The 1153433-nt window shown below is 39.6% G+C and overlaps 1 protein-coding gene, 1 long non-coding RNA gene and 1 pseudogene across 20 annotated transcripts; 1 reads left to right on the top strand and 2 right to left on the bottom strand.

Annotated features, from left to right (window-relative positions):
* Nucleotides 1–72435: 72435 nt before the first annotated feature.
* On the bottom strand, nucleotides 72436–73830 carry LOC112909310 (spectrin alpha chain, non-erythrocytic 1 pseudogene; annotated as a pseudogene).
* Nucleotides 73831–129356: 55526 nt separating this feature from the next.
* Nucleotides 129357–167733, bottom strand: LOC112909308 (uncharacterized). 3 transcript variants are annotated; one of them, XR_012000489.1, is made up of 6 exons: nucleotides 162568–167733; nucleotides 159904–160057; nucleotides 156141–156257; nucleotides 153425–153542; nucleotides 131472–131619; nucleotides 129357–131376 (listed from the first exon to the last, which is right to left on the bottom strand). It is a non-coding gene; the product is annotated as an uncharacterized lncRNA (long non-coding RNA). The 3 variants fall into 3 exon arrangements; XR_012000488.1 differs by lacking the exon at nucleotides 162568–167733 and having other exon boundaries at nucleotides 155760–156257; nucleotides 159904–162559; XR_003233097.2 differs by lacking the exon at nucleotides 162568–167733 and having other exon boundaries at nucleotides 159904–162559.
* An 18447-nt stretch (nucleotides 167734–186180) lies between these two features.
* Nucleotides 186181–1109243, top strand: CTNND2 (catenin delta 2). 17 transcript variants are annotated; one of them, XM_072752726.1, is made up of 24 exons: nucleotides 186779–186980; nucleotides 341519–341655; nucleotides 351501–351600; nucleotides 524941–525053; nucleotides 681857–681891; nucleotides 682433–682549; nucleotides 696967–697145; nucleotides 711678–712242; nucleotides 734565–734759; nucleotides 745680–745932; nucleotides 852631–852763; nucleotides 886183–886396; nucleotides 932896–933079; nucleotides 974214–974331; nucleotides 979440–979625; nucleotides 993060–993233; nucleotides 1006306–1006380; nucleotides 1007435–1007585; nucleotides 1059910–1060120; nucleotides 1065971–1066055; nucleotides 1090658–1090784; nucleotides 1096255–1096386; nucleotides 1102317–1102390; nucleotides 1108068–1109243. In XM_072752726.1, exons 4-24 carry the CDS (start codon nucleotides 525040–525042, stop codon nucleotides 1108326–1108328), a joined length of 3483 nt encoding a protein of 1160 aa, XP_072608827.1. In that variant the 5' UTR covers nucleotides 186779–186980; nucleotides 341519–341655; nucleotides 351501–351600; nucleotides 524941–525039; the 3' UTR covers nucleotides 1108329–1109243. The 17 variants fall into 17 exon arrangements, with proteins under 17 accessions (XP_072608815.1, XP_072608814.1, XP_072608816.1 ...); XM_072752728.1 differs by lacking the exon at nucleotides 186779–186980 and adding an exon at nucleotides 187479–187638; XM_072752719.1 differs by lacking the exon at nucleotides 351501–351600 and having other exon boundaries at nucleotides 186656–186980; nucleotides 682433–682543.
* Nucleotides 1109244–1153433: the final 44190 nt, after the last annotated feature.

Genomic DNA, 1153433 nt, shown 5'->3' with positions numbered 1-1153433 from the left:
GAAATTTTATGGTACACAAAAATAACCATTTTTGTTCATTTCTTATTCTATTTGATAATGTTATTCAACCTAACATTTAGGTTATTTCAATAACCTGAAATGTATAACATATGCATTGGTGTAGAGCCTATCAGGCTCTCAAAAACATAATTTGATGAGAGTGGCAAATGCACAAAACAACTGTTCCCAAGAACAACTAAAAATTGGTCATTAAAAAACAAAAAAAATGATTGGCCATGAGCATGGAAGATGATGTAATTCCTGCAATGTGAGTGAGGGGAATGTAGCAATGCTGATCTGCCTCAGAGCCTACTTGGGCATTGAGGTGAACTGAGGAGAATATTAATTGGATGTTGGCCTTGTCCTGTTTATTTGCATTTTGCTAAACAACCAAGTCACACTGGTATAGGCATGTGAATGAGAATCAGATAAAGCTTCCACTGGGAATCCACCCATAGTCTAGAAGTAATAAAAGTGGATGAGCTAATAGGATCTAGGGTTTCCATGGATCTATTGTTGAAGCTAGTAATTCATCTTAGTACGTCAACACATTTCTCTGATTCTAAGACTCAACTTTTTTCATTTTGTCATCTTTGAAATTACAATATTTGTACATACACAGAGACATAGAGAGAGACAGAGAGAGAGAGAGAGAGAGAGAGTACATCTTCTTTTCCATGTCACAGTAAAATCAAGTAAAAGATATAGTCACACTTTTTCTATTTCAAGTTGATATAACTTTAAATCCTCATTTAAAAAAAATTAGCTTCCCAAACTAAAATTTGAGGATGTTCTTTAGTTGACAAAGACCTTCCCACTGTCCATACTTTATGGCATGTAGAATACAAAAATTGCAAGCAAAAGATAGAAATATTTCTTAGGCAAGAAACAGACTGAGTCACTGAGTAACTGGAACAGATTTCATCTCTTTCTCTCTCTCTCTCTCTCTCTCTCTTTTTAAGAGACTCAAAGCTATTGTGACACCTCCCTAATTTAAATAGTTCCAAGCAAAACTAAAACTCTAGGAATTCATTTTTAAGTGGTTTTGAGGGATCCAAAGGCTAGAGGACAAAGGAAATGCTTTTTACTACACTCAAGTTTCTGGCTTTAGTAACTGGGTGATGATCCCATTAATGGATGATCCCATTAAATAATATAAAGAATGACAAAGGAGCCAAATGAGAAATTGAGAGTGGAGGTTAATTCAATCTGAAAATTTCAAATTCAAATGAAAGATAAAAGTTGGTATTTATGATAAACTATAGATTTAGATCTAGAAAGTATCAAATTCTTGTTGATACTCCATCCTTTTAGAGAAGCATGAAATTTATTTATTTATTTTAGAAAGAGAGAGAGTATGAGTGTGAATGAGAGGATGGGCAGAGGGAGAGGAAAAGAATCTCAAGCAGATCCCCTGCTAAGCATGGAACCTTTTGCCACGCTTGATCTCACCACCCTGAGATCATGACCTGAACCAAAATCAAGAGTTTGGACACCCAACAGCCTGAGCCACCCAGTAACCCTATGATTACATTTTTTAATTTTTTTAAAAATATTTTTAAGTACCCTCCATGTCCAATATGGGGCTCATACTCACACCCTGAGATCAAGAGTCACATGCTTCATTACTTGAGCCAGCCAGGTGCTCCATGATTATATTTTTATCAATAAAATCATGGCTTTAAAGGTCTAGATCTGACCTATCCAATATTTTGAAATTCTTACTTTTTACATTTTAGATGTGTGCTTCTAGTCTGATAAGTCTGTCCTCCAATTAGAGAATCTGCTCTATTTCCATTTAACCAAGTTCTTATTTGACCATGAATTCATCTTTCATCCTCCTAATCTTGCCTTTCTCTTCTGTTCTCTGTTCTTTCTTTGACCTCTGTTGGTTTGATTATTTTTCATGATTCCATCTTACTCTCCTGTTAGTCTGGTTGGTTTACAAACCTTGTAATATTACAAGATTATTTTATTACACTTTTTAGTGATTACCTAAAAGTTATAACATATATCCTTGAGTTACCAAAGTTTAATTTATGACTTCCAGAGCAGGTAGTGATTTTTAAACTCTTATTTTTTTAAAGATTTATTTATTTAGAAAGAAGATGTGGTATGTATACACACACACACACACACACACACACACAATGGATAGAATATTTACTCAACCATCAGAAAGGATGAATACCTACCATTCGCTTCAATGTGGTTGGAACTGGAGGGTATTATGCTGAGTGAAGTAAGTCAGTTGGAGAAAGACAATCATCACATGGTTTCATTCACATGGGGAAACACAAGAAACAGTGAAAAGGACTATAAGGGAAGGAGGGAAACTGAGTGGGGAAAAATTAAAGAGGAAGGCAAATCATGAGAGACTCCTAACCTGGGAAACAAATAAATGGTTGAAGAAGAGAGGAGGGTGGGGGGATAGGGTGACTGGGTGACAGGCACTGAGGAGAACATGTGATGTGATGAGCACTGGGTGTTATACTATATGTTGGCAAATTAAATTTAAATAAAATATTTCTGAAACTTAATTTTAGAAAAGATTTATTTATTTAGAGAGAGAGAGCATGCATGCAAGCGGGGGATGGGGGCGATGATGGAGAGAGAGAAAGAATCTCAAGCAGACTCTGCGCTAAGTGCGGAGCCTGAGGCAAGGCTCAGTATCAGGACTCTGAGACCATGACCTGATCTGCAACCAGGAGTCAGACACTTAACCAACCAAGCCACCCAGGCACCCCAGTGACCTTTAACCTCTTTAATTCCATTTGTCCTCCTCATTTGTACTCTACCTCTGTTGTGCGGATAAATCCTCTTTATTTTAACCCCCATAAGTCATGGTCAACTAGTTTTTAACAGACAATATTCATATTTATTGATGTATTTTCCATTCCCAATGCTCTTCTTTCAAACCTGCATCTTCAACCTTTCATTGGTTACTATTGTTCTGTTCTCTAAAAAAAAAAAATGTCTTCCTGCTTAATGACAAGTCCTCTTCAATTTTATTTTCCTGAAATTGTCTCTTTTTTAATCTTCACTTTTCGAGTGATATTTTGATGGGTTTGGAACTCTCAGCTGGCAGATATCTGCTTTCCACCCTTTGAAAATGTCATTCTGTTGTCTTCTAGCTTCCCCTGCTTCTGGAAGGAAGCCTGTGTGGTCTTCTTGTTGTGCTTTTGAAGGTCCTATGCCTTTCTTCTATGACTTCTTTTCCGAGTTCTTACAGTGGGCATGTTTTACACATCTTGAGTATATGCTTTCTGGTTAATAATGAATTTAGGGTAGAGTAAAACAAAGCTTTTTAGTTGATTCTTAGCAATAATCTTTCCTGTTTTCAATAAATGGGAAAGATCAACCTAAAGTCATAATATACTTTTGACATATCAGGCTGGTTTTTAACAGTACTGTTCACTGTTCTCCCTGGCCACCAGACCATATGTATTTTCTACTTTTAAAAATCTTATTTATGAAAGAAGCTTATGCAGAATGATTATATCTTTATTCATATCAACATTACTTTATTGTATCATTATTTTTATCCACAAATATTAAAACTATTCAAGGCTTCTCTCAAATGAAATGTACTGAACATTTTCTCAAATAATAGTCAAATAAATAAAAATGTATGCTTTTTTCACTGTGTCTATTACAAATTCTAGTCATTTTTATAATTAAATTATTTTAATTAAATATGAACCATGTGCATATGCCTTCTAGGTAACTATAACCGAAGTCTCTGATTACAAAACAATTCACGTATGAAATATCCAACTTGCTGAAGGGCGTTCATTACCAACTATTTGAGAAGCAATAGGAATTTGAGTGTGTACATAACATGGCTTTCCTCTGTATCCTCTGTGTGCTTTGTTATATAGGTGAACACTTCCCTGTATGAGGTATGTACTAGTTTCTCATAAACATTTAAAAGTATTTCTGAGAATTCTGCCTTTAATAAACTTTAGCCTTCCTAATATAAAAAACATGTAGGAGTCAGTATATAGTATAGTCACGTCAATATGTGTTTGACTTAAATAGAGAGAGAAGTTGTTTTTTAAAGATAATTTATTAATACATTTATATAATGTATATATGTTGGCCAAATATAAAGAAAATAATCAGATATATAGAAGCACAGACCTATAGAGTTGACTCAAATGTGAATTATAAAGACCCACTTTTACTACATCTGTATTCAATGGTAGAACTTCTTCTATAATGTGAAGTCCCATAAGCAAGTATTTAACTGATGTATAACCATAATAATATCATCATATACTTAATACCTGCATCTAGAATTTTTTCTTCTAAATCCTTAGCTCCTAATGTTTGGAAGTCCTGACTCTTGAAGTTCCCCATTGCCAGCTTTATGACATCTTCAAGAACTTTCCTAGGAGCGATTATTTTCTAACCACCAATTTCCCTACAGTGACTAGAATTACCATATTTGGCACATCAACCCCCAGCTGAGAGTGTCCACACTGATTTTATCTTTCTAAATGGCTCTCTCTCTCTCTTATCAGTTCTATCACTATAGGGCCAAATCCTAAACTGATACAACTTAAATGGTTCTTCCAATCTATTCTTCCGAGTTTACCGCATATATTGTAGCTTTTTCCTAGATTATCAACTTTTTGTTTGGGCTAAAACAAAGTTCTACCACAGTATAGGTGCAAGATGCTTGACAGAATAGGTATTTAGGCCTCAGAGAATGGTAGGACTCTTTTTAGATCTAGAGACCATGTTCCTTATGCCCTAAATATTTGTTTTAGGTGAGCATAAAAATTTCCAAAATTGTTTTCCTGACAAGGGGAATTCTTCATCCAAAATAGCAACTGTGGACTTTTAGAATATAGTATTTTCATTATTTTAAAATAACCTAATTTTTTTCTTGTCCTTGCTCAGATTTTAGATATAATGTGACTGGCTTAATTAAATAAATTATATTAATCTAAATAACTTTTTTGGGTTTGGGCATCAGTTTAGAAGCATGAACTATCCAGTGTTCCTGAGTTTAGTCGCTAAGAATTTCTAGCAATAGTATAGGAAGGCAAAGGAAATCACTGACATGCACTTTTCTCAAAGACCAGAGCCTTATTGTGTGTAACATTTAACTCAGCAGAATGTTGGTACTTCAATTATGTAAAAAAAAAAAAATCATTGATCAAGAAATGATGAATTAAAAAACATAAGCATGTATGTAGTCACTATTAAGCAGTTACTGAATATCTTATCTAAATGTTAAGGACTTTTTTTTGTATAATGATTACAAATTTAGAAAGGTTACTTGTGAACTGTAGGATCAAAAGAACAGTTCCATTAAAAGAAATAAAGACTTCACAGAATCCATCGATATATGTAAGTGGAATTTTGTTAAATTAAGGAAACAGTATCATCCTCAGCCTCTTTCCACTAGATGCCGGTAGTACCTGTGCCCCAGTGGTGACAAACAAAATGTCTTCAGACATTCACAGCTGTCTGCTGGAGGGCAACAGCATCCTGGACAGAGAAGCAACACTTTTAGATAAAAGTCAAGAAAATTTTTCTAAATTCCTAGCAGGTGATTGAGGTTCATTTGTTAACTTATCTAATATTAAAGTATTTTATGTAGTGTAGGTTTAATTAGCACCTATGTCTGCATTTTAAGAGGGACTTTACTACAATGACTGTCTAACTAAAATGCAGCTAGTCCTTCCTGCCTGGATCCCTTCCTGTTCCAACAATTATCACTGACCAGGAGTACCAATCAATCTTTGTCCAGTGGTCACAGGTCCTCTGCTCTACACCATATCTAGGTGTTACTTCTCTGCACATTTCAAAAGACCTCTCCCTTAATGCTCACTCATCTTGTTGAATACTTTTTATTCCAAATGCCACCTTCAGGAATTTCTGCAATATTCAGATTCAAGACCAGTCCCTCTGGATGAATAGGCTTAAACTCAGGGCTGCTCCTGCAATTTCACCATGGTATCCCTACTCCCAGATTCATGTTATCTGGAGTTGGGCCCCTTTGGCTTGGTCTGCATGAGTTCAGCTCCCACAGCCACATGGATTTGCCAGGTGCCTTTGTGAAGGATATAAACTGAAAAACCATGGTCTGAGAACTTCTATAGTGGCATATCGTGTCATATTTATCTTTGTCATCGGTTTTTAAAAACTATGCTACTTGATTGAGACTATATACCATTCATATTCTTCTAAATATTCTACTTTGGTGAGGAAAAGTCCCATATAGAAGCATTATATAGTCATAACAACTTAAAAGAGATTTTACTTTTGCATCATTTATTAAATAGAATTTTTCATGCAATAACATATCAAAACTCACTTTATTATTTAGTTTATAAAACCATGTTATCTCAAGATCTAATTTGCAAATTGATTCAAAACAATATCAAATTCATTTTTTACTTTTGTTTACTTGCTTTGTTATAAGCCATAAGATGTCATAACTCTTCTAGAATTCCACGGGAATAGAAAGAATAAAATGCCTAATATACATACTGCATAATATCCATGAAGTCTTAAATTCTGGGTTTTAAAACATATTTGAAAATCAAAATGACATCAATTTTGAATAAATACAAAAATCACTTTCTGTTTTTAAAAGTTCCAGTTAGTAATTTAATTGACTGTAGCTGAATTTTATGATACTCAGCACACAACAATCTTAAGGATATTAAAGGTGTTCCTATTGTGATATACTTTGATAATCCAAAGTGTCAGCTCTAATAATAATCACCACCTCAATTGTGAAAAGCAAAGCTCCAAGGAACACCCATTGTGACTGTATATTCTCTACATGTAGACTATGTAATAGTAAAGTCTGGTACTTTCAAATGGCTCTTCTGAATATATGCACGTATTTTTTTTGAAGATTTTATTTATTTGAGAGAAAGAGCATGAGCAGGGGAAAGGAGCAGAGGGAAAGGGAGAAGCAGACTCCCCACCAAGCAGGGAGCCCAATACCGGACTCAATTCCAGGACCCTACAACCATGACCTGAGCCAAAGGCAGACACTCAAGCAACTGAGCCACCCAGGTGCCCCTAAATATATGCAAGTTTTGACAAGTATCTGCAAAAGTCTTCACTTTGTGACTACTGTGAGTAATAGCCTTTTAATGCAGAAATGTTCCTCTTAGTAGAAAAAATATTTGGATCAGTTGGTAATTTGAGAACTTACAATTTCCTACACTTGAATAATTTAATAATTTGAAAGTTCACTTCTAATTACCATAACTTGTCAAATAACTGGCACTTTGCATGAAATGAGCTAAAGCCTCAGTGCTACTCCTGAGTCACCGGCTATGATCAGGAATTGTTAGTGAAGCTCTTGGGTCCTGAAGTATATTGGTAAATGGAACATGACCAGGAAGGAAGAGTTTTATTAGCAGGCAACTGAGCCACCTCTTTCAATAAGCAAGCCTGGATCACTTATGAACTCCACATGACTTCTCACCTTTGTAATTTGAGAGCTGAATAGGCCAGGCTGTCTGGTTGTGCCTCCTTTTTTGGAGGACTGCTCCCCCCACATGCCTTTATGTCGTTAGAGCTTCCTAAGAATAAGAAATCCCCACCAGGCCCTACCTTTCCCTACTACCAAAGGAAGACACACAACAGCAAAGAAGACAATTACCATAAGGCATCAATGCCCTTCTCCAGTTGGGTTTATATAAACCCCACATTCCTTTCAAAAAAAAGTCTGCCTTCTATTACAATAATCCTTTCAGATTCTTAGAAAGTTTATTTTGTCCAGGAACTTCATCAAAATTCTTGATTATTCAGGATAAAGTGAATGGGGGGATAGCACAGGTCCTTAAATTTCTTAGGTTTGAAAAAAAAAAAGGGACTATCTAAAAATTTATGTATACTTTGCATATAGTTGCTTCTTAATAGGCTGTTAATATGAGCCTCTGGCCGAGGAGTTTTTGACTGGTGATTCACCAAAAAGACCACCAAAAATGACACATAGACACACATATGCACAATATCTATGTATATTTGATATCTCTATGTATGTATGTGTGTGTGTAGTGTGTAGCTAAATTAAAGTTCATTAGACTTACAGCAGAAAGGGAGGATACCTTATTGACACACTTCAGGAGTGTCTGAAAGGGATGCTATCAGCAAAGAGTTATTTATACATTTTTGGGGGTCTGGGCTTATGTGGTTTAAAGCAGAATTTACTGTATTTGTGACTTAGTAGTGTAGGCTTGGTAAACACAGTAAAGCTAGATTCTTGCTGGAGGCTCTCATTGTTATCTGATAACCAAATGTTGGCCCAGGTGAACAATCTATTAATTTCATTGTGAGAGCTGGCCCACATGAGCTGACTCTTTGCCCAGATAAGTTGGATTTCAAGAACTTCCTGAAAAATAATGTGATTTTTTTTTCTTATTTAAATTGGTTTACTGTCTTTCTGGGCAGTGATTTCCTGAAACAAACAGATAATTCATATTTATATCTTTTTATACATCAATCTGTAGCACTAGGCTTTTCCCTTGGTACACTGAAACAGCCAAACCAAAGTTAAGACTTTGGGGCTTGTGGCAAAGACTATATAGTATTATCTATTTGAAAACCATTTTTTCATTTTCTTTTTTGTATTAATGTCATCTTTATATTTTAGAGAGCAGCAAGTTGTCCAATTAAAAAGTGATATTCCAGAAACCCCAACAGGTACTTCCCAGTCTATAAGTCATTCCCTCGTCCTCACAATTATCCTAACTTGTAATGATATAAATTAATATTCAGTGATTTTGAAATTTATATAATGGAATGATATTATTTATTCTTTTGTGTCAGACTTCTTTAATTCAACATATTTGTGAGATTCTATTCACATTGCTGCATGCAGTGATGGTTTATTTATTGTTGTTGCTGTATAGTCTCGTTGCATGAATGTAAAACAATATGTCTATTCACTATATTGTTTGGATGTTTTTCATCAGTTAACAAAATTGTCAGCCTTTATCTCATCAAATAATTCTTCCCCCCACTTCTACTCAGATTCCAGGTATATGGATTACATCTTTGACTATTTCCTCTTTCCATGTTTTTTATACTCTGCTATGTTCTCTTGATTATTGGTAGCATTTTTGTCTCTTCATATGTCTAGTAATTTTTTGTTGTATGCTAGACATTGTATATAAAAAATAATCATAAAGCTTGAGATGATACTTTTCCCTATGCAGTTTCTCTTTCCTTTTAGTTCCATTCTCTTAGGTAGGTGGGGTAAAGAGGTGATCACCTCCAGCTGACCAAGGATAATATGGATCCAACAAGCATTGAACTTTTCATAAGATTCGGCCCACATCTATCTGACTCTTGTTCTTCAGGCCTGGTCCTACCTGGCTTTTGATTGATTGTATGAGACTCTGTTTCTTAAGTGCTAACTTTTCAAAGCTTTAATCTTCATTCTAAGCCTCCTGCCTGTGGAAGGTTCAAAAACTGGTAGATGTCTTAAGGAATGAGCTCTGTGGATTTATGGTAGGCCCTTCCCAAAGCAGGTCTTGGATTCTTAAGCAATGCAAGACTATGAAATATTTCCCTCTGCTTTTGGCCCAGACCTAGCCTGCTCACCCATTCCAGGCCCTCAGAAACATTCCATACAGAAAAATAATCTTATTTTTGAAGTTTATTTTGATTGCAGTCCAGCTCCATACAACTTCCAAAAGTCCTCTGGTATTTCTTCCTCCAGCAGGGACTCTGCTTGAGACAAGGCTAATTCTCAGACCTCATTTAAAATTGCCAAATGCTACCAAGAACCAAAATGGTCAGCAACCATCAGCCCATCTAAAAAAGGCTTTTGCTTTGGGGTATTTTATTAATGCATGTACTGCTCATTGTTTCTAAAGTTCTTCATGTCTTTTAGAATATGATTTTTATGGTTCATTCTTTTATTTTTCTCTAATTGTTGCCACAGGAATTATAGCCAACTGTGCCCTACTACATCCTACTACAAGAAGTCCATTGTGAACATTGATAGATGACACTGTCCTTCAAACTCAATCCAATATATTTTGGATTACTATTTCTGTTCTACTTTGGCCCTAGAGATTTTAGAAGTATTTTTGTATTAATTTCCTACATATGGTGATTTTCAAATTATCTGTTTACTACTGATTTTTAGCTTAACTCTACTGTAGACAGAAAACATTCTGTATATTTTCAAGATTTAAAATTTTGAGCAATACTTTAGGTCCCAGTAAATGGTCAAATTGATAAATGTTTCATGTGCAGTTGAAAAGAGTTGTATTCTGCAATTGTTGAAGGAAGGGTTCTATATATGCCAATTTTATCACACTTGCAAATATTGTTATCAGTCTTTAATAAACTTGTTAATCTTTTCTGTTTATTTAATAAGTTACTGAGAGATATATGTTAATATTATTTTTAGATTTGCCAGTTTCTCTTTTATCTGTCAATTTTATTTACAAATTTGAAGCTATGTTTAAAGGGTTCGTATAAATTTGGAATTACATTATCTTCCTTTTTGGTACAACAGTTTAACACTAGGATATTTCCCTCTCCCTGTTTCTTTTTAATGTCTACTTTGTATTGTATTGCTATGGCTATTTTTTTTTCTTCTGCAAGTGTTATCTTTTTCCATTCTTTGAATTTTAATCTTTTGTGTGTTTTGCATTCATTAGAATTATTATTTTTAAAATTTTTTTTTAATTTTTATTTATTTATGATAGTCACACACAGAGAGAGAGAGAAGCAGAGACACAGGCAGAGGGAGAAGCAGGCTCCATGCACTGGGAGCCCGACGTGGGACTCGATCCCGGGTCTCCAGGATCGCTCCCTGGGCCAAAGGCAGGCGCCAAACCGCTGCGCCACCCAGGGATCCCTAATTTTATTTTAAATTTGCAAATTTACTCTTTATATTCTATTTGACCCACAGCTGTTTTTATAACCTTGTTTTCTTTCTTCTTCTATTATTTCTCATTATTTATTGGCCTTTTATCATTCAATTACCCTTTTATGTGTTTATTAATAACCATTTTGCTATTCTTATAGTGGTTATTCTAGAGCAGTACTGTCCAGTAGAAATTTCTACAGTGATGGAAATATTCTACATCTGTACAGTCCAAAATAGTAGCCACTAGCTATAGACTGATCTTTTATGCTTAAAATGTGGCTAAATTGACTAAGGAAGAGAATTTTTAATTTAAGTTTAAAATTAGATAGATACATATGGTGAATGGCTACCAGATTGGACAGTCCAGCTCTAGAAATTACATATTGAACTCCTGACATATCAAAGTCTAATATTTATATTCCTCTTTTTTGTCACTTTCTGACCAAAGACAAAGTTTAACTCATGCATTGCCATCTTAAATCATATTATTGAGATATGATATAGTAACATATTACATATTTTATTAATAATATTGATATATAATTAAATTGTATTTAATTCCATTTGTATTTTAACAAACAAGATACTCTAGTTATTACTTTATGCAATCAGATTCAATTGGAATCCCACATATATACCTTTCACTGTTCTTCATGTTTTCTTATTTTCTACATGGATCTCTGTGGGATTATTTCCCTTTTGTCTTTTTTTTTTTTAAGAGATGGAAAGAGAGGGCAGAAGCAGAGAGCAGAAGCAGAGATTCTTAAGCAGGCTCCACACCCAGTGTGGAGCTGGATGAGAGGCTCAGTCTCACAACCCTGAGATCATGACTTGAGCTAAAATCAAAAGTTGGATGCTTAACTAAATAAGTCACCCAGGTGCCCCATTTCTGTTTTGCTTTAAAAAGAACCTTTGATGTTCTTTATTGTCGTTTAATGATCAACTATATCATGGTTTGCTATTTTGAAGAAACTTCACCATATCTTCATATTTAAAATATATTTTTGCTAGGTATAAATGTTGGCACTTGTATTTCTCCAGTGTTTTCAAGATATTCTATTGTCTCTGGATTTCTTTGCTTAATTGAGATGTTGGCAATTAATCCTATTACTTCTTTGAAGTAATAATAAGTTTTCTTATTATTTTCAAGTATTTCTTATTATTTTCTTAGTATTTTCAAATACTTATTATTTTCTCTTCTAGGTATCTTTTTTTTTTCTCTTTATCTTCTAGGTGTCTTTTTTAAAATTTTTTTAAGATTTTTATTATTTATTCAGGGGAGACATACACAGAGAGAGAGAGGCAGAGACACAGGCAGAAGGAGAAGCAGGCTCCATGCAGAGGGCCTGATGTGGGACTCCATCTCGGGTCTCCAGGATCAGGCCCTGGGCTGAAGGCAGCGCTAAACCACTGAGCCACCTAGGCTGCCCCTCTTCTAGCTATCTTAAATTTACATTTTTCACATTAGGTTTGGCAGTTACACTCTGTGTACCCAGGGTGGTTTATAGCATCAATTATATTTGGGTTTTAAGTGGCTTCTGGATTTTGTGATTTGTCTCAAAAATTTTTAGTAATTTTGTCATCAAATATTTCTTCTGCCATATTCTCTCTCTCTTCTATTTTTTTTGTCAGTTCAATTCCATGTATGTTAGAACTTTTTCTTATTCCATGTGTCTTTTATGCTCTAAAATTTGCACTTATTTTACTTATTTTGCTTCAGTCTAGAATAGTTCCTATGGAACTAACTTTCAGGACACTAATTCATTTTTAATAGGTCGAACTTGTGAAACTCACCCAGGAAGTTCCTGTTTTTTAGAAATTGTAGGTTTAACTTAAATTTTATATTCTGCAGAGTTTCTAATTCTTTGCTGAATTTTAAAAATTTCTTGAACATTTTGGGGTGCTGAGTGACTCAGTTCAGCAGCAGACCCTTGATTTTGGCTCAGGTCATGGTCTCAGGGTCCTAGGATTACATCCTGGGTCACTCAGTTGGGGGTCTGCTTGAGGATTCTCTCTTCCTCTCTCTCTGCTCCCACCCCCTATTCTCATGGTCTTCTTCTCTTTCTCTCTCTCTCTCTCTCTAAAGTAAAAAAAATCTTTAAAAAAATTCTTGCAAATTTAACTATATTGTTTAAAAGTCTGTATCTGGGGAGGGAGGATTTTTAGGGCAGTGAAAATGCTTTCTATGACACTATAGTGGTGGATATATGTGATTATACATTTGTCCAAACCCATAGAAAGTACAACACCAGGAGCAAACTTTACATAAACTATGAATTTGGAATGATTATGATGTGTTATTGTAGGTTCATCAGTTGTAACAAATGTACCATCCTAGTGTGGGATGTTAATAATGAGGAGGCTACATGGGGGGAGGGTGTAGGGAGTTTGTGGGTATTTTTGTGCCCTCCTTGCAATTTTGCTATAGACCTAAAAATGCTCTGACAAAAGTCTTAATTTAAAAACTTTGTGTCTGACAATTCCATTTCTAGAACCTCTATGAATTTATGCCTGTTTGATGCTATTTACTCCTGATCTTTGGTTAAATCTTATCTTCTCATAGAATCAAAAATTTTTAACTCATTAGATCTTCATATAGTAAATACCATAGAGGAAATATACAGCTCTTTATGACCTTCCTGTAGAGAGTTTGCTTTTTAAATCCAATCTGGGATTGAATTAATTCAGCTGTGGGCATCAGTGCTAGTGAACATTTGTTTATCATGAGTTCACACTTACTCCTAGAGTGTCATCCTTCAGCATCCTACTGGAAAGCTTATAATATATACAAAGACTTTCTGTTTTACTAAATATGAGCTCGTTTTTGCCCATTCCAGTCTCAAGAGTTATAATCTACAAATATCTCAGAGGGAAAAGAAGTACCCACATTCCATATTCCTCTCTTTATACTTCCTGTTCCCAAGTACATATTCTCTTAGTTGTCTTTATAGTTCACTTTGCATTTGTAACTTTAAATATAATTTTCCCATTTGGATCTGCTTTAATTATTGATATTAGGAGTTTTCTTAAGAGTTTTGTTAAGAAAAATTTAGTCTTCCACTCTCAGATATAGAATTGTTAATGATCATTTTTATGATCTCTGTCATATGTGTGCTGTAGTTATAACCCAAATTGTTCCATTTTCCACTATAGTGACGCATTGTTTCATATCCAGTTGTCTGTTTTTGCAAAAACAAATTCTGGTACACAAGGGCCAATGACAACATAACATTATCTTTTGAACTATAGACTAAACATTCAAAAGTATTTTCACTAAGTCATTGCATTTTCATCTGTAATGCATGAAAGGACACTATTCCTTTTCCACCAAACAGCTCTGTTTATTTTCTAATTATTAATCTAATGGTCACAAAATTGCATGTTATTATTAACTCAATTCCCGTTTTCATTAATACCAGAGTATCTTTTCAAATACTTATCATCCACTTGTATTTGCTTTCCTCTGAACTATCTATGCTTATCTTTTGTCCATCCTTTGCCCATTTTTTTCTGTTACTCAAATTGTATATTCTAGTCCTTAAACTTATCAACAAGGGCTTCAAATATCATTCTTTTATTCATTGGTTTTGTTTATAGAATATTTTATTCCATAATCTTTTAATTATTTTTTAAAATATTTTATTTATTTATTCATAGAGACACTGTGAGAGAGTCAGAGACACAAGCAGAGGGAGAAATAGGCTCCACACAGGGAGCCCGACATGGGACTCGATCCCAGGTCTCTGGGATCACGCCCTGGACCAAAGGTTGTGCTAAACCGCTGAGCCATCCGGGCTGCCCTAATTTTTTTAATTCTAAATTAGCAACCCAGTTTCATGTTTTATAGATTATAATGTTATTTTTTGTGATTAAGAAGTTTAAAAAAAAGAAATTTCAGTTGTCTATAGGCTAAAATATATCTTTTAATTTTTCAGTTATGTTTTGTACTACCTTACATGCTACATTTAAATCATTAATTCATTTGGACTTGGTTTTTGCTATGGTATAAAATAGAAATACAATTTTATCTTCGCTGAATGGTGGGTCTTTTACTTTAGTAGTATTTATCATATAAAGTATCTTTGCCCCACTAAACTGAAGTAATTTGCTGGACATATATTAAATTCATATACACTGAAGTATATATACACACAGGCTATTACACATATTGGAGAAACTTAATTTAAATGCTAAATTCATCTATACTGGAAGAAAATAAATTAGAACATATAATTATATACACTGATAGTAAAAATTCAAGTATGAGAATAAAATATACACATTTTTATGAATGCAAGTACTAAAGAAGTACTGCCCCAGGATTATCTCTAAAAATATTTCTACAGGTTGTAGCCTCAGTAAGAAGGAAATGAAGGCACCTGATGAATTTGGATTCTACAATCAAAGTTTTAATTAATTATATAACTTCATTAAATCATATAAAATTATTTGTGAAAATAAATATCTAGAATTTCCTTTCATGTAAATAACACCAAAACAAAGAAAAGAGAGGGTGTAGAGATTATAAGAATATAACTTGTATTAAGTTTCTGATCTCATTCAGTGGGGAGCTATTTTGAGTAAATCCAAGACACAATTTAAAAATGTGATGTACTTATGCTGTGTATTCATATATAATAAATAATAGATGGATTCTTTACTAAATAGTACTTAAACAATAGTACTTAAACAAACTTTCTACCTTGAAAAATCTATTATAAAGTAATACCTCAAAACTACCCAAAATTAATTTCAGGTGGATTGAAGATTTCTATGTATAAATGAATGTACAAAAAAATTAGATGAAATTGTAGAATGAAAAAAAAATTAAAAATTTTTTTAAAAATTTAAAAAAAGAAATTGTAGAATGATAAGGTTGTGATTATTTGTTGTGGGAGATTTTTATAAATATGGAAACCAACAATGCATTTATATTTGAATTAAAGCTGATCTATAAAATAACATCATAAAAACATTAAAAGATAGACTAAAATGAAGAGTAACATATATTACAGAATAAATAATAAATGCCATTAAAATTTAACCATCAGATTTGAATAATCATTATACAATTATATATTATGTGTTTATTATATTATATATTAATATAAATAATAGTAAGGTAGCATTTCTTAGTATTGTCAAATATTAAAAGTTTGAGAATATCAAGTATCTGGAAATATTTTAGACTTTACAAAAGCCCTAGAACATAAGGAAAAATAACTATTTTTTAGGCCAACTTAACAGTGCAAAATTAAAAGTCATGTAAGATGCAACCCAGAAAAATTGATTTCCAGTTATTTACCTCAATAAAAATGTGTACACATACATGAGAAGACACCTACAAAGATTCTTACAACAGATTTATATGTGAGTGTAAACCACTCATATAATCATGAGTAAGAGAATTCTAAATACACACTGTGGGCTAACCTGGTAGGATTTTATAAGGGCATACAGTCATGGAATTTTTTTAAGACCTGGTGTGGTAAGACTGGGAAGGAGTGGGTAAATGCAAATTGCAAAGAGTATGGTCCCATTTCAATAGTAAAAGAATTACCACTTTCATTAGACCACAATATATATTGTCAAAGACATAGAATAGGTAGAAGAAGGAGACCATCTGGAAGATCTCCAAGCCAAGAGCAACCCCAGATTCGACAGACATGTAGGGCGGGGTTAAGGGGTGCAAAAGGGGGAACTTATTAAGTTTTTATTCAACTTCTAGTTAACATAGTGTAATATTACTCTCCAGTGTCCAGTTTAGTGATTCAACGCTTCCATACAACACCCAGTGCTCATCACAACAAGTGCCACTCAATCCTCATCACCTATTTCACCCATTAATCTACCACCCTCCCCTCTGGTAACCATCAGTTTGTTCTCTATAGTTAAGAGTCTGATTCTTTGTATACCTCTCTCTGTCTTCTTCCTCCATTTACTTATTTGTTTTGTTTCTCAAATTATATGTATGGGTGGAATCATATGGAATTTTTCTTTCTCTGACTGACTTATTTCACTTAGCATAATACTCTCTAGCTCCATCTGTGTCATTGCAAATAGCAAGATTTATTTCTTTATATATATCACATCTTCTTTATCCATTCATCAGTCAAGGACAATTGGGCTGCTTCCATAATTTGGTTATTGTAGATAATGCTGCTATAAACATTAGGGTGCAGGTATCTCTTTGAACGAGTATGTTTGTATTCTTTAGGTCACTACCTAGTAGTGCAATTGCTGGATCATAGGGTAGCTCTATTTTTAACTTTTCCAGAAAACTTCATACTGTTTTCCAGAGTGGCTGCACCAGTCTACATTCCCACCAATGGTGTAAGAGGGTTCCCATTTCTCTGCATTCTCACCAGCACTTGCTGTTTGCTGTTTCTAGGTCTCTTTTTAAATATATATATATAATTTATTTATTCATGAGAGACAGAGAGAGAGGTACAGGCATACGCAGAGGGAGAAGCAGGCTCCCTTGGGGAGCCCGATGAGGGACTCAATCCTGGGAGTCTAGGATCACACCTAAAGCCTTAGGCAGAATGAACAGTCACTGAGACACCCAGGAGTCCCTAAATATAATTATGCTTTATTTGTCTAAGAGGTAATAATTACTTTATATATTAAATGAGGATTGGATATTTTAAGAATAAGCAAAATAGAATATTTTATTAAGAAATTGCTATTAGACTCTTTCTACATACTTTAGATGATTGGCCTTATTTCAGAACGTCAGTGAGTAGCTACTATGAGTGTCCTTACTGTACAGTTAAATAAAAGGAAGGAGATAGATGATAAACAATTTCTCAGGGTCATTTTGCTGATAAGTGACAGAGCCTAGATTCCAAATTAGGCAGCCTGTCTCCAGAATTCTGCTCTTAACCTCCAGAGTCTACCATGCAGCACATTAACATAATACTGTGATACGGGCAACTATCAAGTTTATCTCATCTTAGCAAATTAAGGGACATAATAGCAACAAATTATTAAGGAATAATGATTAGCTGGCCACTGAGTGAGAGTAATTTTGTAGGTACAGTTTCCTGAGCTGATGAATATGATGGAACAATTGTACTTGCAGACTATGTATAACACATAATTTTTCAGTTAAATTGAGCATTTTCATGCAATATGAGTTTCTAGTTTTCAAAAATAAACTATTTCTATTCTTCATGAAACTTGCATTATGATAGACCTTCCATATGCATATGCCTACCACTTAATAACCAATATTGAATGTTTTTAGTTATCTGTTATGGTTGATTAGAGACCCTAACAAAGACAGGTTGAAATTCTATCCCCTAGTACCCTAGAATAGAACCTTGCTTGGGAGAAGAACCCTTGCACATATAGTTAACTAAGTTAAGGTGAGATCTTACTGGAGTAGAATGGGCCCTTAATACAATGTGACTGGTGTCCTTAAGAGAGGGAAATTTGGGACACCTGAGTGGCTCAGTAGTTGAGCGTCTGCCTTCAGTTCAGGTCATGATCCCGGGGTCCTGAGATGGAGTCCCGCATCAGGCTCCACACAGGGAGCCTGCTTCTCCCTCTGCTTATGTCTCTGCCTCTCTCTATGTCTCTCATGAATAAATAAAATATTTTTTAAAAAGAAGGAAATTTGAACGTATATACACACAAAGAGAGAGAGAACACTATGCAAAGACACACATAGAGAAGATGATGTGAAGACAGAAGCAGGATTGAAGTCATACTGCCACAAACCAAGGAACATTTGAGACTACAGAAGTTGGAAGATGCAGGGAAATATCCTTCTCTAGAGATGATGGAGAGAGGGTGGCCCAGCCAACACCTTGAGTTTGAACTTCTAGTTCCCAGAACTGTTAGAGTAAATTTTTGTTATTTTTTTAAAGATTTATTTTTATTTATTTATGATAGACATAGAGAGAGAGAGGCAGAGACACAGGCAGAGGGAGAAGCAAGATCCATGCCAGGAGCCAGATGCAGGACTCGATCCCGGGACTCCAGGATCACACCCTGGGCCAAAGGTAGGCCCGAAACTGCTGAGCCACCCAGGGATCCCCCAAATTTTGGTTATTTCAAGCCACTTAGTTAGTGATACTTTCTGAGAGCCCTGGGGAAGTAATATACCACTCCAAACAATTCATTACTGACCCAACAGAATATTCCTCCTTTAAAAATCAGATTTCCAAAATAATATTGGAAAATGTAATTTCTTGACTAAATCAACAAACAAATTATACCTTGTTAAAAGAATTTCTTTGTATGATAGTATCAACACATACATCAAAATCTTTAGCTCTTAATTATAGATAAATTATGTCAGGCAATTTATAGTCTGATGCATGACCACTTGCAAGTAAGTCCAAAAAGCCTGTATTAAGTGGTCCAATATGGCATGCAGTGCATTTTCCCCCTCTGGAGCAGTAATGGCTGACCTCCTTCCAGTCCTTCTGGTTCCTCTAGGAATTAGGGCCATTTTCTAGGCTTCCTATGAACCTATAAGAACATAAATGATTGGCAATAAATAGCAGAAAACTAATAGCTCCTCATCTCCCCTTCTTGTTAAAACTAAATATAAGTACTTTGAAGTATTAAAGAACAGAGAAAAATTTAGTACATATCTGAGCTGCTACAATGGTGATATTTATGGGAAAAATTATTCCTTTTGTTCAGTTAATGCAATTAAAAACATCAGAGACTTCAATATTTTCTCCCTTGGAGATATATAGTAAAGATAATAACTTAAGTTTTTCTAAGGGCAGTATCACATGAAAAATTGAAAGGTTCCTGTATAAAGATCATTCCTAAGGCTAAACCAAAATATTTCACTTAGATCTCAAACTAGTAGCTTTGGCATTCCTGATCCACAGTCTCTCCTAACTATTACACTTATATAAAGCTTGTCAACAGCTAGGCCAGTATCTTTAAATAGCTCCACAATTTGTTGTACATGCTGTATACCAAAGCTGTGTATTATTATCTTACTGTCTGCACAAAAGTATTATTGATTTGCAATATGTTAACTTGAACACAAATGGCACTCTAGACTTTTTTAAAAGGTTTAAAAACTACTTAAAATATACACAAAAAGAATTAAATTGTCTAAAAATAGACATTTTTTAAAACATAGTTCTTTGTAAAAGATAGTTATTTGTAAAAGTTCTTTGTAAAAAAAACTATCTAAATATTTTGCACAAAATTAACTGAAATGCACTATCTAGCCCTGCATTTCCATGAGAATGCATTTAATGGGATCATGATCAGGGATTTATAAGTAGGAAAATGCTATCTGACCAAAAATTTTACTTACTACAATCATGTGAAAAGATGAATAGCACATTGTAATTTTAGATAATGATGGTTTGAAGAAAAAATACCAAGACAAATGGAATTTTTTTAATGAATGATCATTATAACATCATTTTATAACATTAAACTGTAGGGAAGTCTTTGGTGTTTAGATTCCTAGTTAGATAACCTTAGACTGTAATTTATTGGAAGTCAAATGACTGGTGGATAAGTAAGGTCTAGAAATATCTTCAGACTTTTAGGTGATTGTGTTTAATTTTGTAGAAGAGAATCTCACTTTAGATAAAGAAATATATCAAAAGTACCAAGCCTTATGTTAATAATTTGTTTTTTTTAAGATTTTATTTATTTATTCATGAGAGACACAGAGAGAGAGAGAGAGAGATGCAGAGACACAAGCAGAGGGAGAAGCAGGCTCCACGCAGGGAGCCTGATGTGGGACTCGATCCAGGGACTCCAGGATCACAACCTGGGCCAAAGGCAGGCACTAAACTGCTGCGCCACCCAGGGATCCCCAATAATTTGTTGAAGTAAAGAGAAATACTGCTAGATTTTTGAACAAGAGGATTTATTAAACTGAGGCTTGGAAAGCAAAACTACTCCATTAGTTTTGCTGGCAGATATTTGTGTGTGTGAGAGAGAGAGAAAGAGAGAGAGAGACAGGAACAGAGACAGAGACAGGAAGAGGGAGAGACAGAGATTTATATATTGCCTGCTCATTTTAACTACTCAGCTAAAAAATTAATGCAGGTTTATAATTTCCTTGAAAAGTGATTAGCCAAGTTAATGTGTGGATGGATAATGCAATGTACAAAGACAGTGCTGTGTTCTAGGTATAGTACCATATAGAACAAAGATGGTGGCTTGGACCAGGATGCTAGTGGAGATGTCAAAGAGTGAGAAGTAGTGAAACACATCTGGGAGGAAGAATCAAAAGACACTGATCTTCAGTGAAGGAGATAAATGGGTCAAGAATGACTTCCCATTTCTGGCAGTGCAACCAGATGGACAGTGATGTCATTCACTGAAATAAAGAACAATTAAAACCTGAATCACCAATTATTACTTGTACAGTTCTTGACATTCCCTTAAAATAAGAAAAAATGCAAATTTATAGGAAAATGAGTTATCCCATCACTACAAACATCCAACACCAAGCCACTTGTTGGTGGTGGTGAGGGGAAGGGGACATTAGTATACAGATGGTGAAAATAGGAATTGATAAAACCTACTCAGGGAGCAATTTGACAATACTTAGTAAAGCTGAAGATACCAAACACCCCTGAGACTAAGCAATTCAGCAGTGTGTCCTAGAGAAATACTCACACATTTGCTAAGGAGACACATCCAAACATTCTCACTCCCCCATTCTCTGTTATAGCAATACAGGGAAACTGCAGGAACACAGGGAATTATGGGCACTATATTCTTTTTCAAACAATGGAATATTTCTGTAGCAGCAAAAGGAAACTGGACAAGTATGTACAAACATGGATAAATAACTAAAATGTGAGGTTAAGTTTAAAAGTTACAAAGGATATGTATATGATAGCACTGTGTCTACAATTTTTAAAAGAACAAAGCAGTACTATATATTGTTTTTATCGTAGTACAAATTACAGAATGATATCTAGGAATGAATGATTAGCACCATTTTATGGTAGTAATTACCAGTAGGGAAGAAAGGTATGGGGAGCTTTATATATGCAATATAAAACATACCAAGGAGTTCAAAATAATAATTTCTGGTGGGTAGAATTATGAGTGAATTTTATTTCCTTCATATGCCTTTCTGATTTTTTAATGATAATTTTAATAATTAATAAAAGTATCCACTGAAAATTAACTGAAACTATTTTTATTAGATCATAAATATCACCATCCTTTATACTCATATCATTCGAATATGGTGTTTTCAAAAATGCAACATATATTGTTTCAATATACATACATACTTTGGCACTAATATATGCAAGGTCAAATATTAGCTTATCAATATTAACCAGCTATTCACTCAAACATAATCTGAAAGCCAGAGACAGTCTGCAGTTAGACTGGAGTCTTCACTCACCTTTCATAGGAAGTTTTAAAATAAAAACAATGTTTCTGTGTAGTGATTATTTAGCATCATGCAGTCTCTTATTCACTTCATTTCCCTCCCATCCTTTAGGTTTTCTCCTCCCACCACCACAACCCTCCCCGCCCCCAATAAATGTTGCTTTGGAGATGTGGCTGGTGGAGGAAATACACTTAGGAAAGAAAAGGCTCTTATTGACTACAAATTATTTTGCCCAGGATATTTGGAATCCTAAAACTTGTACTGGATTACACTTGCAAAATAGAAGATCAAAGTATATGTATGCATAGGTACTGAGGTGTGAGTACTGAGGGTAGATCAAGGACACTTGACCTGTAACTATGCTGAATAACAAATACTACAGGAAAACCCAAATGAGTAAGTTGGAAATATTTTTTGATGACTGAATGCTACCTTAAGGTTTTCTTTGTAAAAATATATGCCCTTAACACTTGTAAAATTATAGACCTTCCAAAATCACCTTATTATATTTCATGTGTATATTTTGAGAACCTTTTTACCTTGTGTTTTGCCTCAAAAGATCTTCAAATTTTTGAAAATGAGATCAATATAAGTGTCTGTGAAATAAATCCTCATAATTTATGTTTTTTTAATAATATCTAAGTAAACAAATTCTACTCTAGGGTAGACATAGTGATGAATTTCATTGTCCCAGAGAATATTGGTAATTTAAGTTCTCTACACTCTGAAGTTCTTTATTGATTTTACTTAACCCTCAGGATCCAATTTAAAATGAAATCTTCTTTGCTTCCAAGAGAGATATGGAAAGAATTTCGGAGTAAAGGAATAATGGTAGCACATACCCAAATCATTTCATTTTCATTTGTCATTTCTTTCTTAATTCTCTTATCTATTCTTTCTTTTGTTTTGGGCAGGAACTGAGTGCAGGTGTCATTTTAGGAATTAGAACTAACCTAGGAGAACACATTCTGTCCCTGAGTTTCAATCCTGGTATCTCTGGGCTTCAGTAACTCTTGGGAAGATCTAAGAAAAGTGAGTACATTTGGGGTACTCTTAGGACGAAAGTTATTTCTAAGTGAGAAGGAAAGTCTATATTGATTCTTCTTTACACTGAAATTTATCTTCTCAATTTGGAGCCACACTTTTTCCCCCACAATACATTTTATTTGGTTATTTAACAGAGACCATATAGACCCTGTTCTAAGTGCTTTACATAGAAGAACAAACTTGGTTATAACTTTGGTGAGATAGGCACCAAAAATGTGAGGAGCAACAAGATTGGGTAATCCCCCTCCAGATTATATAGCAAGTTAGAATGATGTCCAGGCAGTTGATCCTTAGAACTCAAGGCCATGCTGCTTCTGTTGCTAAAAGAGACAGGATATTCCTTGAGACATTGGTGCATGACATTGTCTACAATAATGGAATTACTGAAATGATCTAAAAATTAAAGTACCCTTCATGTTTTTTTAAATTTTACTTAAATTCATCTCATTTATAAAAAGGACTTTTTCTTATTTATTAAGAATATGGTCATCTGCCTCCCTGTCTTTCTGGACTAATAATCCTACCAGCTTTGCCTGCCTTCCTCCTATCTTTCTTCATGATCAGGGCCTGTCCCTTTACAAGGTGTTCAGAATTACTCACTTTGCATCTATTCCTGCTATGCAGTATTAGTTCTATTCATTTATTTTCTCTGCTAGTCAAGTCTCTCTACATTTATCACGGCTCCCTCTTGTTCAAAGACAATTTTAAATACCAATACTTGATTCCTCTTCCTTCAGAAAAATGATTGATTTTTTTGGCAAAAGCCTGAACACATCTAGCCTTACCTTCTGTTGCTACTCTTCATGCTCATCCTGATGAAGACAATAAATTGTATGAAAAAGGTTTTTCTTTGAGACCCCTTCTCCCTGACCCAAACCCTGCTCCACTGAAAACACAATAATCTGAACATGTTCTTTTTATTCTCACCATCCCAACTAACTTGGCTATTGTCTGGCCCTGCCAGACCACTCACTTATTAACATGCTCTCAAACTAATCCAAGAAATCAATCTCATTAATGTATAGAGTCATAAAACTTACACCCCTTCTAACCCAAATACACCTTCCATCTGACTTTCTCATTTCTCATAATGGTGATATAAACATCCAAAGTAGAGATTTCTGACCCACTTTGAGGCATCGTTCCTTTCTCTTGATGTATATTTAATTGCTACTTCACAAAGTGTGCATTTAAAATCTTTCTCTATCTTATTTCCAGATTTTATTGTATCCCTACTGCACTACTATACCTTATTTGAAGACCTCCTATCCCTATCTGATCATTTCATATTTTAACAAAGAGTTTCAACACCAGCTCCATGCTTACAGCCAAACAAAATTCTGGTAAGATAAAATCATATAATACATTATTCCTCTTCTTTACAAAGTGAGATAGCTTATTTTGCGTGTGTGTGTGTGTGTGTGTGTGCACTTGTTTTTCAATCCTTTTCTCTGTAGCCACATTCATGTTCCTGAAATATAGATTTGATTATAGTATCTCCCTACTTAGAATGCTAACTCATACATATGCCATCAATCACTCTTCAAACACAGGGCCAAGAATACACAAGGGTGAAAGGATAATGTTTTCTTTTTTTTTTTTTAATTAATTTTTATTGGTGTTCAATTTACCAACATACAGAAAAACACCCAGTGCTCATCCCGTCAAGTGTCCACCTCAGTGCCCGTCACCCATTCCCCTCCAACACCCGCCCTCCTCCCCTTCCACCACCTCTAGTTCGTTTCCCCGAGTTAGGAGTCTTTATGTTCTGTCTCCCTTCCTGATATTTCCCAACATTTCTTTTCCCTTCCTTTATATTCCCTTTCACTATTATTCATATTCCCCAAATGAATGAGAACATACACTGTTTGTCCTTCTCCGATTGACTTATTTCACTCAGCATAATACCCTCCAGTTCCATCCACGTTGAAGCAAATGGTGGGTATTTGTCGTTTCTAATTGCTGAGTAATATTCCATTGTATACATAGACCACATCTTCTTTATCCATTCATCTTTCGATGGACACCGAGGCTCCTTCCACAGTTTGGCTATTGTGGCCATTGCTGCTAGAAACATCGGGGTGCAGGTGTCCCGACGTTTCATTGCATCTGAATCTTTGGGGTAAATCCCCAACAGTGCAATTGATGGGTCGTAGGGCAGGTCTATTTTTAACTCTTTGAGGAACCTCCACACAGTTTTCCAGAGTGGCTGCACCAGTTCACATTCCCACCAACAGTGTAAGAGGGTTCCCTTTTCTCCGCATCCTCTCCAACATTTGTTGTTTCCTGCCTTGTTAATTTTCCCCATTCTCACTGGTGTGAGGTGGTATCTCATTGTGGTTTTGATTTGTATTTCCCTGATGGCAAGTGATGCAGAGCATTTTCTCATGTGCATGTTGGCCATGTCCATGTCTTCCTCTGTGAGATTTCTCTTCATGTCTTTTGCCCATTTCATGATTGGATTGTTTGTTTCTTTGGTGTTGAGTTTAATAAGTTCTTTATAGATTTTGGAAACTAGCCCTTTATCTGATATGTCATTTGCAAATATCTTCTCCCATTCTGTAGGTTGTCATTTAGTTTTGTTGACTGTATCCTTTGCTGTGCAAAAGCTTCTTATCTTGAAGAAGTCCCAATAGTTCATTTTTGCTTTTGTTTCTTTCGCCTTTGTGGATGTATCTTGCAAGAAGTTACTGTGGCCAAGTTCAAAAAGGGTGTTGCCTGTGTTCTCCTCTAGGATTTTGATGGAATCTTGTCTCACATTTAGATCTCTCATCCATTTTGAGTTTATCTTTGTGTATGGTGAAAGAGAGTGGTCCAGTTTCATTCTTCTGCATGTGGATGTCCAATTTTCCCAGCACCATTTATTGAAGAGACTGTCTTTCTTCCAATGGATAGTCTTCCTCCCTTATCGAATATTAGATGGCCGTACATTTCAGGGTCCACTTCTGGGTTCTCTATTCTGTTCCATTGACCTATGTGTCTGCTTTTGTGCCAGTACCACACTGTCTTGATGACCACAGCTTTGTAGTACAACCTGAAATCTGGCATTGTGATGCCCCCAGCTATGGTTTTCTTTTTTAAAATTCCCCTGGCTATTCGGGGTCTTTTCTGATTCCACACAAATATTAAAATAATTTGTTCTAACTCTCTGAAGAAAGTCCATGGTATTTTGATAGGGATTGCATTAAACGTATAAATTGCCCTGGGTAACATTGACATTTTCACAATATCAATTCTGCCAATCCATGAGCATGGAATATTTTTCCATCTCTTTGTGTCTTCCTCAATTTCTTTCAGAAGTGTTCTATAGTTTTTAGGGTATAGATCTTTTACCTCTTTGGTTAGGTTTATTCCTAGGTATCTTATGCTTTTGGGTGCAATTGTAAATGGGATTGACTCCTTAATTTCTCTTTCTTCAGTCTCATTGTTAGTGTATAGAAATGCCATTGATTTCTGGGCATTGATTTTGTATCCTGACACGCTGCCAAATTGCTGTATGAGTTCTAGCAATCTTGGGGTGGAGGCTTTTGGGTTTTCTATGTAGAGTATCATGTCATTGGCGAAGAGGGAGAGTTTGACTTCTTCTTTGCCAATTAATGCCTTTAATGTCTTTTTGTTGTCTGATTGCTGAGGCGAAGACTTCCAGAACGATGTTGAACAGCAGTGGTGAGAGTGGACATCCCTGTCTTGTTCCTGATCTTAGGGGAAAGGCTCCCAGTGCTTCCCCATTGAGAATGATATTTGCTGTGGGCTTTTCATAAATGGCTTTTAAGATGTCGAGGAAAGTTCCCTCTATCCCAACACTCTGAAGGGTTTTGATCAGGAATGGATGCTGTATTTTGTCAAATGCTTTCTCTGCATCTAATGAGAGGATCATATGGTTCTTGGTTTTTCTCTTGCTGATATGATGAATCACATTGATGGTTTTACGAGTGTTGAACCAGCCTTGTGTCCCAGGGATAAATCCTACTTGGTCATGGTGAATAATTTTCTTAATGTGTTGTTGGATCCTATTGGCTAGTATCTTGTTGAGAATTTTTGCATCCATGTTCATCAGGGATATTGGTCTGTAATTCTCCTTTTTGCTGGGGTCTTTGTCTGGTTTCGGAATTAAGGTGATGCTGGCCTCATAGAACGAATTTGGAAGTACTCCATCTCTTTCTATCTTTCCAAACAGCTTTAGTAGAATAGGTATGATTTCTTCTTTAAACGTTTGATAGAATTCCCCTGGGAAGCCATCTGGCCCTAGACTCTTGTGTCTTGGGAGGTTTTTGATGACTGCTTCAATTTCCTCCCTGGTTATTGGCCTGTTCAGGTTTTCTATTTCTTCCTGCTCCAGTTTTGGTAGTTTGTGGCTTTCCAGGAATGCGTCCATTTCTTCTAGATTGCCTAATTTATTGGCGTAGAGCTGTTCATAATATGTTTTTAAAATCGTTTGTATTTCCTTGGTGTTGGTAGTGATCTCTCCTTTCTCATTCATGATTTTATTAATTTGAGTCTTCTCTCTCTTCTTTTTAATAAGGTTGGCTAATGGTTTATCTATCTTATTAATTCTTTCAAAGAACCAACTCCTGGTTCTGTTGATCTGTTCCACAGTTCTTTTGGTCTCGATATCATTGAGTTCTGCTCGAATTTTAATTAACTCTCTTCTTCTGCTGGGGGTGGGGTCTATTTGTTGCTTTTTCTCTAGTTCCTTTATGTGTAAGGTGAGCTTTTGAATTTGAGATCTTTCCAGTTTTTGAATGGATGCTTGTATTGCGATGTATTTCCCCCTCAGGACTGCTTTTGCTGCATCCCAAAGATTTTGAACGGTTGTATCTTCATTCTCATTAGTTTCCATGAATCTTTTTAATTCTTCCTTAATTTCCTGGTTGACCTTTTCATCTTTTAGCAGGATGGTCCTTAACCTCCACGTGTTTGTGGTCCTTCCATACTTCTTGTTGTGATTAAGTTCTAATTTCAAGGCATTATGGTCTGAGAATATACAGGGGACTATCCCGATCTTTTGGTATCGGTTCAGACCCGATTTGTGACCCAGTATGTGGTCTATTCTGGAGAAAGTTCCATGTGCACTTGAGAAGAATGTGTATTCAGTTGAGTTTGGATGTAAAGTTCTGTAGATATCTGTGAAATCCATCTGGTCCAGTGTATCATTTAAAGCTCTCGTTTCTTTGGAGATGTTGTGCTTAGAAGACCTATCCAGGGTAGAAAGAGCTAGATTGAAGTCACCAAGTATAAGTGTATTATTATCAAGGTATTTCTTGAGTTTGGTTATTAATTGGTTTAAATATTTGGCAGCTCCCACATTCGGGGCATATATATTGAGGAGTGTTAAGTCCTCTTGTTGGATAGATCCTTTGAGTATGAGATAGTGTCCCTCTTCATCTCTCACTATAGTCTTTGGGGTAAATTTTAGTTTATCTGATATAAGGATGGCAGCCCCTGCTTTCTTTTGAGGACCATTTGAATGGTAAATGGTTCTCCAACCTTTTATTTTCAGGTTGTAGGTGTCCTTCTGTCTAAAATGAGTCTCTTGTAGACAGCAAATAGATGGGTCCTGCTTTTTTATCCAGTCTGAAACCCTGCGCCTTTTGATGGGGTCATTAAGCCCGTTCACGTTCAGAGTTACTATTGATAGATATGAGTTTAGTGTCATCATATCTATTCAGTCCTTGTTTTTGTGGATTGTTCCACTGAACTTCTTCTTAAAGGGGAATTTTAAGAGTCCCCCTTAAAATTTCTTGCAGAGCTGGTTTGGAGGTTACATATTCTTTCAGTTCCTGCCTGTCTTGGAAGCTCTTTATCTCTCCTTCCATTTTGAATGAGAGCCTTGCTGGATAAAGTATTCTTGGTTGCATGTTCTTTTCATTTAGGACCCTGAATATATCCTGCCAGCCCTTTCTGGCCTGCCAGGTCTCTGTGGAGAGGTCTGCTGTTACCCTAATATTCCTCCCCATAAAAGTCAGGGACTTTTTTTCTCTTGCTGCTTTAAGGATCTTCTCCTTATCTTTGGAATTTGCAAGCTTCACTATTAAATGTCGAGGTGTTGAACGGTTTTTGTTGATTTTAGGGGGGGATCTCTCTATTTCCTGGATCTGAATGCCTGTTTCCCTCCCCAGATTAGGAATGTTTTCAGCTAGGATTTGTTCAAATATATATTCTGGCCCTCTGGCCCTTTCGGCGCCCTCAGGAACCCCAATTAAATGTAGGTTTTTCTTCCTCAGGCTGTCATTTATTTCCCTTAATCTATCCTCATGATCTTTTAATTGCTTGTCTCTTTTTTCCTCAGTTTCCCTCTTTGCCATCAACTTGTCTTCTATGTCACTCACTTGTTCTTCCACCTCGTTAAGCCTCGTCGTTAGGACTTCTAGCTTGGATTGCATCTCATTTAATTGATTTTTAATTTCTGCCTGATTGGATCTAAATTCTGCAGTCATGAAGTCTCTTGAGTCTTTAATGGTTTTTTCTAGAGCCACCAGTAGCTGTAAAATAGTGCTTCTGAATTGGCTTTCTGACATTGAATTGTAATCCAGATTTTGTAACTCTGTGGGAGAGACGGCTGTTTCTGATTCTTTTTTTTGAGGTGAGGTTTTCCTTCTAGTCATTTTGCTCAGTGCAGAGTGGCCAAAACAAGTTGTATTGGGAAAAGGAGAAAAAGAGAGAGAAGGAAAGAAAAGAGAAAAAGAAAAAAGAGAAAGAAGAAAAAAAGGGGAAAAAGAGAAGAAAAAGAAAGAAAAAGAAAGGAGAAAAAAGAAAAAAAAGAGGGTGGGGGTGGGGGAAGCAATCAGAAATCAAGAAGAGAGAGAAAAAAAAAGCACAAAACAAAACAATAAAAAAACAAAAACAAAAACAAACAAACAAAAAAACACGGGGGAGTATCTTCCGATTCTGTATACTTTAAGTCCCTTGACTTCCCCTGGAACTGGTCCGTGTCGCTGGTCTTCGGGGGAGGGGCCTGCTGTGCTGATTCTCAGGTGTTAGCACTTGGGGGAGCTGCTCTGCCCCCTGCCTGGTGCAGGGCTCAGTGGGGGTTGTTCACCCCGTGAGGCCCCGGGAGGAAGCCACAGTGGCGGGACCAGCTCTGCAGCCCTGGAGTCAGCTCCCGCAGTAACTCCGGGGTCTCCGTCTGCAGGGCCTGGGGGCTCCCGGGCAGGGCCGCTGATCTGCTCAGTTCCAGGCAGGAGCGTCCTCGCTGTCCTGGGCCCTCCCGGCCTCTGCCTGTCCCGGGGAGGCCGGATCCTGGGCTGTGTCCCGGCGCCCTGTGCTCCGGAGCCTGCGCTGTTGGATTCGCGCTCCCGCCCCGCAGCCCCCTCCGCGGAGCCGCCGCCCGACCCCTCCGAGCTGCTCCGGGTCCCGCCGAGCTCTGCAGCCCTTAGGGAGCTCGGCGCACTCTCCGGGGCGCAGGTGCCTTGTTAGTGTCCCAGGGAGCCCGAGGGCATCCCCGCCCTCCTGGGGATCCTGCTCCAATTCCCCGGGAGGCCTTTCCTCCGGGAAGGTTGGTGCAGCTCCTGCTCCTCCGGGACGGGGCTCTCCTGTCCTGGGGACACTCGCCCCGGCCTCAGCCCGGCTCCTCGCGGGGCCCCTCCCCCTTGGAGGCCTTTTGTTTATTTCTTTTTCCCCGTCTTCCTGCCTTGATAGAAGCGCGAACTCTTCTCACTGTAGCGTTCCAGCTGGTCTCTCTTTAAATCTCAGGCTGAATTCGTAGATTTTCAGGATGATTGGATGGTTTTCTAGGTAATTTGTTGAGGACAGGTGACTTGGGGACCCTACTCCTCCGCCATCTTGCCCCTCCCCCAAGGATAATGTTTTCAATAGTCTTGGAAAAACTGGACAGCCATATGTAAAAGAATGAAATTGGACTCTATCATATACCATACAGAAAAATCAACTCAAAATGTATTAAAGACTTAAATGTAAATTCGTAAAGCGTAAGACTCCTAGAAGCAAACATGGGAGAAAAACTCCTTGACATTGGACTTGGCAATGATTTTTTGGACTCAACACCAAAAGCAGACAAAAAAGCAAAAATAGACAAGGAAGACTACCTCAAACAAAAAAGTATCTGCACAGTAAAGGGAATAATCAGAGTGAAAAAGCAAACTATGGAGTTAGAAATAATATTCACAAACCATATACTTAACAGTTATGTTCAAAAGATATATGGAACTCATACAACTCAATAAACATACACGCATACACACACAAAACTGATTTAAAAATGAGTAAAAGAGGGGAGCCTGGGTGGCTTAGTTGTTCAAACAGTTGACTCTTGATTTCACCTCAGGTCACGATCTCAGGGTCCTGCGATTGAGCCCTGAGTCATGCTCCACGCTCAGCAGGGTGTCTACTTGAGGATTATCTCTCTCCCTCTCCCTTTGCTCCTCACTCCCTCTTTAAAATAAATAATTTTTTAAATGAGCAAAAGATATGAATCAATAGTTTTACAAAAAAGACATAAAATGGTCAACAGATATATGAAAAGGTTCTCAACATCACTAATCATCAAGAGAATGCAAATCAAAATCATAATGAGTTTTTAGCTCACCTGATGAAATGACTACTATCAAAAAGTCAAAAGATAACAAGTATTGGCAAGGATGTAGAAAAAAGGGAACTCATTTACTGTTGGTAGGAATGTAAACTAGTACAGCCATCATTCAAAACAGTATGGAGTTTTTTCTAAAAAATTAAAAATGGAACTGTTATGTGATCCAGCAATCCCACTTCCGGGTATATATTCAAAGGAAATGAAACCATTATCTCAAAGAGACAGCTGCCCTCCCATGATCACTGCAGCATTATTCACAGTAACCAAGACATAGAATTAATCTATATGTCCTTCAAAGGATGAATGGATAAAGAAAGTGTGATATATACAATATAATACAGCATTACTATTTACATACAAATATTTATATGCTAATATTATTTTGCCATAAAAAAGGAGACTCTGCCATTTGCAACAAGGTGGATGAAACTGGAGGACAGTATGCTAAGTAAAATAAGCCAGATACTGAAAGAAAAAGACTGCATGATCTCACTTATATGTAGAATCTTAAAAAAAATTGAGCTCATCATAACAATGTAGATAGAATGGCAGTTACTAGGCACTGGTCATGGGGGAAATTTGGAAATGTTGCTCAAAAGGTACAAGCTTTCAGTTGTAAGGTGAGTAAGTTTGGGAGACCTAATGTTCAGCATGGTGACTATAGCTAATAATACCATACCATATCCTTGAATTTTGCTAAAACAATAGATCTCAATGTTCTCATCACACAACACAAAAGATAACTGTGATGAGTATGTTAATTAGCTTGATTGTAGTAATCATTTCACAATGTATATGTGTAGCAAAACATACTGTACAATCTAAATATATGCAATTTTTGTTAATTACAAATTTTTGTTAAAATTTTTGTAGGCTTATGGGGCAGAGGCAGAATAATAGCAATGAGAGAAACCATGCCCCTTCCCAGTTCTGGGGTCCACACTCAGGTGGCTAGGGCTAGCAAAAATATTCCAAAATGTGGAACCAAGTTGATAATTGTTAACATCCTGGAATGAATATTCTAATTATGATGTGTGGCTATATTTGCAATTAAAGTGATCACTGGACTTTTAATTACCAAAGAAGGAGCAGGCAAGAGAGGGTGCCTACATGACTTTTCATTCTTTGGAGGGAGAAGACTTTGCTTCTAAATAAAAATAATAATAATAAAGGTTCACTTTGATTGCATTTCTTATCACAATGTTTCAGTATGCTACTCACATTCATCTCATGGGCCTTTGGGTTTCTTTTTTTTTAATTTTTTTTTTTAGATTTTTTATTTATGTATTTACAAGACAGAGAGAGAGAGAGAGACAGAGAGAGAGACAGAAACAGGCAGAGGGAGAAGCAGGCTCCATGCAAGGAGCTTGATGTGGGACTCCATCCCGGATCCCAGGATCACACCCTGGGCCGAAGGCAGGTGCTAAATTGCTGAGCCCAGGGATCCCTGGCCTCTGGGTTTCTAACAGCCACATGGTTTAGTCATGTCCCATCATTCCATGCCCAAACTGTTCCATGTAAGGAGCCACAGACTCAGACAATAGGCCCTGGAAGAAGTGAACTGTATGAGCTCTTCTAGACTGTAAGGGTACAATCACCCAGCTTTGTATTTCTTATCTATTCCCCATGTGCTGCATGCAAAATCCAATGTTTTTGAAGTGGCACTGTGTACTACTTTCCTCTCCCCTCTCTCAGTAAAAAGCTTTTATCTTGGAACAATTCAAAAGGGGGAAAAGCAAACCCATAATCTAAGGATAGTGCTCTGTGACATGAGGGAAGGAACACTCAGTTTGGAGAGGAAGGAAACAGGAGACTTGTTTAACTTTCCAAAGGACCTGATTCCATCAGGGACAAGGCACACACAAGGGCAGCATTGTTCACTGCCACCATGAAGGGCCCACCTTGAGTTGTCCCCTCGCTAATGTTTCCATGTGACACCATGTGGAAAATTACCAGTGCGTATCTCGTAGGGTCTCCTTAATCATTGACATGCAATTCCCTCTAAAGGCTCATCTCTCTTTCCTTTTAGGCTCTCTGGCCCTCTGCCCAATCTGCCTCTTAAAATTCTGAAAATGTTGATTTGCATTTTGTGTACAAAACCCCAGAAAAAAATTATGCTTGAGTTGAAATGCTCATGCAATCAGAAATAAAAATCCAATACATAATTCTAAGAAGAAGTGTATGCCAGGGTGTCTGGCATGTGGATATGATGTCAGTTTCCCATATATTCTTTTATAGACAACATCCCTGCCTCCACCTCCCATCCCCTGCATGCACTCACAAGCACACACACATGCACAAATGTACACTTGTGTACACACAAAACTTGCTTGGATTTTACCTAGACACTAAATATACTAAGGATCCCACAATATATGCCAAGGAGCTTACTACTGATCTTCCATTGCTGGATTGTGTGTGGGTAAATCACAGGGCTCTTCATAACCAAGTGGAGGACACTCACAGGTCATGCAGGAGTACATATATTTTTTAAGATCATAATTGCAAATCACTTAGACACATCCATTTTAAAAATGTGCTTCTATTTCCTGTTATATATATATATACATACATTTTATATATATATATATATATATATATATATATATATATATATATATTCATGAGAGACAAAGAGAGAGAGAGGCAGGGACATAGGCAGAGGGAGAAGCAGGCTCCATGCAGGGACTCAATCCCAGGACTCTGGCATCACATCTTGAGCTTATCATAGATGCTCAACACTGAGCCACCCAGGCGACCCTCCTGTGTAATTTTTAAAAAAATATTTACCATCTCTTTGAGAATAATCAACTGGATGAATAGTTAAAAAGAAAGACATTGTTAACCATGTTTCTGAGAATTACAGGCCAGGTGTATTTATTTGGTTGCAGAACCAAATGAGCAGTTTCTTGCTGATTCAAACCATCCTTACATAGCCAGGACCAGGGATTGGAGGTAACAGTTTTTATATTAATTTGACCATAAAAATCTACAGAATCTTTATAGTTAAGAAGCTTAATACAGCCAAATCTTCCCACTTTCAGGGAAAAAACTGAAGTCCAGAGTCAGTAGTTATCAGTTCAAACAGAACTGAATCTAGGATATCTGACCCTCTTTTCCAAAACTAGTTAACAATGTTCAAAAGCAAGATTAGGTACATGTTGAGATTGAGTCATACACATTTCTATGCTCTGCATAATTATTAAACTGTTTTACAAAGATTTTTTAATGTTTTTTAATTTAAATTCAATTTGCCAACATATACTATAACACCCAGTGATCATCCAATCAAGTGCCCCCCTCAGTGCCCATCACCCAGTTACCCCATCCCCCTGCCTACCTCCCCTTCTGCAACCCTTTGTTTCTCAGAGTTAGGAGTCTCTCATGTTCTGTCTCCCTCTCTGATATTTCCCACTCATTTCCTCTCCTTTCCCCTATAATCCCTTTCATTATATTTTATATTCCCTGTCTGAGTGAAACCATATAATGATTGTCCTTCTCTGATTGATTTACTTCACTCAGAATAATACCCTCCAGCTCCATCCATATCGATATAAATGGTGGGTATTTGTCCTTTATAACAGCTAAGTAATATTCCACTGTAGATGCAGACCACATCTTCTTTATCCATTCATCTGTCGAAAGACATCGAGGCTCCTTCCACAGTTTGGCTATTGTGAACATGGCTGCTGTGAACATTGGGGTGCAGGTGTCCTGCCATTTCACTGTATCTGTATCTTTGGGGTAAATCCCCAGCATTGCAATTGCTAGGTCTCAGGGCAGTTCTATTTTTAACTCTTTGAGGAACCTCCACACAGTTTTCCAGAGTGGCTGCACCAGTTCACATTCCCACCAACAGTGCAAGAGGGTTCCCCTTTCTCCACATCCTCTCCAACATTTGTAGTTTCCTATCTTGTTAATTTTCCCCATTCTCACTGGTGTGAGGTGGTATCTCATTGTGGTTTTGATTTGTATTTCCCTGATGGCAAGTGATGCAGAGCATTTTCTCATGTACGTGTTGTCCATGTCTATGTCTTCTTTGGTGACATTTCTGTTCATGTCTTTTGCCCATTTCATGATTGGATTGTTTGTTTCTTTGGTGTTGAGTTTAATAAGTTCTTTATAGATCTTGGATACTAGCCCTTTATCTGATAGGTCATTTGCAAATATCTTCTCCCATTCTGTAGGTTGTCTTTTAGTTTTGTTGATTATTTCCTTTGCTGTGCAGAAAAATACAAAGATGTTTTTGATGTGTATACACTTTGAACCAGTGAATCCGGGAACCAAAGTGTTGAAACGATAGTTTTCTGCAGTGAGATCAGAGATTTCCTGTGCAATCTGTTACCAACATGGTAGCTTGGGGTTTATAAGGCTTGTATCTTTTTTTGAACTTACTGAAATTTACCCAATTGAATATGGATAGTGAATGTCAAGCAGACTTTTAAAAAGGAGATGTCTTTTCTCTGAATTTTTAAATTTTCTATCTTCAAAGCAGAAGATGTTTTATTGCTATAATACCAAAATTCTTAAGCATACATACATTACTAAAATAATTTTATCTGCATGGTGTCACTTAGAAAATAAATTGTTTAAAAGCCAGGTGAATAGTTTGTATTAGAGGCAGATAGAAAAATACTAGTTGTTGCTTTGTGATAATTACCAAGGAAATGAATGCAAGTTAAAAAACAACAACAACAACTAAGTCCATTAAAAAGGAAGCGCTAAACCAAAAATAAATCATCAATATAAATAAAATGTAGATATATGGATAGAGACAAAAATGCTCCATACATGTTTGGTCAAGTATGTACTGGCTTAGAGAGACATGTAAACTTTTAATGGGGAAGTGGTTTAAAAGAACATTGAGCTTGTTTCCTATAGATTTTGTAACAGATTGCCACAAACTTGGTGGCTTAAAACAAAACAAATTTATTCTTTTACATTTCTCAAGGCCAGAAGTCTGAAATCAGTTTCATTGGGGTAAAATCAAGATCTCAACAAGCCTGGTTTTGTCTTAAGACATTAAGACATTAAGACATCTAGAGCATTAAGGCTCTAGAGATTCTAGAGGTGAATCTGTTCCTTGCTTCTTTCATTTCTGGAAATTGCCCATGTTCTTTGGCTCCTGGCTGCATGATGATAATCTCTGCTGTCATAGCACATCGCCTTCTCCTCCACAGTTGCCAGGCCGGTCTTCCTCTGCCTCTCTCTTTTAAATATACTTGGGGTTGCATTTAAGGTCTGCACCAATAAGCCAGGATAACCATCCCATCTCAAGATAGCGAACCTCATCCACAAAATCCTTTTTGTCACATCAAGTAACATTAAGAGGTTCCAAGGATTAGGATGTGGATATCTTTAGGATTATTATTTAGTGTACCACAGAAATGCTGGGGTTATTACTGATGAACAGTTTGGAAAATGCAGTTAGAATTCCCCAAAATCTCTAACCTAGTAGGGAGTTGAAGCCTCTGTCCCCAGCCATCCTCAATAGCATTGGTAATATCGGAAAATGTTTCTTCAGGTTTATGTCAATAATTTGTTGAACCTGTACCATTGCTAGAAACAGTTTTTGTCTAGAAAATAGTAGATGCTTTTTTATCTGTGAATCTTTTCCTAGACAAGCCCTTGGGAGGGACTTATCAACTACATTAAGAGGGTGTTAACAGGGGATCCCTGGGTGGCGCAGTGGTTTGGCGCCTGCCTTTGGCCCAGGGCGCGATCCTGGAGACCCGGGATCGAATCCCACATCGGGCTCCCGGTGCATGGAGCCTGCTTCTCCCTCCACCTGTGTCTCTGCCTCTCTCTCTCTCTGTGACTATCATAAATAAAAAAAAAAAAATTAAAAAAAGAGGGTGCTAACATTGATCTTTGAAGTTATTCATTAATGAACTCATTATTGGCATGTAACCATTCCCTTATTGAAAACAATAAGCCCGGGATCCCTGGGTGGCTCAGCGGCTTAGCGCCTGCCTTCAGCCCAGGGCGCAATCCTGGAGACCCGGGATCAAGTCCCACGTCGGGCTCCCTGCATGGAGCCTGCTTCTCCCTCCTCCTGGCCTCTCTCTCTCTCTCTCTCTCTCTCTCTGTCTATCATAAATAAATAAACCTTAAAAAGAAAAAAGAATTTGCTTTAAAAAAAAAAAAAGAAAGAAAGAAACAATAAGCCCTAAATGCTGGGCAAAAGTAGCCATGTGATAACAAGCACTAAGAGATTAACTAAGCTTTTGGATCAATAGATCAATGGCAGAAGGCTGATTTCTCAAGTTTTTGTTTTTTTAATTAAAGTATCAACTAATTATAATACTTGATTGTATGGATGGGTGAAAGATAAAGATGTTTATTTCATATGCTTATATACTTTAAAGTGAAGAATTTGAATAGTTAGTAAATTATGTAGCACATTAAGATTTTTATAACTGTAAGTGATTATTCCAAGAGGACGACTTTCATTGCAGTCTAAAATTGCTGTACCTCTTATTTTCTCACATAGGCACAGCTTCAGCAAGATACATGGGCTTTTCCCTAGGTAGGTAAGAGGTTAAGAGGTTTGTTCACATACAGAAATAGATGCTTTGTAAGTACTTTCCAAAGCCCTTTGTGCAGGGTCCCTTAACACCCCTACAGAACAGCTGATTGTGATGGGATTGGGGGCTGCTCAACTAAGTACTCATCTTTTTTTTAAGACTTTATTTATTTATTCATGAGAGACAAAGAGAGAGGCAAAGACATACGCAGAGGGAGAAGCAGGCTGCCTCTGGGGAGCCTGATGCAAGACTCAACCCCAGTACCTGGGGATCATGACCTGAGCCAAAGGCAGATACTCAACCACTGAGCCACCCAGGAGTCCCTGAATACTCATGTTTGGTGACCATAGCATCCAAAATCCCAGAGAAAGATGTCTTTTACCATGAGGATGGTAGGTAGACAACTCTCTACTGATTAAGCAGAGTGGCATATTTCTCATGTTATCCTTACGCCATGTCAATTTTTGGAAGCGAGTCCCTCCAAAGTATTCAAGTAAATCATTCTTTTACTGTATGAAACATGTGGTTCTATCAACACGAATAAAAAAATATAGATCTCACAATTATATAATCAAAGATAAACTCTCAGACTACTTAAAAGTCAATAAAAAATTTAAGGACAATAAAAACAGTTTTTACGATTAACATTCTCTCCAAGCACACCACTTTATCAAATCTTATAGGTAAAGCATTAATTTGGAGACAAACTCTGGTAAGTCATTTTCTTGTCTACATCTACATTATTAAAAGCTTAGTTTTAATTGATTGCAAATAACAAGAATGTTCCAAACTATGACAGAACAATGTGGAATTCATGTGGTAGCAAAGATAGTATTATGGTCTTAGTGTTCAAATCAACCATTTACCAAAAAAACATTAAGATGACAGGCTGTGCTTCAAAAGATCCCATTGTTTCCAGCTTACAATATTGAATAATGCAATATTGAATAATCTTGAAATAAAATGTACATACCAGAAATAATTATAAACTACTACAGTATTATAAGTAGATTTATACCATACTTATGGCTTTCCCTCAGTGAATCACAAAGAACAATTAAATTCCACACTTTATTAAAGTTTGATTTGTTGCACCTCAATTTAGTAAAAGGAAACTTTCAGGGCATTTTTTTCTCAAAATCAACAACTTCAAAATAAGGCTGAATTAAAGCTTTTTTTCCCCTCTTCTAGTGTTGATGAACATTGCAAAATATATGTGAAGACCTATCCTGATCTGATTTCTGTCCCAGAGAGCCTAGTCTAACTTGCCTTTTATCCTACAGAAATTAGGGTTCCCATGGTTCTTGAGAGCATTAAATTAATTGTTGGTAAAGTACTTAGAAGATAAAAAAACCCATAAGTGCTAACTATTAATTAGTATTTCTATTATAGGTACAACCTTGAAAGATGAAAAATGTAGCTAACACAGTTAAATATCAGCTATACTTAGCAGCTATAAATACACCTCAGTGAGGAACCTGATTTGATTGAACAAAGATAAAATATGTTATCTAAACACATTTCATCTTTAGCTTGAGAAAAAACAAACTATCCTATATTTATGATACACATATGATACGTACATGTATATACATACATACACATAATTTCAGCCATGATAATTAATATTCTCTTGATTGTCTAACGACAGAGCTATACCTAACCAACTTGTAATAAATATGGGGGGGATATAAACTGCTACAAATAGAAACATTCATTCACAAGGTCAGGTCTATAAAAATGTAATTTCATGATTTTCTATAATGGACCTCAAGTTCTTTTGGTTCTATTGGTTCTGATAGGGTGGAGGAGACATAATTTTAGTCGATTTATATTTATATTCTTCCCATCCGATCAAAGTTCTGAAATACCTAACAACGGTGGAGCAGCATGGTGTGTGAGTGTGGCACATTTTCTCATTTCTAACTTACCTCCATTGGCACCATCTGTTATCATTTGATCTTCGGGGCTCCTTTTGAGCATGCTTGTTGCCGCTGAATGTTTCTTATTCTTGACAACAGGACGCAGAGCCTCCCTGCTCTAGGAATCACCAACACCCCTTTCATCCATACACCGTTTCTAACAATCACATGAGTTTCTTTGTTCGAGAAAATTAAGAAACATAGCACAAAAATAGCAAAATATCCTAAATACCAGCAATAGCAAATCTATATTTGTTCACATTTTGTTTTATCATTTCTTCTAATAAAAAAAACCTCTTTAAATTTTTTTATAGAAAACAGTACAGTAAAAGTTGAAATCACTTTATCCCCAATTGCCAATTTACTTTTGCTTCCCACTTTGCAGACACAAACTTCCCAAGTCCAAGCTTATATGCTTACACACAGAGAATTATAAAAATAATAATATATTTATTACTATTTTTATTTTTACATTATATAAACCCTATCCTGCTATTTGCATCATTCTCCAACTTACCTGTCTTTATGAAAATATGCCCTGGATTATATATTGATTCATCATGTTTACAACTGTACAATCCTCCCTCATAATATAGCACCATTTACCTATGTATCTTTTCCCATATTAACAACCACTTGTCCTATTCCCATTTTTTTGTTGTTATTACAAATAATTTTACAATTAACGCCACATACAGAGGTGCTATTTGGTTTAACTCAAATATATTAGTTTTCCTTTAACGTTGATGTTCAAAAAAAAAAAAAAACGTTGATGTTTCATATGCTGTGATTAGGTAATCTTTTTTAAGCCCAAGATTTAAAAAAAAAATTCTTCCATATTTTCTTTGAGATATTTAAAATGTGAGCATCTTTTCAGATGGGACCTTTCTCTGTGTATATGGGGAAGGTAGAAATTTTCCTTACTTTTTTCCATATAAACAGCAAATTATTCTGCTACTTGCTGTCAGATGGGTGGTCCTTTCCCAATGATTTGTAGAACTACCTGTGTCATATGTGAAGTTGACATACAAATGTGGATTTTTTTCTATAGTTTATTTTAGTTGATTCTTTTCTTTTCTTTTTTTGGTGTGAACAGGTGGTTTTATTAAAATACAGTGATGGGACCTATGGGCAGAGAGAACTGCTGCCAGTTGACTCATTTCTGTATCTTTTTTTATTCTACTTCAGCCATTCCATCTTTTCAATATGCCTTTAAAATCTGAAATGACAAGCTCCACACCTCCCCCCCACATACCTATATTCCCAAGGATTTCTAACAAATCTTAGAATGAATTTTTGAAGTCCTACAAAATGTTCTATTTGTGATTTGCCTAAAAACTGCATGTAATCTATAGACTCATCCATAAAAAATTTACATCCTTAAAATGGTGCCTCTTTCCACCTTCTTCAGAAACCTTGAATAACATATTTTCATCATAAAGCACATGCACATATGTTTTACACATAGTTTAAGAGACCATGTAGTTTTTGTTGCCTTTGAGAAGGCTTAAAAAGAAAACATTATTGTATTTTCTAATGAGTCACTTCTGGTGTAAAAAGTATTAATGATTTGTGTTTGCTATCCTGTTTCCATATATATGTATTGAAGCTTCTTATTGCTAGTATTTTGTAATTTTCTTCATTTTTATGATTCTATTTTATATCACTTATAATTAGATTTTAAGCTTTTAATGACTTTGTTGTATTGTCTAATTTCTTAATCTCCTTCTGACTTTATTATATTGCCTAGTACCTCCAATAATGATGTTACATAATAGCTTAAAGTATAATAATGTTGCATTAAAATATTACTAGTAAATAATAACAATATATGTTAGACAAAATTTCCTGTTCCTGACCTTAATGGAAATGTATTTTTCTGTATAGTTATTAACAATTCTTTTATGAAAATTAATTAATTTATGCACACATAATCTTATCCTATAGGACACTATCACCTTGAGATTACTATGCCAATATTCTTTTGAAAATTATTAGATCTACATTTATTATCATTTATTTTATATATACATATGGCTGCAATAAATGGTTTGTATTACACATCTTAGGTAATAAACTGCTAATCAAAAATTCTAAGCCCTTTACATTTTTGCATTCATTTTATATATATGATCTAAAATTAAATGTTAATCCTACTCAAAATGCATGTCACTATGCCTTAATACATTTCACTGATTTAGTTCACCTTTTCCCAGAAGTGTTATGCCTGAGACTTTTTTCAAGATCATGTGAGACTCAATAAACAAAGAAATACCCTGCCTGTCTAATATTCAGTGCTAAAATCAGATGTTTCCTCAGATGACCTACTTATAGAACTACAGTGATAATAAATAGATAAAAAGAGCTTTTTGTGTCTTAAAATCTTAAACTATCAAGCCTTTCAATTCAATGCTTCAAGAATGGAAATGTGACACCCCTTGAATTCTGATTATTCTTTCCATAAATACGTAAGCAATTTATTAAAATAGATTCACATGGAGTTGCATTTTTAAAACACAATGCATAAGGAATTCATAAAAGTGACATGCATTTCAATGTCGAACAATGAATAACTGGCCAAGATGTGTTTTATTTTCTGTTATGAAACATCAGTGTCTTAAATATTTAAATTGCTTTTGGGATGCTTCAGTGGTCTTGAGAATATTATCTACCATTCTAAACCAATAGATCTCTAGAGAATAAAATTCTATTCATAGTTTTCCTTTGGATGTAAACATGACGATATTGACCAAAGTAAGATTTCTATACAAGCAAATTTAGATTGTAATTCACTTCCAAGATTTATAAATAATGGCATTAAAATGGAAATGAATACTATGCTAAAAAGGGTTTTCTGCTCCTAGCTGTAAAGCAATGGTCAAATTAATTGTCAAGAGAAGTTATACAATTATCTGAATTTATAATATGTGGCAAAAAAATCTGTATTACTTAATAAGTGCCTAAATAACATAGTCCAAATTCCATTGGTTTGTCCAAATCTGTTTTTCCATCTTTATTTGCTTTTCCCTTTTATATATTTAGCAAACTAACAATCAATTAAAATATTAATCATCCTAAGACAATTCCCTAGAACTCCCTGGCTGTGTTTATTTACTCCCATTCTTCCCTCCACCAAAAATGCTTTTCTCCTTCCCATTATTTGCCAGACCGGCACTACCCAAATGCCCTACAACCTCTGAGAATCCATTGCATTTGTGATTATTACAAACCACCTTTACCAGTTACTTCCCTGTTATCCATTTGAGGTCAAATTTTAGTAAATAGCAGATATGTTTTTAAATTTTCTAGAAAATAGTGATGTCAGTTAAGAACTTCCCCCCCAAACCCAAGATATTCAGGTTCCTTTCTCTTCCATCATTAGATCCCGTCCTCATTCTGTGCAGCTTCCCTGGATTCTCATGGATCCCAGGAAGTCCATCTCCACATCCTCCCTAACCTTTCTCCCAAGGGCCCCCAGATCCATATGTTTGCCTGGTTGTTGCAGAGTTCTCCCCTACTGCTTCCCAGGGCAACAAATGTAACATCTCGAATTCTGAGTTTACCACCCTTTTCCCATGTAGTTACTGCTGCTGGTGATATCACTGTTTTCAGTAACCAAAGCCAAAAACTTGGAAGTCATTCTGAGGTCTTCACCTTTCTAAACTTCTTTATTCACTGAACCAACAAAACCTCTGGATTTTCTTTCTCATCTAATTATGTCATATATCTCTATGTATATTTTTTTTCTTCATCACTACTGCCACTGCTGAGTTCAGGACAACAGTGTGTTTTTTAGGTGACCATGGGAGGGATGCCTGGGGATGCAGCTGGTTGAATGCCTGGCTATTGGTTTCAGCTCAGGTCGTGGTCTCAGGGTTGTGAGATGGAGCTCTGGATTGGGCTCTGTGCTCAGCACAGAGTTTGCCTAAGACTCTCTTTCCCTCTCCCCATCTCTTCTGCATGCTCTCTCTCTCTCCCCTAAATAAATAAATCTTTAGATGACCACAGGAGCATCTTCCTTTATTTAAGTTCCCCCTTCTCTCCACTCCAGTCCATCCTGCAAGCTACTTTCACTTAAATCCATTTCTAAGGTGCCAATCTGTCACTTAAGAGAGTTCATCAAACTGTCCATTAACTCTCTACTGACCTCAAAAAATGCTTAACCTTAACCTATATTATGAATATCTCTTTGTAAGCTGACTTCTTGGTTTTGCTAAGTACTTTTACAAACACACTCAAGGTAAACTAATTTTCTCAACATTTTTTTAAAAATATGCTTCAGGGACATCTGGGTGGCTCAGCGGTTGAGTGTCTGCCTTTGGCTCAGGGCGTGATCTTGGAGTCCTGAGATCAAGTCCCACATCAGGCTCCCTGCATGGAGCCTGCTTCTCCCTCTGCCTTGTCTCTGCCTCTCTCTCTCTCTCTCTCTCTCTCTCTCATGAACAAATAAATAAATTTAAAATATATATATATATATATGCTTCAGTAGAATTTAGAGTCTAAGTAAATAGTCATGTTCTCTTTGAAAGGTGTGAAGTAAAGATGACCAATGTTGCTGATTAAGGACAATTCCTCATGTATTAAATGTCACAAAGAGTATATAGTTAATAAGTTTGGAATTATTTCACCAATAACTAATCACTGTAATCATGACTTTCAGGTAAGTAGATGATTCCTTACCCTCCTCAAGTGTAGAGACAAAGGGTTGACATTTCTGGGTCCATACAGACTGGAAAAATGACTAAAATTTTTACAGTTCCACAGCTGACATTCACTACTGAGAGCATTTGAGTCTAGAAAACTTTCAAGCAAGTGTGATCTGCCAAGAGACCTGATACTAGGGAAATCTTATTAATCATCTCATTTAAGTTCTGATTTTGTTCATTGTACTTCCAAGAGTAAGTCACCAGTGTAACTTATAGGACAACTACACAAAATGTCTTAGTCCAGACTTAAACTAAAAAATGTGGGGCAACTTTTAGAATTCCATTAGTGTGAAATTAGTTGATTTCATCTCATTTTTGCCAAAAATATTGAGATTAAGTCATTTCTTTATTGAGGTCATTCCTCTTTTATCAGTATATACAGTAGCGTTTATCTTTCTAATCACTGGAAAACTGAAATGTACAACCATATGATTGAAGCCATTTTCAAATGAGAAAGTTACTACTAAAACGTATGTAGAAGAGAGAGATGTTATAATCCTGAGATAATAACAAAAATATATTTATTTACCCTTCTCCCGTCAGCAGTGAAAACTATACAGGAATGAAGAAGAGAGGAACTTATAACCAAAACTACAATATCGGTGTAGGAAATCTGCCAAGGCCCTTGAATATATAGGCAAGAGGTGGGAGACAAAGGAAGGGTCCTGGCCTAGAGAATCCTTTAGAATCTCAAAGTAAAAACTTTGTAGTAGGTGGCACAATCTGAAAGACAAAAGCAAAGAGCCTTTGTTTGAAACAGGGTGTGGATACGCAGAATGCTGTGGTTGCTTCCCAATTGAATAGACCGGTATGTTTAGGGATGTGGGCAAGAGCATGAAAATCACTGGGCAGGACAACTTTGCAAGACACAGGGCAAGGAGGCCCCCAAGTGGTGGTGTACAGCACTGCACTTCTAGTCTTGGTCGGCTGAGATTTATCAAAGCTAACACCCTGCGTTTGTCCCCTCACAACATGACTTATTTGAATGTGTGTCATGTGCCAGGCATTAGTCTTCTGGGTGACATGAATGAACACAACAGATAAATATCTCTGCCCCTCTGATCTCTCTTCCTTCCCCACTGCCCCCCCACACACACACACTCACACTCACATTCTCATATTTTCCTGGGTTTTAATGAAAAGCATGGAATCTTCCTGCAAACATTTTTGTACACCATTACTCTTTAAACACCTGTTCCAATAAGACCTCCTCTCATTCAAATACAAACAAGGAAACAAGAAATAGAAGAGGAGTTCTATAAACATGCTGTAAAAAAATGATAATGAACAGGAAAACAAAATCAAAACACATTTTAGGGGAAAAACATACATTTTGTCAGGGGGCCAAAAAGAGTGATTAATCAATGACTCATGAAGTCAAATAATATAATAAAAATGATCTCTGTAAACAGAGCTCAAAACAAAGGCTCAAAAGTACAGTCTTAAATTTTCATACTTAATTATTTAGGGATTTTCTTTGGCTCAACAATGCCCTTGTACCACCTTCTCCTCCTGTTTACAACTTAGACATTTCATACTTTCTCAATTCCTCTAGGATAGAGACACTTGGTGAGGTGGGGACACTATTCTGCCCACCAGAACCTCTAGTTAAAGGTTAGGAGGTGGACACATTTGATATACTGACCAAAATGTGACTAGGGAGTACCTTGGGAACTTCAATTCATTCTACTCTCATATTTCATTATCTTGGTTACTTAAAGTTAATTGCATTTTTGCGATCAAGGAGAGATTATCACTGTGTTGTTGGTAAAGTTATGACAAAGCAAGAGATAGATACTAATAGAATATGAAATTTAGTACGTAACTACATTTATTAATTTCCAGAAACATTGATTGTCCTTTACATATATTTTTAAGATATATCAATAGTATTTAACTCTCTGTATTAAAATATTATTTCAAATAAGGAAGAGATGAGAATAACAAATTGTTCATTGAAATGAAAGACATAGAAAAGTGAACTGCCACTTATTCAACATCCACTAAACAAATTTTGCTTAGGTCCTCCTAGATGCCAAATACTCTTGTAAGAATAGACACAGCCATCAACAAAAGACAAAGTCTCTTCATAAAGTTGGCGTTCTGATGGAGACGATATACATCCTATATATAGTGTGTGAGTGTGTATAGGGAGTCCTCTCCCAGAAGGTGGCATTTGAACAAAGAGCAGAAATTCTGAGTGAGACGAAGAAAAAGACAGAGTTAATGTTATCTGCATCATGACCACAATTTAAGTAATTTTTTTAAACAGACTCTTTTTTTAAAGATTTTATTTATTTATTCATGGGAGACACAGAGAGAGAGAGACAGACAGACAGACAGACAGAGGGAGAAGCAGGCTCCATGCAGGGAGCCTGCCGTGGGACTCGATCCTGGGTCTCCAGGATTGGACCCTGGGCCAAAGGCAGCGCTAAACCGCTGAGCCACCCAGGCTGCCCAAGTAGTTTTTTAAAAAATTAGAGAATCCTAAAATATTAATGAATATTAAGAGAACATGTGGTAGTCGTAAATAATCAAATATTTAATAAAATATATTGTACAAAATTAGCTCTTTACACAATGAAATGTTTCCTATAGCTATAAAAAAATACAAAGCCAGAAAATATTTATGAGATATTTTCTTTTATAAAATATTAATTAAGGGTCAGCGAAAAAGTGGTGAAAGCACATAGGTTATATCCAATTTCCATGGAGAGGATTAGGAAAACATAAAGACTTAAAGGACAAGTGAACATGTCAAATTTAGATGTAGCTCACTCTCATAATACCCAAGACAAATAACAATTGCTTGTAAGTGAACTATGGCTTCTACTTAGATAATCATAGCTAACAATCATAGAATGCCTAATATGTTCTGGGTAATGTGCCACGTTACATGTACCACCTCAATCTTGACAAAACTTAAATGTAACTATCATATTCACATTTTAATGATAAAATTAAGGATTATTTAGGATTTGTAGCTTGCTTATGGGAAAACACCTGTTAAGTAGTGGAGCAGAGATCTCGTGCCTGCAGACTGACCCAAGACCCACTTAATCTTCATGAAATATTACCTAGAGGTAATGTGGTTTTATATCCCAGTAAACATCAGGTACCCCAACAGTATTAATAGTGCCCTGCTCCACTCTAAAAATTGTACCAATTTGGACAATATCTAATATATTTTCCATAACTAGAGGTCTTTCTCCAGTTATTAATCTATATTAGTAAAGAACATGTGTCCCATTGGGCCTGGGGCTTTGTCTTAATCATTGAGAAATATCACATGCCTAGAACCATGTGCACAATATTCTGTACAATAACAGCAACCACCAGAAAAGTGGTTCAATTAATATGTGCTGTCCTTAAAATGATCCTCAAATTAGAGTCAATGATGAAGTGCATCAAAATTTAGCATAAACTTGTGGTTTTACACTCAACCAGAATTCAGTCAAAATTCCAAGTGTGTGTCCTTGCATGTGTGGGTACGTGTGTGTTTGTTCCTCTGTGTGTGTGTGTTTCTTTTTACAGGACACAGGAATTCAATAAATTGTTGTAATATTCTTTCTTAGTATGGTTCATATAAGATTATGTTTTAGATACTCATCTGGAGTATTAGGTCTACTAGTCCAATTGTCATAATCATATTTTCTATCAACTGAAATTTTGGATAACACTGACTGGCAATGATTTTGAGAATCAAGAGTACTGCCCTTTGGTGTGACCAGTTGTGTTTTCATTTCTTAACATAGAATTAATTATAAATAATGATGGAATAATGATATGTTCTAAAAGTTCTTCAAAACATTATTTTAGGGGCACCTGGGTGACAGAGTAGCCGACTCTTGGTTTCAGCTCAGGTCATGGTCTCAGGTTATGAGCTCTGGGCTCCGTGGGGAGTCTGCTTAAAAGACTCTCTCCCTTCTCTCAAATAACTAAATAAATCTTTTTTTTTAAAAAAAAAGAATTGTTTTAGACAATAAAAGAATTATTTTCTTTACATCTGGAATCAATACTTCATGTTCTATTATATTGCTTTATAAAACTAAAAGACATTTTAGTTCTTTGTTTATTGTGTACACCATAATTTTGACAACATTTCTAGAGCTGAAGGCAATAAGAAAAGTAGCAGAAATTGTTAATGTGAGAAAGATTAACAAAAATTCAGAATAAAGCCAAATTTTAAAAATTATGCTTAAAACTTGTGGTGTTGCTTATACCCAACAAATCTGTTTTTGATCTCATGAGATAATCTGAAATTGTCACACTCAGAAATATTACCCTCAGGGAACCTAGCTTTTAATGAAATGCAGCAAAACAACTTTAGCCAAAGAGTCCTCTCTGAGAATTGACATCTACAGTGGTGTCACCCCTTAAGGAAGCCCATTTAAAGTTTATAGGCTTATTTTCTCTCAAGAAATAATGAATGAATGAATGAATGATAGCTTTTCCCTTTCTGAGGGACATAATTTGTTTCCTATGTGGATTTAGAAAGAGAATCAAGTGTAGGTCAAGCCCAGGGATTGGGCTGACTTGTTCAAAAATGTTTACAGATTCAGGCAGGAGACCTTTCTTCCACACAATTTGCCTTTCTTCTATATTCAAAGGGTAGGGTTAAGATCCTCCATCTCCCACCAACCAACCTGGAGCATACGATGTGGAGTGAGGGATGGGAAACAAAATAAGTAGGCAGACAGCACCCAGAGTGCAAGAGCTCTGCATGGCACACGGGGTAACCCCCAGAACACACAGGTGATGCATCAAGCTGGTGATGCCAGCTTGATCACATAGCCAGAATTGCTGGTACAGTTTAGACCACCAAGCCGGGCAGAAAGACACCCATGAGAGAATCTAGGGTGCTGGGTCGAAGATGAGGAAGTAAGGGGTAAGTTTAGCCTAAGAAAAATAGATAAAGGTTATAATCTATACTTTGGGAGACACTGAGAGCAGGGACAATATCTTACTCATTCCTGTCTGCAATTCCTGCTATAAATTTGTAAGACCAACTAAACAAGAGGTTAGGAAAGTTATAAACACTGGTTCCAGGCTACGGAAAATTTGTTGCCTTTCCTAGTGTTCTACCTTTTTCCTGGTGTGCAAGAGTGAGTGTCAGAGATTCAGCATACTACCAGTAAGGCAATTGGTAATTGAAACTTCACGGCTTTCTGGTTTGTTTCTCCCCCCAGTCCTCTTATGGATGGAAAACCTACATTCAGTGACATGCAAAAATCTCAATTGATTATTTCATTGCATTTTGATAAACCTGTGTAGCTAAACTATCAGGGTATAGAATATTAGCATCACATCAATCCCAGCTTCACCCACCTCTGGAGGCAACCACTGTTCTGGGCTTTTTCACATCATAGTTTAGTTTTTGTCTGTTCTAGAAAAGCAACATGAAGGCAATGTCATATAATATATCCTTTTATTTCTTATTCTCACCAAAATATTTTATAGATCCATCCGAGTTTAGAAAGTCATTCTTTTTTATGTCTGAGTACTGTTCCATTGTATGAATATACCAGTCTATCCATTCTCCTATGGTTGATAACTAAGATGTTTCCAGTTTTTGTTTATTATGAATAATGTTACTATAAACTTCATTATACAAAATCATTTGGGAATCTGTTTTAATTTGTCTTCTGTAAAAAAAATTCTAAGAATAAGTACATCTTTTTTATTTGTAAGAAACTGCTAGATATTTTCCAAAGTTTTGTGCCATTTTCATTCCAACCAGTAATGTATGAGATTTCCAGTTATGCCACAATCTAGGCAACATTTGGTTTTGTCAGTCTTTTGAATTTAAGTAACTCTGGTAGATATAAATTAGTTTTAATTTTCATCTCTCTGACGACTAACAGTTTAGAGCATGTTTTCATGTGTTTTTTTTTCCATTCATAGATTGTCTTTTATAACATATTTGTGAAAATATATTGCCTATTTTATTGATCCTTTTTACTCACTTTGCTAGGTTGTAGAGTTCTTTATAAATCTGGATGACAGTCACCTGTCACAAATGTGATTTCCAATACTCTTCTTGGTGGCTTGTCGATTTCTTTCCCTTACAGTGTCTTTTGCTGAGCAAATAATTTTTATGAAGCCTTATTTGTTTATTATTTTAAAGCTTCCTGATTTTAGCTTGTATGTTTAGGTTTATGAACAATCCTGTATGGTTATGATTTTTGTATTATAAATTTGTGGGGTTTTGTGTATTATGCGAAGCAGGGTTTGCTTTCATTTTCTCTGTAAAGATAGATATCCAGGAAATTTAATAGATTTTTCACCAACCCCCCCACACACACACTGAATTATATTGACGTCTTTCTATTTTTTTAAATGTCCTTACAAATGTGGGTTTGTTTCTGAGTTCTGTTTTCTGTTTCACTTATTTGTCAATAAAAGTCTTATTATTTTAACCTCGAAGTAAGCATGAGGTCAGGTTTTTCAAAATTATTATTTTTTCCCCAAAGATTGTTTTGGATATTTAGGTCCTTTGCATTTTTATATTAACTTGAGAATTAACTTGTCTATATCTAAAGAAAAAAAAAAGGCAGCCTGATGCTATTATAATGATTCAGATCACATTGAATCCACAAATTTTGGACAACTAACAACTTAACGCTATTTTTTAAAAGATTTTTAAAATTTATTTATTCATAGAGACACAGAGAGAGAGAGAAAAGCAGAGACACAGGCAGAGGGAGAAGCAGGCTCCATGCAGGGAGCCCGACGTGGGACTTGATCCCGGTCTCCAGGATCACACTCCCGGCTGCAGGCGGCGCTAAACGCTGTGCCACCGGGGCTGCCCACAACTTAGCAATATTGAGTCTTCCAATCTCTGAACATAATTTACCTTTTCTTTTTTTGGTCTTCTTAAGATCCTTAGTAGTGTTATGTTGCTTTCATTACAGAGGTTTTGCACATCACTGTTAACTTTATCCCTTAAATATTTTGTGGTCTTGATATTATTGTATCTGAAATTGCTTATTTAATTTTATTTTTTTGCTGCTAGTTTATATAAGTCTGTATATTGGTCTTGTATCCTGCAGCCTTACTAACTTATTAGTTCTAATAATTATTGCGTATATTTCTTAGAAATGTTTAAATAAACAATTGTTTTGTATGCAAATGAACAGTTTTACTTCTTTTCCATCAAAGTTTTATGTCTTTCATTTGACTTACACAAAGGCTAAGATCCCAACACAATATTGAACACAAGTGGTGAGAAGGAGCATTTGCCTTGTGCCCGAGCCTAAGGGCTTGTAGTAAATATCACTATTACTAATGATATTAGATGTTGGATCTTTTGTTAATGCTCTTTATTAGATTCAGGAAGCTTTCTCCTATTCCTAGCATTCTGATCATTTTATCATGGGTAGGTATGAATTTTTTCAAATGCTTTCATACATTTATGAAAATGGCATTATGGTTTCTCTTTTTTATTTTCTTAACAAGGTACATTGCATTGATTGAATTTCAGTCAATTCCAATATTAAGTCAAACTTGCATTCATGTGATAACCATACTTATTTGATCATGATATATTAACTTTTTTTACATATTGCTGAGTTCAATTTGCTCTTATGATAAATAATTTTTAATCTATCATTTATGTCCTTCTTTAATCCTTTCAATTTTAGCACACATTTTTGCAAGCTCTTTTATTAGGTGCTTATATTATACATTTATAATGGCTATTGACAATCGATTCTTTTATCATTATCCATCCATTTTTCCATTTTGTTCATTCACATTAAATGGCCACTTTCTATGTGCCAGGCACTGTGTTGGTGGCTGAAATAAAAAATAAAAGTAGAAGTCAGACGTTCTCTCAAATAGTCCAAAATGTAGTTGTGGAGGAAAACTGCCAACAATCAAAATTTGGTGCAATAAGCCCTATATTTTAAATGATACATCATATAAAATGGGAGCACAAAAAAGATATGCTCCTTTACAGAGGATTTGACACTTGAATGATCTATAAGTTTCATCTTGGTAAGTACATGCACAATAACACTTTTGTGGACATTTCAGTGTGTCATTATGCCTGATGAGGATAAATTTTGAGTAAAGATGTTTTATCACTTCTATTATCTTGTTTGCTGATATTAGAAGGATTCATGTATTGCCTTAAATTCTTATATGGACACAAACACACTTATCTAATTATACCATTCTAAAGAAACTTGTCTGGGTGTAACTACCATAGTGCAATTAATTAATAGAGACAAAGTAATTGCAAATGGAATTTCCCTCCTTTAGATTTGGACCTTCTAACTAAACTGATACCCGTCATAGATAACCCTCTTGCAGAACAGAATTCTGATTTAGTTGTTGGGAGTTGTAATCTTGCGAGTTGCCAATGACCACCTACAGGACTTGCACTTTCAAAGATGTCTTCACCAAGTAGCCAAAAGGCTATGCTAGGCACATAGATACTGCTGTAACTTTTAAAAAGAAAAAAAAGATTTTATTTATTTATGAGAGACACAGAGAGAGAGAGACAGACAGACAGAGACATAGGCAGAGGGAGAAGCAGGGATCCTACAGGGATCCCGATGTGGGACTCAATCTGGGGACCCCCAGATCACACCCTGAGCCAAAAGTTGACACTGAGCCACCCCGATATTGCTGTAATTTATCAAGTAAATGAAATATTAGATGAAAGAGTCTCTCCCACCATCAATAAATGACAATAAAACCTAATTTCCATATAGGGAACCCAAGAGAGAATCTGTCTACCTTTTCATATGGATTTCAATTTATGTCTAACTGACTACAGAAGTAAAGTTTCATTGCTGGAAAAAGAAGCTGACGATTATCATGTTGAGAATCTGTGCCTGTCTACAGGCAGTTATAAACGAGGCAGCAATATAATGAGTCTGTCACCTAAAATCATCCATCACCTGTCTCATCATTAAAGATAGCTTAATTTCCATAATCGCTAAATTACATAAGCACTTTTTAGTGCATAATTATTAAATAGAGTTAAGCCTTTTGCAGGCAAAGTGTTTGGATCACCAGTTCCAGGCACCACAAAGCCTTAAAGATGAAGCCAATGGCTTGTGTCACACAGGCAGCAGCACATTTCTAGAAAGAATTAGTAAATTGAATGCCAAGAATGGTACCTATGTATTATAGATTGCGTGATCCTCTGTACGCTCCCAGTTGGTACATTTTGGTTATTTTACACACCACTTCCTCCTTTCATGGCCATTAAAACCCATTTAACTAACCATCTTACAAATAACTGGGAATCCACAGCTCTTGTCTAGATGAAAATTTATGGAAATTTTTCTTTCAGAAGTTAAAAGGTAATAATAAAATAAGAAACCAACACATCCTTGAAATTTTAAAGAATATATGAATATTATTATTAAAATAGATTTGTGACAGTACTATGCTCAAAATATATACTGCACCATAAAATAAGTGATTTACCTAAAAGTAATGTGGTCCATTTCCTTTTATCATGAGATCACAGAAGTTCCTAAGACTTTTATTTTTTTTAATTTATTTTTTATTTTACGATAGTCACAGAGAGAGAGAGAGAGAGAGAGAGAGAGAGGCAGAGACATAGGCAGAGGGAGAAGCAGGCTCCATGCACCGGGAGCCCGACGTGGGATTCAATCCTGGGTCTCCAGGATCGCGCCCTCGGTCAAAGGCAGGCGCCAAACCGCTGCGCCACCCAGGGATCCTGAAGTTCCTAAGACTTTTAAAAATACTTAAGACATGACAGTTTATAGCCATCACTTTGCAGGACACCTCTAGGTTTTACATTTCTAATCAAGACTGTCATTTCTCACTGAGTTTTGATGCTTCGGAAGGAAGAAGAAATTATTTTTCCTCTTGATTTATTCTGCCTGTCTAATATAAAACCCTAACTCTGAATTTTTATGAGGCTTTTTCCAAACATCCATTGGTACAGTGGATGGTGAGCTCATTTTTGGACTAATAAATTTTTACCATGAGTTTATACAAAATTACTGGATTCTAGAAATTTCCATTTCATAAAATACTGAAACACAATGTTCTGTATAACAATTGGAGGGTAAATATTACAGGAGGTGGCTTAAATTAAATACATCAGCTAGGGAATGCCATAAAATGCATATTCTTCCTCAGTGTGTGAAACTTCTTGCATGGCAGTAGATAACATCTGGATGTACCAGCCCTAATTAAGCAAACACAGCAGGAAAAGATCTCCTTATTGCTAATCCATCTGACACCTGCAAATTCCTCATTAAACCATACATACCAATGAGAAGAAGGTTTTAGAATTAGCAAAGCCTACATCTACCCTTCACAGCTAAACCTAACGAAAGTTGGTGAAATGAGAAATCTAATGTGTTTAAGTGTAGACTCTCAACTGCCTTTCTTCACTTTTAAAACTTATTGGTAATTCTATTTTCTAAATGTTTAATGTATAAAAATACACACCATTTGCATACTACTTTTATCATGTAACTGCTAACTTCAGTATGTAACTTTTTATTCGAATGTGCACTATTTTAGACTTTGAGTTTAATAAAGTCCGAAATAAGGCCAATTATTTTTCCCTTTAGGGGTGTGTTATTTTTTTTCCCAAGAAAAATAGTCCAGAAAAGGCCCCACATGTCTCTTATACTTAGGAATATTTCTTGGTGAATAAAAAGGTGTCTCATCAACAAATAAGGCTTGGTACATTTCATTTTTATCTAACTTGAATGGTTACATTTCACACTAACGTTAATTTCCTTAAGATTTGTTGCAGTAAAGACTCTTGTCTTCTTTGATGATGATTCTTTTTTCCTACTGAAATACCTATTAGAAGAATAAATTCTTGTGCAATGTATTCTAGAATATTCACCTATCTTTTAATTTCACTTGGTATTTGCAAAGAAGAATCTCAGGTAGGGGCACATAGGTGGCACAGTTGATTGAGCATCTGACTCTTGGTTTCCACTTGGTTTCTACTTGGATTTCGGGGTCATGAGATGGAGCCCCAGGTCATGAGATTGAGCCTCAGGTCGGGCTCCATTTTGCCGGAAGTCTTCTTGAGATTCTCTCTCCCTCTCTCTCTGCCCCTCCTCCACTCATGTGCTCTCTTTCTCACTCTCTCTCTCTCTCTCAAATAAATAAATCTTAAAAGAAGAAGAATCATATGGTAAAGCTAAATAGCTCTCTCATGATACCAAGGTTCTGTCCATTTGAAGGGTTGCCATGCCAAACACAAAATGCTGAGAACTCATGAAATGCCCACCATCTGGCAACTGGAAAACTGGAATGACAGGTATGAAATCCAATCAGGGCATGTCTTTCAATCCCTAACCCCCCCCCCCTTTTTTTAAATTAAATACCCGTTATTCAAGTGTAGTGCTAAGTAAGTGTCTTTCTTCTTTTTTCTTCCAAGTTTTTATTTAAATTCCAGTTAGTTAACATACAGTGTAATATTAATTTCATGTGTAGGATTTAGTAATTCATCACTTACATACAACACCCAGTGCTCATCACAAGTGCCCTCCTTAATATGCATAACCATACAACCAAGAAGAATAGCAAATCTATCAGGACTACTAGAATGTTATCATTTCCCTGGGTTTGGTGGATTGTGAAAATGAAGAAGTGCACTTCCAGACTACAAATTTTAGTCTACAGATGATAGACTAATCTGTCTTTATAACTCTTAACAGTTGCACCATTCTTTGTGTCATGTCATAGCAGCACTTCCTTTGATGAAGCATGCAACTAAAGATTAACTTCTAATATAATTTTATTTTTTAAATTTTTAATTAATCGTTTTCTTTACATGATAATTGTACTGGGTATAATATGCCTAGTATACCACTCAATCCATTTTGACAAATTAATAAACTTATAAAAATCATACTCTTATAAAGATAAAGAGATATTTTGTGCTGTCCACAAGATCACCCCCCAGGTTTAGTTTTTTGCTAGGAGGATCATAGGACTCAGCATGTCATACGTTTAGCAGTGATTTATTACAGTGAAAAGATACAAAGCAAAATCAGTAAAGAAAAATGGTTCATAGAGTGATGACTAGAGGAAACAAGGCACAAACTTTAAAGAATCCTCAACCAGTGGAGTCACACAGGACAAGCTTCATTACCTGAGCAGAAAGTTGTGACAGTACATGTGGAATGCTGTCTAACACAGGAAGCCCAGTAGGGATTCAGTGCCCATTGTCTTTCCTGAGGTGATCATGTAGACACAATCTGCCTAGCATGCATGAAAATTTCAACCTCGAAGAAAGCAGTTGTTCAGCATAAACAATCATGGTTTGCATAAACAGTTTAGGCCAGTGAACCATTCTTAATAGAGAATGATGGGAACCTTCCTGAAATGTAAATTCCCAGATGCTAGTCAAGGGCCAACCTTGCAGGCAGGCCTTGCAAAAGATTAGAGTTTCAAGCCTGCTACGATAACTCTTCTCTGCATGTGTGTCCACTGCTAATCAGCCTTTTAAGAAATCACAGATCTACTTTCCACCAAAATAAGTTAGTTTTGCCTATTCTAGAAATTCATAAAAAAAAAAAACAAAAAAAAAGAAATTCATATAAGTGGAATCACATAGAATAACAAAATGCCATTTAACATTTAATTTTTGTGCATAATTCATAGTTCTAAAAGTTTTGGGGTTTGATTTAGTCTGCATTTCATATTGCAGCATTTTATATCTTAAGAGCCATGCCCATTAGCACCTCCAGCCTCACCTTCACTCAGCGTGGCCTCCAGAAAGGAAAGGAAAGTCTTCAGTCAGATGCCCATTTGAAAATCTCAGGTTTCTTATTCCATTTGAACTGCTATAACAAAACATTGCAGATTAAGTGGCTTATAAACAACAGAAACTTATTTCTTACAATTCTGGAGGCTGGAAGTCTAAAATGAAGATGCCAATATGGTTACATTCTGTATACTCACAGGATGGAAGTGGTTAGAGACTCTCTAGGGTATCTTCTACAGAAGCACTTAATCCCATTCATGACAGCTCCACCCTCATGACCTAATCATGTCCCAAAGTCTCCCACCTCCTAATAACATCATCTTGGGAAATATGAATTTCAATACATGAATTTGGGAGAAACATAGATATTGAGATCACAGCACCAATGAAGAATCTTGACTGGCCTTGACTGAGTGATGTCTCACTTCTGACCAAGATCTGGAGTGAAGAAGGCTGGTTCAACTTGCATTCAGAGCTATAGTAGAGGCTTTCAAGGAATAGTGGCTTTCAGGAAGGCCAGGATGCAGCCCTTAGGAAAGAATAAAAGGACTATTTAATGTTATGTATATTTCACCACAATAAACAATCTGATCAGATACAGACAATTCCCCACTTCCATAATCACTGGGTACTGAAACACAGTAAGGGATCAAGATTCCTCCTCTCTCCGAGAAAGAATGGGGTGGTGAAGACTCAGGGGAGGCTGGCAAAATGACACTGAAGTAGACAACATGGTTATTTGGTGGTAATATGGTTCCAGTGTGGTAATATGTTTAGTTTTTTTAGATGGCTATAAATTTTCAATTCCAAACCAAAGATATTTTAATTTACTCAACAATGTTATCACTCTACTAGGGACCTGGGACACTACAAAAATAAACAGGAGGAAAATTTCGCTCTTGCATTGTCCGTTGTTTAGACTGGAAGTTACAGCCAGCCCTGTGACAGTTTAGTAGATTCCACAAAGTGGATAAAAGTATTCTGCTGAAAACAATTACATCTCTCATTTTAAAATAAAAAATGAGGCAGCCCGGGTGGCTCAGTGGTTTAGCACCGCCTTCGGCCCAGGGCATGATCCTGGAGACCTGGGATGGAGTCCCACGGGCAGGCTCCCTGCATGGAGCCTGCCTCTCCCCCTGCCTGTGTCTCTGCCTCTCTTTCTCTCTTTCTCTGTCTCTCATGAATAAATAAATAAATAATCTTTAAAAAAAATAATAAATAAAATAAAATAATAAATGTTTTAATCCCATTATATTTTCATTTTCCTTAACTTCTTCATAAGGAAACTTATCCAACAATGATTCAGTCAGAAAGCTAAATGCCAGGGTTCAAGCCTTGATTCACCATTACTCTGCCTATCCAGGTAGGTAAGAGACTGAATAAAGGGTACTTGGTAGTCAAAACAGAAAGTAAACTTCAGGGGTCGTTAATCAATTACACTTTTTTAAAATCCTGATCCTAACAGTGTTATTCTAATCGAATTGTTTTCACGGATTAGAAGATGATGCATTTCATTAAGATATCAATATTTTCCCGAGCTGACCCACATATTTAATTCCTATCAGAATTCCCACAATATAGATAAATGATAATATGTAGATATTTTACAAGCTAGCTTTATATTTTATTTTGAAAGGCAAGTGAACTAAGATAGCCCAAATAATTTTGAAAAAAAGAATAAAATCATCCTGATTTCAAAACTAACTAGAGTACAGTGATACGGTATACTAATGAGGAAAAAATATACATATTGATCAATATAACAAACTAGAATATCCCAAAATAGACCCACACATCGATTTTTGGCCAAGGCTAAGATGAATTCAATGAAGAAAGAATAGTGTTCTCAATATGATGCTGACACAAATATCATATGACAAAAGAATGAATATTGATCCTTTCTTCATATATTACACAAAAATTAACACAAACTGGTAGACCTAATGTAAAACCTTAAACTATAAAGTTTTTAAAGCAAAACACAGAAGAACATCTATCATGGGTGGGCAAATATTTCTTAGATATACAAAAGCCACAATTGATAATAGTAAAATTGATAAATTTCTTTAAAAATGATGACACTAAAAAAAAAAATGATGACACTAAAAGAAAGTGTACAGAGAAGCCACAGATTAGAGAAAATATTAGCAAATCACATATCTGATGAAGGACTTGTATTAATATAAAGAACCATCAAAACTCAATAATCAGAAAACAAGCTATCCAGTAAGAAATAGGTGAAAGCACATGAAAACATGTTCAACAGCATTAGTTACTAAGGAAATGCAAATAAAAACCACAATGCAAAAAAACAAAACAAAACAAAACCACAATAAAACAACAATGCAATACACAATAACTAAATACATCAGTAGAATGGCTAAAAAGAACACAAAAAAAAATTTAATGTAAAGGGAATATTCTATATCTTGATTCTGGTGTGGTTCTATGACTATCAGAATTCTGTCAAAACAAAAAAAAATTAAACCAAAAAGGCTGAACCATAGTATATCTCAATAATAACTTCATCTAAAAAAATTATGACTGACAAACAATAGTCATTCATAGATGAAATTGAAAAGTGAACATTTTATTTGGCTTTTCGAAGTACATTCTCTGATTAGGTGCCTAAAACTGTAAATGTTAAGAAAACTGAATAAATATAGTAAAATTGTCACATGTGAGTAAGAATTATCTTATGTAAGCCTACAGATGGATAGATGACATCTATGGATGGATAATGACAGATAGATAAGATAAGGTTATGGAGATACATTAACATATTTTTTTCTCATTAACTTTTTTAAATAGTGATTTTTAAGCCAAAGTAATTACTCACAAGTTATCTGAACCAAGCTAAGTAGTAGAAACTCTAATAAAAGTCATAATCCTAACTTAAAACAAAATTAATATGATCTAATGCTATTACCCTGAGCCATCTAAGGAAGTGGATGACTTCTCAATATTTTAGTAACTAAAAAAAGCATTGGATTTAAATAAAATGCTTTGGCATATCATGAAAAGTACACGTGATAAACACAGCATTTCCTATAGGTTACTCATGATCTGGCCTCTATTTACTACCCTTGCAAAATTTTTATATATATTTCAGATTATGTACGGGTTTTTTTCTGCTTCTAATTTTAAGAAAAATCCTATATTTTTGCTTTACATTTGATCTTTACATTTTACAGAAAAGTACAATGAATCACAGAAAGTTTTACCAAGACTGCAATAGTAATGGAGCAAGGATTTGGAACTGGCAGTCTGAACCTACAGTCTTCCCTCTTAAAGACCATAGAATGCCATTAAGGAAAACTGTGAATTTTTTGCAATATATTGCAGATATATTTATTTATCAATCTGTGAAATGCTGTTTGATATTTGACTCTCTAGGGCTAGAGCTTAAGGCGAATGCATATCAAATCACACCCACTAAGGATACTTTGGGGATGGTTAACGAGAAAACATCTCAAGGAGTTATTTTACAAAGTGGTCTAGAAGGTGAAGGAGACAAGCCAATAATAACAAGCATCTCCAAGAACCTGGCATACAAGGAAGTAATCAGTCTTGGAATCTAACTGGAAACACAGAGAAGCCTTGCTGTGTAAGTGAAGCAAAACTCATGCAAAGCGAGAAGTCCAACTGGGCCAGGTCTCCTTGGGCTCTCCTATGTCTAATTAGTAAGGGGATGCATCATAAAATATATATGTACACATACTAGAAAAATTATTTTGTATCATATGTACTGTTATGAAGTATTTTACATTGAGCAAAATAATGCAGATCTTCTTACTTCTATTTAATAATGAAGAAATGGAGACTCGCTTGCCAAGGTTATAAATTCCAGAAGCAGTTCAATGTTTGAACTTCACATGAAGTGTTCTTTCCCCCTTACCAGATTGATTCTTGTTTGATAAATTCTAGAAACACAGACAGCTAATCCTTAATGTGGAATTAATTCATTGTTGAGGTGTCTGTGCTGCCACATTTAATTAACTTCGTGTATGAGAAGGAAAGAATGGTAAAATCTTGGAGTGCTGATACTTGTACTTTTTAACTTAGCTAATGCTTTTTAGGGCTTTGGATTGATGGCCTGCAGATTGCAATCAGTATCCTAGAGTCAAGGGTTAACACTGAGATTGTGGTGATACCAAAGCAGCTTAAATAACCCAAAGTCTAAATTATAAATTCTTTTTTAGAGATACCTACTTTGATTTTTTATTTCCCAAGAAATTTAATAGAATGTCAGTGGTTTATCTCCCAATTACACATATGTATGTACTTGTAGTTAATCAAATAAATTCAATGAAATATTTAGATTTTATATGCGATTTTATGTATACCATGATATACTATGTTCCCACTTCTGCTCATCAAATCCGCTCCACCCATCAACATCTTGTCAAATGGAACTAGATAAGAATTTTTCCAACAACTTGTTTTGTTAACTCCTATTTCCCACACCTAAACATCAGCATACTCTGCCTTCAAAATATGTTCTCATATGATCACTCATCACACCTTGCCAGGCAGGGCCATACTGGGCCAAGGATCATGGTCTCTCACATGGCCTACCCTAGCAGCCTCCCTCCTTCTTCCTTTTTATCCCTGCTTGGCTTACTGTAGTCTAACCTCCATGCAACCACCAAAGGGACATTATAAATTGTACATTATATTTTGTATGTGCAACCCTTCCACTTACAGCTCTTGAAAGGCTTTCTATCATATGCAGCATTTTATTTGAAATGAAATCCAAATACATACCCATAGCCAACAGAGTCCCACAACATCTATCCATGCTAACCCTTCAATTCTATCTTCTGTGCCTCTTGATCTTTCCCAAGATAAATTGACAGGGCACACCCATGCCCACCTCAAGGCCTTTCTAATTGCTGTAAATTCTGTAACATACCCTTTCCCCTACATCTCCCCAGAGCTGGAATCTTTCTTACTCTTCAAGTCTGCTTAAAAGTTTCCTGTACAACTAGGTTGTCCATAACCAGCTTACAAAAAAAAAAAAACACTCTTCCAGCTTCCATGCGATCATGTCTTGTTGTCCTTCTTCGTTTTCCTTATAGCAATTATTATTGCCTGAAATTACATTATTTATTTTTACGTGTATTTACTATCTTTCCACTAGATAGTAGGTTCCAAGATGGCAGCAATTCATTTACCCTGCTCCTTAGGAAACACTCAATGCTTTGAACAATGCGTGGATTCTCCAAGGGGCTTATAGTGGATGCCAGTGGTGGTCTGCCCATCCTCTCTTTTGGCAAATGCAACAATCCCCAGCTGAAGTGAGTGTTATCTGAGAGCAGTTCTTTTCTCTAAGGCATTCCCTCACTCTCACCTAAGGGCTACCCAGGCCCTACGATGGGTAAATCTTGGCCAGGGATCATTGACAGAGAGTACAAAGTCTGTCCACCTTGCACTAACCAGAGTAGGATGATGAATACTTCAGTCACTTTGTGCTTCAAAGCTTCTACCTGAGATTAAAGCCAGTCCCCAGAGGAGACCACCTTCTTCCCTAACTACCCCCTTTCCCTCTCCCCCTCAATAAACCACTCACAGCAGAATCAGCATCTCAAACTCTGCTTCTAGGAAAGCTGAACTAAAGCAGCATTCAATAAGTATTTTGTAAGTGAATGGCTATTGGACATATTGCCAAGGAAGCCATGTTAATGAAGGCAGTAGAGTTGGAGCCTCCTGTGGACCTGAAGAAAGTCTTGAACATGAAATGTTTTTATATTGGTTTGATTCAACTTTTCTAAAAGCTTCAAAAAGCAACAGCTCTTAAAAAAAAAAAAAAAAAGAAAAGAAAGAAAGTAAAGAAGAAACAACTTTCCTAGCCAAATGATCTTGAGAAACATTTCATGCTCCCACAAAATGCCTAGGGACTGCTATTAAAATATTAAAGGACCTTAAAAAATTTAAGCCCCTATAAAACATTCACACACTAATTCCTGAAACCTGTGAATATGCTATTATTAGATGGGGGTGGGGGTGAGGGGGGTTGAAGCGGGGGTAGGGGGTTGGAATGGGGGGTGGGAGGTGGGGGCGGTGGGGATTGGAATTGCCAATGGAATTAAGGTTGCTAATCAGCTGATCATAACCTAAAGGGGATTATCCAGGTGGACCCAGTGTAATTACAAAAGTTCCTTTTTTTAAAGATTTTATTTATTTATTCATGAGAGACACAGAGAGAAAGGCAGAGACACAGGCAGAGGGAGAAGCAGGCTCCAGGCAGGGAGCCGGACATGGGACTCAATCCCAGAACCCCAGGATCATGACATGAGCTGAAGGCAGATGCTCAACCACTTAACCACCCAGATGCCCACAAAAGTTCTTTAAAGTCCAAGATGAAGGCAGAAGAAGAAGAGCTCAAAGTCAGACAAGATTGTCTGCTATTCTCCTGGCTTCGAAGATGGAGGAAGATGACAAGAGCAGTGTGGGTGGCCTCTGAAAGCTTGAAATTGCAGACTATGGATTCTCCCTGGAGCCTCCAGAAAGAACAAAGCCCAGCTCACACCTTGATTTTTGGTCAATTGAGACCCACTCTGGACTTCTGACCTTCAGAAATGTAAGATAATAAATGTCCATTGTTTTAAACCACTTCTGCAGTAATTTGTTGCAGCAGCAACATAAAACTGATATACACACAGCAAATAAGCTAGCTTAACTCTTGCTTAATTCAATGTTACGTTCATCAAATATATTGGAGGAAGAACCATATTTTCCTTAAATACCTGCTAATATTTCTTGATTTCTAATTAAATGTATATTTTACAAATATAAATATTACTATTATTATACCAAATTTAACTCAGTTTTCTGAAATGTAGAAGAGTCACTTTATAAGATAATGCTTCAATTTTGTAAACTATTCACAAATTATATAGAGAGATAAATCATAATTAGATATTAAAAGGTACATGGCACAAACGGTTTGTGGTAAATAATGAAAATACATTTTCTGTTATTTTTTCTATAATTTCTGTGTCATTTTGTAAATCTGGAGTCACTCTTTAGAATAAATGTTTATTTTAAAATATTTAAAAATATTTAAAATAGAAAATAATCTCATTCACCATGTAAAATACAGTGAGGACCTTTAAAAGAGTAGTATCAGTTCTGTTAGCTTCTAAAGCCTTTAACATGAAGGGAAAATAGCCATCTCTCAAAACATCCAATACTTTGTCACAAAAGAATTTTTCAACAAATTGGTGAATAAAATGTTATATCTATTGTGTCCTACAGTGTTTACCATTCCAGAGATTCTTTATTCCTATCCTCTAGCCTTGAAAATATATTTTTTTAAAAAAGTCCTTGATCTTTCTCCACAGACACTGATATTCCTGAATATATATATCAGTTTTATATTCATTAACCACTTTCCATCCATTGTGATCTTACGTTTACTCACTCACTCTTCTCTCCTAACTCTCCTTCTGCTACTACCACCAGGGATTCAGATTCCATATTAGGAGATGTCTATGCAGCATTTGACACAGATCAGCATGGCTTCAGGTCGACTTGGGAGATGTATTTTAGGTATAATCCATTATGTACACAGAGAGGCCTTGAATGGCATGAAGCACTGTGAAAGCTAACATGTTTAAAAGGGTAGATCTGATCTGGCAAAGTTTTGTTGGAACTGGAAACCATTTTAATGGACTATATCTATAATTTCAATGAATGTTTGTGGACAGGTTACTAAACTTTGTTTGTTTTCAAACAAATAGATATACATAAGGAATTACATCTCTCACCTAATTAAACATTTTTAAATTACTCTAATTTTGCTAAATTATGGAATTCTATAGCAAATAACTATTTTGAAGCTGAGCTTATTAATTTGTGATTCTCAATTTGGGCTGGAAAATTGCATAGTAAGATGTGTAATAAATTTCCAAATTCTTTACAGAACTCAATAGCACATTATTGTAGAAGTTCTTCCTTAAAACTGAATCAAATACTTAGGTACTCGCTAAGATTGTTCAATTTATTAAATAATCCACTAGGTAGAAAGGGGTCTTAATTCAGAAACAAAATTATTCTGATGTGATAAAATTCACTCATATCTGAACCTTATAATTGTATGTCCTCTAAATAAATGAGGATTTGCAGAATATCCTAATTAGAGCACAAGTATACTTGCACAATTATAAAAAATTTAAGGGAAACCGGCTTTATTCCATATATTATTCTTTTAATCAATTTTTCTTTATGAAGTAACCAAATACTAACTACTAATAAAGTTAGAAAACTTTAAATATACTTCCAATTTCAGGAGAAAAGATAAATGCTCAAAGGTGTCAAAATTATTGATGCTATATAATGGATGATCTTCTAAGAGACTAAGGCACAGCCGGTCATGTAATTTGTCACTACCCTTGCTCAAAATTAAAAGCCACATCTTTGACATGTTGTACCTTTTCCCCATTGACATTTTTAAAGCAAGCTGTGCAGTTAAAATGTCCAAGCAATCACTCTATATCTATCACTAAATGCTTTATTATTTTTAATATGAGTTTTTATTCTTCAGATAAGGAAATCTGGTTAACATAAAATAGTAACATTACCGATAAAAAACATTACTGCATACCTGCATTTTATTACCAGGAAAAATAAAGCAGGTTCTGTTTTAGCATATAAAAGTCTTAACTCTTAGAACATTTTAATTTTAAAAATGAACACACAAAAATAACTATTTCAAACGTATTGAAATATAGTACCTGGACAGCCCTGGTGGCTTAGCGGTTTAGCACCGCCTTTAGCCCGGGGTGTGATCCCAGGGACCTGGGATCGAGTCCCACGTCTCTGGGATCGAGTCCCAAGTCCCCCAGTATGGAGCCTGCTTCTCCCTCTGCCTGTGTCTCTGCCCCTGTCTCTCTCTCTCTCTTTCTCTCTCTCTCTCTCCGGTGTGTGTGTGTCTCTCATAAATAAATAAATAAATAAATAAATAAATAAATAAATAAATCCCTAAAAAGAATTTAAAAAAAGAAATATAGTTCCTTCCTTTTCTGTGTAAATATGTGATAAACTGAAATGATTATATTTTCTGTGGTTTGAATGACAAAGTACATTTGTGGAAGTAGCTGAAAGAAAATGTGAGACATCTAAATGGATAACAGTGATTTAATAATAATGTTGTAAATATTAGCATACCAAGTTTACATCTGTGTTTTCTTATTACCTTATAAGAAGCTGCTAGTTGATTAGACATTCTTTAAACCAATAATGTCATTTATAAAAATCTATATAACTTTCACTTCCCCAGAAAACATTTTTAAAAAGAGATGGTAAAGCAGGAGAAATATTTAAACCATACCAAAGGAAAATGAGATTCCAACCATAAATTGGGAAGTAAAAAAGTTTATAATCAAAGGACTCATAAAGAAAATGTGAAAGTGTTTTTGTTCTGCAAGTTACTGAACTTTGCAATTGTATTCCTGCTGAGCAGAAGGTAAATTGACCTAAATTTTATAGACTCTCCAATTCTGTGTAGTAGAGATTGACTTAGAAAAATAGAGTTGGAGAATTATCATTCAATTGCTTGGGGAACACAGCTTCAATTGGTATATTTGATTTATTAATACTGATTTTTGTACCAACTTCACAAAGCCACGTGTTTATTTTCCACTTTGAAATAAATGGTCACCTCTTTTTGGGGGGGATAGATTTTTACTTTAAGTTTTGCTGATGAACTAATATCAAGAAAATATTGAGCTAATAGTTTATGAAATCTACAATGCAACGTCTTAGAAGAAAATGAAGGAAGAGAGTAATTTCCTATCAGGAAGAACGAGCTCTGGGCAGGTGGAGAGTGGCTTCTCAGGAGAACGGAGTGCTAGGAAACTTGGTGGGGCAGAAGACAAGGCAGCTGTCAACTCTGCCGATTACTAGCATCAAAAGTAACTTAATGGCAAAAGTGCGTTTGAGATGAAGCATGATCAGACCTTCCCTTTCTGTCAAGGTGGAGATGAGGTAGCAGAGCATTCTGAGATTCAAAAATAGCAGGAAAAGATCGTGAAGTGGCTGGGTAAAGCAGTGCTGGTGTTAGTAAATGGTCTGGTATGGCTGGAGTTGTTGGAAAAGATACAGCAAGAGAGGCATAGACCATTATGCAGGTGATACAAGAAAAATGTATAAAATAAGACCCCATGTTGGAAGAGTTAGGAGAAAATAGTACAGATACCACTGTCCAGAGACAGAATCTACTCGACTTTCCAAGGAGATACAATACTGCTGTACATGGAGTGTTAGAGAACCATATACCCCTGCACCCATCTTTGTATCTACTCTGGCTTCTCACAAGTCTCCAGATTCCACGTCCTCAACCTGCTTTCCCTCCAAAGTCCCATATTTGGGCTCTAGAACCCAAACCTACCTGTGATATCTATCCTTCAATGCAATGTGTACAGTTAAGTCATACAAAGATAAAAAGAGGACAATAAAAAACTTAGGTCTTTCCCTATTCCTCCATTCTGCTTCAACAACAGCAAAGGAGTCCTCTTTCCAGGAGACCACCTTTCTGGCTTCCAAGTTGTGATCACACTGAAAATGCCATCATGGTGGCTTATTATATCCTGTAACTATCACCACACAAGCTTTGCAGTCCAGTTCCCAGGCCTCTGCTGGCAGAGAAGAAATCATCTGCGGATTACATAATCAAGAAGCAAAACATCCAAAGTTTCAACACGACATGACCAGGAAGATGACTGTGCAATTTATCAAGAAATAAGAAGCAAAGACAAGAAATGGAAAAGTAAGGAAATGTAGGAATGTGAACAGAAGAGAAGAGAAGGAAATGACCATTGCGTGTTCTTGATGCTGACTCTTGGTGCAAAAAGTTGCGATGTCCGTGTTCAGATTGAGGTAGGTTCTGTGCAAATGAGCCTCAGAGTGAAAGCTTCTCTTTTGCCCCAAAGCTGCTGAAATATGCTTCATATCAGGAGAAAGATACCTGTATGTTAGCGTGGGACAAAGTCTTATCCTTTAGATTTCTCAGGACATATAATGAAATCTTAGGTTCTTAATTCTTAGAAATCTTTTATTTTGGGGGGGAAGGTGAGGGGAATTGATGTGAAGTCTCCATTTGAAATAAATCAGGCTAATAAATTTTTTTAAGAAAATTGAATTGATGACCATGTTACTATTTGGATAAATATAATTTATTGTGATTCTATATGAGGTCTATATAGTCAGCCTTAAAATTCCTATTTTCCAATATCTGTTCAAGTCCATATTTAACATTACTTCCATTTAATTGTACTTTATAAGTTAACAAGAAAGTCCTTTTAACGGTTTAATAATGAACAAGAAATTGGTATTTCCAGTTCTCCTTTTGGCTTTGTGCAATTTCAATCACAACGTGAGTCATGGACTCCTCAGTTCTGGGAGTTCAAAACTCCTGAGATACATGGAATAGAATCTTGACACAAGAGGAATGTATCAATAAAAATTCAGGGGGATCCCTGGGTGGCCCAGTGGTTTGGAGCCTGCCTTTGGTCCAGGGCGCGATCCTGGGGTCCCGAGATCAAGTCCCGCGTCGGGCTCCTGGCATGGAGCCTGCTTCTCCCTCTGCCTGTGTCTCTGCCTCTCTCTCTCTCTCTCTCTCTCCCCCCCACCCCCCGTGTCTATCATGAATTAAAGAAAAGAAAAATCTTTAAAAAAAAATTCAGGTGCTTGAAATGACTATCCAAAGTTACAAAACAAGTTTTATTAGTTAGAACCCTAAGTAATGTTGTAAAGAAAACCTTGGGAAACATTCTTCTTCATCTGTGTTTAGTTAATAATGCAATAAACTGTTATTGACACCAGACAGACATAGCTGCCACAATTATTAAGGCCTATTAAGCCAACTAATGCTAAATTCTTACTAATGGTATGACTGTGGTATACCACCAATGATAATGACATCATTATAGGTAACTTACGTAGCATACATCCTTTCCTGGTTGCTAGTCTCAGCACTTAACATGAGTTCACAATGATATCATGAAGTAGGGCAAAATCGTGTCCCCTTTTATCAGAGGAGTAACTGAAGTTTGGGAAATTTAATTTGCTTGCCAGGAGTCACATTATTATGTTTGGATTCCAGACTGGCTTCTGAGTCCATCCAAGCTGCTGCACGAGGCTCTAGCTGGTAATTCCCTAACACATGGATTATTGTGCCTACACTATTTTTTTTCCCAAACTATGAAAAGAATTCTATTATCTTTCATTCATATAACAAATTAAAATACAAATTAAAGTTTTGGAAGAGATTATTTTGACAGTATCTCCCAATAATGATATTTTTCTTAGAAGAATTGATATGATTAATTTTGAGTTTAGATGATAATTCACAAAAATATAATTTAAATTTGGAGTTAAATCTTACAGATTACAAGTTTATGCATGAGATTTCTCATTAATCCTGAAACAATATTCCTTTTCTCATCTAAATCAGCACAGTATAATGGTAGTTGTAGATATTCATTTGTTTAAGAGTATTACTGAATATTCCTTATGTACTAGGAAAATTTCTAAGAATATCCAGCCAGATATGAACAACGAACATTTAAATACATTAAATAAGTTCTCTTACTGAGAACTTAGGGGAAAAAATAAATATATCAATACATTGCAATTCATACACTGCTTTCTATAAAAATTACACAAATATATTTGAGCTTGAATTCATGTTCATTTGTCAATGACAACAGGAAGCCATGCGAAGAGAATTCACAATACAGGAGTTTAAAGCAGCATCTCATTGCCCTCCACCGAGTGATATTCTCATGTCCTCTTACAAGACAACGTAACTGTAATTGTTTAAAAAGATGTTCCTCAGTCTAATTATTTATGATAAGTGCCTTGTAAAATTCATGAATACTTTCAAAAAATGAAAGATGAATATTTTCATCAAATATTAACTAGAAAGCGTATTAATCTCTAACAGAATTACTATACTTCTATGAACTCCCTCACGGCCTCTTCTCTTTCTGCTTGTTGGTTGGTTGTTTTCCTCACTACTACTGTGGTTCATCCTACTAAGAGTTTGAGCTAAACAGTGTACAATAAAGAAAAAGAGTTACAATGCGTATCCCAAAGCCTTTGCTTCAGTGAATGCTGCGGTTTAAAAGCAAGTTAATATCATTGGTTGAGCATTCGCCTTTGGCTCAGGGCATGATCCAGGTGGGGAGCCTGCTTCTCCCTCTGCCTGTGTCTCTCATGAATAAATAATAAAACCTTAAAGAAGAAGAAATTACTCAATTTTTAGTTTATTGCATCTCCCTAACTACCTGTGCATTTGAGAATCTTCTCTATGTTCATTGGCCATCCTTATATTCTCCCCTTTAAATTGCCTGTTCATATATGTTTCCTGTTTTTCTATTGAACTACTTGAATATTTTTATTTATATTTAGATCATTCTACATTATAATTATTGTTTATTGTATTGATGTTTTGCAAATATATTTTCTAATCATGGCTTTGCTTTTTATATTTCAGTTTTGAATTACCTGAAATGACTCTTGCAAATATAACAAAAACACTCAATTTCATTTTTTTACATATAATTATCCTGGCACTCTTTATTGAATAGTTCATTCTTTCCCATCTGATCTGTATCGGAAATCTAAACCTGTCCCATATCAAATTTCTGTATATGTATGCCACTTTTAGCATTTCTCTTATATTTCTTTGATCAATTTGCTCATTACTGGGCCAGTACTGAACTGTCTTAATTATGAAACTTTGTCTTTGTATCCAGAGGATGACTTCCTTCAACATCTTCCTCTTTCCTTCCTTCTTTTTTCCTTGGAGGAATTGAAAAAGAATTGTAGTCTTAAAATACCGCTATGACTGCCTGGGGAAGGCCAAGAGTAAATTTGAGGAAACATTAGGAAAATCAATCAGGTGAGGGGTGAAGGTGTTTGACACTGAGGAGGTGGTGATGGAAACCAGGGGAAATGAATGGATGTAATAGATACTTAGGAGGTAAGATTGGAAATGTTTGATGAGGGAGAGAAATGTATGATGGACCTCAATACTCTTGCTTCAAGAAATACACGAATGATAGTGCCATGCCTAGAGACAGAGAATAGAAGGGTAAAGACGATCTGTTACTTATTCAGGAACTAGCAAATCTGTGACTCAGCAGCATTAGTCTAGGACTTAACCCACCAGAAAAGAACCACAGTTGTTAGCTAAGATTCATTTATGTTTCCTAATTGTCCCTGCACTTGATATACTTGCTGCTAAAAAAAGAATGTTAGCAGATGGATAGTCCTTGAATACAAGAGGTTGACAGATAAACTATTGGTAATGTAAATTCTGCTACTATCTCTTAATTATTAAAATGGTTTTTATTAGGAAAAAATGTACCATCTCTACAAGATACTTCAGATTTCAGATTCAGCCTAGCTGGATTTCCTGCCTTCTTAGCATTTTATCTTCCAGAGATTCTATTTTCCATCCTAATACTCTATTTATTGACATTCAAAGAAATTAATAACTATGCCACATTAGAACAGGAAGGAATTTAAAGATGGTTATCTCCACCACCTCCACCATGTCAAGGGAAGCTGTTGTAACTTCGATACTAAGAGTTTAGGCTCGAAGCTAGAGTACCAGGTTCAATCCTCTCCAAAGCTTATATGATTTGGGAAGTTGTTTAACTCTCTCTGTCTTAGGTCTCTCAAACTGTAGTGGCAAAATTATCACTTCTTGGGATGCCTGGGTGGCATTTTTTTTTTTTTTTTTTTTTTTTTTACGGGGGGAAGAGTCCTTTATTTGTCTTTTACATGAAAACAAAATGGAGGGGGGAGAACAAGAAGGGAAACAGCCAGCTGTTTAGATTTCTCGAGTCGGAATGGGGCAGCTGGCTTCACAACAGGAATCTGGGTCCCCACAACCACAGGGCAAGTGCCACTGGACCAGAAGTGGCTTAGTGAAGCACCATTTCTACTAAGTCTTATCCCAAGCTAAGCAGACATAAGCTTACAGTGGGAGGTGACACTGGAATACTTGAGCACAGAGAGGAGGTGACATGCAGCAAGGTGACGCTGGGGCAGGCAGCGCAGGCCAGGCTAGGCTGGGAGCAGGATCAGTTCACAAAGAGCGAGCGGGTGAACTCCACGTAGTCGAAGGCAGTGGGGAGTTCGCGGCCCTTGCCATCCACATAGGGCTTCATGTGGGAGACGCAGTAGTCGGCTTGTTCTCGAGTCAGGTTCTGATACAGCTCCTCCTTGGTCACGTAGGGCTTTCCCTCGGAGCTCAGGGCCCGGAAGGCGCTCTCAATCTCCTCACTGGATTTAACGTTCTCCGTTTCACGGCTGATCATGAAGGCCATGTACTCTTGCAGGGAGACGTGGCCATCCCTGTTTGGATCCACGGTGTCTAGGATTGCCTCAAACTCGGGGTCAGGCTCCCCTTCCTCCACCATGGGCAGGTCATAACCCAGGGAGCGCAGGCAGGACTTGAACTCCTGGTGGTTCAGCCGGCCTGACTTGTCCTTGTCGAAGTGTTTAAACATCATGCTGAATTCTTTTAGGGCCTCCTCCGTCACTCCTGTTGTGTTCCTGGCCTGGATCTGCTGCTCCAGGTTGTGCTGCATGCGCATGCCCAGCTGGTCGAGCTGGTCCCACTGCTGGGCCAGGCCCACGGTGCTGTGCTCTGTATACTTGTTATCCAGAATCAGGGCCTCCTCCATGGCAGCCCCCAGGTCCTCAATCTTTTTGAGCTGACTTCTCATGGCTCGAATCTCCTGGTGCTTGCGTTTGGTAGCCTCAAGCTGGGATTCCAGGGTCCCGGATTCTTCCACCATGCAGGACCCATCGAGGAGATATGTTCTGGTTTCCTGTATCCACTGGTGGAAGGCGTTAGCGTGCTGGGCGAACTCCTGGCGTAGCTTGTCATTCTCCTCCTGTCGCCGCTGCTCCTTTTGCAGCTCCAGCTCCCGCTCCTTGATGATCTTCTGCAGGTTCCTCCATGTCTCCTCCAGGGCCTCCATGGTGAACCAGGTGTAGGGGTTAGAGGCCACACGGAAGCTCTTGATCTGGCGGTCCAGATGGCGGTCCTGGATGAGTGTCTGCCTACGGCTTAGGTCATGATACCGGAGTTGTGGGATGGAGTCCCACATTGGGGTCCCTGCAGCATGCCTGCTTCTCCCTCGGCCTGTGTCTCTGCCTCTCTCTGTGTCTCTCATAAATTAATAAATAAAATCTTTAAAAAAAAGGAAGAGATACATGGGATCTCAAATAACTACCAATTGCCCAGAATCACACAACCAGCCTGTCAGACATAGAGCTACAACTTAACGTGGCATAGGTATTTTTTGCCACCTTTGAATGTTCTGAAATATAAGGCTGACCTTATCTTTTCCCAGTTTGTTCTAAATCACTTTTTAAATTACCTAATGTAACTAATCATATTTTGCAATTGTTATTTAACATTGCTTAGAGTTCATGAGCTCACTGATATTAATATTTTGGACTGAGGTAATTAACAAAATCTGGGAGGATGTTAATTTCTAAAACCCCTGCTTTAACTATAATAGAATAAAGACAAAGAGGGAAGAAATATTATGCATTAGGCCCTCATCAATATCTCACAGAAAGTATACTTAATAGCAAATAACAATCTATCATAATCCAAATATAAACTGATCGCAAATATAACTAAATATTGAAGAAAATCCTTATAAATAAAAGATATTACTTCCTACCTGCCTCCCAAGCAGCAGCTCAAATAAAAAAAAAAATCCCTGAAATAAGAGGCAAACTTACTTCAGTTTCATTATCACTTAACTCATTTATAATATGACATACTAGTTGTCTCTCATACGCTTAACGCTCCAAAAGGATCTATGATCAAATCTGGGACTTCTCACATTCCAATCAAAGAACACATTTATTTAAATCAAGAAAGAACATGAAGTTAAAATGTCTATAGGAAAAAAATCAGAGATTCTCATAGTCTACAATATTCCTTAACTCCTTCAGCTTAAAAAAAATATATCAGGGTAGTGAAAGTTGCATTCTTTTCACATATTCTCTCTCTACAAAGCTGCTCTTAAGCAATTAGAAATCCATTAACACCATCAGATATTTCTTTACCCAGTAGAGGGCAGTGCTACATATGGAAATCAATATATTACTATGTTCTTCCAAAGTTTGAGAATGAATGACCCCATTGACTCCTGTGTCTGGGATAACTTCACTTTACTTCTTGAAACATAGACTCAAATCCAAAGGAAATAAGTGGCAATACAGATATGGAGACGTAAAATGTGCACACAGCTAAGCAGTAACTACAGAGCTTAGCAGCATTGATAACACTAACCTTATTGCTTATGTGAGTTCTAGGGATGGGTCAAATAATGGGTGAAATAGAAATGTACATGACAGCCAGAAACTAGACAGATTTTCAGAATTAATATTCAATAGTACTAGAAAATATACAACTTGCCTTTTAATTTCCTCCAGCTGTCTAGAATTAGGATAGGTATGACATCATAGTTTTCTATGATACAAATTCTACCTATTGAAGCTTTTGCACCAGTTGAATCTCCAAAGTAAAGAAGTCAATCTTTTGAATCAAAAAATTCCCAATTCGTAATCCAGTTGTACTTCAGTATATCTTATAATGACATCAATATCTTAGAACCAAAGACTGAAATAATAGCTCTTAATAAAACCTCCTTCTCAAAAATAGTGAAATAATAACCAAAAATCTTTTACAGCATTTGAGCACCCTACTTTGGAGCTGTAATATGCGTGTCTGATCCTTAGGAGAAAACAGCATCTACTCTTTCCTACTATATATAATTTCATTTGTTTCTACTCCATATGCTTACCAAATCAGCTCCTAAAAATTGCTATGTGGTTTTGTTAATTATACAACTTGGCCACATCACAAATTGAACTCCAATAAAAAAAAAAAGCCCTTGGCCACATCATCTCACATAGACTGTTCACTTTCAAACATTGCCACAATACTTCTTACTTGAATCATTATTTTAAAATCTGTTTGATTTTTTTTAATTTATAAACATAATTATTGAAAAAACTCAATTCTGGATGTTCAGCCTTTACCCTCTTTTCAGACTTTAGATTGAGGAAAAAGGAATATATCTCTTTACTTTATGAAGTACTTAGAAATAAATATTATGATGATGATGATGATAATGAAGATGATGAAGCTTCCACTTGATTTCTTCTCTAGTCCATTATTTAAATCTTAATTAAGAGGAATGTCTGAACAAGGATTTAAATAAACCTGAATATTTAAACCCTTCCAGCTAGTTTATGTTGCAGCACCTACCCCCATTGAAGTGCTCTGTAGGAAGCAGAAATTGGTAAATTGACAGAAAATTACCATTCAAAACAGCTACTCCAAAGAGAGAGAGAGAGAGAGATGCTGTCTACAAAAATCTCCTGGAACCAACTATAAATCATTTTATATTTTATCATTTGACCTGAAAAGTGTGAACCCAAATTATTCTGCTATCATAAAAAATGTATTGGTATAAACTATTCAGTAAGGAAAATGAAGCAATGTGAATAAGGGCAAACTATTTTATGATTCACAGTGAGATGATCTTAGTTGAGTTCTAGGCTCTGCCACATGCTCAGCTAGGTTAACCTCGGTCCTCATATAAGTTAACTGGTGGCAATGCTACCTTCCTTAGAAGGTTGGGGTTAGCACACAGGCAAACTTGTGTAAGGCACCTATCTTCAGACCAGGCTGTGTTTGTTGCCTCCTAAATGCTAATGACTCTTATTAGCTTTGCAAATCACTTTGTGTTTGATGCTGGGCCAATTACTGACTTCTTTGAATCTTGTCTTCATCCCTCAAATTGGAATTATAATACCCACCTATCTTACCAGGGAGTGTTGTTAATTTGAAATGAGATAATAAATGTGTAAGTGCGAAAACACTTTGCAAGTGATAAAGTGCTATATAAATATTAGGATATATAATTAATTGGGAATATATACAAGAATTAAAACTGGCAGAAGGAAAGTTCTTTTGCATACTCTATCAACTGGGGAAATTGTTTAGAAAGGCCATTTTGAACGAAAATATTTCATTGATTTGTAGAGAGCAGATAATTTATAGCACCATTAAAATTTCTGTTTGTTTTGTGGAAATCATGTTTACAAATTCAAGAGTTTTGCCTAAACACTGATGGATTGATTTAGCGGGTCAGACCAAACAGTGTTGACTATATGCTTAAAGTACAAAACTCCCAAGATACACTAACATTTACCCTTTTAAGATAAATTGTAGTTTCTGAAAAGGTGAGTTTCATGTCTGACTCAAGGAAAATCTTGTTGCTGCCTATTTACTGATAAGAAAACTCTGCCCAGGGGCATCTGGCTGGCTCAGTCAGTTAAGCATCTGACTCTGGAACTTGGCTAAGGTCTTGATCTCACGGTCATGAGTTTGAGCCCCATGTTGGGCTTCATGCTGGACATGGAGCCTACTAAAAAAAAGGAAAACTCTGGCCAGTATTACAAGGATTTATATTCAGGACTACTGCATATATCTGTTACTCGAGAGTCCCTTAAGGAACTAAGGATATGTATGCCTTAAATCTATAATCTCTGAAGAAAGCAATGCAAACGTGGAAAAGCCAATTTTATATCCCTCGAGAGAGTCATTAAACAACAAGCATCATCAAGAGCTAAGTCCTTCCTGAGGGCACCGTAAAAAAAAGAGAGAAAAAATGTTGAATAGCCTTTAAACGCATTTCAGTATCTCTTTCCCCAGAGAACCATGGCTTTCCTGTATCCTCCAAATGCCCATTCAGATCTGTCTTCCTCAGAGGAGAGGAAAATACTATTTCTGTGCTTAAACAAAAAATATTAGTAGTTGTGAGGAATTTGGTAATACCTAATTCATCTGTCTATTTTATTTATTAAATCTAGGACTCCCCAACCTCCTAAACACACACATACACACATATACACATACCACTCACACTAACATTTAGATAGATGACAGATAACTAGATGGATAGATAGATAGATAGATAGATAGATAGATAGATAGATAGATATTTGAACTTGTGGAAAATTATCTATCTTCTAAGAAGTAGAGACTTGTCCTATAATGGTCCATATTTATAAGAACAAATGGGGTATGATACAGACATATTATCTACTCTGATGAGCAAATGCCCCAGCCAAGGGTAAATATAGTGACCTGGTTGAATTATTCTTTCAATAGACATATAAGTGGATGTCAGATCTCACAATAAGTCCAACTGCCAAATAAATCACTCAGAGCATCATAACTTAACACATATGTATCTTATAGGTTTTTTTATACTTATGAATTATTTTTCCCTTCATTTCCTAAAACACAACATGTTACTTCCTACCGCAGGCTCTTTGCACATTCCTCTTGCTCAGTCTGGAATGGAATACCTCTGCATCTACATCAGACTCCTTTTGAATGGACTGTCATAGAACTGAGACCTTTCCCTTAAGAGTACTTATCTGTAAATGTGTATCATATACCCATTATGTCTATCAATGTGTCTTTCCCACTAGACTAGAAGCTACATAAAAAGAAAAGCTTGTGTCTATTTTCTCACTATTGTGTCTAGAGACACAATGTAAATTCATAGTAGGTGCTCAATACCTATTTCTAGATAAAATTGGGAGATGTAAGCACTTTAAGCAAAGAAGCAGGAATTCACTTCTGCAAGAGTTTCAGATTGTGATGTCTCAGTCTTATGGCAAGAAAGCAGAAAAACCCAGATAGACTGAGAAACAATAAGATACTGGAAAGCATTTCGTGGATGACATGGTAATAGCATCAAACGCCATCCAGAAGTAGAATAATGACATGGCAAAAATAAAGAAACCTTCCGTGAAGAATTTTCAAAATGGCGCTGGGAACAGAAAGTTGGGTTGAGTGGCCCATTGGAAAATGAGAGTTGACTTGGAAGTAACAAATGGTTCCCCCACATGAGAGCAGGTGGTAGCAGAGGAAGATCATAAAAGAGAGGTAATGACATAATGCTTCTAGAAGATCCTTGCTGCTGTGAAATCACAGACTTTTTCTCATACAGCTAATTAGGTGCTTGTGCAGTGATTTTAATGTTTGTTTAACTATATTAACTACATATAATATCATGATAACATGAATAAATTAGAACAAAAATCATCATAGCATGTCATGCATGAAAAAGTTAGCTGCTTCAATTCCTACTTCTTACAACAAGGAAAGTCCAAGCTCGATGTTTGGTTTCAGGTAACCACACACTCTAATGAGAGAGACAGGACTGGAACAGTGGTCAGCTTCTTCTTCACCAAATTTTACACCAAATATTACAAAGGCTTATTAAGCATCTGTAGTATTTTTCCAGCATATTTTAAAGGAATGTGAAGTAAAATGCCCTTGTTATTCAAAAAGTGCTTTTACTAATTAAATAGTAATCAGTTAAAACCACATAACTCCATTTAATTTTGATGAGATGCTTTTATTCTTCACAAGCTGAGTTTTTCTATAGTTATGCTTACATTTTCCTTTTGGTAGGTATCCAAATACAGTTCCTTGCAAGTTATATATCATATAAGCTAAAAATAATATCTGGGTATTTGTTTCAGAATAGAAGGAATTCTAAACTAATGTGATAAATGGCATCCCCCCAACTGCATCCATAACAATTCCATTTTGATTAAAGAGTCAGCTCCAACACTAGACAGAGTCTGAAATGTCTATCTTAATGCACTTTAAATTTGTGATATTCAGAATTTCAGGGATGGGAATACATTTGATTCTGTGTACTTTGATCAACATAAAAATGGTGAATTCTAATTTATTTCTTTCCATTTTATTTATTTGGGCAGCATTTGAATAACAAACATCCAGGTGCAAAGTTAAAATAGGAGCCATGGGGGAAAGAAAAATTATTTAAGACACAGTTGCCATGTCCAAGTGGTTTTATAATCCAGTGAGGGAGAATGCCGTGGTATGCATTCTTTTCCTTTTTTAAAATTCATTTGTTCCCCCCTTGAAACCCCCATGGATAGTGTTGCTATGCCAAGTAAGAGTAGAAACTCATTATTACTTAGAGAGCAAAGAATTCAATAACATAATAATTACATTATTAATGATCGGGATTAAATTATTTCCTTTCAATATGTTCCTTTCTAGTACAACCATGTCTTCAGTTAGAGCCATGGAAAATAATTTCTTAATGGTGAGGATTAGATTCTAAGGAATATAGAAAAGAGCAATAAAAAATATTCCAAAATTTCATTCAGTGATCTATCCTTTTAAAAATTTTTTTAAGTCAATCTTCCCAGCCAGCCCACAATTAGTTCCTCAACTGCAAGCGGAACAGGCATCATGGCACCCTGAAACACACCTTCATACACGTCAAAACTATGGCCAAGGTATGGTTACTCATTTTCATCAATCCCATGAGGTAACCATGGGAAAAAGTGGCAATGGTGTTAGGTAATGACAGGCAAGGATGAAGAGCTCTACAATTACTTGCTGATTGTGACAGTCTTTGTCTAAAGGGGAGAATATTTTACTTTGGGTTAGAGAGGGGTTGGCAAGAACTCAACTCTGAACTCGCAGCTCCATGGATACTCATTAATTTTAATTGAATGAATTGGATGTCCAGTCTAGATACAATTTTTCAAACCCAATTAATAAGGTACTTAAGGTGTTGGCAAAAGTCACTGCAAGGCTTCCAGCTATAATTTTAAGAATTTGAAAGATGGGCAAGATGCCTAGAAATTATAAAAGAGTCAAAGCAGTAATTCTAGTTGAAAAGGGAGTTGAGGGACGATGATACCCCATGCACTAGAAAGCTCCATTTTTTTAATATACTCGTGCACAAGAAATTTGAATTAAAAATGTCAGTTTTAAAACACCTGGATGAGAGCAGAGTACTAGGAAACAAACAACACTGCCTAAAAAAAGAAAGATATATGTCAGATTCATTTTATTTCTTGCCATGGATAGAAGCCAAAATTCACCTCTTATTCTAGGAACACCTTTTATCTTTTCAAATATATCTAACTTGTCAAGAATATCCTTCTATTTTCTTCCTTTGGCAAAATTTTAATACTTTGTCATCTATACCAGCCCATTATTTATGTTTAATCATGCCTCTTCAGAATAAATTTTAGTGAAAGACTGATGTTGTATACTGCAGCATGCATGTCTATAACTTATGTCACACTACATGGTAATGCTACAGGTTACACTATTTAAAATAAATAGGGTCACCTAAGTGGTTCAGTCAGTTAAGCATCGGACTCTTGATTTTGGCTCAGGTCATGGTCTCAGGGCGGTGAGAGAGAGAGCCCCACCACCTTGGCCTTTCCCCCAGGTTCCACACTGGGCATGGAGCCCCCTTGAGATTCATTCTCTCTCTCTCTCTCTCTCTCTCTCTGTCTCTCTCTCCCTCCCTCCCTCTCTAATGAAATAAAATAAAATAATTATAATTCACATCCATTTACTTGCTCAGTTTGATCTTTGCAACATTGTTGGATACAGAGCAATGTCGGTTTTACTAAAGGCTGTTTTAAGGAAGAGAAGTTTCTCTGGCTGTAATGGTGGAGCCAAGGTGAAGCTAGAGAAGGATGGGGGAGAAGGAGCAGAAGCTGCAGCTTGGTTCAGGAGTATTCAAAGCTAAGAAGCTAAGTTCTACCACACGAGGTACTGATCCAGGGCAGGCAATAAAGGTATGACCCTGTATCAAGTCCAATAAACAACAAGAAGCAATGAGGGCAGAATGAGTCCAACCACTGAGACTGGCAATAGGTTGGGGTGTTAGGCATGAAAAGAGGTCAGGGTGGACACATGGGATAAAGGATGCGAATTACATGAGGATGTCAAATAACTATTTTATCTTGCCCTGGTTCCTGGACTTAGGGGTAGTATAAGTGATTTGTGAGGGTCTCAGAGGATAGACAGAAACTGAGACCAACACAAATGAAAATGTTAATTTCTTAACTTATGTAATATACATATGTTAATATGTATTATGTTGTTATATATTTCTTACAGTCTAGATATAAATATTGATGCATAGATACAGATGTAGACAGAACCTGCTATGTACAAAGTAATGTGCTAGATTCTGATAATCTTCAAATAAAAGCCTGCATTTCAAATGGATATGTCTGAGATTGAATCTAATTATGATCTCTTTGAGACTCAAGGCAAGACAGTGGTAACGAGCTCAACCCTCCCCCAGAGCCAGCCTACCCAGAACAGGAGAGCATATTAAGTGGAGACCGAGGAGTCTCCAAGACGCAGCAGCGGGGAGGCAGCACTGCCTCTAGAAGGGACTCTCTGATTCTCCTCCTGTCAACCCAGCTCATCTCAGCTCCATTTATTTTATCTCCTTCTTCATCAGGCTTGCTTTTCCCCCCTCGCCATATGGAAGAGAGAAACAAATGTTCTCTATGCTGCCAAACTTACAGCAGTAGACAGACTAAATACCAAAGGAAAATGCTCTGCTCTCAGGGGCTCAGTGCGGTCAACTCTGCAAAGGGCTGGGTTAGCGGCCTCTGCCTGTGGCCTCTGTTATATTGGAGGAGGAGAGAATTTAATAAAAAACTAGAAGTGCCAAATGTTTTGAATGATGTTTTTTATATAGGTCTCACATGTGATGAATTTTGCTCAGACATCTGATATGTCTGGATTATGAAGTCACATATATAAAGGAAGGGGCAAATGATGCTTAGAAATGTGTAGTAACTGAGGGGGCTTTGTCAAATGCCAGGAAAGCAAGGAGACAATTGCAAATTTGCAGGATCACTAAAACTATGGATGTCTGTACCTGGTGGGGTTTTGGTTTGGGGGGGTTTTGTCATTGTTTTATTTTGTTTTGTTTTCCTGAAGAGTAGACATTTGATTGCTGGTGTTCATGGAAGAACAGGGCTAGAGTACCAGTGGGCCGTGCTCTTTACTCCAATTCCTCCTCCGTCTAGACACTGCGTTTCCTGACCCCTGTACCTTACACCTGCCAGTCCTAAGATTTGTGAGGTTCCAGAAGGATTAGCACTGGTATTGAGCCTTGCATGCTTTCTCTACTCTGCTTTATGAGTGACCATGCATCTGCACACTTTCCTGCTGCCAAAGGGAGTATCACATCACTCTTTCACTGCTGTTCCATTCCCATCCCTCCCCATACCCATCCCTCCTTTCGGCATCATGAGATTATACCTAGTTTATACCTTTGCTGTCTTGTAACAACATTCAGGTAATACTCATGGGTCCCTGCAGTCAGCCTCACGTTGGGTAACTTACTAGAAGAACTAGGACAGTCACAAAACCATTGCTCTCTGTACACAGCTATGGTTTATTGTTGGGAAAAGAATTTTTCAGCAAAGGGTAAAGCATGTATTGGAGGAAGTCATCAAGAGGATGTGACCACCAGTTGACCGGAACATTCAGAGGCTCTCAACCCCATGCCACCCTGGAATGCACCTTCTACTCACGTTTTGCATAGCTGGAGCCATTTCAAGGAAGCAGCTTTGAGAGAGTAAGATGTTGTTGAGACCATCTGGACAGAATATGTGACTGAACCTAGTTACGGAGTTTAAATAAACTTCTAAGATTGTGGCAGGCAGGTGTGGAGATCTACTTATCTTGCAGTCACCTAAGACAAGCCTATATATAAGTTCCTTTGCTTGCGAAAACTGCCACCTACACATCTGTAGTGACCTAATAAATATAATAAAGCATTCACTCTCTCTTTGTCCTCCATGTACAGGGGTCAATTTCCAATTTCATCCAGGGAGCTTCCAAGGCTTGTGAACCAACAGAAACCCCAAATAGGCTAGAGAAATCCATACATGGGATCCCAATGTTCTCTCCCCTCCAGACTGAAAGGGGTCACACTAAATGTGTTTTCTCCAGCAGTGAAAATGCAACAACACATATGCATTGTTTCTGTCTAAGGGAGCCAGTTTAAGAATCAAAGTGCAGGTATTTTTACTGAGAGGTGGTGATATAGGCACCTTCTGCCCATATGTTCACCATAAGTCACATGGTTTATACAAACAAACCAGACACAACAAAACTGACTTATCAGTTAGGGACAAAGAGACCAATCTGAGAGCCAACTTCCCAGGTGCCACCAAAGGCCAGTCCTGCAAGCAGGACCCTTTAAAGTTCAATCCTACTATGTTAACAGTTTTCTGCAAAGGTGATAAAAGGAGATAAACCTATGTAAGGAAACATCATTAACAAAACTAAAAACCCTTTTGATCTAGGCAGCCACTCAAAAGGAAGGTTTCTACTACACTGAGTCTGCACTAAACCCATGTTGCAGTTAATAAATAATATTGGATGACGGAGAAGTCACTAATTATTTTTTCCTTGATCAACCAGGTTAAATCTCAGGTTTTTATTTGGATTTTGAAGCATGGGTAGAGGGTAAATGAACTTAAGGAAGCATAAAATGGCAAAAACTAGCATGTGATATTCTGCATAAATGTACATTATAAGGCAAAAAATAAAATCACCCATTACCCTAGAAATGGAATCGCATTAGGAAGCATATGGAGGTAAGAATTTATAGGTACAATAGGGGACAATGTTGAACAATAAATTTTGGTATTCTGCTGTAAGCAAAGAGAGGTATGAGGACTTTTTTTTTTTTTTCAGGAGAGGGACATAATAGAATCAATGCAACATAAAGAAATGTATTTCCCTAGGATCCTATTATGGTTATGTTTGGTGACTCTGGAGCCTTGTTATGAACCTGAGCAGCCATCTGAGCTGAGGCTGTAAGAATTAGTGTTATTGACAATAAGCCTAGAATTAAAGTATGCATTTAAAAAGCAGACTGATGTTGAGAGAAAAGGAGAAGGTGAAAGGTCAATGGGAGATTTTGAAAAGATGAAAATCAGAAACAGATCCAGATTTTGGTTTCCTGAAAATGAAAAGAGAAATGAAAGAGAGCAGCTGATGAGAAAGAAAAATGAAAGAGAGCAGCTGATGGTTATTTGGAACAGCAAAACTTACATACCTGAGACGACAGATAGATAGATATAGATAGATAGATAGATAGATAGATAGATAGATAGATAGATAGATGATAGATAGATGATAGATAGAAATATAGATGATAGATAGATATACATACATGCACTTCTATATGCTAGGTATTGTTTGTAATAGAACATTCTCACAGAGTGGGTCTCACACAAGACATATCGAAGGGGAATAATGTTCTTCCCACAGACCACTCAGGAAGATCTACGTAATGCCATTTCTACAGGGCCCTTCATGAGGATCAATGGAAAACTACCCGAATGCATCTGCAATTCTCCAAATGGTTCCTAGATGCAACACTCAGGGGCTCTTACTTAATTAAAAATGAAATCTCAAGGGACAGAGAGTCAGTGTGGTCATCCACAGTCATCCATAATTACAACTTCTCTGAATCTCTGAAATCATCCTACGAGAAGGCTAGACAGAGACATATCCGGGTTGTGTTCTTCAGTGAAGAATTGGTCTATGGGTTAAGCAAATGTGCCCACTGATAGCTCTATTTTATTTATTTTATCATTTTAAGTGATTTTTTATATTTTAATATTTTTAAAAACGTCTCCAAGATAGTATGATTACTTCCCCTGAAAGTGGGATCCATACTTTGTCTTCCAGTGCTACAAATCATTCCCTCCTATCTTTCTCTCCTGGGTGTATCTCTATGCTATGGGGGCCACAGAGTGGTCTGTGGTCTGTGGTAAAAACCATATGAAACACAGGAGTGGGACCTGGTGAGAAGGTACTGTCCACAAATGGTATGTGACCCATTTCACAAAGTTTAGCTAAGATCATTATATTCTCTGTTGAGAATGTGAACCCCAAAGGAAGACAATTTGATGGACAAATTGAGCAAATAGGTCATGAGGCTTTGAAAATGGGCCAGCTTCATGGAGGAATGAGCACAGAAAGGTGGGGACCTTGTGAAGATCTGGACATAACTGGTCAGGAGACACAGGCAAAAAGAAGCAGATGCACAGAGAAAGGGAGAAGTCATAAGTAAAAGAGATGGAGGTAAAAATTACTAATCTATGAGCCGCTTGAAATCCTACCTCTGCTAATACATTTTCCTGGAACTTTTCCCAGAGTCAGGGGGATGTTTGTACCTTGTTGCAATGCCAGAAACGAATCATTGTTTGAGATTGGGCCTAAGGGAAGAAAATGGAGCAGATATGCAGCAAGACAAAGAGACAGAAGCAAAACTGAAACAGACCATCAGAACCTTACTGATGAGAGAAAGCATCCATGAGTCTACAGGTTCCAGGTCTCAGACCCAGCAACACTCCTTACTCTCTTTATGTCTATGACTTCAATTGCTATGGGATCCTGGCAATAAGTCCCCTCCTCATTTTTCTTGAGCTATCTCAAGAGGATCTCTCTTCTTGTGGGGAAAAGAAAAAAAAACATTAATTAGCATTGTTTTACCCAAGATAAATAAAAACAGAACTATGTATTATATTTCCTTGTGAAAATATATTATGTAAACAATCCTAGATGCTATTTACCCATGCTTCTCTATCAAATGCTATTTCACTAAAATGTTAAAAAAAACCACCCTTTCCACAATGATGAAAGTGAGACATTAGACATTATTACTATAATCAAAATTCACCTACAAGAGACCCTCTTGAGGAGATCAAGAGATGGCATATAGTTTAAGGTAATATATCTAAAGGAATAAAACAGAAAATTAATTTAGGGGTTCCTGAGTGGCTCAGTGGTTGAGTGTCTGCCTTTGGCACAGGGTTCTGGGATCAAGTCCCATATCAGGCTCCTTGCGGGAAGCCTGCTTTTCCCTCTGCCTGTGTCTCTGCTTCTCTTTCTCTGTGTCTTTCATGAGTAAATACATAAAATCTTTTTCAAAAAAGAAAGGAAACTGTAATTTATTCCCAAATATGTTAATTTAAATCCAACCTTAATAAATTGTGATACATAAAAGAATTGCCCAATCTTGTCTCTATGTTGAGATATTTAAATATAGAAAGTGAAATCAAAATATATCTTTTTTCCAACTGTTGAATATTTAGCTGGTTAAGTCTTTGTAACATATATGTATATGAATGTACTTGGAAATGCATTAAACAAATTTCAGCAACAAATAAATCTCTTAAGCATCTTAACACATAGTAAACATAGTAGTTTTAATCATAAGAAATACTGATTACCTGTTATGTATCAGACCTTTGTGCAACGCAATATGATAGCTTTTATGAGTCCATTTTACTTCTTTGCCTGAGTTGCACAAGAGTGACAAAATTAACAGGAAAAGGAGAATTTGTGAACATATGAAGATGAGGGAATTTGCAAACCCATTTGCAAAGTCCCTACGGGGCATATATTTTTGAAATTCAAATTTTTCTGCTCCATGGGTTATTCTCATGTAGACAGCAAAGTGGGGGAAACATAAAGTGTCTCTGGGTAGAGAGAGACTCTGTCTTGCACTTGCTTACATTCTTGGCCAATATCTTTGCTCTCTCTCCAGACTTTTCAGAATCTTTCTATTTGACCACAAAAGCGTTCAGTGGTATTTTCAGCTGCTAATAAAGAGAGGCTGTTCAGGTTGATATCCCAATGTCTAATATGTTAACTAGATCTAGAAGATCTAAGGGAACTTTGGGAGCCAGAAAAGAGCCAGAATAATATTTCCCCCACTGAAAATTCAGATCTTTAATATCAAATCAGAGACAATAAAAACTTAAACATAATTACTGAGGTCTCATTTAAGCTATTATTTTCAACCTCTTTCACCTTGAAATTGAGGCCAGCTCTAAAACTGAGCAATAAAATTAGTGGTTTGACCTCCCTGCTCTCTCTTCCCAGTTGGCACTACGAGGTATATTACTGGAGATTATTGAAAGGACACAGTTTGTGGGCAAGGGAGGAAAGTGAAGGAGAACAGCAGTTCTTTTACATTCTCTAAACTTGATGATAATTAAACCAAAAATATAAAGACCGTACTTGAGAATATTTAATTAACAGGGTAAATTGGGAAGCTAAATATATCATTCCAACATGATTTTCAGTTATACATTTTTAAAATTTCATGTGTATCACACTAAACTGGTCGCTAGGAACATACAAAATTAGAGTTTGATATTATTAAGGTAGGTCAAAAAATAAAGCAAAAATAAGATACATCTCATCTCTTCTCATTTGGAATGATATTTGAATGGTGGTCAAATTAACTAGTATGCTACTTTTTTTCTAAGATTTTATTTATTTATTCATGAGAGACACAGAGAGAGGCAGAAACACAGGCAAGGGAGAAGCAGCCTCCCTGAGGGGAGCCCGATGTGGGACTCGATCCTAGGACCCTGGGATCACACCCTGAGCCAAAGGCAGATGCTCAACTACTGAACCACCCAGGTGTCCCCTAGTCTGCTACTTTAAAGGAATTGGGGTGATTTCTACCAAGTGGAAATGGATAGAAAAGAAGGTAAAAAAAATTAAAATTAAATTAAAAGACGTAAGGTTTTCTAAGTATCTAACACAAACTAGGAATCTTAAGAGAGGCTTTTCAAAATGAGGTCTAAAACTTTTATACATATTTTATTGAGAATAATTATTCTTTTTTAAAGATGAGTAAAGTGAAGCTCAGGAAACCTAAGACTTGCTCTAGATCACACAGGTAGAATGTGGATAAGCCTTTCTGAAATTAATATTCAGGCATAGCTAGGCCAACAAATCAGTTATTTTAAAGTTGCCAACTTTAAGGCAAAGAGCAGCTGTGTTTCAACTCATCATTACCAGAGAAACAACTTTGACATTCGAGGATCTTTGAAATCAACTTCTGTTACTAAAATATTGATTGGGAAAGTGGAAATCAAGAGCTACAAGATCTCATCTACAACTTTGATAAAGAGGATATTTCTTGAAAGATAAATGTATTAAATATGTTTAAATCCAGGAGTTCATTATGGTAGGGGAAATATGCATTGGGTATCTTTAAAGCATATTAAGAAACTAACTAATTAACGCCAGACTTGACAAAAGAAAGGAGTTAATTTATTTTTCCATATATATTTTTCCTTTCCTATATGAATTGTACCTATGGTAACCAAATAGTTGATATGGAAATTTTCTTATAGAAGAATAATAAGTAAATATAATAATATAATAATAATAATATATTAAGTATTGATATAATTAAGATATCACTGGGGAACTTGGAGGGCTCAGTTGGTTAAGCATCTGCTTTTGGCTCAGGTCATGATCCCAAGATCCTGGGATTAAGCTCTGCCTTGGGCTCCCTGTTCAGTGGAGTCTGCTTCTCTGTCTGCCCTTCTCCCCATCTCCAGCTTGTTCTCTCTCTCTCTCTCTCTCTCTCCCCACCCCCATCTCAAAAGAATAAATAAAATCTTAAAAAAAAAAAAAAGAATTAGGATATCACATTTAGTAACCCAGAATTAATTAAAAGATTATATCAGTTACTTATTATGATGTAATAAATCTTTCCACAACATAGTATAGAAGAACAGTCATGTGTTGTTTCACAATTCTTTTAATATAAGCACTCAGCTAGGCAGATCTGCTGTTTTCTTCTGGATTACATATATGAAATCAGTCAGATATGCTGGTATAGGGAACCTCACTCACATGTCCATCAGTTAATACTGGTTGAGCTATCATCTCAGTCTCTCTCTACTCATCACCTCTCATACTTAAAGAGGCTACCTTGAACTTCTTCAGCTAGTTGGTCACAGGGCACAGGAGGGCAAGAAGGTTTCTCCTGAATCCTAGGCTTCAAACCCCCAAATTCACGTCCACTGAATTATGTCAGTCAAAGCAAGTCACAGCACTAGGGTTATGAGGAGGGATGGGGGGTGAATGCCATCTTTTTTTTAAATATTTTATTTATCTATTTATGAGAGGATTTTAAAAATAAAAATTAATTGGCAAATTGGAAAAGGAAAAACAGAGAGAGAGAGGCAGAGACACAGGCAGAGGGAGAAGCAGGCTTCATGCAGGGATCCTGATGTGGGACTCAATCCCGAGACTCCAGGATCACACCCCGGGCCGAAGGCAGGTGCTAAACCGCTGAGTCACCCAGGGATCCCTGAATGCCATCTTTTAATGGGAGGAGTGGAAAAGTCCATTGCCAAGAAAGCAAACAGAATAAGAATTTGTGACCATTTTTTGAAATCTACCAAATAGTTCCAGACAATGATCATCAGGTATGGCTCACATCTCAAAAAAAGAAACAAACATTATGAACCACTTAATACAAAGAAGAAGAAGAAGAAGAAGAAGAAGAAGAAGAAGAAGAAGAAGAAGAAGAAGAAGGAGGAGGAGGAGGAGGAGGACGACGAGGACGAGGACGAGGACGAGGAGGATGAGGAGGAGGAGGAGGAGGAGGAGGAGGAGGAGAAGAAGAAGAAGAAGAAGAAGAAGAAGAAGAAGAAGAAGAAGAAGAAGAAGAAGTTAAAATCTGATTAAACCTCTAAATCTGACTACTAATCTTGGATAGGAAATTCAGGGTACAGAAGTACAAATGACACAAAATCACAGGCAGATCCAGATTGTGGTAAAGTTTATAGCACAAACAATCTGGTTTGTTCCATCCAATAAAGTATAAGTAAAATAAAAATAAAACTTAATAGGCAAATTGGAAAAGGAAAAACAAGTGTTTTATTTGTAGAAAAAATGACTCCCTACATAGAAAATTCAAGAGAATCTATTTACAAAGTATTATGAATAATGGTGACTGGATAAAATATCAAGAGAAAAATAGTATTTTTCTACAAATAATAAATAGAGAAACAAATTAAGAATTTCCTTTTACCACAGCAACAAAAATATAGTGTTGTTATTAAGAAATAAAATGGAAGGTAGCCGGGGATGGGGTAACTGGTGATGGGCATGAAGGAGGGCACGTGATATGATGAGTACTGATGTTATATGCAACTGATAAGTTATTGAACACTACATCTGAAACTAATGATGTACTATAAGTTGACTAATTGAATTTAAATTTAAAAAATGAAAGTTGGCCAAGGATTCTGTATAACTTTTACAAAACCAAAAGAGAGGAAGTCTTTATGATCAGAAGTTAGACTGAGGGTTTTTTTAAGATTAATTTATTTATTAGAGAGAGAGCAAGGGGAGGGGCAAAGGGAGAGAATCTTCAAGCAGACTCCCCACTGAGCATGGGGCCTAACGATGTGGGGCTCAGTCTATGACCCATGATGAGATCATGATCTGAGATGAAACCAAGACTAGGACACTTAACCAACTAAGCCACCCATCCACCTAGATTGAAATTTTAAAAATAAGACTCAAAATATGTTAACCATCCTGATTTGTGGATTGAAGGCAATTTAAACTCAAGTCTGAACTAAAATTTGAATAGACCATTCTAAAAGGAGTATGAACGTGCAAAAGCCCACAAATGGCCTAGAATAGTTTTTTTCAACAAATGTTATTGGTGCAACTGGATATCTTGTGAAAAAGAATGAATCTGGACTTCTTTCTCATACTATTCTCACAAATTAACACAAAATGGGTCATCAGTCTAAATATAAGAGCTAAAATGATGACCCTGACTTAGCCAAGTTTTTTTTAGATACGCCACAAAAATGTAAATTATACTTTTTCAAAATTAAAAACATTTGGGTATGAGTGCATATCGTCATGAAAGAGAAAAAACAGGCATAAAATAGGAAAATATATTTACAAATAATATATCACATTAAACACATATTCAGAATATATAAAGAACTTCCACAACTCAACAATAAAAAACAAATAACCCAGTTGTCTTAAACAACCTAAGGATTTGAATAAACTTTTCTCTAGAAAGGATCTACGAATTCTAATGAACACACAAAAATTATGCTCGGTGTCTTTAGTCACTAGAGAAATGCAAATTAAAACCACAATGAGAAATCACTTAATACCCTCTACAATGGCTAAAATAAAAAGACAGGTAATAATAAATGTTAATAGGACCAGGAGAAATTAGAATGCTCATCCATTGTTGATGGAAGTGTAAAGTGGTAAAGTTGCCTTGGGAACTAATTTGGTAGTTTCTCAATATGTTAAGCATAAAGTTATCATGAACCAGCAATCTCACTCCAAAGTATATACCCAAGACTTTAACACGTGTCCATGCAAAAACATTTATACAACTGTTAGCAGTATTATTGATAATAGACCAAAAGTGGGAAAACCCAAATGTCCCTTTACTGATAAATGGATAAACAAAATGTGGTTTATCCACACACTGGGTATTATTTGGTAATAAAAAGAGTAAGCACCACTACATGGGATAACATGTATGAACCTTGAAAACACTATGCTATATGAAAGAAGCCAGGCAAAAAAAACCCATGTTATATGATTCCTTTTATGTGACACATCCAGAGAAGGCAAATTGTATTTTTTTTTTTAAGTTTTTGGTTTTGGTTTTGGGCTCAAACTCACGACTCTTGATCAAGGGTCACACACTCTACTGACTGAGCCAGTCAGGTGCCCAAGGCAAATCTTTAGAGACAGAATATAGATTAGTGGTTCTGAGGGACTGGGAGGGAGTAGTGAGGTGGAGAGTGACTGTTGGCGAATATGAAATTTCCTTTGGGGTGTCCAGAAGGTTCTGAAATCAGAGTGTTGATGATTACCCACATCTGTGAATATATTAAAACAAAACAAAAACCCACTGAATTAAACATTTTTAAAAACTTAACTTTATGGCATTTGTAATATATTCCCAGAAAGCTATCATTAAAAAAAAAAAAAGAAGAAGAAGAAGAAAAAGTAAAATCTGCCTGTGACATCAAGGATACTTCCAACTTAATATCTTTTTAAAGAGTAAATAAAAAAATGCTTAAAGCTATATAAATTTTTCAAAGGCAATTTGAAGATATGCTAATTTCTTAGAAAATAGAATAAAAAACATATTATCATTGCTGAATTTTTAGACTCAGAGTGGGGCTTCCTTATCTTTTCATTTACTGAATTGTCCACTTTAGAATTAGCACTCATTGAACTGAGATAAATTGTCTATTTTTGCAGACGAATGAACCAAAGTCAAGTGAAAGAAATTGGAACTTTAAATGATGTCCAAACTTTAAATTATAAAATGATATTAGTTTTTAAAGAAATATCATTTCATTTTCTTCTCATGTTAGTGCACATTCAGAGTACCGAAAAGCCTAACAAATCAAGGAAATATACTGATGATAAACATTTCAACTGACAGAAACGGGAGAGAATTCTCTATGCTGATTATAAAATGCTAATTGTAACATTCATCCTTTGTAATTATACTAACTTCTAGGTTTTGCTTTTTAAGCTTGGACAGATTCTCCTCACTTTGATTTATTAGACTGTTTTAAGCAGGATGCACCTATTGCACTTTTTTTTTTTTAAACTAGCATAATGGAGAAGTCTAAAATAGATTTCCACTTTGTCTTTTAAAGTTGTAAATAAAACTCAAAAAAACACGTTGTAAATAAAACTCAACACAGGATAACAGTTTTGCTGGAACTAAACGAACAAAGGATTAAGTTAAGTAGATTGGGATTGTTTTGGGGATGATTTATCAATTTGCTTAGAAATAACTGGGCTATTTTACATGTGAGTGAGTGCATTATATAAAAATCAACAACTATAGAGCTATATAAACTGCAATCACTGCCAAAGTTAACTTCATTTAAATTGTCTTCTGAAGCCATAATTTTCATAGTTGTTTAATTTATGTCTATATTTAAACAACTTTAGTGATGCTCCCACCATGTTTTGTTGAGTGAATATTTTTTTAAATGATTCTTAGTTGGTTAATGTTACAATGAATAGAATTCTTTTGTTATTGTGATTAATCTTTCTTTCTCCCTCTCTTTCTTCCTTTTTTTCTTTCTTTTTTGTTTTTTATTCCTATTTATTTGTCATATCAAGTCTCAAGGGTCCATTGATAGTCTGAGATTACATTTTAACACATCTACTTAGTGAATATATTACATTTGACAAACATCTTGGCTTGGATCAAGATAAAATTTTCCATCTTTATTTTGTTTCCATCTATATTTTGGGTTGGATAAAATATTTTAGGCTCATACTTTCTTCCCCTCAGAATTTTAAACATTACTCTATATTTTTTCACACGAGAGATTGCTGAGGGACGCCTGGGTAGCTCAGTGGCTGAGCGTCTGTCTTTGGCTCAGGGCATGATCCCAGGGTCCTGGGATCAAGACCCACATCGGGCTCCCTGCGAGGAGCCTGCTTATCCCTCTACCTGTGTCTCTGCCTCTCTCTCTCTTTGACTCTCATGAATAAATAAATAAAACATATTTTTAAAAATGTTTTAAATTGCTGAGTGGAAACCCTTTCATGATGAAAAACAAAACACAAGGAAAACAGAAATACTATCTTGAAATGAAAAACTTCCCTACTGATTAAATAGAAAGAAGACTTCAGTATATATTACACTTAATACTAGCAAAGGAAGAGGAGGGCAAGGATAAATTTAATAAAAGATATGCAAGAACTTCATGGAGAAAATTATAAAATTTTATAGAATGACATTAAAGAAAGCCCAAATAAATAGCAAGCTAATTTCTCAAATCACTCCATCCTTGCATAAAACAAAAAGTGATTTGGAATTCCAAATGCTCTAGCTGATTCTTATTCTAGGACACTTTACTCAGCTGGTGCTGAAGGGTCGCATATTCCAGGATGAGGGAGATTAACACACATGGAGTTTGATAAAAGGTACAGACTCCGCCAAGCCTGCATAGTAAGACTTTCTGAAATTACCTATAAAGTTAGTTCCAAAAGCACAAGCCCCCTCCATCCTCTAGATTATTTAAAGAGCCCTCCACCTTCTCCATCTGGCTGCATTAGGGCCCCGGCATTGTATAAATACTTCAGTGTATGCAATAGTGATCTCTGTCTTCTGTCCACTGAGGGCAGGAACCCTTTTACAAATTTGTCTTTTTCTAGTGTGATTAGCAAAGAATAGGCGCTCAATAAGTAGATGTACAAAAACTTATTGGATTTGAGTCTTGACATCATAGCTACATCTGAGAGTTATCAAATATGTGAAATCAAAATCTCCTCACTTATAAAATAGGATCAATGACCCTGCTCTCCCTAGTTTAGATAATCACATGAGACCATGTGTGAAGGTGACCTTGAAACTGCAAATCACTCCCCAAGGCAGAGGCAGGGAAATACCAACTCTAATCTTTGTACTTTACATACTTAGTTTTACAATATTATCAGTATTAATTTCATTAACAACATACATTCCAGCAATTAAAACTTATATAAACATATGGCTAGTTTTATATACATAAGTCTTTAAACACAAATTAGTTCTAAACTTTTTTAAATGTCTTGTATGCTCTGATTCCTTTATATTGTGATTTCTCAAGGGTGGCACTTACATTTAGAAAATTATATACTCAAGGGCACCAGGGAGGCAGTTAGGTAAGCCTCCAACTCTTGATTTTGGCTCAGGTCGTGATCTCAGGATCATGATCTTGGGGTCGGGAGATCTACCCCGGGTGGGGAGATTGAACCCCACATAGGGCTGTGAGCTCAGCACAGATCCTGCTTGGATTCTCTCTCCCTCCCCTTCTGCCGCTTGTGCTTGCTCTCTCTCTTTCTCCCTCTTTCTCAAATACATAATTAAACCTTTAAAAGATCATACGGTCATATGTTCAATAAATATTTACAAAAATAAATTATGAAAAGATAGAATAGCAAGCGTGAAGGGCCACTGATGAGATAGGTTAAGCTTTGCCTCCTGTATTTTGTAAGCTATTATGTAAAGACAATCAGATGTTTATGTTGGTTGCAAATCATGAAATTTCACTGCTGCAAAGGAATTTGGAGCACTAGTTTAGAAGAAATTAATATCTTTATTTCCATTAACCACTAACTAAAATATGTCATTTCCTTCAATGATCAGTATGGGCAACAAACCACAGTGGTAGCAGTAGTACTTATGACTGTCACAAATAGAAATCACAGGTATTGTTGTATCCCTACTAGGGATTCCAGACATCTCAAAACAACATTACTTTGAAATTATAGCAGCTGTTAAACCCAATGTTAGGCCCTGATATTTGATGTGTTGGTAATGAATCACATATATTATTATATAGCAAACTGTTATAATAGTTTGATATTGGTATTTATAGTTGCTTACTCTGTAATTTTATGAGTTTTATTACATTATTTTGAGAAAGGTATATAGGGTCATTAATTTGTCAAAGGAGCTTATGACACATATTTTAAAGATGATTGGGAACCCCTGTCTTTGGGGATATCTAATTGTACTTCCCATCCTCTATGACTTTCTCCCTAAAAGGAGCAACCAGCAGCATCCACATCATCTGGGAACTTAACAATGCAAACACTCCAGGCCCACTCCAAAACTGTTGAATCAAAATTTGTATTCCAACAATACCCTTTGGCAATCTGGACATTTTTCAGTGTACTATTCTGTAATATTAACATATGTCTTGTAGCAAGACTCCCCTTTGGTACCTATATACTTTTCATGACATTACCTAAACATTAGCCAATTTGCCAAGATAAAACAAAGAGGGGGACAGAGAGAAAGAGACCCATTCTATTGCCAAAAAACAATGCATTTTTTAAGTTTAATTAGACATAGACACTACCTTTCTAGTGTAATTATTCATTATATTAAATCCATGGATTAAATCATCTTTCTAGATTCCAAGAGGTTTTTATGACTTTGGAATTGCCAAAGCAAAACAAAACACGTCTTGCCTCTTTTTAGTCTCATTTTGGAAATTTAAGATCCATGAAAATATGGGTTTATCCTGGAAAATGGAAGAAGGAAGAAGAAACAATTCACTAAGGAATATTGAAGCATTTGATTAGCAATAACATCTATATTTAAAACTTGTGAAATGAGAAATAAGACAGAAAAGAGATTGCTAAGTGAAAAGTGAAGTTAGATAATTATTTACCATCCAGTTTATTTACCATCCGGTCCTGAAATTTCAGCACATATTTTGATATAATAAATTTTTTTAAGGTGTTCTTAGAAGTAGTAGGAATATTTGCATGATTTTCAAAGAAATACAAAATGATACTGAACTTTTGGAACGCAAAGTTCATAAAGTAAATGATGCAATATCTTTCTTTGAAAATTTTGACTCAGTAATTTCCTAACAAAGACTTTTCTTAGCAGTACTGCCTTCCAAGAATACAAATAAAATGATTAAGCACAGAATACCTTTAAAATATGAGATAAGGCAACATGCTTATGAAATGATACTTTCAAAAATAAAATTAAATGTAAATTTTTATTCTTTTGTTGCAATATTTATCGCCTATGATATCAAAATTCTGAGTAGCTCATAAGGAAATGATTGAGTAAGCAAACACCAATGCAGCAACTGTCAGTTCTTTAGGTTCCAATGATTAAAGTTCAAAAGCCATACTCAGTCAATTACTCCTTTAAAAAAGCAAAGCACACACACGCACACAGACACCTACTATTTAACCAGTAGATGTAAGTGAAGATTTTTTTTTTCTGACTGCAAGTATAACCACTAAGAAAGAACATAGTTTTATTTATTTATTTTTTTAAATAATGACTAACATGTTTCAAGTGCTTCCCGGGAGTCAGACACGGTTTTATTAATATCATTCAGTCCCTATGATTACCCCATGACACAGGCACTAGTATTTCAGCCATTTGACAGATGAAGAAGGCAGAGGTCCGAGAGGTTCTAACCCAGACAGTGGAGAGCGACAGTCACAGCACGAGCCCGGGGCCTGTAACTCCGGAACCTGAGGCCTACCCCCACATGCTGCTTTGTCCCTACGGGAAGAAGTCCGGTGGGGTCCAGACACTTACTGGCACTGAGGGCTCTCCTCCAGGGATGCACCACAGCCCTCTGGATCCTGACCTTCACCTGTACCTGCCCTGAGCTTCCCAGATGTCAAAGTTGGGGGAAATTTCCTCTCTGCATTCCTACTGGTGTGCTATTCTTCCAGAGACTTCGAGTTTACTACTCACCTGAAAGGAAGAATACTATCACCAAGCAAGCTAGAGAGAGGGGAAAAAGAAGGGAATTGAGCAGCACAGGTTACTGGCTGGCTATCAAGCATGTCATAAGAATACTTTGAAACAATTCTCAATTGGTTTTTCACCGAAGTGGAGAATGAAGTTCCATGTACTCTATTCCTGAAACCAGTATCACACTGTGTGTTGTTAACTAGAATTTGAATAAAAACTTGGAAAGAAGAAAAAAGACAATAAATTTAAATACCTGCCCAATTTTTTAAAATCCTTAGAATCCACGAAACACTTTTGGGCCAGCAAAGACATCTGGTTCTAGAGAAGTCATTCTTCTCTTTTTCTGGAAATCCCTTAATGACTTGGCACCACCATCTGTGAAACTGGGAAATAATCTGAATCTGTCCTTTCCCCCAGGGAAAATCCTGGAGAACTTCACACCTGTGTCTTCACATGTAATGACCTGAGGCACTTCATAGAGAAGCATTCCAGAGCTCATAGTTTTAAAAGAAAAATTTCTTGAGCGAGCAATAATTTATGAGATCAGAAACCAAGAGTAACTTTTGCATCATAAAAAAAAAAAACTGAAAAACACAGGTAAAAATGATGTAAGATACTCATTTGGAAATAGAATTGAATATGCATTGCCAACTTCAATTACCATCAGAACAGCTGCATAAGTGGACATAAACAATGAGTGAATTTAACTGCAGTTTTTTTTCCAGGGACAGAACTCAAAATTCAGTCATAGGAAATAGGCTAACCTTGAACAGGAGCCACTTGGAAATTGGACAATGAAACAAAAACCACCAATCTTTGAGAAGCAAGAGTTTGCCCAACTGTTAAGAATAACCGCAATGGTGGCTTCTTTCCTATCCCACAGCAAGAGTTCACCCACATGCCCTCAGGCAGGAAAGTTTCCAATGTGGTCTGCCATCTTGGATTTCTCTCTGGATCCCTGCCCCTATCTTCTGAGCACATTAAGTTATATCTTATTTCTGTTGATAATCAATTATATTGCAATAATTTTTAATGTTTTCTATGTTTTCAAGATTTTGAAATTTACCAGGACACATGACAAGTAACGTTTGTGCCTGTGTTAGCACATGTGCCATTCAAACTTCCCATCAAGGAAGCATTTCTTTCCACTGATGCTGTTTGAAGCTGACACCACTTCAAGGATGGCCTCAGCTACAGATCCACCTATTCCAAGATTTTGGCCTTTGTGGGCTGGTCCATATCTGAAAACTTATGAGACAGGGCTATAAAGCCTGGAATATCCTATCCAACATGGAATAACTCTCCAGGCCATTATAGCCCCAGAGACACCTGTGAGAGTGGCCAGGCTTTTATCAGTTTCACTGCACCTCTGCCCAATCCTGCTTCCTTCCCCTGTCATATGTGATGTTCAACCTAAAGGCACTCCTTAGTAAGTATCTTGCCCCTTGCCAACTTCTTGGTTTCAGAACCTCTCTGGGGGACCCTGCCTGAGACACGGCTGCTTAGGAAACCTAAGCAGGCAAGAATGGTCAGAGGGGTTTGTTATTGCTGTTGCTTTGGGGCTTGGGGTTTTGTTACGTTTTCATTTATTTCCTTCTTCCTAGTAAATTCCCTCTCACAATCTATTTTAAAAGTATTCCAGTTAGTTGCCAATTTAGTTCATGGTTAAGCATGTCCCAAAAGTGCATTTTAATGAGGAGATTTTTGAAGATGGTATTGCCTTGACAACCCAAAGGAATGAGGCAAAAATAATAGAAAAAAAAAGAAGTAGGAGCTAATATTTTGATCCAGGCAACTTCTTAGTATCAACTGTCTTGTACCATTAAGGAACATATAAACACGGGAATACCAATGCTTAGGAGATCTCTGACCTCAAAATTAACTGATGGAAGCAACCAAGAGCAACATAATAGAACACAGTAATATACCAAATAAATCAAGGATCTACTTCCCTAAGTATGTGGAAGGAATTACACCTAAAACCAATCATTCACTAAAGATTTTACCACCCTACCCTCTTCCTAAGACACACTTATGAGGATATTCTATTGTTTGTTTGGAAATTTGGCTGGATCACAGATAAGAGAATGCTTGCTGACTTCTATCATTCTCATCAACAGTCTTTCCAGAATTGTCATCAGTAATGACCAGAAATTAGACCAAGAGAGCAAGTTATATGGTTCAATAATTTGGCCTGTACCAAATGGCACTTACGTACTTTACAAAAATCATGTAAAAGTTACCTTAAATGATTTTGGATTTTTTAGGAGCTTTTTTCATATTTCTAATATATCTAAATTCTCCTGAAATTCAAATATGTTAAATTTTCCTTAACATCCTAACAGATCTGTTTAAAATCCTATCCTGGGTAATCATTAATCAACCATAAAATAAACTAACTCAAAACTATTGTTTTGTTTTATTAATTATGACTTCATGGCTGTAGGAATGGAGTAAATGTGGGAGGAAATCGAATTTATTTCTGGCAGTGTTTGTTCTTCCTTTGAACAAGAACACCCTCCTCTTAAACACATTCCCTTCTTCTATCTTTTTACTTTTCCTTCTGTTTTTTCCTCCATATCCTTTTTGCTTCCTTCTTACCAGGCCACAGATGCTGGGGAGTTTGTGATATAGTAGAACAGTTAAAATATTTTTTCATACCCTAGTATTTTCTTACACAGGTTATGAATGAAAACATGTGCCTGCCTTTCTTTCCTTGCCCCAATTAACCACATATATTGTAAGTTCTTAATTCAATTAAGCAGTGCACAGGTAGGTTCTAAATACAACAAGAATCCCCAAAGATTTGCCTAACACAGCTTTATAAACAAGGTCTATTGTATATTGCTTTGAAAGGGTCACTGGAAAATATAAAGAACTATAATTGGTAAATATATTTGAAGTTAATTGTAAGCAATGGTATCATAATTGTGGAAAAGAAAAAAATCACCCTTTACTGAGGCTAACTTAGAGTTCATAGGGTTGTATTTGCAGCCTCTCTATAACCTATAATAAAATGTAAATACAGCAAATTCAGAGAAACTTTTTCAACCATCAGAACACCAGAATTATGTATATCATCTTTCCAAGAATATAATTAGTTTTACATTGTATTTTATTTATTTCTTGAGAATCATGGATAATATTTAGTAATGAATTTAAATAACTTCAGGTATGTTAATAACGTATGCAAAAGCAAAAGTGGGATACTTTATCATACATTCATGTGTATACTTACATATACTTTAGGTTTGTATCTTTAAGTAATATAATTTTTTTAGATTGTATTTTATTTATTCATGAGAGACACAGAGAAAGGCAGAAACATAAGCAGAGGGACAAGCCGACTCCCTGCAGGGAGCCCGATGCAGGACTCGATTCCAGGACCCCAGAATCCCCACCTGAGCCAAAGGCAGATGCTCAACCACTGAGTCACCCAGGTGTCCCATCAGTAATATTGTTTAAATACCAGAAGTATTTAGGACTTGGTCTTTTATTTCAAACTGATATATATCCAATTATGTTTACTAACAGCAAATCAGTTACTTAGTATAGAGTCAGCCCGAATGTGTTATAAACTATCGTGGAAATATGATTCCTTTTTTAAAATCTTTATTTTAAGTAATCTCTATACTTAGTATGAGGCAAAATATGCTTCCTCTTTAAAAAAAAAGATTTTATTTATTTAGAGAGAGAGAGAGAAAGCAGAGGGAGGGCAGAGAGAGAGAGAGAGAGAGAATCTCAAGCAGATTCCATGCAGAGCTTGGAGCCCAATGTGGAGCTTGATCCTATGATCCAGGATCATGACCTGAGTTGAAATTAAGAGCTGGTCACTCAACCTACTGAGCCACTCAGATCTCCAAAATATACTTCCATTTTAAATAAAAATTACTCTTGAGAATAATTAGTATGTCAAACACTACTGAATAGTGTAATGAACACCAATAAAAAATAAATTTATTTTTAAAAAAGGAAAGAAGAAGATGAAGGCTAGAAGGCCAAAGATATTATATATAAATTCTTAACCTTAAGAATGTCTCTTCCTCTTCATCCTTTTTTCCTCCTCCAGTCTCAAATATATTCATCAGTACGATTTAAATTTTTAAAATGCATTAAATAAGCTCTAAGTTCCCTTGGTTGCTTCCAAAAATGTCATTATTCCAGTGCCTCATTTTAATCTATTTTAGGATACTCTAAATATCCTTTGTTTTGCAGATCTATAAATAAAGTATGTAAAATAGAGCAGTTTGTATTCAGTGTGTTATATGATATCCATGCATATATACAGCTTCAATGAAACACACCCTGGCTTCATGAAATAAATTTTTTTCTTATTGTAAAAAACAGTGATTTTTTTTATTTTTATACTGAAAAGAACATGTGATCTAGCAATACAAATTCATTACATTTAACCACTTAACTTTTCATGCAATTACTGTTAAAACTCTGAGCTTTTATATTAGCTAACACGTGAGTCAATAGATTTTTTGTAAAATTCTTTGATATTTTTGAAAAAAAATAAGTGGTATATATAACTGAAGCCACTTAACTTTAAAAATATGTCTAACAGATATTTTCCAAAAAAAGCATGGTATAAGCATTTTTTCAACGTAAAAAAGTGAAATATTTGCTTTCATGTGCCAAAAAGGAAGTAATTTATTAAATTACTCCACATAATACCATTTTTACTTGAAATGTCAAAATTCCAAGGAACAAGACAGATTTTTTCCCCTATGGTAATTTTATTTGTAGTTGATATACTAAAAATAATCAGTTGGACATATGTAGTAAGAGGAAAGTATGTTATATATCATTAAAATAGTACCCTTAGTGAATTTAGAGATATAATTATATTAATTTCACTTAGTTCTTAAGATAAGTTCTACTGTTAATACAATATTGGTTGTTGAAGAAGTGAGTCTTATCTACTCTCAAGGTAAAAAAAAAAGCATCCAAAAATTAATCCAAAAAGTATTGGAGATATTTTTGAAGCTTTATATTGGAAACAAAAATGATCTCAAGCTGATTTGTATACAAACCCAATAAAATCCAATGATAGGTAACCAGCAGGTTGGACAAACAAAATGACTGATACAAACATGGAACATGTTTTTTGTTGTACTTTGTGTCTTCACTGCCCATTAACAATAAATGCATTGAATATAGTTTCCTTTTGCTCATGGATGAAAACATGGCTGGGCCTCATGGCAGTTATATTCATAGTTTGGAGAATAGTTCACTCTATGTTCACTTTCAGTCATTAATATAGTCTATTTGGTAACTAGAAGGATATTCCAACATATCAGTAAGTACAATTATAAAGTACAATTATAAAGTACAATTATAATTGTACTTATTAGCCTTAAGTCCTCTCCCACCCACCTCGGAAACTGGCCAGCTTCAGGCTGAAAATCTTGGGAAAGGGAGGGAAAGGGGAGGAAAATGGTCCAAATTTGAAATCCTCTCCTTTTGCCTCTCCTCCTCAGCTTCACCAACCACCTCAAAACTGTATAACTTAATGTAATCATGTTCCCATTTATGAGTGCAAGCTTTCTGGGATGGGATTGATCTTGGCCTGGGCTCCTTAGGGCTTTACTGTAAGCTCCAGGTAGAAGCCAAGTTTGTTTCATGTGCTTCTCATCCTCTTGGGACCAGCAGACCAGCTGTGACATGTTCTTTCAGCTAAAGTCCGGGAAAGCTAGCCCAAATACTCAAAGTACATTTGAAGCCCTTGCTCATTTAATGTTTTCTTAATATTAGAAAATTTAATATTTAATATTTATTGGCCAAAAGAACTCTGCAACAGGGAACTATCTCCGCCTCTAATAGGAAGGACATCAAAGTCACATGGAAAAAGACATAGGGAAGAATGGAGTATTGTGGACGGCAATTCAACCTACCAGTAGTCTGAAAGTTGTGATAAAGTCTGAAGTGTCAACTCTGTATCCAATATCATTTCAGCAATATTCATGGCTGCTGTCTTCAAAGAAGATCAACTGTAGAAATTGAGGTGCTCTATTGGTATTTTCAGTTTCACAGGATTTTATCATTAGTGCAAATGAAAACTTTCTGCTATAGAAATTACTCTGCTATGTTTTCATCTTGAATTCCATTTCCTCCCTTTCTCTTAAATATCACCCTCTACCTCATCCACTGAAGCCAGCATGTCCTCAAGAACTTGTGTTCAAACTTAATAAATTCCTCTGTTAAAGTAATGTCTTACCTTGCAGGGCAAGAACATGGTATCTCTCAAATTCAGAATTTAATTAAAATTACTGTTGCCTGCATATAATTATTTTTTAGCCTCTAACCATTCATTACGATCCATCCAGGATATTATTTGCCTTTTCTTTTTTTTAAAGATTTATTTATTTAATCATGAGAACAAAGAGAGAAAGAGAGAGAGAGAGAGAGAGGCAGAGACACAGGCAGAGGGAGAAGCAGGCTCCATGTAGAGAGCCCAACGTGGAACTCGAACCCAGGTCTCCAGGATCAGGACCTGGGCTGAAGGTGGCGCTAAACCGCCGAGCCACCCGGGTTGTGCCTTATCTGCCTTTTCTACAAATCTTTTGTTTTCCTTGTATCTTTCATCCATATTTCATTAGGTACTATTTTAAGTCCTGGACTCAGCCATTATGTTACCTCATGGCAACAATTTGGACCTTCATTTTCAATTCAATTTATAGGCAGAAATTAAAAATTCATATAGTATGGAGAGACTAGGCACTTCATCCTAATTCCATAGGTATTTTTTAAATGTTTACTTTTAGAAATGTTTAACTTGAAATAATTGTAGACTTACAAAAAAGTTGCAAAAGTAGTATAGAGATTTCCTATACCCTTTATTCAGATTCCGCTCATGCAACAGCTTACATTCATGATAGTTTTTAAAAGAAGCAAAGATTGATGCATTATTTTTTAAAGATTTATTTATTTACATCAGAGAGAGAGAGACCATGCATGTGCATGGGGGAAAAGGGGGGTGCACAGAGGAAAGAAGAGAAAGGAGACTCCCTGCTAAGTGTGGAGCCCAACTGGGAGCTCAGACTCAGGACACTGAGATCATGACTTGAGTTGAAACCTAGAGTCAGTCACTTGTCACTTTAGGGACTGAGCCACCCAGGTGCTCCACATTGACATATTATTAACTAAACTATTGACTTTATAGAGAAGCCCCCAAATTTTCCATGGATATCTTTTTTCTGTTCCAGGATTCAAGACAGGATATCACAATGCATTTAGTTGTTGTTTCTTCTTGATCTTCTACAATGTGATAGTTTCTTATTTTTTCTTGTCTTTCAGAACCTTGATATCTTTGAAGAGTACAGGTCAGGTGTTTTGTAAAAATGTCTCTCAATTTGGGTTTGTCTAATGTTTTCTCATAATGAGACAGAGGTTATAGATTTTGGGAGAGAACATCACAGAAGTGATGTGCTCTTCTCATCACATCATATTAAGAGTACATGATATCAACACATCTTATTTCAGGTGATGTTAATATTGATTATTTGGTAAAGATAGTGTCTCCCAGTTCTACTGTAAAATTAATATTCTTCCTTTCCATCTCCATTCACTGGAAATGGGTCACTAAACCCAATCCATACTTAAGGGGAGAGTAATTAAGCTCCGCTCCCTGGAAGGAGGAATATCAAAGTATTTGTGACATGTATTAAAACCATCACAGATGCCTGGGTGGCTCAGTCAGTTAAGTGTCCAACTCTCAGTTTCAGCTTAGGTCATGACCTCAGAGTCATTAGATAGGTCTCCACATTAGGCTCCATTGGCTGAAAGTCTACCTAGGATTCGCTGTCTCACTCCCTTGGCCCCTCCCCTCATTCTCTCTGTCTCTCTCTCTCTCTCTCTTTATCATAAAAAAGTAAAATCTTTTTAAATAATCACAGTAAGCAATACATATTTGAGGGGGGATAGTCTGAGATTATACAAATATTCTGTTTCTCCTTAAAGTTAGCTTAGTGATTTTAGCATTCATCAGTAGATCTTGCCTGCTGCAATTGCTATTTTAATGTTCTCATGATTATTTTTATTTTTCATATTCCTTCTACATTCATTGAATGGAATTTTTTTGTAAGGAAGAGTTCTCCTATTTCTTTATTTATTCACTCAATTATAACTTCTATGTCAGTACAGACTCATGAATATTTATTTCATTTTTTGGGTTAAAATCCAAATACTATCATTATGTAATTTGTCACTTGTTCCATTTTTTTTTCTAGTTTATTTTTTTTAATTAATTTTTATTGGTGTTCAATTTACCAACATACAGAAAAACACCCAGTGCTCATCCCGTCAAGTGTCCACCTCAGTGCCCGTCACCCATTCCCCTCCAACACCCGCCCTCCTCCCCTTCCACCACCCCTAGTTCGTTTCCCCGAGTTAGGAGTCTTTATGTTCTGTCTCCCTTCCTGATATTTCCCAACATTTCTTTTCCCTTCCTTTATATTCCCTTTCACTATTATTCATATTCCCCAAATGAATGAGAACATACACTGTTTTTCCTTCTCCGATTGACTTATTTCACTCAGCATAATACCCTCCAGTTCCATCCACGTTGAAGCAAATGGTGGGTATTTGTCGTTTCTAATTGCTGAGTAATATTCCATTGTATACATAAACTTGTTCCATTTTTAATCATTGATAGCTCTTTCAGATTTTTTTCTTACGTCCTTTGGACATGCCCATCTCTATTTTCTCTTTCCTTACTTTTTTTCATTTTTACTTTCTGGTACCACAAGACACTCCAGGCTCGTTTTGTATTTTCCCTGCCTTAACCCCATTTCTCCAAGAAGCTCTTCACTCTTGTATTTAGGAATGGTCTTTAGAAACCAAAATCTGTATACTCATTGCTAAGCATGCTTAATTTTATATAGGGTAATCATTTTCACAAAATCATGGCATTTCATTGTTTTTATAGCCTGCCCATGTTTCCTTTCCATTTCTTTCTCCTTGTCTCTGTCCTACTCATTCTTCAATATTCTCCCCTCATGTGTAATACCAGAGCACACTAATAGATCTTATTAAAATAAAATAAAATGGAGACCAGGCTTAAAAACCTTCCAAGCAGGCAAAACCGTTTAAGCCTTGTAAGCAAAACTATATCCATGTTTTTTCATGAACATAAACAAAACTTGGGTCATTTCTGATAAATGCCTATGGTAAACATAAAAGAAACCTAAGTCATTTTCCTAAGAAGATATATGATAGTCACTTTTAACCAATGCCCTGCCATCAGGACATACCTCTTGTTACAACCAACCATTGTAAATGTTCAACAACTTCCTCATTTTCACTTTATAAGATAACTGTAATATGCTTCTGAGCTTCAACTGAATTTTGGATTTGAAGACTCCTGATTTGTGAACTGTTTTTCTTATATGCAATAAACCTTAGTAAATATGGTTTTACTGATCTGGTTTTAATTTGTATTGTTTCTAGATTTTTGACAACCTTATTTTGGACTTATTTTTATTTCTTCTGTCTAATAATCCTGTACATTCTGAAGGGTTCATCCTTCCCTACATGTCTGCTCTTTTCTCTTTAATAGCTATCTTAAAAAGTTTAGCCAATCACACAGATTCACAATCCACATACAAGGTTGACCTCTTCCTAGTCCCAAATTGCCTATCAACTGATCCCTCCTTTCATGCCTAAGCTGGTTTGAATGTAATATTTTCCATATTTATCTTCATATGTCTTCAATAATACTCCATTTATTATCACTAGAATTACCATGGTGATACAAAGGAAGGCTATCAAACAGCAGTTTGAAAGAGAGACTTGCAAAGGATTTTTCTTTCCCCTCCTCTTCCTTTATGCTCTCGCATGATGTCAGCTATCAATAAGAGAACAATAAATCTCCCTACAGCTGGATGAAAGGCTTCCATCTGTAACCTGGGTCTTCAAGAAAACCATAAATATTAGAAAGAGACAAAATCCTGGAATTGTTTCACATATAAATGTCACATTAGGTTCAAATTCCACTTTAACAAAAAACCTAAATTAGCAATGGTTTAAACTAGGTAGAAATTTATCTGTCTCTTACATAAATTTTCAGATCCAGAGAAACACAGCAGTACTTCTTCATCAGGTCATCAAACAACCCTGGTTCCATCTGACCCAGGGATGCTATGAGGTCTTTAATGTCACCCACATTATTCTAGATTGCTCAATATTATGTCTCCACTCTAAGGGGCAAAGAAGGAGAGGGCAATCTTTTCTTTTCAAAACCCACACCCAGGACGGCCTGGGTGGCTTAGCGGTTTAGCGCTGCCTTTAGCCCAAGGTGTGATCCCGGAGACCCAGGATTGGGTCCCATGTCAGGCTCCCTGCATGGAGCCTGCTTCTCTCTCTGCCTGTCTCTCTCTCTCTCTCTCTAATAAATAAATAAAATCTTAAAAAAAAACCCACAACCACGTCTCTTCTTCCTCACTTAAAATCTTCCAAGAATACCTAAATGTCTATTTTCTCTGTGATGTGTCTCCTCTCTTCCATAATCACTCAGGTTCCCCTCTCCCTAACTCTCTAAACCTCATTAACGGGTAAGTTTAATATGCTCTAAATCACACTCCCTGAATGTAGGAATTTCCTAGCATGTTTACTAGTGAGTTCTAATCTTTTTCTGAAAAACAAATGATATGTAATATTAACCTGTGCTACACAATTCAAAGAATGTAAAACTTGTGAACTTGTAGAAAAACTATAACTCCACACTTGTTTTACTCCCTCAATTAATTTTACCAAAGTTTAGGAATTCTCTTGATTCCACCAAATTACTGAAATATTAGTATAGAATACAACTGCTTCATACAGTATTAATAATAAATTCCTTGTGATAGGTTATCAGGTCATCATCACATTGGAATTCCCTGTGTCCACAATGAAACATTAGTATTGACATTATTTCTCTATGCAAAATAGACCAGTTGTTTCTCATCACCTGGAGCTTGGAACTAAACTCTTTCATCTGGTTTTTAAACTTTTGGATTTAGAACTTGGCTACTGCCTAAAAATTCTACATGGATATTCACTCAACCACTTCTTCCAGCCTATATCATTTATTCTCCATGTCTGAACTTTTCTTTGGATAGCATTGTTTGCTCACTGGCACAGGAATATACAAAATTGGCCCCATGGAATATCATACATGTTTTTTAGCAGCCATCCTGCTGCTAATTTCCCATATCAGTCCACCAACTAAAAAATGCATGCTTCCCTACTGAACCAAGAACACATAGTCCTTTGATAAGTTCCAGGGGCTTTTTTTTGCTTTGATCCCAGAAATTTTTGTTTACTTGCTGCTTTCCTAATTTTGTTTTTCTGTATTCTGAGTATGCCGATGGCTTTCCTTCCCCTCCAAAGATGTCCTGCCACTTACAGTAGGACATGAAATAAGAAGATAATGGTAACTTTTTCCCAACTAACCATTGGCCATTATCCTCTTCACATTAATAGAGGGAAAGATTTTCCCTTTAAAAATACTTTCTATTTTTCTCCATTTTGATATATGAGTCAAGGTATCACACAATAGGGATTAGATTTATGTAAAAAATAATCTAGTGGAAATTTATGGTTTACTTCTCACTTATGATCTATTGTGGAATTTTAAGCATTCAGCATTATTTAATCCCTAATTGAATTAAACTAAAAATCACATTCATCTTCAATTTATCTCAAAACAAAACCATTTATTTATATCTTTACCTTAGCGTTTTGTTCTCAAGTTTTACTTTCCATGTTATTTTTTCATGTATCCTTAAACAGGATACATATCACTTCGATTTTACTTTCCCAAACAAATAACAGAAGGTTTGAACCAGAAGGTCCATATATGCATATATTTGCACTCTCTGCCTGTTACCTCTTGCTACTTTCCAAAGCTTATCAGGAGCTGCTCCACTGCAGATGGGCTACCAAGCTTGTCATGTGTCATTTTTCAGTTGTCTTTCCTAACATGGCACCATTTTCTGTATTAACACTTACCAGTCAAGGTATTATGTAACATAATCAGATTCCTTCAACATAAAACTCTCACTTCCACATCCAATTTAAATTGGCAGTGTCATATGCAGGCCCTGATGCTTGGTCTGGATAAGAAGAAGGAAAGAAGTAAATAAACAAAAAAATTAGACATCCTGTGTCCAGTAATAAAATTAATGCACTTGCATTCCAAACTATATTTGGCAAACTATAGTTATTGTTACTCTTTCCAAGATTCCTCTGTTCATAGTCATAGTCCAGTAGCATTTGGAGTTATCTGCAAAATGAAGGACTTAAATAATCGTCTGACAGTAACTTAAAGACATTATTTTGCTCATTGGAGACTGCAAAGCCTATATAATTGGTGCATATAATTAAATAAGTTCTACAATCGTTGGCAATTTATCCTCCTTTCAAAGCCATAAACACCTTTATATTACCATGCTTGGCTGGGAGATGCAGCATCACTTGGAGAGCATTTTAGAAAAGATAGAATACATCAACTTGCTTCTATAACATCTGCTTTTTGTATTGGAAATTTCTCCCTAACTTCATGTAATATCCTAGTATTGAATGACCTTCACTACAAGCATCAAGGTCTTTCCTGGCATGTGGCACCAAATATTTTGAATCATCCCCACATCTGGGATCCCTGGGTGGCGCAGCGGTTTGGCGCCTGCCTTTGGCCCAGGGCACGATCCTGGAGACCCAGGATCGAATCCCACGTCGGGCTCCCGGTGCATGGAGCCTGCTTCTCCCTCTGCCTGTGTCTCTGCCTCTCCTCTCTCTCTCTCTCTCTCTCTCTCTGTGTGTGTGTGTGACTATCATAAATAAATAAAAATTAAAAAAAATAAATGAATCGTCCCCACACCTAAAATTATCAGACCAAAAATAAAATAAAATAAAATAAAATAATAAAATAAAATAAAACTATCAGACCTAATGAACATTAAGGTTGCATAGATCCTCCATGAAATCATGGAAAGAGTACAAACACTATGAGAAAGTAAGAATATGGGAAAAGCTTCTATCACATACATTAGATTAGAAAATACAAATTATGTTCCACTCTAATGGTTTAAAATCCTAGGAACCTTCTAAGTTTAAACTTCTGAGACTAAGAAAGGACTCTCAGAAAAATACCACAATCCAATTAAACCATGGAATACTGCCTGTTCTCAGAAATAGTATGAATCAATAATCTCACTATCCAGGAGGAAATGATACAGAGGTGACAACCGATGTATGGCTTTCAGAGATTAGTAAAGTCAAATAGCAGCACTTTAGCATATATATTAAAGTTTCATCTTACTCCTGATTAAGAAAAAGAACAGATTTTGGGGTTTTGTGGGATTTTTTCCAAAATAAAAACTCAGTGCAAGACATAGGAAAAAGAAAAAGTAGCCTCTGGAGGAGAGAAGTATAAAAAAATAAAAAGGGGGGGGGAGTTGGTGGAAGCTTGTAAAAATGAATAGAGCAATGAAGCTAAGCAATAACACAGAAAGATGGTAAATTTTGATATATCATATTTTGGCCAACAATGGAAGTTGGCTTACTGGGGAAGAGACAAAGATGGCCCTGGGGAGTAATAGAAGCAAAGAAGCAAAGAAAGAAAATATGTTGTGTATAGCCTTATAGTTTGGAATCTGAGTTTAATTTTTAAAAAGTCAGGTTTCATAAGACAGAGATGTACAGAAGCAAATAAAATTTTCTAACATACAACTGAGTATATCTGAAACTCTGCTACTTTTGTTTTTTATTAAATCCAATCTTGAGTTAGATATTTAATTCTAGAATTCACTACACAATACAAATTTTTAAAGCAAAAAACACCCCTCTCAGCATTTTCAGGAAGACTTCAAAAATGCATATAAAGGCCCTGTGTGACTATTCTTCTTAATTGAATGCTGATGTATCTGAAGAGAAATTCATGGATGTATTATCCTATTACTCTGGTTCTTGACAACAACAATGTTGTCAAGAAATAAAATTTATAGACTTTCATTTTTTAAAGGTTTTACTTATTTATTCATGAGAGACACAGAGAGAGGCAGAGACATAGGCAGAGGGAGAAGCAGGCTCCATGCAGGAGCCCAATGCAGGACTCGATCCAGGGACTCCGGGATCATGCCCTGAGCCGAGGCAGATGTTCAACCCCTAAGCCACCCAGGCATCCCTATAGACTTTCTTAATACAGAATAACCATCCTTAATGTTCAGATTGCTGATTGTCAATAGCTACACACAGTAATTGTACCTACCACTACTTTTACAATTCTATATTCTTACCACTTTTTTTCAGCCGGAAGCTCCACCTCCACTCTAAAAATATTTTCTTTTTTTCTCTTGACAACTACAACTCCACTCCAGTAGCATTTCATATTTCAGGTTTGGAACATCCAACCCTTGCTTGATGCTCTGTGCTGACAATGATTGCCTGACACTGTGAGTATGTGATGTGATAAATGTATGTGATAAATGTTTAGTCCATTTTTTTTATTAAAAGATTTTATTTATTCATTTGAGACAGAGAGATACAGAGAGACTGCCCAGCAGGGAGACTGATATGGGGCTTGATCCTAGGATCATGACCTGAGCTAAAGACAGACACTTAACCATTTAGTGGTTAAGTGTCAAGACACCCCTATTTAGTTCAATTTAGTTAGTAGGACAAGGACTAGCATTCCTATGCCATCTGCCACCACATACAGAGAATTTTCTTTACAGGATGATATCTTTTAAATGTTCATTGTTCATGTTAACTTCAAATAATTATACAAATTTTTATTCAGGGTTTCATAATATTGAAAGTCAAATGTCATAATCTACATTTGTACCTAACTATACACCATGAGTATCACTCTATTTTGTTTATTTCCTTATCACTTATATTCATCATCTATTGTTACATGACAAATTACCATAAAACTTAGCAGCCTAAAGCAGCATGTATTTCTTATATCACAGTTTCTGTAGATCAGGAAACTGGGCACAGATTTTCTAAGTGCCACTAACTCCATTTTTCATCAGCCTGCAATCCAGGTGTCAGCCAGAGCTGCAGTCTCATCTGAAGACTCAAATGGAGGAGGATCCACTTCCAAGCTCAGTTGCATGTTTGTGGGCAACATTCATTTTCTTTTGGGTTTGGAATTGAATGTCTTAGTTTGTCATGGGCTCCTGACTGGATGTCTCCCTTGTGGTCTGTGGAGCACTGCATAAGGAAGCTAACAACTGGCAATTGCCTACCATCAGAGTGAGTAAGTAAACGAGAAAGAGAAGATGTTCAAATGTTTCTTTATAACCTAACCTCAGAAGTAACACTCTTTTTCCCCCCCATTTTCTAATTGCTACCAGTGAATCACTAGGTTTAACTCACACTTGAGCAAAGGAGATTACACAAATATGTGATGATCAGGAAATGGAGATCTCTGAATGCCATCTTTGGGGCTACCTACCACATCATGGTCAACCACTGATTCCGTGACTCCATGTGGCAGAAAAAACTGAAATGACCCCAGTGACTCTGGCCTATGTAACCTCTTCCCCTTTGATTATGGATACAATATGATGAAATACCAATCCTGCAATTATGTTCCATGAGAGATTTAGATATAAGGAGAGGGATTATTGGCATGGACCTCTCAATCACATGAGTCGTTTGAAAGCAGAGTTTTCTCCATTTGATGGAAGAAGAGGGGGTCAGAAAGAGTAGCAGTTTGGGAGAGATTCAAAGCAGAGGGGATTACTTATTGTTTACTTTGAAGATGAAGGGGGCCACTTAGAAAGAGACAAAAAGCAGCCTCTAGGAACTGCAAGGAGCCCTAGGCTCACAGCCAGTGAGAGAGTGGGGATTTCAATCTTGCCACAAGGAAATAAATTCCTCCAACAACCAGAATGAGCTTCGAAACAGATATTTTCCATAGCCTCCCAAAGAGAACTTAACTCAGCTAACATTTCTATTTCAACGTTGAGATAGCCACAGCACATAACCAGCTCACAATGTACCAGACTTTTGACTTGCAGGCAATGAGATGATAAATGGGTATGGCTTTAAGCCACTTTATTTGTGGTAATTTGTTATGCAGCAACAGAAATTAATCTATCCACATAACCAATGTTACCTCCTGCAGCAAGTTCTCCCTAAAGATTCTTGAGTGTTAAGATAATCTTACGCAAATATAAGCATCTGGGATGTCTGGGTGGCTCAGTGGTTGAGAGTCTGCCTTTGGCTCAGGGTGCGATCCCAGTTCAGGCATTGAGTCCCACATCAGGATCCCTGTGAGAAGCCTGCTTCTCTCTCCGCTATGTCTCTGCCTCTGTCTGTGTCTCCCATGAATAAATAAATAAAATATTTAAAATATATATATATATAAGCATCTATGTAGTAGTGTTGTCCTTTTGGATTTTTTTAACAGTATTACTGCAACACACACACATAGACACACACATGAATATATATGTATGTATGCACGTATATGACAATATACTATCAATTATATAAATATATATATTTAGTTATTTTTCTGTTTATCTCTGAGGATTGCTTGTTCATTTATCACAGCTTGGCCATTTCTCCAAGTTCACAGCTAATAATCTAAATTAGTGTTTCTGTGAACTTGGCCACAGCAACTTCTTGTAAGATACATCTATGAAGGCAAGGGAAACAAAAGCAAAAATGAACTACTGGGGCTTAATCAAGATAAAAAGCTCCTGCACAGCAAAAGAAACAGTCAACAAAACTAAAAGACAACCTACAAAATAGGAGAAGATATTTTCAAATGACCTATCAGATAAAGGGCTAGTTTCCAAGATCTATAAAGAACTTATTAAACTCAACAACAAAGAAACAAACAATCCAATCATGAAATGGGCAAAAGGCATGAACAGAAATTCCACCAAAGAAAACATACTCATGGCCAACAAGCATATGAGAAAATGCTCCACATCACTTGCCATGAGGGAAATACAAATCAAAACTACAATGAGATACCACCTCACACCAGTGAGAATGGTGAAAATTAACAACACAAGAAACCACAAATGTTGGAGAGGATGTGGAGGAAGGGGAACCCTCTTGCACTGTTGGTGGGAATATGAACTGGTGCAGCCACTCTGGAAAACTTTGTGGAGGTTCCTCAGAGGGTTAAAATTAGATCTGCCTACGACCCAGCAATTGCACTGCTGGGGATTTACCCCAAAGATACAGATGCAGTGAAAGACCAAGACACCTGCACCCCAATGTTTATAGCAGCAATGTCCACAGTAGCCAAACTGTGGAAGGAGCCTCAGTGTCCATCGAAAGATGAATGGATAAAGAAGATGTGGTCTGTGTATACAATGGAATATTACTCAGCCATTAGAAACAACAAATACCCACCATTTGCTTCAACATGGATGGAACTGGAGGGTATTATGCTGAGTGAAATAAGTCAATTGGAGAAGGACAAACATTATACGGTCTCATTTATTTGGGGAATATAAAAATTAAAGAAGGGGAATAAAGGGGAAAGGAGAGAAAATGAGTGAAAACATCAGTGAGGGTGACAAAACATGAGAGACACTTAACTCTGGGGAACGAACAAGGGGTAATGGAAGAGGAGGTGGGCGGGGGGTTGGGGTGACTGGGTGATGAGGGGGGCACTTGGCAGGATGAGCACTGGGTGTTATGCTATATGTTGGCAAATTGAACTCCAATAAAAAAAATTAAAAATAAAATAAAGCACCTACAAAAAAGAAAGCTGTAGATTAGGAGTTCTCAAATGTTTTGTCTCAACATTTCTCTACTCTTTTAAAAATTGTGGAAAGCCCAAAGAGTTTTCATTTAAATGGCTTGTAGCTATCAATATTTACCATATAAACAATTAATATTAAGGAAACATCAAAATTAGTATGTATTAATTCATTTAAAAATTTAAATTTAAGAAGTTAAATAATAGTAAATTATTGGGCACCTGGGTGGCTTGGTTGATTAAGTATCTGCCTTCGGCTCAAGTCATAATCCCAGGGTCCTGGGATCCAGTCCTGCATTGGGCTCCCTGCTCCTGAAGAGCCTGCTTTTCCCTTTCCCTCTGCCTGCTACTCCTCCTACTTGTGCGTGCCCTCAGGCTCTCTCTCTGTCAAATAAATAAATAAAATCTTTTTTAAAAAGTAATAGTAAACCCATTACAAAAATAATGATAGTAAATATTGTTCAGATACACAATATTTTTATAGAAAAGAATTATGTTTTTTAGAATGAAAAATAACAGCGAGAAAATTGGCATTATTTTCACTTTGATTTTCTGCTTCTTTGTTTGCTTTCATTTTAGAAATCTCTTTAATGCCTGACATAATAGAAGACATCTGGATGGTCATAGGTGTCTCTACATTCAGTATGTTGTGACATCGCACCTTGTGTAGCTTTTGGAAAACTCTACTTGTGAGAGAATAAGAGTGAAGAAAGCAAGTAAAGTCTTTGTATTATTATGCAAATACTTATGACTTTGCTGTCAACCACCCACAGAACTTACAGAAACACTTATTTTTTTTGTTTATTTTTTATTGGAGTTCGATTTGCCAATATATAGTATAACACTCCGTGCTTATCCCGTCAAGTGCCCCTCTCAGTGCCTGTCACCCAGTCACCTCATCCCCCCACCCACCTCCTCTTCCACTACCCCTTGTTCTTTTCCCAGAGTTAGTAGTCTCTCATTTTCTGTCACCCTCTCTGATATTTCCCACTCATTTTCTCTCCTTTCTCTTTCACTATTTTTTATATTCCCCAAATTAATGAGACCATATAATGTTTATCCTTCTCCGATTGACTTACTTCACTCAGCATAATACCCTCCAGTTCCATCCATGTCGAAGCAAATGGCGGGTATTTGTCGTTTCTGATGGCTGAATATTATTTCATTGTATACATAGACCACATACATATACCTAGTCTAATGTGATCAAGTTGCATTGGAAAAAGCAAAAAAAAATTGGTAGCTGCAGTAATCAATTTATTTATAAATGTATGAGGTCAATTGGGCAAAAAAAATGACTTATGATTTTAGGACAATATTCAAATATACCACATTAGTGTTGTGACAAAATCTAGGTTATTTTATGTGGAAAGGATTGGAAAGAAGTTCTAGGAAAGTATTTGAGGATTTTTTTAAAGAAAGCTTAAGGTTGAAGTCTACATTATTGTCAATTGCTTATTCTCTTATTTCATCAACCTAAATATCTTTTCTTTCTCTTTCTGCCAGGCAGGAGCCCTAATTCTGAAAAATGTACCCATATTTATCTTTTATATGAGTTGAATTTAAAGAGAAATATATTTTAGACGGAAGGTTTTGGATGATGTTCAAAAATAACATTTTTGCGAAGTTGCTTTGACAAATAATTAAATTTGAAATGTGTATTTAAGTTTCAGATGGGCTATTGCTACCTAGCAGATTTTTTAAGCCAATAAAGCACAAATAAATTGTACAGGTAACAGATCTAAAAGTTCATAACTTTTTAAATCTAGCAGCCTGTTGCAGATATAAGGAAAAGCAATTGACATATTTTTGAACAGTGGTAAATTTTTCAGAACATGAGATTTTCGATTTTTTTCAAACTAAAATTCCACTTTTAAAGTTGAAAAAAGATATCAACAAGATATTTCCTAAGAGTTTGAGTAAATGAATTAAATCTCAAATCCAAATGATCCACGAGCCATGTTTATATAACTACCAAATAATGCTATATTCCCAAATCAACTTTTAGGTCAAATTACCCTTATCAAGGAAGATTACCCCCTTCTCCATTGCTGGGGAAATGGGGAGTTGTTGTTCAAGGAATATAAAGTTTATGTTATGGAAGACGAGTAACTTCTAAAAATACCTGCTGTACAACATTGTGCTTTTGGTAACAAGAATTTGTTGAAGGTAGATCTCATGTTTGTCTTACCACATTACAATATATATATATTGTACACACATTAAAATATATATATATTTTTTAAATCAAGGCTACAGAAAAAAAAATTTCTGTAAATCAACCAAAGCATTAGGGATTGCACTCCAGAAAACACAAAATTGACTGAAATCAAACGTGAGCTCTGAATTGTAAGCAGGGAGTACAGGATTATAAAGGCAAATCCAAAGAATTGAAAGAATTATGATTGGTGCTAGTAAAGTTTAAACTAATTACCTAATATGCCATTCACCAGAGAAACTATTTTAAATATATAAGAACATACAAAATTCTATAACCATGAGTCCCTCTTGAGAAATCCACCAGATAAGGAGCTTCATCCAACCACGATGTAACAAAGAAACTTTGGCAAAAGGCCAAGAAGTGACCAATTTAATTTATATGTATATAAGATTTTTTTAAGACTTTATTTATTTATTCATGAGAGAGGCAGGCAGAGACAGAGGCAGAGAGAGAAGCAAGCTCCATGCAGAGAGCCCAATGTGGGACTCCATCCTGGGACAGCAGGATCACACCCTGGGCGGAAGGCAGAGGCTCAGCTGCTGAGCCACCCAGGCATTCCGATATGCATTTAAGATTAAAACAAAGTGGTATAAGGGTGGGAAACTAACATACCACAGTAGCATGTTGTGATAATAGAGTAGTAATAACAGAATAAAAAATGAGAGCAGAAGTAAGGAAGAAAGAGGCAATAAAAATAAGATAATTGATTGTTGTACAAGAAATAGTGTTAAAGAATGCCATTGAATGCTGCTAACCCAGGTAGTAAAACAGTAAAAAGCAAATAATTCACATCTCAGAGAGACAGAAACATAACAAATATAACATAAGACATATCTACTGACACTACCTCCTTCTGGGTTCGTGGACCCACATCCAAGGGGGAAGGAGATCCTCTCACACACAACACCAATTCTTGGACATCAGTGGGGTGTCTGAGAAGTAAACCCAATTCTGATGCTATCTGTCCAGAGACAGCGTCAGATCCCACAGGTTAAGGGTTCAGCCTTACAAGACTGTTCCCCTGCCCACCCTACCCCAGCTTCAGGCACCAGTCGCTAGCCCTGGCTGTTACCTGTGATTCTGACCTACTGGCTACAGCCTGGAGGTTCCAATGGCCTCTTCCTTAAGGTTCTTTTAATTTGCTAGAGTGGCTCACAGAACTCAGGGAAACATTTACTTACATTTACCAGTTTATCAAGAAATATGATAGAGAATATGAATCAAAAGCCAGATGAAGAGATACATAGGGTAAGGTATGGGGAAAGGGCAAGGAGCTTTCATGCTCTTACCAGGGTGCCACTCTACGCAAGCTCCAAGGTTCACCAACCCTGAAGCTCTCCAAACCCAGGCTTTGAGGGTTTTTATAAAGGCTTCAGTGCATAGTCATGATTACCTTAATCATTGACCATTGGTTGATTCAATCCCCAGTCCTTCTCCCCTCCAAGAAGTCATGGGTTGGGGCTGAAAGTTCCAAGCCTCTAATCACATGGTTGGTCCTCCTGGCAATCAGCCCTGCCCTTGGGTGGGGTCAAACAGTGGACTTCATTAGTAACAAGACACCCATATCACTTTTATGGCTATGAAGCCTCTTCAGAAACTATGAATGAAGACCAAATATATCTGAGAAATATGTTTTGGTCATAAGAATGACCAAACATATATTTCTTATATATCATTATATCACAAAATATAAAGTATAATGACACAGTTGAGATCTTATATATCCATCATATAAATCAATATAAAGGGGATTAATTCATCTATTAAAAGAAAAAATTTTCAATTTTGCTTACAAAGGAAGACTTAACTATGCATGCTGTATGCGAGAAACACACCTAAAACAAAATAGTCCAGAACGGAGGACAAAAAGTCATTATCTAACTCAACGGGAAATAGTTGAGGCATTTCCACTAAGATCAAAAACAAGGCAAGATTTCCTGTTATGACTACTACTGCCCGACATTTGCTGAAGATATTAACCATCACAGACAAGAGAAATCCATTAGAAGCGCAAGAATCAACAGTGGAAAAATAAAACTACTTCTATTTACCGTTTAATAGTTAAAACTCAAGAGAAGACAACTCTAGAGAAAAAAAGAAAACTAAAAAAAGGAAAAGAATTTAATAAGGTATCAGTTTATAAAAATGAATATATAGAAATCGCCAAAAATCATACATACAAACAATAACTGGTTAGGAGATTAAAGGTTAAGTTAACCCCATTTACAAAACAAAAAGGTAATATCAAAGTTAAGAAGAAATGTGCAATACATAAGCAAGGAAAACTTTGTCACATATGAATAAGGATAAAAATTGACTTTAGAGGGAACCCTGGGTGGCGCAGTGGTTTGGCGCCTGCCTTTGGCCCAGGGCGCGATCCTGGAGACCCGGGATCGAGTCCCACATCGGGCTCCCAGTGCATGGAGCCTGCTTCTCCCTCTGCCTATGTCTCTGCCTCTCTCTCTCTCTGTGTGTGTGACTATCATAAATAAAAAAATAAAAAATAAATAAAATTAAAAAAAAATTGACTTTAGAAGTCCATGGGTAGTTCTTGGATTCGATGTTTCAACATAATGAAGACTTTAGTATTTTCTAAATTTCACATAGTTCTGATAAATATACTGCCATTTGACAAATGCTGAGGTAAAATTTCTTGCAGACAACAACAATGGATGCTAACATTAGCAAGTTAAAGTATTCTGAGAGTTGGGATATTTACATAGTCTCAAAGTATTGCCGCATAGATCTCTACTTATTAGAAAGAAAAAACTACTTTATTACAGTGGTTAAACTTGACAGACACCACCATCCATTAATAGATAATCAATAATAAGACAGTGACATCATGTTCTTCCTAATATCATACCTTGAGAAGGTTACACTTTGTAGCATTCATGCCAAAAACGCATCATCTGAATTTATTTATAAGAAAATATCGGACAAATAGGAATGTAGAGACATCCTATGATTAACCAAGTCTCTACAAGCATGTCAAGATCGTGAAAGATAAAGAAAATAATGAATAGTTGACATTGAGACACAGGAAGGAGACAGGACAAGTAAATGTAAGATAAGATCCTTGATAAGAATCTGGACCAGTGAATGGATACAAATATATCAATGGTCAAAACTCAAAGTCCTAGAGAGGAGTTAGAAGCATTTTATCAATATTAGCTTCCTAGTTTTATTAATTAATTGTACTATGGATAGGTAAGATTTTTAACATTTGGAAAAAACTAAGTGAAAGTTATAAGGAAATCCTTTGTAACTTTTCTGTAAGTGTGAAATTATTACAAAACAAAGAAGTTTGAAAATTGCCTTATTTCAAAAAAAGTATAATGAGGCTATAAAAACTACATGTGGAACCAGGTAAGAGTAAGAAAAATGAGATGGAAATAAACTCAGACACAAATAGAAATGGAGTATATGAGGGAAATGCTATTCAAATCAGTGGGCAAATGACTATTTCGTGGTGTCTGGGAAATGCACTTGCTGTTTAGAAAGGACGAAAACAGATTGGTTACTACAGGATTTAGACTTACACAATTAATTATAATTACAAAACATATTTGTCAAATGAGGTGGAGAAAGTCTTTCAGACAGGACAGAAAATTAAAAATAAAAACAGGAAATTCGGCAAACAAACTAGAAGAAATGAGAGACTCCAGGAAAAAGAGCTAGCGGTGCAATAGAAGGTAAATACAAGACTACAGGCTACGAACAGGTGGCTCGTGGAAGAATGAAGTGGCAAATCAATGTATGAAATGATGTCCAAATTCACTCACAGTTAAATAAATGCAAATTAAACTAACACTGAGAAGCTGGATTTAGGAATCAAAGTGGCCAAGATTGAAACAGATCATAAATCCAAGCCTGTTTAAGGTGCTGGGAAACAGGATCTCCCTCATGGGGCTGAGTTTTGTCAATGGGGTGACCATTTAGGGGGACAATTTAGCATTATCTAGCAGAATTACAAAGGCACATCCTAGCTCTTTCAACAATTTCCTTGCTAGAAACTACCTGTCGACTCTCAACAGGACCCTAAGGATGTTTACTTCCTGAGAGCTGAAATTTCCTGAGCAAAGGGATCTCTGTATTCCCTGCCAAGGTCCTGGAAGAGCCTGGCACACATTTTTTTTGCTGTTGTTGTTCAATCAATGAATCAGTCAATTGTAGCATTGCTTGCATAGGAAAAGCTAAAAACAAGTGTTGAATAAATAATCTATGATACTTCATATAACATCATACAAAGCCTTTGTTTTAGACTGTAACAAGAGTGATCTCTGTAGGACTAATCTTCTAGATCTTCAAGTTAAAGGCAGAGCAGTATATTAACTATTTATTGTAAAAGCTTTACTCAACAGAGCGCCATCAATAACATTTTTTTTTTCATTTTATTGTTCCTTCAACCTCTAATGTGGGCTGTCTTCCCCCATCTTGGGTGAAAAACTCAAACAGATCTTCTTAACTTCTCCAGTCAAGAACAGATGATGAAAAGGCCTCGGGTGTCACACTGTTGTTTCTGAATTAAAATCCCCCGCTCCAAAGTCCTACTGAGCTAATTCCATTTTCCATTTGCAACTTCCTCTCTCTTCTGTCTGGTAGTGTTGGGATCTTTGCAGCAGAGGGGGAAGAGCAGTACCCTTCCCCTCCACAAAGCCCCAGAGCCCGCTCCTTTTCATCCCAACCCCCACCCCCACCCCGGGCCCCTGCACCTTCCTTGCACGGAGCTACCAGAATAGAGGGAGGAAGGGCAGGGGGCCGAGGGATGCAAGGCTGTGCCCGAACTTGGCAGACCCTCCGGCTTGCTACTCTCTTTTACCTTCTTGGAAGCTCTTTGGGGCTCCCTGGACGTGGTCAGGACCAGTGTGCATGCAGAACCCCCTCGGGTGCTCCTCCCCCAGGGAGCAGATATGCCCCTGGGAAAGCGCTTCTCCTGAAACATCTCCCCTGCTTCAGCTCCACCTGGGTGTCCAAGAGGCCTTTATTTACTCCTGTTTGTCAAAGAGACTAATGAGAGGCCTCATTGAATTAAATCTTCATATAAGATAAAGTGCAAGAGTGAAGAAGTTTATTTGGGGCATTTCAAACCACCTGACATTAAAAGTGACATAGGACTTACTGTGTACTGCTGAAATACAGGAAGTCTCACTTAAGTTCCTTTGAAGCTATTTTTCTTATTTCAGGCTCAGGCAGGTTAAAACAGTTGTTAAATATAACGTGTTTAGATCGTGTTGGCATTGGAGCAAAAATCCATGTGAATTTTTTTTTAAAAAACTGGAGAAATGCTGTACTTTAGCTGTCCACCTATATTCTAAAATACAGGTTTATACTTTTTAAATTAATAATAAGCACCGTGCTTTATATAGCTTTTATATTTTTATACATGGTATTCTGATAAGGGTTTTATAAAAATAAACACAAGCACATTTTATAATGCCAAACGTTGAAATTTGGCATCCTGTCTAGTGGATACAGCTACAGACAGAAGTGTAGGATGGTATATGTTAAAAAAAAAAAAAAAACTATTTCAGCAGTACTGCAATAACAAACAAAAAATATGTCTAAAACTCTTTCTTCTTCTGGACAAGGATGTCTTCTGGACATCCCTGCCTTGACTTAACTCTAATAGATTGTATGTGTTCACCTGCAGACAAGTGTGTAAGACAAAGTAGAAATTTAAAATTTACTTACACTGAAATTTACTTACACTAAAATTTCATTTTATTTCTAGAATATTCTTAACAACTAAGGAACAGATTCAGTTAATTAATAAAAGAACTGGTTGAATTTATCAGCATAAAAATACATATACCTAAAGTATTTAGCATAAGAGTCAAAATATAAAACAAAATTAAATAAATTATGGATATTTTTTAAAAGTTTTACAATTTTTCCCTGAAAATTCCAAAATTCATTCAATGAATATCTCTTACTTTATTCTAAGGATAGCATGTTCAGATATTTATTTGATAACTGATGTATAAGGAATAATGACATGGGCATAAGACCAACCCCCATACACCTTATAAATATATGTTACTAGGCAAAACCAGAAAAATCATTGCAAGGTATTTTCCTCATATTATGTTGCTACTTATCTAAAACTAACTTTTAATTTTTTTTATGTAATTTCTACACTCAATGTGGGGCTCGAATTTACAACCCCAAGACCAAGAGTCACAGGCTTTATGGAGCCAGCCGGGAGACCCTAAAAATAACTTTTTATCTTAATGGGCTCTAGTGCTTTAATATAAAATATGCTTCCTGCATAAATGTAATATAGAACTCCTATTTCTAGCAATGTGTCTGTCAGGTGACATATCCAGAAAATCCTTTCCAGAAAAATCCTGAAATGCTGGCTGATATGTTCAGGCATTATTTTAACTGTAGAGCGAAGGAAGTAGAAGAAACTAAAACTATCATGAACCACAAATGTGTGGGCATTAGAAACAAGAAGTGGGAACGCGAGAGTGATGTGACTGCAGACACTCTGTGACTTCATAATTAAAAGACTGGAGCCCAGGTGCCTCCAAATGTAGGTGACATATCTTTGGGCATGAAAATGAGGGCTTGGAATTGGAACCTCACAAAAATTGGTCTCTTGAGGAACTGTACCTTCAGTGAAAGGATGGGTAATAGAAAGAAAAAGAAGTCAACCTTCCAAAAACGGAGATGAGATTTTTTTTTTTTTTACCTCTACGTAGAAAAATGAAATAGAATCTTCTTTGAGATTTTCTTGCCATGTGGAATCTCTCACATCAATCTCAACACCTGATGTGGGTTTGCGTCTCCTTTGTGCCTGGAGAGCCAAACAGGCCTCTTGGAGGAACACCTTCAGGTGTGGCCATAAGGGATTCCCATAGATGAAACTCCACTGAAAGTAAGATCGTAACAACAACAACAACAAAATTAAACACAAAATGAAGTAAGCCATTAAGGAGGATCAGTAAAAACAATAAAGAACAGAATCAGAACTTCAGATGAAGTTTTCAGATATTAAATGTAGAGTGAATACAGAAAATGTGTTCTTTTTTAAATTTTTTTTAAAGATCTTATTTTTTATGCATGAGAGACATAGAGAGAGAGAGGCAGAGACACAGGCAGAGGGAGAAGCAGGCTCCCTAAATGGAGCCTCATATGGGACTTGATCCCAGGACCCCAGGATCACGCCCTGAGCCAAAGGTACACACTCAACTACTGAGCCACCCAGGCATCCCAGGAAAATGTTTTCAAAAATAAAAGTGAAAAATGTTTTTAAAAATGCTATCTTACTGTAGTTGTGAAAAATTGAGTAAATGTTTGCCGAGACACGTAAGTCATTGCAGCATCTACTCTAGGGTGAAAGTCCAAAGTCTCATCTGAATAACATCAGAATCAGGGGCTCCTGCCTGGCTGTTAATAGAGTTTGCAGCTCTTGATCTCGGGGTTGTGAGTGTGAGTCCCATGTTGATCATGGAGGTTTATTTAAAAATAAATATCATCTAAATCAGGTATGGTGAGACCCCAAGTATTACTCATCCCAAGGCAAAATTACTCTCCATTTGTGAACCTATGAAAACAGGCAAGTTATGTGCTTCCAAACACAGACATGGGATAGACATTCCCATTCCAAAACGGAGAAATAGGAAAGAAGGAAGGGTCTATGGGTTCTCAGCAAATCCAGAATCTAGCAAAGCAAACTCCATTCGATCTGAAGGCTCAAGACTAAACCTATGTGGTTCAGTGTCGGTCCTACAGGCCTTCTGGGGTGGCAGCAACTTCCCACAGTTCTATGTAGTCACACAGACCCTTCAGCTCAACGATGTGTCTCCCTCTGTCTCTCAGTGAAGATCTTGCCCCTGAGGCACTGGGTACGGACCTCCTGGTCCCCATATCCCAAAAACCAGAGAGGCAGTCCCACCCTTTGAAACCCAGAAGGCACCAGTGCTCTGCACCAGATCTGTGCTGGGAATAGTCTGATTATCTGTAAACTCACTTTGGCATCATTCTTCCATTTTCCCAGGGAACAGTGCATATCACAACCAAGTACGTTTGGTCCTGTCTTGGAGAATCCAAGAAGTCCAAGAGCCGGCCTTCATTTTGTCCCATTTGCTCTTTCCCTATAAGTCAAAGGGGGTAGTGTCTCTGCTGGTATAATCTCTATTTCTGGCTTCTACTGAAACAACATAAAAAATAAGGAGGGGTAAGAGTTCAGAAGAAATACATTTAAAACTTGAAAGTACCTATTATCACCACTTCTATTCAGGACTGTTCTTAAGATGCAAAAAAATGGAATTAGCAGGGAAATGGAATGAAATAAAAAGTGATGAAAATGAAACTGGAGCAACAAATTACTGTTATTTGCAGATGCTTGACTATAAAGCTGTTTACACAGAAAATGCAAGAGTTTCTAAAAATAATTAGTTAGGTAAGGTTGTTGGTTAAAAGATAAATATGCTAAAAGTAATAGTAGATTCATAACCTGGATGACAAATTAGGAAAGTATAATTTCATGTTTTAGAACAAATACAGAAATATTTTTTTAAAGATTTATTTTGAGAGAGAGAGAAAGAGAGGGCGCAAGTGGAGAGAAAGGGGAGAGGGAGAGAAGGAATCTGAAGCAGACTCCCCGCTGAGCATGGAGCCAGTTGGGGGGTTCAATCTAATGACCCCGAGATAACAATCTGAGTTGAAATCAAGAGTTGGACACTTTACTGACTGAGTGACCCAGGCGCCCCTAAAAATAATTTTTAAATGCCACTTACAACAGCACTAAAACTTAAAATAACTATGCATAAACATAGCAAAAGGTTTGCATGTGTTTTCTGGAGATAAGTCACACATTTTAAAAGTACTAACTTGAGGGGTGCCTGGGTGGCCCAGTTGATTCATCTTCCAAGTCTTGCTTTCTGCTCAGGTCATGATATTAAGGTCTTGGAATCAAGCCCTGCACTGGACACTGCCCTCAGTGGGGAGCCTGCTTGAGGATTGTCTCTCCCTCTCCCTCTGCCCCTACCCACCCTCCGCTCCTGTGCACGTACTCTCTCTCTCTCTCTCTCTCTCTCTCAATGAATAAATAAATCTTTCAAAAAAATTAAAATGCTAATTTGAAAGGTTGCCATATGTACAGATTGGAATACGAACATTTGTTAAGATATCAGTCAGGCACAAATCAATTCATAATTATAGACAAGCTTCTGAAAAAAATTAGAAGGGTATGGATAGTATTTTTATGGCCTTTAGATAGGAAACGTTCTTTTTTAAAGAAGACACAGGCAAAACATGAACAATAACAAGAAAATTCAAAATATCTTTGCCTAAAAAGAGAATTTTTTAAAATGTAAAAATGTACCCTGCATGCAAACAGACCAGGTTTGGCCACCATCTCCTGACAACATCCAAAGGCAGAGAAATGAGTGGTCGTGCAACAAGAAAGGAATTTGTCTCAGTGAGACCAAGACCAACATACAACATCAGGAAGACTGTCCAAGTGAGGAAAATACGTGCAGGTTTATATAAGGTAGATGTGAGCAAAGCTGGGTGGGTGCGTGCAGGAAGGCAGAGAAGGTTAAATGGATCCGTCTTGGAGTCACTCCCCGGTGAGTCTTGCTGGCTGGGGGCCGTCCTCGTGGTCTGTCTGAGGGATGGTGCTGGCTCTGGACAGCGCTCCTCATGGTCTGAGGGATAGTTTCTGTTGCCATCAGGGGATCCTTTGCCCTCAGGGTCTTCCACCTGAGCGGAGACACCAGCGGGACAGGAGAACCCAACTGGGAAGTCCAAGGTCAAAATGGAGGCAGCCCAAGTCCTCTTCCAAAAAGGGAACTTTCAGACTAAGATATTTTTAATGTAATTTCAAGTAATTCAAATTACCTCAACATGTAATTTATTTCTCAAAATAATGAAGAACTCCTAAAAATAGAATAATAATCAATCCAATAGGAAAACAACAATAGACAAAATATGTCATCAGTCAATTCACAGAGAGGAAATCTAAACAACTGATAAACATTTGAAAAGTTGTGCCAGGCCTCAGGAACCAAAGACCAGCGAGTTCAAACTAGAGAAACTTATAACTTAATCGTAAAGAGATTGGCAAAGATCTAGTCCAAAGATACCATGTGTTAGTGAGGATGTAAGCAATCAGATCTCCGTGTGAACTGTTGGGAGTATTAATTGGTACATGATCTTTGACGACCAATTGGACAACATCTAGAAATTTCAAGATGTTTATACACAATAACCTCAGAAATTCTGTAGAGTGGTATGTCATAAAGGATCTCCAGTCGCGTGAACAAGTGACGTGTATACAAATGTTCATAACAGCTTTGCTTGTCTTTGGAAAATATCAGAAACAGTATCAGTCCTCATTAGCAGGTGAATAGGCAATAAAATGTGATATATTCTTGCAAAATAATAGCATACAATGAAAGTTAATATATTCCAGCCACATGGAGTCACATTAATAAATACAATTTGAGAGAAAAAAAGGTAGAATACAGAAAAATTTTTATAAGGCTTTAAAATGTGCAAAAAGTAAATGTATATATGAAAAATTTAACACCAGATATTGGTTACCTTTAAGAAGAGAAAACAGCTTTCAACTGTCCCTTAATGTTTAATTCTCAAGTTGAACCTGATGTATTTCAAACTACAACGTAACATAAGATAATACAACCCATATAAAATTAAAATTTAACAGACGATTCCACTTTTGTCTAAATTTATGGAATACAAGCAAGAATTTAAAGTTATTTGAAATAGATAACCTTGAGTTGTAACTTTATCTTCAGATAGAAAAATGTGGCAAAATCGCCACAATTTTAATTACTATTATTATTATTTTCTTCCAACATGTCTGAAATCAGGCTTTTCACTAGCTTCCTGCAAAGTAAATAAAATGCCCCATGATTTTGATAATTGCAAAATGAGAATAATATATTCCTGGAAACCAATAAATGATTACAAATTAGAGCCATTTTTGTATACAAAATAATATAATTGGGTATAATTTTTGTAAAATTAAATTAATATCTATGAATTATGTAAATACTGATTATTTGAAGGCTAAATTTGTTTGAAGATTTTATTTATTTATTCATGAGAGACACAGAGAGAGAGAGGCAGAGATACAGGCAGACGGAGAAGCAGGCTCCATGCAAGGAGCCTGATGTGGGACTTGATCCCTGGTCCCCAGGATCTCACCCTGGGCTGCAAGCGGCGCTCAACCGCTGTGCCACCGGGGCTTCCCTGAAGGCTAAATTTGAAGTTTAAAGTAAGATGTGAGAGAAAAACCTGGAAGATATTAATTAAATGACATAATACTTTGGCTGAAAGTCCGTTTATGGTTTTCAGCCAAACATGGTGAGTAGAAAGCTGTTGCTTTAAAATCAATAAAACACCAATAAAATGATGAGATATATTCCTAATTAGCAATTCAGCAATACTTTTGATTAGATAGTATACAAATTAGTAAATCGACTTCACCTTTAAGAATATACATGACATTTTCTCAGATTAGTAAAGAGTAATGTGAATCCCTGTACAGTATAGGTTGTTATAGACTATATGGATTTACTGTTACGGTTTATTTTATTACTACAGTTTATTCTCATTTTCAAACCATTTTGAAAATGCTTGAAATAACTTTGTTATCTTTACTTTTGTAATAAAATATTTATTATTCCAAATGTATTCATGTGACGTTTAATATCCTATTGAAAAAAATTATTAATTCAAAATTTTTAAATTATTTTTAAACACAGGGAGCCAAGAAGACCTCTCCTTTTTCTGGAATGCAGTCAAATACTCCAAAGTGATTTGTTGATGGAATGTCTGAAGGTAATGAGGAGTAGCTGGGATAACATTCTTAGTATAATACTTTCTTTTCCTAAGAAAGTGGGGTGAGTACATTAATATTAGCTGAGGTTACATGTAGGACAAAGGTCTTAAACAAAACATGGAAACAAACTGTTTAATGATAAATAAGATGCTGTACAATGAAAACCAAGCAGTAATGAGCATTATCCATTAAATTAGTTAATATTTTTCCACAAAGTAGAAACTTTAGGAGGTATAAGAAGATAATATAAAGAGGCAAGACACTTTATATATCATTTGTACAGGCTAGATTGTGGGGAAAAGCAACCCATATAAAGTAATTAATTAGGCAAGCCTAATTAATGTGTACATATTACTCTATTTGTGTTCATCTGTACCACTTCTTATCAATTGCCCATGCAACATTTTAAAGGCTTATCATTTATTAAGCCAAAACCAAAATTTCATTATATTCTTCAATAAAGTAGGACATTTAAAAAATGTGAAAAATTAATTACTGTGCCACTTACAGATTTTTTTTTTCTAAATGATAATGAAGGAACTCTAAGGCCAGAGGGACAAACCTCATTTTATGATGAAGACATTACCTCTTACAAATTATGGAATATCAACAAAGTAAGGCTTAGAGTATTCAGGACCCAAAATGCATTCATTTCTTGGTAAAAATGAATTAAAATATCTCAAGCATTTAAGTTTAAAAGTTAGAAGCAGAGGGGCACCTGAGTGGCTCAGTTGGTTAAACATCTGACTCTTGATTTCGGCTCAGGTCATGATCTTAGGGTTGTGAGATTGAGCCCGGAGTTGGGCTCTGTGCTGAGTGTGGTGTCTGCTTAAGATTCTCTCTCTCTGCCTCTCCACCCCACCCCCACCCACTTGTGTGCTCTCTCTTAAAAAAAAAATTAGAAGCAGAACTAAACTAAATTTGAGAAAAATGTGAAGAATGATTTAGTTAAAATTAAAGTAGAAAGTAGTAGAAAAATAAAATGTTTTTAGTAAGAATACAAAAATCCAATGATTATTTTCTTTGAAATCAAACAATTAAAGGGAATAGATGATACCCAATCAAAATTTTTTTTGAAGAAAAACAAACAAGTTCACATATTCTAGTCAGATTCATACATGGACATGTATTTGAGAAACATAAAATCAGGAAGCTAAATTCAACAATGCACTTTTTACTTTAAAAATTATGTTAACAAGTTAAAGTTTATTACAGGAAGGCAGAGATAGCTAAACATTTAGCAATCTGTTAATGCAATTCATCATAATAACACATTAAATAGAAAAAAAACTCATGAAAATAATCATAACAAAACCCCCATAAAAGGTGGGGAAATCATTTGGAAGGACTAAACACACATTCACAAGAAGTTGCAAACTAAGAAACTTCTTTATGATGATAAGTATATTCATTAAACCTATAGCCAATACTGTACTTAATGGGAAAATGTTGTAGACTGCTCAGGTCACGGTCTCAGAGTCCTGGGATCCAGGCCCTCTGCTCAGCAGGGGGTCTGCTTCTCCCTCTCCTTCTGCTCCTTCTCCCACTGATGCTCTCTCATACGCTCTCTCTCTCTCTCAAATAAATAAAATCAAAAATAAAAAAGCAGCTCAAACATTTTGCAAAATGTTTTCTGCTGACAGGAAGCCGACAGGCACTAATTTCAGTTGTCTTTCAGACTCTATTCCAGCATATTCTTAGATCAGTCTGACATTTCTCATGATGTTGAAGTTATCTCCAGCATACAAGTAGTGTGTCCACGATTCTGTACTCATTTTAATTTTTTTCTTCACTTTAAAAAAAAAACTCCAAAACTATAGATTTTTCCAGGTAATACCTGTTGTGGGCCTGGCTATTGCTCCACAGGGCTTCACAAACTTCTCCCTGAAAACAAAACAAAACAAAACAAACAAAAAACATTATCTCCAAATTGAATTCCACATTTAGTGAGCAAAACGTCACCAGTCCTAAGTACTTACACTTTAGATATGATTTTCACAGAAAATATATAGAGCAGCTTAACACATTGGTTTAAAAGCACAAGGCTTGAAGGTAGCCAGTTTGGAGGGGACAATACTTCAGATGGATAATGTCACTCCAGGTCAACAAATATTTGTGGAGTGCTTCCTGAAAGAAACAACAAAGAAATTCTTTACCTCTGCTGAGTGTCACTTTCAAATACATTACCTTAGAGTCACCATTAATTTTTGTTTATTTAATTATTTGTTTAAATATTCATTCATTCACATTTCATTGAAATTAACGTGTGCTTTTTTGTGAAATGACATTTTGCTGCAGAAAGATCTTGTGCACCTGCATACAGATCTGACTTTTTTTTAAAAGTTAGCTTTATGCCCAAGGCAAGGCTTGAATTCATGACCCAGGGATCAAGAGTCACATGTTCTACCAACTGAGCCAGGCAGCTGCCCGAGAACTGTGATGTTCTTAAGTCAAAAGTCAACTTGGACTAAAATAATTTATTATGGAATTAAAATACCTAAAGTAAAGTCAATCCCTATATTGCCATTCATATTTTCCCCCCTCTGGATGATTAAGATCCTTAGATCCCTGAGTTCAGCTAAGAGAAGCTTTGGAGAGGATGAAGGACACATAAAATCCCATGAGGCTCCTTCACAACAGGGCTTGCTGAGGTCTGCAAACCATTCCCCTAGGAGATCTTTCCTGAGAAAATTGTTCCTCAGTCACTATTCCTGCGATCCCTTGCAAAATTTTTCATCCAAATAAAGAGAAATAAATGCTCTAGTTGACTGACTAATCCTAAACAATAAAGGAACAACAGAAACTGAAATAAATGAACTATAAAGAAAAAACCAACAGTAATATGTATGTGGTTTCAGACCAGTGACATCTCCATTCAGATGCTGAATATTCTTTTTGAAGCTTGTTCAGTAGTCCATTAAATTGTTTTAATGAAAATCAGGAATCTTCATTGGAAATGGGATTTTTACAGTTTTATATACTTACAACTCTATCAAAACCAAAATTCATGATTTCAGACTAAAATCTAGTATAAATATAAATAAAACAAAGTTGGTATGTATATATATTTATTTATATATATGAATACTAATACAGCTTTTTTATACCAAGGGATCATGAACATTTAATGTATGGTAAAGCCAGAGGATTCTCAAGTTATATAAGACCAATTTTTGAACATCTTTGAAAAGTCTTTACAGTTAGAGTGTTTTTCTTATTTTTGAAGAAGAGAACAAATTCACTCTTCACCATTATGGCATCTAAATTTTTTAATAAAAAGGTCCTAACTGTTTTAAAAGTGTTCAGAATGGTGAATACTCAAAATATTAAAAAAAATAATTAGGATAATTAACTCTTAAGTTTATATAAATGACTTTATTTTTATTTTTTAAAAGATTTTATTTATTTATTTTTAAGAGAGAGAAAGCACAAGCAGGCAGAGCAGCAGGCAGAGGGAGAGGGAAAAGCAGACTCCCCGCTGAGCAGGGAGCCAGATAAGGGACTTGATCCCAGGACCCCAGGATCACAACCTGAGCCCAAAGCAGATATTGACTGACTGAGTCACCCAGGTGTCCCAATATAAATGACTTTTTAAGATTCACTTGACATCTGCCCCTACTCTAATGCTCTAATGCGCTTCCCCTCTGAATAATATTTTGATGTCAACTTGTTCAAGAGTTCACTAGCTTCAAATGCTCTTGCTCAAAATTTAAAAATTATATAATGGTTTTATTCATTCTTTTTATGTTCAGTTTTCCTAATCATGTAAATATTATTTTTTAAATTAAAGTATCATTGACATGTAACATTGTATTAGTTTCAAGTGTACAACATGATTCAATATTTGTATACATTGTACAATGACCAGCACAGTAAGTCTAGTTAACATCAATCACTATATACAGTTTAAAAAATGTTTTTTCTTGTGATGACAACTTTTAACACTCTCTTAACAACTTTAAAACATGCAATACAGTATTATTAACTGTAGTCACCTTTGCATACGTTATTTTTCCATGACTTACTTTTTTAAAACTGGAAATGTGTATTGACTCCCTTGACCCATTTCACCCATCACCCACTCCCAATTCCCACTACCAATTCCAAATCACCACTAATTTGTTCTCTATCTATGAGCTTGGATTTTTGTTCCTTTATTTGGGGGGTTTTGTTCCTGTTGTATAGATTCCACACATAAGTGAGATCATATGGTATTTGTCTTTCTCTTATTTCACTTAGCATAATGCCCTTGAGTCCATCCATGTTGTCACAAATGGCAAGATTTCAATCTTTCCATTTGTACATTTTTTATCCATTCATCCATCACTGGACAGTTAGGTTGCTCCCACATCTTAGCCACTATAAATAATGCTGCAATGAACATATGGGAGTATATATCTTTTTGTATTTGTGTTTTTGTTTTCTTTGGATAATACCCAGCAGTGGAATTGCTGGATCATAAGGTAATTACATTTTTAAATTTTTTTAAAGATTTTATTTATTTATTTATTTATTTATTTATTTATTTATTTATTATTTATAGAATGTGAGCAGAGGGGAGCAGCAGGGGGAGAGAGAGAGAGAGAGAAAGAATCTCAATGCAACTCATGCTGAGTGCAAAACCCAATGCCAGGCTGGATCTCATGACCTTGAGATCATGATCGGAGTTGAAACCAAGAGTAGACACAAAAGACTGAGCCACCCAGGTGCCCCCTATTTTTAATTTTTTGAGAAACCATAAAATTTTCAATAATGACTGCCCCAATTTCCCATCAACAGTGCATAAGTGTTTCCTTTGCTCCACATCTCTGCCAACATTTACTTCTTATCTTTTTGATGATAGCCATTCTGACAGGTGTGAGGCGATATTTCTTGTAGTTTTGATTTGCATTCCCCTGATGATCACCGATACTGAGCATCTTTTCATGTGATCTGTTGGCTATCTATATTTCTGCTTCAGAAAAGTGTCTAGTCAGATCCTGAATATTACTTTTGAAGCTGTGAAAAATAAAACTTCCTCTTAAATAATTTAATATTTTCTCAGAGATAACCTGTAATAATAATGAGAGCTAAGTGCCCATAAAACATGCATACTTAAGAAATAGATGTGGCCAACTTATTCATTAGCTTTATAGTCCTCTGATTTGATTTTTAATTGAGAGATAATTTTAGTTTTCTCCAGAAAAGAAAGAAATGAACGATATTCTCTTGAGATAATCTGATACCTATGATCCATTGTATTCTATTTGGTATGTGGGACCTTTTTATTACAGCATCAGGAAAATACTGTATTTTTATGAATCATAAATCTTAGAAATCAGAATGCTCATATGCCAGAAATAGTGACACCCTTCTCCAATGTAGCACAATCCAGTGGAGCTGGCTATAGTGTAGAAGCATCACAAAGAAATGAAACTCCTTAAAAGGTAAGCTTACATGTACCTGAATATTAATTTAAACCTATTACAATCAAATTGAAGATATTTAAAAAGTGATAGAATACTATATCTCTAGGTGATTCTAAAGCCGCTGAATCTTGTGAAAATTCAGGGAAGAATCTTCACATGACAAATGTGAAAAAAAGTTTCATTCACATTATCTTAAAAATGGTGCTATATCTCAGTAATCTTTTATATTATGGACCATTTATGAATCTTCTCATGTCTGTGCCAAATTACATTAATTTAAACCTGGATTTTAAAAAATAAAATACTAAAGCCATAGCATTATTAACAAAGACATTAACAATTCTGATTTTAAAACATGGCATTCTATAATTTGGTCAAATTAAAATGGTATAATAAAATATAAGGACTGGTATTCTTATTTTAATGAGAGTGTTTTTTGCATAACAACAGTATAGAGACCAGTATAGAAGTAAATATATACATGATTTTGATGGATAAACTGAGATGGAAATTGAGAAATATAAAATAAATAGAAATATAAGCTCTGTGAAGGAAGGGTTAGTCACATCTCTTAAAATGTAGAGTAATGGTGTGTCTTGATATTACAGAAAAAGATAATTTTAATAAGTAGACATCTTCAATAAAAAATAGCAAAAAAGTGTTAAACAAACACTATACAACATTCTAAAATGGTAAGAAAAATTTTACTTTGGTTAGCTGTCTGGAACAAAGTGACATGCTGCACCATGTCCTAACGCGATACTGGTATTTAGATTCCTAGGACCGCACTTCAGATTCACACCTGCACAGCCCAGTTGTTTCGGGTACAAAGTCTTTATGTGACTGGCCAGCAACTATGAAAATCAATTCAAAAACAGAAATCAGTTTTTTTGAAATATAGAAACGTATGCCGCTTCAGGATTGTGACGTAATCTTTTTTCCCCACTGTGAAAAACCAACCCTAAACCCATGCTTCTCTCTCAGGATGCTGTAATGAGAAATGTTCTTCCTCTTTGTAAATACATATTTTAAGACAACCTTTTGGGGAAAAATTTTTAAGTGTAAAAGCCTCCACCAATTTCAGTATATAGTTAATTTTCTCAATAATTTCATTCAAATGTAAACCTTAGAAATATTCTTCGCATGGGGTATTTTTAAAGTGAAGTTTCAGAGAAAAATTTGAGAGTGCCTAGACCTAGATTTTTAGTGTTTTCCCTCATGCTTCTTTTGTGGAAAGAATGAAATAGAGGTGGTGGAGCGTTGTTTCCTATTGAGAACCTGGGTGTGAGATTTATGTATTTGTTTCCTTCCTTTGAGCACTAGCAATAGAAGGAAAGCTATAAAAAGAAAAAGAAAAAAGAAAGAAAAGAAAAGAAAAGGAAAAGAAGAATAGAATAGAATAGAATAGAATAGAATAGAATAGAATAGTTTAGAATAGAATAGAATAGAATAGAATAGAATAGAATAGAATAGAATAGAATAGAATAGAATAACTCTTTGTGCAGGGTTTCGTGGGAGAGAATTCCATCTGAGTACCAGATAGCATCAGGCTTGCAAGTGTCTGACATCCTGGCCCAGGCTCTTCTTAAATAATCTTCCCTTTCCCGTTTCAATGAAAGTGGCATACAGCTCTACACGCCCCTTACTATGAAAGGGGCAGGGGGTAAGCGAAAGGCATTTTCCCACCTAATTAGATGCCAAAGGTGGAACCACCAAAATAAAGCAAATCCTGACTTCCATGCAGAAAAAAAAATGACAGATTTTACATGTGAATTTTATGATATTTATACTCTTATTCATCAGAAAATTAACACTGTACATGCAAATCATGGATTGGGGTTATTCACTTTTCTGTGAATTACCTAAGTTCTGGTATCTCCCCTTGTAAAAATGTATGAACATTAGCAGTATTGGAATTTTATCTTTAATAATATTTGCAGGGGGAAAAAGATATTTAAATTCCCTGATCTCTTAAAAGGGAGGAAATAACACAATGGAAATGGATCCAGAGCCATATGTAAAATACATGAATGACTGTCAGAAATGACTCTAACTAAAATGCTTCTGATATTTTAAATGGGACCCTTAAACAGAAAATGTTCTTTACCTACAAAGACAAGCATTTCTCTGATATTTGTTTAAAAACATTTATTTCAACAGCACGTTGAAGTTTCTCAAGAAAGTTCCTTTCAATAAAATCTTGAAATATATATATTTTAAAAAGGACAGCCCGGGTGGCTCAGCAGCTTAGCGCCACCTTCAGCCCAGGGTGTGATCCTGGAGGCTCAGGATCGAGTCCCACGTCGGGCTTCCTGCATGAAGCCTGCTTCTCCCTCTGCCTGTGTCTCTGCCTCTCTCTCTCTATGTCTCTCATGAATAAATAAATAAAATCTTAAAAAAAAAAAGAAAGAAAGAAAAGAAGAAAGAAAGAAGGAAAGAAAGAAAAAGAAAGAAAGAAAGAAAGAAAGAAAGAAAGAAAGAAAGAGAAAGAAAGAAAGAAAGAAGAAAGAAAGAAAGAAAATTCTTTTCAGCTAATGATGCAACCTAAATGATCTGCTGTCAGCTTTGATTCTTTTATTAAGACACACAGTATAATGGGTTTCTGGACCCAATTTCAGCACGCGTGTGGGGACACTTCCCCACACCAAAGAGCAGTTCTTGGTCACTAGCTCAGTGTCCTAGTTAAGTCAATTCAGTGTTAAGTCCTTCTGATAGTCCCCACCCAAAGGCATCACAGCCCATAGGCTAAGGGCTCATTCCTACCACCCTGCCCCCTCCTGCCACTGCCGATTCCCAATCCCAAAGGCAGGTTGCCAGCTTTGTTTCTGGCAGAACCGCTGCAGATTGGAAGTTCCCAAGACACCTTCCTTGAGTTCGATTAATTTGCTAGAGCTGCTCACAGAACTCAGAGAAACATTTTACTTTCTAGATTTCTGGTTTATTGTAAGAGGATATAATTCAGGCACAGCCAGCTGGAAGAGATGCACAGGGCAAGGTGTGGGGAAAAAGCATGCAACTTCCATGACCTTTCTGAGCACCCCACTCCTTCCAGAACACCACATGTTCACCAATCTGGAAGCTCTCCAAACTCATCCTTTTTTATGGAGGCTTCATCACACAGATATGATTAATTAAATGGAGGTGACTGATTCAATTCCAGCTCCTCTCCCCTCCCCAGGGAGTCAGGGGGTGGTGACTGAAGGCACCAACCCTGGAACCACTTGGTTGATTCTCCAGGCATCCAGCCCTCATCCTCAAGTGCAGAAGTCACCTCATCAACCTATCAAAAGACACACTTGCTGCTCTCAACTCTTAGGCAATTCCAAGGGTTTTGAGAACTGTGAGCCAGGGCCGTGAACAAAACCCAAATGCATATTTCTGATAAATCGCCATATTGCACATACACATACCCACACATAAATACCACAGATGTTGCCCTCAAAATAATCTAAAACCATCATTTTATTGATATGAAAACTGAAGCACAAGAGACATCAAGTGACTTGAACTTGCATCCAAATAGCTACTAACAGAGACTGGAATATAATTAGGTTTGGTTTATTGTTAACGTGATAAAATGTGACCTAACGACACAATACTTGCTATTTTGTGGTGTCAATTGATAAATATCAGTGAGAATGATCATAATGATTTGCTTTATGCTATTTACCTTTTGTGTTTGTTTTGCTTAAAACTATATCACAAACATCCTTGAAATAAAAATGTAGATTGTCTAATGTCAGAGATGAAAAAAGTAAAACAGGGGAAAATTGTATGAAAAGGAAAGCAAATAGCTAAGTGTTTAAGTAAGAATGAGCACTTAAATCTCTTGAAAATAATTTTAATTCTGAGATTCCTATAAAATAGTGTCACAGCCTATAAAATTATTTTTTTAATATCTCCACTTCAAGAAACTCATTTGCCAGATTTGCTTTCCATGGATCATACCATTGTTTTACTAAGGCTTCATACAGTAATAGATGCAAGGACCATTAAAATAAACATTGTTTCTGTCTCATTAATTTGTTTGATAACACCTTTTATGCATAGTGGACTGTGTGACCTTTCTTTAAAATGAAATTTTAAGTACACGAACCATACTAACGCCTTTCACAAATACTGGCATAACATTAATGGAATTAATTAATTCTATGGCATTATTATCATTGTACCAGAGTATTCATACAGCAGCCACAGGAAGACAAGAGGTTACAGAGATCTAAAAATAATAGTCAGCAATCAGTACAAAACCATATTTAGATTCCCAGGTGTTGTAACGCAGCAATATCTTCTGAATCCAATTCCTGCAGGGATAGGATGCATTTACAGCAATTAAACAACACTCCCTTTTATTTCATGAAAGGGTGAAAATCTATTTTTGCAATCAGCTGCAATTATTACTCCATTATCCTATTTTCCCTCTGAGGATTGTTCCTGATCTTGGACCTTTAAACACATGAGCTCCCAATACTTCAGCCTTAGGGGAATAGCCATCTCATTGTAAAGACAGCTCAGTAATGGCCAGTCATGGAATAACAATAGAGCTCTCAAGATATGTTGCCTCAGAATATTCAAATAAATATGTAAAATTAATAAAACCATTCTGAATGAAAATGCACACCATATGATGTATGAGCAAACATGTACTGATTATATCCATACAAGTGGTATTCTGCAAAGTTGTGAGAGGAAGAGTATGAATTAAAATTTGATAATCCATGCATAGAAAATACAGGGAGTGCCTATTATGTGCGAGGCACTATTGTGTGCTTGGTGCTGCAGTAGCCTCAAAGTTAAAAGCAGAACTCTACCTGTCAAGAGATTTAGTGAGGAGGTCCGACAGGTAATGACTTCAAGGTGAGATGTGATTAACGCTCTATAAGTGGGGCAAACCATGCTGGACAGTTATAGCCACTTAAATCACTCCTGGCTGGAGTAGCCAGGGAACATTTAATAAAAAAAGGAACATTTCATCTGACTTTTATCCTTTCTGGGGGAATCTCAAAGATAGCTGGACAAGTACAATTTATGCCAATGCATTTTCTGATCCAGGGCAGGGTGGAAAGGCATCCCTAAGACTTGTACACCTCTCTGTTCCAGGCTATTATGAAAAAGTATTGAGACATTAATCTTAAGAAGGTTGTATAGCTACAATTCTCAAGCCAATAGGTGTATGGTGGTAAATAACGTGGTATCCTTTGATGGACAGAGGCCAAAAGATTGTTCTGTCTTCCTGATATGCTGTATTACTTGACCCACCTTGAGACAAAGGTGAGAATGATTGCTAGAACCATTTCCTACCTCTAGGAAAAGTGACTATATTTTCATAAAATAAATTGAGCCATCTGGGTAAATGCTGTCTCTAGGTTCATGTGAGTCATAGCTATTTCCGCATTTCCTGAAATGTAATTCCACTAGTTAAAAATTCCCAAGATGGAAAAACAATCCCTGATACCACAGCTATACATTTTGTTTTTACCCAAGAGCTTCCTTCTCCAGATATTGATCCAACTGGCTTCTCATCTCTCCCTTGAGCCAGCAGCATTCAAAATCATTACAGGGCACAGTAACGACAGTTTACAACATACACAAGAAAGCAAGCATTGTCAGGAAGACTAAAAATTCTCTTATTCTCTTGGTAGTATCAAGCTTGCCCATTTGTTTCACCAAGGAACATTCTGGTTAATCAAGCTTTAATTAAAGAACCCTTTGCAACATTAACTTCTTGCTAAAGTAAAGAAGAAAGTAGACGAGTCCAATCTTGCTTGTGTATTTTGTTTATACCAAAGTAAAACAGATCTTATCAGAAAGACTCTAAAGCGGTAACTTAAAATATCTTCCTTACAATACTTACAAACTCTTCTTACAATATCCCCCACAGTAGACAAGTTTTTACTTCATTCTTGAACTTAGGTCAGAAGGAAACATCTTTTAGATCCCATGTTAGTCTCTTTTCATCACTCCAGAATTCAAGTTATTTTCTACGACTTTAATAACTAATGTTTATCACATTTAGTGCAAAATATTTCAGTTCAAGTCATACATTCAAATTACTACACCACTTAATTTATACTTTATTCTCCACAGTTTATTGTGAATATTTTTCTATACCCATCTTAATACAAGGAAACAATGCAAGAAAGGAGAAATAAGTGATTTCTCAATGATAATCAAGATTTTCTATTATCTTGCTAGAGTAAAATGCTGATTGGAACATCAAAAATTTTCCTGAAGTTTCTTTCTCTCATTAGCATCAGGTTTTCTCTGTTTCCTGTATGGAAATTCCTATCATTCATTCAAAATTCACCTCAAATTCAAATCCTGTTCAGTATCTTTATAGAAATGAACTACCATGATAGTAGAGCGTATAACTTTGCCACAATCATAACATTTATCAAATCTTAATTTACCACTATCACATTTTTAATTATTTCTACCTATACACTAATGTTTATTGACTCAATTATTCATTTTGTATTTAACAGATAACATTCATTATTCTAAATTCTGTAGAGAAGAAAAGATAAAACAGAAATGGATATGGTACTCATAAATCCTTCTGTTTAACAAGAAAGATTGGACATGTACATGGGTATCTTTCATGTGAAGCTGAGCATTTACATTAACAAGGGAGGCCCTGGTTAAGAGTTATAGGAGCTAATAAAGAGGAAAAAGGAAGTATTGAGTGATGATGAAGAATACAACATACCAGAGAGCTAGGAAATTTGGGCTTTAGTATGAATAATAAAAGGAATAAGTGAAAGCTTTTCATGGAGGAGTTAAATGGTCAGGTCTAGCCTTAAGGCATATTTACCTGATGACAATGGTTACATCTAATCAGATTGAGAATGGCTGGGATGTGGGAGAGCACTCTCGTTCTTGAAATTTAATGAGAACTTAAATTAGGGAAATGTCAGTGAAAGTAAAGAAGAAGAAACAGATTTAAGATTATCTTAAAAGTAGGCTTAGTCACACCCAGGCATTGACTAATGGGGAGAATAGGAGGTAAGGGTAGGAATTCATGGTGCCCCCAAGTTTTGCGAACTGAGTGACTGAAAGATTTGGAAAAAGGAATCAGGCACACAAGAAAAGAAACCTGGAAAAGATGACAATTTCAGATGGAACACTCCAGAATGAAGGTCAATAAGACATGCATCCAAATTTTAGGAGACATGAACACATTTCCATCACAATGCTTGAGCAAGAATTTGAAATTTACGTAGAGATGTGAAACCATGATATACAGAGACTTTGAATGAGATCTACAGAAAGAAAGGCAAAGTAGATCAGAGATACCCTTCCTGTTGACAAGAATTATTACAAGAGAATTTATAGCAAGTTACGGTTACCCCTCGGCTGAACTCCTAGATATCAGAGATGCATAATATTGACTTTTGGCAGGTTTTTATAAGCCAGAATTTCCAAACACATTTATGATATTTGATTAATCCTCAATCTGTGCTAAGAATTTTATGTATGTTATTACAGGGCAAATTAAGAGGAGTCGATATATGTTTCAGAAGTTTCTGTTCCCAGGGGGCCTGGGTGGCTCAGTGGTTGAACATTTACTCCTGCTCAGGTCGTGATCCCAGGGTCCTGGGATCGAGTCCCATATTGGGCTCCCCGTGGGGAGCCTGCTTCTCCTCCCTCCCTCTGCTTACATCTCCGTCTCTCTCTCAGTGTGTTTCTCATGAATAAATAAATAATATCTTTTTTAAAAAAAGTTTCTGCTCATATTTGCTTATTTCTTTGCAACAAAATTTCTTTCTTTGCAACATAATATCTTTATAATATTACTCATAATGACCACTGAGAGGCTAATTATACAAGTGGAGAGTGGACAGATCGTGTATGACAATAGAACTCTGAGTCACAAACTCTACAGAAATCAACTCAGAAAATCAAACATCAACTCCTGCAAGCATTAAACCCAGAAAGAGCAGACATTAGGCATTGACTGCTAGTTTTCTTATTCTTGTGCCTGCTTCCAACTTGGGACCAACTAGAGAAAGCCAAATGTGTTCCCTAAACAATCATATGAGATGCCCCACTTGTGGTTAACCTGCCTTCACCTTCCCCATGCCAACAATCTCTAATTAGAGCATACCTGAAGTCTTTCTTTTTTAATTATAAATATTTCCCCCTCCTTTGCCTGCCTTTGAGTTTCCGCCAAATGCAAGCGATGGTGGCTGACTTTCTTTGCTTCAGCAAGCTCTGAATAAATAGCTTCTAATTTGTTTGTTTGTTTGTTTCATTTGGGTGGAGTTCCTTTATTTCTGGGCTTTCCTGGAAAAATGATTTGCCCTGCTTATTTTTGGCCCCCAGCCTTCAAACAGATGCAGGACCCATAGAATCCCTTTGTGCCTTGCTGTTCATGGCTTGTCAAGTCTTCACCAAAATGGTAAGTCAGCACCAGATCTGCAACCTACTCTCTTTGTGTTGATCTCTTCAACTATTCTCAGGATACTTGCATATATTATAACAGAAGGGATACTGGGATAAAGATTGTCCTACCAATAGAAAAAAAGAAAGAAAGAAAAGAATGAAGATATTGATTTTTTCAGTCAGGGGCATCAACAATATTGCTATTCCTCACTTCCTAGGGGTATTTAACCCAGATCTAATCCTATCATCAATTCCTTTTGAGCCACTTATTTCATTATAGTGGATTGTGCTTTTTTCAATGTGCCTACATATCAGTATAGTGAAGACCTTTTTGCCTTCACAGGGCAAAGATAACAATATACCTGGATAATTACGTTCCATGGGTTCACTAAAGGCCCCTTCTACCTTTTCCGAGGTCCGCAATCAAGACTTAAGAGTACTAAATTTCCTTTGTGATTCAGTTCTGATACAATATGTAAATGGTCCCCCTACTATGTTGAAAGAAAAAAGAAGCCTATGAAAAGGATGCCATTTACTTCGTCTGAGCCTTAGATGAAAAAAAGAAATACAGTTACAAAAGATAAATCACAATTTTACCAATTTTACAGTCCATTATTTAGGTGATGACCTATCTATGGAGAAAAAAAACCCATTCAGTTTTGATAGACTATTCACCTTCTTTGACTCTTAGAGAAGGACAAGTGGGAAGATTTCTAGTCTTATCTGGATACTGAAGATGATGCTGGCCAATGTTTTTCTGAGGCTGCATTTATGAATGGACTAAGTCCTCACTAAGAGACCCTCCGCTTTGGGAGCCCAAACATGTACAAGGTCTTCTGGAACCTGAAGAAGTTTCTTCCAAGGTTTCCTAACTACAAAACACTTTTGGGGGGTCTATTTGTGCATGACCTGATTTGGACAAGCTTTTTTTTTTTGCTCTTTTGGTGGTATATGGGAACCATCAAACACCTATCACTATAGCCTTACCTTTAACTCAGTCATGAAGGCTTATCATTCTTGTCTTAGGGGAAGAGTTGCCAATGAAAAACTTGCTAGTAGTTGTTTTGAACTAGTTCTAGCCTCCACCCTTGATCCCATGGTTGCCAGACAACTGTCTGAGAACATACAACACTTTTCAGCCAGCTAATTAACTCTATGAGATGGTGTTACTTTCACCCTCTCACATGACTATCCACTTGTTCAATACCCTGAGTCCTGCCCCTGCTTGAAGAAAAGGAACCTGAGGATTATTTGACATCAGGTAGGGAACTTTTGGTACCTCAATCATGTGTGTTAGATTCCCCACTGGGAACCCTGATCTAATATTATTTATTGATGAATCATACCTCAAAATTAAAACTGAAGCTAATCAAGCAGGCTATGCTATCTCTAACTTAAACAGTCCTATAGCATATAGAGAGTCCACATCCATACTGATAGCAAGTATGCTTTTGGAATGGTACATAACTTTAGGATGCTTTGGAAACAAAAAGGTTTCTCTTTAGCTGGAGTCCCCCTTCAAAAGTAAAAATGGTCTGAAAATAAAGGAACTTTCATGCACTTCTACTTCTAGAGAACTATTATAAAGCTACAGACCCATGTAAAAGATAACATGGACACTAAACGAAATTCTCCAGCAGATCACTGCATCAAATAGGTAGTCTTAATCAAGGTTATTCTGTATAGAACCTCAAATGATAAATCTCTGGAGGGATTCAAAGAGGTCATTATAAAATGCAATGCTTAGTCTCTGATTTTGAAAAGGAAGAACTGAAATGTTCTGGTTGGATCCTGCCCTCAGATAACTTCTGGAACTCCCAAGATAGATGCTTGGTAGCATCAGATGATTTTAAATGGATATTAGCTAAATTTCTCCGTGAAACCACTCATAGTACAGACACATTGATTACTATCTCAAGTCAATGTTAGTGGAAAAACTTTAGAAAGACAGCTGAGGTTATTTTCATGGCATGTGTCACCTATGGACAACATAACTGTAAAGGTGACAGACACATAGCCAGGAAAGAAAGGTTCAAGGTCCCTTTGTACACCTTTCAGTGGGTTTTTATTCAGGTTCCATTCTCCATGAAGGAATATGTGTAAATATAAAAAAGTATGGCATGCCAAGTTTTATATCACATGATGGAGACACACTTCATAGGACCCATTACAGAAGAATTCTGTGAGGCCTAAGCACTTTCCCAAAAATGACACCACCTTTATTTCCCAGAATATTCTGAAAAAGTTGAAAGAACAAGCAACATCCTTACATTGTAGCTGGCAGTTCTTTCAGAAACCCTGGAGTGTCCTCGTCCACAGGAAATCCCATTAGCCTTTACCATCACATGGCTCACCTTCTTGGAGTCCTATCAGTTATCTCCTTATGAATTGGTAACTAGGAGACCTGTGCCCTCAGACATTTCATCTATAATAGAAGATTCTTTCCTGCTTCATGAAGACATGGTAAAATACTGCAAGAGACTTATGTACTACACCCGGTCCAATCAACCAACAGCATAATGCCACCTTCCCATAAAATCTTCCTAAAAAGCCTCTTCATACTCTTCAACTCCAAGATTTCACAGATTGGAAGAGACATCAGACAAAAATTTCTCTTAAACTCATTGAAAGGAATCTTTGAGCACCTTCAAATGGATTTCATCCACCTTCTGTTCTTTATGGGATTTGAATGTTTTAATTGTGTCTTTTCTTTTTGCCCTCACCACTACACCCCCTCCCTCTTGGGTTCTGCTACCTTTCATCTCCCATTCCCTCTCCAGGTTTCATTCCCCTGACCAGTCAGCTCTTGCCTTTTCTTCTAAGTTCAAGACATCTCTGGCTTCTTCAAATCCTATCCTGGTATATAAGGGAAGGGAGAAGAAATGTGTGGGAAATATCAGAAAGGGAGACAGAACATAAAGACTCCTAACTCTGGGAAACGAACTAGGGGTGGTGGAAGGGGAGGAGGGCGGGGGCTGGGGGGGGAATCGGTGATGGGCACTGAGGGGGGCACTTGACGGAATGAGCACTGGGTGTTATTCTGTATGTTGGTAAGTTGAACACCAATAAAAAAATAAATTTATTAAAAAAAAATCCTATCCTGGTGCTGCATGGAGGAGGAGGAGGAGGAGGAGAAGGAGGAGGAGGAGGAGGAGCTGGGACTGAAGCCCAGCCTGCCATTTCTAGTTATTGAGTCTTATCAGGTACCTGTCTATAAATATAGCACTGAAATTCCAGAGAGTCAGTCCCTAGGTTCACAATATCACAATTAAAGAATCGGTTCGGAATTCCACACAACTGAGAGACCATTCCAATAGAGGATTGCACACCAAGATTCTCAGAAATCCACTCCCTTCAGTTTTAGACTACTGGATGAGCCAGCTGTCACCACGATAAAATTGCCCCTGAGGAATTCTGGTCTCATCAAATGAGGCCACAGGGAATCACAGTGGATGACATTTCCACTTGCACCTCCATGGACAAATGACTTTAAACAAATATATCTATAACCAGAAAAAGAGCAAATCATTAAAATCCATTTATTTACCCTTACCTGTCATCTTGAAGACACCAGTGGAGAGCCAAATCTGTAACCTAGCTAATGTAAGGCCTTGGTTCTGACCTTATATAATAAATATCTTTTTTCCTGAGTATCCATGCACCCCTACTAAATACTATTTTCTTTGTGTCCAAAATGCCTGGACCTATTTTTCTCAAACTAACACCTCTTGCACTTAGGAAAGTATTTCAAGATTTGTCTGTACACAGAGACACAGACTTACTTATTTAAGTCCATAAATAACCAAAGCTGGAGAATCCAACTCTAGACATGAGTTGCAAAATAAGACCATTTTTGATTATTCAGGCACTCCACCTGGGAGAAATAGAGATTCATTTTTTTATGTGAATGATCAGAGCAGTGTTCCCAATGGAGGGTGGGGGATGATACAAATAGAAAAGACCAGGAAAACTATTACTAACTTTGGCAAATGTTATTGATGATAACACTTTTGCCATAGATGGAATACAGATCAGTCTCAGCTTGTTGGCAAAAGTAGTGATAAACCATTACATTGTCCTGGATTTCTTGTTGGCTAGTCATTCATGGTAGCATCTGTGCTATTGCTGAAGATTTTGTTGCGTTTAGATCAATGGAACAGGAGAGATAAACAAGCTAGTATTGCTTTAAAGAAAATGCTCTTTGAGTCTCTAAAGTTGATCCTCATGTCCTATGGGATTTGTTCTCTTGGTCTGGGTTAGGCAGTTGGGGCTACTGGTTCCAAAGAATCTTAGAGAGAATGGTGTTTGTTCCCATTTTTGTCATAATGGTCATGAGGCTGATCAGTTGCATTCTATCTCAGAATCTTAAGTTCTGTCTAGATGCTCTTTCACCAGGTGATCACTGTGATGATATAATAATAAAAAGGTCAAGCAAATCTCAAAATACAGATAGAAATAGGCAGCCCACAAGCAGAAAAGATCTAGATCTTTAGCCTTTCCTGAATTGGCCAGCTGCTTGCAAGCTAAAGAGAATAATCTAAACAGGAGGGCTAAGATTTGACACTAGCGCTCTGGCCCACACCTTTGCAGCTACCAGAACAGGAAGTCAAACCATTCTCTCTGAAGCACTTAGCCCAGAGCAGTCAAGATGTGTTCAATAACTGCCAGCTTCCCTACTGTTTACCTCCGTTTCTAGCTCAGAATCAATCACTTCTGGTTAGTTGGCTTCCAGCTTCACCTTGCCCACACCTCCAATCAAAACACACCTGAAACCTTCCCCTATTTCTCTACAGCTTTCCCACATCCATCCCCAACTCTGAGGCTCCACCAAAAGCAGCATATATACCATGGGCCTGGCATCATTTTATGCACTAAATTAGACTAGACCCTCTGAGAAGCAGGTGATAGAATGGGATTAGACATGTAAGAGGTTTACTGGGGTAAACACCTATGCAAAAAAATAGCAAGAGGGCTGGAGCAGGCTGGCAGAGTTCTCAGACAGTGCCACTGTTCTGGTCCCCGTGAAGGAAGACAAGAAGCCAAGAAGGCAGGAAGGAAGACTGCAAAGGAGGGAGTGAGAGAGGAAAAGAAAGACAGAGGACTTGGAATATGTCAAGCCTGTAATTCTAAGAAACTTAGTCTTAGAGCAGTGGCCTCCCATGTTCCTCTCACACTCAGCCGTGAGCCAGGAGGAGCCCACCTGTGGGAAGTGTAGCCTCAGTGTAAATGTTTGGACAATTATACTCCACAAGGCAGGAAATCCAAATAGTTTGTTATGGGCTGAATCGTGTCCTGACAAAATTCATGTTGAATTTCCAATCCCCAGACCTTTAAATGTAACCATGTTTGGAGAGAGCAACTTTAAAAAAGGTAATTAAATTAGGATGAGGCCAATAGGATGGGGCTCTAATCCCATGCAATTGGTGTCCTTATAAGAAAAAGAAGTGACACTTAGGGATGTGCATGCACAGAGGAATGATGATACTGGGACACAGGGAGAAGATGACTATCTGCAAGCAAGAAGAGAACCAGAGGAGAAACTCAACTTGTTGACAGCTTGGTTTTAGACTTCCAGTCTCCAAAACTGTGAGAAATAAGTGTCTCTAGTTTTAGCCACTCAGACTATGCTAGTTTGTTACAGCAGCCCTAGCAAATTAACACAAGGTGCATTTTCAGACTGCTGTAAGCACTATAAAATGTGTGTGTGTGTGTGTGTGTGTGTGTGTGTGTGTGTGTGTGTGCAGAAACAACTTTTGGTGAAGATGTAGAGAACAGGAACCCTCATGCACTGTTGTTGGGAATGCAAACAGAGGCAGCCACCATGGGAAACAGTGTGCAGGCTCCTCAAAGACTTAAAAACAGAATTACCCTATGATCCAGCAATTGCACTAGTGGATGTTTACCCCCAAAACACAAAAACACTAATTCAAAGGGATACACGCACCCCTATGTTTATTGCAAATTATTTACAGTAGCCAAATTATTGAGGTAGCCTATGTCCATTGATAGATGAAAAGATGTGGTATATATATATACAATGGAATACTATTCAGCTATAAAAAAGAATGCTATTCTGTCATTTGTAACTGTATGGACGGAGCTAGAGAAAACAAGTCAGTCAGAGAAAGACAATACCATATGATTTCACCTCATATGTGGAACTTAAGAAACAAAACAAATGAGCAAAGGAAAAAAAAGAGAGAGAAATGAAGAAAGAGACTCTTAACTCTAGAGAACAGACTGATGGTCACCAGAGGGGAGGGTGTCGGTGTAGAGGGGTGAAATAGATGACAGGGACAGAGGAAGGCACTTGTCATCATGAGCACCAGGTGATGTATGGGAGTGTGGAATCATGATGTTGTACACCTGAAATTAATATAACACTGTATGTTAACTATAAGGGAATTAAAATAAAAACTTAATTAAAAAAAAAGAAAGGGAAAAATGTGTGTGTGGATATGTATGAGTCTGCGTATGTGTGTATGTGTGTGTGTGTGTAGATATTCATTTCATCCTCACAAGCCCCTATGAGATGGTTACTATTATTATCCTCCTTTTCTAAGGCAAAGATAACTTAAATTTGTCCCAGTTCATGCTGCTCATAACTGGTGAGAAGATTTGCACCCAAACAGTCTGCCTCCAGTGTTCTCAAGCATATGGTACTGCGCTTAGTGTCACTGTATTAGATCTCCAAAACTCAGCATTCCTCCTCCTTCTATTTTATGCTCTGTATAACTAACTGTAGGTATTCTTATTTTTCTGCAATTAATTTTTTGGGAAAGATTTAGGATATAAGTAACAAATAAATGATTCTTTTTTAAACTATTTTTAACTTTTTAGCCATGTGAAAAACCTGTAATATTAAAACTAAATTATTTGATTTAGCAATCCAGTTTGGTTCAATCCATGCTAATCTGTGTACACATAAAGATATTGATTTATTGCATCACCAGTGTATATGGGTTCTATGCATCTTTTTGTGTGCTACTCAAGAAGTCTTCATTCTGTTCAGATCCCTCACATTTTATAATATACAAAGAATATAAAATTTATAATTGTACATAATTGTATTTAATAATTAATATATTAATTAATATCTAATACAATAGATTTAATACTTTGTAAAATGCATTAGATTAAGTTTATATAATTTATATATAATATGCAATATACAATTGTATCTGGTTTATAATATACAGATAATATAAAAATTAATGTTACATTAATTTCCTTTGCTTCAATTATGTTTTTCCTACTAGGAGCTAAAGCAGCTCGTGACTTGACCTCTTTGTACTTCTCCAAAATTTATTCTAATCAAAGACCTTAGGCTTTTATAAAATGCTGTAGCAAAAACAAGTGCAGGACCCCAAAATTCTCTCACTACCTCTTAAGAAAAATGTTTTAAAGATTTTATTTATTTATTGGAGCAAGTGAGAGAGAGAGCATGAGCAGGAGGAGAAGGAAGCTGAGCAGGGAGCCCAATGGAGGACTCCAGGATCATGACCTGAGCCGAAGTGAGACACTTAACCCACTGTGTCATCCAGGTGCTCCCTAAGTACCTTCTTGTTTCTGAGAAAACTCCTTCCTTCTCTAGGCCTTTATTTTTTTCACCTGTAAAATAAGGAACTGGGGATAAAGGTGACTTAAGACAACACAAACGACAGGCTTAAGCCAAAACACCTTCCCAAGTCATGCTACCAGTACCTTTTCCTAGGAACTTTCTATCACTTGGCAAACTGTAATTCCCACTGCTGATCCGTTCATTAGGCTGCAATTTAACCATCTTAGTTTAAGCGGGAAAAGATGAGCTCTTTACCAAGGATTTCAAAAGAGCTGGGGCTTCACACAGAACAGGAAACTCATACAAAGGGAAAATGACTCTCCGGTGAATATTTCCTAATTAGGTATTAAAGATAAGGGGGAGTCAGACACATTTCTGCCAAAGAAACCTAGCATAACAACATTTGAAAACTATTGTCTTTATAATAATAAATTAACTTTTACTATGGATTTATAACATAATTATCATGATATTAAAATCTTATTTACTAAAATAAACATATATCTTGCTAGTGACCCAGTGGGCGTTATACAGGTATACATTTTTACCATTCTTTGTTCACTGGTATCAAAGATTACAGAACCCTCTTCTGAAAGGTACTGTGTCACTTAGTGACAGTTACAGTGACTATGTTACAATGTATATTGGAACCATAAAGCTGCATGAAACCTAAAAATAAATTTAATGTGAAAAAATATATTTAAAAACCATTGTAGTTTTATAAACCTTGGTTTAGTATCCATGTTAATAATAAAAGTCGGTGTCAAATATTTCCTTTGGTTTTAGTAATCACATTTGCTATAGAATTGAGAGCTAAAGTATGATTCTGACTTGTTTCAATGTGTACTAATTGTTCCTGTTGACTGCATTTCTTTCCATGGTGATTTATAACAATAAAAAGATACTAAAATTCAGCAGCTTTTCTTTTGCTGGTTGGATTTTTTTTCAAGTAACCCAAAGCATAACTCAGTCCATTTTTTAAAAAAATATTCCCTCACACAATCATTTTTTAAATCATTAAATGTGGGGCAGCCCCAGTGGCCCAGTGGTTTAGCACCTGCGTTGGGCTCAAAGTGTGATCCCAGGGTCCTGGGATCAAGTCCCACGTCGGGCTCCCTGCATGGAGCCTGCTTCTCCCTCTGCCTGTGTCTCTGTCTCTGTGTGTGTGTGTGTGTGTGTGTGTGTCTCTCATGAATAAGTAAATAAAATCTTTTAAAAAATCATTAAATGTGATCTGGTTTTCATTTTATATCAAGTTCAAATATATGAATTCAAAGGATGATGACCTAGATTTTCACAAAGTTTTGATCATCTGGAAATCTGTATTTCCAAGCTATCATATAGACAAGATATAAAAGGTGATAAACACATTAGGATCTGGTAAATAATTCCTTGATAATGATGTAATAATGCTATTGATAATTTTTGTACGACTTACAGGGCACTTAATAGAAAGCACCATTTAAAGCATTCCAGTCATCGAATCCTCCTAGCATGATGTGATGAGGTAATACTATTGCTATTCTCTGAAGAATGAGGACACCGAGGTCCAGGAAGATTTTGTTTTTAGTAAATTGCAGCTGGTCTACATAGTTGAGACCAGATTTCGGCCTGGGTGATAGTAGAATTAAAGGTAATACTTGATATATCTATTGTGAAGCTTATTTAGCTCTATATTTTAGTTTGAATGTCACAAAAACATGTAAGTTAGATAAGGTATTACAAAAATCAGGAATATTAGGTTTAGTTTGGAGAAATCTGTTACCCACAGGTATTAAAAGGCTTATTAAAATTGGAACATCTGTCATCTCTTAGATTAGTTCATTGTAGTTTATTTTTGGTTTAAGAGAAAGATCCTGATGATATGAGATTAGGAAAACCGACATTTATACTCATTTCACCAGTTACTTTAATGGTTCCAGTGACCTTGGGACTTGCAGATCTCCAAAAGCCACTTAGTTTCTCCATTATTTAAAATACACACATGTACACACATGCACATGCACTCACACTTGGATCTTTTCTAAAGTTACTTTCCAGTTGCAAACCCTTGTTATTTATATTAAAACTGTAAGATAGCCTTATAAATAGTAACAAAGTCACAAGATAATATCTGATTCCGCCATACCCAATGAAGAAAATAATTTCATTTTTTTGAATTATTGAATATTAATGCATGTTGTTTGCTTTGAATAGCACCACGTTACAGAATAAACACAAAATATAATTTAATTGCCATATTAAATTCCTACAAGCACAGATCTGATGCCTACAATTTCAACATTCCCATCTCCTGACACAAGAATAAAATTTTTCTTTTAAGTTGCTTATTTGCTCTCCCATCATTCAGGAGAATCATTAACCACAGTGCAATAGTTGCTTATAAAAATAATTTTGAAATTTTGGTTTGTAATTACATCATTGTAATTGTGGATATAAAGCCACAGTGGTTTTCAATTTTGAATCACAGCTTCTTTATGTGCCACCTTTCATTCTATTTCTCAGAAACCTCTGTTAGTTGGCAAATTGAACTCCAATAAAAAAATTTACATACAAAAAAAAAAAAGAGAGAAATTACCAACTGTCTCTTGCCAGAGAGAGTGTTGTTCATAGAGAAGTAGCTGGAGCACAGATCAAGGCAGCACTTGGGAGGACCTGGATCTCCATCTTATGAATGTCACTTGGAAGAAGATGCTCTTTGGGAAAGGCAGACATAGAAAGGAAGGGGTAATTTAAAGGAATAGTTACCAATCCTGTTTCCATACAGGCCCATTGAGTTGTACTTGTGCAGCCAGGGCGCTATATTATATATATCCTTTTAAGATCTATTTATTTTAGAGAGAGAGTGGAGGTGGGGGGGGGGGGGCAAAGGGAAAGAATCTCAGCAGACTGCCCCCGCTGAGCACAGAGCTCAATGCAAGGCTCCATCCCAGGAAGCTGAGATCATGACTTGAGTCAAAGTCCAGTTGGACACTTTACTGATTGACCCACCCAGGTGCCCCTATTCTATTTTTGTAAACAACTTTATTGAGACATAATTGACAAACTAAAATATACCCGTTAAAGTATTCAATTCAATGGTTTTCAATAAATTCCAAAAATGTCATCACCTCAAAAAGAAACCTTGTAACAGTCACTTTGCATTGTTTTTCCCTACACCCAAGTTCCCACTTTGGGCAGCTGCTAATCTACATTCTTTCTTTCTGGATTTGCCTATTTTTCCCATTTTAAATATATGGAATCATACAACATGTGGCCTTCCGTGTTTGACTTGTTTTATCTAACATGTTTCCATGATTCATCCATGTTGTAACATGTACCAGCACTTCATTCCCTTTTATTGCTGAACAATATTCCGTTGTATGTATAGACTACAGTTTGTCAGTTGATGGGCATTGGATATTTCCACTTTTTAACTAGTACGAATAATGCTACTATGAATATTTCTATGCAAGTTTTTGTGTAGACACATATTTTCATTTCTCTTGGATACCCAAGAATTGGTCCCCTTCCCTAGAGTTCTAGGCTTCTGGTTTGAGTTGCTAGATCATATGGTAACTCTGTTACTACATATTGCACACAAGAAATGGATGAGTGTCTATGTCTCTGTATGTGTGTATACAACATGTGTAGGGGAGTGGTACCCATGGGTGTAATGTGTTGTTTTATGAGATAAAAGGTGTTGTGCCCAAGATTGCGAATCTGAGAAACCACCAAGGAGCCGACACCGATGCAAGCGCACGAGGGTTTATTAGCAAGCTTGAGCTTGGGTCCAAGTATACCCGACACAGTGTAGCAGGGACTTGGACCCCGAAGTGGGTTACAGCTGGGTTTTTTTATAGGCTGGTCTAGGGGATTTTCAGAAGGGATGGAAGAATTTCTCAAATTCTGCTTACATTTTGATATGGGGCTTTCAAGGGCATTGAGCTCTGTTCTCATTCTAATATGGGACTTTCTACTACAGGTGTGGGCTCTGTTGTCTTTCTGATATGGGATTCTCTGCCGAGGGCAATTCTGAGCTTGTTGTCTTTCTGATATGGGATTCCCTGCCGAGGACATTGAGGACATTCTGCAGTTTTTCCTATAAAGTTCAGCTCTTATTCACAGGGGCCTAAGATGGCTGTACTTGTGCTAATGCTAAACTTGAGGTGGAATGGCCTTGATTTTTCTCGGCCTCCACAAAAGGAATAGAAGAGAAAACAATGAAATGTAATATAAATATATACTTCAATAACAAATGTATTTATTTGATGTTTCTTTGCACATAAGACAGACTTATAGGTATGGCACTTATAATTTGTGATACTTTTTAAAATATTAAGTTAAAAGCACAATTCCTAACTTCAGTCACCTAAGCAATATCTCAACCTTAAATTCCACTTTTTCCTCATTTGAATGAAAATAACAACTTTGTGACATTGAAGGTTTTTTTTTTTAAATTCTCTTATACTATATGTGTGCTTGGTATTAATTGACAATTATGCCATTGTTTTCTTTAGCCAGCTCACAATCCATTCCTGCTTACATGCTTCAGTGGCTAAGAAAGGCCAGCCTGCCAATTGACTGTGTAAGATGAACTGGAATAATATCAGAATCTATTAGCTCTAGAGCAGGCAGGGAGCTGCGAAGCTTGAGGGAAGGAGAACACACCTCACCCTCAGAGCTTGTCTATCAGCAGTTGCCAAACCTCACTTAGAGATTATTGTCTTCTGAGGACAAGGCATACCTGGAGGGTGGAAAGTAGTTAGATTGTAGATGAGGAGTTAGTTAAGGTTCATTAATATGTTAATAAATTCACCACATCAGACAGACAGCTGGTCAATATATAAATTATATAACAATCCCATTCAATTTAAATATTCAGCAACAATAGGCAGGTTTTTAAATGATAACCTTTAAATCCTTTCACTTACCTGTTAGTTGAAAATACAAATCCAAGTCACGGATGCTTTTAGCTTAGCTTCCTCTCAGAGTGCTCTGTAAATCTCCATTTCTGTTCACCACCCACTTTGACTCTATTTTCCTACTTCAACCCCCAATTCATATTTCCCTAGTTATTGTTACATAATATATGAATGGAATTCATGAATTCTAAGTATGAGAAAATTATACTTGATAAAAAAGGACTGATATTTGCCCCATAAATGAGAGACTATTAGTCCAATTGCCCAGTTATACTGATTAGTCTGAAAGAAACCTGTATTAGTCTGCCCTGGCTGCCAGAACAAAATCTCACAGGTTGGGTGGTTTAATCAAATAAATGTTTTTTCTTAAATTCAGGAGGTTGGGAGTACCAGATCATGGTCCAGAGTAATTGGTTTCTAGTGAGAGCTCTCTTCGTGGTTTATAGACAACCACCTTCTTGGTGTGCCGTCTCTTGGCCTTTCTGCTGACGAGGTGTGGGTGTGCACCTACAGGAAACAGAGAAAGAGAGATAGAGGGATTGAAGAGAACCCTAGTGTCTCCTCCTCTTATAAGGACATGGATCCCATCAGTTCAAGACCCTCACCGATGACCTCATCTAACCATCACATTCTAACTACGTGCTGATTATCCAATTAATGAAACTTTCGCATATGCTAATACAGTAGTATTCATAAACCCACATCAGCATTTACTGGTAATCTAATTCTTAAAACTAAGGTTTTTTGAATAGTTCAATGAAAAGAAAATAAACTGATTTCTGACAGATCATATGACAGAATTGAAAAAAAAATATCCTTCTGCATATTTTGGGTTCCACATCAGATATGTTTGAGTAAAATTGAGAGAGAATTGGAACTATATCAGACTAAAAGTCTTCTTAACAGCAAAAGAAAAAATCAACAAAATGAAAAGGCAACCTATAGAATGGGAGAGGGTGTTTGTAAGCCATCTATCTGACAATACTCAAAATATATTAAGGATTTCATACAACTCAATAGTAAAAAAACAAAAACTAAAACAACACAAATGATTGAAAAATTAGACCTGAATAGACATTTTTCCAAAAAAGACATATGAATGGTCGAAAGGTACATGAGAAGGTACTTAATGTCACCAATAATTAGGCAAATGCAAATCAAAACCACCATGAGATATCACCTCATACCTGTTAGGATGGCTATTACCAAAAAGACAAGTGATAGCAAATGTTGGTAAGGGTGTAGAGAAAAGGAATTCCTTGCACACTACTGGTGGGAATGTAAATTGGTAGAGTCACTGTGGAAATTTATATGGATGTTCCTCAGAAAATTAAAAATGGAAATACCGTATGACCAGCAATTCCACTCTAGGTACAGATGCAAGGGAAAGAAAATCAGGATCTCAAAAAGATATCTATATTCCCATGTTCATTGTAGCATTATATACCAAGATATGGAACAGCCAAGATACGGAAACAACCAAAGTATCCACTGATGGACAAATGGGTAAAGAAATAGGTATGTATGTGTGTATATAATGTGTATATATAATGGAGCATTATTCAGTCATAAAAAAGAAGGAAATCCTGCCATTTGTGACAATATGGATGAATCTGGAGAATATTATACTGAGTAAAATCAGCCAGACACCGAAAAGCAAATATTGCATTATCTCACTTCTATGTGGAATCTAGAAAAGTCAAGCTCATAGAACTGTACAAGAGAATGGCGGTTGGCAGGGGCTAAAGAGTAAGGAAATGGGGAGATACTGGTCAAAGGGCATAAACTTTCAGCGATAAGTTAAATAAGTTCTGAAGATCTAATGTGGAACACATTGAGTGTAGTTAGTATTATGCATTTGAAATTTCCTACGAGGGTAGTGTAGATCTTAAGCGTTCTCATCAAATCACAAAGAAAAGTAACTGTGAGTTGGTGGATGGATTAACTTGATTGTAATGATCATCTCACAATATGTATATACTAAATCATCATGTTGTTCACCTTAAACAATTTTTATTTGTCAATACCTCAGAAAGTTGGAGTAAAAAAATAAGACAAAGAAGGTAGTTTCATAAGTATCATTACTTTTGAATTTTTTAAATAAATAATATGTCAGGGGATCCCTGAGTGGCGCAGTGGTTTAGTGCCTGCCTTTGGCCCAAGGCGCGATCCTGGAGTTCCGGGATCGAGTCCCACCTCGGGCTCCCGGTGCGTGGAGCCTGCTTCTCCCTCTGCCTGTGTCTCTGTCTCTCTCTCTCTCTCTGTTTGTGACTATCATAAATAAATAAAAATTAAAAAAAATAATAATATGTCGGTCCTGCATGACTTCCTAAATAGGGAAGCTATCAAAAATATCTCGTCTTGTTCCATATTTTTTATGTGGAAGTATATACATTCTTAGTTGTTTTGTACATTGCTCATTGTTCAGCATTGTAGTCAATGTGTTCTTATTTTGCTTTTAAAATGATGGGCAATGAAAATGACCATTCGAAGTTTCCATGTCTTGTGGAAAACATAGTATTGCAAATATAAATCATATCTGATATGGAGAAAATGTCAACTCAATTGCTGCTTGATAATCAAGACAAACTGGCTTTAGTGAACTTGCCACCAATATTCTGAAATATCTGTTTATGCATGCACTTTCCTTTTTTCAGCAAATTTAGACCACTTACTATTTACAGAACTTCTGGTGATATTTTGATTTTTGAATATGATGTGGATGCATGAAATTTCAGGCTGAAATTTGTACTATTAACAGCAAATCATTATTTACATAGTAACCTTGTACCGTTATGACCACATTTTAAATTTTTGCAGTCTTTTTACCTGATGGCAGCTTTTATTCAACAAGTGACCTCTATTATTCAACAGGTGATCTAGCAAATAATGGGATACATGTCAGTGCTGGTGTGGTATTCTTAGAGCAGACTTGCATTTATCTAATTTTTTAAATAAAAAATAAGTTATCATTAAAGCATAACCTTGGGTCTGAGGTTTCTTCCTAACTTCCGCCTTTGACAAGTAACTTGTCTTCTTTAGGTTTCAGACGCAAAATAATGGAGTTGCCCAAATGGTTTATAATACCCTTTTTAGATAAGACATTCTAGGATCATCAGGTGAAATTAGAAAGTAATTTTCTTCAGGCAACAATCATTTTAATCAGAGTCAGATAAAAAAAAAAAAGTCTATTTAGTCTCATTAGTGACAAAAAAGGGATTTTTTAATTCACCCCTCTTTCAGAAAAATTCATAATCACTTACGGCACGCATATATTGGATGTAATAAAAATGTGAGTCTAAAACAAACAAAAAAGGGTAAGAGCCCATCGGCAACACGCTCGAGAGGCCTCTGTCCTGGCTCCTCTGGTGTGAGCGGGACCTGGGGAGGCGCGAGGCCCAGGGGCTCCACCGTCCGCAGCCTCGGGTAGGGGCCCGGGGTGCTGGGGAGGGGAGGGGGTCCCGCGGTCCCTGCAGGGGAGGGTCCAGCCCGCCGCCAGCCTCTAGCCCGGGGCGGAGACCAGGGGTCCTCCCGGGCCCGTGCGCCTTCTCACCTGCAGAAACCGAAACACGTCGCTAAAGGATTTCTGTTGGTTTAAGCCACGAAATCTTGGGACAAGTAGCTCTACGGAAAAAGACGACTAATACAACCGATTTTATTTTCTAAAGTGATGAAACTTTCAAAGCAGACAGTTCCCCATCCCACCAACACCGCTGCTACTTACTAAATGTCGACTGGTTTGAATTAGAGCTATTTTCATTTCCCAAGCACAGGTGAGGGTTTCCTCCATGCCCCGTGACCAGATAAAATTCTTGCTCTAATACTGGGTCCCAAAAGGGGGCATAAACACAAGCGCAACATAATAAGACAACTAACGTCATGATATAAACGTCTTATATTTTTTGTCAAATGTCAGTGGAAACACATTTTATAAAAATCCCATTTTTATGTAAATTGTAATTGGCGCAAAAAGTATTCTAATACACATGGTTCATTTCTTCTATTATTTTGGAGAGGGGGGCCATCCTCACTGAGCCTCAACCAGTAACCGCCTGAAATCACACAGAACATAGTGGGATTCCCCTTTATAGCAGAGGAGGTGCAGGAATAGGGCCATTCCCATGGGATTGACCCGGTTTATCATATTCCTCACCCCAGAGGGGACTGGTCAGATGAACTGATGGAATGGCTTGGTAGAGGACCAGTTGGAGTGTCAGCTCCGAGGTGGTAGGTCCCAAGAATGGGTGCCGTTTTCCTAGGACATGGTCCAGACTTCCAGGCAAAGGCTTTTATGTAGTGCTGTGTTCCTGGAAGAAGAAAACATGGGTCAGGAATCAAGGAGTGAAAACGGGAGACTTGGCTTACAAATTTCGCTTTCTGTCCCTGTAATGCTGGGCTCTTCAGGTTTCAAAGACCCGGTCCCAAAGAGGGAACACTTCCACCAGGAGCCACAGCCAGTTGTCATGGTCTCCAGGCTCTTTGGGGATGAGGGGAAATGTATTAATTTCCTCACTTTGCCATGACAAATTACTGAATACTGAGTGGCTTTAAAACAACTGAAAGGTAGCCTCTCACAATTCTGGAGTCTAGATGGGTGTGATCGTGGTGTCAGTAAGGCCTTGCTCCTCTAAAGGCTCTAGGGAAGAATCTCCCCTTACCTCTCCTTCTGATGGCTCCACGCAATCCTCAGCTTGTACCTCACTGACTTCTGCCTGTCTTTTCGTGGCCTTACTCCTTGTGCATGTCTGGATGTCCTTTCCTCTTATAAGGGTGACAGCCATTGGATTTAGAACCCACCCTAACCCAGTCTGACCTCACCTTAATTAAATGCTTGCAAAGGCTCTATTTCCAAATAAAGTCACATTCTGAACTTCCAGATAGATGTGAATGCTTGGGGGATACTGTTCACCCACTACAAGGAGTCACTATTTTGGCAACAGCTACTGACTTTGATCATTAGGAGAGTTAGCAAGTGTGACATAGAATGAAACCAGGAGTAACATCATAAATGTTAGAAAATCCCTAAATATGTAAGCTGTAGTTTTGTTACTATGTTGTTAATGGTGATATTTTCTTAATTATATTTACCTCCATTTTTTCTATTAAGATATAATTTACACTCAGTAAAATAAATTTTGGGGGTACAGATCTATGAGTTTTCATACAGTCATTGGAAAAATTTGTTAGCTCAAAGGAAAATCTAACTTCCAGTATTACATAGGAGCACAATTCTGTCCTAAATCATCTTGTTAACCCATATGGTGTTTACTCTGGCGGAACATAATATTTCAAGGAAGGAGGCTCATATTTCATATTGGTGAAGACTGCAAAAGCCATTTTCCAAATTAGAGGGAATTGGTGTTAAAAACTGCATCCAGACATGAGGTCAGGCCTCCAGATAATATGGCCTACAAGATAAGGGATAGCATTACAAGTTACCCTCCCACATTATCAGAACGATGAGTTTGGGTGTCATAAATACACTCCCCTTTGCTCACAGATGGGAACTTTGTCAACAAGTTCCCTGACCCCAATATCTTCAAAATAATGTGCTTATACTCTGGTACTGGACATATTAGTGAAGTGTCCACAGTCTTCAATGTAGCCTGGAGACAAACCCCTTCCAATGCAAAGCACTAGAACCAATTCACCTACAAGTTAGTCTTACAGGTAGATAGTTTTATAAGCCGCCCTTTGCTTAGCCATGGTCTAAGCAGTATGATTATTCATAGGGGCCAGATATAAGTAAAGTTTAAAGAATGAAGTTTATTTAAAACAATTTTGTAGGGGATCCCTGAGTAGCTCAGCAGTTCAGCACCTGCCTTTGGCCTAGGGTGTGATCCTGGAGTCCCGGGATCGAGTCCTGTATCAGGCTCCCGGCATGGAGCCTGCTTCTCTCTCTGCCTGTGTCTCTGCCTCTCTCTCTCTTTCTCTCTCTCTCTCTATCATAAATAAATAAATAAAATCTTAAAAAAATTTGTAGAAAAAATTTGAGAGAATGTTACTAGAGAAGTCCTAGGCTTTTTTTCCCCCCTCTTTCAACTCTGAACACCCAGAGTTTTATCTTTCAAGCCCAAAAGAAAAAAGAAACATAATAATACCAAAAAAAAAAAAGGTCATGTTTCAAAGTACTGCTTACCTTGAAGTGGGAAATCTACCACCTATATGTCTAATTACCCTGAATGTTGTTACCCTTGCTCCCAACAATGCTGTAAGACATTAATGCAACACTGTACACAAATTCCTCGTTACCCTCACTCAACCCTCATTACCCTCACTCAACCTAGACAGGTTATCATTGCAGTCAGGGATTTTGCTAGTTTCCAGGAACACAAACATAAGTATATGGAACATATTGCTAAGACTCTTAAATGCAGAGATGCCTGGGTGGCGCAGGGTGAGCATCTTGCCTTTGGCTTAGGTCATGATCTCCAGGTCCTAGGATCCAGCCCTGCACTAGGTTCCCTGCAGGAAGCCTGCTTCTCCCTCTGCCTAAGTCTCTGCCTCTCTCTGTATCTCTCATGAATAGATAAAATCTTTTTTAAAAAATCTTAAATGCGGGATCCCTGGGTGGCGCAGCGGTTTAGCGCCTGCCTTTGCCCCAGGGCGCGATCCTGGAGACCCGGGCTCGAATCCCACATCAGGCTCCCGGTGCATGGAGCCTGCTTCTTCCTCTGCCTGTGTCTCTGCCTCTCTCTCTCTCTCTGTGACTATCATAAATTTAAAAAAAAAAAAATATATATATATATAAAAAATCTTAAATGCATATATTTAAATATTAATTAACATGTTTAATTTGTTAAAATTTAGTATTTACCTGAAGACAGCAAGAAACTTTCACAAGAAAGGGAAAATAGAACTTTGTCCTGGATCCTAAGGAAATGGGAGTATTGGCTCAGACAACCCAATCAGGAGGAGTTGATCAAGTTGAGGAAAAACATTCTATACAAAGAGAAATGATAACAAATGACAGGAAAAATTGTGACCCTGTCATGCAAAATCTGATGAGAATCTTACACAGAACATCATACTTTATGGCAAAAATTTTGAAGTATTGAAATCCAGGGCAGTGATATTTAAAGGATATCCGAATTCAAAAGGGAAGACACCAAACTGTGATTATTTGTTCACAATACAATTGACTACTTAGAAAGTCCAAAGGAAAGATCCACAAGCAGCTATTAGAACTAATTAGAGAATTTAGGCAGGCTGCTGCTTCATGCTGTTACTGTGTGATCCGTGGCTGTTGGTAACATTCTCTTTTCTAATTTGGATCCTCCCTTAGTTCACTGTCTTCCCTCCTCAGCACATTACCTGATCGCTAAAAGCTCAATTTTCCCCTATAGAGTTCTATTTGGATAGCACCATTACTCTTTCTGTACATTGCGTAACCATTTCTGGGATTTATGAATCCATTTTTCTCTTACATAAAAGTGAAATTACCATGCCCCAAATTATAAAGATATGTGCGTCATTACTTGACTTTCCCAACAGTTTCTTCCTTGTCTCTTGTGCCAAATAGCATTTGTTAATGGGGGTTCTCATTAGAAACCATTGCTCTGCAAAATTCTGTGTTTCACTGCAAATGGAGAAGGAAACACATTAAGTCAAGATTCAGTTTGACAGAACTGAAGCAGGTATCCACTTCCCATTGGGCAGTGCTGTCCCACTCCCAGAAGAATCTGTTCTAAATCTCACAGGTTTAGGGACCCCTGGGTGGCTTAGCGATTGAGCATCTGCCTTCGGCTCAGGGCGTGATCCCCGGGTCCTAGGATCCAGTCCCACATCAGGCTCCCCGCAGGGAGCTTGCTTCTCTTTCTGCCTATGTCTCTGCTTCTCTCTCTGTGTCTCTCACAAGTAAATAAATAAAATCTTTTTAAAAATCAATCTATCCCATGGATTTATCTGAATGTTTCAATTGGGTGAATGGAGAATGAGTTTCAAAATAATCCATATGGAGAATGTTCTTACGTAAAAAAATCACATCCAGTATCCACCATCCAGACACCCAGCCTTGTTTCAGGGGTCCCAAACTGTGCTGTGCATGAGGTTCTGAATCCCTTGTTCTTTAAGGTTTAGTGAACCATGACAGAGAGAACATAAGTAGATCTTCATACAATAAATTCTCATATATACTATATTAATTTCCTAGGGCTGTCACCACCAATACTACAGACTGGGTGACTTAAACAACAGGTATGTATTTCCTCATAGTTCTGGAGGCTGGAAGTCCGAGATCAAGATGTCAGCAGGGTTATGTTCTTCTGAGACCTCTCTCCCTGGTTTGTAGATGTTCATCTTCTCCCTGTGTCTTCACGTGGTGTGTTCCCTCTGTGTATGTCTGTGTTCTAATCCTCTCTTCTCATAAGGGCACCACTCATATTGAATTAGGACCACCTTAATAGCCTCATTTTAACTTCAATTAACTCTTTAAAGATCCTATGTCCAAATGCAGCCACATTCTGAGGTCTGGGTTTAGGACTTCAGCATATGAATTTGCAGGGTTAGGGGGTGTAGAAAAATTCAGTCGATACCAAACATCAAGCAAGCATCCCCCAAAGGTCTTGTATTGTACATGAACTTGTCATAGACTGTCATCATGTTGCCTGATTCCTACACATTCTGTACACTTCATTTTCCAATCTGCTGGATGTTTCCAGGTGTGTTTTGCTCATGATCTCTGGAAGAGAATGAACAGTGATTGCTTATTAGACCAATCCCGAACCTATTCCCAAGGTACGATGAATATATCATAAATATTTTGCATTGAAGATGGTCCTCAATGAGCATTCAGCACTGTCCATCCAGAATAGTTAAATTGAATTTGTTTTCAAGTTTCAAAGTTTGGTGTTTTGGAGGCATTTTAATTCAGATGAATCACCATAAGAATTTGGTATGTTTTTATATCAATATTTACTTATGCTGACAAGAAATTAAAGCAATGAAATGAAAGTGGTCTTAATGCCACGTCCCCAGGGTGATGCAGTATTGGCTGATACCACCTGCACACACAGGAACTTCAAAGTTATGGAACTCAGAACATAGCTGGCTATCCTACCACATCTTTCCACAGAGAGAGAGAGACACCCTGGCGTTAGAATGTAAATAGTCTCTACTGAGAAGAGGAGAAAGTCTCTAACTTGGAATGTAAGCAAATGGCTCTGGGACAATACATCATCTATAACTTCTGAATCATGTTTTCCATTCAACCACCTTTATGCCAGGTTGCCAGTAACTTTTGTTCAGAAAATCTTGGTTGTGCAGAAATATGTAAAGATTCTTGGAGAATTGCTTCCCAGTGGCAATGTTTCCCCGTGTTACCTCAGCCACAGACAGTGATTGGAAAAATCTTAAGTTCCCAAAGGAGCATCACCACCTTAGAGAAACCATAGCATGATTCCAGCACCATTGCTGCCACTTCTACTTTGCACCCAATGTATTCAGTTTAGTTTAGTTTTTTTCCCCTCAGAAGGAAGAGTTTCAAGCTCTAATCTACTGTTACAACACAAGAAATAGAGGAAACATGGCCACTCTCTTAGTCAGCTTGGGCTACTATAGCAAATTACTATAGTTTAGAGAGCTTAAAAATAACTTTATTTTTCCCACTTCTTTAGTCTGGAAATCCAGGATTCAAGGTGCCAGCATGTTTGTGTTCCTTGTAAGTATCCTCTTCCTGATTTATAGATGACTGTCGTCTCACTGTGTCCTCACATGGCAGAAAGAGAGCTAGCTAAATCTCTGGCTTCTCCTTATGAGGACACTAATCCCATTCAGAGGGGTAAAATCTGAAACTTGCCCCCATGCATGGAAGGTTGGGAAAAACCAAAGAAACAGGCAGACCACTCCAGCTTGGTGGGTGGTAGGTTTAACAAGCAAAGGAACTTACATATGATGCCTGGCTCAAGGGCTGCAAGAGGAGTAGATCTCCACACTTGCCCATCAGAATCTTATAAGCTTATATAGAAGCCTTAGCTGTGCTTGGTTGTGTATTTAGTCCATATGGGTCACAATAACGTGTTTTCTTCAGGCTGCATCCTTGAAATAGCTCTTAGTGTGGGAACAGTGGGCAGAGCTTACAATCCAAAACAGTCGGGAAGATGAGGAGCCCAGTCCAGCTCATGGGCTAACCAGTGGCCACCTCATCTCAGTGACCTCCCCCTTTCCATGACCTAAGTCATATTCTTTATCTCACCTTTGGCTGCCACAGTGGCTTTCTTGCCACTTTTTTTTTTTTTTTGTGGCAAGATTTTATTTATTTATTTGAGAGAGAGAGAGAGAGAGAGAGAGCACAAGAACGCATGCATGGGGGAAGGAGCAGAGGGAGAGGGAGAAGCAGATTCCTGGCTGAGCAGGGAGCCCAACACGGGCTCCCTCCCAGGACCCTGAGATCATGAACTGAGCCGAAGTCAGAGGCTTACCCAACTGAGCCCCCCAGGCACCCCTTGCTATTCTTTATATTTGCTATGAGCCCTCTTCTTAAGGCTTTACTATTACTGTGCCCTGTGCTTCTAGGAAGATACACATGTCCTGATACAAAGTTTTTACTCTCACTGTAGTCAAATCTGCATTCAAATGTCACCTGCTAAAAGTGTCTCCTGAATACTCCTTCAAAAGCAGTACTCTTCTCATCTTTAGCACCGTTTCCTTCCCTATTTTTCCTCAAACACCTTATCACTTACAAACTGGTCATATCATACCAAAAAATGGATTTCTGTGTTAACTGTCCTCTCCCTCCAATATATCCATTCTGTGAAGAAACTAATATTGATGTATCCTCAGTTTCTAAAACATGGCCTGTCACTGAACTGGCATTTAGTAACTATCTGATGAGCTGGTGAATGAATGAATGAATGAATGAATGGTCCAAAAAAATAAAATTGGAGAGTGATGGCTGAGAGACAACATAGCCTACTGAGTGTCACTGCCAGCAATTGGTGGGTGGTAGCCAAGTTGAACAAACCCAGAATTAGTAGAAGAGAGCTTTCTTTAGAAACTCAGAGGTGAACACACTAAAAATAGATGAAGGAACTATGGTGTTTGGTATATTAGGCAAACAGAATCAAAATTTAAAATCTAGGCTGAAATGCTTTTTAATGAATTAAGGAAATTCCAATGAAATTTTATCCAGAAATACAAAGTTTCTAAGTAAAATTTAATGACCTCCCATAACTTTTGCTAAAGGCTTTAAAAGATTTTAGCTTTAAATAAAGTGGATCGAATTATGGGGTACCCATCACTTGGACATCCAAGTCTTGATTTAGGCTCAGGTCACGATCTCAGGGTTGGGGGATGGAGCTTCCCATTGGGCTCCACAGCAAGTGCAGAACCTGCTCAGATTCTCCCTCTCCCTCTCCTTCTTTCCTGCCCTTGATTGGTACTCTTTCTAAATGAGTAAATGAATAAATAAATAAATAAAATCTTTAAAATATATAATCAACTGAATTAAATGAGTTATTATATTCCTGTTTTAGAACAATAAGCTACTGTGGATCTTTTTATTTATTTATTTATTTTAAGATTTTATTTATTTACTTGAAAGAGAGAGAGTGTGTGCATGAGCAGAGGGAGGGGCAGAGGGAGCGGGAAAAGCAGACTCCCCATTGATCAGGGAGCCTGATGCAGGACTAGATGCCAGGACCCCAAGATCATGACCTGAGCTGAAAGCAGACACTTAACTGACTTAGCCACCCAGGTGTCCCTGTAGAATTATTTATTAAAGTTGATAAAACTTAAGGTTTTTTTAAAGATATTATTTGTTTATTTGATAGAGAGAGGCAGAGCACAAGCAGAGGGAGAAGGAGAAGCAGGCTCCCCACTGAGCAGGGAGCCCAATGCAGGACTTGATTCCAGGAGCCTGGAATCACCACCTGAGCCAAAGGACTGATACTTAACTGACTGACCCACTCAGGAACCCCAAAACTTAAGTTTTTTTCCAACAATTTAGTATATTGATAGTTAATGCTGATAAACAAAAGTAATTTATGCTTAATGAAGAAGCATCAAATACACTGAAAAGACTATGAGAATTATAAAATTTAATGTATACATGTCAACCTGAAAAGTCTATTAAAATTGGTATAAATGAATGAATTTTAATAATAACATTAAAACTAATTTAACAAGAATGATATAGGAAGGTTTAATTGTATTAAGCTGAAAATTGCAGAGGAGTACACAGAATTATGAAAGGGTGACAATTAATGAGAAGCAAAATCACCAGCAAGCTTGAATTTTAGGCCGTCAGACAGGGATGGCAGTGCTGAGAGTCACCAGGAAGATGACTCTACACAGGGCTCGGGGTCATGTCAGAGGTCTGATGGGCACCAGAGACTGTAATTGGTGCTTAATTTCATGCCCAATGATACTAAGTTAGCTTTCCATAAAGTGGTGAATTAGATTAGCTAGAGTCACTGACACTCATCTTTGAATAGGCTAGTGGCCGCTTCCAATAGTTAGGAATCTAATCTTCCCTTGAAGGCACTGGAAGGACAATTTCACTACAGATCGAATGGGACCGGAAGCATTTGGTTCCATGAACACTTATAGTCTAAGGACTGAGAACAGTCAGGACAGCCCCCTTGTAGGGGATCCCTGGGCAGGATCTGTGGCCTCTCAAGCAAGAAACTAATTCATGCCATTGTTTTAACCTAAGGAAAGAACTTCGTGTTTCTCTACACTGACTTTCACTTTGTTAATTTTAGAATACTGTGTTCATGATCTGCAATATGTTTTTAGACGTCCTGCTTTACCTTCTGGTTCTCTGACTTTTTTCCCTTGTGTGGCCAACCCGATATTATGCTTTCTGTGGCTTCATTTAAATTTGTCAGCTTCAAGTATCAAACAAGGCAAGGCCACTTACAAATCATTAAGAGGCCTCTTTTCAGGTTGACTTCTATGCACTAAACAACCCTACAAATCCATTTCACAGCAAAATCATCCTGCTCGGTGTTTTTCATACTTTTTTTTGTCTGGAAGTGCTTTGCAAAACATTTTATTATATATATGTCCTGTAAAGAGAAAGGTAGAAAACCCCTAAGGAAGCTTCCTCATCTCTGCTGGTGCAAGGACTCTGTGACAAAAGGAGATAGGTATCATGATTTTGTGTGTGCGTGTATGTGTTTGTGTGTGTGTGCACGTGTGTGTGTAGCATGGAAGAGGAGGCACTCGAGTAATCTATATAGATAAGCTCTTGCTGGGATATGACTAAAAGGTCAGAGGTCAGGGTCATTCAGTATGGAGCAGGAAGCAGTTCCTCATGAGATACCTGAGGCTATCATGGCATCTTAATGCATTAACATTTATATTATCGCTCTGGGTTCTCAAATAAAGATTTAATTGTGTTTCCCATGCTCTGCTTAATAAAAAGAAAATATGGCTTTCCAAAATTTTGCATAACATAGATGAAGTTTGGAATGTTTTTCAGAACCTTGACGTATATTGCAAACTAACCACTAAAAATGTTATAATATGCAGTTCATTTGCATTTCTCCACCTTAATACCTACATTGACTAGTAAGTGAAGAGTACTTAGGAAATTTGATAGGGGAATATTGGCTTTGCAAAGTTGTTTTGATTGTTATGTATATCATAATAAAATTCATTTTTATGATTATATTTTCATATTTTATGTATTTTACATATTTATATATTGGTATCATAAAGATTCTATAACCATATACATAATCAATAATTTTAAGATTACATCAATAGACAGCTTGTTCATAAGTTAAGAAGAATAAAGTAACAAACGTGCACCTATCCACCATTCAGTTTACGAATTGAAACCTGAGAAAAAGCCATAGGAGCTCCATGGGTAAACCAGTAGGTCCCACCTGGGATTCTTTTATTCCTGGTGATACACGATGACTTTCCTAGGGCACCATTCAGTTTAAGGATGCCACTTTCCCTATAGTCAATTTATATAAATGCTTTTTCCCCCTAAAATTTATATCCCCTGCAACATGACTGTGATATAAGAAGATATTTTCTTTCTCTGAACCCTTTCCAAATTTCCTCCTTCACCAATCTCACAACAAAAGGTATATATCACTCATTCGATATTTTTATCATTATGAAAATTTCCCCCTTTATCTCAGCAAATTCTTTCTCTTGAAGTTTTTTTTTTTATCTTGTATTAATATAAACATTCTAGCATTCTTTTACTTACCTTTGGCATGATAGATCTCTTTCCATGCTTTAATTTTGGTCTATTTGTGTCTTTGCATTTAGCCTCCAGTAGTCTAAACACCTAATGTGGTTTTTATTATTATATTCTGAAAATTTCCAATAATATCTTAAGGAGACACTGAGTTACATTATTTTTCCTCAAAAAGAATTGAGTTTTATGTTGGCAGACAGTAAAGTACCAAAGGAATACATTGATCTGTCAAGTCTTGTTTTAGGCTTTCTTTGAAGAAAGCTATTACAGTTTTGTTTTGTTTTGTTTTGTTTTGGTTCCCTGTATATCTAGGTTGTAGCCGTTAACCCTAAAGTGTGGCTAGCTTTTTGAATTAGTTTGCTAGAGCTGCCACACAAAATCCCACAGACTGGGCAGCCTAAACCCAGAATTTTTTTTCCTTACAGTTTTGGAGGCTGGAAGTCCAAGATCATGGTCTCAGAAGGGTAGGTTTCTCTCCTTGGTTTGCAGATGGCCATCTTCTCACTGTGTCCTCACACAGCCGTTGTTCTGTGTGCATACATGCCTGGTGGCCTTTTCTCTTCCTATAAGGACCCTAGTCCTATTGGATTAGGGCCCCATCCATGTGACTGCATTTAACCACAAAGGTTTCTTTAAAGGCTCTATCTAAAGATAGAGTCACACTGAGGGTTAGAATTTCAACATATAAATTTTGATGGAACACAGCTTAATCTACACAGTCTTGCCAGATAGCTTTTCTGAGACCTCAACTCAATCTTTGACTTGTTCAATCTTTGACTTGTTCAAGGTTCTCCACTGTGGTTGGACCTGACCACCAAACTCTCCGTAGCATTGAGTACATTCCAGAATTGCTCAGCTCCCTCTTCCCAGTAGTTGTTCTCTGCCTTGTTTCTTGGCATCTTTGTGGAGACTCTAGGGAAATCTCTAGGTAAACTGGATTTCCCTCTCCATGGTTCCTTGTTCTCTAGTACCTTCTATCCTAAGTCACAGTCACCTTAGTAACCCCAAACTCTAATCTCTTCCTTCTCTGTTGAATAAAACTACTGCTCTTTCTTGCATTCTATATAAATATATCACATCCCAGAATATGTTCCCAAGAGAAAGCCCACATAAGCATAGGCATCCTTTGTGTGCCTCCTCTTTCTCAAGGATAGTAGCCTTACATTGGATGTTGTCCAAAGGCTCCAACTTGTTGTGTTTCCTATATTTTGTACATGGCATGATAGATTTCATAGACATTTTAAAAACTTTTTCAGTTGTATGTCACAAGTTTTGATATGTATCATTTATGTGAAAACAACAACTTTCTTAGATTTATTTCGAAATAATATAGATTAAGTTCCTAACAGAATGACTTTTCTATTTCTTTTTAGTTATTTATTATTGTTATTATTTTTTTAGAGATGGAGAGAGAGAGAGAGAGGAGAGGGGAGGGGCAGAGGGAGAAAAAGAATATTAAGCAGGCTCCATGCCCAGCCTGCAGTTCAATGTGGGGCTCAACGCCACAGCCCTGAGATCATGACCTGAGCTGAAATCAAGAGTCAGATGCTTAACCGACTGAGTCACCCAGGAGTCCTTAGTTATTCACTTCTGATTTAATTCCACTCTTGTCTGAGAATTTACTCTCAATGACTCTAATCATTTTCAACTTCCTATGGCGTGCTTTATAATCCAGCATATGGTTGGCTTTGTCAAATGCTACCTGTGCACTCAATATTTTGTGTGTAACAGATTATGTGAAACTTATTCTTAAAATTAACTTCAGTCATATTTTTTAAATCTATAATTCCAAGTGGATTATTTCTCATAGATTCCAATTTTCAAGTGAATTTCTCTAGCCACTTAAGTTTTTTTCCTATGCCCTCCTACATTCTCATACTCTCTTGAACATACGATTATTACTTTAAATTTGTAAAGCATATGCTAATTCCAATATCTGAATTACCTGTGGGTCTATTTCTATTATATATTTATTGGTTAGCTATTGGTCATTTGTTCTTATCCCCACGTAACAAATTTTATGTTGGGCCCTGTACATTAACAAATTGTGGAAGTTTGCCTGAAAAGGTTCACTTTTTCCTGTTAGGTACATAGATGACTAGGCCACATTTAATCTAATCAAAGACTTAGCTGAATTGAACTGAAGCAATAGTATTGACAAATGTCCATCTATCTCTTTTTCCCCAGCTCTTAGGGAACAAGCTTCTAGGGATTTTAACTGAGAACCTGATGGGTTACCCAAGGCCGCTATCTCAGGAAAGTCTTGAATGCAAATGCTTTTCTTCTCTGTAAAGCAAGACTATTAAAATTATATTCTGATTTTCAGAGGCCTTTTACTTAGCATTTTAGCCCTGCTTCAGAAATTAGCAAAATTTTGAAAGGAAAACCAGCCATGTGTGTCAGCTTCAATTCTCTGCTCCTCCCTTCTCACTGGGATCTTGCTCAGTTTCAATTTGAAGCCCTATGAGACCAACAAAACCTCTACTGGCATCTGTGTCTCAAACAGTGGCCCTCTGCCCAGGAAAAAGAGTCAAAACTCAGCCTCTTTTACTGCATCGAAAATTGGCAAAGATTCTCGGGGAAAGAGGAGATATACAATGTCAGTTCAAAGCCCACATCCTCTTCTGCCTGGAATCTTGGCTCCTCTAGTCCTTTTTGCTTTAGCAGATTTCTGATATTTTTGAGGAATATTTTTGTTCTTTGTTCAAGAATTCTATTTATTTTTAGCAGAAGCATGGGGCTGCCACAAACTATCCCATTCTACCCAGAAATAAGAGTCTGGTTTATTTTTCAATTGAGATGTTTATAATGTCAAATAATTTGAGAAAATAATCTCCATTAAACCTTTATTTATCATGGGAGAAATTTTGTAATAATGGCCAAAATGTATAACATGGAAAATTGGCTCTATAAAGAATGATCTAACCTTAGAGTAGGAGCATATAGTCATGAAAGACGGAATGGAAAAATTACAGAAATATAATTTTAACTGAATAAGAGGATGTTTACTTGTGGATTACATTTAAAGCAAACTGTTTTGGTTCTGGTGCTGAGATTATAATTTTTAAATAGTTTTCTGCATTTTCTAATTTATAATTGAGAATTTATTACTTTCACAATAGCAAAACTAAATGTTCATCCATATATTTATACAAACATAATCAATTATTTGGAAAGTTCCTCAAGAAGTCCTCATTCCTGACCCTATTGAAAATATGAAAATAAAATGAATGTGAATGCAAGAAACACAAAATATAGCTAGTCATGTACATGTTCCATGTGCATGGAAAAAATCAGATATAAGAATTAATGGATAACATTATTATCAACAGATAAACCAAATTGATAAATTGTACAGAACAGCCATACAAGGTAAACAGCACACTTTATAAAACAGTATGCTATACAAAGCACGTAAAGAAATACACCATCATGAAATACAACAGAAAGGAAAGCCACTTGACGTGGTGTGGATGATATGCATCTGTGAACTTCCAAAAACTCAGTGAAAACAGTAATCACAACCAGTGTACAAAATGAAGATCAGTTTAAACTCCTGTCACTAGTCTGTAAGATATAATTATTTGCATATGAAAGTAATTCATTGATGCTGCTTAGGAAAAAATGAATACGAAAAGTATTCATCAGCAATGTGGTATTGCCTCTGTGTCTTGATGAGCAAGTAAGATATGTGCAATCAGATCACACGAGTTCCTTGGTATAGCAGGAAAGTCAAAACAGCAGAAGTAAGAGGGCATTTTAATGTCATCACTAATATTTACCGTAAATTGTGAATTGCTCACTATGTGCCAGGCATGATGCCTTTTTTTTTTTTTTTAACCACCGATTGATTCACTATTTCTCACAACAATCTGAGAGGAAAGACTTTGCTTATTTTATAGGTAAGAAATGGGAAATTTAAGAATTTTGATGAGAAAATTGATGTCAGAAAATGTGCTCTATACACCTTGAGAGTAACATTAAACTGAATGCAAAGGAGTTATTCACCTTTGGAGATAGTATAAAAAGTCATTCAGTCACATAGGGAGAATTCAAAGCTTTGAGCTGACTTCATTTATCAGTAATGATACAAGTCTCATCTTATACCATTCACTGATATATCTTCTAGCATATGTGATTTGAGCATACTCATGTACTCATTTCAATAAAAAAATAAATTTCATAGAATATATATTGTGAGGGAAATAAAGTGACACAGCTCTAGTGAGCAGAGGGGAGCGATTACAGAAAATGTTAAGTGTCAGAGACTGTGTTCGGTGGCACGTAATAGAAACCAGCTACTAAGGCTTGACAAATAAAGGCTTATTTTTATCCCAAATAAGCTCAGGAAGCGCAAGTCCCAAGCTGTTGGTTGTGTGGTTCTAGGAAACTTTCAGCATCCTGGGCTTTTTCTATCTTAGGCTCAGCCACCTTTTATGTGTGGCTCTTCTCATGGAGAGTTCCTAGTTGTAATGTGGCAGGTCCAAGTCCAGCCTGCAGTGTGCATTTCAGAGTAGAGGAAGAAGGAAGGAAGCAGTAGTCGAGAGCACCCCATTCACAAAAGCAAACCATTCTCTAAAACCTTCATCAGACCCTTATGTTTGTCTGACAGATTACACATAGCAGCAAGAGAGGCTGGGTAGTGTTTTACAGCTGGTCACGTGCTGCTTGGAACAAAATTTGGGTCATGTACAACAGGAAGAGAGGGGAGGATAGACACTGGAATGGCAATCAGTGGTGATTTGGCCTTTAATCAAAACATTTCAGCTTAATCAGAAGAGTGAATTGAGGAAGTAGTGGATAAATGAATCTAAAAAGCAAAAAATCAAAGTTCTACAGTAAAACAACACAATAGGATGGTGATGTGGACAAATATTTAGAATTAAGGGAAGAAGCTCAATCTGAGTTTGTAAGACTGAGGAAATAATCAGCATTAATTTGTAGATTCATCCTATGTGTGCAGACGGATTTTGAGACTTGTGCATGTGATTATTATTTTTTACAAGCTACCTGAATCTAAAGAGTTGGTGATAGGAGCAAAGTTTTGTTAATAAATCGTTTTTCTTCTTGGAGCCACAGTATAAGTGATCATAACATATGCTATTGATTTTCTTAAGTGAATCATTTATGTACTTCATTCTTAAAGCTTCTGACACCCAATGCCCCACTTTTATAACAAATATCATGTAATGCCCACTTTGCTATCCTAAGACGTTTAACTGGTTTTTAAGGACCTATACTATACCTAGCCTAAATGTAAAGAAGAAATAAAAGGAAAATTAGTTAAAATAAAATATTATGTTTTCTTTGTGTAAATGCTTAGACACAACTGGGTTGGATAAAGCTAACCTTGCCCCTGTATGTAGCATCACTCTGATGGTAATGACTATAATCATAGACTGACACAGGAATGTTTTTTTCATGAACTGTTGCTCTGATTTTTGTGAACTCAAAATCGGTCAATTTCTGATCAAAACAATGTTAAATCTTTCTGTAATTTATATCATGGGCATTTCCACACAAAAATACTTCTTGTAAACATGCAAAATGGAGTAAAGTTGAAGGCTTACATACTTCTGAAGAGGTTCTTAACACCTGTGGATGACTGTGGCACCCTTTAAAGTCATGAAGGATACAGGCAATTCTTCCTTCTGGAGGATGGTCTCATATTGCAGAATGTTTAGAATGCGTGGCTCACGGCCACCAAATGTTAATGACAATAAAAATATGCCCTTTCACACATTTCTAAAACACTTTCTACGGAGGCTGTAATGATTCCATTAAGAATCATTAACCTAGATGCCTGGTGTAAAAACTTGAAGTTTTGTTGATGAATTTAATACTAAATCAGCTCTATCTTAAAACATATCTAGAAAGACTGGATGCATTTGATAAGAACTCCTCTGTTCCATTCTTTGGATCTTATTTTATGCAGTTGTTTCTTCCTATTTCTGTCTATAGGCCTCAAGCTGGTCAATCTGGAAAGTCAGTTTCTTCATTCACTAGAATAAGCTCATTAAATCTATAAATATTGCCAATAAGTTAAATGATAGCATAAAATGTATTCCTCCTTGCTGCTAATATTTGTTATCAAGATTCTGTGCCCAGCTCCACCATTCAATGTCTTCTTCCTGCATATGCAATTTGTCAATGCCTGTCGACTTAGACTTCTGGATCCACTGTCCATTAATGATCAATAATGCTTGACCTTCTCCGTGCCTGACCAGTCTACATTGGACTTAGATGTTTTGGTACAGCTTATGACTTTTGATACAGGTAGGGGCCTTCAGCGGACACCTCATGGTCTATGAATCTTTCATTCATTCTGACTCCTGCTTCCATTATATCTACAATAACTCTAGCTTTCACCAAACACACCCTCTATATCCCTCTCATTGCTCTGCTTCAGTGTTTAGAGCCTTCCCCTCATGATGCTACCTCTGTCCTGGCATAAAAAACAAAATCCCTTGAAGAGGCAAAAAACAATGAGAAAACATTGAAGAAAAGGAATTGAACAAAAAATCATCAATGCCCTAAAGCATATAAACAATTGGAAAGAAATAACAGTATTTGGTGGTTGTTACTTCCTCATTGTGCTTCCTTTTATCTCTTATCCCATGACCCTGAATTATGAACAAGGACAGGGATCTGTCTTATTGTTTGCTATTGAGTCTCCAAATTTTGCCCAGTGTCTGAACCACAACAGACATTCAAACATCTGCTGATAAATGAAATGAATGAATAATATCATCACGAGTAGCAGTAACAAAAAGTAGTTTGTATGAGAGTGTGAAGCTGCAAATCCAGCTGTGAAATGATCCAGACATCGATCTTAACTAGAGTGGTTAAATCAAATCAGTTAACTACTTTGAAGGCCTTTAAAACCAGAATACCTTTGTCCGGTAACAAATGCGTATCTTTCATGATCAGCAATAAGCAGTGTTTACTAGCCCCACAAATATGTATATATAACGTATATAATGACGCTACTTCTAAAATTCTAAAGAATTTGATTTAAAATTTGAACTGTAAATTTTAAAAAAGAGCATCATTACTTACCATATTTAAATGCTGGACAGCAAGGCAGCCTGGGTGGCTCGGCAGTTTAGCACCGCCTTTGGCCAGGGGCCTGCTCCTGGGGATCTGGGATCAAATCCCACTTCGGGCTCCTTGCGTGGAGCCTGCTTCTCCCTCTGCCTGTGTCTCTGCCTCTCTCTCTCTCTCCGTGTCTCTCATGAATAAATAAATAAAATCTTAAAAAAAAATGCTGGACAGCAAATAGATAAATGAATAAATGCTAGATAGCAACAACAATCACATAGTTTAATTTTCCAACTTAAGAAATTTCCATTTGGGAGGAGGGGCAAGATGGCGGCAGAGCAGGGTCCCCAAGTCACCTGTCCCCACCAAATTACCTAGAAAACATTCAAATCATCCTGAAAATCTACGAATTCGGCCTGAGATTTAAAGAGAGACCAGCTGGAACGCTACAGAGAGAAGAGTTTGCGCTTCTATCAAGGCAGGAAGACGGGGAAAAAGAAATAAAGACACAAAAGGCCTCCAAGGGGGAGGGGCCCCGCGAGGAGCCGGGCTGAGGCCGGGGCGAGTGTCCCCAGGACAGGAGAGCCCCGTCCCGGAGAAGCAGGAGCTGCACCAACCTTCCCCGCGGAAAGGCGCCCGCAGGGAGGTGGAGCAGGATCCAGGAGGGCGGGGATGCCCTCGGGCTCCCGGGGACACTAACAGGCACCTGCGCCCCGGGAGATGCGCCGAGCTCCCTAAGGGCTGCAGCGCTCGGCGGGACCCGGAGCAGCTCGGAGGGGCTCGGGGGCGGCTCCGCGGAGGGGGCTGCGGGGCGGGAGCGCGAATCCAACAGCGCAGGCCCCGGAGCACAGGGCGCCGGGACACAGCCCAGGATCCGGCCTCCCCCGGACAGGCAGAGGCCGGGAGGGCCCAGGACAGCGAGGACGCTCCTGCCCTGAGCTGAGCAGATCAGCGGCCCCGCCCCGGAGCCCCCAGGCCCTGCAGACGGAGAGCCCCGGAGCTACTGCAGGAGCTGACTCCAGGGTCCCAGAGCTGCCCCCGCCACTGTGGCTTCCTCCCGGGGCCTCACGGGGTGAACAACCCCCACTGAGCCCTGCACCAGGCAGGGGCAGAGCAGCTCCCCCAAGTGCTAACACCTGAGAATCAGCACAGCAGGCCCCTCCCCCAGAAGACCAGCGACACGGACCAGTTCCAAGGGAAGTCAAGGGACTTAAAGTGTACAGAATCGGAAGATACTCCCCCGTGGTTTTTTTGTTTTTCTTTTTTTTTGTTTATGTTTTTGTTTTGTTTTGTGCTTTTTTTTCTTTCTTCTTGATTTCTGATTGCTTCCCCCACCCCCGCTTTTTTTTTTCTTTTTTCTCCTTTCTTTCTTTTTCTTTCTCTTTTTCTTCTCTCCCCCCCCCTTTTTTTTCTTCTTTCTCTTTTCTCTTTTCTTTCCTTCTCTCTCTTTTTCTCCTTTTCCCAATACAACTTGTTTTTGGCCACTCTGCACTGAGCAAAATGACTACAAGGAAAACCTCACCTCAAAAAAAAGAATCAGAAACAGCCCTCTCTCCCAGAGTTACAAAATCTGGATTACAATTCAAAGTCAGAAAGCCAATTCAGAGGCACTATTATACAGTTACTGGTGGCTCTAGAAAAAACCATAAAGGACTCAAGAGACTTCATGACGGCAGAATTTAGATCCAATCAGGCAGAAATTAAAAATCAATTAAATGAGATGCAATCCAAGCTAGAAGTCCTAACTACGAGGGTTAACGAGGTGGAAGAACGAGTGAGTGACATAGAAGACAAGTTGATGGCAAAGAGGGAAACTGAGGAAAAAAGAGACAGGCAATTAAAAGACCATGAGGATAGATTAAGGGAAATAAATGACAGCCTGAGGAAGAAAAACCTACGTTTAATTGGGGTTCCCGAGGGCGCCGAAAGGGACAGAGGGCCAGAATATGTATTTGAACAAATCCTAGCTGAAAACTTTCCGAATCTGGGAAGGGAAACAGGCATTCAGATCCAGGAAATAGAGAGATCCCCCCCTAAAATCAACAAAAACCGTTCAACACCTCGATATTTAAGAGTGAAGCTTGCAAATTCAAATTCCAAAGATAAGGAGAAGATCCTTAAAGCAGCAAGAGAAAAAAAGTCCCTGACTTTTATGGGGAGGAATATTAGGGTAACAGCAGACCTCTCCACAGAGACCTGGCAGGCCAGAAAGGGCTGGCAGGATATATTCAGGGTCCTAAATGAGAAGAACATGCAACCAAGAATACTTTATCCAGCAAGGCTTTCATTCAAAATGGAAGGAGAGATAAAGAGCTTCCAAGACAGGCAGGAACTGAAAGAGTATGTAAGCTCCAAACCAGCTCTACAAGAAATTTTAAGGGGGACTCTTAAAATTCCCCTTTAAGAAGAAGTTCAGTGGAACAATCCACAAAAACAAGGACTGAATAGATATGATGACACTAAACTCATATCTCTCAATAGTAACTCTGAACGTGAACGGGCTTAATGACCCCATCAAAAGGCGCAGGGTTTCAGACTGGATGAAAAAGCAGGACCCATCTATTTGCTGTCTACAAGAGACTCATTTTAGACAGAAGGACACCTACAACCTGAAAATAAAAGGTTGGAGAACCATTTACCATTCAAATGGTCCTCAAAAGAAAGCAAGGGTTGCCATCCTTATATCAGATAAATTAAAATTTACCCCGAAGACTATAGTGAGAGATGAAGAGGGACACTATCTCATACTCAAAGGATCTATCCAACAAGAGGACTTAACAATCCTCAATAAATATGCCCCGAATGTGGGAGCTGCCAAATATTTAAACCAATTAATAACCAAACTGAAGAAATACTTTGATAATAATACACTTATACTTGGTGACTTCAATCTAGCTCTCTCTATACTAGATAGGTCTTCTAAGCACAACATATCCAAAGAAACGAGAGCTTTAAATGATACACTGGACCAGATGGATTTCACAGATATCTACAGAACTTTACATCCAAACTCAACTGAATACACATTCTTCTCAAGTGCACATGGAACTTTCTCCAGAATAGACCACATACTGGGTCACAAATCGGGTCTGAACCGATACCAAAAGATCAGGATAGTCCCCTGCATATTCTCAGACCATAATGCCTTGAAATTAGAACTTAATCACAACAAGAAGTTTGGAAGGACCTCAAACACGTGGAGATTAAGGACCATCCTGCTAAAAGATGAAAAGGTCAACCAGGAAATTAAGGAAGAATTAAAAAGATTCATGGAAACTAATGAGAATGAAGATACAACCGTTCAAAATCTTTGGGATGCAGCAAAAGCAGGTCTGAGGGGGAAATACATCGCAATACAAGCATCCATTCAAAAACTGGAAAGAACTCAAATTCAAAAGCTCACCTTACACATAAAGGAACTAGAGAAAAAGCAACAAATAGACCCCACCCCCAGCAGAAGAAGAGAGTTAATTAAAATTCGAGCAGAACTCAATGATATCGAGACCAAAAGAACTGTGGAACAGATCAACAGAACCAGGAGTTGGTTCTTTGAAAGAATTAATAAGATAGATAAACCATTAGCCAACCTTATTAAAAAGAAGAGAGAGAAGACTCAAATTAATAAAATCATGAGTGAGAAAGGAGAGATCACTACCAACACCAAGGAAATACAAACGATTTTAAAAACATATTATGAACAGCTGTGTGCCAATAAATTAGGAAATCTAGAAGAAATGGACGCATTCCTGGAAAGCCACAAACTACCAAAACTGGAGCAGGAAGAAATAGAAAACCTGAACAGGCCAATAACCAGGGAGGAAATTGAAGCAGTCATCAAAAACCTCCCAAGACACAAGAGTCCAGGGCCAGATGGCTTCCCAGGGGAATTCTATCAAACATTTAAAGAAGAAATCATACCTATTCTACTAAAGCTGTTTGGAAAGATAGAAAGAGATGGAGTACTTCCAAATTCGTTCTATGAGGCCAGCATCACCTTAATTCCGAAACCAGACAAAGACCCCACCAAAAAGGAGAATTACAGACCAATATCCCTGATGAACATGGATGCAAAAATTCTCAACAAGATACTAGCCAATAGGATCCAACAACACATTAAGAAAATTATTCACCATGACCAAGTAGGATTTATCCCTGGGACACAAGGCTGGTTCAACACTCGTAAAACCATCAATGTGATTCATCATATCAGCAAGAGAAAAACCAAGAACCATATGATCCTCTCATTAGATGCAGAGAAAGCATTTGACAAAATACAGCATCCATTCCTGATCAAAACCCTTCAGAGTGTTGGGATAGAGGGAACTTTCCTCGACATCTTAAAAGCCATTTACGAAAAGCCCATAGCAAATATCATTCTCAATGGGGAAGCACTGAGAGCCTTTCCCCTAAGATCAGGAACAAGACAGGGATGTCCACTTTCACCACTGCTGTTCAACATAGTTCTGGAAGTCCTCGCCTCAGCAATCAGACAACAAAAAGACATTAAAGGCATTCAAATTGGCAAAGAAGAAGTCAAACTCTCCCTCTTTGCCGATGAGATGATACTCTACATAGAAAACCCAAAAGCCTCCACCCCAAGATTGCTAGAACTCATACAGCAATTTGGTAGCGTGGCAGGATACAAAATCAATGCCCAGAAATCAATGGCATTTCTATACACTAACAATGAGACTGAAGAAAGAGAAATTAAGGAGTCAATCCCATTTACAATTGCACCCAAAAGCATAAGATACCTAGGAATAAACCTAACCAAAGAGGTAAAGGATCTATACCCTAAAAACTATAGAACACTTCTGAAAGAAATTGAGGAAGACACAAAGAGATGGAAAAATATTCCATGCTCATGGATTGGCAGAATTAATATTGTAAAAATGTCAATGTTACCCAGGGCAATTTACACGTTTAATGCAATCCCTATCAAAATACCATGGACTTTCTTCAGAGAGCTAGAACAAATTATTTTAAGATTTGTGTGGAATCAGAAAAGACCCCGAATAGCCAGGGGAATTTTAAAAAGAAAACCATAGCTGGGGGCATCACAATGCCAGATTTCAGGTTGTACTACAAAGCTGTGGTCATCAAGACAGTGTGGTACTGGCACAAAAACAGACACATAGATCAATGGAACAGAATAGAGAACCCAGAAGTGGACCCTGAAATGTATGGTCATCTAATATTCGATAAAGGAGGAAAGACTATCCATTGGAAGAAAGACAGTCTCTTCAATAAATGGTGCTGGGAAAATTGGACATCCACATGCAGAAGAATGAAACTGGACCACTCTCTTTCACCATACACAAAGATAAACTCAAAATGGATGAGAGATCTAAATGTGAGACAAGAGTCTATCAAAATCATAGAAGAGAACACAGGCAACACCCTCTTTGAACTCGGCCACAGTAACTTCTTGCAAGATACATCCACAAAGGCAAAAGAAACAAAAGCAAAAATGAACTATTGGGACTTCATCAAGGTAAGAAGCTTTTGCACAGCAAAGGATACAGTCAACAAAACTAAAAGACAACCTACAGAATGGGAGAAGATATTTGCAAACGACATATCAGATAAAGGGCTAGTTTCCAAAATCTATAAAGAACTTATTAAACTCAACACCAAAGAAACAAACAATCCAATCATGAAATGGGCAAAAGACATGAAGAGAAATCTCACGGAGGAAGACATGGACATGGCCAACATGCACATGAGAAAATGCTCTGCATCACTTGCCATCAGGGAAATACAAATCAAAACCACAATGAGATACCACCTCACACCAGTGAGAATGGGGAAAATTAACAAGGCAGGAAACCACAAATGTTGGAGAGGATGCGGAGAAAAGGGAACCCTCTTACACTGTTGGTGGGAATGTGAACTGGTGCAGCCACTCTGGAAAACTGTGTGGAGGTTCCTCAAAGAGTTAAAAATAGACCTGCCCTACGACCCAGCAATTGCACTGTTGGGGATTTACCCCAAAGATTCAGATGCAATGAAACGTCGGGACACCTGCACCCCGATGTTTCTAGCAGCAATGGCCACAATAGCCAAACTGTGGAAGGAGCCTCGGTGTCCATCGAAAGATGAATGGATAAAGAAGATGTGGTCTATGTATACAATGGAATATTACTCAGCAATTAGAAACGACAAATACCCACCATTTGCTTCAACGTGGATGGAACTGGAGGGTATTATGCTGAGTGAAATAAGTCAATCGGAGAAGGACAAACAGTGTATGTTCTCATTCATTTGGGGAATATAAATAATAGTGAAAGGGAATATAAAGGAAGGAAAAGAAATGTTGGGAAATATCAGGAAGGGAGACAGAACATAAAGACTCCTAACTCGGGGAAACGAATAGGGGTGGTGGAAGGGGAGGAGGGCGGGTGTTGGAGGGGAATGGGTGACGGGCACTGAGGTGGACACTTGACGGGATGAGCACTGGGTGTTTTTCTGTATGTTGGTAAATTGAACACCAATAAAAATTAATAAAAAAAAGAAATTTCCATTTGTTTATCAATGGGTAATTCACTTAAAAAATACCGAATATTATCTTTCTATTTAAGCCTCAACAACAAAATATAGTGCTATATTTAAATTGCTTTGACTCAAACATTGCCCTCTCATAAGATTAGCATATTTTGCAATATAAAATACAATATGTGCCTTTATAAAAATATTTTGAATTATTGGGTTTCATGCTTAGCAATTAAGTAAAAGTTCCATATGAAAACATATTTGTATCAAATTTTGAAAAGTGATTTGAAAAATCCAGAGATATAGGTATGATTTCTGTATCTTATAGCTCTTTTGATCATAAACAGAAAAAACACAATAAATATCTCATTTAGTGTTGGGTGCTGTAATTTGAAAATGATAAACTAGTAATTTTCTGGTCTCCTAGTGAATTAGGGGATTTGGAACGTTCCTTTTACAGGAACTTTCAGAAGCAAGAGGCAAAAGATGGCAGCAGTGAGTCGTTCGAAGATCTAACACTACACATGATCATTTTACTTTATATTTCAGTATTATCTAATTGTGCATTTAATAATATCTTCAGTTACAAATTATTTTAGATGAATAGAAATCATAATGTTCCAATGAAGTTGGGTACAGAGCAAGTCAAACGGCATCACTGCCGTTCCTAAATACCCACCTCATCCATGCTCTACAGAAGTTTATAGGGACTGCCTATGGGTTATTTCCAAGGATTACAGCTAGTAAATAGGATTTTCCATTGCTCATTTCAAAAATAACTGTAAATAACTTTAGAAAATTATTTTCTTAGTTCTATATAGGCATAAAATATATTTCCCATGGATAATAACAATGCACATACTCTAAATTTAATCCAAAGTGTTACCAACCTCCCCTCAACACCTCCCTCCCATGACTTCCTGAATTACAGGATATGAAGAGGAAGAGGAGTAACAAACAAACGAACGAAAACACTTTTTTTCCCCCCAAAAAGTCTGACCAGGCAAAGGTGAGACCAGAGCATTTTTAAAAATACAATGTGGCCTAGTGGATATAGTGCTGCTAATTTGTCTTGTACCAAGTACTCCACAGTAATTGAACGGCCTGAGGACTAAAATAAAAAATACGGTGCTGAAAAATGGCCCTGCAGTGTCTTCTCTCACCGAGGTCAGGAGTATTTAATACGGACCCGGCTTAACCCTTGAAGCCAGGCCGGAGCACTGCTTTTGGAGGTGAGACCAAGACTGTAGATGCATCTCCGGCCCTGGGGTAGGAGGATTAAAAATGAACATTTGCACTGTTGTCAAAAGTCCTTGTCTTAATAAGCTACTCCTTGCATTTATTTCTACCTATTTAATCTAAAACTTTTTTCCTTTGCGTTTACCTCAAATTATAGTTTAACATACTTCAAAGTATAACAGAGAATAGCTCCGGATAAATATGCAAGTCATTTGACTTTCTTGGATAATCTCTTCTGACACAAAAGAGGGAGAATCATAAGCCCCCCAAATCCCTCTGATTACAATTTTATGTATTCTTTCATGCTTAGCTGCGTGTCAGAAACCAGTTCTGGGGCGGCGGGGGCCGGGGGGCGAGTGTAGTTCACCAGGTCCGCTCCTCTGGGGTGTAACAGGGTCAGGGGTGGGGAGCTGGGGCATAATTAGGAGCATTTGCCCCTGGCCCTGGGCAGGCCGGGCTCCTCCGAATGCAGTGGGGGAGAGCCCCGTCATGATTCCTGAAATGGGGGTGCGGTGGGGGGTGGGCACAGGTGAAGGCCCAGGGGACTTCCTCGGGGGTTGGGGTGGGGGTGGGCACAGGTGAAGGCCCAGGGGACTTCCTCAGGGGTGGGGTGGGGGTGGGCACAGGTGAAGGCCCAGGGGACTTCCTCAGGGGTGGGGTGGGGGTGGGCACAGGTGAAGGCCCAGGGGACTTCCTCAGGGGTGGGGTGGGGGTGGGCACAGGTGAAGGCCCAGGGGACTTCCTCGGCACAGGGCATGGGGCTTGTTTTCTGACAATTCTTCCACCGCTCACTACGGGGATTCTACCCACTTTGCTTTCTTTCACAGCGGGGGAGGCACAAAGGATCTCAGGGAGTCCATGAGCGGTTAAACCATGTGGAGACGCAGAAAGCCGGTCTGAGAGTGAGGACGGCGACGCAGGGTCTACAGGGGAGCTGTGCAGAGGAACAGGTGGGGGTTTCCATTTTAGCCTGAGAACGGGGGCGGACGAGCGAGAGCGGGTGCGAAGTGCTCAAGTGGGAGACGCAGCTGGGGGCAGGAGGAGGAACTCGCGCCCTGTACTCCAGGTCCAGGCTGGACAAAGGTCCTTCCCGCAGGGAGTTTGTAGACATTCCAGACTCAAAACCACAGGGATTCTGTTTAGGAAGAAAGTCTTTCCATCTGAGGAAAATATGTTCTAAGTGCTGGAGGGGACGAGCCTGGACTGGCGCTGGGGGAAGTGCGCAGACGGGCGCCCTGCCTTGGCTGCTCTAGAACGGGGGGGGGGGGGGGGTCCCGAACATCCACCTGCACCCGCGAGCCGGCCCAGGCCCGTGCCCGAGCCCGCCACACCCCAGCTGGCTGGAACCCGTCCGCCCGGCCCTGTGCGCGCAGGTGCCCCCTGCCCTCCGCAGGGAGCTGCCCTTGCACGGGGACGCGGGAACCCGGCCAACCCGGGGCTCAGGCCTGCCCGGGGCCCCTCTGGCTGTCGCCTGCTGGGAGTCTCCGCCCAGGCCGAGGCCAGGCAGCGCGTTCGCGAGGATGCTCGGCCCTCTCCCAGCCCGCGGCCTCCGCCCCTCTCCCCTGCTGCTGCTGCTGCTGCTGCTCCTGCTGCCGCGAAAACCAGGAGAAGTGGAATGCGCACGGCGAGGCGCTGCGCGGCCGCGGCGGCACTGGGCATGCTCCGCGCCCAGGGCAGGTTTGGGCGGCGCGGCGGACGCTTCCTCACTAGCCGGGCGCCCGAGCCGGCCGCCGAGGCATAGGTGGAGGCTGAGGCTGCCGCGCGCCGCGGGAGGAGCCTCGCCCTCGGCGGCGGCGGCGGCGGCGGCACAGGTGGCGCGGGCCGCGCGCGGGGCGCAGCACGGGAGCGCTCGGCGCCGGGCGCCGCGGCGGCCCCAGGCTCGCGCCCGCGGCGGCAGCCGGCCGAGCGGAGCGGCGGGCGCGGCGGCGGCGGCGGCGGCGGCGGCGGCGCCCGGAGCCCCGAGGAGCCTGGAGGAGCCCACAGCGCGCGGAGCCCGCGGAGCCCGCGGAGCCGGGCAGGGGGCGCTGCGCTCGCCGCGCTCGGAGGGGCCGCCGGGCCGGGCGCCGCGCACTCGCGTCGGGAGCCGCCTCTCCCCCGCGGCGCTCGCCCCTGCTCCCCGCCAGCATCGCCCGTCCCGCGGCCGCGCTCAGACAACAAAAGCGGAAGATGCTGCAGTTGGGCAAGGTCAGGACCTTGCCTTGAAGCCGGGCGGCGGCGCGCTCGCCTTTTCCCGGACCGAGGAGCTGTGGCCGGCGGCGGGTGCATGTTCTCCAGGAGGCAGTCGGGCGCCGCGCCGTTCGGTGAGTCGCTCTCGCTGGGCTGCCGGGGCCGGCGCATCCTCCTCCTCGGCGCCGGGGGGGCTTGGTCCCGTGCTCCCGGCCGGCGGCTGCCGCGCGGTCCCGCCGGCCGGGGGAGGATCGCGATCGCGCCGGGTCCGCGCTCGGGAGGCGGCTCTGCCTGGCCCCGGGGCCGGGGTCGGTGCCGTCCCCGGAGCGGTTGGCGCGTGGCCCCGGCGTGCTCCCCTCCCGCCGCCCTGCTCCCCGGGGGAGGCGTATGTAGGGCAGCGCCGACAACACTGCTCCCCGCCACCTTCAAGAACATCCCCGTTGCCTTCATGACGTCCCTGGTGCACGGAGAAGACGGGGTGGGGGCGGGGAGGACTTCCCCCTAGTCTCTTGCCCTCATGTTCAATGTCATTACGAGGTTTGGCTAGAACAAAATGGAAATACTTAGTCATATGCGTCCGTGGCCGTGTCCTCGGTCTCCTGCTGCTTGCAGACCCGGAGCCCCCTCGGTCTATATTTAGCGGCGTCAGAGGAAGCCCTTCCCGCGGGGGCGCAGGTTTCGGGGCTCCTGCGTGCTGACAATAGACAGCGAGGCTCGGGGAAGCGCCGCCCGAACGCGGGTCTGGAACGCTGTGCCTGTGTGGGAGCCCGCGGCGCGGTGTTCGGGTGATCGGTAATTAATGGCTGAAAGCAAAGCTGCTTTTCCTTTTCACCGACCTTCCTCTTATTCTGGTGTGTGATGTGTTTGCATCGATTGCTGCTCAGCTGGTTGGAGCCACTACGTTTAGAATCAAGTCACTAGAGAGGTGATGCAGCTTCCCAGGTCGTGTGGTAGGGAAGCAGTCTTAGGGATTTTGGGGGTGTGTGTGTGTGTATGTGTGTGTGTGTGTTTCCAACAAAGAACAGCTACTTCCAGAATGCCTAAAGTTGTGCTGAGATGTACATGGAGGGAAGTGAAGGGTGTGGAAACACAGAAAAAAGAGGAGCAGGTTGTGATTCCAAGCTGTTTTGTTCCCCTTGTGTGCTTGGGTTGATCTGATCTGATTTGCTTTGGCCCTGAAAGGTGTTGTTAACATGCATGCCTAATGTCATCAAGCAAAGAGAAAAGGGACAGGTTACAAGCATACTGTGGGGCCTGACATGCGTAGATTTTCACTTTTCGGAACTATATGACCAATATTTAAGGTGCTTGCAATCTTCTGCACCGACTTCGATGAAAATAGGGAGCTGGTCACACTACCCAGGAGTTGTCTCATTGTGCATCTTTCCATCAGCTCAGCTGCGTCCGGTGGTAGACCAGTTCCTCTCTTGCCAGTTAGTAATTCACCTCCAGGATTAAAAGGCTTTCAGGCTGCACCACTTCTAAAATCCCACGGAGGAGTGTTTGATAAGACTCAGGTTGAATTACAGGGATGAACCTGGGCATGACATGGGGAGCTCGGTCCCTGAGAAGTATGACATGTAGGGGCGGGCATCCTCCAGTGTGGACTGGATGCTTTAAACTGCCCTAAATTCTCTTTGCCACATGCAGAATCCATTTTCAATGTTTTTGGGAAAATGTTAAGTGGCGTCCTTACTGCCCTGTGGGTCACAGGATCTCAGGACTTGGATGAAGATGCTTGCGTTTGGAGTTAGATGGTGAGATTTGGGAGGCCTGTAATTACACAGCTAGCAAGTCTCAGTGTTGCAGGAAGGCTAGCAAGCTCCATACAGCTTGAGTTAACTGAACAGTGTGATTGATTAGCTCTACCTATATTGTGTTAGTTTCAGCTTGTTCACATCTAGAAAACTTTCCAAGAGCACTTTGAACACACTGTTGTGCTTGCTGCCTTGTTTTAATATAAAATTTCTTTCAAAAAGAAGCAATAAATGGGGTAGACGTTCATTTTTCTTTATTCCTTTTGAGTCTACTGTTGAGTTTTAAACATGATACTTAAAGGACTAGTAGACACTGTTCTGTGCTTATGTGTGTATGCAGAGAGCAGCTGATGAGCATGAGCAGCACTATATGTGTTGTATATGTGAGTTTTATGTCATATTGTGGATTGAAAATGATAGTACCTGATTGAATGGCAATTGTAGTAAGTACATGAGGTTGTTGCCCTAATAAAATTGTCATAGTCTTGCAGAAAGGAGTTATTTAATTTGGTGAATGTTTGTGTAGTTGTACAACCTAATCATTATAGATGTCACTAATGTTTTCATTGTTTGTAATAAAAGTCATGCACTGTCAAATTACAATATTTCCATCAACTTCACATCCTCCACAGTAGAATACAAGCCAAGTCTTTCTCCCAGTGAAATGGTTCATCAGGGAGAAAATGAAATTCAAATGAAATTAGTTGGAAAATGCAATTTATAGTTTTGTTAAATAATTTCTAAGGATAATGTCACTTTCATAATGACCTTTAAAGTTAAAAATGAAGTTACCATATTCTCAAATATAACATTACTTTTGACATATAATTATAAAGGTAGTGCTCTCCTGAACATAAGCTTTGTCATAAGTGTTATGTGAATGTAGGTGAAAAGTTAATTTGAGTGGGAACAGTTCATGATACTTGTTGCTGGCTTCAAGTTTATCTGATTATATGCCAGAGCAACAGCTTTTTGTATTAATGTAAAATATTAAATGTGTCATAGATAAATAGTTTCTATCCCATTGTCTGCCAATCTAGCCTACTGATTAATAAACTGCCTGGTTGGGTTTAATGAATCTAATTATGTTCAAAAACAGTACCTCAATTGAACACCAATAAAAAATAAATTTATTATTAAAAAAAACAGTACCTCTTAACACAGGAAAGTCACAGAAGTATTTTATCCTACTGTGCTTTTAGTCCATTAAAAATGTGAAGACTCGTAACAAAAATGTGTAGTTATGACACTTCCAGTTGTTTATCCTTTGATCACTGAGCTGTTAAGTATGATCTCAAGCTCCATATCTCGGATAACTGTTTTGTAGGAAATGTCTTAGCTATATTAAGATATTGAAGTTATATTCTGTATCAATTAGTTTTTGATAAATTACAAACAGTGCTTCCTAGAAGCTTTTCATCTTAGAAACATATTCACATGTATCCCTTGGTGAGGTTCCTGAAAGTTATCTGTAAAATGAATTACATCTATTGAAACTTATTATTCCATTAATTGTCATTTCCTGTCAGAAATATATTTCTAGAGAAAAAAGTTGGGTTCTGACCCACAATGAATATATATATATATATATATGGTATATATATGTGTGTGTGTGTGTGTGTGTTTGTATATCCATATCCTATCCTATATATTATATATAAAATACATATGTAAAATGAGATATGTTTATATCATAGCATGATACTATTTGGGATTCTGCTTTGTGTAGGTGCAGACAGAGATATGGAGAGAGTGCTGGCTTTGGGTGGATCCCAGCTCTGTCTCTTCTTTAGCTGTGACGTTGGCCATTTATGTGTTACTTAGACCTAAGTTTTTTGTTGGTTGGTTGGTTTTCAGCAGTAAAATGGGTACAAAAGGATATAATATCTGAGGAGATTTATTTCAGGATTAATTGAAAGTGTAAGTGGCTTGTAAATTATAAACATTTGCGTAGACACAAGAGATCTGTATCTGCATGTTAAGATGGGTATTTATTTATTTATTTATTTATTTATTTTTATAAATTTATTTTTATTGGTGTTCAATTTGCCAACATATAGAATAACACCTGGTGCTCATCCCATCAAGTGTCCCCCTCAGTGTCCGTCACCCAGTCACCCCCCCAGAGTCCCCACCTCTCCTTCCACCACCCCTAGTTCGTTTCTCACAGTTAGGAGTCTCTCATGTTCTGCCTCCCTTTCTGATATTTCCCACTCATTTTTTCTCCTTTCCCCTTTATTCCCTTTCACTATTTTTTATATTCCCCAAATGAATGAGACCATATAATGTTTGTCCTTCTCTGATTGACTTATTTCCCTCAGCATAATACCCTCCAGTTCCACATCGAAGCAAATGGTGGGTATTTGTCATTTCTAATGGCTGAGTAATATTCCATTGTATACATAAACCACACCTTCTTTATCCATTCATCTTTCGATGGACACTGAGGCTCCTTCCACAGTTTGGCTATTGTGGACATTGCTGCTAGAAACATCGGGGTGCAGGTGTCCCAGCGTTTCATTGCAAGATGGATACTTATGCTTCATTTGTGTATTATTAAATATGTTATATAGGCCTCTCTCTAACAAAGGCTATTAAATGTATATATTCTCTCCCTACTCCTATTGTAATGTTACTTTATTGTGCAGATTTGCATATGAGGTATATTAAGTTTTCTAATCTACAACATACCAGTCCTTTACATATTAAAATATATATTAGTTAAGCTAAAAGAGAAGTAAATTATATCTCCCAGCACCATTATTTTTAAAAAAAGATGCCAATCAAAGAGTCAGAAATTATAAAATTTTGATATTCTCTATTAGTGTTGTGTACTATTCATCTGGTTAATATCAAGTTTTCTACAAGATTCATACAAATAATATTATAGATAGTTGAAGAAACACGGCCTCCCTTTCTGTGAGGTCACATATTAAATCCGTCCTCTGTTTGGAACCACAGGGCATGAATCCCAGCATAATAGCAATGTAACAAAAAGGAAAGAAACCTTAAAAGGTTGAATTTATTCTTTAAAGAGAAGACCCACTCCCGCCATTAAAAATCAACTTTTTGAAGTGAAAGTGTGTGTACTGGTACCCTTTTGACAATAAATAGTAATTTTCACTTGTTTTCTTACTCTGGGTACCTTTAGTAAAGAGTTTAGCTCCTGTGGGTTTGATTATGCCCAGCTCCTACAAAGAAAAACTATGATCTTTAGCAGCATAATTTTTATAATAATAATGTTTAGATATATCTTAAAATTTGTTAATGGAATGTGACCTGTGTAATAAGAGACTAATTTATCTTAAGTCAAAAAAACATTTTGACAATAAATACGGTTATTTATATTCAAATTTATGTGTTATTGTGGGAACTCTAATTGTAAGTTACCAGAGTAAAATACGTGTTATAATAAGACCTTCCTGTTTTTTGGCTCAATGTAAGCAGTGATCCAAGTATGTTTGGTTAAATATAAGTGTCAAAATTTCCACAAATTTTGTATCATACAGATATATTACTAAGTGAGATGCTTAATTTCTAGCATTAGATGATGAAGAATAGATATAATTTAATTCTGTCATCACAGGACCTTGGCCTTCCTCTCTTCCTGCAGGACAGAGCTGATCTGAGCCCTAGAGCCTAGCCTTGTCTCTCTGTAGGCAGAAAGATCTCTAGAGGAAGAAGCAAGGAACTAGCCAAGGTGCTTCCTTTATTTTTCAGAAACAGAGAAAGTGAAGGGTTGGAGGGAGGCCAGAATATCACATGAATTAAGTTCCCTTTACCTGGAAAAAATATCAGAAGTAGGCAAGAAGTGTGCCTCATTGACATGGTTTATAAAGAATTCTGGTTGTAGAATTCTTTTTTTTTTTGGTTGTAGAATTCTTAATATAATAGCTTCCATAGTATTTTGCTTAGAAGTTGAGCTCTTTAAATATTTTATGGTATTTTGACACTGTATCAGAAATTATCAGGGGAGTGTCTAATGCCTTGGCTGATTTATAGAGAGTACGGTCCATGAAATTCAGCTGATTTATGTATTGCCAACTTTAAAATAACTCATTCTCGGTGTTTCCTCCCTACTCTCCATGTTAGACTTTGACTGCCAATAATTGGATGGCCTTGTAAGTGGTAGGAATTGGGTATAAAAGGGACAATGTCAAAATCTGACTTCCCAAACTATATATAAATAATGATCCATGCAAACTGTTATCTATAAGGTACTTTCTATCCCAGTGTAGATAATTTGAGTTTGGTTGGCATTTAATGTTTTAACTTTTAATAGGAACAATAACAGACTCTGTCAAGAAAGAAGAAAAAAGTGAATTTCTAAGTTTTATTTGAATCCGAGCATGACTACTCAACCTTATAAAAGCTCACTTCTTAAAATAAATTTTATTCTTCTTTCTCAAATATTTTGTTTGGACTTTCAAACATTAGAGTAACCTAGCAGTCATTACTTTCAGTAATGCAATAATTTAATTTCCAAGAAGAGCAACTTTTTGGCAGCAAACCAACTCTCCCAAATACAAAAAAGCCAAAATTCAGTGTCTTGTCTCTAACACCACCCTCATTGGTGCTGATTCTGGTGTGGATTTTTTCTTTTGTTTTGAGTCACTGTATAAGGAGGTAGAGATTTCCAGAAAAGCAGAAAGGTGAAATGGGTATCATCTGAAAAGTCTCAGAGACAGTAGAAATCATGTCATGTTTACCCAGGTCATGGAAGGTGTCACAGGAAGCCTGGGGCTTGTAGTGTGTGGATCAGACTGTTTGGCTTGAGTTGGGTTCCAAAAGAGTAATAATGTTAAATCCACTATAAATGCATAAATATATTATGACACCTCTATCCAAAGGAACATGATAACAGTTAGGAATTATCTCTTCCAAGAAACTGGGGAGTGTTTTTAACACTAAGGGTTAAGAAGAAAAGCAAGGCAGTGAATTATATTGAATATGATACCCAGCACACATACCCGTATATACACCTATACAAACACAACATAGCGCTTATGACAGGGTTTCAAGTGTTTTGCTCTTTGTATATTATCTGCCCACCAAATATATAATAGTTGTTATGTATTACATCATTACACAGAAAAAAAAGAAAAGCATGCCTTTAAATTTGAGAAGAATATTATATTTTTGCTTTGGGATAAATTTCATTAATTAGTTGAATGCTTGACTGAAATCAACAACATGCATCCTTTATTGAGTGTCTATTACATGTATCCTCTTCAGTGCTACAGCTAGATTTTCTCCATTCTTAAATTCAAGAGATGTATTGAGTAGTTTTAGCAAGTTGGTGTCTTCTTGAGAATGTGCAGCATATTAATGAAATATTTTTCTCTTTTTTGAGTATTGTTTTCTTCTTTTATTGTTTTCAAAAGTAATGCATGATCATAAAAAATTGAAAATGCAGGAGTGATGAAAGGAAGCTAAAGTTCATACATGATGTGAAGCCACAGAAATGACTGTTTTTAGTAGAAATGCTGATCCATATACATTTTTAAATTTAGAAGAGTCCTCATATTCTGTCTTGTTACTGTTTAACATGTAAAGCAGCCTTTTTCATATAATTTGTATTCATTTTTAGTGTCTGTTTTCCATACCTTTATGTAACATCATTTACTTAAATAACTTCCTATTTTGGGACATTGGTGGCATTTTCATTTTTTGGTAGTATATATGATACTGTGATTAAAGCTAAATAGTTTTCATCAGGCTATTTTCTGTAGATTACTTCATAGAACTGAGTGTTTTCAAGGCTGTTGATACATGTTGTCAATGCAGAAAGGTTATATAATTTACATTTCCTTTGGCAAGAGAGAAGTGTGCCAGTTTTCCCATGATTTTAGCAACTGAGTATTATAATTAAAGACAAAACAAACAAACAAACAAAAACAACCCCCCAAAACAACAAAACAAAAACCCAGGCGGCACATTCCAATTAGGGGGAAAATTGTGTTTTCCTGAGATTTAATTTTCTTTGCTGTGACTATGGCTGAGGTTAAATATTACATAAGTTTATGATGCATTTGTAATTCTACTGTAAATTATCTTTTTGTATCTTTTGCATATTTCTCAACTGGTTTATGCTCCATTTCATATTAATTTATATTATTTTTCTAAAGTAGTTATATTACGCTTTGCCGTATTTTATCAGTTTATTCCTCATTTTATTCTTACTTTTAAAGAATAATTCTAAAACGTAATAGTTAAATCTGTTCCCTTTTCCTCTTTAAGGGAGCATTCTCTTGGTCGCTGATTTTGTGGGTTTCAGTAGTAACTATGGCAATGGAGCAAATGGTGGAGGGAGTATTTAATAGTCGTATCCTGACTTGACTGAGTTCATATCTCAACTTTTCCTTTTTTTTTTTTTTTTTAGCAAGTGGTTACGTTACTGTTGAGTGCCAATGTTGATAGAGGGGAGATAATCCCTGTGTTTTCAGGTTGTTTTGAAGGCAGATTAAGAGACTGTGGACCTTGGGGTGTCCAGGTAGCTCAGTCAGTTAAGCCTCCAACTCTTGGTTTCAGCTCAGATCGTGATCTCAGGATCGTGAGACTGAGCCCTGTGTCAGGCTCCATGCTTCATGCAGCGTCAGCTTGATATTCTTTCCCTCTCCCTCCACTTCCACCCCTTCCCCCACTTGCTTGGGTGTGCGCTTGCTCTCTCTCGCATAAATAAAACCTTAAAAAAAAAAAAGAAACTATGGACCTCATATACATAGCAGAGAACCTAGTATATTTGTGAACCTCCAACATCTTAGCAATCTCTACTGTTAAATAATAAAGATAACATATTTTTTCTCTAATTCTGGCCTTTGCTTTCTCCCCATGAAGCATAATTACACACCTGTACTGTCTCAGAACCTGTGTGCGACAGGTCAGGTGTTTGCCGCAGCTGGGGCTCACAGGTGGAAGCTCTGCATATGTGCCATAGTCATCCTCTGTGTGGCTGCTGAAGCAGTGTTTCAGGATGTTTGGGAAAAGCAAGTTAGGATGTCATTCTTAAGCAAATATATGATTTTCTTCCTCACAGATCTGATATAGATACATATATATATTTCTTTTTTCTAAAGATTTATTTTAAAGAGAGAGCAAGTGGGGGGGTGTGGTCAGAGGGAGAGGAGAGACAATTCTCAGGCAGACTCTGCGCTGAGCATGGAGCTCCATGGGGACTGGATCCCAGGACCCTGAGATCACGACCTGAGTCAAAGTCAAGTCAGATGGCTAACCGACTGAGCCCCCCAGCTGTCCCCATACATGTATTACTGTATCATATTCTGTGTGTACCCACTGGGTACATGTACCTTTCTCTCTGGTCACCTAGGACTATGTATCTCTCCACCCCCATTCCATACTGGTCATCTGTCTTTTTATCATTGATTCTCAAATCCTAGGACCAATAATTGGCACATAGTAAATACTCCATTAATCATGATGGGCTATGTGTAGTCTTGTTCTCATTGTCAAAAGTGGTTCATGAACTAGGATTGGTTTGGTTGCTTTTTGTGGATTTTGGGTACTGGGCACTTCTGAAGGGAATACTGAATTAGGGTTCTGGATTCTGGGATCCACATAATGAAATTGTTTGCTTTCTCCTGTGACCTTGCATGTGTCCCTATTTGGTCACTTGCTCATTAGGATCAACATTTACAGTGTTTTCATGATTGTGATATGATAATAAATGTAAAAATGCTTTGGGAAGCATTATCATGACAAGCAGTTCAGTATAAAATGTATTCCCTGAAATTTGTGATGTGCTTCAAAAGCAGGGTTTTGGTTTTCTTTTTTTGATGAGCTGGAGTCAAAAGATTTTCTTGTCTGTAAAACTAAATGTCTGACCTCCATTATTAATATGATTATGAAATGCTCATCCCCCTACTGGTTGTAAAGATACTGCTATATTCCATGCCATTGGGTATCACTTAGAGGATACCATCACTGGAAGTAATTCCTGTTATTTCTTTATATCACTTCAAAAATTGTTTCATATCAAATTGGCTCCCAAAAAAGTTCTATTTTTTTCTTTTTGCAAAGATATGTGCTGCTTAAAAGAGTAGTAAAAACGAAGCCCTATTGTTCCTCACGGATTGAAGTCTATAGAAATGTCCCCAGAATATTATTTTTTCTCATAGTGGGCTGCTGAGTCTGGCGCCTGGAAGGCTTTATCAGAACAGTTTTAGAAGTGTGAACTGTAGCTGGCTTCCATTTTTTGAACATATTTCCTTAAATACTTTGAAGAAGATTTCAGAGAATTCTTATCACTCTAACTGTAGGCTTCCAATAGGATGAAGTCGTGTGTAAAGTTATGAAAAAAACTTTAATTTGTCCCCTATTCTCAAAACTTTTGAAGGAAGTTCAGAAGGCAAGTTCATATCCTCTCAGTGGGTATGTTATTTAGTGAGTAGTGAAGTTTTAGGTACTCAAGTGGATATGCTAATCATGGTTTTGCTTGTGCTTGTAGCACTTTCAGAGACAGCCCCCCCTTTTTTTTTAATTTAGCTGGAAGATTGTGTGATGAATTATATAGTGATTCTGTGTTTCTCATTGCAACAGTTGAGCGGTTCCTGGGGTGCTGGTAGCTTGTACATGTGAATCCCCCAAAACAAAGAGAATGTAAGAGGTTATGGGGCAAAGGGAAACTGACCTTTGGGGAAACTGACATCCCTCCTCCCTCCACGAATATGGATGGTAGAGACAGAAGACTGTGTTCTGGTGACCTCTGATAGAGGGCTGAGGGGCTTGTAACACCCGAGAAGTGTGGAAATTTTAAGAAGTGAGAGGGAACAGGAAGCTTAAACTAGTTTTGGCAACACAATTTTTTGATGTGCTGGTCAATTTTTCATTGATCAGTCCATTCAGTCAACAAACTAGGCTGAGGATGAATTTTGAAGAAGCAATATAAAGAGTAGCAAATGACAGGATATTCCAGGCCCAGATCATCTGCCCCCCTTTGAGTGGTTGAGCCATTTTCTCTAGTTGAAGAGTAGCTGTATCTATCCTGTCCAAACTTGGATTTCAAGCTCAGGGTGCCATGCTACCTTACTTCAAGTCACTTATATGAAATCCTTCCTTTCCTTCCATGTGCCAACTCTGTTAAAATGCATTCTATGATTGCGACTAAGACTCAAGATCTTCCAGTACTAAACATAAATACTTTACAGTTACACAGTTAAATCATATGAGTTTATGTGGTTTCCTAGTGGCTTGTCAGAATATGCATTTTTTGAGATTTGTTTATTCTTGAGACACACAGAGAGAGGCAGAGACACAGGCAGAGGGAGAAGCAGGCTCCCTGCGGGGAGCCCAATGCAGGACTTGATCCCGGGACCCCGGGGTCATGCCCTGAGCTGAAGGCAGGCGCTCAACCACTGAGCCACCCAGGCATCCCAGAATATGCATTTTCTGCCAGGATGGCGGGTGATAGAGCTGCAGGTGGGAGAGAGAAGGGTGACAGCCTGATGAAGTTCTGTCTTGAGTTGAACAGGGTGTAGGAGGAGATACAAGCAAAGCTATTCCTTTGAGCTTTATAGCATCTTAGTCATTACAAACGCTTCCCCATATTTTATCTTTTGAAAGTGAGGATGAGAGTTTTGAAAACAATTGAACAGATTTTTGAACCAATAGTAGATGTCATTTTTGCTTGTTCTCTGAAGCTCCTTAGCTGATATTCATCTGAGTTTGAATATACATGTTGTTCCTTGTAGGTATTCATCATTTGAGCTAAATGAATGTGGCGGATACAGTATTTGTTGACTATAGAAATTTTAAAAATTATTTATTTATTTATCTTTTAGCTCTGACCCAAAGATGCTTTTGAACTCAGAGTTATTTTCAGTTTCTCTCTCTGTCCTTTGTGCTTACACAGCTTGTGTTTTGTGCCCTTGTTTTTTCCTCTTACTTTCTAGAAGGAATCGCTTTGTGGACTGGGAGGGATTATTCTGTTTCCTATTTGTTGTACCTTATTAGTTTTCAATATGCATGCCCACAATTTACATTAAAAAGCTGCCCGTGTACCGTAGGAGTAATGCCAGATTTTCTGCTTCGTAGTTTTCCTGTAGACAGAGCATTGTTACCTGTGTGTTTACCGCTCATGTATCTTTGAAGATGGATATCATTAGGCATTTGGGAAAAGGTAGCACTGCTTGTACACCCGTTATAAGGCAGGACGGTGCAGGCAGGTGGGTTGTCCTGCTGTATGCCTGTAGTGCCCAACACTTTGCAGTGATCCTGGCAGCACGTGGAAAAGTTTGCCATCATCGTGTGAAGAAGCTAAGCTGCACGTGCATATTAAGCTAACAAATACAGATACAGTGTGAGGTTTCAGGTGTTGAGATATGCAGACGTACTGTAGTGTGATGTCGGAATTTGCAGAGCTGTTTGTGCTTCACCAGGGGAAGATGGTAGAACATTTTGAAAGCTGGTCTTGTAGGATGCTGTGAGGCACTGAGTAGGTAATCGGGTGCCGTGCTCAGTGGCACAAATATTCCTAAATCCAAATGTAAGAACACGCCATGATCCCCTCAGTCACGGAAATGAGGGAATGCCTGGTGGCTTGTGTGTTGTGCTGGTGGAAGTACTTCACTAAGTGAAAACACTGCATGGGAGTCTTAGCTCAGGCTTCCATAACAAAATACCAGGGACATTTATTTGTTTCTCACAGTTCTGGGGGCTGGGGTGTCCAAGATCAAGATGCCTGCTGATTCAGTTCCTGCGAGAGCTCTCTTCCTGGCTTGCAGATGACCGCGGTCTTTCTGTGTTTTCACATGGCATTTCCTTGTGCATGTATCTTTCTCCCTTCCTCTTCTTTTTTATTTTATTTTCAAATATTGTATTTATTTATTTGAGAGAGTGAGCACACGAGCAGAGGGGAGAGACAGAGAGAGAAGCAAAATCCCTGCTGAGCAGGGAGCCCAACGCAGGGGCTCTATCCAAGGACGCTGAGATCATGACCTCAGTCAAAGGCAGATGCTTAACTACCTGAGTAACCCAGTGTCCTCTCTCTTCCTCTTCTTATAAGATCTCTAATCCCCTCATGAGGACTTCATCTCATGACCTAATCTAACCCTAATTACCTCCAAAGCCCCCACTCCAAATACCATCATGTTAAAGGAAGTAGGGCTTCCACACATGCAACTTGTGGGGATCCAAACTTTACATCCATAACAGAGACCACAGGTTAAAACCAGCAAGGTCCCAATGCCCAGGAAGGCCCACTCTGGTGGCAGATTTGGGGTGTTTGGTATTGTAGTGGTCCTTAAGGGAATGGGAATCACTGATTATAATCTGGGTCATTATTTAAGGTATTTTAAATTACTTTTTAGTTTACTTTAAACGATTTGCTTTGATTTATAAAAGAGAATGTGACACACAAAGCAATATGATAGAATACCTAGGTACAGATTTCCATATTTATTAACATCTGGTATTCCAAAATTCTTTTTTATAATAGTTAAAAAAAATTACATGGATGCTCCTCATCTTGATTGAACCTTTCACTTCTTATAACCCTCACTCTTAAAAATACTGATCCCAGCCCCCATCACCTCTCACCAAGATTTCTGTAGCAGGCTCCTAGCCAGCCAGCCTGCCTTTCCTGAGCTTCTTTGAAGTTTATTTCCACAGCAGCCAGAGAGCTCTCTCTGTATCCACTCATATCTTTCCTTTATTTAGGACCCTGACAATGACACAAAGAAATAAATTCAACTCCTCCCTGTCTTATCTCACCTGCACCCTCTCCCACCGATTTATTAGGTGGCAGCCACTTTGGCCATCTTGTCTCTTGTACACATCTCCCTAAAGTTGATCCTCTCTTGGTTTTTCACCTAATAATTACTCCCTGTTCTATTTTCCTTACAACATGTGAAAGAACTGGAAATCATCTAATTTATTTATTGGTTTGCAAGCTTATTTTCCTGTCTTCCCCCAATAGAATGCAACCCCTTTGAAGGCTGGTCATTAAAAAGACTTTAAAATACCTGTTCTGATGTAGAAAAAGTAGGAATGCACAAGGATGAATGCCTACCTGGCTTCAAGTAAATATCTTATATAGGATAATTTTTAAATGTACTAACCATTGAATCATATCACAGATATATGTTGAAATGGGAAGATAGAAGACAGATCATCTATCACTGAATGAATGTCAGAGACCAATATGATGATTAGTTAGGAAGAGCTGATGCGTTGCCACATGCAGATCTAATATAATGCTTTTACCTACCAGGTCAGCTCTCTTGTATTTCCTGGCATTCTCAAGTATTGCAGGCTGTTTTTCAAGGGGAGATTATCTTATAGTAAATAGAATATAAATATGCCAGGAATTTTGTGGCAGGAGGACATTAAACTTACTTTTAGAACAAAAAATTAGAACTGTACAAAGTTTACTTTTTCATGGAACAATATTCATCATCTTAAAGAAAGCAGGGAATATGAAACACTGGGAGATATTGATTTAGAGAACTTTCAGGATATTCATTTGTCAAGACATTATCTTAAGAGAAAGTATTGATGAATGTTGGCAAATATAGGAAATATGATCATATGTGATTTTCAGAAGTAGGTTTGTTTTGTCAAAGTGAATTTATATTATGTTCTCCGTTATATTTAAATTGAAGATACCATCTATGTTTTGGAATATTGCCAACTGAAAGGAAAATAAATTATTTTAAATTAGAGCAGTATTATCTAGATGTTACTCTTGGCATAAGTCCTTGAATGATATATGTTGGAAATTTTGTGACTTGTTTATAAAGAATGCATGTTAATGTGTCAGGGATATGAATTTTTTTTAAACTGCTACATATTAAAATATCAGAAGCCAATTTATGTGACTTCTAGGTGATATTTTCATAATGGCATATTTACTTTCATTTCATCTCATACAGGAAATATCTGTAACTTGGAATTAATATTAACAGAAAAATAAGTTTTTGCTTATAAACTTTTACATCTCACATTTGGATTCTGCTATCACAAAATCCCCCTTCTATTTAAATTAGCTGTGCCTTTAGTCAAATGACATCTTTGAAAAATATAAAGCCTCCGTGTAGAAAATTAGCTTAAAGCTATTAAACTAGGAGAGCCTGGGAGGCTCAGTTGGTTGGGTGTCTGCCTTCAGCTCAGGTCATGATCTCGGGTTCTCGGGGTTCCAGCCCTGTATCTGGATCCCTGCTGAGCAGGGAGTCTGCTTCTCCCTCTGCCTCTGCCCCTCCCCTACTTGTGTTCTCTCTCTCTCTTTCTCTCTCAAATAAATAAATAAAATCTTTAAAAAAGTTATTTAGTGTTACTAGATTGAGGAGGTTTCCTTTTAACTATCAGGAGTATTTTGAGGTTTTATTTTTTTTTTTTGATGTTTAACTTGTTGCTACACTTAAGCAAAAATGTGGATTAAAATGTTTCTCTCCTATTGTATTGGCTACATATATGTGCACCTTTAGTTTTTGAATCTGTCTGTAAATCATGTCTGACAGTAAGTGACACAGTTTAGTTTTGGAGAGCAGTTTGGGAGTTTGTAACGGAATAGGTGTCATCTGCCTTCTTGCCCAGATGCTGGTGTCCTCAGGAGCTGAGTGGAAGCGGCATTCTGGTTCCTTCTCACTGTTTAACTGTTGACATTCAGCATGCTAACAATTTCAGCTTTTGGTTTTGAGTCTTATTCAAGGAGAGAAATGGTACCTTCACCTAATTGTTTACCAAGGGCAGTACATGCCTTGGGAAGGTTTTTATTTATGAGTCATTCTGGGAAATCCAGGCCTCCATTGCTGTATCCTTGAGAGTGTTAGGTAGAACCATGTGAAATTGCTGACATGCAACTTCCTTTAACCTACAAAAATGTCAGTTTAAATCTAATCGTTAATCTCATTAATCGAGCTAATTAGTAATCACAAAATAACATTTTGTGATTTTTTCCAATGCAGTTCACCATTTAGTAGTTTAATAACAAATGCGAGATTCAAATTCTCTTGTGCTTTCAAGTACAAAGGGAGATGTGCCAACTCTTGGGTCATGGGGGAAAACACTGATTGGATTAAGGTTGGCCAAGCTGGAAAGAATTAACTTAAATCCCTGAGAAACCTAGAGACCTGTCAGCTGGTGTGTTTGGCCCTGGGGAGTGGGGTGCAGGCTGTCACTTTCTGCCATAGACAGTTACTGTTATCTTCATCAATGATTCTATCTCCTTTGTTTTTTGTTGTTGCTGTTTTTTGTTGTTGTTTTGTTTTGTTTACCCTAGCTCTAAGCTTGTAATTTTGGTTTTTAAGCTATATAGGATTTATTTATTTATTATTTATTTATTTAAAGGACAATGTAAATTAATGTTCTAATGTTTTCATGAGACTCTTTTCTAAGTTTTAATTGATTTTTTGTTCTTGCACTTTAAAATGTCATATGATCATTCTAAATGATGTTAGAATTCATATAAAAATGCCATTGATTTATATAATTGAAACTCCTGAGTCTTGTCCAAATGTTTACTTCAAACTGGATAGGCTGGTAATACTAAATTGAGGGCATTAAAATATAATTTAGTTTCCAAGACTGTAAGTAAGCAATTTATAAAAAATTGTCAATTAAAAAAATCCATCTTATATGATAGGTTGAAAATGGCACTTGACTTTTGTGACTTCTTCCCTAAAACCTATAGTCGCAGTCTAATCCTAGGAAAAATATCAGGGAAATCCCAAGTGAGGGACATTGTACAAAATATCTAGTTCAGTATTCCTTAGAACTTTCAAGGTCGTCAAAAACAGGAAAAATCTGAGATCTAGTCGGAGCCAAGAGGAGCCCAAGGAGACATTAAGACTACATTTGGTATGATGTCTTAGATAGGATCTTGGAATAGTAAAAGGACATTAGGGAAAAATTAGGTAAATCTGAATAAAGTATGGGCTTTAGTTAATGATAATATATCAGTACTGGTTCATTAGTTGTAACAAATATACTAATATAAGATGTTCATAAAAGGGGAAACCAGGTATGGGATATATGGTAATTCTCTCTACCATCTTTGCAATCTTTCTGTAAACCTAAAATGATCCTAAAACATAATGGTTGCTTTTCAAATCTTATTTTTAACACTGTAAGTTTTTAAAATGCCTGCTCAAAGATTCCAGTAAGGAATTCAGTAAAGGAAACAATGTTTTTATTTGATTTTAATAGGCTTGGATGATGTCCTAATATTTTGAAATTGTTCTTCAAATTGACTTATTAATTATTCACTAGCAAATCAGCATAAAATATTTTTTATCATTTATGTTGTGGATTTATGGTAAGGTGAGGGAAGGGAGGGAATTTCTCAAAATTACATAAACAATAAAAAAGAAAACTAATGACTTATAAGATACAGATAATGCAAAATTGGCAAAACTCGCTTAACCTATTTTGTTTAGTTTATGTCTTTTATAGAAGCAAAGGGCATTGTTATCATTTGTTTAGAAAATAATTTAACAAATGAAGATATTTTAACAAGTATTTTAGTATGGAATGTTTGCTTCTTTCCTTTACAAAACCAGAAACAAATGTAATTAGTATTCATTTTGTGAATTGTCTTACTGATAACTTTAATGCCTTGTCCCTGGCCCTCTTATACAACCTATATAATACCCGGGAAATACCTATGAATCCAGAGTTAGAGTTGCCAGATTAGCAAGTAAAAATACAGGATGCCTAGTAAAATATGAGCTGCAGATAATCAATAGTTTTACTTTTTTTTTTTTTTTTAAGTATAAGCATCTCCTAAATATTGCATGGTACACACTTATACTAAAAAAAAAAAAAATAGTTTTTTCTACAATTCAGATTCTACTAGACCTCCACATGCAGAATCTGCTAGGTATGATAAAATTTGCAATTCTCTTTAATAATATTAACAGTAAGAATTCTAATAGTTGAGCCTTTAGTATATGTTTCAGACTCTAACCCTTTCCTTGTGATAGAAGACCTTCTTTTGGGTTTACTAATTCTTCAATGTCACTGTCTTTTTTTTTTTTTTTTTTTTTTGAGAGAGCAGGAGAGAGAGAGAGAGCTTGTACCCACAAGTTGAGTGGAGGGGCATAGGGAGAGGGAGAGAGAGAGAACCCTAAGCAGGCTCCATGCTCAGCGTAGAGCCTGACATGGGACTGGATCTCCAGATCTTCAATCATGACCTGAGCTGAACTCAAGAGTTGGATGCTTAACTGACTGAGCCACCCAGGCATCCCTCTGTGTTACTATCTTAAATCCACTTTCTAGTGCTAAGACTTTTAGTTTTAACCTCAACCCAAAGTGAATTCTTACAGAATTTTTGCTTTTCATTTACTATGGAATGTTTCATATTTTGCTTTTTATGGTAATCACCAGCTATGGTCTTGTCACATCATAATCTTGAAGAGAGACTCTCTCGTAATCCTCTGCACACCTCATACAAATGAACATAATGTGTTGAAATTTTTATGATTGAATAAGAAGTTTGTGTATTCGTTGGGGTAAATTCAGTTATGCTGCTTAAACAAACAGCACCCCCATTTCAGCAGCTTAAAAAGAGTGAGAGTTGGCGCATCTTTAGCATGGGGTTGGCAAAAGGTGGGAACAGAGGCTCGGGCAATTCTAGGCGTTTGGGGAGCCAGGCCAATGGACCTGGCACCGTAGTGAATTCCTCACGGTCATTGAGGTGGGGAAAAAAGAGTGAAAATGAGTCATGTGTCACTCAGTCCTGCATCATCAAGCACGGTGAGTTACGTGGACATGCTCAACTTTAAATGCTGAAGGAAGCCAGTCTTACCACATGTCTTGGGGTCAGGGAGAGCCAAGATACTGGTGAGCAGCCTTAAATACAGAATAGAAAAAGAATATTGGTGGAGTCTTTGAAGGAGAGTTGGACAGCTTAGAAATATTTTAACTCTAGGAGGTATTTGTGAGCCTATAGCTTTTATTAGTAAAACAAAATTTTCTTTGGAATTCTTGTAAATAAAACAAAAATTGAGGAATTTGAATAAAAGTAAGAAAAAAATAAATGTCAAGCCTCATGAAGGGCCCAGAACAGGGCATGAGTCATGATCCATGATCGGGAGTCAATATTATGATAATGTGCTCCAGTGAAATGGTAGCACACTCCAGAGTGGCCTTGCTGTTTTTCAAGATTTCCATGAAAATGAACTTTTCTGGAAATGCTATTCCCAGGTGTTAAGAGAAGGCAGATCAAACTTTTCCTGTATATACGGACATGCACATGCGTGTATGTGTGCACATATGTACCTATATGTGTATGTATGCATATATAGTTTTTTAAAAATAAACTCACAGACCTGATTTTTACGTTTCATTTTGGTGGGAACGTCCGAGACACTTGGCAGTTCTAATGCCTCTCATTCTCATCTCAGGTTGTTTTCTGCTTTGCACCCGCCCTGTCGTCTCCGGGCCCTCTTGTCCTGGCTGGCGTGTCTGTGTGTCCCGGGGACCCCAGGGACCCAGGAGCGGGCGGCGCTGCTTCCCTGTGGTGCCCCCTCTGCACGCCCCGTCGCGGTGGAAACCGCAGGCTGCAGGCGCCGGTGACTGGGGGGCGGCTGGGGGGGTGCAGGGCGTGGCTGCGGGGGGGGGGATGCTGGGGGGATGCTGCGGGACTGCTGTGGGGGGGCTGCTGCGGGGGGGTGGGGCTGCTGCGGGGGTGCGTGGCGGGTGTGGGCTGCTGCGGGGGGATGGGGCTGCTGCGGGGGGGCATGCGGGGCTGCTGCACGGGGGGCGTGCGGGGCTGCTGCGGGGGGGGCGTGCGGGGCTGCTGCGGGGGGCGCGTGCGGGGCTGCTGCGGGGGGGATGCAGAGCTGCTGCTTGGGGGGCGAGGGGTGTGGGGCTGTCGCGGGCAGGCGGCTGTGGGGGTTGCGGGCTGCTGCGGGGGCGGGGCGGCTGCGGGGGTTGCGGGGTTGCTGCAGGGGGAGGGGATGTGGGGCTGCTGTGGGGGGGCTCGGGGCTGCTGGGGGGGCCGCTGGGGGTGCAGGGCAGCAGGAGCTGGCAGAGACAATCAAAGAGCGAGGCGGCCTTGAGCTCTGGAAAAAGCTTCCAGTGCAGTTGCGGAGACAGGCCCGACAAGTCATTTATTTGAGCAGCCAGGCTCGTGGCGAAGCGCCCAGGCCCGTCTGTGCTCCCACCTCGTGGAAGGGCGCTGCCACGGCCCCCGCTGCCCTGTGCTGGGGCCCAGGGAGACTGGAGGGGGACTGAGGAGGGCTCCAGGGCAGGGCAGCAGCTCCCGCGGAGCACCCCGTGGTTTGGGAGGATGTGGCCACCGACCCTCCTGGGCAGCGCTGGCCAGGCTGCGGCTCAGGGCCCTGGGTCCGTGTGGCCCCGTCTGCAGGTGTCTACGCGGCGGCGCGCCGGGGTGGGGTTCCGGGCCCACAGTACTGCGGGAGCTGCGGGCGGTAGAACAGAGCCAACGTTGGCTGCCCCTGTCTTCTCTGAGCATTGCTCTGCCCTGAAGATGGGAGGTAAACGGAAGCACTAATACCGTCTGCGTCTTGGGTGGCAATGAATCCTGCCTTCCTTGGACCTGACCTTTTCTCAGGGAGCTCATCCCAGAGACAAATGGGCGACCTTTTACAAGAAACACACGTAGTGGTGAGGAGACAGAACACAGAAGCCAGAGAGGGAACTCTTGATGGAAGAGAACTGAGGAAAATATGTAATATTTATGATTTTTATAACGCTCTTACACCATGTTTATTAATATACACTGATGTAGTTTTTCAAGTATAAAGTGCAAAACAATTCAGAAAAAATATAATTGCATTTTCAAGTGTCTCTTATTACTTCCAAAATTTGTTCCTTTGTGTGTGCCTCTGTGTGTGTATAAAATCGTTAAGCTATTCTGTAAGGCACTCTTAAAAGAAGAAAGCTTGGATAGAAGTTAATTTTCTTTTCTTATATGCAAGATTCATTTATTTGATTCCACCATTCAGAAAGACTCAAGTTTACGTGCTGCTCTTTGGTGCTTACATATTTTTAGTTATTAGGTGGATTTATATGTAGTTTTACTCGAATTTGATGTTTGTAATTTGTAATTGTATATTTTTTCTTGCCTTTTGTCATAGCATTTTCCCCCCAAATGCATTAGTCTTTCTCATTTGATTCTCTTGTCTTTGTCTTAAAGATCAGTGATACTCTTAAGAGAATATAATGATAATAATAATGATGAAGATCATTATTATTGAAAGTGAGAAATTTTTCCCAAACCTTTTATTTTCCAGCTATGGATTGAGAAGTAATGCGAAATAAAAGCTTCTCAATAATAGATACTTTAAATATTGGAGATTAGCTACAAACGTATTCAAATATTGGTGATACAGTTTAAAAGCTATTTCTTCCTCTTTTGAAATCTGCTTCTTATACAAATTAAATATGGTTTATTTCTTATATGCATGATTTATAATGATAATTCAACATTATTTTCAAATGTTAACATTGAGACATCATAATAAATTTCAGAAAATGTAACTGGATGCCAATTAAAACAGCAAATAGCGAAATTCAAAGTGTGTAGCTAGTGTAGTACATGCATTTAATGCATTTATTAGAAAAGAAGAGTAATTGATAATTAATGAGCTAAGTGTTCGTCTTAAAGGCAACAGAGTAAAATGAAAGAAAGCAGATAAAAGCCAGCTATTGTAGAAGTTTGTACTACAGTCATTCCTAAGTATGCTTTAATGTTAAGAATTTGTTTTATCAGTTACGCACCACTTCTGTATTTACAACAGAGGGGATTTAATATAGGAGAATAGTTACAAATTTGAAAGAAAAGCTAAGAGTCAAGCAAGGAGGCAGAGAAGTAACTCAGAGATTAGCTTCAAGGAGATGACTTCCATTAGCCCAGATCAGTGGTTCTCAACCAGGGCCTGTGTGGTCCCTCTCTCCCCTACCAGAAGAACAAGTAGCAGTCTTTGGAGACTGGGTGGGAGGTGCTAGTGGAATCTAGTATAGAGAGGCCAGGGACGCTGCTAAACATTCTCTGATGCACAAACCAGCCCACATAACAAAGAACAATCTATCTGGTCCCAAAAAGTCAGTAGTACTCAGATGGAGAACTAGTGGTCTTGAGAGAGAGGAGAAGGCAGTACCACTGGAATCCAAGGCCTGGATTTCCTAGGGGGAGAGGATGATCCAGCAGGATGTAGAGCCATGGGGGTGGGGAGAGGGGAAATGCAGTCACTTTCAGAAAGGCTACTGGAGGCCAAGAGGAAGGAATAGTGATATTCTGTATCTTCCCTCCTTCCTTCCATCCAGCCTCTTGGCAGGGACTCCCTGTTGTGAAACTTAGCTGGAAGCCTTCTGTTACAGGTGTACAGAACACGGGCTGCAGGGCAGCCTGGTGATGCTGAATGGAATCAGGAAGGTAGAGGGGTAATTCTGAGGGGAGGCACCAGCCAGGAATTATTGTAATCCCCAATATCAACAGATGGAGGAGAGGTTTGGGATTATTTTAATCAATCTTAAAGAAGTACCACATTCCAAAACTAGGTTGCAATTAATAATTTGTAGTACGCTAAGAATTTGTGAATATTCTTAATCTAACTAATACTGAAATCCTAGATTGATGCTGTCATTTTAATCACAAAAACCAAAAGAATATTTGCTCTCATCATTTCTTAGACCTCAGATATCACAATAAGACAAGAAAAGACAAAAGCATGGGAAAAGAAGAGGAAACATTTAAAAGTTATTTGCAGATAATACAAATGTTTACATACAAAATCCAAAGGAATCTGAGAATTAACTATCAAAACTATGAAGAGATTTCAGCAAGGTTTCTGGGTAAAATATCAGCATGTTAAATATAGCTTATTTCTTTCATGCTTGATATCTATATTGATGATTCAGATTACCTTTAAAAGCTAACATTGAGACATCATAATAAACCTTAGAAAATGTTTGTACCTCGGTGCCAATTAAAATGGCAGAAGTGCACGGTAAACCAGTGGAGCTTTGAACACTTGTTCAATCCATAGCATTATTAAATGCTCATTGAATGTATGGTGTGTTTTTAAGCTAACCTTTTAACCAAATCAGGCTTTTGGACTATTTCTCTTGGTTTTACTTTCTATGCAAAGTTATCTTTCTATTTTGTTTAAGTATTTATATGCATTTTAATATATATATGTGTGTATGTATGTACATACACATGCACACATGGTTTGTTGAAGGAGTATGATTATATTGATTTTAGCTCTATGACTAAATGTTAACCTTTTAAATGGAATTCTTCCCTATGAAATGCATTTGTAATCCATGTTACCTTGTTGAAAGATTATGTATGCAATCTATAATTTCATAAATCCATATAATTATACATGTGACATAGTCTTCCTATTCTTTCAGGGGAATGGAAATAGTAAACTCTTGTCTATCTTGTTTTCTATTTCTTTATATGTGAATAGTACCTGGTTAAATATTTTATATAATGTTATTCATGATATGGCTGTTATTAAAAATGGAGAGTTTATATACTTTAAGATTTGGTCTGTTTGGGGATCCCTGGGTGGCTCAGTGGTTTGGCGCCTGCCTTTGGCCCAGGGTGATCCTGGAGCCCTGGACGGAGTCCCGCATCTGGAGTCCCGCGTCGGGCTCCCAGCATGGAGCCTGCTTCTCCCTCTGCCTGTGTCTCTGCCTCTCTCTCTCTCTCTCTCTCTCTCTATCATGAATAAATAAATAAATAAAATATTTTAAAAAAATTTTGGTCTGTTTAATTTTTGATCAAGTATGCCCCTTTAAGACTGTTGTGGAAGCAAAAACATACCTGATGGAGAGCCAGCATTTGGCTTTGATGATCTTGATTGCTTTCTTGCTAATGTTCATGGATCGGAAACTATGTGCTAGTGATCCTAGTAAAACCCAGAGTCTATTCAGTTCACTAATCCGAAGTGCTGAGGTGCTTTTGCAGCAGTTTTTCTTTGCAAAGCTTTGAGGATTTTTGATTGAGTTATGTATTCCTAGAGTAACAGACAAAAGGAGCAGTGCCCTTGCACAAATTCAATAGTGAATTAGGGGGTTAGGAAGTGAAAATTGAGGCTTCAGGGGAAAGGAGATATTTGTGAAGACTGAGAACTGGATACAACAATAGGCTAATAGCTAGTGTCTATCGAATGTTTGAAACTCAGTAGAACATAATTTTCTATGAGAATGATTTAACAATGTAGAAACTTGTTCCTTAATGGGTAAGGACTTAGCGGCTCTATAGGAAAATTATTTCCAAGTTATTGAAATGAAAGATAAAGTCATGGTAGTGTTAGAGGTTAACAGTATTTTGTTTTCCACTTATGCAAACCTCTTTGGGATTGGATAATTTATAATTTTTTCAAATTTGTTTGAAAGTATCTACTTAAAACATCAATGCATATGTATTTTTTCATGTCTAACTTAAAAGGTATTTGGGTTATACTTTCCTTTGAAAATTAATGATGGGGTTTACCTTGGTTTAGTACAGGTTATCTGGGTGAGGAGTTGTGATGCTAATTTCCTAAAGTAATTGTTGCTACCTTTCACTGACTCAATGACATTTGATATTAATGCCATGTTTCTGTGCGTTGCTGAGGTTATGATAAGTTTATCACAAAGTGGTCATAACAATGAGAGAATTTTAACATTAAAGGTTGTTGTGTTAACTTAGAAATAGGATAAGGCTTCAGTGTATGGTTAATGAATTCCAAAGTTTGTTTCCTTTCCTATCCACTTAAAGCAAGTCTATATCAGTGCTCAACATTGTATTCACCACTGACTAGTAGAGCTTGAAAATCTATGTCAGTCATGATATGACTGTCATGAAAATGGATAATTTATACCTTTGTACACAAAGTGACAGGTTAACCAAACTTGTGCTACTTTTCCCACAAGGAGGGAAAAAATACCAAAGTTCTCTTTGGGACCCAGATATCGTCAGCAAAAATGAAAATGCAAGAAGTCTGTTTTTTTATATTTAGAAGAAAATAGCACTGTCAGAGGAAATGACAAATGTGGGATCTTTTATGTCATTCTTAAATGTTGGCTATGAAAGTGTTTCCCTGCAAAGAGAAGAGTCTTGTGTCGTCACAAAATGATGGGGAGTGCAGAGGAAGGGTAGGATATAAGATAACCAACCTGGATAACAGTATGCACCTTGGATGTTAGCAAAAATGAAGCTAATAGCTTATAAAAAAACACGTGAGATATAGAAAAAATAATTTTGTATACATCATAATTTAACACAATGAATGCATTAAATTCCTGTTTAATAATTTAATCTGAACAACAAATTTAACACTAGTTAAGACTATCAAATTTAAGACTAGTTACTATTAACCTGAATATGAAATTTAAACTGAATATCAAATTTAAGACCAGTTACTTTTACCATATTTTTTTCCTACATATAACACACACAGCCTTAAAAATAATATAACACATTTATATTCTTAAATCTAAATTAGTGAAATATTCTCTAGAAATATACAAGTGAGTAGCTTTAAAAAAGAAAGAATAGGTTTTTTTTTACATTTGTTTTTATTTAAGTTCAATTTGCCTACATATAGTATAACAGCCAGTGCTCATCCCGTCAAGTCGTCAAGTGCCCTCCTCAGTGCCCATCACCCAGTCACCCCAAACCCCTGCCCACCTCCCCTTCCACTACCCCTTGTGTGTTTCCCAGTTAGGAGTCTCTCATGGTTTGTCTTCCTCTCTGATTTTTCCCACTCAGTTCCCCTCCTTTCCCTTATGGTCCCTTTCACTATTTCTTATATTCCCCATATGAGTGACACCATTATGATGATTGTCCTTCTCCATTTCACTTATTTCACTCAGCATAACCTCCAGTTCCATCCACGTTGAAGCAAATGGTGGGTATCCATCCTTTTTTTTTTCAAAGACAGATTTTTTTAAAATGATTTTTTAAATTCATGATATATATATATATATATATATATATATATATATATATATATAGAGAGAGAGAGAGAGAGAGAGAGAGAGAGAGAGGCAGAGACATGGGCAGAGGGAGAAGCAGGCTTTATGGAAGGAGCCTGATATGGGACTCAATCCTGGGACTCCAGGATCACACCCTGGGCTGAAGGCAGGCACTAAACTGCTGAGCACCCAGGCGCCCTTATCCATTCTTTCTGATGGCTGAGTATTATTCCATTGTGTATATAGACCACATCTTCTTTATCCATTCATCTGTCGATGGACACTGAGTCTCCTTCTACAGTTTGGCTACTGTGGACATTGCTGCTCTAAACATCGGGGTGCAGGTGTCCCGGCGTTTCACTGCATCTGTATCTTTGGGGTAAATCCCCAGCAGTGCAATTGCTGGGTCGTAGGGTTGCTCTATTTTGAACTCTTTGAGGAACCTCACACAGTTTTCCAGAGTGGCTGAACCAGTTCACATTCCCACCAATAGGGCAAGAGGGTTCCCCTTTCTCCGCATCCTCTCCAACATTTGTGGTTTCCTGCCTTGTTAATTTTCCCCATTCTCACTGGTGTGAGGTGGTATCTCATTGTGGTTTTGATTTGTATTTCCCTGATGGCCAGTGATGCGGAGCATTTTCTCATGTGCTTGTTGGCCATGTCTATGTCTTCCTCTGTGAGATTTCTGTTCATGTCTTCTGTTCATTTCATGATTGGATTTTTTTGTTTCTTGGGTGTTGACTTTGACAATTTAAAAAAGAAAGAAAAATAAATAAAAAAAAATAAAAAAGAAAGAATATCTTAAATCTATGTTAGTTTTCCTGTCTCCTACACTTCCTGGAGGCAGTAATGGTAGATGTTCTATGGGCGCTCTACTGTCTGTACTTCTTCCCTTGCTACCAGTGGGGGCATCTCACGTGCTGTTCATTCCAAGGGTGGAACAAGTTTGTTGAAGGTAAGTCCTCCACAGAAGGCTGCTGTCAAACTGCTCATGTTCTCCTTCTCCTCACCTTCTTCTTGAGCAGATGTCACAGGGTTAGCCCCTCTTACAGGTCCTTGCCCAGTTGCTGGAAGTTGTGGAGTGGCTTGTGAGGCCTCCAATCCAGGCAGACAGGTCAGCTCTGGCAGCAGTGAAGCAGGGGCTATATTTTTTAATTCAGTCCATTTTTTTCTTAATTAGTTCACAATGGAGAAGTGACTTATTTGCAACCTGTTTATGTTGATTTTAACTTTATGATAAAGTGGTAAATTCATATGTAGTCAGTAAAATCTCCTGTAACCTAATTTGCCTTGAAAGATAAACAGATAGGCGCTAGTGAGAGGAAGCCTCAGTCCCCACCCAGGGTACATCTTTGTCCATGCCTTGGCAGTGGGAGCAGATACACTATAGTTCAACTCCTGCTGGCTGCTCATTTGTTTGGTTTAGAAAAGATGGCCACTTTTTAGAGTGAGTGTTTCTATCTTTAAGTGTCAATTCAGGGCATTTCAGGTGGTACCATGACACTGATTAAGTTTTAATAGTTATGCATGAGTGTCCTCCGCTTCAGACACTGTTAACATCTTAAAACTACCTTTTGCTTTTTTGTTGTTGTTGTTACTGCCTAGCGGTTTTGGACAGATATGCGAGACTGTTGATTCAAATAACTATTTGGGAATGAATAGGTTTCTGCAGGAAATATGCAGAAATTATCAAATCAGACTGTATTGCTTCCCAACCTCCCCCAAAATGTTTGATAATTTCTCCTTCCCAATAATAGAATGGTAATTTTCCAGTGAAAACTCTTACTTAGCATAATTGTCTCCTATTTTTAGCTAATCTTAGTGCTCAAAATGAATTGTGAAGACTTGCTTCATTTTAAATTATTAAGATGTTAACAAGAAAGAACCACATTGTCTGTGAAGATCGTGTAGACACACAAGTAAAGCCTCTAGAGGGTGCCAGAAAGTCTGTCTTTGGTACAGTTTATAAGATAAACTGCCAGTTAAATATCTAAAGATTGCACCATCTTTCCCTTTTTTTGTTAAAAAAATACAGCTAGTTGTAAATCTGATAGTTCTGAAAGAAATGAAACAGTAAACAGAAAGAAGGGAATCCATGAAATGAGACCATAGTGAATGCGTTTTGTGTAGGTTTTCTTCAAAGTGATAAAGGGAATGAGCTACTTGGAGATTTTGAATGTAAATGTCACAGTCATGAAACCAACACTACAGTCAAATGACTTAGTCTAGTCCTAATTACTTTACAGTGTCACATCCACTTTACTTGTGGGATTGAGAATAAAGGCTGTTATTTGGCCATAAAACTTTAGAGATATTTATTTGACATTGACAAGTTTAGTTAATTATTTCAAATTACTGTGGGCTTAACTCTCTTTGTATATTACACACACTGTTAATATTTTTGATGCAGAGTGAAGAACATTTTTAATGTTAAAATATTTCTTTCCCCCAGGTTTTCAAATATTCTTTTTCTTCTTGGCAAGAACACTTTGAATGTGGTGTTGAATGTTCAGTTTCTGGCTACCCAACATTTTCATTTTAATATTGGCTACAAAGAATCTGTGGGTACTTGCACATCCCATTCAAGTTTTTTGGGCCTCACATGCCTTTTCTCTAAAATAGTGCTGTTGGCTGCCTCCAACATTAAGTGATATTCAATCTTTATTGTGTTATTACAAATGTAGGACTTTTGATATGCCAGGCATTATTTGTAGTCATTTACATAATTAACTTCTTGAATCCTCTCAATAGGCGCTATTTTTATCCATTGTACAGATGAAGAATGTGAGGCACGGGCCATAGAAACACAAGAGGTTTTGTTTCAGTTTGAGCTGCTGTGACAAACCACCATGGACTCTCACAGTTCTGGAGGCTGGGAGGTTGAAGGTCTGGGCGCCAGCCGATCCAGTGCATGAGAAGAGCCAGTTCCCTGGCTCACAGATGGCTGACTTTTGCTGTGTCCTCACCTGGCAGAAGGTGAGGGAGCTCTCTGGGGTTTCTTTATAAGCCTCCTCTAGGAGGGCTCCACCTTTATGACCTAGTCACCTCCCAAAGGCCCCACCTCCAAATAACATTACATAGAGGGTGCTAGTTTCAATATATGCATTTTGGGGGGACACAGACTTTCAGGGCATTTTTGGTGATTTAGATAGAAACCTCTTTCTTGAGTCTCCTCCGAGGGTTAATTTCCCACTAATTGATGTTAGAAGTTCTGTCTTGATCAGCCAATAGTAAATCCTACCTGTGTACCTGACTTGGATTTGTGGGCTTCCCTCTTAGCACCAAGTGCCGTTTCTGGGCAGCTCTGGAGTGTGGCCTGGGGCCAGCTCTGCATGACTGCATTGAGTCAGCACGGCGGTGCGCAGCAACAGGCAGGGAACAGCATCCTCTGCTCCTCCACAGACGTGGAGGTGACAGATTTTTCTTGCTTTGCCTTGTGAAGCAAGCACTTCACACATTTTTAGCACTTCCTTTTTTACAGGGAATTGAGCTCTGGGAACTTTTTGTTTATCATCAAATTTATTTAAGTCAGGGACCTTTGCAAAAGCCCGTTCCTGGTTAGCAGCTCTGGGGCTCCAGCATTGTTGTGTGCATACGTGGGTCATGAGCAGCGCTCTCTTTCCATCTTCGTGGAGAGTAATGGGCACCAAGGAGGGGCAGCTTTCTTGTGAGGGGGTGTCCCTGCCTCAGTGCCGTTGTTGCCGTGAGCTGGGTAGCTAGCTCTTCGTTGTGTGGGCTGTCCTGGGCCCTGCAGAACCTTAGCAGCAGCCTGGCCTCTACCTGCTAGATGCCAGTAGCACCCCACCCTGCATCTGTGACCAGCGGTACTACCTCTGGGGATTGCTGAATGTCTTCAGGGGTGGACGCTTCACCCAAGAGGAGAGCCAAGGTGCAGATTAACGGGGCTCCCGTGGACCCATCCCCGCAGGAGCCCATGCTCTCCCCCTGGCCCTCGCCAGCAGGCTTGCAGAGTGGCTGCAGCAGATTCCAGAGTTCTGTTGGCTTTTCCCGTCACAGCCCCCCACCCCATTGGCCAGGTGGTGTTTGTGGGCCATCAGGGCCTCCCCAGTGTCCTCATACTGCTGCCATCTTGAGGTTCACATCCCGAAAATGGTTACCTGTTCTGCCAGAGAATCAAAGCAGTTTCCTGCTTCCTTATTATTATTGTTTTTTCTCATTTTGTTTCTCATACCCCCACACCCGTGTTAAGGCCCTAGAAGAGGGAATATGCTTGTATTTGGCACAAATTGCTTTGTCACTTCAGCTGCCGGTATACCTCTGGGGCAAGATACTTTATAAAAATACTTTTTTATTGTGGCAAAATATATGTAATATAAAATCTTTCTTTTTAAGAAAAGATTCTATGTATTTAATTGTCAGAGAGTGTGCACAAGCCAGGGAAGTAGCAGAGGGAGAGGCAGGCTCCTCACTGAACAGGGAGCCTCACGTGGGGTTGGGTCCCAGGACTCCGGGATCATAACCTGCAACGAAGGCAGTCGCCCAATCGACTGAGCTACCCAGGCGCCCCTAAAATCTACCTTTTCAACTCTTTTTTTTAAAATTTTTTTAAAATTTTTTTTTAAATTTTTATTTATTTATGATAGTCACAGAGAGAGAGAGAGAGAGAGAGAGAGAGAGAGAGAGAGGCAGAGACATAGGTAGAGGGAGAAGCAGGCTCCATACACCGGGAGCCTGATGTGGGATTTGATCCCGGGTCTCCAGGATCGCGCCCTGGGCCAAAGGCAAGCGCCAAACCGCTGCGCCACCCAGGGATCCCCTCAACTCTTTTTAAGTGTATATGTAGTTCAGTGGCATCATGTCTATTCACAGTGTTGTAGGATTATCGTAATTATCCATTTCTGGAACTTTTCATCCTTCCAAGTGGAAGCCGTGTACCCATTGAACTAACATAACTCTCTCTGCCCTCCTCCTACTTCCCTCTCCCTGCCAACCACAGGCAGTCATCATTCAACTTTCGGTCTCCAGTTTGGCTATTCTGGATACCTCATGTAAGTGGAATCATACACTGTCCTATTGCGTCTGACTTATTTCATTTCACATGATGCTTTACAGGTTCATCCATGTTGTGGCATGCATCAGAAATCCAGGCCTTGGTGTAGGTGAATAATATCCCGTTGTGCATATAGATCACATTTTGTTTATGCCTTCATGTGTGGATGGACACTTGGGTTGTTCTCAGCTTTTGGCTGTTAGGAATAATGCTAATGAACATGGATATCTCTTCTTGAGTCCTTGCTTTTAATTACTTTGGATATATACCAGGGGTGGAATTGCTGGATCACATAACAATTTTAACTTTTTGAGGAACTGCTGTACTGCTTAACGTCATAGCTGTACCATTTTACAGTCACGTCAGTATTGTATGAGAATTACAATTCTCACCAGCACTTATTTCCCGTGTTTTAAAATTATAGCCATCTTAATGGATATGAAGTGGTATCTCACTGTGGTTTTGATTTGCATTTCCCTAATAACTAATGATGTTGACCATCTTTTCATGTGCTTATTGGCCATTTGTATATCTTCTTTAAGAGAAATGTTTGTTCAAGTCTTTTCCCATCTTTGGATTTTGTTGTCATTTTTATTAGATTAAATACTTTTAAGAACAGATAAATTCCATGATCTTTTTCTGAGTATATAGTCATTTACCATTAGAGGCCATTAGTTTGCTTCATTTAGTTTATGTGGATTTCATCTTGTATTGGAAGGTATCATAACACTCAGACTGGTAGCTCTGTCCCATTGTTAGTGTTTCCCACCTGAGGCTGCTCTGAGGTGGGAATCCCCACCAAAACCAGATCATGGTGGGACATGCGAGGGCCTGACAAGCAGCCCAGCTTGAGGTCTTAGTGGTGGCCAATGTTATCATAAAGCAGCACTGCAGAGAGAGTGGCTACAGGCCAGGGACACCTGCTGCTCATACTTCACTTCTTACTATGGCTGCAGTTGGCATGGCCTTCGTTTAAGAGTGAGGAGTGTATGCCTACATTCCCACACCCCTTGAACCCAGTTGTCTGTGATGGTGTACACAACAGCATGGTAAATCTTGGTATGAATCATACTTTCCATTTTATAGTGAAAACTGAACTAAAATAGGAGTTACCCTCATCATTTCTCATAAATGTGAGGGTGGCAGGGTTTTCAAATGTAGGAACCCATAAAACTGAGAATCCTGTGAGAATGGAGGCAGCCCTTACGCTATTGATGAGAAGAAAAGGATAATGATGGCAAAGAGACTCATGAGAGGTCACATGTGATTGTGAGTCTCAGAACCAGTCCCCACCTTGGGACTGTGTGTGTGCTGCTCCTTCTTCTACCTGGCTGGTTTTTCTGGGTTGATTATAGATGGTACTGAGGCCCTGTGTATGGCAGCCAGTCCATGGTAGTTGGGCAAAGAATCTGATTAGGGTAGATCATGGAATGAGAAATTTTAGATGTCTAGCACTGTGTAGATTCAACCTCTGTTTTTAATATTTTCTTAACTTTATAGAGGATAGGTTATCCTCTGTAGCCACAATATAAGTTGGCATTTTAATGGGTATATTGATTGATCTGTGAAAGTTCATGTCTTAAGATCATAGCTCTGCTGCTGACTTGCTGGGGCATTTGGGGGTCTGTGCCTGACTCTTTGAGACCTGCGCAGGTACTATTGTTGAGTGAATGAATATATGAGGAGTCTTTCTGTTTGTCACTAAGTGGGAAGGTGATTGGTCTTTCAAGTTACCCTCAGCTCTAATACATAGTAATTCTAAAAGTAATGATTGTTGATCTATCTAGACAGTAACCTTCATGTTTCTGCCAGTGTGACAGAGCAGCCTGTTAATGGAACGGAATTGGCATCTCCATGAAGGAGAGAGAGAAGATCTTCTTTTATTTTTTAAAGATTTATTTGAGAGAGCAAGAGCACGAGCAAGGGGAGGGATGGAAGGAGACAGAGAGAGAGAATGCAGATTCCTCAGTGAGTGCAGAGCTTAACACAGGGCTTGATCTCTTGACCCTGAGATTATGGCTGGAGCCAAAACTAAGAGTTGGATGCTCAAACAACTGAGCCACCCAGGCACCCTGGAGAGATTGAAAATCTTAAACAACTCATTAAAGTTCTGATTGGCTGATTATAATAATCTGAGATGTTCTTCTTCATCTTTAATGTTTTCTCTGATTTTGTATTTTCTTTCCCCAAATAAAAACAAAAACAGCAATTATTTCTTGCCTCAAATAATTATTGGACTTTTTCCTGAAATCAGTACTAAGTCTGAGCAAAGGGCAATTTTCCTGGCTAGAATCAACATGATATAAAATTAGCACTACAGTCTCTAGCAAGTTCATTCTTCTCCAGAATAACTCAATTTGTTGAAACTATCCCTGGCCTTGCCATATATTTTACATGAGCCAACCAGCTGGATATTCTAGGCAAAGTCATTATGCCTTGGCAGTCCAGAAGGCATTAAAATGAGAGCTTGAATCTGAATCATGTGATATTACATACTAACTTGTGATATTAAAACGAAGCTGGATAGAGAAAATATAATGCCATATCATCCATTTGTCACAATGATAGATGGCGCTTGCAGATATCCAGAAAAATTGTTACAGCTTATCTACTGCTCCTGATAAGGTGTCAGGGAGGCAGAGACTCCGAGTGAGTTCATGATGACTGGAATCATGTATTGATTGGGACCATACAGAATAGCACGCAGTTATTGATCATCCTAAAGATTTTAAGAGAGGCCTAACGGCACGTGATTTCTCTCTCTCCCTGTGCATTTTTCATGAGTGGTAGTATAACTTGCAATTAGGCCAACACAGGAAATATTATTCCATTTTGGCAAAAGCTTTTCTATTTGTCCACAGGGAAAACACAGTAGAACGTCCACAGTAAACATGTATTTAGCACTTGGGATGTGCCAAGTACTGTGCTGGACACTTATATACAACACCTCCTTAAATTTTCCCAATGGGTCTCTGAGATGGTTTTGTCTTTTAATTTCATGTGTCATAGAGGTCAGCTAGGGCCTCCTGATTCTCATCTCTGATTTCCTTTGGTCCATAGCCCCATTTATACAGCCATTGAGACATAGGCATCTTCCACTGTACAGTTTCTGTAGATTCCTAATAGGTCACTGGCTCAGGCATCCCTGTAAGCCAAGCCCGGTGTCCTCCTGTGCTGTATCCCTTACAGCTGTTAGTTTTCTGTTGCTCTTGTAGCAAATTACCATAACTTTAGTGGCTTAATGCAACACAAATCCATTCTCCTATAGTTCCAGAGGTTAGAAGTCCAACGTGGGTCTCACTGGGCTAAAACGAAGGTGTCAGCAGGGCTTTGTTTCTTTCTGGAGGCTCTAGGGGAGAATCCGTTTCTTGCTTCTCCTGGCTTTTCAAGGCCGCCCACATTCCTTGGCTCACGGCCTTTGCTCCAGCCTCAGAGCCAGTGACAGCAGGCTGAGTCCTCACGACACAAAACTTCCTCTTCCTTTGCTGCTATGTTGTTCCTTTTTCAGCACCCTTGTGATCACTTTGAGGATCACTTTGATCCTGGATAATTGCTTTATTTCAAGGTCAGCTGATTAGCAACCTTAATTCTGTCTTTAACTGTAACTCTTCTTTGCGTGCGACATAGAATATTCGCAGGTTCCAGGATGTATACGTTTCTGAGGGATATTGTTCTGTCTCTCACAGTGATTTAACCTGTTAGTGAAAATTAAACTCCTTTGCTGATCTCTATTAATAAGCCATCTATCTTAAGTATATCAGGAGTTTATTCAGTTTGTTGAAGGCTAAAGAAGTTGATGATTATACTCCTTCTTTAACTCTTTCTCTCTTTTCCTTTTCTGGTTTTATTGATAAATTTCCCTCCTTTTTCAAACCTGATAGTTCTTCCCATCTCAGCTCCTGGAAATCTCTTTCTCCTAGTAGCCAATGAGCAACCTCAAAAAAATCAATCAATAAAAAATAAAGGAAGTTCAGAACAATAGAGAATCTGTCTCGACAGAAACATTATGAATATGTTTTTTGCCATCTCATATTCACCCATTTTTCAGATTAACAACAACAACTGGGACTGGAGAGATCAGTGATGCACCGTAGACCATTGGTTCTCATCTGGGGATGATTTTGCCCCCAGGGAATGCTTGGTATTGACTGGAGACATTTTGCTTGTCACAACTAGGGGAAGTGGGGTGGTCTGATTTGTGGAGTCAAGGGATGCTACTAGATCTTTCAACCCACAGGAGAGCCACTCAACAGAGAGTTATCTGATCCATAATGTTAGCAGTCCTGTGGTCGAGAAACTCTGCTGGAGACTATATGGCTACATGGTGGATCTGGGTAAGGCCCCTCTGGTGCCAGCAGTCCCGGGTCTGACAGGTAGCTGTGGTTCCAGAGAAGAAAGAGGACACTGTGTAAACTTTTAACTTTTCTTAGTTGTAAGATTATTGTATTTATTTGAAATTAATTGTGTTCAGGAGATTTGTAAATATCCAGAATGCAATGTTTTGCCCATGTTTGGTGTGACTTCCAGATTTCTTGGTAGTACAATGATTATTTCTATGAAATAGCTCCAATACATGTTTCTTAGAAGAGCAGCATAATTTGTATGCCTTTAAGATTAAATGTCTATTTTCCTCTCTGAATCAAACCTTTTTTCCTTGAATTGGAGGTCAGTGAAGTCCCTCACTGGTGGTGTCCCTGGGTCAGCTCTTGGAGCCATACCTCTCATTTGGGAGGAGTGTCTTTCTGGAAATGATGAAGACAAATGAAGTCAAAGAATAATTAGGAAGCGGAAATGCTGACCTGAACAGTGCAATAAAAAATAGCCAATATTCATGATCCATTTATAGTGAACCAGAGGGAAGGCCCAAAGCATGGAAAGAACTGAGAATTGTTTTAGGTGGGTCATAGAGTAAACCTTAGGTAAGTAGATATTAGCTGTAGGTATACTTCTGCTGATTTCAAATACCTTTCATACCTATTTTGAAGAGAATGTTGAAGGGAAGTCTAGAATTTAGAGGTGTAAGACCATCCCTTTGTCTCAGACAAGCATAAATCTCACTATCCTTAATTGTGTATTATCTTTTATATAATATAGTACATTTCAAAAATGTGATTATGATATTCTCATACTTAGTTCAGACAGAAGTGGTGCTTTGATAGAAGCAAAGTGTGGATGGAGATTATGATTTTATGCTGATTATGTATTTACAGCACATTAGTATTTACCTAGCAATTGGTGAGTGCTTAGATTTTGTTATTTTTCTAAAAATCATCACTAAAAAGAAAAAGCCTTTCTTTCCTCCTGCTTTGCCCATGTAACACATACACAAGCACCTATTTTCATAATAATTGAATTTACTGCTGGAAGTTATTAATGATTTCATTGTCTTAGTAGCATCCTTCCATGTCATGTTCTTACCAATCAAAAATAATTGGTTTGGAAGCTAGGGAAGCTATTGTGTGGGGGATCCTGTTGTGTGATATATCTGGCCCCATAATTTGATTTATTCCCATTGAGTAAAATCCTTTGAGATCTATAATACACAAGTTGTGAAAGAGAATGTTTTCCAAGATATATTATTAATGCTAGGAAACAGCAGTTGTTTGACAATCAGGAGTTTTATTGAATGTCTCTTTGCATAACAATATGCTGAGTACTTTGGAGAACATGTGTGAACATAAGTATATGATTTGTTCTCTTTAAGAGAATATTTTCAACTCTAGGAAGACATTTAAACATGAACATTTTCATATAAGTTTAAGGGTTAAATTAAATATGAGAAAATAGTTGTGATCAGGTCTCATTGCTGGGCACTCGGAGTCTCCTAGTCACATCTGAGCTGTCCCACAGAGTCTCAAAGTCCTACTAGTTTTTATGCTTTATTTTAGCCCTAATCTTCTATTGAATGGATACAGAAGACCTTTTACTTTTATCTTACACATATTAACTCTATGTCATTTGTATTTCATTTTGTTATTCTATACTGCCCTTGCTTGTATCACCTTATATTTATTCAAAAATGAATTGCCAGTAAGTAGAAAGGAGTTTGAGAATCATCACAAAGTAAAAAGTGAAAGAGTTGGTTACCTGTCAAAGGAAATAGGTTGAAGTATAAACAAGATACAGAGTTCTAATGATCATGATAAAATGAAGAATCCTTTTTGAGGGAAGGATGGGGAGTGAGAAAGAAGAGGAGGTAGCAGTAACATGATTATTATATTTTTAGTGACTCTTCAAAATGTCAGCTTTTTAGGATTAAAAGGTAGCATGCCAGAACTTCTCTTTTGTGCCAGTTTTTTAAAGATTTATTTATTGAGAAAGCGTGGCAGGTAGGGGAAGGAGCAGAGGAAGATGGAGAAGCAGGCTATCCATAGAGCAGAGAGCCTCATGTGGGGCTTGATCCCAGGACCCAGGTCAACCAAACTCCCCACTGAGCAGGGGGGCCAGTGTGGCCGGATCCCAGGATCTGAGATCATGACCTGAGCTGAAGTTAGATGCTTAAGTGACTGAGCCACCCAGGCACCCCTCTTCTGTACTAATGTTCAGAAATTTCTTCAGTTTTCTAATGCTCTACTTTACCAATGTGCTTTCGGGGTGAGCTCTTTGAAGAGATGGAATATAAGTGTATTTCAAAACAATAGTGCCTTCAAAGTAGGAAAAGGTCACATTAGTGAATACTTACTCAGATTCCATTATTTGACAGGAAACTTCGGAATGTAACCAACTGTCCTTAAAATACCATAGCAGGTATGAGTTACCATAGCAAATATTAAATACCTTCATCTTTACTAGTTTATATTGACTAAAATAGAACAGTCTTTGAGAAAAGTTTTATGACAATTGGTCCATAGTTTTATGATATAAATGTGGGTATTGGGTCATATCAGCAGTTAGAAAAAATCTTAATTTTTATTTTCTGTTTAATCCCATTTCACCTAATTATAGAAAGTGATAAATGCTATGAAAAAGTAAAGCATGAAAAAAGGGATTGGGTATTAAAAGATAGGGTGCATTGTCTGAAATTCTAAATGGGGTAGTCAAGGCAGGCTGCATTAAGAAGGTATCATTTGATTTTAAGTTTCAGGAATGTGGGGAGATTGGCCTTGTGGATATCAGGGGGCATGGAAATCAGGGAGACAGTTAATGAAGTCCCGAGGTGTAAGAATGCCTAATATACTCAAAGAATAAGAAGGAGGCCAACTGTGGCTACAGACAGAAAGGATAAATCATAGGAAGTGTAGTTATGATATCAAATTGGCAAAAGGAGGACAAATCCAGCAACTTTATAAACCACCATGAGTATGCTTTGGCTTCCACACTGCTGAGGTTTGAGAAGAGAAGTAACATGATTCAATTCACATTTTAAAATAATTTTCTTTTTCTTTTCTTTTTTTAAAGTATTTTTGTATATATTTTTTTTTATTGGAGTTCAATATAAAAAGAATTCTCTGATTGCCCTGCAATCTTGTCTGTGGGATCCAGACAAGAGATGTTGATTTGGACAATGATGTAGAAATGGTGAGAGAAGTGATCATATTTGGGATATCTTCTGAAGGTCAGAGGATTTGGGGATCAATTGGACAAGGATATAAAAAACAGAAGGATAGAAGATGCCACAGTAACTGGAAGGATAGGTAGAGTTGCCATCCCGTGAGAGGGGAGAAGGTGAAATTGGCAGGGGGTAAGGTCAGTAGATCACTATTGTTGTTATTGTGTTGTGTTATGACATGTTGTGTGGCAGCAATTTATCAGACATCTAGGTGGAGGTATCCAGAAGGGAGTAGATAATAGGTGTCTTTTGTGGAGCATGAAAGTCTAAGGAGGAACCTAACGTAAAATATGAAAGCATATAGTTGGTAATCATATTTTTTAGATACAGATGTGGACTGCATGTGTCTTGAGAGAGAGAGAGAGAGAGAGAGAGAGAGAGGTTTTCTGTGGTTTAGAGCTTACAGGGTGGTAACAGTAAGAAAGTTCCAGTACCTTTTAGAATACTGTTTTTTAACAGTGCTAGATTGTGATTTGCAATAGAGAGATTTCTGAAGAATCTTTATTCTTTAGCAACAAAAAGAATCCTCATGCATTTTTGAGAGAAAAATTCTACTGTAGTAGTAAAATATAAATGAAAATTTAGGCAGAATCATTGCCATGCCCTATACTTAAATACTTATAGAGATGTCATGTTTTCTGTGAGATCTTGGATTAGTGGGGATTTGCCACTCTTCCTCAAGAACCATGCGTTTAAATGCCACATCATAGTAACTGAGGTCACTACTTGAACTAAAATAAATTAAAACTTCTAATTGGTTTCTAAATTACTTGGTTTAATCTCTTTATAAATGTATTATAAAATAAATTATAGCACTTGTTAAAAATAAATAAATAACCAAGCAACCTCTGACTTCCATAGGATGCTATTGTTACAAGCAGTGAAGTTATGTATATGCTTTTTTGCTTTTTCCTGTTTTGTAACTAGAACACATCTTAAGTGCCTTATGGAATTTTAGATGCAATTACCAGAAATCCAATTAAGATGCTAGAACAGTAAAATTTACAGATGAGCTTAAAAGTACTTAGCTCTAATAGGGAATTAGTTATAAACCTCTGTGTTAATCATTACTGATCATGTATCTTTTGAAATGTTACCAAGTATGGTATTAAAACCATAGAATTCACAGTTGAGCTCTAAAAGTTACTAACAAGGGAGTTATCCAACAAATGTGATTACAGAATTGACTAGCTGTTGAAATATTAGTAAACCTGCAAAAAATAGTTTCACAGCAGGAAGTACGAGTGTTCTTTTGCTTAGAATCTGTACTACTTCGTACCAGAAGAATTGAACATGAGTTTAAAATAGTTGTATAGCCAGTAAGTCTTGGTTACAAACCAATTGTATTTTAAAAAGTCTTTGTGTATTGTTACAAATACACCATCTATACATTTATGTTCGCTAAGGATTCAAAAGCATCACCACACTCTATAATACTTAATAAAATCCTTTGCTAGTTAATTCCACTGTGAGTGAGCAAGTACAATAGAGTAAGAACACTGCTTAAAAAAAAAAAAAAAAAAGTTATAGAGCCAGAATTGGTAGTGGGAGGTAGCATTTTTTTTTTCATTCTCGGTACGTCTGCAATTTCTATTTTCATGAGAAATTGAAGTGGAAATGGTAAGATGCTGATAGAATCATTGTTGCTCTGGCATTTCCCAGCAGATTAGAAACCCAGGACATACAAAGCAGAGCTGTAGTTTTGAACTTCAGATTTACTGTCTGATGAAATTGTTGGGTTTCTACATCTTTTATTGTAGCATAATCTGATTGTACCATAAATATTTTTAGAGACTTAACTTGGTTGATTGTGATTTATACAATGAACTAATGTATGATTGATATTTGTGTAAACAATTTAAACTAGATTTTTTCCCCCTTACTGTGATGGTTCCTTGTATATATGGCAAATAAAGGACTTGGGAAAGATCTATTTCTGGTAATCTCTACACTGTGCTTATAGTGTGGTAAGAATAGGTATTGAGGACAGGGTGCTTAATACAAAATACATACACTGCCTGCCCTCATACACTGCCTGTACTTAGTAGGAGGAGGCAGATGTGCTGCTGAGAAAAAGGCTGAGTGGGGGAAAGAAGCAGGATGAACATGATCATCAAGGGTAAGGCAGGGTTGGAGAGTTCTAGAAAGAGCATGTGCTAAGACTTTAAGAGGAAGCTTGGACTCTCTCCTGAATTGGAAGAAGGCCAGTGAGAAGCAAGAAGGTGACCAGCAGAGCCCTCCAGGGTAGTGTAGAGAGTCAGGAGGGCCAGGTCATGCCACACCCCCCCTAAGAGCCAGGAATTTACTCTTCCTACAGTATCTTCATAATCTGGGTCTGGTGGTGGAAGCAACAATGTTTTAATTATTATTGGCATTGTTAGTATATCTTGTGTTCTGTTTTTCCAGACCTCTTGCTGTCTGGAGGTCTGTGTGTAGAACTTGGCTGGTGTGGGGTTAGTGTGAATGGCAGTACCAGGCACGATGTGTTAAGTGTGGCACCTGTGGCACAGAAGTGAAGTGTGTCAGTCATTTGCAGGAATGAGAAGTCAACAGTAAAGGAAGAGGAAGATTCCATATAGGGAAGGAGCTCAGGCTGTACCTTCGCAGACGGTCTTGGAAGAGGTGCTACTGCAGTGGTTCCGAGTCTGAGCCTAGGGTATCATTGGATTCCCAGCCTGCTAGCTTTGCAACCTTGGAGGCATCCTTCACTGTGAAACATCACAGAGCCTATTTTATTAGGTTTTTCTAATAAATGAGATAATACATGTAAAGCACTTAACCCTGGGGTGGCATACCTAAGCTTACTGAAATTATTAGCTCTCATTGTTGCTCCTATTACTTTTATTATTTGATTAAGTTGGTAACAAGAAGGGTGGACAGGCACAGAATAATTAATGTCTTGGAGATAAGAATATGCATTCATGATAAATAGATCAGTAAGCGGGATACAGGATTCATGTAGAGCAATATTAGTAGATAAGACTAGAAAAATAGGATGAATAGAGGTTTTTTTTTTTCCATTTAAGACAGAGAGTATTTTATTCAAACCCATCAGAGAAATGGACAGCTTGGGTCTGTAACAAAGCATTGTGTTTTAAAGCACAGATCAGTAATTGTATATGAGAGTATACTCTGCTACATACAAATTAACTGATCAGAGCACAAATTTTCAATGTTCAAAACAGAATAAGTTGCCCTGTAAAAGCAGCACCTTTGTGACATTTTTAACTTTAGCATTACTCTCCTTCTTCTTCACCTTCTCCTTCAACAGAACCCACACCAGCCTACTCATAATCCTTCTCCAGGGCAGCCAGGTCCTCATGGGCATCAGAAAACTCTCCTTCCTCCATGCCCTCACCCACATACCAGTGAACAAAGGCATGCTTGGCATACATCAGGTCAAATTTGTGGTCCAGGTGAGCCCAGGCCTTAGCGATGCCTGTCTGCGTGCACACAGTTCGCTGTACTTTGGCCAGGTCTCCATCAGGTACCGCAGTGGGGGACTGGTAATTAATGCCCACTTTGAAGCCAATACACTTGGATGGTACACTTGATCTTGATGGTGGCAATGGAAGCATTGACATCTTTGGGAACCGTGTCACCACAGTACGGCAGGCAGCAAGCCATGTATTTACCATGGTGAGGGTCACATTTCTCCAGCTGGCTCAAAGCATGTGTTGGTGATCTCAGCTACAGAAAGCTGTTCATGGTAGACTTTCTCAGCAGAGATGACAGCAGCATGTGTGGCCAGAGGGAAATGGATGTGGGGATAGGGTACAAGCTTGGTCTGGAATTCTGTGAGATCAACATCAAATCTGAGGGAAGCAATGATGGAGGACACAATTGGACCTATCAACCTATTTAGATTAGTGTAGGTTGGGCATTCAGTATTGAGGTTGCTATGACAGATGTCATAGATGGCCTCATTTTCTATCATGAAGGCGCAGTCAGTGCTCCAGGGTGGTATAGGGAGTGAGGATGGAGTTGTAGGGCTCAGCTGCAGCTGTGGAAACCCAGAGGGGGTTAGGTTTGGGTAAATGAAGAACTCCAGCTTGGACTTCTTGCCATACTCGAGAGATGTTCCATCAGCAGGGAGGTGAACCCAGAACCAGTTCCCCCTCCAAAGCTGTGGAAAACCAAGAAGCCCTGAAGACCTATGCAGTAGTCAGTGTTTCCGAATTCAGTCCAAGACAAGGTCAGTGATCTCCTTGCCAGTGATGTAGTGCCCTCGGGCATAGTTATTGGCAGCATCTTCCTTGCCTGTGATGAGCTGCTCAGGGTGGAAGAGCTGGCGGTAGGTGCCAGTGCGAAGTTCATTGATGACTGTGGGTTCCAGGTCAGACACTGCCCTGGGTACATGCTTGGTAGCACCCGTCTCACTGAAGGAGGTGTTGAAGGAGTCATCTCCCCCAGTGGTCTTGTCAATTGGAATCTGGCCATCGGGCTGAATGCCGTGTTCCAGGCAACAGAGCTCTCAGTAGGCATTGCTGATCTAGACATCAGCCTGGCCAATGTGGATAGAGGTACATTCACACATAGTTGCTGCTTTGCTGCTGCTGAGCAGATGGTGGAGAGGAGGAAGAGAGGTTGTTGCTTCTCATAGCGCAACTGTTAGGGGGTCAATTAAGAGAACCTAAATATTGATATTTTATTGCTTATATCACAACCTGACACACACATGTGCTGTTTGCACAACAGCAATTCTGGGTTTACTCACTCAACAAGCACTTCAAGTTCTCAATGCCACCCAACCCTCTGCCCTCTGTCCCCACTTCCATCAGCTGGGCATTTAACTGTCTGCAAAATTGTGGGGAATCCTTTGTGTGTATCTTTAATGACATCCTCATAAGGAGGGATTCAGTAGAACCAATCATGCCACCTACTTATATTGTTATTAGAGTTGAGAGTCGTTCTCAAAAATGTCTACAAAGGTGTTTGAGGGATGCATTGGTAGCTAAGATGATTAAAGTACACATGGAGGGGCACCCAGGTGGCTCAGCGGTTGAGCGTTTGCCTTCAGCTCAGGTCGTGTTCCCGGGGTCCTGGGATCGAGTCCCGCATCGGGCTCTGGGCAGGGAGCCTGCTTCTCCCTCTGCCTATGTCTCTGTCTCTCTCTGTGTCTCTCATGAATAAATACATAAAATCTTAAAACACACACACACACACATACATGGAAACAAGCGTGAGAAACAAGCATGAGCAGATCTAGTATTAAGCTGAGTTAGAGCCACATTGTCTGTGATTTCACTCCATCACAGTTCTTTGGAGGGAATAAGTCCAGCCACCAGCCATATGCTGTAAGGGGTCCTGGCTTGCTGTGGGCCCCTAACACCAGTGCTCCCAAAGAACCCACAGTGTACATTTCCAGCAGGAAAGCTATCTCTCCCTTTCAGCACTGTGCTGACTGTGAGCAAGGCCCTGTCAGCCTCTGTGGCTCATGGTTGGTAGATTTGTGTTGAAATCATAATACTGCATGTTTCTCCTTTTCCTGTGTGCTCATGTTCTATCTCAAAACACAGAAGTCTGCTCAGACAGGCATAATTTCTCTTAGATAGTATTTTTTTCTATGACAGCATAGGTAGTGATTAAATATGCACATTGGTAGCTAGCTCAAATTTATTAAATATGACACTAAGTAGGTTAACCCATACTTAATGTATATTAGCTCTTCTGCCGATCGACCCTAAAGATCAAAGATACCCTTATGAGTCAAGAGCTTTTCACATTACTCTGGGTCCAGATGACAAGATTTGCATTATTCATTACAATATAAGTGTAAACTCGTTGGCAGAGGGTAGTCAGATTATTCTGCTTACCACCCTCCCTGGTAATGTGTGTACTAGGAAGAGCATCTTCACCATGGTCTACAAGGACACAGCTCCTGTGACAACTGTTTCCCAGCCACACTTGGCATTTCCTTGTTTCTCACGCAGACCAGGTGTGCCTCACTGCCTTTGAATGTGCCACATGTTTGCCCACAAACAACTTTGACAGAGTCAAATACCTGGATATGGCTGGCTTGTCTTATCATCTTGGGCTCTGTGCCATCAGAATGCTCATTTCTGTATCTATTATCTGTACAAAATTTCATCATATGAGAGTAGAGAACATTGACAGGAAAACTGATGCTTTTGATATTTAGCACAAGCTTTATATTTAGAAATTTAGCCCCAATGTCAATAGTATTGGGGGGGTGATTATAAGTATAACTCTCAAATGGAGGATGTGAAATTTTAAAAATCCATATTCTCAAATCAACTAATTGGACATCAGTGTATCTTGACTCAATGACTAACTTCAACTCTATAAGCAGATGGGGAATTTGATAAATTTGAGAATAAATAGTCTTACCTGATATGAAAGGGATTTCCATAATCATGTTTTCTTTTGATTTGTCCCTTTAAAATGCTGTGATTTTGGTTTTGTGCCTTGTGCCAGTAACTTAACCATACTGCAAACATTCCTTCTGTGTTTACACGTAGCTCAGCTTCAGCCACATTATCAGTAAATGCATCATATCCCATGCCACAGACGTGGTAAAGGGAGATGTATTTTGGGGGGACCTCTTTCAATCTGAGACTGTATTTGACTCACCCAGTAATTCAATCTGCAGGTCTTCTATGTTCTATCCTTACTATGCTTTGCAGTTTTTTCTCCCATTGCATGGTCCTCTCTCTTTTCCGTGTAGTCACCTGCTCTTCCAGTTTCTCTTTGGCCTCCTTCCTGAGATTGAGATTGCTGCTAGCTCTCATCCAGAGCCCGGTGTGGGGGATATAGAGAAACATGGCCTTTCTCAAAACCTCAATAACTGTACAGAGAAGGTAATAAAGGCTAGTTCCTCAGGGTGACACTCAAATCCCAATTACCTGTCCAGCTTCCTCCCCAACAGCATCCCTTGTTACCTCCTTTCCACCACCATACATGACCAGCTGCTGCTGTTATCATTCCTTGTGTGCTTATTTTCCAGAATGGGGCTCACTTTTTACTTATTTGTCACAGCAGGAGCTACATGTGGCTTTGTATTCTTCTTAGGCTTTCTCGGTCTGAATACCTCATAATATTACAAACTCCCAGGGGTCGAGATCCGTGTTTTATCCTTTCTGTCTCTCCTGGTTCATAGCATGGTGGCCGACACATAGTTATTATGGGGTAGATCTCTGTGAGTTGAAGATTTTGTGTGCTGCCAAACCAGTGAATGCTGTATTCACTCACTGTTTTCTAAAGATATTTTCTTGCAACCAAACTCTATCAGTTCATCACTTAGCTAAAGCATTGAAGAGTCAAGTTTGATTCTCCTTCACTATCTTTTCTCTCTCAGGAGTTGATGGCTGAAGGCGGTGGTTTTCTGACTTTGGCTCATACCCCCATCATCTGGGGGCTTGCTAGAATTCAGATTGCTGGGTCCCAGACCCACAGTTTTCTGACTCAGTTGGTCTGGGCTGAGGCCCAAGGATGTACATGTCTAACATGTTACCAGGTGATGAGTTATCTCTGTGCTGAAGCTATTGAGTCAGAGAACGCTCTCTATGGAAAACCTCAGCATTGGAGTTTAACATTAACATTGAGTAGTGTATATTCCATAGACACATTTGCCTTTAGATTTTGCCTTCTCACCTAATGAGAGAAGGTGCTCCCCTTCTGCCTCTCCACTGGCCTTCACTTCCTTGGCAGGGAAAATGCTTTACTCTGCTGGATGCATATATTGAACTGTGTTTTGTTTGTGTATGCGAGGTTGCCCAAAAAAATTTCTGGTGAGCACAGTTTGTCTAAGTGCCTCCCAGGTAGTAGCTCTTCTAATCCTCCCAGTAAGCCTAGAGATTGTCTTATATTACCCATACGGGGAGGTTAGGCAATTGGTGTGAACTCATACTTAGTAAAGGTGGGTGAACCAGGGCTTGAACCCTCTGGTCTCTCTCTAAGTAAAAAACAAAAAACAAACAAACAAAACAAAACAAAACAAAACTGCTGGTTGTCTTCGTTTCAACCTGTGGTTTGATGCCTTCTGCACAAATCCTTTTGGCATCTCCAGTTAGTCCCTGGTTTAAGACTGCCTTCTGGGCATCAGAGGATTTTTACGCTTGAATGGGAAAACCTTAGTAACCATCACTCTTTACGGGCTTGTGTCTTAATCAGATTTATTTTGGTCTGTGAGTGCAGCTGCACATTACAATTATGGTATATTTTTATCACTTAACTTTATAAAAAATGACAGCACACAGCAATGGTCCAGTTCAGAAGGAAATAGTGGGTCCTATCCTCTTATCATATGATCTTGCACTTCTGATTTTATAGTTTTACATTCATCATCATATTTGGTTTTAAGCATAAAAGCAACAACAAAAAACCATGAAACATCCTGATTTCACGGAGAAGGAACTGAGCCTCAGGGAGGTCAAAGAAATTCTTCCAGACCAAATTGCAAGACTGGGATCCAGGCTTAGCTTTGGGTTTTTAATTCTTAGTTCAGTGTCAATTTTACTACATATTAGGAATTTATATTAAATTAAATCTATGTGAAATTTTGTAAACTTTAGGTGAGATTTTGCAAGTATTGAGTACAGCATTTAGGTTAGATTTTTGAGTGTTCATTTATTCATTGAGTGTTTACTGAGCCTCCTCTTTGAGCCAGGCATTCTTCTAGGTGCAAGGAATTTATTAGCAAACAAAACACAGAGACAGTTTTGTTACTCTGGTGTTTACACCATGCTGGTGGGAGACAACAATAAGCAGTGAACATAAATCAGTAAATTATATTGTATGTTAGAAGCTGACAAGTGCTATGGAAAACAGAAGAAAAGTAGAGCAAAGCAAGGAAGAAAGGAGAGAAGGAAGAGGATGTCATAGAAATTTTAGTAGTTGAGTAGTTAAGCAGAGGGGCAGTTAAGGGAGGAGTAGAGGCGGTGAGGGAGTTACCCATGGACCTGGCTGGGAGAAGACTGGTCCAGGTGCAGAGAGCTGTTGGGGAACAAAGGGCCACAAATAGCAGTGGGTTTTTGGAATGGCAGGAAGGACGATGTAGCCGTGGGGACGATAACAAGGGAATACTTTAGAGAACTGATGCTCACCCAGTTTTCCTAGGGTCCCATATGCCGTTGAAGGTGTTGAGCTAAGGACTGGCCTGATCTGACTTAGACTTCATCTACTCATCAATTGAAAATAGACTGTAGGGAAGCTACGATTCAGACTGTTTCATCAATCTGAGTGAGTGAAGTTAGGGGCTCACACTAGGGAGAGAGAACATTGGAGGTGTGAGAGGAGACCAAGTGCTAGATATAGCTGGGAGGTTGAGGCAACTGAATTACCTGATGGATTGGGTGTGAGGTGGGAGAGAAAAAGCTGAGACAAGAGTGATTCCCAAGACTTGACCTGCACAGCAGTGAAGGATGGAGTTGACATCAAATGAGAAGCAGAAGAATGTGGGTGGAGTAGGTTTGAGGGGCAGATGATCTTAAGAGATCAATTTTGAGTTCCCTGTGGGTGCCTTTTGGCATCCAGATGTCAGTGTTGAGAAGACAGGAGGAAATAGGTGCAGGGTCTTGGCTGGATGTGGTGACTTGAGATTCATCAGCATCTGGAAGCATCTGTTGCTATTTAAAGCCACCAGGATGAGATTCCCAAGGAGGTGGGTGTAATAGAGAAGAGGGTGTAAGACCACTGAGCTCTGGTGCAGGTGTTATTAGGGGGTCAGGGAGAGGAGGTAATGAATGTCAGTGAAGTAGGAGGAAAACCAGCAGAGTGTGATGTCCATGAAGTCAGACAAGATTAGTCAAGACTTTGGTGGTAAAGAAACCTGAAAATGCTGTAGGTAGCTAAAGAAGGCAGTCCTGAGAATTGCCATGAGTTTAGCAAGGGGATGGTCTTTGGGAAATCCTACCAAAGCAGTTTTAGTGGAGTGACAGGAGCAAGAACTGCATGGGGTATCTCTTATAAAATGGAGGACTCTGGGAAAGGTTGGAGAGCAAGGAGATCCTTTAAGAAGTTGACTTAGTTTCTCACTTTTGAGATGTTTTGATTAAGTTTCCTAGGTTGGAAAGTGATTTATGTTCAATAGGGAAACAAGTTCAAAAAGGAGAAGGTTCAAGAAGAAAAAAAAAAAAGACATTGCAAGTAAGACAGAGGAACAGATGAGACAAAGACACTCAGAAAGAAAAGAAAGGAGAGACATGGTGATGACTCTCAGGTCATGAGGACTTTCATCAGTGAGAGTGTACAAGTTAAGGGCAGGCACAGTACCAAATCAGTTTTTTGTTCATTTCCAGCTGCCTTTTTTTCTTTCTGATGAGTAATTAATTGGGTCTTCTGAGAACAAGTAATCACAGTACATGTTGTGTAGCCCCCCATCACATTTCCTACCTACCTGTGGTTCAGAGGAACCCCCCAGCTATTTCCAGAGAGGGTCAGTGCAATTCCAAGATCTAGGAAAGATGGTTTTCAAACTCTATTCCAGCAAAAGTTTTGAAGGCTTTAAAATCTAAATGTACAATATCTTTTCACTAAGTGTACATTTTTTCCTTTGATGGTGTTTGTGTCACCCCAGGGCTATAGAGCTTCTCCTGTAGCCTCTCTGAGCTGTGATATCATTGCAGGCTTTTTCAGGATAGGGGGCTCTTGTCCTTTTCTTTGCATGATGCTGTGTATGTGGAAATGCCCCATGTTTACTCAAGTGTCTCACATGGTCTTCTCAGTAACCTGTTGATTCTTTTTATTTTTCTTTATTGCCATTAGACCATCACTTAGTGTCAAGGAAGAAAAATAGTGGTTCAGAATTGTACAGATTAAGTGTTGTCTATTACTGTTCAATGACAATTCTATTATTTTTTTCTAAGTCGAAGAATGCACTTTTCTTTTTAATGCCTTTTGGACCTTTAGAATCATAATCACCTTTGATTATAATGAATGGCTTTACTGGGAGCATATTGAGGTTAGTTGCTGGGTGACATTCTTGGGCTGAATTGGGCTGAGCCCAGGGCCATTGCCCTTGGTCAGCACCGTGAAATATGTAGTTAGTAACTGAAAGCTAATGAATCAAAAAGGTAAAGGAAAGGGGGAACAGACAATGAATAAACGTTGGCTATAGTTAAGGGAGAGAGCAAGGTCAAGGTATGCAAGCTAATTCTTACTGTGGAGAGGGAGAACAGACGGGGGTGGGGGGTTGGGGGGAAGGAAGCTTATGGCTGACTTGATGTGGGAGAAAACATGGTATGGCTGTGACTAGAAATCATACTCACTCAAAATATTTACTTGTTAAAAAAAAATATATTTACTTGTCCTCTCTGGAAATCGTGGAATGCATTCACGGGCCCTCTGGCCTAACCAGTTATGTACCACTGATTAAAATGTAAATAGCTTGTTCTGGTTAGGCTTTTGGGTATCAAGACTTCAATTTTTGAGATTACTTTATGATCAGCACCCTATGAAACATACTGTGTTTACCAAAATCACAAATGGAGTTGTCCACTGCCAAAAGAAAGACTTGGCAGCAACATGTAGGCCAAGCAAACTCCAAGAAATATAAACACAATTGCTGGTTGATTCACTACTACAAGCAGAATACAGCACTTCTGCGAGAAGGTCCTGGTTCGACTCTGTTGAATGACTTTGAAAGTGGGATCAGCACACAAGGCTCTGTGTTGATTAACAAAGCAGCAGAAAGCCAACTGCTCCTGTTGACTGTGGATGGATGAAACCAATTACCATCAGGCCCCAGAGTACAGTTAGGAAATCCCTTTAAGAAATAACTAAAGCTGGGGAAACAGAGCACCATTTCTTTCAATCATGTAAATACTTTTCTTCTCCTGAAAGGTAGAGTTTAAGCCACGATCTTCTTTTTGTTTTTGTTTTTTTTTTAAAGATTTTATTTATTCATGAGAAACAGAGAGAGAGAGAGAGAGAGAGACAGAGAGACAGAGAGACAGAGAGGCAGAGACACAGGCAGATGGAGAAGCAGGCTCCCTGAGGGGAGCCCGATGCGGGACTTGATCCTAGGACCCCAGGATCATGACCTGAGCCAAAGGCAGATGCTCAACCACTGAGCCACCCAGGTGCGCAAAGCCAAGATCTTCTTGATAGCATTTAAATATTGTAATAAATCTGCTCCATGATAAACCATGTGTACAGATATTTGTTATATTTTATCCTTAAAGATGGACATTGTATTAGTGAGGGTTCTTCTGAGAAATAAAATATACACACACACATACAGACACACAGAATTGACCCTTGAACAACATGGGGGTTAGAGGCACTGACCCCCTTGCAGTCAGAGATTCCTATAGTGTGATGATGTGGATGGTACTTTATTTTCCTAAACAGCATTATCAAACACACTGTACTGATGCTATTGATTTGAATTTTATTTATTTTTTTTAAGATTTTATTTATTTATTCATGAGAGAGATAGAGAGAGAGAGAGAGAGAGAGGCAGAGACACAGGCAGAGGGAGAAGCAGGCTCCATGCAGGGAGCCCGACGTGGGACTCCATCCTGAGTCTCCTGGATGAGGCCCTGGGCTGAAGGTGGCGCTAAACCTCTGAGCCACCCGGGCTGCCCTTACCATTCATTTTTGACCAAAAGAAATCCTAGTAGAAAAATTAGAAATATGTCGTAAATTGTCAGCTTGAGGAAAAAGAAAACACAAGCACAATGACATTTTTAACATTTCAAAGAACTATTTATCAAATTTTTGCCTCCTGCTGTGCAGAAAGCAAGTTGCTGTCTTTAAGGGACAGTCAGAAATAAACAATGGGGAAAAAGTTACTGAAGGTTTTAAATGAAAAGCATAACTATGCCAACATATTCAAAGATACCTTCCCCAAAGAATTACTTGTGCATTACACTGTCAGGTGATATAAAACAACTTCCAATAATAATATTAATTACATTATAAGTGAACCACTGTGAAGGGTTCCATTATTAAATGCTTATCTTTAGTATATTTTAAGACAGCAAGGAGAATTTAAAATTCTTCCAGTAATGAGGACCTTTCCATACTTCTACACATAATTTTCACAGATTTTTCTACTAGGATTTCTTTTGTAATGACTGACATATACTTTATTAAAAAAAAAAATCACACAACATTCTCCAAGTAGAAATGGTAAAAGAAATAGTTGCTTTTTACATAAACCTATTTCCAGCTTAGTTTTTAGCATTTTATTGAGCATGTTCACATACTTGCCACTGTATTTTAAATTATACTTCTCTCTCTCTGTGTGACTATCATAAATAACTAAAAATTAAAAAAAATAAATTATACTTCTGTTGGCCATTCATTCATTCATTAAACAAATCTTATGGCTTATGGCTATAATGTTGCTAGGCTGTATTTTAGGTACTGGGGAATGTGTCAGTGTACAAAATGAAGTTTATTTTTTCAGAAGGCTTTATGTTTTAGATGTCCTCATTTAATTTAGTTGATCATCTGTTTATGCTTGCCTAAATATAGACTAAATGCAATTTTTAGGGATCTAAATGTTGAATATAAACACCCCTTAAATTTTTTCTTAGCTTTCATATTCTATTAAACTTATTCATATTTAAATTTTCCATATTTATTTATAAGTTTCAAGTCATAGGTTGTCTTGGTTACTATATTAGTTTGTATTCCTCTTATAGGGCTGCTGTAACAATTATGTAGGTAGGGTGGTTTAAATAACAAATGTATTATCTCACACTTCTGGAGGCTAGAAGTCTGAGATCCAGGTGTTCTACTGATGGCTAGGAGGGAAAATCTGTTCCTTACCTCTAACTGCTGTGGTTGCTGGCAATCTTTGGCTTTCCTTTGCTTATACTGTATCACCCCTTATTTGCCTTTGCTTTCATGTGATGTTCTCTGTATATGCATGTCTTTTTTTAAAAAATTAAATTCAATTAGCCAACTTACAGTATATCATTAGTTTTAGATGTAGAGTTCAGTAATTCATCAGTTGCACATATGCCTTTTCTACTGGCCTGCCTTTTTGGAGGACACCAGTCACATTGCATTAGAGCCTCACCTTATTCCAGTATGATCTCATCCTAACTAATTACATCTGCAATGACCCTACTTCCATGTAAGATCACATTCTGAGGTCCTGAAGGTTAGGATATCAATGTAGGAATTTGGAAGGAGACACATGATTTCATCTTTAACAATCACCATGGGGTGGATGAGAGCTTTTATTTAAATATAATTTTTTAAAGATTTTATTTATTTATTCATGAGACACACACACAGAAAGAGAGAGAGAAAAAGAGAGAGAGAGAGAGAGAGAGAGAGGCAGAGACCCGGGCAGAGGGAAAAGTAGGCTCCATGCAGGGAACCCGATGTGGGACTTGATCCCGGGTCTCTAGGATCAGGCCCTGGGCTGAAAGTGGCACTAAACCACTGAGCCACCCGGGCTGCCCAAGAGCTTTTTATTTATCAAACAAATATTTATTATGTACCTACTAAATTGAAGCATTGTTCTGTGGATAAGTGATGCAGAAGTTATTATTTTTTTAAAAGACATGTTAAGGCCCTGATTTTATAAAGCTGACTGGCCGGTTGTACTTAGAGTAGTGGTAAGACCAGTGTCAACATCCCTGGTTATTTCATGTCGTGGAAGTTGGAACAGAAAACTGGTTTCCATCTTGGAGCTGTTCTCCTAACACAGCAGTGATTCCCTTGTCAATTCTTAGCCATCAAGCCATCAGAGTCAGGTCTTACCCAGTTGTGGGCATATCCAAACTCCAGTTTGCCAAAGATGATAGCTCTCTGGGCACTCAAGTCAGATATGGGATAGCTTCCTTATTTCACCTGCCTGCTCTTACTTACAGCAAGGCTGTAACATGCATATTGGACTTAGATACTTCCCGTGCAGCTTGAGTGAGACACTAGTAAGAATTACCATATGTGAGGTTTGGTGGTGAAAAAGTAATTTCCCAGGTGAATATATAATGATTAATAAGAAGATGGACTTAGTTCTTGATTTTTTTAAAAACCATCAATGTATCAAAAAGCTGGCAACAGGATAAACATGAGATCTTTAAAATAGCTGAGATTAAAGTAAACAACAGGTGCTCCATGAATCCATCAGTTCTGCATTTAAAAACAAAGTGATATAGACATTCTGGATTATGCTACTTTATGCTAAAACAGATTACCAATTTTCAGAATGAGTGAAATAATTATAGCTGGGAGATTGCTGTCATTTTAATGGGAATCTGCAAATGCAAATCCTAATTTGCTTCAGGAGTTGCATTATTAGACTTCAGAATCTGGCAAAGAATGTTGTGTGTGTATGGGTGTGTTCCAATCTATCCATTCCTTAGGAGGATTCATAATGCATTCAAGATAGATGGCTTTATAAATTTTAAAAAGTCTTTGGGGAACTGTTACACATCCTTCATAGAAATATGTATTAAAATATGTATTAAAAATATCACCTAGGTTTTATTTGGATAAATGTGGGTTTTCTTTGGTTAAATAGGAAGTCTTATTTTTTCCCCTCTCCGTTTATGTAGAATTATGGAAAGTTAGAGCCAAGAGGAGAATGGCAGTATAACAGCAATGTCCTCATTAAGCTCTAAGCAAATGAAGATCTCAATAATTTGACCTTGATGAGAACTAGAACTCAAACAGAATTCTCTAGATTCTATATCTAGATGAGGCAGCACTATATGAACCACTTTGGGATATAGATCTTTCATAACTCGAAGATAGGTCAGACTACTCTTCAGATTCTCTGTGTTAGCTCAAATAATATATTCCTTTATTTTCCCTTCAAAAACCTGGTTCTATTAAAACCAACTAAACAACCCTTGAAAAAATTTACTTTGGAGATTTCATTGGTCCACATATCGTCACAGTTCATCCCTTAGGACCATAAATGATAATTTAGCATTTTTAAGGGGCATTTAGAAGATGGACTACTTAGAACTAGTAAAATGAGAGCCCAAATTTTGTAGCTTACATTGGAATTAAGATCAGGTAGTTATTTTCTGGGCTATTATCCTCAATAGCATAATGGTGAGATAGATATTTTTTGCTAAACTCTGTTGTCAGTCTTGATTATATGTTGTTGGGTTCAGTATTAGGACACAGAGAAACTTCACTTACTTATTTTTTCCTTCTGCAATACTGAAGCAGACTGGCTGGATAGCTTGACAGTCTCAACGTGGCAATATTTGTTCTAATAGATGAAGTGTAATTTGTCCATGAGGACATTTAGCAAGGGTAAGTGGCATCTTCAGGAAGTTGTTCATCTGCAATCAGGGATGTCAGTGCTTCTGCTCATGCTATTGCCTGCCTGGACTTCCACCCCACCAGTCATTCTCTAAAGAGAAAATAAAATGAATTGCTATAATTTTTCTCTGGAGAAAAAGAGAGAATGTATCGGGAACTGCTCATGAAATAATGCCCTGTGATACGTAGTTAAGTTTTCTTGTTTCTTTTTCATCGCCATTTTTTCAGATTATTTTGTGAGACAAGAAATGCAACCTTTTTGTGACTCTCAGATTCAGTGATGAATCTGCAGGAGTTGATGACATTCCCTACTGGGCATTTGAGAAAACGAGAGAGTCTTTGCTTGCTCTTGATCATAAAACAACATTAAGATCTAATTGTAATCCTTGGTTTCAGACTGAGCCAAGTTAATTTTTCTCCCATACAGTGGTGCTCCACATTTTGAGAAGAGCTATCTGCCTACCCTCCGTGTCTCTAAAGTAGTACTGTCCAGTAGAAATAAAATGGGAGCCACATGGGCTATTTAAAATTTTCCAGGAGCTGTGTTTAAAATTGCAAATAGAAACAGGTAAAATTAATTCTAGATTTGAGTTAAACCAACACAGCTAACATAGTACTTCAATGTATTAAATATAAACAACTATTAAAGAGATACTTCAAAATATTTTTTTTTACTAAGTTTTTGCAGTCAGGGTTTTTTTTTATATACTTACAGAACATATGAATTCAGACTAGCTTCATTTTTTCTTAAAGATCTTATTTATTTATTAGAGATAGAGAACAAGCAAGGGGAGAGGCAGGCAGTGGGAGAGAAAGAAGTAGGCTCCCAGCTGAGCAGGGAGCCTTATGTGGGGCTCCATCCCAGGACCTTGGGATCACAACCTGAACCGAAAGCAGACTGACTGAGCCACCCAGGTGCCCCTGGACTAGCTTCATTTAAGTGCTGAATACTTATATGTCACTAGCTAGTGGCTGCTGTGTAATGGATAGTACATTTTGAACTGTACATTCCTAGGGCCTTTGAATAATTTTGATAGTTTTAGAGGGTTGAGTTTGTCCTCTGTCATGATCTAACTGATCTACTTATTATTATTATTATTATTATTATTATTATTATTATTCGTATTATTAATGGTATTCCTATATTGTGGGTATGGTTTCTCTAGGCTAGGCTAGAGACTCACTTGGTCTGGCCTGGTTCAGAGCCTAGGGTGGTGCATGCAGAATCACATGGGAATCTTTTTAATCTCCAGAGTCTGGTTGTGAGCATCTGGAGTGGATCCCAAGAGTCTGCATTTCTAACCAGCTACCAGGTGTCCTGATGTAGCAGGTTCAGAGACTACCCTTTAAGTAGCAAGAGCTCTGAGTGATTGTTTGGAGGAACCCGTTATTATAGGTTAATCCAACTTACACACTTATTACTGCTAAAATTTGTAAGGAGATCTTCTTTGTGTATATTGCTACCAATCTTCTTAATGCCATTCTTTTTCACTTGGTTTGCTAGTAATTAGTATAGAATTTTGCCTTTGTACCAGTACATTTTTTCTAGATTCAGTCCATTAAACTGGGTTTAGGAGGTCTCTGTGGATCCTGGTTCTTCAACTGATACATTCAGAATCACCTCCTCCTTTTATATAATCCCAGCTCCTGATACCACTTACTCAGTATCAGCCTTCATGTGTTTATGTTTTTTATTTTTTAAAATATATATGTATATATAGATTTATTTATTTATTTTTATTTATTTATGATAGACCTAGAGAAAGAGAGAGGCAGAGACACAGGCAGAGGGAGAAGCAGGCTCTATGCCGGGAGCCCGATGCAGGACTCGATCCTGGGACTCCAGGATCGCGCCCTGGGCCAAAGGCAGGCGCGAAACCACTGAGCCACCCAGAGATCCCCCCTTCATGTGTTTAAAAACAACAACAACAACAATAAAGTCAGGGTCTGCATTGAAATTGATTTCATGATGTTTTTCAAATTATAAGAATTTGGGGCAGTAAATAGCTTACCAAATTAGATATCTCTATCTGCTTAACAAGATAAACCAATGTGGAATTCTGAAAATTCCTTGATGGTATTCAGAAATATTGTGTCTATGGTGTTTCTTCAATAAATGATGCTGAGAAAACTGGCTAGTCATATGCAAAACAATGAAACTGGACCACTGTCTTACAGTATACACAAAAATTGACTCAAGGTGTATTGAAGACTTGAATGTAAGCTGGAAACAATAAAACTCTTAGAAGAAAACACAGGTGGTAATAAGCTCCCTGATATCAGTCATGGCAATGATTTTTTTTTTTAATTTGACTCCAAAAGCAAAGGCAACAAAAACAAAAATAAACACATGGGAAACACTAAAAAAGCTTCTGGCAGCAAAGAAATTGGTGAATAAAATGAAAAGACAACCTACTGAATGGGAGAAAATATTTGCAAATTACATATCTGATGAGGGTTTAATATCCAAAATATGTAAAGAACTCCTATAAATCAACAGCAAAAAAGCCCCAAGAAGTACAATTTAACAATGGACAGAAGATCTGAATTGACATTTTTCCAAAGAAGAATACAAATGGCTGGCAGGTACATGAGAAGATGCTCAGCATCACTAATCTTTGGGGAAAGGCAAATCAAAACTACAGTGAGGTCTCATCTCACACATTCAAACAGCTAGTATCAAAAAGATACAAAATAACGAGTCCCCTCAAGGATGTGCAGAAGATGGAACCCTGTGCACTGATGGTGGGAGTATAAATTGGTATAGCCACTGTGGAAAATGTTATGGAAGTTTTTTAAAAAATTAAAAAGATAACTACCATATGATCTAGTAATTCACTACTGGGTATTTACCCAAAGAAAATAAAAACACTGATTTGAAAAGATACATGCACCCCTACATTTATTGCAGCATTATCTATAATAACCAAGATAGGAACAACCTAAGTGTCTGTTGATGGATGCATGGATAAAGAAAATGTGGTATCTATAGATCATGGAATATTATTGAGCCATAAAATTGAAAATTTGATATTTGTGACAGTATGAGTGAACCTTCATCATGCTAAGTGAAACAGAGAAAGACAAATACTGTATAATCTCACTTATATATGGAATCTAAAAAAAAAAACCCACCCCCAAAGCCAAGCTTGTAGGTACTGATAACAGATTGATGGTTGCCAGAAGTGGGGGGGATTGGAGGTGGGTAAAATGAGTGAAGGGGGTCACAAAGTATAAGCTTCAAGTTATAAGATAAGTAGGTCATGGGATGTAAAAAAAGAAGAAGAAGGAGGAGAAGGAAGAAAAAGAGGAAGAAGAAGAAGAAGAAATATTATGTCTATTGCAGAGGAGTATTTACTATTTAAACAGTCTTCATAGATTAAAAGAGAGCAGACCTTGCCTCTAGAGGGGAAGATTCATAAGGGAATGCGACACCGTGATAGATTGACACCTTGGTCCCGCTGGAATCAGAGGGTCTTTAGATTAGCCAGTGGTGTAAACTCTTCACTGTAAGGCTCACTTCTGAATAAAACATCTCCAAGTCATAGAATGTCAAAGTTTGAGGGTCCATTAAATGCCCTTCTAGTCCAATCCCTAACTTTATACATGAGGAAACTAGACCTACAGAAGGTATGTAATTTGTCCAGGGAAAGCAGGCCAGTTTTAAGTCAAGCCATAATGTATAATGTCACCTCTGCTGAAATGTCACCACCCCAACGAGGCCTCTCCTGCCAGAGTCTCGACTCAACTTGCCCTGCTTCATTTCCTTTTTTAACCACTGGGATTTGACTTTGCTATTTGTTCTGCCTATCTGAACCTCTAGAATGGAAGCTCCAAGAGAACAGGCATTTGTTGGTATTAGCTCTTCTGTCCTGGAGTGAGCCACAGTGTGTGATCAGTAAATATTTTACTGATCTAATCAATTCAGTGCTTAAAGTTAGTGATCCATATTCCAAGTTTAATTAGTTCTTTCACTGAAGTAGCTTGTAGGGCTGGTGGGTGGGGGTGTATCAGTAATTTCTTCTTGTTATTTTGTCTGGGATTAATTAATGCCAGTCTGGGAGTCAGATGTCTTGTAAGGCTGATGGTCATGTTGAATCTGATAAGGACCTGACCTGAGAATAGAGGGGTTTCTAAAACAAACCAGCAAGAAAGGAGAGGGTAAAAGTCATGTGTCAGAAGGGTATTTTGCATTTTCTTTCATTATTGTTTGTTGTGAGGCTCTGAAATGATTCCATGAGCATTTGTAAAAACTTGGGTGATTTCTGGAGTAGGTTTCTCAGCTCTAAAATTGAGTGGGTGACATTGGCCTTGAAGGTTTGTAGTGAGAATTCAACGAAATCATGTATTTCATGCATTCAGGTTGATGCTTAAAATAAGGTTGATTTTATTAATGCCAATAACATGTCCTAGTATCTTAATTTAAATATTAATATCTTAATTTAAGTATTTAATATTTAAATATTTCTCTATGATGGTGAAAACATTTTTAAAGTTTATCAGTGGCTGCCTATTGGGATATGTACATACATTTAAAAAGTGAAGTTTCTGAATCACTTTTATCCATAGCACATGGACAAACAGATTTTGGGTGTTTTTGTTTTAAAGTTGAATATATTTTTTACTGACGTTATTTCCCATTGTGCCCACTTCTTACTGAAAATTAACCTCAAAATAAATACTACTTCTGAAGACTCCTTACCCAAAACAACATGGCTTCCAACGCACAGACACCCATGATTCTTAAATAAGATGGAGTGACACAGAATTACTTCAGTGGGTCTGGTTTACGCATTTGAATCCACATGTTCACACGTCTTTAAAACTGAGTCCAAGTTAGAGAATCATCTGACCACTTAATGTTTGTTTCATTGAAAAATATCAAGCATGTAGAACATATTTCTTGTTTTGATTATTCAAGTAAGTAGGCCTCACATTTCTCTGGATGCAGAAATAAAATCATCCAGTAACCTGAGACCATTACTGTCAAGGGACACATCTCCTTTCATAATGCATTATAAAAATGATCTTCAACACATGGTAGTAAACATGAATATTTCATAAAGAAACATTATGATTTTTAAGCAACTTTGTTGAGAGATTTTTGTATTGATTCAGTTGGTGTTTAGGAAAGACATGCATTGTATATCTGTGAGTTGTTTTTTTTTTCTTAGGTTGTTTAGAGTTTTTTGTCTCAGCAGAATACTAACATGTAGTTATGATTTTTTCCTACTAATTGAAAATATTGGAGTAACTTTTATATATTTTTTAAGAATAAAAATATCAGGGGGGCACTTGATGGTATGAGCACTGGGTGTTATTCTATATGTTGGCAAATTGAACACCAATAAAAAATAAATTTATTAAAAAAAAATACCAGATTTTTCAGTGATTAATTTTCCTGGTAGAGATTATTTAAAGTGGAGTACTTGACTATACTATTCAGAGAATGATAACTTATACTTAAAATTCCTCTCTTTCCCAAATGTCTATCAACCGAAGATGTGGTATATATATACACAATGAAATATTACTCAGCCATCAAAAAGAATGAAATCTTGCCATTTGCAATGACACAGATGGAGCTAGAATGTATTATGTGAAGCAAAACAAGTTAGAGGTAAATACCATATGATTTCACTCATATGTAGAATTTAAGAAACAAATGAACAGGTAAACATAGGGGAAGGGAGAAAAAAAAGAGAGGAAGGAACACCATAAGAGACTCACCTATAGATAATAAATAGGGTGGCTGGAGGGGAGGTAGGCAGAGGATGGGCTAGATGGGTGATGGGGATTAAGGAGAACACTTGTGATGAGCACTGGGTGTTATATGTAAGTGACGAATCACTAAATTCTACTCCTGAAACCAGTATTACACTATACATTAATCAGAATTTAAATAAAAACTTGAAACAAACATAAGTAAAATCCTTCTCTTTGTGGCAGTTTTATTTTTATTTTATTATTTTTAAAGATTTGTTTATTTACTCATAAGAGATGGAGAGAGAGAGGCAGAGACACAGGCAGAGGGAGAAGCAGGTTCCCTGTGGGGAGCCCGACGTGGGACTTGATCCCGGATTCTGGGATCATACCCTGGGCCGAAGGCAGATGCTCAACCGCTGAGCACCCAGGCGTCCCTTTGTGGCAGTTTTAAAACTTATCCATCAATTTAATTATCTTTCCCTTGAATAAAGACTGTCATTAGTGCCTCAAGTCTAACAAATACATTGCAGCAGACTCGTCACTACCTAGGTTAGGTCATAAAGAGCTTAGTACCTTGCATAGGCTCTTTGTGTGTCTCTCTCTTTCTCCCTGGAGACACCCACCTCTGAGGCCCCGAGCCTGCATTGTTAGAAATCTGACTACCCTGAAGACAGCATCTTGGAGAGACCTCATGAACAGGCCACATACAGAGGTGCCCAAGAAATCCAAATGTCCCAGCTCCCAGCTGTCCCTGTCTTCCCATCCCAGGCATCAGATTTGTCAGAGGCCTCTAGACACAGTCACTCAAGATCTGACTGCAACCCTGGAAAGAAGCTGAATAAATCCTACCTCGTTGAGCCCAAGTAACCCTTGGAGCCATGATAGATAGTAATAATTTAAAAAAATCACTGATTTATATCACCTAGTCTGGAATAGTTTGTTATACAGAAATAGATGACTCTGGAATACTATTTTCTGAAAGGTTCTCATGATGAACCTTAGTTTGGTGACCACAAGGCAAGAAATCCAAAAGTAGAATGTGGTCCAACTTTCACACTTCCATGGCTCCTAACAAACCACATTGACTCTTGGAAAGACTTCACTTCTCCAGGTGATTAGATACTATATCACCATGGTATCAGTTCTTCTTTTATACTTTTTAATGTAAACATTCTGGACTGAATTAAATCAATCATTTTATTTTATTTTTAAAACAATTTTTAAAAATATTTTATGTATTTATTCATTAGAGACACAGAGAGAGGCAGAGACAAAGGCAGAGGGAGAAGCAGGCTCCTCTCAGGGAGCTCAATGCGGAACTTGATCCCAGGACCCCAGGATCATTCCCTGAGCCAAAGGCTGATGATGCTCAACTGCTGAGCCACTCAGGTGCCCAAAATCAATAATTTTAATATTGTATCATTCTACTACTTTCTTTTTTAAAAAAAAAATATTTTATGTATTTGAGAGAAAGCATGAGAGAGAGAGAGAGAATGTGTGTACACAAGCACGGAGGAGGGACAAAGGGAGAGGGAGAAGCAGACTTGCTGCTGAGCAGGGAGCCCAAGTTGGGGCTCAATCCCAGGACCCTGGGATCATGACGTGAGCTGAAGGCAGACGCTTAACTGACTGAGCCACCCAGGTGCCCCTCATTATACTACCTTATTTCTATGATATTAATTGAATTGTAATGTTTAACTTTGCATTAGAGTAAGATTTTCTTATTTTTAAATTTTAATTTTAAGATGTACTGTTAGGTGGTAATGTGAAAGAAAAGATGCTGACAAACATTTTTAAAATGAAGATTTGAAGACATAATCCCATGTCAAAGACAATAAAATGTGAGAAAGTATATCTCATAAGTGGATGCAATATAATATTTAATATTGATACTCTCATTCTAGCAAAGAATATGAAAGATAAAATTTCAAGATAAGCTCAGGAAATGGGGCATGATTTGGGTCAGTCTGTTCCAGGACCTGACTTTTATTCTACAACATCGGACTTAAGTAGTCATTTACTCTCAACTTTCTGAGGCAGCTGAATCATAGTGCCCGAAATCCATAGCTCTCTCTTTCAAATGTCCACATGTATCAGAGTCTTTGCTGGAGGAGCTAATGAATCATTAAGACGTTCCTGTAGAGGGCCTGGTGGTGGTGGCCCCCCGGCTGAAGGCCGTGGGGTCACAGATGGTGGCCATTGTAATGCAAAAGAAGAATGGGCCTGGAAATAGGAATAAGAGCAAAAGTATATACATTTGACTGTTTTCAGAATTGATCTCTTCTCAAAATATGACCGGAAATGCCAGTAACCAACTGGAGTTTGAGAATAATCATGACAAGAAATTGTGCACCTTACTTTTCACACTAGAACATATTCTTGATTGAGTCTTTTAGCTGAAAAAAAAGATTCAAGAAAAGAAGAATTCTTTGAGAAAAACAAACAAAAGCTTCCTACTACTTCTCCAAAGGGTCTGATTGGTCCCCAGAGATCCCTGTACTAAAAAAAAGCTGAGGAAACATGGGCAGATCCAGTTATGTAAAACCCAACATCTAGGTCAGTGGCATAACTATTCAGCTATGCGCTGAGATTCCAGATTGCCACCTTCTGGAGTCACGGGTCTTCCCTGCCTTCCCATCTGCCGGTTAAAACAAAAACTAAATAACCTAATTTGCTAAAAATTCCATAAAAGCAGTAAGGTCATGAGGTGGTATCAGTTTTGTTCCTCAAATATTGATCACTGGAAAAAAATGTCCTTACTTCATATTTACAATTTAAAGAGCATTTTAGAAGGAAGCCAGACTTAGAAGGTCAACCTGTTGTTTGGCTCCATTTATGTGGTATTTAGGGGAGGATAGAGCTGTGACAGAGAACAGATCAGTGGGCTCCAGTGGGTAAGGATGAGGGAGAAGGGGAGTTACTGGGTGTTGGGTATGCTGTTTGTCTTTATTGTGTGTGGTGGTGACCACACACTTATCCATGTGTTAGGATTTATAGAGCTGTATGCAAAAAGTTAATTTTACTGCCTGTTGATTCTTAAAAAATGTGAAACCTCAAAGGGAGAAATAGGACCAATGGCAAACGACATGCAAAACCTTAGTCTCCAGAGGGCGTAGGGAGCCTTGGGGGAAACCCACAGCAGTGAATCTCCAGACCTCTCTGGACTTAGCAAACCAGCGTGCTCTGTGTACATGCGTGTAGAGCAGGGACGTGATTACACACATGTGCCCAAGTGCTCCCGGCCGAGCCACAGCGGATAAAGATGGCACGTGACTCATGAAAGGAAACTGGTACAGTGTCCTCTCGAGAAGCATCCGCCAACCCTTCTGACTGGTCCGTGCTCCACGAATAGAAGCGGTTCCGAGGGGGTTTTGTCAGGGTGACCGTGTGGCAGGAGAGGCACCGAATCCTGTGCCCCACGATCTTAGGAGACTCTTGGCCGATTCCGAGGGACCCTGCCAGGAGGCAGCGCTGCAGCACTTTGGCAGCCGCTTTGGCGTTTGCTTCCACGCGAGCACTTCAGGCGCCCTTCGCTGGTTTGTCCTGCGCTTTGGATGGACTTGATTCAATTTAAATGAGCCCCTGTTAGATGTTCTGTCAGAGCGACTGGCTGGAAATGAACCGTCTTAAGCAGGTGAACTGACGTATCCTCCCGTGGCGCTGTGGTGTGTTCACCCTGCGTTCCCCCCTGAGCGCCCTTCGCTGTGCTCAGCTGCGCCGCGGCGGGCGGTCGCCGAGCGAGGAGGCCTGACGGAGGCCTGACGGAGGCCTGACGGAGACCTGATGGAGGGGCTGACGGGGACCTGATGGGGGAGGGGGCTGACGAGGGCCTGACAAGGACCTGATGGGGGAGGGGGCTGACGAGGGCCTGACGGGGACCTGGTGGGGGGGCTGACGAGGGCCTGACGGGGACCTGATGGGGGGGGCTGACGGGGACGGCTGACGGGGACCTGATGGGGACCTGACAGGGACCTGATGGGGACCTGACGGGGACCTGATGGGGGGGGCTGACGAGGGCCTGACGGGGACCTGATGGGGGGGCTGACGAGGGCCTGACGGGGACCTGACGGGGACCTGATGGAGTCCTCACGGGGCCTGATGGGGACCTGATGGGGGGGGGGGGGGGTCCTGACAGAGACCTCACGGGGACCTGATGGAGTCCTCACGGGGCCTGATGGAGACCTCACAGGGCCTGACCAGGCCTGACGGGGACCTCATAGGGCCTCACGGGGGCCTAAGGGGGCCCAGACGGGGGCCTGTGGCGCGGCCCGTCGCCTGTTCGCTTGCTCTCCGCCGCTCCCGCGCTCATCCGCGTGTGGGCCCCGCGTCCCACCGGGGAGCTCACCTGGAAAGCGTCAAGGTGAAAGGCCTGTGAGGTGAGGAGCCTCGGCCGGCCCTGCCGCCCGCATTTGTCGTCTGATGTCCGGCGGGGGAGCGGGGGGCTGTTCCCGTGGCGACAACGGGTCGCTCCCGGCGCCCGGCCCGCAGCCCCGCAGGCTCCACGCAGGCTCCACGCAGGCTCCGCAGCCTCGTGCTGCCGCGTCAGCCAGGCCCGGAGGGGCCTGGGGCCCGTTTCCAGGAGTGGACGCCGCACAGCCGGCGGCTTGGGCCTCTGGCGTCCCGGGGCGGACGGTGGAGTGCGCGGCGGGCGCCCGACGGCCTGCCGGGTCTGCGGGGGGCTCTGGAAGGCGGTGGTTCTGGGGCCGGGTTGCCGAGGGCGCCGTCTGGGACGGGGCGGTCCGGCGTCGCTGTACCCCGAGGCCTCCCCGCCCCGCCCCGCCCCGCCCCGCCCGGCCCGGCCCCGCCCGGCCCCAGCGCCCGCGGCCCGGCCCCTCTCAGCCTGGCGTGTAGGAGCCTCGCGCCGCGAGCCCTTCTGCGGCCGCGACGTCAGCCGCGCGTCGCCCCCGGGGCGCAGGGGAGACGCCGGACTCGCTGCGCCTCCTTCGTCCCTCGTCGGCGGCTTCCGGGGCTTGGGCGCCGCTGACCCGGTGGGCCGTTGCGGGGACACTGGCTGCGAATGCCGCACGCGGGTGTCTGTTGTCACCTGCTGTCGTGTCTTGGGTAGATCGATGCCAGGAGCGGGATTTGGGGGTCACATGCGTGTGTGTGGATTTTTTCTGAAGCCACCAGACTCCGCAGAACCGCTGTGCACGTCTCCGTGCCGCCTCGGCTGTGGAAGGGCTCGGCCGCCCTCCGCCCCGCCCGGCGCCCTGCGGCCCCGGAACGTCCCTGCCTCACGGCTGTGGTAGGTCCGGAGTCACCTGTGGCGGTGCCGCTGCTGCGCAGGTGTCCCTTGGGGTCTTCTCGGCCGCGCCGGTCGGCGCCCCAGCAGCAGGCGCTTCTGCCTCCTGGTCCCAGCCTCCCCTCAGTGACGCATTCGGGAAACAGCTTCTCCCCACCTGGGGCTCGTCTCTTCATTTTCTTGACGGTGTATCTCAGAGGGAAACATTTATATTCTGATGATGTTCTGTTTTTTTTCGATTTTTCTCCTCACTGACTCATTCATACCTTTTGTGTCATTTTTTTGAAAGCTTTGCCCGACTCGGGGCTATGAAGACTTTCTCTTATATTTTCTTCTAGGACTTTTACACAGTGAGTTTCACAGCAGGTGTCTGATCCTTTCAAGTCAACGTTTCGTACACGATGTGAGATGCTTTTTATGCTTTTGTTTAGTATGTCTGCTTTCAGCATTATCAGTTGTGGAGAAGATTTTCCTGTGGCCAGTGAATTATGTCTGCACAGTTGTCACAAAGCAATGGGCCCACACACATGAGAGCACAGATTTCTGAATTCTCTTCTCCTCACTCATCCCCTGTTTCTATTCCTAGGTCAGAAAGACAGGGTCTGATTATTCTGCCTTCACCCCAGGTGTTGAATGAGGTAGTGTAAGTCCTCCAACTTTACTCTTCTTTTTCAAAAAAAATTTTTTTTAATGATCTTAGTCCTACCCTTTACCATGCAAAATTTAGTGTTAACCTGTCAATGTCTACAGCCATGCTGTAGAATGTTTAATGCTGAAATTGCACTAAAGTTATTTATTATTTATTTATTTATTTATTTATTTTTATTTTTTAAATTTAAAGATTAATTTGGAGATGTGTAATTTGTGTCTTCCAATCTGTGAAAAAAACTATACCTTTTAAAAAATTTCCCACATTATTACTTTATAATTTTCACTGCATAAATGTTAAAATTTTTTATGACATTTATCCCCACATATTTCATATGTTTTGCTATTATAAATGGAATTTTAAATTTCAATTTGCAATTGTTAATTGCAAATATACATATATATATATATTTTTTTTCTGTATTAAGCAGAGTCCTGCTCTTTTTATAAGGCAACTTACTAGTTCTAGTAAGTTTTATGGAGTTTCTTTGGGAATCAGTACATAATTGTGCTGTCTGTGAATTATTACTGTTTCATTTCTGTCTTTTGGAACAATGTATCCTTTATTTATTTTCCTTCTTTATTTTACTAGCTAGACTGTCCAGCACTATGTTAAATAAAAGTGGCAAGACTGTACATTCTTACTGTACATTCACTCTTAGGAGAAATCATCAAGTGGTTAATTATTAAGACTGATTTTAGCTGTAAGCTATTTCTAGATCATCTTTGTCAGATTGAGATTGTTCCCCTCTATTACTAGTCTGCAGAAGATTTTTATTATGGTGTTGAATTTGCTCGAATGCTTTTTCATCATCTGCTTCCTGCAGATGGTAGGATAGAGGGTTATCTCTTCTCCTCCTCCTCAAGAGAGACACTTTTTGTTTCTACTACTGCCACCTGTCACCCTCCCATCCAACCTGGAGTGAAAGCATTTGCTCACCTTCCTGCAGTGCTTTTGCTTCCTGTGTTTTTCACAGGAGTGACGCTGAGGGCTGCGTTGTATGCTTATTGACTGAACTTTTAACTGTGGTGCTAAGGACATTTATGGAGTGACTTCCCATTGACAGAAGCAGTATTCATGTATAACTCATTTCCATTTGAGTCTGGATGGATCCCGAGGGACCGGGTGACAAGAGCATCTATCTAAAAATATTTTTAATTTAAAAAATTTTATCAATATTTATAAATAGGTTTTACGAAATTCCAAAGATAGGTTTTCTAGAATTCTCTGTCTCTATATAATTGTGACATTATACATACCTTGTAAGACTATTAAAACTGACAGTGAAATGTATTTACCATCTGAGCACCCCCCCTTTCCCCTGTGTAGGGGGGCAGCATAACTTCTTCCTTGAAGTAACATAGCTGCTTTCCCTTCTTTATCTGTTCTGAACCCTCCACCAAGCTAACCTGACACATTTTATACTTCTCTGATGCAGCAGCTATAAATATCTTTCCTGCACTTCTCTATCAACAAAATCTGTGTTTTAAAAATTCATCATTTGAAGAATTATTTAAACCATTTAGTCCTACGTGCTGTACTTAGAGATAATAATTATAACTTCCAATTAATTATCTAAAGCAGGCAGACAGTCAAACAATACAAACAAAAAAACTCACTAATGCCTTTCTGTCAATGTGTCAAATAGAAGGACTCTGCATTTAGCTTGTTCTGCTGAGTATCCAGGTTGGAACAAGAATGCTTGATGGCTCAGTAATTTTCTTTTTGATGATACCAAAATTTATTTAAATTGCTAGTACTATTTTTATTATTTTGCTATTGATGTTATTGTGAAAAATGCTTAAGAGTACAAAACTGGCTTTATTCCATTTTGTTTAACTTTACGCTCATGTGTATCCATACTCATAAAGATAATTGTGATGAGGATGCTGGTGAGAGAGTGTAGCTATATAATCTTTGGAATTTAGTGTTTAGAAGTGCCTCACATGGTGTATTACACTTTTCATATAAGCATTTCCCTGGATGTCATTCCTAATTTCTACCAAAGATTTGATTTTTGAAGTACCGTCATATAGTACAGCACTGAAGTGGTACCAAGTAGCCTTAGAAACCTTTTTATGCTTTATCATGAATTATGCCTTCATCCAGATTTATCACTGGTACGAAAATGCTCTTCTACCTTACAAAATTTTTATCATGTAAATATATAACCTTAATTTGGTTAATGAAGATGAATCGTATGACAGCAAAAAAAAAAAAAAATTCAGTGGTTTTACAATGGCTGATATTTACACTTTCATTTTTATTCTCCTCAGATATGGAAGTATCCTCGTGATTAATAATTTGGGTAGGCTACTTGTGTTTCCATAACCATGGCTGAAATGCTTTAGAAATAAGCTAGAAAATAAATAATGAGATACTTTCTTTGAAAATATTTGAGAACAAAGTTAAGTCAATAGAATTCCTGACTGGCTATAGTAATCTTCCTAATGTAACTCAGCCTGAACTAAAAAATTCAGTAGTTGGGGAAAATTGCATGCTTCATTAGTGGTTTTCCTTAATTTGATCTTTTCATCTTCCTTTTGGAGGACACTAAGCACCAGAGTTTGAAATCTTCACCATGTGTGGCTCTTTGATCCTTCTCTTATTAGTCAGTGTTTTACTTCTGAACATAATTCTCATTAATTTAGTTAAATATATATTTGAATTGTTGATATAAGTATTAAAATTATGCTAAGGATATGGATTCAAGGAAATTAAAATTAAATATAATTATCGGTAGTTAGAATAATTGAATTATTTTAACAGTAATATTGTATGTATCATTATTTGTTGTTTTATAACAAAAATGTAAAACTTAGAAGCTTACAGCAGTATACACACATCATCTTCTAGTTTCTATGGGTAAGAAATTGGGCATGGCTCAGTTGGGCCCTCTGTTTCATAGTCTTTCACAAGGCCTGAATCATGATCTGTGGTCTCATGTGAAGGGTTGAGTGGGGAAGAATACAACACATCCATTCTCAGTCAGTAGGTCTTCATAGCACGGAGTTCCTTGCCAGTATCAGACTGAGGTTTTCATATCCTCATTGGCTTTTGGCCAGTGACTTTCCTTAGTTTCTTGCCGTGTTGGCCTCTTCAGTATGGCAGCTTGCTTCATCACTGTGTGCAAGCAAAGAAACAATAGATAGTCTACCAGCAATACAAGTTCACAATCTTTAGCCTACTCATGGAAATGACATCCTATCCATGTCACCAGGTTTTTAAAAAATTAATTAATGAGAGGGAGAGCATGAGCAAGGGCAGAGGGAGAGGGAGAAGCAGATTCCCTGTTGAGCAGGGCTTAATCCCAGGACCTTGGATCATGACCCAAGCTGAAGGCAGATGCTTAACTGCTGAGCCACTCAGGCACCTCATGTTTCTGGTTGTTACTTAAGAGGGAAGTTATCCATAGGGAAAGAATGAATACTAGGGTGTGGAGCCCATCATAGAGGCCACATGCTAGTTGAAATTAATCATTTGTTACACAAACCAGGTATTGTATGAATCTGTTAGACTATACTTTTTTATCCTAAAATAAGTTGCTTTGAAGAATTTGAAAATCATACACTATTTATCTTTTTTTTATCACATCACCAGAATTTATTCTCAGCCAAATTTCTTTTTATTTCAAATTGTATCATAATTTATGACCTCCTCCCCAAACATGGTGTTAGAAATACAGACCTACACTGTTATTAAGAACTTAATGGAAGAGGTATCACATAGAGGTCAAGGTATGATTTTATTCATAATCTCTTTCTATCAATTGCTACACATCTTTGAGACTCATTCCTTCTCTTTCAAATGGAGACTGCAGTGCCATCCTATTTGCTAGTTTTGGAGGTTTACATAAAATGATAAATTTAAAGCATTTAATATAGTACTGGTATGCATTAGGTACTACATGAGTGGGCTTTATCAGTAATATGTATATCATTACTTAAAGAATGAGAAATCCTTCCTACTGAGGAAAAACTATTACTTCACTCTTAGTAAACTTGAGTTGTTGTTTTCTTATTGGGGGTTACTTACCTTGTTTAAAGTTGTATTTAAGTGAAAATAGAATTTAACTGACTCTTTGCTACTGAATTGGGATCTATAAAGGAGCCATGATTTATGGAAAAGCTTCCATAGATCAATCACTGTGATTAAATTAAGATTGTTAAATGTCCACATTATCCAAAGTGATGTACAGTTTCAGTGCAGTCTCTATAAAAATCCCAGTAGCATTTTTGCAAACACAGGGAAAAAAATCTTGAAATTTGCGTAGGGCCACAAAAGATTCTGAACAGCCAAAGCAATCTTGAGAAAGAAGACAAAAGAAGGAGGTATCACATTACCTGATTTCAAACTTTATTACAAAACTATAGTAATCAGAACAGTATGGGACTGTCATGGAAACAAATAGAGCAATGGAACAAAATAGCCCAGAAATAAACTGACACTTAGAAAGACAACTGTCTCTGACAAAAAGTGTCAGGAATACACAATGGGCAAAGGATAGTCTCTTCAATAACAGGTGATGGGAAAACTGAATCTCTGTATGAAAAAGAATGAAATTTAACCTTGTCTTATACCCTATGAAAAGATCAATTCAAATGGATTAAAGACTTGAATTTAAAACCTGAAAATGGGGATCCCTGGGTGGCTCAGTGGTTTGGTGCTTGCCTTCGGCCCATGGCATGATCCTGGAGTCCTGGGATCAAGTCCAGTGTCGGGCTCCCTGCATGGAGTCTGCTCCTCCTCTGCCTGTGTCTCTGCCTCTCTCTCTCTCTCTGTGTCTCTCATGAATAAATAAATAAAACCTTGTAAAAAAAAAAAAACCTGTAAAACTCCTAGGAGAAAACATAGGGAAGAAGTTTTTTTTTTTTTTTTTTAAGATTTTATTTATTTATTCATGAGAGACACACAGAGAGAAACAGAGACATAGGCAGAGGGAGAAGCAGGCTCCATGCAGGGAGCCCGATGTGGGACTCGATCCTGGGACTCTGGAATCATGCCCTGAGCCAAAGGCAGGCGCTCAGCCGCTGAGCCACCCAGGTGTCCCAGGAAAGAAGCTTTTTGATGTTGATTTGGCAATAACTTTTTGCATGTGACACCAAAAACACATGCAACAAAAGTAAAAATAAACATGTGGGGCAGTGTCACTATCTAAAAGGTTTCTGCCCAACAAAGGAAACCATTAACGAATGAATTTTAGGCCTTTAGTTTATATGTTACATGTTTTTTAAGAAATCAATAGAAAATAATTAGAGGCAGTATTTTGACAACTAGCCAAAATTATATTACCCAGAAAAAAATTCATAGGAATTAAAGTTACAAGTAGAAATTTTTATTTTTGTAATATGTGGGGGAATAAACATTGTTAGAGACTATCACAGACATTAGTATTTTGCTCAATAAATGGTAGTTAACTGTAAATCCCTCTGAAAGCTTAATTTACCATGGAGGATAATTTCTGTTACTGTGATAGTCCTGAGGCTGTCAGTTATTGCCAGATAGCTTGTGAATGAACTGAACCTGGCATTTAGTGCAAGTTCAGAGAGTGAACATCTTTTAAAACCCACTTCATACAATGCCTGAAGTTTTGAGTATTAACTTGACTTGTTTGATAGAAATACAACTGTCTTAGTGAATGCCCCATTCACAGAACACTTTATATCAGAGGAGTACATTGATTTACAGGCCATATAGAAAAAAATACAAATAGGAGCAGTTCTGTAAATTGAGAAAGTAAATTCCATATGTAGAGTAGAAGGCCAAGAGAATTTTATTTGAATATCTGAAACCCTTTATGAGCACATCTTATTTGGGATTGGTGTCCTTATATTAATTTACCACAGTGTTTGTAAGTACAGGCTGTGCTGTCAATTTTGAGAGAAAAGTGAATGTCATATAGATAATATTTTGCAAATACAAAAGTTATTTAATTTCTTTAATTTTTTTTATTTGGGGGGAGGAAGGGCCTAGGGAGAGGGAGAGAGATAATCTTAATTAAGCACACAGTGCTCAATCTTCCGACCTGTGAGATCACAACCTCAGTTGAAATAAGAAGTCAAACGCTTAACTGACTGAGCCCACCAGGCTCCCCAATGCATTTTAATTTCTACCTGTAGACTTGTTCCATTCCACTATTTTCCCTCTGGTTGGGCCATAAGATTTATAGTTCCAGGGAAGGAGATACTAGATATCACCCAGCATGGAGAGTCAGTTTTGATTTTCGAGTTGGCTTTCTTGACCTTCTAGCATGACAGAGCCATGAATGCCATGGCATGCATAGATATAAAAGTATTTTCCATGTTTTTAATCCCCTGTGACATATCAATAACCAGGACAGACATATTAGACTATAGAGTCTCATATCTGTGTCTAGATCAGAGGAGAAGGTGGGAGCTCACAATCCTGCCTCAGTGGGTGTAGGAAAGAGGTGAGGCAAAAATAGGGGGAGCGAGCAGCCAGACATGTGGCCCTTTGTCTCCTCTTCCTACCATAAGTTCTGAAGGAGGACACATATTAGAAAAATGAAGGAGAAAGCCAGAGGCTGAGGCCTACTGAGGCTTCTTTATTTAGCAATAAGAGAAGCACTGCATGCTACCCAGAACAGTCTTGTCAAAGTAAATTGTGAGGCTTTTTTCAGAGTGCAGCCTTATTTCTAGCTCTCCCATGCCACTGTGAGATCCCCAGAGCAGGGCGCAAGTCCGAAACTGCCACGACAGAGCCCAGGAGTCTGTTGAGACTCTTCCTAGACAGTTTGCTGAAGACGATGCCAAGGCCAGGCAAAAGGGGCTGGACAATCCAGGAGGCAACAGAGATTGTTTTGTTCTGGATCCGGACCTCAAGAGGATTAAAGACACCACTTGAGTCTGCAGGGAAGCTGATTTGACCCTTCCTATGAAGACTGAGAAGACACTGTGAGGTGTCCCCAGGCTCCAGCTTTTGGAGCAAGTCCTGACAGGATGCCGAGGGAGAGCACCAGCAGTCCTGCAGCCCTCCAGCTGCGGAACAGTCCAGAACAGGGACTGCCAGAGCATTCCAAGAGTCCATGTCCCTGTCATTGCACTCGGCTCACATACCAATTGGGCAGCACCTTGAGGAGGAAGAGGGGAAGGCCAGACCCTGAAAATTCTGAGCATTGATTCATAAGCATACAGGTAAAGACTGCATTCAGCTGTTTAAATTATTTAATCTGGCTAGAGTTACCTCATTACCATAAAATTTTATTTTCCACCAACTGATGGCTCCAGCTTGGGAAAATAAAGCTAGTTGTGGAGAAATAGGATATATATACATATATATATATATGTATATATATATATATATATATATATACATTTTTTTTTTTTTTGCTGGCATGTGTGGGCACATCTGAGACCTCATTCTAATATTTTTCTTTGTCATTTTTATAGTTAAATTATTCAAAATATATTTATTGTATTGTGATAAAAACTGTGGCCAGTAGGTTACATGGATACACCCAAAGTCCCTAAGAAACAAGGAGAATCCTTGGAATTTTTTTAAAGGATTTATTTATTTATTTGAGAGAGAGAGTGTGCGCACATGAGCAGGGGGGACAGACAGGAGGTAGGGAGAGTGAGAAAAAGGGAGAGAGAAACAGACTCCCTGATGAGTACAGAGCCCAAAGTAGGACCTGAGATCATGACCTGAGCTGAAATCAAGAGTTGGGCACATAACCAGCTGAGCCACCAAGGCACCCTTCCTTTTGAATTCTTTGCTTCACCTCTCCCCATGCCTCAGTACATCTTCAGGAAGACTTTAATGGAGAAGAACGTAGTAAACATTTATTAGTTGCTGCCTCACAGCTACAGAACTCTGAACACTCCTGGTCGGTGAGCACTCAGTTCCCCAGAAGTATCAGGAAAGGAAAGTACTTGAGGTTTTGTGGTTATTTTTCTTCCATTAAGAAAATAAAGACAGATTTTGGTTTCTTTTAAAATCTATATTCCTTTTTTTCCTCTCTCTCCTATTCACAAAGCCTGGTTTAGCACTTTGAATTAAATATTTATTGAACTCCTATTGTACAGACATTGAAGTAGGATCTCAGAGAAATGCACAGCCCTTCCCCACAAGGAACCAATAATCCATGAGGAAAGAAAAAAATTATTAAGCTTATTTATAAGCCTCTGAAAAGGTTCTAAAAAGAAAAATAGGTCTTGGAAGCAAATTGTATCTCTTTCCCTCTGCTTATATCCTCATCTACAATTACCTGCTTTATCAAGTACCTGGCACCTTCATTTGTAAATTGACTCACAGTTGAGGCTTAGTTTCAGTTGGCTCATATGAGCTTTCCTTTTCTAATGCCTGTGACACACACACATGCACACACATTCTTTGGTACATTCTTATTTTCTTAGACTTGCTTATTCCAGTACAACCTGTTGCCACTACCTTATTGCTACTTCAACCTAACAGACTTAGAGGTTAGGAATGCAGACACTGCAGCCAGTTGGCTTGCTTCAGATGAGATTCCCGCCCTGTGCCCCCTTTCTGGCTGTGGGAATTAAACCCTGGCTCATGGACTCATACATAGTTGAAGGAATTAATACATTTAGTTAGTGAATTAATGAATTCATAGGCATCCTTGTATTAATGCTGAAGCCCTTGCCATAATGTCTAGACCCATCATAAACAATACATTTCCTTATTTTCATCTATCCATTCTTCCCTCCCTCCTGCTTTTTCATCATTAATTGATTTCCATGTTTAATTAGCCAGCATGTGGTTAAGAACCATGATCACCCAGCAAACTCATGATGTTCTTATCCTCTGGAAGGAAATGTAATGTATGGTTTTGATACTGGATGAAGGAGACGTGGAAAAAAGAAAGTCCCATAATATATACCTTTCCTTAATCAAATTTTGAAACTCTCCCCAATTTTTTTTAATGAAGTTTTAGTTTAGTCTGTGTCCTCAATTTCTGTGTTCAGATTATGTGCTTCTTTCCAACATTAATATTCTTATTTTGTAGTAGTATTTTTAAGCATAAAGAACATCTTTCCTCTGCTGTGCTACATAAGGCCCTAGTCCTGTTTGAGCTGAATCATAGTATCCTCTGAAGTGAACGTGCCCACATCCCCAAGGTCAGGGTGAGTGCCTTCCATAGCCTCTGCCTTCCAGCAGGTCCTGTGGAATCCCCTAACGTCTCCGTGGGGACATAGCAGTCTCCACTCCTGGTCTCCTTCAGATAGAGAAGCTGTCTGATTTTAATAACCACACACAATTTTCATGCTCCAAGTCCAGCTTGATTCTGAATTTCCATCATAGCTACAGGTTAAAGCTGCCCCTACTCTGACCAGTGAGATGGAGTTGTGTTGGTGAATCAGCAGCCTAGCTGGCTGTCTGCTATCCTCACTCTGTGCTCTTGGCTTCTGCTGAGCCGCTTAGGGGCAGAGTGGTTGTACTAATTCAGCCAGCTGTGGGGCTCTAATATGGCAGCTCCCAAATGCTAGTTCTGCATGAACCCCTGATCCCTGTAGCTTTCATGGGTGACACACTTATAAACTCCTGAAATTCTCTCCTGTCTTTAAGCTGATCCTGTGCACAGAAGACCCCTGACCATATCTTGTTTCTGTAATCTCCTTGCCTCAGCGCTCTACCCTATGGGGCAAGGATGCCACCGAAAGGCTCAGGCTAACTTTTGTTTTCTCCAGGTAACTGATGGGAACTTCACACTTACTTTTCTTAGCAAAGAAAGGATGACCAGACGTAATCTCTCCTTGCCCTCTTTCCTTACCCTGCCCATGATAGCTGCCCCATGCTGTGTATGTTTTCAGATTTCTTCAGACATGTGCCAACCCCCAGGCCCAGGGACACTAGACAGGCCCTCAGGGCACTTTGTATGTGAGTACCAGGGTAGACTCAGGCTCTTGCAGCTCAACTGGCCAACAGGTGCAATGAGAAGCTATCCCTCTTCCTCCCAGACACTCCCTTATGTCTCAGTGGCTATCTTGGAGACCCCATCAGTGGCCTGGGGGTCGGAGAGGAGACTTCTTCTCTGCTCTCCCAAAGTTAGGACCAGACACCTCACCTCTTAGCTAGTCTTGGAGGAGGCTGATGGCAGCTCTTTTCAGCTGCTCTCCTTAGAAGACCTGCTTTTGCTGAAATGCCCAGGGAGAAGGAAGAGCTCCATTCTTCGTCCTGTGTAAGTATTAACAGATTGCTGGCACAAGCCCTGTTACCTGAATGGCATATTTGATTTGGTTTTAATTAATATTTAATGTTAATTTTGATTCATAGGTACAGAAACTTCACACTTTTTATGGTTTTGAATTAAATTTCTTTTTCATTTTCATTTTGTTCATGGCAGTGTTCATGTCATTTCTACATCTGGCTGTATATCACTCCTTAATGATGTCTGCCCTGTCTTAACGAACGTTCGTTTTGTAGGGATTTGGGTTTTTATATATAACTTGCAGGCATAATTCCTTTAGCAAGTAGGATCTTGGCATCCACAAAATTCTCATTAATGAAAATCCTACAAAATGAGAGAAGAGCTTAAAAGTAAGTTCTCAAATAGTGTTTACTTTTTATAATCTAAATCTGCTGTTAAATCTGCCCTGGTCAATTATAGCTTAGCCCTAGTTGATCTCAATAATGGAAATACCAACTCACTTACCTTGTTTAGAAATCTTAAATCTCAATCTCCATTGTAATCTTACAACCAAAATTATAGTAATATTGCTACTATACTTTCATTTGATATTTTATTTTATTTTGATCAAGTAGAGAAAACTCTATATTTGGGCTGCATCGCAGAGTCCTCTTTAGAATGAGACCTGGGGGGAATCCCTGGGTGGCGCAGCGGTTTGGCGCCTGCCTTTGGCCCGGGGCGCGATCCTGGAGACCCGGGATCGAATCCCACATCGGGCTCCCGGTGCATGGAGCCTGCTTCTCCCTCTGCCTATGTCTCTGCTTCTCTCTTTCTCTCACTGTGTGCCTATCATAAATAAATAAAATTTAAAAAAAATTTAGAATGAGACCTGGGGATTTCTAGCAAGATCCTTGACATTTGCCCATTAAAACTGCATCTTGGATATGATTCAAAGTAGCTTAGCCTCAACCAGCAGTAGCTCATCATTTGCTGTGTAGCTTCCTCTTTCCACCTGGCCAGGTGCCATTCATTTTGCTTTTCCACATGTACTATGTAGTTCTCCATCCCATGAGCCTAGGTGCTGTCACTACTGCTTGCAAACTTTAAGATAAATTTTAGAAGGATCTGCCTGTCATAGAACTATTTACATTAGCCATCCATTATAGTGTTACTACATCTATCAGCAATATCTCACCATGTGGACTTGAACTACCATCATCTACCATGTCTTTTTTATTTAATTTAAAGATTTTATTTATTAATGAGAGACACAGAGAGAAAGGCAGAGACACAGGCAGAGGGAGACGAAGGCTCCATGCAGGGAGCCTGATGTGGGACTTGATCCCGGGACTCCAGGATCACGCCCTGAGCCGAAGGCAGGCGCCCAACCACTGAGCTACCCAGCGTCCCTACCACGTCTTTTAATTAAATGCATGTCCACTGGGAACTCAAGTGTTCTGCAATGTCAAGATGTCTTTGCTCCTATGTATGAAATTTCTGGTTGTTCTGTGTAGATACACAGAAATGCATTCTGTTTCAACGTAAAGACACATTTTACACATTTTACTCACATTTTAAAATTTGCATTGGCACAATTTTATTTTTATTTTTTTTATTTTTTTCATTGGCATAATTTTAAATGTTTTAGATAGCACCTAATTGAACTTTGAAATATTTTACTTTCATCGGTGTTAAAATGGCATATGCTGGGATTGTAGATACACAAGATAAATAAAATACATAGGTGATGCGAATATATCTCAGGTCCATAGCAACCTCCACTGGGGCCTGTGGCTTCATGGGTTGAGATGCAGGAGCTCTTAGATTTTAAATTGGAAGAGCATTTCAGAAATTACCATTTCTTCTATTTAATAAGAAGAAAAAGTCAATCATACTACCAAACGTTTACCCTTCTGAAATAGAATTGACCTTAACTTCTTTTAAAGTGGGAATCTGAGCCTCGCCTGGCAGAGGGTTTGGGGGTGGGGGGTGGAGTGGAAAGTACAGGTGTGCTTCCACACTGGATTTCTCTGCAATTCCAACTCCTCCAGAGACGGCTACACCTTCTTAGGTTCGTGACTTCAGGCTGTTGAGTACTTTAAACCAAAGGGAAAGCTGTTATTCTTTCCCACTCCCAAAAACATACTCTTAATATAGAAAACATTTTTGGATGTTTTCTTAATAACCTGAGACCTCTATGGTATGTCTCTGGGATAATAATGTGGAACACTTTGCAGGTATTATTTCTACTTGTAACTATCATGTGTGTTTCTACTGCTTAAAAATATTTAAGGGTACTTCTGAATCATAAATTCATAATGTATTGGATTTTAAATTGTATATAAAATCATCTATTGTATATAGGAGGCCATATGCATTGTGGGCAAATTCTTAATATTCTTAACTCAGAATTAAGCTAAAAATCATGGTTTTCTTTGGCATGATTCGTTTTTTTTTAAACCATTCAAATGAAGTATGAGTAACATTTTAAAAAAAGCTATAGGTTTAATGTATATAATTTGATGAGTTTGATTCATTTATAATTTTTGTGTCCTTCCTAAATTTATAGTCCTGCAGTTCTTAGAAAAGATTTTTTTCACTTGTGTTCTTATGGCAGTTTCCAACATTGTTTTATTGTTGTGGATTTGGAGATTCTGAAAAATTTTTCCTCCTCTCTAATGTACTGGAAGGAGTAGTAGAGTTAGAAAGTTTGTAACCATTAGGATATGGACAGATTTGGGCAAGAATCCTCAATAAATGTTAAAAATGTTAAAAAAAAAAGAAATTCTGAAAAATCCCAATTGTAGGGTTTTATTAAAGCTTATATCTGAGTGTGTATGTACTTTTAAGTGTTTTGTTTTGTTTGTGTATGTGTGTGTGTGTGTGTGTTTTGCTTTGTTTTGTTTTGTTTTGTAGTGGGGGGATGACAGTTCAGGTTGCTTTGGCCCTATAAAGCAGGAAAAAAATTCCACTCAGAATTGAGTGATCATAGGAATTTATTGTTTGACTTATTTGAAAAGTCTGCAGGTAATGTGGGCTTCAAGCATGGTTTGATCAGGGTTCTATGACTTGTCTATGTGATTGCCTTCACTTTTCCTCTTTAAGAGGAAGCTTGATTCCAGGCATCTTCCATTATCATAAAACAAAGGTTGCAATAGTTCTGAATGTCACATTTCCAAATACATCTACTGGAGAAAGGAACCTTCTTTTTCTTGTCACCAAACAGAAATACTCAGGTTTGCTTTTATTTGTCTATCTTAGGTTTTGCCCACATGTGTATTGTTCACTGAGGTCAATGAAATGACCTGCTTGGATTAGCTGAGACCTGGGTTGCTGACCATTTACTACCCTAGGGTTTGTCACAGTGTGGTGTTTAAGTCAATTCAACACAAAAGCCATGGCCCCTGAAAAATGGACTAGGAAAGGAATAAATGATGGAGAGATCCCTACAGCGTCTGCTCAGTGGGGGAATGTGAACTAGGAACCTAGAAAAATAAATAGGGGCCCTGTCATGTCAGCCTCAGCATAGTTTCCGGGCTTGTAGTTATGGGAGGATAGAAGGGATTTGGTCTATTTCCAAATTGACCTCTAAACTAAAGAACACATTTTTTTACAGAATTAAGAAACATTCTAATAGACCTAAGACTTGAAATAGAGCTGGAATTGCAAGGATTGCAAACATGGAGTAATGATAATGACCTGCAGTTCTAATTAATGTAATTAATTTGATTCCTGCCCCTCAGGTGCTGTCTCATCTTTATTCAGATGCCGGTGATCTCAGGGAAGACATCTTGATCCACTCCATTTAAGAAAGCAGCATCTCACCCAGCAATTCCAATTCACTTTCTCTGCTTGGTTTCTCCAACACAGCTGGACATTTCTAAAGTACTAGTTTATTTCAGTGTGTAGTGTTCATTTCTCTCTTGTAGAAGATACGCTCCACAAGGGCAGGGCACATTAGACTGTTTTGAACATTTGATTGTAGTAATGCTTTCATTGTCTAATAAATGCCTCAAGTAGAGATACATTACCACGTATCCTTTTATTACATTACAATAGCACTTTAAGTTTATAGGGATAGCCATTTTACTAAAGATTTTTAAGGAAGATAATGGAACAGAAAAGCATGCACATATCTTTCTGAGGATGCCACGTCTGATGCTGTTCCTAATCTAAGACACTGCCAATTTCTTCTCTTCATCCAAGGGCAGTGTGTTAGTTGACTCTGGCTGCTGGAACAAAATACCGCAAACTGGAGGGCTTAAACAACAGAAATTTATTTTTTTGAGTTCTGGAGGCTGGAAGATCAAGGTTCTCGTCAAATCAGTTCCTGGTGAGGACTTTCTTCCTGACTAGCAGATGGCCACCTTCTTGCTTTGTCCCCACATAGTCTTTCTTCAGTGCATGGAAGCAGAGAGAGAGAGAGAGAGGAGGCACGCACATGCAAGCTACCTGTCTGATGTCTCTTCCATTAAGGACACTAATCCTTTCAGTCAGGGCCCCATCCTTAGGACCTCATTTAACCTTACCTACCTCTTTCTTTCCTCCAAATACAGCTACCCTGGGTTAGGGGTCAACATATGAATTTGGAGTGGAGAGTTGGGAGATACAAACAGTCCATAACAGGCAGTTTACCTGTAGATCCAGTGTCTAGAAAGAAATTGGGCTATCAAGCCTTAATTTTTTAAAAAAGATTTTATTTATTTATTCATAAGAGACAGAGAGAGAGAGAGAGAGAGAGAGAGAGAGAGAGAGAGAGGCAGAGACATAGGCAGAGGGAGAGGCAGGGTCGCTGGGGGGAGCCTGATGCGGGATTCAATCCCAGACCCCGGGATCACAACCTGAGCCAAAGGCAGATGCTCAACCACTGAACCACCCAGGTGCCCCTCAAGCCTTAAACTCTATGTGATTTTACTAATCAGATCCTCTCATTATTGAAATGAGAGAGTTCATGAATACTTATTCCCCTTTACCTTTAAATGCCAAAATGAAAATAGATCAGAAGCTTAATTGACTTTTTAGCACTTAAGCAATGCATAATATAAACCTAGGACTCAACTGGACCCTGTCTAATGCAAATTGAAATTGGGTGGATCTAGCTTTTAAATGCACAAAATGGAAGCATTTGCTACTTTACGTATTGACTTATGTGAAGAGAACTTCCGATAGCCTATTACATTTATTTGTCATTAATCATCTTATTTCATGACAGCCTTTTAGAAAAATCTAGTTTAGGATCAGTCCATTGTGCTACATATGTGCACTCATATGTGCGATCAAGAGGGCAATGAAATAACCAAATCCTATCAGCAATTCTGCTGACCCATTAAACTGAGCACTGGAGATGGTGTTGTAAGTTCCCCAAGCAGTATTTAACTATCTTCTCTGTAGTTAATACTGTCTACCCAGATCTCAATTAAGCAGCTTTGTTGTGTGGTGGAGAGAGTATGGCATTTGGAATTGGAAGGCCAAGGTCATATTTTAGCTCCTCTGTAAACTATGTGAGGAAGTTTGTACATGTGGTTCAGTTCCCTCCATGTCTCAGATCCCAGTTGGTTCCTAGGAAATCCAACAAGTATTTGTTGGCTGAATGTAAAATCCTCATATATTTCTAGTAATGTCTTTTAAATGTAAACTTTTCATTTTTAGGATGCTTTCTTATGGCTTAATGTATAATCAGCACATCTAACTCAACATAAACTATGGTAAAGTTCATATGATCCATACAAAATATGTTATGGATACAAATAGAAGAGCCATTTTCACCACTGCATGTCACAAAGTGTGTCTTTCTTTAAAAATAGATCCTTAAGTACTGATTCCAGGTGTTGGCTAATTTATCCTAGGATTTTAGGCTCACATTTAAAGTAGTATGACGACATTTAATTAGCTGATTTAAGAGGTTCATCACTTTTCATTTTAATCAATAGCATACCTGCATACATACATACACCCACATGCACACACCAGTAATTTGGTCGCTCTCCAAATTACAATCATGCCTTATAATAAGCGTTAGAAACGAAGTTGTTTTTTGAGTTAATGGTTTTTCTGACACAACACAATTGATGTAATTGCAAATTATATTTTATAGTAGATGAAAAAAATGCTCATTTTAATTTAGAAATCAACATTTGTTAAAAGTAGTAATCCACATTTAAAAATTTAACGCAACGCACATTTAATTTTCAAAACATTGCTCCAGGCAGTGGCTTGACATTTCTTATAATTGATCAGATTGCTTTTCAAAATTAAGCTAAAAATTAATTTACTATAGTAAATCCTTGAAAACACTATGAGTATCATCCCAAACGCCACAACTGTCCTTAATAAACGCCTTTCTTCTTTTTCATCATCAGTGTCATACTTATTCTTAATTGCTTTTTAAGCTTATGTCATAATCTTAGCAATTTAACTCAAATTAACATGATGGCTCAGATGGCAGCTTTAGCAAATGCTCAGAAAATGTACATAATACCATTTAAAACTACTGTGCTAGATACTAGATTTGGATTTTCTGTATAAAATATAATGTATTATATGCAAATATATTTCATATAGTAAAAAATATGAAGTTCCACTTGAGTGCATATGGTGTTACATTCAGTTCTTACATTTAGGATGCCAAGTTTTTCTGGGCACGTGATTTTTTCAATATTTAAAAAGTAGGGTACTGTAAGTTTTCATGCTTTTTGCTTCAGGGACTGATTCTTTAACTCATTGACTGGATCATTAATGCCAATGTTTATAGCTGGTATTGTTTCTTAAGTTCTACTGTACCATTGAGAACTCATGCAAGTTCTCCCTCCCGTATGACAGTGACCTCCCTCATGCCCTGAGCTCTTCAACCATTATGGATTGTACCATGTATTTGACAGAATATGCCATTAATTGTTTATAGTTGTTTTTTGGTTGTCCCTGACTAAATTGTGAGCCTTTAGTGAGCTGTGACCCGTTCCTGTATGTTGGTATAGAACAGAGCTTTACTTTATCCTTGTGTACACCTGGTGATAAGTCAGTATTTGGTGGTGATGATGGAATGTTACTTGCAGTTGGAGGCCTGATTCTACCCTGACTTAGTACTTTTGCCTCTTTTCCCTGGCATTAGATAGGCATTTCTACCATGGCTTATTTCTTTATCATTTGTTAGATTCATGCTTTCAGGATATCCAAAGAGGTTGAGTCAGTTCAGAGTTAGGTAATGACATTAGGAACGTGTTTCTTGATTTTTGAAATAACCTTCCCAGTATAGAGTCTAAGAAAAGATGACTAGGTTTGAATCTTGCCAGTTTATTGTGACACACATATACTTTCAGAATTTAGACTGTCCTGAAGATTCATCTTTTATGTTTGATTGTGTTATGTATGACTTTATATCACTTTGAAAGTGATATGATTCCATGGAATGCTAGAATAAGTGGAGAGCCCATTTAGAATTCAGTTGTATTAAGAGGCTTAAAATAAGGTTGCCACAGTTAAAAATCTGATCATGGAAATATCCAGATTTTCCATCATATCACAGAAAGTTTGTACTGTCGCAGTTTGCATAAACATTCAAATATTAGCTCAGTTCTCAACCTGTATCACTCCCAGGGAGTTAAGTTCTAGGAATCTTCCTTCCATGAAAACCACAGATTGAAGTGTTCCCAAGCAGTCTCAGTGGTGATAATTCTGACACCTTTCCCTTCTTAGTGGACTTGGGCCATTATGGCTCAAGTTAATTCCCTCTGAATCATTTTGGATGTTTTATTGGTAGTCGTCAGTACTCTCCTTTCCACTTTCAATGTCTTTTGTAGTAAATACACATAATGCAGTTTGAAACTGCTGAGCTTCTGGTCATGTAAACATTGTAATGAAAGTACCCTTTGTATTTCAGTACAGATCAGTTCTGCTGAAATCTTTATAAACTGTAGTCCAATGGATCCATGTTCCAATGGGATGGAGTAAATAACTGAAGAAGGATGAAATAATTTTAAGAGATCTTGGTATCAGATTTGGCATGTGTAGTTGATTGTTCAAGGGCTAGCTAGTCTGACGAGTGCAAGTTCTCAGTGCCTTACCTGTGATTTGGAGATGCATGAGGCTCTGAAAACCAAAGGTTCTTTTATATGTTCATGGAAAAATCATTAGGGACCACATCTCACCTGGACTGATGCACAGTTAAATATAGTCCCTGTTCATCCCACTTAATGTGAATGCTCACATTTTGGCTAGAAATATCAACAGGCTTGGTTATGAGTACTACTCCAGACCTTGCTGGGAGTGGTATGTAAAAATGGTCAATGCAGCATGTTTCTAAATCCAAGAGCAAATGAACATGGAAACACTTACAATTCCAAGGATACAGATAACCAACTGGGGAGCCTGTAAAATATGATAGTTAATAATTGGCTCTGCTAAGGAAATGATGGGGTTGTGATCAGACTTGCGAATTGTTGCTGTGTTTTGGGAAGTGCAGAGATGTTGGTTCCTGTTGCTGACTTTGCTGTGAAGGGTGGTGGTTTATATTTTCCTTAGTGTGAGTGCCTATGATAGAGGGATGAAAGAAAGCAGGTGAGGCCAACGTGGTGGACAGGCCAGCCAGGAGGGGGAAACAGTAAGGAAGAATGTCTAGTTGTAGCGGAAATCAACTTCTGGTAGCTCTGGAAAGCGCCACAGAACAGTTGGCATGAAACTTATTTGAAGGCCCAGAGCCACAGAAAGGTCCTGAGGGGATCCGGTTCTAAATTAAAGAATTCCCAGTGAAAGTTAGGGTTAATTTAAGCAGTGATTGATCTTAGTACTTACTGTGCTGCATTGTGACTGCTGTTTCTATCTCTGCGCCCCGCTGGACCGTAAACTCTGATGAGCATCGCAGTTTTCCATCTCTTTGTTTGGGGGAGGGGTGCTCAGCTCCTGGCACAGGGCCTGCCAGGTGGCGGGTGTTCAGTAAATGCTTGGGAATAAGTGAATCAAGCATGTTTTGTTATGCTCCAATAACTGTAAGTCTGCACATTTTGTTTTAAATGTATGATGTTTAATGTGGTGCCATAGAGTAGGAAAAGGAAGAAGAGTGGCCACATGTTTCTAGAATCCCTTTGGACAGAGAAGTGGGATTGATTTTCAGACTGCGGTGCTTATGCTGTCCCATCTCAATGTTAATATAGCGTGGTACCCTACATCTGATGAGAATATCTGTTGTGAGGAGCAACTATTATTAATGGAATATTTCCTGTTTTTCTTTTGTACCAAAGTGGAATGTAAGGGAGAGAACCATTGTAGAAAGCAGCATATAACCTACTCAGACACAATCATGAATAATACAAGTTAATTTATAGGCTTAGCAGTTCTAATAATAATGGCTGTGTTAATATATATTTGATAGAAAAAACATGGCATGTATTTCCTTTTGGTTAAGTAAGCCCATGGGAACGTGCAGACGATGCTCATATGCCTTTGTTCCTGGGTCTTGGTGCATGCAATTTGTAGACTGAGTCTCAAGGGGAAACATTTGGCTTTGCACACGCAAATCTATAATGATCATATGGCTAACAAGTCTAAAGCTATATTAGAGAATATGTCTGCATTTTCCTGCATTTCCAATCAATTCTCTGTGTTGATCACGGTTCTGAATTGGATATTGTATATCCTCATTCCGTGGGACTTGGTAACCTCAGTACCATATCTGTTGAAGTAATACTGGGGACCATTGATGGCAGTTTTTTTTTTAGCACTTTTTTGTTTTCTGGTGCTGCAAGATGCTCCAGGCTCATCTTGTACTGTCCCTGCCACCGTTCTGGGGATCAGCCATGTTTCCAGAGAGCCCTGGCTCCTTTTATTGGAGAATGGGGTGTACTCCTTGCTCCTGGGGTATCCTTGTGTTAGACCCTCTCTGGTGACTGGGCAAGGAGTACATGTGTGGGTACTGAGTATATTTACCTATCTATAAATGTTTCCATACGTAACCATCTGTATCTATATGAAACTACATACTACAACTCTACTCCCTTAGGACATGGATCATTCTACTTCCTCCCTGTGTAACTTCCGACTCTAAATATGAGAAATCCTCCCACCCATCTGCCACCCATTTACTTTAGTGTTCAATTACAATTTACATTTACAGGAGGAGCAGAATTGTTAACCTGTAGCTCTGTGGAAAACAAAAACTAGATTACAGTGCTTCAAGACAATTGATTTTCCTTTAGTGCCACAGTCTGCACTCACTTTCAAAGTTACCTAGGTCACTCTGTCTTTGCCCCCCTACTGCCTTCAGTGAGATGATTCCATGCTTGTAACACTGGCAGATTGCTTTGTCACATTTTGCATTCCACTCTTAGATTCCCCCATCTCCTAAATGAGTTTTAAACTTTGCATACACTAAGTATCCCTCTTGTGCTGTAAAGTTCTGTGGGTTTTGAAAAATGCATATTATCATGTCTCCACCATTACAGTTCAATGGAGAAACAGCTTTAAAATATCCCCTGGGTTGCACTGGTCATCTTTGTTTTCCTTCCTCAAAACCTTTGGCCAGAGAGATATGGATGCAGAGATGAGTCAAAACTTGGTTATAACCAAGTTTTGACTATCTCATGTAATTTACTGAGTGCTCCACTAAAAGTGAAAAGGAGAATGTTTGATTGGGTACAGATGGTTATCAATGTATCAGGTGTTGACTTTTGTGATCACCTGACTGGCTCACTGCCACTGCCCAGCATCATGTTAGCTTGGGAAAAGATCGGAATGCCAGCTTCAAAGTATAAGGTTTCTACTGAATCCGTACTGCTTTTGCATCATTGTAAGTGTAAAGATTGTAAGTTGAACCATCATAAGTTGGGATTGTCAGTATTTAGAGTCATACAGTCTGTAGCCTTTTCAGACTGGCTTTTTTCCTATAATAATAGGCATTTAAAATTCATCCGTGTCTTTTCATGTCATGGTAGTTCATTTCTTTTTATTGCAGAATAATAGTTCATTCTGTGGATACCCCCAGTCTATTTATTTTTTCACCTACTGCAGGAAACTTTGCTTGCTTCCATTTTGGGTAACAATGAATGAGGCTGCTGTAAACATTCACATGGGGGTTCCCCCAGCTTTACTGAGATATAGCTCACATGTAACCTCCTATAAATTTAACATATACAGTGTGATGGTTAGACATGTTTTCAAGTACTTTGCATAGGTAACTAGGAGTGTAATTGCTGGATAGTATATGAAGACTATTTAGCTGACAAATTGTCTTCCACAGTGGCTGAACTGTTTCACATTCCCATCACCAATGAGAGTTAGGTTGTTCTGTATCTTTAACAGCAATTGGATTATCAAGGTTATTTATTAAATTTTTTAGCTGTTCTAATAGAAGTATAGCAACATTTCATTTTTGTTTTAATTTGTGATGTATTTTTAAAAAGGAGCAATGGCTTTTACTTGAAATAGCATCTATCTAGAAGTCCCTGAGTCAAAGTATTGGCCAGTCTTAACCCAGAAAGTATGAAGACTTTGAAAAAGTGGAGAACTCATAAGAATCCTCGTCATAAAAATTAGCAGTTAAAATATAGTACACTTTTTTTTTTTTTACAAATCAGATTGGAGCAGAAAAAAAATGTGTAAGAAAAGAAAAAAAAAAACCAACAGCAATATAGCAGGATCAGATATGGGGAAGAGTAGACACTGACTGTAAAACATTGAATTCTAGGAGGACTGGTATAACATTGTATGAGTCCTGAAATCTCTGTTTGAAACAGTAGCAGAAACAGGTAGTAGAATGGGAAATAAACTTCCTTCCTCTCATATTGGAAGACACTGGACAATGACAGCCGGCAACATACTGGAAAATGAGCTATGGGAATCACATGGAACAGAAAGGGTTATTTCCATAATGTTTCATTAGCCTTTAGTTGGGTGGCTCTTTCTCTCACTCCTCAACCATTGAGCAGAAGCCCTGCTGAGCCCACCTCTGAAGTATCACTCAGCACCAAGTCAGCAGCTGGATGATGGCAATAGCTTATTTACTCAGTCTTGTACTTTGTAGGTCTTTTTCCCCATTGGAACCAAAATGCCCTTTCAAAAACACAGAGTTAAATTGCTCAGTGGATCTTCGTTCTGTGAATGTTGGGATATCTTAATTAAATCTTGTGTAAATGCATAGCCTTCTCTTTTTTTTTTTTTTTAAGATTTTATTTATTCATGAGAGAGAGAGGCAGAGACACAGGCAGAGGGAAGCAGGCATGATGTCGGACTCGATCCTGGGACTCCAGGATCACGCCCCGGGCCGAAGGCAGGCGCTAAACCGCTGAGCCACCCAGGGATCCCCTACAGAGCCTTCTTTATAAACCTTTCGTATATCAGAATTCCATCTTCTTTCCCTTTATGTTCTAAAAATCTTGAAATGTGTCCAGGTCCCTCATATTTGGTGCTTCAAGGCAAATCAGGGCCACTACACTATAAGTCTTTGAGAGCAAAGATTGTGTTTGTTATGCAGTTGCCCGTATCAAGGACTCAAAGCTTGCTAGTTGAATGAATATATATTTGATAAAGTGATATTCATTACAATACAATTAATAAGTAGAATTATCCGAATAAGTTATAATAAATAAGTTAGGATAGATCCATATAGGGGACTGCTATGTACTATTAAAATCATGTTTGGGTTGTATCCAACCTGGTAAAGTATATGCACTTTAACAAATAATAAATAAAGCTGTTTATATAATATTCCAGGATCAGAGAGATATGGATGCAGAGATGAGTTTGGAAAAAAAAGTGTTAAAACATCAATATATTCACATCTCCTAAATGTCAGAATTATTTTCCTTTTTGGGCTTTTTCTGTATTTTCCAAATATTCTATAATTAATTATGAAGTTGCTTATTTTTTTCAAAATTTGTTATAAAATATATTTTCATTATTTAGAACACTATATTCAGCTCAAAATAACTGATTATTGTTTAGTGATTTGGTATCATAGTATTTTAACTTTGACAATAGGGAAGTGCTAGTTTAGAATAAAAGTGAAACTTATAAATATACAATATGATTAAGGGTATATAAGCAGATGTGAAAACCATAAAGCCAAAAAATAATTGCTGCCTATGGAGATACCCAATTATATACCTGGAATGTGCCAGCCGTTCTCATTTCAAGCACTTTTAGATACAATGTCCCCCCAGAAGCCTTGCAAAAATGGAAACTATAATTGCTGAATTATCATAGGTGCAGCTAGCACTGAATCTAGACATCTCTGTACCTGCTCAAATTACATTGTTCGCAACTGAGCAGAGGCCCAGGTTTTGTTATTAAATACAGAGCCAAAAACAGATGTGAGATTTAAAAGATCTGAAAGCAACTGTATCATCGATTCAATGCTTTGTACTTAGTAAACGCAGTTATCTCTGTTCCTCACCCTAGGTGAGTACGAGTTTGCTCATTATTACATTTGTTCTGTATTGGCTCAGAAAATAAAACCACTGTGTAAACTTACACAAGAGCTCCATGCTTAACTGGTACCTATCAGCTACCAAGATATTTTGCCAGTATGCTGTTTAACTCCGGGAACAACAACAATGGAAGAATGTGTTCATTGCGGAAGAAAAAATAGTAAAAGATAATTATGGAAGAACACCCTTGGAAGGGTCTAAACCAAAAATTATTCCTGTAGGAAATTAGCTTCTTAAATACTTCTTTCTTTTAGCACTGGTAGATATAAAGGACACCTCATGAAAAAGTCACGAAACACTCTATGTTCTTCCTCATTAGTTAATTAGAATGTTACTGCTAGTCGACAGGACATTTTCTGAAAGTCGGAAGGTGCAAAAAGGGAATTCCAAAATGGGTTTTATGATTCATAAATACTGTAGAGGCTCTCCTACTTTATCGTTGAGCTTTAAATATAATACTCAGGTTTAAATAAGAACGATCAGGCTTCCTCTCAGCTGAGGGTTTTATGACAACGCTACTCAGCCTGTTTTATCTTACTTTATTTCATTTTTGTCACTTGTTCCATATATTGAAGAAGAGTCAGAGGAAAATACTGTTTTAAAAGCTTCTTTAGCTGACTGAAAGGCATGCCATTGTTTCCCACTGTAACCTGGATACACAGCAGAGTGTCTGGTACACAGTAGGACCGTAACGAGTGTCTGCTTCATGGACAAATCAGTCAAGGAAATTATGCTGGTTAGTTCTGCTAATTAGATCATGATGCTCAATAGTGCCCTTGGTATGTGTTCTGTGATTTCATGAATACAGTACTTAGGATATCCTACCTAGACTGAGTTTTGAAGTGTATGTCTCCAGGTGTTTTATGTTATTAAGAATCACACGGGTAGTATCCGATGTTAGGAGCTCAGATGTCTTCATGCCATACTGTTATTGAATCATCTTGGCCTTCAGCTCCTGTCAAGAATTCCATATATGCTAGTAAGTGGCTACATAGGGTACACTACATAGGCTACATTGCCCAAAATAGTACTCTGTAATGTAATTATTTAAAGATTTTAGTTCCATTCAACATTTACTTAACATCTATTATGTATCAGGCTTTTCTCATATACTTTGTCATTAAGTCATCTCAATAGCTCATGAAGTTGATATTATTAATCAAATTTTGGGGAACATATTACTGAGGATAAGAATTCAGTTGACTTACTAATAAGTAGCTGAGTGTACCGCCAATCCAACAAGATTCTTTAATCAAAATCTACCACTCCAGGCTGTCCCTTTTAGAAATAATTTAAGATGGAGTTTGGGGTAGTAAAAAAAATATATGCAGTGTTTTGATATGAGTCTGAATCTCTGTTTTGCTGTTCATTCTATAACTTTGAGTAAATTACATAAACTTTCTCAGCCTTGTTTTTTGCATCTGCAAACCATACCTTGACCCGCATAATTTAAGTGTCATGTAAGTAGCTTCTGTGGCTATTTATGCTGTTAGGACATTGTTTCATGATAAAGTATCACTAGCACTTAAACAACATTGAAAAGCCTCTTCTCTGTCCAAGTTGAGATTTGGACAGCAAAGGGGGTGATGTTTTATAGTAGCGATACAGTAACACCTCATGTCTTCTCCCATTAAATTCCATATAAGTGTCCATAATTTGCCTGAAAGAAAATAAGTGCACTGAAAATAATTAACTTAATAGGGGGACTAAAAATTTATAAAAATAAGTACTTGATGATTAAATGTCTTGAAAACACATACATACTTCAAAGGGGGGCAACAGTAAAAGTGTACAGGTTAAGCTATGAAATTCGGCCACAAGACAAAGACATAGATACCAGCAAAGGATCCACATCTTTACTACAAGAGGTAAAACATGAACAGAGCAGGGCACCTGGCTGGCTCAGTCAGAGGAGCATGTGACTCTTGATCTTGGGGTTGTGAGTTCTGGTCCCACATTGGGTGTAGAGATATTACTTAAATAAATAAACTTTAATAAAACTAAAAAAAAAAAAGAATAAAACCTGTGGTAAACAAAACCAATATGAGATTAAAAACATCACCAGTGAAATAAAACTGTAGAAATTAAAGATAGAGGGGTGCCCAGGTGGCTCAGTCGGTTAAGCATCTGCCTGTGGCTCAGGTCATGACCCTGGGCCCCAGAATGGATAAACTGGTTTCCAAAGTGACAGAACATATGCCACATACTAACTTGCTAAATATTTCCAAGGTGAAAAGGGTAATTGAGTTTTCAGTTGGAGAGACATTATAGAGTCCTAAGAAAAAAAGTAAAAGCACAAGCCAGTGCAAAGAGGATTACTCATAAAATTTACAAACACCAGGAGAATATTAGTATATGGCATAAATTAAAAAGTGTGCAGTGTGCATAAGGCAACTATTTTGATTGTTTTTCCTACTAAATGAAAGGTGTGATTTTATATATATATATGTATGTATGTATTATATGTATATATATGTATATATGTGTGTTATATGTATATATATGTATTATGTATTTCACTAAGTAATGTATATATATATGAGTAAGAGTATAAGATGACTATACGTATGTACATATACACAAATATATACATTCCAATATTATTTTACTGAAATAAAGTAGTGTTATAAAAATGAAAAATTTACCTAAATGTTTCTCCACAGATTCAGGACCATTTTATTCTTTTTTTTTTTTTTTTAAGATTTTAGCTATTTATTTTTGAGAGAGAGAGCACAACAAGCAGGCAGGGAATAGCAGAGGAAGGAGAAGCAGGCTCCATGCAGAGCAGGGAGCCAGATGCGGGACCTCTCCCAGCACCCTGGGATCATGACCCAAGCTGAAGGCAGATGCTTAAGCAAGCGAGCCACCCAGGCGCCCCAGGACTACTTTTCATCTTGAGCAGAAAGCTGTGGTATGACTGTGGAAATAGAGGAAAGGTACCAGTTGGTGATCTGGCCTGCTTTTACAAAGACACCATTGATTATAAAGCATCTGGGCGAACAAGTGAAATTCTTAACAAAACCAAACCGTAATTTAGCAATATTCTAAGTGTTATTGCTCAACAATAAGTCAGTCTCATCATGAGGAAAAAAAAGGTGAACATTCAACATGCTACCCTCACGGACTGAATGTTTGTGTCCTCCCCAAATGCCTGCGTTGGAACCCTGTTTCCCCAGGGTGTTGGTATTTGGACCTGGGGCCTTTGGGCGGTGCTTATGATGAGGTGGGGTCTTGGGGCAGAGCCCTCCTGAAAGGGGTTGGTGCCTTTGTAAGAGTGGTGAAAGCTCTTGTTGCTCCTTGCTCTCTACATGTGAGGAAACAGCAGAACATAAAAGCCAGGAAGCAGACTTCTTCTGGACACTGGATCTGCTGGCTCCTACATCTGGGACTTCTAGGTTCTAGAACTGAGACGTAAATGTTTCTTTAAACTGTTGTGTCTGATATTTTGCTACAGCAGACCAGACTGACTATGACAGCCACTGGAAGGGATTTCGTAATGGCATAAAACAAGCATGCAACTTCTGCATGATCAACCAAGAAGTCACGTGGTGACTCAGTAGAGGTATTGTCTGTGAAGGAAGGACAACTCGTTCACAGTGACAAACATATGAAGTAATTGGTAATAAGCCTTAATCCAGTGGGACATGTGATCTACCTGAAGAAAACTAAGAAATTTCATTTGAAAATATGTGTATTCTTACTTTATTTTATTTTATTTTATTTTATTTTATTTTATTTTATTTTATTTTATATTTTATTTTTTTTCCTTTTCTGGTGATCATACCATTTGTTCTTGTACCCAGATATACTGTACTCCTGTGCTTTGGAGAAAAGCTATAATGGTGGCTCAGGAAATATTTCTTGACTGCATGAATAAAGGTTCTGAGGCAAGACCCATCTCTCCTGTGGATAACATTTCTGTTCCAAACTATGTTCATTCATCTCTGAATTCCTTGGAACACATTTACTTGTAGCACACACTAAGTTAATTCAAGAACTAGTTATTGTAGTTGCTATTAAAGTATTCTCATTAATAATAATGATAAAATTATAAGTACCTCTGTTTAGGAAAGTGAAACAAAATGGAGATGTCACATATTTAAATCTTAAAACATGAATTGCACTGAAACCTAGGCTTGCTTTTTAGGGATGAATTGCATCTTTATTATTAATATAATCACCTTGAAATGTGCAATAATAGTTTGAATGTGTATAGTGCTAAGTTCCTTAGGGAACAGTGATAAAAGTAAAATGCATGAGGGGAAGCTAACAAACTCAAATTTGAATGCTGCTATTAATATTTTAGGAGAAAGTTTGTTTTCACTGGTTTAATAATACATCAGTTTTTTAAAAAAAACTTTTTTGAGGGTGAGCTTATTTTTCTGTGGCAATGCATTTCTAAAATAAAAGCAAGTTTGAAAAGATGTTGTCTGACTTTCCAGAAATATCTACCATAAATTGAAGACTAGTCCTGTTGGCTTTTATTTAAGAAAGGTATGTTTTTAATTATTTTCTTCTTAAAAATTTTTAAAAATTTTAATCCCAGTGTAGCTGACATATAGTGTTACACTAGTTTCAGATGTACAGTATAGTGATGTACAGCAGTTTCATATATTAGTGCTTATCATGATAAGTGTATAGTTTTTAAAATATTTATTTATTCTTTTCGTGAGTGAGATGTGAGCGAGGCAGAGGCAAAGAGAGAATCCTGAAGCCGACTTCACCCTGAGCTTGGAGTCTGATGGGGGGCTCGATCCTAGGACCCTGAGACCATGAACTGAGCCAAAACCAAGAGTCAGACCCTTAACCAACTGTGCCAGCCAGGTGCCCTGTGATAAGTGTACTCTTAATCCCCTTCAGCAATTTCACTCAGCAAGCCCCCCCACTCACCTCCCTTCTGGCATCCATCTGATTGTTCTCTATCGTTAAGAGTCTATTTTTTGGTTTGTCTCTCTCTCTTTTTTCTCTTTTGTTTTTTGGTTTCTTAAATTCCACATATGGGCAAGATTATTATGGTATTTGTCTTTCTCTGACTGGCTTATTTCACTTAGCATTATACTCTCAAGCTCCATCTATGTTGTTGGAAACAGCAAGTTTCATTTTTTATGGCTGAATAATGGTCTTATATATATTATATAATATATGTATATAATATTTACCACATCTTCTTTATCCATTCATCTATTGATGGACACTTGGGCTACTTCCATTGTTTGACTATTATTGATAATCCTGCAGTAAACAAAGGGGTGCATCTATTTCTTCTAATTAGTGCTTTCATATTCTTTGGGTAAATACCCAGTAGAGCAATTACTGGATCATAGGGTAGTTCTGTCTTTAGTTTTTTGAGAAACCTCCATTTTGTCTTCCACAGTGACTACACACCAGCAATGCAAGAGGGTTCCTTTTCCTCCACATCCTTGCCATCGCTTGTTGTTTCTTGAGTTTTTGATTTTAGGTAATTCTGACAGGTATGACATGGTATTTCATTGTGGTTTTGATTTGTGTTGCCCTGATGATGAGGGATGTTGAACATCTTTTTATGTGTCTGTTAGCTATCTGTATGTCTTCTTAGGAGACATGTCTGCTCATGCTTTTTGCCCATTTTAATTGGATTATTTGTATGTTGGATGTTGAGTTATATAAGTTCTTTGTATATTTTGGATACTAACCCCTTATAGAATATGTGATTTGTAAATATCTTCTCCCATTCAGTAGGTTGTCTTCTAGTTTTCTTGATTGTTTCCTTTGCTGTGCAGAAGCTTTTTATTTTGATGTAGTCTCAGCAGTTTATTTTATTTTTTTAAAATATTTTATTTATTTATTTTTAAAAAGAATTTATTTGTTTGTTTGTTTGTTTGAATGGGGAGGGGCAGAAGGGAAGGGAGAGAGAATCCTTAGCTGATTCCACACTGAGTGCAGAGCCTGACAGGGGACTGGATCTCATGACCTTGAGATCAGGATCTGAGCTGAAACCAAGAGTCAGATGCTTAACCAAATGAGCCACCCAAGCCCCCCACCCAATAGTTTATTATTGCTTTTGATTCCCTTGCCTCAGGAATCCTATCTAGAAAGATGTTGCTAACCGCCAATGTCAGAGAAATTCATGCCTATTCTCTCTTCTAGGATTTTATGGTTTTAGGTTTCACCTTTAGGACTTTAATCCATTTTGAGGTGTGTGTGTGTGTGTGTGTGTGTGTGTGTGTGTGTATTGTGTAAAAAATAGTCCAGTTTCATTCTTTTGCATGTAGCTGTCCAGTATTCCCTACACCATTTATTGAAGAAGGTGTCTTTCTCCCATTGCATATTCTTGCCTCCTTTGTCAAAGAGTAATTGATCATGTAACTGTGAGCTTATTTCTGGGCACTCTATTCTGTTCCATTGATCTATGTGTCTATTTATGTGCCAGTACCACACTGTCTTGATGACTACAGCTTTGTAATCTAGCTTGATGTGCAAAATTGTGATGCCTCCAGCTTTGCTTTTCTTTTTCAATATTGTTTTGACTATTCAGGGTCTTTTGTGGTTCCATAAAAATTTTTGAGGTGGTGTTTTTTTCTAGTTCCATGAAAAATGCTATTGGTATTTTGATAGGGATTGCCTTAAATCTGTAGATTGTTTTGGGTAGTATAGACATTTTAATAATATTTGTTCTTCAAATCCGTGGACATTAACTTTCTTAACACTCAGCAAGGAAAAAAATACTGGAAAAGCAAGAATCAACCTCAGATATTTCAGATTTTAAAGATAGCATTCTTATCTATGACTGAAACTGCCTGTTACCTCCTTCAAATTCTGCAGGTTAAAAGAACAATCATTTATAATGTCAGGTATGAATATATCTGCCTATGACTTATACTATATTTTATATGTTGCATTGCATGTTTTAATGTGAAACCTTTTAAAGCAAAACTTTTCTGCTGAATAGTTATTGCCAAAAGATGTTTACAACCATATAAATCCTCTATATTGGTAGAAAACGTAATTAAAATAGGTGGTATGAGTCCACACACACGTACACACACACACACAGACTAGTGGTTTTCTCAGGAATAGAAGGATTCTAACATACAAGAAAATAGTTCTCAGGAAAATAACATTTAAAATATTTTAAAGAGGGCAGCCCGGTGGCTGAGTGGTTTAGCGCTGCCTCAGCCCAGGGCATGATCCTAGAGACCTGGGACCAAGTCCCACATCAGGCTCCCTGCATGGAGCCTGCTTCTCCCTCTGCCTGTGTCTCTGCCTCTCTCTCTCTCTCTCTCTCTCTCTGTGTGTGTGTGTGTGTGCCTCATGAATAAATAAATAAAATATTTTTTAAAAATATTTAAAGAAGTAAGTTGATATCTGCATTATTTTCGGGAAGTTCTAGTGGGGAATGCAGTTCTCTGCCTTTTCAGCTCATCTGATTTTTGGAGACGGATACAATGTAACCCATAACCAATATTGTGTGTGAAACAAGAGTCAGGAAGGAGTCTGGTTTTTCAGACTGGGCATCTAGAAGAATGGAATTTGCCATTCGTATGAAAGGAGAGACTGAGAGAAGCAGGTGGATGGGGAAAATCAGATCTGGGGCCTTGTGAAGATAGATTTTGATGAGTCCTTCTGAAAAGTGTATGTTTAGAGTGCGGATCGGGGTCCCCTACACCAATAAAACAAGAAATCACAAAATTGTTGTCGAATTCTCTATCTCTGGAAATGTTTATCAGTAACTCATTGTGTGGAAAAAATATATTGATTGCATAAAATAATTTTTAACTATCCAAAACATTTAAAGGTTTTTTTTCTTAAAATGCATCATGGGTTAATCATGATATGTATTAAAGAGTTCTGCAAATGTGGACTTCTTTTTTGCTCCCTAAATAAATGTAGCTTGTGCATTTTTTCCCCTGAGTTAGTTTATCATTTCAAGTCTTGGTTGGCAAGAGTTTACTGGCTGTGAATGGGATCTGGCCAGGAAGCTTTCCTTAGGGAATGAGGAAATGGAAGCACAAAAGAAGCATTGTGTACTGCTAGAATATTCTTCTTTGAAGAGGACATTGCTGTTTTATTGGTGGAAGTAACCATGGAATTTGATAATTAAAAGAAAGAATAAGTAAAATTCCAGGCAACAAGAAGTGAGAATTTTATAAAAAGCCATGTCAAGCATGAATAATATCTTGAATACTCAATTCATTGGCATTGATATGCTTCCTCTTAAACCCCTGCTGTAATTATATTTAAATTTCTGAAAGCTTTCACGCTTGTACAAAAATACCCAGGGAAGAAGTGTCTCAGGACTTTTTTTCTCTTATAGTCGCATACCATGTGATAATAAAATATTCATGTTTTCATTGAGTTAACCAATATTTTCGAATTATTTGAAAACGGAAAGCAAAATACATGCTAGGACTAATTTGATAGTACCAGGTTTGTGCTAATAATCATTATGATGGATTTTTTAATGGATACAAGTTTGGTCAATTAAAAAATATATGCATATATGTTTTAAAGAAAATTGAATCTTGGTAATTAAATTAATTGGCATTGTCCTACAATTTTTGAGGGTAGAACAGTGCAATAATTATTATCAGTTCTTCCTAACTCTGCAATTAGAGCATTGAGTTTGGCAGGAGTTCTCTCATTTAAATTGATTATCATTGGAGAATAAAAACTTTGAGACCACATGGTCCAGAGAAAACTGATGGTGAGAAATTCTGGTTTCATTCCCAGGTTTAGAATTGCTCCATCATATGACTTGGGGAGCAAGTCAATTAATTCTATTTGTAGAACATTAAATGCAGTCACCCACTTTCTTGGCATGCAGTTCACATATCTGATTCCATTTGACCAGAGTGAAACAAGCATGACTTCATTTTGCTTCTCTAGAGTATCCAATCAGATATACTAACAATTTTTCTTTCGTCAATTATAAAATAGGGAATGATGAAGAAGCTGAAATTCTGAAGGTTGAGATTGACAGTATCTAAGAAATTATGGACCAGAAAGTTTAGCAGTAATGAATTGATAGGACAGTTTGTAGTTACAAGGCAAGAGAGTCTCAGGGCCTGAGAGGCTTTTTCATGAACCATTTTTGTGGCAAAATTATATTGGAGATTATGATCTGTTTAGGGTTACTGGGCCCCAATAAGTTGTGTTTCTTTAATATTTGTTGAACACATTATCAAATATATTCTAGCCATTACAATTGTACCTGTTACCCAGTGAATTAATGAGCATCTGATATAATTGTAGTTACTCTTGATTACAGTTCAACATTATGACATAAATGGCTGTATTTTGTGCCCCCTCCTAGTCATTTCCCGTTTTGCTCTGTTTGATGCATAGTTCAGATCATGTTCCTTTTTTTGTCCTAGCTCAGATAACATTGGACTTAAAATCAACATTTTCTTGTTGCTGGTGCTGTGCCATCTTCCTCTTGGTTATTCCGTTGACAGCTTGAATCTCCAAGTCATTCCCTGATTCTTATCTGCAAGACACCCCTGGGGTGCCATTATAGAGTAACCACAACTACATGGCTTAAAACAATGAAAATTTGTTACCTTAGAGTTCTGCAGTCTGGAAGTCTGTAATCAAGGTTTTGGCAAAAGCTTCCTCTGAAGTTCTCAAGAAGGATCCTTTCTTATCTCTCCCAGCTTCTGGTAGCTCCAAGTGTTCCTTGGCTTGTAGATGCATCACTCTAGTCTCTGCCTCTGTCATCGCCTGGTGTTCTTGCATATGCCAGTGTGTTCACATCCTCTTTCCTCTTATAAGGACACCAGTCATACTGGATTAGGAGCCCCCACTACTCTAGTGTGACCTTATCTTAGCTAATTATATCTGCAAATATCCTATTTGTAAATACAGCCACATTCACAAGTACAGGGAGGGATAGGTTCTCAACATATTTTTGGGGGGTGGGGGTGAGGTCACAGTTCAACCCAGAACAGTTGCCTACTTGGGCTGTTGGCTCTGCCACATGGTTTTCATTCTGTCCACTGACCAAGGATCCGAATCTATTTTCTGGCACCAATTTATTCTCATAAGACTACCAGGGAACTTTCTTTTATTAGTGATATTTGTGCATTTCCTGTGTCAACTCTATGTATCACTTGAGAAGCAAAGATCAAGACTGACATATTCAAAGAAAAATGTCTATTTATGTCTATATTCATAAAAAACAGGACCATCATTATTTATAGAAAACCTTGTATATATCAGGTACTCTGTGAGCATTAACTTATTCAGCCCTTATAACAGCATGCAGAATAGTTATATCCATCCACTTTACAGAGGAGACATGGGTCTCAATTCACATAGTAATAGACCATATCAGATCTGACTCAAAAAAATGGTGCTCATTCTGCGACTGTGTGAAATTGCCATTCAAACCAGAGAGCTTCAGGACTGCATATTAAAATGTTCTTTAAACAGGCCAGTGATAAGCATATGGTGGGCTCTAAGTGAGTGAAACGTAATCTGGGTGAGGGAGAATGGGAAGGCTGACAACTCAGTAACAGTGTAACTTGAGTTGGTTAACCTGAGAGAGATGTATTTTAAAAATTTAATTTTATATTATTAAGAAGTACCAGACCCCAATACCCACACCAGAAATGGAAAACAGTAAATGAAATTAGAGTTCAGCTTTACTTTTAAGCATTCAAGCAAAAATCCTAAATAAAATTCTATCACATAAGTCTAAAATAATCATACAAAAATGAGTTTTATTTCAGATATGCAAGGATGGCTTAACATTAAAAAACTAACTAATGAAATCTAGTATATTAATATTAATCCCAAGAAAAGCCTATAGACATCTCCACAGATGTCCAAAATATACTTGAAAAAGTACCCAGGCATAGTTAAAAGAGAATTCTCTTATAGCTTTCAATTTTGGAATGAATACATTATAGGAATAAAAGGCACAACCTAGGGAGTATAGTCAATGACATGGTAAAAGCATCATATGAGGACAGATGGTAGCTTCATCTGTGGTGGGTATAGCATACCATATAGAGATGTTGAATCACTATGTGTACACCTGAAACCAGCATAACATTTGTGTCACCTATGCTTAAATAAAAAAAATTAAAAATAAATAAACGTAAATTTCTTTAAAAAAAAAACTCTTAGCAGAACATAGAAGAGACAGACATGCTTTTAATTTCTCAAGGAGTTACCACTCAGAAATATCATATTTAGGAGTGTAATATTATAAACACTTCCATTAAAATTTGTAATTTTATGCCTTATTTGGCCTCTAATATTCAAAATTATACTTAAGATATTAGGCTATCCTAAACCTAGGGGATAAAAGATGGGGAAGAACAAGAGACAGGCTATTATTTGTAGACTTCACAGTTATACACCCAAAATACCCCCAGGAATAATTAACAAGCTGTTACAATTCTTAAAGTGAGTCCATTAAGATATCCAGATCCAATCTCAAAACACAAAAGTCCATAGTTGTCCTATTTACCAGCCATAAATTATAATAAAATATAAAAGGAAATGCAATCCCATCTACAAAAACAATGAAATGATACATAAAGTAAAATTCTAAAAAAAACATGCAAAATATTTTGGGAGAAAAATACTGAATTTTATATAAGCTCAAAATGGTCAGAGGAAAAAGACCTGTATTGAGCTCATGAATGAGAAGGCTCACTGTTGAAGCCTTTCTTATTAAGGAGAGAATGCCTCCCAATATGTGTGTTTAATGCTCCTGCATTCAAAAACTTCACGATTTTTCAGAAGTAGCAAAAAAACGATTCAGAAAATCACATGTAAATATGAATAAACAATGCAAGACAATTAATGATTATATAATAACAATATGACAAAGCATACCAAGCAGTATGCTGTTTTTTTTTTTAATACGAATTACCTTAAGTTCTTAAGGTAAACAATAGTATAAGAGTTCAGCTTTACTTTTAAGCATTGGAGCAAAAATACTAAATTCAATCACATGAGTCTAAAATAATCATACAAAAATGAGTTTTATTTCAGATATGCAAGGATGGCTTAACATTAAAAAACTAATTAATGAAATCTAGTGTATTAATATTAATCACAAGAAAAGCCTATAGACATCTCCACAGATGTCCAAAATATACTTGAAAAAGTACCAAGGCATAATTAAAAGAGAATTCTCTTACAGCTTTCAATTTTGGAATGAATACGTATAAAGAATAGTATAAGGGCAAGAAATAGACTCCTGCATGTATAAGAATTTCATATTTGGGAGGGATAGATAGAAGAGACTTCAGTTAGTGCTGTTAGTCTGAATGTTATATCACTGACTGTCTATATGAAAAAAATGAAGTAAAATTAAATTTCTGTCTGCACACTATAAACAAAATCTAAGTTGAGTAAGAGTCTAAATGTTTTAAGAAAATAAAAATTAGGTAAAGTTATCGGAATATTTATTAACTTTGAATATTTAATGTATTTATGGGCAACAAAATAAAGTTTGAGAAATTTAGCCATACTGTTCCTTCAGCCTTCTGGAGAAAAAGAGTCTTATAGCTATGCTTAAAAATCAAGGAGTAGGGATGCCTGGGTGGCTCAGTTGTTAAGGGTCTGGCCTTTGGTTCAGGGCATGATCCTGGAGTTCTGGGATCAAGTTCCATATCGGGCTTCTGCGAGGAGTCTGCTTCTCCCTTTGCTTGTGTCTCTTCCTTTGCCTTCTCTTTGTGTCTCTCATGAATAAGTCAATAAATCTTTTTAAAAAGTCAAGGGACATGAAAATTAAAGCAACAGTGAGATACCACTACACATCAATTAGAATGGCCAAAATAGAGAATATGTTAACATCCAATTGTGATGAAGATATAGAACAGGAACTCTTCTTTTACTGCTGATGGGAATGCAAAATTGTCCAGCCACTTTCGCAGATGGTTTGGTGGTTTCTTACAATACTCATCATGCTCTTATCTTAACTATACGATCCAACAACTGTGCTCCTTAATGTTTACACGAAGGACTGGAAAATTTATGCCCACACAAAAACCTGCACATAGTTGTTTTTAGCAGTTTCATTCATAATTGCCCAAACTTGGAAGCATCCAAGATGTCTGTCAATAGGTGAATGGATAAACTCCGGTCCCTCCAGACAATGGAACATTATTCTTCACTAAAAGGAAATGAGCTGTTGAGACATAAAAAGACATGGAGTTAAGTGTAAGTGCGTATTGCTAAGTGGAAGAAGTCAATCTGAAGAGGCAACATACTGTATGATTCCAACTATATGATGTTATGGAAAAGGCAAACTATAGAGACAGTAAAAAAAAATCATGATAAGGGGGGAGGAATGAATAAGGGAGCATTGAGGACTCAAAGGGCAGTGAAAATACTCTGTAGGGTATCATAATAATGGGTATATATAATTACATATTTGTCCAAATCCAATGAATGTATAACCCCAGGAGTGAACTGTAAGGTCGACTATGGACTTTGGGTGATTATGGTGTGTCAATCTAGATTCAACCATTGTAACAAATATACTACTTTGGTGGTCTACATTGATAATGGGAGGATATGCTTGTATAGGGCAGGGAATATATGGGAAATCTCTATACCTTTCTCAGTTTTACTGTGAAATTAAAACTGCTCTAGCAAAGTAAATTTTTAATAAAAAAAAGCTAATGGGAATACATACTTAATAAAAGCAAAGAATATGAATATGTAACAAACTCCCATGAATGAATTTTCAAAAGTTACATATACTAATCAAACATCATAAACTATGAAGAGGAAAGGAAAAGAAAAACAAATGGACAGTACACACAAGAAGAGATGTTAAACCTTGCTTACATTCAAAAAGTACAAATTAGTAGGATATACAGTTTTCCAGGCATTGAATTGGCATTAATAAATGTTGGATAACTTAGAGATTAGCTATAACTGTGGAAACACTGGGACTCAAAGTGCAGAATAGTCTTTTGGGAGGGCACTCTGGCAACGTTATTTTAAATTTGGCATTTTCAGGGGTGCCTGGATGGTGCAGTTTGTTGAGCATGGGACTTCTCATTTTGGATCAGGTCATGATCTCGGGGCTGTGAGATGAAGCCCTGTGTTGGGCTTTTCATGCAGTATGGAGTTTGCTTAGGACTCTCTCTCCCTCTCTGTCTGCCGCTTCCCTCCCTACTCTGTCTTTCTAAAATAAATGTATCTTTTAAAAAAAGTAAATTTGATATTTGCGTTGCTCATCCTGCAACATTTTCCTAGATCAGTGGTTTTAAAAGTGTATCTCCATTCTGGTAGCATCATTATCGCCTGGGACTGTGTTAGAAATGTAAAGTTTCAGGCTTTTAGCAGGTCTTCCAGGTGATCCAGATGCTAAAATTTGACAATCACTGTTATGATGATTATTAGGGAAATAATGGAAGGGATGATAGAAGCATGTGATGGAACACTATGCTACAATTAAGAATATATGGGATAGATCTATATGTCTTGCCACACCAAGATATATTATTGTCAACAAGCAGGCTACAGAGCAGTGCATGGAGATCAGCCATTTAGTGGTTCATATAAGACTTCAAGCTTACCTGAAATGATTCCATTTGTTACAGAGGAGAAAGTATTACATATGACATATGCACATTAAAATGTACAAGTACAAAAGGCCTTATTGAGAATGACTAGCCAGTGTAGACCAAATAGAACCTTATTGCCAAATGATCTATGTCTGGCATGATTTCCAAATTGGAGTATGCCCATGCTATAAAGTGCATGTTGGGCTTTTGTAGAATGTATTAGCTATACTGCTAAAATGTGCAGTTTTTACACTCCAAAACCAGAAAAAAAAGAATTTTATTATTTTTATTTTTATTTTTTATTTTTTTAAATTAATTTTTATTGGTGTTCAATTTACCAACATACAGAAAAACACCCAGTGCTCATCCCGTCAAGTGTCCACCTCAGTGCCCGTCACCCATTCCCCTCCAACACCCGCCCTCCTCCCCTTCCACCACCCCTAGTTCGTTTCCCCGAGTTAGGAGTCTTTATGTTCTGTCTCCCTTCCTGATATTTCCCAACATTTCTTTTCCTTCCTTTATATTCCCTTTCACTATTATTCATATTCCCCAAATGAATGAGAACCTACACTGTTTGTCCTTCTCCGATTGACTTATTTCACTCAGCATAATACCCTCCAGTTTCATCCACGTTGAAGCAAATGGTGGGTATTTGTCGTTTCTAATTGCTGAGTAATATTCCATTGTATACATAAACCACATCTTCTTTATCCATTCATCTTTCGATGGACACCGAGGCTCCTTCCACAGTTTGGCTATTGTGGCCATTGCTGATAGAAACATCTGGGTGCAGGTGTCCCGACGTTTCATTGCATCTGAATCTTTGGGGTAAATCCCCAACAGTGCAATTGCTGGGTCGTAGGGCAGGTCTATTTTTACCTCTTTGAGGAACCTCCACACAGTTTTCCAGAGTGGCTGCACCAGTTCACATTCCCACCAACAGTGTAAGAGGGTTCCCTTTTCTCCGCATCCTCTCCAACATTTGTTGTTTCCTGCCTTGTTAATTTTCCCCATTCTCACTGGTGTGAGGTGGTATCTCATTGTAGTTTTGATTTGTATTTCCCTGATGGCAAGTGATGCAGAGCATTTTCTCATGTGCTTGTTGGCCATGTCCATGTCTTCCTCTGTGAGATTTCTGTTCATGTCTTCTGTTCATTTCATGATTGAATTGTTTGTTTCTTTGGTGTTGAGATTAATAAGTTCTTTATAGATTTTGGAAACTAGCCCTTTATCTGATATGTCATTTGCAAATATCTTCTCCCATTCTGTAGGTTGTCTTTCAGTTTTGTTGACTGTATCCTTTGCTGTGCAAAAGCTTCTTATCTTGATGAAGTCCCAATAGTTCATTTTTGCTTTTGTTTCTTTTGCCTTTGTGGATGTATCTTGCAAGAAATTACTGTGGCCAAGTTCAAAAAGGGTGTTGCCTGTGTTCTCTTCTAGGATTTTAATGGACTCTTGTCTCACATTTAGATCTCTCATCCATTTTGAGTTTATCTTTGTGTATGGTGAAAGAGAGTGGTCCAGTTTCATTCTTCTGCATGTGGATGTCCAATTTTCCCAGCACCATTTATTGAAGAGACTGTCTTTCTTCCAATGGATAGTCTTTCCTCCTTTATCAAATATTAGTTGACCATACATTTCAGGGTCCACTTCTGGGTTCTCTGTTCCGTTCCATTGATCTATGTGTCTGTTTTTGTGCCAGTACCACACTGTCTTGATGAACACAGCTTTGTAGTACAACCTGAAATCTGGCATTGTGATGCCCCCAGCTATGGTTTTCTTTTTTAAAATTCCCCTGGCTATTCGGGGTCTTTTCTGATTCCACACAAATCTTAAAATAATTTGTTCTAACTCTCTGAAGAAAGTCCATGGTATTTTGATAGGGATTGCATTAAACGTGTAAATTGCCCTGGGTAACATTGACATTCTTACAATATTAATTCTGCCAATCCATGAGCATGGAATATTTTTCCATCTCTTTGTATCTTCCTCAATTTCTTTCAGAAGTATTCTGTAGTTTTTAGGGTATAGATCCTTTACCTCTTTGGTTAGGTTTATTCCTAGGTATCTTATGATTTTGGGTGCAATTGTAAATGGGATTGACTCCTTAATTTCTCTTTCTTCAGTCTCCTTGTTAGTGTATAGAAATGCCATTGATTTCTGGGCATTGATTTTGTATCCTGCCACGCTACCAAATTGCTGTATGAGTTCTAGCAATCTTGGGGTGGAGGCTTTTGGGTTTTCTAGGTAGAGTATCATGTCATCGGCGAAGAGGGAGAGTTTGACTTCTTCTTTGCCAATTTGAATGCCTTTAATGTCTTTTTGTTGTCTGATTGCTGAGGCGAGGACTTCCAGAACTATGTTGAACAGCAGTGGTGAGAGTGGACATCCCTGTCTTGTTCCTGATCTTAGGGGAAAGGCTCCCAGTGCTTCCCCATTGAGAATAATATTTGCTGTGGGCTTTTCGTAGATGGCTTTTAAGATGTCGAGGAAAGTTCCCTCTATCCCAACACTCTGAAGGGTTTTGATCAGGAATGGATGCTGTATTTTGTCAAATGCTTTCTCTGCATCTAATGAGAGGATCATATGGTTCTTGGTTTTTCTCTTGCTGATATGATGAATCACATTGATGGTTTTACGAGTGTTGAACCAGCCTTGTGTCCCAGGGATAAATCCTACTTGGTCATGGTGAATAATTTTCTTAATGTGTTGTTGGATCCTATTGGCTAGTATCTTGTTGAGAATTTTTGCATCCATGTTCATCAGAGATATTGGTCTGTAATTCTCCTTTTTGGTGGGGTCTTTGTCTGGTTTCGGAATTAAGGTGATGCTGGCCTCATAGAACGAATTTGGAAGTACTCCATCTCTTTCTATCTTTCCAAACAGCTTTAGTAGAATAGGTATGATTTCTTCCTTAAACGTTTGATAGAATTCCCCTGGGAAGCCATCTGGCCCTGGACTCTTGTGTCTTGGGAGGTTTTTGATGACTGCTTCAATTTCCTCCCTGGTTATTGGCCTGTTCAGGTTTTCTATTTCTTCCTGCTCCAGTTTTGGTAGTTTGTGGCTTTCCAGGAATGCGTCCATTTCTTCTAGATTTCCTAATTTATTGGCGTACAGCTGTTCATAATATGTTTTTAAAATCGTTTGTATTTCCTTGGTGTTGGTAGTGATCTCTCCTTTCTCATTCATGATTTTATTAATTTGAGTCTTCTCTCTCTTCTTTTTAATAAGGTTGGCTAATGGTTTATCTATCTTATTAATTCTTTCAAAGAACCAACTCCTGGTTCTGTTGATCTGTTCCACAGTTCTTTTGGTCTCGATATCATTGAGTTCTGCTCGAATTTTAATTAACTCTCTTCTTCTGCTGGGGGTGGGGTCTATTTGTTGCTTTTTCTCTAGTTCCTTTATGTGTAAGGTGAGCTTTTGAATTTGAGATCTTTCCAGTTTTTGAATGGATGCTTGTATTGCGATGTATTTCCCCCTCAGGACTGCTTTTGCTGCATCCCAAAGATTTTGAACGGTTGTATCTTCATTCTCATTAGTTTCCATGAATCTTTTTAATTCTTCCTTAATTTCCTGGTTGACCTTTTCATCTTTTAGCAGGATGGTCCTTAACCTCCACGTGTTTGTGGTCCTTCCATACTTCTTGTTGTGATTAAGTTCTAATTTCAAGGCATTATGGTCTGAGAATATACAGGGGACTATCCCGATCTTTTGGTATCGGTTCAGACCCGATTTGTGACCCAGTATGTGGTCTATTCTGGAGAAAGTTCCATGTGCACTTGAGAAGAATGTGTATTCAGTTGAGTTTGGATGTAAAGTTCTGTAGATATCTGTGAAATCCATCTGGTCCAGTGTATCATTTAAAGCTCTCGTTTCTTTGGAGATGTTGTGCTTAGAAGACCTATCCAGGGTAGAAAGAGCTAGATTGAAGTCACCAAGTATAAGTGTATTATTATCAAGGTATTTCTTGAGTTTGGTTATTAATTGGTTTAAATATTTGGCAGCTCCCACATTCGGGGCATATATATTGAGGATTGTTAAGTCCTCTTGTTGGATAGATCCTTTGAGTATGAGATAGTGTCCCTCTTCATCTCTCACTATAGTCTTTGGGGTAAATTTTAATTTATCTGATATAAGGATGGCAACCCCTGCTTTCTTTTGAGGACCATTTGAATGGTAAATGGTTCTCCAACCTTTTATTTTCAGGTTGTAGGTGTCCTTCTGTCTAAAATGAGTCTCTTGTAGACAGCAAATAGATGGGTCCTGCTTTTTTATCCAGTCTGAAACCCTGCGCCTTTTGATGGGGTCATTAAGCCTGTTCACGTTCAGAGTTACTATTGACAGATATGAGTTTAGTGTCATCATATCTATTCAGTCCTTGTTTTTGTGGATTGTTCCACTGAACTTCTTCTTAAAGGGGAATTTTAAGAGTCCCGCTTAAAATTTCTTGCAGAGCTGGTTTGGAGGTTACATATTCTTTCAGTTCCTGCCTGTCTTGGAAGCTCTTTATCTCTCCTTCCATTTTGAATGAAAGCCTTGCTGGATAAAGTATTCTTGGTTGCATGTTCTTCTCATTTAGGACCCTGAATATATCCTGCCAGCCCTTTCTGGCCTGCCAGGTCTCTGTGGAGAGGTCTGCTGTTACCCTAATATTCCTCTCCATAAAAGTCAGGGACTTTTTTTCTCTTGCTGCTTTAAGGATCTTCTCCTTATCTTTGGAATTTGCAAGCTTCACTCTTAAATATCGAGGTGTTGAACGGTTTTTGTTGATTTTAGGGGGGGATCTCTCTATTTCCTGGATCTGAATGCCTGTTTCCCTTCCCAGATTCGGAAAGTTTTCAGCTAGGATTTGTTCAAATACATATTCTGGCCCTCTGTCCCTTTCGGCGCCCTCAGGAACCCCAATTAAACGTAGGTTTTTCTTCCTCAGGCTGTCATTTATTTCCCTTAACCTATCCTCATGGTCTTTTAATTGCTTGTCTCTTTTTTCCTCAGTTTCCCTCTTTGCCATCAACTTGTCTTCTATGTCACTCACTCGTTCTTCCACCTCGTTAAGCCTCGTCGTTAGGACTTCTAGCTTGGATTGCATCTCATTTAATTGATTTTTAATTTCTGTCTGATTGGATCTAAATTCTGCAGTCATGAAGTCTCTTGAGTCCTTTATGGTTTTTTCTAGAGCCACCAGTAGCTGTAAAATAGTGCTTCTGAATTGGCTTTCTGACATTGAATTGTAATCCATATTTTGCAACTCTGTGGGAGAGAGGGCTGTTTCTGATTCTTTTTTTTGAGGTGAGGTTTTCCTTCTAGTCATTTTGCTCAGTGCAGAGTGGCCAAAAACAAGTTGTATTTGGAAAAGGAGAAAAAGAGAGAGAAGGAAAGAAAAGAGAAAAAGAAAAAAGAGAAGGAAGAAAAAAAAGGGAAAAAGAGAAGAAAAAGAAAGAAAAAGAAAGAAAGGAGAAAAAAGGGTGGGGGAAGCAATCAGAAATCAAGAAGAAAGAAAGAAAAAAAAAAGCACAAAACAAAACAAAAAAAAAACACACAAAAAAAACAGAAACAAAAACAAAACAAAAACAAAAACCACGGGGAGTATCTTCCGATTCTGTATACTTTAAGTCCCTTGACTTCCCCTGGAACTGGTCCGTGTCGCTGGTCTTCTGGGGGAGGGGCCTGCTGTGCTGATTCTCAGGTGTTAGCACTTGGGGGAGCTGCTCTGCCCCTGCCTGGTGCAGGGCTCGGTGGGGGTTGTTCGCCCCGTGAGGCCCCGGGAGGAAGCCCCAGTGGCGGGGGCAGCTCTGGGACCCTGGAGTCAGCCCCCGCAGTAGCTCCGGGGCTCTCCGTCTGCAGGGCCTGGGGGCTCCCGGGCGGGGCCGCTGATCTGCTCAGCTCGGGGCAGGAGCGTCCTCGCTGTCCTGGGCCCTCCCGGCCTCTGCCTGTCCCGGGGGGAGGCCGGATCCTGGGCTGTGTCCCGGCGCCCTGTGCTCCGCAGCCTGCGCTGTTGGATTCGCGCTCCCGCCCGCAGCCCCCTCCGCGGAGCCGCCGCCCGAGCCCCTCCGAGCTGTTCCCGGAGCCGCGCCGCCCCCTCCGCGTGGAGCTTCTTCCTCCGCCCGAGCCGCCGCCGCCGCCGAGCTGTTCCCGGAGCCGCACAGCCCCCTCCGCGGAGCCGCCGCCCGAGCCCCTCTGAGCTGCTCCGGGTCCCGCCGAGCGCTGCAGCCCTTATGGAGCTCGGGGCACTCTCCTGGGGCGCAGGTGCCTGTTAGTGTCCCCGGGAGCCCAAGCGCATCCCCGCCCTCCTGGGTCCTGCTGCATCTCCCTGCGGGCCCCTTTCCGCCCGGGAAGGTTGGTGCAGCTCCTGCTCCTCCGGGACGGGGCTCTCCTGTCCTGGGGACACTCGCCCCGGCCTCAGCCCGGCTCCTCGCGGGGCCCCTCCCCCTTGGAGGCCTTTTGTGTCTTTATGTCTTTTTCCCCGTCTTCCTGCCTTGATAGAAGCGCGAACTCTTCTCACTGTAGCGTTCCAGCTGGTCTCTCTTTAAATCTCAGGCTGAATTCGTAGATTTTCAGGATGATTGGATGGTTTTCTAGGTAATTTGTTGAGGACAGGTGACTTGGGGACCCTGCTCTTCTGCCATCTTGCCCCTCCCTTCGAATTTTATTATTTTTAATTATGGACTGACACAGGGGCTTTTGCTTGTTCTATACGTCAGATGGACATATGAAATTAGTAGTGCACATATAAACTGAAGGAGTTGGAATTCTATAATGCAGTGATGTGCCTCAGTGATTGTTCATTGCCTCCGATTTATTCAATTTGAATGGTGTTAAAAACATGTTCTTTAATACTGTTGAAACTTGATGGTACTTTGTAATAGCTACTTAAGTTAAAAAAATATTTCAGATAAATAAACAGGTTGAACTATCACTAATGGAAAAAGTTGCCAACTTCAAATTTATGGAATAAAAAGGTTTCAGATTTTCCTCAATTTCCTATAATGACAGATGGCTCTCCACTATATGCTATGTATTTAAAAACATATTTGAAAAGAAAACATATTTTAAAAAGCCGCCTTTAAAAGTGAAGAGCAAGTTAACTGCTTTTAGAAATGAATTATGCCACAAAAGAGCATTTTGAATTTTTTTAAAGACTTTATTTTTTTATTTGAGACACACACACACACACACACAGAGAGAGAGAGAGAGACAGACAGACAGACAGACACATAGGCAGAGGGAGAAGCAGGCTCCATGCGGGGAGCCTGACATGGGACTCAATCCTGGGCCTCCGGGATCACACCCCAGGCCGAAGGTGATGCTAAACCACTGGGCCACCAGGGCTGCCCCATTTTGAAGGTTTTAAAGAGCTTGGAATATGTGATTAATTATTATGTGATTTTGTTGCTAAAATCATGTAAGCCATTGTGTATTTTTTCCATATTTGCTTACTTAACAAATCTTGAAAAAAATCAGTGTTCTAAACACTTTTGATTACTCAAACAATCTTATTGGAATTTGGACCCATATGCTTCAAAATATTAACATGAAACAACTGGACAATTGGATGACAATAGTGGAAATAAAATTACTACCTCAAGTTCAGCAAAATATTCTTTAATAATAATTAACTTTCATTAATTACAAATGTAATTTATCAAGCATATGCAAAAGGGAGCATTCATCTTTGACTGCTGTTCCTCCCTTTTTGCTATTTAGCTCTCTATCTACTACCCTCTTTGAAGCTAAGTCCTATAACTCTGTATTTAGTGTTCCAAATGCTGCCTTTTATTCTCCTTACCTATCTTACTCACGTATCTATCCTTTTGGATGACTTTATGAGTTGTAGAAAGGGCAAGATGAACAAAATCTAATTCCCTCCAAGGACTGGTGACTAGGAAGAAACCAGTTAATGCAAAACAGTAAACAAGTGATGGGTAGAGCCTGGGACCATCTGGCTTATCTGACCAGCCAGAAGGAAAAAGGAATTAAGGAAAGTTTTCAGGGGAAGTAGTATTGGCCAGGAAGAAACAGAAGACATTCTAGGAATGAGCAAAGGCAGGGAAATGTAAAACAGTATAGTTTTGAGGGAAAATTACTACAGTTTGCTTTGCTATGTTAGAAATCCTGTCAGCAGCTGATGAAGCCTCTTGGTTTTAGGAAATTTTTTATTACTAGATTATGAATTTATGGTTCTCAGCCCTGGCTATACATCAAAATTGTCTGGGACCCAACCCCAAGACTACTAAATCAGTACTTCAGGTTGGGAACTCAGGCATTGGACTTTTTTTTTTTTTTTTTACAAGATTAGTTAATTTTGAGGAGCTGAGAAATTTGTGTATAAAACGTCTATATTTAATATTCTTTTGACATTGCAGGCCCTTTCTATGGTGATATTTATTTCAGTAGGTATCTGCTCCATGTAAAGCAAATACTCTTACAGATTTTGAGCAAAGTACTAAGGGCTTTTAGCATTGTCTTTAGCATAAAGTTATGAGGCTAATTTAATGTGGATGAATAACATCAATAACCAGATCGTGAAAATTCTGAATACCATGCTGTTATTTAAAAATTAAATTGGTTAAAAAGGTAGATGCTCACTGGAAAAACAAACAACTACAGTTAAAAATTAGATGTGTTCCATGGAACATTCTCCTTGATAGATCACATGTTAGGCCAGAAAACAAGTCTCAACACATTATAAAATGTTGAGTATTTTCATAACATTCTAACTCTAATGTTATGAAACTAGTAATCAGTTACATGAAGAAAACTGGAAAAACCACAAATACATGGATATTAAACACCGTGCTACTGAACAACAACTGAATTATTGAAGAAATCAAAGGAGAAATTAAAAACAAAATACCCAGAGAAAATTGAAAACAGAAATCCAACATGATGGAATCTGTGGGATGCTACAGAATTGGTTCTTGGATGTTCTTAACAATACAGGCCTACCTCCAAAACTAAGAAAAATCTCAAAAATCCTAACTTTACACCTGAGGAAACTAATAAAAGAACAAAAATGAAGCTTAAAGTTAGTAGAAGGAAGGAAATAATAAAGATTAGAATGGAAATAAATGAACCAAGACTATAAAAAGACAATAGAAAAGATCAGTGAGACTCAGAACTGTTTTTTTTTTCAAAAGAAAAACAAAATTGACACACTCTTAGCTAGATTCACCAAAGAAAAAAGAGAGAAGATTCAAATAGATAAAATCAGGAAAGAAGGAGAAGTTACAACTGATACCACAGAATATACAAAGGATTTTAAAAGACTAGTAGGAACAATTATATGCCAACAATTGGAAAATCTAGAAGAAATGGATAAATTCCTAAAAATGAACAGTCTGTACAAGAATGAATCATGAAGAAATAGAAAGTATGAATAGGCTGATTACTACTAAGGAGATTGAATCAGTAATCAAAAACCTACCAACAAACAAAAGTCCAGGACCAGATGGCTTCATTGGTGAATTCTACCAAACATTCAAAGAAGATTTAGCACCTGTACTCAAGCTATTCCAAAAAGTTGAAGAGGAGGGAAACTTAACTAATTTTATGAGTCCAGTTTTAACCTTGATACTGAAACGACAAAAACACCACACACAAAGAAGGAAAATTATAGGCCAATATCCTTGATTAACATAGATGTAAAAATCTTCAACAAAATACTAGTAAACTGAATTCAGCAATATATTAAAAGGATTGTATACACCACGATTAAGTGGGATTTATATCAGGGATGGAAGGATGGTTTATTTCTGCACATCAATGTGTAATACAGAACATTAACAAAATGAAGGACAAAAATCACATGATCATCTCAATAGATATAGAAAAAGCATTTAACAATATTTGAAATCCATTTATGATAAAAACTCTCAACAAAATAGATACAGAGGGAAGGTACCCTCAACGTAATAAAAACCATATATGAAAAACCCACAGCTAATATTGTACTCAAGGGTGAAAAGTTGAAAGCGTTTCCTCTATGATCAAGAATAAGACAAGGATGCCCACTCTCTTCACTTTTTTTCTGTTTTAAGTCCTAGGCACAACAATTAGGCAAGAAAAAGAAGTAAAAGACATTCACTTTGGAAAGGAAGAGGTAAAATCATCCCTATTTACAGATGGCATGTTACTGTGTATAGAAAACCCTGAAGACCATCAAAAGACTGTTAGAACTGATAAATGAATTCAGTAAAATTGTAGGATACAAAATTAATATGTAAAAATTTGTTGTGTTCCTATAAATCAATAACAAAATATCATATAGAGAAATAGAAGAAACAATACCATATGCAAATGCATCAAAGGAATAAAGTACCTAGGATAAATTTAACCAAGAAGGTAAAAGACTTATACACTGAAAACTATGAGGGATTGATGAAAGTAATTGAAGAAGATACAAATAAATGGAAAGATACTCCTAGCTCATGGATTGGAAAATTAATACTGTTAAGACGTCTTTACTACCCAAAGCAGTCTACAGATTCAAAGAAATCCCTATCAAACTTCCAATGGCATTTTTCACAGAATAGAACAAATATATCTAAAGTTTGCAAAAAGCCCAAAAGATGCCAAATAGGAAAAGCAATCTTGAGAAAGAAGAACAAAATTAGAGGAACCATGCTCTCAGATTTCTTTTTTCTTTTTTCAGATTTCAAATTAGGCTACAAAGCTGTAGTAATCAAAAGGAGTATGGTATTGACATAGATACAGACACATAGATCAGTGGAACAGAATAAAAAGGCTAGAAATAAGCCCACAAATAGGTGCTTGATTAGTTGTGATAAAGAAGCCAAAAATATTCAATGAGAGAGAACAATCTCTTCAATAAATGGTGCTGAGAAAATTGGACAGCTGCAAGGAAAAGAATGAAACTGATCATGATCTTATACCACCTACAAAAATTAACTTAAAATTTGTTTTTCCAGTGCACGAGCATGGAATAATTTTCCATTTCTTTGTGTTACCTTCATTTTTTTCATCAGTGTTTTATAGTCAATTAATATTTGACAAAGCATGAAAGAATATCCAATGGGGAAAAGACAATCTCTTAAAACTGGTGTTGGGAAAACTGGACAGCAACATGCAAAAGAATTAAGCTGGACCACGTTCTTTTTTTTTTTTTTTAAGATTTTATTTATTCATGAAAAATGGAGAGAGAGAGAGGCAGAGACCTAGGCAGAGGGAGAAGCAGGCTCCATGCAGGAAATCCAATGTGGGATTCGATCCTGGGACTCCAGGATCACGCCCCAAGCCAAAGGCAAATGCTCAACCGCTGAGCCACCCAGGTGTCCGTGGACCACATTTGTATTCCAAACACAAAAATAAATTCAAAATGGTTTAAAGACCTAATGTGAAACTTGAAATCATAAAAATCCTAGAGGAGAACACAGTATACTAACCTCTTTGACATCACTGTAGAAACTTCTTTTTAGATCTTCTGAGTCAAAGGAAACAAAAGCAAAGATAAATTTTTGGGACTTCATCAAAATAAAAGTCTGCACAGTGGAGGAAACAATCAATAAAACTAAAAACCACCCTATGGAATGGGAGAAGATATTTGCAAATGACATATCTGATAAAGGGTTAGTATCCAAAATCTATAAAGAACTTATCAGACTCAACAGCCAAAAAATGAATAATCCAGTTAAAAATGAGAAGACATGAATAGACATTTTTCCAGAGAAGATATCCAGATGGGTAACAGACACATGAAAAGATACATCATTCATCCTCTGAAATACAAATCAAAACTACAATGAACTATCACCTCACACCTGTCAGAATGGCTAAAATGAACAACACAGAAACAAGTGTTGGTGAGCATGTGGAAGAGGGAAACCTTCTTGCAGTGTTGGTGGGAATGCAAGCTGGTGCAGCCACTTTAGAACACAGTATGGAGGCTCCTCAATTACGTAATTCTACACCCGAAACTAATACACACTGTATATTGACTAGCTGGAATGTAATTGAAAATTTAAAGAAAAATGAAAAAAATAAAACCGCCTAAAAATAGAACCGTTGTATGCACCAGCAATCTCACTCCTGGGTATCTATTAAGAAAAATGAAAATGCTAATTCAATAATTTTTATTTTTTTAATTAATTATTTATTTATTTACGATAGTCACACAGAGAGAGAGAGAGAGAGAGAGAGAGAGAGAGGCAGATACACAGGCAGAGGGAGAAGCAGGCTCTATGCACCGGGAGCCCGACGTGGGATTCGATCCCGGGTCTCCAGGATTGTGCCCTGGGCTGAAGGCGGCGCTAAACCGCTGAGCCCAATGTGGGACTTGATCCCGGGACTCCAGGGTCGCACCCTGGGCCAAAGGCAGGCGCTAAACCACTGCGCCACCCAGGGATCCCCGAAAATGCTAATTCAAAAAGATTTATGCACCTCTATGGTAATTGCAACATTATTTATAATAGCTAAGACATGGAAACCACGTGAGTGTTCATGGATGGATGAATGGATAAAGAAGAGGTGGTATATATACAGTGGAATATTACTCAGCCATCAGAAAGAATGAAATACTGCCATTTGCAACAACATAGTTGGATCTAAAGGGTATTTTGCTAAGTGAAATCAAGTCAGAGAAAGACAAATAATGCATGATTTCACTTATAATTGGAATCTAAAAAACAAAGAAAACCCAGACTCGGATAAGAATAGGTTGTTGACACCCAGAACAGAGGTGAACAGGGAAATGGGGGGTGAGTAAAGCAGAGTACGAAGTCCAAGCCTCTAGTTATAATATAAGCCAAGGGGATGTAGTGTATGGCATGGGAAATACAATCAATGATAATGTATTAACTTTGTGCAGTGACCGATGGTAACTAGACTTACTGAAGTGATCATTTCACAATGTATACTAAGGTCGAATCATTATGTTGTACACTTAGAACTAATCTAATAATGTTTGTCAACTATACTTCAATTAAAAATAATTAGATGTGGCCATCAGGTAATGACTGCAGCTTTGAAATCTTCTGAAGAATACTTTTAAATATGGCTTGAACAAGAGAAATATCACTGGATTTTCATCATATCTTCTTCAAAAGCAGTGAACCTGAAGTTGTACAGATGAGCATCTACTGTGTATTTCTTGGGAAATCAGTCATTAATCAGGGCCCTGTCAATACATATTAATTCTTTATAGTTCAGTGTAAAAGTACATTAGGAGGAATGGGAAGTGGCAATATTCCCCCAACGAAATACAACTGTATTTTAGGATTCACTTTAATTTTTTTTTTTTACTGAAACTCAAAAGATTGCTGCATAAAATAATCTTCCTCAAAATAATCTTTCCTAACTCATCTTAAAACTAGAGTCCTTATTGTTCAGGCATGCAGATGTACTCACACATGTGCACACACTCTGAGCGCCTTTATTAAGTGATGGGAATTTGTGCTAAATCCAATAATTGCTAATATAAACAGTCAAAAATTTTAAATGGAGTTTCCACAATCCTTTCTGTTAATTAAAAATCTTAAAAGGCCCCAAATCCAGCCTATTAAGAAATAAAAAGTAAACTTCACAAATGGTCTGCATAATTAGATAGATTACAGATGAGATTAGAAATGTCATAATTGGGGAGCCTTTTTCTTGGTGTGGCTGTAGTGGCTAAATGGTGGCATATAAATGAGTCCCTAGAAAAGTGGCTGAAATGAATGAGCAAATACTGTTTAATAAATCATGAATTGTGGCTATTAGTATTGTTCCACTTATTTTACTTATGATACATGTTCATCCTCCAGTCTTTTTCTGAATTGGTATTATATTGCTGGAAACATTTAGCATGTCTTCCTTATGGACAGACTTTTTAATCTAGGTGTACATATGCATAACAATTTTGCTTTGTTCAATTTAGCCAGAACAGTGTATAAAGATATATTGTCTAAGTTAAGAAAAATTAATAGTATTAATAAAGACTTGCATTTCTAAAAAATTTCAAGGTCTTTAATAACTTGCCTATTGTTCCATAGTCCAAAAGTTCTGTATCAGGTCCATAGGATTATTCCATCCATAGCAATCCATAATTTCATATCTGATTTCAGCTCTGGAGAACATCTATGTTTTTGCTCTGATATGACTTTGTTGTTTAATCTGTTTTGCATCTTTGTGGCAGCCAAGTACTAAGAGGGTGAAGATTCTTTTCCTCTGGCATTTTCATGATCTGACTTCTGGCACCTGACTATGTTCTAATACTTAAAATAAGAATTAGAGAAAACGACACTCTTGTACAATGATAAACTAAATATGTGGGGAAAACCCTAAAAATATCCCTGAAAGTCCCAAGCTCAGCATATTAGTTAGCACACTGTGAGAACTTTGGACCAATTAAAGATAAATGTTCAGGCATGGAAATTATTAAGGAAAATATGCCTGACTTAGAAGGAGAGAGATTTTGAGGAAGAGTTCTTCATTTTTTACTTTAGTCCAAAATAAACTAAGTTTCCTTAATGGTACTAGGATTGTATTATTTTCATTTATTAAGCACCTAAAAATTGTTATTTTTACATGATTTTTTACACATTTTCCATTTCTGTTATTTTTCCATTGTCTTTGACTTCTGTGAATGTTTGTTTGATGTCCTGTATGTTTCTGAGTGTGTCACCTCCTTTAAGTGTTTCCTTTATTTCCAGTTAGTTAACATATGGTGTTATATTCATTTCAGGTGTGATACAGTGATTCAGTACTTCCATACATCACCCGGTGCTCATTGTGATAAGTGTGCTCCCTAAACCCCATCACCCATTTCCCCTAACCCCCCACCCATTTCCCCTCTGGTGACTGTCACTTCTCTATAGTTAAGAATCTATTCCTTGGTTTGCCTCCACTCTGGTTTTGTTTTGTTTTTATTCTTTTTATGCCTCCATTCCATTTTGCTTCTTCTGTGTATAAGTGAAATCATATGGTATTTGTCTTTCTCTGACTGACTGACTTTACTTAGTATGCTCTTTAGCTCCTTCCGTGTCATTGTAAATGGCAAGATTTCATTCTCTTTATGGCTGAGTAATATTCCATTGTAGCTATGTAAATCATATCTTCCTTATCCACTCATCAGTCAATGAGCACTTGAGCTGTTTCCATAATTTGGCTATTGCAGATAATGTTGCAATAAACATGGGGTGCACGTATCCCTTTGAATTAGCATTTTTGTATCCTTTGGGTAAATACCCAGTAGTGCCATTGCTGGATTATCGGGTAGCTCTATTTTTAATTTTTGAGGAACCTCCATACTGTTTTCCAGAGTGGCTGCACCAGTTTGCATTCTGACCAATAGTGCAAAAGAGTTTCCCTCTTCTTCTATATCCTCACCAACACCTGTTTTTTCTGGTGTTGTTGATTTTAGCCATTCTGACAGGTGTGAGGTGATAGTTCATTGTAGTTTTGATTTGAACTTCCCAGATGATGAATGATGTGAGCATCTTTTTATGTGTTTGTTGCCCATCTGGATGTCTTCTTGGAAAGATGTCTATTCATGCCTTCTTCCCATTGTTGACTTTTGTCATCATTCTGTTATAGGTTGTGTCATTTTCAGCAAGGCAACAATCAGTGTTATAGGGCAGCCCTGGGTGGCTCAGCGGTTTAGCACTGCCTTTAGCCCAGGGCGTGATCCTGGAGACCCAGGATCGAGTCCTACATCAGGCTCCCTGCATGGAGCCTGCTTCTCCCTCTGCCTATGTCTCTGCCTCTCTTTCTTTCTCTGTGTCTCTCATGAATAAATAAATAAAATCTTTAAAAAAAATCAGTGTTATAGTATCAAGTCTGTATTTGTCCACTGATCCCAAAAGAAAGTCTGCATGTTCCTCAATGATTTCTGTAAGCTGTTTTTGTTTTTGTTTTTGTTTTTGTTGTTGTTGTTTGCTTACAGCAGCTTTATGGATGTGGTATGTAGTCCATCTAGTGAACAGGGCTGTGATGCCCTGCTGTCTAAGGGGCTTTGCATGCCTCCCTCCTTGTTCTTCCAGCTTCTCTGCTGAAGTAGTCACTCCTCCACGGTGCTATGGAGAAGTCCCAGGAAGTCCTGGGACTGAGTTTACAATACTAGTTCTCAGGGCCTTCCCTCCCCCTGGTGGCCCTGGGAAGGAAACTAGGGATCCCCTGAGCAGTAGAACAGGATAGTGTTGTTGTTGTTTTTTTTTTCTTTCCCCAGAAATAGAGCAGAAGATATAATTCCAGGTGGCAAATGAGAAGGGCTGCCAAGATGAACTAATAGTGCATATTTGGCAGTTACTAGTGGAGATCATGACCTGGTCAGCAGTACACTTAATATGTGTATGCAGTGGGGGAGAAACTTCTTTGCCTGGCTTTCTCTGGCCACAGGGAGGCATATCAACTAGAGAAATCCTCCTTCTCTCAGCTACCTCTTTTATCTCCCTTTGGTTGATTGGGGAGCCTGGGAGAAGGAACTGAGAATGTATGGTCCTACATCTCTCTCTTTGGGATCTGCCTCTCTATTGCTTTGCTTCATAATTCATTAAGTTGGCCCAGAGCAGCCTCATTTGGTCTGGCTGTGTGTGTGCTTCAGGATTAGCATTCCTCCTGGCCTACAGCTATGAACTGCATTCTCCAAAGTCCACTAAACAAGCACTAAGTGAATTTTTTACATCCATTTTCCAGAATCTTGCTTGAATCCCTTCCTTGGTTCTAAATGTAGGCACTAAACAGAAGCATGATTTACCCAGCCATCTAAAATACTAATATCATCGGTGTTGGAGAATTGGGTATAAGCAGAAGAAGGATTAGGAAATAGAAATATACTCCTAATATCATAATGGAATATGGTAACAAAATATGTGAAGATACTGAGCTTTTTGTGTTGAACCTGGATAGTCCAGAAATGAAAAGGGTTAAATTAGGCCCATGCAAATGATTCTTTTTGAAATGTCACGGGTGATATGTAACCATTCTTAAAATAGTCCAGCAGTAGGTAATAAATTATGAAATTTTACATGAAAAACATATATGTATGCTTGATTTTATGCCTCCATGTGGAGATAGGGTATGCCTGATAGAGAGTTTAGATGACTCTGCCATAGTCCTTTATTTACCTCATGAGTGGATGAGTTAGGTTTTGTCTTCACTACCATTTTTTTTAAGATTTTATTTATTTTTTCATGAGAGACACAATGAGAGAGAGAGAGAGAGAGAGAGAGGCAGAGAGACACAGGCAGAGGGAGAAGCAGGCTCCATGCTGGGAGCCTGATGCCGGACTTGATCCCAGGACCTGGGATTACGCTCTAAACTGAAGGCAGACGCTCAACCGCTGAGCCACCCAGGCATCCCATTTCACTGCCATTTCTTAAAAAGGATATTCTAAATATAGTAAGTTTACAATTTTTTTTCAGAATTACTGGTATCCTAATGTTGCATCCACAATGCCTGTGCCAGTCCCTTTACTTCATCTCATCACGTAGGCATTTTACCATCCTACATCATCACAAGAAAACTCATGAGTGAAGTACAATAGGTATTTTGAGAGAGAGAGAGAGATTGCAAGCACAGTCATATAACATGTATTACAGTAGATCATTGTAATTGTTCTATTTTATTATTCTTGTTAATTTCTTCTGTGCCTAATTTATAAATTGTTATTGTAGCTTGTCTGTATAGGAAAAAAAAACATAGCATGTATAGGGAGGGTGTGGTACTGTTATGGTTTCAGACGTCCACTGGGGTCTTGGAACAGAACCCTCATGGATAAGGGGGAACCACTGTAGTACATTCTACTGAATAATAAGCCTTTAGAAAATACCAATACACACAAAGTAGTTGGTTTGTGATGAGATTAAGGAGGTTATAACATTTAACTTTGAAGGAAATGGTGAGCCCTTTATTGGTTAAATTCTTGTAGAAATCCACAGCCCCAGTAACCTTATTGTCCTTGATCTCCACCTAGTGGGAAGTGACTGGCCACCTTGCGTCATCGGTGACACCAATGGCCCGTCTTCTTGAAGTGCTGGCTTTGGTGAAGTTACAGGGAAGGAAGGCACCATCTGTTTCAAACATCTCTGGCTTCAGCTTTTTGTACCCCCTTCACTGCTCCATAGAAAAGCCCATGCTGGCCTCTCCCACCTTCCTCGTTCCTTCTCTGGTTGGATACATTGGTAGATTGTGTATATAACTGGAGGAGGTGTGCTAGGTGGGGTCTTCTCTGGACTTGGGGATGGGGATCCATGGGTCTACTCACATTCTACCTTCACAGGCTTGCTAGCTATGAGCTCTCATGGAGGGGTGAGGAGAGGTGCTATTTCACAGAGTGGTCATCATAGCCTCAGCACCCCCCAGGGCAGAGGGCAGAGGGAGGATGCGTAGTGGCTTTTGGGGGCAGAGCAGTGTGAGCAGAGGCAATCCCTCCTGTCTTCTGTAGGCAGAGGGTAACGTGAGGGGAGACTGGGAGGGTATTCCCTTCTGAAATCATGACAATCACTGGCACAGTCGGGGTATATCAGTTTCCTTCTCTAGGCTTGCTGAAGGGGACTATGGGGAAGAAGCATGGTGGATGGCTGGCATTGCATTGAAGTTTTGGTTTCTAGGGTATATGAAAGATAGGTCTAGCTTGTGCCTGGGGGCTCCTAATTATGCTACAGGGGGTAGATGAGGTGGGAGCTCTCAGCTCCCCAGAAGACCCTGTGGTGTGGTGTTCCCAGGCATGTGACTTGAAGATCTAGAGGATGTCTTCTGGAAGACTTGGCCCTGACCCCAAGGGTCTACTGATGCTGAAGGGAGCTGCTCTGGTCTGAGCACCTCTCATCTGGCATAGGAGAGCTTTGTCTTTCCCAGAGCTTAATGAATGGGGGCCCCTTACAGGAAGGAGATGTCATACTCAATAGGGAAAGTCACATGAAGACCCCTCCCCTTTTCTTTATCCTTCTTTGGTTCTTTCCCAAATCCTAGAAGAGGAAAAGAGAAATTAGATAGGTTATAGGGTGTAGCCTCTACCCTTTATATACTCCCTAGTCAGTCTCCCTTAAGAATGATGTTGGAGCCTTAAAATCAACATGTATTAAGTCCTATTAAGTGAAAACAGAGTGTTTTATTAACCAAAAATCACTAAAAATTTAATGAATATAGACTAAGTTATTTTTAAGGAAATCAGCTACCCAGCTGGAATGGGAAGATTGACAAATCACAGCAGGTAGAAGTTACTAGAAAAAATGAAACCATTAGATATTGAAGTAGCAACAAGTGGTGATTCCTCATATAATAGAAGATATTTTGAGTCCAGGAGAAGCTGTGATAATAGCTGACCTCTATCTAAGTGACTTTTCAGGTCTACCAACTCATAACTGATGTTGTAACCCATATTATTGTGGGCTGATGCCAGCTGCTTCCTAGTTGCTGATTTTCTACAACGCTGCCCATGATTCTCCCCCAAGGGTTTGTTTGTGCCTGTTGTGTTACCATGAGTAGGTAATTTAGCTAAACAGCATATAAACCAATGGAACGGGAGGGCAACGTGAAAGTTATTGTTATCATGATATGCTGGAAAGTGAGAATAAAAGATATTCCATTAATGCTGGAAGGTGAGAATAAAAAGATAACTGTTGGATTAGAGTGTGTGAGAGGGCAATACAAAGTATGGTTAAAAAAAATCCTAGAAGTCTAGAATTGGTCTGCACTCAATCTCTTTCAGAGCTTTGATATTTAATTCCCCTCACCTCTTAAAATTAAATTATGTGAGCTCATAGAGGATGCAGCAAGCATCGGGGATCATATGTGAAGATGACGTTGCCTTCTTTTTAATTAAAAATTTATTTATTTTAGAGGGAGAGAGAGCAAACCGAGAGAGAGGGAGAGAATCTTCAGCAGACTCCTGCATTGAGTGCAGAGCCTGATGCGAGGCTCCACCTCGAGCCCTGAGATCATGACCTTAGCCAAAGTCAAGAGTCAGATGCTTAATTGATTCAGCCACCCTGGTGCGCCAGTCAATAATGTTGGCTTTTGATCCGAGGTCCAGACTCCAAAAGGGCCTGTCTTTCCTTGAAAAGATGGGGGGGGGGGGGGGTTGAGTGTGTATCATATTGTAGGCTTAAAAGAGAATTAGTGAGTGTATCAAAACCAAATTTTTTTTGCTTTACCTGATTTTTTAGCTTTTTTTTCTAGTAAACTTTATTTTAGAACAGACTGTGATTTCCAGAACTGTGAGAAAACAGTACAGAGTTTGCATATGGTCCACACTCAATTTTCCCTGTTATTAACATCTTACATTCCTATATTTCATTTGTCACAGTCAATGAACCAATATTGGTACAATATTACTAACTAAAGTCCATGATTTATTCAGATTTCTTCAGTTTTTCCTAATGTGTTTTTATTCTGGGATCCTATCCAGGATACCATATTACATAAAGTAGTTCTGTTTCCCCGTCTCCTCTTGGCAGTACAGTTTCTTTGACTTTCCTTACTTTTGATGACCTTTGTTGACTTTGACAGTAGGGAGTGCTTGTCAGGTATTTTTTAGAATATCCCTCCGTTGGGGTTTATCTGAAGTTTTTATGATTCGACTGAGGCTATTGGGTTTGGAAGGAAGACCACAGATAAAGTGCCATTTCCATTAGGGTTACTTCCTGTCAACATGACTTATCCCTATTGATATTGACTTTTTTTTTTTTTGATATTGACTTTGATTCCCTGGTTGGAGTTGCTGCTCAGAATCACTGGAGAATTTACTGACCATTCACAGTCTTGGGACTGGAGATTGTTTTTTAAAGGTTTGTTTATTTGAGAGAGAGAGAGAGAGAACATGAGAAAGTGAGAGAGCACAGGGGGAGGGGCAGGGACAGGGAGAGAGAGACTCCCCACTGAGTGCAGAGCCTGATGTGGGGCTCGATCTCACAACCCTGAGATCATGACCTGAGCTAAAACCAAGAGTCAGACACTTCACCAACTGAGCCACCCAGGCACTTCTGGGCCTGGAGATTTTGATCCCAAAATTAAAAGAGACATTTGACAGTTGATTGGTTAAAATCATACAGGGAGTGGCATAGGTAAGTAAACACCATTAAGGTCTTTGAACTTTGAAATTCTTTTTTTTTTTTATTTTAAACTTTTTTAAAAAAATTTTATTTATTTATGATAGTTACAGAGAGAGAGAGAGAGAGAGAGAGAGAGAGAAAGAGAGGCAGAGACACAGGCAGAGGGAGAAGCAGGCTCCATGCACCGGGAGCCTGACGTGGGATTCGATCCTGGGTCTCCAGGATCGCGCCCTGGGCCAAAGGCAGGCGCTAAACCACTGCGCCACCCAGGGATCCCTGAAATTCTTTTATTCTAGGACTTCCTTAAAACCAAATATCGGGTGCTGAAACCTACGTTTATGGGGTGGACCAGTAGTTTTCAATTTTTTAGGTATATCAGAATAAGAATCATATGGAAGAGCTAATAAAGAGTACATGAGGGCCTAGGATCATTGAAAGAGAGCCAGGGCCTGTTTTTTACTGAGATTTTCAGGTGAATTCCGACACAACTGCCATTTGAGAACTAGAATAAAAATGTTGGACATAGAGGCTATAGAGGATGCGTGTTGTTCTTTTTCTTACCAAGGATCCAGTTCTGTATTTCAGGCATAGTCCATAATATGTGTTAGAGAAGCCTACTCTTCCTCAGTTTTGTGATTGCTCCTGTCTCAGATTCAGTGGTGAAGCTTTGATTCAGCCCTGGCCTGAACCAACTCCATTTTCCTAGCCTCAGAACTTGATCCAAGGCTCGAAACATGAACCAAGTTAATCTTATTAACTGAAGAGAAGCAAATGAATGGGATATATGAATATAACCATGACATCTAACAAATTCAGTGTTTTGAACATTGATGAATGAAACGCCAAGATCAACTTGACTTAAGAAGTGTTTTGTAATCAATAGTCAATGAACTGATTATCTAGTTATGGGCAAAATGCCATCTTTGGCTTAATGATAGATGGCTATTGTTAAAGTAGTTGTGTACAAAGACCCTGTTTATTGAAGAGAAAGGTGATTCATGTATAGCTGAGAGGCAAATTCATATGCCAAGAGATGTTTCTTGACATTTTGCTCATGTGACGGTCAATTATGGTAATTTATTTAAACAATTCATTGAGTATATTAAAACAAAGTAATTGAAAGTGAAGATGTGTTTATACAATTAACTTTTTGGAGCAAAATTATGCCTCACCTGTATATGTCATGAGTATTACATATTTATTGAGACTTACTTAATGAAGGGGAATGCTCCTTAACAAATAATCATCCCTAGATTATCCTTTTTGACAATGTAGATTTTATATACTGTTTTTGTTGGAAGCACCAATAGCTAGTAATATAACTTACCTAATTTTTTTATTATGGAATGAATGCCTTCTAGTTCTCAATTATTCAATTATTTTGATCATTATCATTAAGGACTTAGAACCAGAAGGTTAAAAATTAAAAATAAAATATTTCTATCATTTGGTATTCAAGATTATGCCCCCCTCCCTTTTTAAAGGAACATGCAATTTTTTTTTCTACATGAGTACCTTGGGAACATCTTCCTGGGATAAAACATTATGTTATAGCTACAATCAGGGATATTTTGTGGGGAAATCCCAGATCAGTCTCTCATCAGCTGTTAGTGAGGTTGTGTGTTAACCAATCTTTCTAAGTCACAGTCTTCCCATCTATGCAGTGATTGGGATTTTTGATATTACATTTCTGATTCTGTGGATAAAAATAATATATGAATAAGCCTGTCATATAGTACATGTGCAAATTTTGCTAGCTGTTTTAGAGTCTCATAGACTGCATCTTTTACTTTTCTTCGTCTCTGTTTCTACAGAAACATTTGCATGCTCAGCAGAGGCTTATGATTAGGAATTAAATTAACAGAAAATATTCTCTAAAATACATTGTCAGTAGAATAGAAGGTGACAATTTTGAGTCTCAGTGTTTTCAACAGCCTTTTTTCTTGCTAACTGGCTGATTAGGGGCTGATTGGGGGAAGTCTTCCCTCTGTGCTTTGCCCTGCATCTTCATGACCACAGCAAAACCAAGATTTGGGTGCCCTTCCCACTACCCTGCTATATTTGTTTCCTAAGGTTACTGTGTAAAAATGATCACAAACTGAGTGTCTTAAAGCGATAGAAATTTATTGTCTCGCAGTTCTGTAGGCTAGAAGTCCTAAAGGAACATGTCAGAAGGGCCAGGCATTCTCCTTCCAAAGGCTCCAGGGGAGACTCCTTCCTTGACCCTTTTACCTTCAGTTGGGTGCTGGTAATCCTTGGCATTTTGGGCTTGTGGCAGCATACCACAAAATCTCTACCTCCATCATCACATGGCTTACTTCTCTCTGTGTGTGTCTGTGTCCAAATTTTCCTTTTATTAAGGAATCTGTCGTTTGATTAGCTCATACCCCAATCCAATATGTCCTCACCGAAACTTGATTATATATGCAGAGACCTGGAGTGCCTGGGTGGCTCCAGTCAATTAAGTGTCCAACTCTTGATTTCATCTCAGGTCATGATCTCAGGGTCATGACATCAAGCCTGGCATCGGGCTCCATTCTCAATGGGGAGTCTGTTTGAAATTCTCTCTCTCTCTCCCTCTGCTCTTTTCCCTGCTCTCTCTCTCTCTCTCTCTCTTTCTCTTTCAAAATAAATATATCTCTAAAAGAAGCCCCTTTTTATACATGTCACATTCACAGGTGCCAGGATGACATGACTTTTGGGGGCTGGTACTCAAGACAGTACATCAAGGATTCAGACACATGCTCCATCTCTTGTCCCTTCTGGAAACCAGGGCTTCTCATGTGAGAACAACCTATAGCCCTCCATGACATTCTGTAGAAATGGAAAAGGTTGAGCTCTACTTGTGATATTATTCAGATCAACTTCTTGGGTAAAATATCACAAACTGTTAATCTTCCATGGGGGAAATGTTCTCCATGAGAGAGTGATATCAAATAAGAAGAGAATTGGGGAAAATGTAATGAAGGGACACTAATCACAGGTGTTGAGCGTTCACTGGTATGATGATTATCTATGCCCTCCTGTGCTTATCTCACCTCATCTCAGGATAGTGCTTGGTGTTCTCTAAACTTTACAGATAAGGAAATGAATGCTTAATTTACATGACTTCTCTAAGGTCCTACTGCTAATACATAGCACAGTAGAATTTTATGTCCAATTTTCTCCAGCACAGATGTCTAAGTTCCTTCCTGTTTGACACAGATTTAGGATTTATCTTTTTTTCTCTTTTAATTGCCCACTGAATTTCTATTATCTTTTCTTATATGAAATCAAAATGGTGAAATAATTCCTCAAAATATAATGTGGTGAAAATGACATTTTTTCCCCAACTTTTAAAGTGGTGTTTGGTACTCACAGGTGTCTGCTTCATCCTCTTTATTTTGTGGTCTTTGATCTTAACTCTTTCTACTACCCAAAAGCCAGACAAGATATGCATTTTGAGGGACAGAAGGCAAGCTAGAATGGATTTGGATATAAGAAGTGAGGTGCTAGTTGGGGCGCCTGAGTGGCTCAGTCGGTAAAGCATCTGCTTTCAGCTCAGGTCATGGTCCTGGGGTCCTAGGATCAAGCCCGGTGTTAGGCTCCCTGCTCAGCTAGGGGTCTGCTTCTCCCCCTCTCTCTGCCCTCCCTGTGCTCATGCTCTGTCTCTCCCTCTCACTCACTCTCTCAAATAAATAAATAAAAATTTTTAAACAGTTAAAAAAAAAAAAAAGAAATGAGGTAGTGACTGTATTTCCAGCTAAAGAGTGTTGTAGTCAGAAAAGCACCAGTGTTTGAAGTTAGTTGTTAGGGGCAGTCTCTTCTATATTCCGAAAAAGATCGTAAGGTAACAAAATAGAGTAGAGCTCTAAAGCTGAAAAACTATATTCCTTCAATCAAGACTGAGATATGTATTATTTCCACTTTGTAAATGACAATATAAGTGACTACTCTTTAGTATGGCCAGCATATAAGCCAGTGATTCGGGCAAAAGCTGGCATTGTTTTGTTCTCTATCTACAAATGAGCAAAAATATTTAAATTGAAATATATTCCAATGAACTGTTCTATATATTTATTGAATAATAAATGGCACAGTATCATTAAGGTTTATTCAGTTGTTTTTTCTTTTTAAAACCAATACTTAAATGTCCTACTGCTCAATAGTTTTGATGACCAGTTTCAATCCCACAGATTAATGTACTCTTTTCTTGCTTGACAACATATTCGGTACTTTATCTCCTCTAACAAATTGCTTACAACGGGAAATGCAAAACTGAAAAGATAATGCCTATGGATGAATCCTATTGTTCATTCTCTTAGTATTAAAAAAAAAAGAATTTAATGGCTTCTGCATAATGATTTCCTTTTAAAATTGATTGGGTATAAATTTGCATGTTTCTTCTCTGGTCCTTTATTAGATCCTCATATGTGAAAACTAGCAAAACAAAATTGTCAGAGCTCTGACCTTAAATAGTATCTAGGGTTAAGACTAAGCTTGGAAAAACTAATCCTGCATTGCAATAGTCTTTAAATAACTTGGCTACATTATTCATTAAATAAAAATGAACTGGTGTTATTAGTAGGGCACAAAATAGGAAACCTAAAAAGAACTGAATTTTATTGCTTGAAGAAATCTTCATATTTGTGTGGACTTACAGACCTATTTAAATTTACATGTGGATGCCTATTACATTCTAAAATGGGTGTGTGAACTCTAGCAGATTATTGAGAGAAGGGGGGTGGTGTTCAGTGGCTGCCATTGCTATTGGAAGTTGATTTTATGGTGGGCAGTCACTGTTGAGCACAGAAGCTCCCTCTGTGATACTGTCAACCCAACTGGGTACTAATGCCAGGGAGCCTGATGGAGGAGGATGACTTGGGTCATCTTATATTCAGCTCTTTGAGGCAAGGGTGCATCTTCCTTAACTGGTCCACTACATAATTTATTTCAGTTTCTGTAACCATGGTAAATTTGAGTTATGATAAATCATTCTGAGACTAATTAAAGAGATAGAAGATGAATTCATTATATATATTTTGCCCCCTTGAACCATATTCTAATAAAATATTTTAAAATTCTGCTGCAGATTTCTAGATGCTCCAATTCCTGATTTAAGAGAACTTTGCTGTTATCTGTTGGGCTTTGTGGGACATTTCATTTAAACAAAGGCTTTAGAGGCCAAAAGATCAGAAAACCATATCTGCTCTTCTGAAATTAAAAGGAATTTACCACTTTTTAAAAGAAAAGGAGTATGGTGTGTTTAATCTATATTTTACTCTTTAAGACAAATTTCTTTGCCATATAGTTTTATATACCTCTTTGAGAATTTTATGTAAGTTTGAGACTTCTTAGTAAGATTTACAAAGGCATAGGAATGCAACTTTTCAGAGACAATTTAAAATATTCAAGGTTTATTGTAAGCCTTTGAACCCCAAGTTAAGAACTCTTATCTAAATTTTATGTTGTTGTTATTATTAATTCTACCACAAGAAAACTGAGACAGAAAGCTCTACCACTTGAATTTATATTCTTCACCAAAATGAATTCAATAGACATATAATCTTAAGTCTAAAAACTACTGTAGAAATAATTAGGAGAATGTAAGTATTTATAGACATATAATTTTAAGTCTAAAAACTACTGTAGAAATAATTAGGGGAGTGTAAGTATTTATAGAATATTGGAAAATTAAAGGCAGACATCAAAGAGTCAAAGATTGAATAAAGATTAAAACTTCAAATTTCTAAACAGCAAAATCATTGTGAAATGAACTAGGATAGGAAAAAAATAACTTGATACATAAATATGCTAGTTAGAAAGTTCATCTTTCTCCTATATAAGGATTAATCTACAAGAAAACAACTGTCATGATGGTAGGAAAATGAGGAAAGACCATGATGTGCAATTATAATGTGCAAATTATAAAATGAGAAATAACGATGATCAAAAAAATGTTCGTTTTCCCTGGTAATTAAAACATAATGTAGCTGTTTGTTCTTTAGATCAGCAGACTTAACCAAAAACCTTGGAACCCAGCATGGCATTCTGATATACCTACTGAGCCCAACCTGCAATCGAACAACCTGCCTAGAATGAAATTTTTCAGTATGTTTCAAAAGCCCTGAAATAGTACATGGCTTGAGGCAGTAATCTCATCTCAAAGAATTTAAGAAAATAGATAAAAAACAAAGATTCCTCTTTTGATAGTGGAAAATTGGAGACAAATACGCAATAAAGCAGATGGAGTAGGTAATGATAATACATCAGCTAATTAGATATGATTGAGTCATTACAGTGACACTGCTTAAAATGATTACTAATATAGAAAGGGGTCAGGACAAGATCCTGATTGAAGACTGTATATTACAAAGTAACTACAGAATTTTGTATGTAGTTGTAAACAGTATCATATATATATATATATATATATATATCAACATATTAATATATTAATATTGGTTTTCTTTAAATGGTGTAATTTTCAGTATTTTAACTCTGCTCCTTTTAAAATTACCTTGTTTATTTGTAATTTCTCTTTTCTGTTGTCCTGCACTAATGGGATCATTTTTAAAGTTTAATTTTAAATTTAATTTGAGTTCTAAAATATAATGCTGAAGGAGGTATGAAAAATGTAGTTACTTCCAAGATGATCAGAAGTTCAGATCCGGGCAGCCTGGGTGGCTCAGCAGTTTAGTGCTGCCTTCAGCCCAGAGCCTGATCCTGGAGGCCCAGGATCGAGTCCCACGTTGGGCTCCCTGCATGGAGCCTGCTTCTCCCTCTGCCTGTGTCTCTGACTCTCTCTCTCTCTCTTTCTCTCTCTCTGTGTCTCTCACGAATAATTAAATAAAATCTTTTTTTAAAAAAAGTTGACTCTTTTCCTTTTTATATTGTAATGCTTACATATATAGGTGAAATACATATATTCATATATTTTTTCATATATGTGATTCCATATAATTACATATTTATTATTTTGATATATAGTGATTTTATGAATATATTAGTATGAATATTTGATAAGAATCCAGCTCGTAGACATTTCATGAAAGAAGAGGTTCTTGTTTTGTTTTATGAGGAGAGAGCTGGGTCTCCCATTACCCAAGAGGAGGAATATGACTTTCTCAGGAAACAAATGAAACTAGTTGCCTCTCTGCTCCTTTTTGGGTACTTGCCATGTTCTTTCTCTCTTATTCTTTCTCTCTCTTTCTGTCCCCCCCACCCCATCTTTCTCTGTATCTCTCTGCCTTTCTGGTCTACACGATGGGAAATTCAAGCACTCAGTACTCTCAATCTGTACAATCTTAGAGCTGTGGTCATTGGAGAAAGGTCGGGTAACCCCCTGGGTATCACATCCATAATCTCTGGTCAGGCTGTGTCTGGCAGCATGGGTCAGATGCCTGTGGCCAGATGGTTGACCCTAGGGAAGGGATGCAGCATGAAATGGGAAGAGTGTGTCAACCCCCTCCTCTTCGCTGTGGATCACAGCGTACACAGGAGTAGTTCCTTGATTATTGAGAAAAATTCAACCAAATTAAAAATGGGTATCCACCATAGTGAGCGATCTTATTATTATTTATTTACGCTTTTGGGGAACACCTGACAAACTAGATCTGAATCTTCACTAGGATTTCAAGATCCTTATATGTTCTAATGATGTTTTATTTTTCATAGTATCAGTTCAGTACTGAGCATTCAGATTAAGATTAGAATAATAAATTGCAATCAGATTCCACAAATACTAGTTCTGTGTTTTGAAAAATATGGAGACCAGGCTTCAGTACCTCTGTGTCCCCCTGAGTCTGGATGCTAGTGAGAGTCTCCGAAGCTCCAGGCAGCCTGTTTCTTCCTGCCTAACAAAAGACTGTGGCTTCTCCACTCCAAAGACTTCGCCAACTCTGAAAGGCGAAGGTGTTCTGAACAATTTAACCTGTGGTGGTAGTTTACTTGAACAGTTCTTGCAGTCTGATTACATTCTGTAACATTTTAGCTATTTAGAATTTCATAATTTTCCCCAGAGTTCTAGCAGAATATCATCCTAAAAATATACAGAAAGTTATTAAACCTGGAATTAGACTGCCAACATATTTTCAAATCGAATGTTTAATTTCATAATTGGGAAATGATACATCTGCCTGGAGAAAATCAGTGGGGTTGGAAAACAAATTATGTGTCGACAGTGTTGGTACAGAGAAATGATACATATTTATGAGTGGCCAAATCATCTTATTACTGGAATTTGAAAATATAATTATCAGTCATTTATGAGGTAATGATTTCAACTGAATGCCTTATCCTAGGGCATGTATTTTACTTGTGTGTGAATTGACACATATATACCATTCATGTGCAGTATATCTAGGTTCCATCTCATTTAATATTTAAATTTTTATTAATAGAATTCAGATTCTAGGGAATTAAGTATCTAGTTCAGTGTTGTAGCAAATAGTATATGAAGTGATTAGCACAATTTCCATTTTAAGTTTTAAAAGAATGCTGTGCTTCACAGTATTTTAATATTTATGTGTAACATTCACTTTAAGTACATTGTGTGATTAGTTCAAAGACCATATTAAACTGAGATCCTTCAAGGATTTAGTTTTGCAATCATAAATTTGAAAGGACTGCCTTCTGTTGATATGTTGTTACTGTGGTTCATTGCAAATATAAGTGTGTTATCCATGTCATTTTGTTTTAATTTTATTGAGATCAGATGACATCGGCCTGCAGAAAGATAGTCTGTAGGCATCATCACTGCCCCTACAAAGTTGCTGTGAAGGGTGTCTCACTGCAGTTTCTGTGTCTGAGTTTTTAAAGGGAAGTGCAGGGCAGATGATTCCTTCAGTGGCCCAAGCCTGGATCCCTGAAGGAATTCCAGAATTTATAAATCTGATTTTTTGGTATATTGCTTAGAATTGTACATTTTTACCAAGGTCCCCTGTGTCTCTGCTGCATATGGACATTCGAAACCTACTGACTTTATTCAGAGGGGAAATGCATTCATTATATAATATATGAAAGTGAAAGCATAGAAAATGCTCTTTCTTCCCCTTTAAGAGAAATTGACTTTATTATATTAACTGAGTGAGCGCTTTCCTGCAGAAGCACAAACCTGGACAGAGAAAGGACCAAGGCAGGATCCCAAAGAGAAGGGAATCAGGGCCTTTAGGGATAGTCTGTTTCTCTTGGGAGCATCTCAGTGATTCATCTCTGGCACTGGTTTGTCCTCAGAAATGATTGCAGATAGTTTTTGTCAATCAACTGGAGAGAGCGTGTGTTTGCAAGCTGCAGGGTGGTGCATGCTGCTGAGAACTCTAAATGCCTAATCAAGCAACCAGGATTTTGGATCTGGCTTAGTCATGCATGGCTTATATGAACTTTGGAAAGTCTTAGGACCCCAGATCCTTGACTCTTTACTAACATTCTGATTGAAGGGGGCTCTTTGGGTTCTGGGTGGCCCTTACTGCCCATAAGTTAGTATAGTACATGCATAATATAGTATAGTTGTTGTCCAAAGGACAGTGGATTAATTGAGAGACCACAGAAATCCTAGTTCATTTAGTTTTATGGAGCTTTATGCAAGAACTCTGTCATGCTTCATACTGTAATTAGGAAAAAAAATGGTGCGACAGATCATGTCATCCTCCATTTTTGGTTATTAGTAGAAATGAAGGAACCTGTCATTTCCACATAGAATTTTTGTATTTTAGTTAAGAATTTAGCAAAACATTATTGTAATGTTCTTTTAATTGACCAATAAAACTATGGGTTTTTATGCATAGTATCTGTATTTGTTGCATACTTTTTCTCTTTTCTTAATTAGACAAATGTAATCCAAAGAATGCACAATGAAGTAGATGGGGGTATAGCCACAAAGACTGTGTCAACAGAACACAGAGTATGGTTTATTGGATGTTTGCCAAGTATGCTTGCTTCACTCTGCCTTTGTCACGCCTACTGAGTGATCATCAGTGCCTGGTCAGTGGAGGACTCGTGCAGACTCAGGGAGAATTGTACTTTATGGCAGGCTGCCTTGATTTGCATCCTCTAGGAATCCATTTTCAGTATTACGTAAAGAGAGGCTAAAAACGTCTTGGAGGTTTACCAAAGACAGTAAGATAAAAACAGGCATTCATCTGACTCACTCTGCAGTGGGGACATAATTCTAATTTGTAGCTCACTTCTAAATCATCTCTTGAGTGTAGCATATACTCAGTAGTCTTTTGTCTTAGAGGTGCTCAGGCACAAGCTCTGCGTTATTGGAAGTGGAATTGGAGAAATTCATTGGGTGTATGGGAACAGACAGTGACCTAGACACAGCACACACACACACACACACACACACACACACACACTCACACACCTGCAATCTTAGGGTATCATGGTAATGAACAGACATTGTGTAGCCATTGGTTTTCCTGCCATCAAAGTAGTTTTGAAATATTCTGTTATCAGGGCTGCCATGTACAGCTGCACAGGATGTTCACTGTACAACTCTAGGGGATGCTGTTTATCTACGTCTGTCCTTCTCAGGTATGCTTATGATCTTGTTGCAATGCTGATTCCATTCTGCTTCACATGATAGCTGGTGCTGCAGGAGCACTGACTACCTGAAGCATCCAGACAACAATGTGGCAATAACCGCCAGAGTTGTATGATGGGGCAGCTCTAGGGCTGAGCTAGGCTTGCAGTGAGACACCGCACTCCTGGTCACAGCTGCATGCTATAGAGATCGGTGAGTTTCTTGGTTCTTCTCACTGCTGGTGCATGTTACTGTGAACACTTCTGACTAACAAACCCTGCCCTAAAATACAGGGTAGTTTTGAGATTTTATGTTACCATACTTTAAAAAGCAAGGAGAGGAGAAGTAGAATTTATAGCACATCGGTCCATGAGTGACAGGACTAAATAGCTTTCCTCTATGACTTGTAGGTCTGAACAGAGGGTCAATTAAATGGCCCCCAGGCTTCCCAGTCTGATCATCCAGGGGCTCTGAGCCACTACTACCAGTATCAGCCTAACTTGTATTATCCATATGTAATGCTTTCCAGTACTTCTCCCTTTGAGATGTGCATTTGCTCAGCCAGCCAATGACATATTGAATACACAAGTATTTATAAATAATTTATTACTGGAAATGTAATAGTTATTCAAATAAGTGTCATGGAAAAATAAAAATCATGTATAAGTTAGGTTCTCATGATAGGGGTGAAATAGTTAAAACACCTGACATATATGCTGTGGAATTTCCCAAAATTGAATACTGTAGTGCTGGCTTCATGGTAGGTCTTTTTGAAAATCCAAGCCTTTGTTTCCGTCTTCTGTGATGACTGTAGTTATTAAGAAGTAATATAAAATCCACCAGGTATAATGGATCTATTCAGATATAGTGAATAGATAACACTTTACTATTTGAGCAATTGTTTTAATTGAAATATTTAATAACTTACTATTAATAGATTATTCAGATCATAATCTGACCCTAGTTTCAACTCATTTTGAAAAAAACCCATGTCCTTCAAATGGGCTTCTTGGGGTCGATTCCTGGCATATCCCATCTTTCACCTTTTCTGCATCTCATGTGAACCCCCAATACACACAGATGACTGCAAGAGGCTTATAACTGGGCTCTGCCATAATCCTACACCTTCTTTCCATAGCATAGAGTTTTCAAATGATTAGAATCTGACCTCGAGGGTCATTACCCAATGCATAAGATCCTCTAATACATGGCCAGGTTCTTTATGATACCTGCAGAACACAAGCTCCTAATTGTGGACCCCAGCACCTTTGTGGCCTGGACCTTCCTTTCTTTCTGGTCACATCTTCTAAGACTCTTTTCTTTGAGCCTTCATTCCACTTTTCTGATCACTTTAGCAGCTTGGAACCTTGCTGTATGGATGACTGCCCCAGAGCAGCATGCATGCTCCCCACGACTAGAGCTCCCTGCCCTCCACCCTCCCTCAGCCTGACTTCGGCCTTCCTGCAAGACTCAGCATCGTGTTCCCCAGACATGCTCTTGACTTTGCCATCCTGCCGGGCCCTGTCAGGACATTTGTCTCACTGCAGCGGCTGTCTCTTTATTCAGTGGCCCCCACTTAGGGACCTTAGAACTCCAAGATCTCTTGACTTTGCTTCTCTGCATGCTATTCCCTGTGCTCAGTGCATACAGTAGGGACTTCATGAATACCTGCTGCATTAGTATATGGAAGGAAGGAAGGAAGGAAGGAAGGAAGGAAGAAGAAAGAAAGAAAGGAGAGATGGAAAGAAGAAGGATGGGCAGACGGACAGACAGATGGATGCGCAGGCCCTACCTGAAGAGAGATTTGGTGACTCACTTCTCGAGGGTGGATCTTACAATATTCACAGTGACCAAAAGAATCTTGACAAGCTTCCAGTCTTAGTTTGTGCCAGTTAGATGATATTCCTTAGTTTTTATCAGGACATATTTTCCTTAGTATGAATAGAACTTTATTCATTTGAGTTGGATCTGCAATATTGGCTACTAGATTGTAAGCATTTTATGTACAAACTGCTCTTCTTGTTGACTTCTTGACCCTCAGTGCCAGGACAGTGTCTGGCCCTGTGAAAATAAATTTGTCATAGCATAGTCGACCAATGGTATTGCTACAACCAGGGGAGGTAGCTAGCTGACTGAATGAAATGTGTCAGATAGGATCATTGATTGCAAGTCAGAGAACGACTGATTTACTGTGAGGAGAAAGAGGTATTTGTTGGAACTCTGTGAGATGCTCCTAAGAGGAAAGGGAACATCCAAAAGCCAGTGTTTAGGAACGTCTGGATCCAGTGACTTCGGAGTGTCCCCAGTGACTAAAATTCAACTGTTCTCTATCCTTGTTTCTACCCCAAGAGGAGCCCATTAGATTAGAGACATTTCCACAGTTGGCCAGAAAAGCATGTAGTATGTCAGGTTCCTAAGGCTGCTATAACAAAGTGCCACAGGATTCATGGCTGAAAACAACACATAATTCTGGAGGTCAGGAGTCTAGAATGGTAGTGTCTATAGAGCCGCATTGCTTCTAGAGGCTCCCAGAGGAGAATCCATTTCCTTGCTCTTTCTACATCTAGAAGCTGCCCACGTCCCATACCTTGTGGCTCCCTTCCATCCTCAAAGCCAGCAGTCACACCATTCCATCTTTTTCTATTATCACATCTCTTCTTTGACTCTTACCTCCCTGCCTCCCTCTTCCACTAATAAGGATCCTTGTGATTACATTGGCCTCACCAAGGTAATGCAGAGTAGTCTGCCCAAATCAAGGGCAGCTAAGTAGCACCCTGACATCTGTCTGCATGGATCCCTTTTGTCTCATAACGTAACATACAGATTCTGGGGAACTGGTACGTGGTCCACTCTGGGGGCCGTCATTGGATGGGAACCCAGGGAATTTCACGCAGCCTGCGATGGATAACTCCCTCCAGGAAAGTCAAGGTTCTATTAACAGAAGCAGAAAGAAGGGCTAACAAAACAAAGACAACAGATTTTCCCTGCACATGTTGAAGATCATTGTGTTCGTTTATTTTTAGTACTGAAAAGTACATCCTAAAGTTGTTTCTCCTTGCAGTGAGGATGCTTGAAGTTGGGTAAGTGAATTTGCCATTATGAAATGTTTGAAATAGCATTCAGGTAAGTCATTGCCCTCTTCTTTATTACTCACTTTGGAAGCTTTTGTAATGCCAATTGGCCAAGTTTGGCAGACAATTAAAGCTGAGTCAGCATTTCTTCTGTTTCTTCTACAAAAAAAACTTGCCCTAGCCATTAGACCTATAGATTGTTGGGACATTAATAAGCCAAATAACTTGTACAGAATGGCCATCCTCCTACAATGAAATGGCCTAAAGGATTTGTAATCAGTTTACTTGTTTTCAGAGGATGGCATTGGTTTGGGTAATAGGGCTGAATGTAAAAGCTCTGGAAAGTGTATTTCTTTCATTTCTGTTGCCTCCTATGAGCCTTTACTAACAGCCAGTGGAAAGAACTTCTTTCTGCACCCTAGGTTAATAACAGTTGTCCAGGCATGATTCAGTTGATGAATTCTCTTCCTTTTGCAAGTTCAAGTGTGTGAATTCAGATTCACAGATAAGCAGGAGAAAACAGCACAGGACAATGTTTAGAGTTGACTGGCCCAACAGAAGATGTCCACCTTAATGGAGTTGCTCCCGGTCATTCTGAGATGGCTGAACTTGTAATTTCTGATACCCTACGTGAAACTCACAAGGTCATTGCAAAGTACATGAATAAAAGCAAGCAAAGGAAAAATATATTTGAACACTGTCATGTATCTCAAAGCATTCATTTGGAAATAGTCATGCACCTTTCTTTTGTCTTTAATTTGCTTTTTGAAATAATTCTTTTTTGGATCATTTCGTGTCTTGGATAAACAAGTGTTTCAAATTACATTTAGGAGGCTTGTATAGTGCCAGGTACTTCCTTTTGGTTCATTGTGCAAGAGGGTAAGATTGGGAGCTTGCTCTAAACATTACAGTATGTATCTAATAGCCTAAACTTATGGTTTCATTCTCTGCTCTATTACAGTCCCAGGGTCTGACCTTGAAGATGTTACTTAATTCCTATATGCCTCATTACTCTCCCATTTATAAAATGTATCTGCAAAGAGTCCTTGTTCTCCCTTGGGCTGCTTCCTCAAAGGCTGCTCCTAAGCTTCTCTGCTTTTTGCTGTGCGCCAATAAGGAACATGTAGAATGGATGTCATTATTCCAGGGGGCTGTAGAATTGATCAAGTGAAATTGTGATTTCACCTAGCTATGCCAGCAAGTACAAGTATGCTTTTTTTTTTTCATTTTTAAAGGTACAGTTTATCTTCCACATAATAAAATTAAACATAAAGAAGTCACATATGCATATAGATAACACCATTTTTCGTATTATAAGATGACCAGTACTCTCTTTGTGGCTCAGGCCCTCAATCTTTCAGTTCCTACATTTTTCTAACCATGGTAGAGTCCAGTTTTCCAAATTTGCCTATTATGTTAAATCCTGTGGTCAATTTAAAATTTAAATTGGAGGATTTCTTGGTGACCAGTATAAACTACACTCTTTTAAGGGGAGGGGAGTACAAAATTGTAAATGTTGGAGACCTTGATTTTAGATCCTATACATATTTAAATGGCAACTTGATTAGGTCTTATTGAGCCAAAGCAGCTTCTTGGATTCAGACGAGGCTCATCCTCTATTCTGAGGTTGTTTGTTCCTAAATCATTATATCATGACTCTGATAACTTGAATTTAATGATGTATCTGTGCAGTATGATACAAATTTAAATATATAAAATTAAAATTCCATACTTTATTTTCAGTTTTCTCTAGTTACATACACAGTGATTAAAGCATGACTAGATATATATAATCTTAAAAATAAAATTTGCAAGTTAATTTTTAATTAATGGTCTTCACCCTGTTTCGTTCAATTCATTCAGTATATCAATGGACTTTAATCCTGTGTTCAAAGTTCAGAGAGATTATTTTTTAAACAGGTAATTGAGAGACATTTTTTTCTCAATTGTGCAAATTCTATGTGTGGTACACAAAAATTAGATAATGATTTTCCAATAAGATGATGTGTAGATTTGTTATTCTAAATTGAAATTCAGTCACTTGTATAATTTAAATTTAGCATCGTGCTTAGAGTACTTACTGTTTCATAAAAGCAGTCTATCAGACTGCATCGCCTCATGCGGATGCCATGAACAGACAAAGTCACAAGGCAACAGAGGCGGAACCCATGTGAAACAAAGGTTCTTTCAAAACCCGGCATCGTTTTCTTTGATGGAATTACTGACATCAACAAGTCTCAGTGGCCACTTGTTTCTTAATTAAGTTAATAAATGACTAATTGATCTGGTAAGTAAATTATTCCAAAGCAAATGCTCATACAATGTAAAGACCAGCTAAATAATCACATAACAGACAGAATAGGTTAAGAATGATCAATTCATTTACTACTCATTCATTCATTCATTCATGCATTTACTCATTCAACAAATAAGTATGGAGACACTGGCCAGTAAAACATTTAATCAAGAGATTGAAGCCAATCAGTAAAGAGAAATTACTTAAAATAGGGAATCTTTTTATTAAAAAAAAAAAACACACAACTATTTGTGGCTGTATTCATTTGGTTTCAGTTTAATTGTACCAATGTTCACTAGCCTTATAGAACCTGGGTTATTGCTTTAAATATGGGTCTGCTCGTCAGAGTGCCAAAAAAAAAAAAAAATGTGCAGAGCCCTTCCCAACCCTACTGTCTCCTCCTTGCATCATTTCCCCTTTCCATTTCTTTAAAGTAAGGAAGGAATCTAAAACATTTGTGAAGCATTTTGAAGAAAAAAATCCCCTATGTGTTTATAGTTTTTCCCTAGCTCTTTATAATAATCTCATTCATAATTAATTCCATAGCTTTTTAAAATGGGTTACGATAAAGGAGTTTCACCAAAGCATTTATAAAGAAACAAAAACTTATTCTTGATGTGATTATATTTGTGTAGTTTACATATGTTTAATTAAATAAAATAATTACAAGTCAATCTGGAATAATGGGTTTGGAGATAACATGGCTATCCTCTGATGAGGGCAGGAGGACCCCAGTCATAAGGTGGGCCTGGGAGTGGACAAGTGACCATAGGTGCATGGGAGCCAGTCAGGTAGGGTTATAAATGGAGCCACTTAAAAAAGCTTCCAGAATGTTATTCTGTACATTAGTCAGTGCTCTTACCACCATAAGAATAGTCATATCTGTTACCAAACATGGTTATTACAATCTTCTTGACTGTATTCTCTATGCTGTACTTTTCATCTCTGTGATTTATTTATTTTGTAACCGGAAGTTTGTACCTCTTAATCCTTTTTATCTATTTCACTGATCCCTGCCCCCACCACCTCCTGTCTGGTGTCTGGCGATCACCAGTTTGTTCTCTGTATTTGAGAGTCTGTTTTTTTTTTTGTTGTTGTATCTTTTTTCTTTGTTTGTTCATTTGTTTTGTTTCTTAAATTTCACATATGAGTGAAATCATATGGCATTTGTGTTTCTATGACTGATTTATTTCATTTAGCATTATGGCCTCTAGATCCATCTGTATTTGAGAGTCTGTTTTTTTTGTTGTTGTTGTATCTTTTTTCTTTGTTTGTTCATTTGTTTTGTTTCTTAAATTTCACATATGAGTGAAATCATATGGCATTTGTGTTTCTATGACTGATTTATTTCATTTAGCATTATGGCCTCTAGATCCATCCATGTTGTTATAAATGGCAAGATCTCACTCTTTTTATTTTTAAAGATTTTATTCATTTTTCATGAGAGACACAGAGAGAGGCAGAGACACAGGCAGAGGGAGATGCAGGCTCCCTTCAGGGAGCGGGATGCGGGACTTGATCCTGGGACACCAGGATTACGCCCTGAGCCAAAGGCAGACCGCTCAACCACTGAGCCACCCAGCCATCCCACATGATATATATTCTTAAACAGTGTTTAGATAATAGGGATTTTTATTAAATACCATGTTGATCTATCTTTGACTATTACTTTCTTAAGACCGTTGAACATTTGTATAAAAAAAGATTCGATCTCAGGTCTTTTTATTGTGCTTTTAATAATCCCTATAGATTGTAAAGGGTTTTATGGTTTTGTTTTGTTTTTGAATATTTTACTTATTTATTCAGGGAGTGAGCAGGGGACAAGGTGCAGAGCAAGAGGGAGAGATAGGATCTCAAAGACCATGCACTGAGCACAGAGCCCAATATGTGCCTTCCTCTCAGGATCCTGAGATCATGACCTGAGCTGAAACCAGCAGTTGGATGCTTAACCGACTGAGCCACTCAGGCTCCCAACTAATGTTTTTACATTAGATAGATCTTTAAAACTTTTTCCCCCTTTTAGAAAAGTAACATCCTTAATTAATTGAAGTTTTATCTTTTAGAGATCATGAAAGTTCGTCAACAAAATAGAGACATAAAAAAGTAGATTATAATCCAGTTTACTTTTGGACCTCTCCCACAAGAAAGATAATAACAAACCAAAATATCAACACATAAAAAGTGCAAGCTTCCTACCTGATTGGCAGAAATTTTATTTTTCTTTTTGTAGGAGTTATGATTATTTTCTTTCAATTTATTTATATATTTGAACTCTTATAATTGACTAATTTTATAACTAAATATTAAAATGTTTTACTTCTCATTAAGGAACAACTTGTGTATTAGAGAGTGGTGCCTACTGATTGTGAGAGATGTTGTAAATATTTAGAAAAAGGAGAAAGAAGAAAGTGGGAGGTGGGAAGCCTTAATGTTAGAAACTTTTTATCAAACTTAGAATAATTTAATTGCGAAAGAAATTATTTTAAAAAATAAAGTAGAAAGATGGTACAAATGAACTTTAAAATGATAAATATTGTTTTTAGATTAGGAATATGATATTATAAACAGACCTATTTACTCATATCTGAGACTTAAAATATGTTATGATTGTATAGAATAACTGGAAACTGAGGAGTTTCTCTTCAAACAGCTTTGCTGAAAATTGCCTTTAAGGGAAGTATAACACTCACTTGACAAGTTATAGAGTGAAGATGACTTGTGTTTCTCTCTGGCTGGAATTAGCTTTTTGTTTGATGGACTCTATAGTTTAAAATGTCATTTTATGGACGGAGGAGTTGAAGAGGTATTTTTTCAAGGAAGACATACAAATGGCCAACAGGTACATGAAAAGGTGCCAACATCACTAGTCATCAGGGAAGTGCAGTCAAAACCTCACATCTCTTAGAATGGCCATCATCAAAAAGACAAGAGATAACAAGTATTGGCAAAGGTGTGGAGAAAAGGGAACTGCTGTGTACTGTTGGTGGGAGTGTAAATTGGTGCAGCCACTATGGAAAACATTATGGAAAATTTTCAAAATATTAAAAATAGAACTACCATATGACCCAGCAATTCCACTTCTGAGTATATATTGAAAGAAGATGAAAATAGGATCTTGAAGAGAGATCACTCCCACATTATTTGCAGCATAAGAAATGGATACTAAGTAGCTAAGATATGGAAACAGCCTATGTGTCCATCAATGGACACTTGGATGAATGGATAGAGAAAATGTGGGGAGTATGTGTGTGTATGTAAAATATTATTCAACCATGAGAAAGAAGGCAATCCTGCCATTTATGACAACATGGATAAACCTCGAAGGCATCGTGTTAAGTGAAATAGGTCAAATACAATACAATATTTCACCTATATGTGGAATCAAAAAATGCTTAACTCACAGAAACTAGTACATGGAAAAGAAATTGGCAAAAAAGCAGAGTTAGGGATTGATAGTCACCTTTTCATAATATCCAGTCATTCATCTGTTTAAAATTATTTATTGATCACATGCCAAAATATTTGAACTCCCAACATGTATTTAATGAATATATATTCCAAAAAATGAGAGATTCTTTGCTATGTAACCTTTACAAGTACAGTGAAACCTCTTTACACATAGGATTTAGATTTACTTTCTAAGCAAAGCTTTACCTTTTTCTTGATGTATGTGTTATAGTAAGCTAATTATATCACTTAAAATTTCAAAATTTCTTATGTATGCATAAAAATGTCAGCATATTTTAGTAAGCATCAAAAATTATTATGGCTCCATTCAATTTTTGTTTTATGTATTTTTTCCTTTAAGATTTGTAGAGAGATTTATTTAAAATATTTCTAAGTCAGTGGTAGCAACTGAAGTTGTGTAGGTGTAGTTGAAACTGTTCTAGAATCAAATTTAAAACACTGATGGACAGTTTCCCTGCTTTGATGGATTAAACATGTTTTCTAAGGAGTGCAGATACTTCTTACAGTGCAAGATTTTGTTTTTGACTCTCCATTGATAGTTACTCTGGGGAAAAAATGTGTGGTAGAGGTCTAGTATCTTGCAAAATTGTCAAGTGGCAGATATGTAATGTATTTGGAATCAATATGAAGGGCAAATTGCCATAATTTGAATGGATACTTTGAAGTACTATGAAGTGAGAACATGTTGCCGGCCAGTGTGTGGCTGGCATTTGGGGACTTTCTGTTTAATAGATTGTGACAATCAGCGTTGGTAGTTCACAATAGTAAAATTGTTGTGGACTGGCTTTAGAGCATGATTTTTTTGGTACCAGATTTTTATCATGTCAATCTGTGATTAAGTAGGAGAACATGAAATGGAAAACTGTGTATTTGTTTAAAGTATTGTTAGGGAGAGTGTTTGAGGGGACACACTATTTTTCACTTGCTGGCTTAGACGCTGTTGTTTAGCATCTTGCAAAGACACAATGTCGGAGATGGTGGTGAATCTTTAGAGGCTATGTGAAGGGGGACGTCGGTGCCTGGGGCATTTGGCAGTGACAGTGTGTTCTGGGCAGTCACTGTGTGTGACCAGCTCTATATTGGGAGTGGTGCTAAGCATGCTTCTTTGAAGTTTCAGCCAGAAGAATAGTCAGTCTACCGCTGAGCCTCTTTATTATTGAATGTTTTAGAACTTTTCCTCTATTCAGGGAGAGCCAACGTTAAAGGTATTGTGCCTGTTTCAATTTCTCTTCAGTTTACTGTTACCGTGATGGATCTGTAATTATAGAACCTTGGACTTCATTTCTCTGGCCTAAGGAGAAATGTCCCTCCAGCTTAGCAGACCCATGAAATTGGCTGGTGAGACGTCCTTGTCATGTTTGAGGGAACGAGGATGGGTTATTGATTTCAGAAGTGGGTCAGTTTTTTACTGAAGTTGTGCCCCGAATCTTTAGCTTTTTAAAAATCATAATCATTAATTTCATTCAGATACATGCCCGCTGTAAAAGTAGACAAAGGTGGATTGGTAGAGATATGTATGGGTTGGCTACTTTAATATTACATGCTACCCACAGTCATTAATTTGAATATTTCTAATTTCATCATTCCACACATGTATTTCTTCTTCTCTGCAGTCTTTTAAAACAATTCTACAATATTGGTCCCTTCCTCCTCACTGTTAGCTCTGCAATGTGAACCTTCCTCAAGCAGCGCATTTATCATGATGAGCTATAATGATCATACATCTTCTGGGATTTTAAAAATCTTTTAATGTTTTTGGAATTGGGATGTTTTTTTAATATGACTGTTGATGCCCTTTTTCTTTAAGCCATTTGGGATGGATTTTCTGTCACTTGCAAATGAAAGCCTTACTAAGTCCCAACAGCATAGCAGCTAGCTGCAATCCACCCACACCTCCAGTGTTTCCAGGCTCACCTCTGATGCTCCCTGAATGCCAGCCCCAGTGCTGTCTTCCCTGCCCCTGTCATCTCACTTTATAGATTTATTCTGATCCTTTCCTCTCTACCAATAACCATCTGCCTTTCCAGTGTCATCCTGTCAAGCCACTGTCTTCTCTCAGCTTTTCCCTCCATTCAGGTTTGGGCACCCTGGTCATGGTTGCAGAATCCGTGAGATCCCACCATTAACATCTTACATGTCGGGATCTGACCTTACCTCCAGGTGGCCTAAGTACCTGCCCTTGGTATAAGTGTAGCTGGGGCCGGAGAGGCAACAAGATCGATAAATTGTTGACATAACGTTACCTTACCTTACCTTACCTCCAGGTGGCCTAAGTACCTGCCCTTGGTTATAAGTGTAGCTGGGGCCGGAGAGGCAACAAGATCGATAAATTATTGACATAACGTTACATTTAATGTCATAATGTCATAATTGAAAATGCCTGAGATGATGCTTTAGGAGACAGGACCATGAGACACCAAGAGAAGACCCCGTCCTGTCCTCACTGACCTAGTTTTGCTACAGCTTGGCTGCTTATATATCTGTCCCATGCATGAGTGCTGCAGTTCCTTCTTGCTCTATGGTCCACAGAAGCTCCTTTTGACTTTCAGACACAGTTTATATCACTAAGAATAATACTCAGGTGGCCTTAAGTCTGTGGTGATAGTTAAGTTGGTCCCATCCTCCTCAGTGATTAATGGCTCACGCAACGGCACAAAGTAAATTTCCTGAGCCTCCATGCTATGTTCCACTCCCACCGTTCCGAACCACTTCTCTGAACACACAGGTTGAACAGTCAGCCCCTTGTGTTCCACATGTGAATCTCACTCTGATCCCATGTCTCTCCCCTCTGTCATCATATCTTCCACCACAGCAACAAGGGACCTCATGTCTCTGATTCTGTGATTAACATCTCATGCCTCACCCCCAAACTATCAAGTAGAATTGGACATTTCTCTACCTCCTGGCTTTGCTTGTAGTTGCATATTCTGAATATGTCTCGATACTTCTTCCTTGCAGGGTGCATTCCATAAATATTGCCAGATTCTGTTTGTAAGTTGTGAGTTGCAAGCATCGAGTCCCAGAGGCCTCAGATCCTGCTTGATTGATGGCTCTACCTAAGAAGCCAGCAACCCAGGCTATCCCTTCTTTGGCATTCGACTGAGGCCAAGCCATACACTAGTACTAATAAGGTTTCAGAAAAGCAGCTTTCTTGAGTGGAAATTAAAAGGGTGTCATTTCAAATATCATTTAGAGAAATGCTCTAATGCAAAGCCCATTTTACTTATGTTACATGCTCTACTAAGCAACCATTATTGATTTTACACTAATACTTCAACAAATGTTTATTAACTGGCTGGTATATAGTAGATAGTGAGCCAGATGTGGGGAATTGGACATAGACCAAGAGAGATTGAATTTTTTGGTCTAATTATATTGAGTTTTGACAGCTATTAATTATTATACTGTGTATATTATTAGGATAAGCTCTAATTTTAAATTTCTCTTTAAAAAGAAGAAGCAAGGATGGATATATGTTTACGTGTCAGGAATGCATCTGAGAGAGGACACTGCTGTGCCTCCTTCTCTGCCTATTGTGTTGGGTTTTGATATTCATGACATCTTAGTTGCAAATACAGAATTGCAGTTTTAGTGACCAGAATGATTATGCAAATGAGGTATCTTTCATGTTACTAATTTATATGAATCTACACAATCTCTGCAACCTAATATTAGTAATATGCTTATGTTTCTGCTTATTCTTGAGTTGTACATGATCATAATCTTACACATATTGCCTGTGGGGTGGAAGGTTATAAAAATCCCGTGTGTTCAATTATATTCAATTTTAAAATATCAAGTTGGATACATAAATGTATGTTTGACAAATGATAGTAATCTTTGGAGTATTATAATGGCCAGTTTTGTTACTCCCTTGGGTGTAACCATAATGGAAAATTGTGAAAATTACGCCTAATGATGAGGTAAACCAAAATTCTATTGCACTAATATACTTGTATTGTAGAACATAGGATCAAGAACAGGGAGCATCACTGTCTTGAAGAGAGTGGACACATGAAGGAAGGAAATAATTTACTTTTATTTTGTTTTACTTTTTTTAAAGATTTTATTTATTCATGAGAGACACACAGAGGTAGAGACATAGCCAGAGGGAGAAGCAGGCTCCCTGCGGGGAGCCTGATGCAGGATTCAATCCCAGGACCCTAGATCATAACCTAAGCCAAAGGCAGATGCTCAACCACTGAGCAAGCCAGGCACCCCTGGAAATAACTTTAGATGTTGCCACACACATGTGGGGTTTGTTAGTTTGGTGTGAGATTCAAGGAAGTTGATGTCTGAGAGTCTTAAGTTGAAGCCATTGGCTAAAGCTAAACAAAGATGAGAAAAGTTCTAGAAGTTTCTAGCAACTCTAAAGTAAAAGATAAAAAGGGACCTGCCTAATGAAAAAGAAAAAGGATGGGGGGAGAAATGTGATATATACTGTTTAGAAGTCATCAATCTTCCATTGCCCAATTCATATCAGAGTGTAGCTTCTGACTTGAGCTGGTTTCAGCTGCTGAGATGTTAACAGCAAAGAAGAGTCACAGATAGATGTGTTTTGGGTTGTTAAGTTTGCATGTTAGGTCACCTTCCATTGCCCGAAATATATTTTACCCACAGTGTCAACATTGTGACTAATGGCCAGTCACTCCAACCAAACCCTGGAATCATCTAGATTCTTCTCTCCTGGCCTCACTACCACATGCAGCCTATCAGTAATCCTGACAGTTCTCCCTTCAAAATATGTTTATAATCTGACCCCTTCTCCTGACTTACTGCCAAGGATTAAAACTACAGAAGAAAGATTACATCAAAGATTGACCATTGGGTATAGATCAGTAGAACTTTCTGCAATGATGACGTTCTTCTACATTTTTATTTTCTAGTACAATAGCCACTGGCCACATGTGGCTATTGAACACTTGAAATGTGAATAATGCAACTAATAAACTGGCTTTGTAATGTTATTGAGATTTTAATAGCCATATGTTGCTAGAAGATACCATATCAGACAGTGCAAGTCTAACTAATGAAATATTTATTGAGTCCCACAATATGTAAGGGATTTGGAGATTCTGGAATTTTAAGTAGGTGGGACCTGGGATAAGGAAGAAACAGGTCTCTGACAACATAGCGTGAGGGCCTGGGAGTGACAGAATGAGAAGACAGTTGAAAAGATTAAGAGGTCATGGGTTACAGATTGGGGGTGGGCAGTTCAACAGAAGCAAAGACCTCATCACAGCCAAAGGAGCTATCACTGAATCAGAGAGGAGGAAATCAAGTAATGGTGGTCTAAGAATGCTAGATGGATCATTGAATTGGTTAATTGTGAGACACCAGAGTCCATCAGTTAATTTTTTGAAGATGGCCATATCCGATGTCAATCTGTTGGTCTGCAAACTGGCCTCCATACTCAGAGATAAGGGAGAGACTGAAAGACGATCACTCTAGATTGGTAGGCAGCAGGTTGAAGAGGCAAGTGAATTTATTTACAAGGCTCATCTTGGGTGGCTACAGGACAGGTAGATTTCTGCAGCCACTGGCCAGAATCTTTAAAGATTATATAGGCCTTAACTGGATTCAGTCCCATACCTCGTGTGGATAACCTCAACACTACATTTCTACCTCAGGGATATATTCTTAGAACAGCTTCTGGGCATGGGGAAGGCAAGCAGACACACATCCCATACACAGAGGGGCAGTAGGAAGCCTCCAATTGCCTAGGTCCAACTCAAGGGTTAACTCATTGTCGTGTCTTCATGATATCCTCTTCCAATAAAGTCATCAGTTGCTAGACAGAAGTGGCTAAAGAAAGAACAAATTTTGGGGTGCCTGGGTGGCTCAGCAGTTGAACATCTGCCTTCAGTTCAGGTCGTGATCCCGGGGTCCGGGATCGAGTCCTGCATTGGGCTCCCTGTGAGGAGCCTGCTTCTCCCTCTGCCTGTGTCTCTGTCTCTCTCTCTATGTCTCTCATGAATAAATAAATAAATAAATAAATTAATTAATTAAAAAATAACAAGTTTCCATTATAAAATATACAATAAGAATTTTACTGTCTTTTGGGTGGTGGAAGTCAATAAAATATAGCTTTGAATGCAGTCCTTGAATTAAGAGCAAGAGAGTTTGGCCTTTTAAAGTATACATAAGATTTTAACAGGTTACCAAGTATAATGTAAATTTATAGTGACTCATGTTTGGGAAATAAAAGTTTAGAGTATTTATTCGGATTTCATGAAATCTTATTACATAAGGGACATACGTTAAAGTTGAGAAAGACACTCCGTATATGGGGGCTACCTGCTTTTGCTCGTATTGTCATCCAGCCAACTTTTATGAATTTCTTATTGTATCATCTTTGAAAGAAAGCATTTTTTTTTTTTTGCAGACCTACTTCACATAAATTGGGTACAACCATCTCCTAAGATTTGATTTATCCAGGTTGCTTATTTGAAGCAGTGCATGCCTTTCTCTGACACTTGTAGTTTATCTTGGGTGAAGGTATTGACGGAGCTGTACATGATGGTGCCACCCTGCTACCATCAATCCCCAGGCTCCCCCATACTCATCTCATGGGGGAAATAGAGAAAGAAGCTAGACCGATCCAGTCCTGCCTGTATTAGTCTTCCCCCACTACCATAAGATGCCACTGACAGAGGGGCTTAAACAGCAGAAGTGTATTTTCTCACAGTTCTGGAGGCCAGAAGTCCAAGGCCAAAGTGCTGGCATGATATATGTTTGGTGAGAACACTCTTTCTACCTTCTAGCTTCTCTCTCTGTCCTCATAGATGGAGAGAAAGAGCTCCAGTCTTATACTCTTTTTGTAAGGACAACAATCCCACATTTATAAACCCCACCCTCATAACTGCATTTAACCTTAATTACCCCCCCCCCCAAAAGGCCCCATGTCCAAATACAGTCACATTGGGGATTAGGGCTTCAGCATGTGGATTTGGGACAGGGGTGGGATCATGGGTGGGGGTATGAGTGAACACAGTTGAATCTGTAACACTGCTCATGCATGTGAGGGTGTAATACAGCATGACTTGTTTTGTATTTTCTGGACATAGAACTTCTTATTACCAAGTCTAAATTTCAGCTTAGATATTTGCAGATTAAGCATTCTGCTAGCGATAGAAAGACTTTTTACATAGCAGTTGTATAAAGAGAATGAAGAAGTGTTGTTATGTAGGATCAGTAAATCTGTTGGAAAATGTCCCACTGTTCTCATTGCCAAAGAGAAACAAAATCAAAGGGATGAATTTTTCTATGTCACATTGGTAAAAGCAGGAGAGAGTAGTTAAGGCCAGTGTTGTTAACTTTGTGGGGAAGGGTCGTTCTCACAGCACTGCCGGTGGGCAGATAAGTTGAACCAGCCTGGCAGCAGGAAAATTTGTTTTGACTCTCAAAAGTCTGAAACATGTTCCAGCTCCTCATTCCATCAGTACCACATGTAGGAATTTATCTACTGAAAATGTCACATGTGTGAAAATGTCATAAAAATTAAAAAGATATGTAAATTATGATACATTATGAATACTATTCATTGCATTTTTAGTATACGTGCTGCCTAAGTGAGCACGTCATTACGTTTATAAACCGCAGAATAATTTTTCCTAACATAAGAAATAGTTCATTATATGTTGCTGGACAAAAATTTTAAAAAACGCTATATTAGTAGTACTCTATTATATGTAAATCTCATTATACAGAGTGAGTTAAATCAGAAAAAAAAAATTCTGTCAGCGAAACATACAAAAATACCAAAGTAAATATACTTATCTCAGATGCCAGAATTACTGAGGATTGCTCTTCCTTTGTTTTTTTCTTTCTTTTTTTTTTTTTTTTGATTTTGTTTTTCTCTTGTCTCTTGTTTTTCTGGATTTCCTGGATTTAGTACAGATTAATTACTAATTTAGTGGATTAGTTCTAATTAAAACTAAAGTACTTGGCCATTTACTGCAAAGTCAGAAGGCTTAAAACTTTTTACACTTACCATTAGGCAGCCCATGGCTTGGTCTTCATATGGTCCTCCTTCTCCTCTTGTGCTGTGAGCTAAGAGGATCGGCAGTTGAGGTTGGACAGTCTTAACCATTCATACACGGGGATGGTCAATGGTTGAATTAAGTCTGGATGTGAAAAGTTATGAGCCGTGGAAATTATTCCAAGTCATTTCCATTCAGGCATAGAGGTTGCCTTGGGTTGCAGTAGCTCTGTATGGTAGCTAAACCTTGAAGCTTTCTCTTTTGTTCTGTTATTGCTGCTCTAAGGAGAAATGGGGGTACATAAACAGACTTGGTTATTCCTTATAGTGTGTAGATCCAAGTTGTCTAGTGCCCAAGGATATGCCTTGATTCATTGCCTATTAAATCCCATATTTTACTGTGACAGGTTACTCTCATACTTTTAAGAGTAACATTTTATAAAAAAAAAAAATTGATATATAGACTAGTATTTATGAGACAGCCAGCAGAACAGGTTATGGAAAACAGGCCGCCACATTAAAGGACTCTAAAACAGGAATAAAAAGGGAGAAAATCTGAGTTCTAGGCCTGGTTATATAAATAACTTTGGGACCTTGGACAAGTTCTTTGTCAAAAAACAGGTTGGCAATAATACTAGTCCAGAACCGGGATTTACATGGCCCCAATAAAATTTAGAAAACACAAAAGTGAAGATTTAAAACCTGCAAGACGGGATGCCTAGGTGGCTCAGTGGTTGAGTGTCTGCCTTTGGCTGAGGTCATGATCCTGGAATTCTGGGATCTAGTCCTGCATTGAGCTCCCTGAAGGGAACCTGCTTCTCCCTCTGTCTGCGTCTCAGCCTCTCTCATGAATAAATAAATAAAACCTTAAAACATGCAAGACTTCTCCTTTCTCAGCTTCAGGCCCTTTGGAAGCCTCTGACATAGATAGAGTGATCTCCGCTGTACCTCTCCACTCCAGGGTCACGGAGAGGGGTGACTTTGCACACAAGAACTACCATTTCCTTTCTTCTTGCTTTCTCCCCTTTCACCCATCCCTCAAACTTCCCTAATGAGAAAGGTTTGGTTTTTGGGCTATGTCACCTGGGCACAACATTTGTTGATCTGTTTATCCAAATCCTTATAATTATGAGGCTTGATCAGATAAGATGCTACATATGATAGCAAGATGAACACAAAACTATTTTCCTCTTGTCTTCCCAACCCCACCACTGTAATTATTTAAATCACTTCATTTCATCCTGTTGGTATCCACCACCTAAAATACCTTCTGCTTTTTTAGCCAGGGTTGCATTTTGCTACACTAGGTTAAATTTGATCTTTATCCTTTGCTCACATTCTGCTTATTAATATTATTTTCCCAAACCCTCCTATATATTGTTTGTAATGGATTTATCTTTCCAATACTATTCTAAGTCTCATTGGTAATATAATTTTTAAAATTACTTAAAAATGAAAACAAAACTAAGTTGGAATGTCCAATGATAACATTAGATGACCAATCTTTTTATATATTTTAAGGACAGTTCTATAACAGAACACTTTTCAGTGACCATAGCCCTAAATTATTAACTATTCACAATGCTAAGGTTCCTATGGAATTTATGTTTCCTACTGTAAAACCCAGTCTGCCTAGTTACGCTATAATAGGAAATACATTTTAACATTCACATAATACTAGTTCTTGGAGGGACATGTAATAGGATAGCTTTAGGCAAGAAAACAACCTTTATTTACTCCTAGGCTTTTATTTGAATATTGATTTTGTAGGGCCCTGGTAAAAATTGTCCTAGTTAATTATTTCCTCTGCTGATAAGCATTGCTAGGTAATGTATGGAACAAATACTTTGGTCTTACTTGTTTGGGAAAGATAGTAAGAAAGAAACAACTGGGATGCTATTTCTAAGCTGTCCATGTACATCCATTTATGAATTGGGTTCAAATAAAATGGTAGTTCAACTGTTTGTTGTTGTTGTTGTTGTTGTTGTTGTTAGACTCAGTATTTCATTTCTTTATTCTTTCTTGTTACCTTTCTTGCCTTTTGCTTCTTAGTATCTCTTCTTCCACTTACCTCAAATACAAAAACACCAAGTTGTGAGTGTGTCCTGGAATTTGTTTGGGGTGATATAGGAGAAATCATTCCACTTACCTGTATTATTTCCTGTTTGATGATGATACTTTCTTTGTAGTCATGTGCTCTCTTTGTAGTTTATAGTTTTCATTTTTCCAAAGAGTGCTGTTTAGTTGCCTGATAGTTGTGTCTGTATGCAGTGGCAACCTCCCATTATATTAAGCATGTCCTTTTGCATTGCAGGAGCTATGCCTGTTCCAGACCAGCCTTCTTCCACCTCAGAGAAGACCAGCTCCTTGAGCCCTGGCCTGACCACCTCCAACGGAGATGGCTCCGAGACAGAAACCACTTCTGCTATCCTCGCCTCGGTCAAAGAACAGGTAGAGACATCCCACTTTTGTGACATACTTAGGGGAACATATTAGAAACTGTTCCTTCAGATGAACAACGAGGACTTTTATGTTGGAAGAAAATCATGATTTTTCACTTATCATAAAAATATTTTGACATGATTATAGTTGCTTTTGAATTTATGTTTTTATTCATGATTTAGGCTATTTTCCTTGAAAAAAATATTCCTTGGTAGGGGGAAACACTTTATAGGCAAAATTCCCTGTTGGTGAAGTCTTGGTAGATTTGGTGATGGACCAATACAGCGTAAAACTGTTATGTGCCTGAGGCCAAATAATTGGCTTTTAGGAAATATAAAGTCAAAAAAATATATATAAAGTCTAACCAACAATCAAAATATATCCGTAAGTATAAAAAATTAGTATAATGACAGCAGATGAATCCTGTGTTGGGTCAAGGCAAATTGGTCTCTCTGGTGTTTCTGGGCTGGATCAGGAAGAAAGTATCTTAGAATTTTCCCTGTAAAATGAATTAAAGTCTTCATGATTCTTCCTCCAGCATTACTTTGCTTTATAAATGGCTAATAAAATCTGAAGTCTTAGATTAAAAAAAATTACTCCTTCAAAGTCATGTTTCTTATAAATAAAAGGTGGTAAATAATCAAAGAAAGCTGGAAAATCAAGATTTTTTTCACTTCTTTTAGCATGTGGCAGGATATAAATCATAATTTTTTTAAATACTGAAAGCGTCCTGTGTTTGGGTATGATTCAAGGAGTGCTGAGTGAGCAACAGTAGTGGCGAAGCTCTCAGTAGAGTAGCTGAGAGAAGGTCCACTGACGTAAGGGATCGGTGATGCTGTCAGTCAGACGTGCGTCACCAGGGAGGGAAGTGTGCTGCTAAGTAGTTACACAAAGGAAAGTTGAATAGATTAATTGGATCATCTGGGCTTTGAAAATGGTCAGTAAGCAAGGAATTGGGTTGAAGCACAGGCTGTATTACTGGATTAGTTTGCTTCCAAAGCCCTCTCATGAGATTGCTGATTATTTTTAAGGAGTAATAGAAGAAGGGAGCAAAGGTTCATATCAGTTCCCACACTCAGGATACTGCTTTGTTAAAGTTGGTTTATGTCATGGTATCTTATTCATATATCTAGAAGTCTTGCTGAACCACTAACTTTAGAGTATTGACAAAATACAAAGTAGGAGGAATAAATTTAACAAGGAAATGACAAGACCTGTCTGATGAAAACTATAACATTTTATTAAAAGACATAAAGTAATTAAGAATAAATGACAGGGTATATCCTGTGTAGAAAAGCCTAGTTATCATCATAATATTACTTTTCCTCAAATTAAGATATAAACTTAAGGCTATTGTAGTAATATCTTGTCACTGATTGTTTCTTTGGCAAACTGAATCAAACTATTTTAAAGATCATATGGGAATCATAAATGTATGAGAGTTACAAGGAAATTTTAATAGATTTTTATCTTACTAAACATTTTCATCACTGTCATGCCCAGTTGGTTCAAACTGGAAAGAATGTTCTCTCTATAGGATGTAACTAAAGGGGGTAGCCCTGGTGGCCCAGCTGTTTAGCCCCTGCCTTCAGCCCAGGGCGTGATCCTGGAGACCCTGGGATTGTGTCCCGCGTCGGGTTTCCTGCATGGAGCCTGCTTCTCCCTCTGCCTGTGTTTCTGCCTCTCTCTCTGTGTGTGTGTGTCTCTCATGAATAAATAAATAAAATCTTTTAAAAAAAAGGTAAAAAATTTTTTAAAAGGATGTAACTGAGGGCTCAGAATCTCAAGGACATATTCAATCCAAAATAGTAGAAAAAATTGGATAAGAGAAAATGTGTGCCAAAAATATGACAAAGTATTGATATAATTAATATATTAATGCTTCCTAATGTTGATGAGATAAAAAAATAAAATAACAGAATAGAAAACTAGGCAAAAAACATGAACAGCAGTTCATAGAAGAAAAATGCAAAAAGTTAATGACTATATGGAAATGCTTTCTACTCTACTAATCAGGGATATAAAAATCAAGATGAAAATATTAATTTCTTTAATCTACCAAATAGACAAACATTAAAAAAATAGTATATTCTGTAATCTAGCTAAGGGTTAAAGTTTGAGGAAATTCACATTTTTGTCACTCCATATGGGAATGTGCAATCCTGTAATCTTTGTTTAAAATGATATGTTGCTATGAAGTGGCATTTACAGTGTTCAATAGCCTTTGATTAGTCATACTTAGACATATGTAGTATAGAAATGGGTGATCTAGAACATAAGATTTTATGTATATTGGTGTTTATTGCAAAATTATCTGGGATAGTAAAAAAGTGGAGCAGTACTGATTGATGAAGAATTTTAAAAAGACCTATCTTCTATGTAAAATATTTTATACAAAAGCTATATCCTTCTTATGTAGTTATTAATTAAAATGAGTTGGAGTTATATATTACACCTTTGAAAAACTCCATGAGGACTTTAGAAATGAAATGTTTTAGCATTATATTATCCTGTTTTTATAAAATAATAATAAATATTTTGTGTTGTTTACAATATTTATGAACATCTGGAAAAGTGTAGGAGGAAATAAATCAAACTATAAACATTGGTTACTATATATGTTTACAATTAGTTGGAAGTAGGAATAGGCAGAAGATATAGAGGATAGGGAAGACAATCCAAATTGGGAGAAAGAACTGGGAGACTGGAATAGATATTCGTTGGATTTGGATAATAGGAAATGCCATTTGAGCTGAGATAGTGATGTCTGTAGTTGAGAGAGTGGATAAGCTGCTGACAGCAAAAATATATTATGGAAATAAAATGGCCTCTCCAAATCCTTGATGAGAATTTCATAAAAAAGACTTACTGTGAAGAGTTTTTTTCTAATAGTCAAAACAAGTCCATTGTCCATTTTTGGATGCAAAGATGAGATTCTTTGTGACCAGTAACTAACGTGAGCAGGCATGAAAGTCTGTCCTGGAAGCTGAGTAGAACAGCTTGAAGCACCTGCATCAGAGGCTCAGGCATCAGCTCCTATAGGCAGCAGCTGCCCATGTGAAGGCAAAATCCACAAGCAGCAAGGTCCCTGGACTTCCTTGGGGTAGCCTACTGTAAGCAAACAATTTTTTATTTTTGTCCTAAACTATTACGGTTTTGTGGTCTAGACTGTTATCTGTGGAGCTAAAGCTAAGTTAAATATATTGGGAAAAAATTAGCTGAGATGAAGGAAAAGCGACTTTAAAAGTTCATATCCTTTATGATTTTTAATAGTTACGTACATAACGTATTTATAAATTTTTCACTTGAATATTGCTTTCCTGATCCTTTTTAGGTGCTAATATAAAATAGCTTTTTTACTAAAAATTCTTTTTACTAAGTTAGAGGACCTCAAGGAAGAAATTTTATAGCATCACTCTTATGTGCTACTTTAGGCTTGTCTCCTTGAACATCAGCTCTGTGGGAAAGAAGTCATTCTTTTTTTTTTTTAAGATTTTATTTATTTATTCATGAGATAGAGAGAGGGAGAGAGAGAGGCAGAGACACAGGCAGAGGGAGAAGCAGGCTCCATGCAGGGAGCCCAGGTCTCCAGGATCACTCCCTGGGCCGAAGGCAGATGCCAAACCACTGAGCCACCCAGGGATCCCCGAGAAGTCATTCTTTATCATAGGAGGCATATATTCTAAGCTACCTGGCAAACAATTGGTTGCATAATTTATTTACTCATTCATTAAATGTATTGAGCACTTTGTATATGCAAAGTACAATAAAGGGTAATAAAGTACATGCATAAAGAAAACTCAATTTGACAGTTTATTGGAAAAAAGTGTTATTGAAATTGAGAACATAAGTTTTTAGGCAGGCAGTTAACATTGCACAGAAATAAATTCTGGTTTATAACCATAGAATGAACTTAAGTCATGACAAGCCCTAAGTCAACATGTCCGCATGACATGTATGGCATGTTGAGATTTTGTAAACAAGTCTTAGAATCCTTCAACCCAGCAGGCATGGATTGCTCAATGAAAAGGTTTTCATTGACTTTTTTTCTTTGTTCAAATTTCCCATCCTGATTGCTTTTTAACTGGTGAATTTTACACTTTTATATCAACAGAAATAGGACCAGGATTTATGTTATTACTCTATAGGTAATTTTCTGTATCTCAGACATACCTGTTTCATTTCCAAGTAACCAGGTTTCACTATGGGGCATTAAGAAAGAGGAACCTAATTCCTATTTCCTCTCCTGTAAGTGAGTGTCCTTTACCAGAAGAGGAGTGGAGGATAGAGGTTGGGCATTTGATGACTCTGGTCATGTGATTTGGATAAATAACTAAGAGGGGTAATTGAAAACTATTCATTACAAATGGCAGCCCATAAAGTGTGGTGGCTTAAAGGAATGGAAACAGTGAGGGGATTTTATTTTAAGAATGGAAGGTATCCCTATGATGATGGCATTGACTCAAATAGAGAAATTTATGATGCTTGAGAGAAAGGGAATAATCTCAGAGGAAAAAATCACTGGGTAGATGAGAGTGCATGAGGTCCATCTACCAGTAGAGAGAATGGCTTTTGGAACAGAGTTCAACCCTGAGGATGGGAAAGAATCGAGATATATGGTTTCAGGTCCTCCAGTGGCTTGGTGTTGGAAACTGTGGTAGGTCTTTCCCTCTCATTAGATGGGCACAGTCCGCTTGTTTGAGCTGGACCTATGAGGACCAGTGGTGAGCTGGGCTGAGCAGAGGTGAAGGAAGGAGGCATTGGAGGTAAGGGACGCAAGACAGTGGTCATAATGATGGATCCTGGAATGGACATGGAATGGAAGCAGGTAAAAGAAAACTTGGTATGGACAATATATTTGCAGTGAGTCTGTATAGATAGTGGTATCTTGAGAGTTGTGTGCTTAAATCCAGAATTTAAAAGTAATTATTGTTCATGTTGGTGAACAAATGAGGAAAGAGAGAGAACCCTCGTTGACTCTGTGAAAGGTGGTGGTGAGTGATGATGATTCCAGAACAGTGGTGAGGAACAGTGACAGTACTCCAGTCACCCTCAGTAGAGAGAGGACTGATATTGCTACATCTTGTGAGAAACCTGCTGATGGTGGCTTGTGGTTATATAGGTGTAGTCATCCCCATCTTCACCTGTGTGTTTTCACTGTTTTAACTGTAACAGTGTTGGTCTATACTATTAGACAAGAATTTACATTCTCTCACATAATATAACCTTTGTCTTTGTATTTTGTCTTAAGTCAACAAGGTGCTACTTTGCTCTTAAGAAAACCATGACTTTCCTAAAATATATATTTATTTCACAATAAGATTTCTTTCCCTTCAGTTGACCATTTGATCATCACACATTTCCAAAGTTGGCATCTTAAACAATCTTCTAATATTGGCTAGAAAAATTGTGGGTTATTTTTAAAAACCTTTATGGCTCATATTGTTCACTGGTATTTGTAAATTATTGTGACTTAGATTAATGTGTCTCTGTGTCATACATGCAAAGTAACTTCTCCACATAAATGTCTCTTCACTCTAAGTTACCCTGCTCCCAAAGTCACTACTCTGAAGCTTATCATGGTCCAAATAGAAGGAAAAATAGTGTCACCAGGACTGATTTATATATATATATATATATATATATATATATATATATATATATATATATTTTAAGTGTCACAGCAGAAGGGAATGCAATTCCACAAGTGTAAGCCCTCAAGCAGCAGCATATGGTTTTGGGAGTTAATAATTCTACCAGAAAAGTATTTTAATAATGAATAGGTTAAATAGAAGTTTCTATGTATATAACAGCATTGCAAATGTTTTACTTCATTGTATTTTCAGTAGTGTTTATCAGATACCAGCTATGTGCATAGAACTGTGTTTCCTCTGGGTGGTAGATACACAGATTTGAAGTTTGCCTTCAACTATTTAGCAATGAAGTTAAAAAACTTATATAAAAGATATGAAATATTTTAAAAACTGTAGATGAAATTTCATGAAAACTCTCTAGTCATTTTACTTAAAAGCTCCAGGTGCTATATATTGATAAAAACATTCTTCAGGTTACCAGTATTTATAACCCTGGACACTCTGTTGCTCCAATAACATCTCTTGTTCTTTATATTTCACAAGAATTATAGTCATGTTCTTGATTTCAAAGGAAATTTTTAGTACATTATTTAAACTATCAATGATTTCTGGGTAGTAAAATAGAAGTTTTCTTGTTTTCAACCACTATTGTTATTATACTTAATAGAGGAAAATAAGAGTAAAAAGATATCTGAGCTCCCGCTATGGACAAAAACTAGTGCACAGAGTACTTTACATGTTATGTCATATGAAGGCACTAAGAAAGAAAGCATTTTGAAAACTTCATCTTATATAAAATCTAAAGAATTCATGATATTTTACATCAACTCATGGTGAGGATTGCATACCTTTATTTTTATTTAGCTTCTACATTTGTAATTGTTAGATTCCACTAGCTCTGTGTAAAATGAATATGATTGGGAAGGAGCACATTATAAAATACTCCTTTAACTGGTCTTCTTCCAGTGTCACATGTCATTGTCAAGTCTTTCAGCATTATTAGTGTTACTGTAATATGCAATAATAGCTTCTGATAATGCAATGTGGAAAATGACCTATAACTATTAATCACTTTCCAAACTGTATCTTGGAAAAGCATTTCATGAAAGTAATGACAAAATTATCAGCCATGAAAAAGAGGAAATTAAAACACCTTTAGGAAAGGTCGAGAAGATAGGAAAGGATTATCTGCAAAGACTAGTGAACTTTATATTCATTTAGTCAGAGAAAAAAAGAATTATATATGCCATAGCACCACAAGTTGAGCTCTTTCCGTATATTAAAATTAAAATAACTGCTTGATTGATAATTTTTTATTGTATTTCTTGTTTCAAGTTAGATGTAGCTGGAAAATGAAAAAAAAAGCATATTTTTCTCGTTTTCATGTTGGAACATGAACTATGGTGGGAATTGTGATGGCCCTGTTTTCAAGAGGTGGACTGAGATATGAGGGTACAAGCTAGGATTCTGTAGAACTGGCTCCTGGTAGAAGGTTTGGAACAAGGAAGGACAGATCTCGGAGTCAGCAGCCTTATGGATATCCCGGATACAGACAGGGTGCAGATAGACGGACCAAACTGTGTGTTTAGATTTGCAACAAGGCAAAGAAAGACACCAAGTAGTGTAAATAGAACTGGGGAACTCCATGTAGGAAGGAAGGGGACTGGTCAGGTGGTGGCAGAATGATGGAACCTGCTGGATTTGAAGCTGGTCTGTTTCTTGTGGATTCTGGATCTTTTTCACCACAAAAATGATGGTTGAAGCTAGAGATAGAGGAGCAACAAAGGTCCTAAACTACTTGTGGAAAACATTGAAATTAGTGCTAGGAGTTCTAGTCATGAGTGAATAATCCTAGAAGTGTGGATGGATCATCTCCCTCACTCCCTCCCCCTACCCACCATGCTCCTTTATGTGTATTCTGTTCTTGACCGTAAGTTATTTTGAATTTTTTCCTAAAACTTTATTTTCCCTTAAAATTTGACTTTGTAACCCTTCTCAAGTCACTTTTATATTTACCTGCCTTTTTAATCACCCCAAACTCTAATCCAAGAATTAATTCTCTGGAATGCTGTCTGCTCTGATCCCTCTGAAGCTATTAGGAGTTGGGTGTTTTAGGGACTGGAGGCTATGATGGGAAAAATAAAAATGGACTTAGTTTTTATATGTTAAATTAGAAGGTAAGCGTTTAATATGTGGATTTTTTTTACTGTGACATTAGAGTGCATTTTTAACGCCTCTTTTATATTTAGCATTAGAATTTATGCTAAAATTAAAAAATTAAAAAATTAAAATAAAACTGTGGGATCCCTGGGTGGCGCAGAGGTTTTAGCAACTGCCTTTGGCCCAGGGCGCCATCCTGGAGACCCGGGATCGAATCCCACGTCGGGCTCCCGGTGCATGGAGCCTGCTTCTCCCTCTGCCTATGTCTCTGCCTCTCTCTCTCTCTGTGTGACTATCATAAATACATAAAAATTAAAAATAAATAAATAAATAAAAATTTTTAATGTTAAAAAAAGAATTTATTGCTAAATATTCATACATGAAATCATTTTTCTTTTTAATATGTAAAATATTAAATATATATGATATTAAAATATTCTTTAAAATATGCATTTAAGAAATTTCAGTGGATTTTCCACTAAAAAGTAATTCATGCATATTGTGAAAAAGTTAAAAGCTCAGTAAGGAATGAAGATAAAAATTTTATTTGAAAATAATATTACAGCTAGTGGTTGTTGCAAATATTTGGGAAGAGTTTGTTCTAAGATTTTTATGTGAATATATAATTATCTGTACAAAATTTTTCTTTTCATTTATATATAAATATTTTATACTTCTTTGGACACTTAATATTACATCAGGAGCATTTTTTCATATCACTATTATATTAAAACTTTTTCTAATGGCTATATAAATGGATACATTGTGAGTTATTTAGTATTATAATTTTATTGAACTTTCCTATTTTTTTTGATCTCTTAGGTTGATTCAATTTTCTCAGATGAAACAAAAATGACATGTCATACTGCCTTGTACATAAATCATTAGGTCTACTTTGACAGAAGTTGCCTGGAGCACAGTTTTGAAAAAGAGTTTAAAGACCTTTACAAACTCTCTGGGAAAATATATCATAATTAATTACTCATAAGATATACAGGCAGGATATAGGAAGCAGGAGCTCCAGGGATATAAGAATCAGTGCCCTGTACAGGGTTTGCACAGAGTAGGAAATTGACAAGTAGAATATTCTGGAGGGAATAAATAGGGGAAACATGTATAGTATTCAGAACAACTGAACCAAATATGCTAAAGATAGTGAAGAGAAACATATGAAATATGATAGGACAAGGAAACATTATTAAATAGTACCTCAAAATAACAAAAATGTTTTTTAAAAGGTTAGATATTATATTTTTTAAAAATATACATATTTTTATAAAACATACATGACATTTCTGTAAACTATGTAAGACTTATTTCATCAGATATATAGTTAAGTAATAACATTTTCTCTAGTAATTATTTTGTTCAATATCTTCTGTTTATGACCAAAGAAACTCAAACTTCAAAAAATATGTACCTAAAGCCATGTAGGAAATTGCCATGGAATTTAAATGAGAAAATTAGTTTGTTTTATTCTGAATCCAGTACTCTTTTCACTCAGTTACATTCTCTCATAATTTAGGTATGATAATGGGCTTCAATATATGCTCTAATAGTTTTCCCAAGAGGAACATTTCTCTATGACCAAGGTTTGCTGAGGCCAAGTTAAATGATGCACCGGCCTGTCTAGCTTTTACTTAACTAGACAAAGAGAGGCAGACAACTTCACATCATTTGATCTGTAATTTAACTTTGAAATCTAAAGGAATCATTAAAGATACTCTAAATAAAAAGAATTCCAGGAACTTACACACCTCATTGTTAGCTAATGTCTTCAGAGAAAATGTAGTAAGAAGAGGTGCTGTGATGCCACACAGCATTGTTTTCGTTGGATGTTCCTGTTTTCAAGATCAGTGGTGTGGCTGGAAGTCCTCTCCAGCGTGCATCAATGACACAGGTAAATATGCCCGCAGCAGCCCATAGATCATGTGCAAGTGGCCTTACTCACTGCAGTCATTAAAGTAATGTGCAAGTTCATGCCCTGGGCTCTAAATGAACTGGCTCTATGGCCTGCTGCTGTAAAAAAAAAAAAAAAAAGTGATGATTGGCATCCTCCTCTTTGACTAATGACGAGCTCTGACTTTCCATTCTGCTCAGGGTCTCCAGAAGTAGCTGGACCACTTGCCTAATTACTAGAAGACAGAAGGACTCAATATTAACAAGACCAAAGTAAACAAACAAAAGTCACTTTGCACAGGTAATCCTCAGCATCTGGTTGCCAATTCACCATGTTGATAGATTTAGGTATTGGGGCGGGGGGTGCATTTTGCAGTTTACACATCCTGGAAAATCTGCTAGGTGAAGAAGTTATGTTCAAAACTGAAACTAAGAATTTTATAAAATTCAGTTCAAGATTCTTTCATAATTGTAGGCAAGTCTGTTGTATTTTCGGAAGTAGAACTCTAAGGTGTCAACCAAGGGTGTTTAACTGTTTGAGTTGATTCAAAGTTTTGAAAGGATAGGTCCACCCTCATATCTACCACCTCTACCCAGACAAGAGATCAGCTTCATAAAGACACTCTTAATAAATGATACCACATCTTCCAAATACTTGTCAGAGACCTCCAATTACCTGCTATAGACCTCCTGTCAGAAGTCAGAGGCAATGTATTATTAAAATTAATAATTTAGAATGTAAATTCTTTCTATTTTGGGAACTCTGCTTGTATCAGGATCAGCATTTTAGCCCTCCCTGGGAATGCCTTCCAGAAACATGGCTTTAATAATACTGTAGTGATATGATGACTCTGTCTTTATGGAGACCGAAGATAAGAAATTACCTGCTGGGAGCTTTTTGGAATTTCGTGGAAACCTGATATTGGAAACCTGTCTCACACTGTTGTTACTTGATTTAATGTCAATGAAATATTTTAGTACTACATGCATACTCCTACTATAATGAAAATAATAATAGTAGTAGTAATATTATTAAAAAGTACAATTATTTTTTCCTAAGAAATGCTAATTAATACATTTATGGAATAGGTTTGTGGCTGGATCTCCCTTCCTTACTGCTGCATTGCTGGCCCTCAGAGCAGTGCTAGATGTAGAGGACAAATTCAGAGTATTTGTGTTGAGGGTACGAGTTCACTAATGAACCTACTGTGTTTTTATGTTCCATTTTAGTTGAAAAGCGAATGATTTGCTTAATTGTAATAACAGACTTTAGTTGTGTGGCACAAAGGTCTCATCTCTGTTGTTGCATTGATCATATTCTTTGACCTTTATTTTAATGGCCATGTTGAATCTGCGTCTTCCCCTTTGAGCTACTTGCATATCATTTCAGAATTAGCCCATTTACTTTGATGAATCCCTGGGTTCCCAAATTGCAGCTTCCTCCCTAAACAGCCCGAATTGAAACTCATTTAATCAAGTGGAATGAGATATATTCAGTTTAAGATGAGGAATATTAACTTAAACCTATCCTTCATTAATAAAATATATAGGCTGATGTCTTTTTCTCTTGAACTAGACTATGTTCCTTATTTTAGCCCAAAGCAAAGCAAAACACTCCGTGTTAGTACATGAATCTGCAACTTCACACATAAAAAAAAAAACACAAATACCAGTTTCTTTTGTTTATATGCAGTTATCCCAAATTTATCGTTTTAAAAAAATATTTCTTCCAGTGATTTTCCCCATTTCTTTCAATGTTTTTTAATTGTCCTTTGAAAATATACTTTTCTCCAGAGTCTACAGCAGTTCAACTATGTACTTATCATTACTTGCTTATCTTGGATTTCCTTTGTGTTTGGGAGATTTTTTTCACGTATTTGTACTTGGTGATTACAAGTGGATTTGCTTTGTGTTTGGGAGATTTTTTTCACGTATTTGTACTTGGTGATTTGTACTTTTAATATTGTAATGTTAAAAATCAAATTATTATGGATTTTGAAGTAAAATCCATAGTTGCTGTAGTTGCTGTTCATTTGTACATTTGTTTAATGGTGGGTGCCATATGTGTTTTATATGGTGGTGTTTTTGCTATAGTTAGCTTTTTTATATATATTAGCAGAAGATAGATCTTGAGCATATTTACATGGAAGCTTCTGGACACACAACTTACTTCTCCATAAGTGTATAAAAGAATAATTCCAGCCTTACTAACATGTCACAGGAAATAGAGTCTTCATATAAAAATGTTATAAAGATTTCTGTTGGATAATTCTAAGTGCTTTTGTAGCAAATCCTTTATTATGTCTCTAGGTCATTTGAGAGTTTATTTAGCAGCATTTTCTTACGAGAAAGCTTTACAAAGTGAAGACAGTGTCTTAAAACAGCCTGTTAACGAAAGCTACTCCACTAAAACAGTATCTAAATATACTTTCATGTCAACGCAGGAAGTGAACAGTTTGTTTTTGTTAGAAATGTGGACGTTGTGTAAACATTTCTCCATGATGAATTGTAATGGGTGAATTTTAGCAATATATTTACCCTGATAGTCACTGTGGCAGGTTGTATTGTAGAGAAGTGGCCACAGTGTTATTTCCAATTTCTTGTGACCTTCTTTCTTCTGATGCGAGTGTGACACTTCCCTGTTAATAGGTGGATTCTGTAATTCTCCCTTCCTTACTTGGGCTTGAGCCTGTGGAGGAAATGACATCATATGACTTTTGAGGCTTGGGTATGACAGACAGTGTTATCTTCTTATCTGGTTTTTTCCATACTCATTCTTAGAAACCAGTCACATAAAGTGAAGGTGGTTATGTGGAGAGACGCTCAGTCTCTGGGCACATAGCACCATCTGAACTCCCATCTGACACCAGCATCAACTTGCCATTTGAGCCATTGATGGTCCCCAGGCAAGTAGCCCCAAATGATGCCATATGGAGCAAAGACAGTTGGTTCCCACTGATGTTTGGAGATTGATGACCAAGATAAATGACTGTTGTAGTTTTTTTTTTTTTAAGATTTATTTATTTATTCATGAGAGACACAGAGAGAGAGAGAGAAAGAGAAAGAAAGAGAGAGAGAGAGAGAGAGAGGCAGAGACATTCCTATCTTAGAGCATTCCTATCTTAATCTTCTAAGTCATGTGATTCTATACATGGTGAAGTTACTCTAAAAATCAGCTTGTTGGGTAGCCCCGGTGGCTCAGCGGTTTGGCGCCATCTTCAGCCCAGGGTGGGATCCTGGAGTCCCAGGATCGAGTCCCATGTCGGGCTCCCTGCATGGAGCCTGCTTCTCTCTCTGCCTCTCTCTCTCTCTCTCTCCCTCTTTCTATGTCTCTATGTCTCTCATGAATGAATAAATAAAATCTTTTAAAAGAAACTAAAATTATTTAAAAATAAAAATAAAAATCAGCTTGTTGAAATAGAATTCATGTGCTGTACAGTTCAACCATTTCAGTGGTTTTCAGTATATTCAGAGTTGTGCAGCCATACCCACAACCTAATTTTGAAATATTTTGTCCCTTCAGAAAGAAATACTGTGCCCATAAAGAGTCATTCTGCATTTCCCCCAAACCTCACAGCCCTGGAAGACAACTAATCTACTTTCTGTCTCTATAGATTTTTCCATTCTGGCCATTTCACATAAACAAAATCATAAATAAATGTAGTGTCTTTTGTGAATAACTTCTTTCACTTACCATGTTTCAAGGTTCATCCTTGTTGCAGTATACATCATTATTTCATTCCTTTTTATTTCCAGGTGATATCCCATTGTATGGATGTGTCTCATTTCATTTATCTGTTCGTCTATTGGTGACCTTGGAGGTTGTTTCTGCTTTTTGGTTATTGGGAATAATGTTGCTATGACTAGTTGTATCTATTTTTGTGTTTTTATTTCACTTGGGTAAATACCTAGGGATGGAAATGCTAGGTCATATAATAACTCTAGGTTTACCATTCTAAGGAGCCGCCAAATTGTTTTTCAAAGAGCCTACACCTGTTAGGGTTCCAATTTCTTCACATCCTTGTTCTTGTATGTCCTTTGTATTGCAGTTACCCTCATGGACTGTGGCAGCTTTTTTAAATGAACTGCTAAGCTAGAGCCTAATAACACATGCCAAACCATTCTATAGCAGATTGAGAATAAATTTTAGGGATGCCCAGGTGGCTCAGAGGTTTAGCGCCTGCCTTTGGCCCAGGGCGTGATCCTGGAGTCCTGGGATTGAGTCCCACATCAGGCTCCCTGCATGGAGCCTGCTTCTCCCTTTGCCTATGTCTCTGTCTCTCTCTTTCTCTCTGTGTGTCTCTCATGAATAAATAAATAGAATCTTTTAAAAAAGAGAATAAATTTTAAATACTATATTTTAAAATATTTAGCAGTGTGTTTATGGAATAGACAAAATAAGCTTCTCAACATAAGTTGTTGTAGCCCCAGCATTCCTGGGACAGTATACCAATGCCTGTGAAGGGTCTAGAAGCTAAGTTATGTGTCAGGTGAAGGAGCTGTTGATGTTTGGTTTTTGGATTGTTGTGATAGGGTAGAATGGGAAGGAGGATGGGAAGAGCTGCCTTGAAATATTTGTTATGGAGAGGAGAAAACCTCTATTAGTTAGGTATTACTCAACTGAGAAGACAATTAGGATAAAGGATCAAAATTTGGGGGTGGCAAGTTTCAGTTTTGTATCAGACATGATTCTTCGTTTCAAAATTAAGCAACTTTAAACTGAAAAGGAATAACTCAGTGCCTTAACTAACTCTTGAAATATTGGGAACGTCCAAAGAGTCAGACTTAAGGTTTATATCGCTAAGGTTAATGACCAGTTTTATTGCAAATCTACCTTGAGGATAGATTCAAAATGTGGAAATTTTTAAACGTGCAAGAATTGTTCTTAATTGACGCTGACAAATGACAGATTTTGAAAAGTACCAAAAAGTACGAGTAAGTACTTTTTTCTGTCTCTTCAGGAAATTCAGTAACAATGATCAGTCGCAGACTTTTTGACCATTGGGTGGCAGCACAGAAATATACCAGTGCTGCCTGTAAATGGAGTGGTATCTGATGGCTGCAACCTAGGATGGGGTTGGGTGGGCCTTTTGCTGCCAGCTTCATTCATTGCCTTTCCATAGGATGCCCAAAATATATTATTATTTTTCTGACTAGTATATGAAACTAAGATATGACAATCCTAGGATACTAGGGTATGAAAAAGTTGGAAAGGCTATGTACTGTTAACATTGCCTAACAACAATAAAACAAAAGTAAAAATCAGAGCTGCCCAAAAATTCAAAGAAAGAAAGAGGTATCTTTAGTTATTAGAATTAAGGAGAATATAAATGAATATCTGTTAGGGACTCACATTGGATAAAAAGTTTGACTAAATGAACTCAGGTCTCCTCCAAATGTTAAAGATCTTTGAAGTTTGTCATTCAACTTGTTAGCAAAAAAAAATCTATTATTAATATTCCATCACTAAAGATAAATATTAAAAATTATTTTTAATATTGGAATGTTTAAATATATGCAGATTTTTATACCTGCTAAGAGTCTTTTTTTAGTTATCTGAGATTGTTAATAATTTCTAAATATTTGGTGTCTGTCAACAAACTATTATTATATAGCATTAGAAACTAATGCCTTCATGAGTCCAGTTAAAGACTTGAGCTAAGATATTTGATGAACCTTTGATAATTTGCCTTTGAAGAGGCAATAGGCATTACTGGGCTGAAAATATTTCTTCCAGGTGTAAGGACAAATTAAATTTTCAGTACTTCTGCAATGGAACAGGGTAAACTAGTAGTGACTCCTGAAGGTAAAGGGTGTCATTTTGTTTTAAGGATTTATTCATCAGTGGGTATGGAATTTGGGCCAATATTTAATATGGTGGGAAAAGTGATAATTCCTCCAGCATTTTCTTACTGAAAATCCTCGGTTAAGATATGTAACATCTTTTCAAAACTAAGTTTGATCATCTAGGAAAATGAAGAGAGTTACAGCTCAGAGTTATGATGGAATGTATGCAAATTATAACACAAATTATACAGACATGTTAGTTAATAAATTTATTATGATCCCATGGAAATCTGTGCTCCTTAATTAGTTTATAGCAACCTGATTAGTTTATATCAACCAGTTCTTTGACACTTAACCATATATGCAATCTCAAACTTTGAATGAATTCATGAAACCCAAAGGTAAATCTGAGGGTTTCTATGGTTATTTATGAACTTTTCAGAGAAGAAGAGGATACTTGGCTGAGGAACAACAGGAACAAATAAACTTTTAGAGTTTTACTTATTGTCAGATTATTACATATGATGTTATATAAATACGATGAAGAGAGTGTGAGAGGTGTTTTGAAGCTCCTGATTATACTTATGTTAAATTTCAACTTTTAGAAGAATATATAATCATTTTTTCTGTCATTTTTTTTCATTAAACTCTTTATAAAGCAATTAAAATCTGAAACCACAGGTATGTAGGCATGCCCCAGCACAGGCCAATATCCGATATTAAGGAGTCTGGGTAAAATCAAAGAAAGCAAGTGTCTTTCTCATCTTGGTCTTCTCCTGGGTCAATTGTTGTAATTGAGAGAAGAGAGAGGTCTTTCCTACAGAAGCAGGAGCTCAGAGCCAATGATGACTGGAAGAACAGTAGGCCCCAGGGTTTGCATAAATCTTGGACTAGTTGGGATTCTCACAAAATTAGATAGGAGACTCCAGGTAATCCTAATTAAAATTCAAAGACATTAGCCACTATTTGAATTATATTATGGAAAGTGCTTCTGTGTCTCTTTGACGTATCCTTCTTTTGTATACTATAGGAAGGACCTTCCATAATGCTCGAATACGGAAGCTACTCTTTGTGCAGTGGTTACAATTTTAAAAATGACATTATTTAGTCAATTAAAAATATGACTTAACAATAGTAATAAATTTCATTCTTAACCACCAAAGTTGAATTGATTGTGTAAAATCCATTTCAGGAGTTCTGATGTTTATAGCTATTGGACTATTTTATGTAAGTGAAATAAACCCACCCATTTTATTCAAATTTTTGGAATATTTAAGAAAATGTTAATAGTTTAATGAAACTTACTTTATGCATTTTCCAAAAATCTCTATTTGATAACAAAATTCCTACTATCATGGCTCCAGTACTTTCTAATTTCATAACTGTTGGTGATTTAACTTTAGGTTGAATGAATGAATGGATAGTTAAGTAAATAACGATGGCTGGGAATTGTATGTAGAGAGAAAATACAATCAAATTTAATATATTTAGATAGTCAAAAATTACAAGCTCATGATGTGAATATTTCAGTAGCAATAATACCTCACATTTAATTATAAGATACCTAAACCCAAGTAAATTATCTTCTTTATTCACAATAATGTGATTTGTCTGGGTATTTGCTTGAATTTTACTTTTTTATACTATGTACGCAAAGGAATGAGTGAGAAATTGCATTTTCACCTTGTTAACTTCCCTCATTTATAATTTCATTATTTAAACTAATTAGCTATGTGCATGACTAAATTGCTATTCTTTTTGTTGCTAGGATTTACATTTTTTAAGCATTATGACTTTGTAATGATGCAGTGTCACTTCAGGCCTGGTATAAAGGAATCTAGAAGTGTATGAAAAAAGATGAGACACCTTGGGGGTGCCTGCCAGGCTCACCCTAAGACCTCACTCTGTGTACAATCCTGGATACCCAGTGTTTGTGCTGTCCACAGAGGATTGACTTAAATGTGGACACGTCAGTACATTTCTCTGGGTCTTTTTTGTCTCAGCAATATATACTGAGTAGTCTGATGGTCTAATATATGAATTTTGAATAATTGGTGGCTTGGTTTATTGACCTGTGAAGAAAGCCAAAATGCTTGGTTCAATTTCTTGAAAAATTCAGTGAGATATTCCAGGATCATCCTAATAAATCACTTTTTTTTTGTTCATTGTTTTTTGCTTAAACTTGTTCAGATTGAGCTGCCACATACAACCAAATGAATCTGGCAAAATCATGTACTTGGGAATGGATGGGTAGACTTTTTTTTTTTGCCAATTTTAAGGTGGGTAGACTTTGTAAAGGCAGGCTTAAGGTTTTGTTTTTTTTTTTTTTCTCTCTCTCATGACACATATAACATGGTTTTAAAAGACTATCAATGTATTGAAACACTCCAGAATGTTGACCTCCAAGAACTGAATTCCCAGTAAAAAGCAGGATAGATAAATCTGCTGTCCACATGCAGCTGTGATTTATACAACCCTCTGTAGTTGGCTAAAGGACCTTTTCCTTAGGTGAAAAGACATGATGAACCAACAGAAAACTTCTTGAATTGGCAGTTTGTCAGTTATTTGTGAATACTTGTAAAGAAGTCAACACAAGGAGCCAGTGAAGTTTTACTCACAGGAAACCATTACAGTATGCCTTGGTTTTTGTTTATTTTTCCCTTTTTAAAGTAGATTGCCATATGGAGAAGAGCAGTGATGATCTGAAGATGTAATGCTTCATGATGTCAATAAAGCTTTGACAGTCTCTTGTGATATTCTTGCATAAAATGTCTGGGCATGACAGTACAACGCACATCTGCACTGGTCATCTTAATAAATTGTTGCCTGGAGAGGACTGGATATTAAATTGGGCCCTTTCTTTTTTAAAAAAAGAAAAAGAAATCAGTCTGCCTGGGCTAATGGCAGTAGAGGGAAATTCAATCTAAGAAATTCTGTCTCCCAAAAGATTAAGATATTTTATTTTTTACATAGTTACTACTGTTGCTCCTAATCATGATAATTATAGTATTAATAGCTAAGACTTACCTGCCATGATTGATATTAGTGAGTTTTTATTCTTTATCTTCCTGAATCCTACAATTTACCTGTGAGGAAGATGATATTATCAGCATGTTAAGGTGAAGATGAGACCGTTCAACTTGTTCAGGGTCTATTATATTTCAGAGAGGGATTCAAACTAAATTGCCTTGCCTTTGAAGCAGGTTCATTTCCATACTGCCCTATAAATGTACATAAATGAAATAAGCGATCAAGACAACAAATGTTCTGCTTTGTGACTTGCCTGAGTAAGGTATTAGAGAAGAGAGAGAGAGAGAGAAATTCAGGCAAGGATCTTAGAAAAATTCAGAGATTTTCATTAAAAAAGGTAATTATTCCTAGGAAGATAAAAACACTTAAGACTTGGGGACACCTTTGTCTGTTTGTCTGGAAGATTGATTCCAGTCAGTTTTTGCTGGGGTTTCCTTTTCTCATATTCTATCAATTTTAGCACCACAAAGAATACTCCTCCAGTCAAATCCATTCACTTTGTTTTCGGATATAATCACAAGAAAAATCTTTCAGATTCTCCTTTAAAAATAAACTAACCCATCACTCACAGCAAACATGACCTCCACACATAAGGAAATTAAACACAGAGGGTAATTTACAATTAAGCTAATATTTAACTTGCTGTCAGAGCTACAGCCGTGTTCCAGACGGACGTATTTGAGTGGGTGTAGCTTGGGATGCCCACAGCGTCCTTGAGTCTCCCCTGCCCTCTGGGAGAACAGGTCAAGATGGCAAGTTTCAGTGTCACTGATTGAGTTTATTAAACCACTTATTTCAGTTGTAAAATCCATCCAAATTTTCTTGTAATCTGTACCCTAAGAAAAATGCAGAATTGTACTTCTCTGTTAAATTGTATTTCTCCCCATGGAAATGCAGCTGATTTCTAAATACTCCAGTGATACTGAGATTGTTGGTATAGAAGTCTCATCTTACTAATGGAAGTGGTAGGAGAACTGCTTTGTGTGTGTGAGCGTTTGCATTACTTATGCCTCGAGATGTGAGATATTTCCCCAAAGAATAAATAATTTGAAAGCCAACTTTTCTAGTAAACAGTAGTAATAATAATAACAACAACAAATGGTATTGGTGAAATTGCTCATTCTCATTCATTTCTCTCATCCAAATATGAGAAAATAAAATACTAACTATGTTTACTGTTTCTGTCTGGTCATAGCTCCTATTATTTTTCATAGGAAGATACAAATATCTGAAGTTCTCATTTGTCTCTTCAATTAGTAATACTATGTACAAACCATTTTTGTAACAAATGGGATTATCACTTTACGATTCCTAGCGCATATAGAAGAATTTGTTATCCAGAAATTACCCTACTTTTATGTACTGCTGTTCATTACTATTTCCTCAGTTTCCCCATATAATTAATTAAAATTAATCTTATACAAACTTATATAAGTTTCTTATACAAACTTTCCTTCTCAAACTAATATTTTTGGGTTTTTTTTACAACCTATTTTAAGCCATTGAGTATAATAATTATGGGAAGTTCCTAAATTCCAATTTCCAGAATGAATGACTATTTGGTGTTATTTTATTCCTTTTGCTGTATATAAAAGCAATCCTTAGATCCAGTATTTATAAAAAATATTATTTAAGTTATACCCATTTACTCAACATCATTGGAAAATGAGTTTCAAATAAATAAGAGAATTTACATTTATTAGAGTTTGACCTTATTCACACTATAGTCTTTTTATTTAAATTATCGTGATAGGGGCAGCCCTGGTGGCACAGCGGCTTAGCGCCACCTGCAGCCCAGGGTGTGATCTTGGAGACCCGGGATCGAGTACCACATCGGGCTCGCTGCATGGGGCCTGCTTCTCCCTCTGCCTGTGTCTCTGCCTGTCTCTCGCTCTCTCTGAATGAATAAATAAATAAATCTTTAAAAAAAGATAAATAAATAAATTATCGTGATAAAGTTTTTAAAAAAGAGTTTATTTATTTATTCATGAGAGACACAGAGAGAGAGGCAGAGCCATAGAAAGAGGGAGGAGCAGGCTCCCCACAGGAGCCCGATGTGGGACTTGGTCCCGGGCCCCAGGATCACACCCTAAGCCAAAGGCAGACACTCAACTGCTGAGCCACCCAGGAGTCCCAAGTTTGTTTGTTTTAAGAGGGGGGTGGGAAGAACAGAGAGAGAAGCAGAGAGAATATCCCAAGCAAGCTCCATGCTGAGTGTAGAGCCTGATGTGGGGCTCGATCCCATGATCCTGAGATCACGACCTGAACTGACATCAGTGGTCAGACACTTTAACTGACTGAGCCACCTAGGTAACCGTATAAAGTTATTTTTATTTTAACGTGGCTCTGTCCTTTAGCAAACTAAGATCAAACACTGAAAACTTTTCAATATGTTGTTATTGGAGCACTAAATTTATTGAGTTTCATCCATAACTATAGAAGCAGGGCTATGAAACTATGGAGAGATAGGCCTGTATCTCAAGAAAATCTCTCAAAGTTGCTTTGCTGGAAAATTCCTGGAAGCCTTTCTTTAAAAAATTATCTACTATTTTTCCATTAAAAATAGATTTATATAGGGGATCCCTGGGTGGCTCAGCAGTTTAGTGCCTGCCTTTGGCCCAGGGCGTGATCCTGGGGGCCCAGGATCGAGTCCCACATCAGGCTCCCAGCATGGAGCCTGCTTCTCCCTCTGCCTGTGTCTCTGCCTCTCTCTCTCTCTCTCTTTGTCTCTCATGAATAAATAAATAAAATATTTTAAAAAATAGATTTATATAGTAAAAACATTTATGTGAGCTGTAGGTCCCTGAAACTTACCCAAAGCCAGGTACCTGTGCCACACACATTATCTTAGTCCTTTCCACAAGGAAGCATCTACAATGATAATGCCCATCTGACACATGAATAAACTGAGGTTTAATGAGATAAGTTAACTGGCCTAATGCCATGTGGCTAGTAGGTGGCAAAGTATGAATGTTTAAGATATAAAGGTTATCCATAACTGAATGTGTTGTAAAATATATGTGTTACATTAATTAAGCTCTCTATGCTTCAGTTTCTATTAGAGTTAATAATACTGCCCACCTTATAGGGCTGTGAGAATTTTGAAGTTAATATATGAAAAGACCTTGAAACAGTGCATGATATGTAATAAACAGAAAATGAATATTACCTATTTTTTAAAGACTTTATTTGAGAGGGAGGAAGAGTGAGCACACAAGCAGGGGGGAAAGGTAGAGGGAGGGGGAGAGGGACAGGCAGACTCCCTGCTGAGCATGGAGCCTAATGCTGAGCTCCATACTGGGACCCCGGAATCATGACCTGAGCCAAAGGCAGATGCTTGGCAGGTAGACACTGACCTGGGATGAAACCAAGAGTCAGAGGCTTAAGCGGCTGAGCCACCCAGGCACCCTGGTATTAGCTATTATTTTTGTGTGATATTAGCCCAAGAATATCTGTTCTTTTTTTAAGGCAATAGTGAAGCCTGAACAACTTACATGATATTGCTTGGTATTAAACCAATTGAAATCGACAGATACCTTTCCATATGTAAGTTGCATGTAGTAAAAGTATCCTACAAGTTAAAATTAGGACTTTGCCAATGAAACTAAAGCCAGTGTCATCAAAATAGGACTAGTCATTAATAAGAAGAATGTGAATCCCAATGATACGCCTTTAGAGAACTAAGTAAGAAAGACATTGGAAGATAAAGAGTAATGTCTATACAGATAATGTGGGACAACAGGTGATCGAACCTTATTTTACTTCAGATGTTTATTTAAAATTAAGAGACAAGGAATTAGATTGCATTGTATTTTGTTTTTCTATGACAAAGAATCAAAGTAATTGAGCAAAACTTTAATGGTAATACCTTCGCCTAACCACTGATGGAGCTACTGTGGTGGTCTTGTCCAGAACTTCACCTCTAGTTACTGAAGGAGGGAGCAGGCTAAGGCATTTAGTGAAAAGATTAGACACACAGAGTTGAAGTTTTATGATTGATCTTCATCAGTTCCTCTTTCCCAGAGCTACCCTCGAGGAATTCTATTTATTTATTTATTTTTAAATATTTTATTTATTCATGAGAGAGAGAGAGGCAGAGACACAGGCAGAGGGAGAAGCAGGCTCCATGCAGGGAGCCTGACATGGGACTCGATCCCAGGTCTCCAGGATCATGCTCTGGGCCAAAGGCGGTGCTAAACCACTGGGCCACTAGGGCTACCCAAGGAATTCTATTTATAAGTCAATGAAGAAGAAGGTGTAGATACCTTTCATTTTGTTTTTATTATATGTGAGATCACTTCACAGAAAAACTGTTTTAGGCTTTTTCACAACTACTTAACCATCAACTCCATTTAAAAAATAACTTCCAAAAAAAAATAACTTCCAAGAAGTATTTAGCTTTTCACATTTTCACTGGATTCATATCCCAAAGCTGGGGAATAAATTCTTTAGAACTATTGAAGACTCTACCCAGTTTATATTAGACTTAACTCCTATAATCTCTTCAGATTTATTGGGCTAGGATTTTGAGAACATCAGTTGAAGAGCTTTGTAAGAAATACATTAAATGAGATCATTTTTATCACATAGGAAAAAGGATAGCTAGTTAAGTCTCCAATAGGGTCTTGAGAAAATATATTAATTTTTTTTCATTCAACAACACGTAGATTCATCCAATCAACAAACATGTATTGCGCTATTAGATGCCAGAACTGGAAGGATGAATGAAAAATTGTGCCTCCTTCAAGAAGTTTAGATAGTGGAGCAGGAAAGAATGTGATGACTGACAACACTGTGGGGTAAGAAACTCTGAGAAATGTGTTATATGACAGCATAGACAGGGGACTGTTAAGCCTAGCCTGGGAAGGTGGGGAAGAGAAGGTGTTGTCATGGACTCTGGGTCTTATAAGATGTAGTAGAAGCAAAAAAGTAAATGTTGACCAGGAACGAAGTAGCCCAGGTACGTCTCTAAGTTGTTTCCCCTCTCATCACCATACAGATCATAATGATTGGGGTTTCTTTTATATGCGTGTGCTGAAATTAAAGAAATAATCCTAACAATATTATTTGAGAGAAGGTTTATTACTTTTACCCGTAAGTGAACCTGTTACAACAATAAAGCTATACATGTCCCTGATGGATAATGTCCCCTTGAAGAATAATCGGTTGACTATGAAAGTTTCCCTAAATAACCCTCTCTTCTTGTCATTGTCTAGTCTTTAGGGTCACAGTGTCTGGTCTCCAGAATAGAGGCAGTGAAGCCAGCTCACCGACTGGCCATCTAAGGATAAAATCCGTAGTCTCTGGAGAGAAAGCTGTCCCTCTGAAGTTGCCAGCAGGAATGGTGGGGAGTTTGCTCTTGGCGTCAGGGATAGGCGATGCCACCATGGGACTGCATGGTGTCACAGCGGGCATGGGGACCAGAGAGATACAATTACCTCTATTACAAGATAGAGGGCTTAGGATCACCACTCATCCGTTTTTGTATCTTCGTTTTCTGTGTCATCTTCTCTATCGCTCCAACTTGAAAAAATTGGACCGCTTCCCTGGTCATAGTGAAAGAAAGTTAATTCAAACTGAAGGAGTTTTGATTTTGTTTTGTAGACAGTGAAAAATCACACTTAGAAGTGGTGATGTTGGTGACAGTGGCAGTCAATTGGATTTAAAGCAGGGAGATGCTATATAATCGGATTATCCTTTAGGAAAACAGTGACCCCAGCAGCTTTGTTTGAGAATCATATCAAGAGGTTAAGAGCTTTCACAAAGCTCCAGGGGAGAGAAAACAATAGCCTAACTCAAGGAGGTAGCCCAAGGAGATGGAAAGAAACATGAGAGCCCTGAAGGCATCAGGATTTGGTCACTGGTTGGTTGTGGACAGCAATAGGCAGAAGTTAGGGCATCCTTCTAGATTAAACCTTCATGTGATTTAGGAAGTGGAGCAGACCAGTTTGAGATCCAAATTAATTGTTCCTGGATCTGTAAAGTCTCCCTGAGGAAAAATCATCTCTCCCTTGCCTACACCCTCTTGGGACCCTTTGTACTATCTGACTGGTATTAGATAATCTGCGTCTCTTGCTCCTAACTAAAGTGAAAGATCCCTATGGTTTTAGATTAATCCCTAAAATGAAAATGTTTTTATATTCCATATATCACAGAATACATAGCACTCTTGGATCTTGAGTGAAACACTACAGGCATTTTCATAGATAACCTCTTGGTAGATAATCTACCAATATGATTTTTTTGGTATCTCCACTTATTTTTATTGAAATGAGCATATTTTCTATTTTTAAAATATACTAGATGACAGTTTCACTATAGGATGTTTTAACTAACAGGACATGAATTAAAATATTAAAATATTGTTCTTTACAAAAATCTTTCTATATTAAAAAGAGCTCATCTTATTCTTACAATATTATTTGCATTCTTTTTACAGAATCTGAATCCTCTGTCTACCATCTCAAACATGATGGAAGCAGCTCTATGCTATGCTTTCTGCTTTTAACTTTGTACATTGTTTTTGCAGTTCACTGTTATGTTTTTAGTGAGCAGGAAAAAATAAATTAAAATCTCTCAGAAAGTGCTTGACATTACTGTGTACAATAATTTTAGAATGCAGTATTAGTTCATCATTTTATTTTAGATGCAACATTAGTTCATCATCTTATTTATTTGACGTTTTGACAAGTGTCTTAGCAGATTTGAGAAAAGAGAGGCTTTTACATGATTAAATTATACTAAGAAACACACACAGTATGTCACATTGTAGTTGAGAATTTTCCCAGAATTGGTCATCATTGAATAAGAGATAATTCACAGATCTGTATAACTGGGCCTGGGAGTTCTCTCTAGCTGCTAATGTCCTTAAAGAGTAATGTCTATAAAAGCACTTTGAACTTATAAAGTCTCTGCCAGACTCTGCAGATTGTCCAATTTCAACCACCTTCTCCGTTCCCCGCTTCTATAAAAACAAAAAAGCTGAATTTTACCTTTCAGCCTCTTCTATAGCCAGGTGTGCCATGGGGCACAGGTCTGCAAACAAAAAGCAGAAACCTATTAAGTTTTTTGAGACACTTCTTGCTTTCCTGAAAATGGCTGATGCCCAGCCCTTCCCCATTTTCCCCACCTCAAATATGGACCAATGCCTCTAACTACAGTAGCAGCTTATGGTCCTCAGTTGGCCAGCAACATGCACAAGATGAGGAAGCATCAAGAAAGATGGAGCCTGGGTCTTGAGCATCCTTAAACCACACTACAGAAGTCCTGGACCAAACACCTCCAGACTTATCATGCAAGAAAAATCAACCTCTAGCCATTAGACATCATTACTCAGTTTATATAGATGGACACATCCTAGCAAATACAACAGTATGTAAAGAAGAGTCACGTGAGTGTTGTAATTATTAGAAATACTCAAATCTCTGGAATGTCTGGAGAGAGCCACAATTAAACCCTTGCAGCAGGATGTAATTTTTTCTTAAAGCCTTTCACTGTGGGAGACTTTTCTGCCTCCTTTGGTAATGTTTAATGGCTTTCTTTCCTTAATAAGCTGAGGCACATTTTATATTGTTCTAAAAATGAAATACAACTGATTATGTTCCTCTTGCTGTTTTTACATTTTACCACTGATGAATCAACATAGCTATTCCTTAGATTAAACAAAAAAATCATTTTTTAAACATTTTTAATCATGTTAATGTATTTCCTCTAGACATACATGAGTTATTATTTAGTGTCATAATTAATGTCCTACTAGCAAAATACAGAAGTCTAGAGTTAGAAAGCTCTTAGGAATATTTATTTCTGTCTTTTTATTTCCCCTCCTTAATAGTTTATTGATTTTAAAGTACCTACACTTGTCTATTTCCCTTTTCTTGGAGAGTCAAGGCCAAAGTGGTCGTAGGTGAATCATCTAATCACATAATGACTCATTTTCAATAAAAAAATTAATTCATATTATAGAGATGTTGAGGATCCAAGAGTATTAGCTCTGAATTTAGAAATATTATATTATATTAAAACTCTAACTCACTTTTATTCATGTAGATCTGTTAATATAAAATATACACAATAAATTGTGATGTAGAAAAGGGGGAAAATTATTTTCTTTAATTATTTTGTACCAATATTTGCAACTTCGACACTTAGCAAAAGCATCAGGTAAGTTTTGTAATAAGCTTTGAAGTTTACAAAGTTCTTTCACATAAACTGAGTTATTGTCCTTACATTAGTCTTATATCCATTTTACAAATCAAAAACTGTGACTCAAACATATTAAATGATTTGCTCAAAAATAAATCATAGAACTCATAACTGACAGACTGAAGTTCAGATTCCAATATCTGTACCTTTTTTTTAAACAATGTTATCAGCTATGCTGTGTTTTATATTATTTTTTTTAATTTTTTTTTAATTTTTTAATTTATTTATGATAGTCACAGAGAGAGAGAAAGAGAGAGAGAGGCAGAGACACAGACAGAGGGAGAAGCAGGCTCCATGCACCGGGAGCCCGATGTGGGACTCGATCCCGGGTCTTCAGGATTGCGCCCCGGGCCAAAGGCAAGCGCCGAACCACTGCGCCACCCAGGGATCCCCTGTGTTTTATATTAGATCTTAGGCATTAGGTATCTGAAAATTTGTGTTCTTTTACCAACCTCTCTTTCTTCCATCTCCAAGCCTTTGGTCACTTTTACACTCTTTGATTCTATGAGTTAGAATTTTGGGTTTTTAAAACAATTCCACATATAAGTGATACCATGCAGTATTTGTCTGCCTTTGGCTTATTTCATGTAGTGTAATGCCCTGTAGATCCATGATGTTGTAAATGGCAGGATTGCCTTATTTCTTATGACTGAATAATATTCCATTGTGTGCACGTCCATGGATAGACACTTTCAACCCTGTAGTTCCACCCTTTAGCATATGCCTTCAACAAAGATAAGCTTCAAGTTGTTTTTCCACAGTGGAGATGAACTTGCTGATCTGGCCAGTTCTCTTGCCAAAGCCCCCTGGTCACAGCAGCTTATATCAAAGCATGGTGGCTACCACAGGGATGAGGCTCTGGGGCTCCTCCTACAAGTGGATGTAGATATGTTGAGAACATCTGCTACAACCTGTGCTGTAGGTCCACCGTCACCTGCTTGCACTTGCAGCTCCTGGAGTGCAACATCTGAGAACCAGTTCTCCTGCAATCAGGCTTCACAAGTTTGGCTGGGAGGTGGTCATATTTTCCTTTCTTAATCCCTGTCCTGCACAGGCCCAGGACTTTGTCACTCCAGTCAGCTCACAGGGTGGGGACCTTCAGCTAGCCAGAGCACAGCTTGTGTCCTCCAGTGAGATCCTGGGATGCGGATTCCATGGCTCGGGCTCCTCACTGCACAGAGACAGGCTTGTAGAGAGCACCAGGCAGCCAAACCCATGAGCTGTCTTTTTACTTTTAAGATGTAGAAATGGAGGCTCCAGGAGATTAATGAAAGTCAAACAGTGAGAGTTATCTACAATAATGGCATTTGAAGACCCTCATGGCTTTTTTTTTTAAAAAAGATTTTATTTATTCATTCACGATAAACAGAGAGAGAGAGGCAGAGACACAGGCAGAGGGAGAAGCAGGCTCCATGCCGGGAGCCCGACGCGAGACTTGATCCGGGGACTCCAGGATCGCGCCCTGGGCCAAAGGCAGGCACCAAACCGCTGAGCCACCCAGGGATCCCCCCTCATGGCTTTTATGAAGCTTTTCTTCTATTTCTTTTCTTTCTTCTTCTTTCTTTTCATTAGGGAGGTCCCTTTTTCAATTTATAGATTGTAATCCTAAATTGTTGCCAGTTTAAAATAATGGCTTATAAATGAGATTCCATAATAGAACGAGTGGAAAGAGGACATTAAAATCTCTATTTAGGGCAGCCCAGGTGGCTCAGTGGTTTAGCGCTGCCTTCAGTCCAGGGCGTGATCCTGGAGACCCAGGGTGGAGTCCCACATCAAGCTCCCTGCATGGAGCCTGCTTCTCCCTCTGCCTGTGTCTCTGCCTGTGTCTCTGCCTCTCTGTGTCTCTCATGAATAAATAAATAAAATCTTTAAAAAAAAAAACCTCTATTTATATTTAGGTTTAATTTTAAAAATAATTGAAGTTCCACCATTTAGTATATTCAGTGGCAGTCACTTGTCCTTTGTTCCTGGTCTGGGGCAATTGCCCACATTTGAGACAGACATAAAGGATGGAGAAAGGGATATCCTGCAGGACCACAGAGACTGGAATGGTAAAAATACATTTTCTAGATTCCTTTTCATTTAGACTTTGAATTTGTTTGAGATTTTTACCAGCTGGATTGCTTATTTAAGATTAAGAAGGCAGAAATGAGATAGGGGCTGTACTTCTACCTTTGTGTGGAGATGGGGAGATTTTCTGTAGGACATTGTTAGGTTTATGCACATCAAGATGGGGTTGAGTCTAGCAGATCTGCTCTGTTTCTGAAGTCCTGAGTTGTCGCAGGTGACAGGGATGGGGTGCCTACTTTTTACCTTCTTATTATAGTGGCATCCCTCGTGAGCAAGGTCAGAAATAAAAAGGAACTAGTTAGCAATCCATGCAACAACCAGATGAATCCCAAAAGCATTGTGGTACATGAAAGAAGATGCACATACAAAGCTACATAATACATGATTCCACTTATAAGACATTCATAAAAAGACAAAACTATGGAAAAAATCATATTATTGGATATCTGAAGGTCGGGAGGGACAGATGACAAAGGGGCTGGAAGATATGCTTTGGAGGAATAAAAATATTCTATATCTTGATTGTGGTGGTGTTTATACAGTTCTAGGTATTTGTCAAAAATTCTTAAATTTTATTCCTGAGAATGGTGAATTTTGTCAAAAATTTTTAAATTTTATACTAAGAAGGGTGAATTTTACTTAATGTAAATTTTACTTCAATAAACTTGACTTTTAAAAAATGTTTGGAGGGACACCAGGGTGGCTCAGTGGTTGAGCATGTGTACCTTTGACTCAGGTTGTGATCCCCCGGTCCTGGGAACAAGTCCTGCCTCAGGCTCCCTGGGAGGAGTCAGTTTTTCCCTCTGCCTATGGCTCTGCCTCTCTCTCTGTCTCTCATGAATAAATAAAATAAAATAAATTAAATAAATAAAATAAATAAATAAATAAATAAATAAATAAATAAATAAATAAAAATATTTGGAAAACACAGATCTTGAGAAATCCTTCTCATCCCTTTTCCCTGGCCTGCCCATGTTCTATCACCATGAATCAAATCACAGTAATGGACATGGTTTTAGCATTTCATTTTTATTTTGTTTTTGATCACACACATGATTTCACAGTTTTGGTGGGTCAGAAGTCCAGACACAGCTTAGCGAGGTCCTCTCCTCAGGATTATACATGACTGCAATCAGAGTATGGGCTGAGCTAGGCTCTCATCTGAAGGTTCAACTGAGGAAGAACCTGCTTTTATATTCAGTCAGGTTATTAGCAGAATTCATTTCCATGTACCTGTGAGCCTTAGAGCCCAGGGTATTTACTGGTTAGAGGCTAGAGGCTGCTCTCGGCTCTTAGAGCCCACCCATGGTTCCTTGAGATTTCACACATTCCCTAGCCATGTGGGGCTCACTGGTTACCATAGAGGATCAGTTCTGAGCATGGTAGAAGTGGTTGGGAAGTAGGGGAAAGTGAGAGTGGTAGCTGGTTCAGGAGCAGGGAAGTGCTAAGCATGGGAGGATGAAGGATGGAGAGAGTAAAGTTTCAAGTTTGACACCACATTTCAGTATTTTCCTGGAGAGATGTCTACCCTCTCCTGAGACAAGCTCAGCTCAGATTTTTTTAATGGATGGTATTTTAAGAGAATCAAAATGTACCCAGATAAATAAAAAAGTAAAGATTAGAAGTTTCACATTTCTTCTTCTAGCTCACAACTCATATATGTACTGGTTAGATTTTCAGATGTCTCATCCCAGATATTACTGTATCTGTATGGCTACATATACATATATTTTTGTACAAATGGGATCTGCCTACATATGGTTTTGCATCTTATTGAGTAATTTTCTCATCTGCCTTTTGTTTGTTTTTTTCCATTTTATATTGCTTCATCTTTTCTTTTTCTAATAATTATTCTTCTTCTAATAGAGTCTGGCCCATGATTAGCTCAAGAATGGCACTGGGTGATGGAAATAATGTTGGCTAGTATACTGCTCAGATACATTCTCCATACACAATCTGTAGCATCTTTGGATGGGAGGCAAAGGAACCAACCATCGTGGCAGAGGGTTAGAGTGGTATTTGCTTCTCGCAGGCATTGATTGGCTATTCGGGGCTGATTTATTCCTATACCATTGACAAATGTAATCTCTCCAAGTGCTCACAGCTATTTTCTCTCTTCTCCCCTTTGGCTTCATCTCCAGACAATTTCTCTAGTTTAATTGCAGAAAATGGATCATTCAGTGATACACTGAGGATTCTCTCACTTAATTCCAGAGAAATCTGCCTTTTACAGATATACAGAGCTCTGGAGAGAAACACGTGAACTTTGTGTATCTTCGGTTGCAGTTCATTAGGCTTGCATTTTTATGAAATTTTCCATTTTTATTATATGTGGTTGTATTGTTTTCCTTCCTTTTCAGCAGGTTTCACAGAAAAGGGGCCAAGTAAATAAATATACTTTTCTTTAAAGACTTTATTGTTTTTATTTGAGATAGGGAAAGAGAGAGCAAACATGAGCAGGGGGAGGGGCAGAGGGAGAGGGAGAAGCAGGCTCTCTGCTAAGCAAGGAGCCCAATGCAGGGCTTGATCCCAGGACCCCAGGATCATGGCCTGAGTGGAAAGCAGACGCTTTACTGACTGACCCACCCAGGCGCCCCTAAATATATTATTCTTAGGCAGCTTTTCCCTTTTTCTAACTCTGAGCCTCAATTTAAACCATGACAGCAATATCATAGGCTGGACAGGTCACCAAAGGAACGAGCTGAATATATTTTCATTTTAGTGTGAGCGTTAAGTGCATTTGGGTTAAAGGTTAGGATGCATCCCTTAGAGCTGATATCAGCGGACTCCTCTAGAAGCGACACATTCAGTTCCAAACTTAAGTGACCTCCACTAATGTTGGCTGTCATCTGAGAATTGGAATTTGAGCTGCGTTGCTGATGCTCAGGACCAAGATCCAGGGTCTCTGTGTGACTGAGGTACCTTCAACTCCCTACCGTGTGAGAACACAGAGGCACTTACTTCTGTCTTCCTTTGGGCATGGGTTCAAGTTCACCATCTGCTACTGTCTGTCATCTGTCTCTTGACCGAAGTGAAAAATGGTATATGTCACTTTAGTTCTCACTTTAGTAGAGTAGGTATCTGTACTCTGAGAAGACTTCTTAATTAATCTTCATGAAGCGAATGTCAGACAAGGCCATGTATGGAATTGTTCTGAAGTGTGAACTGTTTTCACACCTTTGTAGGTGGTCCTTTGAGGTCAAGCCCGAACAAGATTTATAGGAGGAGTGCTATTGAAGCTTCTTAGATAATTAATTTCAAAGGAGTTTGACTACATCTAGTCTTCTAGTCTTTACTATTAAAACACCATGTTCAAATTTCTCATTCCAAAGTCATTTCCTTTCTTCTTTTAAATCTTCCTAACAAAAGATGCAAAAATTGTAGAGTTGTGGCCTAGGGATGCCTTGAGATGAAGAGTCCAGTACATGTACTGGGATACTATTTATTGTCTTTTAAGATTCCATGACAACCCCTCACACAAGATATGATTCTTTTAATTTTCTCCCTTCAGGATAATATTCCTTTCCTGCTTCTGAACTGTTTCAGTCACTAATTGGTTCTGAACAAAGACACTTGGTTCTGATGATCAACATATATTTTGCATCTCTTCCAAATTCTGATTCTTTGACAAAAAATACAAGATATCCAGATAAATAATTGAATTCAACCTTTTAAAAAATTACCTGTATCAGACCTGAATGACTGAATGTCATATTTATTTATTTACTCAATACTTCCGTGAAATTATCTGTCTGCTCCCTGAGGGTAGAGATGTTGTTTTATTCCACTCTATATCATTGCAACAATTAGAGCAATACCTTGAGTATAGCATTTGTTCTATAAACATTAGCATGAGAGTTAATATATTATTTCAAAATACATTTGATGTTGGTAGGAGGTGTCACTCTACAGTGACAACACAGATTTCCCTGTGTAGCCTGTGAGTGCCTCTGGGTTTGCATTTGACTCTACAAAATGCATTTAAGGGCAAGATGGTAGTGTGTGGCTCTCAGTAAATAGCACGATTCAAGTACCTCATGGACTTCTGATTTTAAAGACCCTGTTTTCCCGATGGAAAAATGCACCGAATAAATCAAACCTCTATGGTTGCCATCTCCTGATTCAAAATTACCAAAACTGTAGCCTAGATATATACTTTGTTTGGACCGTGTTAAGATTTTTTTTTTAAAGTTAGTTGCCAACAACATATTTTTTTCTATTTCTTTAGAACATTTGTAAGGTTGAAACTACATTCTTCTTGGGAAGGATGTACTAGAACTTTGTAGTTCTTACCATGTTGGATGGAGCTTGCAAATTTTGTGTAACTCCAGCTCCAGCCAGCCCCCTGCACTCATGTGCATTTACCTACCTGATCCTGCAGAGATTTGCTGTTGTGTAAACTATCCTAGAGTTTCCCTGTACAGCTTTCTCTTATTGCCATGTTTTGGGGGGGGCAACATTGAAACATCTGTGTGTCAGGGAGCTGGTTGCTAAAGTCAACATGATCAGGTACCCAGGCTCTTCTCCAAGTTAAGAAGGGCACTTGTCTCTCTGGCCCAGTATGGGGTCCTGAAGTCAGGACTGGTTTGCATCTAGAGTTGAGAGTCAGGAGACATGGAAGAAACATCCCAGGAAAAGAGGGATCAGTACTTCTGAGTAGAGAACATCTGAGTTAACCATCTCATTGTTATGGAAGACTGTTGAATGGAACACCACCATATAAAGAGATCGTATTTACATCTAGGCAAAAGAGCCAGACAAAGCCTTCCCCCTCAGATATTTACTCCCAGAAGCCAAAATAACAGTCCCTGACCTTTGGAGATCCATTGGGAGATGGTGACATCCTCTCTTTGTCTTTGCAATTGTGGGCAGAAGGAGGAAGAGAAGAGGGCAATTAGAGTGAATTGGTAGCACTAAATGTTGTGGAAGGAGAGCAGTACTTGGTCAAGGAGAATGACTAGTCTTAACATGGCAGTCTGTTGGCATTAAACACAAGAAACAAGCACTCTCTGAATACTTGCTTCGTGCCTTCCCTGTAGCTCAGGTGAATGGGTGAAGCTGACATGTGTATGTGGGCTTGATACTGATTTTAAATACTGTTTATCAAAACGGAAATCAAGTAGGGACTATAGTCAGATATCAGGGGATTGATAGCTGTATTAGTTATCCCTTACCATAGTAACCCTATGTAACAGCAACTGCAAAACCTCAGTGATACACAACAAGAAGCATATATTGTCTACTGCATGGGGGTGGCTCAGTTCTGCTGATTTGGACTATACTTATGTACATGCTGGATGCAGCTGGATGTCACCCAGGTCAACTTAGCACCATGGTTCTACTTACTGTGCTTTATTCTTCCATAGGTTAGTCCTTGCTTATAGCAATCTGAGACTCGAGAGAGGACAAATCCAACAGTGGAAGTGCTTTTTAATCCTTTGTTTGTGTCATGTTTGCCAAGCCCAGAGATCCAGTGGGAGAGCTCTACAAAATTAATTCTCATTAAACTCTTGCGGAGTTAAGCCATTAAAATTTTTAGGGTGTTTTTTAATGCAGCATATCCCAATATAACCCTTTAATGATAAGATAATTAAATATTTTCTCAGCATTATTTTTGCATCATGGATGAAAAATTATACAGATGACAAGTACTTATGGTCATATATTTCTCCAGCATCTATAATGGAAATTCTATACTTATACCTTAGAGGGCTTATATACTTTAAAGAGGGCCATAATATTCCCTTCTCTCTTATAATTTCATTCTTATATACATGCATTTTTATGAGTTTTAATACAGTGATTATATTATAGTAAATAAAGTGGGTAGAATTGTGTCCTCATATGTTGTATATATAATCACATGTGTATAAAACTTAGCAATAGGGATCCCTGGGTGGCGCAGCGGTTTAGTGCCTGCCTTTGGCCCAGGGCGCGATCCTGGAGACCCGGGATCGAATCCCACATCAGGCTCCCGGTGCATGGGGCCTGCTTCTCCCTCTGCCTATGTCTCTGCCTCTCTCTCTCTCTCTCTCTCTGAGACTATCATAAATAAATAAAAAAAAAATAAAAAAAAAATAAATAAAAAAAAAAATAAAAAAAAAAATAAATAAATAAATAAAACTTAGCAATAATAAATCTGTATATCCTAATATATTTTCAACAGTTGAGGTCAAGGTTAAATAATATAAATATCAAATATACAGAAATTCTTTGAGATGTTTATATAATCACTTTGTACAAGGTGTCTACTAAGTGATTTTAATATTATCATTAGGCTATCAATAAAGTTTAGTTTGGATTTATCTGTACTTTACAGACTTTGATCTTGAGCATTCAGCATCAGTTCCTGTGTGTCTCCAACAGACTAGTTGAAATGTGGCCATTGTGTCTTCTATCCAGTGATGATGGAATTCTTTACGCAGAAGTTCCCTAGTTTGTTGGTGTAATCCTGGGGGCTCTCTTAGTAGATTTCCCAATGGGCACTTAGGTCCCATTAAAGGAATGGAAACTCAGAAAATCTTCTGTACCTTTGCATAAATATTGACCCGTGGCCCATGATCTTTTTAAAAGCCCCTTTTCATACTTTTGACAATTCTGTTAGACACCACAGAAAATTATTCAGTGCAGAATGGTCTCAGGTCATCACAGAATATTTAACCAAAATGAACATCTGTTTCGTAAAACAACTGCCATTTGGTAATGTATGACATCAGTGAAACAAAGATCTTTTTACAGGAATGCTGAATTTGCAGATTCTATTTTCACCAACCTCTTAAGTAATCTCTAAACAGAATAAGTTTACAATACAGTCCTCATCCTCTCATTTCAAGAATCTCATTTCTTTTAAATAGACCTTTCTCTCTCTTTAGCTCAATTATTCAACTGGACTCTTATTTCAGGGTCTTCTTTTCTTTTTTTAATAGTACTGTGCATTTTCTAGGAATTTTTGAGATTGGAGAAGTATTCAACTCAACCAGTACCTTTGTTGACTTTTGGCCCCAGTGAATGGATAGGTAACAGAAAAAAGAATGTCAGCCCAAGAGGATGCCACAAAATGCAACTGTAGAGTGCATGCTAACACCTCACAAATGTGCATCGCTGTGTGGTGGATTTTCACCGTGAGTTGTCTTCCCATAACAGTTAATAAACCAAATAGAGGTTTAGCTTTTTAGGTCATTCATTCCCTGAATGTCAGGGAACATCATTTTAATAATTAAATCTTTGTATCAAAACTTAATTTTCAGTACATATTGATGTTAAACATTCAAGCACACACATTTTAAAACCCAACAGATTAGTGATTTGGATTTGGACAAAGGCTCCAGGATTGGTAAAATGGAGTTTTTAGGGGATCCCTGGGTGGCTCGGCGGTTTAGCGCCTGCCTTTGGGCCAGGGCATGGTCCTGGAGTCTCGGGATCGAGTCCCACATCAGGCTCCTGGCATGGAGCCTGCTTCTCCCTCTGCCTGTGTCTGTTCCCCACCCCTCACCGTGTCTATCATGAATATATAAATTAAAAAATCTTTTTAAAAAATGAAGTTTTTACAAAGCACTAACTCCCTCTGCTATAAAAGAATGAGGCTGTACCAAAAAGGGAAACCACTCTGTAGGAATTTGATTAAATTTACAGTCTGGTGTATTATACTCATTTCATGCTCACCCTTGTAATTTCTAACTTTGCAAAGAACTAATTAAAATTTTGCTTAAGCAAATATTTTCGTTTTGGAAAGAAACTTGTGGACTATACATATGTCCATGTGGTAAGAATTTAAAGAGATAGCAATAATAGGAAGAGAAAGTGGTCCAGAGTATTTTTTGGAGACTCCTCTTTTGATTTTTGTTCTTTAAATATTCCTTTCATCTGGCCCTTTTCTGTCCCTCTCATTGTATTTTTGAGGATTGGTACCCTTCCCCCTGTTTTCACTTACATTGCTGAAAATTTGCAGAAGCTTGGCCCAATGCTTCTTCAATGATTTAGATTTTTTCACATAACTGCTCATGCCCCAAGAACATTCTAAACTTAGCACGCCTGTAACTAATCTCATTTCTCCCTTGCCCCCCAAACCCCCCCTTGTTGTACTCATTCTAAGTCCTTAGATGACTCAGACATCATCCCAATTCTCAAGCAAAAGGCCCAGGGCCGTGACGCACTTGTTTGTTCATTGCACACAGCCAGTTAGTTACTGATTCTTCTTTCTTACTTCTTTAACATCGGGCCCCCTCCATTCCCTAACTCCACTTAGTTCATGCTTCTGAGACTCCTTACTCTCTCCACTTTGTTTTTTGTTTTTTTTTGTTTTTTTTTTTTATTAATTTTTATTGGTGTTCAATTTACCAACATACAGAAAAACACCCAGTGCTCATCCCGTCAAGTGTCCACCTCATCCACTTTGTTTTTCATTGGGCTCTTGGCCTCCACTTTTATTTGTTCCAACCTATCCATAGAATGACAGTGATGTTTCTGAAACGTAAACCTGACCATATTGTCTTGATGCTTAGCATTATGATTGAGTGTAGCAAGCTGTTCCACAGATACTTATTTGACAAATATTGACATAATTAGTGGCAACTTCTAAAAGATTGCTCCCTTTTTAAATGAATAATTATATACTTTTAAAGAATTCATGGGTCAAAGAAGAAATCTCAAGAGAAATTTTAAAATATTTTTAACTAAATGAAAATGAAAGTACTGTACTTTATGGGATGCAGTAAAAGCAGTGCTTAGAAGGAAATTTATGGCATTGAATGTATATATTATGCCATATATGTGTGGCATAACATATACATATGTATATGTATACATATATATGTATATTATGCATGTAATGATAGAAAATCAATAATCTAAGTTTCTGGCCTAGCTAAATATGAAAAAAAGAGCAAAATAAATTAAGCAAAAGAAAAGAATAATAAGAATTAAAACAGAAATCAATGAAATTAAAAACAGGATCCCTGGGTGGCGTAGCAGTTTGGCACCTGCCTTTGGCCCAGGGCGTGATCCTGGAGACCCAGGATCGAATCCCACGTCGGGCTCCCGGTGCATGGAGCCTGCTTCTCCCTCTGCCTATGTCTTTGCCTCTCTCTCTCTCTGTCTGTGTGACTATCATAAAAAATAATAATAATAAAATTAAAAAAAAATAAAAACAGGAAATCGATAGAGAAAATCAGTGAACCAAAAACTAGTTCTTTGAACGACCAGTAAAATTGATAAGCTTCTAGTCAGGCTAAGACAAAAAGAGGACACAAATTACTAATAACAGAAATAAAAGAAAGGACATCACTATAGATTCTATGGAAATTGAAAGGTTTATAAAGGAATACTATGAATAACTTGATGCCTGCAAATTTTATAACCTGGCTGAGATATTACATAATACAAATATTACATAATCTGCCACAAGTTGCACAAGAAGAGAAAGGTGATCTGAATAGGCATATATCTGTTAAAGAGTTCAATCAATAACTTAGAACGTTTCAAAACAGAAAGTCCCAGGCCTCATGAGGGTTCACTGGTGAATTCAACCAAACACTTAAGGGAGATTTTATAGTAATTCTCAATAGTCTCTTCCAGAGCAGATGAAATACTTTGTAATTCTTCTGTCAATCCAGCATTACCCAAATGCCATAATCAGACAAAGACATTCCAAGAAAACTACAGACCAGTATCCCTCATGAGCATAAATGCAAAAATCCTCAACAAACTATTAGCAAAGAGAATCCTAAAAAGTATATAAAGAATTATACACCATGACCAAGTATGCAAAGCTGGTTCAATATTTAAAAATTCATTAATGTAATTCATCATGTCAACAGGCTAAAAAAGAAAAGTTGCATGATAATATATGCAGAAAGGTGTGTGACAAGATCCAAAGCCTATTCATAGTAAGAACTGTCAGTAAATTAGGAATAGAAAAGAACTTTCTCAAATTGATAAAGACTATCTGTAAAAAAAATCTACAGCTCACATCATACTTAATGGTGAGAAACTTGAAGCTTCCTTGTTCCTTATGGAAGGGATGTCCTACTTGCCATGCATTTTCAATATCATATTGGAAGTTCTTGTTAATGCAATAAGTTAAGAAAAGGAATACAGATGGGGAGGAAAAGACAAAACTCTCTTTAGTCAGGGATGACACAATCATCTATGCAGAAAATCCAGAGGAGTCTACAAAAACATTCTGAAACTAATGAGTGACTATAGGAAGTTTACAGCATACAAAACTTAATATACAAAAGTCAGTTGCTTTCCTATCGACCAACAAACATGTGAACTTTGATATGGAAAACACAATACCATTTACATTAGCGCCTGGGAAAAAAATACTCAGGTATACACCTAAGAAAATATGTACAAGATCTCTTTAAGAAAAACTACAACTGATGAACAAAATCGGGGAGAATTAAATAAGTGGAGGGAGATTTCATGTCTAAGGACAGGAAAACTCGATATCATTAAAATATCAGTTCTTCCCAAATTGATGTATAGATTCAGTGCAATCCCCATCAAAATCCCAGCAAGTTATTTTATGGATATCAGTAAACTGCTTCTAAAATTTTTATGGAGAGGAAAAAGATGGGAATAGCCAACACAATATTAAAGAACAAACTTAGACTGGCAGTACTTGACTTCAAGACTTACTATAAAAGTCAGTAATCAAGATGGTGTGGTATTGGTGAAAAAATAGATCTATGGAACAAAATAGAGAGTCGGTAAATACACCGTCATAATATAGGCAGTTGATCTTTGGCAAAGGAGTAAAGACATCACAGTGGAGCAAAGACAGTCTCTTCAACAAATGGTGCTGGAACAATTGGACATCCACATGAACAAAGAAGAATCTAGACACAAACCTTACACTCTTTATAAAAGTAATTTATAGTGTATTATAGACCTAAACATAAAATGCAAAACGATAATGCTAGAGGATAATATAAGAGAAACTCTAGATGACCCTGGGTATACAATGGCTTTCTAGAAACAAAACCAAAGATGTGATCCATGAAAGAAATAATTGATCAAGTGGACTTCATTAAAACTTAAAACTTTTGCTCTGCAAAGGACAATATCAAAAGAATTTGAAGACAAACTATAGACTGGGAGAAAATATTTACAAAAGACACATCTGATAAAGGATTGCTGTCCAAAATACATAAAGAACTCTTAAAACTTAACAATAAGAGAACAATCCAATTAAAAAAATGCACCAAAGACCTTAACACACCTGTTTTTCATACAAAGAAGATATGTAGATGGCAAGTAGGCATTTGAAAAGATACTCCGCATCATATGCCATGAGAAAAATGCAAATTAAAATAATGAGATACTGCTACCCTCCAGTTAGAATGCCCCAGTTCTGGAATTCTGACAAAGCTGACAAGTCAGGATGTGAAAACAACAGGAGCTCTCAGACACTGGTTGGAATGCAAAATTTGGAATACATTTTGGTGTTTGCCTGCAAAACGAAACATACTCTTACCATAGGATCCAGCAGTCACACTCCCTGGTACTTATCCAAAGGAGTTGAAAACTTAAGTCCTCCCCAAAAAGCTACATAAGTTATGAGTGAACTATGTAACATTCTGAAAAAAGTAAAACTATATAGACAGTAAAAAGATGAGGGGTTGTCTGGGCAGTGGTCAGAGAGAGTTAACTGATTAGAGCACAGAGGCTGTTTAGGGTAGTGAAAGTACTCTGTATGATAATGTTATAATGGATACTATAAGTTTTTCCAAACCTTTTAGAATGTACAACACCAAGATTGAACTAAAAAGTTCCATTTTGGCGAGTCATGTTGATAATGAAGGAGACTGTACATGTATGGGGGGCAAAGGGTTTATGGTAAATCTATGTACTTCTCTATTTTGTTGTAAGCCTAAAGCTACTCTCAAAAAATAAAGCCTTAAATTAAAAATAAAAGAATAATTGGCTAGCTAGCTAGCAAGATACAATTATGTGCATGAATATTTTGTGTATATATATACACACACACACACACAGTTAACTAAACCATAAATTGTAATATATTTTAATCACATAATAGCACAAAATAATACTGTGGCAAAAGATAAAAGATGGGAAATGTATCTATTGATATAAATTATGCTTGAATAATGATAACAATTACAGTTTAGAATAAATGATAGAATATATGTATAAATTCTCTAAAACTTTAGTTTTCCAAAAGTAAATAATCTGCATGATAGATTATATTTGACAGTTCTTATTTTAAACTTTTTTGTGATACTAGCTCTGTTGTTTTTGTGGTGCTTTAAATAAATTTATGTATGGCTAAGTAGGATAAGAAAGAGAAATTTGTTCATATTAAAATCCTGTCCCTTATTTGTTTCCAGTGCTCTGTGGAGAGAGAGATGTAAGCCCAAGACAAAAAGGGAGTGTGTAATTTTGTTTAAAATAATGCATTACTTTAATATGAGAAATATAATTATTTCTCCTCACCATCAAGTAGATTTCATGGAGGGTTAGGTTGTGGAGCATTGCTTGGGAGGTTTTAAACTGTTTCTTAAACATGCTCTGGTGGTTTCTTTCTTCTCAGCATTTACCTTTGTTTAAACCCTTGTTTCTGATCATCAGCAACCCCTAGCTTACTTCACCTTTTACACTCTTGTCCCCAGTGCTCATTATCAATTTCTACATAGCAACCAGGGGTGTTTAAAAATAAAATCGGACCTGTAAGTCTCCTGCTTTCAACTCTGCAGTGGATTTCCATTGCCTTAGAATAAAAGCCGAGCTCTTAACCATGGCTTTTCCATGTTCCAGATATATAGCTTCCCTTCTCCAGGAAAAGAGAAGTCTCCTTCCAGACTCAGGATGTCAGAAGAGCTCTGTTTGGTATGCTTGCCTTTTTTTTCATGGATGATTCCCACCTATCAGGCTTCAGTTTAAATTGCCTGCGCTGGGACAGGCCTTCCATGGAAGGCCAGCGAGCAATCCACACTCCTCACCCCTAAATTTCTCCACCCTACTTGAAAGTGCAGAGATTAAAAGCACATACTTTGGCTTCAAATTACATGTGTTAAAACCCCAAACTACCACTTTAAAGTTGTATCATGTCAAGAAATTCTGTAATCCCTTTGCCCCTCAGTTTCCTCACTTGAAATTAGGGGATCATATCAGAGATGACTTACCTGATAAGGTGGAAGTTTTGAATGGGTTGATAAACCGTCATACATTGATGATAGTGCCGGGCACCTAGAAGTCCTTGTGTTAGTGATTATTACGTACATTTTTAGTATCTTATAAAATAGAAAAGAATTTTTTTAAATTTTTTTTTATGATAGTCACAGAGAGAGAGAGAGAGGCAGAGACACAGGCAGAGGGAGAAGCAGGCTCCATGCACCGGGAGCCGGATGTGGGATTCGATCCCGGGTCTCCAGGATCGCGCCCTGGGCCAAAGACAGGTGCCAAACCGTTGCGCCACCCAGGGATCCCCTAGAAAAGAATTTTTAATGCATTTTAAGTGCTTATTTTTTATTCCCTTTCCCTAATAGCAAGACTATATCTGCCTTTTTTCCACTACCATGTTCCCAGCTATTCCTGGCACATAGGAGAATATCAGCAAGTATTTATCAAAGAACTGTGAATTGGGATCAGACTCTCAGAAATTAAATTATACCATATTCCTGAGATTGAACTTTTTTTTTCTTTTTCTTTTCCTGTTTTTTATATTCTTTCTTTCTTTTTTTTTCTTTTTTTTCTTTTTTTTGTAATGGTAGGCAGTGGCATGGCAGCTGCTAATGGTTAGAACTGGGTGAGACTTAGCCACTTCCTGACAACCTCTATAGAACAGCCTAAAGTGAAAGCAGTTCTCAGAACCAATACTGCTATGCCTGCAGACGTTCATGAGGCAAACACTGATCCTCAAGCAGATACAATAGTCTGAGATCAGATACTACCTTTTCACGCAGGGCTGATCTTTAGCTATTATGCACTGATTCAACCGCATTGGTTGTTAAATACTAGTCCTTCCTGCTGGTTGGTGTATAATTCCTGTGCAGATTCCCAGAGTGCCTCTGACCTTCTTTGGGATCTGCAGGAGCTCAAACTGAATGCCCTCCGCCAAAACAAAGGTTACAAACTGGCTGTCAGTACTACTCATTTTACCCATGAAACTCATTCTGATTCAAATTATGGAAAATAGCTGCTGGTAATCAGATGTAAGGATAGTTCAAACTCTGGCAGTAGCCTCCCTCTAGAGGGAGTGGAGCTGACCAATCCTGGAGCATGCGATTATCATCAGGGGACTATATTTGCGGTGTGGCTTATACTAGAAATCTGCAAACTGCAGCCCATGGGCCAGACGTAGCTACTCTCTGTTTTCCTGTGCCTTGTGGGTGGAGAATTACATTTTTAAGTGGTGGAGAAAAAAAAGAAGAAGAATATTCTGTGACATGAAAATTTTGTAAAATTCAAATTTTAGCATTTATCAATAAAGCTTTGTTGGAACACAGAATGTTCATGTTTGTGTACCATGTATCACAGCTTTGGCATTGCCATGGTGGAGCTGGAGACCTTATGGCCCAGAAACCCAAATATACTTACTGTTTCCCTTTATGGAGTTTGTTGATCCAGGCTTAACCTAACAAATGGGCTATACTTGCTCAATAGTTTAATATAAACTATAGTGATCTATAAAAAGTATAAAACTACTAGGAGCACTTGGGTGGCTCAGTTTGTTAAGCATCTGTCTCTTGATTTTGGCTCAGGTCATGATCTCAGGGTCCTGGGATCCAGCCCTGTGTTGGGCTCCCGGCTGAGTGGGGAGTCTGCTGGTCTCCCCTTCCTCTGTTCCACCCCCTGCTTGCGAGGCTGTCTCTCTCAAATAAATAAAACTTTAAAAGAGTATTAAAAATATGGGAAAAGGTTGAATACTTCAGCCATTACAGGTAATATGAACTGTTTTTGGAAGACTATTCAGTGACGCTGGACAATACTCAAGTACTAAATGTTTAAAAACAATGCAAAACTATATAATAACCCAATTTTAATATCTGATACATGTATATGTAATATTACATGGGTTTATTATGAGAAAGAAATGGAGAAGATGAAGCACTTATAGATAACAGTATTTTACTTCTCTGTATTTATTGCCTAAATAACTCTATATTTATTCTAAATAAGTTTGCATCAGTTTTAAAATAACAAGACTGCAAACTAATATAGAACTTCAGACTGATGCCAAAGCTAAGTAAAAGGAAGTTTGCATAGTCATCTTCATTAGTGATATAAACATGAATGTGCCATAGTTAGAGAATGAAAATATTACAATTATTCTCAAGAAATGGGAAAGCATTGCTAAGACAGTGTCTCTGAATCACTTGCCACCTACCCATTCCATTAGAAAAGAAGAAAAGAGAAGTGGTGGGTTCTCTGTTCCTAGGTCTTAGTGATTTATAGAGAATAATTCTACTCTTTGAGCATCTAAGGAAGGAGAAGTCGTAAACTAATACACAGGACACAGGGCTATCAAGATGAAAAAAAATTTTTCCCTCATTGCGTGCCACCAAACAATAGCTTGGGTAGATTATGATAGGGTATTAATTTCCTCTAAGGCCAGTTGCTAGACATTTGTCTTGAACAATAAGTAATGTGACAGGATTTGACAGACTTGACATTTTTAATAACATATTACTTAAGCCAACTGTGTGCGATCCCTCTTCTTCTGGGCTGCCTTTTCCTGATCTGACCATTTTATGATTATAATGTCCTATAGTCCCTGATTGAAACCAGTGATTTTCTATCAACTTTCTATTTACTCAACCTCATCTAACATATTTGTTTCTTCTAACTGTTCCACAACCTGATAATGTTCATGGAAGGCCATGCCTTTGTAGGTAACGTCTTTCAAAATGACGTGCTGTATAGAGTATTTTTTGGATGACTACTCTACTGGATATATTTAAGATGGTAAGAAAAGTTGTGATGTTCTTAGTCCTATTGAGTATTTAGTTTCCACTGGACAAAAAATCCCTGAAATATACTCATTTTCCTATCTAGCAAGCAGCTGTTGGGAAAAAAGTATTCAGGATACTGTTGAACAAATGGAAGGGGGAAAGGAGACAGAGATACAAAATTAGAAAGCGTAATCCTTACAGAAATATCTTATATTTCCTGTTAGATATACAGTTAGTCCTCATTACTTGCAGATTCCATACTTATGAATCTGTCTACTTGCAGAAGTTTATTGGTAACTCCCAAGTCAGTGTTCTTGTGTCTTTTGCAGTCATTCATGGAATTTGCGCATGGTGGGAGATACTTTTTGTTTCCTGACATGCGCGTTCCCAGCTGGGGTCAAACAGGCAACACTTCTCTTTCCTGCTCTACTGTAAATAAGGGTAGGGTCCTTTTAGCAATCTAGTTAGTGCCTTTTTTTTTCCACGTGTGTGTGTGTGTGTGTGTGTGTGTGTGTGTGTGAGAGAGAGAGAGAGAGAGAGAGAGAGAGAGAGAGAGAGATTTGGCTGTTTAAAATGCCCCCCAGGCATACTGTTGAAGTGCTGATGTTCCTCAGAGCAAGAAGGCTATGATGTGCCTATGGAGAAAACACATGTGTTAGAAAAGCTTCAGTCAGGCATGAGTTATGATGCTGTTGGCTGTTGAGTTCAAAGTTAATGAATTGACCATCCATAGTAAATAAAGTGTTTTTAAACAGAAACACACATAAAGTCATATATTGATAGGTTGATGAGGTGTGGCCAGAGGCTCACAGGTACCCCATATTTTCCTTCCCTAGGAGTAATGCTTCCTGTTTCACTAATTTAGTGATTATGTTGACTTTGTAGAACATAGCTAAGAGCATCTAATGCATCACATTTAGGCTGGTATTTAAGTTTAGAGAAAATTCTTAGAGTAATTATTGATAATAACAATAGTCATTCATTCCACAGATGTTTACTGGGAATTTCTGGGTGCTAAATGTTCAGCAGTGATCAAAAGACACAAATATTCCTACCCTCAGTGAATTTACATTGCAGTTTACACTTAATGATTTGTTAAGGCCTGTGCCACTCACTTCGTGTATTTCCATTTAAGGATATTATGGAGTGGGTATTTTAAGCCCCATCTTAAAGAAATGAAGCTGTAATTCAAATAATTTTAAATAACTTGTCTGAGATAAAATAGAGTATCTCCTTGAATAGGGTTTCAAACCCAAGCTGACTTGATCTACAGTCTTTTTACTTAAATACTGTGCTATTGTCATTATTTATTTTTAAATTAACTAGCAATGTATACTGAGAATATAGTCATAGAAAATCCACATGGCTATTGAATATTTATGTTTCACATGTTAAATGCTACAGAATAGCAGTTCTTCAGATTTAGTAATTTGGGTGAATATTACACCCTGGTACTAATTTTGTTTTGCTTTGTTAGATTCTCTGTCATCTTGTTTTTCTTTGGAAACTGGAGTTAACTTTTTTTTTAATTTTTTTTTACTTATTTATGATAGTCACACAGAGAGAGAGAGAGAGAGGCAGAGACACAGGCAGAGGGAGAAGCAGGCTCCATGCACTGGGAGCCTGAGTGGGATTCGATCCCGGGTCTCCAGGATCGCGCCCTGGGCCAAAGGCAGGCGCCAAACCGCTGCGCCACCCAGGGATCCCTGGAGTTAACTTTTAAAAATGTTCTTGGTATCTGGACTCTTGTGAGTTTACATGTAGCATTATGTGAAAATGAGGAAGCCAGACATTTTTAGTATTAAACTTTGAAGAGGAAGAGTTTTTACTAAAGTTATAGGGCAAGATGAAGAAAGGATTTTATCAAGCATCTCACAGTTACATTCTGAAAATCTTGTTTCAACATCTGCCTAGTTTTCCCAATTTCACTAATAGCATTTGTCACCTCTGCTTCATTGTCTTTTGTCCCCGATGTCTCCTAGCCCCCTGTTGAACCATTCCATATCCTTGGGACCGTCCTTAGTCCTTATGGCCTTTTGCCAACGTTTGGTGTTGGCTACCTGGTAAGACAGGGTAGACAGATTTCAACAGAGCTGATGTGCATGACAGCAATCTCATTGTGCCCCCAGCTGGCTTCATTTTAGCACACTACACTTTACCAATATTCTTCCAGTTCGGATTTTACATTTTTTATTTGTTTATTAGAGAGAGAGAGAATGAGAGAGAGAGAGAAAGAGAGATAGCATAAGCAGGGGGAGGGGCAAAGGGAGAGGGAGAGAAAATCTCAAGCAAACTCCCTGCAGAATGCAGAGCCCACCATGGGGCTCCATCTTACGACCCTGAGATCATGACCTGAGACGAAATCAAGAGTTGGACGCTTAACCAAGTGAGCCATGCAGACACACCTCAGGTTTTATGTTTTGAGGATGGTTTAGGGGGCAGACTGGGTGGCTCGGCGGCTTATCGCTGCCTGTGGCCCAGGGCGTGATCCTGGAGACCCAGGATCGAGTCCCACATCAGGCTCCCTGCATGGAGCCTGCTTCTCCCTCTGCCTGTGTCTCTGTCTCTCTCTCTCTCTGTGAATCTCATGGATAAATAAATAAAATCTTTAAAAAGAAAAGATGGTTTAGGAATTCTATTTCCTTATTTTAAAAATAACCAGGATTTTGGTGGAAATTTTAGAAAGAAGATAAAGTAAGAGGGGAAAAGTTAAAATCTCTAGCAATTACATGCTCAATGTTAACCAAGATTAAAATTCAAAAAATATATTGCAGCCATGTTTCCAAATTATTAAATATTTGTCTGCTAAAACCTGGTAGAGCAGAAAAATATATATATGGTGCTTTTTGAAATATTAGGTTGAGGGAATCCCTGGGTGGCGCAGCGGTTTGGCGCCTGCCTTTGGCCCAGGGCGCAATCCTGGAGACCCGGGATCGAATCCCACGTCGGGCTCCCGGTGCATGGAGCCTGCTTCTCCCTCTGCCTGTGTCTCTGCCTCTCTCTCTCTCTCTCTTTCTCTCTCTCTGTGACTATCATAAATAAAGAAAAATTTAAAAAAATATTAAAAAAAAAAGAAATATTAGGTTGAGTGAAGGTTTTTTGAACCAAAGTTTTACCATGTACTTTTGTTAAATTTTATTATTAGCTACATAAACTTTAGATTGTGGAGAAGCACTTTAAAGAAAATGTTAATGCAGAGTGTGTAAAAAGGGCATTGAGCACACTTAAAAAATACATTGCATGTTTGGGAACCAAAATATTTCTTACCTTTTTTATTATATACTCAAAGTTTCCTTCAAAAACAATAAAATTTGTATCTGAACTTGTATCTTTAAGAGGAAAGCCACTTTTCAAAACATTGATGCTTCAGTTGAGAGTTCATGTGTTTGGGGAGGCTGTACTTTTGAGAATTCATGCTAAATACCACATTCTGTGATGTGTTAGCTACAGATTTCTTTCCTGATATTTACGTTGTGCATATTTCTTTGTCCTTATCTCATGGAGACCTCCAGTCCCATGAATCATAAAAAAAATATGGTCAGAATTCTTACATATTGTTAACTAAAGAGTGAGTACTTTTTCGTTCCAATGTATTTTCAGGTCAGTAAGCTGTGATTGTTCTGTGTGCAGTTATTAATTTCATATTAAGCCACAGTGCATGGAGCAGTGTCTTATATCACGATAATAAATAATCAAGCTCAGCATTTCAGAAAGGGAGTACAGAATTGAGGGCACTGATTTCTTAAGGCAGAGACCCTCTTGCTTGAGTGGGTTATTTGTGCTTCTGTACTATGTTTCCTTGCTCAGTGTTGCTATAAAAATGAAGCAGCACAGGAGGACCATGCAGTTTTCCATAAATGTGCTTCCTTATTCATTTGTAACATTGTTTGACAGATTTTTTAAAATTTTGGTTGTACTTTTAAGCTGCTCTGTTGCTGCACAAATATTTGTCAACAGTTAAGCAATTTGGAGTTGACACATCAGATTCCATTCTCTTCCAGCTCACTCCTGGCACTGGTTTTTATTCCCCCATCAAAGTGCAATTTTCTTTGACTTTGTCATTCTCATTTAAGTCATTTTACAATTGCAGCAATTTGAAAATTGCCCAACTTGGAATGATAATCTTTTAAAACTTATACTCAGGTTATAAGTTTCCCCCTGATGTGTAAGTGGTGCTAAGTATTTTCACAATTTTGTGTGGGAAGGAAGAAAAATGGCGATTTGTTCACATTACATTGTTCATTTGCTACCCTAGACTCAAGCCAGGGATTGTCACAGTGCTGTGACAAAGTACCTTCACTGTATTACAGTATGCACTGTTGGGAAGAGGTGACAGGATCAGTCATCCTCATAGTAAGTTGGAAGAAATAAATTTCCTTCCTTTAGCTTTCTACGTAATTTGATGTAAGCGTTCCTTTATTTCATTATGATCACAAACTCCTACAGCTTCTCCCTGTCTAATGTTACGATATCACCATAGTAAAAAATGTAGAAATGGTGTTGCCGAATAACATACCTGTTACGCTATTTTGGTAATACAGTGATTATTAGCTACATGAAATTGTAGCACATTATATGTGGGGAGAAAAGTAAATCTCACTGTTTTCTACAATGACATTCAGAAATTAATACTTACTTGAAAGCAACATTAAGATACAAATGAGTGTGGGGGATCCCTGGGTGGCGCAGCGGTTTGGCACCTGCCTTTGGCCCAGGGCGCGATCCTGGAGAGGAGACCCAGGATCGAATCCCACGTCGGGCTCCCTGCATGGAGCCTGCTTCTCCCTCTGCCTGTGTCTCTGCCTCTCTCTCTCTCTCTGTATGACTATCATAAATAAATTTAAAAAAATTAAAAAAAAAAGATACGAATGAGTGTGGAGTATAATTCTGATTTTAGGTGTTGATAGTTATTTAGACAGTAGAAAAAACTTTAATATATATTTTATAATAAACTAAAAACTTTGTAAAATGTCACATAATTTTTTTTAAAAGATTTTATTCATTTTTAAGGGGGCAGGGACAGGGGAGGAAGTGGGACAAACAGACTCCCCACTGAGTGAGGACCTTCCTAGGGGCTCTGATCACATGACCTGAGCTGAAATCAAGAGTCCGAGTTCAACTGAGGGAGCCGCCCGGGCGCCCAGATATCATGTAATTTTAAGACAACTCAATCCTCAAATATCCAGGGAGAGAGATTTCTGCAAACTCTTACCTTCACAGAACACTTCATTGTTTTTAATTCCACCACATTATTCACCCTGTAACATCTTTAGCCTAGACATTGTCATCCCCACTCTGGTCCAGGACCAAGGTGAGCAGGCACCTGCCTGGGTCTCAGCCGGAGGAGGCACCGACCCGCCCGGAGCCGAGCTCAGCGCTCAGCGCTCCTCAGTGGTCGGGGCTGCGGCTGCTCTGCTTGACCACTGCGGAGCCCTGCCCGGCGGCACTAACTGGTGGACAGACAAGAAGCGGGGGTTGGAGAAGAGACGCCTCCGGGAGGAACAAGGGTGGAAAGACCCTTAGTCCCAGTCCCTTGGCAGCTCCAGGCAGCATCTCTTGTTCTGTGGTCCTCGTCTCCATCCTCAGGATGCCCCGTGGGCGGTTAGCGAGCGCTGGGCCCTCCGCCTCCTGCTGGGCCCCCACCCCGTCTGCCTCCACTGTCGCCGCCTGCCCTTGGGGTCTCTCTGCCTCACCTCCGCTGCCCTCTGCGGCCGTCCTGGGTCACCTCCACTCCCCTCCCGCGGCCTTCCTGGGTCACCTCCGCTTCCCTCCCACGGCCGTCCTGGGTCACCTCCACTCCCCTCCCGTGGCCGTCCTGGGTCACCTCCACTCCCCTCCCGTGGCCGTCCTGGGTCACTTCCACTCCCCTCTGCGGCCGTCCTGGGTCACCTCCACTCCCTCTGCGGCCGTCGTGGGTCACCTCCCCTGCCCTCTGCGGCCGTCCTGGGTCACCTCCGCTGCCCTCCGCCGCCGTCCTCGGTCACCTCTGCTCCCCTCCCGCCGCGGTCCTGGGTCACCTCCACTCCCCTCCCGTGGCCATCCTGCCTTGACGCCCCCCCCCCCATGCCTTCTGGGTTTCTGCGGCTATGCTGTTCCCTGCTGGCGGCTCCTCAGGGGTCCTGCCTTCCTCAGTTACCACAATGGCCCTGCCACTCACTGCTTGTGTTGGGGGGCCTCAATATTCCTGTTTTAAAAATAGCGATGCTTACATCAGAAAGGCACAGGGTTCTTCTTGAGACAGGTTTAAATAATGGGTGCAAGAATTACGAAAATTAGACAATGAAATAATTTTAGCAAAGTCCTCTAGTGTCTCTGAACCTCATTGCTAACATAGCTGAACATTCAAACCTGACGACCGCAGAAAACTTAGGCTTATTTTCCACCTCTGTCTTCAGAATCTTGGATAGTATCCTCACCTCACTGTGGCAGGGACACTTTTCACTGCTCTTCTTACTTAAAGTGTGTAGCTTATGCTTCGTTTGTTTCTTGAAAATGAATTCATTATTTATTGAACATCCCCTGCATGCTTGTGCACACCCCACAGATCATTGGGGATGCTGAGATGAGTAGCCAGGCCTTGTTCTGCTGGGGAATTGGGAGGGCTGTGGCAGTAAAAGTGTCAGGGAGGAGGTTCAGATACCCATGGGAGCAGAGACGACGGGCTTCCCTCCCAGCCTGGAAGATTGGGGTAGAATTTCCCAGAATGATGAAATGATAATACCTGGCAGTAGAGTAAAAACTGCCTCCCTGAGATGGCCCTCAAACCACAGCATGTGCTGCCTGACCACAGCCCTTCTCCGATTTCATCCTCACGCTCTCCCAGGCACACTGGGCCACAGACCCGCTGGTGTGCCTGCCAGTCCCCAAGCTTGCAGGCCTCATTCCTCCTCCGGGTCTTTGCTTTGCTCTCTTCTCTGCCCGAGCGCTCCTGCACAGACGTCCATGTGGCTCACCTACTTGTCTCCTTCATGTCTTCCATCCAAAGCCAGTTTCTCCCTCTGGTCTTCCCCACCTGCTCTGCTTAAAATAACTTTCCTGGCTAGCCCTGTTTTCATTGTCTTCATGGGACATTTTCCTTCCCGTACACTATATATTTGTCAGTTCTTTAAAATTATCTATCTTCACTAGAATATGTGCTTTGTGCCCCCCTCAACCCTGATGAGAGTAAACAGAATGAAGTATAACGCACTCTTAGCTCCTCAGAAGAGAGACCTGCAGTATTTACCAGTATATGACCTAGCACTGTGTGGACAGCGTTCCACACATTATCTTGTTTAATCCTTAGAGCTGAGCCATGAGCTTGGTCTAGTTACCTCCTGCATCTTGCAGTAGAAACCATGGCTCTCGGAGGCACCGAAGCTTGCCCACGCCTCTGCTGGGGAGTGGTAGAAGTAAGTTTTTAATCTAAGTAGACTGCTGCTAGAGCTGTATGCTGAATCTCTACCCTTGCATCTAGACAGGAAAGAGAAGATGGCACATTTAGGGCGCTGCTACAGCTCACCATTTTTGGGGTGGTGACTGGGTAGGCCTTGCCAGGAACTGAGGCTGGAGAAACAGCAGGAGGCCCTTTATTGCCTTCATGATGGAGCATGGTGTTTATATGTGACAGTTATTGAAGGATGCTAAGTGGGAGGGTGATGCGATCACAGTTGTGTTTTAGGAAGATCACTCTGGCTACAGAATAAAGAATAAATCGGAAGGAATCCATGTTGTATTTATAAGCCAGTTGGGAGGTTATCAGAGTAGGCCAGGCAAAAAAAAAAAAAAAAAGATAAAAAACTGAAGCAAGTGAATAGCAGTGGAAATGGAGTGAGAGGTTGGAAGGCAAAATGGATTACAACATGTAAAAAAGGTGTGGATGGCAGGCGGGAGAGAGTCTTGGATGGCACATTCTAGGATGAATGGGAGATGGAAGGCACCACTTTCTTACCTTCTAGACTAAGTCTTCTGCTTTGCTCATATTAAACAAAAATCAAAAAGTGTTTTGTTATATGTTATTATATAATATTAAATATTTTATATATAAACATATTTTATATATGTATATAAACATATTTTTCCAATAATTAACTATGTGGTGAAGTCTATGAGTATGGTAATATTTCGGAATGTATCACTCTCCCATAATACGCTAGCTATAGCTGTCTCTTGAGGAGGAGCGAGAGATTCGAGCTCCATGAATCCTGTGTGGAGCTCACAAATGCTCCTGAGAGAGCACTTTGAATATGGTGCCCATAAAAATAAATATCATTTATTCATTAGTGATAGTATCATCATTACTATTATACATTTAATAGCACATCCTCCTCCTCTGCCACCTGTCTGTGAATAACTCAACTCTCCCAAATACTGTTTTCCTAACTGTTTGGAAAAGAAAGACCTGTGAGTATAAAGGCATGCTGTTGACAATAACCAGTGCAGTGGCCTGCTGTTGGCAGGTTCTTTTGCATTGCCTGGCAAAGTTACCCCTGGTGTCATATTATATATATTATATATTACAGAAGACTTCCCAGAGTGCAGTCCTTCAGATAATTTTTTAAAAAATGATTTTAATTAAACTTATTTACATATGGAAATAATATTAAAGGGACTTCTTTTTAGGGAGTGTGACTATTTAAGGGTAAACACTTCTGATCTTCATTGCCTCATCTCATCTTCAAACAAGGGGAAATACCCTGAGTGAAGGTTTGATGTGTGGGAATTACTTGAGATAATGTTTATAGTGTTTCTTGGAACAGAAATCAATAATATTGCAAGTGTTCCTCAAATAGCAGTTAGTAGTAATAGGACTGTTATCATCATTAAAATGATTATTGTATTATTTATTGATGTAATTTAACCTAGAGAAACCTTTCAGGCTCTACATGCAAAGCTAGCTGTCTTTAGAGTTTCTATATTAGGAAGTAAAAGGTTGAATTTAAGAACGTGATCTTTTTTTAGTCAATTAAGGCATAGTTAGAAGAATTTGTTTGAATAATCTAAAATTCAGAGTCTATGTTGTGGCTGCTAGGAGGCCATTACAATCCTTATTTGATAGTTTACATGTGATCAAACATGACCTGGCACTCGAGTAACCAGAAAGCTCAAATAATTATAAATCTATTGTAAGAAAGTTAGGAGGGATGAGATTGTGAGCTATCCATGCCTTTTTTATTTCATTTTTTATGAAACTGAACCAGTTGGGGCTGACCATGATTCCTCCAGTCACTTTGGTTCTGACTTTATGCACACACTTCATCAACTCCCTTTGTTTGAATATATGACTCCAGGATCAATGAAGAAAAATGTCTGAGGGGTCAGCGTGGTATTGATATTCCTATATCCTATCCTCTGGTTTTTGTAATAATCTGCTTTTCTAAAAATAATCCACTTATGTGAAACCATGTGGAATTGCTGAACTAGACTGGTTTAGACCCACAGAATGGCACTTTTACTTGGTTCCATCACTAATAAGATGAAGGCAGTGAGTTACACACATTAGTCTAGTGATGGTTTTAGGAAAGTTAGTCATCAGTTACCAGGGAAGAAGGAGGAAGGAGTAGGTCATTCTCTCTTCGTACTTGAACTGTGGATAGTAGCACATATTTGAAGAAAGGAAGTTCAAGGGGTTTCAAAAATGTGGAAAATCTTCCTGTCTGTAAGGTAGTTAAATAAGGAGACGATTCACATAAAACTCGAAAAGCACAGGTAAGGTGAGCACACAGTTAATAGAGGAACAGCCGATAGGTCGTGTTAAGAGTACTACAGTGAAAAAAGTACTGTGGTACTGTCACACTCTGCAACATCAAGCCTTCTTATAGCGCAACTTGATTGTATTTTGTTGTGACTTTTATAATAGCGTCACACATTGTTCCTTCCTTTTTGTCTTTATGTGGTTTCTGGTTGCCTACTCGGGATTCTTCTCTGGTCTCCATTCTGTCCTTTGGTTCCAGCATCTCACTTCGCAAAATCAAAACTGTGAATGTATAAAAAAGTTGTTAGCCACTCCTCCTGTTTTCCTTGATCAGAACAGTAATCATGAACTGTGGTTTTGAAAGTCACCTCGAAATTTATCATTAAAAAGGATCTTTCTGGAGGGAAGATAGTTCTATCTGTGGAAGCATTAAAGTTCTGTTGACATCTCGCACCGACTCTAAGGTAACAACTGTTCTCTGAAAGTGGGATTGCCAAGAAAAGCCCATCGCTCTCTGGGATGTATTCCTTAGGTGCCAAACACAGTTGTGTTCAGTGTGAAACAATCAAAGAAACAAACACAAAAACAAAGGCCATGTTCCTTTGCCTGTTCTTTTCCCCAGAGGAGGCACAGCTGCAGAGACCCTTTCAGCAGAGTGTCTTTCTCTTCCCTGAAATCATGCAGTCCTAGCACTTTGACTGTCATAACATGTTAGACCCCCGAGAGCTCAGGGTTTATTTCCCCAAAAAACCCTTCACATTACCGCTGAGGAAATGGAGACAGACATGAGAAGTAGGCACTGAGGCTTTCACTTAGAGTGTCACTCCGAGTCTGTAGCTCAGTCATTGTGATGGAAATACGCCATCATGCTGCCAGGAGCACGGTATGCTGTTTCTTCACAGGGTCTCAGCAGAGGTTTCTAGTTTTCCCTCTGTGATTTCAAGCTTTCTGAAGGAGAGAGAGGGGAAACTCACTGCAGCTGGTCAGGGTGATCTGTCTCCTGCACCGATTTAGCCATGACACTTCCACTTCCTGGCACATATTTACCTTCAATGAAAAATTTAAGACATACATTCACTCTGTCTTTGAGTACTCTATAAAGAACAGCCTTGTAGGAAAGAAAGAAAGAATAGTAATTATTGGCAAAGTATCACGTAAATGTAAAGGCAGTCTTCAATAATTTGAGGACCACTAACTTGGGTTGTGCTATATGGAACCATTAAAAAGATAAACATGGTTTTGGGGGAAAAAATCATTGTCTTCATCCTGGATTGTAAATATTCTATTGATGTTTTTATGATGGATTATAAATCAAAGTATAAATAGGTGACTAAGGAGAAAGTGGATCTCAGGAGTACACGAAGCCTGTTTATGTTCTGCTGCTTGATAAATAGTTCATACAATGCTTGTAATATTTAAAATTGTTTCAATTTTGTCATCTCTTTAGAGTTCACATTTTGACCTGAAAACTCGATATGCTATTTAATACATTGCACTTATTTTTTATCTTTTTAAAGATTTTATTTATTTGTTTGTTAGAGCACAAAGGGTGGGAGAGGGAGAAGCAGGCTTCCTATGGAGCAGGGAGCCTGATGTGAGGCTCAATCCCAGGACCCTAGAACCTGAGCTGAAGGCAGACACTCAACTGAGCCACTGAGGCGCCCCGAATACATTGCATTTAAAAGAATTTTTAATTGTCTTGAATTTCCACCATGTGTCTGAAGATTTCTAAGTGATATACAGAGAAGGTTAAGTAAGGTATATTAGAAACTAGTTAGATGGCTATAAGCACATGACAAATTAGCATTGCAAACTAACCCATAAGGAAATTCAGGTGATATTGTAAATCAAAGCACGATTGGCCAGCAAATCAATGATGTGGGAATGTATTTTAAATTGTGTAGTCTGGTTTGAGAAATTTACTAGAACTTTATTTAATCATTATGTTTTCCACACATTACTTTGTAAATTTTAATTCCCCCACTCTCTTTTCCTCCTCATTTATAGGTGTTTATTTATGTGATATTTCAAATTGGCACGGTTGTTTTGGTGGTTATTTTTAAATCCCATTCTGAACATCAGACTATTTGCCAACATATTGAGCTTCTTAGTCTGGTTATTTGTTGCATTTCTATCCAAGAACAAGGACCCTTTTTATTACTTGCAGCTAACACAGTTCTGATGCATTTTAGTTGTTCAGTAATCTCAGTGGTGTCACTGAGTACCCCATAAATGTCCCCCTATGTTTATCATGAAATGTGTTAGGACTAACACACACCAAATTCATTGACCTTAATATAAGAAAAGGATTATCGAGAAAGAAATTAAAGGAGGACGAAAATCCTTCCAGTACACCTTCCATGGGATCTTTTTTGAACACTCACCAGCCAGAATAGATGTTCTCACATCTTTATGGGTATATCCAGATGTCATTGGTATAATATGCAAGCGGTTCTGAGTAATTCATGTTTGGATCATCTGTGAAATATTGTGTGTTGTGGGGCAAGGGCAGCCCTGACACCTGGGCCTGTCTCTGTCATCTTTCCTCCATCTGTTGGTTCTCATAAATACTGTCCCCAGCCCGGTAGAAGTGCCCAGGGCTTCAGGTGCAGAGAGTAACTTTCATATGAAGGTCTGACTGTCTAGGAAGGATATACAAAACTGCCATACGCTAAACCAGAGTGCAGCCTCTGCATGTCTGCTCCACAGAAATCAGAATTCAGATGCCACATGACTTTGTGCTATGACTCAGTGGCAGGAAGTCACAGCTAGGCCCAGGTGCTGTTCCCAGGTACCTGGGGGAGAACAAGCAGCGTACTTACCTGCACAGAAGGATAGCAAGCTGGTTCAGTCATTTCAGAGGAAGACAGCTTGTCTGTTTCCTACTAAATTGTGATAATTATTTCAAACAGTGGCCATGGGAAGGCTGCTGAGAAAAATTAACCCCTTCCTGATAGGTCAGTAGATTTTCATAATAGGTAATTAGTACCCTTGCAGGTAGCTGGCAAGATCCGCCTTTCTGATGAGTGTAAGCTGACTTATTTTAAGGAATTATGCATCAAATTATAACATGTATCTACGTGGAATGGTCACTGGTAATTACCTTATGATAAATGACTCTATAATTATGATTACTGTATAGTAATGAAAAATGTTGGCTTGTGCAAATAAATTAGTCTTATGCTTCCTGTTACATTTATTCTTCCTTCATTAACTTTCCCTGTTGGAAATGGAAAGGGAATGTTTTGTTTCCTGAAGAGCCAAGATTGCTTAGAGAGTCCTTTAGCAGGTGCAGGTAGAAGCATGGTGGAACGGGTGGCCAGATCAGGTTTGTTTAAGAAGCCAAACTGGTACCGTATGATCTGACTTCTGTGTGGAATCTTAAAAAGCCAAATACATAGATATGGAGGCTGTGGTGGTGGTTGCCAGGGGCTGTGGGCTGGGGGAAAATTGGAGATGTTGATCCAAAGGCACAAACTTCCAACTCTAAGATGAGTAAGTTCTGGGGATCTATTGCACGGCATAGTAATTATAGTTAATAATACTGTACTGTATACTTGAAAGGTGCTAAGAGAGTAGATGTGAAGTGTTCTCATCACAAAAAGGAAATGGTAATTATGTGACGTGATGCAGATGTGAGCTAATGCTGTGAAGGTAATCATTTTACAATACATCAATGCATGGTACACCTTAAACTTACACAATGTTATGAGTCAGTTAAATCTCAGTCAAGTTAGGGGGAGTGGGAAAGAAGCCAAGCCAAGAAAGTAAAAGGTCACCCGAAAAGGCAGGACTCCTGTGTTAGTGCTTTTGATGCAAGCTTTTGACTTAAAAAAAAAAAAAACTAAAGCACAGTTTTTATTAAGATCTGAAGTCTGCAATCACTCAGATTCATTCATTTGAATACTTCTTGAGTGGCAGCTGTGGATATGTCTCTATTCTCATTTTACTTCATCTGCAGACTCTCATCTCTACTGTCGAAGACTCCATCCTTCCCAAAATACTTTCCTTGTTGTGTACAAGTTATTCTTTTTCTCTGGGTTTCCTCTTACCCCTTGGGCTCTTCTGTTTTCTTGGCTGGCTTATTCTTCCTTACCCAATGTTTAAATGTGGAATGAATTGCACATGGCTCAGATGGAGTCTTTCTTTGTACCTCATCCTGCCCTTCGGAGATGAGCTTATTTGTATCCATCATGGACATTTCTCAATGGCATAAGCAGCCCAGCCTTTCCTACTTCCTTTAAATCTTTACTGTTGCACAGGCACCTCAAACTGAACGAGTCCAAAACTGAATGAATGTGTGGTTTTCTCTCTAAAATCTGGTCCTCCTTGAGCACTGGCCTTGTTGGTGAATGGTACCTCTCCCTCCCCAATTGCAAAAGCTAAAACATTGGGAGTCATTCTTGGAACCTTTTCTTTCCTCACTCCACATGGCCAATTATGAGCAAGGCTGTTGGTGTTAGCTCATGGCGTCTCTTGCATATGCCCATGCTTACCACCTCCAAAGCCACCACAGTCATCCATGCTATCTTGACCTGGGATTTGACATCCCTCCCTGCTGAACATCCTGCCATCCACTCTTGCTCTTGTGCTCATTTTCCTGGTAGGAGCTTCAGTACTTTTGTTGTTTGAAGTGCATGCTGTACCTATTTTTAACCTGGTCTTCCTGTTGTTTCAAGACAGGTCTTTTAACCTGAGCGCTATTGACCACATAGAAGCTAGACGACTCTGTTGTGGTACTGTCCTGTGCACTGTAAGATATTGGCGCCATCCCTGATCTCTACCCACTAGATGTCAGTAGCGCCCCACCCCTACCCGTGTGACAACCCAAAATGTCTTAGGGCACCAAATGCCCTAAGGGCAGGGAGGGGTGGGATGGGAGGAGTTGATGTAAAATCACTCTAGTTGAAAAAAGAATGCTCTAGGGATAAAGAGCAAAAAAGCCTAAACACAACCCAATGTTCTTGCATAATGTAATCCCAGCTTTGGCATCTCAAATTTATTTCATGCTACCCCTTCATGTTTCTCACTCTAACCTCCTCACCTTTGCTTGGCACACCATGGTCTTTAAGTCTCAGAATGTTTCCCTAGGCTGTCTCCTTTGTGTGGATCACTCTTCTCACTCTTCCACCCCCTTTCCCTTTGTCCTAGTAAATCCCATGTTTCCTTCATATCACACTTCAAACACTGCTTGCCCCTGGAAAATAAACTTTCTCTAATCTCCAGAATAAGTCATGTACAGGCTTACCTCATTTTATTGCACTTCCCTTCCTTGTGTTTCGTAGGTAATTGTGTCTAGCAAGTCTGTTGATGCCGTTTTTCCAACAGCATTTGCTCACTTCATGTCTCTGCATCACATTTGGTAATCCTTGTGATATTTCACACCTATTCATTATTATCACACTGATTATGGTGATCTGTGATCAACCATTAGAAATGTACTGAAAGCTCACATAGTTTTAGCAATAAACTATTTTTTATTTAAGGTGCATTTTTTTTAAAGATGTAATGGTATTGCACAGTTAGTAGACGATAGTATAAACATAACTTTTATGGGAAACAAAAAGTCATTTGTCTCACTTTATTGTAATATTTGCTTTATTGCGTTGGTCTGGAACTGAACCCATGATATCTCCAAGGGATGCCTGTGCTTGGATTATACTCTTTTATGAATCCTGTAATTGTACTTAAGAACATTCATCACAATGTAATTAAATTGTTAATATATAGCTGTTGAATTTTTATTTCCCTCAGTAGAATGTGAGATCCATGAGGGCAGGACTGGTCTTTCCTGTTTCACCAGGGCCCAGAACATCCTGTGTTATAAATACATAGGTAGAATTCAACAAATCATTATCAAGTGTGGGAGACTGAATAGCCACCCCTCTCCACAAGGGTATCCACATCCTCAGAACCATGAATATTATTTTTATATAGCAAAAGAACCTTTCTGGATGTGATTAAGGCTCTTGAGATAGGAGATTATCCTAGATAATCTGGAGTATCACAGAGTGTTTTGTTGAGGGGGAAACAGGGGAGATGGCAGTGCTGGTGGAAAAAATACACTACACTGCTGGCCGTAGACAAAGGAAGGGCCATGTGCCAGGGGATGAAGATGACCTTTAGAAACAAGACAGGCAAGGAGATAGAGCCTCGTTTAGAGCCTTGAGGAACGAGCCCTGCTGATACTTTAACATTAGCTCACTATAACTGATTTTGGGCTTCCAACCTCCCACACTTAGAGTATGTTAAATCACTGTTGTAATTTATCACAGCAGCAATAGCAGATAATACATCAAGCAAGGCAAAATTTCTAGCCATGACGTGATCTATAGAGAGAAGATAGTTTTTGGCATCAAGGACTTCATAATCTAAAAGTAAAAAACATGCATAATTATAGGAAAAGATAAATGGGTCATAATTAAAGTACAAAGAATGTGCTGTTCTGGTGCAAAGGAAGGAATAGCAATATCCGATTAGAAAGATCAAAAAAGGCTTATTAGAATCTTTGCAATTTAAAGGGGGCATAGAAGGACACATGGTATTTGGATGCAGAGATGATTTGAGGGAAATTCAAGCAATAGAAACAGCTTGCATGAGGGAAGGATTACAGAAAGTATAAAGTGCATTTGGGAAAAAGCCTAGTTTACTGTGAGTGTTGAATGCACTGAAATTAATTGAAATTAACACAGTGATCTGAGTTTGGTAAGGTGGGATGGGACATATGACAAAAGGTCTTGACTGGCTGCTATGTTATTCACACTGTTCAGTAGCCCATGAAGCATCACCAAAGTTTTTGACCCAGGAATGAGATGATAGAGCTCTGCTTTGAAAACGAACCTCTATGTATTGTTATAATGTGTAGTTGGTTATAGGGAGGTTGGGGGCAGAAAAACAAAGTAGATATTTTATTGATCTTTAGGTTACAGATAACTAGACCATGAATAAGGGTGGTAGCAGAGGGAGAAAAAAATCAAAGGAACATCTTAGAGATATTTTGGAAGTAGGAGCCACAACAGTGTAATGGAAGGATAGAGTTTAAGGAGATAGTATGTGAGGGTCTTGAACAGATCTGGGTACACAAAGTAGAGAGGCTGATGAGTGTAGGGAAAGAAAGAGATCATCAGATTATCCTGTTTGTAGCCAATAAAACAATTATTTCAAAGCCTAGACCTAATGCTTTGAGTTGTTGTTAAAGTTGTTAGCACCCAAGAGAGTGAGATCCCACCTGGATAGGAAGTCCTTGTCTTCATTACAGACTTTTTACAGAGACACCTGCTAATAATATAATCCAGGATAATGGACCTAAAGATGGTATGAAAATGCAACTGCAATTAATTATGGTTCTTTAATTGTGACAAGAACACGAAGTGGTATTAGTTTAATTTCCGTGTTTCTGGCTTTGTAGGGCTTAGCAAAGCCCGGGCCCATACTAAGTACTCAATAAATACTATCTAAATTGTTTGAAAAAATAATTTGTCTATAGTGGAAACAGTTTTTGGGCAGCCTCTTTGTATAGTTCTATTCGGATTCTTAATTCCAGTCTTCAAGGGTATGGGGGTGACTCATGAGTAGCCAGTTGAGAACCTTGTCTCCCTGACTATAGTGTTTAGTTCCTGGATGGGCATCATTCCAGAAAAGGCCAATCAGAGCCCTCTGTGCGGAGCTCCTCCATGTAGTGTGGTATAAGGGTGATAAACAACCAAAGTCCATCTCCTTCAGATGAAATATATAGTTAGTGTATTCTGCAAGATTTGTGTGTTGAAACCCAGTCCCCAATCTGATAATATTTGGAGGTTGAGCCTTTGGGAGGTAAGGAGGCCATGAGATGGAGCCCTCATGAATGGGGTTAGTGGCCCCAAACAGTCTCCACAGGGATGCCTTGCCTCTTCCAGCGTGTGAGAACCCAGTGAGGTGTGCCTTGCCAGCACCGTGATCTTGGACCTCCCGGACTCCAGAACCATGAGAAATGAATTTGTGTTGTTGATAAGCCACCCAGTCTCTTCTTCTGGGATCTCAAACTTTTAGAATGATGCAATCCCAGAATGACCAGTGAACATCTTGCCACTGTGTGGAATATATGTGGAATATATGTATCTATCAGTGTGACCAAGCATAAGGCAGTCAAGAAAAGAAATGGTAGGGAGGAATTGTGGGGAAAGAGGATCACACCCACATTACTTCTTTGCTCTTGCAGCCCACCCTGCCAGTAACTCATGTGCTCTGGACTTCCCATTTATGTGAACCAGTAAATTTTACTTTCCTCTTTCAATTTAGCTATAACTTAGAATGCCTGGGTGGCTTAGCAGTTGAGCATCTGCCTTTGGCTCAGGGCATGATCCTGGGATCCAGGATTTTCAAGCCCTGTTTCGGGCTCCTTGCAGGAAGCCCACTTCTCCCTCTGCCTGCGTCTCTGCCTATCTCTGTGTGTCTAATGAATGAATAAATAAATAAAATCTTTAAAAAATAAGCTATAACTTGCCACAAGCTTTTAAAATAGTGTTTGCTACTTTTTACCTTAACTCTTGGCATAATCTGTACAGTTTGCATTATTTTAGCCAGATTCCTTTGTGGGACAATTGCTAAGAACATGAAAGCTCATGTAAACATAATCCACTTGCTCCTATCAGTGGTCAGTGGTGCTAGAGGGCTTTGCCTTAATAATATTTAAATTCCTAACCGAGGCTGATGATTGTTAGAGCATTAACAAATCCTCCTTATTTCATTTGAAATCGTTCAAAGCCTACACCGTGTGCATTGTGGCTTCCTGAGTTGTCCAGATGAAGGATTGCTGGTTGGGGAGTTTTATTTTAACTCAGCTCAGTAGAGTTCCATAAGCTCTTGCCAATTCTATTATTGTAAAATACAGTTGTGAGGTTCTGAAGTCACCATGCAGAAAACCCAGACTCCTCTTAATAGATAATGGATTTGTTAAGCTGCAACTATTTGATTCAGTAAGTGAATGCACATTCCTACCAGAATAGGAGGGGACTCCAAGTTGGCCTACAGAGGATTGATGGGGTACATCATTTTCTAAAATATCTATCCAGATTGTTAATGTGTAAGTGCTTATTGTCAGAGTTCTGACATGGTATTTGTTACTCTCCATGAGTCTGTGGTAGAGTGGATGTTTTTCCTGCTATGACGAAGAAATCTTTCCCCCCTTTTTAGTTTACTGCCTATTTCTTAGATATTGGACCAGAGCAGTATTTTGAAAGGATTAGAAAATAAGGACAAAAATCCATTTTGAAAATCAGTAAGATCCCTGCAGTGTTCTGCTCAAAACTTCCTGGTTCAAATTAACTTGACCTTTGCCCCAAATCTGGAGTTGTTGTTAGAAAGGTCATTAATGTCATTGGACAAGAACCTGTGAAATTTAGGTATTTTGCGAGGAAACTACATCTGTGATCAAAATAGAATTTACTTTATGCTCTCTTTCACATTTTTGAACAACAGCAACGGAAGGAAAAAAAACATACAAACTTGAATACATGGATTTGCATAAGACCATATGTACATTTTAATTGCCCACATTTCTTAAATACATTATTATACAACAGAGTTTTAAATATTTCTACTGAAAACCATTTCTTTTCTTCTTAATATGTCTTCATATTGCTTCCAGGGAATGTCAATAACTATGTAGTCTGTCTCATGTTGCTTTACTGAAAATCCACTACAAACCAAAAAGTAAGCATGGTATCAGTCAGACAAGCTGGTAGAGAAATGAAGATTGGTTTACAATGGATGCAAATAATTGAGCACTAAGGTTTGAATTATCTTTTGGAGAAAAAGAGCTAATTTTGAGAAAGTGAAATGTCTGGTAAACTTAATATCATTTATTAGTTATATGCTAATTTACACAAAAGAGAACCAGATTCAGTATTAATCTGAGCAGCACATTTCATAAGATATGTTTTGCGATTAAGAATCAGAAGTCAAAAAGAGCAGAATAGTAGAAAATCAGTAGAAAACTTATTAGTTGAAAACCTTGACAACATAAAATACAATTTATCTGTACCAATGAAGACTGGCTCAAGAGTCTTCTCATGCTGAGATGAAAGTTCTATGAAGGAATGATAAAATATGGCAGAGATTCATTTGGGATTAAACGTTTTTTCAAGTATTAAAAAACAGCTAGCTCGGAGAGACTTGAAAGATGTAGATCTCATTTTCTTTCACTTCTGTGAGCATCCCAGAACTATTTAGACCGTTTAGTGTTCTAATTGCTATCCTAAAACTTTGCAGATTTACATCACTTGTAAATACTCATCCATTCTTAGTTTGTGAGCTCCTCACTGCTGATCTAATCACAGCATTTCTTCCCACTCTCCTCCTGAACTCCTATGTCCCTTAAATTGGACCCTAAACCCTCAGGATTGATGTTGCTGAGGATGTGCAAAACATTTATTTCACCTCCGTACTTTATGACTCTCTAAGAATTCCTCACTTCTTTTCTCAGTAACTGTGACCCATTTAAGAGGCTCACAGCAATGGTGACAAGTCGTGATGTACACTTCCTTGCCACATCTTAGAGAGCCTAATCCTATAGAAAGCAAGCTGCTGTATAAAGCTGCCGTTATATCTGAAAGGGAATAGAGAAAAAAAAGGAAATCATATGGAAGCTGTTGGAAAATGTTATGTATATGTAGGATTTTCACTCCTTTAAAAGAAATTCATATTTAGTGGATTTATGAATATGTTGTTCACAGGGAGAAGTTTTTTTTCTTTTTATTTATTTATTTTTTAAATTCCATTTTATTGGAGTTCAATTTGCCAACATATAGCATAACACCTAGTGCTCATCCCATCAAGTGCCCCCCTCAGTGCCTGTCACCCAGTCACCCCCACCCCCCCGCCCACCTCCCTTTCCACCACCTCTTGTTTGTTTCCCAGATTTAGGAGTCTCTCATGTTCTGTCTCCCTCTCTGATATTTCCTTCCCACTCATTTTCTCTCCTTTCCCCTTTATTCAGGGAGAAGTTTTCATTGTTGCTACATCAATAATTGTTTAAAAACCAATCTTAATAAAAATCTCTTCAGGGTCACCTCTGATTTGGACTGGCATATGCAAAATGTTAAGGGAGAAAGGAAGAAAAGAAATATAAAGAGTTAAAAATGGGAGAGGGTGTGGTTATGCAGGGAATGAGATGAGAGGGAGATGGGGCTCTGGAGAAATAAGAAAGGGCATCTCTAGTTGGGCTCTGACCACTGGTTTCCCTCCCTTCCGTTCATCCCACTCCTGTGGATCCAGTGTGTACTTGCCTGGTGAACACAGGCTCTATTTAGATAAGTCTATCTTGGTCATGCCAGTGAATGCTTCCAAAATGGGATAACAGAATTAAAGCAGAGGCCGGGGTGGGTACTGTGAAAAGTTTCTATCCTGCTACACTTCATTTTACCTGATTGGTTTATTTCCCATCTCAAGTAGGAGTATAGCAGAGCAAGTGCTCCTCCTCCTCCTCCTCCTCCTTTTTTTAGTAAATGCTATATTTCCTTCAGTTCTCTGTACAGAATAGTTCCTTCTGCAGTCTTACTTTGAATATTTGAATCAACTCAAAAATTGTACTTTCCTTATAAAGAACTTGATGAAACTTGACCTATGTTGTATCAGATAGACCCTTTCTAAAAACTCACTATGATCTTAGAAACTAATGGATTGTTTCATTAAGAAAAACAAGCTCTAGATATTATTTCACTTTCAAATCGACTGATGAATATATTTGGTATTCAAAAGACACTCAGAGTCAACACCTAGACTAACCCAATTGTATAGTTGTTTGGGACTGGAAGAGTCACTTACTCATTTTAATATACAGATGACTTTTTGTGATGATTGGATGCTTATATCTATTTCCAAAACATCTGTGAATGAATATGGAGTCACTTTTTTAATGGGGATGAATATGCTCAGATCTGGTCAATATGGTTTAAATTGAATTGCTCTTCCTCAGATCTTGAACTTATTTAGTCCTAATTATGATCTGGGGGCCATACATGAATCAAAAACCTCACTCTTGAGCCAATGCCTGGGGCACTTCACTTTTCCTTTCTGTGGTTCTGAGTTAGGGTCTGTGTTGATCAATGATAGAGCCTCCAACTAACATCAAATTATATGTGTATGTGTATTTTATATATTTTATAGATATATATTTTTCAGTTTTATGTCTCATTATCTCTCTATCTGAAGTTATGAATAATGTTCTGCCTAAAGTATCACTTCACTTTTAATGTAAACATCAGCTAAATTCCTAATATTGAATAAGTAAATCAGCATGCTAATATCAACTGGAATTCCTGATGCTTCTGGCTTGAGGCCATTACAAAAGTTCCAGAACAATAAAACCCAGCCTTCAGAATAAGATTTTAAAATATGAGAAAAAGATTAGACTGAATTTCCAAATGTAAAGCAACAGCATTCCAAGTTAATTTTAACTCATAAAACGAAAGCATCTGCATAATAATTTACTGCTATTTGAAATAAGTCTTTGCTCAACATTGAAGCAGCTTTAAAAAAAAGGGGGGGGGGGGTACTGCAAAGCCACAAGCATGCATTTGTAATACAGTGGCATTTATATCTGTATCTCTCTGTAAATAGTGAGAGCTATATCTATAAACAGAGAGATAAATATAGATAACTACAGGCAGTAAAGATCAACAGCAACTATCTTCTGCTCTCCTGCTGCTTCCTACCTCAGTGGGAAAATCAGATTGATCCTACCTATGGGCTGTGTAAATTCCAGACTTTCTGGAAAATTGGGAAGAAGTGAGGTGTTCCCAAAACAGAAGTCCTAGGTTTCCTGATTGTACAACCTATGATTATTGAAGTAATCAACTAAAACGTTAGAGGAAATTCAGCTTTCTTTGCATCCCAGATTTGTGGATTTATCAGTTTTATAGAAATCTGATTCTCTCAAATTGAAGAGAAGAAGAATTCATTCACTTTACATTACAAAAGAGTAGTTAAGACTTTCAGTGCTTTCCTCCTTTTGTAACGCAATAGCTGGCCCAGCAATAGTCTCTGTCTCTGCTGCTTAGATGCAAAAGAGAACAATTTCAATAATGAGCCACAATTAGCTCTATTTTATGATTGCATTACAGTGCACTTTTATTTTTACTCAAACATATTCCTCCAACTTAATCTGGGAAAAACTCTGTTTATTTTGTAATCTCTGACTATTGAAATAAATCCATCTCTGAAAATTCTTTATAAAACTTCCTCTCTGAAGGGTATGGTGATCTTTCTCGGCAAAAGTAGTTCTTTTGTCCATTTCTTTAAAAAAGTTTGTCCTTTTCTTAAAGTACTTGTTCCATTCTATGCCTCTAAGGGACACCTTACCCTCTGGGCTGATAAAAGCCCATTGATTTCTAGAATGTTCTAGAAAGACAGCTGTAGACCGGGGTGCATAGGTAAGCCAGTATAGTGAGGATCAGATTTCAGTCTCTACCTCTCCCTCCATTTGCTTTTTTGGCAGTGCACAAACTGTGCAGCTGGACCTGGAGGCTATAATTTTATCTCAGATTGCAATTTGTGTACATGCCTGTGTCTCCCAAAACTTTAGGTTTGAGACCTACCTCTCATCTTTCATCTCCATCCTTCTATAGTACAAATTCAGTGTTTGAAGTAAATTAATAATCATATGATCACTGCATACAGGTTTGGAGAAGAGCTCAGATCTTTGGAGATTGTTTATATTTCTTTGCTCATGATACATGAGATTTGTAAGTAGTGATTATCTAAAAGAATATGCTACATTTTGTTTTCTTCTGACAAATTTCAGCTGTTACATCTTCAGCATGACATCCTATTTGTGAAACACTGGGGTAACTGGTCCATTTGGAAGGACAGAGCAAAGGGATTCTACCAAGATCAGGCAGTGAGGTTGAGAGGTTGACTGCCAAGAGTCCTCTGGTCACTTAGCTGGTCCTTGAATACTCTTTTTACTCAGTTCTCAATTTCATATCAGTATTAAGATGGAGAAAACAAAAAATTGATACTTTTTATTTAACATATGTATACTTATAAAAATCTTCCGTTATCGAATGTTAAAACTATCCAGGTAATAGCCATGTGATATCACATATAGCATTAAAATGTAAAACCGAATTACAACACCGGAAATGAAAGAAACCCCTTGGGACGCCTGGGTGGCTCAGGGGTTGAGCGCCTGCTTTGGGCCCAGGGCGTGATCCTGGAGTCCAGGGCTCAAGTCCCACATTGGGCTCCCTGCATGGAGCCTGCTTCTCCCCCTGCCTGTGTCTCTGCCTCTCTCTCTGTGTCTCTCATGAATAAATAAGGTCTTTTACAAAGTAAAAAAGAAAGAAAGCCCTTATATCATTTAGTCTACTTTCCCCTCAAGTGAAATACCAAAAGATATCAACATTGTGTTTGTGAAAATGTAATAAGAATTACACACAGATCTCAGGAAATCTGTTTATTAAGTGACTGTCTTTATGCTATGCAGAGTAATCTCTATCAACGTATACAGTCATCTAGCTGTCATTATCCCAAGTCCAGCAATGAAGTAACTTGGAATAGCTTGCTGACCATCTCATAGCAGCTGAGTGGTGAAGCTGAGATTCACAGGCTAAGGTCCCAGCCAGTCCACATATTCGTTATCATCTCTGTGAGCTACAGAATTTCACTATTGAGCCCTAGACTAAATTGCAATAGGCACGGTCAGATATGTAAACTCAAGGATGACATTAGTTATTCAGAGGAAATCTGGTTAAGGTTCTTAATTTCCAGTTCACCCTCACACTCATCATCTAAAGAGTCTTAGGAGATGTCAAACAGAAACATTTCCGTGATTTCTCATCCATGGGAACCATTCCTTTAACTGGGGTTTTTCCTTCAAAGCAAAGATTTCACAATGCAATTAATTTGCTTCCCACCCACAATTACATATTTAATCCTACAGTGAAGAATGACTTCATACTTCATTCCCTGAACAAGATCTTTGGAGCAGTTCATTCAGTGGAGAATGGGAAACTAAGTTGTCATTTCCAGTTTTGCCTGATAAGTGTCCATAGGGGGAAATAGCAAGTCAAGTGAATTAGAGCTGATAATTTGGTTGAGAATGATCTCAGCCATCTGAGACCAGGGAAATGGGCAAATGTTTTTCAGTGATAATTTTTTTAATTCATTCATGAGTTTATGTTATGAAATTTAAGGGATGTTATCCATTTTTATTTTTTAAATGTTTCCTTAACACAGTCCTGAGAATTCTTTTTTTAAATTTTTCTCAAAGTATGACAAAGAAGTGATCATTTTTTCAAACACTGTTTTGATAATGATACATACATAAGTATTTGATAGACATATGACATTTCAAATAAAGATATTAATGTTAACAACCAATCTCTATTATTAAGGAAGAGCATTTTCATTAGCAGCTTCAACTGAGGCCAGATTTCAATGAATTTCAAGACTAAACCTTTTTAATTAACTACTCTGTCGCTTTGAGATATGTTGGCAGCTAATGGAATTTGAAGAAGGAATGGCATCTGGTCTTGAGATGGTTTTTACCTTCTTGGCTCACTAAGAAATGCTTCTCTGGAGTGCCGCCAATCAAATCGTTTCTACCATCATTCAAATTAATTCCACAAACTAATATAATTCAAGGACATAATAACATTAAGTTATTTAATGTTATTAGCCATGAGTGTAGTGTTAAAATAAAGAAAGAGTACTTTTACATATTATTGTTCTACACATCTAATATCTTATAATTATATTCTTATTCCTTGTTGGTCAAATTCTGACTCCTTTTTGGATTATTTTATTAGAAATAATCTTTGACTTATACAGATTCTTTGAATTGAGTATACATGTTTTAAGACATTGTACAACTTTAAAATTTGGCTTTTTTATTTTCCCATTTCTTTTTTTTTAATATTTTATTTATTTATTCATGAAGAGAGAGGCAGAGAGAGGCAGAGACATAGGGAGAGGGAGAAGCAGGCTCCCTGCAGGGAGCCCTATGTGGGACTTGATCCCAGGACCTCAGGATCACAACCTGAACCAAAGACAGATGCTCAACTGCTGAGCCACCCAGGCATCCCAGTTCTCCATTTCTAAATGTGACACTAGAATGTAATATTTGGGGATGATAATTAATTAAGAGGAATTTTTATCTCGTCTTAATTGAAAATACATTTTATGCATATACACATGTAATGTTAATCCGTGGTTTTAGGAGCACATCATATTTCAGTGTATTTTCTGATTGTCATTGTAAAGAAAATGACTATTTTATTTTCCAGGGATATCTTCTGGTAATATTTTCATCCTACCTGTTAAGCAACTTATTTGTTAATTTCACTCTGTTTTCCATTGCATATATTGACAGGCTGTCCATATTAAAATATCAGTTGCAAATAGGAATGGAACTGCAAGTTCAAGTTGGATATTTTCACTTTACTGGGAAAATGTGATTCTCTTTTCATTATAGATTAATCCACAGAGTGTTAGGGTAGTGGAGAACACTAGAATAGCCTATTTTTTTAAGCTTATATATATTTCAAATCAATTATGTAGACACATTTTCTACAATGTCATGATCTTTCTATTTCCAGAAAGTCCAAATGCATGGAAGACCATATGCAAGGACTTGGGGAGTGCTGTGTTTGAGTCTTGCCTTAATTGAGAACCAGATTTGAGGCATTTCTTTAAGATGAAAATCTTAAAAATAGCTAAGTACCATTTGGTGCCTTCTTCACTCCTATAATTCCCTTTAACTCATGCCTTAATAAAATCTTGACCTAATGCTCTTGGGTCTTCCTTCTCAAGTGAGTCCAGACTGGAAATATTTTGGCTCATTTATTTGTTTGGTGATGGCTTTTATCTAAGCAATTGTCTAATAATCATGTTTAGGGTTGTAGAATGAATTAAAATAAAGGCCTTAATTTGCTTTTCTTGTTATCTACATCAGTTAGAAGGAGTTACTTTTTGCTCTGAACTTATTTCTGTCTCCAAAATGTAATAAGAAGAAAAAGTATGGTTTTCTTTTCACCCTCTGAACTATAAATCTAAAATTCTATCTTATTTGGGTTTCTAATCAGAAGGAAGTAATTGCTTTCTAAAGAGGGGGAAACAGCTCTCTTTCCATTTTTAGTATCCATAATGAATGACTTTCTTAATGGCCCAGCAAAGAAAAGTTTGCCAGCAAATTTAGATATATACTTTTATAAAACCCTCCTGTTTGTATAGTTTTCAAAACACATAAAAATATTTTGAAGTGGGAAAGTTGGACCTGTGGTCCAAAATGGCCACACAGGAAGACCCTGAACTCCCCTCCACCATGGATATGCTAAATTTACAGCTACATATGGAATAGTTCCTGCTGAAAAATAGTCGAAAACTAGCTGAACAGCTTCCACAATAAGGGATAAAAAAGACCACATGAAGACAGGAGAAAAAGGGATGTGGTCTTGCCAAAACCCCCACCCCTATGCAGTGACACACAATAGAGAGGGATCTCATGAATCCTGAACTTCTCCTTAAAGAATGAAGGGTTTATACCCTACATCAGCCAGGTACCCCAGCCCTTGAGATATGTATGGGAGAGTTGAAGCCCCCAAAACATGTGTTTTTGGAAAGCAATTTGGCTTACATCCAGGGGTTTTGGGGGTCTGTGGGGATCTGTGGTACTCCTTTTTAAGGGTGTTCATATGGACTCACTTTTCCCAGGACCCAGCACAAAGGCAGCAGTTTGAGAGGTGACTGGATTGTATGTAAAGGATTTTCATTTACTAACCTGAAAACATCTATGTGAGGGGTTTTCTTCAGAGAAAGTGGTGCTGGTGAGTGCCAGTTTTGCATTCTTCCTTCACCTTTCTAGCACAGATGGGTGGGCATGGACAGAGACTTGCTGTCCCTCTCCCAACACTTTTCTACATGGCCAGAGCTGATGAAGTACCCACCTCTAGTGTGCATCATGAGCCTTGCTAGGACAGGCTTCAGGTTTCCCACACATCCAGATGCTACTGAGGTACTCTAAAGAAATGTGGGCAGGGAGATGCCATGTTTGTACTCTACCTTGGCCTCACCACGTTCACTGGTACCTCCCAGAAAGAGGTTTATACACTTGTCCAAAGCCCTGATTCTTGTTACTGTCTCCCAGGCAACACACGCAGCTCTGGTCTGGAAGTCAGAAGGGTGTGCAATTGCAGTTCCATAGGACTGGTTTTATTTACATACCTTAAAAGCTCCCACCTGAGGATCTGGCTTCCAGTCAGCCCGAAATTAGGTGCTGACCGAGGCCACTCACTTTGGAACACTGACAGGTCCTTGCATACCCACAACAATTGAGGCCTATCAAACATAAATCAAACTACTTAGAGAGTCACAAAGATTGAAGAGAAAACCAAGAGCTAGGCCAAGGTAGAACAATAAGTTTCATCTCCTACACAAGGCTATTTCTTCAAGACTGGGAGAGGGAGCTATTTCACCTAATACACAGAAGCAAACACAGAGTCAGACAAAATGAAGAAACAAAGGAATAGGTTTCAAATGAAAGAATAAGACAAAACTTATAAAAAGACCTTAATGAAACAGAGATAAGTAATCTACCTTTCAAAAAGTTCAAAGTAATGGTCAAAAGGTACTCACTGAACTCAAGAGAAGAATGGATTTAAAAATAGGGATAACTTCAGCAAGGAGATAAAAACTGTAAGAAAGTACCAAACAGAAGTCACAGGATGAAAAGTGCAATAGCTACACAGAAAAAGAGACTAGCAGGGTTAAACAGCAGATTAGATAAAGCAGAAGAGTAGATCTGTGACCTGGAAGACAGGGCAGTGGAACTCACCCAAGCAGAACAGCAAGAAGATAAAAATGATCATAAAAAGTGAAGATAGTTTAAGAGACCAAGAACAGACCAGCAGAGTAACATTCTCATTCTAGGGGTTGCAGAAGAAGAGAGAGAGAAGGGAACCAGCAACTTCTTTGAAGAAATATTGGTTTAAAACATTCTCATTCTGGGGAAGGAAACAGACATCCAGGTTTAGGAAGCACAAGTGAGTTCCAAATAAGATGAACCCAAACAGATCCACACTAAGATACTTTATAATTGTATGTATTATAATTAAAATGTCAAAATTTAAGTATGAAGATAAATTCTTGAAAAAAGCAAGAAGAGGAAAAACAACTTGTTATGTATAAGGGAAGCCCACTAAGAAGACTGGCAACTGATTTTTCAGCAGGAACTTTGCAGGCTAAAAAGGAGTGGCATGACATAGCCAAAATTCTGAAGGGGAAAAAGAAGAACAAAACAAAAACAAACTTCCAAACAAGAATACTCTACCTGGCAAAGCTGTTATTCAGAACTGAAGGAGAGTTAAAGAGTTTTCCATACGAGCAAAACCAAAAGCAGTTCATCACCCACTAAACTGGCCTTACAGGAAATGTTAAAAGGACTTTTTTTTTTAAGCAGAAAATAAAAGGTACTAACTGATAAACAAGGAAACATGTAAAAATAAAAATCTCACTAGTAAAGCTGAATGTATAGTAGAGGTAGTAGATCAACTACTTATAAAGTTGGTATAAAGGGTAAACAGGAAAAGTAGTAAAATTGGCTACAATATTAGTTAAGTAATACACAAAAGTAATAGTTGCAAAATATGACATTAAAAGCAAACATGCTGGGAAGGGAGTAAAAAAAGTAGAGGTTTCAGAATTTATTCAAGTTTAAGCTGTTATCAGCTTAAACTCTTCTGTTTTAGATACATATTATAGGCTGTTATATGTAAACCTCATGGTAACCACAAAGCAGAAACTTATCACAAAAGGTGATGGGAAATGAAGCTAAGCATTACAGTAATGAAGGTCTTTAGGGACATCTGGGTGGCTCAGTGGTTGAGCCTCTGCCTTTGCTCAGTTCATGATCCCAGGGTCCTGGGATCAAGTCCTGCATCGGGCTCCCCAGAGGGAGCCTGCTTCTCCCTCTGCCTGTGCCTCTGCCTCTCTCTCTCTCTCTCTGTGTTTCTCATGAGTAAATAAATAAAATACTTTTAAAAATAAAGAAAGAAGATTATCAATCCACAAGGGAAGAGAGGAAGAGAAAAAGAAAAGAACAGAGAATCATTTATGTAGAACTACACAAACAGGCAGAAAACACAAAATGGAAATAAGCACATACTTATTAATAACTACTTTAAATATAAGTAGACTATATTCTCCAGTCAAAAGACAGAGTGACCTAATGGAGAGAAAATCAAGATCCATCTATATGTTGCCTACAAGTAACATAGTTCAGATCTAAGTATACACAAAGACTGAAGGTGAAGGGATGAAAAATGTTATTCCATGCAAATGGAAGCATACAGAAAGCCAGTATTGCTATTTGTATGTGAAATAAAGTAGACTTTTGAACAAAGGCTATAATAAAAGACAAAGACGTTACATAATCATAAAGGGGTCAATGCAAGAAGATAAGACATTTGTAAATATTTATGCATGCAACATAGGAATACCTAAATATATAACACAAATTTTAACACAGTTAAAGAAAAATAGACAACAATACTATAATAATAGTAGGAGAATTTAACACCCGATTTACATCACTGGCTAAATCAGGCAGAAAATCAATAGGAAATATCTGCCTTAAGTGACACATTAAATGAGATGGACTTAAGAGATACATACAGAACATTCCATCCAAAACCAGTAGAATATGCATTCTTCTCAAGTGCACATGTAACATTCCAGGATAGATCATATGTTAGGCCACAAAACAAGTCTAAATACATTTAAGAAGATTGAAATGTTATCAAGCCTCTTTTTCTTTTAACAAAATAGTGTGAAACTAGAAATTAATTACTAGAAGAAAACTGGAAACAGTCACAAATATGTGGAGATTAAACAATACACCATTGAACAACCAATGTGTCATGAAGGGATCAATGAGAAATTTAAAAATACCTTAAGAAAAAGGAAAATGGAAATACATTAATCTAAAATACACAGAGAAAAGCAGTTTTAAGAGGGAAGTTCATAGCTATACAGACCTACTTCAAGAATCAAGAAAAATCCCAAATGAACAACCTAGCTTTATACTTAAATGAACTACTAGTAAAAGAAAAACAAATGAAGCCCATAGTTAATAGAAGGAATGACAGAATAAAGATCAGAATGGAAATAATAAAATAGAAATGAAAAAATAGTAGAAAAGACAATGAAATGAAGAGCCGGTTCTCTGAAAGTATAAAAAAATTGACAAACCTTTACTGCAACTCACCATGAAAAAAAAAAAAAGAAGAAGAAGACTCAAATAAGATATGAGTGGAGAATTTACAACTGATACTACAGAAATACAAATGATCATAAGAGGCTACTGTCAACAATTATATGCCAACAAACTGGATAACAGAAATAAATGGATAGATTCTGGAAACATAAAATCTTCCACAACTGAATCATGAAGAAATAGAAAATCTGAATAGTGCAAATACTAGGAAGGAGATTGAATCTCTAATCAAAAATTTCCCAACAAACAAAAAATCTAGCACCAGGAGGCTTCACTGGTGAATCCCAGCAAATATTCAAAAGAACTTTATACCATCCTTCTCAAACCCTTCCAAAAAAATTGAAGAGTAGGTAATGCTCCCATACTCATTTTATGAGTCTAGCCTGATACCAAATGTAGAGGACACCATTTGTGTACACATAAAAAAAATCACAAGCCAGTATGCCTGATAACCATAGATGTAAAGATCCTAAACAAAATATTAGCAAACCAAATTCGACAATACTTCAAAAAGGATCATACACTGTGATCAAGTGAAATTTATAGCAGCAATCCAAGGATGGTTTGACATCAGCATCTATGAGTAATTTGCCACATTAACAAAATGAAGGATTAAAAAAAGTGATTATTTCAATAGATGTAGAAAAAAATATGTGACAAAATTTAACATCCATATATGATAAAAAGACATTCACCAAAGTGATATTGAATGATCTCAGCATGACAAAGGCCATGCATAAGAACATCACAGTGAACATCATAATCACTGGCGGTCAGGAACATAAAATCAGGAACAAGACAAGGATACCACTGTTGACACTTTTCAACACAGTATTGGAAGTCTTAGTCATGGCAATTAGGCAAGAAACAAATAAAAGGCATCCCACTTGAAAAAAGAAAAAAGAAGTAGTAAAACTGACAGTATTTGCAGATGGCATGATACTACATATGCAGAGTGGAATACTTCTCAGATATAAAAAGGATGAAATCTCATTATGTGCAACAACATGGATGGACCTTGAGGGCATAATGCTAAATGAAATAGACAGGGAATGACAAATACCATGTGATTTCACTTGTATGTGGAATCTAAAATTACAAAACAAATGACTAAATGAACAAAACTCATAGATAAAACAGTTTGTGGTTACATGATGATGGATGATAACTAGACTTCTGATGTTCACTTTGTAGTGTATAAAAATATTAAATTATGTCTAAGATGTCTACCAAGTAATGCTTAGGATTTGTGTGGCTAATTAAAGATCTTCCTTGCCTTTTCCTAGTACTCTTTTCAAATCTGTTCATTTCTTACTCCTTGCTATAATTATAATCAATTTTTTAAAAACTATTGATTTCCTAGTAACTTTTTAATTAAATTCTTTCTTTGGTTTAGGGGGGGAAATCCCAAGTTCATATACTTGTATTTCTATCCCTAAGAGTTTGTATTTCAGATAAGATAGACTGATTTCTATGTTTACCTCTTGTCTATATATATATGGTAAAAGTTGTCATTGTCAGCAAATAAAAGTTATTTAAATAATTCTTCAACCATGATTATACATGTGATTCTGGAATTCTGCTTCTGGCCATAAAGAAGTAATTGGTAGAAGAGACGCTTATGGCATGAACACCTGTAACACTGAACAAGTATATGAGGCTGCAGTTTTCAGGCTTTGCATAGCATGCTCTGCAGGACTTGATTCTTGAAAGAAAAGAAGCATATGAGGTGAGATGCCTATTTGTCCCAGCTTTCTGCTGGTAGTTAGTAATAAATTTACCCATGCATCTACCATGTGGCCCAGTGATTCTATTCCTAGATATTTACCCAAGTGAAATGGAAACATATGTCTAAAAAGATAGTGACACTAATATGTCATAGTAACTTTATAATAATAGCCCATGGCTGAAAATAAGAAAAATACCTCTGATAGATAAACACATAGTGGTAGAGCCATAGAATTGAGTATTGCCCATCAAGTAAACATTAACATTCCTTTGAAATATAAAACGACATGAATGAAACTCAAAAAGTCATTTTGCTCAGCCAAAGATCATGGACCCAATTTATTTATAATTCCATTGTATAAAGTTTGAAAGGAAGCATAATTACACTGGAGGGACAGAAATTAGATAGTACTTGAGGGTTGTATGCAAAGGAGCATGAGGTACTTCTAGAGATGATAGAAATGTTCTCTATCTTGATTCAATGTGAATTACATAGTTGTATAAATTTAACAACTGATCGAATTGTATACTTACAATATGTGCATTTCATTTTAGGGAAATTTTGTCTCAAATTTTCAAAAACAAATCTAGTTCAGTAAATTGAGTATGACCTGGAAAAAACAAGGAAATCAGAAAAAATAACTGTGAAATCCCTTTCTCTGCATTTTTGTCTTACTCTTTTTTATTTTATTTCTCCGATTTAAATTTTGCCGGCCTTACAAGCCCACTTCAGATGGCCTCTCTGGGAATCAAGATCTGAGATCTTGATGTGTGCATTCATGTAATTCAGAAATTATTGTCCCTTACAGCTGTTTGTGTGAATGATATATTTGCAATTTATAAATGTACACTACTTAAGGCACATAATATACCTGTTCATTCAAGAAAAATAATTAAACCAAACATTGTACTCAGAGCTGTAGAAATTAAGAAGAAAAGATACTGTCTCAGTCTTTAAGGCTGTTTTCATTTTGAATGAAATCTATTCAGTGAATGAATCTATTACTAGAATTTAATCCTCAATGTTTGTTTGACAAATATGGAAGTATTACCTATGATACTTAAAAAAATGTTCCTAGGCATTAAGAATAACAAAGGGGGCGACTGGGTGGTTCAGTGTTTGAGTGTCAGCCATCCGCTATAGGTCATGATCCTGGGGTCCTGGGATGGAGTCCCATATCAGGCTCCCCGTGGGAAGCCTGCTTCTCCCTCTGCTTATATCTCTGCCTCTTTCTCTGTGTCTCTCATGAATAAATGAATAAAATATTTTTTAAAAAAAGAATAACAAAGAACTTACACATCTCAACACCCAAACTCCCAATTTGATTGAAAAGTGGGCAGGCGACCTGAATAGACATTTTTCCAAGGAAGACGCACAGATGGCCAACATGCACATGAAAAGATGCTCAACATCACTAATCATCAGGGGAATGCAAATTAAAGCCACAATTAGATATTATCTAACTACCTGTCAGAATGGCTAAAATCATAAAGACAAGAAACAAGTGTTGGCAAGGATGTGGAGAAAAAGGACCCTTGTGCTTTTTGTAAGAATGTAAATTGGTGCAGCCACTGTGAAAAACAGTGGAAGTTCTTCAAAAAATGAAAAATAGAAATCTCACGTGATCTAATAATTACGCTACTAGGTATCTACTGAAAGAAAATGAAAACACTAATTCAAAAAGATATATGCACCTCTGTGTTTATTGCAGCATTATTTACAGTATTTATAATAGCTATGATATGGAGGCAACTCAAGTGTCCATCAATAGATAAATATATATCACATCTTTATACATTCATCTATTGATGAATTATAATGGAATTGTAATGGAGGATTATACAGCTGTAAAAGGTATGAGATCTTGTCATTTGCAACAACATGGAAGGACCTAGAGAGACTGAAATATGTCAGATAGCAAAAGACAAATACCATATGATTTACTTGCATGTGGAATCTAAAAAACAAAACAAATGCATAAACAAACCAAAAGCAGAATCAGACCTATAAATACAGAGAACAAATTGGTGGTTGTTAGATAAAGCAGGAGTTAGGGATAGGTAAGATAGGTGACAGAGATGCAGGTTTCCACCTAGGAAATAAAAGGTTCATCAAGAGTAAAGTCAATAATATTGTAATAGGGTTATATGGTGACAGACTGTAGCTATGCTTGTGGTGAGCATAGTATAGAGATGTTGAATCACTATGTTGTACATCTGAATCTAATGTAACATTCTGTGTCAACTATACTCAAAAATTTTCTAAAAAGAATAACAATGATATCTAATAAAATATGACTCATGACTTTAAGGCTCTCAGAGATAATGTGCAAGTAAACCACTAAATAAATAACTTATAAAATCTAGACAAGTATCAATTGCTACATAAGATTAAAAGCAGCAGAATGGGAGAATGTCCTGGTCCGGGTAGATGGGTGGGGGGCACCTTGTTTGAGCCCTTACAACCTTAATACCTTTACAGTACTGCTGAGATTCCATTGGAAACGATGAGCACTGGTGTTCATACTATATGTTGGCAAATTGAATTTAAATAAAAGAAAATAAAAAGTGTAAAAAAATGATAACTGCAGATGGTTCAAGCTAATACCTGTGAGAAAAGTGTTTCTGGCTAGAGGACATATGGAAAGACCCCCAAGGAAAACAAAGTGTGATACATAAGGAATGGAAAATTTAGTTCAGTTCTAGTAAGGCTAAACCATGGTGTGAGAGCTAAAATTGGGACAAAATACTGAGTCAAAATCAATGAGAATAAACAAACATTACAGAAAGAGACATATAGAAAAGTCCTAAAACTTCAAGCCCCTGCAGAAGAAATGATGGTCATACCCAAAACTTCATTTGGCCTTCACATGCCTTAAGCTTGGAGGGGCCACTACACCCATTTGGGGAGAATCTCCTGAACAGGCATCACAAGTCCTTTTTCTCTTTTTCCCTGATCTGGTTCTTGTTCTAGTCCTGGAGGGATTTACTAGCTGGTGCTCTGGGGTAACATACCTGGTAACACTCGAAAGCTATAATGCACTAGCAAATTGGAGAATCGTACCTGGATATCTGTAGTCCACACCTAAGCTGCTTCTATGGGAATTAAGGATCCATTCTAATAGCATGTACTATATTAAGAATATTTGCAAAAAATAGCCTACTCTTTATGCTGAAATGAATTTTTAAAACATTTTATTAAAATGTTAAATGACTCCTAAATGCTCATCATTTCATATCTAATTATTATAAATCGCTAAGGTTTTTTTGCTTATCCTTATAAAGTAAATAAAAATGTGACTTTTTTTTACACAAAACCTCTTTATAAAATTTCAATTGTTATACTTGTTTTTGAAATACAGCATCCAATAATGCCAAATGTCAGGAAATATATTCATATGGCACAGTGTAAAATTTTAATTCACTAATTTGTCACTTCCTCCCATCAGCAATCAGCCGTCATTCATGGAGAGTTTACAAGCTAAGTGCATGAAGCCAGAGGGCTTAAGTGACTTCAAGACTTTGACTGTAATGTTTTTAGGAACTTGACCCAGATGAAGGATGTCAGGTTTTTTCAGTTTAGTGGATTTCCCACTGAATACATCAATACAGAATAGAATAGGGAGAGAGGAAATAAGGACTCTCCAATAATGGATTTTTTTGTTGTTGTTGATTGTCAGTAAATTGACTTGACTCCTTCTAATCCAGTCTAGAATGGCAAATGAATTCAGGATGTGTCATCACGGTCAAGCTACTGTAATATCCATGATGTTCAGACAAGCTTTTCTTTTTTTTTTTTTAAGATTTTATTTATTTATTCATGAGAGACACAGAGAGACAGAGAGAGAGGCAGAGACACAGGCAGAGGGAGAAGCAGGCTCCGTGCAGGGAGCCCGACGTGGGACTTGATCCTGAGTCTCCAGTATCACGCCCCGGGCTGAAGGCGGCGCTAAACCGCTGAGCCACCCGGCTGCCCAGACAAGCTTTACCTAATGCATATTTATTTATTTCTTCTTTTTTGCTATTGATCTTGACCTTCACTTCAGCCATTATATTCTTTGTCATCTGTGGAAGGTTTGTTAGACTAATTTCATGTAGTGAAGACTTGTGTCAATGTGAACACCCATAGCCAGACATACAAGATATTTTCAGTAAATGTGTCATTTTCACTTGATGAAAAGAGTATAGTAAGTTTCATAATCTTATAAAACTTGAAGAGGAAAAAAAAAACTTGAAGAGGAATGTTACTACAATTTGTGGCTATAGACCAGAAAATAAGGGATGGATAATGATTTTTTGAAAAAATAAAATTTTACTTTGATAAAAATAAACAACATTCCCCTGGATGATGATTCTGAGAAGATGGTTTTCAACTACTTTAAAGATAATTCTAAATATCTCTATGACATGCGTCATGGAGTTAATAAGAAACAACCCAGGTTTTTATGTCACTTAAAATATAAAGCATTAAATTTATGAGTATTTGAATTTTATGTGCAAGAAGCTTATCAGATGACTTTTAAAAAATATTTTAACTAGTATGCCAATGAAAATAAGGGCATTTAAAATGTACTTGTGAAAAAATATACTAATCTGAAAAATGGCTTTTTGTATTGTCAGCCTTTATACTGATTGTCACCGTGTGTGAATAAATGTCAGAATCACAAACACTATTTTAATTATTGCCAAAATCAGAGGCAATTTAAAATTAAAACCCACCATAATTTTATGTACCACTAAGAGAGGCAGGATGAAAGGAAGAAAGAAGGAAGGAAGAAGAAAAAGAAGGAAAGAGAGAAGTGGGATATGAGGGAGAGGGGAAGGAAAGTAGAAGAGAGAAAGAAAAGAAAGAAAGAAAAAAGAAAGAAAAGTAAAGAAAGAAAATAGACTAGGACACAGAACTTTTTTGTAACTTTTCACAATTTTATATCTATTGGAAAAATTCTCTTAGACTCATCTAGATACACATTTTTCATTATGTTGTGCACTATTTAAAAAATGGAAGTTATTATTGCATATTCTTTTTTAAAAAAAGATTTTATTGATTTATTCATGAGAGACACACAGAGAGAGAGAGAGAGAGAGAGGCAGAGACACAGGCAGAGGGAGAGGCAGGCTCCATGCAGGGAGCCCGACGTGGGACTCGATCCCAGGTCTCCAGGATCAGACCCTGGGCGGCGCTAAACCACTGAGCCACTCAGGCTTCCCTATTATTGCATATTCTTAAAAAATGAAAGTACAAGTTTGGTAAGTTGGTTAAATATTCCCAAAACTTTTCCACAATCTTTCTCCTCTGACTCACTTTTGATGCTGTGTCATCAGCATCTCTGCTTTGTGCATACTACTATCCTCAGTGACATAGAAGTAGTGAGGGCTCAGAATCTTTCTAAGAAGCGTTTTTACAGTGCCCCCGTGATAGTCTTCTGAGCTGTTGTGACACATTCTGCAAGTTTTGTTTTCTTGATCTCACCAGAATATGTCACTGGAAGGTTTTCAGACAACAGCCAGAACTGCTGTTTCTTCCTCAAAATCCTTTAAGAGTGCATTTGAGTGAAACAGGGGGGCCACATGCCCACATATGCAGGACTTGAGAATAGCACCATGACCACCATCTACGGAAAAGGGATTGTCAAGAAGCTACTGGCTATAAGACGCATTCTGATTTTGAAGATGTTAAAATGTGGAAAAGTGTGCATCTCAGAATTATTGGAATGGACTACTCTCTCATTTTTCTTTTTGTCACTATGATTATATATTTAAATTCGGAGATGGTCATAGTTCATCTTAGGAGGCTCTACTTTAATATTCTTCAGTAGGAGAGAGGTGGAAGGCTTTTCCATCTGTAGGTTTCCACAGCTCATAGGTCAATAGGAGTAAAAATTATCCTTTGAAATGGGGAGCTGGTGACTTCATTGGCCATTAGAGCACAATGTAGGTTTGGAAAAACCTCTGTGGTGACTGAGACAGGGAATCCAGAAAACAAAACGACTTTAACAAGTACTCTGAAGACCAAAAATGGGATTATGTAGTGGCTCTCATCCACATTAGTATGGAAGATTTCTGTGGCAGTGCTCAGCAGAGTATAGAAGCTGAGATGATGTAGGGTTGACTAATCAAAGGTGGTGGTTTTAGCCAGCAAGGGTTGAAGGAAAGTCTGAAGTCCCACACTGCTCTTACTTTCTTGAATGTTTTACATATTGCAAACCGTAACATTCCAAACAGAATTATGGGAAGAGTGGAGACATAAAACTACTTATTGATTATATTTCTGTGTAACATGTATATGGATTAACACTGAACAAGCATACATAAACATAGATTAAAAAGATCCAGATTCATCTTGCTTGAGATGTTCGTCTTTTTTGACCGTAATACTCTTCTGCCAATTTATAGATGTTTGTTTTTTCTGTAATTATACCTGTGTTTTAACATCCTGAAAAAGATTTGGAATGAAATGATTCAGAGCCATTATAAAACTAAAATGATTTTTTAAAATTAAATCAAAGAGGAACCTGCTACAGGTACTAAACTTTCAATGCTGCTACAAAAATAAGCAAAGATCATTGACTCAGTACCTCACATATTGAAAACCAAATGAGTGTGTGTCATCATTGAAAGGAAGAAAAACACACAAAAAAACAGAAACTTAGAAACCTTGGAGCCACATTAGCAGCCATTTCAATGACTGAAACCACAAGTGTGTATAATGTTTACCTCCTGGGTAAACATACATGAAATGTATGTAAGCTACTTAGGGTTGCTTCTAGTGCATTTGGATTGATCCCATTTGATTCCTAAGCCCTCAATGAAAATAATCAATGGATATAGCAAAGCTTTCTGCCATTTGAATTGTGATTTATTTCAATAAAAAAATTGTGACCTTGAGCTGAACGATGCATGTCTTTCTTAGAAGTGCCTATTAGTATAATTTATCATGAAATGCTTTTAAGTGAATTTGAAAGGATTGATCATGACAGATAAGAAGCATAAACCCTTCCTCACACTTCTTTTGTTTACAAGTATGAATTGTGCATGAATAGTGCGGCAAACAGAATTCTACTGGGTGATATGTAGCTGTTTTCTCAATTGAACAGGTAGTTCTATTTTGCAGGATGTAGGGGCGAATTATGGCATTTTTTCATAATCAAAAGTCCAGTAAGTGTCTGAATATAAGTGCCTAGTGTTTCATTAACATGTTAGACATTACCCACCTGAACACAAAAATGAAAACAAAAACAAAATCGCAGAAGCTGTCTTATCAGAGGCATCCTCACTGAAGTGGATATTAAGACAGGTAGCTCTAATGCAAAATCTAGTTAAAACTGTTCAGGAAAAAAAAAACATTGCTCAGGAATTGCCAACCAAAATGTTTTTAAATAACATAAATTGATGAATTTTGGATATTGAGAAACAAAATCTAGATGGATTTTCATGACTTTCCTAAACAACCTAGGATAATCAGCTGGTAAACAATTGGGATTTATCTTTTTTCAACAGGATAGGAAGATAATATACGTAAACTAATGAATGCTCTCCTGTACACTAGTAATAACTAGTAATAAAATACAGATGGAATGAAAAACGTTCCCAGTCACAAATATCAGAGGTATATGAAGAGATAAAATATATTTTATCCATGATTTGGGCAATAGTTGAGAGCTTAGCCATCAAAAGTCATGGGTTCTGGAGCCAAGAGCATATGGTATAAATATCAGCTTTGCCACTCGTCAGCTATATGATATGAAGTGACTTAATTTAAAGACACATTGCTGTGGCTTCATTCCCTATTTGTGAAATGGAGATAATAACAATAATGCCATTGACCTAAGGTCATGGTGAGAATGAAATTCATTAATATTTGTAAAGCATTCAAGTAGGTGCCTACAATGTAGTAAGTGCTCTCTAAATATTAGTTATGGTAACTATATAAAACTTTAAGGAAGAACATAAATAACTGGATAAAGAATAACTCTAATACTGAATAGGAAGTCTTAGTATTCAACACCATCAGTTCTCCCTAAATAACTATGTTGATTTAATCTAAATCTGAGCCCAATTTCCATAAAAGTTTATACAAAAGAAGTGATGCACTGTAGTTATACAGGGTATATATATTAGAATCAGGTGACCTGGGTTCCTTATTTAATGATTCCAATTTTCATTCTCCTAATCTATAAAGCAAATGTAGTAATAAAATATACCTCATATAATTAAATGTGATTATTTGTGTCAGTAAAGCCTTTGTCATAGTACCTGACCCATAAAAAGCAAGCTGTATGTAATAGTGAGCTATTGTTGCCAATATATTTGGGGAAAAAGGTTTTACTGAAAAAATAATTGTACACGAGTAGCAAAGTGGTCTTTTTCTTTAATAAGAGGAAGCTGGGAAAGGTGTGATAACTCAGGGAGATTATTCTCCTAGACATGAAAATTTGTTAGCCTTCCACAGCAATTAGAACTGTGTGGCACAGGTTCAACAATGAAAAGGTGAATGGAGCTGAAGATAAAAACAGAAGACAGTGATTAATACACAGTAACATTGCTTTATATCAATACTCCTTTAAGCATTTTACATGTAAATTAACCCCCAAAAGATAGTGTTTGCCCCCCTGAGTTACAGAGGCACTGGTGGGCTAAGTGACCTGCCTAAGGTGTATTGAGTGTCAGAGTGGAATTGGACCTGCACATCTGGTTCTGGAATCCACACTCTTCTCTAAGGCACTAGGAGATTTTACGATTTAGTAGAGTTGAAATTTTCAGTCATTGGAGAATATTTGAAGAGTTCAATAATTAGTGCTAGGATATACATATATATATATATATTTGTTAGAATGTATATATATATATGTGTATATTTGTAGACTATAACTATATACATAGAATGTAGCTATATATACTATTATATATGTACAATATGACTATATATAGAACATAGCTATAGTTATATATAGCTTTATATATATAGTTATATTCTAGGAACATAAATTCCAGATCAATTAATTATTTCAGTATGCTTAAATACATCTAAATAAACTTGGGGGGTGATAATCATGGGGTAGACTTTTCAAAGTGTGGCAAGGTGTTAATTGAACCCAGATGGATCTGTAGATTCCCCTTCTCTGAGAAATGGATGGGTCAGTGGCTTCATAGGCATCAATTAGCAAGAGTTGATAACCTTGGAAAAATGACTTTTGGGGAATATATCTGAGCAATCATCCCTAAAAAGTGACAGCTGAGACATGGAGATTAACAGGGCAGGTCAAACAACCTCACTTTGGTGGCCTATATTTAGAGAGAGAACCCAGGCAGAATTTAATCCCATTCCGTTCAGTTCATCTCAGTAATATGCACACCTGCTGTGTGCACTGTGCAGTGTTTTAAATACAATAGTGGAAAAAATTCGTGTTTTCTCTGTCCTCATGGGGCCAGTTTACAGTCACCTGATAGTGACCAAAAGTTGTATAAGACAGTATAATACAGCGTGCCGTTAGAGAAGTCCAGGGTGCTATCGGGTAAGAAGGGTGCTTAATCTAGATTTTGTGCTTGTAGAAGGCTTCCCAGAGAAAACAATAGCTAGGATAAGATTACGGGTTAAGTAAGAGGGATGCCTGGGTGGCATAGTTGGTTAAACGTCTGACTCTTAATTTTGGCTCAGGTCCTGATCTCAGAATCCTGAAGTCCAGCCCTGTGTCGACCTCTGTACTCAGCATGAAGTCTGCTTGAGATTCTCTCTTCCTCTTCCTCTGTCCCTCCCACTCATGCTGTCTCTCTCTCTCTCTAAAATAAATAAATAATCTTTTTTTAAAAACCAAGAACATCTGCTCCTTTTCCTAGTTCTGTTTGTGAAAAGAACTCTATTTTCTCCAAGTATTGAAAATAGAGACCTGGATTTCTAAGGAAATAGGAAAATAAACAACTAGATATGTAGGCTGAGAATCAGGAGGAAGATCTTAACTGGACATGTGGAACTGAGGTATCAAGTAAGCAACTAGTGATGGGAAACATGAAAAAAGATTGTCAAGGGATAGAATGTAGAGTTAGCACAGGTCCTACTGCAGCGCCCTGCATATTACCAACAGTTAATGGGAGTTAAAACAAAAACTCAACTGAGAAAATTTTAAGGAACTTATTGGGCAGCATTCATGAATTGGGCAGTATCCTCCCTAAAACACAGAAAGTAGCTCTGATGAGCTGTACAAAATGGAAGACTTTTATAGACAGTAGGAAGGGGGACAGGGAAGTTACTAGCACAGAGTGGATTGTTTCGGGCAAGGTGACCTTGCTTTGGGCAACCATGCGGGTTTGTCACGTGGTGACCAGGACATTCCAGACTGACTGATTAAGCTTACCTTCCTGGGAGAGGCTGACGCTTCAAGTAAGTTAGGTATTGAGTCTCAGTTTGGTGATGTGGGCTTAGCACAAGTGACTCCATTTCAGATCTGCTGTTTCTTTTTTAGTATGGGATGGGGAAACCCAGACAGTGATGTGAGAAAGGGGAGAAATCATATTAGGAGAACACTGGAAGAGTGGGTGTCATGTAAAGCAGTGGAAGAGGACCTCACTTGTACAGGGCAGGTGACGTGAGATCGTCACAGACAAACAGCTGGCTGGTATGAAGGCTTTGTCAGCAGAGTGGTTTACAAGAGAGCCAGACTGCAGTGGCCAGAGTGACCAGTGGGCTGAGTGACTATGGAAGTAGAAAGACAGTAGGCAGAGTTGGGGTTGGACTCCACACAGCATGCCTTCTCAGAATAGTAATCTGTTCAGTTGGACTATTTTTCCAGCAGAAATCATGTTGTTAGAACTCATACATGAAGTAGGCAGATAGCCTAATTGGATTTTTTGCCAGACTAGTGATGAAAGGAAAATTGACAAAGGAGCTGGGGGTACTTGAGAAAGGCCAGCTGAGTTTTTTAATACAGCCTATGATCCAGCTAAGGAAGGACAAGTGTGAATAGCACTAGAGTTTGCTGGGTAAGCAGAAATGATGGTGGGACAGGGAGAGTAGTTATGGATCAAATGCCCCATGAGTACAAGGGAATTTTATTAGACAGAATACTGGCAGTCCTGGAAGAGTAGAAGGCTGAAAGGGAACAGAAGACAGATAAAAGAGGCGGCTTTTTGTGAGAATCCTCTTGAGACTTTGTGGCCTGCACGAAGTCTGCTGCCTCATTGTCTTAGAAATATGAGGCTTATCTAGAGAGAGGAGGAAAGTACCGAGTGTATGTGGGGACTGGGGATTCCCCAAGTGTCAGCAGTTTTGTGAGCACTGAGATTCAGCACCCCAGAGTGGTTTGCGCCTTTTGCATTTGGGGGTTGTGACTGCAGTTAGAAGCCAGGCAGCCTCAGGAGATTGATTGTTCTCAGATGTCCTCAGGGTGGCGGCATCAGAAGGCTGGGTCCTTGACATACCCAGGAAGCATGAGGTAGGGAAGAGGATTCTTCCTTAGAATAGGAACAAAAAGGCACCTTGAACAAAAATATCTTAAAATACTGTATAAACAATATTGGGTCCTAAGGAGTGGAATACTAGGAATTTCTTTTTTTTAATACTATTTATTTATTTATGAGAAACACAGAGAGGAAAGAGAGAGACAGAGACACAGGCAGAAGGAGAAGCAGGCTCCATGCAGGGAGCCCGACGTGGGATTTGATCACGCGCTGGACTGAAGGGAGCACTAAACCCCTGAGCCACCCGGGATGCCCCGAATACTAGGAATTTCCATGCGTTTTTTGGTAGAATGTTAATTGAAGATAATTTGAAAGTATGAATCAGAATTTTTAAGTTAACAAATGAGTAGAGCCATTGATGGGATCCTATTCTAAAGAAATGTTCAGACAAGAGTACAGTGCTACATACCGAAGATGGTGCATTTCATCTAACTGTCACAGTGAGATGGTGAAGGGCTCTAGCTCTAGACACTGACCCTTTTGAATTTTGATCTCAGCCTTGCTATGATTCTTGATGACTTTGGGCAATTTCTTTAAACCTCATTTCAATGATCTGTCAAATGGATGTACTGATAATGACTATCTAGAAAGTTGTGAGGAGGGCTGTGATGATTCATGTAAAACTGAACACAGAAGCTTTACATAACATGAGTAAGTGCTCAGTCCACTTTAATCATGCTAAAAATGCTGAGAGGAGAGGAAATGAGAAAAACTAGGTAAGGACAAGAGGGGAGGAGAGTAAGATTCATCACAGCCAACTGGTGAAATAAAATACAGTCTGTCTCTATAATGGGATACTGTGCAGCCCTTAAGAGTTGCATTCTTGGGATGCCTGGGTGGCTCAGTGGTTGAGCGTCTGTCTGCCTTCAGCTCAGGCCATGACCCTGGAGTTCCTGCATCGAGTCCCAAGTCGGGCTCCTGCAGGGAGCCTGCTTCTCCTCCCTCTATGTCTCTCATGAATAAATAAAAATAGTCTTTAAAAAAATGGCTTTTAGAGTTGCATTCTGTATTTATGCATATTGACTAGAACAACTATGGAAGATAGATTCTTTCCCCCATGATTTCAGTTTATTCATCATATAAATGCTGCTTTTATTTTGAAATTGCCTACCAACAGCAGTAATTTTTTTGTATTTGTTTATCTTTTTAAATTAAATTACTGAAGCATAGTTTACACACAGTAAAATGATATATTTTTATGCTGTTTCTTTCCTTTTTTTTTAATTGAGATATAATTGACATATAGCATTATGTTAGTTTCAGGTGTGCAGTGTAACGATTTGATGTTTATATATATATTGCAAAATGATCACCACAATAAGCCTAGTTAACATCTATCACCACACATAGTTACAATTTCTTTTCTTGTAATGAGAACTTTGAGATCTTCTTTCTTAGCAACTTTCAAATATACAATACAGTTCTCTAAACTATAGTCACCATGCTGTACATTATTTCCCCATCACTTAATTTATTTTGTAACTGGGAATTTTTACTCCCATTCTGCCCACCACCACACCCCTGTCTCTGACAAGAACCTGTCTGTCCTCTGTATCTCTGCACTTGTATTTTTGAGATTCCACATCTAAGTGAGATCATACTACTATTGTCTTTCTCTGTCTGTCATAGTTCATTTAGCATAATGCCCTCAGGTTCCACTTGTGTTGTTGCAAATGGCAAGACTTCATTCTTTTTAATAGTTGAATTATATTTCATTGTGTATGTGTATTTGAATATATATTCCAATATTATATATGAAATACCATTTACATATTCCATTATGCCTACATTCAGATTATATATGTATACATATATGACATGGGATATATATATGTCATGTGTATATACACACAAACATTCAACACACACAGACACATATACACACACCTATCACATTTTATCCATTCATCCACCAGTGGGCATTTAGGTTGTTATCATGGCTTGGCTATTGTAAATAATACTGCAATGAAAATGGGGGGGGGGGTGCTCTATATTTTCTACTTAGTGTTTTCATATTCTTCAGATAAATATATGGAAGTAGGTTTGCTGGATCATACAGTGGTTCTACTTTTAATTTTTTGAGCAGTCCCCATACTGTTTTCTATCGTAGTGGCACCAATTTATATTCCAACAAATAGTGTAAAAGGGTTCCCTTTTCTCTACATCCTTGCCGATGCTTATCTCGTCTTGTTACTAGCCATTTGAACAGGTGTGAGGTGATAGCTCATGTGGTCTTGATTTACATTTCCCTGATGATTAATGAACACCTTTTTCATTAGTCAAACATTTTTTCATGTACCTGTTCTTTGAATATTATCTTCTTTGGAAATGTCTATTCAGATCTTCTGCCTATTTTAAATGGGCTATTGAATCTGCTATTGAACTGGATGAGTTCCTTATGTATTTTAGATATTAATCTCTTGTTAGAGTCCCATTTTGCTTAAAGGCTATAATGATTATTGGCATATTCTAATATCTCAATAATGGTTAATGTATGGATTGATTTATCATGAATAATTAACAAAATTATTTTAACGTCTTTTCTGTTAAAAAGTGCTTTGACAGTGAACAACATTTCTAGTATAATAGTTTTGTGTTATATAGCTTGTTTTGTATTCCTTTGGGTCATTAATATAATAAATATGTGGAAGGAATCATTATAACTTAAAATTTTTATATCAGAAAAAATGAATAGTTTGCTACTTGATGATTTGAAAACACATCTACTAGGTCCCCATCAAACAGAATTACTTCCCTTATGTTGTATTAAAAAATGTATCCTTTCAAATGTGTTTAATATTTATTCAGTTTGATTCATAGATGATGAGCACCAATTGTCTAATTTTATACATGAAGGAGCAAAGTCATTGATCGTGTGATGGACAAACATGATTGATTGCCTCTGTCATTATGCTTTTGTAAAACCGGATTAAAAAAAATACATTGCTGGGTATCATTCACACAATTTAATTTTTACTGTAGTTAGAAATAACAATTACAATTGTTTGCCTAAAACAGTTCTAGTACTGAAAACAAGAAAACAGATCAGTTTATTGCCATAAATATAGATCGGGTGACAGTATGGTCCCTGTGTTCTGTGACTGGCATGAGGGCTCCTATCAGGCTTCCACTCTCTGTTATCTATGCTGTTTTCACTTTTTTTTTTTATTGATCCATTTATTGATTCAGCTATTAATGTAACTTTCCCACTGTGGCCAAAAGTAATGAAGTCAGCCTCTAGACTAAATGATTTTATTGTACTTCGTGCACTGAATGTTTAGGAAACGAAACCAAGGGCTTGCTTCCAGTCATTGGCCTACCTGGTGTATTTGACAACTGGAATGCATCATTTTTTAACATTCCCTTCTCTATGCAAAAAGTTATTTTCAATAATAATTATGAAATTCAAATGGATATAATGACCTGAAGAAGAAATGAAAATGAGATTTTCTTTGTACTTTATATGTATGTTTAGGTCGATAAAAACAAATATTACAGTTGAAAAGGGAAACAAGCAATAGCTCAGTATTTTTTAGCACATTAGAACAATTTTAGTAAAAAATTAGAGGGGCACCTCAGTGGCTCCCTCAGTTAACTGTCTGATTCTTGATCTCAGCTCAAGTCTTGACCTTAGGGCCGTGAGTTCAAGCCTTGAGCTCAGCTCCATGCTGGGTGGGGAGCCTACTTTAAAAATAATAAAAATTAAAAGGTGTTCCATTAAAAAATTACTTTTTGGTGTGCGACAGTAATGAGCAACATTACAGTTTAATAAGAAGTTACAATTACGTAAGAATAACAATTTAAGGGGCAGCGGGGTGGCATGGTGGGTTAAGTGGCTGATTTCTGGTTTTATCTCAGGTGATCTCAGGGTGGTGAGATCGAACTCAGTGTGCAGTCTGACTGAGCTGCTCTCCCTCGCTCTCTACCTCTTGTGCTCTCTCTCTCTCTCTCTCAAATAAATACATTTTTAAAAAAAATTCAAGCATTTTCTATCATACAGTGGTTATTGAAAACAAAATAACACACGTATGAACTGAAATTTTCACACACGCACAAAACATTACAACTTGTGGTTTGCAATCTGTTTTGCTCTTTTAAATTTGAATTGCAAATAAAATACAAAGAGCTTCCGAATGTAACTCAAGAGCTGTTACCTTGCAGTATGGTAACTGTACCATCCTGACTGAATCTAAAGGCAGGATTCTGTGACACCATAAGGTGTTGGAGACACAGCCTTCACCCAATGCAAGTTCAAATAATCTGGACCACTATAAACTTCCTCCTGAAATGAAAGCATGTAGCTGAGCCCGCAGGTTCTAAGGCTTAACTGTATGGCACGAAGTACATATGTTACAGATGATTAAAATTTTATTGTGACCACAACAGTTATTTAGAACTTAGACCAATAGAAAATTTAGGGGTTGAGTATTTTATCTGTGATGTTGTGTAGAGTTGCTGGCACATGGTGTAAAAGAAAAGGAGACTGAATTTCAGTTTTCATTAAGTTCTCATGGACAAATTGACCCTAATTGCCTGTGCCCAAACGTTCTGCTCCAAGTGCCCAACCATGTGCGCCCTGCTTCCTCTTCCTTTAAAACTTGGCAGTGACAGCTGGCCTCCTGTCACCTCTTGGCCTGCAATTCCCAGCTGCTTTTCCTTGTTCACTACCTGATTCCACCACCTGCCCTGTGTAGACCAGTTTTGTTCTACCTCAGGGTCTTTGCACTGCTCCTTCCTCTTCCTAGAAAGCACATCCCTCAGAAGCCCACAAAGCTGGCTCCCTCTTCCAACTCCTTGCTTCTTGTCACCTTCCCAAGGACACCTACTTGGACCATCCTGCTTACATTTGCAACCCCACTGTCTCTTACATGCTACTATTCTTGTTAAAATACATCATTGGCAGCTTCCAAGAGAATATATAATTTGCTGATTTATTACAATGATTATTATTTATTATCTGCCTCCTGCTACTAGAATCCCAGTTCCACGAGGACACGGGGGTTTGTATGTTTTCATCACTGACGTAGTCCAAACAACTGGACTGTATCTGTCACATAATATGTGCTGAGTCAGTATTTGTTGAGTGGCTACCATGTTTTACTGTGTGGAGCTGGGGGATAATGCTGCTTCCAAAACTTTGTGTCCTTTTTTCACTTTTAAGAAACAATTTCCCTGATTTTCCATGTCAAGCCTGACAGGTACAATTTAATATTCACTGAGAACAACAAACCACAGTTATCACCCTGAGCCTTATGGGAGAAAGATGTGATTATTTCTGCAGCATAAAGAAGAGGCTTTGGGGAATGCGATGTAATCAATGAACAGCATTATCATTTTTAAACATATAAATAGTTTTATATTACCTAAATGGGTTCTTTCAATAACCTTGTGAGCAAAGCAAGAATAAAGATTTCCTTTTGCTCTTGTTTTGACAAGGAGACAGATGCTGAACGAGATTATGTGCATTTCTGTGGGAGGGACAGGGACATTGACAGAATGGACAACACGGTGCTATTTTCCTTGTTCCTAGACCAGCAGTTTCCAATATGTGCATTTAACTCTGACATCAACAAACATTAGAACAAAATGTCCAAGAGAACTAAAATGCACCTGCCTGATAATTCTGTGCTATTAGGGAAAGAAAACCATTCTAGAATTTCACATGATTATGAGAGGTGAGGATAGCTCACCTTTGCCCAAATCCTGTCCTCGGGGGCAGAGGGGGGGTCTTGAATACGTGCATGACAACCTTTAGAACAGCCTCTCCCCAACACCTGGAACTCACCATCGTGAGTTCATAGGAAACTCCTGAATTTTTTTTTTTAGTTTTTTTGGTGGTGGTGGTGGTGGTGGTGGTGACGTTCTTCTTGAATGAACGCTACACCCAGTAAAATGTGGCTCTGGCATTTATCCATCGTTGATCAGCAGAATTGATTGGGCCCATTATTCCTGTATCACACCATTGATTGGCAGAGGTGATTGGGCTCGTTATTCCTTCAGAAGCTCTGTCCACGAGAATGACTTTGATAAACTGAAATGATTGTTCTTAGACAACCTTAAGAATGTAAATATTAAATAAAACAATAGTAACTGCTGGCAGAGCAGTGCCATATTATGTCCAAGGTCCTTTGCTCTGGTTTTCACGTGTCACATACCTGGTGTCACCTTCTGCACAGGTGTTTGAAGAGGAAGCCACAGCCCTTCCCAGCCTGGTGCGGGGGATGTGAGGCATGGGGAATTTGCAGGCCTTAAAGTAAGGGGGCTGAACCCAAATATGTGGGACTCCAAATCCTGACTCTTCACTGTTAATTACCTGAGGAGGCTGCATTTCTTTCCTTGATAATGTAACACTGTGTCTATTTCTAGGTAACCGGTAATCAATGGGAAATGCCAGGGATTCCAACTCAGTCTGTCACAAGCCCAAGGATTGTTAATTGCTAAGGAGATGTTTGTGTCTTTGCAAAGCTGTCCACACCATGGCAATTCTATTCATTAAGTGAATCTTAAATAATCTTTAATATAATTAGTGAGGAAAAGAGATGGTCTGTGACTCCGTATAACTTATGTGCATAATAAAGTCACCATTGACATTGAATTACTGAGTTTTTTTCCTTCTGTTTCACAATTTGTCCCCAAAAGTAATGCTTAAAGGTTTTTTTCTTATTGTATATTGCAGGAAGGGTTGCATCACTAAAGCAGGCAGATGATATGAGGGAAGCATGTATTTTTCTTAATAAGATTTCTCAAGAGAATTTATCTTAAGGCTTGAGCTTTGTCCTTTCAGCACTCAGCAATGCCCAAGAGATTTTTCTGGGTTTCTCCTGCTTTTTGTATGTAAGAAATTCCCTCTGCAAGATTATATTGGGGCATGAACTTGTAACGTTTTTCTCTTGTTGAGGTTCTACGGGATTCCAGCCAGACTGTCATCGTCAAGGCAGGCTGTGGGCTTTGCCTTTTGTTGAAGCCGCATGTGCCTCAGGTAATAACTCATTCAAGACTCTCTTGTGCCCAAGATCACGAATCCGAGAAACCACCAAGGAGCCGACACCGATGCAAACACACGAGGGTTTATTTACAAGCTGGAGCCTGGGTCCAAGTGCACCTGACACAGTGGAGCAGGGACTTGGACCCCGAGACTAAGAGGCGCAGCAACTTTATAGGGCCAATGGGATATGCAGAAAGTTGCACAGTCATGTCTGTCCACACGCAGGTGGCCGATTGAATTACATTTTACCCTAAAGTATCCATTTGAACTGGCCTATCACTGAGCCCAATTTCCGGTTAGGGTGTGCCCTGGGCTTGACTAGGGCAGGGCAGTGCCCTAAGTAATAAGAAGGTCAGCACAAGGCGGGTGCAGCCCAGAATAGAGTCAGTCCTGCTCTGCTTGTTCAGGGGTAGGGGATTTTGTTAAATTTCCTGGGTCCCACAACTCTATTGAGAGAAGTCTGAACTCCTTACTAACTATGCTGAGAAAAGGAAAATGTGTTCTGTGAAAACTTAGATCTATTAAAGGCTCTGAGGAAAAAATAGATCCTGTAATTAAATTATTTGGAGAAATGGTATATATGATAGCCTTTTCTGGGAGATTCTTAAGGTGCATTATCCTATTAGAGGTTCCAGTGCAGATAAGTGTATCCTACATAGAATTTTCCATATTATTGAGCTGTGGATTTTTTTTTTACATGTAACAGTGTAATATCCAATGGAACTGCTGGTAATAGAAATTTGAAGTAAAGACAGGATGCTGGAATAGTGAGACTCTTATTGTTAAGAGTATTCTTTCCGGCAATAAGACAGATGATATTTTTGAACACTTAAGGATTGTCTAGGCGTTATGGTAATCTGTGCTTCTCAAATTTGATGGCCTACATGAATCACCTGTCCACCTTGGCATAGAGATTGATACCGTAGGTCTATGATGGGGCTCAGGTTTCTACCAAACTCCTAGAGGAGGCCAAAGCTGTCAAAGACAGCAGTCTGAACGTCAAGATTCTGATGAGGGTTCTCAGCCTTAGCACTAGTGATATTTTGGATAAGATAATATTCTGTTGTGTTTGGTGCCCTGTGTGCTGTAGGATGTTCAGTAGCATTACTGCCTTCTGACCATTTGATGACTGTGTGGCTACATAGCAGCTCTTCACTCCAGTTTTGGAAGCCAAAAATGTCTCATAGACATTGTGACTGTCTCTTGGAGGCAGAATCACCTTTATTGCAAACCAGTAATTACAGTGGTTTCTATTGAGAGGTTCTGTCTCTTTGGTTTCTTGAATATTCCTTCTCAGTTCTGGCCAAGATAGTAGGGTATTTAAATTATCATAGGTCAGGGAAATTTTTCATTTTTCTTATAAAGCAATAGAGGAGACCCCTGGGTGGCTCAATGGTTGAGCACCTGCCTTCGGCTCAGGACATGATCCTGGGATTCTGGGATTGAGTTCTGCATCAGGATCCCTGTGGGGAGCCTGCTTCTTCCTCTGCCTGTGTCTCTGCCTCTCTCTGTGTCTTTCCTGAATGAATAAAAAAAACCTAAAATATAAAAAATAAATAAAACAATAGGAAGCTATCCTTCTTCCAAAGTTGGAGCAGTCAGAACCCATGCTTCTATTCGATTATAGGGATGGTTAGTGTGCACTTGTCGACTTTTTCCTGGGAGCATATTTATGATTCAGATGGACTTTCAAGAACCAGAGAATATAATGAGTGCCAGACAATTTAAGGGCTTGCGTAGAGCTAAGGAGAGAATTAAGATACCCAGTCTATTACTGGAGTAGCAGTGATTTCTTAGACTAATGCTAGTCCTTCTGGCTAATTTTTTTTTTAAGTGAAAGTAAAATTAAGGCATTAAAAAAAGATGAGCAAACATAAAATAAAATAGATAAAAGAAGTATTGCTAACTTTCTGAGGAGCTCACTTTTCTAGTGTAGGAGCCCTGGGCAGAATGTTTGGGAACAGATCACTCAGTCTGGTGGCGTACACGTTATAGCTCTGCAGAGAAGAATGTGCTACAGCCAGGTCTGGATAGGAGCCATTAATCTCCCAGAGGGGCAGCTAGTAACAAGAAACCTGCACCCCTTCATCTGGCTCAGCTAATCTAAAGTTCTAAGAATGTTTTAACAAAACTTAAATAAATCTGAAACTAATTTCATTTGACCAAAAAAAAAAAAAAACCCAAAAACAAAAAACAACATTAAAAAAGAGATTATTATCTTTTCTCATTAAATTCAAAGACTTAAAAAAAAAATTCAAAGACTTTGGAGACGAGTTCTTTACATTAGATTTTTACATTTGACTTGTTGTAAGGTATTACTTTTCTTGAGCAGATTAAGCCTATATCCAAGTTCCCAGTGGTCTTATCTATAAAGTGAGGCTGTAGGGGAGATGATCTGGAGGTCTCCCTCAGTTTCAAAAATATAACATATTTCAGTAATTCTGTAGTAGATTTTGAATGGAGGAAGGAGAGACTAAAGTGGGTTTGAAAACTGAATCAAAAATAATAATTTAAAAAAACATAAATGTGTATATATTACACACAGTTACTCTTTGGTGAACAGACTAGCCAGCTGGTTTTTGGGTATATCATTCTTTTATGTTGTTAAATATAAAAGTCATGATACTTTTCAGAATGAGGACAGACTTAGTGAGTTAGAAGTTGATACTGCAGAATGCTATGTGTGTGCCAACATCCTTCTCAATAACATTGTTCTCAGACTAAGGAGGTGGAATTGTAGACTAAGATATTTTGATAAATAAGCAATTCAAATAGGAGCAACTTGTTATATAAAATTTTGCAAGAAAGGTCATTGGGAAAAAAATTAAGTGTGAGGTATTGATTTGCATATTCTCAAGATGAAAATATTTCTAGAGTTTGAGCAAAAACCAACCTCCCAACTACTTTGGGGCATTTGTAGTCATTTTTCCAAAGAAGCAATTACCAGGATGGTCTTTTAATAGATCTCTTTACTCATGACTTAAACGTTCTGTTAAAATGGTTCATTGACAAGAACTCTTTTTGTTTAATATACTTTCTATTAGTTATTTAAATAAAACTCAGCAGGCATTTAGAAATAGAATTAGGGGTGCCTGGGTGGCTTAATTGGTTGAGTGTCCTATTCTTGATTTCAGCTTAGGTCATGATCTCATAGTCATGGGATCGAGCCCCATATCAGGCTCTGAGCTCAGTAGAGAATCTACTTCTCTGTCCCTCTTCCTTTGCCCCTCCCTTGGCTCACCCTCTCTCTCTCTCTCTCTAAAATAAATAAATATTTTTAAAAAGAAATAAACAAAATTAGCTAAATGTTTTCCAAGGTCATGATTGCATTTCAAAAGTGTTATTTCTCTTTTAAAACTTCTCAGCCACTAAATGAAATGGCTTTCTTGCTATTCTGAAATTGCTACTTATTTGAGGTAGTAACTCCTTTTTCTGCTGGTCACCCTCTTACCCCCATGGTCTTCTGGATCACCATATTATTTATCCCTATTCCAATCCACCTGTACCTTGGAACCCAGAAAAATAAATTCTAAATGCAGAGGAGCCCCTGTGAAGAATTGCCTCCAACTTCCAAACGGAAGGTCATTGCTTGATATTTATGTGGTCTCCAGTGCTTTCTTCATGCTCCATTCAACACCAGCATGCACATCTTAAGCTTATTCTCTGCACATATTGAGAAATAGACCTGCTCCAAATGGTTGCACTCCAGCTGGTTGCCAAGATGACACACTTTATAATATTTCAGAAGTGTCTTCCAGACTTGAACATTGGACCTGATTTTCTTTGATTAACAGTGTTCCACTTTTTCAGGCAGTAGAGGTAGCTTGCCAAGTTGTACTCGAAGATGGGAAATAATCAAGAGGGAGTGGAAATACTCACGGAAAGTTGCCTGCACTATCATCATGGCCTGTTATTGTTGCGTGTTTGTCATTTGTACCACTTCTCCCATCCCTAGTCTATATTCGATTTTTAGTGAAAGGCTTATTTCTGTAATTACTGAGGACTTCAAGTCTCTGCTATAACCAGGATTTGGATGGATATAGCAAAGCACTATACTCCATCACAAAATTCATCCTAGAACAGAAGGACGGGGAAGACAAAGCTGGTATTTTCTGTAGAAGAATCCTGGGGCAAGATTAGGTTTAAGATAGGCAGTAGTTACAACTATAATATATATATATAATATAATATATTAATTAATTATAATTAATTAATTATAATTAATTATTATATTAATATAATATAAAATATTATATATATATTTTTAAAGTAGGCTCCATGTCCAACGTGGGACTTGAACTCATGACCTTGAGATTAAGAGTCATGTGTTCTACCAACTGAGTCAGCCAGGTTTCCCTGCTATAAAATATTATCTGTCCAATTTATAAACATGTTAATTTTGTGTGTGTCTGTGTGAATGTGGTGTTTAGTTTTTATTGGAAGTATAATATACATGCTAAATAGGTTAATTTCAAAGGATTATCTGTAGTGTTCATTGAAGAGGCACGTTTTTCTCATTTTTCTTTCATCCACTAAAGTGACAATAGTCATGAATGAGTGGGGATTCAACTCCTAAAGTTGGATGGGCTTCAGAACATGAGCAATTGAACCCATTCCTAGAAGACTACAAATTAATGTGAAAGTTTTGATTTATGATGTGAAGTAGAGGAAAGAGAAACTCAGATTCCATGCAGAAAGAAACTGGCATGGAGGAGCAGCGTGGGGCAGGGGCTGATCAGTTGGCAGAACCCAGAGAGGCTTCAGTCCCAGGCAGTGTGTCTGCAAGGCCAGACTGACAGGAGGCCTGAAATCAAGCAGTTTAAAACAGAAAATAAAAAAAAAAAAAAAACAGAAAACAAAAACAAAAAACAAAAAAAGAAACAAAAAACACACAAAGCAGCCAATCTACATTATGAGGGGAAAAAAAAAACCCTGATCTTTTCTGTGAGAAATACAAGGGACTGAATTCCTACAGTACAATCATAAAAAAACAAACAATGAATGGTAGAAATAAGATGTGCATATGGATTGTTGAGATGTGGCTGGGAAGTTGTGGCAATTCTGAAAAGAATCTGAATGAATTTGGAAAGCCATGGAAGTTAATAATAGAAATGTCTTATCCCTAACATGCCTTCAGAAATTATGGATTTCTAACCTTTCCAATCGCAGCTGATTTCCAAAAGCTCTCATGAAATTCCTTCAGGAAATAATGAACTCAATTCCTAGTGAGTTTTATTTCTCTCCTCTGTATCCTGCCTCCCTCGAGCTTCCTACCCCCAGCAACCCTCACGCTTGGGAGATGACTCTATGACTCAGTTCCTCACCCTTCTGTCCCATCGTCCACCCTCTCAGCGATGGTGCTTTCGTCTCTCTAAAGGTAACATTTAACCACACTACCCCCTCCTCATGCCTTTTAGTTCCATATTCTTGTGAGTCTTGCTTCATAACCCATTTTCCGTCTCAAATTTCTAATGACTGTCTACTCCCTTCTCCATATTATTTGCCTAAAAACATGCCCAAATCATTCCATCCACTTTAATTTTATAAGGGAAAAAAGTCTTTGCTTATTATTTTCCCTTTTCAAATGATCCCTTCCTTGCTATCACTGTCACAAGTCTTGAAAGGATGCTGGGTACTCTTCACCTCTAATTCCTCATTTCCTATTGATCTTTTAACTTATTGGCTGTGTTGTCTGCCCACAATATGACATTAAAATTGCTAAAAAGGCTCATGAGCTCCAGGCTCCCAAAATAATAGCCTTTTTGCTTCTTGACCTATTGACCTATTATTGAAAGCATCTGATACTGGGGGTTGCATACTTAGGAAACTGCTTTTCACCCTGGGTTTTCTAGCATCATTGATTTTATTCTCCCTTTCCCAAGATTCCTCTCATTTCCATCATTAGCTCATGTTCTTCCAGTTTTCTCTTAAATATTAAAATGCCCTGTAATTCTGTGAACCTTCTTGTCACTTGTCACATGCTTTCAGGGCCATTTCATCTTATCTTTATCTTACTTAAAACGGTAAAATATTCAATTTCCTGATCTGTCTTTCAAACTTCAGCCTGAGATTGCATAGAAACAGCAGCCAATTGAGAACCCATAGGGATCCCTGGTTTTTCATCTCTCCTCTCTCCAGAGAAAGAGTTAGAGGAAGAACCGCACAGAGAGTGCATAGGATTTGGAATGAGAAGAAACACAGGGGCCTGTCCATGCCCATTACATCTCCTGGGAATTAAAGGGAAAGATGCCTATCTGGTCTCAGTTCTCCAAAGTCCTGAAATGTGAATTCACAAGAGAATCAATTGTGAAGTTTATGAGTGCTTTCAAGAAGGGGAGGCAGCCAACCTGCTCTATGTCTGTGTGTGAGCCTGTGGTCCTGCTCCAATTCCACTGATGCTAAAGAGGCACATTGGAAATATATGGTGCTGTGTACACCCAGATTTTTCTTAAAAGGTAAAATTATCTCCTTCTGGTGAGTGTATGGTTTCTTTTTCTTTTTTTTTTAAGAATTTATTTATTCATAAGAGACACAGAGAGAGAGGCTGAGACATAGGCAGAGGAAGAAGCTGGCTCCATGCAGGGAGCCTGATGCGGGACTCGATCCCGGGACTCCGGGATCACACCCTGGGCTGAAGGCAGATGCTCAACCACTGAGCTACCCAGGTGTCCCCATTACTCACTTTCAATGACAGCCTCATAAAGAAACACCTTTCTCTTCCCCTATGCGTGCTCAAGGAGAAAGATCAGGTATAAGATGGACTACAGGGGCGCCTGTGTGGCTCAGCTGGGTAAGTGTCCGACTCTTGACTTTGGCTCAGGTCATGATCTCAGGGTTGTGAGATCATGCCCCAAGTCTGGCTCTGCACTGGGCATGGAGCCTGCTTGAGATTCTGTTTCCTTGTCACCCTTCCCCAACTTACCCTTGCATGCTGTCTCTTTCTCAAGTAAGTAAATAAGTAAATCTTAAAAAAAAAAAAAAATGAAGATGCACTACAGCTCTATCTACTGAAAGTCACAGAGCCTCAGAACCAGCACTCATTAAAGGAATGAAATTATTTGATTCCAAATGAAGATTTTTAAAAAAATGAACAGAACATTAATGGATGGAACTTAAGCTGAAAGACACCATTTTTAATAAACTAACATAACTAGGTGGTTATACACTCAGACTAAAATTCTTTAAGAAAGTCTGTAGCTAACAGGAAAGTGTCCGATAAGGAATTCCAGGGTTCACCTTACATGCACGGGTTTGTGTCTGGACTTACGGTTCTGTTCAGCAGAACAGTATTTCTGTTCTGTATTTCTCTCTGTATTTCTCTGAGGTTAGTCTGTCCACTACTGTTAGTGGGATATTGAAGTCGTCAATTAATATTGCTGACGCCTCTGTCAACCTTCAATCCTGTATTTTTCCTTTGCGGCTCTTAGGGATCCATGGTTAGTGACATGTATTTTTGGAAATTTTCTATCTTTCTGTTGGATTGTCCCTTGGTCATTTGTTTCTGAGTATTCAGTCTACCATCTGGTGTAATTTCTTACTCTTAATAATGCTTTCTGCCCATTTCCTTCCATTGTGCTGTTTTTGTCAAATAGACTATATATGTCATATTAGCAATATTGCAATGATATACATATTGTTTTATGTAGCTACATAAAACTAAAAGAAGGGGGAAGAAAAAGGCATTCAAGGTTTCACAAGTACATAATTACCTTTAGTGGCACTCTTTATTTTTTTCATTTCGATTTGAATTAATGTCCAGTGTCACCTATTTTCACCCTGAAGAATTTTCCTTAGTATTTCTTGCAAGGTGAGTGTGCTGGCAACAAATCTTTGCATTTTTGTTTATGTAAAAGTGTATTTCTTTCACTTTCAACTTTGAAAGATGGTTTTGCTCAATATGAGAAGTTAATTTTATTGGCATTTCCTTATAAATAGGGAGTCAGTTTTCTTTTGCTGTTTTTTTTTTTCTTTTGCTGTTTCTAAGGCTTCTACTGTCTTTTTCTTTTAACGTTAGAACTGTGATGTGTCTGGGTGTGAATCTCTTTGGGTTTACCCTACTTGTTTATTGAACTTCTTGGATTTTTAGATTGTTTTCCATTGAATTTGAAAATTTTAAAATAATTATTTGTTTGATACTTTTTTCTATTTCATTTCATGTCTCCTGTCCTTCTGGTGCTCCCTTTACATGTATGGTGGAATGCATAATAAGGTTCCCCATTTCTCTGAGGTGCTGTTCATGTTTTTTCATTCTTTCTTCTCCCAAATCTTGGATTGTGTCATTTTTATTGGTCTGTCTTCAAGTTTATTGCAGCTTGCTTCTACCAGCTCTCATCTACCACAGGGCACCTCTAATGAATCTTTGATTTCAGCGATTGTACTTTTCAACCCAAGACTTTACGTTTGGTTCTTTTTGATAATTTCTATCTATTGATATTCTGTGTTTGATAGGTCATTAGTCATACATTCCTTTTATTCTTTTTTTAAGATTTTATTTATTTATTCATAAGAGGTACAGAGAGAGAGAGGCAGAGACACAGGCAGAGGGAGAAGCAGGCTCCATGCAGGGAGCCCGATGTGGGACTAGATCCCAGGTCTCCAGGATCACACCCTAGGCTGAAGGTGGCGCTAAACCGCTGGGCCAACGGGGCCGCCCTCCTTTTATTCTTTAAGCACGTTTCCTTTAGTTCTTTGAACACATTTGTACCAGCTGCTTTGAAATCTTTGTCTGCAAAATCTGCCATCTGGATTCCTTCAGCTGCAGTTTACCAATATCTGCTTTTTTTGTCCTTTGTATGGTTCACTGTTTCTTTATATGTCTCATAACTTTTCTGTTGAAAACTTGACATTTTAAGTAATATATTTCAGCAGTCCTGGATACTGCTCTCTCTCTCTCCACCCCCACACCTGGGTTTGGTGTTTCTTCTGTTTGTGTATTTCTTTAGTAACTTGGCTGGGCTATTTTGGTGAAGTTCGTTTTCCCTGTTTAGCATCTGATATTGCTCCTCAGAGGCAGCATCCTTGGGTATGTTGCACAGTTCATCCTCACATTTCAGTCGACTTTTCTTTGATCTCCCTAGACTTTGAGTTTTGCTCCAACCCCAGGAAATATCTTCATAGCTGTCTCTTTCCTGGATTCTCTCTGGCAAACTTCTAGCTGGTCTGGCACTTTACTTATTGTGATCATAGAACTACCAACCTTCTCTTAATTGCTCACCACCAAGATCTTCATTGTTTTCAATAAACCCTTAGGCTTGAACTCTCCATGCTCTGTTTCAAATATAGCCAGTCCCTTTAGGGAGGACAGTCCCTTTAGGAAGCTCTCTTGTTCTTATACCTGTCTCTCCGTTTGTGCAGAACATCTGCACTGAAGCTCTGAAGGTGGGAACCAGGAAAGTAGACCACTTCTGGAGTGATACTGCTACTCTCTGAGACGGGCCCTAAGCTGAGATGCTAATTCTTGGTCTTCTCAGCTTCCCTCTCCCAGGATGGAACCTCCTCCTTCCAAGCGAGCTGAGACAAGGCCAGGCAGAGCCAAACATTGGCAGCTGGCTTCAGCTGGGATAGAGCTTCCACCTTACAAATTGAACTAGGTGGAGGAAGACTGCTCTAGACACCTCTGCCACATTTGCCTGAGATAGAGCTTCTGTAAGATAGAGGTGTAGGGATAAACAACACTGATATTTTCTCTTCCTAAGAAGAAACTGTAGCTTTGGACTCGGAGGTGATGAGAGAGGAAGTCCTGTATTTTTTCCTCAGGCATTCACAGTAGAGCTTCTATGAAACTTACCTGCAAGGAGGGGAGTGTGCTGTGGTTCAGATGCCCAGATTCTCTTTTAACCAAGATTTAGTTGATGATGTTGAGTGTTTCTCCATTTGTGATACGCCTTGAAGACAACTTCCAGAGATGTTAAATAGTTGTTGATTTTTTCAGATCATTCTTACCAGTTATGTTTGTTTCACTGAGGAATGGGCTCCTGGAGGTCTTCATTCCTCCATTCTTGGATGTGATTCTCTACCACAATTCAGTTTTAGAATCTCCGTTAACCTAAAAAGTTCCCTCATGTCCTTTTCTAGTTAATTCCTGTTCCTAACCTCAGTTTTAGGAAATTACTAATCTGCTTTCTGACTCTATAACTTTGCCTCTCCTAAACAGTTCATAAAAATGGCATCATACCATATGTTATCTTTTGCCTCTGGCTTCTGTCATTTGTCGTAATACTTTTGAGAGTCATCCAAGTTTTAGCATATATCAGTAGTTCATTCCTTTTAGTTGTTGACTAGTATTCCATTGTGTAAATATTCCACATTTTGTTTATCCATTTGCTGGTTAATGAACATTTATATTGTTTCCAGTTTGGGTTTATTATGAATAATGTTTCTATGAACATTTGCATGCACATCTTTGTGTAGACATAAATTTTCATTTTTCATGGGTATATTCATGGAAATGTAATTTCTGAGTATGGTGAGTTTATGTTTAATTTTTAAGAAACTACCAAACTGTTTTCCAAAATGACTGTATCATTTTACATTCGCAGTAGCAATGTATGAATGTTACAGTTTTTCTACATCTCAGGCAACATTAGTTATTATCTGTCTTTATCACAGCCATTCTGGGGAATGTGTAATGTTGCCTCATTTTAAAATTGTGATAATGAGGGCAGCCCCGGTGGCGCAGCAGTTTAGCACTGCCTGCAGCCCAGGGCATGATCCTGGAGACCCTGGATCGAGTCCCACGTCAGGCTCTCTGTATGATGCCTGCTTCTCCCTGTGCCTTTGTCTCTGCCTCTCTCTCTGTCTCTATGAATAAATAAATAAAATCTTTAAAATATAAAATAAATAAAAGAAAAGAAAATTGTGATAATAAAATGGTTACTTCAATGCTCTTAAGTAACATCTTTTACATTTTTGAAAACCACAGTTGATATCATCTAAAATATATGAAGAAGCTAAATTTGGTCTAAGGGGTATACTGGCATAATTATAAGTTACCAGTATGATCTTAAGTGATATTACATATAATATTATTTAAATAACAATATAAACTAAAAATGCAGTACCATTCTCTTCGAGATCACATGAAGAAATATTTCAATTAAATTTTCTGTGATGTTTAGAGATAAGAGAGTATCTTTTTACCCTTACATAAAATTGATTATTAAGGACATATTTTGGCAATGACATTTTAGAAATACCAACTTTGTATGATGAAGTATGTCTAATCCTTTTAGCTCATATTTTATTAAATTGCTCATATTCAGTCTTAAAACATATCATATTAGTAGATATTAATGTAACTTAAAATTTTACTGTCCTGTGTTGGTTATGCTTTTAATTTTTAAATAACCTATTTTATAATTAAGGATATTTTTCTGTATCTTCAGTTGGTCTACATAAAATCTTATGTTTGAGACAAAGCATGAAGGTGAATGCATGAGGAAAGCCTACCTTCTAAGAAATTATCTAGAAATAGAGACATGGAAATTACCTTTTCTCATTGAAATTTCTATTTGGGTGATTTTTATAGGCTCATAAAACCTTTAGAACTTAAACAGACTTTCACCATCATCTTGTCCATTCCTTTTATTTTATAAATGAGAAAACTGTGACTTGGCATGAGATTTTAGTTGTAGGAAACCTTGAACCTCATAAAATTTCCTCTTGTATTAAAAATAAACATTTAGGGGATCCCTGGATGGCTCAGCGGTTTAGTGCCTGCCTTTGGCTCAAGGCGTAATCCTGGAGTCCCACAATCAAGTCTCACATTGAGCTCCCTGCATGGGGCCTGTTTCTCCCTCTCCCTTTGTCTCTGCCTCTCTCTCTCTCTCTGTCTCTCATGAGTAAATAGATAAAATCTTTAAAAAAAAATAAATGTTTATGCTTCAGCATAAACATGGTGAACAGAGTCTTTATCCAAGGTAATATGTGGATATCTTTGTGGTAATCTAACAATGTGTTCCTTCATCTAGTTAGGATATTGTCAAGAACTTAATGATTTCATTGTAAATTATAGACTATAATAATTTAAAATGAAGTATCTTACCTTCAATATATAATTAAAATAGTCAGGCCTGGGGCACCTGAGTGCTCAGTTGGCTAAGTCTGCCTTCGGCTCAGGTTGTGAACCCAGGGTCCTGGAATCAAGCCCCACATCAGGCTCCCTGCTCAGTGGGGATTTTGCTTTTCCCTCTCCCTCCCTCTCCTTGCTTGGGCTCTCTCGCTCTTGCTCACTCTGTTTTTTAAATAAATAAATAAATAATTTTAAAAAATAGTTAAGTTCTCTCCTTACCATATAATAACATCAGCATCATAGTAATAAAATCCATGTATGCTTGTTCTGGAAAATACAGACAAATCACTGCTGCAAAGAATTCCAGAAAGATCTCCATGAATATATGTGACTTTGATATGTGATCAAAGTAGTATAACTTGGATGGAAACTTGGCTTACTATGAATAGAACACATAAAATTTCTGATGTTTTAAAGACTTAATTGTGAAAGAAAATCCCATAAAATTATAGAATAAAATGTTGGGGAATATTTTAATGATAGTGGGATAGGAAATGCTTTCTTGAACAACCTTTTTTCCTAAAAAAGCAAAAATCATTAGAGAAACAACTGACATTATAAAACTGTATCAGAATTAATACTTATTTTTTTAAGACTGATTTATGTATTTTCAGATAGAAAGAGAGAGCAGGTGAGTGGGGAAAGGTGTACGGAGAGAATCTTTCAAGCATACTCCTTGCTGAATGAGGAGCCCAATTTGGAACTGGCTATGGGGCTCTATCCCACAACCCATGAGATCATGACCTGAGCCAAAACAAGAATTGGGTGCTTAACCAACTGAGCCACTCAGGTGCTCCCAGAATTAATATTTCTATTCAGTGAAGGACAGACAATGTTGGAAAATTAAGAGATGTATGAAATAGGTGACTTAGAGAACACATGATTATTTACCAAAAGAGAATTAGTATCTGGAATATATAAGGAAACAATATAAATAAAATTTTAGATGGAAGAGTTTATTCTAGTAGAAAAATGGACAAAGCAAGTCTTCAGACAAGTTGCAGAGGTAGAAACTAGAAATCCTTGTTAGTCATTTGTGTATATAACTTAAGAAAAAAGAAGCAAGGGGTCTGAACTAGATGAAATGTAGAATGTAGTCCTGATGTCACCAGTGTCCTGCACCCCACCTTGAAATACATTACCAAGAACATTCTCCTAGCTCACAAAGAGACATGCAGCAGGCACCCATCACAGAAGTATTTGGAGATATTCCTGGGAATAGATTAGCCAAGTGTGAGACATAGAGAGCTTTGCATGAGCCCAGAGTAATGAATTAAATCTCTATACAAGCACAAGGACTCAGAAGCATAGTGGTTTTTTGTTTGTTTGTTTGTTTGTTTGTTTTTAATTTTATGATAGTCACACAGAGAGAGAGAGAGAGAGAGGCAGAGACACAGGCAGAGGGAGAAGCAGGCTCCATGCACCGGGAGCCCGACGTGGGATTCGATCCCGGGACTCGAGGATCGCGCCCTGGGCCAAAGGCAGGCGCCAAACCGCTGCGCCACCCAGGGATCCCGGAAGCATAGTGTTGAGCATAGTGTTGGGTGAAAAAAAGGGAAACCATTAAAATTAAAAGACAATATATATCTTTCTTAAAGATACATGTATAAGTAGATAACCACATGGAGAATGGATTAGAAGAACATATAATAAATATCCTTCTATGACTTACTATGAGGAAACAAGGATTAAATTGAGAGGATGACAAGAGCAAACACACACAACAAACAAAAACAAACATACAAAAAAGATTGACCTTTCATAGACCAACAGTAAGAGTATAATGGGGGGGGGGTGGAATCGCACAGATGCATTTCTGTTTTTTTCTTCTATAAAAAAAATGAGATTAACTTTCGATTAAGTAGCTTTTTTCAACAATTAAGTTAACACATTGAATATTATAGCCTGTTTGATTTGGGGACCAACTATATATTAAAACTTATAAAGTATATGTTAAAAGTTAAGTTATAAACAATGTATGCCTATAAATATGCCATTAAATGGATAATGCTATAAATGCAAAAACAGCTAATCAATACTGCTTTGGTGCTTGGTCACCATGTTATGATCCCTCCTAATTGCTGCTAGTTTTTTGGGGTTTTTTTTTTTTAGCTGCTAGTTTTTATATGATAGGTTCAAACAGTTTTGTTTTAGAGGTGGAAATACTTATGTTATTTCTAAATAAACACTATTATCACTTGTGATAATGTGATGTGAGTGCCTTGGAGAATTTTAACAAGATGCGGGAGGTTTCTGAACCACCTGTGGAGAACAGCTGTTAGATTGTGCACCCAACAGATTCATCCCATTTCCTTCTGTGCCTTTATTGGCTTCAGGCTTGTTGACTCTCATATGAATTTTTCACTTTTCCAGGTTAGGCAGAGGTATAATGTTCAGTAATTCAAACCATGCTTGATATGCATTTTTCAAAAATTTTGACATCAAGTTTTCAAATCATAATTTTAGCATTTTCATTTATTCTGCTAACTAGCTCATTGGTAGCTATAGAATTACAGATACTGGGAAAGGAACTTTTTTTTAAAATTTTTATTTATTTATGATAGTCACACACACAGAGAGAGAGAGAGAGAGGCAGAGACACAGGCAGAGGGAGAAAGACACAGGCAGAGGGAGAAGCAGGCTCCATGCACCGGGAGCCTGACGTGGGACTCGACCCCGGGTCTCCAGGATCGCGCCCTGGGCCAAAGGCAGGCGCCAAACCGCTGCACCACCCAGGGATCCCACTGGGAAAAGAACTTTGAGGTCACCTGTTCAAACTGCCAGCCTGGTCCATCCCCCTGAACTAGCATCATCCAGTCTCCAAATGTCTGATTCTGGATGCTTGCAGTTGCTAAATAGTGTTCCCCATCAGCTCTTGTTTCATCTTCTGGAGCCATGCAAAAAAGTAAAAGTCCAACTTGGAAATGACAGGTTCTCTGGACATTTCAAGATGGTGGCTTTATCCTCTCAAGTCTTCTTGAACATTGTAACCACTCTTTCCATTTGGGCCCTTTACCATCCCAGAGATGAAATTTGAACAATCATAATTTTATAAGAAGTACAAAAAGTGCAGCATCTAGGTGGCACAATCAGTTCAGCGTCTAATTCCTGATTTAGGCTCAGGTCATCCCAAGGTCAAGAGATCAAGCCCCACACTGGAGCATTGAGTCCCGTGGGGAGTCTGCTTGGGATTCTCTCTTTCCTAGTCCTTCTGCTCCACCCTCTAAAAAGAAGTACCTAAAGTGATGAAGAATAATGAGCCTCCTTAGCGTGGATATAACACATATATTAAAGCAGCTTAAAGACTTAATAATATTTGGGGAGGGGTGGCTGGCCACATCTAGACCTCTTTGAGAACCAGTATAGCATGTTGGTCAAGACCATGAGCTTTATGCCCAGAGAGCCAAGGATCTCACACTATGTCATTTTACGTATTATTTGTGTTACCTTGGGCTGATTACTTAAGCCTTCCTGGTTTCAAGTGCCTCACCTTTTAATTGCAGATTCTGATATTGCTCTGTTCTGAGGGTTGAGCTAAGTGATACTCCTAAAGTGCTTAGCCTTTTGGCTGATGCAGATCAACTGCTGCATGAATATTTCCCATCAGTTGTGGTCTTCTCTTCAGGTTGTGATATTAAGCTTCCATGTATTGATCCTGGACTGTAAAATATTTTTATCTAAAGCTATGCTTTTTTAGTTATCCTGATCAAATTTCATCTTTTAGGATTTAACTCATTGTTACAGCATGGTGAAAACTCATTGATTTCTTCTGTCATCCATGTAATACTCACCCCTATCGAAATCTGAAATTAAATAAAGAAGTCAGTTGGTTCCTGTAAGTTAACTCTTTGTCATTTGAAATTGAAAATAGTATTTCCATGGTCTCATTAAGTATCTACCTATATCTATTGTTACCCAGAGTATACCTTTTTCATTTTGTAGGCAGGACTTCTTCTACAGCTTTCATCAAGTATTTATTGATACTTTAATACCGGCCAAACATAATGTCATCTAATGGGTCACATTCTAGTAGAGGAGGCTGGTGTTCAAACAAATTGTTAAAAGTCCTGTGATTCATACCTAATAAAAGGGTGTAGTAGAGAACATCTGTTCGATGGAACCACCAAACAGCTGCAGGTGCCTCTACCTGGATTAACTAGGGTCTGCTTTGCAGCATTGGTGACATCTGGATAGGTCTTGAGGAATAATTAAAATGATGAAAGTTAGAAAGGCATTCCAGGATCTACAAATAGTCCTCACAGATGCTTGACTAATGTCCAGAAGCATTGTTTTCACACAGTTCCCTAGTTTTTCCGGTGCTAATAAATCTATCAAAAATACAAAAGATCTGCCTTATGGGACTTGCTCTTCATGACCCATTTTTAGAGCCTAGTGATCGCCAGTAATTTTTCAAATGCTTTCCAGACACCTCTGCAAATTAACCCAAATTTTATTCACTGTCTCTCCACTACCTGGAAGCTAAAAATAGAAGAAAAAGGTTCCTAGTGTAGCAGAAATACTGAAAGAGCCTGCAGCACATCAAATAAAGAGAAAAAACAATTTGGCACAGTTTTTTAAAACTTAGGTGAAAGGACCAATGGGTCCTTCATTAGTGTGTGTGCATAAATGTTCTCATACTTCTAATGTCCTATTTCAGGAAAAACTTCCATACATAGTCTAGAGCAAATCAAGAGCACTCACCAGTATATTTTTGTAGGTGGTATACATGATGTCATAGCCTCCTATGTCTCAGGTACTGTTAATCTTACTACCGTTGCTTAAAAGGAACATTAATTACACAGTGGCAGCCACAGAGACAAAGTCGGAAAGTCTAGCAAAACCAAAAACACATTCCAAGACCCAACCACTCAACAATTTGTTAAGCAACTTAAACACCCTGACTCTTCAATTTGTGTTGGTTGATGGAATATAATTTTGTAATTAGCAATGTGTACGTTCCTAATATGATAGTGTTTTATATAATCTCAAAGAATTATGTAAATGTCTTACCTGTAAGCTTACATTTTCGTTTTTACCTCATTACTAAATATCACACATGCTATGGTGTTCACTTTTAAGACAATGCAATTAAAAACTTTAAATGAGGTGATCAGGAGGCCACAAGCAATCAGCCTGAAATATGCAGTCAAGTGGAATAAGAGGTAAACCCTGCTCAGTGTTTGGGGGAAGGTAGACAAGTTGGTATTGCCATATAGCATAGAACATGGGTGGAAGTGTCCCTTTGCTGTGCTTGTAATGGGAAGCTCCATAACCATTTTTAGATTTTAGTTGGAGTGCATTCTCATTATGAATAAACTCAAGGTTTATTTCATATTAGGTATCTGAGACACGACTACTTTGTATTCAGCCTTTTAAAGGGATAGATAATATTCTATACTAGTTAGCAGAATATTGAAAAAGCATTGCATCCTTTGGCTTCACATTGTTCTGTATTACAAGATTTTGACTTTGCACTCATACTTTTTTCTGACTTCGGACACCTGTGACCTGCATGAGGGTGAATCTAGCTGATTCCTAGGTAGTCAGCATGGTCATATTCATCTCTTTCTTTACTATACTTGGACTATAAATCTGGGGCTAACTACTTCAAGGGGATTCGTTCCTAGTCCCCTAGTACTTTTATTTTTCCCTTGTATTCTCTGTTGCTGAAAGAAGCTGCATTACTTTTCATATTGCCCTCCTTAATTTGGCAGTGGTGGAATGTCAATGATTATGTCTGTATGCACACAAATGACAGTGTTTTACTCAGAATGTATTCAGCTGCATCCCTTATACTTCCCTGGAGTATGTATTTGGAGCGAAAAAAATGTTTTTAATTTTAAGTAAGGTTTAAAAAATTAATTTATAATCTGTATCTAAACTCCTAGCAAACATGCGATTAAAATTTTTTGTTGGCTTTATTGAAGTGTAATTTACACATCATAAAACTGTCCGATTTTAAGAGTATAATTCCATGAGTTTTTAACTCATGCATTCAGTCATGTAACCACCACCACACACAGGCTGAATAGGAAATCTTGCCATCACTCTGAAAAGTTCCCTTGGTAATGAGTCCCCTCCGCCTTCACCCTCTCACTGCTGGCAACCATTGATCTGTTTTCTATCATTCTACTTGTGTCTTTCCTGGAATTTCATATACATGGACTCATATAGAGTATTTGGTCTTGTGTCTGATTTCTTTTAGTTGGCATAATGCATCTATGTTACTGACTTGTATCAGTGCTGTATTCTTTTTCTTTTCTTTTTTGATAGTATTTTATTGTATTTGTTTATCCAATCACCAGTTATGTCCATTTTTGTGAATTATGAATAATGAAAATGTTATGAACATTTAAGTACAAGTTTTCATCCCCTTGGGTAGATTCCTAGAGGTAGAGTGGCCGTGCCAATATGCTAAGTGTATCCTCCAAAGTGATTTCTAAAGTGACTCTCCCTTCTTGTTTTCTCTCTGGCAGTCTGGGAGCTTCAATTGTTCCAAATCCTCACCAACACTTGGTTTTATCAAACTCTTCCTTTTTTAGCAATTCTAGAGATTTATTATGGTTTCTCACTGTGGTTTAAATTTGCATTTGTTTAGTGACTATGTTATGAATCTTTATGCATATTTATCATCTGTATCTTTTATTTTTTAAAAGTACTCATTCAGATCATTTGCCCACTTTTTAAACCAACTTTCTTTCTCTTATTGAGTCATAAGAGTTCTTTATTTATTTTGGAGACAGGTCCTATATTAGATGTGTGTCCCACAAATATTTTTTTCCAGTCTGCAGCTCCCCTTTTCAATTTTCAAGTGTTTTCTGAAGAGCAAAAGTTTGTAATTTTAATGAATTTAAATATATGCATACTTTTATTGTATATTTCATGTGTATATGTCATTTTATTTTTTTCTTTTTTAAAGACTTTTGTTTATTTATGAGAGGGAGAAAGAGAAAGAGCATGGAGGAACAGAGGGAGAGGAACAAGCAGACTACACACTGAGCATGGAGTCTGATGTAGAGCTCAATCTCAAGATCCTGAGATCATGACCTGAGCTGAAACTAAGTTTAATTGACTGAGCCACCCAGGCACCCCTGTATATGTCATTTTAAGGAATCTTTGTCTAACCCATAGTCACAAAGCTTTTCTCATATTTTCCTAGTTTTTTCAAAACTATAAAGTTTTGGTGTTTTTTTTAATTTTTGGTTTTACATTAAGTCTATGATTCATTTAAAATTAACTTTTTTAAATGGTGTGAAATAAGGTAGAGATTTATTATTTTCCTTTTTTTATTTGTGAATATAGTTACTTAGTTGTTCTAGCACCATTTGTTGGAAACAGTATCCTTTCCCCAATTGAACTGGATTGAATCCTGTGTTGAGAATCAGTTGACCATATGTATGTGTTTTTCTAAGTTTTAGACTAACATGTTTTCCCCGATCATTCTAACAAGAAAGTTGGTAGAATGGATTTTTTGAGGACAAAGTCCCTTCCCTATAAAAACTAAAAGCACCATACACAGGACAAACTGATTCATAGCTGTTTTATAAAATGTCACTGATTAAATATTTTTATCTCCTTTTGTATTCTAACAATTTCAGCCATGTGGTTATTTCTCTGCATGCCAGTTACAATCCGTTTTGCTAAAGTTTATTGTAATGTTATGGTTTTTTGTTGTTTTTCCTATTGTTATTGCTGATTTATTGTTTTTGTTTTACAGTTGGATGCTTCTAAAATATAAACCATAAGTTGTAGTATTTCATGCAGGTTCAAATATAACACCTGGAATATAGTAGACACTAAATAAGTATCTGTTGAATTAATGCACAATTAGTAGATACAATTTTATTTTATTTTATTTTATTTTATTTTATTATTTTATTTTATTTATTTTATAAGTATTTTATTTATATATTCATGAGAGACACAGAGAGAGAGAGAGAGAGGCAGAGACATAGGCAGAGGGAGAAGCAGACTCCCTACAGGGAGCCCGATGGAGGACTCAATCCCAGGATTGGGGATCACACCATGAGCCTAAGGCTCAACTACTGAGCCACCCAAGTGCCCCCAAGAGATACAATTTAGTTAAATCATCACATTTCACTTTGGAACTTTTTGGTAAAAATTTGAAACACTAAAAACTCAGGGGAGGCAAAAGATGTGTCATGAAATTCTTACCATTAATTTTCCTTAACTAGAAAAAAATCAGTATTTTTTTTCTAACATCCTATAACAAAAATCACAAAAAATACTTTAAAATATTAATATTTTTTCTAAATATTGCTGTCCATTCAAGTCTCCTTTAAAGTTTTTATTTGAAATTAAATCTGTTTAAGAAAATCACATCTGAAATTAAACCTCTTTAACAAAATACAACATATACAGTATATTTTGACTACTTATTATCCATGAATAAAATGATACCATTGTCATATGATACCAAATATTAAAAGGAATTCTATGTTTTCTTAAGGAAATGAAAACAGCAGGATTATTCAATATTTTTACTCTTCTCTAGAAAAACATTTCACATTTGTGCCTTTTCCTTCTCAATAAGCCAGCTGATGTGAACTATTTCTTTAGAATAAAGTAGATAATGAGGAACTGCCATTTGGTGAATGTTCAGTCTGGTAAAGACATTATCTCTTTTCTTAAGAATTAGTAACAAGGCATTCTAACATACCATTCCTATCTAATTGATCACAACATTATATTCCAAATATATATGCTTTTTGTTATTCCTTATTATATTTTCTTTCAGTCTCGTGAGCTCCAAGGGTTTTTTTTTTAATTCATTCCTAATTTCAATTCCTATTATAAATCTCACCCATATTATCCCTGAGCACATGGGCACACACGTATGCATGCACACACACATGTGTACACAATTTTGCAGCAAGAGAACTAAGCCATCCACTTCTAAACTGATGGAAGCAAGGAATATATTTGCCCCTTCTCATCTTTTAAAACTCGGCTTAAATGCTAACTCCTAAAAAAACTTTGCTAGAATAAATCCCCTTGTTATTCTGGATCACAGTGACTTAATGACTTTCTCCTTAAAGTTATTCAAATGTGTAATTTAAAAAGTATTTAATTGTTAATCTGCATTTTCCAATAAAATGTAAGCTTCCAGAAGGTAGGGACCATTTGTCTTTCTTGCTTTGGTATCCCGGTGATACAGAATTGTGCCAAACACATTTAGGTGTTTAGTAAGCATTAATGAAATTCAAAACAAAGACATGTAAACTTTCTGAATGTTAGCATCTTTGTCTGCAAAAGGGAAGAATGCTAGAGCCATTCTGAGGACCCAGGGGATCTTACCTAAAAGCCCTCAGCACTGTATCTACCACATAGCAACTACTCAGTGTATGTAAGTTCACATGCCCTTGTCACTGCTTTATAAGGAAATAAAAATAATCCAGTACAAATTCATGAATGTATGCTTCCCCTAATTTGATATTTTCCCATATAAAATAAACAGCAGGCTGCCCAGAGATCCAAAGTCCCATTCACTATATGGAGGAAGAAATATTTTCTACTGGAAAATTTACGAAGACCAACAGGATAATTTAAGTTTTCTTATTCTCATTCATGGTGGGAACAGTTTGCCAGGAAATATTCTCTTTATGATGCCAAAAATAAACCTGTCATTTTGTTAATGTTACTTTGAAGGATGTAATTGTAGTAGACCAAAAATATCAACAATGAGGAAAAAGAGGCTTTAAGAAATGGAGATCTTACATGTTTTGGAGTAGAAAGCCTGTTTTAATCCTTCTGAAGCTAACATGAAAGATATCATTGTTATTATAAATATAATATATTTATGTAAATATATTATAAATATAAATATAAATAAATAAAATATTTTTAAAAGACTGTTGGATATTAAAGTATCTCTTTGAAAATTTTGAATTTGGTTTTATTTTTAAATGATGATGAATATTTCATTTTAAAAGGAGTATGTTTTGTTTGTAGACTATATGTACAAGCCACAAAGGCTTTGGGATAAGGAACGGGAAGATGCTTAAAGGTGGTTATGGACCAAGCCAACTATGGCAGACAAAACTTCATACACATATATAGTCAACTCGAAATTTTTATGTAACAGATTTTTTCCCACTGCCAAAATATAGTTACCAGTAACTATCCACCAGTGTGTGCGTATGTATATGTATATGTATGTGTCTCTCTCTATGTAAGAAAATTATTTTCTAAGAAGTGCAAACATGGTAGTCTGAAATCTGATATTTATTTTGTATAATTTCGTTTAAATTGATTTTTAAATGTTTGCATACAGTAGAATTAGTTTAGAAAGATACATGTGACTGCACATATATATGAATGTGTGTATGTATACACACATGCAAACATTCATCCATGGGGACTTGAATAAATGACAGTCAACCAGGGCCTAGAGCTGGCCTTGACCTCTGGCACGTGGCAGTGTCAAGTGGACCTATAGTATTGGCTAACACTCACGCTTTCTATGGCCATAAACAGCTACCTTGGGGCCATATTGGGATTAATATAGCTTGAGCCCCAAATGTAGGCTTTTGGCATCAGAAAATGCTAGCAGTTTGGTATCAGAGCCAGCAGGCTGCATGTCATCTGGTTCTAGGAAGAGCAATTTCAAGATCCAGATACAGAGGGGCTGGGATGTTACAAACACAGGACTTGGGAACAGCTATGAAGGCAAGGACCCAGTGACCAATTGTTTTAAAATGTAAGTTTTATCATTATTCGGTTATGATGAGTTCAACAGATCAGGAGTTGCTTGTTATTCAGAAGATATTTTCTCACACTTTGGATAGTTTTGAGGAGGAGTCTGGGTTCCACACTATGAAGGACCTTACAGGTAAAAGCCAGGAACTGTTAGGAAACAGATGGAGCAGCTGGTACACGTGGGCAAGAGCCTTTGCTGGGGTTTCTGTGGTAAGGAACAGGGGAGTCAGGGTAAGCAGGTTTAGGATTGGCTAGCTTCTAGAATAATGTCAGGGGGCTTTGAGGTTTGAGGGCTGCCCCAAGTTGTCTGGTTTGTGGCTCTGGGCAAAGGAGTTTCAAACCTGAATAATAGAACCTAACAGATGAGTTGGTGAAGTATATGAACCCAGGATTAGTTAATTTTCATATGAAAGGCACACTCCAGTGAGAATCATTTAGTATCTCTAGGCTTTGGCTAGCCCTGGGAGAAGCCAGTCTTTTCAAGGTCTGAAATGCACCAAGGTGTCAAAGCATCAGAATTACGGAATCCAGTAATATACCCATGATACATACTACTAGCAAGAAGAATAACAATAATAACATAGAAGCTAATATTTTCAAAGATTTTGACATTTATGAGATTTAAAAACATCTAGAAATGCAAAATACCACTGATTAAACTTTCTGTTGTTGACGTTAAAGGGCATTTGATACATTATTTTAAACATTTCTTAAAAAATAAAATAAAATAAACATTTATTGAAAATGTATTTAAAAACAAATATAAAACTCAATGTTTGGCCTCAAGTTCAAATTAATATAAACCAAAAATGAGGTATGCCACCAAATAGAAGTGAAATGATTCACGCCTTGTCAGATAGTATAGAAATGTAAGATGTTTAGAAGGATAGTATGGTGATAACTTCAAATTCAAATATAAGATGAGGCATGTGATGTCTTTGCAATACCCAAATCAACACCAATTTGGATGTCCATTCCTTGAGTATCAACAGATGGCACCAGTACTTAATGGAGAAGGATGATGACTAGCTAAGTGAAAGAATTAGAAGTTCCCAGTTACTTGTACAGCATTTAAGAAATGGGCATATTCTGAAAAGTGTCATTTTTATATACCTGCTTACACCTTCTGTTTGGAATGTTTATTTAAATATCTCTGCTGTCATGTAAATAAGTTCAGAAATTTAAAATATGTTAATCGTGACCCACATCTAGAGTGCAAACAGATTCTGGTCAGCAGGGACTGGTACATGAGTTTAAGAAAGGATAAATAATGAAGAACCCACCAGGACCACAGATCACCTGTAGCTTCAGGCCACACAGGAAGCAAGGCAAAGGAAGGAAATTACACTGAGAATATATCTTGAATTGTTTTCATTTTTCAGATTCTTAAGTTTGTAGTGCTTATAAATATAAGCCGTACCCGGAAAAATCCAGAAAGAAAATATTGGCTTTTTAAAAATGCTTGTCTATTAATTTTGCAAAATTCTTACTTGGATTCAAACATCTCCTGAAGTTACATAATTTACTAAGAAGAAATTAGAGGGAAGCCTAATATAGTTTGTAGTGAATCAGTAATATATTTACTAGAATTGATTTTACTTTTGGCAAACCCCCCTCCCCCCCCCCAAAAAAAAAACCAAACAACAAAACCAAAAAACAGTTGATTGGTAAAATAATATACTCATAAGATGAAGGTGCAAATGATGCCAAATATAAGTGGAGGCTTATCCAATTCCTGAACAGATGCTTGAGTGTTAGTCGTAATGCTCTTTTTAACTAGAACAGACTAGAATAATTTGATTATTAAGAAAACTAACCTGTTGTTCGTTTTGCCACTGATCAAGATTTTTTTCTTGTTAACATCTCAGATGGTCAGAATATGGAAAAAGTGAGTGGCTTGCGTAGTATTTCTACCAAGTTACATGTATTATCGCTCAATTCCAAAATCTGTGAGTATAGAATATGGTGCATGCAATACTGTGAAGATAATTCCAAGAAACAATTTGCAGTATACTATTAACAGGTGTTAAGGAGAAAAATGACTAAAAGCTTCTTTCTTTTTAAATCTAAACATGACCCGAACTAGCATGAGGCTGTGAATCCTGGTAGATGTGAGTGATTGCACATATCTTTGTGGGAACTTTAATGTGTTGATTCTGGGTGCTTCTCCTTGACCCCATAGTATATGTATAGTAGTAGTATCTTTGTATTCAAAAATTCTTAATTCAGAAACATATCTAGATCTCAGAGTTTTGTATAAGGGATTGTTGAGCTGTAATTGGTGGAGAGCATGCTTTAACATTTTTCAAATGATATGAAATGAACATCAAAACCTAAGTATCTTGGGTAAGTCAGATATAAATGGGATAAAGAAAACCTGATAGGATGGAGTAGAGAGGGACAGGAAAGAAGATGGAGATATAGGGTAGGCTATTTAGAAGTCTAAATATATGCAAAACAAAGTAGAAAAAACTTAGCAGACTTAGAATTAGAAGGAGATAAATTAGCTCTCATTTTACAGTCTACATGTACATTAGTTTTCCCATCCATAAAATGGGGACAGTCACATCTACTCTACCACTCTCAGTTGTTTCTAAGGTGCTAAGCATATAGATCCTTTACCTCTTTGGTTAGGTTTATTCCTAGGTATCTTATGCTTTTGGGTGCAATTGTAAATGGGACTGACTCCTCAATTTCTCTTTCTTTATTCTCATTGTTAGTGTATAGAAATGCCACTGATTTCTGGGCATTGATTTTGTATCCTGCCACGCTACAAAATTGCTGTATGAGTTCTAGCAATCTTGGGGTGGAGGCTTTTGGGTTTTCTATGTAGAATATCATGTCATCGGCGAAGAGGGAGAGTTTGACTTCTTCTTTGCCCATTTGAATGCCTTTAATGTCTTTTTGTTGTCTGATTGCTGAGGCGAGGACTTCCAGTACTATGTTGAATAGCAGTGGTGAGAGTGGACATCCCTGTCTTGTTCCTGATCTTAGGGGAAAGGCTCCCAGTGCTTCCCCATTGAGAATGATATTTGCTGTGGGCTTTTCGTAGATGGCTTTTAAGATGTTGAGGAATGTTCCCTCTATCCTTACGCTCTGAAGAGTTTTGATCAGGAATGGATGCTGTATTTTGTCAAATGCTTTCTCTGCATCCAATGAGAGGATCATATGGTTCTTGGTTTTTCTCTTGGTGATATGATGAATCACATTGATTGTTTTATGAGTGTTGAACCAGCCTTGTGTCCCGGGGATAAATCCTACTTGGTCATGGTGAATAATTTTCTTAATGTATTGTTGGATCCTATTGGATAGTATCTTGTTGAGAATTTTTGCATCCATGTTCATCAGGGATATTGGTCTGTAATTCTCCTTTTTAGTGGGGTTTTTGTCTGGTTTTGGAATTAAGGTGATGCTGGCCTCATAAAACAAATTTGGAAGTACTCCGTCTCTTTCTGTCTTTCCCAACAGCTTTAGTAGAATAGGTATGGTTTCTTCTTCAAGAAGAATTTGATAGAATTCCCCTGGGAAGCCATCTGGCCCTGGACTTTTGTGTCTTGGGAGGTTTTTGATGACTGCTTCAATTTCCTCCCTGGTTATTGGCCTGTTCAGGTTTTCTATTTCTTCCTGTTCCAGTTTTCGTAGTTTGTGGCTTTCCAGAAATGCGTCCATTACTTCTAGATTTCCTAATTTATTGGCGTATAGCTGTTCATAATATGTTTTTAAAATTGTTTGTATTTCCTTGGTGTAGGTAGTGATCTCTCCTTTCTCATTCATGATTTTATTAATTTGAGTCTTCTCTCTCGTCTTTTTAATAAGGCTGGCTAATGGTTTATCTGTCTTATTAATTCTTTCAAAGAACTAACTCCTGGTTTTGTTGATCTGTTCCACAGTTCTACTGGTCTCGATTTCGTTGAGTTCTGCTCAAATCTTTATTAACTCTCTTCTTCTGCTGGGTGTAGGATCTATTTGCTGTTTTTTTCTCTAGTTCCTTTATGTGTAAGGTTAGCTTTTGTATTTGAGTTCTTTCCAGTTTTTGAATGGATGCTTGTATTGCGATGTATTTCCCCCTTAGGACTGCTTTAGCTGCATCCCAAAGATTTTGAAGGTTGTATCTTCATTCTCATTAGTTTCCATGAATCTTTTTAATTCCTCCTTAATTTCCTGGTTGACCCTTTAATCTTCTGAAAGAAATTGAGGAAGACACAAAGAGATGGAAAAATATTCCATGCTCATGGATTGGAAGGATTAATATTGTGAAAATGTCAATGTTACCCAGGGCAATTTACACGTTTAATGCAATCCCTATCAAAATACCATGGACTTTCTTCAGAGAGTTAGAACAAATTATTTTAAGATTTGTGTGGAATCAGAAAAGAATAGCCAGGGGAATTTTAAAAAAGAAAACCATATCTGGGGGCATCACAATGCCAGATTTCAGGTTGTACTACAAAGCTGTGGTCATCAAGACAGTATGGTACTGGCACAAAAACAGACACATAGATCAGTGGAACAGAATAGAGAACCCAGAAGTGGACCCTGAAATGTATGGTCAACTAATATTTGATAAAGGAGGAAAGACTATCCATTGGAAGAAAGACAGTCTCTGCAATAAATGGTGTTGGGAAAATTGGACATCCACATGCAGAAGAATGAAACTGGACCATTCTCTTTCACCATACACAAAGATAAACTCAAAATGGATGAAAGATCTAAATGTGAGACAAGACTCCATCAAAATCCTAGAGGAGAGCACAGGCAACACCCTTTTTGAACTCGGCCACAGTAACTTCTTGCAAGATACATCCATGAAGGCAAAAGAAACAAAAGCAAAAATGAACTATTGGGACTTCATCAAGATAAGAAGCTTTTGCACAGCAAAGGATACAATCAACAAAACTCAAAGACAACCTACAGAATGGGAGAAGATATTTGCAAATGGCGTATCAGATAAAGGGCTAGTTTCCAAGATCTATAAAGAACTTATTAAACTCAACACCAAAGAAACAAACGGGACACCTGCACCCCGATGTTTCTAGCAGCAATGTTCACGTTAGCCAAACTGTGGAAGGAGCCTCGGTGTCCATCGAAAGATGAATGGATAAAGAAGATGTGGTCTATGTATACAATGGAATATTACTCAGCCATTAGAAATGACAAATACCCACCATTTGCTTCAACGTGGATGGAACTGGAGGGTATTATGCTGAGTGAAGTAAGTCAATCGGAGAAGGATAAACATGATATGTTCTTATTCATTTGGGGAATATAAATAATAGTGAAAGGGAATATAAGGGAAGGGAGAAGAAATGTGTGGGAAATATCAGAAAGGGAGACAGAAAATAAAGACTCCTAACTTTGGGAAACGAACTGGGGTGGTGGAAGGGGAGGAGGGCGGGGGTGGGGGTGAATGGGTGATGGGCACTGAGGGGGGCACTTGACGGGATGAGCACTGGGTGTTATTCTGTATGTTGGCAAATTGAACACCAATAAAAAATAAATTTATTATGAAAAAAATAAGGTGCTAAGGGATAGAAACCTTTGTCTAGCATAATAAGTCAGTGGTTCTTTGCCTCACCTCCCTTTCTAGGAAATTTACAATGTCCATCTGTGTTTTCATGGTCTGAGAATCATATAATGAAGACGTTTGTTTAACTTTGGGCCAATATATACCAGAATTATTTCCTCATACCCCCTGTGGAAATACTATTCCCTAGCAGTTTGGAAAACATGTCCTATTCCTCAACACACACAAGAACTAAGGTCAGGTCATATTTTATTCATATTCATATTAATGTGCTCCTCGTCTTAAATATAAACCAACCTTGTGTGACAGCTGCCTAGTAAATGTTTGTTAAGTGATCACATGAAACATATTCTTATCAAAGTATACATTTCAGTATACATGCTCAATAAACAATGAATGAATATTGGATGAGCTAAGAAATGGCAACATAGATGGCAAAAGATGAATCAAGTTTAGGGACTGTGATTTAAAAACACCTTGTGGGTGTTACATGAGATGACAATGAACTGCCACCAGGGATCCAGTTAGTGAGAAATGCCCAGGAATGTCTCTCAGGGTTGAGAAATAATGAAGATGGTGTCACTAGAGATAAAGGAAGGGTCATATTTGATAGACCCTCTTGAACTTGGAAATAAATGTAGGAGGCAAATAAGCAAGAAGAGTCAAAGCTAACATCACGGTTTTTAGCCTGGGTGACAAGAAGAATGTAATGTTATGAACCAAGTTAGGAAAGAGAGAAATAGGAGCATTTGTGTAAAGAAGCATATTGCTGTGGGCATGATTTTTAGTAAGCCCTTGGAGGTAGTATATGATAGGAATATATTCCTGGGATTTTATAGAAAATTTTGGGAACAGATAAAGTAATAGAAAAAAATTGTATGAAAAAAAAGAAAAAATTGTATGAAGAAGAATCAGTTCTTATAGGAAGGACCCAGAAGAATGCCTGTGTTTAAAGGAAGGCAAGAAGGGATAAGAAGATTAGTAAAAAGAAATAGCATAGAGGTAGGAATTAGGATAATTAAGATATTAATTGATATAATTAATATCAAGGCCAAGATGTATGAACTGTCTAGAAGTTTGAGTCATCAACAGTCAGATACTGCAGACGTGAAATTAAGTGTCTAAGAAGACAGCCACACTTGGGAATCAGGAAGCGATTGGTCTTATTCAACAAGGGGTTTCTGCAGAGTAGCAGTGGTAGAAATTTTTGCAGTGGACTAAGACAGGGATGGATAAAAGGAATGAAAGGAGATATTTTGAGATGCTTGGCAAGAGTTGTAGTGGAAAGAGTTTTGACAAAAATTAAAGTTAATTGTGAAAAGTGAGCATTTTTATAGGGAGAGAAGGGTCCAATGGTGAGAATGCAATTAGAAATGAAAGAAAAGATAGAATGAGCTCAGTAAGCCAGGTCCTAGAAGAGGGAAGCAGAAATGTGAGCACAACCCAGAAAGAGGGAGGAAAAAGTCTTGGCTGTAGGAGGAAAGGAGGAGACTGTCTTAAGGCCCAGATGGAGGGGATCTCTGGGTGGCTCAGTGGTTTAGTGCCTGCCTTCGGCTCAGGTCGTGATCCTGGAGCCCCAGGATCGAGTCCCACATCAGGCTCCCTGCTTGGAGCCTGCTTCTCCCCCTGCCTGTGTCTGCCCCGCCCCCCCTTCCTCTGTGTCTCTCATGAATGAATAAATAAAATCTTAAAAAAAAAAAAAGACCCAGATGGATTTTGAAGTGCAGGTAAGTAAGAAATTATTGCTGAGTTGATCATCTGTTGAAAGTAGAGGTGAATTTGGAGAGGGTAGAGGTTGTGGAGGCAGACCTCCAAGAGACGGGAGGTGCTCCTCAAACCCTACAAAAAAGTGTTCCACTTCAGGGTCTTTGGTAGGCTGGACTAGGTACCTAAGAAGTTCTTCCTGGAGATATCCACAAGACTGTCTCCCTCCTCCAGGACATTGATACCTCTGCCTATCAATCCCATGGCATTCCATTATGGGAGAGGGGGTCAGTGGTCTCATGATTAGCTTGCACAGCTATTGTATTATCAGATATATTTATTTAAAATAAGTTTATGACCTAGTAGAAAGAAAACCAACTAGCAGTCAGAACATATGTTTTCCTGTTTCTGCCCTGTTCCCAACTCATGTGATTTTTAAAAATATTATTTGTTAATTTCTCTCAATCTCAGTTTTCCTTATTTACTCCAGTTTGGGGTTTTAAATATATATATCTGAAAAATATCTTCATCATTTCCAATTTCAATATTTAATATAAAAATTTATAGTCTTGTGTCACCTGAGTGGCTCAGTCAGTTAAGTGTTTGCCTTCGGCTTATGTCATGATCCTGGGGTCCTGGGATCCAGCCCTGCATAGGGCTCCCTGCTCAGTCCTGAGTCTACTTCTCCCTCTGCCTCTCCCACTGCATGTGCTGTGCTCTCTCCTTCATATAAATAAATAAAATCTTCAAAAAATTTTTATAGTCATGTTAACATGCTTATTTGATGAGTGACTTCACATTACTTTTAAGAATACAGTATTTTAAATATTGATCTAATTAGGACTAGAACATATGTTATATTGAGTGCCTACGTGTTTTTTTTTTAAGTGACTTAGGACAGATAAATATTGTCCTTCAGTGTTTAATAGCTGCTATTATTCTTCCAGTTAAATAAATGTATATATAAACTATTTAATATGTTAAATATAACAAATATGCTGTAAGAAATAGATTTAATTTCTTCTACATGTGTTTAATGAATATAAACATTGTATATATTTGAATTCTTGTTCAGATCCTACTGTATTCTAGCAAATAGTGTAAGTAGTGAGAGAAACACATAACACATTTCCATTCTAATTGGTTGTGTATAGTTATATTCATTATATTCTCGCGATGACCCTATGAGCCAGGTATCATTATCCTCCCCCTAGAGATGAGGAAATGGAGAATAGAATTACAGAATTTTTCAAGGTGACACTGATATTAGTGCCAGACCTGTTTGGCTCCCTCCTCTGAACTGTCAACCTCACATTACTGTCACCCCACAAAATGATGAAACACAGATTTAGATACTTGTGTGCTGTGTCCAACTGTACTTCATTGAATTCACTTCCCTTTGAATATCCCATGATGTAACAGTACCATAATCTCTCCAGTTTCTCTTGGTGAGCATTTGGGTTGTTTCTGAGTTTTTGCTATTATGAACAGTACTACCAGGAGCCGTCTTGTATATGTCTCTGGCTTTACATTTTTCCAAGAATTTTTCTTCATTCTATGTGCAAGAGTCAAAGTTCATCTTAATAAGTTAATACCTAATTGTTTTCCAAAGTGGCTATATAAGTTGTATGCCTATCAGCAACAGAAGAGCTTCTTTTGATTCATATGTTCTGTATCCTTTGGGTTTCTTAATCTTGATAGACTGAAGTAGAAGTAACTCATTAGATGAGGAGAAGGGGAAGCAATATTTGGTATAGAGGAAGATAGAGCTTTAGTGTGAACAGAATTTTCTGTTTGAGATCTTGGTCTTTCAGACTCACCGGAAGTCATAGCTTGTGCACAATTTTTAACCTTTCCGAATGTCATTATGTACTTTTGCAAATTAATGATATTTTATTTAATCTGTTAAACATAGTCACTATATAATAGGCAATCAGTATCAATTCACTAAAAATGTGAGTGGCATGCAAATAATCAGAAGGATAATCGTACACACAGTATGAAGGAATTTACCTTCAAAGTAATTACAGTGTTCTCTACAACAAACATGAGAAAAAAATACATCATTAAACAAGAAATTAACTAAACTTTTTATTGATATAGTCAAACTTTTTCAGTTGGCACGCCTTTTGTTTTTGCCTCCATAAATTCCTGTGTATTTAAAGTATAGCCTGATGAGCTACTGTAGAGGCAATGATGAACAATACTCAAAGGAATTGATAAATCTAATAAAGTGGAAATGGGGGTTTTGTTGGTGAGTTAGAGATGGAACAGCAAAAGTGTTGATAGCCTGAGTAGTTGGTGTTAAGACAGACAGACACTAACTTTATGGAAACACAGGTTAAGGTCTAACCAAATCTTCTCATCTTCCCCAAGCTGTAGGTGTGGAAGAGGTGATGTGAACTAAGACTTTAGAGCTTGGTTCCTTGGGCTACTCACATATGGTTATCTCTGGGAAATGTGTTCATGCTAGTATCTAATTCAGTTCTGACACAATAAATTTCCTGAAGCAGAAAGATCAAATTTAATCCATAAAAATTAAATTTATGGTATTTTTGAATGCCCAAATTGGACCTCAGGTTTATCTAGCTACTTGGCTCCTAGCAATGCTTTTTCTCTCCTAGAATTTGTATATTATGGTGGTCTTGATGATGTTTCCTTATCATTTTAAAGGAAGCATCAGGGTTCAAACTAATTTTTTGTAGATGTCATTAAGCAATTTTAATAAGAAGGACTTTAAACGATTATTTTAATTTAAGATTCAATAAATGACATGGGCATACACACATATGCAAATGTCTACACAGTTGTGTGAAAGAAGCAAGTTGATCCATGGTTTCATCTCTTATACAAGCTACTTTAAACAGGATTACTATGTGAATGCCATGTTGACATTTAAATAAAAAGTACTCCAAAACAAAATTGGATTTTGATTAAGAAAACTTGACATTGGCAAAAAGTTATTAAGAAATGTCACAAAGAAGCAGGTTGCTACCGCACTCCACATGTATCTCCTTGACAGAATCATTGAGCTCAGAGGGGAAAAATTGTGCCCAGGAAACTGATGTGAGGATGGAAATCCTGTAACTGAAAATATGGGAATTAAAATAAGCTTTTGTTCATTGACCCTTAGAAAATGCTGAAAGTTTTTTTATATTTGTCTTTGTTTTTAGAAATAGGAAGAACCTTAGTCTTATTAAGCATTTTAACCTTTTTAAAGCCATGCTTTCTATGAATAGTTCCCCTTTACACTCAATTAACTATATAACATGTACCTTGAAGAAATAGTAATGTGAATAACTGGGATTCAGCCTATCTTGGCATAAATCTGCTTTTTTTTAGGTCATTAGTAATTTAACTATATTTTAGGGATACTGAATTGTTTAATGTAATTTTTCAAAGATGGCTATTTCCGGAAATTTTTGGTTTCTATACAGACAAGATTTCCAGTTCAGAAAGACTGGTTAATAATATCCTGAAAGGTAAGATTTATAGTCAAACAAAATGTTTTACTTTCAAGTGTTCATTTTATGAAAATCACATCACTTAATACCCAAGGTCAACACCATTTAAGTGATAGAATGCCCACTCTTTGGGCTTTGGAATTTCCTTTCATGAGTGCTCTTATATACACATTGTTAGATCTAAAGCTCTTTATCTCCACCTTTTGTGACTTTCTCTTATAATCTAGGCTTGGAGAATGCCTAATATTGGGATCTATGTCAATAGGAATAAAAAGGCTATGTTTTTCTGTAAACGTCAGATATTCCTTGATCACTTATTTATACTAAGAACACAACTAGGATTAAGATACAATCTTGCCCTCAAAGAGCTCAGTTTGGAGAGGACTAGCAGCCAGAGACAAATGTTTATCATACAGTGGAGTGAGTGAGAGTCACAATGGAACATCTGCCATGTGAGCCTGAGGTGATCCCTGTCCTTGGGAGGACCCAGAAAGGCTCCTTATGGCAGCTAACCTTTGAACTGGACAAGAGCTGAAGTTTTCCAAACTGGCAAGGAGAGTTCCTTGTTAAGGGGTTCCAGCTGAAGAAACTGAATCCATAGGGGACTGCAAAGCAGGACTGGGTGTTCTTGTGAGTGATGTGTCATCACGGAGACATGGTAGGTACTCAGGGTTTGGGTGCTGAACAGGGCACAGGAAGAGAAGAGCTGGTTGAGATGTCCACCTCACCTGCTCTGGGTGTGAGAACACCTTTATCATTTCATCCTGATACACATTGTATAAAAGGGAGATATTGTGGTATCGTTGAGTGTGACCATCAAGAAAGAATTCTTGAGACATTTTATTAAGTTTATTTAAGTAGCACAAGGACAGGACCCATGGACAGAAGGAGCTGCACTTTTGCTGTATGAAGCTGGTGGTTATATGCTTAATGCTCAAGCAGGGGAAGATATGGGTGGGAGTATTAGATCATAAATATTTTCTTCAAATTTCTACTCCTAAAACTACTTTCACAAGATTTCTCTGGTGCTTATCATTCAGCCTGATACTGTCGATGAGGTATACAGGCAGTTGTGAGGCCTGTTAAGAACGTAGCCACTAGCACATATTTGATGTTTATGGAAATAATGCAGGCTACAGGTTAGCCTTCTGGGCTAAAGGTGATCATTTTTCTGCTTCTCTCCCTCATCAGAGATACACCAATTCCATGGTTAAGTGTGGGCTAACAATATTAGTCCTAAATTTTGCTTATAATGAAACTTTGAAAGTAGTAGAATTGACTGATGTGATTGTTAGGATTCTCCTACCAACTCTAGAATCTCTAGATTTGTAGACTAACTCTTGGGTTCAAATTATAGTCTGCCTCTAATCTATTTGCCTGTCTCAGCAGACAGGAGCTTCCTTTAATGGCATGTAATAATGGTTTCTGAAAAAATGAATGCAGCTAAAACTCAACGAGGCAACAGTGTAGCCAGATCTATATTGTGTCATTCACATTAAAAATATGAATTCATCATACTTCTCTGAGATATATAGAATCTCGATGATCAACATATTTTTTTTTGCCGATTGATTCAGGCAGCATTTATAATAGTAATATTCCGTGGCCCAAAAGTTATGGACCATTAGCTAGAACCCAAAGGGTTTGCTTTAATAAGCAAAGGAAGGAAAGTACCTTACTGGGGGAATGGGTGCCCTGGGCCAAGAGTAAAAATCATGGTAGCCCTCTGGCGTTAAGATTTAGTGGTTTAGGGATCCCTGGGTGGCGCAGCGGTTTAGCGCCTGCCTTTGACTCAGGGCGCAATCCTGGAGACCCGGGATCGAATCCCACGTCGGGCTCCCGGTGCATGGAGCCTGCTTCTCCCTCTGCCTGTGTCTCTGCCTCTCTCTCTCTCTCTGTGACTATCATAAATAAAAATAAAAATTAAAAAAAAAAAAAAAGATTTAGTGGTTTATAAACCTGGGAAATATAACGTCTTTTGACATATTTCTCTTCTCTGCAATGGGAATGCTATTGGAATCCTAAGTGCTTTATGGAGTTGTGGCGAATATCACATTTGATGATCACCAACTTATCTTTTAAAGTACTTTGGAATGGTCAGCTATTCTTATGAATAAAATTTTCAACCAATCTTCTTAACTAAACAGTTTGAAATCTTTAGTATTTTAAAATATACAAAACAAGATGAAGCTTTTGAATGTCATTTTCTTGAAACGTTTGTTCCTCCTAACCTAAACAAGGCATTGGGTTTTTGCTTCGGATCCATCCATGAAGGCTGTTACTTTCCCCCAGCTGGCTGGACATTATTCAGTCCCCCTCCAGCGGAAATGGCCTAGCAACTTCAGTGCATGCATTTAGAGGTAACTCAGTGTATGGCTAATGTAGAACTTTGTGTCCAGAACTAGCCATAAAACTCTTTGTCATCAGCACTTCTATTGTTATCATAAATCAACATAACAAATACTAGGTCAAAAACCAAATTGCTGTCAAGTAAATCAGTTCTAAATTTCTCCTCATGTTTAAAGAAGGTCATTGTGTAGGTTAAAAGATTCTCAAAGTGATTTTGGTAGGAAGACATTATAATGATAAAAGGTTAGTAGAGTCTGGCCAAGGGAAATTTATTATGACTGTTTTGTGACGTCAAGATTCTAACCCTGGGGGTGAGGGTAGGGGTTTCTCAGGTTCAGGCCTTGGAAGCTGTCGTCAAACTTAAGGACACCTGAGTCCAGGCCAGGCTTTATCTAGACACATCTTGCCAGGACTGGAACACAATCAGACCCACAGACAAGGCATTCCTTCCTTTCATTTCACTGGTCTTTGTGGAGCGTTTTCAATCTCTGCTGGCTCAAAAGGTAAGTTTTGAAGACTATCATTCTTCCAAAAGTTCAAGAGATGGCATTCTCCTATTAGGATGTCATTGAGTGATTAATAATTCTTACTCAGGTAAGACTGACTGTCATAATGTCAGAGGGTCAACCAAAATCCACTGAGTTGGAAGGAAATTCATCCTCTTAAAGAGCACACACTAGAAAAAAAAATAGCTGTAACCTTAGGTCATCTGTTCATAATATTCAGAATATTCATCAAAAAGGAAAAACCCTTTATATTTCATGGGAAGTAAATAGAAACTAAATCATTATGACTTACTGGGGGAGACAATAAATATGCAGGCAAACACAATAACCAAAGATAAAAAAATAAATATGTAATTTCAGGTCATGGTCTGTGGTATGAAGAAACTAAAATACATGGGACAGTGAAATCAAGAGTGAGCAGGGGACAGCTAGTCAAGAGTAGCTGAGGAGAGCCTTCTCTGGATAAACAACATCTGTGCTAAGGCTTGGAGGAAGAGCAGGAGGCAGCTAGGTGAGGGTCTGGGGAAAGAATGGTCCGCTAATGAAATGGCTTCACAGGTCTAAGGAAGAACAATGCCATATGTTTGGAGCTTGTAAAGGGGGGGGGGGGGGGGGATAGTAGGAAGCAAAGAAATTGGCGAAGTAGACAAGGATCAAATCCAGGTGCTCTGTGAATGAAATGATGGTTGTGGTGATGATGATGACCATGAAAATTTCATGGGAAGACCATTTGAAAATTTTAAGCAAAGGAATGAAGTGATGTGATTAAAAATTGGAAAAACTCTAGCTACTCTGGAAAATAAGATTCTGGAGGCAGTGGGGTAGGGGATGGGGCAAGAAGAGAAAGAGGGAAACCAAGAGAGATGCTGTTGCAGAAATGATGGACTGGGTAGCATCAGTAGGGATGATGTGAAGTGGAGGAGTGCAAGATATAGTGCAGGAGAAGATAACCAACAAAACCTCACTCGTATTTTCATGAGTACAGGGAAAAGAGACTGGTCCAGAGACCAGGGAAAAGAGATTGCTATATTTTTGTCTCCAGGGATTGGATTGATGATGGTCATATTTACAGAGATGAGGAAAGGTTGGGAGTGATGGGATGGAGATAATGGAAGAAATAAAAAAGCTCTCTTCTGGGTGTGTGAGCTTAGAGAAGCCTGGTAAATGAGTACTCCGTAAATATAGGAAGTAGGCAGTTGACTAGATATGTCTAGAGCTCAGTGGCAAGGGCAGAGCTGGAGATGAAAGCATTGGGAATCATCAGCATATAGATGACATTTAATGCCTTAGGCCTGGGTGTGATAACACTGTATTAATTTTCTCTTTCCAGTCATGTTGTTTTCTGGGTTTTTATGAATCATAGTTTTTCAGAATTTAACGGCAACTTTTCAGAGCTCCCATTGCTCTCGGTAGGTTCACATTTTATTTATCATAATACATTAAGCTGGTAGCTTCTATTTCTAGGTTTGTTGCATACTCTTGATAAAATTCACAAATGCTATATTTTATGAGTATTTTTCCCTGAGTTCTTTTTTTATGGTTGTTAATGAGCTTGAGAATTTCTTATAATGCATGGTGTCAACTTTAAGCATATTTTTTGCATGGGACCTCATTGCGTATAAATTTGCTTAGAAGGCATGCTCCTTTTCAAGTTGGAGGGAGTTTGATACCTGCTGTGTTCATAGACATTCAGCCCAAGTTTTGAGTTTCTTCCACTTGTGACATTGACAGTTTGACATTTTTAACAGGTCTAAGTTAAAGAAAACAGTATTTGAATAAATACAAAGAATATCATGGAGAAGTAGGTTCATAAGTAAGACTTTTGGGATCCCTGGGTGGCGCAGTGGTTTGGCGCCTGCCTTTGGCCCAGGGCGCGATCCTGGAGACCCGGGATCGAATCCCACATCGGGCTCCCGGTGCATGGAGCCTGCTTCTCCCTCTGCCTGTGTCTCTGCCTCTCTCTCTCTCTCACTGTGTGCCTATCATAAATAAATAAAAATTAAAAAAAAATAAAAAATAAATTTGCAAAAAAAAAATAATAAGTAAGACTTTTGAGCACCTTTCTGTCCATAATTTTTCATGGAAGATTAATATTCAAATACTTCTAATTTGTGTCAATTGAATTGCAATCGATTTTAATATCTAATCAAAGAAACTTTAACTTCTAAGTGAATTTTATGTTTCTTGGTTTTTAAAAAATGGAATAATTAAAATTGCATGATTACCAAAGCAATTATTATAATAGATTTTTTCCTTGACATATTTTTGTCTATATTATTTAAAATGGATGGTAATAGGGCAGCCCCGGTGGCGCAGCGGTTTATCGCCGCCTGCAGCCCAGGGAGTGATCTGGAGACCGTGGATCGAGTCCCACGTCGGGCTCCCTGCATGGAGCCTGCTTCTCCCTCTGCCTGTGTCTCTGCCTCTCTCTCTCTCTCCTCTCTCTCTCTGCATCTCTATGAATAAATAAATAAAATCTTTAAGAAAAATAAATAAATAAATAAATAAATAAATAAATAAATAAATAAAATCATTATAAAAAAATGGATGGTAATATTATGTATGCCAGATATGGAAACCATATGGCACAAAGTATATCCGTACGGTTACCTGGAGTCAACATCACAGCATTACATGTGTGAATTAGTTAGGGCTGCTATAAGAAAGGATCACAAACCGGGTGGCTTAAACAACAGAAATTTATTGTCACTCAGTTCTGGAGGCTTAAAGTTGAAAATCAAGATAGTGGTTCCTTTTGAGGCTGGGAGAGAGAATTTCTGTGCTTTCCCCTGTCTTCTGGTGTTTTGCCAGCAATCCCTGGTATTCTCTGGTTTGAACCATCCTGATCTCTGCTTTGATCTTCAGTGATGTCCTCCTGCTGTGCATGTCTCTATAAAATTTCCCCTTTTTCTAAGGACAGCAGTCATTTTGGATTAGGGACTACCCTAGTGGCTTCTTTTTAACTTGGTTATATCTCTAAAGATTCTTTCTTTAGTCATGGTCACATTCACATGTGCTGGGAATTAGGGTGCCAGTGTACCTTGGAGGGGATATATTTCAACCCATAAAAATATTTACCCCTCTTTCCTTCCTAACATTCCTGATTTTCCTTGGACATTGTTCATAAGCAAATCCTGAAGATGTTTTGATTCTATCTGGATATATCTCTACACATGTAGCCCCATTTATGACATATTTAAGATGCTAGTTTGCATCTCTTGCCCTGACCACTTCTCTGAACTCCAGATTTGTATTTCTTCCTACCTTCTTGCCACCTCCAACTGGATGAATCATAGGTATCTCAAGCTTAAGATGTTCAAAACTTTTGTTTTCTGTTCCCCTCCTCATATGCTCTTACATCATTCGTTTCCCCTTAAGGAAATTATCTCTCCATTCCCCTTCTTTGTCTGAAGAGCTGAGTCACCCTTACATGTCCCTTTCTTTTTATTACCATCTAATATCTGTTCCATTGCTGTATAGAACTAAAGGCAAGGTGTCAGCAGGACTGCATTCCTTCCTGGAGATCCTGGGGGAGACTGCTTCCCAGTTTATTTAAATTGTTGGATAAATTCAGTTCCACATGGTTGTTTTAGGGTTGAGGTTTCCATTTCTTTGCTGGCTGGTAGGCACCAGTCAAGCTCAGTGTCCAGGGTCCACTTGTATTCCTTGGCTCCAGCTCTCTTCTTCTATCCTTGAAGCCAGCAATGGTACATTTGAATTTCTCTGACCTCCTTTTCTGCCTCATCTCTCAGACTCTATCCAGAGAAAATTCTGGGCTTTTAAGGGTTCATGTGATTAAGATGAGCCAACCTGGATAATCCAGGATAGTCTTTATATTTTTGGGTCAACTCATATAAACCTTAAGTCCATCTTCAACTTTCCTCCAAATTAGAAATTAGTTGAAGGTTTGATTGAATAATCAGGGCACAGGACTTGGAGGTGGGAGGCATCTAAACCCTGTCCCTACCATGTCACTATCTGTCACTGCCACCAAGTTCTGTTAGCTCCACTTCAGGACACCTTTGCTCTTCCTCCTCCACCACTACCACCATATTCCCAGACCACTACTGTGTCTGCATTGTTACCATATTGTCCTCATTTGATACTCCACATGACTTGTATGGAGCATGGTTTATCAGATCCAAACAAGATTATTTCTTTATAAATTCTGTTGTTCAAGGTAGTTTCACCTTAAATTTAGCATAATATATTCAATCTTTTTAGCATATTGTGTTAAATCTTTAAAAAAAAAAACCTGTCAGATAAGGTCACTTACATCCCTCGAGTACCTTTCTTTAGAATCAAGTGCAAACCTTAAAGTCATCTTACAAGTCCCTGTTTATTGCTATGAAGGCCTGATCACTTCATCAGAAAATTTTATTTTCTTCATAGCACTTGCCATTGTGAGAAGCAATCTTTTTCATTTATTGTGGATGTTAATAGTCTGTGACTCTTCATGAGAACGTAAGACCTAGCCCATTTTCTTCAGCATCCAATCTTCAGCTCCTAAAATAAATCAACATTGTGATCATTTTAAATGTTTCTATCCTCATACAATTTAAATTGTTTTCTTATGTATACATTTATTCCATCACATGTGCCTCTCTGTTCTGAGATTGTCACAATGCTTGGTACCTTCTTCTCTGAACAATGGGAAGAGCTCTTCCCAATGAGATCTTCCTCTAGACACCATGAGGAATATATTAGACAAGGCCTCAATCCCCCAAAACTTGTAGCTTCTGTCTTATTGTATTTCTATAACCTTTCATTGAGCTACAGTGAACAAATCTTATTCTAGTTTTATAAATAAAGGAATGTCATTTAAAACAAATTGAGTAACTTCCCTGGTGCTTAACTAGAACTCTGCTTCCTTTCTGAATCATACCAGCATTGGAATTCATTCCAACTTTCTTGAAGCACAGGTAAATAAATTAATTGTTTAACATCTTCTTCCCAAAGTGAATACATATCATTTTCGTATTACTTGTTTAATGTTTCTCTTTGGCACTTTTACTGCCATCAGAAATTAAATTATATGGAGGAGCCTGAAACAACTGATCATGTGATGTCATGTGAAAGAAAACTTTTCCAGGGCAACAAAGAAGGGAGGTGGGAAAGAGGAGATGATGTGCTGGAGGGTTTAGGATCGGCACCTAAGCCCACTCATTCCTTTCTCTTCTTCACTTAGGAACCTAAGAGGAAACAGAGATTCGTTTTTTTCTCCTTGGGACCCAAACCTGGCTGTGGCTCCTGCATTTTCCATTATACATTTCCTTATCCCTAGAGGAATGAATGTAGAACTCCAAGCTAAAAAGCTAACAAACATGCTCATGAAAATCTCCCTGTCATCTCTCTACTGGGAGACATGGGATTATAAATGCCTCACTTCATTTCCCACTCCATGTGATAATACTGATGTGACTGTTTTAATCAAGTACTTCCTAGGATTTGGTACATGAATGTTTCATTGGGGTCTAGGTAATATTAGAGCATTGCACCCTTCTGGAGAAGGTTAGCCCCAGGCTTTCTAGGGGAGAGAAGAACAATTAAGATTTGGAAAGCCAGAGAATGTCAGAGCTGGGGTAGGGGAATAAAGACTGCCTTCCAAAGAAGTGAGGAGGCTTGTAAAACTGGGCCTAAATACAGAGGAGGACTCAAAGCTTGAGAGCAGACTTATGTTTAGGCCCGTGTTCCACCATTCACCAGCCTGGTGCTGGCCACAGTCCCTCCCATTCTTGAATCTGCATCTAATTGCAGAGGTGAAAGTAGCTGTTGATAAAGGCAAAGAATTTTGCACAGTGTCTAGGTCATGGTTACTGTCCCACTCATGCTAACAACTAGAGCGAGCGTTTGTAAATTCCCCAGGCCAGCGGGATGGCAGTGAAGACGTGGGGCACAAGTTCTGCAGCTGAATGCTGCATAAATGAATTACTGCTTTTACGTCAAAATCTGACTGAGCATAAATCACGTTTTAACAACTGACTTCAGTGGTAAAAGGAGAACCAGCCTATGAATGTGAATGCTCGCCAAACATGCAGTAGTAAATTTCTGTGTTTTCATTTCCACCCTCTATGTGAAATAGTAAATTAGCAAATAACTTTAAAGAAGTTTAAAGAACTTTAAAAGAAATAAAATTGCACTTTTGGAAGAAAGAAGAACAGATACTTGATAAGATATTGAGCGGTTTTTATAATAATGATAGGCTATAAGCTAGGTGAGGGCAGGGGTATATCTATGTATCTACTGCCTCTCAAAATAGTGCTCAGAACAAAATAGCTATTTAATAACTATTCATTCAGTGAATGAATGACAAATGGATGAATGATAAAATAAGAGTGCTCAAATTCTTAATTTATTGGACTATGTAGTACACTTCTCTGCAGTTTTATCTGCCATATGTTCAAACTCTGTATGTCTACGTTGCCTTTGACTTTTAGAGAAAATCGCCTTCTTGGGTTTTACATTTTACATTAAAATAGCATGATAATCAAGACAAATGCAGCTGCTCTGTAATTAGCCATTTACTCTGGACTCCTCTGGGGTGTCCAGTCCGTCCCAGCAGGTGTGTGGCAGGATAATTTTGGTTACTGAGGTCCACACTGGGTTTTTCAGGAGTCCTAGTGCTGCACAGGAAGTCCTGACAACAACACCAACAAGGGAGAGAAAAACTGAAATGTACCAGCTATTGCAACTCTAGTATTTAAAACTGTATGTGGGTAAGCTAATCATGTTTGTTTCGTGGTGTAGTTCATGTTCCATCCATATGCTTAGACTATTTTGGAAGCTAGACATGACAACTTTCATATTACAAAAGTAGGCAGCCTCCTTATTAATATACTAAATGCAGGTGAAAGTTTGTTCAGTAGATTTATGAAACTCTGGCATTTATGCTTATATGCCAATAGTGAGTTCCTGGTAGGTTTTCGAGGTAAAGGCACAATAAGGTCAGCAATTTGTTGGATAGTTATTAAGATGCCTGTTGTGAAGTACCCTCTTTGAAATGCTTCTTTACTCCCTAATAGGGTAAAGAATACCCCAAGAAGCATCTTTACTTTTAAATTAACAAATGAGTAATTTATATCCTATTTATCAAAATATTTTAATAAGTCATCCCACTACTTTGTAATGTACTGGATTTCTCCCCTCATTGATCCTTAGGCTGCTGCTGGCATAAGAGAATTCTCGAAGGTTATACATTAATATTATTAGCTTGCAAAAGGAAAAGCAGTTTGCTAGACTGTTGATTTTGTTTTGTTATTGTTGTTAGTATTTAAAGAGAAAGAGACACTGTCTCTTGGCTTCTTTTTCAAACCTCAGTATTGTAACATTATTCCATCAGTGTCCCCACTGGCTCTGCACGTCCATCCAGACAGACACTGGATGAGATGCTCCCGTCTCTGTGGCCAGAGGGCAGTGCCCTCATTTCTACCTGTGACTGCCAAGGAGGTGTTTGAATAGTCCTATCTAATGTCATCGTGTTTATTATGCATCCTGACACATGTCCACAGGGAACTTGGCTGAAAAGAAATATTCATTTGTGTGTCTTTGGATTCTCAACTCTTCCCAGACGACAGAAATCAGGGGGTTATTCTTGGTGTCAACAATGAAAAAAAAATCTCTAATATATCTACCGATACTTTCCTAGTTGTGATAATATTAATATTGGAGTGGTGATGTAAGGTATTGTTATGAGCCCTTTGCATTGTTAAAATTAAATTGTGATGGCATATTCTATGATAAGAAAATAGATCAAAATAAAATAAAATACTGTAAAGTAAATATTTTATAATAATAAAATGGATCAAAAAAGAAATTCTATCATTAATTTCCAGAGGAAGAGAAATTGAATCTCATGATGCTTCCCTTTATTATTTTTATTTATTTTTTATTTTATTTTATTTTTTTATTTTATGATAGTCACAGAGAGAGAGAGAGAGAGAGGCAGAGACATAGGCAGAGGGAGAAGCAGGCTCCATGCACTGGGAGCCCGATGTGGGATTCGACCCTGGGTCTCCAGGATCGCGCCCTGGGCCAAAGGCAGGCGCCAAACCGCTGCGCCACCCAGGGATCCCGCTTCCCTTTATTATTAAAGGAACTTAATTATTACACCCTTAGAGGATAGTTTCTGCCTGCCTAAGCCTTAGGAACAAAGGAAAGCATGGAAGGGGTCACTTTTTTGCCACTTGGCAAAACCCTACTAGAAGGAAGGAAGTTAAACGTGTTCGGGTGAATGTTTTGGAACATATCACTAAGTGCTTTCTTTAATGAGTAGGTACCTAAGTATATTTTAATATGTGCCTGAGCACTTTTTTGTAATTAGCTTGGTAACTTAACTTCCTAAATATGAACTTTGGTATAAATTAGCTTTCTGTTATTAAATTCACAGTATCTTTCTGGTTTTAGATATTAATACCTAATTGAAAGGTTATTAAAATCAAAAATGATAATTTATGTAAAACCATTTTGTAGACTATAAGGCAATAGATGTTTATGTGGTTATCATTATGATATATTTTCTCATTAGGAGAGTATGAGTTATTAAAATCTTAATGAGTTGTGAGAAGTGAACAAATATTAACAATTAAATCTAATAAAATAATTTCAATAAACTTACAATGACTAAGAGTTTTCAAACAGACCAAATTAGAATTTGGAGATCTACATTTTATTTTTTTAATGAGCTATATTAAATCTGTTCCAATTATTTATGGCTTACTATGATGCCTCTTCCTTTCAAGGACATTTTCTGCAGAAGAAAATAAGATTCATCTCTAGCAATATACCATTTTCTATAGTATTATAAGAAGGATTCTGTGCAAAAAGTTGAGGAGTCGATTCTGATAATGCCAATTAGATCACAAACAGAAAAAAAAAAGGTGAAAGTTATGCTATGGGAAAAAAACAAACAAAATATTTGTGATACTAGGGTTTCCTGTAGTGCTCAAATAGTATGTTGCTCAACATTATGTGCATATGAGATGTATGTATGCATGTTCTTCATGCATATATCAATACATATACATATTCACGTCAGAGATGAGCTAATCTACAATATTTCTACATACCGTATTACCCTAGAGAAATGTCTTTGCTGCTTTACACAAATTGAATTGTAGTATTTGTTAGATTTAGAATTCTTTACGTTCTTTTCATTTACTTCAGCTGTTTATTTGCGAACTCTCAATGTCACCAGGAGACAGACGTTCATGGATGCCTTCACAGTGTTGTTCCTATTGCATTTTTATCACCAATACTCTCATTACCTTCGACTTCTGTGCTATTTCTGCTGAGTTAATTGCTGACATTTCCTTCCAGATCAAACCTTTCATTACCAACATCATTGTCTGGAAATGTTCTGCCCAATAATTTTGAAATACAATTTCCTGCGCTCGTCTTCATTTTAAAAGATATGCACATATATTGTTCCACTTGTCGACATACTTTCTCAAGTCAGAAAAATAAAACACATAGTGTACTTAATAAATCTGCAGAAAATATTCAGTACTTTTATACATAGGTAGGGTTTTTTTTTTTAAGATTTTATTTATTTATTCTTGAGAGGCAGAGAGAGAGAGAGAGAGAGGCAGAGACACAGGCAGAGGGAGTTGCAGACTCCATGCAGGGAGCCTGATGTGGGATCCGATCCGGAACCCCAGGATCACACCCGGGGCCGAAGGCAGGCGCTAAACTGCTGAGCCACCCAGGCTGCCAGGATTTTTTTTTTTAATAATTTCAGAGTGCCTCAAACATTGCTTAGATTTTAGGTGGCAGCGAATGCTTTCACATGCTGATTTAAAACACACACACACACACACACAACTATAGTGTGCCCACATACCGATTTATTTATTTTTAGAGAGAGAGTGAGAATGGGGATGAGGGCAAAGGGAGAGAAAGAATCCCAAGCAGACTCCATGCTGAGTGCAGACCCTGATGAGGGACTTGATCTCACAACCCTGAGATCATGACCTGAGCTGAAATCAAGAGCCAGGTGCTTACCTGACTGAGCCACCCAGGTGCCCCAAGCAGATAAAGAATTTTTAAATTTCTAGGGCAGCCTGGGTGGCTTAGTGGTTTAGTGCCACCTTCAGCCCGGGGTATGATCCTGGAGACACGGGATTGAGTTCACATCTGGATCCCTGCATGGAGCCTGCTTATCCCTCTGCCTGTGTCTCTGCCTCTCTCCCTCTCTCTCTCACGAATAAATAAATAAAATCTTTAAAAAAAAGTTTTAAATTTCCATATATAATAACCTTCATGACCTTTAAAATGATAGGCAAAACCATAGTTGGTGAAGGATTACTTAGTAGGTAGACTAAACTAGAAATAACTCTGGGATGCTGACTCCCCTAAGAATCTGGCTGATTTTTAGGAAACTGGTATTTCTCATCAGAACTTCCTTCCTTAGTGGGAAACCGGGGGGTTAGGTGGTCTGAATTGCTGCACAAACCTTGTAAGAATGTAATGGTGCTATGGCTTTTAAACAGAACTCCAGAAGATAAATTTAAAACCTTGTAAGGATTATAGGGATCTCTAGGTGTTAAAAAAACAAATAAACAAATTCTTTTTTTTTTTTAAGATTTATTTATTCATTTCAGAGAGAGAGAGAGTGAATGGAGCAGGGCAAGGGTCAGAGAGAGAGAGAGGAAGAGAGAGGAGAGAGAGAAGCTGAGGAGCAGACTCCCTACTGAGCATAGAACCCTGTGTGGGGCTGGAACCCAGGACCCTGAGATCATGACCTGAGCTGAAATCAAGCGTGAGACACTTAACCGACAGAGCCACCCAGGTGCCTCAGGAACATGAGTTCTGAATTTAAACGGCTTACATTCAAATACAGGTTCTATTAAAATCTGTGTGATTTGGGACACATTACTTAATCTCTCTGAATCTCTCTTCTCATCTTTAAAATGAGACAACAACTTGCTCCATTTAACTGTCTATAAAAATAATGGCAAAATTCCACTCTATGCTTAAGCTGCCATTTTAGTACAACAAAAAAGCCAGCAGTTCCTTATCATATGAGCATGTGGACAAAGGCAGTTTCAGGGTTATTGAAAGTGAGTTCTCATTATCCATTGGTGATAAGAAGCCATCTCTTCTTATTCTCATTATTATTTTTTAATTTTCTGTGGATTGAGGGGAGCATATTTCTTGAGGCCAAATTTTGAACTTAGATCAAGAATGAGAAAACATAATGTAAATCTACAGAGCTAGGTGAGCCTCAGTTTTTCATCCAGTCCATCGGATGATATAAGAAGTTTTGAAAATGCCTGGGAATCACTTCATTCCAGATGGAACTGCCGTTATGAAGACCTCAACCTTGGAATTTAGGAACTTTAAAGAACTGTAAGCAAACCTTATAGGCAACTTAGCAAACATTTATTTCAAAACATGAAGTATCAATTCTAGAACCAGGTGAAATTGTATCATACAGTCAAGGCCTCCATTTTTGGACACCAGGATTTGGGCATCACTCAGAAATATGGAGAGACATGTTCAAAACATCTTGTAGAAAAGTCTAAGTAATTCTCAAAAGACAGTATATTATTTCAACAAATGATAAGATACTGATCCTATTGTGATTCACACCTGTTTAATAGACAATGTTACATATCTGCAAGCAAAGTCCTTTCAGCAAAGATCAGTTTGGATTTGCTTAGGGCGATTTCCTACCCTGCTCCACCCATTTCCAATCCCACCATAGGACAAAGACGGAATTTGGAGATTGTTCTTAGGCATTCATGAAGAAATGGAACATAAAATATACTACAATTCATTAAAGATTGCTGACCAAATATTGAAATGTTGCTCTCAGTTAAAAAAAAAAAAAAAATGCTGACAGGCCAACAAAAAGCACAAAGACAACACCAGTACCCTTGAGTAATAGGAATACTCATATGGAGCCTATATCTCCACATATAATTTCCATTTCCATGATAGCACCGCTGGCCTTTGTATCTTAAGGTTCCAAGATACAAGTTCAGTCTTAAATTAGAGGACGGGACGTTCCAGGCTAAAAGTAAGAAAGTGTGCTAATCCCAGGGAGAATATATCCTACAGGGAATAATTATACCAAAATATTTATATAATTCTGATTTGCTCTTATCAAAATGTATAGTTTCAGGAATTTTCTCATTTGTTTTCAATGTACCCCTTCAATTTTCTGAACCTTAGTTTATTTTATTTTTATTTTTATTTTTTTTGCGAAGAAATATTTTTTAAGTATTCTGTTTGGGTACTGTCTTAGCCTAACACATTGTGGGAAGAACTTAAAATGCTTAGTCATGCGCCTTTCTTGTTGATATTCCTTAGGCACCTCGGCCTAGGGCAATGACGTAATACCCACGTCCGCCCAAGAAACAGGGCCCACTCTGTTTTGACAGAGTATTATTCATGATCACCACTTACATAAATGTTAGAGAATATTGAATAAAGACGGAAGCTAATTATGCAAAAAATCGAAACCAGTACTCAATACTGGGAGATTAAGATACAATACTCCTAGCAGTCAGATAAATTGAGTTATTTCTTAGAAGATAACTTTTTAAATATGTGCATGAGATATGGTAAAGAGTAAAACATGACAGATATTGTCTGCCATAAAGAAACTCTTCTTTGTAATTTAAAATGTTGGATTCTGCCAAGAATGTGTGTGTGTGTGTGTGTGTATCAGAGAAAAGAGACAAAACGCTTAAAAATGGGAACTCTTGCATTTACAAATGAGAAATTTGTGTTTCTTATTATCCCTATTACTTAGAAAGTGCATATATTCATAGGAAAAGTAACACATTGTGACATTTTAGGAGTATTCTATATAACAGATGTATTTCTACCTCTAATTAATTAATGTATTAAAAAATCATATTCTAAATTCATTCTATTGGAGTTGTTGCAGTTGTGCATTTGGTAACTGGGGATTCCTGTCTCCAAGCTTTGTTTATGCCAAAAATATAGATTCATATGGATTTCATGAATTGATAGTTGACAGCATTAGGAATGCCAAGGGGCTTGCTGAACCTTTACCTGATGGTCAACTGCACATCCTATTTGAGAAACCACGAGTGCTTTGAACATAGTGAAATTAATTTCATGCCAGGGTAGAGCGCCACCCCTGAAAATCCTCTGGTCTTCCTAATCCCTCATTGCATGAGCTCTAATTTAAGGCATAGAGTGAAGGAAGGCAGTGATTTGTTCAGTGTAAAAGGTCTAAATAAGAGGTTTATATCCCAGTAGGGTGAATAATCGCCACAATATTTTATTGAGGGGATTTAATATATATAGCCTACATTCCTAGTTACAGAGTTCAAATTTACACTGATTCGAGATCATGAGCTAGTGTGTGATGTCATGCATTTCCAGCCTCTTAGTACCCAGTGTCCTACTTCTGAGTGTGTCCGACACCAGGTAGCGATGGTTGAGCAGCAGCAGGCAGCGTGGGGTTTCAATTTTATCCAAGTAGCTGTCACTACCAAGGCCCTAGGCAAAAGTCCAGAATTGTTTGTTTGACTTGCTTCTTTTTTCTTTTCTCCTCTTTCCTCTAACATGGCCTGGAATCCATTCTGGCCATGGGCAGCAGAGATAACTGCAGACTACAAATGAAAAAAGCTGAGCTGGCCCTAAAAATATTACTCCTTGCAACTATTTAATTGCAAAAGAATCTTTGTGCAAAAGCTTCACCATGCCCCTTGAAAGGCAGACTCAGTAATTTGGCTGTCAGTCATTTGTCATTTTATACCTTAGGGTCTGGAGGGATAATAAATAGAATTACAAGAGTTTTATACTGAAATGCTGATTCTGAGAAAATAAAAAACCAAAATTTCAGGAAAGAGTCAAGATTTTTTTTTTAAATCTCTTCTAAAGATTGTTTTATTAAAAGTATAAAACTATTCATATTACACTTGGAAATCACTATAAAGTCTGTCACTTGTTTAGATTGTTAAAGCTTTCCTATATTAATTAATGCTACTTATTCTTTTATCTTGCTCTCAGTGGTAGTAGGTAAAAGTGACCAGGACATTAAAATTCTTGGAGTATTTTAATGCAGTTTCTTTCTTTTTGGCCCAAGAAATTGGATCATTTGTGTAGAAGGGCACAACATAGTGAATTATTATAAACTGATGATGCCACACCAAATAGTGATTCCTTCTTCCTTATTTAGTTCTATTTTTATTTTGTAAGACTTAAAAAGTTTTAATTTTCATTTGAAATAAACTGATAAGAATATTGCTGGAAAACCTCTGAGGTTAAAATGGTATTTTTCTTTTTTTTTGAATCTCAAGAACATTAGTAGGTAGATAATGTTCTGGGTTTCATTCATGCTTGTTATCTAGGATTGAAAATAATTGAGGACTTTATTTTTTCCGAATAATATGCATTCAGAAGAGTCCTTGTATCATGAGGTACAATTTGCTCAAGATCATGTGTGCAAGACTCAGCTGTACATGGTGTTCGGTTATTGGTTTATTTTATTTTATTTTATTTTATTTTATTTTATTTTATTTTATTTTATTTTATTATTATTTTATTTTCTGAGTAGTCTTTCATTGTGCATAGATACCATACTGCATTTGTTCTTATTCCTGGGCATGTCAGGAGTATCTCGCTGGGGCTGATATGAATATTGCTGGTATGAGCATCATAGTGGATATCTTTTGGTGGACATATGTGCACCTTTCTGTTGAGTGTATACCTAGAAGTAGAATTTCTGAGACATAGATATGCACATGAAGAGCTGTAGCAGGGGTTGAAATACATCAAATTACTTTTACCATTTTACAGTTTTACAGTCTCTGAAAGTTCTGATAACACCTGATATTTGTCAATATTTGGCATTTTGTCTCCTTTTTTTAAATTTTAACCATTCTAATGAATATATATTGGCATCTCCTGGAGGTCTTAAATTTGCCTATTCTTTTGGAGTCATAAAGTCAGTCATCTTTTCATCTGTTTATTGCCTATGTGGATAGCCCCTTCTGTGAAGTGCTTGTTTAGGTATTTTGACCTTAATATCAGGTTGCCTATCATATACTGCAATTTGGACTTTTGTTGATCATACAAATATGTCGATATAGTTACATATACAGACACACCGAAAGAATGAGAATATTCTTTCTCACTGGTGCCCCTTCACCTTCTCAATGGTGTCTTGATAAGCAAGATTTCCCAGTTTCACTTTGGCGCAGTCTATACCTTTTTAATTCTTTTTACGGTGAGCACTTTTTGCATTCTGCTTAAGAAAGCCTTGGTTCCTTTAAGGCCATGCATGTGTTCTATATTTTACTCTCAAAGCTTTACTGTTTCATCTTTTATAACTCGACTGATGCTCTATGTGGCACTAATTTTTGTATATTTTTTGAGATGGAGTGAAGGTTCATTTTTTCACCAGATAGATACCCAAGTGAAAGCACCATCTTCCCATTGTGTGGCAGTTCGATGGTTCTTACAAATTTGACATAAGTGTGGCTTGTTGTAATTCTCTCCTGATCCACTGTTCTGTTTGATTCTTCTTATATGGATGCCCTGTGGTCTTAAGGACTGCTGCTTGTAATGTGCCCTGATCTGTAAGTTCTGTCTCTAGATTTGTTTCCTTTCTTCAAGACCACTTGCTCTTCTTGGCCCTTTGCATTTTCATATAAATTTTAGAATCCACTGTCCATTATCCCAGCCACTCCCAGCCCAGAAAAAAACAGCATGCCCAAGTTTGGATTAGAATATAATGTATTAAACCTTATCAATTAATTCAAGGAAGTTGAAATCTTTACAGTGTTAAATCTGCCAACTATAGCATGGTGCATTTCTTTCTTTCTTATTTTATTTTATTATTTATTCATGAGAGACACAGAGAAAGGCAGAGACATAGGCAGAGGGAGAAGCAGGCTCCCTACAAGGAGCTGAACCACCCAGGTTGCCCCTAAGCCACCCAGGTGCCCCACCTGGTACATTTCTATCATACTATAATTTGTGTCAGCTTTAATTTCAGTAGCGTTGTGTAGTGTTAGTGAGGAGGTCTTCTATCACCTTCACATGGATTTATTCTTAGGTATTGGAAGCTTTTCTTTGTTTATCTATAAACATTGCTGTTTTAATTTCTTTATTGCTGATATACAGAAAGATAACTGATGTTTTTGTACATTGGTTTTTGTTTTTGTTTTATTGCTGAAGATCTCCAGTGCAATGTTAAATGAAAGTGATAATAGCAGTGAATAACATTTCCTTCATCTCCAAGGAGAAGTTTTCAATATTTAACTCTGATTGTAATTTTTAGGTAGGTATTTTTCACATCAAACTGAAGGGATTCCTCTCTAAGCCTAGTTTGCAAAGATTGCTTTTTTAAGAATTATGAATTACTGTTGAATTTTGTGAAAAACACATATTTATGCTTCTTTAAGATTTAGTTTAAACTATTAATTATGGGGCACCCGGGTGACTCACCGGTTGAGCGTCTGCCTTTAGCTCAGGTCATGATTCTGGGGTCCTGGGATCGAGTCCTGCATCAGGCTCTCCAGAGGGAGCCTGCCTCTTCCTCTGCCTATATCTCTGCCTCTCTCTTTGTGTCTCTCATGAATAAATTTTTAAAAATCTTTAAAAAATAAACTATTAATTTTAGATATGCCACAATGTTCAGTTTAATCTCTTTAGTTTCTGGAAACAATAAAATCAACCAAAATGCAATAAATCAGTAATACAGTTCCATTTACAATAATACTAGGAATATAATTGACCACAAACTCAAAGACGCTGCACATATGTAAATATCACTTTTCAGATATCATACACTGTACAAATTTCATTTAAAAAAGAAGAAGAAGAAAAAAAAAAAAAGAAGAAGAAGGAAGGATGGAAATATGGAAGGGTGGGAGGGAAGAACCAATGGCTGTGACTCAGAGACCTTCACTGAACACTGAGCTTTAAGGATATGAGGGGACACAGAGAAACAGGTAGCCCTGTGGAGAACAAGCTCCCACAAGAAAGAATCATGTCGAAATGGGAGATGTTACAAGAACTGCATTTTTAACCTTCACTTCACTTATACTCAGCACCCTTCTGTCCTCCTCAATCTGTGATTAAACAAAAGCTGAGCCAAGGTGAGGTTACTGTAACCGCCAAGGAAGTTATAAACTGAAAAGTTTAAATATAAGACCATGGACTGACACTACCACAAAAAAGTAGGAAACAAAGAAATCAGAAACAGAAGAAAGTAACGTCACAGGAATATAAAAAATGTAGAAAAAGTGTAACTGAAGAAAAATTAAATTACTCCCATGTAATATCTTTTTAATATCTTTTTTATAGCCTAAAGTAAGTTAGAACCATGAAAAAATATGAAATCAAAGAAATGATAAGACAAATCAGGAATGGAATAATAAAAACAGGCAACACTGATAGAAAAATGGGAAAAAATAAAGCCATCACTTAAAGGAAACCACATTCAAATCATGAGAAAGCTTAAATATTGCAGAAATCAAGAGGAAACAAAACAAAAGAGAGAGAGAGAGAGAGAGAGAAAAGACAACAAAAGCAACCAAGAAGAAGATGATAGATATGGAAGAGAGAAAACCTGGAGCTAATGTGTGGGTCATGGTGGTTCTTGCCCAGGAGATCTCTTTTCTTAAAGGAGAGTAATATTGGCCTGCTTTTTAATTCTCTTCTTCAGTTTTTAGTGTCTGAAGGAATCTGAATGATTTATTTGCCAAAATTGTATATGACTGAAGCAGAACCATGAGTTGTGTAACTCAGCATGTATCCTCATGGAAAATGAAGGGCAACTGTGCTTCTGGAGGCACCAGGAACAGCTAATTTTGGAAGAATGATGCCCCTAGAGGTTAAGGATATTTGTCTATGTTGCAGGCAGCAGAAAGTCTTACCAAAAATGCACTGATAAAAAATACAGGCATTCACGAGCCTGTATTTGCAAACTATTAGACAGTATTGAGTCAATCAAGACTTAGATCAAGATGCATGAGGGGTCTAGACATACAAATATTTTAAAAGAGATTCTTGTGGGGAGGGTGTAGGATAAGAACTGCCCTTTATAAAAGTAGCTACTGCTTGAATTTTTAGTAAGAAGCTTATCCTGTTTTAAAAATAATCAAAACCCAGTTTTTAGAAGTAACTTTGTTTAGTTCTTGTTTGAACTAACACCAAATCCTATCCTTTTGAAACGAGGGATCCCAGCATTTCCTTTCAACACCACCAAGTATTATTCTAACAGTTATAGTTGTATATTGTTTTGGAATTGAAGAAAGTACTTCTTCAATAGGATAACATCTTGTTGATGCAGGATCTCATTACATTGGGGTGCTGTCTTGGTTTTAAATAACTTGGCTTGGATCTTCTAATTATAAAATGTGAACCTAGGGTCCATTGAACACACAGTTAATAAAAAAGTCTTTAAAATATTGGAAATCATGGCTAGAGTTGAATCACCTAAAAGACTCCAAGGAGTTTTTGTGGTACTGTAATGGCTGGGAGTGGGTAGGAGTGGATATTAGCGTTATAAAATAGAGCTTTCAAGTTAGCATCCTGACAAGTTCTCTCTTCTGTAAGCCTTCGGGTTTGCTAGAGTTTGCCACATTTTATACTTCTTTTGAATTGCAATCTCATTTCAAAAATAAAATAATTTGAATAAACTTATGGTTTTCAAACTGTCCCTTTTGAAATAAAAACTAGACCAGCTTTGAATATGAACTCTAAGCAATCTTGAATCTATCTCTTGCCTTTGAATTCACCAAGGAAACAAAGTCTAGATTCAGTCTGAGACTAATTTTATGGTTCTGTGGGTTTTTCTTCCTTTCTTCTTTTCTCTCTCTCTCTTTCTCTCTCTCTCTCTCTCTCTTTCTTTCTTTCTTTCTTCCTTTCTTTTCTTCTCTTTCTTTCTTTCTTTCTTTCTTTCTTTCTTTCTTTCTTTCTTCTTTTTTCTCTCTTTCTTCTTTCTTCTTCCTTTATTTTTTTTTAATGTTTGAGATACAGATAGCTAAGGAGCCAGATACAGATTTAAGGCAAAGGAATGGAAGATCAGAAAACTAGAATTTGCTAGGCAGGCTAGTGGGAGGGTCCTTTTGTGATGAAATGTTGCATAAATAATGCCGATGGGGGTCTAAATTCACTGTTGCCATGGAGACCTTTGTGCCTGGCTGAACTCAAATCTTTTCTCTTTTACGACCGGCTACCACTAGGCTTGTGGTATTTCTGTTGCGTCTTGCTTTGCTTTCTCTTAAACTGGTTGGGAGTGAAAGAAGAAATTAAACTATGATAATTTGGCATCCTGACTTTTTGGAGACTGTTCTTCTACTCCATTCGTGATTTTTGAGCTCCTCTGGGGTTCCTTTTGACCCTGGTTCGGGGAGGGAGGAGCAGGTGGGAGAGTGCTGGAACCCCTGCTTGGCTGGCTGCTGGGAAGGAGGGAAAAGTAGCCCCTCATCTTTGTGACTAGTCCACTTGTTGTTGGCCTGGATTACACTTTTGAAGTATTTAAGGACCATTTGTTTCCAAAGGTAAAGGAGAAAAAAGTGAAAACTGAACGTTTGTTTTTTTAAATGTTTTCATTAATCGATGTTGTTTGTATGATGATTTTAGCTAAAGTTTTAAAACTGCAGGTTGAGAGTTATGTGTAGAAAACATAGGTAGAATTTATTTCTGGCCTCACGGTTGCCGTTTCTTCAGTGTATTAATGTTGAAAACGTAAAAGCCAAATGACTGAATTAAACAGAATGCAGTTGTAAGGATCCATGTGCCATTTTTCTATCAGCTAACCATTGTAATTGTTTAATAATTGTTTTTAGTAAAACTTGGTGTGTCATAGATATATCTTTTAGATTTCTTGCAATTAATGATTAGCCATGTAAATACCCATTTATAATTGATAATTAAGTAATTAAATTTGACTTGGCAATTGTGAGCCGCTTTCTCCCACCTTTGGCACACAATTAAATGAAGGACCTCACTTGGAAAGAAATTAATCATTGAGAGTAAAAGCATAAAAATCACCCAGCCCGTGCACTGTGTAAAGTAACTAAAAATTCATTATATTGGACTGCTAACCTGTTGCATTGCATTCCCTGTCTTACAGAGTATTTGGTTCTCAGTGATGAGCTTTATATTAGAACTGGAATACAATAATTGCATGTCTTGATCATTCTAAATGGTGTAAATGGGATGCACAAATTGCATAATTATAGAAAACCTTTACCACACAGTGTTTCCAGATTGCTTTTATTCACGTAACTCGTTGAGAGAATCATTGACCAAAATTTACAATGACTTCATACATTTCACCTCTCTGCCACTGGAGTTGGGAGTATATTTGTGTACACAACAGGTGAAAGAAATAAATTAATTTCTGAAAGCTGGGGGATTTAACAGGTGGCATTCTGTGGGAATTGTATGTTAGATTGCTATATATTTATGAGATAGGCATACATTGTAGATTTGTGAGTAAAGTGAAATGGAATAAGGATTCAAAATCTTTAGGTTTTTATCTTTAGTGTTTTCAAATGGATGGTAAGAGTCACAGAATGATTTCCAACTTAATTATGGTAATCACAAGATAGAATTGCTACTTGATTAATACTATTTGAAATTTGAATGACTTTATAACTCAGATGCTGAGTTACAATGACCAAATTGACATAAAGAAATTATTTATTTTTATTGGGAACATGTTATGGCACATGTTTTACTATTTTAGTTGACTCACATGGGTATGTTTCATTTTAAGCTAACAAGGACTCGAAGACTTGAATATACTGTGGGGGTACTTCTTAGTAAATATTTCATTTCAATTAATTAAAGGTAAAAGTTTAATTTGATCATATTAAAGCTAAGAAATCTTTTCATTTTTATGTGATGGATGCAACCCTCAAGGGTATCCATTGAGAATAGCTACTGAAGAAAACTTTGACCTTTGAAAGTGTTTCCAAGCCTTATTTAATAACACTGCCTAAATACAAAGGTAAATGACCATGAAGCTTCACTTTGGGCAAACAGTGTCTAGGCACTCACACTTTGTGGAAAATGGATGTAATGGATTCAAGAGACATTAAGTCTTCAAACTATAGGGGACAGAATATGAATGTGACCCAAATAGTTTTTAAACAAATAACAAGTTAACTAATTACATGGTGTGATTGCCCATTACCTTACATTGCTAAATACAAATATTTTATATGAGAAGAAAATTTAAACTATTAAATTTTTTTAAAAATCCAGATGTTTATATGATGTGAATGCATCTGACAACATGCTAAATCGGGTCCTTCAGAGGCCATTCTGAAGCATAAGCAGAGATCAAACAAAATGTGATTTAAAAGAAATATGCATTTTGAGGATATTCAAAGGCCAAGTTGCAAAGTCTTTCCTGAGCTGTTTTACTTATAAATTTTATGCACATAATTAAGAAAAATAGTTTTGTGAAAAAATACACATACAGACAGACAATTCTAGGTTTGGCCCAACTCAGGATTTTATTGATAGGTAACAAAATTACAGCTAATCTATTTGATCAAAAATTCCAGTTAAAACGGTTTAGGAACAAAAATCTGTGTTTGTGTTTCTACAAGAAGCTATTAACATGTGAATTCTGATTTAGAGTTCTTTTGTATTTCTTGTATCTTACAGTACCTCACACTTAGCAATTCCTTATTGAGGCCCCCTCTGTCTGTACTAAATATTGTACGCCATGTACAAAATGGAAAGAAGTATTCCCTGGAGTCCATGAACTAAAAAATCTGGTGGGATTGCAAATGTGAGAACTCCTAATTGTACTGCAGTAAAACACCTGCTTTACTGGAAGCATGGCTGAGGAGAGCATGCAACAGCATTCCACTTTATACAGTATCTTAAAATATGGTTATTTGATCTTCCCAACTTGAGATGAAGAAAGATTAAGTGACCTGCACAGTAAAACTGTTAAAGAATGATCCAAGGATAATTTCTAATTAGCAGCCACGGAAATCCTTTGACATCATAAATACTATCATGTCATTACTCTATGCAGAGTCAAAGTCAAAGGCCATGTAGTCCCTGAAGCCTCTTGGTGATGTGCTCCCTGTCACCCAGTCTCTCCCACATTTCCTGAGTTTTCCCTCCTGCCCACTTTGCTCCAGCATAGAAAACTCTCTGCTTTGTGTAGAACGTGCTCCCAGTGCATGGCCTTTGCATTTGGTGTTTTTCTCTGCTGAAAACAGTGCAGCCTTCCCCTCAGCCTGAATCCAGCCCAGCTGTACACATGCCCCCTCCCCCTCGTGTCTCTCCAGCAGAGGCCACCTTGTCAATGAGTCCGGTCTCTATAACCATATACAAGTTGCCTCCCCATCTTCTTTTCCTGCATTATTTTTCCTCCAATGCCTTTACCACAGGTGGTGCTCTAAGTAATCCACTGGTATGACTTATTCCATGTCCATTTTCTTCACCAGAATGTAGACTCTATGGGGGTAGGGGTTTTTATCTGAATTTTTTTTTAATTGATACATTCCCAGCACCTAGACCCATGTTTGCCTTACTTATTAAACGAAAAAATGAAGAACTGAATATAGATTTCCTGGTGCCAAATATACAGTGTTCTACTTTGTTGTTGTTTTTGCAGATTTTAAAAATATAGTAGAAAAAATTTGAATTTATCACTGACAACCCATTATTGTAGCATAAGTGTGAGAGAAAGTGGCCAGATACAGGCAGTGGATTCGTAATTGCTCCTGTGCCAACACTCAGCCAAGTTACCTGTATCACAGAAGAGAGGTTGAGAATTTCCCTTCCAGTGTGTGGTTAATGGCAGCAGATGGATTCTTAGTGAGAAAGCCCAGTGTATTCTCTCCTCTTCCTTCCTCTGTCTGTGGAAACTTGACTAGTACCTTCAGCTTTTGTAGCCATCGTTGATGTGGCTGCTACTGTAATACTCCAGCTGTCTCTAAGGTTTGATTTATCTGTATATTTTCCAAAGTATTTAATAAGGAACACACAATTATACACAATCTCTAAAGTATTATATATTTCTTTGTGTCTTTAATCAGTGGCCTAGATTATTTATATGATCATATTCAGTTAGCAGTTCTGTTAAATGAAGTTCTACTCAAAAATCAAAATAAATTTTTGGGATAAGAATTACCAATCAATATCATGTCCATAGTGGTATCTCACATAGTGACCATAATTAACGCTGGCTCATCTGGGAAGCATAACAACAGTGAGTATATGTTTGTCATTTGTGCATCCAATCACCTGCCTCTACCTCATCAAATTGCTCCTACATTTGACATATTTAATTAAACTTAGCACTTGTGGTTTTAAAAATAAACTTTGCAAGTTCTAATAATTTAATAAACAACTACAGTGTGGCTAATTACATAGTAACCTTCTCCAGTATGCAAATATTTTTCAAAGACGTGAGAATTACTTCCTCGAGGAATAAGTGTTGAGTCAGTCTGTGGCTTCAATAGTACTGGCTTATTTTTAAAGAAGAAAACTAATTATAAGTGTTGGTCAATTGTCTCCTTGTTTCTGTATAAGGCAAATAGATGGTTAGAACCTTTCTGTATCCCTTAAGCCTCAGCTGTTTCCATGTCGGGTGTAACATTTCTACATATTCCTCCAATGAAAGTAATTCCAAATGTCATTATTTGTTGCCTGGCTTCCACATTATTCACACATCCCTTCTTTGTGAATTTCAGCTGTTTCAATTCATTTAATGTCCTCATGCTCTTCTGAACCAACTTCTGGTAATTTTCATCAGCATTAGTAGAATTTCTGTGAGAGATACTATACTCAGTGTTGAAATGGAATGGTAATTAAATGTGGGTGTTAAGACTGAGGCTTATCTACACCACATCACCATGTAGCACTTCTGCCAGAAATTAGAAACTATAAATATGGAGGTGAAGATGACAAAGAATTTATAGAAGGGCACTTTGAGTGAGCTGTGGGGCTGTGTCTACATACATAGGCCATAGGGTTGTTGGCCATCGTGCTTCCTTGGTCCTGACATTAGTTGGTGGACTTTGGCATATTACAGCATATATTTGGCAAATGTAGTGTACGGATATTGGTCAAATGTCATGCATTTCCCTTTTAGGAACTTATTTAATCTCTAGGTATATGGGAATTAAATAGGAACTTTGAAGTCTTTCATTTAAAAATTTATAAAGTGACGCCTTGGTGGCTCAGTGGTTGAGCATCTGCCTTTGGCTCAGGTTGTGATCCCAGGGTCCTGGGATTGAGTTCCGCCTCAGGCTCCCTGCATGGAGCCTGCTTCTCCCTCTGACTGTGTCCTGCTTCTTTCTCTGTGTCTCTCATGAATAAATAAATAAAATCTTTAAAAAAAAATGTATATAAATCTGGGCTGCTTGTGTAGCTCAGTCAGTTAAACATCTGACTCTTAATTTAGGCTCAAGTCATGATCTCAGGGTCATGAGGTTGAACTCATGGGGCTCTGTGCTCAGCAGGGAGTCTGCTTGAAATTCTCTTCCCTTCTCTCTTCCTCTCCCCCTGTTCACAAGCTCTCTCTCTCAAATAAATAAATCTTAAAAAAAATAAAAATTTATAAATCCGGGGCACCAGGATGGCTCAGTTAGTTGAGTGTCCCACTGTTGGTTTTGGCTCAGATCATGATCTCAGGGTGCTGGGAGGGAGGCTGCATGGGGCTCTGCACTCAGCTGGGAGTCTACTTGAGGATTCTCTCTCCCACTTCCTCTGACCCTTCCCCTACTTGTGTACGTTCTCTCTCTCTCAAATAAACAAATCTTGAGAAGTAAAAAATAAAAATTTATAAACCGACCCTTCCTTTTATTTGTTACTGCTTTGAAATAACAATTGATATATGTATTGAGCACAGCTAGTGTTTGCTTGTATCTCATTAAATCCTCACGAAGGCCCTGTACATTAGATATTTCCCTATACTATATAACAAACATTAAGCGGATTATTTCATTATACGGTATATCTGAGGTCCAGAAAAAAAAATACAAGATTTTGAAATCGTTTCTGCTTAACCCTGCAGCTCCCTGCCCTTTCACCTTTTGTCCAATGGCACTGTTCGGTTTAAGCATCTCACTTAGATTCTGGAACCTATGTAGATTTTTGCCTGTTTGTAGATGCCCCCTGTCCTTGCATTGCATATCTCTCCTTGTTTTTGTTTACTATTTACCTCCATCCATGTGCTCCAGGCTGCTCTCTCTTTTACTATAAACTGTTGGACCCACCAACCTGCATGTTCCTATTTAGAATCCGGCAGGGCTAGGAGGTCAGGGATTGGTCATGCTGTGCTAGGTGCTCTACCAGAATCAGTTTGAACATGTGTTATAAATGCAGCTTCCTGACTCAGCGTCTCAGAGGCTGGGTTGAACATAGGCTTTTCTAAGAGGGTCCCGAGAGGACTATTGGGCCCAGGGACCTTTGAGAACCACCTGTCTAATTTGACAGATGCACAAACTGGCTGTGAATGAGGTGGGTGGGAGGCAAGTTCAAGGTTGAACTGAGAGTTTCTTTTTTCTTTCTTTTTTTTTAAAGATTTTACTTATTTATTCATGACAAATATATATAGAGAGAGAGTCAGAGACACAGGCAGAGGGAAAAGCAGGCTCCATGCAGGGAGCCTAATGTGGGACTCGATCCCAGGTCTCCAGGATCACACCCCGGGCCAAAGGAGGTGCTAAACCACTGGGCCACCGGGGCTGCCCTGAACTGAGAGTTTTCTGCACAGGACTGGGGGCAGGAGAAAGATCAGGGCAGTCCCAAATGCCATAGTGGAAACTCTTGCAGGTTCAAAGCGATAAGAGATTGGAGGGGGTCACTGGTATCTGGTGGACCTCAATCTTGTATTTTTCTAGGCCTCCTCTCAGCCATGTGTATTTGTGCATACAACATAAGAGAAGGAGAGGGAGGTAGGCAGACAGAGGGGAAAGCACCGTTAGCCTGATGTTGTGGTGTCCTCTCCATTCTGTGGTCTCCTTCTTCCTTCTCCCCTCACTGCTTTCATTTGCAACCATTGTGTGGCTTGGCTGATTGTGCAGCTTTGTGACTCTCTGTGATAAGTCTGTGGATACTAATATTTCCAAAGCATCTCCTAAGGATATTTTCAATTAAATGGCATAACATAGTTATTATTACAGTTCTATTTTCTGACCTTCTACTACTTGCCAGCTGCTGTCCTACAGTATAGGAAAAAGGAGTTACAAAGCCACTGCTTTCATGGAGCTGCCATTCTAGTGGGGACCAGAGGACAAATCAGTGACTGTTACTGCCCTCACTCCTCCTCCTTTCAAGAGAACTAAAGTGTGGGGATTGAGTTCCTTTTTTTTTTTTTTTTTAATTTTTATTTATTTATGATAGTCACACAGAGAGAGAGAGAGAGAGAGAGAGAGAGAGGCAGAGACATAGGCAGAGGGAGAAGCAGGCTCCATGCACCGGGAGCCCGACGTGGGATTCGATCCCGGGTCTCCAGGATCACGCCCTGGGCCAAAGGCAGACGCTAAACCACTGCGCCACCCAGGGATCCCCGTGGATTGAGTTCCTTAAAATGACGTAGAAGCTGTGCCCACCCTAATGAAACCTGACAAGTTTATCCCTGGCAGTGCTCCGTGAGACTTTTCTCTTTACTCTCATTTTTAAAAGGAAGCCAGGCCAACAACTTTCTTACCATCCATGTCTATGAGGAGACGTTGATATGTTGGGCTAACTTGAGAATATGTGTTTTCAGTGGAGACAAAATTTTAGTGTATTTAACCAGGTGTGATATAGGCCTCTCAGGTGTGGGGTAATGGGAAAAAACATGGGCCTGGAGGACAGAGGCTTAGTTCTATAAGCCGGCCCCAGTGCACTCCAGTTGTAGGATTCTGAGAAAATGTGGGCACACTCAGTTCAAAACTTTCCATCAGAATAGCGATCCTCTTATCACTGTGACACAGGTGTGATGTGATGTCACTTACAAAGCGTGACTTCACATGGTGACTTCCCCTTCCATCTGTGGATCACCATGTTATTTACTGGCTCTGGGTTATGAGCGGGTATGTCTGTGCTGGAAGCGCTTATTCATGTTTTGGTGACGCGTTACTCATCTTGGAACAATGTGGATGTTCACAGCTTTGGAAGGCAGAACTCTCAAGGGCTTTCAAGGTAGGAGGTGACTCTGTTGCCCTGAGCCATGCCACCTTTGTGCAGAAAGTCCACCTCTAGTACTGCTGCACAGTGCTTGGTGCAGCCACCAGAGAGTCAGTCAGCCTGAATGCACTGCCAAAGGTTGTGTTAGGTGATTGCCACCCAGCTCCTTCTTTTGCTTTACTTTTTCTTTTCTCGCTTTCGGTTTTCAGCTTGTTTGTTTGTTTATTTCTCAATTGGGATATATTTTGAGAAAGAGCAACCCTGTGGAATCCATTCCAATTCCAGTATTAATTTTATTTCATTTTATTTTCTTCCCCTGGTATGTCCCCAAAGGGCTTTGAGGCTGCTGCGTCTACTTCCTTAATCCCTCTGCACCTGATCTTCCTTACCTGCAAAATTAAAGGCTTCAACTCTGTGATCCCTTCCAAATGAGTAGGATTTTATTATCTCTCCTACAGGGGCTTCCTGGTCCTGAGTCAGGGTACAACTTTTAGCTGTGGAGCAAAGAAGACTGGCTAAGGTGGGATCTCACCTGAAGCCCTGGCATGCCTCTGGTATGCCCTGTCTCTCACGCCGGGGTCTCTAACCTTTCCTAATTTCACTCCTCCAATTAGTAAGTCTTTTGAGCAAGAACAGCCATTATGTGTACATTTATTTGTACATGATATAAATGTACTACTGTACCAAAATTCAGATGTTAGACAAGAGGATAAAAATCTCATGTGAGAGCAGTAAGAACAGTCATTTAAAATAGAAGTTCACACCTGTACTTGCCCTGCCCCAAGGACTTGCCTCGGACTTGTACATGCCCACTTCAGAGAAGTGTTTCCATGACTGAGCTGCACAGCTCAACAGTGTTGGGAAAGTTATCAGATTCAAATTCAAAACGAAAAATAGGAACATTTGTTAAGGTTAGCCATCTATCCTTGTAAGACTCCCCTATCTTGATTATAACCACATTTGAGGTCAATGATAAAGACAATTGTACAGTCATGAATGATTGTTCCTAATTTGTAAATAAGCACATAATTACCTCCAGGCATTTTGCAGGTAGGGTGCCAATAAGACATTGTTGACATCACAGTGTGCTGCATCTAGGTACTGGAAAACAATCCAAGGTTATGTTGTTCTTCATATGCCAGTGACATGTATTAGGCATGCGCTTATAATATCCCTTTGGATACACTGTTTTGTGGATGGTTATCAACAGAAAAGGAGGCTGGTGGAAAAGCACTGAGCTATGTACTTTCTTTTCAAAACTATAATCAAAGAACTAGGCTGAGCTAATGTCTTCAAAGCAAGCTTATAGAATTTGCAGGTTTCCAAGGCTATTAAAATATGCATACATTTAGTACAGAATCAGATTTCAAAAAAAGTCTAAAATCCTGAAAAAAATATGAGATAAAACACAAAGTTTAAAATTTGGGATACATGTCTAGCCTTGTCTTATAGGCTCAAAGATATCAAATGCAGAGATATATCATATAATGGAAGACGGTTTTGCAGCAGCTTAGGACAAAAGTACTAAAGGCTTAGTTGAATTCAAATTTCATATAAGGCAACTATTTGACAAGGTTAAGAAAGCTAAAGTAGGGATCCCTGGGTGGCACAGTGGTTTAGTGCCTGCTTTTGGCCCAGGGCACGATCCTGGAGACCCGGGATCGAGTCCCACGTCGGGCTCCCGGTGCATGGAACCTGCTTCTCCCTCTGCCTATGTCTCTGCCTCTCTCTCTCTCTCTGTGACTATCATAAATAAATAAAAAATTAAAAAAAAAGAAAGCTAAAGTAATCTTAGGTTATATTAGTGGAAGTTCAGTTTCATTGCTATAAGTGGTGCTTCTTTTTTTAATTTTTTTTTTTTTATAAGTGGTGCTTCTAAAGTACTTGACACTTGCAGTCTGTGTGTGAAATAGCGTGTGGAATGGTGGGTGTTATGAATGAAGAGGGATGGAGACTGACAAACGAGAGACCATGCAGAGGTGTGGCCAGAATGATGAGACCCCTAAAAACAGTGACGGGACCTCTGTTTAAATCAGAAGAAAAGATGTGCTTTTCAAATATTCAGATCTATGGTATCGATGAAAAAGTTAGTGTAATACTTTGGTAAATCAGAAGACAGAACTAGAACACAGGTCAGAATCAGAATCAATCATTAGGTTCTTACAAGAAGGCATGTTATGGTTTTGACAACCCAGGCTGTCCTTCGGTGGGGTGGTGTTTGAGCTGCTGAGTTTGAGCTGCTGTCCCTGGTCACTTTCAGGGAGCAACTGTATGAGAGACAGACTCTTCAAGGATGACAGATGATGACGAGATGGCCTTCTAGATGCCATCTACATATGAAATCCTTAGTGACTTTTCAGACGTTACATCTAGATTGATTAGAAACAGATGCAGTTTGGGTGTGTAAAAATCTAGAGAACCTATAATGGTATGTATGGCACCTATATTTCTGCGTGCTAAGGTTTCTGGAGGTAGGAGGGAGAAGGTGAATTTTGAAAACATTGCCTAGGTGATTCATGGCAAGCTTAAGCTCAGCCGTCCATCCCTGTAAGATCCCCTGTCTTGATTGATTATAACCAGATTGAAGGTCAGTGATAACGGCGATCATACAGTCATGAATGATTGCTCATAATTTGTAAATAAGCACATAATTGAGACAGAACAAGAACAGGGAAGTTAGATTGTTCACTTAAGTTGTATTCTTCCTTGTGCATAAGACATAATTTAAATATATATAGAATGTCTATTCTTAACTTAGCAACCAGCTAACTACAGGCAACCTATATTCTTCTGTTTCTTCATCTGTGGAAGAGAAATAATAGTCTTTATAATAGTGGTATTATTAGTATTATTAGGAGTAGTATTTTCTAGATACCTCAGGAGTTTCAATGCAGTGGAAAGGGAAGAAGGAGGTTGCTTTGCTAGGAATACAATGGCCCAACTTTATCAAAATGGGAAGGTTTTTTATGTTGACTTTAGTAGGATACAATTCGTTTTTCTTGAATAAATACAAGTTCTACAGGTTTTATTAAATACATGTCTTATTGACTAATTTCAAACTGGACTATTGCTTTTCCCACTTGAATACCAAGGGAAAAGTATTTGTGAGAAAATTGGCCTAATATGTACAAAACAGCTGCTGGCATCATAGCAGCTTGCTGCCCTGCTCTGCAGCCAGGGAGGCTGGTATTCATTAGCTTTGCCCTCTCTATCAGGTAAAAACTGCAGCTGATGGAAATTACAGTCCCCAGTTTCAGGGGACACAAGGATAATTTGGCTGCTCCTAAAAAGGCATAAACAAAATATTGGCTAAGCACAGACAGATGTTAAGGTTATACTCTGTACATGAATTCATGTACTTGAATTCACTTTAATGGAGTTGAGCTTATGGTGTAAGATCTTGCAGCTCATTATAACTAAGTTGTTATGGGCTGCTAATTTGCTAGAAGCTGCTGTATCATGAGCTAGCCCAACTGCCTTGATGGGTCTCCTGGTAGTTAATATGGATTAAATGTGAATCTTTTATTTTTTCCCCTGTGGTCTCACATAATGATATTAGCTTGTCTACAGTGTGACAAATTCAGTGTACCAGGAGCATCTGGTACACTATCCTTTATGACTGAAAATAAGCCTGCAAACTCTATAATGCACATCCATTAAGACACTTCTCCATATTGGGGAGATGTAGAAGGATGACGACCATGGAAGGGATTTATTGGTCACAGTTCATTTTGCTCCAGTGTATATAAACTATCTCAACAGTGGTACATTCATCAGTGCTACATTCCTACAAGTTTTTGCTTGATTACCAGGGTGCAAATATGGATATATTCCTTCTTAGACTGAACTTAATTTATTCCCAGCAAAGGAATTCAAAAAGGAAAAAAAATAAAGGGAAAAGAAACTAAATTTTCACAGCTTGAATATAGGTTTAAATTCAGTCCTTTGAAGTTGATCTGGGAATGGATCACACAGAAATGTTCAAGTCATGAAGCTACTTTAGTAAAGAGGGTATTTTTTTAATTTGAATGCGTAATGTTTTAAGAAATGAGAAGTAGAATCAGATCCTGTTGTACCATTTGGATTATGTTCATGGTTTGAATTTGTTACTACCTAAGCAGTGAGGAAATATGAAATAAGAGAGGTGACGTACATATTATGTAATTTATCAAGAATAGGGAAGGCCATTGGGCTAGCTGTCGGTGTGTTACTATCTCTGCTTTACCACTAGCTGAGTAACCTTGAATTATTCACTTAACCTCTCTCATTGCTAGCTCCTTCCACTTTACACAAAGGGGTTATATTTCCTATCCTATATTATTCATTGGGCCATTTGAAGAGAAAATAAATAGACTAACAATACGGTTGTTATTATACAAAGAGTAAAACCATTATACTATTGTATTAGGGTACAATTATAATAATAGCTCCCTCTTACCTGATGTCAGCCTTCTGGTAACCTCAAGTCAATGGTAGATGTGGCATTAGCAATTAAAAAACACTCTGGAGGCAATAAGGAATAGGAGCTCTGAAAGGTACACCCCCCAAAAAAAATCACCGGAAATGATTGTCAACAATATAAATGAAGCAGAAGAGAAATGAGACTATTTCTTTGGTTGTAGGAACCAATAACTGTCTGTGGCCACCGTGCCAGAGGACTTTACTGTGTTGACCTAATTATGAAAAAACTCTGCAGGAGACAGGGACATTTAGGGACAGGCAAACTAACATCCTATCAGGGCAATGTCCTTGTAATGTAGCAGGAGATCCATGTTAACACAAAAGACCTTACAATGTCAAAAACCAGTAAATGGTATTAATTATTTTCTTATCAAATGAGTTCAATAAAATTTCAAAGAGTTTCTTAGTTGGAGTATGGAAATAGATGAAGTGGTGCCTCACATTTAATGAATGAGGAAAATCAGGATCATTGTTGAATATTAACCTCTTACTGAAGTAAAAACTTCCAAGATAATTTGTCTGGTCCGATACTCCAGTCAAACTGCACTCTAATTACTTCCAGAAACACTTACACACACAGTCAATATTTGTCTAATTCTGTGCCTTAAATCATGCTGCTTCTTCCATTTATAATGCTTTTCCTTTACCTTTTCACATGGTGAAGTAGTAAACTCTCATTGTCCACCTCAGGTGCCACCTTATGCACGTACCATTATCCTTGAATCCCTTCTCCCTACCCTCTCCCATCTTCCCTAACTCGATGCTGCCTTTGAAATTCATTCATATCTGCCTCATCACAATTTAGCATTTTACTTTGTATTCTAGGTAGTGATGCACAGATTTCAACTCTCTTGCTAGACTTAAAGCCATCATCACCAAGATCTCTATTAGAGTTCTCAGAGAAACAGAAGCAATAGGATATATAGAACTATATAGAGTGAGATTTATTATGAGGTCAGAATGAGGTGATTGTAGGAACTTAGAAGTCCCACAGTTTGCCGTGTGCAAGCTGGAAGCCCATGAAAGCTGATGGTATAGTGGCAGTCCAAACTCAAAGCCCTGAGAATGAGAGCAGTCCATGGTGTAAGTTCTGGTGCAAGTCCAAAGGTCTAGACAAGTAGGAGTGCCAGTGTCCGAGGGCAAGAGAAGATAAATGTCCTAGCTCCTACAGAGAGAGCAAATTTGCCCTTCCTCTACCTCTTGTTCTATTTAAGCTCTCAGTTGATTGGATGATGCCACAGCATTGGTAAGATCACTCTTCTTAGTCTATAAGATTCAATGCCAAACTCATCCAGAATCACCTTTACAGATATCTCTATGGAATAAGTTTACCAGTGATCTGGGCATCCCTTAGCCCAGTTATGTTGACAAAGTTAACCATCACAGGATCCATACCCAAACTAATTTGGAACTTTCCTATCTTTGTTATCCAGCACCTTGCAGAATGCTTTGCCCATAAATATCAGCTGTCCTACTGTTACTTTATTCATTCATTCCATAAATAATTATTTGGCACCTACTGTGTGGGTGGCATTAGAGATTTGGATGAAAAAGGTAGCACTGTTTTTGCCTTGGAATTTAACATCATGAAAACAGTGACTCCAAAATAACTGGGGCTTGTGGTTTGCTGGCAAGCAAGTAAGTATTGATGGCTCAATCCCCATTTTTGGTTGCTGTTAGTGAGATGGTGGTATGTATTTTGCATTTCATTTATGTGCAACAGAAGTCTGATATTGTAGAACCGACAAGATATTAACCAGCAGTGTCACTAGACTATTTGGGACAAATTTATATTTCCAGGATCTAATGAAAGAACTCCCTGGAGCTTTGGGGCCATCGAAGAGACTTAAGATATCTACTAGTCCTGAAATACCAACAGGCACTCAGCTCAAAGAGCTACTGGTAAAATTTATTAGAGAATTTTATGTTAGGAAGATGGTAAATCATGGAAAAATTGATTATTCTACCATGCAAATGTTGGAGCATAATAGTATATGAAAATGCCAATTTTTAGAATCGAAAGTTTTGTTTAACATAAAATTTAAAGTCTGGCAAGAGAACTTTGGGGGCTAAGTCAACAGAAAGCCAGTATCTGAGATCCCTGGATGGCTCAGCGGGTTAGAGCCCGCCTTTGGCCCAGGGCGTGATCCTGAAGTCCCAGGATTGAGTCCCACATCGGGCTCCCTGCATGGAGACTGCTTCTGCTCTCTCTCTCTCTCTCTCTCTCTCTCTCTGTGTGTGTGTGTCTCTCATGAATAGATAAAGTCTTTAAAATAAAATAAAATAATCAAATAAAAAAAAAAGCCAGTATCTCCTGAAACTTTTCTCAGAATCAGAGAGTGTTCTTTCACGCTCTGAAAAGTACTACATTCTTTTCTTGGTGGCCAAGCAAAGGAATAATATCTTTGAATATGGGAGAAACTAGGTTGCAATTAGCATATAAATTGTTTAATTGTAATTAAGCACTAGTAAAATTCAGAACGTAATGTGGTGAGAGGATTCAGTTTTTGTTAATTATTTTAGGCTATGTCTGTAATTTCAAATTAATAATACTATATTAACTTGGAAAAGTCTGTGTTTGTGTAAACAAAAAAATATGAATAGAGACCACCAGTTAGATTATCTCAACACATTCAATTCGTCAAATTAATATCAGGACTTAACAGAGATGTCATGATGCTTGTGGCAATAAATATTTCCTTTAATGTTATAGAATATTGAACCATTGAAAGGTTAAATGTTAGGAATTACTAATTTTTAGTCTTAGGAAATGAGTCACTGAAAGGTTCTAAGTACATAAAAACAGATCGCATTTGTTAAATTTTTTAAGGATGACTTTTGGCTATATTATGGAGAACAAAATGAAAGCAGGAATGAATAAGGGCAGACACTCTCATTAGGAAAATGAGTTCAGGTCTCCAGGCAAGAGATACTGGTCGTTAGAATTGGAGTGGTGACAGTGTAGATAATGGACAGATTGGAGAGGTGGAATTGGTGGTTACAACTCTGTCTCAACTCCAGTGTGGGTTTTCCTCCCACACCAAGCAATTATCAGATACTACCTGGGTGTCCTACAATTCTGACACTGTCTATCTGGGGGTAGCATCAAATCCCAACAAGGATTCAGTCCTACAGGATTGCCCCTCTCCTCCTGCAACACACACACACACACACACTTCAGATGCCATTGGCAAGTCTGGGTTGTCACCTGTTCTTCTAACCAACATCCAGCTGTAGATTGGGTTCAATTATTTTCTTAGAGCTGCTCACAGGTCTCAGAGAAGCTTTTACTTACTAGATTACTGGTTTATTATAAAAGGGTATAACTAAGGGACAGCCAGATTGAAGAAACACACAGGGCGAGGTATGGAGAAAAGGCTCAGAGCTTCCATGTTCTTTCTGAGTGCATTATTCTCCCCAAATCACCAACCTGGAAACTCTTTGAACCCCATTATTTGGGGTTTTTATGGAAGTTTCATTACCTATGTATGATGATCAAATCATAGACGATTGATGATTAAACTCAATCTCCAGCCCCTATTCGCTTCCTGGAGACCTTGAGGTGTGGAACTGAAAGTTTCAACCCTCATATTACATTGTTGGTTCCCCTGGCGACCAACCCCCATCTTTTGGTGTGGTTCAAAAGTCATTTCATTAACATAACAAAAACCATCACGTCATTCCTATCACTTAGGAAATGTCAAGGGTTTTAGGAGCTCTGTGACAGAAATGGGGTTGAAAAACACATATATATTTCTTATTATAAATTACAATATCACATTGGTATGTAATGATTTCTTGTGTATATATGGAGAAGATAAAGTTTAGAATCATAAACACATTTTGGGGTGGGTAAATGATAGTACTATTGACTGAGACAGAAAAATAGCAGAGTGAGAACAAGTTTGCAGGTTGTCTATGATGTCAGTTTTGGACACGAACCTTTGTGTTTTCCAGAGTGGATGTCAGTGGCCGGTTGTATATACACCATTTTTGGTTATTGAAACTGTGGGGATTGATGAGATTATTTAGACAAAGTCTAAGAAAATAAAAATTTTTTAAAATCCCCATAAGAATAGTAGCTTAAGAGAATAGGAGACATCTATAGAAAATAAGGGCAGCCAGAGAGGTGGGAAGGAAAAGGAGAGGGGTGTATTGAAAACCACAAAAAGAATTTGATTCAGGAAGAAGGGGAGAAGCCAACAAAGTAAAATGCTAACAATGGGTAAATTAAAATACAGCATACGGTTAAGAGATCCTGTATCAGTATTCCACTGGTATGAATATTTAGCTATTTAGATTTCCAAATGCTATTTAGAAGCATTGAGTGGGAAAGGATAAATATTGGCCTTTTGTCACTCAAACATTTCTGTTCTAAATAGAATTATTACTCTAAATCTCATTCTGTAATTCAAGTTAGTTTTATAAAAGACATATGAGAGAGAGAATGTGAGAAATAGAGTAAGCACAATTCATGGGGAAAATATCATGGAAATTTTGCATTGGAAGTACCGCAAAAGTAATTTAACCTCATCTTTTGCATTTTATCAGATGCCTTAGTGAGTTTGCTCTATGCATATACACCTTCTCATATTGACTCAAAGAGTATTTTTTGAGGTCATATATTAAGTCACCCATCCATTCATCCATTCATCATTTATTGAATGTACTATATGTTAGGTGAGAGGAAGGTGATACTGGAAAGTCATGGCCCCTGCAGTCAAGACATTGTATGTTTTAAGAGAGAAGACAAGCATGTAATTAAGTGGATTCAATAAAGCATTGCTGTGCTATGAGAGTAGTGGTGAGTCGAGAATGTACTAGTACAAAAGAGATGCTAATTAAATAAATCGGTGTTGAGATACAACACCATGAAACTGAAAGGAAAAAGCATTTTTCCTAAACTTCAGCAACAGGGTAAGAGTAGGGAGGAGGAAATGGATATTTGGAGCAATGAGGACAGAGCCAGCACATGCAAAGTCTGTTTGAGGAAATGCAAGTCATTGATCTTGGCAGAGCCTAGTGTTTTCGTACTTCTTTCACCCTTTGAACAGTGGAAGGCTGCCTTCTCCACTGCGGTGTAAACATAGGCAAGGACGTGGAGCATAACTTCTCACTATCATCATTACCCTCATTGGGTATATCTGAGTTTCACAATGGCTCTCTTAAAGTTAATGATCATTATTAGAAAGAAATACTTCAGTTGTAATTTGAACTTGAACAGTACAGTGAATATAATTTTTCCAATGATTGGACATAAGAATTCCAATATTTCTAGGAAGGCAAGGAAAGCTAAAAAGAAACAGCATGAAATGGTAAGCTGTAGTCATTCCTCATTAAGGAAGTTTGTGCTTTTATTTTGGCGTATTGTTACTGATTCTATAGCCTCCATTAAAACAGTGAGAACAAATAATTCTACATTTTTGAGGCAATGGAGTTGTGAAGAGTTAGAGCTAGTCTCTGAGCTCTATTCCCATCTAATCTTTGAGGAAGCTACCTAACGTTTTTAAAGTTGAGATGTCTCAGACAATAAAATGCCTTATTGGATCAATGTGAGGAATGAATAATTAATGCATGTAAAGCACTTAACAGAGTATGATACATGCTAAGTAAATACTTAAAATATTGAGTGCTGTTTTTATATGCTACTATCATAAATAGAATGGTTACTCCCAAGCAGATATAGGCATAAAAATCACTAGTAGAAACTTTTCAAAATGTACATGTTAGGGCTTATTACATATGAATTTTTATTCTGTAGCCTGAGTTATATACCAGGCATTTATAAAGTTCTAGGGGTCCCTGGGTGGCTCAATCGGTAGATTAAGTGTCTGATTCTTGATTTCAGCTAAGGTTATGAGCTGGAGCCCCGTGTTGGGCTCTATGCTGAGTGTGGAACCTGCTTAAGATTCTCTCTCTCCCTCTCCCTCTGTCATCCCCTTCCCTCCCCCTGACACCCCTCCTCACCCACCCACCCCCATCCCCGGTCATGGGCACATGTTTACTCTCTCTTAAAAAAAAAGGGCTGGAGATTATCATGGTATAGTTAAGAGTCACCAAAATAATAGCATCACTAATTTTTTTTTTATGAAATGTAGTAAATTTTTACATTGTTTTAGCTACCAAGAACTATGGCCTTCTTTATTTCATGGAGCCCTGTCATTTAGATGAATTAAGTAAACTGCAGAAATATGCTTTACTTGGATAGCAAAGCATTTGGTGAAATAAAATGCCAGAACAAAGCAGATAGAATTCTATAGATTGAAAGAGTTGGACAGAAAGAGGTGTTTCTTTATATTTTTATTTTATTGAAACCATTCTGGAAAGGTACCTGTGATTCTGCTTCAGGGTGCTGATTCCTGTCATCTGCTGTCTTGCTAGGTGACCCAGAATGACACTGTGGTTGTTTAAAAACATTAGTCTGTCAGTTTTGTAAACTTCCGTGGACAGCTCTTTGCCATAGTTTTTGACTCATCAGTGAGGTCTATACAGCTTTACAGTTGACATTGATTTGTTCCATTCCATCCTGACATCATTGCTTTGTTCTTTCCAGATTTGTTGGACACTTTGCTATAGGCTTCCTATCATTACCCTGTCATTTGTGCCACCTTCCCTTCTATTTGGCTTCAGAAAGTGTTGCAGTGGGATGATATTAACATTGCCAGGAGTTTGTGGCTATGAAATCAACTCATTCATGTGAAATGGGAATTAAAAGTGATGTGGGGAAAAAAGGTCACCTAAGATTATCTGATGGTACAAATTTTTGATGCATGCAGAGATAGGGGACAGTGGGAAGTGAAAACTCATCTACACAGTGGAAAACTGGTCTTTTATCCTTCTTGAAAAAGAACTCCAGGGATGCCTGGGTGGCTCAGTGGTTAAGTGTCTGCCTTTGGCTCAGGGGTGATCCTGGAGTCCCTGGATCAAGTCCCACATTGGGCTCCCTGCATGGAGCCTGCTTCTCCCTCTGCCTGTGTCCCTGCCTCTCTCTCTCTCTGTCTCTCATGCATAAATAAATAAAACCTTTAAAAAAAAGAAAAAAAGAAAAAGAACTCCAGCCAGAGGACAGAGAAATACAGTCCTGGAAATTATTGTATCCTAGAGACCGAAGAGAGATAACAGTGATCTTCCATTTTCTCAGTTTAGATAGAACTAGTATGATTGTGTTGGCATTGGTGCCTCTGAGAACCCAGTGCAGGATATGGTTATGCTTAGGGGAAAGTAGGAGGACCAACCTGTACAACTTATAATACTCTTGCTCAGGGCCTTCAGCAGATGGTAGGTACAAAGGCCAGGGGCATTTTAGGGTCACTCTTACTCTTGTTTGAACTCCTTTGCTCTGAGGTTTCTAATTTCTTTTAGAAAAGAACTGACACCTGAGTAAAGAAGGTAACTTTAATTTTTGTGTTAATATCTGCTCCCTTGCCAAAATGGCAATGAGACTTTTTAAAAGGGATAACCCTGTAGACCTAGAGAATGGGTAATTAAAGCATTGTATTTCAGCATGTTGGAGTGGCCATCAACTCAGAATTACTTCATGTACCGTTGAAGAAGGCAACAGTACTTCTGATTAAATTCTTTTTTTATTTTTTATTTATAATAGTCACATAGAGAGAGAGAGAGAGAGAGGCAGAGACACAGGCAGAGGGAGAAGCAGGCTCCATGCACCGGAAGTCTGATGTGGGATTCGATCCCGAGTCTCCAGGATCGTGCCCCGGGCCAAAGGCAGGCGCCAAACCGCTGCGCCACCCAGGGATCCCCAGTACTTCTGATTAAACTATAACTTACTATCAAATGTAAGTCATCCCGATTTAAGAGAGTAAACCCAGAGGCATTAAAGTGTGAAAAATCTTAGAACTCATCAGTCTTAGAACTGACAAAATATGGTACATGGACAAAGTGATAAATAACTTATATATAAGAAGATGAGTTCTAAGCAGCAGGAGAAGAAAAAAAGTAGAAGCTAATTTATAAGTAAAGTCTTGCAAAGGTTTGTAGGAGTGGGGACATGGGGCATGAAGTATAGCTATACGAACAGGAGATTGTTTGTGAATCTGTTTATTATCAGTTGACATCAGAACCCCTGACCCTACCATACACAGCTAGACAGATTGCTTCCCCCAACACCGGCAAAGACTAGAGGTGAATTACCTAGAATTGATGAAGTTAGAGTCCTCTAACTCAGGGGCACAAGGAAGGGTATTAAAGTCGGTATTAAAAGTTACTTATTAATTTTGAGCCCTTCCACTTCACCTTGCCCCAGCCTCCATGCCTACACAGTTTTCAGAACAGAGGTAGCCATGTGTTCATTTTTAGAGCTGGAGCTTGAGAGAGCCTTCTTTGGATGTTCTGCATGGACACCCCCACTGATTCTCCTGGAAGGGCAAAGCTAACCAGCTGTACTCACCAAGAGTCTGATCAGCTCTCTGAATTCCCACTCAAATAGAAGAAGCCTGCTGGAGTACTTGATATGTTTAAAAGCCTATAACATGAATGACAGACTCTAAAGCAAACTGAAAATCATTTTAAAATAGGAACTCTGCAAAGAGAAGAAAACATAACACATCATGGAAAGAGAAAAAGATGATTTCACATAAAATAATACTGGATGATAATTAATAGGAATATTCAGAGAACAAAAAAAGTAGGTCTTGGGAATTTAAAGTATAATAACATCAATGTACAAACCACTTTTAGAGACCTATATAATTAAATTGAGGAATCTTTCCAGAAAGTAAAAGCAAAACATAAAGAAATGGGAAACTAGAAGAGAAATAGATTTAAAGAAGAAACCTAGACAACTGATACAGATTTTAACATCTGAAAAGTTTAAAAAAAAAAAAAGCAGCAATCTTTTAAAAAGGGAGAAAAGCATGAAAATTTTTTTCAATAGAATTACAGAATTGCCTAGAACTGAAAAATGTAAGTTCCTGGATTGAAAGGTCCCACTAAAGGTCCTGAAAATGTCTAAAAATAGACTTATATCAAGACCATATCAATAGAATTTTAGAATGCTAGGGACCAAGAAAGGATACATTTTTTTCTGGGAAGAAGTGAAAGCAGATTTCACACACAAAAAAATAATAAAAATTCAGAATGTTTCACACTTTTCAACAGCAACACTGGAAGACAGGAGATAATGATGCACTAGCTCAAAACTCCAAGGGAAAATTATTTCCAACCTAGAATTCTCTACTTCTATAACAGCCTTAGAACTAAGTTTAAGAGTAGAATAAAAACCTATCAGATATGCAAGGTCTCAAGAAAAAGCCTCCCACTCTCTCTTTCTCTCTGAGAAGGCATTTTCTACCAGAAAGGAAATAAAGTAGGAAAATGAAGAAAGCAGTAGGTCTAGAAAGAGGGAACCCACCATTAGAGAAGGACAAAGGAAATCCCCAGCATGGAGATGAAGAGTGGGTCCCAGAGAGAGCTGTGTAAACAGCCAGATCGGAGCAGGTTGGAAGGCACCAGAAGATATTTCTTCAATGGACTGAATTGCTATAATCTTTCCTGTGTTTGGTTTATTGAAAGAAGTTTATATCAAGGGAATTTTTTGGCTGAATTCATGTTAAGTACATAGGCAGCCAAACAAACAAGAGTAACAGAAAAGACAAGCCATTCATTTAGAGAAAACAAAATGTTGTATATTGATGTTAAAGAAGTCATGGTCTGAAGCATGTACCTTGTGATATGGTTCTACTGAACATGGAAATTTAGCTGTATGGGGAACGAGGGGAAGATGGGAGAAGTGTCCATGCATGCTAGCAGATGGGGAAATGGAGCGAAGCCCTCATCTTCCACTATGGGAAGTCAATTGATGATGCCTCTAACTGAAAATTTAAGAAATAATAATATTAGAAAGTTAATGGAGATATGGATGTACAAATCAGAAAAAGGAGTTAAAAGTGCTTGCCTCTGAAGAAGAGAAAATGAGAAGGTAGGATTGCTGCTGTTTTTCAAATAAACTTGACAAGTATTTTGCCTATTTCAGTCTGTATATGTACAGATTGATTTAAAAACTGCAATGACAATTATTTTCACTTATCCAACTAGGAATATAGATGGCAATTAGATTCTCTTTCTTTTAATTTTTTTTTTAATTTTTATTTATTTGTGATAGTCAGAGAGAGAGAGAGAGAGAGAGAGAGAGAAGCAGGCTCCATGCACTGGGAGCCCGACATGGAAGTCGATCCCGGGTCTCCAGGATTGTGCCCTGGGCCAAAGGCAGGCGCTAAACCGCTGTGCCACCCAGGGATCCCCTAGATTCTCTTTCTATATATAATTTTTAATTTATGCATTATATAAAGCATAAATATATATTGTATATGTAATTATATATAACATTTATTATGTATAAACATGTATAATTATATAGAATACATAAAGAAATATATATTTTTATATATGACTTTATAATTTTATAAAATCAGAGAGGCACTTATAAAATCAGAGAGGAACTGATAAGGAAAAAAAAAGCAAAAGAAAGAAAATTTAAACAGAAGAAGCATCATCTAGATAAAACCTTTAACAGCTCTTTCAAGTAAGGATTGCACATTTTTATTACAATAGATGAGCCTACTGAATTCTAAAAATAACACTATGATGAAGATATTTCATAGAACTGCTGATTTTTTTGAAGTTCTATGGAGGTTTTCTAACATTTACTTGGGATCATAAAATACCTTCTTTGAAAAAAATTATTTTGTGATAAACAGTTTGGCCATTTCATTCTGGGAAGCTTGATACCAGGATCTTGGGTCATTTATTCATCAACATTTACCTAGTTCCAATTATATATCAGGTATTTTGCTCATAGATAAAATTATGACCTAGGACCTAGTCCCTTTCTTAAGGAATTCACAGTCTAGGAGGAACACAAATCCTTGAAGAACTAATTGTAATAAAATATATAAAATACGAAAACAAAATTATAAACTGATTTTCACTGGATCACAAGTAATAGCATTGTACATACTTGAGAAATGGAGATTAGAGCAACTGGCCACTAATGAAAGGTAGACCTTTTGCTCATTAGTAGGCTTTCCATTCTCATCTAGGTCGACCTAGCAGGCCTTCTTTGAAGCTTCCTTTAGAAAAACCCTGGAGCTTTCACTATCATGGTCGAACCTTTCAAATCCCATCACGTTTTTGCTACTCGCCTTCATGCCTACCACCATTCTGTTGCATACATAAGACTACACAGGACCGCTGTTGTGTGTCTGGGTGGGTGCTGGTCCTCACTGTTTTTTACTTCAACAGGAGAGGAGGTTGACCAAGAATTCTCGATGCCTGAGCATGTGTGGTCTACACAGTCTCAGGATATGTTCTGGGTCCATGTTCCCACTTCTTGCGGCTGGCATGGTAAATTTGAATCTTAAGTCATTGGATTGTAGCAATCAGGTCTCCTCTGCAGAAAATGTCTTCTACTGCCTAGAAGCTCATCCATCTTCTCTATTCTCCACATCTGTCCCATCTCTCTTTTTTTTTTAAAGATTTTATTTATTTATTCATGAGAGACACACAGAGAGAGGCAGAGACACAGGCAGAGGAAGAAGCATGCTCCATGCAGGGAGCCCGATGCGGGACCTGATCCCAGGTTTCCAGGATCATGCCCCAGGCTGAAGGTGGTGCTAAACCACTGAGCCACCAGAGCTGCCCATCTGTCCCATCTCTTTTCCATCTTCCAGTATTAGTAAAATTAAGGCAAACTCATGTTTACTGAATTCACCATTCAGTCTAAATTTTTCCACTTCCTTAAACCCAGCTTGTATAGTCTCAACTGATGCTATGGCACGATGTTAAGTAAATTATTTATTGATGAAATTATGAGTATGTGTTTTCTGTTTTTTAGTGATAAGAACACTTACCATGAAATATACCATCTTAACAAATTTTTAAGTGCCCAACGCTGAATTGTTAACTTTAGGCACCATGTTGCATAGCAGACTGCTAGAACTTGTTCATCTTGTATAACTGAAACACTCTACCCATTGAAAAATAGTTTTGTAATTGTACTTGATTGTTTATGATAGTGACAAGATTGTGTTCATTTTGAATGAACATGAACCTTTCTTAAATCGCCTCTGGTCTGCTGCTAAGTATCAGTGTTGTTCTGGGTGTGGTGAAAGCACGGACTCTGAAAGACTAGAAAGCCATAAAAATGCGGATATAAAATAATGAAAATGTGTCCTGGGTTTGCTTCCTCACTAAGGAACCATTTGCTGTATATCCATTAAGTATCATTTTTCTCTGTTTCTTTTCTAAGGAATGTACCCCAGGTGGTGTGGACATGTGCATTTTTTATTTGTTTCATTCAGTTTTCCCTTGGCTTATCTGCATTGTCTGTTGCTCCTTCTCTGATCTGGAATGCCTTTCTCTGTCTTTTTTTTTCTCTCTAGCCTCTTAACTATCCATAATAAAGTGCTAAATTATAATACATGACATTCAATGCTAAAAACAAAACAAAACAAAAAAACAAAAAACACCAAACCACCTAGTATCTCCTTAGCTGGTTTATTTTCACTTCTGCATTCATCTGGTGTTTTGGTTAATCTAGCAATCAAGGACTTCATCTGCTTTCTGTTCAAGAGTTTCAAATACTTGGCTCATGTTTTTGAAACTGGGAAACATAATAGTAGGAGACTGGTACAACAATTTTTCAGGGCTTGGAATGTTTGCAAATAAGTTTAGTTCTGGTGTGGTACAGTCAGAGACATTGAACAACAATGTTGTACATTGAACAACAACTCCCTATTTCACCTATTTCCTAGCCTCTGGCAACAACCACCATTCTGTTTTCTTCTTGTATAAGTTTGACTCTTGCACACACCTCATATAAATGGAGTCACGTGCTTTATGTTTATAACTGACTTCTTTGACTTAGTAACTGACTTCTTGAACTTAGTATAATGTCTTCCATATCCATCCATGTTGTTGCAAATGGTGTAAATTTCTTCTTTTGTAGATATCTACCATATTTTCTTTGTCTAGCTGTCTGTTGTACATTTAAGTGGTTTGCATGTGTTAGCAGTGAATAGTGCTGCAAAAAGGGTGCATGGGTGACTCAATTGGTTAAGTTTTCAACTCTTAATTTTCAGGTCATGGTCTCAGGGTTGTGGGATCTAGTCCTGCATCAGGCTCCATCCTGGGTGTGGAGTCTGTTTGGGGTTCTCTCTCTCTCTCTCTCTCTCTGTCCCCCCGCCACCTCTTCCTTTAAAAAAAAAAAAAAGATAATGCTGCAATCAATGTAAGAGTGCAAATATCTCTCCTGGATCCTGATTTTAGTTCATTTGGATGTATACCCAGGAATGGGATTGCAAGATCATATGGTAGTTCTATTTTTAATAGTTTAAGGAACCTCCATACTGTTTGACATAGTGGCTGCACTATACATTCATACCAACAGCATATAAGCATTTGATTTCTCTATATCCTTGCCAATACTTGTTATCTTTTGTTTTCTTAATAGCCATTCTAACAGGTGTGAAATGATACCTCATTTTGGTTTTGATTTGTACTTCCTTGGTTAGTGATATTGTGCACCTTTTTATATACTTGTTGGCCATTTGTATGTCTTGCTTGGAGAAATGTCAATTCAAGTACTTTGCCATTTTTTTCTTTTTTTATTTTTATTTATTTATTCATGAGACATGATAGAGAGAGAGAGAAAGAGAGAGAGAGAGGCAGAAGGAGAAGCAGGCTCCATGCAGGGAGCCCGACATGGGACTCGATCCTGGGTCTCCAAGATCAGGCCCTGGGCTGAAGGTGGTGTTAAACCACTGAGCCACTGGGGCTGCCCCTGCCATTTGTTTTCTACTGAGTTATATGCACTCCTTATGTGTTTTGGAAATTAACCCTTTTAAATATTTTCTCCCATTCTGTTGGTTTCCTTTCCATTCTGTTGACTGTTTTCTCTGCTAAAAGGAAAGGAAGCTTTTACTTTGATGTAGTTCTGCTTGTCTGTTTTTGCTTTTGTTTGCTACTTTTGGTGTCATCACAGTTTAGAGCCTGATTTACATCACTACTTCTGCAGTGAAACTGCCCAGGAGAAGGCCATGCTAATGGTCATTGTCCCACTATTATTCTTCTATTTATTTATTTATTTTGGCTTCTTTTGTTCTGTCTACACTCCATATCCAAGACCTTCAAAGATCTTTCTTCATTCTTCTTTTTTTATTTTAAAAGATTTATTTGTTTATTTGAGAAAGAGAGAACACATGCGGAGAGGCAGAAGGAGAGGGAGAGAGTGTCAAGGAGAATCCACACTGAGTATGGAGCCTGATGCGGGACTCAGTCTCATGACCCCAAGATCATGACCAGAGCTGAAACCAAGAGTTAGATTCCTAACCAACTGTGCCACCCAGGTGCCTCTTTCTTCACTCTTCTTATCTTTCCTTAACCTTACCTTCACTGAATTAATTTAATACCACAAATTCACTTTCAACAAGTATTACAAACTTTGCTAAATATATCCACATGCTTTTATTTTTCCAATTGATTTCTTGTGTAAGGGCTTGGAATGTTTGCAAATATTCCAATATTCCATGCACCTGGCCTTACTCTCAATATTTTTCTCATAAATGCTCTTCTACCTCAAAGTCTCTAAGAAACCCAGAGAGAATTATTCAATTCTGAGAGGTCTGTCATCCTAATGGCAAACTGAGTTAGAACTGGAGAATGTCATCTTTCCAACCACACCACAGTTTAAATATCCCCCATGGAGTGGAAGTTCATTCATTATTGTGATGAATGCCCTAGATGATACCATGGATGCCATTAGGCCATAGGAGTCTCTGAGTTTGACAACAGTTGCAGCTCTTCTAGTTCCCAATTCTAGTATCAGTTTCCAATTCCAGGCATAAAATCCACACTAGACCCAACTAATGTCCTGAGAGTTCCCAACCCCAGTGATATGCTGTGGTGAGAACAGCCCTCCTGAGAAATGACTGTAATGTCAGCAAAAGGCAGAGGACATTTCAGAACTTGGTCTCTAGAGTTCAAAGAAATAAAAAAAAAATATTTAAATAATGATTCTTAATATGAATATGAATGAAATTCATAGTTTATAGTTGTATCACATGACCTCTATATTAATGGACTGCTATGGCCTCAAACAAAATAATTGAAAATACAGGAAAGATTTCCTCCATCTAATATTAATTAGCTTCTTCAGTGTTACCCTTTCTCTATGTCCAGATCTTTTGAATGCCATCCTTTTTCTCATTCTCTTTGCTGCTTTTGTTTTTTTTTTCTTTGCTGCTTTTGAAGGAAGAATTTCTTCTTGGCCAAGGCTAAGTAAGCTTTTTACCTTAATTAACATTTTTTTAAACTAAGAAAAAAAACAAAAACAAAAGAACCTAGGAGACAGCAGTGTTATGATGTATACACAAGGTAGTACGTGTAAAGCACTTAGCTCCCTGCAGACACATATATTTAACAGATATTTATTGAACACCTACTATATACTAGGACTGCTGTAGACACTAGATACATTGGCAATACAGCAGGAAAAATTTCTGCCTTATATACAGTCCTAGAAATTAGGCACTCAATAGTAAGTGCTCAATAAAAAAAGTTTCCATTTTTATTTTTGTTTTGTATTGTTATATTAATAAAGCAGGATGTTAGATGAAGAAGAGAAACTTCCTTGCTCCTTGAGGACCTTGACATTTACTATGTATTCCATAGCACAGCACAGGGGAAGATTCACTTAATTACTTTCTTGGTTCATGTACAGGATGACAAAGCAAACATATATTGAATGGACATTTTAAAAAGTCAACATATTGATACCCATTTCCTTAATAAAGAAATGTCAGTTCAGTTTAAAAGTCATCATGTGAATAAAACAGACAAGTAACCCAGAAGTAGCTCTTTGTGAACAGTGAACAAACAACATAGAAGAAAACATGTAAAAGCAAAAGTATTTGCCTGGTTAGTAGTAGTTCATTTAATATGAGTTTTTAAATATGGCAGAAAATATGCTTTTACAAATCAGTCACAGAGGAAAATTGTTAATTCTTAAAAACCTTCCCATTTTCAGCTAAGATAGAGTAACAGAGACTGGCATTACCTTCCCATCTGAAACAACAAACACACAGACAATATGAAGCTTTTGAGAGTCTGAACTTTAAGCAGTGAACAAAGGTTGTTCCTAAGAGACACAAAGGGCAAAGAAGATGAGCCTCTAATTTCCTCAGCTACAACAGCATAGAAAAGGGACCTGCAGAGTCCAGGGGACCCCTGAATTGGGGAGACAGTCCAGGAAGAATTTGTGGGGCAAAAGAGAAGGTCAATCACTACTCAGAAGGAGGACCCTCAAGATCTATAGAAGGTCCTTTTCTGCTACTGAGTTCAGACCTGAGCAGCCTGTTTATATAAGGAAACCATCAGGGGGCAGGGAAAGAACCAACTGAAAGGATAGGAGGAAATAGTACCTGGTGCTCAACCAGGGCTTGGAATTTGTGCTGACACCTACCAGCCAAACTGGGAAACTCATAATCCACTGGATGTTGAGTACTTAAAAGAATTCATTTAGGTAAAGTAGAGTAATTAGCCCTGGACTAAATGCTCTTTTGTCTTCTCTAACAAATCTGAAATGCAAGACTCAAGTATATTAAATTGCATCTGGGTAACTGTGCCCCAGAACAGAGCTTAAAGTATCTATAGGAATGTATGCCCAGAGCACAAGAAGGTAAAATTCAAAATGTTAAAAAAAATGTTTTGTGTTCAACCAAAGATCATCACACATGAAGATGAGCAGAAATAGGGCCTGTAATGAAAAGAAAAATCAGTCAATTGAAACATATGCGAGAATTAGCTAATCAGGACATGGCAACAGTTTCTATATGTGTATTCCCCATGTTCTTTTTTTTATTCCCCATGTTCATAAAGTTAGATACATGGAAGATATTAAAGAGACCCAGGTGAAACTTCTATGGGTGTTTAATTCATCAATGTCTGAAATAAAAATATACTCAGCAAGGTATGGATAGATTAGACATTGCAGAGGAAAAGAATGATTACACCAATGGACACTATTCAAATGAAACAATGAGTGAGAAAAAGGTTTTTAAAATGAAAAAAGAATTATGAACTGTGGGGCAGTTCCAAGTGGCCTAATATACATGTAATTGTAATCACTGAAGGAGGGATGTTAGTGGGGAAAGAGGAAAAAAATTGTATTTTCCAGATTTAATGGAAACTAAATCCACAGACCAAGAAGCCTACTGAACCCCAAGTGTAAGAAACATTGAACCCCAAGTGTAAGAAACATGAGGAGAACTATAGCAAGGAATGTTATAATCAAGCTGTTCAGCACCAGAGATAAAGAGAACATCTTAAAAGGAGGCAGAGAAAGAAGACACTGTATAGACAAAGAAACAAATACATGAACACCATAGCTTTTTGTCAGAAACAATGCAAACGAGAGGACAAAATGTCTTTTGAAAATGAGGGCAAAATAGTGCTGTTAGTCTGTAAAGCTGAGAGAATTCATCACCAAAAAACATTAAAGGAAGTCTCTCAGACAGAAGAATGATGCCAGATGGAAATACAGATGCACACAAAGTGATACGCAGCACTGGAAATTGTGACTCTATGTTTGGAAGACAGCCACATGAGAAAGTGTCTCCTGTCACCAGGCTCCATGACTCTGATATGGAGGAAACATACGGTGAAGCCATGACCGTAAGCAGGCACACCCACGGGCAGTGTCTGTCCTAGCAGAAGCCTAAGGTTTGTGAATCCTGATTCAGACTGTGCCCTATCTCAACGTATTGGGCTACTTAGAATGGGCGCAAATATGCAACTAATCAAAAATACTTCAGGTACTTACACGCAACGAATTTCCATCTACCTATGGGGAATTCCATATCATCTTTAAATATGTTTTTAAGGTGATACCAATACAGAGGTATAGCTTGGTTTTTCTGTTACACAGATTTGAGATAAAATATAAAGCCTGGAAATGAAAATCTTCTAGAACTTGCATTTTTTTTATGGAAAGGAACTGCCAAAAACAACAATAACAACAACAGCAACAACCAAAAAACAGTAGAACATGCTGGGAGAAGAAGTGATTAGGTGTACAAAATGCATTTGGGCAGAGGTCTTGGTATTTGTTCCTTACAAATAATCTTTGCTTCCCTTCAGAATATGTAAGAATAAAGATGTGAGCTCCCACAACAACATGCTTCCTGAGTTTTAGAACTCGAAAGGAAAAAGTTGAGCTTTCATTTGTAAAGTAGTTCTTTTTTTGAAAAAGATTTCCTTTATTTATTTGAGAGAGAGAGAGAGAAAGAGAGAGAGAGTTCTTGTGTAGGAGCTGGGGTAGGAGTAGAGGGAGAGAGCTCCACCCCAGGACCCCAGGATCATGGCCTGAGCCAAAGGCAGACATTTAACTGACTGAGCCACCCAGGCACCCCTTGTAAAGTGTTTCTTACTTAGTTCCCCAAAATAATGTGAACAGAAAATAAATCTGCTCTTATGGAAAAGAGCAAGGAAATGTTTAATATATGTGGATGACACACCAGATTCTACTTTTTAAAGGTATCACTCAAGAGTGTCTCAGGGTAGCAAATAAAATAAACTCATATTTTCTGGAAAGACAGATCTCTGCAATGTTGGGAGTTTTAATTCTCCAACACTGACCTGTATTTTCAGTATTTTCCACCATTTTTGTTTTCCCATACCCAAATTGTAAGTGTGCAGTTAATTCATTTTTTAAAGAGATTAAATGTGACAGTGTAAAAACTTCTGGAAACTTAGTTAAAATACATACTTTGCTATAATTATGTTTATTAAAAAATTAAGTGCATGAGAAAATAAAATACAAAGATTAAAATGTGGTACAAAAATCATAAAATTGGAACAGCTAAGATGCTTGACATACTGATTGAATTTTTTTTTATTAAATTGATCCTTTAATAGTGGATTTCAGGCAGATTTGTAGAAGCATTCTTCATGGTATTAATTGTTTTTTTTTTTAAGGCCATACAGCAAATATCTCGAAGCATATTCGAGATAGGCTCGAATTAGGCTATAAAGGATCAGTATCATTCGCATTCTGTTGGAATTTCGAGCCTACAGAAGTGTAAGTTTAAGCGTTATTTCTCTTCAGTCTACCATATGTAATATTAGGATCGAATTAGTACAGAGAGGCAGCCAGAAGGCCAATAGGGAATAATCACAGTATTCTGAATGATAGAAAAACTGTTTCTTTTAACATTTTACTGAATGTTACAATTTTATTTAATATCTGTTGGGTGCTGACCATCTGCCAAACAATAGCACAGACTAATTTTTCATGGTCAGTGTCTTGCTGAATCCTCACGCCAACTTTAGGAAAAAAGTATTGTCAACCCATTTTACAGATGGTGAAGTTGATATTTAGGAAGATTAAAGACAAAAAAAAAAAAAAAAAGGAAGATTAAAGACCCACCAAAGGCCCTGGGGCCAGCAAGTCCCAGAACTGTGATACATACTCATGTATGTCCTAACTGCAAATCCTTCTTTGATTTCCCAACAACATCCTCTGCTTCTCAAATTTGACATCTTGGCAAATTGCATTTTTTTCCCCTTAACCATCACGTCATTTTGATATGAATTCCACTTTTCAAATAGATGATAGAATTAATCTTTTTTTGGTGGTTTTATTTCAGGAATTACAGTTTGAGAGACTGACCCGAGAGCTGGAGGCAGAACGCCAGATCGTAGCCAGCCAACTGGAGCGATGCAAGCTTGGATCAGAGACGGGCAGCATGAGCAGTATCAGGTACTGGGCACACTGCCTCCTTACACTTCTGTGCTTTGAGCTGCCAGTGAAAGTAAATTGTGGTGTTTATCTTCTCCTTACAAACCTGGCAGTGGAATTGGAACATTCAGTGAGATATTGGAAGGGAGTTGTAACCAATCTGATTTAAGATGTTCACAAGGTGTCCAAAGTGGCCTGATTTGTTCTTGAAACTCTTTAACAAAATTAACACTTGCCCCGAATGCAAATCATGTGTAATTTTATGCAAAGGAAGGCTTTGCATTTAGTCAGCTTGCTGGAAATCAGGAGATGCCATATCAGTCTCTCAGTTTGGTTCTTCTTTTCTAAATGATCCAGAGTTGCAGGTGTCTGAAATGAAAGAGTGAACATTTCAATGTAACCTGTATTGTTTGCTAATATACAATGCTAAGTTGCAAAATTGTACCTCAAGTGTCAGCCATGGATGCAATTCTCTTGTGTAAAAATATTTCTAATTCACAGATAGAATAATTATTCAATTAGGGGTTGGTTTGAGGTTCTGAAATGTTTAAAAACAAAACAGTCATTTGACCACAAAATAAATCACCTACCCTAGCACCATGCTTTCATATTTAAAAATATGTGTGTATGTGTGTGTGAATATGAATATATAATGTGAGTGAAAGAAACAAAGTTCTATGACAACTTTCACTTCTCAGTAATGCATTGTACTTTCCTATTATCTTGTCATACATTATATTTTTGAGATTTTAAATTTTTAGGGAGTTGTCTTAGTTAAGGAAACAATTGCTGTGGCAAGTCAACTCTGACATTATACTGACTTAATACAAAGCTGATTGTGTTTCATTTATGCAACAGAGGCAGTGGATGGTAGTCAGGGGCTGCTTCTCTGCTTTCCTTCCTACAGTTATTAAGGACCCAACTTCTCTCTTGAGAGCTCTACTACCCCCTGTGACCTCATTGTCAACTGCATCACTGTACCCACAATCCATTGGTGAAAACCAGTCACGTGTCCTCTTGCAGAAGGAAGTAGGGTGGGGATTCCTAGACCTGGCATCTATAGCCACTCTGCTCAGAAACAGGAGCATGACTTTGGCAGTCCCTTAGCCACCTGGTGTGACAAAAGAATTAAAATGTACTTATATCTATTGCTCTAAAATATTTTATCATTGTAAGAGTATATTTGTAGTCAGGATATTTCCAATTTGAGTTCCTTGCCACCAGTCTTTTAATATTGTTCTCTTTTTTGACAATGGTAAATCTACATGGATATCATTGTATTCTTGTTAGAGTAGCTTACGTGGATGGAATATCATTTTCTATTGCAAAACTTCATGTTGGACATGTGGAAACATATCCACCTCCACTTACCTAGCTTATAAGTAGCTGCAAATAGGTACATTGTGATCCCTTAAACAGACTTGCCAAAAAACCAAATTAACCAAAGCAGAATGGGTAAGAAAAAAGAGAAGTGAGTTGTGTTTACTTGAAATTGTTTTCAGAAAGTTGACTGGTTGAAGATGGTGAGACGAAGGCAGGGAGAAAAACAATGTTTATGAATGTGTATTTGATTCAGTACATGCAGTTGTACATATTTGAAAAGGTTTTTGTTAAAGGTGTTTTTTTCCTACTTCCTGAGAAGCTAAGACTGTCAGGTTTCTAGGTCCATACACACCAATAAATTGACATCTATTTTGCCTTGAAATCCATTGTTTCACTTTTGGTCAGATTACCTTTTCAATTCATATTTCTATCATTCTGTGTGATATTTTTGCACACTGTACATGGTCCCCTGGTAGACACAGGTCTAGGGGACCATGTTGTATCCAATGCCTTAATTACAAGCTTCTGCTTGGTCAGAAACAGGTAATCTGATTCATCCAGTGACCGATCTATAAGAAATAGGTCTTGCTCTTGAGGATGTGAAATAAGTGGCCCAGAACCTGTGACATCTGATAATAGGCAGTAAGGGATGGTGGTTGTGTGGGTTATGTGGATTATCTGTGGTGAGAGAACGTAGTTCAACAGAGAGACCATGTTGTTCCTGAAAGTCAAACAAACAAGCCTGTTCACTTATCATTAGGACTGGCTGCATTTCAGAGGTTGTACCTATGAGACACCTGTGAATGAGGCATTTCAGAGGTTGTGCCTTTTTTTTTTTTTAATCCTTAAAAACTTTCCCCCTTCCTCATTTGATTTGATTGAACTGATTTTTTTTTCCTTAGGCCCAAGGTATCTTGAATGGAACACATGTTAAAGTACCAAAGTAGACAGAAAAATTATCCCCTGACAACTTTTTGATTCTTTATACGATATCTTGTATCCCTAGCTCTCAGGCCGTGATACATAATCAATAATTCTGTGTAAAATACATATTAAATGATAGTGTTAAGTGCAGATGACACTACCTAATTATTTCTCCTTGCCAGATAGCTGTAAAATGTCAGTTTTCATTAAGCCTGATTGTTTTGTATATTGGAAATCTCTAATGTATGAATCTGCAGTTGAATAATACAAGCAATTTACTGATAATTCACTGGAGGAAAGTCTAATACATAGCTTCCACTGTTCTTTTTTTTATTATAACCTAGTTGTTTGCTCAGCTTCAGAAAGGCACCTTTGGAAATTCAAGTCTTTATTAAGCGTGATAGACTAACCTAGTTAGCACATCAAAAAGGATATTTTTAAAAATCTTAAAAATAGAATATAAACAAGATTTGAAAAAGGAGAACAGGTAAAGAATTTGATGATTTAGATATTGTTTCATACTTCTTAAGGATACTAGGGAGGGGTAAGAGAGTTTCATAGAGGAAATAATATCAAATATCTTTCTGACTTTTTATGTAAAAATGACTAGTAAATATAGTTTGGGGTTTCTCTGCCTTTTATTGATGATAGGAAATTCTCCATCTGATTCCTAAGACCTTTTTCTTGGTCATCACATGGACAATTGAGACTTTTTGAAAAACTTGTATTAGTATGCATTCTTAACAGTCAACTTCGTAACAATCAAGGGATGAGTAAGAACACTGAGATGTTGGAGAAGGGGAAGCTGGAGCTAGCTGTTGCTGAAGCACACCAGCTCCTACTATATCCAGGCAGCCAGGCATAAGTAGCTGCAACTAGGAATATTGAGATCTCTTAAACTCTTCACAGACTTTTCTAAACATCCACATGGATACTGAAGCTTCCAGAATTCAGATAAATGAGGGGTTAAGTATTATTATTTTTCTACAAGGGAATTATTGGCACTTCTTCCTGAAACTACAGATCCACCATATACCTTATATCTTTCCTATCTTGGCTTTCCTCACTTTTTCTAGCCCAATCCTTTCGAAGCCATTGGAGCCTACTTCCTTTCTATGAGAGAGTTTAGTTGCATACCGTCTCTCTGATTTCCTCAGAACCAGCCAGACCTGAGTCAGGAATATTATTTATACAGATGATGCCCTTTGTTTAGGGTATTGATCATATCCCCCTTGCTGGTAGCTCACTCTCACCCCCTGGCCAGCTGGGATTACTTGGCTCATGCCTGCTCCCCAGGCCAAGGCCTGTCAGTGATCTTGGTCTGGCAGCCTGTGAGCAATCTATTCCCTCTGAGGCAAGGGGCCATGCATTGTTTTTCTATTACCCATGGTCTGAGAACCTGCCTATGCCCTTGTCATATTCTCCACAGACTCTGGTAACAACATTCTAGATCATCCTGCAATCTGCCCAAATCTATCCCTTCATGTGGGGTGAGATTGAACTGCATAATTCCTAGATCAGAATCATGTCCATGAAGGACTCTTTCCCACTTCCATAAACACACAGCTCTTTCCTGTCTCAGAGCTGTGACCATGTGATCTCTTCTATCTAGAATGTCTTCCTTCTTTCAGTTGATTACCTCTGCCTGTGGATCCAGTTATCCAGCAGAGGGCTCACATCCTTCTGAATATCTTCTCGATCAGTCCAAATTGGACTAGGTGTCCCATACTTGGAAGTCATTAGAACTTATCAAAGCATTGGGGATGAGATTCTATTGATCCATCTAGGAATTCCCTGCCACAGAAGGTTTAACCTTCACTCAAAGTATGTGTTGGGATTTTCTTGAGTGCTACTAAAAATTTAAGGACATCAAAGTCCCATGGGTAGCAAGAACACATATTCCTGATTCATGAATAGCAAGAACACAATGGGAGAGATATTTAGCTCAAATAAAAGAAACCTGACCCTTGGAAACCATGATGATGATCATCATGATGATGATGGTGATTTATATAATGGTCTAGAGCTCAGAAACAAAGGAAGTCAAAAATCCAAAGCTAGAGAGATTTAACACTTAAGAAATTCTCCTTTGCTAACTTTAAAGTTGGAGGAGCTATGTGACTAGCAATGCACATGGCTTCAAGGTGCTGAGAATGATGCCTGCCTGACAGCTAGCAAGAAGAGGATCTCAGGACTATAACCAAAAGGAATTGAATTCGGCTAATAGACTGAATGAACTTGAAACAGATTATTCTGTAGAACCTCAACAGAGTAGCCAAGCAGAAACTCTGATAATAACCTTATAAGACCTTGAACAGAGAACCCAACCATGCCATACATGAATTTTACAAAACTTAAAAAACTATTAGCTAAAAAAATGGACGTTGTTTTAAGGTGCTCAGTTGGGAGTAATCGGTTATACAGTAATAGAAAAATGTATACAATACTTTTCAGTTGGTTGTGCTAGATATATTACAATAAGCTGAACTGTGAATGTTTTTAGAAACAATAAATCAGTATTTCATTCAAAAGTTTAATGTGTATAGCCCATTTTATTTTTATGCATATATGTATGTGTTTGGATTCGTATGTCAAAATAATGTATAGCTTTGATTCTAAGAAGTAGACATGTTTGAATGTGGAGTAGAGTCATTATTTATTGTGGAATAGAACTACCAAATAAAGCAATCATCTTAAGCCTCTCCATTTTTTTTATAACACAGATACCCAAGACTCTTAATTGGAGTTATCTATATTATCTATATCTATATTTATATCTGTATGGCTTGCTCCATATAAGAAGATGCTCTTTCTTCCCTGTGAATGAATATTGAATTTCTTGCAAATGAGTTTCCATGAAAGCCTGCCATTTTTTGGAGAGTAAATGCAAAAGGAATTAATGTTGTACATGTTACCAAAGGTCATTCTCTTTATTAACTAACTTCTGTGAGCTGAAATGCCAACAATTCTATAAATGGAGTCTAAAAATCTTGTCCACACTTACAAAGAAGTCAGCCTTATTTTAAAGAAAATACTGATTTCTGGTTAAAATAGTAAGAGGTGAAAAAAACGTTAGTCAAGTACTCACATACTTTTTTGTCAGAATGAACTGTATTTATTTAAAAACATGATCACTGAACTTTCTTAGGAAATAAATCATGTATGAATATAATTATAAGTAAAATTATAAGTAAAACATGTGCATTTTTTCATTAACCTGCAGGATATGATATTTAAACAAGTAGTTGTCATTTATTGTTTTAAGATAGGAAAGGAATAAATTTACCAGAATATTTCATTTTGGAAACATAGCTTAGATAGTTAAATAATTACTTTGAAATTTTTTTCAAATGAATTTTTTACTATGTAGATATTTATACACATATACTCCCAAATGAAATCATTTAGCCAAAGGTAAAAGTCACTCAAAGCCATAGGATTTTAGATTCTTACCAATGATGGATACATGATTGCTAGCAAGGGGAAAAAATGATATTGAATGACTTTAAATTTTTTTTTAGAATTTTTTTATTAAATATCATTTTTATTAGTTTCCATATTAGGAAATAAGCATTTCTCACACGGCTGAAATACTACTCCTCAACAAAGTCTAGCCATTTATTTGAGCAAGATATTTAATTTCTTGAGTTGGTAACCAGAATTAACATTGCAGGGGTCTTTTAGAATGTGTTCTTCATATAAAAACAGAAAAAAAAAATACAAGGACTATAGATGTATTGTGGAGGTTTTTCTTTTTCATTGCCAATTTCTTAAAAAAAAAAAAAAAGTTTCTCTTTGTTTCCTTCCAAACTAAATTCCAGAGCAGAAATCTACCTCAGAAATTCTACCAATTTTTTCAAGTCCCTTTGTGAACCCTTGTTCTTTTCTTAATTCCTATACTACCATCTTCCCCCTTACTTATTTTTTCTCCCAATTTCCTAGCCTTGCCTTTTAATGCTAACATTATCCCTTTAGGATTTCCTATTATAGTCTGTTTTTTGCTTACGTAAATTAAGAAGATTTTTCTAGACCACTTTCTGGGCCCTCAAGAATCATCTCTCCACATTTCCCAGCATCATCACATTTCTGCTCAGGTCTCTACTCCAGAAAAAGTGAGAACATTTATACTTGTAACTGGTTTAACAGGGAAGCACTTACCCCTCTTTTTCTCTTAGTTGGCAGCCCTTTGAGCCTTTCCCATCTTGCGTAGAGTCAAGTTCACTGTTTTGAGTCACCTCTAGATAGTACCCTAGCACCCTATGAATTCTTGATCCTGTAAGACAATTTACAGCATGCATTAAAGCTGCTACCTCCTCCTCATCTGCACTGAGATTTTGCTGAGCCTTCTTAGCCTCTAGAATAGAAGTAGGTGCTATCCTTCCTCTTTCTTCCACTAGCCTCTAAGTAATTCCTATAGGGCAGGGACTGGAAGGATATGCCAAAGCCTTGGCCAGCATGTGCTAACAGGACTCTCAATACTGAATGAAGAAATGAATGAACGGATATGTAGTGTTTCTCTTACTGTTCTTATTTTCATTGCTCTTGTTTTGGAAAAAATCACCAGTCTTACTAATCTATATGGATTTCTATCTCTATATATTCCAGAATATATATCATTTCAAGTGGTTTATATTATTCTGACCTTACAGATCAGAATATCACATTTGAATATGCATTCTAGTTAGCTTTCACATTAAAATAGTACGCCATATTCCAGGGACAGTTGGTTTGATGTACTCTCTGCATGGTGTTAGGATTCACTTAGTCTCATGCTCTCACTCTGGTCTCAGGAAGATGAATGGTAACAGGGATAACTTTAATGTTATTAATGGTAGTATTTGTTGAGCAGTTTTCATAGGGTAGGCCTGGTAATGATTTACATAGATCATGCTATTTATTTACTTTGAATTAACCCTATGAGATAAGTCTTATTATTTCATTTTGTAGGTAGCAATACTGAGATTCAGAGAGGGAAATTCACTTTCCTAACATCCAACAGCTAGGACCAGGCACTGATTTTTGAACCCAGGTATTTATCCTCCCTAAGCACACATACTAATATGCCTTACTGCAATACTGTTATTTAGTCTTAAATTATGTTATAAATTATGTATGTTATAAATAACTATCTAAATGTATATGGTCCATTTTCATCCTAGGGCTACAAACATTTTAGACTGATTGTGTGCTTATTTTTTCTTTACCCATCCCTGCCAACCCAGTGTTTACGGCTATTTTGAAGTCCTTCATCTGAATATATTTCTGAGGTTCATTCTTATACAAAAGAGGTAAAGAGTGTTAGTAGTATATGGTATTATTGCTTTTTAATTACACCCAAACTGTTTAGCATTCTCTTGTAAATTGCCAGTGGATAAATTATACTAATATTTATGTTTATAAAATGCTAGTTCTATTGTCTTAGTCTTCCAGGCTGCTCTATCAGAATACCATAGATCGAGTAGCTTATAAACAACATAAATTTATTTCTTGTGCTTTTAGAGGCTGGGAAATCCAACCAAGGTCAAGGACACTAGCAAATTTGTCATTTGATAAAGATCTGCTTCTTGGTTCATAGACCAGCTTCTTTGTGCTGTGTCTTCACCTGGTAGATGGGGTGAGGGAACTCCCTGAGGCCTTTTTTATAAAGGCACCAATTCCATTCATGAAGGCTCCACCCTCATAACTTAATCACATCCCAGAGGTTCGACCTCCAAATACATCATAGAGGAATTAGATTTCAACATATGACATGAAATTGGGAGGGTCACAAACATTGTCTATAGCAAACATTAACACAGTTTTCTAGATTTCTGTGGGATAACAGCTATCCTAAGGATTTGATGTAGGTCCTAAAAATTGTTCAGTACTTAATATTTATAATATTTACTATATTTCTTACAGCAACTATCGTATTTAACACTTTTGTCACAATTTTAAAGCCTGACTTCTTTCCAAAATGATATATCAAAATACTAATATTAACTTTACATCTTAAAAGAATATACCAGGAGTGCCTGGGTGGCTCAGTTGGTTAAGCATTTGCCTTCAGCTCAGGTCATGATCCTGGGTTCCTGGGATGGAGCCCTGCATCTGGCTCCATGCTCAGTGGGGAGTCTGCTTCTCCATCTCCTCCTTCCCCTGCTTGTGCACTGGCTCTCTAGCTCTCTCGCTCAAATAAATAAATAAGTAAGTAAGTAAGTAAGTAAGTAAATAAATAAATAAATAAATAAAAATTTAAAACAAAAACCCCACAATATACCAAATTTTATTTAGAAGTTTTGCATTGTAAAAGATATCTTGGGAAAACTAGCTCTAATTAACTTTAAAATTTAATGTTCTGATTGGTATGGATTTGAAAATATTTATAAAAGTCTAGAATATTCTTTGTATTTTCTGTCATCCTTAGCCTTTTTTTAACTCATGGATTTGAAGGGTGAAATTGGTAGTTTCAGAGTTTAGAGCTAAATTTTATCATTGTATTTTAGATATTGCCTCAGCTTTCACTTTTTAAAAAATCCACAATAGTAAGGATAATGCTTTTCTGTAATTTTGTGAAGGTTAAATGAGAAATATAAGTAAAGCACACATCACCTCACACACTGTTGCTAGCAAATCCTATAAATTTTTCCTTCTTGGTGAAGAAACAGATAATTTTTGGTTGAGTCTCATCCCTAATTTTTCTACAAAAGATGATAGGATGGTTCCTTTCACTATGGACTAAGGCAATGTGTCAGGGTAGCACAACATTTGTTTCCTTCATTTTACAGACTAGACAGCCACAGAGAATTGACATGATTGAATGGAAGAAACCTTTCACACGGCACACCTTAATATGCCTCTACACCTACTGCTGGATCTGGAGATGAGACTCTTGATATCGTGTGGTTGCAAAATGAAGAGCAATAATATGTGTGACCGGAGATGTTCAATAAATTAAGATCTAGAAGCCAGTGACTCTGAATGGATGTTTTTCAGACAGCAAGCAGCAAGAGATTAATGATTGATCAAAATAGGCATTCTCCTTACTTTCTCTGGTTGTGTAAATGCGATGAGGATAGAAGTGCCTGTTGATGAGCCACTTGTGTATCCTTCTGCCTTTGCTCAGGTGCTGAGTGTTCAAGAGCTTTTACGAACTTTTTTGTATTTATCTTTGTCCATGCTCTTTTCAGAGAATTGGAAACCAGTGATATTTCAAGTGACAAGATAACAATGAGCATTCGATTCACTTAAGAAGAAAGAACTTCAGTGGTCATTGATGGGATGTCAGCAGCTTGCTGAACCCCATGAGCATTGTGTGTGTAAATTATCATGGTGGAAAGGCATTGGAGAGATAGCAGAAAAAAATGTAGTGTTTGTGAGGAAATTGGTGGTCTTGACAGCAGCACACTCAATAGGGGAGTCATTTGGGTCTTCTGAGCTTCTGTTTCCTCACCTGTAAAATAGGAAACATTGAGCTTGTTCTCTCTTGTGCTCTGCCATCTCATTGGCACCTCCCATTGTGGGCAGGAAGTCATGTCAGAATATTTTAAGATGGCAACATTATGCAAACTTGAATAACCAATCTAATTAAGTAATGAGGGTAGCAAGATGTGACCAAATAGATTTGATGCTTCAGTGAAAGGCAGATAGATGCCTATATATTCGTGTAAATGGTTTTCTTGTTATAAAAATCTCCAGTTATGTCAAGGCATTGCTTTTATCCGTGGGAAATCACAGTCTAAATGAAGTTGGTATGTATATAGTGTATAACTGCTTTAGATACTCTCGATGTTTTCTAGTTTGGCTACAAAGTAGGGTGAAGATATGAAACTGAGAGATCATGGGGAGTGGGCCTTTTAAGAAATAGTCATTGGTCTCATTAAAAAGATTCCTCTGAGGTAATTCTAAGGGCCTAACAGGTAAGTAAGAACGCCTTGTGCTTCAAATATGAATATGATGAGGCTCCTGGCATGTAACCTATAGTAAAATATGTTTATACTATGAAGAGAACAGGAAGTGACACTGGGGATAGTTTTACAGAGGAATAGTTGTGTGTGAAGGGTGTGAAATGTTGGCAGGAAAGAAAATGGAATAAAGGCACCGCTCAGAGGTAAAGTGCAAAGTGCAAAGGGGTGTAAACCTGGAATCCATGTGTTTGGAATATTGAGCCCATAGCATAGGCCATGGGTTGGCCATAGGATGAGGATGGAGACTGACATGACCATTCTGTGAGTGGTCATACAGGTGAGGGTAGAGACTTTGGGTTTGTTGCATTGTCACTAGAACATGCAAGACAGCTTTATCTCAGGAAGTGATGACATCATCTTTGGTTCTTCCAGCTGCATGGAGAAAGGACTGAAGGCCATCAAAGCCGGTGACAGCAGCATGAGGCAGAGATGACTTATCCAGGAGATAAGTCATAAAACTTAAACCAAGGCCATGGGCGTTTATAGTGAGTTCAGAGTTGAGAGGGTCTGGGGACTCACTTGTGTCAAAGGAGATGGAGTAGGATTGTGAAATTATTATTATTATTTTTAATGTAAACATTTGGTAGGCTAAGTCAACACTGAGCTTAGCTTCTATTGCAAACATTGCCCATTTTCAACAAGGAATCTTTGATTTTTTTTTTTTTTACTTCATGGAAGATGAATGTATTCTAATTCCCCTTTATCCAGGAGAAACTATCATAGAATTTTAAATTTAAGAGATTGCTGTGTTAGCAGCAGGCAGCAAAGATGTTGCCTGATTTGTTGACAGTAAAGCTGTATTCATAAGCCCCAGTCTTCTCAAACATCTGTGTATTTAGTACCTCAAGAGCTGAGGAAGTTTAAAAACTGTCACATATTGTTGCTTAGTCTTAGCACTTACTTGAGAATGTAACTCTCAGCAAGATTTTATTGAAAAGATCTGTCTAAGGAATTGACTTCCATTTTTACTCAAAATTTAGCAATTAACCTTTTCTCTCTAATGTGTGAATGATGGTATCCACCTGTTGAGACTCTGTCATTTTGGCATTCTTCATTTAAGGTAAAGAGTTTCATTCTGTCTTTTGAAGCTCACATATTCCTGTCATATCATAAATGCCCAACAAACACTGAAGCTCTAATTTAGCAGGTGGCATAGGCTGGTGGCTCACACCGTAGAGTTTGGAACCACTAAGTTTTGGATTTGGATCTCAACTCTGCACATTGCCACCTGTGTGACATTGGGAAATATCCTCCAGAAGGTCCATTTATCTATATGTAAGGTGGAGAGAATAATACTTAGAAGTTTGTTGCAAGGATTAAATACAAAAATTTGTTTAAAGCAATTAGCATAGTGCAGAAGTATTCAATATGTGAGGACTGATTCTCTTCTTAATAATTTATTAATTAGGGATGCCTGGATGGCTCAGCGGTTGAGCACCTCCCTTCAGCCCAGGGCGTGATCCTGGAGTCCTGGGATCGAGTCCCACATTGGGCTCCCAGCATGGAGCCTGCTTCTGTCTCTGCCTATGTCTCTGCCTCTCTCTTTCTGTGTCTCTCATGAATAAATAAAATCTTTAAAAATAGTAATAATAATAATTCATTAATTAATTTATATAAATACTGCAATTATGACTCCCTTGTCACACAAATAGGAAATGCCCTCATTTTCCTAGAGAAATGTTGATTATTTATACCTTCTCTTCTTTTTCTTTTATTTAGAGGACAATTATGATGATATTGAATTACCTGAAAACAGTATCCTAACTATTGTCAATTTCTGCCAGGGAACACCATGGTAGTGATGTTCTTAAATGTGGGAGTGATGTGTATGTGATTATATGGTCACAATGCACTGAAATATCATATGTTCAGCACACAGTCTCATCATTATTGGAAACTGTATTTGCCCTCAGGTGGCTAGTTGCTCAAGGTCACTACAATTTTGAGTACCTGTGTTCTGCTATTGATAAACTTTGGTTCATGCCTCTGTAACCTGGTGGAAGAAGAGAGGAGGTAAGAATAGAAAAGTCCTTGAGGTTACCTAAACACCAGAATTGTTAGCATTTTGTTAAAGCATCAAGGATTTTTAAGGGATTGTGGAAGCTAATGATGTCTCTCTGAGATATGTGTCTAAAAGCTGAAATCTACCTATCTGGTTTGCCAATTCAGAGCAGAATCGCACAGGGCCATGTGGGTAGGTTGCTAAAGTCAACAAACAAGGGGTAATGTATAGGGACATGAATTTGTGAAGTTGTATGTTAGGAAAGGAAGGAGTTCACAGTCTCATTCCATCCATCCATCCATTACATATAAATCATGGACTTAATATATAGCAAACAATTTAATAGACACTGAGAATATAGCTCTGGATGAGGAAAGCAAATAGCCTGTTGTCAAATAGCCTACAATCTTCATGCTACCTTAAGGGTGTAGCTTTGCTTAGTAGAGATGATAACCAGATCATGCCTTGGTGAAAATTGCCCTCCTTGTTGTGTATAACAAAACATGTATCAAACTAACCTCTATGTGCAGTGATCTATCACTTAATACTAAGATAAAACAGCAAATGCAACACCCAAATTCAAGAGAGAGAATTAAATGTGTTCAATTCTATTTAAATTACTCTTTGGGTTGGGGATCCAAAGATGTATTTTAAGCTTAAACCTGACCATTTCAAACACTTATTATATTTGGATAATGAATTAGCAATCCAGAGGGAGAAAATTAATCAGAACTTAGTTTTGTGTGCAGCTCATGGAGTCAGAACAAAGGAATAATAAGCTGAGGAAGAAAATAAAGCTCCATAGACTATTTGAAAGTTTTAAAATAAATATTAAAAATTTCAAAAAAGGGAATTTTAAGAAATAAGATATAAAAGAACTGGTAGTGTTTCTGTCAAGGGATTTGATTTGTCATTTTTCACAGAAGATTTAACTTGCATTATTATTCCTAGGAAGAATTCTTTCATTTTCAGTGAGAAAAAATGAAAAAAAAAAAAAAAAACGCAAAAAACTAAACTAAATAAAACTCTGAGATGCTAATTGAGCACAATGATAGCACAGTCTAGTAAAATGGACTGAGCTAATTGAGCACAATGATAGCACAGTCTAGTAAAATGGACTGATGGCCTATTTTTTAAAAGTTATCCTTTACTTTTTTTAAGGATTTGTTTATTTATTTTAGAGAGAGAGAGAGTGCGAGCGCATGCATGCAACGAGGGGAGGAACAGAGGAAGAGAAAAAATTGTTGAGCAGACTCCCTGTTGAATGAGGTGCTCTGACTCACTCCTAGGACCCTGAGATCATGACCTGAGCTGAAATCAAGAGTCAGGCACCCCAAAAGTTATCATTTTTTAACAGAACTTTAGTTAGAAAATGATTTTTTTGAGATTGTTATACAGAGACAATTTTCAAAAACAAATCTTATATTTCAAGATAGTGGCATATACATGTATAATGAAATATATGTATTTTACATACAATTGGAGACTATGTGATACTTTTATGCACATGATTTAAAAAATGCCACAACTGTCTGCTGAGGAAATAGACACTGACCAATAGTTGGTGGAGACTCTTCTCACCCCTTCTTTTGTCACCTCTCTCACTATCTCAAAGAGAAACACTTGACTGCATTTTGTGTTTATTCATTCCCTTGGATTTCTTTATATTTTTCCACATGTATGCATCCAAATATGCAACCTATTATTTGGTTTGCTTGGTTTTTAATTCTTCTGTAAGTATATTAAGTATTTTTTGCAACTTGCCTCTTTTCACTCAACCATTTGTTTTTCAGTTTTATCCATGTTGATATGAGAGCTTGTGGCTTATACACTGTTTTTACTGATGCTTCTTAATTCATCATGTGAATATGCCATAATTTATGTATCCTTTCTCTTGAGGAGAACATTTGCAGAGTTTGCAGGTTTAGCTTCTACAAATGTATGGCTTGGGACATAATTATATGGATTTCTAGTGTAGGGACACAAGTGTTTCTCCTGGGTGGTCCCAGAAAACAGTGGGTGGCTTGTAGGATTTGATCATCTTCAAATTCCTCTGTAATGCCAAAGAGCTTTGAGATGTAGCTGTGCCAATTTGCATTCCCATCAGCAACGAATGATCCATTGCTCCGTTTACTTAGCAAAACTTGCTATTTCCCAAGTTTTCCGGTGTGCCATTGTTGCAGATCTGGTGGGTTAGAAGTTTGCATCTTCCTGACTTCTGCACTAATAGATCTTTTTATACATTTATTAGATATTCATGTTTACTCTTCCATTAAATGTATATCCGTGTCTTTGGCACATTGTTCTATTGGTGATTTTCCTTTTTCTTAGTTATTTTATTTAATTTATTGTTTCAAAGATTTTATTTATTTATGAGAGACAGAGATACAGGGAGAGGGAGGCAGAGACAGAGGGAGAAGCAGGCTGCCTGCAGAGCAGGGAGCCCAATGCAAGACTCAATTCCAGGACCGCAGACATTTATTGGACTGAGCCACCCAGGCGCTCTTCTTAGTTATTTTAATTCTCAATATATTCAGATATTAATCTTCTGTTAGTTGAACGTGTTATAACCAAGTTCTCCTGGGTTGTATTTTTTCACCTCTTTCTGGTGTCCTCTGGTGAACAGAAGGGCTTACTTAGTGTTGCTAGGTTGATCACTGTTTTCTTGAGAATTCATACTTTTTTGGAATCTTGCTTAAGGAATCTTACTTGCTTAAACAACATAAAAACAATTTCCTGTTTTATTTTGATAATTATAAAGTTATATGGTCTACTTCTCGGAAATCGTGGGAGAATTACAGCTTTATTATTTTTAGTCTTCTTGTCCGTGAATTTAATGTCAACCCATTTTATTTATCATCTTTCAATGACATTTATGCATGTCTTCTTAAAGGCCTCACACTGTTCTTTGTTTCTTTCATTCTTAGGCTCTTTGGAGTTATTGTCATTCTTAGAAATGTTATCTTTTTTATAGGGTGCATCTGCTAAGAGTTTCTTTCTTATATGGTAGTGCAGTTGATCGAATACTAAGAAAACTCACTAAATTCTTAAGTACCTCTGTGATTTGTTTTTAGATTCTTTAAGGGTTTTTATATGAGTTATCTGTGAAGATAACTGTAATCTGTCTTCTTTTAAAATCTTTTAACTTTCACTTTGTTTTGCTTTTCTCTTTGTCTTGGAAAGAAGCAAGGGAGAGTAGGCAACCTTTTTTGTTTAATGGAATTCCTTTCATCTTTATCACTATAAGAATTGATGCAGGGTTTTTAAAAAATAACTTTATTGAAATATAATCCATATACCATTCAGTTCATTCATTTGAAGTGTAAGATTTAATGGCTTTAGTATATTTATGGACTTACAACCATTGCCACAATCAATTTTAGAATGTTTTCATCAACCCAAAAAGCTCCCCAGCTCTACTTATTTGCCTTTCTGGCCATGCCATATAAATGGAATCATGCAATATGAAATCTTTTATGACTGGCACTTTTAGTTAGCAGAATATTGTCAAAGTTCATCCATGCTGTACCATGCATCAGTATTTTGGATTTTTTTTATTGCCCAATAAGAGTCAATTTTAAGGCTATAACACACTTTATGCATTAATCAATTGTTAGATGTTTAGGTTGCTTCTTATTTTGGGATATTATGAATGGTGCTGCTACGAGCATCATGTACAAGTTTTTATGTGCACCTATGTTTTTGAAATTTCTCTTGGGTATGTAACTATGAATGAAATTGCTGTCTTCTTCCATGTTTAATGTAATTTTTTAGTAGACTCATTTTATCTAAGGTCATTCCTTTAAATTCTTGATTTGCTAAGTGTTTCATTGTAAAGAACTTTTAATTTTACAGTTATCAATACTGCATTCCTTTTTGTTGCTAAGTATTATCCTTTTATATGACTACATCACCATTTGTGTATTCTTTCACCTGTTGATGGACATTTGGATGTTTTCCAGTTTTTGCTGTTTACAAATGAAGCTTCTATGAACAATATGTGTATACAAGTCTTTGTATGACATTTTCTTTCTTTTCATTTGGATAAATACACTTGGAATGTCTGGATTCTATAGCAGGTGTATATTTTGCTTTTCAAGAAAATGCCAAACTATTTCCAAAGTAGTGGTACCATTTCTAATCCTATCAACAACAAATGAGAATTCTATTAATCTATTTCAAATATACTAATTTAAGCTATATTATCACTTCTAGAAGTTCAGTTTGTTCTTATTCAGATTTGTCTTGGAATATTGGATGATCTCTTCTAAGTTTTAATTTCAAAGTCCGCTTTATATCTTAAAACATAGTAAACATGCTTGTTTCTATATTTTGAATCTGACAATTCCATCGTTTTCATTCTTTGTGAATTTTATTCTGTTTCCAATGAATCAGGCTCACGGAACTTATTTTCTCTCGTGTTTGATTCTTCTGATTGTGGATTTATGTTCCTGGAAGGTCATGTGTAGAAATTATTTTAAAGTCTGAGTTTAAAATGTGGTCTTCCAAGGAAGATGTGTTGTTTCTTCTGCCAATTTTGGGAACCTCTATTGACTTAAGACCACCTCCGACTAAGTTATTGCACTGGGTTTGGAGAGAGCATCATACATAATAAAAACATGGCATTAAGGATGTTTTGTTTTTGTTTTGTAATGCTCATCATTCTCCTTTACGTTTAGATGGAGCTGGTAAAGCCTGTGTGCCATACTTGTTTTCATTGCTTCATTCCAACTTGTGGCTTTAAATGGCAGTTGTTGACATCATCCGTCATTTTATCAGTGAACTAGTAAAACACAGCAAAATAAAACAAAGCAAGATGGGACAATAGCAAATCCCAAACTATTTAGTTATTACAAACATGAATTGTACAAGTAATAGAGGGCTGGATTCTAGTTGTAAGTATTCAGTTAAAAGAAATATCTTCTGCCCTACACTCCACTGGACTGCTTTGTCTTCTTCATGTCAGAGAGTGCTTGTATGTGGAGAGCACTTACCTTGAATGGAAAGCACATCTTATCACCTTTCTCATCAACTCCTTTATATTTCAATATAAAGAAGCATTTTTGCAAGCCTGGAATGTGTGCAGACTTAATCTACATAGAAAATGAAAAGAGGACCCTGCCCATTTGGGGCTTTCCCTAAGTAGTTTTCAAAGTCAGACCTGAAGAGAACTCAGTTGATTCTGACAGCAGTTGACTATATAGTCTCATTGGCAAAAGTTGATTCCACTTACTGGCTGTATCTGCTGGTAGCCACAGAGCACAGAGGAGGTATATACATATTTATGGAACTCTGCAGGTGCCAGACAATTATGGATCTTGCTTATCCTGAATTTTGATGTGAAAATCCAATGTTCATAAATGAGATTACTGGAATTCAGAATTGAAACACAGGGAGAGCCTGTGCCCCACCCCAAATGTTTTGCCTCTGTTTCCCATTGCTGTTGATTTTGCGGGACCCACATAAATCAGAGGTAGGATGATGCTTTCTTATATTCATTTTTAAAAAGATTTTATATATTTATTCATGAGAGACACACACACACAGAGGCAGAGACATAGGTAGAGGCAGAGACATAGGTAGAGCAAGCTCCCTGGAAGAGCCCGATGCGGGACTCAATCCTAGAACCCTGGGATCATAACCTGAGCTGAAGGCAGACGCTCAATCACTAAGCCACCCAGGTGCCCCGCTTTCTTATCTTCCTATATATAAGGCTTTGTGATAAGTCTGGAAGAGGCCTGGGATTTTGATTCACAGATATTTAAAGAGTAAAAATGGAAGGCATGTCTTTTGTAAGTTTATTGATAAATTGCCTCAGTTAAGAGTTGTATAGTGACTTTTTTATTTCTTTTGAAAGTATAATTATAAAAAACTTGACTGGATTATGTACCTTCTTAAGGTTATTATTAAATACATAACCATTTCACTACCTTCCCATTATTTAAAGAAGGTAATGCACGCAAAAGCATTTTTAAATAGTAAAGGACAATGTAAATGAAAGTTGTTAGGGATAGTAATAAAACATTTTGCATGGTTAGCGGCTATATATCATCAACTTATGTTGGCAACTGTAACAATGAAATCATTTATCTTAATTTTTTTTTTTAATTTATGATAGTCACACACACAGAGAGAGAGAGAGGCAGAGACATAGGCAGAGGGAGAAGCAGGCTCCATGCACCGGGAGCCCGACGTGGGATTCGATCCCGGGTCTCCAGGATCGCGCCCTGGGCCAAAGGCAGGCGCCAAACCACTGTGCCACCCAGGGATCCCGAAATCATTTATCTTAGAACTACTCAGAGAGTAGTTTTTACGTTTTTAAGTCTCTTAAAACTTCTCTGAGCATTTATTCAGAGAAGAAGCTGAAAATTCTGGAATAATAGTTAAAGGACATTTGAAATAATAAGTAGAGTTAATTATCCATCTATTTACTTGTCCCTCAGTTAAAGGTTGTTTTCACCAGGCAGTGAGTTTCTGCAGCACAATACAGGGCAAGGACTTAGAATTTGACACAATTCATTACTGGTTGGATTTACTGATTCTGAGACAGGAAAGTGTCTTCTTGGGTTTCCTCTGAAGCAGCCTTTGACAGCTCATGCTCTCTGCTTACAGTGCCATCGAAGCTACAGCATGCATTCTTAACAGAGGGGCAAAAATGATTTTCTCTTGGGGAGGGCCAAAAAAAGGTAGATGTTGTAGTGGCTCATTGTCTTCCAAAGGTCAGAACATAAACAGTCATACAGTATATCTATGGTCTTAAAATTGCAGCGAATGGTTTGGAGGGACAGTTGGTGGAACTGTATAGACTTCATAGGGTATTGATTTTGGGGGAAAAAAGGACGGATATGGTTCATGATGATCTGGAGATTTGTCTCATATAAAACTCAAAGGCTGAGTTCTGATATATATTTAGGTTCGTGTACCCTGAGAAATGTTTACTGTAGTCAATTAATAGAAACAGCTGAGTGTAGGCAGCATCCAAACATTCCCTTATCCAAGGTAGGAAAACCATTCCCTGATCCTTATTTGTAGCTCTTTGTAGAAAAGCATAAGCATGATTGTAATTTTCTACGGCTAGAAGCTAAGTTACACTTTTCCCCTGACCCCTAAATTCTTGGGATGAAGCTTCAGCCACTAAGTTTAATTTGGCAAATGTGTTCTATTCCTTGATGTCCTTTTATGGTGGTGGCCAAGGTTCGAGGAAATAAAAGAAACATTAATGGTGATGCTTTCCTGATTAGGCGTGACAACCTTGGGAAAGAACTTCTTCCCTGAATAACTTTCCTTTATGGTTATTTGCCATTATCCCTGATGACTGCAAACAATAGTTAAGTGTGGCCCGGGAGTGTTTTATGTTAGTGGTTCTCGGGCCTGGCTGCGCTATTAGAATCCCCTGAGAAGCTTTTAAAAACACTGATGCTCAGGCCCTGGCCTCAAGGAGTCTGACTTCACTGGTCTAGGAAGAAGTGTAGGGATCCATAGCTTAGGATGTGCTCCAACTGAATCCACATGCTGCTGGTGACATGGGCTTCTCCTCTTGTTCTAAAAGCAGCTTTATCCTGCATTGATGACAGGAACTGCTGTGCACACTGGGCTTCAGACCAGACCAGCAGCCTCCTGTTTTGTGATCAAGCCCTCCATATCTCTGTGAAAAGGCTGCCCCCTGATTCTGCAAGAGACTCTCTGTAGCATTTGTTATTTTGAAATAATAGCAATAGCAACAACAACAATAATAATAATAATAGGAGCTGGTATCCACTCAACCCTTGCCTGTTCCGAGCACTTACTGTTAACTTATTTAATTCTCATACTAAACTATGAGGCAAGTATAAGGTATTATTTCCATTGCACGTAGCAGTGCACCAGTAGGAAAGAACTATACATTGGGATTTAAACATGGGCATTATGACCACAGGTCTGCTTCATAATCGTTTTCTTCTCTTCTGAGATTCTCAGTGACTCTTGCAAAAAATTATAAAGCACTTGCTTACAAAGAGCAAGGGGATTTGTAAGATACAAAGGTGAAGGAGAATGGGTGCAGCCCTAAGGGTAACCTATACTCCGCAGCCTAATGGTGAGGTATGCGTCCTGAAGAGCTAAGCAGGCAATTTAAAAGTGCTCTAAAGAGGGACTTTGGCCAAGGGAGAAATTTCTTGTACCTAAAATGAGATGCAGCTCTGCAGACATGGGAAGCAGTTCATTGTAAACTGGAGCCACGCTATATGGGGAGTAGATTTTGGGGAAATACTAGGTCAAACATACGAAATTGCCATTAACCAACCACTTGACCTACAGCCATAGCAATTTCACACAGTTCAGTCTATGAGAGAGTGATCTCAGTAAAGAGAGGAGCGAGTCACAGAGCTGTGAAAGTCCCCACAGACATTACCTGGGTAGGATTGGCCACAGAAGGACTGTGAATTCCACTGGCCACTGGCATCATCCATGGCTTGCCAAGTTTTTCAGCATTACAGGGAGGCAAGTCCTGCAACTTGCACTGAATACTTGCTTGTCTAGACCTTGAATCTATACTGATGGTCCCCCAAACAGCAACAGCACAGAGTGACTCAGATGTCACTAAGCCACTTATAACTGACAAGTTAAAATTGGTGATCAGAAGAGGGTGGAGAGAGTGCTTCCTTAGGGCTAAGTGCCTGCTGCTTCTGGGAGTGTAGGAAGGATTTAGAAAACTGAACCAGTAAGGGAGAACATGGGCTGGGCCCTGGGCCCAGATGCAGGTGAACTCTGTCCCAATGTGCAGTCACCAGGAGCGGGTAAAGGGCTCAACCATGGGTAAGCCAAAGTAACAGCCAGCCAGAGTAACATCCATTGGACTAAAGTAGACATCTGCACTGAAGTATGCATCTAGGAAGCAACAATTAACGTTAATAACCATAATTTTAATTAATCTCAATAACTTTAGGATTTAAAAACGAGTGTCCATACTACACATCATGTCTATATGAATTATTTATGACTTTTTGCTTCCATTTAGCTGACATTATAGACAGCCAGGTGAAAACCATGCTAGCTTCCTGGAAAACTATTGAGGATTGTTTATGAGAGCTTTGTCATTAAAGATAACATCCTGTGAATTTTTGGAGAGCTGTACAAAACAGAATGCACAGGTCTAAGTGTCCCCAGCCAGTCTGATTAGGAAAGACTTTTCACAAAAAGTAACTAACAAGATTCCAAGAAAGAGATTACTTACATTTCTCTTCATTAAGCATCTGTATCTCAAGTAGAATGTCACAGAGTAAAGATGGAATATATAGAATAATGTTGCTCCACTGCCACGTTACTGGTTTTCTTCACATCCACAAAGTGTTAGGGAAAGAGCAGAAGCAGCACCATTACTGGTAGCGATTAATCTTTGAAATTAAGATCAGGAAAAAAAATTATTATAATAAATCTCTTTGCCCTGTTTATAGAGCATTCCTTCCTTTGATACACTAAGAATACTAATAAGGCTAGTGGCCTTTGGTGAAATGAGCAAACTATTAGGTTGATAAAAAGTGTTGAAAGGAGTTTAAGTTGGATGAGCATTGCTTGTCGATGGCAAATTATTACACAACAGGCATAATTTGTATGCTTTGCTGCGTACCCTGCAAACATCCAGTGCATTTTTATTCCTTTCCCTTACTATTATGTTAGATAAAAACCTTGACTTCTAAAAGATTCTAATATAATGGGAGACTAATTCTAATGCTTGTTAAATTCAAGGCTGTGGTCAGTCGGCTCATCCCAGGGAAGAAATCGGTGTCTGGACACACTGCTGTTTGCTACATGGAATAAACCAGAACAGGAATGGGTAATCTGCTCTAAAATGGTTCTCATGTAGGAAGAGTTTCTTTGGATTCAGTTCAAATGGTAGATGGACTCTTGAGTTGCTTTAGAACATTCTAGGAACGTTCTGATGAATATAAAGAATCTTAAATTGGCGATTAATGAGCTAAACAGTAGCATTTCTGATTCTACACTCTATAATATTATTTTCCAGGAGAATGTAATGAAGAAATATTTTTAAAGCTTATGAATATGTATTTTAAACAGTTTGCTTTTTCTTCATTTTTATATAAGATGTTAAGATACTTTTTCCATAATCCTGTTTACTAATGCTAATCCTATGCTTATAGTATATATCCCACCCTTGTTCTTGCTCTTGGGAAGAGTACCTCCTTCTGAATCCCACCCTGTAGGGGAGTGTCCATTCCCCCAATCTAAGTGTGAATATCTTTATCACTTGGTCATTACTTTCCTTTTCCATGTCAAAACAGAATAAAAAGGAAATGACGTTTTTAGGGTAACTATTTACTCTGTGTCTGTCTGTAGGATGCTAATGCCCTACTCAAAGGAATCATGAAATATCTGAGAATGAATAGATTTTCAACACCATGAGTTGTGCAGTGTATATAAGTTCTATTCAACCCCATAATGTTTTTGGATTAAAATAAATTTTTAGTGCCAGTATTTGCTCTTAATTTTGTATGGAGTTATACCAAAAAGGACAATTTCAGCACTATTTTTCGATACTTATTAATCCAAGGACAAATTTTGTTTTACAATGCCTAAGTTTCATAAAAATTAGGAACTAACATCAGAGATAATTGGGTCATCCCTAAGTAGTGCTTTCTAGTTGTTAACCAGTCTTTCCCTCACCACACCTCGAATTAATTAATGCCTAAAACAAAGCCAGAAAACCATTGGAACTTCATATCAATTAAAAAGGCAAATGATTTCTTCTGCCTCTATCCCAGTGGTCTGCAATTGAGACTGCATCAGAATGACCTGCAGAGCTTATTAAACACTGATTGCTCTACCCTCCCTTCAACTTCTGATTCAGTGGATCTCCGATCAGGTCCAAGAATTTGTATTTCTAAGTTTCCAGCTGATGCTAGTACTGTAAGTCTGGGAGCCACAGTTTGAGTACCCTCCTTGAAATTATTGAATGTGTTTTTGAAATAACAAGAGCTAATATTTATTATAAGAGCGTTTACTCTTGGTCAAGGGCTCTTTAAGCATTTTACATGTAGAATTGCATTTAATTCTTACAGCAGGGCAGCCCGGGTAGCTCAACGGTTTAGCGTCGCCTTCAGTCCAGGGCCTGATCCTGGAGTCCTGGGATCAAGTCCCACGTCGGGCTCCTTGCATGGAGCCTGTTTCTCCCTCTGCCTGTGTCTCTGCCTCTCTCTCTCTCTGTGTGTCTCTCATGAATAAATAAATAAAAAGCTTTAAAAAAAAAAAAAAGAAAGTTCAAGTTAAAAAAAAATTCTTACAGCAAGACCACCAGGAAGGTTCTGATTTAGCATCATTTTACATAAAGCTGGGGAAATGGAAGGTCACAGAGTGCAAGATGCTTTTCTAAGTCACCTAACCAGTAAGTAGCAAACCTGGCATTTGAACCTAGTAATGGAAGTCCAGAGCTCATGCTTGTAATACCTGGAGAAAAATGTCTTTTTAATTCATCCATTTTATGTATTTTACTAATTGCATAATTTTCCCACTCCACATTTTTCATATTTCACCAGTTTCATTTCTCTGAGATGTATCACTCATGGAAATACCATTTTTATAATATTCTGTGAGATTACAAAGTAACACTTTCAGTTGTCTTTCAGTCTATAAATACTCAAGGAATAAACAAGAAAAAAAGCTTCTTCTCCCAAGATTACACATGTAGAAAATGCTCATGTTATAATGGAGAATAAAGAAAGCAGAGCAAGAAGTTTCACAGTCAGCATGACGCTACCTGTAGGGAAACAGGCAAATGTGAGAAGAAAACATACCATAATGCTGATGTACACACTAGAGAATGTTTTATGATATTTGGGGTACTTTGAAGCACATTTTATACCATGCAGTAGGCTGTTTCTTGGACAATGCACTATAGTTCAGTGAATCATTTTTATTAGAATTCCTTTTGCATTTTAAATTAGCACAAATTAATGTTCCATAAGCAGTAAACATGTTTGATGATGATGATGATGATGATGATGATGATGATCTTCAGTAACAAAAGAGCAGCGAGAACAGGTTGTCACAGAAATCTTTGAGGAAAAGCTAACTTATGAGCTTCTTAGAATATTTAGCTCACAAGGCAGTCCTCACACTTCAACTCATTTTATTCTGATAATGACCTTCTAAAGAGGGAGATACTGCTCCTGTGTTTGGACAAGTAGCCTGAGACTCAGATTTTAAATGGATGTTGTTAGAACTCATGGCAGGGAACCAGCCCTGGGATCTCTGCCTTCTATCCTATGAGATTCACTGTTACCCGAATCTGTCTAAAAGAATGGGATTCTAGTGCCTACAAAACCTGAGGAAACTGTGGATGCCCACAGTTATATGTGACCACCTTGGGATTTGCACTTTTTCTGTACTAATCGAATTAATTAAGGAAGGTGAAATGATTTGCAAACTAGAAACAATGGGAAAGGTGGTTTTTGTATTTCTGACATTTGAGAGAAAAGGGTAGATGTTGATTTGGAGCTGAGTGCTAAGGGAGAGGACTGTTAAGGTAAAATGATCCTGTAAAATTCACTGCTGCGCTGAAGCCAGTGTGCTGTGAATGCATTCGTTCTTGCTAACAGTATGAATTCATGGAGTTCTCTGTAATGATGTAATGATTTGTTGAGTTCTCATACTTCCCCTCTCTACAGTCTAGATTGCTAAACCCTGAGGTGCCAGGCCCAAGAAGATCATTCCTTGGGAACTTGTTAGATTCATAGTCTCAAATCTGGGGTAATTTGAATACATATCAGAGATTGTGAGAAGCTGCCACTGATAACACTAATGCCTCCATGAAGCCAAAGTAGTAGAGCTGCCTTGGGTGAGGATATTGATGTTGGAAGGGGACGCCTTTGCTCAGTAGAGGAAGTTCATGGTCACCAGAAAGAGGGGGAATTGTACTGAGGATCAGGGCTTAGCTGGGGCTGTGCTGCTCTGTGCCTCCTGGCTCCAGGTGGACCTCTGCCCTGTGGTCAAGTCCAAAGAGTGCTCACTGCCTTTGGTCCTGCCAGCTTTTGCTCATGATTCCCAGTGGATCTGCTGGGAAAACATGTTCTCCCTGGGGCAGCTTTGGACTACTGAGTCCTACCCCAGGTGGAAGGAGTCACTGAGGCCAAGTCCCATTGGGACCTACCCTAAGTGTGACTTATTTTATAAGGCCATTAACTAACGACGGAAATAGGAGCACCCCCTATCATGAGTTTCCTTTGAAAGATGCTTATCTTTGTAGGCATTAAAAGTCTTATATTAGATGCAAGAATTTGTGTAAATTCATTATTTTGAGAAAAGATAGGTGACCTCTTCTGCATGTGACTGTGAGCTCTTCTTGACTCCTCTTAGCTCCAAGTGTCTTTGTGAACTTGGATTTCCGCCTTTCCTCCTCTCAGCCTCCTGGGGCTGCCACTTCTTGTAAACACTAGTGGCTGGTGTTAAAGTTTCTACTAATTGCCTTATCATTTCATAAAGAGGCATTAATTGCTAACATAATTTCCTCTTCTCTGAATTGCATACTCCTTTTATGCAAAATGACTACTTCAAATGCTTTTCCATCCCCCTTGCTTTTTTTTTTTTTTTTCCTTCCAGTGGAGAAAAAAAGTGAACCTTGGGTGGAGGGAGGAAATATTTTCCGTCAGCACCAGACTCTTGATAACCTAAAAATTCATTTTGTGAAATATTGCCTGAAATTTATTTCTTGAGCTAGACATTTATTTTCCTCAAGCCCCTTCTTGATTTTTTTTTACCATTGTGAGACTCTAGAAATTATTTGAAATGATAGAATGAAATATTTGTATACACAATTACTTTTTTTCCCATTTATTTCACCAGTTCCTTTTTTCTTTTTTTTTTATTTTAAAGATTATTTATTTATTTATTTATTTATTTATTTATTTATTTATTTATTCATAGACACACAGAGAGAGGGGCAGAGACACAGACAGAGGGAGAAGCAGGCTCCACGCAGGGAGCCCGATGCGGGACTCGATCCCTGGTCTCCAGGATCACACCCCAGGCTGCAGGCGGCACCAAACCGCTGCACCACGGGGGCTGCCCTATTTCACCAGTTTCATACCACATCTTATATTGTTCTATTATCTGTAGACTGTTCACCTCAATTCACACATGCACAATATAACACACATGACATACCACACATATCACACCTCCATACCAGTAATCTCCATAGACTCTACAGATCAAGGGCTATGGCTATTTTATTCATGTATTTTTAGTACCTGTCAAGGTGGATTCTCTACATAGATGCTCAATAGCTTAATAAAGGTTTATTTCTAGTTCAAAGGTCTTTAAACCTTTTTGATTAAACGTCTTTCAAAATTTTGAAATTGAAACTGTCTTGTAGAATGTGATCTCAAAAACAGTTGGAAATTAAAAATCTTATTTTTCTAATAAATGCTGATCTTTCAGGTTGTGTTCCTTGAGAGGCTGACTCCAGGGTAAAGGGTAACATGCAAGAGGCATCCTGGGGGTGCTGTTGCAGTCAGCACTGCAACGGGGAAGGGATCAGAAGAGAAGGGGAAAGGCCTGGGCACAGGGAGAAATTGGCTGTGATACAGTTGTAACAAAGGCCCCAGTCAACCTAGAGGGAAGCTGTAGGGCTTACTTGGGCAAAAGGGCAGAACCCTATATCCCTGTGGTCAACCCCATGGTGCTCCAGGAAGGGAGCTGGACTCTAGTTGAGCTGCTCCCTTGGGGAGCTGACAGCTGAGAGCTGCCTGGCAGCTGCATACCCAGCAGTTGGGGAAATAGAGTAGGCCCTTCCTTCATGAGGGGGATCTGGGCAGAACATCACAGCACCCACCACAGTTCATTATGTTTTACAGTCATGTCACTGGACTTTATTTAGTAGACAAGCCAAGTCGGTAATCAAAATCACCCTTAAATGATATTATTGTAATCTTTGGTGAAAACAGAAGAATATAAATTTCTATGTGCAGTATGTCAATTGTGTAAAATGTTCATAGAAAAAAAAGACTGGAAAAACATGTCTCAAATTGATAAATGTTGGGGTGACTGGCTGGCTCAGTCAGTAGAGCACATGACTGGTATGAGTTTGAGCCTCACGTTGAGTGTGGGGATTACTTTTAAAAAATTGTTAAACAAACAAAAAAATTGTTAAACAAAATTATGAGTGTTGTCTTTAGGTGGTTTTTATTTTATTCTTTATTCTTTTCTGAGTTATCCCAGTTTAGTGATTAATATTGACTACTTTATGGTTAAAAAAAATCCACCATGGCAATGGCTCATCCTAACATTTTGGGTTCACCCTGTAAATTATGGTCCCCTGTCATCCCCTGCTTCCTCATCACTCCCTACATAGATTTAATTAGTTTATTTAGTCCCTTCTTGTTTCCTTGTTCCTGCACTTGACATGTTGCCATGGCCCAATTCCAATTTTCTGTGGCCACCTTGCTATTTTGGAGACACGTGTACCATGCACCCTAGCCTGACCCCCCTGGATTAGACCCTGTCTATAAATGCAGAATGTGCAGTTCCAGCAAGGTGTCAACGTTTTCCATCACTTCTCCTCTGGCTGCTGGAGTAAGCCAATAATGATGATTATGTCTGCAGGATGTTATTTTCCTTGTTTGCAGGAGAGAATGCCATGCCTTCTATTGTTGTTCATAGACCAATTTATTTTAAAGGTACTTCATTGTAAGCAGGGTGCTGAATGTGCGCGTTTGCAAGTTAACTTTATTTTTTACCCTAGGTTTAGGTAATTAGCAATTGAGAACCCCAATCAGGAGTGCCTAATCTAGGAACGGTCACTGGCTCTTCAAATATGGGTATCAGGACCCGTACCAATGGGTTTTGCCAATGGAAAAGGGATGCTGGAGACGTGTCATGGATGAGATGAGCAAGGTCAAGATACAGCCACTACTGCTTTGTGACGGAGGTGTCATTCTGGAAAATCTTTCACTGTAGAACTTGGAATACAGTGAGATCTGAAGTCCTATAGATCCCACAACTCCCCAGCTCCTGAGATTCAGTTTCTTGAGCTCCCATGGAGAATGGCTGTCCCTGCCATAGGATGCTGCTTTGTCCTTCAGTGGACCTCTCTCTCGGAACTGACCCCAGGGCTTGAAAACCTAGAAGGGGACTCGCCCAAGCCACAAGCATAGGCGGGGTGTGACTTTTGTGTTTGCTGGGCAATTGATGCTTGGACATGAGGCCAAATTTGATCTAAAACTGAATTCTGTTAAACCACGTGATGTATGTAGGGACAAGATTATTGATTCTAAACATCTGAGGATACTGATATTTATCAAATGAATCTTTCAGTCTTTCAATTGGTATATTCAGTATGTATTTAGATATTACAAGCCATTCTGGAATTCTCACCTCATGCTTCCTTCCAAGCTAGAATTATACCCACTGCTTTGATAAAGAAAACTTTGTGGTGGGCACTTAGGAAGTTAAAACTAAAGGAACTATTGTATTCTAAGAGAATCTAGGATACCCATTTAATAGAAACATTTTGGTATCTGAAACTAAGCTAACTACAGGGTGCAGTGCAGTTTAAAGTACAGCTTTAAAAAGGAGAATTATAGCAGATAGTCTGTAATTTTCAAGATAAATTACTATTTCTAAATAATATAAGGATGATGGAGTTATCAGAACAAAAGGATTTTGATAATTATGTTCTAGATACCTAAGTGCATATTGTTCTGAGTAATTTCAAAGACAATAAACCAAAGCAAGATCTTTCAAATCCACAATTTTAGATTGTTTGAAAATTCCATTAATCCCTTTACAGCCTTTTTTTATGAAAATATTTCTAAATCTATTTGAAATTTTACTCTGAATAAAGCTTAGGCTATCTGCATAATCTTGGGTTAACTCAGAAGTCCCTATTCATATTCATGGTTTTGCTAAAGATCTAGTAAATCCATTGCATGCTTAGTATTTAGGAGACTACAAAACCAGCTTCCAAACTAAGCTTTATTTTATTATGCTCCCATGAGGATATTGCTTTTTATTGAATCATTTTTTTCTCTGTAAGTTTCACTTGAGCACCAAGGCAGAGTTAAAAATAGATCAGAGTTGGCTAGAATTATGTAGAACCATAGTGTGTATTTCTTATTTATGAACTATGGAAGAATTTCCCTTCTTTTTGGTCTCCTTTTTTGAATATCTACAAATAAAATACACTTCATTGAAAGAAGACTTTGGCTTTTACAGAGCATTTGATTTTTTTTAAAGATTTTTATTTATTTATTCATAAGAGACACAGACAGAGAGAGAGAGAGAAAGAGAGACAGAGACACAGGCAGAGGGAGAAGCAGGCTCCATACAGGGGCCCCAACGTGGGACTTGATCTGGATCTCCAGGATCATGCCCTGAGTTAGAGGCACTAAACCACTGAGCCACCCGGGCTGCCCAGCATTTGATTTTTTAACAGAAATTAGATAGTCAGTTGACTACTATTCTCAAACATAACAATATTTCCTTTAAAAAGCAGTTTTTACACACCTAATAAAGCTAAGCATTGTTCCCTTATTGGGTGATGTGTACATAATTAACATTCCCACTTTCACTTGGGAAGGCCCAAGAATGAAAATGAATGGAAATAAGTCAAGCCTTGATTTCTATCTACTTTGGGATGGGGCAAAGCAACCCTCACTTCTCTGGATCTCACAGCCAGCAACTGCAGATATGGCCAGGCATCCTTATTTTCTGCATTGCCGCTTCCCATAAGCACCCATCTGCCCAGATTAGCACAGTGCGAGCCTGAGGCTTCTCTTCTCAAATATTTTCATCACTCCACTGATGTCAGCACAGGTCTGCTGCCTCCCTCTTGTCCGCGGGTCAGAAACCCAATTGTGTCCCCAGAAGCCAAAGACATAAACTGCCAAACCCAGACAGCTGTTTGGTCCTCGCAGCCACTGCGACCACCTTGCTGCTGATAATAAGAAGTTTCCTAATGTCTCCACCAGTCTCAGGGTGGATCAGAATTAATACAAAGCAATGCCTGCCACACCTGTCATCTCCTATTGGGCAAGTGTGTCCCTACTCACTTCCTGTGTGGTTGTGGTTGAGACTGTGCCTCAGATTCTGGGTAGAAATGGCCATCTTGCCTGATGCAGGCTTAGGATGAGTTTGGCATCAGTGTGTAGCTGAACATTTGGGACAGAGGTCTTTGGGGACCCTGGCCCTTCTCAGAAGTCTCCATCACCAGCCATAGATCCTTCACCTCCTTTTTGATGGTTTCTGAGGGACCTTGATCTCCATGATAGTCTGGCTGTCCCACTCTCTCCAACATATTTTAATTACTTTGACTTTGTCTTTTTTCTTTTTTTTTAATGTTTTTTTTTTATTTAAAGATTTTATTTATTTATTCATGAGAGACAGAGAGAGAGAGAGGCAGGCAGAGACATAGGCCGAGGGAGAAGCAGGCTCCATGCAGGGAGCCCAATGTGGGACTCGATCCGGGGACCGTGGGATCACGCCCTGAGCCAAAGGCAGATGTTCAACTGCTGAGCCACCCAGGCGTCCCACTTTAAAAAAAAAAAAAAAGATTTCATTTATTATTCATTGAGAAAGAGAGAGCATGAGGTAGAGAGAAGCAGAGGGGCAGAAGCAGAGGAAGAAGCAGACTCCCTGCTGAGGAGGGAGCCAAACATGGGGCTTGATCCTAGGACCTTGGGATCATGACCTGAGCTTGAAGGCAGATGGTTAACTGACTGAGCCACCCAGAAGCCCCTCAATTACTTCCACTTTCTAAAATCTCCAAACATGAGGACTAACTCCTGAATATATTTAATCAGAAATGTCATTTTTTAAGTGGACTATGGTGAATAACAACTCTCCATTTCATGGGTTGTGGTGTTTCACTTGATAAACCCAAAGTAAGGAAGGAAAAGCTGACAGGTCACTCTTTAAGAGCATGGCTCTGAGGCACAGAGAATAATCTGCGTATTCCAGAAAGCCTCTGCATACAGCCCCAGGCAGGCTTGGTTTAAATTTACTGAGATGCCTCCTTGATGGATGATGTTGTCATTTGACACTGACTACAATTGCAGGCGTAACAATACACTCATTCTTTCTGAGCCCTGGATGAGATGCCTGGGCTTAGAGACCAATTGTGAAAATGATAGTTATTGATAAATCCCCTGTGAGCTATTACACGTGTGCCTCTCTTTGTATGTACGCCCATCCTGCATGGCTTTTCTTTCTTTCTTTCTTTCTTTCTTTCTTTCTTTCTTTCTTTCTTTCTTTCTTTCTTTTTAACCAAACCTGTTAATATTACTGGGTTTTGATATTATTCTAGTTTATTTACTTTTTTAGAGAAATCTGTTTACATCTATTTAGAAAAATGCATCTTGGTATCCAAGTCATACACTATTGCTGTTATCTACATGACACTCTAGGGTACCTGTTAGGAAGACATTCATAAGGCAAATGTTTCTTGTGTGTTTCTGTGTCCACTGTTCTTTAAGTGCAGAGGGAAGCATAAAGCACAAGATCACCCTCTCTTCTTTAAGAGAATACAGTGACATTTAGTAGACAAGTGTATATAAAATGTTAAATATGGTTACATGGTAGCTTAGAAGAGTTTCATCAGTGACAGAGTTCTTGGTGAGAAACTCTAACCAATAGGACAAATTAAAATGTCCCACAGATGCATATTGGAATGTCATAGAAGGAGATGTTGGTGGACTGGCGATTGACTCCGTCTGTGCTTCTATTGATCCTAAGTGAAACATCCAAGAAATAAAGGTGATCCTTAGAACCTGGAGATGTAGGGGATTCGCTGAAGTGAGACAAGTTCAGAGAGACATGGAGGTGGGTGGGAAGGAGGGCGAGAGCCAAGGGCAGGAGCCAAGGTCATACTTGTGGATCCTTTTCAAGGTCTAATCAAGGCTGGGCAGATGTACCAGTGTGAGTTGTGGTCAGCCACACGTGCCTTGCACAGGTCTATCCTGCCACCAATACTGATGACAGACCTGGTGCAGCTGGCTGAGTCCTGCAGGTTTGTGGCTAAGAACATGGCCTCTGGCACCAGACTGCCTGAGCTCTAGGCCAGCCTCTGCCCTCTACAGACTCAATGACTTGAGCATGACAGTCTACCTCTTGGCACCTTAGTACTTGTCTGTCTTTTATTTTATTGTGGTAAAATATACATAACAAACTTGCCATCTTAAACATGTAAGACAGTACAATTTTGTTTCAGTACATTCATGATGTTATCCAACCATCACCCTTACCCATTTCTATAACATTCTTAGCTTGTAAAACTAAGGCTCTGTGCCCAGCAGGTTACAATTCCCCATTCCCCTCTCCCCCAGCCCATAGTAATCTCTATTCTACCTTCTATCTCTGTGAATTTGAGTCTTCTAGGTATCTCATGTAAATGGAATCATATAGTATCTGTCCTTCTCTGGCAGACTTACTTCACTTAGCATGATGTCCTCAAGGCTCATCCATGGTTGTAGCATATATCAGAGTATCATTCATTTTTCAGCCTGAATAATATGCCATTGCATAGATAGACCACCTGTTGATGGATATTTGGGTTGTTTCCACCTTTTGGCTACTGTGAATAATGTCACTGTGAACATGAGTCTACAAACATCAGCTGGAGTCTCTGCTTTCCTGTTGTTTTGTTTTGTTTTTGTTTTTAATTTACTAGAAAGTGGAAATTGCTGGCTCAAGTGGTATTTCTTTTTCTTTAAATATTTTTTTTTTTTGAGAGAGAGAGAGAGAGAGAATGAGCAAGAAGAGGGACAGAAGGAGAGGGAAAGAGAAACACTAGCATGCTCTGCACCAAGTGCTGAGGCCGATGTGAGTTTTGATTCCATGACCCAAGCTGAAACCAGGAGTAGGTCACCCAACTTACTGAGCCACCCAGGCACCCCTCAGATGGTATTTCTGTGTTTAACTTTGTACCTTAGTTTTCTTGTGTATGAAACAGGGATAATCTTAGTTCCTGACGAGCAGCGCTGTTTTGAAAATTGAATGCTAGTGTATATGAAGTGTTCAGCTCTGTCCAGAGAATTTAGAATACAGCAAGCTATAGGTAAGTGCTGGCCAGTTGATTTTACCTGAAGGTACAGCCTTGGGCTGCATGCATGGTGAGCATCTGCAGGGGAGGGGAGGTCTGAACATGAGCAAGTTTACCAACAAGGCAGCGTGCAGCTCCTGGTAGCTTTGGACCAAACTTTGGAAACATGTGGCTCCTGTCAGTACTGTTCTCTCTGTAGCTTTTGATAATTTTGGATCACCTTTTCTCCAAAGCCCCGGGATCTTAAATCAAAATTTTTCAGTTAAACCTTTTGCTGAATTCTTTGGGAAAATCAAATAGGATTATATGCTTTTAATTTGAAAATGATACGCATCATACAAAGACAGTGTGTCCATTTGTGCAGCCTGTAAATTTAACTCTGAAAGAGCGCATGTGTTGGCAAGAGCCACCTAGTGAAGGGGGTTATCTGGAGAGGTAGTTTCCTGTTGGCAATTCAGCAGTTACTGAGAACTGATCATCCAGTAACCAATTCATATTGGTAATTGTGCTTTAGGTGCTGTGACTGGGGCTGAGTTTGAGAAATCTCCTTTATTTTATTTATTTTTTTAAAGATTTTATTTATTCATGAGAGACAGAGAGAGAGGCAGAGACACAGGCAGAGGGAGAAGCAGGCTCCCTGCGGGGAGCCTGACGTGGGACTCCATGCTGGGTCCCTAAGGATCAGGCCCTGGGCTGAAGGCGGCGCTAAACCACTGAGCCACCTGGGCTGCCTGAGAAATCTCCTTTAATACAAAATTCTATCTAGCCCCCTGGAGAGGGCTTTGTTGGAGAAAGACCCTTGGGCACAGGGTTCTCCGTATGTGCCAGGTCACTGTTGGCTCTCTCCCATTAAAGCTGCAAGGCCTGGAGTGTCCTTTCACTGGTCCTTCTAGACCCAGAACAACAATAAAAACACTGTTTGCTGATGCTTGAAATTCTGTGAGTCAGAGAACAAAAGCTCTTCATTCCACAACTTACAACAAGAATACTTTTCGTTTAATGTGTTAGTGTGATTGTGTTAAGTCAGGGTGTAATAAGTCAGGAAAATCATTACAATGGTTTGGTTTTGTGAGGAGGTGAAAGGGCAGGTGTTGTGATTGAGTTCCTGAACAAGAGGGGGGGTCAGGCAGAGGGAGCATGGGAAGGTGGAGATCAAGGGTGAGCTACGTGCCGCCGAGTGGGATGCCAGGGCAGGCAAGGAATTAGAGATCTCAGCACAGGGCTTTGCAGCTTCTCCTGCCTGTCATCTTACCTTTATCTGAGATAGTTGCCAAAGGAGCTGGCCCTTCAAGGATTTAAAGTTTCTGCCCATCATGATTTCTGAGGATCACTTCTTAAACCTGGTTGAACTTGTATAACCAGGGAATTGATTTGCTGGAGAATCACTGTGACAATAACATAAAGAAACCAGGACTCAGGGGTGTGAGTGGAGGCCTGGGATGCCCCCAGATGGTACCTGGTGAGAAGGGAAATATGAAGTGCAGGCAACCTGTGCCCCTCCATTCACAACAAGGAGAGGTAATGTGTGCTGACTTTGTCCAACGACAATGGACCTGGAGCTGGAGTCCGTGAACTCAACTATGAGAAGGAGGGAGGGAGGGGATTTGGATATGTGAAGAGGGAGCATTCCAGCCGGATGATGGAGAGAGAGAGACAGAGAGACAGAGAGACAGAGAGAGAGACAGAGGGAAGATGAAAGAGACCAGCAGACAGAAAGAAAGAGAAAAATAGAGGGAAAGAGGAGAGAAAGGCCCACAGGGAGACAGAGAACAGGGTGGGGAGGGGGTGGAGAGAATGCAGATGCAGATGCAGATGCAAGAAGCCTTCCATACATTGGACCTTTAATGACACCAGTGAATGGACTGGTCCATTCTTCTCATTATATTCACTTGGTGGTGACCTGGGATTATCACTGGTTCCTCTCTCAAGGATGTGGACTCCAACCTGTGGCACTCTGCGCCTGAACCACGACATCTGTGAATAGCTGAGAAACACCCTTTTGTAGGTTTGGAATTATCCTGAAATGCAATGTTAAAATATAAGCAGAAGACTGAAATGTCCTGTTCTGGGCACTGAAATTTAGGATCATTAATTGTTGAAGAATTGATGGTTATGTAATTATAGCTCTGTACATGTACTATGCATTTGTGTCTCCTGGGAAATTATTTTTCAAAGGCATAGAAGCAACTCCAAAATAGAAACCATAAATAAGCCCCTTAAGAAATAATCTTATGTGATTTGAAAATAACACTATTCAGATATTGTAGAATGATCTGATGTAGAGCTGAAACAAGTCTTGGAGAAAACATGTTATCCTTCATAATTGTGTCATATATTGGTTTTGAACAGAGCCAATATTTGTGGATTAAGTGTGAAATTAGTACCAGTTGTAGAATTTTTTTAATCTACATATACATAGCAAGTGCCATGGAGAAGCCAGATCACTGCATATCATCATGGCGAATAGCCCCACTGGAACTCTTTCATATCAGAAAGATTGGACAGTATACATTGAAAATGTCCAAGGTTTCCAAGAGAAACTTGATTTTAAAAGCAATTAAAATATATGTGTGTTTCTCCACAAAAAAATATATGTGAGTAGCTTACAGAGATAGTATTTATCATTCTGAATTCTTGTGTTGAGGAAATGCTCTCTGCACCTTTCTCATCCAAGAATGGTGCCTGTGTCTGCGGAGTAACAGGATTTAATTAGTCTGAATAATGCAGTCTGATACCTGCTCCGGCTCTGTCTGCCATCTTGTCATGAGTAGGTGATGATGAGAATGATCGGGAAATCCTGGCTTATGGTATCTTTGGACAGCACAAGACTCTTCATTCACATGGAGAAGGAGTTGGCTGGCTGCAGTGAATCCTCATTGTGAGTGCTGATTTGATATTGTCTCCCTGCAGATAAAGCCTGGATAGAATGTTGAATTCTAAGATGGAAAAGAGAGTTGATTGTAACCCATGGCAGTGCTTCCAGAGGGTGATAGTAGCAAAACGCCAGACTGTAATGATGGGGTTATTATTGGAAACTTGGAGTTTTATAACTGGAAGGTAACTGACAGATTTCAGAAGAAAAATAATTCCTGGATATGAGGTGACTTATCCAGATTCATGAGGTCACTCGGGTTCCTAGAACTTCCTATCCAGGGCCCTTTCCCTCAAACCACATAGTTCAGATATTGAATAATAAATTAATTCTCTCTCAGCCTGTCCTGCACATTTTACAGTCTTTATTCCAAAACACACAGAATCAAAAATCTGTTTGAGTGACAATATTAAAGAGATTACTCTTTTTTTAACATTTACTTATCCGTCTAACATTTAATATATTTTTTAATTTTCACAGTTTTGATGCCAGAATTACTAGCCAGCAGTCACACAGTGTCTCTGCTTGATTTGAGATGGATTTCTTCCTTCACTGTGCTTTAACATTGCCAGCTCGCTCACCTCATACAACTGGACAGACTATAGTTACAGCAGCACCCTTTATACATGTAATCAGTTATAGGTAAAGGGCAAGAAAGAGGACTTTATAAATTATTCTTATTGGGAGTAGCTCCAGTATCACTTGTCGTTGTAATGGAATATGTAGCTTTCCACATCATTTCCTAATGGATGTTTAACATTGGCTATGCACCATTCATTCAGTGAGATCCATTGTTTGTTGCCCCTAACACTATGCCCTGCCTCAGAAGGAACGCAACATGATCTTTGCCTCAGTGGAACTACAAAAGGGGGTAAATCATGACCAACACTCAGTACATATCTACTGTATAATTTCTGCCATATACTGTCTCAACCAGAATATGAATAATGTGTGGCAGACTATTTTGATAGAAAATGCTAAGGAAGTTCATAGTATTAATTAAGTAGGTGTTGAATGGAGGTGCTTGGGTGGCTCAGTCTGTTAACTGTCTGTCTTTGGCTCAGGTCATAATCCTGGGGTCCTGGGATGGAGCCCCACAATAGGCTCCCTGCTCACCTGAGAGTCAGCTTCTTGTTCACCCTCTGCCCTCACCCTCTCTTAAACTCTCTCTCTTTCTCTGTCTCAAATAAATAATAAATAAAATATTTTAAAAATATATTAAATCAATTATGTGTTGGATGGTGGGGCATCTGGGTGGCCACCACCATCCTCTGACTCTTGGTTTCATCTCTGGGTCACGGAATGGAGCCATGCATCCATCTCTGGGCTCAGCGTAGAGTCTGCTTGAGAGTCTCTCTCCCTCTGCCCTTCTGGCTCATGCTCTCTCTTCCTCTCACTCACTAAAATAAATAAATAAATAAGTCTTAAAAAAAGAAGTACAGGGGATCCCTGGGTGGCGCAGCGGTTTGGCGCCTGCCTTTGGCCCAGGGCGCGATCCTGGAGATCCAGGATCGAATCCCACATCAGGCTCCCGGTGCATGGAGCCTGCTTCTCCCTCTGCCTATGTCTCTGCCTCTCTCTCTCTCTCTCTGACTATCATAAATAAATAAAAATTAAAAAAAAAAAAAGAAGTACATGCTGAATGGTGATGGCAGAGGGGATAATGGTGACAGACTGCACTGAGCATTTACTATGAGTTAAACACTATGCTAAATATCTTACCTGGATTATCTCATTCATCTTCAGAACAATTCTTACTTCTTTGTAAGAACAATGGGGAAGAAATAGAGGCTTAGCTAGATTAAATAAATTGCTCAATAATAATCAAGGAAGACTCGGAGAGAAGAGTCCTATGGTAGGCACCTTGATGTTAAGATAGGATTTATTTGACATTAGGATTGCTTGGGGGGGGGGGGTTGGGGGCAAAATAGAAAGTGCAATTGAAAGGTAATTAACACTAAAAAAGTGTATGACCATTTTAATTTTGAAAGAAAGCCTTTGGTTATGTCATTTTTCTGGAATGCACAATTTTCCTTTGACATAAATATTTATTGTATTTCAAAGTGGCAGTCAGTACATCCTCTGCTTGAACACTCAAAATAGCATAACTCTACTTCTCCATGAATTGAAATAGAAAATACAGAAAATTGGAAAACAATGAAAATTACATTAAGTAAACTATAAGCCAAATAGCACAAAGTTATAATTCCTCTTCCTTTATTTCCTTGGGTTTACATAATCACACTGCTCCTTTGTACATTGTTACCATCATTAGCATTTCTCCTAAACAGAAATCCTAGCTATATTAAGTATATTTATTGCACACTGCTAGGTGCTGAGCTCTGGCATATGGTAGATGAAATATTACAGCTTCCGCACCAAAGCTGCTGAGGATCAGCTGGAGATCAGGGCTGCCCATCTGACTCGGGAAAGCAGGAGGCACAGTGGTTGATGAGTTGGCATTGGATGAAGCCAGTCAAAACTAGAAGGGCCACAATTTAGGTCAGTCTACATGGCATCAGCCAGGACTGAAAGGAAATTAAGTAAGGCCTTGGAGAGTCCTCCGGGTGACAGGTTGCTGCAACTGAAACCAAGGGCCCATCCTACACTATAGGCTTCTCATAAACACCTGTAAAAGGGATCCTGCTACTGTGAGCTTGATCACTTTCAGCCTAGTGCACCCCTCTCTCTGCCTCTGTGAATTTTGACATCCCTGGTTGATGAGAGAATGGTTAAATCCAGCATGATTTAGTTGTCCTGCAGAGAATTTATACTCATAGCAAGCTTCATGAAGTAACTTGGTCCTTCTCTTTAATTTCGGATAATCCTAGAATTCAGTAAGGGCAGGGCGATGATAATACTTGGAGCCAATACAATACTTGTAGGCCAATCTAATTCTGATATAGATTGGCCTACAAAGTGGAATGCAATGGGATGCAAAGTGAGGACAGCCACCTAAATGTTCTCAGAAAAGGTAGTCCATGGTCACTCCTTACCCTGTCAGGTCAGTTTCCCCATAAGAGGGGATTAAAGTTTATGCCTGCACCACACTCTCTCCCTTCCTTTCTTCCTTCCTGCCTTCCATTCATTCACCCATCCTTCCATCTAGAAAACACTTATTAAATACTTTCTTTGTGACTCGTGGTGCTCATGTACTGGTGAGGGGAAACAATAAACCAGTAAGCAAGGAAATAAAATCATATAATTTCAAACAGTGTCTTGTGTCTACCTCTGAAAGTACAGATGCAGAAGCCAAGGTGCCAGTGGTCTAGGACTGTAGCACTCTAATATTTAGCAGCTGAGCATAAGAAAGGAGCCCACAAAAGAGAATGAAAAGTAAACCATATGAGCCTTTAAGTCATAAAACTGCTAAGAAGAGAGGATTTCAAGGAGGAGACTCTCAGGCATGTTCAATACCACTTTGAAGATGTGTAAGATAAAGCAAGACTAGTAACTGTTAGATGTGCTAACATGAAGGTCATTAGGACCTGGTTAAAATCAATTCAGTAAAATGAAGATCATGAAAGTCCAAGAATGGTACCCAAAGTAGTGGAACCTTTTTAAAAAGTTTTGCTATAGAAAGAAGCAGTAAGTGGTTGCCGTTAAGAATGGATTGTAATCAGGGCACCTGGGTGGCTTTAAGTGTCTGCTCAGCTCAGGTCATGATCCTGGGGTCCTGGGATTGAGCCCCGCATTAGGCTCCCGGCTCAGTGGGGAGTTTCCTCTCCCTCTTTCTCTGCTCCCCCCACACCCAATTTGTGCTCTCTCTATAGCTCACTCCCTCTTTCTCAAGTAAATAAAATCTTAAAAAAAAAAAGAATGGACTAATCAGGTGTGTGTTCTATAAAATTATGCTGAGCTGAATTCTGGCCCCCACTGTTTGCAAGCCGTGTTGCAATGGCCTGGTGGCCTAGCCTGACCAAGCCTCAGTTACTTCATCCATGCAATGATTTTAATAAGACCTATTAAGGAATGATGAATGGAGCTAAATATTTTCTTTTTTTCTTTTAATTACATTTGCATGCGTGTTTGGAGGTAGAGAAGGGGGCACAGAACAACAACAAAAGCAAGAAGAAAAACCAGTAGATGTTTTGGAGGTGAAATTATATTACCTTAAAATTACTGAAGTAACACATAATTAACATTACCCTATCCTAGAGAGAAGGAAGACTTTAGACCTCTTGAGAATTACCTTAACTTGATTTTATATGTGAATAATTTCCCTCAGTAAGGATGATATAAAGGCTTGACTTATTTATATTTCTTAAATTTATTAGTTAAGTATGTATCTTAGAGTAGTTAAAGTAGGTGTAAAATTACAGAAGATCAAATTAAGCCAGTGATTTAAGGGCTAAGAGAATGATCTCACGATTTCAGTATATTTTGTTCTGGGAATTCAGCAGTGAGCGCCAGCCAGATCTCGTATGGAACATATACATGGTGTAAGTGTTGAATATTCAGAAACTACAACTTCCTGATATTTGGAATGTTGAAATTCCTTTTGATATTGGAAGGTAATTATGGTAATGCACTTGCCCAAGAAATGTGTATTTCATATGAAAGATTCGTTCTGGGTGGTAGGAACGATGTTAACGTGGCCCACTGCAATACTTATGACTGTTAACACCATTAGTTCCTGTGTGTATGGAAAGGGGCAATGCCATGACGTAGATCATGTTTTACATTCATATCTTTGGAGATAGGAATGGTAGAAGAAAATCCCTACTTTTCACATGGCAAGGTTAAGTTACGTGGTGTGATCGTTTGGTAGGAGGACTGATGATTAAAAGCAAGGCCCCCTGACGATCAGCATGGTATCTCCGTCTCTGGTGAGGCATCTGCATAATTAGATTGATACCGTGCAAGCAAGAAAATGTCAAACACAGCTCACAACATTGTGCAAGTAGTTAGTCTTCATTCTAAATGCTTCCTAATCACAGCCAAAACATCTCTGGCACAATTTACACAGTTTTTCAATGAGCAGAAAATGAATATTTTAGCTCTAGCCATTCTTGCACGCCAAGGAGGAAGTGGTTCTGTGGCTGTAAAGACGATTTTTTAATAAGAGCTTTGTTGAGATTAAGTTCACATGCCATAAAATCTGTGCTTAAAAATGTATGTTTCAGTGAGTTTTAGTATATTCCCACAGTTGTGTAATTATCACCAGTAAAATTAGAACATTCTCATTAACTACCCCCAAAGAAATGCTGGACCTATTACTTAAGGCTATTCATTCTCTTTTCCTCTCACCCTTGACACTCACTGAACTACTTTGTGTCTCTATGTATTTGCCTCTCCTGGACCTTTCATAGAAATGGAATCATAGGATGTGTCATCTTTTGTAACCAGCTTCTTTAACTTAGCAAAATGTTTTCAAAGTTCATTTATTTTGTACACATATGAGTACTTCATCCCTGTTTATGACTGAATAATATTCCATTGGGTGGCTAGAATTTTTCTTGTTATCCATTCATCAGTTGATGGACATTTGGTGTGTTTCCACTTTTTGCCTATTCTGAGTATCCTCAAGTTTTATGTGGAGCTTTCATTTATCGTGGGTAGGGTGAGGAGTGAAACTGTTAGATCATATGCCAACTCTATATTTAATAATTCAAGGACCTGCCAAAGAGTTACCAAAGTGAAACCACCATTTTATATTCTAAGAAGCAACTAAGGAGGGTACAAGTATTTCATCAGTCTTGCCAACGCTTGTTAGTATCTGCCTTTTTACTTTATTGCAGCCATTTTAGTAGGTATGAAGCGGTATTTTATGGTGGTTTTGACTTGCGCTTCCTCAATGACTAGCAGTGTTGACGGACTCTCCATTTGCTTATTGGCCATTTATATATGTTTTCTGTAGAAATGTGGGATTTTGTTCTTAGCTTCATTTTCAAATCATCCATTGCTACTGTGTAGAAATGCAAATTATTTTTGTATATTGATCGCATGTTCTGCAACTTTGCTGGACTTAATTATCAGTTCTAAAAGTTGTTTTGTAGATTCTTAGGATTTTCTTTATACAAGGTTGTATCATCTGTGAACAGCAATAGTTTTACTTTTTCCTTTCTAATCTAAATACCTCTTATTTCTTTCTCTTGCCTAATTTCCCTGGCCATGATCTTCAATACCATGTTGAGTAGAAGCAGCAGTTGTGGAAGTGTCCTGTTGCTAATTTTAGGGATGATTTTAGATGTGATTACTTCTAATGATATATATTGGTGGAGACTCTGAAAATTCAGTTACTCTTGCTCATTTTGTTTAATAATAATGAAATGATTGTACTTAATAAGTTAAGTAAATATTTTACTTGAATCAAACTATTAACAAGTTTTCTATAAACTAAACTAAAAGATTTCATTAGAGATTCTGTAAGTATTTTACAGCCTTTTTGCTAAAAATTTAACCTTTGAATATTTAGATTTTCCATGTAATTTACACATACACTTCTGCTGAAATTCAAACGTGATTGTTATTTTAAAGCCCAAAGTGGTGCTGTGCTCATTAAAAGAAATATTTCATAATGCTATAAAAATTATGTAATTGCATAGTTGTGTTTTGTTTTATGTTCAGGATTACAAGATAAAAGAAAATCAAAGATATGGTATAGAATATCATATAACTCAGCCTAGTTTGTCCCTTGATAATAACGTCTTGAAACTTCTTAACCATTAGCTAAATAACTCCATACACTTCCATGTGCTACCTAGTGAAGTGGAGCCCCTACTGGTCAAGATGCATCATACACTGAATTTCCATTGGAGACTCTATTCCTCTCTTTTCTAATTTTTCACATTGCATTACTATGGTCTTGTCAGCAGAAAGAGGATAGTAGCTTCATTTTGTCTGCAGAGTTTCACATCATTAACCTTCTAGTGTCACTATTATTATACAAGGAAAATAAATGGACTAATATTTGAGGAAAAGCACTGCAGTATTCCCCGTGCTGAGAAAACACACTTTCAGAGTGTGATGACCCTGATGCTTCTGCTCAGAAAAGCATCCTCCTTTCATTAGAGAATTGGTTTTGTTGGTGTGAATTAATGAGATACATGATTTTGTTTGTTTGTTTGTTTGCCCTGCTTTAAAGGGAACTTGATTGATTTCATATTATGTGACACAAACATTAGTACACATTCTTTTCATTACTGCAGTGCAAAAAGTATTTGAATGCTATAGAATTTTCATCGCATGTGATTTTTTGAGGAGTGTGTATGTGCATGTGCAACTCATGCAGAAGGAAGGTCAGAGTCTAAGCAAATGGGTACTTTAGAGGTTTGTTTTAATATTTCCTGTGCATATGCCTAAAATGCCAACTTCTGTGCGTAACTGTCACTGTACATTTACGCAGCATTGCTTTTTGAGGTCACACTGTGACATTTAAAGATGAGGAATTTTTATATTATAGACAGTTGAAAGGACACAGTAAAATAAGCTTGACAGCTAATCATCCTTGAGATGTGTTATACAATTATATATAGAGAAAACGATTTTTAAATATTTGTATTGTATTCATACTCTTAAACATGTTAGTAACTCAAAATTCATCATGGGAATACAGCCAGCTGTCCAGGAAAGAGCATAAATAAGTTCTTGGCAGAACAAGACATATATCTATAATATAATTTTTAAAGGCTGAAATATCTTGCATGTATAGCCATGTAGTAGGTTTTATCTCCTATCTTTTCAGAGGTCTCAATCAAATCTATTATAGCCAAATACTAGTTCATTTCTTAAGTTATTTCTTTATTATCAATATATGCAAATGAAATTGCTGGCCCAATGACATATTTGTCTTTAGTGCGTTTGATACTTACATATACGTTCTGTTATCTTACAATTTATTTGTTAATATATCACTTTCTCCCTTTTTTAGATTATTGAGTCATGTGTCTCTGGACCAAGGAAAATAGATGGTATAGACTAAATAAATGTCTGTCCAGTGAACAATTCCATTTATAGTTAGGCACATTTGGAAATAAAGATATTCTCAACAAAAGTTTAAAAACTAGGGGATCCCTGGGTGGCGCAGTGGTTTGGTGCCTGCCTTTGGCCCAGGGCGCGATCCTGGAAGACCCGGGATCGAATCCCACGTCACGCTCCCTGCATGGAGACTGCTTCTCCCTCTGCCTGTGTCTCTGCCTCTCTCTCTCTCTCTGTGACTATCATAAATAAATTTTTTTAAAATTATTAAAAAAATAAAAATAAATAAAAACTATAGAATTGGGGCACGTGGATGGCTCAATCAGTTAAGCGGCCTCTTGGTTTCAGCTCAGGTTGTGATCTCAGGGTCCTGGGATTGAGCCCTGTGTCAGGCTCCAGCCCCATGTCTGGCTCCGTGCTCAGTGGGGAGTCTGCTTGTGGATTCTCTCTCTCTGCCTCTCCCCCTGCTCATGCTCTCTCTCTTTTTCTCTCAAATAAGTAAATCTTAAAATAAATAAATAAATAAATAAATAAATAAATAAATAAATAAACTATAGAACTAAATTGCTAAAAAAAATCAAATCCAGAAAGGTGTTTAAACCATCGATACCTATTTGGTGATCTTCCCTTACACATTTTTACTCATCTTCTGTCTTTTCTCTAATAGAGATGGTTTCTAATTTAATTGTGAAAATTGTAACTTTGAAGTGAAATGGTGAGTTGCAGCAAAATTGAGTGCAGTTACGTATCTTAGATAGGAACCCAAGAATGTAAGTAAGTGCTAATCCTTTCTGCATCACACTGACCAAATGTTTTGCAGCCTATTTTCTGAAATAGATGTGAAAGATTTAGAAATAATCAGCACAGCCCATATTGTCAAGGATTTCACGGTTTGTTGTTAGTTGAGACCAGTTTGTAGAACACGCATGGTGTCAGGTCGTGAATCAGGTGCACACGTTCAGACCCCTGGATCCTTACAGAGAGAAAGGGGATAGAAGGAGAGGACATTTTTGTGGACCATTCAGACCTGTAGCCATGGAAGAGATGAGGTGAGACATGCACACAGCTTGAGTGTAACCCAGTGGGCTAGATTCTCCTGATAGGCATCTGCATGTATCTTGTGTGCCCCCTCCTGGATGCCTGGCAATCAGGGTTCCTGTGCAGACCAGTAGTTCTGTGAAGAAAAGCAGCCATGAAAATGAAGTAGACCATGATAAGTGGATGAGTTATATAAGAAATAGTGAAAGGGACTATAAGGTAAAGGAGGGAAAACTGAGTGGGAAAAATTAGAAAGGGAGACAAACCATGAGAGACTCCTAACTCTGGGAAACAAACAAAGGATTCCCCAAGGGGTGGTGGGCGGGAGGATGGGGTGACGGGGTGACAGTCACTGAGGGGGACACTTGATGGGATGAGCACTGGGTGTTATACTGTATGTTGGCAGATTGAATTTAAATTAAAAAAAAGAAAAAAAAGAAGTGGATGTGCAACCTTTAGGGCATTCTGGAAAGGAGAATGTGAGAGAGTTTTGCAGTGCAAAGAAGAAATGAAGTCAAGAAGAGAAGAACTTGTATTTATATGAAAGAGTAGCTTTATGTACTTGAGAAAACATGCGTTTTGGGGAGCATTTCTGTTTTTTCTCCCATTGCCTTGGGTGAAAGCTAACATAGTTAATGAACTGAACGCCCATGTTGTCTCACACGTTCTCGTCATCATGCTACCAGAAGAAACCAAGGACTGGCAGAGATTTGTACTTCATCACCCTGGCCCCTCTGTAAATCAGCTGGTAATCATGTCCCATGCCAAAACCTTTAATCAGGGTGCAGGGTGCAGGACCACCTGGAGAGGTGATAAAAGGCAAAGGAGAGCCATACACCACATCAGTAAAACAGAACCTTGAAGGATGAGTGAAGTGTGTCCAATACGGAAAGGAAGTGACTTTACGTCCATGTGATATTAACACAAATATGTGAAAGCCTGTATAGAAAGAGGTAAAGAAGCATGGGGATTTATGCCAGTGAACTCATGGCTGTCAAGGTCCAAAGACCTTTAATTTACCTTTACTCTTTGGGAAATTGATAGCAGAATTTTAGCCTTTAAAAACATAATAATGGAGATACTAGCTGCCTAGATTTGATTTAGGGAAATAGTTCTAGCCAAAATGTATAGCGGCAGATTACAGGGAAGCAGGAATAAGGGCAGACTTTATAGAATTGGGGATAGATTGCTGCATAACTCACAGGGCCCGATTCAAAATGAAAATGTGAGTATTGCTAAAAAAAATTATTGGGACTTTAAAGATGACAACAGCAGAGCAAGGGATTCTTCTAAATGCAGTATCCTGTGCACCTGCACAGGATCATGTGTCCTTGAAGCCAACCCTGGTTGGTGAAAAAGTGAGAGATGAGATAAATCCAGCATACTTCTGTGCTTATGTTTGAATGTAAGACATCATTGTCTCGTTAAAAGGGAATTGAATTCAGAAAGAAAATCTGCTTCACAAGGATGTAAAATATATTTGCCTTGATGATTTTGAGCTGACTTCAAAAACATTCCTTAGTAATGTCCAGGGGCATTCAGAAGTATGAATATGAATGTCAGAAGTGAGGAGATATTTTAAAATTTAAAATTTAAAAGAGTTGAGTGTTAGCAATAGAGAGGTGATATATGAAACCCTCGTGAAAACCACATGGAATGAGAATAAATGTGACCAAGGGCAGAACCTTATGGGCCACCAGAGTTCTAAATAGGGGAGGAGATTTCTTAAGGTGTCTTTTTTTTTTCCTTCAGTATTCTAGCCTCTAGCTCAATTCTTAGTATGTAAAGGTGAAATTAATGGACAGAAGAAAAATGAAAGATGAAATTATTATTTGGGACCAAGATTCAGTTGTCCACTGCATTTCCAGAAATTAGATAATCCATCCATTAAATGTAAACAAATGGGCTTGTTCATCAACCCCTGAATTTGTAGGAAATTTAATTAAATGGGAAACCCTTGAAGCCAGGGATTTTATCTTAGCTCTCCACTCACATCCATCCTTGGTTCCATCACTCACCCTTGCCCGCCTACCCTTCCTCGTTAAGACAACTTTGGCAGCGGTGTAGGATTCCTGCCATCTCTAATCTTCTCGCCAGGCATGGCTCTGGCTCAATTATTCTAATTTCCTGACACATCCTGGGTTAAAACTTTGGTTTTGATCTTTGCCTACTACAGATAGAAACCAAATAGAATGATATGTCCATGACTCATTAAATGTTAGATATTTTTTCTTTAAGAAAGTGAAATGACCTTTAGCATTTTCTGAGAAAACATGACAGAAAGGCTGAGAGTAATGACTCCTTTAAAGAATAACTCCAATCAGCTCTCAGCAAGACAACGTGAAATGTCACAGGGCTTTCACTGAGCAAGGCCTTATTATCATAAAGTTCAGATTCTTGGACATAGCACCATATTATCAGAGTTCCTTGTGTTGTCATGTAGAGAGTTTGCTATGTGTTCCTCTTTCATGATCCAATGATGAAAGCTGGAGACAGAATTTCTATTCAAATGCATTTTATGTGAGGCTATTTACTTTTTCTTTGAGTTCTGTTTCTTACATAATTTTTAAGGCATATCACAAATATGTACAATAGAAGTCCTAGTAATAATTAATGAAAGAAAAGTACAAATGAAGAATACCCAATTACATAAACATAACCACAAGTAAAGTTGTCATAACTGACACCTAAACAAACACAATTCATCTCTTAGAACAGGTATTTAAACTCATGCTTCATAAACTCAGGATCATAAGAGCCAAGGATCTTGCTAGATGCAGATTCGGAGTGAGTGGTCTGGGATGGAACCCAAGATACAGCATTTTTAACTAGCTCTTTGGTGACTCCCGTGTTCTCATCAAAGACTGCACTAAAGTAGCAAAGATTATGGTCTTAAGGCAAAATGCAGGATTTTTTATTATTATTCTTTTTTTGTAACTTGTGAAGCATTGGTTTTTTTCCTAAAAATTACGATAAGCATTTCTGGTTTGATAGGAAGGGGAACCTTCTCTAGAGAAGGTGAAAAATGTAAACACACTCCCCAGTAATGCCTGTTTGGAATGATAGCTGTGTCTGAGCTGAAATTTAGATGTGTTTTTCCTAAATTAAGTGTAAAGGGATTATGAGATCTACTTTGGTGATTTTTTCTTCAGAGATTCTATATATGTCATACATTAAAAAAAAAAACAATAGAACACTAATTCTTATGTTACAAGATAAACTGAGGCGTTTATAAAAATTTGAGTAAAAATCCATTCGCATAGGGCAGCACCAAACTGGAAGTGGTTAGTATCACTTCACTGACTTCAACTAGGGGGGAGGAAAAAAGGAAGGAAATCATCACTTGGCTGTAGCTTAAAGCTTTGTTGGTTGTTTGTGATTGGTTGTCCTTAGCGTTTTGATTTCAGAACCTTGAGGCATTTACACGCATAGGTTTTGGCTGGCTTACATAAGCCACCTTGGCATTCAAGGTTAGTCAAATGGCACCCAGTCTAATGGCTTCCTTGTTTAATTAACACCTATTTTTTACCCTTTATTTTATTTAGATATCTTTGTGTCCCCTTTTCTCTACTGTTCATTTTCTCTACCCTGTAATTATAAATATTCTCCTGCTTCCAAGCTCCTCTTACACCATCTAGTCTTTTAAGCCTCATACTTTCATTATTTTTTTCCCCTTATTTACTTTCTTTTCTTTCTTTTCCCCAGAGTCTACTCTTCGATGGGAGGAACAGGGAAAAAGTAAAGCTGTTTTGAGCTAGATAAATGTTATAAAATATCCTATATTTTATAGGATGCCTTTTTAAATAGTTTTTTTTATAGTTCCAAAATGTGTGTAATTTCTGGGATCCTCTGTCTGTTTTATGAGCACCTTTTATAAGTCTAAATGCCTGTATTTACAGAGAATTGTTCCCTTTAGCCAATAAAACTCAAATCTGTCCGCAGATGCAATGCCTTAAGGAAACCAACAGAATACCGGCTTTTCAGAGTTACTGGAAATGTGGTCTTTCTTATTAACACTTAGTTACTTGATCTTCATAGTGTTCTTTTGTATTTTAAAGCAGCCAATTGGTTTTTGTCTTTAAAAAAGTCAGAAAGGGGTGCCTGGGTGGCTCCTGATCCCAGGGTGCTGGGATCAAGCCCTCCATTGGGTTTCCTGCTCAGTGGGGAGTCTGCTTTTCTCTCTTCCTCTGTCCCTTCTCTGCTTGTGCTCTACCTCTCTTTCTCATGAATAAATAAAATCTTTTTAAAAAGGTAAAAGATATCACAAAGTTACCCATATCAAAAGCCAATCTTGTAAATATCACATTAAAGTTACCCCCAACATGATATTTCTAGTGATTCTCTTCAATTCTAATACTATTACTTATTCTGTAGTTTCATGACAACTTGGAAACTGTGCTGCATCCTGGAGAAATTTTTTATGTTTTTTTTTTTTTTTTGCAACTCAAAGTTGTTTTTTTAAAATTTATGTGTGAATATTAAAACTTTTTCAAACGTAACATAAAAGACTTTTTTAATTTGATAATGTGTGGTGTTTGGGGCCATGTTAAAAAAAAAGTTTTTTCCTTTGCATTATCATAGAGGAAGCAGAAGGGAAGCTCTCCCTTCTGTTTTCAGCCTGAAGTCCCAGGACCCTGGTGATTGTTAGCTCACCAGACAATCAATGTAAGTGCAAGGAGAAAATTCGGGTCCCAAATCAGCCTAAACCTTTGTATTTAAATGCGTATGTGGAAGAGAGAACCTTAGCTACAAAATAGATACCTAGTTTTGTCCCTAAGAAAAGGAAAAGTGTATAAGCATAGTTTTTCTGACCAGAAAAAACAGCTATTTCCAGTAGCAGAACTGTTTCCTTAGAATAACTCCTCAAAGACAGTAGAATATTATTTTACATACTTAAAATAATTCCAAATCCTAATAGGTCCTAAAATTGCGAACCTCAAGACAAAGAGATACAGTAAATAATGTCACCTCCTTCTGTAGCTAATGCTGACAAAATAAAATCCCCTGTGTTATATGTCCAAAGCATCCTGCCATTGAAGGCTTACCTAACCCTACTTGATAGAGTTCAGCTCACTCAGGTACCCAAGTATTGCTGAGCATTGCACCCGGGACCTCCCTGCCTGGCTGTGGACTGGGTCCTCCAGTGCTGGCCAGTGGACTTCTCTTGTCCTGAGTCCTCTGTTGCTGCTGATAATGCCCAGGAATGTGTCATCTGGGCAACTCCACGTTGTGGGCAGAGCCCTCACTATCAAGTTTCCACAGCATTGATTATTCTAAAGTCTTGGGACATCCCATGAGGAAAAGGCATATGTCTGCTCTCAGATTAGGGTTCTGGCTGGCTGGGAGGCCCTGCCAGGCTTCTCAGCAGCCTCATAGGGTTGGGGAGGGGGACTGTGTCTCTTTGCCACACCCCTAAACCTATGTAGCACCGCCTTTGTGCCAATAAGGAGGGAGGAATCTCTTCCCCCTCAAAAACTTAGTTTCTTTCCTGCCTCTAGTGGATGGAGGTAGGACATTCACTTCTCTGAGTGAATCCCCTGCCCACTCTACAAGGTACACTCTGGACGCTGTACCCTAATCAGGAGTATCTCAGCCCCTTTGGACTGCTGTAACAAAGCAACACAGACTGTGTGACTTATAGAACACAGAAATTCATTTCACAGTTCTGGAGGCTCAAAGTCCAAGATCAGAGCCATCACAGTTGGGTTCTGGCAAGAGACCTTTTCCTGGTTCACAGATGGCCAACTTCTTGTTTTATCATGGAGAGTGAGGAGGAGTGAGGACGCTTAGGGTCTCTTTATAAGAGCACTAATACCATTCAGGAGGACACCACTCTCATGATCTAATTCACCTCTCAGAGACCCCACCTCCTTATACCATCACTTGGGGGTTAAGGTTTCAACATATGAATCTGAGAGAGAGAGATAAACATTCAATCCTTTGCAAAGACCATCACAATACTCAGAGGTATTTTCCATTTGGCTTATCTTTGTCTTAATTTCATGGGGCTCCAGCTATCTAATATAGGTCATGTGGACCAAACTCAGTCCAATTGCTCATCACAGGCTTTTGTTTAAGGAGAGGTCAGGAGAGGAGCAGGCCACCCCTAGTAACACTCATTCTGTACCCCCCAACCAAGATTTTGTGAGAACTGTTTGGAGCAATTATGGACATGTCAAACACACAGGCATAGAGTACTTTCATCCTATACATAAATATCACCCAACTAAAAATACACGCAGTCCATATTCCTAAATAACACAAAGTCCTGACTGAAGCACCTGCAAGATTCACACCTGTCTTCCATTTCCATGACCCAAACAGTTCCCCAAAGCGATGTCCCATTCAAAAAGGGAAGCTTACTGTGAAGTCAAATTCCATTTGTTGGTATAACAACAGCACCATTCCAGGTTGGGATATTTTGAGACCTTTTCCCCAACAGAACTTCCATCATGATTAGCTCAGGATGTTAGTCAGTCATAGTGGGAAAAGGACTGCATCTTTTACAGGTGTCCAGCATGTTTCCCAAATATGAATCAGCCGGTTGGGGATTCTGGAACAATTGTCAGGATATAGAATAAGCAGTTGTTTTTCAATTTGAAACAGAGTCATTTAGATGGAATCAAGCCCTTCATTTTCCAAGTACATTTTCCACAGACATTTAAGGCCTGATGAGTCTGTGCTGGGGATTTTAATAACAGCAGAAAATAAGCATAGTTAAAATAAAAGTTGTTTTTACCCCATATGCACTCAAGTGTCTTGGGGGTGGAGAGTCAGATGATTAATGCACAACGAGGTGATGAATAATAAAATAAGGTGTACAATAAAGCATAGTGAGAAGAGCCAGAGAGTAGGTTGGAAATGGCTTTAGAAGACTATTGTGTGGGGCCACCTGGATGGCTCAGTTGGTTGGGCATCTGCCTTTAGCTCAGGCCATAATCCCAGGGCCCTAGGTTCAAGCCCTGCATTAAGACTCCCTGCTCAGTGGTAAGCCTACTTGTCTCTCTTTCCCTGCCTGCTGCTCTGCTCTCCTTCATTCTCTCTCTCTCTTTCTCAAATAAAGAAATAAAAATATTTTTAAAAAAGATTGTTGTGTGAATTGAGTGTTGAAAGGTCATAGTTCTCTGGCAGCACCATGTGGACTTTGTGGCATGTTGGTATCCATAAAGAGAATGGCTGGAAATCGAGACTCTATTCATCGTATATACATATATGTGTATCCACATACTTTAATCATGTATTGAATTTTTTCTGAACTATGGACACAAATGAAAGTTAGACCATACTTCTGCAGGGATCTCTTTGTAGTGAGACTTTGGACACTTCGTTTCTACATGGCTTTGGCAAGCAAATAATCTAAGCATTGCTTACTTTTTTTTCTCAGAGTGGCTTTCTAAACCAATTGTCCCGTGTTGTATATGAAAGGGAGGCCATCGCCAAATACAGGCTGTTGATTTTCTCACCAGAGACTGATAGCAGGTTAACAGACTCCAGACATCTGTGAAGAAAAGAATACCAAGTTCTGGGAGAGAATTTGGTCTCTGGAAATTTGAGTTGGCACAGTTTGCTTGTGCTATGAGTGCAATATGTGGAGGCAAGGGGTTATATCTAAAGGAAAAGTCAAATAAAACTGCCAGGTGGGCCACCTCTAGACTATGTACCTGAAGGGCTTACACAGAGAGAAAGAAACTCACAAACCCAGTAGTACTGAAAGTCATAAGACAGTGGATGTGCCAGATGGAGAGATGGAGGGACATAGAATAATTCTCTGCTAGGCACTGCTTCATGACTTTTGCCCATAATAGGAATATGTGAGAAATCTAGAACAAAGTGAGCCTAAGTCAAACTCATTGCAGGTCTGATCTTGATTTTTCAACGAAAGGTTTATTTAAATTACAATAAGTGTATAATACATAATACATGAGCCAGTGTTGGCTAACAACTTTTGGGGGCATTTCCTGCCACACATTTTACAATACCATTCAAAATACCATTACTCAAACAAACAAACAAACAAACACCAAAATACCATTACTCATAATTCACTTATATATAGTGGAATACATTCATACACTTATTCATCTATTTTTTAATCCATCCATCACTGTGTTAAGTAAAATCAAGATAGGTAAAATCTGCAATGAGAATGCAGTTTATTAGAAGAGGTAGATATGTCTGTGTAGCTATGTATCTCTTCATGTAGATATTTTTATATATGAATAAAAATAGGATTTTTATTAAACACGGAAAAATACATCTCTTATGATAATTGTGAGGTAATATCAAGGAAAGATGGAAGATGAAGCTCTTAATGCCAAACAAGTTTATTAGGGAGAACACCAGGGAAGTGACCCATCTTGAAATATGGTTAGGACTTTCATGGTCAAAAATGGAAACAAAATCTATTCTATGCCCAGGGAATGCAATGACTGGAATACTGGAAATGTGGGAAGGTGCCACATGCAGGGCCTCACAGATGCCTGCCTGCATTTGGGCAAGGTCAGATCATTCAGTGCTTAGAAGTCTGGATTTGATTCCTCAGTAGTTGCTGAAAGTTTCTGAACCATTTAAAGACATTATTATGTAGCAACATAATTGGCAACCGTATAAGGGAGTTTTAGAAGCAAAGGGGAACTATGATGGGCCAGTACTCTACAAGGCAGTCCATGTACAATGTCCCAGTGAGGGACCAACTGCAGGGGTACAGATGAAAGATGATGAAGGGCCAAAGTAGGTCAGTGACTATGTGAATATAAGGAACACAGCTTAGCTGTAAGATTTAATTTTTAGGTATTGTGGGGGAAATTGGGCAGGATTTGGCAACTGATTGGCTGTGAGGATTGTTTAGGAAGAAGAAAATGACTCAGAAATTGATTGCTGGTCTCAGTAACTAAAGCTGTGGTCACTTTATTCACTGAAGTAGGGCACAGAGGAGGAGAAACACTTTTTGAATTGAAGATAATGGATTAAGTCTTGGCCAAATTAAAGGTGACATCAGTGAGGTGATATCTAACAAGCAGTTAAACAGAGCTACCATTTATGGAGTGTTTGCTTCAAGCTGGGCACTTTGTTAAGCCCTTGACATGCTTCGTATTATTTATAACATAATGTTTATCATTTTTTATCACCTTTGATATTTTGTTATTCACTTCTGGATCCTAGATAATAGAAAGGAGTCTTATTGAGGTACTGTCTCTGAGCCATAGGACTTGCTAGCATTGGAGCCAAAGTCTGACCTTGCGGCCCACCCCCATTGGCCACTGCCCTATGCTCGCACCTAATATGTAGATTTGGAGCCTGGAGAGAAGTCAGGACCAACAATGTAGAATTGAAAGTTAGCCATTTATTCATAGCCTTTTTGGGGCCCCAGCCAGTGGCCACGTGTGGTGCTCTGAGCTGCAGACACCCAAACACCACTGGTACCACCCTAAAAGTGTGAGTTGAAGTAACAGGAGTGAATCAAAGGAAGAGAAGAGGATAAATCAAAGCATCTTGGCAAGTTGGGCCAACAAAGACATCACTGAAGAAGAAGGAAAACAAATAGGAAAACCTAATCCAGAAAGCAGAGGAAACAAGAGAAAATGGTGAGCGTCTGTCAGTACTCCAGAAAATAACTTGATGAAAGAAGATTCTGAGAGACCATTGAGTTTCTGTCTGGTGGTGTTTACCCTCTTGGACCCCAGCCAATAGTAACTTTTTGAGGGCTGGGAGGTGCAAACGTAGAGACATGGTGGACTACCATACTTAAGAATTTGAGGTATGAGCAACAACAAAAAATACCGATACAGGGAGATAAGGGAGAAGTCAAATTGAAAAGAGGATTTTGTTTTGTTTTCTGCCTCAGATTTTTGTTTTATTTTGTTTTGATTTTGTTTTCCTTTTGTTTTCTGTCTGTACAACCTGAGGGAGGGAGACAATATGGCAATGGAAGTGCCACCTGTTCTTACTAAGTCAACAGTTTGGGGTAGATGGTCAGGCAACCGAAAAACCTGGTTCAAACAAAATCATAAATATGACATATGCAAACATTAAACATTTTATTTTAACATAAACTATGTAAATGTTCATTGTTTTGTTTTGTTTTGTTTTGTTTTGTTTTGTTTTGTTTTTTGCTGAGGAGCCAGACCTTCACTTCTCATGTGGATCTGCTTTTTGCATTTCCTCACCACACATCCTTAGAAACTGCACCCCTGATACAGAATCTGCCCCTTCAGTTCTGCTTTCTTTAAAAAGAAGGACTTAGAGTTACTTGAATTCAGACACTTTCCTGACTTTTTTTTTCATTCTTTCCATTTTCTGACATTCACTTTCTCACAAATAATTCAACAGGTCTTGATGATGCTCTTCCAGAGCACTAGACCTAGTTTTCATTAGAACATCAACTCTCCTAAAGAATAGTTAATACTTTTTCTTCTCAAGTTGTTCCAAAAAAAATAGATGAGGAAGGAAAACTTCCAAATTCATTCTATGAGGCCAGTGTTACCCTGAGAAATAAAGACACCATAAAAAAGAGAGAGAGAATTACAGGCTAATATCTCTGAAAAATATAGATGGAAAAATCCTCAACAAAATACTAGCAAAGTGAATCCAACCATATGTTACAAAAAATCATTCACCACTATCACCTGGGATTTATTCCTAGGATGCAAGATGGTTCAATATTCCCAAATCAGTGGATGTAATACAATCGCATCAATAAGAGAAAGGACAAAAACCTTTGTTTTTATGATCATAAAAAAATATAATCATTTCACTAGATGCAGAAAATGCACTTGAAAAAGTACAATATCAATTCATGATAAAAATATCAACAAAGTAAGTTTAGAAGGAACATATCTCAACATAATAAAGGCCATCTATGAAAAACCCACAATGTACATCATACTCAATGAAAAACTGAGAGCTTTTGCCATAAGGTCAAGAACAAGATAAGGATGTCCACTCTCAACACTTCTGTTCAACATAGTACTGGAAGTCTTAGCCATAGTAGTCACACAAGAAGAAGAACTAAAAGGCATCCAAATTGGTAAAGAAGAATTAAAACTTTCATTACTTGCAGAGGATATGATAATATATATAGAAAACCTGAAAGACTCCACCAAAAAAACTAGTAGCACTTATAAATGGATTTAGTAAAGTTTTGGGATACAAAATCAATGTATAGAAATCTGTTGCATTTCTATACACTATAAGGCAGCAGAAAGAGAAATTAAGGAAACAATCCCATTTATGATTGGATCAAAAATAATAGAGTACCTAAGACTTAACCAAAGAGGTGAAAGATCTATTCTCTGAAAATTATTAAACACTGATGAAAGAAATTGAAGATGAAACAAAGAAATGGAAAAACATTCTATGTTCATGGATTAGAAGAACCAATATTATTAAAATGTCTATACCACCCAAAGCAATCTACACATTTAATGCAACCCCTATCAAAATACCAACAGCGTTTTTCTCAGAACTGGAACAAAAAATCCTAAAGCTTGTATGGAACCACAAAAGACCCCAAATAGACAAAGGAATCTTGAAGAAAAAAAATTGGAGGCATCACAATTCCAGACTTTAAGTTATGTTACAAAACTGTAGTAATCAAAACACTATGGTACTGGCACAAAAAATAGACATCTAGATCAATAGAACAGAATAATAAACCTAGAAATAAACCCACAATTATATGGTTAGTTAATCTTCAAGAAAGGAGACAAGAATATCCAATGGGAAAAAGATAGTTTCTTCAACAAATGGTGTGGGAAAAAATAGACAGCTGCATGTAAAAGAATGAAACTGGACCACTTCCTTACAACATACAAAAATATAAATTCAAAATGAATTAGAAACCTAAATGTGAGACCTGAAACCATAAAAATCCTAGAAGAGAGCAAAGATAGTGATGTCTCTGATATGGGATGTAGAAACATTTTTCTAGATATATCTTCTGAGACAAGGGAAACAAAGGCAAAAATAAACTATTGGGACTACATCAAAATAAAAAGCTTCTCCATAGCAAAGGAAACAATCAACAAAACTAAAAGGCAGCCTATGAAATGAGAGAAGATATCTGCATTGATATCTGATCAAGGGTTAGTATCTAATATATTTAAAGAACTGATACAACTTAACACCCAATAAAACAAATAATCCAAGTAAAAAATGGGCAGAAGACTTGAATAGGCATTTTTCCAAAGAAGACAATCAGATGGCCAACAAACATATGAAGAAAATCTCCAGCATCACTCATCATTAGGGAAATGCAAGTCAAAACTACAATGAAATATCACCTGTTTAGAAGGGCTAAAGCAAAATACACAAGAAACAAGTGTTGGGTAAGTTGTAGAGAAATAGGAACCCTTACTGTTGGTGGGAATGCAAAGTTGTGCAGCCACTGTGGGAAATGGTATGGAGGTTCCTCAAAAAGTTAAAAATTGAAATACCCTATGATCCCATTATCACACTACTGAATATTTACCCCCAAAAATACAAAAACACTAATTCAAAGGGATATGTGCACCCAATTTTTATGACAGCATTATTTACAATAACCAAATTATGATAGCAAACTCAAGTGCTCATCAATAGATGAATGAATAAAGACGGTGCACTATATATATAAGCAATGGAATATTACTCAACCATAAAAAAGAATGAAATCATCCTATTTGGAGTGACTTGGATGGAGCTAGGGAGCATAATGCTAAGGAAAACAGGTCAGTCAGAGAAAGACAAATACTATACAATTTCACTCATGTGAGATTTAAGAACCAAACAAATGAGCAAAGGGTAAAAAAACAGAGAGGAAAGCAAACCAGGAAACAGACTCTGAACTATAAAGAACAGAGGGGAGGGGCGGGGGAATGGGCAAAATAGGTGATGAGGTTTAAAAGTATGCTCATCATTATGAACATTGAGTAATGCATAGAATTATTGAATTACTGTATTGTATACTTAAACTAATAGGACACTGCATAGTAACTGTACTGGAATTAAAATTTAAAATTAAAAAAATATATATATAGAATGTAAAGAAAAAATAAAGAAGTTACTATATTGGCTCTGTTATGTGGACAATAAGATAGCCCACAGGATAGAAGTAGCAATGTGGCATTGGAAAGGAATCCAGAGCTGCTGTCTGGAGACCTCTAAGAAATTGCCCTCTTGCAGTTACATGGAGGCTGTACAGTGACGGCACCAGCAATGAAGATGACAGAGGAAGCCCAGTGCTTCATACTGAAGTTGCAGGTCCCAAACCTTGACCAGAGCAAGGACAATCAGAAGGAAATAATGCCAGCTGGTTTCAGCAGAAGAGGAACTATCAAACCACCAGTTTGTCACCAAAGATGGGCACGTTGATGAGCGAGATGAAAATCACAGAGAGAACGAGGAAATGGGGCAGGAGGGTGGGTGATTTGAATTGATCTCATAAGAGTCACAGAAGGACGAGCCCACAAATAGCCACAAAGTTGTCGGGACTTTCTAGTCACCATCTTTGGCCCCATTAGACTCAGTAATACTGAAAGAAAGCTCATTAGTCAGAAACAGTTGATAAATGACAAATTCAGGAAAATCTATTATGAATTATAGTTCCTAGTGATTTTCAAAGTTTGGCCCAAACTGTGATGAAGATATTTCGAATAGCATCATTGCATGTGGTCCCCTCTTCTATCAAAAATAATTTAATGTGGACAGAGATTAAGGTTAAGGTAGGGAATTTAAAGGTTTTTTTTTTTTTTAAGTTATCTGAATCATTCAGAGTAATCAGATCAATCATGGATTGATAGATAGTTGCCTCCTACCTTGTTAATAAATCCAGATTTTCTTCAGATCTTTGTCCTTACATGTGCTCATGGAAACAAGTAAACCACAGTGGGTTTATGGGTTTACTACAGTTACGGTAATTCTATTCCCCCTCAGCATGTGACCCAATCCTGGTCTCTGAGATAGGAAGGAGTTTTGGAAAGAGTTTTCCTTCCTAATTCAAAGATCACTAAAGGAAAGCCCTTCGTTGTCCAGGCGCTGTGTATCTATATAAGATGCCTGGAACTGAGGTAGCCATCTGATAAAGAAGAGAATAGAGCCCTAAAAACCAAGTAAATATGCTCAACATAACATGCTAAAATTCCATCTTTTAGAGCCTGGGTCCTGAGTGGTTTTTGTGAGAATCATTCTGAAAATCTTTCTGCTTTAATAATACTAATCATATTTTTATTGGCTCTGTTATGATTACAACCATCTCAGTTAATAAACAGCAAACATACCTTTCACCAGTTTATAGGATGACTCAAAACCATCCCAGCCACCAGGTGGGAAACAGGCTAAGTGGCTCATGGTAGCAGAGTGGAGGGAGATGGGAGAGAAGGGGCTCCTTGGACTACAGGGTAGAAAGAAGGCCAGATGTGGACTTCAAGGGTCTATTTGGAGAGGAAACCCACTCAAGAGACCTGCTCAGGAGCAGGACACCTCAGCCAAGAAGGCCGGCTGCAGGGGCACTGTCATGTTAATGCTGGGCTGGGGGTGGATCTTAGTAGGGGATGAGAGGGGAGATGTTGCCCAGGTACTGCATCTCCACAGTGGCCATCTGATGATCCCTGAGGAACATCTCTCCCACAAGGGGAAGGGGATCAGCTTCCTTCCAACAGCCGTCCCCATGGGAGAGCACCAAGGCGGAGCCCCCCACATTACTCTTCAGGTTAAACTCTACCCACTATATCACTCACCCTCTCCCACCCTCATGAACTCTAAAGCCTGCAAGTTTGGGGTGTGAATGGAGAGAGATGCAAGGCAAGGAAATCAGAGATGTCTCCACAACTGAAGTAGGTCTTCATTGGGGAAGGGACTTGATGAAAAATTTTTATATATATTTAGGGATTTAGATACTTTAAAGAGACTGGAGATTTTAATTGGTGAAACTATCTTGCTTATATAATAACAGTGACCAAAATACTTCTAAAATTATTATTTGAGAAATCAACATAATAAGAAGAGGAAGAATAAGAAGCAGAAGACAGAGGAGGAAGGAGGAGGGAGGAGGGAGGAGGGGGAGGAGGGGGAGGAAGAAGAGAAGGGAAGAGATGACCTGCCAATGATTTTATCCAAGAAGTGGTTAAGAGGGTAGGGGTCGATGAAGAGTCAGATGTTCCATTTGCACTCTTTGTAGTTCTCTGAGTCACATGTACAAGTGACAAGTAGTACCCAAAATTTTGGTTCAGCTTCCAGAGAATGTCCATTATAAATATAATGGTTCTCTTTTCATTTGCATTCATATCTTTTATGCTTTGATAATTATTTTTTAGGATGAGGTAATAGTAAAGTCATTTAAATGGAAATACTGATTTAATCCAGGCAGAGTCTTTTCTCTGTGAGTGATTTCCATGTTGCATTACTCTCTGAATGGTAACCTGCTCCCAAGATCAGACACTGGAAAAGGAGCTATAGGAGAAAATACTTAGGTTTAGATATTTTTTCCTGCCTCCTTTTCATTATAACATCCTTATTTGTTCTAAAAATAGTCATTAAAAGGCAAATACAAGGCATTGTGGAGGGTGCAAGCACAGATAAGCCAGTTTACAGAAAGAAAAACAATGTCCAATCTAACTGCAAAAATACATTGAGATGGTGAATTCTCTCAAGCTTGCCTAGAGTTTGGGTGAATGCTTTTAGTGTTTTCACCCTCATGACCAAAGCTGTCTTTTTGTGAGTTTAATAAACCTGCCCAGACCTGTTGCTTTTTTTTTTTTACGATTTTGTTTATTTATTCATGAGAGAGAGAAGCACAGACATAGCCAGAGGGAGAAGCAGGGTCCCTCAGGCAGCCTAATGGGGGACTCAATCCCAGGACCCTGGGATCATGAGCTAAGCCAAAGGCAGACACTCAACCACTGAGCCCCCCAGGCATCCCAGACCTGTTGTTTTTGAATACAAACATATATACAAACATAAGTCATAGGTATCTCTTTACGCCATTTGAATCCCTAATATGTTATTTTTTAAAAGATGTTGTTTATTTATTAGAGAGAGAGAGTGCACAAGCAGAGGGAAGGGGCAGAGAGAGAAGGGAAAGCAGACTCCCTGCTAGCAGGGAGCCCTGACAAGGGGGTCACACTCAAGACCCTGCGATTATGACCTGAGCTGAAGGCAGATGCTTAACTGACTGACCCACCCAAGTGCCTCTGAATCCCTAATAAAGATGCATTTTTATTTGCTTATTTTTGAAAGCATATTACCACATGGTTGACAGCTGATGAAATTCACCCAAAATAAAAAGCAAAAGTTTAAAATAATAATATGAAAACCTCAAAGAAATCACCTGTAACATTTGGAGCCACCTAGGCAATTGAACTTTCAATTGATGCAGTATTCCCAAGCTAAGTGTAATAGCCCAGAAGAATTAAAGAGCTTATAGTCTTTGTTTTTGTTGGAGTAGTATGTACCAAGAAACTAAAACCTACAATTCCTGTTAGACATGAAAATATTTCTTACCTGATTCAGACACTTGATAGGACAGGAGTTACGTTAAGCTGCACTCTCCCTGTATGGCATATTCATTTGCAGGCTATCTTAGCATAATTGCTGGAGGGACAGATGGCAATCTGAAGATGCTGAGGGGACAGATGCAAGCTGACCCCTAGGGAGTCATCAATACTCCCTGGCTGCAATTTTTAACCTTATTTCTATTGCCATATACAATTTCATTCATTGATACTATTTCTAATGTGAATGTAATAATCTAGATGGCAATTAAATTTTCATACGCTAACAATGGACATCCTGAAAACTTCCATTGAGCTCAGATTTGATGTCAAAGTCCAAATCATATGCTTACATAGGCCTTTGCATTTCCAGTACCCCATTCATTTTATTTCCATGGTATGAAAAACTCTGTGTCAATTTCTGACCATAAAATTTCTACCTTTATTTCAAGGTTCTCTCCTTCATGATATTTTCTTTATCACACTTTTTTGGGGTTTGAGGGCTTCCTTCTTCATCATTCCATGAATCTATAGTGGAGGTGAGCACAATAGAAGGGTTTCAGGAGTTGGCAGGAGTGGACGATTTAGTCAAGGCTCTACAAAGCCCCATGAGGATGATGATCTATTTGCTGGTGGGGGCTCAGAGTTTCTGGGCTTTTTGTGCTGACTGATGTGAATAGGGGTGGAAACACACAGAGGTTATCCTGAGGGTTTTCAAGATCGATGGTGGTAGTGAGGCAGGCAGTGCTGGTGTAGAGGGTATAGAAAGCAAGGATGGAGATTCTTTGTGTGTGTGTGTGTGTGTGTGTGTGTGTGTGTGTGTGTGTGTGTCTTATTGTATACACACATAATTTATTTATATGTCATATGTTTATTATTTATAAGTAATTTGCAGACATGAATGGTCTTTGGCATTCACAATGGTGCCATTGCTTATATTCCCACAACTGACATTAAGTCCCTACACCTGTGTTCCATCTGCCAACTCAAAGCACCCATCAGCTAGAACTAAACATGCATTATGGGTTTATAGTATTCCATTCTCCCTCCACCACTAGACTGAGTTTAGTAAAGTATTAGTTGGTTCAACACCAGAAAAAAAAAATGGCAAGCACCAAAAAAAAATGCCTGACCCATAATAGCTCATACTATTTGTTGAATTAGATTGAACCCATGAGTGTAATAGTGACTTCTAAATTATGCTATAAGGCCCTCTCAGGGTTTGGAGACAGGGCTTCAGTAGCTTCCACATTTGGCAAGGCTGGGTGGTCCTTAGTTAGGTAAGAGACTTGGCTGTCCCTCCCCATTGGCCAGGGATAGGAGCTCTTGTCAGGAGCACAGAAAACACTAAAGTGTCATTCTCTCTGGGGAAGTAGGGGTTCTCTCTAGAGAGAATCAATCTTGGAAGCTCCCACCTTGTCCTCGGAGCTCATGAAACTCTGGGCCTTCTGCTCAGCTCTCAGGAATGGGTTGACGAAGGACTTAAAGAAGCAAGTTTGTTAGGGGCAGGAGCTGTGTCTTTTCATGCTTTTCTCTAGTGTTTGCTGAGCTTGTGACCATAGTGATTTTGCAAGTTGTTTAATGGAAGATAACTCCTGTCTTCCTTAAGTGACTGCTAGAGCAGTCTCCCCCTTCTAGGAGTATCAAAATATGCTTGAGAGGCACAAAAAAGTAAACAACAACAACAACAACAAAACCCAACAACAAAAACAAGAAAATTCAAAAAAAGAGATGTAACGAGGCAGTTGTTGATTAATTGCAAATTAAGAGGCTCTGTTCAATTCCACCTGCTGCCATTCTCACATCAGGGTTCCTTAGGGTTTGTCTCTTTTAAGTCATCATCATCATCATCATCATCATCATCACCATCTTTAATTTTCTCCCACTAGCAAATTTTGACTGTTCCTGAGTACCAAAAAGAAACAAATTCTATTTATGAACTTCAGATAAATCATAATCTACTCTGAGATACATAACATCTCATACCTGACAGTTTGCTGTTCAAGACATGATTCAGAATATGTAGTTACTCGAATAATAAGCTCCAGTCAATATGTGCGATGACAGACTGGTGATAATTTCATAGAATATTCATTTTCCCTGCAACCATGAGACGTGAAATCGACTGAGATACTTACTTCATCTTGCTAAGCTTTATATTTGAATCTTTGGCGTTTTGACCAGTTATTTTTGTTATTGTTGTTTGTTTGTGGTTACCTGTTTTTGAGTACCAGATACAAAATTCTCTAGAAGCTGAAATGGTCTGTGACAATGAATAGGAAAGAGAATTCTTATTCCTTTGCCAATACAGAAAATATCTCGGTTTATGTTGTAATTGGGTTGTAGAGGATTTGTTTACCTTAATCCAGAAAGTGATTGTCTATTTTAATGACTGATGTACTATTATTTTGAGTCATAAATGAAATTTACTTCAATTTAGCTTCAATCAGTATTTAGGACCTTGCCATTTGTTAGAGTTTGTGCTAGATGCTTCCAGGTATATTGTCTAGGTGCCGGATTTAGAATATGCTTTATTGCAGCCTACTTGCTATTTAGAAAAGGAACAAATGCTGGAAAAGGGGAGCCTCTTTATCAAAACAGGCTGGTATCTGAGAAGAGAAATAAATCAATGGAATAAAGAAACAGCTCATATTACAGAAAAGATGAGGGAAGTTTGGATTGAAAGATAAAAATGTCTTCCATTGATCCTGCTCTCCATGGAATGAGGGGATTCTCACAGACTGTTGCTCTCTTTTTATATTAAACATAAAGAACAAAACAGAAAGGCACCTATCTCAAATTCTCCAATTTTAGGGCATCAAAAGATGGAGGAACAAATTCACTGATAGTATAAGGAAATTATTACCCAAACCCAGAATGTGGAAGATATTTCTTCTTCTGGAAAAAAAAAAAAAAAACTTAAAACCCTCCTTTTAAAAACAAATCAAATCAAAGACTGATTCAGGAAGGAAATGTTAAATAGAAGAGACTTTAGAGCTATAACAAGCAAATTAAATATGCACATTTTTTGGATCCTGATTTGAACAAACCAACTGTAAAATCTTCAAGGTAAGAGAAATTTTATTTTTTTTAATTATTTTATTTTATTTATTTATGATAGGCACACAGTGAAAGAGAGAGAGAGGCAGAGACATAGGCAGAGGGAGAAGCAAGCTCCATGCCCCGGGAGCCCGATGTGGGATTCAATCCTGGGTCTCCAGGATCGCGCCCTGGGCCAAAGGCAGGTGCTAAACCGCTGCGCCACCCAGGGATCCGCAAGAGAAATTATAATATGGATTTTGTTGATGCAATGAAGGATTTTTACTAATTGGCCTGGAAATAACTGCTAATTAGAATAATAGCGTATCCTTATCATGAAGGGACGTGCATTGCAGTTTTCATGGATGAAATAGAAGAACACCTTGGATTTATTTTAAAATACCTAAGCCAAAAAAAAAAAAAAAAAAATAAAATAAAATAAAATAAAATAAAATAAAATAAATAAAATACCTAAGCCAGGCAGCCCGGGTGGCTCAGTGGTTTAGTGCCTGCCTTCCGCCCAGTGTGTGATCCTGGAGACCCGTGATGGAGTCCCATCGGGCTCCCTGCATGGAGCCTGCTTCTCCCTCTGCCTGTGTCACTGCCTCTCTCTCTCATGCATAAATAAATAAAATCTCTTTTAAAAATTAAGAAAAAATAAAATACCTAAGCCAAAAAAAGTGAGAGGGGGAATAGATGAAACAGGGTGGCCAAAATGCTGACAGTGATGGAGAAGAGCATGATGGATATATTGAAGCCCAGTAAACTTCTCTTTAAATGCTTATGAAAGTTTGAAGTAAAACAGAAGCAAGTTAATAAACAGTAATCCTGCAGTAGCCCAGCCCTTCATCATGCATTCAGCCACCACTGAGCCTGCAGGGAAGTGGGCAATTAGATGGATAAGAGGGATACTGAGGCGGGGCAAGATGGAGGAAGAGTAGGGTCCCCAAGTCACTTGTCCCCACCAGCTTACCTAGATAACTTTCAAATCATCCTAAAAACCTACGAATTCCGTCTGAGATTTAAAGAGAGACCAGCTGGAATGCAACAGTTCACGCTTCTATCAAGGGAGGAAGCCGGTGAGGGTGGGGGGGAATAAAAAGCATCCAAGGTGGAGGGGCCCGCAAAGAGCCGGGCTAAGGCCCCGGGGCAAAAGCCCAAGCCTGGAGAAGCAGGAGCTGCACCAACCTTCCGGGAGGGAAAGGCGCTCCCGGGGAGCTCGGGCAGGACCTCAGGAGGGGCGGGGAAGCCCTCAGGCTCCCAGGGACACTAACAGACACCTGCGCCCTGGGGAGAGCCCGTCACACCCCATAGCCGAGCTCCCTAAAGGGCTGCAGGGAGCTCCCAGCGGGGCCGGGGAGCAGCTCGGAGGCGTCTGGGGTGGAGGGGGCTGCGCGGCCGGGAGCGCAATTCCAGCGGCGCAGGCCGGGAGCACTGGGCGCGGGGGAATACAGCCCAGGATCCGGCGTTCCCCCCAGGACAGGCAGAGGCCGGGAGGGCCCAGGACAGTGAGGACGCTCCTGCCACTGGGGCCTGGAGCTGTGCAGATCGGCGGTCCCTGCCCCCCCCACGCCCCCCAGCATCCAGGCCGCTGCAGACTGGGAGCTGTGGTAGTTACTGTCGGAGCTGACTCCAGAGCTGGAGAGCTGGCCGCTGCCACTGTTGTTCCTCCTGGTGTCACCTGGTACCTGGGACTGAGCAGGAGTCTCAAGGACAAACAGCTCCCACTAACCTGTGCACCTGGCAGGGGGCTGGGCAGCTCCCCCAGAGGCACACACCTGAGAATCTGCACAGCAGGCCCCTCCCCCAGAAGACCAGCTAGAAGGACAGGGGAAAAGCAAGTTACTGACCAAGCAGCACTGGAAAGTCCCAGGGGAAGTCAAGGGATTTACAGTATATAGAATCAGAGGATACTCCCCCTTGTTTTTGTTTTCTGTTTGTCCACCTCCCCCCTTTTTTTCTTTTTTTCTTTTTTCTCCCTTTTTCTCCTTTTTCCAGTACAACTTGTTTTTGGCCACTCTGCACTGAGCAAAATGACTAGAAGGAAAAACTCACCACAAAAAGAAAGAATCAGAAACAGTCCTCTCTCCCACAGAGTTACAAAATTTGGATTACAATTCAATGTCAGAAAGCTAATTCAGAAGCGCAATTATAAAGCTACTGGTGGTCTAGGAAAAAGCATAAAGGATTCAAGAGACTTCATGACTGCAGAATTTAGATCTAATCAGGCCGAAATTAAAAATCAATTAAATGAGATGCAATCCAAACTAGAGGTCCTAATGATGAGGGTTAACAAGGTAGAAGAATGAGTGAGTGACATAGAAGACAAGTGGATGGCAAGGAAGGAAACTGAGGAAAAGAGAGAAAAACAATTAAAAGATCATGAGGATAGGTTAAGGGAAATAAATGACAGCCTCAGAAGGAAAAATCTATGTTTAATTGGGGTTCCTGAGGGTCCTGAAAGGGACAGAGGTCCAGAAAGTGTATTTGAACAAATCATAGCTGAGAACTTCCCTAATTTGGGAAGGGAAACAGGCATTCAGTTCCAGGAGATGGAGAGATCCCCCCCTAAAATCAATAAAAACCGCTCAACACCTCAACATTTAATAGTGAAACTTGCAAATTCCAAAGATAAAGAGAAGATCCTTAAAGCAGCAAAAGACAAGAGATCACTAACCTGAAAATGAAAGGTTGGAGAACCATTTACTATTCAAATAGTCCTCAAAAGAAAGCAGGGGTAGCCATCCTTATATCAGATAAATTAAAGTTTATCCCAAATACTGTAGTAAGAGATGAAGAGGGACACTATATCATACTTAAAGGATCTATCCAACAAGAGGACTTAACAATCATCAATATATATGCCCCGAATGTGGGAGCTGCCAAGTATATCAATCAATTAATAACCAAAGTTAAGACATAGTTAGATAATAATACACTTATACTTGGTGGCTTGAATATAGCGCTTTCTACAATCAACAGATCTTTGAAGCACAACATCTCCAAAGAAACAAGAACTTTAAATGATACACTGGACCAGATGGATTTCCCAAATATTTACAGAACTTTACATCCAAATGCAACTGAATACGCATTCTTCTCAAGTGCACATGAAACTTTCTCCAGAATAGACCACATACTGGGTCACAAATCAGCTCTCAACCAATACCAAAAGTTGGGATCGTCCCCTGCATATTTTCAGACCATAATGCTTTGAAACTAGAACCAAATCACAAGAAGTTTAGAAGGATTTCAAACACGTGGAGGTTAAGGACCATCCTTTTAAAAGATGAAAGGGTCAACCAGGAAATTAGGGAAGAATTAAAAAGGTTCATGGAAACTAATGAGAATGAAGATACAACCATTCAAAATCTTTGGGATATGGTAAAAGCAGTCCTGAGGGGGAAATACATTGCAATAGAAGCATCCATCCAAAAACTGGAAAGAATTCAAATACAAAAGCTAACCTTGCACCTAAAGGAGCTGGAGAAAAAAATAGCAAATAGATCCTGCACCTAGCAGAAGAAGAGAATAAAGATTCAAGCAGAACTCAATGAAATAGAGACCAGAAGAACTGTGGAACAGATTAACAAAACCAGAAGTTGGTTCTTTGAAAGAATTAATAAGATAGATAAACCATTAGCCAGCCTTACTAAAAAGAAGAGAGAAAAGACTCAAATTAATAAAATCATGAATGAGAAAGGAGAGATCACCACCAAGGAAATACAGATTATTTAAAAAAACTTATGAGCAGCTATACGCCAATAAATTAGGCAATCTAGAAGAAATGGATGCATTTCTGGAAAACCACAAACTACCAAAACTGGAACAGGAAGAAATAAAACTCGAACAGGCAAATAACCAGTGAGGAAATTGAAGCAGTCATCAAAAACCTCCCAAGACACAAAAGTCCAGAGCCAGATGGCTTCCCAGGGGAATTCTATCAAACGTTTAAAGAAGAAACCATACCTATTCTACTAAAGCTGTTCGGAAAGACAGAAAGAGATGGAGTACTTCCAAATTTGTTCTATGAGGCCAGCATCACCTTAATTCCAAAATCAGACAAAGACCCCACTAAAAAGGAGAATTACAGACCAATATCCCTGATGAACATGGATGCAAAAATTCTCAACAAGATACTAGCCAATAGGATCCAATAATACATTAAGAAGATGATTCACCATGACCAAGTGGGATTTACCCCTGGGATGCAAGGCTGGTTCAACACTCATAAAGCAATCAATGTGATAGATCATATCAGCAAGAGAAAAAACGAGAACCATATGATCCTCTCAATAGATGCAGAGAAAGCATTTGACAAAATGCAGCATCCATTCCTGATCAAAACTCTTCAGAGTGGGATAGAGGGAACATTCCTCAGCATCTTAAAAGCCATCTACGAAAGCCCACAGCAAATATTATTCTCAATGGGGAAACACTGGGAGCCTTTCCCCTAAGATCAGGAACAAGACAGGGATGTCCACTCTCACCACTGCTGTTCAACATAGTTCTGGAAGTCGTCGCCTCAGCAATCAGACAACAAAAAGACATTAAAGGCATTCAAATTGGCAAAGAAGAAGTCAAACTCTCCCTCTTCGCCGATGACATGATACTCTACATAGAAAACCCAAAAGCCTCCACCCCAAGATTGCTAGAACTCATACAGCAATTTGGTAGCGTGGCAGGATACAAAATCAATGCCCAGAAATCAATGGCATTTCTATACACTAACAATGAGACTGAAGAAAGAGAAATTAAGGAGTCAATCCCATTTACAATTGCACCCAAAAGCATAAGATACCTAGGAATAAACCTAACCAAAGAGGTGAAGGATCTATACCCTAAAAACTACAGAACACTTCTGAAAGAAATTGAGGAAGACACAAAGAGATGGAAAAATATTCCATGCTCATGGATTGGAAGAATTAATATTGTGAAAATGTCAATGTTACCCAGGGCAATTTACACATTTAATGCAATCCCTATCCAAATACCATGGACTTTCTTCAGAGAGTTGGGACAAATCATCTTAAGATTTGTGTGGAATCAGAAAAGACCCCGAATAGCCAGGGGAATATTGAAAAAGAAAACCATAGCTGGGGGCCTCACAATGCCAGATTTCAGGTTGTACTACAAAGCTGTGGTCATCAAGACAGTTTGGTACAGACACATAGATCAATGGAACAGAATAGAGAATCCAGAAGTGGACCCTCAACTTTGTGGCCAACTAATATTCAATAAAGGAGGAAAGACTATCCAGTGGAAAAAAGACAGTCTCTTCAATAAATGGTGCTGGGAAAATTGGACATCCACATGCAGAAGATTGAAACTGGACCACTGTCTTTCACCATACACAAAGATAAACTCAAAATGGATGAAAGATTTAAATATGAGACAAGATTCCATCAAAATCCTAGGGGAGAACACAGGCAACACCCTTTTTGAACTTGGCCAAAGTAACTTCTTGCAAGATACATCCATGAAGGGAAGAGAAACAAAATAAAAAATGAACTATTGGGACTTCATCAAGATAAGAAGCTTCTGCACAGCAAAGGATAGGGTCAACAAAACTAAAAGACAACCTACAGAAGGGGAGAAGATATTTGCAAATGACATATCAGATAAAGGGCTAGTTTCCCAGATCTGTAAAGAACTTATTAAACTCAACAGCAAAGAAACAAACAATCCAATCATGAAATGGGCAAAAGACATGAACAGAAATCTCACGGAGGAAGACATAGACATGGCCAACACGCACATAAGAAAATGCTCTGCATCACTTGCCATCAGGGAAATACAAATCAAAACCATAATGAGATACCACGTCACACCAGCGAGAATGGGGAAAATTAACAAGGCAGGAAACAACAAATGTTGGAGAGGATTTGGAGAAAAGGGAACCCTCCTGCACTGTTGGTGGGAATGTGAACTGGTGCAGCCACTCTGGAAAACTGTGTGGAGGTTCCTCAAAGAGTTAAAAATAGACCTGCCCTACAACCCAGCAATTGCACTGCTGGGGATTTACCCCAAGATACAGGTGCAGTGCAACGCTGGGACACCTGCACCCTGATGTTTCTAGCAGCAATGTCCACAATAGCCAAACTGGAAGGAGCCTTGGTGTCCATCGAAAGATGAATGGATAAAGAAGATGTGGTCTATGTATACAATGGAATATTACTCAGCCATTAGAAAAGACAAATACCCACTATTTGCTTCGAAGTGGAGGGACCTGGAGGGTATTTTGCTGAGTGAAATAAGTCAATCGGAAAAGGACAAACATTATATGGTCTCATTCATTCGGGGAATGTAAAAATTAGTGAAACGTAATAAAGGGAAAGGAGAGAAAATGAGTGAAAATATCAGTGAAGGTGATAAAACATGAGAGACACCTAACTCTGGGAAATGAACAAGGAGTAGTGGAAGGGGAAGTGGGCGGGGGTTGGGTTGACTGGGTGATGGGCAATGAGGGGGGCACTTGGTGGGAGGAGCGCTGGGTGTTATGCTATATGTTGGCAAATTGAACTCCACTAAAAATAATTAAAAAAAAAACAGTAAATAAACAATCCAATTTAAAAGTGAGTGAAAAGCATGAGGAGCATTTCAGTGAAGAGGATATACAGACAGCAAATGGACCATGGTATTGTTGACTGTGGGGTTTTTTAATCCTTATTTTTAAAGATCTAGACTGAAATAGTGAGGTAGGTAAAACAGTGTCATCCTTCTCTCACCCCCACAAAGATGTTTTAGTCCCTGAAAGCTGTAAACATTTTATGATACAGAGCCTGGAGGAATCAGGATTGCGATCCACTGACTCTGAGATGGGGAGATTACCCTGGATTATCTGAGTGGGTCCAATATAATTCCAGGTATCCTTATAAGGGAGGCAAGAAGGTCAGTGTCAGAGTGACGCAACTTGAGAAAGACTTGAGCAGCCATTGCTGGCTACATTCAAGGAATGTGGGCAGCTTCTAGAAGCCAGAAAAGACAAGAAAATGGATTCTCCCATAGAGCCTCCAAAAAGGAATACAGCCCTGCATATACCTTGGGACCCATTTCGAGACTCTGACCTCTAGAACTATACAAAAATAAATATGTTGTTTTAAATGGCAAAAAAAAAAAAAAGACAGGGATAATGATCCTCATCTGAAATGAGGACAAGATCAGAGCTTTTATTCTGGAGACCATAGATGGGTTTCAGAATGATCTGTACTCCCTGTATGTATGTACCAAATCATGTTTTGAAATTTTTTTCTAGGGAGATATTTCATAGATTTCACTAGATCCTTACAGATATTCATGACCCACAAAATTGGAGATACACAAGATTATAGGAGTTCTGAAGCCTGTGTCAGCTCTTATAAACCTGTCTATCTAAGAACAAGATATTTAATTGTGCTATTTTAAGAACTCCCTGCACAATAGAAAAGACTCTAGATTTCATGAAGTCTGCATTTTGATGTATTTAAAATTTTAGGATAAGGGAATGTTTAATGCTCATCAGGAGCATTAAAAAAAATCACACCTAGGTCTTTAACACTGGTTGAACCATTAACACAATGGCCAAATCTATCAATGCAATTTTCTCTCTTTTAGATACCTTTCAATGTCATCCTGGAGTCTATGTAGTAAAACCTCCCTATTAAAAGATCTGCTTAAAGAAAAACCCTTAAGAAGTGGGAAGCATTATAGCAACATAAAAATCCCCCACCTATACACAAGGGAACGATGTAATCACTTTAAATGCCAGCATCTTACTGGCTGTAAAGAAAGAAACGTGCTAGCAAAGTCTGAGATTTCCCTGAGCTGGAAGCTGAGATCATGTATGTGCTAGCTGCTTGGTGCATTTCTTTTATGCCATTGCGTGTTATTGGTGTTCTATATTTTTTAAATAAAATAATTTTGCTGTAAAATAATGGGTTTATCATAAAGCCTAGAGCAGTGCAGTGTGTAGCAGCAGCTTGGTTTAATTCAATTACGAAGTCGTGGCCTAACCAGCCATCATCCAGTGTTGTTAGCTTTAAGGCTGTGGTTCCCGTGCTCTGTAGGCTTCTAGCAATTGCATTACTTGCCTGTTTCTTCCTGCTATTGTCAAGCCTGGTGAGGAGCCAGAGCGGAGCAAACTTGTATGTGCCCGTGTGCACGTGTGTGTGTCTGCAAGTGGGTATTGCCTGTTTGTTGTGGGGGGGAGGTAGAGTATTAAAACTTTGTATTAGCTAATGCTGCGACAAAACTGCATAATAAACCACCCCCACACCAATAGCCTATCACACCAAGTACTTATTTACACACTCAGAGTTGTGCACATCACTCATGCAGCAGGGGTTGGCACCTCCTGGGTGGGTGGCCTTGATCATGCAGCACGCCAGCGGGGCTTCCCATAGGCCACAGAGAGGGCTTGGGTCAATTTGCTGTGTGGTCATTCCGGGCAGAGGAAGAAGGGGCCCTGACCACTCACGGTGGACAGCCAGGGCCTCCGATGCTCACGTCGCTTGCACTCCCTTCCAACTGGCTGCATCAGGTTGCCTGGCCAGGCCCCAAGTCTGTGGGGCACAGAAGCCCATTCAACCACAGTGGGGAGCAGGGGAGTGCAGAGTAGCTGAAAGATAATCCAACGTATCACAAAGCCATTTCCTTACAACACTACACAAGTGTGTTATTAATTTTCTTGCTCAATTTGTAGGTCCTTTCTGTTAGAAACACTGGATTTGTGGGTGAGTCTTGCATACAAATCAATGTTCATTGAATCCAGTGTGGGTCTCCTGTCTTTTGTTTTTTTAAAGATTTTATTTATTCATTCATGAGAGACCACAGAGATGCAGAGACACAGGCAGAGGGAGAAGCAGGCTCCCTGCTGGGAACCCAAGGCGGGACTCCATCCCAGGACCTCAGGATCAAGTCCTGAGCCCAAAGCAGATTACTCCCAAAGTGGCCTTCACTGACTACCCAATCTCATATGGCCCCATTATGCTTGGAATACCCCACCCTTTTTCTTTGTAGCCTATAACCATTTCTGTTTACATAGTTCTTTTGTGATCACACCCACCTTTCCCATTAGACCTAAAGTGTCATCTATGCAAAAGTGACATCTTTGTTCCCCATTGCGCTTGAAGCACCCAGCCTGGAATTCAGAAAGAGAGCTGTCACAGGAATGATTGAGAACAAAGTCCTGAAGCTAGGGAATTCTCTTTTCAAATGTACCAATTTTATAAGTTCAGAGACACACAAAACAGACCAGCGTGAGTGTGAACCCCAGCTAGAGTGGGGTTAGCTAGACCTGTGTCCTTCCCTGCCAGACCTGAGCTCTTGGTACCTGAGCACATCACAGCGCTCCCTCATTCTGACCTCCTGTTTGAGGAGTAGTGGGGGGGGGCTACAGGCAGAGCTCCTGGCCCAATGGGAGAGGCAGTCAAACCTGGGAACCCAAGAAGGAACCCCTAAGTGTGGAATGGGGACCGTGCTCATCCCCTGTCCCAGCATTGTAGGACCCCTGCCATTCCTCCTGCCTAGCACATTCAAACAGTGAGTGCACTTAGGTGCCAGAGGAAAGCAGTATGATGAGAGGAATGTGGAATGAGTCGTGGATAACACCATTTCTATGGGAAAATGAATTCCGGATTCGAAGCTGGCCAGTAAAGGGCTTTGGGGAATTGAGTACATAAACAGAGGCTTTCATTCATCATGTGCTCCCTTTAGTGATCATAGTGAGGGAATTCTGTGTCCTCCCCAGTGATGTAGTCCTCTCCCAAGTCTGTCAGGTAGGTATGCAGTATTGCATCCAAGTTCCTGACTTGGGGACCAGGACAGGAGGGGAGGGGAGAAAACACCTGACTGTGTTTTCTCAGGGGGTGCTGCAGAACCAGCAGCTGCTTGCCTCTGGGACAGGCCTGCTTTCTGCGCCATGTGCCCAAAGAATAGCTCCTCCGATTGTCCTCATCCCAAGGAGAAATCTTACACATTGATCTGAATCAGTCCTAGGATAAAAACCAATGTGTTGTCAGTGTGATATTTCTTACCATGAACTATTTAATGACGGGGCAGGGGTTGAAGGTTGGGGTAGGGTTGGTGGGGGGGGGGGTGCGGCGCACAGTATCTTCTATGTGTCTGACATAGAAGACAGCTACATCTGGCCTGGTGGTTCTGCATTCTCTTCATTCCCGATAGGCTTGAGGTTAACACATGTTTTTGCATGGTCCTGCCTCTTTTTTTATTCTTTACAGCAACAATAGATAAATAAATTTAAAACACAGCCTTCACAGAATATCCATAGTGCTTTTATCCAGGTAAGGAGGTGTAAATGGGCAGCATTCTGGGAAGTGTTTAATGTAGCTCTCTCCATGCAGAATAATCATGGTAAAGCATGTTGGGGAAGTAAGTTAATGAGGAAGAACCCCTGAGGCAGGATATGGGTGAGGAAAGGAGAAGAGTTATCAAAGCATCATAGAAAATGGCCTGAAACACTACTGGCCTGTGGTGCCCTTGGTGGGGGAAGCATCTTTGGGCCACTGGGCCGTGAGAGCCATGGAGTAGGTATGGGAAATAGGGGAGCAAAGAAGGAGTTGGGGAATGGGCTCTTGTGTGTGTCCCCTCAGTCACCTGTAAGGGACAGCGGAGTCAGGATGTGGGTAAGTACCTTTTGCAAAACTCCCTTAAATCTCAGTTTCCTTAGTCCTTTGGATTAGTCTGTTGCTCTCAGAGCTGGACACTCTTCCTCTAAACTGCAGGCGCGTTTTGGAAACTAAGGCTTTGGCATGTGAAGTGATCAACTTGAATAAATAATTATCTTAAAGGGATGGAAGAAATACTGTGAATATCAACCGTGCTCTTGAATGTCCCATAAGACGACTGTCCAGATTTTAAAGTGAAATAATTGGCATCTAGTCTACCACAATTAATATTTCAATCTGTTAAAATATTTTGATAAATAAAAGGTAATCATATGACTCAAAAAAAAAAGATTTCCAATTTCAAGTCAGAGTCAGTTAAATGAAGTTGTTAAAAAAGCATGGGGCCCACTCTTATAAATTATTGATCGGATAGCAACTTCAATTACTACAGTGGGTAAATTATTTTCTGAAGAGTGTCTGTTCCTTCAATCCAAAGGCAAATTAGTTTTGGGGGAATGAAAAAAATTTTTAAAGAGCTATAAGAAAAGCAGAGAAGAGAAACTTGGCCCCTACTATATTTAGAGAGTGAAATTAGTAAAAAGATACTCATATATAATCAATAATGAGTTGGGACCTGAGTCTAAATAGGGTGCTGAGACCAGTAGGTATAAAGAAGACATCTCTTCTGCTTCTTTGTTCAATATGATAAAAATTACTATTTATTGCCTCGATTGCTATCATAGGCATAGTATTAATTTGTCTGAATAAAACAGGAAACAGTACTCCATTTCTGAAATGGATATTTTCTACTGCTATGTTAATGTTTGGGAAAATGAATTCATATCAGTGAGTCTCCCTGAAAGCTACCAAAGATAGGGAGCCATTCAAATAAGAAGTACGGACATAATGGAGTTGCTTCTGATCCTGGGATGTTCAGTCTTTGATTAAGCTTTTCTCATGACTGCTAGCTTTCAGAAATGAGTGTGGCTTCTTGGAAGAGCAACCAAAAGGTGGCAGCACCTCTATGAAAATTATTTATATTTTTATTTCATATCAACATTTTTCTTCAACTACCACTTTCATATAGTTGAGCCATGTTATATGGGCATTTATAGATCAGAACTCTCCCTTCATTTGCAAAAAAAAAAAAATGAATGCAGTAATAGCCATTGATAAAACAGAGCTTCAAAAAATGTTTGTTTCAAATGAAGACTTGTCCTTCTCTAACCAAAATGGTCCATCATTTGTGAATTATGTAGCAAAACACCCATTCCTTCTTCAAAGTCAGAAAATCTTCATGGAGTGACCTAATTATTAGCAATGACGGTGTTAATTATCCACTGGAAGGTTTAGAATCTTCCTTATCAGAATATTATGAAAACTAATATATCTTTAGAATCACAAACAGGTCTTTTATTCCTAAGGGATGGGCACTGAATGAACAATTCTTTAAATATTTTCCCTTAAGCACAAATTCTACCAGACTTTTTCGTTAAAAAAAAACTGATATTGACACCCCCTCAATGTCAAGCTTAAAATTGTTTTTCAAAGGAATTCAGACATTCATAATTCTAAATTAACCCAGCTACAAATCTGTTTATCCTAGATTAACCTTTTTCAGATCCTTAACCTTTCTCATATACTGAAAACTGATAGACAAAATTAGCAAAGCCAAATACAAAATTTTTCTTAAAACAGCAGTTTGCTTTTTTGTAATAAGACATTATGTAAAACCTCATTGATTCACATAAAATAAAGTCTGAGGATTAGCATTCTGTTTAATGGAATTTCATTACTCTTGAGTGCTTATAGTTAACCTAAATTAAGCTAAGCAAGGCAACAGCTTGTCAAAGTCTTGCTTTGATATATAAGTTATAGATAGATGTTAGTGACTTTTAGACAATTGGATTGTCAGCTTTATTAAAGCAGCAATATTACACTTTCCTGTGTTTTGCGCAGATGTAGAGAGAGAAGATGCCATCCTCTATAAGATCACAATAAATTCCAACATCAGGGTGTCACTTTAAGGTATTAAATGACAGAAATGTATAGCTCCAAAGGGCCTTGAAGATCAGAGGTTTTCACTTCTGTTTAAAGATTAGAGATTTTCCCATATGTTTCCATCTCAAATTTCTAGTGAAACCTTCAGAAGTCCAGTCTAAAACTCAGCCCAGAGAGGTAAAATTCCTGTAGTTTGCTAAGTGGGGACCTACTGTCTCACCCCTTCCCTCTGCATCCAGGTCACACTGAAACCTAAATGTGGGTCTCTGCAGACCTCAGCTCAGAGGCACTGACTAGCTTATCCCTTTGTTTTCCAAATGGCACATCAGGAGGCAAATGGTTCAAAGCCATGGACATCATTAATTAAAAACCCAGTCATTGTAAGAATAGTTGTGTGAATACAAGCGTATCTTTCATGTAATTGTACTATATTTTATGTTAATACATTATCTTTTTTTAACAACAACAACCCGAAAGGGCAAGTAGGAGAACGTCTAGATATAGATACCTGAGAATCAGTTCACAGAAGGTATATACTTAAGCATAGTTACATATACGTGTATGTATAGTTACATAACCTTGCAAAGATGTGTAAAGCACACCTCCACCATCAGAGGAAACTTTTCTAGCGCTGAGATTGTAAGTAATGAAGAAAGGATGGCATTTTCTAAAGGAAGGAATACTAGTCTAGAAGCTAGTTGGAGGTAAATAGCCAAGTGGTATACCCAGTTTCCATTTCACACATAAAGATACTCAACAGCTTACTTCATGATTCCTCACATTGCAAAGGTTATGATCATTTTTGACAGCTGTCCTTGTTCTTTTTGAAAATATTTTTGCTAAGCAAGTTCTCATGCATGAAATAGCAGTGTTTTGGTGACAGCAGAGTGTCTAGAGAGAACCAAATGTTCAATGGTAATTAGAAAGAGTGCATCACAAGTAGTTGCTGAGCTCCTGGATTCTGTCTCAAATATGTTATTTAAAACACTGGGTGACTGCTTGGAAATCAGACTTGTCGCTTTAGCATCTTTCCATTTTGGCATCAGCAACTGCTTCAAGGGTCCACCACTCTGTTGGAACCAGAGTGCTTGCAAAGAGGAGGGTGTTAATGTGAAGACGTTTCTAGAGAGCCTTGGGTCTTTCCAGAGCAGCCACTGGAGGAACAGCATCTGTTCCATCTAGGAAGAGGTTCTGCATTTCTGTCTTCTTGAGGAGCAGGACAGGGTGAAGATTGTGGACTCTGCAGCCAGACTGGGTTAGAATCCCAGCTCTGCACCTCCCTCATTCTGTGAACCTGGTGAAGCTGTTAGATGTCTCTCTGTCTTAGCCTGCTCATCCACACACGGAGGCTGGTCTTAATAATGGTACCTACCTCCTAGTGTGTTGGAGAGGATTGAATGGCACAGTGTATGGAAAGCGCTTGGTAAGGTGCCTGATACACACTGTGTGCTATTTATCTACTTGCACTTATTATAATAAATGGTCCCTCCCATTGCACATTCCAAATCCTGCCATTTATATAAAAAATGGAGTCCTCGTAGTATCAGACTGGTGGGTCCTAGGTCGAAATCATTGTCATAATTGTGTAGTACTGTCAAACTTAAAAAGTTTTTAGGCTTTTAAAAAATTCGCTTTTTCTGCCTTTTGAAAAATCAAGTAATTAATAATCACATTCATCTTACTTTTTTATTTCTTAATGGTCACAGTTTTCATCATAAGCAGTGTCTCTTTTTTTATGTGTTTTTTTTGCATATTTTATTTCAAGGAGGGAATTTACTAGAAATTATTCAAGACTTGTAATTAATTGTGGTCATGTGTCCTGATATGTTTATTAATATTTAAGGATGTGAGGTTGAAGATTATCTAAACTATGAAATTTTTTTAAAAGATTTATTTATTTATTTATGATAGACATAGAGAGAGAGAGAGAGGCAGAGACATAGGAGGAGGGAGAAGCAGACTCCATGCGGGAGCCCGAGGTGGGACTCGATCCCAGGACTCCAGGATCGCGCCCTGGGCCAAAGGCAGGTGCTAAACCGCTAAGCCACCCAGGGATCCCCTAAAATAGGAAATTTTTTAAAAAATTCTGTGTGTGTGCATATGTGTGTGTGTCTCCATATATGTATGTGTTCTATTTTTGTTTGATTCTAAAGCTACCATTTGTTGTCAGGCACAAGGATTGGAATAGAAAATTCAAAATAAAAAGGCTTGAGTCATATAAGTATTCTTCACTAAATTTGTCTGGTATCTCATTGATCTTTTAGAACTTTTGGTTAGTACTTAGTCCATACTTGGCCCAAGAGTAAAGGTGCAATAAATGTATATTTAATTTCAAAAGCTAGGAAAGAAATGAAAGTGATGGAAGCTAAATCCATATTTTGTTTTAATGTTTATGTTTCATAAAGAGCTTATAAAGGATAAAATTCCACATATTTCTCAAAATTATCACTTTTAATAGGTAAAGCACAATTGTGCATGATTTTCCCATTTTTTGTGAATATCTGGCCTCAAAAATGCACGTGCATCATTATTTTTTCATATGGGAATTTGGAAACTCTCATAGACTGGAGTTTTAAAAAATGCTGTTGCAAGTTCTGTGTAGCAAAAAGTCAAATATTAGCACAATGAAGACAGGAAGGGAGACTCTAACCAGAGGTATAGGTTTTATTTTATATCTTGAGCTTCCTTGAACCACCACCAGCATGAATTCACATCAGGGATGTTATGCACCTTCAGTGTGGGCTGGGGTATCAGATACTGGGTTGGCTGGAGAGCACTTTCTAGAAAATCAATATGAACCATTACTAGAGCAGGTGGAGCCAGGAGGCATTGGCATAGACACAGTAAACCAAGAGCGGGATTTGCAGAGACTGCCTTCTGTGTGTTCACTATGTTGTCGTTTTATACACAGCTGGGCCTGCAGATGATAAAAACGCTTTCCTAATAACAAATCTAGTATAAAAAACTATAGATGAAATGAATAACAATTGAATGTGTGTTAGGACACCTCCGTGAGCAAGCACAGAGAATAAATTTATGCGAATGTAAAAGTTGTGTGGGCAGCTGTGTGCCAATCACTGCATTATTACTCATTAACTTTGTTCTTCTTTGCATATTTGGTTACATTACCCAGAACGCATCTCCCAACACATTCTGTTTTCGTTTCACTCAACGGAAGTAAAACTGTGTGTTGAAAAGCTCCTCTATTCATATGTTTATCCCTATTCAATGATTTTCAGAGCACATTTATTGAATTTATAAAAGATGAGTTGACAGCATAAGAAATTCAAATGGATTGCCCAATCCAGTCATATTTTTATAGCCTATACATTTTATCTAGAAAAATGGCTAAGAAGAAGAATCTGTAGAGTTTAAAGTAAAAAGGTACACAGGGGACTTAAATAGACACTCTACCCAATGGATGGAAGGATGGTAAATAATCACATGGGGGAACGTCCAACATCACTTACCACTGGGGGAGGAGGCAGTTGAAAACCATAATGAGATGCTACTGCACACTTACCAGAATGGCTAAAATTTAATAGCACTTTTTTTAAAACTCTGGGAATACTAAGTTCTGGTGAGACTACAGAGGATCCTGAACTCTTAGACACTACAGAAAAGAATACAAAATACTATAGACTCTGGAAAATGGCTTGTCAGTTTCTTATAAAGGTAAACATACACTTACCCTAAAACCCATTAGCAAATTTCTGGGTATTTTCCCTACAGAATTAAAAGTGTATGTTTATACCAAAACTACATGTAAGTGTTAATACTAACTTTATTTGTGAGAGTCAAAAGCTGGGGAAAACCCAGATGTCTTTAAGCGGGCAAATACTTAAACTTCAAGGAATGTAGTCCACACCACAGAATACTCCTAAGCAGTAAAAAAAAAAAAAAAAAAAAAAGTGATACGTGTAGTAATTTCAATGAATCCAAAGATAATACTAAGTTAAAGAAAGCCAGTTGGAAAAGGTTTTTAGGATGGTGGAGCTGTTCTGTATCCTGATTACATGGATCTATGTATCTGTTCAAATTCACAAAACTATACACCACAAGAAAAAAATCTGAATTTTATTGTATAATAATAAAAAACGATTTTTGTAAGTAAGTTCCACCCCTGACGGGGGGCTTGAACTCATGACCTCAAGATCAAGAGTTGCATGTTCTACTGACTGAGCCAGCCAGGCGCCCCTTCAAAAATATTTTTAAAACTAATGGTTAGCAATTTCTGTCTAAGCTGCTTAAAAAGCTAAAGTCACATATGGAAAAGGTCAGATCGAGTGCAGTTTCAGAAACTTTAAAATATGTAATGAAATTGTATTTTTTGGGTTCCCTGGGTGGCTCAGCAGTTTAGCTCCTGCCTTCAGCCCAGGATGTGATCCTGGGGTCCCGGGATCGAGTCCCATATCAGGCTCCCTGCATGGAACCTGCTTCTCTCTCTGCCTGTGTCTCTGCCTCTCTCTTTGTCTCTCATGAATAAGTAAAAATCTTTTTAAAAAGTTTAAAAAAATTATATTTTTGGTTAACATGTTCTTTTTTTTTTATTTAATTTCACTTAGCCAACATACAGTACATCATTAGTTTCAGATGTAGTGCTCAATAATTTATCAGTTGTAACATGTGCTTTATGGTCTTTGTGAAAGAGAAGTATCTACATCTCAAGCAGGGTTTTCTAGGTGATGGGAGTGAGGTGGTGCCATATGGTTGCAGGTGGCTCATGGATGAGCATTATTAGTTTAACAGTTATACATTTATCTCCATAGTTAAAGATGTAAGTAACATGTCAGATCCATAATTTCATGGATGGTGTGGCTTAAAAGTCGCTAAAATGTAAAAATGGCAGAATAATTGAAATCCAGTCTGTGTGTGTGTGTGTGTGTGTGTGTGTGTATTCATTCAAAGAGAGCCAAGAAAATTGACTGAAATCTAAGAAATACTGAGCAAGTCTTTATTTTTTGATAACTAGTTTATTATTATTAGATCATTTGTAGTAAAAGAGAAGGCTACAAGGAAGTGGCCATATAATCAGGTTTTAAAGTTACAGGAAAATAGTACTTTGTTTCTGAAAAAAGAAGAAAATGTTATCCTGAGCACTCCTGTTGTTTAAAACCAATCGTGTCTGTGACAGCATGTGTTTTACATGCAAACTCTAAAGTGCCAAACAGGCAAGAAAAACCTACTTTTACATTTTACAAAATAAAAACTAGTAATACAGGTAAGAAGAAATTTAAATAAATGTTTTGCCTCGGTTTTATATATTTTAAATTATTTGTGATATAACCATTTATATCTTCTATTCCATGTTCGGTCATGGATATTTCAATAAAGAAAATAAACTCTTATTAACATACAAGTGAATAAAAGCATTTAACTGGTTTCATATTTTCACTGAACCAAGTAAAGAATTACTTTTATGGGAACATAAGTATGGACATTAAAATAATTGAGCAATTTTACATGTTATCCAAAGCTTCGGGTTATTACTGTGTTTCAGTTGCTTCCAAATAAACCATGAGTCTTATAAACTATATTTAGAATTACTAATAACCAACAAGTAGGAAAAAATAGCTAACAAATTGTTGATTGTTTATGTTCAATTTTAAATTATTTGGTGCATAACTTTGGTAGGACTTTCTCAAATTAGAGATAACAAAAAGATACTTGCAAGGCACCTGGGTGGTGCAGTGGGTTAAGCCTCAGACTTGTGATCTCAGCTCAGGTCTGTTATCTCAGAGTCCTGGGATCCAGCCTCAGTTGGGCTCCACACTCAGTGGGGAATCTGCTTGGGATTCTCCTCTCTCTCTCTCTCTCTCTCTCTCTCTCTCTCTCTCTCTCTCTCTCAAAAATAAATAAATCTTTAAAAGATAGTTTCACCTGGCAGTATTACTAGGAGACTAATTAGGTTTGGTATCACTGGGGAAGAACTGATGATGGTTGTTGAATTGCTATTTTCGCAAGCATTCTCTCCTTTATCATGTCCCATCCTCTCTTTACCTCCTGGCTCCTCTGGCTTCTCCTCATTTTCTCTCTTCTCTCCTTTCGTCCTCTTTCCTTCTCTTCTGCCCTCCCATGTTTCTTCCCTCCTTTTCCATACCTTCTCTCTTTGCTTCCTAGACAAGGAATTTTGCTTCCCAGACAAGGAATTTGCTCCCATGTTTCTTCCCTCCTTTTCCGTACCTTCTTTCTTTGCTTCCTAGACAAGGAATACACACTTTTTTTTTCCCTTCGGAGTTTACTGACACAATTTCCTGCAAGGTTCTGCCAGCTTAACCCAATATTGTGTGAGTGCTTGCCCTTAGCCATGCTCGTGAATGCTGGATATTATCAATCAAGGATACCTCATGCTTGGATAAACTTGCATTTCCCTGATCACTACCCAGACCAAGCATGTTTCCTTCTGTTTGTAAGGAATTTCTAGTTCTTCTTCAGTGAGTTGCCTGTTGATATGTTTTGACCATTATTCTACTGGGCATATGTCTTTTGCTTCTTGATTGATTGGGTTTCTTTCTGCACTATTTTTATTAACTACTTAATAAGTACAATTACAATAAGTTAAGTACAATTACATACTTTGTGAAACATTTTTAGTCTTTTGTATTTTATATTGTTTGTGGTATCCTTGGACTTAGCAAAATTTTAAGTTGATTTACTCTACTTTATAACGTCTGCCTTTTGCATTGTGCTTTGGAAGACCTAGCTCATAAGATTATAAAATAAAAGGAATAGGCTCATATTTCCTCAACTACTTTCACAGTTATTTATTTTCTTATTTGGGGTTTTGTTTGTTTCAAATGTCAATCTATCTTGGATATATTTGCAATATCATATGAGAAAGGGATCCATGTTTCATTTTGGTTTTTTTTTCCCAAAATGAGTATAAAAATGTTCCTAACATTCTGTTTACTAAATAATATTATTTACTAAATGCTCACATGCTATGAGTTCTCTTGTTCACATGGTTGTGTCCCCATTAATATGTATGTCTACCTCCATACTAGTAACAAGCTAAGCTACTTGAGTTGTCATTTGGAAGTATATTTTGATAAGTGATACAGCTTTTATTTCTTCTCCAAACCTGAATTTGCTGAGGTTTGCAGGTATTCTTTCAGATGAATTCAGACTTGGCTTTTCAAGTAAAGAAAGGATCCAAATAGAGTTTTAGGAGATTGTATTGAACATATATATTCTGGTAAGAAGTGGCACTTAAAAAATATTATGTCTTTCCATTTAGGAATATAATTTGTTTTTTAATTGCATGAAATGTTTCCTTTTTGTTTTTTACTCCTTCATTGAAATTTTAGGATTTAACTATATATTTCTTACTCGTTCCTTTCTGTTACATCTATTTCTAGACATTTTATAATTTGATACTATGGTAAATTGTTGTCCCTCCCCACACACACCTAGTAATGTGCATTCAGTTGTGTTTTTGCCAACATACAGAAAATCTATTGATTTGGGATATATGTCACATAACCTACCATGAAGCTGACTTTTTCTCTTTTTGGAAAGATAGTTATTAAAGAGTTTTTTTAGCTGATATTTTCAACTTTCCTAGGTATATAATAAATTTATGTATAAACAGTGAAGATTTTATATTTCCTATTTTTTTCTTTTTTAAAAACTTAATTCCAATATGGTTACTATATAGTGTTATATTTGTATTTTTCAATTACATCTCTTTTAGGAAGTGTTGGTAGACCCTCAAAGAGAGGGTTAGATACCGCTGGTAAAAGTCAAGGTTGCTGACTGTGTGCACACTTTCGTTTACATAGTGCTTTTCATTTTATAAACTGCTCTATGTGGTTTGCTACTATTTGAACTAGAATCTTTGTTCTTGATAAGTAATTTTTATTTGTCTGGCTTTTATGAGTTCTTGCTTGCTCCATGCAATACATATGGATACTCTTTGTCATTCTCTATGCTCTGGAATAGTTAAAACAACAGAATATAATATGTAGAATTACAATGGATAAATAAAGTATCTGAGATAGGAAATTTCTCAGCAAACTAGGAGGTAATGGTTAAGAGCAAGCGTTCAGTCTGGAGGCAAATCAGGGCTTAAATCTCAAGTCTGCCATTGACTCCAATTTGACCTTGTACGGTTACCTACTTACTCTCTGAGTATAGGTCTCTAACACAGAGATAACAATAATATATAATTTCTTGAACTGCTCTCATGTATCTCTTTGGTAACACATCCCCTAATACATGAATAGCCTGACCTGCTATTCCATATCCATCAATTTTAATGTTCTGAATTACATTATAAGAATCTTGAGCATTTTATATTTATTTTGAGTCCCCTGAAACTTGTAACCTACTAAGAATCTTGAGCATTTTATATTTATTTTGAGTCCCCTGAAACTTGTAACCTACAGAGGAGTACATTGTCTGATTAATTGAATTTCAGAACTGCCTTACTCTCTTTTTTTCCTCCTCACTAATTTCTCAGGTCATGATTCTTAATTTTGCTGGCACAGTACATTCTATTCATTTGCCAAACACCCGTAGACTCTGGGGAACTCTACTATACTAACCAAATCAGGAAGCTAATTTCTAAACCATAGCTCGCATGCCTTAAATGCCAACTAGAAATGGAGAGCATATTTGTCACCAAATTATTTCTCCTCCATCAAAAGTGATCATTTTACAGTGTCGTGTAAGAAGAGTTAAATTGATAATCCAAGAATTGCTTTGTGAAGATGAAATTCAAAAACAAAGCCCAATCAAACATGGGCACAGGAAATAGTTGGTCTTAGGTGATGTCATCTTGGCATGTTAGGGATCCATGGACCACTGTCCCCAGGGTATAGATTCTGGCTTTCACAGTGAGTAAATGCCAGCTCCCTTGGGATACAGCACATTCATATGAAAGTCTGACCCTTCCTTATTTGTCAGCTCTCTGTTCCTAGATTCAGTCCTACATTAAATGCAACACACATTTCTAGTTTCTGCATAGGCTTCATACTCTGGCCTCAGGTATCTGTAAGCTGAAAGACCCAATGTCAACTCTGCATGACACCATCTGACAGATTTTGAAGTTTGTCAGGAGTGATGATGGGGCATGTTGCCACAGACACAATCCTGGTGGGAGCTTCAAATACTGAGTGAGTGTTCACAAGTTAAACAGTAGAGGAAGTAAATGGAGAAGAACAAAGTCAAAGCCAAGGAGGTATAAAGGAACTTGGTGTGTTGTTGGAATATGGAGTGGACATTAGTTCAGCAATTAGGACATGGAGAGTGTGCTTGAGATGCAACCGGAAAGTCTGTCTGGGGAGAGCCAGTTGGAGATGCCACCATGTTGAAGCAAACTGATTCTGGTCTCTCGTCCTATGTCCATATGCAACTACCACTCTCAATTCCTCTGCCCTGAGTCCCTTGTATTAACAATCTAGTTTTCCTTCCCCTAACTCAGCTATTTCCTTCCCCTAATTCAGAAAGGTCCATTCTGGTACATTTCTTTCTTCTGAGACTGTTTCCTGCCTCTCTTACTGATCTTCCAGTGCACTCCTAGGACCTGACTTTCCTTTAACGTTTGTTGAGTACCTTCAATTTTCTGAATGAGAAATCACTCATTTGCCAGACATTTACTGAGATTTAACTCCATGCCAAGAACATTCATTGCTGAACCCTAAGAGCAAGACCCCTACTCTTGAGGAGCTTGATGGGGAACCACCGGCATCATGCATGAGTGAAGTAGGACAGGTATAAAGCAAAAGAGAGTGACTTTGAGCATGGAAAATCAAGGGTTACAAGCTCCATCTAATGGCACACAAATTCTCTTTTTAAAACACCAAATAGCACAATGAACGTCTTCCAGTTGGGTCCACTCCAACTTTAAATGCCATCTGCTCTCTGCCAACTGCCAAATATCTCCAGCTCAGATTCTCCCTTGAACTCCAAAAAGCCCAGAGTTTTCTTTTGAACTCCACATTCCCTGAACTCCAAGCTGTGAACTCTCATGGCTACTTGGATGTCTCCTAGGTGCCTCAGCATTCCCAAAAGTGAACTTTTGATCTCTCCCATTGCAGACTGTTCTTCCTGCACCATCCTCTCCCAGCTAGAAAATAGCAATTCCATACTTCCAACTGCTCAAAGATGAAAACTCAGGTGTTATTTTTGACTCTCACTTTATATCACATCACGTATTTAATTTATTAGACCCGCTGGCTCTGACTTCAAAACTGATCTGGAATTCAGACCATTCTTTCTGCTTATTTACTGCCACCTTTGTGCCAGCCACCACTGTCCTCCATCTGTTTCCACCTTTGTCCCTGAGCAAACTCATTACACTAATAGCCAGAAGAGCCTATAAACATAAGTCAAACTATTTCACTCCCCTGGCCAGCACCTCTCTATGCTTTCTTATCTCAGAGAGCAGTCCATGACCTTAACAATGGTGTAAAGGATCCTCATACACAACCCTGCTCTCTCCCTCTGCCCATTACTATCTGACCTCCTCCATCACTCCTCCCTGGCTCTTCTCCATTCCCCCCTCCCCCTCCCTTACTTTGCTTCAGCACCTGGGTCTTCTTTAGATAATCCATCTTCCAGCCAGGCTCCAGCATCAGGACTTCACACTTGATAGAACTTTCTCCCCGACCCCTTAGTTTTCCACTCGTCTTCTTCAAGTTCTTGTTTAAATGTCACCTTTTCAGTGAGACTTTTTTTTTTTATAACCTACCAACCTAAGATGACATTGGCCCACCCCAGGCTGTCTCTTCTCTGCCCCCCACTCCTGTTTCATTGTCCTCTCTGGCCCTTCTCTGTCTCTGTCTGCTGTAATGACATACCTGTTTGTTGACAGTCTTTTTCCCACTGCAGGGTTAGCACCTTGAGGGCCAGGGTTTCGATCCTTATATTCATTGCTTCATTCGCAGCACCTAGATCAGTGTCTGACACATAAAAGGCACTCGATTATTCTATGCTTAATGAATGAGTAAATGAATGCAGTTGGGAAACTTTGTCTTCGTTAAATTGTAAATATTCTGGGGGTGTGTGCTCCGAATACTTTCTCATTCACATGTTGCGTGTGAGGGGGTGCATTTCACCAAAGGGTCTTCTTGCTCCTTATACTCCTATCCATAGAGACATAACATTGGTGGTAGAAACCCCAGACTGAGAAGCTGCCAATGAGATGGGACCTACAACAGTATGCAGAGCAGGGGTCTGGGAAACCACACAATGCTGATTCCTGCTGTATGGAGGACAGTGCCATAGAGGCCGGAGCATAACCAAGTTCATGAATGAGTCTAGGCTTCAGGGATGGGACAGAGTTGACTCCATAATACCTTTTGAACTGGTGCAAAGCCACATTCCTCAGACCCAGGGAACTGGAGGCAAGGAGTCAAGGCACTGCCCCCAGCGCTTGTGGCTGTATGCTGCTCTTTACCCCTTCAGTCAAAAGACCCTGCAAAGGAATTCACAAATAAATGATATAATTAAAATCTTTCCAGACTGTGCATTTTGTGCCTTGCACAGGCTGCTTTACATCACTGATTCCAGCATCTGATTCTGGTCTCCCTTGGTCAGTTACTTGGCAGCTTGTCTGTGTATGACCACAGAAAGTAATACATTTTATCACCCAATCCTGTCCACATAAATGTGGCTGTTAAACAGAGAGAAGAGTCAAGCTTCCTATGTTGGAAGCACCCAGATAATTTTATTTTATTATTACTATCCTCTTAATTCTGGCTGGCAACCAGGATTTGGGTAAGATATGTGAGGATCTACCCAAACTTGAGGTGCAAGGAGGCTAATGTCACAGTTAATCCAGGCAGATCCTATTTTAAGGCAGTATTTTTAAAAATCCAAATTAAGGTGGGGCTCCTGGTGGCTCAGTCAGTTAAGCATCTGACTTGATCTCGGCTCAGGGCTTGCTCTCAGAACCATGAGTTCAAGCCCCACATCAGGCTCTACACTGGATGTGGAGCCTATTAAAGGAAAAAAATCCAAATTAAGGCAACAGCCCATGATCAAAAACATATGGAGATTTTAAATAAAAACAGGCAGTTGCGTGTTTTACAACCCTGCAATAGTGCACCTTTACGTTATTGTGTCCCCGGCAATCATGTCACTGCTGGTACGTTTATGAGAGTTGACAATGGCATGCAACTTTGGCAGCATGGGAACCTTAGAGTCATGCTCTTTCACTGTAGAACTTTTATTAACTTTTACCACTTGGTTCAGGATAAGAGTGTATCCTGGGATCCCTGGGTGGCGCAGAGGTTTGGCGCCTGCCTTTGGCCCCGGGCGCGATCCTGGGGACCCGGGATCGAATCCCATGTCAGGCTCCAGGTGTATGGAGCCTGCTTCTCCCTCTGCCTGTGTCTCTGCCTCTCTCTCTGTGTGTGTGTGTGTGACTATCATAAAAAAAAAAAAAAAAGAATAGGAGTGTATCTTGATGAGTGGATACCAGGGGCACATTTCTCCTTTTGCCTCAGATTCCGTTATGACTCAGCACAGCACTGCTGTTTGACTTGTCTCTCCCTCTATTTCCCTCTCTATTAGTTGGAAAAAATAACAGCCCCAGTCTGTCGCCTGCCTTCCTTGGGTGTGTGGCTTCTGCCAATGTGCACAGTGCACCTGACATCAACAGCTTCCCCTCCCACCAGCCTTCTAGCTGGCCTACAGCACACACATGCAGGGGCTATTCCACATCGTTTTTTATATAATTAATCTGTCTAACTGTACATACATATAGACACACACACACACGCTTTTGAATCATAGAGAAGGCATATTTTATTTTAGGCTTAGTTAACAGAAACATGTCTAAGTGGTTCCGTCAGAATGAAGAGCCATTACTTATCCAGCATTAGACATAATACACTGGGAGTCTAAAGGGAGTTATCTGAGCACCTGACTTACATCATGGGAGTAGCATGTGGGAGAAGAAAGCTCAATAATCAGTTCCTTGAAATGCTAGCAAGGAGATACAAACTTAATATGGTCTTTACTTTGCTGGTGGAAATCGTAAGCAATGAAGAGGTGATTGCCCTACCCAAGGTTGCTCAGAGACTCACTGGTGAATTAAAATACCACATTTGTTTCCTGCTCTGGCATTTAGTGTAATAGAATATCCTCCAGTGTCTTTTAAATGCTGTCCCTGTTGAGTTTGTGGTGACAACAGCAAGATTTGAAGTGAAGTAGACGTGGAACATAGGGTTTCCATCAGCATCTCCTAGCTGTGGATCTAACCATGCGTGCCTTTCTTCATATTCAGATTTCAGCTTAGCAGATCCACAATGTTCAGCAGTTCCACATTCACAATTAATCGCAGTAGTGATGATTGCCATTGCTTTCAGGGAGCTGGAATACTCAAAGACCAGGGCAAATTTCACAGGACTGTAGCATAAAAAGCATGCTTATCATAGGCCAGTGGCAAGTTCAGCCTGTCAAGGGGGACACTGGCACAGACATTTGGGAAGTAATCAGGCAACAGCAATGTGCCTGATTTAAGAAGATCTTAAAAGAAAAGCTGTTTTCTCTGGTTCAAATAAGTGAACAGATGTGGCTGGTATGATGTGTTTTGACAAAGTGTTCCAAAGACACAGTGCATAAAAGGCTGAAGAGCAATGTTCCAGCAATTCCCATCTTCTAAGTGCCATGTTGCCAGATTTCACAGCTCTGACACAGGAAAGGAAAGCAGTCTGAGAAAGTGCAAGGGACATGGACAAGGCCAGAGTTGTAGGTGAAAAGCAGGATCTTATATTCAGTCAGCTGTGTTCTGAGAAGCACTTTGGTAAAATAGATATCAAATTCAGAGGTCCCCAAGCACAGCAAAGGCAGTGGGCCCGTGATAAAATGGATGCAGATTGATGAAAGAGGATGGGAGAAACTTAAAAGAAACCACAGTCTTCTAAGAAGGAAAAGAAAACAGAACCTGCACCTAGTGTGAAAGTCTAGGATGGGCAGGAAATGCAAAATAATTCTAGTAGACTTATTAAGGACAAACAAGTTCATTTTTACCGAAGTCATATTTGTTTTGTTGCCTGAGTTAGTCTGAGTCCATTCTACTACCTCAAACAGGTGATTTAATATAATGTCTCACTATTTGACATGCATCATATTTATTTGCTTGATGTAAATCCCCAGAAAATCAGATGGATAGCACAAGAGTACAGGTGCTACTTACCAGTGGTTCTTTATCTCGCTAGTGTTTTCTTTTTTGTTCCCGCCCAAATTTTCTAAGGAAAAGTGAAAGCGGTAACCTAATGAGGAGAATTTCTTCCTAGACCCTTGTCACCATAGTAGAAAGATAAACTTGGTATTGTCAAGATAGGTAATGTGTATTCAGATCATCAGCATTTTTCCTTGGGTTGAGTCTACCTCCCGAATGTCTTCCCTAAGATTACCCTCTTCTACTTGTCAAATTGTTACACTAACAACAACACATGCCTTTCAAAGAACAGGTCCTGCAGGTGGGAGTGAAAAATGGTTCACAACAGTTAATTATCTTCGTAATTGTGGTAGAAATCATGACCTGCTAATAAAACAATGAGATATAAAAGATCTGCTTGTAAAGCAGTGAGACCGAATCCACACAAAATTCATTCAACACAGTCTCATTCTTAACATTCAACTTACTCCAGTCAAGCCAGAAAAAAATCTCACTCAACGCCAATTATCTCCTTAGCCAACTATTCTTAAATGTGACTCTCCCAATGTCCTTTGTTAGAATACCCTCACATAAAAAGAGGCAAGTTTCATTTCAGGCCATTCAGAATTAACTAAGACCCATTCTGTTCCTGTACAATGTTATCATTTAGTTGGTAAGACAAGGCCAGCACAGAAATAACTAACAGTACAAGTATTACTTCAACAGTACACAACTCTCTACTGTTATCTTTTTTTTTCAAGTGTTAAAACCTTACTTTTATATAGCACTTACGTCTCTGAAGTAAATCGGGTTTCCATTAATTTAATTCTAACAATGACCCTGTGAGTTTCATATAGATCTCTTGCTCTGCCCAGAAACAACGCCCTGTGGGCATATCCCTGTATAGGATAGGAAGTGGATGTTATTATTCACAGAGAAAGAAATTTGGGAGAAGCTGTGACTAGAAAGCTCGAAGTGTGGGGTTTTGAATATGTGAAGCTGAGTGAGAAAAATTAGAGACGGAGACAAACCGTGAGAGACTCCTAACTCTGGGAAACAAAGAGTTGCAGAAGGAGAGGTGGGCAGGGGAATGGAATGACTGGGTGATGGGCACTGAGGGGGGCCCTTGATGGGATGAGCACTGGGTATTATACTATATGGCAAATTGAATTTAAATTTTAAAAAATGTAAAAAAATGAATATGTGAAGGTGATATGGAATCAGCCTGGTTTGTATTTGTTTTTGCCTCCATCTGGCAATGAGATTGCTGGAGACTTTCCTTAGACATCTGAACCTTCCACTGGCTCGCCTGAGAAATAATCATAATACCTGCCTTGCATTATTGTTGAAAAGTTTGAGTGCATTCGTGCATGTAACTCACATAGCATGTTGCCTGGCACCCAGTAAATTGTACAAACAGTAACTCTCATTGGTAATTATAGCTGAGCACGGAATGGTCAAATGGGAATTTAAAGATATCCTGAAACTCTGGAAAAGTCATTAATAATGTAAGACTATTGATAGAGTTACAAATCCTTAAGTAGATTTTCCAAGTTAATTAGTTTCCTGAATCATCTGGTTTGAGTCCATCCTGGTTGAGCAATATAAAGTCATCTATTTCTTTCCTTTATGTGAATATAGGACATAAGATGCCCAAAGCAATTCTGCATTTAAATATAGAAAGTGGAAGAAGAGAAAGGTTTCACTGTGCCAGTCTCTGCTTTCCCATATCTGTTGACTCTGCACCATATCACAAATTCCACTACTCAGATTTCTGTGTCCCAGGTTCTCATTTTGTGTCGCTAGCATTGGGAAATCTTAACACATCAAAGTTTGGATGTTCCTTCTGTCTTGATTGAAGTTTACTCTTTAGTGTTTCCTCTAAGTTCCTGAAAGTGAGACTCTAACCAAGCATTCCGCACACCCAAATGAGGCACGTAAGAAATGCCGTTGAACCAAAACTTGATTTTGATATGCCATCAATTGTTTACTTTTAGGTAACTTTTAGGGCAGAGAGAAGGCAGTAAGAATTAGGCATGCAGCTCCTTCAGTATCTGGAATTTAATTTCTGGCAATATGGTTTCTCCAGCAAGCTTTGACAAGTCATTTAGCCCCTTGTTCTTATGGAAACAAAAAACAAAAACAAAAAACAACTTGTCAATTCTAAGTTCTCACTTTCTGCCAATACACTGCCTGTATCCAGGCTGCATATGTGAGAGAGACAGAGCTCAGGGGGTAAACTTGTTTCTTTGCAGTGTGAAGGGAGAATGGTGGTAATACCTGAGACTTGTGTAATTTATAAACTCTACCTTAAAGACTTTCCATAGAACTCAGACTAGTGATTCAAAAAATTCTCTTTGTGGGGGATCCCTGGGTGGCTCAGCGGTTCGGCGCCTGCCTTTGGCCCAGGGCGTGATCCTGGAGTCCTGGGATCAAGTCCCGTGTTGGGCTCCTGGCATGGAGCCTGCTTCTCCCTCTGCCTGTGTCTCTGCCTCTCTCTCTCTCTCTCTCTCTCTCTCTCTCTCTCTCTCTCTCCCCCTCTATCACGAATAAATAAATAAATAATCTTTAAAAAAATTCTCTTTGTGGAGGCAGCATAGCTTTATTGATCACACCTCAGTATTGCTGGGCAAATGCAAAAATGGGTGGCAGCAAGTTGGTACAGAAGTGTGGCTCTAGCAGGTGGAGCTGGTGAGAGACAGGTGTGCACAACCCAGGAATTGAGGACACTCCAAGGGCACTGTGGAAGGTAATTTGTAATAATGAGGACAAGACCTGGGAAACAGCCATAGGCAACTTGTTGAACTAGCAGAACTCAATCTCAGGGGCTCGGTTTGAACACATATTAGTACTTCAATACCGAGAAATTGCCGTTATCATGGTCTTCAAAGACATGTCATAAGGAAAAATTATTCTTCCATCCAATATTCACAGCAGTGCTTCAAACCAACCATGATTTTTTTCGCAGACATATGCCAGGGCACCTTCTGTGTTGGTGCCCTGTTTCTGATTCGCCGTCCAGGAAAACCTTGAGTTCCCACCTCTCTTTTGAAAGCTACCCAGTGGCTAAGGCCAAGGTCAAGTACTTCCTTCTCCAAGGTGCTTTTCTGGTTCTCACATCTTCATCAGTTTCTGTCGTATTCTGCTTGGGCTACTATAACAAAGCACCATAGAGTGGGTGGCTTATAAACAAAAGAAATTTATTTCTCACAGTTCTGGAGGCTCTGAGATGAGGGTGTCAGAATGGTTTGATTCTGGTGACAGCCGTCATCAGGGTTGCAGGGAAGGGGTTCAATATATGAATTTGAAGATGAACACAAGTATTGAGTCCATAACATGCAAGTAACTATTACCTTCTCTTCCTTCTGGGCTCTCCCAGTACCATTTTTGAAACTTGATTCTTGTTATAAAAAATACTTGCTTTGTTTTTAAAAGAATAAGTACTTTCACGTTCCTCCTGATAGATTGGAACATCTTTAGTAAATCTTACTCATTTGGGGGAGATGAGAGAGGAAGACATAATACCTTGCCCAGCGCACAGAGTAGGAGCTAATAATTGAATTCTTAAATAAATAAATAATAATTATCTAAACAAATAATAAATTGAGGCCTTAACAATACAAACCATGCTGGTTTTTTGTTGTTGTTATTGTTCTAATTTCACATGTAAAATTAGAAATTAGAATGTAAAAACCAGAATGTAAAACCCTACAGTTACAGAGATTTGAAGTTTTTCTATAGACAAATGACAGCATCAACCAATGATCTTATATTATACCCATACTTTTGTGTTTCCTCACATCCAAGCAGTGTGTATGTGACTCTTTATGTTCTTCTTTGTTGCTTACTAAGGAAGAAAGGGCTCTTTGATTGCAGTCAGACTTGTCATGTATGTATGCAGGATCTCAAAAATTTATGAGGGATCAGGGGTATGTTCACACCTGTCACTGCGCTAGGACCAACACAGCATGCCCACTGAAACAGCAGAAACACTTATGAAATACTTTAATTTCAGACCTTGTCCTGTTATTCACAATTGTCTTTGCTCACTCTCTCTTCACTTCGTGATTCAGTCATTGGTCTTGTCATGGTATGTTGACTGGGCAGATACCTACTGTGCCCTCTCCACTGTGCTCTAGGGAAGGTTTTTAATTGTCCTTGATATGAATGTCTTCCCTGGGACTGCCGATGAAGCCATCCACAGCCCTGCCACCCCACATCCCGCCACTGACCCCCTCCACCTATGGTTGAGTGTGCCAGTGAACTCTTCTCAATGCAGTGAGAGCAAACTTGCGTGGGTTCCCTCCTTTGCTCTGGAAGCCACTGGCAGTGCTACTCCATCCAAAACTTGGTATCCCCTTCTCAAATGATAGGATGCCCTTGGGATGCCAGGTGTTGTTTGTATCTTTATTACTTGGCCTAAAGAAAGCTTATTACTTACAATAAACCATGTGGACATTCAATGCCAGAGTGAGCCAGAAGATGTTACAAGTCACATTTGCTTCTTATTGATTTTGCATTTGCTCTCTTCTCCCTCCCCTGACATTGGCTTGCTTCTGTTGGATGCCACAAAATCTTTGATAATGTAACTGTCATCCCTTCCTAAATCCTATACTCAAAAGATCTGGCTATAATATGAATCCCATTACCTTATATCTTGAGTTCTGGCAATTTGTTTTGTATTTTCTGCTGAAGCTTTTGACTTGCCACTAAATTTTCAGTATAGGTGACAGTGCTAAAACCTAAGCAGTAAAGGTCTCTTGTCTTCATTGAGACTAGGAAACATTTTGGCTTTATCCATTTCACTCTCTGTACTGAACCTGATGTCACATAATTGCTGGTCAGTCTAACACTTTCACATTGTACATGTTTCCAAATTAGAAAATAGACTATAATATAGAAATCAATAACAGCCCTAACTATCTGTAAGAAACTGTTAGAAAACTTAATGGTGTAAGATCTCAAATTCAGTAGAAGCAAAACTGTTGCATCCTTGGGAATTATTTCAACCAAAAATGCTTGGAATCTAAATGCAGAAATTTATAAAAGCGATACACATGAACACAGAAAAGATGGAAGCTCTCCCAGAATACACTTATTGATTAATGCAATTCCAGTTAAAGAAACAATTCAGTAGGGATGAGTCAAGAATACAGGAAGGAAAATTAAGGTTTATCTGGAAAAATGGGTGAAACTAAAAATATTTATGAAAAGAATAATGAGAAGTAAAATTTCCCTTCATTTATAATGGCAAAAAGCTAAAATAATTAGAACTGTGTGGTACTAGTGCCAAGAATATTATACAAAGCAATGGCAAAACATGAGATAATTCTATTGAAAGATTAGCTGCTGGTTATCCCATCTATTGATAACTGCTGGTTATCCCATCTATTGTAGAGTAAGAATTAGCATGTTAGTAAGGGTTCTGTTAAGTTCAGTGTTTTCCAACAATCATAAGGATTAAATGAGAATCTACCCTTAAAAATGAGGATAATTAAGTACTTATATAAAAGGAGAGCCTCACACAGTGACACTTTTTGCTTTGCACTTAATCTTAAAGGCAAGAAATTAAACAGGTTTTAGGGATTTCTTTGGATGTTACAATATTTGCCTCTGAAAATAAATTAAAGGCTGATTTGTCTTACATATGGTAACAGGCAGGTTAAGTGCCTTTGCCAGCCTGTATTATGAACAAAACGTACCAGACATACAGACGTATTCACCTTAACAATTTTAATTTTTAAATGTACGAAATTCCAGTATCTTGCAGCTTTACTCTGGAACCAATTCTATATTAAACCTAATTCTTATTCTTCTTGACAGTGATGTTTATTATTTTTGACATTGGTAACTCCTACTTGGAAATTAAGTCTTTACAATGACAGGAAGTTCCCATATCAATTTTTCTCAGAACGATTTTGGCACGATATTTAATGGACCAGTTTTTAGCCTTTATAGAATGAACTGTCTGAGCTTTTAAAAGTCACAGTCAATATGTGTCTGGCAGATAGAGAGGGACACACTAATTAGTAGCATGTGCTCTCGATTTGTTTAGCATTTACTGTCAGTAAATACCTTTATCGAAAGCAATATTCTCTTCCTGGAATGTGTTATTTACAGACGTTGATAATATCACTAACTGTGTTTTAAAGACAATAGGGAAGGACAGCATTCTAAGAATAATCAGTTTCTCCTTACAGAAAAAAAATGGAAGAAATTTTTAATACAATAGACATTCTAATGTGTTTAATTTCATTTCTTAGACTAGAAAAATATATATTAAAATTTTATATCTATAAAATGTTTATATAAAATGTTATAAAAAAGAAAAAAGAAAACTAAATTCAAAGTTAGAAAGTGCATTAAAATAATTGATTTTGTACCAAGTGGTAGTTAAAATAAAAGGATAGTTACTGATCATTGAAGTAGACACCTCATAGTGTACTTTGTTTCTCTCCATAGTCCTAACAAGGGAATACAGTATAATAGTAGGAGAACAGGCTTCATCTTTAGACATCCTGGGATCAGGATGCCCTACCCTCCCACCCATTTATTAGCTGTACACATTTGGACAAGCTTTCAATTTTTGTCTATAAAATAAAAGGAATAAGCTTGGCTACTTCCTAATGCTACATGGAAGATGTGCATTAAATGTTAGGTGATTCTGTTGTTTTACTGCGCCTCATAAGATGAAGACACCATAGCTCTGATGGGTGATGGACCCTGCCATTGGCCATGCATCTAGTCAGTGGTAAAGATTTAACTCAGATGTCTGAGGTCAAAATCCTTGTCATTTCCTCTCTGCATCTCACGTTTTCCAGGGTTCAGTGTTGCAGGAGAGTCAGGGTGCTTGAATTTGCAGTGAGTTAAACAATTAAAAGGCATATTTGGGAATAATCTACAGAGAGGTTGGATCTTGAAAGACAAGTATGGATATAAGGAAAGGGAAAACATAAGCCCTTTAACTATAACTTCTACATGTTTTTTTTATTAGGACTTACATTGACTATGATGAATATTCATGAATGATTAGATAGATAACCCAGTAAACAAACTAGAATTCAATGTCAGACCTGGATTCTTAAGGGAACTATGTATTTGGTGGTCTTGGCATCATGAGGCACAGTCTAGAAAATGAGTAGTGTTGTGCAGGATGTTGAAAATTGGCTCACTACATAGGGAAAGATTAGTCTCATAGCAATATCAAGTCCTATAGTTTCATAATTTGGATAGTATATTGGTGACCATGAAGAAGATAAGTATTTCTCAAATAAGATACCAAAAGGCCAAACTATGAGTAGAGAATTTGATGTATTTGGCTTACATCAAAATAAAGGATTACTAGCTTCTGTAAGGACATCATAAGCAAAGGTGACAGCTGGGATAAGGTAAATTGCAACATGTAAAACTGATGGAAAGATTCACATCCAGAGTACCCAGAAAGAAATTTTGAACAGCTACTAGAAGGACAAAAAGTATACATACACAAAACAAGTTAAAAATGGACAAAGGATATGCTTAGACTGCTCACAATAGGAGGAAAATACATGCCAAAGACCTATAAAATAAGTTAGATCGTAGTAATTGTTGTGGTTGATTTTATGTGTCAACTTGACTGGCCATGGGGTAAGGGAACCCTCATACACCAAGAATCAGAAATACAAATTAAAACAAGAGGGATATACCACTTTTATAACTGTCAAAATGGAGAATGCTCAAAAGTCAAATAATATTAAATCCCGTCAAGGATATGGGCAAAGAGGTAGTCACAGACCTTGGAAACAGGTGCAGCCCTCTAGAGCCAGATTACAGATAGCCCCAGCATCCAGTATATCCAGCTGTGGGCATATACAAGGGATAACTTCCCCCACAGAACCATAAAGAGAGTCATGCCAGGCATTAATGCCAGCATTTGGTGTGGACTTAGTAGCTGGAAGCATTCTAGGCTCCATTATTTGAGTCATGGATAAAAGAAAATATAGTTGATGTACACAAGGTACTGTTAAGCAGCAGCCAGAAGTAATGCTCCCAAAACATAATGTTGTTTTTATAATGCTGTTTTAAGGATATTATAGCATGCCTGTGTTTTTAAAATGGTATGTGCAAAAAATACCACCTTTTATCTAATAAAGAGAGAGAAGGCGAATAGGATGATTATATGTTTAATATATTAGAGTGTGTGGGGTTTGGTGTGGTAGGGATGTATGTAGGGATAGGAGAAGGGAAAAAAATAAGATAGAATGGAACAAAAGAAGGACTTTGCGGAAAGCCTTCCTGGGTGTATGCCATGAACCAATGAGTTAAGTATACAGGTCAGTGCATCAGCAGTCCTGAGAAGGGGAAAAACCAAACACTGCCCTGGCTGTGGTCAAGGTCAACATCACCAGTGCTCAGTCGTGCGGATACCCATGATGTGATGTGATGAACTGGCCACTTTACCTCCATGGCCTTCCTCCCCAAACCCATAATCCCAGTCTTGTTAGGAGAAAAAGTAAGACAAATCCTAATAATGGGACATTCTATAAAATGTTTGACTACCACTCAGAAACACTGTCAAAATCGTCAAAGACCGAAAAAAAAAAAAAAAAAAAAGAAGTCTGTGAAACTGCCTAAGAGAAGCTTAAGGAGACATGACAACTAACTGTAGAGTCCTGGTGGATAGGTTCCTGGGGCAGAAAAAAGGATATCACATAAAAACTAAAGAAATCTTAATAAATTATGGCTCTTAGTGGTAATATACCAATATTGGTTTAATAATTGTGATAAATATGACATACTAGCATAAAATGTTTATAAGAGGGGAAAAACTGAATATGGGGTATATAGGCACTCTCCATACTACTTTCCTAATTTTTCTGTAAAGCTAAAGCTAATTTTTCTGTAAAGCCAAAATACATAGTCTAATAAATTAGTGGGGGCAAGATTGGAGTAGGATAACATAGAATTATTATACACTGTACTAAGGAAGTAAGAATATATTTTGATTGTCCTTGGGAGGCTCTGAAGGGTTCAGTCATAAAATATGAATTTTAGAAGGCCTCTGAAGGCTCATGTGCAGAAGGAGCAATAGATCATGTAGGTGACTTTAGAAAGCTAGTTGAGATAAGGCTGAGTGCCTGAGCCAAGGCAATAGCAGGGAGAATGTGTAAGAGGCAGGAAGCAAGACCATAAAGCACTGGAATTAATAGCACTTAATCCCCGATTAAATGGGGTGGGTTGGTGGAAGGAGGGAAAAGTCTACCCTGGTGGTTTTCAAGTTGAAAATGGAATGTTGGGAGACGTTTACAAAAGAAAAGAAAATGGCCTAAGGAAGTGTTTACAACACTTAGGAAAATCATCTGATGAAGAGGTTGTGTTTCGACTCTGCAAAGGTAGGAACATTTCACAGAACTGGACTATCCTGGGTAGCTGTGCATTTTCTGGTCTTCACCAGACGATGCTTAGAAGCTGCCTCTTGTCAGCTTCGGTGATGTGCTCATTTCTGTCTGTAATAAGCAGTGCCAGTTGATTGATTGACTTCTCTGAAAATGCACCCAGGTTTCAATCCTCTGTTACTCGCATAAATGCAGTGGTTTTACACCTTTCTGTGCTGAGACTGAATTAAGAGGATCCTGGGTTCACTGTGCTTTTGCTTCAATATTGATTTATCCAACTTCCAACAACAGGGCTGGCTGAGCTGATGTCGACTGGCCTTTCTGCATACTAGAGACTCTTAGAAATCATCAATAAAATATGACCAAAAAATTAATCTATAGCATATCTCCAAGGAAAGAAAGGGATATCTAAAAAAAAAAAAAAAAAAAAAAAAAAGAAAGGGATATCTCCAAGCACCAGAAATGGAGAAATCAAGCCAGTGGAATTTAAAATCAAGGCTCTGAGTTTAAGATCCGAATATAAACTGAGAGGGAAGAGGACCAAATGCTACAACCCCATTGCTATAGGCTGAATATGTGTGTCTCACCCTCCTGAGTTCAGATGTTGAATGGCACTTAGAGGTGGGTCTTTGGGACATGATTAGGTCATGAGTGTGGAGCCTTATGAATGAGATTAGTGCCCTTATAAAAGAGACCCCAGAGAGCTCCCTCACCCCTTCTGCCAGGTGAGGCTACAATGAGGAGGTGACAGTCTTGCAAGCCAAGAAGATGGTTCTCACCAGAATCCAATCATGCTGGCACCCTGATCTCAGACTTCCCAGCCTCCAGAAGTGTGAGACAAAGTTTTCTGTTGTGTATAAGCCACCCAGTCTATACCACTTTATTATAGAAGTCCAAAGGTACCCACCCAGAGAGAAGGATGCAGTTTGAGCAGGGAACTGGAACATCATCTCTGCACAGTGCCCAGAGCCTCAGCATCCAGCCTCATCTATAGAAAGAGCTAGCAACTCTCTGGCCACTGGTCAGAGCAGCCTGCCCATCCAGGGGACTTTGGGTGGGGAAAACACTCTCCCTTGAGAAACCCAACCGTTTGAGGGTAGTGTCTGAATTTACACCCTGTGTGTCGTGCAGAAACCTAAGCTGAAAAGATTAAACTGAAGAGCTTGTCCAGAGCCCTTAGGTCCCTGCACAGGCAGTATAACACTTCTCTGGAGGGCCCTTCCACAAAGCAGACCGTGCAAGATTCTCACAGGAAAAGAGGAGAAAGCGCTGTTAAACATGAGCTCAAAGTAAAAAATGTGAAGTGACAAGACAAATGAGTCATCGTGAAGGAATCAGGTATTTCAACAAACAGAATGACTAGCAACTGAGGAATTTGAGTTACTGAGCAAACTTAAAGAAACAAGATAAAAAAGTATAAAAAGTGAAAAGGACCAAATAGAATTTCTAGAAATGAGCAAGTATAGTCTCTAAAATGAAAGCCTCATAGGAGAGATCCCCGGTGGCTCGGTGGTTGAGCTGAGCATCTGCCTTTGGCCCAGGGCGTGACCCCGGGGTCCTGGGATCGAGTCCCGCATTGGGCTCCCCGCATGGAGCCTGCTTCTCCCTCTGCCTATGTTTCTGCCTCTCTCTCTGTGTTTCTCATGAATAAATAAATAAAATCTTTAAGAAAAGAAAGCCTCATAGGAATGTCTGATAAGCCCAGTATTGTCAATACACCCATTGGACATTTTAGAATAGTGGTCAAGGGCGTGACAGACATCTTGGAAACTGTCTGGACACTTACTGGAAAATTTGCTGGCTTTGGATGGGGTGCTGCTTCCTATGGATTACACCATGGAGCTAGCTGGTGAGATGGTTTCATTCTTTCCCCAGATTTTTATCATGAGTTTCTTTTGGTTGAAAAGTACCTTACAATCTCATTCATTTATTTTTGTTGAATAGATCTGACATATAGAATTGTATAGGTTGAAAGTGTACTGGGTGTTACTTTGGTACATGTATAGATATTGTAACAAGATTGCCCATCTAGGGCTATTTATCACCGTACATTATTATAGTACAAAATTATTGTGTATATTAATTATACTGGGCACGAGGTCTCCATGGCTTGTTTACCACCTGTTACAAGTTTGTATACTTAATCACCATACTCTTATCCCCCCCCCAATTTCCCAGTAAAATCACCACCATTTTACTCTTTTTTTTTTACAGGTTTGCTTTTGATAGATTGCACATATAAATGCTATCATACAGTACTTGTCTTTCTTTGTCTTAGTTTTCTTACTTAGCATAATATGCTCAAGGTCCATCCATGCTGTCACACATGGAAGGATGTCTTCCTTTCTCATGCCTGACTAATATTCTATTCTGTGTATGTACCACATCTTTTTTATCCATTCACCCATTGAGGGGCATCTGAGTTGTTGCCACATCTTGGCTAATGTGAAATAATGTGATAAACATAGGAATGCAGACACTTCGTTGGCATCCTGTTTTCATTTCCTCTGTGTACACAGCCAGGAGTGGGGTTGCTGGATCGTATGGTAAATCTGTTTTTAATGTTGTGAGTAACCTCCATACTGCTTTCCATAGTTGGGTGAACTTACATTCCCCCCAACAAACTTTAAGGGTTCCGTTTTCACCACATGGTTGCCAGCTCCTGTCTAATCCTCCACCCCTTTAAAAAAAAAAAAAAAAGGATTTTATTTATTTATTCATGAGAGACAGAGAGAGGCAGAGACACAGGCAGAGGGAGAAGCAGGCTCCCCACAGGAAGCCCAATGTGGGACTCAATCCCAGGACCCCGGATCATGACCTGAGCCAAAGGCAGATGCGCAACCACTGAGCCACCCAGGCGCCCCTAATCCGCCTTTTTAAACCCAAAGCATCATAAGTAGACTTACTGTCCATCTTAATGAATTTCCATTCTATGACTACACAGTGAAAAATCACTTTCCAACTCTCACCTTCTTCTCCATTGGCTAGAAGACCCGATTGACACTTAGGAACTCAGATTCTAAAGGATCCTATAACCGTCAGGTTGCCATGACTCCCTCTCTTATGGACTGGGGTCCATCTTGATCCCTGGTACCTGGCACCCTGGAAATGTCATAGGATTAGTTTTCTTTTGTTACTAACTGTGCCGTGAGTCTTCTTTTCCCTGGTGCTTTTGCCATTTTTCAGTGTAGATTGGAATAATGATCCCAGCTTGGCATTTTACACGGAAACATTTTTTTTAAAGATTTTATTTATTTATTCATGAGAGACACGAGAGAGGGAGGAAGGGAGAGAGAGAGAGAGAGAGAGAGAGAGAGAGAGAGAGAGAGAAGGAGGCTCCATGCAGGGAGCCTGATGTGGAACTCAATCCCGGGTCTCCAGGATCAGGCCCTGGGCTGAAGGCCACGCTAAACCTCTGAGCCACCCTGGCTGCCCGGCGGAAACATTTTTAACCCTCTAATATGAATTAATAAAAAGAAGAAAAACCTAACAAATACTTTAATTAAAGGGAAGAATAGCACAGTATCACTAAACACTAACGCTTTTTATCTTACTCTTTTTATAAACTAAATTTAAAGGCAGGTAGTACTTATTCACCTTTATGCTCCATAAAAGTACGATGCATATGTTAGATGTTTAAAGACAATTATTAAAAGTTTGAAATACTTCTGCATACCTAAAAAAGGACCTTGAGCATATTATGAGCAGTACCACTCTTGGTCCTGGGCAGCAGGACCCTGTCCTGGGTTCTGTACTTTGGCTGTGTCCAGCCCCTGCTTCTAGACCACACTCAGGATATCTGGTACCCTGAAAAGATCCACATAGCACAGTTCTCTTTCATTGTTATTTCTGCTCCTACACATGCATGTGTGGAAACCTGGCCATGTGTAGAACATCATTTCCCCCAAAATGAGCTAGTCACAAAGAATCAATTATGTGGTAGGGGGAGGGCAAGGGGATGAGAAGGCATCACTAACTTTCGTATGGATGATCTTACAGAACTACCGCTAGCAGGGGCCTTGCAGGTGCTGTTGTCTCCTCAGAATCTCGAGAGTCTGAGGATAGGTATGCTCTTTAGCAAGTAATTTTTTACTGTCATTTTTAAAGCCTGACTTTTTTAAGTACTTCAAGTTAGGATGGAAAGAGGGTAGCTAACAACATTTAAAACTTTGGAAAAGGCAAAGAGATAAGATTAAATTTTTTATTGTTCTTAGGATTTTTTTTACACTTGACTCTGTAGACTTTCCTCTACACGTGATGTGTCATAATCTAGTCTTGATTTGATTGTAGGATTTGGAAGACACTAGCTAGTATGTTTTTCCATATTTTCTTCATTTTTTCCCCAAAGACAGTAGATCCAAAGGAATTCAGTAAAGCGACAGATGAGTTTCAAGATATTGATAGAAGGTCCAGAACTCCATAGTAATCAGTACCGCTTCCGAATGAGCTACCTTCCAGGTGAATGGCTGTAGGAGAGAACAGTCTGTTTTGAAACATTGTTTTATGTTTTTAAATTAGAAAATTAAAGTTCCATAAAGTGGCCTTTTAGTTGTACTCCTCATCTGTTTCCATAAACTCTGCCGTGCAGGAAGCTTTTCCAGAAATGGCCATCTGCACCTGCGGATTGTCGTAGACTCCTGTTTCCGGCTGCTTTGTGCACGAGTAAGCCACCATGGACTGTGGCAGCACCCACATTTTTGTGACGAATTTCCAAGGAATAATAAAAAACTCCAGATGGATTTGGTCATCTTCTCGCCAGTATTTTTGGAGAGGCTAAACTGGACCAGCCTGCTAAATTTATTTAATCACCTTAATTGTTTTTAATATTTTTAGGGCCCAAACCATTTCAGAAGGAGAAACAGATGTTGCATGATGGCTATGAGTTTTTCAGGAGCTGCTGCAGAAATAATTAAGCATCAAGAACCACACAAACATGATCTTCCTTCAAGTCAGTTCGGAAAAAATAAAGGTGACAGGAAAGCTGTCTCACTTTTATCCGCTTTGTTTCGAAATTGGGACACAGATCATGTGAGAATGCCCAGGTGCAGAGCTGCTGCATTTATCATGTTTCAGATTTTTACCATTTGCTAAAACATGCATATTCATCTATAGTCATTGAGAGCATTCTATTAACTGTGAAAGTAGCAACGTGGACAGGAAGAGAATGCAAAAGAAAAAAAAAACGGTCCAGTTTGGGTATTTCATATTACTTCAAGAAAAACTCTGAATGAGTGTACATAGTAAAAGACTGGGAAGTTTTGGAAAATATTTTTATACAATGGGAAAAGTTATGCATATTAATAACATTACTGTGAGCAGTAATTTTGTGAGACTATAAAATACTTTCAGTTACTCCTAGCATAACTATTTAAGAAATATGTGGCTTTCAAAAGATAAAAAGCAGTTATGATGACCATGAAGTCTAAAGAAAAAGTCGGAGGAGGGGAAGAAGAGAGAAATATCCTGTCACCTCAGAGAAACAAGACATACGGAGGAACCGTCCGTGGATGCCTGCCGGTGCTGCAGGTAAACGGGGAAGGAGCTTCCTCTTTCATGCTCTTCGGCCTGGTAGGGAATACGGCCCCAGTGACCCAATGCCCGTATCACCACGAGCCAGAGTATTTGTAGCATTTTAGTTAAGAGAGTACGTGAGTCCATCCGAGCTCCTTTCCTCTCGTGAGGAATGCTCACCAGCATTCAGCATTCACCCTATGCTACCCAGCAGTCAGGCCTGGCCTCTTACCCTCATCATCTAGCAGGATCATCCCCTTCTCATCACCTCCTTACCCAGCTGGCCCACTGCCCTGCCACGCCTCAGTCGTTGCCTTTTGGGGCACCTGGGGGGCTCAACAGTTGAGCATCTGCTTTCGGCTCAGGGTGTGACCCCGGGGTCCTGGGGATCAATTCCTGCATCTGGCTCCCTGCAGGGAGCCTGCTTCTCCCTCTGCCGGTATCTCTGCCTTGCTCTGTGTCTCTCCTGAATAAGTAAATAACATCTTAAAAAAAAAAAACAAATGAATAGTTGCCCGTGCCCCATTACTGGCCTCCCAGCTTCAGCTTCTCAACGGTCCATTCTCAACACAAGTATCAATGTGATCTTTAAAAGCTTACATCAGATTGTTTCACTCCCTAAGTCAAGTACTTCCTGCTCTCAGGGCACTCAAAATAAACGTCAAAGCCCCTGTCATGACTGAGCTTACCTCCTCATGCTCAGCCATTCCTTAGGCTGGTGGCACACAGCCCTTGGGGTGTCATCTCCTCTGGGAGACATTGAAGATGCTCTTTCTTCTGCCCAGGACTCTTTCCTTATTTCATCACCTGCGCCCCCTTAACCTCTGCTTGGTGAAGACCTCCCAATACTTTATTTAGTATTACACTCCCTGCTTCCTCTTTATCACCTTCCAACATACTATATATTTATATATAGTTATTTACTTATTTATTCCATCTAAGAGCTTCCTCTCAACTACAGAGTGGGAATTTTTGTCTGTTTGGTTAACTACTGAATTCCTTAAACATACCTAAAGAGGCCTAGGCACTTGTAGGGAATCAATAAATAGCTAGGGAAATAGCCGACGTATTTACAATTTAAATTTTTTAATCATACCATTTAGATGTAATCTCAAAAGTAAATCTTAGGTTTTTGTCACTACTAGCTAACAAAAGTTAAATCAACATAACTAATTAAAATTGCTTCTAAATGAACATATTTTTTAAAAAAATAAATAAATAAATAAACATATTTTGCCAGTCTCTATAGAGCTTGCCTCACTGATCATTTGAGAATGGAAAAGAAAGCCAGAAATCTGTCTCTCTCATTTGCAAATAAAATCATTTTCTCAGCTGCCAAAGCTTAGCTCGACCTATGCCTAATAAACACTTGCCTCTCCTGCTAATTCATTAATAATAATAATAACAAGAAGAAGAAGAAGAAGAAGAAGAAGAAGAAGAAGAAGAAGAAGAAGAAGAAGAAATAATAGAAATTGAAAAAAAAAAAAAAGAAATTGAGTCAGTGTTTGCTTTTTGCATGACAAAGAAAAATGGTCCTGAAAATACATATATTTTATATTGAAAACACATCAGTTTTTGCTTTTTGGGGTATTGGTACAACTATGGCAGGGGGTTTGTGGTCTAACTGAACCCTGGCAAAGAGTCAGTCAAAAGTTGAGAAAGTGGAAAATGATACTGGGAAGTGCTTTCTTCTCTTACCATGCTAGGACTGTCACCACAAGTGTTTCCTCAAAACACTTTAACTGGAAATCAAGTTCCCGTTATGCACACATTCATAAGCCTGAAGTCTCTGGTGTAAATATTTTATTAAAAACATGAGTGGCGCAGCGGTTTAGCACTGCCTTCAGCCCAGGGCGTGATCCTGTAGTCCAGGGATCGAGTCCCACTTCAGGCTCCCTGCATGGAGCCTGCTTCTCCCTCTGCCTGTGTCCCTGCCTCTCTCTCTCTCTCTCTCTCTCTCTCTCTGTCTGTCTCTTTCTGTATGTGTCTCTCACGAATAAAAAAAAAAAAAAAACTTAAAAAAAATGAGTGTTACAGGATGAGCACTGGGTGCTATACTATATGTTGGCAAATAGAACTTCAATAAAAAAATATATATATATATAAACAAAAAAATAAAAACATGAGTGTTCTGAGTGAAATGAGTCAATCAGAGACAGAAGATTATTATATGGTCTCAGTCATATGTGGAATATAAGAAATAGTGAAAGGGACAATAAGGGAAGGAGGGAAACTGAGTGGGAAAAAATTAGAGAAGGAGACAAATCATGAGTGACTCGACTCTGGGAAACAAACGGTGGGTCATGGAAGGGGAGGAGGGTGGGGAGATGGGGTAACTGGGTGACGGGCACTAAGGAAGGTACAAGATGTGATGAGCACTGGGTTGTATACTGTATGTTGGCAAATGAATTTAGACGTAAAAAAGAGAAAATACTAAAGTTGAAAAAAAAACGCAAGTGAAAGAAAAAGAAAAATGGTCATACAAAAAGTCAAAACACCCAGAGAATAAATAATTAGTCTCCATGTGGATTTATGGGTATTTACTGCACAATTTAAGAGATGGATAGATAGATGGATGAGTCGATAGACAGACAGATAGGTAGCTAGATTGTCTTACCTCAGTACACACTTCTAAATACATTTTCAGGTTTTGTGCATAATTACCATGAGAAATAGCACTAACAGTGTACCATATACCAAAAATAGGATTATTATTTGAATACATTTTCTAACTTGGCCAGAAGCAATATAATATAATTACAGTACACTTGAAATGAAATGTTGAAGCGGGAGCACTTAAATTGGCAAAGCTATTACGTTGGACTTGTGCGATTAATCTCTGAGAGGAATGGCAAACAGATTTTTAATGAGTTTTAAATGTGGGACTAAGATTGATGGATAGTCCACATTTGGTATCAAGGCTGAGAGGTATGCAAATGCAGGGAAGGAGGGCATCCATGCACAGTCTGCCTGGGACAGAGGCAGGTTCTGGGTGGCTAGTTTTGTCGTCCTCTTGCTTGTTCCTTTATGCTATGGCTGTTGATTTGCTGTAGACCAAAGTTAGGAAATGTTGGACTGGAATGGTAGCAGCTCATTTCTTTGTTGACATCTTTAATTATTTAAACAAAACACTGTACAACATAAGAGTCACTTTCCGAGACTACAATAAGAGTTTATTTCCCATTTATATTTGTGACTATTCTTCTTAATTTTTTTCAGGTTCAGTTTCTGTGTTGCTATTTTTCCTCATTGTAGCCTCTTTCAATCCAGTTTATTATTCTGAAGAAAAAAGGTCAGTGGACTATTTCTTCCACCCACGATAATCCTATAACTGAAGTCCAAGGTCACGAATGGTGAACAGGTGTCCACTGCCACGGCAGGAGATGTACAGTGAGGAACAGGGACTCCAGGAGAGACCAGGCTGACTCAAGTTGAGAAGCAATGTTTGGTAGATACTAGTGCTTTTCAGTAGATCAAAGCCAAAGCCAATGCCAAGAAACCAAGCCATGCCTGAAAGATCACTTGAGTCCTCTGCCTGTGAGGTCATTGAAAGTGAGGTATAAATAACCTGGACTTTAAAATTGCAACTGTGATCTCTCTAAACCTTGGCTGTTTGCTCTGGGCCAGGAATCAGGCCCTCTGGTTTGAGTGGGTACGTGCAACTTGCAGAAGTGAGTTTAGCTATCTTACTGGATTTTAGTGAAATCTTTTTCACTAAAGGGGCGTTTGTTCATCAGCAAGGCCAAATGCCAGTGATCTTTGGTGAAGACCTTGAAACCCCCTGCTATGATCTGAGTGTCTCCTCTTCCCCCAAATTCATATGTTGAAATTTAACTCCCAGTGTGATGGGATGAGCAGGTGAGGCCTTTGAGAGGTGATTAGTTCACAAAGGTGGAGTCTTCATGATGGGATTAGTGCTCTTATGAGAGCCACAGAGGTCCCTCATCTGACTGTGTCGGCACCCTGACCACAGACTTAAAGCCTCCAGAACTGTGAGAAATAAATGTTTGTTGTTTATAAGCCACCCAGTCTGTGGTGTTTTGTTACAGCCACCCAAAGTCACCCCCTGGTGTGTCTCTCCCTCCTACTCTTAATTGCCTCTGTCACGTTTTGCTGGTTCAGTTCAGACCACAGGGCTCAATATAACCTGGGTATCAATTCCATTCAATGTCCTCAATTCAAAGAACAATGAAACAGTGATTTTCATCATTTTTTAATGTTAAAAAATGTTATTGTTTAGTTTTTAAGCTTTACCCAGAATTTACACAGGCGCTACACAGTATCTCCTGGAAGCAATGTGTTGGTCCTTATTTCTTCTTTCAACTCTAAAAATTATTTCCTGAAAAACAATTTTCCAAAACCTTGAGTGACATTTTTAAAAATGTCACCCTATCCTTTCCTTGTTTCTGAGGAGCTTTGTTTCATTGATCCATTCCAGCTTTGAAATTCATTGATTTTATAATGCTTGCTGCTCATTGGAGCTAGAACATGTCCAAGATGAGTTAGGTCAGTCCTATTGAGGGGGCAGGTGTAACAGATACCCCAGTGACCTCGACCTGGTGTCTCTGGGCCTAGCCCATGCCAAGGAAAAGTCAGTCACAAACTTCTTGAAGCTAGACCAGCTAGAGATACACCTAGTTGTAGTAGCTAGGAGGTTTGTGAGAAATCTCTCACTTTGGGTCTTCTTGGACCTGCTCCCCACCCGGCCTATTTCTCATTCCTTGGGTTTATTTTTACATTTAGCCTTGGTTTCCTGTAGAATGGCAAGGTTTGGGCTGAGGTTGGGACTCTTGTGCCTGTGAACTCTGTGTAGATATCCAAGCACACAGAGGGGTCACCTTTGGGACCAGAACAGTAATCAATTAATGGGAACAGCATAGTGGAAAAACAACATAAGGTGTAGGTTTGGGGGTTTTATACACAAACAAACATCTCGATACTAAAATATGAGTGAAATCTCATGTGTCAACATTCAAGTTGTTGCGATGTAAATCAAATTCAGAAATTGGTTGGACAATTAAGGAAAGTTAACAAATATTAGACATAAACTCAAAGCTTTGTTCTCTGCATATTTTCCCCCAAATTCCTTCCTTAGGTTGTCTGTTTTCTGTTCCTTCCTGGGGTTGTTGTTTCTGGGGGAGCCCTATGCTGTCAGTGAGGTGGGAGACCTTTAGGGTACCACGTGAGGAATGCTGTGGTCTCACCGATGTCGAGCCTTCCTCTGACCGCATTTATAGCATAGACTGTTGGAGGCAGAATGTACCAGGAGCAGGACCATTAAATCTGTTGTCAAAGGGGCCCAAGAGATCTGTCCATTCCAGTTGGGTGATCTTGTCAAAATGATGGATAAACATTGTTTGAGAACAGTTCAGCTTCATCAAAAGTCTAAGCATGAATTTTGCAACGTAAGAATAGTCACTTTGTCAGATTGCTTGAGGTGTGGACCATTGGACCTTTTGTTAGTACACAGACCACAAGGTCTGTGCAAGGCGAGGAAGGAATGCAGGTTCTGAATTCATTTGCAGGCCCGTGCAACGTGATACTGGCCTAAATGTACATGTACATATCTTTGTCTTTAATATATTGTAGTTGGTGAGGTGAACCAGTACCTTCCCCTCAACTGCTGCCTAGAGGAACTTACCTTTGTGGGGTTTTAGTACTTAAGATACTACTTCTAGAATTCTATATAAAGTGGGAAATTTAAGACTGACACACCTTTTATGGACATAATATTTAAATGACAATAGGACCCTGCTTGTCATATTTGAAGACAGAATTCTTGTTACCACCAGCAGCATTGTTTTACTAAATAGTTTAAATGTTGTAACTCTGTAACCTGTGTAGTGAAACAACAATAAAAACGAAACTTGAGATAGCGATGTTATCTGTGTCAAGTCCTCTGCTAAGCATAGACCATGTAGTTTCATTTAATGTCCACCTTATTTATTTAAATCTTTGAGTTATATAGCACCATCATCTGTACTTTATAGATGAATAAAGTGAGATGGACCAGTTAGGGGGATTAGTCTGCTAGTCCCATACAGGTGAAGAGATAGTTTTAGGAATCAGGGAGCCCCGAGTTTCCCATTGCGTATATGAATCACTCATCCCAAATGATCTCTCTGCAAAATTGAAGTTTCTAGAATTGTGTATTCTGGTAAATATTTTAACATAGTCTTATATCACATCTTCTCCACAGTGACCATCTCAAATCTGATCTCAGAGATTTGGGTGAAGATAAGATGAAAATAAGTAAAATTAGGAACAGAAGGATCAGCATTAAACACACTGCTTTGCAGCAGGACTTCTAAGAAATTTCAATATGTTAAAGTACTTTATGAATCTCCCAAGAGGAAAGCAGAACCTATGGTGTTTTCCAAATGCACATGGCCACATCAGGGAGCATGTCCTGCAGTACACTGTTTTTCCCCCTGGTCCCAGTCAGAGAAATAATGAACTAAAGAGGCAGGGTGTGCTTGGTCTCTGCTCCTCCCCAGTCTGTTCACCCGTTTCTGCTCGGATACTGGAAGTTTTCATTAAGGGGATTTCGCATTCACAGATCTGCCTGGAAATCCCACAGCCAGGATGCACGTTAGGACAGCTCATCCCTGCTCGTATTTTCTGGAATCACTGTGTTCCCAGTTTTCTTTTTCTTTTTTTTTTTTAAAGATTTTTATTTATTTATTCATGAGAGACACACAGAGAAAGGCAGACACATAGGCAGAGGGAGAAGCAGGCTCTCTGCGGGGAACCTGATGCGGTACTCGATCCCAGGACCCCAGGATCACACCTTAGCCAAAGGCAGATGCTCAACCGCTGAGCCACCCACATACCCCGTTCCCAATTTTCTTGTATCACTCAGAGTCCAACAGCTATTTGGGATTTCGCTCCCATCCCTGTATGTGTAGATTCCATCTGTGCTTCCCTCTGTGCATCCACGTTGGGCTATGGGATAGCTCTGATAGGAGTTATCCAAAAGGTTTCCACAGAGACACTCTGCCATTCTCTCCAAAGCCCACAGTCACATGTTTGAGCTTTGAAGTCAGCAAATTCTCAGGGATTTTTTTTTTGAGTTAAACACATTAGTGAAGTCTGGAAAGAATGAAGGCCAAAAGTTGAAGGACTTAATGATATGCTATTTATTAAGCCCTTAACGAATGTGTCAGATTGTTTGCTTTTTTACTTGTATGAACTCATTTAACCTGAACAGCTCTTTGGGGACCATGCTTTTCCCACAATGTGAAAACGTGCTCCACTAGTAAATTACAGAACTGGAACTGGGCTGAAGTCCAGGGGACAGTTTCTAGATCCCTGGCAAGTAACACTGTGCTGTTTTGTCTCTCACGAGTTAATGTGATTGTTGAGTTTGTAAGGGAGTTGGGAACATAAGGGGTCACAGTCAGAGAGATAACCGGGGACTCCAGTGGGCAGCTGAAGTGGAATGAAAGCAGGCATGCCGGCAGTGGAGATGGACAAGGACCCATGTTTTGGGGTCTTGGAGTCAGCCAGAATAATGACAAGAATCTGGCAGGGATGCTATGAAGTCATATCCTGTGCGCGAATAGAAAAGCAGCCCAAGATGCCTACATTTTGGGAATAGTCAGGCACCACCCTGAGGAGATGCAGAGACGTTACCTCTTCTTTACCAGTGAGGAATCCCTGAGCATTCCATTTCTTAAGAAAACAGTGTGGAAAGAATGCCAACTGTGGAGTTAAGAGTCCTGGCACCACCACTGTCTCCGTGACCTTGAACAAATGTAGTCACCTCTTTTGATCTTAAAAATGTAGAGGATCCTACAGAGAGTGTCATGTTAATGTGATGACATGTCAATTGTCATGCAAATATAATGGTAGTGAATTAATGTTGTTTCTCCATTGTATAGCTGATATATACAGCAATTCTGCCTCTAGAACACTTTGAGATTATTTGTATAAAATTGTTCCTAGACCTTTAACTTTGGATAATATTGTTGGAAAAGATATATTGCAATGACATTTTTTAAATAACAACATATTTGAAGCTGCCTTCCTAGGTACTGGGGTTGAAATGTACAGGTGTACAGCTAAGTGCATGAGGAGTGTTTTCTCTCTACTCACATGTGATACAGCTCTCTGCTGGGTCAAATAGCACCTGTGTCTAGCCACTGGTGTAAGATTATAATCTGTGCAGATTAATTATAATTCCTGTTGCTATGAATAAAATACCCATAAAAACTTGAGGGTTTCACTAAAATGAGTCCTGGTTATATGGCCACCACACCCTATTTTGCATAGCAAGCATGCAGAGCAAACGGACTTTTACATATGGGTAAAAACAGCACTGTCTCCTTGATGCAGGGAGGAAAACCAAATACAATCCCTCCCTTGGGACACATCAAGAAGTTGCAGAACCCATTAAAATCTATTGCCCAGATGATTGAATTAGATCCTAGATGAGTGATGGCAATCAGCATGCATTTGTCCAAGTGGAAAAAGACAAATATGATTTGAAACCTTGTAGATGCTACTCTGGGCAAAGACTCATTCATAAGAGTAGATAAAAGTTCCGTTGCCTTTAATTGTATCAACTCAGTAGTATTTATTCCCTTGTAATATGAAAGATTCCATGTTTAATAAATAAATAGACATCTCATTGCCAATGGGAAAGAGTTAGGTCAATAGAATGTAAGAGCCTAAGTAATCTTGTGTTGTTTCTCAGAGGTTCCTGAACAAGCTGTCTTGGTTTTACTTGAAGGCAAAATGTAAAAGTTCCTATTCTACGTCATCACTTTAATTCTGAAGGAACCAACCTTCCTTGATGAGCATTGGTTAACCACGACTTAAAGTAAAAAGTCATCCCTTTTCATGCCCTTCTTTTCTCTCCTGCTAGAAATGTATGATCACTTCTTGCATGACAAAATGATTGATTTTTAAACCAACACATCAAAAACTGAAAGGCAAAAAGGAGGAAGGGGAGGAAATCAGTCCCACAGAACTTTCTAAGCTGTCTCGGAAAAGAGACTTTAAAGGTCACCTCCTGCCATTTAATTTGAAATTCCCAGTGGATGCTTGGAAATCTAAATCAAGATCAAGCTCATCGTGAGAAAATTAGGATGTACCAGCTCTATGGGAGGCATTGTGCATCACACAAATACATGGGGTTTGGATAAACTGTTTTCATGAACAGCAGGAGGACCATAGTTATAACATGTATACCCCACGATAAAGTAAACTAGAAAAAATTAGAAGAGGGTCCAGAAAACTGTTATTATCACTATTGCTGGCAAAACAAACAAGGTTTTTTGCATGGTGCTTCACGTTGGAAGAAAACAAAGAATAATACTGATTTTCATCTCCCTTCCCTTCTTCATCTCAGTAGAACAGCTTTAAAATCCACTTAAATTCATATTTTAGTCTGATACTTGGTGTTTATTACTACCAGTGTTTGAATAGTTCCTTTCTACCCTGTTTAGCTTAGACCTGAAACATATTCAGTACTTCCAACCTCAATGTCATGATGCAAAATGAGAGTTAAATTATCTGCCAACGTTCAGTTTCCTAATACAGATGGCCCCTGAATCACGATGGTTCAATTTACAATTTTCTGGTGGTGCAAAAGCAATATGCGTTCAGTTGAAACTATATATTTTGAATTTTTATTTTGGATCTTTTCTTGGGCCCATGATATAGTCCGATCTCTCTTGTGATGCAGCCCCCAGTCAGCCATGCAGTCAGAGATCAGTAATCTATACGCTGACAATCATCTGTCCCTGCACAACCATTCTCTTTTTTCACTTTCAATAAATTACATGAAATAGTCACACTTTGTTATAAAAAGAGCTTCCTGTTTGATGATTTTGCCCAGCTGTAGACTAATATAAGTGTTCTGAGCACGTTTAAGGTAGGATAGGCTAACCCACAGTGTTCAGTAGGTTAAGTATATTAAAATGCAATTTCCAGTTGTATCTTCTTCTTCAACTTCTTCAACTTACCATGGGTTTATCAGGGTGTCACCCCGTTGCAAATTGAGCAAGATCTGTACTCAGAAATTTTCCATTTGTAAGAGAGAATCCAAAAGATTACTCTTCTCAAAAAAAAAAAAAAAAAAAACCCACAGAAAAAGCCCACAAATCTTTCTGTTCCAGATATTGTATCTTGTGAATACATTCAGTGTGGAGAAATCAGAAGATTTTTGTAAACCAAGATAACATCACGTATGAACATAAAGAAAATTGATTTAGAACACATAAAAGCAAAACAAATATTACGCTGATCACATTTTATTAGATTTTTATAAGTAGAATTGTAATGTCATCTAAGAAACATTACAGAGAATATGGGATAATCTATATGGGGAGGAACAGTAAATAACTTGCTACTAAATAGTAATTGGGGGGGCGCCTGGGTGGCTCAGTCAGTTAACTATCTGATTCTTGATTTCAGCTCAGGTCATGCTCTCAGAGTCATAAGATGGAGACCACTGTCAGGCTTTGCACTGGGCATGGAGCCTGCTTAAGATTCTCTCGCTCTCCCTCTCCTTCTGCCTCTCCCCTCTACCCCACTCATGCCTGCTTGCTCTCTCTAAAAATGATTTTTAAATAATCAATTAATTAACTAATTAAAAATGAATGAATAAACAGTTAATTTGGCCTGTGGCTCATTTTCAGTGTGTGGAGCCTGTAAATTGTTAATGTTGATAAGGTAAACTTCTATTTATGTAACAGTGTCCCAGAAGCACATGAGCCTCAATTTGCCATAAAACAATCCTATTTCTATTTATTAAAGCAAGTTGTATGTCATCCTATAGAAAATGACTTTCAAGCAGGGTAATATAAATCTAGCAGAAACCAATGCAGTTGGTCTTCAGGAGGAAGAAGACAAGTATACAAGGAAGAAAAAAAAAAGAGAATTGTGTTGTATCTTCACCTAATGAAAACAAAATGATTAAGCTACACTAGTGCAATTTTGAATTTTTTAAAAAGATTCTATTTATTTGAGGGAGAGAGGGACAGAGAATGAGAGAGGGGGACAAAGAGAGCAGGAGTGGGAGGAGGGAAAGAGGGAGAGGGCTGAACAGGAATTCTAAGGCTGGGCTCCATCCAAGGAACCTGAGATCATGACCTGAGCCACCCCAGGTTCCCCTTGAATTTGTCTTTAATGAGGTGTTTCTTTTTGAGAGAAAGAGTAAATATACCATGGCTGGAAATACTGGATTATATATTCTTTCAGTGCTATACTAGAACCAGAATAGAGCCTTGCCTAGATGGAAAACTCTTCTACTTGTCATAAATAAGCCTTGTGCTCCCTGATATTCTGAGTCTAATCTTTTTGGTTCAAACTCCATATAATTTACAATAAGCAGTGACAAATTACTCAGTGATGAAAGTATTGCAGGACGATGGGAATGAAACTGCTGTCAGGTCTTGGTAAACCTAGAAATGACATAGTTTCACCTTCTTCCAGTTGTCCTTTCTCCAAGGAGAGCTCATGTTTTGCAAAACAACCGGGGCAGCCTATAGTGCTGAGGATATTGATGCCATTCTTGATAAAACAGTTTTTAGTGTTAGAAATCATCCTTTGATATTACCTATCACAGACAAAGGCACATTAACTTATGATGGTGTTGAAGGCTTATTAGTAGAATACTTGTGTCTGTTGTAAATGAGAAGTGGCATTTTTAGGAGAGAGGCACAGTGCAGAGGGTACAAGTTTTGGTATCACTGGCATCTTGATTTAAACTATAGCTTCCAGGGCATCTTGGTGGTTCAGTCAGTTAAGCTTCTGCCTTCAGCTCAGGTCATGATCCCAGGGTCCTGGGAATTAGCCCCACATCAGGCACCCTGCTCAGCAGGGAATCTGCTTATCCCTCAACCCCTCCCCTCCACTCATGCTCTCTCTCTGTCTCAAATAAATAAATAAAATCTTTAAAAAAAAATAAACTATAGCTTCCTTTGTTACTTTCTAGCTCTATAGCCTTTGGCAAGTCACTTCTGTTCCCTAGCCTGTGAAGTGGAAATGATGTCACCTGCTTTTCAGGGTAGTTGACAGAGTTCCAATTGCATATGTAAAAGCACCTGAAACAGGGACTTATCACTGCTGGCTGCTGATGAGTAGGATACACTGATGCAAATTTTTCTCCAGGGATTTCTTTCTTCAACACAAATTTGATCAATGTAATATACATATATTACGATGGAGTTCAAACATGTGCAGCTCAAACAAATCTATGCACATAGTCTGTGTGTTTCAAACTACAAAATTCTTCAGATTTTCATTTAAATGAGCTGTTTCAAAAGAAGTTTAGGTTTCTCCTTTGAGCTTTCTTTTTATCTTTCCTGAAACCAACTGATACTGCTGGACATTACTGGATACAGGTCAACATGCTTGTTGTTGTAACATACTACAGAGATTGAAAAAATAGAAGGAATAGGACTTTGAATAATCTCATGTCATCATGAACATCTAGATATGAGTTGCTTTTAAAAAATAGGTATTGTTGTATCATGGTATTTATTACTGAAGCCCAGACAAAGCCTTGAAGTTTCCTTAGATTTGAGCTGTAGAAAGTGTGTTTCCTGGGGGAAAGGAGCAACCTAACAACAATTTCCCAGCTCCTCCCTGGGAAATACATACATAAATGTATATTTACATACATAAATATATGTATATACATACATACATAAATATATCTACATATTCATATATATATATATAAATATGAATTCCGGAGTAAATGTTAAAATTATATGACCTAAAAATAATTGCATTTCTGAAAAACTTGAGACTTCCTGGCATTTTTTAAAGGTTAGATTATATTAATTTTTTGTTTAGAGGATTGTGTTTTAGAAAAATCATAACTTAAAAAAAGAAAAAGCAAAATCCTAACTTTTAAAAAAAAATTGGGGATATATTTTTCCATAGCAACTCAATTTCCCTTTGTAGAGCATAAAATAAATGCATTTCTATTTACCAATATATTCTTTTCATTAATTCAGAGACTTGCAATAAAACTGTATCAGCCATACTAGTTGAAAGACAAGGATAAAAAAAAAAGAGCAAATATTGAATTCTATTTGCTTTTTTTATTGACGCTCTACAGCTTGGCCTTTCATCCTGTCTATGCCAGCATTGCGTGCATAGCCCAGAGGCATGCAATAGTTCTTATCCATGCAAACATGTAACATCACTAAAATAAGCTAATCCGTTAAAGTTTCTTCCTGAAGCATGCTTAGCCTTAGAATTTACAATTATGCCTGAAATTATCCTTGTAATCACCATGGAAAGTATTACTATTGGGACAAACAACAGAGGAGGGCAATCTTTGGAATGCAATGGTTGCCAGTTTTATTTATTTGCACATAAATAACTAAAGGATAATACCAAGTGGAAGGATATGCCATTAAACTTATTTTTTTAATGAAAGAGTGTGTTACTAACATGTATTATATAATCTGAATAAGTCTTAATCAATTTTCTGTTTTGAATTTAAAATAGGCATATTACGGGATTCAGGCAAACATATTAGATCTCTAATGTGAGAACTATAAAAATGAGTTGAAAATGCCTTTCATAAAAGATAATACACCATTAGAATTGAGAATTTTCGTCTGATACTATTGTAGTATTACCATCCCTAAGATAATTGTGATGGAAAATTTCCAAAGAATACACAGCCCATATGTGTCTTTGACTTGCATAGTTGAGGGAGAAGAATACCCTATACTCAGATGTTTCTAAAGCGCTTGATTCTAGCAATAGCTCTGCAACAAAGGAGGGTGATGCTGGGAATATATAACACCCCTAGCCTTCAATTCTTATGTTAAATGTGGCTTTTGTATTAGATGAACAACAATGCCTTTTTTTTTTTTTATCAGGTTAAAAAGCTTATATACTTCAAAGCTATGGCTAATACGCTTAAGGTAGATTTCTAATCCAGAAATGGGTTGGTATCATGTGCACAAACCTAATCTGTATCATAAAAGAGACTCTGGTCCTAAAGTTAATATTTTGCCCTTTTTTTTACGTTTCTATAAACCCCAGAATTTTTGCAACAATAAAATACTCCTTGTATTAATGACCACTTTTATACTTCCTTCTTATGTCTACCCTGTATGACAATTTGCAGCAATGAGAATATTCCATTAAGAGAGATGTTAGACATTTGAAGAAAAGAATAACGGATTATCAATATGCTTAATAAAGGAAGAATACTTATAATTAATTGTAGAAAATACAAAAATCCTAATGGAAGCATGTGCAAAGGACAAGAACCATGAAAAGAGTAAGTATTTACAAGAGAAATATAAAGAGTCAAATTCGTAAAAATCAAAGAAACCTAAATTAAAAGAAGTATTATGGACTGAATGTTTGTGCCCCTCAAAACTCATCGATTGAAATCCTACTCCGGTGGGATGGTACCAAGAGGTAGAACCTTTGGGAAATGATTAGGTCATGAAGAGGGAGCCGTCATAGATGGAAGCAGTGCCCTTATAAAAGGGACCTCAGAGCTCTCGCTCTCTATGAAGTAAGGCTAGGAGAGGACCAGGAGGAGAATCCTCACTAGAACCAGATCATGCTGGCGCCCCAATTTTTTATTTCCAGTCTCTAAAACTGTGAAAAATAAATTTCTATTATCATACACCATCCACTTCTTGTCTCAAGAAATACCACTCTTACCTACAAAATTGAGAAATACATACTTTGAAATATGCAGTACTAGCTTGGGTGCAGGCAAGAGAAAATTGTTCCAATTTTTCTTCTAAAAAAGTGGCACTATGTATACCACCCTTAAAAATGGTTATAACCATTTAATTCAGTTTGCAGAAATCAAACTTGATTCAAAATTGATTTATATTTAAAAAATATATAAAGCCTTTCCTCTAATAAAAGGTGAATAGTTAAAAGATTGCAGTGCATGCATTGATTTGAGCATTATGCAACCATTAATTTTTAATGTGATGATATAGGAAAAAATGTTGACAATAATGTTAAGGAACAGTACTATATAATGCCAACTATAATACACTCATGAAAAATAGGGTATCTCTACTTAGGTTGTGAATTAACATAATTTTATGTTTATATCTTTTACCTGTGAGATATGGTTAATTTTTATCTTCTTTATAAACTTATTCTTCCTAAAATGTCAATAACAACACACATGGATTTGATAATCTGAAGAAAGGACAAAGCCTGAACAAAATTCACTCTCTAATACTTATAAATGTTGAACACATTTTTTGCCCCCAAATGTGAAAGAACTTATCCATAAAATGGCTGCTTTGGAACATATTTCTAAGTCTGAATCAGTCTCTTTCCAGAAAGACATGTTTTGACATGAGGATTTGATAACACAAGGCCTGGTGAAGAAGCCCGCTGTGCACTGGGTGTTTAGTGGAGCAAACCAGAGGGTCTGCTGGCTTCATTTCCCTGTACTAACATACTGGATGAATGGATGTGATAATTGATGATACGCCTCTCTCCAGCAGTGTCAGTTGTTTTTAAGAGCTTTAAATGTTGCCCATTGACACCACCACTGGAAGCATGACTGTTCTGTTGTAGAGCATGAAAGTACAGCCCAACATGTTAGTTCTAGAATATTTCAGGGCAATAAACAGAATGACATCTTCTGTACATTTTATGATAGAACTTGCCAGTAGCACCTTTAACTGGTCCAGATGTATCGTGACCTAAGGAAAGAATTTTGCCAGTGGACTTCGTAATACATGTCACAGAAATGTAAGAAGCAACTCATTTCATAAAAATGGCATGTAGGTTGAGAGAGGTGTGGAAGCCAACATCTGCAGAAGGCAAGGAATAGGAGCATGTTGAGATGTACTGTTTGATATAGACAAACCAGCCCTTTGTTAAGTCCAAGAAGGGATTTTCTATCACTTAGTTTTTCTACTTCCATGAAATGAAGGGCTCTTTCCAACTCTCTTGGAATAAAACTTTATGTCGTACTATCTAACAACTGTAAAAGTAATGAGTTCCTTGGAATGACATTATATTCAGTGGATCCAACAAAAGCTATCTTACGTTCAGTCAACATTTGCTGAGTGTCAATGTGCCAGATGGAGTGGTAGATATTGGGGATATGGCAATGAACAACATAGAAGTTATCATCACTCTCTTGATCAAAATAAAAAGCTTCTGCCCGGCAAAGGAAACAATAAAAAAAACTAAAAGGCAAACCTATGGAATGGGAGAAGATATTTGCAAATGACGAATCTGATAAAGGGTTAGTATCCTAAATATATAAAGAACTTATAAAACTCACCACCCAAAAAATGAATAATTCAATTAAAAAAATGGGCAGACAACATGAATAGCCATTTTTCCAAAGAAAATGGCCAACAGACACATGAAAAATGCCCAACATCACTGAGCATCAGGGAAATACAAATTAGAACGATGAGATATCACCTCATGCCTATCAGAATGGCTAAAATCAACAACACAGCAGATAATAAGTATTGCCGAGGATGTGCAAGGCGAACTCTCTTGCACCCTTGGCGAGAATGCAAGCTGGTGCAGCCACTCTGGGAAACAGCATGGAGGTTCCTCAGAAAGTTAAAAATAGAACTACCCTACGACCCAGCAATTGCACTGCTAGGTATTTACCCCCTAAACTACAAAAATACTAATTCAAACGGATACATGCACCCCAGTGTGTATAGCAGCATTATCTACAATGGCCAAAGTATGGAAGTAGCCCAAATGTCCATCAACTGGTGAATGGATGTGGAAGAAATGGTGTATATATACTCAGCCATAAAAAAAGAATGAAATCTTGCCGTTTGCAACAACATGGATAGAGCTAGAGAGTATTATGCTAAGTGAAATAAGTCAGAGGGCAGCCCGGGTGGCTCAGCAGTTTAGCACCGCCTTCAGCCCAGGGCCTGATCCTGGGGACCTGAGATCGAGTCCTATGTTGGGCTCCTTGCATGGAGCCTGCTTCTCCCTCTGCCGTGCTCTCTCTCTGTCTCTCTCATTAATAAATAAATAAAATCTTTAAAAAAATAAGTCAGAGAAAGACAAATACCATTTGATTTAACTCATATATAGAATTTGAGAAACAAAACACTAGCAAAGGGGAAAAAGAGAGAGGCGAACCATGAAACAGACTCTTAACTATGGAGAACAAACTGATGGATATGAGAGGGAGGTGGGCAGGGGGCATGGGGAAAATAGATGATGGGGATGAAATAGATGATGGGGATGAAGGAGTGTACCTGTCGTGATGAGCACCGGGTGTTGTACGGAAGTGTTGAAGCAGTATATTGTACATCTGAAACTAATATTAGACTGTATGCTAACGAATTGGAATTTAAATAAAAACTTTAAAAAAAGAAACTGTCTTACTCTTGAGGAAAATATGTTCTAGTAATGGTTACAGATAATAGGTAATCCAGCAATAAATAGTATAAATTATTATATGTAGTGTTATTAATGAAATAATATAACTTCATATAGAACTAAGTAATATCTAAAAAGAATAATAACAACAACAGTACATTGGTTAGGATGCTTTCAGCTGCAAGTAACAGAGAAACCAACACAACAAATTAATTTAATATCTCACTCTCTTGAAGTGGCCATCATGGCTGGTTGTGACTCAGTGGAGTCTTTAGGGACCAAGTGATTTCAGAGTCTGCCTTTCCGTATTCCCTGCTGTCTATCCTCCCAATGCACAACCCCCACCTCCACCCTGAAGTACTCAGATGGCTTCTAGCTTCTACAAGGCCACGTGCTCTCTACCCACATTAGATCAGAGAGACAAGCTTCCTGATGAGGGCTGATCCAAATCTTGTTGGCATCATGATGGCCAATAACAATGTGGTTTTGGCTGAATGCTATAGCCACATGTATTCAGTGACAAAGCCTAAGATGCTGAATTCTTCTGTGAATTCACTATTCATTTGAAACAGTTGATCAATTAGTTTGTTTTCAAAAACAGGGACAATGAAATGCTCATGACAAAAGCTTTGGTTTCTCTTGTAAAGAATCATAGTCTATCTGTAAATAACGTAAAAACAAGCAAATGTATTTTTATGAGAGCATCAAAAACATTTATTTGACCTCACAATAGGCTACGGCAATGAATCGTTTGTGTTTTGATTAGAATTACTTTTCAATGAAAAGTTTAGATACCTAAACAATTGTGTTTTTCTTTTTTATTCTTTGGAATTTATTAGCATGAGAACCCAAGTTCTCTAGGTTTAAAAATAATGTTTTAGACAAGATACAAGTGGGTGGACAAGCGTTTTTTACATTTCAATGATGTGTTAGTACATGAAGTAATAACTTAGAAAAACTAGATTCTTTTCCTTGCATTTTTATAGTAGTACTTGTATCACTACCTAGTTTTTTTACTTAACAAAAACAAAGCAAAATTAAACACACTAATAGAATGCAATAAAAGCAATAAAATCTGACCTCTTCTGAAGGTACTGAAATTCATAATATTGTCTTTTTTTTTCTTGGTTCATGGCTAAAGATGAATCTGTTGCCTGATTTTTTAAAAATATGATTAAAATATTTAAAATATTAAATATTAATTTTAAATTTTAAATATTTTAAATATTTTAAAATTTTAAATATTAAGATATTAAAAATATGATTTTAAAATAATTTTAACTAATCATTTAATAAACTCTACACATAAATCCATAAACTGACTATTCAAACTGATATTCCAGATCCTGTATCAGTCATTATTAGAGTTCTACTTTATTGTTAGCTTTTATAAATCATTTGGTGTAAATAATTTTAACGGCAGTAACAAATGAACAGCATGGCTAATTTCTGAATGGGCAGAGTCAGGAAAGGTCTACTATTTTGTGATTTCACACAGGGACTAATCCATCCCTTTTTTTAAAAGATTATTTTTATTAACTTACTTTAGAGAGAGTTCTTGGGGGTGGGGAGGGGGAGAGAGAATCTCAAGCAGACCCCGCCGGGTGCGGAGCCTAACGTGGGGCTCATCTCAGCATCCTGAGGTCATGACCTGCACTGGAATCAGGAGTCAGACGCTTGGGACGCCGGCGGGGCTCAGCGGCCGGGCGCGCGCCTTCAGCCCAGGGCGTCACCCGGGTCCTGGGGTCGAGCCCAGGTCGGGCTCCCTCTGCCTGTGTCTCCGCGTACCTCTGTGTCTCTCATGAATAAATAAATTTTAAAAAAAAATCTTAAAAAAAAAAAAGCCAGAAGCTAGCCCCCTGAGCCCCTCGGTGCCCCGCCATCACTTCTTTCACCACGAGGAGCCTGCCTCCTGCCCGCCTCGCCCTCAGGAAGGTGGGCAGGTACAGTCGCGGCTGTCAAGCCTCCAGGCGGCTCAGCCCGTTGAGACCGATCGCCCGCGCACGCACGGCCATCCCACGGGCCTCTCAAGTGGACTCGGCCTCGGCGGGAGAGCCCTTCCCTTGGGCCGGGTTGAAGGCTCGGTAAATAGCGGCGGGCGCACTTCCGCTTGCGTTGGCGGCGGCCGCCTGCCCCGAAGCCCGGCGCCCGCCACCCGCCGCCAGGGCTACCCGGGCGCGTCGCCGCAAGCCCCGCGGCGAGAAGGCGCGACCCGGTGCGGCCGGCGCCTGGTCCCCGCGACCGGGCCCAAGCCTCACTGCTTGGTGACCTTTTCGAATATTTGGGTAGTAAGTGATTCTGAAAGTCACTTTAATGTTTTTTTTTAAACCCAGCCTCACTGGGCACTTGCAACACCGACTCCCGTAGTCGAAACTTCACTTAAAACGGTAGTTGCTGACTCTGCTCCGAGGCAAGGCAGGACGCCTGGAAAGGGAGGTAGCGGCCCCGCGGAGGTCGTGCGTGCGTGCGTGCGTGCGTGCATGTGCGTGCGTGCGTGTGCGTGCCTGCATGTGCGTGTGCGTGCGCGCCTGCATGCGTCTGATGGAGTCCGCCCGTGCGCATGCTCAGTCCCTCACAACCCACGCCAACCCCGGGAAGCCGCGTCTCCGTACCAGCCAGCCCTGAAGGAGCCTGCGCCCCAGGCAGTCACCTCCTCTAGACCCTCGGCCCGCAGACGGGCAGCCTGCCCCTTGCCCTCTTTAGCTTTTCCAGTTCAGAGCTGGCCCACGAGTCCCGTGCTGACCCTCGAAGAGTCTTGGCAGCCTTGAGGCAGGCAGAAGCCCCTTCGGAGGCCCGTGGGCATGGCCAACCGCACGGCCCCCAGAGCCGCTTCCTGTCGCCAACACCCCCCGCCCCCATCGCTGGCCCAAGGGCGTGACCTGGCTGATGCGGACCCTGCTGAGCGAGTGAAATCCCAGCCCCTCCCCCGTGGGCCTCAGGAGGACTGCGGCACTTGTCAGCATCACTAGTGACTGCAAGTCACAGCACTGGGTCTGGGTCCATTCAAAATGTGCCTCCAAGGGTGCCCCTCGGTGGGGTATCGGATCCCGGCCACCTAACGTCTGCGTCCAGATGTCCATACCCGCATCCACATGTCCATACCCGCGACCACATGTCCATACCCGCGCCCACTGTCCATACCCGCGTCCACATGTCCATACCCGCGTCCAGATGGCCATACCTGCGTCCACATGTCCATACCCGCGTCCACATGTCCATACCTGCGTCCACATGTCCATACCTGCGTCCACATGTCCATACCTGCGTCCAGATGGCCATACCCGCGTCCACATGTCCATACCCGCGTCCACTGTCCATACCCGCGTCCACATGTCCATACCTGCGTCCACATGTCCATACCCGCGTCCACATGTCCATACCCGCGTCCACATGTCCATACCCGCGTCCACATGTCCATACCTGCGTCCACATGTCCATACCCGCGTCCACATGTCCATACCTGCGTCCACATGTCCATACCTGGGGCAGCCCGGGGGCTCCGCGGCTTAGCGCCGCCCTCAGCCCAGAGCGTGATGCGGGATCGAGTCCCCCGTCGGGCTCCCCGCTGGAGCCTGCTGCTCCCCCTGCCTGTGTCTCTGCCTCTGTGGGTGTCTGGTGAATAAATAATAAAACCTTTTTAAAAAATACATAAATACTGTTACATTTATATTTAATTATTGAAGACACGTTTCAAACTGACATTTTATTTTAGATCATCGGTTTTCTTGTTTTTATTTATAGAGTTTACTGCCTAACAAATACTCCAGAGTATCGTACTCACTTTGTTTCCAATCCTGTCTTCAAGTCTGTCTTACGCCACTTCTGCGTGACCAGCCCTGTTTGATTCCTGCCAAAATCTTCTCCCCAGACCTCAAGGGCCCCATAAGTAGGCCTTTGCTAACATTGTGGGATTTTTTTCCTATTTGTTCACTGAGGTCCAGTCCTATTATTTGGCCATCATCAGCATAGGATCTTAGGAATGGATGAAGAAAAACAAACAGATCCTGTGTGGCAAAGCCAAGCTCCCTGTCCCTGCTCAGGCACCGAAAAGAAGCCTCTTTGGGACTGCAGTGCTCTCACGGATGGAAGGGAAGGGAAGTCAGCCTGCTGCTTAGTTTCTGTAATGGATTCAGTTGTGCCCCCCCCCCAAATATGTTGAAGTCCTAACCCCCAGAAACTGTGTATCACCTTATCAGGAAATAGGATCTTCGCAGATGTCATCAAGTTAGGATGACATCATACTCCAATAGGGCAGAGCATAATCCAACATGCCTGATGTGTTCATGAGAAGAGGGGCATTTGGACACACAGACACATGGGAGGCAGAGATTGGAGGGATGCTTCTCTAAGCCAGAGAACGCCAAGGATCACCAGCAACCAGCAGAAACTAGAGGAAGAAAAATAGGATCCCCTTCTCGAGTCTTCCGAGAGAAGCCAGTCCTTCTAACACCTTGACTAAGGACTTCTAGCCTCCAGAACTCTGAGAAAATACATTTCTATTGTTATAAGCTACCCAGTTTCTGATACTTTGTTACATCGAAGCTGGAAGCAGTTCCCTCTTAGCCCTATGGGGACCCTCACAACTCCCTGGGAGTTGAATATGCTTCTGACCCTGAGTGCATCCCCACTGGGTAGTTCTTCACATAGTTGACACCACCCCCATCCCTGTCCCTGAGTCCCCAGGACCTCAGTGTAGATCAAGGCTTTGCCCATGCTTTGCTTTCCCCAGGTCCCAGATAATAAGAGCAACAGCCCTACAAGCTACCACATTCCCAGAGCTGGCCAATTACTTGTAACTGCTGTTCCTGATACATGGACTGGCCCCATCTTACACTTCCTTATTCCTCATTGCTCTCGGCACAGACCTTGGTGCCTTGGTGCGCCAAATTTAGTATGTGCTGAGCATTTCATTGAGCAGGGGTTTAGAGAATCGCTTTGCTATATGAGGATCCACAATTCTCTCCTGTTTTTTGCTTGAGTCATTTAAGGCAATTGTGGGGGAAAAAATCCTATTTTTTTGTGAACATTTTTCATTGTATATAGTTCTGAAGGAGAGACAATGTTTTGTGTATTCCCCACATCAATCCCAAAAGTTATCAGGTGATAATAGTTCTCCTATATTCCCCAGTAATTTATTTAGGACCCATATCACTTCCACAGTGCATTAGATCAGTTGTTGAGTTGTCTATTACCTACTTGGAAGTGTGTTAATTCTCCTGAAGTCTGACATTAAGTCAATGTCGGGGTAGACCAGTTAGCTTTTTCTAGTTACGATTTCTGAGCTGAGTTAAGCAAAGCCAATATTCTGCACAGCAGTGAAGGAGAGTAATTAATCACTTTATTTATCCATATGTGTAAATGAAATCATGCCATTGTTAAGCCGCCAATAAACAGTTGGTGTCAGTGTGGAATAAATGAATTAAGTAGAAGGAAACTGATGTTTATCCAATGCATACTTTTCATTATGCCCACCCAATAGGATTGATATTTATAATTGTCTCAGAAAAGAAATCCAAAACTCACAGGGTGTTTAAAAATCTTACTCGTGTTATTTCTTGCACTGTTGAGAAATAACAGATTGAATTTGAACCTGATTTTATGTGATTTCAAATGAAAAATGTTTCCTCTGGAGTAAAGTTTTCTCATTTAGAGTGTTGGTAAACATCATGTTTGGTTTAGTTTGTCTTAGAGTTAACAGCATACAACTTAAGTGAAGGTAAAGGCAAGTAACAAAATACAAATCAAAACAGAGAAGAAAATTCAGAAGAGAATTTTTAATTAGCAAGTCTTAATTATCTCCCTCCACCTGTTTATATAAAGATACATATACCTATATTTGGAGACTGAAGTCAAAGTCTGGACTTGTTTTAAAATGTAAGTGGCCTGCAGTGTACACCAGTACCCTAGTACTGGTGCATTTTTATTGGGTCATGTCCATGGCTTTTCCTCAGTTGTACTTGTGGAAAAATGTAGCTATAAACCAGTTTACTCCTTGGATATATATATATATATATATATATATATATATATATATATATATATATTGCAGATGTATATTGTGATTGCAGTCCCATGAGCTGGAATGTAGTACCCTCACACTATCATGCTGATTCTTCTTTTAAACTTAAGGAATGAGTTAAGTTCAAAGCCAAGACACAACACATCAGATTTTACCCTATATTTGCCTCTTGGATACTGAGAAAGCCTTCAGCAAAGAGAAACATATTTCCCAAAACTACTCACAGTAGGGAAGTCTTTGAGTCTCTTCAAACTAACTCTTCCTTCTTCTACAGAGGATGGATGAATAATTTTTTATATTTTTAGTATGATATTCTTCTGCCTTACTTTATTTTGACTTTTGATGAATAATTTTAGCTATCATATCATGTTTCCAATCAGTATTGACACAGTTGAATTTTTGTACTTATTTGTTCACTGTTAATTTTAATTGTGTTTTCATAATATTGAGCCTCTAAGCCAAATTTTCAACAAACTAATTATGTAACTCTTTTGTGTATGCACAAGGAATTCCAGTGTGTCAGTCTATCTGATATATACCTGTATCTTTATCTATATACTTAAAAATGAATTAGAGAAAAAAATGTCAATGCCCAACTTTTTAATAACACACACATGTTCTGTTTCTACATTGTAACAGAAGTACTGGTACCTGTATAAAATACATCTCTTTGGTAGACAAGTCCTACATTTTTCATGGTTGTTTTCTTGGAAGATATACTGAAGGATTCAGTGAGTGTCTCTTCATGAAAATAAAGAAAAATTGGGGCCCCTGGGTGGCTCAATTGTTTAAGCATCTGCCTTTGGCTCAGGTCATGATCTTAGGGTCCTGGGATCAAGCCCCGCATTAGGCTCCCTGCTCAGGGGGAGTCTGCTTCTCCCTCTCCCTCTGCCATTCCCAGTCCTGCTCGCTTACTCTTTCTCTCTCTTTCCTTCTCTCAAATGAATAAATAAAAACATTAAAAAAATAAATACAAAAAATAATAAATAAATAAATCCAAACAAAATAAAAGAAAGAAAAATTAGGCTATTGTTGAATAAAAGAATGGATTGATGGAGTTTTTACATTCCCATAAAATCTAGATTCAAATTTAAAATACTTGTATGTAATTGTAAAACCATAAGAGATTGAACACTTAATGGATCTATACCAAACGTTCACCTATAAGCATTATTATAAAGAAGGGAACAATAGCCACTGAAAAATCTAGTTATTCTCTCTTGGTAAATTCAGCTGAATTTGATCAGAACAAAACAAAATAAGCCAATTATATATAAACATGCAGAGTTTTAATATTTGGGAGAATTGCTTTTATAATTCTCTTGAAAATAGGGCTAACAAAAAGTAGATTTATTGTGTGATTTATAAAGGGCAGAGTAGTTTTTCAACATTCTAATCTGTTTGAACTTAATCTATACATAATTTATTGTTATATTATTCATATATTCATGAAATTAGTAAGTTGATTTGTTAAGAATTTCCAGTTTATATTTGACCATATAATTAAATCTTAATATTAAATTCAGATTTCTTTCAAAAGTTGTGATTAATACTTGAACTTTTGCCAAACTAACTATAAACACTGTTTTTGAAAGGAATTCATAAAATTAATCAAGAACACTGAAATTGTTTGTCTCTACAATATCACTTCTAGAAATCTGTTAAGACAATAATCAAAATTTTATAAAGCTATTTATTATAGCTATATATATATATACATATATAATGAATATCATTCATTAAAATAAACTTATAACTGAGGCAGCCCAGGTGGCTCAGAGGTTTAGTGCCACCTTCAGCCCACGGCCTGATCCTGGAGACCTGGGATCGAGTCCCACATCGGGCTCCCTTCATGGAGCCTGCTTCTCCCTCTGCCTGTGTCCCTGTCTCTGTCTCTGTCTCTCTCTGTGTCTCTCATGAATAAATAAATAAATAAAATCTTAAAAAAAAAAAAAACCATATAACCGAAATAAATTGGAAATAAACTAAATGACCAAAAATAAGGTAAATTTTAAATGTTATAGTATATCCACAGGGCTTGATATGTAACCATTATAAATTATTTCTTCAGGGAATAAAGACTGCAAGAAATGCTGACAAAAGTGGCAAGTAAAAAAAAGCAGTATGATTTTAATTTTGAAAACTATAAAATAAAACAAATATATGGAAAATATAAAATTAAAAAATATACAAAATATAAAACAAAAACCAATAAAAAATAAAATATATAAAATATAAAATAAAAAATAAATACATGCTATGAAATGTTCACAGTGATTGTCTTTGACTTTATAGGACGAAAAGTGATTTTAATTTTTTTTTACCTTTACTGAACTTATAAATCTTTACCATACATATGTAGTACTTTTATTTCTTTTTAAAAAACTAAGTAATCAGAAGAACCTGGATCAGAAGGTACCTAAAAAAATGTCATCCCTGACAAGTTTGGGATAAAACCAGATTAGAAAACCACATGAGCCTATTTGCTACTGCAATTTTTATGTCAGATATTTAAAGATGAAAAAAAGCATAAGGTAATTAGGGCCCAGAACTATGCTAATGGAAGCACATATTGGAGAAAATATCTTAGTAGTCACATTAAGTGATGATTAAGGGAGAAGACAGTTTGAATTATGGACTTTCCTCCAGACAAGATAATGGAGCTGAGCTCTTGCCCAACAAGATCCCTGAGGTCAGCTAGAGATGATTCTGATCCCCCGTCAGAGATCTGAACAATTTTCCTTGTTTTAATTGTAAATATAATGAGCTCAGTAATAAAATGGCTCAATGAGTAGTTTTTACATTTGTATCGATTCTGTTCTACGCAACAGAAATTATATATACATTGCAAGCTTATCCATGGTTGTAAGAAAAATTCTAGAATGTCCCCAGTTTATTCATTATTAATGCTATGACAGATTTCAGTAACAAAACTAATTACCAGACATGATCCTAGTGTAATATTTTTTAAACTTTGCCTCAAAGCAAAATTATCATCCTTAAAAAAAGTCAATGTAATTATAATACGTTATGTTATCAGCTCTTGAGATGAACAAAAATATCCTTCTGAATCCAAAACTCTGTGTTTCTGACAACTATTTAGATATTTTTTGATATTTATCTATTAGATATAGATATTTTCTATAAAGTTTATCTTTTCATGAAAAACAATTATGGACAAATATATATTCTCCCTTTACAAGATTATAAATACATTGTACTTGTTTGTATGTGGATGTGCTCTGTATGTAAAAGCTGAAATGTAGTTTGACAAGTTTGTAGATAATAGAGCTTCAAGAATAACTTTGTCCATACTATCCAGAAGTTAAATTTTAATTTTTGGAGAAGATATATCTGTGTATATGTTCCTAAGGTGTACTTTATCATTATTATACAACAATATACATATTGGCCCTCTAACATCGTTCTAACATTGAATATCAGTAGATGTATTTTATAACATTGGTATTGTGAGAATTTCCAAATACTAGTTGCAAATCAAAATACACTTTAGTGTTTCACTTTCTGATTACAAGGGTAGATTATTTCTCTGTTGTTCTCATTTGGGAATTCCCAAAAGTTAGCATGTTCTTATCCAATAATAGTATAGAATTTGGAAAAACATTTATTTTCTTGCTCAGAGCTTTTCATAGGGGTTCCAATATTCTCAAGGTAAATTGTGTGTCTTTTTAATAGTTTCTAAAACCTGTACACTAGGTTGTAACATATCTCAGTTAAAGCCCTGTGGTGCCAGGTAACTAGGAAAGGAGAAATTGAGCTTGAGGAGAATAAAAATCTACAAAATTTATTTTTAAGTTTGAGAGAAGTCACAGCGCTGATTGCAGAGAATTTTCCTGCAGCAAACAAAGCTTCTCCATCCACTAGAACAGTTGCAAAGTCACTATTTAGTATGCAATGAAATTAATGAAAGAATAAAAAAAGAAGGGGAATATGTTAGATTGAGCAAATAGTCATCTAAACACTGTTTCTACTTGAACCTTAACAGTGGAATCTTTGAAGTGTTAGTTTGCTGAGAACAGTATGGTTTATGGCACCTGTCCCAGCATAACTCTTGATAGATGCCCCCATTTAGTCTTTCTCTCTCAAAAAAAGTCCCAGTTTGGACCATAAATTAAACTATTTATGGGAAATTATTCACTTTCACTTATATCTTCTTCCATGGAGCCTATGAACAAGATCTTAAGGGAATAAAAGGGGGAAAAAATGTTTGACTTCTCCTATTCAGCTAATGAGGGTGCCACAGAACTTCTGACTAACTCATGGACAGAACTCACAGACCCTCGCTGCAATTGGTACAGTCTGTGAGGATTCCCTACCCCAGCCACTCCCGAAGAGTCCTCTGTACAGTCTGCGACAGTCCCTACGAAATGATTTGATGCCAATTTGAGTATATTGGTTGGTGACTGGAATAAGCATCACATGGCTTCCCTTTGAGGTTCAACAGTTTAAAAATACGGAGCTGGCTGCAGAGTCCTGAGAACCTGTGCCTTGCATCTCGGGCTTGGCTAGCAGAGGACTTGAGACTTCATTTGGGGCTGGTTGCTTTTTCTATCAGGTCAATTCCATGTGTGGAAAGGGCCTGTCTGCTCCAGTTGTAGATACACACCAACCGTACTGGTGTGACTTACATCTCAGCATCAACATTAGGTATTTCATTCGAAACTATTTTAAGTCCTTGAATGTGTGTAATTTTTAGGTGCAATCACTTTTTAGCAGTGATGTTCATTTCCTCTGGGGAAAGAAATCAACAATAAAGAGAAGAATTAAGTGTAGATTAGACTTTCATAAAAGAGGCATATCCCTTAAGCAGGATCATGCGCTGTGTCTCTTATAAAGTTAAAATTGAAGCATTTCTTTTGGAAAGAACTAAATCATGTTTTACTAGACACTGATTAAATCATCTGATCTCAACTGGGCAGTGTAGTCAGGATGTCAGAGATGCATCATTCATCTTGAATGTGAGACTTTCTAAACATTCTCCCTTTTGAAATGCTAGATCAGGGATCCCTGGGTGGCGCAGCGGTTTAGCGCCTGTCTTTGGCCCAGGGCATGATCCTGGAGACCCTGGATCGAGTCCCACGTCGGGCTCCCAGTGCATGGAGCCTGCTTCTCCCTCTGCCTGTGTCTCTGCCTCTCTCTCTCTCTCTCTCTCTGTGACTATCATAAATAAATAAAAATTAAGAAAAAAATAAGTGAAATGCTAGATCACTAAGATTAACTGTTGTGGTCGTTCTTGGTAGTGACTTCTTCTCACATTCTTTAAACCATGTAACTCAGAATCCTTTATCAGGGGTGACTGTGAAGATAGGTACTACACATTTTTAGCTTAGGACCATATGTTTTTCTCAACAGCACGGGTAGTTCATATATGAGAACTTGGAAACTCCCGAACTCCTCCCAGACCCTCTCCCAGAAGCACACCCTGTCCCCCCTGTGCCCACCCCGTATTCACTGGGGCACCTCCTCATATTTTCACTCCTGAACTCCCAGTCTCCAGAAGAGCACCTCATACCTTACGGACACCCATACCTATTTGTTGACTGATTGATTGAATTAATTAATTAATTAAATGGAAAAAACTACATAATTGAAAGTCCTTTTGCCATCGTACTGTCTCGATGAGAATCTGCCTTTACCAAACCGAGAGCCCGTTGAGGAGAAGAGCCACCCAGTCTTGAACATCTGGTCCAGCTGGAGGCAGCTGGCTAGTTTCAGATCCTCTCAATGTTCCTTCGTGGCCGGTCCACGGGGTCTTCCTTTGTTGACACACAAGCCCTGGGGTCATGGACTTGAGGCCCTGCAGAACAACCTGTACTGAACCTGCAAGGAGCACACGAGTACTGGGTCTGACAAGGCCACGCTTAAGATGCTTTCGTGAAGATACTCATGGGACATTCTTGCCACCATCTTCTTTAATCAGGCCATTCTGTCACTCAGAAACCTCCAATGGCACCCAAGGTTTTCCAGAGAAAATGCCAAACATTGGCCCTTGGGGTCACTCACCAATTGGGTTCAATTATCATCTGGAACCGTCTCCTACTAAACTCCTTCTTTTCCTTCTAGAAGGTACCTCCTTCGCTCCAGGCTCACCAAGATACGGTCTTTGCTCCAGACCTATGCTTGGGTTCACACTCCTGTTTTATTTACCGTCAAATTCTCTTTCCCCCACTGCACCCAATCCACCCAAAACCAAATCACCCTCCCACTATTTGTTTATCAAAATTGTCCTCAGCCTGTGTAGTCTGGCTCCCATGCTGTCTCTTCGGGTATTTCCGTGGTCTCCTCCTTCACACGCAGTCCTCTCCAACACTGTGCTTCTGATGACTTGGCACTCACAGCAAGCCTGTGCTCGCCACTGAGTACAGTGCATCTTGAAGGCAGGACTGCTGGTTGTCCTCTCTCCGGTGCCTGGCACAGTGGTATGCACAGATGGGGCACACTGAGGTGAGGCCAGATGATCATGAATGTCTTAAGTCCACTTGATTTCTTTTGCAAAAAATTGAGAATTACTGTCATGAATACACAGGGCTCCTGAAACCCAGAGTTCAATAAGACAAACATAAGAGAGCAGTTAATTGGCTCAGTATTCAAAGGGATAAAATACATAATAATTCAGGAAATTTTGCTCTTGCATACATTGACAAGGGCATTGTTGGGTTTTTAGAGTGCTTCAGGATTTCCAGTTGGCACGCCAGAACATTTCTTACAAAGTGGTGGGTTTGTTTCAAAATATTAGGAAAATACGTGGCTTCAAGCATGCATAGGTTTAGTATAGTAGGCTAACCCTTATTTTTAGATATCCATCATTTCCATTTGTAATTTAACATTTGAAGGCATGAGTAATGAGCTAAAATAAAATACAATGAAATTAATTGAGGTGCTGTAGGTATTTAATTTGTATTACATTTATCTTTCAATTTATAAGGAACTCAATACCAGGAAAACTAAAAGAGCTTAAAAGCAATCATTTGTGTCACTTTGAAAGTGCCCACAAAAAATAATGGTTGAGATTTTGTCAAACTCCGTTTTCTAAATAAAATAGCTTATAATGTAACCTTTGATTTGTGATGAAGGGACAGATGGTTTACAAACGTTTCATTCCTTTTTATAAACTCCTCAAACGTAAGGAAAATTGAATATACACTTTTGGAGAGGGATTGACCATTGCAGTCTTCTGAATTCTAAATAAAGGAAAAAAGGAGGTATAGGTAAAAAATATATATATATTTTAAAATAGCATGCACACTGAGCCACAAAGTGTTGTTAGTAAGCATAATCTCTAAAATCTGTTATTGGATCCCTGGGTGGGGATCCTGCGCCAGGTTTGGCGCCTGCCTTTGGCCCAGGGCGCGATCCTGGAGACCCAGGATCGAATCCCACATCAGGCTCCCGGTGCATGGAGCCTGCTTCTCCCTCTGCCTATGTCTCTGCCTCTCTTTCTCTCTGTGACTATCATAAATAAAATAAAATAAAATAAAATAAAATAAAATCTGTTATTTTCTCTCTTCCAATAACAAATTGCATTTGTCAGTTTTGACATTATACATCAGATTCAGGGCTTAGTCCTTCTAACTCAGGCTTTGCTCTCATAAACATGCCTGACTGGAGATTATTTGCTCTTCCTTGATTACTTCCAGGATGGTGAGCTTCCTCTGTCTCTGGGAATAAAATTCAACTCATATAGCTCTAATTATAGAAAGATCTTTATAATGAGTGAATATCTCTGCTATTCACCTGTGGTCTTTGGTCCTGTTCCTGCAAGTCGTCAGCAGCATTCGTTCCTGAAGGGTGGGCACTCTGTCTTGGAAGTGGTTGGTTCTCCTGCCTCACCAACACCCACAAGGAGCTCAAGAGAGAGAGCAGGTTTTCTCTCACCTGCACGGACGCCCCCTTCACGTACTTGAAGGCACTCCACTCTCTCCTGCAGGCCTCTGTGTCCTACTCTGCTTCTCTCGACTCCCCTCCTGCTGTACACTCGTAACTGTCCACTCACCCTCCTCATTATGCACATACTAAAACCCCCCTTAGTAAGTAAGCACTCAGGGAGCCAGGAAATGTGAACATTTCACTCCCAGGGAATTTGAGAGCAAGACCTGCTCTCCCAAACAAATCTGGACCAGAAAAAAAGTCCTATAAAAAATTATTCTGTCCCTAAAGTTATTTGAATTACAGGACTTGAGAAAATAAGGTTGATTGACATACTAGCTGAATGTATGATTGGAAACTAATATTCACACTCTAAATACTGTTAGATCTGTGATGTGGGGTTGCACAGTAACTCAACTATGAATACTCCTCAAGTAGAACAGGAGTTGGCAAACTGCATCCTGAGAGCCAAATCTGCCCTGCTGCCTGTTTTTGTAAATAAAGTTTTATGGAACACAGTCAGGCCTGTTGGTTCAGGTGTTGTCTAGAAGGGCTCCTGCACTAGAGTACCACAGGTGAGTAACTGCAGCAGAGACCTCATTGCCCACGAAGTCTAAAACAGCTGCCCTTTACAGAAAAAGTTTGCCAGCCCCTAAATTGAAGATCCACCAAAATAGACATTCCTCTTGTAACATCGGATAGCACAGATATTTCTGTAGTGAAATAAATATCTCATTTTAGATTAGTATTGGAGAAAGGCAAACTCTAGCATGTTATTAGTTATTGACTGTGTGTGTCTGTTACACCTGTACATGATATATTTTCTATAGTTATTCAGTTGGAGTAGATTATATACGTTCCTTAGGGAATTTGCTTTTTCCTTTCACACGCACAGACAACATTTTTGAACCAGGAATATGAAAATCATTCTCTTCCCAATTGCTGATGGTGTAGGTAGCTGTTTTCTAGCATTTAATTATGAAAAAAAATTAAACATATAGGGTGCCTGGGTGGCTCAGTAGGTTAAGTGTCCTACTTTTGTTTTCAGCTCAGGTCATGATCTCAGAGTCCTGAGATCAAGCCTGAGTTGGGCTCCATGCTGGGCTCCACACTGAGCGTGGAACCTGCTTGGGATTTTCACTCTCTTTCAAAAAAAAAGAAAAGAAAAGAAAAGAAAAAGAAGAAAGAAAAGTTGAATTTTACAGTGAACATCCATATGTCCACTACCTACCTCCTACTGCTAATAGTTTGATATACTTGATTAATCACATGTGTTTATCTATGTGTCACATTATGTGTCAAATGCTATTTGTCATTTAACAAATATTATTTGTTGATTCATTTAAAAAAATCACAGACACCAATGCACCTCCTTCCCAAATACTTCAGCATGTGTATCAATAACTAGAGTTTAATATTTATTTCCAGTTCCTATTTTTTCCTTTTGAAGTATAACATGTACACAAGGAAATACACAAATTTTAAAGGCACCATTCAGCATGTTTAATAAAGGAACGAGATGGTAACCCAAACCTCTATCATGATACAGACATTGCCCATAGCCCCAGGAAGCTAATCATGCCTGTTCCCTGCAGACCTCACCCCTGCTCTCTCACAGACAACTACTGCTGTTTGGGGTTTTTTCTCCCATAAACTAGTTTTGCCTACTTGGGATTCCATATTAAATGGAACCAAGAGTATGTGTCATCTGCTGTCTTTTCTCATTGAACAGGAAGCTTTTGGATTAATCGTGCTGCTGAATACATGAATAGTGCTTTTCGTTCACTGTTTAGCAGCATCCCTTGTATAAATACAACACAGCTTACATACCCACTCTCCTCTTGGTGAGCATTTGGGCTCTTTCCTGTTTGGGGCCATTATAAATAAAGCTGCCAAGAACATTCCTGTACAAGTCTTTTTGTATATGTATGTTTTGTATTTCTGGGGAAGAAAGGTTTCTAGGATTGAAATCACTGGATCATTGAATAGGCGCGTGTTTAGTTTTATAAGAAGCTGTCTGAGTCTCCAGGGCTGCATGCTCCGGCTGAGCTAGCCAGGCAGCTCTCCCAGGATCTCCATTTAGTTTAAATTGACCCCACCCTCATCCCTCCATTTCACCACCACCACAGCAAGGGAAGAAGCATTTCTCTAGCTGAATTACATTGTGCAGAGCTTAGCTATAGTGTTGTCTAGAAATGTTTAGCTGACTTAAATAAGTTATTGATTTTTATTTTTCTTTCATCTTTAGCTCCTGTTAGACATTTGCTATGTCAATACTCCCGTGGGATTCGCCTCCATTTTCCTATTCAGTTCGCTCCCATCATTTCTTTCAAGATCAGGGTCAAATCACGTTTCTACCTAGATACCTTCCTTGGTGAAGTTCACTTTTTTTTTTCTTTACAAAATATATGCCATCATAGGCCCAATGGTTGCCAGCTTATAATACTTTCTGTGGTACTTGCTATTAAGTTTTAGTTTTATACATCATTTCCATGGCAAACTGTATTTTTCCCAAGGTAACAGGCCCTAAATATTTTACTTCTTTTTAAAGTTCACCTCCAAACTCATGGCTTGGAGCCTAGCTGGTGTGTATTCACTTTATTTCATTGAAGAATGAAATAAAATAGAAGATTAATTTACCCAGGATACAACAAAGCAGGTAGTAAACTAACCCTGTGTTTCTTTTACTTTTTTTTTCTTTTTCAAGATTGAATTATTTATTTTAGAGAGCATGCACAAGTGAGCTGGGGGAGGGACAGAGGAGAGAAAGAATTTTGAAGCAGACTTTGTGCTGAAAGCAGAGCCCAATGCAGGGTTCTCTCCCAGGACCCCCAAATCATGGCCTGAACCCAAACCAAGAGCTGACCACTTAGCCGAGGGCACCACCCAGGCACCTCACCCTGTTTCTTTCTCTTCAAAACAAAATGCAGAAATATGTTACCCCTTTTAAATTTAAGAGTTAATCATTAGGTTAGTTTCCTTTACTACTGTTGACTGCCAAGAAGATTGCTGTGCTCTACATATTGTTTGGGTTTAACCTTTAACAAGCTAGCCTAAACTTTAGTGGCTCTAACATTAAATACCATCTTACCTACTGCAGGTCAAGAATGGAGGCAGGGTTCATCTGGGTGGTTCTTCTGCTGCATGCAGCATTAACAGAGGTTATCTCCTGTACTATCTCGGCTCAGAAGGAAGGTTCAAGAAGTCTTTACTTCATGGCTAGCTTTGACTTCCACACAGCAGGGTTGTCACCAAGCAGTGAAACTTCTTATATAGAGGCAGACCTCCAAAGGGAGCATTCTATCTGTGGGGATTTAAATGTCTTAAGACCCAGCCTAAAGAAGTTTGAAAGTTACAAAGAATCATTTTAATGATTTTGCTGCATTTTTTATGCTCTATGCAGATCATGGACAGTCCAGAATCAAGGGAAGGGATGTAAAGAGATCTCCCTTCTCAGTGGATGAAGTGCCTGAATTTGTGGCTGTGATCCCTCACATGCATTCCTGACATGTATATTTAGTTTAACTTGCTAGATTTGTTGAAGGATGATTAGCTGTTACATTGGCTCTGGAGGGTATTAGTCTTAGAGCTAGGGGCTCGCCCTCTCTGTAGACTTACAGTACTTTTTAGCTGAAGTCTCCTCTGAGAGCTCTTTGTCAGTTTTTACCTCAGCCTGCAGAGCACAGGCTTGGGAGACGTGAGCAATGCAATGTGTTCCACCAAAAGAGGGCTCAGGAAAAAAAGAAGAAATTTCATAAAAATCCTCTCCGAAATGACATAAGCTCAGTAAAGAAGAGCTGTCTAATACTATTTTGTGTAATATAAAGTTGTTTCTACTCACCAATTCTCAATAGGAGGTGTATGTTTATTATCATTTTTTTCAAGTAATGATAATAACTTTCAAGGAGCCAGGCACATTAAACTGCTCAACCCCAGTGAAATAGACAGCCCAAATTTATAGCATGACAGGATAGAGTTCTTGACTGAACCTCAGAAGGGGAGAAAATAAGTTTGACCCCATGCTTATTTTATTTTTCTAATTTTTAAGTTTTTATTTAAATTCTAGTTAGTTAACATACAGTGCTATTTTAGCTTCAAGAGTACAGTATAGTATTTCAACACTCCCATACATCACTAGGTGCTCATCACAAGTGCCCTCACTAGTTCCCAGCACCTGTTTTCCCCACTGCCCCCCACCTCCCCTCTGATAACCATCAGTTTGTTCTCTGTAGTTAAGAGTCTGTTTCTTGATTTGTTTCTCTCTCTTCACTCTTTCCTCTACTTGTTTGTTTTTTAAATTCCATATATGAGTGAAATCATATGGTATTTGTCTTTCTCTGACTTATTTTGCTTAGCATAATACTCTTTAGCTCCATCCATGTCATTACAAATGGCAAGATTTCTCCCTAAAATTTACATTTCCCTATGTTATTCCTAAGGTAAAATGTTGGCATTTCTGTTCTCCATTCTCTCCTCCTTTCACTTTTTAAAAAAGATTTTATTTATTTAAATATTTCTTTATTTGAGAGAGTGAGTGAGCGTACATGCATAATCAGGGGGAGGAAGAGGGAAAGAATCCCAAGCAGCCTCCATGCTGGCTGAACACTGGACTCAATATTACAACCCCAAGATCATGACCAAAACTGAAACCAAGAGTAGAATACCTAACCCACTGAGCCACCCAGGTGCCCCTCATCATGTCCCTTTTTAAATGCTTTTGGAAAAATCTATACAAAATGCCAAGGTCTAGTTTCTGTGTGGCATTTTCTGCAAGAGGAGCTCATTAGAATAATTTATCAGGGGCTCATATGCCTTAGAAATGGGTCCAATAGGAACTGAACCAACACCACCAACTCATTTCATTTACACCATTAAGCACATTAGGTGATGAAGATTTTGTCAGTTCCCCTCTTGCCAGACAAAACCAACAAATTAAAAGTGAAGGATGTCCTCACTGCCTATGAATTTCCTGAGCTTCTCCATCGAGGCTCCCTCTGGAGTCCTGATTTGCCCTATTGCTTTAAACCAACATGTGAGCAGTGCTCACATGAGTAGACGAGGGACATGCTAATGACAACTGTCACTGATGAGTTCTGATTTATCTGTGTGTAATTGTCCCCAATTAGAAACCACTGGGAACACATCATAGGACGTTTATAAGTGAAAACAGTGTTTCATTTAACAGGAAGCTTGAGTGAATGAAATATGATCATGGGCTTAATTAAGAAGAGGAAAATTAGTTGCTCAAGTCTGTACGATGAACAGAATTGAACAATTAAAAACAGATATTATTATATAGTGATGTAAGATGTAGTGCTATTTGAAAACGAAAGATTTTCCATAGAAATGTCCATACCACATACTCATCCCTACCCCACCCCCAGAAGCATAATTTGGCCCACTGTGGCCTTTTTTGAATCAAGATACATACTGAACTTGGGGCACCTGGGTGGCTCAATCAGTTAAGCATCTGCGGTTGGCTCAAGTCATGATCGCAGGGTCCTGAAATCAAGCCCCACATCGGGCTCCCTGCCCAGTGGGGAGTCTGCTGCTCCCCCTGCTTGTGTTCTCTCCCTCACTCACTCTGTGTCTCAAATAAATAAATAAAATATTTTTAAAAAGATATATACTGAACTTAAGAAAAAATGGTAATATGTAAATTTAGGCATATAAAAATATAATTAAAGCTTTATTGTTTTTATAAAAAAGATTTGTCATCGTGCACCACTAAATAATACGTGCTTTGATAATTTTATATATAGGGTAATAGCTGATTAGTGATTGTTTTTATTCCAATCGAGGTTGTACAAAACAAAACAATCAGTAGATTACTTATTCCACTGATGTTTTATGATAGAAATATAATAAAAGAGTTCTAGTCCCTTGTTGTCACAGTGCGATTCTAAAGAAGAGAAAATTCAATGAAACAAATAAAAGGACACTTAGAATATGAAGTGGAAGTCCTGGCTTGAACTAACTGTGCTGATCTTCATTTATGATCAAATGTTTTATGAATGCCAGGCAAAGATCTTTATACTGTGGAATACAGAGATGTATTACAAATGGCAATACTTCTTGCATTTGGCTGTTTGGCTTCTTGTCCTCAAGGAGTCCACAGTCTAGCAAAGTATTAAAAACAGGTGGCTCAGTGGTTGAGCGTCTGCCTTGGCTCAGGGCGTTATCTGAGGTCCTGGGATCGAGTCCCCCATTGGGCTTCCTGCATGGAGCCTGCTTCTCCCTCTGTCTGTGTCTCTGCCTCTCTCTGTGTGTCTCTCATGAATAAATAACTAAAATCTTTTTTAAAGAGTCATTGCAGTGTGTTTTGACGAGTAATAAGGCTGTTTTGGGGTCTCAGGCGACACAGAGCCTCACTCAGCCTGGACATCTGAAGCAGGTGGCTGAGGCTGGGTCCTCAGGTGGGTCAAGAGGATCCTCACAAACCAAGCAGGTGCTTCAAAGGAGCCTGGTTTCATCTCCTTGGCAATGGGAAAGTGCTGAAGGCTTCCGAATTAGGAGTTCCACGCCCAGCGTCCTGCTGCAGGACGCTGATTGCAGGGCCCAGCGGATACTTGACAGGAGCAAGAAGAGACTGCAGGCAGGGAGTAGAGCAGCTAGGGGTGGAGTGAGTTGGAGGGGAGGGAGGGAGGGAAGGGTTGGAGGATACCCTGTTTGTGTCTAGGACCTTCGTGTGTATTTCCATTTCATCCCCACCATAGCCATCTGTGGTAGCTCATGTTTAGAGCCAGTTATATAATCTGCAACCATCAGTGCACAATGAGAACGCGGAGTTGTTGTTTAAAAAGCAGGGGTTGGGGATCCCTGGGTGGCGCAGCGGTTTGGCGCCTGCCTTTGGCCCAGGGCTCGACCCTGGAGACCCGGGATCGAACCCCACATCGGGCTCCCTGCATGGAGCCTGCTTCTCCCTCTGCCTGTGTCTCTGCCTCTCTCTCTCTCTCTCTCTGTGCCTATCATGAATAAATAAATAAAAAATAAAATAAATAAAATAAAAAGCAGGGGGTGGAATGCCATTAAAGGTGCAACAAAGACACTAAAGCGTTTTCCTTTCTCCCGCGTGCCCTCGCTCGCTCTCCGCATCACGTCATCTCTAATTTACTATGTAATGCCATCCTAAGTAAAGAAAAATTAAAATTTTAAACTATTGGCGCGAATTTTACCATGTATCTCGATACTGTGCGATGCCAGATTTAAATGCATATATAGGAGCGCCTGAGCTGTGCGCAGAGTCGTGGACGTGATGCGGGTCGCCCTCAGAGCCCGCACCTGCGTGGAACTTCGTCCCCGCTGCGCGGCGGGGACCCTGCACGAATCCACTCTGCTGGGCGCATCCACTTTCAGCTTGCACCCGCCCTACCAGCGTTGCCTGACTGAAGAGTGAGGGAAGGCTAAAGAAAGCAGCAAGGCGGCTGCCTAGCTTTGCGCGGACCCCCAGGCCCAGGAAAGCGTGCGGGCGGCCGCCCTGTTCTTGGTTCCTAGGGCCTCGCCGCAGCCCGCCTTCCGAGCAAGCCTGGCTCCGCGGGCCAGCGCGGTCTTCGCAGGCAGCGGCGCTCCCGGCCCTCGTGGCCACAGGGCCCCCCGCCCCGCCCCCCGCCTGGAGGCCTGCGGGGGCCCTCCCCCCCCCCCCGCCCCTGGCACGGCTGGGCCCAGGGGGGCACGGCGAGCGCCCCGGGGTGGGGCAGCCGCTGGCTTCGGGCTCAGTTTCCCGCATCCCGCTTGCAGAACACAAGCTCCGGGGGCCTCTGAGCTTGGGACAGGCCGTGAAGTGAGGCCCACCCTGCTAAGGTTATCTGGGCGCCCAGGAGGAGACTGCGGTTGCCCAGGGACTGACTCGGCCTGGCCGCCTCGGGCTGTGCGCAACCCGTGGTGCTGCGAACCAAACGTCAGTCAGTGATCCTCTGGAGAACAGCTTGGCCCCTGCGCTCCAGGTGGGGCCGCCGCGGGCTGGCGGGGGCGGGGGGAGAAGGATGGCACCGACGCGGACTGCTACACGGGAAGATGGAAATGTAAGGCCGAGGAGCAGGGAGGCCGGGGGTCTGCGGACCGAAGGCTCCTCGGAGAAGCCTTCAGGAGCAAGGGGACGATCCTGGCTAGACTGACCTAACAGGGTTCATGCGGAAGGCCGGCCCGCTGGGAAAGGTAGGAATGGAGAACCCATCAGATAGAGGGTCTGCGGATTCGGGGCAACTGACTTAGCAGGATTCCTGCTGAAACTAGACTCTGCAGGGGACCTGATGAGAGCCTACAACTGCAGCTGGGCAAAGGGGAGCTCACAGGAGCTAACTGAAGGCTGATCACGGAGAGAATCTTCGTCCTTGGGAAGCCACACCGGCCCCTCAGGCGCAGAGCTCCTTACAGCACCAGGAAAGAACACGAAAGCTGTAGAAACTGTAAAGGGTGTGGGTGTCAAGGCACATTCATAGTGGAGGATGGATAGGTAGATGCTAAGGGTCTCAGGAATGATGTGGGGGAAGATATTCTTTAAATATCTTAAGAACATTAATATTTCGATTCATGGATTTTACAATTGTTTTATACGTTTGGCAGGTGGCACAGTTGTTTAGTGAGATCTCACATTCAAAATGCTCAGTCTTTCTTAAAAAGAAGACTCAGGACAATTAAAGGCGCACCTTGTGTCGGTAAGATAGGGAGAAGATGGGGATGCTGATCCAGCTTTTCAGTTTCAAACCTCAGATAGTGCCAGAAAGAAGGCAACTTTTAATGCATGATTTTTCCCTTACCACCACAAATAGGGAAAGCAACACACAGATGTAACCAAGGAAACCAATTTTCAGGAGCCGGGATGGTGGGTAGGGGGTTGTGGAAGCAGACTGGCACTGGGGTAGCTCCCCTGCGAATTAGCAGGAGGAGCAGGAGCCTGCCTGCCAGGTGCAAGCCTGACTTTAATGAATATGCTTCCAGAGAGCCAATGAGTTGTATCATGTGAGGTCTCTTGGACTCACGTAGAATGCATTAAGACTTGTATTTTGCTTCAGGACTGTAAGCCAAAGTACCATTTTTAATTTTCCCCAAAAGCATATGGCAATGGAAGTGAATACAGGGGCCTGATGAGCAGGGAGCTTAGATAGAATGGATGAATTTTCATTCAGAAGCAGCCCAACTCCTTGCATCTGATTGGCAGTGGGCAGTATGATTGCTGTATTATGCTCCAGGGATAATGCCTTCATTCACAGAACAAAGCCCAGGGCAGAGTCACTTGAGTTCTGCCTACTGGGAATGAAGAACAAAAAGGGTAATCAGAAGTTCACAGTGGTTTCTTCCCCACCCCCACCCCTGTTTCTTCCTTCTCTCTTTTGTTCCATCCTTCCATTTCCTTTACTCCACTCTTCCCAAGGTCCTTTTAATTCTAGTTTAATTATTATATGGGAATAAATGAATAGCATATTGCATATAGAGAAGACGGGGAAAAGTGTATCAAACCGTACCCCACTATTTTTTAACCTTTTTATTTTGAAATGATTATAGATTCATGGGAAGTCACAAAATAAAATACAGAGACATACCTTACAATTCTCCCAGTTTCCATCAATGCAGCATCTCTGCTGTACCTGTGTACGACAATAGCACGACCGGGAAATTGCCATTGGTACACTCCCGGATCTCCCCAGTTTTACATGCACTCGTGTGTGTGTGTGTGTGTGTGTGTGTGTGTGTGTGTGTGTGTGTTTACTTTAGTTCAGTGGAGTCTTATCACATCGGAGCTTTGTGGGACTACCACCACAAGACGCAGGATGATTCCAGCACGCTACGGCCTTCTGCTTCCCCTTGGCCATCACATCAGAAGCCCTGGCAACCCCTGACTTCTTCTCCAGGCCTGTAATTTTGTTATCTCAAGAATGTTATCTTTTTCACTCAGCGTGATTCCCTTGGGATCCCTCCAAACTGTCGTTTTGTACATCTATCAATAATCCATTTCTTTTCATTGCTACATCCCTCTCCTTGGTATGGATGTATTAGCTTGTTTCACCATTCACCTGTTGCAGAACATTTGGTTGTTTCTAGTTTGGGGCATTTATGGATAAACTATCAACATTTGTGTACCCATTAAACATTGAACTGAAGTGAATTAACTTCAGTTAATCACAATGTTTAATGTTCAATTAAACATTGAAGTGAAGTGAAGTTTTAAAAACCGCTACTGCCCATAAGTAAGTAAAGGTCTATAATACCAGGAGAGTTGTTCACAAACATTATAGGATTTCTGCCCGCTAAGGACACTGAAATTGAAACTTATTTTTAAAATCATCTGCTGCTACCCAAGGACAGAAAACAGAAGATTGAGACTTCTCTTTTCTGTGAAACAGGCATGGTTATTTGCATAAATTTCCATTAAATGTCTAAGAGGTGTTAGCTTCACTTATATTAATAAAATCATATCACTTTCCGTCAAATTCAGTACTCAGGGTTTGACTTTTCTGTAATAGACAACACACCTATGGAGCAAGAACAGGTGAAAGAATACCTGGAACAAACCAGTGCATTTAATTTTTTTTTTAAGGATTTTATTTATTTATTTGACAGAGAGAGTGAGAGCACAAGCAAGGGGAGCAGAGGCAGAGGGAGAGGGAGAAGCAGTCTCCTCGCTAAGCAGGGAGCCCGATGTGGGGCTCAATCCAAGGACCCCAGGATAATGACCTGAGCTGAAGGCAGACACTTAACTGACTGAGCCACCCAGGTCCCCCAGATCTGTGCATTTTAGAAAAACAGGAGTGAGGGACACTCCCCACACGATCTCACATATGATCCCAAGAAGCTAGGAAAACATAAAGTTGAGCCGTCTTTTGTCCAGAGACATCCCCACAGCTCAGGAGCTCCTTTCACTGAGAAGACCCTAACAACAGAGATCATTCTAGGGGAAAGACTGAAACTTGGAGCATCCGAGAACCTTCATATACGTACCACCTCCGTTGGCAAACAAACCCACTGCTCTTCTCTTTTCCTGCCTAAGAAATCAGTTATTAATGATCAAATTGCAAAATGCAGTAGAGCCCTCTATTCACTCTCAAGATCTGTGAGTGAAACCTTCAGATTCACCTAAGACCCAACCAAGAGTTGTGAGGAACACCCAAGGAGATTATTAACATAACAATGTATAATGCAGTAGTATACACTTAGTACACAAACTGCATAAACTATTCGGTTTCTGGTAGTCTGGAAGGCATTTCCAAATATTACAAGATCTCAGAGTCATTTAATTAACCGTATCCCTGGTCATCTGCGATTACAATTTACTACATTCCAGTTTATGGAATGATCACAGACAAAAATATTACAATAACTTTATTGTATAAAATGGCTGACATTCAGGGATTTTGCTTCAACTACTGCAAAATTCTGATGTGCTAGTATGAGCATTTAAAAAAATGCCTGGCTCAGGCGTGAGAAATCTCACAGAAAACTACAGAGAAAGATATATAACATGAGAATTTTCTAGTTTATAATTTACGAATTGTTCCTTCTTCTGGTATTGAATTTTATACACAGTGTGTCTCTTGTAATATAACTGCAATCAACTCCAAAACTAGAAAAGCATTCGAAGAAGAGAAACTTGAAAGTATGTATTTCCCATGGTAAGAACTTGACTTTGTGTAGATAGGACGTTGAGAGTGTTGAGCCGAGGGCTAATTCTTTGTGGTTGCTAGAAACTGGAGTATGTATTTTGAAGGAATTAAAACAAAACAGAATTCATGTTAGTCCCCTGTTGTGTGGCTCTGGCCAGCCAGCGCACAAACCTGACATTGTCCTGATACCCTGTGATAAACACTGTGACCGTGTGTATCCAGGCTACGGCATGAGAGCCGCTACCACTCTGCCAATATCATTTGTTTAGATAATTTGTCAGTCACCAGCTCCACCAAAATTAACTTAGGAATATGAATTTTCCCTGCCTCAAATAAAAAGAAACTAATAATAGTAATTTGGGTCTGATTTATTTTCTTCCAGGGTTTTGAAAATAACTAATGGACTTTATGGTTTACTATGGCAAGAACAGTAGCAGGTGTCAGCAGAGGCCTCTGCGCAGGACTGATGGGAAAACCCATGGTTCAAAAGGGAATCATGTTTCTTTGGAAATCACAGACCCCCTCTTTTTCTTCACAATGTTAATGTAGAAAAAAATAAAAGAAAAAACGGACAATTTGAATCGTGCAAAGCTTATAGCATACGGGTGTGCTGGTATTTATTGGTCCCTAGCACGGACAACTAGAATTGTGCATATGGCACATCTATCGAACTTTCAGTTCTGAGTTGGCTGTGCTCTCTCAGCCCTCGGTTCTGCATGTGATAATGAGGGCTTACTTTGTTTTTTAATGCCTCCTATGCTCCTGCACTGTTCTGTGGGTTTTACATACATAAGTTTTCATAAAATCCCTATGGGAATTTCTAGTAAATCTCTAGTTTATAAACGGGGAAACTGAGGTTTAAATAGATTAAGTGGCATGCTCCAGGTCCTATGCACCTGTATGCAGTATTGCCTTGGGCACACCTTTTCATGCAGTTCCCACACCCCTGTGGGACTGCAAAGTTCCAAGGAGCTGGCCCTGCGTCTCTTTGTTCTGTATACGCAAAGCCACTGTGAGTGCTCACCAAGAATTTGTGGTGGCCCTATTTCCGTTTCTCCAGTACTCACTGTGACCAGCATCCTAGGCAGACACCACCGTGCCTGGGTATTGTCTTAATGCCCACTATTCTTATTTCCACAAGTCTGTTCCCCATTCTAACCCTCCCACAACAGCTGTAGTGGGCTTCAAAGGATAAAATAGAGTAAGCCATATCCTATAAGCCTACAAAAACCATTTTAGCAATATATAATAGAATAAGAAGCAATTCCATATTTGCTCAAGACATGCCCAGGTTTTGATCACCTGATAAATAAACCACTTGATACAAACTAATTTATTCATTCTCAAAATGTCTCCACTTAGGCCCAGACAATTTTAGTATTTTGCCCAAAGTGTCCTAGACTGAAAGGAGCTGCACTGGATTCCAGGCTCAGGGAGTCTGGCTTGTGAGTCCACACACTTGGCCACTACACACAACGTCCTAGTTTGGGAGCTTTGTGGCCCCTTGACTATACGTTGTAGCCCCATAAACATTTTTATAATGGCTGTAAAATCATATTTCTAACCAGAATAGGTAAAGCAGAAAGAGGATGTATGCTCTAATAATTAAAGAAAGAAACGTGCCAATGCATGTCAGAGAGATTAGAACATTCCCGTGGGAATATTCCACTGCTACGTATGGAGACCACAAGGCAGTAGACTGAAGGGAAATCTGTTCTGGGGGAAGCAGAGTTACTCACCAATCCTAATGAATACGGTCTGGGTGCAGTGCTTGAAGGTAGAAAGGCGCTGCCTATAGCATAGCTCCACAAGCGAGTGCTTCTCAACATTTCTACTGAATATATTTCCATTATAATTGGGACTTTTGACTAAGGTTATTTTGTCTTGCAATCAGTGCCCCTTCTTGTGATGTGGCTGCATGCAGAACTGTATGCCAAAAAGTATTTTTTGGTAGAGTACAATTTTAGGTCATACAGACATCATAAATATAAGGCCCTTTGTTCCCATGGGCAAAAATCAAACATTAGTTCTGAAGCCATTTGCTGCACGCTAGTTTCTCCAGTTTGTGTTTTAGGTACTTTGCTTCATTTGAAAGCAGACTGACAAAAAACTCATAGCTGCTTACCTTTATTTCATTTTGAATCATATTGTGAGCACTAATATGCCACATGATACAGCATAGGGATCGATGCTCTGAGCATCGGAGAGCTGGAAAAGAAAATAAGAAAAGATATTTGTGCAAGTTCATGACAGACAGAGTAGCTCTAGTAATGTTTTGCTTTGTGTCTTTTTTTTTTTTTAAGATTTATTTATTTATTTATGATATACAGAGAGACAGGCAGAGACACAGGCAGAGGGAGAAGCAGGCTCCATGCAGGGAGCCCAACGTGGGACTCGATTCTGGGTCTCCAGGATCAGGCCCTGGACTGAAGGCAGCGCTAAACCGCTGAGCCACCCGGGCTGCCCTGCTTTGTGTCTTTTCCTGACATTAAACAAACTCTGAACTTTCATATATATATGAAAGTAGCCTGCAGGTAGATAAGAAAGAAGACTATCATGCTGGAAATGAGGAGGGTGAAAATCACTTCCCAAGGATCTCAAAGGATATTCTTCAGTTTAAACTAGATTTTCCCCCCAACATCATGCCTGCAGAACTTGGAAGTTATTGGCTGCTTAGTTGAAATGTTTAAGCTCATATCAAAACATAGGAAAAGTGATCCTGTCACTTTCATCACATGGAAAATGGAGACAAAAGTAATTATAGCTCTAAATCCATTATTTCCCTCCACTATTTGGACTTATGCATTTCAGATTTTCTTGGCATTATTTGGATTTCAACTATGAGTGATTCTAACAATGATGGGGATATTGTGTAAAACTGAGTTACAAGGATTTACCTAAGCATTTAACTAAACATATTTCTGAATGTAAGAATCATGATGTTTTCCTATTCCCAGAATCTAAATTAATATTAACATTACCCCTCACTTTTCATGAAGTGAAATATTAAGGATAAAAGAGAAATTCCCTTTTTACCCCTTCTCAGGCATTTCTCTCTGTTCTTCCTCAGAGGCTACCACTGTCATGAATTTCGGTGCATTTTTAAATCTATGTTTATATGATTTTCCTCAATGGATAGATAGATAGTTGAAAAGCTAGTCTAAACCAAAGACTAACCTTTGTGTACATACATGTATTGATACACAATATTGTTTGGTCAGTGTTTTTTAAATTCACATAATCGGGATCATGTAATACATATGTGAAATTTGCATTTTGAGAACCACCACTCTATATTTTGCTTTTGAGAACCACCTATGTTGATACATTATGTATTTGGCTAATTTCTTTTAACTACTGAATGGTGTTGATTCCATTTTTACATGCTATACGTAGGCAGTCATATTTGTCCATTCCCTATTACTGATCACTCAGGTCATTGCAATTGTTTTGCTACTGCCAACAATAGGCATGAACACTCTTCTCCAGGTGTCCTGGGCAGAGGGGTGCAGGTTTCCCTGGAAGCTCTACCTACAAGCAGAATTACTGAGTGATGAGGCAACTGCATGTAAAACATTACCAAGTATTCCCTCATTGCTCACCCAAGTGACTGATTTACTCTTTCACGGGGCAGTGTATGAGAGTTCTTATTTCCCTACTTCCTCTCCAACACGTAATACGGTCAGACTTTCTAATTGTTTCACAGCCTGTGGCATATAAAGAATTGCCTTGTGTTTAGTTTATATTCTTTCAGTTGCTAATAGGTTTGAATCTCTTTTAATATGTTCAGTGACCACACATTCTTGATTTTTTTCTTCAGTGCATCAGCTGTATGTATATTTATTGACCTCTCTTCTGTTTGACCTTTTAATCTTTATCTTAAAATGATTTGTAGGAGTTATTTTAATGTTCTGGAAGCTAACCCTGTGTAAGTTACATGCATCGCAAGTGTCTTCTCCCAGGATGTGATTTGTTTTTTCAACTTGGTTTATGGTGTTATGTTACGTTTTTTATTTTAATCATATAGGATTTTAATTTTGCTGTTACCGAATGTGTGAATAGAATGGTGGTTTAGAATGCGGCCTCTAGAACAGGATACCCAGGACCATAATCCTACCTCCAGTGCTGCTAGATGTGGGGCCTCCAGCAAGTTCTTGAACATTTTTTACCTCAGTTTCATTATCTGTAAATTGGGAATACAGTACCTGTGTCAAAACTGCTGTCATGAAAGTTAAATGTAAATCAGAATACTGCCTGGTATAAAGTGAGAACTATGTAAGTGTTAGCTGTTAGGATTTGTGCTTTTAATACATTGTTTTAAAAATTCTTTCTTAGCACTACTGATTTATGTATATGTTTAAAGGTTAAATGTAAGGTAGCCTTCGTTGTAATATGTATTTTTTGCATAAGAATTGGGTTCGGGGATTTGTACATAGTTATATTTAAACACTGACTAGTCTAAATTACATCTCTATTTTATTAAATTTAATTCTTTACAGGTTACTTCTATTTCAAGAAACAGCATTTTGGTAGTAAAGCAAACTTTATTTTCAAAATTTAACATGCTTGGAAATTCCAACTGCTTCAAAAATCACTTTTATATTATACTAAATTGAACAATAAAATTGGGAGAAAGTTCACCATGAGTAATTCCTAAACGGCTGAAATAATGTCTGAGACACAGGTATAATCTGTGTTTATCGGATGAATAGTTTGTTTGCTTTTTTAAAAAGCATCCACCCAAAAGCAGTTTTTAAGAGAAGGAATCAAGTGTATAAAATATACAATTGCATAAAATCCCTTGACAGAGCGAGTAAAGCATGCACTTAATGGAAATAAAATCCAAACCAGGTTTCTCTTGGGACTTCTATTTTCTATGATAGGTCATACTTTTTAATGCATTTTAACTGTGCTGAAGATATCAGGAAACCTTTTAAATGATTAATGCTGTTTATCTGGCCAAAAGGAAGTTTCCTCTGCTTTGAGAGGATCCTTTCATATTCACTAGGAACGGTATTCTTTCCATTGTAATACAAAATGTCTCTTATTGTTTCTGTTACATCATAAAATGGAAACACTTTTGAAAGAAATGACCAAAAGGTAAATATTATATAAAACTGGCATGTGTAGTCTTACACATAAAATCACCCATTATTATTTTTTTTTAAATTACCCATTATTGTAGATGAGCAGATAGATCTCACAGGATGAGTAAAAGCTGTCAGACCGCCTTATTTGTGTTAGAGTGACCCCAGACTTTTTCTCCCAACGCTATGCTGTGGAAATGGAAGACAGAGAAACAAGAAACACCTCGCAGCCTCAAATACTGCCACGTTTCTGTGTTACTCAGTGTGCCATTTAGTCTACAGAAACAAAGCCCCCCCAGCTCCAGAGTTCTCACACAACAGTGCTTTATTTCTCACTCATGCTGTGGCTTCTCTGGGCTGGCAGAAATCTTCTTCCCACCTACTCAGGGACCCATCTCAACAGGGACTAGGAGAGAAAGAGAGTGTGAGGATCTCATGCCCCCCCTTCTGTGCTTGAGGCAGGAAGTGGCACTTGTCACTTCCCCTCACAGGCTTTTACGTGGCCCTCTCTGTACACCGTGGTGTAGGGTGTGCTCCTCGATGGCTGCAAGGAGAGCAGTAGCGAGTGCAGCCTCACCTTACTCTTACCGCTTCTGGTGGGAAGTCACTGGAGTGTGGTTCCCTTCATGACTTTTTATTGTGAGCTGGGAATATGAGCTTTGGAGTGGGACAAATTAGTTTGAATCACCGTTGAGCTCCTCATGATCCATGTGGTCGAGTTATTTAACACCAGTAACTCTTGATTGGCCTTCTATCAGAAGAGCATTGTGGTTGACGGGAATTAGCAGAGCCAAGGAAGACATAAGTACTTAGTAAGGGGCCGTACTGGTAAAAGGAATGCAGCGCCATAGAGACAGCAGTGAATCCGAGAGGGTGTAGCAAGAGGCCATTTTTATTATATCAGAAAAATATTGTATCATTTTCCTGGGGCTGCCATAACAAGTTACCACAGCTGAGTGGCTTAAGACAAAAGAAATGCATTCTCTCACAGTTTCGGAAGCTGGAAGTTCAAAATCAAGGTATCAGAAGGGCTATGTTCCCTATGAAGGAGGGGGAAGAGGCAGGAGGATCATTCTTTACTTCTTCCGGGTTCTGATGGCTCCAGGAATTCTGTGATGGCCCCAGGCATCCTTTGGCTTGTAGATGCATAACTCCAATCTCTGCTTCCACTTTCATAAAACCTTCTCTTCTGTGTCTTTCTCCATTGCTATCTCTTAGAAGGACAGTTATCATGGGATTCAGGATGATCTCATCTGAAGATCTTTAACTTCATTACATCTGCAAAACTGCTTTTTTTCCAATAAGTAGCCATGTACAGTTTCTAGACATTTAATGTGATCCTAGCTTTTGGGGGTGGGGGACACCATTCAGCTTACTACAAATATGAAAGCATCTTTTATTCCTATTTAGAATGCCACTTAGTAACTGAACATGCATGCAATTCTTAAAGCATTGACTTTAGGATTACATTTCTGTTTTAAGTGTGAAACTTTCTAGTTGTATGTTACCACTATATAGCACATACCTTTTTGATACAAGAAAAAGTTGCATTGGATTAAATTTGTAAAGTTATCATTTCAGGTATTATTTCTGCCTATAGTTTTCACCATTGTGAAACCATTTTCCAGTTGACTAAAATGAATTGGTTGAGGAACAAGATACCCTGTAAAAGTCACATGTCTCTTGAAGGACTATCCTTGCATTCATGTATGTCAGCCATAGCTTTTTTGAACAGTGATTTATACCAGAATTCCCTTTTCTTTGTCCCTCTGTAAATGCATTCAGAAGCCATCTCTGAGGTACAGAGTAAAGGTCTAAAATCTAATTGCTGTTGTGCAACTGATGAGCTATTCACAGGAGCTGCTTGAGCAGAGTAAAGGTTTTAGTGAAATAAGTATAGAAAATCATTCTCAAAATGATACCTGTCAGTAATTAGCATCTAGATTTCATACCAATTATTGACATATAAAAAGGGGGCATGTAGAAAGTATTTGCATTGATAATGAAAGAGTTATGCATATTCAGAAATTTTTAATTTATTTATCTATTTAATAAACCATTGAAAAGTAACCTATGTTGCCTCCATAGATGAATTCTGTACAATGTCTTTGGTATATCATGTATATGTATCACAACCTTTTCTACCTAGGTCATCTTATAAAATGTATTTGTAAAGTGAGAATTTGGAAACTGTATATTCAATTAGTGGTAAAGTGTTATACTTTTTAAATTACTTAATTTGAGCTAATAATCAGCTGAAAGGAACTGCTCATGTGATATGTCTGGAAGAGGGTATAGATTTATTGTATCTTCTTTATAATGAAAAAGGGGGTTATATCTTTCCTAGACTACCTTGTTACAAAGTCTGTATGAAACTAGTCACCCTCGTATTTTAAAATAACTAAAATTGGGTAGAACTGCATCTACATAGAAGCTACTATAAGGGATGAGTATAATAGGTTGGGCTTTGTAAAAAAAAAAAAAAAGGAGCTATTCTCTGAAAATTACTGAACAATGTCCATTTATAACATGCTAGTACCTGTGATTCAAAAGATATACATCAAATGGATTAGAGTTAAAATTGCATCAGAACAGGATCTCTTTTCTCAGTAGAAGAAAAATAAAAGAAATGCTATGGAGCCACCATTACTACTCTAATGCACCTCTGGCTCTTATAGTTTAGGGTTCTTGTTTGCTAACCAGTGCATTTTACCTGTATATTCTCTTTTTTTTTTACAGTTCAGCAGAAGAGCAGTTTCACTGGCAATCACAAGGTATTGTGAAACTTAACATTTTTTTCTACATTTTGTCTTTTTTGATTAATTTTCTTGTGAACTTTAGAAAAAGACTGATAAGTGGAAGGGGAGGAGGGCGGGTGTTGGAGGGGAATGGGTGACGGGCACTGAGGTGGACACTTGACGGGATGAGCACTGGGTGTTTTTTCTGTATGTTGGTAAATTGAACACCAATAAAAATTAATTAAAAAAAAAAGAAAAAAAAAAGAAAAAGACTGATAAAAATGAACATGATAGTACCTCGACACTAAAATTAAATGATGTTGTGATAGATCATGATTTCTTGAGAGTTAAATTCTCTCAATTCCTTAGAAATTTTTATTTTTTTCTTGGATACATGGAATTGGCTCCCCTAGGCTTTTGATACTGGGTGACCAAGGATTACAATGTGAAATCTAACGAGAACTTCATGGAGGTAATGTCTTTGGTTAGGATACTTTTCATTATTAAAGAGTAGCCTAAGGTTTTAATCATAACAATATCATGTGTTTGTTCATCACTTGAAAATATTGCATTTCAGATGGTCAAAAAGACATCGAAGATGAACTTACAACAGGTCTTGAGCTGGTGGACTCCTGTATTAGATCACTTCAGGAATCAGGAATACTTGACCCACAGGATTATTCAACAGGTGAAAGTGAGTCAAATGACGATTATGCTTGAAGGCAATTAAAATATAAGAGTATGCCTTATTCTCATATAATTAACATAATGAGTCATATCTACTAGAACTTCAGCCTGTGTCTATACTTTTATCCATGTCACTCCACTCTCCTCAATTTCTTCCCACATTATCCCACCCCAACTCAACAGTAGATTACAAGCTCTCTTAAATCAGTAATCGACATCTAGATTTCTCACCAATTACTGACATAGTGGTGATTCTCACCAATATTCTGATATCCTTTTGGGGATCTATCTAGACTATCACATTGAACGAACTCACCATATATTTCTTTAATCAATACAGTGTCTGCTTTAAAATTAACTGTAAATCCATTACTCATACAAATCATTGCTCGTAGAGACCTTAAACAGTACTGCAATTATATAACAAAATAGAAAAACTCAACATAATATATGTACTAACTACTTGGTATTATGCTATAGTACTATGCGGTAACCTCTTACATTTCTATATGTAGCCATCTTGCATTGCATATTAACCTCAGGAGAATATTTAAAAATGTCCTCATCTCCTCCTAATTATATATTTTTCAACCAGAGTGGTTGAGGCTTAGGAATAAAAGTGCTATGAATTGAAACGAGCTTCACTTTAATAAATCATAAAATTCTCTTGACTTAGTTTAATAAAATCCCACAAAAAGCCAAAAATTAAATCATTAAAACAGATAGCACCCTGGTAATTTCTACTTCAGAAATCATTGGAGCATTTTATTTCTTAATTTAAAAAAATAAAATGTCCTTGCATACCCATGAAGGTTTGTTATTTGAAAGGAAGATATAAGAATAAGATAGCATTCTGATCTTGAAAGCATTAAACTCACACATTAGTTCACTTTCTCTACAATTTTTATTATACCTCTACTCTTAGGATAACATCATCATGAATATCTAGATTTATTTAAACCCTTAGGCATTCCCTCAATAAAACTCCTAAAATAAGATGCAGTATTTGTAGTATCATTGTCCTCTGTATTTTATATTTAAAAATATAGAATTATTACTTCTCTTTCCAAGTCAAGAAATGTATCTCCCTTAAAGGGGTAGTTGTAGTTAGAATTATATTTAATTAATATTTGAGACATATGTATTCATTTTGTTAGAGTAAGGAAAGCAGAGATAAAATAGTGTGTCTTGGGAGGGGGGTGATAATAGATATTACATTCTTCATATAATAATAGAGAGACATATTCTCTTGAGTTTAGCAGAGGGGATAGCCTTCAATACCCAGAAGGTTCAGAAAAAAAGAAGAAGGAAGAGTGAAATAAGAGGCAAAAAAGTTAAAATACTTAGTAGATGAATCAGGTATAACAACCTAGCACTATAGGTGGGCACATTGAAGTCTTTGAAAAGAATAAAAATTCAAATTTGTAATAAACAAAGATATAATAATCTTTATATCTTTTAAGGGACACACTTATATTAATTATAAATGTTGAAATTAAAGGAAAAAAGTAGCAACAGCAAATACAACAAACAAAGTGGGATTGAGAAGAATTTGTGAGATGAAGTGGAATTTAATGCAGAAGCACTGAGCTGGGTCAAGAGAATTATCTAAGGGAAAATGCCTTTACTTACAAAGATACAATAAACTCATACTAACACAGTGAACATGCTGCACCAGACAAAATAGTGTCTGGGTATTAAAACAGAAATTATTAAGAATCAAAGGAAAAATTGATTTATAAAAATACTATTGTGAACATTTCAATGCACATATCTCAGGATCATACAGAATACTAGAAGAAAAAGGCACATAAAATTGAAGTAAATAATTGACAAACCAATGTAATAAGTATATCTAAGAAGTGAAATCCATTGAATGATAATATATATTTGTTATATATGTCCAGGGAATATTTAACTGAATCAGCTTTTGGTCAGTAAAGAGAATCCTAAAAATTAAAAAATGTAGAAAAGCCACATTCTGTAGTAATAATCCAGTAAAATTTAAAGTAAATAAAATAATAAAATATAAAAAAAGATAAAATATGTTTGCATTAAAATTAATAAACATACATTTGGATCTACTGAATCAAAATAACAATAAAACAGAAAATTACATACTATTTAAAAAGCAAATAAAGTAGCAATATTTTATAATGAAAACATAGGAGTACGGGGAAAAACTGCACCCAGAGAAAATCTTACCTTTATTATAAACAAAGACGAGATAAAGGAATGTTGCACTTATTTTATGGAAATCTTAAAAAGAGCTAAATAAGCCAAAAGAAACTAGGAAGATGGGAATAATAAAAGTAATATGGAGATAAAGTAATACAAAACAAAATAGTAGAAGAGATAAAGTGATAGAAGGAATAAATCTATGAACTTTTAAATAACTTTAAATCACCCAACAGTCCTGAGCTTTCCTAAATGAGACACTCTGCTACACATGGGAGAAATGGAGTGAATTTTTAGCGTTCACTTTAGTTTTCCTATAATTCATGTTCAAAAATTATCTACAAAAGATGTATCTTTGTTACAGGAAGATTAAATACTCCAATAGGGTTTGTTTGTTTTTGTTTTTGTTTTTTAATGTATTTGGGAACTGCTGAATTTTTTCTTTCAGAAAGAGTAGTTACTTCATGTTATCATGTTCTGGATTGTCTTTTTGAAGACTCATAGGATTTTAATTGTTTTTCTTGCATGCCCCCACTTCCTTCTTTGAGATAGGAAAAATAGCAAAGCAAAACAAACAATCAAACAAACAAAAACAGATGATAAAATCACCACCCGAAAGTTTTATGTCAAAGGATCTAAACCACAGTGAAATGAGGAATATTGTTATCCTTGCAATACATTTATTCTTAAAATGTTCAGTCATTTTGAGACTGAACTAATTGAGTAAGATTTAGGAATTAATTTAAAGATACTGAGTGGATAACCATCATTTTAGAGATCAATTGTGGAGAATTTTAATTGTTTAAGGGGTCATAAAATAAAAGTCTCAATTCCTTTTGTATTTGTATCAGGATCCAGCTGGGAAAGAGATTCTACTCAAAAAGAGTTACACTGAAGAGAACTTAATTCTTGGACTATTTACAAAGGAGTGGGCACGATTGAGGGAATAAACAAATGTCTCCTGAGATACTCAGGTAGCAGCAACAGAAGGAAGCCCTTACCACCATCCCATCGGTCCTATAGGAAAAGTCCAGGGAATAGTACCGGCAGAGTCAGGAGGCAGGCAGGAGAAAAAGAATAAATAACCTAACCTATTTCTTCCTGCCTTCTGATGTCCTCACGCCTACTATTGGCCAAATCCAATCATAGACCAAAGAGCAAGGGACCCCCATGAGACAGTCTATAAGGAGAAAAGGTCAGAGAATGACTGTGGGGAGCAAAGAAAATAATCAGCACAACATCCCATTAAGTCGTAGAACAGCATGCCAGGTTTATGTTCTTGTTTTGTAAACTAACATATAGATCTGTAGCGACTTTTTGACACATTTGATATAATTAGTGCAAGCCGATCTGATTTTGATAGTCCCTTGTTTTTGTGATTACTCATTGGATTCCTTACTGGAACAGACATGAAATAGCTAACGTTAAATTGGACCTGACACGCTGCCCTTGAGAGCCAGTCTCGTAGTCCTGGCTCAAAACAACACTATATACAGTCTAAAACCAGCTTGAAAATGTCCCCAAATGGCAACCAATCTCAATGCCCAAGCACACAGTATTTAATTTGCTGTGTTTAAAAGCTTTTGTTATTTTTCCTTCCAAGGTCTGATTAAAATAAATTTGAATCTTAGTAAATCCATCCTCTTGACCCTAAGGCAAGCAATAGTTGCTCCCCTATTCTGACTATAGTGTCATATACTTATCAGTGTTCTCTAACACTTCGCATTTTTTAAAAAGTGCTATCCTAAACAGTATGTAAATCATGTGTACAACCTTTGCTACCCTACCACTATTCCATGACTGCTGGCTGTGTAATTTCGATTCTAACAAATATGTGTCACAGAGTCCCTGGGAGAATTAATATGGCTTTACTGGGGGAAAAAAAAAAGAAGTTGCTGATAGAAGCTTGGGGCCATTAGCTTCTCACATAATGTACAGTTTGACCTGAACTGCCATGGACTGAGTACCTTATATTTAATCCATGCATCTTTAGAGTTATAAACTCAGAAATAAGAGTTATTAAATCTTATTCCAAAAATTAACAAAAATATTTGCCAGTCAAAATAAAAAATAGAGCAGACAATTTGGGAGAAAATGACTTACATGTTTATAGACAATGTTAATTTGTTTAAATATCTGAAATAGTAATTACATCTATCTGTAGAATATTGACAAATTGAAATTCCACTGTGTTCTAGAAAATCCCAGCATTCAGGAGGAAAAAAAAAAAAACAAACTTAGGAGCTTAATATATTCTGAATGTTATGGTAAAAGAAAAAAAGAATGTTACTCTGAATTTTCAAATCAGAAAGTATTCAAAAAATCAAGAATCAGTCTTAAAAGTTACTGTTCTGAGCAGATAGAATCCAGATAGAATAATCATACGTAGCAGGACAGAGGTGAGTATATTATTTACTGTTGATTAACACTGTCACTTTTATTTAATTGCTGTGATTATACTTGTTATATAGTAAGAAAATTGTTGAGGGATCAAGTTATTAAGATGCTGTAAAATAGAACTCCATATATTTTTATGCAGTAATAATAAGAAAGGTGAGAGACATCCCTATGATGCGAATGTTTTCATAATTCCTAGTAAGCATGGCACCAAGGATACAGAAGTGGCTTAGGAATGTAAGGTTTTTATAATAATTAAAATAATCAAAATGATAAATATATTGATCATGTGGCCTCAATGTTGATGTGCTCAGGGAAATGGTACTGGTCTGTTTTCTTTTCTGTTATTCTGGAAACTAGTCCATAGTTAGACCCAACAGAGAGCCTCTGGGTAGGGATACAAGGTAGGTCATCTGACCTCTGGAATCAAAAGACTTGGACTTAAGTCCTGATGCTCCCCCCGCCCCATTCTACCAGCAGTTGAGGACTGTCACCTGGACTCTGGAGACCCCAAGTCTTTTCCTGGAAATGCATGTATTCAAGTCAGTTGAGTTCATCCTTGGATTGCTCATTTCCTGTGAAATCACTTCATCATATGCCTTTGGTTTTTGAAATGCAAATGAGACAATCTCCTTTCCAGAAGTTTGTCATGATTCCAAGTCTAAAGTTGTCTTTAGATACAACATGCATGCATTTGTTTCCTTTCAAAATTCATTCACTCTCACTTCCTCCACTACCTTTGGTGTTCTAGGGCCAATAGGAAGTTAACAGTAGCAGTAATGGAAGATGTGAGCAAAAGTCAAGGGAAATCACCCAGGTGGCACAAGGAACATAGTAATATCCTCCTAGAAGTTATGATTGATTTTCATTCCAGATGCTACATCTACCTGGTTTACAACTAATGTTCAATTTCTTTTTCTTTGATTTCCTTCTATCACATAGATGTTTAAAAGGCAGGTTGTATCTTTTCCAAAGAAGCAAACATAGGAAATGAAGGGATGGACAAAAGGATAAAATACCAAGTGTTCCTTCTCCATCCCTGAAGCAAGGGAAACAATGATGCTAATTTCTCATTAAAAACATCATTCTCAGGACACTTTAGTGGCTCAGTCAGTAAAGTGTCCAACTCTTGATTTCAGCTCAGGTCTTGATCTCAGAGTTGTAAGTTTAAGTTCTGCATTGGGCTCTGCACCATGTGTGGAGCTTACTTACATAAAACAAAACAAAATAAAAACCCCATCATCCTCAACTGTGTTACTAGGGTGTCCTGGCATCATGTGAATGTTTAATAAAAATATAAGTGGGTTTTGAAATTGTCAGGGCAACACAGGTGCCCAAGACAAAAAGGATTTAGCTGGTGAAAGTGAGGAAGGTATCAGAACTCTCATGAATGTGAGAAAAAGTAGTGAGGCTGAAAGTCAGAGCAAGCACACTTTTCCTCAGGGGATAGTGGAAGGAAGGGCATTCTAGTAATACCTTGTGGAGACGTCTTCTGGGATTCCCCCAGAAGTGGAAACATTAGAACTACCCATGATCAAACAAGTCATTTCAACAGCAACTGATATAATCTACTCTTAATATGCTGGGTTTTGATTGCATCGCTACAGACACTGGTGGGCATTATAGTCATTCATTTATTAAATATATGTGTTAAATACCTATTAAAGGCAGCACAGAGAGTCCTGCCCTTGTGGAATTTACATGCTAGTCCGAAAAGGCTGAAATCAAGAAATCTGAATGCAAGATTAAGTAAATAATTGCTATAAGCATCGACAAAGTACGAGGTGGAGTAGAAGAGAGTTCTCAAAGTGTACTTGGGAATCCTGGAGGGTCCTGAGACCCTTTCAGGGGGCTCGCAAAGGCATCAATTTTCACAATAATCCTATGACGTTACTTGCCTTTTCATGTTAATCCTCACACATGAGAGTAAGAAAGTCTCACAGGAGCAAAAAGTCAGCGGAGCTTTCCAGAAGCTGCGTGATGGCATCATTGCCAACTGTTTTTAAACATTTTTCAGTTTTAAAACAGTATTAGCATTCTATATCACCCATATAAATAAAAGCTCTCTTTAGTCCTCAGTGATTTTTTAAAAGCATGAAAGAGCTATGAAAACTCTAGTTTTGAGAGGATAATCAAAGGTGCCAGGAAGACCTCCATGTGAGAAGATACTGGGTCAGAGACCTGAACAAAATGTGCAGGCAAGCCATGCAGATTTCTAAGGAAAAGTCTGTGATCTGTGGCAAATGAAATGTTGGTTCTTTAAGTTAGTATAATCCTTTAATAAATTAGTGTTTCCAGGATTTAGTTTTTAAATTTTGTTTTCTTCTAAACTGGTTTGTATTTATTTTCTATTTCTTTTCAAAATTATTGATATTAAGAAGTATGAATCTATTACCTTTAGACAATTAATTTATGAAGAAGTATGCATAATGCTTGTCCTCTCTGTGATACATTAATTTTTTAAATGGTAAATAATCTGAAGATAAAACTTTACAAGCAAATAGTTGGAAATTGTAATGGGGTATATAAAAAATACTGTTCTGTGATTATAACATCTTGTAAAGTCCCCATGCATAATAAAATTCTTAAGCTACACATTTTACACTAAAGTTATATATTTGAAGTTCATTTTGTGATAAATGTCATTTTGTTCATTTCCCTTTATTGTATACAGCCATAAAGAAACTGAGTTATTGCATAGTGTGAATGCTATAACGACCTTCTATGTGTCCATATACTATAGTCAAACTTGAAAAAGCCTAGTAATTAAGCCAGTAGCATTGGTTGAATCTAAATCAGTTTAAAAACTAAATGAGTACTTCTCTAATCCTGGGACCACTAGAGTTTTAATTTTCACTTGAAGCATTACACATTGAAAGCAGGTGACCAGACAAAATTGATATTCTGCAGAGAGACTTAGAAATGAAGTATAGAAACACACCTGCCCATAGAACAACCACATCACTCAGAGCTGCCTTGCATAACAATCCTCTTGAGCTTTTTCCTTCAGTTAATATTAGGAATGGTGGATGGACTTAGCCACTATTTTTAGCAAAATTCCTCAGTGAAATGCCTACTTATGAGCTTTTAAATTTACTAATGAATATTAGAAGAAAATAACCAGTTTAACACTGCTAGCCAACTCTTATTTCAAGTAGGTTTGAACTAACAAATTTATCCAGAAACTATTAAGAAGAAATGGACACTGTAAATGAACATAGGTAGTAGTTCAGTTTAAAAGAAAGTTAAGGGGCAGCTTGGTGGCTCAGTGGGTTAAGTAACTAACTCTTGGTTTCAGCTCAGATCCTGACCATATGGATTGTGATATTGAGCCCCATGTTGAGCTCCATGCTCAGTGGGGAGTCTGCTTGAAGATTCTTCCCTTCTACCCATTCCCCCACTTCCTGTCTCTCTCTCAAATAAGTAAATAAATATGTAAACAAAAGTTCATATTTTTACTCCTGCAGTTATATATAACTAAAGTGCTTTGAGCTTATTAAAATCAATTTGGTAATCTTACAAGTAATAAACAACCTTTCTCATTGATTTTGTGATCTTTAACAGCCCGTTTATATATGTATATATAATTTCCACCAACTACTTCCTTTATTCTAATGCATTATTTTCGATAAAAAAGATTTCCTGTTTATTTGATGTTGCTTTAAGAATTACTAGAGTATTTTTCATGGTCTACATAAAGATAAGTTTCTATATCATTTGACAGAATCAATGTAACCTGAGAGTAAATATTTCTAAATTCCCTGACAAATGTAAATCTAAACAAAGCTGCCAGTCAAGTGTCCAGTCCTCAAAGTGTCTATCTCAGCTTGTGTGTTTATTATTCCTTTGATAATCCAGAATTCATGGAGTACCTGAGGCACTGCTTAATTCTGATAGTTTTTTTTTAGTGCATTCTTGTTAGGAGCACTTTTTTCTTTAATGGTAAAGATGATCCTTTGGAATTAAATCGATAACTTAATTACCCCTTAGAATCCCTATCTTATTCTTGCAGCTTCAGCTCCCACTATTGGTGACTTTAGTAGCTACCTCTGTCTTCACATTTCACTTACGTAGAATCAAACTTTGATCTTGGAACTTATGTAAGACCTAGGAAGATTAAGTTCGTCAGGTGATGCTTGAGCCAGTATTAAAATCAAGCCCTTTCTAACTACTTAAATCCCCACCATGTCCTCCAACTCTGTAATTTAAAAATGAAGCCCATCCTTCCCCAAAATGTCAAGGGCACAGTACACACCAGGTTTTCTTCTTGGGAATGCCACATCACTGGGAGTTCCAGCTTTCCCATGCTCATTTGTGAATATTTGTTGCTTTCTACAACAAGTGCTCAACCAAAGTGGACCAGATAGTAAATCACTCACAATAAATCACTTTAAAACTTGTAGGAAAGGAAGGCATATGCCTGATTATGACAGTGGGATACTGTGTGCTAGGTATTCTGGGGGACTTATCCTGCACTGTGGGAACTTCCCCAGCTCCCACTGCAGTGCTTGCAGTCAGCAGACAGTAGAGTCATTTGGGCTGACCACTCCTGCCCATTTAGTCACTAAGTCTCCATTAGCTTTTCTTTTAAAATGTCTCTTAACAAAAAAAATAAAAATAAAAAAATAAAATGTCTCTTAACTGTGCACCTTTTTCCCTCTTCCTAAAGTGGCCACCAGTTCAGATTTCCTCAATTACTGTGGATTTCCTTTCCCTGCACTACAGGAAATCCCTGGTCCTAGTCTCTCCAGTGTCCAAATAGAGTCCTGCCGCCTTCATTGTACATGTTCAGAATTCTGCTTCCATCCTATTACCCTCCCTCTGCAGAAACTGTTGCTGGGTAATACTGTACAAATCTCTGTTAAATAATTAAAATGCCTTGGAGTCTGGTCTGCTCAGAGGATTTAAAGCAGCATGGTGAGTATAAGGTGAATGTTCAGGCACCAGGGCAGGCTGCACAGAGGAGGTGAGATTTAAACAGCTCTTTAAGAATGAATTTTGACATTGACAGAGAAAGGAATTTCAGCCTGAAGGGACAGAGAGAACTTTTGCTTTCTCATCTCCTGGCTCTGATAACTAGATTTTGTTTGGTTTTGTTTTTCATTTCAAGCAGACCATTTTAATGATCTATGCCTTGAATGTGTCTCATCTGTAAAATGAAAGCTCACAAGGTGTTGAAAGAAAACATTAAGTGATATATGGGACCTTACTGTAATAAGGTTTTCAGGACAAACAAATCCCAATCAAGGTTTTATTATGATCAGACCATGTGGCTATGTAATTAGATAATTAGATACTAATACTAAAAACTGACATTTGTAAAGCAGTTTATATTTTCCCAAGCACTTTCACATCCATTATCTCATTAGGTGCTCACATTTGCTGAGATTAAAATTTGTAGAGACAGAGTAACCGAGTGTGGTTAAGAACACACGCTCTGAAGTCCGGCGCCTCGCACGCAGCCCACTGTGTAGTCTCCGTTGGTGCCATCCTCAGTCCCACTGACATAGGGAGGATGATGGTACCTCCCTCACTGGGTCTTTGGGAAGATGTCATGAGCTAGTGGATGTCAGCTACTTTGGACAGTCCCTGGAACTTAGAAAGTATGCACTAAAAGTTCCCTGGGATTGCCTGCATGTCACCGACCTCATCGTGTCTGCTTTTGTAAACATGGTCCTGGATTATTGCCCCCCACCCCACCTCACCCTTTCGGCGTGCTTGTAACCTACAGAATGACTTAGGAATGCCACACGGTAGGCCTCTGGCCTTTTCTGAATTATTGCAAAGTATGTGGTTGAATTAAGATTTACTGTTTTCTGGGACTGATATTTAGCGAAAGCATGCAAGAATTGGCAATTCCAGAAGAAATCTCTTGAAACTGGTGCAAACAGAATAAGTGGGTACCATCATGAAAACTCTAGAATTTCTAGCTCAGTTAATAAGAAACAGACGATCTATTTTGGTGTATACATTAATACGACCTGTAAGTGAGTCTGAAATCTTATGTAGAAAATTAGCCTTTCAAAGTCTCCACCACCTGAGGCTATCTCTGTCCCATTGATGGCAAACACCAAGCCTCCCCAGCCAATAGTGAGAGTCTCTAAGGAGAGGTTCATGGGAGAAGCACCCCAGTCTGAGGCATAAAGATTTCTCCTGCAAATAAATTAGCTTCTCATTAGGGGAGGATTTTTCAACTTTAAAGTATCAGTCTGTGTCTAGGACTTAATACTGCTTGGATGACAAATAGGATCTACTCCTGGTATAGAAGAGGAGGATCTGTGTCTCATCTTCATTTTCCAACCACTCAGCCTCTCTACACCTCTTTATGCACCTCTGAGAAATCATGAAAAAGACTCAAGGACAATTATTTTCACAGGTTGCTATGTGGTCTCTAGTCAATTGATGAGTTTGAAGATACACTGAGATATTAATGAGATGCTGGTATTACACTCAAGATACCTTGCTTCAGGTATCCTTCTGGGACCAATGGCAGGTTGTATGCCCCTCAACTCTAGTTTCCTTAGACTTACAGGTACCAGTACTCCTCCAGTACCTTCCTTAAACCCCCTTGGACCGAATCCTATTGTAGACCCCTGGGCTCAGCTTTGCAGACTATCCCATAATGGGGAAGGTCCAGAATGGGCAAAGAAGGCACAGTCATCACCCTGGTAGCATACACACCAGAGGGTAACTTGCTTTCTGTGACCTGATAGGACATGGTGATCCACTCTTGCTTATAGTTCAGGTTTCTTCGGGAAGAATTAATTGCACTAAAAACAATATTCCATTTCCCTAGGTGGGATTTTAAAGCTCAGTGTCTTCCCTTCCCAGCCTAAGAAATCCTTTTACATCATCCTCATCCCCCAGCAGATATGCTTCATATCCTCACGACTGTGGTCTAATATAACCTCTAGCCCAAGTCTCTAGCCAAAACTTGATGGAAAGTCAAAAGTTCTGAAGGAAAAAAATGATCATAAGTTAAAGCCCAAGACTATAAATGCTTTTGAAACGTCTGGAAAATTTGTATTTTCTACCTCAATGCACAGTAATGTTAATAATCTAGTCAAGAGTTGGTTATATGTAAATTTTATTTCCATTATAAAGTAATTAAGGATTATCCTATAATTTTTGAACCTTTTTCATGTTCTCATATAGCTTTGCTCTCTAAAATTGGGATGAATAAATGCTATTCATTTGAAAGCTAGTAAGCAATGGAAATCATTCTAAAGGCATGCTATTGTCCGGACTGTTTCGCCCTTGCCAGGTGATGTGTCAGTGCTGTAATATTATGATACATTGCTCATTGTTGCAATTACCTTTGTCAGAGTGCATCTAGGTTTCATGCTTGAGATGTGTGAACAAAGTAATGCGATAGAGAATCTCAGTTTGTTTTCATTGAGTATTGATCAAATACATGACTGGTTCCATAAAAGATGAGCAGATCTGATTATTTCATGTTGTATATTTCAGGAACACATAAATCACATTTTTAATTGAAATTCCTTTGAAAAGGGACTTTATATTGCTACCTGAAGATCCTGCATGGAAAGCACTTGTAGGTTTCTGGTGATAATTCCAGGAAGCTACTCAGAATTTACAAAATTGTTTGGCTTGCTAACGACTGAGGCAAGAAAGTTCATCAGAGCAAAGTCATGCAGGTCTTCTTAAAACACAGATAACCAGGACACATGGTTCTCTTGCTTTATAGATTACGTCCAAATATTTACATGAAATGAAAGATTTTACTGGATTTAATTTCATTTTACGGCCATTTCCAAAGGTCTGTGCCCTGTTGTATGTTTCAACTTTCACTGCCCTGGGGGTGCACTCTCATGGAGGAGGGGGCATGGCCAGGGAAAGTCATTACCTCTGGGTAGAAAGGAGCCAAAAGAGGTCTCAGTGGGAAGCTGCCCATTGTCAGGTACACGGTGATCTTTGACTTTAAAAGGCCTTTACTCTTTCACCATACAAAGCTCACTGTCTTCCATTGAGCTGTCATCTTCAGGAAGGGGGTCACCAAGGGGAAAACTTCTGGCCACAGTTTGTTACTGCTCCCCCAGTACCTCCCTCTTCTTCCTCCTCTTTGCAGTCGGTGCCAGTCTGCCCCTGCCCCCATAACCCCGGCTCCTCTTCTTCCACAGGTACTTGCATATCTCAGCCTGCCCCTTGCCTGGGCCTCTTGACTCTGTCTCTGTGCCTTGAAATTTCCACAGTAGCAGTGGGGACAATGTGTTCCTGGCATCCACAATGAAACTTTGACTGCACTCCCCATAGAGACATCGTATTTCGGGTGATTAGGCCAATAATACCATCAGTATGGATTAAACGTTTTTTTGTAGGCTATTGCAAACTTCACCATCTGGTATATACTGTTTGCTTGAGACTCTGTTTTTCTAAATTACAAGAAACAGGATTACAATTGTACTTTTGTTATGCCCTTCACGATGAAATTTGGACTGGATGGGAACATTTTATATCCTTGTTTGACTTTTTTCCAGATTTCAAATACCCAGTCTTACCTATATTAGTTAATTGGCTTATTATTCAATATCCAGGAATAAGAAGGTGCATTTGCATTGTTCAGAAGTCTCACCAGGGAACTAAAGGAGAGATGGGGGAAATTCTTAAATGGCAAGCATTATAGGAACCAATGCTTTTTAAGGAAGACATTATTTTTATGCCAAAAAGAAAAGGCCTATTGCATGTTGAATCTGTGGTCTCATCTGAAAGAAAGCCACATTATAGTCTTGAAAAGAAAGAAGTGAGGAACTTGAAATTTGCCCACATTTATTAGAAATGATAGTATTTTCTAAAACAGCCAAAGAAGGAGATTAAGGATGGGATAATGATTATACCATAATCTATGTGTATATAATTATGCTCTTTCAAAAACAAGTGACTTTGTGCTACAGTTAAGAGAGCATGAGAAAGCTTGGATTCCCAAATCTTTCCCTCCCAGCTGCCTCTGCTTAGGCCAAACGGCTCTCAAGCACACACAATGGAAAATAACAAGTGCATTTACACTCTTCCTACTTCTTTTAACTCCCAAAGTGAGTAGGAAATAAGATTAAAGAAGTTTGCTTAAAAAGACAATGGACAAACTCTTGCGAGGATCCCATCAAAACAGAATAGAAAGAAATCACAGTTTCTTATACAAAGTATAATAAAATAATAAAGCCAGAGACTGATCCTCATTTCTCCATCACTTGTAATATCAGCCACCTCAGCAGCACCAATTTTCACACTGTATCTTCTCATTGTTCTCCTACTGTGCACTGCTCTGATGGCAAAGATAACCAGCCATCAGATATCATGGGAGATCAGGGTAAATTCTACTTGTTTGAAGACCTATTAATATTTTAAACACTGCCTGCCCTTCAGGCATGGAGGTATTACACCACTACACAATACAGTTTGCCACTGATTGGAAGGTTTCAAGTGCTTTAGCATCCTGATAATTAAGTAGGAGATATAATCATATTAGCACAATTAACATGAACCAAAAGGTAGGCTTTTCAATTATTTCAAATGTTTCTTATATTGTGTAATCCAAAAATAACTACGTGATTAACTAATTTGTCTCAAAAGAAATGTCTCTATGTAGGTCAGGATGAGATCATTTGAAAAAAATCTACTCTTTTTGAGAACTTTTAAACCGCCAAAAAAAAAAAAAAATCTCATTTAAGAGCTGGAGTCAAATTATATGGTCATTTTAGTTCTCAGAATTCAAAGCATAGATGGCTGGAATCATGTGTGTGTGATAATTCTAGGCTACTCTCAATAAATAATACATGTCATTTCTGCTTCACTGAGGCTGTCACTTACTGCTCTAAATGACTTTCAATGCAGGGCCCAGCCTGCTCTCCCAGAGTGCACTTCAGCTCAATTCCAAACCTGAAGGGTCCTTCCAGTATCCGGCCAGCTACCATAGCAACCAGACCCTGGCCCTGAGTGAGACAGCCCCTTCGCAGCTCCCGGCCCGCGGCGCGCAAGCCCGAGGTGCAGGTGCGGGCCAGAGCTTCAGCCAGGTACGTGCGGGACGGGCATCCCTGCTGCGTCGGGCCCTGGGCTCCAAGGAACAGGTGGGAAGCAGGGCTGTGAGCCAGCGTGGTGTTCCCTCCTACCTTTTGCAGGCTTGCCCCATGGCTTAGGAGAGATGCCTCCGGGGCTGGGAGTGAGGGAAATGAATAATAAAATACGATTATCAAGTAACACTGAATTGTAGATATTTTCTTGAGGAATGTCTTGGAATCACTCACACCATATCTACTTTGTCTATACTTATCTCTGGGAATGTGTGTCTAGTTACTATTTCTGTCTCTATAGGTGGTATAAATACGACATACATTCCGAGTTTCTAAGTGCAACTGAAACGAAAATTTTTCTCCAAAAAAAAAAAGCACGAAATTATTCTTTGGGCTTTATCATATAAAGGAACAAAGTATTGCATAATCAAGTATACAGAACTCTTGTGAAGATACGTGAGATTAGTTTAGGAGTAGTTACACTTGGTCAAGTGTGATTATGAAATGTGCCTGTAATTGTGTCTTTAAAGGGTGCACTTACTCCCATAGTCACAGCTATGTATGTGACTCCCATAGTCACAGCTAAAACCTGAATTTTTTTTCAAGAAAGGTGTAAATGTTGTTTACATGCTAATTTTGGGGTGCAGACTATATTTGATCAACCCACTAGAATTAATATATGGATTGGAGGACTGTCTTGTTTTAAGCTATTTTAAACTTACTTTAATCTCTGTGTGTTTTGCTCCTGGAACGAAGAACCCACAACCCCAAAAGCACCCGTTTAGCTGATGACTAATTTCATACTTGCTGCATTCTTACACGGGACCTCTGCCAGGAACCCTTCTTGAGCCACTGGACCCATCATGGGCTCCTATAACAACCAGACCCTTCCATCTCTGTCACCAATTTATTGTTACTGTGCATCCAAGAATCTTTCCAACTCAACTAAAAGCTATTTAAGGGCATCACTGTTTTATCTTTTATCAGCAGCCCCTAGCCATCCCTGTGGCCCCCCAGAAATGTCTGCAGACAGGTAGGAGCCAAGGTTAGCTAGTATGGTACAGCACAGTCACCCTGAGATGCTTATTTTAGGTGACACGGATGCAAGTGAAGCAAAAACTGAAAAGTCTCAGTGCATTTCAATTATTGAGTTATTGCCTCAGCAATAGAACATGAGTAACTTTCTTCAGACAACTCTTGTTCATCAGTGGCTTTGTAGCTTTTACCTTCTTGTGATGGCAAGCTATAGAATATGTGAATAAAACAGAGTGGTAAATAAAACATTCCATGGAGAAGCATGGTCTGTTCCTGCATTGTGGTTCGGTGTGGACCCGGTTCAGGCAGTGCATCGATTTGGATGGAGAATGGAGGTGGGTGGGGCTTCAGAAGGATGGGCCCTCAGGTCACTGAGTGCAGGTAACATACACAGAGGCTAACCCTAGAACTCTACTGTTTCCCAGATCCAGGATCACCTTTCTTTAAAAGCACTAGTCCTTTCTACCTCCCTTAAGGAAATGTGAAAGGATATGTGACGGAATATCTAAAACTGGTTTTTAATTTATTAGAAAAAAATTGTACCACAAATATACGTGCATTTATCATAAACACGAAAGATATGATGTTTAAAATGTTGAGTGTTATCAGCATAGGAAATATTGTTGGATTTTTAAGAATTTATTTTATTACAAGATGAAATGGAAACTGTATGATTTTAATTCTGTAGGTATAGAATTCTGTAGGTATAGATTTTTTTTTCCTCTCTCAAAAGCATCCTTTTCTTGAAAGGAAGAATTTTTCTTTCCATCTGTATTGACTCTCTCTGACCATGAGATACTGATTGTGGTAGGATATACATGATTTTGAATTCTTTGGAAGCACACAAGTGGATTATAGTCCATTTATCCTTATATCTGGCTCTACTTCTAGGTCCAAGAGGCCACATTAAGAAATAAGGAGTATTTTATATTCAAATTCACTTATGAAAGCTATGATTTTAGCTTTTACCAGTCTCCTAGAACTTTTACAACACATAGATAGTAAAACAATACAGTTCTACCTTTTTTAAAAAAAAACAACCTTAAACTCACTTATTATTCATTGGCTTTTTTTTTTCATAACTATCTAAGACCCCTGTAATTCGAGTTGAAAACATTGTATCAAATATTTTTTAAAAATCTGTATCCTCATAGCTGAGCATCAGGGAAACTAGAAATGTCAATATAAAATGAAAAATCAGTTAACTTATCAACTCCTCTGTGAGCATCTTACAAGCTCAATTCACACATAGGTATGTAATGACTAGCTGTTAAAGCAAAGATTTCTTTTTTTTTTTTTTTAATTTATTTATTTATTTATTTATGATAGGCACACAGTGAGAGAGAGAGAGAGAGGCAGAGACACAGGCAGAGGGAGAAGCAGGCTCCATGCACCGGGAGCCTGATGTGGGATTCGATCCCGGGTCTCCAGGATCGCGCCCTGGGCCAAAGGCAGGCGCTAAACCGCTGCGCCACCCAGGGATCCCCAAAGCAAAGATTTCTTATAAAATTAGTAGCTACCATTTACTGAGCACGCAGAAGTAATCTGTTTTACATGCATCCTCTTATTTAGTCTCCACAACAGGGCTGTGATACCATCTACACCCTAAAGATGGGGGGACTCAATCTCATCACATTTAGAGACATTGTCACACACCATATAAAGGCAGCTATAGTGAATATGGGCACAAAATCTTGACTGAATTGAAGTCTAGTGATTCCAGCAGTGTTTCATAGGTTTCCTTTTATGATTGACCATTTTGACTAAATACATGAGCACCTTGAACCTATTAATAGATCTATAAATGTGGACAAGCATTCTGGCACTTTATGTACTTCCCTGTTACACAAGTTCCACTTGGACCTAATTCTGTCATCCACTAATTAACATGGGAGTAGAAGAGTAGAAGCTCAGAATGACAGGATGGGGCCTTGCAGTAAAAGTCTTTTTTAAAGTTTAATCAGAAAATGTAATGCAGCTGTAAAGATATCAAAGCTATGTATTTGAAGGCATGAGAATTGTGGTTTGAAGTCGTCTGTAAGTATGCATGTTCAAGGTGATGATGACTCAAGTTTGAGGCAGAAGTGACTAGCATTCTCATGTATCCTGGCAGGTGACTGGGTGGAGAAGTCTGAACGTTCAAATCAGGGGGTTGTTACAGTCCACATGATGAAGAGGACGGAGGCTGTTGGCGAATATCTGAATCCTATTTATTTTACTAAGTGGTGGATCTTGGTACCATGATTTACTTTTAGCTATCATATGCTGCAGAATGAAAGGCATGTTTTATTGAACACCCATAGGACCTGTGACTTCCAAATAATGTCAGAGAAGGGTTGAACAAGTGAGCCGGTGTTTTTATTTTGCATTTAGCATTATACTTTGAAAGTAGGGAGGCCACATCCCATTCAGATAGCATCTCCTTTGTTTAGGTTATCTCGGGAACCCCTCTACTCCAGTGGTTTTGCTGAGCCCAGTGACACATTGTTTTCAATAGTCTGAGTGGTGTGAAAGGTCATTTCTTCAAGACTGGATTAATTTTTAGAATATCTTGCAGTTAGAAAGTGCCAAAAGTGCTAGTGAAGTTCAAATTATTGACAACAGATGCCAGACCAAGTTAATAAGGTCAATAATCAATCAACACAAAAATATGTTTTTTTAGTCTAAAAAATATGTGTAATTCTAAAGTAAAGAAAATGGCTTCCTGTCTGGCTCATAAATCATGTCAGAATGCAGTTTCAAAGGAGTATCACACATGTTCAAAGATTCTGATTTCAATTAAAAAAAATTCTAGTTTATACAACATAATAAATGTTTGTGGAGTGATCATCACCAGGCTCTATATCAGGCCCTGGCAATATATGCAAAACCTACAATTGCCCCATCAAATTCAGTCTGCAGGTAAAAACTATGAGGCACAAAAGGTACAATAAAGTATTAATTCTCTGCTGCTACCCTAACTAAAATCTTGGAAAGTTATTCTCTTCAGACTCTAGGTTGAATTCATGGGACTGGAAGACAGAGAAGATAAAATCCTTCCCATCAGACCCCCAAAGCCTTCCTGGAAAGTAGCGTGAGCCAATTTACGGTTGTTCATACCTCACCTTGCAAGCTCTGTGCCCCAGCCTCAAACAGGCTGTTTAGAACCCCACCTTCTCTCCCCTCCTTCATCCTCCAAGTCAACCTTGGCTTGGTGTGACTCTCTTGAGGTACCCCAGTTAAAATAGAGCTGTTCTTCCAGTTACATTTGTGTATCTGTGTGTTATTCTTCAATGCATCCAAGGTACTTTGTTTGCCTATTGTATGCCACGAGCTGTCATATATGCTCGGGATTGAGAAGTAAAGAAAAGAGACACGGTCCCCATCCTCAAGGCACCTAAATTCTAGCAGCAGCCATGAGAACTCGGAAAGTCGACACAGGGAATAAGTAAACCATATAGTTTGTTAGAAAGTGATGACCTCTATGCAGAAGACATGATGCAGATCAGGACAAGCAGGATCAAAGCGCAGGATGCAGATGTGGCCTCAGGCCTCATGCAGAAGGAAACAGTCGGGAAAGATTTGAAGGTATAGAGAGAACCGCTAGCTGGATGGCTGTCATGGGGACAGCAAATGCAGTGGCTCCCGGATGAGGTGGCCTGGAATGTTGACAGTACAGCAAGGAGGTCAGGGTGGCTAAAGTGGGGTGCAGGGGCTCTCAAAGGGGTGGGAAACCCAGTAGTTCACTGTGAGGATCTTGTCTTTTATATGAGGAGCCTGACTTACCCGTTGAGCATCATTCCGCCATAGCACATATAACACCCCATAGTGAGTTGCAGAAGAGTTTCTTCCCATCAGATTGCCTTGCTGCAAGAGCAGACGCCATGCGCAGTGGATCTCCGTATCGCAGGTAACTGGCCCGGGGTTCATCAGGCCCCTCAAACCCAGCCTTATTCTTTATAATCCTCCTGCAGAGGTTGTGGGTAGAGAGAGCAGGTAGAGAAGCTGGCTCTCCTCCAGGCTTTGTCTGCTTCTGCTCACATAAAATTTCCTGTGGGTTATATGAAACGCTGAATATAAAACTTTTGGAATAGAGGAATCACTCTAAAAATGTCGGTTGCTCCCCACATCCATACATGAAGTGGTCTCACCAAGCATTTCTTCCCGCCAAGAAACAAAATATGCAAGAGATGTGAAAGTATGCACCTGTTCAAGGGCACTAGCAAAGCAGCACCGGAGCCTAAAGATTTTTAAACCACTCCTGTGTCCATCAGCAGAACTGAAGTAAGTGTGTGCACATTTATGATCCTAGAAAAATGCCTGCTTGCTACCGGAAATTAAGACTTGTATGACAGTTTCGTCAAATAAAACTGGACAATAGTGGATATCCTAGAAAAGCAGCAAGCTCTTTCAGAAGCAAAATTGCCATTTCTTGTTGATCTGGCCCACTTATTTAATGTGGCGCTGACTTTTACGTCATTTAGACTATATTGTAATTATAAAAATACCATCTGCTCACTTGTGCCAGCGGGTGTGTGTTTGTTGAATATGGAGTGTTGCTTATTGGTGCACTCTTACGTCAGGTAAATGTGAGGTCAGGGGGATGGAGAGCTCCATGGATGGTGATTCGGTGGACAGAGACCCACACGGTGCAAAGGTGGAGTAAATCCCCAATAAACACCTATGTACTGACCGTTGAATGAAAAGGGTCATAGGTGCATATGCCATCACTCCCGTTTGCTTAATTATGAGCAAAGTTGTTGTTTGGTAATACTTAGGGAGAGAAAAGTCACCAATGGACGTGGAAAACACAAAATCACAGGGATGTATTTAGTGCAGGATAATGCTGTATGTAGCATTTAGAGGATAAATCACGCCATTTTGTATACTTTCTTTGGCATGTTTGTGGGAAACGGGGAATTCATTTGTTTCTAAGATAGTTTTCCAATGACCACCTATTGGAAATCCTTTCTCATTATTCTGCTTTAAAATCTTTCTTATCCATTTTCTGTTTCCAGCATAACTATATTTAATCTGGCTTCAGTAATTGAAACATCTCTCGTTGCAGGGATTACAACGAGTATGTATGTGTTGTACTAGAGCATTTCCTCCTCTAAGCAAATATTTGACTTCTTAAAGTAAATACTGAATGAACCTCTTGCTGAAATAAAAGGTTTTTGTTCTATATTTTTGCCAAGATTATTAGTTCTTTAGAAAATGTTGCCATCCAGAAATCCCTCCTTATATATTCTTTAAGATAAATTCATATAAGCCATGTCATTATTTTTTTTTCCATTGGTAGAGGCTGTTTTAAAAAGATGTATTTATTTGGTGGGCACTTGGGTGTGTGGAGGGGCAGAGGGGGAGGGAGGGAGAGAATCTCAAGCAGACTCTTTATTGAGTGAGGACTCCAAGGCAGAGCTCTGTCTCAGAGTCCCAAGATCATGACCCAGTCCAAAATCAAGAGTCGGACGGACACTCAAGTGTCTGAGCCACCCAGGCACCCCTCCATTGGTAGAGCCTTTTATTTTTATTTATTTATTTATTTTTGGTAGATCCTTTTAATGGCCATATGAAATACTTTTCTGAATACTTATGGATAATGACCCTAATCATACCTTTAGTATAGGGAGGACAGAGGATAGGAAAAATCATCACCCAGGATGCAAAAATCTGCACCACCTGGTTTGTACTAGTGTCTGGGAAACCCTGGGAAAATAGATCCACAAGCTCCTCCTTCTCACTGCAGTGACAAGGATGAAAGGTTTGCAAGAGCACCTGCTCTCTTGCACCCTCTCTCTTGAATTGTGGGACCCTGATGCAAAGAGAAAGCAATGAGAGTGGTCTCCATTTTTATCTCAAAGATTATAGCTCTTATGGCCCTTTTCACTAAATTGTTCTCTTCTGAAGAAGGAATTCCTTCCAAATTCCTTGATTTTCCAATGACGTTTACTTTGTTCTGGGCACTAGCTGTCACTGTCCATGCAAGGTCACCACCACCAGGTAAATCCAGCAGTGATGACTCCAGGGACAGTGTGAACAGAAGTGGTCTCTTTATGTTTCGTGTTTGTTGTTACCAGAACCAGTGCTCCCCAGGGGAATTGCTAGACAAGGCTCTCGATGATTTTACTTGGTTATTTCCAAAATCAGACCTTTCTCACGGCACTAGGATTTTCTACCTTGGAAATTATTTGGGAAGAGTGGCATTTCTTCTAAAGTTAATTTCAAGAGAGAAGATAACCAAAATTGGGGGAGCAAGGATAGTAGGATTCCAGTGAGTGTAATTCATCCCAATGAATAAGTTCAAGGGCACAGAACTTATTTGGGAATATAGATTCTTTTTAATTGTGTTGTATGAAAGGAACATTTTGTACTATACCTAAATGAGACTGTTGGCATTACTGGAAGTCATGGTATCTTTTCTTTTCCAAGTCGCGGGGGTAAATGGCTTTATCTACCTGAGTGTACAGAGTTGCTCTAGGAAAGTTCCGCATGTTCTCAGATGTTTTAATCAACAGCATGTTGCTAATACCAGATTGTTCTGGTTTAGAAACGTATTTAATCAAAGATGTCATCTTCAAGCCCTGTTCTGTTGTTTTGGTTTTGGGGATTTTTTTTAGCATTTAAAGACTATTCTGACCTCTTAACTCATCAGACAAATATTCTTCAGTCATTGCTTTTGTTTTCTTATTTGCATTCTCTTGAACAGCCATGCACCCCCTCCTCATCCAGTCAATATCGTCTCTCTGTGTGGGTTCTCTCCCACTGGCCTTTTGCCTCTGCCTTCCTCTGAAAGGCTCCTTCAGCTCTGCCTCTCACAACATTGTTTTTGCCCAGGACCTCCTTAGCCACCACAACCAGGAATATCTGCGTCATGAATTATTAGGCTCAGCAGACTGATGGTAATTCCGGGAAAATGACAGTGATGGATACGGCTGGTAGGGGAATGGACAGCTGATCCCAAGTCATCAGGCTCCCTCTGGGACTCCACAGGGAGTTCAACTGCCCATTCCTGACAGTGTCAGCCCGGCTGCCCAGCATTCTGGGCAAATACTCCTCCTGACCCAGAGTTAGGGACCTTGCTGACAATTCCAGGAAACTTGGCATCTTCACGAGGACTGCCCATAAATCATGGACCTCTTTATAAAATGTGGTGTTTACCACAATGACACAGCTTACTCATGATTTGAAGTCAAGATTCCTTAGACAGCCCGGCTGTCAAGTCTTTTGTTAACTGGCTGCAGCATAGCAGGGTTTTGTTGTGGTTTTTTGGCACTGCCCAATCTCCGAAGAATGAGGATTAAATAGGTCTGAGTATGGAGAATTTGTTTCCCCATGTCACCTCCCAGGCCCATTTCTACTCCCTTTACAGAAGATAAAATGTGAAGGGATGAGAAAGCAACTCTGCTCCATGTTTAGGCCAATGCCACGTTCTAGTCCAAGAACACCATATTTTCAGGCGCTCAAACTTCTAGAAAAGAACAAGTCATAATTGTTAGCCTGGTATTATTCTGTACAAATAATGATAGATCTCCAGAATAATGTCAAGGTAAAATATTTCACCTAAAAGGATTGCAGAGAGGCCTTCAAGAACACACTCCTCATTTGTACATGAAATATAACAATTGCTAGTTAATGATTTATTGAGTTAGAGAATGCATTAATGCATGGATCTTGAATACTGTTGGTTAATGAGTATTGGGAATAATGTATATATTACCTAAACTCCCATTTTAATATTCTTTGTACTAGATTTTGAAAATACATTCTCCTCTCCTTTTTTTTTTAAAGATTTTATTTATTTATTTATTTATTTATTTATTTATTTATTTACTCAAGAGAGACACGCAGAGAGAGGCAGAGACATAGGTAGAGAGAGAAGCAGGCTCCATGCAGGGAGCCTAATGCGGGACTTGATCCGAGGACCCGGGATCACACCCTGAGCTGAAGGCAGATGCTCAACCACTGAGCCACCTAGGGGCCCTTATATTCTCCCCTTTAAACAGTTTCATCAAATAGGTATGAAAAGCACTCCACAATTACGCAAGAGGCTTCAATGTACACACACACACACACACACACACATATATATATATATATATATATATATATATACACAAACTCATGCAAGCATACAATATACAAATTACTATAGTGATTCTAAATCTGTCCCATCCAAAACTTATAACTATTATGCAGATGAAATACCTAATTTATAAGAGCTTTGATAAGTTATGTGTTTTGTTTATGTCTCATTTTTTAAAAATATCTACATTTTTTTTACATGAGATAGAATGTTCATAAAGTATCCATTGGAACTGGAAGTAATGTTTCACTTTTCTCTTGATGATTTTCCATAATGGGAAGCAAGAAAGGAAAGACATTTAGTGTACACCAAACTCAGCCCATTGGAAACTATTTAACCAGAGTGTCTATTTGACAATGTTCTAGTTCCCTGTTAATGTCACATAGGTGTGTCTCTTATTTTGGAGGGGTAGGAAAAGCAAATAAAGTAGCCCTCTGGGTTGGTCTGTTCCAAAGAACCGAGAATGGAGACACCAACAGAAATTGTCCTTCTCAAAAGCTCATACTATGACCCAATATAGTATTGGGGAACAATCTGCTCTAAGTATATAGACATTTTTATATCATTTTAAGGGTCTCATCATCAATAAAAAGATTACTTCAATTTTTAATGCATTTGCAAATATCCTTAGAGGAGAAGGTTTAATAGTCATGAGGTTTTTGTTGATGTTACTTTTTTGGGATTTTTTTTTTAAGTGAAGTTTTGGAACTCTACCTTTAAAATTGGATGTCTAGGGCAGCCCGGGTGGCTCAGTGGTTTAGCACTGCCTTCAGCCCAGGGCCTGATCCTGGAGACCCCGGGATGGAGTCCCACATTGGGCTCCCTGCATGGAGCCTGCTTCTCCCTCTGTCTCTCTCTCTCTCTCTCTCTCTCTCTGTGTGTTTCTCATGAATAAATAAATAAAATCTTAAAAAAATAAAATAAAATAAAATTGGATGTCTAGTAGCATAGTGTTAATATACTTAAAAAAATATTTTATTTATTTATTCATGAGAGACACGGGGAGAGAGGCAGAGACATAAACAGAAGCAGGCTCCCTGCAGGGAGCCCAGTGAGGGACTGGATCCCTGGACCAGGATCACGCCCGGGGCCAAACAAAGGTAGCTGCTCAACTGCTGAGCCACCTGGCATCCCTATGGTGTTAATATACTTTTAAGGTAAAATTGAGCTCCTATGACAGTTAAGTGGGTGACATATTATGCGTGTTAAAAATCTACTTATTTTTAACACAGTGACTTGGGTAGTAACAAACTTGGGTCTGAGGCACGGATTTTGTATCCTTAACTGGCTAAGAGTTGCTAAATAAAATTACGTAATGAGACAAAACATAACCACAAGAGTGGAAACAAGCTCCCAAAAGACTACTGCTTTTGTCCAATTGATGCTGAAGAAACAGAATTCTCTGTGTAACCAAAGAACCGTTCTTGGGCCCTTATTATTTCCACAGCCATCCAGATGGAGCCTAACACCCCCAGGTTATTTATTGTAAACTGCAGAGGGGCTGATATAAAAGTCCAGTAAGGTAGGCCACCAGTTACATTTGCCTATTTAAGTTCAAATTAATTAAAATTAAATATGTGTTAAAATCTGATGTTAAGTACCCAGTAGGCTTCTGTGTCTAGTGGCAACCATATTGGGCAGAACATTTCCGACATGAACAATACTAATCCTAAAGAGCATATAAATATCTTTTATGTTTTAATTTTTTTCGTGTAAAAAAGTGACAAAAACTTCACCAAGATCCTACAATATTTAAAAAACTTTTTTAATTGGCTGCTATAGCCTATCAAAATATCTGGAGCTATTATGGAAGTTCTCAAAACATCCACAGATTTAGGGGCCGTTTAAGGAATCTTTTGAGACAATAATATTTAGCAATTGGCGCTCCTGAGACTAGACGTTCCAACAGATTGAGGGAAATCAAATGTGTGCAAAGCGTGATCAGGGTTTTCCTAGTTCCTGCATCATTCTAGTGTTTAAATCCTAGAGTTCTACGTAGTGTTATTTTAATTTATATCAGTATACTTGAGTATTCGTTTTATTAAAAATTATGCAACTTGGTAATGGCATCGTTAATGTCACATAGGGTTATTCTGAATGTTATATATCCAAGACATAGCACAAAGTATCTGTTCCAAAGGCTTTGTTCCAATGCAGGGGACTCTCTGAAGAGCCTCTGTGGTTCTTTCTCCTCCTTATGCTCCTGTGGGAAAAGTTTAGAGAAAATTTCTGTTGTAGGCTTTTCTGCTACTTGTCAGCTGGGTTCTGCACAGTGGAATGTAGCTTAGGCCCCAGGAGATCTTCAGAAAACAAGTGAAGGAAGAAGGTCTCCGTCTACAGCTTTAGCGGTGGTTCTCCTATCAGAGGCATCCGCCTTCCCTGGGAGATTGTTAGAAATGTGGGCTCTCAGGCTCACTCCAGACCCCTGAATCAGAATCTCTTCTAGATCAGTGGCTTGTAAACTAGTGAGCACCATAATCACCTTTAGAACCTGTTAAAACAGGGGTGCCTGGGTGGCTCAGGTGTTGAGTGTCTGCCTTTGGCTTGGGTCATGATCCCAGGGTCCTGGGATCCAGTCCTGCAACAGGCTCCCCACAGGGAGCCTGCTTGTCCCTCTGCCTATGTCTCTGCCTCTCTCTGGGTCTCTCAAAACTAAATTTTAAAAATCTTTATTTTTTATTTTTTTTTTACTTTTTTTAAAATTTTTATTTATTTATTTATTTATTTATTTATTTATTTATTTATGATAGTCACACAGAGAGAGAGAGAGAGAGAGAGAGGCAGAGACACAGGCAGAGGGAGAAGCAGGCTCCATGCACCGGGAGCCTGACGTGGGATTCGATCCCGGGTCTCCAGGATCGCGCCCTGGGCCAAAGGCAGGCGCCCAACCGCTGCGCCACCCAGGGATCCCGATTTTAAAAATCTTTAAAACACACACACACACGCAAAACCCTGTTAAAACAGCTCCCTGGACCCCTGTCCCAGAATTTCTGATTCCATAAGGGTGGGCTGATGCTGATAGTGGGCAGGGACCACACTTGGAAAACCACTGCTTTAGGGAGAAGTTGCTCTTCTATTTGGATGCACACTGGAATCATCTGGAGAGCTTCCTAAAAAGCCTGATGCTTGAGTCCCACCTCCAGAGATCACGTGAATGGCTAGAGTATAGCATGCATACATAGATTTTTTAAAAAGCTCCTCCGCTGAAGGTTAACCTGCAGTCAGGTTCGAGAGCCCAGCCTATACATTTCATGCTCAGACCTTCTGCTGGGATGGAAGCAAAACTGGAAGCAAGCAGCACCCTTATGACTCTGGATGATGCCAGAATCTATCTCGGGGCTCAGGATGAGCACACCAGTTCTGCAGAGCTTCTCCACCATCCTCCACACATCCCCCCCACCCCTGTCCCCATTGCCAATGCCAAGGACTTGGGACCAGCTCTATTAACTATTCCTTTATTCTGCAAATATCCACGGTATCTCTACTAGGAATCAGGCCTTGTTCTAGTGGCTGGAGACCCCTTACTGAACAAAGGTGTGGTGTTTACATTTCACTTTCACTCTTACCATTACATTCAAAAGAATTGCTCCATAGTGTTAAAGGAGAACTAGGGCTGGACATTAAAGTGGTAAATATAGATTTTATTCAGGAAAAAAAAAATCCCTCCTTTAGTAGGGGAAAAGAGATCGTGGTAATGAACTAGGTCCTATCCTTACTTCAATGAGGAAAAGTAGGATTTACAGGGTGGAGTCAGTGGGCAGAAAATTGATAGGAGGAAACATCAGGCGGAAGGGGACTCTGACTGTCCCCCCACCCCATGCTGAGAAGGCACCTGGCAGCTACCGGGGCATGAGGCACCGGGTCCCACATGCAGGGCCATCCGCCATGGAGCCTGGGGCCTTCTGGCTACACTGACTGCACGGGATGTTGCTAAGTCTGGGCAACACAGAGATGAACACAGAAGCTCCCAGAACCAGGGGCTATTGGAGAAGAGAGTTCAGAGGATCCTGACTAGAGTTTGCTCAAGGAGAGCATGTCAGTGGACTGAAACAGAATATACACAAATATGTAAAATACATACACCGCATATAAGTGCGTGCACGCAGAGACGTACACAGTGCCTTTTGACAAACCATTTGTCCCCTCTCATCCACTGCCCTTATAGAGGATTTTGATTTTGCCGCATTAACTCCCTCGAATCTTCCCATGAACCTGACCTCCAGATAACATTTGGGATGTGATGTGTGTGTGGATGGAGGTGCCCAGGCTGCTATTTGCCAGTTGCCATTCCAAAGCGGGTGGAGAGGCAGCATTGAAACTTTTAATGGATGGCATCTGTTCCGTCTCTCTCCCCCTTCCCTGCATCTTACCCACTTCCTCCTTCCCACTCAGTTCTCACCCCTAATTTCAAAACCTTCTTTCCCAGTTTCTTTCCCTGTGCACAGTCCTACCTCCTTTTCACACCAGGCTGCTCTCAAAAACCTTTCTGCTCCCCCGGGAAAGCCTGGAAGATCCCAGATCTCCTGCCCAGAAGTGGTTGACAATGTAGTGTTTTCATTCGCATGCAAATTTGTCTCTGGACAAGATTCAAGGAGAGTGCTTTCCCCTCCAACTGTCTCTCCAGCTCCACCCCAGCCCTTGTTGTCTTTTGTGTTCTTGTAAATAAATGAGAGGCAACTGGCTTTCAATTTGAAGACACAGCTGCAGGGGGCTCTTCAAAGCCAGAGAGAGAGAGAGAGAGAGAGAGAGAGAGAGATGCTGAAAGATTTGTGGCCCAGGGTTAAAATCTAGAAAAGGGAGGCTTTTTTAGTCTTTCATTTGCAATTGCTCTGACTCCTCTAGAAGCGCTTTTTTTTTTTTTTTTAATACTGAAAGATCAAGGGTTATTTATTTTGACTTCATATTTTTCCCTCCTTTTCACTTCCCCGGGCCCAAAAAAGAAGACTCAATACGACAGTAGCAACAGAATAAACTCTGAGAAGTATGCTTATTGTCGATGTTCTCCAGATAAGTATGCGACTTAACCAATTTTGGAGGTAGAGCCTGTGTCCAGTGAGATGACCGTGGGGGTGGAGGTGGGGGCCCTGGTGCCTTGACTTCCCAGAGGACGAGCGGATCGTGACTGCATCCGCGCAGATGCTGATGGCCCGCCCGTCGGGCGGCCTTCCGCGGGTCCGCAGGTGACTGGTGCGGTGCCTCTGCTGTCCAGAGACGTCCTAGGCCTGGAAGCACGACGCTGTCCCCCTCGCCAGACGTGACCCCCTCGCCCCGCCCCTCCGCCTGCGGGTCCCTGCGGTCGCAGCAGGCCCCCGCCCGCGAAGGCCGGGGGCGCCCGGGGCCGGGCCGGGCCGGGCCGGGCCGCGCGGAGGGCGGAGGGGCGGGGCGCGGGCTGCCCGCTGGCTAAGCGCGCGTGTTCTCTCCTCTCCCGCGCACAGGGCACCTCGAGCCGCGCGGCGCACCTGGCGGGCCCCGAGCCCGCGCCGCCGCCGCCGCCGCCGCCGCGGGAGCCGTTCGCGCCCAGCCTGGGCAGCGCCTTCCACCTGCCCGACGCGCCGCCCGCCGCCGCCGCCGCCGCGCTCTACTACTCCAGCTCCACGCTGCCCGCGCCGCCGCGCGGGGGCTCCCCGCTGGCCGCCCCGCAGGGGGGCTCGCCCACCAAGCTGCAGCGCGGCGGCTCGGCCCCCGAGGGCGCCGCCTACGCCGCGCCGCGCGGCTCCTCGCCCAAGCAGTCGCCCAGCCGCCTGGCCAAGTCCTACAGCACCAGCTCGCCCATCAACATCGTCGTGTCCTCGGCCGGCCTGTCCCCGATCCGCGTGACCTCGCCCCCCACCGTGCAGTCCACCATCTCCTCGTCGCCCATCCACCAGCTGAGCTCCACCATCGGCACGTACGCCACCCTGTCGCCCACCAAGCGCCTGGTGCACGCGTCCGAGCAGTACAGCAAGCACTCGCAGGAGCTGTACGCCACGGCCACGCTCCAGAGGCCGGGCAGCCTGGCAGGTAACGGCCCGCCGCGGGGGCGCCGCCCGAGCGCACCCGAGCGCACCCGCCGGGGGTCCGCAGGGTGGGGGCGGCCGGGCGTCCCTGGCCCGCGGTGTCCAAACGCAGCCGTGCCCGTGCTTCACGGGAGGCGACGCGGCCCCTCACTCGGGTCTCGCTGGCTCCCCCACCAGCCTGAGCCTCTGTCTCGGTTCCCCTCTCCCTCCCTCTGCCCCCCAGATCTGAAGGCTAAGCCATCCCTGAATGAAGTCAAATCCCATAGAGAACCACACAGACCTGTTGATGATATCCAGAAAACGAGCAAAGCAAATAAAAAACGCAAAATCTGGGCGATCACCTATAGTTACCTACATTTCCCTGTAGAAAAATGTGAGATTTGCCCAAAGCGGCCATCATTCAGTTTACGTAGATTTCCATAGTAGTGAAAAAGTAAACAACGATTCACTGCCTTGGATCATTACCACTTTGTTATGGCTCTAATTTATTCAAGTCTTTACATATTTTGTCTGAATTTAGTTACTGGGAAAAGTAAAGGACTGCCCCATACCTAGGTCGTTGTATTGACATAGTCTGACAATGGGGGGAAGTGACTAGTAATGAAGTCCCTTGAATTTGCTACCTGCTTATCACAGGGACAGAGGGGGTGGGCTGGCCTGAATCTGTGATAAGAAACCTGCTTATCTCTGCCAGTTCAGAGGAGGTGACATTCCTGTGGTCCTTATGCCCATCAAAGACCAGGCTGAGCTGGTGATTCTCTGCTGGTAGCGCCATCTGTTCAGCTTAAACAAGACACTGTGATTGAAAGACTAATGTTTTGTCTCCTAAAGCACCTGACAAAGAACGGGAGTTATTGTTGATTTTTTTCCCTCTTATGAAAGTATTTGGTAATTGTGTCACTCTAGTAACAGATGCTGTGCTCATATGTTTCCTTTCTTGACATAAATAGATGACTGTGAAGATAAATAGGATTTTTTTTTTTTTTTTAAAAAGGAACTTGTTGCATACAAGAGGCAGGTGTCCAAGGGCTTCTTTAATTCAGCGCAGTAATTGCCAGTGTGGATTGGCCTGGTATAACAGGACGCAGGCTGGAATTCTGCTGCCCGCAAATTATGCTAGCTGTGTTTACCCAAATGAAAATATTCTCTCTCACGCTCTGTAAGAGAATTTTGGAGGTAGATGATCATTAATGCCAACCCAGTGGCGGCACCAACATATCTATAAAGTAAGGACTCAGGATTAGCAGTCCGGATGGATGGCAGAGGTGGCTAGGAGACCCGTATGGAAACTTTGTGTATATAAGTTTGGAAACTTTGTCTTATACATTTGTCAAACAAGTTACTAAATCAGTCAAGGAGTGGGGAACCAGCTACCCAGCTTGCAGGGGACTAAAAGCCTCCCTCTTTGCCCTCCTCAGCCGCCAGGGGGAGGAGCCTGAGTCCCAGAGAGCCCTGTGGCTTGCTAACAGCCCTTTGGTTTCCTGTGCAAACCTGGGGAGAGAAACCAAGAGCTTAACTTCCAGTTCTTTCTCCTCCTGATTATATATCCCAAACAGGTGCTTCTTCCACTTAATCATCTTGGAGAAAACGGGGAATGAATACAGGTCTGCTGGAGACTTTGGGGAGTGTGAATGGGGCAGAAGGAAAGCCTCAGTCCTCTTTATGTTACTGAATTTAGGAAGAGGTTTTAAAAGTAAATATGTTGCGAAAATCGCTTACTCTCAGTAAAATCTGGAATGAGTGTTTCTGAGGATTTGGTGTGGAGTGTGTGTGTGTGTGTTTGAGGGTAGGGACGTACTGAGCACTTCCCTGAAGTCCACACAATTCCAATGTGGACACAATGTGGACACATTGTGTGGACACAATGTGCCGTCTCTTCTTGCCTGTGCATTTCCATATTTTTTTTTCAGATTTTCTGACCATATTTCATCATGCTACCTGGTAGGAAAAAAAAAATCTGTGTGCCATTGATGAGTCTTAATTTTAGAGCTCAATGAACACTTTTAATGTTTGAATTATTTTGTTTAAAATGCATGCTTTTAAATATTCATTTAAAGATTTTCTCATGTAAATTGCTGCTGGTGTTTTTTGAGTTTAAAATTACTCTATAACTCTACATAAATACTTGAGCAGCATAAGATCATATTCCCCATTTAGAAATTAGAAAGCTATGTCCCGGAAAAGGTAGGGGGACAGACTCTAACATTTGCAAGAGATCAGGAATATTGGAGCTTTGGGACCCCCCTCCCATATCTAATCTGTGTGCTTGATATCATTCCAGGCGTCGTAAAGTTTGGAGCCACCTGGTTTGCTAATTGAAAGCACAATTAAAGTCAAGACTGAAAAATAGCTTTTGGATTTTCAGGGTTGTGATTTTTGAGATTTGTCACTGGTAATGACGAAGTACAAATATGGGAGAAGGAGTGAATTTCACTATTGAATGAGTTAATTCATTCACTAATTATTAAGCACCTCTTATGTTCCCGAAATGATTTAGACCCTGGCAATAGAGCAGTGATCAATATCAACCAAAATCCCTAGCCTCATTTCAAATGGAGAAGACAGAAAATCAGCAGGATAAATAGTTTGGTAGAGTGGCCAGGGAAAGCTCTAATTAGAAGGTGACTTTTGAGTCAGTCCTGAAGGATGTAAGGGAGATGGCCCTATTAAAATGTGGGGAACCATGTTCTGAAACAGAAAGAGTAGCAAGTTCCAAGGCTGGTAAGTGGGGGGTATGTCTGGTATGTTGTAGAATAGCAAGGGTGGATCACAGAGAAGGGGGGCAAAGAAAAGACACGAGCAGCCAGATGGGGGTGAAAGAGAGAGTGTAAGTCTTGATGAGGACTTAAGATGGTTGGCTGTGCCAAATCCACGGGAGCCATTGAGGATTTGAACCGAGGAGTGACATAAGTTGACCTTGTTTGTAACAGGGTCTCTCTGACTATTGGTGGAAGAATGCATTGGGATCAAGAGCAGGAGCCACAATGCCAGTCAGGAGGTTATTGCAGTAATCTAAACAAGAAAGGATCATGGCTTGGGCTAGGATGGTAGCCATGGAGGTTATGAAAAGTAGTGTAATTCTGAATGCAGATACATGGTAGAGCTGCGCAGATTGGCTCACAGACTATGTGGTGTCGGTGGAAGACAGAAGACTCAGGGAGACCCAACACCCAAAAGAACAGAGTCCCCATCGACTGAGGTAGGGCCAGCGGCAGAGGACTCTGGGTGGATTTGAGGCCGTGCTAGTAAATATTAAGATCTTGGTTTTGAACTTGTGGTATCTGTCTAACAGAATCAAAATGCACATGAACTTAGTTGAATCCAAGGGTTGGAGTTCAGGGGGTAGCCCAGGCTAGAGATCAAAGCCGGTAGATGATATTTAAGACCACGAATCTAGAAGAGATCGCCTGGGAAGTAAGGGTAGAGAGAAGAGGTCCCAAGGATTGTGTGCCGATTGCTCCACAGATGTACAGGTCTGGGAGCTGAGAAGATGCAGAAAAAGGGATAACCAGAAGTGTAAGTCAATGTCATTTCTTAGAAGCCAGAAGAAGAGCATGTCTCAAGGTTGAAGGTTAATATACTGTGTCTAATGCAATTAAGAAGACAAGGCATGTTCCACTGATGACATTGGTGAAACCGATTGAGTGAAGAATGGTGGGGAAATCCTACTGAAGGCAGGGATTGGTCCATGGAACAAGGGGAGGAGGAAAACTGGAAACAAAAAATGTACAGGATGTTTCCAAGCAGTTTTTATTGCTCAATCACTTCCAGAGATTGAAAGTTCTGTCTGAGGATTTCGAGCCATCAGCTGTAGTAAGCTGATTTTTTTCCACATTTTCTACTAGATCTTCCCAGTGGCCAAACTTTATGAAGTGTGGCCAGAAATCTCAGAGTTCCAGCTCTCTGGGAAAACACCAGATTCAGATTCAACGTAGGAAAGTGTGATTTCTCAGGTGTTATGTCCTCAGGATCCAAAGATCACTTAGAATGTTTTCTTTCTACATCCCCCTCCTCCTCCTCAGGATCTCATAAAACAGTGCCCGAGTGGAAATCCAGCTCTGCCTTGTCCAAGGTCCCTAATGTTAGGTACATTACACACTTCTTGAAATGGCTCTCTCACCCGGGGGGGGGGGGGGTGTCACAATGGTATGTATCTATTTGTGTAATTTAGACATAAATAAGATAATGTATATAAAGTATGAGCACATTTCCTGGCCCAGGAAAAGTCCATTCATTTTATTTAATGATACCACCATGCTAACTTGGTGTGTAAGGAAGAAGTCATTCGTTCTTGCCTCAGACGCAAAGCAGATTTTTTTTAAAAAAAAGATTTTATTTATTTATCCACGAGAGACACAGAGACAGAGAGAGAGAGAGGCAGAGACACAGGCAGAGGGAGAAGCAGGCACCGTAAGTGGAGCCTGATGTGGGACTCCATCCTGGGTCTCCAGGATCAGGCCCTGGGCTGAAGGCAGGTGCTAAACTGCTGAGCCACCCAGGGATCCCGCAGATCTTTTTTTTTTTTAACTTTTTTTTTTAAGATTTTATTTTATTTAGTCATGAGAGACACAGAGAGAGGCAGGGACATAGGCAGAGGGAGAAGCAGGCTCCCTGAGGGAAGCCCGAGGTGAGACTCGATCCCAGGACCCTGGGGTCACGCCATGAGATGAGGGCAGACGCTCAACTGCTGAGCCACCCAGGGGTCCCCAAAGCAGAACTTTTGAATCTGAAAACATGGTGGGTTCTATGTTGGACATACAGAGGTGAGTGAGAGGTCATCTTTGCCCTCAAGAGACCCGGATTTGGACCAGATAGATGAATGGACCATTTCAGTTCCCATGCTGGGACAAGGTAGATTTTGGTTCCATGGGAACATCCTGCAGGGGCATCCCACGGTAGTGTCATGTGTACCATGGATGCTTCCTTGATGGTAGCCCCAGAGCTAAGGGGCATAGATGGAACTGTGAAGAATGGTAGCTGGAATCAAGTCCAAGAGCAGACAAGGTGGGGAGTGTGATGGGTAGAGACTGCCAGCAGTTCTTGGTTTCCTGCGCCAGACATGGATGGTAGAGGTGGGGAGAGTGGGAGATGAGTAATAAGGGGCCTGTAACTTCCCTAGCAGACAGCCCACATGATCTGATTTGCACTTTAAAGACTCCATTCTGGGGACTGAGCAGAGGATACATTGACCAGAAAAAACAAGCAGGGAAACACCTGGGAAGGCACTGGAATCCCTGCTCCCATCCCCCCAGCCCCCCATACACACACACTTAGTTTGCAATGTGACTGTTGAAAAATTATCACTTACAAATGATAGACGAAGAAAGCTAAATGAACGGCATAACTAGATCCTACATTATTCTCTTGACAGATAGGTTGCTTATTTCTTTTTGTAGTTTAAAAGTTAAATTTATTCATTTTGTGCATGATGAATAAAATTATGTTTTAAAAAGCCCCATACTGCAATGTAAAGCATTTGCTACATGCCAGGCATTGTGCCAGACACTTTGCAAATTGTATCGCGTGTAGTTTCCAGCAGCTTAGGGAGGTAGGTGTGATTTTTGCCACATTCTACAGATCTGGAAACTGAGGCTTCTCCATGAGAAGTTCCTTGCCCAGAGTTACTTGGCTGGAAGTGACAGGGATGTGATTTGAACCCAGATCGCTTTGAGTCCCACTTCTCTTTACTCTTAAATATACATGATATAAGGATAAGTCCATATATTTTTTCTTACTGAAGAAAAACACCAAGAATGTAGAAATACAGTGCCAATTTTTAAAAAGATTTTAGTTATTTATTCACGAGAAATACAGAGATAGAGGCAGAGACACAGGCAGAGGGAGAAGCAGGCTCCACGCAAAGAGCCCAATGTGAGACGCGATCCTGGGACTCTGGGATCTCAACCGCTGAGCCACCCAAGCATCCCTACAGTGCCAATTTTTAACTTATTTAAGTAGTTGGTGAGTTTGAAGCAAGCAAAAATATCTCAAAAATGTGTCAATATCCTACTGAATATGACTTCACCTATACCTATTTTTTCTTCACTTCTGTAATAAAAACAGCATGATCCTTTCATTTCCTACTTCAGAGCAAAATTAATCCTATTAAAAGTAGAAATCTGAGTTGTAAATATGTATTAAAGTTCAATCAAACATCAGAAGCTTATTTTGAGGTAAAAATGAAATGAATTAAATGCAGATTCTTAACCAGTGATTATAATCAAAATTGGCTAATATGGACAAGAATTTGGTCAAGGCATGTCCATCTTTTACCTCTGCCAAGTGGACCTACAACTCAGTATTTGGAATGTGTCACATGCTATAAATCCCAAATTCCGCATATTTGGCGATTTCAATTCCATTCTTTGCGCTAATGCTCCCAGGCACACTTGTTATAAGAAAGAAAGAAACCCCACCTAAATACCAGATAAATGCTTTCCAGTCTCCATTGTCAGGTTCTCAAAGGAAACATGAACTCTACTCAAGTAATGAGCCAGTTTGTTTAACACCTGCCACTTGGGAGGTCTATGCAACAGGATATCTGGCTGCCACTGCTCCTTTCAATTGCATTTCCCAGAGGCGATCCCTCCCTGCCCCGTGGACAAACACTCAGTTTTTGTGAACCTTCTGCTCCCCCTTCAGTAAAATAAAAATTTCTAGTTTAGATTTATTAATTAGAATGCGATCAGCCTGTGATATCAAGAAACACTTTAATCTCCTTTCAAAGGCGGTGAAGGTGGATTTTTCTCCCTGGGGGCCTCGTCCCCAGCTGCAGAAGTCCACTGCATTCCCTGCTGGCTGTGGCCCTCGGGCCAGTTCTTCCTCAGAAGTTCTTGCTCTCAGAGCTCAGGCGCCCAGTCCAGGCTATTTTATAGATCAGCACATAATAAATACAGTCTCTCCCGTGTGCTGCGTCTGGCATCCTGCACCCCAATGTCCAATCCCCGCACATTGACCTCCTCCCGCTTCCACCAGCAAAGTGATCGTTCTGTCAGCTGTTTGGCCTCCAGCGTTCTGGAACCTCACTTCATAGGCAGGGACCTCACATCCAGGTGGCCGCATGGAAGCCCACTGTCTCCAGGCTTGCCCTCCGAGAGGGTGGGGACTAATTCTCTTCAGCAGACCTCCTCTGAACCTGTTGCCTGCTGCCTCTCTCTTCCCAGAGTTCAGGACGCACAGAAGTGATGATCAGACATCCTTCGTGAAGTCGCTCTCAGACTCATACCTGATTCTGTCCACTTTATGTCCACACCAAACTTGCATCAGGGAGACAATCATTTTAACATCCCATTACAGTAAGTTGGTGGCTGGATCTGGAACTAAGAGTTTGGGATGTTAAGTGGCCCCGAAGACCTAGCTGGTGTCTTTTTTGCTGATCCACAGAAACTAATACCTCCCCTGGCCTTCCTACCACACGGCGACCTTGCTAGTTAAAATGGGCCAAACGGTTCTTTTTTGTACCTTTGTAGTAAAGTGGCAACTTATGTAGAAATCTATCAAAGCTTTTCCAATATCACTTACACTTACATGATTTTGATCATGCTTTAACTGAACCGGGAAAATGTAAATTAAAAAATGAAAACGTATCTTAGACAGTGATTCAAGATGGCATACTCTGTCCATGCATTTGCCTCCCTCTGTCCAGAGCCTTGGAAGAATAAAGTACAGAATTACAATGGGTAAGCCATAAAAGAGACGAGAACACAGAGGCCAGCGGGTGAGTCTCATCAAAAGCAAGCCATAAATCTTCTAGAAAGCGAAATAGATAGGAGTGATGAGCAATTAAAATGTAGAAGTTTCTCCCAACAATCTGCTCTGTCGGCATGGTGGAGGTGGACTGGCTGTCTTCAGTGAATTCTTGGACCCGCTCAATTGTCAGAATTGAGCTAGGGTTTAGGGAGAGACATGAGGCTAATGATAGAAGCTTCATGGGAAGTTGGTGCTTGACACACGTTAAGTCAACTTCTTCCTCCCACTCCTTACCCTCCTTCCTATCAAGATGGCGACCCCGTAGCCAGTGCTTACTCCAGGGTGAAGAACAGGAGTGGTCTCCTGAAGAAACTGAGAAAGTTGTTCCCGAACAAACAGGGAAAGGTAGACTCAGGTTTGCCTGCTGGTGACCTAGACAAAGTTTATATCACACAGGCATGTGGGTGGTACGCTGGAAGGGGGGGTGGGCTGCCCTTCACCCTCTCATGCTCAAGAAGAATGCCAGCCCATAGGCCCCACCCTCCCCATCATAAAGTCTAACTCAGGGACATTTAGTGGAAAATACTTCCATTTATGTTGTATTAGGAGAAACTACTGCCAGGTTTTTCTTTCTCAAATATGATAAATTAGTAGGGATTACTGAGGAATTGGGGAGAATTAGTGTCATGAAAGAAAATAGAAAAATGAACTGTATCTCAGAAAAAAACATAATTTACAGAATAAAAGAGATTAAAGGAAACAAGGAAAAACTTTAGGATCAGTATTGAAAAGGATTTAAGAAGATCTTGTGTTTATTAAATAAGAAGTGGGTGATACATGAGAGGATCAAAGAACAAGAAAATCTTTATAGGCTGTAAAAATATCACTACCCATATAAAAAATCTGATAGAATGACTGGGAAATACTCAGAAGATAGCCGTATAGGGAAGGAGATAGAAACTCTGAGAATAATGCAATAATAATGCATACAAGACACACCCAAGAGATCTAACACATTATTGGAGCCCCAGAAAGGGAATGGAGGGGAAGCAAGACCAAAGAAGCAATACGGCACAATTCCTCAGACCTGAGGGACCTGTACCTTTAAAGGAAATGCCTCCATGCCCGGAATAGGACATTTCCACATTCTGCATCATGAAATTTCAAAGCACCAACATAAAAGACTCTCAGACCACTGGAGAGAAATAAAACAGATGCCACCTGACTTGCAGTAGCAATCCTGGGGAGTAAACAACAATCAGGTGGTGTGCTCACAAAGTTCTGGGGAGAGTTCTTATTTACCTCAAATCTATACCTAGTCAAATTATCCATATAAAGGCAGAGTCAGATAGCAAGTCAGTCTTGCTGGTACTGACAAAATTGATTTCCTATGCCCCCTTTCCTAGAAAGTTACAGCACTTGGCAGATGCATCCCGGGTAAGGGCATAAAACAGGAGGAAAACATGGTACCCAGGAACTGTGTATACCAACCGGTAGGATGGTGCAGAGAAGTCTCGGGGCAGGGGGGAAGATGACTGGGCAGTAAGCTAGCAAACAAGGAAAGGTGGGACCCAACACATAAATGTTGACAGTAGTGAATGTTGGCCTAAGTCTGGCTAATTATAGACTCTGGCTAATTATAATATTTAAGGGATGAACAAGTAAAAGAATGAGTAAGAATAGTGAGTTTAACTGCAGATGAAGAAAAAAGAATTATTCCTGCATTGCTTTGAGTTCACAAATACAAAAGGCAGTGGATAAGAGCATGGTTGAGGCCAGATGTGGGTGCATCAGTTACTAGCTTGGTTCTATCAGATACTTGCTCAATTACCTTAGATGGTCAAGTTTAATTCAACAAGGATTTACTGAGTATCTGTTTTGTGCAGGTCTTCCTCTAGGTGGTAGATACACACCTGTAAACAAGACAGGCCCAGGCCCCTGTCCTCTTGGAGGTATGGGCTAATGCGGGTAGGTTATTCTATAGTAAGAAGAGCCATAGGGAGAAAGAGTAAGGGAAGTAGGGATGTCAGAAGGTGGGGCAACCGGGAAGCTCCCCATGATAGGGTGTCTTGAGCAAACCCTTGAAGCAAGGAGGTAGGAAGTATGTGCATATCTGGGGAACATGGGCCCGGGCAGAGGAAATAGCCAGTGCAAGGGTTCTGAGGTGAAATCATGCTTGGCCCATTTGGGGAACAAAATGGACCTTCTCTGAGGTTGTGTATCCTATAGTGGGGATAATAATACTGTGACAATTGTACAAGTCATTACAAAGACCATATGAGACTGAGATCCTTCCTATCAACTGTTTATCAGCATGCCCACGCTCGAAAGGCTCAGTAAATTTTAACTGCAGTTACTGTGGAGAATCATGGCATCCAACCATGCTTTTCTGGAATGTCAGGTGTAAATAAGATGGAAATGATAACCCCAGGGGTCTTGTTTGACTGGAAGGAGGGTGGGAGTGCCATTAGTTGTGAAGGAGCTTATAATACTACATAGTTGTGATATGAGCTATGAGAGAGGACCAAGGGCTGGAGCATCCCAAAGGGGAGGCACATCCAGATGGGAAGATCAGGAAACAATTCTTGGTGGAGGCAGCCTCTGAGGTTGGGTTTAACAAAACACAGCTGTGACAGGTGCTGATCGGAGAAGACACGTACAGCTTGGGAGGGTCAGCTTCCACATTAGTTATGAATTAGCCGTCCCCCAGTGCTGTGAGTCCTAGTGGCTTTACGGTCAAGCTGGGGGCACTGAGGGTGTACTGGTTGCACATAGTCCAGCGTCTGCTCTCCTGAATTCACTCAGAGGAGGTATGACACTTGGGAGACACTGGGGAGCTAGTGACCATTTTCCTGAGTAAGGATTTTTTTATCCCACTTTAAGGAATAAAAGGGGGGGGGGGTCACGAGACATTTTTTGGAAGCATAAAATCTCTGGAAGACCCTGCAAGCTTCTTTTCACTTGGGGTTCAGGATCCCAGAAGCCTGTGCACGACTATTTGAGATATTAGAGATTGGAAGCAGGGTGAGGGTGTACAAGAAGTGTGAAGGGAAGTGGGTACAAATGGGACCAGTCCTGCCTTTTCCCCCCAAATGAACCAAGTCGCAGGCAAGTCCCTTTTCCCTCTTTGAGAAATAGCCCAGGTAATGTGCAGCCAGGTGTTTTGCTGGTCCCCAACACTGAGAATCCGTCCTGCTCCTCGGTGCTGGAGGTCAGCCGGTGGCAGGTGGACACAGTCTACCTGGAAACTGCTCTTACACCTAACATGACATAAGGGAAGGAAACGACGGAGGGCGAGGACACAGATGGAGACACACACGGCAATTAGGTGTGGAAGCCACACAGCAGATGCACCGTGTGCCATGGCGCTGCCCGGGCCTCGGCCGCCCGACTCTGTCCTCCGCACCAGGTCCCTGCATGCAGCCCTGGGGACACCTGGCCATGGGTCTCTGTCCCACCAGGCTGTGGGTCTCTCCTGCTCTTCAGGCTCTGCGCCACCCAACTTAACGTCAACAGGGCACCTGAGGTACAATATTCCTGGGTCTGTTTGCACTGATTGCTCTTTTTAGGCCATAGGGGTAATTAATCTGAGCAGACAGGCATCTGTGCTTGCCACTTACTTTCCACGTGAGCGTTGGCTCAAGGGGGCCTGTTAACTGAGATCTCTACCTTAAGTATGATGCCTTTAAATATTTATTTTCTTTTTATCTAAGCAACAGGGATTATGTGTGGGCCAGCTATTTTAGTAGATGTACAAATAACCTTAAATAGCTAATAACTTAAAATCTCTCAAAATGCAGTCAATTTACAACCAAGGCTGCATCAAAATCCCTCCTGCCGCTGTATCTAACCAAAGGCATTTTGTAGTTTTTAAAAAATTTGTCATATATTTACTTCATATATGTTATAATACATACAGTTTTTGCTTATTATATGTATTATAACTATGACAAAAATTACTATACACTTACATATGTATATATACATACACGTATGTATATATACATATGTATATAATTTCACATTTCTTGTGGAATAACTAATGTGAAATATCCAAAATCTCTAAATGCTAATCCCAAATGGGTCTTTATGTATTTATTGTGGCACTGTGAACTGCCAAAGAACTGATTTTGATATGAAGCAGAAAGTATCTTAAATTATCTTGCAATCCAGGCAGGCAGAGCATTTGAATACAGGGCATATGGGCTCCCTGAGGGAAGCTAGTGAGACCCCTGTATATTTCAGAAATCCTCACCAAGCACCTTCTAATAGGTACTCAACAAATATATTTTTTAAGATTTTATTTTAAAATAGGGATCTCTGGGTGGATCAACAGTTTAGCACCTGCCTTCGGCTCAGGGGGTGATCCCGGAGTCCCGGGCAGGGAGCCTGCTTCTCCCTCTCCCTGTGTCCCTGCCTCTCTCTGTGTTTCTCATGAATGAATAAATAAAAATCTTCAAAAAAAAAGATTTTATTTAAAAATAAAATCTATACCCCACATGGGGCTCAAACTTGCTACCCCAAGATCGAGAATCACATGCTCTACCGGCCAGGCACCCTTCAACAAATATTTTTGACTGACTACTGTAAAGCTAGTTATGGGTGCAAGTGTTACATCCCATTGATAACTGGAAATCATCCTTAACATAGAAAGAGGAACACAGAGAGATAGCAGGTTCTCCCCAGAATGAGTGAACCATTCAAAACTTACCAACATGAAATGCCCGGGTGGCTCAGAGGTTGAGCGTCTGCCTCCAGCTCAGGGCCTGATCCCTGGATCCGGGGCCTGATCCCTGGATCCAGGACCAAGTCCCACATCAGGCTCCTGGCACGGGGCCTGCTTCTCCCTCTGCCTGTGTCTCTGCCTCTCTCTCTGTGTCTCTCATGAATAAATAAATAAAATCTTAAAAACAGAACAAAACAAAAAAAAAACCTTACCAACAGTTACCAGAGAGATTTGGTTCAATGAATATTGAACACCTGTAAGATCAAATGTCTACTTCCTCACTTCTGAGTTTCCCAGTTCTTGGGAAAGTGGCTTCCTGTGATTTTTAGGTTTTGGTTGCAGCATTAACAGAGTCAAGGACAGCAGTCCGTGGAATGCCACAGGCTCACCTATAGAGCTAGCTAGCAGCTCTTTGTGTGTAGCTCTAGAGAAGAGATCATAAAAACAGATAATGCCTATTCTGTGGTGCCTATTCTGTGGTATTCTGTATACTGAGGACCTGCCCAGAATCCTGTAGGTAGAGACTTGGCAGCAAAGAAAACCATTAATTATTTTGATTGAGTGGATTTTACTGGTCCCTCAAATTTCTGCTTGCTACGTAAATATCTTCAAAAGACCTGATAGTGTTGAATTTTCCACCCGGGCTTCCTAGATGGTGCCTGGGCACACGAGTGCTTTGCTATTACAGAGGTCCTATGGCCATACTGAACCTCAGATGATGTCTGCATTTCCTGATGTTTCTGACTTGGGCCTTTGAGCTCTCATAGAATGGATTAACAATGCGATAAAGTAAAAAACTCCCTTACAAGATAAGCTTCATTTTAATGACTGATGCAGAAAAGGAAAGTCTGTATATGTTTCTCTTTAGAATGAAGAAAATGCACACACACACGTACCCAGTCAGGTCTTGCGCTCAGCTGGTTAGAAGCATATAATACTACAGTCCCCTCCCTGGCTGAGCCAATTAGTTGGTTATTGTTGACATGACCACAAAAGCCCCCTTCACCTTGACAGCCTTCTAGCAAATATGTAGTATTTGTTTTGCTCTACAAAAGTCAACACAGATCGATTTCTATACTGGAAAAGCATCACTTGCATCACTGTCAAGCCATACAAATTGGTAGTTTAGTAGTAACTTCTCTGATTAAAGACAATGGTTGTATGAAAACTGGGATGGGGGAATTGTAACTATACATAGGTCCCATCAGAGGTGCTTTGTATGAGGGAATTAATGTTTTAATAAATGTAACTGGTATACAAATGATAGTTATGCATATGTAATGTAGTTACTAATTGGATTCTAAAACACACAAATACAGTTACTAAGGCCTTTAAGCATAAAAGAATCAAGGAAAAATTTTAATCCTCCTCAAGGCTGTTTATTACACAACATAATGTCTCTTCTCAAACTCCTTTTTTATATGCTGAATATTATGTCGAGTAAAATGATGAAAGTTTTATAAGTGTTGATACAAGGAATTTATAAAATGTAAATATAGAGCATGAGTAATCTATGAAGCAGTTTACTTGCCATTTTTCCCCCATAAATTATATCAAAAGTCAGTTGTATCTTCTGAAATTATCACCAGAGCCTCTCTGTGGGTGTTAGTAGGATATATAAAGGAGTAGGGAAGTGATATGGGGAGAATACATTTTAATTTTGCATTATAAAAGCTAAATAATTTCTAAAAAGGAATTTGTACAGCCTATCTATGGTATAGCTAAGACAGTCTGATTTTTTTTTAAAAAGGCCTGTGTTTGAGATGCAAACCATCTTTAGTTCAGGTATATTGCAAAATTATCTGAACCACCTAATGAAGGAAACTACTTAAGTCCACTTTTGTCTGATAAAGCCTTTCTCCTGTCTATACTTTGAGAATTTCATCTGTGCCCTTTGATGGGCACATACAACAAAAATGAAAACTCAGCTTCAGTTACGAGATTTCTGGTCCTTTGAGCCAAAGTTTGTCCAGCTTTGCATCTCAACAAAAAAAGATGCGTCCGGAGCACCTTGTTCTGGCTTCTCTCTATGGAAGTATCCATAATTATCCATAGTAATTAGGTCCTGAAGCCAGACCACAGATGTACTGTTTGTGTATTGCACTGATGGGGTATTGAGAAGCAGCTGTCGAGAAATAAAATGACACTCCGTGAATTTTATCTGCCTTGTTGATAGAGAAGAGTATCTGTGTGAATATGAGATTGGCCATTAAAAACTCTGATAAGTGACTAATTAATAAAGCACCAAATCATAGATTGTTCAGCATACTAGTTAATTAGGACAATAAGATAGTGGAGAGCCTGGCTTCTGGTTCATTCCACCCAGAACACGGCTGCCAAAAGCTAACTCTCAGGGCGGAGAAATGGGGTTAGACGCAAATTTTAAGCAGGAGCCCCCTCCTGGGTAAAAATTAACATTCACAGATTAAACTTGTTTACAAGTTAATGTCAAAAGACTTTAATTACAAGTCTGATCACATTATGTTGCCCTTTTTACAGATATTACAATTCCTCCCTGCTAATTTCTTATCTGCCCAGTGTCAGCTGAGAAGACTTGCGGTGTCCGGTTGAGTGTTTCATTCTATCAGCTTCTTCGGGACTCTCATTTGAATGGTTGTGTTACACTGAAGTTCTTTTCAGAAAGATTCCTAAGTGTTCACAGAATATGTGATTATCACTTCAAGGACCCCACCCTCACCTGATGTGGAAAGTCAGGCAACCCCCAGCCCAAATGTCCCTTCCCAGAACTCACACTGGGTCCAACCCAAACACATTGTCTGGAGACCCACAGAACTGTGAGAAATGGGAAAAGCAGGAAGTGCCTTGCAGTCTATGCATGTCTGCAGTCTGTGAACTTGGGACAGGCGGGGGCGGGGAGGGGCGGTCTTCCCAACAGGAGGTTAATTGCAGGGCAGTATATAGCACACCTCAGACAAAACTGTCTTATACTCTTTCTATCCTCAAAGGTATTGCTGCCTTCCTGCAAAGTTCAGAAACTACACCTCCTTCCAAGAAACCCCCCCCCCACATTCAAGAATGGATATTTCCATTTCCAATGAATGTTTTAAATCTCTAGCCTTAGGGGTTCTGCTGAGGACCAAATCTTGACATGCACTCCTCAAGACCCCAAATCTGCCAGGCCTGAACCTAACCATCCAGAGCTAGATACCTTCTTAGAGACATCTAAGGAGTGGTTGAGCTCTTCTGCTCCCTTGGGCCCATCCCCTCAGGCCCTAACACAGTAGTCTAGAGTGGCCTCCAGCATCAATACTATGAACAAGGCTTCTAGGTGAACACCATGTACGTGCTCCCATAGCGAAGAAGCACTGAGCTGAGCCCTTATATAGGTGTGTGCTTATGGCAATGCTGGGAACCTAGATACCTGCTTCCCCAGAATCCACCACGAAGCATAGCCATAGCAGCAAAAACAGTCTAGTCCACCCGTATCCAAAAAGTCGGCCCTATATAGGACAGATGGTTTTTTTTCCCCTAGGAGTTAGGCTTTTACATGCCTTTTAGTGTCTGGGCCTCAGCCACCTAAAGCTAAGATCAGCCACCTTGCAGCAGCCCACATGGGCCAAGACAGCCCATGGCAGTCAGTACGATGCCCCCATGTGGTGGCCAGCACAGCCACATGCCGAAGCCAGGTTCCGGTGCGCCCTCTGGGACCCCATCAGCATGGTCAACATCTGGCTACACCCTTAGCCTACACATTTGTTGAGGCACTCATGTCTGCTTAATACAGCAGGGAGAAATAAGGAATCAGTGTGTCTGTCTCCAGGGCTTCAGAAGGATGCCAAAGTCGAAGTCCTCTGGCAACCAAGGTATGTGCCCATAGCTAAACCAGTATGTCCTGGCTTCTCAGAGGAGGGTCTGCAGTCCAGCAACATCAGCATTGGCAGAAAACTTGTGAAAAATGCAGAGCCTCAGCACCCCCCACCCCTACTTACTGAGTCAGAACTGAAATTTTAATCAGGGGGCTCATGCTGATGGCATTTGGAGAAGCCCTCACATACGTGGATTGTTCATTTGGAGCTACTCTTTACCTACCCTGAGATAAACCAAAAGCAGATAACAAGGACAGGTACTAAACCACCACTTACCTAGTGTGTTCCACTAGCAGTAGTGCCATCTTTGACAAGTGTGTTTCCACAGTGGATAGTACACCATTCGCTTCACTGCAGACACAGAGGCCACACACACTTTTAACTGCAAATAAGCAGAGAAATGGTCCATCCTAAGAATGCAAAGCTCTCAGACTCCCCATTACTCATTGTACTCTGTTACCACTGTCTCATTACTTTCCACATGCCTGCCTGTCATGAAAGGAATTGAAAAAGAGAAGCCTGTTTTTCTAACAGCTTGGGAAGAAATGGTTAGAAAATCCAAGAATGAGGGACACCTGCTATTATAGGAGACAAAATCCCATGGGCACACTTATCGTTGCTTCCTGACCAAGTGATTTTCACTTTTATATTATTCTCAGTGGAAAGTATTTGAGTCCCAATAGATTTTTTTTTTAAATTTTTATTTATAATAGTCACATAGAGAGAGAGAGAGAGGGGCAGAGACACAGGCAGAGGGAGAAGCAGGCTCCATGCACCGGGAGCCCGATGTGGGATTCGATCCCAGGTCTCCAGGATCGCGCCCTGGGCCAAAGGCAGGCGCCAAACCGCTGCGCCACCCAGGGATCCCGAGTCCCAATAGATTACAGTATTCATTTGGTAAAAGGTGTGGTGTGGTTTCATAATTACATTAAGTTGTATTGGAGAGCTCATCATAAAGTTACAGGAACAAATCCTGTGTTTTGTACCTTGTCAGAGACTGCATGAGCATTCAAGTTATTTGTGATAGGGGTGAAATTACCATAATATATAAAAATCTAGGACTTATGAAGTAGGTGAAACAGGAGGGCATTTTCTAAAGCTTTCCAAAATAGACTTTACATAGAACCATCTTATATCATCAGATGGCCCTCTTACATTGAAATTATTAGACTACAATGCAGATTTTGTCATTGGATTTATATGAATTAAGAGTCTCCCTTCTGGGATGCCTGGGTGGCTCAGCGGTTGAACAGCTGCCTTCAGCTTAGGGCATGATCCTGAGTCCCGAGATCGAGTCCCACATCAGGCTCCTTGCGAGGAGCCTGCTTATCCCCCTGCCTGTGTCTCTGCCTCTCTCTCTGTGTCTCTCATAAATAAATAAAATCTTAAGAAAAAAAAGAGTCTCCCTTCCAAACATCAGTCTGAACTATGGCTCATAGCCTGTATAGGAAATATGTTCATATATTTTAACATTTACAACAACATGAGATAAGATGTCAAACTAATTCAGTGAATTAATGATCATTTGCAAATGGTATTTAGCACATGGACTCGACTCAAGATACTTAGGAAATCCTTTTGGGGTCCTTTAAAAACTGAAATTACCTTGTGAATTAGCATAGGAGCAGGAGGTAGATTTTGGAATTTTGATTTGAGTCAAAAGCAAAAACCAAGAATTAAACAAGTAAGTCTTTATTATGGCAAGGTATTCCTTAGCTCTAAGATGTAATATGTGTATCTTTCAGCAATTTGCTTAGCAATATTTATGATATAATATTGTTAACCAAAACTGTTTTTGTTTCTAAAAGTGTTTATTTGTTGATATCATTTTTCCCTTTTGAGATTCATGACAAATATCAAGCCAGAATTTTTAAGAGGTTCAAAATCTACAGAATAACTCTTCCAAAGCCATAGACTGTCACAGAGCGCAGGCTCCCTACCTGCATGGGCCGTGCTGGCTGGCCACGGCACTCAGTGACGTCAGCATATCACTGAGCCCTGAAATCAGGACTAAGCAAAGGAAAAAGTGCTGTGGGAATTTGCGAGGGGAAATTCTATGCCAGAAACCACAGTTCTCTTTGGAAGTTTTCTTCTGCCCTTCCAAGATGTAGTTCCACTACTAAACATCAGTGAAGGAACTAGATTCACAATTTTTAAGAAACCTGAATTCCTAGATTTTACTTTGGACTTCTCATCATAGCACGGGGAGTTCATAGCTCTTCTTGAGCACAGTTCTTTATCTCAGAAATGAAAACACTGTTTCTGTCACCTGTTCACACACACACTGAGTCAGCTTGCTCTGGCCCACTGACCTCTGTGTCATTTAGGTCTTCATTTTTCTCCTTCTGTTTCTTTGCTTCTGGGCATTTGAAGCTGGCTCCCAGATTTGAAGAGAACAGATCAATGGCAGTGTGTGCTTAAGAACCTAATATTAATATATCCAAATGAAAACACACCAACATTTATTTCTTTGCAAAAGCAAGTGAATTCACAGTAAAGGGTCATCAATTATATAGTATAGAAATAAAAGAATGCAAATGATCCCAACAAAAACCTGTCTGGTAAAGTAATTGACATAATATACTAATAAATTCTATTATTTGAAGAAAACAAATGACAGATTGAATGTTGCAACACATTAGATATTTGTCTCTTTCTTTTAAATATGCCTATCTCCTCTCTCCATATTTTTCCTAAAATAATGGTCTCTCAGTGTGATCTCAGTAAAATCCTGAGGTGAAGCGTTGCCCATTAAACACACATTACCTCTCCCTGCTCGGATGGACCAAGTCTGAATCTTTTAGTGTTGTGTCCAGCAATCAGCCTTTCAGAGAGTTCCTCAGATGATTCTTAAGAAAGCAAATGAAAATTTGAGAATTAACCATGTTCTGAGGAATAAAAATCCAAAGGCTGAGTGTGTGTTGTGTGTGAGTGTGTGTGTGTGTGTGTGTGTGTATGTGTGTTTGAGCTAAATCTTCAGTTGTAGAGCTCTCATGAACTTCTTTTATGTGGGATCGTCCATTGAATATTCCAAATGCCTTTAATAAAAATGTGGTTGCTGGGATTGTGAAATTTTGAGTTAAAAAGAAAATCTGTTCAGTTCTTACATCCAGTTGGAGTCTGAACTCATAAAGAGCCCATACACGAACTGTGTTTCTTTTTAAAGACTATAGATTAAGTAGGTACTAATAAAATCACTTCTATAAAGATCATGAATTGAATGAGGGCCTTTGCTCTTCTTGCTGCTGGTTCCCTCTGAGACAGTAGATCTTCCTCCAGTATGGCTCTTTGAAGTTTTCTGCTGAAATGATGGATAAGCCAAAAGAGCTTTCTTGACCACCTTATCTAAACAGTATTTTCCGACCAACACTTTGTCTGCTCTCCCCTTAACCCTACTTCACTTTTCTTCAGTAACTTTATCTCTGTACGTGCTTGAATATGATGACTTCTTTTCAAGGCCAGGAACCTTGTTTGCCTTCAGCACCCTAGTGTCCTCAATTTCTTGAAGTTGCCCAGCCAGCCAGTAAATACGTGTTGAATGAATTAATCTGTTGATTAGTAAGAATTAGCTGGTGCATATAAACAACACATATAAAACTCAGCATGTAGAAATTTATTTGCATATCACTCTAGAATTGATAAATGTTTTATATTTCTGGTCAGATGAAAACAGTGCCTGCTGGACTGACCCAAAGAAGGTGTGGTGTGGAGGAATGAGACCAGCCCTCTTAGCGTTATGATCATTGCCCATGTCAAGGGCTCCTGCAGATCTGTTGCTGACTTCCTCCTGGATTAGCAAATGTTTGTTAGCATTGATTTGTAGGTTTAATTTAAGGATTGGACCTCTTCTTGGACATTAAGTCCTCTTGGACTTAATTCATTGCTTCAATCTTTGCAATCATCCTTTAAAAATCAACACTAAGGGGATCCCTGGGTGGCGCAGCGGTTTGGCGCCTGCCTTTGGCCCAGGGCACGATCCGGGAGACCCTAAAAAAAAAAAAAATCAACACTAAGGTAGACTTTAAGATTCTTGTTCCTTGCCTAGGGCCCTTGGTCACTAATGTCTGATTCACAGCTCTAATCCAGATTTCCTCATGTGCAGTTAATGCTTGTAATAAAATATTTTCACATGGCCCTCAGATCTTGTCATCATTCAGAAGATCATCAGGTCCTCTTGTTGTTCGCTGTTGGGTGTTTTTTGAGACATAGAATCAAGGAATGGTGATAAAGTTACAACTCTAAATCTACCAGTGATGGATAACTTTAACTCTACAACATTTGGATATAACTATTTCCTTGCTTTTACATTTGTAAGTCTTTGGCAATATTATCAAAGCCTCCAGAAGAAGGAAGAATTGACAGCAGGAACTCAAGGCAGAGCATACTTAAATATATTCCTGGAAAATATGAACATGAGATAATATTCAGTGTGATGTTGGCATTTGATAAATCAGATGCAATGAACCTAATTATGCAAAACAGTTATTTTGAATCTATCATTCATCTGAACGCCATCTAAATCAGAATTTATTTAATTACTAGCAAAGGGAAAGGTAAGGAACTTGCTTGCTCTATTCCTTCCCTTTCCTCAAAACATTCAGTAATTTTTATTAACACTGAATTCATAGAATCCCCAGCACTGTCTCAATCATCCAGAAATGCTCCTTTTGTTAATTTAAATTTAAAACAGCCTGCATAAAATATACCAGTAAAACATGTATTTAACGGCCAGCAATTTCAGAACATTTGAATGGATTTTTCCTCAAAGATTCTAGATGAGAATATGAAAATCCTTGGGGTTACCTGAGCATTGAGGCCCTGAACGTTGAAAATTTGGGCTCTAAAGGAGCCACCAGGGAAAGCCTTGGACCAGCAGACAGAGTTGCCCACAAACACCACCCAAACCCTGTTGCCTAGACTGGAATGGAGAGCTCCAAATTCGGGCTATTTAGAGACAATAGTTAAATCCCAGCACACCACGTGAATCTTAGCTTTGAAGATTTAGCTGAAGGATCTTTCCTCAAAGCAGCTGTTTTCCACTCACCATCATAGGTAACCATCTCTCCTGCTGCCCCACACCCTTCCTTGTCCCGCGGTGTCCTCCACCCCATCTGTCCCAGTGGAGGTGATTCTCCCGGCACGTGGGCTCCTATGATTCTGACCATACCTCCGGGGGAACATGGGCTCTTAATCAACATCGTCTCTTCTGTGTGTCCATCAGCCCCTTGGCCCTCACAGAATGCTCTTTGCTCACAACTGCAGAGGTTCCCCGGTCCACAGCAGGGGCTCCCCGGTCCACAGCAGTGCTTCAGAGCAACACCTCTCCTAATGCACTGCAGCCAAAGGACACAGATAAGGAGTTACAGATACTGCAAAGCGAGTGACACAGAGCCTCAGCTTATAAATTAAACCAGTGAGGGCCGTTTGTACCTCTTTCAGAGGAAGGGAAACTAAATGCAGGTGCTTCAATCTGGAGGGTAGGAGGAGGAGGTAGCCTGAAACCCAATTTCTTTAAAATCTGCTTCTCTCGGAGATTTAGGCTTATAGGTTGTAAGTTGGTTCTAAGACCAAACATTTTGGTTCATTCATTGTCCAGGAAAAAACTGCTGATGAGAATCCCGCTTCACTTTTCAGGAACACCATCAAGATGGCTTGCCAGCAGGGCTTTTCATTTGCTTATCATTTTAAATAATCATTCCTGCTGCAAAATTTTAAGGTGCGGGGCCTGGGGGATAATAAGAGGTTTCTGGGTCTGACTTGTCTGTCTGATTCCTTTAGTGAGGAAGCCGGCCACGTTTGTTTGGCTGAGAGAACTGATGTCTTGCTGGCCCTGTGCGGGGTGAATTTATCTCAGAATCATGATCATCCTTACAGGGAGATCAGGTTTGGGAGCAGAGCGAGGCAGCTGGGTGATGCCGATAAGCCGATTAGCTCGACATATTGCTGCCATTTCATGTTACTCATTTGATTTTCTGCAGATTTCAACATGTCTGTGCAAAAAAACCAAATTCAAATATGGCTTTGATAGAACAAGTTCTGTTTGAATGTCGGTTGGTCTTAATGTCGCCTGCTGATTTCTTCCAGCTGGGTCCCGGGCGTCGTACAGCAGCCAGCATGGTCACCTGGGCCCCGAGCTGCGGGCCCTGCAGTCCCCAGAGCACCACATAGACCCCATCTACGAGGACCGCGTCTATCAGAAGCCCCCCATGAGGAGTCTCAGCCAGAGCCAGGGGGACCCTCTGCCGCCAGCACACAGTGGGACCTACCGCCAGAGCACAGGTGTGTATCCAGGACCCCCAAAGCAGGTGGGCGTGCGCGGACCTCATGAGAGGGCCGTGTGTGTGTGTGTGTGTGTGGGTGTGTGTGTGTGTGTGTGTGTGTGAGTGTGGGCATCCATCCGGGTCCTCTGCTCACAAGCATCGTGGCCTGCTTGTTTAGCCACCTGAGGATATTTTAAATGAAAGAACTTCAATGGGTGTCATAAGTTTCTTTGGTCTAACAGGCAAATTGAAAGAAGGAGTGCTAATTTTCTGTATGTCATCATTAACATATGTACTGAACATAAGTACTCCCTACAAAGCATTGTCCTTATACAGGACTTAAAAGGCATGTGCCTAATACGGGTGAGTGTTCTTTAATGATAGCCTACCTATTTGGCAAGCTTAGGGATCACATATTTACTAAGAAAGAAGCATACCTTGCAGGGCAAACTGAGAATTTACTTCATAAACACTATGAGGTTGAATCATATGAAAACTATTATTTAAATGTCGAATATCGACAGTTGCATATGACTCAATCAACCGTAGGGCTCTTCTGGATTAAATATATATTTTGAATTGAACACAGCCTCAGGCTGCAATGAAGGAAGGCAAGTGTTTTCCAGAATATGTTGCCATTTGCAAAATAACTGATCACATGTCCTGATTAAATGTGCTAGAGAGCATTCATCTAACTACAAAATTGATATAATTAAGATGTGGAGAACTACACTTATTATAAAGCCTCCCATTGCTAAGTAAACTTAGAAAATATCATGCTGCTGGTTTGCACACAGCAGAGCCCTGTCCTTCCATTCAAATGATCCATGCTACCCCCAAGCACGGCTTGAGGCGTGGGAAAACTGAAGCCCTTGTCCAGAGCTTGGCACGCAAGGCCCTGCATCTCAGATCGTGGTAACTTCCAGTTACCACAAAGTAGAACACAGCAATTTTGTTAACTGCATTATGATACTAAATTACACGTTTTGGAATCCAGGCAAGCTAAGGTGCTTTTATGGTTGATTATTGATATTTATGTTTCAGGATTTCACTGCATCATAAGAAAGACACAAAATACTCTTTCTTTTATTTTTGACATCATAAATGCCATCTGATGTTAATAATACATATCTTGGTTTAGATGCAAAAGAATACCCATTTATTCTTCTGTCAGAATTCTCTCATCATCACCCTGCTAGAACCATTCCAGTCTGAGGCTGAGCTATTTTAATGTTGAGTTGGTCACATAGTATTAACCGAGGTAATTTTATTTCCACAAACCCCTCATAAGAAATGACGATAATCTCTGTGATGTTCAGTATGTGATTTGCATAAACACTGACAACAAAAGGGATTATGTTGATTCTCTGTCCTGTATTCACAGGCTCTTAGAATTATCTTTCACTAATAAACTTCTGGGGGTTTCATAAAAATTTATCTACAATAAGAAAAAAATACTCCATTCTTCTATGGCAGGTTAAAAACTATGGAAGATATTCACAATTAAAAAACAAATTAAAACAAAACAAAACAAAACTGGTGTTTTCTCTTAAGCCAGGGGTCTGCCAACTCTAGCTATGGTTCAAATGCAGCTGGCCACCTATTTTAATACTGCTCATGAGCTAAAGATAATTATTACATTTTTAAATGGTTTTTGATTAAAAGATGGATAATATTTTCTGATATGTAAAAGTGCCATGAAATCCAAATTTTAGTCTATAAATAAAGTTACTGGAATCCAGCTACGCCCATTTGTCCCCATATCGTTTGTAGCTGCTTCCGTGCTGTAGCAACTGACTGGAGTAGTAGCAGAGACCATCTGGTTGGTAAAGCTGAGAATGTTTGCTTTCTGGCTCTTTCTGGAAACGTTTGTGGACCCCTGCTCTAAGCCGTCATGGAGCGCCATGCTGCATGAACGAACAAGGGTTTCAGCCCTTCCTGTGAGATAAAGCAGCAGTGTCCTCTAAATGCATCAAAGAGGAAAGCCTGTTTGCCTGGGTTTTCTCACTAACAGTGTCAGAGAGCTGCTGAGGTTGTGACCTCCAGATGCCCCAGCCTGCCTTTTTGAACTTGAGGCACTTTTGAGGAAATCTGCTGATTTATGCAACAATATGGAAATTCCCAGAAACGCCTGGATGGTCTCTTGGGATGAGAGGTGGGGAGAAGCCACCTCTCTCCAGCCCCTAAGTAAAGCCACAGGTTCTCTGTCCCCTGCACCTGCTCAGGTCACTCAGTTACGTTCAGCTGACTAAACGTAACATAAAATAACATTCTAAGCTGCTTTCCCATATCCAGGAGGTTATTTTTTGCATTGGTGTGGTACACACCCCACACTGGAGACCTCTGATGCAGAACTTTTAGAGGTTTCCAGGGTCAGAGCAAATACGCATTTCTTGAGAGAAGAGGACAGGCTCTTATCGGGCCTGTTAGACGTGAAGTATTCAAGGGCCACTGACTTCTGGCTCATATGTGTGACTGAGGTGGTTTGAACAACCAGTCTCATGTCTCAGCCATTGAGTAGCAGGGCGCTGGCTAGAGTTCCTCCAGTTTGGCCCCTCAGGCACTTCCAGATGATACTTCACGGAGGGTCTGCGAGGAGGATTAAAGGTCAGTTGCTCTTGTTCAAGAAGTCAACACTCAGGATGAAGACAGATGTACTTGCCTAAAACATTAAGGAAATTACTGGATAGTGCTGTACAGTCAAGCAGGTGAGACAGGAAGATAAAAGCATGTAGCGTGTCATAACTTTCAGGGATTGTTCTAAATTCTTTCAGTTTATTCTCAAATCTCAGAACCACCCCATAGAGGATCTAGTGATATGATGCTCACTCAGAATGCTGAGGCCCAGAGATGTTAAGTCACCTTCTCAAGGTCACACAGGTTGTATGGAACCAGTCTTGTAACCTGCAAAAGATACCATGAGCTTTGCCCTGGGACCTGGACTCAAAACAGTCATCTTGGTTGAGACTCTATTTGTAAAAGCCATCATTTAAAAAGAAAAGACACACCCATCCATTTCCAACATGGGTTTTGTATCCTGTTAATCAGGTAGTATCTATTGAAGACTCGCCATGTGCTAGATGCACTGGCAGGTCCACAGAATCTTCTGTCTACTTCTTGTCCTCAAGCGTGTTCTGTTTCCTTTCATAATAGGACACAAACATACAGAAATTAACTGCTGGTGGAAGGCAATACCTTAAAGGTCAGAAAATTCCAGATACAACTGAAGACAGTGTATTAATAAAAACACTAAACAGCACATGGTATCTTTTGCATTCCCAGATAACCTGTAACTCCGGATTATGTTAGACGAGATCCCTGGTACCACCCAGCCCGGCTCAAGGCCAGCCGCCTTCCTGTGTTTCTCAGAAGGGAGCAGAGGCTTGGCAAGTGCGTGTTTGTCATGCGCATCCCCCCTTGGCCATTCAGTGCTGCAGCCATGCTCCCTGCTGGCTCTGGGCCCTGGACCCTGCTCTGGGGCCACTCTCCCCTCCCTGCCCTGTGTGGCCCTGCGCTGACCCCATCCCTGCACCTCCCTGCCCCAAACACCAGGAAGGCTGTCCTGTGTTCTAGACTATTCTGGAACCGAGAGATACAAAGGGAGATGACGGAGAAGAGCAGGAAGCAGCCATAGACATTGACGCTGAAACCCCTCAGAGCTTTTGAAATTTCCTCACCTGAGGCAGCAGGTGGGGCGGGAGGTCCTTAGCTTCCTGAGCTTTCCTCTTGGACCCCGCCTGCCTCCTCTTGTCTCCTTGGCTGCCTTAGCCACCCAGCCCCAGGTCTTCCTGGGGAACTGCTTTCAACCTCAGACACTAACTCACCTGAGGACCACAGCCTACCTTTGGGTACGCAGAGAGGTCCCTAGGCTCCCACGGGCGAGGCCAGCGTCGTACCGCGGCCTTACCCGCGTGTGCTCGGTCGGTGTGTGCACGCGTTGAGGAGCAGGGTGCCCGCAGCCCACGTCCCCCCGGCCTGCTGCGGGCCGTGCGGGGAGCGCACCCTCGAGGCTCAGCGCACCCACGAGGCTCAGCGCACCCTCGAGGCTCAGCGCACCCACGAGGCTCAGTGCCCCGCCCCGCAGGAGCCGGTAGGGCTCAGCCGAGCAGCTGCGTGGCCAGGGCTGTGCCCAGAGGCGGGCCTGTGCCCCCACGCCGACCCCCGGCTCCCGGGCCCACGCGGCTCGGGCCCACGGCAGCAGGCTTCCCGGGCTCGGGGCGCCCAGGAGCAAGGCGGGGAGGGGGAGCAGGAGGCCGCACCCCCTCGCCCATCCGGGTGGACCCTCGCAAGGGGCCTCCCCGCAAGCGGCCGCGCCTGCTCCCCAGGCCCCAGGACTGTCCCCCCTTCCTCCTGCAGCGGCCAGTGAGGACCGGGCCACCCTCCGCGTGGTCTCCCGTGGGGGAGGGGCGGAGCTGCGTGACCCGCCGGCGCGCGAGGCCAGTGCGCCTGGTGGTGGCGCGGACACCCCGCCTGCTCTTGTGGGGCATCAGCCCCACGTCTGAGGCTTCACTCCTTGCACGATGAAAATTTAAAGAGGCGCACTTTTAACTTAGACGTCCGTCTGAATAAAACATACCTCTCATCTGGGATAAGGCTTGTCGAAACCAGACTTACGTAGTAAGAGGCACAGCCAGTCAAGGCATCCACGGTCTTCATGGATTTGCTTATGATAAAGTCTATTAAGCAGAAACCAAGTAACACGAATTTTTACTTCAAACCCAAGCATACCAATAACTGTCAGCTTAGGAGTCCTATGATTAACACAGATGCTGGACTGACACTTCACCCCCACCACCCTCCAAACACATCTTTCTAAACTAATAGGAGTGGCCAGTGTCTGCTGTACAGAGAGTCACATGAAGTCACTTTTGGAAAAATGTGTTTCTAGGCGAGGGGAGAAAAGAAGCCTCTGTGATGAACGTGAGGAACGTGTCAGCTTGTAATAAAGAATGAATTATCATAGGTATGTTGCAAGGAAAAAAATCTGCTAAATATCTTTGAGGCTGGCAAATACCACAACATAAAAAAGAGAAAAGAATGTGACAAAAATATTTGCATGTGTGGAGAAAGTATTTTTAAGAAACTGAATTCTCTGCAGTAATGGCCAGTGCTTAGTAAAGTTATAGAGGCATTTCATAGAACCTTCATATTCATAAAATTTTATTACTGGTATTCGATAACATATAAATAATATTTTCAATTAAAATCATCATTGGAGTCCACAAAAAAGTGGAATATTAGCATTTATTACTTCTTAAACGCCCTTACTTCAAACTGTAAAAGTGATTGCTTCCATTAGAGCAAGTCGAATTAGATCCTCAATAACCTCTTGGTTATATTTTTAAACTTTTTTAAAAAGTCTAGATAGTCAGGGGCATATCATTACCCAATTGGAAATTTTTAATGAACCCAATGATAAATATCATCTTAAAACCAAGAAGAGCTTCCAGATGCTTCCCTGTATCAAGTCACCTAAAGTGGTATAAATAGAAAGTGGAATTGAGCTCAGCTAAAGGAAAGCCGGGTGTTTGCCAGTAGAAACAGGTCATTGCCAAATCCAGAAACACTAACATCCACACCAATAATAATTCTATTACTACTAAGGATCCTGCATTAATTCCTCTCCCCACAAAGGTGATAATAGATGAAGTTAAAAGATTATTGTTAATGATGAGCATTGAGTAATGTATAGAAGTGTCAAATCACTGTTTTGTATACCTGAACTCAAGCAGCTGTATGTGAACTATAGTAGAATTAAAATGAAAAAAAAAAAAAGATTACGTTAAATTTACCCTGGAATATTTTCCCAGTGAGTGTAGCATGGATCAGCCTGTGCAGAGTGCAGAAAATTGGAAGATCTTTACAATAATAATGCTGCTGGGAATATAGTGGGTTGAGTGCCAAAGGCTCCTCATCCCTAAAATAACAGAGTCAAAACCTCTTTAAGAGAGTTCATGGCCACATTCTTGGACCTGTTGTTACCTAAGCCATCTTTCTTTTTTTTTTTAATATTTTATTTATTTAGTCATGAGAATACACAGAGAGGAGAGAGAGAGAGAGGCAGAGACCCAGGCAGAGGGAGAAGCAGGCTCCACGCAGGGAGCCCGACGTGGGACTCCATCCCCGGTCTCCAGGATCAGGCCCTGGGCCAAAGGCAGCGCTAAACCACTGAGCCACCAGGCTGCCCCCATCTTTAATGTCTGAGCTTGCAAAGGAGATACTATTTAATTAGCTTATTGTGTGCTTATTTGGTATTTATATAACAAGCATAGTTTATGTTTTCATATTTCCCTATATACAAATATACAGAAAAGCAAAGATAAGTGTTTTTTTCTTTTTTGTGGAACTCTACTTTATATCCCGCCTCCATGTTTCCTCATGAGGCAGATTCCTAGATTTCATTCTGTTCTCTTTTTCTGACTAAAATCTAGATTCCTAGATTTTATTCTGTTCTCTTTTACTGACTTTATGTCAGTAAAGAATGGACGTAACCATCCATCATCATCAAAATAGAATGTCTGATTAAAAGGATCCCTCTTCCCCTCCTTCAAACAAATATAACACATAAAACATCTTACCACCACCACCCTTTGTACAGTAGACCTTTATTTGTGTAGCTGTAAAGAAAACAGATAATTTTGTGAACAGCGCAGATGTCAGGTGAAGTATCAAGTCAGCTGCTGAAGAGGCTGCTTTTAAAATCTCCCCAAAGAGACCAACAGCACGGTTCGTTGAGCTCCAGGAGCTTATTGAGTGGAGAAGGGGCTGTTTGCAGAGCAGGTGAGGAGAGAGGGGAGTGTTTAAAGAGTTGATGAAAGGGCCTTCCACCTTAATGTTTGCCCTGGGAAGGTTCCATTGAATAGAGCCATCCTGCAAGGCAGGTGATGCGGCCAACTGAGCTCTAAAGCTCAAATAAGAGAAAATGTATAAGGAGACATAAATTCAGGAAACGTGGTATTAAGAGAAAGTCTTCACTAGTGCACCACCAGTATCCACTTATCCATACTAAAGGACAGCTATGGTTTGCATGAGCCATACTGAGGTCTTGACAGGCCAGGTACAGAGAGAGAATTTAATGTATAACATTGTCATTTTTCTATGTCACACTTAAGAAAATATAAGGCGTTGCATTGTTCCATAACTGATGGCTAATTGGAGATCTGTTAGATTCTCACACATATTCTTAAAGATGATCACATGACCTACACTTGACTATAGTTTCGTTTTCTCCCCATTTGTATTGCTATTTTACATTATTGTCATTGCACTGATCAGTCTTGTTCCTTTTTTTTTTTTTTTTTCAACTTGCCAGGACCAATTTGAATTCTAATTCTATTTTTGAAATTCTCATCAGACATCCTACTTATCGTGACCTCGAAGTCTAAACTGTAGATTCAGGAATGGTGCTTCTGAAAGACCATTTAGCAAGTGCCACAAATGCAATTGTGATTTCTCTAATGAGACCTTTTTGGAAGTTGTTCACCCATCTTGGATTTCAGAATCCACCCTCTTTTTTCTTAATATAGTGATATCAATGATCAAACTAAGATTCACAACATTTTAAAATTAAGGTAACTACAGGTTGGTATCCCTATTCTTCAATTTTTCTAGAAATGCACATTTTCTAAACATGAACATTTTTCTATGTAAAGAATTTTTCTCGATATTTTTCTGCATATCCAAGTAAATTCAATTTAATGACAAGTGGTGTAAATTAGCACATCAATTTTTAACAACTTTTTCAATATAATATTCATGTTAATTCCTGCTATAAACCCATCCATCCTCTGTGCCTTTAGCACACATTTTCTTAATTTTAACCCTCTCATAAGTTTCCCCCCCATGTCAGTAAAATGCATTAACATGCATTTTGTAGTTTTAAACCTTGGTCCAGTTTATAGTGGTGGTTATGAGTATAAACCCTGGAAGCAGGTGCAAGGGCTTGAATCCTTTCTCTAACTAGGTACTGGGAAAACTCAAGCAAGTTACATAATCTTTCCATGCCTCAGTTTCCCACCTGTGAAGCGTGAATGACACGTTCACTCTTATATAGGGTAATTGGAGGGGAAAAAAGCGCTTGCAGGAGCTCTAAAATCAGATACCCAGTGGCTAGAGTGTCCACCCCAGTGCAGTGTGGTCAGTCCCTTTTTCTAATGCTCGCTGATTTCAACATATTAATGGTAGAAATAGCAATAGTTCATTTTTTCAACAGTTTCTGCATATGACATGTTTAGTGCCTTTAAAGCAGATAATGATCCCATGAGGCCATTTGGATCTCTTGGTGCCACAGTCAGGAAGCCAGAGGTTACAAAGCTCTGTATCTCACTTGACTGATACCAAGAATTGTCCAGAAGGCCTGGGTGTGAATACTCTTCCAATACTCTTAATTTCAGAGTCCAAGCTCTGACTGCGTTCCATGATTCTGACCCCAAACAGGCCAAAGTGAAGCGGGAGTAGGAACCTAACACTGTTCATAAACTCACCCCCACCTTTTCTTTCTCCTGCTGTGCTGAGCCAGTGCCTCCCTGTTTCTGCATGATAAGCTGCATTTCACACCCCGCTTCCTCATTTGAATCCAGTGTCCTTAGAGTCTTTGCTGCTGGGAGTGTCTTTTTAAAAGAACTTTCATAATATTCTCTTTCAATTTAAAGAGTTTTCTCTTGGGGATCCCTGGGTGGCGCAGCGGTTTGGCGCCTGCCTTTGGCCCAGGGCGCGATCCTGGAGACCCGGGATCGAGTCCCACGTCGGGCTCCCGGTGCATGGGGCCTGCTTCTCCCTCTGCCTGTGTCTCTGCCTCTCTATCTCTCTGTGACTATCATAGATAAAATAAAGAAAAATTTAAAAAAAAAAATAGTTTTCTCTTGAGAATGTCTTGGTAGGGCCAGTCAGGCTGTTTGCCTTACCTACACTATTTTTTTGTTTTTTCAACAAGTATGTTTTTTTTTTTTTCAGACTTCAGTCTTATTTCTTGATCTCTGCTAGATTGTCCTCTTTTCCATTAATCGTTGTACTTCTTGTATTCATAATAACACTTTTGTATAGAAAAGGATGTCTTTTCTGATATTAGTAACCAAGCTTAACTGTAGATATTACTTTCCTGAAAGGAAAAAAGTGCATTTATCTGGAAAATGTTAGGTGTATTTAGCTTTCCCTTTTTTGCCCTGGATTTGCTGCCTAGCTTGTCACAACTCTTCTACAAAATGAAATTTGTTTGCCTCTGTGCATTTGTTCCTCCAAAAGCAAGGTTATGCCTGGCCTAAATTTTCAACCCCTGTCACCGAAATATAAAGCACACTGTTCATAAATTTTTAAGACATGAATTTTAATTACGCATATGTGTAATATTTTGGAGAAGATGTAACTTCTCCAGAAATTGCAAAAAAGACATAAGACAAATTTTTCTCTTTGCAGACTTAATGTTCTTAGTCTCATCGGATCATTTGGGAACTTAATCCGTCAGGACAAGCCTCATCATTTCAAAGACTGCTTCTCAGAATATACATACTTTGTTTTGTTTAGAAAGTTTTCCTTGAATGTTTTTCTACTCTTTACCGTGCTACAGTGGCTATTCTACTAATTTCAATTATTGTAAGATTAAGTATTACAGTTCATTGGAAATGAGAAGCCCTGAACTCTTCATTAAAACTCGGTTCTCAGCACTGAAATGTTTTCCACCGGTTCGCTTTACAACATTTTTGTCATTTGACACAATTTCCTTCTTTTAACAATTTGTTTGCTCACTGTGACACCGTTTTTTGGCATATGTCCCCTAATGTGAGAGAGGACAAAATAAGCTCTAATGTCACTAATAATAAGCAGTCAGGAAGTCAGAGTTGAAGGCTGTGATTTATAATTGAAACCTTATTGCGTACAGAGCCCCCATGGTGTAAATGGTCATATCCAGATGCTGGCTATATTTTGGATGTTTTGATCTGCAAAGCCGGAAAGTAATTATACTGTCCAAGATTGGTCATGGCTAACAATTGTTGCAGCAATTCATAACTGGCCACATTCTTTTAACACGAAAAAAAAAATGCTATTTTCATTGTATATGTTCCTTAAACCTTAGATGTCAAATATTTTTGAGAGCCTGATAAAAGAACGCCATGAAATGAACTGAAAATTGGAATCCACAAAGGAGACAGAATTGAAATTCAGTTTGGAACTAGTTAAACTGACTTTAGTAACTGGTGCAAAAAAAAATCTTCTCAAAACAATTTAGACATTTTGAAAAGATGCAGATACTTCTGAAAAGCCAAGTTGGCTCATTAGTGTGTGTTGCAGTTGGGCTGGTCTTCCCTTTTCCCACGTGCCTCCCCTTCACCGAATATGTTAATCTGACAGCTCTGGTTGAAGAAGAGGGATAAGAAGACCTTGGGGAGTAGCTTTCCAGGAGCCGGAGCAGCCCTGTGTGTAAGGGCCAGGACTAATGGTGGCGATAGGTCCACCTCCACCCCCATGCACACCGTTTTGTCTTTTACTCGGGGAAATTAACTACTGTACAAAGTTTGTTTTACTCCCTTAATAAAATTAATGTAACATCATCTGAATGAACACTTCCTGATTTTCTCAACTTGAACAATAAAGTACTAACTATCCGTGATCCCCCATAGACGATTCCCTATGGATCCTGTGGGTTTGGGTTGGACGTGGAATTTACATTGGAGGGTTACAGACAGTCCCTTGGGTATTGGTGGACCACACACGGCAGATGCCATCCCCCCGCCCGCGCCGTGGCCGAAAGGCTTGGCTAAGTACCATCACGCTGCGCTAACATCGGCTGGATCGGCTCAAATACGACGAATTATTTTTTTTATTCTTCCAAACCCTCTTCCCCCCCCCCCCCCCCCCTTGTGTGTGTAACCGTCCCCTGCCTAGACCTGTTCCCGTCCCCGGGAGAGGTCCTCGAGTTCTCACTGTGCGCCTCCTTCCGTCCTAGCCCCGTCCTCCCCCGGCGTGGACCCGGTGCCCCTGCAGCGCGCGGGCAGCCAGCACGGCCCTGGCCCGCAGGGCGCCGCCTTCCAGAGGGCCAGCTACGCCGCGGGCCCGGCGCCCGCCTACGCCGACCCCTACCGCCAGCTGCAGTACTGTCCGTCCGTCGAGTCTCCCTACAGCAAGTCCGGCCCCGCCCTCCCGCCCGAAGGCACCTTGGCCCGGTCCCCGTCCATCGACAGCATCCAGAAAGATCCCAGGTGGGTGCAAGCCCTGTGTCTCCCTCGGCGCCGCCTCGGGCGGCTCTCCAGCCGGGGCCAGGCCGTGTCCACGGCCCCCGTGGGCCACACGAGCGGTAAAGGGTCGACGGGGGACCCCTTGCTCGGTGCGCGACGGGGCGCTGCGGGCGGACCGCCGGGCCGCGCGTGGGTCAGTAGCAGATGATGGTCCTCGGCCAGGACGCTGCAGGTGCGTGAGATGGCAGCTGCTCGGGAGGGGCTGGGCGGCCTCTTCCCACCCCAGCAGGGGAGGCCTTGGGACTAGTCACTTGGCTGCAGAAGCGGGTCGCGGTGCTTTCTTGTGTCAGTGGGACCAGGCTTTGTCACCCTGCATATGTGTTTCCCCGTATCAGAGGGTAAAGTGGTCGTATGCCTTCCAGGTTATATAAAAAATTGGAAATTTGGAATATCCAGTTACCTTTACTTCTCTGTGTCTGAAAGGAAACATTAGGTCGAAGTTGTTTGGGTGTTGATAAAAACTCAGGCATAACACATCAGAAAAATTCTTATGTATCCTTTTGCTTTCTTTTTTCCAGCAGTGGGAGAAATTTAGTGGTGCTCCACTTCTGAAGTTAGCATTGGTTAAATGATGTTTTATTCATAGCTGTTTGATTTATGCTGATAGAGTCGCATAAGTATATATCTGCATCTGTGAATACTGTAGATATGTCAGATTTGGGGTATTTCTTTATAGCGGGGCTTGTCGCCTGGCTCTGGTGGTATACTTAAAATTCGTCTCAAGGAATTTTTTCTGCTAGAGCACACAAGTGCATATGTACTGTATTGAGGGGTTTCATAGATCCTTCTGTGAAAGGAAATCACTCCTACAAACATAAAAGGCAGAATGGGACCATTTTACGGTATTTTTCTTTGAGATAGCTACTTTAACACTATTCAGACTGCCTTGGAGGGCCCATGTTAAATATTATATTTGGTGGAACTTCCATTAGAAAAAAAAATTGTAACAAATTTTACAAAATTTTACAAAAAATTGTAACTCGCTGTTAACTATTACAAATAAGAAGTATACCTACATTTACATTGTGCAGTGTTTGCTTATCCAGGTTTTCAGTTTCAAACGTCCTGAAATCTGCCCCACATCCTTAAGTACTTTTGGTTTGTGTAGCTAAAATGTTCTTCAGATAACAACTCAGTACTCTCTATTTTTAAATAATTGTTCTTAAAAATTAATTAATTAATTAATAATTGTTCTTGATGTGCTACTGAAAATGTATAGAAATAGAAGAATAGTAAACTCAGGAAGTGCTAAATAGAAAAATACGTAGTGGAATTGGCTTTGCCTTATTTGACATTGTATATTCAAGTGAGGATAAACATTTTATCTCCAATGGAAAGGTTTTACGTTTCATATTAGGGGAATTTGATTAGTATGAAACCACATTTATTTATTTGTTTCCCTAGCTACAGCTTAGCCTCTTTATTTTATAATGCATATTAAATGCATTTTATTTTATTAAATGCTGTATCCTTTTCATTTCATGTTACTGTCATTTTTATAGCCTTTTTTCTTCTTTCACTATACTGTCATGGCTCTCTTACCTTTTTAAGTTATGGATTATATCACTTATATTTACTGTGCGCCCACTATAAAACCAAACAAGGAAACACTAATAAGAAATGTTATCATAAATAAGAGAATATTGGCTGCTAATTTTTTGTATGTGTAAACTGTATATGCAAGTCATTGCATTATATGAATTACAGATTCAGTTATTTTCAGGGATGCTAGTCATTAGTCTTAAATATGTGTTAAATTTGAAAAGAAAATCATACCACCATCCTAAGATATACCAACAAAACAGATATACCAACAAAACAGAGCCATATCCAGAACCAGAACTATATTGTTGTGAGCTAATTGATACACAAGGAAGTAATCGTCTAGCATCATGCAAAATGGATGGAGTTTAAAAATACAATAATGCTTTATGAGTTCTCTTAAATTAAGGGAATATGTCAAAGTGTCAGGTTTAGTTGACAGACATCTCAAATCTAAAATTCAAGTCCAAAATCTAATGCTTCTTTTATACCAAGATTTTTGCATCTCCCTTTTAATAATGAATTTTGATTGTTATCAGGTGACTGTTACTAGAACTAATAGGTTTAATCTCGGGATTCAAAATTGTTTATTTTGGCATTATGGCTTATGGTTTAAACTTTTTCGGTCCTTATACTTCTTTCAAGCTTAAGTTTTTAAAGAGAATTTGTTGAAGTTTTATTTATCATTAAATACCAGATCATGTAAGTCTCTACTATTCCCAACATATGTTTATAGCACATTATAATTCTCAAAGCACTTTTATTTACATCTCTGATGTAATTCTCCTTTGAGGAAGGAAACTGATAGGTTTAGTGGCTTAAATAAATGGCAGGTGGGTATGTGGGCATACCCATACTCTTAAGACATGGCAGCATGGAGTGGCATGAACACTTTTTATTTTTTTCTAAAAAAGAAAAAGAAAAGGAAGGAATAGACTCACATCCTTTAAGATTTTCTTTTCAGAGGGTGAACGAGTGGTAGTATGGGTGTTTGTGTGTAGGAGTTTGGAATAATGAAGGAAATGATAGAAATTGTCTGAATCGGTCTCCTTGCTCAGCTAATTGCTTATTGAATGTGTGGTCTTTGTCTTAGTTTTCATTTCTTTGGCTTTCTTTTCTAATACGTGTCTTATGCATCTTACTGCAGACCGATGTGTTTTCTCAGTGGAAGAATTTGAATATTACTTAATGAGAAGTCTTCCAGAAAGTAGTGTATTTTTTTAAATAAAGATTTTATTTATTAATCCATGAGAGACACAGAGAGAGGCAGTGACACAGGCAGAGGGAGAAGCAGGCTCCACGCAGGGAGCCCGACGTGGGACTCGATCCCAGGACTCCAGGATCAGGCCCTGGGCCGAAGGCGGCGCTAAACCGCTGAGCTACCCAGGCTGCCCAAAAGTAATGTATTTTAACAGAAGAATTTGATATCAGGATCGCCTCAATACATTATACTTGAAACCAGAGATTTAGTTAGCTCTTAATTCCTTTAAGCCACAGGATGTAAAACATTGGTTCGAAGGCTTGGATTTTTCTACCTTGCTTGGCCCAGTCACATATGGGGGCGAACTTTGGTCTTTTTGCTATGTGGCTGCCTCCGTGCTGTGCTCCAAAAAAGAATGCACGAAAACCTTTTTCTATAGAGATATGATACAATCTAATTTCCTTTTTAAAGTCAGCAACCACTGAGGAAATTTACATTCATATATATATATGAATATACACGTATATTCATATGCATATATATATATAAATTTTGCACATTTGCCAAGAAGTTTTTATTTTTTAATTGCATGTTATTTTCCATAAAATGTGAATCTCTTCTTTTTAAAATGTGAATCTCTTAAGGATTGTTGACACAGCTAATATATTTTCAGTGCTAAACCAAAAACTGAGTTTTATATATGATTGGTTTTAGACTTATAGATCAAGTATAAATCTTAACATCAAATTGTATGAAAGAGGTTTCAGTAATGTTTGGGGTGATAAGTCATAGCATCCTTCTTTTGATTCTGATTGATGAAATAACTAGAAAAACATAAAGCAAGATCTATATACTTGTGTATATAAAAGTACTATAGGGAACGTCTGGGCGGCTCAGTCATCTGAGCATCTGACCACTGATTTCAGCTCAGGCCATGATCTCCCCCATGTCAGGCTTTGCACTCACACAGAGTCTGTTTAGGATTCTTTCTCTCCCTCTCCCTCTGCCCCTCTTCCCTCTTACATACACAATCTCTCTAAGTAAATAAATAAGTAAAATCTTTAAAAAAATAAAAATAAAAAGATACAAGTACTATCAATGTTCTTGTCTATAAAAGGAAAGTTCTGGGTTAGACATTTACCGATAGAACTTAATGCGTAGGTTGTAACAAAAATAGCATCTTTAAATCGTATTTGATTAATCTCTTTTCGAGGTACTGTAATTCTTGATGTACACTATTTCCAGCGATTTTGCAAACATGTAAAAAGAATCCAACTTATGATAAACATGGTTTCAAGTTAAACTCTGTCTTCTTTTTGTTATTCAACATAACAGAAAATAAATACAGAAGCACATCTTTAATTCAGAACTGGGGCCCCGATTTGCAACTGCCTTTCCATTGGTTCTATCAGACTTGTAGTTGTTTCGTTTCAAGTTACAATATTTGAACGATAATATAAAAATATATATTTTCTAAGGAATCACCTAGGGCATTTCTACTATATTTCATCTATTCTAAGATACTACTCATGTTATTTTACTATTGGATATTGTATTAGAAGTAAATATTATTAAGTAATGCTGCTCATAAATATCTAATCAGTGGGTAAGCCTAGGTTAAGAATGTTTTCCAAATACTGTCTTTCATTGGTCACTACAAAACCAAGCATAGAGCATACAGTGAATGAATACTCAGGACACAAAATATACTGCAACAATGCTTTATAAAAGGTGAAGATTTGAGGGGTGCCTGAGTGGTTGAGCATCTGCCTTTGGCCCAGGGTGTGATCCCAGGGTCCTGGGATTGAGTCCCGCATTGGGCTCCCTGCAGGGAACCTGCTTCTCCCTCTGCCTGTGTCTCTGCCTCTCTCTCTGTACCTCTCATGAATAAATAAGTAAAATCTTTTTTTAAAAAAAGATGAAGATTTGAAAACTATTTTTAAAAATCTTTGTTAGGGCAGCCCTGGTGGCGCAGCAGTTTAGCGCCGCCTGCAACCCAGGGAGTGATCTGGAGACCATGGATCGAGTCCCGTGTCAGGCTCCCTGCATGGAGTGTGCTTCTCCCTCTGCCTGTGTCTCTGCCTCTCTCTCTCTCTCTCTCTCTCTCTCTCTCTGTGTGTGTCTCTATGAATAAATAAATCTTTAAAAAAATAAAAAATAAAAATCTTTGTTAAAGTTTAAAGCATTGTTATGTAACTTAAGTAGCATAGCTGAAGTGTTCATAGTAAAACAGTTACATGGTGCTTTCCATTGCCCAGTTCTCTCCAGTGGTGGAATCTCTGGAGAGCTTGGTTTTCACTTGGTTCGAATGCTCACTAATCATTTATTTAACTGGGGGAAAAATATAGCAATCACAATTTAAAGACCATCAGAGTGTAAAGAGCACTTGGAAGCCATTTACACAGTTAGGTTAAAAGCAAGCCTAACAATTGACTTGAATGCCTCTAGCCACAGGCCACTCACCTCATAAAAGCATTTTATTAATATTTTGAGTAATTCAAGCCTTGCAAATTAATTTATATTGATATGAAATCTGTGCCTCACATCAGCTCATTCCCTGATCTGGTCCCTGACCTTTGAAATCACATGAGAATGTGCTGAGCCCTCTTCCCAAGGACAGCCCTTGAAGACAGTTCCAGGGCCCAAGCTGCTGTCCCTGCGCTAGCTGCATCCCTTCCCTGAACAGTCATTACCAGGGTCCTCCTCTGGAGTCATGCAGTGGCCAGTGGCGTTTTCTGTATCACCAGAAGTGCAGGAAGAGAGCAAGTGTTCCCTTGGGGCAACCGAGGTTCCTAGTACATTTTCTGGAGAGTGAGATGAGAATGATGTTGGTGACAGTGATGATGGTAACAATGATATTAAAAATAATTAAGTAATATATTTTATACTCAGCATTAAACATTTTTTAAAATACTTATTTGTTTTTATTTAAATTCCAGTTAGTTAACATGCAGTATTAGTTTCAGGTGTACAATATAGTGATTCAATAACATACAACACCCACTGCTCATCATGATAAGTGCCCTCCTTCATCCCCATCACTGATTCCATCCATCCGCCTGCTCTCCTCCCCCTCTGGTAACCATCTCTTTGTTCTGTATAGTTTAGAGTCTGTTTCTTGGTTTGCCTCGCTCTCTTTCTTTTTTCCCTTTGCTCATTTGTTATGTTTCTTAAGTTCCACCTATGAGTGAAATCATATGGTATTTGTCTTTTTCTGATTTGTTTTGCTTAGCATAATACTCTCTTGCTCTATCCATATCCTTGCAAATGGCAAGATTTCATTTTTTATGACTGCATTATATTCCATTGTATATAAATACCACATCTTTTCTATCTATTCTATCCATTGATGGACACTTGGGCTGCTTCCCTAATTTTGTTGTTGTAGATAATGCTGCTGTAAACATCAGGGTGCGTGTATCTTTTTGAATTAGTATTTTTGTATTCTTTGGATAAATACCTGGTAGTGCTATTACTGAATCATAGAGTAGTTCAGTTTTTTTACTTTTTGAGGAAGCTCCATACTGTTTTCTAGAGTGGCTACACCAGTTTACACTACCAAGAGTGCAAGACAGTTCCCCTCACTCCACATCCTCACCACCACTTGTTGTTTCTTGTATTGTTGATTTCAGCCATTCTGACAGGTGTGAGGTGGTCCCATTGCAGTTTTAATTAGCATTTCCCTGATGATCAGTGATGTTGAGCATCTTTTCATGTGCCTATTGGTCATCTGGATGTCTTCTTTGGAAAATTGTTTATTCATGTCTTCTGCCCATTTTTAACTAGATTATTCATTTTTAGGGTGTTGAGTTTTATAAGTTCTTTATATATTTTGGGTACTAGTCCTTTATCAGATATGTCATTTACAAATATCTTCTATCTTCTACCCTTCCATAGGCTGTCTTTCAGTTTTCTTGATCATTTTCTTTGCTGTGCAGAAGCTTTTTATTTTAATATAGTCCCAATTGTTTCCTTTTGCTTTTATTTATCTTGCCTTAGGAGATATATCTAGAAAGAAGTTGCCATGGCCCAAGTCAAAGAAGTTACTGCTTGTGTTCTTTTCTAGGATTTTTATGGTTGCAGGTCTCACATTGATATCTTTAACTCATTTTGAATTTATTTTTGTGTCTGGCATAAGAAAGTGGTCCAGTTTTATACTGCATGCTGTTGTCCAGTTTTCTCAACACTGTGGAAGAGACTGTCTTTTTCCCATTGCATATGCTTCCTGCTTTATTGAAGATTAATTGACCATATAATACCATTAAACTTTTTAAATACTCATTATTTAATTTAATCCTCCCTAAGTCTCTATGACATGAATCTTAATAGTGCCCATTTCACATATGAGGAAACTAAGGCTCAGAGAGCTAGAAATTGAATCCATGTCTGCCCAAATTCGAATCCTATGTTTATAACTACCATGAATATTGATGCCAGTATTAGCTTTACAATGAAATAAAATGTAGTCTTTTCACATGTGCATTCTGCAAAGCTATGAATTGGTTATCCTTACCTTGAATTTTTAATTTTCTTTTGACTTTAAGTGAAGGGCTTTACTTTCACTTCTTGTTGGGTGATTCCATTATTCAATACTACAGAAATCTGTGGGTCACAATTATGTTACCCAGTGTGATTACTATAAGGCACTGCTCCAAGTCCCTTGGAAATATGAAAGACATACATGTATGTCCTCAGCAAAGTTTTATCAAGACATGGCCGGAGCTGGCCCAGGGACAGATCCTTGTAGCTGTCATTCCTTGGACTCTTCTCTCCAGGTCCATCTTAAAGGCACTTGTGTTCTAGGTGACTTTGCAGAGGAGTATTTTAGGATGAGCTCTGTATATATGGGGACAGTATGAAAAAGCTTCATTTTTTAAGGAGCTTTCAAAGCTATGTGAGAGAGAAAGGTATATCCAGAAATGACTGCAATGCCCTGGGTAAATGAGACAGACATGATCAAAGAATCATGGAGGAGAAAGTGAATCTGAGTGTTTGGTACAAACCTTGAGCAAGAGGTGGCATTTACATAAATATGGCGGGAAGTTTTTGAGACAGAGAAAACAGGTGGAAAGGAAAGGGAGCTGGAGATGGGATGGAGGGGTAGGGCCTGTTTGAAGCTCTCATGAGGCCTGAATGGGTTGAGGTATAGGATTTCCAGAGGGAAGCTGTCTCCATGTATTCCCATCTGCCCCTCCCCCCCCAATCAGAATGGAGCATTAGCTTGCACCCCATATGTAGACTTGTTCCTCAGAAAGTTCAAATACAGTGTGTGAATTTCCTGTGGCTGCCATGACAAATTCTCACACATTGAGGGGCTGGCACCAACAGAATTCATCTCTGACAGTCCTGAGGCCAGACATCCAAAATCAAAGGTGTTGGTGTGGGCTCCCAGGCTCCCGGGGACAGTCCAGCAGCCTGTGGCCCTGGCTGTCCCATTGATGGTGGTAGCATCCCTCCAAACTGCGCCCCAGTCCTTACACATGGTCTTCTCTCTCTCCCGGCCTCTTCTCCATTTCCTGTGAGGACATTAGTCATTGTATTTAGGGCCCATACCATTCTTAATCACATCGGCCAAAACCCTATTCTCAGATAAAGTCACATTCTGAGCTTCCAAATAGACATGAATTCTGGGGGGACACTCTTCAACGAACTACACATGCTGTAGTGTACATTTATACTATTTACTCTATAAACTAGTTGTGCATCAAAGATAGAACTTAAGACAGGCTATGTTAAAACAAAAATGTTTAGATTTGTTTATAATTTTAAACATAGACCTGTTCTTCAGGAAGACGATATGATTGAATATGTAAGATCTGTTATTGTTCACATGGCTGGTGTTCATCGCTGCAGGTACAGAGAGATGGGTGAGCTTAGCTATTTTTTTGGTTTTGGGGCATGCTTGAATTATTAGTGCTACCTTGTTCATATTGTGAGAGGTAGTTTAAAGGCAGGTAATATAACCCAAAACTTCACATGGGCAGCACATACCCAACAACAGCAAGGGGCCCTGGGTGAGGTGCTGGAATAAGCAAGGGTGTCTCCGTCAGCCCTGCCACGGTGTTAACTACCAACAAAAGACGCATCATGATCTGAACTCTAGAGCTAGTGAGAGGGCCAATCCATAGAGTTAATATGGAAGCTCTTCATTTCTTTATTTTGTTTAGTTAAATAAAGGTGTAGAAATTTAGATGTCCTCCCCTTTCAAGCCCAGTGGATGATCTTATGCAGCCATGCAGTACAGACTGTCAACCCAAACGGGATAGCGGAGGAGGTCTGGGTGAAGGTCAGCCCACACAGGGAAAGGGATCTGCAGCAAATTGCGATTCTGGGAGTGATGCTTATCTGCTCTGCCCTCAGCATCCTTGTACGTAAAAGCACCTCCTTCTTAAAGTTGTGAGATGAAACATGTTAAGACTCCAACGTCTTGGGAATATTTCTTTACGGTGGGGAGGGAAGGGCCCATTTTCAGCTGTGCCAGTATGGCTGCCTCCCTGCTGCAGACCCCACTTCATCCCCCCACCTCCTGCCCCTCTACCCCACATCCCCGTCATCAGGACACCCAAGGATGGAGTCAGAGCTATGGGAAACATGGGTGAAGACAGAGAGGCCAGGGCTGTCTGGTTGGAAGGACAGAAAGGCCCAGGATCTGGGAGGGGTTCCAGCCCAGAGCAAGGAGTCAGGGTAATTGAGAGCCCGGCCCTCATGGCAGGAAACAGAATTGGAAGATGGAAAGGAAGATTTCACTGCAAAAGGATTTTTTGCTTTGTTTTACAGAAGCCTCCTTTCCGGGATTCCTTTTATCAGTTTAAAGGAAAGCAATGTTCTCATACAATACTTGTCTGTGCCAGTATTGATTTTCCCATAGCCCAGAATACTCACTTTGCCTCCTGTCTTAAAAATCACTTGTAGGAGTAAGCAACTGCATTTTTAAAATAGCAACTCATTTCTAATACTACACCCTTACCTCATTTGTACTGAAGCACATTCTGGCCAGGGCCCTCCATGACATTCCATGGGAAAGAGGGATGACACACAGTCAGCCGTGACTGATGAGCATCTGTGCCCAGAGTACTAACGAGTTCATCATTAGCACATCCTCCGTCAGTTTTGATGGTGGAAATCTCTGTTTTGTGCTTTTCTGGTATAAACACTTTACTCTTGGAAACCAACCTCTTCTTTCCTGTCATTCCAAGTGCTTTTGGTAAAATAGACTCTGCCCCAAGTTGGAGGATGAGCATGCAGCCCACATCTGCTGCAAGAGCTGACAGCTTGTAGGGCCCCTATCCACTAGCCAGGCCTCCAGGTATGTGAACGAGTCTGAGAGACCCCTCTCTCTAAAGTAGGATGTGTGCATTCTGGACTCTCCTACCCCATTTGGGTCAAAAAGCCAAATCCAAACTAGCTAGAGCCAGCAAACAGGAACAGAAGCTGTTACACACCCTCTTCTCTGAGAAGTTTCCTGCCCACTGTCCAGTCTCTATGGAGTTGGCTATAATGGTAGAAGCTCTGACCAGGAAGGAGAAACCAGTAAAATTCAGAGCAATGGAATCAGCTAGGTTGGTCAGTCATTTCTCAAGGACTGTTGTCTTCCAGGGGGAATCTTGACATCCCAGTTATGCTACATAGATTATGTGTCTGAGTATAGATAGATTGTATGTATGTCTATAGATACAAATACATATAATTTATGTGTGTATATACACACACACGCACACACGTGCACACAGTACATGTATATGTACACAAATTGGCTGTTTATTGGCTCTGCACATGTTTATCCGAGATAAGGCCTACAAAATTTACATAAGCACACATGATTATTAACGTGACAAAAGACACACAATAACACTGATTTCCTTTATTGTCTACCTGTAGGTCTGCTCTCTCAGTCCTGTGCTTTGCTTTTAATTTTCTTTTACCACTTTTTTTAAAGTCATTCTAAAAATATTCCATTCTTTAAATCCATGTTGACAGAGTGTTAAAAATGAAAAAATATAAATTCTCGAAACCAGAGAAACTTAAGATTTGTTTCCCTTGCAGAAATACAAATCCATCAGAGTAGCTCTGAGAACCTTGGGATCCCTGGGTGGCGCAGCAGTTTGGCGCTTGCCTTTGGCCCAGGGCGCGATCCTGGAGACCCGGGATCGAATCCCACGTCGGGCTCCCGGTGCATGGAGCCTGCTTCTCCCTCTGCCTATGTCTCTGCCTCTCTCTCTCTCTCTCTCTGTGACTATCATAAATAAATAAAAATTAAAAAAAATTAAAAAAAAAAAAAGAGAACCTTGAAAAATACATTCTAGTTCTTTGTTTATGTATTTAATCGGCATCCACATGGCTGTGCTCATTCCACTTTAGGATTATGCACCATTTGAAGTGCTCTATGCTTCTCAGAGAATTCGACTAGTTCTTAATTAAAAGAACTCTCTTTTTTTTTATCTTTGACTTATACTGTTGTAACTATTCAGAACCTATTTCACTTTTAGCATATCTCAATTAATCAATCCTCGAAGGCTTCCTTGTCGATTCCACTGCAAACAAAATCTGAAATCCCCTTTGGTCATTCCACGTACAAACCAGTTTTAATAATTTACTTGATGTCATAAGTCACCTTTCTTCACCATCTGACTTTAAACATTTAATTGAAAACAAAAAGGGAGCGTTCAAAACTTTTATTGTCTTACAAGGCAGGTGGTAGTTGTCTGTCAGTTTGTAACTAATGGGAATTAATTTTTGTTGCTTCTTGAGATATTTTGCAGCTAATAGTACTCATTAATTTGGAGGCGCTGACATCTATAGAGATGAAATTAGCATTTTATAGTAAGAAAGATACATTTTGAGCTGAAATTTCCATTGCTCATGATACATACAGCTCAACGAATCTAATAACCTAAATTCTTTCATGTACTGATGATTGTGTTCAACCGTGTTAACTGGGTTGCTGAACCAAGTATGTTCTAGAGTTGAGGTAATTCTATTATGAAGAGTAGGAGGATAAAGAGGAAGAAAAACAGAAAGAGAAGGAGGAGAAGAAAGACACCGAGTGGGAAATTCAGAAGTAAATGTTCTTGCTATACAGAATATTTTATGTACTAAAGTGCATCTCGTTGACAGAGATGAAACTTGTATCCTCACTTAAAATTTCATACTAAAACATGGCCCATGGGCCACCAGTTTGGGGGTCCTATTTAGACATGAACCCAGCATACCAAGAAAACTAACTGCATTTGATCACTGGCCATTTGCAGAGAAGCCCCTAAAGTGAGTGCGTGTCTGCCCTTAGCTGCTCTATACTGCAGGATGCTACAGTGAGACCCCAGGATGTGTCCTGTAGACTTTGAAACTTGGCGCAGTGGTTCCCAACATTTTTGGAACTCCTACACTAGTTACATTTCAAAAGACATGTGGGGTGCCACTCTTTGACTTTGCAAATAGTCTCCTCCAGCCACTGCCTAATACATGGGAAAAGCAAACATGGCATAACTTTAGAATATAGGATGGTGTTTGCAATAAAATAAAAGGGACCTTATAGAAAAAAGCATAGAGGTGTGTAAATAGATGCTTGAAAATCGGTGGCTCAGAAGCCACAATGAGAAAGAAATTGCTTCTCTGAACATGTGAGTAGTATAAAATTAGCTCAAGGTACTCACATTCCTCTCAGTGAATGTAATGGAGAAATCCTGGCTCTTTACCTATATGTACTACTTTGAGTATATTTGCTCAATCAGTGAATGACTAGAATTATAGTGTTTCTTCTGAATATTTTCAAATATTTCAAAGAAGCAATAATATTTTACAATCTTAATCATTTCTGAGAAATCTCCATATAACTAGCACAGTCTCTGGAATTAACAGAAATAAGGTTGTGGTAACCAGTCTCCAGTCACCTTCATCTCCTGGTTGTTCACACCTTTGTGTGGTCCCTCCCACATGAATCAGAGCCGGCCTGTGTGACCAGCAGAATACTGCAGGAGTGACAGTGTGTGACTTCTGGAGGTAGGGAAGCCAGTTCAATATCCTGAGGCATTTAAGCAGCACTGTGGAGAGGCCCACATGGGGGGTGCGGGGGCACCAACCTGCCCGCCGTGTGAGTGAGCCACCTTCCAAGCAGTGCCCATGATGCCTTTGGGTCTTCCAGCTTAGAACCCACACACTGTGGAGCAGGGACCCACCACCGCAGCTGTTCCCTGTCTTGAATTCCTGACTAAGAAGCTGTGAGATAATAAATGATTCCTGTTTTCAGCCACTGAATTGTGGGATGATTTGTTATGCCTAATGGAACTGGTCATCTTACCAAAGTTAGCTTTCCTCCCAGGGTCTCCTCTGAAACTCCCTCTCCTCCTTTCTTGTTTTAAAAGAACAAGCCAGGGGCACTTGGGTGGCTCAGTTGGTTAAGCATCTGCCTTCGGCTCAGGTCACTATCCCAGGGTCCTGGGACCGAACCCCATGACAAGCTCCCTGCTCAGCGGGAAGCCTGCTTCTCCCTCTGCCCCTCTGCCCACTCATGCTCACTTTCAGATAAACAAAATCTTTAAAAAAGAAAAAAAGGGAACAAAAGAAAAGAAAAGGCAAAAAAAGGGGGGAAATAACCCAAACATCCATTGACAGATGAATGGATACACAAAATGTCCTATCTACACATGCAGCAGACTATTATTCAGCCTTAAAAAAAAAAAAAGAAATTCTGCACATAGTACAGTATAGATGAACCTTGAAGACATCATGCTAAGTAAAATAAGCCAGGCACAGACAGACACTACATAATTCCACTTATAGGAGGTACTCAGAGTAGTCAAAATAATAGAGACAGAAATTGAAATAATGGTTACCAGGGACTAGGAGGAAGGGGAAATGGGGAGTCAGTGTTCAATGATTATGAAGTTTTGGTTTTGAGTGATAAAAAACATTCTGGAGGTGGACAGTTGTGATGGTTGCACAGCAATATGAATGTACTTAATGCCACTAAACTGTATACTTAATTTTTTTATAAATTTATTTTTTATTGGTGTTCTAAACTATATACTTAAAATGGTAAGTTATATGTACACTTTACCACAATAAAAAGAACAAAAAGAAAAGGAAAAAAAGGAAAGAGCCAGCTAAAGGCCATCCAGGCACTACTTCTGATGTACAGAAACTAAGACCATTTAGAGTTGGCAGCAGGTGCGGGCCACAGGGAGGAAGACTGAACAGGAGTGGCCCCATGGATCTTGAGCATGATTGCTTTCAAAACAGTACCTTCCGGGGCACCTGCTGGCTCAGTTGGTTGAGTGGCCAACTCTTGATTTTGGCTCAGGTCATGATTAGTGTCCCGGAACCACTTGAGCTCCGTGACTGGGCTCCCTGATCAACAGGGAGTCTGCTTAAGGTGCTCTCTCTCCCTCTGCCCCTCCTCCTGCTTGCATGCATTCTTTCTTTCTCTCTCTAAAATAAATTAAATAAATAAATAATCTTTAAAAAAAACACAAAAACCAAAACAAAACTCAATGCCATCTGCTGCTTTATGGGCTCTCAAGCCCACTTTTAAGGGGAACACACACAGCATCCTATCCCACTTATTACTTGCCAAATACATTACCTACACAAGGTATTTAATCTCTTCTCCACATTTTCTTATGATTAAATAAAATTAATATTACCTAATATATTGGCTATCAGACTTGGTTAAAATAATGAATGTGAAGCTATCAGACTTGGTTAAAATAATGAATGTGAAGTAGCTCTTTCAATTAGCTGACACAATATTATTCCATAGAATAAAAATAATTGTTAATATTTTTTGAGAAATAGTGCCTTATGATCAGTTGTAAATATTTTCATCACTTATTCTTCCATTCAACAAATATTTATTGAGTGCCAACAGCCAGCCAGATAGCAGAAACTTGGGTAGGAGATGAGATGGGAGTATCAACTAGGAAATAAGTAGGAAATTATCTTATTTAAAATCCTATAAACTTAAAACTAAATCAAATTTAAATGAAAACTATCTGCTACGTTTTATTAAAAATTGCCCTAGTCACTGATTCTGTGAGCCACCACATAATTCGATTGTAATAACCACAGGCACTCCTACGGTGCTTCTTGCTTTCAGAGCCCAAGTTCTATTTCATGACTTCTACTGGGGTTAATTTCCCCTCGCACTGAAAATGAAGGCAGTAACTCATACCTCAGAGGCCCTAAATCAGGAAGCTTTCAACCAGCATAAAGGAAGCAGACGGGGAGGAAGCATCCTGTTTCTCCCAGGAACCAATAGTATTCCTGGCCCTCTCTCTCTTTGACAAAGAAGTCTGCTATATTTCAAGCCAGGTTATTTTATATTAGAAAAGAACTCATTAAGATAAGTGGCAATTAACATCGACACTGCAATAAAAGTGCTTCTGACATTAAAGAAGAAAATATAAAACATGGGCTTTTTTTAGATAAACTGAAATGTTTCTTTCTTTTTTTTTTTTTAAACTGAAATGTTTCTGCAGGGGGCACAAACAATGTATTTGCTGTGCTTTGTTTTCAAGATTACTAGAACATTAACAGATTTAAATTTACTATAAATCAGCTTGAAAATAACAGGCAATGTTGCTAATACTGTAGAAGAGGCCATCAGGAGGGACAGGAGATCTGGGCCGTGTCTGCTTAGCAGGACCACGCACGCGCGTGCACACACATGCACACACACGCTGGACCAGCTCTGGTTAAGTAACTGCCAACCATGAATGACTATAAATTTGCACTATCATCCATTAGAAAGGAGTTCCTGTTCAAGGATCCTGCACTGTTGCTTTACCAGAAGTGGAGGGAGCCTGCCCCCTGTGGCAGGCCCTTGTGCCGCCAGCCTGTCCCCCACGGGGGCCACCTCCTGGAGCGCCCCTGGGGCCGCGCAGCAGCAGCAACCTGGCCCTCTGAGAGCTGGCGGATTGCAGCCCATAAAATGCGCTCTGGCTACGTCAGTCAATAGGAGCTTGTTGGAAGTTTCCAGGGGGTTGCAGCAGCCTCAGCCAAGCAGGTCTCATTGAGAAGCAGGTCACGGTCGTGGATACAAAAGCCGCTTTGGGGGCCATAGAGGAACCCTGAGCAGGGCGCCGAGGAGTGTCTGTGGCCTCAGGGAGCTTTGCGGCCTGGGGCCTTGCCCCCCTCCACCGCTCTCCTCCTCTCCTGGCCTCTGCCTGCCAGGGCGGCCCAGGCCCCTCCTCTCCGGCCTCTCCTCTGCCCCTAGGGCCGGTTCCTCTCCACACTGCTCTCCAACTGTGTGTTGTTCTGCAGCCCCTCCAGTTCTAACTTGCTCAGGAGAGTGGTCTTGGGCTGAAGTGAGTGCCCTCCCAAATTCCAGTGTTGAAGTCCCAGCCCCCCAGGACCTCTGCATGTAAAATTGGAGAGAAGTTCACCTAAGAGGTAATTAAGTTAAGATGAGACCATCAGGATGGGGTCCTAATCCAGTACGATTGGTGTCCTCCTAAGAGAAGGACCACGTGAGGACAGAGTTTGAGGTCAGCCACCTGTGAGCTAAGGACAGACAAGCCTTGGAAGACACCAAACCTCCCGGCGCCTAGATCTTGGATTTCTAGTTTCCAGAACTGTGAGAAAATAAATGTTCAGCCTGTGGTATTTTGTTATGGCAGCACAAGCAGACTAATGCAGGAGGCTGTGTTTAGAGCCACGAGTGGGTGTCCAGCATAAAACATGACACCACCCCTCTAGGCAGAGCTGCCTTTGGCTCAGCGGGAACCCTAATGACATTCGTCTGTGGTGGGGTTCTACAATGATCTACACATGTGTGTCCTCAGAGCAGGGCCCCAGGGGCTGTGATAGCTGCTCTCAGCCCGGGGTTTGGCTGCCCAGTCATCCTGCCCATGTAGATGTACCTTTTCTGAAGGTGAGTTTTGTATAGTGTTTAAACTATAACTTGTGAGTCAACAAACATGTATTTATCTCCTCTAAATTTGAAAGGGTTTGTGTGCATTACAGAAAATGAGATTCCCAAAGCAAAGAGTAGTTTTACTAATTATACACGTAAATCATTAGACAGATGAATAAATCAGTGCGATATAATAAATGACTGGTGCTTTGATAAATTGGACATGCTCGCTTGTGGAAATGGAGTCATTTCTACAAATTGAGAATCATTCTCTTTTCTATTCTATTTCTTTAGTTTTCAAATCATGGAAATAAAGTATCCAGTCTACCACATTTTGAATTTTATATTAAAAATCATTCATATTTTAAAAATTGCAAACACTAGAATAACCTTAGAACTTAGACTTTCTAGCATCTTCTGTAGAGCTTTGCCATTCAAAGTGAAGTCCAGGGTCTGGGAGCTGGTTAGAAGTACCTGTACCGCAGAGGAATCTGCATTTTAATAAGACACCAAGATAATTTCTATGCACGTTAAGACCTGCATCACTAATCTATAGTGAGAAACTTCTGGCACATCTAGTTTATTGTGGAAGTTAGAAATCGAGCTATGACATTAAACTGCTAATCATATTTGACCTTGCAGATGTGCTTTTTATTATAACATTGGTGGTGTAATAAGATCATTTGACTTTTGCAGGCTTTAGAATTTTTTCCTTTTTGGTCAAAAGTCTGAATTTAGGAACACAGGTGGTCAATACAGTTGATATTGTGATGAGCAAAATGTAAACTCACTTTTCACAATGTTGCAGTATAGATTTATGAAAATATGGTCTAGTTCTTAAAGTTCCCCACCAGTATTGATCCCCCCTTATTCTTTATTTTTTTTTACAAGAATTGTATTACATCTTTATTGTTCTGCAACTTTCTTTTATTCACATAATATGTCTTGGTGATCCTTTCTGTCAAAATGTATAGACTGACTTTATTCACGTAATCACCACGTCTAAAGTATGAAATATAACACGACTTATGTCATCATTGTCTCATGGATTGTTTTGCGGGGCTATCTTCAGGGTGCTATTTTCTTTTGTCTTTTATTATCCAAGTATTGGAATTTATGAAATGCTGCTGCTCCCTTTAAAATGTCAAAATTTTCAGTTTGTCTCTCAAAAATAACCAGCATCCTTGCCCCTTTCCCAACCATAGCCAGATCCCTGTAATGTCTCTTTCTCTTCCTCCTGAACCTGTCTCAGCTAGCAGAGGTCCTCTGAACAGATCGTGCCAGAACTGATCAGACTGGCTCAGAGCCTTATTCTTTCCTCTCTCTTTGCCCTTGACCTCCATCACAACTAACACAGTACTCGGCCACATCTGGTCACGGACTCCCTTCAGTGGATAACATCCCCTTCCAGCCTACGACCCCTCAACATAGATGTAGGCACTTCATGCTCTGTCATGAGCCTGTGAGAGCTTTGATGGTGCCTTTGTGAGTGCTCCATACAAACCGAGTGGGCACTCCTCAGTATGTTCAGCCTTGCTCACCTCGCCGGCATGGGAACTGATGCAGGATCATTCTCTATGGCCAAAGAGTATCTCCAGGGATGCATCAGCGTCACATAGCAGTGTGCAGGTCTTGGAAATGCAGAATCCCAGACCTATTGACCAGAGTCTTCACTTTAACAAGGTACCGCAGTGATGCATGTCACATTAAAGTTTTAGGAGCCTTGATCAGAAGGCTCCTAAATATCGTCCAGCCACTTTCTGCCTTACTTAATATTTCTTACATCTAGGTGCAGAGGTTACACCCCCACTGAAGAATCTGGGGCTTAGCTGTTAGGGAGCATGGGGTCCTGGACTGTGGGGCCATACAGCTAATCGGATCCCTTGGGATGGAGGAAAGAAAAAGGAAGACTCACCTGGAAGGAGGCAGTAGTTCCATCTCTCTTGTCATGGTGCTTTCTGAGCTTTGGAATAGTGGTTATATCCCCACATTCTGGGTCACTGGCTTTGGGCTGATATGGCCTGGCCTTGGAGTGAGTTCACTGAGCATTCCAAGGCAACCAATTTCAAGACACTCACTTTTGCCAACATCTATCTGCTCTTCACCCATTCTGCCTTCTATTCTCTATCTCACAGTTTCTCATCACCTTCTTTACAAATAAAGGCCAACCTTCCACTCATTCGGAGCCTCACAGCTCATGTACGTGAACAGAGTTTCTCCACATTTGCATCTCTAAAGTAGAAAGATTGGTACTGACCTGTCTCATTCTAGCAAAAAAATACTCATTTGTAGATTCATCAACTAATTTTTAAAAACCCCCATCCAACTCATTAAGGGATTCATTTTCAAAAAATTATGTTTAATGTTTAATACCAACCTATCAAATTTTGTATGCATTAATAATCCTATGCCTTGATCAGTTGTGTACTAAAAACACCCATGATGGCTGAAAGCAAAAGAAGAAATTAATAGTTAGATCTTTATGGTCATAGGAAATAAGAGGTATAAGAATACATGTGTAGTGTGGGTGTGTTTATATGTTGTTTCAATGAAATATCAAGGCACTGTCTTTTAATCTCTGATAGATGGTTATTTAAAAGCGAAAAACCATGGAGGTTCCTTCAACAACAGAGAGTGCTTCATAATCTAAATTTTATTGGGTCAAGCTCTGAGTCTTTCATTAGGTCTACAAAGGAGAATAAAACTTCTGAAGACTTCCATTAGGCTTGACCTTTGAACCAGTTTCTCAGAAGAAAGAAAATGCATAGTGTCGGCTCTTGTGAAACACCAGTTCAGGCAAAGAGGGTTAGTTCTTGTGTTTCAGACTTTGAGTTCCATTTAAGGCTTTCACTCTTTAGAAAAAAGGATAATGTGTTAGGTTGAAAGCTGGAAAAATTAAACTTGGCCTCGAGTTTTCTGAGAAATCAGTCCCAATTTCGTAGCAAATTTCAGAAGCAAACTATTTTAGCGACAAAACAAATGGTTTCTTTCAATTAATACACAGCAAATGAGGATGTCTGGAGTTCTTTTTCAACAATGGGCCAACTATACTTCTCCCATCCTGTCACCCTCTCTGCGGGCACAGCAGTGGCAGACTGCCCTCAGGCTGAGAAGTGTGGGGCATTTCATCTTTTCAAGAAAGCCAGAATTCTCCCCTGCCAGTAACCTGATGTGCCCCTAAGCCTGTTAGGATAGACACCATTTGGGTTTTCTCATCATTAGGAGAAAAAGAGAAGCAGAGGGAAATATTCTCAAATAATTCCTAGACTGTTAATGCCGGCTGAGAGAGTGCTTTCTTGACATGATCATTGTAGTTGACGGGAGAAGTCTCTTCGGTAAGTTTCAACAACAAAAGAGCATGTGATCACTTTTTAATATATGTTCCTCAAGGTTTTCCATACTCCATTCAAGTAGCAGAGAATGACAAGCGGGCTGTGACTTGGAAAAGGCTCTATCCCCTGTGGAGAGTGAATATTGCATGTTGGTATTACCCTGGAGGATTTCAACCTAATGCGTAGGATTACCTGCAGAATGATTCAAGCATTAGTCTTTATTGTTCTTCTAGATCATTTTCATATTCAGCATATCCGTATAAGAAACGGGTCCCCTGGCCTCTTCCAGAGTCCCTCCTGCCCCTAGTGGAAGGTTTAGCCTCCTCCAGGCCCCGTGTCAGTCTTGTTGATCATCAGAGAATATCGAAGGCAGTGCTGCTTCTATTCTAAGGACCCAGCATCATGTTGGTCCACCTGTCACCTAGGACCTGGCCTTTTCTGCATTGCCAGTTTCCATCTTATCCCCTATTTCCAATAATCAGATGATGGCATGCTTCCCTGGGCCTGAGCCGCACTGGAGAACACAACACCACAACTCAGCACCCCTAAGGCAAGGTGCTCACTCTGCCAGGGTGGCATTCCTTTCAGGGGGCTGGAATCCTGTCCTTGGCTAGGACCTTGATCCTTGCTGGTCAGGATTCTTTGCTGCCATGACCCACTAGCCTGCTTCTATCCCCAGTGCCAGGCCCCTCTCCTGAGTGCTGTGTTTGCACTTATGGATAATTGTTCCAGGCACCTCAAAAGCATCATATTTCACCTGTAAGACCCCGAAATCTGTTCTACTTCCTTGAATCTGTACCCTATATAGCCTTCCTCTTCCTAAGCTAAAGACCTCAGCGCAGCCTTCATATCCTCCTCCTTTCAAATGACAACACTGGCTGTGTCCTTGAGGTCTGAAATCTCTCTAGGCTTTCTGGTCTACCCCCCAGCTGCCTTCCCCTCAACACAGACCCTTGTCATCACTTACTGAGAAAGACATGCTGCCTCTCACGTGGTCCCACTGATCCCATCTCACTCAGCTCAAGGCACTTTCCTCCTTGCCACCAGAAACATCATCTTCAGAACTAACCTGATCATGGCATTCCCCTTCTTGGGAGCTTCCACTCGTGCTTTGTCACCTACAGAGTTAATCCACCCTCTAAAATAAAGCTATGTCCCACCAAAGTTTTTAACCCTGTCCCTCACCCTGGTTCTCTGTCCTGTCCACCTTGCAGTCCAACATTACCACCATTATGTGAGGTGATGTGCCCTTTCACATGCTTGTCTCTCAACTGAAATGCTCCTTCCTTTTTTTTCCCCCCTTACTTCTGGAAGATTCAAATCATCCTTCCAATTTCAAGTATAATCGCTTTTGCCTCTCTGTGCTCCCCCTGGAGGGTCTGCCAAAATCTGCAGATGTGTCTAAAGGAAGAGAGAAAGGAAACAGAAAGAGAAAACCCAGAGCCTATAGGATTTGAGAAATCTTGAGGTGCAAAAAGATGTTCCAAAGGAACAGAGACTTGGCACATGTCCTGTTTTTTACACAAACATACATAAAGTTTGATTCTGGAGACAAGAGACCAATATGCTTGAGATTTATCTTTTAGGTAAAAAATTCAGGAAAATATTAAGAACAGTCAGCATACTGGAAATATGGACTATTAAAAGCCATCAGATGTTTACTGAGATCGTGTGGTGACAAGCTAAAATAATTTAATTTTTTTAAGATTTTATTTATTTATTCATGAGAGACAGAGAGAGAGAGAGAGACAGGCAGAGAGACAGGCAGAGGGAGAAGCAGGCTTCATGCAGGGAGCCTGACGTGGGACTTGATCCTGGGATTCCAGGATGACACCCTGAGCCAAAGGCAGGCACTAAACTGCTGAGCCACACAGGGATCCCATATTTTAGGTTTTTAATGAAGTTACTCGATTTAAACATGAGGAGATGTTCATAGGTATGCCATATGTTTATTTCAAAAAAGCCCTTGAAAAAGTATCAAGTAGAGATTACCTAGTATGATCATTCAAGAGTCTACATTATATTCTTTAAACTACCACTGCCTCCTCTAAGAACTGATTTCTTGCCACTGTCTGGGTCCATTTACTAGTGGACTACTTTAGAGCTTCTTTTTCATCTCAATTTCATTAACCTTTTGTTTGGCAACATTCGTAATTTTTAACGATAGAACAATATGGAGAAATTATGATTCTCTTCTCTAAATTCACCATAGTTTGCCAGGCATGGGAAGTTTGAAAGGACTCCAAAGAACCACATCCTCAAAGTCAAAGCTGCCAAGAGAGACCTTGGTGAAACAATTATTTCTAGTACAGAAGAAAAACTGAGTGGTTATCTTAAAATATTTGAATCTAAAGAGCATTGTCTCTATTGTCTCACATTGTTTAAAACTCCCCTAAAGATAAGGACAAAGTAAACGTAAAGGATGAAGTATTTGGATGAACCATGTGAAAGGAAGGTACCAATCAGGAACCTTATTAATGGCTCTCAGTACATTGCCAGCATGTGATGTTTTCTTTCTGGAGGGTGAGTTCAAAAGTGGGAAGGACAGATTTGTTCTCAGTCCTCCCAGAATGGTGCCCCATACAGGGAAGGATTACAACAGTCAGTTACTTGTCTGCTTCTTTCTGATGGCAGAGTGACTAGTTTGCCTTCATGTGACTCACTGACTTGTGAGATGCTTTGAATTGAAGAGTCAGTTTGTGAAAAAGAAATCAGTGCTAAAATGGTGTCTCATTTATCTGTGAAATAAACTATACCACTGATACAAATTGCTGACTTCTGATCACCCCTGCCCACAAAACTAAGGACAGTGTTACTTTCTGCCCTCTGGTTTCTAACTGTACAAGTATCTCTTCTAGCAGAACACTCTGTAGCCTTCTCTTAGTGCAGAAGAGTAGGTACATACACGGGGTAGGTACACAGAGGAGGTTTTTGAAAATATTTAGCTCAGTTAAAAAAAATATGTACATGTGCTTTGTTACCAGCCAAAGGAGAGTCTTCATACTTTGATAGAGATTTATTTTGACTTTGAATATAAATTTTGTTTTATTCCATGCACATTTTAAGTCTCTTGCTTGTAGTAAAATACCTTTTTATTCTATAGCTGTCAAAATGAAAAGAGCTTACATCGGAAGTGCATTCAAGAGGCCACTCAAAATACATATCATTGAGCAATCCCATAAAATATTGAAAACGTTAATCACCCCAATGTAACTCTGCTGCTTTTATATATACACAGATGACACTTCAATGAAACTCTCCTGTGGGATAATGCATTTATGTCTGTCGCCAATCTTTTTGGAGGCAATTCACAAGTGCTTATTATATAATATTATTATGCAACTATGCCTTCATTATGTCAAGAGATTCTCTGCAGCAAATACTGTGATAACATTTAAATTACAGAGATGAGTAAGATGTATCCACATCCTCAAGAAACTTCGGGATGTCTGTGGGAAATGACAGATCTACCGTTTCAGCCCTGTAATACATGCTGTGAAAATGCTAAGCACGGATGCTATGGGAGTTTGAGCAGGAGTATTAATGAGCATGGGAGGTGGGGAAGATGTTCTGGAGCTAAATGCATAAGGAAGGACGATTCCTAAGTCAGGTTCATAATGAGTTTCACTCAAAAAGTAAGATGCACATAGGGAGGAAGTTAACCAGTATGGGAGATGCAGACATGTGAAGGGGACTGGGGTTGGGGGGAGGCAGGACAGGACACCATCAGGGGGTGCAGTGTGTGAGACTGTGCATGCTCAGAAGGGCTTGGGGCTGGAGGAGGAAAGATTAGATTTCTTGGGTCTCCCATCTTCAAGATCAGATGTGGGAGGGCAGTGCTGTGAGCCAACCTCCATGTTTAAAATCCCTTGGCCAATGACCACAATGCGTGCGCGCGCGCGCGTGTGTGTGTGTGTGTGTGTGTGTGTGTGTGTGTGTGTATTTCTGCACCATCTCTGAAGCAAAGCAGTCTGTTACCTCGGATTTCCATCATTTCTTTTTCCACTGTATTCCTTTCCAGGTTTTACGAACTTCTTACAATACCAACTTCATATTTTTATTACATCATTATCAAAATGTCTTGTGTCGAAACGGCCATAATTTTGGATCTCTTTTGCAGTGATTACAGGACTTTCCTAATGGCAGTAAGTGCTGGCATGATGGAAAAGGTTGTAATGTTAGCAGTAAATCACAGCTGCTTGTCCCTGGCTTGACGACTGTTGCTTAAGCCTTTGAAGATGTGTCCCATCGTCGCTGTCCCCTGGGCAAAGCAGGGAGGGGAACCGGGTGACAGGCCAGCCAGGATCCATGGTATGAGCACGGTAGGCCTTCTGCAGAGTGCAGTACTGACTTGACGGAACAGTCTTTATTATCCTACATGACATCTGTGAGTGACAAAAACAGAGGAGTAAATACCTTTTCCATGCAGCAATATATGTTGTAGAAAATAACAATTTTCAAAATATTATTCATTTTTACATCATTTTTTCTGATAGCTCAATCCATTGCCATTTTAGTGTTATGTGACACATATTTGAAAGATAATGAAACTGATTTTTAGGATGATTGTTGACCCCTGCATTTATTGGAGGGAAAAAAGGGATCGTAGATGTGAATTTTCACAGGGAAGATATAATTTACTGCATGAGACTTAGAAGCATCTTCATTTCATCAAACTGAAAGATAGATTGCTTGAAACTATGTTAAATTCTGTTTCTTTCATCTTCAGAACTGATGCCACTTGACAGAATTTTCAAAGATCAAAGAGTGCCTTTTTTTTTTAGTTTCACTTCGAGATACTTTTCCATTTCATTTCTCGGGCTGATTAAACGTTCAGTGTTGTGTACTATTTTTTCCACCCACAGAGGTTTTTTTAGTGTCATAACTCAGTCACTAGTTTAGCTGAGGGTGACAGTATTTAGCTAAACAACAACAACAACAACAAAAACCTAGCAAGGAACAAACAAAAACTGAAGTGACTCTTCTTACGTGAGCAGAAGTGAAATATATTAATATTCCCCCTAAAAACTCTTTTTCTGCCAAACCTGTCAACTGAATTTACAAAACTAAATGAAAAAGATGCATAAAATGTTCTGTTTGAACATGAATGTGGCTTCCTTTTGAAATTTGCTTCTCTTGTAATTGGACCATGCCAGTTGAATGTGATTTAGCATGCCCGAGACTGAGAAGCCTGAATAGCCACTCAGTGCAGAGCAGTGCGAGCCATTTCAGATTCGAGTAGTGCTCGAAAGGATCGGGTCAGTGTGTGTGTGGGGGGGGGGTTTGCCTGTGGGGGGGGGGGGGCATCAGACCTGACAGCTCTGTGAAAATAGGAAACACACTACCATGTCGCAGTGAAATATGATTTACAAAAATATTCTCGATCATCAATTGAAGAAGAGCCAAATGATTAAAAGTTAAATATAACTGTGGACTTAATCTGTGATTCGTCACACAAAAATAATTTGCAAATAGCTTGGCAGGATTACTTTTAAATAGCATATCCATTGAAAATACATTTTAATGTACAAAGATTAATTTTCCATACTCTTAAAATTATGGTTTTCAGGACGCCTGGATGGCTCAGTGGTCAAACATCTGCCTTTGGCTCAGGCCGTGACCGCGGGGTCCAGGGATCAAGTCCCACATTGGGCCCCCTGCGGGAAGCCTAGTTATCCCTCTGCCTGTGTCTCTGCCTCTCTCTGTGCCTCTCATGAATAAGTAAATAAATTCTTTTTTAAAAAGTATGGTTGATCATAAAGAAATCGATGTAAGTATTTAACTTTCTTTATTTGACAGATACTTATCAAGCATCAGCCATGGACCTGGCATTGTTCCAGGTATTGAAAAATAGACACAGTTTCTCTTCTTTTGGAGCTTACTTCGTAGTCTGGGGAAAGTGATATTAAAGAAATACAAGAAGAGAGAATGTTCTGAAGGAAATAAACCAAGATAAGGAGGTTGAGAATGAAGAGGTTTGCTACTTTACACAAGGTGGTAGGGAAAAGGCATTCCATGGAAGTGACATTTGAATAGAGACCCAGGAAAGAGGTGGTGTCATCCAGCAGGTATCTGGGAGAGGAGTCTTTGAGCTGAAGGGACGCGGGGGTGCAAGAGTCCTGAGGCACAATCTGGTTGGATAGAGTTTATTGATGGTGGAACCTGTAGGATTTGCCGATGAATTGCATTTGGGGTTTTAGAAAAAGAGAGAAGGCAAGGACAATTGGAGTGGTTTTTGTCCTGAGTGGCTGAGAAAGGCAGGATTCTATTTGCTGAGATGAGAAATTCTAGGAGATGTAGGGTAAGAGGCAGGGGCAGTGGATAGGTGGAAGCAGTTTGGGGCTGGTCCATGTTGAGATACTAGTTTGTATCCAAGTAGAGATGGGAAATTAGAGTTGGGGTAGGTTGGACAGGAAGAGAAAACTTGGGGAGTCAACAGCATGTGAATCCTAAGAGACTAGAGACACTGATAGCAAACAAGAGAAGATGCCCAGGAGCCAGCTCTCAGCTTGTAAAAGCTTTGAGGAGATGAGAATCCAATCAAAAAAACCAAGAAGGTGCCCAGAGTAAAGGAGGAGACCCAGGAGTATGCTGTGTTCTGGAAAGCAAGAGAAGAAAGTAACGAAGGGGAGAGGAAGTAATCTTGAGTGCCATGTGTTGCAGGCAGGACCAGTAGGATGAGGACTGAGAATCAACCATTTGATCTTGCAGCATGAGGTGCAGGGAGATGAAATGCTAAACTCTTACTTCTTAGATTCACCAAAATATAGGTAAGGCACACAAACATCAAGGTAAAATTCAGAGACAGTAGAGTGTGCAGTTACAAGTATGTGAGCTACCTTGGTGTAGACCTCAGGTCACCTGGGTCCTGGCTGGCATGACCTTGGACTAGTTATTTAATCTATTTGTGATTCAGTTTGGTCAAATATAAAATGAGGGTATTAACAGCCCTTACTTCTTTATTCTCAAGTATAGGATTTCTGCGAGGAATAATTAAGTTATATAAATAATGCAAAACACTTAAAACAATGCCTGGCATTATCTACATGTTTGCTATAATTATCAATACTATTATCATTATGGGCATTTCTAGGGATTCTGCCTAAAGGAGGGCAAAGAAAATGAAACAATACCTACAGGGGGGCATGGGTCAAGAGTGTGCATGTGTGTATGTGTGTGTTCTTGCTGTGTTTTATTTCAGACAAGAGGTTTTCCAGCATGTTTTAATGCTGGTGGCAATGGCCCCCAAAGAAGGATTAAAAATTAGTCGTGCAGGGGAGAGAGGGGATAATTGTAGGTATGGTTCTTGCATATGGTAGAAGGGATGGATTTAGTGGAATCAAAGGAAACTGGGACACTTCATCCATTTTAGTGGAAGGAAAGGCAGAGTAGATGGGTACAGACTTAGTTGGGTTGGAAAATCTGCTGAAGAGAGGGAGACTGCTTTTGTTCTGTCTCTAAGAAAAAAAGCCAGGTTTTCAGCTAAGCATGAGAAGGGGGTCTAGGAAGCTGAGTGATCAAGGAGCACAGACTGGAGAATAGATGGGAGAAAAGAAGAAAAGTTCAAAAGCTATGTATTTTTTTTTTTTTGCTCAGCTACAAAAATCTGTCGTTCCCTGAATTTTCTGTTTCCTATAAATATATATCTTCATATATATTAAAAATACTTTAAAACATTTTTTAAAGATTTTATTTATTTATTTGATAAAGAGATCATGAGAGAGAGAGAGAGAGAGAGAGTGCACAAGCAGGAGGGAGGAAGAGAGGAAGAAGCAGACTCTCCACTGAGCAGGGAGCCCGACTCAGGCCTGGATCCCAGAACCCTCGGATCGTGACCCAAGCCAAAGGGAAAACGCTTAACCGACTGAGCCACTCAGATGCCCCTGTATATTAAAAATACTTATAAATGAAAATAGTATTAATTAGAATTTCTCAGTTACTTGTCTAGGTTGTGCTAACAAGGAGAATTCTAAAATAAAAGCTGCCTTGATACCCATTTTTGTGATGAAAGTGAAATGCAAAAAAAAAAAATCAACAGTATATAGTTATTTATAAATGAGTATTTTAGAATCATGGAGTATAAAATAATTTAAGATCTCCACTAATCTCTAAATTGTACCGTCTTTAAACTAGTAAAATGATAGCAAAAAAAACTATACTCCTCTATTAAAGAGATTGCCATATGGGATCATCCCTTTATCTGTTCTACTTTTTAATAGCTCAGTGTGGTATAAAGAGGACCATAATTTTGAAAACATTTAACTGATGTATTCCATTCCCGGTGAACACTCAGCTAACTAGGGATGCCTGTTTTTTACTTAGAGTTCTCATTGTGATTGCAACTGATCAGAAAAACTGGGAAATTAGAATTAATAATTATTTGTGTCTATCAATACAAATATTTAACTAGATGTCATGTATTTTAATGTTTTCATTTTCATTCATATTTCCATTAAACAGTCGATCACATTTAGTATTGTATGATCCATGCAGTATTTTGGACGTACTTATACTAAAAATTAACCAATCGTTTATCTGAAATTCACATTTACCTGAGTGCCCTGTCCTGCGTTTTATCTGGCAACCCTTGGAGCCACTCTGGTTGCCTCCTCCCACAGGACAGCCAAGCCATTTGTTTCTTCCGGGGGAGAAGGGACCCAGAATGAGGAGATCATTTCAAACCAACCTTTCAAAATGATAAGTGGATTTGGGTATGCCAGCAAGATTCTTTGCTTTTAAAAAGCCAGGCTGTGATGCAGGAAGGGTGAGAAGACTCCTGGGGTCACCAAACCACAGTTTGGAGATGGAACGGAGAGCAGGCAGGAATCCAAAGAGAAACCAAAAGCGGACTTCCTGAATTTTCAAAAGAAGTTTAAAGATCAAGCAGAAATCTGAGAGGGGACAAGACTGGGGTTTGCTTGCTGTTTGCTTAGACCCATGAAACGTGCCCAGGAGGCTCCACTGCCTCGAGATGCAGCCAGGGTGAGTAGGAGGAGCATGAAGCCCCCAGGAAGGGGTTGGTAGCCGCTCCCATGTGGAATCCTGGCAGGACCCAAGCCCTTGGGTAGGAAAGCGTCATGGTAGCAAGGGGCCTCCGCTTCCCTTCGGCCTGCAGGACACCCAGATGTTTCCACCGCATTCCTGCGACGGGGCCCAGAGTATGGAAGAGCTTGGAAGAGGGTATCAGGACCAGGACGGCAGAGAGGGCTGTAGACCTTGTTGCTGGAGGCTTGTACTGCCCCGACCTGAGTCATGTGGAGCTCGGAGCCTGCCGAGGCCAGTGAGACAGTAGCCCTGCTTCCTGCCTGTGATGCAGGGCAGGAGATGCTCTGAACAACAGGGGGACTTCCCTCTTGGGAGCAGAGTTGACTCTAACAGGAAAACCACTAGACTGAAAAGATAGAAGAAAGTTTGAGGCCCAGCAAATAGAAGCGCTGGGACAAATGGGAGTTTGTTTAGAGGACAAAAGCCCTCACGTGTGTGCAGCAAGGTCAGGAGTATGTGGACTTCCACCTGCTGTGGTAGCACGTGATCGGGACAAAGGAACTGAGAGCCAAGGGCACTATTAGGGCACCATAACTCTCCACCAAGGAGGTGGTGGGAAGCTGATTGTATTGGTATTTGACAATGGAGAAGACGTTGTTCTGGAAGGATAAAGTGCCAGGCAGAAATTCACTTATCAGAAACTCCAAGTCTGAAAAAGGCAAGTCGTTCAGGGTAGTGTGGGAGGATTTGAGTGTGTGTGTGTGTGTGTGTGTGTGTGAGAGAGAGAGAGAGAGAGAGAGAGAGAGCAGGAGGGGCCTGGGAGGGACCCTGCTGGTACCAGTTGTGGGGAAAAGTCAGAGAGAGAGAGAAAGCTGAAGTCTGGGCCCTGCACATCCAAGAGCAGGGGGCTCTGCTCGTGAAGTAAAGGCTGACTCCGCAGGTGTCATGAGCGCAGACTGACAGAATCAGAACTGAGTTGTAGAAAGATTACAGTGATTAGAACACGTAGGATGGAGTGAAGGGATGGATCCATGAGCTGTCACAAAAGATGACTTTGGGGTTTTGAACCTTAGAAAACAATGTTATAAATAGAAGCAATGAAGGCAGAAGGAGAAATTAAGTTTGAGGGGAAGATAAGGATTCACTTTTGATGTGTCAAATATGATGTAGCAATTCAGTAAATCAACGAGGATGTTTTGAACACCTACTAGGCACCAGGTGTGGCTCAGTGCTGGAGTTAGAGTGAGCAAGGTACTGACAGCATCCGGACTGCACCGGAGCAGGAACCCCATCAGGAGTCCATCCAGCCACTCGCCAGCACAGGACGTCACCCATTGGAAGGGCTCAAATGTTTGTTAATGAAGAGAGATACGAATAGACTGGCACAACCAAATGGAAAGGTCTAAGCAATTACACGTGTTGCCTGGATTTGCATCAGTTTTAATTACTTATGATTACCGTTACCTTGAATGAAGCTACATTTATTTTTCTAAATAAAAGTGAGACCAACACATATTTTTTAATTTAAATTCGATTAGCCGACATACAGTACATCATTACCAACATGTATTTTTAAAAGTAACCTAGACTTCACGTTGCATGTAGTGAAGAATTTCAAGTTTGTAATTAAAGGATCCTGGGGAGAAGAGAGCCTGTATCCCCTAAATCAGAATTAGCAAACTACAAACTACAGGTCAAGTCCAGACCACAACCTGTTTTTAAATAAAGTTTTATTGTAACACAGCCATGCTCACTTGTTTATGCATTATCCCTGGTTACTCTTGCACCACAACAAAGAAAGGAGTAATTGGGAGAGACTGTCTAAGAAATCGAATGTCTGACACTTTAAAGAAAGTTTGCTGACCCCTGCTCCTAAACTGGTATGTGATAAGTTACAAGTAGGTTTGTACACTCAGTGGATTGACAGCTTTCTTAAAAAGAGAAAATGTGATTGTAATCTAAGCAGAGGGTAATGGTGCTTAGACATACAATTTAAAACACTAATTACACATCTGTACAGTAATTAAAACAAAGCCTTTAATAGGCAGCATGATGAATCCAGTGTAATGAATGTACTTAAAAGGAATACTTTTTTTTATTCTGAAAAATCTTCTATAATTCACATTTTTTATAGTAGCAAACCAAACTACTGATGTCTTCTATGGAATCATGATTTTTTTTTCCCTTGAAAATTGTTTGGTGAGCACTAGTTAAAATGAGCATAAAATGTTCCCATTAAACAATGAATTGATATAATGCAAAATATTGTCAGTAAGAGCATATTTTAAAAAATACTAGTTGATAGTGCTCAACTAGTTGAGCTTCCCTCAGCCCCTTGGCTCTCTCTCTCTCTCTCTCTCTCTCTTTTTTTTTTTTTTGGACAACACATCTGTTACAAGAGTGGGTCTCACATGGTCTGTCTCACGCTGGAAATAAGAGTGCTTCCCTTCCAGCAGGTTGCCCCCACCATTTGGCCTCTGCTTTGTGTTCCATGCCCACGAACACACATATACATGCACCAACACACAGAAGCACAGCCACATGTGTGCACACACAGGCACACGTGCACACATCCCTTTGCTGTTTGGGTGTGATTGGGGGCGTACCCCTCTGATCTCTCACTTCATTACTTAAAAGCAGAGAAAGGTGGATATGGAAATAATTACTCTAGCTGTGAAGACTAATTTGACCTTGGAGTCCTCCTGATAGAGGACTCTGGAGGTGGTTCAGAAAAGAAGCTTTGAGATCACACTTGGAGCAAAGCAGCCTCATTTAACTGGCCAGGTCTTCAGGTGACAGAGGTCAGGTCGGTGTGCATCTCCCAGCACTCTGGTCAAACTGCTTCCAGGCTGCAGAGGGGAGCCCACGCTCAGACCACGAGCCTTCTCGTAGAGTGACACACAAAAATGAAACAGAGTCCCCTTTGAAGGTGGCAGTCTGCAGTTTCAAGGCAGGATATGGGAGTTGTCACTCAGGACAGAGGACTGAATGGTATGAACTGAAGGTCGCACTTGGCTCTCTGTGCCTTTCGTATGGCACAATGCAAGCCAAAACCTTTGAGGTATTTTTGGCATTTTTGACTCAACAACATGGTAAAAGACCAAAGCATGGAGTGGTCCTGTGTGTACATGTTCATATAAAAGCACACCCCATCCATTTTAAAACTAGACGTGCCTTGCCTCCTGGGGCCCAAGTTGAACCTGTGCATTCTGAAAAGATAGCAGATCAAGAAAGCTAAATTCTCTCTGTTTCCAAGGCAACTGAATGACAAATAGCTTGATTCTTAATCCAATGGATGATATGATGATTCTGGTACATTTTCAATTAAAACATGACTATAGGGAAACAGACATCCCCAAGCCCGTCCCATGCTGGCCCGAGGAGCCTATTTTCCTAATCATCTTCCTAGAAGGTGCCCAACAGCGCTGACAGAACATTGATTCAGCCACTGATCTGCTGCAGAAAGTGAGGGCAGAAGAAGTGTGGAGAGAACGTGAGGACTACCGGCCTGTGCGCTCGCACCGATTCCCCGGGACTGGCCAGCGTCCCAGGGCCTCACCCCATCAGCTGGCGTGCTCTGGAGGAAATAGGCCGCTGGAGGACAGACGAGACTAGGGGACACGAGGGGCTACAGATGAGACATTCCCCCAAGCCCTGACGGCCGCCGGGGCCTGCTCCGACGAGGGCTGCCTCAGCCCCATGGCGCGGCCTCGCCGGAAGGGCGGGAGCCCGAGGACGGTGCCAAGCTTTGAGAGACCATCGTTCTAGGAGGTGCGGGGGTTTTCCTGCAGGCAGGGTGATGTCCGTCAGATTTGGGGGGTAGAAATGGAGCAGGGAGGGTAGGAGGCGGAGGAGGTGAGGCCAAGAGGCATTTCCTGACCCACAGGCGCCGAGCCCGGAGAGTGAGCTGGGTTCGGCTCCCCCGTCCTGCAGCTCGAGCCCAGGGGCGCCTCCTGCCTGCACCGCAGTGACCCCCCGGGCGCCTCGGCCGCCGGCCTCTCGCCTTCTACCGCGCTCCTCTCACAGCAGACAGGAGGTTCATTTGTCGGTCATGGCAGTCGGCGTGCTCATCCCCGGGCGACCATCACTGCCTTCCCGTCACACTCAGGATCAGGTCTGCCGTCTCCACAGGTGCCGCCAGGCTGCCCGTCGCCCTGCCTGCCCGGCTCTCGCGTGGCCCGTGTCATCCGCTCGCGCCTCCTGCGCACCGTGGGCCGCCCTGGCGGCCCTCTCTCCGCACCCTGCCTGGCCAGCGGGTGTTCCCCAGAGGCCTCCCAGGGACACAGGCCCCGCCTTAGACACACTCCCTCGCTCTCACTTGGCCAACCCTGCGTGTCTCTCCTGCGTGCACAGAGAACCGGTTCTTGTCGCTCATCGCCGCCTGGGCATCGCAATTGGATTCTTTTTGAAACGAAGCCTGGCACCTCTAATCTTTCCTCATGACGCCGTACTCTGTGCATCAGGTGTGTGTGCTTCCTGCTGATGCGGGACGCTCTGCAGCATCTTTATTCCTAAAGGCTGTCGCCAGCTCACGGCAGGTGCTGAGGAACATTTGTGGAAGAAGGGAGAGTGGTAGAGAGGCCACTGAGCACAAGGGAGATGCAAACATCACAAACGAGTGGTTCAATAGGATGTGGTAAAGGAGCAGCCTCGGCCACGAGGGCACATGGAACCCTCCCCGAGCGAGTACATGCAGGTGGGTGACATGGGGGCACATGTGAGAAGCTAACACAGTATTAGCCTGAAAACTGAGCCACCACCCTTTATACTGCATGCAAGGAGGGGCCGGAGGAGAGAGAAGGGGCCAAGCACAGGTGTCAGAAGGCAGGACTGGGGAGATGGATGCTGTGATCGCATTCTGGCTTTGCCCCTCCCTTGCTGCATGATCCTGGGGCACCCACTCAAATGCTGTGTGTGCCGGGTTCCTCATCCATCAGGTAGGGATGATGATGATAGTACCTGTGTGTGCCGGGTTCCTCATCCATCAGGTAGGGATGATGATGACAGTACCTGTGTGTGCCGGGTTCCTCATCCATCAGGTAGGGATGATGATGATAGTACCTGTGTGTGCCGGGTTCCTCATCCATCAGGTAGGGATGATGATGACAGTACCTGTGTGTGCCGGGTTCCTCATCCATCAGGTAGGGATGATGATGACAGTACCTGTGTGTGCCGGGTTCCTCATCCATCAGGTAGGGATGATGATGACAGTACCTGTGTGTGCCGGGTTCCTCATCCATCAGGTAGGGATGATGATGATAGTACCTGTGTGTGCCGGGTTCCTCATCCATCAGGTAGGGATGATGATGATGGTACCTGGCCCATCGAGCGGTTATGACGATGAAAGTTAGTGTTTGAAATGTGCTCAGAGCTGTGCCTTGTCTGCGTTAAGAGCTGCTGTTAAATCATCAGCACTGAGAAGGAGCAAAGGCAGGGAGGGAGGTGACCAGGGCCAGCAAACATAGGGACCAGACATGCTTGTAGGTCTGCTGACTGGTGGCTGAGTGCACGGGATGCTGAAACTCATTCATTCATTCATTCATTCATTCGTTCATTCACTTGGCAAACACATGGCCCCAGCATACTGCAAGGAAATAGGGCTACTGGGGTTCCGAAACTCATTCTTGCCCTCACAGTGTGGGCTGGTGGGGAAAGCATAGAGATGCTCAGCAGATGGAGGGAATGGCTGGTTGCATGAGACATGTTGAAAAAGAGGACGTGATTTCTGACCTCTACGGACAGGAGGAGACAAATTCACCTGCCAAGAACAGAATTGACTAAAGTCATGGGAGGAGGGGCAGGATTGGAAGAAGAGGGGGTGATGTGTCTATTGACAAGGTATGGAGAGTAGTTTGAGAGCTGAGACTCCTGCCTCTCCCTTGCAAGGAACCCTCCCTCCCACCACTACTCCTTGCCACTCTGCTCATTGTAAGTTAATAACCCTTTCAAAAGCCTAATTTTATATTTGCAGTTTCATATTTTTTGTAGAGGGACCCAGAATTATTATGTAAGTTTAGATCCACAACATCCTAGATTTACCTGGGGATGGGACTATACTCCTGAGCAGCTTGAGGGACAAGAGAAGGAAGCCAAGCCTGGGTAGCAAGGAAGTGGTGGAGTGTAGGGGGCGTCTGACCGTGTTTATGTGTGCACATGCTTCATGGGAAGAAGGCCAATTTAAAAAAAATTCTAAAATTGTGTGTTCAGCATTTCACAAAGTATTTTAATAAAGTATTAATCCTCAGTGACCAGCAGGTCAGGTACCATTATCCCCATTTTAGAAAGAACAGTGAGGGGGTACTTGGGTGGTTTAGTGGTTGAGCATCTGCCTTGGGCTCAGGTTGTGATCCCGGGGTCCTGGGATTGAGCCCCGCATCGGGCTCCCCGCAGGGAGCCTGCTTCTCCCTCTGCCTGGGTTTCTGCCTCTTGCTGTAGGTCTCTCATGAATAAATAAAACCTTTTAAAAAATACTTAAAAAAGAAAGAAAGAAAGAAAGAAAGAAAGAGATATAAGATCTCCTGAGTAGCTCTAAGATTGCTGTAACAAGTAGAAAGAGAATGTGATGTTCTGCACCAGATCCAGGAGAGGGGCGGGTGCCATTGTGCTTCTCTGCAGACTGCCCTGCTTCAGTTAGAGGCCTAGAACCCCGAAGAGGAAGGCGGTGGTGTGGTCGTTGTGAGCAGAACGCGCCCTGTTCAGTGCCAGCTCGGGAGCAGGGGAAATCTCAAGAATGGAGTCTAAACCTTCAAGGATTCCAAGAAGAATTTCTATTCAAGTCCTCTAGCTCTTTAGATGCTAGAATGATGTCTAGAAGCAGAGGAAATAGTTTAAATGATACCTATCACTCAAGAGATTCTTCATTTAGACTGGATTCTGAATATGAGGTAACATCTTAATTTGGGATATATGTACACAGTCTCTTTAAAAATCCCTGGGGCCACTTGGTTTTTAGATTTTAGAAAAGTAGTAACTGTAGTTAATAAGACGCTGAACTGGATCTGAGGCATCATTTAATAAAACACATGAATATATCTACAGGAAAATGAATGACTCTTGACACCAAGAAACAAAAACTCAATATTTTCTATCTTTGTGGACTTCAAAATTATGAAGGCAGCATTGTGGTCTGATGTAAAATCATTATATACTGTATTTCAAAGACCTGGAAAGAAACTTATTCTAAAAACATAAGTATTAGTTTAAATATAAATTTGACTCAATCAGGGTGGGTGACTTGGTCAAAGGATCAAAAACCATATCCTTTCTTTAACATTATATGTATTCATCTGACTTCTCTGCATGTACACAAAGCAGTGGTGGAATAATGATTGTTAAGTGTTTTTCTTCAGTGTGGCTTTTAAATATTTTGCTTTTAGTGGTGAGTGATTATTAAATTGACAAACTGTCTTTTGTGAAAAAAAAAAGAGAGAGAGAGAGAGAGAATGTGAAGCCATTTTGGTCCTGTTGCCATCTTCACCCTCCTGATGAGGCACCAGGAGAAATGCTTTGTCTTGAAGTATGTTCCTGAGTAAGAAGGAGTGGCAGTCATTGTGGTGTGACCAGCAGATAAATACTAATGGCTAACATCCATTGAAGGTTTACTCTGTGCCTGGCACAGCTTTCAGCGATTTGCATCTATTACATCACTCATTCCTCCCAACAACCCATCAGAATGAGTCATTTTGTCATCCACATTTTCTAGAAGGAGGAAACTACAGATGGATGACTTATGCAGGGCCACAGAGTTATTTTTGGACAAGTTCTGGAGTTCATAGAGGCCATCTGCTTCCAGAGCCACACCCATCGCCACCTTGCTGGGCTGTGCCTCCTGAGGAAATTGTACCGACAAGATTGAATAATTAGGAATTGCCTTTATTAGGAATTGACTGAGGTTAAGAGTTACAATGGACCGTCTCCAACCTATTATGGTTCGGCTCACAATTTTTTGACTTTTTGATGCTGTGAAAGCAATGCCCATTCAGATTTTGAATTTGGATCTTTTCCCAGGCTAGCACTATGCAGGACGATCCTCTCGTGATGCTGGGCAGCAAGCCACAGCTTCTAGTCAGCCATGCGATCACGAAGAACAGCAGCCCCTGTGCTGACAACCTGCTGTCCCCACACAACCATTCTGGTTTATTCAGGTTCATTTCAGTGTTCGGTAAATTATACGAGATAGTCAACACTTTTTTTGTAAAATAGGCTTTCTGTTAGAGGATTTTGCTCAACCAATGTAAGGCTAATATAAGTGTTCTGACAACTTTAAGGTAGGCTGGGCTAAGCTGTGGTGTCCATTCATTTAGGTATATTAAACACTTTGTCAGCTTTCAATTTATGCTGGGTTCATCGTGACATAACCCCATCATAAGAAGATCTGTCATCCTTTTACCCACACCAGTCACAACTTATATCCCTAATGCCAAACTGAAGTTCAGGTCAGCTGTATTTTTGAAAACCTGCTAAATACCAGGTACTACCCTAAGCATTGCATGGAAAAGAAAGGAAGTTTCTGGAACATTCCCTTGGCTTCAGGATGTTCACAATCTTGAAGAGAAAAGCTGCAAATGAAACACAGTAACACATACTACCAGCTGAAGATTGAGTAATTAAGATAGTATGTTCAACCAGGGCTCGGAGCACCTGGGGGGCTCAGTGGTTAAGCATCTGCCTTTGGCCTAGGGCATGATCCCAGGGTCCTGGGATCGAGTCCCACCTTGGGTTCACTGTGGGGAGCCTGCTTCTCCCTCTGCCTATGTCTCTCATGAATAAATAAATAAAAATCTTAAGAAACAAAACAAAACAAACATAACCAGGGCTCAAAGTAGCCATCCCTGCAAGGCAAACACTCAAAAGATGGAGCACAAAAGATGAGGTACAGGGGTTTCTGGAGAGAAGGGGCATCTGGAGTGGCCTTCCTGACTCCTTTCTACATTGTTGAAATCTGCCAACTAACTCCTCATGAAGCAGGTGGCATAAGCTGGGCATTTTCATCTCCTTCATTTGCCCACATTTTTCACCCTGCTGCTATCAATAGTTCAAAGCAGCTTCACAGAGCTGGGATGCCGAGGCCACATTTGTGCTGGCGTGGTGACCCTTTAACATGGTTTCTTCTCCACTGTCAGTAGGAAGCAAGTGGAGAATCAGTGGAGCACCTGGGGAGTCTTTGCTTTCCTCTGCTGCCTTTCTCTCATTTATCCTGAAGCTGGTGAGCTGCTTGTTCTCACATTTAATATGTATAGGATTTATTGTGTCCCTCCAGCATTGCCCTGAAGAAGGCTGTGCACCACCATTCCTTTCTCTCCCCCCATGAAAGTAAGTAGCACAAGGGGTGGACTGTGGGGTGCGCAAAAACAATGTCTTTGAAACAAGCACACATACCTCCAGGATTTCAACCAAGGGGAGCCCCAGGGGGAGAACAGCCATCTCCAGGTAAGTGGTGTTCCCTCTGATTAGGGGTGACTGTCATATCCAGGTGCAAGGAAGACACCCCTTACCCTGAGAAATACAGCCCCATCCCTTTACCCTCCCAGGGGAGAGGAGACAGGCCAGTCTTTGGGGAAAGTGTTTTCTCAAAATGACGGAGAACAGCTACCAACTAGTTACAAAGCAAAAGCCAGGCACACACACCTCAGAAAGTTAAATGTAGTGTCGATTTCTGATTCAACAAGAATCAAATTTCCTATATGAGACCCAGCTACAAGTGCACTAAGGATCCGGCTCCCACACGCCTACTTCGGATATTCCCTGGCCTCCTCTGATTTGACCAGTTTTGCCCAAGGATGCATTCAGTCGTTCAAAGTTGAAGCCAAGACTGAATAGAACATAACAGGTCAGTAAAGGATGAGCGTGTTCCAGGGAGAAGTGTCATTTCCATAGAGAGATGATAGGAAAATCTAGGACAGTTGAGTTTCTAAAGCAGAATCCGTGCCTTTTTCCTAGGGGTTGAAAGAGCAGAAGAGGATGAGCCTTCCACTGGACATGCATGTGATTTTAATATAAAAAATGCAGCATTTTAGGACTGAAACTAAAGTGTTTTAACCCACTCCCTGTCCGTCTGCAAACTGCCCTGTATTGTAGTGCTCAGCAAAGTGTTAAGGGTTTAGATGTATCATGATTTCTTCTGTCTCAGTGAAACTTCAGGGAAAAAAAAGTGCTTTATATTTTTTGAAGTGTTGAAGAAGAGCAGAAAGAAGGAAAGGTCATAAAGTTTGAGGAATTCCTTTTAAAAAAAAAGCCACTTGTGATTGTTTGTGTTAAATTTTTAAAACGATACAAACCCTCCATGGTCCACAGTCCCCATGTAGTCTGGGAACCACAGGCTTGGGAATCTATCATGTGTACTCCCAGTTCGGGAATCTATTGTATTTCTTCCCAGTTTGGGCCACTCCAGTTGAGAGGACCAAAGCAGTTTCTGTTTGCTGGACCCTAGATAAGGGAACAGGTGTGGGAGGACCATGTACTAAGAATGGAGTTCCTGTTGGGTTATTTTCTTCTCCTGCCCCACCAACATCTTCTGTGCTCTCTGACCTCATGGGGAGACTGTGCTGCTCCTGACCCCCTGCCTGAGAACAGCGTTCCCTCCTGCTCTCCATCTTCAGGGCGGCCCCCTTGTGGGGATGGGACAAGAGTTGGGCCTCTCAGAAGAGGAGTTGCCCAGCAGAGTGTGGCGTGGTACTAGAGCTGCCAGATGAAATTCCGGACGTCCAGTTAAATTTGAATTTCAGGTGAACAATGGACACGACATGCTTCCTTGGCTCATTTGGAATTGGGAGTCCAAAAAACTCAAGTTCTGCCTCAATTCTGCTACTTGAAGCTTGTGACTTCACCTTGCCAAACCTCATTTTCTTCATCTGCAAAATGGGGGTGACGGTATCAAGGTCTTAGCTTGTTGAGATTAATATTTGAGATCAAATATTTGAGAAGAGTTTGGAATATACTTGCAAATGATAAATACATGGGTGATAGGGAAGCTTTCCTAAGTTGAGCAGTGAAATGGTACATTTAGACAAAACAATGCAGAAAAGTCCAAACCCTAGGAATTGGCAGGTAAACAAAATACAGTTGACCGTTGAACACCATGGGTTTGAGCTGTGTGGGTCTACTTAAAGGCAGATTTTTTTCAATAAATACAACACGTAACTATAATGTATTTTCCTTATGATCTTCTCAAGAACATTTTCTCTGTCTTTATTGTGAGAATACGGTATATGATACATATAACATACAAAATGTGTCTTAATTGATTGTTTATGTGATTGGTAAGGCTTCCCATCAATAGTAAGGTATTAGCAGTTAAGTTTCTGGTTAAGTCAGAAATTGTGCATGGATTCTCAACTGCGGAGAGGTTGGCAACCCTAGCCCCAACTAGGGTTCAGAGTTCAATTATAGATAATAAGGGAAGAAAAGAGACAAGTAGAAAGACAATCTGGAGAGTTGACTGGGAGCTGGCTTACATGTGTCATTATCATTTTGTCCACTAATAGAACAACTCACTGAAAAGATTCTCCTCAAGTCATATCCAGGGTGAGCACTTATACATTTGTACCACAATAGTTTCTGTGCACTGATGATAGCAAGGTGACCCAATTAAATGCATCCATCAAGTGTGTTCTAGTAAGTGACCAAACACCAGGCACAGTTCTAAAGGGTTAACCAAATACAACTCATTTTAATTCTCAGAAAACACTGTGAAGTATATCATTAGCTCGATTTCACAGCTAAGAACACTGAGGCATGATGTATCTATGACATCCTGAGCATCATCCAGACTATATCATGAAGCTGGGGTTCAAAGTTATAGCCCGTGCCTTGAAGTGTATCTTCTGTACTGACTGTGCCGATAACGCATAATCAACGGCAAAGTTCCTCTTAAGAAACATGTTTGTAGGTTCAGTTGCCAGAAACCGGGATCATAGAATTAATGGGACTAGCTCAATGAGAAACATAACTAAATGAGAGATAATCCAATTATTTAGACATTTTTTTAAAGCAAAGCATGAAGAATTTAGGAGAAAAGGAATTTTACTTTCCAGATGTACACACTAATTTCCAAGCTTCAGCATCTAATTGTGGAACAAAAGACAACCATCCATTTCCTGATGATTTCATTATTGTTTAAAATTTGTTATACTTGTAGGTAAGGCATGAGTTTTGATGACTGGGTGGGGTTACAGCAGCCTAGTTCCTTATGGAAAATTTGCTAGCTCTGAAATGCGGTGTCATTTGGAGAAAGGGAAGAGAGGGAGCCTTGTAGGGCTGCACTCACTGCTGTTGTACTTTATTAGCTAACTTGTCCAGTATGTAGGGTGCTAATTGGTATCCTAACATTAGGACAATGGAGTTTTCATTTACTTTCAGTTATTGCTGTGAATTTTGAGGTGAGAATAACTGAAGATGTGATCCTTGGCACATTTGTTAGATGGTGGCAGGAAGAATAAATTTCTGCATCCTGGGGTAAAATCCAAACTCATGCCTACTTTGGCCTATCATTTCCTTGCCCCTGCGCCTCCCACTCAAATCTTCTGGGACAGGGGTTCTGAAACTCAGTCTCCAACCCTCCCCTCACATGCTTCACAGTTACAGTAGATGCTGGAGCTTCTGTCTATATGGGGTCCATGTATCCGTATTTACCATATAGATATCACAATTGAAAAGCGCCTAAACATTTAATTTAACATATTCATTAAGAATTACTTTTAAAGTCATAATAACAAACTCATTACATACTGATACAAATATTTCATTTAAAATAATTACTTTGATGGTGGCTACACTTGTGAGCATTACATAAAGTATCGACTTACCCAGTGGCTGTGTGGTACACCTGAGACGAACGGAACATTGTGTGTCAAATATACTTAAAATAGTAAAAGTAAAATAACGCTTTTTCCAAATATGCTCTTTTATAATTTTGCAAATCTCTAGTGTTTAGCTCAATGGAAGACAACAGCATTCTAATATCTGCTTCCTCGTTCAGCCTGTTGGAAGATGTTTTGTTCAAAGTATATGAAGAAATTCTGGCCTCACCCAGATATGTAGTTGGAGGAGGAGGAGGAGTATTTTCACAGCTCTCTGGATGATTGTAGATATTCTTTTGTACTACACAAAACTCTAAGTTGTAGTTTCTTAAAGCCTAGTCAAAATAAACAACTTCAAAATACAGCAGTGAACTTTCTGAGCAAGGTTTGTCGCTTACAATCTGTTGCTCTGTCTTGACTAGATTTTGAATGCTTTGAATAAACCTTGTACCCTCCGGGGGTGTCGCCGTATACTGTGCTGAGTTATATAGATCTTCCACATGTTGATACATTTTTCTCCATGCTCTATTTTTATATCCACTCGATATATTTGTTAGTATTTGTTAGTATTACCAACGGTCTCATCGGGAAGTCTTCAAGCACCAGGGGATTATTAAATGAGAATTTTCCTGTCTTCTCATGTTTTTCACGAAAGTGGAAACTATCACTGGCAGCAAATACTGTAAATCCCCAAGCCTAAATGACCATAGTCTGTCAGTCTTTCAAGTAAAATTAGTGCCCCGTGAAATAGGCAGGTAGTCCATTTCACAACTCAACACACGAGCAAGTGCTCTTCCAGGAGAGCCCTGGAAGACAAAGTGTTTTATGTGTAATTTCCATTTGATCACCTAGAATATTAAAAGGATATGCAATCAAGGGCCAACCTTTAATAAAATTAATAATTTTTACAGCTATGTCAAGGACATTCTTAATTGGAAGTGGCTTTTTTTTTTTTTTAAGTGTGAGTGTGTGACGGTGAAGAATATATCGGCTACGAGAGCAGTTTGATCTCACAATTTTGATGCCTTCTAAGATTCCAGCAGTTTTACCTGTCACTGCTTCCATAGCTTCAGTGCAAATGTCAACAAAGTGAAAGTGCATCTAGCATCTCCGTATCATTATGAAAAGCAGCTTAACTGTGTAGATGTCTGGGAGAAGTCCGGTGATCCAGACTTTAGGAACTGCTGCTCTAGATTAGCCCTGGTCTGTGCTGTTCTCTGACTGCTTTGGGCACGAGGGGAATTTCATAGAACAACTCACAACACTGCCTTAGGACATTTATTTTTCCCAAACACCACATATTTCTTTGAGTTGGTGTTTACCTCTGCTTAGTGCCTCAAGAAAATGGCAGTTATGTTTTGTGTTCAGTTTGCATAATTTCTCTTTGAATAGCAAGGAAATGTTAGAACCGTTGGTGACTTTCTCACTGAGCTGCTTGCTACAGATTAAGAATAAATACAAACTTCGAAATGTCTTCAGAATTTAATTTTTACTTGTGCACAGCGTGATCTACAATTTTAATGTCTTGGAGCAATAGTTATGCTTTGTTTGCATTATAAAAGAAATAGTACAAAATGTGCAGCCAAGCATGTCGGATTTGTTTATGAGTCATTTTATTTTAAATAACACATCTGATAAATTAGATAAAAGTAAGGTCCTTTGGGACTTTTTGTAAACATGGTCTCGTCTAAAAATAAAGTGAATTATTTTATTCAAGTTTCTATTTCCATGAAGTGTGCCCTAATGAATATGTTAAACTCTATAGTGTAGCCCACGGGAATTGTGTGAGAGCCACCTGTGTGACCATGTCCCCGCCTGGAAGGGTGTCAGGACAGGCCCTCCAAAGGACATGAGCAGAGTGGTTATGAATTGGGTTTTAGAATCTAGAGATTTGGGTTTGTGCTGGTGTTTATTGCGTGGGTGACCTTAGACTAAGTACTTAATTTTTTAAGGCTTAGTTTTCACAGCTTTAAAATGGGGTAACATTTGTATGAACCCCTAACTCTAGGTGACTCCATAGCTGCATTCAGTGACTATAGGTGTGTAAGGGGTTTGGGCTCCTTGGCCAGTACTTAGTGTATTATTTTGCTCGGGCCACCAAAGCTCAGGACCAGAAACTGAGCAGCATGTCCCATGGAAATACGCCGTCTCATAGTTCCAGAGGCAGGAAGTCTGCAGTCAAGGTGTTGGCAAGGTCATGCCCTTCCTGAGGTACTCAGGGAGGATCTGTGGCAGGGCTCTTGGGTAGTTTGGGTAGCTCCTTGGCTTGTGGCAGCAAACCCCAGACTGCACGTGGCAGTCTCCCCCTCATGGATACCCATGCACAACTGCCCGTTATTAGAAAGACCCCCAGCCAGTCATAGTGGGTGAGGGGCCCAACCTGTTCCAGGATGCCCTCACCTTGAATCTTTGTGTTTGCAATGTTTCTGTTTCCCGGAAGGGCACATTCTGAAGAATCAGGGTTTGGGACTTCAACATCGGCATTTTGGAGGGATACAGCTCAACCCATAACATTTAGCAAACCCTCAACAAACGTAGGATTCTTTTCTATTGTCATTCTGTTGTCATGTTGCAGTGCAGACAACTCTTAAATGGTGAGTAGGAGAAGTTGGAACTAATTCTCAGGTTTCTGGTTTGGACAGCTGGGTAGATAGGTCATGCTTGCCATGAGCCAAGATAGGAATTGAAAAGAAAGAGCAGGGTCTGTGGTGGCTGTGGGGAATAGGAGTCAGAGTGTGCTTTTTTCTTTTTTTTTTTTTTTAACTTAGGGAAAGTTTGTATATCTGGTTGGTGTATCAAGTAAAAATTGTAAACTGAAGCCTTGGGGGGAAACATGGAATTAAGACATGGTTTTGCCAGTCATTGGAAAGCAAATGTATATTCCATATACATGCTTTCACTCATCCCACAGACATTCATCACCTGCCTATTTTGTGCCAGGTATTCAGGAAATTTTTGTTCCAAGTTATCAGATATTTAGGAGGTTTGGAAAGCTGACAAGTCATAAAACTAGAATGTTTTTTTGGGAAAAAATGAACAGACTAGTCTGACAGCAGCCACAGGGGAATTCAATGTGGAGAGATAGGTTGGAGCCACATAGAGGAGGAATAAGGTTTTTGTCCTTTCTTTTTTCTTTTCTTTTCTTTTTTTTTTTTTAGTTAAATATCTATTTTTCCTAAAGGCAGTGGAAAACAATTGAGGGCTTTGAGCAAAAAACTGGCATGTGCCAGGTTATGTTTTAGGAAGACTAATCTGGGAATAATTGTGTAATGGACTGGAAGTGGTGGACACTGGCACAGGGAACTCAGAGTATGATGAGCTTCCCGCATAAGAGCGGTAAAACCTGGGGCCAGTGACTAGGAGAAAACCCACGGAGGAAATTGTGTTCTTATGTAGAGACAACATGACTGTGAGAGGACAGTCACCATCTACTACAAGATTTGTAACCTAGGTCAATGGGAAAATGTGGTTTTACTGGAAAAAATATAAAGGGAAATTCAGAGGGGAAATGATTTGTGGGAAAAAATGGCTCTTGGGGTTACATGGCTTGTGTCAAGTTGACAGCAGGTGCCAACGGAGGAAATCTTGAGATGGTGGTGAACCTGGGTCAAGAGCGGTGACGTGGTTGCAGGAGAGCACTTTTCACCAGCCAGGTAACATTTCCATTCCCTGCAGATGGCTAATACCCAATTACTTTATCTTAGCTTCTCTGCAGGTATCCTGCTTCTTTCTCCCCAGTAGCTTACTCTGTCAAGACTAATGTAGGTGAAATATTAATTCTCTAGGACTCTGCTAAAATCAACAGTTTAATTAAACTTTACACAACCAGCTGCCATCCCATGTCCCTTGTTAGAAGCCTAGTGTATCCTGCTTTGCTATATTAAGTTAAAGAAACAACTAAAGTTACTTTCTGTTAAAACCATAAGGATCCTTTAAAAAAAAAAACCCGATTTTGATTCATCTCTTAATGTAATAGAGGGATCTGAGCATGAGACTCAGACCAAAGCACCAGGTCACCTTCAGAGATCATGTAGAAGGACTGATAATGGGGAAAAACAGGGGTTCTCAATGAAATATATCCTTTTATACAATCATTTTATAGTTTTTTAAAGGTCTTATCAGAAGTTAATGATAGTTACATTCAGGATTATTTATTCATATGATACCATGAAATTAGAGGTATTTATTAATATGAGGTCAATTATATATGGATAAAACATTCTCAGTATAAAAGTCATAGATTTTTAACTCTTTGAGGAACCTCCACACAGTTTTCCAGAGTGGCTGCACCAGTTCTCATTCTCACCAACAGTGCAAGAGGGTTCTCCACATCCTCTTCAACATTTGTTGTTTCCTGCCTTGTTAATTTTCCCCATTCTCACTGGTGTGAAGTGGTATCTCATTGTGGTTTTGATCTGTATTTCTCTGATGGCAAGTGATGTGGAGCATTTTTTCATGTATCTGTTGGCCATTTGTAGGTCTTCTTTGGAGAAATGTCTGTTTATGTCTTCTGCCCATTTCTTGATTGGATTGTTTGTTGGGTGTTGAGTTTGGTAAGTTCTTTATAGATTTTGGGCTAGTATCTGATACAGCATTTGCAAATATCTCTCTCATTCTGTAGGTTGCCTTTTTGTTCTGTTAATGATGTACTATATGTTGGCAATTGAGTTTAAATTTTAAAAGTGATGGTATTTAAAGGAATAAAAACATGGGGGAAGTAGAAATGGTGAAAAGCAATCATTTTCATTTTAAAATGGAAAGCTAGTACAGAATGCACTGTCTCTTGTGAGCAGCAAATCTTAAGTGCTGAGAAGACACAACTATGTGTGTGTTCAGTGTAGCTCTTTTTGTGGAATGAGCCCCCTGCTACATAGCTCACATGTAGTTCTCAACAAAATTCAAAACCTACTTTCTTCTCATTTAGCTTAAAATACAGTTTAAGAGACATAGAGTGCCCAGCTAGCTCAGTGGGTAAAGCATGCAACTCTGCAACTCTTGATCTCAGGGTTGTGAGTTCAAGCCCCATATTGGGTGTGGAGCTTACTTAGAAAACAAAACATATATGTAAAATTTAAGAGATGGGATGCAAATTTAAATTATTTTAAAGAGACGTATGTAGTGACAATGGGAGAAAATTACTACAAATTAATATTATGAATGTAAAAATGGAGATACTCTCTAGGAGCATGCCGTAGATAGACATCCCTCAGTTTATGTGTCCAAAGTAGTAGCTTCTTTCCTTCTGAAAAATAATGTCCCTACATACTCTCTCCATTTGGTTTTCAGGGCGATTTGAAGGTTATCTAGGTAATTTGGTGGGGACAGGTGACTTGGGGACCCTACTCTTCCGCCATCTTGCCCCTTTCTCTCCATTTGGTTTTAATGGGAGTGGCCATTTTCTGAGGCCACACGGTCACAGTGATTTTCCAGTGGTGACCAGTCGTAGTATCGCACACTCTGGAGACCACACCAGGGCTCAGCACCCACCAAGACAGAGACCCTGAGAGCTCTCTCCTGACCCTTTTGAGCTTGGAACCAAAGAGGATGGTCTACATTGCCCTCTGGTGGTAAAGAATAAGAAGCCAGAGCTAAGAGTGGCCTTGGCAGAGATAAGAAGCAGAGACAAGACCAAGAAAGAGGAATCCTAGGGCTCCTTCTGAGCCTGCTCTTCCATAGGTTATGGACACCCATGGGCTCCAGTAGAGCAGCTGTTCTTTGCTTGTTGCTTTTTCTTCTTGTATTGCTGTTATTTGCATCCAAAGGATTTTGACTGATAGAAAGAATGCCTCAGAAATTTGATCTGTGGGAGAATGTCTCTGTACTCGTGATGCAGAGTTTGGTTTTGATGGCGAGGAAATTGCCCTATGAATTACTTCCCCTGTCCTCAACTTTTTTCTTGTAGCCAAATTTACTATGATAATATGCATGCTCATTACAAAGTGCAGAATGTTTTCATTTGTGCTACTAGATAGTTGCTCTTTCATTGAGAGATAACACCAGAGCCTGAAGTCAGGATGACCATTTGAGTGATGATATAAAAGTCGTAATGTATTTTGTGCCTGTCATGGACATGTGACGATCCCTTGCAGGGTCGTGTCAGGTACTGTGTTCGTGCTCTGGATGCCAAGAAGAAGAAAGGGTCTGCCTTGAGGCACCCAGAGCCATGGAAACAAATGGCAGGAGGAGGATCAGCTTAGGCCTGTGCTGGTGATGTGCAGACATTGGTGGGGACACGGCTCAGGGGGAGGGCAGGCTACAGAGGCTTGCAGCCAAGGGGGAAGAGACTGGAGCTGAGGCTGGTGGATTGTCTGTAGCTACACAAGGGAAGCATTAAGCACAAAGGCATGTGGTGACTTGTGGGGCCATAGAGCAAGAAGAATGTGGTGTAAGAAGCAGAACGGACAAATTTGAAGGGGGAAAGAAAAGCCTCCGGTATAGAGGATAAAGAAGTTGAATTAAAGCTATATCTTTACAACTGTTTTATGACTTTTAATTTATATTCTAATTCTAAATATGAAAGTAGACTATTACTAAAAGAATATATATCTTAGTAAACATTTTCTGAAAAAATAGCACAACCACAATTTTTCAGTTAAATTGTGTCTTGTTAACTCCTCCCAGTAACTGAATGTGGAGTATGTGATCTGACATTTTATCATGGATTTGACATAGAATCATAAAGGTCACTGAGAGGCGGGGAGAACTTCCGGTGTCATTCTTCCCCACTTCATTGCTTTACCCCGAAAGAGAAGGAGACACAGAGAGATGGTATGTGTTCTTCCCATGTTCAAGTTAGTCTAGACTAGTGATTTTTAAACTGCAGATTTCGACCAATTAGGTAAAGGTCATGAAATCAGCTTTGCAAAACAGTGAGTGTTGAGAGAGAGAGCATATAGCAGAATGAGGATGGCAGATTATATCACGTGTAGGAAGAATTCATTTTTATGGCCTGTTTGTTCATTTATATATATATCCAATAACTATCTAGTAAAGATAGATGACCATAGGTATATGCATGCACATGCATGTGTCTCTGGCTGCCAAGTAAAATGTAATCTTTTACCATAGGTTGCAAGAAAAAAGGGTTGGGAAAAAATGGTGGCCAGAGTCCCAGTGGAACTGTGGTCAGCTGACCACTCAGCTGCTGGGCAAACATCAGGCCTCTCTGTCCAGGCTGATGTTCAGCCCGCGGTGAACCCTGACCACCATCAAGCTGGCATCTCCTCACCCCACCGGCCCTGATTTACCTCCAGCCTTCCCTCCCTCTGCTTCCTTGGTGGACCCTGTCCTTTCCTCTCCTCCTTTCCCCAGGCAGCCTTGTGGATTCTTTGATGGTCTCTCGTCTCTAGCTCTGTCCTGAGTTTGGACCCCTAATTGCAGAACCTGAGACAAAGACTTGGGTGCAGGTCGTGTATTTAGGAGGTGATCCCGGAAAGCAGGGAGAGTGAGACAAGGAAGGAAGGAAGAACAGCCTAAGGGTCCACCATCAAGGTCACTGCCAAAAGCATGGTGTGAAGCCTTGATCTGCTGGTCATTCTCAGCAGCATGAGCAGTACCTGCCCTAGTGGTCGGAGGCGGGGTGGGGGGTGGCCTGTGTTTACCACCAGATTCCAGTGGATGCAGGTTGCCTGGGGAAGCTTTAACTTATAGCGAGGTGGCTGGCATGGTTTTGCGGAAAGATCCTAGCCTAGGCTTCAGGATCATGATGCTGCTCACATGCTCATCTGAGCTCACAGGGATTTGTCCCCTACAGCAGAGGATGAAATCAGAGGTGGCCTTGAGGCACCAAAAACTTTCTGCTGTGTACCCTTTGGCACCCATAATGTCTCCCACACAATTAAGATTTCTGTGCTTTCCACCTAGTAAAATAAGAATGGTCAGAGTGCAATCAGGATCCTGAATCCTAACTCAGCCTGTTCCACCCACTACCCCTTACTGCCACCGCCACAGATTCAAGCTTACAGATTTTGGGGTATATTTTTCTTTCATTATACTAATTTATCTGATATTCTCTTGAGTGCCCTTGTTTTGTCTTATGGAAAACTGTATTTACAAGTGAAAATTATTTGGTTTCTACCCGGGAAAACCATTCTATCTCATTTCAATTATTTATTTTTCTTTGAAGAATGCTGTACATAAAGGGTCATTTACATTCTCGGCTTCTCATAACTGATCACTTCAGGATTCCAGTAGTAAAGGCAGCCTGGAAATTATGGATGCTGCTGGCAAGCAGGGTAGAGCGCCAGGAGTCCCAGTCCTTCATACCGAAGAGGCCTGTGTTCTGATGGGCTTTCCCAGAGCACTCATACATCAGGCTTGTCTCCTGAAATGAGGACTCAAACACAAGTGTTTTCATAACTGTCGGAAGATTTTAGTGCCTTAGAATCTGTCTCTGCTTTTGATGAGGTTTTAACGTTTTTCTCTTCCCTTGGTGGAATGTAGAGGTACAAAATCCTAATTATAGACTTTTCAGATTTGTAAGCAAATCTATGCCATGCACAGTTGTCCAGAGCTTACTTTTTTAGACGTAGATTGGTTTACTTGTCTGTGTATAATGCAGAAGCAGGGGAGTCGTGTTGTCCCTGCTAACCTTCTCTCTCGTAACAAGCTGATATTTTACGCTGATTTCTGTGGTGGATGTAAAAATAAGCATTTTGCTGTCCACTTGGATCCTGGATCATCAAAATAAGGGTTCTCTTTTGGAGGCACCAGCCTCTCTTCTCATTGTATTCGTCCTACACCATGTAGATGACAGCTTAGGAGTTTGAAAGCAGGTGTTACATCTGTCCCACCCAGGGGCCATCCCTGCCTTGCTGTCCCTGGCAGGCAGCATCCTGCTGGAGGCAGCATCTGTGTCTTAGTGGTGCTCCAGAACCCAGCACAAGGCTGGCAAGGAAGAGGGATGCTTCCACTCTGAGCAGCAGGTGAAATTACAGCATCCCTGACATTCCCAAGTAACCCTTCTACCTTACAGCATAGACGCCGCTATCGTTTTACATTTGCTTTCATTGTGAAATGGCATATAATCAACCATTCAATACAGTAGTGTCCAAATTGCCATATCCACACTTCCATAGTCCCTTTAAGAAGCTACTTAACCCTCAGTCCCTTCCTGACTTCCAGGCTGTCTTATTTCCATAATGAACATCAATTAGTTTACCTCTATGGCACCTTAAATAGTAGGCTATCTCTATTAATTTGTCCAGTGCTTATGGCAGGCAGAAGAACTAGATTTGTCAAAAGATCTGTATACCACCAAGCCCACTGTGTAGGTTCATGATAAAGTCAATAAGTATCTGATGACTACCTGCCTATATAATAATTAACACAGGTATGCTCACACAACACATGAAGAAAGACTGATTTACATCACAAGGATTTTAATTAGAATTTTATTAACATAGTTGACATGGTGTTAAAATTAATTAGCAATTGTTTTTCCCAAGTCATCTTTAAAGAAATTACTTGAAGGCACACTAGAAAATATTTTATGAGCTGTTTCTGTACAAAAAGAAGAACATGAATGTAGATGATTTTCAATATATCAATGTCATTTAGTGTTGTTGTTTCTTTTGGAATCCTGATCTCATAGGACTTTAAATAGAGAGCAGGCGGTCTGCATGCCACATCATCTTAAAATATTGGTATAATATTTTATGCAAAAAGAGAAATAACCTGCAGCCAGGGATCTGCCTACAGTAGCATAATAACTTAGAATGCACTGAATTATTTGTCATACCTGAATGATGTCTGACATGGTCCAGAAATCAGTATAGCGTATTTTTCTCTAATTCCTAATGAAAAAACACATTGTAAATTTTAATAGACATCAGAATATAAATTATTTTCTGTTACAAAATAAAAATAAAAACGACAGCCTGGGAAAATGGGTAATTTGCATTTATTGTATCAACTGACTGATGTGGAGTTTTTATTCCAATATAACACTTCTTTTTATTTTCAGAACTGGTCCAGTGACTCAATTTAAAATTGAGGAAAATCGAGTCATCTTCTTATGCTAGAAAATGAAACATATTCACTTTCTTAAAAAATGAAATGCACTTTCAATGTAACTCTCAGAATCAGCTAAGTCACTTTTGTTGTGTTAATATGACTTTTTAGACCGTTCCTTATGGCACTATCTTCATGCACACTGACAGTTAAGAAGAACACCATCTTACACAGACTTAGGCATGTCATTCCCACATGTGTCTACCCAGATACTGCTTTGTGCATTTTAAACATTTACATTTTCAGCATCTCTGTATATCAGGCTTCTTCAAAGAAACAGAAACAGCATGATGTATGGATAAAGAGAAGAACTTTAAAAATTTTTTTTATTTTATTTTTTTTTAGGAACTGGTTAATGCATTTGTGAAGTATTGGCAAAACCAAAATCTTCAGGATCAGCCTGGAGATTTTGTAGGTTGAAGGCCCAGAAATGAATTGCAGTCTGAGTCCAAGGCAGTCTGCTGGCAAAAGTCCCTCTTCCCAAAAAGTCAGTCTTTTTAATCAGGCCTTCAACTGATTAGATGAGCCCCAGCCACATTATGAAGAACAATCTGCTTGCTTTACTCAGCATCCACTGACTTAAATATTAATCTCACCTAAAAAAATACTTTCACAGAAACATCTAGAATAATGTTTGACCAAATATCTGAATATCATGACTTAGCCAAGTTGGCACATGAAATAAACCATACAGCATATTACATTGATGTGGGTATAGTTGTAGATATAGATCTACCTGAAACTTACTTTTTCGACTCAACATTATTATTGAGATTTATCCACATGGATGCTTGTGTGCATATTTCATGCATTTTTTTATGCTCTGTAGCATTTCATTGCAGGCATAGATCATAGTGCATTAGTTTGTTCTTTGACAGATTTTTAGGTGTGTCTATGCTTTTCTTGGTGGACATTTAGCAAGGAATGACCGTCCTTGCATGTGTGTCTGTGGATAAATGTGGGGCATTAAAATTGCCATACCAGAAGGGTCTGCATCTTCAAATTTAAGAGTTATCTTTTATTTGTTTTCTAAAATGGTTGTGTCAATTTTCACTCTCGCTATCAGTTTACAGAAGTTCTTGTTTCACCCTGTATGTGCCAACACTTGCTATTGTCATCCTTTTACATCTTTGCCACCTTAATGGGTGTGAAACTGTTCAAATTTAATCTTTATCGTCTTTAGTTTCATTGAATCTTCAAAATAAGACTAATACAATTACCTACTTGGTTAGAGTTGTAAGTTCTTAATAAAGTAATATTATAAGCACCATATAAGTAATATATATAATAAGTAATATATATAAGTAATATAATATAATATATAATAAGTAATATAATATAATATATAATAAGTAATATATATAAAATACTTAAATAAGGTTGGTCCAAGTAATGAAAGCCATTATTAATATACAGAGAAGATATTTATACATTCTTTTTTAAAATCTTTTTTTTTTTTAAGATTTTATTTATTTACTCATGAGAGACACAGAGAGGCAGAGACAAGGCAAAGGGAGAAGCAGGCTCCCTGCGGGGAGCCCAATGTGGGACTCGATCCCAGGACCCCAGGATCACGCCCTGAGCCAAAGGCAGATGCTCAACCACTGAGCCACCCAGGCATCCCTATTTATACATTCTTGATGTTATCTAGATTCTAACATATTCTCCCAATCCATGACATCTTTTTATTATTTTTTACTTTTAAATTTTAATCAAATTTTGTTCTTCATTATTTTAAAGAAATAATACCCTATGCTAAATTCATAATATCATTCTTCTTTGTTTTCTTAGAATATTTAAGATTTAATCCTTCAGATTTGTTCTGTAAGGTATCTCGAAATTATTGTTAGGTATGGTGTGAGGTAGCGATCTAACTTTATTTTTTTTTCATATAAATATCACTTGCTAGAAAAGTACTTATTTATTCAGCATCTTGCCTCTTTAGTTTGTGATATTACTTTTGCCTTTATGGTGTGGCATCATTATTTATCTATAACCACCTGCACTATCCTATACACACTTACATTAAGGTGTGTATCTTTAATCTTTTTAAAAATCACTTTGTGTTTAACGTATATAGTAAGTCCATCACCCCATCCCCAGAAATACACCCCTGCTCTCAATCTTCAGCTACCTTCTTCACTCCTGTGGGGACCAGGAAAGGCCCCAGGGCTCATAGAAGCTGAGGAGGACTCAGGTTGGAATGGGAGGAAGGAGACGGAGCAAGAAGTGGGGGCTCTCTTTTATTTAGTTTTCCTGCTGTCATGCCAGCTTGCTGCAGAGTGGCCACTTGCCTGCTCTCTGAAAGAAAGAGGGGAAACCCCATGCTTTTGGGATCCCTAAACTTAAGTGGGTTAAGTGGGCAGAAAAATACAGACTAGAACCTCACACTAGCGGCCATAAACTCCTGGTATTCTTTTCAAGTTTCTTCCAGAACTCTTCTCCCTGATGCAGAGGGAGTTTTAGTCTCCACCCTCCCACCTTGATGGCAGCTGGGATTCCTTCCACTCCTGTGGCTCCTGGTAACTTCTCTAAACCAGGCTTATGTTTGATTGGCAAAGCTAAGTTTTTCTATAAAATTCCAAGGTCCTTTTTTTTTTCTTTTTTCTTTTTTTTTTTCTTTTCCCTGTCAGGGCTTTTCTTCCAACAAATATACTTTGGCTGTCAACACTGGTTATGAGCATACATTACATAGTGGATATGAAGTGTGCTCTACTTAATGCTCTAAGTACCTACCTTCCAATATTTCCAGAAAGTCAGGGATGGCCAATGCAAATTACCCTAAAATCAAATAATGATGACATTCATAAGAATACACTGCAAGGGGAGAATCATACTAGAAGAATATTGGAAACCATGCAGATTTCGTTTAATAAAGGAATCAGACTAAAAGTATTACACATTAATGTAATTAATGTATGTAAAGTAATGTAAAAAGTAAAAATAATTATGCATTATGTGGCTTTCCCCTTCTCATTCTTGCAAGCTAATTCTCAAATAGCATCTTCTGATTTAATCTACATAGACCAACAGCTACTATACCCCTCAGTAGCTGTGTTTAGGCCCAATTTATTTTTTTTCTTCCAGCCACATGTATTAGCAATAAAAAGAAGTACCAGTGTGAATAGTAATTCCTTTTTCAAAGTAATATTGTAAAAAGTTCAGAGGAGATAGACGAGTGTAGGTGTTTAAGGAGCATATGGTACCCGTGAGCTTTGCCTTCCTCCGCTCTTGTTCGGGAAGACTTTTAGACTGGGGCCTATCAAAGAGAACCAGAGCTGGACTGTAGTTAAAGTGGTAAAAGCAGCTTTTATCCAGAAACCATTGCAATAGGGGAAGAAGGGCCTGAGTGTAGAACGGCTCAATTCTGAAGACAGCCTAGACTGGTCAGGATTCCAGGCAAGGAGTGGAGCTGAGAGGGCAGGGGACAGAACGTCACTGTGAGCAGGAACTGGCTCCTGGTAACTTGGCAGGATTCTCAAGCCAACTTGGCAGGATTCTTGCTGAGGGCAGCCAGGGGGCCCGAATCTCACCTGGAGGGGATGGAGATGAGGAATTTGATCAGATATCAAGAGGATGGTGTTCTCTCCAAACTCACAGCAGGCTTCTGGCCAAAACTGGACTCAGCCAGGACAAGGGCCAAGGTCAAGGCCTACCGGAGAAAGGACTCAGAGAAGATGGACTTAAGTTCTGTCAAGGAGAGTCTTTGCAGATGCTTGTGACACCACAACAGCCCAGTTCTAGCTTCTGCTGTCACCCCACCCCACCTCTAGGAGCCTCTGAGAGAGGCAGAGTTCCTACCAAGGAAGGTCCCACAGTACCTGTTAGCTGGAGTAGCTGGAGCCTGAGAGTGAGACCTGCCCTGTGCGACATCACAGCGGATGGCACAGCCCTGTGCCCCACACCCTGCCCCCATGGCCCATACCAGCCCCTCTGACCCACAGCACCTCCCTGCCCTACTCGACACCTTGTGGCCCGTGCCTATACCCTTCTTGGCCTACTCCACACCCACCCCCAACTGCACCATGCCCTCTGGCCCACATCACTGCAGCCTACACTCCACCCCCACAGCCCACACTAGCCCCCTGACCCAAAGCCCCCCACCCACTCCTGCACAGCCCCTCTGACCCACAGCAACCCCCTGCCCTACTCCCCACCATGTGACCCATGCCTACACCCTCCTTGGCTTACACTATCCCTCACTCCCACCCCCAGCCTGCTCCACACCCTCTGGCCTGTACCCCCATGGCCCACACCAGCCCCCCTAACTCACAGCTCTCCCACCCCACTCTCCACTTTGTGGCCCATGCCCACCCACCCCTTGTCCTATACCACCCCCACCCCGATCCTGCACCACCCCCTCTGGCCTGCACCCCCTTGGTGCACATATACAGTGCTGCTGCTAAAGGCTCTGCACTGCCTCTTCCTACCATCAAACAGTACAAGGGACAAGCCATATAGCATGTGCTCTCTGAGAGGCCAAAGAATTCCCAGACCACCAGAGTGCCAGATGTGTCCCTGACCAGCATTGGCCACAGAGAGGAGGAGGAGAGGGGGCCTAGGACCAACTACCACACTCTGCTCTGCCGGGGAATCCTGTGGGGTTTTCTGAGCAGAGTGACCACCTCCATGTTAGAGGAACAGTTTTATGGTGAAGCATCCTAGGGGCCTGCATTCCCGAAACCTCATTGCAAACCATTCAGTCAAGAAACACAATTTCATATTAATCAGAGGAGGCAAACAGGTGCATGAGGCCAATATTGTGTAATTGCCAGGTTAGTCTGAAGAATTCATTTTCCTTCATTTTATAGAAATCAACTCAGTACTGAACTTTTTTAGATGTGATTTAATTCTTTTATTTCACTTTTTTTTTTTGAAATTACTGAATAACCTAAGATGTATTGCTTTAGGTTGGCCTCTTTATTTTGAGTTCCATATTTATTGATACCCTTCTCCCTTTTTTCTCCTGTGTTTACAGTGGCAGGAGGCAGGTATTCCTTTTGGTTTACTAACACTATTTATGCAAAAGGCAATACCAGGAGTTTCTTTATTTGTACACTAGACACAGACAAGCTATTACAGTTCAAATACAGGAAGGAACAAAATCCATATTGTATCTAACTAAAAAGACAGGATTTTTCCAGAAGTTAACTAATGTATTATGCAGTCTGGTTAAAAATTGCTCAGAATTTCTCAAGTAGACGTGGTTAAAAATAAGGGCTGTGGTAAAAGAGCAAATACCAATTGTAAAGGTAACAGCATTTGGGGAAGATTTTAAGGCTAACTTTTAAGGACTAAATCAGGTGAGCTTGTTGGTTGTCTCTAGGGCCTTAATTGATCACTCTTTGATTTTTTTTTAAGATTTTATTTATTTATTCATGAGAGAGAGAGAGAGGCAAAAACACAGGCAGAGGGAGAAGCAAGCTCCATGCAGGGAGCCTGATGTGGGACTCGATCCCAGGACTCCAGGATCACGCCCTGGGCCGAAGGGAGGTGCCAAACTGTGGAGCCACCCAGGGATCCCTGGTCACTCTTTGATCTTGAGAAAAATCTGAGGAAGAGGGAGTGTCATATTGGGTCAAGATTTAACATGGTTTTCTGAGTTATGAGTAACAGTTCCCTGCAAAGGTATATTATATGCCGATGGCACAGTAGAGAAGACGTTAATTGTTGTTAGTTGAGGGTGTAGGTAAACCTGTCTAACAAAGATGAAAAAGTAATAATTTGTAAGTATTAAATTTACTCATGTTTCATTGTTCTATAAATATTAATTACAAGACTTGCATTTACTTCTGAAAGCTTAATTTTTATCACAATTAATTGATGCAAAAAAGAGACATAAATCACATCCACCTGGGTGACCTAAGTAAATGTGCATTCCTAGCACCTGGGAAACATGCAACAGTTACACCCTAACAGTGTGCGTGTCCCAGTGCTGACCTCCAGTGGCTGCCATCCCTCCTCCATAAACAGAGGCCACAGCAATCATCTAAATGGGGACTTGAAGCCTACCAGAACCACTTTTTAAGAGGTGCTTTTAAAAAGATGCTTTCCGGGCAGCTTGGGTGGCTCAGCGGTTTAGTGCCAACTTTGGCCTAGTGCCTGATCCTGGAGGCCCAGGATTGAGTCCCACGTCGGGGTCCCTGCATGGAGCCTGCTTCTCTCTCTGCCTGTGGCTTTGTCTCTCTCTCTTTCTGTGTCTCTCATGAATAAATAAATTAAAAAAAATTTTTTTTAAAAAGGATGCTTTCCAAAGGGACACATGATTCTCTAGAAGGTACCAACGCTAAGATCAGATATTTCTTTCTAGTGGGAGAATGGGAGAATGTATCAATCCTCAACCTTTTTGAGTCTCCCTGTTAAGTATGCCTTCTTTGGTCCTTTAAAAACCAGTATTTTTAGAGCTGTGAAATTATATATAATACTATATTGTATAATATAGTATAATATTATATATGGTGGATAATTCTACAATACTATAATGGTGGATAATAATAGTATATTGTATAATATTATAGGGGTGGACACATTTGTCCAAACCCACACAGACTATACATAACCAAGAGTGAACCCTATGTAAACTACGGACTTAGGGTGATTATGGTGCCTCAGTGCAGATTCATCATTGGTGACAAATGCACCACTCTGGTGGGTGTGTTCCAAATGGCTATGCATGTGTAGAGTCAGGGAGTATATAAGAAATTTCTGTACCTTTCACTCAATTCTGCTACAAACCTAAACTGTTCTAAAAAGGTAAGTCTAGGGGTGCCTGGATGGTTCAGTCGATAAAGCATCTGCCTTTGGAAGATCATGATTCTGGGGTCCTGGGATGGAGCCCCGAGTCGAGCTCTCTGCTCAGCAGGGCGTCTGCTTCTCCCCTGCTCCTCCTCCTGCTTGTGCACTCGCTCGCTCGCTCTTTCTCTCTCTTGTCTCTCACTCACTCAGTCTCTCCCTCAAATAAATAAAATCTTAAAAAAATAAATTATTAAGTCTAAATAATCAGTATTTGTTTAGCATCTGCCTTATTCCAGTCACTCCTCTGGGTGCTGGGATAGAAAGGTTAGAATCTTCAGGCAAGAGGCTTGGCTTGCCTCCTTTTGTACTCACAAGAATGTGGACTGATGATGATCATGAGCACTGAGCTCCCTAGTGCATAACCCTCCCACACACATCAAGGGCCCAGCTGACAACCAACTACACCAACTTACCAGCCATGACAGTAAACCACCTTGAGAGAGGATTAGCCAATCCAGCTGAGTCTTCCCCACATTATAGGGCCTGGTGCAGAAGGGAGCTGTCCCTGCTGTGCCCTGCTCATTTGGGATTTGTGAGCAAAAATAAATAAATAAATCATAATTATTGTTTTAAGCTGATCAGTTTTGGAGCAGTTTGTTAAGCTAAATGTGTATCTGGAAAATTCATATTTGGAAGCTTTAACACCCAGTACCTCAGAATGTGACTGTATTTGGACGTAGGGTCCTTAAAAGAGTGATTATGTTTAAATGAAGTCATTAGGTGGGTCCTAATCCAGTACAACTAGTGTCCTTATAAGAGAATATTTGGACACAAGAGAGGCACCAGGGCTGTGCACATGCAGAAGAATGGCCACATGCAGACATGGCAAGAAGAGGACCATCTGCAAACCAAGGGGAGGGGCCTCAGAAGAAACCAACCTTGCTGTCACCTTGCTCTTGGGCCTCCAGCCCCCAGAACCATGAGAAAACGGTTGCGTGAGCCACCCAGCCTGTAGCATTTTGTTATGGCAGCCCTTAACAGCTAATAGACATGATTGGAAAACAGATCAAGCCTCCCAGTGTTGACTTTATTCTTACAGTCCTTCATGTTTTTGCTATTGGCCATTTTTTTCCTGTAGCTTCATAGGATGCCTCATCCTAGGATTGTCTGGTTTTGGTAGCACTGACATCTTTCATGGGAATAACAGTGTCAGGCAGTTAAAAGAACATTTTATATAAGCTGATGGATGTCACGAACTTCTCCTAACACACGGCTTACCCAGGCCTCTCTCAGTCTGCGGTGTAAACATACATGACCTTTCCTTTTACCCACTTGCTTATCGTCTCTGGAATTTACTGGGCTTGTGTAATTATTTCTGAAAGGTGAAGAAAAACATTTCCCCCAAGGAGAAAAAAGCCGCTATTACAAGGCCAAAAAGATAAAGTGTTGGATGCAGTTGTAGGTTTTTTTTTGGGGGGGGAGGGGAGGGTTGCAATCGACCAGCTACATCTCCGCTAATTCTGATTTATCTTGATGATTTTGTGTGCAATGAATATGTTACCGATTCTTTCAAAGAAATTAATCCTTTTTTTTTCGCTTTTGCTTTTTTTCTTCCTTTGCCATCACTTTTTGGGCAATGCCAAGCTGGTGGACCTGCTCCCACCTGAGTCAAGAGTGAGCCTTTCTCTACCCACTGCTATCCACATCTTTTCCCTGTTTGTTTATTGTTGTATCCAAGGAGCTGAAGACATGCAATTGAAGGGGTTAAGAGATGGGAGGAAGTGACTGGGCTGGTTAACTTCACAGATTGAAATTTTCAGGGAAGACTGGGGCAAGAAGAGGCCCGAAGGACACAACTGAAAGCATTTGACAATAGCAATGGACAGTGTGAGAGGTGTGTGCAAGTACACACGTTATTGCTAGGGGCTGAATTGTGCCTCCCCAAAATTCATGTGTTGAAGCCCTAACCTCCTCCAAGTGACTGTATTTGGAGATGAAGCCTTTAAACTGGTGATAAGGTTAAATGAGGTCATTAGAGTGGAGTCCCGGTCTGATAAAACAGATGTTCTTTAAAGGAGGAAGAGATGTCAGAGCTCCTCCCTCTCTGCCATGTCAGGTCACCATAGAAAGGTGGCCATCTGCAAGCCGAGAAGAGAGTTCTCCCCAAAACCCAACAAAGCTGGTGCCTGATCTTGGACTTCTAGTTTCCAGAACCGTGACAGACGGTCATGGTGGATTGTTCTGGCTGCTTTCTTGAAAGTAGACTCAGGGGGCAAGATTCAATGAAGGGAGATGAGTAGAAGGCTTTTGCAGTAATCTGGGATAGAGGTGATGGTGGCTTGGGGCAGTGTGGTATGTGGTGGGAGTTATGAGTTGTCAGACTACAGATATATTTTGCAGGTGGAGGCAGAAGATGTCATTGACAGGTCAGGATAGGCCCTCAACCCAGGCACTGCAAAACTGGAGTGGTCATTCATTGACATAGGGCAAGAGGAACAGTTCTGGAGATGATGTCACAGCCACAGATGGGTCACATTAAGTTTGACACGTCACATAGACATCTGAGCAGGAAACCACAGGGGCTCAGGTAGCCAATTCAGGAAGACAGCACAGCACAAAACCAATAGGCATTTGTAGGTAGAGTCAAGCAACCATCGATTCTCGTATGCCTGAGACAGTCCGATGCATGCCTTATTCCCCAGTGTAATCATCGACAATCCCCCACTCCGGTCTCAGAAGTGTCTCAGGTTTGAACAGAAAGTATATCATCACCTTAGTCTGCACCCTACTATGACTGAAGCTGTGGGATGGGATGGGGCCCCATGGGCATGGGTGAAGGTGAGGAAGGCAGAGACCAGGATGAGCCTGGGCTGCCTTCATTTGGAAGATGAGCAATGAGAGAACTGGCCTAGGAAACAGAAGGAGCCTATGAGCAGGACAGCAGCAGAGGGCAGGCCCCCAGAGGCCACATAGGGAGACCCATGGAGAAGGTAGACCAGTGTAGGGACAGCCCCAGCACAACCCTTGGTTTCTTCTCTGTATGTCTTCATTCAGTTCCCTGGGCTGTCATGTGGACTCAAGGCTTTCATCACTGTCCGCATCACAGTGATTGGTGTGTGTTTATCCCAGACTTCCTCAGTGGCCTCCCTAGGAGCCATGCTCCTGTCCCCATCCCCTCTCATGACAGCAGCCATAACTTTTCTCCCATGTCCTCTCTTCATCAAAGTCCCCCCAGACACTAGCTTCCACACTAGCACTCCTTTCCCTCATCACATCATTCTGCTCATTCCCTTTAGCTTTTATTTTAGGACAACCAAGCGTACTTTTGTCCTTCCTGTTACTTGCTTCCCCATAAAATACAAGCTCCGTGGAGGAAGGGCCTCTTTATTTGTTTCATGCCTGGCACATCTAGGTGCTCCATGAACGAGCACCTAGAATTTGTTGAATGCATGGATGCCAGAACAGGAACTAGGCCTGTTAGCACTCCAAGGCAGGAGGGAGATGATGATAGTTTGGAGGACATTTGAGAGGGAAAGCTCATAAGTAATGCTAAGAGGTTGAGTAGAATGACCACTGAGAAGAAGCAGTGGCTTCACATGCCGCCCATGACCACTAGTTGATATGTCTGTCTGGGCCTCGAGACTCCTGAGCTCACAGGAGGCATGATGTGGGATGTGGGGCCTTTTTGAGAAGACGCTAGAGTAGAATAAAGGCATTGGAGTGGAAGTGAAGTTGGATAGAAAGAGAGGTGGACAGAGATGTGATGATAGTGGCTGAGAGGGAGAAGAGTTTCAGTGGAGTTGGGAGTCTCAGAAAGAGGGTGCTCCTGAGAGTCAGGGTCCCTCAAGTCAGCAGCACAAAAACAGAGGGACAGCCTGTTTGCACCTAACGCAACACGTAGAAGCTGCCCTGTGTTGTTTCTGGGACCAAAGATGTTCTGCAGTTCTTTTGTTTTGTTTTGGGCTTTTGTTTTTGTTTTTTTGTTTTTGTTTTTTGATTAACAAATGAGAGGAAAAATTTTCTCTTCTAAGTCAATTACTTACTCTTCCTTAAAGAAGGGATTTAAAACCCGGGAAAAAAAACCCCCAGTAATTTCCATTCTTAATAAAATTGCTAGTTTTAAAGGCTTACATTTTCTTAAATAATGCTAGAGAACCAGAATTTCTTTTGAGCTGGGCTTAGATTGTGCTTTTAGGATTATTTTTTAAATCTTTGTTCTCATTGGTAGAAAGGAAAACAGAAGGCAAGGGGGCACTTTCAAGTTGTTCTTATATGAAAGAGGATTTTCATCCCTGCTTTTCTCTTCCTCTTCAAAAACATAGTCTATTAATATCCTAGGGCTGTTGTAACAAATTGCCTTAAAGTAACACATTTTTCCCCCTCTCACATTGTGGAGGCCAGAGATCTGAAACCAGGATGTCAGAGGGGCCATGGTCCCTTGGACGGCTCCAGGGAAGGATCCTTCCTGCCTCCTCCGGCTCCCAGGGGCCATAAGCTTGAGGCCGCCTCACTCGGAGCTCTGCCCTCATCTTCATGTGCCTTCTCTGCTATGTGTCTTTCTATCCAAATTCCCTTTCCCTCCTCTTAGAAGGACACTAGTCCATGGATTGAGGGCTTGAGATCATCCAAGATGATTTCATCTTGAGACCTTTAGTTTAATTACATCTGCAAACACCCTCTTTCAAATAAAGTCAGATTTACACGTACTGGAGGTTAGGACTTGGAAATATATGTTAGGGGCCACTTTGCAGCCTGCTGCAAATAATTTTGTAATTTGGGATGGGATTTATTTTGAGGGTATATCGTTATTTTGTGTTCTGGAAAGCCAATTCACTTAAAATAATTATTTAAATAAATAAAGTTGTTTGAGTTTCAGAGAAACAACAGAGACCATTCTTTAATTGTATTTTTTAGATCATGCACAAGTAATGGATGACTTGGGAATTAAAATCAGATATTCAGCAATCTACAAATTGTATGTTTCTCTTGCTGACATTAAATCGACTAGAAAACACAATTAGTAAAATGTCTTTTGAAGAAATACATTTTGTTCAGCGCATTCCCTCATGGATCAGCACAAAATAGAATCCTGATTAATTTGAAGTCATGTCAAACTTTAATTCTAGTCGTTTCAAACGATTGTTTCTCTTGAATATAGAGATGTAGGAGTTTATGAATAAGTGGGGAACCGAGAAAAGTTTAAGATATGGGCTGTAAGGTAGGGAAACGATGTTTATGAAGCATCTAACTTGATTGAAACCCTGGAATCTCATTGGAATCAAGGAAGTTCATTCATTAATAGAGCAACCTAGACAGAGGGATTGGGTATTAGGTGACTTATACCTAATAACTTATACCTAATAAGTTCTCAGTGCCTTAGTTGAAGGCACTGAGAAACAGGACACATACATAAAAAAAAAAAAATAGCACACAGCTAAGAACCAGTGGGGGCAGGATTTGAACCTGGTGCCTTTGTCCCATCCTGTCTCAGTACGTTCATCTCATTGGCTTGCAGTATGAACATAGAGCAAGAGTCAGAAGCCTGGCTCTTGTTCTCATTTCACCACGAGACCTCTGTTGATCCTGGGCACCGGTCAAGAGCTTGTACTGCACTAAGAGCCAGGGTTTAGGGGCATGCACCTGTTGATCTTAGGGTCGTGAGTTTGCTCCCCATATTGGCCATAGAGATTACGTAAAAATAAAAATAAGAGCCAAGATTTGAATCTTTCCTCTGCTGCTTGCTAGCTTTGTGACTTTGGGTCACTTACTTGTGCCTTTGTGCCTCAGTGTCCCCATCTGTAAAGTGGAGATGATATTAGCATCTACCTCATAGTGTTGTGTGAGGACTAAGTGGAAGGATTTATACATCAAGCACTTGCAGCAGTGCTTATGAAGCCCAGCTGAGGAGACCTGCTCCTACCCTTGTCTCACCCTGTGTCCATTTACATAGCTAACTTCTCTGCTGTCCTCTAGCCCTGTGCCATAATGAGATTGCGAATGGTGCTGACATGCCTCACAAAGACCAGTGCTGGTTAAACCCAAAGTGGGTTTTTTTTCCAGTAGAAAGATTTTTGAAGTGTGCATTAGTTACATTGGCAAAGAAATATTGTTGTTGTTTAGATTTTCTGTACATCTGTGGTTCTAGCTTTGCCTCATTCTATGTCCTTAAACTGCACCCCTTTGCTTGGGGGAAAATATTATTTCCGTCAGAGGCTTAGGAGCAAAAATGAGCTATAACATTTATTCAAGGAGAAAATAATCATTATTAGACTTTATTATTTGAGTTTATAATCTATTTCCAGATATATCATATATTATTTAATCTGTGCAGCAAGAGCTTGTTAAATAAACCTTGTTCCAGGAAAATTCTTCACATGCTTTATTATTGTCTTTTTTTATTAGCCAGCTTTTTGTGGAAATTATTTTATTTCTTTCCTCGTGTTTGTTTTCTAATTACTCTCCAAAATATGTTTGCAATTTGATATCGAACATTTTTTTTTTCTACCTTCGGCTTGTCTAACATTTTTACTGATGAAAGCTGTTTATTTCACTATGTGTTCACCGGAAATGGGGATTTAATAAGGTGGTAGTAGTTTTTTTCACAAGAAAAAGTTATTATCTACAGCTAAAGCAGACATACAGTCAACAAAAATTTTACATATACATATATATATAAATATATATAAATATATATAAATATATATATATATATATTTTAAAATAGGCTCCACACCCAGTGTGGAACCCAATGTGGGGCTTCACCTCACGGCTCTGAGATCATGACCTGAGCCAAAATTAAGAGTTGGACCCTTGCTTAATCGATTCAGCCATCCAGGCTCCCTAACAAAAATTTTAAAAGGGCCCAAAGCAGATGTACATTCTCACATGTTGACACACATTAACCCAAAGGCTTTAAGAACAAGGCTTTGATTAATGTATGTCCTGTCAATGGGGATCACTGGGTGGTGCAGCGGTTTAGCACACGCCTTTGGCCCAGGGCGCGATCCTGGAGACCCGGGATCGAATCCCACGTCGGGCTCCCGGTGCATGGAGCCTGCTTCTCCCTCTGCCTATGTCTCTGCCTCTCTCTCTCTTTCTCTCTCTCTTGTGACTATCATAAATAAATAAAAAATTTAAAAAAATGTATGTCCTGTGAAAATTAAATAAGATTCCCAAAAATCTGTAAACTACTGTCTAGTGGATAAGTAAAACCATCAGTCATTATACCAGGAAGGTAACCTTGGCTCATCCCATAGCTAACATGAGAACTAGTAATGAGGATTATTGTTTCCTAAGTATGTTCTGGAGAGAAGTATGATGGCAGTGGGAAAAAGAGGGAGGATAAGCAAGAGTGGTGAAGGTAAAACATGGTAAAAATTAAAAGCAGAAAACTTAAGTATTCCCCCAGAAAATCTATGTTTTCACTCAAGTTATGTTTTTCTCATGCTAAATTTTAAAGTCTTAATACCCAAAAGGGCAAAACCTCTCTTTAGGGAAACTCGCTGTGTATCTGAATGAGGGAAAACCTATTTTGCTATGGAAAATATACACAGAGAGCTAAACCATGCAGCTTCAGGTCAACCAAAAAACAAATGAGAACTTCTTAAATGTAATAGATTCAAGGTTGTGCAATAATACCGCTTACCTATGCCCAAAAGTGGCAGTTATTCAGAGTCCAGTAGCTGTTGCAAGGAAGACAGGAGCAACTCATTTTACGGAGGTGCTTATTAAGGCGAATGTCTCCCACTACAGCTCTCTGCACCTTCCCATCGCACCGCGGGAATTAGGTGAAAAGCAATTTCATTGAATGAAAAGCCCAATTTTCCACTGAGCTTACGGCTCTTAATAAAATAAAAAGCACAGTTATTTTTAACAAAGACATTTGAGCTTCCTTGGCTAAAGAGAGGGACTCCTCTTCGAAGAACAGCTCTCCCTGGGATCAAGGGGACAGTTTTGCACCTGGAGCAAGGTAACTGTCAGTCATACACCTGCTGCATATATCACCTGCGTGCTCCCCTGATCACCAGAGTGCAGTTAGGGCCACAGCCAGATCACTACCTGAGTTGACAGGTGTCCATATTAATCATTATATCAATTTAAAAATGATGCTTTAATGAATGCATGGGTCGGCAAACCTTTTTTAAAGGGTTATACGGTAAATGTTTTAGGCTTTGTGGGCAAAAAGCAATTTGTGAATATTATGTAGCTACTACAAAATTATAATTAATTAAGTCTAAAATACAGTAATCCAATGTTAGTAATGTTTGTAATATGGGCCTTTCAGGAAGAATGGGGATATTTGGGAGAGGTAACATTTTAGCCAATTTGGGTTCAAAGTTAATATTCCCTATCATCAAATCTATTGTAAGTGTTTGTTTATAAGAACCATTTTTACTTTATAAGCCATACAAAAGTGGGAAGTAGCCCAGATTTGGGCATGGGGCTGACCCTGCTGTAATGTATTATTGATTTTATATGTACATGTGTATAATTCTGGTATTCTTCTCTGAAGCATAAAGGTAGATTCTTTGAATAAATATGTTTTAGTAAGGTAGCTCTTTGAGTCTGAATTATTAAAATGAATTTCTATGGTATTTTTATGAGATGCATTCTATCTCATAGATAGAGTTCAGGAGTCCATGGCTTGACTGGATTAGCACAATTTTGTTTTCCACCTGGGGACCACCCATGAGTGAATAGTAAAATCAATTGGGAGCATTTTGAGCAGCATCTAAAAGAATGAGCAGGTTAGAACAGAATAGAATAGAATGATTATAATTCCCATAGTAAGGAAAGTTTGGTTTGCTATTTTGGAAAATGATTGCCAGATTTGGGGGGGATGGGCAGAGCCTAAGATCTATTTTTATAAAATGTTGTAAGATACAGGCAAAACCCTGACAAGTATTTCCCTTTGCAAAATAACATATTTAAAAAAGCAAAATAAAATCTGGATGCTGATAGAGGCACATTATTAAAAACCTCCAGCTATTGAATGGTAATGAATGACATCATAAGTGATGAGTATAAAATATTGTGAGTGCCTGAGGCATAGATGGTAAGTGATCAGATGAAGAAATGACATATTTCTGTCAGGGAAATAGTCTCGCATTTGCTTTGAGTACTTTCTGAATTAATACACAAATTTTAGCACAAAAATAATCTAAACTCTTCCTCTGTTTGTCAGCAATTGATATTTTAAAAATTATGACCACTTTATTAGCAAAAGGAGAATCATTTTTGTAATACTTAAGTTTGCATTCTGAAAACAACTTAGGCGTTGGTTGTATTTACACAATTTATCTCTCAACCTTAAGTAAAAGTTGTTTTCTTCTTATGTTGAGTGGGTGGTCCATATCTCAGAAGGAAATTTTTTTTTTTTCTGTCTCTATATTCCAAGCTTTCATTCGCTTCTCATTCAGCCAGTTCCTGGTAAAGACGCATCTGGTAATTGCACATGTCATGAGATACTCTTAAGTGACAGCATGATCTTTCCCCATAGATAATCTAAGCCAACCATTCCCTCTTCATTTGAATATAAAGTATTTTAGAAGGGCAGTGGGCCCACCTGAGAAATGAGAGATGATTGTCCAGATGGAAGCGGACAATATTATCAGTATCACTGTTACCCTCATCATCTTCACGTGTCTCTGAAAAGTAGGGCATATGTATGGACAATAGGAAAGGTGGGGGGGGGGGGAATGTTGAGTAAAGCAAGAATTTAAATAAAACAATAAAGAAAACCATTTCCCCCACCCAAATTTTAGTCTTTAAAACTGATTATTACTCAAATTGTCGATCAATTCATCTTTTTTATATGCAAAATTTTGTGGTGAGTATACAAGATTATCGAGCTCTCCTATATTAATATATACACATATGTATATAGATATACTTGGTATATGTCTGTGCATATGTATATATGTATATAATTGTGTGTACCTATGTGTATAAATATGTGAATTTTGTTATATACATATAAAATTCTTTAAATTGCAGATTGTGATGCCTTAATGGATAGTAAAATACTTTTGTTGGTCAAGAACAGTGTTTTGAAAATAATTTAATGGAATAGAACAAAGTGGAATCGAACAGATCAGAAAAAAAACATCAAAAGGCATCAACATTAGTAAGGACACCTTTCTTTTTCTCTTAATTATATATACATTTATGTGTTGCTTGCATCTGTACAAACTGAATTGCAGTAGAAGTATTTCATGTTGTGGCTCATTGCTAAAAATTTTGGAAAAATGATGCTAAAGTCATAGTGACAGCAATGATTCACATGTACCCTCTATTCTTATAGATATTTTATATATTATTGCCAAGTGTCAGACCATCATAATTAGTAGATTACTTCCTGGAAATGCATCAATACAATTTACTTGAGATAAATATTTTTATGTTTGGTTCCACATGGCATTCATGCAAACTACTATTTGGTTAGCTTTTTCTGTATGCTGGTTACTGTAGTTTTCTTATTTGCTATTTTAAGCTTTCTTGCAGTAACAAGGCTGAGAATTGGATTGCTATAATCCAATAATGCCAACCAAGGAAAGGCTAGAAGTATAATATTAAACACTGATTTAGGGAGAAAAGAACTTGATCCCTCTCTGATACGGCTTCAAATGGCACCATGTGTTGAAACAGGGATCCTGTATTTTTTATGAGCATTACATAATCTATTGTCTTCCTGTTAAATAAAAATCCAGCCAGCCAGAAATCTGACACTACAAAAACATGAGAATTCTCACAGTTCAAATGTTACAATGGCTGGATTTTTTTTTTTTTTTGCCATATTCTTTTCCTTTGAATGTATATAAAGAAAGGGCTTATAAAAATACAGTAATGTACCTAACAAGTTGCAAAGTTATTATGTGTGATAGCTCACTAATTGTTATTAGCTGATGTATATTAACTATGTATAAATGCATTACTTACTCTATAGGTCTCTGAATCTATCTTGCTAGAACTTTAGAAATAACGTAGTGGCAAAAATCCTACCATACTTGGGTGTTTTGTTGTGAGCAAAATAAAAATAAAAATAAAAAGAACCCTATATTAGAGAAGTTCTGCTACTGGGAACAAATTCAAGTAAATTCCAGCATTAATGGAAAGTGACCTCAAAATTGAGCATATAGATACAAATTTTATTCAAGGTCATCATGAAGAATTTGTGGCTTGGAATTCAGAAGGGGAGAAATACGATGTTTGTGAATGTCCATGTTTTCCAAACCCAGCAACTTTTGAAAAATAATTGTTATGATATTAATATTCCCTAGATTAACATAATCATGCAGTTCAAGGCTCTGTGTTCTGTAATTTACAATCACTAGTATAATTTTTGTATTCTGTAGATCATAAGTAGACATCTAACTTTTTGAACATTTCTGCCTTTTGGTTTATATGTTATGTGAATGTAAATATTGATGATGACCTGCATATTCTGGGTGGGAGGGGGCTTACTCCTATAAAATTCATTCTGTAGGCTACCAGATTGCAAGTCTAGAGAGGAACTCTGGCAGCAATTTCAAAAAGAGCACCTTTTTTGTAAGTATTTACATTTATGCCGAACGTATATTGTGAACTTCACATACATGTTCATTGTTGAGATCAGAGTACCAGTTTCTTTGTCTTAAACATACAAATCGATGTTATTTTATTTGACCCTCTTACAATACTAGGAGCTAAATATGTGCTGTGATCCAGTTAAAAATTAGATATGGATACAATGTAAGTTTAGGTTGAAATTCTTAAGTGAAGAAACAGTATGCCCTTTTCAAATGGAAGACTATCTGTTTTGGTCAAGATCAGTAAATCAGAAGAGACACTTTTCCGACATTCCCATTATAGCACAGACTAGATTTCAATTTTTTTTTTCAGATTTAAGGGCCCCAAGTGTTATAAAGTTGTTTTCTTATGTGTCTCAAGGCTTAGGAACAAGGAAAGATGAGAGAATCAGCATAACTTGTTGAGATGGGCATTGTTCTAAGCCCTTTCCCTGCCATGCCTCCTTCCCTGCTCTGCATCCCTGTAGGCTAGATGCTGACATGTCCCCATTTTTCAGGTGAGCAAACTAAGTCCCTCTACCTTGCTCATGATCTCACAGCCATTAAGTAGAGGACCTGAGCTCAACCCAGCAGGTTGCCTTCAGAGGCACTCTTAGTTGTGATGTATTTTTTAATGAAACGGTTTAATAAAAGAAAGAAAAGGAACAGAATGAGCATTAATGCCATGATCGAGATGAAGACAAGTCAATTTTGTTAACTAATATCCCAAACCTCTTCACACACCTATGAGAATACTACTGGAAAAGCTTTTCAACACCATCAAAGTGCGAAAGGGTCAGTATGTACATGATTCACTGTTACAGAAATCCTATTTCAAAAAAAGAAACTAATCCATAATTTTGAAGAAATAAGTACAAATCTAAGTAACTATTCACAAGACACATGAGCTCTGAATGGTTGAAAACTGATTCTAGGGAAAAGTGCATATTGTGACAATATGAATGAGCCGTCATTATATAATTTTTATTCTGCGTAGTATAAATAGTGTGATAATACTTTACATTCATCGTTAGTTTCAAGTTATACCTGTGGAGACAGAGAATTAGTTAGGGGCCTTACTGAAATGACTCTAAGCTCAGAAGTTTTTTGCTTTAAGTTTCTGATATACATCTGAAAAAGAAAATATGGAAATCTTTGAGGTAGGAGACACATGTCCTGTGTCTCATGGAATACCTGGACTTTCCAGAAAGACTAATGTCAGGCATGTCTAAAAACTCCCACTTCATGCAGCATCCCTGGGTCCCACCTCCTGCCATTGGTGGGAGCACATCACAAACAGTTTTGTCTTGCGTTTCGCTGCCATTGGTTTGATCCATCTGCTTCCTTTATGGTTATCTTAATTTACATCCTTCTGCTCAACAGCGGCCATTTCTTCTCCCTTGTACGATGCTGTAACTTCCCTTTCCAAGTTACAAACTCAGAGCAAGCAAATGCCTCGTTCTTTCCTCCAAATAACAAGTAGATATAGTGAAGGGTTGGCTTGGTTAAAATGGTAAACCAAAAACATTGATAAACCTTTTTTGGTGAAGTCGTCATAATAGTTTGTACAAAATATAATGAGCTGCTAGAACTGAAGATTTTCCTTTAAAACAGAGGACTTTGTTGTTATTTGGGCAGATTTACAACACTTGCAAAATTTAGTCCCATTAAATCACACTGTAAGTATTTTCCATTTCGGTGCCAGACCAATCAGATGGCTCTCTCACTGTTAACTGGTCTGCCACAAGGGAGCTTTGGAGGAGGGTCCTAGTTGCTTAAGGTCTTTCAAGTTAGTAAAAATCTCTAAAAGGTCACATTTATCTGTGTCCCAACTAATAACTAATGACATCTAGTGGTGGTAGGATTTGAGGCACCCAACTGGCCATTTCCTGGTGATATAGATCCCAAATAAACTGTAGAGATGCTCTCACACTTCAGACTAGACATTTATGGACTAATGAGGTCAAACCCCAGCACCACATGGCACAATCGACCCATCATCCAGCCCTCGGTAATTATGGAGGGTGAGCTCCCTGCTGCTCATGCCCTTGATGGGCAGTGCGGGTGTGGGAGCTTCCATCAGGTCACTTCTGTAGGAGGCATGCCCATTCCAACGTTCTCATTCATCAAAGTAGAATTCAGATCTCCTGCATTTGTGGCATTTCATGGGTAGGAGGCATTTGTCTCTCCTTGCGATGTTCCCTGGAAGAGTTTCGACATGGGAAGCCAACCCATAATGGCAGCTTCTTTATTAAAATATGTGCAGTGGAAATTATGCTAATTAAGCTGGAGTGTAATTATAGACTAGAAAGATTCTTTGCAGTCTGAATTGAATTGTTGTAGATAAATGTGCATTAACTTAATAGTGTGCAGCTAATTATGAAAAGTAAAGGAGAGGAAGAGAGGTGATCAGTTACGCAATGTTTTAGAGATGCTCCTGTCCCGGGCGAACTCTTCCATTAAAGCCCAAGTAACCCTGTGATGAGAATTCCTCTACCATGTGTCTCGGATTTTCAATACCACAATTAAAATAGCCACCGGTGACTAATTAACCCACTTAACTCTGTCTGTGGCATTTATTACAACGGAGTTAAATGTGGTGACACTCTGCAGCTTTATGTCCTATTCCAAGTATATTTGTGGAGTTAATTCGTTATTCTTTATTTATGCTTTTGTGTGCATTTATGATAATTATGAAAATGAGACAAGGATCCATCGTCCCAATGTGATTTGCCATGCTCAACTAAAGCTGCATTCTGGGAAATAAATTCTTTTTACTTAGAATTAAAATAAGCTCAAGTGGTAGTCATGTGCCTTTTTCTATTCTCAAGCTATCAACTCAAACAGTCTGAGAGATATGGCCATGATGCTGTGGTTACATGAAGAAAAAGTTGATCATTTTAACCCTCTCAGCTACAGACTTCTAAAGGCTATCAGTAAGGGGGCCTGCATCTATTCCTTAGTGCCACCTGAATCAGCTAAATGAGAGGTGCCTTTCTGAAACACCGAGAATGCATACAGTGTTGCTGGATGACTTTTCAATGCATTTCAGAAACTTTGATGTTCATGTTCTCCCAAGTAGAATGGCTTGACACACACTTGAAGCAAAGAGTTTGGAAAAATAAAGACCCAGCAAAGCACTAAAAATTAAAAGGCCCTTGACAGAGGGTATGACTGTCCAGTAGAAGCAGAGGGCTTGTGTTATATGACATCACACTTCACTGTTTCTTCTGTGTTTCCAAGAAACTTTAAAAATCCCTTTAATTGCTTTTTTTTTTTTAAGCTAGAAAATCAAGAAGCGTGGAGATTCACATCAAGCTTTTTCTGATTTCTTAAATTTGTATTTTCTCCTTTTCTCATTTACATTATGGCTGTGGTCTTACATGTGGATTGTTTGAGATACTACTAATCAATAACCCTGAATTTTAACTGGAACTCCTAAATCTTTTCTGACATATCTCTCCTCTAGAACGTTTATAGCTATTTCTTTTTTGACTTAATAAAGTCTTGCTTCTAATAGGTTGTTACATGTCTTTTGCCAAAATAGCATTGGTATCAGAAAGCTTCCTAAAGCTCATTATCTTAGGGGCAGCCGGGTAGCACAGTTTGTTGGGCGTCTGCTTTCAGCTCAGGTCATAATCCCAGGGTACTGGGATGGAGTCCTGCATCAGGTTCCCTGCTCAGTGGGGAGCCTGCTTCTCCCCTGCTCATGCTCTCTCCTGCTCTCATTCTCAAATAAATAAAACCTTTAAAAAAAAAAATAAAAGCTCATTATTTATTTGATACACTTTGAGAAGAGCATGAAGTTGTTCTTGCCTGTGAGATGAGACACTGTTGCCGAATGCTTCCAACCCCGGTTTCTGCGGATTTGGTGAGGGTTGGAACTCCAGAGCGACCTGGTTATGTGGCTTTACCCGATGTTTAATGTTAAGCCTCAGTTCTCTCACCTCTGCACTAAGTGGAAAGGTCATTAACTTCCTCAAAGGAATGCAGCAGGGATCAGCAAACTATAGCCCAGGGCCAAATCCGGCCCACCAACTGCTTTTGTGAATAAAGTTTTTTGGAACATAACCGTACCCACCTTTTTTACATTTGTTCTGTGGCTGCTTTTGAGCTACAATGGTAGAATTGAGTAGTTCCAACAGACGCTATGTAGCCAGCAAAGCCTAAAATATATTTATTTTCTTTTAACAGAAAAGGTTTGCTGATCCCTACATTAGAATGTTAAATTTGTGTGTTTATATATAAAACACACATGTATAGAATATAGGACCTGTATATGTGTGTGCATATACCTGTGTAGTATATATATATAAAGGTGTTAGGATAATGCTGACACACTGCAAGCATTCAGTATCTATTGACAACTTTAAATATGATTTTGTTAAATCCAGTTTTACTTTATTGTTAGAAAGTTATTTGCGAAGAGGATATTAGATGAGATGGTGGTAAGCCTTCAAATTAATCACAACTAAAATGTTTTTCTTTAAAAGTATTTTCTAAAGTAAAGACTTTGTTTATAATTTAAGCATATGTTAATTATAAGAATATATATCATGGCACTCTTTTAAATGTGTTAGTTTCCAAGAGCTGCCATAAAAAAAATGATCATCAATTTAGTGGCTTAAAACAAATTTATTTTCTCACAGTTCTTGAGGCTGGAATATCAAGATCAGGGTGGCAACTGAGCCAGGCTTTTTCCAAAGGCTCTAGGGGAGGATCCTTCCTTGTTTCTTCTTAGCTTCTGGTGGTTGCAATCCTTGGCATTTCTTTCTTGGATTGTAGACACTCACATCACTTTCTTTCCTACCTTTGAGGTCACAAAGTGTCTCTCTTTGTCCATCTTCACATGGTCTTCTCTCTGTGAGTATCTCTGTGTCCAGATTTCTCTCTTTTTATAAGGACATCAGTCATTGGGTTAGAGCTTACCCAAATCCAGTAGGCCCTCATAATGGTAAGACATCTGCAAAGACCTTATTTCAAAATAAGGTCACATTTGCAGGTTCTGGGGGTTAAGACATCAATGTATCTTACCAACACATCTTGTCAAAAAATATATTTGGGGGACCCAAAATATTAGAATATCAAGTATTATCAACCCATAATATTAAGTAAGTGTCCTTTGGAAAATATTTATCCTTCGATTTTACAATATATCTTAGATCAAAACACATGTTTGAAATAAATATTTCAGCCAGTCAGTTATTTTAACCACCAGAACTAAGAATAAAAAAGACTGATCAAAATGCTATTGGCAGCACAGTTTTTAAAGGAGCATGTGTGTGTATTATTTCAAAGTAAATGTGAGGTTTCAGGTGACATGCCACCAAAGCAAAGTGATTTCAGGCAGATAGAGAGACAAACCCTGCCGAGGGCAAGGGGACCTTACCCCCTCCAAATGAGCCAGCCCAGGCACACATGGGACACTGTATCCAGCAGTTGGCAGGCCGTGAAAAAGGCATATGCAAACTGAAGTGTGTTCAGAGGAGTGGCGGGATACTCACAAACAAGCCAGGTGAGGAATCCCTGGTATTTGATGAAAGCAGATGTGAAGAGTGTGGGCTGGGCATGAGGACAGAGGTGCACAGTAATTACAAGGGTCTGAATCTGAGGCTTGTATTGGAAAACACATAGAAATATTTTAAAAGCAACTCATGATGCCCCCATCAATAATACCATTGACGTGCTCATTTATTCTCCCAGGCTTTTAAAATTCTCTGTTTTCCTGTCCATTCTTCCACTCTGTTGTCTCTCACATTCTTCCTCTCTGTTGTCTCTCATCACGCCTGCCCGTCTTCGCACACAATGCACTTACACTCACATTGTGATATTTCCTGTAGAGATTTGCACCTTGGTTTTTATTTTCACTATCATTTTATGAATGCCTTTTTATGTTCTTAATTGTTGTTTAAACATAATTTTTAGTGACTTTAAATATTCTGCTCTCTAGATATAGCATTCTTTTTTTTAAGATTTTATTTATTTATTTATTCGGGAGAGAGAGAGAGAGGCAGAGACACAGGCAGAGGGAGAAGCTGGCTCCCTACAGGGAGCCCAATGTGGGGCTCAATCCCAGGACTCCAGGATCACACCCTAAGCTAAAGGCAGAAGCGCAACCACTGAGCCATCCTGGCGTCCCTGATGACTCAATTTTAAAGACTAATGAGAAATCATAGAAATGAGATTTTGGATATCTTGTAAGGTTTCTGAAGTCAGGGACACAGCCAGATGGGTTAAGATGCAGCTGTGAGGGTCAATATAAAAAAGAAAATTGACAGGAGAGTCCTCCTCAAAAAGAAGGGAGCCTGCTGGAAAAGGTAGTCTCTGATCATCCACACGTTTCAGATTCTACAATCTGGGTTCACATATCAGGTGAAGGTTGCACTGCTTGGCCATCAAGGTTTCTGAAATGTTAGGTTTTTGTAGGAGCCACCAGAAATTCCTCCTGGAGCATGGCAGGCCATATGCCAATAGATTAAATGACTCTGACAGGAAAGCCTTTTTTCCGGGAACAGTTTGTCTAAAACCTATGTTGTTGAAAGGAGCGGGGGGAGGAATCAAAAACCAGCCTCTGGACGTAACACGCACCTGTGAAACTGGGTGGTTCTCACACATGCACTTGGTTTAAGTAGCTTACACATGGGATACCTTCTGACACGCCTGATTTCTTGGTTAGCCTAGGCCTTTGACATAAGATTTTTTTATGTTAAATAGTTGCCTACCATTGCTGGTCTGGGTAGGCACTGAGTTGTTTTGTGGTATGTCATCCTAGTATTTCAAACTCAAGTGGACTTTCAGGAGGGAAAATTGTGAGCCAATTCAATTACCAATAAGGCTACAAAATCCAGTACATTCCATGCTTTCCCTTTCTTTCCCATTTGCCAGCCCTAGCTGTGGGTTGGAAAGGCTAAAGCCCACACGAGGCTCCCACCTTTCTGTATCTACTTCAAGGCCTCAGGAGCCCAGAGGATTTGTCCTTAGAGCATCCTCTTGTCCAGAGATAGGGAAACAGAGGGCCCTGGGTTTGTTCAGTGGGACCCCGAGCGGCTGCTTTAATATCTGAGATGGAAGCTGAATAAAAATGCTAAGTGATTCTGTCCTTGGGAGAGTTAACTGCCTTTTCCGCCGGTGGATTTCATAACTAGGTATTTGTCAGTCTCGTTGCAAACCACCCGGGAGGACACCGGGTAGCTTGCCAGATCCTCAGCACAGTGTCAGCATGCAACAAATAACAACGTCTCCTGTCAGCAGGTTCTGGCAGAGGGAACTCCTGGAATATAAAGAAGCTCAGGCCCACCCCCCTTCTGCTACTTTGGGACGAAACCAAGAGACCTGGACTGGATACATAAAAGGACAGGAGAGAATGCACACCCATGACCCCGTTTCTTATTTATTTATTTATTTATTTATTTATTTATTTATTTGAGAGAGAGAGAGAGAGAGAGAGAGAGAGAGAGAGAGACCGAGAACACACACAAATGGGGGAGAGGCAGAGCAGGGAGCCTGATGTGGGACTCGATCCCAGGGCCCCAGGATCCTGACCTGAGCCAAAGGCAAGTGCTTAACCGACTGAGTCACCCAGGTGACCCCTCATTACCGTTTCTAATGTGTAATGGTCACTTTGCTCTGTATTTAGAGCCTTCATTTTAAGGAATTTTTAAATTTTTATTATTTTATTTTATTTTATTTTATTTTGGCAGAGAGAAGGAAACCACCTTGAATCCCTTCTGGGCCAAGGTGCAGTATAAGTACATTCATATGAGTGCATGTGTAACTGTGGCTGTGTGTCACACTGAAAATGTCCATCCCTGCCCTCATCAACTTGCATACAGAGCAAGACCCATCTCTCCAAGATGTGTCAGCCAGTGACCGTTTCAATGTTTAGGGTCCTGGTCTGGGCCAGTTGTAATTAGAAGAATGTCAGAATTGATTTAATAACCTTTTACAGATTAATTCTTTGCCTACTAACTCCTCCGTTACACTTTTAGGTAACACGAGATTTAATGGTCCTTAATGGTCTCCAGTAACATAGTAATCTTTATTTGTCACCTTTCTTTTTTTCAGATAATTGACTGCCCTCTTTTTACATAAAATTCCAAATTCCATGACATTTGACAATATTTTTATATTTCAAAAAAATTGTCATATCTATTCTCATAGGGTTTTCATTTGAGACCTTGTGTTTTGTAAGCCCCTTTTTCTGTGTGTATATAAGATGTGTCATCGTCTTATACATTATGGTGGTAAACTTGTTATTTAATAGCATCTTATGGACCAGACCTTCTAAAGAGGTCTGACTACCACTAGGAAGTATCACTTTGTACTTTTAACCCCTGCTTGAGGGAGTCTGTTTAAAACACGCTTGTATTCCTGCTCTGTTTCTCTCATTCTGATCTTTGTTTTCTACCCTTCGCTCCTAACTACCACACTTCAAACAGTAAATATTAGACATGAACGTATCTCTCAAGGAAGGACCATCTCAACTTATAATGAAACAGCCCAATGTAGCAAAGCACCATAGAGCAGCACAGATAATGGAGGTAGTATTTGCAATATCTCTATTTTAGGGTAATTTCCAAGTGGCTTAAAAGGGTGTGTGTTTTGTATTATTTTATGAAACATTTAATTAGACATGGCCACCAGAGGAGACAGAGGAGAGGCTCAGGAAAATGAAGTTTATTATATTCACAGTTCCTAGGGACAAGATGTCGACACACCATGCGGGGGGTCATGTGGGAGAAACCAGAGTGGTCAGGGGAAGGGGGGGCAGAACTTAGGCCTTTGTTAGAAAACAGAATTCAACCAACTCAATTCAAAGATTAAATTGACTTTATTAAACAATTCATGAATTGGGTGGCATCGCCCCTAGCCAATAGAAGGGAGCTCCCAGGAGCTACAAAATGAAAGGATTTTATAGGCAGAAATAGAGCGTGATAATTAGCAAAGTAAACCCAAATGATTGTGTCAAGTGAGGTCAGCTTCCTTATGGGGAAGTTCAGGGGGTCTTCTAAGGGGGATTGCCTCATCTTGCCTTGGAAGATAGAGAGGGCCCATGTGACAGGTAACTTCATTGGTGCTGACCAGAAATTCCTCTCACCTGTTAAGACTGCATTTCTGGAAGAAGTCAAAACTTCAGTTAGGTTAGATACAAGCCCCAGGTTGGTGACTCCATTTTGGAGCTGTGGGATTTTTTTGGTAACAGCTTTACTGAGATTTCTTCGAGGAGGTTTAAGCAGGATGGGGTAAACAGTTTAGCATTGGTTTGTTTGAACAATTCCAGTGGATTCTAAGCCTCTGGCTGCCTGGTACCTGGCCCTGGGATGATGATGTAGAGGAATACTGCCTTAAAATCAGTATCTTGGGGTGGCCAGCCCAGATGGAGGAGGTATGGCCCTGGATTGGTTAGTTTGCATATCAAAGGCATGCTCTAGGCTTGGCCCTTTGCTGTCTCTAAGCTTCCCAGGAAGGAGCAGTCTCTCCCCAACCAGAAAGGTTGTTTGAGATGTCAGAGCAAAATAATATACAGAAGAATTTTTGAATATGCAGTACAATGTGTTTACCCTTTTAAAAATATTAGTAGAAAAGCATCAGAGATGAGCTCCTGGCTAGGCTCATAGTCAATGCAGATGATCTAGAGCCATTCAACACTGTCCTGGGGTTTCCTAACAACAGACTGTCTCAAAACGGCTCTTTGGAGACCTTTTGCTCCTGTCTGGTGGGAAAGAATGTAACAAAATCACTAAGTTACTTGGACACCTTGTGTCCTCGGTAGTTTCAAAATTCTTATTGTGTGGGTTTTTTCATTAATTAGTGTGAGGGGTGTCCTTTGTTAAAACAAATGCAGAGGCCTTAAGACAATGTAGAAGAGCTACTCCTACATGCTATAATTCCCTATTCCCCTACAACCACCACCTCAAAATCTACTGGTTTCAAACACAGCATATCATAACATCTTGGTTCTCTGGGTCCATTGGGCTTAGCTGGGTAATCCTCACTTTGGTGTCCTCATAGGATGTGTTAGGGGTTGGCAGGACTGCAGTCACCTAATGGCCTTACAGAACTGGACATTGTAGAGAAGAAAAAAAATATTCCCTCTACCCTTCTGAGTTATTGGCTGACACGCCCCTCCCACTCCATAATAAAAGATAGATTAACCAGAGAAAAACAAGTTTATTGACATATAAACTCATGTATACATGGGAGATACTCAGGAAAACTAATTCCCAAAGATGGCCCAGGCCCCAGGCTCACCTACCATCCTCAGCTGAAGACAAGGAGAGAGGAGGGGTGGGGGAGAAGAGCTTGGCAAGCTTCGGGAGGGTCCAGGAAAAGCGTGCTAACCAAGGGAAAGGTTTGTGATGTGGCTGTAAGTCCCTGTCTTCTCTCTTGGTCAGTTTCTTGTAATTCAGAGTAATCCTCTCTCCCTGGGACAGAGAGGGAGGCTTACAAAGAGGAACTTCTCTAATAAGTGTACATTTCTCTCACAAAAGAGTAGATTCTACTGTTTTCAGAGCTGCTTCTGCGTCTGCAGTTAATCCAAAATAATCAGCCCAAGTAATCCTTAGGCCGAGGAGGCCTCTTCTGGAGTGGTGCGTTCTGCTGCCCTGGGGCTCTGAGACGGCACCCTCTGTTCAGGCAGGCCCTTGGTGCTGGCTGCCAACTGGACACTAGGAGTGAACCTCCCATGAGACCGAGGGAGAAGCTGCAAAGCTTCTTGTTCCCTGGCCTCAGAGCCGTATCCTGTTAGGGCAGGCAAATTCCTCAGCCCAGGCAGATTCGTGGGGATGGACCCCACCTCTCAGTGTGGGGAATAGGCATGGGGACTCCGGAGGGAAGGAGCTCGCAACTTCTTTGCCTTCCACTCTGCCAAATAGAGCACCATTCAAGAGCTTAGACAGACGATTCTTAGTTTCTCTTATTTCTTTCTTTTATATATATGTCTATTAATGTGTCTGTGTCTATGTAGAAGTGTGTGGGTAGGTGTACATATGTGTATATATGTGTATGCATATGCATATACTCATTCACACCGAGAAGAGAGATTTTCACAAGTTGTCTCATGCGGTTGTGGGCGTTAGCAAGTCTTCCGTCTGTAGGACAGGCTAGTCGGCTGGAATCTTAGGCAGCAATTGATGCCACAGCTCTGACACAGAATTTCTTTTGGAAAGCTCCCATTTACTCTTATGGGGTTTCAACTGATTGGGTGAGGCCCATTTATGTTTGGAAGGTAATCTCCTTTCCTTGAAGTCAACTGGTTTGTGCGTGTGGACCACATCTACACAATACCTTCAGGGCAGCACCTAGATTAGTTGATTAAATAGCTGGGTACTGTGGCCTCGTAGGCTGACATCTAAAACTAACCATCATGACATGATACTGTACATAGAAAACCCAAAAGACTCCACCCCAAGATTGCTAGAACTCATACAGAATTTCGGCAGTTGGCAGGATACAAAGTCAATGCCCAGAAGTCAGTGGCATTTCTATACACTACCAATGAGACTGAAGAAAGAGAAATTAAGGAGTCAGTCCCATTTACAATTGCACCCAAAAGCATAAGATACCTAGGAATAAACCTAACCAAAGAGGGAAAGGATCTATACCCTAAAAACTACAGAACACTTCTGAAAGAAATTGAGGAAGACACAAAGAGATGGAAAAATATTCCATGCTCATGGATTGGAAGAATTAATATTAAAATGTCAATGGTACCCAGGGCAATTTACACATTTAATGCAATCCCTATCAAAATACCATGGACTTTCTTCAGAGTTGGAACAAATCATCTTAAGATTTGTGTGGAATCAGAAAAGACCCCGAATAGCCAGGGGAATATTAAAAAAGAAAACCATAGCTGGGGGCATCACAATGCCAGATTTCAGGTTGTACTACAAAGCTGTGGTCATCAAGACAGTGTGGTACTGGCACAAAAACAGACACATAGATCAATGGAATAGAATAGAGAACCGAGAAGTGGACCCTGAACTTTATGGTCAACTAATATTCGATAAAGGAGGAAAGACTATCCACTGGAAGAAAGACAGTCTCTTCAATAAATGGTGTTGGGAAAATTGGACATCCACATGCAGAAGAATGAAACTAGACCATTCTCTTACACTATACACAAAGATGAACTAAAAATGGATGAAAGATCTAAATGTGAGACAAGAATCCATCAAAATCCTAGAGGAGAACACAGGCAACACCCTTTTTGAACTTGGCCACAGCAACTTCTTGCAAGATACATCTATGAAGGCAAAAGAAACAAAAGCAAAAATGAATTATTGGGACTCCAAGATAAAAAGCTTCTACACAGCAAAAGAAACAGTCAACAAAACTAAAAGACAACCTACAGAATGGGAGAAGATATTTGCAAATGACGTATCAGATAAAGGGCTAGTTTCCAAGATCTATAAAGAACTTCTTAAACTCAACAGCAAAGAAACAAACAATCCAATCATGAAATGGGCAAAAGACATGAACAGAAATCTCACAGAGGAAGACATGGACATGGCCAAGAAGCACATGAGAAAATGCTCCACATCAGTGGCCATCAGAGAAATACAAATCAAAACCACAATGAGATACCACCTCACACCAGTGAGAATAGGGAAAATTAACAAGACAAGAAACCACAAATATTGGAGAGGATGTAGAGAAAGGGGAACCCTCTTGCACTGTTGGTGGGAATGTGAATTGGTGCAGCCACTCTGGAAAACTGTGTGGAGGTTCCTCAAAGAGTTAAAAATAGATCGGCCCTATGACTCAGCAATTGCACTGCTGGGGATTTACCCCAAAGATACAGATGCAGTGAAATGCCGGGACACCTGCACCCTGATGTTGATAACAGCAATGTCCACAATAGCCAAACTGTGGAGGGAGCCTCGGTGTCCATCGAAAGATGAATGGATAAAGAAAGTGTGGTCTATATATATGATGGAATATTCCTCAGCCATCAGAAAGGACGAATACCCACCATTTGCTTCGATGTGGATGGACCTGGAGGGTATTATGCTTAGTGAAATAAGTCAATTGGAGAAGGACAAATATTATATGGTCTCATTCATTTGGGGAATATAAAAAATAGTGAAAGGGAGTAAAGGGGAAAGGAGAGAAAATGAGTGGGAAATATTAGAAGGGGAGATAGAACATGAGAGACTCCTAACTCTGGGAAAGGAACTAGGGGTGGTGGAAGGGGAGGCGGGCGGGGGGTGGGGGTGACTGGGTGACTGGCACTGAGGGGGGCACTTGACAGGATGAGCACTGGGGGATATGCTATATGTTGGCAAATTGATCTCCAATAAAACAATAATAAATTAAAAAAATAAAACTAACCATCACGGTGTCTATAGAAAGGACTCGCTGGTTCATACAGTGGTGATACATGAAGAGCAGGAGAGAGACCCAGAACCTTCCCATTGGCCGATCCTTTGTATGCAGCGTGAAATTGGAAGCATAAAAAGGGTAAATGAAAAGATTGTAGAGAATGTACAGAATGTTTCTGTTTAAATACACTTTGGTCAAAACTTTACAAAATATCAAAACAGGAATTCTTTCAAATTCGATCTAAAATTCTTGGGGTTTTTAATTATGTTTTTAATTTTCCAAACTTTGGAAGCATGACTGCCCTTTCTCCTCTTCCTTCTTCCTACATTCTCTACCTCAGATGCAGTGACCTGTTCCAAAGCTGAAAAAACAACCTAATGGTCTTTGTAAACTCTTCAATTAAAAGGTGTGTTTTTCTGTATGTTGGTAAATTGAACACCAATAAACATAAATGGAGTAAAAAATAAATAAATAAATAAATAAAAAAGAATAAATAAATTAAATCTTAAAAAAAAAAAAGCCATATCAAAGTTAAACAAATTATACAAGTACAGAATGGGAAAGGTGTAGCTAATAAAAAATATGTAAAATATAAAAAAATAAAAATAAAAAAAAAAAATAAAAGGTGTGTGTGTGGGGGCGCGCGCGGGCATCCGCATATGCAAGTGAAAAGGGCAAAGTGAAACCACGATTGGGTCACTTTTGTAACATAAGAAATTAGTGATTACCGGATTCCCTTGCCCTGGAGGAGGAAGCGGAACTGCAAGCCTTTTTTTCAGCTTCTTGAAAGGTTTCCTGTGACCTTGAGCGCTTTGCCTCCCCCGATGCCTGAGCAGTCGCTGGTTGTGCAGGGTGGACAAGTGAGTGTGCTACAGGGCTGCGGGTGACCAGATGGCAGCCACCGTGGTCGTGGGGTGGGGAGAGGAGAGGCCTGCAGCCCCTCTGCTTGGCGCGAACTCGCCGCCAGCCGCACCTGCCGGCTTCCCCGTGGGAAGGGGCTGCGCCGCTCTGTCGTCTGGGGCTGGCAGGGGGATCTGTTCAGCCTGCGGGGGGGCCGGCTTCCCGCCGCCACCGCTCGTGGGCCTGCGCTCAGAGGGTGACTCCCGGGGAGCCTGGGCGCTCTCAGAGGGTGACTCCCGGGGAGCCTGGGCGCGCTCAGAGGGTGACTCCCGGGAAGCCTGGGCGCGCTCAGAGGGTGACTCCCGGGGAGCCTGGGTGCGCTCAGAGGGTGACTGCCGGGGAGCCTGGGCGCTCTCGGGGGGTGACTCCCGGGGAGCCTGGGTGCTCTCAGAGGGTGACTCCCGGGGAGCCTGGGCACGCTCAGAGGGTGACTCCCGGGGAGCCTGGGCGCTCTCAGAGGGTGACTGCCGGGGAGCCTGGGCGCTCTCAGAGGGTGACTCCCGGGGAGCCTGGGCGCTCTCAGAGGGTGACTCCCGGGGAGCCTGGGCGCTCTCGGGGGGTGACTCCCGGGGAGCCTGGGCGCTCTCAGAGGGTGACTGCCGGGGAGCCTGGGCACGCTCAGAGGGTGACTCCCGGGGAGCCTGGGCGCTCTCAGAGGGTGACTCCCGGGGAGCCTGGGCGCTCTCAGAGGGTGACTCCCGGGGAGCCTGGGCGCTCTCAGAGGGTGACTCCCGGGGAGCCTGGGCGCTCTCAGAGGGTGACTCCCGGGGAGCTTGGGCGCTCTCAGAGGGTGACTCCCGGGGAGCCTGGGCGCTCTCAGAGGGTGACTCCCGGGGAGCCTGGGCGCTCTCAGAGGGTGACTCCCGGGGAGCCTGGGCGCGCTCAGAGGGTGACTCCCGGGAAGCCTGGGCGCGCTCAGAGGGTGACTCCCGGGGAGCCTGGGTGCGCTCAGAGGGTGACTCCCGGGGAGCCTGGGCGCTCTCGGGGGGTGACTCCCGGGGAGCCTGGGTGCTCTCAGAGGGTGACTCCCGGGGAGCCTGGGCACGCTCAGAGGGTGACTCCCGGGGAGCCTGGGCGCTCTCAGAGGGTGACTGCCGGGGAGCCTGGGCGCTCTCAGAGGGTGACTCCCGGGGAGCCTGGGCGCTCTCGGGGGGTGACTCCCGGGGAGCCTGGGCGCTCTCGGGGGGTGACTCCCGGGGAGCCTGGGCGCTCTCAGAGGGTGACTCCCGGGGAGCCTGGGCGCTCTCAGAGGGTGACTCCCGGGGAGCCTGGGCGCTCTCAGAGGGTGACTCCCGGGGAGCCTGGGCGCTCTCAGAGGGTGACTCCCGGGGAGCCTGGGCGCTCTCAGAGGGTGACTCCCGGGGAGCCTGGGCGCTCTCAGAGGGTGACTCCCGGGGAGCCTGGGCGCTCTCAGAGGGTGACTCCCGGGGAGCCTGGGCGCTCTCAGAGGGTGACTCCCGGGGAGCCTGGGCGCGCTGGAGGCGCAGTTGGAGCGTATTCACCGCAGGAATCTAAGGACCCCAAATGCTAGGCCAGCTCTATTCCTCGATGGCAGAGCGGCTGGCAGGGCGACAGGGGAGTGAGGAAGACGGTGAAACACACGAGGAGAGTCATGAACCCGGGGATCCCCAGCGACCCCGGCCGCGAGCACGTGCGCGCCCGCGTGGAGCAGGCTCCGGCTGTCACCCGGCGGGGAGCGCGGGGAGGCCCGGAGGCCGGAGAGGCCCGGGAGGCGCGGATGCCGCGAGGTCCACCCGCCAGGCTGCCCCGCGGCTCAGGAGCTCCCACCCCGGGCCCCACGTGGCCCCCGCGGCCCTGTGGGGTGACGCACCCACCCACCCACCGAGGTGCCCGCAGCACACACGACAGGAGCGGACCCGCACCCACGCCCACCCCTCCGCCCAGACCACGACTGCCTGGAGTTCTGTGACGGGAACCTCCTCTGCCTGTGGCCGCGGGAGCGGCTGGAGGGCGGCAGAGGCCCCCGTGGTGTGACCAGGGAGAGCCTGCGGCCTTTGCCCCGACAGAAATAGCCACCAGTAGTTTTCAAGGCGGCGATTTTACCCCTTACCGCCTGGGGATATTCAGCAACCTCTGGAGACATCTTTGGTGGTCCCAACTGGAAGAGGATGCTACTGCTGTCCCGTGGTTAGAAGCCAGAGATGTTGCTGAACATCTTAATTTGGGAGGGGACACCCCCCCCCCCCCCGTGTTTCCAACCAAGAGTCAGCCAAAATGTCCATGGCCTCGCGGTTGAGGGTTGAGAAGCCCTGCCTTACTGTGTCTTTCCCCTCTGTTTGTTTGTTTGTTTGTTCATAGAGACAGAGAGAGAGTCAGAGACACAAGCAGAGGGAGAAACAGGCTCCACGCAGGGAGCCCAACATGGGACTGGATCCCGGATCTCTGGGATCACGCCCTGGACCAAAGGTGGTGCTAAACCGCTGAGCCATCCAGGCTTCCCAGTGTGTCTTTCCCCTCTTAACTCCATCCTCAGCCTCCCAGATGGAAGCTTCTAGGGCCAGTGATCTTACATTATTCACGATGCTTCGGTGACACTCAGTAAATACTCAGTGAACAAGTGAGTGAATGAGTGGGGTGGGGGAGGGATGTAGGCAGAAGAGCAAATGACTATCAAGGTAGCACTTGATTGACACTTGCATATACAGTATGTACTTTCTATCATTGCTATTGTTTTTATCTTTGAGATATTTTTATCTGGGAATGGTTTCATTTGTTCACTGAGTAGCTGACAGTAAGTAAGTCTGTGTGCTGGCCACCAGGAGCATTAAAATGAGTTAAGAATGGCATGACTCCTGCTCACGGGAGCTTAGTTCCCTAGCGGAGAAAACCATCATTAACTAATTAAACAGGTAAGTCTAAAATTTCAGTGTGACAAGCGCTACAGATTCTGCTTGCTTGCCACAGAAGCAGCCTGGGAGATGCCCATAGTGCCAAGACCTAGACAGCACTTTCCCACAGAGGTGTGCCCACTGAAGAGGTCTGTGTTAACATACCACTATCACCTATGGTTATTGTCAACTACTTCATCATCAAGGAAGAGCTTTTATGAGTCCTAATTCTCAAGCAGAAGAGCATTTCCCAGCAGAAGGGAAATGGACCACATTAGTGACAGAGGAAGCGACAGCACCCGGTCCATGTAGGGACCCACACACAGTGCAGAGGGCGGAGGCAGGGGCCAGCAGATGGGGCGTCATCCTGGAGCACAGCTCTGTGAGTGACCGAGTGCAAGGAGAGAGTTTCTAGGAGGTCGGCAAGATGTTCTAGTTTGATTTAGAAGCATTGCAGCAGTGGTGGTGTGCAGGATAAACTGGGGGTGGTGGCTTCTCCAGCCTAGAGAGAGCCCATTAGGAAATATCACAGTTTTCAAAGCAAGAGCTAATGAGTCTGTGGAGCGTGGCTCCAGCAATGAAACTGCCTTGGAAACTGAATTATAGTTGCCATGTCTGACTGCATCCAGCATGGAGAGAGAGACAGAGACAGAGAGAGAAGCTTAAATACCATTCTTTTTTTTTTTTTATACCATTCTTTTATTTGCAGTGTTATTTTTTTCCCAACAACTGTTGAAGAAGCAGTCCCTTATAAATATTTGTGTTCTCCCAAGATAACAGTGCCTGTCCTTCCCTCCATCAGCATCCTACTAGATTGAGTAACCTTTATGTTCACGGCCACTTTATGGATTTTGCATTTCAGAGAAAATGAGACAAGATTGAATTTTTCTTTATGTTTTAATTTAGTGACTTTAGTTCCCAGAGTCTTTTCCCAAAAAAATATTTGATACCTCCACAGCTGTGCAACAAACACAAAAGATGCCAGGATCCAGAGATGCTTCTTTGTCACACGCTTGCTTGCCTAAAGTTCTGGTGGGGTCGTGTGTGAAAGCAGCGGATACAAATTCTCCTTTCTGGAAATGATGTTCTGAAGTGGCAAGAGGCCCAACTGTAGCATAAAGCATCCTGGGAGTCCTTGCTGTGGTTGTGATGGCACCTTCCCCAGAAATAAGCTTCATTTCAGCCCCTACCCCCATTGTAATTCAGGCCTCTTCCCCCTCTTCTATTTACCATCAAGGAAGTATTAAGTCACACAATAAGCAGAACTGGAAGTCTCAGATACTGCAGAGACTCAGAGCACAAATAGGTCAGGGCCTATTTAGAAGAACTCACAGATGACATATCCGTAAGAGGGGATGAAGGGAAAGGGTTTAAAACCTATCCGCAAACCTGTAGGTCTGGCATCATCCAGCATAAGGAATTTATCAGACTCAACAATCAAAAAACAAATAATCCAGTCAAGAAATGGGCAGAATACAAATTTCAAATGACAGCAGCCACCAAGCCACTTGACCCCACTCTGTAGAACGAAGACACTCCGCTGAGTTGGCAGTGCTTCTCACCTAAAACAGTGCCTGCTGCAGTTTATCTCTGGACTGTCAAACTGTGCGTAATATTTTAACCACTCATAATTATTTTCGAATTTGCAAAGGGGATACCCTGCTTTTCCTAACTCAGGAAATATTTTATAGATCTTACACGCTGCTACTTGAAATTAAAAACAAAACAAAACAAAACAAAACTAGACCAGATCTTCTGCTTTCTTATTCTTGTATCTACCTGCATAGACTGAATCTGAATGTTCTCACAGCTTGAAGAGATATACATTTCCTATGACCTTAGTGGAAGAAAGCCTTCCTTGAGACCTTACCCCTGAGCACAGTTTACACCTCTGATACTTACTCAGAAGTCAAATACTCCCTGGAGAGCACCAGAAAGTGCAAGTGTGCTCACTTCTGTTACGGCAAAGAGGATGGTATTCTTTGCACTATGTATGATTAAATCCCTCCTTCGTGCCCACACAGAATTCACCTTCCTTTACCATCCCTGAGAACCACAGCCATGGATGGGATGGCCTTTGCTTCATTCAACTAGCACAGGGTATGGACTCACTGACACCCAAGGTGACTCTCTGGCTTCCTTTCAACAAACTGAGCAAGTCTCTTAAGTTCCCTGAGCCTCAATCTCCTCATCTATAAGTAGAATCATGAGCCCTGCCTCACTGAGTCATGGGGAAGAAGACTTAACTGACCACCAATATGTAATGAACAATGGCTAAGGCGTATCATTCAGCATATTAAAGTTGGGTGATTTATGCAAATTTTAAAAATCCAGTCCAGATTTTAGCTTATTAGATTTATACAGGCATCATTTTCTGAATCCACTCAGTGGATGGTGTTTTGCTGATCATCATGGGGGATTTTGATGGAAAAATACTAAATAGTTTTGGGACAAAGTAATATATTACACCAATATATACAAGTAAATGAATATACTGAGGATATGAAAAGATAAGTGTTTTATATCAGACTTTGTTTAAAGAAAATATGTTTTTCATTCCAACCAGCAGATTTTGATTGGCATAGCAAATCCCTGTAGAAAACTTTAAGCAGGAAAACACTAAGGTTAGTAGAATAATACAAATTAGGAAACTGTTTTCTCTCTGGAAGGTGTTATTTATTGAACTTCAAGCAGCATAAGCCTTTACAGACATAAACCTCAAGACGGCCAATTGTATTTGACATCATAGTCATTAATTGAACGAATCCCATGTGACGTTCAAAAGCCTGAGAAGTGCAGAACATAACAAGTTTGGAAGGAATTTTGAGGAATGGGCTGAGTGTGGGACCAAGTAAAATTTAGAGACCAGGTCATGAAAGAAAGGAAAAGGACTATTTAAGAACTGGTTGAGAGCATTGGTCTTTCCCTGAAAGACCTTTCCTTTTCTGTTCCATCTCCTAATTCTGGGTCCTGGAATCCTTGGAATGAGATTGCCTGAAGGTGTAAATGTACAAAGCATAAGATAGATGTTTGCTTAAAACATAGTATCATTGCTTTACAAAAGTTGGTGGCATAAAATGTCTCTGTGTTATTGAAAATTTTAAAATTATACGAGTCTCAGTTTAAAGAAAGAAAGTAATTTTCTTTGAAACATAACGTCATAGACATGGTGTCAGTCCTAAATTAAATGAATTTTACCTTCTTCTAATGAAATTTCTGAGAGGCATGCATTCTAACTTCTAGTTGTTTGTAAAAATAATAATGAAAAATGTTGGTTAGTGCAGCATCTTGGTTAGGGTGAGTTTCAAAGAGAATCTACCTGAATTTTAACTGTGGCTCCATCACTTGATTGTCTCTGGAATCTTGGGCAAGTTGCTAAAGCTTTCTGTGCCACAGCTGCTGCATCTATAAAATAGGGGCTCTAATGGTACCTCCCTGAGGGGAAGGTGGTGAGTATGAAGTGGGTAGGGCATCCGGAGCAGTTGGGGGCACACAGGACTCACTCAGTAAATGGGAGCTCTTAGTATGTTGACGTATATACTTGTACAAACAGAAGTCATGTCAGCGCTTATCGTAAAAGCATGTGATGTAAAGAGATCATCTCCCTGATTATTAAATCTATAATTGTCTCTAGAGGTAGTGGATAAAGTATTATCTCTATGATCTCTGGTCATTTCAGTGCAAGTAAATCTAGAGTGCCTGTTATGTTCATCTGAGAGCAGAATCTTCAGTTTACTGAACTTGTTGGACTTTTGTGGCTCTCATGTTTCTCATGTGACCTCTTTTCCTGAAGTCCAAGTCCACAGAGCCCAACAAAACCTGGAGAAAAGTCTGGAAATGGGTATGAAGGAGGTCCCTCAAAATCAAGTTCAAGAATGAAAACCTTAAGAGTAATTTCAGACCCTGAAGGGCATGCTGGATATTATGTTTTCAGTAATGTCTTTGCCACCAAAGCAATACTTTTGTCGTGAGCGTTACATCCCATTGTACTGTACTCTTGCTAAGGCTAAACAGAGAGAGAAAGAGAGAGAAGGCAAGTTTAAATGTTGGTATCTTCCCCAAATTCTGTTGTAAGCATTTTTTTAAACAGATAAGGAACCATTAAGGCATGCTGTGATTTAGGTCTTTAAAAGCCCTAAAGTAATACATTTCAAAACAGTTACAAAAGGAGAAACTATTACAAATGAGTAAGAACATTTTCCCAAAAGACAAGTGTTGATGTTCATTGAACTTACCTACTCTGTTGCTTTGTTGAAATTCTGAACTTGAATCTTCCAAGATAAAACTTTAGGCCATAGTGATGGGAAGGACCCAGACCATGTCTGAGGTGCCCCGGGATGACATGGCAAACTCAAAGGGGCTCCTCAAAATAGTTGGAGTTTTCCAGAGAAATAAACCATGTGTCGGACACCAAGAGAAGCATGAGCTTGCATTAGTTCAGTTTCAAGATTCAATTGTGTCACATTCCTTTTGATGATGTCATAATCCTGCAGACCTGGATTTTCAAACATTTCTCTCATAAGATGCAAGCCCCATGTGAACATCAGCTTCGAGAGGAATTGAAGGCTGCAGTGTCTGATTCTGAGGTTGGAGAAGTGCCCCAAAAGTGCTAGCTGGTAAGGACATAGACAGTTCTGAAGTGTTCGGATTTAGCTACTTAATAAATGGAGAGCTGTAAGGCATTTCTTTTGGCCCAGAGGCACCATGAACAATATATGGAGGACTTTATGAGCCAATATGGTTTGGGAACCCCCACAGTTATATAAAGTCAGGCTCCACCCAGTTATTGTATCCAGTCCTTCCCACAAAGAAAAAATAAATGTGCTCAACAATTAGATATTAAATTAGTATTTTTAAAGACTCAAGTAATTTGTTTCCTTGTGGCTTCATTTTGCAGCTGTGGATAGAACGTAGAATGTTCTTCTAGTGCATAAAGAAATGCTTAATGAAGAATTCATAATTCTTAATTAGTAAAAATGATAAAAGAAATGTTGTGAGCTTTTATTATTCACATAAATAAAACTCTACTTATCTGCCTCTTGCTCTTGTTCCAGTAATCAAACATACTCCATCAGCCCTTTCGGCCATCCTGCCTGTTTTAAATTATAAAAGTCTATGGTAGCAATAACAGAAAATATCTTTAAACTCATTGCAAACTTTTCAATTAATTTTCAAATTAATCACAGCCATTCTACAGAGAGTTAGGCAGACGCAGAGGTAATAAAAGCCGAGTCTAAGACTTTATCAATGGTTAGAAATTAAAGGTAATGGGACACTGTTATCTGGAAATGAATACCGTCTTTTTTTTTTTATGACGGTACTTTAAAAAGAAGCTAATGCATTCAGTTGCACAGATATGGAATCTTCCAGGATAACGATATACAGCTAGCCTGTCTATACTCTTTACCCATGATCTGCAGGGACCACTAATAAATATCCATTATTGGTTATCTTATTCAAATAAGGGGTAAATGCATACATGCACATATATGTGTGTGTGTGTATATATATATATATATTCCATATTTTATATTTAGAAAAATCCAGAACAAAAAAAATAAGGTGAAATATGATAAAACGTGGGGTGCTTGGGTGGCTCAGTCAGTTAAGCATCTGCCTTTGGCTCAAGGTCCCGGGATCGAGCCCTGCATTGGTCCCCTTGCTCAACGGGAAGCCTGCTTCTCCTTTTCCCTCTGCCTGCCACTCCCACTGCTGTATTCTCTCTCTGTCAAACACATAAAATCTTTAAAAGAAAAAAAAAAAGAAATGCCTGCACATGGAATTCCTTTGCATTTAATGTCTAGTTAGGAGAATTACTTCTGAATGGCCACTTAGACACTGCCTTTCTCGTTTTCTAGTATGAAGACTATGCCAAATGTTCATAACTTCTCTATGCTTCCTTGAAGGGCAAATTGAAATAGTCCTAGCTAGGTATGTTGGGGTTGTTTTTGACATAGACACTAGTGACTGTTCAGAGTTATTTGCCCTTTTCCCTTCTTGAGCAGCTAAACAGCAACGATATCCAAAAGCTTTTTTCTCATTTCTGATGCATTTCAGTAGCAACAACAACAGAAAACTGCCAAGAGGTGTAACCCACGAAGTCATTCATCAGTACTTACATTTGAATGTCAGATTTGCTGTCTTTAAGATTTTAAAATAACCAGCCAAGTATACAGAAGAAAAAAATAGAGGTAGACCGAATGTGACCTAATGGGAACAAAGCAACTGGCTCCATCTCTTTTCTTCTCACTTGTGGTTCTGATATCACGTCAACAGGGTTTAACGATACCACTTTAACCCCCACAATGCCACTTCTCCAAAGGCAGAAAGGAATGTTGACCTCTGGTACCTTCCCTTCCCTTTCTGAGACCCTCTGGGTCTCCTAACTGGGCAGCCCAGACCTGGTGGCCAAGAAAGAGCTAGTGCCCCAGCTCCTGGCAACCAGGACCTGGCTGGGCATCCACAGCTGGTCTTGGTGTGCTTTGGAGCATGAACAATTTCACAAAACATCAGCATCACACAAGGCTGCTCTGACAAGAATGGATTGAGACAAAATCAAAAACCCCTCTGTAGTCCTGTCTGAACACAGACAAAACATGAACACTGTCCAAATCACAAAACTGATGGAAACAGCCACATGTCCAGGCTGAGATGGACACCTGCTCAGTTTGAGCCTTGCTTTAGTCTCCCCTCCAATATCCTTAAGAATCTGGAAGATACTGAGTCACATCCTGCCAGCAGCCAATCAAGAACCAGGCTCTGACCCCAAAGTGCCTAACACAAGCACAGATTCCCTAAGTCTGCTCTAACAGCATCTTATTGAAATACTCTGCAGTTCCAGGGTGGTGGTTCTTTCTTGTTGTTAGGAACAGTAAGACCAATTTTGTTCAACCCCAGGTATTATCTTGATAATCTTGGTTGGACTGCGTTGATAAAGTTTTTAAAGTTTACCTTTCCTGAGACACCTACCTGGCTCAATCAGTAGACATGCGACTCTTGATCTTGAGACTATGAGTTTGAGCCCCACATTGGGTGCAGAGATTACTTTTTAAAAAGCAAATAAATTTTTTAAATTAACAAAGGAAGTTTACCCTTCCTGAATGCCATCCCCTTATACCACATGACTCTATGTTTATCAGGAAGCATAAGACCATTAGAGTAAGTGTTTATTTCCTTCTTAAATAGCATGCTTTCTCTATTAGGTAGTTCTACTCCCACAATATTGCCCACTACAATTCAGAGGCAAAAAAATCAAGGTTTGGAACTAGAGTCTGTGCCCTTTGTAGAGCAGTCCGATGGAGGAGATATCTTAGCTAAATGTCACTTTGAGCAGGCTTCAAACCTTCATAACTGACCACCAGGTTCCATGCACCTTATTCAAGTCACTAAATAGTCTGACCTGAGTTTCCGAGTCTATGCAATAAGCATGGGAAATTCTAGTTAAAGTCCCCTCCAGTTCTAAAATGCAAAGAAGAGCAAATACAAATGCATATGTAAACGTTCTGGAAATTATAAGACATTATTATGATTTTTCATGATGGTATAATTATTTAATAAAAGTTAGTAATAATAATTTCTGTCATCCAGGACACCTGGGTGGCTCGGTGGTTGAGCACCTGCCTTTGGCTCAGGGTGTGACCCCAGAGTCCCGGGATCAAGTCCTGCATCAGGCTCCCTGCATGGAGCCTGCTTCTCCCTCTGCCTGTGTCTCTGCCTCTCTCTCTCTCTCTGTCTCTCATGAATAAAAAAATAAAATCTTTAAAAAAAAAGATTCTGTCATCCTTTGAAGTGATTTGAATCTAGTACTATTTGGATAGTGGAAAAAGCCAACTAGATGGACTTTAAATGCAACTCTGGCCTTTTCTTTTCCCTAGCTAAAAGGAAAGGAGGAACCCTAAGCAGGCTCCACACCCAGCGCAGAGCACAGTGTGGGGCTTGATCTCACAACCCTGAGATCATGATTTGAGCCAAAATCAAGAATTGGACACTTAAATGACTGAGCCTCCCACACGCCCCAGTTCTGGCATTTTTCTGAATAATATCTTTTATTTGGTTAATGGTCATTGCTTATTTAGAATGTGTCTTCTCTGCTAAAGTATAAGCAGTTTGAGCTCAGGACTCAATACTCATGTCCCCAGGACCTGGAACTTTTCTTGATTCATAAAAAGCCTTCTCAAATACTCCTGGAAGGAGACAATGTATGGGTGCTATTTTCAGATGATTTGTTACTTCATTTAAAGAACATATTCAAACATCTTTTTCACTTGATACCTCTTGTGGACCAAATTTTGTTAGATTCTATTAAGATTTTCTTTAAAGGAAGTATATCTGTTCAGAGTTATCTGAAATAAATTGAGTTGTCAATCTTTGGAGGACTAAAATGAGGTGACAAAAATGAAATTGTATGTGTGAAACATGCTACCAATATTTGCAGGACTAAAATCAACCATGGATACCAACCCTGGATTCTGCTTAGTCATTAACCCTCAAGTATGTACTGACAACGTTCTTTCTAAAGACCCCGAGATTGGTGCAATGGGACAGTTTCTCTCTTCTGGAAACCCAAGCCTAGCATGCAGTCTTTGGAGATGGTGTTCTTATTTTTAGAATGTAATTATAAAAGCCATGTAATTATGGCTTTTATCAAAAGCTCAGAAGTTTTCATGAAAAGAACCATTAAAAGGTCTTTTTTAAAGTTTGTTTTTTTTTTTTCGGGCAGCCCGGGTGGCTCAGTGGTTTAGCGCCGCTTTCGGCCCAGGGTGTGATCCTGGAGACCCAGGATTGAGTCCCACGTCGGGCTCCCTGCATGGAGCCTGCTTCTCCTTCTGCCTGTGACTCTGCCTCTCTCTCTCTCTCTCTCTCTCTCTCTCTGTTTCTAATGAATAATAAATAAATAAGATCTAAAAAAAAAAAGATTTTTTTTTTTCACAGAGAACTGTCAGATGATATCATTACCTAATTTATAAGAAAGGATGCTCCATTCTATAATTTATACACAGATATCTCTAGGCCATTTAAATTATATTTAATATTAAGTTTCCTTTAATACATATGATAAAACTTTTTGAGGATGATCAAGGCCTTTGTAGCTTTTTCTCAAATTCCTAATCTAATCATGAGGCAAAATCCTGATCTCTGCTGATATTAACAAAGTAAAAACTGTTGCTCTGGCATCCTAGAATCATGTGCTCCCCACCTGGATCATAAGTGTCAAATCCTTCCCTTTGTTCCCACTGGAGCTTCACAGGTCCAAGGTGATTTTTCTAAGCAGCATCATGGCCTGTTAATTTCAAAATGGGTACATAGGCATAGAATATAAACATTTTCCATAAAGTCATTATGGCTTACAAGGAAAAGTTTATGGGTACTAATTTGTCCTTTGTTCCCTTGGGCTACTACCACCAAACACAGCCTGTTAGAATTTCCAGGACAACTAAAGGCTTATATGTATGAAGTTGGTTTTTCATTGTGGAACATTGAAAAGTCTAGTTGTACTAATAGATAAAAAAAATGAAATTTAAAATTTATTGATACTGAATAGATATCACAGTATAATTGGTAATATTCTTTGCAATGTAATGGAATATTTAGGCCCTTTATAGAAGCAGAAATTCGCTGGTACTTAAAATACATGAGATTTAAAATAATAAATAATAGCAAAATAAATAAACTTTGCTAATCGTTTTTTGTTGCTTTTCATCCTTGGTCCCTGTCAACTGAACTCTGAGAAAAAGCCCATTCCTTGGCTGAGGTTTATTTAAGGCACCCAGGACCTATAATAGTTGGGAAATGGGCAGTTTTCTCATTATTTTACTGTTTCTCTGTCTCCACTTAGCAGCCAGCAGAAAACTTACTAGTTGAAATTGGTCATCCTTATTCTGAAGTAATACCTGCCAGTTCCCCAAAGCGGGTCCTAGCCTGGCCAGTCCACCTGATTGTCCCCAGGCAGGGTGTGATGGATGAGGCGACAGGAGTCACCAGTTAATGTGAGCACTGATAGAAAAAGGGCAGATCAGAGCCATCCACTGGCCATCTCTTGCCCTCACATTCTCTATGCCACCCATCCGGACAGGCTGCTGTCTCTGCCTCCAGCATGCATCCAGACTCCCTCCACTGCTCAGCACCATCACCCTCTCCAGGATCCCTGCAGAAGCCACTGCCCTGTCCTGCCCCCTCGAGTCTGTTCTCAACCCTGCAGCCAGAGGGACCTTTTATGAACTCCTCTTCATCAGGGTATAATTTATATACAGTATAATTTATATACAATATATACAATACAATTTATATACAATTTATTGTATATAAAGTAGTTTCTGAGTGTTGACAGATGTATACAGCTGTGTGACCACTGTCAAAGTGATCCTCTAAAAATGTGAATCATCACAATGTTCAGTGGTACCCATGTCTCTCAGAACAGAAGCCAAAGGCCTGCCATGACTGACAAATCCTATGAGATCTGGGCCCATACTGCTTCTCTCAGCATGGCTCCAGGACCCACTCCACTTCATTCACTGGCCTTCTCACCTCTTGTCTGACATGCCACGCATATTCTTGCCTCAGGGTCTTTTCACTGTTCTCCCTTTCTGGAACAGTCCTTTCACCTACCACCACATCCAAGTCCATAGTCCAGGTCTATGCTCCAGGGTTACCTTCTCAGAGAAGTTTTCCACAGCTACAGTATTTACACTAATAACCCCCAGCATAGCGTGTGGGTTGTAGGGCAGGCACAAGCACAGGTATACTGCTATTGCCTCTGTCTGCTTCATTTTTCCTGTTACACTTGTATTAGTTTCCTGTGGCTGCTGTAACAAAATTCAACAAACAAGGTAGCTTAAAACAACAGAAATTTATTCTCTAACAGTTAAGGAGATCAGAAGTCAAGTCCAGGTGTCTGCAGAGTTGTCTCCTTCCAACTCCAGAGCCACAGGAAGCTCTGAAGGAGAAAATGTTCATGTCTCCTTGCTTCCTGTGGCTACAGTCAACTTTTGGCACCTGCTGGCTTGTAGCCACATCACTCCAGTCCCTACCTCTGTCTGCACATCACTTTCTTCTCCCTTTGTCTTTATGTATCTTATAAGGATCCTGTCATTGGATTTAGGGCCCATTCTCAATTCAGTAAGATATCACCTTGATCCTTAATTACATCTATAAAGACCGTAAAGTTACATTCTGGGGTTCCAAGTGGACATAAATTTTTGAGGGAACATGATTCAACCCAGTACACACTTAACACTATCTGACAAATAATATATCTTGCTCTTTTAATAGTGAATTGCCAATCATAATTAGAAGGTAGTTCTCCAAGGGCAGGAACTTTCGCTGTGTTCAGTACTGAATCTGCAATGACTAGATACGCAATGTCCACTCAGAGAACATTGGCTATAGAAGTGAGTAGTTTATAGCTGAATCCTTGGACAAAGCAGGAAGCCAGGCAGCCTGCAGGAATATGGGGAGAAGTGAAGGCTGCTTGGCCTTCCTGAAATAAGCTGCATGTCAGGGGGGTGTCAGTTTCAAATAGATAACCAGGAGGTGATTGGTAAGTCAGAGTCAATCGGTAGATGAGTGGACTTGAGAATCAGCAATCACAGGGAGGACTCCCAGAGGCAGGAATTGGAGGTGGTCCCTCTTGGGATAATCCAACAGCTCTCTTCACCTTCCTGGAGTCTCTCCAGAGGAGTGGTCTCTAGTCAGCTTAAAAAGGCCATATCTGCATCTGTTTCTTGCGGCTGCTATAACAAAGTAACACAAAGTTGATGATTTACAGTGACACACATTCATCCTCTTGCAGTCCTGAAGGCCCGAAGTCTGAAATCAGGTTCACTGGTCTACAATCAGTGTGTTAGTTGGGCCATGCTGCCTCCAGAGTTCCTAGGGGAAGATCCTTGTCCTTGCCTTTTCCAGCTCCTAGAATTACTGCGTTCCTTACATATCTTGGCTCATGGCTCCTTCCTCTATCTTCAAAGACAGCAATGTAACATCTTATTTCAGTGATGTGCTGCCTTTTTATTCTATGCAAGGTCCATGCTGCCAAATAAGGTAATGTTCACAGGTTGCAGGGATTAAAACCTGGACCTGGGACACCTGGGTGGCTCAGTGGTGGAGCATCTGCCTTTGGCTCAGGACATAATCTTGAGATCCTGGGATTGAGTCCCACATTGGGCTCCCTGCATGGAGCCTGCTTCTCCCTCTGCCTGTGTCTCTGCCTCTCTCTGTGTCTCTCATGAATAAATAAATAAAATCTAAAAAAAAAAAAAAAAAAAAACCCTGGATACCTTTGGGGCCTTTTTCAGCTTACCAACGCATCCTAACCAGAGAGCAGCCACAGATATTGGGACAAGTCCCAGATTCTCCTTTCCAGTGCAGGAAGTGGTTGGATTGTGTTCTTTGACTTAACTAACAAGAATAACCCTGTCCCCTCAATTTCTCTGTTGATGGCAGGGTTACTCATAAGGAAAGAATCAAATTTGAAACAAGCAAGTATGGTGACCTTTAAGCTCATAACATTTTAATTCTCTCTTTTTTTGTACTTGATTTTTCATTTGTCTTATCATATCGTCATAGATGATTTGTGTGAGTTGCCTCAATATTTTGTGAAAAGAGAGGATGTAATTTGTCATGCAGATTTTAAATAAAAAGAGGATCATCTCCAGGAGGGAGGAGCTGGCTGGGTGGTCGCTGAGGGCATCTGGTCCCTTTGAGCTGCATGCATCTACAAGCTGCATTGTGGCTGCTCCATCAGGAGACAAGTTGAGAAATCATGGTTGAATGAATTAATGTTTATGATGCAGTTTTGGGAATTATGTTTTTCCCAAATGTAAAGTGTGGAGAGAGCCGTTTCTTCCTAAAAACTGAAACGATTGAGCTTGTTTTCTAAACAGTCATAATTCCAATGCTGCTGCTTATATAAAAACAAAGATATGGTGTTTAAATGTGATAAATCACGTAGGGCAGCTTTTGATTTTGGCTAGGAAATATCCAGGAATGAGGATGAAGACATCAATGCTTCCATGTGTTTCTCATTGGATAAGATCTCATTCATCAGGAATTAAAATATCTCCATTTTGTCATAAAATTTTCTCTCCATCCAGTGTTCTTACGTGCACCACCTCCACACCCCAACCTTATCAACAAAACCAAATCAGAAACAAAACAGCTCACCCCTTGGCTCTGGATGCAATAGTTAAAGCCAAAATGGTCTTTAGTTCAAAAGTTTACGACTTTATAAATGGTGGTGATTTCCATATCTTTAAGTGATGTCCATACAGCCCTGACCCAGTGGAAATTATCAAGGCTGTAGTCAAAGTGAGCCATGTCCCTCCAACATAAAAAATCAAAGTGAGCAATGACATGAAGCTTCGTTAAAAATCAGATCTTAAATTCTCAGACTCTGGTTGTCCTGGGGCTCTTTACAACGCAGAAGTAAACTCAATAAAATGTTGTGACAGCGCCATCAACCCTGTGGTTTCTGTGCCAGCATAACGTAGGAACGGATCTCAGACTGTTTGCTATTTAGCTCTGAGCTGAGCACTAGCAATTTTAACAACTCAGATAGTCCATATAAGAATGAGGATTTTGTCACAATATTGTTGGTCTGTGTGACAAGTTTTAATGGAGAAAAGGTTACATTTGCATATTCTCCAGTTCCATTAACATTTCTAAAGTGAAGCCCAGTAACAAACGAGAGAGTTATGAGTTCACTCTGGCAGAAAGTGGTAGATGGTTCTTATTTCTTGTTCTTCTCTTCTTCATCTAGTTATATTTACTACTGGACATTTCTCAAGGGTCCACACTGTGTACCTGACATTGCTCTAAGGGGCTCATATATATTATCTCTGATCATCCTACCAATACTCTAAGGTAGGAATTATTTTCTCATTATGAGAGATGGACTCAATGAACATTTACTCAAAACAAAGAACATGCCAGCCAGGAGAGATTCAACAGCAAACCAGACAGAGAGAGGAGGAGCCCAAGGCTGCAGAAATAGTTCATGGTGGAGCAGGATTGGAACCAACTCTGACTGCATCCAAAGAACTTTAGCCCACCAGGTGCTCTGCTGCTAGAGGGAGATGGGGGGGCAAAAAAAATGGGCACGTTTTCATTAACAGTTTTTACTGCAAGCTAAAGGAGTGTCTGTCTTTACACTTATGTTCTTTCAAGTAAGTATCACGTCCAATATCAATAAACACATCAGTAAAGGGTTATTTTTTTAATTAAATGGCATTATTAAATTTAAAATTTAAAATACAGACATATATCCTTGAGAGCAATCATAGGGTAACAATCTCTAGAATATACCCAGCTCTTAATACTTCACCAACCGCTTTCACATTTATTATTTCATGTATCATTTAAGAGCATATCCCATGAAACAGGTAGTATTATTCGCCGTATTAGATCCATGGAAACCAAGATCAGCAAACACTGACGGGCTATCCTGTATTTATTTACAGACTAGAAGGGAGACAGCCAGATGTTCAAGTTCTAAACACTTTTCCAATTAATTCTGACACCAAATCCTGTGTCCATTCTACTAAAATAATCAAGGAATAAAAGATTTTTAACATGCTTACTCAACACACGTGATCAGATACAGTTCATGTTTAGCCTAATATTTCTCAACCCAGCTCTAATGACAGTTTGGAGACAGACAGCTCTTTGTTGTAGAGGGAGGGGTTCCTATGCCTTGTAGGATGTTGAGCAGTACTCCTGGCCTCTACCCACTGGATGCCATGAGCATCTTCCAATTGTGACAACCAAAAATGTCTTGGGCACTGCCAAATGTCCCCTGTGGACACTGTTTTAAACATATTTATTTTTAAGACATTGTCTAAAAAAATCTCTCCTTTAGACATTATTTCAAGGCAATGATTACAGCAGGCAACATCGTTATATGGTTAAATTTCTCTATTTGAAAGCAGACAGCTAGAGTTTTATTCTGGCTCTACCACTTAAGTTCGTACCATCTGTAAGTCAAATTTCCTCCTCTGTGAAATGAAAATAAACCACATAAGGCTACTTAAGGATTAAAGAGTTAAAGTGTGTGAACAGGGAACCATGGCAACTGACTTTTAGTGTGCTCACATTATTACTTAAGGTTGTTTTTCTGGCTATTCTGTAAGCCTAAATAAATCTAAATTTCTTTAGATTTCTTTTTCATAATACTGACTATAAACTAGAACCAGAATTTTTGTATTGAATGAAAGGCCTTCATGATCTCATCTCAAACTTAGTTTCCAGTCCTGTCTCCACCATCCCCGCCCTTCTCAGCCAGCACTCCTCCCCACAGCCTGTTTCTTAGCCCAACTCCAGCCAGGCTGAACATGTACCTTTCCCAAATCTGCCAACCCTTCTGTGACGTCATGTCTCTACCCATGCTTTTCCTTCATTGGTATTTGTCTTTTCCAGAACTTCTTTGTCTTGTGAACCATTCCTTCTCCTTAAGGATTAAGACCTTATGTGAAGAAAGTATATCATGTACCAAATTCTGGCCCAAATGAGATGGACATTTTATTTCTTCTGGGCCTCTAGTTCTTTCTCTGGAGTCTATATCCATGGGCAAGAAAAAATCCAGACAATCTCATCTAAGTGAAACCAAACCATTTTAGAAAAAGATATAAATCATTCCTCCAAACTTTTGCTGGGTGTGGGGGGAGGGGCGGGGAGGGATGCTCCTTCAGCATCTCTCTTGTGAAATTGAGGAGAGCATTTGAAAACATTAGTCTCCTGTTGAACAGCACCTGCTGCCTTGGCTGAGGCTGGGGAATTCCAGTTAGAAGAAACCAGAAGCAAACTCCCTTGGATGCACAATCCACTCCAGCCTGATTCCTGGAAAGCTGGTTTAGGCTGGGAGACATCAAGTTATTTTAAACACTAACTCACGGTTGTCTTCAGTTTTACCTGGCTTTCTAACCTCTCTCCCCCCTTTCTCCCAGGACCGCACTTTCACATGTTCTTACTGAAACAGTTGAAGTTCAGGACACAGCAGCTCCAGGAATTTCTTCACACTATGGGAAAAATCGTTTGTTCCAATGGAGTTTACAACAGAGAGAGTATGGGGGAGATGGGTGGGAGAACAATTAATAGTAATAAAAACAATGGAAGAAAATTTCAGACAGTTATAAGTATTGTGGATAGAATAGGGCAGTGGGTAAGATGACTCGAGGGGTCAGGCTTGTTTGACTAGAAACTTCCAGGAGATGCCCTCCAAGACTTCATATGTGATACATACATGAACTGAGACCTGATAAAGTCAAGAGGGCACCATGCAAAGACCTGAGGGAGAAGCCTCCTCAAGAGTACCAGGACCTTGAGATGAGAAGAGGAGTACCATTTTCAATAGGAAGGATGCAGTTCACAGAGGTTGGCGCAGGAAGCTCAGAAAGAGACAAGAGTCCTCTGTGTAGGGCCTCCCAAGCCCAATGGAGGAGTTGGCTGTTTTCCTAAGTGCAGTGGGAAGCTATTGGAGGCTTTAAACCACAGTTATGAGATTGATGCATAGAAAAGACTGGTCATGACAGCAGCATGCAGAATGATTCTGTGTGTGTGTGTGTGTGAGTGTGTAGGTGTAGATGTTTCAGAGGAGGAGAGAGCATTCCAGAATGACCAATTTGCCAGAGAAACAACCTCAGTAGAACTGAGGAAACACTCTTCCTGACAAGATGCTTTCTTCACTCATTCCTTCATGCCTGCATTCTTTCAAAGCACATTTATGTAGTGTTCATTATGTACCAGGGGTATTGTACACTCTAGTTAACAAACATGACCGGAAGACTTGTGGCTCTGGCCTCACAGAACCACAACTACCACAGTATGGAGAGGGAGATAGTGATGGGTCACAGTCCACAACACAATGAGGCACTACCACTAGGCATTGCATGGATGTGACTCACAGAGGGCTTTGCTGAGGAAATCACAAAGAACCGGAAGCCCTGCATTTGAGTGAGAGGCCACTGGGCCAGGACCATTCCAGGTAGCAGGAGCAGAGGTGGGAGAGAGCACTGCCCAGCTGTCAGCCAGTGTGGCCAGGGCAGGGAACCCAGGGAGGCAGTGGGACATGTCTCCCAGGATGGCAAGGTGGAAGATGGCAGATCCAGCAAAGCCTAGCGGGCCATGGAGATATCCTGGTCTTTATGCCAAAGAGAGTAGGAACCACTGAAGGGTTTTAAGCAGGGAAGTGGCACAATTAGGTTTGTGTTTGTGCCCATTTAGATGCCTTAGGGAGGAAGAAGGGTGAGCGGAAGGAAGGTGACTGGCTTGGTAAGCTGAATAAGAGGTGAGAAATAGGTTTGGGAAAAGAATAGTGGGGTAGAGGGGATGTCTGGGATTCCAGAGGTTTCAGGGGGAGGCTGACGACAGTCTTTCTTTTTACCAAGAGTGAAGAGCTTAGACCCCTCCTGGAATTATGATTCCTTAGAAAGTGCATCTGTTCTGAGTTTGGACTATATGTGTACATGCACGCATGCATGTGCATGTGTATACATCCACCCACACAAATGAACTCATGTGTCTGCATGTGTGCAGAGTCCCTAAGACTGTTCCCCTAGAGCTCTTATTCAAGAGATGCTATTAATATATGCCATTTAAGCCTAGCAGAGCAGTTACCATCTGGTTAATAAAATAGGCTGAAATGAATTCTTTACTAATCACTTTCCAATAGCAAAGGCTCACCTGTATTCATCTTAGGCATCCAGTGTCTATATGACATTGCTAATATTAATTTATAGATATTCTATACATTTTTATTTCATTTGAACAAAGAATAGAGCTTTAGTTGGCTTCTATTATAAGCAGAGGGACTGTGATATCTTGATGTTGCAGAGGTGGGGTTTTTTTTTTAAGATTTTATTTATTTATTTATGAGAGACGAGAGAGAGAGAGAGAGAGAGAGAGAGAGGGCCAGAGACACAGGCAGAGGGAGAAGCAGGCTCCATGCAGGGAGCCTGACGTGGGACTCAATCCCGGGTCTCCAGGATCAGGTCCTGAGCTGAAGGTGGCACTAAACCGCTGAGCCACTTGGGCTGCCCCTGCAGAAGTGGTTTAGAATCATGCAAAAGAAGGAAATTAAACAAAAAAGAAAAAAGCTTTCTGTGTTTCAATCCATAATTGTTTTTCACTTTGATCACATAGCCAAAAAATTTCAATAGTTTGCCCACTCAGTAATCACAGATATTTTGACATAGATGTATTACTGTACCTTATGTCCTTTTTGAGGATATGTGTGGCTGTCTCAAATGTTATGTAAGTGTATTAAATACTAAATGCACATTAAATCGAATGCTTTATCTTTCCAATAAAAACTGAGCCAATTCAAAAAGGAGTCTTATTGCATATTGTCTTCAGAGCCCGTAAAGGGCGTGCTAACACATTTCAAGGTTTGCTTGACAAGCTCTACTAGTTGTGATAAAGGGAAGATAAAGAGAACAGGTTAAAATCTATGAGGACACTTTTAACCTTTGTCTGTTCCTCCCCTGCCCCATTTTTCATGACTCTTCTTCTCAGATGACAGCACTGACCCGGCATCAACAGGATGTATGCTTTCGAGTTGTTTTTCCAGGAGTAGAGTGGTTATTGTAAAGCCATCTCATTTCTCTTCCACCCTATCCGTTGGATAAATAGTACCCTTTTGTGGCATGTGGGGTCAGGTTTTTATCTGTGGTCTTAGAGGTTGCTGTTTTATTTCTCTGTTAAAAATTGGTTCCCTGCTACAGGAATAGAATCCACACAGTTGGCCCTGTTAGCTGCATGTTCTAGCTGGTTGAGCGGATTGATTTCATAAAACAATACTCATTTGCATAACAGTACAATCAATCTTGTGTTTTAGGATAGACTTAAATGTCTCAGAGCATATTTGTTAAAATTAATTAAACAGCCAGCTTTTTGGAGTAGTTCAAATATGTAAAGGGTAATACAAGAGAAGAACATACAGTGCAAAAAAATGATTATTAAAGTTGTATGAATAAACCTAACTCTTTAACTTCCATTATAAAGTCTTCTTGTGGCTCTACCCTAGCCCCCAGAAAATCATTCCGGGAATCTGTTTCTTTTTAAGGAAGATATTATGATAACAGTAGCAACAGTACTAATTATAAAAATTATAAAGATGGCGTTGAGTGCTATCACAACGATTTGGATTGGACCCATTCAGTTATATTTTCTCTGGTCTGATAATTTAGCTAAACACTGTACCTGAATCAGACCACTGAAATAATATATTTGAAACCCAACAACGACAACAAAAAAGAAACCCAACATGACCTTATAAATTTAAGCCCAAATCGAAAATGTGTATATTAATAAAATCATGTGACACCTTACGTCATTTTTTAGTAATCTTCATAAACATGTCACTTCAGTTGACATATTTAAGATTTTACATATATATATGTTCTGCATATGATACATATGTGTATGCACATATACACTTCCAAGCCATCCTTTCCAGTTCTTTGCAGTGGATATGTGTGTAAGAAGAGCAGAACCATCATTTGTAAAGTATACTCTTAAGTGCATTTCGTAAATGGGTTAACTGTGTGTTAACACTGTGGTAGGATTTCTCTCTCATGTTCTCCTGCCTTCCTCTTGTTCAGAGAATTTGGATGGAGAGACCCGGAACTGCCTGAAGTGATTCAGATGCTCCAACACCAGTTTCCCTCCGTCCAGTCTAATGCTGCAGCCTACTTACAACACCTCTGTTTTGGAGACAATAAAATTAAAGCTGAGGTAAGCACTACTTGGATTCTGAAATGCCTGGTTGGCAGATTCATCATGCATGATCAGGGTCTATAGAGCAGTGTTGAAAGGAGAAAGAAATACAAAAACTCAAGGTATGTTTCCAAAGTTTTGATCCATATTTAAGACTGAAATGGCACTTTCTCTCTAATTAGTTGGCATGCGTATGCATACAGTCTTCTTCTTTAATTGTGGAATGCTTCATCCACATGAGCAAAGGTACCTGCTCATATTAAGAGGGGCAAGATGGTCAAATGCTACACTTTTCATGTGATTTGCCTTCCTCCCAATTTTATCTCTGGAGTTATCTCTGCCTCAATGTCTTTGAGAAATACAAAGCATCTTCCTTTACAAGATTACTGCAGTCAATCTATGGTACTATCTGTCCTTCCTGGAAATCTCACGAATAGGATGAGAACTTTAGGCAATAAACAAACTTTATGTTAGAATCAAGAGGTTTGAGCCATTTACAAAATTACTAGTGAATAATATGGATATACACAGTCCATGAAAGAGCATATTGTCTGTGTCCATTATGTAAACAATTGTTAGTGTGCTTTGTGTGCTTGGAATATTTTGTATATACATTTTGTTGTGTGATATTTCTGGAAAAGCACAGTGGTCAGCACAGCTAACTCTGATTTCTTTAGACAGGGGACAAGTATTTGAGTATAATCTGCTGAGTAATCACATTTTTAAAAAAGATGTGACAAGCTATAAAGAGTCATCTCCATAGCATGGAAGCAATTTTGAGGATGAGTTGAAATTAGTTTAAGAGTGGAAATAAGAAATTTGGATATATAATTGCAATTTATTATAGATGTTGCTTGCTTGCACTGGGATAGATATAGCCTAACAGCTTTTCATTTCTTTCTGTCTTCCACTGGACTCAGAGGACTTAGAAAAGTCACATGTCTTTGTGGATGGAATATAGGGCAGTGCTTCTCAACCAGGTATGATTTTGCTTCCCACGAGACAGCTGACAACAACTGGTCCTCACAATTGGAGAGGGCTGTGGTGGTGCCATCAGCATGTCTCCGGGAGGGTTAGGGCTGCTGCACATCACCCTAAAATGTGCATGCATGGGGCAGCACCCATAACAAAGAATCATCCAGTCCCAAAGGTCAACAGTGCCAACACTGAGATTTAAAAAAAGATATTATTCACCTAAGATAAGTTTAAAAGGTCAGAAAATACTAATAAAATTATATAAGATGATCTAAAAATAAAGGTATGTGGCTTCTGTCCCAAATGGAAATTATCTCAATCCTTCTATACGTTTAATAGAAAACAAAATGGCCCCTTCAACATGCAGGACAGATTTCTGATTAGGGGATTACATACCATCATTTTTGCAAGATTACAACTTTGAGAGCTTCTTTAAAGGAAGCATTTGATTCCATTGTTTGCATAAGGTCGGATCTGGAGGATTGTGATACCCCCACAAAAGCAGGAACAACACTCTGCTGTCAAGACTGACGACACCATGCATACACCTAGAAAGTATGAAAAGTTGGATACTCATAATGAGGCTTATTGGAATGGGCAGGGTGGTTCCTGAGCACAACTGAAAACCGCTTGAATGTAAGAAGGGAAGTCAGCTTGGGTTTTTATGGTGATTAATGGGGTGGAGCTGGGGGAGTGTTCTCATGTCTGGATGGGGCTGGTGTGATTTGAACTTCCTGCTAGTGCCAAAGGAAGAGGCATCAAGCTTCCTTACCACCTTGCTCAGTTGTGGGCAAAATGGGAGGGGGAGGCAGAGGTTTGAAAGCTGTCAGAAGCCAAACATCCAAAAACAGAGTCTGAATCATTATTGTAACAAGTCATAGTTGGTCAGACAGTACAGACGGTGTGGCCTGGGGAGCCATGAAGTAACTGCTCCAGCTGGCTCTGTCTACATGATCCTTGGACTGGCCTTGAATCCTCTCAGTAGTGATGACACCCAGCAACTGGCTGTAGACTTGGGTGTGGCCACATCAGAAGCACCTCATGTCCCAGGGCAGACAAGACGAGGTGAAGGGCCAGGGTAGCGGGTGGGGGTGACCCTCACAGAGTCAGTGTCAGACATATGCCACTCCCGGTGCTGCTTCCCCGCTCACCAGCTGTGCTTCCCTGAACAAGCTGACTGTCCTCTCAATCCTCAAAATAGAGATGCCCAAAGCTCTATGGTGGAGTCTTTGTGGGGACTAAATGATTTAATGTATGCAGACTGCTTAATGGTGACATATTCATTCACTCATTCCTGTTCTTTTCTGGTCATGAACACAGAACATTCAGATTACTTTATATCTTTTTCATGTTCATTCTAAGTTACTTTTTTTTTTTACTTTATTTAACATGCAAGTTCTCTTATTGTCTGTATATCTGTGTGCGTGCACATGTGCTTATTTTTCTCATTTTGCCACAAGTGTCCTCAAGGTTGCCTGTGTCCCCTCTCATTGCCTGGAGATCTTTCCAGCAGCCAGCACTTAGAGCAGTGGCCTATCTTATGGATGTCAGTCCTCCACTGCACCCCCTCAAAGGCTGCAGACACAGCAGGGAGCTCATGGTAATGTTGTCCTGATCCCTGGGAGGCTGAGCTGAGAAAGTCGGGAGGAGCAGTATAGGCCTGAGGGCACCGCCTGATGCCACATTGACAAAGTGAGACCAAGTTGGCAAAGGCAAGCCGAAGGGGCAGTGACAGTCCACACGCCTAAATAAAACACCAAGTGACCACCTGGCCTTCCCCGTTGTCATTCCTCAGTCACGTGGGGGGCACCTGTGCGTACACACACGTAACCTCTGATAGGGACTTGGCACATTGTGTTTGGCGCTTTCATCCTAACTGTGGACCCAAACCATTAGTAATGGTTCTCCCTTTGTGACGGATGGCTGCCTGCCATGTTTTCATACACAGGTATTGATTTTTGTAATTACCTGTTGTTCAAATACTAATCCTGCAGGCACTCGCCTTTCCAGTGTACTCCGGCTCCTAGCCTTTTGATTGCACTTTATTGAATTGATTTAGCTCTTCGGTCTACATTTCATTATTGGTATTGACTTTGCTCACACAATGGATAGACCATTGAACAAAAGGCAGAATTAAATCTCCACTATGTGGAGGGTCATAAATCATGCCTTTCTCATTCCTTATTACGGTGCTTTGTACAGTTTTCACGTAATGAAGCTGAGAAATTCAGTTCTGTTACAAATGAGGCCTGATCTCATAGGTACAGGGTTGAGAGTTCCCTTCCATCAATCTAAGTGGATGAAGGCCCCATCCCTAACTTCCCCTCCTGGTCTGGTGAAGGCAGGTTTGTGGCAGCCTCCCAGGAGCCAGTGCAGCCCAGGGGAGAGATCTAGGGGCGGGGGCCGTTGGCAGCCACCAGTGCCTGCAGTAGAGTCTTGGACACCGGGTGCCCGGACCCACATCAGAACAGTCAGTTACCAATGAGACAGGAGGGTGTTCCACACAGAGCTCAGAACCTGACTGAGAAGAGATCACAACAAAACCCCTAAAGAGGCAGGCGAAGGAGAGAGGGTAAGGATAGGGTCTGGGCCGTTGCCACAAACATGCTGAGTTTGTACAGCTCATTCCCATGGACCCGAAGAGTGTCTGATAGTTCAGTGTCCTTCTGCTTTAGGTCAGAGATGTCAGTGGTGCCATCTCCTAGATTGTTGGAAACGCCACAATAAATTGAGCTTTACATAATCCGCAGAGTTGTTAGACACGAAAAAATTTGGAGGGGAAAAAAACACTAAAAAAACCCCCCAAAACCAAACTTGCTCATTGGTATGTACCACCAGCATCATGTAGGAAGTGCCTATGTGATGATAATTTTAATATTTTTCAGAAATCTTTTCTCCATTCTTTCTGGGAATTCCACAGTTAAAAATATTAATATTTTTGGATATTGACTTGGGGATAATATAAAGTGCCTCTCACAGGTTGTAACGATTTGAGTTTATTTATGTTCTTCTGCTCTGTCCTGTTTGTGCCCAGGCACCACATTAGGATAGGCACACAGGTGGGCACCCCATACTCACACGCGAACAATCATACACAAAAAGGAGCGCAATATGTATGCTATATAGCAGCATCCAAAATCATATGTCTCCTAGAAATTTAAAAAAGTATTATCACAGTTTCAAGTTTGATGAAGGATAATCTTAAATTCAAGAATTTTAGCTATTTGGGATGCTTGGGTGGCTCAGTGGTTGAGCGTCTGCCTTCGTCTCAGGGCATGATCCCAAGATCCCGGATCGAGTCCCACATCAGGCTCCCTGCAAGGATCCTGCCTCTTCCTCTGGCTGTGTCTCTGCCTGTCTCTCTCTGTGTCTCTCATGAATAAATATATCTTTTTAAAAATTAGCTATTTTAATTTACTTTATAATAAACTAAGAAATTACACTGATTAGAAGTTTGAAATTAATTTAATAAAAATTTAAATTTTAAAATAATTCTAAAATATATTTTCTTTCAAACATAGGACCATTCCTTTAAACGATAGGCCTTTAAACAAAACTGGGACTGCATTGTAGGACATTGTCATTAACTGTGTTCATTTCTCTGTGATGGAAGTAGCCGCTGACCACTGCTGCTGACGACTTTTAGGGTTTTGACCTGATCACTTCTTCCTATAGGAGAAGTTTATTAAACTGGCTTTGGCTATCAAATTTGCAGCCCAAGTGTTTGAAAATCTTACACACTAAACTTGGATTTCGTTGTTAAGCGCAATTGCTCCACGAAACCACTATTGGTTTTACTCTTCTAACTCTCAACAAACCTCTGAGGAATTGCCTTAGCATCATGACTCCCATGAAGCATTTTTTGTTGTTGTTTTTCAAGAAATGTTATGTTCCATTCTAGTGGGGAAAAAAGAGTTCACCAAATCTTGGTATGTGTTAGTAGGAGAATTGAATACTAATAATATCTAGATCCTACTTTTTAATTGTATTTATTTATTTGAGAAAGAGGGAACATGGGGGAGGAGGATTGCAGAAGGAGAAGAAGAAGCAAGCCTCCTGCTCAGGGTGGGCTCAATCCCAGAACCCTGAGATCATGACCTGAGCCAAAGGCAGACAGTTAACTCCTACTGAGCCGCCCACATCCCCCTAGATCCTATTTTTAAGGAATCTGCAACCTATGGCACAGACAGTATAAACCAGGTAGTATGACATCATGTGTTAAGCACAATGGATACACAAATCTCCAGCCTCTGAGCTTGTTAACAAAATGCTCAAAACCCAGCTGGTGGAGTCACAGAAAGCTCCCTGCTTCCTACAGTGATTACACCAAATTTTAAATTAAAAGCTACCAGAAAATATACCCTAAGCCACATCCACTTAGAATTAATAGAAGAGGGCTTGGATTTAAGGAGATCAGTCCATTGGAGTGTGTGTGTGTGTGTGTTTATGTGTGTGTGTGTGTGTGTGCACGCGGGTGCCATGTGCATGTCCGTATAGTCTCATCATCTTTGAACTGTTTGCACTAATCTGTTTTTCCAAATTGGCACTACTTTTCTTGAGTGGCGATAATATAAAGATTGGTTTCTTTTCTTTCCTCTTCTTTTCATTTATTTTTTTTTCCTAGAGTGAGGGTTGGGGGGGTGGGAAGAGTTCCAAGCAGACCCCACGCTGAGTGTGGGGCTCAATCCCATGACCCTGAGATCGTGACCTGAGCCAAAACCAAGAGTGGGACGGCCAACTGACTGCGTCACCCAGGCACCTCAGAATTTGGTTTCTGTATATATGCATACGATCTCCCTCCCCAGTAATTTTTATTTTATTCAGAGTGATTAAGAACAGTCCATATGTTTTAAAAAATTGACTTGTTCCTGTCTACTACACTTACAGAGCTTCATAATTTCTATTTTATCTTGGTTCTTTCTACCTCATATAGTTTGAGAGAAGGTGCTATCCATCTTTTCAGTTGATTACCTTTGAGCCATTTCTTCTGTTTTCTTCATCATAAATTGTTCTACATTTTTAAAGAAAGAGCCTCTCTTAGTTGCTAGATGTGAGTAGACAGGATACCACTGAGTTTACAGCATGGGCTCTGGAGGTAGGCTGCCTGCCCTTGAACCCTGGCTCTTCTGCTTGCTAGCTCTGGGATCTTGGACAAGTTTCTTTACCTCTCTGAGCCTCAGACTCCCGGGCTATCAAATGACATGGAGAATCCACATCACCACAGAGAGAAAGCACATAGGCTACCAGCCAGAGTAAGTGCTTAAGGCATGTGGGTTATTGTTAGTATATGTAGAAAATATAAATTAATGAAATCTCTTCCAAATTGTTAAATGTAAAACCAGTTTCATAGTGGTAGAGATAGAATGGTTTATGTATTCTGCTTTATTTGTATTTTTATCATTCACATTTTGAAATCTACTGTTGTCAACTATAGAAATTGAAAGCACATGTTGTGTGTGGGTCTATGCCAAGCCACTGTTTAAATAAGTGGATTCAAACACAGGTATTTAGGAAATTCGAATCAAAAAATCACTTTTGTATGCCAACAAAAAAGAACACATAAACAGGTCCAAATGCTTAATACACTGATGTTTATATAAAGGTGGAATTTATGAGAACATTCATTCAACAGATATTCACTGGTCAGCTGTTAAGTCTCAGGCTCTGTTCTTGGCCCTGACATTGTAGCAGTGAACACAGTAGATGTAGGTGAGCAGTGGGGAGGCAAGAGTAAACAGAAACAGAAATCTATGATATGTCAGATGGTGTCATGAAGAAAACACAGCATAGGAACGAGGATAGAGAGTGATGGGTATGTGGAGGTAGGGGTCATTGCTATCTTATAGAAGGTGGTTGGGAAGGTCATCTCTGAGAAACAGCATTGGAGCAGTGCCCAAAGCCTGGGAGGGAGCAAGAGAGAGAGAGAACCATGGAGTTCATTCTCTGAACAGGAGTGTCCCATGCACAAAGCAAACATACCCAAGGCAGGTGCTTGTTTGTACAGCAGGTGTGCATTAGTTTCTTGTGGCTGCTCTAACAAAGTACCACAAACAGGATGACTTAAAACAACAGAAATATATTCTCTCATAATTCTGGAGGCCAGAAGTCAACAATCAAGGTATGGGCATGGCCAGGCTCCCTCTGAAATTCTGGGTAGGATGAATACTCCCTTGCTTTTTCCAGCTTCTGGTGATGGCCCCCAATCTTTTCAGTTCCTTGGCTTCTAGCTGCATGCCTCTAGTCTCTGCCTCTGATGTCACAGGACCCTCTCCTCTATATGCAAATCTGCCTGTGTCTCTTGCTGCCCCCCCATAAGGACAGCAGCCATATTGGATTATGGCTCACCCTAAAGATCTCATCTCAACTAGGTTACATCTTCTAAGGCCTATTTCCAGATATGTCCCATTCATGGGTATGGGGAGGTAGGATTAACCTATCTTTGGGGAGCCACAATTCAACCCATAACCAAGAGTAACCAGGAATGTGGTTGGAACCTAGAGAGAGAGGTAGAAGATGAATCAGAGAGCTCAATGTCTACAGTTGGGTTGAGTAGACCTTTGAAAGCCAAAGGATTTATCATCAATGAGGAGAAATCTGGACCTGCTTTTTTGGCCAAATGGTTGAGAAAGTAGCACATTTCAAGAAAGAATGCTTAGATATTTTGGTATACAATAAATGGTCTCCAGAAAGGTAGCTGGTGATATGAAAGATCAGGAGAAGGTGAATGGATAAGTGAGATGGATAGGATTGCCCCAGAGCTTCTAAAGAGCAGTCAAAAAAAGGAGGAAAGTAGATTTAAGGTAGCCTCGTGTAGTGATCTCAAAGTGATTAAGAAAGTGTGATAAAAAATCAAGTGGCTTTGAGGTCTGAAGGAAATCTGGGAAGTTTCTGAGAGGACATGCAAGCATTTGGAATGATGCTGGTGTAAGGGAGAAAGACTTAGAAATGGGAAAACTTTGGTGAATGGGAGGTCTGGTGGCGCTGGACAATGACATTCTAGGACAACACTGTGAAAAGCGGCCAGGAGCCAGGATGCAGAAGAGAGAGATGAGGAGGCTCTCCTTGGAGCTGGGTGATGGACAGTAGTAGTGTCCTGTGCATACAGCTTGCAGGAAAGAGCTGGGTGATGGGTGACAAGTCTACATAAAGAGAAGGAAGGAGGCAGTGACTGTAACACATGGAACTCTAAGACCTGTTTGCAAAGTGCTTTGTGATGTTGTTATGTTTAAATACTGTTATGACAGAAGGAGGAAGAATGTACAGTGCTAAGGGCTGTGCGTACTGTGCGGGGGATTGGCTCTGGGTCCCAGAGAGGCGCTGACCATGAGGAAGTGAAGTGTCCTCAGGGGTGCTAGGTCTCGTGAACACAGCAGAGGCAGTACATGATCCACGCGAGCATCGCCGCAGCTGAGACTAGAACCGAGTGAATCAGGACAGCCCTGTGTATATGTTCCTCACTTTCATGAAGACTGGTCTTTCACACATGAAACGTGATCGAAGAGGTAGAAGCAAGAGTTACTGGGCCGGAGCTTCCCTTGGGAAAGGCCATGCGTCATCCTTGGCAGAGGGTCCGAAGTTGGCAGTATTGCTAATGGGCTGGGACAGGATCACAGCTACGGAGGGTGGACGGACTGCACGGAGCAGACATGGGCCTGGTGCCTTGTCCCATGCTGTGGGAGCTAAGTCAGAATCACGATCTTTTGGAATATGTGGGGAGAAGCAGAGGCAAAGGCATCCAGACACACTAACTGGTGGTGATGCAGGGCCTTCTTTACTTCAAGGGAAATGGCACCTGATGACACGGCCAAGATGTCTGGCTTGGTGGCACTCTGTGACTCCTTGTCACATACCTCTCTCTCTTCCATGTTTCATGCTTCTATCCCTCTGCCCTGCTGGCCCCATCTCTTGCCCCTTTTGGTTTCTCTCTCTCCTCCCAAACCCGTGGCTGTCATGGCATCTGTCAACTATCTGGAGATTTGTCTTGGCCTTGATGACTTTCTCCAAGTGTTGAGGAGACTGAAGTCTTGTCTGACAAAGGTCTCCTCCCAGGGTCGGGGGATCAGACATCAGCATGACAGTTCTATGACATACCACGTAGGTGCTTTCTCCTGGCCCCAGAGGTCCCTGAAGGGACACATCAGTGAGTAGAGCTCCCCGTTAAGAAATAAGTTGATCATTACCAGAATCCAGTTCAGAGAGCCCAGTTCTTGACAGGAGATGCCAGCACTAGGGACCTCACTGGTTTAATGGCCACTTCCATTGAGAAGTTTAACAAAACACCTAGGACAGAGAAGGAAAGCATGTTGGGAAAAGACTAGACATAGGACAGAAGCAGCCCAGAGTTTGTAGATAGCAGCAAAAAAAGGAGGACTCACATCTTATTCCCAGGCTGGTTATCCACTCAGCTTCCAAGCCGGTGACTTACCTGGTGCCACCAGAGCATGGGGGAGAGAGACCACAGAGGTTCAGTCAGATCTAATGAGCAAGGAACCATATTTCCTCAAGTTTAAGATCCCTTCGAGGAAGACCAACTGTGGCAGGAGAGAAGAGACAGCACAGGGGAAAGCAAGGCATGGGCTTCAGAGGGTACAAAGGGAGCTAGAGCCACCTGCTGTACCAGTTCTGTAGCTGTGGGCCACACAGGCAGAGACCATTGTTCAGAGACAGTCTTGAGGCCTGCGTTTGTGTGAAGAAACCTCTCTTCTCCCTCTCCCGACCCTCCAAGAGCAAAAGAGAAGGAGCAAGGAGGTAGGCGGAAGGTAGGAAGCCAACCAGGAAGCCAGAACTGGGTCCAGCTGGGATGTTGGGGGAGAGGTGGGAGAAGGGGCCAAGATGGAGGAATAGGGACAGGCTTCATTCTTTTAACTGGAATGAGACTGTTTTCATAACAAAAAGTGAATGAAAGTTGAGAAATCAGACTGATGGGTTGAAATGTAACCAGCCTACAGCGTGTGTCCTGATTAAAAGCACCAGGTACAGAAGGTTCTCTTTGCAAGACAGTGATGAGTCAGAGAACAGGTTCCAGAATTGGGTCATGACTCGGGAGCAGTGATGCAGCGGGTGTTTTTTCTAATCTCTGAAGGTTCCTAAAATTCGCTTTGGGTTATTTTAACTTGATTTCTTCTTTGGGCCATGCTGTCCGTCTAATTTTTGTCCTTTCATCAGACCACCCCCTGAAATGGTTCATATCCTTTCCGATAATTAATGAAAAAGTCAAATGATCATCTAAATGTTAGGCCATTCCTCTATGGATCACAGGTAGGGGACCGGGATCTACCCTGGGGCTGCTCACCATGCCTTTTTTCTTGACACATTTCTGAATGGGATCTCCTGTGTCCTATTTTAGAGACGAAGATCTGTAGCTGAAAAGCCAATCCTTCAGGGGCGGGTCCAGCTGTATCCAACCTCAACCTCAAATGACCTTTACCTCTACCATAGCTTCCTTTTCTTCTCTCCTAGGAGAGGTCCAGAAAAACCCCAAACTCTGTCCTCCTGCTGACACTTGGCTCCTAAGGGCTGCCAGTTTGCCACCATTAGTCTTGTTTTCTGAGTGAGAAATCTCTCAATTGTTGAACCAAGGAGGGGGCCTCTTATTGATCTGTCGCCCTTCTGATTTTTCCCTTCTAGTCTCCAGGGTTTCCTGGCACACAGATTAGGAGAACATTTTGTCAGAATACTGATAGGAACAACACAAGAACCCTCCATGTCATGTCTGGGCACACATGGATCATCAAGCATACACTTCTGCCTCTCCAGAATTCATGGCCACTCGTGTGCTTTCCTGTCTGCCTGCAACCTCTGTAGCATTAATCCACTGCAGATAATTGTTCGTGCACTTGCCGTATTTGAGCTTCTGGCCACTTTTCCAACTTCACCAAGGCTTCACCATTGGATTTTTCCATTTCATTCCAAATCCAGTGTTTCGGATCTCCTCACTCCGGTGGCACTTGCAAATGTGTTAATGGCCCACTTTCTGCACACTTGCATGCACCATCTTGGAAATGTTTAATGCCGCTGGGGCCAGATGCCATGGATGACAAGAACCGCACCCCCCCCAACTTGAATTAGAGCCACAGTTGACTTAAGTGTAGGCAAATTTCTAGTCACCCACGTTGCAGTCATTCAAAATCAGATTCTTCTTGGAAGAAATGTGTCTTTACACCCAAACTGTCCCATAGATATTTGCCACATCTCTTCCCTGTTAGGTGCACTCTATCACTACAAATGGTTTTTAAAGGTTTCAAGAAAAGCTGTAGGTGATATTTATATGCCAACTATTCCTTTTTGGTAGCTCCAGTGCACTTTTTAACCAAACCTCTAATATATTTGAGAGAAAAAACATCTACTTTATTAAGAGCCCTTCAAAATTCAAATTGTTCCTGCATTTACAATCCTTTTTAATTAATTTGCCTCTTGAATAAAAAGTAAAACATTGAGTAGGCATTAAGTCTTTTGTTATTCGTATTTAATTTTATGTATGGAAAGATTTCTGCATCTCCTTTGTGTCTATACAAGCCAGCTTCAAGTTCCAAAAATTGCTTGAAAGAAGTGGTCCTACAGTTGTCGAGACTGTATTTTCCCTGCCAACCATGGTATATAAGAAGACCAGGCTCCCCAGGACAGCTCACAAAAGCTTCATTAACCCATAATGTCTTTGGACTACAGCAGTGGATGAATAATACTGTAATATTCAGTCTCTTTGGATTCATGGGGGAAAGCAAAAAATGTCCCAGTCAGAAGGCTGGGACTCACCTCTAGCATTTTACTGTGTAGAAGCCAGTGTTCTCCACACAGCCCTTGTGGGTTCTGGGGTTAGCGTGGAGACCATCACTGCTGCAAACCACAAGTGATGAGATGTGCTGTCTGTGGCTGGGTTCCAAAGAGGACAAGGGCAGATAAGAGGGAGCAGGGGGACAATGACAGAGCCATTTTTGGAAGAGGTAGGTGAGCTTGGAGACACTCCATTGTGTGGACTGAACAAAGGGGGCCTAATAAGGATGAAGGCCAGAAACTGGAGACGGGAAAATAAAATGATATGAGGAGTAGGAGTTCCTAACCGCACTACCCACAAATCCCAGGGACACTCCCCAAACCTCTCTCCCCAGGGACGTTCCTCAGACCTCAGAGACAGCCTGCCCCTCCCTTCCTTTAATTCCATTTTCCCTGCTGTCCTTTCTGTCGCCACCACCTGTAACTTTTGAGCCAGCTTCTCTCTTTAAAGATCCACTAGGGAAAAAGTGGGTTATCTTCCCAGCTGTCTTCTATTCTTTAATGTAAGGCAAAAACATTCAATTTTGATGTTTTACATATTTTTTTTTACTGCCTTCACAAGTAATAAGAATCATTTCAGGAATCAAATGTTTACCTCATAAATATCACCCTCCTGTTTTTCATTTACATCCTGAAGACACAAATAATGTCGCACTGGCAAATGGTAAAATGGTGGCTTGTACGTTTGAGCAGAAAGCTTCCCTCAGATTGCCTCCTTGAGTTCTCCTTTCGAGATGGAACTGCCTGGGACTCCCCGGGGAGAAGTAGGATAGCAACTGCCTGGAACTCCCCAGGGAGAAGTAGGATAGCACCGGGAAGGAGGGGTGAGAACTGGGCCCCCATTTGCAGGCTGGAGGAACCCCCACCCTATTCTAAGAGATACTGAAATTGATCACAGGAGAAAGAATTCTATCAACAGAGACTCTGAAACTTCATCAAAGTTCTCTTAATAGAGGGTGAATCTGAATTCACTGGATATTTCTTCTTTCTGCTGATACTGGTATTCCAGAGTCTCCCCTGACCCCACAACATCTACAACTAGTTATTCCCAGTGGTCCCCTAGAAGGCCTCTCTGTTCAGAAACACACCTATCAGTTCTGGCAGGCAAAGCACTATTTCTTTCCTCTTTTGCTGAGTGCTGCACAGAGAAGGTGCCTCGTGCCCTTGGAGGCAATGAAGGTGCCTCTAAGCAGGCCATCACTTTTCTGGTGACTACCTCCTGGCTCAGCCTGCCAAGCACACCTGGTACTCTCTATCACTGAATTTCACCAAACTGCCTCCCTTCCCAGGCACTGTTGCCCTTTCTAATGGGTACCATCATTCCCTTGCATCAATCATCACCCTTATGGTACATGTGATGGATCTCTCAAAGCCTAAAAATGTCCAAAGTGGTGAGAACGTCTCTGTACCATTGCTGATTTAATGTTTGTGTTTTTTTCATATGGACCAAAATAAATAAATAAATAAACAAACAAATAAATAAATAAATAAAAATAAAGCAGAAACCACTTATTTTACTTATAGTCTCCATGTTTTATATGATCCAGGTAAGACTCCAAGGGAGACTGATCTAAGAGTTAAAAACCGTGCTCTGCCTAGAATTATACCTCTTCCTAACTCAGTAAGGCTTTGCTACTGGATCCAGCTGCCTGGCTCTCCCTTCTCTCAGTTCCTCCTACAAACACATTTCTGGAACCTAGCCCCCACAGCTTGTTTGGCATGCCCAAAAAGGTCTCAGAAACAACAGTTGTACCATATAGGCTCACATCTCTTGTCATGTACTTTGATTTACAGAGAAACTTAGTTATACAAAGCAGAATATATCTCATCTTCAGTAGGTAGTGATTGTTGCTAAGCTCCCCAGCCTCTCAATTTCTTATGGGGAAAATACAGCACTATTGATATTGGCCATAAGTAGGAGGATATTATCACCATCAGCAGATAAGTGTCAAAGTGGGTTTGATACACTCCAGACTTGCTTAACATGGTTTTGGGTGAATATATAGAAACTGAAAGGGAAGGAGATGATTCTGTAATGCCATCTTGGTGGCCAGATGATTCTTAGTGTGAGACCATACAACCTTGTATCTATAAAGGAAAAGAACTATTTCAGTGGAGTATGTCCATTATCCCCTTAATTGTGAGTGGTTAGCAACATTATCCCGTATAAAAATTATAATTCAAAGAGAAAGGGTTGATTCCGTTGGCCTTTTGCCAAACAAGCAGGGATATCTGAGGCTTGTTTAACAAGGAAATAAAATCTGACATATAAAAAATATGAAAACTAAACTTGGCATGCCAATATCTATATTGCAGACAGGTGGGTCAGAGATGTTATGGGTGAACTTGCCTGTTGGTAGAATGTTCTCTTTAAGCAGTAATCTGTGTTCCTTTACTCTTACCTGTTGTTATTAGGCATGACCAGAGGGCCATGGAAATGGGACTCTAGAAGTTTGAGGGCAAAAGAACTGGGCAGTTTTTCCAATGAATATAGGCAGAGATTCAGATAAAAATTATTGCCAGGGATATTGAGACAGAGTGACTCAAAGACCAGTAGTCTTCAATGAATTTTAGTGATATCAGAGTTTGAGTGGAATAAGAATTAGTTACTGGTGGTAGATATGCAGCTGCATGTCTTTGCATCTAATCTAAGGCCATGTCTCTGGCTTGGGTAAAGACTGTGGTATATGTGACTACCACACATGGGTAGAATTTATTTATATTATCTCCAACCCCATCATTACTCCTAAAGAATGGCCATACCGAGAACTGATGCCAACTTGATTGATCTGTGACCATGTCCTAAATCAAATGGGAGCAAATATCTTTTAAATGAAACAATGGCTGGTAGGGTGATTTGGGGAGACCTCTCTAAGAGGATATTCATATTTCTTAATTTTGTAACTAGTTGAAGATGTCCAAGAGAAAGTTAAGGCGCTCTAGCCTGGACTTATCATAAAAGGGGCATGTGGATCCTGTGGTTAAACTGGCCTAAGCAGCCATGAGAAAATGAAGAATCACAAACTATGGAAAAAGATAGACAAAAATGAGGCAGGGCAGTCTAGGCCAGATTGGATTAGGGAGGTATTTTGTATGGTCATTAAAGAAAGAAATGGAAAAATAGTTGGTCATAGGACACTGAATATAAGTTATATTACTATCTTCTTGCCACAGTAAAAATTACTACAGACTTACTGTCTTACTACAACAGAACTTTATGAGCTTATACTTTAGGAGATCAGAAATCTGAAATCAGGTTCATTGGGCTGAAGTCAAGAGTGAGCAGAGCTGTGCTATAGAGCACTATATGGACAACCAGTTTCCTTCCTCCTCCAGCTTCTAGAGGCCACCTATATTCCTTAGTTCTGTGGCTCCCTCCACCACCTTTTTAAGGTCATTCCAACATCTGCTTCCATCGTCACATGCCCTTTCTCTGACTCTGACCCTCCTGCCTCCCTCTTCTAAGGACTGTTGGGATTACATTCGCCCACACAGATAATCCAGAATAATCTTGCATCTAAAATTCCTTAATTTAATTATAGCAGCTGAATTCCTTCTCCTCTGTGGGGGCTTTATATGTAATATATTCACAGGTTTCAGGGATTTTCACATCTTTGGGTGAGGGAAATTATGTAGCCTACCCCAGAAGTCCTTGTCCACTGATAAGATAAATTTAAATGTCTTAGAAGAAAAAAAATCAGAGTAACTGTTCTTCCCTCTCTTATAACGTCCTAGAAAACTTCAGGTATTTATACTTAACTTCACTGTTCTGAAAAAGACCCTGATGGAGGCTAGGAAAGAAATGAGACACAATAATCTTGGAAAAAGACTTGGATTCAACTCTTGTAGTGGCAGAAAGAGCAGATGTGAGTGGAAGGAATCATAGTGTGAGGAGGGGTGAAGGGGGCCTCGTGAACAGGTGACCCCACTGCAGGGAGGAGAGTTACTCTTATCACATTCCCAGCAGAAGAGTTGAGGCCACATGCTGAGCCTTGTTTGATAGGGGAGAGGCTGGGAAGCCATATTTTCTGAGCTTAATCAATGTAATTTTGCATGGTCATTATACTAAAGAAGTGGAGATCGTTTGAAAAGAGAATGGAAAGATATTGTTCAAAAACAAAAGATAACTTTTCATATCACTGGCCCAGACATACCACATGCGCAGACTACAGAGAGTTTATGCTCCCATAACAAATGAGGGCAACAGCTGTAATAAAAATGATGCCATTAAGCCAGTTGTGATTGTGTAGAATAATGAGAGCCCCTCGACCAGCCAAGGGTCAGCATTCTCAAAACTAAACCAAGAAATATTTCTTGGAGAGGTTCTGGCAATTTCTGCATTAACAATGGAGGCAGTAGAGACTGGTATTCTGGCTCCAGTACCTCCTTCTATGAAAGACTTATGTGACCAAAGCAGTCAACTTTTCTAGGTTGGCTTTATAGATTATCAAGGTCTAAACAGAATGGCTTTCCCACTGGCATTGACAGTATCCAATATAGTTCAAGCTAATAAGGAAGCTCAATAGGCACTAGAGTCAGTGCTGTCATTGATCTGGAATCTTTTTTCCAATCCCAATTTCTGAGAAAAAGCCAATCTCAATCTGCCTTTACCTGAAAGACCATTTAATCTATTTTAACAGTTCTGACGCAAGGGTATGTCAATTCTCTTACCCCTGACCAGAATTCCTATGAAGGGACTCAAACTTACTGAAATATAAAAGACATTCTAATCCACAACTTTGATGATTAATGATTACTGGGCCTATAAAAGAATAGGCTGACAGAATTGAAACTGGCATGCCTCATGACAAAGTGATACTGGCTTGTAAATTCTGTAGAATTATAAAGGATAACCTAACATGGAAAATTTGAAGAATCAGGGATCTTTCCCAAATGATGAAAAATATTCCACAGATATTCCCCTGAAATGAATAAGGAATATAATAAGAAAAGAAAAAAAGGTAGAAAAATTAAAAAAAAAAAAGTCAAGATGAAGATGATCCCAAAGAGTAAAAAGCTTCTTTAGATCTTCACTGGATCAGAGTATTGAGTATAACTATGAATGCCTCAGATCCACAAGTTCCTTTACCCAAACTCTGACAAATACTCAAAAAGGTTAGAGTTCATGGCAGAAGCCAGTAGGGGCAGAGAAAAATAGCCTTAAGGCTGAACATTACTGAGTCTCCACCATTAGATATTTATTTTTTGAAAGGCCACCACTGGCTTGCTAATAGAGATTGCTTGCATCTCTGAGAGTTATTTGAAACCTAAAATCCCTGTTAGACCTTGGAGAATGTCAGAAAACATGGGACATAAGATATAGTCTGTCCAAAAACTCTGATTAAGGGCAGGGATTTGCTTAAGAACACTCTTAAGTTTGGTTATACCAGAAGTGTCCACCAGATGCATGAACAGGATTCCTCAGAACTGAGATTCTCCTGCTTTATCTCTTGGGGAACTTCATCCTCTATGGAAGAAATTCCAATCTAGGATTCCTTATCAGAGCAAGTCCAGCAGGAACAGGACTTGTAGACAAGAGCACTAAACAATGGAGAAGGAACACCTTTGGGAGGCTGCTTCTTCCAACCTCATTTATAGAAGACTGCATATTAATAGATCAAAAGTTAAAATTACATCCACCAGAGCATGTCTTCCTAGTTAGCCAGGTAATATTTTTTTTGAATGATCATTTGAAAAGGTGCTAGTGCTAGTGAGTCATTTGTTACTCATATAGACAGGGTCGACCATCCAGTATGCCACTTCCACTTTGGGAAGACTTTATTTCTTTGGCTTTATCACATGAGTCCATTTCATCTTGACAACCACTTAGTCTCGAAAGCAAGTGTGCTAATCATATGTTGGGAAAGTGCAACTCTTATGAAAATCTCCTTTCAAAATTTTCAAAGGAAATCATAATTTCCTCATTTTCTCATTCAGATTTTCCATTTCCCCACCCCTTCAAACATGGATATCTATATTAATAGATATCACACATTTTTTATATTATCTTTAAGAACTTCCAAAGCTAATGTTTCTCACCTTTTTGCTAGTCTCCAGGATCTAGATTTAATTTTTCTGCAAGAAGAAATGAATCAATAGATGATTTGTTTTGCAATTTAGATTTTTTTCATTTTAGTGTCCCAAACCCTGAAGAGTGACAGCAGAATGTGAAGATTTTGAATTACGAATAATCTTTCTTATTGTTCTGACTTTTATCTGTCTGTCTACCATTGAGCCCAAGTTCATCTGATGGAAATTGGATATTCAACCATGGGGTGCTACACTATTTCACATGATTTTATATCTTTTTTTTTGCATTAAGGAAAACAAGCCATCTGCATATCTATAATTAGCTAATATATTCAGCATTGGCTCCTATAAACAAGATGCAGGTGTAAGTATTGCTGAAGCATTTTGTTCATAATGTTGGCTTTTACTTGTGGGAAAAATTGCTCTCACTTCATGAAATAAAAAGATAAAGTTATAAGAAAAACCTTTTTAAATGTGTAAAATGTTTGCTGGACTAGTGTCCTATTTATAGCTGTATAATATTCTAAGGCTCTCAGATCTCTTCTTTGGCACCAGAAATCTTTGTTCTTAAGTATTAATTTGCCTGGCACATGACAATTGTCCTGAAGGATGGACTTTAAAAGTTGGCTTTATTTCAAAATTTTAAGTTTACGGGCAAAACCACATTCTGTCAAAAAATAATATGGCATGCCTGCTCTGTGCCAGGTACTCCTTTTGGCCTTAGACATTCAGCATTGAGCAAATTGGGCAAGATCTCTGCTCTCACAGTGCTTATATCCCTCTAGGTAGGAGTGGGGGCAGAAATTAGCAGGTAATTATGTGAAATATATCAGGTCGTAAATGGGAGCAAAGGAGGAATGCTGAGAAGGACGGGTAGACCAACAGCAGAGGGGATGGAGCACAGGCATTCAGGCTACTTTTGATGGTTAATCAGGTTGAGTGGACATCGGAGAGTGGAAAGAAAGCCACTGTATGGAGTTCAGGAGAACACATCTGGCCACTTGGGAACTTCCAGAAGCCCAGAGGAACAGAAATCAAAAGTGGATAAGAGACGATGATGAGCAATGGAAACAGAGAGAAGACAGGGACTGGTCACAAAGGACCAAAGGGCAATGTTAATGATCTTCTCAATGTGACAAGACCATTAGGAGATTTTGAGCAGGAGGGAAATGGTGCTTTAAAATGTAGGTTTAAAAATAAATAAATAAATAAATAAATAAATAAATAAATAAATAATTCTGCCTACTGTGTGTGCGGAATTTTAAGACAAAACAAATTTTTCCCCAAGTCCCCTGCCTCTACTAGCCTATTAAAAATTAAAGTATAATCATCATCTTCCTTTCAGTATGGTAAAAAATTTATGCAAAAATACACATAGTTCATTTGAAAATTATTAAGTAATTAAAAATGCAAACCTAAGCATGTATGCATTCAGTATTTTTAATGCATAATTAGAAAATTGTAAGACAAAATATGGAAACTTGAATTTTTTAAATCTGGGATTTCATATGTTGAAGATTTTTTTAAGATCTATTTATTTATTTTAAAGAGGATGCAGAGGGGCAGAGGGACAGGGGGGGAAATCCTCAAGCAGATTCCCTGCTGAGGGCAGAGCCTAATGCAGGGCTCGATCCCAGGACCCCGAGATCATGATCTGAGCCAAAACCAGGAGGCAAATGCTTAACCGACTAGCCCACCCAGGTGCTCCATTTGGAGATTTCTTTTAAAAGAATTTAAGTGAGAAATTCTGCTGAGAGCAACAGTCTGAAAATAGTGTAAAATCAGAGTATTTTATTATCTGTAGTTGGGATTCCAGTCATCTAGTCTGGTTTACTCCAGGACTGAAGATCTTTGAACCGAAATTTTTAATGTAAAGAAATAACAATCTTCTTAATCTTGTGGCTCTTTATTGGAAGGTGTAGGTCCTTTGAACCCACAAGTCTTGGTGAGTTATAAGAAAAATAAGTTTATTATTACTACACAGTCTAAGTTGGAATAAAATAGTTGAAAGAATTGAATGAATCACATTTTTGTGGGATAAGGAAGAGGAGACATTCTGAATTACTTTCTTTTTTGAATATATACATCTACAGTATACTTACTTATACATACACATTATTTTTATCATTCATATATTTATCTATGCATGCTTTTATTATATATGGTTACATATGTATAACATTATAGTATATGTACATATAAAATTATAGACGTATGGTTAGTACTACTCACTAAAATCACCAGAGGAGAGTTTCTGAGATAAGTGCCCACCTGATACCTAGAATATCTAAGGTTTCTTCTCCATTAAAGATGACACAAATGTTTAGGATGCACTGCAGCTGCACTTGATGGGATTTCGTAGAACATAATTTTTTAAAATTCAAAGGTCATAAATGCACTAAAAATAAGTGTCTTTTTTTATTATACCAAGATCCAAGTGTCATATAAATGTTCTGCTTGGGCTGATGGACAAAATGAAGAGTGAATAACATTTAATCAGCTGAACAGTATCATTGAATAACTCATATTTCAAGATGCCATGTTGCGGACGGATTTCCTTGGTAACAGCTTTCTTTGTGTTCAGTAGAAACATGTGAGAAAATAAGGTTGACATGTTACAGCTTGGGGATTCTCAAAAGAGCTGGTCACAGTGGTTGCATCTGACAGCCGTGTGGGGGGAGCTTCAGGGAGCTCTGAGTGGTGAAACTTAGAGTTTTCCCTTTTTCTCAGCTTCTGGGATCCCCTGCAGCCTCCACCCATTGATTCTGTGTGGGGAGGTAACTGGAGAATCACGAGATGGACTTCACCAGTCACCTTGCTGGGGCTCAGAGCACAGAGCTATCGGAATAAGAAAAGCAAAGTAAATTGAAACAAATGATCGAGAGTTCTGGAAAGCCTCATATGCATGCTAAACTATTTATAAATTCCCCAATGCCAGAAAAATGGTTGAGAATGTTTCATATATAGGATGCACTACTATACTACCCAAATGTCTTCTTTTTTTACTGTCTCTCAATTCTCTTGCCTCATTGCCACAACTTCCCATGTAATTCTTTTGCTCAGAAACTATGACTGGATCCTCATGTCCTGTCACCCTAGATGTTTTCTTGTTATATGTGTTCAGTGATAGCCCCTGTATGATCTCTTCCTGGCATGCCACAGCACTCCCTGTCTCCCGCCTCTGAGAGATGCACTGTGCAAGGCAGACACCATTCTCTGTGTGCCTCCCATGCCTGCAGAGCCCTCACCGATGTGGGCTGCAGGATTATGGACTGTTGGCCAAAGAAGCTTTCTGCAAACATTCTCTTAAATTCTGTGATTTTTTTCTTTAACATCCTATAATCTTGGGTGGCTCCAACAGGTAAGCTACTGAGTCTTGATTTCTGTTCAGGTCATGATCACAGAGTCATGAGACTGGGCCCCTTGGGGGGCTCTGCACTCAGTGGGGAGTCTACTTGAGATTTCCTCTCTCCCTCTTCCTCTGCCCCCTGCCCTCCACTCATGCACACACATGCACAATCTATAAATAAATAAATAAATAAATAAATAAATAAATAAATAAATAAAATAATAAATAGAAACCTTATATTCTATTCCATAAAGTATGTAAGTCTGATTGTAAAAATAAAAATGCCTCCACCCACATGCCACTAGTCTTTGGGTAAATATGAGGGCAAAGACAATGTCCTACCATCTAGTACACTGTTGCCTAGTCTTCTCCCCCAACGCTGCCATTCGTGTACCCTACTTTATAGAGCATGAACCTCTTGCATCTCAAACATTTTAGAGTTTAATCATGTTCTAGTTGTATGGTTCACCAGTTTTCAAACCTCTTAAAGTCAGTTCGGCTCATATCTGTTCCACAACCAATTAACTCACTCCACTTCCCATGGACACTGGTTTCATGACTTTTCTGTGGGCTTCATGGCACCTTATTTGTTCCTGTGAGTTTCTCCCTTATTAGCCTATGAGATCCTCAAGGAACGCACAATAGTGCTTCTTCCTAAATATCAGCTGAGCTGAACGAAAGTGAAATTCTTTCCTCAACCACTTTTTAATACAGTAAATATTGGCTGTCACTACCTCAGAAGAGTCTATGAGCAGAAATATCTTCAGAACATAATAGATGACTTCATAACCTAAAATAGAAAAGACTACCTCGGCCTTCCCAAAGCACCTCTACAGGAGCGTGGGGATAGCTGTCCACCCCTCACCTCCACTCCCGGGACCTAGTCCTTGAGTCAGCATAGGCCACAACCCCCTCCAGCTTGTCACACTATGCTTCTGAGGCTCTGTCCCCGGTTCTTCCCCTCGCCCAAACCTCAAATCCATCAGTGAGTGTCAGTAGTGGCTCCAGAATTTACCTGGGCTCTGCTTTTTCCCATCTCGGATGCTGAAACCCCAGATCCACGCCTTGTCTCACCTGCCTCTGTTCAAGTCCCTTGCACACACCCACACAGATGCCATCTGGGTCACCTTCCCAGAGCTCGTCAGCCTGTTGGCGTTTTGCTTCCCAGCAGTCAGTGGCTCGCCTCCTTGTGAGAACAAAGTCTGTGCCCCCCATGCACGTGCCCTCCGCATACCCTGCCTGTGAGTGCAGTCAGGGCCTGGGGCTCTACGGTGACCACTCAGTCCTCTGTGCCCATGGCCAGGCCTGGCCCTCTTCTTCACAACCTCATCATGACCCCTCCCGGCTACATCCAGACATCTGATAGCTGGTGAAAGGCTTGTGTCCCAGTGTCTGTGCCCAAAATGCCTCCAAGGTCCGGGTTCACCCAGGAAGAAAAAAAAAAAAAAAAAGCCGCACTGTAAACCAAGGAACAGCAAGGACTGCACACAGCCACATGACAAGGAAACACTTGAGCAAATTCTATATTCTGTATCATTTTATAGGTATAGTGAAAGTCTTACATGATACAGTTTAAAGTTACAAAAATGTAGATATTTAACTTAAAAATAAATGCATAGGAAAGTTTTCTCTACTTATCTATTACTCCTTTTGGAGGAATATATTATGTTTGCTTGAATACTCATTATTTGTTATAACTATAGGCTATCTAAGATACAAAATAATTTTTCTCTTTTTCCTATGTCTATATTTAGCATAATTTTATATTTTAGAAAGGTGTTATTTTTCATTTTGCAATAACAAAAGAATAGCAATTTCTAAACATTTGCTTTTATAATGCCAGTGAAATAGAAATTTAAATTAGGGGTTGTGTCTTTCATAAACGCTTTGCTATCTGTCAATCAGACAAAAACTACTATGTGATGATTATCAACACACTTGTTTATTAAAATTAAAGGCCAACAATCTTAGTCAGTCATGATGCTTTTTGTTATATTTTCCTTTCTACCTGCAAAATAGAGCTAGAATTTGACCATTTCTTAGCACTCAGACTCCCGTCACTCCCCTCCAAAGCTACCATGTTGCTTGCACCTGGACCATCTACACCCTGCATGGTGTCCCTGTTACTGCCTTTGGGCTGCCAACAGTTTGCTCTCCACATGGCACATACAGTGTCTTTAGAAGTGTGTTCAGTCACTCCTCTTGGTCTCGTCTTCCCCAGGGTCAACCAATGCCCTTACAGTGGCTAAGAGCCCCTGTCCCCAGCCCTGCTCTGCCCGGCAATCACTCTCATCTCCTCTCTCTCTTTCACTGTACTTTAGCCACCCTGGCTGCTTACACTTCTTGGGACCTGCTGTCATTCCTTCATGGTCTTCAGTCTCTGCTCGAATGTCCCCTGAATGTCTGCTCGAATGGTACCCTGACCCCACCTTCATACCATTCTGCACACTCTGTTCATCTCTCCTGCTGTTTCTTCGTTATGGTTCTTATCACTTGGGAGGATCCCAGTTTTTGAGGAGCTTAAACTTTATACATCCTAGTGGATCATCTTTAAGGATCCAAATTATAAATGGAAATTTGCTAGGTCCTTCTCCAGATAAAGTTGCCTCCATTCTTCACTAATGAAATGGCCCCATTGGCTGGTTTCTTTACTTAACTTCCAATTCCTCTCCAGGTACGTGGGCTCCTTTGAAGAAGGGGCTTTGTTTATCTCATCCACCTCTGGGCCCAGCTCCTGACAGACTAAGCATTCCATAAACATTATCAAATGAAAGGCTGTCTCATCAGTACAGCAATGAAAGTTTTGGGGGTAATATACATGAGTTTCTTATATTCACATTCTTAGATATTTTAATGATTTCCAAGCAGCAAAGTCATATACCTGCCTCATAAGGTTTGCATTTTCAGAATTTGTGTGTGTTTGTCTAAAATTCTCTTTGAGATGCTGAACAATATATAGATTTAGCTTTGTCATTCACAAATATGTTGATTGAGTTCCATTTGGCACATAGTAAAGGAGACTTATTGCAGGCATTCTCTGTGATTGCCACTGCTCTGTGATGTTGTATTCTGTAACTACAAGGACAGCCCAAACATTATGCCAGATAGTAAAAACCATGAGATTTATTTGGAACATGGTGAGTGTGTCTGAGTGGGGTCTTCAGAAAAGTAACTTGTGGACTCGCTTGAAATTCTTTCTTGTTAAAAAAAAAAAAGTGTGGGCCTTTCCTGGGTGCTCTTGAAAAGGAATGTGTTCATCCTTGTAGACTGACTGTATTTCATTCTGAGACAGGAAGATGTTTAGAAAAGTTCACTGTTCGTGATCACGTAGCAAAAGGAGAGATGGAAAAGGCCAAGGACTCTGGGAAATGTAATGTTTGGTGATTTTCAGGTTATTTTTTTTTAAGTGTCCTGTAAAATTCATCACTGTGTGCGATCATGATTCACATTCAGACTAAAATAAAAGTCTTTCTCCTTCTTTCCTTTATTTCTTTAAAGAATGGGATCATGAGGGTGCTGAGAAGTGGAAATGTTGAATTACCATAAAATAGATTGTTTCAGAGATTTTCGTGAGAAATGGTTTTCTTAATCAGATTTATGGACAGGAACCTATTACCAATCCATAACTAATACAGTATCAGCCACTTCTCCAAAGTTGAGGATAGTAAAAAAGAAAAAAATGTCCAGAATTATCCTTCAAGATGTTCGTTTTGTTGTAGGAATAGGCAGTTGCCTTGGTGATGGTCCTCAGTGCCAGCAACAAGGTTTGGATATCTGAACGGGTGATGAAGATTCTAGGAATATGGAGATTACACTGGGTAGAATAAGGAGAATCAAACAACAGTAATAACATATTCATAGACTATTTCATCTTTTCCATATGTTCAAAAACAAAATAGCTTTCTGCTAGGCACAGATAGGGATGAGGCCAAAACCCCTGCACACCCTACATCATGGTACATGAGTAGCACTTGGGAAGTGTACATAAGTCTAGAACCTTCTCAGTCATTTAATTTGTTACCCATTAGATCTTTTGTGACTGGTTACATCATTGCTACAAGTTGCATTTTTAAATATGTTCATTAGAAGCTCATTTGTTAAATCAAAACATGGTCTTTCTCTCTTTTTTGCTTAATTCTCTCTGTATTTGAAAAAATATTTTCTTTTTTTCCTAATAACTAGTATCACCTCAAAATTATTTTTAAATGCTTCCTTTTGTCAATTAACTTACCTCAACAAGAAAAACCACTGTACTTCTGTTCTTTTTAAAAATACAGATTAATTAACTACTGTATTTGCCTTGGAAATATATCTAGCAAAGTATGTTATGGGTACAATATTGATGCATCACAGTCTCATATTTTTTAAATGATTACAGAATGACTACAGTTCACTCTAGAATAAATATATTCCTTATTTAAACTCATTAGTTATACACTAGATGAGATTAATGATCTATTAGATAATAAACAGTCGACGCACTAAATAAAATTTATGAAGCTATAACTCTGAATTGCATACCTTTCACTGACTCAATCATCTGTTATATGTCATTATATTATTAAGTTAATTCATATATTGACCGGTAATAAGTCAATTGAGAATATCCTTTAACAAATTAATACAATGGGTAGTTCTTTGACAGATAATATTTGTTGAGCTCTTTGTTAAGTAATTCACATTTGAAGTTTCATTTACTCCTGAAAACAACCCCATGAGAGAGGCTCACATTTTGTTCATGTTTTACAGACATTTAGGTAACTTGCCTCAGGGGACGCAGGTTTACCAGGAAAATGATTTGAACCTTGCTGCTCCAGCCTCCAAGCCAGCACCCCCTCCAAACACTGCAATATACTTGCTCTCTAACACATAATTTAAAAGAAACATAATCCATCTTGGTTCACCTATTGAATGGAGAAAGTAGATCATTTTGCACAATCATAGAGATATATTTTCTCTCAAAATTATCAAAAATAACTTCTACCTTAAGACTAAAAAAGCCCCTGGCCTTCATCAGTTGTATTTCTGTGTTGCTCAAAGGCAGCTCTACGTGTATACGCATCAGTTCAAACTCTATGGAAACACTGACTGGCTAACTAGCTTTACAGGCAAGGGGTGGAATTCAGTGAGGTAAAATATGTATTTTACAAACTGATAACTTCGCAGTTTCTACACTACAATTGAAAAGTGAGTTTCAATTACCTCTGGTTCAGCGTCTGGCTTCAGATTCACAAACTATGTATCTTCTGGTAGCTTTTTAAGCAGAGAAAATTCTTTAATTTTTAAGCACTAATAGGGAATATAAAGCAATAGCTATTTTTTACTGTTTAAGCCAACACCACTAAACAACAACTGTTAATTAAAAATTTATTAAAATCACTGAGTCCAAAGTGCCTCTTTAAAAAAAAAAAAAAAAGGAAGGCAGCCCTGGTGGCGCAGCGGTTTAGCGCCGCCTGCGGCCTGGGGTTTGATCCTGGAGACCCGGGATCAAGTCCCACATCAGGGTGATCCAGTCCCACATTGGGCTCCCTGCATGGAGTCTGCTTCTCCCTCTGCCTGTGTCTCTGCCTCTCTCTCTGAATAAATAAATAAAATTTTTAAAAATAAAGATTTTATTTTTTTATTCATGAGAGGCACAAAGAGAGAGGCAGAGAGACACAGGCAGAGGGAGAAGCAGGCTCCCTGTGGGGAGCCCAATGCAAGACTCGATCCCAGGACCCTGGGATCATGCCCTGGGCCAAAGGCAGAGCTCAACCACTGAGCCACCCAGGCGCCCCTGATGTACTTCTTCTTAGTTAGCTTCCTGTAAACCATTTCGCAGACATTGCAAGTTGATTGTTTATACATATCTAAAGTGAGAGGAGGTACTGTATATTATGAATCCTGTGGTCCATTATTTAAGTTTACTTGGAGTTTGAAGTCCAGCTTAGTTTCTATTAGCACTAAACCCGAAGCCCAAGGATATATCCACTTTGGTTAAAACCAAGTAGATCCTTGAGAAGTATGGAAACCCAGGTCCTTAGCTGTTTGAGGATCTTATTTCATCACCAGTAGGTTTTTAAAAAGGCTACTCTAGCCTCTTCCTTCGCCCTCCCCCCAGTTCCAAATTCCTCCCAGGTTCAGAGGCTGAACCTCAGTCTCTTCTTGCCAAGAACACCTGTAGCCAATGCCCTCAGGGTCTCACTATCCTCAAAGCAACTTTTCCTAGTGTTTTTCTAAATGAAAATAGGCATCCCCAAGAGGAATTCTATTCCCTATTAAAGTACTCTGTAACCCACCATCTATCATCATCATCAATCATTTTATGAAGAGCGCCATGAGCTCGCAAACACTGCTATAATTGGATATGTTCTAAATTATTCATTGATGTTGATATCAATTTAATGATAATAGCTAATTCATTGGTAAATATATTTTATTCTAAACAAATGCAGATACTGTTAAGAATAACAAGTTCACTATGTGGCAAGGCCTCATTTTTTGCAATGGGTGATATCTTGCATTACCTGCATTTTTCTTATATTTAATTTAATTCCCCATCCGTTCGTTTCCTGATTTAAAATGCTTATATATATATATATATATATATATATATATATATATACTGCCTTGTAATGAGAATTCAAGGAAGTAAACCATTGTATCTTACTCTTGAATGACTTTTAGATACTTTCAGTTCCAGAGTTTAAATTGTATAAACATTTGCAAACAGTGGGTTTCTGTGTGGCAAAGGCGTGCACGATTTTCACTTTCCCCTGATACAAACTGGGTGAGCTGCACTGACTCCATGCACATGGATCCCAGACTTCGTCCCTGAGAGACTGCATCAGGTTGGACAATGCCCGCTCTCTAAACAACCTGAAAGGGCCGGCAGAAGGACATAGTTTTGTTTTGTTTGATTGGTTGATCTTTTTATTTCTTCTGCTGTGGGGTTCATCAGCCTCCATCTTCCTTACATCCTGTAAACTACTCTCTCAGTCTAGATACCTGAAGTTTACAGCAAAGCATACAAATAAACGTGAGCTATTGACATAGGAACAACTGACCAAAGTGGACTATCTATCAAAGTATCATTTAGTAATCGAATTTAAGGCTGTCTACTCAAGTTATGTCTGAAAAGGTCTTTCTGGTCATTCCTTGAGTCTATCAAGTTCAGGAAGGTAGCAGATAGGAAACTTGTTCATTCCAGATCTAATGCAAGCTTTTGTTTTCCGTATATTTATTTCAACATTGATGGTTTTTATTCAGTCATTGGTATTAATATAAGTAAATGAATCACAAGTCAGTTTTAAAAGAGAGAGAAACACATTGAAATACCACTATAAACTATGAGAATGGCCAAAATCCAAAAAACTGACAACACCCAATTCTGACAAGGATGTGGAGCAGTAAGAATTCTCATTCATTTCTGGTAAGAATGCAAAATGGTACAACCACCTTGGAAGACTGTTTGACAGTTTCTTACAAAAACATTCTTGTACTATACAACCCAGCAATTGTGCTCCTTGGTTTTTACCGAAAGGATCTGAAAACTTAGAAGTGACATGCTGTCCTTTAGTAGGTGAATGGATATCTAAAGTGTACTATGTCCACACAATGAAATATTATTCAACACTAAAAAGAAATGAGCTATCACACCATCAAAGACATGAGGAAATCTTAAATGCATGAATAGGTAGATCACGGAGCACTTTCGGGCAGTGGAATTATCCTGTATGATACTATAATGGTGGATAACGTGTCATTATACGATTTTTAAGACCCAGAGAATGCACAACATGGAGAATGACCCGTAACGTAAACTGTGGACTTGGGGTCATTATGATGTATCAGCGGAGGTTCATCATTTGTAACCATTTTACTGCTCAGTACATTCGATAATGGAGAAGCTGTGTATGTGTGGTGGGCACAGATGGAACCTGGGAATTCACTGTACCTTTTGTGCATTTTTGCTGTGAATGTAAAAGTCCTCTAAAAATAAGGTCTATTTTGGGGGGCACCTGGATAGCTCCAGTCAGTTAAGCATCTGCCATCAGCTTGGGTCATGATCTCAGGGTCTTGGGATTGAGTCCTGCATCGGGCTCCCTGCTCAGCAGGGCGTCTGCTTCTCCCTCTCCATCTCTTCCTCACTCGTGCTTGCTCTCACAATCTCTCTCCCTCTCTTGCTCTCTCTCAAATAAATAAATAAAATATTTTTTAAAAATAAAAATAAGGCCTATTTTAAAGTGGTAAAAATAACGGGGAAAAGGAAATGAACATGACAACCAACCACACTATTCTTCCATTTGTCTGATAAATATTTACTAATTTACTACCATACAGCAGATGTTGTTCTTATGCATTTCATTTTGTTCTATCTTACATATATTAGATATATTATATTACATCTTATTAGTCCTGTTGTCATAAATATCAAACATACACTTTTGAAGAATTCTGTGTGAAAATGATGAAGGGAAAAAGGGAAGAGGGTGAACTGGCCTGGAATGATAGCATGTGGGCTAGAACAAGGGCCCCTCCTGCTGGGTGTGCAGTGCCCCATGGAGAGCAGAAATGGAAAAGAGATTGCTGGCCAGTTAGTGGGAGAGGAAGTAAAGGTGTAATTTCAAAGAAAAGAGTTTCCCCTGATCATTTCTCAAAGAGAAGTTGTACTTTATTAATGTTTAGCATGAGTTCATTTGGAGTCTTCTCAGAGTTTAGGGTTGGCTATAAGAAGAAACAATAAGAGTTGGGTGGAAGGAGAAGTTACTGGGAGCAGGATCCCGGAGCAAAGCAAAGCAGGGGTAAAGAGCAGAGGACAGCAGCACCCCGATCCATCCAAAGCAATCCACAGCACCCAGAAGTCCTGCCATGGGTAGAGACCCTGCAAGAGAACCAAAGTCCACTTCTCGCCTTCCCTCCCCATCCTTTTAGGTGGTGTAGGCAGAAGCAGGAGGCAGAGCCAAGGGCCTGACTATCACATTTCATGTCTGTGAACTCAATTCTGACTGTTTGGCTTTAGGATTCCCAGATTCTTACAAATTCAACCCAAGAAAACAAAAGTGTTTATATATATATGACCCAGTGATGCCCCCCAAAATAAGAGCAAATGAAAAAACTTGTCATCTTAATTGTGTTTCTCTAAATGGATTAAAATGAATCTTAAGATTTCATTATAAATTTAGATATATGGCATTAATTAGGGGTCACTGAAAACATTGTGCTCACATTGTAGCATTAAGAATTGATTCTGTATTTGTTTTGAATTCATTTTTTCTTTTAATGCTTTGAAATAATATTTTAATAGCTTAATCCATTAAGTTGTATGAATGGGAAATAAGTTATAAATTAGGAATACTAATTATAATATACAATATGGCTAAATATATAGATACAGGTAAGATGATAGATTTACTACACATCTGCTTTTAATATATAACCAATTAGTTAACTGTACAAACGGCTTTATTGCCTCTGTTTTATTTTTGTTTTTTTAAAGATTTTATTCATTTATTCATGAGAGGCACAGAGAGAGGCAGAGACATTGGCAGAAGGAGAAGCAGGCTCTCTGTGGGGAGCCTGATGTGGGACTCAAATCCAGGATCCTGGGATCATGACCTGAGCAGAAGGCAGACACTCAACCACTGAGCCATCCAGGTGTCCTTATTGCCTCTTTTTTTTAATGGTTTCATCATTATTAAGACCATTAAACCCAGATATTTTTAAAGTAAAGCATACACATGCAAATACATACACTTGGAGAAAACAAAATTCATAGTTTAAATTTCTGTACAAATGGAAAACAATTTCTGAAGCATTCTTATAATGCAAATGTGGTTATAACCCAGATGTGTATGGGATACATATATAGTGAATGCAAACTTCATCTCTCTTGAGTTGGGTGCCAAGCAAGAAGCACTGATAAAACTGCATGTTGGGGAAAAGTTGCTTTCTACTTCTTTCTCACTTTTTTAGTGGATTCAACAACACCCATGGCCACTCTCCCTGGGTGCACTCACCACTGTAGCCTATACAGGCACCTCAGAGAAGCCAGTGCCCTCCTCAGCAGCCCTGTCCCAGGTGTCTGTCCTTCCCTTTCCATCCTGTTCTTATGGGTCCTGTTCTCTTAGGATCCTGTTCTCATTCATGTTCTCCAAATTAGGGATTTTGAGGCCAGGAGTTCTATGCAAATTTCAGCTTTTTCTGTTTTCATTTTGTTGGTGGATGAAAGTAATTCCTACAGGCATGTTCTGAATTCTCAGATGGCCCATCTCACGTGAATGATGCAGGGCCTCATCTGATCTGTAAGCTGGCGTGGGAAGAGCTTCAGTAGCCACCTGGAAACATTGCTAGCTGAGCCCAGAAAGGAGTTTGTCTCCTTAAATATATTCTCTTAAAAGATTACTCAGTTTTCAAGAGCCAAGTTCTAATGAATCTGAGAAAAACTACTGTCACAGGTAATACAGTCTTCCTCCTCTTTCACTCAACAAATTTTTGTTCAGGATCTGCTATGTGACTGGCACCGGCCTTGGGGAAGGGATAGAGATCTATCAGTGAACAAAAACAGACCTGCCCTCCAAGAACACACATTCCAGCAGACAGTCAATGACAATAAACACAATAAAAAGCTAGGACATGATGAGGGATATGAAGAATTCTGTAATGGATTCAGGTAAAAGAAGAATACTAGATTCAGGGAGGGGATATGGTTCAGTAGTGTGGTTGGAGGAGCTTCACAGAGAAAGTCGAATTTTCAGACCTTGAAATGGTGAGAATTTAGCTATGTGTCTAGCACATCTGTGGGATGAGTTTTTTGTGATAAGAAAACTAAGCAGAAGGGCACCTGGGTGGCTCAGTGGTGAGTGTTTGCCTTTGGCTCAGGTTGTGATCCCAGGGTCCTGGGATCGAGTCCCACATCTGGCTCCCCATGGGGAGCTTGCTTCTCCCTCTGCCTGTGTCTCTGCTTCTCTCCCTGTCTCTTATGAATAAATAAATAAAATCTTCAAAAAAAGAAAAGAAAAGAAAACTAAGCAGGGAAAATGCCAAATTATAACCATTCAAAACAGACCATAATTTCCCAATCCCCGAGGGACTTTGAAGTTAAAAGAAAGAAGACAGTATTACTGAATGAATCCTGTTATTTTTCCCATATCAATGCAGAAGTGTTCACATACAGCTTTGCTGATGAGAACTCCATGAAATGGTCTGCATGTTAAGCAGCCTATTTGTTTTCCATTTTAATTTAAAAATTGGTCTAAAAAGTAAGGACAGCAAGGAAAAGGCCCATCTTAGAGACATCTCACAAGGTTTTTTTTCCATTTATTTATTTAAAAAATCAAAACTATCTTAGGTAGAAGGAACATCAAAATTAACATGATTGTGTCATTAATCAAATACCTGAGTTAAGCATAACATGCATTGGTCTTAGTGTTTTCACGAGCTCTTTTTGTGACTTCTTATCTTTTAGGGCTACTTAGATGAAAATCCTAATTCTTCAGGCTTTTCATTCTGGTTTCTTTAAAATGTTGGGAGAATGTTCTGATTAAGCATAACTTTAATATTTTGTATATCAATCCGACAGCCCTTTAAGACAGTGGTTAAATTTAATAAGTCTCAAGAGTGAGAAACTTCTTTTGCTCCTCCATCTGCTTCATGCTGTGAGTATGTGCCATATTTTTAGAGAGAGAAATGTCCATGACATCTATTATGAAGTTAAAATCACCTTTCCAAAATCTATAACTTGAAAAGAGGTTATTGTTGGGAGCCGCGTGCCAGGAAGGGGTTAGTGGATCGAGCAATGGCTCTCTGTTGACTCTTCCAACCACGGCCCACCTGTCTCACCCTTGTTGTTAAAGGCTTGTGGCTCAAGGACACATACCACTGCTATCTATTCAAGGGCGCATACTATTGCTATCTATTGTGAAAGGACATGTTTGGAGAACTAAGCTTAAGATATCCTGCTTGATATACAACCCTGCTTTATAAAAGAGTGAATAACACAAATAAAGTTGGCATCGTGGCTGAATCCAGCCATATGTCCCTCCTGCTCCCAATCTGTCTATGTCTTCTTTCTTTTCCTCATTCCCTTGCCCTGATCCCTGGACGTTTGTTGCCCCAACGCGCGCGACAGGTTATGTTTGGAATTTTATCAGTAGGATATTAAAGCAAGAAAAGGCAATAGAATCTAAGAACACCTGTTTGTTCTCTTTTTCCTTTGTGTGCTTTAATTCAGCTCAGTGAAATTAATTGTAGCAATTGCTTCATATGAAAAACCTGTTCGGTCTAAATGAAAGCTTACTCTCTAAAGCAAAAGATGTTCCCTGTGCTCTTACAGATAAGGAGACAAGGAGGCATCCAGCTCCTGGTGGACCTGCTGGATCATCGGATGACAGAAGTCCACCGTAGTGCCTGTGGAGCCTTGAGAAACTTGGTGTATGGGAAGGCCAACGATGATAACAAAATTGCCCTGAAAAACTGCGGTGGCATCCCAGCGCTGGTGAGGTTACTCCGCAAGACCACCGACCTGGAGATCCGGGAGCTGGTCACAGGTTAGAATTCTTATTAACAGCACACTGCCTCTCAAGATAAAGTTTCCATTGTCCAGCACGGTAGCAAAAGTGCTAACCAAGGATGGTGGTGCAGGGCCTCTCAGAGGGCTAATATCCCAGGCAATCCCAATATACATGTGCTAAATGAGTGACTAAAAGGATATCTAATTAAAACATGTGGATTGACCAAATGAGATCATTAGAATCCAGTAAACAGGGGCATCTAGGTGGTCACTTAGTGAAGCATCTGCCTTCAGCTCAGGTCATGATCTCAGGGTCTGAGATTGAGCCCCAAGTCGGGCTCTCTGCTTAGCAGGGAGCCTGGTTCTCCCTCTCCCTCTGCCTGCTGCTCCCCCCTGCTTGTACTCTCTCTCTCTTTGTCAAATAATCTTTTAAAAAAATAAAAAATAGAATCCAGTAAACATAACCCTTCTAAAATTCTATGACCATATTTCAGTTTTGTCACTTGATTTAGAAGTAGTTCAGCATCTTACAGTACCCACAGGTGATCATTAAAATGGCATTTAATAAGAATTGATAAAAGGACAAAGTATGTGAGTTGTTATTAAAAAGGTGTATATTCTGGTTTATCATGTGGTTAAGAACAGAGAGATCTTATTGCACTCAACAGTTAACTTCTTGAAAAAAATATTTGTGCCTGCTGAAAATCTCTAGGTTATAGGATTACATATCAGGAAATTTCTCTTACATATATTTATGTATTTGTATATTGTATATTTACACATATTATACTGCATATTTACATACATCATATGTTTGTATTATATTTACCTATTTACATAAAGGGAATTTCCGAAACATGAGCATGAGAGCAAGCCTTTCTATGAACACTGTACTTTTGGGTTTTGTAAAGTGGAGATCACTAGAGAAGCACCTCATAGAGCCATGAGGATTTGATGAATGAGAACATTTAAGCATATAGCAGTACCTTTCTGGGAATATATGTGATCATTGGAATAATATGTAAACATTAGCTTTCACTTTTCTCCCTCACCCTCTAAAATGTGCAGTTGTACTTGTTGGAGTGCTAACAACATAAGTGACCTTGATATGGGCTTTCAGAGTACTCTTCTTGATTATACACATTGTTGTTCTAGATAATATTTGGTTTTAGTTCATCAAAGTTCCCCTCAAGTGTTTGGCAAATGGATTGCAAGGTTGACTCTCAAAAAAGAATCTCAATTCTCAATAATGCCACCAATCTTGTTTAAATTCCATAACTTCCTTGTATCTATGCTCATGAGATATATGTGAACTTGTTATTTTAAGAAAACACATGACTCAAGTTGATAGTCATAAATATTTGTTTAGGCCGAGATCAAGACTCCCAGCTTCAGCATATTTTCTTAAATTTGCACCCTGTAAGATTATTGTCACATCTCTTTCCCACTCTTAGCTAAATTAGAACTAGACCCCATTTACTTTCCCTTTGTTTTCTTTTTTTTGTGCTTCTCTAAGCAAAGAATTGTCTTTGTGGAAAAAATAGTTAAGGTTTACAGTGTTATTAAGGTGATGTTTCACACCAAACAAATATGGATGGCTTAAGGCAAAACTATTATTATGCACATATTATGATGTGTAGGATAGTTTGGGGGATGAGTTAAATAATTGAAAATATACCCCATCCATTCTTTCAAATTGAGAGGAAGGGCTCAATATGTGTGATGGAAAATAAACATCATGGTGCTTCTGTGCATTAAGGCCTTGCCAATGGATGCATGAGGCCAGTGGAACTAAAGGAACACCTACTGCTATGCACGTTATGCATCTATTTCATGATTTTAAAATAATTAGATTTTGCTAAAATTTGGATTTGCCCCAACACAAAACCCTCAGTGGTGGTTTATCTTGTTGCCAAGGAAATCCAGCCACATGCGAAAGGCTGAGGTGATTGATGGCTTAAACCAGAAGGAAATGGCAGCAGTACCTCTGTCCCCTGACATCATCCACTGCTGCATGCCTCTGCTTATTCTGATATTCAAAGCAACTATGCACCACTGCTTCTGACAGATGCTGCATGTTGCCCATTTAATGCACCTGGGCAATATCAAAAGTTTCTCTGCAAGCTTCATTTGGAAACAGATGAAAGTCGAATTTTCTCTTAAAAGATTACTCAGAGGCAAGTAACCTCTTCAGAATATAGAGAAGTTTCCGTAATTGGCAAATCTTTGGCTATGGGAAAGACGGCATACTTGATATAGAGAGTACACATGCCCCTTCTTCTGCTCCTTTGGAGAAGAACAAAGGTTTGTACCCATTGCGAGGTGATGACTCGGTGTTTCTTCATCAGTGTGTGCTGGTGGCCAAGACTCATTCCTTGCCCCCTCTGGAAGAAATGCTGACTTGTCATGACTCCGTCCAAGCAACTGGGGCCAAATGGCTCCAGGATGATAGTGGTTGCTAATTTAGTAGATGTTTTCTGCCCTTCCAGAATCATGGTCTTGTGTGTGGCTGCACTTCAGGCATGATGTTTACTTTTTACAAAGAAACACATGTTGTTAAAACATTTCGATGGGTTGAGGCTCATGGTTTCTGGAGTTGCCTTGGTAGGTACTACTGAGACACAGTAAGCACCTTAGCCAAGCTACTACTCTAGAAAGAGAAATCGGAAGCAACCATGTGCTAGAATATTCTGGCATGGAAGGAATTGCTGCTGCAGGCCACCCTGTAATAATAAACTCCCATGCTGGCAGAAATCTGAGTGTGCCCGGAAACCGACAAGGTCCTGTTAACTTCTGTAGAGACGTAGCATGGATGATGCAGATCGAGCCGCTGCCTGAGCAAAAGTAAAATGAAAGCAAATGAATTCACCTCACAGAGCCTTAGGGGGTCATGTTTATCTTCAGCACCAGCCCAGCACTCATCTGCCAGAGTGAGCTATGAAAGCTCAGATTCTGTCGGCTCCTGGGGAGCTTTGGGAATCCAGTATTTTAGCGCACCTACCTGATTCAACCTCAAGGACATCAAATCCCCCATTTGTCTTATCTGTCATTCTCTTCCCACTCCTTCTCTGAGACTCTTGTCTCCCCCCAAGTCTGGTAAATGCTTTGCTACACTAAGCTCATGCTCTCCGTTCATCCTTCGTCATTCATATTGTAAATGCTTTGGGATTTCTGCAGGTGTCAGGTGTGTGCTAAGCCTTGGACATCTTCACTCACAGAGTTGACGTTCAGTGGACCCACACCAGCACTGCCACGATGTTAACACCAGAGCCCACTGTGATGGTTGGGGGCTCTGTTTGGAATTGTCCCATCCATGCATTGCTGGCTGCTAAATATTAAAAGGGATGCTGTGGGACACCCCAGTGACTCAGCAGTTGAGCGTCTGCCTTAGGCTCAGGGTGTGATCCCGGGGTCCTGGGATCGAGTCCCATATCGGGCTCCCCGCAGGGAGCCTGCTTCTCCCTCTGCCTGAGTCTCTGCCTCTCTTTCTGTGCCTCTCATAAATACATACATACATACATACAAACATACATACATACATACATACATACATACATAAATAAGATGTTGCTGACAAATTGGTCCACATTTTAGAAACGTAATTAGATGAGTACCAAGACTTATGATGGCTCTGGAGAATGGAGCCGTAAGAGTAAAAAGCCTCTCTTTACCACTGTTGTCACATTGTCACAAGGACCCTTTTCAAAGGCTTTTGGAATTAGGTTAGGTATTCCTGCATAAATTAATAAAACAATGATTTAAGTGAAACAACTATTGTAATTCTGCAGCAGACCTAATACAGATTGCGAGTTATTACTCCAGCCAGGAGTAGTAGAGCCTTGCCAGCACAAAGGAGCTTTTACTCTTGCATTCTCCTTCCTAAATATTAGCAAATACATGAAAACCAATGTGTGTTAAAAATATATATGTATAGGGGAAGGGAGGGTGAAGTTTTGTTAGCAGATGTTGAAAAGAACGTTAGTGATTTTTAAAAAAATAATAAAGCATGTTTCTAAACGAGATTTTAGATTGGACCTGGGCTATATAACCAGAATGTAAAACATGAGATTATAAACTATAAAAGACTAAAAGAAAGAAATGTTCTTACACAGCTTTAAATTATTTACTGAATATTCCTTGGCAAACTGTTTGAACAATAATAAAATGTTAAAATTGAGCTATTTACATGCATTTACATTCAACACATAAGCATGCATGGTTTAAAAAAAAAAACCTGCCTGTTTGCACTGCAGTATCTGTTCACGGCAGAATATATTTTACTTCTGCCTGTTAAGCTTTGCAATAAATAATTTTCTTCCTATGCAATAATTACTATGAGATGATGATCAGAATTTTATTTAAATCCAGTTGAAGCTATTATATGCTCGCCATTACTTGAAATATCCTAAGCAAATAAACTTTGGTTACAAATGCTGCATGTCCTTTGGGCTTGACTAATATAATTTTTCTCTCTCTAAATATGGAAATAATCAACCTAAATTTTGAAATGCCCAACTAAAGATTTCAGAATGTTTTACAAATCATAATAAACCACTTTTTATTAAACCATAAAGCTTAATAAATTACTTTTATTTCTGTTGAAAGCAAGTGTCCTTAAGAGTTCTGGTTCTCTAAGAACAGAGTGTATTCTTGCATCTTATGCTTCTAATACTGAGTCTTTCCCTTCAATTAAAGAGATGGGCCTCAGTTTAACTATTTACTTGCTAGCATGAGGTCAGTCGATTTAATGCCTAGTCTCTTATAAGCTGAGTTACATACCCCCCTAAATTTTTAGGTTGAAGCCCTAACCCATAGCCCCTCAAAGCATGACTCAGATATAGTTAGTTATGTTAGAATACTAGAGTAGGGTGGGCCCTTAAGCTGATATAGCTGGCGTCCTTATGAAAAGAAGAAATTTAGGCAAAGACACACACAGGGAAAAAGCCACATGAACACGAAGACAGAGATGTGGTCATGCTTCCTCGAGGCAAGGAGTGCCACAGATTGCCCCCAAAACACCAGAAGCCAGGAAAGAAGCTAGGAGCCAATTCTTCTCATAGCCTTGGATGGAACCAACCCGGATGACATCATGATCTTTGACTTCTAACATCCAGAACTGTGATAGTAAACTTCTGTGGTTTTGGCCATTCAATCTTGTTATGGCAATGCTAGGAAACTAATACAGACCCAGATCCAAGGAATCCTTCATCTTTTTCCAGATGTGAGCAAACACATTTGTTGGTCAAGGAAATAAAGCAATGCAAATAAATGTAGAACCATGAGGGCTTAATAGTGCTGTTTAATCAGTCATCCAGATTTCTTACTACATCTTTTTAAAGTATTTACTTGTGAAGAATTGGAAGTGGCAAAGATGATAATTAAATGCAGCTTAATATTTTCAAAGTAATGGCTCTATATGGTCAAAAGATGAAACTGTATAAAGATATTTATAATGAAAACAACAGTCCCCTTCCGCATCTGTCCTCTTATATTAAACACTCCAAGTCCCTCAGAGGCTTTCAGCCTCAGCTTTTGCTTTATTTAGTTTTCTCATGGCTATGCCATGTCTTTAAATGATATACTTATTTCACTCTATGTAAATCAATTATCATAGGCTTTAAATTGACTTTGTACTGTGATGGAGAAGGATTTTTCATTTTTCACCACTCATGCCTTCTCCTTTCCAAAATGGTGGGATCATTATCCTTGACTCCTCAGCAAATTTAATCAGTGACTTCAAGTTAAGCTTCTGTCTTTTCCATCTAATAAAATCATTATCTCATCACCCATTTTATAAGATATTAGTGCTCTATGTCTTCAGCTTTCTTCTTAGCCTCTGTCATCATACTTGACTTTTACATTGTCAAGGTTGAATATATTTGCAGTCTATTCTATAACCATAGTCAGTCTTCCAAGGATTTCTATAGCTTGATTCAAAAGTTGAAAGCCAGAGGTTAGCCTTTGCATTATGAATGGGAAGAGCAGACCCATGTGGTACCTAGCCATCACATTTCTTTCCCAATGGGTCCAAAGTGATGATTCTTGTCAAAAGAGTACATTTCCTGCATCATATCTAATGGATTCCTCATCATCTACAATGCCCAGATGCTCAACTTTGTGATTTTAATCATCATTAATTCCCTGTTTTTCTGGAGATCTCATGAAAAGAATCCTCTATTTGGGGGGCAGAACCAGGTGATTGGTCCCTAGAACAGCTGCATTGCTCTCCAGAGTTGGGATGTCTGTCTCCTAGATCCCAGGCCCTCCTCTTTGGTCTATTCTCTTGTAAGTTCTAAATATTAATTAATTAATTAATTAATTAATGTGCTTTGGACATGAAATTCCAAAAATGTCAGTATTAAATCCTAATACATTATTGATATTCATTAGACACGGATAGATCAAAATTATTTTTCTCAGGAAGATTTTCTATAATTTTATCCCTGATACATAAAAGTCTGTGATGATATATCTAGGTTGCACTTTTCTTAAATTCAATGGTATTGGACATTTCCAGTTTAAAGAATCATGACCCTCAGTGCCAGAAAACTGTTTTTTTTTTTTTTTAAGTTCATTCATTTCCTCTATACTTTTTTTTTTTTTTTTTTTTTTTAGAATTGTTGGTAGTCAGATTTTGAATCTCTTGGACTTTTCATACATAATTTGAAGATTATCATGAGAGATTTCTCCAGTATCCAACATTTCTCTCAACATATTGATAAGGTTTTTTTTTTTTTTGGCAGGGATTTAAGGAGATATAACTATTAATATTAATAGTATCATTATTTTAATTCTATGAACTCTTTTGTGCTGTTTTTATAACCTCTATTCTTATTTCATGAATGTAAGGTATTCTTGAATTTCTCTAAGGATATTTAGAACAAAGGTTCATTTTCTGTTTATCATGAATCATTTCACCTTTCTCTGGTGTCATTTTTTTTCTATTTTTATGACAGTTTTTCATATTGATTTTGCATGCTTACTTTAAATGTGGAGAGACCTTCAGTTCTCTGCTCTTTTTTGTGTGTGTTACTTTAATGAAGGTTTATACACAGTGTAGTTTCAAGCAATTGAGCACATGGCTATTTCCATATGCTTCTACACATCAGTTTATGAAACCATGTATTTTAAGGAAAGATATTACTTGAATGATGGTTTATACACAGTGAATTTTCAAATTATGGAAACAGCCCAAGTACCTATCAACTAATGATAAATGGATAAAGAAGAAGTGGGGGAGATATAGATATGTACGTCCACGTAAAATTAGCCATAAAAAAAGGATGAAATCTCTGCTCATTAAGACAGAAAGAGTAGAGAATTTGAGCTCTGTGCACATCAGTGAAGCTTCCTAACTGTGAGTTTGGCTTCAGGTGAGCAGGTAGGCATAAGGTGTTGTGATAGGGAACCCTTTAAGTATTTTGATGAGGAAAGCTTTTCTCTAAGACTCAGATATCCACATTAGCTTTTCCATTCTTTAAGTATTTTGATGAGGAAAGCTTTTCTCTAAGGCTCAGATATCCACATTAGCTTTTCCATTCTCCCCCAGTGCAGTCAATCTCTTTAGAGAATATTCTTCTGAGTTGTTTATCTGTATGGTCTATAAATTTTCTGTCTGTTGAGTGTTCTTTCCATCTGAGTAGGAGTGAGCAGTGAGAGAGCAGGGTGTTCTCTCCATGCAGGCAAGAGTGGAGAATGAAAGGGTGGGCAACTGCTTCTCTTCAATCACCCTTGGTAGCCTCCCTTCTCATTTCTCCATCTCCTTTGCCTGCCTGCTCTGAGCATGAATCTTCCCTAGGTTCCACTAGGATGGTCAGCCACCTCATTGGATCATTGGGATGGAGTCCCCTCAATGTTTATTGTGGGTTATCCTTGCTTCCACTACAACTTCACCAGGCAACTCACCTCCATCTGTTTTGCATATTACAGAAATAAGATAAAATGTCTCATCTGCTGGATTACTCCTTCCATTCTCTTCTTTATTCCATTATGTTCCCACTAATAATCTCTTGCCTGCATGAGTTCTGAACAGTTCCATAGATAACACAAAATGTAAATAGTATTAAGTATTGTCTCTATAGTTGATAGAACCAAGTTGGAGACATTTCCTTTAGGTCTGTTACCAAGTGAGTTTATTATTTCCAAAGAAGTCTAGGGTGTAACATTAACTAAACACCCTTCATGGGAAGACACTGAAACCAAGGGGAAGATGTCATACCCTACTGACATCTTCCAGTCTGTTTTCTCTTATCCCATTTGCTCTAATCACCTACAGGCATGGCTCATCTCTTCAAAGCAGGAACTAAGCGTTTTGTCAAGGTAGCCTTCCCTCTGTCTTCCTGAGCTTTTTGATGGTCACCTGGGACTCTTGGTAGGCACTTTATATGTTATAGTAAGGGGTGCTGAGATGAGTCAGGATAGCACGTCATTTAAATCAAATTCAGGGTCACTGTGTTCCCAAAATGTAAAATTATATCCCAGATTTATTTTGTATCCCAAATAATGTCCAGCCATGTTGTCCAACATAGCATATCAGAGCTTCTGCCAAAAGATTAGAGTGCATCACAAAGATAAAAATGAATAGAGATATTCCAATAATGAAATGTCAGCAATGTAGAGATGCCTCGAATTTTAATATAAATCCACCAAATATCGAATTCCCAAGGAGAAATTAAAAATCAAAGTTTCAATCCACTTTTCTGTTGAAGTCCAAAGACATTAAAGTTCAAAGGAACTAAAGCCTAAAAATCAATATATCTTGCCATTGTGTGTTAAAGTTCAAAGTCCATATGTACAAAACTCATCCTCCCCAATGTCTCTCTTCTGCACAGCCTCTGCCAGAAGGATTCTCTGGCCCTCTGGCCCTCTTTAGATTGCCTAGGTCCACTTCATGCTAGAATTGTTGACATATATTCAGGGCCTCACAGATATGTTGTTCCAATGCCAATTCCTACTCATCTCACTGTCCAAGGGTGTGAACCCTGGCCCATGCCCATCACCTGTAGACAAGAACCCATCCTAAACCCTAAGAGCAGATATCCCAGGCACTGGTGTGTACCCCTAGACCAGCCCCAACCAAGGCCGTGGCAGCCAGTCAGTGAAGCTATATTGGTTGCATATTTCTGCTACAACATATTTCCAAATATCTAGCGACTTAAAACAGTGCAAGTTTATTACCTTCCAATTCCAGAGGTTAAAAGTCCAACATAAGTGTCAGTGGGCTAAAATCTGGATGTCAACAGGACTGCGTTCCTTTCTGGAGATTCTAAAGTGTGGTCCTTGCCTTTTCCAGCTACTAGAGCTGAAGACCCACATCCACTGTCTGCAAAGGCAGCAGCATGGCATCTCTGATAAATCTTCCAGAGGCACATTTCCCTCTGATTGCCGCCAGGAGTGGTTCTCTGCTTTTAAGGACCTAAGCGATTAGTTGGGCCCACCTGGCTAATCCAAGAGATTCTTTAGGATAATTTGTACATCTTAAATTAATCACATCTTCAACAAAAGGTCACACATTCACAGGTTCTGGAGATTAGGACATGGATATTTTTAGAGGACCGTTATTCTGCCAACCGCTGTAGTTGAGGGAAGATGAGTACTTGGAGGTGTTTGGGGATGAAATCCGTCAGGAGAGGCCAGTCTGGTGATGCTGGGGTTCCAGAGTCCGCCGTCAGTGAGCTTAAAATGAGTCCGGAGACAGAGACCCAGAGACAGGTGAAGTCCCTCTCATGCGTTTAGCAGCTGAAGGGCAGATGCGTACCTGCAGGGAATCGGAAGGCTCGCTGGCGTCTTGCAACATTTCCGTACCGCGAGGGGCAGCAACGGCCTCGGGCCTGGGTCTCCCCCCCCCCCCCCCCCCCCTACCGGAGAGCGGAGAGCGGGCACCGCGGAGGCGATGGGGGAAGGGGCTTCGCGCAAGACCAGCCCCGTGGGCGCGGGGCGAGAGGCTGAGGCAGGTCAGGGGGCGGCGGCCGATGGACGCGTCTGGGCCCCTGGAGGGGAAGGCAGGGGCTGGCCCCGGGCGCGGGGTGCTCGGGAGAGTGACCGGGGCGGGCAGCCGTCGCCCCCCCCTCCCGCGCCCCGGCCCCGGCTGCTCGCAGAGCGCCCCGCGGGCCTCCTTGCCCGGGACCGGGACCCTCGGAGGACCTGGCCTCCCCTGGAGGCGCAGTTCCAGCCCCGCCAGGGCCACTCGCCGCGAGCCCCGCGCCGGGGCCACCGAGGGGACTTCCCTCCCTTCCTGCACATTCGACCCCGCCGTTGCCCATGTCCCCCTCGCCCCGGGGTCTGGGCTGTGCGGAGCCACGGGAGGATGCTCGCCGTCCCCGCCGGCCGCGCACACCGGTCAGCGGACACCCCGCGGTCCCTGGCCGGGCTGCTCCTTGCTCCCCCTGCGGAACCCTGAGGTCACCTGTCCCTGCAGAAGCCTGCAGGGTCCCCTCAGCAGGAATCGCGCACCCGGAGCACCTCGGCTCCGTGCCACTCGGCTCCCCTTGAGTGCCCATTTTCCAGGCCCGGGGATCCAGATCTTCGGCACCCCCTGCCGCGCTCTGAGGGGATGGGCCTCTGTGACTCCGCTCCTCGGCTTCTCTGCTACCACTTGCAGGAAGGCTGGTTGAGCTTCCGCAGGTTGAACCTGCTTCTGCATTTGGACTCTGCTTTGTAGTGTGTCCGGGGGAGCAGTGTTTGCAGGGCTTGAGTCCTGCCCTCCTTTCCTTTTCCTCTTCTTTCAAAACCGAGAGCATTGCTCTGGCAGCAATCTGCCTTTCTAACATTCCTCCGGATTCCAAAACAGGAGTTGGCAAACTTTTCCCTTCAAAGACCAGGGGATAACTATTTTAGCTTGCAGGCTACGGGGTCTCTGTTACAGCTGCTTCATCCTACCTGTATTGGATGAAAACAGCTATTGTAGTACCTAAAAATGGGATGTAGCTAGGTCTCAATAAAACTTTATATATAAAAACAAATGGCTAGCCCTCAGGCCTTGGTTTATAGAACCCTCTATTCCACCCTCTCTTCCACACCACATTCCGAACAAAAATGGAGAGGGAAGCCATATTATCATCTCATTACCCTTAGAGGTCACTTTGGAGGCCAGCCCTAGGGCTGTTTGCCAAGAAGTTTTGCTGATAGTGAAGCCCAGGGCTAGGCAGAGGTATCCACCATCCACAGGTAGCAGTTGGGTCGGGGAAGGCTTCCTCTTCCTTTACCAGCCCCGCAGGACTCTTTCCTACAGAGACCAGAGCAACCAGAGTTTCCTGTGGCCACTCATTCCCAAGGAGGGGGGGGGGGGGCTGGCAGTGAGGGGGGGGGAGGACAGGCAAAAGCTATGCATGCCTGCTGACTATTTGGAGAAGTCCCTCCTCCTCACAGGGGAAGGACAAGTGAGGGCCCATGGTCCATGAATCATGCTCCTTCCACAGGAAGGGAACAGCAGGCCTGAAGAAGAATCATTCAGCAGCGTCCCAGTGAAGGGAGAGGAGATGGGTGTTAGGGCTGGTCTACGTCTTGACCCCAGCTCATTTCCTACCCAGCTACATATGGAACATTCTTTACAGAGATATCTTCTCTTATCTCCTCTAAATGGTCATTTTAACAATTTTAGGATTATCTCTCTATAGCAGATAGCCCAGTTGTATCCAAAAGCAGACAACAAAACTTACAACCTTCCACACAGCATCAGTTCTGATTCCCAATTTCCTCCCCAGCGAGGCCAGGTCTAACCTAATTTAGAAAATTCATACCATTAACTTCCTGTTCACCCCTTTCATAATTCAATACAGAGATTGAAGCCACTCTGTAGGCTGTAAGTCTAATTCATTTATTTATTAAACACATGTTTGTTGAGCATCTACTGTGTAACAGTGAGGTGTCAGTGCTTGGGATACAGGTGCTTGGTGAATACCCATGTACCTTCTAGCCATAAGCCATCCCTGGGGTATGGCACTCTTCCTGATGACCAGGAGGCTGTTGCCTGTATTCCAGGGAGCCAGGTGGAGGAAGGGAGAAAGAAAGGACATGGTTGGGAGAGGTCCTGGATTTCAGCTCATTTACATGGAAAAAAGTGGACCATATCAAAACTTTGATTGTGATTTTAATATCCATTAACACAACCATTGTGGAACATTTCGAGCTTAAAACTCAGAGCCCTGCCCTCGTAGTGCTTGTGTTGTGGTGGGCAATACCGACACCCTATACATTCAGGGAGTGGCAAGTGCTATGATGAAAAATGGAGTAGGCTAAGGAGATGAGAAAGGGATGGGAATTTATTACTTAGCATGAAGCTCAGCTTAAAGAGGTGAAAAGCCCCAGTTGATGGGATGTGTTCGTTTAGATGGAAGTTTCTTTCTCTCTCCCATTAAGGAAATCTCAAGATTAAGGGTTCCAGGGTGAAAGCCCAGCTGTATCCACAGTCTTCAGAAACCCATCCTCCATCCAATCATAGGTTGTCCTCTAGGTTGTCGATCTTTCATCAATGGCCAAGATGGTGGCACCTGCATTCCAATGAGCAAGCCATTTTGATATAAAGTGTTTTGAAAGGGGTTCTGGTGTATGTTATAGGAATATATAGACTTGTTGGCTGTATAAATCAGTGTCATAACCCTTCTTTATTTAACATGCCACAGAGTAGGATACCAGTGGAAGTTTGCGGAGCTGATAATATTATGTTATTTCTAATGTTTTACGTTCTCGTTGCTCTGCAATGTGCCTAACCTGAAAATCAAAGTATTCCCTGCATTCCTCTATTTCAGGTAGGGATAAACAAACATCCCTGAACACCCACCACTTCCCAGGAATCGTGCTAGGCACCCTGGATCCGCCCAGAGGAGCCCTGAGGCCGGAGCTAGCTTGCTCAGTGTCACAGCTGGCATGCGGTACCTTCCCTAGTCCTCTGTTCCCAAAACCTATTCTCTTTATACAAATGATCTCCCAATACCTCCAATCAAAGATTTCCGAGCTCCAAATCACTATGCTAATAGCCTGAGAATCCATATTTTAGCAAGCCCCTCTGGCAGTGGTCATGATCATGCATGTTTGAGGAACATCACTTACTACTCTCTCCAGGCCAACGATTACCACAATGAGCAGCAGAGTGGGGGCTGGGGGGGAGGTTTACAAAGAACAGGTATATTTGTTTTGAGAGATGCCAAAATAATTTGTTGCTAAGAGTAGCTAAATTATCCAAAGAAAATGGCTGGCTCATTTGTCATTTTTGCAAATTAGAATGAATCGAGGTTACCTCTTATTTCAGCATGCGTGCTCCCCTGGGAGGGAAGAAGGGAAGTGACAGTCCCAGGCCTCACAGCCAGCAGTGAGCAGCTGTTCCTGAGAGTGCTGTGGCCTGGGGCGGGGCTTGCAACTCTGAGAGTCTCTCCTTCCCTGCAAACCCCGTGGGGGTGTCGCTAGAACCTCTGCACACCCAGCCCTGCAGGCTGTTTGGCCCGCCACCAGGTAAAAGTCAGGTGTCCCTGGACTGCCTTCGTGGCTCACCTCTGATCACTTGGACCGCTGATGAGAAACGTACCTGAGCGTCCCTCCAGTTGGGTCTCAGCGCAGGGCAAACCTGTGAAGGTTCAAAGGCAAGTATTGCCAGGGGCGTTTTTGTTTTGTTTAGTTTATTTGCCCAGACGGAAATGTACAGCGCATTTTACTTGTTAGGTCTGACAATGCATAACTGATTTGTGGCTCTACTTTGCAACTCACGAGTTACAAGTTAATTAGAAACACTTTTCCCTAATTATATTTGAGAGTTTGCTCTATTTGCTCTACAATTATCACAAAAATTACATTAACCGGTGTTAAGAACGCAACACAGAAATCCCCACTGGAACCTGGAGGTAAGGGGAGAATTAAAGAATGTGCACATCCCCTGCCCACCACCTGGCTTCCTTTCCAACAGATGTTTTTATTTGTTATTCCCGACGAAATGTTCAAGATGAACTTCCTTCTGGGTTGTCCCTTGGAGGATGCGACCCAGCCCGGCAGGGGAGAAGCTGCAGTTCTGTTCCGCGTGTGCTAACCTACTTGCCCTTAGCGGCCTGCTCCCCCGATGCGCCGCCCGCCGTCACCGGGGGCACACTCGCCTTCCTGGGAGCCACGTGTCATCCTGACGGTGCCCTCCCAGAGGAGAGCCCAGAGGAAGCACCCGCATGCAAGGACTTCCTTGCTCAGGGACCGGTACCATAGCGACCAATACCAGAGCAATAAGGAAGTTGACCTTAGCAGCCGGCCTTCCTGTCCATCTCCTCCCTTTCCTATGCTCACCACTGTATATCTGAGCGACACTATGTGCAGGGTGGAGTGGATATTAGAAAACGGTGTCGGCGTGAGCTCTGTCCCCAAGGAGCTGTCAATCAAGTATGAGAGAGGGTACTCGGGGATAACTGTGCTACCAAGGCCCAGAAAAGCTTAAAAGAGGAAAGAGAATTCTGAATCAAGGAGATCAAGAAAGGCTTAATGAAGAAATTAATGTTTGTAGTGGGTTTTAAAGACAGACATGAGTTTGCCTTTCTGATAATGATAGCAAGAGAATAAAACATACCCCATACTTACAGACTTGCTCCCCATTTCATAAGAATGAATTCTTTGTGTCAGTCCCGTGCGGGGGTGCGGGAGTCAGCATGTGCAGGCTTGCACACACACTCCTGCACAAAGTGGGTGCCTTCTGCATATCTGCTGTTGCTAACCTTCCTTGAATGCTGCCTGCTTTAGACAGTTCTGGGCTTCTCTCTCCATCCATATCTACCTTTTAATCTGATACCCTTGCGAAGCCAGGCACTGTTGTGGAGGAGGCAATCATGGGGATGGTGCTTTATTAATTCTCTACATCACTTGCTTTGCTTCACACAAATATTACTGGATGTACTCCCAGGGTCACATGCTATTAATTCACCATAGAGAGCAAGAATTAACTTACTGTACCAATCACAGTTGTCCGACTGAAAAGTTGGGAGGTTTTCTCAACTGATTTTATTTTGTTATTTTTTTTTTAACACATATATTTCTTTTATTTTTTTAATTAATTTTTATTGGTGTTCAATTTACCAACATACAGAAAAACACCCAGTGCTCATCCCGTCAAGTGTCTACCTCAGTGCCCGTCACCCATTCCCCTCCAACACCCGCCCTCCTCCCCTTCCACCACCCCTAGTTCGTTTCCCTGAGTTAGGAGTCTTTATGTTCTGTCTCCCTTCCTGATATTTCCCAACATTTCTTTTCCCTTCCTTTATATTCCCTTTCACTATTATTTATATTCCCCAAATGAATGAGAACATACACTGTTTGTCCTTCTCCGATTGACTTATTTCACTCAGCATAATACCCTCCAGTTCCATCCACGTTGAAGCAAATGGTGGGTATTTGTCGTTTCTAATGGCTGAGGAATATTCCATTGTATACATAAACCACATCTTCTTTATCCATTCATCTTTCGATGGACACCGAGGGTCCTTCCACAGTTTGGCTATTGTGGCCATTGCTGCTAGAAACATCGGGGTGCAGGTGTCAGGTGCAATTTCATTGCATCTGAATCTTTGGGGTAAATCCCCAACAGTGCAATTGCTGGGTCGTAGGACAGGTCTATTTTTAACTCTTTGAGGAACCTCCACACAGTTTTCCAGAGTGGCTGCACCAGTTCACATTCCCACCAACAGTGTAAGAGGGTTCCCTTTTCTCCACATCCTCTCCAACATTTGTTGTTTCCTGCCTTGTTAATTTTCCCCATTCTCACTGGTGTGAGGTGGTATCTCATTGTGGTTTTGATTTGTATTTCCCTGATGGCAAGTGATGCAGAGCATTTTCTCATGTGCATGTTGGCCATGTCCCTGTCTTCCTCTGGGAGATTTCTCTTCATGTCTTTTGCCCATTTCATGATTGGATCGTTTGTTTCTTTGGTGTTGAGTTTAATAAGTTCCTTATAGATTTTGGAAACTAGCCCTCTATCTGATATGTCATTTGCAAATATCTTCTCCCATTCTGTAGGTTGTCTTTTAGTTTTGTTGACTGTATCCTTTGCTGTGCAAAAGCTTCTTATCTTGATGAAGTCCCAATAGTTCATTTTTGCTTTTCTTTCTTTTGCCTCCGTGGATGTATCTTGCAAGAAGTTACTGTGGCCGAGTTCAAAAAGGGTGTTGCCTGTGTTCTCTTCTAGGATTTTGATGGACTCTTGTCTCACATTTAGATCTCTCATCCATTTTGAGTTTATCTTTGTGTGTGGTGAAAGAGAGTGGTCCAGTTTCATTCTTCTGCATGTGGATGTCCAATTTTCCCAGCACCATTTATTGAAGAGACTGTCTTTCTTCCAATGGATAGTCTTTCCTCCTTTATTGAATATTAGTTGACCATACATTTCAGGGTCCACTTCTGGGTTCTCTATTCTGTTCCACTGATCTATGTGTCTGTTTTTGTGCCAGTACCACACTGTCTTGATGACCACAGCTTTGTAGTACAACCTGAAATCTGGCATTGTGATGCCCCCAGCTATGGTTTTCTTTTTTAAAATTCCCCTGGCTATTCGGGGTCTTTTCTGATTCCACACAAATCTTAAAATAATTTGTTCTAACTCTCTGAAGAAAGTCCATGGTATTTTGATAGGGATTGCATTAAACGTGTAAATTGCCCTGGGTAACATTGACATTTTTACAATATTAATTCTGCCAATCCATGAGCATGGAATATTTTTCCATCTCTTTGTGTCTTCCTCAATTTCTTTCAGAAGTATTCTGTAGTTTTTAGGGTATAGATCCTTTACCTCTTTGGTTAGGTTTATTCCTAGGTATCTTATGATTTTGGGTGCAATTGTAAATGGGATTGACTCCTTAATTTCTCTTTCTTCAGTCTCATTGTTAGTGTATAGAAATGCCATTGATTTCTGGGCATTGATTTTGTATCCTGCCACGCTACCAAATTGCTGTATGAGTTCTAGCAATCTTGGGGTGGAGGCTTTTGGGTTTTCTATGTAGAGTATCATGTCATCGGCGAAGAGGGAGAGTTTGACTTCTTCTTTGCCAATTTGAATGCCTTTAATGTCTTTTTGTTGTCTGATTGCTGAGGCGAGGACTTCCAGAACTATGTTGAACAGCAGTGGTGAGAGTGGACATCCCTGTCTTGTTCCTGATCTTAGGGGAAAGGCCCCCAGTGCTTCCCCATTGAGAATGATATTTGCTGTGGGCTTTTCGTAAATGGCTTTTAAGATGTCGAGGAAAGTTCCCTCTATCCCAACACTCTGAAGCGTTTTGATCTGGAATGGATGCTGTATTTTGTCAAATGCTTTCTCTGCATCTAATGAGAGTATCATATGGTTCTTGGTTTTTCTCTTGCTGATATGATGAATCACACTGATGGTTTTACGAGTGTTGAACCAGCCTTGTGTCCCAGGGATAAATCCTACTTGGTCATGGTGAATAATTTTCTTAATGTGTTGTTGGATCCTATTGGCTAGTATCTTGTTGAGAATTTTTGCATCCATGTTCATCAGGGATATTGGTCTGTAATTCTCCTTTTTGGTGGGGTCTTTGTCTGGTTTCGGAATTAAGGTGATGCTGGCCTCATAGAACGAATTTGCAAGTACTCCATCTCTTTCTATCTTTCCAAACAGCTTTAGTAGAATAGGTATGATTTCTTCTTTAAACGTTTGATAGAATTCCCCTGGGAAGCCATCTGGCCCTGGACTCTTGTGTCTTGGGAGGTTTTTGATGACTGCTTCAATTTGCTCCCTGGTTATTGGCCTGTTCAGGTTTTCTATTTCTTCCTGCTCCAGTTTTGGTAGTTTGTGGCTTTCCAGGAATGCGTCCATTTCTTCTAGATTTCCTAATTTGTTGGCGTACAGCTGTTCATAATATGTTTTTAAAATCGTTTGTATTTCCTTGGTGTTGGTAGTGATCTCTCCTTTCTCATTCATGATTTTATTAATTTGAGTCTTCTCTCTCTTCTTTTTAATAAGGTTGGCTAATGGTTTATCTATCTTATTAATTCTTTCAAAGAACCAACTCCTGGTTCTGTTGATCTGTTCCACAGTTCTTTTGGTCTCGATATCATTGAGTTCTGCTCGAATTTTAATTAACTCTCTTCTTCTGCTGGGGGTGGGGTCTATTTGTTGCTTTTTCTCTAGTTCCTTTATGTGTAAGGTGAGCTTTTGAATTTGAGATCTTTCCAGTTTTTGAATGGATGCTTGTATTGCGATGTATTTCCCCCTCAGGACTGCTTTTGCTGCATCCCAAAGATTTTGAACGGTTGTATCTTCATTCTCATTAGTTTCCATGAATCTTTTTAATTCTTCCTTAATTTCCTGGTTGACCTTTTCATCTTTTAGCAGGATGGTCCTTAACCTCCATGTGTTTGTGGTCCTTCCAAACTTCTTGTTGTGATTAAGTTCTAATTTCAAGGCATTATGGTCTGAGAATATACAGGGGACTATCCCGATCTTTTGGTATCGGTTCAGACCCGATTTGTGACCCAGTATGTGGTCTATTCTGGAGAAAGTTCCATGTGCACTTGAGAAGAATGTGTATTCAGGTGAGTTTGGATGTAAAGTTCTGTAGATATCTGTGAAATCCATCTGGTCCAGTGTATCATTTAAAGCTCTCATTTCTTTGGAGATGTTGTGCTTAGAAGACCTATCTAGTATAGAGAGAGCTAGATTGAAGTCACCAGGTATAAGTGTATTATTATCAAAGTATTTCTTCAGTTTGGTTATTAATTGGTTTAAATATTTGGCAGCTCCCACATTTGGGGCATATATATTGAGGATTGTTAAGTCCTCTTGTTGGATAGATCCTTTGAGTATGAGATAGTGTCCCTCTTCATCTCTCACTATAGTCTTCGGGGTAAATTTTAATTTATCTGATATAAGGATGGCAACCCCTGCTTTCTTTTGAGGACCATTTGAATGGTAAATGGTTCTCCAACCTTTTATTTTCAGGTTGTAGGTGTCCTTCTGTCTAAAATGAGTCTCTTGTAGACAGCAAATAGATGGGTCCTGCTTTTTTATCCAGTCTGAAACCCTGTGCCTTTTGATGGAGTCTCAACTGATTTTAAAAACATAGAAACTCAAGCAGAAAAGTATGCAGCACTTCCATAACAAACATACTTAGTACTTAAAATAATGATACACGATAGCTAAGAGAGCCACTTGCCAGACACTCCATTTGGCTTTCATGCATGTTAGATCTTTTTTTTTTTTTTTTTTTTTTTTGAGAGAGAGAATGGATTTCAGTTCATAAACTCAATCCCATTTTCAAGTGGTACACCTGCTCTGTTCACAGTATATACTTTCTGGAGCCTATCTTTGCACTTTTTTAATTAAAAAATGAACATGTACTGTAATCTGGTTTCCAGATACATTCAATAGTTAACCACATTTGACATTCATTAAGTATCAGCAATAAGAAGACTATTTCCATTCTTCAGATTTTATGTTGTTTTATTTTTTAGGTAAAAAGACATTGTCCTCCATATTTATTCTTCACTCGAAATTTTTCCCTCAAAAGTTAGTGAGAGGCAGTAATATGCTCAGAAATCTAAGGCGGGGAAATATTGATTGTAAAGCAGTCAGAAAATACTTTTATTAATAAAAAGAAGTCTTGGATATTAACTGGAGTGGCTTTTGTTTTATTTCATTTTTATTTGCTTTTTAAGTGATTTTATAGGCTGGATGGAGCAGAAGTTTAATTTTTTTCAGTTTTGTTATGTTTTATTGAAGTATAAAATAACATAGTGTTATTTTAGTATCAGGTGTCTAAATATGATTCAACATTTCTATGCTTTACTCAGTGCTCATCGGAATACATGTACTTTTGATCCCCATCACCTGTTTGACCCATCCTCACCCACCTGTCCTCTGGCAACCACCAGTTTGTTCTCTGTATTTAGGAGTCTGTATTTTGTCTCTTTTTTCTTTTATTTCATTTCTTAAATTCCACATATGAGTGAAATCATATTTTATTTGACTTTCTCTGTCTGATCTGTTTCACTTAGTGTTATAACCTCTAGATCCATCCATGATATTGCACATGGCAAGATTTCATTCTTTTGTGTGGCTGAGTAATAATAACTCCAGTGTGTACGTGTATGCATTGCATCTTCTTTATTCACCCACCCATGGATGGACACTTATGTTCCTTCCCTATCTTGGCTATTATAAATAATGAGGGGTGCATATATCCTTTTGAATTGGGGTTTTTGTATTCTTTGGGTCAATAGCCAGTAGTGGAATTACTGGATTTTATGGTAATTCTATTTTTATTTTTTAAAAAATTTTTAAGGAACCTCTATACTGTTTTTGACATTGGCTGCACCAATTCGCATTCCCACCAACAGTACATAAGGGTTCCCCTTTCTCTGCACCCTTGACATCACTTGTTATTTCTTCTCTTTTGGTTCTAGCCATTCTGACATGTGTGAGGTAATCTCACTGTGGTTTTGATTAGCATTTCCCTAATGATTAATGATGTTGAGCATATTTTTATTTTTATTTTGACCATTTGTATATCTTTTTTGGAAAAATATCCATTCAGGTCTTTGGTCCATTTTTCAATCAGATTATTTGTGTTTTAGGTGTTGAGCTATATAAGCTCTTTGTATATTTTGGCTATTAACCCCCTTATCAGATATATCATTTGCAAGTATCTTTTCCCATTCAGTAGGTTGTTGGTTGTTTTGTTGATGGTTTCCTCTGCTGTGCAAAAGCTTTTTATTTGATATATCCCAATAGTTTACATTTGCTTTTGTTTCCCTTACCTAAGGAAACATATCTAGAAAAATGTTTATATGGCTAATATTAGAGAAACTACTGCCTATGTTTTCTTTTGGGAGTTTTCTGGTTTTAGATCTCCATTTAGGCCTCTAATCCGTTTTGATTTTATTTTTGTGTATGGTTTAAGAAAGTGGCCCAATTTCATTCTTTTGCATGTAGCTGTCCAGTTATCCCTGCACCATTTATTAAAGAGACCGTCTTTACTGCCCTATATGTTCTTGCCTCTTTTGTCATAGATTAGTTGACCGTATAACCATGGATTCAATTCTGGGCCCTCGATTTTGTTCCAGTATCATACTGTTTTGATTACTACAGCTTTGTAGTCTACCTTGAATCTAGTAGTGGGATACCTTCAGCTTTGTTCTTCTTTCTCAAGATTGCCTTGTTTTTTTTCAGATCTTTTATGGTTTCATACAAATTTTAGGACTATTTGTTCTAGTTCTCTGAAAAATGCTGTTGGTCCTTTGACAGAGATTGCATTAAACCTGTCAACTGCTTGGGGTGGCATAGACATTTTAACAATATTGGTTATTCTAACCCATGAGCATGGAATATCTTTACACTTGTTTGTGTCATCTTCAGTTGCTGTCATCAGTCATCAGTGTTTCATAGTTTCTGGAGTACAGGTCTCTTTGGTTAAGTTTATTCCTAGGTATTTTATTCTTTTGGGTGCAACTGTACATTGGAGTATTTTCTTAATTTCTCTTCTGTTACATCATTATTAGTGTATAGAAATGCAACAGATTTCTATATTTTAATTTTGTAACCTGAGACTTCACTGAATTCATTTCTCAATTCTTATAGTTTTTTGATGGAGTCTTTAGGGTTTTCTTTTGGGGGGTGGGTTCTATATATGGTATCCTATCATCTAAAAATAGTGAAAATTTTACTTCTTCTTTACCAATCCAGATGTCTTTTTTCTCTTTTTCTTATTTGATTGCTGTAGCTAGGACTTCCAGTACTGTGTTGAATAAAAGTGGTGAGAGTGGACTTCCTTGTCTTGTTCCTAATCTTAAAGGAAAGCTCTCAGTTTTTCACCACTGAGTATGATGTTAGCTACATACAGGTTTTTCATATGTGATCTTTACTATATTGAGGTAAGTCCTTTGTAAACCTCCTTTGTTGAGAGTTTTTATTATGAATGGATGTTGTACTTTGTCAGATGCTTTTTCTACATCTATTGAGATGATGCATGGTTTTTTATCCTTTTTCTTGTTGATATGATGTATTGTGATTGATTTGTGATTATTGAACCACCCTTGCATCCCTGGAATAAATACCACTTGATTAATGATTTTTTTTAACATATTGTTAGATTCAGTTTACTAATATTTTGTTGAGGATTTTTGCATCTGTCTTTTTAAGTGATTTTATAGTCTGGATGAAGCAGATGTTTAATTTTATATGAGTTCCAAGCTTGCTCACAGCAATGAAAGAAAAGAGACTTAAAAGAGAGAGAAAAAAACTAAATGCATTTGCTTTTCTTTGGCACTGGAGCCTCAACATTGGGGTATCTTTCTCAGACAGGGTGTGTGTAGAAGCTTTCCTCTTTGCTGCTGACCCTGGAGGTGTTTTCTGATACATGTAATCACACTTAACAGCCTTTCACATGTACCTTTCACTAAGAACATTTATAAGCAGGACAGAGTCAATTTGCTTTACCTTCTATGCTACTTTCAGTAGATTTCCTAATGTTTTGTTAAATTAACAGGAAGTAGAAATTTGTATTTAACACATAGCTGTTGTTATAAGATGAACATGGATCATTTAGGATTTTCAAGCAGTTTATCAATTTAATAATTTTCTGCAAAACTGCCCTTGCTATTAACTTAGTTATTGAAGTGTGCAAACACAGATGTGAAATTTTATTGTCATGTATAATCTTCACATTGAGCACAACTAAGTATTTATAACTTGGACCTAATGAAAATGGGATTCCAAAGAAAGAAATGATCATGTGATCTCAGGATGGGAAACTCTCCCACAAGCAAACAAGTCTGATTAAGTAAGCCACACAGTCAGTGAAAGGAAAGGGATTGCTATCTACAGTTTGCTGATGAACCTCCAAACACCAGGGTGGTATTAAAAGTCTTTTTACCTCCAGGGAGTCCTCTCACCATCCCTAGGTAGCTTTGCTAAATGTAACACTATCTGAGTTGCTATGGAAACAGCTATATCTATGCAAATTGCTTTTTAAAAAATCATTAGGCCACAGAAAGTCTGCCTGACATATGAAATTTGCAAGGACTCCTGCCCACAGCTACTCTTGGCATTGTAGCTCCTCTCTGACTATCCCCAATTTCTTTTGCTGTGCTTGTTTGATGCAAATACTACTGAATCCTTGAGAGAGATCACCATCAGTAAGAGTTGAAGGTGGTGAGTTGAGGGCTATCCCTTGCAGTCAAGAGTTTTGAGGGTTATGGGTTGTGGAAGAATAAAGATACCTAGACATGGATGGGAAAGAGAGGGGCTGAAGATGAATCTATTTAAATGCCAGCTATCTCCCATTCATCTTTCTCCTCCAGTAAATAAAAGGCACTGGCACGCATGTGCATGCAGACATTCCTGTGGAATGCAGGTGTGTCCACACATTCACACATTCACACGCATGCTGGTATGCTTACACACACACATCATGCAGGTAACCTCTGGCTTTGTATATAGGATACGCTTACACCCCTCACACAGCCTTGTCCGCCGCTCTGCCAGGCACAGTTCTGCATTAGAGGGACTGCTGTCCCCAGCTTCCTTTGTGTATCTGTTTTATACACTGGCCTTGGCAGGAACCTCCGTAGCTCAGACATGGCTCTGCAGTTTTCCTCTCTCTGGTCACCACTGCTCCCCTGAGTGTAGCATGTCCTGCTCTATTGGTTGTCACAGGGCCACCTGCTGCTCCCTGGGCAAAGCGCCTCCACAGGTATCTGCCTTGAGCCTCCAGGAGGCTACAACTAGGAGGTAGTATGTGACCCAGACAAGAAGCATGGCCTGTTGCCCCTTGCATTATGGTTTGTTCTGGAATCCCTCAACAGCACTTCTTATGCCCAACCATCGCAGAAATAGCCTTTTCATCTTTACCTCTGTGCCTTTCTGGCTGCTGGGCTGGGGACAGGTTAAAGTAATGGCTCCCCTTCTGGTCCTGAGTCCACACTCCCCATCACTACACTCTGTTCATGGTACCTGGTTTTCACTCAAACCAATTCTCTCCTAGAGGGCTTCCTCACCCTGCCTGCCAGTCACTGCCTAGCCCTCCTGACCTGCCCAGATACACCCTGGCCCCCACAGCGCACAGGGCTCGAGTTCTCCCCAGGACCCTCTGGGCTCACATACCGACAGATTCTCCAGCCCCCTGACCCCAGGCTGCTGGGAGGGCTCAGTGTTGTCTGAACTCAGCTGTGGATGGAGTTATCAGCTCAGATTCAAGCCAGCAATCCTGCCATACTTGAGTCCTTTATGACAGTTGCCAGCTTATGTCATTACAAGTATGCCTGTTTCATTTTGGTTCCCTGAGGAGCCAACTCACATTTCCATGTTTGCTGTGGAGTGGTGGGACCAGGAAAGTCTTGCCCTGAGCTCTTGGGTAGAGGGAGAAGGGAGTAGAGCCACTGGAATCAGTCCAGCTCCTTGCAGGCACCATGGCTCAGACTTTACAACACGGAGGCACACAAGCACCATGCATGTTGCAGGATGTCAAATATATAAGTGAGTTCTTAGCCAATCACAATTATCTTTTTTTTTCTTTTTAATGCTTTAACAATGAACCTATAATTCTACCTTCAAAGTAAATGTGCTACCTGTTAAGCCCATATTTTCCTACTTCCTTTGCTAGTTACAAAATTAGCACCCTGGGCTCAGCCTTCCTTCCATTGAGGTGAGTGTTCTAAATGTTTTCTTCAAAGAGCAGAGCCCTTAGTTCATTATCCCCAGGAAGTGAAAAATGTGTCATGGTCATTACCCTCAGGTGGCAAAGAGAAAGGAAGCATTAAAAGGCTAACATCATATGTCCCAAACCAAAAGTTCTTGTTTGTTCTTTGTTTAAACAGAATCAATTTAGGATACAAAACATGCTTTCTCCAAGTGTGCTCATGTGTGAATAAAGTTAGAGGGTATCCAGGCTTACTTATGCTAGGAATACTTTAAGTTTTTAATGAAAAGCTGTAAATTAGATGACATGTCCCCAGACCTCAAATTTACTTTTAGGAGTCAAGGTCAGAGTATAATTTTTAACAACCACGTCTCCTATAATAAAAAATCCCTGGGGCACCGGGGTGGCTCAGTCAGTTTAGGCATCTGCCTTTGGCTCGGATCATGATCTTAGGGTCCTGGGATCAAGCCTCACATCTGGCTTCCTGCTCATCAGGGAGTTGGCTTCTCCCTCTCTTTCTGTCTGCTGCTCCCCTGCTTGTGCTTGTGTGCTCACTCTCTCTCTCTCTCTCTGTCAAATAAGTAAATAAAATCTTAAAAAAAAATCCCTTTGTGGAAAGAATTGGAGGTACCGTAGATTGTCAATGTTACATAGGTAAGTACATGTATTTAAATGCATAGTCCATGTTTTAAATGATAGCCTTATCTTAGGAAATATACTGCTCTGCTTTTATCTCTAAAAAGAAATATTTACATGATTTATCTTGAAATGTTTATGTGCAGGAAAATGTGGCCCTCTGAAACTGAGAAAAATTAAGCATGAAAAATTGATTACTACCAAATATACCAATGCCATAATGAATAAATAAAATTTAAAAATATCTCTATGAAAAAAATTTATATAAGAATTTCTGAGCTATGAACTATTATAGTTGTATAGTCTCAAAGGGATAAGTAAGGCATAGGTCTTTCTTTCTTAAGAGATATATCTTTCTAGCAGATAAATTTAAATATAAGATTTACAGTATATTGTAGATATACTTGTATACCAAATTGATAATCATTATATTGTTTTCCAGGTTGAAATGATTAAATATGACTCCCCTGGTTATAATTAATTTTAATGACAAAAGTTTATATACTATAAACTTCTAATTTACATACATTTCTAAAAATAGTAAAAATCTACTAGGCTCTACTGACTTATTTCATCTCTGATATTCTAGGCTTCCTCATTTGCTCTTCCCTTCATTTTGTTGGTACCATCTTTCATCATGAGGTATATTAATCATACTCCCCCCTCCAGTATTGATATGACAGGTTTTCCATTCATGTTATATAACAGATATTTGCTATCAACTCTTTCCATCATGAATATTAACCCGTAAGTTCCTTAAGGGAAGGGACAGTGTCATAGTCATCTTTGTATCCATGATGCTCAACCCAGCACATAGAGTCCGGTAAATTTCTCCTGGATTAAGATGTTAGGAACTCTGTTCCAGTTTCAAGGGAAACTAAATATGTTTCGAGCTACATATCTAGTACCTAGGCCTCAATCATACTCAGATACACAGCTAGCGACCACTGTTGTGGTCCTCTTTCTGCTTACTGAGAGAGAGATTACAACAGTTATTTCATAGAGCTTGTGTGAGTTGTCCTGGGTGACAGTATGTTAATACCACTGTGGAGAATACCAGACCACTACTGCAAAGATCAGAATGGGCAATAAGAGATCACTTTTCCTTCTCAAACAGTATAAACCCATCTTGAATTCTAGGCCAACTTTTTGTCTTTTTCAACTCTTTCTTTTCTACTTTATCATCTTCACCTCCATCACCACCACCACCTGTGACTTCTCTACCACCTTTACCTACATCACTACAACCACCTCCACCATTCCTACCACCACCAGTACCACCTCTACCTTCATCACCTCCCCCACGATCCCTGTCACTACCTCCACCACTATCACCACCACTATCACCACACCTCTACCACTACCATCATCACCTCCACCACCATCACCACCACCACCTTCACTACCACCATACTAGTAGCTACCAGGAATTGATGTGTTACCTTATATACATTTATCTGATATAAACAACTTAATGGGACAACTGAGTGGCTCAGTGGTGAGCGGTTTGCCTTTGGCTCAGGTCATGATCCCAGGGTCCTGGTATTGAGTCCCACATCAGGCTCCCCAGTGGAAGCCTGCTTCTCCCTCTGCCTGTGTCTCTGTCTCTGTCTCTTTCTCTCTCTGTGTGTCTCTCATGAATAGATAACAAATAAAAGTCTTTTTAAAAAAACAACTTAACATGGTTTTTAAATTAATTGTTACATGTTTTCCTATAATAGAGTTTGAGGATACTTTTCATCTAATGATATGCTTTCATCATCACAAATCATAATCCAACTGAAGAAGTAATTGACAATACTATTTATTGCCATAAAGAACAACTCAATATCAAAGATCACAAAGATTGTTTTTGCAAGATATTTTTCAGAATTTTAATGGATGATATAAGGATTTCTACCTGATAATTAATTTCATGTCATTTAATGAGGGCTTATATAGATCTAATAGCTCTAAACAAGACCAAAAGAATAATTACTTCAGATTCTTACTTCCCCTAATTTTTTTTTTTTTTTTACTTTCTAGGAGTTAAGAGGGAGAAGCTATTGTAATCACTTGCAGTGCATTTATTTTGTAAATACATCTGTACATTTGTTTGATAATTTTTTCTATTAAATTCTGGAGTTTCAAATAAATAGTGCCTTAGGTTTTTGTGTAGACCAAGAATTTTTTGCTGTTTTTTTAAAATAACAATGTGAGCCCTGACTACAGTTTCTTGGATATCACCATGTTGTAGATATAGAATTGATAGGAAACTGAAAATGAAATATCTTTTTTTTTAGGATTTTATTTATTTATTCAGAGAGAGAGAGAGAGAGAGGTGGAGACACAGGCAGAGGGAGAAGCAGGCTACACTCAGGGAGCCTGATGTGGGACTCAATCCAGAGTCTCCAGGATCATGCCCCGGGCTGCAGGTGGCGCTAAACTGCTGTGCCACCGGGGCTGCCGTAAAAATGAAATAACTTTAATGTTTAATTGAATATCAGTTTTCCTAACTAAACACTTAGAAACAAAAGCATAAGGATTGCCCTTCAGTCCAAGGCACAGAATATCTATGAGCCACTTGGAACCCTACCTTCAACTTACATAGTCCTCACTGAAAATCAAAGTGTTTTGGGATTTGTTGAGGTTAGCTAAGGGATATAATACTGATCCATCTTTACAGATGTTACATCTGTTTATAACATTCACTCACAAGATTATGTACCTGGACCTCATTAGCCCAGACCCCAGAAGAAGGCTTATATTTTAATGTTATTATCCTTACTCTTAGTAAAAGTTTATATAACAAACTTATTTGAAAAACATATCAGCAAATTCTACCGCCTTGGTCTCTGATTATGTAATTTGCTCTTGGTGGTGTCATTAGTTCTTAAATCTGTTAGTTATGGGGAGAAACAGATGGTTGTTGAGAAGGACATGAATCCCTACTGTGGGGTGGGGACATTAATATGACAGCAGTGACATGATGGATTGGAATAAATAGCCTGGTTTGGGACAAACAGAGGTGATGAAAACAGGTTATTGTGGTATTTCAAGCTAGGAATAATGCTTCAGGATCATGACAACAGAGTCCAAGTAGGATGGTATGACTCCTCAGCTCCCATTATTGCAAGCTGAGGTAAGGAAACACGGCTTTCACAGTAGTATGGTTGGAGAGAGGGGTAGAAATTACTAGATAGTTAAGTAGGAGCTCATTCCTTCAGTGAGTTTATCCTGCTCTTCAACCCTATCCTTGTTACTACCCTCAAATGATAAACACAATGTGAAAGTTATACTTACTGAAATGGATGGATAGAGCGTTAGAGCTTTGTGCTCTCAGACTCTGGCAGCAGGGAACAGAGTTTGCCTTTGAAACTGTGTAAATGTTAGTATCCATTCAACAATGTATATGTCTGTTAGCTACAGGTTTCCAAAGGCTTTATATACAATTTACTTATTATTGTTTAAATTTGCTCCTACTAGGAGACAAGGTTTAAAAGTAGGAAATAGCAAAGACAAATGTCACCTGGATTTTAAAAGGCAAGATTAGTGATAGGAAACAAGTTAATTAAAAGACACCATTAAAAGTGAAATATTGGTGTCAGTAGACAAAGAGTCACAAAAAAATGAAAACTAGGAATAGAAAAAAGAAGTGATGCTTGTAGGCATCAATACTGATTCTGATAACTTCTGAATTCTTCAGGATCTTCCTAACTTTGCAACTTTTAGTAGCTTTATCTCCGTATTTATTCCCATGCATGACTCAACTGGGAAATAAAATAACAAAAAAAGTGAACTGGCATTTCAGAAAACATGCAAGCAGCTAATATGCTCATAAAAGATGTTAATTAAAAGGAATGCCAATGGGAAGGAGGCACCATGTTTGACATTAAATCTCCAAAGATGAAAATGGTTGCTGGCGTGCAGCATTGGCTGGGGACCACAGCACAGTCCTGTTGGTGAAAGTGTCATGTGTACAGTCTTCCTGGAGAACATTTTGGCAATATGCTTCAGTATTAAAATGTGCAGATGCTTTACCCAGCAATTCAAGTTTTAGAAATTTATACTGAGGAACTATTTTAAAAAGACCTTCAGAGCAAATGAATTAATATGTGGAAAACATATAAAACATTCTCTGGCACCCAGTAAGAGCTAATGTTAGCAAAACAAATTAGAAACAACCTAAATGCCTATCAGTACAAGATTGGATAAAAGAGTCCATCAAATAGAACACAACCACACATTAAAAATGAAGGTGTATTGGCAGCCCGGGTGGCTCAGCGGTTTAGTGCCACCTCCAGCCCAGGGTGTGATCCTGGAGACCCGGGATCAAGTCCCAGGTTGGGCTCCCTGCATGGAGCCTGCTTCTCCCACTGCCTGGGTCTCTGCCTCTCTCTCTCTCTGTGTTTCTCATGAGTAAATAAATAAAATCTTTTAAAAAATAAAAATAAAAATTAAGATGTGGCTAGATATTTGTTGATATCAAAATATATCCATGGCATATGTTGAATGCAAAAAGCAAATAAAACCCAAGTGTACTGTGGTTCTATTTCTGTAAAATGACACATAAGTGTATGGCAAGTATAGAGAGATGTACAAAAGCATATTCTTTGGATGGATTCCCCCCCCCCTTTTTTTTTTAACTTTTTTGTTCCTTTTAGATAAGTTGAAGATTTTAAGGTTATCATGTGTTAATCTTATAATCAGAAAAAATAATGCTCTTATCTTAGAAACTCTTAAAATATATATGAGAACATACACTTTTGGGGAACTTAAAATTTGATAAAAATTAACTATATAGTATAAAAGAGAATTTATCTTATACTGTGTATCCATACAGAGAAACTGTTAATGTCAAAAATTAGATGCATTGTAAAATGGGCTTTGAAATGAAACATAGAAATTCCAAACTTCTGGCATAATGACTGAATAAACGTCGCCTTCAATTCTCAAGAAACAATGTAGTTTTTACACTAACCTAAGGGTTAGTCAACAGATAAATGCATTACATGTGTTTCGCATATTCAACAATATCTCTAAAAGTCATTTTATCAATTTTGTAATTTTACCTGAAGGAGCAATGCTGAATGTCACATAGCATTTAAATAAGCAAGATTGTCACTTCTCCTAAATTGTTTTCTGAAAATCCTATTACACTTTACATTGCAATCATAATAGAGGCCTTGCCATTATGCATGCTTTGCCACGCTCTGGTTATGTTGCTGCTGCTTTGATTCAGGAAATACCTAAAATAAGTGATTTTTATCCCCTCATGTCATTTGTTCTGCTTATGGGCACTGAATACTTGCTGTAATGATCAACTGGATAACTCGTTTTCATTTGTCCTCAATCAACCCATTGATGGGCCTAAACAGATGCTTTCAAATGAGAACCTCAGTGAGGCATTTCATGTATGTGCATAAGAAAAGGAGAACTTGACCTTTTACATTACCTGTGATACACAAAAATACAAATAAACTTCAGCAACTAAAGGAAGATGTCAGCTCAGACTCTAAGAGGTGCAGTGTTTCTCAAGGTTAACAGTTTATGGAGCTAAATTTTTACAGTGCTTTTCTTCTTTATGCCAACATGCCTTCACCACCAGCTTCTAAATGTAGGTACACTTAGGACCAGCCCTGGGCTTTTGGTTCTTTATTGGAACTCTGTTTCTGTGACTACAAATCATCTTGCAGCTCTAAATACCATTTAAATGCAGAGGGCTCTAAATTTCTATCTCCCTGCCATGCCCTAGACTCAGCATCCAGCTGCCTCTTGCCATCACCATTGGCTGTCTAATTGGCATCTCAAAGTCAACATATCCCAAACTGCAACCCTCAGTTTCTCTCCCGGCCTCTTGTTCCTCCAGGCCTCTACGCCTCTGTTGTCCCACTTCTGTTTCCCCCTACCCTCCTTCCAGTCCATCTAGCCGGGCCAGACATTCTGTGTCACTCTTGACCACTTCCCCTTCTGCAGACCTATCATCTCTGCCCCAGAATTCTTCTCACCTGTCAGCTCATTTCTTCCCTTGTTTCACCCTGTTCTCTGCCCAAAGCCTCCAGAATGGTATCTTTAAAAACCAGTCACCCTCAAAAAAAAAAAAAAAAACAACAAACCAGAAACGATCACCCATTCTGGGGTGATGGAAAGACTTTCGAACTAGGTAGAGGAGATGGTTGCACATTCTAGCAAGTGTACTAATTGTCACTGATTTGTACACTTTAAAATGGTTCGTTGTATGTTATGTAAATTTCTTCTGCTTTTAGAAGCTACCCTTGTAACTGGGTGATTAGTTGGGAGTGTATCACCTACTTTGATTTTGAGTGCTGTGGCTGCACCAGGAAGGAATGAAACATAATATAACCTGTTAGAAGAGTTACCTGCTGACTGTTACCCCACTGCACCTGTGGATAAGACAGAAATTTCTGAGCATGGCATCTGAGGTCCCATTTAGGGGTGTCCCCTCCTCACCCACTTTAATCGGGGTCCGGCAGGACATGTAAGTCACACTCAGCTTGGATTCTGAAGAGAGTCTAATGAAGGGCCTTTTTTCCAAGATGTGGGCCGAGCCAAGGGACTGAGCCAACCGTGGTCAGGAAGCCAGCGATTGTTACGAGGGGAAGCAGTGAAAAGGAAGCAGTATTTCCTGAAGTCTGGAGCCATGGGGATGGGGTACTGTAGCCACAAAAGGTTTCAATCCTATAGGCATAACTGAGGACTGGGAGCATTGGGAACAAAAACATCCCAGCACTCTCTCCTCGTGCTCTCCCACCAGTTCTGCCATTGGCTGAACCCAGTGGCAAGTCGGAGGGCTTCGGTGCCTTGGAGATTCAGTGCAAGGGCGCAGTTGGGTTTGGGGGTAGGGCTTGTTTTGGTTTTATAAGAACAGTGGGAAAGGCCATGGGTAGCTCATTCCGAAGCTTCTGACTTCAGTTCAAGTCATAATCCAGGATCCTGGGTTCAGGCCTGCATTGGGCTCCCTGCTCAGCAGGGAGCCTGCTTCTCCCTCTCCCTCTGCCTCTCCCCCTGCTTGAGAATGCTCGCTCACTCTCTGTATATCAAATAAATAAATAAAATCTTTTTTAAAAAAGAGCAATGAACATCAGTTTTCCTAAGACACCTAGAAACAAAAGCATAAGGGGTTCCCCTGAGACTAAAGCATAAGGAGTCTACAATCCACTCTCGAAGTCTTAACTTCACCCTTGCTGAGAATCCAGCTAAGCATGGAAGGAGCGATCAGAGTGTCCATTCCACCACCCCACGTGTTGTCTGCTGACCTTCCTTGTACTTCCAAAGTAGGATGTTCTCTCTGTCTGATTTGCCTTTTATGAGAGCTTTTGCTGACCTGGTCTCAGCAACCCCATGAAAGTTCCTTTGAGACCTGAGACCCTCCCCTCCCCCACCCCTCACTATCTTCCTAGCTGTGCAGAAGAGCTTTACCAAAAATCATCAGATGTCTGTGGAATTGAATTCTTGGATGGCTTACTCTCTCTAAGGCTTGAAACTGTCCTGCTAGACAAAGAATAATCTGTTTACTGAATGGATGAATAATCAAATAAATGAACAACTAAAGGATTGAGGGAAGTAGTTGGGCTATGATGACATCAAAGTACAAGATCTCAAGTCAGGAACTCATTAATCAGTTTCCTGTTGTCAAGGCAGGTAGTTATTCTGTGTTCTTCAGAAAGAAGTCATAGTGGAAAAAGGTGACATTGATGAACTCAGTTAAATTCTCCATTGCTGAGATATAGTAACTTCCACTGGTTCTTTACCTTGCTAGTCTTACAAAAAGATGCTGGTGTCAGGGCCTGTGTAGACCACTTATATCAGAATCCCCAGAGATGGGACCTGGACATAGATATTTTTCTTAATTTTCCCATAGTGGATAGAAAAACTGCTATTCTGATGTGAACTATGATTGTCCAAGTTGTATTTCCTTTTGACTGTTGAGAAATGCATTTTTTTACTCAATTTACTTTCTGGTGGGCATCTATTATACAGCTGATCCCATGGACATTAAGCTTGTCTTCATATCTGCAAGTCTTTGCTCTCTCTCTTTTTGAATACCTGGATTCCTCACTCCCATTCCATGGCCTAATTATTCTCATCCTTCAAGGGTCAACCAAAGACCTTCCCCTTTTCCAAGTAGACTTCTGTGATCCCTTCCCTTGATCTTTTGTTGCCTGAATTCTCATGACACATCATCTGTGACAGTTGGTGGATTTTATCATATACAGCTCAATAGTGTAAGATTCACTTTTCACTGGGCAAGTGTGTGTTTTCTCTCCGCAGGTAAACACTGCTTTATTCACAGTGTGTTACCCATAGTGCATAGCAGTCCTTTTTTTTCATAGGCATTCGCAAAATATCCGCTGAAAAATTAAAACCATAGAAATGGCACAAGGAAATGGAAGTTTCCCCAAATCTCTAATTTGGGTAGTAGATTGGCTTGGGGAATATGAGGAGGAAGGAAATATGTTTGGAGGAAAATATGCAGTAGCAAGTGTTCAAATTTGGAGCTCTAGAAATAAGACTCAGAAATACTAATTTGAGAATGGTCAGCAGAGATAATAGTTGAGTCTTAATGTTCTTATCCACTGTCATCATATTTTCCATGAAAAATAACCTCTGAATAGAGTGTCTCTAAAAGGCAATATAATTTGGACTATGAGAGTCTGTGTTTACATCCCAGCTCTTTCCCTCTTGTTTGTTACCTGTCCTTGGGAGATTTTTGTAACCTCTTAAATCTTTAGTTATGAATCTGTAAAATGAAATCAATAGCAATACCTCTTTCCCAGGGTTGGGGTAAAGAATTAATAAAACAATGCATGACATGGTAATGGTTCAGTAAGTGAGGGCTTGTGATTACCATTGGTATCATTACAATGGAGCAGCAATATGAAACAGTTTTGATTTAATGGACAATAAGACCTCGTTTTAAAATTAGCATGGTGGATAGGGAAAGGATTTGTTTTAAAATTACTCTTCATCTCAATCTGGCTTTTGTTCAGTATTTTCTCCATGGAAGGTTATAGTTGCATATTTTTAGTAGGGGTCAACAGAATTAAGGTTTGCAAGAAAAATTATTTGTAAAAGTTGTTTCAAGATGGAATATTCTTCATTCTATGAAGTCAAATGACTTCTTAAAATTTCTCAAGCTACATGACCTGAGGCTAAAGAGAAAACGGCAAAGATGAAAAGCAGAACATTCTCTTGTGTTCATGTGTGTTGTGCTTCAAAGGGCTGCAAACCATATCTCCTCTCTTCAATTTCAAGTAGCAGATGTACGTGCCTGACATTTGTCCGATTGTTCCTTCCTGTGCAGCACGGCCAGACTACCGACCTTCATTTTCACCTACATGTGTAATGCCATTAGATGAGCGACTCAACTGCTTAGTGTCTCAGTTTCCTTGTCTGTAAAATAGAATTTCTTGAAGGTTTACATGAGTTAATACACACAAGATGATATCAAAAATCCTGGTGGATAAGAGGAACTCAAAAATGTCAGGTATATATCCTGTATTTCTTCTTGTTCTTTTTTTCATTATGCTCCTATTTTGGATGCCTACCTCAATCACACTCTGAAAATGTGAGATCCCTATATATGAACATCATCATGACTCAATAATGTCATTCATTCCATATTCTTTCATTCACTAGACACCTATGGATAGCCCACTGGGAGCTAAACTCTTTTTAATCCTGATTATGTGAGAGCTGAATTAAACTTTGAACCCGATTCCCAACTTCTGCTCTTCTCACTTTGCCACCATGTCTTCATTAAGGCAGCATCTTTGGAAAAACCATAGGAGCCAAGGCTGCACTTTAAAATGGCCCCACTATAGAAGAATGTCCCCAGGTATCTTCTTTGCAGAGATTCTTAGCTAAGGATGCTCTCACAAGTCTGAGTCTTCATGTTGACTCTTGGCAGGAGGAGTAAGGAGGATGTGCTTGCTACTGTAGTATAACAAAGAAAACCTCAAGGAGATAGCCATCATTATATTTGTGCAAGGTTCTATAATTTCACATTTGCCTACTCACTGTAAGCCCAGCAAGTTCAGAATGGCAGCCCGGGATCCTGCCAAGACGCATGTGGAACTTTGCAACTTCTGGGTTATAGTACTTAATACAGAGGCAAACAGCTTAGCATCCACTGTCATCCACACAGATAAAATCATGACTTTATGGTCAGTGGATGCCCTGTGGTTTCAGGAATTTGCCAAACTCTGTTTACCAAAGATGAAGTTAGCTTATCTACTCATTTTCAGTAATTCACGTGCTTGGCCAACTGACAGCTTCTCCAGAGACCACCAGGAAAACCTATGGATCAAGCAAAACTAAGTTTATTGGATTTACTGCAGTAAAGCAGAGTACTACCTTGCAGGAGTCAAAGGGAAATTGGACGAGATATTGATAAGGCCATGGGTCCTTGGCTTGGTGTTTTTAAGGTGGGTATTCCACGGTGGAAAACAATTGGGATTGGGCGGAGTTTATAACATAATAGCTTAGGACTGGTGGCACAGGGAAGCCAGGGTTGTGAAAAGAGTTTTGATAAGCTATTACTTTTGACAAGCAAGCTAATTAGTTCACAGTCTAAACTTCCAGAGACAGGTATTTTCTGGAGCAAGTGGTTGGATTAGTCTGTCCCTATATCGTTTAACCCAGGGCCAGAATTATGGTGCTTTCACTCCCACTTTCTAAAAAATCATTATATCATGGGGCTGATTGCCTCTGGATCTCTCTTTCCCTCTCCCTCTCTCACCTCTTTTCTCCCTTCCTTCCTCCCTCCATCCCTCAATCATTTTTGAAAGAGGCAAACGCAAGTTACTGTATTTAATACATGTGATTTGGAGTATATAAAACTACTAAGAAACACAACCAAAGTATAAGAATTCATCTTTATTGCGACACAGAAAAATATGACAGTTGTCAGATAAAAGGACATAATCTTTAACTGCAGTCACTTTTAGAAAAAGAGACCCAGGGCCAGTTTCCAGAGATTATAAAACTCAGCGTAGGTGCTTTGGTGACATTTTTTTCAAGGTCTGGCTTACTCAAGGTCATTGAGGAGGGCTGTAGTTTCAAGAAATTCCAATTTTATATTCCTAACTCTTAATCTCTTAGGAACTGAAAAATAAAACATTCTGTGGTTCATTTACAAAATACTGTGTTCAAACGTGAACCTGTGACTTTCACAGATGGTTACTATCAGATATTGACATCTTGTAGGGGGTGGAAAATACGCATCTTTTTTACCTCTGCCCCTCTTAGGTTCTCCAGCTGGGGTCTTATGATTTAGACAGGCAAAAGACAGATTAATGAGAGAAAAACAGAAGTTTTTTAACATGCATATGGTGCATACATGTGGGAGCACCCAGTGGTGGGTAGCTCAAAGAGGTGGTTAGAACTTGTGCTTGTATACCATCTTTGGCTAAACAAAGGAAAAGGGGCTTTCTGCTTCTGGGAGGGGGAGATAAGTTATGAGAAGGTGACTAAGAAAAATATGGTCAAACAAGGTTGTTTGCTAAGATTTGTTTTGTAGATTTAAATTGGTGCTTTCTTCATTGGCAAGAGTCCTCTTCCTGATACAAAAGAGAGAGACCTCTTGACAAATGGAAATTTCCTTTACAAATGTAAATTTCCTTTACCAAATGACAAATTGTGCTGACTGGAGAACTTTTTCCACCTGGTGGTTGAGTGCTCAGTGGCCTTTCACTCAAAATTATCCAAATGTCAAGAAACTGTATTTAGGGGTGGCATATTTTGGTGCCCTTCACCTCCAAATTATTTTCAACTATAGTTTACTTAAAAATAAAGTACCATGGGAAGAGCTTCTTCCTCCTTAGATAGGAGCTGCACTGCCTGGTCCCAGCTGGAGGTGAGTCTCATTTCTGAAGACTTGAATCAGGCTTGATATTCCTTTATTGTAAACATTTACTGTGACTCAAAAAAGTTTAGATCTACAGAATTCAACTTGAAATAAAAAGAGATATCATAGACACACAAAAGTTTTGATTCTTCAAAAAAAGTCATCATCTTTTGTCTATAAAACTACCTCCTTTTCATTAAAATTAGTTCCAGGTCTGAAAACCGTGAAGATCATTTCTTAAATTACTAATAAAAAGTTTAAGTGGATATGGGCCTGTTGGCTCTACTAATCTATACAGCTTGTTTGACACTTTTTACGTACACTGCTGGTGCTAAAATGTGAACATCAGAATGTTGCTGGGATCAGTTTTGGCTTTGGAACAAGACAGTACCTCAACATCCCTGGCTATATCAATAACCAAGTTGTTTTAGAAGTTCAGGAATTAAAACCTCTCATCAGGGCCCAGGTAGATTTAATCAGCTCAAGCCAGAATTTGCCTTTTTTGTAAAAGCAAAGATCTGATTTCCTTGCTCATGTGAAGAACAGCTTACTCTTCATCCATTCTGGAGTTAACCAAATGCTGTACCTAATTTGAAAATAAGCAAGGATAATTCTGCTTGATTCTCAGCATTTTATGTGTATAAGATGCTTTTAGAAAGAATTCTGTATTGGGGATAGAAGCCGTCAGCAGCAATAGTAGGGTGACACTTTATAGTTATTGAGTCTGACAACCCAGTTCTGCACGCTCACCCCCCATATTTATCAGCCCCTGCAGCCCTCTCTCATCTCATCAGCACCTCTGTGAGGCTCTCAACTCAGAATGATTTGGTGAGTTGAATTCTAAAAGGATTAACCTTCACCTAAGCCTCTGGGTCACTGCAGTTTCTTCTCCTGGAATAATAAAGAGGGGAACTCAGAGGTCATTGGTTATGGTCAGCCCCTCCTGGAACTCCTGAAAGAAAATCTGAGGAGTTTTGGCCTAAGAAATTACCTTTTTTTTTTTTTTAATTATTTCTTAATGGTCTAAACCTAGGTTCACTATAAATTGGGTGGTGGGAATCACTTATCATAAAAAAATGGATTACTCTTTGGGAGAAGTTTACAAACATAAGATGAAGCTTCCAATCTTAACAAAGAAATTTTTTGCCCACCTATATCCTGGAAATACTTATATTCCACTGATAAACTCCATTAAGGTTCTGTCACACTATCCAGCGTCCAATCCTAATTTCCTGAAACAATAATATATACATTTACTTTTGAAATTTCCTATGATGCATGACCTAAGTGTTAAAAGTAAATTCTTCTCTTTAGCACTGTTATAATCATCTTTATTATGTGTGTTTAAAAACATTCTGCTAGGGGTGCCTGGGTGGCTTAGTTGGTTAAGCATCCAACTCTTGATTTCGGCTCAGGTCATGATCTCAGGGTCCTGGGATTGAGCCCTGTGTCAGGCTCTGGGCTCAATTAGGGGGGTCTGCTTGAGGATTCTCTCCCCCTCTCCTTTTGCCGCTCCCCCAGCTCTCTCTCTTTCTAAAGTAAATAAATAAATAAATACATCTTTTTTTTAAAAACCCACTTTTCTGTATGCATTACAGAATGACTATCATATCACTTCCTGAAATTACTCTTCTCAAAGTAGCATTCACATAGCACATTTTTAAAAAATAATTTTTATTGTTTTAGAGATATAATTAACATAAAGCACTGTGTAAGTTTAAGATGCATAAAGTATTTGATACATTTGAATATTGTAATAGGATTACTATGTTAGTGTTAGCTCACACATCCGTCATGTCACATAACTATCATTTCATTTCTATGTTGGGAACAAATAAGATCTAGTTTCTTAGCAACTTTCAAGTTTATAATACCATATTGCTGTGTATGATCACCAAGCTGTACATCAGATCCTCAGAACTTATTTATCTACTCGTTGTGTTTCTGTGCCCTTAAACATCATCTTCATTCTCCTACCTCCCAGCCCCTGATGATTACCATTCTATTCTGTTTTTATAAGTGTGGCTTTTTAGATTCCATATGTGATACCATGCCATATTTGTCTTTCCCTGGCTTATCTCACTTAGCATAATGTCCTCAAAGTCCATCCATGTTCTTGAAAATAGCAGGATTTCCTTCTTTCTTGTGATCACCTAATATTCCATATGTACATATGTCACATCTTCTTTATCCATTCATCCACTGACAGAGGCTTAGGTTGTTTCTGTATCTTGGCTATTGTGAATAATGCTGAGATAAACACAGAAGGATGGGTATCTTTCCTATATCCCATTTTCATTTCTTTTAAATATGTGCCCGGAAGTGGGATTGCTGGATACTGCGATATTTCTATTTTTAATTCTATGAGGACCCCCCCATACTGTCTTGCATAATGACCCCACCAATTTACATTCCCTCCAGCAGTGTGTAAGGGTTCCCTCTTCACATCTTCACCAGCACCTGTCTCTTGTCTTTTTGATACTAGCCATTGTAATAGGTGTGAGGTGAGATCTCACTGTGGTTTTGGTTTGATGAGTGATGTTAAGAATCTTTTCATGTACCTGCTGGTCATGTGGATATCTTCTTTAGAAAAATATTTATTCTGTTCCTCTGCCCGTATTTATTCAAGTTGTTTATTTATTTTTTTGTTACAGAGTTGTATGAATTTCTTACATACTTTGAAATAACCCCTGGTTTGGTGTATGGTTTGCAAATGTTTTCACCCATTTCCTAGGTGGCTTTTATTTTTTTCTTTTCTTTTTTAGCAATGCAGACGTTTTTAGTTTGATGTAGTCCCATTAATTGCTTTTTACTTTAAACTACCCATTATTATAGCAGCACTTTGTAAAGTTTATCATTGACTCAAGGTCAATGGTTTTATTTTTTAGAGCATTAAATGAGGGTGGTGTGCAAATCTTGTTGAGGCTATCCCATATACCATCTGAGAGAACTTTCAGGACAGTCCTAATTCACAACCACACCCTGAGGGTCATGACTTCTCAGGGACAGTTGAAAGTGTTTATATGATACACCCAAATGCTCAGATGCATGCACACAAACACACAGCTACCTGCATGCACACATGCATGTCACACATGCATACACACATGCACACACACACACACGCACATGCACATGGCACAGAACAAGTATAGGGTGTCATGGGCCTCCAGATTTTGACCAGCCACCCTCCACCCACCCAGACTCAAAGTGGGAACGAGTGTGGATGGAGGAGGTAAATAAATCCATTTGCTACCATTCTTCCCTCTTCTCTCCCTCCCCAGATGCACAAATTTTCACTCTCAGAATAAGATCAATGATAGATTCATTTTAAAATAAATCTTCATAAATACATTAAGTTAATTTTTAATTAGTTGATGAATTAAAAATAAAAATTTTAAAGCATTTATTTTAAATGAATTCAGTATAGTTTGTCTTTGATTTGAGCCTCACCCATGTTCAGGGATTATGTTTAAGGTCTAAAGAATAAAGGCAAATGAAGGGTCATAAGAAAGACTTGCATAGCCACAGGCAATGTTTGATTTTATCATGATTTAAGATGTAAGATTATTAAAATACATTTTTTGTCAGTCTGAGTTTTTTTTAAGATATCCTTTACTTCTTTTTAGGAACCCCCCCCCCCACACACACACACAATTACCCTCTATTAAAATAAAGTATCCAATGAAAGTAATTAAGATTTTATTATGAAATTTTAATAAACCAATTACTTCTCATGAATATGGATAATCTCAAGGAAAAGAGCCACACTGTGCCTGAAATAAAAATAAACTATATTTTAAATATATTTAGTATACATAATTAGTTATTTAAATGTCTTCTCAACTAGACTGTCAGAATTATATTTGGGACAGTAATAATTTTATACTGTAAAGGAAAGCTATTGAATACATATAATTAAAGGAAAGATGCTATAAAACAATTTTATTAGAGATTTTGATCTCAAAGATATTAGCATATTTTCATCAGGTAAATTGAAATTTGCTAGTGACCATCAACCAAAAATACTAAAACATCTTTATGTTACTTTCAGATAAGGATAAATGAAATAGCTTGCATGGATACTAACTGCCGCTATGAATTCAGTTTATTCCACTGTTCTTTCACAAATTGAAATTTTAGTACTACCTTGGCTAATTTAGAATTATCATGGAGTTAATAGAAGATAATTACCCATATTGAAACATTAGAGATAAACCTTCTAATGCTAAAATTAACTAATGTTTTTTACTGATATAAATTTTTCTCTACTAGCTATAAGTAGAATTTCTATAGGATCAAGGGTTATAATCTCATTGAAATAACATTTTGTATTCTCATTTGGATTTATTATTTGTAACATCTGCTATTTTATTTCTTTAAATCATGACTTCATTTTGCCGTACTGTGATACTTAAGTAGTGTACGATGCTTGGAGTACATGTCATCTTATAAGCGTCTATCATCCAGTTATTAATTCTTGTATTTACTTAGCACCTGTTTGGTGAGCATCTTCTATGTGTCAGAGTATATTCTATGTGCTGTGTGTGTTCTGTAAGCTACACTCAGGCCCTTTGCTTTCACATCATTGCTGGAATCTTGTGGGGAAGAATGGTGAGCAAAGGGTAGAAGATCAGATAATGAGGAAGCATGGGAAATGGGCATTAGTGATGAGGTCTCTGTTGAAAATTAAAATAGGAGGTCTGACAGCAAATGTCTGGGAAGGTAGTTTAGAATGATCCAGAAAAGATTCTCTGAGGTTTTGCATATTCAAGGTGCCATGTGAGCAGAAAGAAGGATCAGCCTTGGAAAGGTCTGGAGAAGAATGTTCCAGTAAGTCTAAGAGATCTGAGCTACAAATGAGCTTGTGCATTCAAGGAGAAGAAATATGACCATGTTGGCTACAGCAGAATAACTACAAACTACAACAACGGAAGGACCCTGGGGGTAGGGACTTTTTGTTTTGTTCAGTAATGTATCCTCAGCATCAAACAGAACCTAGGTCCTTAATATGCATGGAGTGAATAAGTGAATGAGTAATTAAAGACGAATTTAGAGATTTAGGGGAACACCTGACCATGAAGCTATAATAAGAGGTTTAATTTTATCTGAAACATAGCAGTATTTTAAGAGGTTGTGTGGTGCTGAATGTTGGCCCCCCAAATGTGTCCATGTCTTAATTCTCAGAGCCTTGTGAATATTAGATAGTAAAAGGGAATTTGCAGATGGGATTAAGTTAAGGATCTTGAGACGGGGAGATTATCCTGGGTTACCCAAGTGGGCTCAGTGAGATCACAAATATCTTTATAACAGGGAGACAGGAAGGTTAGAGTCCAAGAAGGGGATATGATAATGGATGCTGAGGTCAGAGTGAAACAGGCCTCAAGCCAAGGAGCACAGGCAAGCCTTTAGAAGTCAGAAAAAAGCAGGGGTGTTTCAGTGGCTTAGATGGTTAAGTGTCTGCCTTCAGCTCAGGTCATGATCTCAGGGTCCTGGGATGAAGCCCCAGGGTGGGCTTCTTGCTCAGTGAGGAGCCTGCTTCTCCCTCTCCCTTTTTTTCTTCAATCATGCTTGCTCTCTCAATCTCTCTCTTTTTCTCTCTTGCTCTCTCTCAAATAAATACAATATTAAAAAAAAGAAGAAGAAGAAGTTTAAAAAGCCAAGGCTCTCTTAGAGCCTCCAGAAGGAGGGCCACCCTGCTGCTCTATTTTAAAGGGGAGGTGGAGAATGAGTCCAGAGACAAAGAGAAAGTAGAGGGAAGAGAAGAGACCCCATACAATGCCTGAGTGTCAGGAGTCCAGGAGCGGCAAATCTAAGTTGGTTCTGGCTCAGAGCCCCTCACAGGGCTACATCATCTGAAGGTTTATCTGGGGCTGGAGGTTCCACTCCCAAGGTGGTCTTCCCATGACTGTTGGCTCGAGGCCTCAGTTCTTTGCTACATGGGCCTCTTTGTGGCAGCACATGACGGTCTTCCCAGCATGACAGCAGGCTTCCCTTCCAACAAGCAATCCAAATCAGAGTTAGGAGGAAGCTCCAAACTATGACCTAGTCACAGAAGCCACCCACTGTCACCTCCACTGTATTTTGTTGGGCAAAGCAAGTAAGTCTCTAAATCCAGTACTTAATCACAGAGAGAAGGATTGGGCTCCACCATTAGAAGGGGATGTCAAAAGAGAGAATAACAAAAATGTTAAACCAGCACAGAAGAAGAAGGAGGAAGGAGTGAAGAGATATTTGAGCAGAACAGCCATTTCTCTTTTCTTTATAGAGAATGCCTAGATGTGTCTCTTTCTCACTAACTTCTCTCTCGTTTGCCAGAACTAATGGACTAATGTGTGTGTGTGTGTCTGTGTGTCTGTGAGAGAGAGAGAGAGAGTGAGCAAATGTGTATGAGGGTGTGTGTGTATAGATGTGTGTATGCATAGGTGAGGGTGTGTGCATGTGTCTGTGTGAATGTATGTCTGTCTGTAGCAAGACAGCTGTAGAGTTGCTGGTTGTTACCCACTTTGACTCCTGCCAGACATACCAGCCTCCTCCCCAATGGCCCCAGAGACTTCTGGTTCAGCACTCAAACTTGTCTCCATGTCCAGATCATCTAACCCAAACTCAAAGCGTTTTGAAGGCTCCCTGCATCTGGTTGACAGAACTCCCGCCAAAAGACGTTTTGCCACATGACCTCCCCTTGACCAAGTCCTCCTCCAAGCAGAGGTGATAGAAGCTGCCTCTGCTCAGAGGTTCACTGTAGCTCCCATGGGTGGGCAAGCACGTGGGAGCTGCAGATGGGAATTACCATAGAAGGTTCAGAGACGGGGTCAAGCGCTGTGTTAAGCTCCCTGGAATGTGAAACACAGATGGAACCAGCCTGGGAAGGCACAATGAATGGGGGCTAGGAGACTTCTGTCCCTGCTTGGTTCTGAATGAGGTTATACTGATTAATGAATTAATGAGGAAGGTAATGGAGAGAAGAGCCCAATAAAGAGTTATCTTGGACCATCTCCTTTCCATCTGTTCACTTTCTGTCAGGTATTAGATTAGGCCTTTACATTTCCTTTGATTTTCCCCTCTTCAGACCTTTTTTCTGATGTTTAGAAAACAGCGGGGACGCTTCAGTCAGTGAAGGGTCTGGTCTGGCTCTTAATTTCCGCTCAGGCCATGGTCTCCGGGTCATGGAATGGACACTTGCCTCGGGCTCCGCACTCAGCAGAAATTCTGCTGGAGATTCTCTCCCACTCCCTCTGCCCAACCCCCATGACACTCGCTTACTCACTCCCTCTAATTTAAAAAAAGGAAACAGTAAAAATTGCTTTATTATCACAGGATGCCTTTAGATTATTTTAAATTCATTTCATGCAAAAATGCCAGTCTCTTTTTTATTATTTAGCTTTTAGAGGAAATGTATTTTACAACAAAACATACCACCTGTATTTTAGAGCATTCACATGCCTTAATTTTCATGGATTGGTATTTTCAAATCAGGATTTTGGAATGAAAAAATTTAAATTTTCTATCTGTATGTTGCATCATATACATAGAAGAATAGACATAAACCCTTGAATGTGATACTTCATAGTGTTATCCTCAAATATTAGGGTAGATATTAATTTCATTTTAATGTGCTTTTTAAGTTTGAAAATCTATTTTATTAGAAAAATGAATTTTTTCTAGGATCGCAAATGAATGTATTTTGATTATCTAAAATGTAATAAAACATTTCTTATAGAATGAATACTCAACTTTAAATATTATTTAAAACAGGATAAATGTATATGATAATATTGCTAGATTTCAAATTCATCCAAATCAGAATATATTTTGGGGCACTTTCTGTGTACCACTGAGCCTTTTCTGTGTATTGTGTACCCAATTTACAATACTAATGGCAAGACAAACTTGCTCACAGAAGTTTATAAAAAATGATCTATATGCTAAAGTAGGGTGGGAAAAATCTTTCTGTAAAGAACCAGATAGTAAATTGCTTAACCTTTGTGGGCCAGTCTGTCACAAAATTCAACTCTTCCCTTGTAGGCCATAGACAAGTATGCAAATACACAGAGCCGTGTTCCAAAAAAACTTTACTTATAAAAACAAGTAGGCAGGATTTTCCCTCAAGCCAAACCCCTGTATTAAAGGATTGATTTATACATAGCACCAAAAACATTTTTTCCTTTGTATTTACTTCAATAAAATTCCCAGTAAATGCTATTTCAAAAGACAGCTGCAGTTTGTCTCTGCAGTCACATTTTTATAGAGCCGATTTAAAACTCCCTTTAGTTATTAGGAATCCAACATCATCAACTTTCAGATTAATATTACTAATGCCTTTGATAAGTTCAACATATGCCATGAAAGATACTAATACATTTCAGAAATATCTGTGTTTTATTTGTTCTATTCATAACGCAATAGATGAAACACAATCTAGCCTTAAAATTTATTGAAATCTTATTACATAAGTAAGATGGAAGTTATGTTTCTAAAGACAACTATGATATTCTTTTTCAGTATCTGCTGTGATGATGTCTATTTAGATTAGTCTTGAGAGAAAATACAATCTTTCTTTCATAAAAAAGTAGAATATAATTCTTTCTTTTACTTTTATGTGTTCTGCTTTGAACAATAATAAAAATACTTTAAAAGTATTTTCAAATATTACAACTGACATGCAATATTAATGACTTTTTCTAACTTAATCCCATTTTAAGGTTTCACTTAAAAATATCTAAAAACCTAAAGAATTCCACCCAACCTAAAACCTTTGCTTTTGCTTTGCCTGCATTAATGACTGTTGTAGTCTATCCACTGCAGACATACCCTCCACTCTCTCCTGCTCCCTGTCATTAGTTACGTAAGGAAGACCAATCCCTGTGTCCTCCACGAGCACTGCTTCCTGAGAAAAATTGACAACGCTGTCACAAGGGACAGTAAATTAAATTCCTTGTTGAGCCCGTTGTCATCAGACTTGATGCTGGATTTTCATAAGGTCCTGTGTAATGGTGTATGGTTCTAAATGGAGGCCAAGTCAATCAGACAGTCCATATATGCACATTGAGGTCTCGGGTAAAACCAAAATGTCTTGCTGGTTTGTCACTCAGATTAACTTCCACAGCTCTTTCATCTTGGTTAGATTTTGGATCCTTGGGCCCATTATATTAATAGTGAACAGAAGTCTGCTTGGTATCCTTAATTCAAACCAGATCTCAGCCTTATTACTCGTCATAATGGCACAAAGACAATCATAACACAATACCTCTGCCCACTTGTCAGATTTTCACAGCACCCCTTTAGGGATTCTCACAGGTGTTCTAAAAGTAAGGGTATGCTCTAGGACATGTGCTCACACTCTTAGTCCAACCTGCCCGTGCTATTAATTTGATGAGAGAAAGCGCTTTGGAGGTGAAAAAAAAGAGTGATCATCCCAAAGCTCTGTTTCTGTGTGTCTTGCAGGAGTCCTTTGGAACCTCTCATCTTGCGACGCACTCAAAATGCCAATCATCCAGGACACTCTGGCAGTGTTGACCAATGCCGTGATTATTCCCCATTCAGGCTGGGAAAATTCACCTCTTCAGGATGATCGGAAAATACAGCTGCATTCCTCACAGGTGCTGCGAAATGCCACTGGATGCCTAAGGTGAGTCTCATCTGGGATGGCTCCTCCTGCAGTCATACACTTTCTGTTTCTAGAAATTCAGTTGCACCTTTACTAAGGATCAGAGTATCCCAGAAAGATGAGCATTGGTAAAGGAGGATAAGAAACTAGCAAAAACCACTTCTAATGAGGTAGCAAGGAGGGGTAAGCATCTTTTTTTTTTTTTTTTTGGTAGGCATCTTTTACTATAAATTTCTTACTTCCTTAACATTTTTTGTGTCTTGGGTGAAAAATAAACATTTTCATTCCAACCCAAAATAATTACTATGTTAAAGACAATAGTTTCCAATAATTTTCCATGTTATATTATATCATGCATACAGAATACTCAGGCAGGCCAGTTGGTTGGGGGAGGGTCCATGATATACACAGAGGGATCTAGTTAACTGTCATCGCTAGTTTTCTTTTTTATTCTTAAAAAATTGACTGTGTGACTGCCAGTTACTATAATTGCTTAGAGATAACTTTTTAATAAAACTTGTATGAAATGTTCTTTTTAAATAATAAAAGTAGCAAATATGTTCTAATTTTCTCTCAATTAATTTTTACAAAAATCATCCCCCGGAAATATATTAAGAAGTCTTAGAATCATCTTTATTTTTGTTTAATTTTTGCTCTTAGAAAAGAAGGTAATAATCAAGATACAGTTTTTCCAAATTCTGGAAACTCTGCTCCCAAGGATGCTGTATTTTGTACCAAAGTTGGAAATTTCTGCTGGATAAAATTAATGATGAGATGAGGGCAAAAGGGTGACTCAGAATACCCAGTCAAATAATCTATATTTCAAACATAAAATGTACGAGATTGTTTTAGCTGGGCTGCCTCCAAGCTGTCATTTCTCCTATAGTTGATTGGTTTCTAGGTGCAAAAACCAGTCCCTACTGAGAAGGAACAAAATCACCTTGCTGACATTAATAATAATTATCTCATGAATATTTATAACAGTGCTCCCAACCTCCAGTAGAGAGGGGTGGTGTGTTTGTGTAAATGTGCGTGCATAGAGGAAGATAAAGTGAGTCTGCCTCCATAAATATCGACATGCATTCACAGACAGGAATAGGAAATCCTCTAATGATTTTGCTTTTCCTCAAGGTCACAAAATAATGATCTTTGGACATTATTTCTCTGGCAAAGCTTTACCATAAGGCAAATTTACAGTTCTCCAAAACTCCCTGTTGAGACATTCATTTTATAACCTCTCACATTCTGTTATCCTTCAGAAATCTCCTGTCCCACCAGAAGAAATATAACTCTTTCCAAAGCTAAAATTGTAGGCACTTCTGACTTTTTATACCTAATTTTTCCAGTTCAGTTATTTGCAACTATTATAGGTATTTTTTTCCCTTCTAAGCATCTTTGACTTATAAAGAATCAAAAAAATAAAATAATATAAAATGAAAAAAAGGAAAGAAAAGGAACTATTGCTCCTAATCATGGAAAAGTTCCCTCAGAATCAATTGTAGAAGTATGGTCAGTAAAGACCTGGTTAACGCTGTCAGTTAAAATTCTCTCTGAGTGATACAGTAATGTAATTATACATTCAAGTTGTTGGATTTCTGGATGTAGGCCACTGCTGTTAAGAGCATACATTCAGCACCATTTAATGCGAAGTCAGATGAAGAAGCTAGACTGCATAGGCTGATGGGTCCCTATGGTAGGTTCTGGGATGTGACCTAGAGCAAAGATAGGTCAATCAGGATGACTCTCCATCCCTCTCTATTCATACACACAGCAGCCTGGCCTAGTGCTTCAGCTGCTGAAAATGACCAGGAGCAACCACATCATAGGGAGCCAGAAAGTGAGATATCTGATTTGCAAAGAGTTTCACATAATCAGATTGGGTTTCTTTAGTCAAGATGCAACTGAGTTGGGGTTTTATCTCTTCGTTCTGAATGACCATGTGACTGGCAAAGCAAAATCCATCAGTATGTAGTGAATACTTAACTCACCCCCTTAATTCATTGAACCCCTTGCCCTTCTACAGAAAGAAAGAATAATTTCTCCTCTTATTTGAATGTGTTTGAAAATCATTCCACAGTGAGGAACAGGTCGAACTAAGGAAGAAGACAGTGTAGGGAAGAGGCTAAAATGCATTTATCGAATCCTGAGTGGATACAAAGTTTCCAGAAATTTCTAAGAATATTTGCCACTTAATTTACAACCAGTGTTGGCAATGCACCAGAATAGTAAGAATTGTTATTATCCTGATGGAAGGGTCTAGATTTTAATTTTTGAGGTTAGATACATTCTTGATTTTTCTGAGAAAGCCTAGCTTTTTATTTACATTAAAGAAATTACTTCTTGTGCTATTCCGTCCTTTCAGCAGTCTTACCATGAGTATTTGTAGAGTGTCTGCTGTGTGCCTGGGAGGGACCTAGAGGCAGAAATAAACAAGGCCCAGCAAAAGTCCTCCTGAAAATGCAGAAAAGATGTGAATATACTCCTTAAAATGTAAATTAATAACCAGATTGTCTCAATTTATAAACTGGATCTGGGCTTGTACCTTTGCAAGGAACATTTTCTTCTATCAAAATATTTAGAAAGAATTTGGTGCTTCCACACTTCTTAAAGAAAAAAAATCACAGCAGTTCTTGTCTTTTTCATGTACTAAACATATATTGTATATAAAGTGATACAGTGAATTTATATACAAAAGGATATAGTAAGTTTGTATACCAATTTCATACTTTGATCTGACCTATTAATTTATAGCTTTGATTTTGCAAGTTGCTTGAATTGTATAAAATGCCAAATTTATACATTCTAATTCTTTTCCAATGCCTCATGACGGCCACTATCATATTCCATGAAATTTGGCTAGAATGATTCAGGACCTTGTTTAGCTGGTAACAGAAAACCACTGCATTTGGCCTACAGAATGTACCTGCCTGGGTACAGGTGTGTAAGGAATTCAGCAGACAACTCAGAAAGAATTGTGACTAAGTTGGTGTAAACCACATTGTCACAACTCGCACGCAATTCAGTTCATTTTATGTGATTTCTAGATATTTCACTGTGAAGGCAAAGAAAATCAGTAGCCTTCAAAAAATAATATAAAATATGTGCACTATTTCTTATTCTCTTCTTTTTCAGATCTTATTCCTTATTAGGGAAGTATTTTTAAAACTAAAGCATTATTGTTGAGGACAATCCTGTTATATCAAAATTATTTTTAATTATTTACTTTCATGTATGTCAACTTCTAGAAATCCTCCACAGCCTTTAAGGATCAGGAATTACATATATAATTCAATCCTTGTCATAATTATACATTTTAATCAATTTATTTTGAGAGTGTGATTTTCTCATTACCATTCATTATCAAATAACACTTTGAATTAAAAAAATTACAAGTAGCAATGTACATGAGTCACTAAATATATTTTTTACTAAATATTTTTGATATGTGAGATGTCAGTTAAATTTAATTCAGTTATCTTTCCTTGGGCGATATTTCCCTGATATTGAGTTGGAATGGAAGCTCTCCTTTCTCAAGATTTCTAGAAATATTGAACAATGGAGCTGTGTGTGTGTGTGTGTGTGTGTGTGTGTGTGTGTGTGTTGGGGGAGTTGTGGGTATGTTGGTTCATTCCAAAGTTTGACCTGGCCACATGATATTTATTAAGTAAATTTATGCATTTGTCAATAGAGACAAGATTTTCAAATAATATAAATTGAATATCCCTGTCTTTCAAGGACCATAAATTTCTGCTTCAAGTACATCATTTATTCTTGTATGTACTGTGTGTTCAGTAGCTCATGGCTAGTAGGTTGGGAAGTCATTACTTGCACTCACCACTCCCACTATTCCACACGGAGAGGAAACACAGGGTCCTGTGAGGTGACAGGAACAGATCTATGCTCAGAGCAACACAACCAACTGAGCACCCAACTGCCAGATGGACTCACTCTCTCTTGTGTTGGCTGCTTTAATATGCTTCTTGACAGCTCCTAAGTGGCATCCTCTCAGCCAACATCCATCCATCTTGCCTGTAGTTGGCAACTGTCTTCCCCCTCCTCCATCTTTTCCTACTTCTCATTCTTCTTTCCTAAAGCCTCAAGTATGGAGTGGGAGGCCACCTGGAGAATTAGTCATGGAGCCCCACGTCAGCCCCTTCTCTCCACCTCCACCTTAAATCTTAATTTAGGCAATTAGTCAGAGCAATGGATGCTTTTTTTTTTTAAGATAAGACTATATTTTAAGATATACCCTAGATAATAAACTTGACATTATTTTTCCAGTGCTCAGACTTCTCCATTCTCTTACCGATCACTTAATTCTCTTTTACTGATGGCTCTACTCTTTTTCCTGGGTAGTATTTCCTACACTGGGTGGCTTGCAGCTCCAGTGGGAGCTTCTGGTAGGTGAAAGTAAATTAATCTGATCACTAATGGAGAGCAACATTATTCTTAATTTTTGTCCGTAGCAGGATTCAAAATTGCTTGTGTCATTTCAGGGTGGGAAGCTGAGCTTAAGAATTTCAGCAATTAGTATTCTGAAAGAGATCACCTTTTCATATTTCAGTAGGAAAAAAATGTATTATAAATGCAAATTGTATCACTCGTAAATGTTCAGAAGCTTATCAGAGGGAAATTTAAGTTAGACAAAAAAAGCATAAGCCTTCCTAAGCTAAGACCTGGAACGCTAACACTGTCCGACCTTTAGATAATTCCTTAGAGTCTTAATAAACTCTATTCAGTTTTTCAGACGTTATCTTTGGCAGTGATGCCGTACCAATATCGATGGTGGTACCTAGCCCACCACCAGCCCAGCATGGGGCACACTCACGGAGAATGTTCTGAAGAGATGAGTCTCTTGCCTTTTCCTTTGCTAAAAAAGCATGGTAAATCTTCACGGAAAGGTGTCATATCATGTTGACATAGCAAAAATTTAAGCATATATGAAATATAAAATGAAAAGTTACTGCCCTTAGTCCTTTTCCATTTAAAATTCATTTGGGGGTAGGAAATGGAAATTTTCAAAAGCAAATCTCTGTTTCTGAAGTATCTGTCACTGAGGAAAGATGATAGAAATGAAAAAAAATCTCTTAACTTTTGTTGGAGGAGCGGGTTGATAAGAATGATGGTGGCTAGATTGTCGTATTCCAGGCAGCAGTGGCAGGTGGGGCCAGCAGGCATTACAGCTGCCAGCAATTAGCGCAAGTCATTTCCGCAAGCTTCCTTCTGCCCATACCCACCCTGGACACACACTCACACTCCCCTTCTTCCTCATCCCTGCCTCTTTTCTAATGTCTGTCTTTTGCTCCAATGCTGTACGATTTAAGCTTCAATTTTTAATAACAGCCATCTTAAAATATGGCCTAAAAAATGTGGTCAAATGTTTTGTAAGGCTTAGGCTATAAGGTGCATGAAGTTACTGGGTTAGTTCTTTTTCCTTCACTTTAGGATTAAGGAGTCCTCCAGAAGACTACTCTCCTTTGGCCTAAACCAGGCAAGTCAGACTATGGAAGAGATTGAGTTCTGTACTCATGATTGTTTCATCATACAATGTATAATCATACTTTTCCTAGCTTTGGCCAAAATAATCACCTTCAACCAAAATGTGTGTTGGCCAACCACAGCCTGATGGCTAAACAGTGAAGGTCAGACTGGCTCAGCCTGTAGACAAGCTCGTTTTGCCTGAGATGATTGTAATGGGTTAAATGAATGCCCCTCCACCCTGCCAAAAAAAAATTTATGTCCACCAGGAACCTCACAATGTGACCCTATTTAGAAATAGGGTCTTTGCAGATACATTATTTAAACCAAGAAGAGGTCATACTGGCTTAGGTTGGGCCTGAATCCAATGGATGGTGTCTTTATAAGAAGAGGACATACCTCAAGTATGAGTGCACTTACATGTGGAAGCCTAACAAACAAGAGCAACACAACTCAAGAGAAGGCCATGTGAAGACAGGGGCAGAGATTGGAGTGATGTGGGGGTAAGCCAAGGAATGCACAGGCATTGCAGAAAGCCACCAGAAGCTAGAAAAATGCAAAGGATTCCTCTCCGGAGCCTTCAGTGGGAACATGGCCCTGCTGAAACCTTGATTTTGGAATTCTAATCTCTCAAACTGTGGGAGAATGAGTTTCTATTGTTTTAAGCTCCCCCCAGTTTGTGGTACCTTATTCTGGCAGCACTGGGAACTGCCTGCAGTCACCCCAGAAAGTAATCCAGAGGGGGCCTCCAAAGGCAGAAAGCTGCCATAAAACACAGTGGGGAGCAAGGGGGACTGTAAATAACCCAGAGAAGCTGCCCATCTCCAAAGAGTGTTCATGCACAGGAACAAACCACCCAGATAGGGAGCTGTTGTTGCTCTAGGCCATAGCTCAGGTGCAAGGCCAAACATCCCTTGCAGAGGATCGGGCTCTGCAAGCCCAGGTGTGGCTGTCTCAGCCAAAGAAGGTCCATGTGAAGTCTCTCGACTGGGTAGCTGTTAAATAAGCATCTCCCCACATGTGAATCTGGTTTCTGTGTTTTCTGCTTCTATTTATGAACCCACCACCCATTTCCTCCAGTTTTTACCTTCTGAATGTTCTGCGGATCTATTTAATACTATGGACAGCCAGAAGTCATTCTAGGTTCTCAAGTAGGGCACATGACATGATAGAAGGATCACCTAAGGAAGTTGCCTCCCGCAGCTGAGTGCAGAATGAATGCTTTCTGGGTTTTGCATGAAACATGACTGTGTTTCCCATTTAAAGTATCACAAATCAACATCCTAAAGATCCCTGTCATGGCCATGATCATCATTTCAGAGTGAACTACAGGTGAAGCCTTGCTGAGTATCCTTTTTTACCATTTAATCTTCACGCTCAATAAGACGACTCTGATCCATTACTGTATGGCTGTGTTCCATTTAGTCATGCGTGCTTAGGACTCTATCTCCAGCCAAAATATCTGCATAAGCCTGGCTTTGCTAACCTCCACAGCTCATTTCCTAGAGCCGCTGAGTCATTTATTTATTTTTATTATTCTATTCCCAGTTCAACATCTTGTCCTGAAGGACAACAATATACAACTCTAATTTTTCTATCTATCTCGTATACACGAAAATGTTATTAAGCCCATCAAAGGAGCCGCACTGCGCCTTTGCTTATGAGTATAATTAAACTCAGACCCTCAATTAGTCATTTTAACCCATATAATGGATGAGCATTTGGTCCCATGGAGCCACTAATTCTGGAGTGACCTTGAGAAAACCCTTTCACAGAGTAATACCTAGTGATCATTACATTCTGGCTGGAAAGCTCCAAGGACATTTATTTTATCTGGTTTGTCTGTTACATTAGCCACAGGTAAAAGGAGGAATTATTATTACTTTTATGTCTGGTTGCTTGCCAATATTATTTGACCACTAAAAAGAATCTATTTTGCTGCCATGACTTATTCACTCCATAACTGAAAGCCTGTAGCTCCCACCTCCTTCACCCATTTTGCCCATCTCCCCCATACCCTCCTCTGGCAGCCATCAGTGTGTTCCTTGTATTGATGGGCTGGGGATTTCTGCTCTTTTGGTTTGCTTGTTTGTTAGGCTTCCACATGTAAGTGCACTTATATGGCATTTGTCTTTCACTGTCTGACCTACTTCATGACAGGACATATAGTCAAAAAAAAAAAATTCTGTTCTAAAAAGTTTTTTTTAAAAGTCTTGTATAATGAGTTCTGGATTTATCCCAGGCTTGTGTTGCAGCTGAACTGAGCACTCTTTATCCAGTGACTTAAAATGGGAATGACCTACTCTATGTGGATGCTGTGAACAGAGAACCCACTCACACTTGGTTTTCCCACGCATAGTACTAAAGCAGATGATATTCCTCACCTGGGCAGCTCTCTTTTTCAGATCACTGTGCCTTTTATGGATGCAAAGTGAATGGTTTTCTTGAGTCCTAACTCAGCAATGAAGGGCCTCTTTGAAAGAAAGGAGCAGAATTGGGGGTGGGGTAGCAGAAGGAGCAGGGGGTGTTAGGGCCCCATCAGAGAAGACAGTTGGACTGCCTTTCTCAGCAGCTCCTTTGGTGACAAGGGCTTCAGTCTCCCATGGAGCACCTCAAGCTTCTAGCTCACTCTGTGCCACCCAATCAGGGCAGGTTATACTCTATTAGTTTATAATAATAAGTTTATATTCTATTAATAGGTTACAAAGTTTATACTGGATGAGTTTGCTAAGGCTATCATAGCAAAGTACCACAAATTGAATGGCTTAAAAAGCAGAAATGTATTTTCTCACAATTCTGGAAGTTAGAAGTCTAAGATCAAGATGTCAGCAGGACTGGTTCTCAAAGGATCTGTCTCCTTGGTTTGCAGATGACCATCTTCTCGCTGTGTCCTCCTATGGTCTTCCCTATGTGTCTGTGTGTCCTGATCTCTTATAAATCTCCAAGCTGTGATCTCCAAGTGAGGCATCGCCCTTGGATACCACAGACTCTAGGGTTTGGCCTTTGGCCTTGCCTGGTCAGAAACTGGACCTTACAGCTACAATAGCATCAGGAGGAAATTAGCTTTGGTTTAACATCTGTTAAGAGCCCATTATAATGCTATGCCCCCTTAATGTGCATGCTGTTTGATACAATTGTCCCTATAATGTAGTGAGGTAGGATTCCTTATCCCATTTTATAGATCAAGAAGCTGATGCTCATAAGGATAAGGGTAGCTTGACCCAAGTCATACAGCTAATTAGGAAAGGAAAGATGTTATAAATCCAAGGTTGTGTGATGCCTCAGCTGGATTCCTCCCACTCTACCATGTTCCATTAGGCAGAGACAAGGAGCAACACAAGAACACCAACGGATATTTACACTGAGGCTAGGATGCTAGCTCAGCCCAGATCCTAAGAGAAGCAGACGTGAAGACAGAATTTGCAGTCCATGCGAGGTATCTAATTAGGAGCAGCACTGGAGAGGATGATGGGAGGGAACCAGAGAACCTGGAAGAGCCTTCATACCATGATGCAGCAGGTCTGACCCCAAGTGAAGGGGAGTAGAAAAGAAGGAAGGAATGTTGGTTGGGTGGGTGAAATTGTCTTAAGCTCTCAGGGAGTTTGACAAGATCACTGGAGAGTTCTTAAGCCCAAGTCATTCTTCCAAGGAGTCCCCCATCACCCTGGACCAGGCTTGCCCTATCACTGCTGCTGAGCTGTGTCACTTGCTGGAAGCACCCCTGGGGAATGAAGCTTGAGCATGAAGGCAAACACAGTGACACATCTTAGGGCACAGAAGCTGGAACATTAGTCAGTGATGTTCCTGCAGTGAGAGATTTAAGTGGGTGCATTTTTATGGACATTACATAAGCCTAATCCTTTACCAGTGCTTTCATTTTCTATAGGCTAGCCACTAGGAGTCACTTGACAATCGGAAAGATGCTTGGGGATACAGAATCCAAACTAGAGGAGTTAGTTACATTGACTAAAAGTTTCATTCTCTCAATCTATTCTTTTGAGTCCTTACTCTGTGCTTGGCCCTATTGTAGGCATGAGGGCTGTGATGAAGAGCAGATAGACACAGTCTGTGGGGTTTGCCATTGAAAGAACGCATAATGTCATTAAGACAACCAGATTGAATCTAAGACCCATTAGGCTGCCCCAGAACTGGAAAAATTGGAGTGTGTCTCTCCTAAATAATGCCTCAGTAGGCCATATTCCTTTTTTTTTTTTAAGTATTTCTTGGCTAATCTACCTCTCTCTTACTAACACAATTTTTCTTTATATAAAAAGCTGCTTACCATTAATTGATTGACTGCTACATCTTGTAGTCTTAAAGCTTTCTCTCTTTTCAGGGTTTTGCATTCTCATATCTTTTCTATTAGGAAAAGTCTGAAAAAACTTCAGTTTTTAATTCTATCAGAAGACATTTCTAAAGAAGAAGAAGAAGAAGAAGGAGGAGGAAGAGGAGGAGGAGGAGGAGGAGGAGGAGGAGGAGGAGAAATTTCTATCCTCTAGAGGACTAACTATAATTTTCCAAAGTCCTTTCTGGCATTTATGTCCCATGAAACAGTAATAGGGATCATTTCTCCCCAAACATTGTCTTGTTTCCCTAAGCTAGAAGAAGTGAGAGTATAATGATTTCACCTTAAATATAAACTTTTAATATAAGACGCCCTATCATGCTCTTCCTTCTAAAAGTTTCCATGACTTATTTCTGCAAAATTTGATCGACTTAATTATGAGAATTTGCAGGATTTAACTAAAACTTGTTTTGAATTATTTATTCTACAATTTGATTGCAAATATGGGCTTCTTTTAAAGGACAAGCAAATATTAAATTTTAGATTTTCAGTATCAGTAGTCATTCTTCCTATTAGAATATGAATATTCAAATCTTTCCATTAGTATGAAAAAATCACTTCCTTTAAAAAAAGATTAAATAAAAAATCTAGTTAATCCCCAATCGGTAGACAATGGTGTTTAATATTTATCCCTATAAAATATTGGGTTGTAAGGTGTTAACTCTGATAAATAAAAAGCAAATTGCAAGAGATGGATCATTCTTCAAATCCTTCATAACTTCCTGATATTAAAAATATAATTTTTCCTACTGCTGCCCTCCCAAATTATATTACATTGCATCAGAAGTAGCTTCCCTGGAGGAGAAGCAAAGAAACAAGTCTATTATCCATAAATTGAAGAAGAACGAGCTCACCAAACAGTTTCACTTACGTGCTAATCCTCCCCAGTATTTTAACACATCTATTTTCATACCATCTCTCCTTTCCCTTTTCAAAGTGGCACTTATTTTAAAATAAAGCCAGCATTTGTCAGAATTGTGACAAAACAACCAGAGAGATGAGGACAACTCGTAAGAGAACAAGCAAGCACAAGTGGAGACTAGCCCACACCCCGTAGTGTTAATGAAGATCTCCAGCTTGCAGTTGCAATTCCTCTTGGAGGAAAAAGAAACAAAACCAATGAGAGCCATGAGTAGCATTTTCAAAGCACCAGTGCAGAGATCATGCTCCCCCCCCCCCCCATCCTATGAACTCCAGAGTGAAGAGCTGGATGTACAACTCTCCTCTCCACAGCAAGGTTCTAAAGTCTTTTGCTGCTTTCATTCTCTTCTTCTTTAGTCTAGATGTTCCTTAATAGACCAAGGATATTGGAAGTTAGTCTCACTTGTCCTTTAGTTGACCAAGGGACTCTTTGAAATAAAAGAGCAGAAAGTGTTTGAATCACCACCCTATTCTCCTGGCCCCCCTTTCCTGGGTTAGTGACATCCTCCTGTCCCAGAGCCAGAGTTTGGAGCTATCCATGAGTGTTTGCTTCGGGGCATTTGATAGGCAGCCCAGTCCCTGGGTTCCCCTCTATTGCCCTTCCCCTTGGAGCTATGACACAGAGGGGTGACAAGTGGGGCCTCTGACTCAGAAAGCTGTAGCAGGGTAGAGGAATCACAGGAAGCAGAGGTGCAGGTGGGGTGAATAGAAGTACCACTTGGTCCTCTGCACTAAACCAGGAAGCTCCTGGTTGCCTCTCTATGGTGGGATCTTCACCATCTGCTAGCAAGTTGCTTGTTCTGGAAAAAGAATTGGGGAAGCTACTAATTGTAAAACTTGCTCTTCATTCGTACTGGAAAGTTCTTGTTCTGAGCTGGCAGAAGGTTCTGGAAGTACTAACTGAGATGTTTTCCTTAGGCAAAGAGCCAGAGGGAAGGCAGCCCTACCTAGATTTCATGCTTTGGTGTACATTGTGTTGCCTCTGAAAGATCTAAGCAGAAGAAGCAGTTGGTCGTAACAACACGCGCTAACGGATTGACAGCCTTCAACACTTGAGTTTTAGGGGACTGTGCATTTTTTTGTCCGTGTCATAGATTCTTTGTCAGTTTTTCAGTCTGCTAAGTAAAAGGACAGACATGCCAGGACTTCAGATTAACCCTACGTCCTTCACTGTTGTCCTGGAGAGGTACAAATGCATCATTATTCCCCATTAACAAGCACTCAACCAGCAAGGAAGATGCTGTGCCGTGGATGCGCTGACTGGAGCTAATGAATCCCAACAACTAATTACATTTCTCTTAAGGTAACTTATTACCAGAAAATAGCTGTGTTAGCACAAAGATTTTATGTAAGAGTGGCAATACTCAGGAAGAGGCCAGCTGATTAATCGTCCCCCGTAATTCTCCATAATAGTCCTGTCTGGACTTTTGTGTCCAGACCATTGTTCTTCCCAGGGTTACATTTGCCCTGACCTTATTTTGGACCAACAATGTAATTGGTAATTGCAGGCTAATTTATATAAACAAACGAGGGTCCTGCTAAATGAAAGCATTGTCACTGTGATTGGTACTTACTGCTCCAGGAGCTCTCTATTTCGTACAAGTTTGGGTCAAGTGTTTGGAGCCAATGGCGCTTACTGCAAAAAAAATGATTATTTCAAGCAAGAAAAAACATCATGTCCTTTTAAGGCCTGCCAGGAAGAATGGTTTATGGTCTGTTGCAGGGAATGAGTGCTCACATGTTTTGGAGAAAACTGGCTTTGTCCTTTGCTAGAATCTTGACAGGACCTGAAGGGTCCTTCTCTTTAGCATCTTTGAAAGCAGTACTGATAAGTCTCTTCCTAGAACATAAAGAAACCTTACTTATTTCTCCTCTGCAGGCAGCATTGTCATCCTGACTAGCAAACATGATTAAATGTCATTTGCCCTTGACCCCTGTCACTCCTAAGCAGCTGAAATAGATTAAGAGGGCAATGCTTCCCAAATCAGATGGAGCTGAATGTCCTCAGCCAGGACCAGCAGTAATAACTCACAGAGGAGCTGGTGCTGGGGTTTATTACCATTTTTTCAGGGCTCATTCCTATTTGAGGGGAGATAATTCAAACAGATTATCCTATTGTTTCCTTTCAAGCACCCAGCCGGTAACCCCAGCAGGCTTAGAGGGACACCTTCAGAAGAGGCCCTCAGGGACAATAGCTCAGAAAGGCAAAGCTGTGGGTCTGAGGTACTCACAGGGCCACCAGTGGAGAAAGAAATCCCTAACCTCTCACCTTCCAGGGCCTATAAGCTTCCTCTTTTCTTTAGAAACTTTTTACACTCTGAAGGCTTTAATTCAAGTGAAGCCAGAGGCCAAGAAGCACAATAAATCATGAAGATGGGGTTAACCTGACCCACAGGTCAATCTGACTGGCAGCAAAAATATGTCCCTCTACCCAAGGGGCCCCTTCTGTTTGATGTTAACATAAGCCTCCTCCTCCCCAGCATTTTCTTCCCTATTCTTTTTTTCTTTCATTTAAAAAAAATTTAGACAAAATTCACATAACATAAAATCCATCATTTTTAATTTTTTTTTAAGATTTTATTTATTCATTTGAGAGAGAGAGATAGAGAGAGGAAGAGCACAGAGAGAGAGAGGGAGAAGCAGACTCTCTGCTGAGCGGGGACCCCATGAGGTGCTTGATCTCAGGACCTCAGGATCATGACCCAAGCCAAAGGCAAACATTTAACTGACTGGGCCACCCAGGTGCCCCTAAGATCCACCATTTAAAAGTGAATGATTCAGTGGCATTTAGTACATTCATTACATTGTGCAACCACTTCTATCTAGTTCCAAAATTCTTGCATTTCCCCAAAAGGAAATTCTGTATCTATTAAGCAGTGACACCCCATCTTCCCTCTTTCAGGCCCTGGCAACCACCAATCTGCATTGTGTCTTTATGAATTTACTTGCTCAACCTATTACACTGAAATAGAGTCATGCACTCTAGGGCCTTTAGTGACTGGCTTCTCTGACTTAGCATGGGGCCTTCAAAGTTCATCTGTGATGTAGATTCCTTTTTTATTTATTTTTTATTTTTTAAAAAAGATTTTATTTATTTATTCATGAAAGGCACAGAAAGAGAAAGGCAGAGACGTAGGCAGAGGGAGAAGCAGGCTCCAGGCAGGGAGCCTGATGTGGGACTCGATCGTGAGACCGCAGATCACGCCCTGAGCCAGCAGCAGGTGCTCAACTGCTGAGCCACTCAGGCATCCCTGTACTACATTTTTTTAATCCATTCATCCATCGATGGACATTTGGGCTGTGTCCACCATTTGTCTGCTGTGGCCAATGCTGCTGTTAACATGTATGTACATGTGATGGTCTGAGTCCCTGTCTTCAGTTCTCTGGCGGGCACCCTTAGGAACAGAGCTGCTGAATCATATGGTTCATCTATACAGAACTTTTTGAGGAACAAACTATTTTCCACAGCCACACTCAGGTTTTGCACATCTCTCTCTATTATGTTTACTGGCCTAGATTATTCTCTATCTTTCTTTTTAAATCTGAATTCAAGTTAGTTAACATAGAGTGCAGCACTGGTTTCAGGAACAGAATCCAGTGATTCATCACTCACATACAACACCCAGGGATCATCACACCAAGTGCCTTCCTAAATGCCCATCACCCATCTAGCCCAATCCTCCACCTACCTCCCCTCCAGCAACCCTCACTTTGTTCCCTATAGTTAACAGTCTCTTTATGCTTTGCCTCCCTCTCTGTTTTTATCTTATTTTTCCTTCCTTTCCCCTATGTGCATCTGTTTTGCTTCTTAAATTCCAAATATGAGTGAGGCACCTGGATGACTTCATCAGTTAAGTGTCCGACTCTTGGTTTCATCTCAGTTCATGATCTCAGGGTCCATGCTCAGCATGGAGTCTGCTTGAGATACTCTGCCTCTCCCTCTGCCCCTCCCCACTCCTCTTACACAAATGAATAAAATCTTCAAAATATAGTCATAAAAAATCACACATATGAGTGAAATTATATGGCATTGATCTTTCTCTGACTTATTTCACTTAGCATAATATACTGTAGTTCCATCCACATCATTGCAAATGGCAAGATTTCATTTTTAATGGCTGAGTAATATTCCATTGTATGTGTGCGTGTGTGTGTGTGTGTGTGTGTGTGTGTATCACATCTTATCCATTCATCAGTGGACATTTGGACTCTTTCCATTATTTGGCTATTGTTAATAATTCTGTTATAAACATGTGCCCCTTCAAATTAGTATTTAAATCCTTTGGGCAAACACTTAGTAGTACAATTACTGGATCTTGGGGTAGCTCCATTTTTAACTTTTTGAGGAACCTCCATATAGTTTTCCAGAGTGGCTGAACCAGCTTGCAGTCTTACCAACAGTGCGAGAAGGTTCCCCTTTCTCTGCATCCTCACCAACAGCTGTTGTTTCATGAGTTGTTAATTTTAGCCATTCTGATCAGCGTGAGGTGGTATCTCATTGTGGTTTTGATTTGTGTTTCCCTGACAATGAGTGATGTTGAGCATCTTTTCATGTGTCTGTTAGCCATCTGGATATCTTCTTTGGAAAAGTGCCTATTCATGTCTTTTCCTATTACTTAACTGGATTATTTGGTTTTGGGGAGCTGAGTTTGATAAGTTCTTTATAGATTTTGGATACTAGCCCTTTATTTGATATGTCACTTGCAAATATCTTCTTTCATTCTGTAGGCTGCCTTTTAGTTTTGTTGATTGCTTCCTTCGCTGTGCAGAGGCTTTTTATCTTGATAAGGACCCAATAGTTTATTTTTGGTTTTGTTTCCCTTGTGGCTTAGATTATTTTCTTTTTCTCATAGTATTTGCCTTTTCTTTTGCCTTTTTGTTTCATAGAAGTTTTCTCTCCAGCTGCTAGATTATTAAGGCCATTTGTCTTTATATCCCTCTGTATGAGTCCTTAGAAGAAAGGTACTATGTGGATGTTATGGTTTTGCTTTAAAACTCTAAGGACTGATGTCAACTCATTGCAGCTTGTGGGCAAAGTTGGCCAGGTCCTCCAAGTCTCCAGCCATGTGCTGGGGCCCTTGGCCCTTACTGAGTTTGCAGTACTGGGCTTCTTTCCATTGCTCTATATACTGGGATCTTTGCTACCTCAGGACCTTCACATGTGACTTCCAGCACCTGGAGGACTTTATCCTCTCCCCTTTACCTTAAGATCTCAGCTTAGAAATATCCTGTCCAGAGAGACTTCCTCAACACCTTCTCCTCTCATATAAAGTAGACCTTCCCTGATGCCTTTACAAATCCAACCTTCTGATGATTTGCAGTGACATTCTTGCCTGTGTGCTTGTGTGTTTAAGGCCAGAGAGCTACCTTCTTATTTACATGAGGATTAGGTATTTATCAGCCTGGCCTACTAAGCCCTAGAACAACAAGATGGACCCCCAAGAAATAGCTCTTGAATGAGTGAGTGAATGAGAGAACCGGTGAGTCACCCTTCCCTTGCTGCTTTTCTGTGTTCCTCATAACTGTCCTGTGCTAATTTTCACCAAAGCAAGGAACTTTTTCATTTCTCTCAGTTACTAATCTTCCCAGTCACACAGATAACATTACTTTGCGTGATCACCAGTGTCACCATGAGATCAATCTCCTGGTTACAGTCATATAACTGTTTGTTTTCCGGTGTGGGTGTTTGTGACATTTCTGCTAAATAAAACAACCGCATCCATTAGTGTTATCGTCAACAGCAGAATATCTTTTTTCTTGGACAGTCTTCAGCAGCCCATGTAGTGGGTTCTATCCTTGAAGTTTACTCATATTACCCTTGGTTCTCATGATACCGAATCCATCATCCACCTCATTTGAAAGAAGCTGCTGGACTCTTGATATATCAGCACAGTTAAATAATAAATGTGGATAAAAACTCTTTAATACTGCCAATCATCACCTGATTCTCATGACAGCTTTATAAATGAGAGGTAATTACGTGATCCATATTTTAAATAAGAAGAAAAGAGAAGAAAAGAAGAAAAATCGGGGTTCCAATTTTTTAAAGATTTTATTTATTTTTATTCATGAGGGTTATAGAGAGACAGAGGGAGTATCAGGCTCCCTTTAGGGGATGTGGGACTCGATCCCAGGACCCCTGGGATCATGACCTGAGCTAAAGGAAGATGTTCAACCACTCAGCCACCCAGGTTACAACTTTAAATAAGAAGAACCTGAAACTTGGAGACATTGAGCAATTTGTCCCAGAGCCCATGGTGGGAAGCTGTGAACCCAGATGCAGTACTGGACCCTCAGAATCTAGATGGAATTCTGCGTGATGGTGTCATGTGCCTTGGGGTTGGCCTGTTGGCACTAAACCCTACAGGCAGGCTACCCAGCATATAAGTAATGAGGACAGCCATAACCATTGTGCCATCTCTGCCTCGGTCCATGCTAAATCAACACTTTGGCAAAATGGGTGACATGTCTCTTATTCCACACAAACATACAGTGAATTTCTCATCTGCCCAGGACTCTGTGAGGTACCAGAGAAGCAAACATGAATAAGACATGTTGCATATGGCCTAAAAGGATAGAAGGTAATCCGAGCCATGGTGCATTAATGCACGTCCTTAGTGCCTTCTTTTCTTTAGCCCAAAAGGATGAGCCCCAGGGTTTCCACATCTCTGTTTGTTAGCTGCAAGAACCCTTCTTACTATCATTCACTCAAGACGCAAGGAGGGTGACAAGTGGGTCCTGAAAGGAAGCAGCAGCCAACACATCTGACTGGGAACAACAGGGCTCCCATTCGCAGCCTAGACCTAAACAAGGGGTGATGGAACCTCTGGCAATGTCCATGACCTTCCCAGCTGTTTGCAAGGCTCCCTGAGCCTCACTGATGCCTGCTTGAGGGCTTATGTTAGGACGTGAGAGCCCAATAAACATAGTTCTTATTTCTCCCAAGTTCAGAATCAAATGAAAATAAGACAGAGAAAACTCATGATGGAAGCCAGTCTCTTTACCTCTGAAGAATGCTGAGTGGAAAGCCTGCCTTCTCATCCACAGCCAAGAGGCAGGCTATGGTTTTACTGATGGCACTGTCTTGCCACTGTAGACCTTGGGACTGACCCCATGGAAAAGTCGAGATCTGAAGAGCTAACAAACATATCTGCCATCCCTGCCTCTCAGTCCTTGGGTGGTTTGTGGGTGGATTAACTCCACTGAGTGAGAAATCTCGACGAAGGGATGGCAGAGCTTTGTCACCTGCCAGTAAGACAATTCACTCTCTCTGCCGGGGGCTGTTATGGGTTAACTTTTGGATCTCCCCCACCCCAGTTCATATATTGAAGCCCGAACTCCCAGGACTTCAGAATGTGACCTTATTTGGAAGTAGGTTGTTACTGATGTACAGCATGTACAACAGATGTACATTAGATGAGGTCATTAGGGTGGCTCTCATCCAAGATGACTGGTGTCCCTATTAAAAGGGGAAACTTGGACCCAGAGACACACAAAGCAGGATGCCATGTGTAGGTAAAGGCAGAGATGAGAGTGATGCTTCTACAAGCTGAAGAACATCAAAGAGGGTTGGAAAACTGCAAGAAACCAAGGGAAGTGGGGAACAGATTCTCACAACCTCAGAAGAAACCAACCCTGCTGAAACCTTGATCTTGGACTTTGCTCTCCAGAACTATGAGAGAATCAATTTCTTTTTCTCAAGCAAAAGCAGTTTGTGGTGCTTTGTCACTAAAGCAGCCTGAGCAGACTAATATAGGGGAGAAAGCACATGGAAAGGGGAGAGGAAATGCTGGGTAGTTTCATAGAAAAAGGAAGCCAGGAAAAGAGGTTCCCCTCTTCCAAAAACTAATATAATAGTCCTCCTGTGCACTGCTCTAGGATCTTCCTGTGCTTTGTTCTTATTTTCTTTTGTTAAAATAGTTCCCTCTGTCCTTTGCTCAGGTATCTGTGCTAAGTGAGCAGATGTCTGGGGGAAAGGGTGACTATAGGTCTGGCTCCTACATACTGCACAGACTTTGCCTCAGCGAATCCTTCCAAAACATTAGCCCACTTTACAGGTGGAGAAACCGAAGCTCAGAAATGCTAATGCATTGCCCAAGGCCAGGCAGATCAGAACAGAGTTGAAATGGGACACCAAAGCTTTTCTACTCCCCTAGACGCCTTTTGGAGTATAAAATATCTCCATTCTTAAGGGAATGCCGATATTCATAAACATTATATTACACAAATCAAGCCCTGCTAAGGTAGGGGTGTGGCGATATCTCTGTGTGTTCTTCTCCCTGTTCCTGTCCTTTTCCCAGGCTCTTCAAGAATCCCCATTGCTTTCAACTGCAGAGTCTCTTGCTTGAAATTCCTTTAACATGCTGGAGATGAGAATGTCATCTGATCTGTCTATAAACTCTCTGTGGAGTAGGGCTGGAGAAGGAGCAGGCAAGAAGAGGCTGTTCTATTGCTGCCTTTGAATTGTATTTCCTTCCGTGGGAAGAGTCCATTAGTCTTGGTGTCACTTAGTCCTTCAGTCACCTCACATTCTAGCAAGTTCTCATCTATCTGACAAGCAAAGGAATCAGTCACAGGCAGCCATGCATATTGATTTGGTCACAGACTAAGATTGGCCCTGGATGAATATGTGGGACCATTGTGGGCTGCCTGCTGCCAACCTGGGCTCCTGAGTGCAGATTCAGCTGGCCTTGGGCGTCCGTCCTGGTCCTCTTCCCCCTAATTTGAGTTTGCCTTCACTTTGTCAGTTTGCTTGGCTGCCCATTCGCCCCACAGCTTACCTTCTTGCCAGCCATCTGCCTGTCCTTTAGCTCCTCCCCAAAGCAGCATGAATCCCTGTGACCTGAGCACAGAATGCCAGCAGGCAGTGAGCAAGTGATATAGGTGGGTGAGAACATGCAAGTGAAACTTGAATGAGCACAGAACACAGGGATTTAACTTGCTTAGGGGGACAAGAGAAGCCTTCCTCTAAAAACAGGTGGAAAAATGAGTAGGAGTTAGCCAAGTGAAAAGGGGAAGCATGTCCCAGGCATGTTATATGCTCAGGAGTTGGAATTTGAGTGAAATGGAAAGTCTTGTGGTGGAGGATTAGTGGTCTAATGCACATTTTGGAAGAATCACAGGCGCTTTCTTGGGAGATGGGGGATGAGGGTGGAAGTACAGGACCCAATTAAGAGACAAAACATAGTGGTACTAGAACTGTCGGTTGCCATGTTGGGTGATTAGAGATGTTCTGGTGTCAGAGCAGCCTGGGTGTGCCAACTGAGTGGATGTTAGTGCATGACAAATACTGAGTCCAGGGTGAGTGACAACAAGCAAGTCAATCAAAGCATCTCAGCACACAACAAAATAGCCTTTAAAGGAAACCCCAAAACAGGTTCCATTTAGCACTACTTTTCTTCCATTTTGCTCTTATCTCCTTTTTGTCTTTTAAATTTCCTCCTTATTCACTTCTCTTGATCACTATGACCACAAATATACTTTGTGAAGGTCCCTGTCCCCCTCATCATCATACCCATTTTGTTCATCCCCAGGAGAATTCAGAAACTCCATATGAGAAAAATCCAGCATTGAAACCAAACCAAAAAAAGCCAACCAACACCTACCTGGGTGGCTCAGTGGTTGAGCATCTGCCTTGGGCTCGGGTTGTGATCCCTAGGTGCCAAGATCAAGTCCCACATCAGGCTCCCCATAGGGAGCCTGCTTCGCCCTCTGCCTGTGTCTCTGCCTCTCTCTCTCTCTCTCTCTCTCTCTCTCTCTCTCTCTGTGTGTGTCTCATAATAAATAAATAAAATATATTTTTTAAGATCTTTAAAATTTTATTCATGAGAGACACAGATAGAGAGAGAGAGGCAGAGATACAGGCAGAGGGAGGAGCAGGCTTCATGCAGGGAGCCTAATGTGGGACTCGATCCCAGGACTCCAGGATCAGGCCCTGGGCCGAGGCGACACTAAACCACTGAGCCACCTGGGCTGCCCTATAAATAAAATCTTTAAAACAAACAAACAAACAAACAAAAAAAAAACCCCAGCTCATTTAGAGGCTGGCTGGCTGTAAATGCTTAACCAACATATTCATCTTACTGTACTGCGAGTGGCCGGTGCTAATGGGACAGTTCTAGGCACCTGTACGTGGTCCCATAGGTATCTCTGTGTGGTGAAAGTAGGAACCATGTTCTAAGGGTGCAGCAGTTCAGAATTTCTTTGGCATTGGAGTAAACTAATGCCATATGTTTGATTTTTAGCACATTCTGTAAAAAAAAAAGAAAAAAGAAAAAAAATCCATGGTAAGTATTTGTGATTAAAACTGAAATAGTACATTGTATCTCTAGGGAGAATTTTAGGGAAATAATGAATTATTGGAAATACTGGATTTGATCTGTAGATCTACTGGTATAATAGCAGTTTGCATACTATTTAAAGATGCTCTTTCTGCTTCCATTTTGTACAAAAATTGACTCATTCTACTCCATCTTTTCCAAAACTATGTTTTCTTTACTGATGAACAGACCTCCAAATTTTCCATATTAGCACATATAAAAGGATTGATAATAAGAGTAATTGCAGTAAGAGGAGCTTCAGAAAAACCTGGCTTCTCTAGACTATATATTCTAGATTATTTTCATGGTGCATTGATACCTTGACATTTCCCTCGAAGAAGTGATTTTATATGGTCTGTTCCGGAGCTTCAAGAACTATTTTCGTTCACAATGAGCAGTGAAGCCAGCACAACACATGCACCCTGGGCCAGAGGTGGAGACACAAGCTTTCTCTTTTGTTTTCTACTTATTCTGGAGGTGTCCACCAAGCTGCATATGTGCACAGTTTTGAAACTCAACTTTAACACCTGCTCAACATCAAAGAGAGTAACACCAGTCCCGTAACAGGTGAGAAGGCTTTTACCACAGCACTCATTCAGTGTGACTAGGATAAACAATGAAACTACACTTTTCCTGGCCAACTTGTGACCTGGTTTTACTGATGCTGTGAGGCTCCTCGAAGTGCCCTTGTCAGATGACCTTCCTATGCAGCATTATAATCCCTACATTTTTGAAACATTACTCCCTTCACAGCTAAAGCAGTAAAAGGAAATCATGCACCCAGTGGTGCCATTATCCTACACTCAAGTTAAGCGGGAGCCATCTGGTAGTAGTAAACCAAGAACAGTCACTCTTAGGTTACCTGGAGTCGTGGAGGATCTCATTGCATTCAACATTCCTGCAACAAGAAGCAGCTAAAAGTCCTAATGACTGTATTTCATCCTGTTACTCAGAGCATCTTCGTTTGAAGATACGACAAGTTTGTCTGAAGGTTTTGAAATACATTAGCAGAAATATTAAAAATGAGCTTTGATGGCAAAATACTACAGTAAGGCTTTTGGTCTTATGTGCACGTGCAGATGTTGTAGCTTTTCCATTGCCACCATCACAAGGGCCACAAACCCAGTGGGCTGGAACAGCGCGGGTGTCTCATGGTGGCGTGCATCAGAGGTGCAGGGGGGCATGGTCTCACAAGTTCAAAATCAGGGTCTCAGTCAGCAGGTTTTTCTCAGGAAGCTCTGGGAGGAATCTGCTACCTGGATCATCCAGATGGTTGGCCAAATCCAATTTCTTGCAGTTTTTGGAGTGAGGACCACATTTCCTTGTTGGCTGTTGACTCTTGGCTGGTGGTGGTTTGGTCGTTCTCAGCTTCTGGTGGCCACCACATTCCCTGATTTGCAGCCCCTTCCCTAGTCCTGCAGAGCTGGCAACGTCAGGGTGTTGGACCCTGGCTCACGGGTGCCAACGTGTCCCGGCGGACGCCCCAGAGACTCAGACCCCAGACAGGCAGATGCAATTAGCAAGAGGGTTTATTGGACGTTTGCGCAAACGGGCTCTCCGCCTCCGAGGAGGAAGAGAGCCCCGATTAGCAATTACAGGTATCTTTTAAAGGCAAAAAGACCGCTTAAAGGCAAAGAAACCGGGGGAGTAGCATAGCATCCAGGTTATTGATTTCTCAACATGAACCTGTTCAGGGACATTTCAGTCAGGGCGTGGGGGGGGGCGGGGGATGGTTTTCTTATCTTGGACAACCAGAATATTTTTCGTTGCTTAAATTCCAGGGAGGTGCAGGGATGGGCTGCCTCTGGATTAGGGCTGGTCCTACTCACAAGGGAGGGCAGGGGTTCTTCATTCCCTCCTCTTTGTTTGGGCTGATTTTAATCTTAAAATCTTAGGGAACATTTATTTCTTCAGTTTGGAAGGCCCGACATTGTTGAGTTAATACCAGAGCTTGGGTAATGGACAATCTTTCTCAGACGAACTGGGGCAGCTGGTTGAGGATGCAGGGGCCGAAAGTTAGCAGCAGGAGCAGGATAACTAGAGGGCCCATAATGGTAGAGATTAGGGTGGTCATCCAGGGAGACTGGTTAAACCAGCATTCAAATCAACCCTGCTGGGCCTCCCGGTCCCTTTGTCTTTTATTTAACCTATCCCTGAGTTTGGCCATGGAGTCCCTGATGACTCCAGAATGGTCTGCATAGAAACAGCATTCCTCTCCCAGGGCCGCACACAGTCCTCCCTCTTTCAGGAGTAGTAAATCCAAGCCTCTCCTGTTTTGAAGTCCTACTTCTGAAAGTGAGGTGAGGGACTGTTCTAACTTAGAAACGGACTGCTCTAGTGCCCGTAGATCCTCATCTACAGCTGCCTGGAGTTCTATATGACGTCGTGAGCCCTGGATCAGAGCAGCTGCGCCAGTACCCACCCCAGTAGCGACCCCTAGTCCCAACATAACGACTAGGGTTAGGGAGACAGGTTCGCGCCAAAAACGGGTGGGATGTTCATCATACTGATTTTCTAGAGTTTCAGCAGGGTGATAGAACACCCTGGGTATGATCTGCACCATGACACAGAAGTCGTTTGAGCTATTTAGAACCTTAGCCGACACACAGGGGGTGAGGACTTTGTTGCATGCCCACCAAGTTCCTGGCTGGGGCTCCAGGTAAGAGTCAGTCCCTAAAATCGGGGCGGTAGTATTGCAGAGTTCCTGGTAACCCCGGGTGAGTATAGTTAGCCTTGACAGTGATGTAATCCCAGGAGGAGGAGGACCTCCCATCCTGTGTCCCCCGTAGTCTCGCACCCCCAATTTTTATAATAGAAGTATTCCCCTCCTCCACAGGTGGGATTTAGCCTGCGATCTCTGTGGTACCCGAGATAGACATAAAAGGGAAGAGTGCTGAGCATGGCCCTTCTGTCAGGCGTGCCACATCCTCCCCATGGGTCTAATCCCAGTCGCCCTGGGGGGGCTTTCTCGGTTGGGGGCCCTAGAGGTGTCCAAGTATCCCCCTAGGTCCCATGGGCTGGGGGCCCCTATGGTTAGCTTACATAAGTCAGGATATAGGTTAGGCCACCAGGTTCCCAAGGGAGCAGTCTTTAGTTGTGGACCAGACCTTGTCACCCCCAGATGTTAGTACCTGCCAGGTTAACCTTTTGAGGGCATGAGAGTCACCTTTGGCGGAGGTGAAGAGCGCTAGGAGAGGTAGGAATATAACAACTGTCATTGAACAATTTTTGAAAGTCTTATCTTGAGCGGGTTTTGGGTGCGGTGGAGCTTCCATTGGAGTGGCTTGTCGGGTCCGTCCTGGCTGGCGTCAGCGGTGCTCCTTGATGGGACGCGCTTGACGTGTGAGGCGTGGACCCAAGCAGCAATGCCGTCTACCTTTAAGGCGGTTGGGGTGGTCAGTAGTACAGTGCATGGGCCCTTCCAGCAGGGCTCAAGCGTCCTGGACTGATGTCTCCTGACGTAGACAGAGTCACCAATCTGGAACGGGTGTGGGTCGGTTGTGTCTCCGGGGCGGTAAACAGCTGCAAGGGGTTTCCAGATCTGGCGCTGGATAATCTGGAGCGCCTTTAGCCTGTCCTGTAAACCGGGAGTGTTAGCAAGAGGGTTAATAGCAGAGTCTAGCAAGTCCGTCACTGGTGGGGGACCTCCATAGAGAATCTCGTAAGGAGTTAGCCCATGGCGCGCGGGAGTGTTCCGGACTTGGAACAGGACCATAGGGAGGAGTTGGACCCAGTCTCTAGTGCCAGTCTCCAATGTCAATTTGGTTAGGGCCTCTTTAATTGTTTTATTCATTTTTTCTACCTGCCCTGAGCTCTGGGGTCTGTATGCACAATGTAATTTTTAATTTATCCCCAGTAATCTGGCCACCAACTGACTTACCTGGGAGATGAAGGCGGGGCCGTTGTCCGACCCTATTACCTTGGGCAGTCCAAACCAGGGGAAAATTTCTTCTAGGATTTTCTTGACAACCACCTGGGCAGTTTCTCGTTTGGTGGGGAAGGCTTCTGTCTATCCTCCTGTGGGCCTAGTGCAGTGGCTCGTGCTGTTTCATTGGCCATCCTGTTCCCCTCTGCTACTGGGTCGTTGCCTCGCTGATGCCCCGGACAGTGAATTATCTACCACGGCCACCCCGGCTTTGCGTTCACCATTTCGTAGAAAGCTACTCCCCTCGGTGTACCAGGTTGCTTCAGCATCTGGCAAAGGCTGGTCCGTCAAGTCCCCTCTGGTGCCATGGACCTCAGCTAGGATCTTTTATATAATCCTGTTCTGTCTTAGCTGCTATGAGCAAATCATCCACGTACTGCAGAAGAACGAGGTCCGGATCGCCAACTCCGAATTCTGCCAAGTCCTGATGCAAGGCTTCGTTGAACAAGGTGGGGGAGTTTTTGAATCCCTGTGGTAGCTTTGTCCAAGTGAGTTGTCCTGAGAATCCCGTCTCAGGATCTTTTCATTCAAAGGCAAAAATAGGCTGGCTTTGAGAGCTTAACTTTAGGCAAAAGAATGCATCTTCTAGATAGAGCTCAAGGGTCCTTCTGCCTCAGTTAAAACTGAATGTTGAGCTTCCGTAGCAAACAGGAAGGTCACTGGTTGACCCCCCCACTTTAAGGGTTATCCGAGGCTGGGGGGGGGCTCCTGGCCCTGACATCCCTAATCTTTATCCTCTAGGGACAGTACAGGAATGGGCTTCTTCTTAGGTCCCTGCATTAGGCACTTCTTTGGACAATCTTTAACCCAATGTCCTTTTTCCTTGCAGTAGGCACATTGGTCTCGTTCAACCCGTGGTTTTCTTTTGTCTCCCAGGTCCTTACTCTGTCCTGACTTACTCTGCCCTGAGCCCTGTACTACGGTGGCCAGTATCCCAGTCAGTTCTTTATTGCGTTTCCTTTATCTCTTTTATTCCCTCGTTCCTCTTGCTCTTTACGGATCCTTTCCTCCCTTTCCTCTGGGGTGTCTCTCTCTCTCTTTCTCTCTCTTCTCTTTCTCTTTCTCTTTTTCTCTTTCTCTCTTTCTCTCTCTCTCTCTTTCTCTTTCTCTTTCTAAGTATACATACGGTAGCCTTCCATTAATCTTTCCAGAAAACCTGCACTATAGCACGTACCTTTGCCAAATTGGTGGGGCGTCACCCTGCCCCTCTGAGACCCGCTAGGAGTACCTGGCGATAGAGACGGAGCCGCTCCCTACCAGTAGCAGTGTCGTAGTCCCAGGTCGGGCCAACCAAGGGGAAAACATCCTCGATTTCATTAGGCAGCTGGGGCGGCCTCCCATCCGCCCCGGGGACGTTTTTCTGTAGACGCGCTGTCTCTCCTCCGTGGTGAGGAGAGTCTGCAGGAGCTGATCAGGGTGCCCACTGGGTCCTGGCTGAGAGACCGGGGCCTTCACCTGCAAGATAATATCAATATTAAAAGTTCCATTCCTGGGCCACCCGACGTTGAGAGTCGGCCACTCTGAGGAGCAGAAGGTGACCCATCTTCGTCTTCTGACTTCGACCGAAAGGTTGTGTGCCCGGCCGGCGACTTCTTTCCAGTGATCTAGAGCGAGGCTTAAAGGGGTGGTTACAGTTTGTCCCATGGGTGTAGAAAAGAGGTGAGCGGGGAGGAAGAGGACAGGAAGAAAGACACAGAACAGACAGACGCACACAGATGACAGGACCGGCACGGCGGATTCAGATGGGAGCGGTCGCCAACAACGACCCTCCCTGAAGAGGAGGGAATGCCGGGCTCCCTCCCTCTTCCAGACCACTCCGGAGTCCGACTCCGGAGCAGGACCAGAAAGACACAGAACAAACAGACACACACGAATGTCAGGACTGGCGCGGCAGATTCAGATGGGAGCGGTCGCGAACAACGACCGTCCCTGAAGAGGAGGGAGTGCCGGGGCTCCGTTCCCCTTCCAGACCACTCCGGAGTCCGACTCCGGAGGGGGACCAGGGGTCTCAGGGCACGTCTGCCTCCCCCGCTGGTCCAAATACAGAGTACAGCGTCCTGCAGGCACAATACAGACCCGGCACAGACCCGGCCAGTCAGACAAACGGACGAGACAAATATGACATTTAGCGAGCTCGGTTTTACCTCCTACCGGTCTTAGGATTGAGTCTGGGGCGTCTCAAATCCCGGACGAGCCCCCAAATGTTGGACCCTGGCTCACGGGTGCCAACGTGTCCCGGCGGACGCCCCAGAGACTCAGACCCCAGACAGGCAGATGCAATTAGCAAGAGGGTTTATTGGACGTTTGCGCAAACGGGCTCTCCGGCAAACGGGCTCTCTGGCTCCGAGGAGGAAGAGAGCCCCGATTAGCAATTACAGGCATCTTTTAAAGGCAAAAAGACCGCTTAAAGGCAAAGAAACCGGGGGAGTAGCATAGCATCCAGGTTATTGATTTCTCAACATGAACCTGTTCAGGGACATTTCAGTCAGGGCATGGGGGGGAATGGTTTTCTTATCTTGGACAACCAGAATATTTTTCATTGCTTAAATTCCAGGGAGGTGCAGGGATGGGCTGCCTCTGGATTAGGGCTGGTCCTACTCACAAGGGGGGCAGGGGTTCTTCAAGGGTATCAGGCCCTCTCCCCTCACCTTCCCTCATCTCTCTGCTCCCTCTTCAGCCACATGTCTTGGACTGACTGACTTTTCTGCTTTCAAGAATCCTGAGATGACACGGGACCCGGCAGGATAATCCAGGATCATTTCCCTACCGTTAAAGTCCAGGATTAGTACTTTACTGCTATCCACAGAGCCCGTTCACAGCAGTGCCGAGATGAGCATTTGACTGAACCACCTCAGCACAGGCATTTGAAGGGATATCTTTCAAATTCTCCCTTCCACAACAAAGAAGGAAAAGTTTAGTCATGACAACAATGGAGGCAGACATCCCAGGTGCTCAGCAGCCTTGGTTTTAAAATGCAAAAACTCTTGGAACAGCTTTGACTTTTCCAATTATTCCTAAATTGCAATTCAGACCAATGCCTAAGCTTCCTTCTTACAGAAGCTGGCACCCACTTTCTTTCAGTAAGCCTTCCAGAAATGTCCTCCAAAATGTAAAAATATATTTCAATAATTAGGAATAAATGTATACTTTTCTCCCTTTCAGAAAGTAACAAAGCCAGTTCATCTTAGTTTTACTGAGTTCTCTCTATATTTTCTTCTTATAGAAGTTTATATGGATTCTTATGGTTTCTCCCCCTGGTCACCCAGCACCCCTACACTAAACATTTCCCTTTCAAAACAAGGAGAGAAGAGAGTTGTCCACAGACAGCCTCTGCAGCTTTACTTCCTCTTTGGCCAAACAATAATCTCTGGCCAAAGTAATCAGAGTCTGGATTTTGTTTTTGTTTTTGTTTTTATCACTTATCACATTCTTTGGTCCAAGTAAAAAACTACTAAGCGAGCCGTCAAAACTTCTAAGTTCCCAGGACATCAGTTAGGAGAGATGGGAGCATTTTTAAGAGGTTAAAAGAAAAGCGGTTTTTATTTTTAAAGCTTTTCTTCCCCTTTGCACACAGAGATTGAGCTGTTTTGACCTGTTGGACCCTGGCTCACGGGTGCCAACGTGTCCCGGCGGACGCCCCAGAGACTCAGACCCCAGACAGGCAGATGCAATTAGCAAGAGGGTTTATTGAACATTTGCGCAAAAGGGCTCTCCGCCTCCGAGGAGGAAGAGAGCCCGGATTAGCAATTACAGGTATCTTTTAAAGGTAAAAGAAAAAAAACCGCTTAAAGACAAAAGAACCGCGGGAGTCGCATAGCATCCAGGTTGATTTCTCAGAAGGTCAACATGAACCTATTCAGGGACATTCCAATCAGGGAGTGGGGGGAAATGGTTTTCTTATCACAAACAGAATGCTTTTTGTTGCTAAAACTTCAGGAAGGCACCTGGATGGGCTGCCTCTGGATTAGGGCTGATCCTACTTACAGGGGGGGTTTCTTCAGACCCAGGGACTATTTTTATTAGCATTGTGGCCACAAATTTAAGGAGACTTTTTCTAAAGAAGAAATTTAAGAAGTCCCCCCCCCCTCCAAAAAAAAGCAGAAGGATGGTTACCCTAGGTGGCCAGGGCAGTGGAATGACAGGAATTTCCTCTTCCCCCTTTCTTATCTTGTGGCTGCATGCATTCTCATCACTCACTCTAGGGTCCTGGGCAAAGACCATGAGAGATCAGCTTAGAGAAATGCTGCTGAGGTCAGTCCAACCCTGAATACCCAGAATAAAAGGCTATGTGGCAGGAGCTCAGGAATTGCAAGGGCTTGACTAGGGTAGAAATAGGGGGAGGGGTTGAGACCCGAGAGTAAATACCGTTTTTTCTTCTGAAGATACTCTCAGGTTTGGGTTGTTCTTATTGGTACAGAACAAAGTATCAGTGAGTGAGCAAAGCAATCATGAAAATAAGAAATGCACCTTGACAACGACTCATCATCTAGACAAGTGAACTTTTAGAAATCACATTGAGTCAATCCTAGCTTTAATATGTCTTTGAAGCATGCTTTGTTAAAATTTCCTGCCAGTAAATAAATTGAAAGATTACATGAGTGCATATGGGGAATTGGGTGATGAATTAAAATGAAAGTTTGAAGGGTTATTCTAATAATAGCTATTAATAATCCAGAACATAAGGCCAAATCTTGAAAGTCTTCAAACCCACAATCTGACATTTAAAAGGCAAGTAGCCAATTACCTATAATCCCTTATTAGTCCGGTTTGTTCTCCTACTTCTTAGAAGACAGAGGTCTCAAATTACAAGGAATTGGATGGCCTCAGGATTGCTCATTATTTATGTAGCCACAATGCTCATTTTCCTGGAAGCCACCCATTGGTGAAGTGAATGTTGCGTTTCTAGTTTGCAGTGTTTCCTAGCAGATTAATTGATTGCGTGTATTTTTAAAGCTCAGGTTTGGTGACTTATATTCAATTGTGTCTGGATTGATGAGGAATAATTTGGCCTAGCAAGAAAAGGAGAAGAAAATGCTGCGTTTTTACTCATTTTTTAACTTAACTTGCATTTTGACCAGACTTTCTCTTTGCTGTTGCATTTGTAATTGGGCCATGGCTGGCAAATGCTTTTTGTTCTGTGGGAATGCCTGCTGCGGTGGTGGGACATACACTCGATGGAGAACCGCCCCAGATGCCAAGCAGAAGTACCGGGACTGAACTTAAATGCAGGCTCACAATGCCTGCTCCCTGGTTCTGAGTCATCACAAAGGGCCTGCCAGAACGTGCTAGAGTGAAATATTTGAGGCATCAGTGGAATGTGGGGTAAGTGGGCATTGGCTCCAACGATCGGGCCCCATGGCAGTGCTCCAAGCTTGACATGTGGTCTGGTAACTACAAACTCAAGGCACGGTGCGTACAGCTCACCCCCAAGTACTACAAGTTAGGGAACAACAGCTAGATGTTCATGGAGCTCAAAGGACTGCAGGCACAATTAGGTTCACAGTTAACGGTGTTAGCCACACAGCACTCATTTTTTTTTCTCTGTAATTTCCTTATAATTTAGCCCGATGGGAAACTTTCAGCAGACATTTCATAGAGCAGTTAACTCTGTGGTGTCCATCAATTTTAATTGGAATCATGAAGCTAAAACCCTAGGTAGTACTTGACAGCCATAGGACATCTTTTAACCTAGGCATTTCTGGTTCCGCTCTTGGCTGCTTTAGAACAATGTGCCCTGATGCATGGCTAGCTCCAGAAGGCAGATCTAGAGATCTAGACATTCTTAAAAGAGCAGTGTTGAATAGTCAACCAAAGAGGAGCCCATCTGTTTCTCTCTACTGGTTTACATTTATGAGGGTGGGAGGGGTGTCAACGCGTAGGGGCCACTTTTCTGAGGACAGCTTGGGAGCCATATTCACTGCCGCCCGGTAGGTAGTTGGTCTTTAGGTCACTGAAGCGTTCTGTCCCTGCAGCTCAACAAAGCAATTACCAAGCCATCACTGTCCTGATTTATAAAGAAATTGTCTCCCTTGAGAGAAGACAGTAAGGTGCATAGCAGGAATCCAAAAGTGAGACTGTGCTAATCCTTAAAAAAAAATAAAAAATAAAAAGGAAAATTTGTTTCTTTGGAAATTGTTCTGACTTGGCCGTGATAAAGTGCCAGCTTAAGAAACACATATGTATAAAGAGAAGTCAAGAGCTTTTCAAGTAAATTCAGCCTTCTGTCATTTGTATCCAGTAAAAATGTACAGAGGTGTGGCTCATCCTAATACAGGTGTCCCTCGGTTTTCAAAAGTTTGCTCTGCCACTTTGCTTTTACAAACAAACAAACAAGAAAGCCTAAGATTCTGCGATCTGGGAATGCTCAAAAATGTTTCCATATGAATTAATGGTAATTGCGTCTTTGCTTTACATGTGTCAGCTCATGAAAGGTTTCACAGGAGCTCCCTACTTTTGCGAAGCAGAGGAAACCTGCACTTTTCATTCGGTACTTATGGTTGGCATTTCAGATAATGTTCCAGGAATTCACTTAGAATAATGAGTCTCCACTACAGACTTCACTCAAGCAGAGCTAGGACATCACCCATTTCTCTCCCTTAAAATCCAGCGTGCTCATTATCGCCCCAGAATAGAATACCAACCACCACACTCTCTGTTCAGTGGAAGCTGTGAGACTCAGGTTTTCGGGAGCCTCTTCTATAGTGAGACGACTGACAGACGTCGAAGCTATCAACCAAGCAGGAGAGCAGTCTGATGCAAGCTGACGCCCACATATCTGGTAGCTCTCTTGTGGCTAATCAGATTGGGGATAAGGCAAAACAAATTAAAGCAATGTACTTTTGCCTCAAAAAGTGCATCATCATCACATCACACAGTGTTTCTTGTGCTTTAGCCTGCTCTGAAGTAGCTGGATCATCACCTGGCCTTGCGTAGTTGAGGGCAGAGGCTTTTTATGCCACCACCTCACCCTGATCCCTACACACATGCCCCCAAGGAAGAATTTTGATTTTCCTAAATAGGTGGCACTTTGGTCTTGATCAAAACAATTCAATTATTTGGTCATCTAGAAATATCTTCCTGAAACTTGCATGAGTCCACTGCAGATAAGCAGTTTTGCAGGGAAAGGGTGGTGTGAAACAGGTACACGGGGTGTCAAGAAGATTTTAATTTACCCTTGAGTAAAACAAGCGGAAGGCTCTGTCCTCGTTTCCTACTGCTGCTATAACAAATTACCACAAACTTAGTGACTTGGGACAACACAGATTTATTATCCTACAGTTTCTGTGTGTTAGAAGTCTCACACAGTTCTTAGCAGTTTAAAATCAAGGTGTTAGCAGGATTGTGTTGGGAGAAGACTTTTCCAATCTTCTATAGGTTGTGGCCAGAATCCAATCCCTTGGGGCTGGAGGACCAAGGTCTCTGTTTCCTTGCTGTCGGCCACTGAGAGCTAGCAGCCTCTCTCTCAACCTTGCATGTGGCCCTCTCAATATCCAAACCAGCGATGAGGAGTTGATCCCCATGCCTGAGATGTCTCTGACCTTCCCTTCTACTGCATCTCACTGACTCCACCCAGAGAATGCTCCCTGCTTCTAATGTTCATTGGGTCCACAGGGCAATCACCCTATTATAAAGTCCATAACCTTAATTCCCTCTGAAAAGTCCTTTTTTCCATGTAAAGTAACGTATTCACAAGTTCCAGGCGTTAGGACATTAACATCTTGTGTGGCTATTAATACCAAAGAAATGGATTATCTGCTCCTAACAACACTGATGGGACGGGCATAGGATAATAATTATAGACATGCCAGTTCAAGGAGGGGAGAAATAAAAAATAAAATAGAGCACTTGTTCAAAGCAGCTTGGAAATCAGCCTAGCAAACCCCAGTATGTTTCAAAGCCAGGGACTTATCTACTGTCATCGTCGGTCTGCACTCTGGGCGAGATGTCAGAGAAAGCCATTGGAAAAGCCTCTGGAAAGACTTGAATTCACCAGGCAGGTGAGGGGAATCTTGCTTTGGTTCCCTATTGGTTATTGGTCAAATGTCACACACATTTACCTGCACGTTCCTACAGAGCCACAGTAGGCAGAAGAACCTCTGGTGGTCTGCTTCCTGGCACTCAGAGCAGCCTGGCTGGGCTGCTCAGCAGCTGGATGTCAAAAAGGACTCTTGGTTTCAGCTCAGGTCATGATCTCAGGGTCATGAGATCAAGCCCTGTGTCAGGCTCCACAGTGAGCATGGAGTCTCCTTGAGAGTCTCCCTCTCCCTCTGTCCCTACACCACCCACCACTCACTCTCTCTCTCTCTTAAAAAAGAAAAAAAGGGTAAAATCAAGCAAAGAGCATGATTAACTACTATGTCAAAAAAGCAAAACCATATTTACACCATTTGTTTGTATGAGTAGAAAATAATCTTGAGTGGTAAACATCCCATAGCCACAATGAGCCCCTTGGACAGAGAGAGGGGAAGAAAAGAGTGAGAGTGTTCACTGTTACTCATATATTTTTCCCATTGTTTTGATACTTTACAAATGGTTTCAGGTTTTTTGGAAATTAGTGATGAAGATGTAAACGATGAGGTTATCATTGTCACTGTGAAACCTTCCACTCTTTCCTATCTTCACCCCTTGTCTTCTCTGGATGCTTGCCATCCATGCATGCAGCAGATCCGCCCCCCCCGCCCCCCCCCCCCCCGCCTCACCACATGTCTCTCTCCCTCTTGGATGGGAGTCTCTGGGTGAGAAGCAGCTGGAGGAGTTAACAGTTACTATGAAAAATCCATGCCAGGCCCTGAGTAGTGGGCTGTGTCACCACAAGATCTGGTGACATTAGACATCCCCATCGGCACATTTCAAATGTCTAGACCAAGGCAAGGCATGTGCCTTCATACCTAAGTACAAGACCATGGCAGGTGCACAAGATAACCCATCTTTGTTGAAGTTTTTTAATACTAAGAAGGGAATAAGCTCTCCATTTCTGCAGAGAAGCTACAGATTAAGAGGATGAGCCCTAATGGTTTCTGTGGTGGTGGCTCCTCTGAGTGAAGAAGAGGGAGACAGACCGACTTGGCAGGGCTCACACTGCCCCATGGACCCTGTAGCCACTGACCTGGAGTGAGAGGATCTGGCTGGACAGCTGTCACTATGTTGACCCAGCTTGGGGGCAGAAGAGCCCTTCCTCCCCAACCCTGCATGCTTGGATTTCCCACATGGAGGAAGAGATTCAGGGTTTTTTGGTCAATGATTTTGGAACCTACAGGCAAGCTCTCCCAAGGCTTTTTGTAGGGAAAGAACAAGGCATAGTTGCTGTTTACCCATGGTGACAAATGCATCTGAATCCTGAAGCCCGAGCTCTGGATTTAGGAGAGCAGTGTTCAGACCAAGGGCACTGCTGATTTTGATTAGAGGTTCTTAAACTTTTTAGGGGTCCCGGCTTCAGAATACTATGAAAGTTCTATTCCTTTATCACAGAAAAAACATGCACATAACATATATATATATATGAAATTTTGAGCATAATATCGGGTTCAGAGACTCCTCCTGAATCCCACAAATAGGCTTCAGATGAGAATCTAAGTCAGGGATTGGAAAACTATGGCCCATGAGCCAAATCCCACCCATGACCTGTTTTTGTATGGCTGCAGATAATACTGGGCTTTACATTTTTTAAAAGGTTGTTAAGGAAGAGGAGAAAGTACAGAGACCTGTGGGGTTCCCAAATTTGGAATATATACTCTCTGGTTCCTTACAAAAAACTTCTCTACTTTTGATTTAGATGGGTGGATAGATGGATCTCTTTAAAATGGAATGTTTTTAACTAAAGCAAAAGCAAGCCTACTTTGCAGGAGAGTGGCTTGAGTATGATCAGTACCATTTCCCATTCCCAAGCTTATTCAGATCAGGTAATTTATGGTAAGTTACAAATTTTATTGGAAATCACGTGGTCAGGAAGTTGAGATGATGCACATTTGTGTTTTGCTTAGATTTCCCTCACAAACTTAGTGTAGCTGGAAGATTTTCACAGGTTCCATGTTGGGAGCCTATGGCAATCAGTCTAAATATATCATTGCGGAGGGGAGAAGGGTGGAAGGACGGGATAACTTAGGTGATTGGCATTAAGGAAGGCACGTGATGGAATGAGCACTGGGTGTTACATGAATGTGCCATTCAGTTGATGAATCACTAAATTACCTTTGAAACTAATAATACACTATAGGTTAATTAATTGACTTTAAATATAAATAAATAAATAAATAAATAAATAAATAAATAATTGTTGTATGTGGGGCCATGATGCCCCCACCCATTAAGAAGAAGAAGCTGAGGGATCCCTGGGTGGCACAGCGGTTTGGCACCTGCCTTTGGCCTAGGGTGCGATCCTGGAGACCCGGGATCGAATCCCACGTCGGGCTCCCGGTGCATGGAGCCTGCTTCTCCCTCTGCCTATGTCTCTGCCTCTCTCTCTCTCTCTCTCTCTGTGTGTGTGTGTGTGTGTGTGTGTGACTATCATAAGTAAATAAAAATTTAAAAAAAAGAAGAAGAAGCTGAGTATCTTTAAGATTTTATGTAACATGTAGCTCAATTATGATGTAAATGACAATTACATGGTCATTTAGTAAGTATTTCAATTTCCTGCTGTTGGATTTCCTGCTAAGGGAGTGGTTCTCACACTCTGGTGTGTAGGGCATCACCCAGGGAGCTAAGAAGACACAGTGAGTAGCATAAGGGCCTGGGCCTCTCCATTTTGATCAAGTTGCAGAGATGATTTAGATGCAGTGGAGATTTGAAAATATCTGGGCTACACAGAGGTCTGGTGTTAGGAAATATACCTACAAATTAGACCCTCAAGGAGCCCAGCTAACTAGAGTGGGCTTCTCAGCCTCCACACATGGCACTGTTGGGGAGGCCTGTCCTGAACACCGTAGGATGTTTAGCAGCAGCTCTGGCTGCCTCCACCCACTGGATACCAGTATCACCCCCTTCCTCTGCAGCTGTGAGAAGCGGAGTGTTCCCAGACACTGAGACATTGGCATATGTTCCCTGGTAGCAACTTGGTCCCAGGTAAGAGCCACTGGTCCAGCAGGAGGCAGGCTTGCAGTCACGCACCATTGCATTTAGTTATTACTCACTGAGTCCCTACTAAGTGCCATCCAGTGGGGAACCAGAATAATGACAGCAAAATAAGCTGGTGGTACCCACCCCTCCCCACATCATGGAGGGCCCAGACTCAAACATTAGGTGTTACAGGTGCCCTAAAAGCTTGTCCCTGGAGCAACAAAAGAGGGAGTGAAGGGGACAAGGCAGAGGTCTGACCAAGCCTCAGCAGTGTGATTGCTCAGAGACAGTGGGCCTAGATGCAGAAGCAACAGCATTGCAGGGGGAGGGGTCAGCACAGCCTCAGATCCACAGACAGAGTCTCCTTATCTGTGGTTGAGTATATGGAGGCTCGAGACCCTGGGAGTCCCTGGTATCCCCAGACCCAGGTCCAGCACTCCTGTCTACTCTGTGCTGTCAACCATTATGGTTTCTACCTCTCCCTCTGCCTGCCCTGCTGCGTTGGCATCAAAGCCTACAGAGTGTGTGGCTTTGTATTTCAGCTTTGGCTTGGGACCACCTGTATTTCTTGGAACAGTCTAAGCTCTGCTGTCTGGCAATCCCAGCCCCACTCCTCACACTGGTGTATAGTCTCAGAAACTCAGCTCAGGTCCCCAGAGACCCAACATCTGGGCTCTGCTGGTGAGATGAGACAAAGCAGCCCAGTGAGCCCCAGCTCATAGATGTGCAGGAAGGACCCAGGGCTCAAGGTGATGAGGGTGGACCTGGTAGGAGACGACCCCAGGGAGGGGTAGACTATAAAGGCCAAGGAGCAGGGGGTGTGGAGAGGAAAGGAGGTAACAGGGAGCACAAGAAGAGAAGCTGAGCCTACCAGCCTGGGGTGAAGGTGGCTATGGCTCGGGAATACCCGATTGGCTCCAGGCGGCAAAATTGTGCAATGCCCTTCAGTTATTCAGCATGTATGAACAATAATATCAACCAGAAGAAAGCTTCGATCTCAAACTTGTTTAGTGTGAGGTATGATACTACTTTGAGATATCACACACTATGTTCAGTTGGGATTTTTTTTCCTCCTTTCTTCCCAAATTGAGAGTGACCTGAATAATCCAGGAAGGGCGTTATAGTGACAGAGCACAAGCTATAGTATAAGAAACCTGCATTCTTGATCTAACAGATATCTGATACTATCCAGTGAGTATGGAGCACAGAGGTAAATCAGTCACATGAATTCCAGTCCAATGGAAGAACCGAATGCACATGTAATAACCAACTTGCACTGAGGGTTGTATCATGCTGGGGATACAAACAACAAGGACATGCCTTCTACCCTCCGGAAGGTTCCAGTACAGCATGGAACTAATCCAAAGTCAGTGGTGAACAGTAAGATTCAGAGAGCAAACGCAATACTGAGAAGAGAGAGGCTAATTTCAAATTGTTAATTGCTGAAAACCTCATCCATTGGTTTTCTCTACAGTTTCACTCTCCATATCCTGGCCATGTGAAGTAGAGACACATGAAATGAGCTCTTTCTTGTGAAATGCTGCATTCATTCCTTTGCATGTGCAGTACAAGAACCACTTTGGATCCTAGGAGAGCTCTGTATGTTGAATTTGTTTTAAATAAGTGAGTGATGGAAGCTCAGAGAAACAAGATGTCAAACAGCACTGAAGATAGGGAAAATAAAGCAGTTTAACGAGTTACACTGGAACAAAAGAGACTGTAAGAGATTTTATACCTTTTAATTGTAAGAAATAAAAATAAATTACTTCATTTTTTATCAATTAGATAAAAAGATCGTAGATCTTAACCTAAGCAGAAATTACCAAATAACATGTAAACTGATAATTCAATCAAGATTATTAGATGATTTCTAAGGCAGAGCTATTGTACCGTCTTCTGTGCTTTATACAAATAATCTGTAAGTATTTGCTTTAATATTATGTTTAGGCATAAAATTTTGCTGCACCAGTTTCTTGTCAGACATGAAAATCACCTCTGTCAACATGAGCAGAAGAATGTTTTAAGTGTAACAGGAGAGAGGGACTTTGTAGGATGAACACTGGTTCATTGTCACTTATTTAGACTGTAAATTCAATTAATTGTTATAGTGACCAAAACACAAAGTTGTTGGTTTTTTTATTTTTAAATAGTAAAGCATGAATAATATAGTAGATTTTGTCTTGTGGAGGACAAGAAGAAAGAGGAAACTCTGTCTCCTCCAGAGTGAAAAACCCAGGGTACTCTTCTGATATATTTCCTCATTCAGGAGGAGTTGCTTAAAAGTGAACCCAACCCCAAAGATTTAGAGAACACCATTATCCATTGATTAAGAGACATCTGCACATCTCAGTCTGTTTAAAAATATATGTTGGGTATCATCATACCTGCAGATGCTATGATAACTCCTTCTTCCACTCTGTATCAAAGGGGTGTGTGTATGTGTGTATTTACATGCATATGTGTGTATAGGTGTGTGTGTCCCATTCATTTCTCCTTCTCTACAGGGACCCTAACTCATTAGTCTTTCTTGTCTTTCAGTATCTTACACATGTTTAAAAGATTTAATTTTGAAGTAATCCTTTACCCAATGTGGGGCTCGAACTCACAACTCCCAAGATTGAGTTGCATGCTCTATCCACTGAACCAGTTGGGCACCCCTCAATATCTTGCACTTTGTAATATAGCAGCCAGTCAATAACTTTAATTTTGGAGGAAACTAGACTACAATCAAACAGTAAAGAATACTGCTTAGATTATTAATATTCACAACTTGTAATGTTGACAAAGTTGTTAATTCCTGGTCTTTTTCATGGTTGCCCTGCTCATTCATTGATTACCAATGAAAATAGACTGATCACTTTGAAGTGTATTTGTGAATCAGAATGCATCTTCATTATAAAGCTACTCAAGAAAAAGACTGAACATTCATCAGCCAGGGAGGAGGGCAGAGGATTTCAGACTAGGGTGTACAGAGCTACCTCTAAGGCAGTTTAACGAGTTACATTGGAACAAAAGAGACTGTAAGAGATTTTATACCTTTTAATTGTAAGAAATAAAAATAAATTACTTCATTTTTTATCAATTAGATAAAAAGATCGTAGATCTTAACCTAAGCAGAAATTACCAAATAACATGTAAACTGACAATTCAATCAAGATTATTAGATGATTTCTAAGGAATAGCTATTCCTTATTTTGTCTTTGGAAATATGACCTCTTCAAAGTATAGAGGCAAGATTTGAAACATACAGGCAGACATTGCCATTCAGCATTCTTCTGGCCAAAGAGATATGATTGGAATTTTTGAGATGCCTTTTACTCTAACTGCCTCAAAGCTCGACCTGGTGAAAATTGTTTCAAGGAGGAATGGTCTAAAAATGCTCCCTCACAAAGGCAGTCCTTCCAGTTTAGAATAATACCGGCACAGCTCTCACAGCTACTTCCTGCAGAAAGCTGGTTCTTCCTCCCTCCCAAGATCCTGTCAGAAATGAGGGTCAGTCACCCCAAGGGGGAGTCATAGCACTTTATATAAAAATACCATCAATATTTGCCCAGTTATATTATCTAAGGAACTGAGAAATTTTGTTTATATTTTAAGATCGGCAAATGCCAAAAATACTAATCTGAATTGAATAACCTTTCCCAATCTTACATTAAAATGCAGAGATCCTATGTAAACACATCCTACAGAACCTTCTAGATAATCAAAGAGAACATTTAGGTTCTGTAACATTTTAGTGTTAGGTCTACTTTAATTTCTAAAAAATAGTGGTGTGTCTGTATTGTACACCAAGCCTGAAGGCCTTGCTTTCCTCTCGTTCAGAGACCTGGTTCTGTTCCAGCTGCTCTACTCACTGCCTTGGTGGCCATGGGCAGCCTCTGCGCCTCAATGTCCTCATCTGTAAAATAGAATGAAATGTCCTTGAAGGACATTTTGAAAATGAAATGGGACTACCTGTGCCAATTGCAGTGTGGGCACGAGACTCAGTCTATCCAGTGTCTCCCGCAGCCTCTGCCCAGGGCCACAGATTCTTGGGTTTGCCATGTGGTAACGCCTCGCAGTCAGCCCAGAGTGCTGCCTTCCCCGACCGAACCCTCTCCCTAGAGCCAGAATCAGAGTGGTAGTTCTCAACTCCAGCGACATCGATTATGAAGTTACCCAACTCCACCCAAGAGCCCAAAATGGGACTGAGCAATCTCCTCCAGATGATTCTGCTACTAGCCAAGCATGAGAGCCATTGTCCTACCGAGATCATTCTCGAGAGATCACTCTTCCTCATGGTCTCTAAAATCCTTCAGCCCCTTATACCTTCTCTTCACTCACTTCCAGCATCCCTCCAACAGGCTGTGTCTTCCATGAGTTGCTGTACAAGTTCTTTACCTGAACCAAATCCTTACCCTTGGTAGGAGAGAAAAAACATACTCTCAAGTGGTGGGGTCACTAAAGGAACCCCAAAGATTCACCCTTGACTAGGCTTGTCTTATGTCTTCTGTAGGGGTAGAAGGTCTCTGCTTCCCAGCTCCATGTCCCCTAAGGAAAGGCATCCCCTCCCGTTGGCTTAAGCTCAGCAAGCGCTGGTACAAGAAGGAGCTTGAGCCACTCCTGCCCATAAAAGGTGCCATGGGCACCCCAATGAGTACATTTTCACAGAAACCCTTCCCTATGTTCTGAGAATAAACTTCCAGAAGTTTACTTCTGGTGGGACCAAGATAGGCATATTTTTGAGGCAGGTGGAATTAGATCACTAAAATATTTCAGTAAGTTGGAAGCTCTGTCTCTGAAAAACATTCTTTCAGATTTCTCGAAGAAGAAGCCTTTGAATCAAAGAGCTTCTGGTTCCCTCTTCAACTGTCAAGGAAGCAAACCTCGAAGACTTTCTGGGAGTCTCCATCCCCAGCGGACCTTCACAGATCACACGTGTGGAAATCTCCATCTCTGTTTTGCAAGTTGTATGGCAAATACCTGTGGCCCAGCTGGTTCTGGGATGCATTTGGTGAAGCCATCCCTACTTGTTCAAACTGTGTTCTTGGTAAACGTTCTGGAAGCAGGCTCAGAAGAAGGTTTTTGTGGGGACCACCATGGAGGTAGCTGATGCACCACTGTTTTGCTTTGCAGGAATGTTAGTTCAGCCGGAGAGGAGGCTCGCAGGAGGATGCGGGAATGTGACGGGCTCACAGATGCTCTGCTCTACGTGATCCAGTCCGCGCTGGGGAGCAGTGAGATCGATAGCAAGGTTGGTTGTGTTTGCATAGATTAAACGTCTCAGTGAATAAAGATGCCCAGGGGACTAAGCAATGGCTAACAGCAGCGGAGAGCTAATGCTTTGCTTAATACCTTCACTCTGCAATCTCTCTTGTCTCCCCATAGGAATCCAACATTTTCTAGATGCATTTCTAATCCTAGCCTAGAACTAGACACCTAAGTCTCGATTAATAACGAAAATGTGGATTGTTTTAAGTTACTCAAACCAGATGAGTGTATAAACTTTTACATACCACATTACCTACAAGTTTCCAGCCTTAGTTTATAAAATATGCTTTCAAAAGAAAGAGAAATATTAAAACTACCTGAGCTTTGAATAATTCTATGTTCTTGCACATTAGTTTTTTTCAAATGTTAATTGTAGCAAATGCCATTTTAAAAATGTCTTATGAAGACTGAAGAACCTCTGTCCAAATCTGAATAAACAGGACTGGCCATACGTTAATCCTCAGAGTCCAGTCAGTCAGTGTCTGAGTTCACAAACCAGAATAGAATTGGGTGAGCTTTGCCAGTGGTGGAGGTATTTTGTTTTGCCTTAATTTGTTTCTTGATTAGTTTTGATTCAGTCTAAATGTAAAGTTGTCAAGTAATAATATCCCGATATAAACACAGACTTTACTGATGCTTTTTAAGTGACCCATGTGATAAACGTGAGATCTTTTTTTTTTTAATTTTTATTTATTAATGATAGAGAGAGAGAGAGAGGCAGAGACACAGGCAGAGGGAGAAGCAGGCTCCATGCGCCGGGAGCCCGATGTGGGATTCGATCCCGGGTCTCCAGGATCGCGCCCTGGGCCAAAGGCAGGCGCCAAACCCCTGCGCCACCCAGGGATCCCTAAACGTGAGATCTTAATGAGAATTTCTCCAAAGCCACACGACTGACATTTTGGGCCAAGTTATTCTGTGCTGGGGACGTCCTGTGCATTGTAGATGTCGGGCAGCATCCCTGGGCTCTCCCCCACTACATGCCAATAGCATCTTCCTTCCCGGTTGTGACAAACAAAAATGTCCCCAAATATTGCCCGGTGTCGCCCAAGGGAGCAGAATTGGTCCTGGTTGTAAACCACGGCCATGTGTCCGGACCTCATCACAGCCCTCGGACTCTGAATGTCCATCTCTGGTCTCAGATTTGTGTTCCTTTAAAAGTTTATCGGGTGATTCGATGTGTGTCCTATACTGAGAACCCACCATAGTAGATTAGAGAGACAGCTCTGAAATGATTCTCATCAGGAATCCGATGAAATGTTATTTAGTTGTAAAATCAGATAAAGAACAAGTAAGACTGCTTTTTTCCTCTTAGCTATCAGCTGGCATGGAGAATGACGTAACAGTTCTCCACCTTGACTACACAGTGGAGCAGCTAAGAAACTGAGACAATTGCTCATACCCAAGCCCTTCTCCCCATAGTTGTAGATGTGTGATACCTTCTGGAACTCCAGCCCTCTTGAGTATTAGTTTGCTGCGGCTATAAACGTGGTTTATCATCTCATCACCACCACCGAGTTACACGGGCATCATTAGTTTACTCTGCAAGTGTTATCAATTTCGAAGACCCTATGAGGTGCTAAAGATTTAATCAACCCCTCATGTAAACACCCTTAATGGCCATTTTAGAACTTTTAATATCATTGATAGGAAAATAAGTCCCTACAACAATGATCAGTCAAGATGTCTTCAGTATTTAAAGATGTCTGTTAATACAACAGACGAGAGATTTTTAAAAGAGCTGCTGGAGGTAATTCACAGAGCCTGTGGTGCGAGGATCTCAGCATTCAGAACAGTAAGGACTACAACATCTGGGCACTAAGCCTCCTACTATAATGGATACAAAAAGAGCTTTATACTGTCTGGGCCTTACAGTTGAAAAGAAAATAAGAGTCCACAGCCTCTTGCCTTGGCCAAGTGCCCATGTCAACACTGGTAGGAAGGTAGCCATTAGCAGGATAGCCCCACACTTTCTTCCTGATGTGGCAGGTGGCTAGATTCCTGAAACCCCTAGGTGATCCCCCCCCTTTTAATGTCCACATTTTATTCAGAAGAGGAACCTGGAATCAATGGAAGTGTTGAGGGCAGCAATCAGAAGACGTGGTTATTTCTGATGAAGCAGCAAGGGCACCACGCTTGGGTAGATGTGCCACCTCAACCTCCTGCTCACTAAGGACTATACCTGAATACCCCAACTTCAGGACTGGGAGGACGGTCAGAGCTACTGAAAGGATCAGACGCCAAGGGTTACTTAGCAGTGCTTGGCCGGCCAGAATGTGCCATGAGCTTTAATGTATTATTGTCTCACAGTGTCCCACGTGGCCCTCTGCGTGGTCACCTCTGAGCTCTCCCAAGGACAAGATAGAGGGGGAATGGGTCCACACTCTCTTTAAGACCAGCAAAGTTAGTGAATAAAAGAGCCTGGAATCCATGCAAGCTCTCAGCTCAGCTCCTGTAATTGGGACGGTTTGTTGAATGGGTAACATATGGTAGAGCAGCCTACAGACAACTTCCAAATTAGCCCTTTCTAATAGAAAATAAAGAGTCAAAATGACCCTGGTGGCCAAGAGGAACTGCTAAAAGCTCCGTTGACAGCAATGGATATCAAAAGCAGAGCCACCAGCTGCCACGTGCCTCCTGCTGGCGTCCCAAAGAAGAGCAGTAGCTGCCTTTTTTTTTTTTTTCCTACCCTCTTTCCCACTTCCTTCAAGGGAAGGGCCTGAATGGGTGACCCTCCCACACCACACTGAGCTAGAGAGATGAGGTCAGTCCCCGGACCCTGGGCCACCCCTCCTTCCCTCTGCACCCTCTCCTCTGCCAACCCTGCTTTATCCCCCCACCCCCACCTTCTCCCAGAACATCCCCCAGCCACAGGTAGATTATAAAGCTGGAAACTGCTGTGGATGTGTTCCCCAGCAGTCATTTGTTAAACAGAGGCAGGAGATGCCCCCAGGGAAGATGAACAGCAGGATGAGAAAGAAGTTGATTCTCCCAGGCCTTTGATGTAAGAAAAATCAGTTTGAGCTGATTTAAAAATCATTCTGACTTATGCCATAACATTTCCCTTTCAGGGAGAGAGACTTTCTCTCTTTCATGCATCGTCCTGTGTTTACCTGCTTTCATGCCTGTTCCTTTTTTGATGCAGAGAGGATGCTTGAAATAGAAAATCAAGTTGACTCAAAGCCTGTGGGATTAGCAGCCATGAAACCTTGAAAAGCTGACAAGAAAGGTCTGGAATGGCAAAGGCCCCAGAGATAGACCCAGAAAACCATTTTTCCTGGTTGATTGTCATGCCCCCAGTTAAGGACACGTGTGCAGGTTTTCCCAGATTTCCCACCTGGGAGGGGAACAGTGGGGCCCCGCCCCTCGCAGGCCTGGCCCAGGACCAGAGAGAAGTGGCCCGGTCTGCTGGGTGTCCCCACCAGCTTCAGGTCTCATCCCCTTCGTCTGTGAAATGGAACCACGTTCCCTGGCTCAAATGCTGGTGCACACAGCAGGTGCCTGGGCAGCCGGGGCCAAAGTGGCAGGCTTTTAAAAATAAAACTTAGCACAGCTCACTGGTTTTCCCCATCATCGTTTTGGGTATTTTTTTTTTTAATTGAGTGTTATTTTTCCTCTTCCCACTGTTCATCAAATGCAAAGCAAAGGTCAAAAGGTTGATCTGAAATTCATGTATGAAACCTGGTCTCAATGTGATGATATTCCAGAGGAAGAGTCATGGGAGGAAGTGGAAGCACATAGAGATTAAGCACTTTGCCCAAGGTCATATATAGCTCACGAAATGGCAAAGCAGGACCGAAACCAGACTGGCTGGCTCGGGGTCCAGTGTTCTGGACTGGCAGGCCGTGCTGTCTGCACCACTGCTCACGGTGTGAAGGCTGTGGACCAGGTGCTCACTGTGGACCAGGCACTGCTCAGTATGCACGCACGGGGTTGGTTTCCCATTGCTGCCGTAACAAATTGCCACAAACACGGTAGCTTAAAACCACACAGATTTATCCTGTTACTGTTTTACAGGTCAGGAGTCCCAAACGGGTCTTGTTGGGCTAAAGTCAGTGTGTCTCCAGGGCTGCATTCCTCCTGGAGGCTCAGGAGAGAATTGGTTGGAGGTGCCCACAAAACTTTAGCTTGTGGCACCTTCTTCCGTCTTCTAAGCCTGCAGTGAGAGGTCACACCACTTCTCGTGCCACCGTCTCTCACTTCTAGGACCCTCAGGGGTACGTGGGCCCACTAGGGTAACCCAGTGGGTTACCTGACTAAAGGTCTGCAGCCTCCATTCCCCCTGGCCACATAACCTAACTGAGCCGAGTCACAGCTTGCAGAGATTAATACATGAGTGCTGTCATGACCATCTTCCGGAGGAAGCAGTTGAGCTGCGGAGATGTTGGGGGTACTGTCTGAGTCACACAACCAACAGACACACACCAAGGACTCTCCAGGTGTCCAGCTGCACACAGTGTGTCCTGAAGCACTGTTTCACCCCCACGCTAAGAAAACAGAAGCACCAGCCATCAAATCAAGTCAACAGAATGGAAACTATGTCCCCAGGTGATCCCGGCACTCGGGTTGCCTGGGACCCCCCCCCAACTTTATATGTATCTCTCACCTCATTTTACTCCCAGTAAGTGGCCCGATGGGTGGGAAATACCAGTGTTTCCTTCCCAGAGCTGATGGAAATGTGAGTATCCACACTCTTGGTGACTGTGAGCCCCAGTCCCCAGAGGGGGGTGGTGTGTGCATGGGCCACACTTGGAACCTCTTGTGGTTGTGGACTCTCTTCCCGCAAGTGAACTTCTGTTGACAATGACAGTGTTTATACAAGTAACTACTGTAGATAAGGAAAGATATTAAGACCATCTCAGGTTTCTCTCAATTCTTTCCACCGCGGCTGTCAAGGGAGCCTTAAGGAACCAGCAGCCAAAGGTATCCAGAAGGCATCAGGTGTGGAAACGACTGCTTTCCTGGGTGAAGGAGTGCCGGTTGGTTTTTATTCATTCCTCTTTGTTTCCTTTCCCCTTTTTTGTTTTTTTTTTGTTTTGTTTTGGTTTTGTTTTGTTTTGTTTTGTTTTTTGTTTTTTGTTTTTGGTTCTGCAGACCGTTGAAAACTGTGTGTGCATTTTAAGGAACCTGTCGTACCGGCTGGCAGCAGAAACGTCTCAGGGACAGCACATGGGCACGGATGAGCTAGACGGGCTGCTCTGCGGTGAGGCCAATGGCAAAGACGCGGAGAGTTCTGGGTGCTGGGGCAAGAAGAAAAAGAAAAAGAAATCCCAAGATCAGGTAATACAGGCAACTTGCAGCTGCACGCACTTAGCCCGTCCCTAATTACAACGTTCACATTTCTTCTGCATATATAGCTGTGGGGCTCTGCACTTGCAATGTGTGACACAATCACGAACACATCCGCAGAATTTTCCTATGGGGCTTTCACAGCTCAGAGCTTCAAACAGCTCCCCCCAGGTCCTGCAGGCCAGCCCAGATAGGACTTTTGAAAAAGAGAGTCTCGTGAGTCCCAAGCAGGTTCTGAGGTCCCAGCTTGTAGAGTCTGTCCTGGCCAATGACTCTTCTGTGTGTTCATCTGCACATTGATGGAGGTCCTTGCCAGGGACAGGCGGGGTGCCTTGCAGGTGGTGCAGATGCACCATAGGTGTGGTATAGGAAGGGAAGCAGAAGTGCACGAAAACCCAACACATAGTTTACGGCATGTTTTGAAACCTTTTGGTATGTACTTTTGCCTTTGCTAGAAATAGGGGGCTGGTGGCTCAGGTTCACAGTGCTCCAACAGGATGCATTAGGAGCTTAGCCTGCGGGAACCATTCTGATAAATTCAGAAAGCTGTCCAGCTGGAGCGGTCTCTTCAGAATAGATGGACTTTACCTCAAGCAGCTGTACGGAGGCTGCCTGCAGTGAGGTAAAGGCCAATAGGCAGCCACTCTTGGCCTTGGTGGAATTAAGACAGCCTCCACCCCTCACCCATTTCCCCCCACATAAGGTAGTAGTACAAGTGGTAGCTGCTGGCCTGAAACCCCTGCTACTGAGGTTGTCCCATCTCACTGTGGTCTGGGTGGTGTGGTCATGCGTCCAGTCTTCCTTGGACACTGTGGTCATATCCCAATGCTAGGGTCATACAGACCCAAGATCTGACTATCTTCAAGAGTGAACAACTAAGTAAGCAGGGCGGAACATACAATTCTCTCTTAGCAGGTTTTAATTCAAGATAAATATGCAAAAGTATCTGTTCACATCATTTTAAAAAGTATTTTCAAAAACATTCTGTTTCAAGTAAGGATTATAGAAGCTCTTTTGTTTGAAGTAAGGATTCCTGGGAATGCACTCTTAATAATTCCTGAATTTTACTTGACTGTATCAATGTTAGTATTTTTTAGATTCTGGTTCTCTTGCTGTCTGAGGCCCCTGAGGGCTACTCTAGGCGCATCTGCAACTTCTAGATCTGCATGTTCCAGCATCAACATACCTATAATATAAAAGATACATGCAGCTTACCCTTTTGATGGTGACCTTCCACTTGGCGAAGTTCCCAACCCTGAATTCTCTCCTGTTGTGGATCAGTGCTGTGTCCACTGTCTCCTCAAATTTCAGTAGCCTTTACGAGGATTGAGCCATACTTCTTAATTCAGCCACTTAAAAACCTCCTATCAGGTGAATGCAGTGGTTAACTAGCAGGCTATATGCCAGGCATTATGCCAAAAAAATGTCAGATATCTCAGATTTCCTACCCAGTACTACCCAGACCATGATGACTTCTGAACTTTTTTTAATATCAAATAAACGAAACATGGCCTAACAAAGGTATAATGGGTCCTTCTCATGGTTTCCTGCTGCTGTACTGTATACCTAGGGCTCTGTCCTTTCACTGCTTTATCCCAGAAAGTGCACGAGCATAATAAAGATTGAAAACAGCATTGGTGCTTCCCAGTCTGTCCAGTTATCATAGTCTCCTGGTCTCATCCACCACTTATAGACTCAGAACCTCCAGGATGGGCCCAGGCAACTTTAGAAGGCAGATTTGGAAAATTGTATTAACATGTTAGCCTTGGTTTAAAAAAATGAATTAAAAAACACAAAACTTTGAACTGAGCTTGAATTCACTCTGATTTCAAGGTGTTCTTTCCAGTCTGATGTTTGGATTCAGAAGTACATCCTTCTGATGACACCTGCACCTGTCACTGGTATCCCATCAGTAAGAGTTGGCCCCAAACCCTGAACCTTTTTTCCAACTCTGCCAAGGTGTGTTTACATGGCTTGAAGTCTTTCAAGTGACAGGTGAGATTAGATATTGATTGGGTCCAGAGAAGTCAGAGAATATTCATGGACTTCACCCCAAAATACAGCCCTCCTTTCAAGCTATTAGCTAACTCCTTAGAACCTTATGATGAGCAACTTCCACCTTAGAATGTTGTATTTTTGAACCATGGTTTATGACACCAATGAGCTATTTTCTAAGCTGAGTAAGATGCAGAGATTAGTTCAATTTTGTCATCTTTTTGCCAAAAGTCTAAGTGAAAATTTATAAGGGTCATTTGTATTATCCTTTTCTTAACGATATTCTTTAAGGAAACAAAAAGGATTTCTTTAAGAAAGTTTTGCTGAAACAACCATGTTAAAGTACAATAGAACATTGTTATTCATAAAGAAACTTCAAAGTCGTGGTTTCAGTCAATGGTGTTTTGTAAAAGATCTTTGTGCTCTAATACAAACATATTTTATGAAAAATTTTTATGTAAACAGATAGTAATTATGGTTGTTTGAAAGTCATTTCATATGTCTTGTCAAGTTCAGTATATGTGAAAACAGTCAAGAGTAAAAACCATCTTGTATGGAAAACCAATAAGAGGCACAGCTGAAAGGTCTGGAGATGGGGGGGTGAGCATCTCACATCCTCTTGCCCCCCCCCCCCCCCCCCCCCCCCCCCCCCCCCGTGCGTGGTCCTCAGGAGAGAACTGAATCTAGATGGTGCCACCTGCTGGGAAGGATGGAATTTGCTCCAGCCTGGGGTCTCCGCAGGGAGAATGTGCTTCACGCTGAGGAATGTGCTTTGCACTTGGGGAAAAGCAGGTGGCCATTCCAAATAATCTAAAGGAATTAAAAGCCAGCTGTCTCAAGTGAGAGGAGGAACCAAGGCCCTAATTCATCACGGTTAACAGGTTGCAGCAAGGTGAGAAATGGAAATGTGCACAGGCCTGGCTAGGACAAAGCATCCCTGTCTTTGCTAACACCAGAACAGCAGGTTACCTTCAGAGACTGCAGACTGATTTAACTCACCTGGAAGCTTCCAGAAAGTTCTAGGTTTACAGTTTTAAAGATGGTCAGGAATCCATTCCCTGGAGTCTCTGTTGCTAATAAAGTCAAATTTTCAAAGAACATATAGTAATTAGAATATATAATACCAAGTGAAGTGAAGAAAAAGAAGAGAAAAACAGGAGTATATATAGAAAGCTGTACATATAATATAGATAAAACCTGGCCAATTTTGCAAAATGTGTATCACATGCAAATATAAAATATATTTTTTAAATATTTTTATTTGTGTATATATGTATGTGTGTGTTTCTAGAGAAAGTACAGTAACGTCAAAGACAGAGGATAGTGATTCTTTTTATACAGGCATTACATTTGTAATTTTTTCAAATACCATTTAGAAAATAATATTTTAGAAAGCACGTGCTGATTAAGTCAGCTTGCTTATAACTGGGTATTCATTTTCTTCTCTTAAATTTAAGATGTCCAGAGAAAGGGATGCAAGGAGCTGTGTAAAATGAAAGGTTGTCTAATCCACAACAGATATTTCCTAAGAGAGGAGCCAGAGATTTTAGCAAGAAGCCAAAGTGATACAAATAGTAATTGGTTTAATGATTGCCCCTGGAGCTTGCTGTATCCCAGGAATTTATGTTGATTCTTACCTTTGCCACTGTTATTCTATACCTTAGGAAAATGCTGTGATACTGTAAAAGTCAGATTTAATTACAATAAAAATCTTAGAGAAACATTATCCTTTAGATTCTTAATCAGATTAATTCAGGAAAATATGTGATACAAAGATATGCTTCATTCATGCTCTTCTTTTAAGAAATGGTTGCTATTGGGGCACCTGGGTGGCTCAGTTGGTTAAGCATCTGATTCTTGATCTCAGTTCGTGATCTCAGGATTGTGAGATTGAGCCCTGCATCGGGCTCCACGCTCAGTGTGGTGTCTGCTCATCCCTCTCTGTCCCCTGCCCCCACTTGCATATTTGTGTGCTCTCTCTCTCTCTCTCTCAAAAAAATAAAAAACTTTAAAAAAAATAAGAGAAACAAATAGTTGCTATCAAATTGTACTGGAACCATCAGACTATGAGTTAAATAGTTTTTAACATTTCTGGGCATCATATTCCGATCCAAAATGGCTTTGAAAATTTATTAATTTCTGTGCCACATTACAAGAAATTCCTGGTTTCTCTAGCCCTTTTCAGGTGGAACCTTACCCCTGCCCCACCAAACAGCCTGCACGTCATGTGCCAAGAGGCACATCTCACCTCTCAGGGGCTCCACCGCTGTCTTCAAGGGGTCTGTGCCAGTCGCTAGGCACAGCAGGGTAGGGGCCGCAGACCAAAGATTGGGGTCCAGGGAAGTGCAAGTAGATGAAATTGCTGTATTTACTTTTCCAGCTTTTGTAGAAATCAGCATCTTTTGTTTTTCAATTTGGGATATGGCCAAGGTTCCTTGGGATGATATCCTGGGATTCCTGGTACTCAGAAGTGTATTTGAGAGCAAGAGTACTGCTGGCTGCTGGCCAGAGCAGACCTGAGCCTTCAAGACTCACTCAGTGTGAACTTGACAGTAGAGAGAAACTGCTGAGAGAATAAAACAAAAACAAAAACAAGCAAGATACCCTAGAATCAGAACTCCTCTTTTTCTGCTTGAATATCACTTGTGAATGTTTTAGTTCATGTGGGTATCTGTGTATCCTTGTGGGTGAGGACATAAACCTATCAGAATTCAGAGATGATTCTGATTTGGTATTTTCGCATGGAGACTGCTTGTCTCCTGATAATCTTTGTTTCACAGTTTAGTGAGTTGTGGTCAACTTGAGAGTAAGTACTGTTGCTCTTTCCACCGCTTTCTGACATCGTAGATGCCAAATGCATGGGACAGCACGAGGTTTCCTTGAGGATATCACCATGCTATTTCATACACAGAAGCAATAGTAACGGGATTCTTCAAAAAAACCCGTAATGCCCTCTTATTTTTTTCCATGATAATGGACATGTCTTGGCAGAACCTCCAAGGGCTTCCCCTGCACACTCTCCTGGCCCGTCCTTTGTCACACCGGCCAGCCTCTGAGCTTTGGGTCCTGCTCTTCCTCCGTCTGGCCTTCTCTTCCCTTTCTTTTACTACTGGGAAAATTATCCATTAAGATCAAATAAAACATCACCTCCAACCTTTCAAGACTTCTTCCAAGTAAAAAGTCCTTCATCCTCCAATCTACTTCCACCTGGTTTTATCTGAACTTGCCCTCTAGTGCCGATCTGGCACAATAGTGGACTTCCATCAAGAGGGAATCTGCTGCAGGGAAGGACAGAGGATCTGGTTTATGTCACTGACATCTAGCCCAACACCCAGAACCAGTGAGGCTGAGTGACACTCAGTTTGAGGTTCATGGCAGCCTCTACCCCTTGCTAGGGAGGTTTTTCCAGTAGATGTTCTAGTAGGTGACTTGTCCCAGCCTCGTCCATTTCTTTCTTGATGAGACTGCCTCCAGGAGCCACTGTGAGCCTAGAGTATTCTGTAGACCTCTTTCTGGTTTCGGTTCAAACCTTCATCCAGCTTCTCATGGCAGTGCTGCATTTTATTATGTGAGTCAGCGTTCTGCATCTGCAAGGACCACCCTACCTAACAAACACTCTGTATCATGATAATCATCTGAGAACTAGGATTCATGTCAACAAGTGCATACAGGTGTGCCTCACAGTACCTCTGGAAAAGCAGTACTTTTGATCATGCCAAACTAAAAAATGCCTTGTTCTGAAGGTGTTAACACACGACACACATAAATGGTATTAGAGGTCACGAAATCCTGTCACCTGAAAGGTTTCCTGTGACTTTCAGGACTTTGTATCTGCTATCACTTCACCACGAGCATCACACATTGCCCACTGCATTGAATGGATGCTTTTGGCCCAGAAATGAGACTCTGACACTAAATGGTGATCAATATCTCAAAGTGCACAAATGAATTTTCTTGCTAGTTTAAATGACACTGGAGATTTTAATTTTAAAGAAGTTTCTCCTTATTTTGGACAAAATGGATGTTGATTATAAGTAAATATAAACATGCATGTAGATACATGTATGTATAACATGTAAATTATATATGAATAAAATAGCAATAAGCTACAAAATGAAAGAAATACACACACCTCCACCATCCCCCTCCTAGACATAAATGATTGCAACTTAGAGCAGGCATATATCCTTTCAAATCTTCTCTCTCCATATTTATGCACAGCTTTGTTTAACCCTTCAAAAATACAGTTTTTCTACATTGATGTTAGAATCAGGGTGCATGTCAGACAGCCAAACTCCTAGAGCCTCTAAGTGTCCTGAGAGTAGATAAGTGTCCTTCCCACTAATGTGAAGGTCGATGCTTCTGGCAGCCCTGATCTGTAGTCTTTAGAGGCTCTGAGATCTATCGTGTTCTCCTCTTTGGGATAATTCCTCCTTCTCATGGTCCATGATGTCTTTTCCTGTCCATCGTCCAGGAGCAGAAAAGGTGCAAAGAAGACAGGGTAGGGGGGCGTGTCCTTCTTTCTGGGGCCCACCTGAAAGTCATACGCATCACTGTTGCTCACCCCCCACCCTTTGGTTTATATCAGATCAAGTTAAAACCCAAAGTGCGAGGGAGGCAGGAAGCGTACTATATTTGCGAGACAACAACAAATTTCAAATTCTCTGCAAACAGTGAAGCCCCTGATTACCTGCACTCGATGACCGTGCCCACTGCCCACCTTGGCACAGCATGGACAAGGAGAACAGGTGTGGGCATGACACCCACCTGTCTCAGTCTGAGTACTGTTGTACAATAGTTTATCCCCTGACTCAGCATGACCTTTTTCCTTGCCAGCACATGATTCCCAGCAAGGATGGGGAAGGACTGCCAGGAATTCCACGGTAGGGGTGTACCATGATGTGCGACCCAGTCCCTGATGGTCAAAAAATTTGGTTGCTTCCAAATTTTAACTAATGTAAACTGTAATACACTTATGTAGTTGAATCTCACCTATACCCTTAATTGCCTTTCAAAGATAAATCCTTAAAAGTGAAATATCGAGACCAAATGAATCTGGATACATAAGCCAAAATTTGTCTTAATCACGCTGGATGGCAGTAATAGCTGAAGTACACTTGGATTTGATTTATCATCACTGATGTATCTGCCCTTCTTGACATTCTTGACGCTTTTAAGTTCTCATTTCTTAATATCACAGGTTGCCTTTCTTCCAGTTTTTATTTTATTCATAAGCATACTTTTCTTTTGCTGCTTAATACCATTTCTTTACCAGCCATCTGGTTATTTGAGCTGCTGCTCATTCCTCATGGCTGGCTCCGGCTCGGTCTCACTGTGCCTTCACCTCACCATATGCTGGGAGCTTGGTGACTCAACATATGATATTTCATGTCCTCAAAGCAACAAGTCACACAAACCTGCAAAATCACAGCTGTCCATTTTCATGCAGTGACTCTCCTTTATCACTGCCCGTGACTGAATGAGATTCTCCTCCTACTTTGGCACCTCAGAGAAAATATATCCCATCACCTAAAAATGCTATTCTTCTGTAAAGTCTTTCAGCAACTTTACAGACTTAAAACTGATTTAGGCTTCCCATTTACTTTCCATATTGACATTTAACCATTCAGTGCTCCATACCATTAATAAATACTCTCTGTCAGTTAGGTGTCCAGCTCTTGATTTCAGCTTAGGTCATGATCTGAGGGGCACGGGATTGAGCCCCACATTGTGATCTGCATTCAGTGAGGAGTCTGCTTGGGATTCTCTCTCTTTCCCTCTCCATCTACCCCTCTTCCTCCTCTCTCTCTAAAAAAAAAAAAATAATAAATCTCAAAAAAATGCTCTGAGTTTTATACTACTAGATCAGGGTTTCTCAGCCTTGCCACTCTTGACATTTCAAGCCAGATAATTCTCTCTTGTGGGGGCTGTCCTGTGCGTTGTAGGATTTTATCAGCATTCCTGGCCTTTACCCAGTAGGTGCCAATAGTTCTCCCTCCCCCAGTTGTAACAATTAGCAATGTCTCCAACATTGACAGTTGTCCCCTTGGATGATAAAATCCCTTTAGTCAAGAATCACTGTATTAGACTGGCTTTGAGACATGTATCACCAAAGATAGAAAAAAAAAAATAAGACTGCATACAGGATAATCTGAGGGAGGTTGGCATGTTAAGGACAAAGCCCCTTTAAAAGGGAGGTAATGGAAAAAATAAATAAAAGGTAGACAATGGAGAGATTCTTGGACCAGGTTCCCCAAGATGTGGATGAGAAGATAAGAGCAGAGAGAGTTCTAGAGGGGTGTTAGTGGTGTTCTGGTTGGTTCCATCACAATGAGTAGGAGAAAGAGCAGGCAAGCCTGGTGATGTGGACCAGCCCTGTGGGGCACAGCACGGTGGGCTCTTCATGCCACTCCCTGAAGTAGACAGCATCACCAGCCTCCCTCCCACCTCTTTCTGAGAGATGTGTGTCGCTTGGCTCCACACCAACAAAAATGAATCAGCAAGGCTATCCCTGAATCTCTTTAAATCCTATACTTGAAAGTATATTCTCCCCCTTTAACACAGGTTTCTAATCTCTCAAATGCAAAACCCTTCGTATCTTCTTCAAGGAGAGCCTAGAGACAATGTGTGCCACATAAATGCAGCTCATTGGGCTCCAGCTCTGTCCCCTCTTTGCACACACTTAGCCCCGCTGTCATCAACATCTTCTAAACAGCACCCAGGGGACTTGACATACCTGAGCTACCCTCTTCTTCAAAATTCCCAAGAGTCAATGCAAGAGTCATCTCACCCCTGGCTTTTTATAGCTGCTCAGAGTGTCTTCATCACTTCTATTCCCTGCCTCCCTTTCCCTCATCCTCAGAAAAGATGGAAGTGATCATGAAACTCTGTAAAGGGAGAATCTATTAGTAATTCTGCTGTTCCACCAAGCCAAGCCAAGATGGCAGATAGGGGATGGACTTGCAGGTACATTGCTGCTTTTTAAAGGATGAAGTACAGGCTGGAGCTTGCTTAAACCAAGCCCTGTGTGAGAGAATGTTCCTGACACCTCCCATCTTCCAGTCATCTCCTCTCCTGACATGGTGCGAAGTAGGACTTCAGCTGGGAGGGAAGGGTGGGATTTTAAAGTTGAATGTCTCCCTGTTGCTGCAGATCCATGCCCTTTATGATGCAGTTTCCTTGGCCTGTTGTTTTATTTCAGCACAACCCCTTAAAAAACGAGCAGCCTGCACATGGGCAATGACAACGGTGCCACCTCATTGGGAGAGAAATATGGGCAACAGAATTGCATTGCTCTGGAGAAGAAACCTTTTCTGTTTGTGTTCCAAAGATACAGATGAGCCGGAGAAGCTCTTCTCCATGGATTTGAGTGGCTGTGACAAATGTGAAAGAGGAGCGCAGTCTCTCAGTGTCTCTGGGCTGTAGATCCTTCCCCTGCATCCGGGGAGCAGGATGCATTTCTGTGGCACCCAGCCAAGCGAGGTGGAAGTGGAGGCTGGGTAGGTGTAAGCCCGGTAGAGAGGAAGAGCTGAAAGTCTCTTGTTAATTCTCATTAGCAGGGGCTTTGTGGATGCAGTAATTCGAGCACTCATGAGCCACCATCCCTGAAGGAAGACCATGTTCACTAAGTCTCTTGACTGATGGGCATTTTTACTTTCTGGTTTGGGGACTTTGTGTTTTTGTCCCTACCTTGCATCTTTCTCTTCATATAAGGAGCAAATGGCTTCCACTTCTCCATCCTGAAGCCAACTAAGAAATCTTTTAAGTAGAATTTAAACAGTACGGGGAAGCAAAGTATTAAAGACAAATCCAAAGAAAAGACTTTTTTCTTGCTTATTTTTAAGTCACACATTGAACACAGTCCCACACATGTGTGATTCTCTTCCCAAGCAGACAGACATTTCTTACCAGTGGCTGGCATTTCTCTCCTCCCCTGACTGACCATAGCAGAAAGCATCATGTCCAGATTTCAGCAGTTCCTAGGCTTCTAACATGGAGGCTTGTTATCTTCCTTTCCAAAAAGCTTTGAGAATTACCTTCTTGAACAGAGAATACCTATTTTCAATTCAATACAGTTTTAGAAAAGGAATGATACAAACTGTTGACTGATTTGTGTTATTAGTGTTAGTCTTACAGTTATACATTTAATACCAGTAAGGAAAAGTGCTAATAGTATGTTATTGAGTGTGGCACTGTTTGGGGTGATAAAATCAATTGATTTGCTCTATGATTTACTGTCAACATAATCCTGCCACACTGTCTCCTTGCTTTGCTGACAGCCTGCCCCGAGAGAGCTCCATGGCAGAAAGGTCGTAGAGTAGCTACAGGATCCTGCTACACTGAATTTACTTAATGCTTACTGTGATTACTGCTTAGTCTGCTCAGGCTACCATAACAAAACACCGTAGACTGGGAGATTTCAGCAACAGGCATTTATTTTTCATGGTGTTAGAGGCTGGAAATCCAAAAACAAGGTGACAGCAGATTCAGTGTCTGTTGAGAGCCTGTTCTTGTTTCACAGATGATCTCTTCTTGCTGTGTCCTTATAGGATTGAAAAGAGAAAGTTCTGGTCCCTTCATTTCAGATTTTAAGAGATGTGTCTTGTATTTAAAATTATAAATGGGGTATGTCCACTTTGCTGATAAAGTTGCATATCCCATGACTTTTCACGGATCCTCACTCTAGAATAAGCTCAGCACTAAAAGTTTACATGTGCAGAATTTTCATCACCTAGGTCAGATCCTGGTGTCACCTTCACCCTGTGGTCCTGTTATTGTTGATTTTCCAGGTGACATAATGCTGAGCATGTCAGCACACTCTTCAAGAAGACTCCTGGTCTTTTTATAGGTGGCGAAAATATATTTTTAATGGACAATTGGTAATTCTTTCTCTATCAACTCAGTAAAAGGTTGAAATAGCGTACCCAGATAAAGGGCAGATACATTGACTGGCTTTGAAATAACTCTTTTTATTCAGTATTGACATACTAGGGTGCCATCAGTGTTCTGAAATAGCAGAGAATCCCCTTTGAACTCCATTTCTAGTTGCCATCAAAGATTATCTGTATTCACATCAGTTTCCCTTTTATTTCCTTCAGATTCTCTCTGTAGCCATTAAGGAAGGATTGTAATAAAAGGTATTTAAGAGCTACATAGATCACATGTCAGAGCAGAAGAAAATTGTCTACTGATTTAGCCATTTATCCTATTTTATTGGGGAGAAGTTAGGAGAGGAGAACAAGATGAAACCCAGCAAATGATAACACAGCTGCTGCTTGTTCCTCTTAGAGTCTGGCTCTCACACTTTGTAATGAGCATGCAAATATTATTTCTGTGCACCTCCCGCTGTTGTGTTAGCTCTCCCAACGTGAGAGGGAAATGCCATCTCTATTGAGCTCTAAGTTTCATAGTTTGATATTTCTGAATTTTATCACATCTTTATATGGAAACAATAGCTTAAGACTTCTAAGGAGATGACAAAATAAACAATGGAAAAAACCCACATGAAATAATTTCCCATTTCCTGTTGCAGCAGCAGAAAGATTCAGCACCCCAAGCTGGTCTCCCTAGACAAGCCACTATTACCCCTGCTCCATCACTGAAGTCAGCAAATCTACAGAACAACTAGTCTCTCCCTGGTGCTATCTTCCTGTCCAGTGTAGTGAGCTCATCTCAGAGAATGAGCCAGGAGCAATGTGACAAGACTGTTCACTTCCCACTTTGTTATTTTTCATATTTAAAAGAGACGTGCTGGTTTCATTAGTAGGCTTGCACAGGTGCAGTCATTTCAGAACGGTTTAGAAGTAGCTTTGATTAACAGAACAAGCAGACTCCCCGACCTTGAGTGTCCTTGTCACAGAGTTAAAATTGAGTGACATTCTCAGTGAAAATGACCTTTCGTGGGATGTCCAACATCCATCCATGGGAAATTCATCTCTGAGCTTTAGCCTTCACTTAAACTAAGTTGTGTCATAATTGAGAAAAAGAAGATATGGGTCTTTAATTTTTTTCTTGGAAAATAATGAAATTCTTGAAGTGACTTGTGATAGTAAGTAATGTTACATTTTTACCATTAGCATTTCCGTTTTTATGTTACAAAGATATGCAGTAAGCCTATATTCCAGTAAAAATTTCAAAACTAAGAAACACAGACTTTGAATTATGGCTGTGATTTTTGTATTTATACATACATATATACACAAGTGCACATATATGTAGATACATGAATATCTGCAGGAAAGTTTAGTAAATGTCATATAGACTATATCTTAAGCCACCATTAATAAACACAAATAAGCAGTTAAATAACACTCCCACCCTGAAATTACAAAGGATTATTTTGTTTTACTATTATTTTTCTCAGAAGTTAATATGGGAGTATTTTTTTCTAAACATAGAGTTTACTTCATTTCTACCCTCATTATATTTACTGGCTTCATTTTTCCCAAAAGACAAAGGCTGTATGTGACCAAACATCAGAATCACTCTTATGATTTTTAATATTTTTAAAATGATAAGAGTAACAGAAAATTGGAAATGTAGAAAAATGTGAGAGACATAAACATTTTTGTTAATAAGTTTTTATTATCACACATGTTGTCCTGGGGCATTTTGAGTTGTATTAAGCATAAACTCCATACTACTTTGCATCTTTGTTCATTTCACTTTTATTGTAATCATTTCTCCACATTGCTACATGGTCTTCATAGCTATCATTTTTAATGGTCTACTGATATTCCCTTATGCAATAGCAATAGTTTTTAATTTATTTCCATTAATTTTTAATTATATGTTCTCCTATTCTTCATTAGACTCAATTCAAAGCAAACTGAACTGTCAGAATTGCTGTAAGATCTAAATTTGCCTTTAGCTAGGTCAATGCATCTAATAAACCATAGCAATTTTCTCTTTTTTGTACATTCCTGAGATCTGTTTGATGCCTATAATGCCATGATAGAATTCAAAAGCAAACAAATATTTTTTATAAGTTGCCTAAGAATTTATCAGTTGGCATAAGAAGTGAGGGTGTTTGATGTTACTCTGTACAGTGTTATGCCAGTAGCATGCTAACTGTAAGACATGCTGCCTTGACCTTTAACCTTCTTCCACTCTGCCCATCAAAATTAATTTATTTTTTCTTCCTTTTTATAGCAATATGTTGGCACTGTTCTTAGAGAGCTATGCATGCAGCTGGCAATTAGATTCACTTATGTACCTGCTCCACCACCTTCCACTTTCCATCATAAGCTCTTGGTGGGCAGGAGTAGCTATCCTATTTTTGCCCTACTACGGCATTACCCTACCTGTAATAGATGGTCACCAAGTATTAAAACATTCTGCTCCAGTTTTTGTCTATAGTGTTTACAAAAGGTGAAGTTGGGAAGTGTAATGATATTAAAGATGTTTACTCTCTTATTTTTCTTCCACCAGTGGGATGGAGTAGGACCTCTTCCAGACTGTGCAGAACCACCAAAAGGGATCCAGATGCTGTGGCACCCATCAATAGTCAAACCCTACCTCACACTGCTCTCTGAGTGCTCAAACGCAGACACGCTGGAAGGGGCGGCAGGCGCCCTGCAGAACTTGGCTGCAGGGAGCTGGAAGGTATGACTAGTTCATTACAATAAAGAAGAGATCTGGAATTATGAGCACATCCTTAGAAAGGAATAGAAGTCCAGTTGTGAGATATGCAATTACAATGCAGTTTGTGAAAATGTTAGGGAAAGACCAGTTACATTGAACTTGTGGACACAGAAAAATATTCTTTAAAAATTCTCAAGGGCTCAGAGGTCCTTGAAGATCTCTACAAAATATAGATGAACAGATGTAAGTATAGTCATTGAAAATGCTGTGATATGCTTTCCACTCTATTTGTGTAGCTGAGTTATTTTGTTTTCAGGGGAGATATAACATGTTGATGCTTTTCAAAGCTCTATTGTTGACTGTTAGGAGAGTTAATACTCAAGCACCTTGTATCAAAACCCCTGTGAATCCCTCTAATGTTGTAGTTGGCCCTGTCTCCAAAGGAAAAGAACCTCTTTCATTTTTAACCTATGGGCTTACAGAGAAGAATAATATTCTTGGGTCTTTTTGGCCAGAATGTTAAAAGTAAAAAAAAAAAAAAAAAATGTACGATGCAGAAGGAGATTAGGAGGGCTTTTTCCTCTGAGTTCTTGTAAACACATACTATCCTTGATTGGTTTTCATGGAAAATTTCCACAACCCTCATTTTGGGTAGAAAAGGATTGACCATAGCAAAGAATTCTTGAGTTTGATCACCAACTATTACATAAGCTAACTTGTCTTATTGAAAAGAAGAAGAAGAAGAAGAAGAAGAAGAAGAAGAAGAGAAAAAGTGTAACAACCTAGAATGAGGGCATATGGGGAAAATATCCAGAGAGGAATTTGGACCTCCGCCATCCATTTTTCATTCATTTAATATCAAAGCCTGGGGGTTGGGATACACATAAATCACTATCTAGCATTCACTTTCTTCAAAACAATGTTAATAAGACACATGGCTACGAAGAATTCTCAGCTTCGTCCCACAGGCACTGCACACACTGTCCTCAGCATTGTCATGCAGCTACCTCCTCCCTTCTGTACAAGCTTCCAGCATCTGCCTTCGTGTCACCTCTCACTCTGTCATTCTGTTTCCACTGCTGCAGTCCCAGCTACAGCACTACCTTCTTTCTTGGTGGGACCTCCCAGCCTTTGGGGCCCAGTTCTTGACAACACTTCCCAGAAGCTGGCTGCTGATGTATGGGCAGGCTCATCCCTTCTTTTGAGAGTCTTAGAAATTAACATCATCGTCCCTTTCTCCTCTGTCCATAGGTGTCCCTAGTGTTGTACTGAAAGAATTCATAGTGGGCTAGGCTTGAAGTGAAGTTATCTCTTGCTTTCAACTAGAGAAAAGCTTCAAAAGCAGAGTCACATGAGGCAGAATTCCAGAGTAGGGCCTTGCAAGCAGGGAAGGAGATAATAATGGAAATCACTTCCTTGAACTAACCCTTAGATCTTACCTCCCTCTAAATTTAAGAGGCTTTGCTTCAAATCACAATTCAAACCTAGGCTCTACCTTTTCTAAGCTCTGTGACCCTGAGCAAATTATAGCACTGTATTGTCTCAGATGTGTCATGTTTAGACAGAAAAGATTGTGGCTGCTTCTTGTCTCACAGCGTGCAGATCAGTCATGGCACTAGATGCAAAGATGAGAGCAGGATGCCATAGGCCAATGGGTTGTCATTACGTATGGCCAGAAGGTTTGTCAGCCTTACTTATAAGGAGCATTTGCCATCCTAATAACTCTAGAAGAGTGGGATGGTCCTCAGGTAGGGCAAGGGGCTGCTAAAGAACATTTGTGTATAGTTATAAATATATATATATATATGTATATATATATATTTACATAAGAATTTTTAAATCAAAATAAAATACACAAGCATATGTAATAGTTAATCACATTATCATCATTTATAAACATGCCATATTAAATGGAAGATAATATATGGGAAGGGAAAATAAACAATCCGTAGGGATGATTTAAGAAGGTTATCATTAAGCCAAACACTGATAAATTGTTATAATTTTCAAGAGATTAAAAATAATTTGTACAAAAACCAGAAAATTCCTTCCTTTTAAAATAAAAGAGTTTTACTTTAAAAATCTTAAATGATTAAAAAGATTGATTTAAGACACACAACACCATGAAGTCTTATGGGGGACAGTGCCATCCTCTGAAATCTAGAGTACTAAGCATGCATTTTTATAGCACCTGTTGAAATTTAGTGGCATTTGTTTTAGTGTCCTTAACTTTTTATGACCCAAACAAAGGCAGAAATGTGAAGATAAACACCAGAATTTTACATGGAGACAGGTTTTTATAGACCTCATCATCTGAAACTATAACTTCTCTTTATAGGAAGATCATGCATACTCTTTTTCTGCAACAAATTGGCTAGTAAACTAGATCTTCATAATGGTCTTAAATACTTTTTAAACTTTAAGAGACTCATTACTTGGTTAATGAGCATCAGAAAAACAGAACAGTATTATGGCAGAAGCAAAGGGATAATTTTTTTTTCAAAGCCAACATGGACTTCAGTTACTTTTTTCTCATGTACAGTACAATTATTTTGTTTGTCACAAAGTATTAAAACAATTGGATATAGTAGTTTGAAGACTTCCAAAATGTGCATGGATGCTCTTTCAACTCCCATTTATGGGTTATTTATTTTGTAATTGAACTTTGTGAAAACCTAGGGTTTGAACAATAGAAATATATCTGTACTTATTATTAAGTCAAATATTTCAGGTATCTTTGCACAGTCCATTTTTCCCTAAAATGTGGCCTCTTTCTTTTTTTTTAATGTGGCCTTTTTCAAAGAAGCTATTCTTTGCCCATTTACTTTGAAAATAAGATAGAATAAAGAGACATTTGTATATCAAGCTGTTAATATTTAATGAAGTAACATGATAGCAACATAGATGTAGAGGAAACAGAATCTCCAGCCATGTCGCCAATATGAATAAAAAATAAGAGAACTAGGAAATTTGAGATTTGTCCCAAGAGTCAGGGCCAACAGTCTTGGGAAGAAGGATAATGAATTTAGCATAGCTTAGCAGCTGGAGCATAATGTAAAAGTGAACCAGGGCATCAGTGGAGTGCAACAAATAAAAGTAGAAATCATGGTTTGATAGTGTCTTTCTTCTAGTTAGTGATATGATGTAAAGTATAAGGTTTAAGTTTTTTAAAAAACCAAAGTTTTGAAAGATTATGGTGAAAATGAGCTCTAAGCATGATCCCTAGTAGGTTAGGAATTGAGTCAGAATAAACACAGAAGTCATATGAGGACCTCGCCCAGTTGGACATGATGGACATGATGAGCCTGAGGCAGGACAAGGATGGGCCCAACCTAAGGAGGAAGAAATGGAGAAGATCCAGGCCATAACCAAGTCATTGACTCTAATAACACGTGACTGACTTACTGATTTCTTCCTCCAAAGACCCCAGTAAATAGTAAGGATAGCAAGGACTGCACCTATACTGTAAATGCCATATGCATCCAAATGGACTATAGAGTAAATATGGTTTCGGGTAGTTTGGCATTACTTTCATCATTGTCATTGAATGACCTAATTTTCCAAGCCGTAAATTATAGAATTCCATTCTGAAGCTGTAGAAATAGCTAAACCTGAGGGACTCCCACTTCCAGCCAAGATGGTTCAGGTTTACAATCCCTTTAAGGAAGAATAACAACTAACATAAGCTAGAGAGATAGAAGAAACAATGGTTTTTAAGACACCAAGCATGAGTCAGTAAAGGGCTGTGATCTCTGAGAGACAGGAAACAAGCAAGATGAGCCCTCTGAATGCCCCAGCTCACTGCCTTGAGTGAGACTGCCCACCATGGCACCAGGACTGGAACTCCCAGAGGAGCTCGGCAAACTCTGAGCTAAGGAGATGGGGGAGGGAATCTGGGGAGACAAAGGTGACTGGAGTTCATAGGATGGAGCATCAGAGAGGAGAAAATCACACATGGAGAGAACCCTAGAAATCTGCAGAGCATCCCCAACAAATATTCCTAGGGAACTATCAAAGTGCATGCATGTGAGGGAAACACCCAAGTCTGAGAAAAGAATCTCCTGCAATTAGAGAGAAACTTGGTGCTCACATAGGGATGGGTACAGTGTGCTTCCCGAGTACCAGACAGGAAAACCTTATAATTCATGGACCACTGAATGAGAGCTCAGGAGGATCTTGCCTCCTAGAACTAGACATACAATTAGCCCTGGACTAAATATGATACAGTCTTTCCTAATCTTCAATCTTAGAAGATCCAAAAATAGCAATAGTTTCCAAATATATTAACTGAAGCCTAGAACAAAGCTTTAAAAAATCTAAAGGAATACAAAAAAATATGCAGTACCCAACAGATTAAAATTAAGAATGTCTGACATCTATTTGAAAATAACTTTACCCAGGGGATCCCTGGGTGGCTCAGCAGTTTAGCGCCACCTTCAGCCCAGGGCCTGATCTTGGAGACCCAGGGTCTAGTCCTGCATCGGGCTCCCTGTGTGGAGCCTGCTTCTCCCTCTGCCTGTGTCTCTGCCTCTCTCTCTTTGTGTGTGTGTGTGTCTCTCATGAATAAATAAATAAAATCCTTAAAAAAAGAAAAAAGAAAAATAAAATAACTTTACAAGCCAATAAAGAAGCAAATGTAATTCATAATAAGGAGCAAAATTAATCATTCAAAATCAACTCAGAACTGACATAGATGTTAACATTAGCAGACAAGCAGTTGCTATCACTGTATTTCACGTGTTCAAAAAGTTAATTAGAACATGGAAAATAAGTAAGATTCAAGTAAAACTTCCAGAGTTATACAATGTCTGAAATGAAAAACACATGAGATGAGATTAAACTAGGCAGGTTGGACATTGCAGAAGAAAAGATTAATGAACTGAATAGAAACTACCCAAGACAAAACACAAAGAAAAAAAGAAATCACAAATTATCAGTGCACCTCAAGTGGTCTGATATGTATGTAATTTGAATTCCCAAAAGAAAAGAGAAAGATGAACAGAAAAAAAATATTTGGAGTCTTAATAGTTGAAAATTTCCCAAATTTTCCAAATTTATGAAGACCATAAACTCGCAAGTCCAAGTAGCTCAAGGAAAACCGAATTAAAGCAGCATAAAGAAACTGTACATCATAGTCAAATTGCTCAAAATCAGTAGTAAAGAGAACATCTTAAAATCAGCTGGAGAATAACATTGTATGTCAAATGTTCAAAAAAAAAATATATATATATATATAAGCAGTGAGAGGAAAAAAAGACTTGTACATACAAGGAGAAGAGTGACAGCTGATTTCTCATCAGCAACAATGTCAGTGCGAAGACAGCCAGGCAACATACTGAATCTTCTGGGCCCCATTACATATAAAGTTGATTCTGGTTTGGTATCAAGCAGACACATCCTGTTCTTAAAGGAACCCCTGGGGCACATTATACCCACAGAAGTTACAAAACAAGCAGTAAAAAAATATCCCCATTTGAACTCAGTTTAAGATGTGAGATAACCTGGGAACTGGCATTATTAATTACCCGAGCAGTTGGGTCAGAAGGGATTCAAACATAAAAACTTCAGATTAACTGTTCTAGCATGATGAGAGCTATGGAGCTCTGTATTCTCTTCTTCTAGTCCTGAGGACAAGCAAGTATTCATAGGCTCTGCATCAAGTTCTAAACCCACACACAGGGACCACAGGGTTAAGGGATTAGTTTGGCTTTAGAAAAGACTAGTCAAGGAACATGTGATCACTTCAAGCTCTAAAAGCATTTTTGTAGAAGTGGTTAGAACTTGCTGGCTCAATCGAAAATAAATAAATATATTAGCAAATCTCTGTCCCTTTACAATGAGAATTGCTAGGAGCTTTGATCCTTTTTATATTTCATTTTATATTTCTCCATTTCAATGGAGAATGCTGTTCTTAAATAATAAACGTGGATTCTAGAAATAAACCTTGTCTTTCATCAGCTAAACATGTTTTAATCTCCAGGTATGAGCAGCAAATTGGAAGACAGTTGACATAAGAAGCTGAGTTTGATGTGGTATCTTCCCCATGGTGCCTTCCAGTACAAAACACGAAAACAAAAAGTTTAAAAACCATTATAGATGCTGTGATAGAAATATATACACAAGGAGATACACACACACACACACACATGCACACACACAAGTCATGAGGGTGTCTCTAGAGTCATTTTGGTAAAGAAGAGGCCTGGAATAAGGAAGCACACTTCTAAAATCATAGCTAACACTTTTGGACTATGAGTCAGTGATGAGACATTAGCATATCTCATTATTTAGAGGAATGTTAGTGGCTGTAACAGAGGCTCAAATATGCAAGGACTACAACAAGATTGAAGACAGAAGTTATTTTCTCTGATGTAACAGGTAAGGGCATGAGTGTGAGGAGGGAAGCTCCCTCCATGAATTAAATCACCTATGCTCAAAGCTGTTCTACCATCTTCAACATGTTACTTTCAGGCTACTCCTGTGGTCATCATCTACCAGCAGGAAGAAGAAAGAGGACACAGATCTGCAACCAGAAATGTTCTCTTAGAGTCAAGGTCACACCTTATATGTTCCTCTCCTATAATCTGGGCTCAGCTCCTAGCCTCCAGCAGACAAATGCTATCCGTGCACTCATATACCACTGACGATGGTGACTGAATTCTAAGACATAAAATAGACTGAGTCCAGATTCAAGAAAAGTAAAAGTCTTCATTGTAAAAGGACAGAGATTTGCTAATATATTTAATTTATGTTATAAAATAAAACACTTAATGTTGTAGTAAAAACCAAAGGCACCCCAGTTACCTTACTAGCCAGGGCTTCAACAAAAGCTATACCGTATATTTGCAAGACTGAAAGGGTTTATATCAACATGGTCCCTCCGGACTGTGCGTAATATCCCCAGAATGACGTGTTTTCTATCTCCAAAGGAAAAATACGAGATGTAATTCCCTGTCCCTATGAGCCACTGTGTTTATAAAGAAAAAAAGGAGAGATGTATTAAAAGAAAGGCTTTCTGATTTGGGGTCTAATAAGTGAGAATGAAAGACAACTAAATTACTTCTATTTTCTTATATTGAATAAAGAATCACTGAGTCCTCCCTGCCTGTACTTCTCAGTCATCATCTTCATTGTTCAAAAAGAAGTATCATCTGAACTCCCATTCTTGTGCAGGGGATTCGGAAGTGGAGCCTTCTCCAGGATGTTTACACAGCCCTGTCACTAGAGAACATGCAGGAGTATCAGAATAAGATCTGTGGCATCCTTCCTCTCAGACACCACGCATGTGATCTAACAGGGTCACATTTTATTGCCCAGAAGGCATTTCCCAATGCCATTTGTACACCGTGAAGACATATTTGATAACATACTTGATAACATTCACCAAAAAAAACCCCTTCTTGTGTTCAGAAAAGTTCATTCTTGGGATTTCAAGAGGTATGTTTTTCCATTGAGAATTACTGATCCTTGAGATGGTTTGAGAGTTAGGAGGACAAGTATACTTGTTGCTGTCGATTGAATGAATGCTTCCTCTACATCACTTTTATGTGAGCTTGACCTTCTTTATTTGTTCTTACAACAAAAGCATATCTAAATGCTTTCTGCCCCAGGAAGTTGTCTTGCTTGGACATTAATATTTCCAGCATTGCATAAACACTTGCAATAAAATTCAGTCTTTGCACTAACCTGACTTACATTTTAAAAATAAAAACACTTTAGATATGCAATAGCTGCCATTACCTTCATTAAAATTTCATTTATTAAACTGATTTATTGGTTTAATGACACAAATGAGTTCTTCTCTAGTCCTCCTTATTACAGATAGAACTTTTTAAAATGGATTTTGAAAACAAAAATATAAAATCCTGCAACAAGATCTGAATTTAAACAGTAGACACCTAAGTCCTATGTCCAACCACAACACAACAAAGCATTTAAATGGCCTTGTGGTAAAATTGCCCAGTTGCTTTATATATCCCGTTGTAATCACCAACCGCACTCCTAGATGAACACAGTAGTTGAGATACAGGTCCACGCTAGAGAGAAGAATGTGAGGCATGCAGCAAAAGCCATGCCCTATCTCCATGTTTCTGAATATTTTGAACATTCTTGTTATAGTAAAATGAGACTGAATAAATAAAAAGAAAAATTGGTACTTTCTTCCCTCTTGCCATGAGAATGAGACACTGAGGTAGATAACATGATATCATAAACAAATTCAAAAACAAATTTCAAAATCTTGTGTAACCTGTGTGAAATTCATTACATTTTACAGCTGTGGGATTGTGGTCCTTGACACTACAGGATGCTAAAATGCTTCTGAAAGGTGAAATTATGTTTGGTAGAGTTTGGTTTGGAAATGTGACTTTTCTTTACCATATCAAAAGAAAAAATGGGGAATTTGGTAAGGGAATTCAATGGGAAAACAGTCATACAACAGAAGACCACTTAATTGCAGACTATACTTCTAAAGCAAGAGAACTTGTAAGATATTAATAAAAATATTAATATTTAATATGAATAGTGATATTAATAAAAAAAATTCAGGAGTCTGGCAATCATGAGTTCAGCCTCTTAATACAAAAATTTAGTACTGAAAGGAGAACACTATCCCTAGTTATTTAGAAAATTATTGGGATTTCAAGAGGGAGAAGTTAGCTACCTTACAGTATTAATCTCCTTTTTGAACATAAATCACCCTTAACCAAATCAATTTAAGCAGGGCAGAAATTTCTGGTAAAATTGTAGCCATCCATCCTGTTTATGGCTGGGCTGGGAATTTAAAAAGTAAAGTTCCAGGGGAACCTGGGTGGCTCATTCAGTTAAGAGTCTGACTCTTGGCTTCCACTCAGGTCATGATCTCAGAATCATGAGATTGAGCCCCTCCTCGGGCTGGGCACTCAGCAGGGAGTTGGCTTGAGATTCTCTCTCTCTTCCTCCCCCTCTGCCCCTCTCCCTAGATGCTCTCTCTGTCATTCAGACAAATAAATAAATAAAATATTTAAAAAGCAAAGCTCCTGATAATCCACATGGGATCAATGTAGCCTGAGTTGAAAGGTTTAGAAGGTGTTGACTTCACCGTATTACCAAACTCTCCATATGAACAACAAGGAACATTATTGGACAAAAGCTTGTGTAACTTTATTTTGTGTAATTCAATTTGGGTTCATCTCTGAACTCTCCTTTTGTCCAATGCAGAAAGGGAAAAAAGAAAAAAGAACATCTAGATCTTTCTAGGTAAACTCAATAATATGCAGCTATTTATTTCTCAGTCTCTTCAGGCTTAACACTTGGCCATATTGTTTTTCAGCCTCCATCCTCTCCTGCCCCCTGCAGTTGATGCTAAACTTGGGGTGAGGGGCATGTTGTACAGGCATATCCCTGCAGGGAACAGGGATTGGGTGTCCATTTCTCAGTGTGGAGTTATCTGTTGTCCTAAGCCACCTCTTACCCAGGACAAACTTCCCTGTCCTGCTAGGTAGGGTCTCATATGGGATATGACAATTCGTGAATGGACTGTCTTTGATCTAAGGTGCTCTCCTGGCCCACACCTGCCCCTCCAACTATTAAGCCCCTATGGGATGCAGCCACATCCTCTCCTTAACCCTGGCAGGCACTGTCCACACTGTTCACAGTGAAATGCCTGGGTGGGTTAGTCGATTGAGCATCTGACTCTTGATGTCCGCTCAAGTGATGATCTCAGGGTTGTGAAAAAGAGTCCTGTGTCAGGCTCTGTGCTCAGCATGGAGTCAGCTTGAGATTGTCTCTCTCAGTTTTCTCACTTTCCTTCTGCCCTTCCCCCTGCTCACACTCTCTAAATAAATAAATAGATAGATAAATAGATAGATGATAGATAGATGATAGATAGATAGATGATAGATAGATAGATAGATAGATAGATAGATAGAATCTAAAACAAAAACAAAACCCTCTCAGCATTCACTGCTTTTTCACTGCTTTGTGCTCTGTCCCATCCTGACAACAGCAGTTGTCGTTGGGCCAAATAATGGTGGGGCCTTTCTCCAGAAAGAGCTATGAGCAAGAAGGAGGAGGAAAGCATTTAGTGGTTTGAATTGCTGTCCCATCACATGCGTAGAAGCGATCCCTTCCTGACACAAACAAGGCCTTTCTCTTTGTAATTCCAATTATATACAACTTATTGTATCAGGTCTGCTAAATCGGGGAAAGCTGTTTCTCAAGAGGAGGTTGAAATGTATAGTAGCTCCATTAACAGCACTCAAAGGGTCTTTAACTCAGGAGTTTCAAGGAGTGCAAAATAGGTTATTCCAAGTCCAAAGTAATAACATCAGTTATTAAACCAAGGCTAATTGGTGCATTTGTAAGGATTATATCAACTACTAGTGCAGATGTATATAACTTACACTGCCTTCTGAGAGGCGGATGGGAATGATGGTCAAGTACACCAACTCTGGGGCAGTGCTCCCTAGGTTCAACACCTGGATGAGTATCTGCAGGCTGTGATGCCTTGCTGTGACTTCCTTTCCTCATCTGTAGAATGGAAGGAACTGTAGTGCCTACCACATAGGGCTGAGATGGGGATTAAGTGAGTTAACACATATAAAGACATTAGAGCAGTACCTGACAGTTGGTTTAAGTGTTAGGTTTGTTTTTGCTGAAATATTTTGAAGGCTTATAACTCCCCTGAGATCATCACTGGGAAAGCATGTCACCAGGAACAATTGGAGACATGTCTGTGCTCTTTTCTCCTGGACCAGCACCTCCTCCTCCTCCATCTTCTCTTTGTCATTCTCCTCCTCTTCTTCCTTCTGCTCTCCCTTCTTCCCTTTTTGAATCATTAAACATCCTCTCTTCAGCTCATAGACCATTTTTCTTAAAGACATCCTGGTCCACACCCTTCCCTCTGTTGTGGCGTGCTCAGCACACAATGCTCTCATTCCACTTAGAGAATGTTGAGGTCTCATCCAAAGATTTCCACCTCAACCACAATGAGTTATGATACACTTTACATTTTTTCTCTCTTGTTCAGCTATTTTTATGCCAGTGATACTCTCCTACTTTTGTTTATTTTACAAAACTGTGGGCAACCCATACACCTTTCTGCCACCACAGAGGCTGCCATGCTTTCTAAAGCAACTCACTTCCCTTCTGGAAAACCTGTATATGAGCTTTGTGTTTCTGTGTTGAGTGCACCTATGAAACACTCCCCATTTCCTGAATACCTTTCTTTCTTTCAGCTCCTGTACTCTTACTTGTTCTTGCTTGGTCTCATGTAGGTTACACACATAGGTTACACGTGATCTGCTTCAAGACTATATAGAAACCATCAGTGTCACATAGCTTTGCATGTCAAAAAAACTTGTGGAAACCTGCAACATGTCCTGAGTGAAATGTAAATAATTTATTCTGAGTTGTCTTTTATCGAGCCAATATTGAGTATTTTCCATATGCGGTTGACTCTTGAACAATATGAGTTTGAACTGTGCAAGACCACTTAGTCACAGATTTTTTTTCAATAACTACAGCAGTACTGTAAATGTGTTTTCTCTTCCTTATGATTTCTTGAATAACATTCCCTTTTCTTTAGCTTACTTTATAATAAGAATACAGTATAAATACATAGAACATACAAAATATGTGTTGATCTACTCTTTACATTATTGGTAAGGTTTCAGGTCAACAGCAAGCTATTAGTAGTGAAATTTGGGGGGAGTCAGAGGTCTTATGCAGATTTTTTACCACACAGGTGGTCAGTGCCCCAATCCCTGTGTTGTTCAAGGCTCAATTGTACCTGCAAGCCACAGAATTAAAGGTTTCAAAATAAAAGTTACTGTCTGTGTTATCAGTAATGTAAAATCAAATCCATTATCTGATTATCTTTTTCCACTTAGGGATAACCTACCATGGTTGTCCATGTTCTCATACCAAAAAGGCATATCTGTGACACATACACATTTTCAGCCATGTGCAGCCATTTTTTGTTACTCTAACATCACTTTCCAGAAAGCTAAAGCATTGTCACTCTTTTTCCAAACACCAAATTATCTTTCCATCCAACATGGGTATAATAGCTGAACTTCTAAGAAGAAATTCAGAGCCTTCCTTTCTTGGCTCATTTCAGATATGGCCAGGTTCCCCTCTGTTGGGAGGGTGGAGGGGAGGGCAAGGCAGTGTCTGGGGGCCTGAGCACAGAGGATTAGGTGGCAGAGAGGTGATAGCAAAGGAGGGAGTATTGTCAGCATCATAAAGAGAAGCAGTTGTGGAATAACAGGCCCAGGTATAGGTGACCCTGTGGGCAGATTATTTAAAATCCTTGTTTCTAGATTTCTTCATCTGCACAATAAGGCTATTAATGCCAAACCTCCTACGGAACCGAAGAGATCACTAATGTACAAGTCAGCATCCCAGGCCTGGAATGAGTTGCTACTGAAAAAGAGGTCATCTTAGGGCTTATGCTTCAGGGCTTATGGTCTCTTACAAGGTCCAGAATATCTCCACAGCCTTAAAGTTTATGTTTGATGTTCATCTTACAATATGTAAACATTAATCCTACATCTGATTCCCATTATCTTCTTTTATCTAGCTTCCGTTCTTAGTTTTAGGAAAGGAAACCAACAATGAGTGGGCTGCATAAGCACAGGTGTCTAGTCTTTTGGGGGCACTGAAGACAAGGAGGTTCACAGGTAGTGGAAGAGGTGAATGAGAATCATATCTCAGCATGTCAAACTGCAAGTGAAATTTCCGATGACACTAAAGAAGGTTTTGTACTGTCTCCATGAAGGTCCTTCTTCCCTCAGAGGGGATATCCCATCCAGACACCCAAATTCCAATAAGCAGCTTCCAAACTTCGAGGTTTTTCCATGTCTAAGACTTTATGACTGTGGATTTCTTTACTGCCTGAGAGCAGCGCTGTGAAACAGTTCATTGCAATCACGAGGTGTTTTAGTAAGTTCTCTCTGTTTCCCCACCCTTCAGGCTTCCTAGAGCTTGAGACAGGGAGGGGGCAGGAGAAAAACAGACAGTATGAGTTGATGGTGATAAACTATGTGAATGTGACTTCTGATGCAGGACAGGATGAAGTTGTGTGTGTTTTTTAATCTCATATTTCATGCAGGGCTGGGCTGAGGATGTGGCAGGCATGGCGTATGCCCTACGTTCACTGCCAGAGGGGGCTCCCTGCCTGCCACAGGTGAGAGCCAGCTCTGGGGTGCCTGCCCCAATGGGGAAGGGGGATGGAGGGGCCTGGCGGGGGAGGGGTGGGGATTTTGCGGCACCTTCGGTGGTCCCCTGGAGGACTCTGTCACAGAATCCAGAACTTTGTGTCATGAATGTCATTTTCTTAGATCGTAAATAAAATTGCAACAGAATAAGAACCTTATAATGTTTGATTTTTACAGTGCATACTCTTCTCTGGAACACCAAGCACTAGTATAAAGTATACATACGTAAAAGTCTGGAAAATCTGGGCCTGCCTACATTCCGTTAAATGAATCTGAATGCTTTATCATCCTCATGTTGCAAGTACATTTCATCAACAAGATGCAGTGTGTTCCACTAAAGCCAAGAGCCACCAATCTAAAACCAATTGTATGTCTTTATAAATTGGATGTTGAATTGTGGCCCTAGACATAATATATTTTGATCTAAGTGTGTTTTCTTGAAATTCTCTTACAATTTTTACTCTTGATTTTAAAATTTTAAATATCACATTTACCACTCCCTACCCCTACCTTTTCCTTATTCGTGTCTTTCTTATTTAGCCAATAACATATTGGCAGTATGTTCACCAACTCACCTTCCAGCCCCACCTCCAAATGCTAGACTCTTAAAAAAAAATTACCTATTTTCCATCTTTTAACATTCTCTACCTTTCCTAGACTTCTTTTTAATTCCACTTCATACCAAACACCAGCCCTTCCTGTCCTACCACCTCCTAATCCTAAAACATCAAGCACTCACATCCTACAAATGCTTTGTCAAGTCAAGGACTGCAAACGCTGGTAGCAGAGAGATGAAGCACGGTTAACCAATTAACCCAGAAACCTCTATCATATCTTGAAGGCAGAAAATAAAGTTTAGACATTTCAGCATGTGCCTAACACATTCGACCCATTCTACGAGTAGATCTTGATCATTCAACTTTTTGGCTCCTGTAAACAGCAGTCTGAAAACGCACACGTGCTATCTGCTTATAGGGTTTTCCACCTCAGCTTCTAAGATCTTTGCCCTCCCTCTTGTTGCAGTGGTCAGTATATATCCGAGCTGCTGTCCGCAAAGAGAAAGGCCTGCCCATCCTCGTGGAGCTGCTTCGAATAGACAACGACCGTGTGGTGTGCGCGGTGGCCACGGCGCTCCGGAACATGGCCTTGGACGTCAGAAACAAGGAGCTCATCGGTATGTTCTCCCCAGTTCACAGCATCTCAGATTTTAAGTGGAAAATATTTCCTGGTGGGGTGCATGTGGTCGAATCCATGGGTGGAACATCTGTACCTGTAGAAATGGTGTGTGTCTTAGAGGCGTTTAGCTGCCCCTGCTAGTTTAAATCCAATACGCTGGTTTATCTTTTAGAAGTGAAATGAAAATGTGAGATCTGTTGACATTCCTAATCCTTGCCACTTAAAAACAACCACCACGCTCAGCACTGGATGCCATTGTTCCAAGCCTCTGAATGTCTGTCGGGTTGTTCATTTGCTTTCTACATGGTGAGCTGGAATTCTCATGGATACCCGCCGCATCTCTCCCCTGTCTGTTTTAAGATTCATTTTGGATTAAGCCACATTTAATCCTATTTTTAAAAGACTTATCTCCCTCTAATTCGGTATTTAAAAAATAGGAAGGCTCTTTTATTAATGAAGTATTCAGGAGGTCACATATTCATCTATTTATTCAACAAATATTTACCCATGACCTGCTTTGTTCCAGGCCTGTCCCAGCCTTGGAGGTGATAGCAGTAAGCAAAAGAGATGGAAAGTCTTGCCCTTGAGGGGTTTACATTTGGGAGCGGTGCAAAGAAAAAAATATACACATGAACCCAATGGGGTGTTAGAAACCTTCCACGGGGCAAAGGAAACTATAATTATGAGGTTGCAGTATTTTTTCATTGAGTTGAAATTTACCTACCATTACATTCACCACTTCAGAGTGCCCCATTTCGGTGTTATGTAGCATTTTCACAATGTCCTACAACCACCATACCTATCAAGTTCCAAAACTTTTTCATCCAAGCCCCTGGCAGCCACAATCTCCTTTCTGCCTCTGCAGACATCCCAATTCCGGATATTTTATGTAAATAGAATCATATAATATGTGAGCTTTTGTGTCTGGCTTCTTTCACTCAGTCTAGGGAATGTGATTTTAAGTGGGAGTTCAAAGATAGGAGTTGTGGGAAGGTGAGTGACATTTGAGCAAAGACCTGAAAGAGGTGGGAGTGGGTCATGTGGATATCTGGGGGGAAGAGCAAACAAAATGAAGGAAAAAAAGGGGGAGCTGGGAGCTGTGTAATAGCTTCAGGGTCTTCAGGGGGTCTCTTGTGTGTGGTGCAGAGTGAATGGTAGGAGCCCACATCAGAGAGAGGCTTCCTGGCTCCTTTCTCTGCAGGTGGGAAGATCCCAGGCCAAGCCCAGGGATGCCTGGAGAAGTGGTCAACCAAGGGACCCGCCTAGGGAGAGGCACAGGCCTCTGGAATTAAAGAGATGATTTTAGTAGGGTCTATGGTGAGTGCAGCATGAAGCCTGGCAAGCCTGCTTGCAGGTAACAGGTGTCAGTGGAGTTTGGGTAGCAAGGAGCTGGACCACCCACCATGCTGGAGGTTCACATTATGCAGCCCCTGAGCTGGGGAAAGGGAGAAAGCCGACGAGGTGAGCATGGACAAAGGGGCAAGATTCCATTCCTGCGGCAGTTGGAGTACCACGCCTGAGTCCAAATTTCATACACAGATTTCACATAGATATGTGGGTCTCTTTCTGCTATCCTCCTTCCTGAGCATGGCATTCTAAGTCCTTTGTGATCTGGAAAGGAGCCACTTTTTTTCTTTGATTTCATAATACCCATCATACCCTCCAGTAAAAACAAAAATGTTTGCAGACCTTCATCCATTTATTTATTTATGGGGACTTCAACCAGACTTCAAATCTGCGTCTAATTAATGCAATCATTTCTTAAGCTACAGTGTATTATAAGGCATGAAAAAAAAAAACCCTCACAATTGGATATTTATACTTAGTTTGAATTTAACTTGAAAGTTCTTCGTGGATTTTGTATATTTAAACTAGGCCATTAACTCCGAAGGTTTCCTTCTCCACATCCACTTTTTCTTTCCTCACATAGTCGTTTCAGACGGGACAGAACCAGGGCTTCCAATAAAATTCTGTTGCTCCTGTGTAAAATAGAGAGGAAAAAAATCAATAGCTAATCAGTCTACTGCCTGGATACTAACTACTAGGTATTGTGTGTTTGCGTGTTTTATTTCTTTTGCAGGATTAAAATATAACAAAATAGGGAACTATTGATTGCTTTTCTAGCTTGCAGGCATCTCTTCTTTCTCAGCAGCCAGTTATCTAGTACTCTCTCTGAGGCAGGAACATTTGGAGCTCCATATTGCCCGTGTTAAATTAAGCCTTTACTATCAAATGTCACCAGACAGGAAAGGGAGCCAGCCGTCCAAAAATAGAAGTGAAAATATCCAAGTCACTGACTTTATGGAATCAATAACTTTTTTCTTGAATGAAAAAAGCAGAATCTAACAAAACAAAACGAAAACACACCTTTCTGTTCTATGTAGGAGAAAGGGGATATGACCTCTGCTAGTTCCTTTGTTTTAGATACTGTATCAAGCAGTGATTTTTATAGGAAATGCTGTACAGACCTTGGCATATTGAAAAGGAAACTGCAGTGCTTTTGAACAAATGGCAGCAACAATGGCAAAGAGTGGAATTTGGACCTCTGTTTTCTATCACTTCTCATCTCAAGCTTTGGAGACCTCCTGTGGTTTCAGGGTGTGAAAGATCACCTGTATTCTGATGACTCCCAGGTGGATGACTCCTGTGCGAATCCCACACCTCTGGGTCTAGCTCTCCGCCCAGCATCTCTGCTGGGCCTCCATCGGGCATCCCACGTAGGCCTCCAGACCTGAGTTTCTTAACTTTTCCTCCTACCCCGTTCCCTGCACAGTCTTCCCCCGACAGCAAACGGCACTGTGTCCTTGCCGCTGTCCAGGATAGGCACCTTGCAGTGCCCTTTGACTCTTCAGTCCCTGTATCCAGTCTGCCAGCAAATCTGATCACCCTCTGCATTCACCCAGAACTGACACTTCTCATCTTCATTGCTTTTTCCCCAAACTCCCATCACTCAGCTACCTCATTACTACCATGCCACCTACCCAGTCTCCCTGCCCCTGCCATCACCCCCGACCATCCACTCTCTACACAGCAGTCAGAGTGGTCCTGTTAAGACCCTAGGCAGAGCGTGTCACTTCTCCTATCGGCCCAGTGTGAGTGAAATCTTTGCCAGGCAAATATGGTTGTACAAGATCCAACTCTCTGGTTCCTCTCCACACTTACCTTCTCCCCTCTCACTGTCACTAACAAGCCGAGGTCACTGGTTCACGTGAGCCATGATTTGCCTCAGGGCCTTTGAACTGGCCTCTGCCTCCGCCTGCAGTCCTCTTTCTCCAAGTGCCCATGCACCTCTATTCTCATCCCACTCAGGCTTTACATTCCAGTGGAACCTTGTCTGGCCACCATTCTTAAACTCCCCCTCCTTCTTCATTTTGCTTCTCTCCACAGCACCAGTCACCTCCTAATATATAGCATAATGCTTCTTTATCTTGCTTTTTGCCCACCTCCCTACCACTGGAATGTATGCCCACCAAGGGCAGCAAGTTCTGTCTTTTCAGTTTATTGGGGTAGCCCATGTACCTAGAAGAGCACCTGGATCCATAATAGGGACTTCATAAATTTTCACTGAATGAATGACAGAAGTACATTTTTCCCCTGTCTGGCCATCATTTTAGATGAACCCCAATTAGCAAAACATTAAGGAAGCAAATTAAGGTAAACTTTAAAGAAAAGCATTTTATATTAATAAAGAAAATCACCTTTAAAACTAGTTCATTTTCCTCCTAAAATTTACTAGGTTTCTGCCCACACTCACAATTTCAGAAGAAACTCTGTTTTTTCCCATCACTGGTTTGGGATTTCAGTTTAAATTGCAACTCTTTGTAGATGGTTCTTTTAGCTAAGGGAGGGGAGGGGCTGCTGTCACATTCCAGTTAAGGAATAATGTTCATCTTCCAGGATTCCACTATTGGGAAAGCTCCCAAAAAACTGTTGAACAAAGATCCTCCTACACCCTCAGGTCTCATGAGGATCATCTAGAAGGAACATCTTCTTCCCATGAGTTTCCATGGTTCTGTGTCTGTGACTGCCATTGGGCAATAAGTATTATCTACTTCTCTCTCTCCATCTATAGATGGACCTTCCTGTTCTTCTCAATGATTTGGTTCAACCATCCAAATTTGTGCACATGCGTACATTTCTTTGCTGCCTTCCAAAAATGTTAATTATCCTCCTGACTGAAATGTTATTTCATCATTCAGGAAGGTTTTTTATCAAGAATGGTAATAATTAGCTTCAATAAACAAAGCAAACAATATTATTATCCCTTCAATAACAAAATGCCATGCATTTCAGCACGTTTTCAATCCTGATAAAGATGGCAGGTATTTATTTTAGCCAAATCCCTACCTTCTCTGCCAACAAGCAAACAATTAAAACTCAAAAAATAAAAAATAAAAAGAAACTTAAAGCATGTATAAACACTAGACAAGAGAGATGTTGATCACCCGGCAAACAGTGGTCATTAACCTGTTGCTATCCATCCATGGAAAATAATCATTAAAGAGAGTCATTTCATCAAATGAACTGTTTTGTTTTGCTGCATCTGCAGAAGGCCCAGAAAATCAAGACTACATCAAAACTGTTTCTAGGGATAACGTGGGCACTGCAAGTAAGTTTCCCAACAGGCAAGATGATCTACTCTGTGAATGCCTCAGTGCCGTATTTGAAACCCTGCCCATGCCACCCCAAACTGCCTCTTATGTCTAGTGGATTTTTCATGAATTCTTCAGCCATGCCATTTGTCATACCACCATTCCCACTTACATGCTTATGGACCTCCCACCCACCATTCAAAGCTCAGCTTGGGGTGGCCTTCCCAATGAAGGCTACTTCTTGAACTCAGAGTAGAGGTAGCTTGTAGGTGGCTGATAAGAGACAATTTGTCTGAGATTTCCATCGTGTAATCCTATGTTTGCAATGTCTGTTAGGTTTTCATATGTATGCTCTGCATCTTCCCCTAACAAGATAATAGGCAGGGATTAGGTACCATATTTATTTGTATGCCCTACAGTGCCTCACACCTTGTTGTGCCTGTAACAGGCACTTAATACATATTTGCTGAACTAACTCACTGATGGGTGAAAAACACTGGTATTTATCCTGAAGAATGATCTGGAGGAGGTTTGGGGAATCCCAGATAGAGAAGAAGGGGTAGGGGAAATGTCTGTTTCAGCTTCTTCCACGGCTTCCAGGGAATAGAAAGAAAGACAGCGTAGATGGCCCCTGGAATCCAGGACTCTTGTCAGGCTCAAACTCATCCTGCTGCCTCCTGGGAGGCCTGAGATTGGGTAGGAAATAGTAACGTTTTCTGTGTGTGCCTTGATCATTGCCAGAAGTTCATGTTGGCGAGTGGCTGCACCCCTTCGGGTAGTATTGGCAGAGATAATGGAGCACCCTCCCTACGCTTCCCGGGTGGGTGGTGGCTGCTTGCCACACTTTCTGGCAGGCGAGCTAGGGCTGGCATCTGGAAGCATCCTTCCTGCTCCCCTGCATCCCTCCCTGGACTGAAGAGAAGGACTTTCCACTGCCTTCAATCTAGCCCTTCCCTGGTTTACTTCATCCTCTCTGCTTTGCTTGACTCTTTTCCTCTATTATCATTTGGATTGTTGGGTCACCACATCCAGAATGATCCACAAGAATGTTGGTGTGACTGATGGCCCCACACATTCCCCCTCATTCAACCAACCTTCTACTCACCGCATCAGCTAGCTGATCTCATCTCATCTCATCTCATCTCATCTCATCTCATCTCATCTCATCTCATCTCATCTAAGCAACACTCTGTCAATTGGTTCCAAGTTCCAAGGGAGCACCAGGCAAAATTTGACTCTCTCTGGGTTCAGGAGGGGGCCATTTCCTGAAAGAACTCTGCTGGCTCTAACCACCAGGAGAGGTGGAGAAAGGAGCCCCAATGTCCAGGTGTACCCTAATGGTGCACATCGCACACTTTCCCACACTGATGAAATCGTGAACAAAATAAGGGTAGTTTCTTGCCTGGGAGTTCATTATTAGTTAAGCAGTAAATCCGTTGCTGTTTCTCTCCCTTTTTGGGGTTTTCTGATTATCCTTTTCATTCATTCAGGGAAAGGGGTTGGGGGTATTCCCTTCTTAGCTTTTTTTTTCCCTTTTTGCCACAATGTTTTAAATATTTAGGTGAGAGATTTTATCTGACCACTGTAAAGACTGTTTATGGACAGTGGTTGCTGGTTATATTTAAAGGACAACATAAAAACTTCCTTTTAAGTGAAAATAAAGGCTGAATAAAGAAGAAGATCATCAATTCTGTCGATAGAATGACCTCCTGCAAGCTGGATGGTTACCTAGGGATCTGTGTATATTTTCTTTTGGAGAACTAGAGGGAAAGGGGGGAAATGTCTTCATTATATCTTTGCTGTCCTGAATGTTGGATAGCTTTGTAAACATTTTCTTTTATTTAGTGATCTCGCAGTTGAATTTCTTGAAATGACTATCCACGGAATTGTAGACCTGCCAGTATTGATCTTGATCCAAACTTTGGGATACATTTTTATTCAATTCTCTAATCATGACACCATGTTCTCAGGCAAATAAAGAGATACCTAAGCAAGGTCTCCATCTCCAAGAAGAAGCATTCCAAATATTAATCAGGAAGTCATTTCTCAAAGTTTGTCTGAATTCTTTTGGCCCAGGATTGAAACACGTATTGGTCATCATCCCCTATGTACTGAAAATATCACTTTGCACACACAGTGCTTCCTAGCAAAACCGGAGAACAGAGGCCTCTAAAGCTATATGGCTAAGTGGCCCCCACTTTACAAGTCGGGGGCAAGGGGGCACCCAGGTGGTTCCGTGGATTAAGCATCCGACTCTTGATTTCAGCTCAGGTCATGATCTCAGGGTTGCAAAGTCAGGCTCCACACTGAGCTTGGGGTCTGTTGAAGATTCTCTCTCTCCTTCCCCCTTTGCTCCTCCCCTCCCCTCTCTATCTTAAAAAAAAATTAAAATATGTGGGTGTTTCAGTTTCTCATCTCCTGTAGATGGCTTTCATAGGGGACAACATTCTGAAATATAGGCCTCCTGTGCTGGAGGACAGCCCTTTCACAGCACTGAAGGTATCTCCTTTGCCCATGTTCTTGACCCTGGAGAATCCCACCTTTGTCCAGAGAAACACCAGAAGCTCTGGAGACTTCAGTGCAACTGGGAAGCCATGTGTTTTTTTCATTCCTGGGAATGTGTAAGGATCACTTTATTAAGTAGGCTTGAGGACATTTTAGAGACATACCTTGTCTACTTTTCAAAATGTGTTTCTTCAGATCCTGGCAGATGTTGTTTTAATTAAAACACATGCAATTTCAATTAGTATTTTAAAAAGAATCCTGGTTTCCCAGACGAGGTGATTTATCAGAGCACTCTTTGCTGGCTCTCTTTAATAACTTGATTTCACAAGCCAAACTCTAGGCAGCAGAAAAGCTGTGTGCTTTAGCCAAAACTTGGTATCTTCAGATTAGGTGTCTGTTAGAGCCCCCAAACCCAAGAGCCTAATCTCATGAATGCTGCCTTCCTTTCCTGCGAAGCTATGGGTTCTTCGTTAATTAGCTTCGGACACCTGTTGGGGAATTTTGGCGGCTGGGTCTGGCAGATAAGAATTGCTTGGAAGGGGACTTGTAAATAAATCGAAGAGCTGATAATTATTTTATTAAACAAGCCTTAATGATTCGCCCTTTGGAAATACTCCATGTGGGGAAAAGGCAAAAGTGACTGAAATTTCCAGTTGATCCAAATTTCAGGACCTCTGATTAAAGACCTCAAAGAAAAGAGGAAATAAAATCCACCTAACTTTATTCTGACTGGTCAGGCATTCATCTTATGCCTAGCCAAACAGTTTCAGAAGAAAATGCTTTCAAGAAGAGAATACATGAGAAACGAAATGGATCTCCTCAAATACCGCAAATCTTAAGAATCTAAAAGGATTTTTAGCAGGAAAATGTTTTCAAATTGTATTTCTTCTGTACGTAGACTCCCAAATTCTCCCCCTTACCCCCTCCAAAAAAAGTTTTAATCGTTCTGCTAAAGAAAAGGCGTGTAGGCTGGCATCGTATATTGAATGTGTCAGTGGATCTGTCCTTGAGGGCACCTAAGGCAATAAAAGGAAGAGAAGGCAGTCACTGTAGAGATGGGTCAGCAATCCCAGGAAGGACATAGCAAGCCCCAGGCAAGAGGCTGGGGACCCAGGAGGTGGATGGAGGTGCAGCCCCACCTTTGGGAAGCCTGCAGCCAGAAGGTGGGGTGCTGGTCTGTGAAATGGCAGAAGCAGAAAGAGCAGAGTTTGCTCCTTGAGAAGAAGCAAACTTGAGAAGAAAAATCTCATCTCTTCATCCTGTCAGACTAGAATCAAAGAGATACTTGGTACTAGGTGAGGGGAAGCAGAGAATCATTCCCAGCGGTTCCTCACCAAAATATCCTGAGTGGTTTCAAGAAACTTATTTGAAATTCAGAGATTTCTTCTCTTACAACCAAGAAGTTCATGAAAGTTCATTTATTATCTATCAGAAAAGACTGTTTTTTTTTTTTTCAGATTTAAAATGAAATTTCCCTACTCAGTTTTGTGCATGATAGTATCTTTAAACAATGTCACATAAAATAAATGGCTTTGGAGAAGAATGATAAAGGACAAGTGGCTTGTCTCCCAAAGCACATAATATGCGTTGAGTACCAAATGTTATCATCCTTCGTCTTGAATGTAGGCAACTGAACTTGACACAGTAGCAGCCAGGCTGGTGCAGGCATACAGTAATGTGCAATGTGTTGCTTTTAATTAGGAGTCACTAGTATTTCAACAATATCAGCCCAAGAGGGTATTGAATGTACAAGACAGATCAAAAGATAAAAAATCCCCACGGTCTGTACTTAGAGACTTGAACAGTTTAAGTTACTCATCAAAAAGGAAAGTTGTAGCCATGAAATGGAGAGTGGTAGGGTTAAACTTTTTAATTGAATGTTAACTAACTCCACAGACCACATAGCGTCTGTGTGAGAGTCTGATCCATTTCAGGAGTGACCTTGTTATTCTTAAAATGTTAGAATACAGTGTGTGAGAGAGATGACCTGTAGGCTTCTCTCACTAGCAGATGGTTATGGAGGGCCACCATATTCTGGGACCAGTGGGAATGCTGTGATGAGCAAGGCTTCAGCTTGCCCCTTTGGACCAGAGTTCCCATCAGAGTGTACCATGAATGGGTGATAAATATGCTGAAATAGTGATTTCTCTGCCCTGAGGAAAGTCCAGGGAGCACCTGCATCTGCCCACTCTCCTGGATCTATGAGCTCCAGTGGGGCATAGCTGTTGTCCAACAGAGCTCTTACCCCCCAACACAGTGCAGATGTTCTATCTTCTCTGCATGCCATGCATGCCCAGGAAACAATTAGGAAGTTCTGCCCAAGACACGCCTCCCACCTTCACCCCAGCACAAGACATCTTCACTGTGTCACTCTCTCTGTGGCTCAAAAGCCTGGGCTTTCAAATCATCATCATCCCAAGCCCTAGTCTTTTACTTGTCTTCCTGTTTCCAATGATAGAAATAGATAGAAACTTTGGGGATTTTTGTCTTCCTTTTATTTATCCCTGTAGATGCACCATGATGCCTTCTTGGTACTTCTTCAGAGTATTTCTTGAATTCTCTGTGTGATTTCTGTGCATCTCACCTTTGAGTTTCACCTGTAGCATGGCAGGTCCCATAGCTTACTACTTTGCTCCCACCCCCACATCACTGTTGACTTTGAGCTCTGGGCAAGCCTCCAACTAAGGCCTATTCAGTGTTTCCATGATGTGAATGAAGCAAAATGAACTCTGCTACCTGATTCTTTTTTCTATAAAACAGTTTTTATTAAGCCCCCTCCTCCAGAAGTCTTCATTTATTCTACTGTGGGCATGTCTCTCTTCTGACCTTGCTTGACCTTTCCAGCAGCATTTGATATATTAATATGTCATGGTTTCTAGGATAAAACTTTCCTGGTTTTCCTTTTCTTCTTTTCCCTTTGGCTCTTTCTCCTCCTCTCTACGTCTAGGCTCTCTCTTGGGTCAATCTTCTCTAAAGCCCATCATATAAATTCTTTATTTCTGATACTATATTTTCCAACTCTAGAATCCTCATTTGGCTCTTTCTTGTACTTTCCATTTCTCTGTTGAATTTATCCATTTTTTTCATGTATTTTGTCCATGTTTCCCCTAGATAGTTTAATATAAACATCACAGATAAAGTCCTTGTCTGCTTATTCTACCCTCTGGGTTATTTGTAGATTTCTCCATACTTCTATCTTTTCTCCTAATTTTGAACCACTTTTTCCCACTTCATTGCGCATCTATGATTTGTTACTTATGCCAGACACTATGTGTCAAAGTATTAGCATAGACTGAGGTAGATAATACATACCTCCAAAAAAAGAACACCCCGTTTCTTCTTCTATCAGGTAGCTAAGGTGGAGGAGGGCTGAGTTAATCCAGTACATATTTTAACAATATCTGGGCTTTAAATTCAGCTCAGTTGCAGCTTTTGGGTAAATTCTGTTTTCACCACTGAGTTCAAGTGTTTCAAGATGTGATCAGTATTTAACCTATGGTTGGGCTAGGAAGCTGAGCACCTATGGATCCCAGAGAGTTCTCTCTGTGTTACAGCTCCGACATAAGTTTTCTGAATCAAAGGATCTCTCTCTCTACCCTCACCCATGGCTCCTTCTCCCTTTCCCTCTTTCTTCTGTAAAGTTCAGCTGCCAGCTGTTTGGATCATCACGTTACCTACATTTTTCAGATAATTTTACTCTCACTTTCTCTATCCCTGTACTTACTGTTCCTGAGTTCACAGCTTTCTTTCCAGTTGAGCACGCTCGCTACGGTTCCCATTCTTACCTTTCTCTCTCCAACTCCATCACTTCAGCTGTTCTACACACACACACACACACACACACACACACACACACACACCACTCTTTCATTTCCTCCACTCCTTACCCATCTTCCAAGACAAATTCAGTTTCTCCCGCCACCCTTTGCAAAACTTCCCTAAGAACTCTATGTTTAATTTGTTCCCCCACTGGAACCTTTTCATGGTTATTTGTGGAACAGCCCCCCACTGCAAATTTAGCACACAAGGAATATGTGTACAGGATCCATAGTAATGCATAATGTGTCCAGTGAAGTTGGGTTAGCTCATTGGCCAGGCTGATAGCTTTTTAGAAACAAGAACATCTTTCTCTGTTTTCCCTTTTTATGTTTGTTTTGAAAGCCCTGACAATGCCTGGCATTGTGTTAATGGGATGACAACCACAGGTAGGTGTTACATTGTTACTGTTCTGTGACAATAGGAACTCTAGGGGAGTGTGGACAGTGTCTTCCTTATTTGCTGCTAGCACCTGCAGAATAGAGCTATTTTGGCATCTAGTAGATACCAAGTTTTATTTGAATCAATAATGGATTGAAGTCATATATTGTGGTTTCATAAACCAAATTCCCATGGCCATGTGTAGATTTATCTCATTATTCAAAATTGTTTGTAGTTTTAACCTATACTACAGCATCTTTGACAATTGAGACCTACCTACTCTCACCATTCTTCCTCACCTTGAACATACCACCACCACTGTACCCCTGAAAATAGAGCTACATGCCTTATTTTTATTATGCAAACTGATGCAGATGAGAAGCACATTTATTAGATTGTGGTTCTTAATCTCAGTTGTATGTTGGAATTTTCTAAACCCATCCCCAGAGATGTTCAGGTATTATCACTTATTGTGAGGCTTCCTGGGGGATTGTAATAGATAGCCAAGGTTGAGAATCACTCCTCTAGAGTCCGGCAAGACCCATTGTAAATAAAGCAGTCTGCTGACCTCCTGCAAAGCTATCTTCTTTCAATTTTGAAATATTTTATAATGGCAAGTCTAACTCCAAGACATCCCATTTCTTTGACTGGAACACAGAATTTTTCTCCAGTACTTATTCTCCAGCACTTATTCTGTTCCACACTTTTCCTTACAGAATTATGTGTCATGGATAATGGCTTTGAAATAGCCAATTTCAGATAATATCACCAGTAATGGCATTAATACCTAGAGTCAAAACAAAGCATAAGAACATACAGTAGGTATTATGACTCCCTTGCTTCCATATAATTTTTTATAACACACTTAGATGAACGTATCCTGAGCTTCTCCAGCTTGGCAAAGCATTCTAACTTATCTTTTTGCTTAATAAAGCTCTTTATGTTTAACAACCGATGTAATCAAGAGGAAGATTGTAAACAGCTTGTTGAAAATTTCACATGCTAGGTAGCACTGACAACAGAGATCAGTACTTAGAGGACCATGGGAAGTGTCTAGGATCTTCTGATGGGGGAAGTGCCTGGGTGGCTCAGTTGGTTAAGCCTCTGACTCTTGGTTTCAGCTCAGGTCGTGATCTCAGGGCCGTGAGTCGAGCCCCACATAGGGCTCCACACTAGGTATGGAGTCTGCTTGAGATTCTCTCTCTCCCTCTGCCTGTCCTCCCCTGCACACCCCTTGTCTCATGCTCTCTTAAAAAATATATTGTGACAGGTCAGGGTTTCCCCTTGATGTCACCCTCGCTCACTCAGGGTGTCAGAGCTCCCCACCCTGCAGGCAGCCTAATGCTTCCAGCATAATCAGCTGAAGGGCTGGAGGTGCTGCACTGCTCCCCAGAACCACCTGCCCTTGCTCTAGTCTTAGCTAATTTTTGGAACCTGAAACCTTGATCCCTCAAGCAGCATCCAGATGTTCCCTCTACTATACAGGTCCATGGCTTCTTTGAGACTGTGTCTGCTTCGGTGTGTACATTGAGAAAGAAAAAGAAAAAATGCCCTCAGGGTACATGTTAGCAAGCAAAGAGAAGAGAAATAAACAGAAAAACTACAAATTAATATTTTGAGATGTAACCCTATCTCACAACCATCCTTCAGAAATGCTAGAGTATTAGTATTACCTTTTTGAGAGTGATGTTTCTTGAACTAAAACTGCCTATCTCTTCCCAAATATACTGTTCTTGGCTGCTACCTTACACCTTATGCCTGGATGATTTTTAAAATGTCTTCTCTTTGATAGACAGAGGTGATGCCACCCAGTTTGTGTTGAATCTGGTGTGACAGGATTTCTCAGATGCCCCTCCGTCTAGTCTCCTTCCCCACCCCTGACTTGCAGTCTGCGTGGCATGCAGGGTTCTCTGGGATTTGGTGTGGAGGCTGCATCAGCTAACAGAAGAATTTACGGGTTCCCTTGAACATCAAACTTTTGGCCTTGCTTTTTTAGCAGGATGTTAATCTACCCAACTGAGGAGTGGCAGGTGGTGGGGAGACCCAAGAAGTAATTCCATTGGCCACACTGAACATTCCTCAGTTGACCTGATTCTCAACATCCTAGTGTGAATGTCACCTCCCTCTGTGACACATCACGTATCCAAAGGAGAGCGATGTTGGAATTGTATTCGATTGTTACCAGCCCTCACTCTTGGTCCAAACTGGGAGACCAGAGATGGTGAATAAAAAGAGATAGGATAAAAAAAAAAGAGGTTAGGGTGAGTGATGAATATTGGCAAGGATATCTGTTAATGAGGAGAGATGGTTTTGTTTCTAAAGTATTATTATAGGGGAAAATACATAATTTTCACATCCCTACTTCCATGAGGCAGAGAGAAAGAGCTAGCTGAAAACATATGATTTACAAAGTAGAGGGCCTCCCCTGGATCAGTGTTTTAAATGGTTAGCATGTGACTGTGCTACCCAATTGGACAGGAACCATGTATAAGTAATAAACAAGGAATACCAAGTACTCAGTAATTAAGTTCAATGTGCAACAAAGTCCATCTTAAATGAGTGAGTCAGCTCACATGTGTCAACGTGATTGCATCCACAGTCATTGGGAGTGTAAGGGAAGGGACTCACTGAATCATACTTTGCCATCTTCCCACCTTGGCTTCAGACAGCATCTCAGCAACCCTGCTTTTCAGGTTCCCATTGGCTCCAAAAGTAATACCAGCTGAGCCTGCTGGGCCCAAGGCAGGGTCAGAGTGGAGGTTGGGGGTTGTTGGAATGGGAGCCATACCTGGAGAGCGGTGCTGGGATAAAGAGGAAACCACAGATAAGAGACGATATTAATGACAGTAATAAGCACAAGCAGTGCCCCACTGGTAGCCTGTGCCCACCTGCTCCCCACAGCCTGGAGCAAACCAGATGTGGCATACATTAACAGCAACCCCCTAGAATCCCAGCCTAACTAGACTCACAAATAAGGTGGTTAGTCTAACAAGGAACGAGGGGATTGAAATGTATATATAAATGAAACTATAAATTTGATGAATTCATTAGTTTTCTCTCAATATTCTGCTGAACTTTTTGAAACAAACATTGCATTTCTGTGTTGCTTTGGTAAGAGATTTTAACTCACGGACTGGACAAAACCAGGTGGGACCCAAGCCCAGGTTGGCATTCGGTCAGCTGCAGGGCAGCTGCCATCCTGTCCTCTGGTGGGTGGAATAATGTTCCAGGAATCTCCCACTTGATGTGAGGGAGAGAAGAGGAAGTAGGGAAGGAGGGAAAGGTATGTGGAATCGACCTGCCCATCATGGAGTCACATCTTCTGGTTATTTCCATGCTTCTTGTCATGACCGTGTCTTCTCATCTTTCCATGGCTCTCTATCCATGGATGGTGGGAGCCAGCCTCCATGTTGTTTGGAAATCTCCAGGCCCAGGGTCTTTCACAGATTATATTTGTTATAGTCTTGCTCAGTCTTTTTTTTTTTTTTAAATTCAGAGACCTGTGAGACTCTTTGTTTGAAACACAGAAAAAAGAGGGTTCAAATATGTGCATAAGATTAGCCCCATAACTGGGCTGAAGCAAGCTGGTATGTTTACTTGGAGGATGGAATGAAATAGGCCTTGTTGAGGCCTATTTGGAGGATGGAATGAAATAGGCCTCTTAGGTTTCCTATAAAAGCCTGGGGAAGGACTGCAATCCTCTTTTCCTTGATGTTCCCTGCAGTTCTCTCTCTCTTTCTTTCTTCACAATTTTTACTTAATTCTTAAATTTAGGAATTTAAAAAAATTGTAAAACTCAACAATCCACCTTCATTCTCTCAAATATAACTATCATGACCCCAAAGAAACCAGTATAATACCGTTAGGGACAGCCTGACAGTCCTTGATTCCATTAGGTTAGTAAAGGATGTTTATTTTGTTATTGAATTGCTTAAGGAAAAATTTAAGAATTTTTTTATAAGAGCTATTCACTGGTACTCATTTATTTGTTTACCTTTCTTGAGGAATAAAGGACTGTATCTCTTAACTGTGGTTCCCTGAAGTTCTGAAGTCATTGTATTGTTTCCTAACGCCACTGGCACTTCCAGGCTCTGCCTCCCCACCTGGCCTGGTGGTCTCCTGGACAGGAGGTTTGACCACCAAAGCCTGGAGAATATCGGTTTATTGATAGAATCAATGATTTTTAAACATTGCTAGAATTATGGACAGTTAGGGATCTGTTATTTATTCTTGCTTATTTGTTTTACTTTTATTTCTTGAGGCTCATTATTCTGCACGGTCATATTTTACTACTGAAATTTTCATCTTTCAACTTTTTTCTAAAAGGTTTTTGGACAAATGTTTACCTCTCTCACACTTTTCAATTTAAATTGTTGCCAAGGATGTAGTTTTCTGTGTGACATTTAAAAAATAAAATTGACACATCCCTCTTTTAAATATATCTAAATACCATAGTGGTTTAATATCCACCATTATCCTTTTTTTTAAAAAGATTTATTTATTCATGAGAGACACAGAAAGGCAGAGACACAGGCAGAGGGAGAAGAAGGCTCCCTGCAGGGAGCCCAATGTGGGACTTGGTCTCAGGACCCTGGGATCACAACCTGAGGCAAAGGCAGATGTTCAACCGCTGAGCCACTCAGGTGCCCCCCATTATCTTTTTTAATAATATATGAGCAGCTTCTTCATTAACATTAGAAATGGTATATCATTCATTTACTCTTTAAACATGTCACCATCCCACATTCCTCAAGAATTTTACTCTCATGTATTTTATGCTTAAAAGCCTCTCACTGATCATTCTTTCTGCAAACAAGATATATACAAATTAAAATGTATCTTTAAAAGTCTCTTTATGGTATTAAGTTTTAAGTTAAAATTATCTTATGGATTAAGTTGTTACTCTAGTTATTAGCAGGATATAATTGACCAAAAGAATATATATAATAAATCTTGATTAAAATTTTTAATATAAAAAGTAAAATCATATTGGAAATCTATTCCTTAGATGGATGAACCATTTTATCCCAATCAATTTGTAGAGCCAAAATTGAAGATTACTTCTTGCTTGAATGAACAGGATTCAGTATTAATCATTTCTCAATTTTTAAAATAGATTTAAATACCAAGAAACATCCCTCACATAAATAAGGTGGAGAGAATAGAAGATCTTTCCTTATAGCAATATAACTTGATTCTTTGACCTTCTTACACATTTTATTTCAAAAATCTCATTGGGATTTATCATCAGAAGTTATCTTTAATCATCTATCAAATGATAGCTTGATTAGGTTCTCCTTCAATATTGAAGAAGGTAAAGAATTGGAAGCTACCTCGTTGGGAAAAAAGATGAACTTCCCATAATTAGAGCTGCTTTCTTCTCAACCGAGACCTTGGCAAGCACCCTTGATTCGGACTCTGAAAATGTTGGCCACTCTTTAGTAGGGAGGGGTTTGACTTGGTTTTGTTCACTGAGAGAAGGGAGGCTACAAATGTGCATGTATATGTCCTTTCAAGCAGATCGATTTTGTTGTCAGAGTGCATAGGGAAGCCAAGAGGCTGCAGATGGGTTGTCTGAAAACTCCAAACCCTGCATCCCCTTGGAAAGTCTTCATGAAACCACAGGGTGCAAAGGGCCCAGTGTGGAGACCACTGTCCCAAGGTCGACTCTGACAGAGTTCTAGCTCTGCCCTTCACATTGTTCCCACGTGACCAGGGGTTGATGTGAGAATGATGTGCTTCTTGATGGATTAGCTGTGTTTCCACAAGCCGTTTCTACACAGACCAGTTTTGAGCCACAGTTCCCCAGAGGGAGCTTACCACATTGAGAAAAGCAGCCAATTGTGTGGTGAGAAACACCAGGCAAGATTTAAGGATTACATTTGAAGCTAATTAAGACTACAGTACAAATTTTATGCTAGACCATAATTTCTTATCTACATATAAAGTATCATTATTGGGACAATGAGTGGAGTATTTAAAACTTCCTGGGGACTAATTGATATAAAGAAATCCAGATTTCAGACTGGAAGCTTCAGAATTCTGCTCTCATGCCATAAAAATCTAATGTGATTTTTTAATACAGTTGCCTAGGAATTGAAATAAGAAAGAGCTGGATATTTCAAGAGGTCAGCATAATTTGCTCCTTGTGTATTGACTTTCAAGTGTAGAATTAATTTATCTCTGTATTCATTCATTTCACCAATATCTATTGAATGCCTACCTACTATGTGCTGATTACAATAGAGCATCAAAGTTTCCGCTTTGTTGGCATTGTGGTCCAGGGGTGGAAATGGTTTCAAAATGGAGCAAACAATATTTACTTTGTGCTTCAGCTGTAAATAAACTAGTCTAAGGGATTGGAGTGTGAGGAAGGAAGGAGAATGTTGAATGTGGTGGTCAGGGATGCCTCTACAAGGAGACATATCCAAGCAAGTCCTGAGTAATGGAGTAAAGCCAGACATGAAGCCACCTGGAAAGAGAGCTTCCCGGGCAAAAGGAACAGCAACAGCAAAAAGCCTGCTGTAGGAGGGAGCTTGGTATGCAGCAGAAACAGTGGTAAGGTCAGCGTTGTTGCAACCAGCAAATGAGACAGGAAAGGTCAGAGACGGGTGGTGAGGGAGGGAGCCCTTTAAGCTTGAATAAAGAATCTGAAGGATTAGGTGAGGGAGAGCGTGGTGGGATTTTACACTACTTACAGTCGTCTCTGGCTGCTGGTTGGAGACTGGACTGTAGAACTCGGGAGGCCAGTGAGGGTTTGATTCCCATAGCCTGGAAAGATCATGCTGTACTGCACCAGAGCTATAGCAGAGGGGTGGGGAAAGCATTTTGAAGGTAGAGCCAGTAGGATTTGTTGATGGATGGAGTACAAACTAGGAATAATAATAAATTGGAAAATGGCAGAGGAGATGGACTGGTTTTGGACTGCAAGTTTGAAATATCTGTTAGACATGAAAGGGAAGATGCCTCGTAGGGAGTTGGAAATATACATTTGACGCTCGGGACTGATATATTAATTGGTGCATCATCAGTGATTAAAAAAAAAGATATTTAAAGTCATGGTCCAATTATTTTAATTCTCTAAATACAGAAACAGCTACAGGAAGTCTAATCTTAAAATAAAATGCCTAGCCACAGGTAGACAAGCATTTCTTGGCTCATTAACCAAAGACAGGTTTCTTACATAATTTCATTCTTCTTTTTTCCCCCCTTTGAATAGAGCAGATGAGAGATAATATTCCTTCTTTGCATGAGTGTGACCGAAAAATATGAAACCACATATGTTGAAATAATTTTAGAATTATCTATAGGTCATATTGTGAAGCACTTTTAAGTTTGTCTTCCTCGTTGAAGTAGAGTAAATAGCTTCTTCCTACCCTACAGTACAGGCAATCGTGCCTGTTCATCTCCCCAGTGAAAAATACAGGGCTGGGATTGGGGGTGGGGAGAGGGTCAACCAGTGCAGACTGATGAGCACTCTGGATTTTCATTGGCTGGTCCAGACTCTCTTCTTGGGTATTATTTGTTTTACTTTTATTTCCTGAGGCTCATTATTCTGCACGGTCATATTTTACTACTGAAATTTTCATCTTTCAAGTCATTTGTGCATGTGGAGTCCTCGCCTGTTACAGTGCTTCTGGGAATTGACGAGTCCCTGTGAACAGGACAGCGTACCCACTTATCCTGTCTTTCAGTTTTCCACATGGCAGAAATTGTTTCCAGGGGTCTGCACATTATTTATCCCAGGAATATATTATAAAGGAAATGCTGCTAGTATATTTATAAATGCAGCAGGGGTAACTACCTCCCCTTGACACTGCTCGTACAAATGCTGTGGTAGTCAACTTATCTTTCATTTTTCAGCAGTGCGCAGGTCCTGGCAGGAAACTTTGTCAAACATTTAGAGGTGACAGTAGCCTACAGTGAGGCGAATGTTTCCAGGAGATACCAATCTAAATGATAAAGGACCATTAGAGACACCTTGTAGTCAAACTCACCTTATTTGGCAGGAAGAAATATTTTGCTTCCTTTTTCAATTTTAGGGAAGGCTCCACAAAATTACAATTTTACTTCTCTTGCTGTATGTGGATATAGATACAGACATAGGTGTAGATACATTTATTGGATGCAAAGAACTTTAGTGATCCTTTTTCTTATAACTTGAGTACTTATTTCCTCCATTCATTGGAATTTTGGTTGGCTATGGGTAAATGATTTTGTTAATCTTACACATACCTGGATCTTTGTATGCCACCAGAGTTTTTATAAGCAATGTGATTTTGGCCCAAGACATTTTTAAGGATGTACGTGACTCATGTGCCATGGAAAATCACGGTGGTTCTGCCTTCATTTCCCAGCAGATTATTCATGTTTTTCCACTCACAACCAAGACCCACCTCTGTGGTATTGGTAATCCACGCAACCCACCCCAGTAAACAATCAATATACCCCTGCAAGCTTCTTGCTTCATTTCATTTCCTTGCTACTTTATGAGTGAAGAACCTTTCTGGTTCTGATAACCTAGGGTGTAAGCCTTGGGAAAGCTGTTCTGTAGTCAGGGACATGAGCTGGAAGAGGGATGTTGGCAAAGGCATGTAGTTTTCTAGAATGCAGATTAAAGGACAGGCATAGGGGATCCCTGGGTGGCGCAGCGGTTTGGCACCTGCCTTTGGCCCAGGGCGCGATCCTGGAGACCCAGGATCGAATCCCACGTTGGGCTCCCAGAGCATGGAGCCTGCTTCTCCCTCTGCCTGTGTCTCTGCCTCTCTCTCTCTCTCTCTCTCTCTCTCTCTCTGTGACTATCATAAATAAATAAAAATTTAAAAAAATGAAGGACAGGCATAATTATATAAATAGACGTGTGTCACAGCAACATAACACAAGGCAGGGATTCCACAAAGAGATGAAGTGAAAAATGCTCAGCATGAAATTACCTTCAGAAATCTTCAGAGTGATACGTGTCCTGACCCGACCCCCAAAGCCCTTGGACCTGAATCTCTGGCATGAAGCCAGAGGGAGCATCTCTGTTTTCAGAGCTCTGCAGGCAATTCTGATTCACAGTCAAGGTTGCACATCATATATATTGTATTGTGCTAATTCTTACGAGGCCAGCCCTTTCTTCTTATGAACATGTACTGCCCTTTTCACTCTTACTGGACTGCTTCTTACTGAGCTCTGAATTATTATTTACAGAAATTATTAGCACCTTCAACAGACTCAAGTCCAGTGCCATGAAGATTGTGCAATGAAGCCATGAATTTATATTACACAGTAATTTGGAGGGGAAATGACGTCATTCTGAACTAAGTTATGTGAACTATACCAGGTTGCATGATACACTAGACATAGTAATAAAACTACAATTTTTTTCCTGGATTTATTTAAATTCATTTAATTCTACATCTCGGTTGTCAATATTTCTTTGGGAATCGTCTAAGTTAATTCACTCAGTGAACACTGAGTGATGACCATATTCAAGGCATCTTGCTAGGTGCCATGGCAGTTAGTTAGTTAGTAGTTAGTTAGTTAGTTAGTTAGTTAGTTCAGTGACAGATGTTTATTTAGCTTCCCGAAAGAAGATTCACTGGTAGTGCTGAGATGTGAAGGACTTGTTCTCAGAAATGAAACCCATCATTCACACATCTAATTTTCGTTCAAACATGTGCCTAGCAAAGGCCCAATAGCGGGAGACACCCATGTCTCCCTCCCATTGTCCATCGTCCAGCATGAAACTCATCAGTCCTTGTGCATGGGTGCACCTAAGATCCCACAGCCCACTTTCCTCTGTGACCAGGAAACCTGCTCAAACCCAACAGCATGACAGGTTGACCTGCCCTGTCTTCACCAGATGTAGATGTCCTCCCACGAACCACCTGTCTGGACATGTGGCTTGTGGCCCTCCCCACTGTGGTTCCTGTCACACCTCCCTTTCCACAACAATCTTACATGGAGGCCAGTAACAACAGTTCAGTTTATCCTTTGCCCTTCCCTACATGTGTCTTCTCTCCCTAACGCCAAAGACCACTTAGCACAGTGCCCACAAAGCACAGCTTACCTTGAAAACAACCCAGTGCCAGCTACTTGGAGCCATGCATGCCCAGCTCTGACTTCAGGTGGTGGAGGGGAAGACTTCTGTCTGCCAACTTAGGTCTCAGTGACATAGTGATGGTGGTGAGTTCACTGATAATAGACAAGTTAACAGGAGAAAACACAAAAATTTATTCATGTGCATGTGGAATATTCCATAATCTGGGTAACTCCCTGAACAGCCGAGAGAAATGGTCTATATCCCTGCTTAATAAGGAAATTGGGGGAGGATAAGGCTTCTAGGGAACACAAATGGAGGGTACAGTGGCTTCCATACAGCTTATTTATGCAATTCCTTATCCCAGTGCTAAAAGCCAGGTTTCTTCTTGGCTAGAAGCTTCCCAGGAAGAGGATTTATAGCGTCTTCCTTCTCAGAAAACTCTGCCTATAGTCAGATAAGGGAAGCTCAGAATATACATCTGCTGTATTTCATGTGCGTCCAGTTTAAAGTGATCTTTAAGTTAAAAATAGACCTGCCCTACGACCCAGCAATTGCACTGTTGGGGATTTACCCCAAAGATTCAGATGCAGTGAAACGTCGGGACACCTGCACCCCGATGTTTCTATCAGCAATGGCCACAATAGCCAAACTGTGGAAGGAGCCTCGGTGTCCATCGAAAGATGAATGGATAAAGAAGATGTGGTTTATGTATACAATGGAATATTACTCAGCCATTAGAAACGACAAATACCCACCATTTGCTTCAACGTGGTTGGAACTGGAGGGTATTATGCTGAGTGAAATAAGTCAATCGGAGAAGGACAAACAGTGTATGTTCTCATTCATTTGGGGAATATAAATAATAGTGAAAGGGAATATAAAGGAAGGGAAAAGAAATGTTGGGAAATATCAGGAAGGGAGACAGAACATAAAGACTCCTAACTCGGGGAAACGAACTAGGGGTGGTGGGAAGGGGAGGAGGGCGGGTGTTGGAGGGGAATGGGTGACGGGCACTGAGGTGGACACTTGACGGGATGAGCACTGGGTGTTTTTCTGTATGTTGGTAAATTGAACACCAATAAAAATTAATAAAAAAAATAAGAATAAAAAATAAAGTGATCTTTATGTCATCCTGTTGGGTCCCTTCCAGATATCAAGAGTATTCTTTAGCCTTACTTATGGCTACAGTTCCAATGAGCTTAATCCCATTTTCTCAGACCCTTTTTACTCCTTTCTTTCCTCAATCAAGGCTGTAAAAGAAATGATTTAGGTCTTGCCAGACCTCAAGCAAGCATTTGTGTGACAGGTAGAAAATAGAACCCTTCACACTACGGAGCTTCAGCCAGGCAAAGAGCTGCTGTGAAGCCCATGCGTTGTTCTGAGGCAGCATGTCAAGGCTCACGTCTGCTGTTAAACAGTAGAGACTCTACCAGGAGTAAGAAATGAGAAATAAACAGGCAATGTTAGAGGATGCAAATGTAACTACTTTTCATATACATGTACACACAGAAGTGTCTGGGACTACTTGGGCAGCAAACGGCTCTTTGTAAGAATAGGATTATAAAACTGGCGACCCCACCAGAAACCATGAGTCACCTAGAAAGTGTTAGATTAGGTTAACTATACCGTCTAGCAAGCCTTCAGCTTTAACACAGAAAAGACTTTCAAGCTTCACGTAACAGCTGTGCCAGGCAAAAGGCAGGTGTGTTCTTTGAGGACAAGGTGGAGGTGATGCCTGGGGTGGGAGGCAAATTTTGGGATAGGCTGCAGGGCTGGGGGCTGATGGGCAATGCTGGTGGGTCCGAATCACAAGGTGTGGTTTGCAGGGAATCAGGCAAGGCAAGAGGAAGTGTGTCTCTTACCCACTCCCTTGTTATCTCTGATATTCCTTTTATTTTATTTGTTTTAATTATTACTACTTTTTTTTTAGAGACAGAGAAAGAAAGAAAGCACATGAGTGGGGAGAAGGGCAAAGAGAGTAAGAGAGAGAGAGAATCCCAAGCAGACTCCACTCTCAATGAGGAGCCCAGTGCAGGGCTTGATCTCATGACACTGAGATCATGACCTGCACTGATATCAGGAGTAGGACACTCACCACCCAGGCATCCCACTGATATTCCTTTCAGTATCTTTTTCCTTTGCTTATCTTTTGTTTCTGGCTCAGTGATAGGTGGTGGTGTACATTTTCTGGCTTGAAGCCCTTGGTCAGAGTACATGCCCGTGTCTTTGTTTCTTCATGGAGATGAGCACTGGGTTGGCCCCATGGGGCTGTCTTGAGAAATAAATGAAGACATAAGGAGCACTTAGCACAAATCTGGGAACCTGGTGGCCTTCACTGTTAGCAATGCCTCCTGTGCCTCACTGCGATTGTAGCAGGACTGACTCGTTCTAGTTCTAGAAGCAGTTTCTTACTGGCTTATTATGCTCCTTCATACATTTCTCTTGGTTCAGTGCAGGTGCCCAAGTTAAGGTTGTTGAGTGCCTCTGTTCTGTGAGAAGGATTGGAAGGACTTACAGTGTGAAGGTATTGCCCACTTATTGTGATGAGGCCTCTCTTCTAAAGCATATTTTTCAATTTAATGTAGCATAAATCTTTGTTTACACAGATGCTTAATTTTTCCCAATAAAAAATGTACTCTTTTCACCAAGACTTTATATCAGAGCATTGTATCTCGATTCTTCCAAGCAGCCCCCTGGTAAATAATGGAACAGTGAGGGGAAGTGTTGACAATAATGAGCTCTCTGCAAATGACACAAAGAGCTAGAATCCCAAATACCTATAATTATATTCTCCTACACATGTGCAGACTTTGATAAAGAGGGAGCCTATTCTGTTATTCCTTAATTTTAAGAGGAAGAAACTGCCAAGAACTCTAGGCTTTAATTACCAAAACAAATTCACTTGAAACAAATCCAGGCATGTGAACACAAACTAGAAGAACAAATACATCTTGTGACCTGGTACATAGACCCTTGTCAAGGGGTTCGGTCCTCCTAGGTAACCGTGTCTGTCTTTGATATGCCACTAACGCCACGCTGTCTAAATGGTGCGCCAGAAAAGATCCATCCCATGGTGTCTTCGGTGAACCATGAAACATCTCAGGTAAAAAGTACATTTTTAGGCAAATCCTTTGAGATGAAGATCTTGAGGAAGGACCTGAGTGCGTTATCCAGTGTGGTTGAATTCTTTATTTGGTATCAAATATGCTTTGCTTTATAACAAAGAGCTCAGACTCCTCCCACATTGCAATTCATCTATTTTACTCATGGCACGATTTTTTTAAATAATAAATTTATTTTTTATTGGTGTTCAATTTGCCAACATACAAAATAACACCCAGTGCTCATCCCGGCAAGTGCCCCCCTCAGTGCCCATCACCCATTCACCCCCACCCCCCGCCCTCCTCCCCTTCCACCACCCCTAGTTCATTTCCCAGAGTTAGGAGTCTTCATGTTCTGTCTCCCTTTCTGATATTTCCTACCGATTTCTTCTCCCTTCCCTTATATTCCCTTTCACTATTATTTATATTCCCCAAATGAATGAGACCATATAATGTTTGTCCTTCTCCGATTGACTAATTTCACTCAGCATAATACCCTCCAGTTCCATCCACGTCGAAGCAAATGGTGGATATTTGTCATTTCTAATGACTGAGTAATATTCCATTGTATACATAAACCACATCTTCTTTATCCATTCATCTTTCCATCTCGATGTCCACCTCGAGATTTGTCCATCTCAATGGACACCGAGGCTCCTTCCACAGTTTGGCTATTGTGGACATTGCTGCTAGAAACATCGGGGTGCAGGTGTCCTGGCGTTTCATTGCATCTGCATCTTTGGGGTAAATCCCCAACAGTGCAATTGCTGGGTCGTAGGGCAGGTCTATTTTTACCTCTTTGAGGAACCTCCACACAGTTTTCCAGAGTGGCTGCACCAGTTCACATTCCCACCAACAGTGCAGGAGGGTTCCCTTTTCTCCGCATCCTCTCCAACATTTGTGGTTTCCTGCCTTGTTAATTTTCCCCATTCTCACTTGTGTGAGGTGGTATCTCATTGTGGTTTTGATTTGTATTTCCCTGATGGCCAGTGATGCAGAACATTTTCTCATGTGTGTGTTGGCCATGTCTATGTCTTCCTCTGTGAGATTTCTGTTCATGTCTTTTGCCCATTTCATGATTGGATTGTTTGTTTCTTTGCTGTTGAGTTTAATAAGTTCTTTATAGATCTTGGAAACTAGCCCTTTATCTGATACGTCATTTGCAAATATCTTCTCCCATTCTGTAGGTTGTCTTTTAGTTTTGTTGACTGTATCCTTTGCTGTGCAAAAGCTTCTTATCTTGATGAAGTCCCAATAGTTCATTTTTGCTTTTCTTTCTTTTGCCTTCGTGGATGTATCTTACAAGAAGTTACTGTGGCCGAGTTCAAAAAGGGTGTTGCCTGGGTTCTCCTCTAGGATTTTGATGGAATCTTGTCTCACATTGAGATCTTTCATCCATTTTGAGTTTACCTTTGTGTATGGTGAAAGAGAGTGGTCCAGTTTCATTCTTCTGCATGTGGACGTCCAATTTTCCCAGCACCATTTATTGAAGAGACTGTCTTTCTTCCAGTGGATAGTCTTTCCTTCTTTATCGAATATTAGTTGACCATAAAGTTGAGGGTCCACTTCTGAATTCTCTATTCTGTTCCATGATCGTGTCATGGCACGATTTTTAAGCTTTGTTTTTCCCCTCTGGACTTCTCTGATAAGCTTACCTCCACTTACAAAAACATCAAAGCCCAGAAAGAAATTATTAGAAAAGACGAAAGAAAAGCACCCTTAGTTTAAGCTTCAAATGAAACCAACTTGATTAGTCATCCGAGATCAGGTGACCTGGCAGTAAGCTTACAGCAAATCATGTCTGTCATCATCTTCTTATTCTAATTTCTCCTTAAAATGGTGAACAAACTGCCTACATGCAGCCATATCTCTAAAAGAGGCTGATGAAACCTGAAACTAAACTAGCTGTTGCCCTATTTGAGTCTTGTTTATTCTAAATAAGATGATAAAAATCAACACAAGAGAAAAGGCAGTGTCAGCACAGACCAAAAATAATGCCTCCTTAATTAAAATATACCAACTGTAAGTGTTATACAATAATTTTTATGGCATATCTAATCAAGGGCAAGCACGAAAGCCTTGTTGCCTCAAATGCCCTTACCTACTTGTACTTCTAGAGAGAAAAAAAATGGTCCTTGGTGGTGTTTCATGCTGGCTCCCCAGATATCATTGACACAGCCTGTTGCTAAAACATAGCTGAGTTTACTGCACACCACATGAGGGATGACATAGACTCAGTGGAGCTTTGCCAGTGTCTGAGAGGGACGAGGTGCCATCAGATTTTGTTGGAAATCTGAAGTTTGATGTAGGGTGGGTCTCCCAATGCCTAGACTTTCTGACTGGAACAAACAGGAATTCAAAGAGTGATAGATTACAAGGCCTCTGTTGATGCTTGCAGTTGAAGACTTGCTGGGTCTTTCCACAAGTTTCTGTATTGAGCAGTCAAGTTATTTGCCTAGACAAGATTCTCTTGGAATGCTAAGTGCTATTCCTGAAGACAGTGAGATGGTTAGGTGATGTTAAGGAAGACAGCAGACTGTACTTGTGCCATTGTCCAAGTTGTATGTAGGTAAAGGGTTGGGGGGAATTTGGGGGAGGGGGTTTTGGTTCTCCAGTGGCCTGAAAGGAGGCCTGCGTCTTGAGAACTGCTATTTCCTTATGGACAGACAGCCAGATGACGTGGAGAACTAATAGAGGCATAGATAATGCAAAGCTATGATGATCCAAGTTCATTTGCATTTAACTTTAAGAGCATTTGGGCTCCAGGCTCCCCACCTCTCCATCCACACTCTCAAATTGGTGTGAGAAGTGTGACAGGGAGTCTCTGCTCTCAGGGAGTGAGTCACTTAGCTGGAGATCCAGCACCAGCCCATTTCAAACCACACCCATACATTCACAGATATAAGGGTGCACACTTCCAAGTGTTGTTGGAGTTAACAGAAGGTAAACAATATGGGGTGACAGTGCTTATGAAATTCACAACTTTACGTTCTGAAGAAACAATGAATCCAAATAGAATATTTTTTAAAGATTTTATTTATTTATTTATTCATGAGAGACACAGAGAGAGAGAGGCAGAGACACAGACAGAGGGGGAAGTAGGCTGCCCTGCAGGGAGCCCCATGTGGGACTCCATCCCAGGACTCCAGGACCAGGACCACGCCCCAAGCTGAAGGCAGGCGCTCAACCTCTAAACCACCCAGGCATCCCAAAATTGAGTATTTTTAAGTAAAATTTATTTTGAAATTTATTCTCACTTTTGGGGGGAATCATAGGTCTCATCATGTTATTCATATTTGCTTGTTAAATAAGCCCAAGATCAACAAAATCTCAGACTATCAATAAATATCTGTAAAATGAGCAAACAGTTGGTATTCAGGCTTTGAATTTATGGAGAATAGACATTAAAGGATCTATACCTTTAAAAGATCTATTTCTTAAAAAGCAGGGGGAAATGTCTCAGTTTTCATGAAAAGAATCTCTGGCAATTCGACTTCCCAATTATTAGAATATTTTCATATATTCTGGACATTTATTAGTGTCAAATGTCTATAGTTTTCTGTCACTTCTTTCCTTCTGGAATTACGCATGCCAAAAGAAGTTCCAAATGCAAGGATTGAATCAGTAGCTCTTAATGTGCTTAAAGCTCCTGCCAGTCAGGGTTCTCTTCAAGTCATTGTAACTCTCTACCGACATTAGTAAAACTAAACTAGAGAGCCACGCCTCCATTGTTCACATGCTGATTGCCCTGGCCAAATTGCAGTATGACTGATTGCTTGTCTGCCATCCAGAATTCTCTTAAATTTCAATTAGCTTGTACATCTCTCTGCATGTTCTACTCTCCATGGGTGCCCATTGGTGCTCTTGGTCATTGGGTGGACATTGTGCTGCATCCTAGAGATGACAGCTTCTCTTAGTAAAGAGCCTCCTTGAGACCTTTGAGAAGGAAAGCCACCAGCCAATCTAGACAATTTATTTAAGAATGCACACATTCATGTCCTCCTTGATGCCCAGGCACGAATGTGTGCATTCTTAAATAAACATGATATGATGAGCACTGGGTGTTATATTATGTGTTGGCAAACTGAATTGAAAGAAAAATTAAAAAGAATGTTCACATTCTCATGCTGGTGGTGGCAAGGGAAAAAGGAGAGGTGTGGAAATAAACAGATACCACGCAAATGGAAAAATACAAAGTATATCTGTTCTGAGCTTCCTATAGCAAGGGAGTCAGCCGCCATCACTTACTCATATTTGGTAGAGTCAAAGGCAGGCAGCAGAATGGAAAGGTTCACAGTAGAGAAAAGGGAAGGATTCAGATGTGCCCTGACCGCCTGTTGGCATCGGGGGGGTGGGGGTGGGTTGGAGGACTTAACAAGAAGCGCTTAGTTAAGGGTGCATGCATATTTGGCTTTCTCTAATTGGTCCAAAACCTGATCCCTAAAGTATGGAAGCTACCAGTCATTAATCAAGTACTGGCCGTTGGGGGCCAATTATTATAAAAGTTATGGTTCGTCTTCCTAGACTGTCACTGGAGATAGCAATCTTGCTCCCTGCAAGTCTGACTTGTAGCAGGCTGGCTTCCTGGGTTTACCAAAGTTAAGGGGCTGGCTTCCTGGGCAGGCTGCCGCAGGTTGTGGATCAAAGTTCTATTTTTGCACACGATCTGGCCATTTTCTGTTCATACATTAAGTCTCTCCAGTAATATATGTGGAAGTTATAATGTAACAGAGCACAGCTTCTAAAATATACTTAATTGTAAATTAATTTTTAGTTAGAGTATAATAAAATTGTAATAAAAGGAAACATAGCCAGGTTATTTGGAATCAGTTATCTACTCTGGGTTTCTCTTGCTCAGATATCAACTATATAGGCCAGTCTGTGGCAGTGGGCACTGATTGTAAAGGAAAGCACCGTGAAAATACAAGAACCCAGGAGTTAGCCGATGGCAAAGATTAACCCAACTCAGTATCTTCTTGGATTTGTTTTCCGTTGGGTCCCGAGCTAGTGGATACCTATGCATGTGTTTTCCTGTGAGGGAGTGTTTATGAGTTCTTGGTCTGAAGGTTTAGGGGCCAGGAGACCTGGGTCGAGAAAGAACATGGCTTCAAAGAAGGAACCATATCAGAAATTGTTAGGGAAGAAAAAGGAAAGAGCACTGAGTTAAAATTTCACGAACTAAATCACATATACAGAATTCTCTAGTGTAAACCATTTAAATAGCAAATTGCTAGGAAGAGATCACTGAAGTGCTACTTTATTCAACTTGATAGACTCTTTCCGTGAACACTTGTTGGGTCCTGCCATGAGGCTAGAAGTAGCTCCATTTTGATCTGTTAACAGCTATTTGTAACCTCACGACAAAACCAGTATGTATCTTCACTAAGACAATACATTGCTCGCGCCTTACAAATTTAGTGTTTAACCGGAATGACTGACTCCTACAGGATATCAACGATGAGCTATTTCCTCCTTAAACAAAAGGCACTTTTTATGTTACTTTTGCACAGTAGTATTGAAACCAGTTATTTATTGAATACGTATGAGGCACAAGGGAACTGGATTAGGCATCTGGAGGATGGAAAGTATTTCTGGACTGGAAAGAATATGGGGAAGGCTTGTAGATAAGGGATAGACACATATATCTGCAATGCATTGGTGGATGAATAATATCCCTCATGAGTGATATCAACTCGAGGGCTCTCCGGGGTCTCTCTGGGAAGGGTGCTATTTCCTGGCCGCTGATGAGCACAGGAGTTATCATAACACCCTTGACAACTCTTACATCTTCATTTGTCAGGTTGAAAGTTAGTACACCACCCATGCCAATGCATGTTTAGACGTTCATTTTCTTCCGCGTGCTTATTCCCACCATTGCATGCTGCGGACAAGTGAGAGAGGAAATTTGACAAGCAATTTGTGTTATGTCAGTTACCAACTCACATCCCTCATCTGCCCCCTCTAATCACACAGAAGCCTCCCAAAGCCCATGAGGCATGAAGTTCCAGGGGCTTATGAGGTTACTGAGGCAAAGTGAGAAGCCCAAAATAGACATGAAGGGACTTGAGCAAAAAGAATCCTCCTTTCAGCTACTTAATACAACTGTCCCAGGACTTTCAGAAAGTGACTTACTTCCACCTGTTTCTAGCAGTTACCTGGTGTAAATGTTTGTGTCTCCCCAGAAATCATATGGTGGAGTCCTAACCTCCAGGGTGATAGTATTTGGAGGTGGAGCCTTTGGTGATTAAGATGATTAAGTTTAGAGGTCATAAGGTTGGGTTGAGACCATCGTAATTGGATTAATGCCGTTTTATAAGAAGAGGGTACATATGCACTAAGAAACAGCCATGTGAGCACCCCCAGAGAAAGTGCTGTCTACAGGCACGGAATACCAGGAAACTAATCTGCTATAATCTGATCTTGAACTTTCCATCGTTCAGTCTGCAAGAAACAAATGCTTATTGTCTATTGTTTGAGCCTCCCAGTCTGTGGGACTTGGTTACAGCAGCCCAAGATGACTAAGACACCTCGCTCTGAATCTTAGAGGAACGGCTCTAAGCAGCCAGGAAATAGCACCCTTCCCTACCCTCTCCCCTGGGTATGTTTGGCAACGTCTGGGGAAAGACTTTCTTGGTATAGTGAGTTTGCTGGTAGCATCTAGTGAGTAGAGGCCAGGGATGCTGCTAACATCCCACAGTGTACAGGACACCCGACAGCCCCCTTAATGAAGCAAGATACAGGCAAAACATCAATGGTGCCAAAGTTGAGGAAACCCACTCCTGATACTACACACCCATCTGCCTAGAAGCCCTGGAAACCTGAACATTCCCATGTCTCCTTAATAGCATATTATTTCCTAAATGTCTCTGATAATTCCAAAAACCGCCCCAACTAGGAAACCCATCAAAGCATGACTCTTGATAAGCCAGATGACAGTAGCTGGAAAAAGCACAGGTGGGCCCCTCCAAATGATCGTACTGAGTCCCCTCCATACATGCTTGAGTCTCCACGCCTTCCTGTCCCTGCTGGCTCACCACAGAAACTGTAGGGCAGGCGAGTCCCAGCAGCTCACAAAAGTGAGATGTGCATCCTGGAGCAGATGCTTGCACCATGAGAGAGTGGACCTTGTGGCCAGTTCTCTCCAAACTATTTCTTTCACTCTCCATAGATCCTTTTGGTTTCCCAGGCAACTAAATGTGTTCCTGAAAAATACATGCATGCAAGATTTTTAAGAGGAAAATAAAACAAACAACCACTTTCATTTGGGGTATAGTGTGTGCTTCAGCCTGACTGGTGTTTGTGATGGTTTGGGTTGGGTGGGGTTGGGTGAGGTTCTGGTGGGTTTGTTCATGGCTACTTTCCAGATATAGAGGTTGCATGATGCATCCTTTAGGGCAGTGTATATGGAATGCCTGCCTTGAGCCAGGCTTGTCCCAGGTGCTAGGAGCTTGGTGATAAGCACCTGTATCCCCTTGCCTCCTGGAAGTGACTGAGGTGAACAGACCCTGGCGCTCTGCTAGAGATAGACCGGGATTTAGGGTGGGGTAGGGCAGCTAAAGCAGCTGCAGGAGAAGGAGAAACGGGAATGCCTTCCTAAGTCACATGATGGCCGAGCTGAGCCTGGAGAAGTTGGAGTTAACCCAACACAGGAGCAAGCAACACGGGAAGCAATAGCAAAGGGAGTTAAACCCCAGCACTGAACTCCTGTGTGATACTTGCAACACTACAAGCAGGGCTGCCTTGGGGCGGGGGAGGGAGGCTCCAGGGACTGCAGGGGCCCCCCGAGGACTCAGCTTAGTCGGGGAGGTGAGCGGAGCCGTGTGTGGGCGGAGGAGGGTCCCAGGTCACTTTGGCTGCGACAAAAACAGAAGTTACTTGCACGTATGAAGACACATTTCAGACCCATACCACTGTGTCACACAATGAAATCGGTTGATTTTTCAGTTTTTACTGACCTCCAGAGAACAGTCACGGTGGTCCTGAATGTTTTCCGGTCCCTCCGCACGTGCACATCTGCCTATATTCTCTCTCCCTCAGGGAGGCCACAGACCCCTTGGCGGGTAGTTGCCTGATTACAAACCCAGAGCCCAGCACAATGGAAAAAGACATGGAAAGAAACAAAAAGCACTTTTCTGCGGTTGGTGTTGGGGGCAGGGACTGTGCTAGGTGACTTCCTTCCTGAAGGTGTCCCTTCAGCCCCACGGCACAGCCCCCTCTGTGGCCTCATCTTCCAGGACCGGCACCGGTGTGGCCTGGTTTCTGTGTCGCATGCAGGCCCTGGGTGCTGGTCACCTCTGAGCTCCAAGATGAGATCCTGTGCAGTCACCACTACCTGAGAGAATCCCGGCCTTCTCTGCAGAGGTATCAACAGTAATGACACCTACCTAAGCAACCCTCCTAAAAGTCAGGAAGTGTTGAAAGGAAGAACTCTTTTGACAATATTTTAAACTTTCTTTTCTGTTCCTGATAATGTTGGAGATTATCCCCAGGAAGACACCTGGACTTTGTGTTGCTGTTCAAGACGCTCTAGAGAAATTGGTCTTGAGCTTGCCACCGGGTCGGTACTGGGTGTGTGTGTGTAGTGGACTCTGGCGAATGCAAAGTGAGTTGTCTTTTTAGCGGGCCGGGGTGAAGCGGAATCCAGTGGTATGACAGCGATGTTTGCAGCCGATGTTAGGGGCTGATACATCATCATCTTTATTTAACTAATGTTTATTTACTTTTGTTATTTTGTCATAGACACTAATCTTAGAGACCTAGGAGATGGGGATGTTACTCAGGGAGACGCCCGAATATGTTCAGTGCAGAATGACAAATTCCATGGAGCTACCCTGACGATGTGTGAATATTTTTCAAACAAAACAAAGATAGTTAACTATTATTTGTGGTCTCGTCAAAGTAGCTATTCTATAAACTTGGGCCAAACACATATGTTGAGCAGCGTATCAGTTAGCTAGGGCTGCGCAACAAAGCACCACTAGCCGGGTGGATTGAATAATGTATATTTCTTGTCTCCTGGTTCTGGAGGCTAGATGATTTCGGCAGGTTTCTTCTGAGTCTGTGAGGGAGACTGTTCCATGTGTGCCCCAGCATCTGGTGGTCTCCCGGAAATCTGGGGCATTCCTTGGCTTGTAGAAGCACCACCTCATCTCTGCCTTCATCTTCACATGGGAATCTGTGTGTGTATCTACAATTTCTCCTTTGTATTAGGGACACCAGTTATATTGGATTAGAGACCTACCCTGCTGCAGTATGACCTCCCCTTAATTTATAACATCTGCAATTTCTGAATAAGTCCACATTCTGAAGCTGTGGTGCCCAAAACTTCAACATATGAATGGGGGATTGGCACAGTTCCAGCTATAAGTAGCAGCATCCCTGTATTCACCCCCATTCCACACCAAGTAAACCATCAACTGCTTTTCACCACAGGATGAGGTGAGGCACTAAATCTCTCTGGTTAAAACCAGCAAGGATGACAGGCCCCAGTCTCTGACTAAAGAGAAGAAAGAAAACACTCATCAAGAAAAAGGAAGGGTGGGGGAGGGGAAGGAAGGTGCCGTGAGGTGTATGGGGACCCCCAACACAAATCCCTGGAACGTGTGAATGTGACCTTATTTGGGAAAAAAAAAAGCCTTTGTAGATGTCACTGAGTTAAGGATTTTGAGATAAGTTCCTCCTACATTAGCCCCCTGGGCCCTACATCCAAAGATAAGCATCCTTTTAAGAGACAGAGCAGACACACAGAGAAGATGGAGGCAGACATTGGAGTGGTGCACCCCCAAACCAGGAAAGGCCACAAGCCACCAGAAGCTTGAGGAGGCAGGAAGGATTCTCTCTGAGAGCCGTCAGGGGGGTGTGGCCCTGCTGACACCTTGATTTCAGACTTCTGTCCTCAAAACTGTGGGAAAATTAATTTCTGATTTTTAAAACCACCCCCATTTGTGGTGATTTGTTAAAGCAGAAATTAATGGAAAAGGAAAAAAAACAAGCAAGCACGAGGAAGCCCGGGTGTCACTGATGGTGGCCGAGGTGGGCACCGCCCTGAAGTCCCCAAACCTCTGCAACTGTGCTCTGGCTTGACTTCCTAGAGGAAGAGCAGAACCACCAGAGGATTCTGTGCCCCTTCCTTGAACATCACTATTTATTCCAGTCCCCCCCCCCCCCCCCCCCCCATCACTCAGCTCCTGTGCCTGACCTTTGCAATCCGTCACTGGAAGGAAAGGAGTTGCTGTGAGAACTCTGTCGTTTAATGGAATTGTGTTAGGCCAAACAACCACCACTGATCTTCATGCTTTTCGGCAAGCTAACAGCCCATACATGCTTAGAAGCATACTGGAAGTCTCTAAGGACTTGAAAATAGGGTAGCAGAGACTGTTCATAGTGGATTACAAAATGTACATAGAAAGCATTTCTATAATAGGAAGACACCGCGTTTGTGCTTGATGCTTGGTTTAGATTTGCATGGTTTGTATTGTTTTGGTTTGATTTGGTGGTGCTAACCATGATCCTTAATAATAATACTGAAACTCTTTGTAGACCAGTGTGTAGGCTCTTGGGTAATCCTCTTGGATCATGCCGAAGTAGACTCATCAGGATGCTGGGGCAGGAAGCTGCAGTGCATGCTTCATGTCTCCATTTGAGAAGGTGACGCTATCAAGAAGTCATTCCTACCAAGTGAATGGACCCACGTTAGCAAACCTCACTGCAGTGAGAGCGGACAGCTAGGAGAATCATCACCATATTTCCTGCCAGGCAGATGCTGCTGTCCAAGGTACAACCTGCAAGAAGATGCAGGGAGGGAGCCTGCCAACTTGTTGCTCTCAGACAAACAGGCAGGACAGCCTCTCTCTCCCCTGCCTGGGCTCCATAGCACATGAGACGATTAGACAATTAGAGTTTCCAAAAACTGTGTGACAGTTTAGACAAGAAAACTCAAACACCAGCCACTTTGCTGGGCTTTAGGTCAACTGACCTGCCTCAACTCTGGCTGTGATAGTTTCCTACTTGTTTAAACGGTTGTACAATCTCTTCCATTTGTCACGTCTTTCTCCTTTGCAACAAATGAAATCCCATGACAATAAAGAAATTACCAAAGGACTATCTAGCTTTTTTTTCTTTTCCTAGGATTTTGCAATATTAAATGTTGCTTGTTATAAATATGTCATCAGCTGGGTTCAGATCTAATATTAAGTTATTTTGATTGAGTGAGAGTCAGAAACAAAATTTGGTCCATTTTTTGGTTTTCTAGGCTCATTTTTTGCTTCTGTCTTTATATACATTTTTTCTTTTTAAATTCTTTATCTTCATATCTCATTCCCATTTATCACGTTGTAAATAATCCATATAATTATAATAGTTATTGGATTTTTTTAGTATAGCACAAACACACTCATTGAAGTTTTAAATTCATCGAAATATAAATCCTTTAAGATTTAGTAGTACACTCACAAACCATAAGCCTATAATATAAACACGGGTGTTCTGAACACATTAGAAATGCCAACAATCCATATATGAAATGTTCACCGTGGTTAATTAATTAAAGGAAAACAGGTAATATTATGTTGCCCAAGATATTTTTAGAATTAATCAGAGAAATGTTTTCACTACCCAGGGAATTTAGAGAAATAGCTAAAACACATTATTTTTATTAAAACAATTTGTCAGTATATTTGGGTTCTGATGTTCTTTCTGTTGAACTTGGAATTATGTGTAAAATAAAAATACAAAAGATGCTACATTTCTTTACTCTGAAAAAAAAAAACACGGGCAGAAACTAAAAATTAAGCTCTGACCTAGACATCAAGTTTTGTAAATTAATACTATTAAAAATCAATCTCAGGACAAATGAGAAGTTTTCTTAAAGAAATGTTCTTTGTTAGCAAAGACTGCTCTGAATTTTCTTGTCTCTAATAAAGAACATTGTCTCCTAAACATAAGGGAGACAGGAATTTTATAAGATCTGGAACATGTTCAGACCTGGGCATATAATTTAGGGCCCATGATGTGTGTTAAAGCGATAGATTGATTGATGAGTCAGACAGCTTCAAGCTGCCTTGAGTTACTTGTCATCTGAGGCTTATTTCAGCTACGAAGGTAGATCATCTAAGCAAAGTCAGACCCTGGGGAACCTGTCACCCAAAGCCAGATAAGATCCATTGGCATCCAAACTTCAGCTCAGTAATTTAAATTGGAATTAGAATTGCCTAGTGGAAATCAGTACTTGGCTTGGCTGGTTGGTACTAGGAAGAAAAGCAACTTGGGGAACAAAATTAAGTGAATTTCAATCAATGAACCTCCTCTATTTGAGAACCTATACTGGGAATTCCTCCAGAAGCAGCCTCTTGGTTAACAGAGAAGGTGAACGGTAAGAACTCTATATCCTTGTTCTGTGACAATTATCTCTCTGGTTTATGAAACTCTGTGAACAAAGTATGGATGTTGGGGGAGGGGGCATGAAATCAGAACAAGAGAGTCGCAGTTACGAATAAGGTGTATTTAGGGCAAGCTGCTCCTATCAGCCATTACTTAAAATACACTACTGTGCATTGTCTCTGGCCATCTCTTTTATGTAATCAGAGCAATTCTTTCAGTTCTGATTTTATCAACATTAAATCAAGTTGTTATGAAACTGGGATTTCTTTGGTGCTGAAGATCTGTGGATACTCAGTGATAAGTAAGCAGAGTAACACCAACAGCAATGTTGGTCACCTTATTTGGCAGAGCCAACCTGGGGGCATCCCTCAGAAACCCAGTTCTCCGAGAAGGGAATGGGTGGCATGCACAAAATTATTTCCTTATTCAGATACATTTGGGAAACTCTCTGTTAAACTAAGTTCACCTAGTGGCTTTATTTTGTCTAACAGGATTGGCAGAGACTTTACTTTGCTAATATACATGGAAAATCTCTGAGTTGAATGTTAAGCACAGCATTTCCCACAAAACGCTACAGAGAAACGCTTTCTAGAACACAGCATCCTGTAGCACTAGTATTCCTGGGATCTGTCATAGAGGACGTTAATAGCAGCAGGATGGGTGTGAAGCCAATTCTCGTCCATCCAAGCACTATTGTTGCATCTTCTTACATTGTATAGTCAAACGTAAATTGTTTAGTGATGTGTCAGTAAACATGTTATTAGGTATCGCTCAGTCCTCCATTTATATTATTGCTAGAAAGATCAGTTACATATGTAAGCTAACTAGACACAACTCCAATGAATGTCATAGAATGACTGACTGAATAAATGAGTTTCAGGGCGGGTGTCATACAGGTGGTGAAGATTATACCTCTGTATGCATGTGTGGTGGGTACAGCATAACATGGAGATGTTGAATCCCTATGTTGTGCATCTGAAACTCATGTAACGTTGTGTATCAACTATACTCCAGTTTTAAAACTTTTTTAAGAAGAAGGATTATATCTGTGGAAAGAGCTCAGAGGCAGGAGGGAGGAGGGCTGGTCTGAGAGAGGAGCTTTTAGCCAGGAAACTCACAGAGAGGTACCAAAGCCAGAAGACAGCTCTGCAGCCTTACACACATCGTCTAACCTCTTGGGACTGCCTTCGTCTTCTATGTAAACTGGAAGTGCACCTGCCTTTGTTATACCCCTAGGGAGATGCAAAACAGAAATTGAAAGAGTAGATGTGACTTTTCTTAAGAAAGTTAAGCTACTCTATAATGTAATCTGTGAGCAGTAGTATGTGAAGAAAACCTGTAGCTGATTCTCTCTCTTTGGGACCTTCATTGATTTTTATTTTGGCTGAGGGGTCAATGAATTTGAGAAGGCAAGAACAAGGGAATGCAGTGTTGTAATTTGTCATTACCTGCATTCATCAGTGTATTACTGTTATCTAATGTGCTAGTGTCAGGTAGGAGGACTACTGTCTTCATTTTCTGTTCCTAAAAACAAATTTTGCTTATGAAAATGTGATCTCATCTTGTCTCTCACTCTATTGTCTTCTAAAATTTTCATCCTAGGAGAGTTCTTGGGTCTTTGTTGGATAACAATCTTGACCTAAAAATAAAAAGGCCTCCAGAGTATCTCCCCTGAGGCTAGGATCAGTAAGTTTAAAGTTTTCACCTTTACCTTGTTTCTGCTAAAATTAGACAGTGAATTGAGATAAACTTTTTTTTTTAGCTATCATACTGAATATTTAATCAAATCACTTAAATCCTGTTATAATGTGTCAAATCAGTTACTTGATTCATTTTCAATATTTCTCAAAAATCAGTTTCTTTCTAGTTCAAAAGATGCTTCAGCAAACTTCCTGTTAATTAACTGCCTTTTTTATTTTTAGAGCAATTCTTATAAAAATTAAATATGCTTATCTTAGCCACCTCCTTGTCCATATTTCTACTCATTGCCTTACTTCTCAAGAAGTATAAGAATTTCTCAAAATCTAATTCAGTGAAATCCTCTGGATAAGGTCCTAAGGTACTAAAAAGTACAATTCCTTTTGTCTTCCAAACAGATGGAATAGGTTATTTATTTGGAGGTAATAATTCTTAAGAGAACTGCACACCATACACTATGACCTATAAAATTCTACTTTGTTTAATATTATTTCCATTTGGAGGGTTGAGTTATCATTTGAATCATTTTCCCAGACCAGTTGCTTACCAATTCTGGCATATGAAATAGGTCCTTATATGTGTTGTAAGTCTATGCTTGTTTTTTAAAATCATAGTTATTAGAAAAAAGCAGAAGGAATTTTTGCATTTCTTCCAGAATTTGTCTCAGCCTCTGCTCACAGCAACCACTGATTGCTTGGCCCTAGCTGATCCCATTTTACGATGACTTTTTTTCTCTCTCTCTTCCTCTATTTGGATAAATCTTTATTTAATCAATTAAAGCATCTGGCAGATCCATAAAACAAGGTTCATTATGGTTCACATTTTAGAAACATCAATACATCTCATTAAATATTTATTCCAACCTAGAAGGAGCAAAGGGACAGAGGTGGAAATGAGAAGGTCCCATTCAGGGAAAAAGGGACTGACATGATCAGACCAGAGGGCTGATGTTGCACAACTATTTTCCAGTCTGTTAAAGGAAAATGTAGGGGCAGAAGCATCAAGAGGAATGAATTTTTACCTACAAAATGTTACAAGGCATCCAGACTTAATAAGAACCAGCTTTCCACATTTAGAATAAAAAAGTACAATTTTACCATGGTTTATAAGGTTATGACTGGTCATTTCAAGCTCGACAGTGGTGTTCTCACAAGATAATCATATCACCTGACGCATGTTGGTATTGGCATGTCAGAGAGAAGTTGATTCGGCAAGTCAGCAACTGATAGCAAATGACTCAGAGTCATTATTTGGGACTAGGATGAGAAGGGCCATCCTGTATTTCTTTTTCTTTTCTCTCTCTCTCTCTTTTTTTGTTTTCCCGGGTTGATTTTTTTATTTTGTCCTGTTCTCCCGATTCTCTGCTGTGACAAGCACACAGCAAGCGCAGGGTCATGGTGGAGGCAGATTGAGTTACCCATGCACCTTCACGGTGCCTCCTGATCCAGAAGCTCTGCTCCTAAGATGCAGGTGTTACTCAGCTGTTTTCTTATTTGTGACCATCTGTTTGATGATTTACTTTATTTGACCATTTGTAAAGACACGGGTGTAGCAAGCAGTGTGGATTCATTCACAAAGACATCTTTACACGTTTATCCAAACTAGACCTATATGATAATAAATCTTGAGAGTTAACTTTTGTTTTGTTTTACAGCACCTGGGTTTGTAAACTAGGTCACTTCATGTAGCAGAAAATTTTTTATTCCCTTTCCTCTCAGCTACTGGGATTAGTAACCCAAGACTGTCAGAGTCACTTTTGCCAGTCTTCACCTCCACAACCATAACTCAGAATATTCTGTCTCTCTGAGCTATAACTCCTCAATGCTCTGGCCATGCTGCCTGTGGATGGGGTTCCTTAAGCCATACAGCACAAGACAAGCCTGAGAGGATGTTGTAGACTTTAATTCCGCCTACGAAATGCATGTTTTTTTTTAATGGGCTTGTCATACCTAATTAAATTATATTTGCCTTTAAATGTGACATCTATGGCATGGTTATGGGTACAGATCTGATTTTTTTCATTTATGTTCTACTAGAAAGGAGAACAGATTCTAGTTCAATCTGTGAAAACCTAGGGTCAAATAAAGTAAATGGATTAGTCAAGGCATTTTTCTTATATTATTTCACCACAGTTTTAAGTTGTATAGACAAGACCAATCAACATTTGTAGTTATGTTTACAGAATTATTAACCTTCTGTTAGTAACTGACTGTAAATTATGTTTACAGGATTTATAACTTTCACAGATAATTTATTATCTTACTATTTTAAGAATTTATAATGTATTTTTCTGAATTCTGAAAGATTAATTAGAACAAGGTTTCATTTAAAGAATGTTTCATCTAGTTTTTATAAGCATAATCTGTTAAATCAAGCATTTGGGACAGAGGAAGTAGAGAGAAAGAAGCTTTTATAACATGCCCAATTCAAAATAGAACATTAATCGCAATTAAATTTGTTTCATTTAGCCTAAGTATTAATCCTCATTCTCTTGATCTTGAGTGTTACAGTTAGCAGTATTTCAAAGTGAATGAGTTCTGGAAATCCTGATTGAATCTCTTAGCAGTGTGAGAGTTACCCCTCCATGGTGATGATATCACCTCTACGGGGTACCTGTAGCCAAGAGCCTATTTATTTATTGTATCAAATGTTAAGAGTACCTGTTGGAGTTCTTTAATCAGTATTTTGATGTTTCTTCCAACAGACCCAATTACAGATCTGTAGCTCTGTCAGGGGTCTCTGGGCAAGCATGAGAGAAAATCACAGCACCTCTCTTGATGATAAGGCTGAATGACTCTGATTTCTCATCACAATCAGTAATAATAAAATTGAGACGAGTTTAGTTTTATAAGGAGTTGGTGACTAGCATGAAGGGAAGTATCCATGATGGACAGTGAGGGTACTGAAGATTTCCAGGATCTCATTATCTATCCCATAAAGATTATATTAGGATTACCACCAACTAAAAATCTCTTTTTTTTATTTTTAATTTTTATTTAAATTCAGTTATCCAACATACAGTACATTACTTTCTGATGCAGCATTCAGTAATTCATCAGTTATGTATAATACACAGTGTTCATCACATCATGTGCCGTCTTTAATGCCCATCAGCCAGTTATCCCATCCCCCACCTCCCCTCCTGGGACCCTCAATTTGTTTCCCAGAGTTAAGAGTCTCTCCTGGTTTCTTTTCCTCTCTTATTTTTACCCATTCAGTTTACTCTTCTTCCCTTATGATCCCTTGCAATATTTCCTATATTCCACATATGAGTGAGGCCATATGATTATTGTCTTTCTCTGATTGACTTAGTTAGCTCAGCATAATACCCTCCAGTTCGATCAATGTTGATGTAAATGGTAAATCTTCATCCTTTCGGATGGCTAATATTCCATTTTGAAAAGTCTTTTTTAACCTAGAAATGGACTCTTTCCTTCAAAAGCCTGTTGACTATTAATGTTCCATTCTTTAACATAAAAGCAAACATGCTTTTAACCAAAATGGAAAATTCATGAGTGCTGGGGCATAATCATATTACTTGCCATGATTAAGTGGAGGTGGAGTTTCCCTCATTTTCATTTGCCAGGTCTTTTTGTATTGGAAGCTTGATAAATAGGCCATCTCTCACACCAGTATTAAACTGAATGAAAACATGCAGAATGCCAATTCTAGCATCTTTATTGCATGAGGTGAGGAAGAAAACTCTATGATACTACCCAGCAACAGTCTGGGAAAGCCCTAAGATGGTTTTAGATGTAAAAGACATTTTTAAAAGATTTATTAGTTTGACTGTGGGTTGTAGATATGGGGAAGGCAGTTTCAAAAAAGAGTTCTCAGGGGATGCAAGATATAAGTCCTTAGTGTGTAAAGACAAGAAATAACTGCAGCTTGGTTCAGAACTTTCCCATGTGAACAATCATTCAAATTTTTTCAAGAGCCAAGCAATACTATCTTGAACGTTTCACCTCTTGGTCTATAAGCCACATAAACCACAGTTTTAAAATATAGGGGGCTTTTGTATGTTTTCTCCTCTTTTATAATAAACTATATCAGATACCCTTATAGTTACACAGTGACAGATTCTTATGATACATTAGCTCCAAAAATTCCCTAAAGAGAAAGAAAAGGTGATAGCCACATTCCAGAAGGAGCTATGGCTATTTACAGAGCATTGTAAAAAGACTAATAATCTCCCTTTTGCAAAGGGGACAAAGCCCTTTTCACTTTTACCTACAGACATACAATCACCTGGAGATCATCACCTCACTTCGATAACTTCACCCACTGATCAAAAGTAATTTCAGACTGGGGAGAGGATTCTGACAAGCTGGCAGAGTAGGAAGCACAGGTGTCTGGTTCTTCACATTCCCAGAGTATATCTGATGTATTTTGTAACTCTGGAGTCTAATAAAGGCCTGCAACTTTCAAGGGAAAGCTTGGAGGGTAAATAGTGATCAATTTTAGTCAATTTTAGCTCTTAGCACAGTAGCAGCTGCCCATCCCTCACCTAGATCAACTTGGCTGGCAGCTATATATGTGTTCCTGAGCAGTTTGCATGCAGTTGATGGGAACCAGGGTGGGCAGCAAGGACCCTGTGCTCTAAACATCAGGGATCTGCATTATAATCACTTTTACTTCTGATCACGGAGGTGCAGACACAGAGGCAGACAGCCATTTTTTTGCACACCTCTCATTGCTGCAAGCCCCTTCCCCTCTGGCTGAGGTGACTTCCTGGGGATTTAGAGTTGGCTCCCTTCCTTCTTCTTTGGTTCCTTTTTCTCCCCTTTTGGGAACCAGACTTTAAAAACTGGGACATTCAAAAGCAAATGCATATGCAAAGGAAATTAACAGTCCCCCACATGCCCAGAAAAGGTACAAGTTCAGAAAAGATCTGAGAGGACCTTAAATTTGTACCTCAGGTTGATCCTCTGCACAGAGACAGCCTATAACAAATAAAAATAGAACAAAAACAAGCAGCAAACCCGGGGAAGGGGAAGAATCTGATTTCCAATATTACATGAGTAGATTAGATTCGATTCCAGTGTCTACATTTACACACACACACACACACACACACACACACAATCATAAAGCATACAAAGAAACAGAAGTGTGGTTCATTCAAAGGAAAAAATTAAAACAACAAAACTGAGAAGACCAGATGGCAGACCTACTAGACAAAAACTTTAGAACAACTATCTTAAAGATGTTCAAAGAATTAAGAGGTGATGTGAAGAAAGGCAAGCATATGATGAATGAATTAAATGGAAATATCATTAAAGTGATTGAAAACCTAAAAGGAATTAAAATAAGAAATTCTAGAGCTGAAAATGACAATCACTGAAATGAAAAAATCACTCGAGGGATCCAAAGGCAGATTTGAGTAGGCAGTAGAATCCATGAACTTGAAGACAAGATAGCCGAACTCCTCAAGACCTAGGGACAGAGAGAAAAAAAATTGAAGAAAAGTGAACAGAGTCTGAGAGATCTGTGAGTCACCATCAGGCAGGCCAACATGCACAGTGTGGAAGTCCCAGAGGGAGAGGAGAGAAAGGATCAGAGAGATTATTTGAAGAAATAATGCCTGAATGCTTTCCAAATTCGATGAAAGATGTGAATCTAAACATCCAAGAAACTCAACCAGCTCTGAGTAGGATAAACTGAAAGGACCCACACTGAGATACATAATCAAACTGTCCAAAGGTGCCATGGGGCACCTGGGTGGCTCAGTGGTTGAGTGTCTGCCTTTGGCCCAGGTTGTGGTCCTGGGGTTCTGGGACCAAGTCCCACATCAGGCTCCCTGTGGGAGCCTGATCCTCCCTCTGTCTGTGTCTCTGTCTCTGTCTGTCTGTCTCTCTCTCTCTCTCTCTGTGTCTCTCATGAATGAATAAACAAAATCTTTAAAAAATAAAAAAAAAATTTAACTGTCCAAAGACAAGGACAGAGAGAATCTTAAAATAGCAAAAGAGAAAATGACTCATTACTCCTCAAAAAAGGTTATAAGCAGATTTCTCATCAGATACTTTGGAGATTGAAAGGCAATGGGCTGTATTTTCAAAGTGCTGAAAGAAAAAAAAAAAACTTGCCAATCTGGAATCCTGTATTCCAAAATGCAAAAGAAAGAAAGATATTCCCAGGTAAATAAAAGCCCAAGGAGTTTATCACTAGAACTTCCCTGCAACCAAAGGTAGTCCTATAGTTTGGAATAAAGTAAGTAGAACTATATGAAGAAATTTAGATCTCAGTAATGGTAAATACATGGGTAATTATAAAAGCTAGTATTATTGTCACTGGAAGTTTGTAAATCTTGTTTTCCATGTTTTCTACATGATTCAAGAGACTGATACATTCAAAAAACCAATTATTTTGTTTTTAGACATATGACATTTACAAAGATGGAATTTTGTGATATCCATAACTGAAAAGGGTGGGGATGGAGCTATAAATAAAGCAGAGTTTTTATGTTATTGAAGTAGAATGGTATAAATTTAAATTAGAATTTTATGACTTTAGGATATTAAATGTAATCCCCATGGTAACCATAGTAAAAATAGTTATAGAATATATATGAAAGCAAATGAGAAGAAAATTAAAACATTTCACTACAAAAAAATCAAATAAACACAAAAGAGACAGGAATGCAGGAAATGAGAGTCCAAAAATCACTACAAGGTGGGCACCTGGGTGGCTCAGTCAGTTAAGTGTCTGCCTTCAGCTCAGGTCATGATCTCAGGGTTGTGGGATGGAGCCCCATGTCAGGCTCTCTGCTCAGTGGGGAGTCTGCTTCTCCCTCTCGCTCTGCCTTGCTCATGAGTGCTCTCTTTCTCTCTCTCAAATAAATAAAACAATCTTTTTTTTAAAAAAAAGAACTACAAAACAAGTAGAAAACTAAGACAAGTAACCCCTCTTTATCAGTGATTTTTTTAAAAATACAAATTGATTACACTCTCCAGTCAAAAAAAAACAAAGAATGGGTTAAAAAACATGATCGGGGCACTGGGTGGCTCAGTGATTGATTGGCTTTGGCTCGGGTCGTGATCCTGGGATCCTGGGATCAAGTCCCACATTGACTGATGTCAATCAGTGATGTGGCTCCATAGGGAGCCAGTTTCTCCCTCTGCCTATGTCTCTGCCTCTCTCTGTGTGTCTCTCATAAGTAAATAAATAAAATCTAAAATCTTTTTTAAAAATTAAAAACGCGATCCAACTATATGCCATCTACAAGAGACTCACTCTAGATCCAGATATTACTGGTGAGAGACAGTCTGCATTGTGTGAATACAGATCTTGATCCTTGGATTCCCCATAAGAAGATTTATGTGGGCATCTGTGCTCAGAATAAAGACAGCCAGAAGGAAAGTAGCAAGCACAAAGCAATTTATTAAAATGGAAGTTCACTCTCAAAGTGGGAGAGCTGGACAAGTTCTATGAGATGGAAATGGCCTGTAGGTTGTTTTGGGATTGGATGTTATTGAGTCTCTCTGAGCTGTGACGTATAGTGGAGTAGTCTCCAATGGAAACTATTTCAATCCTTTGGGAAACTCCTCCCACAGGTTGGGAGGGTAAGTTTTTGACACTATGAGGTCTGTACATGAGGTGTCATGGCACCCTTCTCCATGGGTCAGGGCTGTTTCCCACAATGCGAATGTATTACAATGAGTTTAGGAGTTACCCTGGGGCAGAAGTGGAAGAGGAGAGCATATGATCTGCACCTGTGGCTCTTTGGTCCATCAGCTCCGAGGTCTTGGAAGGCACAAGGTCAGGATGTTGTGCCCTCAGGCTTCGAAAGAGTAGCTTATTTATCACTGTCCTTGCCTCCAGATTTTGTCTCTATCATTCCCCTTCAAGGACTTGGGACTCTGCCTTGGGGTGTTCCTTCCACTGCTCTACTTAACTCAGACAGAAACAAATGGAAAGTGAAAGCATAGTTGCACACCAGTGTTCACAGCAGCATTATTCACAATTGTTAAAATGAGGGAGCAACTCAAGTGGCCATCAACAAATGAATGGAGAAGCAAAAAGGGCTAGGCATATGCATGAGTGGAATATTATTCAGCCTTGAAAAGAAAGTTTGATATATACTACAATATAGATGAAGCTCAAGGATGTTATACTAAGTAAAATATGTCAGTCACATAAAGATATATACTATATGATTCCACTTATACGAGATACTTAGAGTAGTCAAAATCTTAATGATATAAGGTAGAATGTTCATTGATAGGAGGATGGGAGGATAGGTAGTAATAGTTTAATGATACAGAGTTTCAATTTTGCAAGATAAAACAATTCTGGAGATGGATGGTGGTGATAGTTGCACAATACAAATTTACTTAATATCACCAAATTGCATACTTAAAAGTGGATAAGATGGTACATTTTAGGATATGTGTATTATATCACAGTAAAAAAAAAAAAAAAATTGAGGGCAGCCCAGGTGGCTCAGAAGTTTAGCGCCGCCTTCAACCCAGGGTGTGATCCTGGAGTCCCGGGATTGAGTCCCATGTCAGGCTCCCTGCATGGAGCCTGCTTCTCCCTCTGCCTCTTCCTCTGCCTGTGTCTGTGTGCCTCTCTCTCTCTCTCTCTCTCTGTGTGTGTGTGTCTCTCATGAATAAATAAATAAAATATTTTTAAAAATTGAAACAGAAAGTGTAAATTTAGAGCATCTCAGCAAAAACTCACAGGCCAACTTTAGAAACCCCAGAAACAAAGAAGCCAAAGAGCTTAGACCTCAGAGACAAAGCAGCCATGATGTTTCTGACCCAACACTGCTCTTCATTTTAGCCTTTTTAAAAATTATCTTTTCTCTAAAGTTGATTTGAGAGATTTAAGTTTACAAAGACCTTTGAGCCATCACAAGGACCAGCTATACAGAGGACTCCATCTCGTGATCAAAAAGAGATACATAATCGGAAGGGACTCAAGTGACGGCTCTGTTGTCTGCTACCTTACAGAGCACAGGTGGTTAGACCACAAACCACTACTCAATATCGCTACAACCAGTGGGGAAACTAAGTGGTGGCACACAAATCAATTCCAGAAATAGGCTTAGTCCTGAGACAGAAATAGAAACAGAGTCATAAGCAAGCAAGCAAATAACACAGAAGCTGAAGAAGTCAATGAGAGCAGAGCCCTGTTGCACCATCCTGAAATTTCCACCAGCCCTTGTCTGCATCAGAGCTCTGCTAAAAGTGCCCTTCTTGGGCAGCACAGTTGGTTGGGTCTCCTGAGGTCATCTGCACCTTCATGGACCCAACACTTTAAACAGAAGACTTCAGAAAGGAGATTAGAAAGAGAAAATAATTTTAATTCGCAATTTTCTAGAGGTTCTGAACTTAGAACACAGGCTCAACCAAGGGTAGCAGAGTAAGGTTACAGTTAGTCTATCATTGAATCATTGATGGAAACACGGTGTATTGTTCACACAATTACAGTAACTCCACTAGTCATCCCATACCAGTACTGCCTATCAAAAATAAAGTTATTTTCATCAGAAGCTAAGTAACATAGAAGAAAGGACCCAAGTATTCATTTCTACTGGGAACTTGAACAAAACAGAGTGATCTGTTTGTTGGCAGTGGTGCTAATGGCAGCAGAGTTGTTTTGTTTTGTTTCAATCTGAAGGAGCAACATGTTTTTCTTTTTTTAAGATGTGATTCTGTGACAGTGGACGATGGGGAGCATATTTCTTTCAAATGGAGGCAGGCTGAAGCATTTGCTTTGCTTTCACAAATCTAGGTGTCTTTTGAACCTGATGAGCATCTTCTTTCCTTGATGGGATTTGGCTGTGCTATTCTCCCATATAAAACTAACTAACTTTGCATGGCTTTTTTTTTCATGGGTGAAGAAATACAATAGAAATCCAACTTGTCCATAATCATTGAACTCTAAAATTCACTTGATTGTCACTACTCACCTCATTGCCCCAGCTGGAGACTCCTGAATCCTCTTTCCTCCATCACCCCCAATGCTTCACTTCTCAGTTCCATCTTAGAGTTCTCCATCCTGACTGCCATCCTGTCCCTGACCCAGGTCACAAGTCCTCTTTTTTGTCCTGAAAATTACAGTTGCTTGTTAAACAGCATGAATCATTCTATGACTTTCAGTGTGTGCCATACCATTCACTTATTTTTAATCCAATTAAATCCAGAGAAAGGGGGAGTGGTTCAGTCTACAGTGGGTGCTGGTGCCACTGGCCTTTCTGTGCACCTCAGCAGTTCATCCTAAGACAGGAAGCTCTTCTGTCTCCTGCCAGACTCAATCCCAAGGTTAGGCCTGTCTGCTTATGATATTCTTTGTACTCACACAGCATCCCAGCACACCACAGGGGTGCCACTGGGCTCCAGGTGCTCTTAATGTCCTGAAGCCCCAGCAGAACATTCCTCCTCCATGTTCCTAAAGAGATGGCATCCATCTGGGGGGAGGGGGGCAGCCACTCTCCTCCTTAGCCCAAGAAGAATCTCGCCTCTGTTTCTCTCTGAAATCAAACCAAACCAAAACCCAAACCCAAACCAATTTGATCCCCTTCATGGTGTTAGGCTGTGATAATTGCAGTTTGACCCACCTTGCAACTTTTTCTCATCACCACTGTGGCACAAAAAGGGAATTCATTCCTAAAGAGGATTAATTTCTTTCATCTCTGAAGAAATCTCAGACCTTAGAGACCCAAAAGTTTGAATGGGGTGGGGGTGGGGGTGGGAGGAGGGGGTGTCAAGATCCCTCTTATTGGTAGCAAGAATGGCTTTTTCACTCTTTCTGTTGTTTAGAAACATGGGGAACAAAGGAAATATGTGACATAGAACAATTATGGGCACAAGCCACCTTGAGTTGTGGTGCTTACAATTTCAGTAGAAGTTCAGAGACAGATTTATTGTCAAGAAAAAGAGTGAGTGTTTCTCCAACCTTTAGTGTTTCTATTCCAAAACCTTCTTTCTTTCTTTCTTCTTCTTCTTCTTCTTTCTTCTTCTTCTTCTTCTTCTTCTTCTTCTTCTTCTTCTTCTTCTTCTTTTTCTTTTTGAGAGAAAGAGGGCATGTGATGGAGTGGGGGGCAGAGGGAGAGGGAGAGAGAGAATCTTAAGCAGACTCCATGCCTACTGTGGAGCCCGATGTGGAGCTGGATCTCATGGCCTGAGCTGAAATCAAGAGTCAGACACTTAAAAGACTGAGTCACTCAGGTGCCCCCGAAACTTTCCTTCTGGAGGCTCCAGAATTCTCTTTGTGAAATACCAGGTTGATCTTGGGGCTCCCCTGACCTAAAGAACAAATCCTGAATGTTCACTTCCTATATCAGGCTTTCCCTGGCAAGCCCAGTGCAACCTAATGTCTCCTTTCCTGGACTTGTTATTAGCCTCACAAGGTCACTTGTGGCTGTAATTATTGTGTTCCTAGATTTTTTTCCCACCCAGTTAGCCTCAAAGTTTATGAACACAAGGAAAAAAGCTATTCTTGCTACCCAAATTTTACATGAAGATAGGGCTCCAGTTCCAGTATGAGAAGACAGCTTTTCTCAGCAGCAGAATGGAAGGCTAAAACAATCGTATGCCCTTAAAAGAATTAACAAACTTCATCCAGACGTCTTCTCTATGGAATAATTTTACTTGATTTTTTTCTCCACATGGATGGTCAAAAATATAAATTAAAATGTATGCTTCCAAATAGGTTAATAAATAGACTAAATGAAAAATCTCCACCTGTCCAGTAAAATGTCAGTGAACCCTATTGGAAATAATTAGAAATAAAATCATGCCAAAGGGTTTCCTTGACAAGTTGTGGTTGGTTATATATGGTAGTGACTCCTGTCATTTTACACACCGTGAAGTAGATGAAAAACAACAGTGTTTGTACAGCACCCTGGGGCAAGTCAGAGAGGCTGTGCTGGGGTGGGGGAGGAGCTGTCCATGCTCCCTGAATGTGACGGGGACATCTTGTATTTCATTCAGGACTCATGGATTCAGAAACCATGTAGGATGAATCCACACCTTCAAATTTATCTGATAGAATTTTTTAAATGTCAGTAACAACAAAAACTGAAAAATACTGCAGCTGAAATGTCCAAGGTCACAAACCAGTCCTCCATACTCAGTCAGGAGTGTGAATGCCCCTGGATGCACAATGATTGAAATAGTTGTGTTTCCTTCCTCTATCACTTCCCTCAGGAAGAAAAAATTTTAGGACCCCATTCATCCATCTTCTCACATCTGTGTAACTCAGGTTTGGCTTAAAATGGTCTGTGCAGGTTAATGAACCAATGACGTGCGTGCCAGCATGCTGAGCTCAGCAAAAGTAGACTCTTAACCAGAGCTGAGTGTGATTTAATGATAAATAGATACAGCGAGTTGCTCTGAGGACTGCCCATGCACAAAGGATCTTCTCCAAATTATTTTAAGTATTGTCTTTAGAAAACAAATAGACTACCTTTGGAGGTTTTCAGGCAAATCATTTTTGTCAGATACTTCTCAGCTATCAAGTGAACAAAGACACTTTCCTATTTCAGTAATTTAGACATTAGCATTTTTTTGTTCAAGCTAAAATAAGCCACCTAAATATAGGATAAGAGCAGATACCAAAATTACAAGGTCTATGTTTTATTTATTAATGCCAAGAATGGAGATATCACTACCTTCAACCATGATTTTCCTTTCCTTACCCCTGGGCACCTCACACCAGAAGATTAAATAGCCCAAGAGTCTATCTTTTAGAGACATGTGTGGAGACAAAGTATTTCAAATGGCTTTCAGGAGGTAGCTAAACAGTCTGATTGGGGGAGGGGAAACAAGGAAGGGGTTTAGCTTTGGACAAATACCAATGCCATCTGAAAAAATTTAAGAATCAGCCAACTTTGCTATAGGCATTCATTTACTTAGTTTCAGAAGTAAATTAATGGAACAGAATTGGAAGCTGCAGGTGGGATTAATTTATGTCTTGCAGGGTTATTGGTAATGCCCAAAATGCTTTGTAAACTAAAAGTACTCCATAAAGATGTCATTATAAGTACCTTTATCATTGGGAGTAGCAAGATTAATAATGATGAAGCAAGTCAAGGAAGCAAAGTTGGATTTTATTTTCCTTGTTTTTCACGCAAGGAGGATGTGTCAAATTAGTAAGTGTTATATGGTAGAGCCATACAATAAATCCCATCAGAGAGACAGGTGGATCATTGAGCTAGCCTAGTTCAAAGGACACCTAGCTATATATTACTTGTAAAGCCTCTCTCCCTTGCCTGAAATGTTTCTCTTTGTTTTAAAAGGGCCAGAACTCAGAAGTTATGTATATGATAATGATCTCCACATATTTGTGGTTTGATCCTTGTTAAATAGTTCAGGTCCCAACATGGTTCCTATCAAGGTATTTTTGAAGTTCTGTCAGAATTACCAAATGTTTTCTTAGCTTCTGTGACTGTCGAGCAGGGACCCACTGACAGCTGACACCTACTGAGTCCTGCATCCTCCGTGATCTTCGTGTGTGACATGTTTTCCACACATTTACCCATTTCATCTTTGCAATAGCCTTGTGACATAGGTACCATTATTGTTCTTGATTTACAGGTTTTAAAAAGCTGAGGCTCACAGGCATGAACTAACTTGCCCAGAAATTCCATCCCACATCTGTCTAACATAAAGGTTTACACACTCACCACGAAGAAAACCTGTTCTCTGTGTGTGTTCACAGTGACCCAACAGCAGAGAATATGTGATGGGAAATGGACAATATTGCATTAATGTGGCCTCTTGTGTTCTCTTTTTCTCCCCTGTCCCTACCTTCCTCTTTACCTCTTCATCCATTTTGGCCTCATTTCAACTCTTTGCTTGACTTTTTTTTCCAAAGGCAAATATGCCATGCGAGACCTCGTCCACAGGCTTCCAGGTGGCAACAACAGCAACAATGCAGCAAGTAAAGCCATGTCAGATGACACGGTGACAGCCGTCTGCTGCACTCTGCATGAAGTGATCACTAAGAACATGGAGAACGCCAAGGCCTTACGGGATGCCGGCGGCATTGAGAAGTTGGTTGGCATCTCCAAAAGCAAAGGAGATAAGTAAGTCGGACAATGACTTCGTATCATGGTAGAAATGGTGCTGGTAGAACTGGTTCTAAGTGTGCCCAACATCCATTGGTTATGGGTAACACTATTGAATGTCACTGAAAAGCATTTGTCTCTTAAAATCAAGAGAAGGGAAATAACAAATGGCTTTCAGTCTTCCTTCCCCATGATGAAAGCTGATCTTCCTGATAATTTCAATATGATTAATAACTCATGGCTTGGTGACTACTATGATATGGTAAGATAGACTTGACAATCCAGCATTCACACACTAGTGTATTCCTTTGACACAGAATAAACAACCAGCTTAACCTGAGTGTGTGAAGGTGTTTTGTGGCTGCTCTTCCTTTGTGATTGCAGGTCCAAGTGTTGATGACAGATCCACATCCTTCTGCCCTTTGCCTCTTCAGCTGTGCATAGAGAGTCATGCAGGGAGAGTAGAGGAGCAAATGGAATGGGGGAATCAGAGAAAACTCAGTGCTGACCCACCAGCCTCTCACGTTAACTCTACAATTTGACAAATTATTTAATTCAACAAGTCACAAGTCACTGTGCCTATGCTTTCCAGTCTAAAACAGGAAGAGGCTGTCATAATACCCTAGAAGAAGTGATAATCAAGTCTTAAAGGATGAATAGAAATTTTCCAGGCAGAGAGGATGATGGTGAGGAAGGACTTTTATGCAAATGGAATAAAGAAAGATAAGGCCCTGTGTCCAAGCAACTGCACTGCCAAGAATGGAAATGTCCCCAGTTTGATTTAAGAATCAATGGTATCTTACTGCATGTAACCAAAACATATCTTTAGCAGCCAGAGCGTCTTTATATCAGCAAGCTGTCAATATTACAGAAGCATTCACAGACCTTAATTAAATTTTGCCTCCTGGAAATCCCTTAATGTAATCAATGAGATTAAGAGGGTAAACCTTTTGTTATCAGAGGTCTACTTCTTGACTTTTCATTCCCTGTCTCCCCCATTTCTTTACATCTAAATGCCAAATAATTTTTCTTCCGCTGTTAAAGGCAGTGAGGGATATACTCTGGGACTTTTTGGAAATTCATTATTTTATTTGATTCAAGATATTACCATTGTATTATAAAAGAAGGTTTCTATTTAAGCACCCTGAGACTTCCAAATAGGTTCAATCAACAATTTAGTATTGAGATACTAAATTTATTAGTATTTGAATACTTTTCTAATATCAAGTAGAGAGGCACCATTGGACTCATGTAATAATGGTGCAAGATAGATGGTTGGTTTGAATTATACCTTATTATATTAGACTTAAGATAAATTGCTGTTCTACGTGGTTTTCTTTTTCATATAGCTTCAGTAGAACTTTGGAATCTCTAATTGGAATGCTTACCTGTTTTGAGCATTAAGAGCTTAATATGTGAGAGTTTTTTTTAAGCAAATACACACACACAATGAAACTATTGTCCACAAACACTCTGATATATTTGTACATATTCATGAGACATTCAAAAATTATTCTCTTTGAATTATAAGACTAGAGAGTTTGAGGGGTGGTCTGGTCTTCCACCTGTGTAAGCATCAGTAAACATCACTTACATGGGCCTTCAAGAGAAGAGATGCTTTTATCAGTTTTATGGTCAAAGAAAATTACTTGGTGAAACTAATTTAAAAATCATTTGAGGAAACCATCCATGAAAGAGTATATATCCACATTGCCAATCTAGAAAATGGTCCTGTTGGGTCTTGTCCAATCTGGATTATCGTTAATGGGAAGTTTCTTTCACAATGGATGATCTCATAACTGCCCTTTTACTTGACTGGAAGTTTCTTTATGGAATAGTGATGTGTTTCATCTCATTGTTTCTTGATCTTTATTTTCCAGTTAATAGTGGAGATTTAAACCAGGTTTAATGAGAAGTGTTGCACTGGGTGGGGTGGGGCATCTTCCCTTTTTTCCTGCATATTTTGTCCATTCTTTCATGTGGCTTACCTCTTTTTTAAAAGATTTATGTATTATTTTAGAGAAAGAGAGAGAGCAGGGGGAGAAACAGAGAGTGAGGGAGAGAATCCCAAGCAGACTCCACACTCAGCACAGAGCCCAACATGGGACTCAATCCCACAACCCTGAAATCATGACCTGAGCCAAAATCCAGAGTCAGCACTCAACAGGCTGCACCACCCAGGCTCCCCTTACCTCTTGCTTATATAATGACTAATTTGGGGATCAAAATCATGTTTGTATAACTTTAGATTTTCATTGCTGCTTCTCAACACCCTTAAAAAGAATCCAGAATTGCTCTGAATCTTAACACTAAACTCATCATTTCACTCAATTCTGTTATGACCTGAGGCACTGAGATTTCCAAGGCCTTCTGGACACATTTCAACAAAAAAGAAATTCTGTATTGAAGAGAGAGTTTTTGAAATCGGGAATTAGTTAATAATTGAAAAAGGGAAGGATGGCAGTTTACTCTAGCTAATATATAAAATCTTTGCAAATCTGTCCTCCCTGAAATGCCCTTACAAAATTATTACCAGAAATAAGTTTAATTAAAACCTGATTTTTAAAACTTCAGATAGCATGATAAAACACAGGTGGAAAAATGTGCCTTTCTGTGATTCTTCATTTTTATGCATTTATGTATTTCATTCCGAAATATACACAAATTTAAATATGCCAAGCAATTAACAAGTCAGACTGGTGAGTTGCAAATCACAGTGTGTTTGAACTGTACAACTCATTGTATCTTGCTAATACAACCACCAGGACTGGAGTTCCGAGGTCCTACAGATTGGAATAGCTACGCTGAACACCTGCAACAAATTGTACCAACTAACATCCTCGGTCACCCCTGATTCCACAACTTTGGTAAAGATCAGACATTGTGTAACCAGTTGTGACTCTTACAGGAGTCTTATACTTACTACTTTCAAGTCTTTATAAATTATTCTTTTCACATCATTTTAAACACAGTTATGAAATTCTATCACGTTCTTTTCAAAAGCACATTTTTTCTGATTTTAACAATTATATAGGAAATAGTGTGTTGAATATTTTGTCATAAGACAGAAAAGCTGTTAACAGTCTCGACTGTTACTTGTCAGTAAGAACTGTATGTTGTGGCTTAGGCTATAGTCACTTGTCACATTAGAAACAATTGTTCAAGTCCTTCAATTGATAGTTACAGCTTTTCAAGTAGAAGTTGCTATGGTACCAGTCCAAGTGATGGATCAAAATTAAAGTCTAAAAAGAGCAATGTTTCGTTGACCTTCACATGTTATTATGACACTGTAATATATTGGCGTTTTAATTGAGAGGTTAAAATCTGCTATGTATTACACATTCATAGTCTTTTTTTATTTTGTAATTAAGCAAGTAGTAGAAACAAAAAATTACAGTTTCCAAGGAGTTTTTGCATACTAAATATGTCTCAACCACCTTACCACTACCTGAATATTCACCTATGATCATCAGAGTTGCTTGACTATTGCCATGGACAAATACCTAACTAACAATGATAAAATACAGGAAAACATAACACTTAACCTTTGTTCAGCATTGATTGTATGAGATTAACATGTCCTTGTGGCTGCATCCATAAAAAGATCTAAAATTCTCTGTCTTTAAATCAAAGGAATTTAATATTGCATTTAGAGCATGACACTAGCATAAATTATTCAATCATTTAGGGATCATCCATTTTAGTAAAGAAAAATACATGTGTTACTTAAATATAGTTGATCTTTCATAGAGAAAAAAATGAGGAATTTATAAGAACTTTACTTTTTTTTCCTTTAAAAATACATAATATAGCACAGTATTTTCAAAGACAGAGTTGAATTCCATCTCAGCAATAAAAATAGTAAGAATGGTTGTTACTGTTACCAGTAAGCAAATGGATGAAGGAACTTTAAACTTACTTGGTCTAAATTGCAAACTTGTAGACTCAGGAATGTAGCAGACATGTAATTGGCCATGTATTAACATCCCATAATTCCATTACAACATGCATGTCCTCACAACAATCCACTTACTCTGGCTCTCAAATCCAACCTCAACCTCATCCCATCTCACCATCTGATCACTTTCTATTTCAGAAGCCATTTTATATCAGACATGTTTGGTCTCAATTCAGATTTTCTTTTCTGGGAGTCTTTGGGCCGCTGTACCACTGGTCAGCTTCAGGAGTGGACTTCACTTTGGAGTTTTCATGAATGGTTATGTCCCGCCCGACTCCAGGAATCATCACACACATAGACCAGGAGTCACGAATCTATGGCCCAGGGACCAAATCCCACCCATCTCCTGTCTTTGTAAATAACATTTGATTGGAACACAGCCACATCCATTCGCTGATGTATTATTTATGATGCCTCTCATGCTACACACAGTTGCAGAGCTGAGTAGCTGTGATTGAGACCATATGGCCCCCCAAAGTAGAGACTGTTTATTATCCAACCCTTTAGAAAAAAACCATGCAGCCCCTGAGACAACCACAGTGTCACTGAAACACTAGAGTTGTGTAGCCACTTGTAGAACCAGCCATTAGAATAAATAATCTACAGGTAATTAATAGTTTCCCTCACCACTGGCCAAAAATAACCTCCAAGAAATTGATCCAGTCAAATCAACACTAATTTATTGACCTCATTTCTTTTGAGACACAGATCAGCACTGACCCAAAAGTCAAAATATTTAGCTATTGTTGCATAGCAATTTTAAAGCCATGACACAAGAAAATGGTAGGAACCACAAGTCGGAAGATTTATGTGATTTTAGTTTCTCACTGTGGTCCACAGGAAAGAAATTTAATTGTATGCAGGGCTTTATTTATAGATACTTATGCATTTCTCTATACAAATGTAAGAGTATGTGCACACATCTTCCTCTGCTGCCAATCTTCTGGGTGTGACCCAAGCAAATGGAGACCAACTCCCCGTCATCACACAAGAACATAGAGCCAACATTGTATATTCCCTCCTGCATCAGTTGAGAAAATGAATATTTCTTTTCTTCCTACTACACAGGTGTTACACAATACTGCCATGAAAACTCCTGAATCTGGCCCTTACTGATCACTATATTTCTCTTCTTTCTTTTCTTCTTTCTTTCTTTTTTTTTGTATACGTTTTATTTGAGTTCAATTTGCCAACATATAGCATAACACCTAGGGCTCATCCTGTCAATTGTCCCCCTCAGTGCCCGTCACCCAGTCACCCCATCCCCCCCCACCTCCCCTTTTACCACCCCTTGTTCATTTCCCAGAGTTAGGAATCTCTCATGTTCTGTTTCCGTCACTGATTTTTTCCATTTATTTTTTCTCCTTTCCCCTCTATTCCCTTTCACTATTTTTTTATTCCCCATGAATGAGACCATATAATGTTTGTCCTTCTCCGATTGACTTACTTCACTCAGCATAATACCTTCCAGTTCATCGAAAGATGAACAGATAAAGAAGATGTGGTCTATATATATAATGGAATATTACTCAGCCATTAGAAATGACAAATACCCACCATTTGCTTCAATGTGGATGGAACAGGAGGGTATTTCTCTTCTTTCTATTCCATGTTGTAGCCAAACACTAAGTCTGCATTCAGACTCAAGGCTCTGCTCTTCCTTTTGCATTTTGAAAATTCTTTGCCAAATTGAATGCATTCCTGTCTCTTGCTTTCATGGGTGCATTGATTAGAGTAAAGGTGGAGGCCAGTAGATTGTTCCCTCGCACTCCACAGGCTGAGAGAAAAGAAAGAGCCAGAGGTCATAAGGATGTTTATTCCTGTAAATGCTATGTCCTGATGAGTCAGTGTCACTCTGAAGCCCAGCTACCCCACTCACCACCTTATGTATCTTATCTTTTCTTTATCAGACACTCTCCAAAAGTGGTCAAGGCCGCATCTCAGGTCCTAAACAGCATGTGGCAGTACAGAGATCTGAGGAGTCTCTACAAAAAGGTAAGTTCTGCTTTACCTTCTTGGTTCATGGTTCACACAGGCCCTGAACCCAAACCCATTATTTGGTCATAACAGGGTGCATCATAGATATGGAAAGTACTTTCCCAACAATCTGAGTGATTGAAACACAACTAAAGCAAGACAGTCAATGAAGAAGCAGAAGAGAAGGTCACCTAGTGTCCCAAACATACACAAAGATCCATGAATCTTCTGGATTGGATAGACCCATATTCATAGGGTCTTACCCTATATTGTCTTACAGAAAAGAAAATAAGCTTGTTTTCCTGAGTTTCCATATCATACAATGGACTAAAAATTAATAAACTGAGGGATTTCACAAAAAAAAAAAAAACAGTAGGTATAGATAGGCATTAACAATAGAGGTGGAGAGAAGAAAAACTATATACATATAAAAAACAATTCAGGAAGCCAAGAAGTATCACAGCCCAAGAACAAGGAGGAGAAGACCCAACAGCCTGCCCTGTGTGCCTAGCCCTGACCCTCACTTAGTCACTGTTCAAGAGGAAGGAGCCGGGCATTTGTCAGGTACACTCTCAAGAGGCAGGAGGGAGTTTATAGCCTACATTCCACATAGACGTTCATTCCCAAAATGGTTTAAAAATAAAATCGTCAGAGGAAAATGTCACATCTAGATACTTTGATTCTATACCTCATTTCCAAGTGATGCTAAATAAAGGCTGTTTAACTTTTCCTTTTTGGTTAGAAGGGGAGAATTTTTTAACAATGTATCTCAGAAGTTGTTTTTATTGTTATTGGACCAGCAAATGTGGATAGTTTAAATGATGATCCCTCGATGGATTGGAGGGAACAGGTAGGCATAAAGCGTGTCACTAGTCCATGGGGAGCACAGCGTAGGCTTCGATGTTGGTAGGGATTCAGAAAGTCTAAGCAGGACTAGGGGTGCAGGCCTGGGCTTCCTCACCAACTGCCCAGAGGACCTCCTTGCAGCTTCCTGGCCACCTGCATGGAGGGGGAGAGGGAGCCAAAGTCATTGTTTTCATCACCCCAGCCTGCCAGTCTTAGGTTGGGCATGAGGGGCCACAGCAAGAGGTTCACATTACAAAGAGCAAGACCCATCTTGCCAGAGGGAAAAATCTGTCTTTTTTCTAAGCCGGTGGGGAAAAGTAAATATTTAATAACTGGTTCTACTAAGTTATAGTCTGTTTCTAGACTTCCCCCTAGGCCTTTCTCTTTCCTTTATGCTCTCATTACTTTGCACTTTGAGTTTACAGAGTTTAGCCTATATATTTCTCTTTCAAGATTTTCCTATTTGCTAAGAGCGTGTATGTTAAAGTTGAAACAGAGATGGTAAAATACAGTGTTCAGGGCATGTTGTAAATGGATTATATTCTTCTCTAAATATTTTGCATGTTAGGATAAACCCTTCTCTCAAATGTTTTGAGTTACATTTTGTTTTGCTTGAAATTCACATCTCAGCATCCCTACTTATTTCCTTCATGGACCCCTCCAGGAGCCAAATGAATTCTCTCCCAGGGCAGGATCCTTCGGCTCCACAGGCAGCTGGACATGAAGAGCACTCTATAAATTAGAAGGGAGTTGGTCGTTCTGAATCAGTGGCTCCAGAAGCTCGATGAAATATTACTGCCTCAAATAAACTCCACATTCCCTTGGATCCCGAACATCTCTTTGCTGAAATACACCGTCCCCTGCATATATGCATTGAAGGGAAACTGCTTTTAGAGACTCTACAAGTTATTTGTTGAATGGTAGTATGAGTTTTCCATCTTCATTTTTTTCTAAGTTGGTAGTAGAGTTCAGAAAGTGTAATTGTCTTTTTGTTTTCATGATGGAAAAAAATGTGTTGACAGGAATTTAATGGAGCCAAAAATCAAGAGCTAAAGATGGTTTAAAATGTGTTTCATGTAAGGACATTCAAGGAGGATGAGCTGGAGAAACTGATGCTGATGTTTTCAATTGGCCCCTGGTGATGTTTTTAGTTGACCCATGATTTAAAAAGGTTGAGAAAGAGCCGTTCTTAATAATTTCCAAATTATGCAGTTGCAAAATTAAATGAGGACCTTTATGCTCAATATCATAATAGCAAAGCTCAAAATTCACAAAGGCTTTTCTTATTGAAAAATCCTTTGGTGAGAAGACCAAATTCATTCATCCTTATGAATTGTTTTTAATCAGTGAGGGAATAGATTTCCTTTCTGTTCTTCCGCGACAATTTACATATCATTGAAAAGTGTCAGACACTTTTCTCTCTCATCGTTTAATTATCCATGCTTCAAATCTGTTTATTAAACATCTATTATAGGCTTAAAGAAAGAAGAATTTCAGAGAAAACATAAGACATAGGAAGCAGCTAGGGACTCCTGGGTGGCTCAGTCGGTGAAGCATCTGCCTTCCACACAGGTCATGATCTCAGGGTCCTGGGATGGAGTCCTGCATCGGGGTCCCTGCTCAGCGGGGAGATTGTGGCTTCCTCTCCCTCTCCCTCTGTGCTTGCCCTCCTCTCTCTCTCCTTCTCTCTCTCTCTTTCTCTGTCTCAAATAAATAAATAAAATATTTTTAAAAATATATGGGAAGCAGCTAATGTGGGTAAAAATGAAATATGAAATAATTACTGACAACTTCCTTAGTCTCAGAAAGATGTACTATAGATTTACTGAATGAATTAGGAGTGGGAAAATTATAGAGCAAAATCTCAAAAAATTCATGAAGTTTGCATAAATTAGGAGGTAAGACTTAAGGGGATTATGCATAGAGGAAAACATGAGTAGGGAGAGAGAAATTGAAATGAAAATGGCATATCTGTGGGACAGAATTAAAGGTCCATCTGTCACTCCCAGGACTCAGGCACAGAGGCCAGAATCTCATTTCATTAGCTCAATGACTTTATTTTACTTAGAGAGACACATTTAATAAATCAGAATATTCTTCCGGCTGGGTGTGTTGACCAATACAAAATTACATTTGATTCCTGAGACATGGTGAGCCAAAACATATTTGTGTTATCTGAACCTTCAACTTCAGTGATGCCTGGACTTCTGAATTTTTTTCCCCAGAAAAGAAAATAAATAATCACTGAAGAATATTCTCACATGCATCAGGCACCATCTTGTTATTTTTTTAACCAGTCCTTAATTTGGATAACTACAAATAGAACTTCAGAATTTCTTTATCAGTTGCATCATCCCAGAGACTGTTTTATAGAGGAAAAGACAACAACTCTTGGGAACAGATTTGATTTGGGGATGGAAGAAAAGCTGGAGGTCAACAGTTCTTAACTTTTGGGAACATCTGTTCCTTAAGAAAATAAGGACACTGACATAATGGTATGCTTATGTCTGACCATGGGGAGGACCTTTGGGACAGCTGGTTTTGGAAGAAAGGAGACAACATTCCAGGGAAAGGGAAACATAGAATTACAAGATTACAGAAATCATTGATTACAGACCCTCATATAATGCCTTAGTAGTCTGTACAACATTGCCCAGAACTGGTTACATTGGTTAGGATACAGACTATGCTTCTCTCACAGAAAGACTCAAAAATGTAGAAACTCAAACTAAGCAAGTATCTCCTTCCCCCTCATGGAACTGTACCTGATTAGACAGTGGGCCCAGGGCCAGCAGGGGATCCTGGGAAGCATCTTGTTGCTTTGCTTTGCCTTGTTGTCCTCATTTTTGTAGGCAAAGTTCCCTAGCTCATCCATCTCTTATTCCAGCCCACAAGAAGGAAGAGAGATAGGGGAAGTCAGGGCAAGTGATGTCCTCATAAGCAATACTAAAAGTGCTGAGCTCCTGCTCACATCCCAGGACCAGGAACTCAGTTCCATGGCCACACCCAGCTGCAAGGCAGGATGGGAAAAGTGGGCCACCAGGGTCCTTGCTAAACTTTGTGGCAGGAAGAAGGGAGTCCTTTTACTGAAGGAAGAAAGGCAGTATCAGCTCCACTAGTCATTTCCTTGTGTTCAGATACACTTAATATCAATTACATTCACCATCTAATGAGGCATATTATTCCATTTCAGGGTGGCTGTGGTTATTCAGAACTTCCTGCTTGCATTAAGTAAAAATCTCTTTATCAGCAACTTCTGCCTTTCAGTGCCATTTGGAAAAGTCTGATTTTTCTTGTCTGTGATAGCCTTCTTGCATTTGAAGCTAACCATTCCATCTCTACAAGGTCATGCCCATTCAGGCCAGACATGCTCAGGTCTAATATATGAGCATTTCCACAACCTTCATCAGGACTCTCACCTTTCTCTACCTGCATGCAAGTTTGTCAGGATCCTTTCTGCAAAGTAGCACCCCAAGATGAGTATATTCCTCCAAGTTTAGTTAAAGCAGAAGAAAGAGAGTGAAACTATGCTTCCCCAGTGCCTGGCAGTCGAGTATTAATAAGGCTTGAGAGCAAGTTGGTGCCTGGGAGGCTCATCCCCCTCTCTGATAAAGTACAAGGAGCTTGGGACTTAGAATCAATGACCAGAGGTTCAAGCTGCAGCATGACGAGGCAAGCTCCCTGAGACCTCCCTCCTTATCACGTAGGAACTGATAGCCCTGTGGCCTTCCTGCTGGTGGGCAGTGGGTAGACCTTTGCTTGCTGGGTCTCACTCTTGGTGCTTATGGATGTGCTGGGATTGTCTTACATCCATTAGTGCTGAAACTTCAATAGCCATTACTAATGCGGGCTCTCCAGAACAGTGAGTAACCTTTTAAAATACTCTGTGGCAGCTCTCATACTCAGCAGAATGCTCTCTCTCAGCATCTGGACATGTCCCCAGAGCCCTAGGGATTCAGGAGGCCAGGGATTCCTTGGTGTCAAAGACCTTTCACATCCTTTCCTGGAGATGGCAGGCATGTCCCCATCAGTCTTATCCCTGTCCCTTGCTTTTCTCAGCCATGGAGTAAATGCCATGACACATGCCCAGGAGGATCACTGATTGTACCCAATGGGAGAGTCATCATCAAAGAGCTTTGTAAACTGGAAAGTCATATACTAACAGGAGCTCCTGCTATTAATTCTAAAACATTGTGCATGCCATTTGGTTGACAGACGCTCTCTGCCATCCTGTCCACAGGCAGCTGGATGTTTGGGTACAAGGGTTTTATTTTGTCATCATCATCACCATCATCATTACTCACTTCCACATTTTCACAGCTCTCTCCCCCCCTTCATTTCTCCACCCTCTCTCCCCACTGTCCCCTGGATAACTCTCCAGTGCCCCTGCTTGCACTTCAGGGATATGAGTAAACCAGATTACATAGGGCTTTACAAGAAGGCCATTAATGACAATGCAGTTTATCACTCTTTTAGAAGAGAATTGAATGCTATTGTTTCATTTAGTGCTAATCTGTGTGTGTGCAGGTCAACTGTGCCAAAGACTAATGTTAGCAAGGATCGTGGAGACATCTAGAACTGAGATAAGCAGACAGTAGTTCAGGCCCTGACCTAGTCAATGGCATGCCATGTTTCCCTGATAAGAGGCCCTGCTGTGATCCTGTATGTTTCTAGTCTGAAAATAATGTAGTAAAATTGCATCACTTGCAGAAATAGTCTTCTGGTGCTTCCAATGACATCACCATCCTTCTTGGGCACGTCTTCCTGTTCACTCTCAAACGGTGATGTCCCCCAGGTTCTGTGTCTAGATCTGGCTTATCTGACATACAGTCTCTTCCTGGTATCTGTCCTATACTCTTCCCTTGGCTTCAGTTACCACCCACTTGTAGGGCTCTCCCAAATCTGTTTCTCTATGTATCTGGCCACCTGCCAGATAACCTGTCACATTTCCACAGCACCTCAGACAAAACCAGCTCTCAAACTGGCCTACTTTCCTGGGTTCAGCTCCTCTTCCTATATCCTCCCTCACCTAAACCAGGAACCATCCCTTGCTCTCACCTTTCCTTCAGGTGTCTACATCCAACCCACCAGCCAGCCCCACACTTCTGCCTCCATCTACTTATTCTATGGTCATGGCCAGGAAGCTGGCTTCTTCCATCTGGATTATTGTCACAGACCCCTAACTGGGTGCTCCCCCTGCGGGCTACAGGCCATTCTCCAAACGGCAGGCAGGGGAATTTTCTCAAAAGCAAATTTGACTAAATGACTTTTGGGGACAATAACAACCAGCGGTTCCCTTTGCCTCAGGATGGAGTCCAGACATTGTAGTACAGTCCATGAGATCTTTCTGGAGCAGCTCATCCCCAGCCTTCTGCCTGCATTTAGCCACCAGCTGGACTCAACTTCAGTGTCCCCCACTCAATTTCCCTCCCTCTCCCCACACCCTCCAAAGCCTCTCCACAGTCTGTGCCCCACCACTACTGTACCCTGCACTCTACTTGCCCACCTAATCATCTTCATTTTTCCTACATTTTTTTTATCACCTCCGCTGAAAATCATCTTTCTGACCTCTTCCCAAGGACTGCATTAAGGTCATTCCTTAGTAATCTAAAACAATTGGAGGGGAGATTTGTTTAAATGAACAAAAAAGTTTTAATTCAAACTTAGAAAGAATTATTTTTAAGCATTATGAATAGTTCAAGCTTTCAGCTAAAAATGTTGGAGCAGAAAGTGCTATAATATTTAATATCCAGATAAGATTTTTTTATACTTTTATAGAAAACAATTTTCTTCCTTGGTTCAAATATTAATTGTGGGAGGATTTGAATTATGACCTTATATTACAACTCCTTTCTTTTTTTTAAAGATTTTATTTATTTATTCATGAGATACAGAGAGAGAGAGAGAGAGAGAGAGAGAGGCAGAGACACAGGCAGAGGGAAAAGCAGGCTCCCCGCAGAGAGCCCGATGTGGGACTCGATCCCGGTACCCTGGGATCACAACCTAAGCCAAAGGCAGATCCTCAACCACTTAGCCACCCGGCCGTCCCTGCAAGTCATTTCTTAATAAAAATTGCAAGGAAACTTGCCTCCAACTCTAGTACAATTAAAATATTAACTCCTAATGGGCAAAATTCTGAATTACATGCAAAATGAGCAAATATCACCTGGAAGAGGCTGCTTTACTCTGTGCTAGAAAATAAGAATGAAGAAAATGAAATAAATCCTATCTCTCCCTCTGGCAAAAACAAAATAGATGGCTGAACTTATAAAAATTGAAGTTCTTAGTTTACTTGAACTATTTTGATTACTCTGTTCTCCAAACTTCTAATTCCCCTCTTGGCTGCCAATGTCTAAAAGTTTTGACTGTAACACTCAGCTTAATGACATGGAAAATTGGAATTTATCTCATTCCTAGTCAGTAGAGATCATTGCTTTATCGGTCTTCATGAGGCGTTAGGTCCAAGACCAATTTGGTGGATCTTCCTGAACACAAAATTTAGTAACAGCATTTGGTTTTAAAATATATGTGGCTCGTTTTGCTCTCAAGTGTTATTTACTTAGCTGTCGCTTAAAACGTTAGCTTGTTTACCACTGGGACTCAGATTTGGATGAGACTTAGCACATTGTTTTTAGGCTTTGGATCCAAATCTTTCTTCACTTATAGTTAAATAGTACTATATAGGAGCTCCTGAGTGGCTCAGTGGTTGAGCGTCTGCCTTCGGCTCAGGGCATGATCCTGGGGTCCTGTGATGGAGTCCCACGTTGGGCTCCGTGTGTGGAGCCTGCTTCTGCCTCTGCCTGTGTCTCTGCCTGTGTCTCTGCCCCTTTCTCTGTTTTAATTAATTTAATTTAATTAATTTAATTAATTTAATTAAATTAACATTTAATCATTAAAAATGCAAATGAGAGTTTCGTTTTTGCTATCATGTTGGGGCAAAATAACCTCTTAATAAGAAATTCCAGCTAGCAAGCCTGAATGCTTTACTGACTGGAGGTGAATTCCCGCCTTGGTTGTGGTTGGCACCTCGGTCATGTTGCCAGCCATGTGGTTCCCTGCCACCTGCCATGACACATGTCTTGTGTGGGTCTTGTTCCTAGACCCCCAGCTCAGCACAGCAGGCCTTTGTTATCCTCCAGTGTCTGTCTGCACCTCCAGACCCACGTGCCAGTCCCTGGGTCTCAATGGGACTCAGCTGGTAAGGCTGCCCCATAAAGACTACTGCAGAGGTTTCTGAGAAAAGCATCAGTAGCCACTTGGGGTCATGCCAGGCCATCCTGTTTGATGCCAGGAGACCCTCCTCAGGTAATTACTCAATGAGAAATCATGATCTTCAAGTACAGTGGACCTGCTCTGTCCTCTGAGGCAGAGACGTGTCCTGAGACGAAGCAGAGGTAGCAGGAAGGTTCAGGGCACCACAGCGAAAATGCCTCTGAGTATTGGTACTGAAAGAAGGAGCTCAGGAAGGAGGGGCTTATGTCTGTTCTCCCCTTCCCCTGCACTTCCTGCTGAGAAAACATACCGGGCTCTTAAAAGAGACCCTGTAAAGTTACCATGAAAAGGGATAGGGTGGTCCCTGTTGGCAAGTAGGGAGGTCACAATTTTTTCACTGTGTAGCTCATGGTACTGAGGCTTATTATTTCGCTCTAGAAACTCAAAGCGCTCCAGAGAGAACCAGCATCAACTCAACTCTTCCATGAGTGGATTAAAACCCTTGGCTCATAAATGCAGGGGTCAAATCAAAGCCAGATTAAATGTCAGAATCAAACTCGTACTGATAACCTTCTGGGTTAGAAACCAGACTAATTCTTCTCCACTAATATTCATTGCCTAGTGTTTTTACAACTGTGCTCCTAAAGTGGCCCCCACCCAAAACAACAGGATCTTTCACAATGAGCTGGTGTCTCAAAAAATGCCAAGCTGCTTGTGCTTGAGACCGAGTCAGATCATGTTTCTCTGGATAGAGATATTGTATTCATTCCTGCTTCATTCTTGGATGAGAGAAACAAAACATAAAACTAATCTTTAAACATCCTTCCTTTTATTGTCAGGAAGATCGACTCTCAGGTTGTGCACACCATTCAGCCAGTGACTAATGAGCTTGGGTAGGAGTGGAGTCATGCCCTTCACGGCCTGTCTCACACAGGGCTCCCTCCTCTTACTGCTGCTATATTCATTTCACTGGGTCTTGCCACCACTGCACTCACAACACAAGAAATCAATAAGTAATTATGGATAGGTGAGGGATGCCTGCAGATTTCCTCCAATGTCCAAACCATAGAAGATGAGAGAGAGTGGACACGGCCCTCGTATTGTTTTTCACTGCTTTCGGAAGCCACTATGCACACAGGAACCTGCAGCCTTGATGCCTACAAACGGACGTTCTTGCTTTGCGAGTATCTAAGATGGTGATGGAAAAGCAGTAAATCCTCTGTAGACATAAACTACTGAATGTAGGGCTGTCATTTTATCAAGGAAATTGCTTGCCAGGAATTTATTAATCTTTCTACTGTGCTGGAAAATTCTTCACCAAGAGATGACTGGAAGGAAGAACGTAAGGACATTCGGACAGATTCTAAAACAACCCAAGTCCAGTGTCCTCAAGACTTATCGTGGTAATTGGTCAGGTTCTTTCTTTTCTAAATCACTTGATGTCAAGTTGGGGTAAAAAACAAAAAGGCGGAGGTTAAATTCAGCCGTGATACTGTCTCCTCCATAAATCCAGGCATTTGCTTGTTGACGTTCATATCGACAAATAAGATCTTCTTTCATGAGGTCCCCTGACCTTTTGGAGACACTTCTCAGACACTCATCATATGATATCTGTCCAAAAACAAAGGCACAAATGGGCACAGAAGCAAAAATCAATTGTGCAGAAGTGGAAATCGATGCACATGGCACTTGCTAAACAAGAAGTGACTAAGTTATAGCTGTTCCTGGGATGGATCTCCACAGCGGGAAATCCTGCAGAGCAAGGCCCAAACTGAATGTTTCCTCTGTGCCTCCTCCCTTTCACAAGGCTTTCTCCATAACATTTTAAATCAAAACCTACAGAAATACCCTGGAGACCAAAGGCAGGGCAAAAGGATTGAATCAGGAGCTAGAAAACTTTGAAAGTTTAATGTAAGTCCACAACCATTCTTGTTTCTAACTCTAAGCAATTAACTGAAATTTATTCCCCCTTTTTCAGTGGATGCCAGTAGTTGGGACAATGCTATGAGAGCCTTAATTGCTTGAGCAGGAAGGCTGTGGTCAGTTTCTTCCCCTCTTCCTCTCTCCCCCCACTTAGCTGTTCCTGTCCTGACCCTACCCACCCACCAGGCTCTGGGAGGGAAGGAGGAAGAGAAGAGAGCAGAGTCAAGCCTGCCCGGCGCTACTGTAGCCTGGCATTGGTCCCCTCTGCTTTCAGGAGACGTCCATGTTCTAGTTCCTTCTCTCATGGGAACAGTGGTGTGGTTTGCTCAAAAGTACCACCTCCCAACTGAGAACCCCTGGCCTGGACTTGGCCTCCTCCACCTAACCATTCAGATTCAGATTTCTCCATCAGACTCAGGCTTCCCCTGCTCCACTGCACATAAGCCATGGTGGATGCAGATTTTGTGCCCCTGTAGCATAGGTAGCTTTGGAAGTCTGGCTTAAGAAGAAGAGTACATTTTGTGGATATACAGTTCTGCGCAGGCCTTGGAAGGGGTCCAGGCTATGTATAGGTCTGAAACCTCAGCTATTTGAGCTCCATGGTAGGTCAGTCCACCCCTGCCACTGAGTCTGTGTGGCCTCTTCCAGTGGCACTGAAAACACCAGTCCCTGCAACCCCCACCTCTGGAGAGATGATCACGCTAAATAGGTAGTTCACTCTCCATGCTTCAGGAGAGGGGCCACCTCCAAGGAAGCTCTCCCCACTTGCAAGCTCTTCCACCCTCTAGTGACTTCTCAGCCTGATCTTGTAGAATCTGGAGATGAGACATGTGTTACTCCCACAGACTCTATTTTGTCTTTTGACTCACAAAGGAGCCTAACAGTCCTAGTCCAATGTCACACCTCCCAGATCAGGGATTCTAGCTCCTTCTATCAGTATTCACTGTCTCTGTGCACTCTCCAGCGTTGGCCAGCACTCTGTCCACATTCCAAGCAGCTGGAAAGGAAAAGAGCTTAAATACTCCCAGGTCTTCATCACATGGCCAGATCTCCCTGCGGGGGAGCTAAGAATGAGCCTAACTGAAAAGCAGAGTTGTTATTGCAGAGTGGAAAAATAAAAGGCCACTGAGATGCTTACGCCTACAATATTCAGATGATGTGGGTACCAGCACCAATGGCCTTTGTGATACCAGTTTTTATTCAAAACCACATTCTTGAGAGATCCCCCAGTGCTTTCATTTAATTGAAAATGCTCCTACAGTAACTTTCAGTTGGCTTCAATTATGAAAACTGTCCCAAGTCCATGAGTGTCCTTAGTCCATGCAGAGAGACCAGTTCAGTGGGGAGTGAGGAAGAACTCTAAGTTTTCAGACTCTTTTTGTCACTTGAGCAGTAGCAGGTGCATTAGCAGCACCCCAGGGAAGAAGTGAGGAGGTCGCAGGATGGGAATACACTTCGGATGTTTCCTGTTGTTGTTCCTTGATCTGCTTTAGTATAGGGCCCCTTGCAGGCTGTCCACAGTCCCCTGCGATAAGGCTAAAACATGCAGCATCAGAAATATAACTACACACCAATTTTTCCCTCTGTGCCAGTCTGTACTGTAACGCCCTCCTTGTCTCTTCCTCCTTGTGTAATAACATATTATTCCTCTTGGAGCTATTTTCCTTTTTTTAAAGTTTATTTTATTTAAATTCGATTATTAACATATAGTGTATTATTAGTTTCTGAGGCACAGTTCAGTGATTCATCAATTGCATATAACACCCAGTGCTCATCACATCATGTGCCCTCCTTAGTACCCATCCCCAGTTACCCCATCCCCCCCCCCTCCCCCTTCAGTGACCCTCTGCAACAGTGTGGATGGGACTAGAGGGTATTATGCTGAGCGAAGTTAGTCTATCAGAGAAAGACAGTTATGATACAGTTTCACTTGTATGTGGAGTTTAAGAAACAAAACAGGATCATTGGGGAAGTGAAAGAAAAATGAAATAAGATGAAATCAGAGAGGGAGACAAACCATAAGAAACTCAACTACAGGGGACAAACTGGAGCCATCTTCTTAATCCTATTAGTTACTTCATTCATTCCATACATGTTTATTGAGCACCTACTCTACCCTAAGTGACATTTTAGGTACTGGGAATATAGAAGTGAATATCTACATATTAGATTAACTTTTCCACATACATAGTGGCATTTTAACTATTATTTCTTGGTTGTTTTATTTTATGCTTCTTTCTTTGGTTCTATTCTAAAATATAAAAATGTTATGTATTTGGTTTTCTTACTCATTATCCAAGTCCTTTGTCAAGTCTTCTTTGAGTGAGAACCTTCTTATGCTGATATTCCTCTTGTTTCTTCTGCCTCTCCGACCAGTCATTCCTCCTCTACAGGGACATGTTCTCTTTGTACTTCTGTCTTAAAATGAGAAATGTCCTCTCCTGACTATCCTCCTCCATTTCTGCCTTACACTTTCTGTCCTCACATTCCCCACGCTTCACAGCCACATTTCTGGGAAGTTTGGAGTTCTCACTTTCCATTTTATGTTTCAACCCCTGCAGTCTGACATGATGATGCCTGTCCTCATGCCTCTGTTGAAATTGCTCCTAATTGCAGTATTTAACTAGTTCCATTGTCTATATTAATCAAGGAAGGCTTCCAGCTGTAATAAGCAGACCTAAACATCCAATGATCCAATGTGATAGAGGTTTATTTTCTGCTTATGCAACCGTTCTGAACAGGTATTCATGTGGGCAGATAAGCTCTTCTCTTTGTACATTCAGGAGTCTAGAGTCCCCCCACCTGCTATAAAGCCTGCCACCATACCTAGCAATGGCCCATCTCCATCCCCTCACCCTCCATGGGCTAGACCTCCATCACACGGTGGAGCTGCAAGGGAAGCTGGGACATGGGGTCTAGATGTATGTCCAGGAACGAAAGGAAATGGATTTGGAAGAGCAGTTAGCAGACCCAGCTACATCCTTCTCCTTATGTGATCTCCAGGCTTCTCTGCCACCACTCATTCCTGCCTGGTTTTCCTCTGACCTTGCAAGGCACTCCACCTCAGTCTTTTTTGCAGACTCCTGATCTTCCCTGAGGCATTTTTGCTTTTCACCCTGTACCTTCTATTGTAGATGATCTCATCTGCCCCCATGCCCTTAAAATACATTTGAATGCCAATGGCATCCACATCTATTTCTCTATATGGTCTTCCCTTCCAAACTCAAAGTTTATACTACCATGTGACATCTCCACTCCAGTAGATCACAAGCTCTGACAGTGCAGACACCTGACAAGCAGCTCTCCAGATCTCCCCCAAATCTGTTGTTCTCCCATCATCACTCATCTCAGCGAAAGCAGTTAATAGCACTTGCCCACTTGGTTGTTCTTTTCAGAAATCCACGAGGTATCCGAGTGTACCTCTTTCTCCCCTGTCTCCACTGTATTTTGCACTGAGCCCTGTGGAGTCTATTTTCTAACTATCTCTCAAATTTAGCTACCTCTTCCATCTTTATTTCCATCATCATCTGTCACAAGTCCTGGTCCAATCGCTGACAGATTGGTTTTGTGGAACCTACCTTACCATCTTCAATCTATTTTTCATTAAACATTCCGAATACACTTTTATAAGCCCAAATCTAATCTTGTCAGCATCCTGATTAAATCTCTCCAGTAGCTTCCAGTATCTCTCTCACCCATTTCTCCAAGCTTACCACACACTAGATGAGCAGTTTCATTCTTCAGCGAGGAATGCCTTCTCCCCTTCCTCCCAAGACTGGGTATTTCCATCTCAGTTCACTTGCTCAAGGAAATCTCCCTCTCCCCAACCCTCCAAGGCTGGTAAAGAGCCCTTATAATAACATACTTCTTCTTCATGGCTCTTCCTAGCACAGTGCCAGGTGCTTATCCATGTTTATGAAATAAATTCAACAACATCACTACCCCAGAGTTGAAGCTTAACAGAGGACACATGCGCTGACCTTGCTTCCAGGTCTGTAATTTGCAGAACTTTCAAGTAGGGTGGGAGGTAGAGACCTCAAGGTTAGAACCTGGGGTGAGCTTTGAACTTACTGACCACTGATGAGTATATATATGTGAGATACTTGGCTTTTCACATGTCGGAATGGGGCATACTAGAAGTGAAACATTTGGATTTGTTAAATCTAAAGACTGGACTTTCTTCTATTCACCCCAAGTTTAACTTTGCTGGTACTAACGAACATGAAGGGCGTTGTTAAAAGATCGTCCACCTCAGGTCTTATTTTTAAGACCTCAGAAGTGACACCAGGGAAACAAAAGGACCAGAATGACCTTATTCCATTTCCTGAGGATTTTTTCTACATTCCATTGGTACCAACTAACAAGTGGTAGTTAACAGTGGTAAGCTTTCTTTGACCAAATACATACATTTCTTTCCAACTAGTTGAATCTTCCCAATGATATTGATTTGTTAGAATTAGGCCCATGGCACTAAATTGAATCTCTGAAACGGATTTACTTGGTATTTGTTTTTAAAAGATGGGACAGGTATCCCCCACCATCTGAAAGTAGAGTGGTCCCATGAAACTTCCTGTAGATAAAACAGGGCAAAGCAATGATCATTTCATAAAAGCCAAAATCCTCACCAGAGTTCTTTCAGTTAGTGAAAACAGGTACTAAGGTAGGAATCCCATAAGAGATTAGCGGCATAAAGTGAACTTTCAGATATTGGGGAAAACCTGCACGACAGAGGATTCTTATCCGTATTTACTGTACCTTTAAGCATCCAAATCAATTTAATTAAATTCCATTAGGAGCACCAGAGCTGAAACAAACTAATATGAAAGCAACTGGTATGTCAAGAGGTATTTATTTCTGTATTAAACTGCAAATACTCCCTTTTGGCCCTTAAGATTTAGTTTCAATATTTAACTTTACTAGCTTTTGTTGTAGAATCGTTGATAGAATTAGTTTTAATGAATCTTTAACAAACACTTTACCTTAAAAAGAGACGAAGCTTGATTTTGTTACAGCAAAGGGAGCTAAGGTTTCACTGTCATGCAGAATCTGGCTTGGGCTTCAGCCACACAGACTCTGGATACTCTACTTTCATTTTTTTTTCCCTGTATAATACCTTTTATTGCAAGAAGAAGTGTGCATGCATAAGGATCACTAATTTGGACTCTCTTCTTTCTCTGCTTCATGTGTGATCACATTAATATGGTTTGCCCACTTTAAAATGCCTAGAAAACTGGCACAAATTTTGAGCAATCAAGCTTTTCAAAGGTGAGCTGTAATATCTTAGCTGGTTGCCTTTTGCAGGGGATGAAAACAAATCTTGTTTTGACTTTCGTCTGAAATGTAGGTCCATGATGAAATCCTGATAGTGACTGTGAGTAACAAGCTGTAAGTGTTCTAGTTTGAAATAGTGGATGAGCTTGGGCTGCCGAAAGCCCGAAGGATTTCCACCACACTTCCCTTCTATCTCAAGTCACTCACAGCAAATTAGAATTGACAAACTTATGGACTGAGAGCCTTCAAGGACAGCTAACGCAAAAAACTTGTATTTGTTACTCCAGAATCAAATAGCCTCTGTGTGCCTACTGAGAAATCTCTGTCTAAGGGCTGAGAAAATCTCACCAGATTAAGGAGGTTCCAGGGCTGTTTTCAAAAGGGAGGAAAAACACCAGTGACCATATATGTGCGGGGTAATGGTTGTCCTAGTAGATATTTTGGGTTCCAACTGAGATCTGTCTCAGTGCAAATCTCCATTTTCAAGGTTAATTATTTATTGAAGCTTTTATCTGAGTCAGAGATGTCACTTAGCATTAGAAAAGATGTGTTAACTCTGAATGCTCAGTATAGAAGATAAACCTTCCAGAACACACTTTGGAAATGGAACCATAAATGGGAACATCGCACTTAACGTATTATTAAAGGCGTGTTCATGAACCCCATCGCCCTCCGCCCGTTGCTGTCTAATCCCCAAAGGGTGCCCTCTTCTAAAGATCAGAGACCACAGTGGAACTTAGGGGAAGTTCCATTTCCTTCCATCTCATCTCTGAAACACATGACTGAGGATTTAACTCCTTTATCTCCCTCTTTTTTTTTTTTAATTAACTTTTATTGGTGTTCAATTTACCAACATACAGAAAAACACCCAGTGCTCATCCCGTCAAGTGTCCACCTCAGTGCCCGTCACCCATTCCCCTCCAACACCCGCCCTCCTCCCCTTCCACCACCCCTAGTTCATTTCCCCGAGTTAGGAGTCTTTATGTTCTGTCTCCCTTCCTGATATTTCCCAACATTTCTTTTCCCTTCCTTTATATTCCCTTTCACTATTATTCATATTCCCCAAATGAATGAGAACCTACACTGTTTGTCCTTCTCCGATTGACTTATTTCACTCAGCATAATACCCTCCAGTTCCATCCACGTTGAAGCAAATGGTGGGTATTGTATCTCCCTCTAATAACATCCTCTCAACAGCTCCTGAGATGTTTAGGTTTCCACCATCTCCATAAGCCCTAGTATCCACACATGGATTGACCTATCTCCCTCATCCTTGCCCTCCTCCTCCATCCTCCAGTGTCTTTCTGTCCTTATGCATCACTTCTCTGATGCAGCGTGGAGGCCTGGGGGTTGGGGTCTCAGCTGGGAGACAGGATGTTCCCTGGCAGTTCAGGCGGGGCAGCCATAAATCTGCACAGATTTATGCAGTAAATCTGTGAACACTCCCCTCTGGTTCGGCTTCAGCTTCATTACATCTTACCAGACTGCTCTCCACACATCCTGTGGGTGTGCCCCACATCCTGCCTTCTCTCTGGGGCAGCGACTCAGGGCACCAGTCTTCCCTGCCCAGAATGTCCCCATAGGTGACCCACATAGAAACCAGCCCTTTGTTCTGGGGAGCACATTCTGGTAGTCGGCATGGAATTCTGTATCCAACTTTACAAGGAATCGGAGCAAAGCTGATGGAAAACATGAGGTGTTGCTCCTTCTACCATTTTTTCCCGGCCCTCCGAAGGATTTGTGTTTGGGGAGAATGGAGTGTCAGTGGTCTTGAGAGGTGCTGGTGTTCTCTGAGCTGCAGGATGCAGGGAGCAGTTAGAGATGGGCAGGGAGGGGTGCAGTCCGTGCTCTGAGAGCTGCGAGAGGAATCAGCGCCGATCCAGGCCAGATGTGGCAGGTATAATGGTGCTTCAAATTATCTACAAGGCTGGTTAAAAAGGAGGCAGTTTTATATACATCGCACTAAAGCAGCAGCAGCTGAAGAAAACATTACTATTTAAAGTGTAGCTGGCAAGCCATAGGCCATTTTTTTTTTTAAATACCATTTTACCTAAACTAACACAGCCTTCAGCCCAGCAGTAAGCGTGTCATAAAAGACAGATATACCGGCAGCAGAAGATGATACTGATGAGGTTGCTCGAAGCTAAAATAAAATAATAATAAAAAACAACAGCCATAAAGTTCTGATAACCTGCATTTGTTACAGGACAATAGAGTATAAGAACTACAGAGGCTAGCTACAAAGCCTATGACATTATCATTTTAACAATAATTAATGCAGTCATCTTAAATCATTGGACCCATTAGCATTCATTAGGCACCTCTATGTTGCAGGCACTGTGCCAGGGACCAGGGCTTCAGAAATAAGTAAGGCCCAGCCCTGCTTCACATGGGGAGACAGGACTACCATGGTAGGTAATGTGGTATCAAATCAGTTTGTTCATAGTGGGAGGAAAAATCAAAAGTAGCAATGCTAAAGCTCCCTAAACCTTGGAGACATAATTCTTTGAGCAGTAGTGATTTAATGAACATGTATTGCCTGCTTCCTGTCTTCCTGAAGTCATGATTCTTTGAGCAGTGGTGACTTAATGATCATGAACTGCCTACCTAGCACACAAGTGGGCAGGATAAGTAAGATTCAACAGGAGGTGATAGGGAAAATGCAGTGCCAGGTTGTGGAGCTGTTGGATCAAAGGTGTGGACGTGTGACACTGAATCACATAGCCAGTGGCTGCTGGGTAAGCAAGTATTATTAGGGCTCAGTGTGTGTGTGGCAGGTGGAGGCACCTCTCTGCTCTGAGGTTGGGACCTATTTTTGTTCCTGTAGAGGTCAACCTTGAGAATGCCTTATCTGACATTCCCCAGTGGAGTTGGACACTTCAGAGCCTCCTAGCATTTAACACTTGAAAATGTATTCTGTATCCTTGTTCATCACTACAGCCTATGCATAGAAACTCCAAAGCAGCAGCGGTTCATGGCCATAGTCTTCATTCACATCACTCCAGGGTTTTTGAAACAGAAACTCAGAACAATTTGAACAGAATCTCAGGGCCTGAGACCCAAGCATTGGGGCTTTTAAAACTCCCCAAGCTGATTGGGTATTTTTGTCTTTAATTTATGGAAAAGAAATCAAGGTGGAGCTCACTAGTAATTGTCAAATGAACAAAACGAGAAGGGCTGACTCCTGGCAGCCTTCTCATTTCTGCTCTCTGCCCACAGAGAGGCCCAAGGTGAAGGTCGTTTTCAGCCTGGACCCCACAGTTCTAGCTCGTCTCTGCACATAGACCTAACAGACTCACCTGCCGAGTAGTGCTGACTGTCCTGTGCACTTGCCAGAGTAAGAAGCTATGGGGCAAGTGTGTGTGACACTAACCTCCTGTAGACAAATGCAGAAGCCACACTGTCCCTTCATCTGAAATCTGTTAGTAGGAATCTCTCCAGCAGCACAGTCTTCTTGGATACGTTTCCACCTCCAATGCTGTACACAACTCAGAGACCTTCCAGTACTTAAGGGGAAGATGTGGAGGGATGAAACAGAGTGACCACCAGGTGGACGTACAGCGAAGACCAAAGGGTTTCGAGCCTGTGAAGAAGAACTTTACCTTGATTCTCATGACTCTGGAACATTGGACGTAGCAATACAGATGATAGTAGCTTTGGGGAGTGATACAGTCTCACATAGAAACAGGCTGGGCACTTTAACACAGAGCTGAAATTGGCAGAAGGACAGTAAAAAAGAGAAGATAAAGAAAATCAGATTATTCCTGGTGGCAATTTAAAGTTCAATGACTTTGAACTCCTCTTCTCTTTTGGATTTCTATCTCTATCTACTTGGAACAATTTAACAACCTCCAGTTTTAAGTTTAATGTATTAAAAATAAAAACCAATTTGAGGCGCAGATATCATATCACATTTTTGACAGCTTGGCTGGGTCTTGAGCTGAAGGGCACCAACTTCTCGGTCATTCTGCTGGAGGTGAAAGATAGACATTAAAAGGGTCCCTGATCATCAATATTAAGGATTAATGGCCCTCTCCTAGGTGCTGTGGCTATTTTTCATTCTGTTTTTTCTTCCCTGAGATTTCTTCTCGAACCCCTAGAAGGCAAAGGGATGAAGTAAAGGGAGACAGTGGTTAGGCATCTGATGGAATAAAATTCAGGAAAAAGCTTCTGGTCTACAGTGAGTTAAAACTTTAAGAAGAAAAAATAGTGATCAAAGAGGCAAATGATGTAAAAAATATGTGTCCAAGTCGTCTTTATTTATGGAAACCACTTTCAGGCCTTCCTGAGTGACACTGGGAAGTAAATGAATAATGAACTGATTGCAAGCTGGCTAGATAACAAGTATGTACACAGCCAGTTGGATAAAAGGAATGTTAGCTTAGCAATAACTTCCCAAAGAAAATGCATCTTTCTTTGTTAGAAAGCAAAGCGGTTTTTTTAGTTGAATGCCAAAAGAAAATTCAAATGGTGAAAGATGCGGAGGATCATGAATTTATCCTCAAGGTGATTAATTACTCAACATAACTAGCATCTGATACACTGCTTTCCGTACACTGGGGAGTTCCCACGACAGAGTTAAAGCTCTGGGGTCCCTCCTAGGCATTGCTGAACATGGCAGCATGGGAGTCCTGTGTTTCAATCATGGCCCCCCCTCGCTCTGCATCAATGAATGAGAAGGAAGATGGACATGAGCAGTAACCAGGTCACCTCTCCTTGCTCCTGCCATGGCTCAGGAAATTGCTCTAATCAAGAACCTTACTTGGATTTCCACTTGGCCCTGCTCCCTAAGCTCCCCCCTCCCCCCTCCATTAAAGTTGCTGCGCCCACATGCATGTAATCATGGGCCATGTGCAGAGGTGTCAGACCCAACTTCTCTGGCATTCTGGATGCCTCTAAACACACGCTCATCATCCTCAAGTGTGTGCTGATCCCATCGCCTGCAGACAGGTTGTCTGCAAGGTCACACTCCGCCATGCCTTTGTATGCCAGGGATTGGGGCTTATGAGGGATTTGAAAGCTTTTTTTAGTGCATCCTTATAAGGGTTTCTTCCTTCATAAGCAGTTTTAGTATTACTTCCACTTTCCTGACATTTCGAGAGATGTAAGTAAACCTACATGGTCCCAGTGTAATCTAAGCATCATGGAATCTGAACTGCTGATCAGAACATATCTCTAGTCATCTTCATGAGAGATGCTGACTAATCCATTGCTGTCCCACCAAGTAAAACCAACCAAACGAAACCCCGAGTCATGCTACATTTATGTCTGATGTCTCCTTTGGTCTTAGAACATATGAAATATTAGCTGATGTTCTTACGGTGAAATATTTTACCCTTAATGACATATGGAATGTCATGACTTATTCATGACCAAAGGAGCCAAGCTTTTGATTAAAGCAGTTCCCTGAGCCATTGCTTAGAACCGCAGAGTACATCTTCTAAATTCTAAGACATAACATGATCCACTTCTGTTGGTCATGTTTAAGAATTTTTTGCGGTCAACAAAGCATTCCCTTCAAAAGAAAGGAATAACTGTTTAAAAACTTTTTCAAATCATTCCCACACATGAATAATGGATGCACACACACTTTTGAAATGGTTCCCATCCTGCCCTTTTCTAAAACTGCTCCTTCCCCATCGTTGCTACCATCCACCGGAGGATTTAAGGGAAGCGCACAGAATTCCTGTGGAGACATTGTCCCCTCCTGTCTTGACACCTACCCCTTAGCATGACACTCTCCTACCTTTTCCTGAGGAGGATTTATGCCTTATGCCCTCATCACCTCAGTCAAGACTCTTGGGTCATCTGTTTTATTGGACTCTTATCATTTAAAGGTTCGGAACAGCCAGTAATCTGCCCCTATATCCCACCTTTCTTCTACCTGCCTCCCATTCATTTCCCTCTTTAACTCATGGTCTGCAATCAGCAAAATCCCCTGTATGCATTGCCCACCCCTTCTTCTCTCTCTGACTGGGCTACCTCTGAACATGTGCTCCCCACATCCGACTCCCTGCTGCCCTCTCAAGTGGGAGCTCTTTCATTTCCCATCTCCCACCCCTGGCGTCTGTGAAGTACCCTCACCCCAACAGCCTATGATGCTTTTAGGATCTGCAGCCCATCAACTAGTTTTCATTCTCCATCTCCTCCCCAACATCTTCCCTTTCCTCTTTCCCTGGCTTGGATTCAATGGACTTTATGGCATTTCATTTGTAGTCCCTGTCTCCTTCCGGGCTACCTTCCTGACCATTCCATCTACTCTACACCTGCTACAGGGCAGCTGAACTTGGCTGGAGAACAACAAGCAACATGCTGACCTGTTGTCTCTTTTTAAATTCATTGCCACCTGCCTCAAGTCACTTCTCAGCATCCTGGCCATTCGACCACCTGGACCACCTAGCTATGGTCAACTTGCACCCCCAAGAACCTTTTCATACCTTCCATTCTTCTGTCCTCCCCCTCCCTTCCTCTCCTCCCTCCTATTCTCTAAGCTTCAGCTCTTCCTCCTACTCAGCAGATGACCTCATTTCTCACCCCACCTGAGAACCTGAAAGAAAGCATCAGCGAATGTCCTCATCCTCCTGCCTCCAAATCTCCCACATTCCTGCTAAGGTTGTAGCCACACAGCCTGCCTGTCCTCCCTCTTGTTCCATGGCCCGTGAGCCCATTGCTCCAGAATCTTCTTAGTACTTCTCCCTGAAATTCCTTCCTGCAACTATTTGCTTCCTCTGTGTCATCACCAGCTCTCTGCTCCCCTCTGTTGAGTCACTCCCAATGGCAAATGAAACACTATCCCAGGTGATCTATGAAAACATCTCCTGGTCATTCAATCTCTCCAAGCCCAATTTCTCCACTTTCTGTAATAATAAAACTGTCAGAGGTGGTCTGTGCTCACTCTTCATTATTCTCATTATCTCTGGAGCCCGCCCAAGTTAGACCTGTGCCAGCCTGACCAAAGAAAGTACTTTTGTCCCCATCATGATGGCTTCCATGTTCCCCAAGCTGGTGGTCAGTTCCTGGTCCTGCCTAGTATCCAGTTAGTGTCTTTCTCCTTTATACATCTGCTTTCCTAGTCCTGCCTGACCTCACCTCTTCCTGGCCCTCCTCCCAGCTTTCTCTGTCCCTTCTGAGGCTCCTGTGAATCTTCTTTTCACACCCTCTAAATATTAGAGTGTCCCAGGGCTCAGCCCTGTGTCTCCTACTTGCCTTTATTTGGAATCATGTTTCTATCTGTTCTCCTTCTTCTAAATAACATTTCTATGCTGAGCTCCAAAATTGTATCTCCGGCTCTGACATTGCTCCTGAAATCCCAATTTGCAGATTCTGCTTTATTCTGTAGCTTCTCTTTCATGTCCAATAGGGATCTGTACCCAACTTGTCCCAAATGGCACTATTAGTTTCACCACCGAAAGCTACTTTTCTCCCAGTATTCTTTATCTCAGTGAGTGGCACCTCCAGTTCCTGGTTCACACCTGAAGCACTGGGGTAAAGCTTGATTCCTCTCTCCTTCATTCAGTAGCCGTGTCAGCAGCATATTGTCCAACACAGATGCCAAATCTGGCTATTGCTCATCATCAGCCCCCATCCAAGCCAGGGTTGTGTCTCCCTCCTCCAGTGGATTAGCTTCTTTCCTGGTATCCCTGCTTCCATTCCTCTCTCCCCAAACAGTTCTAGGCACTCAGAAGGCTTCTAGATTTCCTAATGCCCGCTGATCACTCCTCAGCCACAGGTCTTCCAGTGGCTCTCCTATGTTCCTAGCCCACATCCACCTGCCTTCATATCTACTCTTCCTTGGCTCAGAAACTGCAGTCTATGTCTTCAGTATCTGGGTCCTTATCATCCTCCAGGTCCCTGCTGCAATGCTATTTCCAGGGTGACACACATTCCATAACCACATTCCATAAACTAACACCAGCATTCCCCACCTATATTCCTTGATCCCCCTAACCTCGCTGTATGTTTCCCTTCAAGTACTTACAAGTATGCCACATTTCAGTATCACTAGTTCTTTACTTGCTTAGTGTTTGACTTTAGGTGGCCTATTAACTGTCTAAGGCTCAGTAAAATGGGATACTAATCATATCCAGCTCATCAGATTATTGAGAAGATATTGCCTCATGGTCAGTTCTCAATTAAGTGATAGGTAATAGTTTTTAAAATAGCATACTTCTAACCTTTGCTTTATCCTACCAGCCAAACAGAAGAGGAATAAGAATTAGATACACAAAGACACAAATACTGAAATGAGTAAGAATTTTGTTCTTCTATATGTTGGCAAATTGAACACCAATAAAAAATAAATTTATAAAAAATTAAAAAAAGAAACAAAACAATAGTCATAAAATATGCATAAGGTATAAAGAATAATAAAACAATTTTAGATATGGGTGCTCAAAAAAAATCCAAAAAAACAAAAAGAAAATATATTTGTTCTTCATTAAATTCCATCTATTCATTTCTGTAATGATTCTTTATAGAATGTTGAGTCCCTTAAAAATCTAAATATAACCAGAAAAAGAAAAAGCCAAAAGAGTTGAAATGGTTGCCTCTGTGTTGCAGGAAGGGGGGAGGGGGGGAGTGTCTGAGGCAGATGTCTGTTTTATTTGTGCTAGTGTCAGTGCCATTTGACATATGACTTTGATACAAATAAACTTGAATTAAAAGAGAAAATACTGTGGTATGTTAACAGGAGTTCTGGGGAGCCTTGGGACTATTGGCAATTTTTTTCCTTCTTTATGCTTTCTAAATTCACAAAATATCCACAATGTATTTATTTGGTTTTTATGATAAAAAATGACACATGTGCCTTTTTGCTTATTAACTAGCTATTAGGAGGCTTAATGGAGGATTAATTGGTACGATGCATTTCGAATAGACTCTAAAGTGAAAAATACAGTTCCTGGATTAAACCAGAGAACATAGCATACCTATGTGGGTCTGAATGCACAGTGATGGTCATGCTGAATGTCCTTGGAAAAAAAAGAGTAAATCCTTTTGGAAGACTTCGAGGCAGTTGAGAACTGGGCCAGGTGGAGCTGCAACGAGGTAGGTAAAGAAGAGTCATCTGACATCCTGAGTCATCTGACCTTCTGAGCATCGTATTTTTGTTTAAATAAAAAGACCATTTATTCAACATCTGTAAAAGAAAGCCAGCCTTAAAAGCAGGCCCTCCTCCCTGTGTCAGGTTGTTTGGAGGGAGCAGGTGGGTCCCAGTTCACGCTCCTCTCTGCTAACCTTGATAATGGAGCAGGGCTCCATGATCTCTCTTGACAAACTATAGAAATGTTTTTTGCAAAATCAAAAGTTGGGAATGTCGAAATGTCAGGGAATGCCTTCTCCACTTAATGGGAGCTTGCTGTCTATTGCAGGACGGATGGTCACAGTATCACTTTGTAGCCTCATCGTCAACCATTGAGAGGGATCGGCAAAGGCCCTATTCCTCTTCCCGCACGCCCTCCATCTCCCCTGTGCGAGTGTCTCCCAACAACCGCTCAGGTAAGAGACGCCCAGAGCCAGCCAAGCCTGATTGCCCTTGGCGTCAGGGCCCTCCTTTGAGCCCCTTTGCTCACCCCTATAAGAAGGAGAGTGTCTCAGTTGGCACATTTGCTAGAAACAAGTCTGTTTTCTTTTATAGCAGTGGTGACTTTGTGTTGTGTTTACACAGACTTAGAACAAATCTAACAGATTTTTAAAAATCTTGAACAGGTGTTCTATCCATGAAATGCATGTCATGGACCTGTATTCGGTGAACAACAAAAATAAAGATAGCTGTCAGATGCTTGCAAATTAGGTTTTTCTGTGGACGTGTTTCTAAGTTAAAATAGTTTGAGTTGCATTGTATTGATTATAACTGAAATAGCAGAGTAAGGGAGAAAGGGCATGCTGTTTCCTGCTTGAAAATGACACACATTTGAAATGTCCCATTAAGGGTTTCATTATTACTCCATATCTGATTAGCTTTTTATTATTACCTTTAAGCCAGCTGATAAATCATTAATAAAGTCTTATTACAACCACTCAGAACTATTAAGTCACTCAATTTTTTCCCTAATTTTATCACGTTTCTATTGTTTTAGTTTTCAACTGACTATTCTTATTTACTTGTAAAAATACTTTATTTTTATACCCCCTTTCAGTCACATTATATAATTCTTAAGATTAAGGGGAAAATTAAAGGCAAATATGAGCATATCATTTAATTATGTAAGTGGTCTTCATTGTGTTTATTCTAAAAACTTACACTTATTCTAAGTATAAGTTTTAAAACATTTCTTTTGATTTCTGCATTTTGGCTTTTGTTGTCAGAAGGAAGGATGGTTAAATAATTGTGTGTGTACGTGTATGCACATACACATGTGCACTTCCGCGCGCACACACACACACACAACACACACATACGCCCCTATCTAGATTTTTATTTAAGAAGAGTTTCTCCTTGCTCTTCACTGCCCTCTGTCTGCCAGAGAACTGCATCTCAGAGGGCGTGGTAGGAGAGCACTCCTCTGCCCTTGAGATAGTTGGCCATCAAACCCCACACCACACTTTACTGTCAGATTGATGAGGAAAATCAGACGAGAATGGGAAATATCTGACTGAAATAAATTACTCTCTCCCAGTCCCATGGAAACTTCTATTTCTAGTGTGGTGTAATTGCTTGTAATGTTTGGTCCTCCACCAGATGAGACTCAGACACCTCCGTGGGACAGAGAAACTTCCACCTTTGGAAGCACAGGGGTGGCCTTTTGTGTGTTTTACCTCCCTACGTCTTAAAAAGTTAAAGAATAGTGAGTCTGGGAAGCACGAGGATGGTGTCTTTTTAAAGCCCTAATTATTGCGAACACATTAATGTTAGATGAAATGACACAGTAGTAGGTTGGAAGGTGCCCAGAAGGAGAAGTGGCAGAGAGTCAAGGCACTCTCCCAGCCATTCAGCTAGGGCACTGCCTGCTATTTCCTAGTGAGGCACATCAAAGACACCTAGTAAACACTTGTTGGCGTGATTTGATTTTTTCCAAAAGTATAATCTTAGTTTACCGGAGCCTCGGACCCACTGTGTGTGAGGTCTTGAGAGATAATTGCACACTTTAAAAAATAATAAAAAATAAAAAAATAAAAATAAAAAAAAGATAATTACACACTTGATATAGTTTAATAAATCCCACCATCTGCATGCTACTAGATGCTAATTTTGAAAGCTGTGGTCAAGAGGTTACAAAATATTGTCCCTTCGTGGTTGCCTGGCAGTTACTAGCTTTTGGGATGCCTGGGCGGCTCAGTGGTTGAGCATCTGCCTTTGGCTCAGGGCATGATCCCAGGGTCCTGGGACTGAGTCCCATATCAGACTTCCCACAGAGAGCCTGCTTCTCCCTCTGCCTATGTCTCTGCTTCTCTTTCTGTCTCTCTCATAAATAAATAAAATCTTTTAAAAATAAAGACTAGCTTTTATGCAGAAGGTTCTAAAAGCAAAGGAGCAAGAGCAGGGAAAGGACTCTCCCAGGTGAGGATGACAGAGAAGAGAGGAGAGAGTGGGGTAGAAGGTAAAGGAGATGAGTGAGCCCCAGTGGCCAATGTTTTGAGAACACACAACTAGACACACAACCAAGTCCAGTTATGTGGAGCAAATGCCATTTTCTTCCTTGTCTTCATGATAGACTTACACCCAGATATTCTGATACAACTGGTTCTGGGTGGGGCTCAAGTATCAGTATCTTTGAAAGCATTCCAAGGATTTAATTCTAATGGGCAGCCAGGATTGGGAACCTCTTATGGTTTCAAGAGCTGAGCAACGAGCCTGGATTTTGTTTGAGTAGGTTTGAGAAGTGGGTAGAGTGTCTCTCAGAAAAGGATGGGCAAAGGCTCCCTCTGTTTCTCTCACCAGCATTTGGCTGCGACATCTACTAAGCCCTCTGCCTCTGATTCTGTTTATTTGCATGTCCACTTCCTGACCTCTGCGAGTTGAGAGAGCAACATGATTCATGTTTCTGTTCCCCAATGTCTAGCATAGTGATTTGCCCATAGAAGATACTGAACTTGATGAAATGCATCAAGTGGCCCAGACAATGAAAAAAGAGGGACATTCAGGGAATAGGCAGGCCCAGTGGGCTGGAGCTGAGGGATCCTGCAGAGGGTGTGAATGGTAAGCTCAAAGGTATAATGTGAGGTTTGGCTGGGGAGGAGCTTGGATACTAGCAGAGGGCTTTATTTAAAAAAAAAAAAATCAGAGTTCCCTTAGCCTTACTAATCACCAGGTATGCTTGTTAAATATGAATTCTTAGGCTCATTCACTGAAGATTCATATTCAGAAGGCCTGGGGCAGGCAGGGATGGGGGCCCTGGTATCCCTGAATTCTCAGATGAGTCTTATGTTTAAACAGGTTTATTAAAAACCCAGTAGTGCAATTGCTGGGTCATAGGGTAACTATTTTTAACTTCTTGAGGAACCTCCACACTATTTTTTTTCTTTGCTGAGTGGAGTACCTGTTTTATTTTTGATGCAAGGGAATCTCGGGACAGTGGCAGATTCCTGGCTGAGGGGGTGGGTGTCGGGGACGGAGCTAGAACTCCACCTTGCAGGTGGGGAAGGCCTCGTCCTGCATGGACACAGTGCTATTGCTGCCCAGCCAGTGATGCCCAGCACCTGGTGCCGAGCGTGCGTCTCCTTGTACCACTCGTGCATTGCCACTGAATCAAAGGTGGAGATCAGGGCCACATGGAGGTCACGGTCCCACTGCTGCTTGCCCGCCAGCAGTGCATCCAGGACGGCCCGCATGCCCTCTTCCTTGTGCCGGTCCTGGCCACTGATGACACAACAGAGTGCACGCACCCTCCAGAAGAATTCCTCGTCCACTAGCCGGGCACTGCTCCCGCTGGGCAGATAGGCCAGGTCAAGGTAGATGGGGGAGCCGGGAGGGGCTGCTGACCCCCTGGCCGGCTGCCGGCTGACCCAGGTAGGCCCCGAGTGGTCGTCTTGGGGACTGAACATTATCAGTGGAGTTTGGGTGTTCACTGAGTTTGGGTGTCCACCAAAAATCTGCCAGTTGCTCGAGCCCCTGGGCTTCAAGTGCACCTTCATCGATGACTTTGACTGCTACCTGACTGAAATCGGGGATTTCTGTGCCTGTGCCAACATCCGCCGGGTGCCCTTTGCCTTCAAATGATGGAGGATGGTGCCTGAGCCCCAGGCCTAGTGCCACCAGCCCCGGCTCGGCGCGAGCGGCCCACTGATTGCCACTCCGCAGCGTTCGGGTTCCCTGCCTCACCCTGTGTACCTGTCCCTGTGTCCTGAGGGTGGCAAATGCTGCCCGTGGGAACCCCCTTGAATGGCCTTCAGCCGAGAAGGGGTTACCGAGTGTCCATTAAAGTTTGAGCTGTTCTGAAAAAAATAAAAAATAAAAAATAAAGTTTGAGCTGTTCTGAATGCAAAAAAAAAAAAAAAAATCCGGTCAACAGCATAAGATGGTTCCCCTTTCTCCGCATCCTTGCCAACATTTGTTGTTTCCTGTCTTGTTAATTTTAAGGGGGGCACGTGATGTGATGAACACTGAGTGTTATACACAACTGATAAATTATTGAATAAAATATCTGAAACCAATGATGGCTATATGTAGCCAATATGTTGGCTAATGGAATTTACATTAACATTAAAAAAAATACTATCAGACAAAATAAAGTGGAAGATGAGAGAAGGACAAGGATATGTACTACATGGATAGTATGCTCATACAGTATATCTATATAAATATAGTATAAATATAAATATATATATAGTGTATGAACATACTACATTATGCTGTTCAAAGAAAACAAATAAATATTTTTTAAAAACAGGCTCATGAAGCACCATCCTCAGCATGGGGAGGCTGGGGACAGCTTCGGGGCAGAAGAGGGCCATGCCTGGGCCCTACTGACATAGAGGTGATTGACTAGGCGCTGGACTTGAGCATCATCACTGAGGAGCATGGAGATCAGTGTGAGGACAGCCAGCTGCCCCCTTGCCAGCACACACACGTAGAACTCCATTCCATTGGCAGGACAGAGTAGTTGTTACCAACCCATTTGATCTTTTAAGAAATCTAACCCTCTTTCTGTTTGCTTCCTTATCGCCAAGTTCAGTTCTAACTCTAGTCTGAGAGCAGTTTAAAAAAAAAAATCATGAAATTCCCATGGGATCCTTTAATTACAACCCATCATTTTAGAAATGGAGGCTCAAAGAGATGCTGGGGCTCCCTCCCCGGGTCCAACAGGCAGCAAGTGGCTGGAGTGCCAGGTGTAGGTGAGAGATTGCTGGGGGCGTTCATCAGGGATGTCTCTTCGGGAAATGAGCTCTCTGCACACCCTGCCCAGTCCACCCCATGGGCTGATCTTTGCTGGTTGGGTTATTTCAGCCCCACAAATCATCCTACGTATTCATCTGGCTTCCTTTAGAACAGTTCCTGAGTCACTGAGTATTTAAGTAAGACTGCATTTATTTTAATCAGCGATTCTCCAAAATCAGTAATGGCTCCTCTGAAACACATAGAATTATTTTAAAAAAAAAAAAAAAAAAAGGAGAAAAGAAGGAAGAGGAGAAAGGAGGGGGAGAGTGGGAGGGAGGAGGGAAGGGAAAGAAAGGAGAAGAGAGAGAGAAATAAAGAAAACCAGTCTGATCTCATTCTTAAAACTGTCCTGTACACTGTTGGTGGGTCAGGTCCCAGTCAGGATGTCTTTCTAAGAAAGATGGCCCCAGCAAATAGTCTTTCATTACCAACACCAAGGCTGAGTACCCCCTTAACTACAAAGCAACAAAGGACAGGGAGTATGGGAAGGGGTGAAGGCAAGAGCCAAAAGAACAAAAAATCAGTAGGTCCATGCACACGTACTGGTACAGGTTGAGCCATGTGTCTTCATGACCTTAGCTGTTTGTGCGAAAAGCTATCCGTGCTGTGGAATGAGGCACAGAAAGTCTTCCTTTTGATTTCTTTATGTAGCAAGTGCCCCAGCTTCACCCCGGGAAATGATCAGCCTCAAAGAAAGGAAAACAGACTATGAATCCACTGGCAGCAATGCTACTTACCACGGAACTAAAGGAGAACACGCTTCCAGGAAAGACGCCATGACAGGTGAGCGCAGCTTTGTGCGTTTTCTCCTCAGAGCTGCTGACGTAATCTGGGACAGGGCTGAGGGTTGGTACTTGAGATGTCAAGCCACACTCAGCAGCTCAGCAGGACTTAGCAGCTAGCAGGTCACTTGAGAGCTTGACAGCAAGGATTCTCCGGAATTGGGGACAAGGAGATTAAGCCAGAGGAATAAAACCTGAGCATCTTATACTTAAAAATAATTAAAAGAAAATGTTCTCTATGCATATTTTATTCTTTCACCTCTTGTATTTTATTCTTTTATTCTTTCACCTACCCCTTTCCTTCTTGCTCGCCCAGATCATAGTATTCCCCTCAAATTAGAGAGAGGAGTCACAGTAGATTTCTTCTTAGCTGCCATCATCCAGAGTGGAGAGGACTCAAGATGGTGGGTGCGCTATAGCCAAGCTTTGACATTATAAATAGAAGGAAGGGGAAGTGAATAAGAAAAAAAAGGGAAGAGAGAGGAGGGGAATAAAAAAAGAGGATTTCAGGGAAACCCACAGAACTCCTGCTGAGATATTTTCTCTTCTTGAAGTGAAACCCATCTCTTGTCATGAGGAACTCCCATGAAGATTCATTAGAACCAATAATCACAATTACTGTACAGACATTATGGTACTGTACTATACTGATGTTTTATGCCCTCCACCCCTCACTACCCGAATCATACCCATTGTCTCTCCCTTCTCATTAACTGGGACTCTGACAAGGCCAAAATTGGTGCCTATCGCCACCCATGCAACATGCTCTGCCTGCCTTTCTCATAACTAGCCTTGCCCTTAAGTCCCCATTCTATTCTGTATTCTGAACTCTCCTTGTTTCCATCTATCATCCCCTCCAGCTCTCCATACACTTCCCCTTGCCCTGGTTTTTCATTTCCTCAAAGAAGCAGGATTTGGGGGTATTGGTATAGAGAGGGTTATGCCTTGAACACAGAACTGCCAGAGCCATTAAGGTCTCTAATAGGGATTCCACAGCCTTCTTTGCCGTGTGGAAGTGGAGATGGGTCCATCATGAAAATAGGCCACAAGGAATAGGGTTTTAAGAGAACATAGCCAGATGAGACCATTCATAAAACTGGGGCATGGAGGGCATAATCCTAAACAGACACTGAGACCTTCTTACCAAGAAGATCTTAAACGTGTAATTTTCTGAGATATTGTTTAGATATAGACCTGCAGGGAAGCAGAATAGACAAATTGGATGATTTATTAAGATGACTTCCAGACTGAGACCATTTAAGATAAATGTTTCTTATGGTAAATGCATTTACCCCCGAGGCAGTGTTTTCCATGGTAACTCTGCATAACTGCAAAAGAGAAAAACACAGTAAACAGATGCTCCTGTTGCACACCCCCAGGGTCAGCACTCTGCCTCCATGTACACACTTACCAGGGAATGTCTCAGCCTCATGCCTGCACTCATTATGCAGGATATCCTTATTATTCTTATTCACTGCTTTTCTTGTCTTAAATGTTGCCCCAGTTGCCCCAGTTGTGGATGAGCATGAACAGTGGAAGCCATGAATCCGAATACCAAGTCTCTAGAGTCAACACATTCAGCAGAGAGTCTAATGTGTACCGATTACTCTGGAGTAGTGACACCAAATTCACCTGGCCCATTCGTTTTGGAATTATGATTGCCCTAGGTAGCCACATCACAGCACTCTGAGATGACCAGTTGAGATTATAATTACAAGAACAATTTTGAAGTTGACTGCATTGTTATTTAACTTTTCTCTCTTGCCCAGTAGAATCTTTCAAAAGGCTTTTAAATGTGGGTGTATTTATATTGAAATAGTTCCAGTGGTACATAATCATACTCTGCATACATAATAAAAAGAAAAATAAAATCTAACATGTTTCTAGATGTTTAATGGCAGAGATCGTGATAATTCCATTATTGAGATATATGTCATTTTTTTAACTTATTGGCTTAAACATCTTTGCTATAACTTACTTTAAGAACCCATTCAAAACTACACTAGCAGTCATCTAGCAAGCCTGGAAGAACATTGACTCTATGTTTATACAGGAAGGTTCCTTTTAAGCCAACAAGTACTATGTAAAAGTTAGTTATTATCTACAGTAATGGTGGTAGTAATGGTGGAAGTAGTAGTGGAGGTGAAAGTTGATGGTAGAGGAGGTAGTGGTGGAGGTGATGGTAGTGGAGATAATGGTGCTCGTGGTGGAGGTAGTGAGGTTGGAGGTGATGGTGGAAGTAGTTGCAGAGTAATGGAGGTAATGGTGGTGATAGTGGTGATGGTGGAGGTGTAATGGTAGTGATGGAGAAGTGGTGATGGTGGAAGTGGAGGAGGTGATGATGAAGGTGGTAATGGTGAAGATAGAGGTGGTGACAGTGGAGAGATAGGTGGTGATGGTGAAGGTGGTGGAGGAGGTAATGGAAGATATGGTGATGGTGGAGGAGCTGATAGTAAAGGAGGTGATGGTTGAAGTAGAGGTGATGATGATAGAGGAAGCGATGGAGGAGGTGGAGTAGGTAATGGTGGGAGTAGAGGTGATGATGGTGGGGTAGATGATGGTGGAGATGGTGATGGAGCAAGTGCTGATGGTGGAGGACGTGATGGAGGAGGAGGTGATGGAAGAGGAGATGATGGTGGAGATGGTGATGGACCAGATGGTTGTGCTGATGGTGGAGGGAGTGGTGATGGTGGAGTTGGAGGAGGTGATAGTGGAGGTAGAGGTGGTGATGGTGGAGGAGGTGATGGAGGAGGTGCTGATGGTAATGGAGAAGGTGCTGATAGTAGAGGAGGTGTGATAGTGGAAGTGGAGGAGGTGGTGGTGGAGGTGGTGATGGAGAAGGTGGTGATGAAGGAATTGGAGGTGATGATAGTGGAAGAGGTAATGAAGGAGACAGTGATGGTGGAGTTGGAGGTGATGATGGTAGAGATGGAGGAAGTGCTGGTGAAGGTGCTGATGGAGAAGGTGGTGATGGCAGAGGCAGGGATGGAGGAGGTATTTACTCACTACCTTCCACAGTGGGATGAATAAGTCCCCAGCCAAGCCAGGTGGGAGCACACGCCTCATACAGGAATGGAAGGATGAATGGCCAACTCCTGCTCTACGGCACTTTTGCACTGGCCCATCATTTCAGTGTCTACCTGCAGGTCAGGTTTCTTGTGACCTCCACATCACTAGCAGTACTTTTTCGCATTCACAAGTATCCAGGGGGCGCTTGTAGTATAGCACATTGAAAAATACCTGAGAACTGCTTATCCGCCTTGTTTTTAAGACATCAGAGGATGCCCTACCATTTCCCCCAAAGAAAAAACTCCCTGTGCCATGGGGAGACCATGGGAAGCCTCACCCTCTAAACGTAACAGGGGACAGCTTCAAGTGAGAACAGGTCCTTGCCTTGGTTTGCATCTCCACTGGGCCCTAGAAGTGCATCCATCTAGCCTCTCGTGCCAGGCTTCCCCACCGCCCCTGACCCACCTTTTCTGGACTCATTACCGAGCTAAGAAGGAGTCTTACAACGTCCTCTCCCTTGGTGTTCTTTTGCCACCCTGGACTCCCCAGAAAGCCAGAGTCCGCTGTTCCCACGCAGGATGGTGATCGCTACTTCTCGCGGTCATGACTCCCCAGGAATGTTACGTGTTCCGAAGTGTGCAGCGCAGGAAGGCCCTGTGAGCCCAGCAGCTACATGGCCTGACTTTAAAATTCACCCTGGGGATTCGGCCCTCGGGTCTGAGCTTCCCAAGTGCTTTCCCATCAACCGGCTGGTGGAGCCTGTTATTGTCAAATCTTCCCTATGCCTTTTGAAAGCCGAGCCCATCTGCAGTATGTTGATTCAGTTGGCAATTGGGGCCAAGACAAAAGAAGAAAGGCATCTCCCTATGAGGATACTCATAGGGCAGACATACAAGGGCAGAGCATCCAGGAAGGTCTCTGCTTCGTGTGTCTGCAAAGCCTCAAGTTCAGTCTCAGCTGCACAGCCTCCTTTAAGCAGGTGAAGTGGACCAAAGAGTAGGAGGAAACAACTTCCAGTAGAAACATCTTTAGCTTAGAAGCCACAAACATGACAGGGAAGGGACCAAAGGCTATAACAGTGCATGTTCCAATGCATTTTGTTCCAAATAACAGAAAAATAAAAACACAAAATTTCACCCTGAAGTGACATTTTCCATCAGCAAACCATAGCTCTGAGGGCATACATTCTCAGGATTCCTCTTCATTCATTCCCTCAGTAAATAAAGCACTCACTCTGTGAGCATACACCCAGGCCAGGCGCTGTCCTGGACACCCACCACCGACAAAGGTGGCAGGACAGACCAATTTCTGGCCTCACAGCACTTCTGCTGTCATAGGTGAAGGAAAGTGCTACACTATGTGGACAGTAGAACAAGCTCACCAACATGATGTTGAGTATGATGGAGAAGATAAGCAGGCTCATGAGATGCAGGGTGCCCGGTGAGCGGGGTTGCTCTCAGATGGTCGAGGAAGAGACTGACCGCCAATTAGGAGAGGCAGTCCAGACTGGGGGATGTGAGTTCCAGGGGGAAGGATCAGCAATACAACATCCCTGCAGCAGAACAAAACACATGCTTGAGCATGTAAAGAGGGCCAGTTTGGCTGGGGCTCCCTTGACAAGAGAAGACACGAGGGAGATACCATAGAAAATCAGTCAGGGCCCTGATCCTGCATCTTTTACTGTGGCAGGGCACTGCAGTGACATAATCTAGTCTGTCTGGCAAGATGGCTCAGCTCTTGGGAAGAGGAAGAGTAGAGGAGCTGGCGTGGCAGGGTGGAAGCCAGGCTGTCAAGGAAGATTCTATAGCAGGAGTACAGGCAAAAGTAGAGATGGGAAAAAAAAAAAAGTAGAGATGGGAGCGACATACACCAAACCAGAGAATATGTCGGGGTGGTGTTTCAAATTCAGAATGGGCTCCCAGCTCTCACTTCCTAAGCACAATGTTCCAAGAGGACTCTTACTGCACAGCTCTTGTGTGCTTTAATTAATAGGCATGGGTGGAGAGAAAGATATCACTGACTTTGAGCCTAGAGTAGCTGTATCTATAAGAGAGACTATGGCATGTCATCCTATTTTATTATTCTTTAGATACTAGAAGCAAAAACCAAGGCTTTCTTCATTTCTAGAGCATTTTATAACCCATTGACACTTGATGATCGTTTCAGAGCTTTCTTGAATTATGACCTTGTAGAGGCTAAGAGGGGAGTGGTGCCCTGGGCCCTTTCTCTGGGCCTGTGACATGACCCCCAAGGGTTCTAAGTAAGGAAGTGGGCAGACCCTGCCCATGCCTTTAGAAGCTGCTGGCAACTAGAAAGAGACCTTCCTTCCTTTCAACTAGACCACAGGCCAGTCACAAGAGAGGGTGAGGGGTTCCTGTCCCTTTGTCTATCTGTGTTCCAAAGCTGCAGCCACCCAGACAGGCAGGACAGAGGCAGATGATCCTTCGTGCCCATCCTCCGGGCCTTTGAGAAATGACCTGTCTGCATGATGATTAAGCACTCTGTGAGCCCAGATTAGAGGTTTTATTCTTGTCTTTCTCCAGCTCAACACTAAGCTGCTTCTACAGAGGCCTGCGTGCCTCGGTGCAGGAAACACACTTTTATCACCCGCTAGTTCTCACCAGAGAGGAAGGCAGGAATCCTGGCAAGATGCCCATCTGTGTGCTGCCCCTGCCCTGACCCCATCTACAGTCTGAATATTATTGCAAGAGACTCTCATGCTGTGGGGATTTGATAGAATAACTGACTGTTCTTTCTTGCATCTGCATGTGAAGTGAAGTGTCCAGGGCCAAAGGGTTCTTCCACTTGGCATGGCGCTAGGAATGGGCCCCAAGAAACCAAGCTTTGTTAGGGCACCATTATTCCTCACTTGAAATCTTGCGTTCTTGGCTGATATTTTTTTTGTTTCCCTTTGGCTTTCAGCTCAAAATACTGGAATTTCAACTTTGTATAGGAATTCCTATGGTGCACCCGCTGAAGACATCAAACATAACCAGGTAAAGGAGACACGCACATTTGTATTCATTTTCCCCCTCAACTCACATGAAATATCCTGGAATTGTTTTAAAAAAAGTGAATTAGTTCTACATAACATGCATAAAAGACTGAGAAAAGAAAATAACATTCCCTGCTGCTCTTCACTCACATTTAGCACAGCGTACATGGGGTGGCGGCAGTCATCAGAACAGCCTCCAATTTGAAAACAATCTTTGATTTCACTACAACTCCCTTTGTTTGGTAGTAGCAAGCAAGCTGTCTACTATGATCTGAAACGAAAAGCCTCGAATACACAAGTGGAAGATTCTGGTTACTAGACAGTATTGTGTGATTAGCAGACAGGGATTTGGTAGTTCCTGTAACCCAGCCAGTTCTCACTTGGAAGAAAGCATTCATTATGTTACCAATAAAATAGAGGCACCAAGTTCAAGAATGAACAACTAAATAGGGAGCTACTCAGTCTGATTGGGGGCCTGGCAACATGAGCACCACATGGGAGCTTGTTGGAAAGAGATTCTTCTCGGACCCCTGCCCCTGATCCATCTGATGCAACAAATGCATCAGAATTGCATTTTATCAAGATGTTTAGGTGATTCATGTGCATGTTCAAGTCTGAGGAATGCTGAGCAGTAGCTCCTTTGAGAACTGGTCTAAATTTGTGTGTGTTTGTCTCCTTCCACAAACATTCTCTGAAGGCTCGTTTTCTCCGTGGTTCTGTGGGAACTGTAAAAGCAAAAGGCCACAGCCTCTGTTCCTTCATTGATTGATAACTTCAGAAATCTGTCCCCTATAGTGGTCACTACAGAAAGATGGGCTTTCCTCATGACTGTTGGCTACGAATACCTATTGCCAGTCTGGCTTCTGCTGGTGCTCTGGATTCCTGCCATAAGTCAGGAAGGTTGGGCTGAAAGATAAATCTAAAAGCTATTTGTGTGATTGCAATAACCAGATGACAGTAAACATGGAAGGAAGATGTGCTGGTTTTGAACATTTCTCAGTACCTGTCGGAACAGCATCTTTAAAAAAGAAAGGGGCCCCCTCCTAGCAGATAGAATATCTTGTGCAGGACCATTTCAAAGAGAAGGAGGAAGACACAGAAAGTGTCACTTTGACCTTAAATTATCTGTCTCTCTAATCTCCCATCAACAGGAGGAACAGTTATGGGTAGAGGAATTATCCTTTTGCTCTGCATGTTCCAGTCCATGCACAGCCACTTTGGAAGACAACTCATGATGTTTGCAATGAATGCCTAGGCCCAACCACCTGCCTGACACATTGCTAACATTTACTTCACCTCCCTCAGTTCTGGACTTTGCTAAAAACAAAAAGGTCAATGAATAAATAAATAAATGCGTGAGTGCTAGACAGATGATCAGCAGGGGTGGCCACCAGTTATTTTGAGCCTCAATACTCCTAGAAGAAACAGCCATTAGTGTGAGATATGAGGTTTGTGGTCCTCAGTTTTTATGTCTCCAATCAACTGGTTGCAAACATCATTTTAAGAGTTAACTACTTAAACTCTCCAAAAATCCTACCCAGCTTGTACTAGTCTATCTTCTACTTACAAACAAAAACATATTTAACTGTATGTATCTAGGAACAGAATTTTTGCTCTATAAACTATAAACTATCTCTAGTTTATCTCTATAAACTGAAGATAAAGGGGTTTGGTGTTTTGATGTCGACCATCAAATTATTACTGATAACATCAAAACAGCATCTTGAGGTCCCGGTTTGCGTCCTCAGTTTCACTGCCAAGTGGACGGAACAGGTGAAATTGTCCCCAGAGATGAGGAAATTAAGATTCAAGGAGGATAAGGGTTTGCTTTTGGTCACCTAGTTCAGGAAAGGCTAAGACTCCAAGCGGACTCATCTGCCTTCTTGTCGCACTTGCCCTCCCCTATATTAGTGGCTCTCAAATTTGAGCATGAATCAGAATGTACTAGACAACTGTTAAACACAGATTACTGGCCCTTAAACCCAGAGTTTCTGACTCAGTAGATAATTTGCATTTCTAACAAGCTTCCAGGTAATGTTGATGCTGCCAGTCTCAGGACCAGACTTTGAAAACCATGAATCCTTACCACATGACCTCTGTCATTGTATATTAACACCCTGAGTCTTCAGCTTTTGCCATGTGGTGAAGCTTGAAGATCTGTAATGGGCAACTACTTCCCTTGTGGTAGAAATCAGTCCAGTTCGTAGGCAAACCCAGTGAGGAATAAACAAAATTTTCCGTTATGCTAACAGTGAGTGGTAAAGAAGTGGTCCCATCCTTCACAATTTAAACTAAATGTTCTCCTATTGAGGAAAAAGCTAAACAAAGATGACTTTATGGGAGCAGGAGCCACAAGACAGAGTGCCAAGAACATGGACCCCAGTATTCCCATGTCAGCTGGCTGGTTGTACCTCCCCTATCCCAAAAAGGATGCTGCCTTAAGGCAAAAGCAAGCGACATCTCCAGGCAACTTGGACGCACTAGGGCACCTCTAAATCACAAGAGACACTCAAATTCAGAATACAACACTGCTATATATAAACATTCTTCTACTTCCTTCATAGAAGTCTGCTTTATGCAAACAGTGCAACATTTAAAAAATGCATTTAATTTTAGCTTCTTTATGGAGAGGGCTTATATTTGGGAGCATTTTATCTGCTAATTTTGAATACCTGTCAGATAATCCCTTAGAGTAAATTATAAAATACAGCCGACATTCGTCCACTGGGAGTGTAAATCCGTAGTCGACATCTGCTCCACCATGCCAGTGAGCAAATTTAGTCCCTCCAAACACAACATTGCCACCCATCACCCATCCCGGAGAGTTCATTTATACCTAGTCTCAGAAATATAGGACTAAACCTTAGAAAGAATTGCATGAGACTTCATGATCAATGCAGATGAATTGAAGAAAGCAGTTCCTCAAGGTAAAAGACTAAAATAAACTTGTGCCCAACCTAAAGACATCCACTAACCAGAGAGAACATGATGACAACAAGAAATTTGAAACAGGTTGTACAAAAGCCTGAGAGAAGCAGCCTTTGTGGAGGAGAGCCACGAGCCTGTCAGTGATTTCCCCTGCAGAGCTCCCCATCCCCGGCCACTAAGACCAACACAAAGAAGGGAGAGTTTTCCTAGGGTTCCTTTGTCCACTGCATTCAAATTCCTGTCTCACAACACCACTAGCCGTGACATCCTGGACAGGTTTCTTAACTCCTCTGAGCTTCAGTGTCTTCATCTATAAAGGAGGAATTGGATGGACGGATGGACGGACAATGGATGGACAGACAGATGGACAGATGGGTGGATGGGCAGATGGACAGGAAGACAGAGAAAAGATGGAGGAAAGGAAGGAGAGATAGATGATAGATAGAGACATATACATACATATATACATGTTTCTGACTACTTCAAGGTCAAGCAAAGAGGGATTTGTTAAATGTTGGATATAGTGCCCACTGACATAGAAGCACAGTCAACTCTAGCTCCATCCCCCCATGATTTTTCTAAACCACTCAGCTCCAACCCTTTGTATGCTCAATGCTGAGGTACCAATACAGTGTTGGAGTGCAAAAGTTCAGCATAGCGCCTAGCTCTTCAAAGAACAGCACAGGGCACGCCAGCCTAGCCAAGTAATTTCATATAATTTCATATACCTGGTACTGTTTAATTACAGATGCTGAAGAGTAGTTCCAAATGTTCCTCTCAGGCCCAGGCTCTTAGGTTAACAGATATTTCGCAAGAAGCCCAAAACCTCACTCATCAGCCACCACTCGCTGGAAGTGTGGGACATAGTAGATGGCAGCTATGATGAAGTTCACTGCTCCTTTGAAAAATAGGTCAATTACTAGTGTAAATCAATTACATATAAAAGAGGGAGCTTCACTTACTTGAGAGAAGAATTATGGGCAGGTCATTAGAAGCATCGTTTACACACAACATGCTAATTACAAATCATTATCTATTAACTAGGACCAATTTCTATAGGACATTTCCATGCCGAGCCTTAGTTAAATTAATAGGGAATTACTGAATCTGCTAGGAGGCGATCAAACCGTGGTTCTTTAAGAGTGTTCTATCATTCACACCAGACCTTTTCCTTAATTATTGCCATGAGCAGAGCTTTATGCATGACTGTATGCACTAACTGGGGAGGTTCTGCTCACTTTAAGGGCACAGTGCTTAAAAAAAGGGACCCAGAGGAAGTCGGAAGGAGAGGAGATAGCCAACTCCCCACCGTGCAAATGCTAATCATCAGCCCGTGAACACCCTCTGTCTTACTGTCCTTAACACCAAGGAACGGATTGTTGACTTTACGTATCTCAGAGGCTCATGTGATCCCTTAGTCTTTCAAGATCCCCTCCATCAGACAGTAATGTGCAAAGAACAAGAGGGCAAACAAGGAGCATTGAGATAGGCTAAGGGGACCCCAGAAAATACTGAAGACTCCTCCCACTAACTAAAAATTTCATAATCCCACAGCATTCTCAAGTTCAATCAATTCTTAATTAAACCAAGTTGGGAAATGTGTTGGTCCTTCTGAGTATGTGGTATTTGGAGTGGATTCCCTCTTTTCATTATGCGCTTCTCTCTGTATCCTTTTGAGACTATGGTCCCTGATCACTTAGGCAGGTGTGATGGAATGGCCCCACCGGTGGGAGGCCTCCATCCTCCAGACAGGTATTGATCATAGCCCCATGCGCTGGCAGGAAGATACCCGAGTGACCGTTAGACCTTGAATATCTTCACTGTCTCTTTGTCTGGGATTGCAACACCTAGGTGTGCTAGAACAAATCTAGGAAAGAGGAAAATCAACTGCTCCTGTGCTATAGCTTCTAGTTTATACCCCTTTCATTTAAAAAGGGAGGAATAGTAAAAAGTCCAGCAGTTGTGTCAGTTCGACAATTCCTTGAAGAGTTAAACATCGAGTTAACAAAGACTCCAGCAGTGCCACTTCTAGGTACATACCCCCAAAAAGTGAAAGCAGGATGCAAACAGGTACTGGTGCACCCACGTTCATTGCAGCACTATTCACAACAGTCAAAAGGAGCAAACAACCCAAGTGGCCATCACCAGATGAGTGGATAAACTAAATGGTAGTGGTATACCGCTACAATGGAATATTGTTCCATTGTACAATGGAATATTGTAAAAAGGGATGAAATCCTGTCCCATGGTGCAACACGGATGGCCTGTGGGGACATTAGGCTAAGTGAAAGAAGCCGGACAGAAAGGGACAAATATTATGTGATTCCACTTACATGAGGTGTCCTGAATAGTGAAAATCAGAAAGACAGAAAGTAGAATGACAGCTGCCAGGGACTGAGACCAGGAGGGAATTGGTGAGTTATGGTCAATAGGTATCGAGTTTCTGTCTGAGGTGATGAAAAAGTCCTGGACGTGGATACCGGTGAGGGCTGCACCATGCCATAAATAGACCTAATGGCCCGGGATTGTACATTTAACGTGGTTAAAATGGCAAAGTATATGCCACATGTGTCTTACCATAATCGTAACTTCGAATAAAGGTCGTGTAGAAGGCCAGAGTGTGAGACCCAGGAACCACCCTTTGGAAAGGGCCAAGGCACAGCCTTCCAGGAGGCTGGTGCGCCTTGGCCTCGGGGAGGCTGCCCCAAGGGAAGGCGACCCAGCCCGGGTGGGTCTTCTTTCCTGTGCAGGTTCCGGCACAGCCAGTCCCACAGGAGCCCAGCAGGAAAGATTACGAGACCTACCAGCCGTTTCAGAACTCCACGAGAAACTACGACGAGTCCTTCTTCGAGGACCAGGTCCACCACCGCCCTCCCGCCAGTGAGTACACCATGCACCTGGGACTCAAGTCCACCGGCAACTATGTCGACTTCTACTCAGCTGCCCGTCCCTACAGTGAACTGAACTATGAAACGAGCCACTACCCCGCCTCCCCCGACTCCTGGGTGTGAGGCGCGGTGGCCCCAGGCGCTCCGGGATCAGTGCATGTGCATGCATACCACGAGACATTGCTTTTTTTTTTTCCTCCCCTGCAAATTTAGTTCGTTAAAGCCTGTTCCGTAGGAAGGCTGTGATAACCAGTAAGGAAATATTAAGAGCTATTTTAGAAAGCTAAATGAACCGAAAGTTAACTTGGAAGTCAGTAGAAAGCTGAAGTGATCCTGCGTAGGACATTGGACGACACCTGTCTAGTTGGAGCTGTAGAGGCTCAGAAGTGCCCGATGTGGAATGTGGCCCGGGTGGCGGCAGAGGAGACGGCGGGTGGGGGCCTGAGGGTCACCGCTAAGCACAAGGGGCGGCGTAGCCGACACGCTTTAGAGGGACGGCTTCTCACGCTTTGTTTACTCTCTTCATCTGTTGTGATTCTAGGCTTCAAGTTGCATTGGGGTTCCTCTGTACAGCAAGATGTTTCTTGCCTTTTGTTAATGCATTGTTGTAAAGTATTTGATGTACATTACAGATTAAAGAAGAAAAGCGCATTGTGTATATTACACCATGCGGCAGTGTTTCCTCATCTATGGTTCTAAATATTGCTTCAATTTCAATCTTTTCGAAGATGTATGGATTTCCAGTTTTTCTTTTCTTTTCTTTCTCCCAGTACGTTTTAACAAAAAAAAAAATGGGAAAAAAAGGAATATTTAGCAGTATTGTTCGTTCTGATATGTGAATTTGTTTGTGGCGACTAAGCAAGGCATTCAGCAGTTTCTGACAATTAACATACATCATTCCACACTCCTTGTCAACAAAGTGCTTTTTCACTGCCTAAAATTTTAGATGTAGATATTTGAAATAGATTTTTTCATTTATACCAGTTTTCTTTATGATGATACAGTGTTAAAAGAAAATAAATTACAATTGATCTGTCATCCATATTTGCTAAGAATGTCTATTTCCAAGGACCTATCTTACAAAATACACATTCTTGCTTGTGTGTCTGTGCGTGTGTGGGTGTGTGTATGTCCACGTATGTATAAAAATGACCTGTGTGAGATTTTATTTTGATACAAGCTATTTCATCTGCTGTTCATCTTGTACAAGCTTTGTTTCTGGTTTTTGGTATAAATGTACATCACTTTGTCCCTCTTGTACTCCATCTATTCTTCTGACCATCTAGTGACTCAGGATATTAGGCCAGTTGAAGTGAAGTTACAGGATTCTCACACATGCACACATTCTTAGATACCACTTCTTTCTACAGGTCCATTTCCTTCCACGTTTTATGCCCTCAGAACACAATAAACCATGGCCAACTCAATAATTTCACTTTGGGGCCAACTACTTGAAGTATCAACAGAAAATGTAAACTGCTCGCCTTATTACCCCCAAACTTTTTGTTCATGTGGCAGGGAGCAGTGGACCATTACGGATTAGATTATTAAAATTGAACTTGAAGCTAATGTTAGAATAGTGGTTAACAGAGCTAAGAAATAAAGCTAACCATTTAAAAGAACACGGGCTGTGGGTAAATTAGCTTTGCTCTTTAGATGCAAGTGACTGAGGCCAATAGGTGCCTAGTAAATGTTAACTGTTCTTGGAAAAAATAAAAATTAAATAACAAAAGAAATTGGCTGCCATCTTCCTTTAAAACTTGTTCCCCTTCACTCTACATAGTTTAATCCACCTCAAAGTCCAAAATCAGTGGCTCCTTCTCCAAATTTAGCAACAATCAAAAGATTTAATTTTTTGTTGTTGTTCATGCGTATTTTTTCAAATGAAAAACTAATTTCCAGAATAGAGCAGGGGACAGAAATGGACATATGAATTGTCCTACAAATCACCTGCAAGCTGGACCTTGTTGCACTGTTTACCCCAGGACTCTACCTCTGTGGATTCCCTCACAGGAATGTTCCAGCCCCTGTGGACAGGGAGAAATAATCTAGCACTGAGAACAATGTTTCCGCTTGATCCATGTCATAGAATGAATTAGTGAAGTTCGTCAAGGCAAAGGTTATAGCATAGATCTGGCTTATGCATAACCAAGTAGCTGCCTTAACTTTTCCAAAAGGAACACTATGACTCATTCCTGGCTGGAATTGTGCACGGGGGAATTACTGCCTGTGCTAAAAAACCCTCCAAGCAGGAGCTTCATCTTTCCTTTATGCTTTTGAGGCCATGCATTCCCCGCCTTTGGGACCTTGGGAAGACCAAAGATGCCTCTGCTACCCGTGATTCTTTGATGGCATGTTGTGCCAGGCTGGGACCGACCAATTCAGCCAGGAGCCTCTGGCTTCAGTGGCAGAAGTAGGAAAAGAAATTAAACGTGTTTGTTGTTATTCACACCAATCCTTTTCTCCTCTTCATACATACACACACACATACAAGTAAATAAGGCGAGTGAGAAATGATTGATAGAAGATGATCGATACAAGATAGGTAGATAAATGGATAATAGACAGATAGATGAGATTTTACATAAACCATGAAATGACCTAAAGCCCCCACAGGGTCCTTTGGCAATAAAGGCTGATGAGCAGGTGATTTATTATTCATAACAAGGGCTATATTGGATTAAAAAAAAAAACAAAAAAAATACAAAACCTGTGGCAAGAAACCTTTGTCTTTGCTTTCGTTGTACTGAAGTGATCAAGCCTGACACCTCGTTCCCACCTCTGGCCCCTACAAATAGTTGTCTCTTGGGTCTACAGGAGCCTCCAGATCTTGGATTATCTACTAAGATGGGAATGGTGTTTTTCAGAGCAAAGGAGGGAAAAAAAAGAAACTAGAAATTTTTTCCTCTCAACTCTGTAGTGCATTGATTAAGTTGTAAAATCTGGACATTATGCATGAAAAAGACCCATTTTTTTTTTCACGTGGGAGTTTTGGTCACCAGGGACTGATTAAAGGAATACTTGAAACTATACCACCTTGGATGATATTAATATTTAAAAATAAGATATTTTAATATTGATTCAGGTTTCATACTACACATTAATGCCTTAATCAAAATTATCCATTGTGAGTTAGACAATAAAATATCAAACAGTTTTATAAGAATTAGGGTGACACAGAGGTCACATCACACTTAGTGCTAACTAGGTTAAGGTTAACCACTGATGACCAGTTTCATATTATCAAGACTCACACATTATGGAAAACTGCTGTTAAAAAAAAAAAAGCAGTATTTCAATTCAGTAGCAAAATAAATTGCAATTTTTGGTTTGCTTGTTCCATTTACCTCAGCTCTCCTTTAGGACCTGAGAGTTTTCCCCATCCTTGAGAATTATGCCCCTGAGAAGTGAGGTTTGGCTCTCTGAAGACACTGAGTATTTTGTCTGGCTTTGAGAGCCAATTTCCTTCCCCCCTGTGATTTCTGTCTCTTCAGAGGGACAGTGGCACATCTCAGGTCAGGATCTTCATTATAGTGCACTGGTCTTCATTCCTTGAAGAGAGCTCACTGGAAAGCCTTATGCACATCACCTCCTCTCAAAGCAACATACTGTTTTGTAACCTATAAACAGGAAGAAGGGTCTGGAATGTGGGAACAATCCGTGGCCTTACAAAGTTGAGAGACCAAGACCTCCGGTTACCTTCAAACAACAACTACAAAACGCCCAAGCAATGAGCCCACGTTTCTCTCAAACCAGGGAACTAATACAAATACCCAGTTTGGGACTAGCAAGGCCAGCAATGCCTCAGTGTCTTCATCAGTTCAATAATAAACCACCGGGCTGCACCTTCTGTCTGTCAGCCACAGAGGATGAAGTAGTTTAAAAAGCAAGCAAACAGAAAGAACTTTGTGAGCACACTAGGAAATAGTGAAGTGGGGTTTTAAGTCAAGAGTTTGATCCTCCATTAGGACAACAGAATTCTTGACATGAACTCCAACAATGACTACATTAGCATCACACATTTAAAATTTTTCATAATATTTCATTGTTTAGTTCCTCAATAAAATGAAGACAAAAACTTTGATGAAGCACCTGGTACTCTGTACTAGAATGTGCATGCATAAAAGAGACGTCACCTCAGGTGGCGCTGACAACCGTCACAAGAGGTGATAGAAGATACACCTGGTGCACTAGAGCAAGCTTCTCCACCAATGCACTACTGATGTTTGGGGCTGAATAATTCTTTGGTTGGGGAAAACAATGAGATGCAGTGTAGGATACTTGTCAGCATCAGAATCACCTGGAGCACATCACCTGAACAATTTGTTCAAACATTCAGTTTATGGTTGGATAGGGCTGGGACTGGCCAAGAAGTTTCTTTTCTAATAAGTTCCCAAGTGATGTTGATGTTACACGTCTGGGGACTATACTTTGAGAACGCCTCGTCTAGAAAGAGATCGCTTCTGCAACTATTAGAATAATCTAGAACCTTGTTACTCAAGGTATAATCTAGGGACTGGCACCATTGTATCAGAAATGTTCCACTCCACCCTTTCTGCATCAGAATCCCCATTTTCATAAAATCCCTGGGTGATGCATAAGAACATTGAAGTTTAAGAACAATGATCCAGGAAAACATAATAATCTAAGCTAGAAGAATGGCAGATAAACAAAACTAAGATGAAATGTTGCAAATATAAAATTCACAGCACTTGATGTCCACTTGATGAGTGATGGAGGAAACCAACGAATCCTCTAAGTTGTAACTTGGGTAACCAGAAGCCCAGCAATGGATAACCCACCAGTAAGAAGGACGAAAGAGCTTTCTAGCAAGGAAAATCCACTCCATTTTGGACATGTTAGAGATGCTGATGGTAGATCCAGGGAGAATGTTGCAGCAGGCAGTGGAAATGCAACCAGGTCTCTGAACTAGAGGCACAGAATTAGACATCATCTATTTGGGGTTGAGAGGTGGAAAGTGGCATAGAGCATCCACAGAAAGTGGGATACAGAGCTAAAGCATCCTGGGGATGGTGAAGGCTCATGGGCAACCAGCGTGATGCAGAAGGACACAGAAGCACATTGGAGGTGGTGTTTGGGGAGAACAAGATCAGTCTACTGCTGTGAAAATCAGGGAGAATGTCATATGAAGAGAGCGGAAAGTGAGCCTAGAGGATGGTGAGCACAGAGGATGACAAGGAAGAAGACAACTGAGAAGAAGTCTTTGAGTGTGGTAATTCAGAGACCATACAGGGCCTTGGCGGGTTGCTCCAATAGCAGGGAGAGTGTATAGCAGGGGAAGGGAGCAGAGCCCTGAGAAGCTTAACAATGAGCTATCAATTATTATTCTATCACAAATGGAATGAAGGATTATTTTAGGGCAGCAAAGGAAATTTGTAAAACAAGGACCCATGCTCATACAAATGGGTTAAAAACAAGCCCTTCTATGTGCAGCATTTTATTGCTTTCACGGTGTTTTAATGGTTGTTCTGCTTGTCCTCCAGAGAACCACATAGGTTCCTGCCCTGTTTTTGAGATGAGGGGAGTAAGATGCAATGATACCACATAGCTAGCAAATTTTGCTGCTGGACATAAAATTGAGGCTTTTCAACTGTAGACCATTATACCAGGATGATTCTTTTAGGGAAGGTGATCTTCCAGCAGTGGCTTCAGATAGGATTACAAGTCTATAAAGCAAAGGGGCCATGGAGAGAGGAAAGCCTCATCCCCTGGGATCCACCATTTACCCAGCACCGTGGAACCAGTCTAACATTGCAGGCAGTAGGACTCTGAGGTCCCAGAGGAAGGGTGTTTGTCTACTGATCTCCGAGTCTGTTTGTTCACCACACATCCCACATGACCAGTGCCTACCATGTCAGTTACCACTACCATTGATTTCACATCAAGATGTTCATCCTTAATACCCCACCCACCTCCACCAGGCTATTTATTCTCATGCCTCATATGCCCAGCCTACCCCAAGCCTGAACTTCATAGAGCCAACCACGCTTTTTCTTTCAGAAATTCTAGATTGGGAGCACGTCGTCTCCATGACCACAGCCTTACTTAGTGACCAGCTCAGTAGAGAGGCCTGGTGTCCCATTTCCAAATGGCCACAACATGTCTTCATGCTCTCATACTGAAGAGCAGACAGCTACGAGAAGAGATAACCACACAGTCCAGTCACAGAGGGGAGGAGAGCGAACTGGCCTTAATAGGTTTAAACCCTAATCATTGGCCATGTGAAAAGTGAATTTGAGCTACACAAGCTAACTTGTCATCGGTGGAAAAATTATCACAATACCACTATGTGTATATACAAGTAACTCTTAATTGTGAAGGGCAGAGTTGAAAATCACCCACATAACAACTGAACTAGACTCATCCTGTTTGTCTATTACTCTGTAACAGATCACTCCAAAAGCTAGTGGTTTTTTAAAAAAAGAAAGAGAGAAGGATTTTTTTTGTTCAAGAATTTGCTGTCTGGACCGGGCTCCGTGAAGATAGCTCAGCTCCATCCCACTTAGAATCAGCCACAGAGGCGTGAAGGCTGGACTGGAACCACTTAAAGGCTCAGTCACTCAAGTGTCTGGCACTTGTGCTGAGAAGACTCAAGTAGCTGGGGGCAGGAGGAGCTGCAGCGCCTCAGTCATGTGGTGAACTATCTCCATATGCCTGTGTAGCACAGATGGTTCACTGGGCCAAACTTTTATATCATCTCAACATTCCCAAAGCCCATATCCCAAGAGAAAGAACCAGGCTCAAAAGTCAAAATGCATTCTATTAGTCAATACAGTAGCAAAATATTGCTCAGTTCCAGAAGGTGGGGTAGGAAATAGACTATATCCCTTGATAGGGGAGAGGGGCAAGATTCTGGAAGAGCATGCAGGGTGGGAAACACTGTTGCCTTTTTGAGACAATCTCTCACAAAACTGATAACATTTTACTTAATAGGTTCAGATTCTTTCAAAGTATTTTCAGTATTTCTTAATGACAAAAGCCATGAGTTTTACTACAAAAAGTTAAAAACTAATAATATATCTCACAAAAATGGGATAAAATGGCCATGTAATTTTGTTAGAATTATTGTTTGGATCTCGGGCTTATGGTTCCTTCAGCTGAGTGAGAACAAAGAATTATGTGGTGCCTCTTGTTCCTGGCAGCCATCTTGTGACCGTGAGGGGCCTAGAAAAAGCTGAAGTTAAAGCTGAGGAAGGTAGAGTAGATAGAAAGAACCTGGCTTTCTTCTCAGAAACACATGAGAATCACCAAATTCCCCAGAATATTCCACAACAGGCAGTCATTAAGTATTCATATTCACATTCTAGAGACTTTCTCCTGCCCTCACCTGAAAGTAACCAAAGGCTGGATTGATGAAAGCAATCTCGAGGTAGAGTTAAATATTCACATTGTCATTTCCTTAGAATAAAAACATACTTTTCCTAAAATTTAGTAAAATAGAATTAATAATTTTAAAAAAACACCCAAATACCAATTTTGGTAAGCACAAAGGCATTCCACAAACACTTCTAGCCATTGTCCTAATATATCTTATTTTTCAACCACTAGTAAAATCTGCTACAGATTCTATAATCGAATCTGTATTTGACATCCTAGCATTGCCTCAGTACACTATTAATATCAGATTTGGGGTTTTCAAGCAATTATGTTCTTCATGTGTTCATGATCTACAACAAAGAGCAAATGGAGGATGATTAAAGGCTCGGAGAAGTGAGGAGGAGCCCAGGTCCCGTGTACTGAGCAGCGATGCAGCTTTCCCCCGATTTGGGTTGTCTTTGGGAAAGCACAATTTGAGAATGGGAGTATCTCTGAGTCACGTGGCCCTTTACCACCTCCTCTCCTGCTAGCACACACGCCCTACGTTACCAATGCAGTGTAATTACCACCTTCTTGGTTTCCAGCACCCCAGCCCCACACCTTTTGAGATGAGCTCAGGAACACTGGTCCTTGGGACCCTGTGAAGATAAAGAGCATCCAGAGCATATGCAGCAAATGAAATGCTGCTACAGACGAATGACTTCAACTTCTAATTGCCAGGTGCCCGAGGACAGGTGCTCTCATGGGTCCACCACTAACCACGTCCCTGGTCCATACACTCAGGGAAGAATGCCAGCCAGATTTCCTGTTCACTCAGAACCCAAGGTTCTGAAGAGCAGCTTTATCTGTTTTCCCAAGAATTCTTAAGCTTAAAAAGAAATAGCTGGTGATAGCAGGACTGACACCAGCATGTGCTAATGGCATTGACAGGGTGCTGCCAAGACCTAGGAGAAACAGCCAGAAACTGTGTTATGAAATGGACAGAAGTGAAAGGGAAACTGTGTTTCTAAGTGGTTCTGCTTTGTTTTAGACTATTCCAGAGATGTTGAAAAAGTCAGAAAGGAGATGGGCAGTCCTTTTAGGTGAAAGTTCACTGGGAGTTCAAAGTCACCAGCCCAGTTACTAAGTAATCTCAGCAATTTTATGCCATCGATTTTGACTCTAGTAAAGGTAGAAAGATAGAGCTGACAAGAGTAAGTAGGAGAGAAGACCAGATTTTGTAAATATAATTTAGTAGGACTATAGCAAGAAATCTTCCCATCTTGTTAATACATATACATACGTAGCACTTGGTGAGGGTTGCCAGATTCAGTATATAAAAATACAGGGTATCCAGTTAAAATTGAATTTCAGTAAAACAGCCAATAATTGTTTTGTATGTCCCATGCAATATTTGGAACATACTTACACTGAACAATTTTTTCACTGTTATCTGAAATTCAAATTTAATTTTAGCCATGATTTTTCCAGGGAGTAATGCTTTATAGAAAAAGTAAAAATAAATTCAAGTATTCATTACTTGACTTACTCTCAATCATCATAGATGTGGCAAAAATACATATACATAATAGTGAGTAAATGGGACCAGGACTTGGAAGCCCTGTTTGTGTAGACTAGCTTACTTCTGGGCCCCCTTCCCTGTTAGTACACTGGGTGCAGTACTATCTGTTCTGCTTCCATTTTGCAGTTTTTGTGAAGATCAGATGGGGCTGATGACCAAGGGCATGCTCGTAAACATCTAACAACGGGGCCACAGGGGCACCTGGGCGGCGGGGCCACTAGGCGCTGACTCTTGACTGCAGCGCAGGTCATGATCTCAGGGCCATGAGACGGAGCCCTGTGGGGAGCTCCCCACTCCGTGCGGAGTCTGCTTGAGATTCTCTTCCTCTCCCTCAGCTCCTGCCCCCATATGTGCTCTCTCCCTCTCTCTCTCTCAAATAAATAAATAAACTTACAGAAAACCCATGGAGTCTTAAAAGGAAGAAAGAAAGAAACCAACAAAGACCTCCTTGATCTAGAGCACTGGTCAGTCCCTGCAGGGTAAGGGCAGACACCACAACCGAGTGTTGCCACTGATGCAAAATCAGGAGGGGTGCTCAGCAACAGAGCAACATAGTATCTCCGGGTACAGTAAACTGTGTTATGAAATGGACATTAGTGGAAGGAAGACCTCCAAGAGCACAGGTAATAATATGTAGTAAAATAATCCGACTGTGTAGGGTACTGACGATTTATCACCTTTACGTTTTACCTTTATTGCCTTTATTTTTTAAATTTTTTTATCATTATTTATTTATGATAGTCATACAGAGAGAGAGAGAGAGGCAGAGACACAGGCAGAGGGAGAAGCAGGCTCCATACACTGGGAGCCCGACGTGGGACTCAATCCCGGGTCTCCAGGATCGCGTCCCGGGCCAAAGGCAGGCGCCAAACCGCTGCGCCACCCAGGGATCCCCTATTGCCTTTATTTTTTAAAGTAATTCATTTAACTCTAAGTTTACATAATGTGATACTTAATAGTGGCTGCATTTAAGGACCAGCTTGCACATTCCCGGAAATTCAGCCATCTGGCCTTACGAGCTCCGCAGGCCGGCGGCTGTGATACGGGAAAGGCCGCGAAGGTGCGTCATTCACAGTGGCCACGTGCGAGGCACGAGGCCACACTCCTTAGACCGAGCCACAGGCCGCCGGTGTGGGTATGGGGCGTGGCTCTCGGGGAGCTGCCCGACGGGTGGGGAGGGGCCGCCACGGCAATGGGACAGATGCCCTGCCCTTGAAGGGGAAATGGACCTGAGGGTGACGACTGGGAGCTCTTGGGGTGCGGACAGAGCGGTCGGCAGGGGGGTAGGCTCCGTGGAGGGCAGCGGAAGGGAACCGCTTCAAGCAGCAGCGTGGAAGAGAACCCAGAAGAGACTCCGCGTTAGGGGGATCGGCAAAGGGGAGGGCAGACGGTGCCCCAGCACCCCTCCCTGCCCAGCCCCCCACCCAGGCCAGCAGCAGGTGGAACAAGGCCAGGTCCCAGGCCTGGGCCCACCCATTCTGCAGGGCTTCAAAGCCTCGGATTCTGGAACAGTCCAGGGAAGAGATAGCAGCCATGAAAATGACATATCACATTACTTATTTGAGAAAAAGAAAGAAAGAGAGCACCATTCGCACCCTTGAGTGTGTTGTGGCAGGTGTTTGTGTTACCAGCAATGATGCTACACAGTTACTTCTGGCTGCTTCAGGGAAATAAATTACTTTGCTGTATTTATTTCCTATGGCTGCTATAACAAGCTATTACACATTTAATGGTTTAAAACAAAAGATATTTATTGGTTCTGGAGGTCAGAAGTCCAAGATGGGTGGGCAGAGTTGTGTTCCTGTGGCTGGGGTGGTGGGGGTGGGCGTGGGGCTTACAGGAGAATCCATTTCCTTGCTCTTTCCAACAACTACAAGCCACCTGTATTCTTTGGCATCATTTTTCCCCCAAAGATTCTATTTGTTTATTCATGAGAGATACAGAGAGAAAGGCAGAGACATAAGTAGAGGGAGAAGCAGACTCTATGTGAGGAGCCAGAACTCAATCCCAGGACCCCAGGATCACGTCCTGAGCTGAAGGCAGACACTCAACCATTGAGCCACTCAGGTGCCCTGGCACCATTTTTAAAGCCCACAGAATGGCATCTTCAATCAAATCTTTTCTCTCTCTCTCTCTCTCTCTCTCTGTCTCTGTCTCTCTCTCTCTCCCACCTCCTTCTTTTCTCTTACAAGCACCCTTCCAATGACATTGATAATCTCCCCAGCTCAAGCTCCTTAATTTATATCAGCAAAGTCCATTTTGCCATGTAAGGCAACATTCACCCATTCTGAGACTAGCATGCGGACATCTCCGTGGGGGGCAGGAAGGGGCCTTTGTTCAGTCCATCACGTTGAGCTTTTGCTCTAATATCATCATAGAGTTGATGTAAAAAACAGTCTTAAAATACCTTCTTGCTGTATTGATATTAGATTTCTAGAATAGGACCCTAAAATAATCTAGTTTATATTAAATTTGTGGAGAGGGGTATAAAATTTATTTCCTATGGCAGTGTACTTTGAGAATCTGTGAACAGGTGTCAATTCTCATATGTATTTCTGGTTAAAAAAAGGAAAGATTTTTTGCTAAATTTATTTACATTAATTAATTTTTTTGCATCTTGAAGTGGGGGTGCAGGATAGATTAAAGGCAAATGTAACACAAGGAACAGGAGGTAGAAAGAAAGGAAAGCCCTTGCGTGAGTGTAGCAAAAGGTCCAACATTTGAATCTTCCCTGTGTTATTGAGGTATAATTGACAAAATTGTAAGATATTCAAAGTGCACAATATCAAGATGTGATATATGTGTCTCTTATGAAAGGATCCTCCCATAGACTTGATTAACATGGATTGTATGAAATTCTTCTCAGAACTGTAACTGTAACTATAATGAGTCTCACATATTAAAGTATCTTATGAAATCAGCTTATTTGTAATCTGGTCTGCTGACTCCAGAGGCATGGGCAGAAGCCGAGGCATAAATGTCCTAAGAGGATCCCTAAAGCCTGGTTGGTTCTCTAAGTGAAGATGGTAAGAAGCTGCTGTCACAGAACCCTGAAGTGACTCCCCACTCCTCCCCACTCCTGCAGGTCTGTGCTTTCTGTCCTGAGTGATGGTTCTGAGGCCTCACTCTGGCTTTGCCTTATCACCCTACCATCTCAGGTCTGAATGCTTCTTTGAAAGACAGTGGCTTTCAGAAAGACAGATGTGTCAACAAAGAAGGAGATGGGATGCACTTGGTTCACCAGCACAATGTGAAAGATGTTGTTTTACCCTGAAATCTGCCCCCATTCATATACTGAAGCCTTATACCCCAGTATCTCAGAATATATCCTTATCTGGAGATCGGATTGTTAGAAATGTAAGTAAAATGAAGTCATTGAGATGGACCCCAATTCACCTTGTTTCTTAAGACTGGTGTCCTTAAAATGAGAAGAAACATGGCGGATAATGTGAGGACCCAGGGAGAAGATGGTCATCTGCAAGCCAAGGAGAGAAGTCACAGAAGAAACCCACTCTGCGGACACCTCCAAATCTGAATTTCTGCTATTTAAGCCTCCAGTCTATGCTAATTTGCTCTGGCAGCCTGAGCTACCTACTACAGGAATCAAAGCGTCACACCAGTGAAGCCAATGAGCCTATGAAAAAGTCTAAAACTGAACATGCCCTCAAGCAACAGATCTTAGTCTTGATGGGGTACTGGCTGTGAGAACGGTCTTTGAAAGCAGTGCTGACAACTCATCCTGAGGCCACTCAGCAGGCAACAGAGGAACATCCCAGCTTCCCAGACTGGGCTTCACAACGTTTCCCCAAACGTTACAGCATCTCCTGACTCAGCCCGTGTCCCTGCTGAGAACACAAGCCAGAAAGGTCACCCAGACCTGGGTGAGAACTGAGCAACTGGTATCCCCGTCTCTCCCTTTCTCCTTCTGCTCCTTGCTGTGTAAACCCTCCCATTAGCCCCCAGCCCTTTGCAAGGGGCATGCCTCTCCTGGGGACCCCGGGAGCCTGGCAAGATTCTCTCCAGTCCCACTTGGGGTGCAGAAACTCAGCAAACACAGATAAATGTGATGAAGAATGTGATTATGTCAATTTGGGACCAAAGAGCTTTAATTTTTTGTACTGAGTTGAATCCCCAAAGTCATGTTTCCCTGAAAGTTCAGAATGTGACCTTATTTGAAAATAAGGTCTTTGAAGATCTAATCTAAGTCAGGATAGTGATGAGGTCATACAGAATTAGGGTGGGCCCCCAAACCCAAAGAGAATCCTTTTAAAAGACAAGCCCAGAGATGAACACCATGTGGAGACAACCACAGAGATGGGAGGGACATAAGCCAAGCCATGGAGCATCAAGGGTCGCCAGCAGCCCCCAGAAGCTAAGAAGAGACATGAAATAAAGAAAAAAAATGGAACCAACCTTGCCCTCACATTGATTTCTGACTCTAGCCCCCAGAACTGTGAGAGGACACATGTCTATTGTTTGAAAGCACTCAGTTTGTGGTCATTTCTAACAGCAGTCCCGGGAAGCTGACATACTTTGGGAAAGATCACATCAAATTGGAATGGAGAGCCTGACCTCACTCTTGACCCTTCACTGCGGACTCTCTCTTCAGGCTTAGCCTCCTGTCCTCTTGGGTGTTACACCTGGACAGATCCATAAGAAGACCTGGGGTTCACATACTCCTTTGGAACAGTGGGAAATTTCAACCTCCTGCACTGGGGAGATTTTCTGCAGTCCCACCCTTTACCCACTTATTATAAAGGCTCAAACCCACTCCCTCTACTCTGCCTGAGTCAACCTGCACCTCTGAGGACTGAGGACACCAGCCTTTCTTGGAAGTCCTCTGAGTGAGGAATAAGACTCTCAATTTCCTTGGTGCCATCAACCCCAGCATCCAAGCCAAATTTGGGGTGGGGGTCCTTGGTGCCTTTGCAGGGGACTATACAACACTAAGTGAGGGGCGAGGCTCTTCTGGAAAAGACATGATCACTAGGACCGACATGTGCTGAAACCAGTAGGATCCTAAAGCTCTTTCTCCAGCACCTGTGCCATCAGCCTTCAAGGGCAAGTCAACCAGCAGACCTACCTGCCTCCTCAGAGTTCATGAGAATTCCAGGCGTCATTAATTCAAGCTGACACCAGAAAGAGCTGAAAGACGGACTCTGACAACCTTGCCCGATGATGGCACCATAGATCTGGCATTGTATCAGTTTTGACAAGGTTAACTCAATTAGCAAGCAGATGATGGCAGCAATGTGACATTTAAACAAAAAAAAAGAAAAGAAAAGAAAAATGTAGGGTGAATCTACATTGTGACTGAGCAAATCTCAGCATTTCTTGTTCCAGCTTGGGCTTGCCACGAGACCCAGACTTGGCATTCTCCTCTTCGGGCCAGATGCTAGGTTAAGTTTGAAGATATTTCAGGTGTTCAGTATTGATTGGGCTTTGGCACCTGGAGGAGGAACTAAAGAAGCAGCATCTGTGGTTTCAAAGGTACCATCGCTAAGCTAAGAGTCACCAAAAATAACTAGTAAACTTTTCAGATCTATGCATCCTCAGTCCTTGACGTATCAAAGTCGGCTGCCCTGGGCTCTGAGCAGAGATGATTACGGTGGCTCCATAGCTCCCTTGCATGGAAGAAAGGTGTGGCTGCCAGGTTGAGTCTTTACATTAAGCAATAATAATAAATCTATAGAGATGTTTCTCTCAAGAACTGCATCTGTCACAGGTGTCTTGTTACACACAACATAAAACCTGATCCAGGCTTCAGAAAACAAAATGGAATTAATTTACTCATGTAAATGAAAGGTCCAGAAGTGAGCCAACTCCAGGCATGGTTGGATTTAGGGACCAGATACAGTCATCATGAGCCTGTTTTTCTGGATCTCTCAGCTGTCACCCCCCTGTCCTGGCTGTCATATCAGGCTCAGATGGAATAAAATAAGGAAGTTTGTCTTCATCCACATGCAGAAGAATGAAACTAGACCACTCTCTTGCACCATACACAAAGATAAACTCAAAGTGGATGAAAGATCTAAATGTGATACAAGATTCCATCAAAATCCTAGAGGAGAACACAGGCAACACCCTTTTTGAACTTGGCCACAGTAACTTCTTGCAAGATACATCCATGAAGGCAAGAGAAACAAAAGCAAAAATGAACTATTGGGACTTCATCAAGATAAGAAGCTTTTGCACAGCAAAGGATACAGTCAACAAAACTAAAAGACAACCTACAGAATGGGAGAAGATATTTGCAAATGACGTATCAGATAAAGGGCTAGTATCCAAGATCTATAGAGAACTTATTAAACTCAACACCATAGAAAAAACAATCCAATCATGAAATGGGCAAAAGACATGAACAGAAATCTCACAGAGGAAGACATAGACATGGCCAACACGCACATGAGAAAATGCTCTGCATCACTGGCCATCAAGGAAATACAAATCAAAACCACAATGAGATACCACCTCACACCAGTGAGAATGGGGAAAATTAACAAGGCAGGAAACCACAAATGTTGGAGAGGATGCGGAGAAAGGGGAACCCTCCTGCACTGTTGGTGGGAATGTGAAATGGTGCAGCCACTCTGGAAAACTGTGTGGAGGTTCCTCCTCAAAGAACCTCAAAGATCTTAAAAATAGACCTGCCCTACGACCCAGCAATTGCACTGCTGGGGATTTACCCCAAAGATACAGATGCAATGAAACGCCGGGACACCTGCACCCAGATGTTTCTAGCAGCAATGTCCACAATAGCCAAACTGTGGGAGGAGCCTCGGTGTCCATCGAAAGATGAATGGATAAAGAAGATGTGGTCTATGTATACAATGGAATATTCCTCAGCCATTAGAAACGACAAATATCCACCATTTGCTTCAACGTGAATGGAACTGGAGGGTATTATGCTGAGTGAAATAAGCCAATCAGAGAAGGACAAACATTATATGGTCTCATTCATTTGGGGAATATAAATAATAGTGAAAGGGAATATAAGGGAAGGGAGAAGAAATGTGTGGGAAATATCAGAAAGGGAGACAGAACATAAAGACTCCTAACTCTGGGAAATGAACTAGGGGTGGTGGAAAGGGAGGAGGGCGGGGCGTGGGGGTGAATGGGTGATGGGCACTGAGGGGGGCACTTGCCGGGATGAGCACTGGGTGTTATTCTGTATGTTGGCAAATTGAACACCAATAAAAAATAAATTCATTAAAAAAATAAATAAATAAAACCCAATTTAAATGAAAGGCTAAAAAAAAAAAAAAGGAAGTTGGTCTTCTCAGCTTTAAATCCATTAAGCAAGAATAACTCTGAGAAGCCACAGAAAAAGTCTTCGGGCATTTATCTCATTAGTCATTATGGGGTCACATGCTCATTCCTGAATGAGTTTATTGTAGATGGAAGAATGGAAAGATCTGGAGACACAAACTGTTTAAAAGTGATCATGAACCAAGCACCACACTAAAGGCTTTATTGTTTGTGCAGTTCTGTTACCACAGGGAAGAGCAGGTGCCAAGAGGCAGCCCTGACCAGCACTGTTCACTGGGCAAGTTCTTAAACACCATGTCAGTTTATACCTTAAGCCCAGAAAAACACCACGCACATTGCCCTGAAGCACAGATGCTGAAAGCTGGTAATGGATTTATACTGGTTTATACAAGCAGTTCATTTATAGATAAAATGCCTTTATACACACAAAAATAATTTGGTTTTTATTAATCGTAATATAATGCTATAATACATTATATAACAATATATTAATTTTAACCACCTATTAACTTGGCTTTTTATAAAATTTTGATATTAAAAATAGGTTAACATATATAAAAATGTTTGATCATACAGCCAAGGAAAGAGCATCTAAGAGAGCTTAAATAACTCCTCTAAGTTCACACAGTTAGTTGTGAGGTTTGCCAAGTTATGCCAGCCTTTGGACTCTCATTCGTGAGTTGTAGTGGGGCTTGGGAGCCATCTAGCCCAAAGCAGAATCAAATTTACAGTGTCCCTGACAAATGTTCACCTAGATGTTCCCACCCTTAGAGGGACGCACACCAAATCATGTCAGTCCAAACTAACACAAAAAGGTACCAGAAAGTTCCCTCTCGTGTTACCTTGCATCTACTCCACCTACAAATTCTTTTCTCTAGGTCTCTAGGACACTGAGCCCAATAAATTCAGCCCAAGTTTTCTTTCAGCTTTGTCAAGAGTCACAGCATGCCCTTGGTGATCCTGAGTTTGAATCAACTAAAATTCCAGGTTGTTTTTTATCTTGGGGGATTTGGGTGGTTTTATTTTTGCATATATGAGTTGCTATTCTCAGGCCCCTCTCTCCTCACATTGGATCTATGCATTTGATCTTTTGACTTGCACTTGGATTTCATCTTGTTTGTTTCAAGCCTACCTCTGTATCTTTGTATCTTTATTCAGCATTCAAGCACCTGTCACTGACCTTGCATGGCTTCATTCAGACCTGTGTTCAGTGAGAGAGAGCCTGTTCGGAGATATGGAAGTCTAAGCAACTTTTTAGAATCAAACAATTTTATCAGCAGGAAATATTGCTCAACTTGCTGTTTACAGCATGAAGGAGCCATGCTCCCCAGCTTGTGTAATTGTCTCCCAGATTTTTATTCACCACAATGGATACATTATAGAGGTATCAGCATCTCAATCTCAGTGCTGTCACAATGCTCTGTCCTTTACGAGATAGCCTTCTAAACTTGGCATTGTCTCACTAATAAGTGAACCTGGGAAGGCCACTTTCTTGTCAGGACCTTGGTACCCCCTATGGGCAAAATAAAAGTACTGTACTAGACAGACATCTAAGGTCCCTACCCATGAATTTATTCTGATACCTACAGTTTTGCTTATCTCACAACCAAAGCCTCAACAGTGTTCGCTTCTTGCTATAATGCCTTGGTTCTAGACACGATTTAGACACGATTTGGAAGACACCATCAATTTCCTGAAAGCATAGACAACGCTAGTTCAGTGTCTCACCTGTCATGTTCACAGCCCGTCCATTTATTTGCTTATTGATTTTTTTCATTCTCTCTCGCCTCCATTCAAAGCTTTGCATAACAAACGTAGCTTCTGGCCTGTCCATAAAAATCTCACCGAGTAATTCCTGGGGATGAGTGAAGTGTACCACTTAGACATTTGAATAGATACCTCTACTCTAAGCAGTTCACACCAGAAACTCCAAGTGCTATGCTTTCGATTGCAGGCCAGAAATAGGTTATTTTCTGCTTAAAAGAGAAAAAGTCAATGGTACTTTATTAAAATAGCATTTCCTATCTTCCATGACCACATCTTGTCTAGTTGACTGCTGGGAGCTGCTTTCCCCACTCTCATCCTGTCTCAGTTCACACACTTGCGCGTCTGTCAGGATTTCCATGATAAGCCACCACTACCCACACTGCCTTAAAAGGATGAGCATTTATCCATAAAAATGGCCCTCATCCCTGCACCATGCCAAGTGTGCTCATCTTTCAAAAGAATGAATTACAAGTGTAGTGGGCACATGTTCTGAATGTAAAGGAATGAGAAGTTATAAAATTAATGAAACCAGATGCTGTTTCAAATCTCCTATTAGAGAAAGCCATTTGTCAACTGAATCAGTCCTATACCTTGATTATAAATGTCCATCTAAGGAAGTGTTGATGAAGCCTGGAAACTTGTTCAGAAAATATATGATTTGTATAGTGCTGACACAGTCATTAAAATATCCAATAACAATCACTGACTAACAAGAGGTTTTATTTCAAACAGAAAAATTAATACAGTTGACAAGAGCTTGAGATAAGACCTGGAATAAGTAATGCCTTCTCTTTTTTCTGGTCTTCGGCATTAGTCCATGAAACACACAGAGGGAATTTCAGTAAGGGCTCTGATCCACTTGTCAGAGGCTATTTAAACTTAGCCTTCCTTTGTTTGATAAAGCAATACCCAATTTTTCGTGTACATCTTTGGTGATAATCCACTGCTGGATCAAATAATAATACAATCAAGACCATGAGTTTTGCAAATAAGCATAGCTGACCCTGGCTGTTGCAGGAGAAATAGGAGATGTTTGCAGGACTGTTGGGAGGGCTCGTGAAATAGAATTGTGGGTAAGACTTGGGATGCGATGCCTAAAACCCAGCCACTGAGCTTCCTGGCAAGGAACCCGTGCCTCTGCTGCTGACTCTGGGCACAGAGGACATGGCCCTGATGGTGCAGTCCACCCACACATCTTCTGCACCAATGAGGGGCCTTGCCAACCAGCTGTGCAACCCCCTGCTCGGGGAGGATGGAATCTGCCCAAAGCCTCCCTCCTTAGGTCACACACACTTCCCAACTGAAACATCCCATGGCAGAGGCTGTTGGACTGAACTCAGGTCACATCTCCACTACACTGCTGCCTCAAAGATCACTCAGGGTTCTAGTGTTTGGGTCTCTGCCTTAAGAAGGCTTGGACTTAGATTAAGTCCAAGGAAGGCTGTCTTAATAATGCTACCCTCCAGAAAACATAACAAATGCCCACTTACCCATGAGCATTTATCAGTGAACCTGGAGAAGCTCTGAGGAAGATATCCAGTGATTAGACCTCTGTAGCCAACCAGATCCTCCTGCTGCTTGCATCTCTTCCATGTGTCTCCCAAGGCCTCCCAGCCAGATGCAGTGGGTCCACTGCAAATACCCAGAGCCAAGAAGGAGTAACAGGGGCTGGATTTACCACCCCCCTCTTAACCTTAAAATCCTAGAAGACTGGAATGCACAGGATTATGGTCCCCAAGAAGAAGGAGGCAAAGGGAGCCCAGCGATCACATCAGCACACTGCCAGTGGGCAGAGAGAAAAACAGGACCTGGCTAAGTCAAGGAGAGCTCAAAGTCTAGGCCTGAATTTATAGGACAGATACAGGAGAGAATACAGTTGCACGGAGTTAGATGGATAGTGTCCTCCCCCACTGATCCTGGAAAGTCCTAGCCCTGTCCACCCTTCCTAGACTCCTCCTAGACCAATCCCCTTATTCTCAGTCTTCAGACATGTTAGGGAACAGCTATTAAGCTAAAGACATACTTTAAGAAAAAGATCATCCCTCAAGTTACTTCTTCAAATGTAGTTATGAATTCAGGGTAAAATGGTCTTCTCATCAGCCCTTCTGCACTAAGCATTATGCTGAGTGGAGAGACTGAAATAACATCCTTCACCCTTAAGGAAACTAGCCTAGTAAGGAGTATAGCTCTGACTCACAGTCTACAAGCAAGGGTTGGGTGGTCATATTTTCAGAAGATAACCTTCACTCCATAACCTAGGAACATATTCTTTCTCTAGCATTTTCTGATAACTGCAGGCATTTAACTACCAGCAGCACCAACCTGCTAATCCACTCTGGGAATTTTCAGTAACCACTCTGTACTCATCTGTACAATTTAATTGCTTTATATACATATGAACATTGACACATGCCACCAAATATGTTCCTTTCTGGTGCAGTAGATATTTATTGGGTTCTGGTCACCAGCAAACACCCACTTCACTCTGCTTCTGGTAATAATAACGCAATTTTCCTGTGAGGCACCACTTCCTCCCCTACCCTCTGATGGTGTGCACTGGGTGCAGTTGGCCCAGGTCCTCGTTCTAGAATTCAGATTTGACCTACCAGAGTATCATATTTCCCTGGTCATTGTGATTGGCTCAGAAATGATTACATCATTCAGTCAGAACCAATGAAATGTAAGAAGACTTTCCTTGCCTGCTCTTTAGCAGTAAAGAAGATAAGAGTCAGTCGGTAGCAAGAATCACCACACAGAGTCCTGAGGATGAAGTCAAAGTGGTAGAAGTCAGAGCCAGGCATGAAGAGAAACCTCGCTCTTCAGGCCATGTTAGAATGCCTTGGCCAAGACTCATCTTGAGGTTTGTGTTTTTTTTTGTGTGTGTGTGTGTGTTTTTTTTTAAGATTTTTTATTTATTCATTCATGAGAGACACAGAGAGGGAGAGAGAGGCAGAGACACAGGCAGAGGGAGAAGCAGGCTCCATGCAGGGAGCCCGATGTGGGACTCCATCCCAGGACTCCAGGATCACGCCCTGGGCCAAAGGCAGACGCTAAACCGCTGAGTCACCCAGGGATCCCCTTATCTTGAGTTTTTTTTAATAAATGCCCCAATAAAACCCTTTTTCTGGCTTAACTTGGAGTTGACTTTTTTTAATCATTTTTTATTGAGAGCCCAGCCCCACCTGAAATAGGTCTGCTTTTCAGGTTTTCAATACATGAATGTATAATTGTCCTTTTTCTGCCAAAGTTTCTGCCAAAGTGTTTTCCAAAACTTGCTATTAAAATCCTCCTGACACACCAGATGAGTAACTTCTCTGCTTCATTTTGTGCTGATTCTCCCCAAAATGCTTTATCACCTGGTCATCACTGAGGAAGACAGCTCATTTTTAAAGATCTTTTCTTTTAAATGTGGTCTCAGATTGTCCCTGGTTCTTTAAACAAAATGACGAGAGGTAGTGAATAATGTTAGACAAGTTATTTGGGGTACTTTGTTTTCACATATGCCAATGTACATCATGAATTTCAAAAGTTCATTTGGTAACTAGACATATCCTTCACATGACCACTATCACATGCTAGGAAACTTGTGTTCTAAAGAATCCTAGTTGGAGGCGCCTGAGTGGCTCAGGCAGTTAAGAATCTGACTCTTGATTTTGGCTCAGGTCAAGATCTCACCATCTTGAAATCGAGCCCCAAGTCAGGCTCCATGCTCAACATGGGGTCTGCTTGGGATTCCCTCATTCCCTCTCCCTCTGTCCCTCCCCTTGCTCATCTTCATTTCTCTCTCTCTCTCTCTCTCTCTCTCTCTCTCAAAATAAATATATAAAATCTTTTTAAAAGAATCCTAGTTAAGGTATTATATTTCCAGCCATTCCAGAAAGAATAGCGGAATAAGGTACATCAACTAGAACTAGGTTACAAAATGTATGGTAACTGGAAGGAACTTGACAACATTGCTCTCAAAGAAATATCTTCAAAGCTTCATGGAAGATGCTGGAGGAGAGTTGAGGGAAAGAGAAAGCCCAGATGAGGCTCTGCATCAGGTGGCCTTGGAGAGCCTGAGAGCTGCATAATAACATTGCACACCTGATGAAGTGGGAACTAGGGTAAGTAAAGAGTCAGAAAGAACAGGAAAGGGAAGGTGGGAAGACACTTCACATTATGCTTAGAAAAATCTTGAGAATAACAGATGAATGAAGATTTCCTTGTTCTATAAATATTTATTGGTAATAGGACCAGCATCTCTCTTTTTGGACTTAAATGACTTTTAAAAAAACATTTGTTAACAAAGGTCCTTCTCATCCCACTGGAAACTCTGATCAATGAATTGGCACACTCAAATAATCAGTGTGGAAAGAAATTTACCCAGCAACAAGTTTTTGTACGATTTTAAGAGCTTGCCCTTAAATTGAACCAGAGCAGTTATACTGTTTACTAAGAAATGGGAGAAATGGAATGGATAACTGAGAAGTCAACTTACAGATAGTGATACAACTTGCTACTTCTTTTTCAAGATATTGTAGGACTTATTTTGTCTGTTGGAATTCTAACTTACTTCAGTTGTGCTTATAACATTAAATATGCTTCTTGAACAGATGAGATTCTTAAAGATAAAAATCAATAAATGCGTTTTCTCTGGGACTGCAATGGAGATGTGGTTTGTGCTACTTGTCATGCCTGCTCACAATGGGGCATTCATCAGGCTGCCATGATCCCTGTATCCTCTCCTATCTTGTCTCATTACTCATCCAGATTTGAGAGTTCATGCTATCATGTACAGGGTGTATATTCCCTTGAAATATGGAAGGTATATAATCATTACTCAGGCTTAGGTTCTCTTAAAATTATTAAGAACAGAAGACACATACAGAAGTGGAAGGCAGAAGGGGAGAGTGATGGAAAATATAATTGGCCTCTACAAGCTAAAAAAAAAAATAATAAGGAAATGGATTCTTGACAAAAGCCTCCAGGAAGAATGCAATCCTACTGATGCATTTTGTCCCTGTAAGGCTCACTACCATGCTTCTGACCTCCAGATCTGTAAGATCAGGAATTTGTGGTGTTTTCAGCCACTGGGTTTGTAGTGAGCTGTTACAGCAACAAATAGGAAACTAATACAGACTTCATCCCACCTGGACCCACTAGACCTCCTCTTGTGCATGCCTAACTTACATAGTTATTTATTTATTTATTTTAGAGAGAGAGAAAGAAAGAGAACACAAGGTAAGGAGGGGAAGAGGGAGAGGAGAGGTAGAGATTCTACAAGCAGACTCCCCAGCTGAGTGCAGAGCCTGAGGCAGGGCCTCAGATCTCAGGACCCTGAGATCATGACCTGAGCTGAAATCAAGAGTTGGCTGCTTAACCTACTATGTCACACAGGTGCCCCTTGTGCATGTCTATTTTGAATAATAATTTACCTAGGGGACATTAAAGCATACTGAGTAAAAAAAAAATTAAAAACTAAAAAAAAGCATACTGAGTAACAGTGGGAAATATTTTTCTACCTTATTTTGAATTTCACTTAACTCATTCTGTTCAGGTCAAATACATTGGAATGGGTAAGTTTTCTCAAAGTGACAGAACTATCTTTAAAATGAGACAGACTCTCAATTCAGTTAGTCCTCTATGTATGCAAAAATAGTGAATTATAAAGATGAAGGTCAACATTTACAGTTCTTTAAAAATATCCAATGAGAGCAAAGACCTTATAACAATTAGTGACATTTGTATAAGGCTCCTTTCTTACTGGAAAGGGATCTTCTCAAAGTGTTTGTATAAACCAGTATGTCTTAGCATATAATTTTGTTATTCTCATCTTGCCAGGGCTAAAAATGAGCTAACTAGCAGAAAAAGAGAATCTTGGAAGGGGGCCAACCATTCCTTTCCCTGATAAATTGTCAATCATCTTATTGATCAATGTATCCGTATAGATTCATTGACAATTTCCAGTAGAGGCTGAAGAAGTAGAATGAAGTAAAATGCCTGTTCTCTCAAACTCTCAAGGCGTTTGCATATAATGTACTCAGATCTCCCTTGACACAGTAAAAATGGGGGTGAAAGAAAGGCTCCAGGGCATTAACACCTGGAAAAAACTGGTTTAGGGTCTTTCAATAAAAGACAAGCGCTAAGGAATAAAATCATATCAGAGTGAATTGATTCTTCATAAAGTTGTGTGAAAAAAAAAGTACCATACTGAGCACTGATTGACAATAGTTCTATGATAAGATGAAATGTATTAAGAAATGTTAAGGTAAACTATACTGGAGTGTTTTTATTTGTTTAAATTTTCCCTACACTGTGTACCATTCTTTAAAAATATGTATTCATGGGGCACCTGGGTGGCTCAGTCAGTTAAGCATCTGCCTTTGGCTTGGGTCATGATCCTGGGATCCTGCAATCAAGTCCTGAGTCAGGCTCCCTGCTCAGCAGGGAGTCGGCTTCTCCATCTCCCTCTGCCCAACTCCCTACCCCTCCCATTCATGTTTTCTTGCTTTCTCTCTCTTTCTGTCAAATAAAATCTTTAAAAATTAATTAATTAATTAATTTAAAAAATGTTTATTGGTGATCAGAAATCAAAACAGGTGCCTGCCCAATTTGTTCTTGTAGAAGGTAATTTTAATTATATCCCAAGTCTAAGAAGGTGGCCTTTCTTCAGGCATAGAACTAAAGACCTACTGATGTGTGGCATACTACATCTTGATACAGTGGCCCTACATGATAGGCAGACAGGGCCTATAATGATAGAGAATGTTAACCAAATCTGAGGACTAGTACAGTGAAAGGAACTATTTCCATTGTTCTTGAGGAACTCCCAAGAGGAAAAGAAACAGAGCTGTTGGCAGTGTAGAGAAGCATGTCAGCTCCACAGGGTTTCATCTAGGATATGAAGTGAAAGTTCTGGAACAATCCTGGTCCTCCCTCTAGCTCCCTGACAACTCCTTTCCTGGTGTTGCTGTGGATTCTTCTTCCTCCACTCGCTTCCTAAATGTTGCTCATCCTCAAACCTCTCCTCTTCTTTTCTGTGCCCTCCCTTCATATAAATCAATAATCCCAACCACCAGCTGTTTGCTGAGTACCCATATCTCCACATGTCCAATCAAGACCCTGAGGTCTTGACTCAAATGTAGGACTGTCTTCATAACTTCTTCCCTGAATTTCTTGCACATACACGTTGGTTTGTGTCCCTCCAACCCCATGTAAAACTCCCCTTCGCTACATCCCCCAGCTCAGAGAATGGCCCTACCACCAAGGCAGCACAGCAAGTCATTCTAAATCCTTTCTCTTCATTCCTGCCCACATCAGTTACTTATTTAATTGTCTTGATATTTCTCAGTCCTACACTTTCTTGTTCTTCCACTGTCTCTGCTTTAATCAAATCTTTATTCTCACTTGGATTACTGAAACAACATCTTCCTTGGCTTCCTTTTCTCTAGAATGATTCCTTTTCCCAACCTATATCCTATACTTTGGCCAGATCTATCCCTCTATAACATAAATCCACTCATATTGCTCCCCTGCTTCAATTCCTTTCTGAGAATGTTCAGCATAAATTTTTAATTTCAAGCAGCAATTGCCTCTTAGTAGCTCCTGCAACATCCTACCATACCTGTCATCCCACCCATCCCAGTCAATGGCCATTACACAAAGTCTCCATGACCTGCTGTCCTTTGCATCTGGAATGCACATCACCATTCAACTCCCACATGTCCCTCAAGGTTCAGACTAATTACCATCACCTTTAGGAATAATTTTCTGATGCTATGATCTGATTTAGACCCCTCTCCTCACCTATTACACATACTGTGTGCCTCTATTATGTCCTCTTCCCTCCTCACTCTATATGGTAATCGTTGGTTTGCTTTACTGTTCCCAAAAGAGAAGTCAACTTGAGGTCCATTAATGCCGTGAGCTCCTGGCACAATGCCTGGTGCATAATGGGTGCTCTATTAACGTGGTGATACAAAAAAGTGCTGTGTAATTCTCAGGCAAGGAAGTTACTGAGATAACAGGCTGGTTATGCAAAAACAATGAGGTGGGTCTCAGCTCAGAAATTCTCACACTTGGAAAAGACTTGGACCTATCAAAGGAAACAACCAGTGAAGAATTTTAGTCTTATTGAGTTGGAACTGAAGTGTTTAAGATTCAGGTAACAGGAGCATCATCTAACAGAGAAATTGGCCAGGTAACAGTCTGTGCTTCTCTAAAATAGGGAAGATTTTAAGAGAGGTAACAGTCTGAAGAAAAATGATGATTTAATTTGGTTAATTTCTTTTTGCTTATTCTCCATTTTACTTATACCATCGATCAGAAATCACATGTGGAGGTGATACCAATAAAAATGACTTACATTCTATGAACCGGGGTTTTATAAGAGTCTATAAAGTGATAAATCAATTTTATATGAAGTCTTCTCAAAGAAGCCCCAAATACTGCTGTCTCTTTTTGAAGGCTGCAAACCTCTCCTTTGAAGACACAGCACATCTCCTATTAAAAACCACTGAAAAGTTCCATTTTTACATTGTTTCTTGATTTACAAGTTCTTGTCATTAGTAAGATCTTTATTTCTTCTCCCATAAGCAGTTACCCCAGAATATCTCAATGTACCCAAGTAAGAAGAGACCCAAAAAACCCTAACACACTCTGGATACTAATACAGGTCCTGTTTCTCAATTAGTAAAGAAAGAGTCACAAATCTTCCACCCTTTGGAGGCGTCTTCCAAACTCCCATAACCACTGGGATGTCAAAGCCATTTCTTTTATGCAGTTGGTAACTTCACACATCAGAAAAGAAGAGTTCAGACATTAAAACACCATTAAGATCACTTTGGTTGTAAGATTCCCACAGGCTCAGCAAATCTGGGCCTAATTACTGCCACCTTAAATGTGAAAGGAGGATATTCTGAAGTTGCTTACAGGAAGGTCTTGTACAATTAAAAAAATGAAAATCAACAGTGAGAGACAGTGGACAAACTTAATTAAAAAATAGCTCCTGGTGAGATAAGCAACATGTCCTCAGAATTACTGACACAAAAACATTGAACTGCCTGAAGTGGCCTGGTAATTAGGCTGAATCAAGACTCTTTAGCAATCTCTTCTTCCTCTATCATTGCAGAAGAGTTATATACTTCTCTTAACAAATAAAAAGAGGAACAAAAGAAAGAATGTGAGCCAATGAAAATGAGTTTGTGATAGGAGTGGTGGCCAGGGAAAGGATCTATGAGGAAAATGTGTGACCTCTTTTTTCTTTTCCTTTTTTTAAAAAATATTTTATTTATTTTTTCATGAGAGATACACAGAGAGGGGCAGAGAAACAAGCAGAGGGAGAAGCAGACTCCTTTCAGGGAGCCTGAAGGAGGACCCGATCCCAGGACCCCGGGATCATGACCTGAGCCAAAGGCAGACACTCAACCACTGAGCCACCCAGGTGCCCCTGTGTGACCCCTTTCAAGGCAGACAGGAAGAGACCACAACTGAGTTCTTCCGAAACCCACAGGCTTCTTCAGGCTCCCTCAATCCCACAGAGACCTGGCTTCTTTCATTCCTTCCTGTTTCTGACCTTTGCTTTTGTACCCACCAACACCTTCATTCCTTCTTCACTCCCTTCCTTCTTCCATCACTGTTGGTGCTACAAGGTTGGGAGCTGGAGTGCAGAGGTAAGTAAGGTGGATCTCCCCACGTGAATGCTGCCTTGAGAGGAATAGCAAAGATTGAGTCAACAGTGTCACACAAGCCATTCTTAGTACATTTCAAGCACATTGCGCTTTGAGTTGGAATTAAGTTAGAAGTAGAAAAACAGTTCAAAGAATGTTTGATTACTGTGTGAAATCCTCTTGTGTCCCCATTTCCAGATACCTCTGTGTGTCTCTCATTTAGTCACGTTTAGGGTGCACTTACAGGATTGGTTGAACACACAATTCCTGTGCAGCCTGGACATTGCTAAAGAAGTTGTGGGCCTCTCTCTTTAGCCCCTGAGCCTCCTTGAGACCTCCCCTGTCTCCTGTATGTGGGGCTCAGAGCTACTGCAAATAATCATGCAAGAGTCCACGTTGTGACTCGCCCAAAGGAGCCAACACTTCCTATCTCATTTTCCCTTCTAGAACCTAGAAGGTCGGTGACTGTAAAAGGCCCATCCCTTCATGTCCTACCCAAATCCCCAAGCCAGTACACCAGACCACTAAGTAGATAGAGATGGATGACCTAGTCCATAATCCCAATGTTCAAGAACCGTTATAGTTTTTCTGCATCCAACCTGATTTCAATTCAAAGTGCCCCTCAATCCCTCATAGATGGCAGTGGCAGGGGCCTCAGTCTCCAGGCTGTAGAGCATGGCTGCTCTCTGGTGTATCCTAGGGACAGTGGAATCAGAGGCAGGAGTTGGGGTGGAGGAGGAGGAGAAGAGTGCTCCAGATCTAGTCCCACTTCCTTGGGGTGACAACTGCATGCAGGCTCATGCTTACAGGGTGATCATCAATGTAAGCAGAGCCTACAAACACAGACTGCAGCCCCTATAAACACAGCAGTCTGGTGTCCCAGACTTGAGGGATGGTCCAGGGCAGCTTTCACCCAAGTTGAAGAAAGATGCCACTAAGGGGAAGGTGGCAACTCAGGTGGAGAAGAAATCTGAGCCTCTAGGCCCGAGAGGTCTTGCAGGTGCCGTGACCTGCAGCTCCTCTGGCTGGCGTGGGCAGGGTCAGGACTAACTCACCAAGTGCTGCATGTCTACTGAGTCCAGCTGGCCAACTCCAGCATCCTGCTCTAAAGGAAGGGCCAGCCATCGGGACACCGGGCTATGGATGGGCTGCTGCCCCCTGGCATTCTGAGTAAGGGTTGGGCGCTCCAGCCAGCACCCCAGAGCACAGAAGCTAGAGAGGGGAATTATTTTTTATTTCACTGAGGAAGCAATGTTACAACCTTTGTGACAAAAAAGGTTGCTTCAGAGAGGGGTTAAGAACAAAGACTTTGGAAGCAGAAAGACTGTGCTTATCTCCTGTCTTCCACCCACATTACAATGACATCGAATTGTTTCCTGCATTACTTTATATCTTGAAGCCTCAGTCTCTCCATCTACAAAATGGGAATAATAGTATTTACCTCTTAGATGCAGTATGGAATAATTAATGAAAAAGCCCTAGCATCTAACTGGTAGTACACACATGATACATAAATTACAATTATTCTCTTATTTTTAAGGGTTTTATTTATTTATTTGAGAGAGAGAGAGCATGCACACATACGGGGGAAGGGGCAGAGGGAGGGGGAGAAGCAGACTCCCCCTGAGCAGAGCTCGACTCAGGGCTCAATCCCAGGACCTCAGGATCATGACCTAAGCTGAAGGCAGATGCTTAACCCACTGAACCACCCAGGCACCCCTACAATTATTCTTAATAATTAAAAATATTTAAGGTTACAAAAAGATGGATACTACAACTTTTATATTCTTTTTAAATTAACTTTGAGGTGTAACTTACATACAGTAAACTTGTACTCATCTAACAGGACAGTTGAGTACTTTCAACAAATATATTCACTCATGTAATCACTACTTCAAATCAAAATATAAAATATCACACCCGTAAGAACCCATCCTGCCCTTTTGCAGTCCAGCCATCGGTCATCAACCCTTAACCCCAGGCAACCACCCATCTGCTTTCTGGCACGGTGGATTAGTCGGCCTATTCTAGAATTTCAAGAAATGACATTGTACAGTGTGTACTTCGTGTCTTCTGCTCAGCCTATTATCTCTGACACATGTTGTCGCCTGTGTCAGAAGAAGCTTTATTTGGTAGGAATATTTTGTTGGGTGAGAAACAAGGATGGGCGAGTAGGGAGACATCAAAACAGAGGGCAGTAAAGCGCTCTTCCCGGTTAGAGCTCCGTGTATGGAGCCTGAGTGAGGGAAGGGAGTAGCTCTTGGCTGTGACTGGAAACTAGAAATTGGTATTCCCCGGGGTCACTAGCACTGCGTAAGCTTACCAGCTTGTGGCCAGTTGGCTAGGAAGCTGCAAGGTCATGCTGACATGAAGAAAGTTTAAGTTTTGTTGAAGGGCAGAGTCAGCATTTTGGGGAAATCACTTTAAGTTTTGTCGATGTGGGTACAAGAGGTTGGCTTAGGGGCACGCTAGAACCATGGCCTCCACTTTGATTTTTCTTTAACACACACCTGAGGACGTCACTCGTGTTGTCTCTGGGTGGTATTTCATCAGCGGGATACCCCACAATTTCTTACCCATCTACCTGTTGATGGACATTTGGCATGATTCCCCTTTGGGGCCATTATGAATTAAACATTTATGAGCATTGTGTACTAGAGGGTTTGGGGAGGGGGTGGAGGAAGGTGAGCATATTTTCTCTTCTTTGGGGTAAACACTTAGGAATGGAATTTCAGGGTTCTATCGTAAGTACATGTGTAACTTTATAAGAAACTGCCAAATTATTTTCTAAAGAGGTCACTAGTGCATCCACCCACCAGGCGTATCTGAGAGCTCCAACTGTCCCATATCCTCACCAACATTTGATATTGTCAGCTTTCAAATATCAGACTTTTTAGGGAGTGACTAGTCCTATCTCACTGTGATTTTAATTTGCTTTTCACTGACGAATAATGATATTGAGCAGCTTTTCACATATTTACAATATCTTTTTTTTCTCTTAAGAGATGAATGGAATATTTGACCATAATTTTATTGGGTTGTTTATCTTTTTGTTAGTGAGTGATAAGAGTGCTTTACAAATTCTGGATACGAATCCTTTACTATGTATATACAAACAAATATGTTCACCAACTTTGTAGTTTGTCTTTTCATTTTTTAATAGTGTCTCTTGAAGAGCATTTTTTTTTACTTTGATGAAATTTATCAGTATTTTAATTTTGTGAGTAGTGTTTTTTGTGTCCTAAGAAACCTTTGCCTACCAAGAGGCTATGCAGATTTTCTCCTAGGCTGCTTCTCAGGGTTTTATAGTTTTAGATATTATATTTAGGGTTTTGATTCATTTGAAGTAGTTGTTTTTGTTTTTGTTTTTTGTTTGTTTTAGAGGGGTTTTTTCCTTGTTTGTTCATTTGTTTTATGATGGAACTTAAATATTAAAGCTCAGCTTTTCAGTTATTCCAGTATCTTTTGTTAAAAAGACTGTGCTTCTTCACTGAATGCTGACATTAAAGATTTTCCACTTCTAACCATGATGGAGTAATAGGGAATGAAGTTACTCTTAAATAATTGAAAAACTGGACAACATAAATGAAACAACAGACAATAGACAGTTCAGGATAAGGACTATAAGAGAAGGACCCTACAAGCTTACTGCTTAGAAAGCTTCCAGTCTGCAGTAAGGGGGAAACCAAATAAATCCAGCAGTCGCCCTGAGTTGACAAGGCCAGGGGTCCAGACTGGGAAGTCAATGCAGCTAGAATTTACACAGCAAAATACCTAAGTCACAAAATAGAGGTATTTATCCTCAACTCCCAATCATTATCAGCTGAAAGCTGCCGCCACAGCACCTGTTACCAGAATTTCGGACCTGAGCAGGGAAGCCAAGAAGAAGCCACAGGCAGAAACACATGTGCTCCCGTGAAACACACGGGCACCTCTGGCATGTTTTGGAATGGTAAGGATAGAGGCCCTATGGGCAGGAAGCTAGCAGTTTCTGTGTCAGGGGGTCTTGGGCCACCTCTGCAGGGAAATCAGCCCAACTAGCATGCCCTGATGAATGAAAACTTCAGGAGAGATCAAGGCCCTGCCCCCTCCGCTTGGCAAGGGCTGAATGGTGGAACCCAAGTACAATTTTCTCTAGGAACTTGGTAGGTGGAGGCACAGGCGGTAGGAGTCTGATCCATAACAAAAAAAGGCAGAACTGGCTGTTGAAAACCTGTGCAGACCCATAAGAGGCATCTTAATGGACTTGCTCCCAAAAATAACTGGGAGTATTGGAGAGAGCAACTGAGGTTCTTCTACTATCTAAGCCAGGGTAGGGGAGCCATTTAGTAGGGGAGCTCTCTGAGTGGATCCCGAGATCCTTCGCCCAGCACGTAATGGCCCATCACCATTGGGGCCCTGATACCTCTCATTTGTCTGGTACCAGATGCTTCATACTGATTAACATCCTTGGAGCCCTGTCACTTGAAAAGGACCTCCAGGAAGGTAGGCTTTCCCACCTCCTAATTAGTTAATAATTACAATGGCCTTCAAGTTACAACAAGGAACAACTGTCACAAGGTGGCGCCTCCACCTGGAAGTAATGTCTTGGTGAGGGTTTCACTCCTGGCTCCTGAAAGAAAGCATTTCATTACTCAAAGAGCTTCTAGTCATAACCCAGCAGATTAATTCCAAAAGCTTATTCTCAAAAACCTTACTCTGTTGGATCCTGTGTTAGGATGAAAAAGGCTCATTAAAAATGGAAATTCTGGCTGAAATTCAGTGAAGGCTGAACAATAGGTAAAAGTCAAGAGGCCCACCCCTTTTCCTCAGGTAAGACCTGTTTTAGTCTCTCTGCACACAGGAATTGGCTCTGCATGGTTCTTAAGGAACCTTCAAGCAGAACATGCCAGCAGTGCTCTAAGTGATAGTTCAATGAGAACCCTGCTTCTCATATGAAAGCAAAACCCATCCACATATTCTTGTGCCATCCTCTTTGGTTTGGGCACTATAGTTGGCCACAGAACCTCCGGATGCTACCAAACTAGGTGACTTTACACTCATGTGCTTGAGATAGTCACCAAGACTCTGTAAAATCCCATGACAGCATGGTTCATAATCATATATACTGTTATCCAAGTCTTAGGTTGGCCTAAAAGTTCCAGAATGGTCCTAATGTAACACTATTACACACATCCACATGCCAGTGGTGTCCAGAGTCTAGGGAGGATGCAGAACATGCAGTTGGCCATGTCCTGGTGCTGGGTTACCAGAGAGTAAGGGAAAGGAGGCTGGTGGCTGATGCAAGTCCCCAAGGTCACCTCCTCCTTTTTCCTTCCAGTTTGACTGTCCTAACCACCTCTGATGTGTCTCCATCAGACATTTCTGCACAGCTCTAGGGAAACATTCTCCTGTTCTGAGCCAAATTCATGGTTTAAAAAAAAAAAAAAGATTTCTTTAAATTTAGCCTGAAGTCTCCTAACTTCATGTCATTATTTCTTTGTGGCCTGAAATTAAAGAATCAATATGTTCAATACACGTTCAATTGCCCTAATTGGTAGATACAGATCTTATCTTCAATTCATACAGCGCGATCTCCTCTGGCAGAGCTCAACGTCAGCTTTTATGGTTCACTGTGCAATTTGCAGAAGATCGCATTAACTAACGATTGTTTTGCCTTGGCTGAGGCCTTTATCACGTCTGTCCTGGATCCTTTCAAACCCTCCAGGATGCTCACTCAGCACACATGCTGGCCTGTTCCTAACTGTCCTCTCCTCCCTGAAACAGACGAGTCCGAGTGGCCACCCTGGTTATGATCCTTCAGTGACTCCACTCAAACTTTGGGAGAAAGTCAAAGTGCCTTATAAGGGTCCTCCTCCCCTTGTCGACACCTCTCCCACCCTCCTGTCCTACCTGTGCCCCTCCTTGCCATCTGTAACAAAGACTAACTGCTGCCTCGACATTACATACCACTGGGCTCTGATCTCCCTATGCTCTAGCCTCTGCCTAGATTTTCTTGAATTTGGAGTCTCGGATTTGCCATCATCTCCTGGAATCGGTCCTCCACACGGTACCTGCCAACATTCATGCAGTGACACCTGGATGATACTTGACTGGCATCACATAATGAATGGGTTGACGTGAAAGGAAGGGCCAGTGGGACCAGGCCCTGCCCTGGTCCCTCCTTGCCCTACCCAGCCCCTGCAAAGGGGAGGACGTCAGCGTCTTGACGCCCCTGCAAGCCGGTGTTGGCACACTCACTGGGAAGCCCCCACTCCACTAGGTGCTCCTCGTGTTCTCATTGCTCCTCCCCACCATTAAATGGAGCACACGAAATAGAACTGTCTAATGATCCATTACAGGCAAGCCAAGAGGATCCCTCTGTGCACGCCATGGAGGCAGGGCCTATGGCCTTTGTGGGTAGCACAGCGACCCTAGCATGGTGTCTAGTGCATCGTTGACTCTCAATAAGTGCGTGTGGGCCACTTTGCCGGCATAAACAAATGCTAATGAGGAGCCTCCTACCATCCCTTTGCACTCACGCAACTGCATGTGTATGTGACAGGAGGGACAACTTAGCAAAGCAAACCTTGAGGCCATTGCTTTTCTCGTGGGCTACAAACCGATTATTCCCCTTGCTGGTGTACTGGAGCACAAGGAAGTCAAACGCCGACCCAGAAGGCACACATGGCATCCCTTTACATTGTAAATAAGAGTTATCCCCTCCACAAAAGAGTTGATTTTGTTCCTCCTTTTTTATATTAAACAGACTCAATTTCTCCGAATTTGAAGAGCCTTCTACAAATTGCAGAGCCGGTTGAGATTATTTCCTGGACTACTGGGCACCTAAGCAATTCCAAACCCTCCCTGGGACATCTACTTCCACTGGGCTGTTTCTGGAATCCTGCCACCAACATTTCATGCGAATGTAAAAATCTAAATACAGCATCCTCATAATTACACAGAAATAGCATCACGATATATTGTCATGGCATGTTCTGTCTCATTTGTACTGCCAAAAATATTTTTTGAATCCTAGGTACCACTGAATAGACATCTTACTACATGGCCCTCATTTTACCATGAAGTAATTTTCCCTGAGAGCTTTAATTTAAGAGTTAATATCAAGTACATTTATGTAGCTCCATGGGGCCTAAGAACATATGAACAACAAAACCGAGAAAAAGAGTTTGTCAAAAACAGAATGTTTTCAGAAGAGACATATGCTTCTTTTTCTTTTCTTTTTTTTTTTTAACTTACCTTGAACTGAATGCTATTTCAAGAGCTAAAATTACAGATTGCTTTGCTGCAGGCCACGGCAGCAAATCCAAACAAAAGCTTTCCTGGCAGCCCCAAAGCAAACCCCTGACCCCAAGTGCCCATCACTTCTGTGGGTTGTCATTATCACTCTTTTCTCCATAAAGAAGTAAATTTAGAAAAGGACAAAAACATTCAAGTGAAGCTGTCAGTCTTTTTAATTCTTTATATTTCTGAATAGAATATTTTTCTTGGTCTATTAAAAACTACATGGCCACTCATTCGGAATCCCTTCATTAATATAAAGCATTAAGTCTAATCCATTTTGCCTTTTTGAAGAACTGTCTCCTGTTCATTTAAAAGCCTGCTTTCATGATAAGGTTAACACCTACACCTCTCAGTTCTATTTCATTTTGCGCAAACTCCTGACTTCGGTTACACAAGGCATTTTTATTATGTCACCACAATTTATTTTTGAGCAGAGCTCATACCATAACCAAGAGATTAATACATGTGACAGCACTTGAAGCTCTAAAGAAGGATACAGGGACGCCTAGGTGGCTCAGTGTTTGAGCATCTGCCTTTGGCTCAGGGCGGGATTCCAGGATCCTGGGATTGAGTCCCACATCAGCATCCCCACGGGGATCCTGCTTCTCTCTCTGCCTATGTCTCTGCCTCTCTGTGTGTCTCTCATGAATAAATAAATAAATAAAATCTTTAAAAAAATAAATAAAATAAATAAAGGATACAAGCACTAGCTCCCTTTATCATCCCTTCAGCACTTACTGCATAATAAGAACTCAATAAAACATCAGCAGCATGAACTTAAATGTGGACAAATAGGAAAGAAAAAAAGGAAACTATTCCATGAGGATTATGGTAAATCCAAAATACAGAACCTCCCATGGTGCCAGCATTGCTGACCCTAAGGGTTGGTTGTGGGCTGAGGTGGGCTTCTGACGCTGACATGTGTGGCCACAGAACCAGATATGACTGTTGTCCACTCAGAGTCACCTGACCACAAGCAGTATTCAGTGCTCACAGTCCTCAAAAATAAAATTAACCACACAAGAGGTTAGCGAACAATGAGATTTTACCGAAGATTCCCCAGGGAGTCTGAGGGTGGGTATCAATCACATCGCACACTGCCAGGAGTGCTGTCTCTGGCTCCCCACTCCTGTGGCTCCTGCTGCTTCCTGAAGCAACACTGTCCTTGAAGAGGTCAAAGGCAGTCACACTTGAGATGCTTATCAAACAAGCGTCTTCCAAAATGGGGTCCTAGAAAAAAAGGAAAAGGGTATGGTAAGAAAACAAGAACAGAAAAGACAAATTCTATCACAGAGCTATGGCACAGAAGACAGAACAACATGGTAAACCTTGCCAACGTGATAGCAATGTAAATGGGCACATTACTCAGCCATTAGAAACGACAAATATCCACCATTTGCTTCGACGTGGATGGAACTGGAGGGTATTATGCTGAGTGAAGTAAGTCAATCGGAGAAGGACAAACATTATATGGTCTCATTCATTTGGGGAATATAAATAATAGTGAAAGGGGAATATAAGGGAAGGGAGACGAAATGTGTGGGAAATATCAGAAAGGGAGACAGAACATAAAGACTCCTAACTCTGGGAAACGAACAAGGGGTGGTGGAAAGGGAGGTGGGCAGGGGGTGGGGGGTGACTGGGTGACGGGCACTGACAGGGGCACTTGACGGGATGAGCACTGGGTGATATGCTATATGTTGGCAAATTGAACTCCAATTAAATAAATAAATAAATAAATAAATAGGCACAGAATGTAGCAAAGGGATGCATGAAAGAGACCCAGAAATACCCATGCCCCTAGCATCATTCCAGAGAGGACAATCCAAGAACGTATTTCAGCAGGAGAACATGATGTGCCCAGGAAGCATTATCAACACTGAGAAGGGAGCTTGGGTGGAATGAAAATTACAAAGACATGTTCCTTCTGTTAAGTGATGGTGCATCCGCACAATGCAATATTCTTCTTTTTTAATTTATCTTTTTTTTATTTATTAAGTTTTTAATTTTAATTCCAGTACAGCGCACATGCAGTTTTATATTAGTTTCAGGCATATAATATAGTGAGTCAGCAATTCTATATATCATCAGTTAAAAATAAAACTACCCTACAATCCAGTTATTGTACTACTGGATATTTACCCAAAAAATACAAAACACTAATTCAAAGGGATGCCAGCAACCCTATGTTTATTGCAGCATTATTTACAATAGCTAAATTATGGAAGCAGCTCAAGTGTCCATCAACAGATGAATAAAGAAGATGTATACATACAATATACAATGGAATATTTATATACACAATCTATATACAAATATGCAATATATATATATACAATGGAATATATAGATATACAATGGAATATTATTTAGCTGTAAAGAGATAGTCTTCTTTGATTTAAAAATGTAATTAAGATGGCCACTTCAAAATACAGAAGATGTTTATAAAAATATTAAGTGAAAAAAGAAATAAGTAGGCCATGAGGACAGTTCCATTAAATATATGTGCTTGGACAAAGGTTTGGAAGTGATTTTGGAATTTTTTTAAAGTGAGAGCAGGGACGAGGGGCAGAGGGAGAGGGAAAGAGAGTCTCAAGCAAGTTCCACACCCAGCATAGAGCCCAACATGGGTCTCAATCTCACAATCCTGAGATCATGACCTGAGCCAAAATTGAGAGTCAGATGCTTAGCTGACTGAGCCACCGGGCTACCCTGCACCACGGTTTTTGAACACATGCCCTAAGCTGTTTCCCCTGGAGAGCATAAAGTCATTGCAAAGATGTAAATCAAGGTTATTGGGTTTTTCATTTTGAGTTTTTTGAGCAGCTCTTTGAAATTTGAAGCTTCTGATTCCATCAACATGGAAATACATTATTTCATGTGTTGGGTAAAATGTTTGTTCAAGTCCAAACAACAATTAACCATCTGCTTATGTGTATATTTTTTCTTCCTTGGGTAATCTATCAAGATTTGTTTGAATCAGTAAAAACAGTTCTATTTGGTATTCAGAGGACACCATACAATGCCAGTTTCTCCCAATCTTGGTTAAAATTTGTTTCCTTAAGACCACTAGGAAAGCTCAGGGGTTAGTCTGTTGGACTGTGCTTATGAGAGCTCCAGAGGTCCCACTTTCAAAAGCCTTGAGCAGTCACCAAAAAAAGTATGTTGAAACTACTGATGCCTTACAGATTTGATGAGAAACATGCGTATTTATAAGAGCTAAGGGGGGCTGGCTGTGTTCATACAGAGATCAGAATTGGAGAGCTCCCTACACTGCTTCTCCCAAGAGCCTTTAGTGAAGGACTTGCACCTCTCTTTGGGGTGAGTGTCTCTAAGGATATACCCAGGAACATTAGACACCTGTCCTTCTGTGTTCCTTCTCCATTCCATTTCTATCTATATAATGATTCATTGTTAGCATTTCAGTATAATTTCAGTCATTACATGTTCTCAGGTGTTTTGTCTGATTACAATGGGCCAGTACTAACAGTTCTTGGATAGGCTTGACTCTCATCTTGCTTCATCTTATTTCTACCATGCCTGCCATTCATCCAGGGAATCATAACTTGTAATAAACCCTTTGTCTCTCAGAGAAATTTAAAAATAGTTGAGATCTCACTTTCTATTGTTCACATTGGATACTTCTTTAAGACCACTTTTACATTTCCAGGTACATATCCCGACACAGCAGTATCATTCTAGAATAATTTTTTTTGAGAGGCAAAATGGAATCTGAGTCTGAAACTGTCTTCACTGTTATTTTGCTTTAGATTGGTGAGTTCATTGATCTTCAGGGAAGTTCAAATAGAGGATTTGTGCTTAGAACTTCAAAGACACCAATGTGAAAGCATGTCATTAGAACATATGTGAACATCTTGTGCCTATGTTATTTCTTGTGCCTGTTTGTTGAATATCACCATGTTAAGTTTGAGATAACTCTTACATGTGAAAAATGTTTTCCTTTATTTTTTAAAAAGATTTTATTTATTTATTCATGAGAGACACACAGAAAGAGGCAGAGACATAGGCAGCGGAGAAGCAGGCTCCTTGCAGGGAGCCTGATGTGGGACTTGATCCCCGGACCTGGAATCACATCCTGAGCCAAAGTCAGATGCTCAACCGCTGAGCCACTCAGGTGTCCCTGTTTTCCTTTAAGTATCAAATTAAACCTTTATGTCAAAACTTGTTTGAGATTCATAACTAAATAGAAAAAATCCTTTTTCAGTATGGTCAAATATTTTTGTTCTTTTTTAGCTCCAAAAATTGATTAAATAAGTCTTCTAAACAAAAGCAAAATAAAACTTAACCTGACAGTCTTTTCATTGTCACCATTCAAAAATTCTAAAAACAAAACAGGCTGCATGTGCTTTGCCTTTTTTTTTTCTGAAAGCAACTATAAATCACTGCAAGCCTTGCTTAAATCCAATTTTCAATAAATAACATAACAAGGTTTGGATTGTTTTAATTACTCGCCTCTCTACTGGCAAACCTATCATTGGCAGTAAGAGATACCCATGCTGTGTTTTTGGAAATTCAATCTATGGCATGAACTGTGCAAAATTCCCTCATTTCAAAACTGGTGTAATTGTTAACCTCCAGAATTACAAATTATCATGAGCCTGGGTAGACAATCTCACACTTCTTCCATTGCTGGGGGAGATGGGAAAACCATGCGCTCAGGTGACCACTGATAGGATAGCACCTGGCAAATCCCTGGCATCATGTCAGCAATAATAACTTGTTATATCAGAAAAAATAAACCCAAATGGCTAAAAAATGTACAGAGTGGAAAATATGTCTCTGTCTATATATTTCTGAACATTTATTATTTTCCCATATAATTCTAATGAGAAAAAAATTTTTACTCTTAGAATTTAGAAAATGAGAAATGTACATGTGATTACTTTCCTAAGGTTGCTATAAGAAAATATTACAAACTGAGTAGTTTAAACAACATAAATTTATGTCCAGAGTCCTGGAGACCTGAAGTCCAAGATCAAAATGTCATCAGGGTTGGTATCTTATAAAGGCTCTAAGGAAGAATCTATTCCATTTCTTGCCCAGAGCTTCCAGTGGTTTTCTAATAAGCTTTTATGGTCTTTGACATATAGAAGCATCACCCTGCTCTCTGCCTTCGTTTTCACGGAGCGTTTATTCTCCCTATATTCATGTTTATCTCCATATTTCTTCTCTTTATAAGGACGCCACATATTGGACTAGGCCCCATCATAATGATTCATTTTAACTTGATTGCCTCTGTAAAGACCCTGTCTCCAAATAAAGTTACATGCTGAAGAGCTGGAGGTTAAGTCCTCAACATATGAATTTTGGAGGGACACAATTCAACCCATAACATTAGGTGTTTACAAGAGATAAAGCTGGAGGTTGGGTTTTGCCATTCAGCCAGGACTGGGACTTGCCAGTACATTTACTTCTTAGATGAAATTACTGCTTTATGAAGAAAAGGTGGTAGAAGCACATTCAGCCCTGTGAAAAGTCACCATATTTTGCATTAGTGAGGGTAAAGAACTTCCTCCAGCTGATGTAAGATCAGCCTCTTAGTTAAGCTAAACTTGGTAAGAAATTAAATATTGTCCAGCACATTTCCTATCAGAAACTCTCAAGTTGCTATAGATAGTCTAGGGAGGATGTGATTATTAGGCACATACCATGTCCTTCCAGTGTAGCATGGGATGGCACATTTGTTGGCACATTTGTTCTATAATTTGTTGCACTTTTGTGTGAGTGCAACGGATTGAAGAGTATCCACAAAGTGACATGTTCAAATCCTAACCCCAGGTACCTGTGATGTGACCTTATTCAGAAATAGAGTCTTTGCTGATGTAATTAAGAGTCTCAGGATGAGATCATCCTGAATTTATGGTGCACCACAAATTCAATGACTGGCATCTTGTATGATGAAAGAGATTTGACACACAGGCCTACCAAAGAAACCAGTATTTGAGAGACCTGGAATGAAGGAAAGTAGAGACAACTAAGCACAATCGTCTGAGCCACTTTCCCCTCAAAATACTCTCTGAGTGTAAGATGTGCAGGCCAAACAATCTGAGGAAACCAGGATGACAAAAAAAAAAAAAAAAAAAAAAAGCTTGCAAAAGGATAAGAAGTTAAGTAGGGCTATTGGATGGTAATCAGGGAAGTTAATATCAGACATGAATCCCTGCCCAAGTAGAAGGGTCCTGGGAAATATCGCAGAGTTTCAGTTGGGACCCCTGAAAGACTATACCCTAGAAGTAAGGGCAAAATAGAAATAGACTAGATCTTACAAAATCTGAACATTACACTGTAATCAATTCAGCACCCAATTGGATGGAAGTGATATGCTCCTACCCTCATTGTATATCAAAAACCTTTCTCCACTATAAGGTAACATGATTCAGAGTCTCTAACGGTTTCTCACAATGTGTATGAATGTATGTGAATTTCCAGCATTCAATAAAAAATTAGAAGGTATACCAAGAGATAAGGTATGTCAAGAGGCAGGACAAAGGGAAGAAAACACCCCCCCCCAAAAAAATGCCCACAGGTGATCCAAGTTAAGGGTAGTTAAGAGACATGAATTTTAACTGTTAGGATTCAAGAAGACAGATGACCATATGGAGAATTTCACTAGAGGACTGAAATATATTCAAATAATCAGATAGACATTCTAGAAACAAAAATAAAATAACTGAAATTAACAATAACACGTGTTTCAACAACAAACACAGCTAGAAAGAGTATTCATGATTTGAAGACATGCCATTTAAAATGTCCATCCTGAAGCCCAGAGGGAGAAAAAACAGGAAACATAAAAAAGAATAGTGAGAGTTGTGGAATATGGTGAGAAGTCCTGTCATGTATTTATCTGGAATCTCAGAAATGAAGGAGAGAAAGAATGGGACAGAAGTAACATCTGACAGAGTAAAAGCTGAAAACTTTCTGAAATTGGTAATATAAATCAAACTATGGATTTAAAAGATAATATAAACTCGGCAATAAAAAAATACAGAAAATTACATTTAAGTACATCACCCTTGAAAATCAAAGACAAGGAGAAAATCTCAAAAGCAGCCAGAGAATAAAAAAAAAAAAATCATCTTCCAAAAAGGAAGAAGATGGACAAGAGGTAAAGAGAAACATTTTATAAGGAAAAACAGATCAATCCATGAGGAGGAGAAAGCAAATAATATGTACCTGATAACAAAGGCATATAAACCATATGAAAAAAACTGACAGAACTGAAAGGAAAAATAGACATATGTGCAATCACAGGGAGAGATTTTGACAACGTCTTTCAGTAAGTGATAGCACACAGGGTGGGGGGAAAGATATGAAGATAGAAGCATGATTAACAAATATGAAATAATTGTTATAAAACCACACTATTAATGTACTTTTTGGTAAATGCATGAGAAATATTTATCAAAAATGTTCATATGCTGTGCTATAAAGAACATCTCAACAAAATTTAAACCATCAAAATTCTATAATATATAGTCTCTGAACTCAGCAAAATTTAACTAAAATTTACTAACAAAAAATAACTAGAAAGTCCCAAAGTTTAAAAAATAAAGCAATATATGTAAATAATCCATGGCCATCACTTTGTATTGTGTTTGCATTCCATTATGTATTCCTAAGCTATGGAGCTACAGGCAAATTCTAAGCTAAGAAAAAACATTAAGTCGTTTATTCACATCTTGCCAATTACAAATATTCAAAAATCCTGTGAAAGCACAAATAACATTTACTAAGCCATAGTTTGGGAATCTCTCTTTTCCTTAAGCAAAGTTAAAAAATAAAAGTGATAGTACAACCTTTGCAGGATCGCAGTAGAAGTCTTCTGGAAATAGATCTTTAATTTCTTCAACAACAACAAAAATTCTAGATTTTCAAGGACACCCTGAAAGGAATACTAATAAACTGGCAGCTAGAATAGATGATCTCACCTCTAAGATTCTGGTTATTCCTAAATCCTAATTTGGCCTATTTCATATTTTTTCTGGTAATGATCAAGTATAAAATAGCCCTAGGCCCCATGCTAAAACTAGGTGACAACATGAGGTTAAATTTCTCTTTTTTTTAAGTTTTTATTTAAATTCCAATTAGTCAACATACAATGTAATATTAGTTTCAGGTGTACAGTATAGTGATTCCACACTTCCATACATCACTCTATGCTCATCACAAGTGCACTCCTTCATCCCTATTGAGGTTAAATTTCTTCAAGAGCAGAATTGGAGTGACAAGAGTTTATTCTTCACATCTGAATATAGGAAAGGGATTAGACTTGTTCTAATTTTAACTTCATAGGGTAAAACTAAGCAAAAGTGACAAAAAATGGGAAGATTTCAAGTCAAAATTAGTTTCCCTTAATTTTAATGTAGTATTAAATATAATTACATTAATTTAATGCAAAAATATAGTAACAAGATACATTAATATAATTATATCATAATAATATTGTGAATGATTAATATTAACATATTATATCAGTATTATTGGCATAATATTAAAGCACACAGAGATTGCAATCGGTAAGCCCTCTGACTGGACTCCAGGGTTTCTGAACACTGGACAACCTGAACTGGGAACAAATTGGTATCTGGTTAAAATGCCAGCAATGTCTTTCCTATGCTTCTAAAAGTAAAGATAGAATTTACCCATAGGAAGAGCTCCCAGTGTGATTTCTATAAGTAATTTTAAGGCAAGTACTTATTTGTCATCCTTGTGCTAGCCTTCAAATTTGGGATGTATTCCAAATGCAATGCTTCAAACAGAGATGTTAACTTTTCTGCTTATTAATGTGAAAAGCTACTTTCATTGTAGACATCTTTATGAGATTCTTGTAATGGAAATGAGAGGAAAGACAAGGAGTGGTTACTGTGGCCTCTGACACTCAGGGAGAACAAGAGATGATGAAATGGACTTTAAGCAGGAGAGCTGGGCCCAGCAAAAAAGCAGCACATGGGGATCAATGAAGGTGATAAGCTGGTAAGGGCCTGAGGAACTGTAGGAGAAGTGAGCCATGGCATCCAATTTTAACTTGTCTTTCCAGTATGCTAATTCCCTTATGTCATTCTCAAATCTTCAGTAAATTTTTTTAAACATAACTGTCTTGGTAGTACCAAGTCTTGGGGATTAAGGAAAGGTCAGTGTCCAAATGTGAGATGGAGTGAATCCAAGAGAGCTGCAGGCAGAGACAGGAGCACCAAGATGGTACATGGAAAATGGTGGAAGAGGTCAGAAGGAGACATGTGGAGTAGGAAGTGAAATGGAAAGAATGTGCATACTCTCAGGGCTTCTCAGAAGTATTTGACGAAGGGGCAAGACTCTTGCAGTCAGCCACAATGAAGTCCTAGATTCTGGATATTTGATGAGTACAGAGGGGGAGGCTCCCTGAGAGGCTAAAGACCTTGGGAACACTGGGGGCCCTCTTTTTTTTTTTTTAAGATATATTTACTTATTTGAGAGAGAGAGAGAGAGAGAGAAACAAAGAGAGGGAGAGAAAAATCTTGAGTGCAGAGCCTGACACAGGGTCTGATTTCAGGACTATGAGGTCATGACCTAAATTGAAACCAAGAGTCGGACACTCAACAACTGAGCCACCAAAGCACCTCTAGGGCCTCTCTTATGCTAAATAACATGTCCGTGTGTTGGGGGAAAACCTTCTAACTATATAATAATGGACAGATTGCCTCAGCAATAGAAAGGTTCCTGTCACGGCAACCAAGCAGAGGCTGATGGCTACAGGGCGAGGTTTCCCACATAAGCTGTTAGATCCTAAATGCTCAACATGAATCGAACTCTAAGCTTTTAAACCTCAGCATAGAAAAGCATTTCTGATATATAAAAAGGTGGTCAACTGTGTGCACTGAGAATTTCTATGAGAGTTATCTAGCTCTCATGACTTGGAGCAATCAGTCCAAGACTACTCCACTTGGTATGAAGACCAACTAATGGGAGGCATATCAAGACAAAGGCCAAGACCGCAGAGCAGCTGGTATTCTCTGAGGAAAGTCCAGCACTTTTGTGTCCGAGGAATGCTGCCACCAGAGATGAGTTAATTAAAAGGATATGTCACAGCTTTTGGAAACAGGGAGTCTTGAACATGGAGGAAAGAGAAGATTCATAAGGCCTGGGAGAACAATCCTACTTTTCCTAATATAGAGCCCTACTTATTTTAGGACACACTCAATTTCAGAGACATTAATTTAAAAAATAAATAAATACATGAGCCAGGCATCCTTAAATTACAACTTTCAATGACCTAGCCTATATTTTGGAGAAAATAAACAGGTAAAATGAAAAACTAATTGAGTTGATATTAATGGAATAAAAACTAGCCCTGATTTT

The sequence above is a fragment of the Vulpes vulpes genome, chromosome 3 (assembly GCF_048418805.1).
Source record: "Vulpes vulpes isolate BD-2025 chromosome 3, VulVul3, whole genome shotgun sequence".
NCBI lineage: Eukaryota > Metazoa > Chordata > Mammalia > Carnivora > Canidae > Vulpes > Vulpes vulpes.
Note: the sequence above shows the minus strand (reverse complement) of the source record. Positions and strands in the feature narration are given on the sequence as shown.

What these genes read in the sequence shown, in the direction of transcription:
- CTNND2 (XM_072752713.1), top strand. Translation starts at nt 186,201, where the DNA reads ATGCTCGGCCCTCTCCCAGCCCGCGGCCTCCGCCCCTCTCCCCTGCTG. An exon ending in AAAAGAAATCCCAAGATCAG is followed by an intron (nt 979,626 to 993,059) that starts GTAATACAGGCA and finishes TTCTTCCACCAG; the next exon opens with TGGGATGGAGTAGGACCTCT. An exon ending in AAGACATCAAACATAACCAG is followed by an intron (nt 1,102,391 to 1,108,067) that starts GTAAAGGAGACA and finishes TTTCCTGTGCAG; the next exon opens with GTTCCGGCACAGCCAGTCCC.